This window comes from Schistocerca cancellata, chromosome 8, assembly GCF_023864275.1.
Source record: "Schistocerca cancellata isolate TAMUIC-IGC-003103 chromosome 8, iqSchCanc2.1, whole genome shotgun sequence".
Taxonomy (NCBI): domain Eukaryota; kingdom Metazoa; phylum Arthropoda; class Insecta; order Orthoptera; family Acrididae; genus Schistocerca; species Schistocerca cancellata.
The window spans coordinates 66,921,690-68,075,122 of record NC_064633.1 but is presented as its reverse complement, the minus strand read 5'-3'; the positions used below and the strand labels follow the sequence as shown (position 1 = coordinate 68,075,122).

The window sequence follows — 1,153,433 nt, the reverse complement described above, 5'->3', positions numbered from 1 at the left end:
GTGGACACTGACCACAATCTATTGGTTATGACCTGTAGATTAAAACTGAAGAAACTGCAAAAAGGTGGGAATTTAAGGAGATGGGACCTGGATAAACTGAAAGAACCAGAGGTTGTACAGAGTTTCAAGGAGAGCATAAGGGAACAATTGACAGGAATGGGGGAAAGAAATACAGTAGAGGAAGAATGGGTAGCTTTGAGGGATGAAGTAGTGAAGGCAGCAGAGGATCAAGTAGGTAAAAAGACGAGGGCTAGTAGAAATCCTTGGGTAACAGAAGAAATATTGAATTTAATTGATGAAAGGAGAAAATATAAAAATGCAGTAAATGAAGCAGGCAAAAAGGAATACAAACGTCTCAAAAATGAGATTGACAGGAAGTGCAGAATGGCTAAGCAGGGATGGCTAGAGGACAAATGTAAGGATGTAGAGGCTTATCTCACTAGGGGTAAGATAGATACTGCCTACAGGAAAATTAAAGAGACCTTTGGAGATAAGAGAACCACTTGTATGAACATCAAGAGCTCAGATGGAAACCCAGTTCTAAGCAAAGAAGGGAAAGCAGAAAGGTGGAAGGAGTATATAGAGGGTCTATACAAGGGCGATGCACTAGAGGACAATATTATGGAAATGGAAGAGGATGTAGATGAAGATGAAATGGGAGCTACGATACTGCGTGAAGAGTTTGACAGAGCACTGAAAGACCTGAGTCGAAACAAGGCCCCCGGAGTAGACAACATTCCAGTAGAACTACTGACGGCCTTGGGAGAGCCATTCCTGACAAAACTCTACCATCTGGTGAGCAAGATGTATGAAACAGGCGAAATACCCTCAGACTTCAAGAAGAATGTAATAATTCCAATCCCAAAGAAAGCAGGTGTTGACAGATGTGAAAATTACCGAACAATCAGTTTAATAAGCCACAGCTGCAAAATACTAACACGAATTCTTTACAGATGAATGGAAAAACTAGTAGAAGCCAATCTCAGGGAAGATCAGTTTGGATTCCGTAGAAATACTGGAACACGTGAGGCAATACTGACATTACGACTTATCTTAGAAGAAAGATTAAGGAAAGGCAAACCTACGTTTCTAGCATTTGTAGACTTAGAGAAAGCTTTTGACAATGTTGACTGGAATACTCTCTTTCAAATTCTAAAGGTGGCAGGGGTAAAATACAGGGAGCGAAAGGCTATTTACAATTTGTACAGAAACCAGATGGCAGTTATAAGAGTCGAGGGGCATGAGAGGGAAGCAGCGGTTGGGAAGGGAGTGAGACAGGGTTGTAGCCTCTCCCCAATGTTATTCAATCTGTATATTGAGCAAGCAGTAAAGGAAACAAAAGAAAAATTTGGAGTAGGTATTAAAATCCATGGAGAAGAAATAAAAATGTTGAGGTTCGCCGATGACATTGTAATTCTGTCAGAGACAGCAAAGGACTTGGAAGAGCAGTTGAACGGAATGGATGGTGTCTTGAAGGGAGGATATAAGATGAACATCAACAAAAGCAAAACGAGGATAATGGAATGTAGTCGAATTAAGTCGGGTGATGCTGAGGGTATTAGATTAGGAAATGAGACACTTAAAGTAGTAAAGGAGTTTTGCTATTTGCGGAGCAAAATAACTGATGATGGTCGAAGTAGAGAGGATATAAAATGTAGACTGGCAATGGCAAGGAAAGCGTTTCTGAAGAAGAGAAATTTGTTAACATCGAGTGTAGATTTAAGTGTCAGGAAGTCATTTCTGAAAGTATTTGTATGGAGTGTAGCCATGTATGGAAGTGAAACATGGACGATAAATAGTTTGGACAAGAAGAGAATAGAAGCTTTTGAAATGTGGTGCTACAGAAGAATGCTGAAGATTAGATGGGTAGATCACATAACTAATGAGGAAGTATTAAATAGGATTGGGGAGCAGAGAAGTTTGTGGCACAACTTGACCAGAAGAAGGGATCGGTTGGTAGGACATGTTCTGAGGCATCAAGGGATCACCAGTTTAGTATTGGAAGGCAGCGTGGAGGGTAAAAATCGTAGGGGGAGACCAAGAGATGAATACACTAAGCAGATTCAGAAGGATGTAGGTTGCAGTAGGTACTGGGAGATGAAGAAGCTTGCACAGGATAGAGTAGCATGGAGAGCTGCATCAAACCAGTCTCAGGACTGAAGACCACAACAACAACAACAATTTTAAGTACCTTTATTTGTTGAAAGTTTTGATACCAAGTGTGTGTTTTGGCCAATCCTGAAAGAGACAGCAAATGTGAGGAATATATGTAATGTGTATGACTTTTTTAAAAAAATAAAGCAGCATGAAGTTGCAAAGTTGTGTGTATACTAGTCCTGCACAAGTCCTGAGGTAGCATATATGATACCATCTATAAAACTTTCGTTGGGGTTTGAAAAAGTTTTCTGAGCATCATTCACTGTTAATAGGCATTAACACAAAGCAATTAACACAGTAGTAGCCCACTTGTACTTTTAATTTATGCTCGGGACTGAAGAAGATAAAGTGATCCAGGTGATATGGAAGAATGAGACACTGCCAGAAGAATGAATCACAATCGGACATAACATTCCTGATATACAAGAAGAGAAGCAAAATGGAAAGTGTTAACAACAGAGGCATCAGGTTACTGAATGTAACCTACAAAGTACTATCTATTATTATCCTCAGAAAATCACAACCATTCATGGAGAACAACATACAGAAATACAAAGGTGTCCAAAACATTCAGCAGGATCATATTTTGACTCTAAGTCAGTTGTTTTCAAAACACTGGGGATATGATAAGGATATCTACAGTCTATTTGTCAATTTCCAAAGTGCATATGACATCATTCACAGAAATAGCTTACACCATGCACTACATCACTTCAGAATCCATGAGAAGCTAATGAGAACGGTGCAGACTTGTACGGATGGGTCAAGGGCTGCAGTGTGTTTCCGAGGGGTCACATCGAAAATGTTCGAGATTGAGGGAAGTCTTAGATACGGAGATGATCTGTTATATATTCTGTTCATGTCATCTTAAAGAAAGTAATAAGAGAATGTAGCAACATGAATGGGCTGCAATACAGATGGACGGTAATACGAGTCGTATCACACATGCAGATGAGATTGTACTACTAAGTGAATCAAACTGCAAGTTGAAATAAATATACTAGAAAATGGACAACTATGTACAGAGAGTAGGGCTGAAAGTGAATCAAAATAAAATGAAGTTCATGCAATTAGGAAGAATACAAGAGCAGGAAGAATTTATTGAGATAGAGGTGGTGTGAGGTTCACGAAAGTTCATTAGTTCAAATACTCAAATTTTGATTTATCAGTGACAACAGCATAGAAATGGACATTGAGGAAAGAGTAGCAGTGGGAATGAAATGCATGTATTTCTTCAGGGGGATGCTCAGCCCAAAATCAATATCAGCAAATACTAAAATGAGAATATATTACACAGCAGTCATGTGTGTCTCAGAATCCTGGAATATGACTAGATGAGAAATGGAAAAGCTATTAATATTTGAAATAAGAATAATACAACAACCAATAGTCCTACAGAAGCTGAGGAGGAAAAGAATCCAATGGGTGGGCCATATAGCCCATATATCTGCAGAAAGAAAGATGAAGAAAGCACTCGAAGGGAAACAAAATACCACACATCCCATCGACGAACGAGGTCCTGTTGGATGGACAACCTGACGAGGGACCTGGCAGCACTGGAGATTGAAGACACCCGGAGGAAACGCACAAAACAGAAAGAAATGGAGGCAGTTTGTGTAAGCAGTGCATGGTCTGCAGGGACTGTGTGATCACTGGACATGTATGTATGTAGTCTAAAGAGGATAAATATGCCTAAAAAATGAGATTAAGAGGAAGCGCAAAACGGCAAAGCTGGAATGGCTAGATGAGAAATGCATGGTTGTGGAAGCATCATAACTGGGGGAAATATAGATGCTGCCGGTAGAAAAATTACAGAGACCTTTGGAAAAAAGATAAGCAGCCATAGGAATATAAAGAGCTCAGTAGACAAGCTAGTACGAAGTAAAATCAAAACGTTGCAACCACTACCCACTGTGAGATTGAATGGTGGCCTTGTGGGCACATGACGTATTAAGCATAGTGTATATAAGCAGAACAGAGACAAATGAGGAATCATTCTAGGCAGGATACAGGCTACAAATTTGGAAATCCACTGAGCAGTATCCACAGAATCCTGGTGGTGTATTTGTGGCAGTAGACAACAAACTTAAATCCACAGAGACAGAAACTGAAGTTACATGTGAGATTGTTTGGGCAATGCTCTGTATCAGGGGTGGGCATAAAATGATATTTGGATCCCACTATTGCCCACAAGACTCATCTCCTGATGTAACCGGAAACTTCAGGGAAAATTTCAGTTCTAAGTTCCCCAATCATACTGTAATCATCTGTGGAGACTTGAATCATACAACAGTTAATTGGAAAAATGACAACTTTGTTAGTGATGTACATGATAAGACAGCAAGTGAAATTTTACTGAATGCCTTCTCTGAAAACTAACTAGAACAGATAGTTACGAACCCCATTCACGATGGAAATATATTTGATCTAGTGACAACAAACAGATCTGACCTCTCTTAGGATGTCCACATTGGAATTGGTATCAGTTGTGGCAACAATGATTACCAAAGTACAAAGGACAACTAAAACAAGCAGAAAGATATACATATTCAGTAAACTAGATGCAAAATCAGTAGTGTCATATCTCAATGAGAAACTGGAAACTTTCAGCATGAGCTGGGAGCATGTAGAGGAACTCTGGATCAAGTTTGAAAGAATAATTGACCATGCACTGGATAGAAACGTACGCAGTAGAACAGTTCATAATGGGGGAGAACCTCCGTGGTATAGTGTCATTGAACAAGGACTTCTAAAGAAACAGATATTACTGCATAATAAGTGTATAACAAAGTGTAGGGCTGTTGTTGTTGTTGTTGTTGTGGTCTTCAGTCCTGAGACTGGTTTGATGCAGCTCTCCATGCTACTCTATCCTGTGCAAGCTTCTTCATCTCCCAGTACCTACTACAACCTACATCCTTCTGAATCTGCTTAGTGTATTCATCTCTTGGTCTCCCCCTACGATTTTTACCCTCCACGCTGCCCTCCAATACTAAATTGGTGATCCCTTGATGCCTCAGAACATGTCCTACTAACCGATCCCTTCTTCTGGTCAAGTTGTGCCACAAACTTCTCTTCTCCCCAATCCTATTCAATACTTCCTCATTAGTTATGTGATCTACCCATCTAATATTCAGCATTCGTCTGTAGCACCACATTTCGAAAGCTTCTATTCTCTTCTTGTCCAAACTATTTACCGTCCATGTTTCACTTCCATACATGGCTACACTCCATACAAATACTTTCAGAAATGACTTCCTGACACTTAAATCTATACTCGATGTTAACAAATTTCTCTTCTTCAGAAACGCTTTCCTTGCCATTCCCAGTCTACATTTTATATACTCTCTACTTCGACCATCATCAGTTATTTTGCTCCCCAAATAGCAAAACTCCTTTACTACTTTAAGTGTATCATTTCCTAATCTAATACCCTCAACATCACCCGAATTAATTCGACTACATTCCATTATTCTCGTTTTGTTTTTGTTGATGTTAATCTTATATCCTCCCTTCAAGACACCATCCATTCCATTCAACTGCTCTTCCAAGTCCTTTGCTGTCTCTGACAGAATTACAATGTCATCGGCGAACCTCAAAGTTTTTATTTCTTCTCCATGGATTTTAATACCTACCCCAAATTTTTCTTTTGTTTCCTTTACTGCTTGCTCAATATACAGATTGAATAACATCGGGGAGAGGCTACAACCCTGTCTCACTCCCTTCCCAACCACTGCTTCCCTTTCATGTCCCTCGACTCTTATAACAGCCATCTGGTTTCTGTACAAATTGTAAATAGCCTTTCGCTCCCTGTATTTTACCCCTGCCACCTTTAGAATTTGAAAGAGACTATTCCAGTCAACATTGTCAAAAGCTTTCTCTAAGTCTACAAATGCTAGAAACGTAGGTTTGCCTTTCCTTAATCTTTCTTCTAAGATAAGTCGTAAGGTCAGTATTGCCTCACGTGTTCCAGTATTTCTACGGAATCCAAACTGATCTTCCCCGAGTTCGGCTTCTACTAGTTTTTCCATTCATCTGTAAAGAATTCGTGTTAGTATTTTGCAGCTGTGGCTTATTAAACTGATTTCTCGGTAATTTTCACATCTGTCAACACCTGCTATCTTTGGGATTGGAATTATATTCTTCTTGAAGTCTGTGGGTATTTCGCCTGTTACATACATCTTGCTCACCAGATGGTAGAGTTTTGTCAGGACTGGCTCTCCCAAGGCCGTCATTAGTTCCAATGGTATGTTGTCTACTCCGGGGGCCTTGTTTCGACCCAGGGCTTTCAGTGCTCTGTCAAACTCTTCACGCAGTATCGTATCTCCCATTTCATCTTCATCTACATCCTCTTCCATTTCCATAATATTGTCCTCAAGTGCATCGTCCTTGTATAGACCCTCTATATACTCCTTCCACCTTTCTGCTTTCCCTTCTTTGCTTAGAACTGGGTTTCCATCTGAGCTCTTGATGTTCATACAAGTGGTTCTCTTATCTCCAAAAGTCTCTTTAATTTTCCTGTAGGCAGTATCTATCTTACCCCTAGTGAGATACGCCTCTACATCTTTACATTTGTCCTCTAGCCATCCCTGCTTAGCCATTTTGCACTTCCTGTCGAGGGCTATAGAAAGAGAAATGCTGAAAGAAACACGTTTGACTGTCAAGAGCGCAATGTGTGATGTCTTCAATGACTATCATAGCAGAATACTGTCAAATGAAATTTCACAAAATTCAAAGAAATTCTGATGACCGTATGGAAAGGCTGTAGTATCACCAAAGTTAGTGTCCAGTCCATAGTGAATTGGACAGGAACTGAAATTGAGGGTAGCACAGCACAAGCTGAAATTGAGGGTAGCACAGCACAAGCTGAAATGTTTAACTCCATTCTCAAATGTTCTTTTACAAAGGAAAACTAGGAGAATTGCTCCAATTTAATCCTCATACCACTGAAAACATGAATGAAAGAAGTTTTGGTGCCAGTGGTATTGAGAAGCAGTTGAAATTGTTAAAACTGAACAAAGCTCAAGGCCCTGATGTAATCCCTGTCAGATTCTATAATGAATTTACGGCTCAGTTAGCCCCTCTCCTAACTATAATCTACTGTAGACCCCTAGAACAAAAAACCATGCCCAGTACTTGGAAAAAGGCACAGGTCATTCCTGTCTACAAGAAGAGTAGTAGAATTCATCCACGAAACTACCATCCAGTGTCCTTGACATTGATGTGTTGTAGAATCTTAGACCATATTCTGAGCTCAAACATAATGAGGTATTTTGAAAAGAATGACCTCCTCAATGCCAACCAGCATGGTTTTCGAAAACATCGATCATGTAAAACCCAACTCGCACTTTTCTCACATGACATACTGAAAGCTTTTGATCAAGGCAACCAGGTAAGTGCAAGGTTTCTTGTTTGCCAAAAAGCATTTGACTCAGTACCGCACCTAGGCTTATTGCCAAAAGTACGATCATATGGGGTATCAAGTGAAATTTGTGACTGAATTAAGGACTTTTTGGTCAGGAGGACACAGCATGTTATCTTGGATGGATAGTCATTGTCAAATGTAGAAGTAAGTTCAGGTGTGCCCCAGGGAAGTGTGTAGGGAATCTTGCTGTTCATGTAGTATATTAACGAACTTGCAGACAATATTAATAGTACAATCAGGCTTCTTGCAGATGATGCATTTATCTATAATGAAGTACTATCTGAGAGAAGCTCCGTAAATATTCAGTGAGTTCCTGATAAGATTTCAACATGATGCACAGATTGGAAACATGCTCTAAATGTTCCAAAATGTAAATTTGTGCACTTCATCAAAAGAAAAAATGTAATACCCTATGACTTTAATATGAATGAGTTGCTGCTGGAATTGGCCAACTCAAAGAAGTACCTGTCTATAATACTTCATTGGGATATGAAATGGAATGAGCACATAGATTCAGTCGTGGGTAAAGCAGGTGGTAGACTTCGGTTTATTGGTAGATTACTAGGGAAGTGCAATTAGTCTACGAAAGTGATTGCTTACAAATCACTCGTGCGACTCACCCTAGAATATTGCTCAAGTGTGTGGGACCCATACCAGATAGGACGAATAGGGAATATTGAACACATATAGAAAAGAGCAGCACAAATGGTCACAGGCTTGTTTAACCTGTGGGAGAGTGTCACAGAGATAATGAAGACTCTTGAATAGAGGTGTCAACTATCCTGAGAAAGTCTAATAACAATTTCAATAACCGGCTTTAAATGGTTACTCTATGTATTGTTCACACATTGATCGTGAGGACAAGATTAGAATAATTACTACATGTGCAGAGCCATTCAAACAATCATTTTTCCCATGCTTCATATGTGAATGGAACAGGAAGAAAACCTGATAATTGGTGCAATGGGATGTACCCTTTGCCATGCCCATCATGGTGGTTTGAAGAGTATAGATGTAAACGTAGATGGCACGTGGCTCTCACAGGTCACCCAAAAAGTTTCCTCCATCCCTTCTGCTTATGTCCATAGCCACCCCAGTCCCTGCCTCTTACCATTTTTGTGTTATTTAACCTGGTGCCAACTTTTTGGTCACACTTTTGTACATAAATGAGGTGGTAATTTTATTAAATCATTATTAGAGTAATGGAGCAATCAAGTATTTGTGTATAGCAATACTAAAAGGTTGCAGGGAGAGCAAATACCACTAGTTGTGTAGAGATGATGCAAGATTGCAATCAGAGAGTTCCGCCACAGTGAAGTGAAAAAGATAGGAGAAAATAGACATAACCAAAGTATAAGCAGTAAGCTATTCATTGTTTCTGGTTCAGCAGAGGAGCAATGGACAGATGTTTGCATAGTAAACATCGCTTAAAGGCTGTAATGACAACCACAAAACTAGCAAACCTTCATCACCGCTAATCAATTTGTTTGGCCACTGTTTGACTTCATGCACTGGTTCTTAATCAGAAGGTGTCATTAAAATGAGAGCACACACATTTGTAACTGATAGGCAATCTCACAAATAACTGTTATTAGAGTTCTCCTACCACAACACTAAAGTGCTTACTTTCTGCTATGATAATAGCCCAAAAAGACCACTAGCATACATCTACAGTGCTTAAGCGAAATGTCTGCTGTAGAGTACCTGTCAGACATTGACGCTTCCTTGTTTCACTTTACCTAGCAGTGAAATGGTTGCCATTACCTGAAAAGTGCGCTAGAAAGTGAGTTTATGAATGCCTCAGCAGATGCCAATATAAAAAATATAACAAAGTAATGTGATGGAATGAAAGGCAAAAAATGAAATGAAAGATTTAACAAGGTTCACAATTGGTTTGGAAATGACGTCCTCTACATTATGATGAAATGACTTTGTGCCCCACAGAGGACTTAAGGGGGAAAAAACAGAGGTGTTAATAACTGGAGGTGTCATGGTCTTACAAAGTTTTTGCACTGGAGGTTGAAAGGAATTCTACAGATCATATTTATGAACCTTAAATCATAAGTGTCAAGTCAGGTTTCATAAAGCAAAAGTACTGGCTCGTGCCATTGTAAATGGAAAAGCCCATATTCTGCTGCTGAACTCTGTAGTTTTGCACCTACAGAGTTGCTACTCTTATGATGAAGCAACATTTCTTAGTAGGGCTATGACAACATACAGTTAGATAATAGTCATCTAATAGAGAGCGTCATGACAGATACAGAGATTGGTGAACACAAGGTCATTGTAGCGAGGCTCAAAACCATATCAACCAAAACCACTAAAAATAAACGCATAATATATCTATTTAAAACAGCAGATAAAAAATCGCTTGATGCCTTCCTAAGAGAGTGTCTCTATTCCTTCCAAGCTTATTATGTAGATGTAGACCAGATATGGCTCAAATTCAAAGATACAGTATCGACAGCAATAGACAGATTCATACCGCATAAGTTAATAAGAGACAGGACTGATCCATCATGGTACACAAAACACATCAGAACACTGTCACAGAAGCAAGGAAAAAAGCATGCCAAATTCAGAAGAACGCAAAATCCCCAAGACTGGCTAAGTTTCACAGAAGCTCGAAATTTAGTGCGGACTTCAATGCGAGATGCTTTTAATAGTTTCCACAATGAAACATTGTCTCAAAATATGGTAGAAAACCCAAAGAGATTCTGGTCGTATGTAAAGTACACCAGTGGCAAAAAACAGTCAATACTGTCACTGTACAATAGTGATGGAAAATGTTACCGATGATGGTGCCACTAAAGCGGAGTTACTAAATAAAGTTTTCCGTAATTCCTTCATAAAAGACGACGAACTAAATATTCCAGAATTCGAAACCAGATCATCTGGTAGCATGAGTGACCTAAAAGTAGATATCTTAGGTGTTGCAAAACAACTCAAATCACTTAAGAAAGGCAAGTCTTCCAGTCCAGATGGTATACCAATCAGGTTTCTTTCAGAGTATGCAGACACAATTGCGCCTTTCTTAGCAGTCATATACAACCGCTCACTTGACATAAGGTCTGTTCCTAAAGACTGGAAAGTAGCACAGGTCACACCAATATTCAAGAAAAGAAATAGGAGTAATACACTGAATTACAGACCCATATCACTGACCTCAATTTGCAGTAGGATTATGGACCATATGCTGTACGCGAACATTATGAATCACCTTGAAGAAAATGACTTATTGATACATAACCAACACGGATTCAGAAAATATCGTTCTTGTGCTACACAGCTAGCTCTTTATTCCCATGAAGTAATGAGTGCTGTCGACGAGGGATCTAAGATTGGTTCCATATTCCTACATTTCCAGAAGGCTTTAGATACCTTTCCTCACAAGCGACTATTAATCAAATTGCGTGCATATGTATGTCTCAGTTGTGTGACTGGATTCGTGATTTCCTCTCAGAGAGATCACAGTTCGTAGTGATAGACGGTAAATCATTGAGTAGAACACAAGTGATATCTAGTGTTCTGCACGGTAGTGTCATAGGCCCTCTGCTGTTACTGATTTACCGGTACATAAATGATCTATGTGATAATCTGAGCAGCCCCCTTAGATTCTTTGTAGATGATGCTGTAATTTACCATCTAGTAAGATCATCAGACAATCAAGTCCCATTACAAAATGATCTATAGAGAATTTCTGTATGGTGCGAAAAGTGTGAGGTCATCCACATGGGTACTAAAAGAAATCCCATAAATTTTGGGTATACGATAAATTGCACAAATCTAAGGGCTGTCAATTCAACTAATACATAGCAATTACAATTACAAGCAACTTAAAATTGGAAAGACCACATAGATAATATTGTGGGGAAGGCAACACAAAGACTGTGCTTTGTTGGCGGAGCACTTAGAAGATGTGACAAACCCACTACAGAGACGGCCTACATTACACTTATCCATCCTCTGCTGGAATATTGCTGCATGGTGTGGGATCCTTACCAGGTAGGATTGACAGAGGACATCGAAAAAGTGCAAAGAAGAGCAGCTTGTTTCGTGTTATATAGGGGTGAGAGTGCCACTGATATGATATGCGAGTTGGTGTGGCAGTCACTGAAACAAGTGCGGTTTTCTTTGCAGCTAGATCTATGTACAAAATTTCAATCACCAACTTTCTCTTCCCAACGCGAAAATATTTTGTTGACAACCACCTAAGCAGTGAGAAACGATCATAATAATAAAATAAGAGAAATCAGAGCTCGAACGGAAAGATTTAGGTGTCCTTTTTTCCCCACGTGCCATTCGAGAGTGGAATGGTAGAGAAGTAGTATGAAAATAGTTCGATGAACCCTCTGCCAGGCACTTAAGTGTGAATTGCAGAGTAACCATGTAGATGTAGATGATGCCCAAAACTAAAGGATTTTGGCAGATTCCTAAATTCATATGATCTGATGCAGACTGTATTTTTTCCAACTAGGATGCAGGGGAACAGTAGCACAGCCACAGACAATATTTTTAGTCATTCTTCATTACTGGATGGGCATTCTATTAGTAAAAGGGTGAATAGCCTTTCAGACTGTGATGCACAAATTTTAACACTAAAAGGCTTTTGTACTCAAACAAATGCCACATATAATTACAAATCATGTAGGAAAGTTAATCCAACTGCAATAGTGTTTTTTAAACCTTCTCAAGGAACAAGACTAGCAGGATGTCTACAGTGCCAACATCATAGATCATAAAGATAAGACTTTTCTTAACACATTTCTCATGCTCTTTGAGAGTTGCTTTCTAGTAGAACTTTCTAAATGGGGTACTAGCAGTAAAAGGCAGCCCAGTTGGCAGACTAGTGGCACATCATGTAGAACAAAGCGGGAATTATATCAAAATGTTAGATGTAGTCACCATCAAGCTACAGTAGCCCATTACAAACAGTAATGTAAGGTGCTTAAAAATGTTATTAGGGAGGTAAAGAGTATGTGGTAAGCAAATAGAATAGCTAATTCACAGGATAAAATTAAACCATATGGTCAGTTGTGAAAGAAGTGTCGGGTCAGCAGCACAAGATCGACGAATAAAGTCATTTTGTAATTAAAAAATTTCTGCTACTGATAAATAAAAATTTAGTTTCTACATGGAATCATATAACTTTCTTGGCGATGCCTTTCCAAGACTGACATCTGAAATACTCCTCTGTGATACATACAAGGGGGAGATTGAGTCAATAATTAAATCACTGAAGACTAAGGACACTCTTGGTTATGATGGAGTGCCTAGCAGAATATTATAGTACTGTGCTGCACATGTTAGCCCCGTATTTAGCCACATTTGTAATTTTTCCTTTAGGAATGGTCAGTTTCCTGAACGATTAAAGTACTCAGTAATAAAGCTGCTTTATAGAAAGGGATAATTTAGATAATTTTAGACCTATTTCTATGCCACCAGTGTTTGCTAAAGTTATTGAAAAGGCTGTGTATGTAAGGGTAATTGATCATTTTATTTCACACGATTTGCTATCAAATGTACAGTTCAGCTTTAGAAGTCTTTTATCAACTGAAAATGCTATATTCTCTTTACTCGGTGAGGTACTGGATGGGTTAAACAAAATATTGCAAATGCTAGACATATTTTTTAACTAAGGCGTTTGATTGTGTTGATCACAAAATATTTCACCAGACGTTGGACCATTACGAAATACGGGGAGTAACTCACAACTGTTTCACCTCTTACTTTAGCAACAGACAGCAAAAGGTCATTATTCACAATGTTGAGAATGGCTGTGATGTGGGATCTGAGTGGGTACGCTCAAGTGGGAGGTGCCCCGGGGATCACTGTTGGGGTCACTCCTGTTTCTTATTTATGCAAATGATATGCCCTCTAGCCCCCTCCATGAACCATGGACCTTGCCGTTGGTGGGGAGGCTTGCGTGCCTCAGCGATACAGATGGCCGTACCGTAGGTACAACCACAACGGAGGGGTATCTGTTGAGAGGCCAGACAAACGTGTGGTTCCTGAAGAGGGGCAGCAGCCTTTTCAGTAGTTGCAAGGGCAACAGTCTGGATGATTGACTGATCTGGCCTTGTAACAATAACCAAAACGGCATTGCTGTGCTGGTACTGCGAACGGCTGAAAGCAAGGGGAAACTACGGCCGTAATTTTTCCCGAGGGCATGCAGCTTTACTGTATGATTAAATGATGATGGCGTCCTCTTGGGTAAAATATTCCGGAGGTAAAATAGTCCCCCATTCGGATCTCCGGGCGGGGACTACTCAAGAGGATGTCGTTATCAGGAGAAAGAAAACTGGCGTCCTACGGCTCGGAGCGTGGAATGTCAGATCCCTTAATCGGGCAGGTAGGTTAGAAAATTTAAAAAGGGAAATGGATAGGTTAAAGTTAGATATAGTGGGAATTAGTGAAGTTCGGTGGCAGGAGGAACAAGACTTCTGGTCAGGTGACTACAGGGTTATAAACACAAAGTCAAATAGGGGCAATGCAGGAGTAGGTTTAATAATGAATAGGAAAATAGGAAAGCGGGTAAGCTACTACAAACAGCATAGTGAACGCATTATTGTGGCCAAGATAGACATGAAGCCCACGCCTACTACAGTAGTACAAGTTTATATGCCAACTAGCTCTGCAGATGATGAAGAAATTGAAGAAATTTATGATGATATAAAAGAAATTATTCAGATAGTGAAGGGAGACGAAAATTTGATAGTCATGGGTGACTGGAATTCGAGTGTAGGAAAAGGGAGAGAAGGAAACGTAGTAGGTGAATATGGATTGGGGCTAAGAAATGAAAGAGGAAGCCGCCTGGTCGAATTTTGCACAGAGCACAACTTAATTATAGCTAACACTTGGTTTAAGAATCATGATAGAAGGTTGTATACATGGAAGAACCCTGGAGATACTAAAAGGTATCAGATAGATTATATAATGGTAAGACAGAGATTTAGGAACCAGGTTTTAAATTGTAAGACATTTCCAGGGGCAGGTGTGGACTCTGACCACAATCTATTGGTTATGACCTGTAGATTAAAACTGAAGAAACTGCAAAAAGGTGGGAATTTAAGGAGATGGGACCTGGATAAACTGAAAGAACCAGAGGTTGTACAGAGTTTTAGGGAGAGCATAAGGGAACAATTGGCAGGAATGGGGGAAAGAAATACAGTAGAAGAAGAATGGGTAGCTTTGAGGGATGAAGTAGTGAAGGCAGCAGAGGATCAAGTAGGTAAAAAGACCAGGGCTCTTAGAAATCCTTGGGTAACAGAAAAATGTTGAATTTAATTGATGAAAGGAGAAAATATAAACATGCAGTTAATGAAGCAGGCAAAAACGAATACAAACGTGTCAAAAATGAGATCGACAGGAAGTGCAAAATGGCTAAGCAGGGATGGCTAGAGGACAAATGTAAGGATGTAGAGGCTTATTTCACTAGGGGTAAGATAGATACTGCCTACAGGAAAATTAAAGAGACCTTTGGAGATAAGAGAACCACTTGTATGAACATCAAGAGCTCAGATGAAAACCCATTTCTAAGCAAAGAAGGGAAAGCAGAAAGGTGGAAGGAGTATATAGATGGTCTATACAAGGGCGATGTACTTGAGGACAGTATTATGGAAATGGAAGAGGATGTAGATGAAGATGAAATGGGAGATATGATACTGCGTGAAGAGTTTGACAGAGCACTGAAAGACCTGAGTCGAAACAAGGCCCCCGGAGTAGACAACATTCCATTGGAACTACTGACGGCCTTGGGAGAGCCAGTCCTGACAAAACTCTACCATCTGGTGAGCAAGATGTATGAAACAGGCGAAATACCCTCAGACTTCAAGAAGAATATAATAATTCCAATCCCAAAGAAAGCAGGTGTTGACAGATGTGAAAATTACCGAACAATCAGTTTAATAAGTCACAGCTGCAAACTACTAACACGAATTCTTTACAGACGAATGGAAAAACTAGTAGAAGCCGACCTCGGGGAAGATCAGTTTGGATTCCGTAGAAATACTGGAACACGTGAGGCAATACTGACCTTACGACTTATCTTAGAAGAAAGATTAAGGAAAGGCAAACCTACGTTTCTAGTATTTGTAGACTTAGAGAAAGCTTTTGACAATGTTGACTGGAATACTCTCTTTCAAATTCTAAAGGTGGCAGGGGTAAAATACAGGGAGCGAAAGGCTATTTACAATTTGTACAGAAACCAGATGACAGTTATAAGAGTCGAGGGACATGAAAGGGAAGCAGTGGTTGGGAAGCGAGTAAGACAGGGTTGTAGCCTCTCCCCGATGTTATTCAATCTGTATATCGAGCAAGCAGTAAAGGAAACAAAAGAAAAATTCGGAGTAGGTATTAAAATCCATGGAGAAGAAATAAAAACCTTGAGGTTTGCCGATGACATTGTAATTCTGTCAGAGACAGCAAAGGACCTGGAAGTGCAGTTGAGCGGAATGGACAGTGTCTTGAAAGGAAGATATAAGATGAACATCAACAAAAACAAAACGAGGATAATGGAATGTAGTCGAATTAAGTCGGGTGATGCTGAGGGAATTAGATTAGGAAATGGGACGCTTAAAGTAGTAAAGGAGTTTTGCTATTTGGGGAGCAAAATAACTGATGATGGTCGAAGTAGAGAGGATATAAAATGTAGACTGGCAATGGCAAGGAAAGCGTTTCTGAAGAAGAGAAATTTGTTAACATCGAGTATAGATTTAAGTGTCAGGAAGTCATTTCTGAAAGTATTTGTATGGAGTGTAGCCATGTATGGAAGTGAAACATGGACGGTAAATAGTTTGGACAAGAAGAGAATAGAAGCTTTCGAAATGTGGTGCTACAGACGAATGCTGAATATTAGATGGGTAGATCACATAACTAATGAGGAAGTATTGAATAGGATTGGGGAGAAGAGAAGTTTGTGGCACAACTTGACCAGAAGAAGGGATCGGTTAGTAGGACATGTTCTGAGGCATCAAGGGATCACCAATTTAGTATTGGAGGGCAGCGTGGAGGGTAAAAATCGTAGGGGGAGACCAAGAGATGAATACACTAAGCAGATTCAGAAGGATGTAGGTTGCAGTAAGTACTGGGAGATGAAGAAGCTTGCACAGGATAGAGTAGCATGGAGAGCTGCATCAAACCAGTCTCAGGACTGAAGACCACAACAACAACATGCCCTCTAGTATTACGTGTAATTCTAAAATATTTCTGTCTGCTGATGACACTAGCCTGGTAGTAAAGGATGTTGTGTCCAACATTGGCTCTGTTTCAAGTAGTGCAGTTCATGACCTAAGTTCATGGCTTGTAGAAAATAAACTAATACTAAATCACAGTAATCAGTTTTCACAGTTTCTAACACACAATTCAACAAAACCTGACATTTTAATTTCACAGAACGGGCATACGATTAGTGAAATTTCCAGGTGTTTAGACAAGTAGTAAACTGTCGTGGAAAGCCCACGTTCAGGATCTTGTTCAAAGACTTAATGCTCCCATTTTTACTATTTGAACGGTATCCAAAGTGAGTGATCATTTGGCACGAAAATTAGTCTACTTTGCTTATTTCCATTCGCTTATGTTGGATGGTATTATATTTTGGGGTAACTCTTCCCCTTCTAAAAGAATATTTTTGGCTCAGAAACGGGCAATAAGTGGTGTATGTTCACAAACCTCTTGTCAACGCCTGTTCATGAGTCTGGGTATTTTGACATTGGCTTCTCAATATATATATTCCTTACTGGCATTTCTTATTGACAATATTAGCTTATTCCCAAGAATTAGCAGCTTTCACTCAGTTAATACTCAGCAGAAATGTGTGCAGTGTACTGCTGCATCCATTTTCAATAAGCTACCACTCGAATTCAAAAATCTTAGCAGTCATCCATGCACTTTCAAATCGAAACTGAAGAGTTTCCTCATATGTCACTCCTATTCTGTCGAGGAGTTCCTTGAAAAATTAAGCTCATTCTTTTTGTATTGTTGATTGCATCTAATTAAACTTGTGGCTTGACTTTTTTCAGGTTCATAACATTTTATTTTTATCGTTATTACTTTTATGTTGTAATTTCATGTATTGATATGTTCCATGACCTTTGAGTTTTGCTCCTCAATTTAGTCCTGTGGAACTTGACGTGTAAATGAAATAAAGACCCTGCTTGTGTAAGCTGTACTTTAACTGAGGATTCCATTGATTCTTATGGGGTCTGACATTGACATTGACTGAGATTGACATCTGCTGTCAATGCAACACTCAAGTCCACAGTTTACATGGAAACAAAATCTTCAGTGTGTGCCTATAACAAGCACCCCAAGATAAGTTATATTCCGTGTACTTTTTAATGTCGCCATCTATGCATGGTTTTTCTCTAAATAAACATGACATTCTACACTGCAGTATTTAATTTCAGCTCATCTTTTCTAAAGGTATTTATTTTACAGAAACCCAAACATTTTGGCCACTGTGTATACATGAAAAGTGCTTTGCCATCAAAATAATTAAGCACTTGCAGTAGCTACCTTTGTTTAATTAGCACATCATTCGCTCCTTTGAAGATTTTTTTTTGATAATCACTGTAGAGTACATTCATTGCACTGACAAAATATGAAAAACTGTATCAGGGCATGTATGTGGACACGAAGAAGGAAAAAAAAATCCCAGACTTCCTTGTTAAAATACTGTTTCCAGAGTGAAAATAAGTTATATCGCAGGTTAAAATACATTTTCCCTTTGTTTAGTGACAATACACTTTCCCTTGTAGCTGTAAAACTCATCAGTCCTGTGAACAGTAAAGGTTTTTATACACTGGTGTAAAACGTCCCGACACTTTCGGAAACAAAAGCCAGCAAAAAAGAAAAAGAAAGAAAGCGTTTTGGAAAGATCTTCAATGTGTGGCCAACATGTACATTGCATGTTTTGGTATTACAACAGTACAAATATGAATTCGAGGAAATACTGCATGACAGCTTCCAAAGCACTGAAATCAAGGCTGTGATCTGCTTTTGTTAAGTCAATCATAGCTCACGTTAAGTGATCTCACCAGCCAATATTCAAAGCATAGGGATGATGTCAGCCATTAGCAACATAACTGTTAAGTAGCATGAATACAAACAGGAAAAGTTAAAGCATTAAGTTAACATAAACTACAAAAAAAGTTAAGCTTTCACATAGGGTCTATACATGGGTCGTCAAATTTTTTTTGCTGCTTGTATCAAGAGTGGCTAGACAGGACCCTAAGAGTAAAGCTTAAATTGCAGCAGCTCAATGTTTCTGACAAGCACTGCTGTGCATCGAACATTTCGTGGTTTACCTGGCTGAATACATGTTCTGCAGAGAACTTCGACATACACACTGTTTTTAAGTATAATTATTCTTTTTGCCATCATTTTTGTATAATTTGTAATCTACGAGGGAACAAAAATAAATGTGAAACACTAATCTTGATGTCTGGTCTTTTTTAGTATGTGTTACCCTTCAAGTTTTATCGAATACAAATTTACCAATAAAATTTTACTAATGGTGTAAATGACTCATCTTCTGGGCCTGAAATTTTTTAAAGTGGCTGGTGTTAAGTTTTGAATGTAAGTCGAACGCTCCACGATTTAAGAATTTCATTGCACATTCTCACTCTTAACAAAATTCATCTTGCATAAAAGGAAATTTACTTTGAAAGTAATGCTTCCCAAACCACCATTAGCAGTATTTTTCCACAACTTATTAGAAATGTAAACATTTGTGACATCATACTCAACTAAAGCAGTTTGATGTTACAAAGTATTGCACAGCCATCGTCCTAAACCTTACACACAGTTTGCTGTCAGCAGATGCTTGTGTCTGCACTGTTCTGTTGTAAACAGCACAGTTTCTTTGCAAATAAAGTTTTATTTTGGTGTTATTCTCTGATTTAGGTTTTAATGCTGTAGAATTATTCTGCAGTAGTGAGCCCAAAGTAAAATTTTTAGTTAAAGAGTATAGGTCTTACCGTTCAGAATTACAGAAATTTAAATGAAAACACAAAAAATTTCATAATTCTACAATATTCCCAGGTTTTTCCCAGATGGAAAAATTCCTGCACTATCTCGGGGTGTATACACCCACAAATACAATTCCATTCATTTATGAGCAATGTAAGATGCTTCATTACCGGGTATCACTTCACTGCAAAGTAGGCTATAGTGTAAAAGAATATGGAACAGTTTGACAAACATGGTAGAGTTCAAAATGTTTGCAGTAAATTTAGATTGATGGCCAATTAGACAAAAGTTTTACCATTTATACTTATATTTGTCAAATAAGTCAATTGCTTGCCAGACTTTCAAAGTGACAAACAGTACACATGTTGATGTTCCACTCCACACTTTCAACAAAAAAGAATGTGCAGTAGCTCATCTTATTGAATCTTGAGTTCCCACTATTGTGGAAACTAAGATCTTACGAGTATGTGGACAAGAATAAAAACATCACAGGTCATTGTTACGTGAAATGCAGTTCTCTAGAGTACCGTAGTAGTTGTTCTTGTTGTGGCATGAGTCCACACTGGTTTGATGTAACCCTCCATGCTACTCTATATCCTGTGCAAGCCTCTTCATGTTCGAGTAACTACTGCAACCTGTATCCTTCTGAATTTGCTTATTCATCTCTTGGTCTCCCTCTATGATTTTTACATCCAATACTAAATTGATTGTGCTACCTCAGAACATGTCCTACCAACTGATCCCTCCTCCTAGTCAAGTTGTGCCACAAATTCCTCTTCTCCGCAATTCTGTTCAGTACCTCCTCATTAGTTACACGATCTACCCATCTAAGCTTCAGCATTCTTCTGTAGCACATTGCGGAAGCTTCTATTCTCTTCTTGTCTAAACTAGCTTTCGTCCATGTTTTACTTCCATACAAGGCTACACTCCATACAAGTACTTTCTGAAAAGACTCTGAAAATCTATACTCAATGTTACTATATTCCTCTACTTTGCTGTCTGACAGAATTACAATGTCATCAGTAAACATCAAAGTTTTTATTTCTTCTCCATGTACTTTAACTGCTACTCCAAACTTTTGTTTCCTTTACTGATGACTCAAAATACAGATTAAATGACATCACTGATATGCTACAAGCCTGTCTCCCTCCCTTCTCAATCACTGATTCTCTGTATTTTACCCCTACCACCTTCAGAATTTGAAAGAGAGTATTCCAGTCAACATTGTCAAAAGCTTTCTCTAAGTCTACAAATGGTAGAAATGTGGGTTTGCCTTTCCTTAATCTATCTTCTACGATAAGTCGTAGGGTCAGTATTGCCTTGCGTGTTCCAACATTTCTACAGAATCCAAACTGATGTTCCCCCGAGGTCGGCTTCTACCAGTTTTTTTCCATTCGTGTTAGTATTTTGTAACCGTGACCTATTAAACTGATAATTCAGTAATTTTCACACCTGTCAGCACCTGTTTTCTTTGGGACTGGAATTATTATATTCTTCTTGAAGTCTGAGGGTACTCCTCCTGTGTCATACATCTTGCTCACCAGATGGAAGAGAGTTGCCAAGGCTCTCTCTCCCAAGGCTATCAGTAGTTCTAGTGGAATGTTATCTACTCCTGGGGCCTTGTTTCGACTTAGGTCTTTCAGTGCTCGTCAAATTCTTCATGCAGTATCATATCTCTCATTTCATCTTCATCTATGTCCTCTTCCATTTCCATAATACTGCCCCGAAGTACATTGCCCTTGTATAAACCCTCTATTTGTTCCTTCCACCTATAGTTCAAAAAGATACCAAGGCATTGCAACTTTTCCATCCAAATGTAGCAGGAAGATATAACAGAAACATCTCCTACCTACTGTGGACATGTAAGTGGGAGTCTTAATAATTTATTTATTGCTTCATGTCTTTCAGTGGAAGAGAGACAATGCAGTATACAAATTTTAAATATTAGAAATCTGCAACAGTCGCCATATTTAATTATACACAATAATTGAGAAGCCAAGGACAAAGTAATTATAACAACGCATTAAAAGTGCAACTGTCCATTCAGTAAAAATTGAAGTTATAACTTTTGTGATTAATATTTCTTTTCGTAGATTTTCATACTTATATTTATATCTAAAATTTCAGCCATTCCCTTCACTTTACTTCATTCACCATGAGAATAAACCCGATGTTGACAATCACTAATACAATGAATGGCCAGCAGCTGTAGCACTCGTACACTGGTGACGTTACTCTCTGGAAATAGGCATTACTCATGTATTATGTATTTTATTACTATGTTACTACTAATTAAACTAAGATTTTCTAATGTATTAACATTCATCAAAGATTTTTTTAAATCTATTAACAGCCATCAAAGATTTTTCTTAATCATACTTTAGCTATGAAGGTTTTATTCCAAAAAATCATGTACAGTTGCAGTCTATGAAAACAGCTGTAGTTGAGCTTTGTTGTACTGTGAAAATGGCTTACACTGCTTACTGCTCCGTAGTGAAACAAGCCCATAGAGCATAATTCAAAACATAGTGAGAAACAGATTCTTCGTAAAGTTTTTCACAAGTTCACAGAGAAATTGGTTTTACAGTTTTCCAACCATCTCCGTTTATCGATATACGTGGCACAATCTGTAGCTTTAGAGAATGGTAACTGGTTGTTTTTGTAGATCGCCGATTTAAAACTTCCTGTATTCTTTCATTTTTTCAAATTTATTTTACTTAATTCAAACGCCTATACCATTTAAATGTAAAATTTATCAATCGTATACTAATTAACACACACCTAATCATTTTTGTGAACAATGAAGATCTTGTTTCTAATAACATATTGCACGCAAAATTTCAGTTTTCACTGCAAATATTAATCCTTAATTGTCAATATTTCATAAAAAATTGTTAATAAAGATAAGTAAAAACATAACAAATTAGATTTTTGGGACAATAATGAAAACTGTGTACCTTTATGTGGACTACGTCCATTGTTCTGTACCACAGAAATACTATCTTAGCTAAGAAAGAGAGCACGTTATATTTTCCATTTGGTCCCCTAAAAACCACATTGGCTGTAATTTGTCACATGTTATTCCATTTGATTTCAAATTAAATGACATTAAAAGCTATATCGCTTCCGTGTTCATCTCTTATGTTTTAACTGCAGTTGTTCACATCGCTACAGGTTAGCTGGCACATCTCACAAATGAACGTGGGATACAGAGCAGCAATTTGTATGGGAAATAGCAGAAATGCTGCAGTTATGTAAGACCAATTCAGATGTGTAAGTCACCTGGATTGACTCAACACAGCTGCCTAAGTTCAAAAAGCCAGTAAAGCTGTTGTACCGTATTATCAATCTGTTGATTGCATATAATGCACAGCATAAAATGTACCCTTATTATTGTATCAGACTGTGCTCCAGGAAAATCAATACGGAAGAATACATGGTGTAATGTTTGAATCAGCTTTATTCTTATGATGCAGTATATCTCCTTGTTTTCTTTACCTTTATATATGGTGCTAGAATCAACGTAAGAAATGCTTTGTCAGCACTGACACCCACTCCAACTCATGTCAAAATACTTTGCAACACAGTAACCACAACATGAGAGGTGCTCCAAAAGTGAGGTTAAGTCTGACATAATTTGTTTTTATGTATGCTCACTGATTTGACAAATTTGTGAAACACAAACAGCAAATTTTACAAATGAATAGTAACATGTACGTCGGGAATCCAAGAAAGGGTTCTTACACTAAACTGTCACTATGAAAGTTGGTAAAGTTCACATCATCGTTTTAGAAAGATCAGGTTGTGTAGTTATTTTTTTATTTGTTTGCAGGTACATACCTGCAATCTTTGTAGACACTGAAATCCTTGTGCCACAGTACTATAGAATGCCTAAAGCCAAAACAAAATCTCACAAATGAACGTGGGATATAGAGCAGCAATTTGTTTTGGGAAATAGCAGAAATGCTGTAGTTATGTAAGACTATTTTACCTCCGGAATATTTTACCCAAGAGGACGCCATCATCATTTAATCATACAGTAAAGCTGCATGCCCTCGGGAAAAATTACGGCCGTAGTTTCCCCTTGCTTTCAGCCGTTCACAGTACCATCACAGCAAGGCCGTTTTGGTTATTGTTACAAGGCCAGATCAGTCAATCATCCAGACTGTTGCCCTTGCAACTACTGAAAAGGCTGCTGCCCCTCTTCAGGAACCACACGTTTGTCTGGCCTCTCAACAGATACCCCTCCGTTGTGGTTGTACTACGGTACGGCTATCTGTATCGCTAAAGATGTAGGTTGCAGTAGGTACTGGGAGATGAAGAAGCTTGCACAGGATAGAGTAGCATGGAGAGCTGCATCAAACCAGTCTCAGGACTGAAGACCACAAAAACAACAACATGTAAGACCAATTCAGATGTGTAAGTCACCTGGATTGACTCAACACAGCTGCAACATTCCCACTAATGCCAAAGCCACATGAAACTGCACATTTGCAATAGCTGTGCCACTTAGTTTAAGTCTCTTCTAACAAAATGCTACAGTACACTTGTGCAGGGATTTCTGGGTTGAAGACATACCAGCAAATAAAAAATTAATTTCACAGATTTTTTCTGAGGTGATAATTATATCTTATGAGTACCCCTTGTACCAATATTCTCAGCTTCAGTTTGTAGAAGTGTGCTACTCAAATGTATAAACATGTCAATACCTACAAATCCTGTTAACTGAGTGACACACAACATACTAAGTTGGTCCTACAGTTTTTTCCTCCCACTAATTACTTGCTTCATCTCAGGCAATGTGACATGTATTTGAAAGAGTTAAGTAGCCCTGTGGTTCGGAGTCAAGTTAAATTGTAGGTCCACATATAACTGGTTTGGTAAAGTAGTTCTAATATTAGAGGAAGGCAAGGGATACCCCAAACAATAGCTAGTGGTGTTCAACCTTGGATTGAGGACAGCCTTACCTTTTAACCTTAGAATGCAAAAGCACTACCAAAGCTCACAATGCCAAAGTATTTGGTAATAAGAGAGACCATGAAGCAGATAACTTTTTGTTAACTTTGTAAGATATTCATAGACTAAGACTATGTGAAGACAACAGAGGTAGTATTATTGTTGCCACTGTACGGTCCAAGATACTATTTCACAAAAGTGGAATTTTAGAAACTAGCAATAACTCTGAGATCTGATAATTGTTAAAGATAAGCAGATACACTGCCAGAAGCAGGCACTACCACCTTCTTCACAAATTTGTAATTGTTCTTAGACACAATTGTTCTAGGTGGCATAAACAGTGACAGATACAGATTTTATAAACTAAAGTCTTTCGATTATATTTCAATGCTCCACACACACTCAGTGGAAGTTGCATATTTGTGTTTCAGCACACCGGCAAATTTCTTATTTTAATGGGAACATATCACCAAGACTCCTATCGTCCTTACAACTCAAGACAGTGAATTCACAATCCCCATTCCCAATTCACAAAAACCAGCACCCCAGATCACGTAAGAAACAGATCGACCGTCCTTACAACAGGACAACCGTAAAAATAGCTTTCCTGTCGGTCAACAGATGTCGCAGGCAACGCTACAATGCTAGCTGACCTGTCCATGTCACAGAACTGGCAACGCTGTATCTTCGGTGACGTGAATTAGGCTGATTTGTGTTCGGCTAGAGCGCTGCGTGCGAAATGCATTCGTCACACAGCTCACTGTAGCTCATGATTGGCTGTGGTTTTACCCCGAATTGTAAACGAATATAATTTCATGTAAGCACTTAACAATATCTTCAAAATATAAATAAATAAATAAAAGAAGGGCTGCTACGTTATATCAGAATATAAGATAAACAAAATTTAGATAGGATCGAATGCTTAGGGCTCTTTATTAATTCTCACTCTTAACTAATTCATTGATTTACCTGGATTTAAAATCCACTTCCGTAACCTTTCTTTATCTTAGATGCGAAATCTGAACATTTTTAGTTCAGGATTTGTCTGTCTACTCCTTCCACAGTTGATATACTCGCAGGCACCCAGCATGACGACTCGATCCACAACCACCGGTATGTCAGAAACAGCTGTACTTCACAGACGCCAAATGGTGGAAAGCTGCACGCGTTCGGACTATGTTGCCACATATTTCACAGAACTAAGTGCCATCTAGTGGTTGGTGCCACAAGTAAGGGTGTGACGCTGTCGCTAGCTGGTGGCCGTTTCCTGACAACGGTAGCCTGCTAAACCAAGCGTTCGGGCAATCCTGTTTCTTACGTGATCTGGGCCAGCACCATTCAACAAAACTGATCACACAAAAATGCTCGAGGCCAACAATATGAGCACTGGCAGTACTGAAATGCCCCCAAAATGCCAAAAAACAAGCTTTAGGAAATATTAGTATTAGTACTAGTAGCAGTAGCAGCAGCACCTTCAATCTGATAAAAATCTAGTTCTGAAAGCCCACACCTAGAAAACTGTTTCGTACCTGCACCAAGGTGTACTGGCTATGATCAAAACATGGAAGCAACATTCATAAATATTTAGCTCACATCAATGTTTTGCATAAACAGAGTGTATACGTGGATGAGGAAAAAAATTCCCGGATTTCCCGGTTAAAAATGCACTTTCTCCTGGATGAAAATACACTTTTTCCTTGGAACTGTAAAACTTATCAATCCTTTCAATGGTTGTGGTTTTATATGCCGGCATAGAATTTCCCGGCACTTTAGAAAATGAAACTCAGGGGAAAAAACACATTTTGGAAACGTCTGATATGCAGCACCATGTACACTGCATATTTTCATATTACGAAAGTATAAATACGAATTCCACCAAACACTGCATGTTACTTTCCGAAGGACTGAAATTGAGATTGCGATGCGCTTTTGTAAGCCAGTCTTAGCTCGTGTCAAACCATCTTCCCAGCCGATGGCAGTGGATATTCAGAGCATAGGACACGTGATGTAGTCAGTCAATAGCGACATCACTGTTAAGCAGTGCGAACACACCAATAGGAAAAGGTAATGTCTAAATTAATACACATAGCGTTGCTACAAGAAAAGAAAAGCTTTCATGTATAATGTTGGATTAATAAGCTACAAGAGAAGCTTAGCTTTCACACATAATGTTGATCTTTTTTGCGTGTTTTACATTTTAAGATGCATCACACAAATGTTCCGGTAAAATTTTTGACGACGACATAAATGTCTCATCATTCTAAATGGTCGTCCTCAAAGATTTGATTTTTGAATGAGAGTCAAACGCTCTGTTATTTAACAAATTCATCGGACATTCGCGCACAGAGTTCATCTTGTGTAAAAGGAAATTTACTTGACTTGAAAATAACGCTTTTCAAACATCCATTCGGAATATTTTCCCGTGACCTGTTAGATTTGTTTCAGCAGTTTCACCAGACGACCGGCGTCGCCGCGCTTGCGCAGCTACAATGACGCAGGAAGCCTGTACGTTCATACGTGTAAAACATTAAAAGATCTTACATTATGTCATAAAAGAAACAAGACATACTCCAAGAGCTTGAGAATTTTGTGAACCATACTAAAATGCATAATTCAGCTTGAAGTGCACATTCGTATGTCCAGATTCAAATTAAAATTTTCTTGGTGTACTAGTACCGTATTATCTCATGTTTGTTTCTTTATTATAGCATAATACCATATGTGCTAGAAGACAAAAACGTGAACTTGAAATGCAGCTAACAGTTGAAACTAGCCAATAGTGTGGAATTAAACACTTCGTTTGAAATAAATTGGCCTCTGCAGAAAAGATTAATAAAAGTAGTTTTCTTTAACAAACCGACAAAAAACTTCATTGTTCTGCAAGGCAATTAACACTTGACAGTCAGAAAGGTGGAAACAAAATCTGAAACTAAAAACTAATAACATATTTTAGCCTTCTGTAATTTATGTGAATGAATTTTAATTCACACTGGCCACAGAAATCCGTTTTTTTTTTTTTTTTTTTTCTTCTTCTTTTTCCATTTGACGTGAGAGCAATAAACGAAGAGGAAACAACAAAATCACTTAAACATGAGTCACATGAAGACTACCATCTCTCCACAACAACTCCGACTGCTCTGTGCGTTAGGTTCGGATCTACGGTATTTCCGAACTGGGACAATATTAGATAGCGGAGCTCCCCCTCCCTCGAGGGTTTGTGGCAGGACGCCAAAAGTTTAAAAAGTCAACTTTTCAAAAAATCTTCATTTTGTAGCGCGCATCTTTCTGAAGAGTCTCATACATATGTCTTTCTCCAAAGCTGTTTCACAGAGGAAGACTGCACTGTAGTTCCTTCTGTAGATGGTCGCACAGATGACAAAATGGTAGATACCAAAATAGACGACAGAGGGATAGAGAAACAATTAAAATCGCTCAAAAGAGGAAAGGTCGCTGGACCTGATGGGATACCAGTTCGATTTTACACAGAGTATGCGAAGGAACTTGCCCCCCTTCTTGCAGCGGTGTGCCATAGGTCTCTTAGAAGAGCGTAGCGTTCCAAAGGATTGGGAAAGGGCACAGGTCATCCCCGTTTTCAAGAAGAGGATGTCCAACAGATGTGCAGAACTATAGACCTATATCTTTAACATTGATCAGTTGTAGAATTTTGGAACACGTATTATGTTTAAGTATAATGACTTTTCTGGAAACTAGAAATCTACTCTGTAGGAATCAACATGGGTTTCGAAAAAGACGACTGTGTGAAACCCAGCTCGCGCTATTTGTCCACAAGACTCAGAGGGCCATAGACATAGGTTACCAGGTAGACGCCGTGTTTCTTGACTTCCACTAGGCGTTTGATACAGTTCCACACAGTCGTTTAATGAACAAAGTAAGAGCATATGGACTATCAGTCCAATTGTGTGATTGGATTGAAGAGTTCCTGGATAACAGAACGCAGCATGTCATTCTCAATGGAGAGAAGTCTTCCGAAGTAAGAGTGATTTCAGGTGTGCCTCAGGGGAGTATCGTAGGACCATTGCTATTCACAATATACATAAATGACCTTGTGGATGACATCGGAAGTTCACTGAGGCTTTTTGTGGATGATGCTGGTGGTATATCAAGAGGTTGTAACTATGGAAAATTGTACTGAAATGCAGGATGATCTGCAGCGAATTGACGCATGGTGCAGGAAATGGCAACTGAATCTCAATATAGCAAGTGTAATGTGCTGCGAACACACAGAAAGAAAGATATCATTCAGCTACAATATAGCAGGTCAGCAACTGGAAGCAGTTAATTCCATAAATTATCTGGGAGTACACATTAGAAGTGATTTAAAATGGAATGATCATATAAAGTTGATCGTCGGTAAAGCAGATGCCAGACAGATTCATTGGAAGAATCCTAAGGAAACGCAATCCGTAAACAAAGGAAGTAGGTTACAGTACGCTTGTTCGCCCACTGCTTGAATACTGCTCAGCGGTGTGGGATCCGTACCAGATAGGGTTGATAGAAGAGCTAGAGAAGATCCAACAGAGAGCAGCGCGCTTCATTACAGGATCATTTAGTAATCGCGAAAGCATTACGGAAATGATAGATAAACTCCAGTGGAAAACTCTGCAGCAGAGATGTTCAGTACGGGCTTTTGTTGAAGTTTTGAAAACATACCTTCACCGAGGAGTCTAGCAGTATATTGCTCCCTCCTACTATATCTCGCGAAGAGACCATGAGGATAAAATCAGAGAGATTAGAGCCCACACAGAGGCATACCAACAATCCTCCTTTCCATGAACAATACGAGACTGGAACAGAAGGGAGAACCGATATAGGTACTCAAGGTACCCTCCGTCACACACCGTCAGGTGGCTTGCGGAGTATGGATGTAGATGTAGACTGTATAACTGGCCCTTAGTAGGGTCGCGGTCTGGCCAAAAATTTTCTGTCAAAATTTTATTTTCTTTGACAACCGAGAAGACAATACGTAATCTTTGCTGCCTGTTATTCCTGTTAGTCGTTTATTTCCACTCTGGTAGTATGAAACTATGGAATTCGCTAGTAATTATAACAACGCTGGTCATTTGCAAACCCAGTCAACCATATAAACAGCGATTGTCATTTACTCTTACGTGTGTACGAAATTGCACTGCAATGTCAAAGAAGTCGACAGCATGTATTGTACGTAGACCCGCCCCTTTTTGTTTGCAGGAAAGTTTATTTCTAGATGCGACGGGGATGCCCCTGGCAGAGACATCAAGTACACTATGCACGCATTCAAAAATAAACTTACAATTCATTCAGAAATCAATATACAATTTGATCAAAAAATGTTCAAAAACCAACAGGGATGCTTTCAAAGTCGTATGAGTAATCGATAGACCAACGTGCCCTGGATGCTAGGAGCTTTGTGAAACAAGGTATTTTTACTCAATAATATGAAGTTGCCCCCCCTCCCCCCAAAACGGCCACCTGGGGCAGATACCCCAGTTTTCCCCCGGCCCCTAGTTCAGTGTCTGTTGGGCATACGTGAATCTGGCAGCTTAGGCGCACCAGTAAAATTTTTTCGGGCAGCATCTGACTGCTTGCTGCTATTGCTTATACAACTAACTGCCACACTTCTGTAGCCAGAAGCGGGAGAAGGTACTACTCATACACGACTCAACTGCATTATGCGTATAAGCTCGCTCGCAACTGCTCGAAAGATTCTAATGTGAACAGTTGTGACGCCACGTTCATCGGAGGCAATCTGTTCTTATGAAACACTGCATAGTCTTCCTAAAGCCTTTGACACATTTTGCTGTTGGCAGACACTTGTATGACCACTGTGTTTTGTTCTTGTATATGGTGCATTTCCTTTGCAACTTAAGTTTGTGTTTTATTGCTGCAGTATTAATCTGTAGTAGTGAGATCAGTAATATTCTTTGTTAGAGTATTCGTTCTTACCAGTCAAAGTTACAAAAATTTAACTTAAAACTAAAATAATGAAAAATTCCCGGTTTTCACCTGGATGAAAAAATTCCCAGGTTTTTCCCGGATCTCCCGGTTGTCCCAGGTCACTTACACCCTGATAAATAAACAGTCACTGAAATATTGAGGCATATGCAAATCTACATTTACACATTAATGCACTAAAAATAAATTTACCAAAACTTTTAGCAATGTAGAGAGTTTTTATTAATTCCACAATTCTGGTGATCAACCAACATAACTCCATCCATTATGGATAATAAATTGCAACACAAAGAGTTCAACACTTTCATCACATTGTCTCTCACAATTGCTTTTTTAGGCAATAAATTCATATGCAATTGGTGCAAGGAGGATGGGTTCTTGCTTGCCATTAACGATGTGTGGTGACCTTGGCTGCGCAGGCTGCAAGAAAATAGGAGAAAACATTAAAACTAACAACTCTTTCAGGTAAATTTATTTACAACTTAAACCTTTGACTGTAGTGAACTACCAAAGTAGAAGAGCATCCTTCGAGTGTGGTTAACTGCTACAGCAGCTCAGTGTCAACATATTCTCATGGTGCAATGAACTGCTTTTGAAGTTTTGAGACACTTTGTATGATACGATATAGCAGTGCCTGTATTATTCTGATTACGATGCAAAGTTCCTTTGGGCACGATGCATGTCCAAGGCAACAGCCACTGCAGTGACCACAGCCATTACAAAACACATGAAATAAATTCGCAATTACAATTAAGGCCTACCATCAGCTTTAGAATGGAATGATGACAATGAAAATTTGTGCCAGACTGGGACATCCCGGATTCCCGCTTACTATGAGCAGTCACCTTACCATTTGGCTATCTATGCACAACTCACAGTCAGACCCAAACTTCTATATCTTGTCAACCATGTGTCTACAACCTGAACTCATACATCCATTATGTATATTCCAGTACAGGTCAGACGCTGTATTTCAAAGTCACTTGCCCAGTATTAGCAGATAAATAATATACTGCAGTGCCTATGTTATTCTGGTAATGACGCTAAGTTCCTTTGGACATGCATGTTAGCCTGACCTGTATGGGGATGTACATAATGGATGTACGAGTTCAGGTCGTAGACGAATGGTTGACGACTTATGGAAGTTTGGGTGTAGTCTGAATTGTACACTGATAGCCAAACGGTAAGGTGACCGCTCATGGTAAATGGGAAATCTGGATTCGAGTCTCTGCCCGGCACAAATTTTCATTGTCATCATTCCATTCTACAGCTGATGGTAGGCCTTATTTGCAATTGCTATTCATTTGATGTGACCTTTTTATTATTTAGCTGTGGTGAAATACATGTCACAAAGCTGTACCTTCAGCATGGCCACGAAGTCATGCAAGTTGTAGTCAAAGGGTTAAATTACAATGCAAGTAAAGAGTTACTGAATAGAAAAGTTAAATAATGTTATCATGTTATAAACATTCTGTCATGCTTGTGGAACTAATAATTCTACTCCTAATTGTAAGGCGAGACCAGAAACACAAAAGTCACAATCAATAAGAAACAACCAAAATAAGTAAATAATTAAATAAGTAAATTTGTTTTTAGCAACAGAACTAACTTTTCTTATTGCACCAGCATAAACATAAAATGCATTAACAGACATTAATTAGAGAAAGGTGCCATGTGTCTGTGAAACAGCTCTTCTACATCAGCAAATAGAATGGTCTTGTTTAAGAAATGGCTTTGCATTTAATAACACTTCTACATATTGTGGCAAGAGAAAATCCCACTTCAATAATTTAAGGGTAAAGGAGACCACAAAATAGTAGAAGTACTGAGTCAACAACAATCACAGAATATTTAACATTTTATTTTTAAAAACTAAGCACTCAAAAAGAATATGCGCTATTCTCAGTAGACTACTGCAGCTGTAGTGACGAGGATCCTCCTAACGCAGAAGGAACTTGTGGATGAGTCTCGTATGGCCAATGCACAGTCAGTACAACACAATGACATCTTTTTGTGAGGCCTGGAAAGATGTGTGCCACATCTTAGTGGCACCTTAATTGCCCTTAATTTGTTTTGGGTTTGAGTAGCCTGCCATTCCAATTTCCAGAGCCTCAAAATAATGCATCAAAGATATAATCTTAACTCTGGGCCTGATACTCTGATGTCAGGTTGATCTGTAGTGGTGTTTCTAGCTAGACTGTCGGCAATTTCATTTCCTAGAATGCCTATGTGGCTTGGGGTCCAGATGAAGGTCACTGTCTTTCCAGAGCTGTAGAGATCAACCAATAGGTTCTGGATGTTGAACACAGAAAATTAGTTGGGATAGCACAGGAATATGCCTTTTGAACAACTCAGTGAGTCACTAAAAATCAAAAAGTTTGTCATGGTATGGGATTTGATACTAGGTGCATTCAAGTTCTAAGGCCTCAGATTTTTTTTCTCCGGACCGGAAAGAGATAGAAACATGTGCATTGTTTTAAAATGAGGCCGCGTTCATTGTCAATACGTCCCAGAGATGGCAGCACCATGCGGTAGATGGAATTTTACCGCCAGCGGCGAGAATGAGAACTGTTTTATATACTTAAAATGGCGACGTTTTCCTTACTTGAACAGCGTGCAATCATTCGTTTTCTGAATTTGCGTGGTGTGAAACCAATTGAAATTCATCAACAGTTGAAGGAGACATGTGGTGATGGAGTTATGGATGTGTTGAAAGTGTTTTCGTGGGTGCGACAGTTTAATAAAGGCAGAACATCGTGTGACAACAAACCGGAACAACCTCAGGCTCGCACAAGCCGGTCTGACGACATGATCGAGAAAGTGGAGAGAATTGTTTTGGGGAATTGCCGAATGACTGTGGAACAGATCGCCTCCAGAGTTGGCATTTCTGTGGGTTCTGTGCACACAATCCTGCATGACGACCTGAAAATGCGAAAAGTGTCATCCAGGTGGGTGCCACGAATGCTGACGGACGACCACATGGCTGCCCATGTGGCATGTTGCCAAGCAATGTTGATGCACAACGACAGCATGAATGGGACTTTCTTTTCGTCGGTTGTGACAATGGATTAGACGTGGATGCCATTTTTCAATCCAGAAACAAAGCGCCAGTCAGCTCAATGGAAGCACACAGATTCACCACCACCAAAAAATTTTTGGGTAACCGCCAGTGCTGAAAAAATGATGGTGTCCATGTCCTGGGACAGCGAGGGCGTAATCCTTACCCATTGCGTTCCTAAGGGCACTACAGTAACAGGCGCATCCTACGAAAATGTTTTGAAGAAGAAATTCCTTCCTGCACTGCAACAAAAACGTCCGGGAAGGGCTGCGCATGTGCTGTTTCACCAAGGCAACGCACCCGCACGTTACGCAACAGTTTCTTCGTGATAACTTTGAAGTGATTCCTCATGCTCCCTACTCACCTGACCTGGCTCCTAGTGACTTTTTCCAACAATGAAAGACACTCTCCGTGGCCGCACATTCACCAGCCATGCTGCTATTGCCTCAGCGATTTTCCAGGGGTCAAAACAGACTCCTAAAGAAGCCTTCGCCACTGCCATGGAATCATGGCGTCAGCGTTGTGAACAATGTGTACATCTGCAGGGCGATTACGTCGAGAAGTAATGGCAGTTGCATCGATTTCGGGTGAGTAGTTAATTAGAAAAAAAAAATCTGAGGCCTTAGAACTTGAATGCACCTCGTATAACACAAACCCTGAGATACAGCAACCAACTCTGCAGTATATACACTGAGTCAGATCCCAGCTGGTCTACCCAGTTTTGGGTGGTGAGGAAACCATCTGAACTGTTGGTTGTGGAACAGAGTTGAGTGACATGAGTGAGCAGGCAGTTGACAGATTGTGACTGCGTAATTAGCTAGAAGCCGCTCTCATCTAACCCACAGCAGTGGGACACCAGCTTCTGCCTGGAGGCTGCCAACATATCTCGTACTGACGGTGCTGCCGACCCATAGGCAACACATCCACAGTCCAAGTGAGATAAAATCAATGCTTTGTAAAACCTCAGATGCACTGAGCGATCTGCATCCCACAAGAAAACAGAGCATTTAGCTTCTTCATGCAAGTGGCCTTGAGTCAGTGTACATGTGGCAGCCAAGTTAGCTTAGTGTCAAAATACCTAAGAATTGAAAAGTTTCAATGAATTCAAGTAATTTGTCACCAAGAGAAATTTCTAGGTGCAGAACAGTCCAGAGATGGCAAAAATGCAAAACTCTTGATTCTGCACACGAAAATTGATAGCTTTAATTCAAAGCCCAGTCAGTGTACTCTGCACACTCTGGAGTTTGCACTCAGCAGAGGCGTAGTACAGGCAAAAATTACTCAAATACAGTGACGGAGAGACTGTGGAGCCCACTGCATGCATGATGCTGTTGATGGCAACAGCCAACAGCGTTATGCTCAGACCCAATCCCTGGGGTATTCCAGTTTTCTGTACATATTGGTTGCGGAGTGTCCAACCTATTTGGAGCCAAATAAATTGGAGATACAGGAAATTCTGGATAAAAATGGGTAAACTGTCCCAGAAACCTCACTCATGCAGTGTAATAGGATGTGATGTACGCCTTCTGTAGGTCAAAGAATATAGCAATAAGATGTTGGCGACGAACAAAAACATTTCACACTGTGGATTCCAAATGAACCACGTGATCTGTGGTGGACCAGAAAGCCTGAAGGCATTCTGCAAATGTGATATATGCCCTCCAGCTTCATGGTACCAACAAACTCGGCAGTTCAGCATCTGCTCGGTTAGCTTATTCACCCCGTTCGTCAGAGACACCAACCAGTAGTTAGTTAAAATATGTGGGTTCTTTCCCAGTTTCAGGACAGGAATAATAATACCTTCCTGCCACTGAGAAGGAAATACTCCCTCCGGCCAAATGAAACTAAAAAGCCCAACGATATGTCTCATGTTGTCGGCACGAAGATGTTTGAGCATTTGGTTGTGGATTTTGGGAGGTTCAAGGGCCATATCTCGACACACTGCCAAAGCTCGGCAAAGCTCCCATTCACTAAAAGGGGGGTTGCATAGAAAGATAGTGGGCAGCACTTTGTAAGGTATTTCCGGGTCAGGAAATGAGGATGGTAATTACTGCAAGTGGACACTTCAGTGAAGTGAGCTGCAAAACAGTCTGCGAGTACCGTGGGATCAGTGCAGAGGTTACCAACAACAAGGATGCCAGGAACCACTGTCGGTTGAGGGCCGCAAATGTAGTGGAGTTTAGTCAATACATTGGACAATAGGGTGTGGGATAGCATATTTGAGATGTGTTGCTTCCAATACTCTTGGTTTCTTTCTTTATTAAAAACAGCACTTTAACTGGGAGTCTCTCAAACGCAATTAAAATTATCCATTGAAGGGTGGCGCTTGTGCTGTTGAAGAGCCCCGCAGTGTTCCCTGAGCCAGAGGAGTCTGGCATCGTTGCTGCTGCAGCAGCAAGAGTAACAGTATATAGAACCCCGTACCATTTTGTCGATAACCGTCGAACGACTGGCTGCAAAAGTTGCTGTAGAGGAGAAAGTCTGCCTGTCAGCTTTCCAAAGTCACCAATGCGCAGCATGTTCAGATGTCTGTTGAGTGGAGAGGGAGAGGACGACAGGAAAATGGTCGCTGTCATAAAGATCACCATGGACGTGCCACTGAATCAGCAGTAAGATACTCAGACTGCAAACTGTTAGATCAATAGTTGAGTATGTTCCGTGGGCTACACTGAAATGTGTTGCAGCTCCAGTGTTGAGTACGGACACGTCTATTTCTAAAAGGAGGTCTAGTACGCACCCTCTGCGAAGCAGTGTCGCTGCCAACAGAGGATTACTGGCATTAAAGTTCCCTATTATGAGGAAGGCAGCTGTTTCACTAACTAATACCTTGTGATAATGGAAAGGTCCATATGTGGGTAGATAAACATTCCATATTGTCATAAAAACACAGGTAGACACTAACAGCTACAGCCTCTAGTACAGTGGTAAAAGGCACCTGCTCAATGAAAATATCAGAGTGTATGTGGGTACAACACCACCCCCAAATGCTCTTTCGATATTTATGTGATTGGTACAGTACGGTTTGTAGTTTTTAAGAGCAGTGAGATGTGTTCCCATAAACTGTTTCCTGGAGCACTATGCCAATTACAGAGTAAGTAGCCATTAAATGGCACAGTCTGGTCAAATGGCAATAGTAGCTGTTACAGCTCCATTGAAGGAGCATTGGAGTCAGGTCTGAGAAAGTAGCAAATGGAAAAGATGGGCGTGATTACTTCATTACCAAGTCGCAGTCCGTCTGGGACATTGTGAAGGTGCATAGGCTCAAGGTTTGTAGGGATAGGGAGTGGAACACCCGAATACTCAGAAAGTAGTTTATCTTTCTACTTATCCTTGTGAGACTGATTTCTGCATAAATTTCCCAATTTTATCTTCTGGAAGCGAACAGGACCATACTTTTCTTCAAGCTGGAGCCTGCGGCTGCTGGTCCTTCTCTTCAGAGAGGGGTGCATTGACAGTTGTCCTTGTCCCCAAAGACGCTGAAGGGTGACTTGGCATCTAAGACCGCACCGATTGTGTGGGAACCACCGGTGCTACAGGGGTGTGTGGTGTGGGAGCTAACATTCACTCCCTAACCTGTGGGACAGGCCCTAGAATATGACCAGGCTTAAGGAGTGTTGTGCGAGATCTTATCACATAAGGTGTGGACTGTGACAACAGTAACAAAATTTGAAACTATATCAGTCAAATGAAGTCCTTCAAACTTTTTCTTTCTATCTTGGTAAGATAGGCAGTCAAGTGTTTCATACTCTTGTATTTTCTTCTCCCTCTTAAACACTGAGCATTGCGGTTGACGAGGATGGTGAGGTTCTGGACAGCTGACAAATTGAGGGGTTTGGTCACAAATGCTGCCCTCATGGGATACCCATCCACATGCCCAACAGATAGCCTCATTAGAACAGTGAAACGACATGTGTCCCAATCGCTGGCATCTGAAACATCTCGTCGGTGGAGGAAAATAAGGCCCGATATCACACTTAAAACCAGGACCTTAACCTTCTCAGGCAACATGTTGCTGTCAAAGAACAGGATAAAGACTCAAATACCCACTACATTACCTTTGGGTCTCCTCTGGATGCAGCGAAGAAATCTGATTCCATGCCGTGCCTTGCCAAATTAGCGCGCAGCTCTTCATCACGCAGTAGCATTAGGGCCCAATGGAAGATAACACCTTGAATTCTACTGAGCTTGTAAGGAGGAGCAATGGTGACTGGTATATCTCCTATCTTTATACAGGCCTGAAGAGCCCACGGGCGTGGTTGGCGTGTGATGTTTCGATCAGCAAATATGCATTTCTCATCCTCTATTGCTGCAACCTTCCCAAACTTATCTTCACAATATTTTCAATGAAAAGCAGTGGCTTCGTTGTAGCGAAAGATCCAGTCAGTTCAGGAACAAAGGATTTGGCAAACTGACCACTTCAATTCTCCTTACCTGACTCTCATCTTGACACATGGTCAAAGACGGGAATGCCATAGGATTGTAAATGTCTACATTAAAATCACTTTTCATGACTGCTGAGACAGCCTTGTTTGCATGGTCACCATTATGTTTGATCCATTAAGTTGATAGGCATGTATTCCTTGGCTAACATGGGGAGATTACAGCTCAAGCATCGGAAGTGCGATCCCTGCGCTGTCAAGGGCCTACCAGCAAGAGACTACATGACAACCCCACCAAGATGGATTGACTGCCACACTGAATTTTTGCTGCTGATGTAGATGCACTTCACTTCATTAGTAGGTGCCAAAGACAAAAGTGCGCACAGTGTAGAGTTAATGCACCACAGTAGGGCGCCCTTTTCCACACTGCTGTAGATTTTGGAAAATGGAGGTCAAACCCAAAATGGAGACCACAATTTAAAGAGCCAAAAAAGTTTAGGGAAAAGCCTTAAACAAGTGAATACCTCCAGAAGTCCAAAGTATAGTCAAAATACCTAGGTAAAAGTATTATGGAACAAAATGACTCCCATTAGCTGCCTCTTACGAAAGGCAAGGAAGAGCTGCAAGTCTATTCTAGCCCCCGACACTGTAGTGGCTGTAACTGCAACAACGCTTTAAAACATTAAAGAAACAATATTACCTGGCGTTTCAGTTGAACAGCTGTGTTGTTTTCCTTTGCCTCTTTGCGCAGTCTTTCATTCTCCTTCACACGCTTCATGAAATCTTGCCTGCATTGTGAATGTGTTACATGTTCAATGCGAATGTTTATTCTGCAACAAAACAATTGTAAATAATTGAAACTATGAAAAAAAAAAAAAAACATTCCTGAAAATATGATACAAAACTGAGATAGTTATATTTGATAAGACAAAGACAGCTATTCTACAATGCCAGGTTTTACTGGAAAACTTTAAAGTAAATACATAAAATTTATTTCTTGCAGTTTAACAACTGAAGTGTGAAATGAATGGAGGTATACTGCAGGCCAAAATTAGGAGCATACATCTCACCTGAATGCTCAAATAACCAGTAAATGTAAGCATAACATTTCCCATCACTTTACTAGGTGCATTATAAATGTTGCATTCTGCATGGAATTAGTTCAAAGAATGCTAAAAACTGTTCTTGTCATGCAGTATTCCCCAAAGTGCCATTTGTAGTCAATGTTTCATGTACGATTATTACACATGAAAACCTGTTATAGATTCTCAAACAGTCCACAGGTGTACTGCCGGTCCATACTGTCCAACGGGCACAATATTTCGGCGATCAGACACGTCGCCATCGTCAGGTGCGCTGACAAACTAGTCTCCTGAGGGCAGGCAGCCATCTTAAATCCCCTCCCCTTGCAAGGCGTTCTCTCTGCAGTCCACACCCGTGAGTGAGCAGTCGCTGAGATGCTGGCGTCAGCGTCTGTGGTGGCATCGGTGTAATTGTCTTGTCCACCCTAGTCACCCGTTTCCTTTGCTGAGCACCTTTTTAATTAGACTCAATGCTGGTTCCCTTGCCCTGCTGAGGTTGTAGCCGCAATCTCGGTTGATGAGTCCGATACTGGTACAAATTTCGATAGCCTCTATAATGATGCTGTCCCAGTATTTAGATGTCTATGCCACAACCCTGGTATGCTGGTAGTCCATTTTGTGATTTTCGGACAAACAGTGCTCTACAACTGCCGACTTGTTGCGGTACCCAAGTCAACTGTGCCTCTGATGTTCTCGGCAATGATCTTTGATAATGCGCACTGTCTGTCCAATATGTCTTCCCACATTGACAAGGAATCTAGTATATGCCGGCCTTCCACAAACAGAGATTGTCTTTGACACTTCCCAATAATGCTCGCGTTTTATTTGGTGGGCAAAAGACAGTTACTACTCGGTGTTTCCTCAATATTTGTGCTATTTTCCCTGATAGCGCGCCAGTATATGGTATATAGGCAGTGGCTCTCTCTTTCTCCGTGACTTCCTCCGTCTCCATACGTTGTGTAGAGGTGGGGTGGAGAGCGTGTCTTATCTGCCATTCCCAGTACCTGTTTTTCCGGAATACAGTTCTGAGGTGTTCCAGCTCTTGGGGCAGACTCTTTGCGCCAGAGTGGTGTGTGCCCTGTGCACCAGTGTGTTTAGCACCCCATTCCTCTGCACAGGGTGGTGGCAGCTATCTGTACGCAAATTCATGTTGGTGTGCGTTTTCTTCCCGTATACCCCATGGGCAAAAGTGCCGCCCACTCTTCTTTTGACCATGACGTAATCTTCCTTCTGCTTCAGTCTAAATAGTGAATTTGATGTTCAGATTATGGAGTTCAGGTGTGTAAGGAAGTCGAGGAGCTTGTCCCTTCCATGGGGCCAGATCACGAACATCTCATCCACGTAACAAGTAGGTTTCCATTTGGATGATGCCAAAGCTTCCTCCTTGAAGTACTCCATATAGAAATTTGCGACCACAGGCAAGAGTAGGCTCCCCATTGCGACTCCTGTTCGAGCAAGAAATACGCCGGAAGAAACTGAATAATCACTGAGATTGTTCGGAGTGCAAAAAATTGCATCAAGATAGACAATGACCAATCTGAAACTGAAGTCAACTCTGCAGGTCCTACCTCAACAATGCCAGAAATGCAGGACATGACAAAAAGAACGCACACCTATTTATATTTGAATTAAAATAGCCAAACAAATACAACAACGGATCATAGCAACTTCACATCAAACAGCATGTTTCCCCCTCCTCCCACAAAATACTCCATATGGCTATGTAATGTTCAAAATGTAACCACAAGAGTAAACTTTAGCAGGAAATCTAATTACATATGTGGTGTGGGTTTTTTTCGATCTGTGTGAAAGAACAGACAATTTTGAACCCACAGCCATTATGAGTCAATCGACAGATAAAGGAACTGCTGACAGTTTGCACTGATGAAATCAAAGGGGTAAGCTGAAAATTTGTTCTGGACTGGGATTCAAACCCAAGTCTCCTACTTACTAGATAGAGGTGCTGACCAGCCATTCGGACACTGTGGTAATCTGAACTTTACGGGCTTCCCATGTATGCCTCCAATCTGATTCAAATTCTCAACTTATCTGCACAATTTTAATGTAGTGCCTCCTGCCCATTACCTTCAGTCCGGCAATAATGAGGATAATGGGCAAGGGGCACTACAATAATTTGGGGCTGACAGGAGGCATGATAGGGTAGCCCATACAGCCCCAGTGACCACTATGTCCAGATGGCATAGTGGTCAGTCCATCTGCTTAGAAAGCAAGAGACCTGTGTTCGAATCCTGGTCAGGCACAAATTTTCAACTTTCGCCATTAATTTAATCAATGCCCACTGGCCACTAATGTCATCAATTCCTTTGTGCCTTGAATATAATTACTCTTCCGTAATAGAATTTGACAAGATCAAAATTACAGTATTTTTACACACACTTTGTTTTAACATGTAATTCTTTTGACATGAAAAAATATTTTGGTTGCAACAGTTTTATGTTACACATTCAACACTTAACACAAACCTAAGACACTGAGATGTATAACATGTATAACTTGTTAACGTACTGCCATGAACCATAGGTCTTGAAACACATTCAAACTGGGCACATGGTACTTCCCTCTTATGTATAAGCTGCTGTTATGGAACCAAAAGAAAAAAAAAAACATCACATAATACCATACCATACAGTAAGGAATAAGTCCAAAAAGATTCAACCTTCAGTGCAAAACTACAAAAAAATTCTGAAATTGTGGCGTTACCAATTTAAGACAATCTTCGATCCCCTGACTGTAAGGGTAACACTCACAAATTTGAATGAGTAATTTGGATAATGCAATAAATACAATATTGTTCATGAAACAATAACAAAATATTAAAAGTACTCACCTTTTGGGAATAATCTTGCCGCGTACTCGCTTATTGACAATAACACCAAGTGCATGGGGAGTCACATTAAAAACACGGCCAGTCTTGCCATGGTAATACTTGTATGGCATACCTTTCTGCACTGCACCATTTCCCTGAAAATGGAAGACTATAATTAAGAAACAATCATTAACGAATCTCACTAGTTTAGCTGGGTACGGACAGTAGGAATTCACTTAATTTGGTGAATGAACCAACCATAGTACTAGAAGTGACAAGGGAAGTCAAAAAAATATAATCATGTTGAGCAGATGGCAATTTGAATCAATCTCTTTCAAAATAAATGCCAAATATCATTATACACTACACTATGATATTTTATATTCATAAGCTGTGCTGCCTTTCATTTGTATCCAATAATCATCTAACATACTAGGTCATTTCATAATGCTATGCCTCATGACAAATCGAGTTACATGTGCTACAGTTTTTATTACTGTGTATACAGACATATCTGTCAACAAGTGTACAAGGATTTGGGGTTGTAGTGAAGTTTTAATGTGGCTGCTCTGCTTTGACCGGACATCTACATTGGCAATATTTATCAGAAACAAAGGTCATGGTGGGAGACTAATAATGTAGCATTACCCTAAAGATGTCTAACTTTGGTTGGAAGGTCATAGTTTGCCATCAAGTAGGTCAAGTGTAGAAGGCAACAAGAAAATTTCTAGTCAAAATCATATCTACATAGTTTCCTATCGTCAAAATTTGCAGTGGTTGCATTGTGATAGTTATCTTGTTGACAGCATCATTGATCAAACAGCACTGTAAAATAATTTACCCCTGCTTAAAGGTTTGAGTATGAAAGCTTTTTCACTCCTCTGGTGATATGTACACAACCTTGAAAAAGTAACGAAGACTAGAATTACTTTGATGAAGTGTAGTCTATCCATTCTGCAAAGAGTGAACACACTAAAATCATAGTGCATTCAGGCCACCAACCAAATAATTCAGGATAGCATTTTTATATACAGGTATCTGACTTCTTCCACTGTAACACAACAAACTGAAAAAAGGGAATCTTTCCCCATGCACTGTATCATTTAAACAATCTCAAATACACAAGTATAAACACAAAATCACCAAGTATGGCATGATAGCTTTAGAAACTGGAATCTAGGTTGCGTAGTGCTTTTGTCAGATAATCAAGAGCACAGAATCAAAATACCGAGTATGAAACAGAATTAACATGGATGCCTCTAAAGTAATAAAGTGTACAGTACCAAGCAAAGAGATGCCAACACATACCTTTAACAGACATATCTTCAATCAGATAACCCACAAAATTTTAAAAGATGTTTGTCTGCAAACTTCAAACTATGGTTCACTCTTAAGATGCTGGAAACTTCAGTACCAAGAATGCTGTCAGAACGGAAGCAGTTGCTAATGCCCGCCACCCTTCAGGTATTTGTATCAAGATTTCCTTTGATATTCAATGGGCTCACAGATGTATTTTTTGACCCTCACTGAATTCCATCCAATACACAATTTCTGACAGTTGCATGGCCTTTGCCAGGTTCCCTTTTCCTAAATTTCACCTTGTCTATTTCAAAGAGAACTCCTAGTTCCCCTAACATTTGCCAAAATTTGTGACAAGTCTCACTGTCTTCGGATAACACATGGAGACCCACATAGCACAGAATTCCCTGAATTTACTGTCCTCCAGGAAAGTTCTCGCACTCAAATTATTCTTAGGACCGAGAACTGGCTGAAACCTGAAGTAGAAAGCACCGAGATATTTAGCGAGTCATGGAATGTATATCGGAAAGACAGATTAGAGGCCACAGGAGTAGAAGTGTTGACAAAAATGTTTTCTTTATTGAGATCAAAACTGAGTGTGACAATGTAGTCATCTGATCACGTATGACAGGTGTAAGTTAGCTGTCGGATTTTTTACCGGCCACGCAATTCCACTGTGACAGTTCTAGAGTCATTCAAAGAAAGTCTATGGTCTATGGCACAGAAATACCCAGATCGTGCTTTACTAGTTGGAAGCAACTTTAACCTACCAAGTATAGACTGGGATGTCTATGGAGTCCTTGCAGGAGGTAGACTGTCATGCTATGTACTTTCCAACACATTTTCTGAAAATCATCTTTAGCAGTTAGCTTGGCAGCCCATACACAATGGAAATGTCTTTGACCTTGTGGCTACAAGTAGGCTTGACCTTATTGGCCACGTCAGTACAGAAATGGGAATTAGTGATCATGTCATTATAGCAACTATGATTATGAAAGATAATAAATCAGTCAAGAAGGCTGTCTTCACTTAGTTCCAGTAAGATGGATGTAGTGCACTTACGGGAAAAGTTTAAGCACATTCTAAACCATGGTCTGGAGACTTACGTGCCTAGTGAGTGGATAAAGGATGGGAAAGAACCTCCACGGTTTAACAACAAAATTTGGCAGTTGCTGAGGAAGCAGAGGCTGTTGAACCCTAGGTTCTAAAGGGGAAGCACAAATGATGACACGCAAAGGTTAGTAGAGATTCTTATGCCTGTAAAAAGATCTATGCACGAAGCATACAACAATGACCATCGTCACACCCTACCAAAAGATCTGGCAGAGGACCCGAGAAAATTCTGGTCGTATGTAAAATCACTAAGCGGATGTAAAGCTTTCATTCAGTCCCTTGCAGTCTGACGTAGCAGCTGAAGATAGCAAAATGAAACAAAGTTTTAAATTTCACATTCCACAAATCTTTCACACAGGAGAATTGTACAAACATACCGTCATTTGACAATGGGGCAGACGCCCTTATGGACAACATAGAAATAAGCATACCTGGCACAGAGAAACAACTGAAAGATCAGAAAACAAATAAATCACCAGGTCCAGATGAAATCCAGTTCAATTTTACAAAGAGTACTCTACAGCATTGGCCTCTTACCTAGCTTGCATTTATTGTGAATCACTCACCCAGCACAAAGTTCCAAGCAACTGGAGAAAGCACAGGTGACTCCAATATATAAGAAAGGTAAAAGAACGAACATGCAAAAATTATACAGACCAATATTCCTCAGTGGCGTAGCATGAGGGGAGACACACTTTCCAACTAATGTGCGAAGACATCAGTTTTGTAGGCTGCGCCACACCTTGAGTATTGGTGTATTTGCCTGCTTAAAACTCGACTGCTCTCAATCTCTGCCTCCCTTCCCTTAGCTGGTTGTGTGCACCAGCACTTTAGTGGCATTCTTGGCTCCTCCCCTTCCCCTCTTCTATGAAGGCTTGTGCACTGCATGGAAGTGAAGTCACACGGTTTGTGTTCAGTCATTCTTTGTGTGATTTTAGTGCACATTTGTGTTGTGTCACCAACATGAGTGAGCCAGCAACTGAACACCTTACAGAATTTTTATTAAAAATGCCTTTTTCTGCATTTACATATGAAAGAGTGTGAATTGAAGGACAAATGACCTACTCCTATACGCAGTGTAGTTTTAAGTGAAGCCAAACAAAAACGCACTTTTCATACAGCCTGGTACGAAAAGTATACTTGGCTGACTGTGAATGCAGTTAACAACAGATTACATTGTTATATTAAATGTCTTCTGTTTGGTGGTGATAAGGAATGGTGCAATGAGGACATTTGTACAATAAAGAACTTCGACAGGAAAGCACAAAAGCATCAGATACCACAACTCCACCTGCAGAATAAAGAATCATTTCAGTTATTGGGCAGAAGTAGAATTGAGCATGCCCTTTCTGAAGCTGTTCATCTGACAGCAATAAAATACAAAGAACAAGTTGCATCCAACAGGAGAGTATTGGCTTGTCTTATTCAGGCAATTTTATTTCTTCGTAAATAAGAACTAGCCTTTCGTGGCCATCGAGAAGACAAATCCTCCAGCAACAAAGGTAACTACCGTATTTACTTGAATCTAAGCCGCACTTTTTTCTGGTTTTTCTGATTCAAAAAAACGCCTGCCGCTTAGAATCGAGTGCAAAGTAAGCGGAAGTTCTGAAAAATGTTGGTAGGTGCCGCCACAACTAATACCTGACGTCGAACGTATGTAGCACTACACAGACATGCTTTGCAGGCACAAAGATAAATACTGGCGCCAAAACCTCTGCGTCAGTAACTAAAAAAAAGTGGAAGACGAGCTTTTTTTCTTAGCCCCAAGTTTCGACCACCGCATTTTCAAACATTATCCAACGAAGTAAATACAAATCCCGTATTGTTCATCTTCGAATGAAGCAGCATTTCAATGTACTACGAAAATCCAACTGGCAAGAACTGTTTGGGATGTTTCTCAATATGGCCAATTCTACATTCTGAATTATTTCCTACCTGTGAGAAGAGATGGTTGCTAATAGGAACTTATGAATTGTGAACCACATGCAGTATTCTCTTCACCATAAGAATAATATGAATATAAACATTTTGCCATGTATTCTTTCGTGTTTGCTGCTATCTCATTTAAATCCTGTCTGCCTAATAAACTACGAAACTAGAGTGAGACAACAGCAAAGGGGAAGAATATACATATCATGTCATGTTTATATTCGTATTATTCTTATGCCTAATAGTGATAGTCAGAAATGAAGCACGGCAATTGACTAGATTTTTAAATCTAAGATTATTCTAATTTCTGTGCAGAATGTAATGTACTAAAGAGGCATCTACAAAGATTTTCAAACGGAGAAAAATTTTCGCTAAACTCTCGTTCAGAACATCTATCATACACAGTCTTATTTGGTTCTTGTTTATCATTATCAAAGAAAGCAACAGTGTAAGTAACAACAAATAGCAGTCTCTTGCCATTGTTTCGCTAATGAGACGATTCCTCTCTCTCTCTCTCTCTCTCTCTCTCTCTCTCTTTTTGCTTTAAGCGGCGGTAGCGCGCACAAAAGCAAGCCACGCCGCAGGTGGCGACAGGTCGTAAACACTCATTACCAGAATGCGACAAACAATGCATGACAGTACAGTACTGCATTTTCAGCTTAGAGTGACGTAAACACCTGTAACAAAGAGAGTGGCACTTATCAGATCAAAGAAAAATAAGCAATCATTTCAAACCAGACAAAGCATGCGAAAAAGGAAGGGTACCCGTATAAATACGGACGGAGTGCCCGACGCATAGCAATGGCTACCTGGTAAAGCTTAACTGCTAAGCTTACGATTCAAACCAAACTACTGTAGCTTATCATTCATTCGACCTAATTGTGTCTCATGTTACAATGGACCAAATTTGTTTTGATTTGGAGGTGCGGCCTAAAACTTATCTCTCCCCTTGAATTTCGAGTCTTAAATTTCAGGTGCGGCTTAGATTAGGGAAACTTTTTTTCCCCCTTGATTTCGAGTCTCATTTTTCAGGCGCAGTTTAGATTCGAGTGCGGCTAAGATTCGAGTAAATAAGGTGTCTGGATTTGTTGGCTTTACTAGCTCAAGGACACCAGTTAACCCGAGACCATCTGTCATCTTCAACCTTTAAAGGCACTTCTTCAGATATACAGAACGATGTAACGATGTAACTCTGGCAGTTAATGAGAAAATAAAAGCTGATATCCAGAACTGCAATTTCATTTCAATTCGGGCTGATGAAACAATTAACTGTGTCATGCAAGAGTCAAATGAGTATAATATTCAAATACTGTATTGCAGAGAAAATTTAGGAAAGATTTGTTGGATTTTACAATGTTTCTGGAGATAAAACTGCTGAAGGTTTGTCAAACATTATTCATGCAGTATTGAAGGAATGGAATGTGGAAGGAAGAGTGGTTAGTCAAACATATGATGGCACTTAAGTAATGGCAGGCAGAGAAAGAGGACTACAACAATTGGTGAAGCAGTTCTGCCCCTACGCGGTGAATTTGGTACTGTTACATGCCTCCACAATCATAAGACACGTTTGCATGTTTGTAATTGATCTTGCTGCATTCCATTCATTTTTCAGCAAATCATCAAAACAAACTGTATTGCTAACTGAGAAAGGATTTAAACTGCCACATGCAAGCAATACTTGCTGGAAATTTCATTCCAGGGCATTTTCAACAATATCTAGTCATTTCTCAGAGCTATATAGTGTTTTTCATTATATAATTGATGATACAAACTCTCAGTGGGACCCAGAATCTTTGAGATGTGCTGTGGGAATGAAACGACGGATGGATGATCCTACGTTCGTCTACTTGCTTTGCTCCTACCAATTGTGCTTTGTTTATGTTGATCATCTCTTTAATGTTCTTCCGTCAAAAACTGTCAGTATAACTGGTTGCCACGACGAAATAACTGTTTTGAGAAACTTAAGACAATTAAAAAGGGAAACATTTGTTGATGAATGCATTAAATGCAGCTTGTGTTTGAATGGCAACTTATCATTCTGTGACAGTCAAAAGACATCTCTGAGGGCATTAACTTACAAGATACTGGATTTGCAAATAGTTCAAATGGAAAGAAGATTTCAAGACTTTCACCAAATTCAGTTTGTTGAATTTCTCAATGAAGTGTTTCCTGAATTGTCAAAAATTATTTCCAAAGTTGAAACTGGTTCAGTTATTAGAAGAGTACCCTTTTTCAAACAAGAACAACTTTAATTTGAACTGTGTAAAATATACGCTGATGAGAAAAACAATGATTTCCAAGGATCTTCTTGAAGTACATTGTGAACAATGGTTTGGACTGTTTATGAAGAAACAACGAAGTTCCTGCACTTGGTTTTGACCCTATCCACAACTACAGGAAGCAGTGGACAAAGCATGAGTACTCCTAAATGAGTGAAGAATTATTTTAGGTATGCAATGTCCACCACCCGGATGTCGTGTTTGAGCACGTTAACAATAGAAAAGACACTACTTGGTGAGCTATCCAGTGATCAGATCTTTGTAGACAGAGTTACAGACTCATTTGTGGAAAGAAAAGACAGGCGCATGGCACTTGGGTAGAAGAAAATATAAGTGCTGCTTCTCTCTCGATGCTGGAGTTCTCCAAAATTGTCATCGTTTCTTGAACAATTGGTGGCGGCAGCAGCAGCAGCAGCAGCAGCAGCAGCAGCAGCAGCAGTAGTAGTAGTAGTAGTAGTTTGATGCATTTTGTTTCATTTGTTTAAATTGTTTATGGTATTATTTCGTCTCCCTATAACAACTGCACAGTCTCACCAACCTTTACAACCACACTACGCCACTGACATCCCTAACTTCTATTTGCTGCCGAATCCTCATTTTCTCATTTCAAATATAATATACTTTCTTGAGACTAAGAAGCTTATGTCTTCAAATCAGTATGGTTTTAGAAAGCATCACTCGTGCGAAACTCAGTTTGCCCTTTCCTCACATGATATATTGAGAACTATGGATAAAGGCCAACAGACAGGTTCCATATTTCTGGATTTCCAGAAAGCACCTGACTTGGTGTCCCATTACGGGCTATTAATGCGACTTCGGTTTATTGGGAGAATTTTAGGAAAGGAGACCGCGTGTAGGAGGCTTGATTATAGCTCAAGTGATTGGTATCTGTACCAGGGCAGACAGGAGGAGGACATTAAAGCAATTCAGAGATGGGCTGCTAGATTTGTTAAATTGTAACTTTGAACAACACATGCTACAGAGATGCTTCAGGATCTCAAATAAAAATCCCTGGAGGGAAAGCGACGTTCTTTTCAAGAAACACTATTGAGCAAATTTAGAGAACCAGCATTAGAAGCTGACTGCCAAGCAATTCCACTGTCGCCAACATATTTCACACATAAGCACCACACAGATATGGGAAATTACAGCTCATGTGGAGGCTTACATACAGTCACTTTTCCCTCGCTCATTTGAGAGTGGAACAGGGGTGGAAATGACAAGTAGTGGTACAGGGTACCCTCCACCATGCACCATACAGTGGTTTGTAGGGTACCTATGTAGATGTAGACGTCCACGATTTTTCAGACTCTCATTTGCAAATTACCAAACAAAGTACACATCTGAGCACTCTTCGTTCGGTAGAAAGTTATATGGCGCGTTGCATAAGGGGCAGTTCATTGCTCATGGTAGTAAGTTGTCTGCACCAACCACAACAATAATTAAGTTTTGCTTTATCTATAACATGGAACTTCACATAGAAGGCATCTGTGGCTCTTTTTTTCATTATTGAATTATAATGATACCCGCCTTCGAATAAACACAAATTTCACACAACACATTAGTGCTCAATAAGGTATCGGCACTGGTCCAACACTAACATGACATTTGATTCAAAAGGAGTGACCACTACTAGGGATATGCTGTAACTGCTTAAAAATTGAGTGTTTCCTGGAACAAATTTATAATCTAGGTTACAACAAAGTTGGCTTCACAAACTGAAGCTGTGCTCCTGGTTTGCTGCCTATCTACATCCTTGCAAATTGTGGCATTTGGGAAAGTAGCTGACTATTCATGCCAAGTGGGATTATACATTTCCCTGCTGCGCCACAAGCAAAGAGAAGTCTGTCACCACAATCAAGTTCATTACTTTCACATTAGTTGGTTTCACCAATTCACAAACCATTACCTTCCAACCTAACATACAGGTCAGTCTGTCCCCAAAACCAGACCTTTTCGTTTCACATTCATTAGCTCCAACTTATAACCAAACTATTACCTTCCCACCTAACATAGACCTTTGTCATTGCTACAGATTAGTCTGTCACCACAACCAGGCATTTTGTCGTAATTCCGGCTATGCTCTTGTTCCAGTCTAACCACGCCCTCAAAAATAGCAACATGGAAATTGTGATAGTCTGGGTGGGGTGATAAATGTTTCTTGCAAACAATCCTTCAACCACGGCAAGTTAAGCCGCACTCTTACATACCAGCCCAACCACATCCCCGTATATATATTAATAAGTGTGTGCACAACGAAAATTCATGTTGTAATTGGCTGAGTAGATTGTGTCTGCTGTGCACTCTATAGTTGGCTGACAGCAGCCATCTTAATTTCAGTGTTTCAGAAGCTAACAGGGTGTATTTGACGGAAATGATACTTATACGTTTGTAATCCAAAAATGTACAGTTTCACACATTAAACACCTCACACCGTTTGCAGTATGGTTTGTTCTGCTAATGTCATGAAGTCCACTACTGATACATAAAAATTTTACCAATTCAGATACCCACTCCTTGCAATTATCCGAGAATTTTACAATCAGACAGAGAGAAAAAAAATTAACTACTGATATGTGTCATCACATTTGCTTGTGGTAGAATTGATAGTAATTTCACTGTGGAATTACTGAAGAACACTAGATATACTTTCTTTGCCAAAAATTATTGCAGTCACAAAATTATTCAAAAATTATCAATGATTCCCCATATTTAACCTCATGTACGAAAACTTGCAGCTTTGAAATTTTGGCAATGAAACCCAAAAAAGTTTAAGATCTAATCCAAATATAACCTTTACACTGCTAATAGTTCCAAGTTTTAGGTAATTTTAAACCCAGCCAAAACTGGCATAGTCCTTTCATAATTCTTTGCAAATCCCTCCCGCCATCCTTCAATGGAAGACTTTTGAAATCTTGAATTTATGCATACCGTATTTACTCGAATCTAAGCCGCACTCGAATCTGAGCCGCACCAGAAAAATGAGACTTGAAATAAAGGAAAAAAAAATTTCCCGAATCTAAGCCGCAGCTGAAATTTGAGACTCGAAATTCAAGGGAGAGAAAAGTTTTAGGCCGCACCTCCAAATCGAAACAAAGTTGGTCCACTGTAATATGAGACACAATTCAGGTCGAATGAATGACGATACAGCTACAGTAGTTTGGTTCGAGCCGTAAGCTTAGCAGTTAAGCTTTACCAGGTAGCCATTGCTATGCGTCAGGCGCTCCGTCCTTATTTATACGAGTACCCTTCGTTTTTCACGTGCTTCGTCTGGTTTGAATTGATTGCTTATTTTTCTTTGATCTGATAATTGCCTTTCTCTTTGTTATAGGTGTTTTCGTCACTCTAAGCTGAAAATGCATTACTGTACTGTGTCATGCATTGTTTGTCGCATTCCGATAATGAATGTTCACGACCTGTCGCCGCTCTCGGCATGGTTTGCTTTTGTGCGTCCTACCGCCACTTACAATAATAAAAAAAAGAGAGTAATTGTCTCAGAAGCGTAACAATGGTAAGAGACTGCTATTTGTTGTTATTTACACTGCTGCTTTCTTCGATAATGATCAACAAGAACCAAATAATAAACTGCGTATGATAGAAGATGTTCTGAACGAGAGTTTAGCGACAATTTTTCTCCGTTTGAAAATCTTTGCAGACGCCTCTTTAGTACATTATTTTTTGCACAGAAATTAGAGTCACCTTAGATTTAAAAATCTAGTCAATTGCCGCGCGCGCTTCATTTCTGACTGTATCACTATTAGGCATAAGAATAATACGAATATGAACATGACATATGTGTATACTTCCGTGTTTGTGTTGTCTCACTCTAGTTTCGTAGTTTATTAGGCAGACAGGAGTTAAATGAGATAGCAGCAAACACGAAAGAATACATGGCAAAATGTTTATATTCGTATTATTCTTATGGTGAAGAGAATACTGCATGTGATTCAGAATTCACAAAAGTTCCTATTAGCAACCATCTCTTCTCACAGGTAGAAAAAAAAAAACAGAACGTAGAATTGGCCATACTGACAAACATCGCAAACGGTCTTGCCAGTCGGATTTTCGTAGTGCATTGAAAAGCTGCTACATTCGAAGATGAACAATACGGAATTTGTATTTACTTCGTTGGATAATGTATGAAAATGCAGTGGTCGAAATTCGGGTCGGAGAAAAAAGCTCGTCTTCCATCTTTTTTTTTTTAAATTTATTTACTGACGCAGAGGTTTTGGCGCCAGTATTTATCTTTGTGCCTGTAAAGCATGCCTGTGTAGCGCTACATATATTCGATGGCAGAAGTTAGTTGTGGCGGCACCTACCAACATATTTCAGAACTTCCGATTACTTTGCACTCTAAGCCGCAGGCGGTTTTTTGGATTACAAAAACCGGAAAAAAAGTGCGGCTTAGATTCGAGTAAATACGGTAGTCTTGTTCGATTCTAATTGACAAATATGCACAAAAGTTCATTACAATTGGAGATAGTCAGGTGAGGGCCACTGGTAAACTTTACATGGAACAACCAAACTGGTGACACTTATTGGAGCTGGTATGCACTGGACAAATTTTTGGCATTGCCAGGACCAAAAAATGTGTCACTCATAAATTAAGGAATTTTATCATAATATAGAGGGATGACAGACTAGGAGAGAACAAATTAATTTGCAAGAAAGAGTTCTACACGTGATAGCAACAGCAACATCCACATGAAACACACAACAAAGCTCACCCTATTACTTGATTGTTACTGGGAAAAAGCACCAACACAGTTGCTCTAATGGCCAACAGATTTGTCCAGCTCAAATTCCTCTTATCTAGTGCATATCTCTCCAACAGGAGGAATATTTGGCACATCTATGACCAGTTATATTATCAGCATGGAAACTGCATTACGACAGCTAATATACAATAATGCATTTGTTTAATATCAAATTATCTAACCCACATGAGAGTATGGATTATCTGCAATTGATTGAATCTATTCATACTAATATATGTGGGTACTAACATGCAACAATTATATGGCATAAGATGACATACCTGCACAACTGATAACAGAATGAAGAATATACTCCAATCTCAAGTTAAATTTTACAATATGTACTTGTTTGCAATATAACACACACACTGGTAATGTGTCTCTACATCAAGAAGCAGCTAATGAACAGCTGTTAACGAGAAATGTCATTATGCTGCTAACATGCAAATTAACTGCAACTTGTGGATCACCTATCTTTCATATTATGCTTTTGTCCATTTAGGTTTGCTCAAATAAATGTATTGTGACTGATACCAACTGTTTTCTGACTGTCTTAACTGTGCACAGGCACCTTCGTAATCTTCACACCTTTGCACTGAACACACATTTCATGCTTTACTGTTTGCTCACCTGCAACACTTTGTGACACCTTTGCTCTCGTTGAGTTGCTCAATATTTCTACTTGCCATTGATGGTCACCATTTCTTGATGTGATCATAAAATACTATGAGCAGCAGTGATACAAAATGTTAACCGAAGAAGTCCAGAATTACTCCTGCCATTTACCACTTTCCTCATTAACTTCCTATATGGACATTATGATAAATTTGATCTCATTGGTTTTGGTAACATACAATTTTGTCACTCACTGATACTATTTATAAGCCATAAGGAAGAAAATCAATTTTTGACAATTTAATGTAATTGGACAGACAGAAATCCTACTCACCAAGTGGCAGCAGAAAATGCACACAAAAGGTTACACCTATGCAGGCTTTCAGAGCCAGTGGCTCCTCCTTCCAGCAGATGGATATGGAAAACGACTGGAGAGGTTTAGGAAAAGGAGTAGATTTTGGAAAAGTCACCAAGAACTGGGATCGGGGAAGACTTAAAGGACAGGATGAGAACCTTTCCTCTTCGTCCTGTCTTACCAAGTCTCCTCCGACATATTTATCAGCTATATATTGTTAACGCAGGTCAAGTATAATGTTACAGCCTGCGTCAAGTACAAAGATGCTTCCGTGCATAGAGGCACAGCAATAAGGAAGTGTGGAGGGGACGACATCTGCACATGCATGGTGGCAGAGTGCAGGCAAACAAAGTCCATATTGCTGAACTGTGTTGCTGCTGCCTTTGATACATTGTACTATACGTTCAACTCTATAATGGAATAATAGATTTTAAAACCGAATTTGATCAGTAATCTACATGAGAGAAATGTTATTTCACATTTTCATGGTGTATCTACTACTCCACAGCAACTATCCATGTGACGTCAAAAGGTGAGAACAGCTAATGGAGCTTTGTGAAGATGTCAAGCCCAACTTCTCAAAACAACAATTGTCTAACAACAAAATCATCAAAAATGGTTGCACTAAGTGCCATTTATTGCAATTTGGGCTACGTAAGTAAAACTATATAATACACAGCTAAATTTAAAAAAATGGTTGCAATAATTGCCATTTATTGCAACGTGGGCTATATAACTATATAATACACAGCTAAATAAACTTCAAACTCAATCATTATATTTGTTTGATAACTGCTTGTACTCTACATATTTTTTAAAATGTGTATAATGCACATATGTGTGTGTGACTCACTGTAGTTCAGTGTAAATCAGTATGCATAGAAAAAGACTGACTAGCGGCAAAGACTAGCAGGAACAACTATCATAAAAATTGTCAGTACGTTATTTTTTCCATGTTAAGAGGTATTAGGAGTTTAAGCTAATTCATTTGACATTACAGTGGGAGAACACATTATGAACCACTGAGCAAGCAAAACAATTAACCATCTTCTATGAATAGCTCAACAGAATGCTAACTGGTATCACAGCTAACCTTCCCTATCATTTCAATGCATTTTCTAATTCATGCCTCGTAAATGACAGGGGTTTATTTGCCGAAATATTGGAGTTTTTGGAGAATTTATCCAGCCGCATTCTTGCGAGCAAGTAGAGTATACAACATGCTGGGAAAAGTTTAATTTCTCCTTGTGCAGTATGCTGAAAAATATTGTCTGAGTAATTAATAGGCTAAATATTCCTTATCAATAAAAGCCATGAAGTTCTCATATACTATACAAGCAACTGATATGGTGACAGAAACCTTTTTAAACCATGAGTCTTTGAAACCAAGAAAGATCATTACTTTACTTTGTTTCAATATCTACACTGTAATACCACCAGCTATCTGAGTCCATGTCCGAACCATTTGATAGTAAATATAGGATGATAGGTAGAAGGCTTTTATCCATCTTCACCCTCCCGTCAAAGCCTTTTTTCTGAAACTGTTTGGCATGCTGCACCCAGTGTGACCACACTGAACAGGGATGCTTTCTATTGCTTCCTGCACAAGCATTTCAGTGTCTATCTTGAATGTTTTGGTTTATTACCCACATAGCTATGCTGTTCTGGTCTTCAGTCCTGAGACTGGTTTGATGCAGCTCTCCATGCTACCCTATCCTGTGCAAGTTTCTTCATCTCCCAGTACTTACTGCAACCTACATCCTTCTGAATCTGCTTAGTGTATTAATCTTTTGGTCCCCCTCTACAATTTTTACCCCTCCAATGCTAAATTTGTGATCCCTTGATGCCTCAGAACATGTCCTACCAACCGGTCCCTTCTTTTTGTCAAGTTGTGCCACAAACTCCTCTTCTCCCCAATTCTATTCAATACCTCCTCATTAGTTATGTGATCTACCCATCTAATCTTCAGCATTATTCTGTAGCACCACACTTCAAAAGCTATTCTCTTCCTGTCCAAACTATTTATCGTCCATGTTTCACTTCCATACATGGCTACATGCCATACAAATACTTTCAGAAACGACTTCCTGACATTTAAATCTATACTCGATGTTAACAAATTTCTCTACTTCAGAAACGCTTTCCTTGCCATTGCCAGTCCACATTTTATATCTTCTCTACTTCAACCATCATCAGTTATTCTGCTCCCCAAATAGCAATCCTCCTTTCCTACTTTAAGTGTCTCATTTCCTAATCTAATTCCCTCAGCATCACCTGACTTAATGCGACTACATTCCATTATCCTCGTTTTGCTTTTGTTGATGTTCATCTTATATCCTGCTTTCAAGACACTGTCCATTCCGTTCAATTCCTCTTCCAAGTCCTTTGTTGTCTCTGACAGAATTACAATGTCACTGGCGAACCTCAAAGTTATTTCTTCTCCATGGATTCTAATACCTACTCTGAATTTTTCGCGCACAAATTATTTTTATCGGATTATAAGGACAGCGATATGTGGGCAAACGCAAAACTGTGTGACCACATCCACATGCAAGAAAGTCAAATATGTACATTTTGCTGCGTGACTTTTATAAATTAACAAGTGGCAGGAGGTCTGCACAAGTCCGCTTACATTGTCTAGGATATTTTTCAGCCAGAGCACAATATCCCTTTCCTTGTGCTCATACTTTAGTCTTTTCTCTGTAAGAAATGAATAACTGGCATTTTAATTACGATTGACTTTGAAGCAAGGTATGGGAAGAATTTTCAATGAAGAACTTCTTAAAAGTGACAGCACTCATTCCCGAATGGTAGTTACTACAACTTTTCATACACCTAGAAACAAATTTACTCTCAGGAACCAAATCCAAGGAAGAGCCAGCATCCAGCATAAGTATCCCAGAGCCTTTTTCTATGGGAACTTTATAACTACAGTACTATCACTCATTTTCAAATAGGTATCCATGGGATGATTCAGATTCACCCATGTTTCATTGAAGTTTGAAACCAATGTCTTAAAATTCACTGCATTGATGAATTGCTACATTTGAAGCCAATTTGCTCAGGCATCATTGTAATGAGTTTTTGTGATGTCGGGCATTCCCTTCTTGTATACATTTTAAACATGCAGTGCTTAAAAATATCGCTGTCAAAACAACCTGTGTGTTGCAGGTTTCTTGAGATTTCTATGCTTTCCATCTGACACTAAAACAAATTTTCCTGAGATTTCTACAGCTCTGAAAATTTTATTTACTGGTCTCTAGAGTTATCTTACTGACCCATTCGTCTGCAGTTCACTCTTGCGTTTTCAAAAGTTCAAAAATAGAAGTCTTGCTTTCAGATTCACATTTAAGAAGTTATAAATGGGAGACACAAAACTCGGCTGCTTGTGAAGCATTTAAATCTATAATTACTCTGCAATTCACAATTAAATGCCCCGCAAATGTTTCGCCAAACCATCACACTATTTCTCTACTGTTCCACTCTACAAGCACACAGGAAAAACAAATACTTTCTGTGCAAGGTCTAATCTCTTATTTTTATTATGGGCAATCATTCCTCCCTATGTAGAGGGACTTAGCATATCATACCCGTGGAAGCCTCTCCTCATTTCGCGATAATACAAAATGATCTGCCTTTCTTTAAACTTTTTCAATCAATCCTATCTGCTGTGGATCCCACACCAGATGCCAATATTCCAGAACAGAGCAGGAAAGTTTGGTGTAAGTAGTCTTTATTAGACATGTTGCATTTTCTACGTGTTCTACCAATAAACCATACTCTTTGGTTTGCTTTCCAAACATTATCCATTTGATAGCTGCAATTTAAGTTATCCGTAATTGTAATCCCTAAGTGCTTCGGTAAATTTACAACCTTTTGATCTGTGTTTTATCCCATAAACCAAAATTTTAAGGATTCCTTCTAGTCACAGCATCTGCAAACAGATAGCTGCCCAGACTGTTTCCTAATTTGTCTATTAGATCAGGAACAGCAAAAGGCCTATGACACTTTTTTGAAAACGCCATGTATCACTTCTTTCTCAATTTTTCATCAATTACTACATACTGTGACCTTTATGACAGGAATCCACAAATCCAGTCACCCAACTAAGACAATACTTCATAGACAAGCTAATTAATTAAAGTTGCATGTGAGGAACTTCAAGCTCATTGCCGTCATTTTGAAAACGCAATAAAATGTTTACAGATGCACATTCACAACTACACAGTTATAAAAAAGTAACATCAACATGAGTGAATAATTCAGTCACTCTGTGAATGAATCTGCGTTGTTGCAAAATTTGGCAATAGTGCAGCATATGGGAGACAGATTCTCAAAGTCTAGTTTGCAACACGGAGCTAACCACTTTGAGAGAGAATGAACCTTATTGGCTGCTAGCAGCTAATGGTTGGGAATACACAGAAAATGATAGGGCTGCCATCCTATACGTCGTGAACTACTATATAGCAAAAGCCCAAACATTACAAATTCTGAACTTCTCATTTCAAACTCGCTTTCACACAGAGAGCGTCCAACATGTCCAGTTTCTCAATATGTCTAGTGCTATTGGCATTTGAACAAGATATGTGTCAATGAATTAATTCCATATGGAAAAACTATATGTACTTAAAAATCCATGTATTGTTCCTTTAATGTCAGTGGAGAATGACATATACATTGTACCTAGAATAATGGCCGTTGTCTTGTTTGCCTTTGTACAACTTCACGCAATATGTTATGTGTATACAAGTCAAAAGAGACATTAATTCAACCAAATAATGCTGTTACACATCAGTTGGCTGGAAAGTCTTGGCATGAAAATATGAACTTGGTGTTAGATTACATGTAACTTGGCACACTTTTCAGGGAATGTCTGGTATGGTGAACTACAGAAGTTGCCAATAGTGAGTTGATACCAAATGGTGTCGACCGTAGAAGAAGGAAGTGGAAGACAAGACTATTGAGATGCACTCCCTACAACCCTTCCAAACTTCAACAGAGAAATGCTATCTTATAATCCACACACAGCAAATAAACTATTGTGTCCTTTATCAAAAGGAAATTACACAGCAATGTGAACTGATCTCTCTGCCTGAAGATGAAATAAGGAATATTTCCAGAAATTTTCGTGCAATAATTCTCCATCACACAGAAGTTAACACGCACAGCATAGAATTACTAATATCAAATTTCACATTCATTGCAGTTTAACACTTCTTGTAATACAAATATTCTGTGAAGCAAGTAAGCTCGTTAAAATGTGATCACATCTGAAAAACGCGGTGAGGTCTAGACTGTTATCCATACTAAAAATGCCTAATACATATCTATTTCTGAAAGAAGACTTTTCGCTAGACTACAAAAACATGTGCTTCTACGTTCTTTCAAACCGTACTCACCTTAATATCAACAATATCTCCTACTTTGTACACTTCCAAATATGTAGATAATGGAATTGTACCATGCCTCCGGAATTTTCGAGAAAACAAATCTCTTGTTCCTCTTCTATAACCCTTAGAGTTCGTCATTGTGGGCTAACCTACCAAATATAAAAGACAATTTTGGTACAAATTTCAATCACGTGGCAAGCAGCACAGCATGTCAACACACTTACGAATAAAAGCGAAGTTTGCTTTACTTAAAATCCATAAAAATATTTTCTTATATCACTACAAACTAAAATCAACAACACTAAATTAAAAGTTTATGATCTAAAACACATTTTCCAATCCTACACAAATTCTTCTCTATCCATACCTCACCCGTGCCTCCAAAGAACAACGAAACCTCTGTAGAAAAGAGACGCACATTGCATTAAAATCTCTGAATTTGGTACATACCAGCGAATCAGCGAGAATATTCCAACTTGTGTGCAATGATTTTACTATTGTCGTTTTATTACAAACTTCACCGGGCTAAGCGATAGAGTAGATTATATTTTTTATGATGCTGTACTACCAATAATTTTATAACATTTCAGAATGTAAAGTAAAAATCATCTTTCGCGCCTTCACCGTGATTGCCTAGAAATCGACTCACACTCCACAAAGCGAAACGGGACAGAACCACGGTATTTAAATTGGAGGCATTCACGCAAGTCGTCAACGAAACGGTACGACACAGAACGGAATGTCAAGATTAAGGTTTTGAAGTTGACGATAGTAAGGGAAAAGGTGTTGTCGTTTGTTAACATAGTAAGTTAACCTATTTTCGAAGCGCTCTCTTACAATACAGTTGAGGATGTTACACTTTTGAGTCTCCTTTTGCTTCGCTTTCATGGCACATTGCAAATGTTCCATGCTGATTCGAATATTTTTTTACACTGTGTGCTCTTCCATATCAGAGGCCAGATGTATGCGAGCCTAAGAGTGACTCAGGATTTACATTAACGGTATAGATTCGATGCTTTCACTATGTATAAATAATAACTCAAAATGATGAAGAAATTTTGATTTAATAACCTATTTTAAGTAAAAGGGACAGCTTCATTCAGGAAGAAAAATAAATTTATTTATGTACCAGCTTGCTGCGCAGCAAAGAAAATTAGTGGATAAGATAAAAAGACCAGTACGTTTTGCTCGCAAATTTTGTTTGATGTGTTTGTGTATATATTTTTTCTCTAGTAAATAAATGTCGTGGTTTGAAATGCTGTTTCACTTCTCATGAGTTTAGCATTCAAAGTCGCGCCGGCCGGTGTGGCCGTGCGGTTCAAGCGCGTCAGTTTGGAACCGCGTGACCGCTACGGTCGCAGGTTCGAATCCTGCCTCGGGCATGGATGTGTGTGATGTCCTTAGGTTAGTTAGGTTTAAGTAGTTCTAAGTTCTAGGGGACTGATGATCTCAGTAGTTAAGTCCCATAGTGCTCAGAGCCATTTCAAAGTCGCTCAAGAAATTTCGTTATGAAGTTTGCTTCGGTGATTAATAAAATTTATCATAGCAGTTCCTTGACTCTGATACTATATTCTCACTTTTATATCGCAGATGATACCCTATAACCTCACATACACTATTCGGTTCTATGCGAAACGAACTGACGTCGTGTCGACGTACTGTTTGGTATACACAATTCGCCATTTAGTTGGCCACACACAGCTGGATTTCTGACAGGGGCAGGTGAGCCGACTTATAAAAAATATTTGGGGGGGGGGGGGGGGCTACTGGGGATCTTGCCCCGGGAAATTTTCTAGATTTTAGATGAAAAATAGTGAGTTTTACAGTTTCTTAAGCATTTTAGAGTCATAAGATCAACATTAGAACCCCGAAAACTGGACTCTCGATAACTCGACACTCCAGGAAACTCAACAAGCTTTGAAAAAAGAAACAAAACATAAACACGTACGGTATTTTCGTAAAAACCTGATTTAATTTACAGTAATAATCATGCTTATAGACTATTACAGAGCAGTGAATATATAGCTCTGAAAGGACTGAAATTATGTTTAAATAAATCCTAAATTATCATTAAAAAAATAAAACAAAATATTGCTGCCGCACAGTAATAGCACTTTGATTAATAAGTGAAATATCTCATTTAAGCTTACTTTGAATAAGGCTCAGGGTTCATTAAATGAAAACAATGTATCAAAGTTAATGCTTTGTTGTTGTGTGGTCTTCAGTCCAGAGACTGGTTTGATGCAGCTCTCCATGCTACTCTATCCTGGGCAAGCTTCTTCACCTCCCAGTACCTACTGCGACTTACATACTTCTGAATCTGTTTAGTGTACTCATCCCTTGGTCTCCCTCTACGATTTTTACCCTCCACGCTGCCCTCCAATACTAAACTGGTGACCCCTTGATGCCTCAGAATATGCCCTACCAACCGATCCCTTCTTCTTGTCAAGTTGTGCCACAAATTTCTCTTCTCTCCAATTCTATTCAATACCTCCTCATTAGTTATGTGATATATGCCCTACCAACCGATCCCTTCTTCTTGTCAAGTTGTGCCACAAATTTCTCTTCTCTCCAATTCTATTCAATACCTCCTCATTAGTTATGTGATATATGCCCTACCAACCGATCCCTTCTTCTTGTCAAGTTGTGCCACAAATTTCTCTTCTCTCCAATTCCATTCAATACCTTCTCATTAGTTATGTGATCTACCCATCTAATCTTCAGCATTCTTCTGTAGCACCAGATTTCGAAAGCTTCTATTCTCTTCTTGTCTAAACTATTTGTCGTCCACGTTTCACTTCCATACATGACTACACTCCATACAAATACTTTCAGAAATGACTTTCTGACATTTAAATCTATACTCGATGTTAACAAATTTCTCTTCTTCAGGAACGCTTTCCTTGCCATTTCCAGTCTACATTTTATATCCTCTCTACTTCGACCGTGATCAGGTTATTTTGCTCCCCAAATAGCAAAACTCCTTTATTACTTTAAGTGTCTCATTTCGTAATCTAATTCCGGCAGCATTACCCGAATTAATTCGACTACATTGCATTATCCTCCTTTTGCTTTTGTTGATGTTCATCTTATATCCTGCTTTCAAGACATTGTCCATTCCGTTCAACTGCTGTTCCAGGTCCAAGATGTGGTGTCACCGCCAGACACCACACTTGCTAGGTGGTAGCTTTTAAATCGGCCGCGGTCCGCTAGTATACGTCGGACCCACGTGTCGCCACTATCAGTGATTGCAGACCGAGCGCCGCCACACGACAGGTCTAGAGACACTTCCTAGGACTCGCTCCAGTTGTACAGCCGACTTGCTAGCGAAGCTACATTGACAAATACGCTCTCATTTGCCGAGACGATAGTTAGCATAGGCTTCAGCTACGTCATTTGCTACGACCTAGCAAGGCGCCATTTATCCTTTGCTATGTATCTATGGATGCCTGTTCCGTCATACCGATGTGCTCCAATTGTGGATTAAAGTTAAGTATTCCAAGAGCTTCGTACTTTATTTGCTACTATAATTTCCCTTAACTGTTCCAGACCTCACGCCAGTCAGCGTGTAATTAAACACGTGCATTTCGGCTTCTTCCAAACCCCATGAATTGGCTCCTGCCAATTCACTACACATGGCAACGAGGATTTAGCATTTGTCTTGCGTTTGCCCTAATTTAGTTGTGTCATGGCTTCGCTACAATCTCCAGACGTACTGTCCGAATTTTATCGCTTGCAGAATCAGCAGACGCAGGCCTTATTGGATGCCCTTGGACAGCTCATCCAGGGTCAACGTGCACTGCTAAACGATGCGGCAGCCGCAGCTCCACCGCTACTGCAGCCACAACACGCAGTTGCACCACCTTTTCGTCCATTTGATGCTGCAATGGAAAGCTGGATGGAGTGGTCACGCCAATTTGGATTCCATCTCGCCACCTACAGAATTCAAGGTAACGAGCGGCAGCCTTATCTCCTTTCTTGTGTAGGAGTGGCCACCTACCGCGTGATAGTGCAATTGTTTCCCCGACGCGACGTAGCAACTCTGTCCTACGAAGAAATTTTGTTTGCATTAGATGCATATTTCAAAGAATCAGTCAATGTAGTTGCAAAAAGGTATACGTTCTTTTGTACAAAACATATGGCCGGTCAGACTAATCAGGAGTGGGTTGCAACTTTTCAAGGCCTTACTGGGGATTGTGCTTTTGAGTGTCAATGTGGACTCCCTTATTCAGATACTATGGTGCGTGATGCAATTGCACAGAACGTTTCTGATGTTCGTATACGGGAACAGATTTTGAAACTAGTCAATCCCTCCCTTCAACAGGTGATACACATATTGAATCGGCAGGACACACTTGACTTTGCTCAGGAATGATTTGAAACTTCGCCAGCCATGTGTCACATTAACCGGCCCGCCGGACGAGCTGCACAGAACTGTAAACAGCCCTCGCGCCCTTCCGCGCAGCCACGTGCGCAATCCAATGCAGTGAAATCCTGCCCGCGTTGTGCTACTAGACATTCCCGTGAGAATTGCCCATCACGCCAAGCTATTTACTTTTTCTGTAATAAAAAAGGCCATGTTCAAAGTATTTGCCAGAAAAAGCTCCGATCGGACACTCATAACCATTCCAGGCCCTTTGCTTCACGCCGGAATCGCACCAAGAATACTCGGGCTCGTGAACCTTCGCCCATGGACATTCATGTAGTTCATGCCACTCCACCCAGTGCTACTCTCTCTAACAGTGACTGTGTTAATCCCACAAATAGTGTGCGTCGACGTCGCAGGAAATCCCGTCACGTAGCAAGTGATTCTGCACCAGTCTCTGTTCACGTTGCACGAGACAGTCGCTCTTGTCCTCAGCAGGACAATAAACTTTTTGTAGATTTGGACTTTGACGGAAAAGTGATACCGTTCCAGCTTGATACCGGAGCTGCAGTTTCACTACTCAATCACGACACGTACAAACAGCTGGGCAAACCGCCGTTGCGTGCCGCAAACGTTAAGCTAACTACATATTCAGGTCACAAGATCTCTGTGTTAGGACAGTGCAGCCTTCTTGCCACATACAAGGGACAAACAAAACTTGTGTCTTTTTACGTCCTTCGTTCTTCTTCTGCAGTGAACTTGTTTGGTTTAGATTTATTTCAGTTGTTTAACTTGTCTATAGTCAATCAGGTCCTATCAGTGAACCAGACTGTGCCTTCAGCCAGTGTTTCTCGTCTATGTGAAGAATTTGCAGACATTTTTGCACTGGGCCTTGGTTGTGCTAAGAACTATGAGAACTATGAGAACTATGGAGCTGAAAGTAAACGCGCAACCGAAATTTTTCAGAGCGCGCAATGTTCCCCACGCATTGGGTGATGAGGTCGCAAGAACATTACGCGATTTGGAATCACAAGGTGTGATTGAACGTGTACAGGCTTCTCTCTGGGCATCACCCTTAGTAATTTTGCAAAAACCTTCCGGAAAATTGAGACTTTGTGTGGACTTCAAGGCAACAGTGAATCCACAACTAGTGACGGCAACTTTTCCTTTACCCCGCCCGGAAGACCTTTTTGACAAACTGTGCCCGGGTAACTATTTTCCTAAGTTGGACCTAGCAGATGCGTACTTGCAAATACCGGTGGACGAAGAATCCCAGTGCGTATTGGTGGTCAACACGCATCTTGGTTTGTATCGATTCAAAAGACTGCCATTCGGGTGTGCATCCGCCCCTGCATTGTTTCAGCAATATTTACAAACTGTTTGTGCGTCGGTCCCTACTGCAGCAAACTATCTGGACGATATTGTGATCCCCGAAAAGATGGAAGAAGAACATTTAGCCAATCTCAGAACATTATTTCAGGTCTTACGACACAATGGTCTTCGCTTGCGGAAGGACAAATGTGTGTTTTTTGCTCGTGAATTGCCATATCTGGGACATGTACTCAATGCCCAAGGCATACATCCCAGTCCAGAGCACCTCCGTGCCATACAAGACTTGCCTTCGCCGCAGAATTTGAAGCAGCTACAGAGTGTGCTGGGTAAAATAAATTACTACCAGAGATATATCCCACATGCCTCTTCCATTTCAGCTCTGCTTCATCGCTTACGCCGTAAAGGTGTTCCGTTCGTCTGGTCGACGGAATGCGAACGCGCCTTTCGCCAGTTGAAATCGGCGTTGCTTCCTAATACTTGCCTTACGCCATTCGATCCCCAGAAACCCCTTTTGTTGATGGTAGATGCATCGAATTTCGGGATCGCTGCTGTGCTTGCGCACAAAGATGGCTCGCATGACCGCCCTATTGCCTTTGCGTCCAAATTGCTCTCGTCTGCGCAAAGAAATTATACACAGATAGAGAAAGAAGCTTTGGCTCTCGTGTTTGGTGTTACAAAGTTTCATGATTTCTTGCATGGTCGTCACTTTACCATCATCACAGACCACAAACCTTTGACATCACTTTTTCATCCGAACAAGCCTGTACCTCCACGTACAGCGCAGAAATTCATTCGCTGGTCTATTTTCCTCTCGCAGTACCGCTACGATATCTTCTATCGGTCCACTGCTAAGCACGGAAACGCCGATGCGTTGTCCCATTTGCCTGTTGCTGAGGATAGAGCATTCGATTCTTCCGAACTTGCTTGCATGTTCATTGATTCGGAAACCGATGATGTGGTCGAATCGTATCCGATTGATTTTCGTCGTGTAGCTACAGCCACAGCAGCTGACCCTGTCCTTGCTACCGCTTTGCGTTTTGTTGCTACACAGTGGCCCTTGTCAAAGTCACGGATCGAGGATCCGTTGGTTCGCCGATTTTTTGCTCACAAGGAGAGACTTTTTGTTCGACGTGGTGTTTTGCTGTTGCGTTCTGATAATGATCAGTTCAGTGTCGTGGTCCCACGTTCGTTACAGTCCTCTGTCTTAAAGCTTCTCCGCAAGGACATTGGGGTATAGTGAGTACGAAACAACTTGCTCGTCAGCACTGTACTTGGTTCGGAATCGATGCTGCGATTACGAATATGTGCTCTTCTTGCACGGTGTGTGCCGAACAACAATCCGCACCACCATGGAAATTCTTTGCATGGCCGCCAGCCACTTCCCCTTGGCAACGCTTACACATCAATTTTGCTGGTCTATTCTGGAATGCTCGATGGTTGGTTGTTGTCGATTCCTTCAGTAATTTTCCTTTTGTTGTCCGGATGTCATCCACGACGTCTTCTGCCACAATCCAAGCGTTGTCTGCTATCTTTTGCATTGAAGGTTTTCCACAGACTATTGTTTCCGACAATGGCCCACAATTCATGTCCGCAGATTTTCAGTCATTCTGCAAGGCCAATGGTATTCAACATCTGACATCCGCGCCGTTTTCGCCTAAATCAAACGGTGCCGCTGAACGATTGGTCCGGACTTTCAAGTCACAGATGTTGAAATTGAAAGAGTCACATTCTCGGGAGGACGCGTTGTTGCTTTTTTTTTGTCCTCGTATTGCTCTCAGCCCCGCGATGGTCGCTCGCCGGCTGAGTTGCTTCATGGTCGCCCTCATCGAACCGTGATGTCTTTGCTGCATCCGCCGCATAAGGTTGCTGTGCAGCGGCAGACTCCCGCTTTTGCTCCAGGCGACGTTGTATACTATCGCAACTATCACGGTTCACGGCGTTGGCTCGCAGGGCGCATTCTTCGCTGCCTCGGCCGCGCGATGTATCTGGTTTTGGGGGCCTCTGGTGAGGTGCGTCGGCATCTCAATCAGCTGCGCCTCTGTCGTCGCACGGGTTCTGCCGCTCCCCGTCTGCTTTCAGCGATGGTGCCGTCCGGTCAGCGCCCTGGGGACCCATCTACTGGCTCGCCTCATCGCCAGGTGTTACCGACGCTGCCTTCCATTTTGCCCCATGGCGACGCGCCGCCGCCGCCGCCTGTTCTCCCGCCGCGATGCCCGCAGTGGACGCGTCGCTGCAACCGCCGGACGCCTCCCTGGGTCACGCGCCGCCGATCGCTTCCCGTGACCAGTTGTCCTCCGCCATGGAACTCTGGCCCACTCCGGACCATCTGTCGTCTTCGCCAGTCGGGTGCTCCGACTCGATGGAGGTCGACCATTCAGCCCCTCCTGCTTATCTACGGGCGCATACACCGCATGTTGGCGTGCACCCTGGACTAGGTTTTCAGGCGTTTCCTAGCTCCCCTCGGACCGAATGGCCGGGTGCGGGTGGCACAGCCTCGCCTGTTGTTAGGCTCCCCACCTCGTCGCATACGCCAACATGGGGTCCTCCCCACGACGGGCGGAAGCCTTATAATACAACCGTTCGCCGATTTTCGGGGGAGGAATATGGTGTCACCGCCAGACACCACACTTGCTAGGTGGTAGCTTTTAAATCGGCCGCGGTCCGCTAGTATACGTCGGACCCGCGTGTCGCCACTATCAGTGATTGCAGACCGAGCGCCGCCACACGGCAGGTCTAGAGACACTTCCTAGGACTCGCCCCAGTTGTACAGCCGACTTACTAGCGAAGCTACATTGACAAATACGCTCTCATTTGCCGAGACGATAGTTAGCATAGGCTTCAGCTACGTCATTTGCTACGACCTAGCAGGCGCCATTTATCCTTTGCTATGTATCTATGGATGCCTGTACCGTCAGACCGATGTTCTCCAATTGTGGATTAAAGTTAAGTATTCCAAGAGCTTCGTACTTTATTTGCTACTATAATTTCCCTTAACTGTTCCAGACCTCACGCCAGTCAGCGTGTAATTAAACGCGTGCATTTCGGCTTCCTCCAAACCCCGTGAATTGGCTCCTGCCAATTCACTACACAAGAATTACAATGTCATCGGCGAACCTCAAAGGTTTTATTTCTTCTGCATAGATTTCAATATCCACTCCGTAATTTTCTTTTGTTTCCTTTACTGCTTGCTCAATATACAGATTGAATAACATTGCCGGCCGGGGTGGCCGAGCGGGTCTAGGCGCTATAAGTCTGGAACCATGCAACCACTATGGTCGCAAGTTCGAATCCTGCCTCGGGCATGGATGTGTGTGATGTCCTTAGGTTAGTTAGGTTTAAGTAGTTCTAAGCTCTAGGGGGCTGATGACCTTACAAGTTAAGTCCCATAGTGCTCAGAGCCATTTGAACCATTTTGAATAACATTGGGGATAGGCTACAACACTGTCTCACTCCCTTCCCAACCACTGCTTTCCTTTCATGCTCCTCGACTCTTATAACTGCCATTTGGTTTCTGTACAAATTGTAAATAGCCTTTCGCTCCCTGTATTTTACCCCTGCCACCTTCAGAATTTGAAAGAGAGTATTCCAGTCAACATTGTCAAAACCTTTCTCTATGTCTACAAATGCTAGAAACGTAGGTTTGCCTTTCCTTAATATAGAATCTAAGATAAGTCGTAGGGTCAGTATTCCCTCACGTGTTCCAACATTTCTGCGGAACACAAACTGATCTTCCCCGAGCTAGGTTTCTACCAGTTTTTCCATTCGTCTGTAAAGAATTCGTGTTAGTATTTTGTGGCCGTGGCTTATTAAACTAATAATTCGATAACTTTCATATCTGTCAACACCTGCTTTCTTTGAGATTGGAATTATTATTTTCTCCTTGAAGTCTGAGGGTATTTCGCCTGTCTTATATATCTTGCTCACTAAATGGTAGAGTTTTGTAAGGCCTTGCTTTCACAAGGCTGTCTAATGGAATGTTGTCTACTCATCGACTTAGATCTTTCAGTGCTCTATCAAACTCTTCATGCAGTATCACATCTCCCATTTCATCTTCATCTACATTCTCTTCCATTTCTATAATATTGTCCTCAAGAACATCGCCCTTGTATAGACCCTCTATATACTCCTTCCACCTTTCTGCTTTCCCTTCTTTGCCTAGTACTGGGTTTCCATCTGTGCTCTTGATATTCACGCAAGTCGTCCTCTTTTCTCCAAAGGTCTCTTTAATTTTCCTGTAGGCAGTATCTATCTTACCCTTAGTGATATATGTCTCTACATCCTTACATTTGCCCTCTAGCCATCACTGATTAGCCATTTTGCACTTCCTGTCGATCTCATTTTTGAGACTTTTGTATTCCTTTCTGCCTGTTTCATTTACTGCATTTTTGTATTTTCTCCTTTCATCAATTAAATTCAGTATCTCTTCTGTTGCCCAAGGATTTCTATTAGCCCTCGTCTTTTTACCTACTTGATCCTCTGCTACCTTCACTATTTCATCTCTCAAAGCTGCCCATTCTTCTTCTACTGGTTGGTTGGTTGGTTCGGGGAAGGAGACCAGACAGCGAGGTCATCGGTCTCATCGGGTTAGGGATGGACGGGGAAGGAAGTCGGCCGTGCCCTTTGAAAGGAACCATCCCGGCATTTGCCTGGAGCGATTTAGGGAAATCACGGAAAACCTAAATGAAGATGGCCGGACGCGGGATTGAACCGTCGTCCTCCCGAATGCGAGTCCAGTGTCTAACCACTACGCCACCTTGCTCGGTCTTCTTCTACTGTATTTCTTTCCCCCATTCTTGTCAATCGTTCTCTAATGCTCTTCCTGATGCTCTCTACAACTTCTGGTTCTTTCAGTTTATCCAGGTCCCATCTCCTCAGTTTCCCATCTTTTTGCAATTTCTTCAGTTTTAATCTACAGTTCATAACCAATAGATTGTGGTCAGAGTCCACATCTGCCCCTGGAAATGCCTTACAAATTAAAACCTGGTTCCTGAATCAAATGGCTCTGAGCACTATGGGACTTAACTTCTGAGGTCATCACTCCCCTAGAAGTTAGAACTACTTAAACCTAACTAACCTAACGACATCACACACATCCATGCCCAAGGCAGGATTTGAACCTGCTACCGTAGCGGTCACGCGGTTCCAGACTGTAGTGCCACTCCGGCCGGCGTTCCTGAATCTCTGTCTTACTATTATATATAATCTATCTGATACCTTCCAGTATCTCCAGGCTTCTTCCATGTATACAACCTTCTTTTATGATTCTTGAACCAAGTGTTAGCTATGATTATGTTATGCTCTGTGCAAAATTCTACCAGGTGGCTTCCTCTTTCATTCCTTACTCCAATTCTATATTCACCTATTACGTTTCCTTCTCTTCCTTTTCCCACCAGTCACCCATTACTATTAAATTTTCGTCTCCCTTCACTATCTGAATAATTTCTTTTATTTCATCATACATTTCATCAATTTCTTTGTCATCTGCAGAGCTAGTTGGCATATAAACTTGTACTACTGTAGTAGGCGTGGGCTTTGTGTCTATCTTGGCCACAATAATGCGTTCACTATGTTGTTTGTAGTAGCTTACCCGCACTCCTATTTTTTTATTCATTATTAAACCTACTCCTGCATTACCCTTATTTGATTTTGTATTTATAATCCTGTATTCACCTGAGCAGAAGTTTTGTTCATGCTACCACCGAACTTCACTAATTGCCACTATATCTAACTTTAACCTATCCACTTCCCTTTTTAAATTTTCTAACCTACCTGTCTGATTAAGGGATCTGACATTCCATGCTCCGATTTGTAGAACGCCAGTTTTCTTTCTCCTGATAACAACGTCCTCTTGAGTAGTCCCCACCCAGAGATCTGAATGGGGGACTATTTTACCTCTGGAATATTTCACCCAAGAGGACACCATCATAATTTATCTATACAGTAAAGCTGCATGCCCTCGGGAAAAAATTATGGCTGTAGTTTCCCCTTGTTTTCAGCCGTTCGCAGTACCTGCACAGCAAGGCCGTTTCGGTCAGTGTTAAAAGTTCTGATCAGTCAATCATCCCTGCATCTACTGAAGAGGCTGCTGCCCTTCTTCAGGAACCACATGTTTGTCTGGCCTCTCAACAGATACCCCTCCATTGTGGTTGCACCTATGGCTTAATACAGTTAATAAAGCTAATACAGAATGCCCAATACTTTCAGTGAAACACTATGTAAATAACGGGTTTTAATTGGGCCTTACATCCTAATACTATTTAAGTATTTGAAAATAAATAATACAGTACTATAGTAATACAGTACTAAACTAGTACTAATATTTCAAAACTGAAAATTATGTATGTATTTAATTCTCTATTTTATAAAGATTTTTAATATTGCTGTAAATGCCATTATTAGGGTTAGAGTGTCTTTAGAAAGTGCAAATGTTGAGCGTCTGACTGGATTACTGAATATGAAGTCGTTGATGACTTGTCAGAAATCCAATTCATCCAAAACATCTCGGTGGGCATGAAGAACAGCCAAGTTGTTCAATCGCTTCTGTCCCATTGCTGATCGGAGATATGACTTCAGACATCTATAGGCGCTAAATGACCATTTTCCTGTTGCTGTCATTATTGGAACTGCTTGGAGACGCTTAATGCACTTCACCACTTCACATAACATTTCTCCAACTGTAGGTTCTTGTGTAATGTACTTTCTTACATCATGCTTGTTTTTTAAAGACTAGTTGTTTTTTATTAGCGATATCAGTTAACATATTCAAATGTGAGTGCAGTCTCTAAATGTCTAGGTCATTTTTGAAAACCTCAGCTGATTTTTCAACTATGTTTCACCCTTGTTTACTAAAAGCAAACACTCTTGTTCAAGTGCAATGACCTGTGTGACTCCAGTTGAAGCAAACCGATCAGTAATGGAAGATTGTACCATTTCACAAACTTCAATGTAAATAGCTTTGTAGTATTCCTTTGGGGTTCTGAAAATGTGTGGTGTGCTGATTTCGTTGTTTTGATACTTCTTTGGTATGGAATATTCTTTGGTATACTTTGCTTCCGAGGAAGCGAAGGATCATCAACTTATGAAGGTTTTTCTTTTAAACACAATTCCCAAACGTGTTCAAAACTATGACGCCTTCCATTCAATATACAAATCAAGTCTCCAGATTTTTTTTCCAGGTCTGCAACACTTAGATGAGGGCACTGAATTTTTTCATTGATATCCTCTACTGGGTTCGTTGCATGGTAATAAAGACATAAAAAGAAATGTCTTGAATTGTAACATTGACTCAAGGTAGCCTGCACATTTGTAGCCTGCCTCTGTTTTGTCCTCTGCAGAAAATGTTTCAAAAAAGTTCTTTGAAGTTTTTCAGTATTCTCAAGACACTAGAAGCTCGCACAGTCCATTGAGTCAGGGAAAGGGGTCATAGACCAGCTTGGTCATTGGCGCTCTCACAGCGTATGTTTCTGAAAAGTCACATCCTTTTTTTGGATTCCCTTATGGTGTTTGTTAAGTCCTTGGCTAAAGCCGTAATATCCCTCATAGACCTAAGATGGCGGAGACTGTCTAGAACTGCCAAGTCTAAACTGTAAGCAGTGTAGTGCACATAAGATGCTTTTGGTTGTGTATCCAAAACTAACTTTTTTAGTCCTTTGAACTTACCTGTCATACTTGAGACACCATTAGCGCACTGTCCTTTGAAGTTGTCCATTGACAAATCAGGACCAGCAAAAACGTCTTTTAAAATACTAAACAGAGTTTGAGCTTCACTGTTGGGGTCTCATATAAGCCAATAATGTTTTTGTTGATGATTAAGGAATCATTGACAGTACAAATACAAAATGACACTTGTTCGTTAATCAAAGAATCACTTGTTTTGTCAACGATAATAGAAAAATGTTCAGTCTTCCTGATTGAAGCCAATACCTTTCTCAAAACAGACGTTCCTAGTAGATCAATAATCTCGTTCTGAATATCATGGGCTGTCCACTTATACCTCGAGCACCCTAACCAATCTTTAAACCTAGGTATGTCATTCTTCCGGAGTTCCAAGAACTGAAAAAAATTGAGTTTACATCTTCATGCCCTCTAATTGCTAGTTCTTGTTGGCATATAAATTGCACAGTAGTAAAAATTGTCTCAAGAGCTAAATGGCCTCTCTTCATATCACTGTCTAACTGTTAATTCAATTGGGAGGCCACACTTCGGTTAGTGATAGTATTTAGTTTCAGAACACCATCTTTATGCTTAAACGTATATTCGTGAAGACAGATTCTTTCCAAAGCCTTTTTCCAGTTAGAAAACCCTGTGGAAGTAATTGCATCTTCTTTTTTGAAGAAAATTGTAATAGACTTTTAGCATCTGCCTCTTTGCAGGTTTTGAAAAAAAAACGTTTGGTAGATGCTTCATATTCTAGCCATGTACATTTGATCAACTAGGACTTCTGAAAACATCTTGCTTACCAGATTGTCCAGGTTTCTGCTGTGAACAGTTCTTGCCTGAAGACGACGAAGCAGTTGATGACACAATAATTGTTGGAGGTGGACTTGCAGTATCACCAACTTCCAAGCTCGCCTTTTTGGTAACAAATTTATCCATTGCAAACTTAATTCACAATACACTAAGAGACTAAAGTAAACGAATAAAATATGGTCAAATAAAATAGTCCACTAGACACTAAAGTTGGAATACTAAACATGTCTGCAGCATGCACTGAATGAAGCTATCCACACTGAATGACTGCGACAGCACGGTGGGCTTTATACAGCTGCGGTGTCGTAATGTCTGGAAGCATCAAGGTGATGTGAGGCGGAGGGTTCCAGGTGCTTCTGCTCCAATCATTTTAATGTCGCCATAGCCGCAGTGCTGGCCTATTTGTGCCAGACTTTACCCGAAGGTTCGCTCACCGGGACAAATTGTAAGTGTGCCCGCAGCACCATAACACTATCATGGTTCACACCACTCGTTTTCAGTTACCCTACTTACTACTATAATAATTATTTGTTTTAACTCATTACTGAATGTACTGAGAGGAAACAGCTTGTTCCATCTCTTTATAATTAGTTTTTTTGGTGGTTTATATTGAATACTGTAGATGTTTATGATACTTTCACCATTTTTTTAATTTAAGAAATGTTATAACTCGAGTGAAGAAATGGACTATCTGTTTACTTAATTCCTAATTACATAAATGCTCTTCCTTTCCTTAATCCCTCTGTGTTGCCTTGGGTTAATTAACTTTGGGGTTTGTATTAAGAGTTTGTCTGCTGGTAGTATCAAGGTAGAGATGTGGTCACTCTGTAGATCAGTTAGTGGCAACATAAACTTGGAATAAAAGCAGCGATGATGCACCTGTTTGCCAAGGGTAGTTTGGGCTTGGTAACAGGTTCCCCTCCCCTCCATGTAAGAGAACGGCCGTTGAGGGCCGCCATGATAGGGTCTCTCTGGGGGTAGCTTTTGAATTGAGCAGATGGAATCAAGGGCGATCTCCGTCTTTGCCGCCAGTTTTACCGTGGGATGAGGTATTATGTGTTACGCTGTTATTAATCCGCTCTTTTTCAGGGTGCAATTAGTTAGCATGTCGTTTCGTCCGTTCCTTTTTGAGAAATTTTGCCTGAATGGTGAAAGTTTTCAGTTAGGGTCTATTTTCCAGAGGTTAGCATGGAAGCCCACGTTATCCATTTATAGTGCTGCAATCAGTTGGTACCTTCAGCACATAAGAGCAGCAATAGCACAAAAAATTGTACAGTTCCACTCTTAGCAGCAGCGTTTTGCAATTTTAAAGTAGCCTGGGGCCTCACCCCGCCTAGTTAGCTTAACACGTGGCCGTAACTGCTGATGAGTAATTTAGACGACGATTCTGGGTGAAACCTGCTAGGATATGCATGTGTTTTGTGTGAGTTACTTAAGGTTCTAAGCGTGTGACGTAATTTTTAGGCCATTTCATAAATTTTGTTTACGGATCTTTTGATTCATTATAACCCCCATTTGCAAGCAACTCGTCCTAACTGCTTTGGTAAATAATAGGTTGTACATGTGAACTATTGTATAGAATGGAAAACAAGAACAAACAGAGGGGCGAGTACAAAGAAATTAGCCGTTGGTCTCAATCACCCACATGGTGCAGTGTCAGCGAGGTACCAGTTCATTCTTGAAAATTAGTTAAGCTGAGGATGCTTGCATGTGCCATTAATTGTTAATTTACGTGTGCCAGATTTCACAGGATGTTTTATTTTTAAAGAATTTGTTTTTTTGTGTATACGGGAGATGCTTGTGTCTGCTTCCCCCCCCCCCCCATTTTCCCTTCAAGAATCTTTGTTATAATTTTGGCTGTTTGATCCAAGTAGCAACTTGGGGCGTGAATTTCGATCGCGGTCCATGCCGATGGACTATAGAGGCAGCAACGTAGATCCCACCTCTTTCCCAGTACATAAGTACAAACGATATGCCTGATGGTTTAAGCACCTTCAGTGCGAGGTGGTATTTAATGGATTCCTGCTAATATGGGTGCCTTCAATCCTAGACAAATATAGAATTTAATTCGACTTGACTCTGTTAACTGCAGTTATAACGTTTGCAAAATTTTTGAGTATATAGATAATAAATGTGTCATATAAATTTGATTTCATGGACTCAGGGATCATAACACCCCCATCCTGTGTAGAGAGCAATGTTGGTGCTAAATTGGAGTCACGATAAACTGGTGGGAAGGAAAATTAACCAAGGTAGAGATTATAGATCATGTTAGAGAGTGGTATTTAGTTACTTCCCAGCTTGGTTGCTTGAGCCCTCCATTGCGAAATTTTAATATAATAATCATCAAATCATTCGACTACTGACTTTGGGCTGGCCCCCTTAAATGAATCCTTCAGAACATTGAACCAAGAGGGTAAGCAGCGCATATATGAGGTACCTTGGCACACATACAAATCTGGCATGATCTAACATAGATTGAATGAAAGAGAGAAAGAGAAATATAATAACGGAAAATTATGGTAACCATTCGGTATTTTAAAAGGTAACTATCGTTAAACAAGGAAAATAAAAAAATCCAACATAATTTTGTGATTTTACGAAGTATAATATAACTAAAAATTTTCTTATATTATTGGGGTGCTCTGCCCCCACAAACGAATTTTTGAGCAAGCTCGGTCCCCCTTAGGCTCCATGGAGTCGTTGCCTGTGGACAGGGGAGAACTGCATACTACTTCCACAGATATTTCTGATGGACCCAACCTGTCGATTTCAGACCTGTCGCTTTCCATTGACATGTAGACCACAGCCGTTGGATCTGGTGTTTCAAATTTTTCTGGAGACGGGGTCCCTTGATGTGTGACGTAAACGGCGGATTTTCGTAATTTCTCTGTGGATGCTGCACCACAGTGAATTCTAGACAGCCCAGAGATCATAAGTGATGGATTTCATTATTTGTGATTGTGTCTCCCTGAGAGTAAGTTGTACACAGCAGTGCAGTAGGTGCAGCTGCCCATAGTGAGAATTCAGTTAGTTTATAAATATGAACAGGAAGCTGTACCACTATGGCCCTGATTTCTAAGACGTAAATTATCTGGATAAATAATCACTAAAATTATTGACAATATCTATAAAAGTTCCTTAAAATGATATAAAATGTGTATCAAGTGAATTATAAAATGAACTAGAGTAATGAAAAACTTAGTAGAAGGTTGAAACTTTGGAATTACAAAGAGGAAAATTAATTTGAAATCACTATGTTTTTCTCTAAGAAATATCATTCTTTGACGATGTGCAAAAATGTTGTTAAATGCGTAGAAACACATGGCAACAAAGTCATGTGACATTGTGTACAAACACTTGGGATACAATGTACTTTGACAGTCCCTATACAAAGTCACATGTCCACTCCTTTGGAGTCAGTTATAGTACAGAAATCAGAATTGAATGTCCCAAGTAATTTCTCTTTGTGAGTTTTAATTTGTGGCTAAGTAATGTAATTTAATTTTTTTAAAGAGAAAATGTAAACATTATTGGAAGACATTTTTTTTCTGGAGGCATAGCTGTTGTTACAAATATTCTCGAAAAATTATAACTGTGAAAGTGTGCTGAAAAGTAATGCTTCCAGATTTTTATGCGAAAATTCCTAAAATTTTGTAATAAAAGAAATATTATTAACATTCTACATCTTTATACTTCCTCAATTCCTATAGTACAGGGTTATTACAAATGATTGAAGCGATTTCACAGCTCTACAATAACTTTAGTATTTGAGATATTTTCACAATGCTTTGCACACACATACAAAAACTCAAAAGGTTTTTTTAGGCATTCACAAAAGTTCGATATGTGCCCCTTTAGTGATTAGGCAGACATCAAGCCGATAATCAAGTTCCTTCCACACTCGGCGCAGCATGTCCCCATCAATGAGTTCGAAAGCATCGTTGATGCGAGCTCGCAGTTGTGGCACGTTTCTTGGTAGAGGTGGTTTAAACACTGAATCTTTCACATAACCCCACAGAAAGAAATTGCATGTGGTTAAGTCGGGAGAGCGTGGAGGCCATGACCTGAATTGCTGATCATGATCTCCACCACGACCGATCCATCGGTTTTCCAATCTCCTGTTTAAGAAATGCCGAACATCATGATGGAAGTGCGGTGGAGCACCATCCTGTTGAAAGATGAAGACGGCGCTGTCGGTCTCCAGTTGTGGCATGAGCCAATTTTCCGCGGGCTACGCGTGAAATTTGCCCGCACGCACGCTCACTGCAGACCGACCCGTTGATTTCCCCTTACAGAGGCATCCAGAAGCTTTAAACTGCGCATACTATCGCCGAATGGAGCTAGCAGTTGATGGATCTTTGTTGAACTTCGTCCTCAAGTGTCATTGCACTGTTATGACTGACTGATGTGAGTGCATTTCAAGCACGACATACGCCTTCTCGGCTCCTGTCGCCATTTTGTCTCACTGCGCTCTCGAGCACTCTGACGGCAGAAACCTGAAGTGTGGCTTCAGCCGAACAAAACTTTGAGTTTTTCTACGTATCTGTAGTGTGTCGTGACCATATGTCAATGAATGGAGCTACAGTGAATTTATGAAATCGCTTCAATCATTTGTAATAGCCCTGTATAGTCTGACTTTTTGTATCATGGTTTTTTTAGACACAACCACATTTTTCACCATTTGATACAGAGCTAAACGAATTGTCATAATGTGACGTGACGGACAGTGTACATGGTACAAAATCCATACAAAAATAATTGATATTTTTGTTTCAGTACTCATACATAGTACAAGTCAATAGTTGTAAGTGGTGCGACAATGTCAAAAGCAGATGAACTAGCAAATTATTTGCTGCATGTATGGTACATTCTTGAAAATTAGTTTTTTTCTTGCCAATATTAAAAAACAGGGGAAAATGAAGTAACTTCTTAAAATGGCATTATCCAATACAATACTTATACGACAAAAAACGCAAAATTAAATTTAAATTTATGTAGTCTGAAAATCTGGGAGTCCTGTACTTGCAAACAATGTACAGCTCATATGGAAAGAAGGATTACGTGTCTACAAATTCCAGGCATTAGTAATTAGCGATAATAGAATACCATGAAGCTGCCAATTGACTGCGTGATGAAACTACTACATGTGTAAGCAGTTTTACTATGAAGAATAACCATGGTGAGACTTCATTCTCGGAAATTTACTTCCCTAGGGAACGAAAAAGTCACCCTCCCAGTTTCCACAGCACTGATTAAGCTCATTTTCATAAACCTTAAATGGTTAATGGTGTAATAAAACAATTGCACGACAAAACACACTTGTTATAAACTTACTTTCAAAATGGTTAAGAACTATCAGGCGATAATTTAAGTTAGTATAATGTGTCACATTTCTTTTCATTTGCTGAACGGGTATTCATTTGTACTGTCTGGCTTCTCATCAGTAATTGTTGGAACTACTGCCATGGTGCTCATCAACTAATTGCAGCACAACAGCATTCATTTTATTCAATTTCATAATCACTACAACAAATAAGCACCTATTGCAAATAAGCACCACATTTGAGGGTGAATATGTCTATAATGAGTTTTCACGAAACAGAGATGATCAGTATGGTGCAAGAGTGTTGTTTGCAGTGAATGAAGTTATCTGTTAATTATTCTGCAATCAACAATGAGTTGTGAGCGTTGATGAATGAATGTGGTTAGTTACAGTTTTATGCATTGTGAGGTGTAAAATCATAATGAACAGAGAGAAAAATACCTGATACTAATGAGATTATTGTACCTCATAAATAAAAGAAAACTGCAACAAAGCGAGTGAATCAAAAAATAGACTATTTATGATGCAGTGCGACAAAAAAGCGTGAGGTAAAGTCAAATGTCTCTATAAAAAGTCCTAGTAATTGTACTGATGGAGAAAATATGGCCCCATGCAGTACCTCTGCTGGCTCAAAGTTGACAAAAAGGATACTAGCCTCTGAGATTGTTGTACATCATAAATAAAAGAAAACTGAAAAAGTGAGTAAATCAAAAAATAAACCATCTATGATTAAATACAACAAAAAAGTGTGAGACAAACTCAAATATCTCTATAAAATGTCCCAGTAATTGTACTGATCGAGAAAATATAGCCACATCCACTACCTCTGCTGGCTCAAAGTTGTTGATGAAAAGGATACTAGCCTCTTTCTCAGTTTAGGTAGTGTCAGAAACTATTTTGAAAAAAATAGACTCATGATTGCCCAAAATATAAGATTTTATTTAATCCAATTTGATAAAAATTACAATTCCAAAAATTATGTAGTTGGCATAAAAAGAATATTTTCACTGGACAATCTGCCATTATATCCATGGCTGGTTTATTCTAAGGCAGTTAATGGTGAACTTTATAATTTGTGTGTGCTTTTCTGGACATGTATAGCACATAGCAGATGTCATGGTGCATTCATAAGCCACCAAGTTTGAAAAAAGTTTCAAAAATTTACAAAAATGCTTATGAATTCAAAATGGTTTTATTAATGTTAAGACAAGCAAAATTAAGACTGTAGAAGAGCTCATCAAAAACATTTTGAAAAAAAAGGTCAAATGTTTTGTGAATTTATTTGTCTAACAGTAAGAAATATACTAGGTTAGACAAACAGCTGATGCACTATTGAATGATGGTGGAAATGATGTACAGCTGATGAGGTGTATCAAATGTTTCTATTGTCTATTTTATTTCTTTCTTTTGCCAGGTCATTTCCTAAAATATTTCACTGCTTCTTTCAATTCAAGTTTTGTTCATAAAGCGTGAAATATAACATATTTCAACACCAACCATTATTATATTATTGTTAAAAGTATATAAACTGAGAGAAAGCTGAGAAGTTTCAATTTATGCAGTAATTTGATATTTATTTTATTTTCTTAACAGAAAAGAAAGTATTTCATAATTTCTATACAATGCAATTTTTTGTGAAAAAATAGACAGGTATTGAGGAGAAGAACTTTGACACTTCATTTACATAGCTGGCAGCAGCTGTTCGTGAAATACTGCAATTTTACCACAATTAACTGATTAAGTTAGCCTTGATTATTCTGATTTCTTAAAAAAAATATTTTTTTTTTCAAAATAAGTCCTGATGCTGGCCAGTTTGATATCCCATTTGTCCATTTTTGAATTTTAGTTTGGCTATGAAAATTTGAACAAAAATCCTTTACATAACTTATAGGGATCCTTTTTACACTCCACTCAAACATCCAACTAATGAGAATCTTAGTAAATTAGTACTGGTACAAAGTAATCATGCTAAGTTCAAATCAGCTGTATCCTACGTATTCTTGTGCACATTACAAGACTAGGCTGTAAGAGAAAATAAAATTCATATGCTTTTTTGATGATTTATTGTTGTTTAGAGTATAGCCAGGTGACAAATCATTGTAGAAATGTTTTGAAAGTCCCTTTAAAATGCCACCTACATTTCACACAGATTTCAAAATCATTAAGTTGATGCATACGATGAAGCAAGAAATTATATCACTAACATCATCAATAATAGCAAATCATGTTGTCAGACATCATTTCATTGTAGTACATTCTTGGACAATGTAACTCATTTTTGTGGTTGATGGGAAATTAGTATGGATGATAGTAGGAAGAAAATTTTGATAGTTATTGGCAATTTGTACACTATGTAATTATGTATTTTTCGAAAGAAAAGGAGCATAAAATGGGTCAGAAAGTGAATTGCCAAAAGGTAACATTACAGACATATGGATCTGATTCAGAATTGTGGACAATCATCTGAGAATTGGAAAGGTTCGATATGCTAGGAAGAGGACATTATTGACCCTTATAAAGTACAGTGATTCGTAATATCAACAAAACAGTAGATGTAACACAGTTGTGAGTAATACAAGAATGAACACATTAAAAGCAACTTTTTATTGACACTCACTATACTTTTGTTTTATGCAGTTCATCCTTGTTTTGCCACTACCTTCAGACAGCTACATGTTTGTGTGTCCCTATTGCATCGAATGCCTTTTTGTTTTACAACTGACATGGTTCACCCAAATTTCGTCATCAGTTTTGATACGATCGATAACTTTGTTACGATTTTTCTCGTAATCCTCGAGGAAGGTCAGTGCTGCAGCCAATTTGGTTTTTTTGTGGTGTTTCGTTAGGAGATTGGGAACATACCTAGTATAAAATTTGTGATAATCAAGCTTCTCCGCCACATTTTCATACGCCAAAACTTCTTGAAAATTGGGGAAGATGTTGCGAAAATTCTGTAATCGTGAAACTAAAATTTCACACATTTTGTTGTTGATTTTCATCAACATTTCGTCAGTCACAATGACCACAGCAGTCCTCATTGTCAACACTGGTATGGCCATTTCTTAAATCAACGCACTATTGCCTCACTGAGCTTTCACTCATTATTCCTTTTCCATAGACCTTATAGAGAGCACAATAAATTTCAATTGGTTTGCAGCTTATTCCCAACAAAAACCTCACAAGTGGCGGGATGTTCTATTGCAGTACACATTTTAACATCTCACAGAAAGCAAATGTAGTGGAGACGCAAACAACACGTTACCATCGCTGGATGCATACTGTGTGTAGGAACGTTATGGCACCAAGATGGATGCTGTACCCCAGCCACACGGAGTGGCTGCGCGGTTACAGGCACCTTGTCACGAATTGCGCGGCCCCTCCCACCGGAAGTTCGTGTCCTCCCTCAGGCACAGGTGTTCGTGTTGTTCTTGGCATAAGTTAGTTTAAGTAGTGTGTAAATCTGGGGACTGTCTGCTACTTTCTCGACTGCTCTTGTAATGTCCATATGTTGATTTCCCCAACTGAGGTACATCACAGTACAATTGTATAAATTTTTGATGTGGTCATTCATCCACTCCTTCACTATAATTGTAGGAACTAAAATTACTGTCACCTGAAAACCACAGGAAAACTCACAGATTTTTTGAATGCGGCCTGTAGCAACAATGCGCACATGTATGCCCAGCTGGGGATGTGGGATCGCTGGTTCCGAGAATAGTAGTTAATGGTAAGCAGTCGCGCACCATTACCCCACAGGTATGGCCTGCAGGTTTCCAAGAATCCGTTGGAGATATTCGTCGCTAAAATCCACTTCTAAGTGGGCAGCTTTGGACAATGACACCACTGGCAACCTGTTCCATTCTGCTGATGCCTAGGTGAATAGGCCTTCAGCTAAACACATATCTCAGTCACATTTTAACCACTGATCACAATATTTTCAACATATTTTTATGTGAGAAGATTGTTCCAGATGCCACGATCTATCTGTGCAGATGTCTGAATCGCCACAAGTGTCATGCATACACACAATACAGTTTGAATTTACTGCTGGCTGACCATCTGTCGGTGAAGAAAGGAATTGCAGTGGTAAGCAGATACGTTTTCGTGAAGACATTTCGTTCCATGATACAAACTCTTCATCTACCTTTACTGACATATTCTGTAAACCACAATGAGATACATCGCAGATGCATTTCTTGGGGCTTCTTCCCATCCACCACACATGGGGTGCAAGAAGAATGATGGCATAAATAGTTATGTGCATACTGTAATTAAGCTAATTTTGTTCTCACGATCCCTGCTAGAATGATATGCAGGAGGTTTAGCATGTTATTACATTCATCGTTTAAAGCTGGTTTTTGAAACTTTGTAAACAGTTTGTGTTGATCTTTAGTATCTTCACAACATTCCCATGGGTCAATCTAACCTGTTATCATTCATGCTACCCTTCTCTACATACGTTCAACATCTTCTATTAGGCTTACTTGGTATGAGTCCCATGCACTTGTGCAGTATTCTAGAATGCGCTGCATGAATGTTTTCTAAGCAATCTTTTTGTAGACTAATTAAATTGCCCTAGCATTCTATCAATGATACAAAGTCTGTCACCTGCTTTATCTACAACATGTTTATGTGACTGTTACATTCCATTTTGCTACAAACTATTGCATCCAGGTATTTGTATGAGTTGATCGATTCCAACTGTGACTTGTCGAAATTGGAGTCACAGGATACTAAATTTTTTCGTTTTGTTAAATGCACAATTATACATTTCTGAACATTAAAAGCAAGCTGCCGGTATTTGTACACTTCCAAATCTTATAAGATTTGACTAGATATTTGTGTTTTCTTTTTCTCAGACGATACTTATTTATAGATAACTACAACCTCTGCAAAAAGTCAGAGGTTACAATGAATGTTCCCAGAATGAGACTTTCACTCTGCAGCGGAGTGTGCACTGATATGAAACTTTCTGTCAGATTAAAACTGTGTACGGGACCGAGACTCGAACTTGTAACCTTTGCCTTTCGCGATCCCATCCTCACAGCTTTACTTCTGCCAGAATCACGTCACCTACCCTAGCCCCAGGCTGTGGCTAAACCATGTCTCCGTAATATCCGTTCTTTCAGGAGTGCTAGTTCCGCGAGGTTTGCAGGAGAGCTTCTGTAAAGTTTCAAAAGTAGGAGTTGAGATACTGGCAGAAGTAAAGCTGTGAGGACGGGGCGTGTGTCGTGCTTTGGTTTCTCAGATGGTAGAGCACTTGCCCGCGAAAGGCAAAGGTCCCGAGTTTGAGTCTCGGTCAGGCACACAGTTTTAATCTACCAAGAAGTTTCATAATGAATGTTGTCTGCAAAGTCATCAATGTATGAAATGAACCACAAGGTCCTCAACATAATTCCCTGGGGTACACCTGGAGTTACTTCTATGGCTGTTGATAACTCTACATCATGCTGCTTCCTCCCCAAGAAATCCCAAATCCAGCACAAAGGTAACTTGATACCTCTTATGGTCGTCCTTCGATAATAAACATAGTTGGGGTACTGACTCAAACGCTTTTCGAAAATCAAGAACTACTGTATCTACACGACACCCTTGGTCCATGGATTTCAGAGTGTAATGTGAGAAAAATGTGAGTTGAATTGTAGATAGTCGATGTTTTCGGAATCCATGCTGGCTGGCATGCAGCGCATAATTTTGATTAATATGCCTCATTATAGTTTCTAAAATTCTACGACATATTGATATCAAGGATGTTGGATGGTCGTTTTGTGTACCACTTCTGCTGCCCTTCTTGTAGACGAGTGTGACCTGCGATTTTTCATCCATTATGCACGTTTTCTGTTGGAGGGATCTAAGGTAGATTATGATTAAAAGATTGGCTAACTCAGCTGAAAAATTTGGTATAGAATATGACAGGGATTCCATTGGCTCCTAAAGCTTCTAGCGTTAAAAGGTTTTTTTTTTTTGCTTTTCACATTTAACCAAATATAACGTTGATGATGATAATTTATGGCAATGTTTGCTGACAAGATAAAGAATGTAACCTTTAACACTAGACTGCTTACTCACGGCAGTTCTCCTTGGCCGTTTTTTGGTACGACTTGGAAAGAGAGAAAAATTAATGAATGATCGCCGATGTGTCGGTTCTCGATTGTGTTCAGGAGACGTACAGATTGATTGCATGAAAATAGTTTCTCAAATGACCTCTTAACCCGGATTGCTTTCACGCAATCAGACTCTTCAATGAAATTACCTAAGGGACCTATTTGAATAATAAAAAAATTGGAAATGAATGCAAAACAGTGAAATTTTGTAAGAAAAAGTTGTCAGATCGGAAATTGAACACATTAATGGTCCCCCAAATACAATTGAGACACCACGATAAAGAGCGAACCTGTAACAAAGTACATTTAAACATAAACATTATTTGTGGTTAATTTAAAGAAAAGAATAAGCATAGATTTTCTGTACAGTGAAGCATCAATATATTCTCAAAGAACAAAGGCTTTAAACTATAAACATTAACAAATTTACAATGAATACAAAACTTACATTTTTATGTTTTTCTCATACATGGAGCAGTCCAACAATCGCTGCTTTTGTATGTGTGATATTTTGTAAAAATTAAATGTCCTGGCGTGCGCGTAAGTATTTTTTATCGTCACAAGGTTTACAAAAGCGTTTTTTTTTTCTTGGTGATAACGTGGTTTTTCTCTCTAAATGAAATATAACTTGTAGCGGTGCTACACAAAACGTCTTAACAAGTCGGCGACCAAACATCAAAGGTAATGAAGTACATGTTAACATATCGGCGACCAGAAGTACAACTAACTATAAAGACTCTAGAATTTTTCTAACAAATGATAAATTGTTCTTTCTTCTGTTTCGCAGCTTCTTGCTATCAAGCGCTGTGGCAATGATTTTAAATATCTGCGCCCAGCGAATCATAGTGTTTAAAAGTACCTTTTAAACGCTGGCCGCGCGTCTTGGAATAGGCGCATGTTATAAACAGATTTCGTTTCTTAACTCTCGCGTTGTCATGCTTAGTATCATTACAAACTACAGCTCAATGGCTGTCCTTTCCTCATATGCGAAATGTCTGAAATCCAATAATATCACATTGCTTCCCACATGAGGAGCGATGACTCCGTCAGGATCATCGCGACTCACGCGTAGTCGTGATATTATTGCTTTCGTGAAACAAGTTAGTATTACTTGCAAATATTCTTTACAATAGATTTTACACACTACATCAGGGAAAGTGGTTAACATATGGAGTATCAGGTAAGTATATTCGTACGACTGAAATTGATAGTAATTTGTCCATAGGGTTACTACATGACAATTGAACTGTGCTCTTTCTAATGTACTGTACAAGGATAACAAATGTTCATTTCTCAGTAAAAGATAATGAAATTAAGATAAAAATACACGTACATAGATACATTATACATGGCATAATAAATACTAAAAAATAACAAAGAAATAAATTACTTGACTTCGCAGGAAGTCTTGGTGCTGTGTGCACTCGTGGAAAAAATATGTTACAAAAAATTGACATTCTTGTTTTACAATGACATATTACAGGAATATTTTTGTCGTTGTTTCGTCGAAGATTTCTTGCAGTAAATACGTAGCACTTAACTTATTTGTGGCTTTCATGACCAGCAAAAAAAATGTTTCACTACACTTGGGTAGGTATGAGTTGCACTGGGAGTGGTAGAACGTCGGGTATAAATGATAGCACTGTACTTGAGTGGGGAAATTGATTACACTTTCACAGTGGAGGAAAAGTAGGGCATCACTTTCACTGTGGAAGTTGGAGTAGTTGTCGGAGTGTGATGTTGCGTTGGAAATACGTCATGGGTCAGGAACTGGAAGATTGGTTCTGCAACATGTCGGGCCGTATGGTGGCGGTCTCTATTTCACTTGACACATGTCCGTGCTTCCATTTATGTTTTCGTACATGAAAAATACAAAAAAAATCTGTATTAGAATGTGCTTACTTACTAATAACTTAGTCTAAAAGAAAATTGGATTAGGTAAGGATAACAATTGTTTATGTACATGAGGTCTCATTCTCTTAGGAATGCTTAGTTCTCATATTTATCTATTTTTCTGGTTTTATTTGGTTCGACACGTTTTCGTCATTACTCGGCCTCGTCAGTAAATTCGGTAGCAATTGTCAAAATCGAGCTTAAGACTCTTCCGATTAGTGTCTTTATAATTTCACAAGGTACATGAGTGCTTAACTCATTGCTTTATCATATTTTATTTTGAATGCATTTCAGACACATTTGTCATCCGCACTCGTTGTGCAAAGAAAAATTGATTGTTGAGCACACAGCGTACACAGTGTTACGTCTGTTGGTCACAATCACGTGATAATAACTTGACAGTTTCACAACGCTAGCAGCAGTATTCTGCGAGAAGCAGAGCGTTTGGTGTCTACTAGCCGTGGTGTGAGTTTTTACACAGTTTTTCATCGACTCTGGATTACGGAAGCAGCCAGATGCGGCGACTCCCGCAGCTGTTTCGAAGAATATGTCCGTGGAAAGGCGTACAGTACCGTTTGTGGTAAGTACAACACTTATTCACTTTCACTCTTCGGCTTTCTACATCGTGGTTTCGTGGTACAAGTACTTATAACATTACTTCACACGCGGTATTTCACACATGTCCTTGGAGTTATCACATTTTCAGTTCACACGTTATTATTAATTCGTGTTCACATTTATTTGGTCGTCATGTTAAGGTTCACATGCACCACTTTTATACGTGTCCATTAATTACTTGTCTATAGTCGGTTCACACGCAGCAGCATATACGTGTCCATTTATTACTGACTGCATTATTACTACCAAGTACAGTTAACATTTACTATATGTATCATGTCTAAAAATTATTTACAAAGAAATATTTAGTCTCTGTGGCTACAAGGCCTGACGAAAAACGTGTCTCTTGTTCGTAGTTTATGCTTCCAAGGCACTTTAGGTTTACACTTTGTTCGAAATCTTGTTATTCTTTTCTTTTTACAATAGTTACTCTTTTCTCAAGTTCAGCTCTTTTATTTTCTCTCTATTACGTCGTAAGTTTGAAGACATAGTCAATGTGGCTTCGTTTACGTGATGAACAGTTCGTGTTCAAACTACCATTAGGGAAATTGGGAAGCTTGGTGTTCCCTGTCGTGCAGTTGCACATAACAAATCTTAATTGAACTAGCAATTTGCGGAGAATAAGCATAGCCTGTCGACAACCAATGTGTCACGACTATCCATTCGTATTGCCTGTATGTATCAATCATGCAACCAGCTCGTAAAATTCACTTCTCTACTGGATAAGGTAGGATGGTAAGGATACTGGTTAGAGGAAAACACAAAAGACTTTTATGGAGTGAAGAGATTTGAAGACACAGTGTTAATGACGTATGATATGATGAGCTTAACATAAATTATTATCACCTTAGTTTTTCGTAACAAATAGTATAATTAAATCGATACAGTAGTTTCAGTGTTGTCTGATCCAGCTCTCTAAACAATTTTCTATGCATATCTAAAATTACTTAAACCATGCATTAGCAGTGAACTGTGTCCGTTAACTATCTTCTGTTCCATGTTTCGTAAAATTGGATTTCTAAACAAAATCGTCGTATCTCGAGGACCTGAAATAGATATTTCTAGTACTAAATTAGTTTCTTTATAAATGATCTTTGTAAGTATTTCAGCTGCACTGTGCCGTAAAATTGTTATGAGCGTATACGGTTTTCTCCGTATTATAATAAAATAATTGAGTTGCGCACTTCTTTCCTGCTACCTGGATCGTTATTGACTTACTTGATTCTTATATACTAAGCTGCTGCTTTTTGCCTGCTGCGTTTCATAGGTAGTCTCATAAAATTTGTTGTCACACACTCCTTATGCATAACATAACATTTACCTCATTAGAGTAGGCGACCTTAATAAATATTTTTTTTTTACCTATGAGCAATCATTCTGGTCTGAATGATCATTTTAATTTATTTCATTCAAGAGGAGAGAGCTTTGCTATATTTAAAACTAGTGGTATCAGGTGGCACTTAGCACGTCCCTACTATAATATTTGTCAGCTCTTTCAGCTGTGGCCGTTCATGGCTCAATTAACTTAAAACTAACTTACATATAAGGCAAATCTTGTTCTCCTACAATAAACGTGTTTTACTTCAGGTGCTCATATAAATTACTTATCTTGTTGTGGCAGGTCGACAGGATGTTAGTCCTGTTCATTACTCTTACATACGTTGGTACTTCACACATAGTATGACAACTTATAGTGTGTGTATATTTTATTTTAGCAGCTTAACTTAACAGATATTTTCAATGGTTGACTCGGTATATCTTCAAGTCTGCGTGATGAAACAACCCTTTTATTCGTCCAGATACAGGGTCAGCTAATAGATAGCAACCAATGTGCGGCTTTCTTAAGATAATATATGGTCCTTCATACAAGTGCTGCCACTTGCGATTCTTATGATGAATCGAAGATGGTTTGAAGTGGGTCTTTAATAGCACTTGTTCATTTATACGATACGATAAGACTTTGCTAATGTGTTTGTCATGCGCCTTTTTTCTTAGGTTGGCATGAGTGGTTAAAGATATGAGAGCTTGTTGGTTCCGCAGCTTCCCCGTGGAGGCCTAAAGAAGCTGCTAATGGTTTTCCGACTGGGGTGGAGCTGAAATGTCAGTTATTTTTACTTGACTAGTATTTTGCGACATACCAGGTCGAAAATTTGCGTTCGTATCCCATACGACTTGTGCATCTCTTGATTGGGTGTTATTTGACATCGCGTTTGGTGCTTGGTTCGCCTGTGTGTAGAACATGGTCGGATTTCCTTGGCTATTATGACCGGCGGTGTCAGGAAAAGCATGCGACGAATTGTCTTGACTATTGTTCCTGAACTGTTGGTTGGGTTGGTGAGAAAATGTCGCATTTTTCGGCTGTGCAAAATTCATTTGGTGAGAGGGAGTGAAGTGACTCGGCTGACTGTACTGTTGTGGTCTGTTATAATTGTTCAATTTCTTTCCCTTGTGACGATTTCCATTATTCGTCTTGTTGTTCTGGTACTGGTAATTACCGTTGTGATTTATCGGTGAATTACCGTATTTTTGCTGTGTGTTTTGATAAATCGGATTGTATCTATTCTGGTGTGGATATTTGTTATATTGTTTTCCATTACGCCAGTTGAAACTGTTATGATTGCCGTAATGCTGAGCGTTTGGTTGTCCCGTGTTATGTTGGTACGACATTCCATTGACGCAATTTGTTATGTGCTGCTGCGGAGCGGGCGGTCCATTATTATAATTATTCCGCGCGCTCACACGCACATCCTCATAGATCATATCCAAATTGTCAAGAACAGAGAGAAAGGCTTCTAGGTCTTCTTCACTCACATTAACTAGTTTTTCTCTTATTGACACACGAAGTTTTGACTTTAAGATCATGATTACATCTTCGGTTGAAATGGGCGTGTCCCAATACTGAATTTTACGTATATATTTTTCAAAATAACGTCTCAAACCTCCTCCTTTGGTGTTGAAAGGTTTGGCGTTGTAAACCTCCTTTCGGAGCCTTTGTTGTATACCTGAACCCCAGAATTTATTCAAAAAATGCTTTTCAAAATCTGCATAGGTGTGACATTTGTCTATTATTTCTGTACCCCAAATTGATCCTTCACCGTGTACATAGCCTAAGATGAACTGTATCCGCTGCCTGTCGTTCCATGATTCCGGAAAGGCACCTGTGAATGATTTTAGAAATACTATGGGATGTATATTTCGTTTTTCAGGTATAAAAGGCATTAGTTGAACGAGAGTTAGTTGATCGGCATGACTACGTGACGTAGAAGTTTCGTCGCGCGTATTATTTACTTTTGGTGAGAATTGTACCTGACACGCGGGATATTGACGATTATCGTGTTCTGGCAGTAGCGAATACTCACTTTGATTGTCACCTTGCAATTCCGTAAATTGTCGTTTCAGTTGATCTATATCATTGCTTAGCTGACGTTTCCATTCCGGAAGATCGTGGCTAAATGCTCGTCTGATTTCACCTAATTCACTGGTTAAAGTGTCACCAGAAGTACCGGGAATGGTTAAGATTTCTGCTGTAGCAGATTTAACCGTACCCTTTAGTTCAGCGTGTACCTTGCTGATAATGTACTGTTCTTTGGATTGCATCCACTCTTCAAATTCCCTATTAAGTGTATTGCTTATACCGGTGTTGACATCTGCGATCTTTTTGTCAATATTGACATCGGATATTTGCTGAGCAAGGTCTTCAACTCGCTCGCCAACGTGGTTGACACCTTCTGTCCATTGGCTTACTCTCTTTGAAACATCATTGTAATGTTTCAAAGAGTCACTCGGAGTTGATTTACACACATTTATTTGGGCCTGCATATCTGTGAACTTGCTACCAATATTGGTCTCGGCGGATTCCACCATCGAAAGAACACTATCAATTTTTGCGTGTACGCTTGCGTTTAGCTCTCTTGCGTAAGCAGTGGTAATGGCTTTAATTTTTTCCTCCATGGTGTCATTCGAATTTTTGATTTGTGCTTAGATGTCCTCTATCCTTGATTCTAAACTGTTGAACCTGCTGTCACTTTGATTTGCTAACTGACTGATTTGCGCTTCAATATTGTCACTTTGGTTTGTAAGCTGTGCCATGTTTGCTTCAAAACTGGTTTTTAGTATATCTGACTGCGAGCATTCACGTGACTGCGACGCGGTCTGTGGCGCTGACAGCTCACGTGTCGCTTCGTCGTCTGTTGTTCCCTCACTACGAGATTCAGGTTTGTTTACACCCGCGTGCGGTCTAAGTTGCCTTGGTTGCTCATCAGCCATCGTAAATTTAAAATAGTTACACTGCACGTGCTAGAAATTATAATTTTTTTTAATTATGATTTTCACTTGTCAGGTGCGCCAAGGATTTCGCGTCCTGATTTCTCAGATATTGCTTGCGCGTTATAAACAATTGAAACTCTGACACACGAAAGCATCTCGTGGTCGTGCGGTAGCGTTCTCGCTTCCCACGCCCGGGTTCCCGGGTCCGATTCCCGGCGGGGTCAGGGATTTTCTCTGCCTCGTGATGGCTGGGTGTTGTGTGCTGTCCTTAGGTTAGTTAGGTTTAAGTAGTTCTAAGTTCTAGGGGACTTATGATCACAGCAGTTGAGTCCCATAGTGCTCAGAGCCATTTTTTTTATGTGATAGAGGCGGATCTAATAGCAAAAGGAAACATAAATTTGGAAATTAAATTGCTAGAGGAAAAGGAAAAAAGCGTAGAGAGTGAATATCACGAGCCGACTGAATGCTCGGTACGCAAAGCTTCAAATGTAATGAAAAATCGTACTCACATTAGTTGTCTTGCGCGCTGCTATTTATTGCTGTTGTGGATTCTTACTGCGATTTTCTGCATATGCGTCCTTTTTTTTTTATCACTGGTTTTGGCTTCCAATTTTCTCCAGATGGTAGCATGAAAATAAAAAGAACAAATTAGTTTTTAGTTAGGTCCCTGTTCGGGCGCCACATCTAGCGTTAAAAGAAAAATTAATGAATGATCGCCGTTGTGTCGGTTCTTGATTGTGTTCAGGAGACGTACAGATTGATTGCGTGAAAATAGTTTCTCAAATGACCTCTTAACCCGGATTGCTTTCACGCAATCAGACTATTCAATGAAATTACCTAAGGGACCTATTTGAATAATAAAAAAATTGGAAATGAATGCAAAACAGTGAAATTTTGTAAGAAAAAGTTGTCAGATCGGAAATTGAACACATTAATGGTCCCCCAAATACAATCGAGACACCGCGATAAAGAGCGAACCTGTAGCAAAGTACATTTAAACATAAACATTATTTGTGGTTAATTTAAAGAAAAGAATAAGCATAGATTTTCTGTACAGTGAAGCATCAATATATTCTCAAAGAACAAAGGCTTTAAACTATAAACATTAACAAATTTACAATGAATACAAAACTTACATTTTTATGTTTTTCTCATACATGGAGCAGTCCAACAATCGCTGCTTTTGTATGTGTGATATTTTGTAAAAATTAAATGTCCTGGCGTGCGCGTAAGTATTTTTTATCGTCACAAGGTTTACAAAAGCGTTTTTTTTTTCTTGGTGATAACGTGGTTTTTCACTCTAAATGAAATATAACTTGTAGCGGTGCTACACAAAACGTCTTAACAAGTCGGCGACCAAACATCAAAGGTAATGAAGTACATGTTAACATATCGGCGACCAGAAGTACAACTAACTATAAAGACTCTAGAATTTTTCTAACAAATGATAAATTGTTCTTTCTTCTGTTTCGTATCTTCTTGCTATCAAGCGCTGCGGCAATGATTTTAAATATCTGCGCCCAGCGAATCATAGTGTGTAAAAGTACCTTTTAAACGCTGGCCGCACGTCTTGGTATAGGCGCACGTTATAAACAGATTTCGTTTCTTAACTCTCGCGTTGTCATGCTTAGTATCATTACAAACTACAGCTCGATGGCTGTCCTTTCCTCATATGCGAAATGTCTGAAATCCAATAATATCACAAGCTTCGCCTAATTTCAGCTGTATCTCCACGTCACTGACACTTATATTGTACCATTCGTCGTTGTAATGATGCAAGAATTGAAGTGGGGAATATTGCTGGGCTTTCCTTTGTAAAGAAGGCTTAGAAAACGGCATTCATCATTTCTACTTTTTATTTTCTATCCTAAAATTTAGTTCCTGTATTGTCCATGAGTGTCTGGATGCAAACTATGGTGTTGCTAACAACCTCGACATATGACCAGAATGTCTTTGAGATTTAAGAGAGAGCATTCAATATTATTCCGCTACAGTAGTTGTTGAAATGTTCACATATTACCCTCATGACAACCAAAAACGTTTCATTCAGTATAACTCTGCTCATATTGCTATGCTTGCTTTTACACATGCTATGGGGTAGTCTCTTTTTCTTTAGAACTTCCTTCACAATGACTGTATACCATGGAGCGTCAGTCCAATCATGAATTATTCTATTAGGTAGCCTATATATCTGTCCAGTGCATTGTCAACTATTCTTTTATACTTGAATCAGAGTTCTCCTACATACTCCTCTCCAGAGCTTAATGGTTTGAGTTCATTATTGAGATAGAGATTACTGCCTCTTTTCTTAGTTTGCTAAACAGAAGGATTTTTCTGTTGGTTTTAGTAGCCCTTTGTACTTTGGTACTCATTGTTTCTACAATTTCCTCAGGGTTACTGACAACTATTTCAACATAGTCATCCTCAAGGAGGTCATGTATGTGTTTTGTCATTAGGTCCAATACATTTCTATCGTGAGTTGACATCCAAACTATGATTTGTGCCTAGCACCTGACATGCACGTATGGCTCCACAGAGCCGATCTCTCACGGGAAGAGCCGAAACTGCACCAGGTAGCAGACAGAAAATAGGCACTGTTCGGCAGGTATCTGCCTGACACCTAGTAGCACACGTGGTCTACTGTGTATCTATCGAATGTGTGTGGTTCTCGTTGCTGTTGTGCAAAATATTTGAGATTTCTTCTTGAACTAGGACATGACTGTCGGAAATGTGATGAATGAAGACAAAAAATACTCACATTCAGAGTGCAGAAGAATCTATGATTATATCAAGAATTTGAGGAAACGTGTATCACAGCTACATCCAAATGTGGTTAAGTGAAATCACTCCACAGTTAGTTATGCAAACGTTTTATGAATGTTTTTGTAGTTTATGAGGCAAATAGTTCAACCAAGAGCGCAATTTATTGTGCCACAAAAGAAACGCTCATACATGAGAGAATGATTGCATCAAAATGAAATGTCCATTGAGCGATATTTCCGTCCTTTCTAAGAAATGCTGTTGTGATCACTCCTCAATGAAACATGCAGTGTCGATCACATCAGAAGAGACGAAATTTGCATCTTTCCAGGAATTCAGTGACTGGAAGCAGCAGACTGTGAGAAACACATTGTCACTTTACATCACAAAGTGTGGGTCACACTGTAGTTCAGACAACATCATACAGTATTTATTTGAAAGCCATCATTCAGCATGATATGTATCTAAAGTAAGGCACAGCCTACATAAAAACCTAAGGGGCTAACTGAATAGGAGATGTCTGTCTATTGTAGTATTCATTGCCATTTTAAATGCAAGTTTAGCAAATTTTTACTCACAAAATTAATTGATGACAGAGTTACTTCTGTAACAATAATATTAATTCACTGATTCAAGTCTGTCATCTAGTGCTTGTTTTACAATGTGGAATTTTCTCACATTGTCATTTACTTTCTTCGGAGTCTCTGTACAGCCAGGGAGCCAATGTCAACTGCTTCTATAAGAGCACATATTAGTGCACTTGTACATGAAAAAATATGTTGAGATACTCAGGGAGTATTTCACTCATGTAATGTGAAATTTTATCTGAAAGCTAATTAAACAAGGCAAAAACTAGTCTCCAGAATACTCGTTTGTAGTCAATATTTGTCACTCATTGTTGCTAATACAGTATGTGTCTGACTGATATCATAATAGGAAGGATTTTTAAAGTGGTGTCCCCTCAATATTATGCTTCCAGGCAACTGTGAGAGCATAAGTAAACAGTGTACATATAATTTTCTCCTCCCAGATTAGCTGGACTGATGTGAGAAACATGGCGTTTATATAAGTTTATCATTATTATTCATTGCATTTTGTTATTCACTGAAAATATATTGAACTACCTACTACTGTTACTATTGATATCATTGATATAAGTGTATTCGTGAGATGCTGCACTGGTGACACTGACAGTGCTAAAAATTATTATGTATCTAATACCCATGTTTTTCTCTTTTTCATGATACAAAATTTATGAAAATGAGAGAAAATCAGCAGAAAGAAGATAGCCAAGGGCTGACTATAATCCAAGCTTGTCCTGAAACACAACGACTTCTGTCACTGAAAATTGCAGGTCAAAACTTTTTTTATTATGCATTTCAAAAATTGCCTATGCAGACTGTAGTCAAATTTTTTTTTTTCAAATCAAATTCAACTACTTAGTATTAACAGTGCTGGTAAAACAGTACACATGACATGAAGTGCTATGAGATTGTTTCGTTCTCGTTTGCAGCCATTATCTAACATTTTTAACAAGAGACATTTCTTTGTCAGTATTACTGTTTTTGTATATTTTCAATGTACTAGTTACCAATTTCCTTATTTTTGTGCATCTGATTACAACAGTTTTTGATAATGGAGAATGATGAATAAGGTCAACTGGCTGTGAACTGCATACAAGAAATTGACGAAATGTTGAAGAAACATTGCTGTACACATCAGTACCCCTAATACTCCATAGCATGTCCTCTTGCATTGATGTATTCCTGTATTCATCAAGGCACTGTTGGTCCAGATTGTCCCACTCCTCAACGGCGACTCGGCGTAGATCCCTCAGAGTGGTTGGTGGCTCACGTCCTCCATAAACAGCCCTTTTCAATCTATCCCAGGCATGTTCGATAGAGCTCATGTCTGGAGAACATGCTGGCCTCTCTAGTCGAGCGATGTCGTTGTCCTGACGGACGTCAATCACAAGATGTGGACGATGGAGACGCGAATTGTCGTCCATGAAGACGAATGCCTCGCCAATATGCAGCCGATATGGTTGCACTATCGCTCAGAGGATGGCATTCACGTATCGTACAGCCGTTACGGCGCCTTCCATGACCACCAGCGGCCTACGTCGGGACCACGTATAGCCAACCGATAACAGCAGGGAACCCCCACCTTGCTGCACTCGCAGGAAAGTGTGTATAAGGCGTTCAGCCTGACCAGCTTGCCTCTAAACACGTCTCCGACGATTCTCTGGTTGAAGGCATATGCGACACTCATCGATGAAGAGAACCTGATGCCAGTCCTGAGCGCTCCATTCGGCATGTTGTTGGGCCCATCTGTACCGCGCTGCATAGTGTCGTGGTCGCAAAGATGGACCTCGCCAGGGGCGTCGGGAGTGAAGGTGCGCATCATGAAGCCTACAGTTTGAGTCGTAACACGACGTCCTAAGGCTGTACGAAAAGCATTATTCAACAGCCTTTCTCAGAGCCATAATCCGTAGGTAGCGGCCATCCACTGCAGTAGTAGCCCTTGGGTGGCCTGCGCGAGGCATGTCATCGACAGTTCCTATCTCTGTGTATATCCTCCACGTCCGAACAACATCACTTTGGTTCACTCCGAGACGCCTGGACATTTCCCATGTTGAGAGCCCTTCCTCGTACAAAGTAACAATGCGGACGCGATCGGACAGCGTTATTAACCGTCTAGGCATGGTTGAACTACAGACAACACGAGCTGTGTACCTCCTTCCCAGTGTAATGGCTGGACCTGATCGGCTGTCGGACGCCCTCCGTCTAATAGGCGCTGCTCATGCATGATTGTTTACATCTTTGGGCTGGTTTGGTGACATCTCTGAACAGTCGAAGGGACTGTGTCTGTGATACAACATCCACAGTCTATGTCTATCTTCAGGAGTTCTGGGAACTGGGGTGATGCAAAACTTTTTTTGATGTGTGTTTATCGACGTCACCTACCTCACCTAGCTGCCGTCCAAGAGCCGATCGCAGCATTTCTCGTCGGCAAGAACACTGCAGGCAATTAATTGTAAGGTACTGTTGACTCTGGGTACCGAAACAGCTTTCCAGGATCTCAAGAAACATGTAGCATAGGCAACGACGCTGGAACAGCCGAGATGGAAAGTGCTGTTGGCACTTATGGTAGATGCAAGCCAAACAGCAGCGGGAGGAGTACTGCAACAGAAAGTCGATGGCAACTGGCAGTCACTTCATTTTTTCCAGGAACCTGATTCGACAACAGCAAATATGGAGTGAAACTCGCCGTAAGTTGCTTACTATTTATTTAGTAATTAATCATTTCGGCTCATCCGTCGAAGGGAGGCATTTCGCAACTTTTACTGAACATACTGATCTCAACTCACTGTGTCAGTGTAGACAGATCGAGTACATTACACAGTACTCAAGTGATGTGTGGCACATAGCAGGAAAAAACAACCTGGTTGCACATTGCCTGTCTCGTTGCTGTGCCATTGTAAACTCCGTTCGTTGGACAGAGACAGCATTAAAACTATGGGAGGATCTCCTTTTGCGCGGTCTCTTACAGTGGCAGCGAACAACGTTGGAGCTTAGTTGAATACCAGCCCAGAATGTGCCGAATGGCATTTGGTACGAACTAGCAACAGGGAAGCAGTGACCCAGCATACCTTGACAGTGAAGATGGTTCGATGAACCCTCTGCCAGGCACTTAAAAGTGATTTGCAGAGTATCCATGTAAATGTAGTATCATAGAGAATTTTTCGACACCCTTCATAACTTAGCACATCCAGGAGTCCGAGTAATAGCTAAGTTAGTCTCCGCTAAAGTCGTGTGGACGGGAGTGCAGGAGGATTTTCAGACATGGGCACGTGAATGCCTCCTGACTTGCCAGCGAAACGAAGATGGGCGGGCATGTTTTCGCGCCTGTAGCACACTGCCCGACGCCGTCCGCCACATTTTCGCATATAGACATCGTAGGACCACTACCATACTTTGCTGGACAGCATTATTTACTAGCTATCATCGATTGCTCAACCAGGTAGCAAGAGGTTGTCCCGATACGGGTTACATCCGCGGAATCGGTCGCGAAAGCGTTGCTGTACGCTTGGTTCTCCAGGTGTGGTACACCCGCGAGACATAACTACAGGTCGCGGGAAACAATCTGAAAGTCAACAAGTCAATGAACTTTTCTAATGCGCCACTGCAACCACTTCCGCACACTAGAAGCTACCAGCCAGCAAGAAATGGAATGATAGAGCGATCCCACCACACACTCAAAACGGCCCAGATGTGCAGTTCATAATCGTGGTCAAAGGCATTGCTGCCACTTCCCAGCACACAACCTGTAGTTCTGGAGCTTGGCACCAGTTTGCGCAGGTGTTTGTGCACAGACACTGAGCAAACACGATCCGCTTGTGGCCCAGGGATGATACCGTGCGTCCTCCTCTCGTTTCAACGTGTTAAGGGCCTGCACGGTAATCACACATGGGGGCCACACTTTCAAGATTGAAAGACGAGGTGAATAGGAGACTGTTGATAGAACGATTCATGCCAGCGTATGCCAACGAGGGTACGGTCCCTTCCCATACCATAAAATCGCATATCGAGGAGGAGGTAGAGCTTTGAGCACCGGTAGAAGGCACCGAAGCATTTACCTCGGATCAGGAGCAATCTTTGCCTGCACCAGCCGTTTTCTCAACGACCCGCAGGCAGATTAAGTGTAAGTACTCTCACATACCAGGGAGCACACGGTCTCAAAAGGAAGGCGAGGGAAGGGGGCGAGGGGCTGAGGTGGTGACACCACAGTACGAAATGATCGCGGACTGTAATAAGCACATTTGCCACAATTGGCATAGCTACAGGTGTTATGTGCAGTTTTTGTTTAGTTTCTGTATTTTTCTTTTTAATGTGCTTTAGGTATAAAGTTCATTACCGAATACTGAATACTGAACGGACATTATTGTGAACGTTAGAGCGAGTTAGCGTTTCTAATGTACGAATTGACTTCGAGTTAAAAATGTGTTGTATCTTCATTAATTTACCAGATCACGTGTTTATGTCAATATTTATTGCGTTACAAGTTCTGTTTATCAACTTTTCTCACGGGGAAGACGTAACGCTTCGATGTGGCACCGATCCGACATTGGAGTGATTTTTATACTGATTTTCAATGTCCATTTTTATTTTACGTACGACCAGAGCCTGCAGCCATTCAGAGAAGAAGTCCTAGATGTTGTAATAATTCATACAGCTTAAAGCGGTCATCAAATCACGACACGCAATTGACGGTTTCTGAAATTCCATCAGTCGACATTCTCCGTTTTGCCGCTCCCAACATCGATCTGGGAGGCTTACAGACTTCAGTCTGACAAAATTTTGGAATATGTTAGTTGGCAGGGGTGGCTGCCGATTCACGCTTACACGTATTAAATAAAGCCTACTATATGCAATTGTAACTCGTTTCATTGTTCTAATTGTTTGTCTTTATTTCATGGTCGAGCGATCGCTCGAAGTAAACGAAAACATGAAACTGGAACTGCTAAGACACAGATAAAAAAGAAATAAAACAAGCAAGGTAATGCATAAGGAAACCAATAACAACCTGGAACCCGAATGTAAGGATTTAATATGCGAGAAAATTCGTTATTGTGGTTTTCTTCTTGAGACGGTGTGTGCTAGGGTGCAGTCTTACACTTTTTTTTATATTCAAATAACCAAACAGTACATTACTTTCTGTCTTGGTTAGTCACATACGGAACAGTTAACAGTAACAAATTTAACAACACGCAGTTTAGCTGGTCCAAGAGGACGATCTTGTTGCATCTCGCACGTAATGTTGTATTCCATTATCAAAGTGAATGCCATCAGTATTTTGGTCATTCAACAGTGGTGTTAATATCTCTCATTGTCAGTTAATGTCATTCATTATAGAAATGCTTTATAGTGATTTATCAATCTTTCAATATTATGGTCAAAATTAATAAAAGACCAAAAATGTCAGAAATGAATTTTCGTAACTCATCTTCAGACGAAGAAAGTAACGAGGTAGATGAATTTAAACATGGAGGATATTAATGCTGCTGTGAGTGAAACCAATGTGGAGCCTGAAGGTAATCCATTTGAGGCAGATGTTCAACCATTCACAAGTAATGAAAAGATCGCGAGCGCAATGATTCGGATTTAGCCGACCTTGCATTCTCGCTAGCATGAGCTTCTAGTGAACTTGAAGTAGGAGCTGAGATCCTCACATTCAAAAATGAAATAAAAAAATGAAATAACCTTTTTTAAAAATGGAACTGCTACAAAGATCTCAGACAAAATGACAACAAAGTTCGATGATGCAACAAGAAATAGCACAACCCAAATTTCAGAGATTTCATCAAGTGTAGCTAATCTACAGACACAGTTCAGCAACATTTCCCTAGAGGTAGGGCAAATACCGCAATAAAATAAAACTTAGAAGCAACAGCAAGAAACGTTAGCCAACAATGTATCAAAATTGTCAAATATTTGTCAGACGTTATCTACAAACATGGATAAGCTCACGGCACAGTAAATACACTTCAGTCTAAAGTAGAACAATTCACTACATACCAGACAAATACTTAGAATTCGATCACTAGATGCATACATTTAAGAGTAATTATTCTGAATGGATTGACAGAAAAGATAAGCATATCAATGCTATATTAATGAAGAGTTACTGCAAGCATTGCAAAGGTCAGTGAGTGAATACTTTGCAAGCAATGAGGTTGCAAAACCTGAACACATTCAGGACATGAAGCAACGTAAACAAATCTCTGACAAAGACCTGTCGGTTTGGCAACAAAATGTGTCTTTCCTGGTATCTAATTTTCAAAAGGAATTAAAACAAGTACAGGAAACTGCAATACATCCTCATCCACCCGTGCATGAAACTTTCTGCTAAGTGCAAATATGTATAGTAATGAAAATGTGTATGGTACTCAGTTCCTCGGCTTAGTACTTAACTTGTCGACTGTATTACAGGCCGAGAGTTTACTAAAACACCGTAAATTTGAGATATAAGAGAAAATACTGGCCACCCTGCTATTTTTCTTAAATCATTTACAACAGCTTTGCCTAAGTGGTGGACTGACCGACAAAGATGAATTTTGTGATAGGCTACTTACAGGGTGAGCACGTCGTACAGGCAAAGGAAACAGCACATAACTGTATCGATTACGAACACTTTGAACGCGCTTCCCGACTGAGAAAACAGGTTTTTGAGCCGGAATTGTTCAGATCACATCAAGATATTTTTCAAAGTAAATATGACCCACTACTGGGACAATCCTGTCTCCAAACGTGATCTGTTACACTGACAGCAGAAGACAGTTTGAGATACGTGAAAAACGTATGCAAGTTCCAGAGACTGGAGGACAGAGCATCCCCATAAGAATATAACTGAAGTGGCGAATGAAACACAATCGTCAAATGATGGCCCATCAAACTGGATCTCATTTTACACCTATCCTATCACCGAAGATCATATCACGGACAAGACCCTGTCGCAAGTTATTATCATGAACCAGAAAAATCAAGAACTAATTAAACAGATCTGGTAATCTTATTAAGATAAAACGAAAACATGGATCTTCACATCGAGTTAACTGAAGGAAATACGACATATCGTGGCCCAAATAATGAAGCAATACTGGCCACAGCACAAGTTACCATAGGTTGTGTGTCAACCATTTTTTTTATAGACATAGTGGCAGCAATATGTGTTTTATAATTTGTGTAAGAAGATGACGGAATTAGGCCCCGTCCTATAGTTTACTGTCCAGAAATGCCGAATCGTTAGCGCAAAAAGTGGTTCAAATGGCTCTGAGCACTATGGGACTCAACATCTGAGGTCATCAGTCCCGTAGAACTTAGAACTACTTAAACCTAACTAACCTAAGGACATTACACACATCCATGCCTGAGGCAGGATTCGAACCTGCGACCGTAGTGGTCTCGCGGTTCCAGACTGACGCGCCTAGAACCACTCGGCCACACCGGCCAGCTGTTAGTGCAGTGGATGTTAAGTCACGTGGAGTTAGGGTGCAAGTTATCATGCAATTAAGCTGGGATATGGAGTAATATAATGTCCATTCCCAGTAATTGATCATTTAGTGGCTGACTGTTTGATAGGCGTAGACTGTTTGTCTACATTTCATACTCACAAAAAAGTTTTAAAGTTACTTTCAATTCATCATGTATTTTTAGATTATCCTTCATAACTTTCATAATTTACAGTTTTACTGCAGTCAAGAAGTGATTAGGTTCAATTGAGTAAATATTATTTTCAAAATTTATTGTTTGTAATCTATTTGCAATCGCAATATCAACTACACAATTTCTAACGGTTCTGTCTCTTGATTTCACAAATAAATTAGTATAAAAAGGAAATAATACTTCATTATTGGTTTTAGTGCTTTGTTTTGAAACATATTGGTAGAGAATGGACCTATTTTTTTCAAAGCTTTATCTCCTTTAGGTTCTATAACATCATCATTTTTATTTTTATGATAGGATAATTGTTTCCAAAGACATCTTTCTTTGTCCAGTTCAGGTGGTGCTGATGTCTTTAATTTACTATAACCTATCAAATTATTGCTTTTACAATAATCACGAAGTTTCATAACTCTGAATCGCTCCATTTGGCTCTTCTATCTATAAGAAAGAAAATTAATTAGATTTGTTGATCAGTGAGAATTCTTATTTAATAGATATTAAAATTAAGTACAAGGTGGTTTTATTTTCTTGTTTTTCATATATTCTAAAACACATTTTTTTTACATTTACTACTATGTTTATCTTTATGTGAAGTATTTTTGTAAAAAAATGTCTAAACTTTTTATCTCTTGACAAGCCTTACATTTCTTTCCAGTGCATTAGTTTCTTGTTTTTCTTCATTGTCCATCGACAATAATATTTTCGAATTATCTTCTCTCGGCATTTGTTGTAAATGATCTTCTGTAATAGTATTTAGCAAATATTTTTCTCACAGACACAATAAATTCGATTTTCATTATGATTTTTTACATGATATTTATTTACACACTGTCTACACATTGTTCTATCTTTTGTATGTTTCTGTGAATTAAAATTATCAGTTGACTTTTCAATTTTACAATATTTACAGAATTTGGATTTCACAGAAGACTGCTATAGAAGCTGTTGAACCAGGACCATTTATATAGAAAAAATTAATAATTTGATGAAAATGTAAAATTTTCTAATTTTTCTAATGTACCTTTCACTATATTTATTACCTTAAGAACTAATTCTGATGATTTAATAGAATAATACCAAAGAAAACCAAATCTCTTGTGCCAGCTTTAATTACTTTTTGTGAATTCATTATATTCATAGAATGTACCATTCATGCAAAAATATAACAATCCATTAATGTACCTAAGAACAGAACTCATTTTAGTTGTGAATCCAGGAAATTCTCTATTTATAACTCCTCTTGATTTATGTGTAAAATTTCATTCACCTAAACTCCACTTAGAAAAGTTGATTAAAGAATAAAAATGTGCTAACTGACTGTGTTGACCATGGTATTTAATAAAAATTTTTACATAATTCTGTACTAGATATTCATTTTGGATATTTAGGAATTAATTGTAATGTGTGTAAATTCATCACATATATCATACTATCAACAAATAACACAACATTGCCGCCTGGTCTTTGATGTATTTCATCTATTTTTTGGAAATTTTGTGTAAGAATGTTAACCAACTTGTTATCAATTGTGGTTTATTATAACCTATTGATTCCAAATCCTTATGAAAAGTATACATAACCCCATTTACAAAACGTAAATCATCGAACTTCTTCATTTGACATAATGAATCAATTGGTTCAGTTGGTATAGAAGGTTGGGTTGTTGATGGTTGAACTGGTATATTTGGTTGTGTTATTATTTATTTACCATACAAACTTTGAATAGCATCAACATCATCTTAAAATAATTCTAAATGTGAACTATTATTCTATGGATAAATTATTAATTCATAAACAACTGAATGATATAAACCTAATGAGTGACCACTTTCATGAACTAAAACTTCAAATTAAGTTGTCATGTGCTTTGGTGCATTTTTGTTAATTTCTAAGAACCGTAATGCATCATCATCCATATATATTTTCATTGGAACATTATTTATATTTGTAAAAAATGGATGACCTAACACATTTCCTTTCCCATCTAGATCCTATCGACAATGATGACTACATATTTTTATGTAATCGTCTCTTATTTTAAATTAAAATATATTATTACTTAGGTGTAATCTAATATCAGTATATTTTTGGCATAACTGAAATCTTTTTTCTGTTATTTATAATACTTTCTTAGTTGTTACTTTATAGAAAAAGTTTATATTCTTTTTTACATTTATACAAACTAGTTCTATAATTACAAAAAGAATACTTTACATCGCATCTAAGTTTATTTCATAAAATTTGAAGTAGCATCATTTAAGTCACCAGTTGCTTAAAGATCGTGTGTTAGCTGAAATAACATTAATGATTCTCTTACTAGATCTTTGTTAACTTGGGTATTACGATTACTGATGAAAAAATAATCCATGGTTTTATGCAAATCAAGTTGCTGATCTTCTAGGACATGAACATCCTAGGAATGCAATTGAAAATCATGTTAAACAAAAATACTGTAAATGCTTTGAAAAATTAGGTAGCAGTGAAATGGTACTGCCTAAATATATACAAAATTCAACAAAATTTATCAGTGTACCTGGTCTGTATTCTGTTATCATTTTTGCTGAAGATTTTCAAAATTGGATTTTTTACCATCAATTCATAAACATGGAGCATATATAATTATAAAGAAATAAAAGAGAATTATAAATGTCAAATAACTCACTTAGAACATTTAAATAAATTCGAGAAAATCACATGGAATAGTTAATAATAATTTAAAAAATACATTATTTATTACCTCATTTTGTTCCCCAAACAGATAATGTAAATTTAAGACCATCCTTCATTCTTTTAAAATTATTTGATGATGAATGTGAGTATAATAATTGTTTGATTAGAACTCTGAGGAAAAAATTTACAAAAACAGTTACACAGAATCTAAGATAGAGGAGGAGATTAGTGTTTAAAGTCCCGTCAACAACGAGGTTATTAGAGATGGAGCACAAACTTGGGTGAGGGAAGGACGGGGAAGGAAATCGGCCATGCCCTTTCAAAGGAACCATCCCGGCATTTGCCTGAAGCAATTTAGGGAAATTACGGAAAACGTAATCAGGATGGCCGGAGATGGGATTGAACCATTGTCCTCCCGAATGCGAGTCCAGTGTGCTAAGCACTGCGCCCCCTCGCTCAGTCTAAGATAGACATCCTAAGATAGACATCCTAATTGTGAAGAAATGTTGAGACTTAATTACAATCCACATTCAATCAATTTATACCAAAGAATGAAGGAAACCTTTAGAATTATTTGTTGGCACATTCATTTCAATATTATGGATGACTATAAGCAAGAACAATTAATTAATTATATTAATACACTTCATCAGACTGAATTAATATACGTTTCACCCCATCTATAATATTATATCGTCTTTATTTACCCAACTCTTGTGTGAATTATCAAATCCCAAACATCTGACATAAGCTTTATGTCCTTTTTCAACGAGATATACATCTGGATATTTTGTATTCTGTAACCCATTATCATAAACATTTCCTTTTATTTCTTCTCTATCCAATGATTTTAATTTATTTGTAATTGTATTAGAATGAATAACACATTCAATTTCAAAAATTTCTGTTGACCAGTTGGTTGTATATCCTTTTTGAAATATTCCTTTAATTTACTACTTCTAACTTTATCGCCTTTGTTAAAGTTATTTTTATCGTTAGGTACAATGGTGCCTATCTTAGAATTCTTTTCATTTACTGCTATTGGTTTCATTTCTATAGATGAATGTTTTGTGTTATTGTATTCATCAACTAATTTCGAAACTAAGTGAACCCATGAAAAGCAAATATCTTCCACATCTTTTCCTTCAATGTTCTGTTAAATCTTTCAACAACAGATGCTTTTAATTGTGTAAAAGTTGCATAGCGATTAATGTTACATTTTTTCATTAATTCTTGAAAATCTTTATTATTATTTACCATTAACAGTTCGCAAATTTTTTGAATTTCTCTAAGGCAACAACTATATTCTTTCCTGTTTTATCTTTCACTAGAATAGCCCAAGAAAATTTTGGAAAAACATCTTAACACTCAATAAATATTTTTATGCTTTGTTAATGTTAGGGAATCCTTTGAGATTACCAGTATCCATTCGAACTAGATCTGCTTCCCATGAATCATCTATACTAAAAGAATAATTGTACATTTAAATTTTTTTCACTATGGTTTATGTAATTCATTAGTAATTTGTTCATGAATATGTCCTTTAGGATGTAGTTCATTTTCAATGCGTGTATTTAGACCATCACCTACAAATTTCTTTTTTTTATGAATTTACTCTTTGTAGTGTTACAAATTGAAGAAAGAGCTTCGTTTCTTTGTCCTCCATTTTTAGTTGTCACTCTGTGAGGATTATGTGTTTTAGTAAATTTTTTACTTATTATTACCTTGGTGATTCGGATTAATTTTTTCATTACGCTGTGTGCAGTGACATAAGTGTTGAACTGCATTAAAACACTTGTGTATTCAGGTTTTGTAAAATATTTTGTCTAGTAACTGCATCATAACCACTTACCAGACCTTTTATATCTACCTTCAAAATCAATAGAAGTTTTAATTACTTTAAAAATTTTGTGAATTTCGTTATGTAGATGTTTGATTAAACTTTCTATTTTTGGATCAATTTCGCTTTTAATTTTTTCTGGATCTCCATTCTTTAATTTCCCATTATTGAATCCACCTTTAGGCAGTTTATTTCCAAAACTATCCAATTATTAGATTAAATGTATATTAAAATTATAATTATCGAACAATAGTTTTAAAATAAACAGACACAAATGTCCACATATTACTTCATCAAAATTTTGAATTCGTTCTTCATTATAATACAGCTCATTTGATCCGAGATATTTAACCAATTTTTCAGGAATATTTCCTTCAAATGAATCAAAAACAAATGTTTTATCATTATTCTTATAATAACAAATCCAGTGAGTAACAGCATGATCAGATGTATCTAAATTTACTATTCCAGATTGAATTTTTTTGGTTTGTAAGGCAATTCAACACCCCAAAAGTGACTGATTTTTGATTGTTCCACTAAATTTTCTATGTCAAAATTAGATGAGCGAGAATTACATTTTCTGATTATTCTTTCGAAATTTTTTTTGTTTTTTTTTTAGTCTAGCACAAGCTTTCTTATCCATTGCTTCCTTGTTTCTTTTTTGTTCTGCCAATGCTGCATCAACTTTTTCTTTTTTATTACAGCATTTGCAGATGCTGCAGATTTGCCAGCAAGTGAACCTATTGTTGCATGATAAGGTAGAGCTGCTGAAAGTAAAGAACGAAAACCACCTTCGTGTTGTTTTAGTCCGTTACCTTCCTTTTTTTTTTAGATATTCAATAATCTTTTTCACAATGGGAGTACCTAATGTAATAATTAAACTTCCACCAATTTTTTTCTCTTTCTTCCTTTTTTGAACATCAGTTAAATAGCTTCAATACTATTAAACTGACTATTATTCAGTTTAAGTCTATTTGATTTTGGTTTAGTTTTGCCACTTTGTAGCAAAGTATTATCAATAGTTGTCACAATCCCCATCAGCAACATCCGAACCCATTCCCAATTTTCTCTGTCTACACATTATGCCTGTAACTTCAGTTGCTGCTAATTTTTCTCCTAATGAAGCATCACTTGCATGCATTCTCTCTTTTGCAACTAACTGAAATTTTTCATCTGCTTCATGTCTTTTTTCTAATTCTTTTTTACCTCTATAAGAAATATCATGTTATTTAGGGGATTCATCTAATGGATTAATTCCTTGATCTCCTTTAGCTAATGTTTTTTGTAATTTGGTTCCTGGACCACAAAATCGCTCACCAGCATGATGAATCTCGTATGGTAGTTTGTCAATCAAAGTGTTTACTAATCCTTTTCCATATTTTTCACTTTTCCAGAATGTATGTGGCAAATTATTCTAAAATCTAGTCAAATATGGAATTCATTTTGGATTATTGATTAAAAATCACTAACTTTGTCAACATCTACATTATTCCAACTTTCTCATTATGATAGTTTTTATTTTTTGTTTAACCCTTTGCCCATGTTCTCAGATGAACTTATTTCTGAAGTATCTAAAGAACCTCAGTCTGATGATACTTGATATACTTTTGGGAAATAGACATTAACCATTTCTTTTACAGTTTATTGTATTTTTAAATCAACTTGATTTTGTTTTATTTGGATTAGTTTCCGTATAAAGTGCTCCTGAATGGAACAATACTTCGGCATAATTTGATAAATGAACAGAATCAAATTTTCCCCCGCATCAGCCATAGTAATTTGTTTTTTAGTTACAAGATTCATTGATCCATCTGTTCCTTCCTATTCTTTTCCATCAATTTTTAATTTATGGCCATCGAATTCAATCGCAAAATGGCCAACAAATTTAAATCTGTCAACAGGATTTATTCCAAAAGTTGGATCTTCACTTTGAGTAACTTACCTGAACTATCTTTCACTTATATTTATATTTCTATCAGCTTCCTTTATTTCTATTCATCACTCATTGCTCGACCGATATTTTTTCTACTTTAAGTTTCTTCTTCTTTTTTTACACTTTTAGTCTCTTCTTCATACTCTTTCAATGCATCTTAAATTACTGATTCACTTAATGTATAGTCCTATTTTCCTGAAATATCATCAGACCAATTGTGCAATTATCTAATTGGTGATAAATCTCCAAAATCTTCTGTGTGATGATGATATGGAATAATCTGTTTTCTTCAATAGTTTCCAAAACTTCGTCACCTAATGATTCGATTCCTTGTTCAAATTGTTCAGTAGCATCGATAACCAGTTGATCTTCTTTTTTACATTTTTCATATTTTGTTCCTGGTTGTTTTTTTCAATGCTGGAATTGTTCGTTCAATTCTTCAGTTTGCTTTCTACTTTGTTTGACTTCTCTAACAACCTCCTCATTGTATTTTGCAAACATTGATTAAAGATGAAAAACATTAATAAACATCTAATGTTTATGTTGAACATTATGTTTATGTTCCCTTTTGTTGTTATGAAATGTTGTCTTTTATTTTTGAACATCCCTCCATTTGGTTTTCTAGTCATGTCTATTGCAAAAATTCCAAACTCGTCATTCCAACATTTAGTACACATTTCTTTGAAATCATCAAACTTTATATCTCCACCAACAAACTCATTATGAATATGATTTAAATTTGTGTCATTTTGTCTAAATATATTTTAAAAATTTAAGTTATCTTTGACTGATTGTTTCGGTATTTTTGAATAAGTTTGACCTAAATAAAAATAATCTATTCCTTTATGTCTTCCTCTAGTAACATATTCTCTAGCTATATCCTGATTTTCAAAAGTAAAGTCGCCAAAAAGAACAACTGAATTATCTAGACATTGAATTAATGGAATAATTTCATCATTATTTTCAATAAATGTAGTAACCTTCTCATTATTTTTCTCATCAACTTTTTTACACCTTCTTGTAAATTCAGAGTATTTTGCCTGATCCAAACTTTATGAATAAATGTGCAAAGATTATTGTTATTACAATTCAGCAATCCTGGAGCTAGAATATAATTCTCAATCATTAATGTTCTTTCTCCACATCCACTTGGGTCAATTATTGCACATCAAATAGGATTAGTTAAGAGTTTACTGTGTCTATTTTTTAGATTTCTATTCTGGAATACATTTATTTAAGAAACGTATTAATAAATTATTAATAAATTATTACCTAATTCAATTGAGTGGTAAGTCATTTCTTCTCAAAAGAGATTGACTGTACCTATATGAGATAGTTACACCAATGTTTCACTTGTTGGTTTACATAGAACTTTTTTAACTCCAAATATAACATTGTAAAATAATAAATTATATACTGAAGGAAAAACGATAGTAATTCCTGTTTGTCAGTTTAGTTTAAAAAATTCAGAAAAATGTATAAAACCAAACACTCACACAAAAAGCAGATGAAATTTTAAACAGAGGTACTATTGAGAGTGGTGTTAAATTATATAGAGATAAGGAAGATTGTGTTAGCTAAGTTCTAGGATTTAATTATCAGATTATTGAGCCTAATGCAAAAACTGTTGCTGAAAATATTCCTAGTATCTCTACCATTTGAATAAATAAATATAAATTTTAATTCAGCTGATTGGATGTTTGTTAAACATACAGGTCATTTTCACAGAGAAACAAATATTATTGTTTCATTTAAAGCAAATGCTGAATTTGTTGGACCATTAATTCATGAGCCACATTATCCTGTAAATATTTCAATTTTTTTCCTATTCAAGATTTAAATTGTAATTGATGAAAATGATAATTTAATTGGTGTTAATGAAGCTACAGTAACAATTGTTTTAGAATAGCTTTAATCTTAATAATTTTTTCCATAATAAATCATCAATAAAAACGAGAGATGTTAGTTCTACTCATTCCCTGTGAATGAGAAAAATAAAAATAATTTAAATGCACCAAATAAGGATACAGAAAACGAAATAAATATTGGCGATGGATGGCTTCATCCGAATCATGCTCAACTTTATATGAATTTCAGTATTATTGGAACTGATGGAACAGATTATCTAACAAATTATAGCCTTGAAGAAAAGAAATTATATTTTATGTAGAATCGAACAAACTTTTATTTCCTCATCAGGTTTAGGAGGGCATATTCTTAATAATGGAAAAATTAAGAGTAAGAGAAATGAAGTGATTTATCCATTATCAATACCTGATGGATTTTTTAAAGATTATAAGGAAATTATGTTGGATGGAGATTTAACAATAATTTTTACTAAAAGTTCAAGTTCTGGAGATTCTATTCTTCGATGGTCTGATTATGACGATGCTGGAATTGAAATAAAAGACACTCTTCTAAAAGAAGGTAAAATTGTCATTGAATCGATGGAAATTCATGTACCAATTGTTAAATGTCAACCAAATTACGAGTTAGAACAACAAGAAAATATTCTGAAAAATCCAAAAATTCTGATATCTTTTTATGAACTACAAGCTGTAGAAGTTGCTGGATTAAGGGCCAAGAAAATTACAAACTAAATATCGCAAATTACTATTACTCAGTGGAATTTGACATGCCATATTTGTATTTGTTACATTTCAGACAAATCGTAAAAATAATCAGCTAATTGATTCATCATTATTAGATCACGTTAAACTACAGAACATCTGTATGAAAAATGGAAGAAACGAATTTATCCTACAGTAGATGTGGTATATTAATCCTCCAGACAATTTTCTTAAAGCATACGATGCTTTTCTTGATTTTAAAAGAGTTACTCTACTAAAAGGAGATGTAAATATTAACCCATTTAGTTTCATACCAAATTATCCGATTTATGTGATTAACATGACTCAAAGAAAAAATATTGTATCTTCACAGGAAATGACTATGAAACTTTGTGCAACTTTTAGTGATAAAATTCCTCTAGACACTTTAGGACATATATAAGGGGCATTCAAAAGAAATGAGCCGAAGGCATAATTACAGGAACCAGTACCTGTATCTATATTGCCCCTGGCTGTTGAGACACGTGTCTAAATGTGATCTGCAGGAGTGCCATGACTGTGTTGACCATATGACGCTTTGCGTTCTGGTGAAGCAGAATGTCCCTGTGGGTGAGACTGCCTGGTCATTTTGATTTGATATCTTGGTGAAGGGTGATCAAGGTTTCTGAGTAACGCTGGGCATTCACTGTTGTCCCATGCTGCAGAAAGTGAATCAGAAGGGGGCATGTTGATCAAAGATAAACATCAGCATAAAATTTCCTGCACTCATGTGGATGGACTTGGCTTTTTTTGTTGGTGGTGACCCTGGATGCTTCCACTGGAGACTTTGTCATTTTGATTCTGTTTCGAAGTGATGACACCATGACACTAGTGGTGGCTGGAACACGTTCCTTTCCCAATCTTAGCACTTCAGATGAGCAAGACAATGGGCCATTCGATATGCTTTTTGCTGTGATTCGAGACTGTCTGACACCAATTGGGCACACATTTTGCGTTCCTTCATGATGATGTTAACACTTCCGACGCTCAATCTGACCGTGGCTTCTATGGCTTTCACTGTCACTCAGCAGCCCTGGTTATGACTACATCCACCAGCTGGATGATGTCATCGGTAATGCAGTATGGTGTTGCAGACTGTGCATCATCAGCCAACAAGACCCATCCTTCCCTGAAGAACTTGTGGCACATCTTGAACCTTGCAAGGTCATAATAATGTTCACTGTACACATGTGACATTTGTCAATGAATGTCCATTCCTCCCTCCTTCCGCAGTCAGAAAATGAACAACACCTCTTTGCTCTCCTTTTGAAGCCTCCATGTCACTGTCTGCAATGTGATTGGCAGCATTGAACGATTGATGCACACTACGATATTACCCTCCGGTCACTGGTTTGTGCATCAGAGACTCTGGCTCGTTTCTTTTTGAACATCCCTTAAATGTATGGGAAGAAGAATCTCTCATACGATTCACAACATAGAATACGTACTGAAAATTTTTGAATGGGTCTACATGTTAGCACTTTGAATTTTTGAAATCGGTTAATATTTGGCTAAAAAATCGATCTATTCTCTAACGATACCTATCGCACAATATTAACCGAAAATTTTTAATTATATTTTTTCCAGATAGCTCTTTTGGTAGATTATGTTAGCACTTTGAATTTTTAAAATTGGTTAATATTTGGCTGAGAAATTACCTTGTGATCTGGGTGAATAAAATGAGTGTGGGTCTTTCTCAATCAGTGGCTATGAAACGACTAACAGATGGAGAATGTGTATTCATTGAGTGTCTAATTGCGCATGGCCTCTGACCTCAGATAAAGATATCTGATCATCTCAATGAACGACAAGTGTTACCTCAAGAACGAATTCCATCTTTTGTAAGCTGGCGACTAGGCAATTAGCGAGCATGAGGAAGTGATTTTAGAAGCGCACAACCTGTTTAGACATTCTGCTCTCCTAGTACAGTGACTCACAATATTCAGTATAAGTTAAAATTAGTTCGAAATTCTGTTAACAGATGGCAGAGCTGTTTGTTTCATTTAAATTAATGTGGGAACATTCTTGACTTTAAATTCGAATAACTTTTTTTCTGATGATAATTTGAGTATTTTAACTATCGTTATATTTTATTTCCAATTCGCCTCTTCAAATAAAAGTATATTTTGATAAATTAATTCGTGTTTTACTCAAAATAAATTGATGAAAAATGGCACTTTTAGAAAGTACTTTGTCACTCGAATACCAACTATATATACAATTTGTAAGTAGAATTGCTTTGCCCTGCGGGGCAAAAAGCTGGATTACTACAGAACTGGTTTGGCTGACCAATACCATTGGAATTTGCTATCGTCATTCACCGCTCGAGCCCATCAAGAAGAAGATGCCAACGTCAGTCATCAGTGGTTCTTCTATCTATTCAAGAGATAGATGACATGATGCAGCAAAAACAAAAGGAGATGATGGGTGAACAGCGAAGCAACCAAAGTTACAGAACAACAGCAACGTTTGGCGAAAAAACCTGGAGAGTGAACATGAAATAATGAGAGTACCATCAAGAAGAAAGAAATACCTCTAGGTTTCCCTCAGTTGGCGCCAAAGGTTTTGCATTTTTTGACAATCAATTTAATTCATTTTATTTTTTCTTACTGTATTTAAATTCTTTAAATGGAACAGCTAAAGCCGTGTGGTATGTGTGTAGAGAAAAAGAATGTTAGTGAATTTTATAAGGAAAAATATCGAAAAGGTGGATAATGAAGAATGTGTATAGAATATCAGAAAATTAAAGTTACTTGTGAATGTGGTAGAACTGTATTCAAGAAATCACTCAAACAACATAAAAATTCAGCAGTTCTTAAAAATATTATCACTGCTAAAGAAGAAAGAATTAGGAAAATTTTAGGTAAGGAATAGACTGCCATAATTAATTTTCTTATCTTCACCCTTAAATATTTAAATTTTCCTTCATTTTCTTACATTCACCTTTTATAAAAAATTATATTAAATTTATTTTTTACATTCACCTTTTATAAAAAATATATTAATTTTATTTTCTTATGTTCACCTTTTAAAAAATATAGTGAATTCGGGCCGAAAAAATATATTATAGTAGCTAAAAAATGCAGGTTCTGGGTAAATAGCTCAATTTTTTGTGAAACCGAAGGCTAAGCCAGAAATTGAGCTATTCTGCCAGAACCCGCTTTGTTTCGCTACTGCCCAAATTTAACACAAAATTTCACTACATAACGTTGATCTAAGTCTCTCTGTCTCATTTTGTAACACACATCAAGAACACAATTTCACTGACGGTGGTCTCAAAAATCACGTGATGGCTGTACGGAGCTGAAATTGGGAATTAGTATCTGGAAGGGATGAACACACAGGTATACACAAGAAGGAGAACACAGTGTTGCTAGATCGCTGGCAGTGTTGTCGGTCTCATTACTTTTCTAAGACACCTCATATGCCTTTGTCACCTGGTGGCAAAACAGCTCGGTGCAGGTGTGCCATAAATAGGCAGGTACGATGACCCAACAAGCAGCAAAGAGTGCAACGACAGATCTCAGTGTACCTGTATCTTGACTCAGACAGACTCTGCCAAGTAGCCACCAGCCATACCCCTCAGGGTGCAAAGACTGCCCCCGCCAAGCTGTTCAAAGGATTCTGCAAATGCAGTGGGCCATTAGAAGTCGTCACTGGCTCCACTGACCATGCAATTCCTGCCTGTATGTAGGCTGTATCAGGTAGACCACCATCAGTGCACCATCTGATAGTAGCGAGAGCTTCAGGCACGGCCACCTCCGCTGCTCTGGCATGAAGACATGGGTTGACGCCAAGCTGTGTGCACCCGGCGAGGGCATGCACCAAGCTCACTCTAGCTTGATGAATTAATGAAGAGTTTCCAGTAATTATTTACTTCACTGTGGTCACCCTCACCATTGACAGAGTCCTGACTCCCTCGCCTGCTGATTAAATCAGCTACAGCTGAGTCAGAGAGAGGTTATGTCATCCTGACAGACCAAAGCAATGCTCCTCAACCTCTCAGCGATAGACAGTGGAACTGGTCCTTTACAACTGGTGTCAGCAGGATCGATGGATTATAGCTTTTGTAAGAATGGTTGGCAGACGCCATTATTATTACAACTGGAGTCAGTCTAAGAGGGTCAACAGGCGTCGGGTTTACGCAGGTGACAGATGGAGCTGGAACTGCAACAGCCCACATTCATAGGCCTGTAGAGCCTTTTTGTACTTTTCATTGTATTCCTCCTGTTACTTTTCCTTTCCCGTCCAGTGTTGGACGACTGCAGCAAGAATGACGATTTATACATAAGACGAGAAAGTGACTAAAGTGGAGGGTATCCAGTGCTCCAGGTTACCCAGATGCAGACAGATAATATTAAGATGGGTAAGGAGTTAGGAAAGTTGTAGGAAGAGAGAAGGGAATGATCTTTTCCTAGTGTTTCCTCAACCCACATAAGTTGTAGTACCAATACATTAGTTACTCCTTTACAGGCATGTCAAGGAAAGATATTGTGGTGTTCGCGGTCAATGAACACACGGTTGAAAATTAGAAGGATGGGATAATGAACACCTGTTAAATATTGTTCGATGAAAATTAATGGAGAATGGAAAGTCATATGTTATGTGACACTGAAAGCTGCAGGAAGCTCATTCATCTCAGGAATCAGGATGTGCAGGAAGGATTATTGGAGAGCTCCTGGAGGGCAAATACATCTTTGTACTATCAGGAACAGGTAAATAGCTCGTCAGAGACAATGGGACTGCTTAGAAAAATTTTTAGACTAGGTTAGGAAACTGAATATTACTGTCTATGAGTTTAAGGATAATGAAAGTGCTTATAAAGCTCTGCTAGAAGAAATAGATGCTTTCCTGTGTGTTTGTCTGCTGAAGTTCCCCATTATGTACGAGTAGAGTTCCCAAAACTGTTGACTGAAGCTGTGACAACTGTAACAACCATCGAGGAAATAAAAATAGTGATCAGATGTAAAAAGAGGGGGAAAGTGTTTAACGATGACGTAACATGTTATCAGAGTAACCGGTCTGGTTACATTCTGACTATCTTCAGAGAACCCCAGGTTACTAAATGTAGATAGAGCGACCACATTGAATGGGAATGTCATTAGAAATTTACACAGGAAGAGGGCAGATGGACATGAAAATGGGAACACTGTGCGCCGTTCCTTATAAAAGTAAATCCCAAACCCAATATCCAAAATCAGAGTCAAATTACTGTATGCCCAACTCTGAATGAGGAAGAATATGCAAGTGTTTATTGGGTAGAGGATTACAGGATCTGTCGAGTCAGGATGTGTAGTTGGGTACAGATTTCGTGAGAATCCTCTTCTTTTCGTTATACTGATCTGCATAGATTTACTGTCTGTTACACAACGTAATGGACAGGGGGACATGGGCTACCAATATACTGTCAACTCACTATACCTCAAGTTTACCTTACGGGAATCAAATAGTGATACGCCAATTCGACCAGCGTTATGAAATCACAAACAACGAATTTTAAGCAAAAATAGTTTTTCCAAAAGGTCAGTTTTCTTCTATCATAACACTTGTAGGGAAAATAGTCATCTACAAATATCACACCCAGTAATAACAACTTTCTTCACAATGTTCACTTTTTTTAATGACATGATGTGGACCTTGTAAACAAAATTTCAACAGTTCTTCAATATTATTTTTCTCAATTATTTTAAGCTCTTCACAACTGTCACCTAGATCAAACTAGACAGATGGTATGGACGTTCAGTGGGTTGTTAAGCAACCAATAACGATATATTCAGAAAAGATTGACACAAAACCTATGATCACATTCCTTTACTGGAAGTAACATGATTCTATGTCTATTTGCAAACCAAGTTATGTCTAACAGTTTTACTCATGTGTGCAGTGTTCGATTGTCAGCTTACTTTCATATAGCAGTCTGCACAACTCCAAGGGAAGGTGTAACATTATGTGATTGTCTTATCATTTTAAATCATTCACTAATCGAGCAGTCGCTCGGCAACAGCTACAGTTAGCAAATAATGTTGCGAGAATGTAAAAGGTGAACGACCTGTGACGTAACTTGTTTATTGTCGAAGCGCCGTCAGAGATGCAGTGAGTTATTGACTTTGAAAACCGCGGCGCGAAAAACGGACAGAAGAAGAACACTTTTACACATTTTTTTTTTAGGTACGAGATATTCTCGATGAACAGTTACTCATTCTTCTCTTGTCTCTTGTGTCGGACGCGCATGTCTTGCCGCCGTATTATTATCGTTAAAAATAATATTGTTTTAGTGAAAAGTGAATGTGTAATACTAAAAGTGCCTAGCAGTAGATTTATTGTGCGACGTGTATGTGAAAACGTCGAAGGAATTGTTTTCATTAAGAGAAGTGCCAGTCAAAACGGCATCCATGTTAAATCCTTCATTGCAGTGTAAGTTCGTCTATTAATTGCCATAAATTCAGACTTAAATGGAACTGGTGTATGGACTATTTATTTAATATAGAATCTATGTCTCACTCCTTCATGAAGTTATTTAATTTTCTTTATGTTTCTGCCAAATAGAGAGTTCACAGTCACGAATTCTTTCGTCGAGTTCGGACGGAAGTTGCATGCGGCGAAATACTTTCTCCGCGCCATATTCTACTGGTAAATGCATGATAAACTACGGTCCCTTAGGAAATTCATGTTGAGCTATCCAAAATAATTATATTTTGAATAGGCATTTACTCTCCTATGCAATGCAACTTCCGACTGATCAGACGACGAACGGGGACATTTATAACTGTATGTTTATGTATACACATTACGTAAACATATCGTTGTAATTGGCGCCCGAACAGGGACTTGAATTTAAAAAATATACTCAAAAGAATAAAAATTTATATAAGATACGCATTGTGGGAATATTCATAAATAATTGTAGCTAATCTTGTGCTTTTTATTTGTTACATGACATCAAACGCCATCCAATAAAATTTCCATTGAGCGAAAGAAACGAGATATTCAGAGAAAATTATGGAAGAGAGATTTTTTTTGGAACAGAATTTGTGCGAAAATCTAGTTGCAACGCCCAAGTCATCAGTAACGTAAGTTAAAATTTTGTTAGTCGTAGCCAAGCTTCCTTGATTTCAGCCGACATTAATCAATTTGTGACGATCTTTATTAGTTGCAGTAAAATTTGCTTTGAATTCAGTAGATTGCATTTAGTAGATTAGTAATTTCTTCAAGTATTGTTTAAATTCCATTGTTGTGTATTGCATATCATTTGTTTTTAAATGTCCGCTGCCTGTTCACGGAGCTGACCAGCCTTAGTTTTCATTTATTTTGAACAGTGTGCAGCCATACTTTCTTTACGGTCCAGAATAGTCTCTTGTTCTCGTGACGTGCATCTCCCGACATTCCGATCTTGTGACGTAGCAGTGGCAACCGACTCGCAACCGATAAATTACATCTCTGTCGACAGCTGACGGCCGTAGCTCAAACGAACTTCATTGACTTACTGTTTGTAAATAAGTGAGCTATGGCCTTCGACCATATCTATGGTCGAAGGCTATGGCAGACGATAAAATGTCACCACTAGATTCAAATGAACGGAATGAAACGAATGAAGTGTCGCGTCGCTTACGGTCCCGCACGGTAATTAGTAGGGCTGAGACACCAATTGAAACAATTGTAGAAAGTGAAGTGGGAAATCTTACGGACTTTGGTGCCTCACACCATAATGTTACCGGTACTGAACTAGACAATGCCAACATAGTTTCTGCCACTAGTAGTCGTAGCCATATACCGGTTACAAGGGAGGCAGGTGAAAGCAATTCAGGGGTAGTGACAGACGATGTATTCAAACAGCTACTGAGTCAAATAAGTCAAATGATGCAGGACGGAAATCGCCAAATGGTGAATTCCATTAAAAATGATTTGAAAGACGAAAACAGACAAATGTTAGCCTCACTTGAAGATGATTTGAAAGACGAAAATAGACAAATGTTAGCCTCACTTGAAGATAAACTTTCTACAGTAATTGAAGATAAACTTTCTACAGTAAGCGAAGAAATAAAAACTGTTAGAGAAAACGTAGCCAAAGAAGTAGCAAAGCAAGTTAAGGATGCTGTTTCTCAAATGCGAAGTGGAATAATTTTCGAACTGAATGACACTTTAGCTACCATGCAAAGCGAGACAGCTGACATCCGAAACGCAACCAAGAATCTTGACTCCACCGTAACCACGGTTAATCACAGATTAGACAGAGTAACTACGCAGGTAGAAAAACTAACTGAGGGAATGTCAAATTTGACTTTGGAAACGGAAACGAAAGTAAAGGAGAGGCTAGATAGTCATGAGAGAGAATTTAGAGAAAAGTATGAGAACTGGATTGCTGGAAAGGACAAATTTGTCGAAGATAAAATTAACAAAGACCTAGTAGAGACTGTGAAAGCAACCACTCTTGGTATCTTGTCAGCTCCTGGAAGCTCCGGAGATACCGTAATGTCTGAACTCGGTAGCATTAGGCGTACCCTTCAGCAAGAATTACCAAATTGGAAGCAAGAGGTAACAGAACAGCTAAATAACCTGAAGGCACAAGTGAGTAGTAGTTCCCGAATACAGAGACCGAATTATCCTAACTCTTTAGCCTCAGAGGAAGAAGATGAATTATTTCGGCAATTCCGAATACCTGTTGTATCTAATGAACACACTTCACCACCACATATTCCGGTTAGTCACCGAAATCAAGAATCTGACTCAGTAGTAAAAATGATGAAGGAAGAAAGCATGATAAAGCATCGAGTTTTTCAAACCTTTAACCCAGAAAAACGAAATATCCACCCAATTGTCTTTCTTCATGGATTCTCCGGCATTTTTCCAAATTCGTGGACTGATAGACAGCGTATCCAATTTGTTACCGGATATATAGGTGGCGAATAGGCAATATGGGGAACAGAAATGGTTGATAAGTTTCGAACATATGAGGAGTTTGAGCACTGTTTCCTCAGCAAATTTTGGAGCGAAGGTGTTCAGAAGCGCCTTCGTAAAGAAGTCTATAATGCAGAACAATTTGACCCCAGGAATAGTAGCCTGAGAATGTACTTCGAAAAATATCTTGGCAAAATTAGGTATTGGGATAACTCTATCAATAGTAAAGATGTAATTATGATTCTCAAGTCTAAATTACCCATTTCGATTCGTGAAAAGCTGATAGCCATACCAGATGATGATCCAGATACCTTTCTGTCGATATTAGATTCCCTAGACCTGATCTATGAGGACATGTGAGCTAACAAACCGCGGAATACTCCGCACAATTCTTGGCCACAACATTACGACAGTAACGGCTATGAAAAGCCAGGGAACGGTTCAAAAAATAGTAACGATTGGCAAAACGGAAATAAAGGCAGTGGGTATCCGCACAAAAGGAATAGACATAATCAACACAACCGATTCAATCCCGTTTATAACACGACTGGTAACCAGTACGGCAATCAATCGTACAAGCAGAAGTTTGGAAACGGTTTCAGTCGAAAAGGTTGGCAACAGCAGAGCGGATCGCAATGGAATGCACCGTACTCGCGCAGCCAACACTCAAATTACGGGCAGCAACAAACAGCTGATAACGCCCACTCGTACCAATACAACTCCGCGCCTAGAAAAAATCAAGCGCAGGGAATGTACAGAAACACACAGTTTAACGGCAAACCACAGTGTGAAGGTGGATTTCACAGTAACAATTCCGGAAATCATAATAGTAATAAAAATCATCAGACCCCGCGAAGGCATTACAATCCCCCTGTATTTTTCGCAAACGCGGAAGACAGTAACACGTATTGGACACCAGAACAAACGCAGCAACATTTTGACACGAGGTTTGTGCATAACAGTAATTTTGTTCCTCAGTGTTCTCATAATGTCAGATTGGTCGAACTTTCTAATGATGAAGGCCAATCAAAACCACACAAACAGGAAAACTAAGTCCAGCATCTGAAAGCTCCCTAAGTGATGCTGTGAGACAGAATGGGGGTCTACCACTTCGACGGAGAGACTAACCATGACGTACTTGCACTGAGATACAATGACGGGATTGACCTGAGACAAGAATTATTACAAGAGAAAGAGACAACTGACGGTGATGAACCGATAGATGACCAAGTGCAAGCTATGACAAAACTTCCTATAGCCGGAATTTTGACGACTGTAATCCTAGATACAGGTGCAAATATTAATGCTATGTCCTTATGTTTCTATAAGCAAATTAGTACATTAATTAAAATTCCAACATTACCCGTCCAAGGATGTTCAATAACAGTAGCCATCGGCTCCCAGACACAAAAGGTCAGTATACAAGCTTGGGTACCACTGGAGATTCAATCAATACCCATAAAATGTATTTTCCTCGTTGTCAAGAATTTGGCAGTGCCATGTCTCTTGGGAATGGATTTTCTATGACGATATAGAGCACGAATAGATCTTTATACAGGCATTTGCACACTGCACACTTTAAACAATCGTTGCTCTTACACAAAAATCGAAAATGGCAAAGTCTTTTTGAGGGACCTTACGAGATCCTTCGTATACCGCACACATGTTGTTATCTGATTTCTGATCCCGCAAATGGAAAAATAAAAGGGTTATTCCATCACTCTGATCTTAAAAATATCATGCTACAGAATAAGTCAAAAGGAAAGCTTTATAATGACAAGAGAAGGTTAGCCGCTAGTGACTAAGTGACAACTGATTTGACTTCGTTAAAAAAAGTGCTTAGAATATATTACACGACAGTGAGTCTATCTTGCTATACAGCAGACAATTTAAAATATGTTATCTTGAGCCATAATTTAAGTACAGACAAGCTGATAAAAAAAATCTTGTTTAACAAAGAAAGTGATCAACTCCAAGAACTCTAGTTTTAAGATTTAGTATTAAGGAGATAATATTTAAGAGAGAGAAATGAAATATAAAGCGAAGGATGTGCCTAACAAGCCGGCTTCTGCGATATGAAATGCTAAAGAAGTGAAAATAAAATATAGTATGTAGAGAATTTTTTTTTAAGTTCAAGGAGCAATGATCCAGAAACGAAATTTATTTTCGTCAAGGACAAGGGTCGCTTGACAATTATTGGTTCCTGATCCCACTAAAAGGGAAAACATGTAACTAGTTTCTAAGTCAGCTATGTCTAGATTAAGTTCCAATGTACATAGAAATCTGGAACAAGTTCATCTCTGCATTAAAATAACGTAATGTTTACGAAGCATGTGAGTTACTTGTAAGTACCAACATGACCACGAAAGCGCTATCCTTCAGCTAGATAAACAAAGTAGCATTAATTGTAATTGCAATACGCAGGACAGATACATTCAAAGCCATAAGTGAAATAAATACCAAGTATAAGAGTGTAAGTGGCAAGGACAAAGCAATTATGACTTAAGGTCATATATAGAGGCCAATGCAGTGTAGCGCAAGCAGGCGTCAAGGCGAGAATAAAATGACAATGAAACCGCCGGCAAAACAAAGTAGCTAGTTTGTAATTGGAGCGCGTACGCAGACGTACGGCGCAAAAGGGAAATTAATTTCTAAGTCATAAGGAACAAGGAGTTGTTTGCTATATTTCTTCTTCTATGTACTATTATGTGTATGTCTTTCTTCTGAATTTGTGTAAATATCCTAACCCGCCTAAACCCGTCCCGTAGACTTGACGTCACAGATTGAGAAATGCGGTTGACGTGGAAGGCTGGTTTGGCATACGATTTTCAAAAGGAAGCGCGTGAACGAAATCGGGAAAAGCTAGTTTTGAAATGTCTTTATTTTTCCTTTTAAAGTCAATCCGAGACGCAAACCGAGATCGCGATAAGGAATTTGAAATTTTCTTGAATGGTGTTCTGTTCTCATGTGAGAGGGCAATCAAATGAGACTGATTGATCCTCACATCTAGTAAAAAGAGAATTTTCGTTGAAATGACAGTGATAACTTTAATGAATCTAATAAATAGAAAGAACGATTGAAATGAATTAAAATAATAATAATTATCGGAGAAACTAATGTATTGTGACTGTGAACTAAAAGCATAATTAGTCTTAGAGAAAGATGAGGAACAATGTAAAGCGAAATGTTAAGGTAGTTACCAACAAAGTAACAGAAATTGAAATGGACATGATAATCAAAGCTCTGAATTAACAAGCTTCAAAGTGAGACAAACTATTTGATTATAAACTGTAAAAAAAGATTGTGTACGTAGTAGTGTATAAGTGAAGGCTTAAAATGGTGTGGAAGTCTGCCACAGACACGAAGCAATGCATCGTTGTTATAAGTAAGTGATAATTTCATTCACGGTGAAGATAAAAAGTGTTAAATGTGCAGATAGGCCGACGGACAATGATAGTCCGGTTGTGTAACCGAAGGCGGTGATGTGATTACGTGCAGTGCATCGGAAACCAAGTGTGTTAGCTGCTTTGCAAAGTGCGAGCGCTAGCCTACCTTAAAATCTTCAAAATCGGCTGGAAAATGTGGAGACAGGGATGGTTTCAATGGAGTCTCTGTCCCTGGTAATCCCCGTCCCTCCTCACCAGCCTCAGCAAACCACAAAATACCACAACACCATCGACGCAACGTGTTCACTGAACCGTGCGCGGAAAAGCTGAAGTACCGCGTGGAGGCTAGTGAGCGCCTCGAGTTGCGATTCAGCTCTAACAATCAGCCTGTGTCAACGTCCATCGACGCAACAAACGCGTTAAATTTAAAGTGATGTACTAGCACAGCACTCCCGCTGCAGTTCGACGAAACGGACTTTCCATGAAAGCCGCTCCTAAAATAAAAGACTCTTATATGAGTTCACAACATATCACATACTATACTAATGTTATATCCCGTGGATGAAATGTGAACAGCCAAACCACACGCGAATAGTGACAAAGTCAAATTCCTATGAATCCCAAGTCCTAAAATAGATTTAAGCTTAGTTTTTAGACTAATGGGTATTTATATTTTTTTTGTTACATGTAACGTGTGTACGTAACGTGCGAGTGAGACTCGCCCGCCAGAGCTGATGAAAAGTTTTCTACTCGGAGACCGCAAAGTAGTGATCCAACTTCTCAAGGCATAAGCTTCACCTGGAGAAGAATCAAATTTTAACTTACCTGTCAATACACAAACATTGAAAGCGTAAAAATCATGACAACTAGTGAGCAATGAAAAATGGACACGTGTGAGAAATTCCATGTGTGAGAATTATATGTGTATAAAAATGGACATGTGTGAGAAATTCCATGTGTGAGAATTATGTGCGTATAAAAAGATGAATCCTGTGTGTTTTCTTTCAGGAGCAAAGAGCCTATGAGCTCTGGACAATAACTTGAGGCCACAAAGATGGTCGGTATGAACTCTGTAAAAAAAAAAAAAAAAAAAAAAAAGACTGTAATGAGTATAATGTATAATGTCCATTGTAAACTTCGTAGATTTACTGTCTTAGTTTTTAAATTTTTTTGTGTATCTTTACCTTAAGAACTGTCTTTGTCTATGAATGAGAGATCACCATATTTGTGTAATCCTAATAATCAAATGACAGAAATACTGTGTTTGATCAATGTAAATCTGTAAAGTACTCAACCCCATAATGTTAACGGCGACATGTGAATCTTGGTAATCTCCTTGATTTCCAAGATTCCCATGGAAGGCAATGTAACATTATGTGATTGTCTTATCATTTTAAATCATTCACTAATCGAGCAGTCGCTCGGCAACAGCTACAGTTAGCAAATAATGTTGCGAGAATGTAAAAGGTGAACGACCTGTGACGTAACTTGTTTATTGTCGAAGCGCCGTCAGAGATGCAGTGAGTTATTGACTTTGAAAACCGCATCCATGTTAAATCCTTCATTGCAGTGTAAGTTCGTCTATTAGTTGCCATAAATTCAGACTTAAATGGAACTGGTGTATGGACTATTTATTTAATATAGAATCTATGTCTCACTCCTTCATGAAGTTATTTAATTTTCTTTATGTTTCTGCCAAATAGAGAGTTCACAGTCACGAATTCTTTCGTCGAGTTCGGACGGAAGTTGCATGCGGCGAAATACTTTCTCCGCGCCATATTCTACTGGTAAATGCATGATAAACTACGGTCCCTTAGGAAATTCATGTTGAGCTATCCAAAATAATTATGTTTTGAATAGGCATTTACTCTCCTATGCAATGCAACTTCCGACTGATCAGACGACGAACGGGGACATTTATAACTGTATGTTATTGTATACACATTACGTAAACATATCGTTATAAAGGCCAGAACTCATTCTCAATGTCGCAGACAGATGTAACGAAATTTTGAGTAAAATTTCATCATGGACTGAATTATATTCAGCCACATCTAGAATATTACTTAACACTGCGGACTGTACTCACAATTATACCTCGATGAGTCTTATATGAAAATTCTGACAGCCTAGAAGCCATGTCAGTATGAAGTTAACACAGATTAAATAAAACAATTACTACCAGCTGCAAGGCACTGCATAAAAACTGCGTCCAATATTAAGAATTGTGCTCATCTAAGTGTTATTTTGCTTTTTCCCGTCTAATGAAGGTGAACAAACCTATTTGTGAGACGCTTTTCGCTTTTACTGCAAAGAAACAGCAGTGGCAGCATTCTTATTAGAATAAATAAGTTACTCTAGACTGAACCACAGTTTTACTGATTGATAACACAGCCTAGACAATACGGTCAGTATTTAACATTCCCTTATACAAATTCTGAGACAGCTTCGTGCTAAAAGACCATGGAATAGTATTTGCACTGCACACATTGGTTGGTTCAATATCTGCATGGGTTTTTGAGGCCTGTTTGTTGGTCATTATACACGGTTTCCTCGCAACATTCACGTTATTGATTTGAAACTTTATGTTATTCATAGCTTTTGGGGTAGTGCCAATGGAAGTATTTCTAAGAAAAACAAATAGCCAATATAGCAAAAAGTGTTATCTCCTCATAAAGATATACAGGGTGTCCCATTAATCCAGACCACCCTAAATAAACTTTTGTCCAGATGTAAATTAGAGAGTATTTCAAGCAAATTTTCTTTAACCGTCAGGAGGACATCAATCAGCATGATTGCCTTCGTTGTAGCTTTGTGTCTTATAAAAATATGAACAGTGGTATGACTTTTTTAAATGGCACCCTGTATTTTTTATTCGGTAATTCATTTCCTCCCCTAATGACCTGTTCAAAAATGTATCACAGTGTACCACTCACTGAATCAATACGTTATTAATTACGTAACACAACACTGACATTGACACTTCCAGCACTTAAAAGTACAGGTACTCGAGGTAATGGAACACATCCACGTGCTGACGTTGACAGAGGACAAATGTAAACGTAAGTAGAATGCACACCCATCATTCCATCAACCATCGTCAGTTAAAGAGTTGTGTGAGTAGAATGTACATCAACGAAGAGCAGGTAGAAATGCTACTCATCTATGGGGAATGTAAGTTAGCAGAACAGTAATTGCAATACTGTTTTCTTATGTACGGGTACATTTAGTACAGTAGTTTAGTCTTTTAAATACCGTTGTGTTGAGTAGGCACACAGTAAAGGCTGTCCTTCCTACAAACTGCATCGACATAACGTTTCTTTTTTTGTTCTTGTTGCGAAGCTACAGGAAACGGAAGTTTCAACCCACAACAACGCAATCGTCGTAGCACTCGCACAGACGAAGCTGCCAAAGTTACTGTTCTCGCTTCTGTTGCTGTGAATCCACATGGGAGCACACGACAGCTTGAACACGAGATTGGCATTCCTAAAACCAGTGTACATTGTATTCTTACACTTCACTGGTTCCATCCTTACCATGTACACCGACACCAAGAATTGCATGGGAATGACTTCCAGAGTCATGTTCAGTTCTGTCAGTGGGCAAAGCAGCAAATCCTCGCCAAACAGAACTTCTTCTCCAATGTTCTATTTACCGAGGAATGTTCCATCTCAAACAGGACAGGTAAATACAAGGAACATGCATTATTGGTCCAGTGACAACCCACGAGGGCTTAGACAGGTGGAACATCAGCATCAATGGAGGGTTAACGTCTGGTGTGGGATGCTTGGTACTACAATTATTGGTCCTTAATTCATCAATGGTAGTCTAAACGGAACAGCGTATGCCAACTTCCTCAGATGAATTCTTCCTAAGAACTGGAATGCTTATGTGGTATCAACACGATGGATGTTCAACACATAATGCCTTGCACGCAGGTCGTGTTCTGAACTGAAGGTATTCCGACAGATGGATTGGTCGAGAAGGAACAGTTACTTGGCCTGCTAGGTCTCCTGATTTAAATTCTCTGGACTTTTTTCTTTGGGGATGCATTAAATACGTTGTCTATCGCGATAATCCAACAACTCCAGAGGACATGCAGGAACGTATTGTGCCTGCCTTTAATTCTCTTCAGCAGGTCACACTGGAAGCAGTAAATAATTCTTTCATTCAACGAGTGCACCAGTGTATCGGTGTCCAGGGTCACCACTTTGAGCACCTTTGAATGTTCTATTCCTGGGCAATAATACAGGAGAGTCAAAGTCAATTTTGTGTTACGTTTTTACTTGATTTTCATTTGTTTTCTGACAACTGGAGCAAGTGGACGAGTTGTGATCCCAGGCTCAAAGTCAGTGTTGTGTTATGTAATTAATAACGTTGTGTTTCAGTGAATGGTACAGTGTGATACATTTCTGAATAGGTCTTTAGGAGAGGAAATGAATTACCGAATAAAAGATATAGGGTCCCATTTAAAGTCATACCACTGTTCATATCTTTGTAAAAAAACAAAGCTACAACGAAGGGAATCGTGCTGATTCATGTCGCCCTGACAGCTAAAGAATATTTGCTTAAAACATTTGTAATTTTCATCTGAACAAACGGTTATTTAGTGTGGTCAAGATAAATGGGACACCCTGTGTAACCACAGAGGTAACGGAAAATAACAAAATAAAGAGAATCACCTCTGGTGAATAAGCCTTTCTGTTTGGAGTACACTAAAGATGGAACAATAAAAACAGTTACAGAAGCTACTTCAAATGTAGGCCACCCAAATAATTCCAACTGCTCTTGTTTATGACATACTGGTTGCAGTTAGTGCATCTGAATATTAGTTGTAACTATGCTTTAGCACTGATCACTGGTTGTAAAAATGAGAATAGAACTCATTGACAATTTCATTTGGTCTTTTGGCGATTGATCAACCCAGCAGCTTCCTGCACAGCGTGATTGGTGTGCAAGCTGTGCACTAGAAAGTTTGGCTGTGAGAACATCCCTGCCATTCATGTGCCTGGGTTGTGACAACCCCGTAGAATATATTTGGCAACTCGGATAACATCTTCTTACTTCCTGGAGAGGCTCAGAATTGTTGTTGTTGTTGTGGTCTTCAGTCCTGAGACTGGTTTCATGCAATTCTCCACGCTACTCTATCCTGTGCAATCTTCTTCATCCAGTACCTACTGCAGCCTACATCCTTCTGAATCTGCTTAGTGTATTCATCTCTTTGTCTCCCTCTACGATTTTTACCCTCCACACTAACCTCCAATACTAAATTGGCGATCCCTTGATGCCTCAGAAGATGTCCTACCAACCGATCCCTTCTTCTAGTCAAGTTGTGCCACAAACTCCTCTTCTTCCCAATCCTATTCAGTACCTCCTCATTAGTTATGTGATCTACCCATCTAATCTTCAGCATTCTTCTGTAGCACCACATTTCGAAAGCTTCTATTCTCTTCTTGTCCAAACTAGTTATCATCCATGTTTCAGTTCCATACATGGCTACACTCCAATCATATACTTTCAGAAACGACTTCCTGACACTTAAATCAATACTCGATGTTAACAAATTTCTCTTCTTCTGAAACGCTTTCCTTGCCATTGCCCACCTACATTTTATATCCTCTCTACTTCGACCATCATCAGTTATTTAGCTCCCCGAATAGCAAAACTCCTTTACTACTTTAAGTGTCTCATTTCCTAATCTAATTCCCTCAGCATCACACGACTTAATTCGACTACATTCCATTATCCTCGTTTTGCTTTTGTTGATGTTCACCTTATATCCTCCTTTCAAGACACTGTCCATTCCGTTCAACTGCTCTTCCAAGTCCTTTGCTGTCTCTGACAGAATTACAATGTCATCGGCGAACCTTAAAGTTTTTATTTCTTCTCCATGGATTTTAATACCTACTCTGAACTTTTATTTTGTATCCTTTACTGCTTGCTCAATATACAGATTGAATAGCATATCGGGGATAGGCTACAACCCTGTCTCACTCCCTCACCCAACCACTGCTTCCCTTTCATTTCCCTAGACTCTTATAACTGCCATCTGCTTTCTGTACAAATTGTAAATAGCCTTTCGCTTCCTGTATTTTACCCCTGCCACCTTCCGAATTTGAAGGAGAGTATTCTAGTCAACATTGCCAAAAGCTTTCTCTAAGTCTACAAATGCTAGAAACGTAGGTTTGCCTTTTCTTAATCTAGCTTCTAAAATAAGTCGTAGGGTCATTATTGCCTCACGTGTTCCCATATTTCTACGGAATCCAATCGCCCTTGTATAGATCCTCTATATACTCCTTCCACCTCTCTGCTTTCCCTTCTTTGCTTAGAACTGGGTTTCCATCTGAGCTCTTGATATTCATCCAAGTGGTTCTCTTTTCTCCAAATGTCTCTTTAATTTTCCTGTATTATCTATCTTACCTCTAGTGAGATAAGCCTCTACATCCTTACATTTGTCCTCTACCCATGCCTGCTTAGCCATTTTGCACTTCCTGTCGATCTTGTTTTTGAGACGTTTGTATTCCTTTTTGCCTGCTTCATTTACTGCATTTTTATATTTTCTCCTTTCGTCAATTAAATTCAATATTTCTTCTGTCACCCAAGGATTTCTACTAGCCCTCGTCTTTTTACCTACTTGATCCGCTGCTGCCTTCACTACTTCATCCCTCAAAGCTACCCATTCTTCTTCTACTGTATATCCTTCCCCCATTCTTGTCAGTTGTTCCCTTATACTCTCCCTGAAACTCTGTACAACCTCTGGTTCTTTCAGTTTATCCAGGTCCCATCTCCTTAAATTCCCACCTTTTTGCAGTTTCTTCACTTTTAATCTACAGTTCATAACCAATAGATTGTGGTCAGAGTCCACATCTGCCGCTGGAAATGTCTTACAATTTAAAACCTGGTTCCTAAATCTCTGTCTTACCATTATATAATCTATCTGAAACCTGTCAGTATCTCCAGGCTTCTTCCATGTATACAACCTTTTTTTATGATTCTTGAACTAAGTGTTAGCTATGATTAAGTTGTGCTCTGTGCAAAATTCAACCAGGCAGCTTCCACTTTCATTTCTTAGCCCCAATCCATATTCACCTACTACGTTTCCTTCTCTCCCTTTTCCTACTCTTGAATTCCAGTCACCCATGACTATTATATTTATGTCTCCCTTCACTATCTGAATAATTTCTTTTATTTCATCATACATTTCTGCAATTTCTTCGTCATCTGCATAGCTAGTTGGCACATAGGCTTGCACTACTGTCATAGGCGTGGGCTTCGTGTCTATCTTGGCCACAATAATGCGTTCGCTGTGCTGTTTGTAGTAGCTTACCTGCATTCCTATTGTTTTATTCATTATTAAACCTACTCCTGCATTACCCCTATTTGATTTTGTATTTATAACCCTGTATTCACCTGACCAAAAGTCTTGTTCCTCCTGCCACCGAACTTCACTAATTCCCACTATATCCAACTTTAAGCTATCCATTTCTGTTTTTAAATTTTCTAACCTACCTGCCCAATTAAGGGATCTGACATTCCACGCTCCAATCTGTAGAATGCCAGTTTTCTTTCTCCTGATAACGACGTCCTCCTGGGTAGTCTCCACCCGGAGATCCGAATGGGGGACTATTTTACCCCCGAATATTTTACCCAAGAGGGCGCCATCATCATTTATCCATACAGTAAAGCTGCATGCCCTCGGGAAAAATTACGGCCGTAGTTTACCCCTGTTTTCAGAATTATCCTGCTGTATTCGTTTTATACTTTCCTGATATTTCATTTAAAAATTCTGCTTTATTCTCAGTTAATCTGTGACGCTTAAGTAATACTTTTATTTTCTGAGTTTAGGAAGGTCATTCCATGCAGAAATTACAACTAATCTCAGCTTTCATGTTGCAAAGTGTCTGTCTAAGCTGCCACTGGGTCAATCACAGAGAGTTAAATATTGCAGTTGTTCTGTAACATGCTCACACAAAGAAAGCCATTCTGCCTATTGGTTCAAGTCTTGCTGGAGATAAAATTTTTACATCTAATGTGACATAGTTACAAGTGGCCAGATCGAAAACTAGGAAGAAAAAAATAATCCATCATAAGACATTTCACTGCCACGATTTAGTGCCCAACAGATCCAAAAGTGAAAAACTTGTTATATTGCTGTAATGCACATTTTTAATGTTTACATTTTTCTGCATTTGCAAAAAAATTTTTTAATTTTTTTAGGGTACACAATTTTATTGACAAAACTATCACACACAAGTTTGTTGACTAGGTTTCATAAAGTGTCTAGTCCAACTGTCACATTTCCATACCTTTATTTAAATTCTGAAGCGCTTCTTCAGATTGATGCAGTACTGATTTTAAGTCAAAATTTTGTAATAATTTATTAATTCGTGAAAGTTTTGGCATGCTCATGTTACAAATACTTAATGTCTTATTAAAAACTTAGTTTTGCTGTTAAATTTTCACAAAGATTTGTAATTCATTTGTATTAGTACAGTGCATATTTTAAAGAGGTCTTTCATTAGTTTATTGGACACAATAGATAATCATAAGAGAGAAGTTAATCATCAACAATATATCTTTCACATAACGGAAACAGTCTGACAATACTCAGGCAGTTTACTCATTCCATTCCTGTACAAGCTTATTAATTCAGTGTTCCAAATTTGAACCTCATTTTTGCCCAGGAAGTGATTTTCTTCATAGTTGTTCGTTAGGTATTATAAAAGGTAAACATTTTATGGCGGAAGATAAGAAGAACGATTTCCAAAGCAATCCCCTGGACAGATTTTTCTCTGAAACTGGCATAGTGCTGGTAGGCCTTATCATACAACAAACTTTGTTGCAATCTTCTTGGTCGTTTTCCTTATATAGCGACCAAAAGGAGTCTAAATTATTGCCAACAAATGCCAGATACAATGCAAATACCCTGAGAAGAAACTTGTAGTATGCAACACCTTTCTCCCATCAAATGTATAACATTATCTTCTGAGGACTTACACAAAACATTGCTTGGGATAAGTTTTTGATAGGATTCAACAGTGAATTTGTTTTTACGTCATTGACATAACGTACCATACCTTGTCACTACTAAAGATATTCAACAGGTATGCTTCACAAGGCAGATGATGACATTCAAGTAAAAATGCATAAATGCAGTACCCTGGCACCTAACATTTTATTTGGGGATATAGTGGTGCAAATCCACAGCTGACCTGGATGATTTAGTTCCATCTGTCCGCATTAAGCGCTACGTGTCCGCTCCACTGTCCACCTGGGAGAAGTCTGTTTAGACCAGACCATGACACAGACAGACATCGCAGCAAATATGAATTTTGTATTTTGCTTACACAAGACATTTACTGTTTGTGTCATTATTGAAAAATAAAAAGTAAAAAATACCATTATGTGTTATCAAAATTATTATACTCAAACACAGTTCGTTGATGCACATGTTACATGTCAATTCATATAAATTTTTTCGATGCTACCGAATAAGATTGTGAATGACCATATGAATTTCGTTATGTTTTTGATCCTGTAGTACTATTAAACATACAAGTTTACTTTGAAATGACAAAAGCATAGTGAGAAGAATATGAAAGTGTAAGTCATGGGTAGAACGGGAGCTTTTGATGTTTCCATTTTTTGACCAATTGTATGTCAGCTGGTCTGACTTTTTAAATAAATTCACCATTTCCACAGAACTCGATAGTCTAAGTTTTGGTTTCATACACTCGTACATATTAATATTAGGCACCAATAATCTATTGGATGATTCTTATTAATTGTTTTAACAGAATACGAAATTTGGATCTGTTAGATACGGCTGTAAGCGTGGACCATCGATTGTCAAATTTGTAGTTGTGGGCTTTGATGTGTGGCAATAATATAATAAGAAATTACAACATTTGTTTCCCTACTATTTGTGTGCGCTAGAGATAATATAATAAAGCTAATGGCCACTGCATTCTGCACCTGAAAGGTTTATTTTTGTTTGGGTGCAGTTAGAACTATCGTTCCAACATTGATTCAGGACATCCAGTAGGTTACAACATCAATTATACATCTATAAAGGAAACTGTCATCAATTCAGTCATAGCTAGCTTGTATTTCTGTTATATGTAAGTTAATATTTTAGTTCTACATTAACCTCAAGTATTAAAACTAATGGCGACAATGCTTGGAAGCTGTCCTAGCGACTGAGAAAACTGGTAGACTGTCTGAAAATTATGTGGCTCCTTGGCCTCTAGAGATTCATAGCAAAGAGTGTAAAGCAGGGCCCACTATAACTGTCTGACAAATGAATGAGAGCTTCTGATAAGGGTGCAGCAAGCATGCTGATGGAGTGTGTACCAGTTAATGAGCATTTTTGTGCCAAGCGAGATCGATACATCACAAATTTTCCCTGGAAGATGGCACGTGTGACAACACTTCGAAAGTCAGAGTAGCGACCACAGATATACGTTGGAGTGTATGCATAGTTTAAGATGTTGGTTCATCAGACTGGATAGGCCAAAGTCATCTCGGATAGACTGTGGATCATTTGATGCAATCATGCCCACCAGCCGGTGTGTGAGTCTTAGGTGAACTGTGCACTGGTTATCGGCTTTCAGTTTAGGTGAATGTTTGACATATAGGAACAATAGGAAAAAATTACCTGGCTCCTAATACAACTCTGAGAACGATCGTTAGACATAACTTGGTTTGCATATATACATAGAATCATGTTATTTGCGGTATAGGAATATGCTCACAGGTTTCGTGCAATCCTTTTCTGAATGTAGCATTATCGGTAGCTTAGAAACCCGCCGAATGTCTATACCCTCTGTCTGCTGTGATGAAAGTAGTGGAAACTTGCAACACAAGCAACTGTTGATATTTTGTTTCCCATCATTTAATTCACAGAATTACATTCCATTGTGTCTGAAATACCTGACTAATATGTCTGAACTGCAGCACCTCAAGCTGTCATCAGTCACTGAATCTACGATGACAGGGACATAGGAAAGAATGTGTCAGTCGTGAAAAGCTTAAAATGCTGTGGGAAGAATAAAGCTGCAAACCATTTGAAATTCCATTTACAAAGTCCACATCGTGTCATTAAAAAAAGCGCCCATTGTCAAGAAAGTTGTTACTATTGGCTCCAATATTTGTAGATAACTATTTGCCCTCTACATGCTATAATAGAAGAAAATTGACCTTTCTGTAAAACTATCTTTACTTAAAAATTTGTTCGTGAAGACGTAACGTTCGTCCATTTGGTATATCACTATTTGATTCCCGTAAGGCACACTTAGGATACATGTGAGTTGACATTATCTTGACACCACTGTCTCCTTGCCTATTTAATTGTGTACAGAGAGTAAAGTTTTGCAGCTCAGCATAATTAAAAGGCAAGGAGGTGTCCCACAAATCCTGTTAATGACTGTACATGAAGTAGGAAATTTGGAATGCCTCATTATAGAGTGAAGGGATGTAGGCACTTATAAGGTGCATTCTCTCAGTTAAGCAAGAGTGAACTTCCAAGTGGGGCAGAGCTTGCTTGAGTTGGTGGCAGCTGCAAAGTTATACTACAACTGGATTTTCTGAGTAATCAGGAGTCAGGTGTTGCCCATCAGTGTAAAGGTACTGAAAGAGGAATATTTGGATGAGGAATTAAATACAGATTCCCTTAATACAGGGTAGTTATAAATGTAGCCACCTTGGAGGAGAAAATGTTGCATTTACGTGGAAGTGATAGGGAGTGAAAGGAAAAGTCGGAAGAATGTGCAGTATTGTTTAACCATCCTGGACCGTTGCCAAAAACTCTGATAGTGTAGCGTGGGATTCCCACAAGGAATGAACGCCTGGTGTACAAACTAGGGCAGTGCCAACTCTGTGATGGCAGAATTCTAGATGGCGTTACGAGATGGCTGACAGGGATATTGTCAGAGTCTGCATCACTGGGAGATTTCCTGAGTTTTCTCATGTCCTTTTGTCAGTATTAGCCTGTAAGCGCTGATTTTCACAGCCAGGGAAAAGGCTGTTTGTTCCTCCTGAGGTCCAAGCCTGCCTGTTGGCTATTTCCAGTACGTGTAAACATGTTTTTCACCATACACGTTGTAACCGGTATGACACAAAAAATCACTTATCATGTACTCTCCCCCCCCCCCCCCCCCCTGCAGTTATTACTCACTGAGATCTGTAGGGATGTGCATCATTATTTTTATAGCAATCAGGTCTCTTAGAGAATCCCCCCCCCCCCCGCCACTTGATATCACATGCACCATGTCTGTTAAGTTAAAGTCCAGTTCCCCTTTGAGATCACTCTAAGTTTTGATTTACATCTAGATCTGATCCATACTCTGCAGACCACCGTGAGGTGCATGGGAGAGAGTATGTTCCACTGTACCAGTTATTAGAGTTTCTACCCATTCCATTCATGTATGGAGTGTGGGAAGAATGATTGTTTGAATGCCTCTGTGCATGCAGCAGTTATTCTAATCTTATCCTCATGATCCCCCCGTCTCCGGCCATCCTGATTTAGGTTTTCCGTGATTTCCCTAAATCGCTTCAGGCAAATGCCGGGATGGTTCATTTGAAAGGGCACAGCCAATTTCCTTCCCCATCCTTCCCTCACCTGAGCTTGCGCTCCGTCTCTAATAACCTCGTTGTCGACGGGACGTTAAACACTAATCTCCTCCTCCTTCCTCATGATTCCTATGTGAGCGATACGTAAGGGGTTGCAGTGTATCCTTAGAGTAATCATTTAAAGTCGGTTCTTGAAACTCTGTTAACAGATTTTCTCGGGATAGTTTATGTCTGTGCGCAAGTGTCTGGCAGTTAAGTTCTTTCAGTACCTTTGCCACACTCTTCCGTGGACTAAACAGATCTGTGACCATTTGCGCTGCCCTTGTCTGTATACATTCAGTATCCTCTGTTAGTCCTATCTGGTACAGGTCCCACACATTTGAACAATGTTGTAGGATGGTTCGCACAAGTGATTGTAAGCAATCTCCTTTATAGACTGATAGCACTTCCCCAGTATTCTACCAACAAACCAAAGTATAGCACCTGATTTATCGGTGATTGAGCCTATGAATCATTACATTTCATATCCCTACAAATTCTTACACCCAGGCACTAATATCAGTAGGCCGATTCCAGCAGTGACTCGTTGATATTATAATCATAGGACACTATGTTTTTATTTTGGCGAAGTGCACAATTTTACATTTCTGAACATTTAAAGCAAATTGTTAATCTTTGCTTCACTTTGAAAGCTTATCAGGATCTGACTGAATATTTATGCAACTTCTTTCAGATAGTAATTCATTATCTGCAAACAGCCTGATTTTACTATTAATATTGTCTGCAAGGTAATTAATATACAACATGAACAAACACACTTCCTGGGGCACACCTGGAGTTACTTCTACATCTGACGATGACTTTCTATCCAAGATAATATGCTGTGTCTTTCCTACTAAAAAGTTCTCAAACCAGTCACAAATTTCACTTGATACCTCATATGATAATACTTTTGAGAATACACATAGGTGCAGTAATGAGTCAATGCCTTTTGGAAATGAAGAAACACTGTGTCTACCCGATTGCCTTGATCCAAAGCTTCCACTATTTCACGTGAGAAAAGTGTGAGTTGGGTTTCACATGATTGATGTTTTCGAAATCCATACTCGTTGGCATTGGGGAGGTCATTCTGTTCCAGATATCTCATTATGTTTGAGCTCAGAATACGTTCTAAGACTCTACAACAAATCGATGTCAGGGATATTGGATGGTAGTTCTGTGGATCACTACTACTACCCTTCTTGTAGAAGGGTGTGACTTGTGCCTTTTCCCACGAACTTGGCATGTTTTTTTGTTCAAGGTACCTGCGATAGATTATAGTTCGAAGAGACACTAACACAGTTGTAAATTCCGTATAGAGTGTGACAGGGATTCCATCAGGGCCTGGAGCTTTGATCAATTTTAATGAGTTATCTGTTTCTCAACACCACTGACATTAATACTTATTTCATTCATCTCTTCAGTGGTACTAGAATTAAATTGGGGCAGTTCTTCTAGGTTTTCCTTTGTGAAGGAACATTTGAAAATGGAGTATTTTCATGTCATCGAAAAGTCCTCTTGTGCTATGCAGAGAAGTATACGAGTGTTTATGTCTTTCAGTATTTAAACAAACAGCACATCAGTGAAGGGTGCTTCTTGTTCCATGCCACCACTGCTGTTGCCAATGCCACCTTGTGCCATTACCACCACCACCACCAACCCTGCAAGTAAGACCACAATGGATCGTAAGTCGTCAGCAAGACAGGGTCAGGCAGCTTGACGATATGCACATGCTGATGCTGTCATTGCTGCCATCACTGGCTTGACCGTGACCAAGAAGTACTCTAGCTCATCACAACGCAGCGCAAAGCGTTGTGTGACATCACTAATTGCCCTTGTGTTTCAAAGGCTGGTGCACCGAACTTCAATGGTCGACTATCCTGTTATTAACAGGAAGCATCGATATCACACTGCATTAATAGGGGTATGAGATAGGAAAATAGGTATTCACGTGCAATTGGAATGTTGGATTTATTGAAGCCTGTCTGTTATCAGTGATGCCAGGTTCCCCTCTGTTTGCAGCTAACCTACCTGTCCATGCCATGGAAATACTCTTAGAAACGTTGCTATATAGCTAAGGTAAAGAATGCTTTCCTAAACTTGCCGGATATTTGCAGGATTCATAAAAATGTTTTAGACTCTGCACATATCAACCAGTCCGCTATCTTCACCTGTCCTATTCTGCATCATGGAAAACGACTCAGACATATTATTCATTCAGATATGATATTTAGATAGTAAACAGTCTGTTATACATTGGCGATTACATGAAAATCCTCTTAACATGTTTACCCCCAAGGAAGAAAGTGCTCAATACCGTATGGACCTGGAGGGCTGTTTACACCAGATCCACGAAAATTCACTCTTTAAGACGTGGAGACCTACTCTATGGAATAATTTTGGCGATATAAAATAGCTGAAGATCGCAGTCCTTCTAAAACCTGAATGATGCTCATGCATAACTCACCCAAAAAATGAATAAAAACAAGTTGTTGGTTTAGTCATAATTGTAATCGGTTCCACATAGAAATGTGGTAGAATGTCCATTCCATATAAATTCAAATAGTAGATCTTCTACCCTAGCTAAGACTCTGACATTAGGTTTCTCCCCCCCCCCCCCCACCCCTCCCTTCACAGGTTACTGTCACACATCGATCACACACTTCTTTCGTGTAATTAACTACACTGCATACCAAAAATAACACACTGCATATATAACACTGATAAGAAATGATTTTCAGTTAGCAATGTGTGATCAGGGTGTTAACAGTCAACATCCTGTACACATCATCACTTTTTTTTGTGGTTTTAGGGCGCACAACTTCAATGGTCATTAGCGCCCGTTCTTGCATATATGTGTGTGCTATGTGTGCATGGTTCAACTCGTTTTATTTTGTTGTTTCCAGATGATGCGAAGTATCCTGTGATGAAGATATCTCAGCAGGAGTAAATAATCATTTTGAGCATGTCTTGCACCGTAAACTGAAATGGAAGTAAACGTGCAAGCATCAGAATGTTGTCTGACTGTGAATTAAACACAGTTGAGATTTTGGAAAACCTACATTATTGTGGCACAAAAGTGATATTGCGCTCTGTAGACTGGTGTAGGTCATATGACAGTTCAATAGCGATTGCAGTATGTTTACTCATAATAGTCAAACAACACCTACAGTGGTACTGGGTGATAACAATATTTTAACGATATGGAATCGACTCACATGCAGGAACAAACCTTTAAGAATTTCATGTACAACAGTAACGCCTTACAGAACACATTCGATCAGAGACTGATCTAGCAGTCTGAGGTTTATAGCTTCTACAAAACCAGTTTACAGGAACATCTGCAGCAAATTCCAAATCCTATGGAATATATTAATGTGTGTTGCTTCTCGATATGCGGACTTGATGAAGGCATAAATAACGTTCTTATTTGAATATGTATATGTACCGAGCTATCTGTAGAAATAATTGGAGTGTGTATTTAACATCTGTGTGCTTGTTTCCTGACCCATTTGACTGTGGGAAGGCGAAAGTTCTCATGTCCCTGCAATTGCGTCTCGATGGTTTTCGTTTCGATGAAGTATATGGATTTTAAAAGTACTATTGCAGTCCAAATATCAGCTACTTGAGCAAATACAGGACGGAGCAAGTAAAGGTGGCCAAGATAATTTGTGGCAGCATTAATGGAGGATGAAAAGATCTACTGTTGCTTTCAACACGATGGAGCAAATGCCCATACAGCACACCAAACCTTGGTGCACATTTTCACAATCTTCATGCCTGACAGAGTTGTTAGCAGAGGTCAGTCTGGTTGCGGCCTTAGCTGGCCACCCAGGTCACCTGATCTGTCAGTGTGTGGTTGCTTTGTGTGGGGAACCCTCAAGTCTAAGGTGTATCATAACAACCCTCACAGACTTCGAGAACTACAGCAGAACATTTTGGTGAGATTGCAGCAATTCCAGCAGTCCACATTCGATTTGTGTTCAGTGAATTGGTGACCAGTGTCTTGGTGACTTGGTAACCTTGGTCACTTTCAATATCTACTATAGTCAGGTTAGTACTGTATTTTCTTTCTCCTCTGCTGTTCTCCTTTGTACCCTGAAACTTTGTTCTCTAGGCCACTTTTATTTGCCCCAGCCTGTACTTTCAGATGTTGACAGTATTACAAATAAGAATTTCATCCAAAGTAGTACAAATAAGACGTTCATCCAAAGTGAACTGCAGGGGTAAAACTTAATACAGTATTCATATTTGATGATATCACTGTGGAAAATCAAGATCAAAAATGGGAATTTTTTGTTTTGGTCACCACAGAGGCGTTAATGTCTTCTAAGTCAGATATTTTACAAGACCCCAAAGCAACTGATATGAGATAATTTGAACCTTATTATTGTATTTGAATGCATGGTGTCTGTTCCTTTGAAAGAACTGACACCACACAGATCACACAACTTGGAATCACTGTATGTATCATTGTATTCAAACAGGATAATATGAATTTCAAACTCATTTACCAGGCACATGTAACAACTGCCACCACATTCAATAATTTACAAATTTGCGTAGAGATTGCTGGGATAATTCACAGCACAGCTCTAGTTATCAATAAAACAAGGCTGTTGAAAGATGGTTGATACCAGTGGAACTTTCAGAAGGTTTTTAAAAAGATGATGCCATCTGTGTATGCATAGTGAAACAACATGGTGTAAGTAGGCTGTTTATGTTTTCTTATTGGCAACGTTATGTAGCGCTCTATATGAAAATCACTGGCTGTGCTGTGTGCAGTCTGTGGCTAGTTTGCATTGTTGTCTGCCATTGTAGTGTTGGGCAGCGGCAGCTGGATGTGAACAGCGCGTAGCATTGCGCAGTTGGAGGTGAGCCGCCAGCATTGGTGGATGTGAGGAGAGAGATGGCGGAGTTTTGTAATTTGTCATGAACTGCTATATATACTATGACTATTAAGGTAAATACATTGTTTGTTCTTTATTAATATCTTTCATTTGCTAACTATCCCTATCAGTAGTTAGTGCCTTCCATAGTTTGAATCTATTATTTAGCTGGCAGTAGTGGCGCTCGCTGTATTGCCACATTTCACATGTAAAACCATTTATTGACAGATAATCTGCTTTTTAACTTAGTCTTTGCAATTTTCACTTCACGCTACTTGTACAATTTGTCACACTGTGAAACTGTTACCATGCAACAATGTTTAAAGTTAAATATCCAGTCAAGAACCAAGAGAACTTATTTAATCAGAAATTACGAATGCATTGTTATTGCGAACAGACGACACAGTGTTATTGTGTGTGTACATTCTTGCTTGTTAGTTGCACGATTACGTAACGACTATAAGGCTCACATACTTAGAACATTTACCAGTACTGCTAATGAGATTTTAATGCAGCATTTTGGTTTACTTGAAAATACATTCTGAATTAAAGTACTTTCTGAGAGATACCAGATGACACAGTGGTTAGTTTATGTGACAGCTACACGATTATATCACGACGTTACTAATGAGTGACAATTTACAATGTTGCTTTTGCGGTGTATCTGTTTTATATCTGCACAGTTTTTTCTGAATTCTTCTGTAAAGTGAGACATGTTTTAGTGGTGACTTTTGTGCTATGGCTACAAGGAGACAGCCTTTTCCGTAGGACAACAATACGTTACAGCACAGTACTTTCCTCATCACGGCAATAAGTGTAATAACTAAGATATCTATACGCAAAGCATTTCACTTTTGTTTATCATGAGGTAAGTACATTGGCTTCTGCAGAACTTAGCTTTCGGAGGAAAATAACTACGACACTTCCACAGAGATTATCTTACAGCAAGACGCACATTTAGCGCTACAGGACATGTATTTGAATGATTAATCTTGTACTTAAAACATTTATTTTTAAAGATTTTTGAATTACAAAGAAAGTTTTCCGTGATACATTTCATTCTATTGCTGTAATCTGTAACACCTGAGGGTATAATTACATTAATCCTCAGGGGGGTACACGCTTACTTTGTGTATCATGTGTTTGGCAAGCACAAGGAGCCCTAGCTAATATGGTATTTGCTTATACAACTTTACACATCGGTACCATATTCCTCTAGCACATAAATTACATAGCTATCGAATCATTTAACTGAGAGATAAACATTTTTTTTACTACATCAGTGACACATGTTTACGCAATTACACAGTTGGGTAACTTCACACTTATGAAATTATGCTCTGTCTGTACTTTGTGAACTGTTCATATTTTTTCGGAACCATTGTGATACTATGAGAGCTTTGAATGATGTATTTGGTATGAGATCATGATTTTTAAAGTACGTTTGAGGCAGATGACACTATTGAAATGAGCAGAGAATATTTTTTATGGTTTGAAATTATTGCAGAAAGCTACGACTTTTTTGAGATTTGACTGAGGTGTTATGATGTTATTTTTACGACGAAGATGTGTATTATGCTGTTGAGGTATGTTTATGACAATAAGATGATGCTACCATATATGAGGAATGTGATTACGTGTTTATATGTATATGAATAATGAATAGAAGTTAGGGACTCTTGACTTGTGAAAAAGGATGTTGGAAACCAAGAATCGTACTTTAAGAGTTATGAAATGTGTGTAAATGCGTGAATGTATCACAATGCCGGAGAAAATTTTTTTGGACACTGTTATATTCATAGGATTTTGTTTCTACACATTTGCAACGTAAATTCTCGACCTGTGAAATTTTTATATGAGACTGTCACTGTAGTGGAAACTACTGTCGTAAATATTTCCGTAAGAAAGTTAAGTGACCACCTGCACGTGCGTCGTGGGCACACAGCTGTGTCAGACACCTGGAGAACAAGCCATTAGGGTGTGCCTTTCCGGAAGCACAGGTAGAAAAAAAAAAGGGAGGCCATTACCCCCGCTATTGACATTTCCTTGTTGAAAGCATACTGTGGAGCTCGTAATTTATGATATTTACTGAAATGCCTAATGAAATGACGAGAAATATTTTTACATCTGCACACCTGATTACGACAAGCGTCTTTCTACGAGAGTTGAGAGAATTTCTACTAACTTATGAAATACCACATAGCTATTGAATGATGTTTTTATGCTTTGGTTTGCGTAATTGCTTATTTCATTTGATACCTGTTTGCCAGCTCTGTTACAGCATTAGTTTTATAAAGTAAACTTAGATGCATTTGCTAATGTGAACACTTTCTGTCAACAGATCTATTAAATGATAATTTTGTAATCCACATTCTTTAAAAAAGGAGCACTTGGAAAGGAAAGAATAATAAGAAGGGACTAGTAACAGTAACTGGACACATAATATTCTTTTCAAGTACATGGTAATATTTCTTTTTACAATAAGTTGTTGTGGTGCACCACTTTAATTACATAGACATTAAGATGTGAATATACGTTTCCCTTATCTGCATTGTTGTTTTTACTGTAATATTTTTTTTTACTTGAGCTATGTTCTGTTTAGGTATAAGTTGCTGCGGTTTGCCAGGCATAGTGTTATTGAATTTGACTTTGTATTATTCTGTTAAGCCAGTTTTACTAATGATTTATTTTTATTGTTTGCTGCACATTGCCTTAGATTAGTTGTAATATTACAATTGCTTTGCTAATTTCTTAATGCTGCTTGCTTCACAAATCTGCGTTTTTTTTCATTGCTGTTTATATTAATTGTTTTATGTGATGCTGCATTGCCTCGTCCCTTGGTATATATATCTGAGCTCAGTAGATTTAAGTTAGCTTAAGAGGGGTAGACTATATAAGACACTAACTATGATGACTTGGAAGAAATGTATTGAGAAGCTATATGAAAATGGTTTGGGCAAAAAAAAAAAAAAAAGGATACTGTACAGTGGAGAAAAACTATTTTTGACAGAGGATGTGAACAGAATACAGAAAGCAGGCTTAGATAGGGCTTTTGGGAATAATGATGAACGAAGGGAGATCTCCATGCAAAATACTGCAATAAAACAAACCCTGTCCTTTCCTTTTGTGTTATCGCACTATGTGTTTGTGTACCCTTGTGTATTTGTTTTCTTCCTGTCTCTGTGTAGTTTCATAGAATTTTTTCTTCTTCTAATACTAAGCTACATTCACTATGATGAGGAATACTGTTATCCTCAAATATAATTGGCATTAATAATATGTTATTTACCTAGTAAATATGCTTAGACATTATTGAATCTGTTTTGTTTTAATGCTCATGTGTGAAGTTGATGTTTCGAAAGTTATTCTGATCTTTTATGTATTTACTTATGTCATAATTCCTGTAACACTGATGTATATGTTATTTCTATTCTTTTGTAAAGCCTGTATTACTACAAATGTTATCTGTATTGTTATGTTTTTAATGATGTATTTTGTACCTTTGTAATTGTATTCTCATGTTATAATATTGTAATTGACACCAGTTCATCAAATTAAGTAACTTGTACGTTACATTTCACTGCACACGTTTCTGTTGGTCATAGTATATGGACAATATGTGAGACGTAGGGACTGTTAGTGTTTGCACGTGTGTTAATAATTCAGCAAGGGACTGGATAACAGCATTGCTGGTTCTAAGGACACTTCCAAAAAACTTTGTGAGTGCACAAGTGGTGGTTATGGACTCGCTCTATTATCCGCAAGACTCTTCAATGGTGATTGTGCACCTGCACAATCGCAACGGATGGCTGCTAGCCATCTCTACAAGGACTACAGTGGGTCTACACCTTTGATGACTCACCAATACCATTATTTCTACAAGGACTGCAGTGGGTCTGCACCACTGGTGGCCCACCAATACCATACTCTCTACCAGGACTACAGTGGGTCTACTCTGTGATGACCTACCTACCAATATTCATCAACTTCGACTGACTCTGCTGTGGGTTTGCTCTGTTGTGGCCCATTACCTGTCAGCATGTCAAGAGTCAGCACTGTCTTTCTGTTGGAAGGACAACACTACTTCTTCAAGACTGCATGGACATCCACTACTTCCGTGTGCCTTGTCTTTTACTGCTCAGACTTTGATAAAAGAAACAGCAGTTTTACTGTGATGAATGATCAGGACTGTCTTTATGGACTGTGAGAAAATTTTAGCTTTTGACCAACATTGTATAAATAAGTGTTTGCATTTGATATCTTTGTTATTGTAATTATGAAAAATTTTTTCAAATCATTATTGGCCACTGCCCAAAAATATTTTGTAAAATTTTTTGTGGGGAGGATGGGGGCTATGTAAGTAGGCTGTTTATGTTTTCTTATTGGCAACGTTACGTAGCGCTCTGTACGAAAATCACTGGCTGTGCTGTGTGCAGTCTGTGGCTAGTTTGCATTGTTGTCTGCCATTGTAGTGTTGGGCAGTGGCAGCTGGATGTGAACAGCGCGTAGCGTTGCGCAGTTAGAGGTGAGCCGCCAGCAGTGGTGGATGTGAGGAGAGAGATGGCGGAGTTTTGAAATTACATATATTATGACTTTTGATGATATTAAGGTAAATACAGTGTTTGTTCTCTATTAAAATCTTTCATTTGCTAACTATCCCTATTAGTAGTTAGTGCCTTCAGTAGTTTGAATCTTTTATTTAGCTGGCAATAGTGGCGCTCGCTGTATTGCAGTAGTTCGAGTAATGAAGATTTTTGTGAGGTAAGTTATTTGTGAAAGGTATAGTTTAATGTTAGTCAGGGCCATTCTTTTGTAGGGATTTTTGAAAGTCAGATTGCGTTGCGCTAAATAATATTGTGTGTCAGGTTAAGCACAGTCATGTACAATTTTTTAAGGGGACGTTTCATAATATTTTTTATATTTTTTATATTTGCTGCTGCTGTTTGCCAGGCATAATGTTACAGAATTTGACTTTGTATTACGATGTTAAGCCAGTTTTACTACGGATTTAGTTTTCTTGTTGCTGCACATTGGCTCATATTAGTTGTAATGTTGCATTGCTTGGTAATTTAGATTTACTGTAGCTTGCTTTGCAATTTTCCATTTTTTTTTTTGCATTGCTGTTTGTGTTAATTTGTTATGTGCTGCTGCATTGCCTCGTCCCTTAGTTTAGCATCTGAGCTCAGTAGATTTAAGTTAGCTTAAGAGGGGGTAGCCTATAAGACAATTAGTTATGATGAATTGGAAGAAATGCATTGAGAAGCTATACGAAAAAGGTTTGGCAAAAAAAAGTAGTGTACAGTGGAGAAAAACTATTTTTGACAGAGGATGTGAACAGAATACAGAAAGCAGGCTTAGATAGGACTTTTGGGAATAATGATGAACGAAGGGAGATCTCCATGCAAAATACTGCAGTAAAACAAACCCTGTCCTTTCCTTTTGTGTTATCCCACTATGTGTTTGTGTACCCTTGTGTATTTGTTTTCTTCCTGTCTCTGTGTAGTTTCATAGAATTTTTTCTTCTTTTAATATTAAGCTACATTCACTATGATGAGGAATACTGTTATCCTCAAATATAATTGGCATTAATAATATGTTATTTACCTTGTAAATATGCTTAGACATTATTTATTCTGTTTTGTTTTAATGCTCATGTGTGAAGTGGATGTTTCAATCATTATTCTGATCTTTTATGTATTTACTTATGTCATAATTCCTGTAACACTGATGTATATGTTTATTTCTATTCCGTTGTACAGCCTGTACTACAAATGTTCTCTGTATTGTTATGTTCTTTAATGATGTATTTTGTACCTTTGTAATTGTATTCTCGTGTTATAACATTGTAATTGACACCAGTTCATCAAATTAAGTAACTTGTAAGCATTCATTTCACTGCTCACATTTCTGTTGGTCGTAGTATATGGACAATATGTGAGAAGTTGGGACCATTAGTGTTTGCACGTGTGTTGATAATTCAGCAAGGGACTGGATAACAGCATTGCTGGTTCTAAGGACAATTCCAAAAACTTTGTGCGTGCACAAGTGGTGGTTTATGGACTTGCTCTATTATCCGCAAGACTCTTCAATGGTGATTGTGCACCTGCACAGTCGCAGCAGATGGCTGCTGGCCATCTCTACAAGGACTACAGTGGGTCTGCACCTCTGGTGGCCCACCAATACCATACTCTCCACCAGGGCTACAGTGGGCCTGTCCACACTTTCTACAAGGACTGCAGTGGGTCTACACCTTTGATGACTCACCAATACCATACTCTCTACCAGGACTACAGTGGGTCTACTCTGTGATGACCTACCTACCAATATTCATCAACTTCGACTGACTCTGCTGTGGGTTTGCTCTGTTGTGGCCCATTACCTGTCAGCATGTCAAGAGTCAGCACTGTCTTTCTGTTGGAAGGACAACACTACTTCTTCAAGACTGCATGGACATCCACTACTTCCGTGTGCCTTGTCTTTTACTGCTCAGACTTTGATAAAAGAAACAGCAGTTTTACTGTGATGAATGATCAGGACTGTCTTTATGGACTGTGAGAAAATTTTAGCTTTTGACCAACATTGTATAAATAAGTGTTTGCATTTGATATCTTTGTTATTGTAATTATGAAAAATTTTTTCAAATCATTATTGGCCACTGCCCAAAAATATTTTGTAAAATTTTTTGTGGGGAGGATGGGGGCTATGTAAGTAGGCTGTTTATGTTTTCTTATTGGCAACGTTACGTAGCGCTCTGTACGAAAATCACTGGCTGTGCTGTGTGCAGTCTGTGGCTAGTTTGCATTGTTGTCTGCCATTGTAGTGTTGGGCAGTGGCAGCTGGATGTGAACAGCGCGTAGCGTTGCGCAGTTAGAGGTGAGCCGCCAGCAGTGGTGGATGTGAGGAGAGAGATGGCGGAGTTTTGAAATTACATATATTATGACTTTTGATGATATTAAGGTAAATACAGTGTTTGTTCTCTATTAATATCTTTCATTTGTTAACTATCCCTATCAGTAGTTAGTGCCTTCCGTAGTTTGAATCTTTTATTTATCTGGCAATAGTGGCGCTCGCTGTATTGCAGTAGTTCGAGTAATGAAGACTTCTGTGAGGTAAGTGATTTCTGAAAGGTATAGTTTAATGTTAGTCAGGGCCATTCTTTTGCTGGGATCTTTGAGAGTCAGATTGCGTTGCGCTAAAAATATTGTGTGTCAGTTTAAGCACAGTCTTGTATAAATTGTTCTAAGGGGACGTTTCAATGGTAATTACGTCATTGTAGTTTACAGTATGGACAAGTTCATTCATACATTCAGCCACAATCAGTCTGAGAGGGGAAGGCACAAAGTTTGTCGAAAATTCAGACACTCAACAAAAGTATTAAACGTCGTACTACTAGACTTCAAGCACTCAGCAAAAGTATTAGAGCATTACATACCTATTTTCAGAAGGTTGATGTAATTGAAAAGATGACAAGTGAGGCCGGCCGATGTGGCCGTGCAGTTCTAAGCGCGTCAGTTTGGAACCGCGTGACCGCTACGGTCGCAGGTTCGAATCCTGCCTCGGGCATGGATGTGTGTGATGTCCTTAGGTTAGTTAGGTTTAAGTAGTTCTAAGTTCTAGGGGACTGATGACCTCAGTAGTTAAGTCCCATAGTGCTCAGAGCCATTTGAACCATTTGAGCCATGACAAGTGAGTTAACTGCGCAGGTTCACGTAACTGAAAAGAAGACAAACAAGGTAACTGCACTGATTGGCGTAATTGAAAAGAAGGCCAAGGAGAGGGTATACAATGGCTGTTCAGAAAGTACGGATCCTATTTTTCATTGTTGAAACTAACTATGGTGTCAGGGCACACAGGCCATCTATGTTTGCAGGCGTATGTAGTGTGCATACTCGTTTTATTTCACGATTGTGGGAACGACCAGTCTCTGGATAGCCGTTGACATGTGATATGTGTAAGTGGTAGTCGTGGGATTCTGTGTTGTTAGCAAAATGACAGAAAAAGTGGTACAATGTTGTTGTATCAAATTTTGTTTTAAGCTTGGTGATTCTCTAGTTGAAACACTCCACAAGATTCGACAAGTGTTTGGTGTCAAAGCAATGGGTATCACACAGATAAAGGATTGGTACAATAACTTCGAAGTTTGACACTCGTCACTGCAGAGTGAAGCGCATTCAGGTAGGCCCCAAACATCTGTAGTCATGGTTGTTATTGGTCACATACAGACTTTTGATGCAGGATAGATGGTTCAGAATCAGAGAACTTGCCAACAGGTTAAAATTAGTATTGGATCCATTAATTCCATTCTAACAGAACACCCAGACATCAGGAGGATTACAACCAAATTTGTGCCAAAGTTGCTAATAACTGCGGACTAGCAACTTCGTTTGGAGATTGAACATCACACTCTGGACACTGTGAACAGTAATCCCAACTTCCTTAACAAAGATACCACTGTAGGTGAATCCTGGATTTATGTGGACAACCAAGAAACAAAGTTCCAGTCATTGCAATGGAAGCATACCGTACCCCCAAGACCCAAAACAGTGTAGCAGGTTCACAGCAACGTGAAAGTCACGCTGACTGTCTTTTTCGACTCTAATGGCGTGGTTCACCATGAATACACCCACAAAGCCATTAATGTCAAAAAGGAGTAGTACCAAGAGGTTCTTTGTTGTCTTCACAAAGAAGTGAGAAACAGCCAGACTTGTGGGCAGCAGGCAGTTGGCACCTTCTCCACGACAACGCACTCGCTAATTGTCATCAGTGACATGAGTTCAGAGTTTTTTTAGTCAGACACAACACAGTGAAGGTTTTCTTCAAGATAGTGTTATTCACTATTGCTTCCAACTGCTCATTCGCTTCAGAAAATTCCAATGACTCTGAATTGCGTGGTGCCTACCGTCTTTCGGACAATGCAGCTGACTGCAGCTATCAATCGGTGGAGGTACGTACAGAAAAAATGTTTCCTTACTTTTAAACAGTATAGTTTATTTCTATGTGCTGTGCCTGGTCATCTATAACCCGTAGCCTGTAATGTGTCAGATCCTGAAGCCAGTAAGAGGATAGTTTCATGTAATGAATGAAAGCGAGAAAATACAATTTGCTTTTAATGCTGATTTCTATCTTGAGACTGCATGTAGAGTTTAGCTCTGATTGCCATGTGATGAATAGTTCTGCCACAAGTTGTTGACTGCAGTTTACTCAGATATATTGTATATGATGAATAGTTCTGCCACAAGTTGTTGACTGCAGTTTACTCAGATACATTGTATATCATAAGGTTGTGGTCACATTAACAGTTCAATCATTAGTCACTTAAAATCAACTGTCGACAGAGTATCTCATATTCCCATCATATCTCACAGTAGCTGCTGCTAATATTGCTATTCACTACATTCAAGTCAAGGGGCCCTCACACATTCAATAATATTGTCAATCCATCAGTATATTGACCGTCTGAAGGCTCATACTGACCTATTGTCAGTACTAGAAATACTGACGATCAGGGTGGATGGCTCAAAAAAATATTCTTAATATTGTCAATACATATTGAGCATGTGAGATCGAGCATTGATCGTTTGATAGCATTTGCCATTCAGTTGTTTGCAAAATTCGTGAATCAGCCAACCAATGTTAGAGTGCAGTGTTTGTATTTTCAATGTGTCATTGAGTCAAACATCTCTCAGTTTAAATTTTTCGAGTAGTCGTTTAACACAAAACAGTTACAATAGCTCTATGTAATAGTAGTTATGATTGCCATTTTACAGTGACCAGTCGAGGATTCACTACATAAAATATGTTTTTTTTTTACGTTTTGTGCTGAAATGTATTTTGCAGTCATTGCATATTACGAAAACAGTTTATGATATTTTTTGTTTATGTGGTTATTATTTTATTCAGTAATTAACATACAACAAGTCACTTCTTTGTTCAGCCATTCTCAGACTTATTTTCTCTTTTTCTTTGTTTTCTGTTGTTTACCAGCTATAGCTAAAATAATTACACCATGCCCTTTCTTTTGGGTGTTCAATATCTTGACCACGTAAAATCGTGTTGCCAACTGACAGTACCAACAATATTGTTCATGATGTGAAAGCCGCTTCATTATAGTGGAAGTATAACAAACAAGTATTGATAATATATATTGAATGTGTGGAGGCCATTTACAACACTTGTGAAGTTATGTGTCATACATTGCCTATAACTGTGAGCCACCTGGTAGCCAATGTGGGAACACCATAGCAGCAAGTGGCAGACATCAACTATCAAGTAATTTTAATTGGATTATAGTTCCTATTATCATTAGAGATTGCCCCAAATTGAGTGAATCTGTAAAGAGTGGTCCTGTTGATATTCGAATTGAATATGAAGCCCCTCAGAATATCACATCAGGTACAGCAGCATTCACATTGTTACTACAAGATGATATCATCAACTACAGCCCACTTACGAGAATTGTGTAGAGACTTATATACATTAATAGGTGTAACACAACAACTGAACCATTTCACAATGGCACCTCAAACTGCTAACATTATAATCGATGTCCAAGGCTTCCTCAGCGAAGATGTCGCATTTATCACATTAACAGATGAGGGGCAAGTTATCACATCTTTCACAACTGTAACTTCAACTAAACCTTCAAAGACGACAGGTGCCTTAAAACTCGCAAAAGAGCTTTATGGATGTGTTGAGATTATCATGACATCAACTGGGAGAACAGCTGAATTATTTTTGAAGATATCATGACATTATTTCGAAATTTCGATCATTTAGACTCGATTGTTTACAAGAAAGGTAGCAATTAATAGAACAACATCGTTCGTATGTGCATTTGATAATGTAAAAGTACTGTTTCATTGGATTACAAATAAGTTATTTTTAAAACTATCTCTCATGCCTTCTTATTTTACAAACATGCCCATAGCACTCTGACCCAGGAGCCACCATGCCATGCATCCATCTATTCCCTTTTGGAAGCTGGATGGTTTCACTTTAATCTGCCTTCACCCATTCTTCCATCACAATCCTACCAGCCTTAGCATCATCATCATCATCATCATCATCATCATCATTATGAAGAGGTCATGCAGAGACACTGGTAGCAGTAGCAACAAGTGCCCTCATTTTCAAGGGAAGGTGATGATGGCAGTGTACCATCATTCCTCTTTGGTGATGATACATATGCGGATTTAATGCATCCTGTTGAGGGGAGTCAGGATCTCGAATATGAGTACCATTCGTTTCTTCTGTGTGTATGTGTCTGTATTTTCAATACTTATTGTCCATTATGTTGTTGTTTTTTGGTACTGATAAATGACTTTACTTTAAGGGTAACCTCTCAGGAGGCTGATGATGAAGTGGCTGATTTAACTACGCCATCCTTTGATACAGGTGATGGTATATAACGATATTTATAAATGTGCAAGTGTATGTATTTTCGCATTTTACTTAGCTAGTATTGTTTTTGCTATTTCAGAATCGATGAATTATCATATACCATTAACACCATTCAAAGCTTTGAAATGCCATCCGATGTATTGTGATGCTGGCTACAACATCACAGGTGAACCTTCTATATACATGCCTGTGTCACATTTTACTTGGCCAGCATCGTTCTTGCTCTTTCAGGGTCGATTAATGTACTGGCGCTACGCTGTTTTCAGCATCATCAGTCGACAGAGCTGGCAGCTAAACATTAATCCATGTACTGAGATGCTGACCACACTATCCCAGACCTCTAACTATGTTAAGGAATGTATAACTCTTTCTCTACATACATATGTGAGCACATATACATACTGTTGCTATTGTTTTTATGTGTACTTAACAAAATATCACTGTATCGTTATTTCTAGTGAGCTAGATGCAGCAAGACATGTATTCTGTTATTAGCCTATGGATTCATGCAGGCCAACACACTGACTGAAGATGATGAGATGATTCCCAGAGTTTATGTATCTCTTTTACTTGTGTGTGTGTGAGTGTGTGTGTGTGTGTGTGTGTGTAAATCTTCGAAATTCATGGGCTGTTGCGTTGTTTTCTTCAGAAATGCTCAGTGAGTAGGAGGTACCATTCTTATCACTGTCACCTGTAATACCACCAATGAGACAACTTATGGTCCAAGATGATTAGCTCTTGTAGAGGCTGGACAATAGGCTTGATGAGTGATGTGCACCATTGACTCAAACAGGTGAGCCAGACTTTTAAACTACTCGTAAATATGAATCTCTATAGTTTGTGTGTGAGTGTGTATGTGTTCATGTGCGTGTGTGTGTGTGTGTGTGTGTGTGTGTGTGTGTGTGTGTGTGTGTGTGTGTCTGCGTGTAAATTTTATAGACTGCTGTGCTGTTTTTTTCGGAAATGCTAGATTAATAAGAGATGCCACCCCTATCGCCAACAATATGGCTTTTATGATAGGCAGTGTTCGTGTACAGCATGCACCCAGACTTCCACCACTGGCAGTGGCAATGCCCGCACCACCGGTGGCTGTGGCACAACCCACATCCTGACTTCTACAGCTGGCAAAAGTCATGCCAGAAACTATGGCAGGAAACAGCATGCAACCAGACTGTCACGAGTAGTAGTGCTATCTACACTTGCATCACCAATGTCATAAGCAGCAGCAGCACCATCATCAACATCTAGACCTTCTGAATGGGATCTCCAACGTATTAACGAAGATCAACTATAATCCAGCAGTAGCCTCTCTTCCCGTTCTGATTACTTGGAGACAGGATGTTCCTTACCCGCACCTGTAATGTGGTCAGATACAGAGATCTGTCATGAAAAGGTGACGACTATCCATCGTGGAAAAGGAACTTTCCAAAATCTTGAACAATAAAAGGAACTTTCCAAAATCTTAAACAATCTGTGGCATCCCACTGTTAATAGCACTGCTGTGATATGCTGCGAGTTCACAAGTTCACTCTCCCGCCTAAGAAGGATGTCTCGAAGAATGTCTTTATATATAAGCAAGGTGATAATTTCGAAATATTGCAGGGCACTTCAGTTGCTAAGTGATTTGATGAGATTTCCCTCAAGCCATTACAGGCTCTCTGAATTCCAGCAAAGAGGTTCGGGTAAAGCTCTCTATAGAGTTCTGTAAATGGACATTCACATTCATATATATGATACAGTATGTGATGGGTCCTGCAATATCCTCCTTCCAAAAGAGATAACTGTTATTAACGTCGAAACTAACGACAGGTACTGCCTTCTGTAGTCACTACTGGGTTGCAAGAGTAATTATAAGAAAAATTCACATCGTCCACAACAATATGATGTTGATTTCTTTCTCGTAATAGGCTTTTTGGTGGTGACCATTCAGCCATCTCAATAGTGGAACGTCAATTATGACGATACAAATGTAACAACAACACAGCACCCTGTCCCCAAGTAGTGAAAATCTCCGACCTGGCCAGGAATCAACCCAAGGACCCTTCGCTTAGCAGTCTGCTGTACTGACCAAGTAGCAACCAAGGCGTTTTACCATTTGGATGCTTGTGGATATTATAAACATTCTGCTATTAAATTCTCCAAGGCCCTTCAGTAGTCAGGAAATTTGAGAGGCAGAATGCCCATGTATCTATTCTTGTATGTGGCCTGCAGGAATGCAAGTCAGGTGATGATGTTGTTACACACAAGATCGTTGGATCCCTTTACTTTTCCAAACTCACTGGTCAGCGTTAGCAACATGTAGATTTTCTGTTAATCTCTGAGGGTGAGAGACAATACTTCTGATGGATCAAAAGCGTGCCCCATCAACTCTCCTCCCAAATGTTGAACCATAATGGTAAATGGCACTTTTGTCCTTTAGTCTCATTAAAGTTACTGGTTAATTGACATTTCACGAGTTGGAGCTGGTTTCCTCCAACCAGAGCGTTGAATGTCACTCCCAAACCGTATGCCATTAGCAAACTGACAACAATCGGTCACTTAACTTGCAAATCCTAGTTCATGCGTCTGGCACCTTTATTTTGTATTTCATCATGCATGATAATCATACTACAAACAAGACACACACATAACGTTGCTAATGAAATTTACACGTTTCACACACAGAACTAACCAAACACAATGGGGCGCTTCCGAACAAGACGCGAATCGGCGTCACATATGTGGTTATTATAGTCACAGAAGTCAGCTAACATAAACTTTGTACAGCAATACATGAAACTGAGTCTTTGAAGGCTCCAATTCATCATTGGGCCTGGGTGATTACAGTAAAAAATATACCACTTCATACTGTGTTCTAGTTTAGATCAGCCAGCATGTGAGCTCAGTGTGTGCAGTCAGAGCGTTAGCTGCCCTCTGTAATAAAAAACTAAACGATGAACTTGAATCGGTGTCCTGGGACGTCCACCCCGAACAAATGCAATGAACAAACTCAGATAAAAAAAAGAAAGGTTAGAATGTTAGCCTACAATGCTGAAGGTTGTAGGATCGAATATTGTCAATAGTCCTGACATTTTTTTGTTTTTAAATCTAATACAAAGAGTTTGGGTATCATTTTTATTTAATTAATTAGTTTAAATGTAATTTTAAATTTCTAATTCTTTTCCACAGCATTTTCTTCTTCGTATTTGCTTTTATATTTGCTCTTATTTTTCTACCTACCATTCTTTTTTCGTCTGGAATCTTCCTGTGTCATCTATAACCTTCAACCAAGTTCCAATGAGAACTGCTCATTGGTTGGTAACGTGGAAGTTTGTGTAGCCAGTGAGAGGGTAGTTTCATGTAACTCGAGACAGTGAGAAATTACAGTTTGGTTTTAGTGCTGATACCGAACTTATTATGTCTTGAGTTTGGTTGTGGAGATTAGCTGTAATAGCTGTGAACAAAGCGATCGTGATTTTAGTTCTGCTGCAGATTTTTGACCACTGCTTTCTCAGATACGTACACGCTATGAGACGATGGTTGGCTAACGACGTGAGTTTAAGTTAGGACTACAAAACGCGTCATCTGCTGCAGTTTATTTATTAGTCAGTTAAAATCAGCTGTCGACAGAGCATCTCGCGTTTTCGACACACCTTGCTGGGGCCACTTCCAAAATTGCTCTGTGTTACACCTTAACAGGGTTTGTAAAGTGACTTGCCGTATTTGTGTATTGCCGAAAGCGAGCGGTAGTCGGTGGACGATGTGGCAACATTGTAGCAGCAACTGACAGATGCCAACTATCAAGTAATTTTAAATGGACTATTGACGCCTGCACTCTGTTATTACGAGTGAGCTGTTAACAATGAATCTGGTAGATTCGTCTATCAAGTACTGTTATGTGAAAAAATGCCTACTAAGGAGAAAAAATTCTTGAAGTTAAACGATTTTCGCCATGAGTAGCGAGTACCCATTGCCGTACATGCAGACTTTGAATGTAATCTCGCTCCTGTGGTGGGCTGTGAGGGTGATCCCACTGCCTCACATTCTCATCTTACAGAATGGCATGAACTTTTTGTGGCAGCATATCAAACTGTATGCGCATATTATTCTAGTCTTAATAATTTTGGTTCATATCTGGGGATAATTCAGTGGGATGGTTGCTCTCTGAGCTTGTAATCCTGCAAGGAAAGTTGATGAGATCTATAGCAATGCCGTTTCTGTGATCAAAATGCAAGAAGATAAATTGCTGTAAAGGAATGCAGACACAGAGCCAGAAACATCACATAGAGATTATTGCTACTTACCGGGCAAATTCCATGGTACTGCACACAATACATGCAACTTGAATCACCAACTCCCAGGACACATACCTGTTTTCATCCACAATTTGTGGGTATATGCTTACCTCCTAGTCGAGCCCTTGGCTCATTACAGGCTCATCAAAATCAGGGTAGTATCCTGCCTAAGAGATAAATTTCATTTTGGAAGAGAATCACCAAAAATGTTAGATTAGATTTACTTGACTCACTGGTATTCTTACAGGCACTACTACAGAAACTTGTTGAAACTAAGAATTAGGAGGGTTTACCTCTCTCGAGCAATGATTTTAAGTTTCAGCTCATAACGGAGAAGGAGGTTTTTCCCATATAAATATCTGGATTCGAGGGAGAAAATAAAGCCATATTGCCTGACATACCTGCATTCTCCATAAACTTTCAGGCATTTATATAGTGGATGCTTCATCTCTAAATTAGAGAAATATGCAGAGTTTTGTGTGGCCACAGACATGCACTTGCTTGCAGACATTTTGAACGATTCTAGCGTGTATGCCTGGAAACATACTACCTGGAACCTGTCTACTACTACGCTTTCATGAGACGCCATGTTGAAAAAGATATGTGTCAACATTGAACTCTTAACTGCTGTTGACATCCTGCTATTATTCAAATGAGGTATAGTGGGAGACTTTGCCCATGTGTCCATAGGTACATCAAGGCATATAGTCGACAATAGCATGAACAGTTCAGTGCATCTGGCGATACATAATGTACTTAGATGTAAACATCTTGAATGTACATGCCATGGAACAATCTCTACCTACTGAAGAGTTTCTAAAGCTGCCTGATAAAGAAATAGTCAGATTGGGTAAAAAAAATCAAAGATGTGCCAACAGATTCTGAAACATGTTAAATTTGGAGGTGCATTTAAGGTATCCTATAGTTTGCGTGACAGGCACAGAGATTTGCTGCTGTGTCCAGAGCCCACAGTTCTGGAAAATGGTTCCCACCTCAACCAGATGACAACACTGGAGGAAACAGCAAGATACATACTACATTATCGTCATCTCCAGCAATGTCTTAAGTTTGGGTTGCTACTGGATACAGTCGCCCACTTCACATCCTTTAAGTGTTGCCCTGGTTGAAGCAATACATTGAATTACATACAAAAAAAAGGACTCCGCAATTTGTGTATTTGAGAAAGAGCTTTAAAAATATATGATAATGAGACTCTTGGCACAACTGTGCAAAATATCCGAGAACATTGTGAAACTCAGTTAGTTATCCCTTGAGATGGGCATTGTGGTGCAGCAAATTGTATCGCCAGGGCAAATTTTAAATGGGCCACAGTGTTCAGTAAAGTTATCGTTGAACTGAGAAACTGTGTGGGGCTCAAAATTGAACCGAATGGGACTTCGCAGTACAAAATTTATTACGTGCATCAGACGACGCATATGAAATATGTACTGAGACGTAGAACAACTGGCTGCTTTGCCAGTGGATGCGACATCAGCACTAATGGAGGCTTTTAATACTGTGTTAAAAACATGGGACGAAGCTGATCATGTAGCGAGTCAGATTATTGTCAAAACTAACAAAGGAAAAGTCATGGCATTGTTGGTTTTCTGTGAGAGTACGCGAGACGTTTGTTCTGTTTGAACAGAAAGCAAAGCAAGCTGCACATTCTATTCAGTCAGAATTCTTCAATTTTCACATGCGTTCAGGTTATGATATGATGACACATATCACTCGATTTCCGCACTGCGAAACCTGATGAATAATGAGTAATGGTGCAACTACCTGTCACACTGCCTGACAGTTACGGAAGTGTATGACAGTCATAAAGGGCAAAAAAATGGTTCAAATGGCTCTGAGCACTGTGGGACTTACATCTGAGGTCATCAGTCCCCTTGAACTTAGAACTACTTAAACCTAACGAACCTAAGGACATCACACACATCCATGCTCGAGGCAGGATTCGAACCTGCGACCGTAGCGGTAGCGCGGTTCCAGACTGTAGCGCCTAGAACCGCTCAGCCACTCCGGCCGGCCCATAGAGGGTAATATCCGAAGATTAACAGATACTAAAACATTTAATGGATGTATTAAATCCTAACGATAGTCGTCGTGCTTAATGGAGAGAGAAATGAGACGAGTTAAACGCATTCTTCACTATCAAGACAAACCTTAAAGAATCGAAAAATACATAGCACACCACTGGCAGGAATGTTATTTCATCAACTAAATACGAAAACTCGACAAACAAAAATAAGCTGAAATGTTTCGGTTGTGGTTGATTTGGTCAGAAAAAAAATGTGTCCAAATCTCAAACACAAGTAAAAAAAACTGTTTATAATCAAAATAAAACTGTAGCTTGGGCAATTACAGCTAAAAACTTGTACAATGTGAAGGACAATCAAACAATTTAAAATCAGATATGGTAAAATAATCTATATTAAACTGAGTGAGAGTCCAAGGATTTGAACTTTCACCCAGTTTAATAGAGACCATTTTATCGTCTCTGATTTTAAATTGTTTGATTGTCCTTCACATTGTGTAAAAGTGAAATGGCTGAGTAGACCTTCAGTGATGAGGTAATGAGTTCAGAGTAGGATGAGAACTCGTGAATAGCTGATTGTGGAGCAACATGGCCAAGAAAACTGAGTGGTATACATTGTTTATTAAGTTTGCAAAACCACAGCAGATATGCATGGGGAATGATTTGACTCTGAATACACTAGGAAACGGCACTATTTATTTTGAAGTCTTCATTGAGAACAGAAGTAATGTCATATGGATACGTTTTGTGTACTCCAGAAGGTCGAAAAAAAATCTACTTTCTGTGTAATCTGCTATGGACAAAGGATTAGACTTTTATTCGTCGAAACAGAAGTGTGTGTTTCGAAACAATGCGTTGTAAAAGCATGTGGTATACACAGTGGCAGCTTATTGAAGATGCTGACTTGAGTGACAAAACAAATTCATTCTTGTAATCCAGAGATAAATCTTGCATCAAAAAAATATCTGCTTGGGTCATCAGAATAAACATCATGCCCAACAATTCCTGACGCAATGCAGTGTTGAAGGTGAAGACTTTCTGGAAAAATTTTGTGAGGCAGTAGGATCGATGCAGTTTTCAGTCACGACTGTAGCGAGCCACGCAACATGGAGGAATGACTAATGCTGATCTGTATTAACCTATGGAGTGTAAGTCATTGGGAGGAGCTGAATGTTTTTTCTGCTTTACTTGTGATTTTTCAAGGTAACACATGATACATTTTCTCAAGCAGAAGGCTGAGACTGCAGAGAAATTTGCAGATATGGTGAGCATTGTGAAGAATTTTTGTTCAACTACCAGAAACATTTCAATGTGATGGCATACGAGAATGTGATAATATTGAAGTTAAAGATTTGATGAAATTAAATAGTATATAACTTATCATCACAAATCCTTGCAATCCAGAGCAGAATGGATGTGGTGAGCATACCGACAGAACTGTTGTGGAACTACATCGAACCATGTTGCCAGCTCGTGGTCCACCCAAGTTTTTGTGGGAAGAAACGATAAACGCAGCTGATTATGCGTTAAATAGAATTGGTACAAATTTTGTAAATGGCAGAACAACCTACCAAGTATTCACTGGAAAGATGATACAGCCAAATAAACTTCAGATTTTTTGGACAAAGTGTTTTGTTCATATTCCGAAAGAAAAGCGGAAGAAGTGGGATCCAAAAAGAACACCAAGACCTTTTGCTGGTTATTAGATGGAATTGATGGCTTCTGAGTGTGGACTGAATCAGAAAAAGGGATTACTCGCAGTACGGCTATTTCTTTTGAACCCAAGATAACTGGAAAGTCAATGGTACTGCTGCCAAATGAAATGGGCGATGAAGAATCGAGGAGTCATCTTGAAGATGATGCAAGTGTGTTTAAACAACCTGCAGAAGGAAATTCTAGCGAAGGAGAACTGAGAAATAGGCAACAGTCAAAGAAACCAGAATGTCTCATTCAAATTATACTGGGTGAAATAAATGAGCCTAAGAATTATACAGAGGTTTGTTGTATCATGCCTACCCATCAAATATGGGGTGCCTAGGAAACCTGCTTTCTCGGATTGCTAGACAACAATTCCAGCAAATCGTATTAATGAGCTTTTATTACAGTAAGATGAATGACAATACTTAACTTTGAGAAGCAAGCAAAGGGTGGCACGCAAATAATAAAACTCTTCAATATATAGAATGCTACACAGCAGAAGTGAAATGATTATTCTTGATGCTATTCTTTAAGTCGCTGCTGAAGAACTCATAGGACTGGTTGTCTTCAACTGGGCCACAGCCAGGCGCCGCGGTGCTTATGTCCTCTCCATGTCGTGGGCGCTGTCATTCGGTTGGCGTCCTAGAAAGGGGTCAATCTGTGTGCAATTGGCTGATGTTGTCTCACAGCCCTTTCTGCTCTAATGTTCCCACCTGGTGTGCCGGCGCTTGGCTTTACACTGGAACAAGGTTAGTGGTTCTAAAGACCATGAACACTGGAGAATAGCAGTGGAGGAAGAAATGGCTTCGTTCGAAGAAAATGCTATGTGGAACCTCTGTCACTAGATCATAAGCCCATTACAGACCTTTGGATTTATACAATTATGTGTAAAGCTGGTGGTAAAATTGATTGCTACAAAGCAAGACTAGTTGTTCCTGGATTTAGTCTACAAGAAATTATTGACTATAATTAAATGTTAAGTCCTTTTCCTAGATATGGTATAATTAGTACAATAAAAAATTTTGAGTGTTTCTGCTAGTGAGCATCTTCAATTGGCATAGTTTGATGTAAAATCTGTTTTTAATGACTTCTTAAGGAGAGGGAAAGAGAGAGAGAGAGAGAGAGAGAGAGAGAGAGAGAGAGAGAGAGAGAGAGAGAAAGTGAGTGAGCAGCCTGCGGAATTTAATGATGGGACAGATAGGGTGTGCAAGCTTCTTAAAAGTTTATATGGATTAAAACAGTTTCCAAGGTGCTAGGACCGATGGTTAAAGGACATACTAATGTATGTTGGTCTTGTGGAAAGTTGGGCAGATCTGTGCCTTTTCTATCAAGAAAATTGCAATGAGAAGTTGATGATAGTTCTGTAAGTCGATGATGGATTAATACCTGCAAGTAAGAAGGACATCGACGTTTTCCTAAGGAGAATTCAAAATGAGTTTAAGACTGCTGTTGAGCTTATAGGATGTTTCTTTAATATTAATATGACATGTCATGAAAATGGATCAATAGCGATTAATCAAGAAAATTGTGATAAGACATTCTTCAATGGTTTAACATAGGCAAATCCTGTATCAACTCCAGTTGAGCAATATCTACAACCAGATGAGCTGACCAATTGTAAACCAACTTATGCTCAATATCGAGAAGGAGCTGGCTGTCTCATGTATTTATCTGTTGGTACAAGGCCTGATATGGCATTTTTAGTGAGCTATGTGTCGAAATTGTTATGAAGAAAATCGCTGGTCTTTGGTAAAAAGGATTCTAAAGAATATTAAAGGTTCAGTGTCACTGGCTATAAAGTATGATGCTGTCTATGCAGGCAGAAGGCTAGAGATGCTGATTCTGCCACTGATCCAGCAGCTCAATGCCCAGTTAGCAGAGTGATCGTAAGATTTTGTGGAGGGCGGTTTTCTGGGCTAGTAAGGGACAACAGTGCATATCACTGTCAACAACTGAGTGAGAATATGTGGCTGCCAATGAATGGGCAAGAGAAGGAATATCACTATCCAAGCTGTATGAAGTAATTACACCACTGGAGAGTGTTCCTGTTCTCCTTGTTAATAATGCAAGTGCCATTAAACTGGCCCAAAATCTTGAATTTCACAAGAGATTAAAGCATACTGATGTTTGCATGCACTAAATCTGTGAGAAAATTCAAGGTCAACTATTCATCGAGCAAGTACTGGGCAATAACCAACCTGCAGATATTCTCACCAAACCAGTGCCATGTGTCCAGCTTGAATATTTAAAATTGTTTATGGGGTTGTGTTGAGCAATATAAGCATTTAGGGGAATTGCTGAAGTGAAATGTTTATATTAATCTCTATTCAGTGCAGCATATCTCTGTCTTTCGTTGCTGTCCTAAGATATGTGTGTCTTATTATAGCAAACACGTTGTGAGTGTGCTTTATACTGTACCCTTTCTTCTTGAAGTTTATGCAATAGTCTGCATAGCAAAAGGCTTTTGACAACTCATGGAAAATTCCAGTAAGTGACGTGTTGTTATTTATTGACTGAAGAATTATATTTGTGAGGGAGAAAATAGCTTGTTCTGTTACATTCCTTTTTTTTTTAGACAAAATTGGTCTCTATTGACTATATTGTGAACACATTTGGACAGCATGGTCCAGAGGCATAACAATGATCTGGTGATACAGTTGGGTTTAAACAACAATCTAGTTCGCAATAATATTTTATTAGTGATCAGTTTGGATTTTACATAGAAGTGAACTTCAAAAAATGAATACTGTAAGAACAACAGTAGCAGAGTTACAGAAGGTTTGGTGTATATGGTGTCAGAGGAGTATAATGAAGTAGCGATGTAGCATTCAACCATCTAGCTGCTGCTGGCAGTTCCTTCCGTGCTCAAGCAGCACAATCGTAAACTGCTGAGAGATGGCTGCGGGGCCATGGCTTAAATAGTATGCGAACTCACGTCAGACACAGATCACGTCAGCCCCTGCCAATGGTAAACACTTCACAAAATGTGAGCTATTGATATTATTTAGAATTTACAAAATAAGTTATTGTAAACTATGTACGAATTTACAGACAGATAAGTAGTTACATATCATCAGACAGGTAGTGGTTTTCATGTTAAATTAGTGAGTTTACAGAATGAAAGAAAATGAAAGGCCATCTAGTACCACTGGTACAAAGTGTGAAGACATCATTCTTAATAGTTTCCAGCTGATGTACAAAAGAACACAACAAAAATTAATTTTTATATGCATGTTGGTATAATATGACATACAACTAGCAAATAATTGCATTAAATGATGAAGATATACAGATAACGCTATGTAGCTGCTAAGCAATAGCATGCAATGTGTATTCGAAGTGACGCCATTGTCAAAGGAAAGCCAAGTTTCCATACCCATGAATTTCTTACATGTGCAACCCCTACCACTATGCTTAGTGTTTCGACGTGTCAGGTAGGAAATGCTAGTTACGCGACTTTCAAGATATTGCCAAGTGACATAATCCATACAGGAATTTAGCAGCTTTCAGCTGAAGATCTTATAGCGACATCGATGAACGAAAATCGGACACACAAATGTTGGGTATGGAAATGGGCATCTCGTAGGGATTGTTTGGGAACATGCAATAAGCTAATAAGGGAGATATCTGCTGAGGACAACAGTTCATTCGAAAATCAATCTCGAATGAGTAAAATCAATTTTGACATTTTTATGAGTTACATTTCTGGGTCTATACGAAAGTCTAACACACATTTGCAAGATGCTGAGCCAGCTCGCATTAAATTACAAATAACACTGAAATATCTGGGTACAGGAATCACTGCAATACATGTACTGTATTTCAAAGAGCACTGTTTCTAAATTTTTTATGTTATCTACAACACACTGAAGGTAGCTTGGAAAGTAAGGTTTTTGGCAGCAGTTCACCTTTATTTTTATTTTCAAGGGTAATCAAGATTCTGATAGGTCACAGGTGCTATAAATATACATTTGTTTTACTGGTGTAGTACTTAATTTAACAGACAAATTTTGTACTACTGCGCAAAACAGTCATTGCTCAATGACGGCGCCAATATGGACACTGTCATACTTGCATAGGGTTATAATGAGGGCCAAGAGCAGTTTTAAATCTCTAAAGCTACAAATAAATTTCCATTTCACCATAATATTTACTTCAATGACTAAAGCAAGAAATTGTAATCATTGTACTGAAATGAAATAAATCATCACGGTATTGACTGTACTGCAGTTATATAATTCTCAATAAATTCACAGTCTCCTTTTTGTCGACTCAAATGATGTTTTGTTACTGTACTATAACTACGTTTTTATTAAAGAGTTATTGAATGAAGGCAAGATGTTCCTATCCCACTGTTTAAGGATATTTTGCCACTTTAGAAAGTATTTATTTACTTAGCTGGAGACTAACTTTCCATAGTGCTAACTTCCCATGTTCATAAACAAACAATTCTAGATCTGTGTGTCAAACTAATCAGAGGAGATTGAGACCAGATCCACCTGTCCTCCTGCTGAGGCTCATAGGCAATGTTGAGTGGTGGGTGGGGTTGCACATGTAAGAAATTTATGCCTGTTGGAACTCAACTTAACACAATGACCTATCGGGCAGCTAAGAAATCAAAGAAGTATGCAAAGGGACTTCATCTGATTTCAGTCTGTAAGCTCTCTAATTAACAAAAAGAAGACTACCTGTCTGATGATCTGCAACTATTTATGTTTACATATTCTTACCTAGTTTACAATAACTTATTTTGTAAATTCCATATGACATCAATATATTTTGTGAAGTGTTTATCATTAGCTGGGACTGACATGATCCGTTCCTGGAGTGAAATTTGCAAAGTATATAAGCAGAAGCACTGCAGCCATCAGTCAGCAGTTTACCATTGTGTTCTATGTGAGCATCTGAGGACCCACCAGCAGCAGCCAGATGCATAAATGCTACATCATTATTTCATTATAGTTTCCTCTGACGCTATAGTCACCAAACCTTCTGTAACTCTGCTGTTCTTGTTCTTACAGTGCTAAAGATGACTTCTACATGAAATCGAAACCGGTCATTAGTAAAATATTATTGCGATCTAGACTGTTGTTTCAACATAGATGTTGTAAATGTAGAGGTGGTCTACAATTCTTTTGCACATTAGTTTGTCGAATATTTTCGAGAAATGACTTAGCAGAGATATTGGATGGTATTTGGATAAATTAGTTATGTCACCCTTGTTAAAAAGCAAACAATAGCAAACTTTAATCTTTGTTGGGTACCACCTTGCTGCAAAGATCAATTGAAAATGTGACAAAGGATTATATATATATATATATATATATATATATATATATATATATATATATATATATATATATATAAATCACTACAATGCTTTGGAACCTGAGATGAAATGTTATCAATACTTGTGGTATTTTTCTATGTCCTTGATTATATGTTTAAAAAGAGCACCAGTTTGATATATCAAAGAAAGAAATTTATTTTTACAAAAAAACACAAACAAAAATCATAAACAGGTGCATATAACCTTTCCATTTCCTGTAAGAAAAATGTGAGGCATATGACCACCTCTATTGCACTGTCATGAAAGAACTTTGTCCATAAAATTCACTATGGCTGCACAACAAGTTGCCACATCTGTTTCACTGACAACTTGTCGAAGTTTCTCTTTCAAGTCATGGTTCTTATGGGTTTTTTTGGTATACATAATTGATTTAACATGACCCCAAAGACAAAAGATCACAAGGAGGTAAGTCACATGACCTTGATGGCCATTGATGATCATCATTGCACGAAATGAGGCGATCAGGGAACCGGTCATGAAGCAACTGAATTGTTTGGCTGGAAGTACGGCAGTTGGTAATATCCTGTTGAAACCACAACTCTCCAGTGTCCATACCATCCAAATGCCACAACAGCTCCCTTATCATCCATCCTACAGTACTATTAGATATTGACTCGCTTTCAGCCGTTCGCAGTACCAGCACAGCAAGGCCATTTTAGTTAGTGTTACAAGGCCAGATCAGTCAATCATCCAGACCGTTGCCCCTGCAACTACTGAAAAGGCTGCTGCCCCTCTTCAGGAACCACACGTTTGTGTGGCCTCTCAACAGATACCCCTCCATTGTGGTAGCACCTACGGTACGGCTATCTGTATCGCTGGGGCACGCAAGCCTCCCCACCAACGGCAAGGTCTATGGTTCATGGGGGGGGGGGGGGGGGTTGATCAATACTAATCCTCCCTTTTTTCCTGTTTCGTTTTATTCTCATGCCAAGTCACCAATTAAGTTAACTAAGATCTCTCATCTCAAACTGATTCATTAATCCTTTCTTCAATTCTTTCTTCCACCTATTATTTCTATTAGAGAAAATTATCAACTCGTCTACAAAAACAGCTATAATGAGTATATTTTGTTTCTCGATTCTGCAGTAAATGCAAGAATCATATTCTGACTTCTTTAGTTTCGTTTTATGTACTGTCACATCTAATTTAATATTCCAAACGCGTGATGCCTGTTTTAGACCTTAAATTGCCTTCTTCAGCTTACAAACCTTCATCTCCTCCCCCTTCTTCACGTAGCCTTCAGGTTGACGAATGTAAACTTCCTCATCGAGATCACCATATAGGAACGCAGTTTGAACATCCATATGTTCAATGTCAAGATCAAATTCAGCTGATAAAGTTAACAGGATGCGAAGTGAAGAATGACGAACAACAGGCGAGGACGTTTCATCATAGTCTATTCCTGGTATTTGGTAATAAAATTTTGCTACAAAACGAGCCTTATAACGTTCAATTTCACCATTTGACGTTTCTTTCATCTTGAACACCCATTAATTACCTTCCTGCCTGGTGGTAAATCAGTCAAAATCCATGTTTCATTTTCAAGTAAAGATTTATATTCATTATCTAAGGCTTCCTTCCATTTTTCACAGGCATCACAATTCATTGCTTCTTCATACGAATTTGGTTCAGAAATCCAAGCAAGACAAGCAAAATCATCATTAAAATATTTAGTATTTCGTTTTCTTTCACTTGATGATTTTCTAATTTCTGGTTGCATTTCTGGCTGCACAACTTCCGTGTGTCTATGTACGTTGCTATTTACTGTTTTCTCTGTGTCACTTTGTGCTAATTCAAGATAAACTGCATTTCTGTCAACTTCAGCAGGTTGTGTCAGTTCAGTTGCCTCTTCAATGATGTTAGGTGCTGGCGCTAGTTGACGACTGTATATACGATTATCGTCAATTGGGTTAATGTTTGGAATACTGTTTCCACAAGTGCACTTTGAGTTTTCGATGAATTGCACATCACGGGCTTTCACAATTGTCTTTGGTGAATTTGGATCAATCAGACGATATGGTTTAGAATCTACGCAATATCCAACAAAGATAAGTTCCTTAGATTTGTATTCTAATTTCGTCCTTTTTTTTCTTTTGGTATATGTACAAATGCTCGACATCCAAAATATTCGTAAATGACTCAGATTTATCCGACGACCACTCCATAATTCCTCAGGAGTGACATTCTTAACAGCTTTTGTTGGAGATCGGTTCTTCAAATAAACTGCTGTGTTTACAGCTTCAGCCCAAAATTGTCTACTTAGACCTGCATCTGTTAACATTGATCTTGCTTTTTCAATGACTGTCCGATTTAAGCGTTCTGCAACACCATTCTGTTCTGGCGTGTAAGGAGTTGTTGTTTCATGTTTAATTCCATTCGTCTTTAAAAATAACTTCATTCGCCGATTGACGAACTGTTTTCCATTGTCTGTTCGAAGTATTTTGATTTTTCGACCAGTTTCATTTTCTACCCGTGCTTTGAATTAGATGAATGTGTGTCAGACTTCTGTTATTGATTTTAGCATATAACCAAAAGATTTTCTTGACAGATCATCCGTAAAAGTGAGAAGATATCGTGATCCTCCCCACGAAGCCATGCTCATTGGTCCACAAACATCAAAATGCACAATGTCAAGTAGATCTTTTGCTCTTCTACCTGATGTTTTAGGAAAAGGTTGTCGAGACTGTTTACCTTTTATGCAGGGAATACACGGATCTAAATTGATGTTCGTCCAGTTCAGTCCATCAGCCATTTTTTCCTTTAATAAATGCAAGCTTACACGATTCAAATGTCCCAATCTTCGAAGCCACAATTCATAATTGTCAATTTCTACAACATATGCGTAATGATGCACTTCATCTAATCGATACCATACCATTCATTTGAGTTGCATTTGCTACTGGTGTTCCAGAAACAATTACATCACTTTTATTGTATACACCACACTGCACATTGTCAAACAATACACACAATCCTCGTCTTGTCATCTGACTAACCGACAATAGGTTGTAAGCAAGGCTTGGAACGTATGCAACATCATTAGCAGTTATCTGTTTATTCTTGCCGTCACAAGTAACACGAAGATGAACGTCGCCTTCTCCAATAGCCTGAAGATTGGTATTATCTGCTACTGCCACTTTAGCAGCTGTGGTCGATTGAAAAGTGTTGAACGAGTCTCTTTGAACCGTCATGTGTCGTGAACACCCGGGATCCACATACCAGCCATCACTATGATGCGAAGATGCAGTTAGATCTATTAACACAGTTTCGTTTCCAGTACTGACTGCATTCGCAGAATTTGAAAATTTATTTGGTTTCTTCTTTTTTCTACACTCATTCGCCTTGTAACCAGGTTTCTGACATTTATAACACTTAAAAGGCTTGATATTTCGCACATCACGTTGGATATTCGTCTTCTGGTGTTTACTGTTCTGCTTACTAGCTACAAGCGCCGAATCTGTGGTCTCATTTGTGGATGCAAACTGACGTTTCGTCGATTCTTGAATTAATTGCTGACTAACTAAATCACTAGTAATCCTGACACCCGAATTCTCAATTGCGATAATCAAGGGTTGGAAATCTGCTGGAAGTCCACTTAGCATAATTGCAGCTACGAAATCATCGTCCATTTTCTTACCAATGCTGCGAATTTGTTGAGAAAGTGACATAATTTTCGACAAATACGCCTCCATATTTTTCTCAGAAGCCAATCATACATTCATTAAGCATTGTAACAGCCCATTATAACTAGATAAACTCTTATCTTCAAATGCAGATTGTAAATTTTGCCATCCTTCTTTAGCATTCGTTGCTCCACGAAGTTTTGGATACACAGATGAATTTACAGATAAACATAATTTTGATAATGCTTTCTGAACATTCTTCTCATCTTCATTAGTGCCAGCAATTGTGTCCCATAGTCCCTCATGTTTCAGGTACATTTCCATCGTGAATTTCCAGTCGTTGTAGTTTGTCATATTGGTCAACTTTTCAAAATTAAACAGTGATTGTCCACCCAAAGTCATCTTGAATACGTTCAGATAGTTAAACAAATAAACCTTGAAAGTTTCTCTGCAAAAAGAAAATACGATAGCAACACGTTGAACACTCGCAAAAATTATGTAACCTTGATTTATCAGTTTATTTCTTTGGTTTGGAAAGTTCACTAATATCTCCTGGGCCCATAACTTATTAGATTAATTAGTCCTCAGTGAGATTAGAAAGTTGACCTTTTAATCAAATACGCAATACATCATATTGCCAGGAACACACATTTTTAGAGACCATTTATTCAACGATGTAGCCGGCTGGTGTGGCCGAGTGGTTCTAGGCGCTTCATTCTGGAACCGCGTGACCGCTACAGTTGCAGGTCCGAATCCTACCTTGGGCACGGAAGTGTGTGATGTCCTTAGGTTAATTAGGTTTAAGTAGTTCTAAGTTCTAGGGGACTGATGACCTCAGATGGTAAGTCCCATAGTGCTCAGAGCCATTTGAACCATTTTCAACGATGTACATAACGAAGATCACGGAGAAAACATAAACTACCATACATATAACACGTCAAAGAGTAAAATATGAATTTTCCCAACAAGTACCGTTCCTACTGACTAGCACAGCTTGCCCTGCCTTATCTTCAAAAAATAAGTGCCGATGACACCACACAACTAAAAGCCATGCCACTTGTTATGGATGCGTTTCCCTTTCTTGGATCGTGTAAGGATTTTAAGTGTGCTTTGTCACCAAAGATGATTTTGTTTGCAAAGTTGTCACCGTCACAGAACCTAGTCAACAAACTCTCGTCTCTTCTGGTAAATAAATGTAAATGTCGCGACTAGGGCCTTCCGTCAGGTAGACCATTCGCCGGATGCAAGTCTTTCGATTTGACGCCACTTCGCCGACTTGCGCGTCGATGGGGATGAAATGATGATGATTAGGACAACACAACTCCCAGTACCTGATCGGAGAAAATCTCCAACAAAGCCGGAAATCGAACCCAGGCCCTTAGGATTGACATTCTGTCGCACTGACCACTCAGCTACCAGGGGCAGACGTCTCCTCTGGTGATCTGTCACTTTCAGCTGCTACATCAAGTGACTTTTATAGGACCGTTAATGGAGATTATATGGGAGAATTCTCCATACTGAAGAAAAGCTTAAGCCCAGTGTTGGGAACGGTAACGAACTGATTTCATCAGGCTGTCGGATACAGCTAAACTGGTGGCTGTCCGACCTTTGCTTAACGTGATTCGGAAGAATGAAGACCTTCAGTTGAGTAACAATAACTTTATTGCGAACGCGTATCTTGCGACGCCCGGCATGTATGGACAGATCGGAGCTATAAAATTTGCTTCCGGCCTAAGCAGAGTATCCTTAATCCTCGGAAAACTTCCCTAATTAGGAGAGGAAACAGTACTCGTCCACACAAGTCAGGAGGCAAGGAACTACTAATAACTCAATAAAACAAGGAATAATAACAATAAACCGAACGTATATAAAAGATAGAAAACACAGCGCCTCTAGAGGCTGGGCGCGGAACTACACCAACGTCGCGTAGAGTAATTGCTACAGCACCACTGCACTGACACACGCGCACAGCACACACACACACGGCGAGCTTGAATTAGCGCGCTGCAGCGTCGCTACATCAGCCCCCCGGGCGGAAGCGGAGCGTCGGCGTCGAGATACCGCGCCGGAAAGTGCACCCGACGTCCAGAACGGGTCGTCCTCGTCGGAGGAGGAGGAGGAACAACGTCAGGAGGTGGATGTTGTGCTGCGTTGGGCGGCGGATGTTGAAGAGCCGGCGCCGGAGATGTGGCGTCAGTGTCTGGAACAGCGGTAGGTGAATGCCTGCGACGAGGTGCCGCTAGTGGGGTGTCAGGAAAAACATACGCAGGTTTAACCCGATTCAACGCGACATTCGTAGCTTTGCCGTTCACTAGGATATCCATGGTGTGGGCACCGCGCCGTAGCACTTCATATGGACCAGAATAAGGAGCTTGTAGAGGCGGTTTGACGCCCTCAGTGCGGAGCATGACGTGACGACATTGTTCCAGGTCCTGGTGCACGAAAGTGGGCGGCTTGCCATGACGTGTGGCTTTCGGAGGGCGAATCTTTGATACATGGTCCCTCAATCGTCGCAAGAAATCCGGCTGGCTAGTAGACACTGTCTCTGTGGCATCAGCGTCTACAAAGTCACCAGGAAGGCGCAGTGTTTCTCCATAAACCAGTTCTGCCGCTGACGACCCCAGGTCTGGTTTGAAAGTCGTCCGTAAGCCTAACAAGACCACCGGTAGTGCGGTTGTCCAGGTTTCTTCGTGGCACATCAGCGCGGCCTTCAAACAACGGTGCCAGCGTTCGATCATTCCGTTGCTTGCTGGGTGATAACTTGTGGTCTTATGGTGGGTGTAACCACAAAACTTGGCCAGCTGTGAGAACAGGTCTGATTCAAATTGCCGTCCGCGGTCAGTGGTAATATGTAGTGGGCATCCAAATCTTGCCAACCAAGTCATTGCAAAAGCGGAAGCTAATGTGTCTGCTGTGATATTATCCACCGGCACTGCTTCCGGCCAACGTGTCAAACGGTCGATCATTGTAAACAGATATCTTTGCCCGTTCGAAGGTGGAAGTGGTCCGACTACATCTAAATGAACGTGGGCAAAGCGGGCGGTGGTATCCGGAAAATCGCCGATCGGTGCGTGTACATGGCGGTTAATCTTGCAGCGTTGGCACTGAAGACAAGATTGGACCCACTCGCGGCAGTCTTTTTGCATGCCTGGCCACACAAAACGTTGCGATACTAGGCGGAATGTCGGGCGTACCCCGGGATGGCACAATCCATGTACTATATCAAAGGCTTGTCTTCTAAAAGCCGGCGTCAGAAAGGGACGAGGTCGGCCGCGAGAAACGTCGCAGTATAGCTGTGTATCTTCCCCCGGAACATCAACGAGTTTCAGTTGCACTGCGGAAGCCGTGTCTTTGACATAGGCAAGGAGTTCTTCGTCGTCTCTCTGTGCCTGTGCCAGTGCAGGAAAGTCTATGGTACTGGAAACACTGCTGATCCGTGAAAGGCAATCCGCAGCAATGTTGTCGATCCCAGAAATATGTCTAATGTCGGTAGTAAACTGGACCACGAACTCAAGGTGACGAAATTGACGGGAAGAGCAGTTGACACTATTCCGACGGAAGGCGAACGTGAGTGGCTTGTGGTCTGTATATATCGTGAAAGTTCGCGCTTCCACCTGGGGGCGAAAATATTTCACTGCCTGGTATACTGCCAGGAGCTCACGGTCATATGTGCTCCATTTTGTCTGTGCAGGCGAAAGCTTGTGGGAATAACACGCCAGTGGCTGCCATGCGTTGTCGGACCATTGTTGTAACGCGGCACCGATCGCCGTCTGGCTCGCATCTACAACAATTGCTAATGGCGCGTCGAGCCGTGGGTGTGCGAGAAGCGCCGCGTCGGCCATGCTCCTCTTTGTTGCCTCAAACGCAGAACACATGTCCTCTGTCCACTGTATCAGAGACTTGCTATTTACTTTAGGGCCCGATAATGCCGCCGTCAAAGGTTCCTGCAGCTCCGCAGCGTGAGGAAGGTGTCGTCGATAAAAATTGAGCATCCCCAAAAAACGACGTAATTCTTTGATCGTAGTTGGTCGGGGTAGCTGCAAGATAGCGTCCACCTTCTCGGACAGAGGAAGAGAGCCTTCAGCAGAAATCTTATGGCCAAGAAATGTCACCTCTGACTGCCCAAAAACACACTTGTCCACGTTCAAGACGACACCGTAACGCTCCAACCGCTCGAAAATCTCTCGCAGATGTTGTCGGTGTCGATCGTGGTCAGCAGAGAACACTAACACATCGTCCAGGTAGGCGAAACAGAACGGCAGCCCCTGGAGAACCGAGTCTATAAACCTTTGCCAGGTCTGAGCGGCATTGCGTAAACCGAAAGTCATAAATTTGCTTTCAAACAAACCGAAAGGCGTTATTATTGCAGTCTTTGGAATGTCGTCATTGGCCACCGGAATCTGTGTATACGCTTTAGCGCAGTCCAGAACTGTGAACACCGTGGCACCATGTAGAGCGTGATTATAATCCCTCAGTAACGGAACGGGATATCTGTCCGGCACTGTTCGCGCGTTAAGCGCACGGTAGTCACCGCATGGGCGCCAAGCTCCACCCTTCTTCGGAACAAGATGTAATGCGGAGGACCACGGGCTCTTAGATGGCCGCATTATGCCCTCGCGAATCATGGCGTCAAATTCTGCCTTCGCTATCTTCAATCGGTCCGGAGCGAGACGCCTAGGTCGGCATGCTACTGGGGGACCGTCCGTCGTTTGAATGTGATGCACCGTGTCATGTGGTATGAACCTGGGAGCGCCGGGCGGCCTGGTCAAGTTCGGATAGTTAAGCAGTAATTCAGTGTACTCACCCTCCGTAGCATGGACCAACTTGGCACTGTGCGTTGCGGTGTCGCGACGGAAGCCCGTGACTGCTAAGCCAGTGACGCTGTCCACCAAGCGTGCGTTCGCGACGTCCGGCAGCAGGTGGTAGTGTGCGAGAAGATCAGCCCCGACGATCGCCTCCGTGACGTCAGCCACTGTAAAATTCCACCCGTACGCGCGACGTAGGCCGAGATTAAGCTCCATCCTCTGTGTGCCATATGTTGCGATGGAAGAATTGTTGGCAGCCGTCAGACGGAAGGCAGTTGGCGGCCGGCAACGATGTATGGCTGTTCGTGGTATGATACTCAGGTCCGACCCCGTGTCTATTAAAAACTTAACGCCGGAACTCCTATCGGTAACGAACAGGCGCTTGGAGGATAACTGGCAGCCGGTTGCGCCTATTGTCGACCGCCGGTGGCGTTTGGGTGCGAGCATGGCGATGTGCACTTCCTTGCCTGATCGCCAAATCGTCGGTGGTACCAGCACAACGGTACCTCGCCTTGCGGAGTGGTAGTACCGCCGGAAGATCTGCTTCTCGAACGCCGCCGTCTGTATCGGCTTCTTCTATTATTGTCGTCGTCACGTGCCAGCAGCGCACTGACCTGGGTGCACAAAAGCTCAACCTTGGCAGCGAGAGAATCATGGTCGGCTCGTGCTACAGACGCGGTACTGATTGCACTGTTGTCCAACGCCGCGACTGCGCTGACCGGAGCCGGTGTGATCGCATCCTGTATCCGGTCTGCTAGCTGCGCCACGTCATCCAGCGGCATGTCCGTTTGTGAGGCGATTATGGCTTTTATTTGCGGCGGCAACCTACTGCTCCACAGTGTTCTGAGCAGACTGTCTGGCACAGTAACGGTGTCAACTTTGCTGCGTAGATGTCGCAGGTATTGAGAAGGCTTCCTGTCGCCAATTTCTTCCTGTGTCAGAACCTGACGTATCCGGTCCTCTTGTGACGCGGCCACCCGTCGAATCATCTCTGATTTTAGCCTGGCATAAGCTCCAGCCTCGGGCGGTGCTGTGATTATGTCCTGCACCTCGGCTGCATAACGTTGGTCGAGTTGGCTCACAATCAGCGCAAATTTAGTTGCTTCGACCGTTATTCCAGCGCAGCTAAAACTTGCCTCTGCCTGCGCGAACCAGAGTACCGGATTGTCGGGCCAGAACGGCGGCAAACGGACTGCAATCCGGGAGACGGCCTGCTGTTCGGTCATTATGTGCTCGTTACTTACGTAGCTCACGGCTGCTTCTCCTTAATCACGTCGGTCTCTGCTTGAATCACGTCGGGGTCACCACTTGTCGGATACAGCTAAACTGGTGGCTGTCCGACCTTTGCTTAACGTGATTCGGAAGAATGAAGACCTTCAGTTGAGTAACAATAACTTTATTGCGAACGCGTATCTTGCGACGCCCGGCATGTATGGACAGATCGGAGCTATAAAATTTGCTTCCGGCCTAAGCAGAGTATCCTTAATCCTCGGAAAACTTCCGTAATTAGGAGAGGAAACAGTACTCGTCCACACAAGTCAGGAGGCAAGGAACTACTAATAACTCAATAAAACAAGGAATAATAACAATAAACCGAACGTATATAAAAGATAGAAAACACAGCGCCTCTAGAGGCTGGGCGCGGAACTACACCAACGTCGCGTAGAGTAATTGCTACAGCACCACTGCACTGACACACGCGCACAGCACACACACACACGGCGAGCTTGAATTAGCGCGCTGCAGCGTCGCTACAAGGCTAACAGCAACATTACCATGAACCACTCAGCCAGAAAGACGACGCCAAGGTCTTTCAAGGTTCAGCACTGAACCCGTCTCAAAGAACTTTTTCATAAGACTGCGAACTGTTGATTCATTTGGTGCCTCATTACGCCCGAGAATCGCGCGATGTTGCCTAACAGCTGCTGCTTAACTTTGTAAATTCTGATAACACGTTTTCACGATTAGCATACGCTATATACAATTGAATAGCTTCATGATTAGACACCAAATGCGAGAAATTGAAACCGAGTGAACAGTCAGAATGTTTCCTGGAAATAGAAATGAATCAAAACAATGTAACTAACTGACAAAGAAGAATTTACCAGCCGATTCAAGACTGGGGCTCTTTTTGAACCACCCTTTATTTTTAACTTCATTAATGGTGACTTGGCTATACAGACTGTGTCATATATTTTATGGTCAGTTCTTTGTAAAAAGTTCATAGCTGTGGTCAAGGAACTATTACAACCTATGTGTTCTGCTGCACTTAAGGAATGATTGTGTAGAGTCGTTGTAGTCAAGAAGGTTACCTATGGTTGTACAGTCCTCATTTCAGTCACTCATACACACTTGACATTAGATCGTGAGGCACTCATCACAAAAAGAGGAGTGTATTGCTACTGATCATCTTTGCTGTATTCCTGTCATTGACAACTTTGGAAACCACATGGTTATTCTATGAAGGTTAGGCCTGAAGCGAAAGGACGTGCTATTGGCCACTGGAACGACGTCATCATCGAAACAGAGCTGCGAGTGAGGGATGCGAAGTTGTGTGGCGCCGTCACAAACTAGGTTACTCAACAAACAGAATTTACTATTTACATATTGTTTATTGGCAGTTACTTACTTCCTTAGATCCCGCCTTCTGGTGAGGAGCACCATCGTCAGGATTTCCGCCTCTGTGATGCTGCTGTTTTCTCTCTTTTTAATTTAATATTGGAGTAGCATACTCTAATAAAAGTTCAGTCGGTTCCATAAAAATAGTTCATTTGCCTCCAGCGCCACTTCAGTATATTTCTGCTAAGTCACGTTGGCTAATCTCTTATGAATGTTTTTTTTTCTTTTGACAGTGTGTCAGTTCCATTATACTTGTTGAACAGGAGCTCAGATTCTGATATATGTTGCATCCACTTGTCAGACGGTACTAACAAACCTCGGAATAGAAATTCTACCCAGATAGGGACATTGGAGGAGGTCAAAGTAATTCACTTAACGATGCCCCCAGTGTGTTATCACATTCTACAGCACAATGTACAATATAGCCTGCCAGATATCTGAATCCTTCTGCAGAGCATTCAACATCATCTGTCACAGCAGATGGTGCAGAAGCCTCGCAGCCAAAACTTATATCCTGTGTCTCTTCTTCCCCATCTAGCATGGCCAGTGCTTTAGACATATCAGGCAGGATTCCACAAAGCAAACTCGATGAGAGGAATTGCTGTTCTTCCATTTGAACATATGATATGTCAGACGGTGGAATGTCATGAGCATTCTTTCCCAGAAGCAACAAATGTACGCGATGTTTGACTTCTTTCGTAGGAGAATGTTAATAAAAACGACCTGCCTCACTAATTTGAGAAAACAAATTTACGAGGCCTTCCTGGTTCAGCCCTTTTGTTAAAATGTACTTACGTCTGAGGTAAAATAAAGAATTAACTGATGTTAACAGTCCTTTCTGGAATATCAGTCGCTGCTTTCTGTTGCTAACCTGTATTTTCTCACAGCAAGAATACATTTAGTTGAGTATTGGTTTTCTGGAGTTGCTCTTCAGTTCCGCTAATGTCTTTTTGTCGACCACTGTACGAGAATTCGGAATGTGAAATGACTCGCTGAAAAGTTGAAAGAAGTCTGCCGTTTCATCTTCTTCCGGCAACAGGTAATGAATTGCTTCAGCAGTTATATTTGAAAACAGTTGGAAGGCTAGATATACACGTTGCCGCTCTCTTATTTTGAATGTTTGACACTGAGAAGAAATTGTGACAGTTTGGAACACATCATAATTACCATTTAACTAATGATAGGAGTTTCCCGATTGGCACTTTCCTAATAATTTTCCCATCGGAAAGCTTTATGCCTTTGTCTAGAAAGTGATTGCGAAGTAATTTGTACAAGTGAGAGACATCTGAAAATACAATTTTTTCACTGGATCCCGTGGATGTGGGAAACATGAACTGACGTGACTGAGATGCAGGTTGTTCCCAACAAATTGATTTTTCGGCCCAAGGTCACATTATAACCTACATTATGATTCAAGGAAACTGTTGAGTTTAGAAGCACCTCTGCCATCTGAATGTCAAAGTCATAAAATATCGCATGTTTCTACCCTGAACAAAGTCCATGAAGCACAACAACAAGAACATTACTGTGTGGACATACAACACAATCCTTCACTTCATTAAATGTCACACTTCCATAGACGTTCCATAGACGTTCATTTCGTAAAAAGACAATACATACACGTGCTCAGATGTCAGAAAATGATCGTCCCTTGGCTTTCATCAAATATAACACATTAGTCAACACTCCCAGGCTACAATGGAACGACTGTGACTACCATCTCTTTAAAGTTGAAATTTCATGTAGTGGAAAATCGAGTCTGTTCCTCAAGAAGGTATAGCACTTCCTCGGGATAGAACAAATTGTCACTGCTTTCCATATGTCCTCTCTCTTCTTCTTTCCAGAGAGCAAACAGCTGATCTGAGTTGCTGAGAAAAGCTTCAAAACATCCTTCACTGTATTAGATACTAGATTATTAGTAGCCAATTGACTCTCCGTTTGCCTGTGACGAAAGGACTTCAGTTTTTCTCTCATAACTGTGTCTTTCGCTTTTAAAGCGCTGCACATAGTTTCAAGTTTTTAGATTCTATTCTCAGTTTCTGAGCTGACACAGTTATTGATTTTCTGGGTTCGTAGTATCAGTTAACGTGGATTGATCGACCTTCAGTTTCTTGGATGGCAAGTTTGCAAATGTTTCCAGTGGCCTTCTCAGACTCGCTCTCGCCTGATACATGTCTTCCCAGCTTTGTTTTAATTGTCATTCAGCACCAGTACAAAAACATGAACCACCCAGCAGATTCATGCTCGGTACAGCATCCGGTTTCAGAACTTTTCTGCTGGGTATATTCTACAGCTCCACAAGCAACTACCAGGCAAAATCAGTGCTGTGAAAAAACCGTAGCATTAGCCACATTAACGCTATCTTTATGGTAACACTTTGAAATCCACATAGTATCATACTAGTGATGAAGGGAGTTTGTTTACACTTGCACTTCTTTTCGACAAAGAGAAACAATTTTAATACCTTATTATGCTAGTAACTTGATAAATTTTCAATATTTCTGATAGTGACAGGTTGAAATGTTTTAATACTGTAGTTAGATCATAGGTTCAATGGTGCTGTGTATTGTCTGTGACTTAATTTGTGGTTATAAGGATTCCAGCATCACCTTACATTTCTTTAAAGCCTGATTTGTGACATTACTCTTATTATACATACAATATGACTTAATTAGCCTTTCCCCCATGTCCTGTTTCTACTGTTGCAGCCTTCTGTAATTACATTATTACACTCTTTTTAATCGTGGGTAGAGACACTGTGAAAAATTTACAGACAACATAGGCACACAATATTTTGCTATATCTATTATGCAGTACCATGTATATGAACCACATGATACACTGAACAAGTATATTTCAGTCCATGGCTAGTGATCACATGTACACTGAACCACAAGTCCACTGAGGATACATTCATCTGTGTAACTATCAGTTACACATATGTTTAACATATTTAGTGAACATTCTGTTAGAGTATCCACACAGTAGCTGTTAGAGTTGTTACTGATACAGTGGCTTCATTAACATTTTTCATGTTTCTGGCGTATTTATTTCCTTATTCTGGAGTTACTGTAGAGTCCTGGACTGGGAGATTGCATGGGACAAAATAGTTTCCTTATGGTGTCTGTGCATTGTTTCCCTGCACTTCTTCGCCACTTACTTCTGCCCCTCAAGTTACTTTCTAAGTAAACTGAATCGCCCAACCTACAACTAAAGTAACATAATAACACATGGAATGCTTGCAGTTAGCAAACACACAATTAGCTTTTATTTTAGGTACCAAAATCCATTCTCTGTAGTGTTTGGATTTCACTTGTACTATCTACATTATTTCACTTCTACTCATTATGCTCTGTGCTATTTCTGTTAAGAACACATTTAATTTTCGTAGTGTGTAATGAAAGTCGTATTAATGCTTCCACCGAAACCGTACACAGTACACAAATATGGCGTGGAAGACAAGAGTACAACAAAGACCATTAGCGAAAAAATCGAATCTTCCTGTGAGGAATGCTTCAGCTCCTAACGGCTACTCTCGCATGCATGTGCGATGTTAACTTTCGACCGGCCTTCAAAAAGAAAAACTAAAAGACTCCGCTATCCAAACAATGAACAGTGTAGAACAGTGGTTCAGCTACAACAAGCTAATTATAAACAAAGAAACTTCTATAATGTAAAAGGAAGACACCACCCAAACATAGAAATAGAACTTAGGGACAGAGTTCTTGAAAGTGTTGACAGCACTAAATTTCTTGGACTCTGGCTCCAGAGCAACACAAAATGGGAGGTACACATTGAATATTTGCAAAGAAAACTAAGCAAAACCTGTTACATGATACGGATCTTAAAAACTTGTCGCAGCAAAGCCAGCGTGTTAAATGTATACTACTCCTATGTGCATTCTGTAATTAAATATGGCATAATCTTCTGGGGCAATACAACAACAAATATTAAACTTTTCAGGATGCAAAAGAGAATATTAAGAATTATTGAAGGGGTAAACAATACGAAATCATGCAGACCCATATTCAAAAACCTGTCAGTTCTTCCTCTTCCTTGCATTTTTACCTACGAAACATCAGTTTTAATCAAACAATATATCGAGAGACACCCTACATCTACATCTACTTGATTACTCTGCAATTTACATTTAAGTGCTTGGCAGAGGGTTCATCGAACCACAAGCATACTATCTGTCTACCATTCCACTCCCGCACAGCGCACAAGAAAAACGAACACCTAAACCTTTCTGTTCGAGCTCTGATTTCTCTTATTTTATTTTGATGATCATTCCTACCTATGTAGGTTGGGCTCAGCAAAATATTTTCGCATTCGGAAGAGAAAGTTGGTGACTGAAATTTCGTAAATAGATTTCGCCACGACGAAAAACGTTTTTGCTTTAATGACTTCCATCCCAACTCGCGTATTATATTTGCAACACTCTCTCCCCTATTACGTGATAATTCAAAACGGGCCGTCCTTTTTTGCACCCTTTCGATGTCCTCCGTCAATCCCACCTGGTAAGGATCCCACACCGCACAGCAATATTCTAACAGAGGACGAACGAGTGTAGTGTAAGGTGTCTCTTTAGTGGACTTGTTGCATCTTCTAAGTATCCTGCCAATGAAACGCAACTTTTGGCTCGCCTTCCCCACAATATTATCTATGTGGTCTTTCCAACTGAAGTTGTTCAAATTTTAACACCCAGGTACTTAGTTGAATTGACAGCCTTGAGAATTGTACTATTTATCGAGTAATCGATTTCCAACGGATTTCTTTTGGAACTCATGTGGATCACCTCACACTTTTCGTTATTTAGCGTCAACTGCCACCTGCCACACCATACAGCAATCTTTTTTAAATCGCTTTGCGACTGATACTGGTCTTCGGATGACCTTACTAGACGGTAAATTACAGCATCATCTGCGAACAACCTAAGAGAACCGCTCAGATTGTCACCCAGGTCTTTTATATAGATCAGGAACAGCAGAGGTCCCAGGACACTTCCCTGGAACCAGATATCTTATTAAAAAATGAAGATATACGTGCACACAATACAAGGCAAAAATCTGACCTTCATATGAAACAGGTGAGAACATCATTGTGCCAAAAAGGCACACTACATACTGGGATAAAGATTTTTCAATAACTTACCTAACCATATTATCAATAGGTAAACTCTGTAGTTTTAAGGCTGAAGTAAAGGCATATTTAATTGATCATTGCTTTTACAGTCTGACAGAATATATAAAAGCCAAACAATAAAAATAAAGTTCATTGTTAATATTCTACCTTGTATGTTGCCAGTAATGTTTGTTGTATCTATGAATCTTTGCTAAATTACTTCAATATCTAGTCCTTAGGATTGCAATACAAACTGTATTTTATCTTGTAAATATCTAACCATGTCCAAGATCCTTGTATATATTCTACACATATGGGATTTGAAGGACTAAATAAATACTATAGACCACAGTCTAACCACAGTCTAACTGTGGTCTAACATTAGACTGTGCTATAGACTGTGACGAAGAAGTTTCGACCAGCGCTGTTGGCTACCCTGAAAGCTGAGTTGGAACTTGACAGTAAAACAAGTGAACGTGGAGAATTCGCGCGGTGGGTTTTGTGAATTTATGAGTTGGAAATATTTATATTATTATTGAAGGTACGTTTCAGAAAATAAAGCAACGTATTCTTGTGTCATTGTCTTACTCTGGAAATCAGTAAATGTTAAAGACTTCGTGTATTTAAATTCACTGCTCTTGGAAAGTCGAGCCATTAGGCGTAAAAGTTTTCGTTGTGTCATATAATGTTCAGCGGATAAAGATTTTACGTATTTATGTGTCTCAGTGACACTTTTAAAGTACCTTATGTAGTGAAAGTCTTAATTACCAACTGCTGTCCACATCACGGAAGCAGGGTACTAAATTGATTAAGAGCTGCGAAACGTTGCCGATCTTGGTTTTTCTGACATTTTTTGTACCCAAAACATTTCATGTTGACGCGATGACATTTCAGACAGCGAAGTATTTTCTGAAGTTTCCTTCACTGATGTGGAAAGCCTGCCGAGTGCTCAGTATTCAGCGACTTGTCTATTGACAGGGTGTTGACCAGAATAAAATACCATTTGGTACTGACTTCAACCAAAAGTTCTCCGATGCATGCTATGCTAGAAAATGCCCTGGCTCTCGTTCCGCGAGCCCCACCCTTCATTGCCGCCCTCACTCCTCCGTACTCTGTTTCAGTAATTTCAGCCACATTTTCTTAAACGCAAGAACAATTGTGCAATACGGAACTGACTTAGTGCATAAGATTACGGTAACAATTGTTGATTTCTCTTTATGTACATAATACCTATAAAAACTCGCATATGTTTCATTTTCTGTGCTTAGTTTTCTGTTAAGCTGTTGCTGTCATGATAGGGATGTGTCCAGTTTTGTTTATTTCCGCCTTTGTCCCTTCATTCCTGTGTGGTATTCTCTCCACACATTATAATGTTACAGATTGCTTTGTCTTTCCCCCATGATTCTTAAATCTTATCTTCCAATGTCATCCGTATCAAGCTTATTAACAGCTTGATACTGTCGATAAATTGATGGGCTTGAACTGGGAATTTTCTTATTAACCCCCTCAGATGCATAAAAACTTTAATGTATTGTAGTAAAATGGGAAAGTAGTTTTGATCAGAAATGCAGATGTAACTGGAATACTCAAATGTATAATGTCCATTTTACTGGCTTTGCCAACTCACACTAGACTTCTTCATTCCAGCCTGACATAGTCATCTGGCTATGACACAGTTCAGTCTGGATTGCAGGCTTATAAAGGAACATATATATACTTCTAGTGTAGTACATGATCCAAAATATTCTTCCTCCCAATGGATCACGATCTTCACTAGATCTGTTTGGGTCTAGTAAACAGCGCTATCTAAGCCACAACCCACAATAAATAAATGACATACTATAAACAAAATGCAGTACTGATGTTTATCACAAAACATACAAACAAAAACAGGCCAGGCAACATTTATGTATCGTATATCATCAAACTTAAAAGAATTCATCAATTGCTCACATTGTCCATGAGACCCAGTTTCTCTGTAGAACTTTTCTGTATGTGCTCCTGTCTTATTATTTAAATGTAGACTAGATTTATGTACTTAGCAAAATCTCAATAAATTTCCAATTTCCCTCTTAATTGGACATCTTCTATGCTTACTGGTTATGTCTGTCAATTGGAAGAGGGCAGTGAACGTAGAAGAGCTTTCCAGTAGGCATTCATGTGTCTTTGAGAGTTTTGTTGTGGCTTGTGCTTTCAATTCTGTTGTGTACTGTGATCCTTTCAATTTCGTATTCCACATAGGCACCAGCATTAGTAACACATTTTTCCAGTCTGAGTGCATCATTCCCCTGCACATGCTCTTACCTGATGACTGCTTCTGAAGTGGCCAAGTCAGGCGGTTTTCTGGCATATACTTTCAATTAACCCCAGAGGAAAAAATTGAGTGGTGTCATTCGACTTCTCGGTGGCCACTCATTTCCACAATGTCCAATACCTGGAAAAGCATTGTCAAGCCATTCTCATGAAATCACTGCAAACTGGGGAGGTGCCCCATTGTACTGATTAGAGCATCATCAGGAATACCACACGAATACGAAGGACATGCTGCAGTTTTTCAGTCATAACTTCAGGACTGTAGTTACTTAGACTGCAGTAATGGCAGTTATGGCAATTTATAAACCCACCCATATGGAACACGGCTTTGTCTGACCGCAGCATCTGGTTTGTCTTCCATCAGTTGTAAATGTGGATGCAGCAAACTCCATTAACATCACAGCCTTCAAGTGACAATGCTTGGACAAAGTGCGATTTCCACTGTCTCCAGTCAATCACTGTCTCCAGTCAATCACTGTCTCCAGTCAATCACTGTCTCCAGTCAATCACTGTCTCCAGTCAATCACTGTCTCCAGTCAATCACTGTCTCCAGTCAATCACTGTCTCCAGTCAATCACTGTCTCCAGTCAATCACTGTCTCCAGTCAATCACTGTCTCCAGTCAGTCAACCACCTGAACCATATGTTAAACTAGTTTCCCTCTGATATTGTCTCAGGGACTTTGTTCATATGCTGCAACACTGCTGGTTTTACCCTCTTCAGTGAAAACTCTCTTTGGGGGTCCATCACCTCTTTGTACGCAACAAATTTGCACGCAGTCTCTTCATTGTTTTCACATCCAGAGTTGTGTGTCTCTTCTCTCCCACCTCCACCATCGTTGCACCGTTAGAGGTGACTGCCTCCACCCTAACCACAGTATGGGCATGATCAGAAATTTCTAATCTCTGTGCCATCTTCACTTATTTTGTGGTTAGAACTGCAACAAACAACAGATGTGTAACAATTACATAATGACATACAACAGAGCATAATGTATGGTACAGTGATTGATCTTACATTGCTTGTGATGGAATAGTAATGAAATAAAAACAGGGATATGATAATGGATCTCCTTTCAAATGCTGTTGAATTGCACCATGGTACAAAGCCAATGTCAAACTGCGGGTCCTGCTATAACTGACTGGGTAAGTCAGTTCATAGATCAGAGGAAGGTCAAGATTTACCACCTCCAAATCAGCACTTGTGTTATTGGCTGATTTAGATACTATATACAACTCTAATTGTGTTCTTGTTAATCAGTCCCTTTTTTCTGTTAGCTTGTTATGACGTTTAGAAGATTTATTTAAATTTGAATTATTTTTGTCTTTTTCCCAGAAATGACGTGTGTTGGTAAGACGTACCGTTCAGCATTTGTACTTCTGGTTATCAGTGTAGCTCTGGCCATTCCAAAACCAGAAGACAAAGAAAAAAAAGACAGAGTCTTGAACAATGTAAGTTATATTCACATATAATTTATGAGAATAATATATGTATCTTAATTTCACTAAATGGAAAACTTCCTTTTATTAGGATCTGAGTGATCAGGAACATTACCAGAATGCAGAGCATAATACCCAGTATGACCATGAAGCATTCTTGGGAGAAGAGGCAAAGACATTTGATCAGCTGTCACCTGAAGAAAGCAAAAGGAGATTGGGGTAAGGAGCTTCCAGTTCTGGAACTAAGATTAACTACATGATCATTAACACAAACAATATGTAAAACTCGGATACTTGACTGCATGTACTGATTCTGGAACTGGTTTCTTGGTTTCTGTTGTCTTCGTCTGGTAAATTTTGATAACTGGCTGCACTGTAGATTAAGGCTATTGATGGTCGGAAACACTACCAGAATACAAAATGGGGGGGGGGGGGGGGGAACTGTGGGACACATTTGATAAGTCATAGTAAGAGACTAGATCAGGGGAAGTGGCGACATGTAGCAGAGCGGTGTTGGCAGAGTTCAGTGTGAGATATGAAAGGAAAGTAAGGTGTGTGTGTGTGTGTGTGTGTGTGTGTGTGTGTGTGTGTGTGTGTGTGTGTGTGTGTGTGTGTGTGTGTGTGTGTCCGTCCAACAAGAAAGCAGCCGTGATGTACAAAACTACCATCCAATATTCTTGACATCCATTCATTTTATAATCATAGAATGTATTCTGAGTTCAAATGTAATGAGTTAATTTGAACAGAATGACCTCTTCCAAGCTAACCAGTCAATACTAATAGTAACATCAGCCTTTTTGCAGATGATATAGTTATCTATAAGGAAATGCTCTCAGCCGGCCGAAGTGGCCGTGCGGTTAAAGGCGCTGCAGCCTGGAACCCCAAGACTGCTACGGTCGCAGGTTCGAATCCTGCCTCGGGCATGGATGTTTGTGATGTCCTTAGGTTAGTTAGGTTTAACTAGTTCTAAGTTCTAGGGGACTAATGACCTTAGCAGTTGAGTCCCATAGTGCTCAGAGCCATTTGAACCATTTGAAATTCTCTCAGAAAAAAGCTGCACAAATATTGAGACTGATCTTGATAGGACTTCAAAGTGTTGCATAGATTGGCAACTTGCTGAAAATTTTCAATAATGTAAAACAGTGTTTTTCACAAAACTAAAAAAAAGGTAGTATTCTGTGACTAAAATATGAATAAGTCACAGTTGGCATCACTCAGCTCAAATACCTAGGGTAACAATTTGTAAGGATATGACCCGGAACAATTGCATAGCCTCATCGTAGGTAAAATGTGATAGATTTCGATCAATTGGTGGACAGTTAGGAGAATGCAATCAATCTGCAAAGGAGATTGCTTACAAAACACTTTTGCACCATGTCCTAGAATATTGCCAAGTATGTGGGGTCAGTGCCAGCATCTAACTGAGAATGTTGAACATGTACATGGCAGCACAAATGTTCACAGGTTTGTTTGACCCATGGGAGAGTGTCAAGGAGGTGCTGAAAGAAATCAACTGGCAGACTCTTGAAGATATATGCAAAATGTTCTATGAAAGCCTACTCAGTTTCAGAACCAACCTAAATTGATGATTTCTGGAATATTCTTAAACCTACCTATTGCTTCCATAGAAGCTGTGAAGACAGGAGTAATGTGATTACTGTGGTAACAAAGGTGTTTATGTAATTATCCTTCCCACACTCCATACGTGAATAGGATAAGAAAAAGTCCTAATAATTTGTACACAACAAGCCAAAAACTGTTACAGCTTATTCTTGAAAACTCAGGTTTTTAACTTCAAACAAAATCATATAGTGAAAACTCGAATGAGGAATATCAACAATGTAAGGAAAGGAAATATTGCTACGGGGAAGGGTAAGGGATAACAGTGTATGGGTTGAGAGAGAGAAGTGTGGTGTCTGGCAGTGTGGGCTGGGGCTAGACTGCCAATAGGCACAGTGTTGGGAGGTGTGGAGCGAGAGGAGGAACGGAGCGAAAAAGGAGAGAAGGGAGGAAAGATGGGCGGCTGTGTAGGCAGAGAATGGTGCACACAGAGGGTGGAAGATGAGAACCGTGGTAGGACAGAGGGGTGGAAACTGTTAGGTTTAGGGAGTTGGGACGTATGTTACCATAGGATGAGGCCAGATAATTTTGGAAGTGGAGATTGTGTTATAAGGATAACTCCCATCATCGCAGTACAGTTAAGCTGATGGTGGAGGGCAGGATCCAGATGGCTCAAGTAGTGAAGCAACCATTGAAATCAAGCATGTTATGTTCAGCTGCATGTTGTGGCACAGTATTATTTACTTTGCTCTTGGTCACAGTTGGGCAGTGGTTGTTCGTCCTGGTGGACAACTGATTGGTAGTCATATCAATATAAGAAGTTGTGCAGTGATTGCAGCAGAACTGGTATGACATTGTTGCTTTCATACATGACATGGCCTGTGATGGGATAGGATAAGCCTGTGACAGGACTAGAATAGGAAGTGGTGGATGGGCAAGTCTTGCACGTGGGTCTTCCACAGGGATATGATACAAGTGGCAGGGGGTTGGGATTGTGAGTGGCATAGAGGTGAACTAGGATGTTGTGGGGGTTAGGTGAGCAACGGAACATTACTTTTGGAAGGATGGGAATGATCTTGAGTAGTAGTGCCTGTCTGTGAATGCCTTGTTCAGACCCTCAGCATACTGGGCAAGGGAGTTCTTGTTACTGCAGATATAATATCATTCCTGGATAGCTGGGCTGTATGGGAGGGGGTTTTTTGTTGTAGAATGGATGACAGCTGTCGAAATGCAGGCACTGTTGATGGTTGATGGGTTTAATGTGGATGGAGGTGTGAATGGAACCAGCAGAGAGGAGATGCTAAATGTATGTTGGCAAACTTGAGTTTGGAGAACCAGATGAAGTGGATGGCAAAAAAGGTGTTGAGACTGTGAAGGAAAGAAGATAGGGTGTTTTGGCCCTTAGTCCAAACCATGAAGATAGCCTGAAGCCTGAATCAGGATTCCTGATCCAGATTAGGAGTTTGGTGTCTTTGGATGCTAGGAATATCTCTAGATGACCTATAAACAGGTTTGCATAGGAAGGTGTAATGAAGGTGCATATGGCTGTGCCACGGGGTATACCTTCCAGTCAACAGAGAAGTAGTTATGAGTTTGGCTAATGTTAGTAAGGCATAAAATGAATGAGGTGGTGGGTTTGGAGTCTGAAGGATCTTGGGAAAGGTACTGTTCAATAACAATAAGACCATGGACATGAGGGATGTGGGTGTGTAGAGCGATGGTGTCAACAGTGACGAGTAGAGATCCGGAGCTGAAGGGGTGGGGATGGTGGAGAGTTGGTGAAGGTGGTGGTTGGTATCTTTGGTGTGGAAGTCTACAATACGGGCACTTGGTTTGAGGTGTTGGTCAGTGAGAGCTGAAAATCTGTCAGTGGTGGCACAATAACAAGCCACAATGGAATGTCAAGGATTGTTGGGTTTGTGAATTTGGGGAGTGGCCTAAGGATCTAAGCAGGAATTGAAGGTTATGTTGGACTTCTGGTATGGGACCATTCTGGCAGAGTTTATAGATGGATGAGTCAGGCTTTCTGCAAGGTGGTCACTGTGATTCATAACATCAGTGGTGGAGCCTTTGTCTGTAGGTAACCTGATTATGTCAGGGTTTGTTTTGAGTTTGTGTATGGCCCGTCTTTCTTCTGCTTAAAGGTTGTTGTTCTGAGGAAGGGACCTGGGAAAAGATGGTGAGGCCAAATTGGTGGATGACTAGCAGGTGGGTAGGTGGGAGGGGGAGAGGATTATATTTGGATGGTGATATGAACTGCTTGAGGCAGGGTTCAATATTGGGATTAATTTGGCTTTGGCTGGAGGACTGGAAGCAAAGAATGGAAAGTTTAAAAACAGTGTTACAGAAAAGCTTCAGCTCTGGTTTGGTGTAGTGTTGGTAGGGAGTTTAGGGGGATGTGGCAAGTTGAAAAAGTCAGCAAGGGAGGGTTTGGGTGCTGTTGGGGGTTGATGAGGAGGGACACTGTGGGTAGGATAATGATGGCCTGTGCCGGCAGCTGCATGTCAGCAAGTTGGATAACTTACGGATGTGGTGTCTGGAATGATCCTCCAGGTGCTGAAGAGCAAGGCATTCAGTTACAGAAATTTTATATATGGCTCAGGGATTGCACAGTAGCAGTATCTTGTGGAGGGGGCAAAGGTGATTCTGGGATGCCTGTGCCATGGAGATGTGTCTTTGCAGTGCCAGGTCAATCGGAAAATGTGAAGGTCATTGTGGAAAGAAGGGTTGGATGCAAAGAAAGAAACTTTTTATGGTTAGGTCATTGGGGGAGGGGGGATTCCATGGCTTCGGAAGCATTTAAGAAACAGAATGTGGGACTGGGTTTTAGTTGGGGAAAGGGATACTTTTCTGAACTGATGGAGAAAGGTGGAGCAGGAGTCCATTGTTGCAGGGGTGCCATAGGGGAAATGGGAATGACGTGGAAGTGGGCAAAACAAGGTGTTGGATGGTTGTGAGGGGAGCTGGATAAGGGAAAGGATGTGTAAAAAATATATAAAGACATGCAAAGACACTCAAAAATATGCACAGAAATGTAAAACATACAGAAACGTGGGAGAAAAGGAATGGATGATTTGTAGGATTATTTGTGTGTTGCAGTAAGGGAAGAGAGGGGCAGGGGGATTGATTAGAGCGAGAGTTAAAAGTTCATGTGGTGCAGGTACATGTGAAAAATAAAATGCTTAAGTACGTAAGGATGAGGGAGGAAGTGGGATCAAGAATAAAAATAAGTATCGTTGGGAAGAATTTCGGGCATCGGTTCAACAACCTACACAGATGATCATTGATACAGTGTGGCTCAGAAGTTTGTGTGGTGTGGAAAGTGGTGAAAGAAGGGAGAGAACACACACTGATAAGAGTAATGCTATAGAAAATAGTAACAGAGAAAAACATCAGAGGGTTTTGGGATGGAAGAAAAGCCATCGGGCAAAATCAAACATTGGAAACTCCAGGTTGGAACATCAACAATGTAAGGAAAAGGTAGATTGCTATTTACTGTAAAGATGACACATTAGGTTGTAGACTTTGTGATTTGAGCCACAGGACATTTCTTCAAATTTTTTCTGACATTCTAGCAATGTGTGTTTCACATGTTTAATTTCTGTGGCAAAAGGATTCTGAATCCACTGTGATTATTTCTAAGTTTTGGTAGAAAATACTTCTAAAAATGATTTTCCAGACATAACAAAGGATCAGTTACGTGCGCACCTAACAAAATCAGATTTAATGTTCGTTTGTTTGGCCATCAACCCCAGAAAGCAGAAAAATGTTATTTTTGTGTGTGTGTGTGTGTGTGTGTGTGTGTGTGTGTGTGTGTGTGTGAGTGAGAGAGAGAGAGAGAGAGAGAGAGAGAGGGGGGAGGAAAGGGGGGGGGGCAGTTGTAGAATGTGAATGTAACAGCTGTTGGAGATTGGTTGAAAGTTGTGGTGTTCTGCTGATGTTTTGTGAAGAGTTCATGGAAGAGCGAGCAGGAAGGGGTAATTATGATGATAATCCTCTGCTGGAATTTTTCTGTGTTATTGTATCTATAATTGTACAATCAGTGAGTTGTTTGTCATGCGTACTTGATCATTCAATAGAGTTTTCTGTTGTGCTTTACTTTTTGTATGTGGTAATTTTCTTGTGGTGTTAAAGGTGTCTTGTACTGTTTGTAATTATTTTCGTGTCTTTTTCTCTGGAGTTTGGCTTGTGATTATGATCTTGTAGGTGCTCTGCAAATGTAGAGTGGTTTGTCCCATACATCCAGGCTCTCACATGTTTGTATCTGATATCAGACATTTAGCCTGTTTGTCTTGTAATATATAAGCCATTAGAGGTGTTACACTTTGATATAAACTTGCTTTCTGCTATATGTGTATGTCTCTTGTCAGTTTCCAGGTTTATTTTTGGATAGAATTGTCTGTTGTGTGTGCTGTGTTTGTGCCCTGTCCTTTGAAAATGTTAGTGATTTTATGTGTGAGTTTGTATTTGTATCTCACTGTGTACCATTTTCTCTTCTCTTATGTTTTCCTGATTATTCTGTGTAGTTGTTATGGTACAGAATGTTTGTGATTGTGTTTGGTTCAGTTGTGGTGTTGTCTGTGGTTTTGTGTTTCTTTTAATTTTCTTAGTTAGCTTTGTGACTGTTACTATTGTAACCATTGTTTTTGGCTATCCAGATCATTATGTCAAATTCTTTTTGTTAGTTTTCTTTTTTGAGTTTATGGAGCATGTGTCAGTGCTGCTTGCATTTGTGAGTGTGGGTGCTTCAAGGATTGAGCCGTGATAAGACATTTGCTGTGGGTTTATGGTAAATTTCTAACATGTCCGTATTGTTTTATTTTTTATTGTTATATCCAGAAAGTTAATTTGGTGTCACTTGAGAATATTGTGTTTATACAGGGTGTTTCAAAAATAACCGGTATATTTGAAACGGCAATAAAAACTAAACGAGCAGCGATAGAAATACACCGTTTGTTGTAATATGCTTGGGACAACAGTACATTTTCAGGCGGACAAACTTTCGAAATTACAGTAGTTACAATTTTCAACAACAGATGGCGCTGCAAGTGATGTGAAAGATATAGAAGACAACGCAGTCTGTGGGTGCGCCATTCTGTACGTCGTCTTTCTGCTGTAAGCGTGTGCTGTTCACAACGTGGAAGTGTGCTGTAGACAGCATGGTTTATTCCTTAGAACAGACGATTTTTCTGGTGTTGGAATTCCACCGCCTAGAACACAGTGTTGTTGCAACAAGACGTTTTCAACGGAGGTTTAATGTAACCAAAGGACCGAAAAGCGATACAATACAGGATCTGTTTGAAAAATTTCATCGGACTGGGAACGTGACGGATGAACGTGCTGGAAAGGTAGGGCGACCGCGTACGGCAACCACAGAGGGCAACGCGCAGCTAGTGCAGCAGGTGATCCGACAGCGGCCTCGGGTTTCCGTTCGCCGTGTTTCAGCTGCGGTCCAAATGATGCCAACGTCCACGTATCGTCTCATGCGCCAGAGTTTACACCTCTATCCATACAAAATTCAAACGCGGCAACCCCTCAGCACCGCTACCATTGCTGCACGAGAGACATTCGCTAACGATACAGTGCACAGGATTGATGACGGCGATATGCATGTGGGCAGCATTTGGTTTACTGACGAAGCTTATTTTTACCTGGACGGCTTCGTCAATAAACAGAACTGGCGCATATGGGGAACCGAAAAGCCCCATGTTGCAGTCCCATCGTCCCGCATCCTCAAAAAGTACTGGTCTGGGCCGCCATTTCTTCCAAAGGAATCACTGGCCCATTTTTCAGATCCGAAACGATTACTGCATCACGCTATCTGGACATTCTTCGTGAATTTGTGGCGGTACAAACTGCCTTAGACGACACTGCGAACACCTCGTGGTTTATGCAAGATGGTGCCCGGCCACATCGCACGGCCGACGTCTTTAATTTCCTGAATGAATATTTCGATGATCGTGTGATTGCTTTGGGCTATCCGAAACATACAGGAGGCGGCGTGGATTGGCCTCCCTATTCGCCAGACATGAACCCCTGTGACTTCTTTCTGTGGGGACACTTGAAAGACCAGGTGTACCGCCAGAATCCAGAAACAATTGAACAGCTGAAGCAGTACATCTCATCTGCATGTGAAGCCATTCCGCCAGACACGTTGTCAAAGGTTACGGGTAATTTCATACAGAGACTACGCCATATTATTGCTACGCATGGTGGATATGTGGAAAATATCGTACTATAGAGTTTCCCAGACCGCAGCGCCATCTGTTGTTGAAAATTGTAACTACTGTAATTTCTAAAGTTTGTCTGCCTGAAAATGTACTGTTGTCCCAAGCATATTGCAAAAAACGGTGTATTTCTATCGCTGCTCGTTTAGTTTTTATTGCCGTTTCAAATATACCGGTCATTTTTGAAACACCCTGTATATTTTGTTGACTTCAGTATTTAGTTTATAAATTTTTGTTTGTGGTTCATCTGTTAAGCAGAGGATCTCATCCATGTACCTGAATAGTATAATATATTGTATTCATTTGCTGCCATTTTTGTGAAAATTATGCATTCAGTGAGATTTATAAAAATACTTGCAAAGGCTCTTGAAACTGGGGATCCCATTGGTAATCCATTTTTTGTAAGTAAAATTTATTATTAAATTAAGAATAATTTTGTTTATTAATGCAAATATGTCGTTATTCTTTTCATCAGGGAGTTTACTTTGTGTTTTCAAGTTTTTACCTGTGATTATTGTTTCTGGTACTGGTATATTGGTATACATGCTTTCTACATCAGACACGATAAGTATTGCTGCTTGTGGGATTTTTATATCTTTTATTTGTTGTATTAACTGTGTAGTGATTTAAAGGTTCTGAATTCTTGTACTTTGAAGTTTTCAGACAATAATTTTAACCTGTCTTGCAAGCTTGTAAGTGGAGGATTTTCTGAAATCCAGTGTCAGTATCACTGGGATATTTGGTTTGTGGATCTGTGGAGGTGCAGCAGGATTATTGTGTCAGCTTTCTTTTTTCTATATTATTTAGGATGCTGTCCATATTTTTCAGTGTGTTATTTTACTTTTATCTGGCGTCTCTTTCTGGGTCTGATTTTAGTGTAATTTTGACAGATGAATTCTTGTGTTTTTCAGTGTATTGTTCTTTAACTAAAAATACTACTGTGTTCTCCTTATTTGCTTCTGAAATAACAATTTTCATTTTGAAGTTTTTCCTACGCCTTCTGAGTGTTATGGATTATGTTTTTATGTTGATTATTATATTATGATTTTTGTTTTGTTTTTTACTAGTTCTCTAGTTAATCCAATGTTGACACTGCTGTTTTCTCTCTTAACTTCCCTGTCAATAGACTTTCTGCTTCTATAATTAGATTTTTTTTACATAATCCTCATCTATTTTTTAATTTATATTGTATTTTAATCTTTTCTCTAACAATTATCTTTCTTTGCTGTTTTTTGTCTCTCTATAAGGTTCACTTGAGTTGAATTTGTGTATGTGTTTTTGTTGGTTGTGTTTAGAGTTATTGTGTTACTGGAATTCTTTGAATTGACTAACCTTTCTTCTATGCACTGTTTCCATTCTTTGTACAGTGGTTTTTGTCTGACTTTCGACCTTGCTGACCAGATGGGAGAAAACTGTTGTATTATTAATGGAGTTTGTAAGTTGCAAATGCGTTCTGTATAACTCGTAATTTAGCTCTTTATTTTGTAGAGCAAAGGGATTTGATTTCTAACGAACCGCATTTTTTGGGCAACATTAACTGCTGTTTGAGTGCTGGGTGAATGGTTTCTAATCTTTTCATTGATATAAATAGGTACAGTATCATTACATTTGCATATGGTGTTAAATTTTGTGTGTTATATGGTTTTACGAACATTCAGGTGAAGTCTTCTTAATTTATGGTAGAGACTACATGGAAATACCTGGCATAGTCTGAATAACAAGTTTGTTTGCATGGCCATGATCTACAGCAAGCACAAAAATATTCCTTTTGTGTGTGTGTGTGTGTGTGTGTGTGTGTGTGTGTGTGTCAGGGTGAGTTGTAGAATGTTGAATGTGCATGTAATAGCTTATTTATTTATACATTTGTCCATAGATCATATTTTTCAATGATACTAGACATGTCATGTTTACAGTTTTATGCAAAATAAAACAAATTTTTTATAAATTTTTTGTTGACGCGCAAAATAGATTTTCTTTGTAATAATGCTTTATAGAGAATCAGTACTAACACCCAATGATGAAATATATTAATAGCTTACGTAAATTCATGCAACACTCCTGCGTACAAGCAGAGACTACAAAGCTATATGTCTGTGCTATACTGCTGAAAATGCTAATACAGTGACTGTCTTGCAGAAAATGTTTGGACATAAACACATAGTGAAAAACATTTAAATCATATCTGCCTGCAGTTTTACTGTATCATTAAATGATGATGGCGTCTTCTTGGGTAAAATATTCCGGAGGTAAAATAGTCCCCCATTTGGATCTCAGGGCGGGGACTACTCAAGAAGACGTCTTTATCAGGAGAAAGAAAGCTGGCGTTCTACGGATCGGAGTTTGGAATGTCAGATCCCTTAATCGGGCAGGTAGGTTAGAAAATTTAAAAAGGGAAATGGATAGGTTAAAGTTGGATATAGTGGTAATTAGTGAAGTTCGGTGGCAGGAGGAACAAGACTTTTGGTCAGGTGAATACAGGGCTATAAATACAAAATCAAATAGGGGTAATGCAGGAGTAGGTTTAATAATCATCATCTTCATCATCATCATCATCATCATCATTTAAGACTGATTATGCCTTTCAGCGTTCAGTCTGGAGCATAGCCCCCCTTATACAGTTCCTCCATGATCCCCTATTCAGTGCTAACATTGGTGCCTCTTCTGATGTTAAACCTATTACTTCAAAATCATTCTTAACTGAATCCAGGTACCTTCTCCTCGGTCTGCCCCGACTCCTCCTACCCTCTACTGCTGAATCCATGAGTCTCTTGGGTAACCTTGCTTCTCTCATGCGTGTAACATGACCCCACCATCTAAGCCTGTTCGCCCTGACTGCTACATCTATAGAGTTCATTCCCAGTTTTTCTTTGATTTCCTCATTGTGGACACCCTCCTGCCATTGTTCCCATCTACTAGTACCTGCAATCATCCTAGCTACTTTCATATCCGTAACCTCAACCTTGTTGATAAGGTAACCTGAATCCACCCAGCTTTCGCTCCCATACAACAAAGTTGGTCGAAAGATTGAACGGTGCACAGGTAACTTAGTCTTGGTACTGACTTCCTTCTTGCAGAAGAGAGTAGATCGTAGCTGAGCGCTCACTGCATTAGCTTTGCTACACCTCGCTTCCAGTTCTTTCACTATGTTGCCATCCCGTGAGAATATGCATCCTAAGTACTTGAAACCGTCCACCTGTTCTAACTTTGTTCCTCCTATTTGGCACTCAATCCGTTTATATTTCTTTCCCACTGACATTACTTTCGTTTTGGAGATGCTAATCTTCATGGTATGAAGTTTTAATAATGAATAAAACAATAGGGATGCAGGTAAGCTACTACAAACAGCATAGTGAACGCATTATTGTGGCCAAGATAGACACGAAGCCCACGCCTACTACAGTAGTACAAGTTTATATGCCAACTAGCTCTGCAGATGACGAAGTAATTAAAGAAATGTATGATGAAATAAAAGAAATTATTCAGATAGTGAAGGGAGACGAAAATTTAATAGTCATGGGTGACTGGAATTCGGTAGTAGGAAAAGGGAGAGAAGGAAAAGTAGTAGGTGAATATGGATTGGGGCTAAGAAATGAAAGAGGAAGCTGCCTGATACAATTTTGCACAGAGCACAACTTAATCATAGGTAACACTTGGTTCAAGAATCATAAAAGAAGGTTGTATACATGGAAGAAGCCTGGAGATACTGACAGGTTTCAGATAGATTACATAATGGTAAGACAGAGATTTAGGAACCAGGTTTTAAATTGTAAGACTTTTCTGGGGTCAGATGTGGACTCTGACCACAATCTATTGGTTATGAACTGTAGATTAAAACTGAAGAAACTGCAAAAAGGTGGGAATTTAAGGAGATGGGACCTGGATAAACTGAAAGAACCAGAGGTTGTACAGAGTTTCAGGGAGAGCATAAGGGAACAATTGACAGGAATGGGGGAAAGAAATACAGTAGAAGAAGAATGGGTAGCTTTGAGAGATGAAGTAGTGAAGGCAGCAGAGGACCTAGTAGGTAAAAAGACGAGGGCTAGTAGAAATCCTGGGGTAACAGAAGAAATACTGAATTTAATTGATAAAAGGAGAAAATATAAAAATGCAGTAAATGAAGCTGGCAAAAGGGAATACAAACGTCTCAAAAACCAGATCGACAGGAAGTGTAAAATGACTAAGCAGGGATGGCTAGAGGACAAATGTAAGGATGTATAGGGTTCTCTCACTAGGGGTAAGATAGATACTGCCTACAGGAAAATTAAAGAGACCTTTGGAGAACAGAGAACCACTTGTATGAATATCAAGAGCTCAGATGGAAACCCAGTTCTAAGCAAAGAAGGGAAAGCAGAAAGGTGGAGGTAGTATATAGAGGGCCTATACGAGGGCAATGCACTTGAGGACAATATTATGAAAATGGAAGAGGATGTAGATGGAGATGTAATGGGAGATACGATACTGCGTGAAGAGTTTGACAGAGCACTGAAAGACCTGAGTCAAAACAAGGCCCTGGGAGTAGACAACATTCCATTAGAACTACTGATGGCCTTGGGAGAGCCAGTCCTGACAAAACTCTACCATCTGGTGAGCAAGATGTATGAGACAGGCAAAATTCCCTCAGACTTCAAGAAGAATATAATAATTCCAGATGACAGATATGAAAATTACCGAACAATCAGTTTATTAAGTCACGGATGCAAAATACTAACGCGTATTCTCTACAAACGAATGGAAAAACTGGTAGAAACTTACCTCGGGGAAGATCAGTTTGGATTCTGTAGAAATGTTGGAACACGTGAGGCAATACTGACCCTACAACTTATCTTAGATTCTAGATTAAGGAAAGGCAAACCTACGTTTCTAGCATTTGTAGACTTAGAGAAAGCTTTTGACAATGTTGACTGGAATACACTATTTCAAATTCTGAAGGTGGCAGGGGTAAAATACAGGGAGTGAAAGGCTATTTATAATTTGTACAGAAACCAGATGGCAGTTATAAGAGTCTAGAGGCACGAAAGGGAAGCAATGGTTGGGAAGGGAGTGAGACAGGGTTGTAGCGTATCCCCGATGTTATTCAATCTGTGTATTGAACAAGCAGTGAAGGAAACAAAAGAAAAATTCAGAGTAGGTATTAAAATCCATGGAGAAGAAATAAAAACTTTGAGGTTCGCCGATGATATTGTAATTGTGTCAGAAACAGGAAAGGAGCTGGAAGAGCAGTTGAACGGAATGGACAGTGTCATGAAAGGAGGGTATAAGATGAACATCAACAAAAGCAAAACGAGGATAATGGAATTTAGTTGAATTAAGTTGGGTGATGCTGAGGGAGTTAGATTAGGAAATGAGACACTTAAAGTAGTAAAGGACTTTTGCTATTTGGGGAGCAAAATAACTGATGATAGTCGAAGTAGAGAGGATATAAAATGTAGACTGGCAATGGCAAGGAAAGCGTTTCTGAAGAAGAGAAATTTGTTAACATCGAGTATTGATTTAAGTGTCAGGAAGTCGTTTCTGAAAGTATTTGTATGGAGCGTAGCCATGTATGGAAGTGAAACATGGACGATAACTAGTTTGGACAAGAAGAGAATAGAAGCTTTCGAAATGTGGTGCTACAGAGGAATGCTGAAGATTAGATGGGTAGATCATATAACTAATGAGGAGGTATTGAATAGGATTGGGGAGAAGAGAAGTTTGTGGCACAACTTAACTAGAAGAAGGGATCGGTTGGTAGGACATGTTCTGAGGCATCAAGGGATCATCAATTTAGTATTGGAGGGCAGCGTGGAGGGTAAAAATCGTAGAGGGAGACCAAGAGATGAATACACTGAACAGATTCAGAAGGATGTAGGTTGCAGTAGGTACTGGGAGATGACGAAGCTTGCACAGGATAGAGTAGCATGGAGAGCTGCATCAAACCAGTCTCAGGACTGAAGACCACAACAACAACAACAACATATCTGCAAATGCTTTGTACGTTCTCTTCTGTAATTTCAGCACTACACTTCGTTTTCCATTTTCCTTCTTTCAGGAAATTTGTTTCCACGTGAAAAAGAAACTGTTTTACTCCATATTCAACTTTACGTTTGTGCTATGGATGTGCCTGCAGGTATTTCTTACCGTGTACCGATATCCAGAGATGAGATGTTCCTTTGGTTTCCTTTTGGAGGTGCTCACTTCCTTTATGCTCTTTATGTTAAGTTACAGTCCGTTATAAAATAAGCTTTGTGCATTTATAGGTCCCCTATTTATCATTTTCTAGCTTTTGCTGCAGATAAGGTAGTTATCTCTATTTCTTGTGTTGTGGTCATGTATATGTCTTAAGGGGATGCAACAATGTTGGAATCACAGATTTATTTCTAGCTTTGTATGCCTTTAGTAGGCCGTTAAAACAACATAATGTGCAAATTGTAAGGTGCACTGTTCTGACAGTTCTGAGAAAATTGTAGGAGAAGTTTTATGTGCCTGTTATGTAACAAGTGAACCTATGTGAAGGGGCCGGTTGTAAGAGGTCATTGTGGTCAAGCAGTTAGCGTTCGCACATTGCAAATGGGTTGTGGAGGAGGCAGTGGTTTGAATCCTACTTCCATGTACTTTTGTTATCAACATTTCTATTATTTAATTTATATGACTTTTGAGAGAGAATATAATAAAAAAACACATGTATTCACATGTAGTTTTAATTTATGTTTTATATTTCCATATGACAAATATCATCCTGAAACGTGTGATGCGTAGAGCACAGCCCAAGTAATTGTACATTACTCTTGTGGTCTGGCACATTGTGACTTAGTATATTACTGATTGTCAATAACATCATTCACATAATTATTTATCGATGTTTGACTTGGGCTTTCCAATCCTGTCCCAAGTCCTTGAAAATTTAGTTACAAAGAGCAAATAGTCAAATAACATGTGAAATTCACTACTTCATCAAAATTCACATGTTCTTTTTTCATTATATTACCTCTCAAATGTCATATAAATTAAATAATGTGACCAGTAATGAAAAAATATCAATTAAAAAATCCAGCAGTGTGAGGATTCGAAGTGCCGCCTCCTCCAAGACTAGTTTGCAACGTGTGAATGCTAACTGCTTGATCATGATGACTTCCTACGACTAGCTCCTTTGCTCAGATACATCAGTTACATAACAGATGTGTAAAACTTTTCTTCCAATTTTCTCAGAATTCCAAGAGTAGTGCACCTTACTACTTGCACATTGTTGTTTTAATGGCCCGCTAACAGTGTACAAAGTTTGAAGTAAGTCCGTGTTCCCAACGTTGTGGCCTCCTCTTGTCTGTTTAGAGATGCTGTGTAACTTGGCACAGTTATTATTCCAAATTCTTTGAATTTGTTTTTGCAGGATTTCAATGGTGTTAGTGCAGCTAGGCATCTGATGGCTTTCTTTTGAAGTTTTAAGATTCTCTAAATGTGTGTGTGTACTGCTCCTCCCCGTATGGTATACAGTACAGTATGTGCGGGGAGATACTTCTATATTTTCATCACAGTTTCTGTGCCCACTGCATAGCACATTCTTTTCAATGAGAACATATTTATATCCCTCTGTGGGTCCGGGAGCTGGAATAGGACCGAGGTATTCCTGCCTGTCGTATGAGGCAACTAAATGGAGTTTCACACGTTTCGGCCTTTATGTGATGGTCCCCTGTAAGGTTTGACCTCCATTCTTCAAAATTTTCCCGAAGAGTGAGCCAATTGGGGAAGGGCGCCTTACAATGTGTGTCATGTCCATCGTGCATTGAGATCTTTAGCCCACTTTCTCATTGTCGCATTGCAGTCCTGCCCATTCTCCATCTCTTGGGCGAGGAAACCTTCATGGGTGCATTTTCGCGCATGCACTATGCAGTGTCGATTTCTGTGTTGACGATGACCATGGACTTCTTTGCACCTAATATCCAGCACGATAGCCAGTCCATTGTGGTGGGGCCGCCATGTACCCTGTTGGTTGTAGCCCCCCTGACCACACAGGGATCGCTCTGCTGATGCCTGCACCATTAACTCCCGACATATGCCAAGGGGTCGATGCCCATCCCCCTGGGGCATCGGGACTCCCGGCAGGTAGCCGTCGCTGCGGCTGGTTGGCGCCTGTGGGGAGGGCCCCTGGTTGGAGTGGGTGGCATCAGGGCAGATGACATGCGATGAAGCCTAGTCCATCATCTCTTGCTGGTGTTGAAACACCAGCAGTCTCTAAGCGATCACGAGCTCAATTCAGTGCACGGAAGTATGACCCCAAATCATTCCCCTCCCTGGGCACACCATGTGAGGAACGTCAGGCTAAGGATGGCAGCGGATCTTATTCGCCCCGGTACCGTGTATGTTCGAGAGCTGATGGGGAATGTTTCATGGCGATGAAGCCTCAGTTTTTTGTTGAGCATTTAGAGGACAAGTTCAGAGAGGTGGAGGACTTGTCCAAAATGAGATCTGGGTCAGCCTTGATCAAAACAGCATCCTATGCCCAGTCATGGGAGTTACTCGATTGTGACAAGCTGTGGGTTGTTTCTGTAACCATCACGCCCCGTAAGAGCTTAAATATGGTCTAGGGTATCATTTTTCATAGAGACCTCGTTTTACAGTCCGACGATGAGCTGTGCGCCAGTTTCCAGCGGCGAGGTGTACATTTGGTCCGGTGTGTCCACCGGGGTCCGAAGGATAATCAGGTTGCCACCGGTGCCTTCATCTTGGCCTTAGAGGGTGATACATTGCCCAAGAAGGTCAAGGTGATGGTCTACCGGTGTGATGTAAAGCCCTATATCCCTCCCTCGATTCGGTGCTTTAAGTGCTAGAAGTTCGGCCATATGTCTTCCTGCTGTACTTCCAGTGTCACATGCCGAGATTGCAGATGCCCATCACATCCAAATACTTCATGTGCCCCACCTCTCACCTGTGTCAATTGTGGAGAGCACCATTTGCCTTGCTCGCCTGACTGCAGGATTCTCCAGAAAGAAAGGAAAATAATGGAGTACAAGACCCTGGACAGACTGACCTACACCGAGGCTAAGAGAAAATCTGAATGCCTGCATCCTGTGCTTATGACATTGTCTTAAGCTGCTGCTACAACAGTTGTGGCGCCATCAGCTTGTCTTAAGCTGCTGCTACAACAGTTGTGGCACCATCAGCTCTGCCAACCCAGGCCACCTCTCAGAGCCGGAAGACTACACCTGCCCTCTTGATGGTGGGGGGCATTTCCCTCCCTGTTGCTCCTGCACCACCTACTTAGGGAGCAACACCTCCCCCCACCCCCCACCCCCCAACCATCGGGGACATCCGTCCCCACTTCTAAGCCAGAGAAGCGTAAGTCGTCTTTGGCTTCTCTCGCTAGGAAGGGGTCCCTTGGGTCACTCCCTTCCCAGGTTTCTTCTAGTGGGAAACATGACATTCGCCAGTGGCTGAAGAGCTCAAAAGCAGCTAGTCATATGGCTTCATGCTCATCTTCAGTCCTGGAGACTGAGCCAGTGAAGTCCTCGCAGCCAGGGAAACCCAAGGAGCAGCGAGAGAAATCCAAAAAGAAAATCCCTAAGACCAAGGAAATTGCGGTGGCACCCACACCACCACTACCTACAAGCTCTGCGGCTGAGGATGGGGTGGAGATTTTGGCATCCGCTGACGCCCTAGATCTCGCCAGACCCTCAAGACACAATGGATATAGATTGCTCAGGCAATAAATCAGTGGCAGCAGGTGACTGAGGTGTAAACTGCCTCATTGAATGTTCCATACCTTCCCAGTCTCACGATGTGATCCTCCAGTGGAATTGCAGTGGTTTTTTCCACCGCCTGGCTGAGCTACAGCAACTGTCAAGCTTTACACCTGCTATCTGCATTGCCCTCCAGGAAACCTGATTCCCAGCAGTGCGGACCCCTGCCCTCCGCAGCTATAAGGGATATTACAGGAACTGTAGCAACTATAATAGAGTGTCAGGTGGAGTTTGTGTTTATGTCCTAAACACTGTCTGTATTGAACATGTGCCCCTTCAAACCCCTCTTGAAGCTGTGGCTGTCAGAATAAGAATGACACAGGAAATAACTGTCTTTAATGTGTATCTTCCTCCAGATGGTGCAGTACTCCTGAATGCATTAGCTGCACTGATTGATCAACTCCCTAAACCTTTCCTACTTCTGGGAGATTTTAATGCCCATAACCTCTTGTGGGGTGATACCATGCTTATGGGCCAAGGCAGAGATGTCTAAACTTAACTGACGCTATTCAACCTCTGCCTCTTAAATACTGGGGCCGCCACATGTTTCAGTGTGACTCATGGTAGTTACTCGGCCATTTGCTTTATCAGTTTGCAGCCCAGGACTTCTCCCACCTATCCACTGGAGAGCACATGACAACCTGTCACTGCTCCAGTGTCAGGCACACGGACGTCTGCCCAGATGGGCTTTGAACGAGGTGGACTGGGGAACTTTCACCTCTACTGTCACCGCTGAATCTCCCCCACACAGTAACATCGATGTGATGGTTGAGCAAGTGACTAGCACAGTTGTTTCTGCTGCAGAAAATGCGATCCCTCTCTCGTTAGGGTGCCCAAGGCGTAAGGCAGTCCCTTGGTGGTCGCCGGAAGTTGCTGAAGCAATTAAGGAGTGTCGGCGAGCTCTACAGCGGCATAACCGGCACCCTTTCCTGGAGCACCTCATAGCCTGTAAACAGCTCCGTGCCCGTGCTCACTACCTCATCAGACAACGTAAGGAGGAGTGTTGGGAGAGATACATCTCCACCATTAGGTGCCACACGTCACCTTCCCAAGTCTGGGCAAAGATCAAACGTCTTTTCGGGTACCAGGCCCCAATAGCTGCCCCCGGTGTTACCATAAATGGCGAGTTATGTACCAACACAAACGCGATTGCCGAGCATTTTGCTCGAGTCTGTGTCGGAGAATTATCCCCCAGCCTTTCGCACACTCAGGCGGCGGCTGGAACAGAACGCCCTCTCATTCACCACACAGTGCAGTGAATCATATAATGTCCCATTTACAGAGTGGGAGCTGCTCAGTGCCCTTGCACATTGCCCCGACACAGCTCCTGGGCCTGATCGCATCCACAGCCAGATGATAAAACATCTCTCATCTGACTATAAGTGACATCATCTCGTCATCTTCAACTGGATCTGGTGCGATGGCATCTTTCCATCGCAATGGCGGGAGAGCGCCATCATTCCAGTGCTCAAACCCGGTAAAAACCCACTTGATGTGGATAGCTATCGGCCCATCAGCCTCACTAACGTTCTCCATAAGCTGCTGGAATGTATGGGTATGTCGGCAGTTGGGTTCGGCCCTGGAGTCATGTGACTTGGGGCTCCATGTCAGGGCGGCTTCCGCCAGGGTCGCTCTACCAATGATAATCTTGTGACCATCGAGTCTGCCATCCGAACAGCCTTTTCCAGACAGCAACACCTGATTGCTGCTTTTTTTTGGCTTACGTAAAGCATACGACACGACTTGGCGATGTCATATCCTTGCCACATTGTATGAGTCGGGTCTCCAGGGACCACTTCTGATTTTTATCCAAAACTTCCTGCCGCTCCGTAATTCCCGTGTCCAAGTTGGTGACTCCCATAGTTCCACCCATATCTAGGAGAATGGAGTCCCGCAGGGCTCTGTATTGAGTGTCTCTCTATTTTTAGTGGCCATTAACGGTCTAGCAGCAGCATATCTCACCTTCTCTGTATGCAGACGACTTCTGCATTTCGTACTGCTGCTCCAGTACTGTTATTGCTGAACGGAGCCTCCTTGGAGCCATCCACAAGGTGCAGTCATGGGCTCTAGCCCACGGCTTCTAGTTTTCAGCCGCAAAGTTGTGTGTCATGCACTTTTGTCGGCGTCACACAGTTCATCCAGAACCCACACTTTACCTTAATGATGATTCACTCTCTGTAGTGGAGACATATAAATTCCTAGGACTGGTTTTCAACATTCGATTGACTTGGCTCCCTCGTCTTCATCAGCTTAAGCAGAAGTGTTGGTAGTACCTCAATGCCCTCTGTTGCCTGAGCAGCACCAATTGGGGTGCAGATCGTTGCACGCTGCTGCAGCTCTACAGAGCCCTTGTCCAATCCCGAATTGACTATGGGAGTGTGGTTTATGGTTTGGCAGCACCTTCAGCATTGCAGATCCTGTGCACCACTGTGGGGTTCAATTGGCGACAGGAGCTTTTAGGACGAGTCTGGTGACCAGCGTAATGGTGCAGGCTGGCGTCCCTCCACTACAGATCAGACATGCGCAACTGCTCGCCAGTTACACAGCACAGATGCATAGTTCCCCTGCGCATCCGAATAACCATCTGCTTTTCCCGCCCATGGCAGTCAATCTCCTGCATCTGGGGCCCAGATGGGGGCTAACCATTGCGGTTTGCGTGCGGCCCCTTCTCTCTGAACTGGAGTCCTTCCCTTTACCACCTCTACTTGCGGTCCGTTCACGTACGCTTCCATGCTGTACACCTTGGCCGCAGCTTCGTCTGGAACTTTTGCATGGCCCTAAGAACTTCGTTAACCTCGCCTCTCTCCGCTGTCAGTTTCTCTTGATTCTTGACATGTTCTGGGGCTCTGAAGTGGTTTACACCAAAGGCATAATGGCTGATGGTCACGTAGGCTTTGCATATGTTCATGGAGGACATTTTGAGCAACACTCCTTGCCAATTGGCTGCAATGGTTTCACTGCAGAGCTGGCGGCCATATCTTATGCTCTTGAGTACATGCACTCATACCCTAGTGAGTCATTTCTCCTGTGTACTGACTTATCGAGCAGCCTACAAGCTATCGACCAGTGCTAGCCTCACCAACCTCTGGTAGCATCCATTCAGGAGTCCATCTATGCCCTGGAACAGTCCCGCTGCTCTGTGGTGTTTGTGTGGACGCCAGGACACACCGGAATCCCCGGCAACGAATTTGCCGACAGGCTGGCCAAACAGGCGACGCGGAAACCACTTCTGGAGATAGGCATCTCCGAAGCTGACCTGTGTTCTGTCTTATACCACAGGGTTTTCCAGCTTTGGGAGACGGAATGGAATAACAGCATGCATAATAAACTACGTGTCATTAAGGAGACTATGAATATGTGGAAGTCTTCTATGCGGGCCTCTTGAAGGGAATCAGTTGTCCTCTGCCGGCTCTGCATTGGCCATATGTGGCTAACGCATGGATACCTACTCCAGTGCGAGGACCCACCTCAGTGTCACTGCGGCTCTCAGATGACAGTTGTCCACCTCTTGCTGGACTGCCCACTTTTAGCTGCTCTGCAGCAGACTTCTAACTTTCTGTGCACTATGCCTTCAGTGTTGGGCGATAATGCCTCCACAGCAGTTTTAGTTTTACGTTTTACTGTGAGAGTGAGTTTTATACTTCTATGTAAGTTTTTGCACATGTCCCTCTGTCTTCCACCCTAGTGCTTTTGGGGTGGAAGTTTTAATGTGTTGCAGAGTGGCTGTCTTTCCATTTTTATTCTCTAGGTTGGCCAGCCACTGTAAAGTGCTTTCATATTTTACTCTCTTCTGTTTTCTAGTGTCTCTGTTTTCTTGTCCTCTTTTTGTTCCTTTTACTGTTCATTGCCTTCCCTTCGTTCTAGTGGCTTTTCCTTTCTTTCCATTTTGTGTTATATGTTTCGTTCGTTTTCTTCTCAAACTTGTGGCACTGTTTTATTAGGAACAAGGGAGTGATGACCTCGTAGTTTGGTCCCTTCTCCTGCCTTTAAAGCAACCAACCAACATATTTATATTTATTTTTGAACAAATATCATCAGTGTGGTTTTCTCATGTTATAAATTTGTCTACTTCTATTTCCAGAAACCAATTACAGTCCAGTTCGGTCCCCAATGCTCAGAATAAATTCCTCTGAGCTTTTAGTTATTTGTTTCCAATTTTGAACACACAGTTTTTTTTTTACTGTTGATCAGTAAATTATTTTCTCTAATAAACTGTTCTTCCATGTCCAGAATCTCACTGGCTCCCTTTTTCCAAATATTCCACTGAGTCTCTACATACTAGTAAAGTTGTTAATTGGCATACGTAATGTTTGCAGCTTTTCATTTTATGCCATAGCAGTCTAGGTTTTCTTTAAGAATTTTACGACAGACACAATCAAAAGCTTCTGGAAGGCCTAAGTATATACTAGATATTTTTCCGTGATGATCCAGTGCTTCAGTGTTATGAAATTTGCCACTGCAGTCTTAATGGATCTCCCCTTTCTAAATCCATGTTGTGCTTTGTTTAAGATGTTTTGTTTCTCAATGAAGTTATAAATCTGTCTTTAATAACTGCTTCTACTATTTTAGACAAAACAGTTTGGATTGTTATAGGTATACAGTTACCTGGATTTCCTTTCTTCCCTCCTTTAAATAGTGCCACTACCTTGCTCCTTTTTAAACATTTTGGGAATATGCCTTTCTTCATTACTAAATTTATCAGGAATGTCAGAGGATTTGCAAGAGCCACTTACCTACTTTCTCCATGACCCCTCTGAGGATGAATTGTGGCTTCACATCAAATTCCTTTTTATATATGTGTGGTGTCATTCGGTTCTCTTCATGAAATGTTTTGTCCTCCTAGAGTTAAGTACTGAAATTGGAAATTAGCATTTGTGTTGGTTTTGGTGGCCTTTGGCACTACCTCCATGCTGTCCAGTGCCCCCCTCCCTTTTTCCTGTGTTTCGTCTGGTCTTTTGTGCCATTTTGTTCCCTCTTTCTTTGTGTCTTCTCTTTGTGGCATTTTCCCTGCTGTGTCATGATCATGGTTTTGTGTGAGGATCCAGATGGGTCAGCATTGGTGCTGTCACCCTGTCGTGTGTGTAGAGTGCCTCTGGAGCATCCCCTGCTCTTAGCCCTCCCTCCTCCCCCTCCCCCCGTCCCTCCTGTTCTTTGCTCTTCCTGCCACCGCAGTGTTCCCTATAGCTCTTTGTTTGCTTGTTTTCCTTTCCCATTGACTGGACTGTGCTGTAGGTGTTGTTCCTCTCTTAATTTCTATCAACTTGAACTTTGGGACCAGTGACCTCACTGTTTGGTCACCCTGCCCCCTTCTCCCCTAATCAATTGACCAACCTCAGCATAACAATCCCTGACATATGCCAACAGCTTAAAAAGTTTGTTGTCTGTCAGTTCATCTACCTGAATTGCAAATTTTGAACCTCCTTTAATTCTTGCTCTAAGTTTCACACACGAGCTGGTGCTAATTTCCAAGATACATCTACTTTCTTTATCATTTGACACTGGAACTTTGTTTTAATTTATTTGCAAATATTTGGTCCAGAATAATTTCTTTCATCCTTACTTTAACTGTCAACAGTAAACCTTTGCCTGTAGTATCAAGTGATAAAGTAAGAGGCTTCATAGACTGCTTTTAGGAGCTTCTTATTGACCAGTGTATGGTATCTTTCACTTTTTGCATGTCAAGGCACAATTCCTGCATTTTTATCTATCTTGTCATACCTATTGTTGCTGGATTGTCCTTCTGCTGTAGAAAGTATCACTTCAGTATTGTCTGTTGTCTTAGTCTTTGAGAAACCAATGCTAGGATACTTGGGATTATTTTTTACTCTGAAATAATGCCAGCCAGTAACTTGACCCAGTTCACTCGCTTGTTTCTTACTTTGGATATAGCATTCTATAAGTAATGCATTAAACTTATAACCAGATAAACATGGTGACCAAAACTATGAAACTTTCTAGATCACTGAACACAGTGCATCACAAACTGTTACTAGCCATTCATTCACACAATGTTGGCGTAAACGTCAACGCAGCTAGACCATGAACATGATTGATGCTATCAGAAGGGAGTTCATCATACACCAATGATCACACATTGGCCAAATTAAAGGGAACAGAGTGGGGCCATATGTCACAACAAACAAATCTTAACTTCTGTCATTATTGATGATGGTGATTGATATGAAGTGTGAAAATATGTAACCAAGTGGTAAAAGCTTTTCACCTTCTACTGCTCAACAAAAAGTATTAACACCTTTGTTGAAAGTGAAGGATAAGACAAAAAAATTAAGGAAACATAGCGTTTTCTGTATTATTATGTGATCGCCAGATTTAAGCTTCTGATTGCAGTTAACAGCATTGTCTCAGGATGCAGGGAAAAAAAAATGAAAATGTTTTGCATGATGCTTAAAATTTTGTTTCTTCATTGGTATTGTGCATTTGTCTTTTCAGAGCAAGTACTTTTAATAATTTTTCACTGGAAGACAGTGGATACATACTTTTGTGATAATACTTAAATTATTCACAGTTTTGTACTTCTTTTAATTGCAGTTTAATAGTGGACAAGATTGACAAAGATAAGGATGGTTTTATCTCTCAAGAAGAACTTAAGGAATGGATACAATTCACTCAGAGGCGATATATTGTTGATGATGTTGAACGGCAGTGGAAGACTCACAATCCAGACAATAAAGATAAAATTACATGGGAAGAATACAAGAAGATGGTTTATGGGTTTATGGATGGTATGCATTTTTTTCAATTTTAGCTACCGTATAGCACGTTATTCCTGCTACATTAATTTTATATGATCATTAGCTATTTAGAAACCGTGATTACAAGTCACCTACTTCATGTGCCCATAGGGAGGGAAAGGGGTGGGGAGGCACATCAGTTTTATTCATTTGATTGTGTGACAGCTCTGTATAAAACTGTTAATTAACAGTTTTTGTGTGCTATAACTGACATTTATGTGAAAGTGTTACCATTCTGTTCATGGAGCAAAAACCATTGGATTACTCGGAGCACTTATTTTCGGTTGGTCTGAATTTCCCGTCATAAGTTAGGATGTACACTGAAACTTATCATACACTAGCTGTGACAAAGCTGCCAGTACAATCCCTTGCCTATAATTTTCAAATCTTGTTCTTTTTTTTAAAAAAAAGGGGGGGGGGGGGTAAGCAAGAAATGGATAGTTTGTTGTTTGTATTCTTTTCCCATATGCTGCATCCTGTTTTTTTCTGTCATAAATGTTAGACAATGAACTGGTAATGTTGTTGTAAACATTGTGGAATGTGTATGTTAGTTACATTACAGAATATGATTCAGTTTTCTGTCTGAAGTGTGTTGTATCTCAATCTATTTGTCATGGAATTAAGTTGTCCTCATATTGTATTATGGCACACAAATATTGAAGAAAGGAATTTGGTTTAAAATTTTGTGCAACAACAAATTAAAAGCAGGAAGGAAGGCTAAGTTCTTATGTCCTGTCGGCAACAATATCTTTACTGATGGAGCACGAACTAGAGTAGGAAATTGGCAATCATCTGTGCATTTGTGAAAAGTGATTTAAGGAAATCAAAGGAAATCGAAATCTAGATGGGGATTCAAACAGTCATCTTCACAAATGTGGGTTCAGTTATTTACCATTGCACCACGTTGCCCTATCCCATCAACTGTAAGTTTTACACGCTCTCTCTCTCGTGTGTGTGTGTGTGTGTGTGTGTGTGTGTGTGTGTGTGTGTGTTATATATACTTATTTTTTGTTATGTTTTAGATTGTGTCTCTTCTACATTTCAGACATGGACCCATCAGAGTTGGAAAAAGAGGGTGAGGGATTCTCCTACCAAAACATGTTGCGTCGTGACCAAAGGAGATGGGATGTGGCAGATGTAGATGGTGACCGTGCTCTTACAAAGGAAGAGTTCACTGGTTTCTTGCACCCAGAAGAAACAGGACATATGAGAGATATTGTTGTAGTTGAAACAATGGAGGACATTGACAAGGACAAAGATGGAAAGATCTCCTTGTCTGAATACATTGGCGATATGTATAGAGGATCAGAAGGAGAAGAGGAGCCAGAATGGGTGAAAAATGAACGAGAACAATTTTCCCAGTACAGAGACAAGGATGGAGATGGATTTATGGACAAGGAAGAGGTTTGCGAACTTTACTTTTAATGCTAAAAATTGTGATGCTTTGTTCTACAACACTGTGGAAAGTTTTTTTTTTATGAAAATAATTTTTTTCTTCTGCATAGGTGAAGAACTGGATAATTCCACCTGACTTTGATCATGCAGAAGCTGAAGCAAGACATCTAATCTATGAGTCAGATTCTGATGCAGACCAAAAACTGACCAAAGAAGAAGTACTTAACAAATACGATTTATTTGTTGGCTCACAGGCTACAGATTTTGGTGAAGCTCTTGCGAGACATGATGAATTTTAATTTATATTTCTTATTTGCTTTTAGCTTAAAAATTTACATTTCTAGATGAGAATATGCTGCCAGAAATGTATTTTCCTAACCAAGCAAATATGTGGATGAGCCTGGAATTTGTGTTGTTCTGTGAAGTACTAAAAATTGTGCTTTTCAGAAAGAAGTCATTTGTTTAGTACTTAGTTAAAATAGTTCATTTCTTAATTAACATTTATAGGCTTTAAAAGTCAGCATTTACTGAGTACTCCTGAGTGAATTATAAAATCATTGCAAGGCATACCTCATTTTTAATGTGCAGGCTTGCCTTAAAATATTTCAGGTTGAGAAGAAATTGCTGTACAGATTGTACTGTACTGCTACCAGGTCCTAAGATGTCTGTATTTGAATCTCAATTTGGTGTGTGAATTGTTACAAACTGGAAAAAATACTGTGAAGTAAGAATTGGAAAATCTTTCTCTAATAATGTTGACAAAATTGTAAAATTGAAACAAATTATTTACAGGACAGGTGAATCTCGTGTTAGTAAGTGTATTATTTGCTTATAAAAAATACAATTTTGTAAGCCCTTTACAGAAGGAAACTGTTACTAAAGTTGTGGCAGAAAGTATGATTGTAGCAAACGAAATTCCACTATGTTGTGACTGAACAATAACAAGAAGTACATGCATTTACATGAAGGTATTCTGAACTTCGTCTTAGTGCCTTGTCTTCCATTTTAAAAGCTTGTTATAATGTTAATCATATTGACTGAACTGATGACTCTAGTGTTTGGTAGCTATGAAACAATGCTCTACAAATCATAAATACAACTTCAGGTGTGTTATTTTATTTAGCCATCCATCATTCTTGCACTATATGTTCGTTATCATATGAAAGTGAGTCTCTCTTAATTGTATGTAAGAAACCAAAAATTGTCCAGAAAATTACTCATCAAATCTTTTTATGATAACCAATCATAGAATATTAAAAAAAGTTAACATTTGTATACTTTGTAAGGGCAGTATATTGGGATGCATTCACATGACATTGGTGGCTACTGTTTTAGTGCAATTATTGCCTTTCCAATTAAGGAAAGGATGTAGGTGGTAACTTACTATAGTGAGAGAATGGTTGACACTGGGAATGAGATTCGCTGTTGGAAAAAGTGCAGTAGTTGCAGGTTCATTCTCAAGGTTATATTACTTTAAATATTTCCAAGTAGAGCCAGAGTAAAAGTAAAATGTTTGGAATCCAAACTGACTGGTCTGCATTGCCAATGTCAAACTTGGTTGTTGCTCTCCTGTGTAAACTTTTGTGAAAAGTGAAGTATATTTCATGTCTCTTGTGTAAAGGTTACTGATGTGGCAGCTTTACATAATTTAGATCATTTTTCACCAGATTTGTGAGAGGCTGGTTTAGCTGTCCATTTACTTAAAATTCACACTTGTTAGCCACTGATAAGTGTTTGATTCTGTACAACATTACAACAATTTAAAATATCCCTTTTTTAAACGAAAATCTTGTGTAACTTTAACTTCAGGTTTATATTTATTTGTTAAGATATGTTTGTGCCAAAGCTTACAAATAGAGAAAATGGAAGAGGAAGTATGAATGTTATATTGGTGCTGTGTATAATATATTTATAGTTTAATTAGTTACTGTTTTCTACTTTTTTATTTCTCTTTTTATATGTTATGTATCTTGTGCTAAAGATATTGTATAATTTGTGCTTTAAATTTCATTTTATTTGGAAATAAGGTTTCCTGTATTACTGCCATTAATGTAACAGATATAATTACAGGAAAATACTTACTATTTTTATTGTGTGTGTGAATGCTGTTCTAAATGTGGAATGTTACCTATTTTCCTCTTCCTCTTGCTTACATGCAGGGGCATTCAATAAGTAATGCCTCACATTTTTTTATCTGAAAGCATTCTTTTGGCTTAAAAACTCTGTTTTCCAACATAATCTCCATTCAATGTGACAACATTATGTCACCTTACTGGGAGAGCCTGTTTGTCTGCATGGACCACTCTACAGCTTGAAGTTGGAGCCGAAGTATTGCTGCAGCAGTAACCACCTCATCAACCATATATTGCTTCTACATCTACATCTACATTTATACTCCGCAAGCCACCCAACGGTGTGTGGCGGAGGGCACTTTACGTGCCACTGTCATTATCTCCCTTTCCTGTTCCAGTCGCGTATGGTTCGCGGGAAGAACGACTGTCTGAAAGCCTCTGTGCGCGCTCTAATCTCTCTAATTTTACATTCGTGATCTCCTCGGGAGGTATAAGTAGGGGGAAGCAATATATTCGATACCTCATCGAGAAACGCACCCTCTCGAAACCTGGCGAGCAAGCTACACCGCGATGCAGAGCGCCTCTCTTGCAGAGTCTGCCACTTGAGTTTGTTAAACATCTCCGTAACGCTATCACGGTTACCAAATAACCCTGTGACGAAACGCGCCGCTCTTCTTTGGATCTTCTCTATCTCCTCCGTCAACCCGATCTGGTACGGATCCCACACTGATGAGCAATACTCAAGTATAGGTCGAACGAGTGTTTTGTAAGCCACCTCCTTTGTTGATGGACTACATTTTCTAAGGACTCTCCCAATGAATCTCAACCTGGTACCCGCCTTACCAACAATTAATTTTATATGATCATTCCACTTCAAATCGTTCCGCACGCATACTCCCAGATATTTTACAGAAGTAACTGCTACCAGTGTTTGTTCCGCTATCATATAATCATACAGTAAAGGATCCTTCTTTCTATGTATTCGCAATACATTACATTTGTCTATGTTAAGGGTCAGTTGCCACTCCCTGCACCAAGTGCCTATCCGCTGCAGATCTTCCTGCATTTCGCTACAATTTTCTAATGCTGCAACTTCTCTGTATACTACAGCATCATCCGCGAAAAGCCGCATGGAACTTCCGACACTATCTACTAGGTCATTTATATATATTGTGAAAAGCAATGGTCCCATAACACTCCCCTGTGGCACGCCAGAGGTTACTTTAACGTCTGTAGATGTCTCTCCATTGAGAACAACATGCTGTGTTCTGTTTGCTAAAAACTCTTCAATCCAGCCACACAGCTGGTCTGATATTCCGTAGGCTCTTACTTTGTTTATCAGACGACAGTGCGGAACTGTATCGAACGCCTTCCGGAAGTCAAGGAAAATGGCATCTACCTGGGAGCCTGTATCTAATATTTTCTGGGTTTCATGAACAAATAACGCGAGTTGGGTTTCACACGATCGCTGTTTCCGGAATCCATGTTGATTCCTACATAGTAGATTCTGAGTTTCCAAAAACGACATGATACTCGAGCAAAAGACATGTTCTAAAATTCTACAACAGATCGACGTCAGAGAGATAGGTCTATAGTTTTGCGCATCTGCTCGACGACCCTTCTTGAAGACTGGGACTACCTGTGCTCTTTTCCAATCATTTGGGACCTTCTGTTCCTCTAGAGACTTGCGGTACACGGCTGTTAGAAGGGGGGCAAGTTCTTTCGCGTACTCTGTGTAGAATCGAATTGGTATCCCGTCAGGTCCAGTGGACTTTCCTCTGTTGAGTGATTCCAGTTGCTTTTCTATTCCTTGGACACTTATTTCAATGTCAGCCATTTTTTCGTTGGTGCGAGGATTTAGAGAAGGAACTGCAGTGCGGTCTTCCTCTGTGAAACAGCTTTGGAAAAAGGTGTTTAGTATTTCAGCTTTACGCTTGTCATCCTCTGTTTCAATGCCATCATCATCCCAGAGTGTCTGGACATGATGTTTCGAGCCACTTACTGATTTAACGTAAGACCAGAACTTCCTAGGATTTTCTGTCAAGTCGGTACCTAGTATTTTACTTTCGAATTCACTGAACGCTTCACGCATAGCCCTCCTTACGGTAACTTTGACATCGTTTAGCTTCTGTTTGTCTGAGAGGTTTTGGCTGCGTTTAAACTTGGAGTGAAGCTCTCTTTGCTTTCGCAGTAGTTTCCTAACTTTGTTGTTGTACCACGGTGGGTTTTTCCCGTCCCTCACAGTTTTGCTCGGCACGTACCTGTCTAAAACGCATTTAACGGTTGCCTTGAACTTTTTCCATAAACACTCAACATTGTCAGTGTCGGAACAGAAATTTTCGTTTTGATCTGTTAGGTAGTCTGAAATCTGCCTTCTATTACTCTTGCTAAACAGATAAACCTTCCTCCCTTTTTTTATATTCCTATTAACCTCCATATTCAGGGATGCTGCAACGGCCTTATGATCACTGATTCCCTGTTCTGCACTTACAGAGTCGAAAAGTTCGGGTCTGTTTGTTATCAGTAGGTCCAAGATGTTATCTCCACGAGTCGGTTCTCTGTTTAATTGCTCGAGGTAATTTTCGGATAGTGCACTCAGTATAATGTCACTCGATGCTCTGTCCCTACCACCCGTCCTAAACATCTGAGTGTCCCAGTCTATATCTGGTAAATTGAAATCTCCACCTAAGACCATAACATGCTGAGAAAATTTATGTGAAATGTATTCCAAATTTTCTCTCAGTTGTTCTGCCACTAATGCTGCTGAGTCGGGGGGTCGGTAAAAGGAGCCAATTATTAGCCTTGCTCGGTTGTTGAGTGTAACCTCCACCCATAATAATTCACAGGAACTATCCACTTCTACTTCACTACAGGATAAACTACTACTAACAGCGACGAACACTCCGCCACCGGTTGCATGCAATCTATCCTTTCTAAACACCGTCTGTGCCTTTGTAAAAATTTCGGCAGAATTTATCTCTGGCTTCAGCCAGCTTTCTGTACCTATAACGATTTCAGCTTCGGTGCTTTCTATCAGCGCTTGAAGTTCCGGTACTTTACCAACGCAGCTTCGACAGTTTACAATTACAATACCGATTGCTGCTTGGTCCCCGCATGTCCTGACTTTGCCCCGCACCCGTTGAGGCTGTTGCCCTTTCTGCACTTGCCCGAGGCCATCTAACCTAAAAAACCGCCCAGCCCACGCCACACAACCCCTGCTACCCGTGTAGCCGCTTGTTGCGTGTAGTGGACTCCTGACCTATCCAGCGGAACCCGAAACCCCACCACCCTATGGCGCAAGTCGAGGAATCTGCAGCCCACATGGTCGCAGAACCGTCTCAACCTCTGATTCAGACCCTCCACTCGGCTCTGTACCAAAGGTCCGCAGTCAGTCCTGTCAACGATGCTGCAGATGGTGAGCTCTGCTTTCATCCCGCTAGCGAGACTGGCAGTCTTCACCAAATCAGATAGCCGCCGGAAGCCAGAGAGGATTTCCTCCGATCCATAGCGACACACATCATTGGTGCCGACATGAGCGACCACCTGCAGATGGGTGCACTCCTGCAGAGTGTGTCCTTCATTGGGCCAAACAGATGGAAGTTGGAAGGTGCAAGATACGGATTGTAGGGTGGAGGAAGAACACGGTCCCATGAAGTTTTGAGTGTCCTCGGGTGCACAGATGTGTGAAGCCTTCCATTGTCATGAAGAAGGAGAAGTTTATTTGGATTTTTGCGGTGACGAACGTCCTGAAGTAGTTTCTTCAATTTCCTGAGGGTAACATAATACACTTCAGAGTTGACCGTTGAACCACGGGGGAGCTCATCAAACATCCACTCCATGGATTGCTGTTTTGTTTCTGGTTTGAAGTGATAAACCAATGTTTCATTGCCTGTGATGATGATTGGCAAAAAATTGTCATCATCAGACTCATAATGCTCAAGCAATTCCACATAATTGGTACTTGGTTGCTGTTTAAGCTCTTCTGTTAGGTGGCGAGGAATGCAGCAGGCGCACATCTTTGAGTACCCCAACTGTTGGATAGTGTGTCAGCACTACCGAGACATCCGATTGAGCAGTTAGGTGTTTGATTGTGATCTGTTGAATGGGAGTTTCCACACATTCCATTATTACAGGAGTCACAGCTGTGTGCAACTGATTGGGAGATTGGAAGATTGGATGGATTTGTGTGACCATGTTGCGATAGTGACGGATGCCTTGTCCAGTGACTCAACTTGCTTGTGTTAACTGCTATTCTCTGCAGACATTCTGCAAGTGCCATGAATATCTTTGATGCTCTGGATCTTTGCCAAAAGAAACTCGCTGACAGCTCTCTTCTTGGAACACACTTCCGTTACAGACACCTTTTGAATGCCATGTATAGTGCCCACTCCTATTGGAACTTTGTGAAACTGTAGGGGCTAAAGCAGGAATATTCCAAGATCTCCCACATTTAACTCCACTTCATCTGAAATTGGGAGAGAAAAAAGTATGTGGCATTCCTTATTGAATGCCCCCCATAGTAAAGTGATAGAAACAATGCCAACCATGAAGGTCGCTCGCTGCATTATGTTGCATAGCCTTTAACTGGTATATTAATCATAGAAGTAGTAGAAAATGGTATGTAAATAACGTTCTTTAGTCATGTCAGACCTGACCATGCCAACAGGTAAAAATAGTAACTTTATATTAATGGGACAGGTACTGTTTGCTCTCAAATTTGTTTGTCCACTGATTCACTTAATGCGTTCTACGGAGCCTATCCTAAATGGCCCCCCTATGGATTTGAAACAAATCAAGATCCATATATGCAGCTATTAGAAAATGTTTTGGTATATTCAACTAACTTATTTTAATTGTGTAACAATATTCTGCTTATGCTTAAAAAGTTTGTGTGATGGTGTGATACACGGTGCTCCTTTACTTGTTTCAAGCAGTGGAAAGTCCAGGTTGGAACAATGACAATATTAGGAAAAAGGTAAATTGCTCCTCACTGAGTTGAAGATTTTGGCTGGAGCCTTCTTCAGCAAAGACAACACATACACTGGCACATTCACACAAACAAGCACGCCTCACACACATATGACTGCTATCTCTGACAACTGTCACGTTGTACAAAAGCAGCAGGTGCAGGGAGAGATCATCAGTGTCCGGAGTAATGTGCAGGGTCTACACTGAAGAGGCAAAGAAACTGGTATAGGCATGTGATGGCATGAGATATGTAAACGGGCAGAATATGGCACAGCAGTCGGCAACACCTATATAAGACAAATGTCTGGTGCAGTAGTTAGATCAGTTACTGCCACCAGAAAGGCAGGGTATCAAGATTTAAGTGAGTTTGAATGTGGTGTTATAATCGACGCATGACGATGGGACATGCCATCTCTGAGGTAGCAATAAAGTGGGGATTTTCCTATACGACCATTTGATGAATGTATCGTGAATATGAGAACCCGGTAGAACATAAAGTCTCCGCCATCACTACAGCCGGAAAAAGATTCTGCAAGAACGGGACCAATGATGACTGGAGAGAATCGTTTGTGACAGAAGTGCAATCCTTCCACAAATTGCTACAGGGGAGTGTCTGTCTGTGAAGGCTTTGGTAAGACCTTCAGTATACTGGTCAAGGGAGGTCTTATCACTGCAGATGCATTATCCTTGGGTGGCCAGGCTGTATGGGAGGGATTTCTGGGAGCTCCACCAGACAGCACTCTTCTTTTCCCCCTTACCTTACCCACCTATGCCACTACCCCCATCTCCTTTGTCCACACTCCAGATTGTTGCTTTCATTCAATGTGACAGATACATTCTGATTGGAGCTGCTGGAGATAGTTGTCATGTGTATGTGATAGCTGCACTGGGTTTCGCCAAAATCTAAATGCATAACAGTGTTCTCTTGTTTACTACTTGGCTGCTGTTTGTTACTTCATGCTCAGTATTTGAGACTGTATGGATGAATTTCTTTTCAATAGTTATTATGTGCAGTATACATGGAGATACATTTAATTGTTCCTTGCAGTGTTAGGTGTATTGTCAGTTTTCTTCTCAATTCGTCTTGCTGTGTCCCTGACCATGCTCCAAGGTGAAATTCCTGTGTCACCTTTTTCCTAGTAAGAGGGTCTGATGCTCAATGTCCATACCATTTTATAAGCAAACACTTGTGGCATATATCACACAATTGGTATGCGTCTTCATTGCTCAGGAGTGATAGTGTGGCAAAACTGGAATTTATGAGGCGGGGTCTGTTCGATACTACAAATTCTGCATTGTCATAAAGTTTGGGTATACTTAACACTTTCGCTGCGGCTGACGCTTGTAAGCGTCACAACAAGCCAGGAGCCAGTGCGGCTGACGCTTATAAGCGTCCGCGTTCACTGTCGCATTACTCAGTCTAGTTGCAGCGTCTAAGCTAGCATCAAAGCGTGTAAACTTTTGTTTTGTGTGGTCAGTTATCGAACGTATATTGTTCGTAATGGCGGCTAATGGACCTTCCAATGTGAAAAGCAGCAGGAAAAGTGTTTCGATTACTAATTTCTACACATCCTGGCGTCCCCTGGGCGTCTATGATAAATGTAAACGACTAATTCTCTCACACCAGGAGCAAACATGCTACTAAATTGACGACGACTTCTATCAGAGTCAATCTTAAAAATGCGCATTTAAAGTAAATATAATTTCAAATGAATCCAGTTTCCTTTTTTTCCGTCTTAAGAATATGCGTTTTGGAATCCAAATTGTATTTTTTGTTACATTATCAACAAATCACGAACGTCTGAAAGACGCCTGTGACCCCTGCAGGTGTCAGATAGCAAACAGACTTTAAAACATGACCACAATACAGTCGAAGCTTATTTGAAGTAATGCACCTAAGGTGCCATCATTAGGTTAGTATAGAATATGATCGTACAGGCCTTACAAGGTCTTGACGTCAGCCTGTACCTCAGGTGTGCTTAGGAGCGTCGGCTCCAAACGGTAGGTACCTGCCGTTTGAGAATGTTACCGGCCCGCACTCGCACGTTGCCGGGCCGCACTGGAGAGTTGCGCGCCCGCACCGATGCCGCAGCGAAAGTGTTAAGGAGATAAGATCTTAGTTTACCTGGCTAGGTAAAGTGTTGTACAAGCTTTTATAATTAGCTTGCCAGCTTTAAAGGGAGCCGTGTGCTGTTGGAGTATATAGCTCCTGATGTGGAACAACTTGAGGGAGCAATCTGTGGGGTACCTGCCATGCCTCAATAGTAGGCGATACTGCTCAGGTGTGTGGACATTGCTTCAGTGAACATTCATTTATACAGCTTTTCCGGGATGGAAACAACAACATCCACTATGCAAAGGGGGATTGAGACAGTCTGATCAAGAGAATCATATGAAAATAGAGTTCTTGTTTGGTAAGAGTGCTGTGAATGTTTTCCCTGCAGCCATTGTAAAGGCTGATATAGCAGATATGTTCGAGTGTGTTAAATGTTCAAGAAATTGTACAATTTTAATGGAAATGGCTACATCTTCACAAACGACACAGTGTCAAAAAGCAAAAATGCTTGGTCATTGCCCTGTTTGTACACATCTTGAAGTGCAGTAAGGGTACTTCTCGCACGGAAACTTAATGTATATACAGGGTGTCCGTAAAGTTAAAGTTTCAAAACCCTGGAGGAGAATCACTACTCTGAATGACATCAAATTTAAACAGCATGCTGGGGGAATGTCATGGGGGAAAAAATAATGGAAATTTTACCAGTATATGGTGCTGTAAGTACACTAACAGATGTGCAGCACACTGCTGTTCCTCTGTTTGCATCTGAGACTCCCAACATGACTGTCTATATGAAGAAATGTGCACTGCTGGTAAAACATTTTTTATAGGAACTGCAACTGTACCAGTAGCCCTGCAAAAGTTCCAGGCATTCAATGGTATGAAAAAGGCATTGGTCCGATGCCTGCTAAGGGTTTGGTGAAAATGATTACAAAATCTGAAAAAGACAGCTTTTTTTGAAGTACTATGTGCCAGAGGGGAAAGCGGTTGATCAGACACCTGTTGAAGATTTGGCCACAGCATTGCAGGAGGAATCGAGCGCTGGTGTACAGACATTTGGTGGATGACGAATTTCGCAAACATTGGGCTTGCCTGCAAGCACGGTGCATAAAATCCCACAAAACCTCTGGATTGTAGTCCATACAAAGTTACCCACATTCAGGAGTTGCTTCGTGCTGGCCTGCCAGCTAGACAAATGTTTGCTGTGGAATTTGTCCTCATGGAAGTGCAAAATGAACAGCCGAGGAACATTTTGTGGATGGATGAAGCCCATTTCTATCTCCAAGGACTTGTCAATACACAGAAGTGCACAATATGAGCAACAGAAAATCTGCAAAAACATCAGACAGTGCCACTTCTGTGAAGGTGACTGTGTGGTGCAGGTTGATGGCATCATTTATCGTAGGACCGTGATTTTTCCGAAGAAGTGAATCCTCTGTGCTGTCACCGGTAAATGCTATGAGATCTTTTGCACACCAATGTCAGTAGAATCATTTTTATGCAAGATGACTGTCCTCCACACATTGCACAGCTAGTGAATTGGCTGCTGCAGAGGCATTTCGGAAATGTTAGAATTATCAGCCGTAATTTCCCAACCTGATATCAGTCTGAGAGACTTTTAGCTGTGGGCTGTTTGAAAGCTGTTCAGTGCTCCAATTACAAACATAGCTGAACTGAAGGCATGCATTGTGCAAAGCACTCTGAATGTGACCCGCGAAACCCTCCAGTTTGTTGTGAATCATGCTGTTTCTTGATTTAAACTTGGGGCAGAAAATGGTGACAATGTATTGAACATGTTTTGCACCAGTCTCACGACAGTTGGAAACAAATGTAATTTTGCTTTTTATGCAGATTTTGCCCCAGGACAATTAAAAACTGATGTCTTTTGCTTTTTATGCAGTTTTTGGCCTCAGGACAATTAAAAATCTATTTTTCCTATCCAATGTGGTATGGCCTCACCATGATGGAAGGGCTTACCTAACTACAGTGCAACAACAGTTGACTGCTGAACTTGTGCAGTCATGCACATTGAACAGTATGGATGGTGTAATGTGCAACTCAAACCATAGACATCGTACTTCGATTCATCTGTCATTTGTAGTGACCCCATTTATGTTAAAATATGTACAGCACGACCTGTTGGTAAAGTTTTCACTAATTTTTTCCCTATGATGTTTCCCCCTATGTCAGTAATGTGATGTTCAGATTTGATATCATTCTGAGCAGAGGTTCTCAATCTACAGCATTTTGAAACTGCAACTTTAGTTACTGACACCCCATATATTTACAAATGCTGAAGGATAAATGGAAAGTCTGACTGGACAAGCATTAAAATGCTATGAAGAGAGTGAGAAGTTAGCCAGTGTTCATTAACTAACACGATGACATGATTGTTATTCTTAATAACTCGGTGGCTTCTTGCTATATGATTGAAAAATTATGAGGCTGTCTGCAGTTGATCAGCATTCACATTCCTGCAGATCCACACATCCAGTATTCACTGCTCACACTATCAGTATCACAGTATTCTCTGCTCACACTATCAGAGAAGGCCTCAAGACTGTGAGTTACTGGCTCAGCATCTTGGAATCACTGTTTTGATGTAGTTTATGTACTCTTGAATAACTTTTTTTTAGGCACTCATACAACCATTAAATGTATTCAGGTTGGGAACTGACCACACTAGGGTACAAATAATTGACACATTGCACTGGGCAGAGGAGGCCATTGACAGATTGGGGCGTGTGATGGAGGTCCATAGCATACTGTGAACTTTTTATGCCCCCCACAGAGAAGAAATAGTCAGTGAAGCAGTATGACAAGCTGAGTGAAACATCATTTTTTAGGGGCTCATGTGGTGTCAATTAAAAGGAACAGTTTGTTACTCTATATGGTAAGTGTGCTGCAACATTGTGTCAATGAGGAGATGTAAGTAGTACTTTGACAAATATGGCTACAGCACTTCCATAACTATCTATGGAGATTGCAGTCATATCAGAATATCTAAAATGGGTTTAATGTAGATGTAGGATATTTTACTATTAATGAGGTCTTATTTGAGTCTCATCTATGTGATAAACATACAGTTCATAGATGTTTAGTTTAGGAACTGTTAATTTCACTTTGGCACCTGTACCCCAGGGGATGTAAGTGAGCGTCTTCTCCAGATCTATCAATCGGGAATGGAGGAGGATGGTGTAGGTTACCTTCAGTGGTGAAGATTCCCAATAATTAGTAATAAAATGATATTTATTAAATATGAAGAAATACTCAACTGAAATGATGCTGCTTCTTGTGAAATGTCCCGCACAATTAGACATTTGAAATTATTACAAGTCCTCTAAAATATTATAGTCCTGTCACTGTCTCAGAATGTTGCCTTCATAGAGTCCAGAGCTGGTCTACGATGCATGAGGAGCATAAGTCCCGGAGTTTGCGTGGCAACTGGAGACTGTGCATGACTCAGCCACCTGAGCTCAGTGCTCCGGTATTTAATGAGATATTGATCAATTGCTATCCACATTCATGATGCCCATGGGTTGTCAGCTGCAGCACCTGGCAGACCTTGGTATAGTTCATACTGCCAACCCATACAGATGTTGCACTGCAAGTGTTTTGAATGTGGCTTATTACTTTTGGTGCAGTACTTTCTGGAGTCTCCCCTCCCTCCCCAAATTGATGCACATCATTAGAGGACGTTGGAAGGTGGAAAGGGAAGGGGTGATAATTGTTGCTGAGCGTATAGCGTGCTGCCCGCAACAGACATCTGCCGTATGAGCATCCTTTGAGAAATTTTTGGTAGCATTCACACACAGGGCAGGTCTTCAGGTTAGCCAGGAGGCGAAGTGTCCATGGTGGTTCTCGAAGGTAGTTGGCAATGGAGGTGACGTCAGTGCATCCAGGTCCATGGGGGGTCGGGTCATCCAGTGACGACGGGTCCATGTCCATGTGGGCTGGCAGAGGGGAAGATGGTGCCACTGGTGAAGGCGTGCAGAGGCGACTGCATTCTGGGACGATAAGAACTGAGGAACAAGAGAAGAGAATTCTCTCTGGAATGTTCTTGGCGGAGCTTCGTCATCTGCATCTTAAAACATTCTTACAAAGTGTTTGGCTTCCCCATTGCTTTGTGGTGAAAAAGGGAGTGTAGTCAAATGATTAATTTTATTGAGGAAACAAAACTTATGACATTCTGATGCAACAAATTGTCAGAAACAATCACTTTTGGTAATCCCTATGAACAGAAAATAGTTTCCAATGCACGAATGGTGCTCGTTGACAATGTAGGGTGCATAGGGCGCAGAATGGAAATCTACTGTATGTGTTCACTATAGTTGCCATTTCATATTCCAGAATGGTCCACAAAAGTCAATATGAATACGTTCCCATTGAACAGTAGGACTAGTCCAAACCAAGTACAATATCGACTAGCAAGCTGTTTAGTCTTGACAAGACCCCCAGTATCCCAAATAGAGTTGGTGTAAAACAGAACCTTGACACTTGCGAGAAACTAGGGCTCAAGTATGTCTGTTTGGTGAGTGAATCAGAATAACACCTTGCTGTATTGACAGTGCCTGCCGTTGTGGGAAGTAACAACCAATGATAGGATCTGTGAACTCCAATCAATTAGTCAGCCATCCATATTTGATGAATTGAGAAAGCCGTTTCAATTGCAGATCATATGCGGTGACTGAAGCAATGATCCACACATCAATCAGGAAGGGTTGCAATGTTTCAACTTCAGACTGATCCAGTTGACAACAAGAATATTCTGATGAATCAAAAACTGGGTCTTCACTTTCTGGCAGACATGAAAGTGTTTCTTCATTTACATGCTTAGTGGTGGGGTTGTAGGCAATATCATAATTACAATTGGAAAGGATCATTGCCCAATGTTGAAGTTTCTGAGCTGTTCGATCTGATATATTCTTGGACGGATGAAACAAAAAAGTCAGTGACTTATGGCCAGTGATTAAAGTAAACCATTTTCCATAGAGGTACTGTTTAAGTTCAGAGATGCCAAAAATGATGACCAGTACCGCCTCTATCTGGCTGTAATGACGTTGCGTCTCAGTAAGCAACCTGGATGTCAACATAATGGGTTGTTCCAAGGAGCCCAATTTGTGTAACAGCACTGCCACTACACTGACATTAGAAGCATCCATTGCAAGGTTAAATGGCTTCACCAGATCAAAAGGCATGAGGCAAGGGTCACTGAGAGGTGCATACTTAAGTTTTTGGAAAGAACGTTGTCCACTGAAAAGGCACATGCTTCCAGCAAAGGCAGTGAGGTGGAGCAACGATTCGAGCCGCATTGAGGATGAATTAATGTAACAAGGCAACTTCCCCAAAATAGTCTGTAGTTCAGACGTATTCTTTGGAACTGGTAACCAACAGATAGTGTCCAAATGCTTTTGAGATGGATGAATGCCTGATTTATCCAAATATTCCAACTTAGGAACAAAAAATACAAACTTGTCATGATTACATTGAAGCTAAAACATTTCTGAGGTTATTCAAGGGATCCTCAACTGATCTTCCTGAAACTAAAATATCATCCAGATATGTGGCACAAAATGGAACATTACACAATAGTTTTTCTAAGTACTTTTGAAATAATACAAGAACAGAAGAGCTGCCGAATGGTAAAAGTTGAAAATGAAAGAAGGTAATGCGAGTATCGATCACCATGAACTGTTGGATTTCTTCATCCAGTGGTACTTGTTTTAGATCAGTTTTGGAGAAGTATGTGCCAGATTGAAGTTTATCAGTGAGATCTTCAGGGTGAGAGAGAGGAAAATTATCAACTATGGTCTGGGCGTTTACAGTAGATTTCAAATCCACAAAAATTTTGATGTCTCCAGTAGGTCTGGTTATTACGATGAGAGGTGATGACCACTGACTTGCTGTAATAGGCTGTCAAATGCCAATGCTTTGCAAAGTGGCATAGTTCTGTTGCAGATTTGTCACAAAGTGCATGGGGGACAGGATGCGCCCTACAAAACTTTGGATGTACATCAGGGTGAAGAATAATACCTGCAGCATAATCTTTTGCACACCCCAGAGATCCATCAAATAAAATTTGAAATTCATTACATAAGGCATGAACATCAGTAAAAGGTGTATGAGAAGCCAGGTGCGGCACATTGTCCTGTATTTTCATCCAAACCAAAAACATTCTGACTCAAAGCTGCATGAAGGACAGTAAATGGCACTGATTTTGTGGTGTTCTTACAAGCAGCATTTAAGAGATATGTTCCTAACAATGTCAAGTTTAGCACCATCATAAGCTGTTACACATGTATCTGAAGGGAGCAATGGAAGACTTCCAAGCAATGTGTAAGTATTTTGATTTGGTAATGTAAGAGGTGCACCTGTGTCCAGTTGAAATAGCAAATTGTGCTGTCCGGTCTTCAGAGAGATGAACAATTTATTCGAACTTCTAGTAACTTTTGATCAGCTCTGGACAGGTTTTGCTTTATAAGCAGTGGCAGACGCAGGTACAGATTTATGACATCTGCATCGACTTCACATTTTGGGGACATTAATAACGTTTATATCCATGTGTTCTACTTGATGTCTACCTGCTGAAGGCTTTTGTGAATGTAATTTATGAGAGCAGACTTGTGTACATGATCAGGTTTGTTACAGAAAAAACATACAGCGTCCTTATGAGGACAATGTTGACATTCTTGGTAGACAAAGCACTGTGGGCATAATTTTAACTTATTTTCGACAGATGCACGTAATGACTGTTTTGGCTCATGTGAGTGCATCTCTTGTTTACAAGAACACTGTGCCTATGCTGGCCCAAAGGTGCATTACTGGCAGCTGTTTGCCGTGGCACTTTGTCAACAGCAATGATTACAGTAAATGGCATGTCAGTGTTTGCTGAAGATTTGAGAATTTGCACAACATCTGAGAGGGTTGTGTTCTGGTCTGTGATATTTGAGAAGTGATTCTTCCACCAGGAATATTATGAGTAATTGTGTCATGGAGCATATCGTCTCAGCAAAAGATTTTCCACAGGAACAGTCAAATCTGCAGTTTCTAGAAAGATGACGTAGCTCAGGAAGCCATTCCTTGTAGGTTTGCTGTGGTCATTTGGTACAGTGAAAGAATTTGAACTGTGTGTCAGCAACGTGAATTTTGCTGTTCATAAATGGTTCAAATGGCTCTGAACACTATGGGACTTATCTGAGGTCATCAGTCCCGTAGAACTTAGAACTACTTAAACCTAACTAATGTAAGGACATCACACACATCCATGCCCGAGGCAGGATTCGAACCTGCGACCTAAGCAGTCGCGCGGTTCTGGACCGAAGCGCCGCGAACCGCTCGGCCACTGCGGCTGGCAAATTTTGCTGTCATAGTAACCTGTCAGAGAAGTAATAATGTGCTCATAGGTGCACTTGCCTGGGTCATACTCAGGAAAAAGTTTAGAAAGGAGACTGAAGGTCTTCTCACTAACTCAGCTTAGAGAAAATGATCGGTGATCCTCACCTTTGATATTGTAGGCCACAAAGTGCTGCTGTAGTTGTTGAAGGTAGATTTTTCTGTCTCCTACCTTCTCGTCAACTATGAAAAGGTGGCACATCGATTTTATTGCTTTGTCCCTCTTGTCAAAGCACCAATGTTTGAAGAGAAGCCATAAGTTGCATCTGTTGTGACAGGCAAAAATAATTCACATAAATTCACATTATTGTTAGGTGATAAAATGGTAAATAATGAAATACACAGATATACAGGGTGTTTCAAAATGAATAAATGGGTTATAAGTCTTTTTCAGATTTATTACATTTAACTTACAATTATAAATAGTACACCAAATGAAACAGCAACTCAAACAGTTTTGTTTGTGTAGCTGTATGAAAAGGGAAGGCAACATCTTTGCCGCAGTGGATGTACCGGTTCCCGTCAGATCACCGAAGTTAAGCGCTGTCAGGCATGGCCGGCACTTGGAAGGGTGACCATCGAAGCCGCCACGCACTGTTGCCATTTTTTGGGGTGCACTCAGCCTTGTGATGTCAATTGAGGAGCTACTCGACCGAATAGTAGTGGCTTCGGTCAAAGAAAACCATCGTAATGACCAGGAGAGCAGTATGCTGACCACACACCCCTCCTATCCACATCCTCAGATGAGGATGACACGGTGGTCAGATGGTCCCGATGGACCTTTTGTGGCCTGACGACGGAGTGGTGAAAAGTGAAGAGAATGGAATGACCCAAGAGTGAGAAAAGAATGTGCTGAACCAGTGAGACCCTTTCACGCATAGCCCCAAGAAATCAGTTCAAATGGCTAGTCATGAATTAGCATTTCCAGTGACATCTGTGTAGAGACTTTTAAAGAGAAGCTTACTGCAGTCATTTGCAGTTGTTACAACATCTAAAGCCTACAGAGTTCGGTTTACATGCCAACTTTGCAAACAAAACATTGCTGCATGACTATGAAGATTTTCTGGATTGTGTTGTCTTCAGTTATGAATTGACATTTCACCTAAATGGAAATGTGAACAGACATAATGTGCACATCTGGGGATCAACAAATCCCAACAAGATAGTACAATTGAAAAGAGACTACCCTAAGCTGTATTTTTCTGTGCCGTATCCCAGCAGAAAATTTATGAGCCTTTCTTTTTCAGTGAAGCAACTGTGAGTAGTGGGTCTTGTCTTGATACGCTAAAACTGTGGTGCTTTTCTTAACTGAAAGAATCTGAACTACAGAACTTTATTTGGCAGCAGGGTGATGCACCACCTCACTGGTATAATAATATGTGATTGGTTAAATGACGTTGCATCTTAACGCTGGATTGGCTGCAAGAGCTGAATGACAGAATTTGTTTTGCATGATCTCTACCTTCACACATGATCTGACTCAATGTGATTTTTACCTTTGGGGATTCATAAATGACGTTGTGTATATGTGGTACATTACTGGTTGATCCACCCGACTTAGGAAACAGTATTGTTGCACCAATTATACCAGGAGCACTGTTGAAGGTCTGGAAAGAGCTCCCATATCAACTCTATGTGAGATGAATGGTGGTCACATTGAAAACTTGTAAGAATAACTGTTTGAGCTTCTTTCATTTGATGTATTGTTTATAATTGTAAGTTGAATGTAATAAATGCTACAAAGCCTTAGAACCTGTACATTCATTTCGAAATGCTTTGTATATGATAAATAGGAAATACTGTTAAATTAAGTTGTGCTTTCTGCCTTTCTGAAACAGAAATTTGCCCATATGCACAGTAAATTATTACAAACAAGCACTAAACTTTGTTTTTCCTGCTGTCTGCTGGTCACTGTAGAGAAAATGATGTCTCAAACAGAAATTGCCTACTGTGCCATTTTGATGGGAAAGCAGGAGGATGGCGTAGATTATCTTCAATCAGAAAGATTCCCAACAATCAGTATAAAAGTGTTATTTATTAAATATGAAGAAATAATCAACTTAAATGATACTTCTTCATGTGAAATGTCCAACACAATTAGACATTTGAAATTATTACAAGTCCTCTAAACTATTAAAGTCCTGTTACTGTGCCTCTAAGTCTTGCCTATGTAGAATCCAGAGCTGGCCTATGATGCCTATGGAGCCTAAGCCTCAGAGACAACAAAGAACAATGCAGCTTCTAGACTTGGCGTTAACTGGAGACAGTGCATGACTCAGTGCACTGAACAGAACTATCCACCATACCATAGTGCTCTGGTATTTAACGAGGCATCAATGAATCCACCCCTGGCAGGCCTCAGAATAGTTTGCACTGCCAATCCATACACATATTGCGCTATAAGTATTTTGAGCACAGCTTATTGATTTTGGTGCAATACTCTCTGGAGTCATGAGTACCGTCACCACACTATCATGTATGATGAATGTTGTTTGGTCTGATGGCTTTAGTCAGATTTTCCTTTGTGTAAGCTTCTTCAAATGTATCCCCTGTTATAAGTCTGCTTCCTCAACAAGATAGATTTTGGTTCAAATGGCTCTGAGCACTATGGGACTTAACAGCTGTGGTCATCAGTCCCCTATAACTTAGAATTACTTAAACCTAACTAACCGAAGGACATCACACACATCCATGCCCGAGGCAGGATTCGAACCTGCGACCGTAGCAGTCGCGCAAGATAGATTTTGTTGGATATCAAGTAAGTACAAATAACCCACAGAATATAGTAGGTCCAGACTTTTGAACTAAATGGAAACAGACTTCTGGAAATTGGTACCTGGCTGATAAAGTACTCTGGAGATTTACTGAAGAACTGAAACGATTGTGCTGGGGAACTCAATCTGACTGGTAGGACCTCGAATATGAACCATTTCTTTGCTGCATGCAGACCCTGTCAGTTTGCTCACTTGAGGCACAGCATGTGCACTGCATTAGGGAAATAGACCCTGTGCAAACCAAGTATCAATGGCAGGGAATAAAAAAAAGTCCAAATCATTCTCAATAAAGTAGCCAAATATTGCTAGTCCACCAGAGGGCTTGTGCTACATGTCAGTGAGCTGAGACAAGTGAGGTCAAGATAGTCCCTGGCAGTGTCCTCTTTTCCCACATGACCTGGTGCCAGCAGATGTAACACTCTGTGCTGTGTTTAACAATCTTGCCAGACATATCCATAATTATATTGACTGACCCAGTCTGATGTGATGACAAGCTCTAACACTATCAAGAGAAAACTACTTGCATGTGTGATGGTATGCCTACTGCTTCATCTTCTTCCTAAATGTTGTTGTCTTGGTCATTGTGCATTCACTAATGGTCTGATAGTCACTCTCAGCTAGTAGCTGCTCTACCATTAGAGTGGTACATTTTCAGGATCAAGCAATTTTAGTTTTCTGAAATTTCACCCTGAGCTACCTGTTTCCTGTGAACCAGTTGTAAGCTTATTATATTGTCTTGGATTTGACTATTATGGTTATGCTTGGATCCTTTATCAGTATACTTGCATCAACAGCAGCTGACACCACAATTTTTAAGTGTTCCCTGATGTCTGTGTTAAATAATTTATGTAGATCCAGAATATTAGTGGGACAAGTACCAAACCTTACCAGATCACATATTTAATGTTTCCATTTTTTGTTGTGATATCTTTTGTGAATGTCAACCCCCATTTATTAAGATATGTCTATCCCGCTAAGTGGTTACTTTAATGCCACGATGGTTTAGCCTCTTAGTAGGACTTTGTGATCTATTGGTCTAAGGTCTCAAATCCAATCACTGAACAAGTATCGTGTCTATGATGCAGATTTGTATGAGATCTTAAGGAATCTGTAAGAAATGATAGACATATTTGAATTATGCCCTGCTTCTCTCACTATACTTCAAGCTGCATAGTGCACGAGCCCAGCAGAGGTACCAATGCAGCGCAACCAGGGCACTCTCCTCTGACCACATCATCTGAGGAAGAAGGTTCCTCGTAATGTCAAAATTCAGGGCAACAGATTTATGGATCCAACAGCCAAGGAGTCTTACACAATTACTGCCAAATCACAGTGTAACATCCCACTATGTTGCCTACTATAATACTGCTGCTGACAAACGAGGCTATGTATCAGTGGCAAGAGGAGTGACTGAAAGTGATGGTTTTTATTTACGGTATATAACATTAAGATCTGAATATAGATTAATAAAATTGGAGGAGGCATTAAATAACATATCACATTAACACTCTACAATGCTGCAGGAACCAATTAAGATTGGAATGGGACAACAGTAAATATTTGACCCACTATATGATGTCTGTTAAAAAATTCCGGAACTTTGTTCACAAAATTTTTCTATGGTTGCATTTTACTTATTATGCATGGTCTCTGTTGAAATACTCTCCTCCACAATTGAAACACTGCTCCCAATGACGTTTCCACTTCCAGAAGCAGCCTCTGTATGCCTCTTGCTGGATCGTGTGAAACACTGTTTGTGAATATTCTTTTATCTCATTATTGTAGCAAATCTTCAACATTTGAATGGGGTTTTCATTTTTGGAAATAAAAAGATCTGCTAGGACCAGGTCTGGAGAGTACAGAGAGTGAGACAGCACAGTGATTTCATTTCTTGTGCAATAGTCACACATCAACAGGGATGAATGTGCGTGTGCATTATCGTGATGCAAGAGCCATGAATTGTCTTGCCACATATCAGGCCGTTTCCTTCTCACATTCTTTGACATGCATCACAACCTGCCCTTATAGTACCAGCAATTAACATTTGTCCATGTGGCATGAATTCATGATGAAATAATCCTTCAGAGTCAAAGAAAACTATCACCATGGTTTGACATTTGATCTGACCTGATGAACTTTTTTTTTGGAGAAACTGCCCCAACCCATTCTGAAGACTGAATCTTTGTCTCAACATCATAACTGTAGACACACATCTCTTCACCAGTTATGATTCTCTTAAGAAACATGTTGTTCTCATTTATGTGATCCAAAAGCACTTCACAGATTGAGGGGCAAAGATCTTTCTGGTCTTGAGTCATGAGCCCTGGGACGAATTTAGTAGCAACAAGATGCATTCCAAGATGCTATGTCAGGATTTCATTACATATCCAAGTGAAATGTTATATTCTTCTGCAGTCTCTCAGACAGTCGGTCTTCGATTGGCACACACAGCTTCATTGAGATTCCTGACATGAGCGTCATCAGTAGATGTTGAAGGATGTTCTGAACAAGGGTCATCTTTAACTTCTGTCTGGTGATTTTTAAATGGTGTGAACCAGTCATAGCATTGAGTATGTCTTAAGCACTCATCATCATAGGCTTCTGCATCATTTGGTGTGTCTCTGTAAAGATATTCTTGAGTTCTTGAAATTCGCAGAGTGTGCGACACAATGTTCTACTCAATGCAGCACTGAACTATAACTAACAGACGTAAAACAGTGAAACTTCTGGCAGTTACACATTAAACACAGGCATGTGCAGGGATGTCAACCACAATTCGCCTAAACACACCACTAACATGAAATTACAAATGTTCTGGAACTTTTTGGACAGACCTCATGTATTAGACTTCTTAAAACATTGTTTTAATGCTTTTCTGCAGATTTTAAAAGTGTGAATACAACATTTGTACTAGTAAAAAATTAAGTTCTGTCATATCACATCTCAAAATCTGCAGTTCTGATTTTTTTTGTCCAAGGTACTTGTGGGTACTGCTATATATTTATCAGGAGTGCTGGATAATTCTTCAAAAACTGTGAAGAACACATGTGTACTCATAAAGGGCCTCAGCACATGCATACTAGACACAGCCAATAGCATAGTGAAACAGATTTAAAACTGGTTCCCAGCAAACAGTGCAATCCTTACTCTTAAAAAGACTCGTATGATGCAGTTTCATAAAAATAAAAAATTCTTACAGGTACTAGAAGTCGACATTAATGGGCACACAATGGATGAAGCTCAATGGGGAATTCTTAGGTATCTAGATGGGTAATAAGCTGAGATAGCCCCAGCAAGTGGGTAAGTTAATGAAAAAGCTCAGTTCTGCCTTCTTTGCTCTTCAAAATATTGGTCATTGCTTTGTCTGGCAGATAGTTATTACAGTATTACGCAGTTTTGTATTGTGGCACAATCTTCTAGGACAATACAGCTAAAGTAAAAAAAAAAAAAAAAAAAAAAAAAAAAAATATATATATATATATATATATATATATATAATCTTGTGTGTTCTACAGACGTGTGCAGTAAGACTTACCGTGTGAAATTCCTAACTTATTACTGGACATTTTGCAAAGCCTCTTTGGGGAACTATGAAGACATAGGTCAATACATTTACCCCCACTGGTACTTGTGGTTAACAACTAGCGAATTTAGGATGAACTGTGAGATTCACAACCACATTACTAGAAATAAAGATGTCTATATAAGCTGTGTGGCTGTCTAGGTTTCCTAATGATGTCAAACGATAGAACTGTATTTGGGACATTCTTTTTGTTTTGTTGTACCTATCTGCAACTCAGCATGTCTGTTTTAAGGCGAGTAGTGACTTTGCTTTTCATAAATTGTATCCTGATGAGGTTTTATATTCTGGATCAAATGTCTGCTGACTGATACCTGACTAAGTTTGGACTTGAGGATGTAAATTCCAATTAACACTAAAGTCCATATTGAGTAGGTTTTTTTTAAAGGTTTTCTAATATAAAGAAAGCTCATAGTGACCTCTGAAGTCTCTGAAGTCAGCAATTTATGTCAATGCTTAATACTGGGTAGTAGGTAAAAAATAAAGCAGATGAGTAATGTAAGAGCAGGTACAGTGGCTTTTTTGTGTACAACAGACACATTCATAAAGTGATCTAGAAGTAATACATATAATCATCAGTGTGAGTAGATTAGTACTAGTTGCCTGCAGTGACTGCTTCTGTTTGTTATAGTATAAATAACTAATTCATATCACATCCCTGAAGGACCTTCTTCATGATGAGATTTAACACATTGACAGTCCTGTGGCTGCCAGTGGACACAGCAGAGGTCTGATGTCATATGCCCGCTGACTGCCACATGCTGCACTATGTTTAGTACAGTGTATAGTGCAGTACTGTATATTAATTTCTAGCTCTTGACTGAGTTGATTGTTGTATACAGTAAATCAGGTGCAATGTCTTGTTCTATGTTTTGAACTTTGTTTTTTTGCAATTCTACACACCATCAAAAGATACACCGTACTAAATAGATTAGAATGAGTGGCAACTGGGCAACTGGTGAGCATATTGCATCAGGCATGAACATGTGCTGTGTCCACTGGCAGCCTTGTGGCAGTCAGTGTGTTAAGGAACATGAATGAATAAATGAGTGACAGTAACAATATAACCTCAGTCCTAGTCATAAATCTCTCATCTACAATATATTTTTCTTCTTACCATTCTGGAGGCTTCTTCACTAAATATTTGTGTATGTAGCTAAATACAGTGGGTAGCTATGTAGCAGACTTGTCGCACCAGTTAACATAGCAACTGTAGATGTGCTTTTTTTTAAAAAAAAATTTTAAGCCCAAATTATGCAGGGAAACAGAAAATAATAATAAAAGACTGGATGGCCTAAATGTGTAGTTGAATAAAATAAACAGAGTGCTTCAGAAATGGAATGAAATAAATGCTAGTCTGTAAAACTGGAAAAGAGTGGGGCAATCCTAATCAAGAGTTAACTGGTTTAAAGCGGATACTCTCTAATACTTGTGATATTTTACAAGAACTGCAAACTGTGGTTCAGAGCTTCAGTACACAACAGATTTGTAAGTATATTGTAACAAAAAGTTAAATGATGTTTAATAAAGAGGAATAGGAGGACAAAGGGTAATAAAGCAGTGTCAACAATTCAGGACAGGATTTGTGGTCATTCTCAAAATAACTGAATCTGTTATAAAATTTAAATCACAATCTCCAGGCTAGCAACACTAACTATAAAACATGCACATACAATATACACAATAATAAATATGCATGCCCCAATGAATGATAGAAATACTGGTCATAAGAAAGAACACAGAGAAGTTGTGGATGAATTTTGGGAGTTCAGACTGCAACAAACAAATGAAAATTGACCAAAATTTTAATTAGATATTTCAATGTCCAGTTAGAAAGAGAAAAGAGATGTAATAGGGAAATGGCCAGCACAAAGAAGATCAAACAGGAGTGCACGAGACTGGTGGAATTCTGCAGAAACCTTAACATGGTCTCAGACTCAGCATACTTCAAGAGAAGACCAAATAAACTCAAAACTTGGAAACATCCAGAATGCAATGGAGGAGTATAGCCCAGATTGGACTGGATGAGAATGGCAACTGCATGATGTCTGCACGGATAAAAATTACCACAGGGAAATCTACAATGTGAATGTAGAGAGAGACAGGTACTGGATCAGATGAATACAAGATAAAAATAAAAATTCAATTCATCCGATTGACAAAGAAAAAATCCCACTCTAAAAAGAAGATAACCTACAATCTGATAAATTGATAAGTTAGTAGGAGTACCAAGAACAAAAAATACAAAAATGACAGATGATTTACAGGGAATAGTTCTCCAGTTGAAACAAATGGATGAACAGGTAGCTCCAATAAATCCGAGGGAAAAACACCAATGGTGGAATGATGAGAGTGGTAAAATAGTAGTAGTTAGACACCAAGCCTGTTTACAGTAGAGTCATAAAATAGAAGAATCACACTTGGAACTCACAGAACAAAGGCAGATAACCACAAAAATAATAAGAAAGATTAAATGCAAATATTAAAAAGATACACCTCTAATGATGGAAACAAATAGTGAGAAAACCAACTCAAGGGATTACTACAAAATATTTAGTCAGACAACTACAAACATATGACCCTCCAATATTAACAGATAAAAATAATAATATGGCCCATAGCATTAACCATGGACCATGCCATAGTCCCCCATTCGGATCTCCGGGCGGGGACTACTCAAGAGGACATTATTATCAGGAGAAAGAATACTGGTGTTCTAAGGATTGGAGCGTGGAATGTCAGATCCCTTAATCGGGCAGGTAGGTTAGAAAATTTAAAAAGGGAAATGCATAGGTTAAAGTTAGATATAGTGAGAATTAGTGAAGTTCGGTGGCAGCAGGAACAAGACTTCGGGCCAGGTGAATACAGGGTTATAAATACAAAATCAAATAGGGGTAATGCAGGAGTAGGTTTAATAGTGATACAAAGTAGGAGTACGGTAAGCTACTACAAACAGCATAGTGAACACATTATTGTGGACAAGATAGACACGAAGCCCACGCCTATGACAGTAGTACAAGTTTATATGTCAACTAGCTCTGCAGATGCCGAAGAAATTGATGAAATGTATAATGAGATAAAATAAATTATTTAGATAATGAAGGGAGATGAAAATTTAATAGTCATGGATGACTGGAATTCGATAGTAGGAAAAGAAAGAGAAGGAAATGTAGTAGATGAATATGGATTGTGGGTAAGAAATGAAAGAGGAAGCCACCTGGTAGAATTTAGCACAGAATATAACTTAATCATAGCTAACACTTGGTTCAAGAATCATGAAACAAGGTTGTATACATGGAAGAAGCCTGGAGATAATAGAAGGTATCAGATACATTTATATAATGGTAAGACAGAGATTTAGGAACCAGGTTTTAAATTGTAAGACTTTTCCAGGGGCAGATGTGGACTCTGACCACAATCTATTGGTTATGAACTGTAGATTAAAACTGAAGAAACCGCAAAAAGGTGGGAATTTCAGGAGATGGGACATGGATAAACTGACTAAACCAGAGGTTGTACAGAGTTTCAGGGAGAGCATAAGGGATCAATTGACAGGAATGGGGGAAAGAAACACAGTAGAAGAAGAATGGGTAGCTCTGAGGGATGAAGTAATGAAGGTAGCAGAGGATCAAGTAGGTAAAAAGGCATGGGCTAGTAGAAATCCTTGAGTAACAGAAGGAATATTGAATTTAATTGATGAAAGGAGAAAATATAAAAATGCAGTAAATGAATCAGGCAAAAAGGAATACATACGTCCCAAAAATGAGATCGACAGGAAATGCAAAATTGCTAAGCAGGGATGGCTAGAGGACAAATGTAAGGATGTAGAGGCTTATCTCACTAGGGGTAAGATAGGTACTGCCTACAGGAAAATTAAAGAGACCTTTGCAGAACAGAGAAACACTTGTATGAATATCAAAAGCTCAGATGGAAACCCAGTTCTAAGCAAAGAAGGGAAAGCAGAAAGGTGGAAGGAGTATATAGAGGGTCTATACAAGGGCAACGTACTTGAGGACAATGTTATAGAGATGGAAGAGGATATAGATGAAGATGAAATGGCAGATACGATACTGAGCAAAGAGTTTGACAGAGCACTGAAAGACCTAAGTTGAAACAAGGACCTGGGAGTAGACAACATTTCATTAGAACTCCTGACAGCCATGGGAGAGCCAGTCCTGACAAAACTCTACCATCTGGTGAGCAAGATGTATGAGACAGGTGAAATACCCTCATACTTCCAGAAGAAATAATAATTCCAATCCCAAAGAAAGCAGGTGTTGACAGATGTGAAAATTACCGAACTATCAGTTTAATAAGTCACGGCTGCAAAATACTTATGTGAATTCCTTACAGACAAATGGAAAAACTGGTGGAAGCCGACCTCGGGGAAGATCAGTTTGGATTCTGCAGAAATGTTGGAACACGTGAGGCAATACTGACCCTACGACTTATCTTAGAAGATAGATTAAGAAAAGGCAAATCTATGTTTCTAGCATTTGTAGACTTAGAGAAAGCTTTTGACAATGTTGACTGGAATACTCTCTTTCAAATTCTAAAGGTGGCAAGGGTAAAATACAGGGAGCGAAAGGCTATTTCCAATTTGTACAGAAGCCAGATGGCAGGTATAAGAGTCGAGGAGCATGAAAGGGAAGCAGTGTTTGGGAAGGGAGTGAGACAGGGTTGTAGCCTCTCCCCAATGTTATTCAATCTGTATATTGAGCAAGCAGTAAAGGAAACAACAGAAAAATTTGGAGTTGGTATTAAAATCCATGGTGAAGAAATAAAAACTTTGAGGTTTGCAAATTATGCTATTTGGGGACTAAAATAACTGATGATGGTCAAAGTAGAGAGGATATAAAATGTAGACTGGCAATGACAAGGAAAGTGTATCTGAAGAAGAGAAATTTATTAACATCAAGTATAGATTTAAGTGTCAGGAAGTCGTTTCTGAAAGTATTTGTATGGAGTGTAGCCAAGTATGGAAGTGAAACATGGACGATAAATAGTTTGGACAAGAAGAGAATAGAAGCTTTTGAAATGTGGTGCTACAGAAGAATGCTGAAGATTCAATGGGTAGATCACATAACTAATTAGGAGGTGTTGAATAGAATTGGGGAGAAGAGGAGTTTGTGGCACAGCTTGACTAGAAGAAAGGATCGGTTAGTAAGACATGTTCTGAGGCATCAAGGGATTACCAGTTTAGTATTGGAGGGCAGCGTGGAGGATTAAAATAGTAGAGGGAGACCAAGAGATGAATACACTAAGCAGATTCAGAAGGATGTAGGTTGCAGTAGGTACTGGGAGATGAAGAAGCTTGCACAGTATAGAGTAGCATGGAGAGCTGCATCAAACCAGTCTCAGGACTGAAGACCACAACAGCAGAGAGTACAAAAATTTTAGCAGAAACATCTAACAACTTACCATTCCTTCTCTGTACATCTGCGAAATTTTTATTTTCATATATAAAAAATCAAAACTCACTTGACAATTTTCATTTCAGCCACAATTACAGTACTCACCACAGATACGGTTTCAAACTTCCCTCTCATAATTTAAAACTTTACCCTCAAACACCATTGTACATGGGATTAAAAATTTACAATAAATTAAATAACACAAATTTGTTAAATATGGAGTTTGACCTACTAAAAAGATTGTTATTTAATACACTTATGGAAAAATATTATTATTACTCAGTTGAAGAATTTGTGCAGGGTAGTTTGGCAATTTGAAAAGAAAAGAAACAATAGATATTATGTATTGTATAATAAATTGTTACTCTATTGTACAAATTGTATTGCAAGCTGCAAATTGACCATAAGTGTTATATATGTTCTTGTTAAATTGCTCATGTCTAAAAATTCAGAAATGCCTGCTTAAAAATGTTAATTATTATAACCTTATTTTTTAAAAGTAATTTGATGTGTCTCCAGTACAAAAATCTTTGATTTGTAAGTGTACATTATGACACAAATAAACTGCATTCTACATTCTACCAAATTGTTAAGAACCCCCAGAACAACCACAAATAAACACAGATATCCTTTAAAAATATCATCAGAAAATGTAAACTCTCATGCAGTCCATGAAGTCTACGAAGCTTTGGAAGGACTCAAAAACTAAAAAGCATGTGGAGGAGATGAACATATGCAGAACTTTAGAAATATGCTTCAGAATCAGTGATGATATCATTGCATCAGTGTATAGTGAAAATCTGAAACAAAGAAGAACTACCAGTATATTGTACCACAGCTTTAATTCATCCATTACACAAAAAAGAAGAGAGGTTAATCTAGACAATTATAGAGGAATTTCCCTTTTGGATATCATATATAAAGTTGTCAGAAGAATTCAGCACAGTTCTTGTGAAGATCAAGTCTTGAACTGGAACAAGGAGACTATCAAGGAGGATTTTGACCTTGGAGATCTGCCCAGAACAGATAATAGCTTTGGAACTGGTACTGAATTACTACAAAGGAAGACAAAAACAACAATTCACAACCTTGACGGTATCATGAAAAGGACAGATTGCTACTCACCATATAGTGGAGATCTTGAGTCACATAGAGGCACAACAAAAAGACTGTTAAACAAGTAAGCTTTCGGCCAGAAGGCCTTCTTTTCACACACACACACACACACACACACACACACACACACACACACCACTGTCTCTGGCTGCCAAGGTTGGACTGCGTGCAACTGTGAATGATGGAAGAAGCAATCTGGGTGGTGGGGCATCAGGAGGAGTCTGGGATACAGAAGGATAGAAGTGTAGGGTGGGAGACATACAGGGATGAGGTGGAGAAAGGGTAGAGCAACTAGGTGAAGTTGGGAGGGAGATTAGGGGAAGTGGAAAAAGAGAGAAGTAGAAAGACTATGGGTGCATTGGTAGGATGGACTGGGAACAGGGACTAGGACAGGTGGATAAGAGACAATGAATAATGAGGTTTCAGGCCAGGAGGATTACAGAAATGTAGGATATATCACAGGGAGAGTTTCCACATCCACAATTCAGAAAAATAAGTGTTGGCAGAAAAGATTCAGATGGCACAGTCTGTGAAGCTATCACTGAAGTGAAGAACACTATGTTGGACAGTGTGCTCAGCAACTAGGTGGTCCATCTGTTGCTTGGCCACTGTTTGTCAGTTCCCATTCATGTGGACAGACAGAGCTTGTTGGTTGTCATGTCCATGTAGAATGCAGCACAGTGGTCGCAGCTAAGCTTGTAGATCACATGACTTTTTTCACATACAGCCCTGCCTTTGATGGGACAGGTGAGGCTTGTGATCAAACTGGAGTAGGTGGTGGTGGAAGGATGTATGGTACAGGTCTTGCATCTACGTTTATTATAGGGATATGTGCCATGAGACAAGAGGTTGGGAGGAGAGGTTGTATAGGGGGACTAGGATATCACTGTGGAAGGGATGGGAAGGATAGTGGGTGGGACGTTCCCCATTTGAGGGGATGATGAAAAATAATCAAAACCCTGGCAGAGAATGTGATTCAGTTGCTCCAGTCCAAGGTGGTACCAAGAGACAATGGGAATGCTCCTCTGTGGCCAGATGGTGGGACTTTGGGAGGTGGTGGGTGACTGGAGAGATAAGGCAGGGAGATCTGTTTCTGTACAAGGTTGAGAGGGCAATTACAGTCTGTGAAGGCCTTAGTGAGACCACTGTATATTTGAAGAGGGACTGCTCGTCAGTACAGATGTGACAGCCACTGGTGGTTAGGCTGTGTGGAATGGGTAGCAGCTGTTGAAATGCAGATATTGCTGGCGATTGGTAGGACTGATATGGATGGAGTTACTGATGTAGCAATCTTTGAGGTGGAGGTCAACATCAAGGAAGGTGGCTTGTTGGGCTGACGAGGAACAGGTAAAGTGAATGGGGGAGAAGGTGTTGAGGTTCTGGAGGAATGTGGATGGGGTGTCTTCACCCTCGATCTAGATCACAAAGATGTCATCAATGAATCAGAATAGGTGATGCCTTCAAAGGAGAAGTAATTGTGGGTGAGACTATAGTTGGTCATGGTGCTTGGGAAGGAGCTTGCAGGTTTGGAAGTCAGGTGTTGGGAAAGGTAGTGCTCAATAGTGGCAAGACCATGGACATTGGGGATGTTAGTGTAAATAGAGGTGGCATCACTAGTGATGAGCAGGGCACCATATGTTAAAGGAGCAGGAACTGTGGAGAGTCAGTGGAGGAAATGATTGATATCTTCAGTATAGGAAGGTAGGTTGTGGTTAATACGCTGGAGATGTTGGTCAATGAGAGCAGAGATTCTCTCAGAGGAGGTACAGTAACTAGTCACAATGGGACATCCTGGATGGTTGGGTTTATGGACCTTAGGAAGCATGTAGAAGGTAAGAGTCTGGGGAATGGTAGGAATGAGGAAAGAGATAGATTCCAGGGAGAATTTCTGAGATGGGCCTGAGGATATGAGGGGAGACTGGAGAACCTGCTGGGTTTCTGGAATTGTGTCACTATGGTAGGGTCTTTGGTTGAGTCTGATTGGTTGGACTGGTGGTGAAAAAGTGTTTTCCCTGCAAGGACAGGGAGAAGGAAAGAAGGCCTTTAACCTCCATCTGTTCAGATACTACCAGTTGTCTTCAACCCTCACCAACATTATCCTGTTAAACCATGTCAATCAGGCCCTGAAGTTGTTTTGTTTGCCTCCACGACCCTGTCGGTTACTTCGCTGACCATAAAGTCTTCGGCAGTGAAGATGTCTTCATCAAATGGAAATATTCCACATTTCTTGAAAGCCGAACATTTGTTAGTGGGTGTCATTGATCTGTCATGAGCAATTTTAACACATGCAGTACATCATAAATAGTGAGAGGTGTGCCTTTCCTGTGTAGGAGTTTTGAATTTAATGCTGAGTAATAAGTTCCATTGAATGAAGAAAACAATCCTACATCTAGAGGCTGCAGTTTGTTTGATGTATGTGGGGGTACAGTTAGCATAACCACTCCATTGCCCTTTGCTACATCTATTACCTCAATTGACAGATGGATTTCCTGATTGTCTAAAATTAGAAGTGCAGGGTTGTCTTTGCTACTACTGGATTTGTTGATGAAATGTTTCGTGGCATTCACAAAAAGTTTGATATTCATCCAGCCAGTCTTTGTTGCTAACTCCAGGGTGCCTGTTGGTGCATTACTTATCATATGTTGTTTAAAATGTACTCGAGGAAATATCATTGCTGGGGGTAGGAAAGTACCACCTGCACTGATTATACAACAGGTGGTCACTAAGACACCGCATTCTCCACTAGTAGCTTGAAAAATCTGTTTACTTCCCTTTTGTGCCACTACCTTTGGAAGTCTATCTGGTACAGATGAGGTACTGGTTTCATCCAGATTGAAAACCCTTGTACCATCAGAGAAAGTAGGGTATCTCTGGTAAAGGTCTTTCAAATTTTTTATGAAATTTGAAACAGTATACTGATTAAAGGATGTTGCTCTGGATAAGCTGCTGCCCTCTGGGGTTCAGACACTTAAACTGGGATTTCGTTTCATGAACCCATAGAATCAATCTAAACCAGCCATTCCCTCCTTCCAGTTCTCAGGACATTTCAGACCATTTTTCAAAGCCAGCTCACTTGCTAATCGTCTGCATGTTTTAGTGTCAACACCAAAGCATATCTGACAAGAATGCAACAAATACTCCACTAATTCTTTCTGCTGCTCCATAGAAAATACCTTACAATTGTCATAGTTTGACATCAATCTTTCACTGGAACCACATTTAATGTTTTGAACATATCGTCGAAGAGTAGGGTAAGGTATTGAATGAGATTTAGCTGCTTGGCGAACTGCCATGCCCTTATTAAGAACATCCTGTACAGCTTCTTGCATAACATCTGGTCAGTTTTACCTCTGTCTGTCTTCCCGCGGTATGAACGAACCATCTTCAAACCTGATAATATAAAACAAGACTGCTGAACATCTGTAATTTAAAAGCCTTAAATATCTACACATATGTTTTTACCAATGCTAAGAAAACAAAGTACAGAGTGCTTGTATTGGATAATTAAAAGATTCCTGGAGCACAATGGACGACCCTGGGGCACAATGAACCATGGCTCATTGTGCCCCGGGAGATCTTAGTTCAATGTGCCTCAACAGTACGTATTTCAAACAAAGCTCATGTGAGGTTATGTATGAACATTGTTAATATTTTAAGATCTATTTCATTAAAATACAGTATTGATATTGTTACAAAGACTTACTTTCTCTAAAATTTGGTGACAAAGGACTGAACAAAGTTCAATCTATCTACGTCTCCAAAAATTACTTCACTGTCGCAAAACTAACATATCACCAGTAGAGCACTAATGGCGGAAAATATATCCTGCAGAAAATAAATGACAGTTTGTAGAGCAGTACTGACAACATATGCACAGAGGAAAAAATAATTTACCACCTTATACTGAAATTATGCTACCTGATTCATTGTGCCCCGTGGTTCAGAGTGCTCCACTCTCCCCTACATGCAATTGTGATTGCATCAAATTTGTATGGCAATTTGTTAAGGGGGAGACATGTAAAAGCACAAAGAATGGCCCTCATGTTTTGTGGCAGACTTCGAAGCCAGAAAAATTGTGAAGACTATTCTGATGGCAGTTTGTTACCCAACATTGCATGTAATGAGTTAAGCACTTGGAATGAGTGATCACTGAAACATGCTTCACTTTCAGCAGTGTTTTTGTAACCTTGATTCTGAAGATAACCAAAAATGATGGAGTACAGAGTCTTTAAACACAACATAAGATTGTTGGCTTAAAACGTCACCCAGTTGTTCAATCACATTTAACTCCAACTGTGATATAATCTGTGTAAACTGTTCCATGTCAGGTACAAATACATGTAATTGCAAAATGGTCTCACCTGTGTAAGCCAAAGTTGTACCCTGGTTAGGCCAGGGAAGCAGAATTTTTATGTTGTAGTTCTTGATGCTGTTGCTAGAGCCTGAGCTGATACCCGGAGCAGTTGTCTATGGCATAGTGTGGCAGGTGGTGGGTCCTGACACTCTGTCTGCACAGCAGTGGTTGTGTTGGGATCCACTGTGTTGTATGCCAACCAATTGAATAGAATGCTCTGTGTCATTCAGTATGAAGTCACTACTTCAGGGGAAATCTACTTCCAGTTGTTATATGTGTGATTATGATAGCAGTTCACTCCATTGCATTTACTCACTACATGTAAAATAATGACAGAGCTCCCACAATAGAATATCAGTATAGTAGTGGTCACTAAACGACATAAGAATGTAAGTCATATTTGTTCTCTATAAAAATAAATCTCATTTTTATATCACAGCTAACTCACAAATCAAAATTTGCACTCACACCATATTGACTGTCTGTTTGTCTACCACATCTACATAACAACATAAGATCATTTTTCAGAAGACTGACATTAATTACTTTTAATGATATTATTGACTCCTGTTGGATTCCAACAACTTTCAAAATGATATGAGCATGTACAGAATGAAGTAAATTACTACACTATATAAACAACCGAAAATGTATTTTAGATATTATTCAACTTTTTTCCTTGTACTGAAAATTTTAATTCCGAACAAGAGATTCTCTTTTGCTTTCTGTCTCACACATCTCATCCAAATTTCCAGAGCAATGAGAGTAATAACTATTTTGTCTGGTGTGCAAGATGTGTGAGTATGCTTTCAAGAGGAATGTAATAATTCCAATATTAAAGAAAACAGGTGCTGATGGGCGTGAAAATTACTGGACCTTCAGATTAATAAGCCATGACTGCAAAATACTGACAGGTATTTTTTTACAGAAGACTGGAAAAACTGGTAGGAGCTGACCTTGGAGAGAGAGAGGGGGGGGGGGGGGGGAGGGGGGGGGGGATCAGGAAATCAGTGTGGATTCCAGAGAAATGGAGGAACATGCAAGGCCATACTGATCCTCCGATTTATCTTAGAACATAGGTTAAGGAAAGGCAAACATAATTTTATAGCATTTGTAGATATAGAGAAAACCTTTGACAATGTTTACTGGAATATTCTCTTTGAAATACTGAAGGTAGCAAGGGTAAAATACAAGGAGCAAAAGGCTATTTACAATTTTTACAGAAACCAGATGGTAGTTACAAAAGTAAACGGACATGAAAGGGAAGCAGTGGATGAGAAGGGAGTGAGACAGGGTTGCAGCCTATCCTTGGTGTTATTCAATCTGTACATTGAGGAAGCAGTAAAGATAACCAAAGAAAAATTTGGAGTAGGAATTAAAGTTGATCTGCATCATTCTACACAAGCCACCATACAGAATGTGACAGAGGGTACTTCTGGTACCCCATTCCTTGTTCCACCTGCGAATGGCATTTGGGAAGAATGATTGTGGGTAAGCTCTGTATTGGCTCAAATTTCTTGAATTTTTCATCGAGGTCATTTCCCAAGGTATATGTTTGACTCTTTCTGGAAAGTGCTCTCTTGAAACTTCAAACATAAATCTCTGCATGATACTCAATGCCTCTCTTGTAACATATGCCACTGGAGTTCATTGAGCATCTCTGTAATGCTTTCATGCTGACTAAATGACTGTGACAAAATACCTTGCTTTTCATTGGATATTTTCTATTTCCTCTATCAGTCCTACATGGTAAGAATCCCACATTGATGAACAGTACTAAAGAATTAGTCAGACAAGCACTTTGTAAGCCACTTCCTTCATGCATGAATTACATTTTCTTAAGATTCTTTCTATTAATCACAGTCTGTCATTTTCTTTTTGTATTATCTTTATGTCATAATTTCACTTAATGTCACTCTGGATAGTTACTTCTAGACAGTTTACAGTAGATAATGTTTCCAACAATTTCTCATCAATAGTGTAGTTGTGCAGTAGTGGCTTTCTTCCCCTAAGTTTGCACAATACGTTACATTTATTTACATTCAGGGTTAACTGCCAGAGCCTGCACATTCATCAGTTCTCTGCATGTCATTCTGCATTGCTGCTCTGTTGTAGACAACTGCATCATCTGTGAACAGCCTTAAAGTGCTTCCGATGCTCTCTCTAGATCATTTATGTACACTGTAAACAGTAACAGTCCTATCACACTTCTCTGGGGTACTCTGGAAATTACCTTTACATCTGTCAGTTTTGTTCCATTAAGAGTGACATTAATCTGTATGCAAGGAAGTCTTGCAACCAGTTGCAAATCTTGACTGATACTCAATAAGTTCATATTTGTTTCACAAAATGGCAGTGTGGGGCAATCTCAAATACCTTCCTGAAGCCAAGGCATGCAGCATCCAGTTGATCACCATTGCCTACAGTGCTATGGACCTGATGGAGCAACAGAGTGTGATGAGTTTTACAAGATCTCTCTTTGTGCAGTCCATACTGATTTTTATACAGGTGATCTTCATTCTCCAAAAACATCATAATTTTTGAACATAAAACATGTTCCATAATTCTGCAAAGGATTGACAGCAATGATATAGGCCTATAATTATGTGCGTTTGTCCTATGACCCTTCTTGGAAACAGAAATGATCTGCACTTTTCTTCTAGTCACTAGGTGGCCTTTTTTGCTCCAGTGATGTACAATAAACTGCTGCTAGTAGGGGAGCAAGTTCTTATAGGTATTTCACCTGCTCCTGATGACTTTCCATTACTAAGCAAATGTAGTTACTTTTTATGTTCCATGATCAGTTGTCTTGATATCTGCCATCTTGACGTCCATATAATGATTGAAAGGTGGAAGACCAAATTTTGTATTTCAGCATTCTCTCTGTTACCTTCTGTTTCAGTTCCATTATGGTCACTGAGTGAATGAATGGAGGATTTTGAACCACTTACCGATATTACATAAGACCAAAACCTCTTAGGGCTTTTCTCAGATTGGTTGACAAAATTTTACTTTCAAAGTCATTGAATGCTTCTCTTATTGCTCTCCTTGCTCTTATTTTCACTTCATTCAGCTTTTGTTTGTTACCTATGATTTGAGTTGTCTTGAATCTATGATGAAGCTCTCTTGGTTTATGTAGCAGTTTTCTAACACAGCTATTAAACCACAGTAGCTCTTCCTCATACCTGAAGACCTTGCTTGGAATATACTTGTATACTTGTCTAAGGCATGTTGACTAATGCTTTTGAATTTTTTCCATTTGTGCTGCACATCTTTGTTCTCTGCACTGAATATTTGATGCTCACTTCTCAGATACTCTGCAATTTGTATTCTGTCACTCCTTCTAAGGAAAAATATTTTTCTACCTTTCTTAACAACCCTTGTAAGACATGCAGTTATGATTATTGATACCTCCCTCTGTGGTAACTGAGTCAATAAGTTCAGATCTGTTCATTACTAGGATGTCTAAGATGTTTACCTTCATGGGTCGATACTGTAATAATTGTCTGCTCAAAGTAATTTTCAGACACTACAATCATATTAATGTCACACAAATCCCTGTCTCTGACACCAGTTTCGATAGCTTGACTCTTCCAATCTGTACATGGCAAGTTGAAGTCACCCCTATCATAGTGGCAAGATCAGGAAAATTATTAACAAAACACTCTACCACTACAGATCCTGACCCAGGCGGTCTATGAAAGCATCTGATTATGATTATTGACTGATCTCTGATTCTTAAATTCACCTAGATTAATTCATATTCAAAATCTGTGATAACATCACTAGATATAATTGTATTCTTTCATCACCATCATTTACTGTGTTAACAGGCCTTTGAAGCCTACAGCAGAAGAACAATAGGAAAAAAACATTACAAACACAAAAACCCCAATAAAAGGAACGTCTGTCATTCACAAGAGAGGAGGTATTTGCAGCAGATGGCACTTCATCTTTTTTGGTCTCTAGCATCATCCTCCATGGCTGCTGGTTCCACTTCTTGAAGAATCATCATCAATCAATCCTTCCATCACATTCTTGGGTGTCCTCTTGGATGTTTTCCCATGGGTTGAGAGTGGAGAGCTCTCTTAGGAAGGGATCTGTCCACTTGTAAGATGTGGCCAAACCATTGTAGTTGCCTCTGTCCCAATATTCATCCAATGTGTGGCTTTCCAAACCTCTGGTACTGGTCTTCTTTCTGTCTTCTTTCCCATTTAACTTTCATGTTATTGCATATGGCTCCATAGATCTTCTGAAGTACCTTTCTTTCAAATGTACATACTGAATCTTCTGTTGTTGCTGATGTTGCCCAAGTTTCACAGTTGTATAAAAGTACTGGCCTCATCAGTGTCATGTACACATGGACTTTGTTCTTCTGAGATATGAGATGAAATTTAAAAAGATTGTTCAGACTAAAGAACATGTGATTAGCCCTTGTTATGCGTTGATGTTCTTTTGTCACTTTACTTTTGTTGGTTAATATTGAGCCCACGTACTTGAACTCTTCAACTCATTCCAAGGTATGCCCATCTGCAACAATAGAGGGAGAGAGAATTCAATGATGTGATACTCCAAGATATTTAGTTTTGTCGTCATTCACTTCCAGCCCAATTTTCTTTGCATTTTAGAGGAATCGGGAAGTATCAGCACACGTATGCTGTAGAGTATTGCCAAGGATCACAACATTGTTAGCAAATGCCAGAATTGTGTCTGCTCCCACGCCCTCCATTTCTCTGGTTCAGCAAGTGTCACAGCTTACTTTTACCAAGGCCAAGTTAAAAAATATCCGCACCAATGGATCTACTTGTCTCAATCCATTTTGGATAGTGAAAGGTGGTGATAGTTGGTTGTCACACCATACTTTAGAAGTTGACTGCAATAAATATGCCACCACCACCAGCGATCAGTCTCTTCTTATGATAAATATTCCAATCTGAACTTAAGATTTTGTTGCTATTCACTTCCAGCTGCAACCAGTTTTCTGTTCTTAATGTTATCTAGGCATCATAACCTTCAATATACAATGCTAATTATGGAACCTTTTCTTGGAAGCTCCTACAGTTTACTAATAACATATTAACCTTTCATATATATCCAATCTTGCAGGATGAGCCTTTTCTGAGAATGTTGTAGTTGATGTAACTTTGATTATGGCAGACAATTCATCTCTGATTCTGAGGGGGGTTCCTCAAACCTAAAAAACTGCCATGTGCATGCCAAATATACTCCACTAACCTAGTAGTCATGTCATGTGTGTTACTCATGCCAAACCTATTGAGGGGAGCTCTACAGTTTTCCACCAAATAGTAGAGGTTGAGAAATTCACATCTGACACTATCGTCAGTCATATGAACCTCTAGTTTAGACCTTCCACCCTGCTCCAAACCAGAGGATTGTGATCAACCCTGGGTACGATGCTACAAATAGTCAACTTAGGCTGCAATCTATGTGTGATGCTAGTTGTCTTTACCTCAGCAACCATCCTGGAGGATGGTCTCAAAACCCAGGTGTCAGGTGTCATTTGTGCTGAAATATGTCACTATTTGCAACCGGTTGCATTCAGTGTGTTGGATAGCTGCTGACAGAGCATCCTCCATGTGACAGATGAGATCCCTCCCTCCCCCAGCAAACAAACTGAGCACACACTGGCATTTCTTCCTGCCCTGCTTGCTATTTCCCTGAGGAGCTCCATTACCTGCCTAATATTGTTGGAATTTCCTATGAATAGCATATCCACTCTCTGAACTTGTCCAGATTGGGCAGGAAAATTGTCCACTGGACCAACAGGAGAGGCATCCTGTGCTGGCTGATAAGTATTATTGACACTGGGTAGCACCTCTTACTTGTTGCGAAGGAGTAAGGAGGCAGCCATGCGGCCTGTTCTCTTGTTCACTTTCTGCCCAGTGACACGTGAACCCACCACTGTCTGCCACTCACTCTTGAGTGAAGACAAAATGGTCAGATGCTGCAAATTGGAAGATGCAGTGACAACAAGATCACCATGAGATTCCAATGGCACCGAGGGTGTCACATGTCTCATTACCAGCACCCTCATAGTGTCGCAGCTTTGTGGTATAGCCAGAAGCCTGTTGACCGTGGCCAATGTGGTCTCCAGCTGTTTACAGATAGCAGCCAATTCTTTATGTGTCTGTTCACAGTGACCTCCGCCCCAATCTATATGATACTGCATAAAATGGTGAATTAGAACTCAAAAATGCAAACAAACCAGTGAGGAGTAACTGAGAAAATACAAACAGATCCCTGCAAAAGAGAAAGTTACCTAACTGTGGCACTACTGAGGATGGAATGTACACAATGTATAAAGTAGGAGAATCAACAAATGCTAAAATCTGCTGTGTAGATTTCTCAGCAGAGATGCTGAGTTGCAGAGAGGCACAAGAAAAAGATGGTGAGAAAGTGAGCTTTCAACCAACAAGGCCTTCATTGGAAATAGAGAGACAACACACACATGCATGCATGTTAACCAGTAAGCATGGTGTAGCTATCTCTGTGATAAGAGGTATTAAGAAAAATAAGATTCAGTTTTGAAGTATGCCTGCAAACTTGATAGTGAAGAAGGGAATAAACATGTAAAAGTGACAAAAAATGAGAAATGAGCTTTTGAAAGAATCTTTGTATTGTTGGTTTTTACAAAAACAATCACCTAATATGATGTATTAAATGTAGAAATATAGCTTTATTACAATTACCTAAAAGTAATTATATGTGGGTGACGTAGGTTATCTTTTCAGAGTTAATAATACAAAAATTGCTCTTCTTCATACATTTGGTTATTCAGATTTTTGATAATCCAAATAACTTACAACAATTAGTCCAGGTAATTGGGTCTCCACTGAACACTGAATATATTGAGGATAATTTGGGCTCCATTTAAAAAAAAAAAGCAAGTTTTTCATGCATCTCAATGTTTATGATGTCACATCTACTAAAATATGCGATATAAAATGGTTTAATTTTGCAGGTACATTCAGTGATATATGTACAGGGGATAGGCAAAATAATGTGAATACCTGTACTTACTTGGAAATGGTTTATTAATAAGGGCTTGGACCACCATATGTCCATAATACAGCTGTGATTCTTCTTGGAATACTGGCGTATAATGATTGTATAGTTTCCAGTGTAATGTTATGCCACTCTTTAATCATAACCTCTTCTAATTCCTATAGTGACAAGGGAGGTGGAAATTTACTCCAGAGTCTACGCTCCAGTACCGCCCACAGGAGTTCAGTAATGTTCAAGTCCAGGGTCTGTGCTGGCCAGGAAGCCACTGCAGTTCAGTCGCATGCTCCTCATACCATGATTGTACTGTCCTGGCTGCATGAATGTGTGCATTATCATTCTGAAATATATCGTCGTTGTCGGGGAACAACATTTGAATCATGGGGTGCTCCTGCAACATGGCCTTTGGGAGTAACGATGAGGCCAGCAGAATACCATGATATGGCTGTCCATACCATTACACTTCCACGTCCATGCTTAACTGTTGGAATCAAGCAAGTAGGACTGTAAGCTTCTTTTGGTGTTTTCAAGACATAAACCCAGCCCAATTTAGAAATAATGAAAATGTTTACTTTTCAGACAATATAACATGTTTACACTGATCAACTGACCAGGATTTATGCTATTGACACTATGTTTTATGCTTCTTCATGTTGATTGTCATCACTTATGGTTTTGGTATAGCAGCTCATCCATGAATATTCACTTTATGGAGTTCTCGGCAGACAGTGTCGATAGATACGGGGTCTGAAAGATGGCTATTGAGCTCTGCAGTCACTTTGCTGCCATATTTTTGTGTTGTTTTGACACGATTCGCATTAGTGTATGATGATATCTGTCATTTAGTTTTGATGTTGCCCACTATTACATTTACATGATGATGTCTTTCCCTGTTCTGTGTAGGCTGTCATGACTGTTGAAATAGTTGCTCTTGAAAAATTCAATAAGTTGGCTGTCTTGGTTACTGATGCTCTGACTAATTGGGCTCCTACAATCTGCCCTCTTTGGAACTCTGGCACGTCTTCCATTGCACATTGATCTCAGCCTGTGCATGCAAATACTTGCAAACAACCAGCACTGATGCCTAGTCTGTACTGAACACGCACAGTCCAGCACAACACGTGCCTTACCTGCATTATTGGCCATCGAACATTACTACCACTGTTCACATTATTTTGCATATCCCCTGTAGATACTGTCTGAAAAGAGTGTTGGAAATAGAGTTAATAGTAAAAAAAGTAATAAATTAAAGTGTCATTCCTGATGTCTGAAGTTTTACTGCATGCCGTATGAAGCAGCAGCTAGTTTTTCGCACATCTATATGTCTATGGTGTGGTATCTCCTGAATCGTGTGTCATAAAATGATATAATTTTGCAGCTAAATTCAGTGAGACATGTGGATACTGTGTGCAAACTGTGTTGCAAATAGAGTCAGTAGTAAACAAGTAATAAATTAAAACTTCATGTCTGCTGCAGCATGTTTATTTTATGAATACCAGATATATCGTAAGTGATAAATTTTTTCCCTTTCATTATTCTGTGTGGGGAGTCAGTGAGAAAAAGTCCTTTAAAGGTTTGAAATTAAATGTGTCACCTTTATGGTATGTAGCAATCTGTATTTTCCTTATATTGTTGATACTTTGCCTGTATTTTATTTGTCATTGTTATACTTGTGTCTACCTTTACCAGTATCACAGAGGGAAACATTCCACGTGGGAAAAATATATCTAAAAACAAAGATTATGAGACTTACCAAACAAAAGCACTGGCAGGTCGATAGACACACAAATAAACACAAACATACACACAAAATTCAAGCTTTCGCAACAAACAGTTGCTTCATCAGGAAAGAGGGAAGGAGAGGGAAAGATGAAAGGATGTGGGTTTTAAGGGAGAGGGTAAGGAGTCATTCCAATCCCGGGAGTGGAAAGACTTACCTTAGGGTGAAAAAAGGACAGGTATACACTCACACACACACACATATCCATCTGCACATACACAGACACAAGCAGACATTTCTGCAATTTTACAATGTTTGCAGATGACACAAGTATTGTGACAGACAGTAAGATACCCTCTGATCTAGAATTAAATACCAACCATTTACTTGAGGATGTTCTGAACTGGTTCACAGTAAATTCTTTATCAATAAACCTCAGCAAACTAATTATATTCATTTCCATTCTGGGCACAAAAGTTCACAGGAAATAAACATAATGCATGAGAGCCAGCAGACAGAGAGAGCATTTTGTTTGAAATTATTGGGCATATATAAGATCCAAACTACAAAACATACCAAAAAGCCCTGGATAACCACTGGTGTTAAGATTTCATGCAAAAGGAAATGAGAACTGTACATTGCCTCAAAAAATTCAGGCAACCACACCCAACTAAATCACTATAAAAATACTGCAAAGTACTAAGGAAAACTATGTGGACTTTATCTCCAAGCCACAGACTGGGGACCTATGTATAATTTCGAAAATGCCAATTCGAAAGACTCAGCTCAGCAACATTTGACATTCAGATAATCACCAAAATTGGAGACATCAGTGTCTCACAATATGCTTACTTTGGCTATTTTCATTCACTTATGTGTTATGAAATAATCTTCTGGGGCAATTCACCACTATCAAAAAAGGATTTTACAAGTCAGAAAAGGGTTGTTCGAATTTAGTGTGGAGTGCCTCCAAGAATCTCACGTCAGAATCTCATTAAGCAAATAGGGATCTTAACCACTACTTCAAAATATATCTTTTCAACCATGACATTCATGCTTCACAATTCTTCTCAGTATGAAACAAATGAAATGTACCATCACCGTAACACAAGGAGGAAATGTGACATAAACTGTGACCTGAAAAATGTCCCTGGTGCAAAAAGGTGTGAAACATACAAGCACAAAAATCTTCAGTGCACTTCCAAGTAATATAAAGTGTCTACGAGATAAACACAAACTGTTTAAAAATAAGCTAAAGGAGTTCTTGCTTAAAAAAAGTTTCTATTCTCTATAACAATTCTATAGCAGAGATAGCTAATTTTATTTCCCAAATACTATTACATATTCCTGCCTCAATATATCTTGCTGTGTTAATCAGATTATTTGGTGATCTGTAAAAAATTGTTTGGACAAAATCAGAATGTTGTATCTAGAACTCAGCTTGTGAGTGTAATTGTATCTTGCTGATTGTGTTTCCAACTTGTATTATTAATCTTTGTTATTTTCCTTGGTGGTGCATGCAGTGTCTGCACAAGTAAATCTACCATTTATTACTGGGCACATTGTTTGCATCCACTTGGAGACAGTAATCTAGTCAAAATATAAATGGTACTGACTTTATACCTCCATTAGCACTTAGCTGTACAAATAAACACAAATTTGTGGGTATTATTGTTGATGAACACCAGTCACAGAAAGAGCACGTAAGTCACATTTGTAAGAAAATCAGTACAAATTTATACTTACCGAAATTGGCCTCAGCCCTACTGGGGCATGATAGTTTAAGATAAACATATTTTGGACTGATACATCTGCATCTTCAGAATGGTACTGAGATATGGGTTGGGCCACCAGCAGTCTATGCAGACAGGCTTTTTAAACTACACTCCTGGAAATGGAAAAAAGAACACATTGACACCGGTGTGTCAGACCCACCATACATGCTCCGGACACTGCGAGAGGGCTGTACAAGCAATGATCACACGCGCGGCACAGTGGACACACCAGGAACCGCGGTGTTGGCCGTCGAATGGCGCTAGCTGCGCAGCATTTGTGCACCGCCGCCGTCAGTGTCAGCCAGTTTGCCGTGGCATACGGAGCTCCATCACCGTCTTTAACACTGGTAGCATGCCGCGACAGCGTGGACGTGAACCGTATGTGCAGTTGACGGACTTTGAGCGAGTGCGTATAGTGGGCATGCGGGAGGCCGGGTGGACGTACCGCCGAATTGCTCAACACGTGGGGCGTGAGGTCTCCACAGTACATCGATGTTGTCGCCAGTGGTCGGCGGAAGGTGCACGTGCCCGTCGACCTGGGACCGGACCGCAGCGACGCACGGATGCACGCCAAGACTGTAGGATCCTACGCAGTGCCGTAGGGGACCGCACCGCCACTTCCCAGCAAATTAGGGACACTGTTGCTCCTGGGCTATCGGCGAGGACCATTCGCAACCATCTCCATGAAGCTGGGCTACGGTCCCGTACACCGTTAGGCCGTCTTCCGCTCACGCCCCAACATCGTGCAGCCCGCCTCCAGTGGTGTCGCGACAGGCGTGAATGGAGGGACGAATGGAGACGTGTCGTCTTCAGCGATGAGAGTCGCTTCTGCCTTGGTGCCAATGATGGTCGTATGCGTGTTTGGCACCGTGCAGGTGAGCGCCACAATCAGGACTGCATACGACCGAGGCACAAAGGGCCAACACCCGGCATCATGGTGTGGGGAGCGATCTCCTACACTGGCCGTACACCACTGGTGATCGTCGAGGGGACACTGAATAGTGCACGGTAGATCCAAACCGTCATCGAACCCATCGTTCTACCATTCCTAGACCGGCAAGGGAACTTGCTGTTCCAACAGGACAATGCACGTCCGCATGTATCCCGTGCCACCCAACGTGCTCTAGAAGGTGTAAGTCAACTACCCTGGCCAGCAAGATCTCCGGATCTGTCTCCCATTGAGCATGTTTGGGACTGGATGAAGCATCGTCTCACGCGGTCTACACGTCCAGCACGAACGCTGGTCCAACTGAGGCGCCAGGTGGAAATGGCATGGCAAGCCATTCCACAGGACTACATCCAGCATCTCTACGACTGTCTCCATGGGAGAATAGCAGCCTGCATTGCTGCGAAAGGTGGATATACACTGTACTAGTGCCAACATTGTGCATGCTCTGTTGCCTGTGTCTATGTGCCTGTGGTTCTGTCAGTGTGATCATGTGATGTATCTGACCCCAGGAATGTGTCAATAAAGTTTCCCCTTCCTGGGACAATGAATTCACGGTGTTCTTATTTCAATTTCCAGGAGTGTACAACAGAAGGTAGTAAGAGTGGTAGATAACATAAACAAGAGAGCCTTGTAGAGAAATTTTCATAAAAGATAAAATACTTACCATCTACTCTAGGTACATCCTGCAGGCAATCATGTTTGTAAAACTAAATCCAGAACATAACATAACACAAAAGGAATTTTTTTTACAACAGACCACCATCTGATCTCAAGATCAGGGGCATATCCACCATGAATGCAATTCATGCATTGCTTGCTCCATTTAGTACATGAGCCAGTAAGCCACAAGTATTCATTACAAGCCCATTCATAATAGTTAAATCATAACATAATACAGTATCTATTTCACAATCTGTATTTTCTTTCCTTTGAAGTGATGGATAGTTTCTGTGCTGTAAACAGATGGTATGCCTGAATGGGAATTCGCTTGTAGTACTTCTTGAAATGGATAAGCAGTGGTAGTCTAAACTCGAACTTGGCTGTTTGTGACATCACACCAAGTTTGCCCGAAATATGTGTGGATGCATGCAATAGAAAGATGACATTCGGCATGTTTTGTCTTCTGCTACCCTGAATTCAGCATGCATGAGTGAGTTTAGTGACAGATGAATACATCATGATTAAATTGTCCGAATAATATTTTAGCCAGCAGTTTCACAAACTGAGTTATTGTAATAGTGATTTTATAGTGTTTTTAATCAGACTTTCCACTCACAGCCATTCAGTAAAAAGTTTGTTAAAAATGATTGACCTACCTCCTGTCTCAGTAATTTAAAAAGAGAGAACAAATCCAGCAATTTCATATGAACATTTAATTCTGATATTTACAAGAAAACATTTTGGTTATCCAACAGCGAAACATTGTGTAAACTCTTCTATTGGCCATGTTTTTTACTTGGAAAGGGCAAATTTCTTTGGAACAATAAAGATCATGGTTATTCAGATCTGAATAAACTGCACACTGTAATTTCAAGACATGAAAAATTAGAATCTCACAACCTGGACACATTGATTGCAATTAAATGAACAGAAACATGCAAGCACTTTCAAGCACAGTGAAACAGTGGAACAACTGGGAAATACTTAAGAGATTGACAGCAGTCACCTGCATTTTCAGAAACCAGAATTATAATTTCGAGGACACAAGGAAAGCTGCGACTTCAAAATTGTCGCAATTATATGAAGTTAATTCATATGTCGGCTGAGTTTAATAAGAAGTTGTGAACCCACTTATTTATAGCTTCTGTGTTCATCAGATCATCTCCTCTCATTAAAAATGATTTAATTCAAAGTATACATGGTGTTATGCTGTCCACATTAAAAACTTAGATGAAAGAAGTGATATTTGTTACTATTTTACTAAATGAAACATCAGATGTCACAAATATTTCACAATTATCAACTGTATTCAGACATATGTAAGTGAGGCAGATTTAAGAAAGATTTGTAGGGTTTAGTAGAGTTAACAGTGATAAATCAGTAGAGGTTTCAGAGGTGTTAACATTGATAGATCGGCAGAGGTTGCACTGGATCATGTTGAAGAACTTGCATGCAAAAATAAGTTGGTCACACTGACATGTGATGGGATGGCTGTCATAAAGGTACATTCAAATGGTGTGCAAACTGTTATTCCACATGTCATATTTGTGCACTGTTATGCCCACAAGTTGAATTTGGTTTTATCAGAGGTAGCATCATGTATTAGTGCATGTAGAATTTTTTGCTTGTTAACTACAATAGTGAGTCAGAGATTTACAAAACTTCCACCAACAAGATGGACTTATTCAGGTCACTTGTTACAAACTGTGGTGGCTCATTGGGTTAAATTTGAAAATTTGTATGAGTACATTTTGGTAAATCCACAAAATGGGAACACAACAGCTATTAATAAAGCACATGGATTTCTTATGACGTTACAAGATTTTCAGTTTGACTTCCTCTTCTGCCTGTCTGAAGCTGTTTTCACTGAGAGCACTATATTTAACATGGTGCAGCCAAAACCCTTAGACATTGCAATTTGCAGTGGAGAAGTGGAAGACATGAAAGAAAAGGTGCATACTGACAGATACAATGGCACTGAGAATACTGCAAGAAAGAAAAGAAAGGAAAACTACAAAGGAACATCTGTAAAGGATGACTGCCCACCCGATTAGCCATGCAGTCTAACACAATAACCCCAGGTTCGGTGTGGGGCAGCGGTTGGGAGAGTGGACTGCTGTGGCCTGTTGTGGGGTTGTGTACCACTGAGGGTTATGACGGGGATGAAGCCTCTCTGTCGTTTCTAGGTCCCCAGTTACATACAATACAATACAATACAAAGGATGACTATAGGAGAATGGATGTACCTTGAGACATTATGTACTGTAATTATGCACTTAAAAATCAAATTTTATTTGATGCCTCATTTAAAGAGTATTGAAATGGTTAGATCAGAGAAGTTCTCAAACTTTGCACATTTTTTCCGGAAGAAGTGTTTGAAAAATTAAGGATAGTATATTGGAAGTTTTTTGATATTATTAGCTTAAAATATGAAAAAAATGTGTGCTATGGTTATGTCATATCTTGAAGCCAACTCTGTGAAGGAAATACAGAGTTTCCTGTATCAAAATGAACTTTAATGTACCCATGTTATAAAGAACGTTCTAAGGACTGTGACTGTGTTGTAAATTTATGAAATAATTTCTACTGCTTCAGTTAATTTTTAGTGATGTTTAAGTAGCACTTGCTTATTAAATATTAGTAAAAAGTGACTGAAACAGTAGAAATTGTGTCATAAAAATGAACTCCACACTGGACCTCCAGAACTCTATAAACTCCAAGAACTGATATTAACCATGTTGACTACATCAGTGGTAGTCAATCTGGGCCCTACCACCCACTAGTGGGTGTTCCAGCTTTCATGATTGGTGGCTCGTGGTAGTGACTTTAAAAAAATCATAAGGTTTGCATAAAATTTTGACATAAATTATTTGGTAATTAATTATTATTGTATACTTTAACTTGTAACACAGCTTTATAAATTTTATACATTAAAGTTAATTCCCTACTTTATAAATCATCATTACTATGGAACCAGTGAGCAGCTAGAAAATTTTGTTACAGAGATACAAAGGTGAGCAGCAGATAAAAAAGGTTGACTAACTCTGGGCTGTGTTGTCATCAGCAGAAGGATTGTTTTGCACACTGAAATCAATAAAGACCTTCATTATGGATGCACAAGCACAACTTTGTCCATACACATTCTCCATCTTGCTCATAAAAAATGATTTGATGCCAAAGGTGAAATTCAAAACCCATTTTTGATCCTGTTTATGAGAAGTTCTGGAAGCAGAACCACTGCAGATAGAACCATGTTGAGTAAGCAATGTCACCAGTAGCTATGGTGACATGCATCACCAACATTTTCAGGATATGCTATAGCTCAAGATAGTAATCTAAACACCTTAAAGAATAAACTGAAACATTTATTAATAGAGAAAAAGTGCTTTCGATAGAAGATTTCAGTTGGTAATGTCACTTTATAAAATGGTGAAGCAGTCATAAGTTTGTTTTTGAAACAAAAAACCGAAAATTTTTGATCTTCACTCTTTACATCAATATATGCCTATATATTTCAAATTATAATATCTCTTTGTAAAACAGTGTATATAGCCGTAAGTTCTTTCCTGCAACATTCTGATCTTCACTCATTATATCAATGTATGCATTTATAAATACTAAAGCATTGTATATGTTAACTAAATCTATGGCAGTGTCTGAAAAATAAATAAATAAAATAAATTGTATGTGGTGGTCAATGATCTGAAAGCATCACCGTTTCTGCTGGAACTATTTTCTGGGAACTCTATTTCATTTGTATATCTAGTTATGTTTGTTTCATGTTGAATAATATTTCAAACAGTTTTCCCATTTTTCCTGGACTATTTTGCTTTCTTAATGGCAAAATATAGGATCTGACAGTACTGGTGGCAGTGGAGTTACAAATTTTGACTACTGCTCCCTTGCAGAAGGTACTTTATTCCTAGGAGCTATATACCCCTTATCCTTACTTCTGGACTATTTTGTCAGTATTTGTTTTACAGCAAAACAAAACTCAAAGTGCTGTAGAATATGTTTAAGAAAGAGAGAAATTTTCTGTCAATGCCATCTGGTCTATAAATTTCTCCCCAGTGTTCTTCCTGTAATATCCCTCAAAAAACTGTGGTTATGTTGTTATTTATTATTTATTTAATTAATGAGTTACTAGTCTCATAGATCAAATTCACAATAAACTTTATGATGTGGAACATGTCAAGAGAAGAAACAGAACACTTGTATACAACTAAAAAAAAGTAATACTTATGTGGCTATATGCTGAGCATTAAAAGGTTCTTTTTTCTTTAAAAGTAACTAATCAGTAAGCATGTGACAGTGGGCACACCTGATACGTTCCAAAACACTGTGCATAAAAACCAGGTTTTCTGGTGCTCATAACTTGGGTTCTGTTGGTGATAAAAAGGTAGGGCCAAGTGTCTTGAATAGCCCTTGCCCCAGGGGTCATTAGTATACCTAAAAGAAGGATTGCCCTAGTATCACTATCCTAGGGTCAGGGGGTCAAAGTATGAATATTACACCCTTCCCCTAATACACAATTCCTTCTGCTTAGCAGGAGTAAATTGGTTGGTTCCTTTTGCATCTCATGTGGTGTATCATGGGCTTGATGGGACTTATGGAAGCACAATTAGTTCATGGGCAGTTTCTCAGAAAATCTCACAAAAAGGATTTTTTTACTATATTTTCACTGTCACTGGCAGACCAAAACAAAGCTGAGGATTACAAGATGCCTATAAACAGCAAATGGCTGAAATTTTTACATTATGTTCCTAAGATCCTGATCTGGAACAATCTTGAAAATTTTCTTGATGTCTTTATCTGTTTCCAAGATAGAGATTCAAAGTTACCATTCTTTTACACCTAAAATTTGGTATGAGGTGAAATGTAAACAATAAATAGCTGCAGCAAATTGCTCAGATTTTAAAGGTATTTTCCTTAGCCTCTTAGTTAGAAGAGATGTTTCTGTATTTTTGGGCACCAAATCTCAGCTTTGGATTCTGAAATGCTATGCACAGCAAATGGCTGTAATTTTTGCCCTATATTCTTAAGGTCTTGTTATTGAATCTTGAGAATTTCCTTCATATCTTTATTCATTTCCAAGATACAAAGATCCAAAATTACTCTACTTGTATAAGTAAATTATGCACATAAAACCTGGTGTGAGGCAAAAACATAGTTTATAAAGTGACAGCATGGAGAAATTTGTTGTAAAGTGTCTCCATTATCATCTGGGAACACAATGTTGTTGTACTGAAGAACATACAAAATTTTTCATATGTAAAATCTGGTATGAGGAGTAACATTAATCTTGTGTTATTTCAGTTTCATATATGCAAACAACCTAAATTTTACTGAATGATACTTTTCTTTTCATGTAAGTTACATGCCCTGTTGCAGCAGGAAAATACTCCTATCAAAGCACAAAAAAATGTGAATATGTTCCAGTTTATTTAAAAGACTCTGACTGAAAAGTGGGGTACCAGCTGCCTCATCTACATTCCTTAGCACCATTAAAAATTTTGGTAGGTGAACATATTCACACTTTTTTATGCTGAGAGAGAAGACAGTGGCAGTGGCAAAGACACAGAAAAGTAATAAATGCTGGAAAGACAGTAGACAGTGGCGGTATTCTAGAAACAGTGAAGGAGACAATGGCAGTGTGAGAGAAAGAGAAGGGCACAGTGGCAGTGGAGCATAGTTGACAGAGACAGAACAGTGCTAGGAGAAGAGTGAAGGAGACAGTGCCAAGGGGAAGAGGGGGAAATAAATATGAGAATAAAATGAAAGTGGACATGGGTGAGAGACAGAATATGTGACAGTGACAATGAGGAAGATAGAGAGATAGTGACAGTGAGAAGAGACAGCAGCAGTAGGAAGAAAGGAATAAGATATTAGCGAGAAAGGGAGGGAGAACACAGTAGTAGTAGTACAGAATGAAGGAGATTTTGGCTGCCAACATACAAGACAATGGCAATCAGTTGTGCTAAATGAGTGAGTGAGAAAGGGCAACTGGGAGATGATGGCTACGAGTGACTTACAACAACGCACAAGTGGGTGTGAATGACTTACAGTTAGAAGAGCTTGTGGGAGTCCGAGGTGAGTTGCATGTTAAAAAAAGCTCAAATATGTTCCCATGCTAAACTTTTTGGAAATTTTTAAAGGTTATCAGGAAGGCAGAATGAGGCAGCTGATTCGTCACTTTTCAGTAACAAAGGAATAAACACCATCCAAACAGGCCTTTAAGGCCCAACAGTACTGACTGGCTGCTGTGTCATCCTCAGTCCTTTGGTGTCACTGGATCTGGATACAGGAGGGCATGTGGTCAGCACACTGCTCTCCCAGCTGTTGTCAGTTTTCGTGACCGGTGTTGCTACCTCTCAGTCAAGTAGCTCCTCAATTGGCTTCACAAGGGCTGAGTGCACCCTGCTGCCACATGGGATAGCCACGTGGTCTAAGACGCCTAGCCACGATTCGCGCGGCTCGCCCCGTTGGAGGTTTGAGTCCTCCCTTGGACATGGGTGTGTGTGTGTGTGTGTGTGTGTGTTGTCCTTAGCGTAAGTTGGTTTAAGTTAGATTAAGTAGTGTGTAAGCCTAGGGACTGATGACCTCATCAAATTGGTCCCATAGGAACTCACCACGAATTTCCAGATTTCAAAAAATTTGCACCCCACTTGCAAGCAGTACTCAGCAGGCTTGGACAGTGACCCATCCAAGTGCTATCCAAGCCCAACAGTACTTAACTTATGTGATCTGACAGGAACCATTGTTAACACTGTAGCAAGGTTGTTGGCCCACTTTTCAGTCAGTCTTTTAAATAAACAGGAACATGATTCATTTTTTGTGCTCTGGTAGCAGCTTTTTTCTGCTGGTTATCTTTACTCAAGAGTTCCTTTGTGGTGTAGAAGAAGTTGTTAGGGAGAAACACCTTTAAACCACATTTGTCACATATTTTAATTCCATGGATACATTCTCAAAGACATCTGTAGTTGTATATTTCACTCCTTTCTGTGCCAGAGATACACTTATTAAATGGTACTGCAGATCATTTTTCATTCTAGTGTTGTAAATGTGAATATCTCTGCTACTCTAAAACTTGGATGGATTATTGATGGCAAATTTTGTAAGAGGATAAATGTACTGTGAGGCTGTAGTTAATATTTCCAGCTGCTTAAAGAGATACATGCAAGATGTACATGTGAAAACAAATAATTCTAATTTCTTTATTTTGTACAATGAATACTTTTGCCTAAGCAAGGTGTTACTTTAGAATATTATCCTGTGAGGCACCAATCAATGGACATACGATAACTGACTGACTTCTGTATCTCCAAAGAGGATTCTTAAGGTGAAAGTAGCTGAACCAAAACATTTTAGCAAGCCATTTATATGGCTTAGCCAGTTTAAGTTTTCAACAATACGGTAATATAAATTCTTATAACTTTCTACCCTGCTTATTATTTCTTGTAAGTATAATAGATTAATGTTAGGTGGAGTATTTGTGAAAGTACAAAACTGGGCAAACTGCATTTTTTCCCAAAGTTTAAATCTAGTTCATTTGTGCAAAACCACTCAGTTATTTTCACAAAAAAACGTAATTTACTGTTTTATATGTTGATATGTCTTTGCTTTATGTCACGACAATACTTGTACCATCTGCAAACAGGACTCCTGATTAAAATAAAATGGCAGATAATTAACGCAAAGGAAGAGTGGTAGTGGGCCAGTGATCAAACCTAAACCCTAGGGCACCTTTCTGCATTATGTTTCTTCAATAAGACCTAAGCCAGCCATTTGCTGAACTACATACTCCATAAAAACTTAACTTTCGTAATAAAATATTATGATTGACACAGTCAATTGCTTTTAGTAAGTGACAGAAGATTCCAGTTCATGACAGTTTATCATTTAAAGAGTTAATTGTGTGATCAGGAAATGTATAAATAGCTGACAAAATAGAATGGCTTTTTTAAAATCCAAACTGTGATTGTCTAAGTATCCCATTACTACAATGGTGATTGACAACCATGGAGTACATTAACTTCTCAAAAATTTCAGAAAATGATAGAAGCAGTGACACTAGTTTGTAGTTATTGATATCTGTGGACTAACCCCTTTTATAGAGATCTAACAATGGTATATTCATTCTCTCTGGAAAAATACCTTGAGTGAATGATGCATTACCTAAGTGACTAAGAACATTACATATTGTAAGGCCAAAAATTTTTTGTAGCTTACTGAAAATAATATGCACAACAAATGAACTTTTAGTTTTTAGAGTCAAAATGATCTTCCTTAGTTGAGAGGGTTGTGTGAGGTAAATTTTTAACTCACTTAATGTTCTCTGTATTACTTCTTTAGTTCTGATTTATTTCCTGAATTATTGGCACCAGTTTCCTCACCTATTTTTAAAACATAATTTTTAAAATTTTCCCATTCTATTCAACATAAATAATATCATTCTCTATGACTTCTTTCCCTGTCTCTCTTTTAACAATATTCCATAGTTGTGGTATGTGTGTGCAAAATCCTTGGCACTCAGGTGCAGATAGTATCCACCCTGTGTATGTATCTCTGTCCTGTTGCTGGGAAACTGGAGGATTTCAGCTCGCAAGAGGATGTGTGAACAGTGGCAGGTGGGGATGTGGGGATATAGGGGTATGCACTGCAAGCAGAAGGAAAGGGACCTATGGCAGCAGTGTGGAGAGTTGGAGGTCCAGTTTTACCTAGGAAGGGTGAGCACTCTGTTGGTTCAAACATAGTTGGAAGGCAGCAGCCTAGTTTGTGGAGTGTTACTGGTAACATCACATCAGTTGGAGCTTCAGCTACTTGACTGTTGGAGGAAGCAAGCCTACTCGGGGAACCATTGCATGCCTATATTGTGGTCTTCATGGTGAGCCCTTTTCTGTAAAGGCAGTAATTTTGTTATTAACTGACATGTGATGCACTACATCATCATTCCCTTTGGATCTAGCTGGTATTTGTGGTTATTCCTCTGATAGTCTGTTGTGAGCAAAGGCACTGTAATTCAGCAAAACTGTTTATGAAAATTTCCCACTTACCCATCGGAAATCTATATGCTGTAACAATCACAAATATTACATTTTCCAATAGCAACTCACAAGCACATGCAGCTATATCCTGATCTATACAAAATTTACTTACTTCTACATTTTTGTTTTTATTTTTATTTATTTATTTTTATTTTTATTTTGTATAAATACCCCCCCCCCCCCGCCCCCTTTTTTGTTAATGTTACAACTCCTACCTTACTCATATTGGATCTACATGAATATGGAGCTAACTTGTAACCACTTACATTAAGTTTTGCTAACCCTGTGCTTATAAGATGTTCAGACAGACAACTGAGATCAATGCCTTGCAAACAAATTTGCAACTTGTTTACTTTATTTTTGACCTTCTAATATTCTGATGAAGCAATCTGATTTCCCCTTTTACCTCTATTATTGTAAGACAAACTGGAAATCTGTCAGATAATTTCTTTTAATGCTGTCTGTATGAATTCTGAATTTGACCTAATGTCAGTGTCTCACCTGATCTCAATAACCACTGAGATTTGCCTCTGTGTGCTGGTGGCCCCCTTATGTTGTCTGCTAATAGATTTGCTAACTTATCCTTACATCCCCCTTTCCTCCCCCCTCCCCAAACAGGTATAGCCCACAAGAATTATATTGCCATCTTTCTATAGCAATTGCATCATGTTCTTCAATCCATGTAAGGAATTGTACCATGGAAAATAATCAAAAGCTGGACATCAACAACTCGGTCAGTGCTATATGACAGAAAATCAGTGTTCAAGTCTTCACAGACAATGATTTTCCAGTTAGGTTTCATAACTGAATTAAAACTATTTCTAGATGTTTCATGCTTCCTGCCAATTGTCTTTAAACTGTCAGTACTATAAGATGGTGTGTTTCCTGATCCACTACTGTAGTGCAACCTTCAAAAAGATTTCAACACAATGTGACCTCTCAGGTTTGCTCTGCATGATTGGATAAGCTCTGACCGACTCCTCAGCACACCGACATCTTTAGGAAAAAAGGAGGGAGGGAGGGAGGGAGGGAGGGAAGGAAGGAAGGAAGGATTATTAGGTTTAATGTCCTGTTGACAGTGAGGTCTTTAGAGACAAAGGACGAGCTCGGACTGTGTCAAGGATGGTGAAGGAAATTGGCTGTGCCCTTTCAAAGGAACCATCCCAGCATTTGCCTGGAGTGATTTAGGGAAATCACAGAAAACCTAAATCTGGGTGGCTGGATGCAGCATTGAACCATCATCTTCCTGAATGTGAGTCCAGTGTGCTAACCACCGAGCCACTTCACTAGGGCTGCTATTCCTAAATAGTTCACACTCTGGTTGGAGTCCAGGCAGTGGAAACACATCACAGCAACAGTTGCAGTACCTAAAGAAGACAGCTGGGCTGGCTGTGGAGATAATGTGCATAAAATGGAAACAACAACTTCACAGAACACCCAGAAGCACACCTTAATTCATTATGATATTTGTTAACCTGAAGGGCCTGGGATTTAATTCCATGTTTTGCATATATAACCACCCCTTTTATTCTTATTAGTTCTACAGTAACATAATATTAACCTGTATCCATCAAGATGAACTGTTGCATTTTAGTTCATTCCTTGTGATGTGTTTGCTGAAATTCCATCTACCTTTTCATTTTCCTGAATTCAGTGGTTTGTTAGCTGTACTCCTGATTTATGTATAATCAGTATACCATATTAGCTTTAAATTATCACTATATTCTTTAATGTATCTGTGCTTATACAGGCTAAATTTAATCAAGTGAATCAAAAAGAAAGCTGCTGTCTCCTTAGATAAGTAAAAGAAAGTTGTATGGCATGAATGGCTGGGATATGCCGAAGGGCAGATTCACTCTACACTATTGCTAGTTCAACTATTAAATTGATTGCAATGGTATTATTAAAAGAAAATAGTTAATTGTGTATGTAAATACTGAGTATAATTTAGAGTATGTTGCTACTTGCATGCAGATTTACAATTAATACTGATATTTGCCATGCTGTTAACAGACCTTTCCAACCCCATAAATCTAGAGATTTAGATAATTTGTAGAAGGTGTGACTAATGAGTTATGTCCTTAATTCTCCTTTAAACTGATAGAGATTCCTAATTTATTGCATTATGTTTGAGGAGAGCCTGTTGAGTATCCTTGCACCAGAATACACAACTTCGCTCTGGATCCCAGACAAGAAGGCAAAGCTAAATGGAAACTGTTTTTGTATCTTCTATTGCAATTGTGTATATAGTAGTTCAACTGAAAGTTTTGCCATCAGCAACAATAACCTTTAAGTTGTAAATGTAAGATTTTCGAGAATCATTCAAAGATTTCATTGATGTTAGCCGCATTTGGCCATTGAAATGTATAAATGGTAACAGGCGAAAATTTGTGCCAGGCTGGGACTTGAAATCAGATTTCCTGCTTTACAAGAGCATTCAGCTTAACTGCCTCAGCCAACACAGTGTGCTTCCTTTCTGACCCAAATTCCCAGCCTGTTACTCACTAGTGATTTAGTGACACCTACCCATGAACCACTTACTTGCAGTTTCATTAGCTGTGAATCAACTGCAAGCACATTCAGCTATCATCCAAGCTTTGCTTGCTAAGGCTGACATTGAGTCATTGCTTAGTATGATTATGTCATCAGCAAACATTACAGTTTTTGAACTGTGTTTTAGTCATTGGGAAGTAATTAGTACAGGTTCGGCGTGTCGGAGTGTCATACCTAATGGCCTGGGTTCGATTCCCAGCTCGTTCAGAGATTTTCTCCACTCAGAGACTGGGTGTTGTGTTATCCTTATCATCTTTGTTTCATCCCCATTGACATGTAAGTTGCTGAAGTGGCATCAACTTGAAAGACTTGCACCAGGTGAACGGTCTACTCGACAAGAGGCCCCCGCCACACCACATTTCCATTTCCATTGGCATAGGTTAAGACTGAAAGTGGGCTGAGTACTGATACTTGCAGAACTCCCTTTTTTATATTAGCTGCATTCTGAAGCTACATTTTAAAAATGGACACAAACAATCTCAGCGGCAAAAACATTTATTTTGATAGTAACCAGGTTTGGTCAGTTTCGGCCATCCTCAGAGCCTCATATTGAAATATGAACACAGAATGGATTTAGAGGGAAGTCCAATAATATAATAACATATAAAATACATCAGATATAACAAATATTAGAAAAAGAAATTATGCCCATCTTGGTAGGCAGGGGCAGCGAATGGAGCAGGTATTGTAACTCTATGAAAGCCAACTGCTAAGGAGAACCGTTGGCAGCACTTAACCACTATTTTGCTGGCACACAATGTGCGAGTTTGTGATAAATCCCCATAGATGGCCGTCAGTGTCCTTGCAACAAATTATGATTGGCTATGTATTTTATACATATTTTATCATCTATTGATGAAATGCTGTTTATAGCAGTTATTTTGTATAATGCAACATACCTATTTCTTCGTTTGTTGTTAGCTTTTGTGTAACTATTCTGTATATAGCTTATTGTAACAACTGTTTTAAGACCTGTATGCCTGACTGCCTATCGCTGACGTAATTTGGTATGCAGTAGGTGGAGCACTGTGTATTTAAGCAACAACTGCATTGCTCTCCTTAGCAGTTGATGTTCATGGAGTTACAGCACCTGCTTCATTCACTGCCACCAGCTACTATCATTGTTGTATATGATGTACTTTATATGTTACTATTATTGTTAGACAACCTCTAAATCCATTCTGTGTTCATGTTTCAATACGAGGGTCTGAGGATGATCAAAAACTGACTGAAACCAGTTACTGTCAAAATAAATGTTTTTGGAGTCAAGACTCTTTGTGTCCATTTTTAAAGTACTTTCTGCCTGACTACTGTTTCTCCATGAGAAATGTTCTCAAAAATTACACATTCTGAGTCTAGTTTCATGTCTGTAACATGATCTGTCAGTGGGACTCTTGCTTTCTATTAAGGTTGTAATACCCCCAACCATATAAGAGGGATGCCATTACTGTTGCAGCACTTAACTTTACCAAGTAGAATTTTATGATTCACACAATTGAAGGCTTTGTCAGTGTTACAGAACATGCAAAAACAATAATTTTTGTGCTTCATATCAGCCAGCACTTCATTTGTGAAGCCTGGTCTACCATTCCCAATTGCTAATTGTTTGTGAAAGCCAAATTGACAGGCAGCTAACAAGTCTTGCTCAGTTAAATGAGTCAGTGTGCTACCATAGGCTACTGTCTCAGTTACTTTTTAAAGAGCTGGTTGGAGTGGAATAGGTCTATAATTAGAGGTGGTTTGCGTATCTCCAGTCTTGTGGATAAGTACAGCACATTCAAGTCTGTCAGGGGATATGCCCTGACTTATTGGCTTATTATGAAGATAGCCTAAAGGTAATTTAAGTCAGTTCAAGATGATAATATTCTGCTAGAAACACCATCATAGCACGCAGAATTACTACTTCTTAATGACATGGTGAATTTTTTGATCATCTTAGAGATTGTAGTTTTGAAAATAATATCTTTTGGTGATATTTACTAGTAGGTTCATCATTTTCTGTCACTGAATTTGATGTCACTGAATTTGATGCCACAGCTATTTTCTGAGGGCCTAATTTCATATGGGTTTCTATTTTTATTTGTTTCTTCTTTAATAATGTTCCAAATTGTTTTTGGTTTATTATTAGTGTGTTTTATTTCTTTTGGCATAGTGAATGGTTGAAATCATCATATGATATCCAGTAAATACATATTTTCATTTTCTTGAGAGAATGAATCTGCAGAACAGATAGTTTCCTCATGATGAGATTAAACACAATACCAGTTGCAATAACAGTAAATAAAGTGCAAACATTGTGGGATAAAAATTTTATGATTTTTTGGGCAATAAATAGTGAAGCCATCAGTGGCTATGCTTAATATAGTGGGGTGTGGCCTATTAAAATTCATAAAATTTTGTATGTGGGTTTAAATAATAATGGAAGTTCCTGGATGGAACAAAACATTAAGTAAAGGGAAAGACATCACCTTTAGCAGATTGATGGGCGACATATAGAAGTGGACAGCAGAACACAATGTTAACTAGCTTTCAACACCTGGCTCTTCTTCTGGCAGAAAGCACACACATTCAGGCACACTGACACCCAAATGCACACTACCATGGCTTATGTAGGAGTAACTGAGCAACAATGATTTTCCTTCAAGGTGTCATACAATTTCTTCCACATCTGAAACATTCTGATGAATTTTTTTTACGTATTCTACATTAAGGGTTCACATGCGGTATGTACAGATATATAAACATTTATGGTGATTTTTAAGTAAAGCTGACAGTCAAAATAGAAAATGTTGTCATTGAAAAATATTACTTGACTCTGGACCCAGCACAAGAAGAAATAGTATTTCATTGGCTACTAAAGGAGAAAATATGAAAAAGCAGCAAATGAAGTAGGAAAAATGGAATACTGACCTCTAAAAATTGAGGACGACAGAAAAGACAAAATGGCTAAGAAGGTATGGCTGGATGAAAAATGTAAGGCTGTAGAAGCACGTATGATTAGGGGAAAGATAGATGTCACCTATGGGAAAAGCAGAGAAGTAGCACTTTGAAAATCTAGAGTTCAGATGGCAAGTCAGTACTAAGCAAAGAAGGGAAAATTGAATGGAGGATGGAATATATAGAAGGGCTATAATTTATAAGGGAAATGAACTTGAAGAAAATAGTATAAAAACAGAAGGGAAAGTAAATAAAGGTGACACAGAAGATATGATTCTGTGAGAAGAATTCAACAAAGCTCTGAAAGACCTAAGTCAAAATAAGGCCCCTGGAGTAGATGACATACCCTCAGATTTATTGAGATCCATGGGGGAACCAGCTATGACAAAACTATTCCACCTCATGTGCATTCTGTGAGACAGGTGAAATGCCCTCCAACATCATGAAGAATGTAATAGTTCTAGTCCAAAGAACCCAGATGCTGTCAGGTGTGAATATTACTGAATTATAAGTTTAATAGGTCATGCTCACAAAATACTGACATAAATTATTTACAAAAGAATGAAAACACTGGTAGAGGTTGATCTCATAGATAATCAGTTTGGATTCTGTCAAAATGTAAGAACAAGTGGGGCATACTGATACTTTGACTTATATTAGAAGAATCTTCAGAAAATGCTGACCTTGAAATTCAGAAGATAGCTGGAATAAAATACCAGGAGGAAAAGGTTAGTCACAACTTGTACAGAAACCAAATTACATTTATTAGAGAAGAAGGACATGAAAGGGAATTAGTGGTTGACAAGAGGATGGGAATGGGTTATAACCTGTCACCATTGTCATTAAATTTGTACACAGAGGTAGCTGTGAAACAAACTAAGGAGAAATCTGGAAACGGAATTGAAGTTTGAAGAGAAGAAATAAAAATTTTTGAGGTTTGATGATTACATTGTAATTTTATGAGATGACAAGGGACTTGAAGGAGCAGTTGGTTATAAGACGAACACCAATAAATGAGCCACATCAGACAGATGACATTCTTCATTGTGGCTCTACGACTTTGTTATTTTGAATGGGATGAACTGATGCTAGTGTTAATCCTTGGAAAACTATTGTAGAATACGTCACAAATCTAGCTAAATAAAACAAACAGCCATGCATTTTGAAATCTGTGTACATGTATAAGCTGACTTCCAGCCTTTCCTTTGTGTGAGACTTCATGTAAAGATAGGTCTCACTCTAAATACTATATGCTAATATTTTACTGTTTGTGTCCTTTTCTGCAATTTTTCACTGATTGTGTGTGATGCTTGACAATATATTGTTTATTTCTGAATATGTGCGAATGCTGTACAAAATTCATACTGTATTGTCAATTGTAAGCCACATTTGCACTTCTTAGACATTTTGGATGTGGTATCCTTAATGTACCGATCGTTTAGGGGTAGCATCTTTGATTAGTAATGAAAACATCCTTAGTCCCAGGTTCAAACACTGCCACTGCTTAAATTTTGAATAAATACATCAGCAATGATGGCCAAAGACTTCCATCATAAGAAGTCACCCTCATTCTGCCAACAGCCTTGTCAAAGAGGGCAGAGGAGCGGACAGATGTTCAGAGCACTTTCTTGCCCTTTGGGTGAGAAAACGCTCCTAAAAGGCAGAAGAATCAGTAATGATCAATCACCTGAAGATGAAGAAGTCAATGTAAGCCACTGCACTAAAAACATACAACAAGTATCCACAGGACATGTGGCCAATAATTGAAAAAGTGTCATGATCTCTCCACTGGCAAAAGACTCCGAATTAGTAGCCCATTCAGATCTCTGGGAGGGAACTGCTAAGGAGGAGGTGACCATGAGAAAAAGATTGAATAAGTGATGAAAGGATAATGTTCTATGAGTCAGGGTGTGGAATGTTGGAAGTTTGAATGTGGCAGGGGAGTTAGAACATTTGAATAGGGAAATGCTAAGTTTCATTCTATATTTAGCAGATGTCAGTGAAGTGAAATGGAAAGAAGACAAGTATTTCTGGTCAGATGAGTACAGGATACTATCCACAGCAGCAGAAAATGGTATAATGAGAGTAGGATTCATTACGAATAGGTAAGTAGGACAGAGAGTAAGTTACTGTGAACAGTTCAGAGGAAGAGTTATTCTCATCAGAACTGACAGCAAGCCAACATTGACAATAATAGTTCAGGTATACAAGCTGATGTCACAAGCAGAAAAATCAAGAGACAGAGGAAGTATGTGAGGATATTGAACGTGAAACTCATTACACAAAGGGAGATGAAAATCTAAGTCATAGGGGATTTGAATGTGGTTATAGGGGAAGAAGTAGAAGAAAGAGTTATGGGAGAGTATTGATTATGTGAGAGTATTGAATTGGTAGTAGTAATGAGAGAGGAGAAAGACTATTTCAGATGGTAAGAGTGAATACTTTGTTCACGAATCACAAGAGGAGGAGATACACTCAGGAAAGGCCAGAGATGCAGGAAGATTTCGGTTAGATATGTTATGACCAGGCAGAGATTCTGAAACCAAATATTGGATTGTAAGGCATACACAGGGGCAGATATTGACTCAAACCACAGTTTGGCAATACTGAAGAGTAGGTTAAAGTTTAAGAGACTAGTCAGTAAGAATAAATGCACAAAGAAGTGGGCTACCGAAGTACTAAGGAATGAAAAGATGTGCTTGAAGTTCTCTAAGGTTATAGATACAGATATAAAGAATAGCTCAGCAGGCAGTTCAGTTGAAGAGAAATGGTCATCTCTAAAAAGAGCAATAATAGAAGTTGGAGAGAAAAAAAAATAGGTACAAGAAAGGTGACTGCAAAGAAACCATGTCTGACAGAAGAAATACTTCAACTGATTGATGAAAGAAGGAAGCACCAAAATGTTCAGAGAAGTTCAGGAATACAGAAATATAAGTCATTTAGAAATTAAATAAATAGAAAGTGCGGTGAAGCTAGGGTGAAATTGCTACACAAAAAATGTAGAAACTGAAAAAGAAATTATTGTCAGAAGGACATTATCAATGCAGTGGGAATTCCACTGTCAAATGCAGAGGAGAGAGAGGACATGTGGAAAGAGTACATTGAGGGCCTCTACGAGGAGGAGGACTTATCTCATGACATGACAGAAAAAGAAACAGGAGTTAATAGGGAAGAGAGAGGAGATCTTGTGTTAGACTTTAGAAGAGCTTAGGAAGACTTAAAAACAAGTAAGGCAGATGGAACAGAAAAAATTTCATAAGAATTTTCAAAATGATTGGGAGATATGGCAAAAAACAATTATTTACAATGGTGTGCAGAATGTACAAGTCTGGTGATATACCATCAGACTTTTCGAAAAACATCAACCAAGCAATACCCAAGATAGCGAGAGCTGAGATGTGCAAGAATTATTACACAATCAGCTAAACAATTCATACACCAAAGTTGCTGACAAGAAAAATATACAGAAGAATAGAAAAGAAAATCAAGGTTTTGTTAGATGACAATCAGTTTGACTATAGGCAAGGTAAAAGTACCAGAGAGGCAGTCCTGACATTACGATCGATGATGGAAACAAGATTGGAGAAAAATCGAGACATGTTCATAGGATTTGTTGACTTCGAAAAAGGGCTTAATTATGTAAAATGGTACAAGGTGCATGACATACTGAGAAAAACAGGGGTAAGCTATAGGGAAAGATGGTTAACATGCAATATGTACAAGAACCAAGAGGAAACAATAAGAATGAAAGACCAAGAACAAAGTGCATGGTTTAAAAAGGATGTAAGGCTGGGGTGTAGTCTTTCATCCCTGCTGTTCAATCTGTATGTCAAAGAAACAATGGCAGAAATAAAAGAAAGATTTAAGAGTGGGATTAAAATTCATGTTGAAATGAGATCAGTGTTAAGATTCATTGATGACATTGCTATCCTCAGTGAAAGTGAAGAAGAATAAAAGGACCTGTTGAATAGAATGAACAATCTAATGAGTACAACATATGGTTTGAGAGTAAACTGAAGATATGTGAAAGTAATGAGAAGTAGCAGAAATGAGAACAGCGAGAAACTTAATATCACAGTTGGTGATCATGAAGTAGATGAAGTTTAGGAATTGTACCAGCTAGGTAGCAATAGCTTCCATGACAGATGGAGCAAGCAGGACATGAAAAGCAGACTAGCACTGACAAAAAGGGCATTCCTAGCCAAGAGAAGTCTACCGATACCAAATATGGTTTTAATTTGAGGAAGAAATTTCTGAGAATGCATGTTTTCAGCACAGTATTGTATGACAATGAGACATGGACTGTAGGAAAATCTAAATAGAAGAGAATATAAGCCAAAGTACACATCATCACTGCATCACTGCATTTCATTGTATATCAACGAAAATAAAACTGCATTTTTGAGAATTTTCGGAAGCTACCATTGTCCTTTGTACAATCTACAAGCAATTTGTAACGAATCAGTGTTTGTTATTTAGCTACTGTAGCAAGTTTTTCTAATTAACTTTTGTGTTACATCTAGTTTTCCCTTCAGAGGAGTAGTCCTATATATTATCTGCATTTATCACAAATTACCTTGGCTTTCGAGTTTGCTAACAACTATAATCAACATAGGAAACTAGAAATATTTACCACAGGTTTTTGTGTTGCCTTAACAGAAATCTTGTTCTGTGTATCTGCTTCAATTCTTATAGAGAATTAGCAACTTTTTAGCTCTACAGATTAAAAGATAAGCAGCAGGTTTAATTCAAAGTCCTTTGTTCACTGACTTGTAATACAGGGCTATTACAAGTGATTGAAGCGATTTCATAAATTCACTGTAGCTCCATTCATTGACATATGGTCACGACACACTACAGATATGTAGAAAAACTCAAAGTTTTGTCCGGCTGAAGCCGCACTTCAGGTTTCTGCCGCCAGAGCGCTTGAGAGCGCAGTGAGACAAAATGGCGACAGGAGCCGAGAAAGCGTATGTCGTGCTTGAAATGCACTCACATCAGTCAGTCATAACAGTGCAACGACACTTCAGGACGAAGTTCAACAAAGATCCACCAACTGCTAACTCCATTTGGCGATGGTATGTGCAGTTTAAAGCTTCTGGATGCCTCTGTAAGGGGAAATCAACGGGTCGGCCTGCAGTGAGCGAAGAAACGGTTGAACGCGTGCGGGCGAGTTTCACGCGTAGCCCGCAGAAGTTGATGAATAAAGCAAGCAGAGAGCTAAACGTACCACAGCCGACGGTTTGGAAAATCTTACAGCAAAGGCTAAAGCAGAAGCCTTACCGTTTACAATTGCTACAAGCCCTGACACCCGACGACAAAGTCAAACGCTTTGAATTTTCGGCGTGGTTGCAACAGCTCATGGAAGAGGATGCTGTAACGGAACTGAAATGAGGGTGGGCTGACAGTAATTTGGAGACCGCGCGTCGGAAACGGGCGCGCTTGTGTGAGACTGCCAGGGAGTGCACCCTGATGCCATCTATTGGCGAAACTGGGAATTAGCGCTGCCTGTCAGACAATGCACTAAGCTCTCAGAGTCAAATGTATTCTTTTTCTTGGTAATTATAAGTTATTACTGTATAATTTAATGTTGTAAAGCGCTAGTAGTAAATTATTATGACTGGTATGGACTCCAGGGTAGTAAATATAAATATTCTTAAATACTAAATGATTTCAGTAAAAAGGTGGTAGGGGAACGCCCCCACTCTTGGTGATACGAGCGTAGCTAGGGGTAGCTGGAGACACAGGGACTGAACAATGGAATGGCCTGGGGAGTGTTGACGTGATCGAACGTGCGTAACTGTGCTCATGCAAAAGTGATTGTGCAACAGCGAAGAGGCGAATATCGTCGCCGTTTTTGGAGTAAAACGCGACGAGTGGTTGTTGAAGCCGCCTTTATGCCACTGGGGCTGATTGTAAGAGTTCCTGTGCCCAGATTTTATGGCGGACGTGCAGTAGCTTATACGAGTGCTACAGCTCATAGTTCCAGCCGCCATTAAGGGCCTGAGGCGTGAAGAGCTGCGTTAGCCACATGCATCTCACCACCAGCACTGACACGTCTACCCAAGGCAAGACTGCTTGCAATTGTTAAGTCGAACTTTGTATACATGTAAAAGGAGAATACCAGTTTTCTTTTATGCAAGTGCAGAGGACAGAATATAGTAATGAGTAAAATTACGATGCATGTTGTTCATTGTAAAGTGTAGTAACCTCAAACATAGTATAGTGAAATCAGACTGAGGCCACCATCGCCTCTTTCATTTACAATTCTTTTGGTTGTAGAATACTTTAGCGTATAAGAATGTTGAAAAGAGCAATGGTCACACCAGAATGAGTCGCCTATTTACAGTTACTTAAATTTTTCTGAGCAACCTTTCAAGTAAAGTCACTTAACTAATTCTGTATCAATGGTCCAAAGAGTAATATCCAAAATCATTAAATAAGTTGAAGGATAGAATTTTGTTAACTGAAGTTGCATAACCTGTCTTGGTAGTAATTACCAAGCCACCTCACAGAAATTGAGAGAGTATTTGCTTTGTAGAATCATCTAGAATGATCAGAAATAGTAATATTCAGAATTAAGTTTAAATTGAACTCAAGCCATTTCACTTTGAAACGAGCCCAAAAATTGATTTATTCTTTTGCTCCTTCAGAGCTGGCGACCGTAGTTATAAGTATTTTCAGGAGGATTCGATGGTAAGTCTGCTGCTCTCGTCGTGCTGATAGGATTATCCACTGCTGCTAGCAGTGGTGATTGGATACATAAGCTCACTACCAAGTTAAGTGGGTCAGGTAGGCAGTGTTACCGTGTGAACTGTAGGGCACTATAGGCCGTGGATCGAACCCGTTCAATCATCACAGCTCTTAGGGAAATAGTCCGGTTGGGAGTGTACTAATCATTAGGTAAATACTGGCGAGTAACGGTCAAAAATGTATACGCAAGTGAATTTAGCAAGGTCCATGTAGCACCTAGTTAATGTGGTGCAATGGCGAGGGTAGGAGTGGAGTAAAAGTGAGCTGAGCTTGTGGCAGCTGTGCTGGATTCAAATATTAACTACGTGAATTCACTACTGCCTCTTACCATTGGGACTGAGCTATTTACAGTTAAAATATGTAGCAGTAAGCGCAAAGGCGTGACAGCTACAAGTCCGTATTGGTTTTATACATACGGAATTGGGAAGTGGGTCATTCCATCAGTGGAGGGGGTTAAAACAACCGAGTCAGTGGAGAACATACCCCATTTACTGATGGAAAGATTCAGCGGTTCGGTCGCAATGCGTTCAGTGCGAAACTTGTTTTCAGTGATAAAGAACATTTTTTCTTAATGGTGAAGTGAACAGACACAATGTGCAAATCTGGGCGGTAGAGAATCCTCACGCATTCGTGCAGAAAATTCACAATTCACCAAAAGTTAACGTGTTTTGTGCAATCTCACGGTTTAAAGTTTACGGCCCCTTTTTCTTCTGCAAAAAAATGTTACAGGACATGTGTATCTGGACATGCTGGAAAATTGGCTCATGCCACAATTGGAGACCGACAGCGCCGACTTTATCTTTCATCAGGATGGTCCTCCACTGCACTTCCATTATGATGTTCGGCATTTCTTAAGCAGGAGATTGGAAAACCGATGGATCAGTCATGGTGGAGATCATGATCAGAAATTCATGTCATGGCCTCCATGCTCTCCCGACTTAACCCCATGCAATTTCTTTCTGTGGGGTTATGTGAAAGATTCAGTGTTTAAACCTCCTCTACCAAGAAACATACCAAAACTGTGAGCTCGCATCAACGATGCTTTCGAACTTATTGATGGGGACATGCTGCGCCAAGTGTGGGAGGAACTTGATTATTGGCTTGATGTCTGCCGAATCACTAAAGGGGCACATATCGAACATTTGTGAATGCGTAAAAAAACTTTTTGAGTTTTTGTATGTGTGTGAAAAGCATTGTGAAAATATCTCAAATACTAAAGTTATTGTAGAGCTGTGAAATCACTTCAATCTTTTGTAATAACCCTGTACATTGCACCAGCCAAAATGCAGACCCACTGAGAATGCTATTCTCAAAAACAGGGTCAGTTGATTGATGTTTGCATGCAGCTGGAAATTGCCCCGACTACTGTCAAACAGCTGACCACTGCTGCAAACATGTGTGTTGGTAGAGCTGCCTAGAGTAATGTACCTGTGATATGTGTACCAGAGGTACCTCAAGAACTATGCTCTCCTGTGGATCCTGTCTCCTCTGCAGAAAGTACAGGATCTTTCATTACCCATCCACTTGACTGTGAGCGGCATGTGAATGGTAGATCTAGATGTCCTGTACATGGTGGATGGGGACCAGGGAGTGTTGCACCAATCCACCTAACCAACAAGTTTGACATGCTGTCTTTCACTGAAAGTGACCCAGTGGGACTCACTTCACCTTTTGTGGGGAAACCTGTTTTGTCTAGTGTCAGGAGGCAAATGCAAAAGGGAAGGGGTATATTAATCTTCGACAGTTCAAACATAAGGTGAATGATGGTACGCCTTAAGGAAATGGCAGCAAGGGACAACAAAGGATACCAGGTGCACTCACTGAGTAGGTCTGGGGGCTTCATTTAACACGTTGAAGAGGCTATTCCAGCAACCACTGAGGTAACAGGGTGTAGCTAACTGCAGATTGTGGAGCATGTTGGAATGAATTATGCCTGTCATCTGGGCTCCGAAGTCATTCTTGGGTCATTCCAGCAACTGGCAGAGAAGGTTGAGAAGACCAGCCTTGTGTGTGGAATTTCAACAAATTTGCTGCATTGTCCCCAGAAATGATTGTGGCCCTTTGGTTCTGAGTTGATGGAAGGACTGAACCAGAGACTTTGAAAGTTCTATGACAAGCTAGGCTGTGACTTCCTGGACTTGTGAGAGCTGTAGGGTCCCCCTACATAGGTCACATGTGCTCTACACCTCAGAGGCTGCTACTCAGGTAGCTGACTGACTCTGGGGTGCACACAAGAGTTTTTTAGATTAGGCAACTCCCCATCCAATCCAGATAACGATAGCTGTAGGAAACCTGGAAGTACCAATGTAAGATCAAAAGAAATGCCTCCCATAGGTGAGAGTATTAAAATCCTACTGGTAAACTGCCAAAGAATTCACAATAAAGTGCCAGAATTTGAAACACTTGTGGAAAGCAGTGAAGTTCACTTAATATTAGGTACAGAAAACTGGCTGAAATCTGAAATTGATAGCAGTGAGATTTTTGAGAAAAATTTAAGTGTATATCAAGAGGATAGGCAAATGGGATATGGAGGAGATGTATTTGTTGCAATAGACGAAAAGCTCAAACCCACTGAGATAGAAATTGAAGCCGCATGTGAGATGTTTGGGCAAGACTCAGCATCAGGGGTGGGCATAAAGTGAAAAGTGTATCCTTCTATTGTGCACCAGACTCGTCTCCCAGTATAACTGAGAACTTCAGAGAAAACCTCAGTTCACATGTGCATAAGTTCCTCAATCATACTGTAATGATTGGTGAAGACTTTAGTCATCCAACAATTAACTGGGAAAATTACAGTTTTGTTAATGGTGGGCTGATAACACATCATGTGAAACTCTACTAAATGCCTTCTCTGAAAACTACCTGGAGCAGATATATAAGAACCCTACTCATGATTGGAATAAATTGGATCTAATGGCAACAAATAGACCTGACCTCTCAGAGGATGTCCATATCTAAACTGGTATCAGTGAACATGATGTTGTTGTGGCAACAATGATTACCAAAGTACAAAGGGCAACTAAGAGAAGCAGAAAGATATATATGTTCAGTAAACTTGATAAAAATCAGTAATGTCATATCTCAGTAAGGAACTTGAAACTTTCAGCACAGGGCAGGAGCAGATACAGGAACTATGGCTCATGTTTAAAATAATGATCGACCATGCAGTGGATAGACATGCCACCAGTAGAACAGTTCATAGTGGGAGGGAACATCCATGGTGTCATTGTAAAGAAACTTCTAGAGAAGCAGAGATTACTGCATAATAGATGTAAAACGAAGCATAGTGCTATATATATAGAGATGCTGAATGAAACACATTTGGCTGTCAAGAGAGCGATGCGTGATGCCTTCAATGAGTACTGTAGCAGAATTTTGTCAAGTGATCTTTCACAGAACCCAAAGAAATTCTGGTCATATGTAAAGGCTGTTAGTGGCACCAAAGTTAGTGTCCAGTCCCTAGCAAATGAGGCAGAAACTGTAATTGAGGGTAGCAAAGCAAAAGCTGAAATGCTTAACTCAATTTTCAAATGTTCCTTTACAAAGCAAAACCCGGGGGAACTGTGCCAATTTAATCCTTGTATCACTGAAAAAATGAATGAAGTAAGTATTAGTGTTAGTGGTGTTGAGAAACAGCTAAAATTGTTAAAATTGAACAAATCTCCAGGGCCCAATACAGAATTTGTGACTGAGTTAGCCTCAGTTACCTCTATAATCTCTCATATATCCCTCAAACAAAAAACTGTGTCTAGTTATTGGACAAAGGCACAGGTCACACCCATCTACAAGAAGGGTAGTAGAAGTGATCCACAAAACTACAGTCCAATATCTTTCACTTAATTTTTTTTTTTAATTTGGAGTAAGGTCTTATAGGACCAAACTGCTGAGGTCATCAGTCCCTAATCCTACACACCACTTAATCTAACTTAAACTAACTTACGCTATGGACAACACACACACCCATGCCCGAGGGAGGACTCAAACCTATGCTTATTGTCAAAAGTACTATCATATGAGTTATCAAGTGAAATTTGTGACTGGATTGAGGATTGTTTGGTAGGGGGAGGACAGAGCATGTTATCTTGGATGGCGAGTCATTGTTGGATGTAGAAGTAACTTCAGGTGTGGCCCAGGGAAGTGTGTTGGGACCCTTGCTGTTCATATTGTATATTCATGACCTTGATGACAATATTAATAGTAAAATCAGGCTTTCTGCAGATTATGCGGTTACCTATAATGAAGTAATATCTGAGAGAAGCTGCATAAATATTCAGTCAGATCTTGACAAGATTTCAACATGGTGCAGAGAATGGCAACTTGCTCTAAATGTTCAGAATGTAAAATTTTGCACTTCACAAAACAAAAACAAAGAAAAGCAGTATCCTATGACTATTATATCAATGAGTCACTATCAGAATTTGCCATTTCATACAAATACCTGGGTGTAACACCCTGTAGGGATACGAAATGAAATGATGACATAGGTTCAATCGTGAGTAAAGCAGGTGGTAAACTTTGGTTTATTCGTAGAATACTGGGGAAGTGTAATCAGTCTACAAAAGAGATGCTAACAAATCACTCGTGCAACCCATATTGCTTAAGTGGGTGGGACCCACAGCAGATATGACTAACAATGGATACTGAATGTATACAGAGAAGAGCAGCACAATGGACACAGGTCTGTTTAATCCACAGAAGAATGTCACAGAGATACTGAAAGAACTGAAATGACACACTCTTGAAGACAATCGTAAACTATCCTGAGAAAGAAGATTACAAGAATTACTACACACACAAATGTATTCAAACACTCATTCTTCCCATGCTCCATACATGAATGAAATGGGAAGAAAGCCTAATAACTGGTACAATGGGACAAACACTCTGCTATGCATGTGATGGTGCTTTGCATAGTATAGATGCAGATATAGATTTGAGATGTGGTGCTACAAAAGAATGTTGAAAATTATGTGGACTGATAAGATAAGGCATGAGGAGGTTCTTTGCAGAATCAGTGAGGAAAGGAATATAAGGAAAACACTGACAAGAAGAAGGGACAGGCTGATAGGACATCTGTTAAGGCATCAGGGAATAACTTTCATGGTACCAGAGGGAGCTTCAGGGCGTAAAAACTGTAAGAGAAGGCAGATATTGGAATACATAGAGCATATAATTGAGGATGTAGGTTGTAAGTGGTACTCTGAGATGAAAAGGTTGGCACAGGAGAGTCATGTGTGGCAGGCCTTATCAAACCAGTCAGAAGACTGATGACTCAAAAAAAAAAAAAAAAAAGAGAAAAGAACCTCATTCAATTCTCTGTCCACCCTACCCCAGAACTTTAAAGGTTCTGTGAGGAGCTAAGCTGTGACTTCTTAGAGTTGTGTCATAACATTAAGAACTGTATGGTTCCCCTGAATGGTCAGGGGTGTGCTATGCCTCAGAGGCTGCTACCCAAGTGGCTGATTGTATGCAGAGTCCACTCAAGAGCTTTGGCAGCTCAGCTCCATCTGATCCAAATCATGATAGCTGTAGGAGTGAAGTGTTAGCATAACACTCACAAAAATACACCCACCCCCAACCCCCACCTCCTTTTGCCTGATGAAATGATTAAAATCTTACTAATCAGCTGCTGCAGCATTCACAACAAAAATGCTAGAGTTTGAATCACTCCTAATGCTAGATACAGAATGCAGGGTAAAAGCTGAAATTTGAAGGTAAATCTATGTGTATATTTAAAGGATAGCCAAATGGAAGCACTTTCAGATGGTTTCTTTGTCAAAGAAAACAAGAAACTCAAATCCACTGAGAAACTGAAGCTGGATGCAAGATTGTTTCGGTGAGACTCAGTATCAAGAGTAAAACAAATGTAACTGGGTCTTTCTGGTAACTACCAGATTCACCTCCAGCTGTAACCAAAACCTTCACAGAAATGCTCAGCTAACTAATACATATATTCCCCAGCTGTCATTATTGAAGAAGACTTAAATAATCCAAGAAGTTACTGGGGTAACAGCACTTCTGCAAATGGTGAGCATGACAGGCCTTGAAATTATTATGAAGTGAAATGTTTTCTCTGAAAACTACTTGGAACAAATATTTTAGAAGACCGCTCATGATGGATATATATCCAAAGGCAACAAATTGCCATCATCTGTTTGTGGACATCCATATGAAACTTATCAGTGCACATGAGGCAGATGCATCAACAAGACAAGAAAAACCATCATTATACCAATACTAAAACCACGAGAAACACCAGATAATATGGACAAAACACATTATGGAGAATAAAATCACTAGAAAAAATATGAAATTTAAACATTTCTGAGAGAATGTTGAAATGGATGTATGCCCTCACACAAGACAGATTATGTGCAACTAAATAAATAACACATTAAGTAAATATAATAAATCAAAGAAGGGAGTTCATCAAGGTGCCATGACCAATCTGACATGATTTAACAATCGCATCAATGATCTCTCCTCATATGTATCTACACCACAAGAAGTAAAAACCACACTGTATGCAGATTATGATGTTATCTGTATTTCATTTCCAAACAACAAAAGCAAATATAATGAATCAAGTGATAAATTGATTTCAAGAACAGTAACATCAAAACCTTATGGCAATAAATACTCAGAAAATCTGCTATCGAATATTTTATGTCACTCTCATCCAAAAATAAAAACTGAAGGGGAAAATATACAGCATTCTGAACATACTAAATATTTGGGGGCATGTATGGATCAAAAATTAAACTGGCACACACACACAAATAAAACTGCTGAGAAAGCAAAAAACAGAATCAGCATACTGAAGAGATTAGCCAGTAGTAAACAGGGGTGTTCAGAAACATTGCTCCTCAATACCTACAAAACCAATGTAAGACCAGTTTCAAAATGTGGTAGTGAAGCACTTTTAACAGCTGATACTAGCAATACAACAGGTTTGAGACAGTTCACACCAGGCATTAAGAATACTAACTGGTGGAGCAAATTGTCATCTTTAGGATCTATGATAATTCTAACTGGATTACAACCTATTGACTTAAGTATTCAAAGATTACAACTACTTCAGTGTGAGAAATTGATTTGGTCATATCAAATAGCTAAAAAATAAATATCCATATAATAATAATAATAATAATAATAATAATAATAACAATAATAATAACTACAAACTACAGGAGTCATACCACACAATATCTGCCAGTACATCAATGCAATACAGCTACATCCATACATATATATACAACTACAGAAATCTGTAATTATTGATACATGTTAATTACCCGAAAGTTCCTAAATGCAATGTAACATATACCGTACAGTTAAAAGGAAGTCACACTTGATCAAGGTCCGTGTCACTTTCCATTTTTAACCAGACATAACGTCTGAGAAAGGAAAGAAATAATAATAATAATAATAATAATAATAATAATAATAATAACAATAACAACAACAACAATAATAATAATAATAATAATAATAATAGAAGACAGTTGAAACATCGATTGGCATCATCCAAAAACTACAAGACTTAAAATCATAACATAAGCTGCTAGAAATTGATGCTAAAGAATTTATTTTCTTACTCTCTACAGTTACACTTCCTCAATTAAAATACTTAATGAGTAACTATAAAAAAAGTGAAACACACAAATTGATAGTGAAAACTATGGTACTGGAAACAATAAATCTGAGATACACCGAAGAGCAGTGGTTCCCCTTCTACTCACATGGCTCATCAATGGAAAAAGAAGAAAACATTGGTATAGGAATATACAGAAAAATTCTCTCTTTCTGCCAAACCTTAGAACCACACCACTCAAATATTGAAGGTGGAGCTGAAGCTATCAGAATTGCAATAAGTCAGTTAAACAACTTTTTACACACATTCAACGAAGCAGACATATTTTGTGATGTTAGAGCAACAATATTAACACTTATCAACAAGCAAGATATAAAAACTATTCAGACTAAAGAAGGCCAATTAAATCTCTGCAAAAGAAGAAAAATAAAACTGGAATTCAGTGGATACCTTATCACAGGTCTTAAATGGTAATGAAACAGCAGATTTTCTAGTCAAAAAGGGCACAAAAATTAAACAGTTTGAAAAATTAAAATGCCATACTTCACAGTAAAATGCACCATTAACAACACATGTCAAGAAAAATTAAAATGATTCAATAAAATTTCATGTGAGGGAAAAACCTCATGGACAATGTAGTAGTATGCGATGGACCAAGAAGAGAATCAATAGCCATATGCCACTCAGCTACTGAACATGATTCTTTAGCCACCCACCTGCATAAAAGCCCAACCATGCCATATCCAGAATGTGTTATGTGTCACAAGATTGGTTTGATTATGAACAAAGAACATTAAAAAAAGAAGAGAACAAAAATGGCAGCTGAAACAAGTAGAACAATTTACATATTCAGTAAAATATAAAGAGGCAGTTATGTCACATCTGAAAGGCACAAAGAGAACTGTGGCTCAAGTTTAAGGGAACAGTTGACCAACGACTGGATATATATGTACCTAGTAAAACCAAGAAGACTTTAATCATATGTTACTGCTATCTGTTGCAACAAAGTTATTTTCTAGACACTCATGGATAGTGCAGGAACAGAAATTAAGGGCAGCAAAGCAAAAGCAGCCATTCTGAATTCTTATCTCAAGTGTTCCTTTACTAAGGAAGGCATATAAGTACAGCCCCAGTATAATTCTCATTCCACTGTGAACATGAGTGATATAGCATGGAGGATAAGATGAAATCACAAAAATTAAACGAGGCTTAAGGGCCTGATGGAATCCCTATCAGATCCTATTCAAAATATTCAGTTGAGATAGCTCATATTGTAACTGTAATATACCATCGGTCCTTCAAACAGAAAACTATGCCTAATGGCTGGAACAAGGCACAATATCACACCCTGTCTGCAGGAAGGATAGGCAGAACTGAGGCACAAAACTACTGTTCAATACCATTGATATCAATCTATTGTAAACTCTTGGAACATATGCTGAGCTCAAACGTAATGTGGAATCTTGAACTGAATGATCTCCATGGCAACCAGTATGGCTTCCATAAATATGGATCATACAGAATCCTCTTACAAGGTGTGATCAAAATGTAGTGCAACTGATCGTTTCCTCATGCTCCTATTGGCCAGAGCACTACACTGATGGCAAAGAATGGTGGAGTGTGGGGCATCAGATTTTCAGCACTTCCTTCCACAGTCTCCTTCAAACTGTGGAACTGTCAGCATCATTATTTGCATAAACCCTTGTTCACTGCTTGTGTTGTTGTTCAAGACACAGTCAACTTTGGAGTAATGCTATTGAATCAAGTTTTGTTCAAAACTCAAAAACCCTCTGGCTCAAACTTACAAAATGATTCAAGAGGCCTGCAGGTTGGTTGGTTGGTTTGGGGAAGGAGACCAGACAGCGTGGTCATCGGTCTCATCGGATTAGGGAAGGATGGGGAAGGAAGTCGGCCGTGCCCTTTCAGAGGAACCATCCCGGCATTTGCCTGGAGTGATTTAAGGCCTGCAGGGTCTGCGAGGTCTTACTCACAAGTTTCCAGATGGCTAAAACAATTTAACGAGGGCTGGGAAGAGGTTATTGATAAAGCCGGCTCTGGATGACAGTCAACAAGTTCAACGCCTGATAATGTAACCTGTGTGTGTGTGTGTGTGTATGTTTTTCTGAATGCCAACAAATGTACAAGGCTTTGGTGTCTAGCGGATGAGCTAAACATGTCATATGGGGCTATGTTTAACATCATTACTGATGTTTTGAACATGCATAAAGTGTGTGCCAAATTGGTTCCAAAAGTGTTGAGTGACAAACAGAAGCTCAACTATTTGGAGGTCGTGACAGAACTTGTGAAACAGCTGGAAAAAGGCCCAGGCTTTTTAGACAATGTCATCGCCGGCTGTGAGAGATGGGTTTTTGAGTATGACTTAGAAATGAAATGCCAAAGTTCAGAGAGGCATACTCCCATATATTCCAAACCCAAGAAAGCAAGAATGAACAAATAAAAAACGAAAACCATGTTCTCACCTTCTTCAATATGAAAGGCTTGATCCATTCAGAGTTTGCACCAAGGAATGACTGAACAGCCTGTTACTTCAGAATGCTAGAAAGACTAGCAAATCACATTACCTACACAAGGCACATGCCCACTTCAATGCGGGTGCTGCATCGTGACAACACACTGTGCCATACGGGTCTGTTAATTCAGGAGTTCCTAGCGAAGTGCAAATTGGCAATGCTGCTGCAGCCACCATACAGTTCCAACATGGCACCGTCAGAGTTCTTCCCTTTTCCACACATCAAAACAAAGATGAAAGGGTGCCATTTTATATCACTGAGGACATGTAAAAGGTGATAACACGTGCTCTAAAGAAAATTCCAGACACCACCTTCCAGGAAGCATACCAGGCATGGTGGAATCACTGCTCAAAGCAAGTACTTTGATGAATCTTAATAGATTGAATGATTTGGATCAATATATTTGGTTGTATAGATACAACTGCATTACCTGTTGATCACACCTTGTACATGACATCCTGAAAGCCATGGATCAAGGCAAACAAACGGATACAGGATGTCTCGACTTCCAAAATCTTTTTACCTTAATACCAGACACACATTTATTAACAGAGGTGCGATTGTATAGGGTACTGAAAAAAGTTTGTGAATGGATGGAAGGCCTTTGATAGGAAGGACTCAGTATGTTGTCTTGAGTGCAGAGTCATCAACAGACGTGGCAATGATTTCAGGCATACCACAAGGTAAATGTACTGGGAGCCCTGCTGTTTCTGCTACATATTATTGATCTTTCTGACAATATTAATAGTAGTTTTTGACTTTTTGAGAAGAATTCAGTTATCTTTAATGAAGCATTGTCTGATAAAAGCTTCAGAAACATCAAGTCAGAACTCAATAAGATGTCAAAGAGGCACAAAAATTGGCAACTTGCTTTAAATGTACAGAAATATAAAATTGTGCACTTCACAAAATGCAGAAAAGTAGTATCCTATGATTTCAATACCAATGAGTCACAACTTGTGTAAATATCTGTGCGTTACAATTTGTGGGTATATGATGTGGAATGATCACACAGGATCACCTGCAGGTTTAGTACATGGCAGACTTCAGTTCATTGGTAAGACACTAGAAAAATGCCGTCACTCTACAAAGAAACCTGCTTACAAAACACTTGGCCATCCCATCTTAGAATATAGCTCAAGTGTGTGGGTTCTATACCAAACAGTACTAACAGGAGATATTAAATATATTGAAAGAAGTATGACACAAACATTCAAAGAGTTGTTTTACTTGTCAGAGGTTTCAGTCAAATTTATACATGTAATACTCTGGAAAATATAGCAATTTGAAAATGAATAATACTAGAAGAAAACGAGATTATTATTTATTTTTATATGTTGCAGGCTGCAACAATAAGAGAATGACTGATTTCCTTTTCACCAAATTTGTCACTGATTCACTACTCATGCAGTATAGATTAAGCACTGGATATTTGTTTTAAAACAACCACACAGCTCACGTATTGTGAAAAATGGAACATGCATTTGTAACAATTTTGTAGTGCTTTACACTTAATCATGTAATAATGTGTGTGGCCCTATAGCCGAGTGGTCAGCATGGCAGATTGCCATCCTATGGGCCCGGACTCGATTTCCAGCTGGGTCAGACATTTTCTCTGCTCAGGGATTGAGTGTTGTGTTGTATTCATCATCATTTCATCCCCATCCAGTGTACAGGTTGCCCAATGTGGCGTCGAATGTAATAAGACCTGCACCAGGGCGGCCGGACCTGCCCCGCAAGGGGCCTCCCGGCCAATGACACCAGATGCTCATTCCCATTTCCATGTAACAATGTGTTCATCCCAATGATGTTATGTGAAAACTTCTTGGCATAAAAAATGAATATGATTCAGAAATAAAAACATTAAGTTGTGTGGAAACATTTGTGTAACAAAAGACAACATTTATTTCATCTTTGTTCATGGTAACATACTTACATTTAATTTTCAGAAAAACTTACAGAGAGTGTTTTCCCAAAATAAATGGAAGAAAGGAAAGTGCACTTAGCTCCACTTTATTGTATAAACATATTTAAATTTTGTGAAAAGTATAACAGACTTAAGCTATACAATCACAGAAAGTGAGGATAAAAAAAGCAGCAGTCACTGAAACTGACCAAGAGGTTTCCTCCCTTAATAAATGTTCAATTAAAATGCAAAATTGATATTAATAAATACAATGTTTACAACACACTGACACTTCAAGATTAGGGGTCTTACAGCTTTGAAATTTACACAGTATAAAATTTTTGTACATGTAGTCAGTTTCACATCAAACTCTGCTTTTTCCAGTTGATGTAAGTTCCAGTTTAAGTACTGAAAGAAGGCCTAAAGCTCTTTGGCATCTCCTTTTGCATACATAAATTCCAGTTGTCAATAAAATTAATTTTCACAAACTGTTTTACATCCACGCAAATGTTTGTTTTAGTAATCAGCAAGATATCTTCCTCAATTCATTAAAAAAGACATGACAAGAAAATAATTCAATCAAATTATGTAAGTTGTGAAACATTTCTTCTTTTTGAGGAACTAGCAAGTGAGTGTCACTATATTCCACATGTTAATGAGAGAAAAAATGTGATTCATTGTAGTTCCAAAGAAAATTAACTATTGTAAAGGCTATGCTCCCTTGAAACTGTAAGTTGACAGTAGAAGTTAGACCATAATCATATGAATTCTGTTACATTTGTTGAAGAGGCATAACTGAATGATTATACATTCAATTCACAAGCAATTTCCTCTTGTTTCATACCCATCACAGTAAGTAGATTTGGATCATTATCTTAATTTCTACTTATATTATACCCACCACAATAAGCAGATAGGATCATTATTTTGTTGTTTCGAAGCAAGGTCATATCCTAGCAAATTAATGAAGAAGAAAAGAACATAGTACACTCATACATAACTAGAAACTTTCCATCTGAAACCAGGCATGAAAGTCTGAGATTATTTTCTTAATACGTAAAATTCAATGGAGTTATCTATTCTTTAAGATTGTATGAAAATAAAAACAAACATATCTTCTCTGTGGATAGAAGAGACTCTGCTAACAAGCATCTTGATGAACCACTGGTTTATTGGTGAGCTTTGTCTTGCAGACGACAGGTTGCTCTATTTTGTACCCAATCCCATCAAAACATTTCTGGAAAACAAAAAAAGGGATTCATTGCCAAGTGGGCCTTTTGATGTCACCTACCAGCACTCAGAAATAACAGACCTAAGTGAATATAAAAATTCAGAACCATGTTGCAAGGTATATTAAAGCTATATAGATGCCTCTACGAAACAGTAAATGGTTATTATTGTAAATATTCATGGCCCAGTAGGCTTGACAGTGATAAACTGTAACCTTGTGCTAATTTAGTGCACAGTGTATAGAAACAGTGCAGCCAGAAGATGAATGTCATCCAACTTGTTCTGAAATGCACACTTCTTCAAAACCACATCCTCATGAAAAAGCATAGGGATCACACATTACTTATTTATGCTTGTAATTCCTGAAAGCATCCTTTTGCATAAACCACTTTAGAATAATTTGCCTACTGTATCCAGTTTGTAACCACAGACAGTTACAGAAAAACAAACATATTATGTTAGATCCATCATTCACAAAGCAGACAGCAATTAATTTGCATCCACTAGTCAGAACATAATTTTTCACCCATGTCTATAACCATGCACGTTATTATTGACTGTTTATGCCCAGTGGCAACACCAGTGATTACTAATTAGGAACCATGGTCTGTTGAAATACACATTGGTTAGCACTGAAGGCATGAGTCTTACTTGCCACACTACTTGTGAGTAGATTACTATGGTTCTTAGGTTTGCAATGGCTGGCTTAGCACCCATAAAGCTGCTTCTGATTAAATTCCAACCTCACCTTTACATGAACAATCCCACTTCCACAGGAAAGTGTGATCCTTATGGCTCTTCTGAGGAGAACTATTCAGAATTAGTTTGTTACTTGTCTGGTGCTATAATTGCAATTTTATTTCAAGATTCTAAACTCTACCTTCCTTCTATCTTACTTACTTGTTCATTAACCCTTGAGTCAGTGTGGAGGAGGGGGGATTGTTGGGGGAGGGGACAAGGTCATGGGAAACTTCTAAAAACAAAATTTTGAAGGACAAAGATCATATTATAGTCTCTGTTTTGACAATCAGAAAGCCATAGTGTTAAATTTTCAATAGGTATTTTAGACTGGCTTTGCTGTCAATTGTATTATTTGTGAACTTTTGTTTTGAACCTAGGGTGAATAAGTTTCCCCTGCGATTCCATTTTTACTGCTGCTGTAGTTCTTATAGGAAAGTCCCTTATCATTCTGGGACTTGTTATTGATTATTATTACCGTTGTATTTTCCGTACTCTTAATGAATGTTACAAGATGCCTGTTTATTACATTTACACTTGTTTTAGTTCAAGACTCTGATAAAATTCATTGAATGCAAAGACTTCATCTTAGCTTCCTATTTGCAAACATCCTCCGACAGCTTTTCTACTCCATATTAACGCAAGTAAACAAAATGAGAAAAGCCTGAAGAAAATATTTTATTGAGTTTTCACAATTATTTCTTCATATATTAAACCATTTATATTCCTGTCAACCTTCACTCACAATTGAAAAGTTTTATAATTTTCCCCAGATTTTTAACAATAACAAAAGATTCTTGCCCAGTCATTGGAGTCTCTTGGACTAAACATGCCATGTTGGAGCATAATTAGGGCAATAGTGAAGTCATGACCTTATATTTCATTAAGTGTAATATAATATCACTGTAGTTCACTTGTTTAAGCTTTCTCCTACTGGAACATTGACATTTAAAAAGTACTGAGTGACAAATACTTCCAAATTTTGCACAGATTCCTTGAGCACATTGTATTTAATTACACAGTTGATTGAAATATTTTTATTATGTCTCTGAATTATACTGTACATGTCTGAGTAAATTTTTCATTATTTTGTCACTGGCCGCTACATGGTATACATGAGGATACTGATCTCCATTATATTCTTTCTTAATTTCGTATACTTCATTAATAAGGATACGTGAAACAAAGTTTCATATTTGGCGAATCGACTAGCACAGATTCACAAACTATGTGTAAAAATATCTTTACAGTCTCTTTAGCTTTATGTATTACAGTTTCTGATGTATATTGCATTTTTGTCATTTACAATTATATTTTGCAAATGATTTCTTTCTAGTAACTTATTTTACAGGAAAATGTTTGAGTATAACAAGGTGAGGCTTGAAATCTTTTCAGATTCTTCTCGAGTTTATATATTGGTAAATTTTGTAATTCTAAGAAAAGCTAAATACATTTCACATCTGATAATATCACACACTTTGTCACTCACTGGTTGCAACAGTTTGAGTCCACAGTATACAAAAGTCATTCCTCTGTTATAAACTGTTACTTATATGGCATTTCACTGCACTTTGGGCATTCACTTCCATATTCTGCTTTTTCCTTCAAAAAATTAAATAAGCAGTCTTTCAGTGTTTGTTTACAATCAGTCACATAGACTGCTACTACCTTGATGTAGCTGAACAAATAGGTCCAAATCAGTTGCACTGGGTGTCAAATGTTTCAGAGTCTGGGCTGCCATAACCACTAGAGCCATCATCACGACCATGTTGGTTGGTATTGGGGATGGACACTTTATCACTGTACGAGTGTGGCTGTCCTGTTGGTTGTGCATGATGGAGGTGTACAACATGGTTCTCGTAGTTGATGGTTAAATTGTCTCCTGCTGGCTGAAAAAAAGTTATATAGTTAGTTTGTGATCTTTTTTCTTTGTCAAACAAAACACACAAGAAAAAAGTAATACATATAAGAATTGCTCACAACTCAAATAAAACATTACCTTGAACAAAAACTTTAAAATTGTCTTTATCTGGTACAAAATGCCTCAATGCTCTTATTAACTGGAGAAATTATGTAGCATAAAATGAAACCCAAAAACCAGGATTTTAAAAATGTTGTAGGGACTATTAAATTATGACAAAAAACTGCTGTTTGTTGTATTGCAACTATCTCTACAATAACTATGCAATTTTTGATGTGACAAGTAAATGGATCAAACAGATTATTTGGTTCCAACAACCCTGTGTGTTTTTGCTATCAAAAATCACTTGAATGATGTATTGTGATTAAATGAAACTGAACTTGGAAAACAGCTTTTTTTTTAATGCCCATGGCATTTCTTAATACCTATTCTCTTTGAGTATCTAAAATACAACACTAGATCCAATTCTTGTCTACTTCATTTTATTTAATGCTTAAACCAATGATCTGCATAGCTGACACATTTCTGAAATTTACTTCTTGTCATAATGGATCACTGCTTTTCTAAGATTTTTAAATAATGTCATGTTGTCTCTTAGCTGTATCTGTTTTATTGTGCTATTTCAGTTTTGTGTCATTTTCAAGCATATTAGCATCAGGAGTGGTACAGCCCTGCAAGAACACTATTTTTAATGTATTTCTGTGATATAATATAAAATCAAATCTTATACTTTAAAAGGCATAAAAGCTGAGTTGCAACAGTGCAATAAAACAGTTACAGCTAAAAAGTAAACTTCATATCATTTAAAAAATTTTGAAATTGTTTTATCATTGACTGATTAGTTCATTCAAGCATTTCTGATACACATTATGTGCTCTCGAAGGTTTTCTTACTCTGATTGTAGATCATGGAAGGCAATTTACTTGACTATTACCCACAAAAATTTTTTTTGAATGAGCTAGCCAACTCATGCACACTACTAAGCCAGTAACTTCCTGTTCAGAAAATCATGTACTGCACATATGACTTTGAGACAAACTGTTGATTGAGCCACGGGGATGCACTCTCATATGTGATATTTAACATAGCACTAGAGATAGTAATAGGTTCAGCTCAAATCAATATATGAGGCACAATATTCAACAGAACATTGCAAGTTCTGACTTATGCAGATGATGTGGATATTACTGCAAAAGCAGAACTAGCTGCAAAAGAAACATATAAGGCACTGGGGGCAGCAGCAACATAAATGAGACTAAATAAGGTGCTGGAATTTGATAGGTGTGAATAGAATCCGTTAGTGGAGTTGTCCACCTGGGAACACTGTTCATATCACAAAATGACATTAATGTGAAAATAAAGTGAAGCATCCACTCAGATAACAAATGCTATTATGGTCTGGCCAAACAACTTAAGTCCAGAAAAACAAAGTGTCAACTGTCTAAAACTTTAATATGCCCCATATAAACATACAGCTCAGAAACCTAGACATTGACACATTAGTATGAAAATATATTAGGATGTTTTGAATGGAAGGCATTGCACAACATCTATGGGTGACTAGTGAAGGTGGAGTATAGTATAAATGATGTAGTTTTGAACTTTACAGATTATATAAAGATCTTGAATTCAAAAAGTTCATTAAAATAAACTACCTGAAATGGGTCTGCTATGGTTTTTGTATGAATCATGAGAATACCCCCAAAAAATAGTGATGCAACAATGGAATGAAGAAGCAAGGGAAGACCAAAACATGGATGACATACAAGATGACCTAATAATTATTATTGACAAAGAATGGAGATGAAAGACACTGGAGAGAGACAAATGGAACTATGTCCTAGAGCAGGTCAAGGCCCATCAAGCATTGTAGAGAAGAAGAAGAAAAAGAAGAAGAAGAAGAAGAAGAAGAAGCAGGAGGAGGAGGAGGAGGAGGAGGAGGAGAGAAAAGAGGTTTGCTCATTCAAGCATTTCTGATGTGATGATCTCATAGTAATATGCTCTCATTTGTTTCTGCGCATTGACCGTAGAGACTGGTGGACAAGTTCCTAGACTATTACGCAAAGAAAAAATATACAGAATGAACCAGCCAAGTGATTCATATTACTCAGCCAATCTATTTGTTTGGGAACTTTCTGTTCAGAACATTGCATGCTGTAAATGCAGATCATGAGGGACAATCATCATGTTTTTAGCACATCCTATGTGCTTTGTACAATGAAGAATGTTTTCTAGCAATTCTGGTAATGTATAACTGACAAAGCTGGCATATTTGGGACTATACAACTTTCTATCAAGAATATTTATTTTTCCAAAGACCTGGCCAAAGAGTTGCATCATAAGAGGTATATGTGAGCAAGCTGTCACAATAATTTTATATTTTCTTCTTCCCTGTAATGCTAGATGTATATGTTAGTTTATTCACAATTTGTGATAGTTGATTCATAACTGAACAGGGCATTGACAAATAAATTTTTATTAGCTCATATCCATCACTGTGCCCACCCACAACAAAAATTATATTATTTTGGAATTCATTGGTTTCAAGAACCTATTGCGAAGGCATATTCTAAGGATGAAAATGATATTGTATGGGAATTTATTTCTATATGTTCATCGCATTTCACAATTTAGATATGAGGTTTATCTGTGTAGTTATAAGATCTGTTCAAAAACTTCTGGAACTTTGCCCACAAAATTTTTCTATGCTCACCTTTTACTTATTGTGCTTGATCTCTTTTGAAATACACTCCTCCACAATTGATACACCACACCCAATGCCATTTTTACTTCCAGAAGGAGTCTTGATATGCTTCTTGCTGGATCATACGAAGTGCTGTCTGCGAATTTTCTTTTACCTTGGCTATCGTGGCAACTTTTCCTCCTTTCAATAGTGTTTCCAACTTTGGAAATAATAAAAAGTCCACTGGAGCCAGGTCTGGAGAGTACAGAGCATGAACCAGCAAAGTGATTTCATTCTTTGTGCAATAATCATGCACCAGCAGTGATGAATGTGCAGGTGTCTTATCGTGATGCTAGAGCCATGACTTGTCTTTCCCTCTCACATTTTTTTGCAGACATCACAACATGACCTGATAGTATGATTGATTAACAGTTTGTCCCTGTGGCACAAATTCCTGGTGAACTAATCCTTCAAAGTCAAAGAAAACTATCAACACATCTTTGACATTTGATCTGACCTGGTGAGCTTTCTTTCCTGACCCATTGTGAAGATTGAACCTTGGTCCCAAAATCATAACTATAGACCTGCATCTCATCACCACTTATGATTCTCTTAAGGAACATCTTGTTCTAAGTTCTGCAATCTAAAAGCTCTTCATAGATTTCTGGTTTGGACTCATGAGTCGTGGGACCAACTTCGCGGCAACACAATGCATTTCAAGATGCTGTGCCAGGATTTCATTACTTGATCCAACTGAAATGTTGGATTCTCCTGCAATCTCTTGGACAGTCAGTCTTTGATTGGCATGCACAATTTTGTTGATGTTCCTGGCATGAGGCTCATTGGTAGATGTAAAAGGCATTCTGAATCAGAATCATCTTTAACTTCCATCTGACCATTTTTAAACCATGTGAACGATTCATAGCACTGGGTGCAGCTTAAGTACTCATCACTGTAGGCTTCCTTCATTATTTGGTGTGCCTCTGTAAAGGCTTTATTGAGTTTCACACAAAAGTTAATGCAGATGTGTTGCTCCTCTAATTCTGCCATCTCAAAAACCACAAACTGTGTGACACACCATTCAACTGAATACAGCACCAAACAGTAACTAACAGATATACAACAATAAAACTTCTGGCAGTTACACATTAAACACAGGCATGTGCAGGGAGCCAACCACATTTTGCTCCAGCACATCATTTGTGTGAAATTATGAATGTTCCAGAATTTTTCCAACAGACCTCATATAATAGACTTTATGGATATCACTAAAGAACACTGTTACAATAAATGAAATCATATAAGTACACTTTATGTGAAAATTGTATCAAATCAAAAATACATTTTCTTATTATCACTTTTATTCTGAGAGAGTTTTGTATAACTGACACGATTTTTTTAAATGTAGTGAACAAATACTGAACAAGGCAGTGTGTAACACTAGCTTCACATTATGAAATGTCTGCTTGTGTCTGTGTATATGCGGATGGATATGTGTGTGTGTGCGAGTGTATACCTGTCCTTTTTTCCCCCTAAGGTAAGTCTTTCCATTACCGGGATTGGAATGACTCCTTACCCTCTCCCTTAAAACCCACATCCTTTCGTCTTTCCCTCTCCTTCTCTCTTTCCTGACGAAGCAACCATTTGTTGCGAAAGCTTGAATTTTGTGTGTATGTTTGTGTTTATTTGTGTGTCTATCGACCTGCCAGCGCTTTTGTTTGGTAAGTCTCATCATCTTTCTTTTTAGATATAGCTTCACATTAAGATAGACAGTGCCTCAAATCCCTGCATAGATAACCAGATTTAGGCTTTTCTATGGTTTTCTATGGAAACGCCAAAAGAAGTGTGAAATTTAGCAGGGTGGTATAGAACCGCGTGCTATAATAGAACTCCTCACATAAATATTACTTGTTTTTTATTTGCACTCATTTTGCTGTACTTTATGCATTCATCATGTTTTGATAATGTGGCTTGCGATAAGGTTACATCTACAAGTAAAAAGTGAGTGGACTGGAAAAGCAGGAGTCTTATAAATTTGGAGAAAGAAGGATATGGTCAGTGATGTTTGTATATGACGTGGTTCTTTCTGGCATTGAATAAAAAAAGGCATCATTGGAGCTAAAGGAAATAGCTGTGGAATCAAAACAATACAAAAAAATAATAGCACTAACAGGAGATAGAAATGTAAATATAATTTTAAGAGGAGTAAAACTAGAACATGTGCAAAGCTTTAAATGACTAGGAAGCAGAATAGTTAGTGACAATGTGCAGCACAGGATTTAAGACCAGGATAGTAATGGCATAAGAGACATTCTGCAGGAAAATAAGAGTTTTCTGCTGCAAAGTGGTGCTTAAATGTGAACAATGAGGAAGAAGGATACAGCAAGACTAGAGGTTTTTGCGATGAATGTGTGGCAGAGGATGAAAAAAGAAACTTGGATAGATAAGATGAAAAAAGATCAGGTACTGTGAGAAGTGGAGGAGTAGACACCATTACTTAATTTAATAATAATATAAAAGGAAAAGGAACTGGATGGAACACATATGAAGAAAAGAGTAGTTTATAAAAATATATTCAAAAGGACATGTGTAAGAGAAGAGGAGGTAAGGAAGAAAAAAAAAAAAAAAAGAAAAAGAAACTGGATAGGCCATATATGAAAAGGACAGGCTTGTAAAAAGCCTCTCAGAATGGTATGTGGAACAGAAGAGAAGATTAGGGAGGAAGAAATAGCAAGTTACGAATGATGTATTGGATGGCAGCATATACAAAAGCTTTAACAAGGAAGTCATGGACTGACAGAAATGCAGATGCAAAGCAAACACTAGGACAGGTTGTTTACAAAGAATGGCCAAACTTCCTTCCCCCAGTAGAACTTGCACTCCATATGTAATGACCTATCCGTTGTAGGAATTTTAAATCCTAATCTTCCTTGCTTCCTTTCTTCCTTCTTTCCTTTTCCTGACAAACAAAATATTTGTATCACAGATTGCAAATTAGAGTTGTAAAGACATGTAGAAAGTTAATTTTAGGTATTTCATTTTTACATTGATTTACCTTCATCATTATCCATAAGTCCAATTATAGATGAGCTCCTTCAGTGTTGTTGAATTAAAACATATTATCAAAGTGAAACAGCTGTTAGAAACTGCATTAATATTTAATTATAATTGAACTTCAATAAATTATTTTTGTTTATCAGGATAAATTTAAAATAGAAAAATTAAGGGGGAGGGCACTAATTTGGAGGAAAAAGCTACTGATTCTAAAATATATTAAATGTCTCTTGTTTTTCTCGTATTTATAGCAAAATATTTACAGGACCATGTTGATATGTATCACATAAAATAGTTATGTATCTTCCTTAGAAGCAGAAGCCTGTTTACAAAGAGCACTGCTACTTATCATGCAACTATGAGGCATCTTCAGTCCTTGAATCTAGATGAATTGGTGTATGGATAATACAAAATCTACATCTACACTCAGCAAATTACTCTGAAGTGCACGACAGAGAATATATACCACTGTAACAGTTATTAGGGCTTTATCCCATTCCATTCATGTATGGAATGCAGGAAAAATGATTGTTTAAATGCCTCAGTGGGAGCTGTAATTAATCTAATCTTGTCCTCATGATCCCTATAGGATCAATAGGATCAATATGTAGGGGGTTGTAGTATATTCCTAGAGTCATCATTTACAGCTGGTTCTTGAAACTCTGTAAGTAGGTTTTCTCAGGAAAGTTACCATTTATCTTCAACAGCCTGCTAGTTTAGTTTCTTCATAATAACTATGACACTCTCCCATGGACTGAACAAACCTGTGAACATTCACACAGCCCTTCTCTGTATACATTCAATAACCCCTGTAAGTCCTATCTGATATAGGTCCCACGTACTTGAGCTATATTCTAGGATGGGTCACAGGAGTATTTTGCACACAGTCTCCTTCAGAGATGGATTGCATTTTTCAGGTTTTCTACCAAAGAAACATAAACTTTATTTACAACTGACACTATGTGGTTGTTCCGTTTTGTATCCCTACAAACTGTCACACCTAATAATTTGTATGAGTCAACACATTCCATCTGTGACTCACTGATAATGTAGTCACAGACTGTCATGTTTTTTTCTTTTTGTGAAGTGCACTATTTTACATTTATAAACATTGAAAGTGAGTTGTCTGACTGAATATTTGTGCAGCTTTTCTCAGACAGTACATTGTTATAGATGACTGCATCATCTACAAAAAGCCTTACTTTATTATTAATATCATCTGCATGGTCATTAATATACAATATGAACAGAAAGGGCCACAACACAGTTCTCTGGGTCACACCTGTCACTACTTCTACATCTATTGATTACTCTTCGTCCAAGATACCTTGCTGTGTTGTCCCTAACAAGAAATCCTCAAACAAGTCACAGATTTTGCTTGATTTCAATAAATGTAGATGTGGTACTGAATCAAATGATTTTTCAGAAATCAAGAAATATTGCATCTACCTTTCTGCCTTGATCCAAAGCTTGCAATATATCTTGTAAGAGAAGTGCAAGTTAGGTTTCACAAGTTTGATGTTTTTGAAATCCATGTTGGTTGGCACTCAGGAGATCATGCTGTTGGAGATATCTCATAATGTTTGAGCTCCAAATATATTCTAAGACTCTACAACAAATTGATGTCAAGGATATTGGACAGTACTTTTGTGGATCACTTCCACCACCAAATGGATGTGGCCTCCACTTTCTTTGTACTTCTAGATATAGATATGGTTTTTTGTTTGACGGGTCAACGATAAACCGTTGTTAAAAGAAAGCCTAACTCGACCACAAATGCAGTATAGACTCTGATAGGGATCCCATCGAACCCTGTAGCTTTGTTCAGTTTTAGCAATTTCTGCTGTTTCTCAATGCCACTGACACTAATATCTATTTCAGTCATCTTTTCAGAGGTATAAAAATTGAATTGGGGCAGTTCTCCAGAGTTTTCCTCTGTAATGGAACATTAGAAAACAAAGTTAAGGATTTCTGCTTCGCTACCCCAATTCCAGTTCCTGTTTTGTCCATGAATCATTGTCATCAAGATGGTGTCCAATACTGAACTGTGTATAAATCATTCAGAGAAAGCTAATGTCTTGGACTCCGTAGAGTGTTTATTATGTCTTAAAATTGTTCATAAAGGAATCTGAATTTGTCCTACATTACGAAAATGGTACCATACAGAGTGTTTTGGTGATATTAACTTACTCAAATTATGAGTGTAGCATGTTTATGTGTGAAGGTTGTTAGTCTGCAACTGAAATTTTTGCCAGTGGACAAATGGAAAATGAATTGACTTCTCTACAGTGTGATGTGGAAATGTGTGAACAGTATTCTGAAATGCTTAAAAAATTACACAAAGCCTTCATAACAATTTAGATGGTAACAGCTGTGAACATGTTAGGTCAGTGAAGCTAGTGCATTGTAAACAATGTGAAAACATGTCATTCAGCATTAAAAGAGTCATGCAATTGGGGCAGAAATGAGTGCAAGGAAATCTGAAAGATGTAGTAAACACAGTAGGCCTACCTACAGTCATACTCTTAAAAATGCTTCAATACACAAGACTGTACAGAAGACATAACTACATTCAGGCACAGCAAACTTTACAAACAAACATCTGCAAATTTCCAGATCTGATGTAATGATGTACTCTGATAACCATGACATGGCCTTGGGGCACCTTTGGTAGAAATCACAAGAAACATTAACGTTGAAAATCTCTCCAGTTTCTTACAATATACAATAATTATTGGGGGCACTAATGATGAGTACAGGAATGAATTATTCAAAGCCACAGAGAATTTGAAAGAAATTCTTAACTCTACCAGGAGAACACCAGTAATTATCATTGGGATTCCTCACAGAGGTGACCTTGTAAACACTTCAGTTGTGAATCAGGGAATCATTAAGAACAAGAGGCAGTTTGAAAAGATTTGAAAAGCATCCTGGAACCCACATTTCTTATCTGTAGATTCCTCTGAGAGGGAACACTTTACACAACATGGTCCACATCCAAATATTAAGGGAGACACACCACCATGCCATGAAATTCGAGACACCATAAACTCAGTAGGCATTCTCCTACATCCTACTTCCCAGTCAACAGCATGCTTTACTGCACAGTAGTCATCATCTTAAGAAGCAACAGGATAGCTTACACCACTGCTACCAACAACGACAGTATCAACTAAACCACCCAAAGCAGTAGAAACCACCTGCTCATCAAGTGAAAGAATTGTGTCACCACCAGACTGCGAGGATTTTTTATTGAAGACAAGTAGCAACCAAACATTGAGGTGAGCAGTGTGACAGTTCTCAAGGGTAATAAATCAATAGTATTTTTTATCAGAATATTCAGCATATAACTAGCAAGATTGCTGAATTACAAGTACTTTTATTTGATCACCTAAAGGAAATTTGAGTTTTGTTTGGGAGTGAACAAGGGTTAAAGGAAAACAAAGCCTTTACTGCTAGAATGAAAGGATTTAAAATTGTTAGTAGCTTCTGTAGAGACTTTTATAGATGGAGAAATATGCGTATATGTTAAGCAAGGAATTGAATGCAAAGAGATTAAGTCCAGTAACATAAATAACATTGAAAAACAGTTTGAATATTATGCTTGAAAACTTAAAGAGCCCAAAATAATCACAGTGTGCATATACTGTTACCCATCAGGCAACTTTATGTCATTTTTGGGCAGTGTAGAAAGACTCTTTAGTGAATTAAATAATTTGAAAGAAAACATTATTGTAGCTGGAGATTTCAATGTAAACTTTAAAATAACCCGTTAAAATGCTTCTAAACTGAATAACTTGTTATATTCACAACTGTCTGTAGATACACTAGAGTTGGAAAGACTTCTAAAACTACAATTGACTTGGAAACACTTGGCCATAATCTAAAAGTGATTGGATTGTCAGATCATGGGGGCAATAAAATTTAGTGTAAATGTACTCAGCACAAATCCTAGGAAAAGTGAGAAATATTTGTACAGAAAATGTATAAATAAGGACAACATTAGGATTTTTAAGTCTTTGTTAAAAAAATTCAAACTGGCATTTGGAAAAATATGATAATGCAGATATGAAGTTTGTTACAAATATAACTAAGAAATTGCATTGCCTCTTAAGCAAATCAAAGTAAAAACCAGAACCAACACTTGGATAACACAGGGGATAAGAAAATCTTTAGAGCAACTCAGAAAGCTAATTAAATCAGCTAGGCAAAATCCATCTCTGAAACAGTATGTAAACTGTTACAGAAAAGCGTACAAGAAAGTCATTACAGCAGAAAAAAATTAAGCAATGAGTCCTATATCAACAGAAACAAAACAAGTAAAATCAGTTGGAATGTGATAAATAGAATCTTAGGCAAAGCAAAAACATCAACATTGTTATCAAAAGCAGGGTAAAAATATAAATGATCCTTTACATATTGGCACTATATTCATTAGTCACTGTACAAGTATGGCACAAAATCTTATAAAAAAACCAAGGTCACATAAAGGCTAATAATAAAATCTCTGTAAACCCCAAAACTATGTTTTTGTATCCTGTAACAGAGCAAGAGGCAGAGAATGAAATCAGCGAACTAAAACATAAATTGTCCTGTGTTACAGATGGCATTTTAGATAAAGTCATTAAACACAGCAAATATATTGTTCCCCTGCTTGTTGATATAATTAATGATTCTTTCAACGCTATTACTTTCCCTAGAGAACTTAAGCTATCACTAATAAAACCATTATATAAAAACAGTGATCCTTATGATGTAAAAAAATACAGACCTTTATCAAAGTTGTCTCAAAACTTTTTGAAAGACTAATGCACAAAACACTCTCTGTTGTTTTGAACAAAAGTGGAATATTTGCCAGTGAACAAATTGGTTTTTTAAAAAAATAGATTGACGAACTGCTATACAGGGTGAGTCACTAGCTATTGCCACCTAGAATAACTCCGAACGTATGACAGTAGCGGAAAAGTTTGTGGGACAAATGTTGCTTGTGACAATGGGGGCCATAATATGACATTGGTTTTTTGTTGCTAGGTGGGATCTTTTTTTTTAATGAGATGCTATAGTTTGGTACTTATTTTCTGATAGCAGCTACCAAGATGAATCTAATGATGTGTAACAGTAAGGTCTCTGAAGGTCAACAAAGGTCACAAAGGTGGCATGAATGTCCATTTATAGAAGGTGTTTGAAGTGATGACCATTGATATTAATGCCGTGATGCAATCTTCTTATTATGGATTGAGTGGTATTCCTTATCACTTTGGTACTTATCAAAGCACATGCCTGACAGTTCACACATTGTAAACACCATTCGATGGTTTCGCAATACAACACTAATAGGAATGGTAAGACTAGTATCGTTGAATCAAGCAAATGTGAATGATGTATTCCTTCAATGAAGTTGATATGCTTCTCATTTATGGAGAATGCCAACAAAGTTCAGTGAGAGATAGAGACTTATACGCTGAAAGATATCCTCAATGTACTCTCAGTACATGTTGTACATTTAAATATGAGTATGTTAAATTTAGAACAACTGGATCTTTAATGCATCGGAAACCATCCAGCCAAAAAAAGTTACTAATGAGGAAATGGAAATTGGTACTCTTGCCACTGTGGTTCGAGATCCTTGTGTTAGTTAGTGTCAAATTGCAAGGGGATCTGGCATGAGCCAGAGTAATGTTGTGTTCTGCATTGCCATAAATATTATCCTTACCACATCTGTCTCCACCAAGAATTACCTGGTAAGGACTTTATGCATCACATTTAATTCTGCCGATGGGCTCAACTTCTTACTCAGAATGATAACCAATTTATTAATTTGATTTTATTTACTGACGAGGCTGGAATGGATTAACCATGGAATTGTTAATTTTCATGACATGAATTATTAAGCAACGGAAAATCCATGTTGGTTGAGGCAAGTTGCACACCAAAAACTGTGGTCTGTGAATGTATGGTGTGGGATTCTGGAGGACAGAATTATAGGCTCCTATTTAATCAAAGGAAATCTTAATGGTAGGAAGTACACCACATTCCTGCAAGAAACATAAGGTCTGTTATTGGAAGAAATATCTTTAGGAACAAAGAACAGAATGTGGTATCAACATGATGGGTGTCTGGCACATTTTTCGCTGATGCCTAGAAATGAGTTGCAGAGAAAATTCCCAAATCGTTAGACTGGACAGGAAGGAAATGTGTCATGGACAGCTCATTTGCTGGACTTGACACCTCTGGATTTTTTCTTGTGGGGATTCGTAAAAGACATTGTTTATAAAGAAGTTCCAACTACACCTGAAGATATGCGAGAGAGAATTGTCAGAGTATGTGCTTTGATAAGTGCCAAAGTGGTAAAGAATACCACTCAATCCATGATAAGAAGACTGCACCACTGCATTGATACCAATGGTCAACACTTCAAACACCTTCTGTAAATGGACATTCATGCCACCTTTGTGACCTTCGTTGATCTTCAAAGACCTTACTGTTACATATCACTGGATTTGTCTTGATAGCCGCTATCAGAAAATAAGTACCAAACTATAGCATCTCATTTTAAAAAAAAAACAAAGTTGACCTTCATATCTCTGAAGTGACCCCACCTAGCAACAAAAAACCAATGTCACATTATGACCCCCGTTTCCACTTGCAACTGTTTCCCAGAAACTTTTCTGCTCCTATCATACTTTTGGGGTTATTCTTGGTGGCAATAGTTAGTGACTCACCCTTTATATTATTTTCTAAGATTTGCTCTAAATTCCACTGATCGTAATTAAGTAAACTGTGGATTCTTTAGTTAAAACTTCTGGGCTGAGAGGCCAGAGTCATTGACTCACCTCTAATGATGTTTCCCCCAGTTGGCAACAAAACATCAGGGCCTCTCAGCCCAGAATTTTTAACTGACGAAGACGCTGGTCATGAAAGCCTATGCACTATGAATAAACTGTGGCTATTTTTAGATTATCTAAGGCATTTGAAGTTATTTCTATATATAAAAGGCAATGTCCTGGCTGACTGACTGACTGGCCCATCATTGACCAACCCAAACTGTTAAGGATAGAAACATGAAATTTGGAGAAGATGTGGATCTTATATGTAGGTGTCATTTAAGAATGGATTTTGCAAAATTCCAACCCTAAGGTGGTGAAATATGGGAGGAATGTTTTTTTTGAAAAATGTCACTACCAAGCTAGATCTATGAAAATTGGTATTTGGTTTCTCGGTCAGAAATAAAGATATACTTGTTCCATCATTTTCTGGAAATTTAACTCTATGGGAATAAAACAGTGGGTGAAAGGTTTTTTTGAAAAATATCATTATTAAAGAACTACGAAAGTATTTTTAAAGCTATATCTATGAACACTGGTATTTGACTTCTCTTATACAATTAAAAGAGTATAGTTGTGACTGTTTTTGGAAACTGAATCTCTAAGGTGGTGAAATAGGGGTTGAGATTTTTAATGAAAATATTTTATTACGAAAGCGTTTTTAAAGCTAAATCCACAAAAATTTAAATTTGTCTTCTCAGTTACAAATAAGAAAAGATGTGGTTCACTGTTTTTGGTAATTCAACCCTTATGGTGGTGAAATGGGGGATCAAAGTATTTATGGAAATGTTTCATTGCACAAGCATTTCTGAAGCTAAATATGAAAATTTGTACTTGGCTTCTCTGTTAGAAATAAAACATACACATGCCACTGTTTTTGGAAATTCAATCCTTAAGGGGGGTGAAATAGGGACAGCCCAAACTGCTAAGAATATAAACTTGAAGTCTGGAGAGGGTATGGATCTTATACTGTAGGCATCATTTAAGAAAGGATTGTCTGAAACTACATTCTTAAGGGGGTGAAACAGGCAATGAAAGGCTTTTTGAAAGTATGCAACTATTAAGGAGATTTTGAAGACAGAACTATGACAACTGGTATATGATACTTGTTTTAAAATTTTTGAAAATTCAACCACTAAGGGGGCAAAATAATGGGCGAAAGTTTTTTGAAAATAAATAATTACTAAAGAACTACTAAAGGATCTTTAAGGCTGCATCTGTGCCAATTGGTATTTAACTTCTTATTAGAAATAAAAAAGATATGAGTTTCAGTGTTTCTGGAAATTCAGCCCCCTAAGGAAGTGTAATAGAGGATGCAAACTTTTAAGGAAATATTTCATTGCATTATAAAAATTTTAAAGCTAAATTTGTGAAAACTGGTGTTTCGTTTCTTGGTTAGATATAAAGAAATATTTGTTAGGGTATGATAGTTATTATGGAAATATCTCCACAAGAATGCAAAAGACATGATTAACAAAAACTTTGGACTCCAGCTACCAGAATAACTTTTTGGTCAGAAGTTCATCTGGAAAAGATCATGCTTATTTGGCCTTCATAAGAGTGAAAAGCTTAGAAGGTGTTGCAATTTGTGTACGACATAAAAATTTGATTAAGTAAAAACAGAAACAAAAGAAAAAATCTCTGCAGGCCGTCCAGTCTATGTGAGCAAAGCAGCCGGTGCTAAGCTAGTTGATCATAAAGTATTGCTTCACAAACTACACTGCTGTGGAGTCCGTGGTGTAAATTGTACCAGAAAGCAGAAATAGTTGTTAATCCTAATTTCCCGGATATGTGAAAGTTACTCACGGCGTATTCCACAGATCAGTGTTGGAACCCCTGTTCTTGATATTCATACCTAAATGACTTACCAAGTTATTTAACTCAAGCTGATGCTATGTTTGCTGATGATACTAGTTCTTTGTTAAAATTCAGAATGTGACTGATTTAAAAATAAAAAAAAAAAGAAAAAAAAGAAAATAGAAATAATAGCTGAAAAAGCAGTTAAATGGGTTAGAGATAACACTCTATTTGTTAATCAGAAGAAAATGCAATGGATGAATTTCAGACATACATCAAATAAAGTAAACCCTAATGTAATAGCGAAGTTAGATGAACAGAAAATACTACAAACTTCATATACTAAATTTTTAGGAATTTGGTTGCACGAGCATCATGAATGGAATAAACATACAGAATGGCTCAATAAAAAATTAAGTACATGCTGTTACATATTTTGAATGCTCAAAAATTCCTACAGTGAAGAAAGAGTATGAGTGCCTTTTATGCATTCATGCACAGTCTACTGCAATATTGTGTCTTATTTTGGGGTATTTCAAGTCTAGCAAAACAGTCCCTTACTATTCAAAAATGAGCATTTTGAAATCATATTCCCCCAGTTCTTTTCTTTGATCAGCGATTACCATGACTACGAAACTAGGCACAGAATTGACTTTCATAGAGAAGTACAAAAGAAAGCTCAGTATCATAAAAGTGTAGTATATCACCCCAAAATTCTTTTTAATGCCCTTCCCTTATGAATTAAAAGGATATCAAAGCTCCATATTTTTAAAAATGAGCTTAAGAAGATGCTTATAAGTGAAAGAATTTACAGTGTTGATGAGTACATGAATTTTACAAATTCGAATACATGTGTCACTGCATATGTTGGGCATAATGTAAACTTAGAATTTGTTTCATTTATGTATTTGGTTGTTTGTGAGCTTTGTATCTATATCTGTATGTTTTGTTTCTGTTTATGTATTTAATTATGAGTATGATTTGCATACAGACACAATTGTTTAAGTTTTCTTTGTATCAATGTGTAACAAGTTCTGTATCATTTTATATGATAAAACAGATGATCAATAAAATGGAAATGGAATGTATGGACATTAACTTTGGTGCCACTAACAGCCTTTACATGTGACCAGAATTTCTTTGGGTTTTATGAAAGGTAATTTTATTGAATTCTGCATTGGTAACCATGCATTACTCTCCTGATAGCCAAGTGCATATCTTTCACTGTCTCTCTATCTACAGCCATATGCTTTGTTTTATACCTATTATGCAGTAGTCTCTTTGTCTTTAGAAGCTTCTTTACCATGATTGTATACCATGGATGGTCCCTCCTGTTATGAACTCTTCTGCTGGGTACATATCTATGCAGTGCAGTGTCAACTATTCTTATAAACTTGAGCCATAGCTCCTCTACATGCTTCTGTCCAGAGCTAAAAGTTCAAGTTCCTCACATTGAGGTATGACATGACTGCTTTTTTTATGTAGCTTACTGAAAAGATATGTATCTTTCTACTTCTTTTAGTTGTCCTTTGCGTTTTTGTAATCATTGGCACCACAGTTTTGTAACATGGTTTTAATTTTTTTGAACTGATAGGAATTCTTAGGACACAGAAACCCATTTTGAAATCCAATGAGAGGCAAAGTCTACATGAGAATTATTTTTCTGTTTTGTGTTGATGTTAAGTAACATAATTAAACAGAAAATGATTTTTTATTATAGAAACAATTATAGAGTAGTGCACTTGAAAGTAAGTTTAATGATTCTAAGATCTTTGGATATCCTTCTCTTAGTTACCTGAATTATTCTTATTGTTAGATTTTGCTGAACAAACACATTTTGTGCTATAGCTACACTGCCTCAGAAGAAAAATCTGTAAGGCAGTAGAGTTTGAATGTATGCAAAATAAGCCTGCATTTGGGTCACCTAGTTAATACAATTACACTCCTGGAAATTGAAATAAGAACACCGTGAATTCATTGTCCCAGGAAGGGGAAACTTTATTGACACATTCCTGGGGTCAGATACATCACATGATCACACTGACAGAACCACAGGCACATAGACATAGGCAACAGAGCATGCACAATGTCGGCACTAGTACAGTGTATATCCACCTTTCGCAGCAATGCAGGCTGCTATTCTCCCATGGAGACGATCGTAGAGATGCTGGATGTAGTCCTGTGGAATGGCTTGCCATGCCATTTCCACCTGGCGCCTCAGTTGGACCAGCGTTCGTGCTGGATATGCAGACCGCGTGAGACGACGCTTCATCCAGCCCAAACATGCTCAATGGGGGACATATCCGGAGATCTTGCTGGCCAGGGTAGTTGACTTACACCTTCTAGAGCACGTTGGGTGGCACGGGATACATGCGGACATGCATTGTCCTGTTGGAACAGCAAGTTCCCTTGCCGGTCTAGGAATGGTAGAACGATGGGTTCGATGACGGTTTGGATGTACCGTGCACTATTCAGTGTCCCCTCGACGATCACCAGTGGTGTACGGCCAGTGTAGGAGATCGCTCCCCACACCATGATGCCAGGTGTTGGCCCTGTGTGCCTCGGTCGTATGCAGTCCTGATTGTGGCGCTCACCTGCACGGCGCCAAACACGCATACGACCATCATTGGCACCAAGGCAGAAGCGGCTCTCATCGCTGAAGACGACACGTCTCCATTCGTCCCTCCATTCACACCTGTCGCGACACCACTGGAGGCGGGCTGCACGATGTTGGGGCGTGAGCGGAAGACGGCCTAACGGTGTGCGGGACTGTAGCCCAGCTTCATGGAGACGGTTGCGAATGGTCCTCGCCGATACCCCAGGAGCAACAGTGTCCCTAATTTGCTGGGAAGTGGCGGTGCGGTCCCCTACGGCACTGCGTAGGATCCTACGGTCTTGGCGTGCATCCGTGCGTCGCTGCGGTCCGGTCCCAGGTCGACGGGCACGTGCACCTTCCGCCGACCACTGGCGACAACATCGATGTACTGTGGAGACCTCACGCCCCACGTGTTGAGCAATTCGGCGGTACGTCCACCCGGCCTCCCGCATGCCCACTATACGCCCTCGCTCAAAGTCCATCAACTGCACATACGGTTCACGTCCACGCTGTCGCGGCATGCTACCAGTGTTAAAGACTGCGATGGAGCTCTGTATGCCACGGCAAACTGGCTGACACTGACGGCGGCGGTGCACAAATGCTGCGCAGCTAGCGCCATTCGACGGCCAACACCGCGGTTCCTGGTGTGTCCACTGTGCCGTGCGTGTGATCATTGCTTGTACAGCCCTCTCGCAGTGTCCGGAGCAAGTATGGTGGGTCTGACACACCAGTGTCAATGTGTTCTTTTTTCCATTTCCAGGAGTGTATTAGAAGTATTTGCAAGTGCGAAATATGCTGAGCCAATGTTCGTGATTAACTTATTTGTCTGTGTTGCCTGTTTTAGATTGTTATTCAGCTAGACCCCACACTGTTTCCATTTAGTATATGACCACTAACATCTCTCTGCGTACTAGCAGGTTATTTTTGCTTCTTTTTAAATGCATTTTAGTAATTGCAGCCCAGACCATGCAGCCATATCCTTATCGACTTCACTGACAAACCTGCTGTATATGCAAAGAACAGACTTGTATGTTTCTATTTAGCACTGGCCACCAGTCATTCACATTTGCAACAATTCATTCATCATCATCATAATAGTTTTATTTTAACCCTTCTACAAAACCTATTGCTTTGTGAATAGGACCTTTACTACATTACCACACTGGTACAGAAAAGGGCAGATTCTAACTGATATGGTAAGAAGACTGAGACATATTTTATACCACATAATAGGTTCCTGATAATACAAAAATGATCAAGGTAAACAACTGAAATGTTATCTGGCTTTAGAAATTAGTATATCTGGGTGGTGGGAATAAGGAGACTGAGGTGGGGATGGGGAGGGATAGCAGGGTAGGGGTGGGGGATGGTACAGTGCTGCTTTTGAAAGCGTGTAGGGGCATGGTGGGGACAGGGTAGGGCAGCTAGACGCTGTCAAGAGGTTAAATGAGGGGGAGGGGGGAAATGGAGCAGAAAAAGAGAAAAGTAAGAGGGGGGAAAAAGACTGTACATGTGTTGGCGTATGGTGGAATAGAAGGCTGTTTATTGCTGGGGTGGGGGTAGGGATGGCAATAGGTTGGTGAAGGCACGAACTAATGATGGTTGAGGCCAGGGGGATTATGGGAATGTGGAATATATGCAGGGAGAGTTTCCACCTGTGCAATTCAAAAAATCTGGTGTTGGTAGGAAGGATCCAGATGGTGCATGCTATGAAACAGTCATTGAAGTGAAGAACATTGTGTTGGGCAGCATGCTCAGTAACTTTGTGTTCCAGCTCTCTCTTGGCCATAGTTTGTCAGTGGCCTGTCATGTGGAGAGACAGCTTGTTGGTTTTCATGGTTTTCATGTCCACATAGAATCCAACACAATGGTTGCAGCTTAGTTTGTAGATCACATGTCTAGTTTCACATGTAGTCCCGCCTTTGATGGGATAGGTAATGCTTGTGATGACTGGAGTGGGCAATGGTGGGAAGATGTATGGGACAGGTTTTGCATCTAGATCTTTTACAGTGATATGAGCCATGAAGCAAGACATTGCGAGTATGGGTGGAGTGCAGATGGATGAGGATATTGCATAGGTTTAGTGGCCAGCAGAATACCAGTGTTGTGGGGGGCAGAAATGAGAGTGCATTCTATATTCCTCATTTCAGAGCACAACGAGAGTTAGCTAAAACCCTGGCAGAAAATGTGATTCAGTTGCTCCAGTCACAAGGGGAATGCTCCTTTGTGGTCAGATGATAGGGCAATGTGAGGGGTGGCCAACTAAAGAGATAAAGTATGGGAGATCTCTTTCAGTAACAGGGTGGGAGAGTAATTTCAGTCTGTGAAGGCCTCATTGAGACCCTTGGTATATTTGGAGAGGGACAGCTCATCACTGCAGACGTGATGGCCATGAGTGGCTAGGCAGTATCAAAGGGACTACTTCGTTTGGGATGAGTGGCAGCTGCTGAAGTGGAGGTATTGCTGGTTGTTAGTAGGTTTGATATAGACAGAGGCACTTATGCATCCATCTTTGAGGTGGAGGTCAACATCAAGGAAGGTGGCTAGTTGGATTGAGGAGGATCAGGTGAAGTGAATGAGGGTGAAAGTGTTGTGGTCCAAGAGGAATGTGAATAGGATGTCCTCGCCCTTGGCCCAGATCACAAAGATGTAACCAGTGAATCTGAACCAGGTGAGAGGTTTGTGATACTGGGTTGCTAGGCAGGATTCCTCTAGATGGCCAATGAATAGGCTGGCATGGGATGATGCCTTGTGGGTGCCCACTGCCACACCATGGTTCTGTTTGTACGTGATGCCTTCAAATGTGAAGTAATTGTGGGTGAGTTGAGCATGGTGCCCAGGAAGGAGGTTGTAGGTTTGGAATCAATGAGTGCTTCACAGCCTGCACCATCTAGCTTCTTCCTACCAACACCAACACTAACTTTTCTTAACTGCACAGGTGGGAACTCTCTCTGCAATATATTATACCTTCCTGAAAACTCCCTGTCCTCATACTCCCTGTCTTTCACCCACCTACCCTGTTTTGTAAACCCACTCCAGCACTACACAGCCTTCTATTCCACCATCCACCAATGCACCCACAGTCTTTTCCCCCTCTTACTTCTCTTGTTTTCTACCCCCATTCCCCTCCCACCCCTCACCTAACCTCTCAAGTGCACCTAGCTGCCCTACCCTACCCTTGCCATGTCCCTGCAACCTCCCACAAGCAGCACTTTATTGTCCCCCACCCCTACTCTGCTATCCCTCTCCCTCCCCACCCCAGCCTCCTCCACTAGCATCTGTGTGTTGTCTACTTTGGAAGAAAGCCCTTTGGCCAAAAGCTTAAATGTTTAGCAGTATTTTTATTGCGCCTGTCTGTGATTTAACATCTCCCCTATATGGTGAGGAGCAGTCCATCCTTTTCATAATATTGTCATTATTCCATCCAGGAGTTCACATAGTTTGATTTTTTTTTTGCAAAAATCATTCTTCACTGTTCAAACTATGCCACAAATTGGTGTTATGCGCTTCAAAATCAGTGAGCCACATTAGCGCTTGGTTTCAGATTTCAACTTTAGTTCATAACTCTTCACTGGCAAGCTTCTTGTAAGGCTGAATTATATGGGTAAACAAGAGAGGCTGCCGCTTGGCTTAAGTTTACACCATCTCCATGTGGAGTTAATTATCTGTTGCTGGTGTGCCATTACCACATCTTCTGAGTCTGGATTCACGTGGGGCATTCTTTCTGTCAGTTGCAGATTACACTAACATTAGTGTATTATCTAAAATGTTATGTTACCACTGTCAAAAATTAATGATCAGTGCATGCAGCAGGACAAAAACTCTTGAACCATCATCAAAACAATATTCAAACTTCACTGCTGCCACAATGTTCTTACACAGAAATTGTTCACCAGATATTTCACAGTTGTGCTACTGCCACTGATTTCAATAACAAAAGTGCAGTTTCAGTAGGTTTCCAAATGCCCACCTGCATGCCACGCCACACTGTGTGACTCACTGTTATATGAAACCATCAACATAGCAACAATGGAGTTGTCTCCGCCACCGTATCAGACATTGGTCTTCTAGAACAGTCAGTTCTGAGCTGCAAGATTTTTATGCAGGATGTGTCACAATTAGTAGCAGCCACTTGGGGTGCCAAGGAGAAAGGATATCCAAACTGCATGATTTGTACATTTCAAAATTAGTCATGAGAACTGACATGGGTGAAAGTGTACAAGAGAAAAAGGGCTGGGGAAGATAAGTCACTCATGTGGAAAAATGTTCTCAAAGCAGCCCTGTCTGGGTAGCAGAATAACAGTAACAATCAGGTTCTGTTGCATGTAAATGAATTCTGTCACTGGTCTCTGGGGCAGATCCACAATGGAAGTCTTCTATGATTGTTGACAGGAACAGCTGGAGATTAATACAGTAACAAGATGGGCAATCTCTATTAGTTAATTCTTTAGGTCTAACAAAAATATGCTTGCTTGAAACTCCATTTTGCCCTTGAAGTGAGAACATACAATCTTTTTGCTTCTTCCATATCTTGCTTGAACTCATTCATTCTTTCCACTGACTCATTCTGTCAGGAAATATGTCCATAATGTTGTGGGATTGTGACTGGACCTATATCTCTCTCTGTTTGGAACCTGTTGTCACAGAGGCTTAGGATGTCCAGAGAATTTTGGTTTCATGTTGTATTTTTATATAGTTTTCTTTTTCCTGTCAAAGCAACTATTCAAAAGCATTCAAAGCGATCTCATAAGATTTTAATTTGCCTTTCACCTCTACTTTAGTTCTTGTTTCAATAACTATTACATAGACACTTCCCTTCTTTCTCTCATATTGTAAATAATTGGTGTATCATTTTACTGAAGCATATCATCTCATTTCTGGCTGAGTGGCTCATTGACCTGTTTCACTTCTGAAGTACATTTGTGTTCAAATGCAACATTATACATCCAAATGACTAGGTGCATTCACACTTTCAGACTGAGTAATATACGAGTATTTGCTCTGATTTTAGCTTGTTTCTCTTAATATAATAGATCTGCTTCTTTCTCCGTAAAATTGCGAGACAGAATTTCTGGCCACTACACACCTTCAGGAGAAATGTCAGTACACATAAAAGGACATACACTATCCTAGCTTCCAGAACTGACAGTTCCCTCTTGAGGGAGAAGCAAGGAACTTATTAGGGATGGTTATAAAGATCTGTGCCTCAGAACAACCCCCCTCACCCTGGTGTCTTAGTGACCTGCCCTTCCTTGGGGCCTATACCCATGTCTCTCTCTCTCTCTCTCTCTCTCTCTCTCTCTCTCTCTCTCTCTCTCTCTCTCCCCTCTCTGGGGATGGCACTATAAGTGTACGCCTGATTTTTTTGGGTAATGTAGGGGAGAAGATGCACGAATAATAAAAAAAGGCAAGATATTTTCAAACACGCATTCTTCATTCAAACATTTCTACAAGTTCTGTGCATAGGTACTGTAGGTCTGTTTATTTCTTGAAACAGTCTGTGATTTGATCTGCTTCTGACAGGAATTGCATGGCACTTCAAATGTCATTGTATCAAGACCCTCCTCTGGCCCATATAATCTGGAAGAGTACAACACATTGCAATGTGGCACAATGACTGACAAGGTCACTGTCTTCATCCCTACTTTCACATTCATTGTCCTCTCATTTGTTTTGTTGTGAAGCAGCGGCCACAGTTTTGGCAACGCTCTGTACCAGAAGTTGGGTTCACATGCATCAATATTTAGCCACTCATTCAAATTTTCTTCAACATCTTCAAAACCATTTGAACCCATTGCCAGATACATTATTTGTGCAGTTATTATTTCTTCATCACCAAAACCTTGAAAATCACTTTCTTCTCTATCTGGAAGAATTTTCCTCCATGATCGAATTAGTGTATGTAGCTTGATTTCCTACTAGACATAAAAAATCCTTCTTGTGGCATCTAGGACTGTCAACTTCTTCCAGAATTCCACCAAATCATCCTCATAAACTTGCATTCTCAGTATACCAGACCAGTAATGCTGTTTTACAGATGCAACTGGTCCAATGGCAGTCACATTGGGAGGTAAAAACATAATTACAGTGAGACCATCAGTAGATAAGAGAACCCTCTCATCGGGATCGAAGAGGCATTATTAAGCAATAGAACAGCCTTCTGTGGCAATCCTTTTTCTTATAGAGACTGCTGAAGTTGTGGTACAAAATCTGAGTGGAATGATTTTCTGAAAATTTCACTATCAATCCACACTCCTTTTTGGTCATAATAATGCACAAGGAGAGCCATAGTGCAACATCCTTGAATGCTCGGGATTATTTTGATTTTCCAATCAGTAGTAGTTTCACTTTGTGGTTTCTGGAAGCATTACCACTGAACAAAATTGTAATACGTTCCTTAGACAACTTATATCCAGGAGCATGAACTTCACTCTTAAAACCAAGGGTTCTGGTTGGTACACATTTCCAATACAGAGTACTTTCATCAGCATTATAGTACACCTGAACCAATGACACCTCCTGCTCATTTTTGGCTAAACAATTGCAAAAGAGAGGCATCTAATTCATCAAATGTAAATCTCTTCATGCTTTTTCATGCAGGTTGTCCAGAAATAGACTTTTATTTTCTGACAAAATCATATATTTTATGCTTATTCTTTTCAACATCCTGAACAGTGTGCATTCCAGTTCCATAATCAACACTTAGTTTGCAGCAGTTTCCTCTGTTCTCAAATCTTTTAATTAATTCTAATTTTTGTTTTAGTGCCAGCACATATTCTGTGTTGTCACACGGCAATTGTTTAAATAACGGAAATGGCACTTATTGTTAGTGGTTTGTTTATTGCTCTTTTTCTAGAGAGAAATAGTGCATTTTTTTGGTTAGATGCATGAATAATCTGCAAACCAGATAATCTACAATTGAATAATCAGGAGTACACTGTACTTTGATATGTGTTAATCAGCAGTGCTAATGTTTCTTCTAGACATTAAGTTTTGGACAGTAAGGCTGTCTCATAATTTTATAGTTTTCTTAAGAGAATTTTGATTTTTTCTCTGTAGACCTGTAACTTTTACTGCCATTATTTGTTTCCTTAGCAACAATAGATCCTTTAATGTTTCTGACAAATTTAATCTGATATGTTTCTTTGAACATGGTTTACAATAAATGGTTGTTTAGTGAATGTAACTGTTTAGAAAGTATAAGAAATAAAGCTCGAAATGACAGTATTTTCACAAAAAAGTGGCATTCCATTATTATATAACTATAATGAACACTGAGGACTTACATTTCTTTAAATGTAGAGCATTACTGGAATGTCTGTGTTTTTTCTAGAATGTTCGTAGACTCTACAAGAGGAAAAGTCATACAAGGAGAATGAGTCACGAACATGTACATGTACGTGTGGGGCATACCTGCAAATTACTGACTTGCCTTCGTATGTGCGCCAGACTGCTGGGGTTGTACACCATGTTTGCAAACACGAGGCGTTCCTCGTAGTCGTACTCACACAGGATCTTGTTATCACACAGGTAGAAACGGTCTCCGACACAAAACCTGAATCATAGATGAAAATTTAATAGCTTCCAAACATACTCACAGAATAGGAAATACTTTCAACATCAAAGCTTTCACAATGAATATGTATATAAATAATTCAATGTTTTTAAAAAATGTTTTAGAAATTACTGTCAGTTGCTATAGATATACTGAAGACTATGCTAAAACACCAATTTCTCTAAGGCTAGGATATTTTTCAAGATGTGCAGAGGTTTATACTATTGGTAATGTTTTAATACAAATTGTACACTCTGAAAAGAATTCAGTGTGGTGGCTGATGGGGCAGCAGAATCATCAACAGTCACAAGACAGTGTATGACTTTGGATTAATATTTACTTACTTTGGGTTGTTGCCAACCTTAGCACAGCACACAATTTGTGTATATTAGAGTACCGTTGCCACTATTCTGTATTGTCTTTGCTGTGATGCATTTTGTTTCTTGTGTCTTTAACTCTGTGTTGTGTCTGCATCCATATACAAAAGCAGATGGGATCTAGCCTCAGTTCTGTCCTCTTATGCAATCAGGGAAGGTTGGCAGTGGAGGGAAGAAGTCATTGCTGCTTGGGTATTTTTTATTTAAACCATTTCAGCTAGTGCCCACCATCCATCACACTGACTCTCACAAAGGAGTGTGTGAATAATACATCACACGTAACTTGCATCTGCCATTTCCTGAAATATACTGAGCCTATCGGAGAATAATGGGTGCTTATCTTATTAATATGTTTCCATGGTGGTGCAATGATGACAATCCAGTGAAGACAAAATACCAAAAATTGTGTTTCTGAATTACAGGCTTTTTACCATTCCACTGACTATAGGAAACAAAAACACACAGCATTCAGAAACAGTTAACTACCATTAAATACATGAAAATCATCATCTAAATCTCAAGGAAAGATGTCATAGGTCTCGTAAATGCCTACTTGTACACAAAATAAAAATAATCAACTTTAATTATAGCTCTGTCATGTGAGCAAAATGCCTTGAATAAGAATGGTGTTGTCCTTAACCATCAAATGTATAAAATACACAAGAAGGCAAGAAATAGCAAAAATTAAATAGTTTCTTTTCGCATGATGGTACATGTAAATTTTTGTCAATAAATTAATGCCTTCAATGCAGCTCCTTTGTGCTTTACACATTTGTTTATTTTCTCTTCAATGAGGTATAATGCCACATATTAAAATTTCTAGCTGGTGCTTCATTATCCTTTTCCTCCGATTCCTTTTCCCAGATATTACACGATAGTACTCCATTACTACCCTTACCATCAAAGATACACTAAACATCAATGACAAGAATTATGTGGAATATAACTCATTATCCTCTCTGCCACCCCCCCCCACCCCCCTCTCCCTCTCCCCACTCTACCCAAATACATGTTTAGCAATAGTTGAAGTAACACATAGTTTATTGATAAAGAGATGGAGGATTGAGATGTTTTCAAATAAAAAGTTAGATGCTACCTGCAAGGAAGAAAGTAGTTTGTTTTCATGTAAGTGATGAATGTAGAAAAAGGAACGTTGGAGGATACTGCAGTAATGGGTATATGATCTGACAACCTTTGCATGTGTCTCCTGCATATGTTAATTCTGTCCAGGCAAGATATGCACATGATTGCTTAGGCTGATTAAGGTATGCTTGGTTCCAGTACCATGAGGATTTTATTTAATATCATGTTTCCAATGTTCTTGCAGTTGCCATGATCTAATCTTCAGTCTGCTTCTCAGTCTCTGCAACCTCTTCCATGTCACTACTTTCATTGACTTTTGAGTGATTTCTTGTAATCAAATCTCATATAGGATGAGAAAAGTAATGGAAACACACACTTTCACTAGAGTTATTTCAGCCTCATGAGGTTCTCATGTATGCAATTTGCACATTATGCATCTTGGGCCAAGATCTACAATAGTTAGAGTGGCAGACTTAAAAAGAGGACAGACTGAGGTACACTCACAACAAAAGTAGCTGCTACAAAGCCTGTATAATTTTATTTAGTGTTAACAATGAGTCCTATGCATAAGATTATAATTCTTACATAAATCAGTTACAGATGCAACCAGCTCTCAGAAATAGTGTTCAAAAATGAACCATAACAGAGAGAAATTATTTAATGTTGAAGAGAGTTGCTGTGATAGATGCACAACTGTGAAATACATACTGGCACACAGTATACTGATACAGAGTATATTTAGGTTTGGAGAAAACCCCAAGTCTAAAGAATTTCCAGACTGCTTTATTCTTATTGTAGAGCATGAGGGGGAATCTATGACAGTTTGAGTTGCAGTATTCTGCATGGTAACAAAATTGTTTTGTTATAAGCCACAATAGACGGGATTGCTGCCAGCGACAATGTAAACTTTTTAGAATCTTGCGGTACAGACATTGTTTCCTGGTGAAAAACTGTTGCTGAATGACACTGGAATAGAGCAGACACTGTGATCTCTGTTCATTTATGGACTGAAGGATATGTCTATGTGCTTAGCTCCTTCCATACAACAGTACTGTTAATACACAATTAACAATTCAAAATGCACAAAAAAATCAGTTCCCTTATCTCTGTTGAATGCATGATTAACAATAAAAGTGTTTATTTGATTCTGGCCTTAACATAATTTTTTGGTATCCATACCAAGACAAATGCAGAATTTTGTAAAGGAAATACGTATTTGTAGTAAAGAAGTCTATAGAGGGTACAAGAGTTCTGGAAATCAATAAGACATCAGTCAGTTACCACTGGAAACTACAGATACTCGGTTTGAGCATGTTAGCATCTGTTGATTATTGCCATTGGTTCATACTGGTACTAAGCCTCCAGGCCACACAAGCCACTCTTTGTTAAAGTAATTAAACGCATCAACTTTCTTCATTCTATCGACACTGAGACCCCATTGTCCATTCTATACATTTTGCACCACATTTTGTAGCCTCAATGTTATCCCTACAAGCTGTTCTGGTGGTTGAGATGTATTAGGGATGTCTCAGTTGACTGCTGCAGGGAAAAAAAGGCAAGTGGAGCAGAGCAATACATATTGAACATGTTCAACTGTTTGCTCAGCAATGTTGCCTCACCTGTGGTTGCACTGCTGGCAGGCAAAGCACTCCAGGTGGTAGACATTGCTGCGGGCACGCATCACCATCTCAAAGGCTGGAATCACCTTGTTGCAGGCAGCGCACGACCCCGTCGTGCCAAAGAGCCTGAAACATTTAATAACAGCTCTGTTGATATGTTTCTACCATTTATTAGTTAATTTCCATATGAAATGTCTCTGTTTATTCATAACACACAGAACGGTTTATCAAACAATGGAAAATCCAGGATGGAATTAAAAATATTATGAAAAAGAAAGTTGCCACTCTTCATATAGCAGAAATAGGCACAACAAAAAGACTGTCACAAATAAGCTTAGAGATTGCAGCTATGTGGGGGGAAAGACGAAAGGATGTGGGTTTTAAGGGAGAGGGTAAGGAGCCATTCCAATCACGGGAGCGGAAAGACTTACCTTAAGGGGGAAAAAAGGACAGGTACACACACACACACACACACACACACACACAAACACAACAAAAGCGCTGGCAGGTCGATAGACACACAAACATACACACAAAATTCTAGCTTTCGCAACCAACGGTTGCCTCGTCAGGAAAGAAGGAAGGAGAGGGAAAGACAAAAGGATTTGGGTTTTAAGGGAGAGGGTAAGGAGTCATTCCAATCCCGGGAGCGGAAAGACTTACCTTAGGGGGAAAAAAGGACAGGTATACACTCGCACACACACACACATATCCATCCGCATATACACCGACACAAGCAGACATTTGTAAAGGCCTTTACAAATGTCTGCTTGTGTCTGTGTATATGCGGATGGATATGTGTGTGTGTGCAAGTGTATACCTGTCCTTTTTTCCCCCTAAGGTAAGTCTTTCCGCTCCCAGGATTGGAATGACTCCTTACCCTCTCCCTTAAAACCCAAATCCTTTTGTCTTTCCCTCTGCTTCCCTCTTTCCTGACGAGGCAACCGTTGGTTGCGAAAGCTTGAATTTTGTGTGTATGTTTGTGTTCGTTTGTGTGTCTGTCGACCTGCCAGCACTTTCATTTGGTAAGTCACATCATCTTTGTTTTTAGGTATATTTTTCCTTCGTGGAATGTTTCCTTCTATTATAACCATATATATATATATATATATACAGACACTGTGTGTGTGTGTGTGTGTGTGTGTGTGTGTGTGTGTGTGTGGTGTGTGAGTGCGGGCGCGCGCGCGCGCGCGCGCGAGAGAGAGAGAGAGAGAGTGTATACCTGTCCTTTTTTCCCCCTAAGGTAAGTTTTTTTTTTTTTTTTGGGGGGGGGGGGGTAAGGCCATGGTTCACAACAAGGCTCCGCCACACATTTTGTCTGCCAATGCGGGAGACGACGTCAGAGACTTTAATGACTCAAAAAGCACTTACATCCTCAAACAAGCTAATGAAATTATAATTTTCTCACAGACGGCAAATAACTTGGAAGAGCTATTGAATGGAATGGACAGAGTCTTGAAAAGAGAGTGTAAGGTGAACATCAACAAAAGTAAAACAAGATTAATGGAATGTGGCTGAATTAAATCTGGTGATGCTGAGAGAACTAGATTAAGAAAAGAGACACTAAAAGTAGCAGATGAGTTTGTTATTTGAGCAGTAAGGTAACTGGTGACAGCCAAAGAAGAGAGGATACAGAATGCAGACTGGCTACAGCAAGAAAAGAATTTCAGAAAAACAGGAATTTGTAACATAGAAATAAATTTTAATGTTAGGAACTCTTTTCTGAAGGTATGTGTCTGGAGTAGATATGGACAATATAAAGTTTAGACAAAAAGAGAGTAGAAGCTTCTGGAATGTAGTGCTACAGAGGAACATTGTATGGAGATGAAATGTGTGTGATAAGCATTTCAGATGAGAATACAAGCTTCTTAAATGTGCTGCTACAGAAGAATGCTGAAGATCAGATGGGTAGATCATGTAATAAATGAGAAGGTACTTAATCTAAATGGAGAAAAAATAGATTTATGACACAATTTGACTAAAAGAAGAGACTGGTCAATAGGACACACTCTGTGGCATTAAGCAATAGTCAGTTTGGTAATGGAGGGAAGTGTATGTGTTTGTGTGTGTGTGTGTGGGGGGGGGGGGGGGGGAGATACTATAGAGGGAGATCATCATCATCATCATCATCATCATCATCATCATCATCATCATCATCAACAACAACAACAATCTTAATGTAGATAAGTACTTTGAGCTTGATGCAGTTGTCTGTAATGAAGAGCTTCCTAGAGAAAAAAAAAAAAAAAGAAAAGAAAAAAGCATGATAAATATTCATTCGGATCTTGATAGCGCTTAAAAGTGGTGAGAGGATTAGCAATTTGCTTTAAATGTTCAGAAATATAAAACTGTAAACTACTTAGAATGCAGAAACTAGGCCTACAACATCAAGTAGTCACAGTGGTAATCACTAAACTAACACAGATACCTGGCTGTAATGATCACATAAGCTCAGTCTAGGTTAATTAGGAGCCATACTTTGGTTCATTAGTAGAACACTAGGAAAATGAAGTTTGCAAAGGAGTTTGTTTACTACTGATTCATGCAACCCATCCTAGAATATTGCTCAAGAGTGTGAGAACTACATTAAATAGGATTAACAAGGAATGTTGAATGCATGCAAAGAAAGGCAGCACAAATGATACACATTCGTTTGATCCATGGAAGAGCAACACAGAATGAGAACTACCAGATGCTCGAAGATAGATGCAAACCATCCCATGGAAGCCTGCTCACAAACGTTCAAGAATGATGAATCAGAGAAAAGACTACAACTTCCTATGTATCGCTCCTGTAGGGCAAGACTGGGTTAATTACAACGTGCGCAGGTGCGTTTAAGCAACCATTCTTATGCGCCATATGGAAATGTAATGGGAAGAAGCCGTAATAACTGGGGACAGGAAAAGTCGTTCTATTTTATGGCCAAATTCTGTGTTATTTTTAAGCAATTTCGGTGTTATTTGTAGCCAATTCTGGTGCTTCTGTATCCAATTCGGTGCAACTTTTTCTCAAATTCGTTGCGATTTTTGCCATATTCGTGTTGTGTACTATGTGGATCACCTTTACATGGTATAAAACTTTAAGAACCAAAACCATACTTCATCTATACAGGCACTTCCATACTTAACAACAGGTCTGATTTGACAAGGACGGAAGAGGTAGTCGACGATGGTATTCCAGCAATGATCGTCCCGTTATTTGCTTGAGGTGATTTAGGCCTTTATGGAGAGCATGGAAAACCTAAATCAGGGTTGCCAAATACAAGACCGGCCTGTTTGAAAGTGTGCAATCACCGTCAGTCTATCCCTAGTGTAGAGTACTGTTTTGTTTGCACATTGTTATAAGTAAGTTATTTCACATGTAATGTACGAAGTTAGTACCGGTACTATATAGTTTATTTGTTTCTGAACAGTAATCACTGCACAAATTACAAACACATTATCCGCTGACACCACGACCACAACGCGAATGTTTGGTTTTCGTTTTGTGTTCTACGCCTTCCCAGTAGCTTAATTGAAAAGATGTGTCAGCGTCCCTCCATTAGTTTTGGTTTATGTTTATTCTTTTTTCGTAAATGCAAGTTCAGTCTAGAACCTGTGCCATGGTCACGGACAAAACTGTTTGTGCAGTAACTATAAAAGTGTACCCTCTATTTTAAACCTATCTTTACACTGAGCACAGCTACTGTATTTGGTTATTATTCTAATAGCCCTTTTCTGTTGTTTGCTGATATTTTGTTTATTTGTGACCCAGAAAAAATTCCATAGCTAAGACTTGAGGACATACTTGAATAGTATGCAAGTGAAAGATACAGCCGGCCGGTGTACCGAGCGGTTCTAGGCGCTTCAGTCTGGAACCGCGCGACCGGTACGGTCGTAGGTTCGAATCCTGCCTCGGGCATGGATGTGTGTGATGCCCTTAGGTTAGTTAGGTTTAAGTAGTTCTAAATTCTAGGGGACTGATGACCTCAGATGTTAAGTCCCATAGTGCTCAGAGCCATTTTGAAAGTTACAAACTATTACAAGCTGATGTCTGTAAGGGCATAACTTGCTGATGACGCCGAGTTTGCAACTATCTTTGTGAATCACATCACTTGAATTGGCAAAGAGCTTTGTTACTTTCTCCTTCAGGTATGTAGTCCATGGACTTGCTAAAATAGTATGGTAGTAGTTCCTGCATCCCTGCCTTTTTTGTGTGGTACCAAAGTGCTTTATCGATTCTGACTGCAAAGTTGTCTATAGGAGAGGCAAACAGGGCTGTCACATACAGTATGTATTTGGTACCGAGTAATTCCACGAACTAAGTACCATCTTGTTATTGCCTGAAACGTTTCGTTTCCCACAACGCAGTTCGTGTCGTTAGTTTTCATATTCGCCTTTAAGTAACATATCATGTCATATTAGTTCTCTCTTTTAATAGGAGTCTATATTGTCTACATTTCTCGTAAAATAATGCTACTGCCGAACTTTCTTAATATCCACAATCTGAAAAACGTTTCAGTGAATTATGATAGTAAAATCAAGTTCTCTGTTGTCGTAACAAATATCTCGTTTTTGACTATACATTAGTTAAATTCCAAAATATTGCTGGTAAAACTTGTTGCATATCAAACTCATAAATTAAAGGAGAATCAGCAATTTTAGCATGAAGTTATTTATTTACGAATCTGTAAAATAGTGCACTAGGAGTAACTTGTTTACTGTTCTGTAAAATACTGCATAATGCAGCACCAATGTGTTTGCTGCTCTTAGGCAGAGGATGAGTTAATTGCTATTCGTAAGCAGCTGCAGCCGGCCCTGACTATTGTCAAGCGATTGGAAGCTGCTGCGAATGGGTATGTTGGGAGGGCTACCAAGAGTTGTGTGCCAGAAGTACCAAAGATACCTCGGGTACTCCCCTCTATTGTGGACACTGTTTCTACTGCAGTAAATACAAGTCCCATCATTACCTGTCCACATGACTTTGAGTAGCATGTAAATACTAGGTCTAGCCGTTCTGCACAGGTCGTTACACCGATCCTTCTAATAAACAAGTTCGAGGTGCTTTCCTTCACTGAAACTGAGCCAGTGGGACTACTTCACCTGTTCCGGGAAAACCTTCTATGTCCCATGTCAAAAGGAGGCAAGCACAAAATGGTAGGGTCTATTAAACACTGATAGTTCAACATACGGCGAATAATGGTACCTCTTAGGGAAGTGGCAGCAAAGGATGCAAAGAAATACACCAGGTACACTAAGTTAGTATGCCTGGGGGCCTCATTCACCGTGATGAATTAGCTATTCCGGCAGCCGCTGAGGGAACAGAGTGCAACCACCTACGAGCTGTCACGCACTTTGGAACGGATGTCAATCGTCTGGGCTCTGAGCTCATACTTGGGCCATTCCTGCAACTAGCAGAGAGAGCTGAGAATACAAGCCTTGCTCACAGAGTTTCAACGAAGCTCACAATCTGCAGCATTGTGTCCACAACAAATCGTGGCCCCTGCTTCTGAGTCAACTGGAATGCTTGAACCAGAACTTCCAGGGTTCTGTGACAAGCTAGGCTGCCATTTCCTGGACCTGAGCCATAGGATTGAGAGTTGTTGGGTCCTCCTAAACACATCAGGTGTGCACTACACATCAGACGCAGCTACTCAAGTAGCTGACTGTGTGTGGGGTACGCGCAAGAGTTCTTTCAGATTAGGCAACTTTACGTCAAATCCAGATAACGACAGCTGTGGAAAACCCAGAAATATCAGTTTAAGATTCCAAGAAATGTCTCCTGGTGGTTAACTGCCGAAGCATTCACAACAAAGTGCCAGAATTCTGAGTGCTTCTAAAAAACACTGAAGTTCACATAGTAATTGGCACAGAAATACGGTTAAAACCTGAAGTTTACAGTAGTGACATCTTTGGGGCAAATTTATACCAAACTAGGGAAATGGGAAATGGAGATGGTGTATTTGTCACAGTAGACAAGTAACTCAAATTCACCGAGATAGAAACTGAAACTGCGTGTGAAACTGTTTGGGCAAGACTCGGTATCAAGTGTGAACAAAAAATTATAATAGGTTCTCTGTATCGAACATCTGATTCTCCTCCTAGTATAATTGACAACTTTAGAGAAAACATCAGTCGCTTATACATAAGTTCCCTAATAATACTGTAATCATTGGAGGAGACTTTAATCATCCAACAATCGACTGGGAAAATTATAGTTTTATTAGCGGTGTGCGTGACAAGACATCCTGTGATATGTTACTTAATTCCTTCTTTGAAAACTACCTAGAACAGATAGTTCAGAACCCTTCTCATGATGGAAATACATTAGATCTAATGGCAACAAACAGACCTGACCTCTTTGAGTAACTTCATATTTAAGCTGGTATCGGTGACCATAACGCTGTTATAGCAACAATGAATACCAAAACACAAAGGGCAAATTTGGAAGACTGCTAAAACAAGCAGAAATATTTATATGTTCAGCAAACTAGACAGAAAACAGTACGTGAAGCTTCCAGTGACTACCATAGCAGAATACTGTCAAATGGTCTTTCACAACACTTACCCCCCACCCTCCCAAAAAAAAAAAAAAAGGAAATCTGGTCACATTTAAAGGCTGCTAATGGCACCAAAGTTAAGTGTCCAATCACTTGTGGACGAGGCGGGAACTGAAGTTGAGGTTGACAAAGCAAAAACAGAAGTCCTTAACTCTGTTTTCAAATGTTCCTTCAAAAAGCAAAATCCAAGCGTATTGCCCTAACTTGATTCCCCTACCACTGAAAAGATGAGTCCCAGCTAGCACTCAAGCTTATTTCAAGGTGGATATTGAGTTTAGGCTCAGTTGAAAATTCAAGATTGAAAAATCAACCTGTTACACAGCTTATTTCAAGGTGGATATTGAGTTTAGGTTCAGTTGAAAATTGAAGATTGAAAAATCAACCTGTTACACAGTTTACATCAAGCTGCAAAAATTTAGCTTGAATTAAAATAATTTTCCCAAGCTTGAAATAAACTGTAATTTCCATGGAAGGCTGTACAGCAGATGCACGCGCAGCATAGCTTCCATAGACGTCCACGGGAAGCGCCACAAGCGTTTATAAGCCTTGCACTGACTCTGCTAGGTTTACGGCCATCTTATTTTTGTGACGTGCGTTAATGATTGTTGACTGTTGCGAAGTTTGTTTTATACTGGAAAATAGTTCGGAAAGTGCGTGGCGTCCCCTGCCTTACACTATATATCTTCTTCAGACCCGGTATAGCAGTATTACAGGTACGCTGGTGCATTTTTCTCTAGTGGTACGTTAATATTACAAATGTTAAATATTATTACGTAACGTAAAGAAATATCATATTCTTTTACGTAGAAAAATTGAACCTGGATGAAAGTGAAATGGATTACCAGCTAAGAAAACATATTACAAGTTGTTCAGCAAAAAGAGGTCATTTTAAACTAACTCTCTAGTACGTGGGACCAATAAATTAAAACTTAATGTTATTTTACCTTTTTAAAATCTCGCCTTTTTATATATATTGTCCTATTACATTTGTTTATTTGTAAATACTCATGTGTGTCACACCATGAAGTGTGAAAAGTTTCTTTGCAAATACAAATAGTAATGACATGGTGAACGGGAAAAAGTGCATCAAGAATCAGTCACTACATAGGTGTCAGTCTTTTTTACTTACGTAGCTTTGACTGGTCTTCAATTGCTCTTAATTTTGTTGTTCCCTAGGTGAAATAATACTGCAAGGCCTACTGGTACTTCTTACTTTTATTGTTATTTGTAATGTGGCTGAAATCTAATAAAAGGCAGTATTAAAATATGACAAGGATAACATTTTTTGTTCTTTTACATTTCAGTTCCACTGAACCGGTAATTTCTTAAATTTATTTCGATTTCATCTTTTATTTCATTTTGATTCAGTTTTACTCACCAAAATATAATTGTGGATAGAATAAAACGTCTACATTTTTCTAAATGGTAGTTTCCTCATAAGCTTACAGTATGAGGTGTATATGATTTCAAGTAATTGTTTCTCTATAATTCAGATTAAATGGCCCTGAAACTGTTAGAAATAGTGATGTGTGGCTTCTTCATGAAATCATCGCAAAATTACCCAAATGTCGTCTTTACTTTAAACATTTCAAACAAAAAGTTATTTCAAATTACTTTAAAAACTCTTTGGAATGAAGTCACCAGAAGCAGCTGCTTACTCAGTGACGTTTGTACTAGTTAATGATTTTTACTACATCAGTGAGTTTGAAGGTATTTTGCTAATCTGGGGCATAAATTATATTTAGGTTGATCGGTTTCAACTTTTTACATTTTTTGTGTTTAGGTATGGCTAACATTTTCTTTTACCTGTTACAGGATCATTATACCAGCAGAAGTCAGCGATATTTGATCCTGCTCTGGTCTGTGTGCTGGGGCCAGAGAGGCTTCAGAATAATTAAGTTTTAAAATAAAACAATTTTAAACACTTTGAAAATAAAAATTTTAAACATACATGTCTTGATAATTTTTTTCACACCATTTCCATTCTGATATTTATTTAATTAATTAGGTTCAATAAATTCAGATTAATAATTTTGTAGCTTAAAACAAGCTGTAAATACCAGGCTGTATTCCACGTGTGTAGATACAGCTGGAGCCAAACTTGATAAGTCAAGCTTGAAATATAGCTTGAACTCTGCCAACTTTGATGTTTGTTTCAAGCTTGAATCCAACTAACAGGCCTGAATATTCCAGCTTTGATCAAGCTTATATACTTGAATTTTACATCTGGAAACAAGTTTGAAACCGGCTTACTGTGCTATCTGGGACGTGAAATTGATGTTATTGTCGGTGGAGTTGAGAAACAGCTGAAATCGTTAAAACTGAACAAAGCTGCAGGACCCGGCGAAATCCCTATCGTGTTCTATACCCAAATCACAGCTGAGTTAGCGTCTCTATTAAATATAATCTATCGACCCCTCGAACAAAAAACTTTACCCAGTAGTTGGAAGAAAGCACAGGTCACACCTGTCTGTTAGAACGGTACCAGAGGTGATCCACAAACTACCCATAATATCTTTGACGTCAGATTGTTGTAGAATCTTTGAAAACGTTCTGATGTCAAACATAATGGATTTAGAAAACATAGATCATGTGAAATCCAACTCACACTTTCGTCACATGACATCCTGAAAGCCATGGATCAAGGCAGTTACGTAGATGCACAAGGTTTTTTTTTGATTTATGAGAAGCATTTGACTCAATACACCTTCGCGTACCATATAGAGTATGAGACGAGATATGTACTGCGCTGAGGATTTCTTGATAAAAAGGACGCAGCACGTTATTTTGGATGGAGAGACATCGAGAGATTTAGAAGTGACTTGGTGTGTACCCAGGGAAGTGTGTTGGGTCCACTGCTGTTCATGTTGTATATTAATGATCTCGTGGAAAATATTAATAGTAAGCTGAGACTTTTCGCAGATGATGCAGTTATCTGCAATTAAGTACAACATGAACGAAATTGTACAAATATTCAGTCAGACCTTGATAAGATTCCAAAGTGGTGCAAGGGTTGGCAGCTTGCTTTAGATGTTCAAAAATGTAAAACTGTACACTTCACAAAATGAAAGAAAGCATAGTATCCTATGAATATAATATTAGTGAGTCACACCTGGAGTCTCATACGAATATCTGGATGTAACACTTCGTAGGAACGTAAAGTGGAACGATCACATATAACCAGTCGTCGGTAGAGCAGATAGGAGACTTCGGTTTACTAACAGAATACTAGGGAAATGCAACCAGTCTACAAAGGAGATTGCTTACAATTCAGTCGTGCGACCCATCCTAGAATATTGCTCAAGTATGCGGGACCTGCACCTAATAAGACTATCAGGGGATATTGAACGTATATAGAGAAAGCCAGCACGAACGGTAACAGAGTCGTTTGATCCGCGGAAGAGTGTCACTGTGATGTTGAAAGAACTGAAGCAACATACTTTTGAAGATAGGCGAATTCTATCCGTAGAAGGTCTCCTTACAAGAACCGGCTTTAAAAGACGACTTAGCAATGTACTACGACCCCCTTCATATAGCTCCCGTAGTTTTGTGAGGATAAGATTAATTACAGCACACACAGAGGCATGTAAACAATCATCTTTGCCTCGTTCCTTACGTGAATAGAACGGGAAAAATACCGAATAACTGGTACTTGCTTCAGTTCGTTATCCTCAGTGGACTCCAAGTACCTAACGGAAACATGCAGTTACTCTTTGCCGCGTACTTCGTAATTTTCGTATTCCTCCGGTTTCTTAATCTCAGCGAAATACAGGAAGTACCGAATATGTTGTATTAGTCGTCATGTTTTTTTTCTCGCATGTACTGTAATTCGTATCCGACGTGGGTGGAGTCGACAATACACGTAATCTTCGTGAAGGTATATATTATAGGTCCTCGGTAATGCTCCAGTTCCTTATTAGCAGGTACTTTTCGCGCGCCCATTAATGACGTGAGTTAACTGTGCGAAAATGTATGTCTCCATCACCACCTATTTTGTTAGTTTGACTCACCTGCGTTTTTGCAAACGGTTCACTTCTATTATAAAGTTCAGTTGTGATGATAGTGGAGTTGTCACTAATATTTTACAACGACTCGTTATTCTAGTTGTGTAAGTTCACATTAACGGAAATTTTGTAAATTTTCTCAGCGTGTAGTACAATAATCACGTATGATAGTTCGTTTCCAGTTTGTTTCCATCAGACCTGCCACGTCTGCTACAGTTTTCTATGTTGTGACTTGGCAAGACAGCCAAGTCACTAATGCGAGGGTGCCGAAAAGCACGCGTTAAGCTCACGCAGACTGGCGTGAGGTCTGGAACAGTAAAGTAGTTGAGTCTAGTAAGAAAAGAACGTAGTTGCTGGAATACTTAACTTTAATCCATTATTGTTGTACATCTCTCGTTACTGTACAGGCTTCACAATATTAATTATCAAATGCTATGCTAACTAACGTCTCGGCAAATGAGAGCGTATTTGTCAATGTAGCTTCGCTAGCAAGTCGGCTGTACAACTGGGGCGAGTGCTAGTACGTCTCTCTAGACCTGCCGTGTGGCGGCGCTCGGTCTGCCATCACTGACAGTGGCGGTGCTCGGTCTGCCATCACTGACAGTGGCGACACGCGGGTCCGTCGTATACTAGCGGACCGCGGCCGATTTAAAAGCTACCACCTAGCAAGTGTGGTGTCTGGCGGTGACACCACATTCTACAAACACTTCACTCGTCTCCTAGTCACCAGTGTAAAATTTCTGAGAAAAGTGATACAACTCTGTCCGAGGTTTTGGTCCATATCTATCTCCGATTCCCGCTCCGACGACTGTAGCGCCATTCATTTGTCAACGAAACAGCGCGCTCATTGCTCAGCGGTAACTGCATGTTTTAAACGCGTTACACTCGTCTGTAATGACGTCCAATAACAGATTCTGTGTAACGGGTAAGTGCCTCGACAATACCGAATAAGTAGAGTATAAAATTTAGTCGTGGCGTAGCGTCTGGAGCGAGGCTGCGCCCGGCGGCAGTTTACACGAGCAGGCAGCAGCTGGAGCAAATGCCGCAATCCCGCATCTCCGGCTCGCTCGATGATTGCCAAGATTTCATTTTCAGATAAAACGGCCGCGCCGCGTGCCGGAAGAGGCTCGCCAGCGGACGGGCTCCCCCGTTTCGCCGGCGCAGATAACAATCGGAGGAAATTAAACGGGACAATGCCTCAAATGCGGCTAAACTAATTAACTCTGCGGATAGCGCGCGCCGGGCCACACTGGCGGGCCGCGGGTTCGTTTCCCGGGCCCCAGGGGACGCTGCCATTTCCCCCTCCGGCCGCCACTTCCCGCCCCCTCCTACGCCTCGTTCTGCCGTTCCCTCTCCCTGTATCTCGTGCTACTCGCCAAGCTGAGCAAGCAATCATCATAAATCTCCGAAACTTTGCTCACGTATCAGAGAAAGGAGTAAATTTCTCTCTCTGGCATTGAAAATCGGTGTCTTTTATGTGAAAATACCAAGGAAAATCGGAAAGTAACGTACAATAATTTTATTACCAAAATATTCAATAGGTAACAGAGCAAAAAAAAAAAAAAAAAAAAAAAAAGAACGAGCGCGCACACACTCTCTCTCTCTCTCACACACACACACACACAAGTGAACTTACAGCTTTTACCTACTTTTCCACATAGTCACCAATGTTCTCAAGACATTTCTCCCATCATTGTACCCGTTTCAAGATGTGCTGTTCGTAGAAGTACGTTCAGGTGGAGTATAGCCGCGTCTGTCTCAAAGCTTTGGCCGCCTACGAATTTTTTTATGGCACCGAACAGATGAAAATCCAACTGTGCAAAGTCTAGATTGTATGGTGGAGGTCTCCCACCAAAATTTGGCGATTTCCTCACGAACAGGAGCAGCAACAGTGGGGAGGGGGGGGGGGGGGGAGAGGAGCATTGTCATGAAGAAGTACAACACCGCCAGCATTACTGCTGTGACAATTGTCACGAAGGGCGCGACGCAACTTAACCGAAGTTTTGATGTAGGCTGCAGCATTCACAGTGGTCCCATGTTCAGCGAAGTCCAACAACAACACACCATGCGTATCCATGAACTCTGCCACGAGCAATTTCCTTCGAACATTTTTTGCAGTGGGGAACCAGCATGTTTCCACTCCGTTGAGGCCTGCTTGGTATTGGACAAGTTGTGGTATGCTCAAGACTCATCACCAGTGACGATTCTCTTCAGGAAGTCATGCCCTTCTGCGGCGTAACACATTAAGTGACACAAGCTTGTCATCATTCGCTGGCCCTTGTGGTTGCCACGGTCTTAAGCAGCTAGCGAGCACAAATCTTCGAAATTTCAACGTGTCATGAACAATATCGTACACTGCACCATAGGAAATGGTAAACTGCTGCGGTAAGTTCCGCAGTTGCACGCGGCGGTCGTTCAAATTTGCCGCCTCAATGGCCCCGACATTCTGCGGTGTTGCAGCTGTTACCGTCCGCCCGGAGTATGGCGAATCAGACGACCCTCTTGCAAGACTGCACACCACCTGCAGACATTGATACGGTCCATACAGTCGTCCCCACACACGCCACGCATATCGCTGCGAATTTCACTCGGTATATGCCCTTAGGCCCACAAATATCGAACTACACTTCGCTGGTCTTCACAAGTTGACGACTGTAACGTGCGCGCCATGTCTGTTTCTTAGTTCAGGCTCCACTCGCTACAGCTGCACATGAAAGCAAAATAACCTTTGTAGCGCAAACTTTGGATTATATCGTCGAAATGTCAACATTCTAGCTGCAGTACCAGCGGAGAAAAAAAATTATTGTGCGTTACTTTCCGATCCTCGTATATTGTACTGATTTATCTACTTCTTCTCATTGGCGTAGACAGAGCAGGTTTTCGGGGGGTTGAACCCCCGCCCCCCGCGCTTCCGGGATTACAGCAGCAGTGTCAACAATTCAGGTACGTTCCTCTTGTTGGTCAATGCTTCTGACCTCATACCGCATGTCAGGTAAGACTGAATAGCCCTTTTTTCGAGAGAATATAATAGTTTGTGCTGACTTATTTTTAAAACCAATAAAAACAGTTCTTTTCGTATAGTCTCGATCTCTGGGAAGTATTCATGATAATTCTTCAGAAAGTCTTGGTGTGCGAACTAATGATTATCTTCATTTGCTTCTAAATGCTAGTAAATGAAATTCACCGAGGCAGACACCTCGACATCTTATGGTCGTCCAGGCTACTGTGAAATGGAGCATAAGATCTTAGAACCATTTCGGCACAATTACCATAGTATTTACCTCCAACAACAAGATGATCTTCAATACGCCCTTCTCGAAATTTTTCTAGAGTTCCCCAGTCATTATTCTGTTTTGTCACCATTTCCATTATCAAGTTTGAAAAGTCTTCGTAACTTCAGGAATAACATTTTTAGGCAAGAAAGATTGTTTCATCTCGTTTTTTTATGTCATCATGTAATGTTTCTTCCCCACAAAATAAACAGTTTGTTTTAAGGTAAAATTTTTGAACTGGTGATCAATAAACGTGAGACTCATTTTCACTGTACCGATCCTAGCACAGTGATCTTTCTAATAAGATTTACTTCACGTTTCAGCGACAAAAGTGATACAGTTCACCAAAACATCCATCCTTTCTCGTTTTAATCCTCTCAAGAAACGCCTGTACGCCTTTTTTCTTCACTGTGTTAGGTTTACCCCGTCAATAACTCTTTCACCACAAACAAAACGTTCAGACATTGCTCCGGCTTCCACTGACGGACGAAACTAAAGAACGGTCAGCTGACGACTGATGCCTCTTTCACTGCCAGGTTTAACAGTGGTCAATAAAAGATCCGACAGCAAGCAATGTTTTCAGCAGCAGACCACAAAATACAGAGAATGACTGCATAGATAAATAAATGAAGCAATAAGGGCGAATACTGGCAAAAACAATTGAATGGAAAACAAAGAATTGACGGTCATTTAGCGGGATTTCCATAAAACTGGTAAATGGGGAAATATTTACTAACCCAACTAGGTTTGTCGACACTTTCTTAGCCTTTTTGGAAACATTCATGTGCACTACGAATTTTCGCCTACAGATTTTATCTTCTTACTAGCCAATACTCAGATACTGCAAGTTTTACGGCGATGAAACAAATGTATATCGAAATCTGAAAAACTTGCGTCTCGTGATGTAGCCTGCAAGGCGTGGAAGTACCAGTGTGCCGTGTGATACTTTCACATTCAACTGCGATACTTATTGTGGTGTCACCGCCAGACACCACACTTGCTAGGTGGTAGCTTTAAATCGGCCGCGGTCCATTAGTACATGTCGGACCCGCGTGTCGCCACTGTCAGTGATCGCAGACCGAGCGCCACCACACGGCAGGTCTAGAGAGACGTACTAGCACTCGCCCAGTTGTACGACGACTTTGCTAGCGACTACACTGACGAAGCCTTTCTCTCATTTGCCGAGAGACAGTTAGAATAGCCTTCAGCTAAGTCCATGGCTACGACTTAGCAAGGCGCCATTAACCATTTCTAGAGAGAGTCTCACTTGTATTATCAAGAATGCTGTATAGAAATGATGGATTAAAGTTAAGTATTCCAGCAGTTACCTACTTTTCTTTATAGCATTCATTACGTATCCTGTTTCAGACCTACCGCCCACCTGCTTGAGTTGACGCGTGCATTTCGGCCTCCTTCTCTAGCTATATAGCACTTATTAATATTAGCGAGTGTGAAATTCCATTAATCCTATTCTAACACTTCCAGTTAATCAGTTGATTACTAACGTTCGCAGGGACGTCAAACAGAACACAAGCGTAACTATGACCTCCGACTTTACCTAGAAATACAGAACAGAAAACGGGGATGAATGTGCCTAGAAAATGTTTACAATCTATAGTCGAAATCAATAGGCCTTTGTGTTGGCAGAAGTCGTTAAACTCTTTGCAGTAGCCGAATATAGAAAGCCTTACCCATATAAAGTTGTTAATTTAATTTCATATTCATTATTATTAATAAGTAGATACCACATTCGAACATAAGCTTTCCTCTTCTGCATATTCAAAGGATCTTATAATTCTTTATATGAATATGGAATCTGTTCTTTCGGACCATTGGTGATCTTGCAGCTCTCATAGAATGAAATTACAATAAAATCCAGACCTTTAGCTGCTTACACGCGTTGATAAATATCAACGGGGCAGTTGAAAATGTGTGCGCCGACCGGGACTCGAACCCGGGATCTCCCACTTACATGGCAGACGTTCTATCCGACTGAGCCATCGAGGATACACAGGATAAGGTGACTGCAGGGATTTATCTCTGTCACGCTGCCCGTGCGACCCACACTTCCAACTTATTGTCCACAAAGTACATTTCTACATTTACATCTACGAGGGTTGTTTTTTAAGTAAGGGCCGTTTTTATTTAAAAAAAGATTCAAATACTTTTGTAAAGAAACTTTTATTTTCTGATTCTACACACTTTTACCTATTTTTCTACATAGTTGCCTTGTTTATTTAAGCACTTGTCATACTGTACAACTAAGTTTTTAATTCCCTCTTCAAAGAATTCGGCCGCCTGCTCCGACAGCAAAGAGTTCACAGCCGTTCACTTCATCGTCGTCATTGAAGCGCTGCCCGCCAAGATGGTGTTTCAGGTACCGGAAAAGGTGAAAATCGCTAGGAGAAAGGTCGTGGCTGTATGGTGCATCTTCCAAAACTTCCCAGCCAAAAGAATCAATCAAATCCCGAGTCTTTTGAGAGGTGTGAGGCCTAGCGTTATCGTGCAGGAGCAAAACTCCTTTTGTCAGCATGCCGCGCCTTTTGTTTTGAATTGCTCTTCGGAGCTTCTTTAGAGTTGCACAGTAGGCATCTGAGTTGATTGTCGTTCCTCGTGGCATAAAGTCCACTAGCAAAACACCGCGCCGGTCCCAGAACACAGTTGCCATAATCTTGCGCTTTGACAGCGTCTGTTTGGCTTTGACCTTGACGGGTGAGGTTGTCAGTCGCCATTCCATCGATTGTCGCTCGCTTTCGGGAGTGATATGGGATACCCATGTTTCATCTCCAGTGACAATTTCACTCAACATGTCATCCCCTTCTTCCTCGTAACGAATTAAAAAGTCCAATGAAGTGGCAAATCTCTTCCCTTTGTGGTCCTCTCTGAGGAGTTTGGGTACCCACCGAGAACACAGTTTCTTAAAGTTTAGGTTTTCAGACACAATTTTGTACAAAACCGATCTTAAAACTTGTGGAAATTCCAAAGAAAGAGTGGAAATTGTGAATCTTCTGTCCTCACGAATATTTGTTTCGACTGCAGCCACCAAATCATCAGTGATCACAGAGGGCCGGCCTGAGCGTTCTTCGTCATGGACGTTTTGACGGCCATTTTTAAACTCTCTAACCCATTGACGCACTTTACCTTCACTCATTGCATTGAAGCCATAAACTTCTGTTAACTGACGATGAATTTCTGCAACTGATAGGCTTCTCGCGGTCAAAAAACGTATTACTGTCCGTATCTCACACGCGGCGGGCGATTCAATAATCGTAAACATTATAAAGTAGCACAGCGATGCGTACACGTCAGCTACAGAGCTGCAACTTGCATCAGTGTGAACGGGAAGGATGCCGGCAAGTGGCGCGGTGGCTTGTTGCGGCGTCCGCGCAAACTACGGGACTATACGCGCGAACGGACCGTACTTAAAAAACAACCCTCGTATATGGATACTCTGCAAAGCACTTTTAAGTGTCTGGCAGAGGGTTCATCGAACCACCTTCACAATTCTCTGTTATTCCAATCTCGTACAGCGCGCGGAAAGAACGAACACCTATATCTTTCCGTACGAGCTCTGACTTCCCTTATTTTATCGTGGTGATCGTTTCTCCCTATGTAGGTCGGTGTCAACAAAATACACTCCTGGAAATTGAAATAAGAACACCGTGAATTCATTGTCCCAGGAAGGGGAACTTTATTGACACATTCCTGGGGTCAGATACATCACATGATCACACTGACAGAACCACAGGCACATAGACACAGGCAACAGAGCATGCACAATGTCGGCACTAGTACAGTGTATATCCACCTTTCGCAGCAATGCAGGCTGCTATTCTCCCATGGAGACGATCGTAGAGATGCTGGATGTAGTCCTGTGGAACGGCTTGCCATGCCATTTCCACCTGGCGCCTCAGTTGGACCAGCGTTCGTGCTGGACGTGCAGACCGCGTGAGACGACGCTTCATCCAGTCCCAAACATGCTCAATGGGGGACAGATCCGGAGATCTTGCTGGCCAGGGTAGTTGACTTATACCTTCTAGAGCACGTTGGGTGGCACGGGATACATGCGGACGTGCATTGTCCTGTTGGAACAGCAAGTTCCCTTGCCGGTCTAGGAATGGTAGAACGATGGGTTCGATGACGGTTTGGATGTACCGTGCACTATTCAGTGTCCCCTCGACGATCACCAGTGGTGTACGGCCAGTGTAGGAGATCGCTCCCCACACCATGATGCCGGGTGTTGGCCCTGTGTGCCTCGGTCGTATGCAGTCCTGATTGTGGCGCTCACCTGCACGGCGCCAAACACGCATACGACCATCATTGGCACCAAGGCAGAAGCGGCTCTCATCGCTGAAGACGACACGTCTCCATTCGTCCCTCCATTCACGCCTGTCGCGACACCACTGGAGGCGGGCTGCACGATGTTGGGGCGTGAGCGGAAGACGGCCTAACGGTGTGCGGGACCGTAGCCCAGCTTCATGGAGACGGTTGCGAATGGTCCTCGACGATATCCCAGGAGCAACAGTGTCCCTAATTTGCTGGGAAGTGGCGGTGCGGTCCCCTACGGCACTGCGTAGGATCCTACGGTCTTGGCGTGCATCCGTGCGTCGCTGCGGTCCGGTCCCAGGTCGACGGGCACGTGCACCTTCCGCCGACCACTGGCGACAACATCGATGTACTGTGGAGACCTCACGCCCCACGTGTTGAGCAATTCGGCGGTACGTCCACCCGGCCTCCCGCATGCCCACTATAGGCCCTCGCTCGAAGTCCGTCAACTGCACATACGGTTCACGTCCACGCTGTCGCGGCATGCTACCAGTGTTAAAGACTGCGATGGAACTCCGTATGCCACGGCAAACTGGCTGACCCTGACGGCGGCGGTGCACAAATGCTGCGCAGCTAGCGCCATTCGACGGCCAACACCGCGGTTCCTGGTGTGTTCGCAGTGCCGTGCGTGTGATCATTGCTTGTACAGCCCTCTCGCAGTGTCCGGAGCAAGTATGGTGGGTCTGACACACCGGTGTCAATGTGTTCTTTTTTCCATTTCCAGGAGTGTATTTTCGCATTCGGAGGAGAAAGTTGGTGACTGGAATTTCGTGAGAAGATTCCGTCGCAACGAAAAACGCCTTTCTTTTAATGGTGTCCAGCCCAAATCCTGTATCATTTCTGTGACGCTCTCTCCCATATTTCGCGATAATACAAAACGTGCTGCCCTTCTTTGAACTTTTTCGATGTTCTCCGTCAGTCCTATCTGGTAAGTATCCCATTCCGCACGGCATTATTCTAAGAGAGGACGGACAAGCGTTGTGCAGGCAGTCTCCTCAGTAGATCTGTTAAATTTTCTAAGTGTCCTGCCAATAAAAGGTAGTCTTTGGTTAGCCTTCTCCACAACATTTTCTATGTGTTCCTCCCAATTTAAGTTGTTCATAATTGTAATACCTACGTATTTAGCTGAATTTACGGCTCTTAGATCAGACTGATTTATTGTGTAACCGAAGTTTAACGAATTCCTTTTAGCACTCATGTGGATGACCTCACCCTTTTCGTTATTGAGGGTCAACTTCCAATTTTCGCACCATTCAGATATCTTTTCTAAATCGTTTTGCAGTTTGTTTTGATCTTCTGATGACTTTATTAGTCGATAAACGACAGCGTCATCTGCAAACAACCTAAGACAGCTACTGAGATTGTCTCCCTAATCGTTTATATAGATAAGGAACAGCAAAGGGCCTATAACACTGTATGGCATTTGTAGTGCCCCTGCCCACTATACTCATTACTAGCGGCAATCAATATACCGACTCCCGTAAGAGTTCGGGCAATGTGAGTGCTTCCGCATTGAAGAAGATCATTGGCTGGTAAGCCTTAACTATATGAAGATGGTATCTGTTCTTTCGGACATGTCCTTCAAAAGGACGCGCCCTTCCTTCCGTTACAATAACAAAAAAACGCGAGCAAAGATCTGTGTCTAATGACTTTCGCTGTCGTCGAGACAGAAAACACTACACTGACTTTCATACGTTTACCATGGAGATGGCCGTACGAAGTGGAAACAGTACTGTGTCGTCAGCACTGAACAAGATGGAAGTCCTTTTCCATGTACTTCTCCTCTCTTCATGACTTTCACTGTACTGCTTCCCCCGTTCACTAACTCATTACTGCTTAAAACTACAGCACTTGCTGGAAAGACGTGGATTCCCGACATGCATGCGCAAATGTTTACTGCCATCTCTAAACGACGTTTACTTCACTGCCATATAGAAAAATTTCTCTTTCGAGATACCACTGACAAAAGAATTTTACTGATTGATTTCTGCCCGGTATCCACAATAACTTAAATTTTATATATTAACATATATATAGTGCCGTTTTGCGTTCTATTACAAGTCCAGTTTATTACCACGTGCATTTGTTGAACCCACGCCACTAGCCCAACAATCAAATCCTGGCTTCCCTTAAGCTTCTTGTGTTGCTGTCTTCTATCGCAAGACTGCTTCGTCTCAGCTATCCAAGCCCATTCCCCTCTGCTGAACTAATCCAACCTACATCCATTCAAGACTTGGTCTCCCTTTTTTCTACTCCTCCCACTTGTCTCTATTACCAGGCTCACGATTTCTGCATATCTCAGACTGTCTCCTATCAACTGGTCCCTTCGATTTGTAAAGTTGTGTCATACAATTCTTTTTACCCCAATTCGATTCAGTACCGCCTCATTAATTAGTCTATCAACCTATCTCATCTTCAGCATTTTAGCACTACATTTCAAAAGCTTCTATTCGCTTGTTGTCTGAACTGTTTATTGTCCACGTCTCGCTTCCGCACTAGCCCAGACTCCATACAAATACTTTCAGCAGTAATCTGCTGACATATTTATATTCGATGTTAACAAATTACCCTTTTAGAAATGCCCTTCGTGCTGTTGCCAATCCGAATTTTATATCCTTTCAGCTTCGGCCATCTTCAATTATTTTGCTGAGCACTTCCAAAACTCGCCAACCTATTTTCATGATTATATCCGTTCCGTCGAACTTTAAAGCCTTTTGCTTTCTTTGTCAAAATTACAATGTCATCGGCAAACCTCAAACTTTTTATTTCTTCTTCCAGACCTTTAGTGAAGTTTTAGAGAAAAGTTTCGATGTGATGATGTGAGAGCACCTGAAAGACAGGTGCCAAATCTGGTGAATAGTGTCAAAATAGTATGAACGTTGCAACGTTCTGTACTTCAGATAATTTACATTTTCCATCACCGAAACAATTTTCATGGTCTTAATGAAAGATCATTTTTTTTTCTTTTGTACCTCAAGTCTCTTTTCACGCACTGTCTCACATATATCTGGTGAAAAATACTTGCATAGTTTTGACAGTTATTGTTTTATTCCTTGCAAAGTAATCAAGAACGACAATCACTCTCGTAACTCAGAAATCCAGGGCTTCACCTTTCCGGCAGTTGCAGTTGACTTTGGCTTTCTTTGTGTTGGCCCACTTCCGTTCATCCATTGCTTCGATTGTCTCGTTCATAAAACAGTATACAGAATAGTGAGATTCTCTCAGCATGCCAGTGAACTGGTACCAGAAATCGAGTAAACCATATACTTTGTTCTCTCTCTCTCTCTCTCTCTCTCTCTCTCTCTCTCTCTCTCTCTCACACACACACACACACACACACACACACACACACTGCCTTGATATTATTGTATGGGACGCATCACCCTATAATCAAAATAAAATTGACTTCAAACCCTTGGTTGCGACCACGGTTTTGGGGAAGTTCCAATATTGTCAGATCTTGATAAGATTTAAGCGTGAATTCCTACGAGTCACATTTGCAATCGTTCTACTCCTACTAATACCTGGGTGTAGCATATGAAACGGGATGATCACAAATGCACAGTGGTACGGAAGGAAATGTCAGCCTTCGGCTCATTGACAGGGTGTATGTAAAATACAGTCAGCCTATAAAGGAGATTTGCTTACTCATCTTACTCATGTGTCCCATCTTGGGGTATTGTTCAAGTGTGTGGGACCGTTACCAAAAAGGACTAACAGGGAATATCGAATGTATATGAAGAAGGGTGGCATGAACGGCCAAAGGTTTGTTCGACTCACGTGTAAGCTTACAATATACCAAGAACCAGTGCCAAGTGAATAATCTAGAGATGTTCTTCAGCTCACTACGTGTCGCATTAACAGAGATTGTCAAGACAAGATTGGACTACAAGTTCGGAAGCCTGTACGGCCATTTACCATGACATCCCAGACACGAGGGTTGACTGAAAAGTAGTGTCTTCGCCTTCGTAACTCTTCAACAGTTGGTTGCATTGGTATGCGGTAGGTACTGGCTTGTTCCGTAGCCTCTTCTCTACAGCTCCAGTTGGCGGGAAGCCTTAGCATTGAACGGTTGTGTTGTTACAGCGTAAAGTATACAATCTTGCACAGACGGTCGGTCAATGCGATTTAAGCAACGTACAGTCATTGAATTCTTGACAGCAGAAGATGTCGCCCCAAAGGAGATTCATCAGAGAATGAAAGCAGGTTATGGTGATTGTGTTCGTGTGAGTACTGTGCGTGGTTGGGCGAGTAAGTTTAAAGATGTTGAGGTGGGAACATCTGACCTGCGAGTCAAACAAAGAGTTGGACGTCCTGTGACAGCAACCACCGAGTTTCACAACCAAAATTTTGACAGATTGATCCAGGACGATCGTCGTATCACTCAGAGAGAAACTGCAAGCACAATCGGCATTTCACAAGAACGTATGGGTTACATTATTGCTTTGCTTGGCTATCGGAAGATCTGTGCACGATGGGTACCCCAGATGCTGACTCCTGAAATAAAAGCCCACAGACTTGAAATCTGACTGCCAGCTGTTCCCGATAGTGAAAGACGGGGACATCATTATACTTCTGATGAAGACCTTGAGAGAACTGTGAGACTGTGGTTGCGCCCGCATCTCGTGGTCGTGCGGTAGCGTTCTCGCTTCCCACGCCCGGGTTCCCGGGTTCGATTCCCGGCGGGGTCAGGGATTTTCTCTGCCTCGTGATGGCTGGGTGTTGTGTGCTGTCCTTAGGTTAGTTAGGTTTAAGTAGTTCTAAGTGCTAGGGGACTTATGACCACAGCAGTTGAGTCCCATAGTGCTCAGAGCCACTGTGGTTGCGGAAACAGAGTGTCGACTTCTTCCGTGACGGCCTCAGAAAACTTGTGCATCGTTGACAGACATGTATCCAACTTGCTGGTAATTGCGTGGAAAATTGGTAATTAAAGATCACATTCTAAAGATTATTTCTGTGTTGAATTTATTAAAATATTCTAGTCCAAACCCAATTAACGAAGGTGGAGGCATTACTTTTCATTCAACCCTCGCATGTATCGTTAGTACTCATGGAAAAACCGAACAGACTGTATAGGCTACAGGGGAAAATATTCAGCAGTATCCAATAATTAACCTCCCTGAAGAGGACTGCTGCGAAGTCGGTCGAAACGTCGGCAACTGGTTGCTTTAAGGCGTGGCCTAATACCCAAAATGATTTTATTCAAGATTGGACTAATTACAGTAGGTTGGTTGGTTGTGCATGGTTTTGTAATTGGTTTGGCTATCAACTGGTGCTCGCCCCCCCCCCTCCCCCCCCACACGCAATTCATTCATTCGTCCATTCAGACCACAGGATGGGGATGTAATTTTCTTTTCAGGAGAGTGATTTACTTCTCTATCATCTTGGGTTAGGATGCTCTTCTTGAAGGAACAGAATGTGAAGAATCCTTTTATGGGAGAGGAGGGGGTTGAAGTATTTACTGGTTGGTCTTTCTAAGAAGGAAGGTTTTATTATCTATCAGTTTCTGACAATGACATGATGTGGGTGTCTGTATGTTAATTATGGTGTGGTGCTTGCTTGGAGCTGGTTCATTTCCCCCCAAATAGACGACGCTAGGATTTTGCTGGGTTGGTATTATTGAAAGTCTTATCTTTACTGTTTTGACAGTGTCCTGGGTTAATACATTTCCCTTAAATACCCGCAAAAATATAATACCAGGATTTAATTTAGATGTTGTTATTAACTGTCTTGTCTTTACAGTTTTGACGGTGTCCTGGTCTGGATATATATATCAGTTTACTGCGTAGTGCTCGTTACGAGCTGAGTAGACTAACATACTGTCTCGCATGCTCCCCACAATACTAAATTACTAAATGTCCCAAACAGAATTTTGCATCATATTAATACCCCGTGCATGGTGTCCCCAAAATGTAAGATCAGTTGCACAGTAATCAGAATATCCCCAACTATAGGACTAATTACTACACTGTCTCAGTAGCCCATACGATTTTAAGTTAATTGAATTTTCTCATTTTGAGAAGAGGGAAGGGGCGATTTCTTTTTCTAGCTAAAAACAATCAGCAGCCAAGCTCTCGTTAATATTTATTACTTTATGATAGCAAAGTCTGTTTGTAAGTAAATAAATATTTATGCGATCTTGGCTGTTCAACGTTTTTTTGCAAATTTTAAGTTATTCAGCTAACCCAGGTAACCCTGCTCTGCTCGGGTTGGCGTCCTAAATACGTGGACCATTACTCCGCTCCTGTCGCAGTCCGTGCAGCTGCCGCGGTTGTGCGTGTTACGACGCCGGGCTGCGAACTGCGGACCTCAGCCTCCGGGCTGTTGCTGTCGCTGCTGGGTGCGGATCTCAGTGTACGGAACGCTTTGCTTTTGCTCATCACAGTGCAGGGTTCTACGCCTGACTCAGAAAAGCGTTCCCGAGGCATCTGCACGAGCAGAGGCAGGAGCGGACTGCTTTTTTTGGTTGGGGAGGGGGGGGGGGAAGGGGTAACGGATTACATTCAGGGTAGAGTACCCATATTTCGGGTGGCTGCCTAATTTCAGATAGCTGAATATCGACCTTGCTTGGTTCTGCACTCCGTAGCTCGCTCCGACAACCAGTAGCGAAGGTCATTCTAATACGCCGTTGTGAGCTTGGTACCGGTGCTGCTATCGACAACTGTTTTTGCATTTTAGTCAGGATAAACATTCAGTTGGAAGTCCATCCGCAAGCTAGGTTAGATGTTAAAAAAAATGTTCAAATGTATGTGAAATCTTATGAGACTTAACTGCTAAGGTCATCAGTCCCTAAGCTTACACACTACTTAACTTAAATTATCCTAAGGACAAACACACACACCCATGCCCGAGGGAGGACTCGAACCTCCACCGGGACCAGCCGCACAGTCCATGACTGCAGTGCCTAAGACCGCTCGGCTAATCCCGCGCGGCTAGGTTGGATGTACTTCCAAAGTATTTTATACGAAACCGTAACTTGAAACATGCTCTTTCTTATCTAATTAATAAAACGTGTCGTACACAGCTCACTCAAGGAAATAGGTTGTGCCTAAATAGGACGCTCCATAATAGCGGGTAATAATAGGTTGCACTATTTCGGGTACTCGAAATTTGGCGTCAGTTTCTACAGACGTTTTGAATTTTTTTCCAGGTGCTACCTTCCAGCGTTTGAGAAACAAAGACGTTGGACCATTGATGAGTTGGGCACACTGCAGACCCGCAACGATTGAAATGGCTGCAAATAGTTTAAAAAATGTGAGTTCTATCCTTGACCACCTCGTTTCTTCATCTGTGGATTTTCCTCTTCAACAATGTGCAGAAAATGTGGATAAAGGCCTCAGTAGCCATAACAGGGCCATTGTCGACTGCAGTTAATGGAATGCGAGAAAAAGCGGTTACAATTTTTGAAATTAGCCGAACACCTGTACTCCCACCATCTATCACCAAGTGCAGGTAAAGCAATATTTTCGACGTTAATTGCTTTTAAAAGGGCTTTGTAACAATCCCTGGCTAAAGCGAAAATAAAGCAAGTACCATGACTGTAGGGAAGACATCACCTTCAACAAAGCCTACTCCAGCAGCTTCATTTGATGCATTTGATAGACCTGCAACACGTGGGGCAACCAGAAGGAAGCTGTCCGTAACAAAAAACCAGAGCAAGCAGAAAGATCATGGTGAGGAAGACTCAGATTCAAGCGTTTCTGAAACCATGATGAAAGACTCATCATCTGACTATGAAGAGAAGGAGTGCATTTACTGCGACCAGCTGTGGTCAAATGGTTCAAATGGCTCTGAGCACTATGAGACTTAACATCTGAGGTAATCAGTCCCCTAGAACTTAGGACTACTTAAACCTAACTAACCTAAGGACATCACACACATCCATGACCGTAGCAGTCGCGCGGCTCCGGACTGTAGGGCCTAGAACCGCTCGGCCACCGCGGCTGGAAGCTGTGTTCAACTGACCACATCTAAAAACACATGGATTAAGGGCATCGGTTGCTTTCACTACTGCTATGAGCTTTGTACAGGTGTCGACGATGATACTTGGTTAAGTTTTTAAATGTGACTTCTGTATCTTGTTATGGCTGAAACGTCTGCAGGTTAACCGACTGTTATGCAGCACTATTTACTTTTAAAACAAACGTTTGTTGCGAATAAAGGCTATGTTTCTAATTCGTTACATTTTTGTGTTTATTTACAACCCGTAATTAGGAAATCCGAAAACCAGAAATTAGGAACCATGCTCTCCGAAGGTAAAAACTACAAGTTTTAATTCTTTGTTCTACTATTAAAGAACGAGAAAAGATTTGGCAGATCTTTTGTAAGGGAAGTATTTAAATATTCCTGAGTACTACTGTAAGACACTTTCCACAACTTCTAATTTACCGATAATTTTTTAAATTTCAAATGAGAACCCGATAATAGGCACTTTCCCCTATAACAAGCGCGCTCCACTTTTCAAGGCAGAGAATTAAAGAAAAAGAAGAGTACTTATAAAGGCGAATGGAATTGTTGGATGGCATGCTCTACGTCATGAGCTGGACCTCGCTGGCGAGATCAATCAATCAGCTGAGAAAACCTACAAAAAGTGCCCGCCTCCATTCAGCAAGGCTGGAAATAAATGCCACCTTCATATTTTCTATTATTCCCGATGACTAAAGGTTGTAACTGTAGAAAGGGGAGGTCCTGTTAAGTCACAGCGCTACCGTCTTTCCAGCACAGAGCAACGAGTATTCAAGTACTTTTCATTTATGGAGGAGGCGTTTGGTTGGTGCTGTGTGGGAGAGGAAGGACAGTGTTTCGGGGAGATGTTGCTACGCATGTGAAATTAATTGACACGCAATGACAGTGATTATGCGAGAGGCGTTCAGTAAGTAATACAACGCACTTTTTTTTTCTGAAAGCGGGTTGGTTTTATTCTGGATTCGAATATACTATGTTACTCCCCAATCTTCTGGCTACAAAAACCTATTTTTCAGCATTATCTCCGTTCAATGCGACAGCATTACGCCACCTTACTGATAGGGCCTGTATGCCCGCATACTACCACTCTACTGGTCGACGTCGGAGCCAATGTCGTGGTGCATCAATAACCTCCCTCATCCACGTCCTGCGTCCTGCGGAGTGCATGTTTCATGGCGCCAAACAGATTGAAGTCGAAAAGTGCGAGAGCAGGGCTGTAGGATGGATGAGGAAGAACAATCCAATGAATTTTTGTGATCTCCTCTGCCCCAGTTAGGAGGGGAACCTGAAAATATTAATTGGCAGCAAGATGGAACTCTTCCCCTTTGGCATCTCTTTGTACGACAGTGGTTGGCCGTAATATTCAAAACGACAGAGCTCTTTCCTGTTGGGCTCCCAAGTTCACCTGACATCATGCCATGCGATTTTTTTCTTCGGGGCTTTATAAAAGATCCTGTCTACATTCAGCCATTGCCTAATGATAAGTCAGAGTTAAGATACAGAATTGAAGATGCTATTGTTTCCATTACTCTGGACCTTTAACTACACTCCTGGAAATGGAAAAAAGAACACATTGACACCGGTGTGTCAGACCCACCATACTTGCTGTACAAGCAATGATCACACGCACGGCACAGCGGACATACCAGGAACCGCGGTGTTGGCCGTCGAACGCCTAGCTGCGCAGCATTTGTGCACCGCCGCCGTCAGTGTCAGCCAGTTTGCCGTGGCATACGGAGCTCCATCGCAGTCTTTAACACTGGTAGCATGCCGCGACAGCGTGGACGTGAACCGTATGTGCAGTTGACGGACTTTGAGCGAGGGCGTATAGTGGGCATGCGGGAGGCCGGGTGTACGTACCGCCGAATTGCTCAACACGTGGGGCGTGAGGTCTCCGCAGTACATCGATGTTGACGCCAGTGGTCGGCGGAAGGTGTACGTGCCCGTCGACCTGGGACCGGACCGCAGCGACGCACGGATGCACGCAAAGACCGTAGGATCCTACGCAGTGCCGTAGGGGACCGCACCGCCACTTCCCAGCAAATTAGGGACACTGTTGCTCCTGGGGTATCGGCGAGGACCATTCGCAACCGTCTCCATGAAGCTGGGCTACGGTCCCGCACACCGTTAGGCCGTCTTCCGCCCACGCCCCAACATCGTGCAGCCCGCCTCCAGTGGTGTCGCGACAGGCGTGAATGGAGGGACGAATGGAGACGTGTCGTCTTCAGCGATGAGAGTCGCTTCTGCCTTGGTGCCAATGATGGTCGTATGCGTGTTTGGCGCCGTGCAGGTGAGCGCCACAATCAGGACTGCATACGACCGAGGCACACAGGGCCAACACCCGGCATCATGGTGTGGGGAGCGATCTCCTACACTGGCCGTACACCACTGGTGATCGTCGAGGGGACACTGAATAGTGCACGGTACATCCAAACCGTCATCGAACCCATCGTTCTACCATTCCTAGACCGGCAAGGGAACTTGCTGTTCCAACAGGACAATGCACGTCCGCATGTATCCCGTGCCACCCAACGTGCTCTAGAAGGTGTAAGTCAACTACCCTGGCCAGCAAGATCTCCGGATCTGTCCCCCATTGAGCATGTTTGGGACTGGATGAAGCGTCGTCTCACGCGGTCTGCACGTCCAGCACGAACGCTGGTCCAACTGAGGTGCCAGGTGGAAATGGCATGGCAAGCCGTTCCACAGGACTACATCCAGCATCTCTACGATCGTCTCCATGGGAGAATAGCAGCCTGCATTGCTGCGAAAGGTGGATATACACTGTACTAGTGCCGACATTGTGCATGCTCTGTTGCCTGTGTCTGTGTGCCTGTGGTTCTGTCAGTGTGATCATGTGATGTATCTGACCCCAGGAATGTGTCAATAAAGTTTCCCCTTCCTGGGACAATGAATTCACGGTGTTCTTATTTCAATTTCCAGGAGTGTATATTGTATGAAGAATTGTATTTTACGTTGGATGTGTCTCGACTAATTCAAGGTGCACATATAGAACGTTTATAAGAGAAATTAGATGTATTTACCTTCATTTGGACAGATTCGTTATAAATAGTCTAAATTGAACCATTATAGTATACCACTGAAACTGGGACGTCGTTCCACGGACAGGCTGAGATGGACTCACCTCAGGTAGTCCCTCTTGCAGAGGATGAGGTTGGCCTTGGTGTAGAGCGTGGAGCCCACCTCGCCGAGCCTGCAGTCGCAGCAGCCGCACTTGAGGCAGTCCTCGTGCCAGAACAGGTCCAGCGCCTGCCGACAGAACACGCATCACTGTACTGGACGGCCGCTGGCTTCTCATTCACTTATGTTTTGAAAGGCCGTAAATCATAAGTAATTACCACAGTCTTAACATACACAGTCGTGACACCCACTGGTGTCAAAGTGGTGGATGATCACCATTTAACAAAAGGCGATGGCTAAAAAGAAAGTGCCCAATACGCAACCTATCTAAAATGATCTCCTTGCGACGAGAGGGCCGAGTGGAAGTCGACAAAGCCGCTGGGAGAGGTTTAATACCCGCGGTGCTTGCTCCCATGAAGAGAAGGCCAGTGGCGACAGACAGCAACACGGAGATCATCCGATGGAATCGAAGAGCTAGCAGGCCGAGGTAGGAAGCCTTGGCAGCAGCGTTAGTAGCCTCATTTCCCGTCAGACTGACGTCACCAGAAACCCACACGAACATCACAGTGGGTCCCTGAAGAGCGAGCAAGTGGAAGCTTTCTTGAACCTATTGTACTAAGGACTGGACTGCGCATAGCACACAGAGGCTCTGAAGGGCACTGAGAGAATCAGAGCATATGACACAATTAAAAATGTGTTTCTGAGTGTACTGGGTGGCCTGATAGAAGGCGAAGAGCAGCCATCAGTATATACGAAGGTGCTATCGCTAAGGTGAAGAAACTGATAGTGATAGACCGAATCCAGAGTACTGTCCTTAGGAAGTGAATGAAGTCTGAGATGAACACGCCGTCACACGACGTCTAGGTGGCGAAGGGTTCACACCCATTGGGAATGTGGCAGGTAGCGTGAAGTGAAGCTGCAGTAGCAGTAGCTGAAAGCCAATTCTGGGAGGTAACAGAGAAGAAGGGCGCGCCCCATACTGGCGCTCAAGCCAGTCATCGAAAAAGAGGGCCTAGGATGGGTGGCTGGGCATGGCTGACAAACAGCATGCGTATCCGCTGAGGAGGATCTCACGCTGGATGACAGTGGTAGTTCGGCAGTCTCTGCGTAGAGACTCTCAACCGGTCTAGCCGAACGTATTCCGCAATGGTGGATTGTGTTAAGATGAATAAACAAAACAACCATAGTCTAGTTCTGAATGGACAAACGGGGAAGGGTGGTCCGATCAGCTCTTCAGGAAGGACTGCTTACGGCACGTAGGACACTAAGGGACCAGGTAGAGCGTGCAGCCAAGTAAGACACGTGAGAAGGCCAATAAAGTTTCCGTCAAGCATGAGCCGTAGGAATTTCGTATTTCAGCGAACGAAAGAGCAACAAGCCCAAGATGCAAAGATGGTGCAATAAATCTATAGCGCCGCCAGACACTCATATAAAGGTTTTGTCAGTGGAAAAACGAAAGCCACTGCCGATGCTCCACGCGTAAAGACGATCGAGACATCGCTGAAGACACTGCTCAGGGAGACAAGTTCGTGCAGATCTGCGAGTTCGTCGACGAAAAGGGAGCGGAAGACTGCTTGTTTGAGACAGGCCTAATAGGGTTAACGGCGATAGCAAAGAGGTCGTCGCTCAGGACAGAGCTGTGAGGCGCCCCATTCTCGTGGATAAACGTGTCCGCCAAGGCTGAACCAACTTGAAACGGAGTGGGCGGCCTCAGAAACCTCACAGCAGGTATTGTACGCTTTCTACAGTTCAAACAACACGACGACAGTCTGTTCCGCAGACAACCGTTCATGAAATGGGTTGACATAGTGACGAGGTGGTCAACTGCAGAACGGCGCGCTCAGATCCACATTGCGCAGTGGTTAGTAGATTCTCAAACTTAAGCCACCACATCAGATGGCCATGAATCATACATTCCACCACCTTACAAACACAGCTGGTGAGAGAAATGGGGCAGCAGCTAGAAGGAAGGTCTCCGTCTTTACCGAGCTTAGGTACGAATGTGACAGCGACTGCCGGCCGAAGTGGCCGTGCGGTTAAAGGCGCTGCAGTCTGGAACCGCAAGACCGCTCCGGTCGCAGGTTCGAATCCTGCCTCGGGCATGGATGTTTGTGAAGTCCTTAGGTTAGTTAGGTTTAACTAGTTCTAAGTTCTAGGGGACTAATGACCTCAGCAGTTGAGTCCCATAGTGCTCAGAGCCAGAGCCATTTGAACCATTTGACAGCGACTTGAGACCACCATCTGGGAAACGTGCCATCTGTTCAAAAATGGTTCAAATGGCTCTGAGCACTATGGGACGTAACATCTATGGTCATCAGTCGCCTAGAACTTAGAACTACGGAAACCTAACTAACCTAAGGACAGCACACAACACCCAGCCATCACGAGGCAGAGAAAATCCCTGACCCCGCCGGGAATCGAACCCGGGAACCCGGGCGTGGGAAGCGAGAACGCTACCGCACGGCCACGAGATGCGGGCGTGCCATCTGTCTAAATGCGATTGTACGTACGAGGGAGCAAGTGCCTGCCTGCAAGAGGAAGGTGCTGTAACATCGGAATATGGTCACTGGCCGGCCCTGGGGCGGAACATCGGGATGAAGTGAGGGCGTGGTCTAGATCCCTCGTAGTAAAGGCGACATTGTAGATTTTGAGTGGAGAAGGATATCACTCAAGTCTCCTCCACTCGTTTCCGAGGGAAGAAGGTGGGGTGATAGTGGGTGGAGCTCGAAAGTTCTGCAAAATAGCGGTCTAAGTTGTTAGAGATAGCCTCAGGGCCCACAATATCATCTACTATGGTCACGTTAGATATCAGGGAATAGACCTTTGCCGAAGGAGGTTGCCCCCACACGATGGAAGAAGGAGTGAAACTGTTAAAAGCTCTAATAAATGAAATCCAACTAGCTTTTTTGCTATCCCGGAGAATGCGACAACACTGCGCAACACAACTTTTTCTAGCGAATGCAGTTCGGCATGATAGTATGATGATTAAATACGCGCAGAGCAAGTCTCCGTGCGCAAATCTCTTCGCGGCATGCTTCAGTCCGTCAAGGGAGTGGGACACGAGACGGGAAAGACAATGTGCGAGGTATGGAACGTTCTGTGGCGGTAAGGATAACGTTTGTAAGGTGCTCTACCTGTTCATCACAACTAGGAAAATGTTGTTCATCGAAGGTCTCCAGGGAGACGTAAAGCCTCCAGTCGGCCTTAGGAAGCTGCCAGTTGATTTATATGCAGTTGTGGTATGAGTCAGCAAACAGTTAGCGCACGGGAAATGGTAACTTAAGTATGTGTCAGAGAGAACGAACCGTTTGAGACGATGGGTAGGCTGGGCAAAGCAGAATGAGAGGTCCAAGTGGGAATAAGTGTGTGTGGAGTCTGAAAGGAACATGGCTTCTCCAGTTTTAAGACAGATGAGACTGATTGAGAAGTTTAGCCCAAAGGGAACCTCTCGGACAGATTCTTGAAGAGCCCCAAAGGGGACGGTGGGCGATACAGTTGCCAGGCAGAGAAAAAGGGTGGAGCTGACCAATAAGCTGGAAGAAGTCTGCCCTGGTGACAGCGAATGGTAGAGGGATGTAGACATTTCAAAGCGAAAATATGAAACGAGGAAGGAAAATATGGACTGCAACAGCTTGCTGCGAGGTGTTCAGTGCGATGGTTTGGCTAAGGATGTCATACCACATGAGCTGCATAATACCCCCATGACATGGAATGCTGTCCTTGGGGGAAAGGTCAAAACGGACAGGAATAAAGAAGACGCAGTTTTATTTGCTGAAGGCAGGAAAAACCTGGACGCTGTGGTTCTAAGAACAGCAGTAATTCCTCCTTGTTGGATCTAATGTCACGAACGTTCCAATGGAGAAGAGTCATAACGAGGAATAGGGAGGAAGGAGCAAATGAAGGGTAGTCACCTCAGTGGCTTCCAAGCGCCAGTTTTCGAAAACTCGTCGCTACAGGGCGCAGAGGCTGGAGTAGCCTATTCCATCAAATCTAAAGACGTGTCGACATTTTCCCTGGGTCAGCCTGGGGATTCCAGGACAGAAAATGGAAGGCAGTTTGCACCGGCGAAATGGAGGTCACCATTGAAGAGGATCTCAGAGTCGGGGAAGGAGATGACCGTTTGCGTTTGTTTCATTTCTTGGAGCCTTTATGGTTGGCAGACGAAGACTCAGACGTTTGTTGGCTGTAGGGAGGTAAAAATTCTTTCTTTTGTCCTTTCCGGTCTACCTGTTGTGTAGCAGGAGATTTAGCCACCGGGAGCGAAGATTTGGTGACTTGTTGCGCAGCTGTAGGATAAGGAGAGCGAGGCGTAGTAAAAATGGTGCAACAAACGCCAGTTGGTAAACTGCTGGGCTTTTGACTAGCCAACAACTTGTGAGTGACAGGGTAGGGTACTTTTTCCTTCACCTTGATCTCCTCGACGACCCACTTATCGACATACACGGGACATTCACGGGATGAGGCAGCATGGTTGCCATGACAACTGATGCGCGCGGGGAGAAGAAGGCGAGCAATCGCCCTCATGATCACCTCTACCACAAGCAACAAACCTGGCCCTGTTTTGGCAGGACACGCGAGTGTGATTTTAACAGTGACACTGGTAGCAAGGCATCGGGTTTGGAATGTACGGTCAGACAATGACGACTTCATAGTCTGCCTTAATCTTTGATGGAAGCTCTAATCGATCAAATGTGAGAAAAAGAGTGCTTGTAGGCACGAAGACTGCAGCAACTTTTATCGTTACCTGATGGACCGCAGTGTCATCCTGATGAGAGCTGTAAGTTTGGATTTCTCCCTTGGCCAGACCATCAATCAGCCGAGTATAAATAACACCACGCGATGAATTCAGCATACGATGAGCCTCGACACGAACAGGATAGCCAGGAGCGAAGCTGTAAGCAATTGTTAGGTTTGAAAATCACAGTTAGTCTCCAACAGCAAACTGCCATTATGTAAGCGAGAGTAGGATTTCACATGTCTTGCAACTGCATCATCTTTCTGAATAATAAACGGATTAACTGTAGCAAACGACTGACCTCCTTTGGTATGTGATACCATGAGGAACCGAAGTGAAGCTGGGAGAGTATTTGAATCTTTAGCCTTATTCCGTTTATGTTTAGTAGATGCAGACTAAGAAGGCGACTTGCTCATTGCGAAAAATTCCACCATGGTTGCCAACATCCACGATGACGAGCTCCTTCCAACTGGTGGCAACCTCAGAGGGGGTCACCCACCTTAGGTGATTGTTCACACCTCAGGTCTCACCTTCCGAACTCCTGGCAAGAGGGACCAGTTGGCAGTTTGGGAAGGTAACAACTCAGGCAGTCACCCCTCCCTGGGCCTGGCCTGTACCAGGGAATATGTGCGAACCCTACTTGTTGACTCGGGGCTGGGAATTACGCGTTACCCAGTCACCTGTTACGCGTCAAACGCGTGAGCCGTTCTTCAGGAGCCCTCAGGGAGGATGAAGAAACAAAGAGAAAGTTAAAACGCCGAAGTAGAGGTAAGGGGGGGGGGAGATGAAGAACGAAGAAAGATGAGAGACTGTTCCGATGCCGGGCTATCGAAACTTTGGAACGCATTTCCATGTTCCCCACGGGAGGGAAGAAGAGTAGCAGGACAGACGTGTAGAACGGAAAGGGAAGAGGTGCCGCAAAGGCTGGGGTCCGTGGTAGCCAAGCATGAACTCACCAAAGGATGGTGAGCTCCATGGAGGGGATAACGTCTACTGGAAAAAAAACACTCTCGCAATTGCATATAACTGCAATTTATCCCACTGAAAGTAATTGCAAACACAGTATGTTATATTAATAACTTATACAAAGCATTAATGTTCCACAGTAATATTTATTAATTCGTTGTGAACCGACTTTCGGCTTCTTAGGCCATCGTCAGATAACTTAATACTAAACAGATAGTCCACACAACTTCAGCAGAATTTATAGCTATACAAATATTATCATACAAAGATATGTGACATCGATACAAAACACAATCTAAGGAGAGACTGAACAAATGTACCAGAGTATATTCAAATATTAAAACTATGTAAATGTATAAGCCAAAAATGTTCTACAAGTGAGTAATGACACATATCACTATGACATATGGACAAACAGTGTATGCTGTCCATAGAAACGATGTATTTTTATATTGCTGACTGTTCTTATGACTGGCACTTTGTTTGACACAAACGTTTTGCACAAAATATAAAGTTTCGATCATTGTTGCATTTCACTCCAATTTCTAACTGACAGATACTTGTTTAATATAAGGAATTCTTCTTCAGTCGACTTTTGAAGAAGAATTTTGAAATTTGTGGCTCCAGCGCTGCTATAGTTGAACTATTTTCTCCTGAATCAGGAAACAGTTTTATTGTTTTGTCATTTTATCATCACGCTTATGGGGTATTTCTCTCTTCAGCGACAGTAACAGTAATTTATATAGTACATTAAGTAATGTAGGAACTGCGTTTCACACCAATTTTCTACTCAAAGAACGCATAAACTGGTTTTTTCGGAAGTGTAGGGAACAGAACTTCACGTTATTGTGTAGGTATAATGGAATGTAGGTATAATGGAATTTAGGTATAATGGAATGTAGTCGAATTAAGTCGGGTGATGCTGAGGGAATTAGATTAGGAAATGAGACACTTAAAGTAGTAAAAGAGTTTTGCTATTTGGTGAGCAAAATAACTGATGATGGTCGAAGTAGAGAGGATACAAAATGTGGCAATGGCAAGGAAAGCGTATCTGAAGAAAAAAAATTTGTTAACATCGAGTATAGATTTAAATGTCAGGAAGTCGTTTCTGAAAGTATTTGTATGGAGTATAGCCATGTATGGAAGTGAAACGTGGACGATAAATAGTTTAGACAAGAAGAGAATAGAAGCTTTCGAAATGTGGTGCTACAGAAGAATGCTGAAGATTAGATGGGTAGATCACATAAGTAATGAGGAAGTATTGAATAGAATTGGGGAGAAGAGGAGCTTGTGGCACAACTTGACTAGAAGAAGGGATCGGTTCTGAGACATCGAGGGATCACCAATTTAGTATTGGAGGGCAGCGTGCAGGGTAAAAATCGTAGAGGGAGACCAAGAGATGAATACACTAAGGAGATTCAGAAAGATGTAGGCTGCAGTAGGTACTGGGAGATGAAGAAGCTTGCACAGGATAGAGTAGCATGGAGAGCTGCCTCAAACCAGTCTCAGGACTGACGACCACAACAACAACATATGATACCTTTCTGCAATTCATCGTGTCTTCTGCTGTTTACTATCTACTCGTTGTTCTTAAAAAAGAAACGTTACTCCTCGGTAAATGTTTCTAGACTATCGTAATTAAGCAGTCATTTAATGTGCCGTTTCACTTCTCTTATAGTCCTTATGAAACCCATAAAATGGCACATTAGGTGTCTGTTTTTTCTTATTTCTACAATTCTTGCGCTATAAGCGACCCATTTTGTACAAACCATGTCACAAGTCAATATAAAAGATACTGTTCGCATTCTTCGGCTATCTACGTCAGTAATCACTTGCCAGTTAGCTTCAAGTGAATCTAGCTTATCCCTGTGTTAGGGTGTGTGGTATTCTTATCAAATCAGGACACGCCAATCTCCCGGAAGAATTTTGATGAAACGTACTTCGGCCGGTTATATGTTTATCAATACTAATATTATTTTTTTTAATTTCAGCGGATAAGGTATACCGAAGAAAATTTGCTTAAATAAGCGCAAGAAGTATTGCGAGACGATAAGGATTCGATGTATTGTTTTATGCCAGAAGGGACGCGAGTGTTCTACGTGCCGGCCAGAGTGGCCGAGCGGTTCTAGGCGCTACAGTCTGGTACCACGCAACCGCTACGGTCGTAGGTTCGAATCCTGCCTCGGGCATGGATGTGTGTGATGTCCTTAGGTTAGTTAGGTTTAAGTAGTTCTAAGTTCTAGGGGACTGTTGACCACAGCAGTTAAGTCCCATAGTGCTCAGAGCCAGAGTGTTCTACGTCCAGTCTAGGACGACGGTATTAGATGCGTAGAAGCAGCTCGCGTTATGGTTAGAAGCCAGTGGAAATGGATTTTCTTCCTTCGCGTATCTCTCTCTTCATAAGTTAATGGGAAGTCGTATCGATCGTTATTTTCGTTAATTTGGCTTTTTCATTAACTGATGATGTTTCAAAAATGAAATAGCCAGATCTGTCGAAGGAGAAAAATAGTTCTGGATGTTATTTGTCACTTAGAAATAAAACAACAAACGAAGCACAAAGCAAAAAGCCGCTCTGTATAGCCTTATAAATATTGTTTGACGTGTTTGCATCCATATATTTTCTGGAGCAAAGAAATACTGATGTTCTGAAATGTGTGGACGACACTTTTCCTATTTCTTCGGGTCTCAGCAATACGAAGAATTTATCACGCAACCTGTGTGAGGAACGTCCACGATGAATTTTGCTTCGGACATCAGTAGTCAATAGTTCCTTAATTCTGATACTGTATTACGACTTAGGTAAGGAATTCCTTTCGCTATCAAACTTGGCAGCAGACAGCGCTCAGAACACAGTTAGTTTCGGCGCCAACATGTAAACAAAAACGATCACTGGTAATAAGCGAGTCGGCAAGAAAGTTTGACATCGACGTTGGTGGGGTGGACGACGTCGTCGCCTGCTAACATGGGAAGTTAACCTACATGCATTTCCCAAGGTCACTAATGTCACAGTAGTGGATTTCGTGCTATTCCGCATTCTTTTTCTTTATTTACCGAGTGTAACTTTGCTTTCTTTTCGTGACATATTGCAAGGCCTTCCGTGATAACTTGGATTTTTCCATGACTGTTCTTTGTAACGGATCATATTAAAGGCTTTACTGTACCGAAGTATGCGATACCCTCCAAATTCAACCAGTTTAACGACTATTTATGATTATAGAAAAGTTATTGTGTATGTTAAGAATGATTGCATAACATGTCTGCATAAACAGTCAACCCATTAAATTACACTGAATAACTGACCCACACAAAAGTTTATATCACTTGATCACTGATACAGCAAATGTCATCATGTAAAAACACTAAGTTCATCTTAAATAATTAATATGAAGTACGAAAGATAGTGGCCAACTTAGGTATTTTGGATCTCCTTAAATAAAAATCACCCAGTGAAACCTATTTGTTCACTAGGAGCATTTTCACTCAGTATTCACGAAATCAATCCTGTTTTAGACGAAAACCAATGTAATTCTTAATAATTCATGTTATTTACTTATTTATGCAAATTAGAGCAGTCAATTGACAAACTTCTAAAAAACGGCCTTTTTGTAACAGAAAATTATTCTGTCAAGTCAACAAATCTGTCTGTCATTTTAATAACATGTTAAATTATGTCACTCGATGCAAATTAATAACTTTTCTGCACAAATTATGATAACAGATGTACATGTGACTTGTAAACTATATCTCTTTTTAGTAGTTCTTTGACAATGTTATAAATACAAGCAGCAAGAACGGTCGGGAGGCAGTCGGAATGTCACTTTGGTAAAGTGTGTTTGTGTGTTATTGTTTGAGGTGGATAAACAATGCAAAGAACATGTAACGGAAATACTACTTTGTGTTGTGTCATGGTCTTTGGTGGACAGTGGAATTAAGATGGCCACCAGAGTAATAAATATTTGAAGTTTACATATTTGTTGGTTTCGCTCGTTCTTTATCATCAAAAGCATATAAAAAACACGGGACCTCATGTTTTTAACCCTAGACAACCAGATTTAGAGCCAGCATCAGCATCGAGACACAGCAGCGATCCAGCAAGTAGCAGCGATTACCACAACACAATGCATTTTAATGGCGCCAACCTAACATCAAGTGCTAACAAGCTCCGTAAATGGGAGTGAAATAGTGCGATTATAGCAATTAGCTATATCTACGACCAGGCGACCATTACATCTTCCACGACGAATAAGAACTTTAATAGATGAAAACTTTTTTATTAAATAACGTCTTTTTAACAACTAATAAGTCAGCTCTTTGATTGTAAAAAATACGGGGTGGTTTGAAATGTTCGTGGAATCACCGCCAGGTGTCACTGCTAGCGTAACGAGTTTACCACGCAATAATGAGTCATCCTTTATCAGTAAACAGGGGACGCGTCATTGCTCTGAGATCTGCGGTTCAAATGTTCAAATCTGTGTGAAATCTTATGGGACTTAACTGCTAAGGTCATCAGTCCCTAAGCTTACACACTACTTAACCTAAATGATCCTAAGGACGAACACACACACCCATGCCCGAGGGAGGACTCGAACCTCCGCCGGGACCAGCCACACAGTCCATGACTGCAGCGCCCTAGACCGCTCGTCTAATACCGCCCGGCGGTGCAGACGACTCTTTGTTGTTTCCGTGTAGTGATTTATGAAGATGAGAAAAAGTCGAGATTCGAGCAATGATGAAGCACTTTGTAAAGAAAGGTACGAAAGCAAAGGAAATCCATGCCGATTTTCAAAGCATAGTTTTCTGGGCTAGGGAAAGGATTACTTTGATATATTACCATTCCACTTGTCAAACAATTACGGGACAATACTATGCTAACGTCATGGACCAATTACAGTAAAAGATACATGATAATAGGCGATGGTGGTTCCTATGGGACCAAACTGCTGAAGTCATCGCTCCCTAGGCTTACACACTACTTAATCTAACTTAAACTATTTTATAATAAAAACAACACACACGCCCATGCCCGAGGGAAGACTTGAAACTTCGACGGGGGAAACCGCGCGAACCGTGCAAGGCGCCCAAGGCCACGCGGCTACCCTGCGTGGCGCGATAATAGGCAGATATGGCAAGAAAGAAAGTAATCTCTCATTAAGACAATGCATTCCGCCACACAAAAGTCGTTGCCGCAATCAGAATCATAATCTAAGATACGAAGTTTTGCCACACTGGCTTTATTCGCATGATTTGGCTTCGTCAGACTTCCATTTTTTCCCCAAATTCAAAATTTTTCTCGGTGGACAGGGATTCTTTTCAAACGAACCACTGCCGGGAAAGGAAATGACAAGTAGTGTTACCAGGTACCCTACGCCTGCAATATACGGTGACTTGAGGAATATTTATGTATGTATGTATGTATCTGTGTATGTAGATGTAGGTGCAAGTACAGAAGTTGACGGGTATTTTGCAGGGCTGGAGGAATATAACCTTCGAGATGGAACCAATACATTGGATCATCACTGGACCAAGTGCGTTAGTGCACAAGGAGACTACAATGAAAACTAAAAGTTTTCCACTAAGGTAAGCCGTTTCTTTCTATTCCATTCCGAAAACTTTTCAAACTATTCTCGTACAATTGCTTTGTTTTGGGTTTTTGGTACACAGAACGTTAAATAACCACAGTGAACACGGTTAAAAGGCTCTTTGTGTCGCCACACATAAATACTGTTTGATGTATTTGTATGTGTATATTTTCGCTAGGAAATACCTGTTGACGTTCTGAAATAACTGGGCTACACTTTTCGTATCATTTCTCAGCAGAATACCATAAGAACTGTTAGCTTTTTCCATTAATAAACTTTGACGTTGGCAGTTGCTTAGTTCTGATACTATACTCCAACTTTTTGTGTCACCAAAGGTACCCTGTAACATCACTAACACCGTTTGGTACTGGACTAAACGTCGTGACGTGTTGGCGTTCCGTCTGGAGCGAACACACCACCACCTGATGGTGACGTCGCCTGCCGCTTCTTTCAGTCACGTCTGTGTGTGTGTGTGTCTGTGTGTGTGTGTGTGTGTGTGTGTGTGTGTGTGTGTGTGTCTAGGCCTACCTGTGTGTGTGTGTGTGTGTGTGTGTGTGTGTGTGTGTGTGTGTGTCTAGGCCTACCTGTGTGTGTGTGTGTGTGTGTGTGTGTGTGTGTGTGTGTGTGTGTGTGTGCCTAGGCCTACCTTGAGCAGATAGCGCTTGTATGTGTGTGTGTGTGTGTGTGTGTGTGTGTCCAGGCCTACCTTGAGCAGGTAGCGCTTGTGTGAGTGTGTGTGTGTGTGTGTGTGTGTATGTGTATGTGTATGTGTGTGTGTGTGTGTGTGTGTGTGTGTCCAGGCCTACCTTGAGCAGGTGTGTGTGTGTGTGTCTAGGCCTACCTTGAGCAGGTAGCGCTCGGTGATGCGCTTCCCGCAGCCGGCGCACTCCCTGGGCGGCGCGCCGGCCCCCGCGCTGGCCACCGCCGCCCCCGCCGCCCCCGCCGCCCCCGCCGCCGCCGCCGCCACGGGCCGGCCAGCCGTCCCCACGCCAACTGCCACGCCGGCCACTGCGCCCGCCGCCCCCGTTCCGCCCCCGGCCGCCGCCTGCTGCTGCTGCTGCTGCTGCTGTTGCTGCTCCAGCGCCCCGGGCTCTGCAACGAGGCGAAAACAACAAATAACGATATGGTTTATGCTATCTTGGTGGTTGAATGGTTTTTTACAACGTAAACAACACAGTCGTCATCAGTTTCAGATGAAAACCAGCAAAGCATTGCTGCCCAGTACGCCGAACCAGCGTTCTGTTTCGATGGGAGAGGTGACAGAATTTTCGTGATCTAGAATTATTTTTAAAATATGTTCTATCATCTCTGTTGTTTGGAAGGGAGAGAAAGGGACGAGAGTCACGCCTACACCCCCTCCATATGATTTTTTCGGTGTTGTTGTTGTTCTGTATGTAGTCTACTTTTTTTTTTTGTAGAGTATCAATGTCTATAGTTAACGCCTCACCATCAAATATAATTCTGCACTACTCAGAGTTTTAGTGTGCCACAAATGCGAATGAATTCAATAATAATAACAAAAATTACAATAAAATACATAACAGGTTTTAAAATAATAATAATTATTAGTTTACATTAGTGCTTACTACATCGCTTTAACACGGCTTATACAATAAAATGTAGTTCAAATACATAAATTATTTGAAATGCGTTTTGTTGAAAAGAGAAGTACACGTGTCACACACGTAATTTAAGAACTTTACTAGAAACTAATTAGTAATGAACATCAGAGAAACTAAGGAGAGAAAAGGAGCAGAAAACCAAATAAGAGTACGGAAGCTGAAGCTAAATGCAGCTCAGCTGAAGCTACAATACGTGAGAAAGACAAGTAAAACCCCGCTGGGATAGCTGAAAATTGTGGTAGAAGACTGGACGAGATTTTACAGCACTCTAGTAGAACCATAAGAGGTGGTCCGTCCTGAAATAGCAGGAGATACCGGGAGACATCCTGGCAGAATTCTGAATTTAAATAAGCAGTTCTGAAGAAGAATAAAGCGTTTAGAGAATAGTAAAGTCTCCACGAACCAGAGCAGAATCAAAAGGAGAATACCAAGTGAGAAAGCGGGAGGCGCAGAATGCGGTTTTAGAGGAAACTTGGAAGTGCATAGCAAATGGATCATAGTGATGGAACAGGATAGCGCACGAAAAAAGAAAATACTGTTGGAATGACCAGAAAAGGGAGACGAGGAATGAGAGGGAACGTAAAAATGGTTGATACAGATGAAAAAGAGGTAGACAAGAAGTACGATCTCAAAGAGCTCTAGAGGACATGTGTTGATGACTTGCTAAATCCAGACGGAGCAGTAGAGGAAGACAGAGGTGTAAAAGAGATAGAGCGAGGCCTGGAAATAGAAAATCATATAAATTGTGGGTCGAAATGGATGAGGCATTGAAGAACACGAAAAGAGGAAAAGCTCTTTTTTGGATGAACTATGTGCCGAAATAATCAAAGCAGCAGAAGAGGTGGGACTCAGTGGCTGTATAAGATTATACGAGTATATGAAAGCTGTAACGAAACAAATGAGTAGTCCAGAAGGCTAAGATGGGGATAATCCTTCCTGTCTTCAAGAAAAGAAGACAAAGGATTTGGAAAATAAAGCTGCAGTAGCATTAACCTAAAGTGCCAGCGAGAAAAAAAATGAAGTTTTAGAGAGACGAATCTGGAGAATATTGGAAACGCAGCTGACAGAAGAACATCACGGCTTCAGTACAGGAAGCTCCTCAGCAGGTCTCATATTTGCAGTGAAACAGCTACAGGAATAGCACTATGAGTGTGGCTTGCTCTGAGCACTATAGGACTTAACATCCATGGTCATCAGTCCCCTAGAACTTAGAACTACTTAAACATAACTAACCTAAGGACATCACACAACACCCAGTCATCACGAGGCAGAGAAAATCTCTGACCCCGCCGGGAATCGAACCCGGGAACCCGGGCGTGGGAAGCGAGAACGCTACCGCACGACCACGAGCTGCGGACTATGAGTGTGGGAGAGGTCTACTGATGATCTTGCTGGGTTTAATGGATGCGTACTGCATTGTATCCGAATGTAAAGTTTGGGGGGCACTACGCAAGAAATGGGTACAGAAATAGACTGTGCCGACGATAAAGGAATTGTTGTAACAGGGAATTGTGATTTGTGTGAAAGTGAGAGGGCAGAACAGGATGGCTGTCAGAGAGAAACGGTCTGTAGCAGGGAAGTGCACTATTTCCATTACTTTCCACAGTGGTGATGAATCATTTAATGACACAAGTGGCAAGAGGAACAAAATACAAGAAGACACGACTGTTGTTTGCCGACGATTTGATGGTGTTCGTAACAATGACGAGGAAGTACAGAACCAGTTAGATGTTTGAGAAGAAGTTGCACTGGAATATGACCTAAAATTTAATGCAAAGAATTGCGACTGGTGGTCACAAGCAGAAAAGAAATATAGACTGATAAGAAATATGACACCGGAGACTATGCGAGGGACAGAGTCTCTTACAAGGAACAAGACAGGCCTGCTGGGGAGCGTGAGGCTAAAGAAAGATTTTGAGGATATCCTGTCATAGTGAGAAGCCTCACAACCACTAATTACGTAAGCACGTGTACAAGATAACTGACACGATTTGGAAAAGAATGAGCCCAGGAAAATTTCAAGTACCTGATGAATGTAAATTGAAAGTAATGGTAAATTCAGATAAGTGAACGTGCAGGGCAAGGTGATAACTTTATGAAAACTGGGAGATAAAGGATATGGAGCAAAGAAAACCTCGAGGTATGTAAGAATGTGACATATCAATCGTTTTATATACCAGTTTCGTTGTACTCTGCAAAAACCAGGTTCTTGGATAAAGTGAGCAGAGTAAGGTGAGAGCAAGAGAAACGAAGTTTTTGGGAAGTGAGGTAGGAGAAACAAAAATGAAAAAGATGAGACATGAAAATCTTACGGTGAACGGAGATAACACATTAAGAACTCATACAAGAGTAGATTGAGGAAGAAGGATTTTATTGGTATGGTCACGAAGAAGGACTGGATAAGAGGAAGACGATGCCTAGGAAGATGCACGATGTGGAGGACCAGGGAAAAGGTCAAGAGGTAAGTTGCTCAAGGGAGTGGAAGAAAGGATTTGGAAGAATGGAGAAGATTGCGTCAGAGCAGCGACAGGGAGGAGTGGGCAGTACTGGAGAAGATGGCGCGACCTATGTTGCAAGCAGATCCTACCAGTGGCGGGAAACTGTACAACATGAGAATGATGAAGATGACGATGATAATGATGATTATTCTCACAATACTGACGATATCATAATTTACAAAACTGGAGTTCAGCTGGACGTAAAGCGTAATTTCACGCAAGACATTCAGACAATCTTAAATGATGCACAAAATTGCCCGTACCTTAACAGCAAACTACAAGCCATCGCTGTATGCACTGAGAACCTATCAAGATGCCATTTTCACGTCCATGACAGGCTACGCATCAACTGTTTGCGCGCACAGACATTGGTGCGTGCGGAACAGGCTAATCCTGTAACAGTGGCGGGTGTTCTCCTTACTCTCACTGGGGCGTTTGACACAACACAACCGATGCTTTCCTGGTGATCCTCGGAATCTACCCAGTAGACATAACGGTGAAAAATCGTCCAGGATCTTGCTAATGACATAAAGGGAAGTTAAAGAAAGTCCAATAAATCTCAGACGAAAGGGTTACTACCAGTGGTTCAACTGGGAAGTGGGCACGTGGCAGAACGACTTGGACGACAGTCTAAGAGTCGACCAGCTATTGCTTGGCCTTGTAAACCCCAGTCGGGTTATGGTACGTTACCTAACGGGACACGGGTCATATCCATTAAGAAACAACGAATGGTGAACAATAATAGTGCTGCTAACACCATTTCTCTGCATGAAAAACATAAATTTGTAAGGGTATGGGAATTACAGTCCCCCGTCCCGTCCATCCTGCACATAACCAGGACAGGAGCGCCAATTTCAATAACGAAATGCTACGAGTGGATCTACTGCTGGGGAAGATGTGAATTCGACTGCCGCGTCACAGGATATGCGTGAGTGCGTGCGTGTGCATTTGTGTGTAACCAAGATCGGAGCGACACACGGGGCAGAACCCGCAGTACCACATCATCCCCACGTCAGCGCAGGTTCCTTACCCACCTCGGCGACGGGCATGAGGAGATGCGCGTCAAACAGAGGTGCATAACACAAACAGTCCCAACGTCCTTGCGAGACTGTTTCATTACATTGTAATCAATCGAAACATTTAGCAACATAAAAAAAAAAAATACACGGCGTTATCAGTTTTTCACGTAGCTCTGTTATTTTGAAGACAGATCTGCGGAATACTGGTAGAAGAATCTGTAAATGGTGGGAATACTGTTTGTTTTGCGCCGTCTCTCGGGAACGTTCAGTTTTTGAACAGTAGAGAGTTATTCGTAAGTAGCTCGGTGGCTTTGGAAGACGTCTGCACGAAAAGTAAAGCACGTCAGTGGATAGAGGCATCTCTCCAATTTTACGTTCGTAAAACGTGCCTTGGATAGCTGCTGCAAGGGGCAGGTGCATCAGAACATGTAGGCAAATCATCCGCTAAGTTGTCGCATCGAGTTAACTGGCGGCTGCAGATAGGCAATCCGGTGAACATCGGGCCGCTGTGGCGCCTTCCCGGGCAAATTAGTCTCAGCAACTTCACTGTATTGCGTGCACGTACTGACGCCTGCCATTATTGAACGCCTTCATCGTGTGTTCAGAACCTGGAGAGATGCACTATCCACCGACATGTGCTATTGTGCTTGTAGTTTTCGGGCAGTCGTCTTCTGGAACTTCCACCACCTCGCCACGGATTATAGCAGCGTCGTTCCCCTTAAAATGCGGAAAACTAATTGCCGGACGGTGCTCCACTTTATAAGTGGGTTCCACCATTTTGCTTTTCACCCTCTTGCGGCGAGCCTACGGTTCTGTGGTCAGCTCATTTCAAATTGTACCGGCACTGCTTCGCTTTTTGGAGGCGATAATTGAAACTTTGTAAGTACCTCTCGTATGTCCACTTTTTCGTTATAATTCCATTGCGATGAGTCTTTATCAGGATCAGCGTGTCAGCATCATCAGAACAGTAAGTACTAGGAGCAGCAGGAACGCTTTTAACCATTCTTCTGTAGATCCTTGGCTCTCTTCATAGTCATAGTTTGATTTAACTCACGCTGATTGGCAGGAAATTGCGTATGTAGAGCCCGCATCTCGTGGTCGTGCGGTAGCGTTCTCGCTTCCCACGCCCGGTTTCCCGGGTTCGATTCCCGGCGGGGTCAGAGATTTTCTCTGCCTCGTGATGGCTGGGTGTTGTGTGCTGTCCTTAGGTTAGTTAGGTTTAAGTAGTTCTAAGTTCTAGGGGACTGATGACCATAGCTGTTAAGTCCCATAGTGCTCAGAGCCATTTGAACCATTTTTTTGCGGATGTAACATTCCAGAAGATGGGGAGCAGCGGGTGTTCTCTGACCGCAGAATAAATAATTATCTGCTGTAGAAAAGAAGTATAACCATCAGAAACAGTACGATCGATGTCAACTGTACGGCCTCAGTGTATCGAGATTAATGGATACGGATCATCTGTTCTTAATTTAATATCATACATGTCTGTTCTAATCTTATTTGGCCTGCAATTGTAATAGTCATTTGTCACCTAATGATGAAGGGGGTTAAAACCGATCTGTGAGCAATTAAATCGGTGCCAAACATTGAGAAGTTTCCTCCTGTGATGAAAATGTACAACATCTGTCTATTTGTCTTATCTATTGACTGTTTTATTTCTTTGCAACGGATTACCGCTACCAACGGTGAAACGTTAATAGTTACCTCTGAAAATGTATGTTCCTAATGAACCTTGTTTGACTTCTCTGACCACAATGGCAGGGACTACAACATTTAACCGCTGTGTCATATCGTGTTGCATTCTTGCCGTACACTCTCGCCTACTCCTTTTAGGTAGAAAAACAAGTTACTGAAGTTACTCTTCTTTATCATTGCGCTACGCAGTTTTCGTTTTGGGTCCTCTAGCGCAGGGATTTCAGCAGGACTGCAGATTTGTACCTTCAAACAAATGAAGATCACGTCCTTGTTGATTTTTGTTTTATGAGCATTAGGCCTTCAGTCAGAGGTATTCTTCGCCTAACATGTCTTTCATTGCTGGAGACATCTGAGGCGATAAAGACTCAGAAAGGAGTTACAGTCACGAACAAGCCAAATTGTTTATAGGTACCCAGACAACGGTCGGTCAGTGACGCCACGAAACAACTGCCTGGGATCGTGGAGTCGCGCCGGCGTCCGCTGTGGAGCTCCTAACAGGGATGAGTTGGCACTGCTTGTTTTCAGAATGAGATTTTTACTCTGCAGCGGAGTGTGCGCTGATATGAAACTTCCTGGCAGATTAAAACTGTGTGCCGGACCGAGACTCGAACTCGGGACCTTTGCCTTTCGCGGGCAAGTGCTCTACCAACTGAGCTACCCAAGCACGACTCGCTCACCCGTCGTCACAGCTACTGGCAGAAGTAAAGCTGTGAGGACGGGGCGCGAGTCGCGCTTGGGTAGCTCAGTTGGTAGAGCACTTGCCCGCGAAAGGCAAAGGTCCCGAGTTCGAGTCTCGGTCCGGCACACAGTTTTAATCTGCCAGGAAGTTTCACTGTTTGTTTTACTTGATAATGATAGATACAACTTGTCTAATTTCAATCCCTCTTCCTTTTCTTAAAGTTGTTATTGTTTTTGAATTACACCACCTTCTCTGTACATTGCAAGACCGTGATGATTGGATTTTAATAAAACCATAGGCTAGTATGGGAGTAGAAAAATGGTTGGTTTTCTGGTCCTAGTGCATGATCTGCTACTGTCGGCATTATCCGTGTTGTCCAAATGATAACTTCTGTTTTTTTTCCTTACGGCAGGTGGCAGCGTTGTGCCTCAAGTTCCTGTGTACACTTGGCCACATTTGCAAGACACTTTATGTACTCTTGCTGTGGCAAGCGGCTGGCGTATTTGCTTTGCAGCGTTCAAATATTCGCGCACCTTTCTTTCTTGTTTAAACCCAGCATATACACCATGTATTGAGTACTCTGCTGATGCGATCTGTGACGGTTTTTAAGAATGGAAGGAAAACCTTCCCTTTCGCCGGTTATTTTCTCTAAAAACTTTTTACGGTGTAGCGCTCTATCTGTGTCAGACCAGTCGTTTCTTGTGAAGGCAGCTCTTAAATGATCGAGCTCGCCCTCTAAATACTTTGGTTCCAAGATTCTTTTAGCCCGGTGTATCAATGTTTTATTCAGTCCTCTTTTGTGTTTGAGATTGGAATTAAGAGTTTCTGTGAAGGAATCTGTGCACGTAAGTGGGTTTTCTGTTTCCTCTGAGCGCTGATGTTCTATCAGGTTTTGCAAAAACGTCTGCATTAAAAATTAATATTTGACCTCCTTCCTCTTTTTCATAATGAATTTTATACGAGAACTAGCAATCCGCCAGGACTTTGCACGGATAGCAGTAAATTTGTTTACCGGCGGCTTAACAGAGATATGCATAAAAGTCATAGAAGAACCGTGGGTAGCTATCATCACTTTCACACAAATTTTACGATTTAAGCAGCGCAGACGTATGAGTGTTATCGGTCCCATATTTAATTAGTGACGTATCATGGCAGTGATGGGAGCCTATCATGATGTAATTAACGTGTTCACTACTAATGTAAATATTCTGTGCGAATCATGTGTGATTCGATATGTATTGTAATTTGTAGCATATCATGTATCGGAGGCAGGCTGGATGGATCACACCCGAAGGACACAAAGAAAGTGAAACAACAGCACATCTAAAACAAACTGTTATAAATACATAGGAGAATGGATAAGAAGCAACACAAATGAAAAGATAGCCGTAGGAAATAGAATACACAAAATGGAAAGCTCATTCGAAATGACAAGGTCTTCTGAAGAAGACAAATTTAAATTTATTGAAACCTAGGTAAAGAATTCTTTATCCATTGCAACTGGTCGGCTGTTTATAATTTTATTATAATAAAAGACTTTGCCCTGAAACACAAAAAAACACTGTTAAACAGTGGTAAGGCCTCACAATGTATATGCAGTAGAAATACTTAAATAACAAGATTTGATGGTTTTGAAAAATTGGAGAAGTTGAAAGAAGAATCCTAAGGAAATTAAAGGGACCTACAAGCAATACTAACAATAAATACAAATTAAGATCAAACAGAGAGCTCTAACTGAGAATGGAAAAACTAGGTGATGTATTGAGGAAAAGACTACAGTTTTATGGTCGCCTACACAGAGTTGATAGTAACAGACTAACCAAAAAGATCGTCAACTTACTAAACAGCTACAGTTCCAAACCCTCATGGTTCACCGAAATTGAAAAATATATGAAAAACACAGGAATTCCAATGGACATAATAGATAACAGAATACCTTTTAAGCGAAATAACACAAAAGGCGGGATCTCAGGAAATAAAGAGATCTGCAAAAGGAAGAAAGTGGACTCACCAAGAAATGAACCGACACTCTCGAAGGATCAAGGAAGTGTGGGAGCAACGAAAATGAAGCAAAAGTGAAGTTGATTTATCGTATCCTGAGAAAGTGTTATTCGAATAAATAAATAAAACGCGCCTGATATAGTCATGTAGCCTGTGACAACACTCCTCTTGTAAGGTAAAGCACACATCGATTCATTGTTCGGACTCATTTCTGCAGTTCTTTGTCGCGGACCCTTTCTGGCAAACGTTTTCGCCCTATCCCGCGAAGAATCGTGTTCGCATCTAGATTTCTTTGAAAGAAAGCAGAAAGCTCCAAGCTGAGTCGTGTCCTGCGCTGCTGAAAAAGTTTCTTTATGTAAACCAAGGAAAGTTGCTGAAAAGGTTTTGAGGAAAACGATTCACTTTTTGGCTAACAAATTGAAAAGGTCAGATTGTATAGGTAAGTTTATTCGCTATGCATTTGATATCTGAAACGACTGCACTGAATTCTACGTCACTTAGGCGACTTGCGTATCCGTGACAGGTCATACAAACAGGGCACCTCCATTGTAACGTGCAATCCCAACCACATTTCGCTTCTGGCGAATCTGCACATCATAGAGAGGTGAATGCTAGGTTAAACGCCAGAACGAAAAAGTAGGGATCCAGTCCCGCAACCTTTCAGTTTTCAGGCGCGCTCTTCATCGATAGACCACCAGAGCCGGCGTAGATTTTGGCCACGCTTCGCCGCTTTCTCGAGTTGCTGCTGCTGTCTCGAGTTGCGGAGGCTGTTCAACTAGGTGGCAACGGCATCGTTCTCACAGTGGCGAGAGACTTCAACTCAGCACAGTTCAGACAGTTTGCAAGGAATATTATAAATTATATACACAAACCAACCCCATGAATCAGTCTACCTATTAGAACTGGATCAAAAATTCCCACAGCAGTTGCTGGGATTAGCCTGAGCACACAGAAAGAAACTGCAGCACGGTACTTCAATTTATATACAGGTTGTGCCATTTTAATCCGTCTGGGGATAGAGATGATACAGCAAAGCGTTATGAATAAAAGTTGTTGGTGGCGTAGAGGTTCCCGCATTGCTGCAAATGGCTGTGTCCTTGAACGTCGTTTTCAAGGTGATTTGGAGGTTTAAGTGATTTTTTAAAATGGGAACACTAATATTTTATTTGAAAAGATTGCCAAATTTTACGTATAAAGTGATACATTATTCAAGGTCATCAGTGAAGGTCAAGAAAGCAAATATGTTTTTGGTCCTAGTAGGTATTAAATCGGAACAGAGGAGGGATACAGCAAAATACAATGTTAGATACAAACTGAAAGGGGTATAAGGGGTCACGTATCATTACCAACAACCATGATCTTAAAGTTAACTGTCGAAGGTCATTCCAAGGTTGCGTTTTATTTCGTGGAAACCCCTTTTTGTGATGTCGGATTTGGAAGTAGCGAAGAGAGATTTGAACTGTAAGTTTTAGTTAACGTGTTTATTACCAAAAACGAATCCATCACAACGTATAAATGTTATTTTGACATTTGCAAGATAGAAAATACAAACAAAACATAGATATTTGATTTGAAAGTCGTCGGGTGAGTCCCCTCGCCTCTCACTCCTTGGGACTGCCCTTCCAAATTGTATCTAACATTGTATTTTGCTGTATCCGTCCTCTCTCTATTTCGAGTTGACATATTTCCTCATTTGATCTTCATTGAGCGTCGTAATGATCTCGAATAACGACTCATTTTAAAGGTAAAACTTGCCACTCTTTCCAAATCGTAAATCAGACATTAAGGTTCCCATTAAAAAAAAAAAAACACTTTAACCTCGAAATCAGCTCGAAAATTACGTTCAAGGCCGCCGCCGTAAGTAGCAATGTGCGACACTCTTTCCCACCAACAACTTTTATGAAAAACATTTTACTGTGTTATCATCTCTATCCCAAGTTATTTCCCATTAAAGATTAAAATGGTTCATCACGTGTATTGAGGTGTAGAGATTAATTGCAAGCAGAAAAGTTGAAAAGTTTGACAGATATTCCTCTGCATTAGTCCTTATAATGAAAGCATCATTAACGTACCGAAACCAGCAACAGAGTTCGTTCTTGACTATCTGAAGGTGTGTTGCCTCAACTTTTTCCACACAAAAACTGGATAAAACGACACTTATAGCGTTTCCCTTGGACATTCCATCAGTCTGCACAAAAATACCTAAGAGAAAAGAAGAAGCATTGAAAATAGCTGCGGGCATTAGGGCTAGATCAAGCAAACAGCGCCACTTCGCCGCCACTGCAAGCTGCACAACACTCGTCGGTGGGACTTCACGACCCTAGGCACTGGCCTGATGACGTAACGACTCGAGCATTACGTGGATACAGTTCCGCTAGATGAACTTGCTTGACACTGTAACTCCTTTTTGAGTGTTACAGCGTCTGATGAGGTCTCCAGCACTGGAAGGCGAAACGTTAGGCAGATATACAGGGAGTTACAAAAAGGTACGGCCAAACTTTCAGGAAGCATTCCTCACACACAAAGAAAGAAAATATTGTATGTGGACATGTGTCCGGAAATGCTCACTTTCCATGTTAGAGCTCATTTTATTACTTCTCTTCAAATAACATTAATCATGGAATGGAAACACACAGCAACAGAACGTACCAGCGTGACTTGAAACACTTTGTTACAGGAAATGTTCAAAATGTCCACCGTTAGCGAGGATACATGCATCCACCCTCCGTCGATGGAATCCCTGATGCGCTGATGCAGCCCTGGAGAATGGCGTATTGTATCACAGCCGTCCACAATACGAGCACGAAGAGTCTCTACATTTGGTACCGGGGTTGCGTAGACAAGAGCTTTCAAATGCCCCCATAAATGAAAGTCAAGAGGGTTGAGGTCAGGAGAGCGTGGAGGCCATAGAATTGGTCCGGCTCTACCAATCCATCGGTCACCGAATCTGTTGTTGAGAAGCGTACGAACACTTCGACTGAAATATGCAGGAGCTCCATCGTGCATGAACCACATGTTGTGTCGTACTTGTAAAGGCACATGTTCTAGCAGCACAGGTAGAGTATCCCGTATGAAATCATGATAACGTGCTCCATTGAGCGAAGGTGGAAGAACATGAGGCCCAATCAAGAAATCACCAACAATGCCTGCCCAAACGTTCACAGAAAATCTGTGTTGTTGACGTGATTGCACAATTGCGTGCGGATTCTCGTCAGCCCACACATGTTGATTGTGAAAATTTACAATTTGATCACGTTGGAATGAAGCCTCATCCGTAAAGAGAACATTTGCACTGAAATGAGGATTGACACATTGTTGGATGAACCATTCGGAGAAGTGTACCCGTGGAGGCCAATCAGCTGCTGATAGTGCCTGAACACGCTGTACACGGTACGGAAACAACTGGTTCTCCCGTAGCACTCTCCATACAGTGACGTGGTCAACGTTACCTTGTACAACAGCAACTTCTCTGACGCTGACATTAGGGTTATCGTCAACTGCACGAAGAATTGCCTCGTCCATTGCAGGTGTCCTCGTCGTTCTAGGTCTTCCCCAGTCGCGAGTCATAGGCTGGAATGTTCCGTGCTCCCTAAGACGCCGATCAATTGCTTCGAACGTCTTCCTGTCGGGACATCTTCGTTCTGGAAATCTGTCTCGAAACAAACGTACCGCGCCACGGCTATTGCCCCGTGCTAATCTATACATCAAATGGGCATCTGCCAACTCCGCATTTGTAAACATAGCACTGACTGCAAAACCACGTTCGTGATGAACACTAAACTGTTGATGCTACGTACTGATGTGCTTGATGCTAGTACTGTAGAGCAATGAGTCGCATGTCAACACAAGCACCGAAGTCATTATCTTCCTTCAATTGGGCCAACTGGCGGTGAATCGAGGAAGTACAGTACATACTGACGAAACTAAAATGAGCTCTAACATGGAAATTAAGCGTTTCCGGACACATGTCCACATAACATCTTCTGTGTGAGGAATGTTTCCTGAAAGTTTGGCCGTACCTTTTTGTAACATGCTGTATATGGCTCAGGCCACGGCCTAATGCACATAAAACAGGTATCGGAAAGAACAGACACACCGGTCATGAAAGACTGCAATGCTCGACAACAAAAATTAGTGAGGCAACTTCATTTTTTGGAAGTGCTAATTGACACTTTGGAGCACGCCCCCGCCTCACGAGCTCGGGAGCGCAGCCGGTGGGCCCCGCCCAGCGGTGCGGCGACGCGCAGCCGCCCCCGACGCCACGCCGGCTGTGACGGCCGCCAGTAATTAGGACGGGGACGGCGCGGCGGCGGACAAAGACGCGCCCGCGTCTTGCTCGCTCCTTGGAAGCGCGCGCCGTGATTAGCCGGCTGCAGCCGGCGGCGACGTGGCGACGTGCCCACACGTCGCGTCAACAGCCGGCCTGCAGGCGGGCGCACAGCCGCCTCTGCGCTCCCCCTGCGCACTGGTCTTCAACTTAGACACGTTCTCACAGTCCGAGCGCGTCATGTAGAACGCCCAAAACCACACGGATATGTGCTTAGAATATAAATCGCTCATCCCAAAACCAATGATACGAGCCGAATAGAAAAGATGGCACATTCTTAAAATTCCACGAGCTTTCGACCAAACACTCATTGGTCATTGTTAAATGGTGCGACTCCCAGCGGGCTGACCATACGCCCTCGCATACGCTAGCTGCCGGCTGTGACGTCACTGGTGCTCGCCGCATCGCCAAATATCGACTCGGCGTTCGATGCGTCCGCGATGGCTGGATCACAAGACGCGCCGAGTTGCAGGCCACCGTCTCTATTGAGGCTGTTATCTGCGATTTTTATTTTCACGGCTTCTTTTGTTACACAGTCACAACAGCCGTTAGATCGAGGCACGACAGCGCTTTCGTCACATTTGATCCAGTGACCGGTTTCTAAATCATGCTGAGCCAAACAGGATTTGTCGGGGCACCTTAGGCGATAAAACCTTTCACTCTCCTACTTGCGTTGGTGCACACAGTACGTACTGTATGCCCGACGTTCTAAGACCTGCTGTATCTTTAACTGGTGTCAGCAATTCCTTTTTTTTTTAATTTCTTCTTAAATACTTGTTGGTTATCTGTCAGACTTTTGATACTACACTCCTGGAAATGGAAAAAAGAACACATTGACACCGGTGTGTCAGACCCACCATACTTGCTCCGGACACTGCGAGAGGGCTGTACAAGCAATGATCACACGCACGGCACAGCGGACACACCAGGAACCGCGGTGTTGGCCGTCGAATGGCGCTAGCTGCGCAGCATTTGTGCACCGCCGCCCTCAGTGTCAGCCAGTTTGCCGTGGCATACGGAGCTCCATCGCAGTCTTTAACACTGGTAGCATGCCGCGACAGCGTGGACGTGAACCGTATGTGCAGTTGACGGACTTTGAGCGAGGGCGTATAGTGGGCATGCGGGAGGCCGGGTGGACGTACCGCCGAATTGCTCAACACGTGGGGCGTGAGGTCTCCACAGTACATCGATGTTGTCGCCAGTGGTCGGCGGAAGGTACACGTGCCCGTCGACCTGGGACCGGACCGCAGTGACGCACGGATGCACGCCAAGACCGTAGGATCCTACGCAGTGCCGTAGGGGACCGCACCGCCACTTCCCAGCAAATTAGGGACACTGTTGCTCCTGGGGTATCGGCGAGGACCATTCGCAACCGTCTCCATGAAGCTGGGCTACGGTCCCGCACACCGTTAGGCCGTCTTCCGCTCACGCCCCAACATCGTGCAGCCCGCCTCCAGTGGTGTCGCGACAGGCGTGAATGGAGGGACGAATAGAGACGTGTCGTCTTCAGCGATGAGAGTCGCTTCTGCCTTGGTGCCAATGATGGTCGTATGCGTGTTTGGCGCCGTGCAGGTGAGCGCCACAATCAGGACTGCATACGACCGAGGCACACAGGGCCAACACCCGGCATCATGGTGTGGGGAGCGATCTCCTACACTGGCCGTACACCACTGGTGATCGTCGAGGGGACACTGAATAGTGCACGGTACATCCAAACCGTCATCGAACCCATCGTTCTACCATTCCTAGACCGGCAAGGGAACTTGCTGTTCCAACAGGACAATGCACGTTCGCATGTATCCCGTGCCACCCAACGTGCTCTAGAAGGTGTAAGTCAACTACCCTGGCCAGCAAGATCTCCGGATCTGTCCCCCATTGACCATGTTTGCGACTGGATGAAGCGTCGTCTCACGCGGTCTGCAAGTCCAGCACGAACGCTGGTCCAACTGAGGCGCCAGGTGGAAATGGCATGGCAAGCCGTTCCACAGGACTACATCCAGCATCTCTACGATCTTCTCCATGGGAGAATAGCAGCCTGCATTGCTGCGAAAGGTGGATATACACTGTACTAGTGCCGACATTGTGCATGCTCTGTTGCCTGTGTCTATGTGCCTGTGGTTCTGTCAGTGTGATCATGTGATGTATCTGACCCCAGGAATGTGTCAATAAAGTTTCCCCTTCCCGGGACAATGAATTCACGGTGTTCTTATTTCAATTTCCAGGAGTGTATTTGGTAAGTGACCAAAGACTTTAGTGCCAGTATAATTCACCCCTTTCTGTGCCAAAGTTAGATTTAATCTTGAATAGTGAAGATCATCCTTTCTCCTAGTATTGTAGTTATGCACACTGCTATTACTTTTGAATTGGGTTTGGTTGTTAATAACAAATTTCATAAGAGAGTATATATACTGAGAAGCTACTGTGAATATCCCTAGATCCTTAAATAAATGTCTGCAGGATGATCTTGGGTGGACTCCAGCTATTATTCTGATTACACGCTTTTGTGCAATAAATACTTTATTCCTCAGTGATGAATTACCCCAAAATATGATGCCATATGAAAGCAACGAGTGAAAATAGGCGTAGTAAGCTAATTTACTAAGATGTTTATCACCAAAATTTGCAATGACCCTTATTGCATAAGTAGCTGAACTCAAACGTTTCAGCAGATCATCAATGTGTTTCTTCCAATTTAATCTCTCAACAATGGACACACCGAAAAATTTGGAATATTCTACCTTAGCTATATGCTTCTGATTAAGGTCTATATTTATTAATGGCGTCATACCATTCACTGTACGGAACTGTATGTACTGTGTCTTATCAAAATTCAGTGAGAGTCCGTTTACAAGGAACCACTTAGTAATTTTCTGAAAGACAGTATTGACAATTTCATCAGTTAATTCTTGTATGTCAGGTGTGATTACTATACTTGTATCATCAGCAAAGAGAACTAACTTTGCCTCTTCATGAATATAGAATGGCAAGTCATTAATATATATTAAGAACAACAAAGGACCCAACACTGACCCTTGTCGAACCCCATTCTTGATAGTTCCCCAGTTTGAGGAATGTGCTGATCTTTGCATATTATGAGAACTACTTATTTCAACTTTCTGCACTCTTCCAGTTAGGTACGAATTAAACCATTTGTGCACTGTCCCACTCATGCCACAAGACTTGAGCTTGTCTAGCAGAATTTCATGATTTACACAATCAAAAGCCTTTGAAGGATCAAAGGTGACGGTAGTAGTGCGACGCTTTAAGATGTAGAAACCGCCCACCAACTTTCCTTTACGTCGCACGACTCCTTCTTGGTGTTGACATTATTTTTTCCATCAGTGTATATTCCTACTGTACGGTAGTGCCACGCCTTTACTTCCTTCGCGAAACTGTTTTCCCGTCGACCTCTTACCATTTATTTACAGTGGACTCGCCACGCGCACAAATTGCTAAAATTCGGAACGCGGCGGTACGCGGGACGTAGTTAAGCGAACTGTAGCGCGTAGAACTGCGGTTCCCTCCCACTCAGGCACGCCTTTCTGTTTCCCTTGTGCGCGCCCGCCTTTTGAGCGCGGAGCGTCCGCCAACTGTTGAATGGCTGGCAGCCGCGCCTCATTTGCGGCCCGCAGTTTAGCCGACACACGCACGGATAATGGCTCCGCGCGTAATAAACGCGGCAGCCGGGGACACGCACGTATCTCGCCGGGCGCTGTCCGCGTTAAGACATTTCTCGATGTAATTGCAGCTTCCCGCTCTCTCTCTCTCTCTCTCTCTCTCTCTCGGAGAGCGGAAAATAGAAAAGGATAAAGGAGTGATCTGCACGGTGCGTTTTCAAAAGAAGTCATTAAAAGCCGGCGGCGTCCTATTTTGTTGTCCGTTCGCTGATGACGCGGCGATGAAAGCTGCAAGCCGCTCATTTGGCGGCGCCGGCGCCGGCGTCGCCACAGAAATAACCTTTCAATAAGGCGCCGTGTGGCGCGCGGGCGCACCGCGGCGCGCATGCGCAGCGCGCTCCCCGGCGGACTCGGCGCCGCTCGTTAACAAGTGCTGAATATTCAGCGCGCCGGTGATTACTCTAGCCATTGAGGTAAGGGTGCGCCGCCCAATGAGATTACCTGCGCGCCGGGCCACGGGGCACGTGTAAAACACGTGATTAAGGCGCGGCTACGCTGCGTCGCCTCCCGTGCCTCTCCGACCGCGCTCCGAGTTTCCCCACGTGCGCTACTTTACAGCGCTTTCCGCTAGCACCACTCTGACAGATCGCCAGTTTTCAGTTAATTCTGATCCATTTCAGGCGTTAGTCAAGAGGTGTCCACCAGTTCAGCTCTCCATTATTCAACGCGCACCTGTGACATAACGGAAAAAACACACATAAAACAAAAATACATATTTTCCTACGGGAAACTGCTATTTATTGCATTTAGAAAATGCGCAACGTGACAAATCCAAAGTTTACTACACTGGTGAGCAAAAGTTTAAAGCAAAAGTAACTTTCGTTTGATGTGTCACTCCCAAGTAAAATAGCTGGATGAAACTTGGACAATACATAGGAGGAACTGCTATAATATTGTACAGAAGGTAACTGAAAGACAGATTCTATGGGACGAACAGAAATAACAAATCCAGTAATTACGATGAAGTTACGGCAATTGGTGATGTTCCCCTGGACATTACAGCAGGTCGGATGTGCTGCTTACAAGGGAACCTCCCCATCGCACCCCCCTCCGATTTAGTTGTAAGTTGGCACAGTGGATAGGCCTTGAAAAACTGAACACAGCTCAATCGAGAAAACAGGAAGGAGTTGTGTGGAACTATGAAAAAAAATAAGCAAAATATACAAACTGAGTAGTCCATGCGCAAGATAGGCAACATATAGGATACGTTGAATTCAGGAGCGCCGTGGTCCCGTGGTTAGCGTGAGCAGCTGCGGAACGAGAGATCCTTTGTTCAAGTCTTACCTCGAGTGAAAAGTTTAATTTTTTATATAATCAATTTCGCTCTCCGAAATTCAAGGACATGTTCAGATTTTCTTGGACATATGCAGGATTTGACGGTCTACACACGGAAAAATTTGAAAACGTTAAAATCATATGTTTTGACAGAGCACAGGGAAAACTGTGCGACTGTGAAACTGATGCATTCATTTGTTGCAGTTTATGTGACAAACTCTTATGTTTTCATCACTTTTTTGGGAGTGATCATCACATCCACAAGAAAACCTAAATCGGGCAAGGTAGAAGAATCTTTTCACCCATTCGCCAAGTGTACAAGTTAGGTGGGTCGACAACATATTCCTGTCATGTGACGCACATGCCGTCACCAGTGTCGTATAGACCATATCAGACGTGTTTTCCTGTGGAGGAATCGGTGCACCTATGACCTTGCGATCAAATATTTTCGGTTCCCATTGGAGAGGCACGTCCTTTCGTCTACTAATCGCACAGTTTTGCGGTGCGGTCGCAAAACACAGACACTAAACTTATTACAGTGAACAGAGACGTTAATGAACGAACGGACAGATCATAAATTTGCGAAAATAAAGAAAATAAACTTTTCACACGAGGGAATAGTTGAACCAAGGACCTCTCGTTTCGCAGCTGCTCACCCTAGCCATGGGACCACGGCGCTCCTGCGTTCACACTAGCCATGATGTTGCCTATCTTGCACATTGACTACTCAGTTTGTATATTTTGCTTATTTTTTTCATAGTTCCACACAACTTCTTCCTGTTTTCTCGATTGATCTGTGTTCAGTTTTTCAAGGCCTATCCACTGCACCAGCTTATAACTAAATCTGAGGGGGGTGCGATGGGGAGGTTCCCTTGTAAGTAGGGTGTGTGATGACCACGGACGGAAACGCGTGCTCTGCCACGTGGTCCCGTGCTGCTCACTATGTTGGTAAGGAATCCTTGTAATGGGACGTACAGTTCCTCAACCAGCGACGTTGACAACTGCCGAAATGTGTCGCTTATGAGGAGCTGCTCGGCCATTTTAATCCATTCCTTTTAACGCCCTGTGCACCGTCACTGTGGCAGCTGCATTGCTGGCAACCCTTTGTGATACGCCCCCTAAGCCCGCTGGGCAGAACTGATAACAGGATTGTGGAGAGGGCCAAGGGTTGAGGTCAGTTTCTCCTTCTAATTGTCATTTATTGTAATTAAATAACCTTTACAACCAAAGCGGCACATAGCCGGACCTCGATCGAATGCAACTCTTTCACGGCTGAAGGCCTCCAAACAAGAAATCTTAACAAATCGACAAGATAAAAATCCAGTTAAAATAGAAATAAACTAATTAAAAAAAACTAGCGAACATATGCAAAGTGCAATACAAAAGGCTGCGGGCCACAATTAAATTTCAAAATTTTGGAATATATTACCATAGACTTTTTAAGGCAGAAGGCCAGAATGTTTAACAACAAGAAATCCAAAAAATCAAGAAGATTAAAGTGAAATCAAAGAGGCAAATCAAATAAAGAAACGTATCACGGCTACGTGGAAAGCCTTAAGGCTGAGCAGATGGAACATACAAAATCAAGGTCCAATACCAATGGCTGAAGGCCACAATTAAGTTTTAAAATTTTAAAACATGTTACCATAATCTTTTAAAAGCAGAGGGCCGCAATGTTTAAACTTGAAAGATAAATTTAAAACTTCATTTTGCAAAATTTTTAAGAAAATAAAAAATAACCATAAGCTTCTAACTGAAAGTAGCTCACAACAGATAATTAACCACCGGTGGCACTCAGAAGGCCTCCAGGGAGGTCGGTCTGCCCTCGTTCACTTATGTGAGACAGCTGGTGGGCCCAACTGTGATTGATCCATCGGAACCAAAACAGGGGACAGCCACGGACCGACCGACACAACGACCTGCTTCCCGTCAGTCAGTACATGAGAGCTCAAACACAAAGGGTTACGAACGTAATAATACACAATGATATATGTATTATCTGTCAAAATTACACACCATGTTGGACAGCGACAACAGGTGAGGAAAGGACGCTGCCGAAATTACGTTAGTGCCCAGGGCAGGTCACCAGAACACTAACGGCAACAAGACAGAAAATTCCACTGGTGCACTCGAATTGTAGTCGACTAAAATAGTTAATTACACCGCATGGTGGCTAAAGTTTAGCAGTAGAAACACTCGGTGTTTCTCACAGGAAAACCTGCCCAACAGCAAACCACCGAAACGAACCACCACAACATGAATGGAGGTGGCTTGGGTAGTTGAAACCACTACTCAACTGTGACGTCCTGGGTCGGTGAACCACGAAGCTCGTAGCGATCGGACAGCTCCACACACGCTCCGACACTGGGCTGCCAACAGGCCTTGGCCGACTGCACCACGTGGAGATAACTTCCCTCGTCTGCAACAAACGACCGACTGCCTCTAGATCCCCTAGCCGGAAACTATATTTACCAAACCGAAGATGGTACACGGCGCAAATATCGATACACATCACTGCTGCCACACGTAGAAGGAAGAAGAACCACGACGTAACCGCAACAAGAGCGGGAAACCAAACACAGTTAGGCAGCAAAGTTCACGAAAACGCATAGTTGGGAGTGAGCACGGCTCACTTTGCAACTCACGAGTGATTCGTTCGGCTGACTTTTTGTGCTTTTTTTCTTACAAGCACTCTCCGCAATGCTGCATAGTCCCTGTCCATCAGCGCGTGAGATCTGCCTGGTCTCAGTCGGGCTGCAGTTGACCGTTCGCGTTTCTACTTCACCACCACATGACCAACAGTCGACTTGGGCGGTTGTAGAACGCTTGAATTACCCCTGATGGATTTGTTAATCGGGTTCAAATGTTTCAAATGGCTCTGAGCACTATGGGACTTAACATCTATGGTCATCAGTCCCCTAGAACTTAGAACTACTTAAACCTAACTACCCTAAGGACATCACACAACACCCAGTCATCACGAGGCAGAGAAAATCCCTGGCCCCGCCGGGAATCGAACCCGGGAACCCGGGCGTGGGAAGTTAATCGGGTATCCGGGCACTTGCCTGTCCGCATACCACCGTGGAACACATCTGCGGCTAGCGGGTTGCCACGCTGCTAGGCGTCCCCTACCGAAGCCAGGGACATGCGGACTGGTCGCACAAACCGCGGTCTGTACACGCCAGGCCACAACAGCATCATGTCCCGGTGTGTACTCGGACAACAGCACCACAGGCTTCCCTCTGTGTACAGGTGAGACTCTAGTGGGCTCACCACTAGATCACGGATTACTTTACTTTTCAACCTTCATACCAGAACAGTGAATTTTTTTTCGTGTTACTAATATAAGTGTAGTTACGGCACAGAGTAATAGTGGTTCCAAGTTATAAAATTTTTAACGGAGTTCAACCACCTTGACGGAAGAAAGGCCAGTTACGCCACCATTAGCGGCGCACCAAGAAGCACGGTGATTCAAGACGGATGGGCTGCGCAGTCTGCAACTCTGCAGTAGCAGAGCGAGGGAGAGCATACGCAGCGGGAAAACAGAGGAGGACAGCGACTAAGCAGAATAAGACGCACGCTCGTTCGCGCGGCGGAATGCCGCAAGAAGCAATAGACACGGCTAGAGAAAACACTCATCGTCCAATTTAACTAGCTGCTAAGAGAGAAATAAAGCAAGTGTAGCAGAATAATGAGCCCACATGCGGTCGTGTATAGTAAACCGCACGTCACAAAACTACGGAGCGCTCTTTAACTACCGGAGCCCCAGCTCCAAGCAGAGAACGGTTCAGATCAATGGGAACGATGGAGTCCTCCGTGTCGACGACATTCCGTTCCATGACCGTGCTGTTTTAGGAAGTCTTGTCTCAGGTCGACCAGCGCAGTACCAGCCAGCCGCGAAGCCGCAGAGCTGAACTCCACTGACGAACTTCATACTGCGTCACACCTACCACTGCTGATTTGTAGAGCAATAAAAGATTCACTAAATAATCATGTTTTATTAGCGCCATGAGCGCTTCCAGACTATTCCTGACATCGTGCAGAGGCGTCACCCGCTCGGCCCCTCCGTAGTGTTCACTGCTTGTAACCGGCGCACCTTTTGTATGCTGTCTCGACACGCAAGTCGCCGAAGTGACGTCAGTTCCAAAGACTTGCACCAGGCGACAGGTCTACCCGACGGGAGGCCCTAGCCACACGACATTTCCATTAGATGCCGCAGTCCGGATACTTTTGATCAGATAGTGTACATGTTAGTTACGGCTGTGTACCTTCGCTCTGCCCCTTTAGGAGCCGGAGAGTTGGCGACGCCACTACGCGGTTGCTGTCTCGCGTAAACACCGTCCACTTAAAGCAAGTTGTGTCTCTAATGTCACCATACAAGTCTTCTTAGATTAATACATCCACTAGTTTAACACTGACAGTACGTTACGTTCGTGTCTCGTACTATGTGCTTGGTAACATGTTCAGCTTTTTTTTTAAGTTACAGGTTTGCAGCAAATGAGGCAAGGAAAACGGCACAGCAGGAATGGCTATAAGAGAAATGCAAGGACGTAGAAGCATATATAACTAGAGGAAAAATGGATCTGCATACTGGAAGGTTAAAGTCTCCTTCGGAGAAAAGTGAAACAGCCGTATAAATGTCAATGGCTCAGATCAATACCAAGCAAAGATATGAGCTGAAAGGTGGAACGAGTATACAGAAGGATTACACACGGGAAATGAAGGTAATGTTATAGAAAGGGAAGAGGAAGTAGATGAAGATGTGATGGGAGATATAATAAAAAAATGGCTCTGAGCACTATGGGACTTAACATCTATGGTCATCAGTCCCCTAGAACTTAGAACTACTTAAACCTAACTAACCTAAGGACATCACACAACACCCAGTCATCACGAGGCAGAGAAAATCCTTGACCCCGCCGGGAATCGAACCCGGGAACCCGGACGCGGGAAGCGAGAACGCTACCGCACGACCACGAGCTGCGGACAGGAGATGTAATATTACGAGAAGAATTTGACGGAGCACTGAAAGTGGAAAGGAGGACCTTGGGTAGACGATATTCGCCCAGAATTATTGAGATTCTTGGAATCTTATTGAGATAACAAAACTATTCCAACTGGTGTGCAACATGAATGACGCAGGTGAAATTATCTCACACTTTCAGAAGAATATAATAATTCGTTCCAACAAAGACAGCCGCTGACAGGTGAAAAATTTACCAAACTACCAGTTTAATATGCTGTGCTTAATAAATAGTGAAACGAATAATTTACAGAAGGCTTTTGACGATGTAGACTGGATTACACTCTTCGAAATACCGAAGTTGATTGGATAAAATACAGGGAGAGAGAATTAAAGTTTAGCAAGAAGGAATAGGAAGTCTGAAGTTTTCCGGTAACATAATTCCGTCAGTGAGAGCAAAGGACTTGGAAGAGTAGTTGAATGGAATGGATACCGCTTTGGAAAAGGGTTATAAGATGAACATCGACAAAAGTACAAAAAGGGTCATGGGTTCTAGACGAATTAAAGCAGGCGATGCTATCGTAGTTAGATTAGAAAATGAAACACTAGAAATAGTAGATCAATTTTACTATTTGGGCATTAAAATTACTGATGATGGCCGAAGTTCAAAATGGTTCAAATGGCTCTGAGCACTATGGGACTTAACATCTGAGGTCATCAGTCCCCTAGAACTTAGAACTACTTAAACCTAACTAACCTAAGGAAATCACACACATCCATGCCCGAGGAAGGATTCGAACCTGCGACCGTAGCGATCGCGCGGTTCCAGACTGAAGCGCCTAGAACCGCTCGGCCACACCGGCCGACCTATGGCCGAAGTACACAGGATATAAAACGTTGAATCCAATGACAAGAAAACTGTTTCCGATGAGAAGAAATTTTTTTTAACATCAAATTTAGATCTAAATGTTAGAAATTCTTTTCAGTGCCAGTTTGTCTGGTGTGTAGCCCTGTATGGAATGACGTGTACGAAGATTCATACAAGTAGAGAATAGGAGCTTTTAAAATGTAGTGCTACAGGACAATGGTGAAGGTTAGATGGGTTGCCGGAATAACTAATGATGATGTACTAAATCTGACGGGGAAAAAAGAATTTTATTGCACGACTTGACTAAAATAAGTGTTTGGCTAGTAGTAGAATCGCCAATTGGTAACAAAAGAAAGTGTGGGGATCAAAAACTGTAGCGGGAGACAAAAGCAGGAACGCAGCAAGGAGTTTCAGATGGATGTAGGTTGTAGTAGGTATTCGGTATTCGGAGATGAAGAAGCTTGCACAGGATAGAGTAGCGAGGACAACTGCATCAAATCAGAGGCCAAACTGAAGACAACAGCAACAATATTATTTATTACTTGACCACGAATGTGTGTGTGTGTTTGAACATGCTCAAGATATATTTTAGATGGAGTGTTACATAATATTTTCATAGAGAAAAGAAAAAAATATCAAGACATTCATCTTGAGTGTGTCCCTATACTGATGCGAAAGGTGGACACTGTTGAAGACAGAAAGACCTCAGAAGAGATGGGGTTGTTCCTTTTGGGATGATGACAAGACCTGCTATACAGAAATATAATTCAACGAAATTCTGAAAGAGATTAATGAGCAGACAAATGTCATCGCAACTATCCAACAGACGGTCGTACATATAAATCTGCATCTAGATACGTACGCCTCAAGCTACCATATCTGGTGCGTGTCTGACGGTACCATCTACAACTACGTCATTCTTTCCTGTTCCTTGTAAATGGAGCGAGGAGAAAAGGACTGACTGTATGCCTTCGTACGAGCTCTTATTTCTTTTATCTTATCTTCGTGCTCCTTAAGTAAAAATGTACGTTGGCGGCAGGAGGATGGTTCTGCAGTCAACTGCCAGTTCAGATTTTTAGTGCTTCGCAAAAAGAACACGCCGTCTTCTCTCCAGGGATTCCCATTTGAGAATGGGAATTCATAAAGAAGCTTCGTAACAGTCGCGTATTAATCGATCTTGCAGGTAACAAATCTAGCAGCGCTCCTTTGAACTGCTGCGATACCTTCCATTAATCCGTCTGACGTGCATCCCAAAGGAGTACTCAAGAATGGGTCGCACTATTGTTATAGACGCGATCTCCTTTGTACATGTGCTACACTTTCTTAAAATTGTCCCAGTAAACCAAAGTCGACCATTGGCCTTCCCTGCTATGGTCTTAAAACGTGCTCGTTCCATTTCACATCGCTCTCCAACCTTACGCCTACATACTTAATTGAAGTGACTGTATTCAATCAGAACACAACTGTTTTTTGTACTCATTTGCAGTAATCGTTTTTAGATTTAGAGCAAGCTGCCATTCTTCGCGCCAACCAAGAATTTTAAGTCGTTATTTGTATCCTTCTAAGGTCACTCAATGACGACATTTTCCCTCACACTGGAGCGTCATCAGCAAACAGTCACGGGCTGCTAATCACACTACCGCTCGCATCGTTTGTACAGAGAATAACAGCGGACCTATCACATTTCCGTGGGGCACTCACGACGATTACCTTGTCTGTGGTGAACTCTCGCCGTCGAGGGCAACGCACTGGGTTCTGTTACTAGGGAAGTCTTCCAACCACTCACATATCTGAGAAACTGTTCCGTATCCTCGAACCTTTGTTAACAGTCTTCAGGACGGGGCAGTGTGAAACGCTTCCAGGAAATCCAGGAGTATGGAATCCGCCTCTTGCTCTTCATCCATTCCTCACAGGATCTTTAGAGAAACAGCCACACGAGTTTCGCTCGAGCGACGCTTTCTGAATCAGATGTATTATATTCGAAGTTAGAATGTGCTCTAGAGTTCTGCAGCACACCGATGTTGAGGATATTGGCCTGTAATTTTGCGGGTCCGTTCTTTTATCCTTCCGCTACACAGTAGCCACTAGCGCGTTTTTCCAGACGCTTGACGTTCTGCGTTGGGCGAGACACTCGCTATACATGCGAGCTAAGTGAAGAGCCAATGTCGAAGAGTACTTTCTGTAAAACTGAACTGAAATTACATCCGAATCTGACGACTTCGTAGGATACGAAGTTGTTAAACAGATCAATGCGCGGAGAAACCTCATAGCGACTAACCAACAGAGAGTCGTAACGAACAGCAGTGACTCCACAGTGTCGAATACCGCGGATATGCTATACTCTAGGGCCAGCCACGGCGCGCCAAACGCCCCGCGTGCAGGGTGGGCGGGCCAAGGTGCGAGCTGTCCCGGCTTTGGCAGTTCCTTCCCGGAAGTATCCGGTACAGGGAGACATTTCGCTTAGTTCAAAATGGTTCAAATGGCTCTGAGCACTATGGGACTTAACGTCTGTGGTCATTAGTGCCCTAGAACTTAGAACTACTTAAACATAACTAACCTAAGGACATCACACACATCCATGCCCAGTATCCAGGCAGGATTCGAACCTGCGACCGTAGCGGTCACGCGGTTCCAGACTGAAGCGCCTAGAACCGCACATTTCGCTTAGTACTGCGGTGTGGCATTTTTCGGTCGGCACAACTCTCTTCAGTTCGGCAACACCGTGGTGTTAGCACTGTTTACCCTTCACTATTAGTTCGCGGTATGAAGGAAGTTCACAGGCCCAATCGATATTTACAAAGAAAGAGGTAAAAACAGGCAGTCTAGCGATGTATCTCCACGAGCCTTCAAAAACGACTAGGAATGACCGAATAGAGGAATGAGAGGTCTTTATGTATATTATGCAGTAGCATAAACAACATTTACTCCAAATTTGCTATGAAACGACGCTAAAGCACCACGCAAAGAGAATTTAAAGATTTAACTGGCAATGAAAGAGCGACAGACGGAATTCATTGATCTGTACACCAAAAAGCACTTTGTGCTACATTTTTGAAGTTGGACGCAGGATGTCAGTTCAATAGTTTTCGATGGAACTGAAATAAACAGAAAAAGGAGTGGAGGAACGAAAATTAGAGCAACTGGAATCAATGCAGAACTTGTATTTTAAGTGTACGTGACTGCATACTGCCCACAGTAAGGTAATGCAAAATGAGATACAACTTCTTAATGCAGAATGAAATTTTCGCTCTGTAGCGCAGAGTTCGCCGATGTCAAATTTCCTGCCAGATTGAAACTGTGTGCCGCACGAAGACTCGAACTCGGGACCTTTGCCTTTCGCGGGCAACTGCTCCACCACCTGATCTACCTAAGAACGACTCACTTTCAGTACTACTTTAATTCTGCCAGTACCTCATCTCCTACGTTCCAAACTTCACAGAAGCTCTCCTGCGACAGGCAAAGGTCGCCAGTTCGAGTCTTAGTGCGGGACACAGTTTTAATCTGTCAGCAAGTTTCAACCTCTTTCTGATTTGGTGGGGGTGAAAAGAAAATGATGTTGTAGAACGAACACATTGTAATACTTGAGTTACAGGAAACGTAAGATTTCAATAATTCATTGTGGCCTTGAAATAACCACAAGGAAACATTTTGAGGACACTGCCAATCTCACATCTGTTTCCGAGAGCGTTTGCCATTTCAGTTGAAAGCTCCCGTTTACATGTGCAGATGTAACTGCTTGACCTGCAGGGTAATTCTCGTTTTAAAGAACATCCATTTAACGTTAAAGCTATCCAACACGTCTATATTATACGGGGCGTTCAAAAAGAAACGAGTCGGAGGCCTAATTACAGAAACCAGTACCTGTATGTTAGAAGTATTGGGCCCTGGCTGTTGAGATACTTGTCCCACTGTGACACAAGGCGGTGAGTGGCTGTCTCATACAATTCGCGGGGCTGCGATGTTAACCAGTTCCGCACGTAAAGCTGGACGTCGTCGTCCGAGGTGAATCGTTTGCCCATCGGAGTCTTTTTAAGGGACCCAAAAATGGCGTAATCACAGGGACAACAGTGAATGCCCAGCGTTACTCACAAACCTTGATCATCCTTCGCCAAGCGATCAAATCAAAACGACCAAGCAATCTCAACTGTGGGGTCATTCTGTTTCACGACAATGCAAAGCCTCATACGGCCGAGACAGTCGCGGCACTCCTGTAGAAATTCAAATTGGAGGTTCTCGGCCAACCTCCGTACAGTCCGGACCTCTCTACCTATGGTTCAAATGGCTCTCAGCACTATGGGACTCAACTGCTGAGGTCATTAGTCCCCTAGAACTTAGAACTAGTTAAACCTAACTAACCTAAGGACATCACACACATCCATGCCCGAGGCAGGATTCGAACCTGCGACCGTAGCGGTCTCGCGGTTCCAGACTGCAGCGCCTAGAACCGCACGGCCACTTCGGCCGGCCCTCTCTACCTATGATTACGCCATTTTTGGTGCCCTTAAAAAGGCTCCGAGGGCAAACGATTCACTTCGGCGTCCAGCCGTACGTGCGGAACTTATTAACATCGCAGCCCCCGGAATTTTATGGTTCAAATGGCTCTGAGCACTATAGAACATCTGAGGTCATCACTCCCCTAGAACTTATAACTACTCAAACGTAACTAACCTAAGGAGAGCACACACAGCCACGCCCGAGGTAGGATTCGAACCTGCGACCGTAGCGGTCGCGAGGCTCCAGACTGAAGCGTCTAGAGCCGCTCGGCCACTCCGGCCGGCGGGAATTGTATGAGACAGCCATTCACCGCCTTCTGTCACAGTGGGAGAAGTGTCTCAACAGCCAGGGTCAATACTTCTAACACACAGTTACTGGTTTCTGTAATTATGCCTCCAGCTCTTTTCTTTTTGGACGCGCCTTATACCTTCCTCAGGTACTTTCACGTCTCCATTATTAGGTTTCAAAAATGGTGCAATACTTCGTTTATAATACTAAATAAATCACGATTACGTAGGAACGCGAGTGCGGAAATCTATGAAATTGTCTTCGTCTGTCCGTACGCTGACAATTTGTAGCAGAGGAAATTATCTCTTCAGAGTTCCAAAAATAATTGAATAATACTGAAAATTTCTTTTGTTTTTTATCTGTGTCCTTGAGAAGTGTCGAATATAAAATGGGACCATACGCATTGCGAATGTATTGCCATTTAAACGCGGCGCGTTGCAGTTACCCCTCGTCACTAGAGATGAACACTCGTTCATCCTTGGGAACTAGTTCACTGCTGATCGTTCTTTTTTGGGAACCGTTCATTTTTACTCGTTCACTCTTCATTTGTGCTTGGTATATATTTCTTATGAAAAACTGAAAACTAGTAGTGTAGGTGACTGAAGGATGGAGGGCACCAAGAGGGGGCACTTGCCTCCCCCCCTGTAGTATAGAGTTTTTATTCATTACAGAATTCTTACACACGATTAGAAGTAATTTCTGTGATTCTGCAGAACCTATCGTTTAGCCGGCTGTAGCCTTGTGTAGCTGATCGCAGGGAAATAATACAGGGTGGCGCACGGAAAACCGGCCCCGAGTACAGACTGCTCGCCAATTACGGACGATGTGTTGCCCGTTACGAGCAGATACAACAAACAGACAAATATGTAATAACTAAGCAGTGAAGAAGTAACAAGCTAATGCAAACAACAATGGCGAAACAATCGATGACGATGTGTAGAGAGCTGGAGAAGAGGTAATGAAAATCTCACGCGACGCGCATGGGCTATAGCACATGTAGTCTTGTAAACCTGTTGGTGGCTATTTCCCAACTTAATAGACCACAAGTGTTTTGTATAAAATTCTTCGTTTCGACTTCCACTACATAGCTATGCTACGTTGTAAACAATAATCGTTTACACCCTATACATACTTCACGTTGTCTCTGAGTTCGTAGGCGAAGTAGAGTTTATGACAGCATAAAATAAAATGTGGTTCTCTCATCGTACTTGCGTCACACGCTTAGTGAAAATTAGGTGTTTATGTTGCATTATTAAAGTTAATGCAGCAATAATAATAATAATAATAATAATAATAATAATAATAAAGTTCGCAGTAATAAAGTTTTTGGTTTGAAAGCACCTTCTGAACAAATGTTTTTGCGATAATAAGTAAATACGATTTTTGGCAATCTATGTCTTTTCAAATGGAGAGGCACTGCTTTTCCTACTGAGCCGAAATGACCCACAACCCACTTTTTTTTTTTTTCAAAGAAACCTAACTAGCAGGTAACGCAAATTGGAAACAACCAAACTTAAAAATAATTAGAGCCTTCCTAAATGTAATGTTTTGTATATGAAAGATACACGAAAATCGTTTTATACGAATTATCTTACACTAAAAAGTAAGGAAATTATTGAAAGTTAGCTGCAAAATCAAGTCGATGAAACCAAAAAATATATGAATAAAAAAAAGTTGCCTTGTTATAAGTATGCCTTCTGCTGTTCATTGACATAATGAAGTGAGCTGATATGCCCTTTTGTTACCTGAAAAGACGTACCTATTACATACAACGTAATTTTTATGTAATTCACGTAACTATAAAATACTTTTTGAATATCGGTCGAGGACGCTGAATAGCCAGACCCAAGTGCAAGAACAGTTTGGAACACATGTAAAATAGGCGAGCGCAGTGAACCGACGAACAACTGGATACTGAAGTAACTAGGAGCAGTCAGCAGTGGAACTGAGACAGGTGGTCATGCGAAGAACGGCGAGTGCGGCCGAGGGAGACCGAGACTGAGACGAGCACGCGGCCGAGGCTGGAACGAGAACTGCCAAAGTGACTGCCGCGACCGAAGTGAACTAGTGAACTATGAACCGATCGTTCCTCGTTCCCGGGAACTATAAGTAGACCGCCGCGACCGAAGTGAGCTATGAACCGATTGTTCCTCGTTCCCGGGAACTATAAGTACACCGCCGCGACCGAAGTGAACTATGAACCGATCGTTCCTTGGAATTTGTTCCTCGGTCCTTTCGTTCATCTTGGTAAACCGTTCCTTTGCACCCGTTCGTTCGCGAACTACACACCTCTACTCGCGACGCTCAGACAGCTTGCCGTGGCGGTGGGCGGCAGTGTGCGAGCCGGCCGGGCTGAGGGCCACGGCGCGGTCCGCGGGCCGAATCCTCGGCCATGCCCGCTCAAGTCCACTTCCGGACAAAGAGCGGCGCGCTTCGGAAGAGCGCCGACGCCGGCAGACACCTGCGCTGCGCGGGCGGCGGCCGAGCGGAGCGCCGCGCCGGCCGGGGCCGCGGATCGCATCGCCGGCTGGCGCGCCCGCGGGGTAATGGATTTATTTTGTAGGCGCGCGGAATTTGGGCGCATTCGTCTTCATTACCGGCCGCGCGCTGCGTCACCTCGGCCCCCGCCGGCGCGCCATCTTTAGTCGGCCGCTTTTAACGCAATATCGCCGCCTCTTGTTTCCCTGCCGTCTAATGAGCACCATTCATTTGTCTTTCAGAAAGTCCCAACTCCGCAGGAAAAAAAAAAAAAGAGGAGCAGCCTAGGAAAGACTTTTTAATTAATAAAACGCGCCAGCACAATTTGCTCGTTAAAAAAGTTGCGCGCGCGCTAGCGAGCCAGCGTGTGGTAGGATGGGTAGCCGCCCCCCTGTGTGTGTGTGTGTGTGTGTGTGTGTGTGTGTGTGTGTGTGTGAAGAAGTCTGGCCGAGGTTGGTGCGGGGGAGGGGGAGTGGGGGCGCCCCGGAGAAAACAGTAGGTGGGGGGGTGGGGTGGGGGAGAGCGCGAGGGGTGGTGAGGGGGGGAGGGGAGGGGAGGGAGGGGGAGGCCAGCCGAGGGCAGCTCGCCCGTCCCGTTTAATACCAACTTCCGATTTTTGGGCGAATTGCCGTCACGGGTGATTAATCTTCGTTATGAATTTCGCTTTCCCCCCAATCTTCCCTGAAACGTAATGAGCACGGATGTTAAATTAGGAAACATTCGCGTCACTCTGGAGGAAGGAAACTTTTTGAATCGTACTCGCCATGCCGTGAAATTAATAATTCTGTTACTGCGGAGGAATTGCGTATGACCGCCAGGGGGGGCAAGCCGGCCGTCGTGGTGTTCTTTAACTGTTCCATACGGCGCAGCCGGCAGCACGGTGAGGCCATGCTCAGTTTCCGAATTTTTTTTCACTAGCTGCTTATTTTTTATGACCCACCGTCTAAATTCTTATGATGGGTCGTATGTTGCCACTTAGCCGCTGTGTCTGGGTCCGGGGTCCGGAGTGACTGAAAGTAACACCACACCGGCTCCCGTCCCTACTCACACTGTTGCCCGTGTCCCGCCACGTGGAGGCGGGCTCTACTTGTTTAGATCCATTTGATATCTTTTTTTGTGCAGCATTAGAAAAAATCATATGAAATATTAATAAACAAAACGAAATTAAATATTTAGAAAGACGGAAGGAAGAGAATTGAATAGAGAGAGATAGGTATAATATTGCCCGTCACCTGGTTGGGGGGGCGGCCCGGGTCTTGGAATGACCCTCAAGACGCTGGCCATCGCCCACCATGTCTTTAACATCTACCATCCTAAAAACTAACTTAACTAGAAGAGATTAGGGTACGTTAAAGCTAGAAACTAAGACTAAGACCTCCATCAAATGGTTCAAACGGCTCTGAGCACTATGGGACTTAACATCTTAGGTCATCAGTCCCCTAGAACTTAGAACTACCTAAACCTAACTAACCTAAGGACATCACACACATCCAATCCCGAGGCAGGATTCGAACCTGCGACCGTAGCGGTCGCGTGGTTCCAAACTGAAGCGCCTAGAACCACTCGGCCACACTGGCCGGCAAGACCTCCACGTCCAGCCTGCTAAACTATTTACGAAATACAATAGAGAGGTAACTGATTTCGTGCTTCGCTCAAAGTTGCTAATGAAAGGGTACTTGTGGTGAAAGTAATAAAGGTAATGACGCTAACGGTTTGTTTGAGCCTACAAGGCTCCTAGTAGAATACATCAGGCGCAAGCACCTCCCGGTCCCGCCGACAAAACGACCTGAACGGTGGTTTTCCCCGGCCTACCATAGGTACCCTTAGTGAAAAAAAAAATTCGAAATAGGATGAGTACTTTGGGAACTGTAGTTCCTCCCGTACAGCGTCGCCCGAACGAGACAATGACAGATACTGAAATAAGTGAGCATGGGATTAAAAAAAAAAAAGCAATTAAAATCGCTCAGATGAAAAGTCACTGGTCCTGACGGGATATCAATACGATTTTACAATAGACGATGCGAAAGAACTTGTCCCTCTTCTCCCAGCAATGTGCCGTAGGTCGCAGGAGGAGGGCAGTGTTCGTGATGACTGAACAAAATAGCGCAGGTCATCCCCATTGTCAAGATCGATCGTTAAACGAACGCAACAGACTGTAGCCTTATAACTTTGATATCGGTCTGTTGTAGAATTTTGGAACGTCTTCTGTCAACGCGTATGATGACTTTTGCAGGCACAAAAAATTTCCTCTGTAGGAGCAGACATGCGTTCCGAAAACAACGGTCGCTCCCTGTTCGTCCACGAGAGGTAGCTAGAAAGCAGTACATACCGGCGCCCAGGTCGGCGCGATGCTGCTTGACCCCCGGAAAGCCGGCCGGAGTGGCCGAGCGGTTAAAGGCGCTACAGTCTGGAACCGCACGACCGCTACGGTCGCAGGTTCGAATCCTGCCTCGGGCATGGATGTCTGTGATGTCCTTAGGTTAGTTAGGTTTAAGTAGTTCTAAGTTCTAGGGGACTGATGACCTCAGATGTTAAGTCCCATAGTGCTCAGAGCCATTTGAACCAATTTGACCCCCGGAAGGCGTTCGAAGCAGTTCAGCAGTGTCGCCTAATGAACAAAGAGTAATGAGTACCAGGCCAGCTGTGTAATTTGACGAAGATCTTCTAGCAAACAGAACGTAGCCTGTCATTCTCAGCGGAGAACTCTGCAGACGTAAATGCAACTTCGAGCGTATCCCGAGGGCGCGTTATAGGATCATTAATTTTCACAAAATATGTAAATGACGTAGTGGATAACATCTGAAGTTCCATGAGGTTTTTTCGCGTGTGATGCTGTTATATGCAAGGAATTGGCAAAGCTAGAAAAATTTGGGGAAATGCAAGAAGGTGTGCACAGTATAGGTGGCTGGTGCAGGGATTGGCAACTGACTTTCATTATATACAAATGTTACGTATTGAACATAAACTGGCAGCAACACGCATTATTGTATGATTACACAATTGCAGAATAATCACTGGAAGCAATCACACCCATAAATATCTAGGAGTATCCGTACGGTCAGATTTAAAATGGAACGACTGGCTCTGAGCACTATGGGACTTAACATCTGTGATCATCAGTCCCCTAGAACCTAGAACTACTTAAACCTAACTAACCTAAGGACATCACACACAACCATGCCCGAGGCAGGATTCGAACCTGCGACCGTAGCAGTCGCGCGAAAGCTAGAAAAATTTGGGGAAATGGAAGAAGGTGTGCACAGTATAGGTGGCTGGTGCAGGGACTGGCAATTGACTTTCATTATATACAAATGTTATGTATTGAACATAAACTGGCAGCAACACGCATTATTGTATGATTACACAATTGCAGAATAATCACTGGAAGCAATCACACCCATAAGTATCTAGGAGTATCGGTACGGTCAGATTTGAAGTGGAACGACTACATAAACCAAACCCCGGCTGAGATAAATGGCAGACACAGCTTCACTGCAAGAGTCCTCAGGAGGGGCTGCAAGACAGGTGTTCTGCGTGGACTCTGCTTTACTGTTAAACTTCAGAGAGCGTACGTTCCTACAAGATTTGACCGATATATCGCTTCCTCCCGAGTGTGTCTCACGAAAAGTCCGTGAAGGTAATATTAACAGAGACTCGAGCTCACACAGGGTCTTGCCAGGCATCGTTCTTACCGCGAACAATACGCGACGGAAAAAGGAAAAGAGGAAGCGACGTTGGCACACGAAGTACCCTCCACCAGATACTGCGGAGTATAGAGGTAGAAATCAGCTGTGACGCTTGCAGCCGCGTTCCATCCAAGAAGGCTACCGAGTAATGCATACTGGGTAGATAGGTGGGAGACAACAGCTGGTCTTCCGTCTCTGTCACTTCCACAATCCATATGAAATGTTTTCGCTGCTCTCTTCTGGAAAACGGCAACGACGAGACATCGTCCCCGTACGGACTCACCATCTGCTCTTCGTAAATGGATATCAAAACAAGTGACTGCGATGGTGTTTTGTGCGTAGCACTCTGTTTTGCTACTTCGCATCTCCCCACAACCAGTACTCGACTACGTTCTCTGCTCTAAATGCGGATGGAACTGTCTGCTGCTTCCGACCGCGACAGATACATTACTCTTACTTAACTGTCATAGCCCGATACTAAACAACGCAGGTCACGTAGTTTGTGAAAACCGATGCTAACTCAATAGCCTAAACGCAGTAAATAGAGATCGTTACGACTACAGGTAACGCGAGCATAGACAGTACTCAAAAAATTACGAGAATCGTCTTACACAACAACAGACGACATAACAGATTTGCGGGTCAACATATCGGTTCACAAAAAGCCAGTTCGTAGCTGTGTTCGAGAACCAGCAGCTGTGATACTTCGATAAAGAGTTCCCAAGTGTTCCATCAGAGCAATTCGAAGAGATTCAGGATTCATTGCGTTTATAGATGGGGACAGCAAAGCCTCGTTTATTATTTCTGACGTGAGCCTAAGGTTACGAAAATTATGTTCTTGAACTAATCACGAGTATTGCCTTTTTGTGTGTTCCAATATTTTTCGTAATTTAGAAACTGAATTGTTGAGACGAAGAATAACACTAGGGAATTTATTTCTAGGATCGGCCGTGGGGGAGGGGAGGTATTGATGCTATGGAATGCACAAGTTGAAGTGGCAAATATTCCATTTTTGTGTAGAAGTTTTGAGCTTGTTACTCGAATTTTTGGATTTTGAAGGTCTGTGTGAATGATTGAGTTTGGCAGCTAACAAGGCGCATATATTGCTATGCACAGAAATTTGCTTAGTACAACTTGAACGTTCTTGAAGTTATTAACTGGTGGCTAATAACAAAATTTCAGCGCCGTGAGTGAGTGTAGGTAGAAGAAACATTTTGAAAATTTTCAGTTCAGTTCTTATGTCGTTTGAATCTCCTGAATCTCATTTGATCAGGGGATATATTTGACATAAGAGTCGATTCCTTTATTGTGGGTATATTCGATGTGCTTTTTGAATGCTAATTTAGAACCTGTGAAGAGGCGTCGATATTTGACGTAATTTTTCCACGGTTCTCCATCTGTAATAACTTTTCGGTCTGGGTTGTTCGTTTGTAGGTAGACACAATAGCTTGATTTTTGTTCACGTTCATCGCAATTTTTCGAATGAGAGCCTCGTTTTGGATTTCTTCAGTGTGTCGTAATCTGCAGCTGAAGAATTTTATGTTTCACCTGACGCTGCAAACCGGTACGTAGCCCGCCTATGAGATTTCTGAATATCTCGAATCCCAGGATGTTAATCGTTAATCATTTTTGTGTGAAGCTATAGAGTCTTTCTTTTATAAAGGTATAATTTACGTAACGAAAAGCAACTAGCACTGGCATTGCAACTAAGAAAATCACTCGAGCGATCCGCGGAATAAAGAGCTGCGGCTGGTTATGTGAGTCACCGGTTGCCAGATAACGGAATGATATTACGAGCCTTGTCGCGCGGAAATTGCGTTATACCTAAGAGTACCATGCCTAGAGATAACGAGTTGAAGTTTACAACGTCGAAAGCCGAAATATTACTACGACGTTCTTCTGAAATCTGCAAACAAATGGCGCCGTCACTTTGTGTTTGTCGCACATAGCACCTCTGTTATTTAGATAACATGTTACTCATACGTTCAAATGGCTCTGAGCACTATGGGACTTAACATCTGTGGTCATCAGTCCCCTAGAAGTTAGAACTACTTAAACCTAACTAACCTAAGGACATCACACACATCCACGCCCGAGGCAGGATTCGAACCTGCGACCGTAGCAGTCGCGCGGTTCCGGACTGAGCGCCTAGAACCGCTAGACCACCGCGGCCGGCTACTCATACGTGCCTTCGTGTTTCCTTTTTCTGTCACATTTCATCACAATAAACGCAGCACAAACTCCAGACCGAAGAAGCGGATGCTGAGGTGCCTGCTTGAACAATGAGAGAACCTGAGTTTATGGGAGCGCGCACGCCAGCAGTACGATCATTTTGCACAAATTTTTTGCGCGTGCGCTCTGTTTCCGTACGGTTGCACCTGCGCACGAGGAATGAGCTATCGTATTAGTAAAGTGCGCGCCCTTACTTCACAGAAACTGGCAGCTGTCATGTGGCGCCCGTGTCCACACACGAGTGCACAGTTTGCGGCGCCAACTTTTGACAGACACTTGCGAGGCGCGGCGTGTTGTCGAGTTTTCCGGAAGCGGCGCGCCGCCCGGCCGCTACGGGCGCGGAGCAGCCATCTCGGTTCTGCGAGAGGCGCAAACTATTTTAATTAAACGGGTCGGTAATTTAGCCACACAAATCTTGCCGCGGGCGCCTCGGCCAGAGTGAAAAGCCGGCGAACCAGGCCACACCGTGGCACGCCTCCCTGCGGAGAGAGACAACGCCCAGCGAAGGACGGGACAGGAGAGGACAGGACAGGGAGCGCTGTGGACAGCGGGGTAGGGGGGTGGGGGGTGGGGTGCTGCAGAGCTGGCGGGGACAATGAGCCGCGGGGCGGGCAAGTTGAGCGTCTCGCCGTCCGGGGACAACTTCCCAGCAGCGTGCGCGGCTCAAAGCGCTATGAAGTACGAAAGTCAAAACAAATGGACTGATATCAAGGCACTCGCTGACAAGCTATCGACCGCGTTACGCGAGGAGTAGAGGCGAACACCTCCGTAGAGAACAACACTGTTGAGAAGGACTGGCAGCGGGGGACAATAAGCCGTGGCGTTCCTCGTTCCAGTCACTCCGGCGAGCTGAAGTGGCTCCGACCCGCCTCCGAATGGGGCTATGCCTTCTAGGGAGAGGACCCCCTCCACCCCAAACTGTGGAGTGGAAATAACAACGCCACAACTTGACGGAGTGCATCCTACATTGCGCTGAGTGGAGAGAATGAAATTTGTGTGTGGCTATGAGCTCTACTTTAGATGTGACGACGAGAAGTGTCGTGCGGTAGCGTTCTCGCTTCCCGCGCCCGGGTTCGATTCCCGGCGGGGTCTGGGATTTTCTCTGCCTCGTGATGACTGGGTGTTGTGTGATGTCCTTGGGTTAGTTAGGTTTAAGTAGTTCTAAGTTCTAGGGGACTGATGGCCAAAGATGTTAAGTCCCATAGTGCTCAGAGCCACCATTTTGACGAGAAGTGTATGGTAAAGCTATAATACTTTGGTGTAGTGTCTGCACAAGAACTTAAGCTTTTGGGCAGGAGAGGACATGTTAGTGTGTTGCATGGCGGCTGGTGCATTCTTTTTATTCCAGCGATCATCCAACGACGTGTGTGTGTGTGTGTGTGTGTGTGTGTGTAAGGAGTTATATTGTAATTATTGTTGAAGTTTTATTATTTTACGACTTCTATCGACAGCTTGTTGATAAAATTTTAATAAAGATGATAGAGACCTTATTGTTGTGCGCTCAAACCGACACAATATCATCGTCCTTAAACAATGAGTCCGATTACACCATGTAAACGTAGTTCGCCCTAATATTCCTGGCTTTACAGCCATCATATTCAAGTACGACAAGCTCTTCTTAGAGGAGTTGGCAGCAAGTTGAAAAAGAGTATGATAAACCTATTCCTTCAAAAATTTATCTTCTTCATGCATCCTCTGTGTTACCACAGATGACGTGTCACTGATCTAATTTATACTAGGATTGCGATACACGCGAGGCGACTATTTCCTCCCAGCGCCCTGAGTGGAATGCATGAGTTCTGATAAATGTTCACAAACGTGCAGCCTCCTATAGCAGTTGTCCCCTGCGCAGAAATCAGCATGCAGGTCGTGAATCCGTAATCTTGAGGCTGTCAGAACCTCTTAGCGAGGAACTAATATGAGGCGAGAAATTAAATTTTGAATTATATTGGGTGTAACTATGCCAATCGCTTTTTATTAGCAGAACACAAGAAACTGCACAATTATGTTCCACTTTAGACTCACAAATAATTCCAGTTCTTTAACAAATTAATTAACTGTTTATTTCCGTTCTCATTTACAAACTACAAATTAAGTATTAACTGATACCACGGCGGACAACATGTGCGTCCTCCGAGACTGCCGAACCAGCACTGATCTTACAACAGAACCACTTCGTCTGTCTCTTCGTTCAGCAGTTGTTTATTACTCTGTTGGCTATTAATACTTGTAAAATAATGGAATGATAGCACGCTATTGCGATACGCTTAAATTTCAAATTAAAGTGAATACGCTGTTTAATTTGTGTAATATTAATAACAGAAGATTATCATTTTAGTGTGCAACTTCCGAATGCAGCAGTCAGTTGCGAAGAAGGACCACAATTTAGGACTTCCTCACGGTAGCCGTACCGAGTAAACCATCCGTCATCGATACCTCACACTACATTACGTCATATAGCCACTACTGCCTTCTCAACTGCTCTAAGAAAAAAAAAATGGTTCAAATGGCTCTGAGCACTATGCGACTTAACTTCTGAGGTCATCAGTCGCCTAGGACTTAGAACTAATTAAACCTAACTAACCTAAGGACATCACACACATCCATGCCCGAGGCAGGATTCGAAGCTGCGACCGTAGCGGTCACTCGGCTCCAGACTGTAGCGCCTAGAACCGCACGGCCACTCCGGCCGGCAACTGCTCTAAGAAGAGCTTCTCGTACATGAATATGATGGCTGTAAGGCCAGAAATATTACACGCCTCGGCAGTCGAAAGGTTAGCATCGCTCCCTTCGGTGCAGAACAAGTTGTGTTCGATTCCCGGTACCTCCTCGGGTTCTTCTGTGGTAGGGAGATCTGGAACTGGGCCCACATCGCCACGTGGGGCGAAACGAGAAGCTTTTCGAATAAAAAGGCAGCGGCACCGTCGGGATTCCACCAATGGCAATAACGGCAGCAGCGACTGGAGACATGCTGATGACGTGTCGCAACATCGCAGACCGGCCCTTCGCTCTGCCCTGTGGGCAGCAGTCGGCCAGTGGGAACGGGCCTAAGGCCTAATCCGTGACCGGTGTTTACAACTTGAGCGCTTACTCAGCAAACGTACGTACAGTAAAACGTGAGTGACTATTGTTGCCGCTGCGTCACGTTAAAAACTGTAAATGTAAATTGTGACTAGTTATTGCAACCACACAGACGGGCAAAAAGTGTAAGTAGTGGAGACTAATACTAACATACGATCGCAAATACACAAAACACTGACTGACACTAATTAGCTGTAACGTAGGAATGACACATAAATTACTAACTCTGCAGATTATTTTCAGGATGCATGAGAATTCTGACCCTCCGGAAAAACACCACTATCGTGTAGCATCGCCAAGTTACAATAAGGGGCTGCCAACCGAAGATGGTCCATTCCAAGATGGCAGTGCTAGAGGGATTATCCGCCTTCCTCCTATACTATTGTAGCTTTTTGTTATTTCCGCCCACAAATATTCATTTTCCTCAACCAGTTTTATACACTCCTGGAAATGGAAAAAAGAACACATTGACACCGGTGTGTCAGACCCACCATACTTGCTCCGGACACTGCGAGAGAGCTGTACAAGCAATGATCACACGCACGGCACAGCGGACACACCAGGAACCGCGGTGTTGGCCGTCGAATGGCGCTAGCTGCGCAGCATTTGTGCACCGCCGCCGTCAGTGTCAGCCAGTTTGCCGTGGCATACGGAGCTCCATCGCAGTCTTTAACACTGGTAGCATGCCGCGACAGCGTGGACGTGAACAGTATGTGCAGTTGACGGACTTTGAGCGAGGGCGTATAGTGGGCATGCGGGAGGCCGGGTGGACGTACCGCCGAATTGCTCAACACGTGGGGCGTGAGGTCTCCATAGTACATCGATGTTGTCGCCAGTGGTCGGCGGAAGGTGCACGTGCCCGTCGACCTGGGACCGGACCGCAGCGACGCACGGATGCACGCCAAGACCGTAGGATCCTACGCAGTGCCGTAGGGGACCGCACCGCCACTTCCCAGCAAATTAGGGACACTGTTGCTCCTGGGGTATCGGCGAGGACCATTCGCAGCCGTCTCCATGAAGCTGGGCTACGGTCCCGCACACCGTTAGGCCGTCTTCCGCTCACGCCCCAACATCGTGCAGCCCGCCTCCAGTGGTGTCGCGACAGGCGTGAATGGAGGGACGAATGGAGACGTGTCGTCTTCAGCGATGAGAGTCGCTTCTGCCTTGGTGCCAATGATGGTCGTATGCGTGTTTGGCGCCGTGCAGGTGAGCGCCACAATCAGGACTGCATACGACCGAGGCACACAGGGCCAACACCCGGCATCACGGTGTGGGGAGCGATCTCCTACACTGGCCGTACACCACTGGTGATCGTCGAGGGGACACTGAATAGTGCACGGTACATCCAAACCGTCATCAAACCCATCGTTCTACCATTCCTAGACCGGCAAGGGAACTTGCTGATCCAACAGAACAATGCACGTCCGCATGTATCCCGTGCCACCCAACGTGCTCTAGAAGGTGTAAGTCAACTACCCTGGCCAGCAAGATCTCCGGATCTGTCCCCCATTGAGCATGTTTGGGACTGGATGAAGCGTCGTCTCACGCGGTCTGCACGTCCAGCACGAACGCTGGTCCAACTGAGGCGCCAGGTGGAAATGGCATGGCAAGCCGTTCCACAGGACTACATCCAGCATCTCTACGATCGTCTCCATGGGAGAATAGCAGCCTGCATTGCTGCGAAAGGTGGATATACACTGTACTAGTGCCGACATTGTGCATGCTCTGTTGCCTGTGTCTATGTGCCTGTGGTTCTGTCAGTGTGACCATGTGATGTATCTGACCCCAGGAATGTGTCAATAAAGTTTCCCCTTCCTGGGACAATGAATTCACGGTGATCTTATTTGAATTTCCAGGAGTGTAATTTGCTCAAATTTCCTCGTAATTCATTATTATTTCGTTTATTTGTTTAATATGTATAAAAATATTTGCTAAACGCAGTATATGTCTGCAATGTGGGACAATTATAGGATGAAAATTGTAAATGTACGACCTGTTTGAAATATTAGAAAACACCTCTTTAACTACACATAAAAAAAAGAAAAACAGGAATATATCATTGCAATGATAAGATGTCTTCTATTGACATTACCCAAAATAAAGCAGCCACAATTACCAACATTACCCAGGCGATATACAACTTTGATCCAATGCGTAAAGTTTGTGTCTCTCAAGGTGTTTCCAACCGCTATGTTTACGACTTTCGAATTTACAGCTACGTGCAACTGTCTAAATTTAATTTATATTTGGTAATATGCTTTGAGCCACAATTTATTATGAGGTCGTTAGAGACGGAGCACAAGCCCGGGTTATGGGGAAGATAATGGGGCTGTGCCTATTCAAAGGAACTATACCGGCATTTGCCTTAAGATACTTAGCGAAATCCAAAAAATACCGAAGTCTGGACAGCCAGACGGTTTTTGAACCGCCACCGACTCCAGCGTTTTACCACTGCGCCACCTCATTCGGAATGAAGACAGCAGGCTGCGTGAATCCAGGCAGTATCATCTCCGGAGACGACCTCCTCCTCAAGGAACAACTTCTCTACCACATCTGATGCACTCGGTAGAGCAGAACTTTTTTACAGTCCTTGTTTACTCGCAGTAAGTCACCGGAGCCCGACAGTAGGAATAGAAGAAGTGCTAAAACTGTGTTCACAGCTGAGCGCCTTAGGCCTAGACGACGTACACCTGCGCTTGAAAGAAGGCACGTCGCATTCTCAACATGTGCGCATGCGCCATTCTGTCCACAAGTACAATGAAACAGACGGGCTATTCCAGTGTTCAAGAACCCGCTTTGCTAGCAGTGGCTGCCGTCTCAGACGTATTATTATGAGACAAAGATGAGATCGGAGAAATAAGCGCCAGAACTCCATAAAGGAACACCTGTCGTAATGCATGTGTAAGGAGGGTGAAAGAGATAAAGGTGGCAGGCAGTATGCTGTTTAGAAACTGTACTTGTACGACAGTGGATGACTTTGAGGTAATCGTTGCTGAGCTAATCTTTCATGTTCTTGAGCCACTGATAGCGAAGAAATTTCAAACGTTGTTTTGGGAGCTTTGGACGGCACACGGCAGTTCTAGTCTAGAGAGACTCCCTAGGACTCGCACCAGTTGTACAGCCGACTTTGCTAGCTATGGTTCACTGTCTACATACGTTCTCATTTGCTGAGACGACAGTTTAGCATAGCCTTCAGCTACGTCATTTGCTATGATCTAGCAAGCCGCCATATTCAGTAATTAGAATGAATTCTGAACAGACAATATTGTGAATCATGTACCGTCAAGAGCGACGTTCATCATTAATGGATTAAAGTTAAGTATCAAATTCATTACGTCCGCTTTCTGAATTCTAATTCCTTGTCATGTTCCAGACCTCACGTCAGTATTGTTCTTCCCTCCTCACGCCAGCCTGCGTGAGCTAAAGCGCGTGCATTTAGGCCTCCTCTAGTAACACGGTGTTGGCTCTTCTGCCAATACAACAGATCGAGAAAAAAGTTTACTGGGTATGGTACCACATCATAATGTATGACATGGTACCATACCCAGAAAACTTTCATCTACTGACTCTGGCTGCAGAAGCCTACGCAATTATGTCTGCTTGATATAATTGTAGTCACGTGGCCAGCAACATCCCCAGGCATGTCCCAAACAGAATATGTCAGGGACCAGCCCCGGATGTCACCTCCATCCCAGTGACAGCATTCAGGATATTATATTCACCAGTACACGAGAGCGGATGAATCTGAAGCACCGTGCGGTTCTGGGCGCTACAGTCTGGAGCCGAGCGACCGCAACGGTCGCAGTTTCGAATCCTGCCTCGGGCATGGATGTGTGTGATGTCCTTAGGTTAGTTAGGTTTAATTAGGTCTAAGTTCTAGGCGACTGATGACCTTAGAAGTTAAGTCGCATAGTGCTCAGAGCCATTTGAACTAATCTGAAGCACATAAATCCATCATGTGGGATGGTGCACTGTCTCACGGGCCTTGGCCCTGTAGCTGTCACTGCCAGATGTAGATGTTGGCGTGTGGTGGGAGAATGTTAGACGGGGGTGGAAACTGTCAGGATGCGCCTTATTAATACTCGGCCGTGATCTTCATGTGTTTTATTATTCCCAGTTCCAGTGCCGCATTCCTCTCCGTCTGCGTCACAGGCTCTCGCGATGCTAAGGACGCCACTTCGCTGTCTGCAAAACGGCTTGGCGTGGAAGGCCACCTCAGCGACCCGTGCAGCGCAGTGCGGCGTGTCGGCCGTGTACAGCCGTTGTGTTTTGACGACGTCAGCGTGCGCCGGCAGCCGACTCAGCGGCCTTTGCCTCGCGATGCCTCTGGCGTGTGTCGGGAGCAAACAACTCTGAATGCGGTAGCCGCTGGCTGGCTACGGACCCTGTGTTGGCCTCAGAAGGTCGAACCAGCGACCCGCTGTGGACTGGAACGCTGGCGCCCCATCTGCTGCTGCGTGTGGCCGGTGGTGTGACACGCCCCGCCGTCCAGGAGAGCTGCCACATTTGAATGACCTCGTTAGAAAACCGGCACCTATTTATACGCGGCTGTTTTGCTAACGCACCACTCCAAGTCATGTTCTCATAACAGGAACGCAAGTGGGCTTCTGCCTGCAACTTGCGCCCTGCAAACCGCTGCATTCACTCTTTTCAGCGGTTCTAAGGCCCTGTGGCCTTCATTCTGCTTCGCAATCGCTGGTAAGTGTAACTTACTGTCAATGGGCCCGCGCCTGGCTGTAACTTATGTGCTCAGAAATACTGCACCGAATCTAACTTTTGCCTGTCTTATAGAGTGGTGCCGCTACAGCCCGTATCCTTTGTATCCCCACACGTTTGGCCTAAAACAGAATGGTACACCTGAACAGAATGCTCATCTGCGATCCTCTAGGACACACAAGACCGAGTTTAGGAAACCACGACATAGGACAGTTAATACGCAGAATAGATGACTGGAACTCTAGAAACAGTATCGCAGACCAAGTATCGTGAGCACTATATGCGACATAGAAACAGGAGAGACCATACGCTAGAATAAGACAGGCCCCACGTCGGACAGATCAGCAGTGCACAATAAAGAACAGAGACACGAACACAGATACGGAATCGGATGCTACACCACACACAGGAAGTGAAGACGACGCAAACATACAAACATAGCAAAAGTAATCGAAGGTTCCACAACACTATGTCGAATTAATCAGAAAAAAAGCTCTCTGCATAGCTGTTTGTTATATCATTTCATGGCAAGTAACGCTATCTGAAAAAGTGACATTTCTTCCTCTTTCTCTGCATCAGGTGTGACTGGCTCGAAGTTTTACCGAGCAATCTCCATTTTTATCTTCTGTTCAGTAACACATTAGTTATATTATAATCAATACATTAAATTATTACCACTATCAAGACAACACATTTTAACAGATCTAACCATACACGCAGAAGGTATAAAGTGAAGAACTGTCACATCATAGCTAAGTAAAATTTCCATCTCTTGTTTCTTCCATTAAATACACTTTTATGTATCTCATTACTGTCATTATCTAAGTTAGCAACAAGTTTAAACAAAATTGCTTATATGCGTTGGTACTTTATATATATATATATAAATTCTATTCCTTTTTAATCTATATTTTTTGTAAAATTTTCAACCAAAAGAAAGAAATGTACTAGTAATAATCTGAATTTGTACGACAGAACATGTTGTTGTTGTGGTCTTCGGTCCTGAGACTGGTTTGATGCAGCTCTCCATGCTACTCTATCCTGTGCAAGCTTCTTCATCTCCCAGTACCTACTGCAGCCTGCATCCTTCTGAATCTGCTTAGTGTATTCATCTCTTGGTCTCCCTCTACGATTTTTACCCTCCACGCTGCCCTCTAGTACTAAATTGGTGATCCCTTGATGCCTCAGAACGTGTCCGACCAACCGATCCCTTCTTCTAGTCAAGTTGTGCCACAAACTCCTCTTCTCCCCAATTCTGTTCAATACCTCCTCATTAGTTATGTGATCTACCCATCTAATCTTCAGCATTCTTCTTCACAGAACATGTAAAATCATAAAATGTATGACCTGATATATAACAAAAGGCTTCAGGTTTTTACTTAATAAATGAATAAATATTAAGGATGTTTTGAAATAGTTGTGGACCAGCTTGCTTCAGGAGAAGATGCAACGGCTTCACGACATCCTTCCCAACTGTATCGGTGCACGGATCCAGACCAGACGGGTTGCAGTGTCATACTGATAACCGGCCGTGTTCACAGTAAATTTGACTCTATTTTGTACTTGCTGAAATAACATCACACGCCCCCTTAACCTATGAACTTTCGTTTCCTCCTCGACTTTGTACTTGCTGAAATTACATCATGTATCCTCTCTGACTGTGAACTTTCATTTCGTTTTCTCCTCCCCCCTGGACGACTCACTTTTTCTGTCAGGCAGTATACTTGTGTGCGCTGAATTTAGTGTGACATTTTCTTTGCGATCCCTACGAGGCAATACTAAGAACGTGACAGTACCAGTGTAGTGGGAATTAATGCTGCTCCGTCACACGACCGGTTGGAATGACGATACTTCAGACCAGTACTTTTTGGTACTCTAACAGTTTTCACCTACAGTATGTACTTCAACTCACGTTATCTAGTGAGACATTCTGAGTCAAGATATGTTAACTCGTGGTATGTATATTCAGAGGATAATCTAGAGTCCTAACAACTCACAGTGTAGTTCAGTGTTTTTTACGAGTAACTTTACCATCGTAATTCAGTGAAATACAAATAAGGTAAATTCAAAAGAAAAAAATGTAAGATAATGTAAGAAGAAATTATTTTAATGTTAACGGAAGTATCAACTACGAGCTATCATACTAATTTGTTTTTCTCCTTACAGTGAAGAAAGAAGATTGCACCAACGAAGAGAAGAAGGAACTTATTTACGTTTATTTCGTATTTTATATTACGACGGTTGCCCAGGAAGTAATGCACCGCATTTTTTTCTCAGCCGAAAACGATGGTACGAATGCGAAACGTTACGTACGCATTATTTTAAGTCTGATGAGTGAGCGCGCAAAGTTTCCGTCACTTCCGACAGACAGCGTAGCTGCAGGAGTTTCCAAATTGCGTTTGTAGGTGATGGACGTTACAAGCAACATGCCGTCATTGCGCAGAACGAAACTGTGGGGAATATTCTCAAATGCTTGTGCAAAGTCTACGGAGGATCTGCTGTGGACAGGATTACAGTTAGTCGCTGGGCACGGAGGGTGAGGTCATCAGAAGGCGGTTCGGCAGAGCTCCACTCTTTGTATTGGTAGGGGAGACCATCCACGGCTGTCACACCTGACCTAGTCCCCTCGGACTTGCACTTGTTTGGGCCATTAAAGGATGCCATTCGTGGAAGACATTTTGAGGACGATGAAGAGGTGATTCAAACATAAGCACTTCTCCGCCACCAGGGCAAGGATTGGTACCAACAGGGCATACACGCCCTTGTTTGGCGCTCCAGGAAGGCGCTACAACGGGATAAAGTCGAAAAATAGAGTACGTAGGTAAAACGCCATTCTTTTGTTGTGCAATTTTATTATGTTCATTAAAGGATTGTTGAAGAAAAAAATGCGGTTCATTACTTTCTGGACAACCCTCATATTTAGTGCCCTATATTCTACTACTGTGAAGCAAAGACAGTTTTCTACCATTATACTAAATTTTGGCTTACCGATCCGCCCGGATAGCCGAGAACGCTGACGCTCCCGCGTTCAGGACACGGGGAGGTGAGCCCCTGCCCCGGATGGAATCCGCCTCGCGGATTGGCGACGGGGCTGGTAAAGTCAACAGCCTGGATGTGGACTTTAGCCGGTTTCTCACATCCAGTAAGTAAATGCCGGGGTGGTACCCAAGTCCCGCCTCAAATACACGTAACTCACACATTTAGAATACGTTAACACTTCTTGCACATGAGGTCTACAAGCAGACAGATGAGGGGGGGGGGGGGGAGGTCCCGTTAGGAAGGCCATCCCGGCATCAAATGTCACCAACACTTGCCAAGACCGATGTATAACGATGAAAGGGCAATAGGCGGAGGGAAAAGAAAGAAGAGGGAACCTAATTTTGTTTTACCAGCTGAAAGTATTTACTTTCAACGTTTAGGTAAGCACCCTAACAGACAGAACAACTGGAAAAGAAGTCTGGTCGAGAAGACAAAAAAATGGAGAGCGGAAGGAGAGGCTATAAGGGGAGGATGAATTCAAAACGTGTTGGGTGCCAAACTAGGGATCTAAAGGTCTGCCCTTCGATCAGCAGTCAGTCCTAGCATTTTTAACTGCTACTGATCACTGCTTTCACCTCTAGCAATGTTTGTTAACGTGAAAAATGCTGAGGCGTACAGTGTTTCAGAGTCCACGTTAAACTACAGGCTCCTCTCCTCTACAGCTGGTTGGAAAGCCAGTTCAGATGTCAGATGATGACCGTGCCTAGTGAAGTTCTGAGGTGGTCGCGACGATCTCCGTGTTGTTGACAGCTTTATGGTTCAAATGGCTCTGAGCACTATGGGACTTAACATCTGAGGACATCAGTCCCCTAGAACTTAGAACTACTTAAACCTAACTAACCTAAGGACATCACACACATCCATGCCCGAGGCAGGATTCGAACCTGCGACCGTAGCGGTCGCGCTGTGCCACACTGTAGTGCCTAGAACCGCTCTGCCACCGCGGCCGTCGTTGACAGTTTTACCTACATAACAGCTCCCTCATTAGATTTCGTGGTCAGTGACTATCATTTATTTTCAATCTACTCCTCAACTATTTTACTTATTTCTCATGGGGAGAAACGATCACCATGATAAAATAGGGGAAATCAGAGCTCGTACGGAAAGATGCAGGTGTTCGTTCTTTCCGCGCGCTGTACGAGATTGGAATGATAGAAAATTGTGGAGGTGGTTCGATGAACCCTCTGCCAGTCACTTAAATGTGATTTGCAGAGTATCCATGTAGACGTAGATGTTGATTCTGCAATTGCGAATGGTTTTCATTTTATTCTCGGAAAGGGTACTTTTTAACCGAGAAGCGATCTTTTTGATTCGGAAAATAACCTTTAACTTCTTGAAATACTGTTTCGTTATTTTCATAGCTATCTTGTAGTTGATCTAGGAACTCCAAAGTCGCAGGATGTATAGTGACGCTATCCTCCAAACTGCCTGATTTTTTTTTTTTGCATTTGCGTCGGACAAAGGGAAAGCGCCTACATAATGAATACGCGTGCCGATAAAACTCTGAAAAGAGTACTGGTACGAGCGAGGGAGTTAAATGGTGCGGTAGCCCTCTGTCTCCCATTCACGAAGGTCCACGTTTTTACGCGAAGTATATGCTTTGGAAGATACAAGGACTCGAAAGTTTCACCCTCTAGAAATTTCTAGAACATTGCAGTACACTCGAAAGTATTCGAGAACATTCGAGAGTATTCGAGAGCATTCCACAATACTCCAGAATGTTCCGGAATGTTTCACAACTATCTGGAATGTTCGGGAATAGTCTGGAACATTCAGTAAGATTACAGAACGCTCGAAACATCCCAGATCATCGTGGAACATTCCAGAACACTCTCGAATGTTGTGGAATGTTCTGGAACATTGTAGACCATTCGATGCCTTTTTGGTATGTTCTGAAATTGGCCACTTGTGGGCAGACCCGTTGTGCGATCGAACGTCAGTTTCTTATCACTGACGAAGGGAGGGACCGAAAAAGTAGTGCAGAGACTGAATAGAAACTAACAGTGAAGTGAGTGTAGTCAAAGTGATACAGTGACTCGTTAATAAAAAGTTGATTTGATTTATATTTTAGACAATGCCCAGTCGTAAAAGAGATTTTGCCAGTTCTGAAGCAAAACGACGAAAACAAAAAGAATAGCGAATAAACGAACAGACGAAGAGCGCGAAGGACGTTTGAGTACCCAACGAACGAGGATGAGTACGGTGAGCAGCAGAGAAACTGGAGAACAGCAAAATGATTGAAGAATCTTCTACGTGTAGGAAATTCAAAAATTTGTACATATACACCCCGCGTAACAAAATGAAAAATGTTGTATACAAACAAGTATTGTAAATACCATACGTTTTAATAAAATTTTTATCTGTTATATTTAAAGTTTATCCTTTTATTTAACTACCACACACCCTGAGCGAAGCCGGGTACCCAAGCTACTAAATAGTTTGAAAAATAGCCGAGTGGCTGTTGTGCCCGTCGGTTCAAATGGCTCTGAGCACTATGGGACTTAACATCTATGGTCATCAGTCCCCTAGAACTTAGAACTACTTAAACCTAACTAACCTAAGGACATCACACAACACCCAGTCATCACGAGGCAGAGAAAATCCCAAACCCCGCCTGGAATCGAACCCGGGAACCCGGGCGCGGGAAGCGAGAACGCTACCGCACGACCACGAGCTGCGGACTGTGCCCGTCGGGGTAGGGCATAATGACTTCATAGCTAACACGGGTTAAATAGATTGAGAAAACCAGCTTTAACTTTGAAAAAGTATACTGAGAGGAAAAAAGCTTGTTTACTGTACAAATTATATGTTGAGAGGCAAAAACTGACTATATAACTATTATTTACTTTTTCAAGGGAAATTCATAATTACTACCTAGTATACGTAAAGTGAATCAAAAAAATTTAGGCTCAGTTTTCGCACAAGCAGTCATTTTGTCCTTAACAATGGCTGCGTAGTGTTCGTGGGCGCACATTGGATGTACACCTGGTAACAACGTCAATGTTGGAAATCTTCTCCGGAAACCAGCAACCCACATCCCTCTGCAGTTGCTCTAGTCTATCTACTAAAATTAAGCTTATTATTGCTCTCCGACAGATCAAATGTTCCGCACCGCAGATCGTTACCTTTCATGCCGACAAATCTTGTCTCCAACAACTGGAGGTGGTCGTAAATTTCCTTTTGATGTTTTGAGGTAAAAATGACCGAAATCCTTCGAATACCTTTCTCTGTCAGTTTTCGATATTTATTCACATAGAGAACAATAAAAGCGGAAGAAAAAAAGTTTTGAGTAAGGGCGGGCATACTGGCGACTGTGCCCGACTTGACGGCATTCCACATTTTTTTGGAAATTTGTGGCAAGTTCCTATGGGACCAAACTGCTGAGGTAATCGGTCCCTAGACTTACACACTACTTTAACTTTAACGAACTTACGCTAAGGACAACACACACACCCATACTCGAGGGGCATTCTATAAAAGTTGTTTTTAATTGGCAACGGCCTCCGATGAAGAGACAGTCGAGATGGGAATTTTTCGCTGAGTAACCACTCTTTCAGCGCTATTATGTTACAAAATCTAACTTATTACGTAGACTTTTATTACTTATTCGAACTCGCCTTAGCTCGGAGGATCTCAAAATCGTACAAAACATGACTGCGAGAAAATGCGACATCGTGGCTCCTTCAAATGAGTATGCGTAACTTAACGTGTTTTGGGTGACACCTTCATGCACTTTCCGTACGAATGCAGCAATGTGCGAACCGTCAAATTATGCCCACCCTTCCGCTACTCGGAGAGCGGAAACGACTAAGGGGAATGCAGAAACAATATACCCCTGTCTGTATATAACTGATTTGTATTCCAAAAATTCAAAGAGGAATTATGATGCTCACCGCATCACCCTAAAAAATTATGAGACAAATTCGAAAATAACTACTTAATTGAGAACGGTCTAAGCACCCTGCCAGGAAACTGATTCTAAGTGCCAACAAGGAAATTTTTCCAACTTGATTCTAGCAGAGAAGAAAAGAGCAACCAGCCACTGTTAATAGAGGTATTTAGTTACACAACCGGATTAGAACTGACGGGTTCATCTTCAAAGCACTCTTCACGTTTATATTACATGTGGTGTTTGTTGCATTAGTTGTTGGCTTTTTTTTCAACAAAGGTATTTAATAGTGATATTTATTTACACAAATAGCACCATTACCGGTTTCGAACCGATGGGTTTACCTTCAGAGGACTCTTCACGTTTATATTACATGTGATGTTGTTTACGTCAGTTGTTGGCTGTTTTTTTTTCAACAACTAATATGAAGAACAACAGGTGAACGTGAACAGCCATCTGAAGATAAACCTGTCGATCGGAACCGGTAACGGCGCTGTTTGTGTGAATAAACAGTACTATTAACAGTGGCGTGTTGCTGTTTTCTTCTCTGTAACATTCGACTTGCAATTTTTATACAACCATGGTCTCGAAAATATCAGTGTTCGACGAAACAGCAGGGAGAAAGTTATTGTTTCGTTAATACTGAGGCACTAAATTTTATCTGTGATAATAGGAGTACAGGAATACAGTGCTAGGTACTTAACTAGTTGAAATGTCAGCAAACACCACTTCTCATAAAAAAATGGTTCAAATGGCTCTGAGCACTACGGGACTTAACATCTATGGTCATCAGTCCCCTAGAACTTAGAACTACTTAAACCTAACTAACCTAACGACATCATACACATGAATGCCCGAGGCAGGATTCGAACCTGCGACCGTAGCAGTCGCGCGGCTCCGGACTGAGCGCCTAGAACCACTGGGCCACAGCGGCCGGCCCCACTTCTCATATCTTTGAAGTTGTGGAGCTCCTGAGGGGAATACAGCAGCACAAATGCCACGATTCATCTGGTAGCATATGTTTCAAAGAGATTCAGTGTAGTTTGACACCTGGGGCCACTCTAGAGGCATGCAACAGGTTACCGAGAACACAACAGCACTGAAAACGTGTTTTGCGAAAAATCGGCACTCGGTAAGTTTTCCACTCCCACTCCCACTCCCAGTCTCGAATTGTTCTCCGAGCTCGTCACCGACGGGACGGCACACGCCGTTCCTCCTCCTTTTTCTACAGCGTACGCACGTGAGCTGCTAGTCTCGTGCCTGACATTTCTAGGGTAGACGAGTAAGCGGCTTACTACAGCGACGTGGAAAGGTCAGAGGCCGCAGGCGGCAGGCGCTGCGTCACCGCGGGAGATTTTTCGGTAATCTTTTCGTGTTTTGTGTCTGCGCCGGCCGTTGCCGGTGACAGGCATTCAGGGCCGCGGCAGGAAGAGTCGGAATAGCGAGTCGCCATTAGCGGCGGCCAATGAGCGCAGCCTCCACTGTACTGTCGCCGGCAGGCGCTCCCCGGCTGTCTTTATGACGCACCGCGGGCGGCGCCGCATTGTCTGGCGGCAGCGAGTCGCCACAGGTGGACCAACTCGAGGAATTGAGCGCGGGGGCCGCGGTTACGCCACCAGAGTCACCAGGCTGAGGCTCCGACTGTTTGAAAGAAACAGAGGGAGAGGCTGATGAGCCGAAACATCGCCACCACTGCACACCGCGTGACTGTAAGCCACCTGGTACCGTTGCCGCCACGCGATGCGGTAAGGAAAACATACAAACGGTACAGAGCCGGATAGGGAATCAGTCTTAGACACAGTTCAATGAGAAATGGGAAAGCAGCTGGAGTAGACGATGTACGCACGAAACGTGTCAAACGCCCTAGTCTTAATGCCGAAATTTTTTGGAAATTTGTGGTAAGTTCCTATGGGACCAAACTGCTGAGGTCATCGGTCCCTAGGCTTACACACTACTTAATATAACTTAAACTAACCTACGCTAAGGACAAGACACACCCCCATGCCCGAGGAAGGACTCGAACCTCCGGCGGGAGGAGCCACGCGAACCGTGGCAAGGCGCCCCACACCGCACGGCTACCCCGCGCGGCTCCTAATGGTGAATGACGGACTTTACAGCTCATTAACCCTGTCTAAAAGCGTGAAACGTGCTAAATTTTTGAAGAAAATCAAAGGCACAGTGGTAATGAAGCTTATTAAGTACCCAATCGAAGAACCACCGGCCAATAGCATTCTAGTCCCATTTGTATACGCTGTACGAACAAACCATTTTAAATCGTGTAGCACATACCGCAGAACAAAAGCTCATTCTCCAACAGGGCTAATTCAGACCAGGAAAATCGTGCCCAAGTCAAACCTGTCTCCTACACAACACACAGAGGAAGGATTCGAAAAGAAACAAATAACAGTTTTGCCGGCCGAAGTGGCCGTGCGGTTAAAGGCGCTGCAGTCTGGAACCGCAAGACCGCTACGGTCGCAGGTTCGAATCCTGCCTCGGGCATGGATGTGTGTGATGTCCTTAGGTTAGTTAGGTTTAAGTAGTTCCAAGTTCTAGGGGACTGATGACCTCAGAAGTTAAGTCGCATAGTGCTCAGAGCCATTTTTGTTTTTTGTAGGTGCCAGACGGGTGAACACAGGGTTTGTGACTAGCCAGAAACTTGCGAGCTACTGGGTAAAGCACTTTTTCCTTCTCCCGAATCTCTTGACCAGCCCACTCATCTAGATACACGGGACAATCCCCCCCCCCCCCCCCCCCCCCACACACACGGTGTTCAATTTGGAGAGATTCCTTGGTACCGAGCTAAACGAGCTTCCAAAGGATGATCCTTCCTTACATGACATCCCAGCGGCAGTACATCACGCTGGAAGATTAGAAGAACGCATCAGAACAGGTGTAGCACCGGTCAAAACACATCTAATTACTTAGGATATTAACGATGAGAGAAACAGAAAATGAAACAACTTGTATAATATTCCAACCACTCAACGAGATGTATCCTTGATGAGGTATGGCTTGACAAGAAATAAATACTGGACGTGGCACGATATTAGGTTCAAAAACGCCTCTGCTGGGCGGATCTACGTTACGTAGCTGAAGAGCTGCGGGGACACGAGTAGGCGGGGGGAAGGTGTGGGACGTCCAAAAACGCGCTGGTCGGAGGCTTGCCCACCGTCTTAAGCAGGACAGGCGGTCATCTGTGACAGATGTGACGGCAGAGTACAGTGCTGGTGGAAGCACAAATATATATTGATTCACAGGTTTACTGGTGGACACGCGAGTGATATGCTGTATTTCCTCCATCAGAAAGGGGATGATCGATGGGACACTCCCTGCAATAGTAGACATAACTGAACTGATACGAACAGAAAGACTCAGATACCCAAGAACAAAGAAGAACGTTGCGGTGTGGATGCTTGAGCATTTTGCAACCTGTTTAATACATCGCACGACAGCTTGCAACACCTTGGAAACGAACACTGGAAAATCAAGAAGCCAAATGTACAAATAGCTCTCGTAATATGGTACAAATAATGAACAACGCCGCAAATACAAGAAGAAGAAGGAGACAATCAAACTGTTGGCAGAGAGGTGTTGTAGAATTAGTCATTAAAAGAAAGAATTGCTAGCCACTATGACAAAAAGAGATGCAACTTTTATTACGGTATCGATAGCATCTCCGTCGACCGCACACAGTGCGCCATGCTCCGCTCATGAACAGAGCGCCACGCATGCAGAGCGAGTGGATCCACGTGACCTCAATGCTCGAGACTGATTGGCTGATGCATGTTTTTAAGTAGCTGCAACCCAGAATTCCCCCAGATAAAGTGCATGTAACGGATTTATGAGCATCAGAGTGGAAGACTGCAGAGAGTGCATCAAGGTGGACGCCAACGGCCTTGCCACATTAGTGGCACCGGTTTCCGCCAGGTCACCGAAGTTAGGCGCTGTCGGGCTTGGCTAACACTTGGAAGGCTGACCATTCGGTCTGTCGAGCACTGTTGGCAAGCGGGGTGCAACTGAGGAGCTACTTGATACAGAAGCAGCGGCCCTGGTCACGGTAAGTGCAACTATTTCGTTGCTATGAGGAGAGTTTTTCTAATTGTATATATTTTCTAATTGTATATAACTCGGACGACACAAGAATCCGTACCGTTCAAACTTATGTATAACTCAATTATTAAGTGTACATAGCGTAAATAAACTTACTGATGTGTTAACATTTTTGTATCTGTCTGCTTGTATTTATTATCCGTCTCATTACCGATAGAACATTTATAATGTACCGTATAATTATGTGACGCTGTCTGTATCATGACGAATAACTGTATGGTTAGTATTAATATTTTTTTCTTTTTTGGAAAGCAAAGACGGTTATTTGGCTAATAGAACCCGCTATGTTGAACATAGACGAAAGTAACACCGGATGTCCTCAAGGAAGCTTAATACATTCTCAATACCATTTTATTAGTGACGTTCAGTAACTAATGAAACACTTTTTTCTGAAAACACGTTTGATTTATTCAGCTTTCCAATACGCCATATTACTCCCCACTTCTCATATCTTTGAAGTTGTGGAGCTACAAAACTCATTTTTCCGACATAATCTCCGTTCAGTGTGGCGGCCTTACGCCACCATACTGGAGGTCCTGTTTTCCCGCATGGTACCACTCCACTGATCGACGTCGGAGCCATCGTCTTGCCGCGTCAATAACCTTCCCATCATCCACATACTGCTTCCTAGAGAGTGCACCGTTCATTCGACCAAAGAGATGGAAGTCGGAAGGTGCGACATCAGGGGGCTAGAACGGATGAGGAACAACAGTCCAATGAAGTTTTGTGAGCCGTTCTCGGGTGCACAGAGAAGGAGAAGTCGTTTGTACTTTTATGGCGACGAACACGCTGAAATTGTTTCTTCCATTTCCTGAGGGTAGCAGAGCGGTGTGCTGCCTGGGACACGAAGGAGATCGGCGAGGTTTATCTGACCTTGTTGCCATGATGAAAGACGTCTCTCCCGACGAATCACCGTCATTTTGTTCAATGTCTGGTCTCCGTGGATATCCTGCAAGCACCTGTGAGTATCTGCAATGCTCTGGTTTTCTGCCTAAAGGAACTCAATAGTCCCAGTTACAAACGCCATATTCAAGGTTACGTACAGCGCCGCCACCTGTCGGAGCTTCAGGAAACTATAGGGACCGAAGGCGGAATATTTCACCATGTCCACAACAAATTACGTCTTTTATCAACCGAAAACGGCCGAGAAAAGAAGTGTTGCATTTCTTATTGAGAACTAACGCCCCTCGTGCGTGGGAACACCAACAGCACTGTGGCGACTCCTTCCGTTCGCCTCCACCTGTAGCAGCAGACGGGCTGAGCTGACCGAAACCAGCCATCAGCGAAGCGCCTGCCGCCCGAGGTACCAGCGCGTGACCCCAAGCGGAGGCAGAGCCTGGACTGCCACGCTACCCGGACGCCTCAACGGTCGCGCGGACAGCCTCATGTTCCGCTTCGGCGACCGAGCTCTTTTTTTAATCCTTTGTTGATCTCATTTTGCTCTATTTTGTTCGTTGTATATGTTCGGTGCGGACGTCTCATGACATCCGTTCAAGTACTTCGTTGATATCCGTTCACTCAGTTTTTTTTATTACAGAGGGTAGCTAACCCTCTGACCGAACACGCTGAGCTACCGCGCCGGCACAATGGTTCAAAAGGGTCTGAGCACTATGGGACCCAGCCATCACGAGGCAGAGAAAATCCCTGACCCCGCCGGGAATCGAACCCGGGAACCCGGGCGTGGGAAGCGAGAACGCTACCGCACGACCACGAGATGCGGGCAGCTCTCGGCAACGCAGTCCCGCGCGACACCACGTGGTCCGCGTCGCACAGTGGGGCCGAAACCCCAGAACATAGCCCAAAGGAGAAGTTTAATTAAGACAAAACACATCATAAGGGGTTTTTTGTGGTCGCTGATTACGGATTTTCAGTTAAAAATTGCCTAACAAGATGGCGGATCCAATATAGCAAAGACACGCATGAAATGCGTCATTATTTATTAATAATAGTGTATACAGAGGGTTTGCAGATCCATAATTACAACAGCGAACACAGTGACAACGTGATTTCTTTATTAAACCAAAGAACAGAACATTCGTAGAAAATGTATTGGAGAATAACACTTTATCGATACCACAAAAATTGTCATGCAATAATACACTGAAGAGCCTAATATCGTGTAGGGCGCCCGCGAACACGCGGAAGTGGCGCAACACAACGTGGCATGGACTCGACTAAAGCCTGAAGTAGTGCTGGAGGGAACTGACACAATGAATCCTGGAGGGCTGTCCATAAATCCGTAAGAGTACGAGCACTTTGCAAGCCATCCCATATATGCTCAATAATGTTCATGTCTGGGGAGTTTCGTGGCCAGCGGAAGTATTTCACCTCAGAAGAGTGTTCCTGGAGCCACTCTGTAGCAATTCTGGACGTGTGGGATGTCGCATTGTCCTGCTGGAATTACCCAAGTCCGTGGGAATGCACAATGTACAGGAATGGACGCAGGTGATCAGACAGGATGCTTACGTGCATGTCACCTGTCATAGTCGTATCCAGATGCATCGGGGATCCCATATTACTCCAACTGCTCATGCCCACACCATTACAGAGTGAGGCGTAGCGCCTTCGCATCGCTCCTATCATCCTATCACTTGTTACGACGATGTCGTTATAGGCACGAGTCATCGACAGATGTCACCAGCTGACATGGACCTGAGTTACAGAGCTGCACGTAGTTGTACTAGTAGGCGGCAGAGGTCAGCAGTTGACGGACAGTGCTAGCAGTCGTAGTCAAAACAATGTTGTAACGTTACGTTTGATTAATATATAATGTATTTGCATAATTATAATTGTTTTATATGTGTAGTAATTAGCAGTGTGAGTGTTGTATGAGTGAAGAAGAACAGAAGTAAATGAAAATTGTTTTGTTTATTCACGAAGTACCAGTTACACTATACAAATGGCTCTGAGCACTATGGAACTTAACATCTGTGGTCATCAGTCCCCTAGAACTTAGAACTACTTAAACCTATCTAACCTAAGGACATCACACTTATCCATGCCCGAGGCAGGATTCGAACCTACGACCGTAGCAGTCGCGCGGTAAGTTACACTATACAGGGGATTTACTATAATTAAATGTGCAGTCAGTTTATGGTACTAATAAATCGTGAGTAGAACACAATTTAATCGGTAATTTCAGAAGAAGTAATTTTATATATGATACTATTCTAAATTTATTTATTTAGCAATTGCCATAGAAAGAAATGTTTTACTATGATTGGTCACTGAAGTAATTTGTGGGTTAGCGCGGGATAATACTGCAACCTGATTTGCTGTTTGTGATATCAGCCAATCAGAAAAATGCAGGCTGGTGCCAATCTATGCTGGGAAGAAAGCCTTTGGTGTGATCTAAGTTAATCGGTGCTGAGGGTTCGAACTAGTAACATCTGATTCAAAGCAGCTCCGACGAAAGTACTGTAAAATCGCGGAAAAATGCTAACTACCAGTTCGCGAAGTAGTACAAAGAGTATTTAAGTGAACGGTATAGTGGAAGTCTTGTGGAATTTCGGACGGAATATCAAAATCATTGCTTTTGACCGTTAGTTAAAACCGCGTGGCGTGTTGTGCGGTCTAAGACTGGAACAGGTATTGCGTGTAGAGCAGAGTGCACAACATTTGAGCTAGCATTTTCATAACTAAACGATCGAGTGAACTCTATTAACTTCGGTAACGGGTATAAATACCATAAACTGGCTACGTGTGTGATTGTGGTGTGCGTGGGAACTTTACATTGTGTAACCAATTAGTACGGACTTGGCAGTATTAACTGTGATCTTTATCGTAAAAATACACCTGAAAATTTACACTGCCAAGTTAAAACTTTTATTTCAGTACTAGCCACATCCCGTTTACCGGACAATTCTATGTATGTTGCGACCTGCAGTAGACAGTAGTGGTCTAGTATTTTATACTACAGCTTTTAGCTAGACAAATGAACATTGCTGGACATTGGCAGGGCGGTAGAAAGTAACGTGCCGCGCCGCAAGAGCATTCATCAGATTGAACAGTTCCCTGCTGACATGCAGGTCCATAGAGTCATGAGGATGTGTCCGTACCCGTATATGTCCATTCGCTCCATACAATTTGAAACGAGACACGTTCGACCAGGCAACCTGTTTCCAGTCATCAACAGTCCAATGTCGGTGTTGACGGGTCCAGGCGAGATGTAAAGCTTTGTGTCGTGCAGTCGTCAAGGGTAGAGGAGTGGGCCATCGGCTCAGAAAGCCCATATCGAGATAGTCTCAATGGTCTACAAAATCGAGGAGAGGAAGACCTATGGTTCTTCCAAATCACGACTGCTGCCACTGACTGTGGATCCACAGAAGTACTCTGAGCCGTGGCGGGACTGGCGCTAGTGGTGTCTCTGACATGAGGACGATCGATTCCCTAGTGCAGGGGTTTGTCTTTGGGCTTGGGCCGGCTCGAGAGTAGCGGGAGAGGACACAGGGCTGTGAGAACCGAAGGCGGCGGTGCGCGAGTCGGCGATTGGCGGGCGGGCAGAAGCGAAGACGGCGTGCCTGAGGCGGTTGTCGCGTGGTTGCGCTGGAGTCGGCAGGAGTTGGCCGGCGCTGTGCATTCTCCGGCAACCTCGTGAGCTGTGGATGTGCCCGCTTCCTTGGAGGGACACGCTGTTATGGCCTTGCGAAGTGATGGTCTGGCATCTTCGCAAAATCGCCCCAGCATCAAGACACCCAGTTAAGTATGCTATTTACTAAGAGCGCTTAGTTAACAGTGATTGTGATCGCTCCTCGTGCAGTAAGGCGTTACACGACATGTGATGTGATGCTTGTTAGATTTCATTTGAGGCCTCCTACTAAGCGTGTGCTCTGCTCCCGCATAATATTGGTGTATTTACAGATGTGTGTCCTTAAGTTCTAGTGAGTGCCGGTTCTCGTGAGCCAGATCATATCCCAACTCTTAGTGTTTATTTATCAAGTACTGTTTCACTTAAGGAAGCACTTCCTAATGAAATTAGTTCTTGTTTAACCTGGATATTATAGACTTAATTTACTGATCAATTTTAAATGTTAAGGTTAAGAAACGTTTTTCTGCCTTCTGTTTCCGGGTGTGGTCTGTGTTTCAGTGAGCTGAGGCAGCGGGCAAACGAAGCGCGGAGCTTCCCTTTAGCTTGCAAGTTTGGCTTACGGGCTGTGGACTTCGCCTGAGCTCGGGTGTTCAGCTTCGGTAGCGTTTGCCTGGTTCAAATTTTGGTGGTCTACTCGACGTGGGGTTGCAAACGGAGCCACGTCTTGGTTCGAAGTTAAGTATTACTTCTCCCAGTCGGTTCCACCGTTCGTGGTTGAACTTCGGTCTTACAAGCTTGGACCTTGCTTCTGTTATTACACATTTATCATTGTGCGGGGTTGTAACTTTCTAGTCCCTAAAAGTCCATTTTACTTAAGTGTAATAAATACGTTTTAAGCTTTCGTATTAAGGTTGAGGCTGGGTGCCAAGTGTTATTTTACTTTAATGCTAACTGAAAAGGTCTTAAATAATCTGTCTTAACTAGAGTTGTTAGTGAAAGTTATTTATTAACTTGCTCATGATTTATGCAATGAATGTCTCTTAAATAATCTTGCCCGAGTGGCGCTTATCAAATGTTAAGTGAGATTGTTTTGGTTGATTAATAAACCCATTCGAATTGAAATGTTCACTTTATTGGGTCAGCACTTCCACCCCTTTTAGATTTAAAGGTTAAACAAAACAGCTGTTAAGCAAAAACGTTCCATACTTCGTAAGGGTACCACCGATGTAAAAAAATACATTCGCATCTGATAAGCCCTCATCCTCAAATGTTTGTTCACATTCACTTTGTCCAGAACTTACGTCACAACCCCATTTGCAAATTAACTGCATGTGGCTGACATACGGTTTAGCCACACTAAGAATGAAATCCTCTTGGCATAATGAAATACGGTCGGTTGTATGATCCAATAAAGCTTGTAGCTGGACTTTAGACATGTTTTCTGTGATGGTGATTGTTGTGTCTAGACAAGACAGTCTAGACACAGGGTGAGGTTACCGAAAGGGCACGCGTCAACTCACACCGACTGGCGTGAAGTCTGGAACAGGATAAGTAATGAATGCTAATAAGAAAAGTACGTATCTAAGTTAATACTCAACTTTTATTCCATCATTGTGGTACATCGCTCTTGACTATAGAAATTAGACTCTCTCCAGATATGGTTAATGGCGCCTTGCTAGGTCGTAGCCATGGACTTAGCTGAAGGCTATTCTAACTGTCTCTCGGCAAATGAGAGAAAGGCTTCGTCAGTGTAGTCGCTAGCAAAGTCGTCGTACAACTGGGGCGAGTGCTAGTCCGTCTTTCTAGACCCTCCATGTGGTGGCGCTACGTCTGCAAGTACTGACAGTGGCGACACGCGGGTCCGACATGTACTAATGGACCGCGGCCGATTTAAAGCTACCACCTAGCAAGTGTGGTGTCTGGCGGTGACACCACAGTGATAGCGGTATTAAGTGGATAGCAACGTTTTTGTGCTTTCGCCAGTTGTAGGAAGGATCAGCTTACAGTTATTCTCTTAACCTGTCGCTGTCAGTCTCTGATACTGACTCTCTGTGAATTGGTATTCAACGTATAGTGAAAGTGCGGCTCTGGCGGACAAAGTTTCCTCGCTTCTCGCGGTCGATTAAAAGGCCTGTCTATACTTGGACGCTCTCGATGGACTTCTCACTGTTGTAACATAAACAGCCATTGCAGCATCCAACTGACCACATTTGTTTGCTTTGTTTTGCTTTAGGGCGCGAAAAAAACTGGGGTCATACGCGCCGAAGTCAAAACTATAGAACACGAACACAAAGAGGACTTAAACGACTGTGCGTCAGTCCCAGTGGACAGAATAGGAGACAGCTAAAACCAGGCACGTGGAAAGAGGGCTATAAAAACACCATACAAAAATGGAGGTCGTAATCTAAAAATTAAATGGCCTTCGCCGTATTGCTACTGCGGATAAAAAGTAAATCGCGGTTGACAGCCCGCTCGTCATTCGCTAAAACGGCTGATAAATCAGACGGAAAACCCAAGCTGGAAAGTAAATTGTTAAAGAAGGGCATTCCAGGAGGAAGTGGCGGACTGTTAGAATTTGGGAGCAATGTGTAGAAAGCGGTGCGGTAGCGCCACTTAGCAAATGACGATGGTTAAAAAGGCAGTGCCCAATACGCAACCGAGTTAAAATAATCTCCTCCCGGCGGGAGGGCCGAGAGCAGGTCGTCGAAGGCGCTGGCAGAGATTTAATGAGCCGAAGCTTATTCTCTTGAAGGGAGGACCATTGGCGATGCCAAAGGGACACCACCTCCGGGCAGACGGCAACGCAGAGATCACCGGAGGGAATAGAGGTACCCGCAGACTGAGGTACGAGGACTGCAGCCTTGGCAGCAGCGGCAGCAGCCTCGTTTCCTGGCAGACCGACACGACCAGGGACCCACAGAAACACGACATTGGCTTCACCAACGGTGAGCAAGTGACAGTTTTCCTGGACTCGCTGCACTAAGGGATGAGCAGTGCACAGTGCTCAGACTTTGCAGGGCGCTGAGTGAGTCTGAGCGGAGGACACAATTGGAAAGGCTGTGTCGCTCGATGTACTCCGTGGCCTGATACAAGGCGAAAAACTCGGCTGTAAATACTGAGGAGTGTTACAGAAAATGGTTCAAATGGCTCTGAGCATTATGGGACTTAACCTGTAAGGTCATCAGTCCCCTAGAACTTAGAACTACTTAAACCTAACTAACCTAAAGACATCACAGACATCCATGCCCGAGGCAGGATTCGAACCTGCGACCGTAGCCATGTCCTTCAAGGAGCGAGCGGAAACCAGAGCTGTAGGTGCCAGGCCGGCCGGAGTGGCCGAGCGGTTCTAGGCGCAGGTTCGAATCCTGCCTCGGGCATGGACGTGTGTGATGTCCTTAGGTTAGTTAGGTTTAAGTAGTTACAAGTTCTAGGGGACTGATGAGCTCAGAAGTTAAGTCACATAGTGCTCAGAACCATTTTTGTTTTTTGTAGGTGCCAGACGGGTGAACACAGGGTTTGTGACTAGCCAGAAACTTGCGAGCTACTGGGTAAAGCACTTTTTCCTCCACCCGAATCTCTTGACCAGCCCACTCATCTAGATACACGGGACAATCCCGAGAGGAGGCGGCATGGCCGCCATTGCAGTAGATACAGCGGGGAGAAGGAGGTGGACAATCGCCCTCGTGTGCATCCCTGCCACAGGTTACACATCTGGCTGGGTTCAACAAGATGTTCTAGTGTGGTTAAAACGATGACAGTGGTAGCAGCGCATTGGGTTCGGAACGTACAGCCAGACTGTGATAATTTCATAGCCTGCTTTGAGTTTGGACAGAAGTACCACTCTAACAAGGGTGAGGGAGTGTGCGGGTGGGAACTAAGGAAGAATCTACCTTTTTCATTACACGATGGACGGCAATGGCACCGTGATCAGAGAGGTGAGATTGTATTTCGGCTTCGGTTAGACCGTCAAGCAGCCTGGTGTAAATTACACCACGGGAAGAATTCAAAGTTGTGTGGGCCTCGACACGAACAGGTAGCGTTGGAGAAGCGAGGCACCAAGGAGTTATTGTCTTTGGGAATCAGAAGCAGTCTCCACCAGCAAAGTGCCATTCCGTAAACGAGAGCAGGATTTCACAGGACCAGCAATTGCATCAACACCTCTATGAATAATAAACGGATTGACCATGGCAAAGGACTGACTGTCTTCAGTACGTGAGACCACAAGGAACCGTGGGGCAGCGGGAAGGGTCTACGAATCAATAGCCTAGTTGAGTTTACGTTTTGTACACGTTTATTGTGAAGATGATTGGCTCACTGTGAGAAAAATCCCCCATGATTGCCAACATCTCCAATGGCGCGCTCCTTCGAACTGTGGACCCCCTTCACAAGGGGGCGCAACCGCCTTAAGTGATTGTTCACACCTCAGGTGACACCTCCCGAACACCTGACAGAGGGACCAATCGGCAATTTGGGAAGGTTACAGGCCAGGCAGTCACCCCTCCCTGGGCCTGGCCTGTACCAGGGGGTACGTGCCGACCGTACCTGTCGACACAGGGCTGGTAATTACGCGCTACCCAGTCACCTGTTACGCGTCAGACGCATGGACCGACCTTCGGGAGCTCACAGGGAGAAAAAAAGAGGATCCTCAAACGTCGAAGCGGAGGAACGAGAGGAGAAGGGAAACAAAGAAAGGAAAAGGGAGCGAAAAACAAAGGTGAGCGCACGTCAGCAACAGAATGCAGTACATTCCCAATAATCCACCAGACATGTTCCCCTATGGGAGGGGAAAAAGAATAGCAAGAAGATAGTCACGCAGCACGGAAGGGAAAAAAATGCTGCAAAGGCTGGGGCCCCGTGGTACCGAAGCACGAACCCGTCAACAGGTGGCGAGCCCGCTGGGGGGAATTGACCTGCTGAGTGCAGGCTTATTTGAGTAGCATAAGCTAACTCTTTTGGTGTCAAAGTTTCACGAACTGGGTTCTTCTGCTTCTTGACTTCTTGCTCAATGACGCAAACTCCCGAGAAGGACAGCCACTGCATTTACTAGTCGACGGCAGATCAGAGTCAGCTTGATATTTTGTAAACATTTTTTATTTATTTATAGACGCAATCGCATCCTTATGACACAGTCATAAACGGTTTCGGCCATACGACGACCATCTTCAGATTCTAAAGGCGGTATAGACTGAACACAGATTCATGCATTGTCAAAGCGTGTGGCCGAAACCGGTTACGACTGTGTGATAAGAATGTGATGGCGTCTATAAATAAACAAAAAAATTTTACAAAATAATCAATCAAGCACTCCATTGACAAAATGTCGTTTTTTCCAAAAGCTTGATATTTGCCACTAACAGTAAGTGCCGGAAATGAAACGGGTGCACTAAGGCATTCTTTGTTTTGTTTCAAAAGGGGCCTTCTGTCCTGTTAGCCTTTTGCCACCTTGTTCTCTTACCAAACGGTGAGGGGAGAGATACTTTCGAATCCTCCAGTACCTGCAAAGATCGACCAATTTTCTCGGAAAGCTGTTCCTCAAGGTAAGGGATTGATGCAGATAGGAGATCGTTTAACCAGTGTTTAACGATGCTGAATATTTTTTGCCGAGTGAATTCCTCGTATTATGCATCCGAACCTGTGCGGGAAATATTACACGAGCATTATCAACAAATTAAGTACAGACAAATAGACAAATATCGTAAGCGTTTTGTACGGGAAACACAGCTGCGAGGAAGCCTGCCGCGCCGGTGCGCTATACAGACGGCGGCGGGGCGCCACGCTGTGCTGCGATAGCTGGGACGCACGGGTCCGAGGAGACATTCACTGTACAGGAGAACGGGCAGATTTAGGCAGCTGGTTCTTGACAGTTCCATCACGTAACTGATCAGTCTATAATCTGGCAGTTGTAATTCCGCTGTGTATGTTACTTTTGCTCCCATTTAAAATGCAAGTTCAGCAAACCATGGTCATTTTGTGTAAGCATCGAAAGAGATATAAGCAGAATAACAGTGAGATTTAGACTGCACTAGTGTACGAATATGTTCTACATACCGGTAGCAATCGTTTCCATCTTGTAAAATTGAATTTCTTCACTTCACTACGTAAATGTCCATTCACTAACGGAGAGTAAATTTGCCTAGTTGCCACAGCGGGCCGTGTGCTCTCGAAGGAAGCCGCCTTCTAAGTGACGTAATTCGACAGGTATCGAAGGCAGGCACCTATCCTTTTGGGGTGAGATGCACCAATACTTCCCATACCCAAGCCACTCCTCCAAATTCCCAGAATCGAAAATTCATTTTATCGAGGTTGTGGCCACGTTTTACGGATTCGGCCCCACTGTGCGTCGTTGTGTGCCGCACTTGGCCAGAGTTTCCGCGCACAACAGGATTCTTACCCCGCGTCCGGTGTCGGTGTTTTACCGCGGTTCGGTTAACGAAAAGAGTGCTCCAGCGTCTTATACGCCGCATTCCCGGTCTGCTTCCTCCCTTGTCTTCGACTGTACCAAGCCTGATGCTGGAACGCCTGGCTGTCCCCATCCCCGCGTGGTACTGGTATCAGAAAATACTGTGTGGAGTGTGGAGTACCAAGCGGGTTTATTACCATTCGATACCCGGCCGTTTTGACGCCCCTTTGCCGCCAAGCACGTCGCTGAAGCGAGTCTTCCGGCGCCGCCAGACGACGGCGAACATAGCACTCTAAGCCAGTCCGTTCTGTTCAAAGACTCCATCACGAACGAGGGCCCTCTTTGGTTAAAAACTAGTAACACGTTAAATTTTACTGTAGTAGTTTGCTTTTAGGAATAATATCTCGGGTCAGGGATTATCTCTGCCTCGTGATGACTGGGTGTTGTGTGCTGTCCTTAGGTTAGTTAGGTTTAAGTAGTTCTAAGTTCTAGGGGACTAATGACCATAGATGTTAAGTCCCATAGTGCTCAGAGCCATTTGAACCGTTTTTTGAATAATATCTCCGAACCAGCTCGCGTGGATCTTCCAGCACGCCCCGTTATCTATTGCTGTCTTTATTAATTAGGGCGATTCCATAGGTACGTATGCCATTGGAACCTATTTCGTTTAGGACTATTAGACAGTTCAGTAACGATGTTGTACCTATAGGAAAGTGCCGTCGTTGGGCGACCGTACGGAAATCCAGGAAGACTTGAACGATATGACCACTTGGTGTCATGAAGGGCAGCTCTTTTCAAAACCGGATAAATGCAGAATAAGGAAAAGAAAAAGAACAGAATAACGCCGGAATCTTCACACCACACAGGGTGTAACTAAATTTTCACTACCCGAGACGGCCCCCATCGAAAACGAGTAATCGTAGGTCAGTAAAACCTCGTGAAATCATTTGTAACGATACGCAGAGAATAAATAACGAATAAACCGTTACAAGAAAAACATAATCTCCACATGACAGGGTTTGAATATAGTGATCTTGGTGGTCACGCAGTTTGCAATGATCGGCCGATGATTCGGTGTGCATCTAGGAGAGGTAGACCGAAAATTGCGTCAAAAATTGTTGAAGAAGTTACTGTTGCCTAGGCTGAAAATGCTGGAAGCGATGTGCCACGTACAAGCAGTTCACAATCTGTGTCACAAAAGCTGAACGTTCCATCGTCCACAGTTAGAAAAGTGCTGCGAACAATGGTGAAATGGTATCCGTACGAACTTCACATTACTCACAACCTTCGTCACATGACGCAGACATTCGAGTAGACCTTTTTTACAATGGTTGATGTTGACGACATCGGGCCTTGCAACGTTTTGTAAAGTCATGGAGCACACTTTACGCTCACTGGGATAGTCAACACTCACGTGCCGCGTTTGGGGATCGTCACCGCCAACAAACGTTCACACAGTTTCCCAGCGTATTAAACGCATCACTGTGTGATGTGGCTTCACAGCACAGTTCATGACTGGTCTTTCCTTTCTTTGGGGGAGGGGGGGGGGAGGGAGGGGGGGGGGGAAGGAGGAGGAACTCGGACCCCAAGTATCAAGGCCATGCAGTGCAGAGTAAACGGCACACGTTACTGAGGTCTGCTTCGCCGACATCTTATATGTGCTCCACAGGAGAAAGTTTCTTCGGACTTAACTGATTCGATACACAACAGAGTAGCACCACACACTACTCCGTAACACGTCTGGAGAAAATCGAATCACTGGCCGATCGTTCCGAACTGCGTAACTTGCATCATCATAGATTTGAACCCTCCTGTGTGGAAATTGTGTTTCTTTCAACGGTATGTTCATTATTTTTCTTCTGCGTGTCCTTACAAATGTTTCCACAAATTTTCATTGTCCTACGATCACACGTTTTTCATGGGAGTCATCTCTAGTAGCAAAAGTTTTATTACAGCCGGCCGATGTGGCCGAGCGGTTCTAGGCGCTTCAGTGTGGAACCGGGCGACCGCTACGGTCGCAGGTTGGAATTCTGCCTCGGGCATGGATGTGTGTGATGTCCTTAGGTTAGTTAGGTTTAAGTCGTTCTGAGTTCTAGGGGATTGATGACCTCAGATGTTAAGTCCCATAGTGCTCAGAGCCATTTCATTACAGCCACCCTATATTTAGGTGTAATACGGTCCACCAAGGGACTGGGAAACGGCGCCGTAAAGGTGAAGTGCGGCGGTAAGAATAACTCTGTGAGGTATTCTACCTGGTCATCACTAATGAGGAAATGTTTGTTGAAGGTCGCAAAGCCTCCAGTATAGGTGGGGTAGGAGTCAGCAAACGGATAGCATATGGCAAATGATCTCTCGAGTGTGTGTCAGAGAGAATGGACAACTCGAGACGATGGGTAAGCTGCGACTTGCAGAACGAGAGGACCAGATGGAAAGAGATGTGCGCGGAGCCTGAATGGAAAGTGGATCCTCTAATGTTAAGGCAGATGAGATTGAGTTGATTGAGGCAGTCAGTCAAGAGGGCACCTCTCGGACAGGTTCTGGAAGATCTCCAAAGGGGATGGTGTGCATTAAAGTCACTGAGCAGCAAAAAAGAGGGGGAGGGAATTGCCCCATAAGATACAGGAAGTCTATTCTGGTGACACTGAACGACAGATCGATCTAGATGATACAAAGAGAAAAGGTGAAGCGAGGACGGAAAATGTGGACTGCAACCAGGTGTTTGGTGAGATAGTTTGGCTATGAATGTCATCCTGAATGAGCAACACGACGTCCCCATTAGATGGTATGCTGTCCTCGATGGGAAGGTCAAAGTGGACTGGAAAGAAAATCGAGAGGTCAAAACGCCAGAAAACAAATGGATGTTGCGACTGCAAGAGCAGCTATTAATTCGTCCTTGTTGGATCATGTGCTGTGAACGTTCCATTGGAGGAGTCATGGCATGAAAAGGCGACGAGAGGAAATTGAATGCGTGTCGGAGTGGCCGAGCGGTTCTAGGCGCTACAGTCTGGAACCGCGTGACCGCTGCGGTAGCAGGTTCGAATCCTGCCTCGGGCTTGGATGTGTGTGATGTCCTTAGGTTAGTTAGGTTTAAGTAGTTCTATGTTCTAGGGGACTGATGACCTCAGATGTTAAGTCCCATAGTGCTCAGAGTCATTTGAACCATTTGAGCCAAGGAAAAATGAGTGGTTCGCACGTTGGCGGCTGCCGATTGCCAGCCTTTGAAGACTCACTGCTACAGTGGGCAGAGGCTGAAGCATACTGTTCCATGAAATCTAGAGAAGCGTCAGGATTCTCACGGGCCTGCGGATTCTGGCGCAGCAAAGAAGTTCGCGGTGTGCACCAGGGAAACACAGGTCGGCCAGGTGAGGGTACCATGTGGCCACACCATTGAAGAGGATCTCCGAGCCGGCGAAGGAGAAGACCGTTTGCCTTTGCTTGATTTCTTGGTTGCCTTTGCTGTTGAAGACTCAAATGTTTGTTGACTGGAGGGATAAAAAAGTCTTCGCAGGTGTGTTCCTTCGAGCCTGTCCAGCCTGCGGTTTGTGTAGAAGGTGATTTCGCCGCTGGAGGCGAAGATGTGATGGCGTTCTGCACGGCTTGAGGAGGAGTGGGAGTGCTACCATGATCCTGGGCCATTGTACAACCGAGGTGTTGAATTTGAGGTCGCAAGTTTACGTGGCTGTGTCCACTGTGGAGCGATGTGTAGCAAGAACAGTACTGTAAGTGCCAGATGGTACAACGGGGGGCTTTCGACTAGTCAATTTTTGAGCGACAGGGTAAGGAACTTTTTCGTTCGCCCAGACCTCCTGGACGGCAAATTCATCGAGATACACGAGACATACTCAGGCTGAGGCGACATGGTCGCCATTGTAATTGATACAGCGGGCAGAAGGAGCCGGGTAATTGCCGTCATGAACGTCCCTACCACAAGTAACACATTTGGCCGTGTTTCGACAGGAAATGCGAGTTGAGTGTGGTTGTAACGCTCACACTGGTAACAAAACGTTGGATTTGGAATGTAGCCTGCTTTGATCTTTGAATGGAAGCACTATTCTATCAAAGGTGAGGAAAAGAGTGCATGTAGGTACTGAGGTTTCATCAACAATTTTCATTCCCCACTGGACTGCAGTGACACACTGATCTGAAAGTTACGTTTGGATTTCACCCTTGGTCAGATCATGGAGCAAACTAGTGTAAATAACGTCACGTGAGGAATTCAGCATTCAATGTGCCTCGTAATGAACAGGAGACCCATGGATAAGCAAAACTGGGAGCAGTTGCTGGACTTGAGAATCGCAATTGGTCTCCAAAAGCAAAGTGCCATTAGTAAACGAGAGCAGGATTTCACAAGGCCGGCAAATGCATCAACACATTTCTGATAATTGGATTAACCGTAGCACAGGAATGACGTCCTTCAGTACATAATAAGACAAGGAACCGAGGCGCAGCTGGGGCAGTGTTGGAATCTTCAGCCTCATCCCTTTCAGTTTAGTAGATGTAGACTGAGATGGTGATTGGCAAAATTCCCCATGATAGCGCTCTTTCGAACTGCCCCTCAGCCCCTCTTCCCCCCGCCCCCTCAGAAGGGGGCTCACCCACCTTAGGTGATCGTTTACACCTCATATCACACCTCCAAAACTCCAGACAGAGAGACCAGACGGCAATTTGCGAAGATAACAGCACAGGCAATCACCCCTTCCTGGGCCTGGCCTGGACCATGGGGTACATGTGAATCCTACGTTGACTTGGGGCTACGAATTACGCGTTACCCAGTCACCTGTTATACGTCAAACGCGTGGGCCGGCCTTCAAGAGTGCACAGGGTAGAAGAAGAAACAAAGAGGAACATCAGGCGCCGAAGCGGAGGAAGGCTAGGAAATGGAAAACGAAGAAAAAGAGAAAGAAAGAAAGAAAGAAAGAAAAATCAGTGGAAGGACTGTTCTGATGTCAGTCTACTAAAACTTCAGGGCACGTTCCCAAAAATATTCGATACCTGTTCCCCAAGGGAGGGGAAAAAGAATAGCAGGAGGACAGACCTGCAGCACGGAAGGGAAAAGGTGCTGCCAAGGCTGGGCCCCTGTGGAAGCCCAAGCACGAACTCACCAAATAGTTGTGAGCTCCTTGGGGGGCTACTGAGGCTTTGTGGTCTACTTGGGAGAGAAGGGTGCGCGGTCGCTATCCACCTCCACCATCGTTACCTGAACTTGCCACTATTTTCCAGGAGGAGTACTACAAGATATCCTAGAGACCCATACAGGTCCTGTATTTATCCATTCCGAGAGGACTCTCAAGCTGTTTTGAATGCCAACGAGTTTCTTACTCCCTGATGGGGATGGTAACGTGCCGAGTTTGTGGTGTTTCTATTTTTTTGTCGCTCTCCTGTACTTCGCGTACGAATGACGAAGCAAAGTTGAGAGAGATTAGGACACATACCCAGGCGCAACGAAACTCATATCTCCCTCCCAGACATTGGTACTAATTACTCTCGGCCCGAGCTGCACAGAGGTTTGTGGAACGTGTAGATACAGATTCACACAGTATTCCGTAAGCACCTGGCATCGTCCTTCCCAGAGGGACTCAGACGCGCCTGTCTCCTGACTTTGCGAGCAGCCGCGCCGTGAAGCCGCTGGCGCAGCCCCTGGCAACAGCCAGCCGGCCAGCCCCTCCTAGGCGCGCTGGCTCCGGCCCTGTACGAGGCGGGGGGGGGGGGGGGGGGGGGGGGGCGGGCCGCGGCGCTCGCTACCTGCGGCGCGCTCACTCGTGGAACACCTGTTGCTGTGCCTGCTTCAAACACCGCGGTTGCTCGCCCGCTCTCCGTGGACGGCCCTCGCAGGTATGTTCTGGCGACGTTACCCAATGCTCCGCCGACCGCGTAGATTCAAATGGTTCAAATGGCTCTGAGCACTATGCGACTTAACTTCTGAGGTCATCAGTCGCCTAGAACTTAGAACTAATTAAACCTAACTAACCTAAGGACATCACACACATCCATGCCCGAGGCAGGATTCGAACCTGCGACCGTAGCGGTCGCTCGGCTCCAGACTGTAGCGCCCAGAACCGCACGGCCACTCCGGCCGGCCGCGTAGATTCGCTGAGGTCGAAGATGACTTCAGCAGCGTTTCCTGCGCTGGACGGAGTGAGTTTGCTTCGCGACGAATGTGATTCTGTGTCGAGGCAGTGTCGCACGGACTCGTCTCATTTACACAGAAGCTTAAGGAAGTCAGGAAGGTTATAATTTATCGACGACGAGATCATATGAGAAGGGGTAACGCGGAAGGCTGTGCCCTTATGAAAATTACCGATAACCCAAATCTGGATTACGTTTATCGACAGCTGTACCACTCATATGGATATCCTGCACTATGTATGTACTGAACTGGGGCCCTAGGAACGACGGAGAGGCTTCGTCGTCGCCGTAGCCCTCAGTGGTTCACAAGAAAACAACTCACTCCACCACCGCCCCCACGGTTATTGTCCGGTTCGGCCCCCAGTGGACCGCACCCTCCCCAGGAACGTCTCATTCCAGACGAGTGTAACCCCAATGTTTGCGCGGTAGAGTAAGAATGGTGTACGCGTAAGTGGAGACAGTGTCTGCGCAGCAATCGCCGACAGTCTAACTGAGGCGGAATAAGGGGAACCAGTCCGCATTAACCGAGGCAGATGGAAAACCGCCTTAAAAACCACAGGCTGGGCGGCACACCAGACCTCGACATTAATCCGCATCCCGCGTCCGGCTATCCTGATTTAGGTTTCCCGCGATTTCCCTAAATCGCTCCAGGATGGTTTCTTTGAAAGGGCACGGCCGTCTTCCTTCCCCGTCCTTCCCTAATCCGATGAGACCGATGACCTCGCTCTCTGGTCTCCTCCCTCCACACAATCCAATCCAATCCATTAATCCGCCGTGCGGATTCGTGCCGGGGACCGGAACGCCTCCCGCCCGGAAGCGGCTGTTAGACCGCACGGCTAGCCGGGCGGGCTTCCTGCACTGTACTAACCCCACCAACCAAATGCATTTGCAACTATGCTGCAAGGGTATCTGTACAGAGGCCAGACAGTTCTGTGGTTCCTGAAGAGGCGCGGCAGCCTTTTCAGTAGTCGCTGGGGCGAGAGCCTGGGTTGTCTACTGATCTGGCCTTGTAACGTTAGACATCATGGCCTTGCTGTTGTAATATCTCTTTATATTCGATGAATTATTCTGATACAATTCTACCCTTGAATGACGTTTACAAATTTTCTATCTTCATACTCGCAGAATCCATGCGCAAAATAGTTTCATACAATAGCTATCCCATGAGCGCATAAGTATTCTTTGTAGTACTCTCTCTGGTGGTTGTTAGGAAAAAAAAAAAAAACAAAGAAAGGGGGCTTCCGAGATTGTCTTCGTGCCGATTAGCCTGAGCTTGGTTTGGAAGAACTGTAATCTGATTATTGAGATTTATCACAGAAGATAACTGATACGAACTGTACGATTAAAAGGAAATATATATAGATGGCTCCTTCAAATAAAAGGTGTGTATTTGAAATTTGAGAATTAATGATATTTATCGATATATTGCGTAGTTGTTAATCAGAAGGGACTTCCGAAAGACTGGATACGAACCTGCATTTAATAATCCAAGAGCTCCATTACTTCTTCGGAAGGTTAAACTTCATCAAAGCCAAATATCCGCTTGATCTGAGGTTCCCGACTGATTATACAACGCTCCCAAAATTACGAGGCATTTTATTTGTACAGATTAGCAGACTGCCGCAAAGCACGAGCCTGCAGAGAAGAAGAATCATCACCTGATTTCATTCTAACAAGGAAAATTTCTGATTCATTTTGAGTGACTGAGTTATGACTGTGTTTCCTATTACGAATGATTGATTGCTCGAACGAATTGAGAGCTACATAATCACGTAGATAGGAGGAAAAATTACACTGTGTTGTGTGGAACGGCTGTGCGTTACACAGGGTGTCCCAGAAGCATTGCGGCAAACTTCGAGGGATTGTAGAGGGTGTCTTGACGAACAAATAGAGAATAGGAACCCGTGTCCGGAAAAAGTCAACTAACGACGCTACAGAGCATTCAACTCGCGGTCGCCGGATCTCGCCACTAGGCAGCCCTCGGCAGCAAATGTCACTTTCTACACTGACGAAACGTACGCGGAACGTTATTATGAGATGGCGACAGATCGCCATTACCGACAGTGAACAAGATGCAGCCAGATGCTGCGTAGACAGGGCTTATGTCCTATGTACGCCACGCTGTGTTGCCTCGATATACGACGGTTTCAGAGACGGGTTTTCATTTGCTGTTTATTTTCCTTATAGTATTCTCTAAAATCTCCTATGTTCTTGTGTATACAGGAAGAACTGATTGACTAATGACGAAGTGGAACTCTGTGTCTGCTTGTATCTCGATTTGCTATTTGTGTCAGGTAAGGCAGAGGCGGAACGCTTTCTTTTTGTGCGCCGTCTCTTGAGCCTAACATAACCGTGAGGCCCACTTTTTTCAAGGTCTAATCGGTCACGAAATTAAAACCGCCCTCAAAATCTCATGAAACGTCGCGCACACATGTTATGCACTGTCTCTAGTACGCCCGCCGCACTTTTCAGTTCTGAGCGCACAGTGAGCGCTCGTCCACCAAGCGCGCCCTGCCATTTCTTAATGCTGAGGCATTCCGCCTGATCTGTATGCAGCCCACATGGCGTAACTGTCATGAGTGACAGCAAAGTGTGGGAACGGTCCACAAACTGTGAAGCAGAACGTAGAGATGTTCACCGTGCAAGTGGTCAGGAAAGGAAGCGAGCGTCAACTGATGATTTTGTTCAGCGAAATGATCAGGCCATCCGAGAAAACAGTGTACGAAGGACAATTCAAAAGAATCGAACAGGAATGTCGTCATCAGGCAGTGCCCTTCTTTATGAGAATGCTCGTCGGGCACACTGGAGCTGCAGCGTTTTCGGTGGTAAGTGTTCGATCGGCCACCAAACAACCGAGACTCTGCTCCCTCTGATACTGATCTCTTTCCTCAAATGTACTTTGTCTCAAACAAGGAGATGTAGATCAGCGTACATAACCGGCGGAAAGCACAGGCGGTTCCCTAACCTCACAGTGGTAATGGAAAGTTGGCCTTACGCTACGAAAAATGTCTAATTCGGAGCAGCGACTTCTTACAGAAGTAGCTAAATGTTGCAAATAAAACATTTTTTTATTTTCGCTGTGGTTCCCATTTCTCGCCAAATTGGTCCTTGGAAAGGGGGGGGGGGTGGGGAATTGCCCTCGTATATTGCGCCTGAGTGGTAGGCAGCTTGGCGCTCTTCTACGTGGGCTGGGTCCCATATCACCCAGAGGACACTGCAATTACGTTACCACTTTAAGGCTTCCCCCCAGTTTAGCTCCACAACTGTCAATCACTGGTAAAATGTAGTGTTGGTCAAGTGACATTCAAGGATTGATCTGTGACACAGACGGCACGATAAAATGCATACCAGAGAGTCACGCTGAGGTGATTCTTCCGCCAGCGAGCAAGCACGCAGTGGCCGGTCTTAAACTTTCTGCAGCGCTAAGGGTAGAGGAGCCGAATGCTCGCGACAGCCTGGTTCCCCGGAGTCGTTCAATCTCTGATACTCGTCCGCGATAAACCGGATGGCAACGAAATGTCAAAAAAGCAAACCAACTGGCGGAGACGTCAAAACAATCTCCTCAGCTCGTGCAGAAGCCGGACAAGATGTCGTGGACCCATTGTTTCGAGAATAGAAGGGATCAAGGGAGACGTCATTACGGTCATACTGCAGAACGAGAAATATCCGACGAGGGAATTATCCGGAGGCCGTGGGCCTCCGCTAGCTCGCGTTCGTTCGGTCAATAAACGAGCGCTCGGGGTGTGTGTGTGTGTGTGTGTGTGTGTGTGTGTGTGTGTATTTGTGTGCGTGTGTGTGCGCGCGCGAGCGATTCCGGGCGGCCCCCTCTCCGTCCCGACGGGCTATTCGGCAAAGCATTGGCCGCCATTCTCTTTTGAGCGGGCGCGCGCGCAGTAAGCTGTTTGAAGCGCCGATAAATAACGCCGATAGCCATCTCTAAATAACGCCGCCGAGATTGGATTGCCGGCGAACCTGCGGCGCGGCGTCGCGCCGTGTCACGGCTGACCTCGTATTACTCTGGAACGTGGTGCGTTCTCAGGGCGGCAGGGGACCGGCGTCCCGGCTTATGCGGAACTGGCGAACGGGCGGCAGCCAGCCGCGCTTAACGGGCCGGCTAACTGAAACCCGGGGATTTGTTCCCCACCTCGCACGCCCGCCGCCGGGCAGCTCTGCCCAGCGCACGGTGGTCCAAAGACGCGGAACCATAGTCGTATACGCAGGGTATAACGGGTGTAAGTGCAGATACTTGTGGTACCTCACTATGTAAACACACCAGTGTGTTGGTTGCCTTTTCTCTACGTCGCGCAGTCTTCCCACAAACGCGTCACATAATGTACTACCTGATGTTTTCTGCACAGTCGTAACTGCACCCGGGGTTGCCACAAGTTTTCCCAAGTGAAATTCCCTGACATTTCCCTGATTTCCAGACAAGTTCTAGCATTTTTCCCCGACAAATTTTGAGATCTCAAGAGTGTTAAGAAGTAAGTTGACAATCTGTCTTTGCAGCTACAGTGAAAGAAACAATAGTGCAAACAAGGAAAGAATTTAAAAAAACTTGCCAGCAGATGACGTTTACTGATGGGAGCAAAAATCTTCAGTACTTACATCAACATCTTTTCTAATGAACTGTTTTCAGGTGAAGAAAGCAAGCCAAATTCATTAAGACAACTGATGTTATTTTATTTCAATAAAACAAGACACATTTGGTGAAAAAATACGCATTTTCTTGGAGTCGGAAGACAGATTTAAAATACCTTCACTGATTTCGGGCCGGCCGGAGTGGTTCAAATGGTTCAAATGTCTCTGAGCACTATGGGACTCAACTTCTGAGGTCAGTAGTCCCCTACAACTTAGAACTAATTAAACCTAACTAACCTAAGGACATCACACACATCCATGCCCGAGGCAGGATTCGAACCTGCGACCGTAGCGGTCGCGCCGTTGCAGACAGCAGCGCCTAGACCCCGCACGGCCACACAGGCCGGCCGGCCGGTGTGGCCGTGCGGTTCTAGGCGCTTCAGTCTGAAACCACGTGACCGCTACGGTTCGAATCCTGCCTCGGGCATTGATGGGTGTGATGTCCTTAGGTTAGTTAGGTTTAAGTAGTTGTAAGTTCTAGGGGACTGATGACCACAGATGTTAAGTCCCATAGTGCTCAGAGGCATTTGAACAATTTTTTGAGACCCGGCCTGCGGGCAGATCGGTGAGACTAGATCGGACGAGCAGGGCCTGCACATCAGTGGACACCGAATGGCTTCAGATCGGCAGCCCAGATCCATTATGGATTCCGACCGAAACAGCCGGCCGTTTTGGAAACTGTAAATTTGTCGTAAGGTCTTATGGGACGAAACTGCTGAGGTCTTCGGTCCCTAGGCTTACACACTACTTAATCTAACTTAAACTAACTTACGCTATGGACGACACACATACACCCATGCCCGAGGGAGGACTCTAACCTCCGATGTGGGGAGCCGCGCGAACCGTGACAGGACGGCCTAAGACCGCACGGCTGCCCCGCGCGGCCCTGCGGTTTTGGCCAGTCACGGAAATTCACTCGTGTGGGCAGCTATTCACGAGCCACAGTCAGCATGTTGACGAAATGAGACCACGGGGGTCAATCGTTCAACAGATAACTTGTTCAAATACTGTATCAGTAATAATGGTAGCAACTCAGTGTAAAGATGATTCGTGAGCCGCAGACAGGAATGTAGAAAAGACAATCACACTCTCACATCCAAAGTTTCAGCCATAGCTTTTGTCAGAAAACAAGAGCACTCTCACATTCACACAATCGCTCAGAAACAACTCATGCACACACGACTGCCGTCTCCGGCTGCTCATTCTGCAGTCTCTTAGAATCAGATCCAAACAAATCACTCCTCACGCCTCACTGCCTCTCGTCAACAGCTTTTAGGCTAGCGGCAAGGTGTGGTAGCAGCAGTGACTGCAAGCTGAGGGGAATGGTAGGAAGGAGAGAAGCAGTAGGAACCAGGGAGTAGGGAAGCGGCGCACTTGCTCGGCTGCACCCAGTCAGGGACGACGCATGACACCTCAGTAAACAAACCATTTCACCTAATGAGACAAAAACGAGATATTTGTAGTGTTTTTTTTTTCTAATTTCTTGACGTCTTTAAAATTCCCTGATATTCTCTGATTTCCAGGACCTGTGGCAACACCATGCACCATTAAATGCACTATACCTGTGAGTGTACACTAACAGTTTTGCGTCCAAGTGTCCACTCTTCAGCACTTCACCTGCTGCCCAGCGGAAAATATGCATTAATGGTTCAAATGGCTCTGAGCTCTATGGGACTTAACAACTGAGGTCATCAGTCCCCTAGAACTTAGAACTACTTAAACCTAACTATCCTTGGCCATAACACACGTCCATGTCCGAGGCAGGATTCGAAACTGCGACCGTAGACTGAAGCGCCTAGAACCGCTCGGCATGCATTAATGTCTTGCTGTTGTCACATGTACTTGTAGGTACCTACCAACGTAAAACCGTAGTTCTCCTTATGGGTAGGCAACGGCCTTGCCACAGTGGATACCCTGGTTCCCCCTCATATCACCGAAGTAAAGCGCTGTCGGGCGTGGCCGGCACTTGGATGGGTGACCATCCGGGCCGCCATGCGCTGTTGCCATTTCTCGTGGTGCACTCAGCCTCATGACGGCAACTGAGGAGCTACTCGACCGAATAGTAGCGGCTCCGGTCAAAGAAACCATCATAACGGCAGGGAGACCACACGCCCCTCCTATCCGCTTCCTCAGCCTAGGATGACGCGGCGGTCGGATGGTCACGATGGGCCACTTGGGGCTTGAAGACGGAGTGCTAGTGCCTTATGGCTACAATGATTAATCTGCAAATGAAGTTAATACTGATGCAGTGAGCTACCTGCTGCACCCTGTGTATATATGAAAAACGGACAAGTACGAGTAAGAGTCGCGCTCCGAGTGTCCCATACGAACTTAATTATGTATTTTGCAAAAACAGACATTATCTCTGATGGGATAGCAGCAATAAGTGATTATACAATAATACTTATAATCCGCCTTGATTGCAAAATTTTTATTCGTATGACCGGCTCCGATTCATCCAGAGCCATCTTCAGATCTGATACTTAGGTTACAGGAGTAACCCGTCCAAATCCAGCAACTTTCACATGGCTCAGCATGTGAAATTTGCTGGATTTGGACGGGTTACTCCTGTAAACGAAATATCAGATGTGAAGATGGTTCTGGATGAACCGAAACCGGTCATATGAATAAACATTTTGCAATCAAGACGGATTATTAGTAACATTGTTTAATTATGTACATAGACAACAATAATAAAATGAGATAAAAATACAGACTTGGTTGCGGACGTTTTTATTTTTATATTTCAATGACGTCTTTCGTCTTTGGTAGGCACCTTCAGATACAAAACATTACAAAAATAGGTATTAGGAAACTTCCTGATACAATCTTGTGGAGGATAATATTCTACGGGAAATTTTTTTTATTCAGTCTTACAGAAAATGGTCACGGCACATGCCATCCATAAAAAACACTACACGATGCGAATACGTCGGCAAAATGCGATAAGGATATGAAAAAGTTGAAAATACCCACTACCTATCAAGTGATTCCTGACAAGAACCAAAACGATGAAATATTGGAGTGAAATAATTTTCAGTTTTGATAAACTAAAGTTAATTAGATTCGAAAAGGGTGGCTAAGTAGACCGTGAAAATAAATACCGGAAAATCCGAAGGACGCCGTACAGGTTAGGAACAGATGCACAGCAGAGCTTCATGGAGTGGGAGCACAATACGTATTAGTGGCCCCACTGACAAACACAAAATCCGGAAAATTGTGGTAATCGGGTCTTAAGTGCACATTGAGCAGTAGGATCAGACAGATGGCGTCGGCTACTCTATACTTTACCATTTTCGCAGGACTATATTCATACACAGAACATGAAATAGCCTTATAAATCGAATTGTAATCGTTTTCTAAGATGACAGCCCCAAAAGTAAGAGAACTTTTTGTATTGTAGATAACCTGAAGATGCCTACCGCAAGTGAAGCGCGTCACTGAAATTTCAAAATAAAAACATCGGCAAGAATGACCGTATTTTTATCTCAAATCGTACGCGGTTGCTTTGTCAGCTGCAACGATGAGATGGGAGAAATTTTAATAATAGTAATTTTGTGCGCTTCAGTGCCTTGGTGCGAGTCTCTCCCTTTGACGCCACTTTGGCTACTCGCGTGTCCCATACCCTACCCCAGTTATCTAACCGGGGAAAGCGGACCTACAGGAATCTGAACCATGTGTCGTTTCTGGTGGCTCCTCCTCTCGGTTGCCATTTAGTCGCTTTACTGGTAGACCATCAAGGCTGACTTGTACAGAGAGACTTCCTCTGTGGGTTGTGATGAGTGAGTTTGTGAGTATCGAAGTGCGTGACAAATAGCAGTATTTTTTGACTGAATTAACTTAGAGGCTTAAATTTTTCGCACTACCAAGAGACCGTAGACTATAGTACGCCGGCCGGAGTGGCCGTGCGGTTCTGGGCGCTGCAGTCTGGAGCCGAGCGACCGCTACGGTCGCAGGTTCGAATCCTGCCTCGGACATGGGTGTGTGTGATGTCCTTAGGTTAGTTAGGTTTAATTAGTTCGAAGTTCTAGGCGACTGATGACCTCAGAAGTTAAGTCGCATAGTGCTCAGAACCACTTGAACCAACCACTATAGTACGTGACACAGATTTGAACTTGGCATCCCTACACGTACATGAGACAAAGGGGTCTTAACATACGGATTGCCAGACAGACGGGTGGCTAACAAAGTGAGGCTATAAGGGTTTTTAGCAACTGAGATACGGAACTCTGAGAATTGGTGGATAAACAGAAATTTAAAGTCGAGTAGTACTGTCGCCTGTGAGGCGACGTCACCAACATGGCTGTCAGTGTGGAAGCCGTCATCTTCGATGCAACTCGTGACTTTCACATGGAAATCTGGGTTGTGTGACGTGTCAGACAGATACAGAAAAACAATGTTCTGTCTCATTTCAATATAGCTTTACTCCTTTGCGATTTAGGAATAACGTTCCTTCCTTACCGAGATATGACTGATGTTTCTTCCTTACAGGATGTGAGAATATGGTTCAAATGGCTCTGAGCACTATGAGACTCAACTGCTGAGGTCATTAGTCCCCTAGAACTTAGAACTAGTTAAACCTAACTAACCTAAGGACATCACAAACATCCATGCCCGAGGCAGGATTCGAACCTGCGACCGTAGCGGTCTTGCGGTTCCAGACTGCAGCGCCTTTAACCGCACGGCCACTTCGGCCGGCGATGTGAGAATACTGTTGCCGTTAAGATAAGCAGAACACACTGAGACCACCCAGATATCAAGAGAGAAGAGCACCCGAACTATCCCAGAGAATTTCAACAGACGCCACCCACGCAGATCAACCATTTACCTACAGCGTGGAGGCGAATTTCCGTGAAACTGTACGATCGATAACGGCTACAGGCTGTGAAACTACATACGGAAGCGAGTGACGAGGCGGCCTGTTTTGCTACGAGTGCGCGATCGGCCGCCTGCTGTGACGTTTGACTACAACTAGTGGCAGAAGGGAGGTGGGGGGGGGGGGGGGAGAGAACGGGGGGCGTGGCAGTAGCGGCAGCACTCACGTCCTTCTATCAGATTTGCCACCATCCGGATATGACATGAACGTCGCCAGCAGCTCACATAGAGTCGTTATGGTACACATTTGAGCACATCGAATGTACTCGCAAATCGCTAAACGTTTGTTGATTCTGGGGAGGAGACCATACTGCGAGGTCATCAGTCCCGTTGGATTAGGGTTGGATTTGGAAGGAAGTCGGCCGTGCCCTTTCAAAGGAACAGTCCCAACATTTGCCTGAAGCGATTTAGGGAAACCACGGGAAACCTAAATCAGGATGGTCGGACGTGGGTATGTACCGTCGTCCTCCCGAGTGCGAGTCCAGCGTGCTAACCTATGCCGCACCTCGCTCGGTCGTACAGCCAAGCACCATACACCACATTAAAGAGATCAACGAAATGCTTGTTTTGATGGATAGATTGGAAAAAGAGGAGTATAGTTACTCAATGAGTCTAAAAGGAATCTGTAACAACTTTCTTAAATAATTATAACAAGATTTATACCGATTAAGCTTACAGAGAACATCAACCTATGAAATGAAAGTGTTTGTCGAAGCGAATCGAATGAACTACTCACGTGTTTATTTACACACTCAATTAGCCGCTCAGAAGCGTCTGAATTAAGTAACTGATTAAAATCTGCGTAACTAATTATGAAAAACACATACACAGTAACCACTGCAGCATGCGTTGCGAAATGTAACAAGTCACTATGAACAACATTTAGACTGTACGTTTTCAGCCGCGCGGGATTAGCCGAGCGGTCTAGGGCGCTCCAGTCATGGACTGTGCGACTCATTCCGGCGGAGGTTCGAGTCCTGCCTCGGGCATGGGTGTGTGTGTTTGTCGTTAGGATAATTTAGGTTAAGTAGTGTGTAAGCTTAGGGTCTGATGACCTTAGCAGTTAAGTCCCATAAGATTTCACACACATTTGATCATTTTTTTGTACGTTTTCTGTCTTTAATTACCGATTTTGCTTAATTAATTTGATTTTTACTTACTTTTGCTCATCATTTTAATTCTAAAGCTACATAAATTTCGACGAACCAACAGAAAAAGCAGTTCTTTTCCTATAAGACTGCTGTGCCACTTAGCCGTACGCACTAAATGTTGAAGACACAGTTCACTGAAACTACATGTATTCCTGATTACGTGAATTCCTGCTGGAGAGGGTGTAAAGCAAAGTGACTCTACATCTCCAAAATTTTTTCAATAGCCCTGCAAAACGCAGTGACTAAACTGAAAGGGAAAACAAAGCTAATCCAAGTTCTGGGACAGCCATTAAATAACCTGAGATTTGTCGATGATATTGTGATGTTTGCAAATAGTATAGAAGAATTTCAAATCTTTGTTAGCAAATTTGCGTTAGTCTGCTCTGAACTTGGTCTAAGAATAAACTACGACAAAACCAAGATCACTGGAGGGGGATATATGTATTGTAAGCACACAACTGCAAACGGATAAACTGAAATGAGAAAGGAGACTTAAAACTAGAAATATTTTGGCGTATTAAATGGGGCTTTCAAGCTTACTGATGATATTCTTCAGTTTTCAAATTTAAGATGTCGGTTGAGCAGAATAAATCAGTGCATATTAACTGTAATAACTTATGGTTGTGAAACATAGACGTTAAATGAGTTCATTGTCAAAACCATGTAGTAGCTCGAAGATGGATGGAAAGATCGGTGTTGGAATACACAAAGACAGACAGAAAGTAACAGATATCACAACGAAGATAAGTGACATAACGTAAGGAATAAATGTCTCTCGAAGAAAGGATGGAAGATGGTCAAAATAAATACCAGACTGGAGCCCAACGTGCCAAAATAAGATCAAGGGGAAGATCACTGGACAGATGGGACAGAAACTTACGAAAGACAGCTGGAATGAATTGGCAATAGGAAGCTCAAGATCGTCCGAAATGGAAGAGCATGATTGGATCCTACGTTGCACTTCTACTCTACTCCAAGAGACCACATTAACAAGTGATTGAAATGGATGACGATGACAGTGAACTATACATCTTAAAATTTATTGACACTTCATGATAATCAGCGTCTCGGCACTAACCTTTTGGCGCCTCTAGGATAAAACACGTAGGATAAAAAGTTGTAATTTGGATTGGTGAATCACAATACGAGTTGCTTGTCGCAGTTAAAGGGAAACCCGGTGCCATTTATTCGCGGGGTGGACAGCCTTATTGGCTTGAAACACAATATGGGGCACCGAGTCATATTTAAGTCGGAATTACGACAACAACTAGGTGTTTCTTCATAAGTCCGCCCTTGAATTTGTAGAACTGATTTAATAAATAGCGTAAATTTTCATTACTAATCGCATTGTTAGATGTCATTATTTATAAGCCCTATGTCAAACCTAACAACCGTATTTTATATGTATATCAGTGAAATGTAATTTAATTTTTAATTGAAAGGGTCAGTCCGACGACGACCTCTAATGCACAGAAAACACAATGCCTTTATACAGCGGTCGCAGTGAAGCTTCGGAAGCGGTGGAAGTAGGTTCGACTTTATTACAATCCCGTCACAGGACGCAGCAAATATCAACCGCCGTTCTGGCATCGTTCTGTAAGATTTCTGAGAGCAGCACTCGCGACATCTCGCCGGAAACGCAACCCTATGTGAACAGTGCGAATTAAGGTACTCGTGGAGGCTGAAGTCCATGAAGAATGGGTGATGTGGTTTACAACCACCTTACAACGTGTTGGACGAAACGCCGAGCACATACCACAGACTTCCTGGGTTGCTACCAGTGTTTGCCTTGTCCTGTACATTAATCGAGAAGCGGTAAGGCTATGCGGAAATCGAAGACACCACCATTTCTCTGGTGTAATTCTCTATCTGTTTGATATGTCACATGACAGCCTTAACCATTTGAAAATTACATCCAAGGTGGCGGCTTCCAAAATGACCGCCTTGATGATAATATAGCATCACAGGTTTGCCTCTGTCACAATATCACATTGCTTGACCTTAAGTTCCTGTTTATTGACCTATTTCAGACGGTCGGTCCCACACCTAAGGTTTAGTCTGTACTTCCGTAAAGGCCAACGCTTGGCAAACGGGCAGTGTTTCTCCGTAGGAGTTCGGCAGTAAGAAAACACCCTGAGGCAGAGGTCGCACATGAATTAGGTTTGTTTCCAAAGATCATAGGGGTCACTGAATCATTGCAAACCATGGGCATCGGGTGGAAGTAAAACTGCAAATAAAAGTAGTCCCGAATCAAAAGTTCAAAAAGGCGCTGATGGTAAGCTGTGTGGCATGTGGCGGCTTCTATGCTGATTATACAAAAAATAAGAATGCACCAAAAGGCAGTTGTGTGATGCACAGTATTACGAAAAGCGTCCGAAACTAATCGACAAAGATTTCTTTACGTGTGGCGGGTGCTTGATTTCTGACGACAAAGACTAAGAAATGCACAAAAGTTCTTGTTTCAAATAAAAAATCTTTTCTAATTTTTTATAATATGTTTTATTAGTAACAGACTTAAACGACGTGTAGCAAAGTTCACTTGTCTTGATAAGAAATGGCTTCTGTAGGAAAAGGGTGCTATTCATGAGTTATTTTACTATCACAGACTAAGATGTCGTGTGACTAGGGCCTCCCGTCGGGTAAACCGTTGGCCGGGTGCAAGTCTTTCGATTCGACGCCACTTTGGCGACTTGCACGTCGATGGGGATGAAATGATGATGATTAGGACAACACAACACCCAGTCCAAATCTCCGACCCAGCCGGGAATCGTACTCGGGCCCTTGGGATTGATATTCTGTCGCGCTGACCACTTTTTTTTTTTGTTAATCTCATTTCGTCCGTTTTTTTAGTTCGTTGCATCTGCTTGGGGCGGACGTCGCAAGACACCCGTTTCAGTTCGTAGTCGATCCATTAACTCTTTTTTTTTATTATTACAGAGGGCAACTAACCCTCTGACATCTAACATATCTACCATTAAGGTAAATCGGTCCAGGCAAATGTCGGGATGGTTCCCTTGAAAGGGCACGGCCGACTTCCTTCCCCGTCCTTCCCTAATCCGATGAGACCGATGACCTATATGTCTTATCATTGGAGGCCAGACATGCTCTAGAAAGCAGTTTGCAATATCCATCTAGAATATGCCAATTAGTACCATGGTCCTATAAGGTACACCACAAGAGTTTACCATTTGGGCCACCACTGCCGAACATTCAGCCTCACTTCAACAATTACCAAATGAGTCCTGCAGTCGTATCCAGTAGCTCCCCACACCGCAATTCCACGACCTGGAGAGACACTGGTCTCAAGAAGAGCCACTTCCTGCGATCTCTCACCTCGTCGTCTGCGGACACGTTGACGTCGAGAAAGCGCTTATACTTGGTCCCATCACGTACCGTTTGACGAAATACATTGCGTATTGATTTTTATAGTTTTTGATCTGCACTATGCAAGTCCCTGTTGTCTATGTCAGCGGTAAACGGAGCATGGCAGCTCCATATCAATCCAGTTCCCAGTAATCTGTTCCTCGCGCTTCGTGGTGACCCTCTGTCTGAAAGCGCTCTCGCTCAGACACCTGTGTCATTAAAACATGGGTACCTTTCTTGCTGTGTTGTCCACAAGGTACGGGGCGCAGCCTACATAGAAGATCGCCAAGGTGCTTACGATTAAGGCGCAGCATATTTTAGGTGACGCTTGAAAGAGGACGCATTCGACAAGGACTACGTTACAATTCCGCTTGACGTCACAAAAACAGTTCCTAAAGCCGTCGGCACACGGACCGTGCTGTCGAACGTCAACGTTGAGTGTGCCAAGTTCAACGTGCTGCTGAACGCTCAGGAACGATGCGACTTGTGCACAAGGTATGTGGGCCCCAACGTAGGTATATGCGATCGCAACACACTCCAGCGGCAGTTGAGTGATGCTCCTAGTTCGCAAGTCACACTGTTTACCCTACGGGCGCGCGTAAAATTCGCACATTAGCTCTATTAAAACGCACTTTTCCTCCATCGTCCACGAATAGGAAAGTACCATGTCCAATCTATAAGGACACAGGCTTATAAAAGTTCCATTACGAACAGTGCAGTACAAAGTTGGAATACTTCTCCGCATAAGATAAACATTATTTCATCATTCCCACATTTTAGTAAAACCCCAAGATCAGTCTTACTTGATCAGTGTTCCTACCCAGTAGCAGAATCTTTGCAACATGTGCATTACGAAGCGTAAAAGAAAAAGGAGCAAAGTATCTTCATACAAATAGCGCAAGCTGTCCTGTAGATCAAGCCAATCGAACAAAGTCGTCCCTCAAAAAAAGGTGAACATCAAATATTATAGTATATTCTTATATTAAACTAATAATAAAGCATCAGAACCCAATAAAAGCGCGAATGTTAGGAAAAAAAATTGGAAGTGGCAAGACGCGAACCACCGCCCCATCAAATATTCCTACATGGGGCACTGGCGCTAGTCATTACACTACACCAGTAATTGACAGCCAACGTCTAATCATAGTATGTTAGCTCCTACAGGAAACCTTAATGGTAGATATGTTACTAATTGAAATTTAATTATAACAAATTGTACCAAGAACAATGCGTTTTGGGTGGATCTTCAGTGTGTCGCTGGCTTCAAATAGCCTACTCTCGTAATACGCAAGTTACAATGATTCTTTTGCCACGAATATGATGTTTCTCATTATTTTATTGCAACGAATGACAGAGTTAACAACGGGTTTTCGAGTGATTATCAATTTGCTGGTGCACAGAAACGGCATATATACATATAGGCTTGAAATGAAAGCCAATATGGCGCCATCGATATGGGCTCTCGGAGCCGAAGGCCCACTCGTCTACCCTTGATGACCGCACGAGGCAAAGCTTTACGCCTCGCCTGGGCCCGTCAGCACCGACATTGGACCGTTGATGACTGGAAAATGTTGCCTGGTCGTTTCAACTTTCGTTTCAACTTGTATCGAGCGGATGGACGTGTACGGGTGTGGAGACAACCTCATGAGTCCATGGACCCTGCATGTCAGCAGGGAACTGTTCAAGCTGGTGGATGCCCTGTAATGATGTAGAGTGTGCGCAGTTGGACTGATATGGGGCCCGTGATACGTCTAGATACGATTGACAGGTAAGGTGTTTGATCACTTGCATCCACTCATGTCCATTGTGTATTCCGACGGACTTTGACAATTCCAGCAGGACAATGCGACACCCCACACGTTCAGAATTGCTACAGAGTGGTTTCAGAAGCACTCTTCTGATTTGAAACACTTCCGCTGGCGACCAAACTCCTTTGACATTAACATCATTGGGCGTATCTGGGTTGCCTTGTAACGCGCTGTTCAGAAGAGATCTGCACTCCCTCGTTTTGTTACGTATTTGTGGACAGCTCTGCAGGACTCTTGGTGTCAGTTCCCTCCAGTGCTACTTCAGACAAGACCGTGCCACGTCTTGTCGCGGCCCTTCTGCCTGCTCGCAGGGGGCCTATACAACATCAGGCAGACGTACCAGTTTCTTTGGCTTTTCAGTGTATATTCATTACGTATGACTCATATTCTGTAACCGACGTATAGTATGAGAATTGCGAAGAGTACAGAAGGAGAGCAGACACTGCAATGAAAGGACGGACATTTCTTAATTCTGTGAAAAAAAGATAAGAAACTGCCGCTTGAGGAGATCTGAACACGGATCTCCCCCTTCGCACTCTACCACCGTGACCACACAAAGAAAACGGTCTAACTACTGAAATTCGGTAGACGTCGCACATCTTGGGCTTGTACCGTTCACTGTTCGTATTCTGCTTCTTTTTTCACAGTTCAGTACACCTTCTTCATGTTTGCATGTTTGATCTGTGTTCAATTTTTTGTCTGTCCACTGGCGATTGTGCCACTAAATCTGAGGGGGGTGCGATGTTTCCCTGGACCGCAGGGCACCGCCTGCTGCCCTCCGTGCGGAGAACGCGGCCAGTGCGTGGTGGGTTCCCCCCATAAATAAGGGCCGTTTGATTCGGCTTTCATTAGGGCGGGCTTTATTAAGGGTGGCTGGCCGCTGCTCGCGCCCGCTTTAATATGTTCCCGAGGTCGGGAGCCGGCGCCGGCGCCGCCACTGTGCGAATGAGTAATGGCGCCGAGCGACAAATGTTAAAAAGGAGCCGAGCTGCCGACGCCCGAACTGGTCGTCCGCGTGTCGAAGCCCCGAGGGTCAGCCGCGCCGGCTACAGGGCTCGCGGTCCAGTACGCCTGCCCGTGCTCCTCCAGGGGCGACAAAAATATCCATTTTCACAATCTACACATATTATAAAGGTGTATGTAGGTATGTACGTATGTTCGACACCCCCTCCTAAACCACTGGAACGATTTCAGCCAAACTTGGTCGACATATGACATAGTGTCTGGAAGGAATCGCTCTGGGAATAGGAAACACCCGCCTGTGGAAGGGACCGGGGTGGAGGTGCAAAAGCTTTGTAGTCCAATAGTGTACTCGTCCCGTGTTTGAAAATGACAGCGCTTAGAGACTTATAACAAACTTTACACATGATTTCAAATGTTTTCGACACTTTTTGTGGTGTGACCGCCAGACACCACACTTGCTAGGTGGTAGCTTTAAATCGGCCGCTGTCCATTAGTACATGTCGGACCCGCGTGTCGCCACTGTCAGTAATTGCAGATCGAGCGCCACCACACGGCAGGTCTAGAGAGACGTACTAGCACTCGCCCCAGTTGTACGACGACTTTGCTAGCGACTACACTGACGAAGCCTTTCTCTCATTTGCCGAGAGAAAGTTAGAATAGCCTTCAGCTAAGTCCATGGCTACGACCTAGCAAGGCGCCATTAACCATATCTAGAGAGAGTCTCACTTGTATCATCAAGAATGCTGTATACTAATTATGGATTAAAGTATTCCAGAAGCTACGTACTTTTCTTTATAGCATTCATTACGTATCCTGTTTCAGACTTAAGCACCTGCGTGAGTTGACGCGTGCATTTCGGCCTCCTCTTGCCCCACAGTGTTGGCTCTTCTGCCAACACTACACTTTTTGCCGCTGACATATTCCAAAAGATGATGAAAGGAAAAGAGACTCGCTTGCTGCATTTTCGCTATTCGTGCAGTACAACTGTTGCATGAAGCGCAACGGCTTAATTTATCTCTTCTTTACTACTGACTGTATTCGCGACAGACTTTGCAGAAAGTACTGACGTACACCGGTGAATGTACCTGCAAAATTACTTGACTGTGCGACTCATAGTTCAGGAGATATGACGTTAAATAGAGGGATACGTGAAAAACTGCCGCATCATGCATGACGCTTTAATTTGTTACTACTTTACTACCAAATCTAATAAGGACACATTTCGCAGAAAACAGACACTTATACTACTGGAACACATATACGACTGGATGTATTGGCAAAATTAGAGCACTGTACAGCACATTGCTCATGAAAGTCGTCGTCATAAATATGAAGCTGCGCGTAAATGAAACAGCACTAGAAATATGAGTGAAATATGTGTACAAATATGTGTAAAACGTGTTAAATATGAGTGAAATGTATTTGACATGTGCAGATGCGAGCAAAGACACGGGTAAAAAGCTCATCCTAAACCCAATGAACAATTGCAGCCAAATCTGGGAGACATACTAGTTACAACCTGGAAGAAATGCTGTAGGGGTAAGAATCACCAGATTCCTTCTGGAGTCAGTGTGATAAAATGGAGAGAGAAGGGAGGATGACGAGATGGACAGAGTGCGAGGGGTGAGGATGAGATTGGGACATATTCGAGGAGGAGGAAATGGACAGAGAGAGGGGCAGGGGACAGACACGAAGGGAGAGGAGGGGATCGACACAGGAAGGAAAGGAGATGAATAGCGAGAGGGGGAGGAAGAGAGGCGGGGATGAGGAGGAGGAGGAGGAGGAGGAATTAGAGGGGGAAGTAGCAGACGAACACAGGGGAGGGAACAGATGAACGGACGGGGGTGGAGGTGATGGACAGAGGGGGAAGGAGCAGACTGACGGAGGTAAGGGCAGGAGGAGATGAACAGAGACAGTTGGGGGGGGGGGAGGGGACATGGACTAATAGAGCATTGGATTAAATACATACCCAGGGAATGCTAGGTACTCAACTAGTTTCAAATAATTACTGACCGAACTTAGAATGTTGTCATAATCTACTCATTAAGAGGTATAAATATACGTTAAAAGTTTAGCACAAGAAGTCAAGGATTAAAATTAAAAAAACTGGCATATGTTTTGAGGCAGCGTGACTCATAGTGATCAAATCACCCAAAGTATGTTCACAAAATATTTGGGAAATGGAGCACTTAGAGGCTAAAATGTGCGCTTAGAGGCGCTATTTTCGTAAATGTGCTTATTATCTTCACTAAAGTCCGTGCAGGTGTGCGCAGGTGTTAAACGAAGCACATCGAGGATTACTTCTCTTGCTTTGAGGAGCTTTCTGGGCTGTACCTTTGAAGCCAGTTCATGTAAAATTCGGTATATATCCACCTGACGTAGAATATTAAAGGGAGCGGCTGCGTATTGATTGGAAGGGGACGACTGCCACGAAGTTGAGAGTCTCAGTGTAATGCAAGTCGCAGACAGAAAACGATCGGTCGCCTTTGGTAGGAATGCCGCCTACAGAGGAAGCCGTCGAGCATAGGCTGGAGTACCTCAAGGCGTCTCTCTGACTGACGGCCCACGTGCACCTGCTCAGCGAGAAGGAGGAGGAGGTCCTCCAGACAGCAACAACTGGGAACGACCTCTGTTTGCGGAGCGGCTACAGCTGTCCCAGATGTTCTGGGGGCCCTACACCACGAATTAATCTGTTAAACACACTAGAGGGCTGTTAGATTAGATTAGATTAGATTAGATTAATAGTAGTTCCATGGATCATGAATACGATATTTCGTAATGATGTGAAACGAGTCAAAGTTTCCAATACATGACATAATTAATTTAATTTAACAACATACTTAAGTTAATATATCAACTTTTTATTTTTTTGTGTTTTTTATTATTTTTATTTTTTATTTTTTTAAATATTTTTTTTCTTAATTTATATCTAAAAATTCCTCTATGGAGTAGAAGGAGTTGTCATTCAGAAATTCTTTTAGTTTCTTCTTAAATACTTGTTGGTTATCTGTCAGACTTTTGATACTATTTGGTAAGTGACGAAAGATTTTAGTGCCAGTATAATTCACCCCTTTCTGTGCCAAAGTTAGATTTAATCTTGAATAGTGAAGATCATCCTTTCTCCTAGTATTTTAGTTATGCACACTACTATTACTTTTGAATTGGGTTTGGTTGTTAATAACAAATTTCATAAGAGAGTATATATACTGAGAACCTACTGTGAATATCCCTAGATCCTTAAATAAATGTCTGCAGGATGATCTTGGGTGGACTCCAGCTATTATTCTGATTACACGCTTTTGTGCAATAAATACTTTATTCCTCAGTGATGAATTACCCCAAAATATGATGCCATATGAAAGCAATGAGTGAAAATAGGCGTAGTAAGCTAATTTACTAAGATGTTTATCACCAAAATTTGCAATGACCCTTATTGCATAAGTAGCTGAACTCAAACGTTTCAGCAGATCATCAATGTGTTTCTTCCAATTTAATCTCTCATCAATGGACACACCTAAAAATTTGGAATATTCTACCTTAGCTATATGCTTCTGATTAAGGTCTATATTAATTAATGGCGTCATACCATTCACTGTACAGAACTGTATGTACTGTGTCTTATCAAAATTCAGTGAGAGTCCGTTTACAAGGAACCACTTAGTAATTTTCTGAAAGACAGTATTGACAATTTCATCAGTTAATTCTTGTTCGTCAGGTGTGATTACTATACTTGTATCATCAGCAAAGAGAACTAACTTTGCCTCTTCATGAATATAGAACGGCAAGTCATTAATATATATTAAGAACAACAAAGGACCCAAGACTGACCCTTGAGGAACCCCATTCTTGATAGTTCCCCAGTTTGAGGAATGTGCTGATCTTTGCATATTATGAGAACTACTTATTTCAACTTTCTGCACTCTTCCAGTTAGGTACGCATTAAACCATTTGTGCACTGTCCCACTCATGCCACAATACTTGAGCTTGTCTAGCAGAGCCTTAAAAGGCGTGGGGGGCGCATCAGCCTGGACGCTCTTTCTCCACTCCTGGATTAGCAGCGCCGGTGGAGTACTGATCTGCACATCTGGGCATACGGAGAATCCTGGATACCGGCGTGACGTCGGCCTTCACGCAGCGGAGATCAGCACTGAACGTGACAGTGCGCTCTGGGAACAGGTGGATTTCCCTTGCAGGCAGGGAGCGCGGGAGAAAAGTGTGCAGACAAAAGAGTGCATTCTAAACTGAAGTGGACGCAGACGTCAGGTTCCTTCACGACGTTCTCTGCGACGCCCACGGAGCCGGCAGTGAACCTACGGACTGGGCTGCCACTGTGAGGCACCTACGATGCAAAAATTATTAGACAGGCATGCAGTGATCTGTACGTCCATATTAAATAGCAGCAGAGACATTAATGGTGAATCAAGATTTGTAGTGATATGTATGGTGATGGAGGTAGTTTTAGCAGCAGTAATAGCGGTAGTTCTGGTCAGAGTAGCTGACAACGGTCGAGAGAGCGGTGTGCTGACCACATGCCGCCCCCCCCCCCCCCATATCCTCATCTAACGACGCGTATCGGCTGAGGATGACACGGCGGCCGGTCGGTACCGGTTGGTATCCCTAGGCTTGTTCGGACGGAGTTTAATATTGGTAGTAATAGTGATAACTGGCGAGCTACCCAGCCTTCGCACGGATAAAATTAAATACCTATGATTATACGACTTCTCCTGCGTGAAGGTAATTTTATTTGCGGCCCATTGATTAAAATTCAGAGAACAACGTTACGTAACTGAATATTAAGTGTACATTTTTGTATAGTTTAACGATTTAAGCAGTGTACGCCATGAAAATTGTCACGAGGCACGACATAATCGACATCATAGGCCAGCAGTTGGCACGAAATATTTATAAACTATGTATACAAACTTTTCTCGTGAATCAGTACATCTGTCAGTGAAACCCGTATAATAACCCCTATAGCAGGTCGTGAAACTAGCCTGCACATACACACACACACACACACACACACACACACACACACACACACAGAGAGAGAGAGAGAGAGAGAGAGAGAACGCGGCGTCGGAACTTAATTTGTAATATGTATAGAGAGATAATTTTTGCTATGTTTTTAACTGTAGAATCATCATTTTATTTAAAGTGAATGTAGAAACAAAATCGTGGACGGTAAATACGGCCCGTTGTAGAATATTAGTGACAGTGTATACTCCAGATTAAATAAATAATGACATAAGTAAATAACTAAATGTTCAGATGTGATTATGTTGCATAGAGACAAGGCGCAACGGTAGAAAATTGGTTACGAGATGCGACAAGATCTTATCGTTGGCTTCCTTTGGCACATCAAGTACTCCCCCTTCCCCCGCCATACACCTTCAGATGGTGTGCTGTGTACACATGCAGATGTGCGCCTCCTGTTAATGAAGAAATTCCCAGTCACAAGCAACACTTCCACGGGCGATCACTGAGCCGCGTTTGTGAGCCTCTCTAGTTCAAGAGTTTCAATTGCAGTTGGCTACAGTTCTTATTCTCACCGAATGGTATCGTATTTTACTGCTTTCGCTCTGCACCGCAGGATTTTAACAAGGACATTAAAGTGGTTTCATTTGGTCGTCCGCACCGCGTGGGCTATTATACGAAGAAACTCGGAGGTGTGTGTGTGTGTGTGTGTGTGTGTGTGTTGGCCGGCGGGCCGCGTATGACGTACAGCCTCACTCCTGGAGGCGCGGCAGCAGGGCTGCCAACCCCCGCACAGAGCGCGTTTCCCCCCAATTTAGCCGGGAACACGGCTCGCCCGCCGGCACTCCCGAGTGCCATTAGAGTAGTTGAATAGTGAATACGTAGCTTTTAGTTTCCCCTCCGCGCCCTCTCCACGTCCCTCCCCTACCTCACCCCTGCCGCAACATCCCCCCTCCCCCCACCACTCACCCCACCCGACCTGGCTCCACGCCGCTCGCACGCCTCTGCGGGTGGCCGGATTAACGCGCAAAGTGCTGCTGCTTCATACGGACCGGGCCGGAATTAAGGGGCCTTCGCCCCTCCGATACTCCCTTCCCTCCCTCCCTCCCTCCCTCCCTCCCTCCCACCCTCTTCATTCCCCTTCTCCCCCACCGTTCCCGACGGCCGAAGTGACTATAACCAGACTTCCGACACGTAAATGGTGCGGAATTACGCTGATAAAAGCGTGTAACATTTAACGGTGACGTTCTAATATTTAGAAGCCTCTCCGCGTTTGCTAATTGAATTTCTCCATTGCGCGCAATTCCTTGGCCACAGCGCCGCCAGCGCCCACCCACCACGCGGAATAACTTTCAACACTGCCAGCGTTTCCTACCGCGATCCCCTGCGCCTGGTATCCAGCTGTTGCTCGCGCACTGCCATTCCGCAGACGGTTTCGTGTTGAATAAGAAGGCAGGACTAGTTTGTAGTTTCGGTTTTCTAGGTGAGCCTTTACACAGAGTGTCCCTGTAGTCCAAGACTGCTCTTCCCAATCGCATTTAAATTAGTTCAAACGGTTCGAATGGCTCTAAGCACTATGGGACGAAACATCTGAGGTCATCAGTCTCCTAGACTTAGAACTAATTAAACCTAACTAACCTAAGGACATCACATACTTCCTTCCCTGAGGCAGGATTCGAACCTGTGACCGTACCAGCAGCGTGGTTCTGGACTGAAGCGCCTAGAACAACTCGGCCACAGCGGCCGACATTTAAATTAGGAACGAAAGATATCTATATACTGCAGCAGTTGTTATATAGCGCAGTAAGCCGCCTACTTCAAACCCAGTCTGTCTGGCCTCTGCAATTCCTGCATTCTAGCCCTTCCTAGAACTACCTCTTTGTGCCTGGAGGATTTTTAAGATACTCTATTAATGTCTAAACGTGTACCCTAGTTGCTCCCCTTCTACCGTCATTTCATAATCGTAATCTAATTAATGCTTCTATTTCTTACCCTATCCATCTATTTCTTATCCTATCATTTCATTTGCTTGCAGGCTTGCTTTAAGTTTCTTTGTCAGCATCCACTCTACAACACAGTGATTTCCACTCAATTCTTGCACAGTCTCTTCATTGTAGTTTTGCAGATATTGTCATTCCATAGTACTCGAACCGGCTGCTAAGTTAAGTCCTTTGATTATTTCATTCCGTACACCTTGAACACACCTTCCACCTGGTGTGAGAGAGAGAGAGACCCCACATACTAGTACGAGCTTTTGTTTTCAATAATTCCCTTCTGTGCAGCTCCAGAAACTTCTCAGCCTATCCATATCAGAGCAGACTTACTGCGAGTGCTGTCTGGCTGGGGTTATCCGTGACCGAGGAGCAAGTGAAGCAGCTTCGGCTAGTGTGGCGTCTCAGCAAGCGTCTGCCCGGGGACGAGGAGGTGGACAGACCCATTGCTGGAGTGTATCGGCATCTCGCTGCCGTGCACGGAATGCGGCGCCCTGGTGGACGTTACGCCCGTCACGTTCCGATAAGGACAGATGCGGAAGTGACGCGATTACATGAAATGTACCCACAGTTTCGAATACAAAAAATCGTCAGCTTTACAATGGAATGACCACAATGAATATCTTTGCCGGACCGGGACTCTAACCCGGACTTCCCGCTTACCGCGAGCGGTCGGCTTACCATTAGGCTATCCGAGCATGTCTCACTGCCAGACTCAACTTCCACACATCGTCAACCACGTGTCGCAAAGCTGCACTCGTGCATTCATTATGTATATTCTCGTGCAGGGATTGTCCATATTCGCAGCTACGAACACATTTCACGTATTTCATAACGGCTGAACACGACGCAGTGCCTATTCATTCAGACATACTTACATTTTCTCTTTACTGTTGTTGGACGGTTAAGCGAAGCAACTGCCCCTCAGTGTTTGACTGATGTTCTGTGGCTGGCATGATTATCGATCAGCATTTTACATCGCTCGGCATATATTGTGGCTGATAATGAGTATGGGAATGAGCGACTTATGACTGCGCTGTCATTGTGTTCGTTACGGCGATGTTGTCACATTTGGGTCTCTTCCGTCATGCTTGTGTCATTTGTTCCGTTGCGTTAATGCTGCCGCCTCGTGTGAACTTGTATCCTCGTTAAACCGTCTAAGTTAGTACACTGGTCTCTAGCATAAGTGAAGGATTTGTTCTGAATGCTACGATTCTTTCTCGTCCGCACCTTGTTTTAAAATTAGTGTTAAGTATCGTTCGCTTTTCGCTTACACATGTCTGTAACCGTGTGTCTTTTAAGTGAATCAAAGGACTGGGATGTTTAATTGAGAGGTTAATTTATGAAGCTTGCCACTATGAACTGCTTTTAAATTTTTACTGCGGAGGTATCGCCGAGATTGTGTAACAGATGGTTTGATATATGTGAAAGCTATTGATCTAAGGTTGCCATAATGCCATCATTTAACTGTGTACAGTTTACTGCGCCAAAAAGCGCGAAGCTGCTGTCAAAATTTCGCTGTGACCAAGCTAATTGAACTATATTGGTCATGCATATTTTTACACCGTTTTGTGTCGAAGATATATTTTTAAGGAAATCGCTGACCACAGAAAGTTTGTTACTATAAACTTTTATAAGGATCTTTAATTGAAATTGGAAATTAGCATTCAGTTTTATTATCACTTCAGCTGAACGACTGTGCCGTAACAGTGTATGTATGGTTCTGTGTTCTTTTTTATAAATATTTTTTACTGCCAGTAGTGAGAGTGTGTAGGGAACGATCATCGCGACCGTGGTAATTTACTTTGAGAGCTAATTCCGCGATCTGCCCGTATGGAGGTGTTGACTGATAAAGAAAGGGCTCAGGGTCCCAAATCGAGGAATTCTGCGCTTAACCATTCAAAAAGGTGTGTCGCAGCAAGCACGGTGTGTATCACCGGGCAACTGGCCACCGACAGTGGACGGCGGATAGCCGACAGCAAACATCAAAGATCACGTAATGGTGAGGGCCGAAGACTGAACTTACACAAAATATTTAAAAAATAGAAAAAAACAGTGCTGTGATATGTCGGGCTTGGTCTTGTATAATCTACACAGTGTCAAGCTAGGATTGTGAATTTCTCCGTCCGCAGCTCGTGGTCGTGAGGTAGCGTTCTCGCTTCTCCCGCCCGGGTTCCCGGGTTCGATTCCCGGCGCGGTCAGGGATTTTCTCTGCCTCGTGATGACTGAGTGTTGTGCGACGTCGTTAGGTTAGTTAGGTTTAAGTAGTTCTAAGTTCTAGGGGACTGATGACCATAGATGTTAAGTCCCATAGTGATCAGAGCCATTTGAACCATTTGAATTTCTCCTTGAACATTATACTGACATGAGAACTAAACTCATGCTCATAAATTAAGGATAATGCTGATACATGGTGAAACAACGCTCTGGTGGGCGGTATGCGGATTTAAGTCAACTCGGGGTGTGACCATGCGGTGCATTTGACCTGCGGTCGTCGCACGGTGGCGCTGCCAGCAGTCCCCATACGCAGACGTGTGTTGGTGCATGTCGGAGTACGGTGCAGCGAGTAAGTATGCAGACGTTTTCAGAAGTGCCAACGGTGACTGTGTGTTGGAAATGGCTCAAAGAACACATACTGATGACATTATGAGGGGTAGAATACTAGGGCGACTGGAGGCTGGTCAAGCACACGATTCCAACAGACAGGAAACGTGTCCAGGCGCTACAGAACGGGACGTCCACAGTGTACAACGCCACAAGTAGACCAATATCTCACCATCAGTGCCCGTGGCCGTCTGCGGGCTCCGACAGGCACTGGTGCAACAGTGGGAGGCTATACCCCAGCAGCTGCTCGATCACCCGATCCAGAGTATGCCAACCCACTGCGTGGCCTGTGTACGTGTGCGTGGTGATCATATCCCATACTGATGTCGGGTTACATGCGCGGGAAACAGTGGCGTTTTGTAGCACATGTGCATATAGCTATGTTGGATTGAAATGTTTAGTAGTTTGGGCGTGGAGTAGCGCTTCTGCTGAACAGTTACCAAGTACGCTGTTGTGATTTGGACTTGAATTGATTAAAAGCATTCTTCAAATAGGATTGACAGCAGGTTACGCGAGGGACGCTATACAATTTTTTTAAAGCACGAATTTGACCTGAACGTTAGCTGAGAGACGAGCGGCCTGCTTCATGCGGTCGACAGCGGCGGTGGCGGATGAGATGGCAGCAGGAGTTGTGAGGCTCGCAGAGAATGCGCCGCCCTTTCTGGAGAGCCGACGCTGAAATCCGAGGGTGGAACGGCAAGTGCGGCGCGGGTTAGGAAGTGCAGACGCGCGGGTCCGGGGAGGGGGGTGGCAAAAAAGAGGACTGACGTGCTCGTGGCTGTACGCGGATTGTTGGTTTCAGTTTTCATTTACATAATGGAAGAACAACAATGCATTTTGTATTAAGCTAAGTCCGGAGATTTAATGGGCGGTGGAGTCGGCCAGGGTAGGGGGAAAGGAGCAAATTAAAGAGAGGGTGGGGGGCGGGGTGGAGGGAAGGGGTGACTGCGGCAGAAGTGGGGGGTGGGGGTGGGTGCAGCGCCAGCGCGCTCTCATTAGCCAGTCATGACATCTGCGGGCAGCAATTTCGCCCAAGTGGTTTTCGTGGGGCGCCTAAAACCGCCCCTATAGTTACTTTACGCGAGCCCCGGGAGCGATATCTTAATTCGAGTTGCGGTGCTGGCTTGACTGCACGCATTATAGCGCGACACGCGATAAACCTAATAACTCGCGCACACTGGCCGCGCGCGCCCCTCTATCTGCCCTCATCTCATCTCGTCCCGACCCGGTCCCCACTTCCTACGCCACACGTTGTTGTTGTTGTTGTTGTTGTTGTCGGTACTGGTGGCTTTATTGCTTTAATTATTATTGTTAGTTAGTACTCGAGATGCGGCATTGTCTTGTGCCAGCCAGAGCCTTTTTTTAATCATGCACAAGATTTTTGTTATCTAAACTTCGCTCGTATTGTTATCTGTATAATTACATTCGAGATTTTTAATTGCCGTTTTTGTCGCGACCGCTTCCGCCGAGCCTCCGGGGGCGTTATTAATCTAACCGCCACGCCTCTCCCCTCCCCACCCCGCGCAGCCATCGCATCGGTTGACCCCTCCCCCTCTCACTCCATTCAGGAAAAAAAAAAAAGCTTTCCAGTTCTATTTTCTACAGTCGAGTCTGCGAGAGGCAAATTAATGCGCCCACAGTGGTAGATAGCATTCGCGTATCGACGACATTTGCCGTGTTAACTGGCATCGTCGCTAGCAGAAAGTAGCTCTCCACTTCTTCAGCAGATATTTTTTAAAAAATTTTCAGATTTTAACAATTTACATTTACTGATGGACACTTGCTACAAAACACGGACAAACTGCAAAATACTCACAAAACCTTAGAAGTTCTTTTTTTTTTTTTGTTATGTCAGTCTGCTATGCTGTGATGTTATTACAAACAACTGCTCTGTAATCAGGTTACAAACTTTCTGAATTACGATAAAAATGCCATTTCGCAAAGGAAACCTGTGTGACAGAAGGGGCCCGGCCTCGAGTTTTACGTAAAATGGCGGTAGATGTCGTTTTTACAGGCTCAGTGTGATGCGCGATGAGGCCTTATCAACACGATGCGTGTTCCATCTTGCAGCCGAAGAAGTGTAGATCAGTGACTGCGATGCAGCGTGCATTTCATCAACGCTTTGGGATTCTTATGCCTGTACCGACAGGCAATTTCGCTGTTATCGCCATTTTAAGAGATAAGATGTCTGTGCAAAGGTATTATAATAATCCTGTGTGGGGTCAATTGCCTGGCGTCAGTCCTCAGCTGGACGCCACTTTAGCAGCCTGTGTGTCTCTAACCTACCAACGCAATGTTACGGGGAAAGTGGAGATATTGCTTGGCATCCGAACCACGTGTCATTCCTAACGACTACTCACATCACTTAGAGGCGATGCTTAGGTTAAAAGCAGAATGAAATATTCTGTGATCCGACCGGTATTCGATCTAGCGACCATTCGGTTTTCAAGCACTCGCTATTCCACTAGACTTCTAGGCTCAACTGTACACAAGTAAGAGTGCTCCTCTACCTTAGACTTCTCATGGCGGATTCCAGAAGAAGCCCCGCATGCAGTCAACTACTGTCCAGTTTCCGTGTCGTCTGGATCATTGAAGCTGCTATGGCGACATTTTAAGAACATTGTAAGGCTGCAACCACGCTGATCACTTTGGGCTGTACTGCGACCATAATTTCTGCTCTGATATACAGGGTAGAACCACTAGGGACCATTCGAAACCATGCGACGAGGGCTGAACGTGATCCGAAACAGCAAAGCGTGCTGATACTTTTTCACCACCTCTATTTATCGCCCTATCGCGTAATCACAGGAGAGGGGAGAGCGCAGGTGCAACATACTCATTAATTGAATAAAACGGCAAAGAGTCCTTTTGACACCCTCGATTCGGCAACACATTCGGTGCCACCCACGCTCGTTTTTAGAGCAATTTAAAAATGTACCTGTTGGAAATTTCGACACCAGTTTAGTCTCGCAGCTGCTCTAGCGCCTGAAGGTAGCAAAACGGCACCAAACGCGTACGGAAGCGTTGCTTAACTCTCAGGCTCTACAGTGCCCACGAAGCTGAATATGTCTCAAAGTTTCTGACAAGCACATTTCTAAAGTGTTGATCAAAGATGCATAGGACAGCAAAAAATTGCGGTCGCAGCACACACTATAGGGAACAGATCCGTTCAATGCAGTTGCAGCCTCACGATAGAGTAGGGTTTTAACGCCAAGGGGGTGGCAGCAGTTGCAGCCTCACGATAGAGTAGGGTTTTAACGCCAAGGGGGTGGCAGCAGTGTCGAAAATTATCAAGAATGTTGTCCTGCTGCAAATCGCACTGCCAACTGCAGTTTTCCACAGGGAGATGTGTGGGAATCGACGCTCCAAGGATGGGTGGTTTCGTTGGCGCCCTTTCTGCCACCCCCTGAGGCCTTTTCGTACAAATTCTGAGCGGCGGTGTGTCTAAAATGTTTCCGTCGGCCGCCCATAAAAATCGCGTGACATCAACACTGGTGTCGCTGTTCTAATCTCCATCGCGGAGGCGTCAAGAAGAGAGGTGAAATGTGGGTAGAAATGTGTGTGAGGACCTTCGCATCGTGTGACACGTCCGCGGTGGTGTTTGGCAGACATCATTAGCCCACGATTAAGGTCACCTGAACTTATAAGCTGAGGCCTTTTTTCGTACGCGTTGACGCCTTACTCTCTGAAGCGTTGTCGAGAGAGCCAGAGGATGCTGTCCAGGGTTGCCGGATTTTTTCTGAGCAACATCGTGATTTTTTTTATGAAAACTGGACAAAACACACGTACGCCTTGATATTCCTGCTAGTTTTTCAACCTCCTTAGTGGGGATCTTCCCTTCTTCCTCGTCGAGAAAACGACGAAATTGCATGCACGTAAATTAATTCACCATAATTCAGTTTCTTACGTAACCACTAACAAACGGTTTTGTTTCAGCTCCATAAGCGTTGATTATGAGGCTGAAAATTCTTTCTGGGGGAGCTTTTGGATGAGGTATAGCAAACACGTAACTGACAACTCTGAACCGATTTTCACAGTTTTCATAGCGACTAAAAATGTCATCTCCTCTACCTTAAGAAAGGTATTTAATTGTACAAATTCCTCGAACATGAAATCCTCATTACACGAAGTTCGTATCAAAAAGTCATTTCTATGAAGTCTGAAACTGAGCTCTGGTTTCTTGTTAAGGAAAATGGTTTGAAAGATTTGTACAGTTTCTCTTCAAAGTCAGATGGTTTGTCAAGATGGTATAAACCATGCTGCAACTCGCCGCTTCTCTTTTGCATGTTTCGACACGATGATCATTTACTGACTTGAAGATGAGACAGGTTGCCACAGAATCTTTTAAAACTGAATCTTCCTTTCTTTGTTTCAGGGAGGTTCTAAAGTAGTTCACAAGATCAAGTAAGTCTGTTACAAGCACGTGATCAGATTGAAGTTTTCCATTTAACGATGCAAAATAGACATCAATGTTCATTATAAATCCCATATATGCCAAAGGTAATTCATCTTTGAAAAAGTCTCCGAATATCTTTGGTGTGTACTGCTGCGAGAGGAAGTACGACTCGATTTGGTTCTAAGATTTTTAGTACTCGCGCTACGACCAGCATGAGCGAGAGCCAGCGTGTTGGTATGTATTTTAAAATCTCCCGCCATTCAATGCCCCGAGGACAAAAATTACTTTAGTTCACTAACTCTTTTAGTAGACCGATGGAGCTCATAATATACGAGGGGCGTTCAATAAGTAATGCAACACCTTTTTTTCGGCAAATTTCGCTTGGAAAAAGGCGGAATTGGATGTGGGACATCATGAAATATTGCCGCTTCAGCTGCTATGTTCATGAAGTTCTGATACGTAGCGTCGCTATACTTCTTTTTTTTTGTCATCAGTCTACTGACTGGTTTGATGCGGCCCGCCACGAATTCCTTTCCTGTGCTAACCTCTTCATCTCAGAGTAGCACTTGCAACCTACGTCCTCAATTATTTGCTTGACGTATTCCAATCCCTGTCTTCCTCTACAGTTTTTGCCCTCTACAGCTCCCTGTAGTACCATGGAAGTCATTCCCTCATGTCTTAGCAGATAACCTGTCATCCTGTCCCTTCTCCTTATCAGTGTTTTCCACATATTCCTTCGATTCTGCGTAGAACCTCCTCATGCCTTACCTTATCAGTCCACCTAATTTTCAACATTCGTCTATAGCACCACATCTCAAATGCTTCGATTCTCTTCTGTTCCGGTTTTCCCACAGTCCATGTTTCACTACCATACAATGCTGTACTCCAGACGTACATCCTCAGAAATTTCTTCCTCAAATTAAGACCGGTATTTGATATTAGTAGACTTCTCTTGGCCAGAAATACCTTTTTTGCCATAGCGAGTCTGCTTTTGATATCCTCCTTGCTCCGTCCGTCTTTGGTTATTTTACTGCCTAGGTAGCAGAATTCCTTAACTTCATTGATTTCGTGACCATCAATCCTGATGTTAAGTTTCTCGGTGTTCTCATTTCTACTACTTCTCATTACCTTCGTCTTTCTCCGATTTACTCTCAAACCATACTGTGTACTCATTAGACTGTTCATTCCGTTCAGCAGATCATTTAATTCTTCTTCACTTTCACTCAGGATAGCAATGTCATCAGCGAATCGTATCATTGATATCCTTTCACCTTGTATTTTAATTCCACTCCTGAACCTTTCTTTTATTTCCATCATTGCTTCCTCGATGTACAGATTGAAGAGTAGGGGCGAAAGGCTACAGCCTTGTCTTACACCCTTCTTAATACGAGCACTTCGTTCTTGATCGTCCACTCTTATTATTCCCTCTTGGTTGTTGTACATATTGTATACGACCCGTCTCTCCCTGTAGCTTACCCCTACTTTTTTCAGAATCTCGAACAGCTTGCACCATTTTATATTGTCGAACGCTTTTTCCAGGTCGACAAATCCTATGAAAGTGTCTTGATTTTTCTTTAGCTGTAACGTCAGAATTGCCTCTCTCGTCCCTTTACTTTTCCTAAAGCCAAACTGATCGTCACCTAGCACATTCTCAATTTTCTTTTCCATTCTTCTGTATATTATTCTTGTAAGCAGCTTCGATGCATGAGCTGTTAAGCTGATTGTGCGATAATTCTCACACTTGTCAGCTCTTGCCGTCTTCTGAATTGTGTGGATGATGCTTTTCCGAAAGTCAGATGGTATATCGCCAGACTCATATATTCTACACACCAACGTGAATAGTCGTTTTGTTGCCACTTCCCCCAATGATGTTAGAAATTCTGATGGAATGTTATCTATCCCTTCTGCCTTATTTGACCGTAAGTCCTCCAAAGCTCTTTTAAATTCCGATTCTAATACTGGATCCCCTATCTCTTCTAAATCGACTCCTGTTTCTTCTTCTATCACATCAGACAAATTTTCACCCTCATAGAGGCTTTCAATGTATTCTTTCCACCTATCTGCTCTCTCCTATGCATTTAACAGTGGAATTCCCGTTGCACTCTTAATGTTACCACCGTTGCTTTTAATGTCACCAAAGGTTGTTTTGACTTTCCTCTATGCTGAGTCTTTCCTTCCGACAATAATATCTTTTTCGATGTCTTCACATTTTTCCTGCAGCCATTTCGTCTTAGCTTCCCTGCACTTCCTATTTATTTCATTCCTCAGCGACTTGTATTTCTGTATTCCTGATTTTCCCGGAACATGTTTCATCAATCAACTGAAGTATTTCTTCTGTTACCCATGGTTTCTTCGCAGCTACCTTCTTTGTACCTATGTTTTCCTTCCCAACTTCTGTGATGGCTATACTTAGTCTCCAAAATGGCGGCTGTAGTGGAGGTACGTTCCGAGCAGAGGGCTGTTACTGAGTTTCTTTCGGCGGAAAACCAGAACATCGCAGATATTCATAGGCGCAAAGAATGTCTACGGAGGACTGGCAGTGAATAAAATCACAGTGAGTCGTTGCGCAAGATGTCTGTCATCATTGCAACAAGGTCGGGTAAATATGTACGATCTCTCACGTTCCGTAAGGCCGACCACGACTGTGACACCTCCAGTCTTGGAACGTGCGAACACTCTCATTCGAGGTGATCGACAAATCATCATCAAACACCCCGCTGCTCGACTAGACGTCTCTGTTGTTCCAAGCTCACAAAACTTCACTAGACTGTTCTTCCTCAATCACCATACAGCCCGGATCTCACACCTTCTGACTTCCATCAGTTTAGCCCAATGAGGGATGCACTCTGCGGGAATCAGTACACGGATGAGGGGGTTGGGGGGGGGGGGTGGTGGGGTTACTGATGCAGCACGAGGTTCACTCAGCCGTCGACCAATAGAATGGTTAGGGGATGAGGGCTTCTATGGACGTATCACTAAAAGAATGCAGGAGGCATGAGGAACAAAAATATTGGACACGAGCCACCAGAATCGCTTTTTGGTCAGAAGTACCTCCGGAAGAGACGATACTTATATGGTCTTAAGGTTTGCAATTTGTGGACGCACAAGGTGAACGAAAACGTTTCGTCAGTATTGGGTGCGTTTTTATGAGATCGAGCAGTTACGCAGTTTGATTCTGTTTCTTCGGATTCATCCAACAAAGAGAAGTTTTAATAACTTCTCCACTGGTAGTGTGTTACTTTTCTCGAGAAGAACGTTTATGTACAAAACTTCTCAGCAGTGATGCTGACACGTCTGACTCACTTGCGGCAGTGAGCTTACCAAAGCATCTTCACCGCTGAAAAATATCAGCAATTTTTCTGCTAATAGTACTTTTGTTAATCTTCTTACGTCTAGCTACACAAAGAAAATACAAACATGATTCAAGCGGCTGTCTACTGAATAATGCGGCAAACAAGAAGCAAATGCACTTCGAACTGTTGTAGAAGCCCTTGTTACTGGAGGTGGCGCAGTGGTTAGACACTGGACTCGCATTCGGGAGGACGAGGGTTCAATCCCGCGTCTGGCCATCCTGATTTAGGTTTTCCGTGATTTCCCTAAATCGCTCCAGGCAAATGCCGGGATGGTTCCTAATCCGATGAGACCGATGACCTCGCTGTCTGGTCTCCTTTCCCCAAAAACAACCAACAACCTTGTTACTGAGATATAAAGAGCTTTCAGTATGTAATGCAATAATTTTTTTTTTTTGAGGAAGCAGGTTGCTTTTATTCTGGATTGCAATACACCGTATCATTCCACACTCTTTTGGTGACAAAAACCTTTTTCAACAAAATCTCAAGTCAATAAGCCTGACACCACCTTCCTGAGAGGCCCTATATGCCCGCACAGTACCACTCTATTGGTCGACGGCTGAGTGAACGTCGTGCTGCATAGAAGCATGGTCTATTCAAAATGTACTTCTGACCGGAAAGCGATTCTGGAAGCTGCAGTCTGAGGTTTTTGTTAATCGCGCCTTTTGTGTTCTTGTTGTGACGTTTCCACAGGAACTTTCGAACCTTAACACGTATGCAACTGGGAAGAGCAATACCAATTTTCATAGATACAACTTTCAAAATTTTTTAATAGAACAAAACTGTTTCTTAATAATTTTTACTCCCCATTTCACCCCGTAAAGGTTGAATTTTCAAAAACAGTGAGACATATATTTTTTAATTTCACACAGAGAAGCCGAATAAAAATTTTCATACATTTAGCTTCGAAAATTATTTCATAATGAATAATTTCGTAAAAATTTTTATCTACTACCTCAGTCCCTTAGGGGATGTGGAATTTGCAAAAACACGGCAATACATATTTTTTTATTCGTAACCGATAAGTCAAATACCAATTTTCATTTTCATACATGTAGATTTGAAAATGCTGTAGCAGTTCTTTGACAATGATTTATTTTCAAAAAAACTGTCACTATTTCACCGCCATAGGGGCTAAATTTCCAAAAATGCTCGAACACGTATTATTTTATTTCTGACCGGGAAACAAAATAAGTTTCGTAGGTTTGGCTTCAAAATTTCCTTAATACCGACATATTTTCAATAAAACTTTCTTCTCCTATTTCACAATATTAGGGGTAGGATTTCGAAAAAAATCCGTTCTTAAACGACGCTTACAGATCAACTCCCTCTCCAAATTTCAATTTTCTATTCTTAGCATCTTAGGCTGGGCAATGATGAGTCAGTGAGTGAGTCAGTCATTCCGGACATGGTCTTTTATCCACTGAGCGCCAAAGAAACTGGTATAGCCATGCGTATTCGAATACGTATTCAAATATGTGAACAGGCAGAAACGGTCGACAACGCCTATATAAGAGGACAAATGTCTGGCGCAATTGTTAGGTCGGTAACTGCTGCTGCAATGGCAGGCTGTGAAGATTTAAGTGAGTCTGAACGTGGTCTTATAGTCGGCGCACGAGCGATGCGACACAGCATCTCCGTGGAAGCGATGAACTGGGGATTTTCCCGTACAATCATTTCACTAGTGTACCGTGAACATCAGGAATCCGGTAAACATCAAATCTCCGACGTCGTTAGGGCCGGAAAACGATCCTGCAAGAACAGGACCAGCGACGATTGAAGAGAATCTTTCAACGTGACAGAAGTGCAACCCTTCCGCAAACTGCTGCAGATTTCAGTGCTAGCCTCTCAACAAGTGTCAGCGTGCGAACCATTCAACCTCGATATGGGCTTTTGGAGCCGAAGGCCCACTCGTGTAGATGACTGCAGGACACAAAGCTGCACGTCTTGCCTGGGCCCGTCAACACCGACATTAGGCTGTTGATGACTGGGAACATGTCTGGTCGGACGAGTCTCGTTTCAAATTGTATCGAGCGGATGGGAGTGTACGCTTATGGAAACAACATGATGGACTTTGCAAGTCACCACGGGACTGGACAGGCCGTTGTAGGCTCTGTAATGATGTGGGGGATGTGCAGTTGGAGTGATATGGGACCCGTGATACGTCTAGATACGACTCTGACAGGTGACACGTACGTAAGCATCCTGTCTATCACCTGCATCTATTCATGTCCATTGTGCATTCCGACGGATCTGGCCAATCCAGTAGGGCAATGCTACACCCCATACGTCCACAATTGCTACAGAGCGGCTCCATGAACGCAGTGTTGAGTTTAAACATTTCCGCTGTCCACAAAACTCATGAACATTACTGAGCATATCTGGGACGCCTTGGAACGTGTTGTTCAGAAGAGACCTCCTCTCCCTCGTACTCTTATGGATTTATGGACAGCTCTGCAGGATTGATGGTATCAGTTCCTTCCAGCACTACTTCAGACATTAGTCGAGTCCATGACACGTCGTGTTGCGGCCCTACACGATAGCAAGCAGGTGTACCAGTTTCTCTGGCTCTTCAGTGTATCTAAACAGAACCATTTCTGCATGATGGAACTTTTACGTATCCCGACAAGGTTTGATCCGGAGTCGGGTTTTCAACTGGAAACTTTTTTTTTTTTCCTTTATTGGGTTTCGATTCCCCCTAAAGGGGGCGGGCTGGCAGCAGCTTATTACGCCGCTCTTCAGCCTACATAATTTTTTAAAAAGATGAAGATAATAAAAAATAATAACAGTTGGCGATAAAATCGGTGACTTAAAGGTAAAAATGGTAGAAAATTCTGGAGCGTAAAACATAAAACACAGGGTCGATGAAGCTAATAAAACACACAGAAAACAGAAAAACAATAGACAGACAATTAAAAAAACACGGCGACAGTCTGGGTTCTGTTCGCAAGAGATATAAAAAGCACACCCAGCGACAGCATGATTTCTGTTCGCAACACTGTGGAAGGACGCACAACACCGAACACTCACTTAAACACTGCGCTAAAAGTTGGCACAAATACGACATACCACACCCGAGAGCAGGTGGGGGGAAACTGGTCAGATGACGGGAAAAAAGGGGGGGGGGGAAGGAGAGGAAAAGTGAAGGGGGAGGGGGGAAATGAGCCAATGAAAGAGGAGGATCCATAAGAGGGGTGGGGGGTGCTGAGCAGACGGGCCAGGGATTGGGGAAGGCAGAGGAGGGGAGTCAACTGGAAATTCAGGACAGTTCCTTTTAAAGCGGTATACTTGGCAACCCTGGTGATGTCGCAGGGCGGTACGCTTTTGCACCATTAGAAAGGAAGGTTGCAGGCACCTTTGAAACTGATTTCAAAGTTATGCGTCGGAGTGGGAGACAATTACGGGGTTTGGAAAAAGTGGTCCTTTAATTTTGTTTCGCTGTGTCTGTCACGGCGTGGTTGCAGTAGAAGAGGGCGCGGCAACTCGGACCAGCGAGCAGCGCCGCCATGCCGACAAATGGCGACGGTCGCCACAACGAGCCGAGGGCGCAGGCCGTACTATTTCCTACCTCCGCAGAGATCGACTGGGCCCAATCACACATGGGGTATCAAATCCACGAGAGAATTTGTAAGTAGGCTGTTTATGTTTTCTTATTGGCAACGTTACGTAGCGCTCTGTATGAAAATCACTGGCTGTGCTGTATGCAGTCTGTGGCTAGTTTGCATTGTTGTCTGCCATTGTAGTGTTGGGCAGCGGCAGCTGGATGTGAACAGCGCGTAGCGTTGCGCAGTTGGAGGTGAGCCGCCAGCAGTGGTGGATGTGGGGAGAGAAATGGCGGAGTTTTGATATTTGTAAGAATGGTTGTCATGAGCTGCTATATATATTATGACTATTAAGGTAAATACATTGTTTGTTCTCTATTAAAATCTTTCAATTGCTAACTATGCCTATCAGTAGTTAGTGTCTTCTGTAGTTTGAATCTTTCATTTAGCTGGCAGTAGTGGCGCTCGCTGTATTGCAGTAGCTTGAGTAACGAAGATTTTTGTGAGGTAAGTGATTTGTGAAACGTATAGGTTAATGTTAGTCAGGGCCACTCTTTTGTAGGGATTATTGAAAGTCAGATTGCGTTGCGCTAAAGATATTGTGTGTCAGGTTAAGCACAATTGTTATGTTCTTTAATGATGCATTTTGTACCTTTGTAATTGTACTCTTATGTTATAAAATTGTAATTGATACCAGTTCATCATATTATTAACTTGTAAGTTACATTTCACTGCACACGTTTCTGTTGGTCATAGTATATGGACAATATGTGAGAAGCAGAGACTGTTAGTGTTTGCACGTGTGTTAATAATTGGGCAAGGGACTGGATAACAGCATTGCTGGTTCTAAGGACAATTCCAAAAATTTTGTGAGTGCACAAGTGGTGGTTATGGAATTGCAATATTATCCGCAAGACTCTTCGATGGTGATTGTGCACCTGCACAGTCGCAACAGATGGCTGCTGGCCATCTCTACAAGGACTACAGTGGGTCTGCACGTTTGATGGCCCACCAATACCATTATTTCTACAAGGACTACAGTTGGTCTGCACCTCTGGTGGCCCACCAATACCGTAATCTCTACCAGGACTACAGTGGTCTACTCTGTCATGACCTACCTACCAATATTCTTCAAAACTTCGAATGACTCTGCTGTGGGTTTGCTCTGTTGTGGCCCATTACCTGTCTGCATGTCAAGAGTCAGCACTGTCTTTCCGTTGGAAGGACAACACTACTTCTTCAAGACTGCATGGAAATCCACTACTTCTGTGTGCAATTTCTTTTACTAATGAGACTTTGTGAAAAAAAACACTGAAATTTTACTGTGATGAACAATCTGGACTGTCTTTATCGACAGTGAGAAAATTTTAGCTTTTGACCAACATTGTATAAATAAGTGTGTGCATTTGATATCTTTGTTATTGTAATTATGAAAAAAATTATCAAATCATTATTGGCCACTGCCCAAAACAATTTGTAAAATTTTTTTGTGGGGAGCATGGGGGCTATGTAAGTAGGCTGTTTATGTTTTCTTATTGGCAACGTTACGTAGCGCTCTGTATGAAAATCACTGGCTGTGCTATGTGCACTCTGTGGCTAGTTTGCATTGTTGTCTGCCATTGTAGTGTTGGGCAGCGTCAGCTGGATGTGAACAGCGCGTAGCGTTGCGCAGTTGGAGGTGAGCCGCCAGCAGTGGTGGATGTGGGGAGAGAAATGGCGGAGACTTGAAATTTGTAAGACTGGATGGCATTTATATTATGATTATTAAGGTAAATACATTGTTTGTTCTCTATTAAAATCTTTCAATTGCTAACTATGCCTATCAGTAGTTAGTGCCTTCTGTAGTTTGAATCTTTTATTTAGCTGGCAGTAGTGGCGCTCGCTGTATTGCAGTAGCTTGAGTAACGAAGATTTTTGTGAGGTAAGTGATTTGTGAAACGTATAGGTTAATGTTAGTCAGGGCCACTCTTTTGTAGGGATTATTGAAAGTCAGATTGCGTTGCGCTAAAAATATTGTGTGTCAGGTTAAGCACAGTCTTGTATAAATTTTTCAAAGGGGACGTTTCAAATTATTTAGCTCCGCACCCCGTGTAATGTCTCTTGCAGCGGTCTCTCCGAGATATTTTCAGAAATTTTATAAATTATATAACTTAGTACATACCTCGAAATATCTCTTCTTATGTTACCGATTCGTAAATTTTAATATACGATGATTATCAATGCAAAGTAGTTTCAAGCCCTATTGTTCCTTGGAGCGTGCATTTACTCCATGGAATAGCTTCTCTGCTATCTATGTTTTCTCTTATGAAAAGAATGAAGGCGATCTTGCCGATTAGCCGTGAAAGAACGAAGATGTATATGTATGTATTGTTGAGCTAGTCGCCATCTTGATGAGATTCTGCATGAGAAGGAATTTAATACATGAACTTAACTAAAGTAAGTGTGTTCGCGTATTATTTAACTGATTATTATTGACAGTGTCTGCTTACTACGCTGTGTTGCACGGGATCAGTGGGGAACGTCTGATTCACACTGGACGAACCTGCCGTTTTGTACGCTCAAGTTATCCAGTTTATTACTTTCAATAAATAGGCTAACACGGTCTTACCAGCAGATCTCCGGTCTTCCCCACGTGATCACCGAAAGTTAATAATTATTACAAATGTTTTCAGGATATCGACTGACAATTTTCGTCGCACCGAGACTTTGAAATTGCTTCACTGCCTTATGGAATTTAAGTTAAGCTCAATTTAATCAGGATAGAACAGCACTGAACTGTGTGAATGTGATAAGCCTGCTTTGTGAACGAAAATTCCCTTAATATACGCATGTTTTTTTACTATCCTGATCAGTGAAGCTAAATCAGGCCGGTATGAGAGAGGTTTTTCAATTTTAGATCCCACAAAAAAAAAAAATATTAAACCCGGCTGCAGAAGTCAGTGGCAGCGCAGTGAGCAGCCCCGGAAAGACCTCGCCAGGACGTCACCACACTCTACAACTCGGACGCGTCTCCACTATGCGCGTCACCCAGCGACCGGACGTCGTCAACGTTCCGCTGAAGTGTCGAGAGTGATCGGTACACTACGCTTCCCTACTTCTTCGCAGCTTTGCAGTGTCGGTCTTAGCGCTGATGGTATGTACACAATTTCTTTGGTGCTCTCGTAGGGACTTGTTCAGTGAAGTACGTGCCCGAGAAATTCCAAGTGTTGTGATTCCGTTAAGGGGCTCCGGAACGCCCTATACTTCCAATGTTAAAATAACGCTTATAAATTACATCTTTCCTCACAAAGTATTTGAGGTAGGAAGTTGAACTTTTTACAGATTATTTATTGGAATATGGGCTACAACTTAACACAGGCATTTTGCAAAATTTTAGTTCAGTTATTAAAGATGATTTTTTTTTCAATTGTAATGAAAATTCACAACATTTTTTTGCAATTTTTTATTTATATATTCAAAAATATACACTTTTTTGGAAAAGGGCTGTGTTAAATTATGCAGAAGGTACTGTGTAACATTTACTGAAAGTTTGAAACAAATATATTTGGAAGATCCTTAGAAAACAAGTAATTAGTATGAGAAAATAAAAGTTTTGGGAATCGAGCGACAAAGATTGGATTAACTTTTTAGTGCATTCCAGGTCCATTATCTTCATCCTCTGCAAACTCCTCCTCCATCTTCCTCTTGTTCCTCCTCCTGTTTACTCTTGCTTGTATTTCTAGACTCTTTACAGCCCTGTCTGCAGCCCGAAGGCGTTCCTTGTCTAAAGCAAGCATCGCTCGTACCATGTTGGAATGTTATTATTTACAGTAATAACACATACCTTTGGCTTTCCAACATTTCTCCTTTTCTCAAAAGCCTTCAGAGGATTTCTAATAACTTTACTTCTACTCATTATTATACTTCAACAAAACAGAGACTCAAGAAACAGAATTAATTACGAATATTTTCGAGATAACGACAGAGTAAATAAACATGAAACAATCGACAATCACACCAGCGATATATATTGAAAAATCACAGGTTAGCCACAACAGATACTTTATCTCACATCACTAAAATGTACCTGATGAACACGGACGTTAATAATAACACCATTTGACAGCAGTTTAACAGCGCCACAGTGGGACACGCCCATGTAGAACACATTTCAAAAAAAATTTAAAAATAGTTGTAGTCTTCGAAATTGAATAAATTATATATCTATTAAAAGGTAATAGTCTGCAGATTCAGAAAACGCAAAAAAGTAAAAATTGAACTTTTCATGATTTTGAGCCTTTCCGGAGCCCCTTAAAGCTGTTGTACTTTACAGTCGTCTTAAGACTTCGGTCTTTAACTTCAGTTTCTATTTCGAAACTTAACTTTGTTGCAATAACAAACATTACACTTCGAACTTTAATTTGGTCAAGCTTATGAACTTTAACCTTGTGGATCTCTGAAGTAATTCCTGTTGTTGAGCAATCACTTCAGAAAGAACCATGTTTGTTTCTTAGGATGTACTGATTGCCTCACGATAGGGCCAATTACATATCTGTGTCACATACTTTGTTTACAATAATTTAATGGTGCATCTAATATATTTTCGTTGGGTTGCTATATACCAGATGATGTGCAATTTTGAGTCTTACCCGACTACAAAGATCCACAGCCTGCTGTTTCCGTGGCATTGCTCGCTCTGGAACTGGTTTGACGGTTCTACAACGGCTAACGACAGCAACTCCTGTCAGGTTCGAACCCGTCTGTTGTTGAAAAGGCGTGAAACTCGTCTCTGGTTCCTGTCGACTGGGATCTTTTCCGACCACTCTTCTAACGCCTGCGAATGATAATGACAGTTTGTAGACACGTTGGACAGTGCGCGTTGACACACCAACAAGTCAGGCAAATTTACTCACGATTTAGATGTGGACACATCCAAACACGACAGCTCTTTCTGCCACTTTGTCACGTTTCCACGTCAAGACATCTTACTACATTGACTGCGCCCAGCCGCCTGGTCCATATACACCATTCATTGCCATGAATTACGCCAGCGCAGAATGGTCACACGATCACCTCGCACCAATCCTGTATCATGCACAGTGTTATAAAGCGACCAGTGAGCTCTTTTAAGGGTGCAACTTACATTTTGTCTGGTCAGCTCAGATTTTTCGGCAGCTCCCGGCAGCTAATATACTGCAGCCCCACAGCACTGGCACAGAAACGTAACTATTTCGTAGTGACTCACTGCTTCAACCGTGGATGGGACTCGCGGATCCCCCGAGACACTGCCAGACATTCTGCGCCTCCCCGTTCAACTTGTTCTCCTGTGTGTACGCAAATCTCGTTACAGAAATCAGCTCAGAAACGGAACAGCAACAACAATCACTCGCGTCGATGGAGAAAAGGGAGTGAGATCGGCGTCGAACGTGCCGTCGACGATGAGATCGTTGAGCTACAAGCTTGGGTAAGAGGACGATGTGGAAGGAAATCGGCCGCGTTCTCTTTCAAAGCAATCATTTCCACCTCCCCTCCCCCCATCAATTCGTCTCTAGCCATTTAGGGAACTCAGGCACACCCAAAGACCGGAGTGGTGGGCCAGTGTTCTACCACTGCACCATTTCTCTCACTTTGTACCCGTCAAAGGAACCTTACATCAGGTATACGACAGTAATTTAGCTCTCGCCTAGATGAGGGGTGCACAGACCGTAAGCAGCCCGTTCTTGATATCGTGACGGCCCGCTTTTGATCTCATGCTGGCCCCACGGCTGACTGTTTATAGCTCTAATTTTTTTCTCGTCTTTCCTTCCCTCCACAACGGACATTCGAGCTCTTCTAAAACCTAAGTCCTTTTGAGTTAAGTTTTACGAACGACAATTTAGCGTCAATTTTGCGGCCCTCTGCGACAGTAATTGAGCCAAATGTTGGGAACTTCCATTTATTTCATATTACCGACATACTGCCGGTGGAACAGCGACCAGTACAGTACTGAAAAAGAAAGTGTTTGTATCTACAGTAGCCATTTATTTATTCCGCGTACACAGTACCATCCTCAGGCAATGCTATAATCAAAAACTTCAGTTATGGATTTGAAACAGTAGTGCAATTTATGACAGTAAACGTACGGTATAAAGTGAACCTTAAAACGAATAGGCAGAATCTCACCCCTCTCACGCCGTCGTCATTGTTTCATGTAAAGTAGGTACGTCAAGTACTAAAAGAAAAAGCTAATGCTGGGCTTTGAAAAGATGTAAACTGCAGCCGGCAGTGATAAGAGAATGTATTTTATTTATTATTTTTTTAGATCTTGAAAGAGTCAATGTGTAAAAGAACTATTTGCTTATTTTTGTGGCTCTTATGCTGTCACAGTGAGGGGTTTGCGGCCCGCGATACTATCAGCTGTGTCTATATGTTGACTGTGTATTTGTTGGTGAATGCATAGCGTATTTGTAATAACATAGCAAAAACTTTTAGGAATTTGTAAGCTATTTTGCAGCATGTTTTGATCAATAAATATCATTTTTCAAGATCGTGTCATTTTCACACACCCTCTATATAAGTAGGTGTATCTATTGATAAAAGAGAGTAATTCAAAATACCTTAGTGTTACAGACGAACTCGCGATGTTACGGTTCCACACAGCGAAGGCTGATCCTTGCACACTGATCTTAGGTAATTTCTTTCTGAGGCCCTTCTACAGGGTGGCGAACTTTATTACTATTGTCCCTGAGCACTCTCCAGTGCTAACTGCTAGCAATAAATGATCAAACGCAAAAATGCACATACAAATAAAGAAAAGAGGTGAACTAAAACGGTTGTGCATCACAAAACGACAAGAAACAGAAAGTCTAAAAAATCTAACATACCACAAATAAAAGTATAAAGAATGTCTGTTTAAAATCTACGAGCCCCAGTGTGTTAATCGGTGAACTGTAAGCAATAATTACGCAGGCGAGCTAAATAAAACTGGCCAGGAAAGTACTTAATGCAACCAAACTTACACATTCCTAGCAGGGACGGATGACGTACTTTGGGTTGCCTACTACTTTCCCGGACAGTTTTATTTTGTTCAGCACGTATAACACACCGAAAGAAAGAAATTTCTGGTTTAACTTTCCGTCGACGACTAGGCCGTTAGGGACGAAAAACCTGCTGGGACTGGGGAAGGATGGAAGAAAGAAATCGGCAACTTCTTTTCAGAAACATCCATCCAAGCATCAGAATTAAGCGGTTTACGGAAACCACGGAAAACCAGAATCTGGATGGGCAGAGGGGGAACCGAACCGGCATTCTCTCGACTGTCAGTCTAGCACCTGCTCGCTGAGAAGTTGAAGTACACCACAATGAGACACGGTCAGACGGAGGACACTGGTATAGAACGGAAGGAAAAAAGTTAACTACACAGATATCTAAATAGCTCTGGAAAAATATGATAAGAGGTCAAGAGAGGTTTTTGTAAAAAAATTGATATTTTGCATGGAAGGGTTCCAAGGCATAAAGGAAATCAGAAGTGCTGAAACTGGATCGAGGAGAGGACAAAAACATAGTGAGAGGATGAAGAAATAATATAGGGGTAGGACCAGAAAGCAACGTGAAGACTGGAAACTGGCACGTCGGATTATGACAAAACAAACGATTATTCCGTATTACCTTTAGCAGAGAATATATTAGCTTTCGAGATATCTATGAATGTTTGAGATAGGCAACTAAAATGTCAATGAGTCATATTTGAAATCAGTCAACTCGTGTAAGTATGTGGGTTCAAATGGTTCAAATGACTCTGAGCACTATGGGACTTAACTGCTGTGGTCATCAGTCCCCTAGAACTTAGAACTACTTAAACCTAACTAACCTAAGGACATCACACACATCCATGCCCGAGGCAGGATTCGAACCTGCGACCGTAGCAGTCGCGCGGTTCCGGAAGTATGTGGGGGTAACATTTCTTTCTTGGGGGGTGGGCGAGGGGGATGAAGGGGGGAGCTATGAAGAAGACCCACCACATAGACTCAATAGGAAGCGAAGTGGGTGGCAGGATACTGAGAAACCGCAGTCAGTATGCAAAGGATACTACTTAAGAAATTCTCCTTCAAATCACCCTAGGATATTGCTCAAGTGTGTGGGATCTGCACCAGATATATCTAACAGGTGATGTTGAGCGTATACAGACAAAGGCACGACAAAAGAGCACAGAATTGTCTAACAGACGGGAGCCAGTCCCGATAATGCTGCGAAACGCGATCGGTTACAAGCTCCAACATAACCGCCAACTGTTCCGCTACATCGTATTGACGAAATTTGAAGAACCAGTACTGCAGCCCCCAACGTATTGCTCCCCCAGGGACAGCCAAGACAGAATCACACTCATTACGGCAGACACAGAGGCATTTAAACAGACATTAGTCTCGCACTATACACGGCTGTGGAATGAGAGACAGGTTTTGTAGTGTGTATGAAGAACATAAACGCAACCTCAGGTCGAAAAATTCCGTATTCAACAACATCGCAGCAATACTACATCCGTAGCCCGAATGTCAGACAGCGAGCTATCAGATAAAGAAGTGGTAATAAAATTTTTGACCCTGTCTTTCACTTATCGTTTAGTCGGGAACTGACACTGGCTTTCAAAACCAGTATCGACCACAGTCGGAATGAAGAAAAACTGTGCATACTTTTGCAAAGTTCCGTTCCCTTAGATGTTTTTTCTACAGTGAGTAATATTACCAAAACGTCGAAAACATCCTCCACGCAGTTACTTACAGCAACCACGAGACACGGATAGCACCGATCCTGCCGTTCGGTGTACGACAGGAAACGCCATTTTATCGCTGGCTGTTATTGTGTTTAAAAAAGACTACCGAGGAAGTGGAGCCCACAAAAAAAAGGATGCTGTATAAAATTCGCTGCAACAGTTGTAAGTGTGAATAATAGATACATCCTCTCTCTGCGTGAAAAACTATGTAGCAATACCAGTTAAAAATTAAAAGGTGTGTAGGTATAAATAAGTTAGCTATTGAAACAAAATATGCTAGATACTTCAGCGTGCGAAGTCGCACGCTCAGCAGGGAGATAAACAAAAATGTTACAAGTAACGAGAAAGGTGACATTTCTCAAAACATGGCACATCAACATATACATCTGCGAACGACTCTACACGAATAAAAGTCTATGACGTTACAAATATACAAACAGTGTGACCGGGTTCTTATTGTTTTTTGTACAATGATTTTTAAATGAATAAATCTCAGTCATTAAGTAGCATTATTTTAAATAAACGAAACTTAGAGTTAAACGAGAATCCTTGGAAAAAGACGACCCAGTTCTGACGAAACCCCGTGGCTAAATTTAGAGAACCTCCGTTGGAAGAGGACCGAGCGACCGTTATGACGCCACCATGGCATTTCTCGGGTGGGGACGATAAGAATAAGAGGAGAGGGACCCGACCCTTTACGGTGGAGGAAAAGCAAAGCTCCGCTTTCCGGTTCTCACTGTCCACTCGGTAGCGGCCGACCGACCGACCGTCGCGTCGTCCTCTGCCAATGGAGGCGTCGAGATGAGGTAGAGAGGGTCTGGGGCTATCACAACGCCCTCACAGCCTCGTCCACTTCCCAGCCCTTGGCGTCACTATCGCTTCTCAGTTGGCTTTACGAGGCTGAGAGCTCTTTGTTCCAGTTCTCCCACTGAGGAAAACTCCCTGTCGATACCTGGAATCTCTGCATAGCAGCCAGACGCTCTGACCTCTGAACTAATGCGGCGGACTATGGAAGCATCTGAGTCAGTTTTTGCCTCTCTCAATACGAGTGTTGAACAGCAAAGGAAACCGATAATATTGCTACAGTGTACCCTCCGCGATGCACTGTTCACTGGATTGCAGAGTTTTCCTGAACAAGCTGTGGATATGTTTGACAACAGAAGACGAAAAACAAACTATTTTACCGCACGGTAATTGCATTTCACAACAGCGATATATAAGTGGCAGTCAGCTGAAAACGAGATTGGTGGCAAGAAAGTAAGTAATCTATTTATTACTTCAGAAGCAATCCTCATAACTGCTAACATACACTGAACTCCAAAGAAACTGGTCCACCTGCCTAATATTGTGTAGTGCCAGCGCGAGCAAGCGGAAGTGCCGCAACACGACGTGACACGGACTCGAATAATGTCTGAAGTTGTGCTGGAGGAAACTGACGCCACGAATCCTGCAGGGCTGCCCATAAATCCGTACGAGGGGGTGGAGAGCTCTTCTGAACAGCACGTCGCAAGGCGTCCCAGATATTGTCAACGATGTTCATGTCTGGCGAGTTTGGTGGCCAGCGGAAGTCTTTTTAAACTCAGAAGAGTGCTTCTGGAACCACTCTGTAGCAATTCTGGACATATGGCGTGTCACATTATCCTGCTGTAATTACCCAAGTCCGTCGGAATGCACAATGGACATGAATGGATGCAGTTGATCAGACAGGATGCTTACGTACGTGTCACCTGTGAGAATCGTATCTAGACGTATCAGGGGCCCCAAATACTCCAACTGCACACGCTCCACACCATTACAGAACGTCCACCAACTTAAAGAGTGCCCTGCTGACATGCAGGGTCCATGGTTCATGAGGTTTTCTCCATACCCGTACGCGTCCATCCGCTCGATACAATTTGTACGAGACTCGTCCGATCAGGCAACATGTATCCAGTCATCAACAGTCCAATGTCAGTGTTGACGGGCTCAGGTGAGGCGTAAAGCTTTGTGTCACGCAGTTATCAAGGATACACGAGTGGGCCTTCGGCTCCGACAGCCAATATCGATGATGTTTCGTTGAATGGTTTGCACGCTGACACTTGTTGATGGCCCAGCATTGAAATCTGCAGCAATTTGCAGAAGGGTTGCACTTCTGTCACGTCGAACGATTCTCTTCAGTCGTCGTTGGTCTCGTTCTTGCAGGGTCTTTTTCCGGCTGTAGCGTTGTCGGAGATTTTATGTTTTACCGGGTTCCTGATATTCATGGTACACTCGTGAAATGATTGCACGGGAAAATCCACACTTTATCGCCACCTCGGAGATGCTGTGTCCCATCGCTCGTGCGCCGACTACAACACCACGTTCAAACTCACTTAAAGCTTGATAACCTGCCATTGTAGCAGCAGTAACCGATCCGACAACTGCGCAATACACTTGTTGGCTTATATAGGCGTTGCCGACTGCATCACCGTATTCTGCCTGTTTGCATATCTCTGTATTTGAATAAGCATGCCTTTACCAGTTTCTTTGGCGTTTCAGTGTAACGAAAGAATCGTGACTGACGTTATGTATAGAAGCGATGGGGCGTATAGTCTGCCGACACACTGATAGACGCGGTAGAGCACCAGTCTCGCGCTGTTTCAGTTTGGCTCTCGCTGCCCCAGAAGCCGCGGCAGTCCCGTTCGGTAGAGGCTGCGTTCTCTTTAGCGGCATCTCCAGCAGGCGTGTCAGGCCGACAAGCTGACCGCTGGACTGGAGCCGAGGAAGAGGCGCGAGCGACGGCTGCAGCCGGCTCCAGAGGTTCGCGCGAGGCCCCATCTCTCCTCACGCCTTGCGATCTCCTAGCACGCGTTTCTGGGACGTCCTTTTAAGGTGTAGAACGCTAAGCACTTTCTGTGCAGTATTGCTACTGCTCAGCAAAAGAGCGCAGCCACCGGGACTTACCACTGAGCCAGGTGCAGCGCGCCTTTCACGACCGACCCCATCCCCGTCTCTTACAAAACGGCCAGCCTGAGGTATCGTCATCCGGTTCCAGCTGCAGGTTGCCTATCTGATGGCTTCCAGGGGTAACAAAAATTTTATCCTCAGCATTTCACATAATTATTGACCGAACTCAAAACTTTAAGATGCTGTCACAACTCAACGTAATTTTACGTTGAAGGTTTAACACAGTAAGTCAAGTGTTACCGATAGAAACTGGGTACTTGAGCCGAGTTAACTCAGGACGTATAACTTACCCAGATTATATTAAACCACTATTTGAGAATTACAGCACTCGTCACTTCCAACAGACTTTAATATAATTTCAAACCTTTACAAAACAGTTTCTCGCTCAGACACTACACAAAATAATGCAAGGAAAAAATGTTTATGGATTACCTCTTTTTCGCTGATTAAGCAGTAAATCTGCAGCATTTGGTATGATGAAACGTCCTGGAAGATTAAAACTGCGTGCCGGACCGAGACTCGAACTCCGTCCTGAGTTCGAGTCTCGGTCCCGCACACAGTTTTAATCTGCCCGGAAGTTTCATATCAGCGCACACTCCGCTGTAGAGTGAAAATCTCATTTGGTATGTTGTTTTAATTTATTAGTTCTTTACCACCACATCATTTTCGTTCCTAACACAAAATCCAAATATAATTTTGCAGGTATATTGAGTAGTATATCACTGAACGACAAAGACTTCAGGAGATAACAAGCTATAATCATTGAGGTACCTCGAAAACTAGCTTCTCTTAAAACGGAGCACAAATTACCCAGTATATACTCGTCCGTAAGAAGCTACCAATAAACTTTAGACACAATTTGAAACATTTCCTAAAATTTTTCTTGTTTACAGTCCAAGAAAATAATGAACGGAAAGGAATATATAGCTTACTTAATGATGATTGTTCATGCGATAAGACTTCACCATCTAGCATAACGTTTTAATCTATTACTTGATTTTCATTAGTATATGCGCGAATTGTCTTACAGTAATAAAACCGACGTAATTAGGGTTTTGCGTCTCGAATCATAAAGGTTTGACGTACTTAACGCCAAATATTTATCACACTAACTCATGTGGAAAGTAATCAAACGTTTGAAGTTGTTTTATACAAGGGAGTTAGATACTATACTGGTTAAATGCTGATGTGACATTTTTCTTGCTAAAGTGTTGCGCGTAGAAAATGAAGTAGAGCTATAGTGTGTCTACAGGGGCTGCCTTCGGTTTCTGAACAGCCCACTAAGCAGCCAGCAAGATACAACAGGTTTCAGGCACCGGCTGCCGTTTATCTGAGGAAAAGCGGTCAGGTGCAGGTGGAGCAGGAGGGCCCTGGGCGACGGGGCGGCGCAGCCGCTGAGCTCACCTCGTAGGGCGAAGCAGCGGCGGGCGCTCCGGCGCACTCACCTGCAACACACACACAAGACACACGGCCTCTGTACTATCCGTACTGGTTGCTGTCATAGGCTGACTAACAGTTATCCCTATTTCTAGACTTTAACACATCCACATCACATCACAATGACCAAATCACACACCAGACACTTGCTGTTGCACAAAGCAGACTGGAACAAATTAACGGAAATTATCCAACGACACGATCTAGAAAACATCAATGGAAGTATGGATTATAGAGCACACAAGTTAACACAGGTAATACAACATGCACAAAACACTTCAATACCGACAGCAAAGAACACAAATTGCTCACCAGTACCATGGACCAACGAACTCACGAGACTCAAACAAGACGCAAGACGCAAACGAAAATTATATCAAAGGGCGATAGCAGATGGGGTCAGACGAATAAGACTTGAAGCATGTAGGCATGCACAATACTTATATAGACAGACCTTATACAACACGCGTAGACAACAATGGGAGCTATTTGTAACAATACAAACAGAGCAAAATATATGGGGGGAACCATACAAAATACTGACAGAGAAGATAAAAATCCCCACTAGTTCTGGGAACGCTAAGTCAGGATGACGGCACGACGACGAGGTGATGGAGGAATACAGCGGAGTTTCTGCTGTATAAACTGCTCCCTGACGACGTTATCAATACAGACACACAATATCATGCAATAGTAAGAGAAAATCAAATGGTTCAAATGGCTCTGAGCACTATGCGACTTAACATCAATGATCATCAGTCCCCTAGAACTTAGAACTACTTAAACCTAACTAACCTAAGGACAGCACACAACACCCAGCCATCACAAGGCAGAGAAAATCCCTGACCCCGCCGGGAATCGAACCCGGGAACCCGGGCGTGGGAAGCGAGAACGCTACCGCACGAGATGCGGGCGACAGTAAGAGAAAACCTACACACAACATACAAGACTGCAACTGTCACCTGTCCTTTTGCGCAAGAAGAGGTTGCGCTAGCAATCTCAGAGCTCAAAAACAAAAAAGCACCTGGACCAGATGGTATCCAATCGGAAACACTGGAAAAACTAGCACCGCAGATCACCCCGTTCCTAACAACGTTACTGAACGATGCCTTACGGCTGGGCAGGGTACCTACAGTATGGAAAACCTCCAAAGCAGCCATTATTAAGAAATCAGCGGACAGGGATCCTTCAGATCCAAAGACTTACAGGCCAATATGCCTAATAAACACCCTAGCAAAGATTCAGGAGAAACTACTGTGTAAGCGCCTGCAAACACACAGAGCTCTCAGGGGTATGAGCCAACACCAGTTCGGCTTCAGATCTGACAGATCAATAGATGATGCCATCAACCAGGCCCTGCACATAGTTAACACCACAAAACAGAAATACGCCATGGCAATAATGATTGACATTGCCGGAGCATTTGATAATCTTGGGTGGCCCGCACTGTTTCAGAGGCTAAGACATCTGGAGGTACCGCAATCACTGTACAACAGTTTTCTAGACTACTGTAAAGACCAAGTAGTCGAATGGCAGATGGACAGCCGGAAAGTAATTAAAAGAATTACCAAAGACTGTCCTCAAGGGTCGATCTGCGGCCCCATCTTCTGGGACATAGCAACCGAACCCCTCCTACAGCTTCTGGATGGGGATGACAGGTCAGACGGAATTGTCGCCTACGCAGATGACATATTAGTTGTAGTCACTGCAAACAACAGATCCCAGTTAGAAGAGAAAGCCAGTGGAATACAACAAACAATTACTCAGTGGTGGCACGACAACAAACTCAGGATAGCCGAAAACAAAACAACATACACTTTACTGAAAGGATCACTCCAAAGGAATCATTCGGTTAAAATTGGGGACACAAACATCAAACGAGCACGCATTACGTGCTATCTTGGGGTACACATATATGAAAAATTGAATTTCCACGAACACATAAGGCTAACAACAGACAAAGCAGAAAAAATACTACAAAAACTGGTGAGGCTAAATTCAAAACAGTACAGACTACCTCTACCAGTCATACGTACATACCACTGTGCGCTCTTCGAATCAGTACTCAGCTTCGCAGCTAGCACGTGGGCACATAGACTGAACGTGGTCACCGACAAAGCATCCGTCAGACAAGGGCAGAGAAGTGTCCTACTTAGGCTATCTGGAGCCTTCGGTCCACCTCAGCGGATGCACTGTGTGTGGTGCTCGGAATATGCCCCATAGATATCACGATCAAATACAGAGCTGGTTAAAGGGGGGGGGGGGGGGAGAGAGACTAGATAAGGTACACACAATAACCGGTGTGCCCATAGAGACGATACGTCACCTTAAAAGTTGGCGTTTGGATACATGTCAAGGTGAGTGGAATGTAAGTAATAAGGAACGTAGACTGCACGACTTCCTCCCTGACATAAGGGAGCGGTTGAGAATGGGACATATCGATCCCAGCCGCGGTATGGTACATTTTTTAACCGGACACGGACCTTATCCCACGCACTTAAACCGCGTGAGTCTGAGGCAGACACCTACATGCACAGGCGGGGAAGAAGGTTCCCCAGAACACACTGTATTTTTCTGCGGGCAATACGCGAACAATAGACATACACTAGACTTACATTACACAGATACAGACATAGATATATACACAGCAATAAGAGACGAAGAACAATGGGCACAATTAAACGCACTGACAAACAGTATTTCAGAAACAACAGATGAAGAATATATGCGGACGCGACATTACAGGCATGCCTATATGCAGCGTAACAGCAATATCCAGAGGATGGACAGCGATACCCACAGTAACAACGAAAATAGTGACAATGAGGAGGAACAGGAGGAGGAAGCTGAGATGTGACAGTAAATAAGCAAAAGTGCTGGCAATCTAGCCAAGAAAACACCAAATGTGGTACATGAATGGGCACCTAAAGTAGTTAATACATAGGATTAGTAATAAATAGGATAAGCAACATTATTTCTCTACTAATAACCATTTGTGTGTGTGTGTTTGTGTGTGTGTGTGTGTGTGTGTGTGTGTGACTGGCGGTCAACGGCTCGAAGAAACCATTCCGAGGTATGTACCGTCAGTCACATTTGGTGATGGTACTAACAAATCTCTCATCTATCCTATCTTCTTTTTATATTCTTCTTAAAAAACAACAAAATTTTATTTATATTTCAACCTTAAATTATTGTTATTTTGAAAAGTATCATTCTTTGTAAATGATGTAGATAAAACAAAAGGAAAGAAAACTGTAAAAAGATGAAAAACGAAAATTGTAGGATGTACGACCTGTTTTAAACATCAGGTAACAGGTCTATAATTTGGCAATAAATAAATAAAATAAATGAATAAATAGACATCCACATGTACATAAATAGCAAGCCACTGTACAGTGTATGTCACAGCGTTCATCGTAGCAGTGTTGTCACTTCCGTTTAGTATTCTATTCCTGCACTGGGAGAGGGAAAAATCACTGTGTGTATGCCTCGCTACGCTTCCTAATCTGTCTCATCATTTTCTCATCCACAGGGGCCCCGCTACCATAGCGGCATTATAATGGACGCACAGTCTTCTTCGAATACACTTTCTCTAAGTCCACCCAATAGAGCTTCGCGGGAACAACGTCAGCCTTCTTCCAAAGATGCGTACTTAAGATCACCGAGCATTTGTTTCAGTTTCGCTCGGGCTGTTCTGACCTGTCAGCGGGTCTCCGAATTCAAAATCAAATCTGTAATTTGTCGCACTTGCGTTATGTACGAGGCATTCCTTACAGACATAGCGTACTTCCCCAAAACCAGTTTGACAAATCTAAGTTTTTCATTTTCATTTTCATTCCGCTTTGTTGTACTACCCTGAACACTTATAAGAATGTGACGAGCTCAATATAGTCACTACTATCTGGGAACAGTTACAATACTTTTTTCTCCATATGTTCTAGGCATTATATTACATTAATCTACTTAGTCGTTCTTGATGAATAAACTTCGGGCACCTATGTACACCGGAACTTCCCTATTCTATGCCACACCTTTACATTAGAGCAGGTGGTACAAATTCCTGATCAGAGTCTTTTCAGACGCGAAATCAGTACTCCACCGGCGACTGTTTAAGACGGTGCGATATCTGAAATCAACAATACGTGTGACGTACGTCTTCGGAAACCGATTATCATTAGTAAGAAACAATTGGCTACAACTTTGATGACACTACCTTGTAAAACTAGGCAGTGCACAATCACTGTTACACAACAAATTATAGATCACTGCTTCAGTCACCTTTTGTAATTTATTTTTTACCTCCACTATGCCTTTCGATGGTCATGCCTTCATTATGGAATGGAATACTTTTATGTCGTTAAACTGGCTTGCGAAAAACACACGATATGGTGTTGTGGCGGGGAGGTTGTGTCGTCGTCCTGCAATCGTGGACAAACGTTATCGTCAAATACTGTACTGAAGCACTCATATAGTTTTCCTATATTTATCTCCAGAGCTCTGAGTCAACTTTTGTCATACGTCCAAAATGATTGTGACCAGTAACACCGCTGAACTGTAGGACTTGCAAAATACTGTAACACTGAAAAGTGTATAGTGTTGAATGTGGAGTTGTCTATGGTATGTCTATGTTTTTTTCTCTCTTCGTGTCGTGTTATCTTGTTGCAGAGTTCCGTTAATGTGTTCAGTAGTGCCGCGTTGCGGTTGTAGTGTACTCATCTGCAATCTGTTTTTCTTCTGCACATTTCATTCTGTACAAGGAACCTTTATTGTATAGTAAGTTTTTGGTACAGCCTATGGATAAATTTTAGTCCTTTTAAATTTGTCTGTATTTTTGTTGTGTGATGGTCGTCGGTCAGGAAATATACTCTTTCCAACTTTGAGGTGTTCCGAATGTCTTGTTTTAAAATATCTGCGTGTTTTATCTGTGTACGCTGACTGAAAAGAGTTTGATGTAAGTTGGTATGTGCTACAAATGTCTATTTCATCTATGCTTATTTAAGAACCTGCTGCCTAATATTAACCGGCCGCTGTGGCCGAGCGGTTCTAGGCGCTTCAGTCCGCAACCGCGCTGCTGCTACGGTCGCAGTTTCGAATCTTCGGAGATGGATGTGTGTGATGTCCTTAGGTAAGTTAGGTTTAAGCAGTTCTAAGTCTAGGAGTCTGATGACCTCAGTCCCATAGTGCTTGGAGCCATTTGAACCTAATATTATAAAAACAGTTCGTACATTTTAGAGTTTTAAATATAACAATATACGTTGCTCCATATTATGAAGAACATTAAATTAGTTGCAGGAGACGAAGAGTGTGATTTAATAAATGTTATTAATTTAGAAGAAATAAATAGGACAGGAAAGAAAGACGTGCAGCTTTCCTTTTACTATCTAAACGAAGTGTAACATATAAATCATGTTTCGTGTTGTTGCTACTGCAGGGCCTTAGCAGAACATCAGGCCTGTATCACATGAAATAGCATAAGAAATTATGTCTTCTTTTATTACAGAGTGAAATGCATCACCAGTGACTGAGTGTATTTGTTTCTGTCTACGGTCTAAGAACTAGTGCTACTTACTACATTTTTTTGATGTGTTTACGTAGGGCATACCTGTCGCACTATCTGTGTTGCTATATCTAGATTTAGTTTAGCAGTGTTCAGTTACGTCGTATATTTGTGTGCGTAGTGCTGCTCCCTTTCACCAACGCCATAGGCAAAAGGGCAATTTCGTTATTTAAACTTCGAGCCTCGCCTCTCAGAATGCCGTATTTCTTAGACGTGATGATTTTCTGATTGTTTACGTTAGTCATTATCCTAAACATTGATCAGTTATCATATTAAAGTGCTGTTTACATATACTGATCGATCACGTGCTACGTTTCCTTTTCTTAGAACTGTATTATTCACCTATTTCAGGTGTAGTGCTCCATATGTTATGTGGTGTGTGTGTGTGTGTGTGTGTGTGTGTGTGTGTGTGTGTCTGTGTTCGGTCTTGTTGACGTCTTTGTGTCATTTTCTGTGTGTGCTTCTACATGTGTATCTGTGTCTCAGTGTGTGTCCTTCCAAAGATCCTGTTGCCGTGTTGTATTCGTATGGATTTTCTTGCACATAGACACCATGCAGTGTTCTTGATACATCATGAGCGATGCTGCCTAGCCGAGCGGTTCTAGGTGCTACAGTCTGGAACCGCGCGACCGCTACGGTCGCTGGTTCTAACCTTACCTCGGGCATGGATGTGTGTGATGTCCTTAGGTTAGTTAGGTTTATGTAGTTCTAAGTTCTAGGGGACTGATGACCTCAGAAGTGAAGTCCCATAGTGCTCAGAGCCATTTGAACCATTTTTGATGCTGCCTAGAGGACATCATTTGTCTGATTCTCTTCATATTTTTTGATGTCATCGTATTCTGTTACAGGTATTACGTGTGCGAGGGTGTTGCAATGTTATGTCGCGTATTTAGGACACCCACATGTATACGTAGTTTTCTTGCTGAGGTCCACGCGGTCCAGGTGTACTGGGTACGGTCCGCGGCCGGTCATAAAGTGAGCCATGCCACAGCATGGATCCACGGGTAACTTCAGTCGTTCCCGTACATTGGGGAAGAAGGAGAAAACGCGCCGGCCTCTGTCGGCCGCTCCCATTCCCGTTGCCATGTGTCAAGGCGACAGTTGTTTAGCTGATGCCTGTCTACAATGTTTTCACTGTTACGAGGGTGTTTTGAAAAGTCTGGTAAATTTTCAGGAAAGAATGGAACATTTTGTCACACATTCGTAGAGACCGTATAAAGAATTTCAACAATGCACAGTGTATAGTTCATTGTTGACAGCCGCTTGAGTCGGTCAGTGTGTCGACCGCGATTCAAAATGGAAAAATCCGAATTTCGTGCTATTAATACACATTTTCATTTGAAGGGTTAGACTGTCATACAAATCAGAACAGAACTGGATGACGTTCCCGGGGACTGCACCACAACTGAAGACCATTTATTTTCGGGTTAATGAATTTGAATGTGGTTGAGCAAGCATCGAAGACGAAACGCGTTCCGGCCCTCCAATTAAGATCACCACAGAGGAAACTATTGACAAAATCCATGATATAGTAACGCAAGACCGCCCAATAAATATTCGTGACACTGCGGAGACTGTAACCATTTCGACTGAGCGAGTTCGTAATGTCGTGCACCGACAATTGGCTTTCAAGGAGCTGTGCGCGAGGTGTATGCCGCAGTAGCTCACAGTCGACCGACAGCACATCTGGTACAACATTTCAGCGCAATTCCTGACGATGTTTATTCGCAACCGCAAGATTTTTTGCGCCGATTTGTGAATTTTAATGAAACGTGGATCTATCAACACACCAGAATCAAAACGCCCGTCAAGACAATGGACACTGGCTGGTGAAAGTGCACCGAAGGAGGCAAATACCGTTTTGTTAGTTAACAAAGTGATGGGCATTGTTTTTGGGATTCCTAAGAATAGTCCTCATAGATTACTTGGAAAAAGGTAAAACCATGAATGGAACGTATTATGCTTCATTGTTGGCGTGTCTGAAACTTGCGTTTACTGAAAAAAGACCAAGGTTGGCACGCAAAAAAGTGCTGTTTCACTAGGATAATGCGCCATCTCACACATCAGCGATAACAATGGCGAAAGTGTATGAACTGGGGTTTGGATTGATTTGGTTTGTCATCCACCATATTCACCAGACTGTTCCTCATGTGACCTCATACTGTTCCCTAGCTTGAAACTTTGGCTTGCTGGGAAGAAATTTCAACTAGTATTTTGTAGAATTTGACAGACAGATTTTTCCGAAGGGATGCAAAAGTTTGAGAATCGCTGGACCAAGTGTGTACCCTTCCAATCAGACTATGTCGAGAAGTACGGTGTTTACGGAACAAACATTTTTTCTTGCTTTTTTATCAGACTTATCAAACGATCCTCCTGCTTCACAAACCTTGCAGTGTCCTACCCCTTCAACCACTATGCCGTTGGGGCATCTTACGTCTACTGCATGATATACTAGGATAATGCCATATCGAGACGTTAAGCTATGCGCCATCCATGTGCTAAGCTACTGCGAAGAATTGAGAAGAATGCTACACACAGAGGGTACTAACAGAAGGAGGGATTCGAGGAGCGGGATGTCATGACCCCTTCCTCCTCCTGCCCCCCCCCCTTTCTCTCTCTCTCTCTCTCTCTCTCTCTCTCTCTCTCTCTCTCTCTCTCTCTCTCTCTAACATTCCCTCTCATCCTCCAACGAACATTTAGTAAAAGCGTTTGCACAGTGGTGTACGTAAGTTTCCAAGATTCTCACGTAATTTTTGGAAAATAAAAATAAGGAATTCTATATAGTTGCAAGATATGTTTAACAATTTTCGATTGCTTATATTGCTTATTGCTTGTTGCCTATATGGATGGGCTTGCGGACTCACCGGTTGCAGAGAGCATTTCCGGCCAAAAAGAGGTGCACATTCACGGGCTGACTGTACCTGCTGCACCCGTTCCAGAGCCTATGGCACTGTAGAAGGGGAACAGCATCATGCACACAAACACAGAGCCTAACTGCACATCTTGCAGAATCAAGTAGACAAAAAATCGGACACAAGTTTTGAGTCAGCAGGTGGAACTGGAAAACCACAGGGAGCAGAGCGAGGCAAACGAAATGAGAAAAGGCCTTACATAAGGCGAAATAAAAACAAACGGAAACACTGACTTTCCCGAACAGTGGGCCAGAAAGGACTCAGAGAATCAAACAACATTCCCCTCATTCACACGCTCACATAGCCATGGGCTACAGACCTATGACACAAACGTAATGCGAAGTAAAACACCCATAAAAGTAAGTGGGTTCTTTCGTAATACAAGTTGTATTAAAAAGAACCATCTGATTTGGCACGTCTATATTTCTGAACCTAATAAACACATACAACGAATTTTGTTTTTTGATGAACGGGGAATTCAGAGAGATTTTTTTCATACCTTTTCATAGGTGTTCAATAAGCCCCCTTGAGATGCACGGCATATGTCAATGCGTTCTTGAAATTGTTCCAACTTGCTACGAGCATGTCTTGAGCTACAGCTTCCACACCTGCTGTGATGCGATGTCTCAGTTCATTCATTGCTGTTGGTAATGGAGGCACCGTAAAAAGAGTCTTTCATGAATCCCCACAATAAATAACGGCATACAGTCAGGTACGGTGACCTTGCAGGCCGGTAATGTAACGCTGACTCATTTGGTCCAGTGCGACCGATCCATCGCTCAGTAATCCTTTGACTTAAAAATTCCCGCACGTGCCGGTGTAGCGGTGCCCCATCCTGTTGGTAAATGAAGTTGTTCTTATCAGTCTCCAACTGTGGGAAAATAAAGTTCTCAAGCATAACGAGATATGTGCTTCCTGTAACAGTGTTCCCGGCAAAGAAGTATGGCCCATACACCCTATCTCAAATAGTATGATTTTCTTAAATCGGATGATTCTTTTTGATACACCCTACGCAAAGTACTATCTATCGTATTAAGACATATTGTACATATTATTGATATTATTACAATTACATCCACGACAGGAATGTTGCTGAATGGCCCGGGGCAAGTCTTCACTGACTTCCGTGTCCCTAGTCTGCCACAGTTATCCAACCGGGCAAAGGGGACCTACAGTTTAATATGGAATCCGAGCGACTCCTCACGTCTTGCGGAGGAAAAGGGTGGGTTAAAAGAGGAAAGTAGTGCCGTTCTGATCGCGACCGACCACCGTGTCATCCTCAACAATGATGTTATGTAAATGAGGGGAGGCGGGATGGCGGTACGAAATAGCGCTCCCTCCCCCTCTCGCCTCTCTGGATCCACGCCAGCGTGCCAGACAAGAAAACAAGCGGCAGTAGGTGTGCGTCTCTGCAGACCAATGCAGGTGTTTACCACGGTGTACGGAGACGCCCTGCCGGCTTCAGGACGTGCCGGGCCGCCGGCCTCTGCAGACGCGGCCGCACCGTCGCTGCTAGGTGCAGCAGGGGGCCGCAGCTGCGTTCCGCTGCTCTTCCCTCCCCCCCTCCCCCCTGCCGCCGTCCTAACCCTCCCTCTACCCCTCCCCCCTTTCATCCGCGGCCTCGGCTAATTAGCTCCTCCCCCTCTCTCCGCCCTCACGCCGTCGAGTTCCAATACCTTTAATTGGATGCCGGCAAAGTACAACATTGATCCCCGTGTCTGGCGCCTCCACCGCCGCGCCGGCCGTCGGCCTTCCGCTGCAACTCGGACAATTCCTTCTTTTCCGCGCGTAACTCGAACCGGAGAAATGTGAGGGCCCGCGTGAAGCTTGTATCAGACGCTATGAAAACGCTTCGCAGTAACTGCGAGTCAAATTTGAGACGTGGTACTTAGGGGAAGCAGGAAAAGGTGTGGACGGGGCCTAACCAGTTACCGTTGGTTGCACAGTAAACACATACACTTTATTTAAGGAAATAATTTTTTTAAAGCGATCATTAAAAAAAAAAAAAAAGAAACTGGCTGCAACAAAAGGCAACTGAAGGCCTTATTAAGAGAGAATTCAAAATTATTTGTCGGCTGAAGGCGACAAGCAATACTTCAGAACAATTAATGGCTGAAGGACTGAATCACAAATGAGGAAGACAATTACACGTTAAAAATACCAAAATAAACAGACAGTGCTCCAAGGGTCGACCTGAGAAAAGACGCTACAGCTGTTAAGCGGTGACACAGGCAGCCAAGAGTTATGTTCACCTAACAGGATGGCAACTCAAACTAGGGACAGTTTAAATGCCGATCTGTCCTCTTACCAAATCCACCTCACGTGTGATAACCAGCACAACGATGGAATAATTCAAGCGAGGGCGAAGTGGCAGACAGCACTGCGTCTTCAGAATCCGGTGTTTAAAATATCGAAAGGCAGAAGAAACCACTTCAACGAAAGTAGACAAAAGGAACCACAGTCCACACCGCAATCAAGGAGGCTGTCGAACTACACGTCATGCCGGACAGCATCGGCAAGGCGAGGAGAAGGGCGCTGCCGCAAAAAATACGCTAACCTCCAGGGCAGATAACTGGGGCGTCAGTGGCCACTGGCTGCACTTCACCAAATAATAACACAACATTCAAAAACTAATAACAGGCAGTAGAAGACGGCTAATAGATTCCGCCAACTCGACACGCTCCACTTGCTGCAGTTCGTCTCACGGCGACCCTCGAGAAGCAACGCAAGAACAAACGGCGTGATCACAAAATAGTGGAGGTTTAACTACTGCCTTAATGTTCACTCAACTCAACATGCTGGGTCGGGTGGACAACAAGGTTATGGCCCTCTCAACTACAGCCCCTCGATCTGGCAATGGCTACGTGCTGCCAGCGGTCCCGGCATGTCGTAGCGGTGCATAACCTCACTGCTGCTCCGTCCCAGCCGAACTACAGACACACCCGCCCCAGAAAGCACTTCACGTCCTTCCAAAGATAGTATGGGTACCAGATATTGATAAACGCTGCTCCTGCCACTCGGGGACAGACAACGCTATCAAACGTAGTGGCGCCAGTACACAGAAGAAGAAACCGAGGCACCACTACCCCTATTACATGATGCCGACCTACCAACGGCACCAACGCGAGCCGCACACGGCTCAAAATGTGAAACATTTGTTAACTACAACCTTCTTGTCTGGCCAGAAATGAAAACTATCATTGACTGCAGTTTTGCCCCCCCCCCCCCTCTCCTTTCCTGCCTTTATAGGGAGAATTTCGAAAATTTAATCCCTTGACCTCAAGTAACTCCTGCGGCTGGAAACTAAAACATATGAATAAAATTCCACGTAAGCATGGCGTCGGCACCAGTTAAAACAGTATTATTGAATTTCGAGGGTGTAGTAAGACACATTTCATAGAAATTCAATTAGCTGCAAGAAGAGACTACAACGTTATTCTACATTTATATGACGACTCCGCAATTCACACCTAAGCAGCACTTTGAGAATACTTTTCTACAGTTTCACTCTCGAATCGCACCTGGATTTCTTTTATGTGGATGGGAGTATTGAAAATATTTCGACATTGGGAACAAAAATCTGGTGATTGAAATTTCTAAAAATGATCTCGCCGCAGCGAAAAATGCCTTTGTTTTAATAACTGCTGCACCAACTCGCTTCCACATCCGTGTCACCGTCTCCCCTACTTCGTGATAATACAAAACGAGCGCCCCTTCTTCGAACACTTTCGACTACCACCACCAATCCTGTCCGGTAAGGCGCTACGGTCGCAGGTTCGAATCCTGCCTCGGGGATGGATGTGTGTCATGTCTGCAGGTTAGTTAGGTTTAAGTAGTTCTAAGTTCTAGGGGACTGATGACCTCAGAAGTTAAGTCGCATAGTGCTCAGAGCCATTTGAAACATTCTATCTGGTAAGGACCAGACATGGTGCTGCAGTGCTCCATAACAAAACAGACAGGTGTAGTATATGGAGTTTCTTTTATCGATTTGTATAATCTTCTAAGTGTTCTTCCAAGAAAACACAGCGTTGGTTCGCCTTCCCAAAAACATTTTCTTTGTTGTGATTCCAGTTTATGTCGCTCGTAATTGTAATCCATACCTATTTAGTTGACTTGACAACATTAAGTTCGTATATTTTTCATGAAAAAGAAATTTAGCGGAATTTATTTAGTACTCATGTGGAGGGCCTCTCACCTTTTATTATTCTCGGTCAGTAGCTACTTAACTAAGCAAATACATTATCCAAATAATTTTGTAATTCTTTTCGATCTATTGACAATACCAGACGGTAAACGATACTATTATCTGCAGACAATCTAAGACGGCTACTCAGATAGTTTACTAAATCGTTTATATAAATTAACAACAGCAAAGGAACTAAAACGCTTGCTTGGGGAATCGCAGATACACCTTTCGTTTTGTGCGATGATACACCGTAAACTTCGCCAGCTGTCATCATTCTGACACGAAATCATAAATCCAGTTACCTGTATGTCGAAAGTGCTCTTCCAGAACACAGAATCAGTTGTAGGTTGCCTATCTAAAGGCTTCAACGGGTATCAAAAACTTGCTTTTCAACATTTCACGTAATTATTGACCCAATTTAAAATGCTTTCAAAAACTGCTCATAAAGAGGTACAATCTCATGTCGAAATTTTGACGCAATAAGACAAGCATTACGGTTACAAAACTGTGTGCTTCTGATGAGTTAGTGTAACTCATGACGTGCAAATTACCCGGACTATACAGGCGTAGCATTATGTCCACGTACCTTACAGCCCGTATGTCCACCTTTGGGTGGGATAAGAATGGTTAAAATGGCTCTGAGCACCATGCGACTTAATTTCTAAGGTCATCAATCCCCTAGAACTTAGAACTACTTAAACCTAACTAACCTAAGGAGATCACACACATCCATGCCCAAGGCAGGATTCGAACCTGCGACCGTAGCGGTCACGCGATTCCAGACTGTAGGGCTTAGAGCCGCTCGGTCACTGCTGCCGGCGGCACGGATAACAGCGGCCGGCCACGGTGGCCGAGCGGTTGTAGGCGCTTTAGTCCGGAACCGCGCGACTGCTACGGTCGCAGGTTCGAATCCTGCCTCGGGCATGGATGTGTATGGTGTCCTTAGGTTAGTTTAAGTAGTTCTAAGTTCTAGATGTTAAGTCCCATAGTGCTCAGAGCCATTTGAACTATTTGATAACAGCGGCGACGCGTCGTGACATGAAATCAACGAGCTCTTTGTGGATCTCTGTAGGGATTTGGCACCACATTTGCACATACATGTCACCTCATTTCCGTAAACGAAATTGCAATGAAATCCAGACCATTAGCTTCTCGTAGGCATTGATAAATATCATTGGGGACAGCTGAAAATGTGTGCCCCGACCAGGACTAGAACTTGCTGGCCAACGATCTCCTTCAGTGCGGATGCACTCACATTGCTCAAACTCTTACGGGACTCGGTAAGATTGTCTGCCGCGAGTAATGAGTGTAATGGGCAGGTGCACTACGAATGTAGTGTGTGGACACTAAGCTGGAAGCGTGGGTCTCACGGGGAGCATGACAGAGATAAGTCTCTGCCGTCGCACTATCCGCTGTGTCCTCAGTGGCGCAGTCGGATAAAGTGTCTGCCGTGTAAGCGGGAAATCGCGGGTTCGAGTCCCGGTCGGGGCATACATTTTCAGCTGTCCCCCGTTGATATTTATCAACGCCTGTAAGCACCTAATGGTCTGGATTTCATTGCAATTTCATTCGTTGAGAACTGCAAGATCACCAATCTTCATATAATACCCGTAAATCCCTGGGTTGGGCGGGAGGGAGGGAATTGGAACTCGCCACTGTGTTCCTGGAACCATTCCATCACACTTGCAGCGTAGTGACATGGCGCATTAACTTGTTGAAAAATGTCACTGCCATCGGGAAACATGATCGTCATGAAGTGATGCACTTGGTCTGTTACCATTGTACGATATTCTTTGGCCGCTATGGTGAACTGCACGAACTCTACTGGACCCACGGATGTCCACGTGAATGTTCCCCATAGCATAATGGAGCCACCGCCAGCGTGTCTCCGTGACGGAGCACAGGTGCCAAGAAGCTGTTCACCTGCAAGACGACGGTTCGAGGCCTCCCATCAGCACGATGAAGAAGATATCGAGTTTCATTAGATCATGCAACGCTCTGCCACTGCCACAAAGACCAGTGCGGGTGGTCACGTGCCCATTTCAGACGTCGTTGTCGACGTCGTGATGTTAACATCGGCACATGTATGGGTCGTCGGCTGCGGAGAAGCTACATCGACGTTTTTAGTTTTGCGAGAAAGCAGCCTGAAACAGTACTACTTCTGCCAGATTAAAACTCTGTGCCTGTCCGGGGCTCGAATACACGACATTCCCTTTCGCCGGCCGTGAGCTCAGGTCGTGATTTGTGACCAGGAAACTCATTCAGTAAGGGCGCTGTCCCTCAAGGGCCAGGATCAGGGTTCGAATCCCGATCAGGTGCACAGTTTTTAATCTGTCTGAGTTTGAAAACAGCGCACTATTCAGTGCAGAAGAAAGGTTTATTCTGCTTCTGTTTCTGCTTCTGATTATGTAAGTGGTGATATACACATACAGGCTGAGTTTTCAAACTCGCAAGTCAGAAAGAATGAGACAAATTAGGGTAAAGTCGCAGAACGTGTGGAACAGTATGCCAGCAGTGAGCCGGAAAAGCAGTGCCGCCGCCCCCTTGTGAACCAGAAATGGCTGCTACGCCAAACTGAGCCACTGAAAAGCCTTCAAACGAAGTAGAAATTAAAAAAAGAAATTGTCAGTCTCATTAGCGTGAACAAAGCATCTTATCCTGGATGGAGCGCCGTTTACAGATTATGAAGTACGTGTGTGGTGTGCCTTTCGGGAATGCAGTAGGACCGTTGATGTTATGCAAGGTGGGGCGGACAATACTGAAAATGAGACTGTGACGGTTTTGTCCCTTGTTAATGTCCACTACGGTTTTTATTCGCTAGAGACCACGTTTCCCGCCATTTTGGCACTAACTTTTGAATTGCAGACTTTGCTAGAGGTTTTTGCCAAGACTTTTCGAGCCTTAAACTCTAGCGCGAACAGCTGGGCACACGTTTTCCTCGCATTATGCTTGGCGTTAATCGAAACAATGAGCGGGCGCTGCTTCGTCACTGAATCCGTCTCGTCATGATCCGCTATTCTGGTGGCAAATAATAGCACAGTTTCATTGCAAAAACTAAGTTGATTCCTGTATCACGGTTGTTAATGAAGTTGTAATAGCGCATTGTTGTTTGTTTCATGACATCCCCCCCCCCCCCTCCCTGGTCGCCGTTCGTCTAGCTGGAAACAGTTTACAATATTGTCTGTAATGGATCACAAGTAATCTGATGTGAATCAATTAGGCAACTCACACAGCTTTGCGGGACAAATCAGAGACGGTACTGAGAATGTTTGGAATTCTCGCAAGATGCCTAAGACGATACATCATTATATCGTCCTTAGACGATATCTTACAAGGACTTTATGTACAGCGTATCTGTGCTCACATTTGTCAGGCACATTTTCTCTGGTGTTTCGGCAGATACTTGCAATTTCGCTCTTGCAATGTGTAGACGTAGTCAGCCCAAACAAATATAGCTACTGACGTCTTTTATACGGCGCCCAGAGTCGAGGGAAAGCGTCGGTTTCTTCCCGTTACAAACAAAATGATTTTCAAACCGGAATTTTACGTGCTACTCCTATAGAATGGTCCCAGATTAGTATAGAGCGCCGCCTCGGCCCACGCTTGGTGCTGCCGCCACGCTACGGCGCCACTGCTCAGTCGCTTCCTGTTTCACTGGCCCTGTTACTGCGTAACGACGAGACAGATACAGCACTAGAGTAATCTGGGACCATTCTATAGGAAAAGCACGTAAAATTCCGGTTTGAAAATCATTTTGTTTGTAACGGGAAAGAAACCCACGCTTTCCCTCGACTCTGGGCGCCGTATAAAAGACGCGAGTAGCTATATTTGTTTGGGCTGGCTATCTCTACACATTGCAAGAACTAAATTGCAGATATCTGCTGAAACATCAGAGAAAGTTCGCCTGAAAACTCTCAGGAGAGACACCCTGTATGCGGAACATAGAGGAAAGGTGCGTATTACGCGATGGTTCCCTAATATGAGACACCCCAACTGTGCTCATGTTAGGGGTTGCCCTCTGGTGGAGAGTTTCGTAAACACGTCTATTGTGTGCCAGACGATGACACAGCGAGTAGGAAGCCATAGTTGAGCCGGACAAAGTATGTAGAGGCTGATACAAAATTTCTTGTGTTTGGAGTTTTTGCGACATCGGTGTTGAGACAATATTTCAGCTTAGAGGTGAGTGGATATGACTGCAATCTTTTATTGTTGTTATTTGTAACGGTATTACCTTTAATTATTGACAATTAGCTTCATTTTTCAACGAACGTTGTTAGCAAGTAAGTGATTCTTTGGGTAAGATGGAAATCGCATATTGGAGGGAACTCGTTCTCTCACGATTTTTTATATGTAATTTACGCAATACTATCATCAGATAACAATATTTCATCATTTATTGTAGTAAAATTTTGGCAACTGCGTTTATTTTAATTCGATTAAATTATGATAAACAGGGATTACTTTGACTAGTCTTATGACCAGGAATTGGGATGTTTTCTGGAACTTGATGGATGGTCCATCTGCAGGATCAATATCAGCTTGTCATCCAAGTGGCTGGATACAAACTCACATTTTTCCTCAGTGGTTTGATCATTTTGTGAGTCATGTAAAGCCATCTTCAAATGACCCTGTAATTTTGATTCTTGATGGGCACTATTCCCACAGAAAGAATCTCGATGTGTTAGATAAAGCACGTGAAAACAATGTTCATGTTGTATGTTTTCAACCTCACTCAACGCATAAAATGCAGCCACTTGACGTCGGATTTATGGGGCCTTTGAAAACCTACTATGCCCAAGAAATAGAAACGTGGTTGGCAAGTAACCCAGGTCGTGTTATCACCCCATTATTAATAGCCAAGTTATTTGGGGCAGCTTACAACCGAGCAGCAACAATGGAAGCATCTGTGAATGCCTTAAGAGAAACAGGTCTCATCCCATGCAACAGAAACAGCTTTAGGGAACACGAATTTTCAATTCATCGCCATGCTAACGCTCTTTAAGAAAGAGATGCCAAAAACGAAAATGAAACTACTGACGGTGGTGGTCAAGCTGCCAGCCCGGCAGACATCAGACCTCTCCCACACATCGCAAAACCACCTGGAGTTAGTCAAATAGGTCAAACATCGCGTTCGTGCTCTGCTGCGATACTAACTTCAACTCCTTATGTGAAGCAATTGCAAGAATGTAAACAGAAGAAATCAGAGGCTGAAGCTAAGAAAGCAGCGAGAGAGTTATTTGGGGAGAAGAGTGGAAAATCTTTCAATCGTAGACCTAAAGCAGAAGAATTGTCTAGTGTCTCGGCATCCGATGTCCATTTTGATGACAGTGGGGTTTCAGACAGCAGTGATGACGATGATGCAGAGTGTCTGTTCTGTACTGGGCGCTTTCCTGAAGGCAAACACGGCGAGAAATGGGCACAGTGCACGAAATGTTATCGCTGGGTTCACGAAGGTGGCGGTGTCGCAGAAGACAATTTTGTTTGCCCCGGATGCCGTAAATATAAACCTAAGTAGTGTGAAGTGAGTGAAGGATGACAGAAATGAATGAACATGTAAAACTTTTATTTTCTTATGTCCTTATTACGTAATAAAATAATTACAGCAAAACATTATTACTGTCTCATATTAGGAAACCTTCATCTCATTTCTACGAAATGCCTAGTTTGTGAAGATTTAATAACTACTCTGAAAGATTGTTTGTTATTGCAAATATGATAATTGTATGATAAAATTAAATAATGCAAGACCTTATTACCATCATAAAAATTTCAATTGCATTTACTTTTAGGTCTTTCAAATGGGTTTACAAAAGTGTGTCTCATATTAGGCACCTTTCCTCTATATATGAGTGATACGATGTGCGCCAATTTTTGCTGGCAAATACTGGAAATGGAATGCTAACTTCGAATTTCATCCTAGAATGTCTCTGTTCTGTCCAACGTCATCCTCCCCACCCAATATATTGCCGCTCGCTTTCCTCCAAACAAATCGCGTCTGGGCGATGACTGTTAGCATGTTTGCGTCTGTGCAAGCTTGCAGGATGCTCATGTGCATTTTGTACAGTTCTTAGAGGCAATGCCTGTTCGAATTAATGTTATCTGATTGACCAAACGCTTCGTGCACGTCAGATTGAAAAAGTTGAAGGAGGGAGGGAGGGAGGGAGGGAGAGAGAGAGAGAGAGAGAGAGAGAGAGAGAGAGAGAGGGAGAGAGAGAGAGAGAGCGAGCGAGTGAGAGAGAGGGAGAGAGAGAGAGAGAGAGCGAGCGAGTGTGTGTGTGTGTGTGTGTGTGTGTGTGTGTGTGTGTGTGTGTGTTTCGGAAGAGTTGGGAAAGGTACACTCTCTATAAGAATAGAGATAGGACATTCATATTCAGAGGACATGTACGTTAGTATGTTCCGCAGAAATGATTAGCATTTGAACCATGTGGGTCCGCGGGTTCGAGATCAACATCGATATCACAGCACAACACCACCTACGGGTAAAATGTGCCTGCGGCTCTCGTTGTCGCTATAAATCGATGGTAATGGATCAGTGTGACTTGATCAGACGCGCAGGATGCCTCGCAGACGTATGCGCGAACCGTACCGTCAGTTTGAAAGAGAGCGCATTATTGCCATGAGAGAATGTGATCCATCCATTCAGGAATTGCTGCTCGTCTGGGATGAAGTGTTGCTGCAGTGCAAAGTGAGTGCAGACCGTGGAGCACGACGCAATGGATCACGTCGCACCACCCTGCGCCCCCTCCGCCTTATCCGAATGGCACTGCAGGACGGCTCTGACCCAACAGCTCCACGCTAAGAAAAGATTTGCAAGGACGTGCGTGTGGAGTATCTTGACATACGGATGTAAATCCAGGACGTTACAAAGCAGGAGAAAGCTCGCCTCGAAGCTGTGGATATGTGGTTCTGGAGGAGAATTGGACTGACAGAAAAACGAATGTGACGGTTCCACGAGAAATAGGAGAGAAGAAAGAATTACTCAGAGTTATGGGACAACGCGTAGGGATATTCGTTCGACACTTAACTGGCCATGAGATTCTGCTACGAAAAAGGACCGATAAAGAGAGGAAGCTGTGGCTGCAGAGAGAAGACTTATCTTTTTAAAATGCATTTTCTACAGACATGATGGATTTTCCATAACGAAATACTGGACCTCCTACTAAAGAGGAGCATTAGAGAAGGACAGTCCCGTCTAACACCAATCCGTCATGCTGAGTTCAAACCTACGATCCAGAAAGCTGGTTACCAACACAGGAACCTTCGATGGCGTGTACGTTACCAACGTAAGAGCAGACACATGACGTCCGTACAACCGGACTACTCTCCACGACGGCGGTCCAACTGTGTGAAGCTAATTAAACATTTACGTTAAACAATACTTTTAGTTTCTGGAAGCTGTGGTCGCGATCGAACTCACGAGACTGGATCAATTGATGGTAGCAAGCAGAAGTACAAGGAAACACAGTAGGTACTACACAGAGACTGAGGCCACGAATGAAAATTCGTACCACGAGGCAGATGCGCTAACCACTACACGACCCTGCCACAGTGGCTTTGCGCAAGTGTACGGACTACCCTGACACGTCTCCCTCCTCAATCCAGATTCTCATTCACGCCTCAGCCCAGTTGGTATTCCCCGTAAAGTCGAACTTGCAGAGGCTCTGCAGCTGTGTTGGAATAGCTCCTCAGCTGCAAACTAAATGGGGGAGGCTGCCTGAAACCCAGGTGTAGGCGTCAAAGGGAATTTGGATTGAGGAGGTGGCGTGCTAGTGTCTGGGCAGTTGTGCAAAGCCGCTGTGGCGCGGTGGCGTAGTGGTTAGCTCATTTGCTTAGTGAGCATTAGACCCAGGTGCTAATCCAGTTCTCGATACGTATTACCATCCATTGCTTCCGTCTGTATACTGTATATACATCACAGATGTTTGTGAAAAGATCTGGAACCATACACAGATTCATTTGGACACAAGTACTGTTTGGGAGTGGTTACAAGAGATTTTACCTCCACATAGTAGTACTACCTACTTCATATACACGTTCAATGTAAATAAGTCCAGTATTAGCGGAATACTTGAAAGAGCAGGATATACAGATTAAACTTTGTACTAGAAGTTCACTTGGTAATCTTATTGAGTACGGTCGATGTTTGGAATAATGAATTCTACCTTTCTGTACTGTTTTGTATTAAGAAAGTATATTTGTTTTTGAAAATTATAGATATACTATGATAGTCGATACGAAGCCGTTCTAAGAATTGACTTGTACGTAACGTAATGGTGAATATAGCTTTACCTCCTCATTATACAGTACTTTTCACAATGCTGAGCTTATTCTGTAGGTTACTTTAACTGAATACGGTTGTAACTGTTCTTGGCTGTGTGGTCGATGTTGCCTACAGGGCAAATAACAACTGTTATACAGTTTGCAGCCGTACTTACACGCTACAAACAGAGAAATAAGTGCTTATTCTTAGTGACATTATGACTGGCCAGGAGACATCGGTGATGGTCGTACTACGCGGTTATATTCCCTCTTTTCTTAAGAGAAAATAAATGTCGCTACACGAACACATCTTTCCATAGCGAGGGGAGAATATGACCCCAAACTCCGGTGGAAGAAGAGGAAGAGTGATAGAAGCAACTTCGCGGGAAGGGCTACTGAGCGAGAAGGTTAAGCAGGCGACGCGGTTGAAGAGAATGAAAAATAAGAAAGGAAAGAATCATAATTTCCTTAATCATAGTTCGCTATAAAGTGTAATTTGATTATTAAAAATTTAAACTCTCGAATACTGCCATGTTAATTAAATTGGGCCCGCGGAAAGGGGAAACCAGGGCGAGGAGGAGGTAAAGGAGGAGAGAGAGGAAAAAAAAAAGCTAATGAAATGTCAGGAGCTGGGAGAGTGTGATTAATTGCAAGGATTCGCGCTGCAGCCACCGAGGGCGAGGTAATTGTCTTCTGCAGGGGCGGCGGCGGCGGCGGCGGGGGCGGCGGGGGATGTGATTAAACGAGCCGGCACCAAATTACGTCGGACCGCGCGGCGGCGGCGCCTGGCGAGCAGGCAAACCGGCAACACGCGCCACGCGCCGCGCGCGCCCGCTGCCGCTGCCGCTACTGTGCGGGGCTGCGCCGGCCGCCGGGGTGGGGCGGGGTGGGCTCGGGCTGGACAGCGGCTGCCGTGACAGCAGACCAGCGAAAGTACACCGAAGTAACTGCCGCCCGATGTGTCACTGCCAAGTAACACAGCTCGATGAAACCGGCACCATACATGGACAGTCACCGCGATTCGTGACGGCCCCGTGGACATTAAACGAGCGTGAGATCACCATAGACGCAACGCGCCCTCTGAGGCGTGCTGCCACGCTGGCCACGATGTCGGTAACGAGTCCTCGTCATAAGGCGTTCCATTTCTCCACTAACACGACTTACAACTGGTGGATGATCGTCGGTGCATGTGGACGTGCTACAGTACGTCTGCCCGATGAATCTCTCACGTGCTCGATGGGATAAGCCGGGAGAACGATCAGGCCAGTCCATTCGCCGGATATCCTCTCGTTCCGAGAGCTCTTCCTCCTGCACTGTTAGATGCGGTCGCACCGAGCGGGGTAGCGTATTACCACAATGGACTCGCATTCGGGAGGACGACGGTTCACATGAGCGTCCGGCCATTTTTTTTTTAGATTTTCCGTGATTTCCCTAAATCACTTAAGGCAAATGCCGGGATGGTTCCTTCGAACGGACACGACCGCTTTACTTCTCCGTCCATCCCTAATGCGAACTTGTGCCCCGTCTCTAATGACCTCCTTGTCGACGGACGTTAAACACTAATTTCCTCCTGTTCCTCCTCCGCGGCGCGGTCGCACATTTCGCTCCATAAAAATGAAGTGTCGAACGAACTCCTAAAATGACGCACAATAACGTTAAGCGATGAGTGTTCAAAGATTTGGAGTTCAGAACGCCCGTGCGACATCATGCCTCCCCAAACAAGACCAAATGTTTCAAATCGCTCTGAGCGCTATGGGACTTAACTTCTGAGATCATCAGTCCCCTAGAACTTAGAACTACTTAAAGCTAACTAACCTAAGGAAATCACACACATCCATGCCCGAGACAGGATTCGAACCTGCGACCGTAGCGGTCTCGCGGTTTCAGACTGTAGCGTGTAGAACCGCTCGGCCACTCCGGCCGGCGAAACAAGACCGCTTCAGTATTGTAGAACATGATTGTTTGGTTGATTCGGTGTGGGGAGGCATAATTTTGCAATGACGTGCTGGCTTAGAAATCTTTGAACGCAGTACGTCCACCTGTCAACTTTATTATGTCGTTAAACTACTTCAGTATGTGCGTATTTGGTGCATTGCATTGGGCTCTCACTCCATTTTTATGGATGAGAATGCGCGAGCGCATCGAACAGCGGAGATGAAGGAGGTCTTGTGAAGAGAAAATATTTGGCAAATGGACTGGCTTGCCCCTTCCCCCGACGTAAACCTTTTCGAAGACGCGTGGCTTAAGTTGGCCAGACGTTTTGCAGCACTCCCCTATGCACCAATGACCAGACGGCAGTTCTCATCCGTGTTGGTGGAAGAATGGAACTCACTACCACAAAAACTACTCACCAATACCAGCTTTCATGGAAGCACAGTGCAGAACGTGCGATGACGTCCTCGGTGACCACACCCCAAGCGAGAGCCACTCCCGCCGTTTATAATATCCAGCGGACCATCATGAATCGCAGTGAATTTCTACAGACCCAAGTTTCATCGAGCTGTGTTAGTTCGCAGCCCGTTGAATCTTCATGTGCCACTTACTTACGTGAATGCGTGGTGTATGTTCTTTCGGACACCTTCGAAAGAAGAGACACAACGTATTCATATAATTGATTCGTCTAGATGGGCAATGGATGCACCTGTTTCAGCGCGGATGCGCGAGTACATCCGACCTCCTGTTGGAATCTCGGAGTAGATGGTATGGAGGGATTGGAGAGTGACAGTGGATAAGAGGCGCTCGGTGGGAATGTGGGTCGGCCGTGAGGCGTACCGACGTTGCATTTGTGGTAAACACTTGTCCCGTGTGGCGCTGTGTTTAACGCATCTGTCTAGTAAACAGGAGACCCAGGTTCGCATCCCAGTCCAGCACACATTCTCACTCGTTGCCGCTGGTGAAGTACGAAGTCCTGAGGCAGCTGATATCCATTCCCTTTCCTTTCCGTTCCTTTCCCCTCCCCTTCAACTAAATCATATCTTCCATTACTACTTTGGAAAATGATTTTTATTATTTAGTAACTGAGAACAAGGAAACTCCATCCTCGTGCCTTATACGAATTTCATAAACAACAGTAAATTCGCCACCAGCAAATGATTGACGCGTATATTTTACTGGTAGCATCTGCCAGGTTCAGTTGCTCTGTTAGCCGGCCGTTGTGGCCGAGCGGTTCTAGGCGCTTCAGTCTGGAACCGCGCGACCGGTACGGTCGCAGGTTCGAATCCCGCCTCGGGCATAGATGTGTGTGATGTCCTTAGGTTAGTTAGGCTTAAGTAGTTGTTAAGTTCTAGGGGACATTAAGGTGGTGGGTTATATTTTTATAATTATAATGTATTGTGAATGAAGTTTTTTTTTTTAAGTTCTAGGGGACTGATGACAGATGTTAAGACCCATATTGCTCAGAGCTATTTGAACCATTTGAAGTTGCTCTGTTAGTAAATAAGGAAAGACTATTGGTTCAAATGGCTCTGAGCACTATGGGACGTCATCACTCCCCTAGAACTTAGAACTACTTAAACATAACTAAACTAAGGACATCACGCACATCCACGCCCGAGGCAGGATTCGAACCTGCGGCCGTAGCGGTCTCGCGGTTCAAGACTGAAGCGTCTAGGACCGCGTGGCCACCACGGCCGGCCATTTGTAAAGCAATAAGACCTTTGAAGCTATTTTGTTCGTGGAAGATAGTCTTTAAGGAGACGTGGCTTTTTCACTAAATTCATTAAAAACGGAGTCAATTTCGTAGTGGAAATAAGTGTGTAAGGGGATGTAAGGGGAGGCAACAATAGATGGACACGTAGGGATGAATGGAGGAGTAAACAGGGGCCGGCAGGAAAGACTATTCTAAATGGTTTTGGGTTAAAGAATGCATTAAACAATTTTAAATTGCACGAGTTGTGGTTTCCGTTAGCTATAGTGCAACATCCAATGGTGTTTGCAGCATTACGAAAGCAAAAGAAATATGCTCGCAGAGTGGCACGCAAAGGAACACTACAGCAGTAAAGCCTTCTCTGGCATAAAAAGATGCACGAGTACATCCGACCTCCTGCTGGAATCTCAGAGTAGATGGTATGGAGGGAATAGACAGTGTCAGCGGATAAGTGGCACATTACAACAGTGTTCGGTTTTGTTTATCTTATCGTTCTACTCGGAAATTTCCAACACTGTGTTTTCGCACACTTTTTCCATCCACCGATTCTGAGTGGAGCACTACGGCCAGCAGGTGGTGGGCCCTAGTAGTCAAATGTAGCATGAACAACGACAAAAAAAAATGTTGATTGCTTGTTTTCGGATGGTAAGTGCCTATGTGAAGGGGTCACGATGTGCTCGGTGCGCAATACGGGGACCCTCCCTTTCTGTGGCCGACGCGGTAGACCGTCGAGTGTGCCTACCCTTACATTCCCATGCAGTCCAACATGGCGGCAGTGTCGCAACTGGATGTCCTACAAATCTAGACCCTGCGCGATTCGACCAGCCGATCAAATGGATACCTACAAAGAGGCTCCTTTTGATCTCTGCCATGTGCTCATAACGCTGTCTCCCAGGAGTACGTGGCGTCCTCGCCTCTTTTACAGTGACCACTCAACATCTGACGCTCTTCACGCCTCTTCTGTACGATACCAAACCAGAAGAGGTCCTCTCAGGCTTCACTTCTTCTTCTTCCAAGCAGTCTTATAGGCGTACAATGCGGTTTATCGATTCTATCGTGTCGCCGCCTCACACTTGACAGGTCCGCAGCGGCGGGTGAAGCGACACTTTCCTCGTGCTGGGGGAGGACTCGTAACGGTCCGGCCACACGTATCGCTCCCTCCCCACCAGGAGTCACTTCCGTGGGCCAATTTCGCGCGAATTCCGGGAGACGGACGGTGCAGCGCCTCCTGCTTCCTACGGGACCGACCGGGGCCCGTCCCTCCCTCAAACTTGCCGCGGCAGCAGCGATTCATTAAAACCGATAATTAAATTTCATTTTAATTGCCAAATGAATGAGAAGGAATGGGACGCACCCCGTAATTACAGGAGCCGCCTGACGGACCCGCTCCGCGCCGCTCCGGGGGGGGGGCGGACCCGGATTTAATTCTGGCTGCGGCGGCAACAATAGTGTGCCCGGCAGCCTACGCGGGCGCCGCGCCGGCGTGTTTTTTAATTTTTGTTTGCTTAGTTTTTTATTCACCCTGCCGGACCGGCGTCGCGGCCGCGCGCGCTCGCGAGTCGGCGGTACGAGCCGATGCATTTATTCACGCGACGCCGGCCGCCAGCCGGGCGCTAGTTGCATTTATTATGAACGCCTACTCTGTGCCGATACAGGCGCGCACTCGCAATAATTCACGCGAATAAGGCGCGGAATTTAAAAGCGATTACTCGCGCGCCGCCGGATTCCCGACGCTCTCTCGTTTTTCCATTTGGCGGGGACTCCCCGCGCAGGCCGTCTGCAGCAGGAGCGCGGCCCGGCGATTGGCGAGCGGTAATCGAATGCAGCGCTCTTCCTCCACCTCCTCCATTACCCTTTCAGCCCCCGTAACGGACAGACTGTTTTCGGCGAATTTATTATTTATCTTTTCGCCTCCCCCCCTGGCGACACTGCGCGGCATCGGCGCCCGGCCACACCGGCCGGCGTAATCCTTCGCAAATGGGGCGTTACGTGCCAACTGGGCCGATTCCGGCGAACTCCGCCGCTGCGACGGGCAAACAGCATTCCGCGCGCGCCAAATCCACTTGTGCCCGCCTCGCGGACGCGCTCGGCAAGGCAAAAATACCCCTCCGCCCTCCTGACGCAGTTACCCGCTGCACTTGGCGAGCGCGAGCGCGTTTTTACTAACGGAAACGAGGTTTTCCCGCCAAATTGCTGCTCCCTGGACACGTCGCCTACACGCTTACCGCCCCCTGACGTGCTCTGCCGATCTCGCCAGATCACTTTTGTTTCTCCGGCGCGATATGGCCGAATTTGAGGCAATTTCCCGGCAGCTCTGCAGTTGGGACACTGCGCCGGTAGATATTCGTTTCCATATCTACTTTGGCACTGCGAGCGAAAGAGAACGCTTTTAACTGCGAGAACAAATGGAGCATTTTACAGGCTCAAAAACTGTAGTATTCACAGATACGAGCGAAATTATCGGGGAAATTGGAGTGTCAAAAGTATTTTGCAGAATCTGTGACTCCAGGCAGCGGAGCTGAGATAGAAGGGAAGTCGTCCTCACATGGGGCGTGTAACTTTACGGCCAGTGTTAAAAGTGTTTGCTACTTATTTTGAAAGTTGAGGAAGAAAACTGATTTTAATCTTTTAGTAGTATGCCTTGTTTTGTATGTTTTTAATATTTTGATTTAGATCTTCAAAAATTTGCAATTTAACTTGTTAGAAAATAAGAATTGACCTTTAATACATAAAATTCACTGCCTCAATCCTTATCATTTATTTGTAATGCCCGTCATTCTTAAAATGTGTTAAAAGTCACTAAAATAAAGTAGGAAGATGTGGAATTTGAAAAAAAAGTCAATTTATGTCCGAATTCCACCCATATACTTTGTAATTTCAAATAGAGATTTAAAAACACATGTATCCAGAATGACCCCAATCCATGGGTTCATTCTGGTCACTCCATTTGGATGTCTCAGGCAAATATACGCACATGCAGAGTATTAGCCTATTTTAGTCATTATGTATCTATATATATCCCATCAGTTCTGTAACAAACAATGCAATCTAACATAACCTACGCAAGTTATGGTAAAAATAACCTCAAAACTACCCGAAATCACCCTATTTGATGGTATGTTAACATCATACTCTCTTTATATAACACCGACAGAGCTTTAAGCACAAAGCAAGCCAAATATCAGTTTTACTATCCATACTATTACAATGGCAGATTTATTCACTGTCCTGTTGTCCTGTTATCTTTGTTCACGTATCTCTCTCTCTCCCTCTCTCTCTCTCTTTTATATATATAATTCATCGTCGTTGGTACGAACTGAAGAAGAGGCTGCTACACCACACGGAACAAAATTTGCTTCTCATCCTCATTCGCTACTGCAGTGCTCTCCACGGGTACTTTCCACTCTATCTCGAGCGCAAAGGACACAGTTTTTAAACGGAAACTGCTATTAAACACACATTTCCTCCTTTGTCCATATGCTGACCACGTTATTCTACTTGTAATATACATAAGTAAACGCTTCAATACCCATGAGAATCACACAAGACAAAAAGAAAAGCTCTATCTCTAGTCAGTAAGGACACCAGTTTTTAAAACTTCTATCATTTTTAAAACTTCTACCACAAATAGTGCGACAGGAATTTGCAGTAGGCAAAAGCTATTTCTTCATTCTCAGTTTCTAGTAAAACCTTAAAATGATTCTCATTAGTAGCTTCTGTTTAGTAGCAGAATTTTTAGCACGTTTGTAGTACAACACCTGAAACCACGAAATGCTAATTGACCTACTGCAAGCAATGCAAACTCTCTACTTATTTAGTGTGCATTATCAGTGTTAAATTGTTTGTACTTTAAGCGCTCGCGGGCGCGCTTTTGTGTGTGTGTGTGTGTGTGTGTGTGTGTGTGTGTGTGTGTGTGTGTGTGTGTGTGTAAGAGAGAGACAGAGAGAGAGAGAGAGAGAGAGAGAGAGAGAGAGAGAGAGAGAGAGACAGAGAGAGAGATTTCGCACAGAGTCACAAACAACATTTATAAAGGGATTTTTTGTCTCAAAATATAGAACATTTCTTTGATAAATAAAAAAACAAGTGCTGAATAACTACAGAATCAGTCCTACAAAGTCACTTCTGCTCCTGAACAGACAGCGCTCTTAAATTTACATAACATAGAATGTTACACAACAGACGTCTATCAAATTAATTATAAACTCCCAGAACCTTTTAAAAACGAGAAGAGCGACAAAAAGTACGTACAGATACTAGGACGCGAACCAAGAACGTTTCAGTGTCAACTCTGCGCTTCTACATTGAAAAGGCGTTACTGAACTTTATGTCTTTGATATTACCTTGTCTTAGAGTATTTAATGCAGGTATGTCATTTAATCATACGAAACTGTAACACAAATACATAGTTTTTTACGAATCTCCTTTGTGACGTTGCCCTGAAACGGCATATTTTCATAATACGCGAACTGTAGTAAGAAAACAAATACAAGTGAAAACACTTTAAACACAAGTATATGGCCTCCCGTTATTTTATTACGGAAGTCGTACCAAAAACGACACGTTTTCGAGGGACCGTAAGTGCTGCTGCTTTGAAACAGGAAATGGTCATACTACGTAAGTTGTAAAACTCACTAAACACGGTTTACTACTATAAATGACGTAATCCAATGTGATATGTCCTAATTTTAACTTGTGGCGTAGAGAGTGACCTTTCATCTCACTAGCCACGTCCCTCTCCATGACGTGTCTGATTCAGTCTTTCACTCTTCGGAATGCTATTTAACGTGAAATCCCCCTTTCTAATGTCACAAGTTCGACCACATCCACGTCCTCGGACACTTTCAAGCCTCCTGTGAGGATGACTTCAGTCTTTTACGTCTCGTCGACGTGGAGATAGTTACAGATAGAGGAGGTCATCGGGCGTCTTCTTTTCATGGGGACCTTCCTGGAAGTTACCTTCAGCCTTTTAGAGAAACCGCGAAAAACCCAGACCAGAATGGCCAGACCGGGATTTTAACCGCCGCTCTTCTGAATGCTACCATTCCACCCGCAGCATCTCTGTGACACTCTCTTGTGGATCGAACAAACCTGACATCATTTGTTCTGGCGTCCTCTGTGTGCCATCGATATCCCTTGTTAATCCTATTTGGCACTGCTCACATGCATGTAACCAAACCCTCGATTGAGCCTGTGTGATCATTTCATTTCGTATTCCTAAGAATTGCCTCTCCCAGGTATTTATACGAGTTGGCCGAATCCAACTGTGACTCATTGATATTATACGATGCTACGTTCTTTTCGTTTTGTCAAGAGTGCAATTTTACATTTCAGAACATTTAGAGCAGATTCGAAATTTTTGCACCACTTTGAAACCTTATCAAGATCTGATTGAATATTTATTTAGCTTGTTTCTGATAGTAATCAATTATATGTAGGTAACTCCATCATAAACTCATCTGGAGCACACCTGAGGTTACCTCCACATTCTGGATGACTCTCCATCCAAGAGCCGGCCGCGGTGGCCGTGTTGTTCTAGGCGCTCCAGTCCGGAGCCGCGCTGCTGCTACGGTCGCAGGTTCGAATCCTGCCTCGGGCATGGGTGTGTGTGATGTCCTTAGGTTGGTTAGGTTTAAGTAGTTCTAAGTTCTAGGGGACTGATGACCACAGCAGTTGAGTCCCATAGTGCTCAGAGCCATTCTCCATCCAAGATAACACGCTGCGGCCTCATTATCAAGAAATCCTCCATCTACCCACAAATTTCGCTTGATATACCACACAATCGCACTTTTCATAGTAAGCGTAGATATGCTACTTAGCCAAACGAAATTTTGGAAATCGAGAAATACTCCAGCTATTCGACTGCCTTGATCCAAGGTTTTCAGTATGTCATGTGAGAAAAGGGAGAGTTGGGATTCACATGGTCGATGTTTTCAGAATCCATATTGGTTGGAGGAAGTAATTTTGTTCGAGATGTCTCATCAAGTTCTCAGGATATTTTCTAAGATTCTACAAAAAATTGATGTGAAGGACATTGGACGATAGTTTTGTAAATCACTTGCACTGTCCTCCTTGTAGACGGGAATGAGATGTGTTTTCTTCCAACTACTGGCCACAGCTTTTTGTTCGAGGGATCTACGATAGATTACAGTTAAAAGAGAGGCTAACTCAGCCGCAAATTCGGTACAGAATCTGATAGAGATTCCATCAGACCTTTTGTTCAATTCTAACGATTTCACCCGTTTCTCAACGCCCCTGGCACTAATATGTATTTCATTATTTTTTTCAGTGGTACGAGAATTACATTAGAGCAATACTCCACAGTTTTCTTTTGTAATATTTGATAGCTTCCAACCAGTTCAATCGTACTTGATACAGTGCAACAACGCATTTCGAGGGACATTGGCTTCATCATGAGGTTATAAAAACGCAGCACTACAACTCTAACAACAAATTTGGGGAGTTTATGTGTCCCCTTCACACTCAGCCTCTGCATCAGCTGTAGGCGTCCAAGGCGTCCAGTTTTCTCAAAATGGCTCTGAGAACTACGGGACTCAACATCTGAGGTCATCAGTCCCCTAGACTTAGAACTACTTAAACCTAACTAACCTAAGAACATCACACACATCCATGCCCGAGGCAGGATTCGAACCTGCGACCGTAGCAGCAGCGCAATTCCGGACTGCAGCGCCTAGAACCGGTCGGCCACACCGGCCAGCTTGACACTTCTGCTGGTGCCCCAGTGTCCAGTGAAGTCGATAAGCTGCCACGCCCGAGGTACCAGTGTCTAGCACGATTCACGGAATTGGAAGTTACCAGCTGTTGCTGATAAAATGCAACAACCGCTAATTTTCATCCGAAAAATCGATAACGTTAATCTCAGTTTTTCCATTTACAACAAGTACCTTTTATTTTCGTTTCTTACTTCATCTCTTAGCATTTGTCTCGCCGTTCTTGTCATGAATTTAACCTCCGCATTTACACTAGCGCGTTTGCTCTTTCTGTGCAGAGCCCTGTGCTCGTAACCATACAAAAGAATATGAACTGCCACTACTTTACAAAGTCTCACTGTGTGTCGTTTGCTACTTTCTTGTTTTCTTGGTAATCATTCTGTTTGACAGTGCCACACATCACGTTGACTACGGTTAATTTTTTCCTCAGTTTTTCGTCTTTGCAATACGATATTAACGACAATATTTAAATTCTCTTCCTGCTATACAACATTACTGTCAGTTACTATCTTTGAACAGATTGGATACAATCCTTTGTGTGCTTACTTTAGATCTTTTTGAATTTATCCCTACGACATGATTTGAAACAGAATTCAAGAGTTTCTATCTGATGAATTGTTGATAACACTCGTTGTCTGGGAGTAAAACCTGATCATCCTGTATTTAAATTGGCGCTGGCAATTTTAAACAATATTGTATTGCTTTGTCTACCTTTTACAGACATTGAAAATTTTAGACGATAGGAACATTTTCGTCTCTCCCCGTGGTTTATGTTTGAAGCTGAGGACAATACCACTCACTGTCAACGTAGATGGTGAGGTCGTCGCTGTTGTGGTCTTCAGACCAGAGCCTGGTCTCATGCAGCTCGCCATGATACTCTTTCCAGCGCAAGCCTCTTCATCTCCGAATAATTCCTGCGACAAACATCCATTTCATTCTGAGATTTTCACTCTGCAGCGGAGTATGCGCTGATATGAAACTTCCCGGCAGATGAAAACAGTGTGCCGGACCTAGACTCGAACTCGGGACCTTTGCCTTTCGCGGACAAGTGCTCTACCAACTGAGCTACCCAAGCACGACTCACGCCCCGTCCTCACAGCTTCTGCCAGTACCTCGTCTCCTACCTTCCAAACTTTACAGAAGCTCTCCTGCGAGCCTTGCAGAACTAGCGCTCCTGAAAGAAAGACGTTTCCAGAAAATTCACTATCTCATTCTGGAAATATCCCCCAGGCTGTGGCTAAGCCATGTCTCCGCAATATTCTTTCTTTCAGGAGTGCTAGCTCCGCAAGGCTCGCAGGAGAGCTTCTGCAAAGTTTGGAAGGTAGGAGACGAGGTACTGGCAGAAGTAAAGCTGTTAGGACGGGGCGTGAGTCGTGCTTGGATAGCTCAGTTGGTAGAGCAATTGCCCGCGAAAGGCAAAGGTCCCCAGTTCGAGTCTAGGTCCGGCACACAGTTTTAATCTGCCAGGAAGTTTCATCCATTTCAGACTGTTTACTGTATTCATTACTTGGTCCAGTACTACACTGGTGATCTCTTGATGCGTCAGAACGTGTCCTATCAGCCGATCCCTTCTTTTAGTCAAGTTGTGTCACAAATTCTGTTCAGTACCACCTCATTAGTTACACGATCTATCCATCAAATATTCAGCACTCTTCTGTAGCACCACATTACGAAAGCGTATGTTTTGTTCCTGTCAGAATTTTTTATCGTGCATGTTTCTCTTCCTTACATGGCTACACTACAGACAAATATTTTCAGAAAGGAATTTCTAACATTTAAATCTGGGTTGGATGTTAACCAATTTCTCTTCTTCTACAACGATTTTCTTGCTATAGCCAGTTACATTTTATATCTTCTCTACTTCCGTCTTTTACTGCCCAAATAGCAGAACTGACTTACTACTTTCAGTGTCTAATTCCCTCAGCATTCGTGGTTTAATTTGACGATATTCCATTACCCTTGTATTCCTACTGTTGATGTTCATCTTATATCCTTAATACACAGTCCACTCCATTTAATATAAATAATCCCGCGCACTTTTTCAGCGAATAAACCGAATCGTAAATCTCTTTTGCTCTACGATGCGACCTAACACATTCAAATCTTAATATACTTTGTAGCAATTTCTTCATACTATTTATGCGCGACGCGGCTCAGCACACTAACTGGGCGCGCGGCCGATAGCACTGGCCCAATAGTGATAAAAATGAAATCAGCGTATGGCACCGTTGGCCGGGAAGCCCCGTCCGACGAAGTTCGGCCCCCTAGTGCAAGTCTTATTTCAGTCGACGCCACACTGGGCGACTTGCGCGCCGGTGATGAGGATGAAATAATGATGAGGACAACACAACACCCAGTCCCTGAGCGGAGAAAATCTCCAACCCGGCCGAGAATCGAACCCGGGCCCGCTTGCATGGGAGGCGAGCACGTTTCCATCCAGCTAAGCAGGCGTACTCCCACTGTTGACGTTTAGCAGCAAGACAACTGCCCCCGCCGGAGAAAAGCCCATTCAGCTCGAAAAATTACGGGAGCCAGCGAGAAGTAAGGAGTACCATAAAATTATCTCGTCATATAAAAGATAGCAGTACTCTTTACAATTTGTGGATAAGAAATTTATAAATTTCATTACACCAGCACCCATTTTGAATAAGAACAGCATGCGTTCAGCATATTATGGAACACAGCATTCGGTTCCCTTCTCGGGAATCCTTACGTACTATCATCGTTATACAGAGAAGACAGTGAGGGAGCGATGTAGCATATTCATGATGTTCAGTCCGTTTGTAATGGCACTTCAATTACGTAACCATTACGTCAGCTCACCTGAACCTCTCGATACCAGAAATATTCTACTATGTTTCTGTAAAGTAGTTGACTTATTTCTGAGACAACATTCACATTTGATTTCATTAACGTAGAGGTACTTTGATACATCGATATGTTTGTATTGCAATGATATTATTCTTATGTATATTCTTTCTTTTGTCACTATGATCTTTGACGTACTTGTAACTCTTGATTTTTGGGCGCGTAAGCGATTATTAGAGTTAGAGAGTCGGACCGTAGAAAAGTCAAGTCTTGGACGTCATGTTGAAAAGACGCATATTGTCCTCAGCTTATAAAATGTGAACTTTAACAGTGAGGAAGATGTTTTCATGTATGTTTTGTATTGTGAAGTCATGTTTTGTGTGTTACGTGATATTGCAACAAAAGCAATAAAAAAGAAGTGTTAGTTAAATTCGGAGTGCTGATTACTTTTTTACATCACCATTGTGCTAACTTTCAAAGGTTTAATCTTCAAGAATGGTTTGTGAAGCGCATCTACAAAACTTCTGAATATAGCAGAATAAAACCTAGGCCTCTTTGCATACGAGCTTGGAATCATCACCACCTAGATTTTCGACGATTGAGCCATGATTTTACAACGAGACCAGCGTGGTAAACACGAAAAGATGAGTGCCTAGTTTATTCATTATTACATGAAATGACTTTATTAACTGTGCTCCAATGACACCTGCCACATAATAACTTTGTTGTTGCCCGAAAATGCAGTATTTAGCAGCGTGAGCAACACCACAATCATTTGAGCTTTGTTGTGGTAGGGTTGTTAGACGTTCAATGAGCAAGCAATAAAGAAAACGAAAGAAAAATTTGGACGGGAATGAAAGCTCAGGGAGAAGAAATAAGGACTTTGAGGTTTGCTGTCAGAGACAGAAAATACCTTGGAAGAGCAGTTTAACGAACGGACAGCGGCTTGAAAACAGGATTAAGATGAACATTAACGAACATAAAACAAGGGGAACGGAACGTAGTCGAATTAAATCAGGTGAAACTGAGAGAATGAGATTAGGAAATGAGACATTGAAAGGCTTAGCCGAGTTTTGCTTTCTGGGTACCAAAATAACTGATCACGGAGGAAGAAGAGAGAATATAATATGCCAACCGCCAACAGCAACAAAACCATTTCTGAGAAAGAGAAATATCTTAAACTATACTTATAATAAATTACTGATCCCCGCCGCCTTATTCCGTCTATATGTGAATGCTAATCTCAGGAACTCGTGTACAGATTTTTGTATGGTTCCCACATGGAATCATTCACAGCGTCTGTGTACATAATTTACTAGCTTAGCGCCTCCTGCTTGGCTCGCGTAAACCGTATGGTCTGCACAGATGTTCTTTGTTTTCCTTTAATCGAATTTTTGCATAGTTCACAAAATGCAACACCTTCTAAACTTTTCACGCTAATTAAAGCCGTAGAAGCAAGGTCTTTTCCGAGTGTTGTTCTGACCAAAAAGCGATTCTGTTAGCTGGAGTCCAAGGTTTTTGTCAGTAATGCCTTTTGCGTTCTTATGGTGATATTTCCGTAGAAAGTTTCATCTCCTGACACATATTTGTTTATATCTACCTGAGAAATGAAATATCAGTTTCCATTGATGCAGTTTTAAATATATTTTAGTAATTTTTTGATAATTATTTATTTTCAAAAAACTTTCGTCCAATTTTCACCCCCACATGGATTACATTCGCAAAAACACACAAACGCATATTTCTTTATTCCTGGCAGAGAAGTCAAATACCATTTTTCGTAGTTCCACCCTCAAAATTGCGTTAGTAGGGACATATTTTCAAAAATAATTTCATCCCTTAATTCACCCCCTTGTTGTTGGAATTTCCAAAAATCCCTTCTTAAGCGACGCCTACGCTATAAGATGAATACCCTCTACAAATTTCAAGTTTCTATACTTCGCGGTATGAACTGGGCGAAGACGAGTCAACCAGTCAGGACGTTGCTCTAACTATTTCTTTACTATTGTTAGATAGCACCAGTATCGATATGAAACTTCCTGGTAGATTAAAACTGTGTGCCGGACCGAGACTCGAACCCGGGACCTTTGCCTTTCGCGGGCAAGTGCTCTACCAACTGAGCAACCCAAGCACGACTCACGCCCCGTCCTAACAGCTTTACTTCTGCCAGTACCTCGTCTCCTACCTTCCAAACTTTACAGAAGCTCTTCTGCGAACCTTGCAGAACTAGCACTCCTGAAAGAAAGGATATTGTGGAGACATGGCTTAGCCACAACCTAGGGGATGTTTCCAGAATGAGATTTTTCACTCTGCAGCGGAGTGTGCGCTGATACGAAACTTCCTGGCAGATTAAAACTGTGTGCCGGACCGAGACTCGAACTCGGGACCTTTGCCTTTCGCGGGCAAGTGCTCTACCAACTGAGCTCCCCAAGCACGACTCACGCCCGGTACTCACAGCTTTACTTCTGCCAATATCTCGACTCCTACCTTCCAAACTTTACAGAAGCTCTCCTGCGAACCGAAGTATTGGCAGAAGTAAAGCTGTGAGGACGGGGCGTGAGTCGTGCTTGGGTAGCTCAGTTGGTAGAGCACTTGCCCGCGAAAGGCAAAGGTCCCGAGTTCGAATCTCGGTCCGGCACACAGTTTTAATCTGCCGGGAAGTTTTATATCAGCGCACACTCCGCTGCAGAGTGAAAATCTCATTCTAGCACCAGTATCGTCGACTCTTTAAAAGCATCGGACTCGCATGTGCAAAACAGCTTCAGACGCCCGATTACTTCACAAATGAGTTAGTAAGTTAAATATATGAGGATAAGGATGTAAAACACTTATGGCTGAAGACGCAAGACCCTGTTTTTTATTTTATTAGTTTCAGATCATCCACTGGATGAGTATAGTCCGGTTAATTTGCTCCTCGTCCTAAGAAAAGCTAGTTTCCAACGCATATCAATGTTTATGACGTATTTCATGAAATGTGCGTCGTACAAAGATATAATTTTGAACGTACATTCAGTGGATACGCGGATATTGTTTGGTAATAACGTTAGTAGTAAAGAAATAACTGATTAAAACATCAGGAAGTTTACTAAATGGTCAGCGAAAATGTAGTTAGGGCCTTCATTATTTTGTGGGTGTGACACCTAGAAAAATTATGTGTAGAGTTCTCTCACTGTCAAATACTGGTTTGGGTAACTTGCGAGCGGTGAGGTACGCTGCCTTGAGATTTTCTAATTTAATACTTGCCTTATTGTGTTAAACCTGTAATGTAAGATTATACACTGATGAACCAAAACATTAGGATCACTCGCTTAACAGCTTGTTTGTCCGTCTTGGGAGCGAAATACATCACGGATTCTGCTTATGAGAAATCAGATAGTTTGTTAATAGGTTTATGTGGCATTAGGTGTGTTGTGTTGGCAGAAGAGCCAACACGGTGTTACTAGAGGAGGCCGAAATGCACGCGTTTTAGCTCACGCAGGCTGGCGTGAGGAGGGAAGAACTATACTGACGTGAGGTCTGGAACATGACAAGGAATTAGAATTCAGAAACCGGACGTAATTAGTTTGATACTTAACTTTAATGCATTAATGATGAACGTCGCTCTTGACGGTACATGATTCACAATATTATCTATTCAGAATAGTAACTGAATATGGCGCCTTGCTAGGTCGTAGCAAATGACGTAGCTGAAGGCTATGCTAAACTGTCCTCTCGGAAAATGAGAGCGTATGTAGTCAGTGAACCATTGCTAGCAAAGTCGGCTGTACAACTGCGGCGAGTGCTAGGGAGTTGTTAGACTAGACCTGCCGTGTGGCGGCGCTCGGTCTCCAATCACTGATGGTGGCGACACGCGGGTCCGACGTATACTAACGGACCGCGGCCGATTTAAAGGCTACCACCTAGCAAGTGTGGTGTCTGGCGGTGACACCACAAGGTATCTATGCACAGATCACGTAATTTGCATAAATAACGGGCCGCTGATTTTCGTACGTGGTGACTGCGCCCGATAGCTTGTTTGGCATAAACATCAGGCGAATTCGCCGAGGCATCAATGTAAGTTCACTATAATGCTCCCCAAACCACCTTAGCCCAGTTCTGACTCAGACACGTACTGCTGAAAGATGAGATCGCCGTAGGGGAAGGAATCAAGCATGAAGCGATGCAGGTGCTTCTCAGCTGTCGCCGTGTCATCGATTGCCTCCACAGGTCCCATGCAAGCACGGGAGAATGTCTCCTACAGCAGGATACTGCTCCTACCAGCCTGCATGGGTGACGCGCTGCACGTTTGGAGCCGCCGTTCACCTCGATGACGGCGTCTGTGGAGACGACCATCGACCTAGTGTAACATAAACCTGATTCACCCGAATAACCGACACGTTTCCATTGATCGACGTTCCAATGCCGATGGTCCTGTGCTCATTGCAATCATAACTGTAGATGTCGTTGGGTCAACAAGACGATGAACAGTGCGTGCACTAACATTGTGCTCTTTCGGCAGAGATGCCACACATCAACATCTATCCTAGTTCATAGAGCCTACATTATGGTGAAGAGTGACGGACGTCCATCCATTTAGCGCCTAATGGGAGTTTCACTGTCGTTCTACCTCTTCCCGCAGACGCTAGCGACAGTAGAACGTGAAAATTCGATCAGCTTGGCCGTCTTCGAGATACTTGAGCCGTGGTAAAAATTGCTGTTTTGAAGAGCGACCCGCAGCGCGTAGTGTGAAGCAGTCGCCCTCCGTTTCTGGCGGTGGCGCCGCTGTGGCAATCGCAGCTTTGGTGACTCCCTCTGGTGGGAAATGGGGAAGGTTGCCTGCTCACGTGCATTTAAGGGGCGCTATGAGCTCGCCAGTCGGTCAGTTGGTCAGCCGGGTCAGTGTGGGGCAGTCAGTGACTGTCTGTCGTCCGGAGTGCTAGTATGTGTTAGGCCGCCAGTCTGATCGAGTTTGTTCAGGCAATAGGCATTGGCGGTTGGATCGATCGGTTGGTCGGTCGCGCACTGGGACACAAGATGACTTGTCCGTCTTGAGCGTCGGCGCATGTGAGGTCACCACGTGAGTCCAGTGGGCCGCGCCGTATAGCGAGGGGTAGTGGCTTCGCGGCCGACACGAGAACAACAGGAGCCAACCCACCACGTCGGTCTGGCCGGTGCGAACAGCGACGCCGTGAGACGGGAGATAGGAGCGCCTTCCTGCGTCCGTTGAAGCGGCTGGCAGCGGACGGTTCGGGAGAGCGTTTTGGGGGTGCTGCGCCAGGTCTTCGCCAGACATCGCAGTTTTTTTAGAACTTAAGTGATTCGTGATATGTTGTTTCATTTACTTGTTAAATTCTACTTGTCTTCTTGGTCAGTCTCTCGCCCCAGCTTGCTCGTCAGTCTCCCGTACGCATTGGTTAGGCAGCTCGTGTCTGTCTGTCTGTCTCTCTGTCGGTCTGCCGCATATCTTGCCTATCATCTAGAGATGCGGGCTATGTGAAATGTAGAGCACATTTGGCCAACCTTGTATATTTTATGTAAGACTGCATTTCATGGGTTTTTATTTAAATGGTCATTTTAGTATATAAAGTTGCCACCCTTCCACCGTAAGACTTTTTTTTTTAAATCAAGTTGCACCTTCGGTGGCAAGTTAATCTTTTAATGTTACCATTTCCATCCCTCCTCCGGGTGCATAGTTTATGTGCTTGTGTGAGTTGTTAAAATTTTTTAGTTTAAGGTAATCTGGTGTGTTGCAGATTTGCACCAGTGTAGTCTTTCAGAGGTTGTTGTGAGCGGTCGTGACTACGGCCGTGTCAAAAGGGAGCGGCAGGGTTCTCAGCCCGAAAGCTCATACAGTCAAAAATTTGTTCCTTCTGCCTCTGAATAAATTGTAACTGATTATAATTTTAAATCTGTTTCTAAAAATAAAAGGCTTTTGGGAATAAAATTTCCATTTGTTGAAAGAATTTGATTTGTTTTCATCAGTTACCCACTGTCAACTACTTCACGCTCACATAGTGTTCTTGATGAATCGCTAGTAAATAAAGCAAATTCTAGAGAAGAAGTTTTGAAAGTAAATTCACTGTTCAAGACTCGTTCACGGGCTCTGCGTAATAATAATCTGCCCTTCGTGAAAATCGCTGATCTCAACGGATTTCCTCATTTCCACCCCATCTCTCTGCTAGACTAGAGTGATCCCCGCTTGCATACTTCTGCTGTCGCGTCACAAGAGCACAACGCCACAGGGCGGCATCCGGCGCCGCGCTGGACACTGGTCATAATGCTTTCGCTGCTCAGTGTGAATCTTAATCACTAGAGTATGGCAGCATTTTAAACTTTTAAATTCGGTCATTAACATAAATATGAAATACTGATAATCAAAGGTTTGTGGGCGCTGGCAGCCGTTGTAAGGGCAACCTGCACAAGTGATTGGGTTATTGGTTTGGCCGATTGGCAATATATAGAAGTGACAAGTCGTAACCAGAGCACAAGACTTTAACACCTTTGTCTTTTATCACTTAAGGGGCTCCGGAAAGGCTCAAAATCATGAAAAGTTCAATTTTTACTTTTTTGAGTTTTCTCAATCTGCAGACTATTACCTTTTAATAGATATATAATTTATTCAATTCCGAAGACTACAACTATTTTTAAATTTTTTTAAAAATGTGTTCTACATGGGCGTGACCCACTGTGGCGCTGTTAAACTGCTGTCAAATGGTGTTATTATTAATGTCCGTGTTCATCAGGTCACATTTTAGTGATGTGAGATAAAGTATGTGTTGTGGCTAAACCTATTTTCAGAGACTTAGCAGCACCTGAACTGTTGAGAAAGTGTATTCACGGAAAAACTCAAAACCCCAATGAAAGTGTAAATAGTGTTATATGGTCGAGAATCCCCAAGACTGTATTTGTTGGAATAGAAACACTTCACTTTGGTGTGTATGATGCTGTTGCGACTTTCAATGATGGCAACATTGTAAGGTGCAAGGTATTTAGAAATATGGGAATGAAGATAGGTTCTAACATGGTACGAGCGATGCTTGCTTTAGACAAGGAACGCCTTCGGGCTGCAGACAGGGCTGTAAAGAGTCTAGAAATACAAGCAAGAGTAAACAGGAGGAGGAACAAGAGGAAGCTGGAGGAGGAGTTTGCAGAGGATGAAGATAATCCATCCTATGGACCTGGAATGCACTAAAAAGTTAATCCAATCTTTGTCGCTCGATTCCCAAAACTTTTATTTTTTCATACTAATTACATGTTTTTTAAGGATCTTCCAAACATATTTGTTTCAAACTTTCAGTAAATGTTACACAGTACCTTCTGCATAATTTAACACAGCCTTTTTCCAAAAAACTGTTTATTTTTGAATATATAAATAAAAAATTGCAAAAAAATGTTGTGAATTTTCATTACAATTGAAAAAAAATCATCTTTAATAACTGAACTAAAATTTTGTAAAATCCCTGTGTTAAGTTGTAGCCGATATTCGAATAAATAATCTGTAAAAAGTTCAACTTCCTACCTCAAATACTTTGTGAGGAAAGATGTAATTTAGAAGCGTTATTTTAACATTGCAAGTATAGGGCGTTCCGGAGCCCCTTAAGAGACATCTTGTTTTAAGATCTCGATGTGTTTTCTGTTTCCATTAAGATCAGCCCAGTCGTCTCTTAGGATAAATATCAGAACTGGTTCTACTGTACGACAGTATAATATCAACACCCGCTTCAAATTTCTAGTTTCTATCCTTAGCGGTATTGGCTAGATGATGTTGAGTCAGTAAGTGAGCAGTCTGTCAGTCACTCAGTCAGGACACTGCCTTTCAGATATAGAGATAAGTCATTTGGCAGCAGATTCTTAGCGATACCGCGCTAAACTGGGGCGGATCCCTAATTTCGAATGTAAGGTTAGTTTTACGAAGTCGTTTCAGATGGTATTTGTCTGGGGTGTAGCCTTGTAAGTAACTAAATCATGGATGATAAACGGTTCATACAAGAAGGGACGTCGAACAGATGTGCAGAACTATAGACCTATATCTCTAACGTCGATCAGTTGTAGAATTTTGGAACACGTATTATGTTCGAGTATAATGATTTTTCTGGAGACTAGAAATCTACTCTGTAGGAATCAGCATGGGTTTCGAAAAAGACGGTCCTGTGAAACCCAGCTCGCGCTATTCGTCCACGAGACTCAGAGGGCCATAGACACGGGTTCACAGGTAGATGCCGTGTTTCTTGACTTCCGCAAGGCGTTCGATACAGTTCCCCACAGTCGTTTAATGAACAAAGTAAGAGCATATGGACTATCAGACCAATTGTGTGATTGGATTGAAGAGTTCCTAGATAACAGAACGCAGCATGTCATTCTCAATGGAGAGAAGTCTTCCGAAGTAAGAGTGATTTCAGGTGTGCCGCAGCGGAGTGTCATAGGACCGTTGCTATTCACAATATACATAAATGACCTTGTGGAGGACATCGGAAGTTCACTGAGGCTTTTTGCGGATGATGCTGTGGTATATCGAGAGGTTGTAACAATGGAAAATTGTACTGAAATGCAGGAGGATCTGCAGCGAATTGACGCATGGTGCAGGGAATGGCAATTGAATCTCAATCTAGACAAGTGTAATGTGCTGCGAATACATAGAAAGATACATCCCTTGTCATTTAGCTACAAAATAGCAGGTCAGCAACTGGAAGCAGTTAATTCCATAAATTATGTGGGAGTACGCAATAGGAGTGATTTAAAATGGAATGATCATATAAAGTTGATCGTTGGTAAAGCAGATGCCAGACTGAGATTCATTGGAAGAATCCTAAGGAAATGCAATCCGAAAACAAAGGAAGTAGGTTACAAATGGTTCAAATGGCTCTGAGCACTATGGGACTTAACATCAGTCCCCTAGAACTTAGAACTACTTAAACCTAACTAACCTAAGGACATCACACACATCCATACCCGAGGCAGGATTCGAACCTGCGACCGTAGCAGTCGCGCGGTTCCGGACTGAGCGCCTAGAACCGCTAGACCACCGCGGCCGGCCATGTAGGTTACAGTACGCTTGTTCGCCCACTGCTTGAATACTGCTCAGCAGTGTGGGATCCGTACCAGATAGGGTTGATAGAAGAGAGAGAGAAGATCCAACGGAGAGCAGCGCGCTTCGTTACAGGATCATTTAGTAATCGCGAAAGCGTTACGAAGATGATAGATAAACTCCAGTGGAAGACTCTGCAGGAGAGACGCTCAGTAGCTCGGTACGGGCTTTTGTTAAAGTTTCGAAAACATACCTTCACCGAAGAGTCAAGCAGTATATTGCTACCTCCTACGTATATCTCGCGAAGAGACCATGAGGATAAAATCAGAGAGATCAGAGCCCACACAAAGGCGTACCGACAATCCTTTCCACGAACAATACGAGACTGGAATAGAAGGGAGAACCGATAGAGGTACTCAAGGTACCCTCCACCACACACCGTCAGGTGGCTTGCGGAGTATTGATGTAGATGTAGAAGAAAATAGAATATTTTGAAATGTGTAGCCACACAAAAATGTTGATAATTAGATGGGTATATCCCCTAAATGATGAGGGGGTACTGTATGGAACTGCAGAAAAAAAAAGACAATTACAGCACAATCTGACTAAAAGAAGGTTCGTAGCACATGTCATGCCTCGAAGATTCTATAATTTGGTGGTTGAGGGAAGTGTAAGGTGTAAAAAGCTTTTCAGGACGTCCAATGGTTGGAGACAGGAAGCAAGTCTGTAGGCTGCAGAGATGTAGAGGCTTGTATAGCATAGTCTAGCGTGGAACGCGCTAGGAAACTAGTCTCCGGACTGCAGACAACCAAGACAACAAGGAGGTACGTCCCACGGTGGACGCTGCAGCGAGGCCGCTCGAGCACAGTGGCTCGGTTCGCGGTAGGGCAGATGCTAAGCATGGCGCGTGCAGACACAGCGCGCGCGCGCGCGTGCGTGCCCGGTGTGGCGGTGGACGCCGCGACACGCGAACCAGCCAAACAAAAGCACTTTTTCAATAACGCAGCGAGCAGGAAGAAAATTAAAGGAGTAAATCTCGAGAGTGAGGCCGGAGAGAGTGCTCGTGCTGGAGCGAACAGCGGGCGAGGAGTACGCGGCGCGAGAAGAAGACACGACGCGTGGGCGGCGGGGGAGGGGGTGGACGAGGGAGGGCAGAGGGGTAGCAGACCCACCTCCCCTACCTCCACCTCCACTGCCGCCGCCACCGCCTCTCTACAAGCCACCCGTAATGAAACAGCCGCGCCAAGGAGCTTTAACTTTAGTTGTTTTAGTCCAATTTAACTTAAGCTAAACTTTATTAACACTTGTGTCCAGACTTACCTTATATGGTCAGCGCGGGACGGGGCGCTCGCCGCAAAGTTGCGCGCCCAGCAACAGCGTTTCATTAGCCGGGGAGTTTTAATTTAAAAATTCGCGCAGCTGCCCACCGCGGCGCTGATACCCCCCTCCACCTCTCTCCCTCCCTCTCTCTCTCTCACACTGCTGCGGCTCCCCATTGGTCTCGTGAAATATGAAATTCAGTTAGCTGACTTTATTTGTGAGGACGTAATTTAGGCGGCGTGAAACTTGATCTACTCGTAATGCCCAAAGTTTGGCGCCGCCTTCGCCCACTGCCGTATACTTGTCGGCAGCGAGAGGCAGGTGCGAAGTGCTTCGGCGGCCGGGTGAACGAGTGCTGGGAGCTTTTTAAGAGCGAGCACACGTATTTCTAATGGCGCACGGCGAAATGAAACGACCATGCGCCTCTTCTTGCTTACGGCGAGATAAAGCTGAAAAAGAGTGCATATCTCAGCTAAGTTGGGAGTTGTTTTCTCTCTATAGTATTGACAATGGAAACTCCCCATCGAGCCCCCCTCACATTTAATGGTACGATAGCACATTGGATAGCCCGTGAAAAACTGAACGCTCATCAAGCATGAAAACAGGAAGGAGGTGTACTGAACCGCGAAAAGATGCAAAATACAAACAGTGAAAGGTCCAAGCTCAATATGTGCAACATCGAGCAAAAGAGAAAAGCTATGGCACTGTCGTTACGTGGTCACGGTGTTGAATTGCAAAGTGGGAGATCTGTGTTCAAATCCCCAACGTGCCGCCGGACGTTGTGGCCGAGCGGTTCTAGGCGCTTCAGTCCGGAACGACGAGTTATCACCACATTATCCAAGGATCGCGCAACAGTAAACTCACTGCTGCGTTTCGTGACCGATGAATTGGCAGATGAGCCCGTGTTTACTGGAGTTTTATTCTTGTTTTGGTCCATACTACCACCGCTGACAGTTTGTCGATGGAATTGTGGTCCATTCCGTATAGGAATCCATAGGCAAAATTGTTAGTTCAGATAGGGAAAAGACTGAGGGAAGTCCCTGTGTCGTACGGAGACAGAAGAGGAAAGGAAGAGGTGCAGCTAGTTTGCGCTAGTTGAGTGCCTTCGACGAGTTGTGCAGAAGCCGCCAGGCCGTGGACACATCTCGGCACATCGAAGCATCGTAGGTGCTAAAAGTTGTGGTAAAGACCTCTCTTAAAGAGTGCTTCCGGGTCTGGGGAGACAGAGAAGCAACGTAAGCTCCCCTCCCCGGCATACTCTGAATATCAGGAAGAGCCGTGTGTGTGTGTGCGCGCTGTTCCGGTACTGGAACTAAGTGTGTGGTACAACGATGAACCATCTCTTCATATCATCACCCCCCCCCCCCCCCCCCAGAGAGAATACTGATCTACAGCCTTTAAATGTGCTTCTTAGCTCCGATATCTTGTGTTGGCTAAAATGGTGCACAGTGAACTGTGTAATGCATACTACGTGGAACAGCTTTCTTTTCCGAATACGTCATTGCAGTTCAATGTCGTATTGTTAAGTATTACTTATTAATCATTTCAATATTTTACTTGAGTCATTAAAACAACTATTCCACAATTAAATTTCGATTAAGATAGTATCTGTTGTTAAGAGGTGATGATACATCAAGTTTATTTTTATTGTTGAAACAAAGATAAATACATTATCATTGTACCAAGATGTTTTATAACTGTAAATGTTCTGTGAGAATTAATTAGTAAGCGAAAAATAAGTAGTTTATTCAAAGTTTGCAATTAAGCAGTATTCGTATGGTTTAAAGTACTATTTGTCCGTCTTGAGCGGTCGGCTGTGAATTTACTTGCCTTAATTTGTTGCCTGATAAAGAAGCAAACCAAGGAACAGCTAGAAATAGAAAATTGCCATACAGCCCAGCACAGAATAGACGTAATAATGGAACAATCTCCTCCAATGCTAAGATTGGACACTGTACCACGGTTGATATGCCAGAAACAATTTACTGTTGAAAATGTCTGATGCTGAATAAGAAACGAGAAATGGGAGAACTAGAGAAGTAGGAAAGAAAAAGTTTACTCTGACAGCAAAACGAGAAACAATGGAACATGGATGAAGACGAAAAATGAAGGTTTGTGTTAACAGGGCGAGGAGCTCGCTCACGCTGTTCGCAAGAGAAGGCTGGAGTTTTTAATGGGAACCTCTTTAGAATGAGCGAATGCAGACTGACAAAGGAAATCTTCAACTACATCTCGGAACTAAAGGCGAGCATAGATTGGATTGACGAAATAAGAAAGGAAATGGAGAAGTTGGGATTAAAGAAAGAGATACCTAGTGTGAAGAGGTATTTCGAACGAAGGCTGACAGAAAGAAGGGGTTCCAGCAACAGCAAAGTACAAGGACCAAGATCATCTTGACAGAAGAAAGGAGATGTTCCCAGAGGAGAAAAAAAGAAGAAAATGTTGCACTCCCCCACTTGAACATTACTAACAATTACTAATCTGTAATTCGGCTATTTGAGTTTTGGGTTCCATTTCAAAATTGTTTCCATGAATTCCGATTCTTTAAAAAATCCAAAGTTACACGATCACAGTCAAAATTCGAGTTTATTCTGACACAAAAAAATGTTCAAATGTGTGTGAAATCTTATGGAACTTAACTGCTAAGGTCATCAGTCCCTAAGCTTACACACTACTTAACCTAAGTTATCCTAAGGACAAACACACACACCCATGCCCGAGGGAGGACTCGAACCTCCGCCGGTACCAGCCCCACAGGCCGTGACTGCAGCGCCCTAGACCGCTCGGCTAATCCCACGCGGGATTCTGACACATCTTCAAGAATAGTCACATCATTCACAAAAGGGTTTTATTTAGCAATTAATTCCTCATATTAGCTTAGCTGCAGAATACAAGCCTACATTAATACTGGAATGTTACACACGCTCCATATTGCAGTCCTGTGAACCATGGCTTCTTGCTACAGCAAGAAGCCAAGTTTTTGGAGCTAGTGAACTTTGTATTTCGATACATCACATTTATAATTGTGTGTTTTTTTTATTCGTAATACGGGGCAGCGATAAATTTAAGAGGCGGACCTGCCGCTATCTTGACGAAACAGCCGTGGTACGTATTATAAATTTTGTGAGTTGTCCACACTTCAACTGAGATTATAGGATTATAGTGTGTTGCATATATATATATATATATATATATATATATATATATATATATATATATATATATATTGTTAAGAGATCAAGGAGCCACCTATTTTGTTAAGCGATTTTTTTAAGCGATCAAGGTTCAAAAAATGGTTCAAATGGCCCTGAGCACTATGAGACTTAACTTCTGAGGTCATCAGTCGCCTAGAACTTACAACTACTTAAACCTAACTAACCTAAGGACATCACACACATCCATGCCCGAGGCAGGAGTCGAACCTGCGACCGCAGCGGCAGCTTGGCTCCAGACTGTAGCGCCTAGAACCGCACGGCCACTCTGGCCGGCAAAGCGATCAAGGAGCCACCTGTATATTGATGAGCGCAAAGGTTATTACCTCATGCTTAAAAGTGTACTGGTTCACTTTTGAAACGCAAATCCGCAGCGATTCTGCTTGGCAAGGTTTCCACAAGTGGTTGGTAGGGACACTGGATGTCTACGCACAAGTCACGTAATCCCCGTACACCAGAGGGTGGCAGTTACGGGCTCGATAGCGTCTCCCGTTTGCAGCACCGGGTTCAGGTCAGGCGAATTTTGTGGCCAAGACATCAACGTGAGTTCATTATGAAGCTTCAGAAATCTATGTAGCACGGGCAGCTACCCCGCTGGGAGTGCATCACCGTCGGGGAAGACATCACAAATGAAGGGATGCAGGTGGTGCGCAATAATGTTGACGTAGGCCCAGGTATCAGTGTGCGTTCTATCACTACACCACAGGCCACATCGAAGCCCATTTGACCGTCCCCGGCAGCATAATTTAGCTGGCCCAGCCGACCAGCATCCGTGGAGCTGTGCGTGGGGCCAGCAGGCAGGCGTTCGTCTGGGACACAACGTGTCCAAACACGACCATCCACTTCGCCTGACAATAACGGCGATACATTCGACGAAGCGACGCATTTCCATTGATCCACGATCCAATTTCGTTGATCCCAAAAATGTTCAAATGTGTGTGAAATCTTATGGGACTTAACTGCTAAGATCATCAATCCATAAGCTTACACACTACTTAACCTAACACACCCATGCCCGAGGGAGGACTGCCGGCCGGTGTGGCCGTGCGGTTCTAGGCGCTTGAGTCTGGAACCGCGCGACCGCTACGGTCGCAGGTTCGAATCCTGCCTCGGGCATGGATGTGTGTGATATCCTTAGGTTAGTTAGGTTTAAGTAGTTCTATGTTCTAGGGGACTGATGACCTCAGATGTTAAGTCCCATAGTGCTCAGAGCCATTTGAAGCATTCGAGGGAGGACTGGAACCTCCGCCGCGACCGTTGATCCCGTACCCACTGTAATCGTTATGATCGATGTCGTTGGGTGAACATGTTAACACACAAGCGTCGTCTGCTGCGGAATCCTGGGTTCGACAGTGTGCGCTGGACGGTGGGCTCCGCCTGCACCAACATTGAATTCTGTCGTCAAATCTGCCGGAGGTCGCTGCGTGTTCTGCTTTAGGGGGAGTGAGTGAGAGAGACCCAGAGAGAGAGAGAGAGAGAGAGAGAGAGAGAGAGAGAGAGAGCTCTCGACTTTCACGTTGCTAAGGCCTCGAGGTGAAACAAGTTATCGCCTACTCTTGGTTTCACCATTCTTCAATCGCTTTCCACAGGTTTTCACTACAGTAGTGTGCGAACAACTGACCAAGTTCGCCGTTTCCAAGGTGCCCGTCCAGGCGCCGGGCCGAAACAGTCTGCCTTCTCTAGTACTCGCCTACGTCAGTGGACTTCCCATTTGCCACACGTATCGTCTTTGTTCCGCAGCACTGAGTCTCGTGGTGGCCAGTGGACCTGATGTTTTGGCTCATCAGTTTATCTGCTATTTTGTTTTAATGCTTTCTACTTGAGATTTCTTTCTCGCTTTCAGCTAATTTTTTGAGAAGAGACACATGAGAAGCTTTTATAATATGAATCCACATGCTTTCAACTGAGTAATACCCTACCATACAGTGAACTGACTCATAGCAAAGAATGTTGACCACGTTGAGCCAACAGCTGACATTGATGTTAACGAAAACCAGCTTAGTTTACTTTACACAGCAGAACATCTATATCTTGACTTCATCGCAACTCTACAATCTCAAGATGTTCAAAGAAACGAAATCGGTCGTAACAGAATAAATGTAAAAAAATATTGCTGAGGTGGTTTTCATTAATCGTTGGCCGTAACAAATATCTACGGTACCTTGGAGTTATTCTTGAAGGAACGCTGTCATTAAACAACATCTAACACAGAGTGCGGCTAAATTGGCGTCGAGAAACAATATCCCGCAAAAATTTTGGGCTACAACATGCGGTTCTGCAGTGCCGACCTTACGATTGTCTGTCTTTGGCCTTCTATACACAACAACAAAATATTTCAGCCCTGTCTGGATAAACAGTAGCCAAATGGAGATTGTAGAGGTGCATCAAAATCAATCGATGCGAACTGTTATTGCACAATTAAGTCCACTGCAGTATTATGGATACCTGCTCCGAGCTGCAATCCGGTACCTTACCTGAGAGAAAGAATATCCTTCTCAGGAAATATAAGAGAATCTGCAATAAGCAGCACCTGCCGATTCATGAGGACATACCAGCTATCCGAATCAAAAGACTCCTCTGCAGACACTCCCAACTCAGAACAGGTACCGACGCGGTGGATCATAGCTCAAACCGGCACATAATTTGGACGCAAATAACGCTCCACCACACTTTCTCAGCTTCCTCCAAATTAATAACAAAACCTGTGAATTTGAGATAATTCTCATTTAGGTAGCACATTTTTGATTAGATTGCATTTTTCGACCAGTCTGGATCGTCTTCAGATCTTACTAGTTGCGTCAGGAACTCGTCTTCTCAGAACCACATGTCAGAGTTCAAAATGTTGAAATGTGTGTGAAATCTTATGGGACTTAACTGCTAAGGTCATCAGTCTCTGAGCTTACACACTACTTAACCTAAATTATCCTAAGGACAAACACAAACACCCATGCCCGAGGGAGGACTCGAACGTCCGCCGGGACCAGCCTCACAGTCCATGACTGCAGCGCCTGAGACTGCTCGGCTAATCCCGCGCGGCCATGTCAGAGCACTGGGAGCTGAATCTGCCCTGTAGGACATGGATTACACTGAACGGGAATGGGAATAACAGTGGGAGATGCGGTGCCTAGCATCCGAATGAAAAACATGAACAGTGTGGAGTGGACCTGTGGCTTTCCAAGGCAGGCAGGCAGACATATTGTCGAAGAGTGGCTCGGAAATTTGTATCTTGGAAACCCCTCGGTCTCCTTACAGATTACAGCAGATGTGACCATTTATGTAAATAATACGTCTGTAAATTTTGTAAATTATGTACTTATTATATCTGTGATGTACAGACTGCCGTACGATTAATAATAATAACAGTCTCGTCGTAATATGTCCCGCAGCTGCAGCTGTTTTGAATAGCCGTGCGACCAGAGTAGGGGTTCGGGAGCGCCAGTCCGTGAGGGTGGTGACAGCAGCCGTGTGCGAGTCGGCGTGCGAGGCCAGCTGGGCACGCGGAGTACTCCACCGAGTGGAGTAACGAGCAGGGGCCCGCAGAACAGCCGCAAGAGGGACACCGACATCTACATAGGCACGCCTCAAACCACCGTACGGTGCGTGGAGGAGGCTACCCTGTACCACTACCCGTCGTTTCCTTTCCCGTTCCACTCGCAAACAGAGCGAGGGAAAACCTATTATCTACAGGGTGTTTCAAAAATGACCGGTATATTTGAAACGGCAATAAAAACTAAACGAGCAGCGATAGAAATACACCGTTTGTTGCAATATGCTTGGGACAACAGTACATTTTCAGGCAGACAAACTTTCGAAATTACAGTAGTTACAATTTTCAACAACAGATGGCGCTGCGGTCCTGGAAACTCTATAGTACGATATTTTCCACATATCCACCACGCGTAGCAATAATATGGCGTAGTCTCTGAATGAAATTACCCGAAACCTTAGACAACGTGTCTGGCGGAATGGCTTCACATGCAGATGAGATGTACTGCTTCAGCTGTTCAATTGTTTCTGGATTCTGGCGGTACACCTGGTCTTTCAAGTGTCCCCACAGAAAGAAGTCACAGGGGTTCATGTCTGGCGAATAGGGAGGCCAATCCACGCCGCCTCCTGTATGTTTCGGATAGCCCAAAGCAATCACTCGATCATCGAAATATTCATTCGGGAAATTAAAGACGTCGGCCGTGCGATGTGGCCGGGCACCATCTTGCATAAACCACGAGGTGTTCGCAGTGTCGTCTAAGGCAGTTCGTACCGCCATAAATTCACGAAGAATGTCCAGATAGCGTGATGCAGTAATCGTTTCGGATCTGAAAAATGGGCCAATGATTCCTTTGGAAGAAATGGCGGCCCAGACCAGTACTTTTTGAGGATGCAGGGACGATGGGACTGCAACATGCGGCTTTTCGGTTCCCCATATGCGCCAGTTCTGTTTATTGACGAAGCCGTCCAGGTAAAAATAAGCTTCGTCAGTAAACCAAATGCTGCCCACATGCATATCGCCGTCATCAATCCTGTGCACTATATCGTTAGCGAATGTCTCTCGTGCAGCAATGGTAGCGGCGCTGAGGGGTTGCCGCGTTTGAATTTTGTACGGATAGAGGTGTAAACTCTGGCGCATGAGACGATACGTGGACGTTGGCGTCCTTTGGACCGCAGCTGCAACACGGCGAACGGAAACCCGAGGCCGCTGTCGGATCACCTGCTGCACTAGCTGCGCGTTGTCCTCTGTGGTTGCCGTACGCGGTCGCCCTAGCTTTCCAGCACGTTCATCCGTCACGTTCCCAGTCCGTTGAAATTTTTCAAACAGATCCTTTATTGTATCGCTTTTCGGTCCTTTGGTTACATTAAACCTCCGTTGAAAACTTCGTCTTGTTGCAACAACACTGTGTTTTAGGCAGTGGAATTCCAACACCAGAAAAATCCTCTGTTCTAAGGAATAAACCATGTTGTCTACAGCACACTTGCACGTTGTGAACAGCACACGCTTACAGCAGAAAGACGACGTACAGAATGGCGCACCCACAGACTGCGTTGTCTTCTATATCTTTCACATGACTTGCAGCGCCATCTGTTGTCGAAAATTGTAACTACTGTAATTTCGAAAGTTTGTCTGCCTGAAAATGTACTGTTGTCCCAAGCATATTGCAACAAACGGTGTATTTCTATCGCTGCTCGTTTAGTTTTTATTGCCGTATCAAATATACCGGTCATTTTTGAAACACCCTGTATATAGAGAACAGCAGCGGTCCTATCACACTTCCCTGCGACACTCCTGGTGATACCCCTGTCTCTGATAAACCCACACCGTCGAGGACAACATATTAGGTTCTATTATTTAAGAGGTCTTCGAGCCTTTCACAAATCTGGGAGCCTATTTTGCATACATGTACCTTCGTTAACAATCTGCAGTGGGCTAATGCTATTCGGAAATCTAGAAATTTGGAATCTACCTGTTGCCCTTTATCCATAGTTCTCAGTACATCATGTAAGATAAGGGCAGGCCGAGTTTCGCATGTGCGATGCTTTCTAAATCCGTGCTGATTCATGGACAGTCTCAAGAAAGTTTGTTATATTCGAACTGATCGCTGTCAGTAAGTTGTCGCGCAGTGGTACATCAGACGGAACCCGGCAGTACTAGCAAGCAAGATGGATTTGACCGCATGTCTGGCGGGGTGAGAGAACCCCGCAGTACCAGCAAGCAGGATGGATTTGATCGCATCCTCGCGTGGCTTGCTGTTCGCTACAGAGCACTCTCTTCCAGTCGGTTATTGGAAGGCACGAATTGGGGCAGCGTGAATTAGTAGCCATATAGTGGATCCCTAATTTTCCGGTGTAAGTTGTTCTTAACTATCTTCGCTATACGTTCGGTACTGTGCTTATAGGAGAGCACATGCAGTGTCGCCGTTGTGTAGACGGGATTTTGCTCCGTGCTACTGCGACCACAACTGCGTGGTTTTTAAGCATTTTGTTATAAACTATTGTTGATTCTGAGCATGTAATTGTTGTGCATCAGAACTCACTGAACCACTGAATTATGTTATTGCACTTGTTGCCTGGCGGTGTAAGTTCATCTAACTAGAGTAAACCCTTGCCATATGTTGGATGAGTTTGATTTAGTGTTCTTGCAATTATCGCTGTGGTTCCTTTTGCATTTTCTTGTTAATGTTGTAGCAATAACCTCGCTTTGAGTACAAGGCGTGAACCTATTTCGTGAAGTATGTGAAAAATTCTTCTAATCTTGTTATAACTTTGAATTGCCACTGTATTCGTTACGTCTTGTTATAGTTCTGATTTCTTCCCACTGTGCTATTTACAAGACAGTGTGCAGAATTATTTAGAACAAGTTCTGACCTGTTTTTTTCGAATACAGTATGCACCTTTAAATTGAAGTTATTTAGTGGTTTGCCCCAGTGTAATATTATTACGCTATTTGTTTTAGTATTATGCTCCATATCCTTGCGGCCTGCTACCTGGTTTTGAATTTTAAACGATTTATTGTAATGGTTTCTGTAACTTACCCTCAGCTCGAGGGTATCAATCAGTTATTGAATATTTCTTGTTTTTTCGTATTGGATTTTAACACAGTGCTGCTTAGTTCTTAAGATTAGTTTTATTATTAATTCTTTATTAAATCGAAGTTAAAAAATTACGATGACTCGCAGCTTTACCACTCCCTATTGCGTCACAACAATACACCAACACGGTGGTTCACTTCACTTCACAAATGCTGTTAGTGTGTAACGCGGAACAATGTTGGAAGTGCCCGCCGCGAGGTATGACAGAAAAACGAGATGGTCTGTTGACAGGTGTTTTACGTGACCAGTGACTGAACTACGGCAGACTCGTGTTTGCAGCAATGAATTGAAACTCACGACGTAAACTAGCCACAACCTCGTGATGTGCAACGTATTCGAGAAAACGGCAGTCAATAATCTAAGGAAGAACTAAAACCACAGTGACTTTGTTGACGGCCATTAAATCCAACGAGGAAACTGAATGCAGAAAAAAATCAGTTTCATCGCTAAAATCAAATTGTTAATTTCATGCCAGCCGCTGCCATTGGTTACCTGAAACTATCGTGCCACTGGCTACGTTAGCTGTGGCTCTACCGTGAGCAGTCCTAGTTGGCATTCAGTTGCAGATTTTACGCGACACACGCAGATTGTAGGCGAAAAAAAAAGAATGATAGAAAGAAAAATAAGAACAAATAAAAAAATCACAACGACGGTGAAAATGACGTGTCAAAGAATTAGAAAGAAAAATGATTTAATTGAATGAGAATAAGAATCGAACTCTTTTGATTAGGTTTCGAAATGAAAGACTCGCTACATTTGACGGGATTTTTTTGGACCTCCTGCACGTCAGGTTTATACGCTGACCACTGCGCTACGCTACATCACTGGGCTAACTGCTTATATTTATGACTCTGGTGACCCAGTCGCAGTGATGAATTGCAGCCTTCAATAATTCGGCTTCACACAATGCCTTGCGAAGCTTATCTAATTTAAGCCGATCTTTGTGATTATGGTACCTGCCCATGCGACGCCGAATCGCGTCTTGTTACTAAGTAGCCAGTAGTGCGTGGACAGCGCACTGTATGAAACTTGTGTATTTCACTAAACATCGATGTATACAGGGTGAGTCACCTAACATTACCGCTGGATATATTTCGTAAACCACATCAAATACTGACGAATCGATTTCACAGACCGAACGTGAGGAGAGGGATTGTGTAATTGGTCAATACAAACCATAACAAAATGCACGGAAATATGTTTTTTAACACAAACCTACGTATTTTTAAATGGAACAACGTTAGTTTCGTTAGCACATCTGAACATATAAACAAATACGTAATCAGTGCCGTTTGTTGCATTGTAAAATGTTAATTACATCCGGAGATATTGTAACCTAAAGTTGACGCTTGAGTACCACTCCTCCGCTGTTGGATCGTGTGTATCGGAGAGCACCGAATTACGTAGGGATCCAAAGGGAACGGTGATGGACCTTAGGTACAGAAGAGACTGGAACAGCACATTACTCACCCTGTATATCCGTTGTTTTTGGTGTGGTTATCATGTGTGATAAGATACGAAATAAAAGCGCCAGACTCGGGATCCACGCAAGTCAAGGAAGAATGGCAGACAAGGACTTGGAAGTGCACTGGCCAGTCGCTGTGGCAGTTTGGCAGCGGCGAACGTCTCGGGTGTGAGCACTCCGATAGGAGGAAACCAGTTCCAAGGTGTGCAGTGTCAGCCATCAAGTAATTAAAACCAGACTGTGGGAAATGTTTGGTTCTACCTTTTTTTAAAGTTGTGAGTTCATTTCAACGAGTTTCCTCCCTCCAGACTTCAGTGTGGGTGCCAAATACCTAGACTCCATATGGCCAAATACTTCTGTTATGAAACTTCCTGGCAGATTAAAACTGTGTGCCCGACCGAGACTCGAACTCGGGACCTTTGCCTTCGCGGGCAAGTGCTCTACCATCTGAGCTACCGAAGCACGACTCACGCCCGGTACTCACAGGCAAAGCTCCCGAGTTCGAGTCTCGGTCGGGCACACAGTTTTAATCTGCCAGGAAGTTTCATATCAGCGCACACTCCGCTGCAGAGTGAAAATCTCATCCTGGAAACTTCTGTTATGATCAATCATCAAGTATTGACAACCACATCGACTTGATATGATGGTACCGACTCCTCTTTACGTGGCAGGTGGTGGCGACCGCAGCTGCCACAGCACGACCACGACCACAACCACAGCCGCCACCACCACTAGCGGCCCGTGCTGCGCCTGCTTCGCGGGTAGCTGGTCTGTGCAGGAACGGAGGCGCTTCAGTGCGCGGCCAGAGAGGCCCGCCACGGCTCTAGGGGGGAACTCATTAAGCGTCGTCGGCGTCGCCAGACGTAAAGCACCGCCATACCATGAATAAACATGTTTTCCCCTCCTCGTCCCGCCGCTCCTTCCCTCCTCCTCCTCCTCCTCCTCCTCCTCCTCGCAGACATTAATGGAATTGAAGTGGATTGTGTAATGAGTAATTTAGCCCGGTCATAAAACTCTGCATGAATTGCTTTTCTCTTTAATTAAGGCCAGGAAAAGAGGAGGAGGCCGGTCGCAGTTTATTTGCCAAAGTTTAATTAATGGAATACAATCTGGGAATCTGTGCGGATGGAGTGGAGGTCGTCGTCGTCGTCGTCGTCGCCGCCGCCGCCGTGGCGGGCTCGCGGCCTGGCCGGAGCCGGGCAGGTGGCAGGAGGTGGGGATGGAGGCGGGGGCGGCAGTCCGCTGAGTGGGCCCGCTCCGCGCCACGGCAGACTTCCTAAGTGCTGCGTCTTGTCGCCGCCGGAGTGCGGGCCTCTGTACCGGCGGGCCGTGTGCGCATGCGCGTCCAAACACAAGCCGACACCCTGCGGGACCCCGTGGACTGGCGACCACGGGACGCCACTTTGCCTCGGCGCGCGCCGGCTGGCAGTGCGGACATCCGAATTCAATTTGCGAGAGCAGCCGGCCCTCGCCAGATTTCAAGTCTGACCGCTTTCGGACGACACCTCAACACGGAATGGTTCTCCACCATTATTCATTTGTCAAGCCATAGTGTCCGTCTTTCTTTTACAGCTATTCAAGGTATTCAGATCAGTCTTCGTACCTTTTAAGGGAAGCGTATTTACCACGCCAGCCCAGTAAGTTTCGAGACTGGATTAATAACAGACAGACAACATTCTAAACGGGGTACTAGGAGTAATGGACAGCCCGGGTGGCTGACTAGTGGGATAAGGATATCATGTAGAACAAAGTGGGAATTATATCAAAATATTGGAAATAGTCACAATCAAGCTACAGTAGCCCATTACAAAGAGTATTGTGAGGTGCTTAAAAATGTTATTAGCAAGGCAAAGAGCATGTGGTATGCAAATAGAATAGCTAATTCACAGGATAAAATTACAGCCATATGGTCAGTTGTGAAGGAAGTGTCTCATCAGCAGTACAAGGTCGATGATATAAAGTCAGTTCGCAGTAATAATATTTCTGTTACTGATAAATCAGATATATGTACAATATTTAACAATCATTTTCTGAGCATTGCTGGTAAATTAAATAAAAATTTAGTTTCTACAGGAAATCATATAAATTTCCAAGCAAATGTCTTTCCGAGATTGGTGTCCGAAATACTCCTCTGTGATACAGACAAGAGGGAGATTGAGTCAATAATTAAATCACTGAAGACTAAGCACTCTCATGGTTATGATGGAGTGTCTAGCAGAATATTAAAGTACTGTGCTGCACATGTTAGCCCTGTATTTAGCCATATTTGTAATTTTTCCTTTAGGAATGGTAAGTTTGCTGAGCGATTAAAGTACTCAGTAGTAAAGCCGCTTTATAAAAAGGGAGAAAGGGATAATGTAGATAATTTTAGACCTATTTCTATACCATCAGTGTTTGCAAAAGTTATCGAAAAGGCTGTGTATGTAAGGATAATTGATCATTTTATATCACACAATTTGCTATTAAATGTACAGTTCGGCTTTAGAAGTTGTTTGACAACTGAGAATGCTATATTCTCTTTTCTCTGTGAGGTACTGGATGGGCTAAACAAAAAGTTTCGAACGCTTGGCGTATTTTTTGATTTAACTAAGGCATTTGACTGTGTTGATCACAAAATATTGCTCCAGAACTTGGACCATTACGGAATAAGGTGAGTAGCTCTCAATTGGTTCACCTCTTACTTTAGCAACAGGCAGCAAAAGGTCATTATTCATAATGTTGATAACGGCTGTGATGTGGGATCTGAGTGGGGTACTGTCAAGTGGGGGGTGCCCCAGGGATCAGTGTTGGGGCCACTCCTGTTCCTTATTTATATAAATGATATGCCCTCTAGTATTATGGGTAACTCTAAAATATTTCTGTTTGCTGATGACACTAGCTTGGTAGTAAAGGATGTTGTGTGCAACTTTGACTCGGTTTCAAATAGTGCAGTACATGATCTCATTTCATGGCTTTTAGGAAATAAACTAACGTTAAATCATAGTAAGACTCAGTTTTTACAGTTTCTAACACACAATTCAACAAAATCTGACGTTTTAATCTCACAGAACGGGCATATGATTAGTGAAACTGAACAGTTCAAATTTCCAGGTGTTCAGATAGATAGTAAGCTGTCGTGGAAAGCCCACGTTCAGGATCTTGTTCAAAGACTTAATATTGCCACTTTTACTATTCGAACGGTATCAAAAGTGAGTGATACTTCTACACGTAAATTAGTCTACTTTGCTTATTTTCATTCACTTATGTCGTATGGTATTATGTTTTGGGGTAACTCTTCCCATTCTAGAAGGATATTTTTGGCTCAGACACGGGCGGTTCGGGCAATAAGTGGTGTGAGTTCACGAACCTCTTGTCGACCTCTGTTCGCGAGTCTGGGTATTTTGACTTTGGCCTATCAATATGTATATTCCTTATTGTCGTTTCTTGTTACCAATATTAGTTTATTCCCAAGAATAAGCAGCTTTCACTCGGTTAATACTCGGCAGAAATCAAACCTCCATTTGGATCGGACTTCCTTAACTCTTGTGCAAAAAGGTGTGCAGTATACTCCTGCATCCCTTTTCAATAAGTTGCCTCTCGAATTCAAAAACCTTAGCAATAATCCACGCGCTTTCAAATCGAAACTAAAGAGTTTCCTCATGGGTCACTACTCCTATTCTGTCGAGAAGTTCCTTGAAAAATTACGCTGATTCTTATTGTATTGCTGGTAGCGTTTACTTAAACTTATGGACTGACTTTTTTTGTGGTTCATGAATATTTATTTTTATCTGTTTATTACTTTTATGTTGTAAGATCAACGGAGAGACGTCTACAGACGTTAAAGTAACCTCTGGCGTGCCACAGGGGAGTGTTATGGGACCATTGCTTTTCACAATATATATAACTGACCTAGTAGATAGTGTCGGAAGTTCCATGCGGCTTTTCGCGGATGATGCTGTAGTATACAGAGAAGTTGCAGCATTAGAAAATTGTAGCGAAATGCAGGAAGATCTGCAGCGGATAGGCACTTGGTGTAGGGAGTGGCAACTGACCCTTAACATAGACAAATGTAATGTATTGCGAATACATAGAAAGAAGGATCCTTTATTGTATGATTATATGATAGCGGAACAAACACTGGTAGCAGTTACTTCTGTAAAATATCTGGGAGTATGCGTGCGGAACGATTTGAAGTGGAATGATCATATAAAATTAATTGTTGGTAAGGCGGGTACCAGGTTGAGATTCATTGGGAGAGTCCTTAGAAAATGTAGTCCATCAACAAAGGAGGTGGCTTACAAAACACTCGTTCGACCTATACTTGAGTATTGCTCATCAGTGTGGGATCCGTACTAGATCGGGTTAACGGAGGAGATAGAGAAGATCCAAAGAAGAGCGGCGCGTTTCGTCACAGGGTTATTTGGTAAGCGTGATAGCGTTACGGAGATGTTTAACAAACTCAAGTGGCAGACTCTGCAAGAGAGGCGCTCTGCATCGCGGTGTAGCTTGCTCGCCAGGTTTCGAGAGGGTGCGTTTCTGGATGAGGTATCGAATATATTGCTTCCCCCTACCTATACCTCCCGAGGAGATCACGAATGTAAAATTAGAGAGATTGGAGCGCGCACGGAGGCTTTCAGACAGTCGTTCTTCCCGCGAACCATACGCGACTGGAACAGGAAAGGGAGGTAATGACAGTGGCACATAAAGTGCCCTCCGCCACACACCGTTGGGTGGCTTGCGGAGTATAAATGTAGATGTAGATGTAGATGTACTGACACGTTCCATGACCTTGGAGATGTGCTCCTCAATTTGATCCTACGGAACTTAACGTGTAAATGTAAAGTTCATACAGTGGTTGTAATCCTTCAGGTCCTCTACATGATGTCCTCCCCCTGGAGCACATTGCACACAACGTTTACTCTGAGCTCACACTAGTCATGGGATAGCGATGTAGCACATATACAGATGGCAGCAGTGTTGCTTACACAAGGTATAAAAGGACATTTCATTAGGAGAGGTGTCATATGTACTCAGGTGAATCAAGCAAAAAGTTTCCGACCCGATTATGGCCGCACGGCTGGAGTTAACAGACTTTGAACGGGCAATAATAGTCGGAGTGGCATTCCATTTCGGAAATGGACAGGCAATTCAATATTACGAGATCCACGGTGTCAAGTATCTCTAGAGAATACCAAATTTCAGGCATTACCTCTCTTACCTCACACCATGGATAAGACAGTGGCCGACGACCTTCACTTAACGACCGAGAGCAGCGGCATTCGCCTCAGTGCTAGCAGACAACCAGCACCGCGTTACATAACTGCAGAAATCAATGTGGGACGTACGACGAACTTATCCGTTACGACGGTGCGGCGAAATGTGGCGTTAATGAGTTATGGCAGCAGGCGACCGCCGCGAGTGCCTTTGCCGACAGCACAACATCGCCTGCAGCGCCTCTCCCGGGCTCATGAACGTATCTGTTGGATGGTACACGATTGGAAACCCGTGGCCTCGTCAGATGAGTCCCGATTTCAGTTGGTAGGGTTCGATTGCGGCACAGATTCCCTGGGAGCCATAGACCCAAGCTATCAATAAGGCTGGTGGTGGCTTCATAATGGTGTGGGCTGTGTTTACATCGAATGCATTGGGTTCCCTGGTCCACTTGAACCGATCTTAGACTGGCAATGGTTATTTTCGGCTACTTCGACACCATTTGCAGCCATTCATGGACTTCAAATACCCGTGACACTGCAGTGTGTCACCTGGCCGCAGTTCTTTGCGATTGGTTTGAGAAACATTCTGGACAATCCAGCGAATGATTTGGCCACCGAGATCGCTCGACATGCATCCCGTAGAACATTTGTGCTAGAATCAGGGGCGGGCAGGAATTCTGCACGTGTGCGGTGCACATGCACGTGTGCAGTTAACAGCTGTTCTGCGCGCACACAGGGGCAAGCTGGCCACCCGCTTCTCTCCCCTCCCCACCATACCGTCTCTCCGCTTCTTCCTCTGTAATGCGTTTTGTTTCCTGGCCTGCTTTATTGAATGAAGGAATAAGGTTAGTAGGAGTGCTTGAAAGTAATCGTGGTTTGAAAGAGTACCTATTACCCACGATACGTTTTATTTAATTATCACAGGTGGAGTGGAACAAAATTTCTACATACAGACAAACGCAAACAGTTACTTAAATTTTCATTACTGATGTTTGCTCTTAACCGAGACTTTCATAACAGAAAAAAATCTCTCGCAAACGTATGTCGAGCGAAACATTGACATTATCTTCATGGCTTCACGATGGAGACGAGGAAACTCTTGCTGTGGAAAGTCGTGATAAAAATCTATTACACGTCTTGCCAAAAGGAACTTGTCTCTCAGACGAGAATTACGTTGTAGATCTATTAATTCCATTTGCAAACTGGGATGAATATCATCTACAGAAACAGCAGATTGTCTCGAGAACTATTCAAAACCTTGGCATAAGTAAGATATATCCCCAAATCGCTTGAGAAATTCCTCTTTTATTGCACCAAGAACTGCAACATACTGAAATTTATTATAATGGCGTTCAATATTAAACTTCCGCTGACCAGCCAGAATACTGTCACATATTATACATTTGCAATTTTCACGTTTTTGCACAGAGAAAAAAATGATTCTCCCATTCCTTTTTAAAAGATAGCAAATCTCCAATTCCCCGTTTCCTCGATTCACTCTGCATTTTCCGTTTCTTGAAATACAACGTTCACTACGTAGTGGTCGCTTCGCTTCAACGTCCGCAGCTTAGCCTGGTACTGCACTGCCGCAACCAGCCGGCTGCCGCCACAGCCCCTGTCGACGATTGCACGCGAGCAGCACACGTGCAGCGCTGTGCGCTCGTGAGCCGCGTGCAACGTTTGCCCGCCCCTGTGCTAGATAATGGAGAGGTTAGCTCGCAGTGTATGCAAGTATATGAAACTGCCATTCTTTGGAATGATCTTCGACTGACGTGTATCACTGGCTTCAATAACGATACTGTCATCAAAGTGTTGACCATTCACGTGAATTTCTGCACTTCGTCGTTTTGTGATAGGTTGGTATTGATGACACCAAGTCTCGTCACCAGTGATGACATTTTCTGGAAAAGAATTGTCCACGTTTTGCTTTTCAGTCAGGTCGCAGCAGGTGTCAGTGTGTAGCTCTTGTTTCTTTTAATCAAGGATTGCAGCGAAAACTTTGCACACACTTTCTCTTCTTCAAAGCCGCGCGTGGTAGCCGCGTGGTCTACGGCACCTTATCACAATCCGAGCGGCTCCGCACGTCGGAAGTTCGAGTCCTCCCTCGGGCTTGGGTGCGCGTGTCATCCATAGCTTAGTTTAAGTTAAATAGTGTGTAGGCTTAGGGATCGATGACCTCAGCAGTTTGGTTCCATAAGACCTTACCATGAATTCCCACAATTTTCTCTTCTTCAAAACGTTCTTCAACATGACTCGAAGAACTAATTCATAGATGCTGTGCCACTGCGATTGCGACGCCACGTTTGCGCCCGCACGTGCACTACCTAATACTGTCTGCTCACAACAGAATGGTCAAATGCAAATCAGAGGTTTACAGTTGTTAGTTCAAGCTGCTACCGTAGTTACTGCGCTGATATAGCTTACACGCCACAAATAAACTCAGTCTCAGCAATTTGCAGATGGACGGCGTATGCCATCTTATGCGCTGTTTAAAAAAGGTAACTGCGAAGAAACCATGGGTAAAAGAAGAGATACTTCAGTTGATCGATGAAAGAAGGAACTGCAGAAATGTTCGGGGCAATTCAGGATACAGAAATACAAGTCGCTGAGGTATGAAATAACTTGGAAGTGCAAAGAAGCTAAGACGAAATGGCTGCATGAAAAATGTGAATAAATCGAAAAAGAAATGATTATCGGAAACACTGACTCAGCGAAGTCAAAACAACATTCGATGAAATTAAAAGCAAAGGTGATAACAGTAACAGTGCAACGGGAATTCCACTGTTAAATGCAGACGAGAGAGCGGATAACTGGAAGAACTACTTTGCAGGCCTCTATGAGGGGGAAGATTTGTCTGATGTGATAGAAGAAGAGTCTATTTAGAATAGATAGAGGATCCAGTATTAGAATCAGAATTTAAGGTCTTAAGAAGGGATAGATAACATTCCATCAGAATTTTTAAAATCATTGGGGGAAGTGGCAACAAAACGACTATCACGCTGGTGTGTAGGATGTATGAGTATGATGACATAACAACTGACTTTCGCAAAAATTTCACCCACACTATACCTGAGATTGCAACAGGCGGTAAGTGCGAGAATTATCGCACAATCAGCTTAACAGTTCATGAATCCAAACCGCTGGCAAGAATAGTATAAAGAAGAATGGAAAAGAAAATTGAGGCCGCGCGGGATTAGCCGAGCGGTCTTAGGCACTGCAGTCATGGACTGTGCGGCTGGTCCCGGCGGAGCTTCGAGTCCTCCCTCGGGCATGGGTGTGTGTGTGTGTGTGTGTTTGTCCGTAGTATAATTTAGGTTAAGTAGTGTGTGAGCTTAGGGACTGATGACCTTCGCAGTTAAGTCCCATAAGATTTCACATACATTTAAACATTTTTTTGAAAGAAAATTTTGGATGTGATTGATGATGATCAGTTTGGCTTGAGTAAAAATAAAGGCAAAAGAGAGGCAACTCTGACGTTGCGTTTGATAACGGAATCAAGACTAAAGAAAAATCAAGGCACGTTCATAGGATATGTCGACATGGAAAAAGCGTGCGACAGTGTAAAATGGTGCAAGATTTCGAAATTCTGAGAAAAATAGGGGTAAGCTATAGGGAGACACGGGTAATATACAATATGCACAGGAGTCAAGAGGGAATAATAAGAGTAGAAGGCCAAGAACGAGGTGCTTAGTTTACAGAGAATGTATGACAGGGATGTAGTCTTTCGCCCCTACTGTTCGAACTGTACATCGAAGAAGCAATGATTGAAATAAAGATTTCGGAGTGGAATTAAAATTCAAGGTGAAAGAATATCAATGCGATGACATTGTTATCCTGAGTGAAAGTGAAGAACAACTATTCGCCGATGACATTGTTATCCTGAGTGAAAGTGATGAACAACTGTGTGATTTGCTGAATGGAATGAACAATCTAATGAGTGTGTAATATGGATTGAGCGTAAATCGGAGGAAGACGAAAAGTAATGAGAAGTAGCAGAAATGAGAACAGCGAGAAACTGAGCATCAGGATTGATGGTCACTAAGTAGGTGAAGTTAAGGAATTCTGCTACCTAGGCAGCAAAATAACCAGTGGCGGACGGAGCAAGGAAGACACAAAATGTAGACTAGAACTGGTCAAAAGGGCATTTCTAGCCGAGAGAAATCTACTAGTATGAAACGTAGACCTTAATTTGAGGAAGAAATGTCTGAGAATGTACGTTTTGAGCAAAGCATTGTATGGTAGTAAAACGTGGACTGTTGGAAAACAGGAAAAAAAGAGACTCGAAGCATTTGAGATGTGGTGCTACAGACGAATGCTGAAAATTATGTGGACTGATAAGGTAAGGAACGAGGATGTTCCGTGCAGAATTGGAGAGGAAAGGAATATGTGGAAAACACTGACAAAGAGAAGGGACAGGATGAAAGGAACATATGAAGGAGTGACTTCTATGGTGCTAGAGGGAGCTGTAGACGGCACAATTTATAGAGGAAGACAGAGTTTGGAATACATCCAGCAAACAGCTGAGGACGTAATTTGCAAATGCTACTCTGAGATGAAGAGGTTGGCACAGGAAAGGAATTCGTGGCGGGCCGCATCAAATCAGTCAGAAGACTGATGATTAAAAAAAAAATCTTTAGAAGAGAAATATGTTGTAGGAAGCAATGGCCTACTTTCACTCGTACTTGATCATGGCCTCGAGGGATCGTGAAAGGAACAGAAAGAAACATTAGGGTTCGACATGTGAATGAATTCATGTCAAATGATTCCCGAGTAAAAGTTGCGAAAGAAACAGACTGAAACGGAAATTGGCATTCGAATACCTCGTTAAGAGGCCACCGCTCACATCAGCACACTTTCGAGGGGCCAAACAATGCTGAAAATGAAGAGCAGCTGCTCGGAGGCGACGAATCGTGATTTCGCTTCTTCAGGTGATGCGAGGAGGCGTCCGGTGCGCTGACGTTTAACCCGGAGTGTGGGGAGGGCATATCGGACTGTGATGGTTTGGCATTGGTTTTCCTACCGTGAATTGTCCACCCTCTTTCAGGCTTTGAGGTTCGCGGGTTTTCGTAGGGTTCTTCTCAATACAATTTTACTGATCATATGTTATCAACTGGCGGAAGTTACAAGTCACTACTACACTTTCGTAAACATTCACTTACGTTTAATATAAATAAATTTCTTACCGAGCCATGACAAAAAATGTCTTAGAAATATTACAACAAATAAATAAATCAACAGCAGCAAACTGTCTACGCAGATAATCCCAGAGCACGTGTGCTACGTAACTACCATTGAACTTTTAATCCGCCAATGCTGTGGAGCACCTGGGGAAGGTCCTATCTACCAAAGCCACGAGTGAGGTACTGTGCAACCTCTTTAGAGGGCTGTCATCCGCTTCGCACTTAACTGCACGAATTTGAATCGCCAGATTCCCCATCGAAAATGAGGCCACCTTCCCTTGCTGGAAATACTGACTTACGCAACGTTTATAAAATATTTCTCTCCCTTTAATAGTGTAAGTAGCCTGTTTGCATGTTGTCAGCGCTATAGACTGTGTTAATATCGCTGACAGAGCTCTGCGCCCTCGGCAAGAGATTCTGTGAAACTAGCAGTTTCCGAGTGGATAGAGAAGTGTGCGGACATGTTTTTCTTAGTGCAGACTCTGTGTTGTAAAGTAAGATGAAGTTTCTTATAAGAAAAGATGCTAGGAAAGGTGTGATAATGGATGTATGGTTGATAACGTTTGGGTAGTGAAGACGAGGTACTGGCGGAATTATAGCTGTGTGGACGGGGGGGGGGGGGGGGGGGGGGCAGTCGTGCTTGGGTAGCTCAGTTGGTGGTGGAGCACTTGCCCGCGAAAGGCAAAGGTCCCGAGTTCGAGTCTAGGTCTGGCACACAGTTTTAGTCTGCCAGGAAGTTCCATATCAGCGCACACTCCGCTGTAGAGTGAAAATTTCATTCTAGAAACATCGCCCAGGCTGTGGCTAAGCCATGTCTCCGCAGTATTCTTTCTTCCAGGAGTGCTAGTTCTGTAAGGTTCGCAGGAGAGCATCTGTGAAGTTTGGAAGGTAGAAGACGAGGTACTGGCGGAGTTAAAGCTGTGAGGACGGGGCGCGAGTCGTGCTTAGGTAGCTCAGTTGGTAGAGCACTTGCCCGCGAAAGTCAAAGGTCCCGAGTTCGAGTATCGGTCCGGCACAGATTTTTAACCTGCCCGGAAGTTTCATATCAGCGCACACTCAGCTGTAGAGTGAAATTTTCATTCTACTGGAATTATTGACAGCTAATTTTTTTGGAACTGGATGTCACATGAAGAGGGTAAAATTTTTTAAATACGATGTTTGCTCTTCAACAAAATGTTTCTTTTGCTAACCATGTTGTTGTGGTCTTCAGTCCTGAGACTGGTTTGATGCAGCTCTCCATGCTACTCTATCCTGTGCAAGCTTCTTCATCTCCCAGTACCTACCGCAACCTACATCCTTCTGAATGTGCTTAGTGTATTCATCTCTTGGTCTCCCTTAACGATTTTTACCCTCCACGTTGCTAACCATATGCCTCCTAGTAGTTAGAGTCTAGAGTAGTTGGAATATTTTTATTTGGCTGGGTGTTGTTGCTACTTGCTGTAAATGCTGTAGTTCGTGTTATGAAGATTTTCTGTGAGGTAAGTGACTTATGGGGAAAAAAATGGTTCAAATGGCTCTGAGCACTATGGGGCTTAACGGCTGTGGTCATCAGTCCCCTAGAACTTAGAAATACTTAAACCTAACTAACCTAAGGACATCACACACATCCATGCTCGAGGCAGGATTGGAACCTGCGACCGTAGCGGTCGCGCGTTCCCGACTGTAGCGCCTAGAACCGCTCGGCCACTTCGGCCGGTGACTTATGAAAAAGAATATGGTTTCCACTATTGGGATTCGTGAGTAAAATGAGTTAAGCCAATTAGCAGAGCTAGAGGTAGTTTCATATTTCTTTAATTTTTGGATTTGTGTTACTGTTAGGATTTCATGCAATTCAGAGCTATTCTTTTGTGTTAGTTACTGGAAGTCATGATGTCAATGTATAGCAGTCAGATTGCATTCGGCTTGTATGTTGTGGATAATAAACGAATAGGTTAAGTTTGAGTGGTCTTTGTCAGGGAAAATTCTGTTGGTCAGTGTTTCGTAAAAAAAATAATTGAAGAGTTTGTTTCAATTGGTATATTGTTATTTTTGAAACCTTTCATTACTTTAGGTCACTCACTATTCTAAAATTTGAAAATTAGAATTCGTTATTTCGCACCATGTCTCCTCCCACAGTTCCTCTGTCCATTCTAAGTACGTCATCATCCCTGCCGCCCCCCCCCCCCCCCCGACCACTTCCTTGCGCCAATGCCTGCCCGCCTTCGTCCGTTCACTTAACAGACCAAGACTGAAATTCTCTTGTAAACTGTTGCCATCTCGTTACCTCCTTACAAGGGTAGCATGAACATGAACTACGATGTTCTCGTTGACCAACAGCTGCTGTTTGTTCCGTGTCTTCATGACGGATATGCTGTTGGCAACCCCATCATCCAAGGCGGCAGGAGACGTCTTTACAGAGCTGCGTGGGTAAGTCTCTGCTTTCATGAACCCGAGGCACCGTATCGCGTCTCTGCTAGCTCTTAGAATCGCACCGCACAGACACCACAAAGCACGTCACGGACGTACTGGAATAGCGGATGAAACGTGATCAACAACCACGCAGTTTGGTAGCCCTGTGGGACATAGTCGCCATCGATGGGTGCCTGCAGCAGGAGAATACGGTGGACACACTTCGTTGCCGAACTGAGGCAAATTATCGTGGCCAGAGGCGGTGGGGCACGGTATTACCGCGATGTCTCATCGGGTATGACTAGTTTTTTGTCCGATGTGGTTATCAGCATCATGGTAATCATCATCACGGAGTGGTGTTCGTATCAGTGGCGCAACAGTTCCGGGCCTGCTGCGGTGAACAGCTCCCTGCTAAGGAAATTTGGACGGCGTCTCGAGCCGGACGGATGGCCGAGTGTCCGGCGCGCATCTCGCATCGTTAGCGCGGCTTTTGTTTTCATCCCCAGCGTCCGGCCGGGGTCCGCACAATCCCGACCATCAGTCTGCGCAGCGCCGCCTCTGGATTACGTCGGCCCCTGCGCGAGGCAGCACAGCCGTGAGTCAGCGGGGGCGCGCGCTCGCTCACCTTCCTTCCCACTGCACTGCCACCCGCAGTATTAGCCACCGGCCTCTCTTCCAAGTAACGGAAATAGCCTTCTTGTCTGCAGGGACTCATTAAAACTGGCCATTCACTTCCATATGCGCCTATACTGCATGTTGGTCATCAAAATCACTCGAGTTCGTTTTCCGTTGCGTGTGCGTGTGCGTGTGCGTGTGTGTGTGTGTGTGTGTGTGTGTGTGTGTGTGTGTGTGTGTGCGTGTGTGTGTAGGTCGTTCGTCAAAGTATCTTTCCTCCAGTAGTCATCGTACACTTCTCTCGCACCATACACAGCCTTTCTCTTCTTTTAAAGTCACAACAGCACATGCTAATGTCACGCCAGTAGAAGCAAAGTGGCCGTCTGCTCTAGTAGTCAGTTTTTGGCTAGTAACGCCAAAGTACCTGGTCTGATTTTCGGTGACCACTTAAAATTTTTCTCCGGTTGGAAGGTCTCGAAGTAATTCCACTCAGTCTTACAGGGCCAACTGGAAAGCTGCTTGAATTTAATAGCAGCGAAACTGACGCGCAAGTCGCATAAAGCGTTGCATCGTAAGGCTCCTACCAGGTCAGATGACACTGGACGTTCAATCATTAACAGCAAAAGCACCAGCAGTTGTATTTTAGCCTCGGAGAGCGAGATGCGTCACATAGTAAGACTACAGACCCTATTCTTCGGAAGACACCCTATTCTTTGAAAGACCCCAGACCATATCCATACGAATTCGCTCCAGCAGGTCTTATGAAAGTACGAAGGGAATAATTTTCTTGCAAAATTTTGTCAGTGCAATAAAGAGGAGTAGATTTAGTGTTTAAATTAATGCTAAAAGTTCGACTGACCTTGTTCCTACCTATTTTTGATATTGTTTTGTGTATTTCTGCATGATAGGCTGAAGTATTTGTGTTATACTCACAAGGAGACATGAAGACGAAACGAAACTTTGTTTTCACATCAATTCAAACGTTGCCTGCCACAGCTGTTTAACAATACTCTTCCCACAATGTCATTTTCCAAGATTTTTTCACAGCGTAGTGTGTGTGTGATTCCACGGTTCGTGTAAATGAACCACTGGCCGCTTTAATTCTGTTGCCCCTTTTTTCGTAATAAATATAATGTCGTAATCTGTTTTTGAAGTGCGTTCTCTTTCCGGACGTAATGACTCGTTCATTCTGACACATTCTTTCGCTTTTGAACATTTGCTTGCACCTTCCGTCGGTCGGCCGCCACTGTCACATCTCTCTCGTTCTTGTTTTCAGTAAAATTAATTACGTTAACAGCAAGTTATCACGACTTCCCGCGAAGGTGCTTTCCGAGATCATCTATGAAGCTACGGCAAGAAAAAGGAATAAAAGTAAGATAGTGTTAATACTTTCATCCTTCTTTACCTCCTCTGCATTACTGCAGATGACATGTCACTGAGCACATTTGTACTGTGCATACAGTACACGTAAGGTGCCTAGTTGTTTCCACTGCCCTGTGTGGAATACATAAGTTCTTGTACACTTGACTACCATGCTGTCTTCATGATGATGATGTCCCCAGCGCAGAAAACAGCACGCAGTTCGTGGATTCTTTTTATTGAGGCTGAAACTAACTTCGCAAGGAACTGCTGCTACGAATAAACTATAACTCTTTTGAGATGCCACTCCCGTTTTTATTGATATAGACACGAGAAACTATTCTTGATCACAAAGTATTGAACATATCTTTTCACAGTCATTATATCTGGCTAAAATAACACGAAATACATCCTGCCACAGACAACATGTCTGTCTACTGGAACCGTCAGAACTGGAGAATAAAATTACATGCATCAAATTCTACTATTACAGACAACATGTCTGTACCTAGTGACGGTCGGAACTGTAGTAAAGAAAATTGCATGAAACAAATACTGCTATAACAGAAAACATGTCTGTCTACTGGAATGGTCAGAACTGGAGAGCCGGACTGCCCGAGACACTTCGCGCGCCAAGCCAGCAAGGCGTGACCCGAACGCCACCGAAGTGCGGTGGTGGTGGTGGTGGTGGTGGTGGTGGTTAGTGTTTAACGTCCCGTCGACAACGAGGTCATTAGAGATGGAGCGCAAGCTCGGGTTAGGGAAGGATTGGGAAGGAAATCGGCCGTGCCCTTTCAAAGGAACTATCCCGGCATTTGCCTGAAACGATTTAGGGAAATCACGGAAAACCTAAATCAGGATGGCCGGAGACGGGATTGGACCGTCGTCCTCCCGAATGCGAGTCCAGTGTGCTAACCACTGCGCCACCGAAGTGCATCGGCAGTAACATCGCCAGTCTTTTGTTTTAGTAATACCTTGATTTTAATAATTTTGAAATGACTGGTTGATAGCTGGTTGTCGAGAGATCTTTATTTAAAAAAATGAAGTAATTTGGATGATAGGTTTAATTAATAATAGCAACTAAAGTTTAACGTTTTGGCGCCCCACCGCCGAACACATCAGCCAATCACAGAGCAGCAGCATCATGCAGGCGGTCTTTCTCACGGAATGGTACCGAATCTAACATCTGTCACCGGTTCCTCATCCCACATTGCGTGATCTCTATGCTTCTTGCATCTCCACTGCCCTGGGAATAGCTTCATGGAGCCTAATATGATGGCTGAATAAGCCAGAAATATTACAAAGCTCGCACTGCGAGATAACAACGTGCTCTGCTCCGAATTGGAACGTAACTGTACTTGTGCACGAGACCAAGTCAGACCTCGCTGCGGCCGGGTGACTATTTCGCTTTGCCTAGTGATCAGTGAACGGAATGAACAGTCTAATGAGTACGCAGTATGGTTTGAGAGTAAATCGGAGAAAGACGAAGGTAATGAGAAGTAGTAGAAATGAGAACAGCGAGAAACTTAACATCAGGATTGATGGTCACGAAGTCAATGAAGTTAAGGAATTCTGCTATCTAGGCAGTAAAATAACCAATGACGGACGGAGCAAGGAGGACATCAAAAGCAGACTCGCTATGGCAAAAAAGGCATTTCTGGCCAAGAGAAGTCTACTAATATCAAATATCGGCCTTAATTTGAGGAAGAAATTTCTGAGGATGTACGTCTGGAGTACAGCATTGTATGGTAGTGAAACATGGACTGTGGGAAAACCGGAACAGAAGAGAATCGAAGCATTTGAGATGTGGTGCTATAGACGAATGTTGAAAATTAGATGGACTGATAAGGTAAGGAATGATGAGTTTCTACGCAGAATCGGAGAGGAAAGGAATATGTGGAAAACACTGATAAGGAGAAGGGACAGGATGATAGGTTATCTGCTAAGACATGAGGGAATGACTTCCATGGTACTAGAGGGAGTTGTAGAGGGCAAAAACTGTAGCGGAAGACAGAGATTGGAATACGTCAAGCAAATAATTGAGGATGTAGGTTGCAAGTGCTACTCTGAGATGAAGGGGTTAGCACAGGAAAGGAATTCGTGGCGGGCCGCATCAAACCAGTCAGTAGACTGATCTCACAAAAAAAAAAGAGTGATCAGTGTGTACTACTCATCTGCTCCCGCGCGTAAGTACAGCGGTGAGGGAGGCGGCGAGCTGCAGACCCCGCGGTGGGACGCAGCCGGGCCAGCCGTCCTCCGACGGCCGCGCGGGAGCAGCAGGGAAGCCGCCCCCGGCGTTCCCGCGGTCGCCGCCGCACCACGCCACACGTGGCCTCTCCAATTTGCTTTCCTTGCCTTAGGCCCCGTCCGCGTCCGGCCGAAGCGCTAATTGGGTTCTCTGCCCCGGGGGCCTTATTGCCGCAAATAACAGGTTATTTCCTGAAAAAGTCGTCCCGGCGAAACGTACGCGCCGCAGACGGGCGGGAACGGATATTGAATTCTGTATCCCGCGATAGCCGGGATCTCGCCGAGAAAGCGGACTCTGCGGCCAGCTCACGGGCTCACCCGGGTAGACCCGTCGAATCGAAGACGCGTCGGGGGGGAGTCCACAGAGGCACAAATGAAAGAGACGCATCCAAACACTAGCCCCCTCCACAATGTTCCGGAATAGTGTGTTCACTTTATATTCGAACCTTCTTTTTAAGCAACTTCCCTCCTCCCTGATGCTGCAAGCTCGGTTCGAAATTATCACGGACCACTAGGGCCTTTCCAGGCGGAGAAAACTGCGTATCTTACAAATTGTCTTAGAAGGTATATCAGTCGAAGCAACTTCTGCCGAATGTCAGTGAGTGGATGAAGCAATTTGACAGTTAACAAGGAGTCTCAACGGGTACCTCTGATTGAAATATTCGAAATGCCTGGAGCGCTCCAGCAGCTATCGAAGGCGAATTGTTTCCCTGTCATTCTGACGAGGGTAGTGTAGGCAACTCATAGGGACGTAATGTGCGAACAACAGTACAACACCAGGGGAATTCTTGAAACATTTGTAAGCATTAGTGTACGATTCCTGTATTCACTGCAGAAAGAACTGCAACACTAGACTGAAGTAAGAAAAAAAATGTTCAAATCTGTGTGAAATCTTATGGGACTTAACTGCTAAGGTCATCAGTCCCTAAGCTTACACACTACTTAACTTAAATTATCCTAAGTACAAACACACACACACACACCCATGCCCGAGGGAGGACTCGAACCTCCGCCGAGACCAGCCGCACAGTACATGACTGCAGCGCCTGAGACCGCTCGGCTGATCCCGTGCGGCTGAAGTAAGAGAGAGATGAAAAACTGAGTCATTGCACTTTACTCCAGTTGAGTATATCAACTGTTATAAATGTCATCAATTAGATCAGTTTTCGAACGATGTAACGCTGTGCAATTCGTCTAACTATGCATGTAACAGCTGTTCTATACTGCAGGTAAGGACGAGTGTATGTGTGCAGCAGTATACCTGTCGCTGGTGCCTCGTCACTGGTATGATCATTCGACGTGCTGACAAGGGATTAGAGCAGCTGCTGCAAGGATCAGCTTCACCCATCGTTACTACAGTTCTAGAACCGCCTACACGGTATTGGTCTGCCTACTTCTTGCCTGTATACTCGCGGAGAAGAAGGCAATCACTTCATCTTTCAGCTGCTCATACCGTTTTGTGTCTTTCAGTGCGTCGCTGCGAGACCTGGTGAAATTGCATCATCTATTGCCATCCTCAACACACACGTTGTTATCGGAACGTAATTACTGTGCTTCTCCTGTTCTATATTTGTTTTCGATACAAGCAGACTTGCGCCTGTCATACATACCATTCTACCACAAATTAAGATGATTCTTAAAGAAGACACTGTGTATGTTAAGAGACTTCGTGTTCTACAAATAATAAATTCAGGTAACAAGTGAATGTCGGAGATACGGATAAAATGAAACGCGACTTATACACATATTTTCCCTAAGAGACAAAAACTATACAAAAAAGACAAGTTGCTGTGTTTCTTCAAAGGAAGGCATTCTATTTTCATCCCACTCAGAGATAGATTTAGAAAAACAAAATTTGCTTCAGTTTTTAGTGACTCTTACTTTGTTTATTGACTACCTGCTTTAGTACCAAGTTCTATCATCAGTTATCCTGGTGTCGAAAAATCAGACTAAATACTCAAAATAATTCCTTAAGCGACATTTGCAAAATATTTCTTACCTCTGATAGCAAATGCGTGATATAGAGTGCAGCCTTATTAAACAGACAGCTCCTTACATGTTGTGATCGCGTATGCTTCCCAAGTAGGTGTGTCATATGCTAAAAGTAAAGTCCAGTGCTAATCTTTAAATAGGTGTGAATTGCGGCTAGATGGTTAAGTTTGCTCCCTATGGACAATATTTTTTTGTTCTTAAGAAATCAATACGAAAATATGTAAAAAAAACATAAAATATAAATATAAGTAGAGCTATTTGTTATTTTTCTTGTAATGTTTTATTACAGTGGCAGTTGTTTTATTCTTTGTTTTATTATTTATAATAATAATAATTATTTTTGTTATATAAACTGTTAGCCTATCTGGGTGACCCAAACGACTTTTTCATGGCTGCAGCATCATATCTTGACAGGATAAGTAGATTGGATGTTAGTTGGCATATAACAATTGTTTGTTACCAGAATGAAATTTTCACTCTGGAGTGGAGTGTGCGCTGATGTGAAACCTCCTGGCAGATTAAAGCCGAGACCCGAACTTGAGACCTTTGTCTGGAAACATCCCACCAGGCTGTGGCTAAGCCGCAACATCCTTTGTTCCAGGATTCCTAATTCTGCAACGTTCGCAGGAGAGCTTCTGTGAAGTCTGGAAGGTAGGAGGTACTGGTGGAGTTGAGGCTGTGAGGACGTGTCGTGAGTCCTGCTTGTATAGCTCAGATGTAGAGCACTTGCGCACGAAAGGCAAAGGTCCCGAGTTCGAGTCTGGGTCTGGCACACAGTTTTAATCTGCCAATTGTTTGTTAGTTTAATGTATCAGATACATGTCGTATTTATTAATTTATTTATGTGTTTTAACTCTGTCTCGTGTGTATTGCTACACGGTAAATAATAAATAAATCTCCTTCCGTTTTTTTATTTTAATTTTTTACAAATGTTTTAGACTGTGCTCTTTTTTGAGAAGAAAAAAGAAACTGCATACATAGAGGATACTCATATCAGTCCTAGCCGCAGTTTGCATCCACTTAAAGCATAGCACCGACCGTTAGCTTTGGTAAATGTCTCATATACTCGAGAAGCGAGTTTGATGACTGGATGCCACTGGGTAGGGCCTGGCTGCTTATGGCTAAGGGTGGCCTTCTGCACCATGCGTATGCTATCACAGATAAAAAACGCTATGTAAATGTGCTTAAGGAATTATTTGGACTATGTGATACAATTTTTTGATGGTAGGGGGGTTTTGTAATAGTATCTGGTGCTGTAAGTGGCAGCCAATAGGCAAAATACACGTAAGACTATATCTAGAACAAATACTTTTCCTGTAATTACGTTATTGGACCAACTGACAGTATGTTTAACTAAAAATGAAAAATAAAGTTTTTTTACGTGGATAGGGTTACATTGAACAACAGATGAAAAATACAGCAGAATTTACAATTGCGATCTAAATTAGTATAATTGGATCTTTATTTAACAGAGGGTTAACTGCACTTATTTGCACAGTTTATTGCATTAACTGAACGTCGGTGAGGACAGCAAGGCGCCAGCAGCGGCGGAAGGAACGGCAGGCGCCGGCCGTACTGTGTGTAGCGCGGGATCAGCGGCAGAGCCCGGGCAGTGCAGTGCAGTGCAGTATCTCCTGCCGAGACGTACGGCGCACGCGTGCAGTAGCGTGTGCGGCGGGTCTGCCGCGTGACAGGCGCTAGGCCGCGCGCGTCCGTCAGAGGCCCTCGGGGAGCGCCGGAGGCAGGGCCGCCATCGCCGCCTCATAAGCCCGCCCGTATATTTCAATGAGCACCGGCCCCGCCCGGCGGCGGGCATTTTTCGCAGAGCTCTGGCCCCCAGGAGGCCGCGCCTGCCGGGGGACGCGGCGCGCCCTGCCGATCAAATCCCGCCGCCCGCCACGGGGGCCGTGAGTCTTCGGCGCAGAGCTCGCGCTGGTGGCGGCGTTGCCCGAAATCTCGGCAGGCTCTGGTCTGGAAATTTCCTGTACACCCACACGGTATGGATTTGTTCGGTGGGGGGGACAGTGCTGTTGGCAGTGCATCTCTCTCTTACGTAACGTCTACGTTCTTTTTTTTTTATTGTTAGGGTTTGCTACCAAAGTCGGTGAAAACGGAACCCTTTTAGGATCACTTTATTGTCCGTCTGACGGTCTGTCTGTTTCTCCCACTGCTAAAAACCCTTCACGTATCAAGTTGAAATTTAGGTCACTTATTAACGTCTGCAGTCCTTTGGCGATGTAGTACGCGTAAGCTTCTCAGTCAATGCAATCAAAACATTCGGTCATTCATGTCACACATTTTGATACTCGCAAACTGACGTCAAAACCTAAAACGTACTTCCCGTTGACCTAGAAGCATATTTGGCAAGAAGGAATGATTCGCAGTAAAAGTAAAGGCAAAAGTCGGAGAATTTTTAATTCGTAGTTATATCAAACGGAAAAATATTTCTTTTGACGTTTGATATCCGATTTCAAACTTAAAATTGAAACATTCTCTAAAGTATTGGAATTCCTGCGCCTGATACCTCGGCAGTATGAATCGTCGATATTCTCGGTTCCTGGGATGGATGAGCTGTCTGCTTACACAGTTAAGCCTGTACGGAACCTTCAGAACGCAAGTCCTACTTGCACCTGGCTATTTTTTTTTTAATTGCCCTTGCCGTGTCTTACATTAAAGATACAGGTAATTAGCGTCAGCTTCCATATAAAATTATAAAAATGCTTCACTACACTGCTGCAACTGAAACTGAACACCAGGAAGGACAGGAAATAGCGAAATCTTACTTTTTATGCATACACTGCAGCATACGAAGAATACAGGATTAGATTTGTACGTGATTTGGGGTAAACAGAGTGTGACCTGTATATAAAAGAAGCACATCTAGCGGACACAAAAAATGGTTCAAATGGCTCTGAGCCCTGTGGGACATGACATCTGAGGCATCTAGAACTTAGAACTACTTAAACCCAACTAACCTAAGGACTTCACACACATCCATGCCCGAGGCAGGATTCGAACCAGCGACCGCAGCAGTCACGCGGTTCCGGACTGAAGCGTGTAGAACCACTCGGCCACCACGGCCGGGCTGGCGGTCACAATCGATCGTTCTAACCCAGCTGGGCATAGAGTGACACGTAGCAAAACTGCTGTATAGTTACGTATTTATGACGGTGAGACATGTGTACCGCGTATAGTCAACTGACGGCCGTAATCCATTTGATTAACTGCACCAATTATTAATGTTTTTTCTGTCTATAAGAACTGTCTGTTCATGTTTACAATCCCGTAAATGTCAATTTTTACTTTTATTTCCGCATCGGTTTTACTTTTTATGTAAATTAATCTGATTGCATGAGGAAATGTTAGTCAAAAAATCTACCACGTGACATCTTTGTAGCTGAGCACTCCCTACGTGAAAAGTGTGTCGTGATCTATCTTCTTCCCTAAGCACGTCACATATGTGCTCCGTTTTATCTTCAAGACAGTGAAGAGCCCTGATTGAGCCTTGCGTGGTGACGTTCTGTGGCGAAACGATTAAGTCAAAGAAGAGATACACAATTATTCGTTTTGAGTTATGAATTATCTTTTTCGGCTTTGTTTGTCGGCGTCAACTCTTATATAAAACTAGCATCGATTCTATCACTTTGGTTAGTCGAGTCAGGCACTTCGGAAAGTGTAATTGTTTCATTATTTTACTTCTAGTACTCGTGTATATCTTGCACCTTCGATACCCCATCCCCAATGGTCTTATTCTTTTTGCGCACACATCTAGGTCATCCGTGGTCTACCCCTCCACCGCTTCCATCCGATCCGACACCTTATTGTCGTCGCTTCCTTCGGCTGTCTTTCACGCAATAATCACCTGAACAGCCCGTACTGGTTGACAACACCAAATGAAGACAAGACGCACGTTTCATGTGATCGCCAGGGGAGTCTGATGCTCTCGTCGACAATTTTTTTTATTTATGATATTTTTAGAATCAGACAACTACCACAAAGGCCCACTGAGTTTAGGGGCACGTTGAGATATTCACTTACATAATATACAGTATTTCAATCATTTGTGCATTACTAAATATGTGAGATCTCTCAGGATGAGGTCACCTTACACACTGGTATGGGAATGAAATTCCACAGTGTTTCATCAGGTTTATATCAGAGTTCAGGTTACATGCCTCCAGACTGTGTTGGGCACAGCAACAGGCAAACACCCCCAGCATCGAGGTTGGTCAGAATAGCAAGGGCCACATGTGGCCTTGCGTTAATTTGCTCAAAGTTAACGCCATGAAGGTAGGGCACAGCCACTCGTATTAACGGCTTAGAAATCTAAGGCTTGCTGTCCAAATTAATAGCCATGCGAACCAGAAGTGATCGTGTTGCGTTTCTAAAGGCATACTATACCATCGCACGGTGATCCTGAGTGGACGAGGGAACACTTTCTGACTTCCCTGCTGCTAGTCGCGTGGGACCGCTGAAATCCTGCGTGCCAGTGAGTATACCTGTCCAGAACCCATAGATGCCATCTCTGCACGACAGGTACGGGACACCGACCAACGAGCGCAACAGCATCGCCAAACGTTAAACTGCAGTCTCGACAGGGCACGATCCGGAAATCGGCAGAACAGCGGAAATTACATTAATATGATGAATTCGCATGAGACGCAACTGGAGCTGTTCTCACACAACTTCACTTACATATTTACCTCAAGATACACACGTTTTCGTCGTTGAAGTACAGGACTGTGAGTGACTGAATACGGGTTTCAACTTCTCACCTTCCCAAATCGAGCTTAGCGCCTTCACCAGCAGATCGGATACACTGACGCCGCGCGGGGTAGCCGAGCGGTCTGGGGCACCTTGTCACGGTCGGCGCGGCTGGCTCCGTCGTAGGTTCGAGTCCTCCCTCGGGCATGGGTGTATGTGTTGTCCTTAGCGTGTTAGTTTAAGTTAGAGTAAGTAGTGTGTAAGCTTAGGGACCGATGACCTCAGCAGTTTGGTTCCATAATACCCTAACACAATTTCCAATTTTCGACTGACGAAAAAATAATCACAACAGGAGGAGATAATTAACGTATAGTAATGAAATTTCGGGAAAACATATGTCTAAGGAACATTTAAGTGATAAACGTTGCATCATTACAGGTTAATCTAAGTGCGAGAAAACCCACTGCAAATGTGAAATACAGGCACATTAATAACCCAGAATGTTGAATGCAAGCATGAGAACTGTGTAGCACAGGTGCGGGATGTCAGTTTGTGGGATAGAGCTTCATGCCTGTTGGTACTTTATCGGGCAATGAAGGGACGTTTAATGCTGTTTGTGGATGAGGCTGGAATTGTCGTCCGATGATGTCTCATATGTATATTGGAGATAGCTCTGGTGCTCGAGCAGGCCATAGCAACGTGCCGACACTCTGTGGGGTTACAACAGCGGTGTGTGGGCGAGCGTTATCCTGCTGGAAAACACATAGTGCAAAGCTGTGCGCGAGTGGCAGCACAACAGGTCGAATCAAAGACTGTAAAGCTCTGGCTCTGAGCACTATGGTACTTAACATCTGAAGTCATCAGTCCCCTAGAACTTAGAACTACTTTAACCTAACTAACCTAAGGACATCACACACATCCATGCCCGAGGCAGGATTCGAACCTGCGACCGTAGCGGTCTCGCGGTTCCAAACTGGAGCTCCTAGAACCGCTCGGCCACACCGGCCGGCAACAGACTGTAAGGGTCCATGGGTTTACCACGAGAATGCCGCTGTTGTCACACGAAGTCGCACCCCAGACAATAAGTCCAGGTGTACGTCCAGTGTTTCTAGACGGCGGAGAGGCTGGTTGCAGATGCTCAGCTGGTCTCCCCCTAAGCAACACACTGCCGTCACTGGCACTGAGCCAGAATCAGCTTTCACCAGAAAACACAACTGGCCTTCACCCTGCCCTCCATTCAGCTCTCGCTTGACACCACTGAAGTCGCGAATGGCGGTGGTTCGGGGTCAGTGGAATGCACGCTTCAGGGCGTCTGGCTCGGAACTGTCCTTGAAGTAACCGATTTTTAAGAGCTCGTTGTTACTGTGGTGCCAACTGCTGCTGAAATTACCGCGGCAGGTGCAATGCGATGCGCCACAGCCACACGCCGAACACGGCGGTCTTATCTCTCGGCAGTGGCAGGTGGCCGTAGGGATGGCAGTCGTCTTGCGGCCATGCACTCTCGTGGCCACCACTGCCAGCAATCATGTACAGCGGCTTCACTCCTGCCAAGTCTTTCTGCAGTATCGCCGAAGGAACATCCGGCTTTTGTAGCCTTACTACACGACCTCGTTCAAACTTGCTGAGTTGTTGATAATGGCACCTTCATAGTCTCGCAGGCACTTGGACTAACATCAGTTAACTACGTCCAGTCCCAAAGGTAACTGAGGCTCGCGACCGTTACAGTGTGTGTTTAAAATAAATCTCATTGACATCCTCATAGTGGTGCTACAAGAGCCAATCTGAAGAGACGGACGCGAAATTTGAACAGACGTAATATTTCAAGTATAGAAACACGCCCACCTACTTTCGTTTGTCTCGCACAACTCCTCCTTAGTGTTGCAGTTTTCTGCCCTCAGTGTACTTGGGAAATCACTGGTCGATTAGTGCTTGCAAGACAAATGGGAATTTTTTATCCCTCTTCGAGACTCAAGCATATAATACAGAGAAAAAGGCTATCTACAACTTGTAGACAAGCCAGACCACAGTTACGAGTCGAATTACATGAAAGAGAAGCAATCGTTCAGTAGGGAGTGAGGTGAAGTTGGTCAAATTGGGCAGGGTTTTTCACTCTGTACATTGAGGAAGCAATAACAGAAAACAAACAGAAATTCTGGAAGGGAATTAGTCCAGGAAGACGAAATAAAAAAAATAATACGCTTTGCTGACGACGCTGTGATTCTGGCAGACGCAGCCAAGGAGCAGTTGAATGGAATGGATAGTGTTTCTGACAAGAGTTATAAGATGAACGTCACGTAAAGTAAAACAAGGGTAATGGAATCTTGTCAAATTAAAAAAAAAATGATAGCGAGGAAATTAATTAGGAAACGAGACAGTAAAAGCAGTAGATGAGTTTTGCTTGTTTGGGGAACCAAATAACTGATGACGGCCGAATTAGAGGGAATATAAAATGAAGAATGGAAATAGTAATAAATTTCTGAAAAAGAGAGTTCTCGATGTATAGTAAAAAAATTTCTGAAAAAGAGAGTTCTCGATAACATCGAAATAATGTTAAATGCTAAGAAGGCATTTCTGAATACATTTGTGTGGAGCGTAGCCATGTATGGAAGTGAAACATGGACGCTATACAGCTTAGACAAGAATAGAACGTTTTAAAATGTGCTGCTACAGAAGAATGCTGCAGATTTGATGGGCAGATCACGTAACTAATGAGGAGGTACTGAATGGACCTGGGGAGAAAAGAAATTTGTGGCACAACCTGAACAGAAGAAGGGATAGGTTGTGACGACATATCCTGAGTCATGATGAAAACATCAGTCAGGTAATGGTGTAAGCAAAAGCACATGAAACTGGTAACCCCAATACAAATAGAAAATTCACGATCAGTGTGGCAAGACTACATAAGAACGGAAAGAACACTATTACCGAGACAGCGCAATGATACTGGAACGCTAACAAAGAGCACCTCGGATTGAAAGCCGCGGAAGACAGGGACGTAGCCCCCTGGCCCTGTTGTTCAACACGCACACCGAAGAAGCAGTGAAGGAAATAAAAGAAACTCAAAACTGAGACTGACATTCGGAGTGAACGGTCTAGCCCCTCGCTCTTCGCAAAAAATAATCCAAGTAATGATAATTACTTAGCAAACCCCGCTAACTGCCACAGTCATCTGTTTGCGCCGTTACTTCTCGGTGTCTCGAGAAGCACACAGAAGAGATAGCATTACAACTGTAATTAATATATTTAAGTCAATGTAAAAAACAACAAAAAACCAAAAGGTTTTCTTTCACTTCCGTTCGATGTACATTTTCACTAAGGCTAAGATGCTGTTTAACGGTAAATTCCTTCTTGTGGACCAGATTTTAGGGTTGGAATTTTGTTTTGTGTTAACTGAAATGTAGCAGACCTTTTCCTTCTTTTCTCCACATTTTATTATAATCTTCGCTGATTAGCTCCGCTTATCATCGCTACACGTCATTATCCTATACACGTAATTAGTTTCAAAACATTCTCGACCGCAAGTAGTAAATTCCAGCCAAGAGGCCATAAGCGTCCAAGGATATTACATGCTGCAAGTATCTATTACACCCCATACAAAGACAATTTTGTGCACATTCCAGTTGCAATTTATTTTCAATTTCAGTTTTCAGAAACCATTATTAAAAGTGATGATGATTAACATCTTTCTCTCCTCTTCTGCTTTTGCATTGCTATATGGGTTGTGGCATTGTTAGTACAATTGGTGACTGGGTGACCTTCCTCCACGACGGAATCTGTGTGTCCCATCTGTCTGCGCCCTGAATAAATGCCATGTCCAAGTGTGAGATTTTTTTCGGAACGTTTGTGCCTCCTGTATTTGAGTATGTGGGAAAGAGCTTAGAAACCAAAGCTAGGCTGGCCGGCTCAGCCCTAGATCCAGAGCTACCTCGTCTCCCCGAGTGCTACAAGCGGTGTTTTCGCACGGTCGGCTATCCGGGCGGATTAATATTAGTAATGATGATATGTGATGATGATGATGATGATGATGATGATGATATTTCCGGTGAGACGAATGTATAAAATATATGCGACATTGTTAAAAATACATTATTTGCATGAAAATGACATTTTGTTATGTGCATTTTATATTAGTACATGTGCGAATGTTGCATTAATATCGGCATTGTCAAAAAAAAAAAAAAAAAAAAAAAAGATATCTGTGACAAATTGTATTGGATCACGAAGTGAATTTAAATGCATGCATCATGTTCTCTGCTACGTAACGAGAGTGTACCACTGACTATTTCCATTACAACGGGCATCAGTGCTAAGATTATGTAACGACGAGAACCACATCATACCAGTCTTTGCAATGAGAGGAGACAACAGACAATAGATAAGTCTTGTTCCCAGAATGAATTTTTACTCTGCAGTGGAGTATGTGGTGATACGAAACTTAATGGAGGTTAATACTGTGCCGGACCGGATTTGGAAACAGGTACTTTTGCCTTTCGTGGGCAAAAGGTCTACCAGCTGAATAACACGAACACGACTCACAAACCCACATGACAGTTTCGTATCCGTGCACACTTAGCAGCAGCGCGAAAATTCGTTCTGGAAACATCCCCCTAGGCCGTGTTCAAATGTGTGCAAAATCTAATGTGTGCAAAATCTTATGGGACTTAACTGCTAAGGTTATCAGTCCCTAAGCTTACACACTACTTAACCTAAATTATCCTAAGGACAAACACACACACCCATGCCCGAGAGAGGACTCGAACCTCCGCCGGGACCAGCCGCACAGTCCATGACTGCAGCGCTCGGCTAATCCCGCTCGGCCCTGCATTATCCTCTCTTCCAGGAGTACTAATGCCACTAGTTAAGCAGGGTAACTTATGTGAAGTTTGGAATGTAAATCTGTGAGGACGTGTCGTTCTCGAGTAGCTCAGGTGGCAGGGCATTTGCCGGCGAAAGGCAAGGTACCAGGTTTGAGTCCCAGTCTGACACTCAGTTTTAACCTCTCACGATGTTTCATTCTTGCGTCCATACATGCTATAAAAACACTTGTGTGTACACTATGTGATCAAAAGTATACAGGCACCCCAAACAACATACTTTTTTATATTAGATGCATTGTGCTGCCACCTACTGCCAGGTACTCCATGTCAGCGAGCTCATTAGCCATTAGACATCGTGAGAGAGCAGAATGGGGCGCTCCGCGGAACTCACGGACTTCGAACGTGGTCAGGTGAATGGGTGTCACTTGTGTCATACATCTGTACGCGAGATTCCCACACTCCTAAACGTCTCTAGGTCCACTGTCCGATATTGAAGTGGAAACGTGAAGGGACACGTACAGCACAAAAGCGTACAGGCCGACATCGGCTGTTGACTGAAGAGACCGGCGACAGTTGAAGAGGCTCGTAATGTGTAATAGGCAGACATGTATCCAGACTATCACACAGGAATTCCAAACTGCATCAGGATCTACTGCAAGTACTATGACAGTTACGCGGGAGGTGAGAAAACTTGGATTTCATGGTCGAGCGGCTGCTCATAACCCACATATCACGCCTGTAAATGCCAAAAGACGACTCGCTTGGTGTAAGGAGCGTAAAAATTGAATGATTGAACAGTGGAAAAAGGTTGTGTGGAGTGACGAATCACGGTACACAACGTGGCGATCCGATGGCAGAGTGTGGGTATGGCGAATGTCCATTGAACGTTATCTGCCAACGTGCGTAGTGCCAACAGTGAAATTCGTAGGTAGTATGGTTACGGTGTGGTCGTGTTTTTCATGGAGGGGGCTTGTACCCCTTGTTGGTTTGCGTGGCACTATCACCGCACATGCCTACATTGATGTTTTAAGCTCCTACTTGCTTGCCACTGTTGAAGAGCAGTTCGAGAATGGCGACTGCATCTTTCAGCACGATCGAACACCTGTTCATAATGCACGGCCTGTGGCGGAGTGGTTACACGACAATAACATCCCTGGAATGGACTGGCCTGCATAGAGTTCTGACCTGAATCCTATGTAACACCTTTGGGATGTTTTGGAACTCCAAATTCGTGCCAGGCCTCACCGACCGACATCGATACCTCTCCTCAGTGCAGCACTCCGTGAATAATGGGCTGCTATTCCCCAAGAAACTTTCCAGCACCTGACTGAACGTGTGGTTGCGAGACTGGAAGCTGTCATAGAGACTAAGGTTGGGCCAACACCATAATGAAATCCAGCATTAGCGATGGAGGGTGCCACAAACTTGTAAGTAATTTTCAGCCTGGTGTCCGGATACTTTTGATCACGTAGTGTATCTATTGGTATGGTCGAGTACGTAGGTTTGTATGTACATATGTATGTTTCATATCTCCTCCTGAACTCCCCGGACCCATTTGAATCAAACGTCGCGCATTTGTCATTTACTGACTGGGACGAGTGGTTGTGGGGGTAAGAGCCAAATACATATAAAAGGGGTGGTGGTGAAAGACAAGTGTAGCTAATGACGAGCGAACTCCCAAACTTTATTCATACAGTACTTGAAAATAAGAGCACGAAGTAAGTTGTAATAAACTTAACACGTAATTTCAAACCTGCCCAATCAAGCATGAAGTTTTAATCCATTACTTCTTAACTTCTAAATTTATTCTTGACACATTTTGCATACAGTGTTCACACATACCACTGAATGTACCTGTAAAATTGCATCATTGTGATGCACATTGTTCAGGCGATATGAAGTCATCAACAGTAAGCTGTGCGAAGACGAAACTGCAGGGTTAATAAGCTACAGATACGGGCGAAATTATGTATAAATATGTGCCACAAACGTTAGATATGCGTGAAATATGTGTGACATGGACGTACTTTGGCAAAGTCGCTGGGACAAAGACTCTGGATCTATTTTAACCAAACTTGGTACATATGTTGTTTACAGCCTGGAAAGAAATATTTTGGGGCTAAGAACTGTGGTGTCACCGCCAGACACCACACTTGGTAGGTGGTAGCTTTAAATCGGCCGCGGTCCATTAGTACAAGTCGGACCCGCGTGTCGCCACTGTCAGTAATTGCAGACCGAGCGCCACCACACGGCAAGTCTAGAGAGACGTACTAGGACCCGTCCCAGTTGTACGACGACTTTGCTAGCGACTACACTGACGAAGGCTTTCTCTCATTTGCCGAGAGATAGTTAGAATAGCCTTCAGCTAAGTCCATGGCTACGACCTAGCAAGGCGCTATTAACCATTTCTAGAGAGAGTCTCACTTGTATCATCAAGAATGCTGTATACAAATGATGGATTAAAGTTAAGTATTCCAGAAGCTACGTACTTTTCTTTATAGCATTCATTACGTATCCTGTTTCAGACTTAACGCAAGCCTGCGTGAATTAAACGCGTGCCTTTCGGTTACCCGTCACTGTGGACTGGCTGTCTTGTCAGTCCACAACAAGAACAACCAGCCTTCTATTGCGGTAGTGATGGTCGGGGGGGGGGGGGGGGAGGAGCGGGTGAGGGTGAGGAGGTGATAACTTGGTGAGAGAAGGTGGACGGAGGGGGCGAGATGGACGCAGACATTGGAAATGGAGAGAGAAAAGTAAGAGTATGAGAGAGGGGTGATGAGGAAATTGAGAGAGAGGGAGTGAGGAGGAGATGGATGATAGAGGGGGGAGGAGCACACGGACAGAGAGAAAGGCACGAGGAGATGGATAGAGGCAGGAGCAAGAGGAGTGGGGTGGGGGTAGGACGACATGGAGAGAGGGAGAAGGATTGGAATAAATACATACCCGGGCAACGCCGGGTACTGAGCTAGTCACCAAATACAAGAGAGAGGTTCCCTCAGCTGGACGCAGTCAGTGGAACTGGTGGTGTCGCGAGACCAGAGGCGGGCACATGGGCGACCACGTGGCCGCGGCTATCGATCAGCGACAAGAGTCGATATGCTGCTTTCATAAGGCAGCAGGCGGGCGCCCTGGGGAGGCGGTAGGCGGTAGGCGGTGCCGGCCGTCCATTACGGCGGCGGGCCTCCTGAATGCGGCCGCACTTGGAACAGTACTTGTGTCGCGCATCGACCCGCTCTGCCCGCCGCGGATTGTGCGCCGCTGAAAGCCTCGCGGCCGGTGGTGCAGGGGGCGCCGGCCGCTGATGGACGGCCCACACTGCGCCGTCCCTGGCTCTGGCTGTGCCGGTCTCGCTGCGCCGCTCTCTGGCGGGTGTAGCGTGGGCTGGGCTGGGCTGGGATACAGCAGCTGGGCCGGGTCAGGTACCTGTCACGCTGTACAGGTATCGTGCCAGAAGACTTGTTCTCCGTCTATAGTGTTGACCACGTAAGCCGAGTCCACACCATCACTGGAAACACGGTTACGTTGCAGACAAGTTTCCTGTGCTGTTCGCAAAGAGTTTCAAACCGTGTTTCTTGTAAATGTCTCTGAGTACGCGGTTGGGAAACATACCTCGTCGTGTACTCGCATCACGAAGCTGAGAAATGTTACGACGGACTGGTGGCTCGTAAGACAGTATTCTCTCTCACCAACACCGTTTATTTAAGGTGTATAGGTTTAGGTGTATAGTCTAGTCAGAGTGGCACGTTTATAATTCTGAAACTAATACACATATACAATGAATTTTGTTTTTGATGAACGGGAAACACAAAAAGTTCTTTTCATACTTTTTCGAAGATGTCCAGTACGTCCACCTTGAGATGCACGGCATTTGTCAATGCAGAACTCATTGTTCCCACTTCCAGCGAGCATGTCTTGAGTTTCAGCTTCTATAGCTGCCGCTATGCGATGTCTCCGTTCATTAATTGTTGTTGGTAACGAAGGCACATAAACAGTCTTTTATATATTTCGACAAGAAATAATCGCGTACAGTGAGGTCCGGTGACCTTGGACGCCAGTAATGTAAGGTTGAATCATTTGATCGAGTGTAACCGATCCATTGCTCTAAATCTTTCGATTTAAAAATTCCCGCACTTGCAGATGCCAGTGTGGCGGTGCCCCATCCTACTGGTAAAAGAAGTCGTTCGAACCATCCTCCAACTGTCTAAAAAGAAAAATGTCGAAATATGTGCTTCCTGTAACAGTGTTCTCGGCAAAGGAAAATGGACCATACACCTTCCCTTTGAAACTGCACAAAACACACAAAATTTTGGAGAGTCCTTCTGATATTGTACATGTTGTTGTTCCATACCCTACATTCTCACATTATGACGGTTGACTTTTCCATTCAAATGGAGTATTGCCTCGTCACTAAACACTAAACGTGGAAGAAAACTGTCGTCCTTCATCTTGCCAACTTCACAAAGACCTTGCAGAAGCTGAAGTTTGTATGGTTTCGAGTGTAAACGTCGACGCAACACACGCCAGACGGACATCGGTGGCATATTGAGCTGACGACCTGTACCGCGAACGGATTTCTGCGGACTCCTTGTGAAACTGTGCGGGATGCGATCGACGTCTGTGTCAGACACTCGGCGACGTTCCGGTGATTTGGCTTCACACAAACAACCTATTTCTCGGAATTGTTCACGCCATCGTCTAATGCTCTGTGCTGTAGGAGGAACCACACCATACCCAGTACGAAAGTCACGCTGAACGGTTATTACTTACCCACCCTGTGCAAAACTCAGAACACAAAACACTTTCTGTTATTCCGACACCATTTTTACTAGAACCGAAGTGGGCGCATACTGCTGCTACCTAGCGGGAACCATGTAAAACTCGAGAGTTTTATCTTTCCAACAGTAAGTTGTTCACGCACGTATCTCAACTAATATAATAGTTATGACTTTTTTAAATCGTATGATTCTTTTCGATACACCATGTATGTATCGAAGATTTGATAATGAAGACACTAGAAGCAGGGAAAGATGAAGTAAGCATAGGACACCGAAGACTAAATGAAACAGATTTGGGTATGATATAGTACTGCTTGCAGATAAAAAAATACGCAAAAAACTATCTCCATAGTTACAGACGGACTCCAAGGACACGAAATGGAAATCAACACTAAAAATAAGGTCATGACAGTACACGAAAAGACAAAAAAGTGAAAGTAACAGAAGATCAAACTGAACAGGTTGCACAGTACAGATGTAAATGACTAGAGTTGCAATTTTCTGTGACAGGTACAACAGCCACCAGAATGCGTTATTGTTGTTCGCCTTTTGTGTTGTTACGATACCTGGTAGGGTATGTAACTGGCGCTGACAGCGTCAGAGGGTGAACTGCAAAGGATACGGAGATGTCGCGTAGTCGTCTGAAGCAGCGTTATCAGCAGCTGGCAGAGCTTCAAAGGGCCCTCTCTGTGACTGTCCACTTGCTCCGTTGCTCGAGTTGTACAATATTCAAGATTTGTGGTGCATCAGGATGTGACACCGGCTCGATGATTGGCTTCATGGGAATGTGAGGGCAGGCGTACTCGTAGCCAAGATTCCTGTCGACCTCGTCGGACCACGACAGAAGAGGATCACCGTGCTGTCCACCAGTCACATGTTAACCCCTTGTTGCTGCACACTAGTGAAATCAAGGACACAGTAAAACTTCTGCTCACACACACCTTTATTCTCACACGTCCATTTTACAGTTATGTTGAAATATATCCGCTGCAGAGGGCAGCACAATGTACAGACTTAACAGAACACCAACAGATGGCGTAGGAGTCTTCATTCCCCGACATCCTCCCCACCCTGGTCCATCTCGAGGGGGATGACCAGCTGGACCGGTCGACAGATCTTCATACTATCTGTTTTCCATTTGTTTGGATCACTCCGTACCCATTCCAAAGTGACTGTCGAGTCGCTCCACAAGGTAGCTCTGTTGGCATCAAACCCTGTTTCCTGGCAAAAGTAATGAAGGAGTCGGGGTCCGACCAATGCAGCAAGTAACTCCAACCTGGGTAGAGTTACCTTCTTGATAGGGGCCAGTCTGTTCTCGCTACAGACAAGGTGCACAGTGTATCCAGTTTTAGTAGCTGTCCTTATATACAAAACAGCGCCATAGGCTCTTTCAGATGCATCACAGAATACATGCACCTCCGCAGAGCCACCTGTGCCCAGCGTCCATATCCATCTAGGAATATGTAGTGATGACAAGTGATGAAGCTTTGACACCCATGAGTGCCAACGACATGCAAGATCTGTGGGCAAAACTTCCTCCCATGTAAGACCCCTCAGCCATGTGTCTTGGAAAATTATCTTTGAAACGATCCCAACAGGAGTGAACACACCCAGGGGGTCATAAAACTGAGCTGCTGCTCGAAGAACATTTCTCTTGGTAACCAGTTTTTCAGCTATCTTCTCGTAGTCACTACAGATGGAGTCATCTTCTGTGTTCCAATTAATTCCTAAAACTTGAGTTGTGGTCTTTGTTTCAAGGCCTTTGACATCCCATATTGCTTTCAGATCATTCGAATTAGTCGCCCATTTGGACAATAGAAGAGTTATCTGCTGGAAAACTTCTGTTAGTTCATGGTAAACAGTTGCAGCGGTGTCGCTGTCTCTAACACTGGCTACGAAATCGTCCATGAACACTGACTTGTTTACAAGTCCTGAGGATAGTGCATATTTTTCACTATTTAGTGCTGCTAGCTCCCTTATGGCAGCTGACAAGAGGAATGGGCTTGGTGCAAGTCCAAATGGCAAACGTTTGAAGCGATATGTAATCACGTCATTTGTGGTCACGTAGGCACCACTTCCAGCTTGCTCAACACGATACCAAAGGAACGGTTTCGGCACCAAAATGTTGCTACACACTAGTGAAATCAAGGACACAGTAAAACTTCTGCTCACACACACCTTTATTCTCACACGTCCATTTTACAGTTATGTTGAAATATATCCGCTGCAGAGGGCAGCACAATGTACAGACTTAACAGAACACCAACAGATGGCGTAGGAGTCTTCAGCCCCCGACACCCCTCTTGACATCTGCCATCCGAGAACAGGTAACAGACTCCCTGAAACCTACTGTGTCGCCCCGCACCTCTCGAGACCAGCAGCAGCCACACTAGCGATGCTGCCGTTAACAACGCGACACCAACAGCTGCGTTCGGAGGGTCGTCGTGACCGGGTCGCAAGTGTTGCTGACGAGAGTGGGGTCGCGGAGTTCTACTCGGCGGTTAGTCGCAGTCCTGCACTACCTTGGACGACCATCGTCGGCGAGTACGGCGATGACCTGGGCAGAAATACTGCTCTTCCAGTGTTTTGGAGAGGCACAGCGGTATTAGTCCTCGCGTCACGGTGTGGGGAGCCGTCTGGCGCGACTCCAGGCCACAGCTTGCATGTCAGCTCCGTCCCAGAGCACAGATCAAGGACATGAAGGCCCTGTTACAAGAGGTCTGCGCCAGCTCTACTCCGGGAAGAGTACGATGGCTTTGTGACCCTTCCTAACTGAATCAGTACGCGCGCTCACGCCAGACGGTTTGCGACGTCGTGTCTGTTACCGAAATATGAGTCACTCGACTTTAACTATATATGACGGTAGTATCTGTTCCCGAAAGAACAGTTACCGTCAATGACCATGCAGCTTTGCTAGAAATGAAATGATAATTAAATAGACACCCTAGCTGCAAGCAGGCGTTGATATACTTCATTGGGGACATGTTGAAAGTGTGTGCCCCGACCGGGACTCGAACCGGGATCTCCTGCTTACATGGCAGACGCTCTATCCATCTGAGCCACCGCGGGCACAGAGGATAGTGGGTCTGCAGGGACTTATCCCTTGCACGCTCCCCGTGAGATCCACATTCCCAACATGTCCACAACACTACATTCGTAGTGCGCCTAATAGATGTTTGCCCATCATACTCATTGACGGTAACTGTTCTTTCGGGAACAGATACTACCGTCATATATAGTTAAAAATATGGGTTCCCGGCCTTTGACCTTCTTGTGCAAACGCACACGCTATGCCCGAACTCGTACGGGACTTGGTAGATTAATCTGCCACGAGTAATGAGTATGATGGGCAAACATCTATTAGGCGCACTACGAATGTAGTGTTGTGGACATGTTGGGAATGTGGATCTCACGGGGAGCGTGCAAGGGATAAGTCCCTGCAGACGCACTATCCTCTGTGCCCGCGGTGGCTCAGATGGATAGAGCGTCTGCCATGTAAGCAGGAGATCCCGGGTTCGAGTCCCGGTCGGGGCACACATTTTCAACATGTCCCCAATGAAGTATATCAACGCCTGCTGGCAGCTAGGGTGTCTATTTAATTATCATTTCATCACTCGACTTTGTAGCCACTGGAATAACACCTCATAGCCTCTCAACCAGTGAAGGTTCATTTGCTCTCCTCCTCCCCTTGTGGTTGCGGCCAGACGGCGGCGACCAGAACCTTGATCCTGAGTGTACCTGCCCTCACATTCCCACTGTCACACCCGAAAGCTCCACAAGCCTGTACATTGCACGATTCGACCACCGCGCCAAGAGGAGACCCATAACGAGACCCTCTTAAACTGTTAGGCGCTAATATCGCTGCGTCACTTTAGTGCCTGGCCAGCTACGTGTCCTTCACAGGTATCACTCGGTATGTGACTTGTTCACTTCCCTTTTGTAGAATTACGGAACACACATTACGGCCACGCATTATGACATTTTCGGAGAGCGAAAAGCTCCCCCATGAAATTCAACACTGATGCCGCAACACACTCGAATCGCTCTGTTCGTCTGCGAGATTCAGAGTGCCGTAGGCGAGGGCGGCCCGCTTACTGCAGTGTTCCTTCAGTTCTCAAGAGCACTCAGTCCCGCTCTGTTGTCTACTGGACAAAGTATCAGCTTGCCGAGACTTGTGACTGCAGTCAGGAGTAGCCTGCAGATAAAAGTCAATACGTCATTCTTAACGGAACAAAATCGACGAATCCAAAAATATCAAGAGTGCCGGAAGCCAGTCTTATATGGACGCTACTATTTACAGCTCGTACTAATCACCCGGTACTGTCTGTACTGTGAATAAAGTATTCATATGAATTAGTCTGCGTTTTAAACTGCCCGTTCGTGCATATGCTAATAGAATCACAGCAACGAAACACGGCGCAATAAGGCTGCCATGTCTATAAGTAGGGCGGTAACTTATATACAGCAGCCAGTCCCAAATATTATTATTCACATTTAACAATTAACACTTTCGAATTTTTAAAAAGCAAGCTTGCGACATTGTATATTGCGGCCTTTCTTTGTCTTAGTTAATTGTTTCGCGCTCTTTAAAAGGGCATAAGATAGGAATACAGTCGTTTTCCTCTAATCTTCAGTCTTTACATCGAAGAAGCAAGGATAAAAGAATCGGAATGGGATTAAAATCCAGATGAAACGATATCGATGATGGGATTCACTGATGACATTGAAGGTGAGGAAGAATTACAAGAACTGTTCGAAGGAATGAACAATCAAATGAGAACAGAATATGAACTGAAAGAAGAAAGATGAAAATAACGAGGAGTAACAGGAAAAGAGAGAAGTTTTAAACTTAAAATCAAAATTGGAGACTACTAAATAGATCAAGTGAAGAGATTCTGTTGCCTCGGAAGCAAAACAACACACGACGAACGAAACAAGGAGGACATAGAAACTAGACCGGCACGGGAAAGAGAAGGCACTGCTGGCCGGAAACAGTTTAGGCGTATCAAAAATCAACCTTAAGCTGAGGAAGAAACATCTCAAAATGTACCTTTCATATCTGTACGGAGTAATTATGAACTGTGGGGAACCGAGAAAAAAGAAAATATACGCATTTGAGATGTGCTACTATACAAAGACGTTGAAAATTAGGTCGACTATTAAGGTAAGAAAGGAAGTGGTTTTCCCTTGAGTCGGCGAAGGAAGGAACGTATGGGAAACACTGACAAGAAGAGGGGGCAGGACGATAGAGCAGGTGTTATGACACCAGGGAACAACTTCCATGGTACTTGAGGGGACTGTAGAGGAAGACAGACATTTCACTATTTCCAACAAATAATTGAGGACTTACGGTGCAAGCACTGCTCCCACACGAAGAGGATAGCAGGCCCCATCAGATAAAGTTGAAGGCTCAGTATTAAAAAAAGCATATACTTTTTTCTGTTCTTGTCTCTAGCTGCTGTATTTAAGTTATAATCCTTATACTTGAGGCGGACGAAAAATATGGAATCACCACCAACACATCACGATGCCAAATAAAGTGCAGAAATCCTTTGGCATTCACAACACCTTCCAGTAGTCTCGGAATGGATAAATAAAGGCCTTGCAATGTTTTTTCAAGGGAATCCCATCCCGTCCTTCCTGCAAAATAGTCGCAAGTCCAGGGAACGATGATGCAGGTGGATAGCGATCATTCACCCTTCTTTCCAAAGTAGACCACAAAGGCTCCATAATGTTAAGATCTTGTGACTGTTGTGGACAGGAGATACGCGACAATACATCCTCGTGCTCGCAAAACCAGTCCTTGACTACGAGAGCTGCAGGGATAAACGATGTACGTTGGGATGGACCTGATCAGCCGAAAGAGTCACACAATCCTTGGCAGTAATGCGACCTTACAGAGAATCGACATGGCTGGCCAGCTCTTCAGCCGGCCCGAACCTGCTTCACTCTTTGGAGATGAGAACAATGTGAAACAGGACTCACTCGACCAAATGACAATCTTCTGTTGCTCCATAGTACATGTTTTATGGCTTTGGCACCACGTTTCCCTGTTACTGGGACTTGCATCACTGATGAGGCGTTTTGGATTTGCAGCTCTTCCTGCAATTTCCTGCTTACGGAGGTCCGTTGGTGTTGCTTAGGCGCTGACAAGGTCCGTCGGTGTGACATTCAGTTGTGCAGAGGCCCCTGTTCAATGACCATCTTCCATCATCACTCGACAACACTTTCTTCTGCATTGTGAATAGCGCATAATGACTTTTAGATTTCCCTGTACGCTGTAGAAATCTTGAGTACGGTGCCTCCACAAACAACAAACATTCGGCTACCGTGATTACCGAAGCACGCACCACACGAGCACCAACAATTTGCCCACGTTTGATCTCACTTAGCTCCGACACAATGCGCTGACAAGTGCACAGAGCACCGCTCCGATCGCGACAGACACTTCCAACGTTGAGGACGAAGCACAGGAGACGTTCGTGGTCAAATACAGCAGCGATACATGCAGTTTGGCTAGCACCTGGGCTTATGTTCAAGCATCCAAGTCTCGTACTGTTTCCATATTTTTTTCCACCTCCTCTAATTCTACTACAGCCACTTCACTCATAATTTTCCGACCATCACTGTCTCAAGAAATATGTAAAGGTTTTTTTAAATTACCGCTACCAGTCACAAACTCTGTTAACTATGTATTATTTATTTATTTTGCTACATGTTTCGAGGGAATACCTCATCTTCAGGCTAAATGAAATTACAAAAACAATTTCACGATAAGATTATACTGATGTTGCATAGTCTTTTCATAAATGCAGTGGTTATCCTGTGGAAGAAGAGGAAACTTTGTAAGAGGCGATGTCACTTCGGAAGCTGGACTGATGTTTGCATGGAAATGTTCTGTAATAGGCACTCACTCAGTTACCGAGCGAGGTGGCGCAGTGGTTAGCACACTGGACTCGCATGCGGGAGGACGACTGTTCAATCCCGTCTCCGGCCATCCTGATTTAGGTTTTCCGTGATTTCCCTAAATCACTTCAGGCAAATGCCGGGATGGTTCCTTTGAAAGGGCACGGCCGATTTCCTTCCCCATCCTTCCCTCACCCGAGCTTGCGCTCCGTCTCTAATGACCTCGTTGTCGACGGGACGTTAAAACACTAATCTCCTCCTCCTCCTCACTTAGTTCTTATGGCGTGGCAGTCTCGTTGTGATGGGCTGTGTCGTGTTTCCATATCCGCGGCTCTCTTGGATTTCTTGATCACTGTTCACAAATTTTCAATAACGTAACAGTAACTTGGAAACACGATCACAAGAACAAATCTGTAGTGCAGTGGACAAGATGGCGGATATAATACAGCTGGTTTCCATTTGACTATCGATCTATGAGGTGTCAGATGTTTACGTGTCTTCTGCACGTCTTGTTATCGTATTACAGATGTAGGTTGACAAAATACTATACACATTGAGCACCTGTTACAATATTATTGTACAAATCATGATATAAACTATTTATTTTCCATATTTCTAACCTATTGCTGGGACTAAAGTCAAACGACTGTCACTTTATGTATCTTTTATTCTAAGAGCACTGTAGTGAAATTGGAAAAGAAATGTGAATTTTTGAAGAATGTCATTTTATTCAGGATCTCGTTGTTCCCCATGTGCTCATGGATGAATATTTCCATTTCTTCAAAGATGTCCCTTTTTCAGCTCTTTTTTAAATTATGTAGTACTTTGAGATCGCTGTTTATTGTAACACTGTGTTATGTTTCAGTTATATGGTTCGCTATAGCTGATTTATTCGGTTTGCAAAGTCTTTTGTCAACCTACATCTGTAATACGATAACAAGACGTGCAGAAGACATGTAAACGTCTGACACCACATAGATCGACAAATCGATAGTCAAATCGAAACCAGCTGTACTTTGACCGTCATCTTGTCCACTGCACTACAGATTTGTTCCTGTAATCGTGTTTCCAAGTTACTGTTACGTTATTGAAAATTTGTGAACAGTCATCAAGAAAGCCGAGAGATGACGGAAATGGAAACACCTCAGCTCATCACAACGAGCCTGCTACGCCAGAAGAACGAAGTGAGTGACCATTACAAAACATTTTCGTGCAAATAACAGTTCAGCTTACAAAGTGTCATCGCGTCCTGCAAAGTTTCCTCTTCTTCCATAGCATAACCACAGCATTTATGAAAAGACTATGCAACATCAGTATAATCTTATCGTGAAATTGTTTCTGTAATTTCATTTAGCCTGAAGATGAGCTATTCCCTCGAAACATGTAGCAAAATAAATAAATAATACAATAGTTAACAAAGTTTGTGAGTGGTAGCGGTAATTTAAAAGTCCTTTACATATCACTCATAATTTCTACTTTCGAAAAGACAGCGTAGGTCAATATTTTTCGGGCTGGCATTACCTCCGATCATCGCCAGTTGCGGACTGGAAGGGTGCGAGGGCAAAGTCCGCGTCCCACGCCACACGGGCGCTGTCCGGAGCTGCCGACCCCACTCCAGCAGTGTCTCGCGACTCCAGCGGAAGTGGGCCCGACTTTTTCCCGGAGGCCGGACAAACCTGGTTAGGGGCGTAGCCGCGGCGCAACTTGTTAATGCTGAAGGATGAGCCGCGCATACGCGACGTATGACGTATGGCTCCCGCGGCGGCCGCGGCCCGGGAGGAGGCGGCCCCTAATATCCCGGAGAGCTCCGCGCGATGCATCAGCCGCGGCCGGCGCGGCAGGCACCTGCCCGAGACAGGGCCCACCTAACCCCGGCAGGACGCGCGGAATGGCAAACCGGCAGAACTCACAGCAGTACTCTGTAATTCCTGTGGTCCGAAGAATTACTGTCCGAATTAAAGAAAAAAAATTATGCAGTCACATTCTACTCACTATTATCATACTATACGTCTGTTATAACAACAAGACATTGTTTTATAATAAAAAGTACGTATGTGCAACTATTTACATTCTGCAGCGCTCTGAAAAACTGATAATGAGATAGATATCATTTAAAAACTCGGTGCATATTGTAAGCTGTCAGGCAAATCCAACATCTTCCATGAAAACCCTGACATGATAGCAAATCCGGCAGTTCCAACATCTTCCATGAAAACCCTGACATGATAGCAAATCCGGCAGTATGTCACATAGCTCCGCATAAATCCTGACATTAAATTAACCAAAGTAATACGATCAACAAGTGAGCAAATGGAATACCACAGACTAACACAAGAACGCCTAAATGCATGTCATACCTTCCCACCGTGAAACAGACGCAGTTCCGAGGGGAGAAACGAGAACAGAAGCCGAGAGCAGAGTTGTGTAAGTTAGAAGGCCCTACGATAAGGGACGAACACCCACATCACGATAAGCAGCCCCCAGGCCATGTTAAAAGCTAGAGCCCTCCAGAAGAACAGTATAGATCTTAAAATAACACTAAAAGGGCCACACCAGCTGCAAGTTTTAGCGTGAGACTATACGCGTCTCTGTTACGTAGCAAACATTAAAAACATTGCCCCACCACGAAAAGTATAACGTTTCTCATTAGATAGACAGAATTTTTGCAGGCGGAGCTTAAGATTAACATTGAGACCCTGGTAGGTCAGTTGAAAAAACAGCCAGATACCTTTTTCTTAAACCAACTTCGGTAAATTGTAGTAAAGAGAAGTTAGGAGAAGAGTTGCTTCCGAGACGGCGAAGTGTGTGGAGCTGCGCCGCCCGCCGCCCCCTGACGCTGACTAACCACCGGCAAGGTAATGAACGGACGTGATGCCACATGGAGCGAATAAGGCTTCACTCATAACTGCAGAAGTCTCATCTGTTACAGCCCTTTGTTACGTAGTACTCGCATCGATGGTCAATTAAACTTCGTGGTATTCACATTTGCTACTGGAAGTTAAAATCTGAAACGCGATGATTTTTCTGTTATATAATTATTGAGAAGCCACATCAGCCACTGTAATTTATGACAAGATAAATAAATAATTAAAGGTAATTGAGGGTCACTGTAGACCATTTTGATAGTTTTCTCTTTTATGAAAGTTAGCTTAAACCTAGATTATACATGTGATATGGCATAGGTCATCCTTCGATCCATTATAGAACTCTGAAACCCATTCAGAGAATATTCGTTCACATTTTTGTTGAACGCAGTTGGTTTTTATCATCCTGTATTAAAATATTTCATTTTATCAATAGTGCAATTTATAAAGAAAGTTTTGTAAGTGGAATAAAAATTCCAATGGTAAGCTTAACTGCTTTTTCGACGTTATTTTACCAGCTAACTAAAAATAGGAAAGCCTTAAACCCCTTCCACTAAATTTAGTTAGTATTAAGATTCTTTTACAGGGAGTGCAGTGGAGCTGACGCTGAAACCATTAAGAATTTGATTATATCATCGCTAGTCTCACTGAACTCTTCTGAACTCTACATGTCATGTGTGGTCTGGCGTCTCCTTACCAGTAACAGGTCCCAGGTTCAAACTAGTCAATTCCCTAAAAAACACGCTCAGAGCGTCGTTGCGCGAAAGTGGTTCAAAAATGGCTCTGAGCACTATGGGACTTAACATCTGTGGTCATCAGTCCCCTAGAACTTAGAACTACTTAAACCTAACTAACCTAAGGACATCACACACATCCATGCCCGAGGCAGGATTCGAACCTGCGACCGTAGCAGTCACGCGGTTCCGGACTGCGCGCCTAGAACCGCTAGACCGAAAGTGGTAGGGAGACATGATTTAGAACAAACAGAAACCACGCAGAATGTTACAATATGAAGGGAAGTTCGGGAGAATGTTATCGGAAATCTCGCAGTCGTACACAGAAAGCTGGACGGCACATGGCGTAAGGTCAGCGACCTTACAGAGCGAAGTGGTGCTGGCCCCGGAGAACATGACGCAGTGAGGCAGTTGAAGGAAGGAAAGAAAGAGAGAGAGAGTGAGAGAGAGAGAGAGAGAGAGAGAGAGAGAGAGAGAGAGAGAGAGAGAGACTGTGAGCAGTTCGACTATGTCACCTACACCAGCAGGTGTACGCTACACTGTGCGACAGACAATATGGTACCGACGTCAAACGTTTTAACCACAATTAACAGGGCTGCAAGGCACGCAGTCAAGAGCATGGGAACTGCATCGACAAGGAGTGGATTCGCGTGCTCTTTTCGGATGAGAACAGATTCTGTCTGAGTAGAGATTCTAGGCTCCCCGGTCAATGTTATTTTGACACTTTACTACTTCCCCACGAGCATGACTTCAGGGGCGCATTCGGCTTCGACTCCATGTTTATGGGTGACATTCCGCGGGCGCACCGCAGCGGAGGTGGAACGAGCGGCTATTTGGCGAATGGGTTGGCCTGCTCTGTTACGACCGGAAGTTGTGAATCGCGCTGGTGGACGTACGAGGCGTAGCATGGAAGCACGTTGCAGAGCATGGTCTTCACACACCCTACGAAGAATCATGTCGCGCCTCTTCTAGTGTCCAGAGGACCATCATCAATTGTCCGCAGCTCGTGGTCGTGCGGCAGCGTTCTCGCTTCCCGCGCCCGGGTTCCCGGGCTCGATTCCCGGCTGGGTCAGGGATTTTCTCTGCCTCGTGATGACTGGGTGTTGTGTGATGTCCTTCTGTTAGTTAGGTTTAAGTAGTTCTAAGTTCTAGGGGACTGATGACCATAGATGTTAAGTCCCATACTGCTCAGAGCCATTGGAACCATTTTTGAACCATCATCAATTGCGGTGACTTCAGTGTAATTGTTGTCTTTGGATAAAAGTATCATTCCTGTTCTTCTGGTCGCATATTTCTATCGGTTGCCTTCTGCACTACACTACAGCAGTTCTTTCTATGTTATGTTCTAAGTTACATCGAGCAATGTCCCTTGGCAGTGGCACATCCTGTCGACTTTCGACGCCACCAGGGAAACGTCTGTTAGGGCACTCATTGACACTGTGACTTATTGCCTATCACTACAGTCACGTCACAGTATTGGCAGAGCAAAGGCCCTACTTGAGCTTCTTTTATTTCCACATTTCTTCTGTAGGCCGGAATTTACGAGGTGCATCCAAACGTCCCTAGCATGATGCTACTCACGTTATTCGGCGGAGAGCATTTGGACTCCTTTTCCATTCGGTGGCCTTCTGTATTTGAGGCGTTTGCTAGGCATCGAAAATAAATATTTGTGAAGAGGAACAGATTAACTTTTAGAAATTTGCTGGGAAAGGCTGTAGATAGCCGCCTTTGGAAGAGATGAGCTGGACATATGTTCGGGACGGTATTGATAGCCAAAGGTATTGTGGTGTCACCGCCAGACACCACACTTGCTAGGTGGTAGCTTTTAAATCGGCCGCGGTCCGCTAGTATACGACGGACCCGCGTGTCGCCACTGTCAGTAGTTGCAGACCGAGCGCCACCACACGGCAGGTCTAGAGAGACGTACTAGCAATCGCCCAGTTGTACAGCCGACTTTGCAAGGAACGGTTCACTGACAACTACGCTCTCATTTGCCGAGACGATAGTTAGCATAGCCTTCAGCTACATTTGCTACGACCTAGCAAGGCGCCGTATTCAATTGATATTGAGATTCTATTGATGTATCATCAAGAGCGATGTTCTACAAATGTGGATTAGTTAAGTATTCCAGAAGCTGCGTGCTTTTCTTTCTAGCATTCATTACGTATCCTGTTTCAGACCTCACGCCAGCCTGCGTGAGTTAAGCGCGTGCCTTTCGGCTTCCTCTCATTGTGTCTAGGCTGTCTTGTCTAGACACAACAGGTATAGATATGACTGTGTCACTAATTGTTTGCATAGCTGCATCTACTAAATAGGACGTATGATCTGCGCTCAAATTACGCAGACTATATTCTACACTTAGCGACTGCCAATAAACATTACAATAATTTCAAACCTTTTTCAGAGCAGACACTTTTGCACACTGCACAGCACGCATTGCCGTCCGTGGTTATGAGAACACCCGATTAAGAATCATGTCACGCCTCTTGTAATGTCCAGGAGACCATCATCAATCCGAAGGATGCACATGCAAAAACTTCTGCGGACAGTATTCACATATACTACCAAACGTTCCTGTAAATTTGTACCATTATGCAACACATTGGCCTTGTTTAGGGCACTTGACGTAATAAACATTGGGATGCGTCAAAAGCTGGCATTTCTCAAAACAGACAGCGAATTACCCAGAGTATACGCATTCAGTGTTTGGTATTGAGAGCTCATTGCGACTTCCAACAAAGTTTTAAGATAATGTCCTACCTTTTTTTAAATTTTTACAGCTTACTGGCCTACAAAAATATTTAAAGGAAAACAGTTCATATCGTAATAAATATTCAAAACCTTCCTAATTTGTAAAATCAGATGTTATAAGCTCATTTATACGTAGGAAGAGAAGAGAATCGGAGGTGGTGTGTTACTGGTGCTAGCGTAACCGCTGAAAGTCCCTTTTATGGCAACCTACATCCGCCTGAAGTCGCCTACGTAGCGAAGCCATGGTCTCCCTTTGCACGCTGCTCTCCCTTCTCCAGCTGACGATTCCTTGATGCCTCTGGATATATCGTACCAACTAATTAGTCAACTTCTGCCATAAAACTTTTTCTCCCTGATGCCGTCCATTTCACGAGGCTACTACACCATCAGAAATATTATTTATGACTTTTTAATCGTTTTTAAATAGTAGAGCAGTAATGTTTCATACTTAGCCGTGAAATATGAATAGTCATACAGCAACAGCTGATTAAAGTGCAGCCAGCTGTAAGAATAATTTTTGTCTGCTGGCCGTGTTTAATGAGTAATCATTGTTATTCATGACATGCATAAACGGGGGTAAAAGTTAGATCACACAGTTTGCTCGCCAGCACTCGTGAGATGTGTGTTCCGGCTCGTTGCTTGGTGGTGATTATGTCTAGTTTAATGATTTGCATCTTGTTTAGAGGAAACTAGAACTTTCAGAGTAAAGAAACTTATTGTCATCTTGCGACGTACGGGATTTTTCTAAATCGTAGTGTAACTTGAATTTCTTTGGAGAAAGAACAATCGCAATAATAAACAACAAGTGTGATTCGCCATTAACTACTGTCAATTGTGACCTTTATGGTTCATAATGCGTTACTGAAGGAACACTTAAATCATTATTCGACTGAATCAATAAACTGAATGAACACACTAATTACTGAGAAAGGGATCTGGAGAGGACGAGCAGAACAGCGTCGTCGCTATTACTCCACACAGGAACCATGTCCGATCCATCAAAAGCTTTTCCTTTCGAACCCACGGTTACTTGGCAGACATTATTAGAATCGATGTCAGCTATCCTGATGACGGAAGATAACCTCGATTTTATTTCTCTTCAGTAATCTGCCTGTTTTCGACGACACATTCCCGGCGTATAGAAGGAACGCAGTTGATTTAAAGTCGTCATCAGCGTCCGCAGTGCGTTGCTTCTTGTTATGACAGTTGCGCATGGCCTTCCTTATTTAGTGTGAAGTGTAGCCATTCTCTTTAAAAACCTTCTACAAGTGTTCTAATTCTGCGTGGAGGTTTTCATCATCCGATATCACATGCGCTCCATGTATTAAGGCACTGAGAACACCGGCTGTTTGTGCTGGGTGGTGGCAGCTTGACGCCTGGAGATACGGATCTGTGTGAGTCGGTTTCCTGTACACAGAATGTCCTAATGACCCATCATTTTTACGGTGCACTAGCACGTCTAGAAATGGTAAAGTGCCATCTTCTTCAGTCTCCATCGTGAATTTGATATTCTCATGTAATGAGTTTAAGTGATGAAGGAATTGCTCCAGTTCCTGTCTCCCATGAGGCCATACAACAAAAGTATTATCTACGTACCGCCAGAAGACCGTAGGTTTTGAAACAGCAGACTCAAGTGCTTTCTCCTCAAAGTCCTCCATAAAGAGATTAGCTACCACAGGGGACAAAGGGCTCCCCATAGCGACGCCGTATGTTTGTTCAAAGAATTCGTCATTGAATAAAAAGTATGTTGAGGAGAGTCACATTGCGATGCGTGGTTGTAAAAAATACGCGGAGGGAATCACTCTTGCTACCAGCAATACAGTTAGCACAATGGCTCTGCGTAGCGACTTAGAACGAATGGGCTCCTCATAAACATCACTTTTCTGTAGTCAACGAAAAGTGACGCTACGGTGGTGTAAAGACGCTACTGGATAGAGAATGCTGAAAACGAATGATTTGGAGTGCTCACACAGTAGCAATCCGATGGGAAGTTGTGGGTTTTGGCGAGTATCTCGAGAAAGGTATCTGCCACCGTGTTTAGCGCCACTGATGAAGTGTGAAGTAGGCAGAATTACTGTACGACAGTGTTTCTTGTGGCTGGGGTGTGATGCCCTTATTGCAAATAAGCACGCTAAATGCTGAAGGATACGAACAAATTTTACTGCGTTGTGCACTTTGTACGGTAGAGTTCAGAGACAGTAACTGCTTGTACCAGCATTACCATGCACGGTGTTGCTATATCCGCGAGTCGCAGGATACCGGTGCATACGTCAGAGAACAGGCGAAACGCGATGAGGACGTGAGGCGGGAAGGCTGCCTGCCATCGGGACTCAAACCCCCGCCGAAGTCGAGCAACAGGGCAGATGAATGGCAGACCCGACACGACAAGAGCAAGGCAATAGCAATCTAGGTTGCAACAAAGTGCAACGAACTTTCGACACAACGCTGTCAATAGATAAAGTGCGAGTCTCAATCCAAATGCAGAGAGGAAGACCAGTATCAAAGCGAAGTCGTCGGCGAGTAGTGAGTAGCATGCTGGAGATAGTAACGAACTCTATCAGACGAAGTACACGACTGACAGAAGTTCTTTTTTTCGTGGTGGGTTGAGGTACAGCGTCACCGGTAGATCTCGGTCTAACTGTCTTAAAATGGTTCAAATGGCTCTGAGCACTATGGGAATCAACTGCTGAGGTCATTAGTCCCCTAGAACTTAGAACTAGTTAAACCTAACTAACCTAAGGACATCACAAACATCCATGCCCGAGGCAGGATTCGAACTTGCGACCGTAGCGGTCTTGCGGTTCCACACTGCAGCGCCTTTAACCGCACGGCCACTTCGGCCGGCTAACTGTCTTATCTTACCGTCTTGGTGAACGGGTAAACTTGTCTATCCTACAATCATGTCATCCTAATTACATACCTGGAGTGCACGTAAAAGTCTGGCGGTGGCACTTGAGGTGCCGTATCGCTCTCCGACGACGGAGATTCAGCTGAATGGTCGAGATGCGGCGGACACTATTGGCCGGTGTATTCACGTGGCGAGACGGTAGCGCACTCACTAAGCGAATGCAGTGCTTCCTCGACACTGTCCCCTGTTGGTCATCGGGATTCATTAGTTCCGGCAGGCACTCAACTTCCGCGTGGCCCGAAACCAGAGGTGTCATAAAGCAGCATCTGGGAGGCAATGGATCGTTGAAATAGACTGGCCTGCCCTGAGTCTCGACCTTAGCGCTACGATACGGGTCAGAAGGTGGACGCCGGTCCAGACCCGAGCGTCCTGCCTCACTACCTTCTCAGGTTTCGGCTCTTTAGGAACAGTGGGCTACCGTGTCTCCAAAAGCATACCCCAGCAGAGCTCAAACGGCTATGAAGGCGAAGAGTGGAAAGACCTCATATTAATTACCACCAATAGCTGGTGGTCTGATTAATGAGGTGTTGCAGTGCACGCAGCCGCTTTAGGATCAGCGAGAGTTTTTTCCTGGTGTGTTTACAGCCCCCTCGCCCGGCTACAGACGTGCACGTGAGCAGAGTTCTAGCCGTCACCGCTGCACTTGACTCTGCGTGAGCGCCTCTGCTGGCACGGTGTGTGGCGTGCCACTCGCTCGCCCGCCAGCCCGCGCCCAATCGCGCGTCCATTAGCTGGCGGCTGTGGCGAGCTGCCATTACGGCGGCATCTGCAAGGGGGGGGGGGAGGGGGGGCGGCCCACTGCCACTTACTTTCTGCTCCGCGGGGGTGGGGGTGGGCGACCCGGCACTCCACTCCACCACTCTGCGCCACTCTGGCCGCCGCCAAAGGGAAGTCCTCGCCTCTAGCAAGTGTCTCAGCGGCGCCTGCCGTGTCTTACACACACACTGCTGGCTCGTTCGAAAGGGCACCTGCACAAGGACAACTCACCTGTTCTTTACTGAGACGGCGTACTACGGAACGCTGCGACGGACAACTTCCGTGACGGTCGTTTCGAACCAGTACTGCAGCCACAGGCTTCGTGCTTAATTTTCAATTAGTTTCTTCATGTGGGCTACCACAGCCATACATTTGTTAAAAGACATTTTCAACGGTTCCACCTCGGCTGTTGTTGACAAGTATTCACTTAAGCTCGCACGATTCGCCAATTTCGGCTTTACAGACCACTTTGAAGCACAGTAGGTGTCAATATAATTTATTATTATCCGATTAAAAAACGGCGGGCATAGCAGATCCGAGAACGAGCACATAACATGTAAAACTTAAAATTAAAGCATTACAGCCTTTCAGATCATCAGGGATCATAACCTGAGAACGGTACGTACGATTTTGATCGAAATTTGATGCCGAGATTTTAAACGGAATTCGCTACCAGTGTATGTAGGCGTTCTGCAATATCCACAAAAGTCCATTTTGGGTACACGCTTTTGCCTCGATTTTTTCGAGAAGAAAATGACATTCGTTTGAACACGTAACCATTTTGCCAGAATTTAATATTTTTTAGTTATGCTATGTATGATGATAAAAATATCTATGACTTACACAAAATTTTCTTACAGATCCATTATGAGACCTTCGGAAATTTCCGCCGATGACCAGTGTCCTGTTTACAATGGGTGCTTGCACGTGATACAGCGGTTACAAGGAGTATCCGATGTGGACACAAAAATTATTTCTTAACGGCAAAAGTGTAAGGAATAAAGCTATATCATAAGATTTAGCATTACTTCGTGTTTAACCTGAAAAAAAACACCTTTTTCGTGCGTTCAGAGGGGGTTGTCTCCTTATTAGAGTGAATACTTGTCAGGGAATACTTCTCAACAAAACCTTGACAATGTGTCTCACTTTACTTCCCTTTAGATGTGTCAAGGGTCTTTCAGGTGAATGCACTTTGTCCTCCCTCACATTACCTGTCCACCTAATTCTGGGACTTCCTCTTGTTCCATTTACTGTCCTGCAGAACGCTATTCTAGAGTCTCTATTCTCCTTCATCCTCTTGTTTAGCACTTCGACGATGTTACGTTAAAGAGTATACTGTTGTTGTAGTTCATTTTCTCTTATCCTCTTTACCATGACGTTTTAATCTATTACAGTCCAAAGATTTTCCTTACTAATAATAGTTTTTCTTCATCTGTCTTTATAAATGTCAATGCTTTACATTCGTATAAAGTTACCAGTACAAAGCAACTTTTGAAGTTTCTACTAACGCAAGTGATATTTTCCTTAAGATATTAATATGCGGTGACGCGATCAATGGATTATGGAGCTAAACAGCGAGTCATCACCAACTAAGATATTGATACAACTGCTGGACGGGCACCTGTTTCTATATTCGTTCTGTTTTTTGCTACTAGAAAGACTTCCTAAGCGCTTGAAAGTACTTGAAGCGGTAAAGTGTCTTGAAAGGTCCATCATTTCCGATTTCCTTACTTATGACCAGATAGTCTGTGCTACCTTCATTCACACACAATCATTTTCCCCAGTGATTTTGCGATAGTTCTGATTAATTCTGATTTGTAACTACTTACTAATGTTGCAACATCTGCGGAGGGAAGTTTAGTTACGCTCATGCCCTGCAACTGGATGCCTTATGGATTAGTTTTAGTGAGTTCTCTATCCATCTTCTGTAAGGCGGAATGGATGGAATGGTGTCCTCTTTAGTGCATCAAACATCTCAAAACATTCAGTTTCTTCTATGGGTGTGTTTATAGTCTCTCAAAAGATATTCTTTCGAGTAACTGAAGACTTGTCTTCAGATGGCTGGCTCTTAAACGCTAATCACACTGTAAACCGCCGGCCGCAGTGGCCGAGCGGTTCTAGGCGCTCCAGTCCGGAACCGCGCTGCTGTTACGGTCGCAGGTTCGAATCCTGCCTCTGGCATGCATGTGTGTGATGTCCTTAGGTTTAAGTAGTTCTAAGTCTAGGGGACTGATGACCTGAGATGTTGAGTCCCATAGTGCTCAGAGCCATTTGAACCACTTGAACACTGTGAACCAGTGAAACGCTCCTTCCACACGTGGCCCGGAGCGGCCAGAAGCCACGCCCTCCTGGCGACGTGCAGCGCGCGAGACGTGCTGTTGCGTGCATTGAATCGCGAACGCTCTGCCACACACGTCCAGTCAGCTTAAGTACGGGTCAACAGCTTCGTTTTAACGCGCGAGACAGTACTATGCTTCTCACTATTCCAGTATCAATACTTCAAGCCCTTTAGCAATCTAACCCCCCTCCCCATCCCATCCCCCTACCCATCCCCACGGACCTAGCCGAGGTGGTGTGAGGTGGTTTGAGGACCTTATCCATACTGATATACCGCAGATGCAACCACGACGAAGGGTGTGTATGGAGAGGCCAGACAAACCTGTGGTCGTTGAAAAAACAGGGACATCGGCGTTTTCAGTAGTTGTAGGGGTGACTGAACGACCTTGTAAATCAACCAATGTTGCCTTGCTGTGCTGGAACGGTGAATGGCTGAAAGTAAGGGCAAAATACTGCCTTTATTTTTCTAGAGGGCGTACACCGCTACTGTATTGTTATATAATAATGGTATCTTCTGGAGGCAAAGTAGTTCCCTATTTTGATCTCCGGGTGGGAACTGCTGAGGAAGATGCTGTCACCAGGAAAAAGAAAACAGCCACTGAAAAGGTCGGAAGGTGGAATGTTATATCCATTAAGTGGGTAGGTAGGTTAGATAATTTAAACAGAAAAATGGATTGGTTCCAGTTAGACATAGTGGGTATTAGTGAAGTGCGTGGCAGGAAGAACAGGATTTCTGGTCAGGTGAGTGCAGGAGAGTAAATACAACATCGAATGGTGATATTGTAGGAGTTGTTGTGGTTGTGGTCTTCAGTCCTGAGACTGATTTGATGCAGCTCTCCATGCTACTCTATCCTGTGCAAGCTTCTTCGTCTCCCAGTACTTACTGCAACCTACATCCTCTGCATACAGTAAAGCTGCATGTCCTCGGGAAAAATTACGGCTGTAGTTTCCCCTTGCTTTCAGCCGTTCGCAGTACCAGCACACCAAGGCCGTTTTGGTTAGTGTTACAAGGCCAGATCAGTCAATCATCCAGGCTGTCGCCCCTGCAACTACTGAAAAGGCTGCTGCCCCTCTTCAGGAACCACACGTTTGTCTGGCCTCTCAACAGATACCCCTCCGTTGTGCTTGTACCTACGGTACGGCCATCTGTACCGCTGAGGCACGCTAGCCGCCCCACCAACGGCAAGGTCCATGGTTCATGAGGGGGGGGGGGGCATTGTAGGAGTAGGTTTAATAATCCATACATTTTACAAATATGTATGTACGTTTATACGTATATATGTATCTCGTTCTAAACCACTCGACCCATATCAACCAAACTTGGTATACATATCACTTACTGCCTCCAAATCAATCGCTGTGGGGTAAGAACTGCCTACCTCTCAACGAGTGGGAATGGGACTGAAAAAGCGGTGTAGCCCACGACGGGTGAACAGCCAGATTTAGTCTTCCAGTATTTGAGAATGAGAGCACTCACTGACTTGGAACCTTTACGAAATTTTTCTCGCTGACAATCCCCACAAACTGATGAAAGAAAAAAAAAACTTTATAGTTTACTGCCTTTACCTGTTCTTGTTATAAAGCTGCTGCATCAGCCACGCCTTTAATTTGTTACTTCTTTACTAATAACTGTACTCTCAACACATTTTGCAGGCAACGTCCATATCTACCACTGAGTGTGCCAGCAAAATTATACTATTGTACGACACATAGTTCAGGAGATATGACCTCATAAACACTGAAATGCGTGAAAACCTGCTGCAGACAATATTCACATACACCACGGGACGTACCTTCAAAATTACATCAATGTACTACACAAAGTTCAGGACGTATGACGTAATAAACATTGAGCAGCTTGAAACGAAACTGCACGGCGAATATAGATACAGATGCATCTGAAATACATGTGCGAAGCAGGCTAAGCCGCGGATGAAAAGCTCCTTCTAAGCCCCTGGATCAATTTCAACCAGATTTAATACACGTGTTACTTACTATCTGGAAAGAAACCTCGTGGGCGTAGGAACTAACAACTTCTCATTGGGGTGGGAGTGATTAGGTGGAGAGTGAAGGGGGTGGAGGAGGAGGAGATGGAGGGGGAGGGGGAGAGAGGGAGGAGAAGGAGATGAACAGAGAAAGGGGAAGGAAGAGGTGGACAGGCAGATTGGGTAGCAGGAGGTGGACAAAGAGATGGATATGGGGAGATGGAAGATTGGAATAAATACGTACCCGAGCAACGCGAGGTACTCAGCTAGTGAATAACAAAATAGGCATGGGTACGCTACTGAGAATAGTACGGTGAAAGCATTATCGTAGCCGAAATAGACGGTAAGCCAACACTCACCACACTAGGACGAGTTTAATGCCAACCAGCTCTGCAGATGATGAAGAGACTGAAAGAATGCATGATGAGGGGAAAAAAAAAAGAAAGTCGGTTAGATAAGGGAGAGCAAAACTTAATTCTATTGGTAGACTTGAACCCATGGTAGGAAAGGGGAGGGAAGAAAAACAGTTGGAAAATAGGGACTAGGGCAAAGAAATGATGTAAGTACTCCGACTGGTAGAATTTTGGAGATGGAGTAATTTAATCAATGTTAACACATTTTTTGAGAATCATGTAAGAAAGCTGTATAATTTTTAGAGACCCAGGGACACTGAACGGTTTCAGACTGACTGTATAACCGTAAGGCAAATGTTTCGAAACCAGATTTTGAACTATAAGACACCTACAGCGGGCGTAAGTGGTATCTGACCTCAGTTTTTTGGTTGCGAACTGCAGAAATTTTAGAAAAGTAGGAAACTAAAGAGATGGGATGTGCATAAGTTGAAAGAACCAATAATTGTTGAGAATTTCAGAGGGAGCATCACGGAACATTGCATTGTAACATGGGAAGGAGATGCAGATGAATCGTTAGCTTTGAGAATTGAAGTAAAGAAGTCAGCAAATGATGAAGTATGTTTAGTAGAAATGTTTGAGTAGCACATAAGATAATGAATTTATCTTATAACAGGAGAAAATAAGAAAAAGGCAACAAATGAAGAAAGAAATTTGGAATAGAAACGTCTAAAAACGAGGTTGGCACAAAGTGCGAAACGGGTAAGCAGGAAAGGGTAGACAAACGCAAGGCTGCTGAAGGATGTATAACTATAGAACAGATAGATACCACCTATAGGATGATAAAATATACTTTTCGAGAAAAGAGAAACAAACCTACGAATATCAAAGACTCAAGGGCAAGCCTACACTAAGGAAAGAAGGGGAAGCTGGAAGGAATATACAGAGGGGCTCTGCAAGGGAAATGAAGACAGTATTATAAAAGGCAAGAAGTAGTAGATGCAGATAGGATGTGAGATATAATATTATGAGAATAATTTAAGAAAGTACTGGACGATAGAAGTGGAAAGAAGTCCTCTGGAGTAGACGACATTCCGTCAAAATTATTTAAAACCTTGAAAGAGTCAGCCTCGGAAAAACTAATCCACCTGGTTTACAAGAAGTATGATACAGGCAAAATACAGCCAGTTACCACTCTCAGGGTAAATTAATGGTGAAGTTGTCGTTCGGTGCCCATGAAACATGTTTGTTAATTAACGCAGTTGACTACGCCATAGCAGATTACAATGTCTGCCTGTTTCCGAGGGAATTAACAGGAACCCCTTTCAGTGGTTACGTTGTTTTCCTGCAGAGCGATCACTAATCTTATTCTGATTCTAATACAACATCAAAAGGCTATTCACGGAATGGATGATGTAAGTGCTGTGTCTGAAAGTCAAGGAAGCAGGTATGGACAGAGAGCACGACCGAAAAGAAATGAGTGATGAACGTCAACAGGAAGGCAGCCTAGCTCACCGACTACTGACCATTCTCAACACAAGTAAGATGGTCTATGCGTCAATAACAAGAGCGTCTGGCTGCCATGCGGAGGGTGTCCACCCTCCCTCCCCCCTCTCTCTCTCTCTCTCCCCATTTCTTCCTGGCCGCGTTTGCGTCCCTCTCTTCCTCTTTCCTTTATCTCCTCCCCCGCCACCCTCCGTTTGTCGATGATAACCTCCCCCTTCACGCTATCACGTTCATCGCAATAGGACACTGGTGGTTTCTACCTCCCCCCCCCCCTCCAGAGTATTTCTTTCCAAATCGTAATTAATATGTATACCAAATTTGGTTGAAATCGATCAGGGGGCTTAGGATGAGTTTTTTACTCGTGGCTTTGTCCGCATAGGCAGATGCCAAATATGTTTCTCATGTACAGGGTGAACACTAACAAAACCGACAAACTGCAGGAACGGATTCCTCACTGGAAAGGCATCGTTGTTTCCAGAAACACATCGTTGCCACGGTAGATATCGCTGACGAATGGAAGCTCCTCTGACCACATGACACGTGTTCCTTGTGTGCTGCAGGCTGTGTGTTCGACGCAGCAGATTGGTCAGGCATTCATGTCGGGTATAAGTTGAGATGCTATTTGTGTAGAGCCAAGCAGGTGGAGACGGTCGTTAGGCAACATGACAGACACAAAGCACAACGCACAATATATCAAGCCCTCTTTGTGCGTTTGTGTAACTATGGATACTTTGAGGCAGACGAACGTGCAGTGAGGGGGGCGCACTCTGCGTACAGCACACTTGGAAGACCGGGTTCTACAGGATACTAACCCTACCACGAACATCAAGCACGTGGTCCGCCAACCTGGTGTACGATTATGTGTATCCGTCACCGCACACCGCAACCGCTATTATCCCAATCACATGGAAAGAGTGCAAGGATTATCAGTAGCGGGTTCCCTCCTACGGGAAGGATTTTGAGAATGTTTTTTGCACCAGACCATCACAATTACGGAATTTCTGGCATCAGTCCTCTTTACTGCCGAGCCAATCCTTACCAGAACTGGCATGATCAGTCTACATATTTGTCATCTGTGGGCTACAACCCTTAGGGTATGGTTAAGGCGACAACCCCGGGATAACAAGGCCGCCCAGCAGTGTTAGTGACGTCACACTAAGCGGCCCATAGCCGACGCAGCAGTCCACGGACACCTCCGTACAGACGCGCCGGATGCTAACGATCTTCTGTCCGTCATACAGAAAGGAGCGAACTATAATTCGAACCAAAGACCAAATTATATATATTCTTGTAAACAGCGTAAAGGTTCATAACGGAATACCGATTACATATACGGGCAGGAATAAGTTTAATCGATTGAGGAACTTTGCCACTATTTTGTAACTGTCAGAACACTATTTAGCTTTAAAACTCGCATACAGGTAGTGACAAATGCCAACTGACAGCAGGACTTAACATTTTCAAGCTATTACACTGAAAGTAAATTATCTTAAACACTATCATACATAGCAAAACCCTCACAACTTTGGTTTACAATAAGGTAACAAGAGTTCGCTTTATCTCATAAAACACATGACTATTGTGAATTTACTCATATGTTCATGGTGACAGCTCTTTTCAAGAACTTTTACAAGTGTATCCCCAGTAATAAAGAATAAAAACAAAAGATAGATATCAAATATTCTCCTTTTAACGTAGACATCACTGAACACGAGATTCTGTCTTGCACTGTGATACTAAGGGACTGCTCTTTCCTTTAAGAAAAGCCTGACAATTTGAAGTTCACTCTGCTATTGAAGATACACTTCTTGAAACAATATTAAAAATGTTATGAAAGGTAAGGAAATGAAAAACAACCAAGCACATTACATGTAAGAATGTGAGCAAAAGACGGAGGCTCTCTTTACTTACAATTTTCAATCTCTCTACAGCTTATTTCCTTTTCCACGTAAAAATCACCAACTGCAAGTCTCACTATTGCTGTCTGTTACTAACAAAGTGCTTTTCTATTTAGAAAACCTGACAATTTGATGTTCATTCTGGTACTGAAGATAAACACTTTTCAGAGGAGCTCTAGAACCTATTCCTGCCCGTATATGTAATCGGTATTTCGTTATGAACCTTTATGCTGTTTATATAATTTGGTCTTTGGTTCGACTTATAGTTCGCTCCTTTCTGTATGACGGACAGAAGATCGTTAGCATCCGGCGCGTCTGTACGGAGGCGTCCGTGGACTGCTGCGTCGGCTATGGGCCGCTTAGTGTGACGTCACTAACGCCGGTTGGCGGCCTTGTTATCCCGGGGGTGTCGGTTGAGGTGCCTCGTTAGTATTGATTCAGCATTAATGTGTGGGCAGGGATTTTTGGCGACCACATATGTGAATCGGTTATAATTCCATAATGCCTCGACAGAGGAACGTACCTGGTCTACATGCAGAATACTCCGCCTGGAATGCTGAGAATGTGCCTTTGGCAACACGAAAGGTTATGTGGTTTCTGCATGACGCAACGCAACACATTCCCCCCTCCCCCTCACACACACACACACACACACACACACACACACACACACACACACACACACACACACACACACTTCGGCATTACAGTTCGCCGAGACCTCAACATCTTCCCCGAACATTGGATAGGACACAGAGTTCTGCGACATCACCGGACTTAAACCTCCTGGATTTTTACCTCTGGGGGCATCTAAAGAACGCTGCATATGTTGAGCCAGTTCCTGATGTGCAGACCCTTCAACAGCGTGTTCACGACGCTCGTGACGTTTTTCGGAGAGAGGCCGAAACGTGTGAAAGAGTGCGGCAGTCCACAATGCGACGTGTGAACGCCTGCACTGCATTCCACGGAGGCCACTTTGAACATCTGTTGTGACGTAGATGCTATACAGCTCTGCAGGGGGACAATTAGTTATCATTATACGCACAGTGTCCATTTCAAGACACGTGTTCGTAGGACCTTTTTCTCCATTTCCAGTCAGGAATCCGTCGGTTTTATTAATCTTCACCTTGTAAATGTATCATATTTCACATCCATTTGAACACATTTTTTCACCCGCATCTATACCCAATTTCGCCTAGCAGTTTTGTTTCCAAGCAGTTCAGTATTTGGGACGTCGCACTCATGAATTATGTGCTGCACAAGGACACAATTTTTCAGGCACATCCAGTGGTGTATGTGTCTACTGACTGCGAAATGTCTTGTGAACAGAGTTAGTAGTAAAGGTTAAAATATCACCAATTACTCAGTAGTTTTTTTACGCATCCAATGTTTATGATCTCCTATGTCCTGAATCCTTTTTCGTACAATGGTATAATTTTTCTAGTATCCCTACATTCAGCGGTATGTTTCAATACTCTGTGAAAAATATGTCACGTATACAGTTAATAGTAAAAAAGTAATAAATTAAAACATCAGGCTGCATGCAGGAATTTTACTGCATGAACACAAAAAATATAATAAGCGATAAACTTTTTTCCTTTCATTATTTTCTGGGGGTTATCAGGGAGAAAAAGTCTGGATCACGGCTCGTCTTCCAGTGGCCCCGAGGCTGCGCGGGGCGCCTCTTACACTCTCCCCGTATAAGTGCCGCTCCTGCCGCGGTGTCGCCCTACGTCGTCTCACGGCCTTCTCGGCAGTTGCGTTCCAGGCCGACGTGCCGGCGCTTTATGTTACGCCGAAACACTGAAGTCCACACCTGAATAGCTATGAGCACATGTCCATACGTGTTTCTGTGAGAGACATCTCTTGTACTACACAACTGCTCATCGCTCTTAAGGTACGCAGTTTACAGCCCATGCTTACTATGCTTTTCTGCTTTGAAAGATCATTTTCGTCCCATACCTAGATATTGACCATTGAACCTGGGACGTCATGCACAATTATACTTATCACTCAGTTCATAATACTTACACACAAATATACAGGGTGTTACAAAAAGGTACGGCCAAGCTTTCAGGAAACTTTCCTCACACACAACGAAAGGAAATATGTTATGAGGACATGTGTCCGGAAACGCTTACTTTCCATGTTAGAGCTCATTTTATTACTTCTCTTCAAATAACATTAATCATGGAATGGAAACACACAGCAACAGAACGTACCGGCGTGACTTCAGACACTTTGTTACAGGAAATGTTCAAAATGTCCTCCATTAGCGACGATATATGCATCCACCCTCGGTCGCATGGAATCCCTGATGCTCTGATGCAGCCCTGGAGAATGGCGTATTGTATCACAGCCGTCCACAATACGAGCAAGAAGAGTCTCTACATTTGGTACCGGGGTTGCGTAGACACGAGCTTTCAAATGCCCTCATAAATGAAAGTCAAGAGGGTTGAGGTCAGGAGAACGTGGAGGCCATGGAAATAGTCCGCCTCTACCAATCCATCGGTCACCGAATCTGTTGTTGAGAAGCGTACGAACACTTCGACTGAAATGTGCAGGAGCTCCATCGTGCATGAACCACATATTGTGTCGTACTTGTAAACGCACATGTTCTAGCAGCACAGGTAGAGTCTCCCGAATGAAATCATGGTAACGTGCTCCATTGAGCGTAGGTGGAAGAACATGGGGCCCAATCAAGACATCACCAACAATGCCTGCCCAAACGTTCACAGAAAATCTGTGTTGATGACGTGATTGTACAATTGCGTGCGGATTCTCGTCAGCCCACACATGCTGATTGTGAAAATTTACAATTTGATCACGTTGGAATGAAGCCTCATCCGTAAAGAGAACATTTGCACTGAAATGAGGATTGACACGTTGTTGGATGAACCATTTGCAGAAGTGTACCCCTGGAGGCCAATCAGCTGCTGATAGTGCCTACACACGCTGTACATGGTACGGAAACAACTGGTTCTCCCGTAGCACTCTCCACACAGTGACGTGGTCAACGTTACCTTGTACAGCAGCAACTTCTCTGACGCTGACATTAGGGTTAACGTCGACTGCACGAAGAACTGCTTCGTCCATTGCAGGTGTCCTAGGTCTTCCCCAGTCGCGAGTCATAAGCTGGAATGTTCCGTGCTCCCTAAGACGCCGATCAATTGCGTCGAACGTCTTCCTGTCGGGACAAACGTACCTTCCTTCAATTGGGCCAACTGGCGGTTAATCGAGGAAGTACAGTACATACTGACGAAACTAAAATGAGCTCTAACATGGAAATTAAGCGTTTCCGGACACATGTCCACATAACATCTTTTCTTTATTTGTGTGTAAGGAATGTTTCCTGAAAGTTTGGCCGTACCTTTTTGTAACTCCCTGTATACTCTGAAATAGAAGGTTATAGAAGTATACTTGGTAACGATATTACGTCTTGGCTTCAGCCTGTAAATTCACTTACTCTCGAAAAAGGTGTTCGTAAATTTTTATGTTTTTAAAAGAACTTTACACGTGGAAAAAATTATTACCTCCTTTCACATATCTTTCGCTGCAACGAAACGCTGCACAAGATTTCACCACTGTAATTAAGAAACCTTTACTAAAAATATTAGGTTAAGACAAATTAAATAGCGCTCCAGAAGTGGTCTGTATTCCAGAAGTGGCCTGCAAATGGTTGCCGCCTCTAGGCAGCTGACCGAAATGTTAGTTTCAATCGTGTCCTACGATAAATACAGGCCTACGCACACGTCTGTGTGACGTCACCAGTGTACTGTTCGTGGCCAACGATTAATACTTATCAAATCTTGTACTAGCAGGTAAGCTTTCAGCCAAGGTCTTTGATAAAAGTTAAAGCGGGAGCCTAACCTAGTTTTCCAGTGTATACATGTCGTTTCTCTCCTTTTAGTGCATTTAACTTATAAAATGAAGTACATTTGCGGCGTGGCTACCACCACAGTAGTGGAGAATACAAATTTCCTCATAACACATAGAACGATGTTTGCAAAAACTGTAATAAGCGGTTGGAAAAGCTGCAGCAGTCAGCTGTATTCGAAGTAACTGCACTTTGGATGATGTTAAGCTAACGCATAAAAAGAAAAGATGTGAAAGGATTGGAGATGGGCCGGCCGGAGTGGCCGTGCGGTTCTAGGCGCTACAGTCCGGAACCGCGGGACTGCTACGGTCGCAGGTTCCAATCCTGCCTCGGGCATGGATGTGTGTGATGTCCTTACGTTAGTTAGGTTTAAGTAGTTCTAAGTTCTAGGGGACTGATGACCTCAGAAGTTAAGTCCCATAGTGCTCAGAGCCATTTGAACCATTTTTTTTACTGCTGATGGTGTCACTCCTGTTAACATAATGACAGGAAACTATGACCTCTACGTCGGGTTAAAACCGGTTGGCGGTATAATTATAATAAATGCGATTAAGACTGTTTCTGAATAATTCATAGAAGAGCTTTTGCCTGTTGCTAACAGTCTTAACCCACCTATGAAACCATCTTTATCAGAAACAGCATTCGTGATCTAATAATGAAATACTGCACCAGTTACGTATTTTCTACGATCTGCACGATGCTTCGCGAGAATTTATTCTCATGATGAGGTACAAATGTTGACACACATATTGTTTGCGATGATTCGGAAAATCGGACAAAAGAAATCTGTCAGACTGCAGTAAACTATAAGACGAAAAGGAAGTGCACAATGGTTCAAATGGCTCTGAGCACTATGGGACTTAACATCTGAGGTCATCAGTCCCCCTAGAACTTAGAACTACTTAAACCTAACTAACCTAAGGACATCACACACATCCATGCCCGAGGCAGGATTCGGACCTGCCTCCTCAGCGGTCGCGCGGTTCCAGACTGTAGCGCCTAGAACCGCTCGCCCACTCCGGCCGGCAATGAAGCGCAGGAGAGACAGGACAACAAACATACAAACACCACATAAAATGCCTACGTCAATATCTCGTCTTGATAACGAGAATAAACACTCGAAACGTGTCATATGAAGCATGAATAAAGATCTAAACAGTGTAGTTCCATTCTTTATACCGTCAATGACACAGTTGCAAGCTTTCCAAAAAGATCGAGTGCGACAAATGAAATTAAGAAACAGCTAGTCTTAAATCGGTATCGCCGGCGAGAGTGGTTTGCGGTTCTAGGTGCTACAGTCTGGAACCGAGCGACCGCTACGGTCGCAGGTTCGAATCCTGCCTCGGGCATGGCTGTGTGTGATGTCCTTAGGTTAGTTAGGTTTAATTAGTTCTAAGTTCTAGGCGACTGATGACGTCAGAAGTTAAGTCGCATAGTGCTCAGAGCCGTTTTAAACCGGTATCGTGTATGCAGATATGTGGGGCCACTTCCTGGGGGCAAACTGAAATGTCTCTTCGGCCATATTAAATAATTTTCGTTGTTCTTTATGTACTCGCACTGTAGTCACAAAGCAAATTCTGGAGCACACTCTCAGCTTCTCTTCTCGCTATGCACGGTATCATCCACAATCATTTCCATTTCTCTTTGTTTTCAAGTAATACTCTCGCCACCAACACGTGTTATTGTGCAGGCGATTAACTGTTCGGCATTCATTTCCCTATAACTACAACGATCGTGTAATAGATCCATTGAAGTAGTCTAGTCAAAGCGGTTTGACTAAAACTTTGGCAAAGGTCATTGTCAGAGATCTTTTACAGTGTAATGCGAGCCTCAGGCTTCACATGTTAGTGTCGGTGGGCGGGAACACTGCACTGCCGACGTCATACAGACGTGCGCCGAGGCCTGTATTTATCGTAGGCCACGGTTTAGGACTTGGAAGAGCAGTTGAACGGAATGGACAGTGTCTTTAAAGGAGGATATAAGATGAACATCAACAAAAGCATAACCAAGATAATGGAATGTAGCCGAATTAAGTCGGGTGATGCTGAGGGAATTAAGTTAGGAAATGAGACACTTAAAGTAGTAAAGGAGTTTTGCTACTTGGGGAGCAAAATAACTGATGATGGTCGAAGTAGAGAGGATATAAAATGTAGACTGGCAATGGGAAGGAAAGCGTTTCTGAAGAAGAGAAATTTGTTAACATCGAGTATAGATTTAAGTCTCAGGAAGTCATTTCTGAAAGTATTTGTATGGAGTGTAGCCATGTATGGAAGCGAAACATGGACGATAAATAGTTTGGACAAGAAGAGTATATAAGCTTTCGAAATGTGGTGCTACAGAAGAATGCTGAAGATTAGATGGGTAGGTCACATAACTAATGAGGAAGTATTGAATAGGATTGGGGAGAAGAGAAGTTTGTGGCACAACTTGACCAGAAGAAGGGACCGGTTGGTAGGACATGTTCTGAGGCATCAAGGGATCACAAATTTAGCATTGGAAGGGAAGCGTGGAGGGTAAAAATCGTAGAGGAAGACCAAGAGATGAATACAGTAAGCAGATTCAGAAGGATGTAGGTTGCAGTAAGTACTGGGAGATGAAGACGCTTGCACAGGATAGAGTAACATGGAGAGCTGCATCAAACCAGTCTCAGGACTGAAGACAACGCCCACATCTCGTGGTCGTGCGGTAGCGTTCTCGCTTCCCACGCCCAGGTTCCCGGGTTCGATTCCCGGCTGGGTCAGGGATTTTCTCTGCCTCGTGATGGCTGGGTCTTGTGTACTGTCCTTAGGTTAGTTAGGTTTAAGTAGTTCTAAGTTCTAGGGGACTGATGACCATAGATATTAAGTCCCATAGTGCTCAGAGCCATTTGAACCATTTGAACTGAAGACAACAACAACAACAAAAGTTTTAATATAATGACGTCATACGCGCTGCATATGATCTATGCTCTAATGGAGAGTCCGTCACTGACGAACAGCGAGCTGTTATATCACAACACGTGTCTGTTTACGTTCATATGTTCGTAGCTGGTTCAAATGGCTCTGAGCACTACGGGACTTAACATCTATGGTCATCAGTCCCCTAGAACTTAGAACTACTTAAACCTAACTAACCTAAGGACATCACACAACACCCAGCCATCACGAGGCAGAGAAAATCCCTGACCCCGCCGGGAATCGAACCCGGGAACCCGGATGTTCGTAGCACTTTTTTATTTTGGCCAGTACATTGTTTTTTTTTCCTTTCTTTTGCAATCATATCTTGTTTTTCTGAGAGAGCGTCTGGCTTGCGCAACGACATCACTCACATGACGACGAACGCGTGCGTTGGAGGCTAGCTACTTGTAAGCCGGCCACCGTGTAAAAAGTCGTCCGAGGTGAGCGGGAAGTCGCGCGGGTGACTCGGCGTGACCGGCCCATTCTTCGCGTCGACGGCGGCGGCGAGAAAGCGCCGGCCTGGAGCGCTTCCAGGGCTGGAAAACAGGATGTCCCGCCGCCACAGCGCCGCCGCGGCCGCGGGAGCGCGAGTAAAAAGGCCAAGTTTTGGCGGGCGGGCCGGCGGGGCGCTGCCAGCGCTCCATTGAGGCGCGCCGGAGTCAATGGGGCGCGGGATATATACTGCGTCGCGGGCAGGCGGCGGCCAGTAGCCGGCGGCCGCGTCTCCTCTCCGTAGGGCGGCCGGCGGAGCAGCTTCCTGTCCCGGCACCACCGAGTACAGTAGGTGTTCCCTTCCATACGGCACTGTTTCACGTCAGGTGGAAAACAACCGTCTCCAAATACTTAATAAACCTCGGTTCTTAATTAACACCGACTCGATCCATACTTTACAGAGATACTTAATTTACGTATGTCTTTTTTCAAGTTCACTGTTCTGCAAAACTTAAGGACGAGATAACATGTTGACAACTTGGTGGAAGTCCATGAAAGTGCGGGAGCATGTTACCACAGACAGTTGAATAAACGTAAAACGACTGTCTGTCTGTGTGTGTGTGTGTGTGTGTATCACCGACCGTCTGTGAAGATGTTTATTACAGCATGGCCTGGAGAAAACATATGGAAGAATCTTCAGGAAACTGGAAGAAGGGCGAACTGTGGCCCAGGAGTTTGGCATGGATCACAGCACTGTTTCACGTGTACTGGGAGCGTTCCGAACAGTCTGAGTGGTGATTCTGGATGCACCCTCACATAGCGACTAATGACTGCACGACACAAGAAGAAGAAGTAGAAGAAGAGGTGGTGTTGGACCACGGTCAACTAGAGCAGCAGTTGGCCGCTACATTGTACAAGCACGAATGGACCTGCCGTACTGAGACTTATCGCCTGCAGTGTCGGCAACTTACATCACATGCGTGCTTCGAAGATGCCTAACAGTCAGGGGACGAAAAACCGGAAAACATGCGAATGCCATCCAGCCATCTACCAGGGACCATACGAGTGCCGCTATAGGCCATGGGCTGCACAGTCCTATTCTCTTACACCATACAGAGGATCTAAAATAGGCTCAGCTGTATCCCAACACCAAATGGTATTCTGTGCAGTGTTCGACCCAGGCCAGACGAGACTAGATCAGACAAGTTCTCTCCCTGTAACAGGCGCCGATTCCACAAGAATTGCATAAATCAGGATTCTCACTCGAGAGCCACCTCCACAACGTCCCTGCCGTTCACGTACGACTTCGTGACCCTTGCTGACAGCTGACGACCTATGAGTGTTCGTGGCCTCCTTGTCAGTGACGACAGGAGCTCTAACGTCATGTACGCAGCTCGAGGTCTCGCGGACGCGTTCTCGCTTCCCGAGCACGGGGTCCCGGGTTCCATTCCCGGCAGGGTTAGGGATTTTCACCTGCCTCCAGATGACTGCGTGTTTGTGTAGTCCTCATCATTTCATCCTCATTCATGAAACTGCCGACGTTGGACAGAGCAAAGGTTGGGAATTTGTACAGGTGCTGATAACCGCGCAGTTGAGCGCCCCACAAACCAATCATCATCATCATCTGTCGTCATGGCAGACATCTGAACTCCTAAATTTATTCCTATTTTCACTTACAAACGATTACGGGCCAGATTTAAGCAATTTTTTCCCTATGGGACGTGAACTTTGTTTATTCGGTTTGTACTTTAACAATGAGCGTCCTACGGAAGTTAGACTTTCATAAGTGTGTTTAATGGTGTTAGATGTAGTGACAATCTCACTAGTCTTCGCCCGTCAGAGGTATCTATTTCAAGAAAATACTAATTTTTCGCTGAAGCGCCAAAGACCTTCGTATAGATATGCATATTCAAATAGAGATATATGTAAACAGGCAGAATACGGCGCTGCGGTCGGCAACGCCTATATAAGACAACAAGTGTCTGTCGCAGTTGTTAGATCGGTTACTGCTGCACGTTCTCAAGATTTGAGTGAGTTTCAACGTGGTGTTATAGTCGTCGCACGAGCGATGGGGGCAATGCATGTAGATGCATGTAGTGATAAAGTGGGGATTTTCCCGTACGACCATTTAACGAGTGTACCGTCAATATCAGGAATCCGGTAAACATCAAATCTCCGATATCGCTGCGTCCGGAAAAAGATCCTGTAAGAACGGGACCAACGACGACTGAAGAGAATCGCTCAAGGTGACAGACGTGCAACCCTTCTGCAAATTGCTGCAGATTTCAGTGCTGGGCGACCAACAAGTGTCAGCGTGAGAACCATTCAGCGAAACATAATCGATATCGGCTTTCGGAGCCGAAAGGCCACTCGTATACCCTTCATGACTGCACGACACAAAGCTTTACCCCTCGCCTGGCAAGCCAACACTGACAGTGGACTGTGGATTTCTGGAAACATGTTCCCTGATCAGACGAGTCTCGTTTCAAATTGTATCAAGCGGATGGACGTGTACGACTATGGAGACATCACCATGAATCCATGAACCTTGCAGTAGCTGAAGTTTGTATGGTTTCATGTGTAAACGTCGACGCAACACACACCAAACGGACATCGGTGGCATGTTGGAAAATGTATGTGAATTCCTAAGGGACCAAACTGCTGAGGTCATCGGTCCCTAAATTTACACAATACTTAAACTAACTTACACTAAGGGCAACACACACACACCCATGCCCGAGGGAAGAATCAAACTTCCGGTGGGAGGGGCCCCGCAATCCGTGACATGGCGCCTCAAACCGCCTGGCCACTCCGCACGGCGACTCTGCATGTCAGCAGGAGACTGTTCAAGCTGGTGGAGGCTCTGTAATGGCATGAGGCGTGTGAAGCTGGATTGATATGGGTGCCCTGATACGTTTAGATACGACTCTAACAGGTGACACGTAAGCATCTGTCTGATCACCTGCATCCATTCATATCCACGGTGCAATCCGACAGACTTGGGTAATTCCAGCAGGACAATGTGACATCCCACCCGTGCAGAATTGCTACAGAGTGGCTCCAGGAACACTCTTCTGATTTTAAACACTTCAACTGGCCACCGAACTCCCCAGACATGAACATTATTGACCATAAGTGGTGTGCCTTGCAACATGCTGTTTAGAAGAGACCTCCACACCCTCGTAGTCTTACGGATTTGTGGACAGCCCTACAGGATTCATGGTGTGAGTTCCCTCCAGCACTACTTCAGAAATTAGTCGAGTCCACGCCACGTCGTGTTGCGGCACTTCTGCGCGCTCTCAGGGCCGGTACACGATATTACGCAGGTGTAGCAGTTTCTTTGGCGCTTCAGTGTATGTTTCAATCCACGTCAAAATAAATGTGCTATTAACCCTTAATAAATAAATTTTTCAATCACTGGCACCTGGGTATTTTTTGTGCCGCTTCCAGCAGACATATTAGGACCCATTTGCACTAGTAAGTGCAATTGCAGGCACTTTTAACAGGTCTGCATGGAACGAAATCTCACACTCCACAGTGGCACGGCGACTGCATAGGATGGTCTCTTCACCCGATCACGTTGTGTTCCACTAACACCCGCACACTGATGGCACGGTCTGCGACTGTAGCAAGAGCGTAGATAGTGGACCCCGCGGTCGAGTTCTCTTCTCGAATGAGAGAAGACTCAGTCTGAGTGGTGATTCTGGATGCACACTCACATAGCGAGAGGTGGGAGCATGTAATGCTCCCAGAAACATCGTCGAACATGATGCTTTTGGTCGTCAGACTGTTATGGTGAGCGGAACCGTAATGCAGCGTGGGCGTATTGGCTTCCAAATCTTTGAACACGGTACGCTTACCAGTCAGCATTGTGATTCTGTACTCCTTCCCCTCGTGCGTTTTTTCAGTGCAGCATTCGACCCTGACTTCATTTTTTATGGATGGCAAAGAGCGACCGCATCGAAGAGCGCTGGTGAAGAACCTCTTGGAACGAGAGAATATTCAGTGAATGGACTGCCCTGTCCGTTCTTCCAACTTAAATCCCACCAGGCGATTCGTTGGGGAGACATATTGCAGACCGTCCACACGCAGCAACCAGCATCCAGCAATTGTCAACAGCGCTGGGAGAGGAATGGAGCACTCTACCACAAGAATTCCTTACTTACCTCGTCGCCACCATGGAAACACTCTGCAGAGCGTGCACTGCCGTTTTTAATGCCCACACACACTATTTAGAACCATGTCCCGTACTTTGTAATGTCCAGGGGACTATCGTGAATCGTAGGGACTTCATTGTGATTATTGTCTTTGAATAAAAGTGTCATTTCTGTTCGTCTCACTGCGTATTTGTTGCAGTTACCCTCTACACTGTACTGTTCTGTACTGTACCTGACCTGTACCGTACTGCAGCAGTTCTTTCTACGTAACTTCCAAGTTTCACCCCACTATGTTACTTCTCAGTGACACGTATGCAAATGTTACTTTCGTCCTTAAGCATTGCACACCAATGTATAAATACAGTAAATAACTTCCAAAGAACAATCTTTGCCATAACAGTTTCAGTTCTGCTTACATTTGATAACTTTGGCACTTCTACGCCCACAAACACGAGTGCTACTGGAATCTTATCCGCACAACATTCTTCACAGTGAACTATTAAAAGTGTGCACATTATCACTGAATTTTCTCCCACAGGTTACAACACCATCTTCTCAAATTGTTTTTCGAGAATCGCCAACAGCCACTTTGTTTCAACAACCAGATTCCTCGTGAGTTTCTATGCACGTCTATCATTTGCTGGCAATTAGGATGACTACAGTTTATAAATTGTTCTCTGAACAGTGCCCCCTCCCCCCCTCCCAGGCTACATGGCATCTGTCGGGAAGTTTCTGGACTGGATTACTAAGGTAGTAGAGGAAAAAGTAAGACGGTGGTGTTAGTGCTTCAGATGCTCTGCGTAGTGTCCCCCCCACTTGGGTACAACGCACGGGACGTTCATACCACCATACGAAACTTGGCATGTTGTCACATTCGCACCTTTTTCGGTCTTGATGGACCAACAGGGACTCATACAGCACTTTATAGTACTGAATTAGGTTCGTATTTATGACGCTAAGTAATGTCACCTGTAGCGTTTTTCCGGAAGAGAGCTGTCCTCGTTTTCCATTTCAGTGAAGTCACGACAAGTCTCCGCGTGTTGTTGTTTTTTGTTCGGGAGTCAACATATGCTGGAAAAACTTTGCACGTATTTTTTTTTCCTTCAAAACATTCTGGAGAGTGTCTCATACACTTGATTTAGACATTTTCAGTTCACTGCTCCAGTCCCACTGGCGGTACAAGAAAGTTCACACACTACGCTCACACGTCCACCGCTTATCACTGCCTGCTCACAAGTGACTGGTCGAATGCACGCCCGCTGTTTACAGTTGTTAGTTCATTTGGAAATTTGTGGTAAGATCCTATGGGACCAAACTACTGAGTTCATCGGTTCCTAAGCTTGCACACTAGTTAACCTAACTGTAACTTACATTAAAGACAACACTCACACCCGTGCCAGACGGTGGACTCGAACCTCCGACGGGGGGGAAGCCGCGTGAACCGTGACATGGCGCCCAAGACCGCCGGCGGTCGTTTGTTCAAGCTGACACCGTAGTTACTGCGCTGACGTCACTTATATGCCAGGAATAAACTCAGTATCGAAACTTTTTGCACGGATTGTACATATCCTGCAGCATGTATACATTCTCTTTTTGTTGTAACGAGTAATGTGTGATCTTCGACTACCGGTAAAGAACTGTAAACAGAGGTGCAGAAACTCTAATTTCAATAACTCTCAGAGCAGCTAGAATAGCTCATCCGTCTCCGTTTTAGGTTCCTCTTCCCATTGAAAGCATTCATTCCGGTCTTCAGATGATCCAAATTGATACTCGCTCAAGTTTACGTAGTTAAAGTAGTCGGCAGCTTGGGAAAGGTTCAACACATTTCCTCAGCTCTCTGACTGACATAACCTTTATATCTATCATTTCCATGAGCTTTTTCGTCGTAGCCCCCAACTGTGTCGAATGCTTAATGTTACGGGGGAGTAACTGATCAACTGAACTCACGTCAAATCGACATCGAGTGTTGGCACTATGTTGATATTTAGAGGAACACCACCGATAACACATTAATAAAATGGGGGAGTATACGCAGATAATGCAGTTGTCTGTTCCAGTTAGCAGTTCCCGTTGGAACTGTAGATATATCGCCTCTCATCTCGCGAAAGCTATCGAACTTTAGAGCGTCGACAGTGAAATGACATTTCGGAAATAAACTGCACATCGAATCACGATCCCTCATGTGGGGCCTTAGAATGGAAAGGAGCGAAGAAGTGGAGTAAACATTTATTCGGTTCCGTGTTATGGTATTCCCTGGGAACTTCAACCCCAACAACGCAATAAAAGTGATCTGTGGTCCGAGTGGTTAAGCAGGATGGTTGTGGATAGAATCGCTGCTTCTCCTCACGGAGGCGAGCGTGGAGTAGCTCTCTATCGATGTGTCGGTTGCGAATTTGTGACTGGGTTCTTAACTTTTCCGTTCCGAGTGTCCGCTGTTCGCCTTAGAGGGCGCGTCGACGCGGCGACCGGTGTGCGCGCCGCTGTCGGAGTTTAAGAGCCGATTATCATTTTAACTGCTCGGCCACTTAGAGGAGCGGCGGCACTCAGAAATGGCAAGTCGCCTCGGCGCGCCAGCCCTCCACTCCGCACTTCTGTCCGACTCGGAGAAGAGAGCAAGCAAAACAGGGTGGGCGGCGCCGCGGAGGGGGAGGGGGAGGGCGGAAAGAGGGGAGGTGCAGGAGGGGGGCGGGGATCCCCCGGATCGGCTGGGCCGCAGCGGCGGCGGCGGCGGCAGCAGGACTGGCAATACACTTTACTTGGAAAAGCATTCGTGTTGAGTGCGCGCCGCCGCCGACTGCTTTTAACCTGAAAAGGAGACCACTTAAAACGATTTCTCAGCTTCGTCCACCCCTTCTCTCACCCTCAGCTCCCTCTCTCCCACTCCCCTCTCCCCCCCCCCCCTCTCTCTCTCTTTCTCCGGCGTCTCGCCGACAGACAGAGCGAGTGCCTTTTGTGGCCAGCCCCGCTGTATGACACACTGCAGCCAACATTTAGATTAGCGACCCCGATCGATTTTAAAGGGAAAAGAGCTACACGCAAGGCTTATCGGAACAGCGAGGACATTTGACAGAGTAGACTGAAACTGAAAAAACTGCTTTAAACGACGAACGGAACTTCGATAAGTTGAAAGATTAAAATGGTTCAAATGGCTCTGAGCACTATGGGACTTAACATCTATGGTCATCAGTCCCCTAGAACTTAGAACTACTTAAACCTAACTAACCTAAGGACATCACACAACACCCAGTCATCACGAGGCAGAGAAAATCCCTGACCCCGGCGGGAATCGAACCCGGGAACCCGGGCGTGGGAAGCGAGAACGCTACCGCACCACCACGAGATGTGGACTTGAAAGATTAAAGCTGTAATTGAAATCAGGAGATGGAGCGTTCTGTCTCTCTCTCTCTCTCTCTCTCTCTCTCACTCTCTCTCTCTCTCTCTCTCTCTCTCTCTCTCACACACACACACACACACACATCTATCCATTTACTTGGGAGGCGCTGCTTTAAAATTGTTTTTACTTGCAGAGCAAAAGCAGATGGTGTGCCAAAGCTTGAACCACATGTTCTGACGAAACATTGGTGGAACGTCTTCCAGCAAAACGTTTAAATGTTTCATTACAAACTCAACATATGATAAAGCTTTAAACATGGCTGCGTGGTCAGCGACCGTTTGCAAATTGAAGTTAAAGCCATTACAGCCCTCGGTGGCTCACTTTCCACGCATTCGACTTTAAAAATTTTGGGGCTAACGCTTTATCGCTTGATATTTATTTTATACGTGACATGCCAATTTGAATGTTTAATTTCTGATGAAGGCACTCATAGAAGTGTCGAAACCAGGTCAAAAGACTTAATTTTTGCTACCGAGTGCTGTAATTGCTTTAACTTTAATTCAATAAATGATACTACAGTCGGTGTTCAATGGAAACTGAAATGTCCAATTAATCTCTCTCCAAATATGACAAGCCATACATTAATGCTAAGCTCTTTTTGCTGTCTTGTTTTCGACACAGCGAGAGGATTTTTATCCGTCCACGCATGAGTGCTGCGAAAATTCTGCACTCCATTCTTGTTCAACGTTAACTGCTCAATGGGAGACAGAACCTGTTGGCCCTGAGTAGACATCTCCAGAAATCAAGTACAAAAAGTTTTTCTGCATTGAAAATCTGTTTCAGTAACACTTTCTACACTGAGATGGTATGGATAAAGCAATTTCTCTCTTAACGCTTTCCACGCAGTCACAGGACTCACATTCTCAGTTTCTGCTATTTCTTAGGTACTACTGCCCTTATTATTCTGATATGATGAAGTGCTCAATCTTCTAAATCGGGTGTTCCAACGCTATTTGGTCGTCCACAATGAAATGCCCTTTTGTCAAAAAATGTGCCGCCACAAGACGTTTGTCTATTCTTGAAAAGGAGTATTGTTCGTAAAATGTCCACTATAAATCTTTCAGCATACAAACGTCTGGCTTCAAACGCACTACAGTTCGCAAGTCCATGCATCAGGTACATGACCGACATCTCGGAAACAGCCGATTCGATTCCTGGTAGGGGAAGAATATTCAGTACATACTCAACACTAGCCCAGCAAGAACTGGAGAAATTCCATTACTGGTAGTGTACTCAATACCAAAAGGGTTTGTTTATTTACTGGTACCATGACAACTAAGATAGACATAAGAACACTTTTGCTTGAAACTTCCCTATACCGTTTCAGAGGGAGCATTAGGGAACGATTGACAAGAACATGGGATGGGAATACAGTAGAAGAAGAATGGGTAGCTTTGAGAGGTGAAATAGCACATGATCAAATAGGTAAAAAGACCAGGCCTCGTAGAAATCCCTGGACAATACAGGATATATTGAATTTAATTGATGGCAGAAGAAAATTTAAAAATGTAGCAAATGAAGCAAGTGAAAGTGAATGCTAACGCCTAAAAAATGAGATTGACAGGAAACGAAAGATGGTTAAGCAGGAATGGTTAGGGGACAAATATTAGTATTTAGAAGCAAATTTCGCTAGGAGAAAGCTAGATACCGCCTACAAAAAAATAAAAAAGGCCGCTCGAGAAAAGGGAAGCAGCTGTCTGGATATCAAGCAAAGAAGGGAAAGCTGAAAGGTGGCAGGAGTATGCAGACGGTTTGGACAAGGGAGATGAACTTGAAAGCAGTGTTACAGAAAGGTACGAAGACCTAGGTCAGGATGAGATGGGAGATACTATACTGCGAGAAGAGTTTGACAGAGCACTGAAAGACCTAAGTCGAAAGAAGGCCCCGGGAGTAGACAACATTCCATCAGAACTACTGATAGCCTTGAAAGAGCCATCCATGACAAAATTATTCCATATGATGTGCAAGATGTATGAGACAGGCGAAATACCCTCTGACTTCAGGAAGAGCGTAATAATTAGAATTCCAAAGGAAGTAGGTGCTGACTGGTGTGAATGTTACCGAGCTATCAGTTTTATACGTCATACCTGTAAAATGCTAACACGATTTCTTCTCAAACGTTTGGAAAAACTGGTAGAAGCCGACCTCTGGAAAGACGAGTTTGGATTTCGGAGAAATACAGGAATACGCGAGGCAATACTGACCCTATGACACCTCCTAGAAGATAGGTTAAGGAAAGGCAAACCTACGTTTACAACATTTGTAGACTTAGAAAAAGAGTCTGACAATATTGGCTGGAATACTCTCTTCGAAATTCTGACGGTAGGAGGGGTGAAATGCAGGGGGCTAAGGCTAATTACAAATTGTACAGAAACCTCATGGCAGTTATGAGAATCGATGGGCATCAAAGGAAAGCAGTGGTAAACTGAGCAAGCAGTAAAGGAAGCCGAAGAAAAATTTGGAGAAGGAATGAAAGTTCAGGGAGAATAAATAAAAACTTTGAGTTTTGTCGTTGCTATTGTAATTCTTCCAGAGACAGCAAAGGACTAAGAGCAGTTGAACAGAATGGACAAAGTCTTCAAAGGAGGATATAAGATGAACGTAAAAAAGCAAAACAAGGATAATGGAATGTAGTCGAAGTTAATCATGTGATACTGGAGAAATTAGATTAGGAAACGAGATACTTAAACCAGGAGACGAGTTCTGCCATTTGGGCAACAACATAACTGATGGAAGAGGTAGAGAAGATATAAAATGTACACTGGCAATAACAAGAAAAGCGTTTCTGAGAAAGAGAAATTTATTAACATCGAATATAGATACAAGCGTTAGGAAGTTTTTCCAGAAGGTATTTGTCTGGGGTTTACGCATACGGAAGGGAAATACAGACGATAAACAGTTTAGACAAGAAGAGAATGGAGGCTTTTCAAATGTAGTGCTACAGAAGATAGCTGAAGATTAGATGGGTAGATTATGTAACTAATGAGGAGGTACTGAATAGAACTGGAGAGACAAGAAATCTGTGGCACAACTTGACTAAAAGAAGGGATTAGCTGATAGGTGCTGACAGGTGCGAAAATTACAGAAGTATCGGTTTAATCAGTCATGGTTGCAACATACTAACACGAATTCTTTACAGAAAAATGGAAAAAAATGGTAGAAGCCCACCTCGGGGAAGAGCTGTTTGGATTTCGGAGAAATGTAGAAACACACGAAGTGATACTGACACTACGACTTATTTTAGATGATAGGTTAAGGAAAGGCAACCCTACATTTACAGCATTTATAGACTTAGAAAAAGCTTTTGACAATGTTGACTGGAATACTCTCCTTGAACTTCGGAATGTAGGAGGATTAAAATACAAGTAGAGAAATACTATTTACAACTTGTACAGAAACCAGACGGCAGTTACAATACTTGAGGGGCATGAAGGGGAAGCAGTGATGGAAGATGGAAGTAGGCAGGGTTGTATCCTACCTCCGATGTTATTCAAACTGTACTGTAAGCAAGTAGTAAGGGAAATCAAAGAAAAATTTGGAGTAGGAATAATATTCAGAGAGAAGACATTTGAGGTTTGCCAATGACATTGTAATTCTATCAGAGACAGCAAAGGACTTGGAAGAACAGTTAAACGGAATTGTCAGTGCCTTGAAAGCTGAACATAAGATGAAGATCAACAACAGTAAGACAAGGATAATGGAATTTAATTGAATAAAATCAGGTGATGCTGAGGGATTAGATTAGCAAATGAGACACTTAAAGTAGTAGATGGCTTTTATTATTTGGGCAGCAAAACTGATGAAGTCCGTAGCAGAGAGGATACAAAATGTGGACTGACAACGGCAAGAAAAGCGCTTCTGAAGAAGACAAATTTGTTAACATCGAATGTAGATTTAAATTTTAGGAAGTCTTTTCTGAAGGTATTTGTCTGGAGTGTAGCCACGTATGCAAGTGAAACGTGGACGATAAAGTGTTTAGACAAGAAGAGAATAGGAGCTTTTTAAGTGTGGTGCTACAGAAGAAGGTTGAAGATTAGATGGGTAGATCACAAACTAATGAGGGGGTGCTGAACGGGATTGATGAGCAAATAAATTTGTGACACAACCTGACTAGAAGAAGGAATTGGCTGATGGGACACATTCTGAGACGTCAAAAGATCACCAGTTTAGTACTGGAGAGAAGTGTGGGGTGGGGAGGGTAAAAATCGTAGAGAGACCAAGAGATGAATACAGTTAGCCGATTCAGAAGGATGTATGTTGCAGTAATTATTCGGATATGAAGAGGCTTGCACAGGACAGAGTAGCGTGGAGAGCTGCATCAAAGCAGTCGTCGGACTGAACACCGCAACAACAACAGTAAAAAGGCAGAAACAAAACAAGCATGTAACAACAAAAAAGTGACTGCCACTAAGAAAATAAAAAAATGACCACATGTATATATGAACTTTTTTGCTTTTTTAAAAGTTCTCTATCCGTCCATCTATATTTACACCTGCGTACATAATTCGCAAGCCACCGCGAGGTGGGTGTATGGTGTAGGGAACCACGTACCAATACTAGCCATGCCCTTTCTTGTTCCTCTCGCAAACAGAGCTATGGAAAAACGACTGTCTATGGGCCTCCGTACAAGCTCTAATTTGTCTTGTCGTCATGGCCTTTATAGGAAATGTTTATTGACGGCAGAACGGTCGATGTGCAGTCGGCCTCAAAATGACGGTTTTCTAAATTTCCGCAGTAGTACCCCACGAAAGAAGCGACTTCTTCCGTCCATGGATTCTCATTTCAGTTCAGGAACTATCTCCATCACACTCGCGTGTTGAACCTATCGGTAACATATCTAGCAGCACGCCTCTGAGTTGCGTTGTTTCGATGTACCCCTTTAGTCTGTCCTGGCGGGGATAGTGGTTCACATAGCTACACTTCCCGAAACTTCTTTCAGTAAAACGAAGTCGAGCATTCGCCTTCGCTACTAGCAACCTGACGTGCTCATTCCATTTCATATCGCTTTTTAACGTTACGCCTAGATATTTGACCAAGCAACACTACTAACGATGTATGTTTCCCATATATTAGTTAACGTCCAGTATTTTGAGCCATGCCAGCCTTTTGCTGAATTGGAATTACTCTGAATTTGAATTACTTAAAGGATAGTTACTCGTATTTTGCGTTTTAAGACTATACGAGACAAACGAGTTATTCCACTCTCTGTTCTCCCCTACGTCTTTTGCCCTCAACAGCTCCCTCTAGTAGCACTAAATGGTTCCCTAACATCTTAACACACGTGCTGTTATCCCATCTCTTCTCCTTGTCAGTGCTTTCCATACGCTCCTTTCTTCACCACCTCGTTCCGTATCAATCCACCTGATTTTCAACATCCTTTTACAGCACTGCATTTTAAATACTTCACAATCGTACTTTTCCGATTTTCCCACCGCCCTTGATTCATAACTATACGATACTGTGCCCCAAATAGACATTCTCGGAAATTTCTTCCCCAAACTTAGGTGAATATTTCATACTGGTACACTTCTCTTAGACCGGGAGGGTCCTCTTTGTCTGTGCTATTCTGCTTTTTATGTCCTTCTTAGGCGTTGTGCTGCTTTGCTTACTCAGTCGCAAATTTTGATGTTATCTTTACTACAGATCTCATTTCCACGACTTGTCATTACTTTCGTCTTTTTGGGTTTTACTCTCAGACCGTAGTGTGTACGGATTAGACCTTTCATTACATTCAGGAGGTCCTGTCATTCTTCCTCATTTTCACTGCTGATAGCAACCTCATCATTGGATCTTACAATTGATATCCATTCACTGTGAACTTTCCAACACTTGAAATTTTCTTCTACTTCCGTTATTGTTTCTTCGATGTATAAACCGAAAATTAAGGTCGAAAGACTACACCCCTGCCTTAGATCCTCTTTAATCCGAGCATTTCGTCCTTCGTTTTCCATTACCATTGTTCCCTCTTGGTTCTTCTACATATTTTATTTTATCCGCGTTTTCTTATAAATTATTTCTATTTGTCTCAGAATTACGAAAATTTTGCACCACTTCACATTGTCGAACACTTTTTACGGGTCAACGAGTCCTATGGAGGTATATTGACTTTTTTTAGCTCAAGCTTCCAGTATCAAGCGCAACGTCAGAACCGCTTCTCTGGTGCCCTTACCTTTACAAAATTCAAACTGATCGGCAACTAACAGGTCCTCAAGTTTCCCATACCTTTGTATATTAATCGTGTCAGCAACTTGGATGCAAGCGCTGTTGAGCAGATTGTGCGACAGTTGTCGCACTTATCTGCCTTGCTGTTTTCGGGATTGTGTGGATGGTACGTCTCCAGTCTCACAGATTCTACACACCTACGTGAATAGACGTTTGGTTGCCGCTTCCGCCAATAATTTTAGGAATTCCAAATGATTGTTCTTTGTCCCTCCTGCCTTACACGGACGCAAGTCTTTCAAAGTTCTGTTAAACTCTGACTTTAATATTATGTCTTCCACATCGACTCTCATTTCTTCTTCTTCTTCTTCACGTACTCCTCCCTTTCTTCTTCTTTCACACCGTCAGACATATACTCCCTTCGCAGAGGCTTTCAATGCCCCCTTTTTCACTTTCCGCTCTCTCCTCTGCTGTTTGCCAAATTCCTGTTGCACTCTTAATGTTGCTGCTTTTTTTAATATTACCGAAGGTCGTTTTGACTTTTGTATTCGCTTAATCAGTTCTTCCGACGACCATTTATTTTTCTATTCCTTCACTTTTTCCAGCAACCATTTTACCTCGGCTTCACTGCTTTTATTATTTATCTCATCCGTAAGTGATTTACATTGTTATATTCCGACCTTCCCATGAACGTTTTTGTATCTCCTTCTGCCATCGATCATCTGAGGCATTTATTATGATAGCCAAGGTTTCTTCGCAGTTCTCCGTGTCTGCATTTGTCTCTCTTTCGGCTTTCGACTAAAAGCGATACGCCAGCTGCCAAGTCCGAGTAAGCGGGCCAGAGTGATAACGGGGATCGAAGGCGCCATCCTCGTTATTAGTCGCCGGGCACACCACGTAGTCACCCTTGAGATAGCTGATGGCGTTCCGCCTCGGCATGCATCGTTGCTGGCAGAGAGCAAAGTCGTGTTCGAAGTGGTAAAGATGGCGCTGTGAGCCACGCGCGCCCACCTCGGACACACACATGCACGGACGGGGTGACGTTGCGCCATTTTTCTCCGAAATTACTGCGACACTGTTTGGCCGGCCGGCGAGCAGTCATTTTTAATGGAGCGCGTGATTCGGCTTACGAACGCTTTAACACGATTTACGGATTTAATTCTCCAAATAATCCCCAGCCGGTAATTATTTTTAAGCGCATTTATTTTACATGACAGATTATTTAATCTGTTCAGCTCCAGTTGCCGTCACTTAAAAATGCGCACCGAAAGCCGACGTATTTTAATAATTGAATATATTTGCCTCCTGCAAAGCACGCGCGCGCGCGCGACGGACCACCGAATTTTTGCTGCCGGCAGCAGCGCAGGCACGAGAAAAAAAAAAACCTACTGGCAAGCAGTATATGCTTGCGAACGCTCATTTACAGTTTACAAAATGTGGCAAAATTTTGAAACATACTTCATTTCAAGCTGCTAGTCGTAAAACGATGACACGGAGGGGAATTTTTATGATAGATCTGACAGATCCCGGAATAGAGAAATGATCTTTGAAGCCAAGCAGAGAAACAGCATGCTGTTGTGATAAGCAATTACGCCCCGTTATTTTAGTAGATCGCAGAGACTCAGTATTATTACAGAACTAAACCCAGGTCATTATCCCAAAACAAGAAATGGCCGTTACAAGCTCAAGTCGTGTTATGTCGCTAACAGCTAATTTAGCTCAGAGACAAGGATACCCAGAAAAAAAAAATCTTCCGAACCAAACTCGTTCCACAGACAGACGCCTTAATTCCGTCTCAGTTTGAAAGAAATGGTTCAAATGGCTCTGAGCACTATGGGACTTAACATCTGAGGTCATCAGTCCCCTAGAACTACTTAAACCTAACTAACCTAAGGACATCACACACATCCATGCCCGAGGCAGGATTCGAGCCTGCGACCGTAGCGGTGGCGCGGTTCCAGATTGAAGCGCCTAGAACCGCTCGGCCACACCGTCCGCCTGTTTGAAAGAAACCAGAACATGTAATGAATAGTGACTATCGCCACAAATACCCAGAGCCACCTGTCATGAAACAGCAAAACAATTTCGCTGTTCACAATAATTATCCTCACAATTGAAAGTGTAAAATAGCACTTGATTGTAAACAATCCCAATAGGTTTGAGGTTTCAGTTCATGGTGTTTTCATAGGGATAGGAACCAACATCTGAACCATGGAAAAAGTAAATGAAGGCGGTATTCGCATGGATCTGAACGTCACACGACTGACACTGTTAGAATGTGAACAATTTTGACACAAGCTATAGTGTCTCAAATACGATATAGGTAATAGGTATGCATTATACAGTGGCGGCATTGATACACTTGGTGATCAGTGAACTGTTTTCTGACAGTTCTGAACCTTACTTTGCAAGAAATGTGCTCCCCGTTTCACAAAACTGATATGAATTGCCCTAGATACACTATTATCTCATGATGTTACTGTACAGAAGAACGGGTCCCGTCATACAGTGTCCACAAAATCTAATCCTTCATCGAAACACAGGGAAAAAAGTGGACCAATGAAATTTGCCGCTATAGTCGCTGACCCGCTCACCGATATGAGAAGGCTGCGTAGTTTTGTGGATTGTGAACACTATCGCGCTGCACTGCGACCTTGCTGTCAGATGTAGCAGCATGGTGGTCGGGCGTGTCTGGTTGCGAAGGTTGTTGATAAGATGATACAGGCGCGCGCGGCATTTCTCAAGAACAATACCACGCACAAGAGCTCTTCATACGGGAGTACAGTTGTGTGAGGGGTAAAGGACGCGCCTTCACCTTGACGTTGCTAGAAAGTGTGGTGTGGGCGGGGGGAAGGGGGGGGGGCGAGGAGCATCGTGGCAGTTTTACCCTCTCACACACAGACGCGACAGTGGCTTCTTATTTTCGTCAGGTAACAGGTACTGATGTGAATTTATTAACTGAATGCTACTATTAGTTCAGTCCCAACATCCGTGGTAGCAGAAAACTGCTATGCTTCTATTAAGGTAGCCAATGCAAACTGCAATAAAGAAACATTTGTGTGATCGGACGGCACTGAAACGAGTGGCAACCTAGTAAGAAATAAGAAATAACTTTTATGAAGTGTGTGTTACAACTGTTTACAACTCTGATACAGTTTGGTGCATTGAACTTTATGTCCTAAGCCTAATACAATGAAATGTAACTAATAGTCTGTTGTGAAGCAGCCATACTACAGCTGTTTCATGGATCAATAGTTAGAATATGCTTCAGTTGTTGTCAAGCATGTGATACTTTCACCACGACATGTTTTGGGACTTAGTCATCCTCTTATCTAGTGCTTAAAGCTTCTATTTCCTAGTGGCAATGAAGTTTCAAGCACTTGATAATGGTCTAACATAGTCCCAAAGCCTGTTGTTGCGGTAAATACATCACAAGTTTGACAAGTGGCGTGTTACATTCCAAATACCGCTATCCAACTAACCTTGCTGTCTCTTGGCAGTATATGATATTGTATCACTGAAACTGGTGTGTTCAGACAGGCTGTATTGGTCCTCGTTCCCCATAAACAGTGACAGGAAGGTACTTTTCAGAATACTGTACTGAGTGGGCTGAAGGCAGTGAAATTAACTACCAAGCTGCTGGTTGGTATCTGTGATTGCGGCAAGTCGTGTTTGGTGCCTGCGAGAGGAAGAATTTCTGTGTCCGCCAGTACAAGGCGGAAGGACAGTAGTCTGGAGGTGCCAGCGTTCCCTATTGTGTGTCCACACTATCGGCAGATGTACGCGACGCGCTGGAGGCAAAGCCGTAGCAGCAGGAAGAGGTCCGTGTTTGTGAGCTCCACCTGGCGGCTGCTGCGCGGAGCTGAGAGGCAGCAGGCGGGGGAGTGGCTGCGCCCGTGTGAAGGCGGCCCCTCGCGGTGTTTCTGGTGTTCCTCTTGCTACGTGCACAACAAAAGATTTGCAGCAGGCGGGGGAGTGGCTGCGCCCGTGTGAAGGCGGCCCCTTGCGGTGTTTCTGGTGTTCCTCTTGCTACGTGCACAACAAAAGATTTTCAGCAGGCGGGGGAGTGGCTGCGCCCGTGTGAAGGCGGCCCCTCGCGGTGTTTCTGGTGTTCCTCTTGCTACGTGCACAACAAAAGATTTGCAGCAGGCGGGGGAGTGGCTGCGCCCGTGTGAAGGCGGCCCCTCGCGGTGTTTCTGGTGTTCCTCTTGCTACGTGCACAACAAAAGATTTGCAGCAGGCGGGGGAGTGGCTGCGCCCGTGTGAAGGCGGCCCCTCGCGGTGTTTCTGGTGTTCCTCTTGCTACGTGCACAACAAAAGATTTGCAGCAGGCGGGGGAGTGGCTGCGCCCGTGTGAAGGCGGCCCCTCGCGGTGTTTCTGGTGTTCCTCTTGCTACGTGCACAACAAAAGATTTGCAGCAGGCGGGGGAGTGGCTGCGCCCGTGTGAAGGCGGCCCCTCGCGGTGTTTCTGGTGTTCCTCTTGCTACGTGCACAACAAAAGATTTGCAGCAGGCGGGGGAGTGGCTGCGCCCGTGTGAAGGCGGCCCCTCACGGTGTTTCTGGTGTTCCTCTTGCTACGTGCACAACAAAAGATTTCCCTGATACAAACTTCCTTTCGCAGTATTTAAATTTTTAAATAATTCCTCATATTAAATCAACTGTCGAATGACAGGCTAATGAAGTGGGTAGAAGCTACGCGATGATTAACGAGGGTAGCGTTGTACACTGAGTGTCAGCTATTCACATTCTTCATCCGGCGTTTCTATGCAGTGACCGCCTCAGACTTTCTCGCTTTAAATAACGATTCAGGTGACAATCTGAACGGTGCTCTTAAGATAGTTTGCAAATCCTGTCATTTCCGATCTTCTTAATTCATCAGATGAGGAAAACCAGCTGCAAAACGATTTATGCGAGATATCTGTATGATGCAAAAAGTTACAACTGTCTTTAAATAATGAAAAGTTTAGTTCATCAACATGAATAATAAAAGAAATCCGCTAAATTTCGGTTACACGATAAATGACAGGAATCTGAACGCTGTAAATTCAACTATATACTCAAAGATTACAATTACTAATAAGTTAAACTGGAACGATAACATAGATAATGTTCTGCAGAATGCAAACCAAAGACTGCGATTTATTGCTAGAACACTTAGGAAATGCAGCAGTGAGAGGGCTTACAATATGCTTGTAGGCTCTCTTCTGCAGTGATACTGTGCGGTGTGGTATATATGTCAGATAGGATTGACGGAGGACACTGAAAAAGTTCAGGAAGGACAACTCGTTTTGCATCACTGCGGAACCGGGGAGAGAGTGCCACGGATGTGATATGCGATTTGGAGTGGCAGTCATCAAAATAAAGGCGTTTTTCGTTGCGGCGGGATCTTCTTATGAAATTTCAGTCACCTCAGAATGTGAAAATATTTTGTTGGCGCTCACCTACACAGCGAGAAATGCTCTTCGTGATAAATAAGAGAAATAAGACCTCATAGGGAAAGATTTAAGTGTTCGCTTCTCCCATGCGCTCTTCGAGAGTGCAATGATAGAGAAATAGCTTGACCGTGGTTCGATGAACCCTCTGTCAGGTACTTAATTGTGAATTGCAGAGTAATCGAGTAGCTGTAGAAGTAGATCATCTGGGAAAGGTAGGTGCTGTCACCATCCGACCATTTGTCTATGCGTGTGTCAAGCTGAACATATTGTTATACCATTAATCCATTTTCACTGTTATCTTTTCAAAGGAGCTAGAAATATCTACCACCAGGCAGTTTCTTTTAGCTGTAGTTAGCAAAATGTTGTTGTGATCTTCAATGCCAATTCTGGCCGCCACGCTGGTCTATACTGTGCAAGTCTCTTCGTCTCTGAATAGTTTTTGAAAGCTACATCCATTTGAAGCTGTTTACTCCTCCATTCATCCCTAGGTGTCCATCTAATGTTGCTTACCCCTACATCCCCTTACACACTTCTTTCCACTACGAAATTGACTCCGTATATTTTTAACGCATTTAGTGAAAAAGCCACGTCTCCTTAAAGACTATCTTCCATGAACAAAATAGCTTCAAAAGTCTTATTGCTTTACAAATGGCCGGCCGTGGTGGCCGCGCGGTTCTAGACGCTTCAGTCTGGAAGCACGCGACCGCTACAGTCGCAGGTTCGAATCCTGCCTCGAGCATGGATTTGTGTGATGTCATTACGTTAGTTAGGTTTAGGTAGTTGTAAGTTCTAGAAGACTGATGACCTCAGATGTTAAGTCCCATTGTGCTCAGAACCATTTGAGTTTTACAAATAAATTAATGTGTCAAATATTTGATATTAAGAATACAAAGCCTTTATGGTTGAAGACGCAAAACTTCAGATGAGTTGGTTTCATTAGTTTTCGATTATTCACCTACACAGTAACGAGAAAGTCAAAAAACGAAAACTGGTAAACCAAAAATGTGACAGTCACTTTATACTTTCATGAAGACCTTTTTGGCAAATAGTGCATATCATCAGGACATGATCATAACAAAAGGAAAACCATTCACTGCAATTTAAATAATATAATTTCATGGTTATATTACAATATCAGTTTTTCAATTTACATGACGGGTGTATTATGAAACACACATTTTGTCCTTTCATTATTTTGTGATAAAGTGAGAAAATTTTTAGAATAAAATTATGTTTAAAATTTGTCGGAACGCGCTACGTACCCTCATTATCAAACGTTTGATGAGGTATGTGTAATTTTCGGCCCCTTGAGTTACGCTGCGTCAGTATGTACAGTTTCTGATTTAATATTTGACTTTCTGTGTTAAATATTTAGTGTAAGATTATACCTTTTAATGAGTAAATTATGACAAAATATCACATTTTTAACTTCGGGTAATAATATCGAGAGATACTGAAAATCATGTTTTTGCCGACTGTCGCTAAGTAGGCAACCTGCAGCCGTTTAATAACACAGTTAATCACGGCCCCCCCCCCCCCACCCATCCCCCTTTCTCCCCGCCCCCGAGTCTTGTCTGCGTGAGTGTCGCCTTTGTTTTTGGAACTGCCTAGTGGAAGGGCCGGAATAACCTTGTTGAACAGAGTGTAGGTGCCGCTGGTGACGTGCGTGGACAGGGAGAGTGCAGTCTCGGCTGCCCACCCTCCAGCCTGTGGACGGCTGGAAGGGGCGGCCTCTGCGGCAGAAACCGCTCCCGTCACGGTCGGACGCGCCGCGGCTGATTCGGCAGCCACACACACTGGGGAGCCGCGTCAGACGCGTGCTGTCAGAGGACCCGCTGGACGACGCGGCGCAACGCAGCAGCTGCCCTCTGCCCGCTAGGCGGCGACCCCCAGCCGCGGCTCTACTGTGCGCAGTGGCGCGGGGGCAGCCAGCGTGGCCCGCCCCGCCGCAGCCACCGCACCAAAGGCACCCGCCAGCCACACACCACCTGGCGCCGCTGTGTCAGAGGGCGCGCGGCGCGGCGCGTCCAGCACCGCCGGCCAGCGAGGGGGTGCAGCGTCACACACACACAGTACAGGGTTAGCCAGTGAAACGGGCAGATTGGAGATGGCCTTGACAGCTGGAACGTGAGTGCTGGGGGTAATGGTGGCCGGCTCCGTTCTACCTGCTGCATGTCCCGCCATTCAGTTGCGATGGATCGTCGGACGGGTGAACATCCTGGCTACACGGTTAAAGCGTAGTATACGAATGGTGATAGTTTGGTAAAAATGCGACGTGCGTTTCGACTTCATTTCAACATACCGCGCAGCAGGCCTGTTCCCTCGGGTAACGCAATTCGTTCGTGGATAAACAACCATGAGCACACTGGATCGACGTCTAAAAAACGAGGTGGGAGTGCAAAATCGTTCGAACTCCTCAAAACATTGCTGCTGTTCAACAGGCAATGCTCAGAAGTCCACGCCGATCTGCCAAATAACATGCTCTACGTCTTGGAATAAGTAACATTTCGGTGAGAAGGATTCTTCGTCAAGATTTACATTTTCACCCATACAAAATACAGATTGTGCAATCTCTCAAACCAAGTGACTATCAGAAACGATCACAATTTTGTGAGGAAATGGCCAGAAGACTTGAAGAAAATGACGACCAAGTAAACCACTTGTGGAGAATTTCCACCTCTCTGGTTTTGTTAATAAACAAAACTTCAGATACTGGTCAGATGAAAACCTTGGCGCACTTCATGAAACGCCTCTTCACGCTCAAAAAGTGACGGTTTGGTGCGCAATGTCGGCAAGAGGAATCATAGGCCCATTTTTTCTTCGAGGATATCAATGGAAGTGCTGTGACTGTTAACTCTGTGCGTTACATTGCAATGATCCAAAACTTTCTTACGTCAGAACTCGCCCGTTTTCCAGTAAATGGACACACAATGTTCCAACAAGATGGGGCAACAAGCCACACTGCAAGAGTTGCCACGAATGCTGTGAATGCTTCGTTTCCAGGCGGTGTCATTTCCCGAAGCGGGGATATCCCTCGGCCCTCTCGCTCTCTCCAGATTTGACAACCTGCGACTTTTTTTCTATGGGGTTACTTAAAAACAAATGTTTTTCAGAACTATCCACCCAGAACTATCCCAGCCCTAAAACAACGAATTCGGGACGAAATTGAAGGAATACCAGTCAATATGGTGCAAAACGTCATGGGAAACTTCCAGGACCGGCTGCAGAAGTGCATAGATTCCAATGTAGGACATTTGGCAGATGTTATATTCAAAAAATAATTTTTTCACTTATTGTACAGTAAATGGCTACCTTTGTACTTTATATTTATAACCATTAAATTAAAAAAAACAAATGTTCTTAAAGAATTAGTTACTTATTTAAATCTTCCCGTTTCACTGGCTAACCCTGTACATCGAGGCAGAGGCTGCGGCACAATGTTCAGCGCTCCCTGCGGCCACTCGCCGCAGATATTACACTGAAGAGCCAAGGAACCTGGTACACCTGCCTAACTTCGTTTAGGACCCCCGATAACACGCAGAAGTGCCACAACACGACGTGGTATTGATTCGACTAATATCTGAAGTAGCGCTGGAGGGAACTGACACCATGAATCCACTAGGGCTCTCCATAAATCCGTAAGAGTACGAGGGGATGGAGATCTCTTCTGACCAGCGCACTGCAAGGCACCCCAGATACACTCAATAATGTTACCGTCTGGGGAGTCTGGCGGTTAGCGGAAGTGTTTAAACTCATCAGAGTGTTCCTGGAGCCACTCTGTAGCAATTCTGGACATGTGGGGTGTCGCATTGTCCTGCTGGAATTGCCGAAGTCCGTTGGAAAGCACAATGGACATGAGCGGATGCTGGTGACCAGACAGGATGCTTACGCACGCGTCACCTTTCAGAGTCGTACCTAGAGGTATACGCGATTCGATATCACGTCAGCTCCACACGCTCCATATCGTTACAGCGCCTCCACCAGGTTGTCTCAATACTCTTACACGTCCATCTGTTCGATACAATTTGAAACGAGAGTACTCCGACAAGGCAGTATGTTTCCAGTCACCAACAGTCCAGTGTCAGTGTTGACGGGCCCAGGCGACGGAAGAGCTATGTGTCGTGCAGCCATCAAGGGAACAGAAATGGGCCTTCGGCTCCGAAAGCCCACATCGATGACATTTCATTGAATGGTTTGCACACTGTCATTTGTTGATGGCGAAGCACTGAAATCTACAGAAATTTGCGGAAGGGTTCCACTTCTGTCACGTTGAACTATTCTGTTCAGTTGTCGTTGGTCCCTTTCTTGCAGGATCTTTTTCCGGGCGCAGCGATGTTAGAGATTTGATGTTTTACCGGATTCCAGATATTCGTGGTTCACTCGTGAAATGGTCGTAAGGGAAAATCGCCACTTCATCGCTACCTCGGTGATGCTGCGACCCATAGCTCGTGCGCCGACTGTAACACTTCGTTCAAACGCAACTAAATCTTGATAACCTGTCACTGTCGAAGCAGTTACCGATCTAACAACTGCCCCAGACACGTGTCTTATATAGGAGCTGCCGACCGTAGCACCGTATTCTGTCTGTTTACATATCTCTGAATTTGAAAACACATCCCTATACCAGTTTCTTTGGCGGTTCAGAGTATTAGCCGCCCAGTTTTGTACGGTCATTCTGCAGTTGTTCTGGAAGCTAGAGACTTGCTCTACGGTTTTGTAAGCTACACAACTGTAGAATTTCTTTCCGCAAACCAGCCGTGTGTTTATGATATAAATGCACATACGCGTCTGGAAAAGAGACTGAAGATTGCTGTACATGTTTTTTTTTACATATGTTCTTTAACAGTGGTGTATTTTGGGTAGACTGATATATTTCTTCACATGTGTAATAAAGGCTGTGTCATTCAAGCTGTCCTTGACATAAACCTTAAGCCGAGGCCGGCCAATGCGTGGCAAACGTGACACGTGCAACGAGTGCGGGCCACAGGCGTGCCAGAACCTGGCGTACCATTCGGGTTTTCTCGGTCCTCCTCGGAAGTACCAGGAACAACGCGACATTTGATTTAGTTAGCACTGTAGTGCGGCATTTGTCGCTCTGCACAAGTCTCCGATTTCGTCAGAATCGTGCTGTAGCTCTGTTTACCCTTAGCTATTTGTTCGTGCCATAAAGGACATTCACAGGTACAGTGGCTGTTTGTACAAAAAGAGGCAGTTTACCGACCTGTCGTCACAATCCTTTCAAACTGGATTGGAATGACAGAAGAGATGGATGAGAATTCTCAACTCGCATAAGCGATGGAGACTGATTATTTGCTGTGAAACGAGATTACTGTACCACACAGAGAGAATTTAAAAGTTTTGATGACAATGCAACAGGAAAAAATTACATCGATCGACGGACGGGATTCATTGTTCTGTAGACGGGGCTAATTTTTCTGTATATCAAGAAGTACTTTGCGCTAAATTTGCAGGTATGGAACGCTTGAAGAAATTGGTGGTACGAATAGTAAAATTCTTAAAGTCGCGTCCATTGTTCCAGTGGCAGATGCAACAGTTTTCAGTGTAAATGAACGAAGAGTGTGGAGACTTCATGCATTACTGCAAAGTACGTGGGTTAAGTCAAGGGCCATGCCTGAAACGATTTTTCAGTTTTAAACTCACTACCGTTGAATTTATGAAGGAAAAACGAGTGCAGGAACGAAAATTAGAATATCTGGAATGGACTGCAGACTTCGCATTTTAAGTGGACTTGACACTGCGCACAGTAAAACATTGCAAGGTAACTTCTTTCTGATTTGATAGCGATGAATTTAAAAAGAAAATAGCGTTGCAGAAGAGACACATTCTAATAAAGACAGTCCAGTTCGGTAAGCTCACTGGTGTTAAATAAAGCGCGAGGTCTGAAGAATTCGTGGTGGCCTTGCAAGAATTAAAAGGATAATATGATAAAGGTTTTGAGCGCACTGTCAGGCTTGCTTCTCGTTTTGAGACCGTTTGCCGTTTCAGCTGAAAGTGTGCTGTGCATGTGTAGATGTAACTGAATGAACTGCAAGGTAAATCCAGTTTCAATGAAAAATCTTGAAATCTGGTTTCGCAGGACAGAGCGGATCAGGTTGTGGGAAGGGCCCAAATCAATTGCTGTTAGTTGCACAAATACACAAACTTTATTTTGCTAAATCACTTAATCACACATGCCCTTAAAAGAATTCAGAAACAATACGCCTGAAGGCCCGAACACAAGTTATCAAAATTGCCTTAAATAATACACATGGCGGAAGGCCTTAGTTACAAAATTTAAGAACTGAGGGCTTAAGGCCTGGATAACTGGAATTTCAGAAAAGAATTTTTAGAAATTTTAATTTAAGATGGCTGAGGGCTTTATCTTAAAATATTTCACGTAGAAGTTCGGCTGAAGGCCACGCACTGAACATTAAAACAAACTACATTAATACCGGCTTAAGGCCTCGTACTGTACTAGAGACTAAAAGAAAATCACAATCCAAAACAACAGGTGGTGCTCAGAAGTATTCAAAGGCTCGACCTGGGGAGGAAACTCTAACATTAGGTGGGACAGGCAGCCAAGCGTAATACTAAATAATCGGATGGCAACACGTCCTAGGGACGGCTGAAGGACCAACCAACAACCTAATCAATTCCCTTCCACCTGACCAAAGGCACGACAACCGAAAATATTGTAAGTAGGCTGTTTATGTTTTTTATCGGCAACGTTACGTAGCGCTCGGTATGAAAATCACTGGCTGTGCTGTATGCAGTCTGTGGCTAGTTTGCATTGTTGTCTGCCATTGTAGTGTTGGGCAGCGGCAGCTGGATGTGAACAGCGCGTAGCGTTGCGCAGTTGGAGGTGAACCGCCAGCAGTGGTGGATGTGGGGAGAGAGATGGCGGAGTTTTGAAATTTGTTAGACTGGATATTATGAACTACTATATATATTATGACTGTTAAGGTAAATACATTGTTTGTTCTCTATTAAAATCTTTCTCATTTGCTAACTATGCCTATCAGTAGTTAGTGCTTTCCGTAGTTTGAATCTTTTATTTAGCTGGCAGTAGTGGCGCCTCTTTATATTGCAGCGGTTCGAGTAACGAAGATTTTTGTGAGGTAAGTGATTTGTGAAAGGTATAGGTTAATGTTAGTCAGGGCCATTCTTTTGTAGGGATTTTTGAAAGTCCGATTGCGTTGCGCTAAAAATATTGTGTGTCAGGTTAAGCACAGTCTTGTATAAATTATTCAAAGGGGACGTTTCATAATATCAGCGAAGACAAAGATACCAGCAGTACTACGCCTTGACAATTGGCGTCTAAATACAGTCAAGGCACAATAACCATTCAAAAAGGTATGAACAACACTGTCCAACCAAGGCTGTCGAACTACACACCATGCTGGACAGCATGAACACGGCGAGGAAAGCACACTGCCGGAGAACTACCCTAACGACCAGAGCAGGTAACCGGAACGTTAACGGCCACAAGGCAGAAGATACCGCTGGTGCACATCACTAATAAATTACAATCAATTCAATAGTAAAACATCATACAGGGAGACGGCTGCAAAATTTTGCTGACTCCAGCACACCATATGTTGCTGTCTGCGGGGACGGCCCACAAGCTACAACCGGCAATGGATGAAGAGATGTCACAGCAGTTGAGGTTTCATAACAGGTTAACTGGTTACTCAACTGCAGTATTCAGGTTCGGTGGCCGACGAACCTTGCAGCTGTCACAGCGAGTGCCACACAGATCCGACCGTGCGTGCACGATGGCAGCGGCCCCGGCCTCACCTTCGCGCCGCGGAGACTTCCCCACTGCTGTGTCGCAACCGACCGACTGCCTCACACACACCACCACAGGGAAATACAGCGGTCACACCAAAGATGGTACAGCATCTGCTGCTGCTGCTGCTGCTGTTGCCACTGACGGAGGCAAGTCAGCAAATCGTTATGGTAGTAACTCAGGGAGCAGTAAGATGCCACTAGAATGTGATAAAATGCCAAAGAAGAAACGGCATCAACGCGGGCCGCCCACGGCTCAAATCTTTTTACATTAAAACTGTCGATGACATCTACATTGCTTTCCTCAGGTGCAGGAGTGCTACAATATTTCGATCGACATATTTGTGTGACGTTTTCTGGATTATGATACTAAATAAGTCACAATTACCTGACAACTTGACTGCAAAGTTCTGTCAAATTGCCTGCCGATAGTTTGTACAAAAAAAAAAAAAAAAAAATAATAATAATAATGTGTTCAGTGTGCCAAAAGTAATTAATTACTACTATAAACTTGATATGTTGATAAGAAATGTGAAATATAACAAGTTCCATGCAGTGCAATTGAACTGCCATTTAGATGCTGCGCATTCGCTGTTCTCCTCTCTTTCCCATTCTCGTGCTCAGACAGCGCGTCGTGGCGGTGAGAGAATGTAAAGCGAGGCTGAGAGCTTTGGCACTCGGGCCCGGCCACGTCCCGCGAGCCGAAATTTTGTCCAGTCCTGCCTTAGCCCATAGGATACTCCAACTTGATAAGGGCTTCGATCATATTTTGTCAACTTCACGGATATTCAGGAGCATACAATTTTATGTTTCTGTGTTGAATGAAAAACTGCATATTGGCTTCTGTCTTGAGTTCTTCGGCTGACGTTCGTCAGACGATTTTACTGACGTTTCGCCAGCACGAGTAGCTGGCATTCTCAAAGCTTCACCCTCCATTGCCGGCAGTGAAATGGAGCTGAGCTCGCGGCCACAGACTATGTGCCTAGCGCGCCAACGTCCGAGGGCTTCTCCGAGGTAATTTCCGATGCGATTCTCCTCTTGCTACCTGCGACGGTCGTTCGCTGCAGCACAGGAAGCCAGGATCCATTTACCTCAAGGCTTTTTTTCTTTCTTGTTGAAGCTATTCCAGTGTTTTTGTACTGTATTTGTGTAGATAGTCTGAACAGACTGGTGTGATAGTGCTTCTCTACAGCCAGAACTTCCGTGTTGGCGAATTTTATTACGCGGTCGGTTTCTCTCAGTGCGTGCTCTGCCACGGCCGATTTCTCCACCTGCCCCAACCTGCCATGTCGCTCATGTTCTTTGATCCTGGTGTTGACTGATCGTCCAGTCATTCCGACATAAACTTTTCAGCATGTGCATGGTATGCAGTATATTCCTTAGCCGTGGTGCGCCTTTTCTGGCACACCAGCTCTTTGGCACGACTATCGATTACGCGGCTGTACTACGATCTTTGCCCCTGTTGTGATCTCACGGCGAGATTTGCGGTCGTGGACTTGGTCGTTGGACTGGCTACGACGCGCTAGGACGTGGATGAGGGGACGAAGGAGCAAAACACGCGGGCTCGGCCAGCAGCGGCGCGGCCGGTCTACCTCGCAGGACGGTCGCGAGTTTGTGGTGCACCTGCCTGATGATGGCATTATTGAGATGCCGAAACTGCTTGCCTAGTAAAATGACTTCTCAAAACCTATGGCTCTTTGACAATTTTACTCGGAAAAGACGTTACAGTTGTTGCGCACCCATCATCTTCAAAAGAGTACTGGTGCATAACGCCACTCAACGACATGGCGCACCATTCTGTTGTACTGTGCGAGTTTGTGTAGGATTTTGCTGAGACCATCTGCGGAAATTCTGTCTATTGACAAGGCCACTGATGCGAAAGCGAGCTTCGCCGACATCCACAGGTTGTTAATGGAAGCGTAGACGTTGTGCACTTCTGCTAACATGCGTTCAGCATACTGTACTGGCATCAGGACATCGTTAGGTTGAAGTAGCTGAACGACCTGCACCTTGTACGGATGGGACTCTAAATCCACTTTCAATATTCGTTGAACTCTGACGATGCAACTGTAGAGAGACTGCGTGACGTCGAACGGCGCCCTGTGGGCCTCTTGCGGAAGCTCTTCACAAATCAGATTGCTTCTTCAGTGCAGAACCCGTTTCTTCAAAATTGCGGGGCCAGCTGTTGATCGCGTGCTCTGAGGAAACACGATTTTCAAATGAAGCCGAAATTCTCGACGCGCAGCCTCCCACAGTTCCATTCTTGTAATACGCTTTTACCACAAAGGCACGCTGAATGTTTACAGTTTACTAAATGGCAAGACAGTACTAGGAGCATTGTACGTCATTCGGTGCCACCTATCTTGCAGCGCTGATATAATACGTTCCAAAATTTTTCTTTATTTTGAGCCACCCTGCACCTGTGCTCATCACACAAGCTTGGTTCTGTCTGATGCACAGCCTTGTTAGAGTCACTGTCTTCTACCAAGATCGCAGCCGTGTGTAATTAATGGCTCTGAGCACTATGGGATTTAACATCTGAGGTCATCAGTCCTGTAGAACTTAGAACTACTTAAACTTAAGGGCATCACACACATCCTTGCCCGAGACAGGATTCAAACCTGCGACCGTAGCGGTCGCGCGGTTCCAGACTGAAGCGCCTAGAACCGTTCGGCCACACCGGCCGGCCGTTTGTAATGAGGACCGCACCCTGCATACTCCAAATTCAGGTACAAATTTAGTTATATACTAGCTCACAAACCCCATATTGCACCGGTATTCATTGTGCCAATTTTCTATTACAAACAGAAACAGAAAATGAAGTGTGTTTGTAGTATAATATTGAAAAAAATTCATTTCCATGTAGTCATGAAAACACCTTTGACATTATAAAACAGTAGTACAAAGAAATACGTATATTATAAAATTGTACACACATCAAAAAAAGGCTTGCAGCATCCCACTTCCCAGGACTCCTGAAGACAGACGTTGACTGTGGATGTTGCATCACAGACACAGTCCCTTTGACTGTTCAGAGATGTCACTAAACCCGCCCAAAGATGTAAACAACCACGCATGAGCAGCGCCTGTTAGACGGAGGGGGTCCGACAGCCGACCAGTTCCCGTCATTTCACCAGGAAAGAGAAACCCGGCTCGTGTTGTTTGTAGTTCAACCAAGCCTAGACGGTCAATACCGCGGTTCGATCGCGTCCGCATTGTTACTTAGTGCCAGGAAGGGCTCTCAACAAGGGAAGTGTCCAGGCCTCTCGGAATGAACCAAAGCGATGTTGTTCGGACATGGAGGAGATACAGAGAGACAGGAACTGCCGATGACATGCCTCGCTCAGGCCGCCTATGGGCTACTCTGCAGTGGATGACGGCTACCTACGCATTATGGCTCGGAGAAACCCTGACAGCAACGCCACCATGTTGAATAATGCTTTTCGTGCAGCCACAGGACGTCGTGTTACGACTCAAACCGTGTGCAATAGGCTGCATGATGGGCAACTTCACTCCCGACGTCCATGGTGAGGTCCATCTTTGCAACCACGATACCATGCAAGGCGGTGCAGATGGGCCCAGCGACATGCCGAATGGACCGCTCAGGATTGGCATCACGTTCTCTTCAACGATGAGTGTCACCTATGCCTTCAACAAGACAATCGTCGGAGACGTGTTTTGAGGCAACCCGGTCAGGCTGAACGCCTTACACAGTCCAGCGAGTGCAGCAAGGTGGAAGTTTCCTGCTGTTTTGGGGTGGCATTATGTGGGGCCGACGTACTCCGCTGGTGGTCATGGAAGGCGCCGTAACGGCTGTACGATACGCGAATGCCATCCTCGGACCGACAGTGCAACCATATCGGCAGCATATTGGCAAGGCATTCGTCTTCATGGACAACAATTTGTTCCCCCATCGTGCGCATCTTGTGAATGACTTCCTTCAGGATAACGAAATCACTCGACTAGAGTGATCAGCACGTTCTCCAGACATAAACCCCTATCGAGTATCGTTGGGATAGATTGTAAAGGGCTGTTTATGGACGACGTGACCCTCCAACAACTCTGAAGGATCTACGTCGAATCGCCGTTGAGGAGTGGGACAATCTGGACCAACAGTGCCTTGATGAACTTGTGGATAGTATGCCATGATGAATACAGGCATGCATCAATGCAAGAGGACGTGCTACCGGGTATTGGAGGTACCGGCGTGTAAAGCAGTCTGGAAAACCACCTCTGAAGGTCTCACTGTATGACGGTTCAACATGCAATGTGTGGTTTTCATGTGCAATAAAAAGGGTGCTAATGATGTTTGTGTTTATCTCTATTCCAGTTTTCTGTACAGGTTCCGGAACTCTCGATACCGAGATGATGCTAAACTTTTTTTGACATGTGTATTAATACAGTCTGTAGCACCTATTTTCGACATATTTTGTATCTGTATCGATATCTATGTCCGTTTGTAGTGTTGCTTATGTAGAGTGTTGCATCTTTTATGGAAATTCTCTGGCTACGTATTAATATTTCAGCTATGTGAACTTTTGAACGATGTTGTTTAAACTGTGCCTGTGGATTTAAGTAACTGCTGGAATGGTTCTTACATAATTTCTGTAAATGACTTTGCCGATAGTTAGGGAACGTAGCGTTGAAACTAAAAGATGTGAGGAAGCCTCACAGCTACGGAAGTAGCCTGGCGGAGTGGAGAAGGTGTGGTGGGCGTGTAAGCGGCAACTCGACCTTCGTGGCGGGTAAGGAGTCTGGGCTGAGCGGTGCTGTGGTTAACACCTCGCTAGCAGTAGCGGATCATTGTGGCTCATATTCTTGGAGTTTTGAGGCCAGAGGAGGTTAAGAGCAGTGTTTAACTGGCCTCGGATGCTGCATTTGTTGATACTATTACCATGGCGTGGTTTTTGGTCCTGTAGAAACATTATTCCGACGCCAAGAATATCTGCAACAGAGAGAGGTCAACAGTACTTCGCCGACAGGTTAAGAGCCGCTGCAAACTGCGCCACCGGTACCACCAGCCTTCCACTAAATTGTTTATATTTGGCACTCTGTAAATGGACCAGGCGTTTGTGACATTTGGTTGATTTTAGCAATAATCGTGATGTTGCTAAACACTCTCTTACACCTATGGTTATCCCAAATCACAAACCTGAACACGAATCCTATTCTAGTGAATTTAATTCTGAGTGTCCTAATTTAGTATGGAAAAACTTATTCGGCAGTTGTAAAAATGATTGTGATTGCTTTCTAATGTGTGGAGTTACAGTGTTTAAAGTCTAGTTTTATACCAATTTGTCCATTATATTTGGACTGTTGAACTCCGTGGCCGTGGATAATGATATTTCACTGTAAAAATACAGCAACCACTGTATTTTTACAGTGAAATATCTAGTTTTATAGTTTGAGAAATACTCCATTTCCAGTGCATTTTTAAATCAATCTGCAGTCATTTTCTTAAATAATTTACCTTACTTGGAAAGCTGCCTGAAAATAGTGAAGTTGTTAGTTAAAAGAACAATAATATTCATCTGAAGTGAAAAAGATTATTAATTGTTGCAGTTATGCACTTTGATCAGAATTACAAGGCAGTGTTCATTTCATGAGAAAGTGTTTGAAGTTGAATTTAATGTTGGGTTGGCATTTGCACAGCCACTTATATTTCGAGTAAGTTAGAAGACTGCTTAAAAATGACATTTGTTATTTAAAGAGTTAGAGTTCGTTGTGCTTTACTTAATTAATAATCGTTGATGAGAATACTTACCATTTCTCATACATACTTGTGTAGTTTTGTTAATGAGCACTGTTCTTCAAACCATGGAAGTTTAGGGAACTTCATGCGATAGGCTACTTAGTTAATGAAGCAAAGCAAAGGCTCCTTCAAAGTCAGTGTAGTTAGATTTACGTTCTGTTTAATAGATTCTAACTGAGCTTAAGAAAGAAATATTTATTGTGTTAGCTATTCTACTGCAAGTTGGTTAATGCACAGGCATAGAGATCCTGTACTAAGCAATGATATTATACAGTATGATCATTGATAGACCCCCTGATTTAATTCATTTCATGCTCTTCCCTGTTTAGTACTGCTATTAGTTTCATGTGTGTTGGTGATTGGTTCTATAAACTGCTGGACCCAGTTCATTTAAAGTACGTATTGTTGAGAGGCATACGTCACTGCTTGCTACCTCATTGGCCATTTCTTTGTCTGACTTCCAAGTTAGTACTACATTCATCTGCAAGGTTAGGTTACTGTGTTGTAGCGTGTGGATATAAAGAAAGAGTTTAGTGTGTATGTCAAGGAATGTTAGGTTAGGTTAGCCGTAGCAGTGTCTTGTGCTTTGTTACATTGCTTGACCAAAGAATGCCTAATTAGGCATATTAAAACTTTTGCGCTGGGAGAACGTGTGTTCCTGACCCACCTGTTTACTGTCGGTCATACTCTGCTGGAGTGTTTCGGAAACGAATCCCAGTCTGATTGTTCTGTTCCCATTAGATTACCTCATGGTCACAAATTTCTCCAAAATTCCTCGGCGAGGTTTAACGTTAGCACTGATTGCTAACGTGGTCGGTGTTACAGTTACAAGGCCGGCCGGAGTGGCCGAGCGGTTAAAGGCGCTACAGTCTGGAACCGCACGACCGCTACGGTCGCAGGTTCGAATCCTGCCTCGGGCATGAATGTGTGTGATGTCCTTAGGTTAGTTAGGTATAAGTTGTTCTATGTTCTAGGGGACGTATGACCACAGCAGTTGAGTCCCATAGTGCTCAGAGCCATTTTACAGTTACAAGCCGCTTCGCGTTTCTACTACGCGATTTTGTAAACATCTCTATGACAACGCCTGTTCATAGCTCTACAGACGGCTGTTGTTTTCGCCTGCAGCCGTTTGCATCTTGCAGTTGGAATCTGTCAAAAGCGCTCCTAGGTGTCATGTATTTCCTTAAGCAGACTCCACTGAGAGGTGTCTTAGCAGTAAAGAATAAATATCTTAAAACTTCACGCATGATGCGGTATTTTTTTTCACCCATCTAAGTGTTTATGACGTCATATCTCTTGAACTATGGGTCGTACAACGATGTATTTGTGTAAGTTCATTCAGCAGCACATGTGGTTTCTGTCTGAGAAATTTATTACGAATAGAGGTAGTAGCACAGAAGTAATAATAAATTTAAACGTCGTGCATGATGTGCACCTACTTTTTATCACGTCATATCTCCTGAACTGTGGTAAGTAGGTGGTTCTTACCCAAACAGCGACTGTTGTCTGACTGTAAGGGATATGTGTACTAAGTGTGGTTGAAATCGACCCAATGGTTTAGGAGGACATGTGGAAAACACACACACACACACACACACACACACACACACACACACACACACACACACATATCCATTTTTATAATTTGTATGGAGCCCTTCTACTGCAGTGTATACGCCCAACAAGTACTGTACATCGGGCAAAAAGTTTCATTGTGATCAACCAACTACTCCAAAGCGTCAAACTGGCTTATGTAACGTTCGTCCCACAAATTAATAAACACGCTCATTGTATAAAACTAAATGTTATATTGCTTCTCATTATCATTTTATGCAATAACTGACATAATGTCCTATGGGAAGATCTAGTCACTAGCTCTAAAACAGATTTTTTTTGTCCGTCTTGATTGCTTCGATTGCTTAGAAGAGCTAGTTTCGGCTCAACACGAACATCCTCATATCCGATTATACGGTTACAAGAATAACCCATCTACCTTCTGAACGATATTCACGTGATACGTCACAGGACTTTTTTTACGATTTCTGTGATGTAGCACATAAATTTTGCTGATAAATTGGGCTGGTTACTCTTGGAACTAACACAATCAGGTCTACGCATGATTCAAGTCGCAAAGAAGCCGGTAATTTTAAAAAATTAAAACTATTAAGAAGGACAATAAAAAGTCTGTTTAACTCCTTCGACTATTTTTCGACGAGGAAGCTTGAAGTGTGGAACCTCTGCACTGTCACAGGGTACGCTGAAATGTTTTTTAAATTACAAATTACTATAGAACTTTGAAACTACCAGCGAAAATTTTCCACATCAGTGAACTCATTTTGTTTTTTCAAGACTACATAAAATGGTCGCAGAAGTTGAATTATCTGCGCTACAGGAGATAATGAATAGTTACGCTGTGCAGCAGAACTAATTATCAGGGGTAAATGTCAGCTAATTAAAGAGTTGCCATTAATTTGAGAGTGACGCGTTTGCAAGCAGAAAGTTTTTCGCAGCTCGCTATGGAACGACAGGAACTGCCCGGGTCGCTGTTTCAATTTTTACAATTTCAAAAAGCAGTTAACGTTTACAGAGTGTGACGTGCATTGCTTGAATCAAGTGATTTAGTTTCACGCAACTTCGCAAAAATTCATTTATTTATTTTTTTACTTCGGGACTGACATCGCATGAACTTTAAGTCAACATCCACTGTCTATGTTTTCTCCTGAAACAGAAGACGACGTTTTCCTTCTTCGAAAGCTAGAACGTTTCTTTTCAAGCATTTAAATTTATTTGTTAAAATGGTTTCGTTTTCTTGATTACTGAACTGGTTATGTTTTGGAATACCTTGTAATTGCCCCTATCCAAAAAAAAGAAGCCGTTGTAACTGGCCGGATAAGTCATTTCGTAAGCCGGAGGAAGGTGTGGGCTTAGCATCTCCAATACGCCCATTCCCAGTAATGTACATCGATCTTTTTTACATCTTTCAGGTTCACGCCAGCATCTGCATTACCAACTGGCAAAAATGGTCGTTTAGTCACATGGTTCCAATTGCAGGTTGCTTATCTAACTGCTTCCAGAGACAACAAAAATTTGATTCTCAGTATTTCATACAATTATTGACGGAAATTAAAAGACCACAATGCTGTCATAATCCAATCATTAAGAGGTATAACCTTACGTTACACGTTTAAAATAAGAAGACTATGTACGATGCAACTTGAGGAAGTTCGACTCACAGCACGTCAGTATTTGACAATGATAGAACTTTACAAATATTTTAAAACCTTTTGAAACCTTTCCTCGCCGACATCTCTCACGTAATAAAGAAATGAAATGTTTGTTTACTACACAGGGTGTACCGGTATAAGCGCAGGTATTTCTGTTCGTCACTAAGGACGGCGTACTGATCAACATTATATTAGTATTTACATCGTTCACAGCATAAGAATTATAGCTCTTACAAGTCATATGTTTTTAGGTTGGTTAGTACCTCCAAGTACCTGTCGCACAAGCAACCTATTAATGCTTATTTTCTCCTGGGCAGCAGGTCAGGTGTTGAGGTGTGGACGGATGGGCGCAAAACGGATTGTCTGTACTGACAGGTGTAGTCCATTTAGTGGCGCAGTTACGACCATGCAGAGAACGTCAGCTCGTAAAGTTTTTGATGTGTTCGTTGGAAGAGAGTTCGACACAGAGAAAAAACAGCCAACACAATGATCTGTGTACATATTAAAGTACCACATGTATCTGCACATACACCCGTTCCACACAATATTTTCGCTGTTCATGCAGAAAACTTTAGCATCTGGTATGAAGTTTTAATTTACTTCTTCTTTACTGCTAAATATATTCGAAACACGTTTTGCACGCAGTATCCACGTATATCACTGAATGTACCTGCAAAATTAAATCATTGTACGACACACGTTGAGGGGATATGACGATATAACCACTGAGACGAGTGAAGAGCTGCTTTTTCTGAAAATGGAGCGAAAATTACAGAGACTTTACTCACCCAGTGTCTGCTGATGAAAGCACATTAACTTATTTGCAAAGTAATCAGATGTTTGAAGGTATTTTATACATGAGCGTTTGATTCCTTAAAAAAATTAGAAGTGCGGGTTGAGTTAGGCCCTACTGGTTGTTTATCTAAGACCCTACCTTAGATTTCAAGTGTGCCTGCTTATTAAGAATCAGTCCTAATTCCTATCTAGGCGTTTTATCAAACTTCATCCCGCGATTTCTTCGGTTATTTAAACTGTTTTAATTTAAAAACTTCGCCAATGAGAGAAAAAGTAAGATACGAAGATGATGATAGTCCTTTTTGGCGGGAAATGTATTTCTTCGCCACATACATGAAACTGACATTGAACCCAGTTAGCTTAACATATAAGACAACTTTTAAGTACTATATCGAAAAATCAGACTGTAACACGAGGTAACAGGTTTATTGCTTCTGTGAAACGAGCATCCTTGAAGCTACTTTGCTATTGTCAGCACGGCACCAACGATAGAAATGACGTGCGAATGCGACCTCATGAAGCCCTTGGATTAGATTAATAGTCGTACAGCATTTCTCTCCAATTTACTATCTTTGACGACACTACTTCTTGAAATCGACGTAGCTGATTCCTTGGTGCTCATCTGCTATTCAGAATAAAACGACAGCGTTGAGGAGGTGGGTCATCAATCGTCTGGTCTAATGCAGCCCATGTTACTTATTTCAATCTCCTGCTAATCGTTTCATTTCGCAGTAGCAATCACACCTAAATTATATGTTCTGTAAATTCTAATCCCTACCTTTGTCCACAATTTTTGTCCTCTACGTCTCCCCGTAGTACAATGAAAGTTATTACGAAATGTCTTACCACGAGTGGTACTGACCTAGCCATTCTTCTAGTCAGTGTTTTCGACATATTCCTTTTCCTCACCCGTTCTACGAAGATCCTTCTCGTTTCTTATCTTATCAGCCCACTTAATTTTCAACATTCTTCTGTGACATATCAAACACGTCGATTCTCATTTCGGGTTTTCCCACAGTCCATGATTCACCTCCATCAATGCTGCCGTCGAGATGCATTTTCTCATAAATTTATTCCTAAATTTGCAGCCTATGTTTGATGCTAGTGGACTCCTTACAGTGAGGCATACTTCGTCTGCCTCTGCGTCTTAAATTTTTCTTGGTACGGACCGTCAAACGTTTTGTTTCCATGGCAGGAGAATTCCTTCGCCTCCTTACAATATGATTCCCAATTTGCATGCTAGGGTTCTCGCTGATCTCGTTTCTGCTATTTCTTAACATTTTATTCTTTCTTTGATATACTCTCAATCCATATTCTATACTCAACAGACTGTTCATCCCATGTAACAGATTCTGTCATACTGATATTATTTTTCGACAGGGAATTTTCATCCCATTGCTGAATGTATCGCTTATTTCTTTCATTTTTTCTGCGATATACTGCCTGAACAGCGACTCGCCACTTGCGCAAGTTCCAGCATCGCCACGGGCGGCGCTGAGAATGGAGATATCGACTTCGCCTCGGCCAGTTGCCGGCCGAGTACAGTCAGCTAATGACTGGACGACAACGGACAGAAGCCTACTCGGAAGACAGAAGAACAGCTCTCGCCAGTTGGTTATAGATCATCGTCCAGGGCTGACTTAGAAACGGAACGTCCTTTAGTGAGCTCTTAAAATTGAATAGATAGTTATTGTAATTGCGTCTGGTATGTACTCTGAAGTTTACCTATGATTATTTGCACTTAGCCGTTGAGGGCCCTTTTTGTGTTATGTTACGAGCAGTGTTGCAGACTTCAGTATTCAACTAGTCATAAAGACAAGTAAATGTTGAACTCATTTGTATGACTTTGTTACTAATTTGTTGGAGTGGTGTAAAACCTTCGTTGTCCTATACTGTTACCTGACACTGTGGCATAGCTGTGTAATAGTGGCAGAGAGAAATTGTCTTAGCGGTGTACTGCAGGAGAAGACATTTCACGAACTCACGAACTCGGCCTGCCGTAATAACAGTGGCAACTCGGCCTCGATAGCAATAGCGACTAGCCCTTTACGAAACTGGCGAGGAGGGTTTACAAAACAAATAAATTTCATCACTTCACATAGTTGAAAGATTTTTTAGATCAAGAAATCCTATGAAAGTGTGATGACTTTCATAAATGATACTGTTATAACGTCGTCTCATAGCCGTCGTTGTCTTGAATCCGAACACTGGTTTCATGCAAATGTCCACGCTGCTCTACCCCTTTTCTTCTCTACCTAACTACCGCAACTCACATCTATCGGAAATTGCTTTCTGTATTGAAGCCTTGATCTCTCTGCACAGGTCTAATTTCACATTTCCCTCCGTTACTGAAGTGACTGTTCCCTCATTCCTCAGAATGTATACTAAGAGGGGGCTTCGAAAAATAAGCTACACATTTTTATGGCAGGCCAAGTGACTTCTATTGAATGCTGCACTACACTGTCTTCAAACTAACACAGACACGTGACATTATTTTTCAATGTACTTATCTAGTCTCGATGAACAATGATCGGAATGTTCTACCAACAGTTCCGTCCCTCGACTGTAGAAATCCCTCCTTAGTCACGGAATCCCTCCTACAGCGCTGTGCGAACGTCCTCACAGCTGGAAAATCTCTCCCCTCGCATCTGTTCTCTCAGCTCGCTAGAAAGATTGCCCGGACATTGTCTTCTGTGGTCGATGTCGCTGGCCTTCGATCCCGATCGGCATCACCCACGACTGTGTCCCCTCGGTTACAGTTTTGACAGTTCGTCCGTATACTGTCCGAATCTTACGGTGAATCTGTCTGCAATTTAGACATGTCCACAAGAACCGTACTGTCTCGTGCGCTTCAAGTTTCGAGTACGATTTCAGTTGCCGCGCCATTTCATTCGCACGCTGTTTTGCAGCTGTTACCTGAACCGCAGTAGAACTGTGTCTACGCGGAACGTGTACTGCCTGCTCACAACGCGACGCTCTTGTTGTGCAGTGCTGTAACACGCTTTCTGAAGTTCTTGTGTATCAACCGCTCCCTTCTTTTGTTCAAGTTGTACCATAAATTCCTTTTCCTCCAATCCGACTGAGTACCTCCTCATTAGTTATTCGATTTACCCATATAATAATGATCATTCTTCTGCATCGCGACGTTTCTAAAGCGTCCACTCTTTTCTTGCATGAACTGTTTTGCATCCACATATCACTTTTGTACATGTGTACACTCCAGAGAAATACCTTCAGAAGAGACTTCTTAACACTTTAATTGTTGGTAGATATTAACGGATTGGTCTTTTCACCCAAAATGCTTTTTTTGTTATTGCCAGTCTGCGTTTTATATACGCTCTAATCCCTTCATTGTCAAATACTTGGTTTTCGAAATAGCAAAGCCCATCGACTGCTTGTAGAGTGTCACTTGCTACTCCAATTACCTCTGAAGCGCCAAAGAAATTGGTATAGTCACGTGTACTCAAACACAGAGAGATATAAACAGGCAAAATACCGCGCTGTGGTCGGCAACGCCTATATATGACAAGGGTCTGGCGCAGTTGTTAGACCGGTTACTGCTGCTACAATAGCAGATTATCAAGACTGAAGTGAGTTTGAACGTCGTATTATGGTCAGAGCACGAGCGATGGGACACAGCATCTCCGAGGCAGCGATGAAGTGTGGATTTTCCCGTACAACCATTTCACGAAGGTACCGTGAATATCAGGAATCTGATAAAACATCAAATCCCCGACATCGCTGCGACCGGAAAAAGTCCTGCAAGAACGGGACCAACGATGACTGAAGAGAATTGTTCAACGTGACAGAGAAGTGCAACCCTTCCGCAAATTGTTGCAGATTTCAATGCTGGGCCATCAAAAAGTGTCAGCGTGCGAACCATTCAAAGAGACACCATTTATACGGGCTTTCGGAGACGAAGGGCCACACTTGTACCCTTGATGACTGCACGACACAAAGTTTTACGCCTCACCTAGACCCGTTAAACCGACATTGGACTGTTGATGACTGGCAACATATTGCCTGGTCGAACGAGTGTCGTTTCGAATTGTATCCAGCGGGTCAGCAGGGTCAGTCCAAGGTGATGGAGGCTGTCTAATGGTGTGGAGCGTGTGCAGTTGGAGTGAGGTGGGTCCCCTGATACGTCTGGATACGAATCAGGTGACACGTACGTAAGCAACCATTCATGTCCATTGTGCATCCCGACGGACAAGGGCAATTCGAGCAGGACAATGCGACATCCCACACGTCCAGAACTGCTGAAGGGTTTCTCCAGGAACACTCTTCTGAGTTAGTTCCTCTGGCCACCAAACTGCAGGATTCACGGCGTCAGTTCCCTTCAGCATTACTGCAGACATTATTCGAGTCCGTGCAACGTCGTGTTGCGCACACCTCCTTTCAAGACTGTGTCCAATGCGTTCAAGTCGTATATTCGCTGTCATCAGGTCCTCGAACATCAGAGTGAATTATAAAAATTACGCCCTCCTTAGGGGCGAGCTTAGCGACGGCCGCCTTGTGCCTTGGGTGCGGCTTCCGGCGCACCTCGACATTACGTGGTGTACCGAGGTAGTGGAGACGGTCCCGCAGGACGGCAGCAGAGGCCTTTGAAGGCAGGCGAGGCGGCACGAGCCAAGAGCGGTCGCAGCGTGTCGAGGCCGGCGCGCAGAAGGCGCAGTGGACGGAGACACGGCAGCCGGCGAGCAGCGGCGAGGCCTTTCAGTGGGACTGGCGCCGCCGTGATATCTCGGGCCGCGCTACGAGGACCCAAGGCGCCGAGCAGGGCCGGCTCCCACCATACAGGCCGTCTGCTCTCCGCCAGCGGTGGGCGCTTGTAAGTACACTACTGGCCATTAAAATTGCTACACCACGAAGATGGTGTGCTACGGACGCGAAATTTAACCGACAGGAAGAAGATGCTGCGATATGCAAATGATTAGCTTTTCAGAGCATTCACACAAGGTTGGCGGCGGTGACGACACCTACAACGTGCTGACGTGAGGAAAGTTTCCAACCGATTTCTCATACACAAACAGCAGTTCACCGGCGTTGCCTGGTGAAAAGTTGTGATGCCTCGTGTAAGGACGAGAAATGCGTACCATCACGTTTCCAACTTTGATAAAGGTCGGATTGTAGCCTATCGCGATTGCGGTTTATCGTATCGCGACATTGCTGCTCGCGTTGGTCGAGATCCAATGACTGTTAGCAGAATACGGAATCGGTGGGTTCAAGAGGGTCATACGGAACGCCATGCTGTCTAGCAGTCGAATGATAGGCATCTTATCCCCATGGCTGTAACGGATCGTGCAGCCACGTCTCGATCCCTGAGTCAACAGATGGGGACGTTTGCAAGACAACAACCATCTGCACGAACAGTTCGACGACGTTGACAGCAGCACGGACTATCAGCTCGGAAACATGGCTGCGGTTACCCTTAACGCTGCATCACAGACAGGAGCGCCTGCGATGCTGTACCCAACGACGAACCTGGATGCACGAATGGCAAAACGTAAGTTTTTCGGATGAATCCAGGTTCTGTTTACAGTATCATGATGGTCGCATACGTGTTCGGCGACACCGCGGTTAACGCACATTGGAAGCGTGTATTCGTCATCGCCAAACTGGCGTATCACTCGGCGTGATAGTATGGGGTGCCATTGGTTACACGTCTCGGTCACCTCTTGTTCGCATTGACGGCACTTTGAACAGTGGACGTTACATTTCAGATGTGTTACGACCCGTGGCTCTACCCTTCATTCGATCCCTGCGAAACTCTACATTTCAGCAGGATAACGGACAACCGCATGTTGCAGGTCCTGTACGGGCCTTTCTGGATACAGAAACTGTTCGACTGCTATTTTGGTCAACACATTCTCCAGATCTCTCACCAATTGAAAACGTCTGGTCAATGGTGGCCGGGCAACTGGCTCGTCACAATACGCCAGTCACTAGTCTTGACGAACTGTGGTATCGTGTTGAAGCTGCATGGGCAGCTGTACCTGTACACGGCATCCAAGCTCTGTTTGACTCAATGCCCAGGTGTATCAAGGCCGTTATTACGGCCAGAGGTGGTGGTTCTGGGTACTGATTTCTGAGGATCTATGCACCCAAATTGCGTGAAAATGTAATCACATGTCACTTCTAGTATAATATATTTGTCCATTGTATACCCGTTCATCATCTGAATTTCTTCTTGGTGTAGCAATTTTAATGGCCAGTGCTGTATGAGTCGATTCACTGTCCTTTCAGGTTATTTAAACCAATCAATCAAACATACTGATTATTGTATTCTAATAGTCTACTACTGATTAATTGTTATGTCTTTATTTTTAGGTCTGTAATGCGTTCACCTAAAATTTTGTTTTTACGGTAAAAAAAGGTTTATTGAACAGAAGATAAAGGAATGCTATCCACTCTTTCTTTCTTTTACTGTAACTAACAATAGTTGCTCATGAGAAGGGTTTATGGAGACCGCTATCAGTCACAAAATTTGACGACTTACTTAAACTTTTTAATGAAATAACATGTTTCGAGGTATAACCCAGATCTTCAGGCAACAATGCCTATACAGAAACGTGTAACAAATGTGAATACAGATATTAAAATTAAGCCACACAGTCTCGGCATGTGCTTTGGCCGTCCTACGCAGATAGAGGGGGCACACCTAACACGAGGCACTAATCACTTCTGTTGTTGGTCTGCTGCTCAGGTACACTCACAGCTCAGTTTTATGAAACAAATAAAACTGAACTCAATTCCGCCCGAACAGGCCATGAAGGCCCAACGGTACGGACCGGCTGCCGTGTCACCCTCAGCTCACACGCCTCACTGGGTGCAGATGTGGAGGGAGGGGCATGTGGTCAGCACACCGCTCTCCCGGCGGAGTGCGGCTCTTCTCAGTCAAGCAGCTCCTCAGTTTGCCTCACAAGGGCTGAGTGCACCCCTCTTGCCAACAGCGCTTGGCCGACAGGACGGTCACCCATGCAAGTGCTATCCCAGCCCGACAGCGCTTAACTTTGGTGATCAGTGGTGTTACCACTGCGGCAAGGCCGTTTGTCCTCCTGAAATATACAGTTATTTTTTAACACACACACACACTACACTTTGCTGCTTGGGAACCACTACTGTTAGATCGCTGACATTGGCAGCTACTATCTTAGACACAAAACAGTCAACTTGAAATGTTACGACTTCTGCTGACGTTACACGACGAGTACTAGCAGACAGCCGAAGTTCTTTCCGTAATGAAGCTATAGTCAGCAGGCCTATACTCAACAGGTTATAAAACAAAGCAGGAGGCATTGAAATAATTAATCGTAAGAATAATCGATTGTGTAAAATGAATTGACGTGAAAGAAATATCGTTATATTCACAATCGATTACCACAAAAATTACGATTAATCGCAATCAATGGTGAACTCCTGCTATCCGTGTACCTCAGGGCACGTTTTCTCGTCTTACAAAGTGTCTGGCCGGCCGCGGTGGTCTAGCGGTTCTGGCGCTGCAGTCCGGAACCGCGGGACTGCTACGGTCGCAGGTTCGAATCCTGCCTCGGGCATGGGTGTGTGTGATGTCCTTAGGTTAGTTAGGGTTAAGTAGTTGTAAGTTCTAGGGGACTTATGACCTAAGATGTTGAGTCCCATAGTGCTCAGAGCCAACAAAGTGTCAACAGCCTGAAGGTCATAACGTGTCAATTTCCTGAACAGCATTAACAGAAAACAGAACTCTAAAATCACTAAACGCGTTACATTAATGAAAAAACTATCTGCAACAAGCAGCGCCATCGTGTGGGTCATTACGAAACATGAGTGGAACCCGGAAAAACTGAAATTACAACAAATCTGTCTTACCGAAAGTGTGGTACGTCAGTTTGATCGTAGTACTGGATTATAAATATTTCAAATACGGCAAGACAGCGTCGAGGAGCACGAACCGCAGAATTGATGGCTGGTCATTTCGAAGTACGCACAATGTGTTGTTATATCTCCACTGCATGTGCTTAGTAAACGAGCTGTACTTTATTATAACAAATAACGATAATAATAAATGAGATACAGCAATGAAAGCAAATATCACAGTAATGTTAACAGTGTGTTACATAAATTTCTCGTAGCATAGCTTCGCTATCAAATCGGAGCAATGGTATTCTGTCAGAAACGTACAGCGTAAGTACAGAATGAGTACTAAGTATCTGCAGTCGTAGTCCGCTGGTCGAGGGCATGACAAGAAATAATGTAGAGGAGTTCGCATATAGGAAAAAAATGAGAGTGGTGACAACCAAATACATATCCTGATTCACTTTTGAATAGGAGCACTCGTGTAACTGGCGCCAAGAATGAAACTGACTTTGTGCAACCCCCCCGCCCCGCACTGTTGGAATGTTCGTTCCATTACTGAGATCACCACGATTTCACAATGGAGTACAAGGTACAAGTTTTATTATTGTGTTACGTGAGGCAAAGGGGAGGTCAGCGGTGAATGCGCGTCTCGCGGCTACTGGCACGACCTTGGATGGGGTACAGCCTTTCTTCGCAGCGGCACTAGGAGGAGGCGTGTGGCGAGCCCAGCGCCCTGGTCACCTTTTACCCCCGAGAAAGATCCCCCGTACTCGTTTGACACCACACTGAGTGGACGTGGAACCATAATGGAGGACTGGTACGAGGAAAATTCCCCGTCCTCGTCCGGCATAGAATCCCAGACCTCAGAACCTCTAGTTTAGCGCTCTATCCGCTGGAGCACGACTACCACATTCTATTATCTATGATACAAAAATGCAAAAAAAAAAAGAAACAAAAATGAAGCAGGGCAAAGAGAACACAGTTCTAAAAGATGAGTGACAGAAACTGAAAACTGGGAAGGAAGAATGGTAAGAGGAGAAATGCAAGGCTTGAATGGTTATGGGAAAGATAGATGCTGCCTACAGGAAAATTAAAGATATATTTGGAGAAAAGAGGAGCAAATGTATGAAGATAAAGAGATCCTACGCCAAACCAATACTAAGTAACGACGAGAAAGGTAAAAAGTGGTAGGAATATATAGACGGTCATATAAGGGAAACAAACTTGAAGGCAAGAGGAAGTTGGTGAAAGCCGGCCGGCGTGGCTGTGCGGTTCTAAGCGCTACAGTCTGGAACCGCGTGACCGCTACGGTCGCAGGTTCGAATCCTGCCTCGGGCATGGATGTGTGTGATGTCCGTAGGTTAGTTAGGTTTAAGTAGTTCTATGTTCTAGGGGACTAATGACCACAGATGTTAAGTTCCATAGTGCTCAGAGCCATTTTTTGAAGTTGGTGAAGATGAGAGAGGACATATGATAGTGCGAGAATAATCTGACAGAGCACTGAAAGACCTATGTCGAAACAAGGTATCTCGAGCACAGAATTTACACTCACAATTACCGAGATCTTATGTGCGATAAAGAGGCAAGCGAAATATTCTCACACTTCAAGAATATAATAATTCCAGTTCCAAGCAAGAGCTGTCACGAGTGACTATTACTGAACTACTACTTTAATAAGTCACGGTTGTAAATAATGACACCATTATTTCTATAGGAATGGAAAAACTGGTAAAGTCCTGCCTCGGGGAAGATGTATGGATTTTAGCAGATAACCGAGGTTTAACGTCGACCGGATTAAACTCAAAGTCCGGTGATGGAACGGATGGAGCTAAAGGTTATTTAAAACTTTTACAAAAACCAGACTAGTAACAGTCGAAGGACTAGGAAAGGGAACGAGTAGTTGAGAAAGGAGTGAGGTGGGGTTGTAGCCTATGCCCAATGTTATTCGATCTGTGCACCAAACAAGGAGTGAAAACCAATGAGAAATTTGGAAGGAGGAGTAAAATTCACGGAGAAGTACTTAAAACCTTGAGATTTACTAACGAATTTGTGTTCCTTTCAGAGACGGCAAAGGACTGGGAAGAGCAGTTGATCGGAGTGGATAGTGTTTTGAAACGAGATTATTAAATGAAGATCAACAAGTGTGATAGAAGGTTAATAGAATGTATGCGAACTAAAGTAGGTGTTACTGAAGGAGCTAGTTTACAAGATGACACCTTAAAAGTGTTAGACAAATTTTGCTGATTGGGTAGGAAATAACTGATGGGCGAAAGAGAGGAGACATAAAACGTAGACTGACAATAGGAAGAAAATTATTTCTTAAATAAAAAATTGTTAATATCGAATATAAATTTAAGAATTAGGAAAATATTTGTCTTGAGTGTAGCTTTGTACGCGAGTTTAGACAAGAAGATAACAGAAGCTTTCGAAATGTGGTGCTACAAAAGAAAGAAAAGCCGTTTGAAGACAGTCGTCCAACTATACCAAGAGACCCTGCTTACAAAGCTTCTAGAAAGAGTATTACGTGAGGAGCCCGGGAATCTTTTTCAGCTCCAAATGTATAGTTCCTGTAGGAGGCACGCAAACATTAGGCTGATTGGTGAGTGCTGGGAGACATCTCGCCAGTCACCCTTCCTGCGCTCCGATTGGAAGGCAACAATTCCTGACAAACACACAGGATAAGGAATTAGTCTCCCCCTCCCGTCACGATAACACATCATACCACCTTCAGCCTTGATGATGGCCAGAATATGGCGGAAAATAGAGTCCGCACATCTCTTCAAGTAGTAAGCCATATGCTGATCAGTGGTTAGATTGCATTTGGCTACAAAATTGCGGGGATGTTGACTGCTACGTTTCACGCGTTGCTACAAACAGTTCCAATCATTTTACATGAGAGTAAGAGCTGATGATTTAGCGGCCCAATCGAGGTACAGTAACGTGCCTGATCAAACCAGGCATTTATGCTTGCAGGCCTGTGAACACGGCTGCTGTTATATGTCCACAGCACGGTTATCGTGAAGAAGTACAAGAAATGGCAAGCCTTGGTCACCAAGACTGTTGATATAAAGATGCTGGTTAGTGTTTTCAGTAACTTGAATGAGTGTGCTCGAGTCACGTACCGAAAAACTCACCCAAAGCATCACAGACTCACCTCAGACCTGAACTGCACACTCTACACACGACACGTCAGGCCCCTCAGAAAGAGGAAAAATCGTATCTCGCCGGAGAACGCTACGCGCGTCCGTTCAACTACTGTCCATATTCTGTGTCATTTTGCCCATTGGAGGCGTGGAGCTTTACGTATCGGTACGAGCTGTGGAAGTTTGTACGACACTCGACTTCACACGTCTACTGCATGCATGTAGGGTCCGTTCGGAAACTGCCTGAGGTGGACGTAAATTGACAGCACCGATTCCTGTCGTGTTTTAAGCGAGTATCGTTGACAGGGGGTGGCATCTCCGGCTCCTGCAGGTCCTCCTGTTTCTAGAGCGTGTCACACATATTTGCCTGGTACACCACCCTTTTAGACACATTAGGCAGTTGAAAATAACCTTTGCTATGCACTTCTTAGTGATGTGCTGAGTACGGACGGAGAAATAGATATAGAGATATTCAGCACCCGAGACATGTCTGCCGCGTGTTACAGCACAACATACAACCATGGAGATACACTATGTGATCAACATCCGGATACCTGGCTGAAAACTTCTTACAAGTTCGTGGCGCCCTCCATCGGTAATGCTGGAACTCAATATCGTGTTGGCCCACCCTTAGCCTTGATGACAGCTTCCACTCTCGCAGGCATACGTTCAATTAGGTGCCGAAGGTTTCTTAGGGAATGTCAGCCCACTCTTCACGGAGTGCTACACTAAGAAAAGGTATCGACGTCGGTCGGTGAGGCCCGGCAAGAAGTCGGCGTTCCAAAACATCCCAAAGGTGTTCTACAGGATTCAGGTCAGGACTCTGTGCAGGCCAGTCCATTACAGGGATGTTGTTGTAGTGTAATCACTCTGCCACAGGACGTGCTTTATGAACAGGTGCTCGATCGTGTTGAAATATGCAATCGCCATCCCCGAGTTGCTCTTTAACAGTGGGAGGCAAGAAGGTGGTTAAAACATCAATGTAGGCCTGTGCTGTGATAGTACCACACAAAACAACAAGGGGTGCAACCCCCCCCCTCCATGACAAACACGGCCACACTGTAACACCAAGGCCGGGCAGGGTGGCCGAGCGGTTCTAGGCGCTACAGTCTGGAACCGCGAGACCGCTACGGTCGCAGGTTCGAATCCTGCCTCGGGTATGGATGTGTGAGATGTCCTTAGGTTAGTTAGGTTTAAGTAGTTCTAAGTTCTAGGGGACTGATGACCTCAGAAGTTAGGACCCTTAGTGCTCGGAGCCATTTTTTTTTTTGTAACACCACCGCCTCCGAATTTTACTGTTGGCACTACAAACCCTGGCAGATGAGGTTCACAGGGCATTCGCCAAACCCACACCCTCCCATTGCATCGCCACATTATGTACCATTATTCGTCACTCCACACAACCCGTTTCTCCACCGATAAGTCGTCCAATGTTTACGCCCCTTACAACAAGCGAGGCGCCGTTTGGCATTTAGCGACGTGATGTGTGGCTTATGAGCAGCTGCTCGACCATGAAATCCAAGTTTTCTCACCTCCCGCCTAACTTTCATAGTACTTGCAGTGGATCCTGATGCAGTTTGCAATTCTTGTGTCATGGTCTGTACAGATGTCTGCCTGTTACACATTACGACCCTCTTTACTGTCGGCAGTCTCTGTTAGTCAACAGACGAGGTCGGCCTGTACACTTTAGAGCTGTACGTGTCTCTTCACGTTTTCACTTCACTATCATATCGGAAACAGTGGACCTAGGGATGTTTAGGAGTGTGGAAATTTCGTGTACAGACGTATGACACAAGGGACACCCAATCACCTGACCACGTTCGAAGTCCGTGACATCCGCGGAGCTCCCCATTCTGCTCTCTCACGATGTCTGAGCTCGCTGATATGGAGTACCTGGCAGTAAATGACAGCACAGGGTACCTAATATGAAAAAACGTATGTTTTTGGGATGTCCGGATATTTTTGATCACATAGCGTAGCTGGACCCTAGCTCTTGAGTCAAACCGTTATGACCGAGTGGTTAGCAGCGTGTTCGTTCATTTTTGGACGCAATACACCAGCAATTTTGCGTGGTACCGATGTGTGAATAACTTACTAGGTTTCCGGAGCTATCTGGCACCAGATGTTTATGCACAGGCCAAATAATTCCAGCCATTTATGCCCAATATCCTCGCAGGTGCGTTCCATTGGTTAGTCATTAGGCCAGTTTGGTGGCCAAGATATCGACGTGATCTCACTATTACGTTCGCCAAACTACTGTAGTATGACTCCAGTCTCGTGACGCGGAAAGTTATCATCGTTTAAGATGGAATCGCCATCGGGTAAGTCGTCAGGGATGAAGGAGTGCACTGGTCCGAAATAATGTTCACGTAGCGCACAGCTGTAATGCGGCTTCGATCACCTACACAGATCTCGCGGAAGGCCTGGCGAATGACCCTCATAGGATGGTAATGTCCTCGGCCCGCGTCCTTCGCGCAGTGCGTATTTCCAGCAGCTGTTCGCCTCGATGACGTCGCACCCGTATCCAACCGTCAGATTGTTGTAAGAGGAAACGGGATTCAGCCAGCAGGTGACACTGCTGCACTGACCCAGAGCCCAGTCTTTGTGATACCGTGCCGACTGCAATTGTATGACGACGTCGCTGGGTAACCTTTAGGAACAGACAGCGGTCGTTTGCTGAGGAGTGCCACGTTCACCAATGTGCGCTGAACCGTGTTCTCCGAAACATTCGTGTCTGCACCGAAGCTGCACTCTATCACATGTGCCACAGACTACCGCCTGTCGTCTTACTACACGTGTTGCGATAGGGGGTGCGCGTCCAACACCTTGTCGCCTTCTCGTGGTCTCATCGTTCTTCGGCCACTTTGCATAGTTATTAGCGACAGCAGTACGCAAACAGCAGACGAGCCTCGCTGCTTCCGAGACGCAGGGCCTTAAAAATTTGTACTTTTTGAAGTCCTCCTACCAGTGGATTTCCCTATTTGCGGCCAGGATCGTCGATCCCGTTCACCTCCGCTGCGCTTGTTTACTTGCTTTACCACGTCACGTGCCTGCCACTCCGGCAGGCGACACTGTCTCGCTGTGGGCAGTGCGTATACTGCTTTGCCTCATCGTGCGTAAATAAGTTGCTATGACAGGTAAGGACCGCATGTTTTTTGGATTGCATCCCTCGTTATCACGATCTCGGAAGCTAGTGACGGGGACTTTACGGAGATTCGAAGGCGGGACCAGGTCGGGCAAGCAGCGGAGGCGGTCCGCGAACGCTGCCGCGCCGCCCGCCGGCGCCTGAATTACATTTCGCGCGGCGTCGGCGTCGTCGTCGTCGGCGGCGGCGGCGGCCGAATCGGGCGGTGCATCTCCGCGGCGCAGCGCGAACCAAACTTTAAATTGTTTCGTCCCTACCGGGCCGGGGCGAGTTCGCGTGTAGCGGCCGAACCGAGGCGCAAGGATTTCTGCCCGCGGAAAGAACGGAGGAAGACGCAGAAGGGCGGGCGAAGAAAATAAAAGGGACGTAGGAGGTGGGTGGCGGAAAAAACGGGAAGCAGGGGGAGGGCGCGCCACGGCTGCTCGTGTCCCGGTGGCAATCTGGAAAATCTGTTTCTTAATTTCCTGCCCGTGAGAGCGCGCGTGCGTCCCGCCGCCGCCCTAATTATTCTTCCCGAGAGGCGGACCCACCAATCGCGCGGCGCGCCGCCACGCCCCCCACCGCCGCCGCCGCCGCCCCCGCTGTCGCAATTAGGGCGGCTTCCTTATTAATGCGGGGCGGTGCCGCCGCCTCCGTCTGGCGCCCCCCGCCGCCCCTCGCCTCCTTTCCTTTCCTTCGCTTCGAGCCCCGGAAGCGGCGGCCGCCGCGCTTATCCCTAATGGAAATCTTTAATCTGTCCCGAGCGGCGGCGCATTTGTTGATTTGCTTACCGCCGCCTGCCTCTCAGGGGCGGCGCAGCGCGGCGCGCGCCAATATCTATCGGCATTAAGCGCCGTATTACTTTTTATAAGCAATTTTCCGAAATGGGACGCCCGGCGATCGGGATTATCGCCGCCTCCGCCTGCGCCTTAAATCTCCAGCTACTCCCGCGCTACGTGCGAGAGATTCGGGGCGTCGCCAGGAAGCAGTTCCCCGCGCGGCACGATCCTCAAACCCAGCGCAGGGACCGTTTTCGTATCCGAGAGGAGGCAGCTTTGTAACAGGTGGAACGACCCACTCGCCCTACACCGTCATCACTACTCGCTCCTCTCCCTGTCCTGATTGAAATCCTTTCAGCCCTTGAACTGGAGCCATTTAAAATATTCTGTGAGGAACAAAGTTATCACAGACCGTTCCTAGTAGTCATCTTGTGACATCAGGTTCCATATCCGCACGTAATCTCACTGGAAGAAATGTTAGTCACTTCCTTAACTCTTTCACTACAGTGAGTTGTGGGTTGAACTGTTTAGAGTACTCTGAAGGTGGTACATGTCCGATCCCCGGTGACCTACAGACAAGGTTCAAATGGCTCTGAGCACTATGGGACTTCACATCTGAGGTCATCAGTCCCCTAGACTTGTTGTTCGTTGTTGTGGTCTTCAGTCCTGAGACTGGTTTGATGCAGCTCTCCATGCTACTCTATTCTGTGCAAGCTTCTTCATCTCCCACTACCTACTGCAACCTACATCCTTCTGAATCTGCTTAGTGTATTCATCTCTTGGTCTCCCCCTACGATTTTTACCCTCCACGCTGCCCTACTATACTAAATTGGTGATCCCTTGATGCCTCAGAACATGTCCTACCAACCGGTCCCTTCTTCTTGTCAAGTTGTGCCACAAACTTCTCTTCTCCCCAATCCATTACAATACTTCCTAATTAGTTATGTGATCTACCCATCTAATCTTCAGCATTCTTCTGTAGCACCACATTTCGAAACCTTCTATTCTCTTCTTGTCCAAACTATTTACCGTCCATGTTTCACTTCCATACATGGCTACACTCCATACAAATACTTTCAGAAATGACTTCCTGACACTTAAATCTATACTCGATGTTAACAAATTTCTCTTCTTCAGAAACGCTTTGCTTGCCATTGCCAGTCTACATTTTATATCCTATCTACTTCGACCATCATCAGTTATTTTGCTCCCCAAATAGCAAACTCCTTTACTACTTTAATTGTCTCATTTCCTAATCTAATACCCTCAACATCACCCGACTTAATTCGACTACATTCCATTATCCTCGTTTTGCTTTTGTTCATGTTCATCTTATATCCTCCCTTCAAGACACCATCCATTCCGTTCAACTGCTTTTCCAAGTCCTTTGCTCTCTCTGACAGAATTACAATGTCATCGGCGAACCTCAACGTTTTTATTTCTTCTCCATGGATTTTAATACCTACTCCGAATTTTTCTTTTGTTTCCTTTACTGCCTGCTCAATATACAGATTGAATAGCATCGGGGAGAGGCTACAACCCTGTCTTACTCCCTTCCCAACCACTGCTTCTCTTTCATGCCCCTCGACTCTTATAACTGCCATCTGGTTTCTATACAAATTGTAAATAGCCTTTCGCTCCCTGTATTTTACCCCTGCCACCTTTAGAATTTGATAGAGAGTGTTCCAGTCAACATTGTCAAAAGACTTAGAACTACTTAAACCTAACTAACCTAAGGACATTCTGATTCGCGAAATGCCGTCGAAGAAGCAGGACGTTCATCCTGGAGTTTTAAAAAGAAACGTTATGTCTTTGCTGTAGACGATCCAGTATATCACCGTATCGAACAATATAAAAGACTGCAGTTTCTCAGGATCAAAGCGCAGCCGGGAATAATACACAGTTCAATAGTTAACGAAGTAGCAGAACGTAGTATCACAGAAGGAACACCCTTCAGTGAAGGCTACCTGGCACAGACTTTAAAATTACTGCAAAGAAAGTTGCGTCTGATGATTGGTATCGATTCTGGGAATCATCCCTGATAACGAGAGGACAAAACTATGATAGTATTCAACCATTCGTTACTAAAAGAACATGTTGTTCAGGTTAAACTTCCAAGACGTCATATCACATCAATAATAATAGTAAAACAAAGGAGAATTCAAGATAGAATAATGTTTGACAGTCTTTCTGTTGTACCTGTCTGTGACTCGGAATTTCCGCTATAAGCCGAGTACCATCTATCCTTTTCATAATATTGTTAATAATAATAATAATAATAATAATAATAATAATAATAATAATAATAATAATAATAATAATAATGCGAAAAGGATATTACACTGGATATCACTACGGAATCAAAACCATAACCTCTCGAAACAGCGAAGATCATCTTTCAGAACTGGCACATCTAAATCTCTTTCTGCTGTGTCAGATCACTTTCCGCCATACTGGAAATTTCCGTAGACTACCCAAAAGCGACCCAAACCTCGATCTACAGCCGAAGATCTGTGTCCACATCTCAAGATACTTTGAGGAGACAATCTCTGAACATGTACACACCGAGCCACAGCGAACGCATTACTTAAATACTGACTCCACAGATGCACACCAGCAACTGATGCTATATGGAGTAACTGCCGGCAGCCATTTTTATAACTCGTTATTTGTGCACAGTGTTAATATCCAGCCCTGTCAGCTACCTATGTCGAATGGTGAACCCCACTGAACTCACTACGAGTGAAATACTACTGTAAAGTAGTAGCATCGTTAGCGTAAGACTAGTGCATCTCATAAAAAGAAAACAATAATGGCAAGAATAAGAAAACTGAATGTTTGTGTTATTTGGAGTGGTAACGCGTAGTTATCAGTCAGACGAGACGTATCGAAACTTCACTTGTTAAATGATAGTGTAATCGGCTCAACAGCTGGAAAGATAAACTCCGTCCGAACAGGCCTTGGGAGGCGCAACGGTACCGACCGGCCGCCGTGTCATCCTCAGCCCACAGGCGTCACTGGATGCGGACATCGAGGAGCATGTGGTCAGCACAGCGCTCGCCCGGCCGTATGTCAGTTTCCGAGACCAGTTTCAATCAAGTAGCTCCTCAGTTTGCTTCACAAGGGCTGAGTGCACCCCGCTTGCCAACAGCACTCGGAAGACGGGGTGGTCACCCATCTAAGTGCTAGCCCAGCCCGACAGCTGGTTCTAATGGCTCTGAGCACTATGCGACTTAACTTCTGAGGTCATCAGTCGCCTAGAACTTAGAACTAATTAAACCTAACTAACCTAAGGACATCACACACATCCAAGCCCAAGGCAGGATTCGAACCTGCGACCGTAGCGGTCGCTCGGCTCCAGACTGTAGCGCCTAGAACCGCACAGCCACTCCGGCCGGCAGCCCGACAGCGCTTAACTTCGGTGATCTAACGGGGAACCGGTGTTACCACTGCGGCAATGCCGTTGGCACTGGGAAGGAAAGTGACCAAATAAATAAAAATATACGCTTTGACCATAACCCAAAGCAGTAAACCGAAACCGATGGGACATACCAGGTGATCAAAAAGTCAGTACAAATTTGAAAACTTAATAAACCACGGAATAACGTAGATAGAGAGGTACAAACTGACACACATGCGTGGAATGACATGGGGTTTTATTAGAACAAAAAAAAAACAGAGTATTGCTAGACGCGTGAAAGATCTTTTGCGCTCGTCGTTTGGTGATGATCGTGTGCTCAACCGCCACTTTCGTCATGCTTGGCCACCCAGATCCCCAGACCTCAGTCCGTGCGATTATTGGCTTTGGGGTTACCTGAAGTCGCGAGTGTATCGTGATCGACCGACATCTCTAGGGATGCTGAAAGAAAACATCCGACGCCAATGCCTCACCATAACTCCGGACATGCTTTACAGTGCTGTTCACAACATTACTCGACTACAGCTATTGTTGAGGAATGGTGATGGACATATTGAGCATTTCCTGTAAAGAACATCATCTTTGCTTCCTCTTACTTTGTTATGCTAATTATTGCTATTCTGATGAGATGAAGTGCCATCTGTCGGACATTTTTTGAACTTTTGTAATTTTTTTGTTATAATAAAACCCCATGTCATTCTAAGCATGTGTGTCAATTTGTACCTCTCTATCTACATTATTCCGTGATTTATTCAGTTTTCAAATTTGTACTGACTTTTTGATGACCCGGTACAACTCGGGCGGTTAGACCGCGTCCTTCAATGACGTATGTCACGAGCGACCCGGTTAAACAGTAGTGCGACATTTTCCTCACCACAAATAAAACGTGAACTGTAGAGAAGTGTACAAAAAAGGAACTAGTGCAGTTTCGATCAGTTTACGCGTACCTTTTCAGGTAGCGGTTGACTTTTACCTGAGGGGCGGCGCTGGTCCGGCGCTGGCGCCCTGGACAATGCCGGCCCTGATCCCACCTGGTAGGGCGAAGCGGCGCCGGAAAGCAGCGGCGTGTGCTCCGGCGTACTCACCTGCAACACACGGGAAGAAAACACACGGTCGCTGTACTACGTAGCTGGCTCACACGAGACGGAGCCTGTCACAGGCTGAGTAAACAACAACTACTCATACAACAAAATATTATTACAACGTACGGGTAGGGAAACAATGTGTAATTTATGTTTGTAAGTAAGTATGTTAACCTGTTTGCCAGTAAAGATAATTGCTGTGCGGCTACACCAGCCTAATAAAAGGCTTTCGATCTGCACCTCCTAGGCGGCTGGCGTGTCAATTTCGTTGTTTATCCTATCAATTGGCATCTCATTTGTGTTCACGAGAGTGTCTAATGGAACCCGTTACAGTCCATTCCACCACAGAAAAATTTGCGGTGGTCATCGGCAATCGAATCTGTTGCCTTCGCATTAGCACAGAGCGACGCTGAACTATTTTGGTCACGCAAATTTTTCAATAGCACACGATGGATCGAAATTCTTCATTTCTGACTTTACATTGAACAACGGTCCTTGAAAACTAAAAAGAACCTCTTCTTTAAAATGTGCTCTCCCTGAAAACAAATCTTGGTGAAAACTAAAAAAACCTCTTTTTTGAAAATTTAAACACTCTTCTCCGAAAAAAAGAGGTGCTGTTCTCAGTAAAGCAAACTCCTGTTCGAGAAACTAATGACTCCTCAGCTAGAAATTAATAAGCCTTTTTAAAATTATTAAAACTCTTCTACGAAAAATTTAAATTGTTCTTCGAAAAATTAACATTTCTTCTTAAAAATTAGTAGCTGTTCGCAAAACTTATACTCTTCTTGAGAAGAGACTAAAGTTGTTCTTGAGAAAAAGCTACGAAAGACCACGAATGCAGTCATTTCAGCACAAAGAAGAACATGAGGATACACAATCGTCTTCAGTGGCTCGCATTGACTGCTTATACAAGATGGAATAGCACTCGTTATAGAATGATTCAGACGTGAATTTAATGTTTGTTGCAGTAGCTTGTCGCGGTCGTAAAACCGAAAGAATATACAGGGAAGAACTTTAAATGGCGTCGTCCTAAATGGGAGAAACTCGTCGCCATGGATAAGAGCTATTACGAGAAACTTGGCTCCTCTGGTCGCAGAGTACTGGCCCGTGCTCATGATACCTGCAGAGCAGACTCTGAAGAGACCGTTGGTTGGTTGGTTGGTTGGTCGGTCGGTCGGTTGATTACAGGGACCAAACCTGTCCCTTTTTTCAACGAACAGACAGGTCTACACGAGTGTTTGATAGAGAAGGCCTAACGCGCAAAACCCAGGCTAAGAAAACCCGAACGTCCACGAATGGTAAACAAAACCTACATATGGGACAAGAAAAGAAGAAAGGGAGACGCAGGAAGAAAGACAGGCGAGATGCCACACCAAGGGAGAAGCCGGAAGCCCACAAAAACAAAAGCAGAGTGCAATGAGGGGCGTATGCCCCCCCCTCCCCCCCCCCCCCCCCGTTTACCAGAAGTACCCTACTCAGTCATTGACTAGGAAAGACTAGCGACACGGAAAGGGCAGGAGAAGCACAGATAGACGAAAGACGAATAAGTCGAACAGGTTAATGGAGAGGGGGTGGACGAGGAGTACAAGGGCAAGTAGGGTGACGGCTGCAGTGGGCCACCAATGCCAGACAACCGCAGCCCGGTCTGCTCACAAAAGGCAGTGGAGTGGTCTGCCAACCCCTCAATGCGCCTATAAGCTTAAGTGGCCGTCCGTTAATGGAGAGTGGTGAAAGCCGCCTACACGAATGAAACGTAAGACTAATCCAACCGCTGAGGCGGCGTCTGAGGATACGTCGTTGGAGCCTACGGCAGAAGCCAGATGCGTGAGCGTACGCCTTGCACGTGAAAGGCACACATTGAAAATCGTGGGCAGAGGCGCAGCCGTTACACCTCTATCATACAAATCAGAAAGCATAGAGTATTTGAAACCCACAGTTCAGATCTTGGAATCGATTACGTTGTACTGCACGCGTTGATACTACTGGTTGTCACTTAAGAATAGACCGAAAGCAAGAAGAGTCTGAAAGGCTGTTTCTTCAAGTTTTTGCTACAACTGCTCAGAGTGGGCTTCTCCATAGCGTTGGCATCCGTTTGTATGAAAACAAAAAGCTCCATTACACATGTCGATGCGACTCCGCGATTATAGGCAGTGGTGTGATTATCAGAACTTGGCCGTTTCGGTTTGTTTAAGTTTACAACTGTTATCTGAGTCTTTACAGCTTCTGATCATGTCTCCAGAAATGCGAGACAAAATATTACGCATGTATGCTGTGGTATCGATAGCTACGATGCCACAGCGTAGGTGCCCGTTTTTAGGTTGGCACTACGAGAGCGGAAGATCTTCGCCGACGACAGTGCCCTCTAGCCGACGCTGTGCAGCTGTACGAGCGCCGCTCCAGATTCACTCCATCTGATCACGAGCAGACGACCAACCAGCATTGTTTCATCTTCATAGTGGGCGAGCCAATATAAACTTTGCCTGTGTAACTTTTGTGAGCTTTGATACATCCGGCTTCGCACCTACGTGCTCCTCAGTACAAAGTTATGTATTCACGCTATTATTCTGTTGAGATATAATAAAACCAGTTTTACTTTAATTGCAGTACCCAAAAAAAATCGAGTCTTGCACGAGTTCCGGGCAAGCTTTGTAAGTACATTTTGTAGAGTAATCCAGTATACCAAACTCAGTGGAGGAGCTTGGCTACGGACCAGCCTGCAATGGCTGCCTCACGATTTGCTGGAGGGCAGAATGCTTCTACTGAAATCCAAACTGTAATTTTGGCTAAATTTGCTATCTTCTTACATTTATGGTCCTAAATATAAACCAGCATGGGCATCCGCAGAAATTTCTTCATGGAAGGAAAGGGAAGGGGCAAGATTGTAAAAGAACTGTATGGGAATTCTATAGTGAATATGATGAGTAAAAAAGTATCTATGCTCAAGCTTCCAGAGGGGGGTAAATGTCTCCTCTTTCCCCAACTCCATCCCTCCCCGTTCCCCTCCTACCTTTCTCTCTCTCTCTCTCTCTCTCTCTCTCTCTCTCTCTCTCTCTCTCTCTCTCTCTCTCTCTCAGTTGCTTATGGGTTGCCACTAGGAGGCGCTCGTGTAGTTTACTGAGGGTAAGCAATAGGGTGATTGGCCAGAGTATTGCGGCAACAACTTGTGTTGTACTGGTTTCGCGATCGCGGCAACTTGCGCATGCTTCCACTGATCACGAAACTGTGATTTCGTTAAAGACATCCACGAGATGGGAGATTGGTTGTAATATTGTAAATCTGTTCACCTGGTCGTGGCCTGGGGCGTCTTTTGCTGGCAGTAACTTGATGATTTGTGCAACATCTTCAGGGGTGAAGAAATGCACCCATTTGCCTGCGGATAGTTTTGACAATAGTGATAACGCCATCAATAGTATTTACTGTTTTTATTCATATGCAACAGGCTTAGATGATACATCACGCCATTTTAAGGCCCCTCTGTACCTCTGGTTTATGAAGACATCGGGATTCATCACCATATTTTGTGTAGGAGGTAAAAAGAAAATTGTCTGTGGTGCGTATGACGACAGTACATCAACTCAACTACTGTATGCATCACAGTGGATAAGAAGCTTTGCTCGTCATCGGGACTCAGTTCGAAGTGGGACGCATCATTGAAGACAATTCTACTCCAGTCACTTACATTACACACCGAAGACGTGTTTGGAGACGCCCTGGACAATTCTGGGATACCAACGTAACTGTCGCCCACCATACGGCCAGACAAACAGCAACCAGGAATGATGGAGTGTCATTTCATTTCATTGGACCCCTTTGGTGGTCATGCGCGACACCGTACAGCAGTACGTCGACGATATTGTACTCCCCGTTTTGTTGCTCTTCATGGCAAGCAATCCTGGGCTTTCATAACGGCCGCCCGCACACGGCACGAGTTTCTACGGCTTGCCTTCACGCTTGCCAAACCCTACCTCGGCCAGCAAGATCGCCGAGTCTCTCCTAAATTAAGAATGTTTGGAGTATGGAGAGGACCCTCCAACCAGCTCCGGATTCTGGCGTGTTACGATTCTGACGATCTAACAAGCCAATTGGACGGATGGTTTCGCATGGTTTCCCTGAGGACGACATCCAACAACTGCTTGGATAAGGACCCAGTTAGAAGAGAAAGCCAGTGGATTACTACAAACAATTACTCAGTGGTGTCACAACAACAAACTCAGGATAGCCGAAAACAAAACAACATACACTTTACTGAAAGGATCACTCCAAAGGAATCCTTCGGTTAAAATGGGGGACACAAACATCAAACGAGCACGCGTTACGCGCTATCTTGGGGTACACATAGATGAAAAATTGAATTTCCACGAACACATAAGGCTAACAACAGACAAAGCAGAAAAAAACTGGTGAGGCTAAATTCAAAACAGTACAGACTACCTCTACCAGTCATACGTACATACCACTGTGCGCTCTAATCAGTACTCAGCTTTGCAGCTAGCACGTGGGCACATAGACTGAACGTGGTCACCAACAAAGCATCCGTCAGACAAGGGCAGAGAAGTGTCCTACTTAGGCTATCAGGAGCCTTCGGTACCACCTCAGCGGATGCACTGTGTGTGGTGCTCGGAATATGTCCCATAGATATCGCGATCAAATACAGATCTGGTTAAAGAGGGGGGGGCATAGATAAGGTACACACAATTACCGGTGTGCCCATAGAGACGATACGTCAGCTTAAAAGTTGGCGTTTGGATACATGGCAAGGTGAGTGGGATGTAAGTAATAAGGGACGTAGACTGCACGACTTCCTCCCTGACATAAGGGAGCGGTTTAGAATGACACATATCGATCCCAGCCGCGGTATGGTACATTTCTTAACCGGGCACGGACCTTATCCCACGCACTTAAACCGCGTGAGTCTGAGGCAGACACCTACATGCACATGCGGGGAAGAAGGTTCCCCAGAACACACTGTCTTTTTCTGCGGGCAATACGCGAACAATAGACATACACTACACTTAGATTACACAGATACAGACATAGATATATACACAGCAATAAGAGACGAAGAACAATGGGCACAATTAAACGCACTGACAAACAGTATTTCAGAAACAACACATGAAGAGTATATGCGGACACGACATCACAGACATGCCTATGTGCAGCGTAACAGAAATCTCCAGAGGATGGACAGCGATACCCACAGCGACAACGAAAGTAGTGACAATGAGGAGGAACAGGAGGAGGAGCCTGAGATTTGACAGTAAATAAGCAAACTGCTGGCAATCTACATAGGATTAATACATAGGATTAGTAACAAATAGGATAAGCAACATTATTTCTCTACCAATAACCATTTGTGTGTGTGTGTGTGTGTGTGTGTGTGTGTGTGTGTGTGTGTAACTGGCGGTCAACTGCTCGAAGAAACCATTCCGTGGTATTCACCGTCAGTCACATTCGGTGATGGTACTAACAAATCTCTCATCTATCCTACTTCTTTTTATATTCTTCTTAAAAAACAACAAAATTTTATTTATATTTCAACCTTAAATTATTATTATTTTGAAAAGTATCATTCTTTGTAAATGTTGTAGATAAAACAAAAGGAAAGAAAACTGTAAAAAGATGAAAAACGAAAATTGTAAGATGTACGGCCTGTTTTAAACATCAGGCAACAGGTCTATAATTTGGCAATACATAAAAAACAAATAGAAAAATAAGGACCAGAGGTGTACCAACGCGTTACTGACTTGTTCAATTGGTGAACCCCTTCTATTGAGTAAATCATACATCTTTCTGAAATTGTACTCACTTGTTTGTCTGTACATATAAATCACGTCGACCGATTTCCATATTATTCGGATGATTCCCTTGTGGTGAGTGTTTTTTTTCTTAGAGCGTACGTCTGGCGGTTGTGTCGTTACCTGATATGGGGTGCAGTAGCAGCGTTTGTCCCAGAGTCGAGGTGCTCTCGGCGCTGGCCACCTCGTTCCTGCTACGTGCGGGACTCCCCTACCCTGCTTTTGCCCAGAGCTGGCAGTAGCGACCTCGGCGCCGCCCCCGGAAGCTGGCGGCGGCTCTCGCCGCGGAGGACGTCTTGATCGCGGCCAGCAGGGGGCTATCCCCGGCTTATCTGGCGCCGACACGCCACGGGCCGCGGTTTAAAACGGCGCCGCTCGATGCCGCCCCCGGGGGCGGCTATCCATATTCATGGCGGAGATAAACGTCGGCCGGTGGCGGGGCCGGTAGCCGCTGATTTACAGGTCTGTTTTTCTGGCGCTAACTACCGCCTCCTCCAGACGCCCGGACAACAAAAATCGCATTTCCTCGCGCTCCTCTGCTCTTCCTCCATTACCCATTCATCGTGGCGTGAGTTATGCCGCGGTCTTAATTACGGCGGGTCACGCGACGTGCGGGGGCGGCGGCGGTGGAGAGCAGTAATCCGTGAAGAATGCCCAGCGCCACCCCCGGCTCTAGACTCCACGGCCTCGGCCACTCCAGTTCCAGACCCCGGCGGCCGAAGAGCTCACAGCGCCAGAGCTCGAGCCAGTACAGTCTACATGTGCGACGCTTTCGCATGAGAATACAGCGCCCAAGTTGATTCGAGGAAGAAGACGTATGATCACCAGCCAGCTTTAATGTCTGCCGTCTTTCTCTATATCCGTGTGCTGCAACCATATAAATACGTGGCGTTCCAAATTTTTGGGTCATTATTACATAAAACATATGGACTGCTATTATAAGACTCGAAGGACACGGAGGATAAACAGCAGGGATGAAGACAGGTTTGTAACCTATGCCTGATAATATTCGACATGTATATTAAGTAGTAAAGGAAACAGAGGAGGAACTTGGAAGGGCAATTAAAGTTCAGAGAGAAGAAATTAGCGCTTCGCGGTTTCTCATCGACACTGTAATTCTGTCGGAGACAACAAAGGACTTGGAAGAACAGTTCAAAGAAACACACAGTCAACATAGGTTTAGAAAACATCGTTTCTCTGAAGCACAACTAGCTCTTTATTTACATGAAGTGCTGAGTGCTACTGACAAGGGATTTCAGATCGATTCCGTTATTTCTGGGTTTCCGGAAGGCTTTTGATACTGTACGTCACAAGCGGCTTGTAGTGAAATCGTGTGCTTACGGAATATCGTCTCAGTTACGTGACTGGATTTGAAACTTCCTGTCAGAGAGGTCACAGTTCGCAGTAACTGACGGAAAGTCATCGAGTAAAACAGAAGTGATTTCTGGTGTTCCCAAGGTATTGTTATAGGTCCTTTGCTGTTCCTTATCTATATAAACGATTTGGGAGACGATCTGAGCAGCCGTCATTGATTGTTTGCAGATGACGCTGTCGTTTATCGACTAATAAAGTCATCAGAAGATCAAAACAAACTGCAAAACGATTTAGAAAAGATATCTGAATGGTGCGAAAATTGGCAGTTGATCCTAAATAACGGAAAGTGTGACGTCATACACATGAGTGCTAAAAGGAATTCGTTAAACTTCGGTTACACGATAAATTAGTCGAATCTAAAAGCCGTAAATTCAACTAAATACCTAGGTATTACAATTACGAACAACTTAAATTGGAAGGAACACACAGAAAATGTTGTGGGAAAAGCTAACCATAGACTGCGTTTTATTGGCAGGACACTTACAAAATGTAACAGATCTACTAAGGAGACTGCCTACACTACGCTTGTCCGTCCTCTTTTAGAATACTGCTGTGCGGTGTGGGATCCTTACCAAATAGGATTGACAGAGTACATCGAAAAAGTTCAAAGAAGGGCAGCACGTTTTGTATTATCGACAAATATGGGAGAGAATGTCACTGGAATGACACAAGATTTGGGCTGGACATTATTAAAAGAAAGGCGTTTTTCGTTGAGACGGAATCTTCTCAGGAAATTCCGACTACCAACTTTCACCTGAGAATACGAATATATTTTGTTGACACCGACCTACGTAGGGAGAAACGATCACCACGAAAAAATAAGGGAAATCAGAGCTCGTACGGGAAGATATAGATGTTCGTTCTTTCCGCGAGCTATACGAGATTGGAATAATAGAGAATTGTGAAGGTGGTTCAATTAACCCTCTGCCAGGCACTTAAAAGTGATTTGCAGAGTATCCATGTAGATGTAGATGTACAGCGTCTTGAAAAAAAAAAGAGATTATAATGTGAATATCAAATTAAGTACCAGTAGGATAATAGAGCTGAATTAAATCAGACGATGCTGGGTGAATTACTCGTAGATTACGATAAGGTATACTGAAAGTAGTACATGATTTTTACTATTTGGTTAGGAATAACTGATGATGGCCGAAATAGGTGACATAAAATTTCGACTGGCGACAGCAAGAAAAACTCTTATGAGACAGAGTATTTGTTAACATTAAATATAAATTTAAGCGTTAAGAAGTTTTTTTAAAGGTTTTTGTTTGGAATGGTTTCTTTTGCAGATGTTAAACGTAGTCGATAAACAATTGGGAAGGTATGTGATTGGAGTGTAACTTTGTACGCAAAACAAAGGTGGCTGATAAACGGTTTAGCCACGAAGAGGATACAAACTCATGAAACGTGATGATTCAGAGGAATGTTGAAGATTAAATAGATAAACTGAGTAGATAATGTGGAGGTACTGAATCGAAAAGGGGAGGGAGGGGGGGGGGAACTCATGTCACTGCTTGCCTAAAAGAATTAGATCAGTTGATAGGATATATCATGAGACATCAAGGCACCGAGGGTTCTGTAATGTATGTAAGTGTAGGGGGGGGGGGAGGTAAAAATACTACAGTGTGACCAACGTTGGAATACAGGTTCGAATAGCTGTAGTCCTGTACAGGATGTACTTCCTTGGAGAGCTGCATCAAAACAGTCTTCGAACCGGAAACCACCACAAGAGAGTAACACAAATACTGGATGTGGAACGGTAATAAGGATCGAACCCGAGCCAAAGGCCGAGCAGCTTCTTACGCTGTCATCTATCCTATGAGAACACCGTACAGTGACTGTAACCAGCGGGTCTCTTGAATTTGCACGCGCAACGGCCTGATTGGCTAACTTCAATGCTTATTAACTCGGAAACGGAGTAACGTATCAGATTTTTTTCTTAATTATTTCTCAGCACAAATTATCCTGCAGCACCCTTACAGGCCTTTCAGGCTGTTTCTGACCACCATATATATCTATCGGAAGGCTCAAATAACTTTTTTGTTTTGTTTTTATGGTATATTGCATTCCGAAGAATTTTCAACTGCTTTTTCTTTGCTTTGTTTTGTGATGGGCACGTGCATTTATTTCCAACTGCTCTTGCAGCGACATAGTTTTGATTCTCATTAAGAACAAAATGTTGTCAAAAGTTAATTTTATATGATTAATAGATAGGGTAAGTTGGTGAACCTGGTGTTATGTTCGGTCCCAAAAATATTTGGACAATAGTAGTTCGAGCAGGAACTGTGAAGTTTCTGCGCTGTCATCTCCTGTCACACACCACCGTTGCCAGCATCGGTAAACATCCTCCAACTTAGTATTGCACCGCACTACTTTGAAGCCATCCAATGGATTATGCATATAAAATTGTTTACAATGAGACGTAGAACAACTCCCCTCGTGTGGGCAATGGACTTAGAGTTAAAATCTGTATGAACAGTACGGGTTGACGGTACCCAGGAACCACGCAAACAAAACTGAAGTGTCGTCGTAACTGCCGTCTGCTTCATGTCTGCTGTGCAGCGAGATACATTAATTTAAGTATTAACTGTATTTTTCTTTCTTGTCACTTCTTCTTCCGTGTGTTTTTGCTTTTAGGAACCTTTAATTGTCGAGTGCTAGTAATAGTGTTCCATAGATTTCGTGTTTATTTTGAATACAGTCAGAGAGAGTCCCTTTAGTCAACCATAGTGCCAGTAGTGCTTCTGTTTGTTTTCAATGCTGTCCAGAGACAGGTAGTGCTATTTTTATTGTTTTCTACAAGAAGTGGCTAGCAACCACAGTTTAGTCATCAGCCGCCTTTAGTGAATTAGCAGTCTAGTTAAAAGTTGTTTAACTCTCTACAGTAAATTGACTTCTTAGGATGGATAGATGGTGACTGTAGGCTATACTACGATCGAAATTGGGGTGTCTAGCAGTTTTATAACGGATAAGATTTTTAGCAAAACAATATAGGGACTTGTTTCTTAAAGTTTTCAGCAAAAATTTACGTAAAATGACGGTAATGTACTAAACATAAAGGCCCCGCAAGTGCAATTTTTGTCCAGGTATGCAACATCAACGTGTCAATTGAGGTGAAATTGTGTTGCGTTTGTCGTCTTAACATTTCTAGTTAACATATTGCTCGACTCACTTGCGAAAAATTTCAGTGGAAATCTTAACAAACATTACATAATTATAACATTTTTTGCAAAAATGTTCAGTTTCTCGGAAGATGAGAATGTCAAGGGTTACATCATTAAGCAAATTAATCGATACTTTCGAGAAATGTTACTTGCAGGAAATGCTTTTTTTATATATATCTTCAGAGGTTTAGAAAACGTTTGAGATTAGCAGCTTATCTGACTTTCACTGTAGTAAGAAGATGAAGGAAGCTACAACGAAGCACGTTGAGTCAGATGTTCCCCGTATTGCTGAAGGAAATCGGCTGTGTCCGTTACAAAGGAACCATGCCGGAAGCTACCATAAGCGATTCAGGGGCACCACTAAAACACTGAAACTGCATGATCGGACGGAGATTTGGACCATCACTGTCCCGAACACGAGTCGTGTTTTAGCCACTGCACTATTTGGCTGGCACAAAATTCACAGCATTGGTGAGGAAACACATTACTTCATGCAGGTTACATCTGGGGTGAGGTCACGACGGTAATTTTAGATGAATTCACCTTTACGCAGAGCGAGTTCAACAATCGTTCTTGTGCGCATTATCTTCCAATGCAATTAGAAAGCCCCTAAGCGAACACAAGCGAATGTGCATCCGCAGGAAGTTCGCCAGTGTTGACTATATTTCGCCTGTATTTATGAACATGCGTTTACATTTGAGGGAACGGAAGAGAACGCGAGGTGACGAACGCTGCGTTATTGTCTTCTGGTGTTAACAACCGGCACACAGAATACAGCTTTATAGAGAAAGAGCCACGATGTAAAACTTTGATATCCAGAGAGAATTATTTCGCATGGCGACTGCACTGTTCTGGACGAAGTAAGCAAAAATAATTACGAAAGGAAGAATTTAGGTGACCAAGTTTATATGAAAGCATGAAATGCCTTGAGATAGTTCACTTAACTCTGAATTGCACCTCCAGGTTTGCTTAGCGTTATTCCGGAACTTTGCACATATCTCGGCTGACATTTTTTGCTGGGTTCTCAGTACAACTGAGGAGGAAATTTAAAATAACCTGAAGGAACGCTAGCATTTACAATCTTTTTGAAAGTAACCAGATACATTTAGTGACTTTCGCATTTCCGTAGCTAATATACAGGGTGTCCCACGAGATGTTTTCAGTTTTCAGTGATATGACAGGAACGATCATTCGAAGCAAAAAAGTGCAATAAATATAGGCTCTAAAGTGCGTACCTTAGAGCTACGAATATTATATCTTCGATACTGTGAAACAATTTTCTTTTACTGAAAACTCTTTAGTTTCCATATATGTGTGGAACTAGTATGAATCAAACTACAAAAATAAAAAAAATAGAAGAAACTGTCCAGTAAGTATGGGCTCTAAAGTGTCTACCTCTTGATCTGTGAGCAATTGTTCATGTTCACTACTGTGAAACACATCTCTTCTATTGACCAAGTGCTCAGATATTTTTGAGCTATGGATTTTATAACCTATGTTTACTACACTTTTTTGTTTTGAATGCTCTCTGTGCAAATAAAACTACCTCAACCACAAGATTATATTTTCCATTGACCATTCCTCCTGTGACGCCGTGCATATCAGTCAGTTTCTGATGTCTGCAGTTACATATGCAAAGTACTTCAAGGATTTTATTAAAGTACAGAAATTAATATGAATAAAATAGGACTAGTTAAATGTGAAATATACACGCAACCTGTTACATAGACGACTTGATAAAATCTGCTATACACTTTGTAGGTGAAGAGAGAGCGCGATCACGGTAACCTGTTTTTACTTATCGTCGAAAGCATCTAATATAGCAGTGAGCCGCCACGTAATTCGAGATACCATGAATGTAAGAAAGGAGAAGAATCATGTCTTTCGCATATTTGCAGTTTTAATTAGCATAGTAGATACATATTCGCACATTTTTACTTTCAAGGTAATTTAATGCACTTTTACCTTTTAGTAAATAAGATGGTAACACCGGTTCCCGTCGTTTCACCGAAGTTACGGACTGTTGGGCTTGGCTAGCACATGGATGGGTGACCGTCTGTGCCTGTCGACCGCTGTTGGCCGGCGAGGTGCCCTCAGCCCTTCTGAGGCAAACTGAGGAGCTACTTGACTGAGCAGTAGTGGTTCTGGTCACGAAAACTGACACAGGGCCGGCAGAGCGGTGTGCTGACCACATGCCCCTTCATATCGGCATCCAGTGACACTTAGCGGCTAAGGATGACACGGCGGTCGGTCGGTCCCGTCGGGGCTTCCGAGGCCTGTTGGGACCGAGTTTTTGAAGAAAATTATAAAGCTCGTTCTTATTCACACCGATCCCACCTGATGCAAGTATCTAATGAATTTATAGTCCTCCTCACGCCAACAGCATGATTTTTGAGTGCCGGGTCACTTTTCTGCTAGGCATGTTTCTTTTCCTTGGGCACCTGTGCTGTGGACCGTTTGTATCCCAGAGGTATCTGTGACAACTATATTCTTCTATTAGCAACCATTCCGCCGCTTACGCCACTCCACGAACAGGAAAAGTAAACAGACAAGACAGTACACGAAAATGAATTTCCCTTGATTCTTCCATCGTCTTTATTTTCTTTATCCTCTGTACTGATGACTTAAAGTCTTAAATCTGGATATAAAGATAGCTTTTCCAGAAGTTCGTCTTTCTGTCTACAGCACGTTACACAGTATCGACGAAAGTTTCAAACAAAACTTGCTTTTCTTACTGCAACATTCAAACCATAGAACAAGTAAAACAATTTACCAACACCCGAACAGGATGTTTGAAAATTTTTACGGTGTAAAAAGTTATCCTCGCATTGTCATCAAGAACACCTTGAACTTGTTTCTACTCTAAGCTTCTTAAAACCTGATCTGTTGTTTTAATAGAACCTGGAAATTATCAACTTTCGGGCCTATTAGACAGTTGTCGCGTTACATAAGTGTTACAAACTGGTGCAAAAAGTATCTGCAAGCAATAAATAGAGTTCCACTTTCTGGATAATGTGCCGCTAATTTATCAATAAAACCTTTACCAACGTACGAGCGCAGCATCAGGACCTTTTCTAGTGGTTGTCTTTTTTTTCAGTATGTTGAAGATCACCGAAGAGAAAACAGTGCCTATAGAAGATAGTAAGGACGTAACGGGTATGTTGATGGAAGTCCTACTGACGATGAATCGCTACTACTGTCCATATCACAAACTGCGACAGAAGACGCAACATTGTGAAAGTAATAAATACTTAAACTTAAGGTTGAACGCTGAAATATTTCAAGAGCGCTAATTCATAGACACCACCACTAGCAATGAATTATGTCTGGATGTTAAGCCTTTCGTCCATTCAATACGCGTATGTTCATCGTTCCAGGTGTTTCTTTGCATTAATGAGTTGAAACGCAACAAACCAGGAACATTGAAACAATGGAAGTATGGCTTTTCATTCCAGGAATACGAAATAAAGGAAAAAGATGTGTATTTTTCACTTTTATGCATTCATCCACTTGTGACCTCTACCAGATGCAAACGGTGTTGCACAATTAAAAGGGCAAAACCTACTCGGTTGAAATTAAATAACAATAGAACCAAAAACGTTCCTAAACATGTGTCCAAAACGAGCTGTTTGGAAGAATGCGAACGTCTGGTTGTGAGCCACCATTAACTTTCTATGAAATACTGTCCTAGTCTGTATAAAAGCATTTAAAATGGAAATGTCTAACTCAGCCCAAGTTTGCTGATTTTTGTACGTGCAGAACACGACACCGACACACTTCGCTGCTGTTGTAGTACTGTATCTAACGCGTGAATCAGGTCTAGAGAAGTCTGTGGCTTGGTCTCCAAGATTAAATGACCTCAACCCTATGGATTTTCGTGTGTTTAGTCACCTCGAAAGCGGAGTGTACAACACTCCCGTTGATACGGCTGATGAACTGGGGAGTAGCAAAATTCTGTCGAGATCTGCGAGATGATCCGGGGGTGTCTCAAACAAGTCTTAACTCACAGCAGAGACTAGTGCAGTATTGCATCCAAATACGAGGACGACATGGGGAGCACGTCCTTTGGCAGGTACCAGTGTAGAGTGAACTGGAACGTGTAGCGTACTGAACGGTACTTTATGTCTTAGGCCATAGGTGAAATTTCAGCCCAGTTATATGGAGACTTAAATATCAAATACATTTCTACTAACTACGTCGGTATTTCATATTTGTTATCACACTTTTCCAGTTATCTCAAAACTAGCTCATTTGAATAGCTATGTTTATTGGATCATTTTTAATTCTCTTATCTCAAACGTACACAATCCTCATTTTTCTGTATTCATTATCATACACGTTGTATTGCGATATGAGCTTCTAATTATAGCAGAAATGCTTCTAGTCAACGAAGTAAAACCCTCTACATAGAAGTGCATAGCACAGCCATCTTACTAAATAATTTTATACATTAGGAAGGCAACTTAGTAACGAGCTTCCCTAATTTCTCAGAGAAATTACAAGTGTTCTTTCGGCTCCTCAGGGCAGTACATTAATCCTCCCATCTTGAATTAGGGGCAGCTTCAGCCACAACTAGACATACTGAATAATAACCGCTCGGCTGCTATTCTAAATAACTCATTTAACAGTCAGTTTCGGAGCCTAGGAACCACATTGTCGGACTGAATATGGCGAATCATGATGTTACGTAAAATTCAAACATGGGCGGGATTCAACATTCCTTGTCTATGAATAATGAAGCAACTGGCAGATCGTCAGATAAGCGGGAAATATTGGTTCACAATTCTTCAGACATGTCATGAATCGAAACGGAGATCACTACGCCGAACGTAACCGGTTAACCATAGATGTAGGGGCGCACTGCATCAAGAGTGCCATAAATGCATCTCCATGCATTCATATCTGCTGTTTTTGTGGCACTCTTGATGGTCTGTGCCCTTAATCTATGGTTAACCGGTTACGTTCGGACTACTGTTGTCCGTTTCTATTCATGGCATGCCTGAAGAACCGTGGTCCCACACTTTCCAATTAACTGACGATCTGCCAATTGCATCATTTATTTATAAAAAAGGAATTTTCTGCCCCGCACATGTCGTAACTTTAATGTCATGACTCACGATATTTAACCTGATGATGTGGCTTCTAACCTACGAAACCGGTCATTAAATGAACTATTTACAAGAGCAGCCAAGCGGTTATTGTTCCTACAGAGTCCTGTACAGAGCCAACGTGATTTCTCTCTCTTAACAATTATTATCACTGTTATTTCAGTCTTCTCCTGGATCACTTATCCTTCTTGTTTCTGTTCATACTGAACGAGATTTCAAATGGGTTATACTAATCATTAGTAATATTAAATAGAAAACAGTTCCAAATGTTCAGCACAAGCTGGCAAAACATTTGAAATTGCTTCTTATTTGATAGGATTATCATGTTCTGCGTCCGCCTGCTTAGCTAGGTGGTAACGTTCTTGCCTCTCAAGCACTCGGCCCGAGTTCGATTCCCTGCCGGGTCGGAGATTTTCTCGGCTCGTGGACTGGTTGTTGTGTTTTACTCATCACCGGCCGAAAGTCTCACAATGTGGGGCCGACTGAAATAAGACTTGCACTTGGCTGCCGAACCCGATTTCTTAAGAAACCTTATGAAAAATCGGTCTTGGTTGTTATTCGGCTTTTAGAAACAAAACAAGACAAAGGATAAAGTAAAAAAGGGGTGAACCCCGTGTCTTCTAAATATTTTTCGATATAATGAAGTAAATGTCGATGCTCTGGCGTCTTTGCAGGTCACTTTTACTATAGTTTAAGTTGTCTGTTCTCAGCTTGTGCAGAATTTATCTGAAGACATCTGTGAAGAACGTCCGCTATGGATTACGCTTTGGCCATTAACACACCACACTGTCTGCACCACAAAACACCGGGTCACATAGTCCCTGCCCCATTTGCAGTTTGCCAGACTAAAAGCTCAGAGGGGCCATAAAACAATTTCACTGTGTCATATAATTATTGAGAGAATTCGAAATTTTAAAAAGCTTACTCATTAAAAGGTGTCATCTTGTCTTAAAGGTTCAACACAATAAGTCAAGGATTAAAATTAGCAACTATGGGTGTACATGGTGTTAGTTTTAACTCCAGATAATTAAAAATCTCGAAAACTACGCAACGTACGAAGAAAATGTTCTAGGTGAAAATTTAATATCAGTAAAGGGGACATCGGCATGTTCTACAACTGGTCATATTCTATAACTGGCCACCTCCTAACCAGCACTCCTGCGTCGGCGGGGTCAACTTTGCATTTTCAAATAGAAACCCCTCCATTTTTATTGCGTATTCGGATTCTACGTCGTATGCAAAGTATGATAGTGGCAAAACACAATCAATGCCTTCTCTGTACAATAGCAATGGAAATACTATCGATAAAGCACACTTACTACACACAGCCTTCCAAAATTCCTTCACCAAGAAGACGGAGTGAATATTGCAGAATTCGAATCAAGAATAGCTGCCAACATGAGAAACTTAGAAGTAGATATCCTCGGTGTACCGAAGCAATATAAGTCACTTAATAAAAGCAAGTCTTCCGGTTCAGACTGGATACCAATTAGGTTCGTTTAGAGTACACTGATGCAATAGCTACATACATAACAACCATGTGTAACCGCTATCTCGTCGAGAGATCCGTACCCAGAGGTTGGAAAGCTGCACATGTCACACCAATATTCAAGAAAGGCAATAGGAGTAATACACTAAATTACAAGCCCATATCATTAACGTCGATATGCAGCAGGGTTTTGGAAGATATACATGGTGTTACAAAAAGGTACGGCCAAAGTTTCAGGAAACATTCCTCACACACAAAGAATGAAAATATGGTATGTGGACATGTGTCCGGAAACGCTTACTTTCCATGTTAGAGCTCATTTTATTACTTCTCTTCAAATCACATTAATCATGGAAAGGAAACAGCAACAGAGCGTACCAGCGTGACTTCAAACACTTTGTTACAGGAAATGTTCAAAATGACCTCCGTTAGCGAGGATGCATGCATCCAACCTCCGTCGCGTGGAATCCCTGATGCGCTGATGCAGCCCTGGAGAATGGCGTATTGTATCACAGCCGTCCACAATACGAGCACGAAGAGTCTCTACAATGAAAGTCAAGAGGGTTGAGGTCAGGAGAGCGTGGAGGCCATGGAATTGGTCCGCCTCTACCAATCCATCGGTCACCGAATCTGTTGCTGAGAAGCGTACGAACACTTCGACTGAAATGTGCAGGAGCTCCATCGTGCATGAACCACATGTTGTGTCGTACTTGTAAAGGCACATGTCCTAGCAGCACAGGTAGAGTATCCCGTATGAAATCATGATAACGTGCTCCATTGAGCGTGCCCGCATCTCGTGGTAGTGCGGTAGCGTTCTCGCTTCACACGCCCGGGTTCCCGGGTTCGATTCCCGGCGGGGTCAGGGATTTTCTCTGCCTCGTGATGGCTGGGTGTTGTGTGCTGTCCTTAGGTTAGTTAGGTTTAAGTAATTCTAAGTTCTAGGGGACTGATGACCATGGATGTTAAGTCCCATAGTGCTCAGAGCCATTTGAACCATTTTTTTTCCATTGAGCGTAGGTGGAAGAACATGGGGCCCAATCAAGACATCACCAACAATGCCTGCCCAAACGTTCACAGAAAATCTGTGTTGATGACGTGATTGCACAATTGCGTGCGGATTCTCGTCAGCCCACACATGTTGATTGTGAAAATTTACAATTTGATCACGTTGGAATGAAGCCTCATCCGTAAAGAGAACATTTGCACTGAAATGAGGATTGACACATTGTTGGATGAACCATTCGTAGAAGTGTACCCGTCGAGGCCAATCAGCTGCTGATAGTGCCTGCACACGCTGTACATGGTACGAAAACAACTGGTTCTCCCGTAGCACTCTCCATACAGTGACGTGGTCAACGTTACCTTGTACAGCAGCAACTTCTCTGACGCTGACATTAGGGTTATCGTCAACTGCACGAAGAATTGCCTCGTCCATTGCAGGTGTCCTCGTCGTTCTAGGTCTTCCCCAGTCGCGAGTCATAGGCTGGAATGTTCCGTGCTCCCTAAGACGCCGAGCAATTGCTTCGAACGTCTTCCTGTCGTGACACCTCCATTCCGGAAATCTGTCTCGATACAAAAGTACCGCGCCACGGCTATTGCCCCGTGCCAATCCATACATCAAATGGGCATCTGCCAACTCCGCATTTGTAAACATTGCACTGACTGCAAAACCACGTCCGTGATGAACATTAACCTGTTGATGCTACGTACTGATGTGCTTGATGCTAGTACTGTAGAGCAATGAGTCGCATGTCAACACAAGCACCGAAGTCAACATTACCTTCCTTCAATTGGGCCAACTGGCGGTGAATCGAGGAAGTACAGTACATAGTGACGAAACTAAAATGAGCTCTAACATGGAAATTAAGCGTTTCCGGACACATGTCCACATAACATCTTTTCTTTATTTGTGTGTGAGGAATGTTTCCTGAAAGTTTGGCCGTACCTTTTTGTAACACCCTGTATTATGTTCAAACATTATGAATTACCTCGAAGAGAACGGTCTATTGACACACAGTCAACACGGATTTACAAAATACCGTTCTTGTGAAAAACAACTAGCTCTTCACACACACGAATTGTTGAGTGCCGTTGACAAGGGATTTCACACTGCTGGCGTATTTCTAAATTTCCAGAGGGCTTCTAACGCTGTAGCTCACAAGCGACTTGTAATCAAATTGCGTTAATATGGAATATCGTCTCAGTTTCGTGACTGGATTCATGATTTCATGTCAGAGATACAGAAGTGAATTCTGGCGTTCCCAAAGATAGTGTTACAGGCCCTTTACTGTTCATATCTATATAAACGATTTAGGAGAATCTGAACAGCTGTCTTAGGTTGTTTGCAGATGATGCTATCAAATGGCTCTGAGCACTATGGGACTTAACTGCTCTGGTCATCAGTCCCCTAGAACTTAGAACTACTTAAACCTAACTAACCTAAGAACATCACACACATCCATGCCGGAGGCAGGATTCGAACCTGCGACCGTAGCGGTCGCGCGGTTCCAGACTGAAGCGCCTAGAACCGCGCGGCCCTCCGGCCGGCCTGATGCTATCATTTATCATGTAGTACAGTCGTCAGAAGAATTGCAAAACGATTTAAGAAAGGTATCCGTATGATGTGAAAAGCCTAAGTAATGAAAAGTGTGATGTCATCCACTTGAGTGCTAAAAGGAATCTGTTACACTTCGGTTACACGAGAAATCAATCAAATTTAAAGGCCATAAATTCAAAAAAAAAAAAAAAAATGGCTCTGAGCACTATGGGACTCAACATCTTATGTCATAAGTCCCCTAGAACTTAGAACTACTTAAACCTAACTAACCTAAGGCAGGATTCGAACCGGCGACCGTAGCAGTCCCGCGGTTCCGGACTACAGCGCCAGAACCGCTAGACCACCACGGCCGGCGCCATAAATTCAATTAAATATGTAGGAACTACAGTTAGTAACAATTTAAACAGGAAAGAACACACACAAAATGTTGTGAGGAAGGCGAATCAAAGACTGCGTTGTATTGGCAGAACGATTAGCTGATGCAACAGATCTACTAAATTGACTGCCTGCACTACTGCACTACGCTTGACCGTTCTCCTTCGGAGCACTGCTGCGTGGTGTGGGATTCTTACGAGATAGGCTTAACGGAGTACATCTAGAAAGTTCAAAGAAGGGCAGCACTTTTTGTGGTATCGCGAAATAGGGGAGAGAGTGTCGCGGACATGACACACGATCTGGGGCACGCATCATTAAAACAAAGGCGGTTCTCGTTGCGGCGGGATCTTCTCACGAAATTTTACGTCCGAAAGCAAAAATACTTTGTTGACGCCGACCTTCGTACGGAGAGACGATCGGGCTGCTAGATTTGTTACTGGTAGGTTTGATCATCACACAAGTGTTACGGAAATGCTTCAGGAAGTCGAGTGGGAGTCTCTAGAGGAAAGGAGGCGTTCTTTTCGTGAATTGCTACTGAGGAAATTTAGAGAACCAGCATTTGAGGCTCACTGCAGTACAATTTTACTGCCGCCAACTTATATTTTGCGGAAAGAGCACAAAGATAAGAGAGATTAGGGCTCGTACAGAGGCATATAGGCAGTCTTTTTCTATCGTTCTGTTTGGGAGTGGAACAGGGAGAGAAGATGCTAGTTGTGGTACGAGGTACACTCCGCCACGCACCGTATGATGGATTGCGGAGTATGTACGTAGATGTAGATGTAGATCGCAAGAAAATAAGGGAAATCAGAGCTCGCACGGAAAGATATAGGTGTTAATTTTTGCAAAATCAGAGATAATGTCTGATGGGATAGCAGCAATCAGTTGTTTTACAATGTTACATATAATCCGTCTTGATTGCATAATGTTTATTCGTATGACCGGTTTCGGGTTGCTCTAGAACAGGGGTCTCCAAACTTTTTAGTCCGCGGGCCACATTGACTCCTCCACGAAGTCATAAGGGCCAAGATCAACCTAGAGCGATTAAAGCGCCCTAGCAGTCCATGATCACCGCAATGTAAGGCTAAAGAAAAGATGAAATAGCAAAAATCTAACGTTGTGGGAATAGCTAGCACTGAAACGTACGATTTTTATTTAATTACATAATTTTGATTGGTGGACGTACCTGACCGAAATTCTGGCGTATTTTATTCTGGTGAATTTCACCGACGAAAAAGTATGTCACTGCACATTCTTCACGAAAGCGACCTGCAAAGTTAGCGAAATCTCAAAATCATTGTTAGCAACACTATTACTGAAAGACGTAAACGAGGTAGAGTATGTCAACGCATTGTTATTTCAAGCGGCGCTACAATAAATTTAGTTATGTAGTCTTCTAGCGAGTAGCAGAGCCAGAGCATATATTTGATAGTTCTGTTGCGTGATTGTGTCTATGTTGCGAGTGTCTCACGATTTTTTTAGTGTTTTATGCACTGTACTAGTAGGTGAGACGACGAAGTGTGAGACAATTCAAAGTTTGAATTCGAAGAGACAAGGAAAATCTGAAAATCGAAATACGTATAGCACGACTTGAGTATTTTTTCATTATATTTTTCAGTGGAGCTACAGTGTGAGTATTTAATTTAGTAATTAAAGTACCTTAAAAATAAATTCATTGCATTTTGTTTAGGCAGACTGCTGCCTAGTATTATTAGTATTAAATAGCACAATTTTATTTTCAGGTTACAATCTTTTGTGAAGTTCTGTACAAATATGGAAAAGAAACGAAAGGTTGACAGTGAATGTAGAATTTTTAAAGAGCAGTGGGGATGTCAATATTTCGTGATGGAGTCAAGCAACAAACCAATGTGTATTATTTGCAAAAATGGTTATGAGCACTATGGGACTTAACATCTATGGTCATCAGTCCCCTAGAACTTAGAACTACTTAAACCTAAGGACAGCACACAACACCCAGCCATCACGAGGCAGAGAAAATCCCTGACCCCGTATTATTTGCAATGAAGCATATCAGTCTTCAAAGAATACATTATAAAACGTCATTATGAGACTAAGCAATCAGAATTACTCCAAGTTTACAGGTTGCCAACGATTAGAAATGTATGAGTCTCTGAAACGCCAGCTAAAAACCCAGCAGTCGCTGTTTAAGGAAGTAAATGTTGGCAGTATAGGTACCACCTCAAATATTTGGCGGGCCGGATACGGGGGATGTTCGGCGCAGCTACCGCGGGCCGGTTTGCCGGCCCTCGCGAGCCGGTTTCGGCCCGCGGGCCGTAGTTTGGAGACCCCTGCTCTAGAACCATCTTCAGATCTGATATTTCGGTTACAGGAGTAACCCGTACACACACAGCAACCTTCACATGCTGCGTCACATGATGGTTCTAGAGGAACCGAAACATTTTGCAATCGAGACGGTTTATAAGTAATATAGGTGTTAGCTTTTTCCGCGCTCTGTTCGAGAGAGGTGTACCAGAGAATTACTGTGAAGGCGGTTCGATGGCCCTCTGCCAGGCAGAAGGTACAGGGTGTTTCAAAAATGACCGGTATATTTGAAACGGCAATAAAAACTAAACGAGCAGCGATAGAAATACACCGTTTGTTGCAATATGCTTGGGACAACAGTACATTTTCAGGCGGACAAACTTTCGAAATTACAGTAGTTACAATTTTCAACAACAGATGGCGCTGCAAGTGATGTGAAAGATATAGAAGACAACGTAGTCTGTGGGTGCGCCATTCTGTACGTCGTCTTTCTGCTGTAAGCGTGTGCTGTTCACAACGTGCAAGTGTGCTGTGGACAACATGGTTTATTCCTTAGAACAGAGGATTTTTCTGGTGTTGGAATTCCACCGCCTAGAACACAGTGTTGTTGCAACAAGACGAAGTTTTCAACGGAGGTTTAATGTAACCAAAGGACCGAAAGGCGATACAATAAAGGATCTGTTTGAAAAATTTCAACGGACTGGGAACGTGACGGATGAACGTGCTGGAAATGTAGGGCGACCGCGCACGGCAACCACAGAGGGCAACGCGCAGCTAGTGCAGCAGGTAATCCGACAGCGGCCTCGGGTTTCCGTTCGCCGTGTTGCAGCTGCGGTCCAAATGACGCCAACGTCCACGTATCGTCTCATGCGCCAGAGTTTACACCTCTATCCATAGAAAATTGAAACGTGGCAACCCCTCAGCGCCGCTACTATTGCTGCACGAGAGACATTCGCTAACGATATAGTGCACAGGATTGATGACGGCGATATGCATGTGGGCAGCATTTGGTTTACTGACGAAGCTTATTTTTACCTGGACGGCTTCGTCAATAAACAGAACTGGCGCATATGGGGAACCGAAAAGCCCCATGTTGCAGTCCCATCGTCCCTGCATCCTCAAAAAGTACTGGTCTGGGCCGACATTTCTTCCAAAGGAATCATTGGCCCATTTTTCAGATCCGAAACGATTACTGCATCACGCTATCTGGACATTCTTCGTGAATTTGTGGCGGTAGAAACTGCCTTAGACGACACTGCGAACACCTCGTGGTTTATGCAAGGGCCACATCGCACGGCCGACGTCTTTAATTTCCTGAATGAATATTTCGATGATCGTGTGATTGCTTTGGGCCATCCGAAACATACAGGAGGCGGCGTGGATTGGCCTCCCTATTCGCCAGACATGAACCCCTGTGACTTCTTTCTGTGGGGACACTTGAAAGACCAGGTGTACCGCCAGAATCCAGAAACAATTGAACAGCTGAAGCAGTACACCTCATCTGCATGTGAAGCCATTCCGCCAGACACGTTGTCAAAGGTTTCGGGTAATTTCATTCAGAGACTACGCCATATTATTGCTACGCATGGTGGATATGTGGAAAATATCGTACTATAGAGTTTCCCAGACCGCAGCGCCATCTGTTGTTGAAAATTGTAACTACTGTAATTTCGAAAGTTTGTCTGCCTGAAAATGTACTGTTGTCCCAAGCATATTGCAACAAACGGTGTATTTCTATCGCTGCTCGTTTAGTTTTTATTGCCGTTTCAAATATACCGGTCATTTTTGAAACACCCTGTAAGTGTGGTCTGCAGACTAGCCGTGCAACGCAAGCTGTGCACGGACAGTCGACTGACACGAGCGCGCCTCCTCCACGGCCAGCACGTCTGCAGCGCGACGCTCCACTGCCCGGCGGCCGGTGTGTGGGAGGCGACCCCGGCCAGTCGGCACACGCAGGCATCCGCAGCGTCAGCGGTGCGTCGCACGCGTGTCGCGTGTCGCGCGCACCTAGCCGCTGCTCTGCTGACTTAGCTACGCCACCGGCCACCGTACCCGCAGTCGCTACTCAGCTAGACTTCCATCCGCGGTTAACCGGCCCGAAGGCTTCCGCTGCTGGGGGAGTGTTTCGTGTAACCGCATCGGACAAAGCGCACTGCCTGACAAAAAAATGAAGTATACAGAAGGAGAGGAGGTAAGGAAAGTGAATGTAACTTCTCAGTTCCAGAGTGTGTCTGTTGTTGTTTCAGTGGTTGCAATATCGAGTCAAATTTACAAAGAACCTGCCACCGTGAGACCACTTGTCAGCATGACGCCGTACTCCGTCTGGCCTGGATGCACGCACTGGTTCGATTGGGAAGGGAATCATACAGCAGTTGTATCCTCTCCAGAGCACAGCCATTATACAGCGTGACAATATAGACCAGGTGATCAAAAAGTCAGTATAAATTTGATAACTGAATAAATCGCGGAATAATGTAGATACAGGGGTACATATTGACACACATGCTTGGAATGACGTGGGGTTTTATTAGAACCAAAAAAAATACGTACGTTCAAAAAATGTCCGACAGATGGCGCTTCATCTGATCAGAATAGCAATAATTAGCATAACAAAGTAATACAAAGCAAAGATGATGTTCTTTATAGGAAATGTTCAATATGTCAACCATCATTCCTCAACAATGTCGAGGAATAATGTTGTGAACAGCACTGTGAAGCATGTCCGGAGTTATGGTGAGGCATTGGCGTCCGATGTTGTCTTTCAGCATCCCTAGAGATGTCGATCGATCACAATACATTTGCGACCTCAGGTAACTCCAAAAGCAATAATCGCACGTACTGAGGTCTGGGGGCGTGGGAGGCCAAGCATGACGAAAGTGGCGGCTGAGCACACGATCATCACCAAACGACGCGCACAAGAGATCTGTCGGACATTTTTTGAACTTTGCTTTCTTTTTTCGTTCTAATAAAACCCCATGTCATTCCAAGCATGTGTGTCAATTTTTACCTTTCTATCTACATTACTCCGTGGTTTATTAAGTTTTCAAATTTATACTTACTTTTTGATCACCCAGTATCATTTACACGAATTGGCCAACTAAGGACCGCGTTACAAATTTTATTTCATGTCCACTTTTTTCTTTCTCTTCTCTAGGGCTGCTCTTCTGCCTACTGCCATTTTTTCCAGATGTTTAGCTGTTAGTTTCCTGTTGGTCATCGTTTTTGGAGCCTCCTGAAAAACGTCGAATTCAGTTATTGCCTTTCTGTATTTCTCCCAATTCATTGCGTCCATTTCTGTAAGTCCAAGTTCACCAACGTCTTTCTTTATTCCTTGCAACCGAGAGTTTGGTGTTTTCCTCTGTTCAATTGTATTGAAAACTTTCTTCGTTAATCTACCACCATCCATTCTCACCAGATGACCAAAGAACATCAGCCTTCTCTTTCTCATTTCCGTTGTCACTGGTTTAATACATTGGTAGATCTTCTAATTGCTCATTTTTACCCATTTTTCGCCAATTTATTTGTGTCCATCAAGAACCTTCCTCAGAATTACTCTTTTCTTCTTGGCGAGCTTACCTATTAGTCCTTTGTTCTTGAGAGAGTGCGTTTCTGCTGCATATTCAACTTCTCGTCACTGTATTGTAGTGTAATAACTTTATATTTCGAGACAGGCATTTTTTGTTGTACAGCTTCTGTGTTAAAATACGTGCCCTTCTAAGCTTAGCTGATCGAAGTTTGACAGCTTCTTTTTCTACGCCAGTATCCGTTCTTGTTTCTCCCAAATATTTAAAGTGTTTGACCCTTTCGATACATCCAATAATTGTGTGCAATTCTTTGATTTCCTTATATTTGTTAGACATGAATTTAGTTTTTTTCTTGTGATATCTGTAAACCAAATTTAGCTGCATGCTTTCTTAAGATTTCTATTTGTTTAATTGCATCTGTTATATTTGTGGATAAGAGAGCAATATCACCTGCAAAAGCTAGTGCATATATCGTGAGGCCTTTAACTTATCTTCCAAAAGAAATTCCCTTTACTTTTTTTGTGCCTATTTCTCCAATGTCTCCCTCATAATCTTTTCCAGAGAGATGTTGAATAGAATTGGGGAGAGTCCATCCCCTTGTCTCAAACCCGTTTGGATTTTAAAAGGTTCAGAAATCTTGCCTCGAAATTTGACTTTGGACTTGGTATCTGTCAGTGTTTGCTTTTCTATCTCTCTAGTTTCTCTTTCGATTGCAAATTCCTCCAGAGTTCTAATGAGGCTTTCTCTGTCTATGGAGTCACACGCTTTTCTAAAATCAATAAACGTCGTAACACATGGTTGAACAGCACGTGTTCTAATTATGTTTTTAAGGTTAATAATTTGCTCCGAACAGCTCCTCCCTTTTCTAAATCCACCTTGGTATTCTCCTATCTGTGCCTCGAGAACTGGTTCAATCCTATTTAGTAATATCTTGGAAAGGACAATGTATGTAAGGGATAGAAGGGAAATCCCCCTGTAATGGGTCACCTCTGATCTGTCACAATTTTTGTGAAGTGGATGTATAAGTGCCGTCTTCCCATCTCCTGAGATTATTGCTGTATACCTTGTCTTTAACACAGCCCGCAAATAAGAGTCGCAAGTGTTCAGATCCGCAGAGTATCGTAGCCAAGGGAGGCACATGTCAGTGGCCTCTGGGTACCCCAGAGCAACAATGCGGTCCCCAAAGTGCTCCTCCAGGCCATCAAACTCTCTCCTGCTTCGGTGGGGTCGAGCTCCGTCTCGCATGAAGCACATTTTGTCGAATTCAGGGTCACTTTGGATAATGGGAATGGAATCATTTTCCAAAACCTTCACCTACCATTCGGTAGTCATCATGCCATCAAGGAATATCGCACCGATTATTCCGTGATTGGACATTGCACATCACACAAGAGACTTCTCAATCGCGAAATGCGGGTTCTCAGTCCCCAAAATGCGGAAGTTTTGCTTACTGACGAACCCATCCAAATGAAAGTGGGTTTCGTCGCTAAGCCAAACCATACTAATTCCCATCACGCCCTGTGACCAACCGTGCAGTTTGGACATCCTAACTGAAACCGTTCAGAAGTTATGACGATTTTATTTCATATAATTGTCAGCCAGTACCTGGTTCGTCATATCCAGGAATTGGCAACGGGACGGAAATGACACCAGAGCTGGTCCCACACGTTCTATCCGGAACAGATCTGGGGGGGAGGGGTGTCTTTTTCCCAACAGAAGTAGCTCAGTAACATGCAGACATTTCATAGACACACGTGCCCTGTGCTGGCCAGAACATCGCTGGCAATATCGCCTGCAACTGGTCGCTCTCTTCGGTCGCGCCATACAGACGCGATTTACCAAGCAATTTCAACCATACAAAAGCGATTTACCGAGCCGGTTTCAATCAGTATTTCGAACGCCATTGTGCCAAGAGGTTGTACAATGGGAAATGAACCGCTACACTTACACGAGGTGGTAGCTAATCTCCTTCTGTGAAACAAAACATGCACCATACTATATTATAAAAATGCACGCGTGTGTGTGTGTGTGTGTGTGTGTGTGTGTGTGTGTGTGTGTGAGAGAGAGAGAGAGAGAGAGAGAGAGAGAGAGAGAGAGACAGACAGACAACAATCACTGTGGGGATAAGAACCTTAGTTAAGAAGATGTGACTTCATAAACAATGCGCTGCGTGAGAAACCGACGCATCGTGCATGACATTCACACTTATTATTTTTGTGTTACAAACTCTATTCGCAGGACATTTTGCAGACAGTATCTTCATAAGTTGCGAAATGCACATGCAAAATTAGATAATGGTAGCATACATAGTTCAGGAGTACAATGTCTAAAACACTAAGATAAGTGGAAAAATGCGGCATCATACATGAAGTTTTAGTACAATAAAAGACACTACTAAAGTGAGTCGACTTGAGTAAATCCTTGGCACCTGACAGCGCTTGTGACAGCTATCAATTGCGAATCGCAAAGGATTGTAAGTGAAAACGACAGTTGTCTTCAAAGCTATGAAGGGATGTTCCCATACCGTCGTTTACAAGATCGGGTTGTAGACAAGCGAGGCAGCGTGGGGAGTTGTAGAATGTTAAACGACAAGTGTTTTGAGAAAATCTCTAGAATAGGTACGGTTTAAACGTTTAAATCAAAAGTTCCACTCGAAGACTACGTCACTGAGTAGACGTTAAAGCTTCAATAATGCACGTAGTTGTTTCACGTTTAATCAGCTGGGCCCCGGTATATTGTCATTAATATAATGAACTTCCCACGAATTTCTACTTCTGCAATTTAAGCACTGTAACACTGCTCACTGCAGTATCGGAGAGTAACAATGTTTTTACAGCAGTACTAGTGGAGAGTCCAGGCTTTGGCTGGGTATTTATTTACAGGTGTGCGACCATGCCTGTACCATACAGCGTCTGGCCCTGTGCGTAATGTCTCTGAAGGCTTACCGCCTGGCCTACGAGCCGTGCGATGACGCAATACTGAAGGTACACTCAGCGACATGTGTAGATACTGTCTGCGAAATTTATTGCAAAGAGAATTAGTAGTAAAGACGTAACAAATACAAGCGTGATACACGGAGCGGAAGTTTTTCACGCTTTGCATTGTTCATGACGTCATACCTCATGAAGTATGAGCCGTACAATGACAGAGGTTTGTACTTACATTGAGTGGCACATGTGGATACTGTCCGTAAGACTTGTCACGAATGTAGTTAGTAGTAAAGAGGTACATCGTAACATCATGTGTCACGCGTACTTTTACTACATGAACAGCGGAAAAGCAGTAAGAGATAAACTTTTTCCTTTCATCGTTTTCTAGCGGTTATCACCGAGAAAAAATTTCGTAAAGGTTCGAAATGACGTGTGAAGTTTGTTGCAGTTCGATAAGTGTTCTCATTGGCAAATACTGGATGGATAAAGTCTGAGAATTCACGCGTCGCAGATCATGCTTCTACGCCTTTCAAGGATAGATGGTTCTTACCCCCAAAGCGACTGTCGACTGACACTAACGTATATGTGTACCAAGTTTTGTTAAAATCGGTACCGATGTTTAGGAGGAGATGTGGAACATGCATACTTACTTCCACACTCTCTCTCTCTCTCTCTCTCTCTCACACACACACACACACACACACACACACACACACACACACACAGATTTCGATAATATGTATGGATGAAACTTCCTGGCAGATTAAAACTGTGTGCCGGACCGAGACTCGAACTTGGGGCCTTCGCCTTTCGCGGGCAAGTGCTCTACCAACTGAGCTAGCCAAGCACGACTCACGCCGCGTCCTCACAGTTTTACTTCTGCCAGTACCTCGTCTCCTACCTTCCAAACTTTACAGAAGTTCTCATGCTGTGAGGACGGAGCGTGAGTCGCGCTTGGCTAGCTCAGTTAGTAGAGCACTTGTCCGCGAAAGGCAAAGGTCCCGAGTTCGAGTCTCGCTCCGGCACACAGTTTTAATCTGCCAGGAAGTTTGACATCAGTGCACACTCGGCTGCAGAGTGAAAAACTCATTCTGGAATATGAATGGATTATTCCTCAATGTAAGCGGAAACTGCGTATTCCATTTCACTTTTCAGAGTAGTTTATGGTCTCTCGCATACAGCGCTTACACCACGTGGACTTGGCGATACGGATGGAAACTACACAACGACGCTCTGCAGTTCAACAAACGAACCGCGGAGAGTCAGTTATACCACCCCGCACAGCCGGTTGGTCGCACGCGATTTATTTGGCTGCTTGCGGTCCGCGATCAGTAGCTGCGATTCGCCCACCAGCCAGTGACCTACCGGTCAGGTCGCGCGAACCGGCGACGGACTGCTGCGATCCGGCGCACGTGTGTGGCGCATTGGGAAACTTGGGATGATAAGAGTGCAGCGAGAGAGAGAGAAGAGAAGGTGGTGTAGCAGCACTTGGCGGGACGTCGTGACGGTGGGAGGGCGACCCGTGCGGCCGTGGCAGAGCTGAGAGCTGGCCGGGGGCGGCAGGCGCAACAGGTAAGCTACTGCCGGCGGGGGGGGCTGCAGTGGGGGTGGTGTGCCGCGGGGTGAGGTGGGGTGGGGTGGAAAGGGGGGGGGGGGCCTGCTGCGCTGCAGCCCTGCCGCCCTCGCAACGGCTTCACCAGCACCGAGAGGCACGTCTCACGGCGGACGTCCCACTTGCTGCTTCACCATGCACGTTCGCGCTAAACCTCTACCGGGTCTTTCACAATAAGCCGCGAAAACTGCTGCAAGTATGCGACAACAGAAGCAAACACATCCTAGTAAACACGGGTCCGCAAAATAGCCGTTTGCCAGGTAAATGCCAACGTGTTTTTACGAGCCGCCGCTGACTTCAGTACAAAATGTTTTCTAGTTTCTAGTATTTGAAATCAAACGTTTCGCTGAAGTCCTCATCTAACAGTGCTCGCATTTCATTAGTTTAAATGGCTCTGAGCACTATGGGACTTAGTCCCCTAGACTCAGAACTACTTAAACCTAAGTAACCTAAGGACATCACACACATCCATGCCCGAGGCAGGATTCGAACCTGCGACCGTAGCGATTGCGCGGTTCCAGACTGTAGCGCCCAGAACCGCTCGGCCACAACTCGCATTTCATTCACGGCCAACTTTAACACGAAATACGATACTGCTTCAGCACGTTGCACCTTACAGTTCGCTGTACAGTCGTTCCAGGTGCTGTCCTCGCGTTCGGATGCAATGTTACAATCGTCGGGATACGAGTTCCATCTGGCCACTGTTTCTAGAACCGTGTGTCCACCCGAGCCAGTGAGCCGTCACTCACGACACTAGATTACTATTAAATATTTTCCTATTACTGAAATTGCTTTCTGGGATGACGACCTATCGTTATGATTGTGAGGTTACCTCGAAATGGTACAGACATCTCAGGAGCAGAAGTTCCGTGCCCTTGTGAGTAATGGCACATGCGTTTTAGTTTGATAGGTATTTCTTTGAAACTGAGCTCTACTCCAGAGTACAGTTACGAACACTAAATTCGGTATGAGGTTCTATCTAGACATTCTATTGATGTCGTCAGTGTCGTTTTGTAACTGGAGTAGTAGTTTTTGAGCTATCCGTACTTGTTTCCGTTTTTGATAATATCATTGTAGATTATTTGGTATCAGTTCTCGTAGGCGGTCGAAATTATTAAGATCGTTCAGAAAGGCAGATCAGATGAAGAAGATGTGTCAATATTCAGATACCTACAGCTATAGCGCCGGGAATAGTAATTTCTGAAGTATTCCTATACTTTATCGTATCAATCTTATCAGTTTGACCATTTTCACAAGCCATGTATTTTGCACTTCAGATATACTTGGTGTGGACAGTTCTATTTATGTCAAAGCACGTTAGACGTAGCACAGATCTTCGTTACCCAACATAATCTGAACCAGGTGACATCGATATTTCATATACAATATTTGCTCTCGTTGCAGTTCATTGTGTGCCATGTTGGTTTATTTTTCGTAGGTGTTACCTTCAATTCGACAGATTTTGATCAAATTCATGATGTGTCTTGCTGACTTATTTTTCGTAGCAGTTATGGTCAGTTACATAAAGTTTGATCAAATTTACTACGATATCTTTGAAAAAGAAGCTAGACAAATTTTGATCAACTTTACTATAGCACTAACGAAAAATAAGCCAGAGCGACACATAGTGAACTCCAATGAGAATAAATTCTCCATTATTTCTGAAATATCGTTGTCATGTGGATCAGATCATGCTGGATACTGAAGGTACGATAATTAAGACGTATATATCGTATACTCATACACTGACATATTACAGTAAGCTATAACTATGTAGAATTGTGACGTATTCTGACGCAGATCTGAGCTACGTCAAAAGTGTGATAACATAAATAGACCTGTCCACATCATATACATGCCAGATCCAACGTTGTGTCAGTTCATCCAGCCCAACTGCCGAAGAATGTAAGCTCAAGGCATACATGGTAACAGTTTTGCACCTAGATGGAAGGCAACCTTACACGCTCAGCGACTAGTGTGGTTGCGGCCCCTTCCTCACCCAGATGGCTTTGTCTCAGTGCTGCGACGTGTTACTGATACGTGGACAACGGGGAATGGATGGGTCTTCTCTCTATTGCAGTTTCCGTCTACTGCAGTTTAACTTGTTTAGATTATATTATGGTAGCGAACCTGACAATGGTTCGAAATCGCTAAATATGTATGGGAATTGGATGCGCGTCCTAGTCTCCTTTTGCCCCCTCTCGGTCCATCACAACCTCACTCCTCTCTATCCATCTCCTCCTCTTCCTCCCCCTCACCCCTCTCTTAATCTCCTCCTTCCGTTCTCTATGTCCATTTCCTCCCCCACCCGTCCCTGTCCATCTGTTCTTTCCCCCTCCCTCTCCCTCTCCCTCACCTTGAGATTAGTTTACTGTTATTGGGAACGAAGCATTAATTCGGAATTGAAGATGCTTGAAATGCATGAATAAATAGCATGTGGATCATTGGTATATGCGGTATGAGAGAGCTCTCCTGCTTCTGTATCTGTGAACCGAGCGAGGTGACGCGGTGGTTAGCACGCTGGACTCTCATTCGGAAGGACAATGGTTCAAATTCACGTCTCACAATCTTGATTTAGGTTTTCCGTCATTTACCTAAACCGCTCCTGGAAAATGTCGGGATGTTTCCTTTGAAAGGGCACCGCCGATTTCTTCCCCATCCTAGAAACATTCCACGTTTGTGCTCCATCTCTAATTACTTCATTGTCGACAATACTTTAAACCCTAATCTTGCTTGCTTGTTTGCTTTGATCTATGAGGAACTATCCTAGCTTGAATGTCAGGATTTCGCATAGTTTTAATCTTTGTATGGGTAAGAGTACAAAGCTTCAGACAATTCAGAATCCGTAGTAGTATTCCAACCATCAACCAATAAGCCGTACATGCAACTTTCCTGTTTTCTGTTACAACCGATTGCGAGGAAGAAAGGCAACAGCACCTAGTTGTATTGCATGTACTTCAGAAAAAACAGGAGACAGGACGTTCATATTCACAGTACATATAAATTAGTGTTTATAATTTATATAAAAAACAGCTACCAGCCACATGTATGGTTTAAAAAGGTTTATTATCTTCAGACCATGACCGGTTTCGGATTTTTCTTTACAAATCCATCTTCAGATGGCAGATTACAAGCATTCTTAGTTGGACCTAGTTTTGTTTATGTTATTCATTTGCTGCACTGGGAAAGAAAAGAAATATTTTTGTTGTCATATCGGTAATGGTATTTTTACGAAAGATTTACTTCTTTTACAAGATCTAATTGCTCAGAGATGGTTTTTATAAACATTAGTAAACTTGCAGGTTAGTGTACTTACGAGCTGTGTAGTTCTGCCTGACGAAATATTCGTGCGTTTATGTTTTCGAACGCAAGCTTGATACATTGCTGCTCGCGTTGGTCGAGATCCAATGACTGTTAGCAGAATATGGAATCGGTGGGTTCAGGAGGGTAATACGGAACGCCGTGCTGGATCCCAGCGGCCTCGTATCACTAGCAGTCGAGATGACAGGCATCTTATCCGCATGGCTGTAACGGATCGTGCAGCCACGTCTCGATCCCTGAGTCAACAGATGGGGACTTTTGCAAGACAACAACCATCTGCACGAACAAATCGACGACGTTTCCAGCAGCATGGAATATCAGCTCGGAGACCATGGCTGCGGTTACCCTTGACGCTGTACCACAGACAGGCGCGCCTGCGGTGGTGTACTCGACGACGAACCTGGGTGGACGAATGGCAAAACGTAAGTTTTTCGGATGAATCCAGGTTCTGTTTACAGCATCATGATAGACGCATCCGTGTTTGGCGAAATCGCGCTGAACGCACATTGAAAGCGTGTATTGGTCATCGCCATACTGGCGTATCACCCTGCATGATGGTATGGGGCGCCATTGGTTACACGTCTCGGTCACCTCTTGTTCGCTTTGACGGCACTTTGAACAGTGGACGTTACATTTCAGATGTGTTACGACCCGTGGCTCTACCCTTCATTCGATCCCTGGGAAACCCTACATTTCAGCAAGATAATGCACGACCGCATGTTGCAGGTCCTGTACGGGCCTTTCTGGATACAGGAAATGTTCGACTGCTGCCCTGGCCAGCACATTCTCGAGGTCTCTCACCAATTGAAAACGTCTGGTCAATGGTGGCCGAGCAACTGGTTCGTCACAATACTCCAGTCACCACTCTTGATGAACTGTGGTATTGTGTTGAAGCTGCATGGGCAGCTGTACCTGTACACGCCATCCAAGCTCCGTTTGACTCAATGCAGAGGCGTAGCATTATTACGACCAGAGGTGATTGTTCTGCTTACTGATTTCTCAGGATCTATGCACCCAAACTGCGTAAAAATGTAATCACACGTCAGTTCTAGTATAATATATTTGTCCAATTAATACCCGTTTATCATCTTCTTGGTGTAGCAATTTTAATGGCCAGTAGTGTATGTTGCTTCCATTATGAAGCGTAATGCCAGAAGGTTTACTTCATTCCAGAGATCAGAACTAGCCACCTTGGCGGTACAGCTCGGTCGCCAGCGACGTCGGCCGTTGAGCCAGAGCTGTGCGCAGCAGCCGGCGCCCCGCCGGCTGTGTGGTGTGGTGTGTCACAGACAGTCGCAGACAGTCGCAGACCGTCGCAGACCCGCCACGCACGAGGCCCGCGCTCTCCTTGTCCTGCAGCGCTATCAGCCTCTGAGGTCGGCCGCCCTCAGTTAATTAGCGCCAGGGAAATGAAAGACACAATGGCCCCGGCGCTGCTGTCTGCGCTATCTGACCGCCGCCGCTCTTTGTGCTGCGGGCAGCGCCTTCGACGGCCCCGGGTCGGGGCCACCTATGTAAAAGCACCCTCCGCCGCTCCCCACGTCTTTGACAGCCGCCGTAATTAGTCTGCAGGGCATATCACAGCCACACCTCCTACGTCATCACCCCTGGACGTCGTCCGCAATGCACGAGTTTAAAATTCTTAGCACGCCGGCGACGTTATTTCCAAACGATGGATGACGCAGAAGATCTATTTGTGTTTAAGACTAGATATAAAAACCGAGAGTGGATAGCAGAACGTCGAAACACCCCCTATCAGGTACGTACCGACGACAGGTTTCAAACCGAGCGACCCGCCTCCGTAGCCAAGATGAGATGCCGCTCGTTTCGGAGGTAGCCAGTTCGAAGCCTATCGGCGGTAAAAATCTTCAGCACCGGTATGCGGCATACGAGATGAGAAAAGGTATACACGAATCCACAGCCGCTGTAAATTTCCTCAGGGAAGTCATTTTCCTGCGTAGCGTATTTGTATTTTGAAATAATCGCTTTATTTCAAGACTTAGCTAAAACTAGCTAATTTTGCCCCCTTGGACATTTTCAAGCTACCTCTGTTACTTGCATCAAAGTAGAAAACTGTAATCATATGGTGTCTGATATTCCACACATCAGGGCGAAGAAAGCGACTTCGTCAATGTTCCTTACTATCACAGTAGTTATGGTCACATCCTTATCAGAGGTGAAGTCCATATGTACAAAGAGAAAAATGCCACCCGTATGAGGGTTTTGTCATTGTGCCAGCGTAAAATACATTAAAAGAAGTTGGTTGGTTGGTTGGTTGTTTGGTTGGTTGGTTGGTTGGTTTGGGGAAGTAGACCAGACAGCGTGGTCATCGGTCTCATCGGATTAGGGAAGGATTGGGAAGGAAGTCGGCCGTGCCCTTTCAGAGGAACCATCCCGGAATTTGCCTGGAGCGATTTAGGGAAATCACGGAAAACCTAAATCAGGATGGCCGGACGCGGGATTGAATCGTCGTCCTCCCGAATGCGAGTCCAGTGTCTAACCACTGCGCCACCCCGCTCGGTAAAAGAAGTTAGTATAACATTCAAATAAAACTACACATGACATCGTCAATGTTTCAAAACAGTGCTTGTCAACAAGACTAGCAACCATTATTAAAGACGCCATCACATGTTTATCTCTCCTCAAATATGTTTGGAATATAGGATGCTATATCCTTAAATTTTTATACTGTGATGCAACTAACAGAGGTAGCTCGCTCTCTGACAACCATTTTTTCATACATTTCACCTGCTCCTGTTCCAAATAATCCTAGGCGTGGAACATCCAGGAAGGTTAAAGCTGTGTGCTGGGCTGGGACTCGTAGCTGGGACCTTTGCCTTTTGCGGGCAAGTAATCTATCAACTCAACTACCCTAGCACGACTGACGACTCCTCATCATTGCCTTAATTTCGCAAATACCTCGTCTCCTAACTTATAAACTTCTGACAACAACTCCTGCACAACTAGCACTCCGGAAGAAAGGATATTGCGGAGACTTGGCTTAGCCACAGCCCGGGTTATGTTTCCAGATTGAAACTTTCGCTCTGCAGCGGAGTGTACGCCGATATGAATCTCTGAGGGTCGCTGAGTCGTGCTGGGCAGCTCAATTGGCGGAGCACTCGCCCGTGCAAGGCGTAGGTACCAGGTACGTGTCCACTCCGACATAGTTTAAATGTGACAAAGTTTTAAAACCTGTGGACACTCCGCTGCGAAGAGAAAATTCATTCTGAATCCGATGTGTGATGATACTACGATCACATGATTTACCGGGCCAGTCAGAGTACGATACGGTACGGTACCTGACTGGTCGTGTACTAGTAACGTACATGTGGAGACCTGTGAACACGGGCGTAGCTGCAGCATATACAGCACGAAGGGCAACACTCACTGACTGAGAATATTGAAATGCATGTCCGGGCTCTTGTTACCGGTAATCTGAAGGAGTTGGCCAAAGTCACGATACGAAAAGCACCCTCACGACGTCGCAGAACCAGCTCCAGCCCGAGTACGCCTCCGCACGCTATCGGTTAACGACCTCTTGCTCGTTCGCAAACTGACTGAGATGGACTGCGTTCACTGACAATAGTAGTTGATACCGTTGTGTTCATGGCAACGAGTGGTACACAATTCCTTACGGGCACGTCGGATAGTTCTGTGCGCCTTGGTACACTGGTCAAGTCCGCATCTCGTGGTCGTGCGGTAGCGTTCTGGCTTCCCACGCCCGGGTTCCCGGGTTCGATTCCCGGCGGGGTCAGGGATTTTCTCTGCCTCGTGATGACTGGGTATTGTGTGATGTCCTTAGGTTAGTTAGGTTTAAGTAGTTCTAAGTCCTAGGGGACTGATGACCATAGATGTTAAGTCCCATAGTGCTCAGAGCCATTTGAACCATTTTTGGTACACTGGTCAAATGTGCTACTTCAGTCGTGCTTAGGGACACGCCCAAACATGGCAGCTCCTATCTGGCAATCTGTCACGTCTAAACGTCGACTCACCTTTCTTGTTGTTCTCTGATGTCTCAACATACATACGTCCTACCTTACTGTCCCACATACTTCTATCCACGCAGATTGCCTCACTTCCTATCAGTCCACCCAATTTCAGATCCCTTCTACAGCATCACATGTCAAATGCTTCGGTTCTCTTCCTCTCAGCTTCCCCAGCAGCGAATGAACCACTTCCATACGATGCTGTTCTACACACTCAGAAATTTATTTGTGTTAACATAGATATTTTTAGGGAAGCAAAACTCTTTTTCGCCTGTGCTAGTCCTTTTAATCGTCCTTCCTTCGTCTGTTATATATTATTTGCTTCCAAGGAACCAGAATTCCTTCATTTCGTGTACCACTTAATCCCCAAATTTGATGTTAACTTTATCGCTGTTCTAATTTCTGCTACTCCACATCCGTATTTCTTTGGTTTTCTCTCAGTCCATATTCTGTCCGACACTGTAGCTGAGCGGACAGCGCACCGGCTTGTCATACCGGGGGGCTGGGTTCGATTCCCGGCTGGGTTGAAGATATTCTCCGTTCAGGGACTGGGTGTTTCTGTCGTCATCATCATCATCATCATCATCGACGCGCAAGTCGCCGAAGTGGCGTCACCTAAAAAGACTTGCACCAGGCGATCGGTTCTGCCCGCCGGGAAGCCCTCGCCTGCGCCACACATTTCATTTCAGTCCATATTCTGTGCTCACAAGACGTTCATTTCCTTCAGTATGTTCCGTAAATCTGTTTCATTTCCAGTATCTTACCTGATGTACGGATTAAACAGTACTATAGATACACTGCAACTTTCTCTTACATTCTTTTTAAGCCATGCTACACTGCGTCCGTTTCTTACATTCTTTTTAACCCAAGCACTTCGTTCTTTGTGTTCCATTCTTATTCTTCCCTCTTGATTTTTATACGGGGTGGTTATAATTTAAGTGCAGCTACTCACAGAGGTACAGTGTGGGCTGTACTTATCGTATGGCAGCGAAACTTGGTAGATATGCTAATGCGTTAATGTAGAACCGATTTACGTTGGAAAAAAAATAGTTCCAGTTGATGCCACCTGGTGTAAATATGGCTCTGTGAGTAAAAAAGGCGTATGGAAATGTTCCCATATGTAATGGACTAGGAAAGGGTCGTAGGCAGAAAAGGTCAAACTGATGAAAAGGCACAGTGCTGATTTCATTATTAAAGGCAGCATACATGATTCCCTCAATATGAGCACTGGAGATGTTGACGAGATGCTGCATCCGTGAAACGACGTGAACAATAGCTGTTCACAGCAGTTTCGATGGAAGCTGAGTAGCGTGTTCATCATCGTCTTTCAACCGTTTAGTGACATCAGGCTTCTCCATGACATTTTAGTCGGTGATATTCTCCCACTGTAGCACTGAAATTGCTGCCCTCCATATAAAGCAGTGCCAGTTAAAGCACAGGGTGTGTTTTCTCAAGAGCCATGCTATTCACTCACGTTATGGCGTGTCAAATCACAGTTTGGATGTCATACGGCCATACAAACATCGCCAGATTTGCACCTAGTGGCTAAAATTTGAACTAAATATTTTCCGGTGGAAATCGGTTCTGTATTAATTCATTAGCAACTCTACCAAGTTTTCCTGACGTACGATAATTACAGGGCACACTGGACCTCTGTGAGTAGCTGCACTTAAATTACACTGAAGAGCCAAAGAAACTGGTACACTCGCCTAATATCGTGTACGGCCCCTGCGAGCACGCAGAACCGCCGCAACACGACGTGGCATAGACTCGATTGAAGTCTGAAGTAGTGTTGGAGGGAACTGACACCATGAATGCTGCAGGGCTGTCCATAGATCCGTAAGACTACGAGGAGGTGGAGAGCTCTTCTGAACAGCACGTTGCAAGACATCCCAGATATGCTCAACAATGTTCATATTTGGTGGCCATTGGAAGTGTTTAACATCAGAGGAGTGTTCCTGGAGCCACTCTGTCGCATTTCTAGACATGTAAGATGTCGCATTGTCCTGCTGGAATTACCCAAGTCCGTCGGAATGGACAATGGACATGAATGGATGCAGGTGATCATGCAGGATACTTACGTACGTGTCACTTGTCAGAGTCGTATCTAGACATATCATTGGACCCATATCACTCCAACTGACACTCCCCACACCCTTACAGAGCCTACGCCAGCTTGAACAGTCCCCCGCTGACATTGATTCATCAGGTTGTCTCCATAGTCGTACACGTCCATCCGCCGGATACAATTGAAACGAGACTCGTCCGACCAGGCAACATGTTTCCAGTAATCAACAGTCCGACGTCCGTGTCGATGGGTCAGGCGAGGCGTCCAGTCATCAAGAGTACATGAGTGGGCCTTATGTTCCGGAAGCCCATATCTATGATGTTTCGTTGAATAGTTCGCACGCTGACGCTTACTGATGGCCCAGCAATTTGCGGAAGGGTTGCACTTCCGTGACGCTGAACGATTCTCTTCAGTCGTCGTTGCTCCCCTTCTAGCATGACCTTTTCCAGGCCGCAGGGATGAGGGAGATTAGATGCTTTACCGCATTCCTGATATTCGCCGTATGCTTGTGAAATGGTGGTACGGGAAAATCTTCGCTTTATGGCTACCTCCTAGATGCTGCGGCAACTATAGCACAACGTTCAAACTCTCTTAAATCTTGATAACCTGTCATTGTGGCTGCAGTAACCGATCTAACAACTGCGTCAGACACTTGTCTTATATAGGCGCTGCCGATCGCAGCACCGTATTCTGCCTGTTTACATATCTATGTATTTGAATACACATGCCTATACCAGTTTCTTTGGCGCTTCAGTGTATGACCACGCTGGACGAGAACCAAAAGGGAACAGGAAGAATGGAACACCAAGAAAGAAGGGGTTGGGTTAAAAAGAATGCAGCGTTTCTGCTCTACTGTTCAATCCGCACATCGGATAAGATACATAAACTGAAAGGGAATTACAGGATATACTGAAGGAATTATAACCAGCTGGTACATACAGCGTGGTTGCTCTTTCAAGGGGCTAACCAATGCTTTATACAGCGAGCTTGATCTCGAATACTGTGATTCCGGGCGCACTGCAGTCAACAAGCAACAGCTCTGTCGCGGGATGAGTGACCTCCGTCTGCTCTGAATGCACCGGCGAGCGTCCCGCGCTACCGCGCCGTGTGGCTCCGCGGGTACACCAAACACCACAGCCTGGAGCTTCGCTGCCTCCGCGACCTGCCAGTTCCTGCTTTCCTGCAAATGGAGACGCTTCGTAAAACAAAATGAATTTTTCAGCCGGGTCTCCGCTTTTTTTTTCCTTTCCTAGTGGTAAAGCTGGCGGCGAGCAGACCGATATTCAATCGAGGTAAGAAGCCGAGCCGTGGCTCGGGGCGCCTCAATATTTCACGAGCACTCCGTGTGATTACCGGCCGCCGAGGCGACCGCCCGCCATTAATCTGATGCGATGCGATGCGGTGGGCCCGCATTCAATTAATCTGAGTGTGTGTGTGTGTGTGTGTGTGTGTGTGTGTGTGTGTGTGTGTGTGTGTGTGTGTGCGCGCGCGTCTTAATCTGCCGGATTCCGCCGAAACGAGTGGCCAAATTGCAGTGGCGGTCCGAGGGCGTCCGCCCAGCGGCAGCGGCCGTGCATTCCCTCTCTATCCACGCCTGCGTCCTACGTCTTCACCAGTCAGTCACGCTGGTAATTACGCGGGATGTCCCAGGAGGAGTTCAAATGGTTCAAATGGCTCTGAGCACCATGGGACTCAACATCTTAGGTCATAAGTCCCCTAGAACTTAGAACTACTTAAACCTAACTAACCTAAGGACATCACACACACCCATGCCCGAGGAAGGATTCGAACCTGCGTCCGTAGCAGTCCCACGGTTCCGGACTGCAGCGCCAGAACCGCTAGACCACCGCGGCCGGCCCCAGGAGGAGTGGCCAATGTTCAAGGACATGACAGGGGCGATCATTAGAAGCGAAAAGGGCCTATAAACGTGGGCTAGAGCACTTTTTCGTCTTCGCAAATATCAAACACGTCTCTTCTGCTGCTCATAGATATGAAGAAATGCATTTTCAAGCACATGTTTCTAATTTTTTTTTCTCTCCGAATGATCGTTCCTGTCACATTCACCATTACTTCTGGGACATATTGCACACGGTGATTGTAAGTTAAACTTTCAAAACGCTTTAGAAATAACACCACTGCTCAGAATGACGTTATATGCAACGAAATATTACCGGAGAAGGAGGAAAACGTATGGTAGAAAAAAAATAGTGAGGAAATTGAGCAATAGATGGCGCTGTATGTCAGAATAGGTAAATGAAAACACCCGTCATGCGCACGACCCATTGAAGTTGGTATAAGCACGCCGGGTACACGGCTTTTCCTCCTTTCGCGTCTGCGACGTTCGCCATTACGGTCTCAATGCAGGATCGCGCTCTGCTTGTAAAGCTGTATTACGAGAATGATAACTGTGCACACGTCGCTCTGCAGAAGTTCCGGACACGAAGGGTTTGAAAAAAATGCGTTGGTCCAATGAGTGCCGTGGACCCCGAGAAAATGATTTGGAAATGCGAAAAGACGGGTTCTTTAGGTGTGCAATCTGGTAGACGGAGGAAACGAACTGATTCGACATCAGTGGAAACAGTGGCCACAGCAACGCAGGAGGAGACGAGTGGTGGTGTGCAAACGCGTAGTGCACACGGTGCGTACAATCCTACGAAAACATTCTTCTTTGCTAGTCATTCAAAATTACCCATGTGCAGGAGTTGCTTCCTGTTGACCTGCCAGCAAGAGAGACCTTTGCTTTAGAATTTCTTGCTCGCGAGGAAGTGGACAATGATTGGCCGTGGAAGATTTTGTGGACAGACGAAGTCCACTTACATCTGATAGGATATGTCAATACACACAATTGTCGAATATGGGCAAAGGAAGATCCACACGCAAATCAACCAGTTGTACTTCATCGTAAAAAGGTTTGTGTGTGGTGCAGGTTTACGGCGTCATTTATCATAGGCCCGTATTATTTCGAAGAGACAGGTGCTTCCGGTCCTGTTACTTGTACCGTCACTGGTAAGCGCTATGAGTATTTTTTGCGCAGCCACGTCATTCCAGCTCTCCAGTAGCGTGGATGTGTGGATAGGATCATTTTTATACAAGACGGAGCACCTCTGCACATTGCCCAGTTAAGCAGCTGCTGAAGCCCCACTTCGGAAATGCAAGGATTATCAGCCGCCATTTCCCTACAGCCTGGCCGTCCAGATCACCTCATCTTAATGTGTGACTTCTGCCTGTGGAGCTATCTGAAAGTAGTTGTGTTCAGTGTTCAGTGTTCAGTGTTCCGATTGCAAACTTAGCTGCACTGAAGGCACGCACTCCGCAACACATTCTGAACGTGACCCCGGAAACACTTCGATCAGTTACGGAACATGCTGTATCTCGATTTCAACTTGTTGCAGAAAACGGTGGACAGCATATCGAACATATTTTGCGCCAGTCACACGGAAATTAATAATCCGATTTGATTTTTATTGATGCTTTTCATGCGGTTTGTGGCCTCAGGACGACTAGAAAGATTTTTCAGATACGACCTTGCCGTGGTGGTTGGGCTTACGTAACCAACAGTATCACACCTGTACACCCATGCACACTGAGTAGTACAGTTTTTTTAACGTCAAACGTACATCGTAGGCATTTTTGTATGATTCAATGTCATTTGTAGTCGACCACTATAAAATTATGACACTTACAGCGCCATGTACTGCTACATTTTGTAGGTATTTATGTTTCTTCTGCCATACGTTTCCCCCTTCACTGATAATACTCCGTTGCAATTTGACGTTATTCTGACCAGTGGTGTTATTTCTACAGCGGTTTGAAAGTTTAACTTTAATTATAAAAATGGTTCAAATAGCTCTGAGCACTATGGGACTTGACATCTGTGGTCATCAGTCCCCTAGAACTTAGAACTACTTAAACCTAACTAACCTAAGGACATCACACACATCCAAACCCGAGGCAGGATTCGAACTTGCGAGCGTAGCGCTCACGCGGTTCCAGACTGAAGCGCCTAGAACCGCACGGCCACACCGGCCGGCCTTTAATTATAATCGCCCTGCAGAACAGCTCAATTTGCTGTTTTTCTCTTTGGCTCACGGATCGATCAGGCCACGGGGCCGCAAGCGCTTGCTACATTGATACATATACACGACCCACATCTACACCTACCGTGTGGCCAATAGCAAACCAACCTGGAAAATACTTTCAACACAAGACAGGCGACACAATGTACATCATTCAAACCAGGCGCAGATGCGAGTTGGGTTACCTATCTTAAGGAGGATGAAATACACCCTTCTGTTATTACGCCACGGGACGACTGAGAAAGCATAAGCACCTTTTTCTGCTTCGGATGGCGTTCAAATTTCGTCGAATGCTTTTGATCGGTCCTTTGTGGTTACACAATGCACACCAGAGCACTGCATTCCAAAAGGGTACGCAATCATGTTGGAAGGAGATGTTAGCCCACGATTTCCTTACAGAACAGTCAGTGTCAAAGAGCGTCAAGGACGCCGTCCTGTTGTTGCTCATCGCTCTGTGAACGGGCGTTTTGCACCAAAAAATATCTGCGAATCGACGCCGTAAGGGAAAGGGTGGTTTAAATGAATCTCTTTATGCTACTCCCATTCTTTTCGTGGCGATTCTGAGTCGCGGTGTGCCTGAAAAGTTTTCCTCGGCCGCACATAAGAAAACCGAGTGATTTCACTGCTGGGCGTCACGGTTCTTACCTCCATCGCAGAGGTGTCAAAAGAAGGGGTGAAGTGTGGGTAAGAGGGACTGCGACGACCTTCCCATCGCGTGACACGCCCACGGTCACACTGGGCAGAATAGTGCCAATGTGACATCGTTAGTCCAGCTTACACCTCACATTAATTTCTGAGACCTGGCCTTTTGCCGGACGTGTTGGTACCTTGCTGTTTGAAGCGTCGCAGCGTCCAAAGGTGACGTCACAGGGCGCCACGCTTTGGTAGCATTACAGAGGTAGGTTGTAGGCACCGTGGAGCCGTGTTTCAAACTTACACGTCTCAAGGGAAAATAATTACGGAATATCGAAGACGTGATCCTTTAATCGTGTTGCATATTGCACTTTCCGAACCGGTTTTATTTTGTTCCCACCTAACAGTGTATAACGGAGGGTACTTACAGGATCACTGTCTGCCCACCCCTTCTTTGACCCATCCGCGAACAGCGCGTAGGAACAACGACTATCGCTAAATCACAGAATTAGCTCTCGCTTCTCCGATTTTCTCGTTGTGGTCATTTCTTGAGACTGTGTTACTCCACTCTTCCCGGAAAGTACTCTCCTGGAATTTGAATAGCATCTCTCTCTGTGATTTCCAACTCCTCTCTTCTGGCGTCTGCCACTAGCGTTCCTGCAGAATTTCTGTAACGCTCTGTGACGGAAACCGCAGCTCTTCGATCCAACTTCTCCATCTGCACTATTAACCCTAGTGACGCCCAAGCCTTTTTTTTCTAACTTGGATGCCTAAGGGGGACGGGGACGGTGACGGGGACGGGGAGGGGGTGGGGGTTTCGGCGAGCCCACTGACGAAAAATTACAACTTTCGAAATGGTTTTGTGTATTTTAACTAAAGCATCGGTTTATAAATGTTGTTAATTGTTATAAATATTGGATTGAGTGAATAAAAAATTGACATATTACAATACAAAATACAGAAGTGTTCATATACAATAGACTACTCTGAGTCCTCAACTTCAAGGCAAGAGAGACAATTCAAAACTTTTCCTGAATGTGTTACACACAAGCCGGCCGCAGTGGCCGTGCGGTTCTAGGCGCTACAGTCTGGAGCCGGGCGACCGCTACGGTCGCAGGTTCGAATCCTGCCTCGGGCATTGATGAGTGTGATGTCCCTAGGTTAGTTAGGTTTAATTAGTTCTAAGTTCTAGGCGACTGATGACCTCAGAAGTTAAGTCGCATAGTGCTCAGAGCCTTTTGAACCAGTTTTTACACACATGTTTATGACACTGTCCACAATACTGTTTTGGTTTACTTAGATTGTTGTAGTTCTGCATTTTTGTTTTAGCTTCTCTTTCACAAATATGGCACCGACCTTTCCCTGCAGGAGGCTGACGTGCTTCTGTTGTCGCTTCTTCGATTTTCTTTTGTAGAATAGTCTCCATTGATTGAACAATTTGGTTAGGTAACCCTCTTGCATTGGCACTTCTTTCTTCTACCTGCAATTTCACTAGTTCCATCCCAGCTTGCAGAAGATAACGTTTCCGTTTGTTGTGTTTCTTTTCATTCCATCTTGGATGATGCTGGATGAATATGGTGGTTGCATTGATAGCACAAATGTCGATGAGAGAGTAAAATACATATAGAGGGCATCTCTTTGTTCCCCTCTTGCAGGTGTACATACGCGCCATTTGATCAATGGTATCAATTCCACCTTTAGTGGAATTATAATATGCATTTATCTCGGTTCTATTCTTCTCTCCTCCAACAGTGCCTTTATCTTGGTGCATTGTTGACAACATCAGTAAGTTTTTACTTGATTTCGTTTTTGCTATGTAGGACACCAAAGTTACTCGAGGCCTACCTGTTGATGGGTCTGCGAACAAGAACATTGATGAATATAGCTCTCGATTTGATGTGTTCTTCATTGTCTGGAATATGCTTCCTGTTTGACTGGAGAGTTCCTACTGTAGTAACTTTGTAGTCTCGGTATAACTCTGCTGCCAAATCCACCGATGTGTAGTATCGGTCTGTAGTAATATTTCGACCAGCCTTTTTCACAGGTGCTACCAGACGTTTGACGACAGCTGCTGAACCCCGTTCTTCTTTCGACAAATTCTGAACATTACCTGCATAGGGTTCCATATTCAAGACGTACCTGTCAACTGCATCGGACATCATGCGTATACGGATGCCATACTTGCCCGCTTTATCCTTCATAAATACTTTGAAGGGGCAGCGCCCTCTAAACAAGCTGAGCATCTCATCAGTGGTGAGGTGGACCCCTGGTTTATACAGTTGCGGAAACCTATCATCATTTTGTTGGAAACATCACGGATTGCTGTGAACTTGTCTGCTTCCCTTCTTAACTGGCGGGTACTTTTGTCATCAAACCTTATGATTACAATAAGTTCCTCGAATCGTTCTCTTGCCTAAATACCCTTGTAAACTGGCCGAACAATTAGGTCTGACCAAAGATCATGTAAACTGACAGAATTGTCCTTATTTGCCCCCAGAGGTACCAGGATTCCAATAAAGGCATACAATTCTTTCTCATTAGTCAAAGTAACATTTCGCCTAACTGCCTCTTCATTTGAATGTTTTGCTATAACATCCGTGATGTCAGGCGTAAGAAGTAACTTCAAGGCTTCTCCAGGTGAATGGCAAACACCAGCTGGAGTTACTCCTGCCTGCTCTCTTACTATATTAGCAACAGACCTCCGAGGAATTCTAGGCTGTGTGGTTACGTACCTTCTTCCACACTTGGCCACAATAACATCCTGATGGTCACTGCCTGAAGCTGCGCTGTCTTCATCTTCTCTAACATCCATATCACTTTCCCGATCTGAATCATACTCCATAACACCATCCTCATATTCACTTTCAACTCCCCGAGTCAGAATCGCCATCTAAAATTTCATTCAGAACTCTTTATAAAGACGAGTCACGTATTCTTTTAGTCATTTCTAAATCTGGGTGCGAACAGTAGGGAACTGCACTAACTCACTGCAAGTTTACAAGATAAATAACAGCTGACTGACATCAACAATCACTTCGTCTGAAAGTAAACCGATTGTTGTGAATGTGAAGAATACCAACCAACAATAAACTAACTTGCATTGTTGTAGAGATGAGAAATACGAAATCCAATAAGGGAAATTTTCTGTAACATGGAAGCCGAAGGGGAGGGGGTTGTTGGACCCATAATAAGTTTATTTATTTTTTTCTTTCAAAGAAGGAATTTTCTATAAAATATATTGACACTAACGTTTCATGAAATAGCCAACAAACAATAACTCAAAGGGAATATGTAGTATGAAAGTTACTTGGGCAAAAGCAAGGGACATAAAAAGATTGTGGGTTCAACGAAGCTCCCCCCCCCCCCCCCCCCAAGGCGTCCTAGGGTTAATCTAATCTAGTAAGGGCAACAGACTGACGATCAACAGTCAAGTATCGGTGGAACAGGTGTTTTGCGAGCCACTTCCTACTTGAATGAGTTACATTGCCTTAACGTTCTTCCTACGAATCTCAGCTTGCCTTTTAATTTTCCTAATATTTGTTTTATGCTGTCATTCTACTTCAGGTCTCTCCTACGTATCTTAAGGCAGTTACTGTTTTCATTGGCTTGTAGTCAATAATATAATAGCACCACAGTGAATTTCTTCCCCAATTTACGCGCAGTACGTTACGTTTATTTATGACAACGGTCAACTGCCAGTCGCTGCACCAATAATCCATCTTCTGCAGGTCTTCCAGCAATTCGGTAAAGTATTCTGGCCTACTTCACTCGTTATAATCAACTAAGAATTGTGTTTCTAAGAGGCCGCTGTATTCAGAAATGGTCACTGCGCCGGATTTCATGGCTTCGGACAGTAGTCGATGAACAGAGAAGGGCGGCGGATTTATTTTCTCCACGATGGAAAACTTGGGGACCTCTTGTGGTGTCACCGCCAGACACCACACTTGCTAGGTGGTAGCCTTGAAATCGGCCGCGGTCCGCTAGTATACGTCGGACCCGCGTGTCGCCACTGTCAGTGATTGCAGACCGAGCGCCGCCACACGGCAGGTCTAGTGAGACGTCCTAGCACTCGTCTCATTTGTACAGCCGACTTTGCTAGCGAAGCTACACTGACAAATACGCTCTCATTTGCGAGACGATAGTTAGCATAGCCTTCAGCTACGTCATTTGCTACGACCTAGCAAGGCGCCATGACCAGTTTATATTGAGATTTTACTTATGTATCAACAAGAGCGATGTTCTCCAATTATGGATTGAAGTTAAGTATTCCAGCAGCAATGTACTATTTTTGGCTACTATAATTCCTTGTCATTTTCCAGACCTCACGCCAGTCTGCGTGAGCTTAACGCGTGCCTTTCGGCTACCCGCCACTGTGGATTGGCTGTCTTGCCAGTCCACAACACCTCTCGATGTGGAGAGGGCACGATGGTACTCTAAATCAAATGCGCCGGCATCTAGTAGAATTTACAAGTCATCATCATCATCATCATCATCTTCATCGTCCTTGTTGTTGTTGTTACAGCCATACGGAATATCTGCAACAAGAAGGAATGATAGCGAAACATCTTGGAATCAAAATTATATTAATAGTATGCAGAGACGATTTAGGATAACGAAGGGCTCACAGCTGTGACAAATTGTTGGTCTCGTATTTAGCGATACGTAACCATACTTTCTTTAACATATTATTTTACTTGCGCTCACCATGCGAAAATAACGTTTAGTAGAAATTTATTTCACTAACATAGGCACTGATTGAGGCTATGCACCTTGATTTTTGGAGTATCATCTCAGAAACATACTCAGTATTAGTCGAGGCAGCCTGATTTTTTTCCTTGCTTTCACTGAGTGCGGAGAGAGAGGAACCATCGTTTCAGGTTTTCACCATCGCTCGAACTACCGGCAAGCACAAATGACAGTACACCTTTACTATTGCCCGCATCTCGTGGTCGTGCGGTAGCGTTCTCGCTTCCCACGCCCGGGTTCCCGGGTTCGATTCCCGGCGGGGTCAGGGATTTTCTCTGCCTCGTGATGGCTGGGTGTTGTGTGCTGTCCTTAGGTTAGTTAGGTTTAAGTAGTTCTAAGTTCTAGGGGACTTATGACCACAGCAGTTGAGTCCCATAGTGCTCAGAGCCATTTTTGAACCTTTACTATCTTAACTACCGTAGTCTGTATGGTCTGCACAGAGTTTTTTTTTTTTTACTGAAAGAAATTTTTGTGTTGTTCACTTCCGAATGTACTTCAGACCAAAAAGTGATTCTGGTAGCTGGAGTCCGAGTTTTCTTTTTAATTATGCCTTTTGTGTTCTTATGGTGATATTGCAATAGAAACTTCCTTCCCCCAACATACATTTCTTTATATCTACCCGACAAGTGAAATACCAGTTTTCATAGATCTTGGTTTAAATTTCTTGGTGTCTCGAAATGGTTTATTAAAATTTTTTGATTCTCTATTTCACATTCTTAGGGTTTGAATTTCCAAAAACAGTTAAACACGTATCTTTTTTATCTCTAATCGAGAAGTCACAGCTTTTTATAGATGTAGCTTTAAAAATGCTTTAGAAGTTCTTTTATAATTAATTACGTCCAAAAAAAATTTTCACTCACTATTTTATCCCCTTGATCCTGAATTTCTATAGATGGTCAAACATGTATTTCTTTATTTTTGACCGAGAAATAAAATATCAATTTTCATTGCCTGAAATAGCGACACGTTTTCAAAAAGCCTTTCACTTCCTATGTCACTTCCCTTAGGAGTGGAATTTCGAACAATCGCTTCCTAAATGAGAACGTACAGTATACGATCCAAACTCTCTACAAATTTCTAGTTTCTGTCCTTAGCGGTTTCGGCAGTGAGTCAGTCTGTCGCTGTTTCACCCCCTTAGAGACTGAATTTATCATGAACTTATGAAGTTTGGACTGAAGGCCAGAAAAACATTTCGCGTCACACCTTTAATTCCACGTGGCATACTAAAACGTCACGACACATCGACTGGGATGCCCAAAAAATGGTTCAAATGGCTCTGAGCACTATGGGACTTAACTTCTGAGGTCATCAGTCCCCTAGAACCTAACTAACCTAAGGACATCACACACATCCATGCCCGAGGCAGGATTCGAACCTGCGACCGTAGCGGTTGCGCGGTTCCAGACTGTAGCGCCTAGAACCGCTCGGCCACCACGGCCGGCTGTGCTACATCTTCTAACTACTTTTCTACATAGTCGCTCTCTGATTTGTTGTAGCGTTGTACCAACTTGCGCCACCCCCGCCACAGAAGGCAGCCGCCTGTGCTTTCCGCATCTTCTCTACGCTGGTCCATAGCTCGTTGTCAGTGCCAAAATGTTGTCTTCACAGCCAGCGATGCATGTGAACAGAGATGAAATGACCCTGCAGTGCGCGGACTATAATTGTCACGAAGAAGGAAAGCATGACAGTTACCTTATGTGTGTTGCATGGGATCGGGCGAAATCTCTCAGCAGGCACTCTTTCTTGGAGGGAGACATTATTTTCTAAGCATCCTTCCGTGCACACTGTGCGTTGAGAACTTAAAAGAGCGACGTGACACTTTCTACGGGGATACTAGAGACGGTGCCCAACACATCTAAGCAAACCTTCCTCGGGTTCTCAATGCGGTTTCCACTTCGCGACCGAACCTTAATAAGAGTAGCTCTAATGTTTTGCGGGCCTCTTTCATTTCGCCCACCGTGTAGCGGTGGCAGCGGCTCGGAAAGGCAGTCATACTCATTAACCATTCATTTGTTTTATGTTGCATTATTAAAGTTAATGCAGCAATAATAATAATAATAATAATAATAATAATTAAGTTCGCAGTAATAAAGTTTTTGGTTTGAAAGCTCCTTCTGAACAAATGTTTTTGAGATAATAGGTGAATACGATTTTATGGCAATCTACGTGTTTTCAAATGGAAAGGCACCGCTTTTCCTACTGAGCCAAAATGACCCACAATCCACTTTTTCTTTCTTCAAAGAAACCAAACTAGCAGGTAATGCAAATTGGAAACAACCAAACTTAAAAATAATTAGAGCCTTCTTAAATGTAATGTTTTGTATATGAAAGATACACGAAAATAGTTTTATATGAATTTTCTTACACTAAAAATTAAGCAAATTATTGAAAGTTAGTTGCTTAATCAAGTCGATGAAACCAAAAAATACACTCCTCGAAATGGAAAAAAGAACACATTGACACCGGTGTGTCAGACCCGGACACTGCGAGAGGGCTGTACAAGCAATGATCACACGCACGGCACAGCGGACACACCAGGAACCGCGGTGTTGGCCGTCGAATGGCGCTAGCTGCGCAGCATTTGTGCACCGCCGCCGTCAGTGTCAGCCAGTTTGCCGTGGCATACGGAGCTCCATCGCAGTCTTTAACACTGGTGGCATGCCGCGACAGCGTGGACGTGAACCGTATGTGCAGTTGACGGACTTTGAGCGAGGGCGTATAGTGGGCATGCGGGAGGCCGGGTGGACGTACCGCCGAATTGCTCAACACGTGGGGCGTGAGGTCTCCACAGTACATCGATGTTGTCGCCAGTGGTCGGCGGAAGGTGCACGTGCCCGTCGACCTGGGACCGGACCGCAGCGACGCACGGATGCACGCCAAGACCGTAGGATCCTACGCAGTGCCGTAGGGGACCGCACCGCCACTTCCCAGCAAATTAGGGACACTGTTGCTCCTGGGCTATCGGCGAGGACCATTCGCAACCGTCTCCATGAAGCTGGGCTACGGTCCCGCACACCGTTAGGCCGTCTTCCGCTCACGCCCCAACATCGTGCAGCCCGCCTCCAGTGGTGTCGCGACAGGCGTGAATGGAGGGACGAATGGAGACGTGTCGTCTTCAGCGATGACAGTCGCTTCTGACTTGGTGCCAATGATGGTCGTATGCGTGTTTGGCGCCGTGCAGGTGAGCGCCACAATCAGGACTGCATACGACCGAGGCACACAGGGCCAACACCCGGCATCATGGTGTGGGGAGTGGTCTCCTACACTGGCCGTACACCACTGGTGATCGTCGAGGGGATACTGAATAGTGCATGGTACATCCAAACCGTCATCGAACCCATCGTTCTACCATTCCTAGACCGGCAAGGGAACTTGCTGTTCCAACAGGACAATGCACGTCCGCATGTATCCCGTGCCACCCAACGTGCTCTAGAAGGTGTAAGTCAACTACCCTGGCCAGCAAGATCTCCGGATCTGTCCCCCATTGAGCATGTTTGGGACTGGATGAAGCGTCGTCTCACGCGGTCTGCACGTCCAGCACGAACGCTGGTCCAACTGAGGCGCCAGGTGGAAATGGCATGGCAAGCCGTTCCACAGGACTACATCCAGCATCTCTACGATCGTCTCCATGGGAGAATAGCAGCCTGCATTGCTGCGAAAGGTGGATATACACTGTACTAGTGCCGACATTGTGCATGCTCTGTTGCCTGTGTCTATGTGCCTGTGGTTCTGTCAGTGTGATCATGTGATGTATCTGACCCCAGGAATGTGTCAATAAAGTTTCCCCTTCCTGGGACAATGAATTCACCGTGTTCTTATTTCAATTTCCAGGAGTGTATATGAAAACAAAAAAAACTTCCCTTGTTATAAGTATGTCTTCTGCTGTTCATCGATATAATGAAGTGAGCTGATATGCCATTTTGTTACCTGAAAAGACGTACCTATTACACACAATGTAATTTTTATGTAATTTACTTAACTATAAAATACTTTTTGATTACCGGTCGTGGACGCTGAATAGCCAGACCCAAGTGCAAGAACAGTTTGGAACAGATGTAAAATGGGCGAGCGCAGTGAACGAAACGAACACCTGGATACTGAAGTAACTAGGAGCAGTCGGCAGTGGAACTGAGACAGGTGATCATGCGAAGAACGACGAGTGCGGCCGAGGGAGACCGAGACTGAAACGAGCACGCGACCGAGGCTGGAACGACAACTGCCGAAGTGACCGTCGTGACCGAAGTGAACTAGTGAACTATGAACCGATCGTTCCTCGTTCCCGGGAACTATAAGTAGACCGCCGCGACCGATCGTTCCTTGAAATTTGTTCCTCGGTCTACATCTACATCTACATCTATAATCCGCAAGCCACCTGACGGTGTGTGGCGGAGGGTACCCTGAGTACATCTATCGGTTCTCCCTTCTATTCCAGTCTCGTATTGTTCGTGGAAAGAAGGATTGTCGGTATGCTTGTGTGTGGGCTCTAATCTCTCCGATTTTATCCTCATGGTCTCTTCGCTAGATATTCGTAGGAGCAATATACTGCTTGACTCTTCGTTGAAGGTACGTTCTCGAAACTTTAACGAAAGCCCGTACCGAGCTACCGAACTACTGAGCGTCTCTCCTGCAGAGTCTTCCACTGGAGTTTATCTACCATCTCCGTGACGCTTTTGCGATTACTAAATGATCCTGTAACGAAGCGCACTGCTCTCCATTGGATCTTCTCTATCTCTTCTATCAACCCTATCTGGTGCGGATCCCACACTGCTGAGCAGTATTCAAGCAGTGGGCGAACAAGCGTACTGTAACCTACTTCCTTTGTTTTCGGATTGCATTTCCTTAGCATTCTTCCAATGAATCTCAGACTGGCATCTGCTTTACCGACGATCAACTTTATATGATCATTCCATTTTAAAACACTCCTAATGCGTACTCCCAGATAATTTATTGAATTAACTGCATCCAGTTGCTGATCTGCTATTTTGTAGCTAAATGATAAGGGATCTATCTTTCTATGTATTCGCAGCACATTACACTTGTCTACATTGAGATTGAATTGCCAATCCCTGCACCATGCGTCAATTCGCTGCAGATCCTCCTGCATTTCAGTACAATTTTCCATTGTTACAACCTCTCGATACACCACAGAATCATCTGCAAAAAGCCTCAGTGAACTTCCGATGTCATCCACAAGGTCGTTATGTATATTGTGAATAGCAACGGCCCTATGACACTCCCCTGCGGCACACCAGAAATCACTCTTACTTCGGAAGACTTCTCTCCATTGAGAATGACATGCTGCGTTCTGTTATCTAGGAACTCTTCAATCCAATCACACAATTGGTCTGATAGTCCATATGCTCTTACTTTGTTCATTAAACGACTGTGGGGAACTGTATCGAACGCCTTGCGGAAGTCAAGAAACACGGCATCTACCTGTGAACCCGTGTCTATGGCCCTCTGAGTCTCGTGGACTTATAGCGCGAGCTGGGTTTCACACGACCGTCTTTTTCGAAACCCATGCTGATTCCTACAGAGTAGATTTCTAGTCTCCAGAAAAGTCGTTATACTCGAACGCAATACGTGTTCCAAAATTCTACAACTGATCGGCGTTAGAGATATAGGTCTATAGTTCTGCACATCTGTTCGACGTCCCTTCTTGAAAACGGGGGATGACCTGTGCCCTTTTCCAATCCTTTGGAACGCTACGGTCTTCTAGATACCTACGGTACACCGCTGCAAGAAGGGGGGCAAGTTCCTTCGCGTACTCTGTTCATCTTGGTGAACCGTTCCTTTGCACCCGTTCGTTCGCGAACTACACACCTCTAGTGGCTACCCGCCCGCCGCTGCCCTCCCCCGCGGCTCGGCTGCGACAGACGCACCTGCGCTAATGTGGTCTGCTTGTCTCCGGCGCGCCTGCGCCGCCCGCCAGGCCGCCTCGTTTACGGCGGGGCGTAGTGGGTGCCGCGGGCGCCCTCATCAGGCCGTCCGTATCGGGGGAGGAGGGGGGGGGGGGCAGGAGGCCTGGGGAGGCGAAGGGAGGGGAAGTGGGCCCGAGTATCAAATTTAGAAGGTGGCTTTTTGTGTCGCGGCGCGGGGCGTCGGCGGCGGTCCGGCGAGGCGCAGCGCCCATCTACTCTACTCTGCCCTGCCTCCACTGTGCGCTACTCAGGCGGGCGCCCGCCCGCCGACAAGCTACACGGAGAGTGCATTCTCAGATTCTGTTTACCATATATATCATTCTTCCTTGAAAATAATAGCGAATTCATGTACCAGTCTATTAGCAAAAGGATTTATTTTCATTTTGGGCTGAGAGCACGGCCAAGACTGGAGCCGAGTGCCGGCGGCGACGGCGCGAAAGATGGTGGCTGGGGAGAAGGAGGGGGGTAGACGGGGGGAGTGTGGGGGCAGTTTGGAAGGAAGGGGTGGGGGGAGTCGCAGGCCATCTGAGTGCCGCGCGCACACAAAAAAAAAAAGAGGCCGGAGCCACAGAGAACGTCTTACAAAGGGCTAGCGCTAAATTAAGCGGAATTAAGCAGAATAACTCGGAGAGGAGCTCCATCAAAAACTGTTGGCATAAGAACAGACAGACAAGACAATGGGGGAACGACCAGTTTAACCTCTAGAGGGGTGACACCTATCAGTAATGACGCATTACTGTGGATAGTTCTGGCAAAAACATAGCAAAGTTTATAACTACTGATGAATGGAACGGGCAGTTCTGTAGGGCTAAAAATAAACAAAAACGATGTACATAAAAAGTAGAAATATATCTACTCAAATTATAGTATAACAGAAGGTATTACTACGTAATTACCTATTTCCATACCTCGGCTGTCTTATCGGTAATACCGGCGACGCAGGTGAAGAGACACCAGCAGAAACTGGGAAAACTCCTGTCGTGTTGCAACGATTGCGATCGACACCGCAATTTGATTCCTAAGTGTGTTCATCAAGGTTCGGGCTGCAGTCCTCTAGCGTCCTACCGATGGACGTATACGCGTGTGAGACCTTGAAAAAGTCAGCAAAAGCTCTGCGTTTTTCCACCAACGATGCTGTGGGCGAATTCTGAAGATCAGCTATCGCGACGGCGTATCGAATGATGGAGTGCTGAGAAGAAGTGGTCCTCGCAGCCCGCATAAATTCAAAGATGAAAGGAGACTAATGATTGTGGCGCACGTTATAGGAATGAAAAAACAAATAATCTCCAAATGAAGCAGAGGAAGATCTAATAACACTTGGAAATGAACTTTTGCAAAGAATCTGCAAAGCATGGACGTAAACTGGGAGAAAGCCGGAAACCTGGCAGCCGATCGGGTTCACTGGAGTACACTTGCTGCCCGACATTGTACCTAACACGTATAAGTCTGGCTGTGTGTAGCTAGAATACAGAGACAAGGATATCGATAGCCGGAAGATACGTGTGACAGCTTTCAACAAATTCAAGGACAGATGACGGCTACAATTACAAATAAATGCGAAACCTGATACTTTCACATTCATTCATTAAAGTTTGATTTTGACCATTCAATGCCCCATGTATATCCGTACACTGTGAAAAGTCATACTTTTTCGCTGCTATAATAGTAGAAATGGTTTTTCATTTCTAGTCTGAAGTTTCTCATCTAGTAACCACGCCGCTAAATTGTTGCGCGTACTTGGATGTTCTCGGAAGAAAGGTATACTGTACGACGTAAAGGTATACTGTACGACGTACGAATGCGGAAAAACAGAGTGCGAGTCTAATCGAAAAATTTTGAGAACGTATGACGTGAAGGGGCAAGAAATGAGATATCTTCTCCCAGTCCGGTCCTCAGGAAATTTAGTAGTGGACGGTACCTACAGAGCCGTGCTTCTTAACGCTAGCTAGACCCACGCCGCCTCGTTCACAGACAAGACCACCATCCAGATCCGCTACTCGTAACAACATAAACAGTATGCACTGCTGGACAGCAGCAGTTCCTGACAAGTCTTTACTCTTCACGTGAGTCCTATCTCACAATGTTATTACAAAATATTGTCTGCCTTCTATGTATCATATTCATGAGCTTATTGTGAATCTACATGTGTTAGTTAATGTTTTCATAGCCGAAAACTCAAGTCGGTTGGGATATTGCATGGAGTATGTGCAACTTATGCATGTTACTAAACAGTTAAAACGGTCAGCCATTCCTACTTTCAGGTTGCCTATTTAACAGCTTTGAGGGACAAAACTTTTTAATTATTTCATACAATTATTGACCGAATTTAAAAGCTTGTAGTTCTATCATAAACTTCCCACTAAGAGGTACAATCTTACGTTAAAGGTTTGACAAAACAAGTACTAAAATTTTTATGACTAGAGGCAGTGTGAATCACACCGTTCACCCAGATTACAGAGACTGACCAAAAAAATGAAGCGCCCAGAAAGACAAGGCCGGCTGTCACTGTAACTTCGAACACGCATGGTATGAAAATTACTAGAGTCGCATTTCTCTCTGTCAGCTTGAGCGGTCACGAAACGTCGTCGCGTTTAGTGTTGTCATCAGGCCGGGTGAGGTACATAAGGGGATGTGAACAGCGTCAGATGCTGAGTGATCATTGTGAAGGACATGGAGATGCCGCGTACTCTTGTGAGACTGCGCTATCAGCACCTGACATAGTTTGAAAGGTGCTTCATTTTGGGACTCGATGTGGCTGGCTGCTTGAATCGTGGAATACCAGATTTGTGGGGCATTCGGATGTGAGCCAGCCGCGGTGGCCGAGCGGTTCCAGGCGCTTCAGCCCGGAACCGCGCGATTGGTACGGTCGCAGGTTCGAATCCTAGCTCGGACATGGATGTGTGTGACGTCCTTAGGTTAGTCAGGTTTAAGTAGTTCTAAGTTCTAGGGGATTGATGACCTCAGATGTTAAGTCCCATAGTGCTCAGAGCCATATGAACCATCTGAACCATTCGAATGTGTCAGGGTACGCATGGAAACATGAGGGCAGACGTATTCGTTGTCAAGGTTCCAGTTGACCACGGCCAGGCCACCGCAAGAGGTGATCGTCGATTTGCGCACCGAGCACGTCGTAGCCCTTTGACGTCTGTGCGTCCCATCCGAGAAACAGTACAAATTCCTGAGGCGTGTGTAGCCATTATGGAATTATGTTATTACTGTACTGTGTTAAAGGCTGAACTGTTCATTTATGTCAAGACACTTGCTTCCACAAGCATATTATTGTTGAAAGGTAGTTCTAGACGGCATTCTGGAGATGAAGGACTCAGTTCGTCCTGCGGCTATTGCCCTGAGAGTGGCCGTTACCCCTTAAGAGAACGACGACCACGACGAAAACCGTCAGACGTAGTTGGTTTGGACCCTAATTTCGGAGTTGGGATGAAAGGATGGAGATACATTCCCTATTAATGATCGAACTTCGGTCTGAAGATCCGCAGGAATTTTGGAATTTCGTGAGGATGTTCGTGGCTAGTTTGGACCAGCTGCTGTTAATCCGGGAAGTAATTCTCTTTATACACGCAGTAATGTGGGAAGCAATTACGCTTTGTCAGAAGTAAGAATTGAAGCATTCGCTTGCTTTCTCGCCGATTATTGCCAGTTTATCCTTCTTGGCACGCTCAAGCAAAGTGAAAGGTGCAACCAAATGAAGCGCCAAGGTTCCACAATTAAGGCGCCACTTGTACAGATCGAAAACCACACACGTGAAGTTTTATGCATATTTACTCATAAATACACGTCTGCCGTGGCGCTTTACTGTCTTACAGCGGGTCGTGGCTATCGTACAGACACCTTCCCTCGCTATACGTCTGGTTCGGTTTTCTCAAGCCTTATTTGTTGCATTCCATTTCTAAAACACGAAGCAGTCCGTACAAAGAATGGTTTTCGCAACAGCAAATCAAAGTGAGCTGGAAAAAAATATTGCAGTCGTCTAGTTAGGGCTTTTATGAAAGCTTATTCAAAGAAAAATGTGCAAAAACTCCAGTACTAAAGCCTGGTTCAGCTCCTGGTCACAGATGAAACAACAGTAACAAGTACAAGGCACGCTCGGAATACCACCAACTACGAATGCGCGCCGTCTTAACGTCTATTGGACGTGCTTGGATTCACAGCAGTTTAGAACTGCAGTCTATTTCCGCGCATAAATACTGTGGGTTGGGTTGTTTTAGGAGAAGAGACCAAACAGCGAGGTCATCGGTCTCATCGGATTAGAGAAGGGCGGGGAAGGAAGTCGGCCGTGCCCTTTCAAAGGAACCATCCCAGCATTTGCCTAGAGCGATTTAGGGAAATCACGGAAAACCTAAATCAGGATAATCCCGAATAAATACTGTGTCTGTTAAGTGTTGGTTACTTGGTTGATTTGGGGGAGGGGAACGAACAGCGAGGTCATCGATCCCATTGGATTAGGGAAGGATGAGGAACGAAGTCGGCCGCGCCCTTTCAAAGGTGCCACCCGGCATTTGCCTGAAGTGATTTAGGAAAATCGCAGAAACTTAAATCAGGATGACCAGAGGCGGGTTTGAATCGTCGTCTTCGGAATGCGAGTCCAGTGCGCTAATCCCCTGCGCCACCTCACTCGGTGTCTTATTGTTAGTTCCACCCACTCTACCCCCAGACGGCAGGTACCTCACACGTGTTACGTTCGAGGCAGGTCTTGTAGTACCAGCTTTAGGTTCTCGGCGGTTTCCCTACAGCTTCCTCATCCCCCGCCACCGTTGCCCAGCTGGAGCCGGTGCCCCCTCTCCAGCGACGTGTGACGGCGACTCGCAGCTCCACCTGCCCTCCAGCCTGGCCTGTGGTCCCGGCGACGCTGTCTGCCTCAACCTCGCGACCCAGGGGTGCCGGCATCGGCCGCAGACCACTCAGCCGCTCTCAATAACACACGACGCGCCAGCCGGACTTGGCTCCAATATTGAGCAGCGGTCTGTCGCTGCGGCCGCTGCCAGACGCCGGAACATCCACTGGCCGCGTCTCTCGCACTCAGCCACTGCCTCAGTTTCGTTGATTGAACGGTCTTCTGACCTGTTCGATGCTGCCCGCCACGAATTCTTCCCCCGTGCGAACCTCTTCATCTCACAGTACCACTCACGCCCTAAGTACGCAATTATTTGGTTGATATACTCCAATTTCTGTCTTCACCCATAGTTTTCACGCTACAGCTCCGTCTAGTATCATAGAATTTATCTCCTCATGTCTTTACACATTTCCTATCATCTTCTTACCTCTTCTTGTCAGTGTTCCCCACTTGTTTCTTTATTCGTCAGTACTGCAGAGAAACTCGATATTCATCTTCTTTTAAGTTAACCTGATTCTCAACAGCCTTCTGAAACACATCTGAAATAATTCGATTCTTCATCTTTTCCAGCGTTCCCACATTCCATCATTCATCACCGTACGATGCTCTGCACGTATGTTCTCAGAAATTCCTTCCTCAGATTAGGACCATTTTTTTTAATATTAGCACACTTCTCTTCGCCAGCAACGCACACTCTCTGCCTGTGCTAATCTGCTTTCATTTTATTTCCGACATTACCTCTTAAACATGGCGAAAGAGCACATTCCTGTTTTACACTCTCTTTTAATTCGATACTTCGACCTTCGTTTTCAATCCTTTTTGTTCCCTCTGGGTTCTGGTTCATAGTGTATATTATCGAACACAGCAATCCTTTGCAATTGCTTTATATTTATCGGGACTAGATATACAACCTATACTTGTTCTCTCCTCCCCCTCTCTCTGTCTATCTCCTCTTCCCCCATTCCTCAATCTATCTCCTGCTTACCCCTCTCTCTGACCCTGAGCCTTGTTCATTGTTACTACAAGTGATATCTTTTTTTGGGACTTGAAGTCACTTAAAGTGAATGGGTTTATCGGTTCGGATCATTGGCGTACGGTATATAGGAGCGACCTCTCCAACTGCTCGATCTGTGAGGATAGTAGCTTCAATGACAGCCTTTCCCATATTTTCACTCTGCCAGTGGGTAGAATTAGAAAGTTTCGGACGATTCAGATTCCGCAATAGTATTCTAATCATAACCAGATTAGCCCTAAAACAGACGGGAAGGCAGAAAACAAAAAATTATATATAAGGCGTAAGAATGTATATGTGAGGAACAATATGTCTCAGAAGATGTTCCCCGCAGTAGGCAACGAAACGTCAGGAAGGAGAAGAAATTTTATATATGGACCACGGCAATTCAGCCCGGAAGTTTTAATTAATGAAGACGCCGGCCGTGAAAGCTTACATGTTATGATATATTTAGGTTATGTTCGTACGAATGTTTATTAGAATATCGTGTAAAAATTTTAAGTATGTTTCGAGAGTTTTGGTAAGAAAGCGAAACAACGACGTGTCTATATATACACTCCTGGAAACTGAAATAAGAACACCGTGAATTCATTGTCCCAGGAAGGAGAAACTTTATTGACACATTCCTGGGGTCAGATACATCACATGATCACACTGACAGAACCACAGGCACATAGACACAGGCAACAAAGCATGCACAATGTCGGCACTAGTACAGTGTATATCCACCTTTCGCAGCAATGCAGGCTGCTATTCTCCCATGGAGACGATCGTACAGACGCTGGATGTAGTCCTGTGGAACGGCTTGCCATGCCATTTCCACCTGGCGCCTCAGTTGGACCAGCGTTCGTGCTGGACGTGCAGACCGCGTGAGACGACGCTTCATCCAGTCCCAAACATGCTCAATGGGGGACAGATCCGGAGATCTTGCTGGCCAGGGTAGTTGACTTACACCTTCTAGAGCACGTTGGGTGGCACGGGATACATGCGGACGTGCATTGTCCTGTTGGAACAGCAAGTTCCCTTGCCGGTCTAGGAATGGTAGAACGATGGGTTCGATGACGGTTTGGATGTACCGTGCACTATTCAGTGTCCCCTCGACGATCACCAGTGGTGTACGGCCAGTGTAGGAGATCGCTCCCCACACCATGATGCCGGGTGTTGGCCCTGTGTGCCTCGGTCGTATGCAGTCCTGATTGTGGCGCTCACCTGCACGGCGCCAAACACGCATACGACCATCATTCGCACCAAGGCAGAAGCGACTCTCATCGCTGAAGACGACACGTCTCCATTCGTCCCTCCATTCACGCCTGTCGCGACACCACTGGAGGCGGGCTGCACGATGTTGGGGCGTGAGCGGAAGACGGCCTAACGGTGTGCGGGACCGTAGCCCAGCTTCATGGAGACGGTTGCGAATGGTCCTCGCCGATACCCCAGGAGCAACAGTGTCCCTAATTTGCTGGGAAGTGGCGGTGCGGTCCCCTACGGCACTGCGTAGGATCCTACGGTCTTGGCGTGCATCCGTGCGTCGCTGCGGTCCGGTCCCAGGTCGACGGGCACGTGCACCTTCCGCCGACCACTGACGACAACATCGATGTACTGTGGAGACCTCACGCCCCACGTGTTGAGCAATTCGGCGGTACGTCCACCCGGCCTCCCGCATGCCCACTATACGCCCTCGCTCAAAGTCCGTCAACTGCACATACGGTTCACGTCCACGCTGTCGCGGCATGCTACCAGTGTTAAAGACTGCGATGGAGCTCCGTATGCCACGGCAAACTGGCTGACACTGACGGCGGCGGTGCACAAATGCTGCGCAGCTAGCGCCATTCGACGGCCAACATCGTGGTTCCTGGTGTGTCCGCTGTGCCGTGCGTGTGATCATTGCTTGTACAGCCCTCTCGCAGTGTCCGGAGCAAGTATGGTGGGTCTGACACACCGGTGTCAATGTGTTCTTTTTTTCATTTCCAGGAGTGTAGTTGTATATATTATCCTCCTTCCCCTATGGCTTACTCTTATTTTTCTCACGATTTCGAACATCTCGCAGCATTTTCCACTGTCTAACGCTTCTTCGAGGTAGCTGGCACTCGACTGCCCACTTCTGTGTGGGCGCGCAGAGCGAGGCCGGGTCATGCCACGCGTTTGCAAGTAAAGCTAATCGTGGAAGAGGCGGAAGGAGATAGAAAATTTTAAGCAAACCAGAATGGTCGTTAAAATGGATTGTTTGAAGAGATTTCCTTCGTGCACCCAATATTCTTATACAACACGCACTTGAATACCCAAAATAATACTTTTAGAAACACATTTTTAACAGAAAGTGCCATTTACTGTGCTTACCAAACAAGCTGTCTGTCATATTTGAATGCCGACAGCATTAGTTACGCATTATTCGTCGAAAATTGACGACGCATTTACAGAATTGCCTCATAACGCAATGTTTTTTGTATCACTGACTCCCACTTCACTTTCGGGAATTAATTGTGCCATTTCTGTTGTTTCTTTCATTTATTTTTGTGTGTGACAACGTTTCTTATTTTCCGGATACTCAAAACATCGGTGTAAGTCAAACGAATTTTATCCATCGTACTCTAACAATAGTCAACGAATTTCAGTACCTCGGTGTGCGTGAAAAAAGTGAGTCATATACATAAACGAAAATATTTGTTCTTAGTCTAACACAAGACTTCAGGTTTCTCTATTTCCTGAAAAAATCGTCTAGCTATGCAGCGATAACTCCTACCTGTGTAATAAGGAGCTTGCTGCAAGAATGATGCTTGTCCAGAATGAGATTTTCACTCTGCAGCGGAGTGTGCGCTGATATGAAACTTCCTGGCAGATTAAAACTGTGTGCCCGACCGAGACTCGAACTCGGGACCTTTGCCTTTCGCGGGCAAGTGCTCTACCAACAGAGCTACCGAAGCACGACTCACGCCCGGTACTCACAGCTTTAATTCTGCCAGTACCTCGTCTCCTACCTTCCAAACTTTACAGAAGCTCTCCTGCGAACCTTGCAGAACTAGCACTCCTGAAAGAAAGGATATTGCGGAGACATGGCATAGCCACAGCCTGGGGGATGTTTCCAGAATGAGATTTTCACTCTGCAGCGGAGTGTGCGCTGATATGAAACTTCCTGGCAGATTAAAACTGTGTGCCCGACCGAGACTCGAACTCGGGACCTTTGCCTTTCGCGGGCAAGTGCTCTACCAACAGAGCACTTGCCCGCGAAAGGCAAAGGTCCCGAGTTCGAGTCTCGGTCGGGCACACAGTTTTAATCTGCCAGGAAGTTTCATGATGCTTGTGTTGAAAAATATTATTCATTATTTGGTGCTAAGGTTTAAATTTAATGAAGCTATCACGTGATTTGAAAAACTAGAATGCGGCGTACTGAGCTGCGGCCAGTTTTGCTACATGGACCTCTAAATGTTTATTCTTTCTACAGCACAGCGCAGCGCTCTGAAATTTGAAGGTAGTTTTTGTTTCCTAGTGAGGCGTAGCGCCTCTATAACGTCCATATTGGGACGAGAAATCTGTGAACAGGTGTGTAGTGAGAGTCACGCGCAAGACAGGTGGCGTTAGGTGGCTCCAGTGTTCTTGTCGTCTATGCCTTATGACTGAGGCAACTAGCTCTCTCACGCTGTTGGAGATGCAGTCAAAATACTGTTCACTTGATTTCGGATTTTGTTTAATTTTCTAATTGTTTACTAATTACTATTCTACTATACTTATCAGGATTAATGAGGGTATCAACGTGAAATACTGTTTTACGTAAAGTTTTTATATTATACAGTCAAGTAATGGGTCACAGGAGTAATGTTCGAGAATGACGTGCGTGTTAGTCATTCGTACCGAGGAAATAGGTACAAACTATTTCGTCAGTTATGGTACAGGGGAAATGAGATTATAATTTCGGAAAAATAGTTTTGTTAAAAGGAAATTAATTTTATATTTGTGGGTTTTCCAAATTTATGGTACTTTACTATTCTGATTGAGTGACAAACTTCGATTGGTTCTGTGTATATGAACGGGATTGAGCGGGCTTGATGCTGCTTTCCGATGGGCTGTGATGTTTCTTTGGCGATCACAAATTAGCATAGTATGGCGTATTTTGCCAACTATAATCTTCTTTTCTGTAGAGAGAGGAGTAGAGTCGGGGCTTGGCTCTCATAGTGATCCGCTGAAAATTATTAATCTTGTGATATCTCTGTGCTGAAATGTTTGAGAAGCGCCGTAAACAGTGGGAGAGAATTCGAGTTGATGCACGGGGTGAAATTCAGAACTTTTAGGGACATTTAAATCATTAATTATCGCTTGGTATGCTGCTTATTCGCGAACTTTAACATTTTGTTCCGTGGGACTAATACTTGCAACGTTTGGGCGAGCAATTCTAAAAGAAACAATCTGTTTGTATATTTTCGGTGGAGAACTACTATAAACTGGCCACGGTTGTGAATGACGTGTGGGTGTGAACTTCTCAGAATATGTACATTTTAGAGTAAGGCTTGGTAGTGACTGGTGTATGCAAGCTTACCGTAATAAAGTGAAACATTACACACACAACTACTTTTATTTAAATATTTCCATCCACCGCCAAAACAATTTTAGTGTGACTTGAGAATTATATCGTGTACAGCTGTTTTTTCTACAGATTTTTACGGCTGAGAAATGTATGCCAGTATCTTTAAGGAGGCGTGCGTATGTGAGAACAAATTGACCACCAGGCGAGTGGAACTCTGCAAACCAAACACACAGCATCGCCGCACTAGGATTTTTTTTCTTAAGTGCGTCGACTGCATTAGGATATTGACACCGGGGCACTGCCCTTCAGATTCTGTAAGTATGGATAAACTGTAGGGTGGCCACCCCCTAATGTTCCCTTCCTAGTGAAGCGTTATCCCTGCAAACAACAGAACCGGGAACACAGTCGGGCTTTCTTGCTCCTGGCTACAGTTTAACGATCCTGACACACCTCTTTCGTGAGACGCTTGTGAAGCTGTATACGAGGTACTGAAGGACTTCATCAAGTTAAGAAAGTAAGAAATCAGGTGCAGTTTTGTGTATTTATTTTAGTTCGATATTATTGCACCTGAGAATGAAGGCCCTCAGGTGGGCTTATCGCAAGATTTTTCTCACGGTATTAGCTGAGTACCGGAGTTGACCGGCGATGGATGGAAATACTGTATTTATTCCACTCGTCTATTAATCCATCTCCTCCTCACAGCGAGAAAAATTTCGTAAAGCTTTGAAATGGGTAATGTTTGTTCCACGTCATTAAGTGCTCCTATTCTCAAATAGTGAACGACTAAAGTATGGGTATTCTCGCGTCATGGGCGACACTGGTTTTTCACCCAAACCCCTTTGATTGGTGGGTGGTTCTTATCCTCACATGAGTCTTTCGAGACAATAAGTGACATCTGTATCTAGTTGAAATCAGTCCAGTGATTAAGAATGAAATGTGTTGCGTACATCAACGTTTTTATAATTTGTATGGATTTGACAAGGACACGCTGAAACACTTGGTATTATATCCACAAGTTTCTTTGAATCATTCACAGTGACGTGTGTTTTTCCTTAGTCATCGCTGTACTTGTTTACTGCAGTCACGGCAATCTTGTTTGGCTCTGAGCACTGTGGGACTCAACTGCTGTGGTCATAAGTCCCCTAGAACTTAGAACTACTTAAACCTAACTAACCTAAGGACATCACACACATCCATGCCCGAGGCAGGATTCGAACCTGCGACCGTAGTGGTCGTGCGGTTCCAGACTGTAGCGCCTTTAACCGCTCGGCTACTCCGGCCGGCAATCTTGTTTACTGCAGTCAAGTGCAATCTTATCGTGGTGGGGTAGTATTATAACACGGTAACAAAAGAAATATAAGACTATATTATAAAATATTTATAAGATTATATTATTATTATAAGTACTAGGCGAAAATTAAACTACGCTGTTATCCAAATGAGCACCACTATTGATATAGACGAAACAGATGACAGAAAAGAGGGAACGGATGGAAAACGAATTACAAATGCATTCAACTACACACAAGGCGTTCACACGGTCAGTTTCGTTATAAGATTCGAGTTTTCCTGAATCTGTCGTGATACTTTCACAGAAACTTGTTTCCCTCGCAGAACGTCATAATATTCGAGCTGCGATTATCCCTAGGATTTTTTATTTACTTATTGCCAAATTCTAGACATGTTACCTGATGTTTCGGAACAGGTCGTACATTTTACAATTTTCGTTTTTCATCTTCTCACAGTTTTCTTTTCTTTTGTTTTGTTTACAACATTTACAAAGAATAATACTTTTCAAAATAACAGTAATTTAAGGTTGAAATATAAATAAATTTTGTTATTTTTTGATAAGAATATAAAGAGATGATAGGATAGAGGACAGATTTGTTAGTACCATCACCGAATGTGAAGTTCAAATGTGTGTGAAATCTTATGGGACTGCTAAGGTCATCAGTCCCTACGCTTACACACTACTTAACCTAAATGATCCTAAGGACAAACACACATACCCACGCCCGAAGGACGACTCGAACCTCCGCCGGGACCAGCCGCACAGTCCACGACTGCAGCGCCTGAGACCGCTCGGCTAATCCCGCGCGGCAATCACTGAATGTGACTGACGATGAATACCTCGGAACGATTTCTTATAGCTGTTGACCGCCTGTCATACACACACAGAAAGACGATCTAGCGCGCACGCGCACGCACACACACACACACACACACACACACACACACACACACACACAGTGTGTGTGTAGAGAAATAGTATTGCTTAGTCTATTTATTACTAATCCTATGTATTAATTTCAGGTGCCCATCCGTGTACAGCATTTGGTGGTTTCTTGGCTAGATCGCCAGCACCTTATGCTTATTTACAGTCACATCTCGGCTTCCTCCTCCTGTTCCTCCTCTTTGTCACTGTTTTCGCTGTCACTGTGGGTATCTCTGTCCTCCCTCTGGAGACTGTTGTCACATTGCACATAGGCATGTCTTTTATGTCGTATCCGCATGTACTCTTCATGTGTTGGTTTTGAAATACTGTTTGTCGGTACGTTTGATTGTGCCCATTGTTCTTCGTCTCTTGTTGCTGTGTATGGTCCGCAGTTCGTGGTCGTGCGGTAGCGTTCTCGCTTCCCACGCCCGGGTTCCCGGGTTCGATTCCCGGCGGGGTCAGGGATTTTCTCTGCCTCGTGATGACTGGGTGTTGTGTGCTGTCCTTAGGTTAGTTAGGTTTAAGTAGTTCTAAGTTCTAGGGGACTGATGACCATAGATGTTAAGTCCCATAGTGCTCACAGCCATTTGAACCATTTTTTTGTTGCTGTGTATGTATCTATGTCTGTATCTGTGTAGTCTAAGTGTAGTGTGTGTCTATTGTTCACGTTTTGCCCGCAGAAAAAGATAGTGCCTTCTGGGGAACCTTCTTCCCCGCATGTGCATGTAGGTGTCTGCCTCAGACTCACGCAGTTTGAGTGCGTGGGATAAGGTCCGTGTCCGGTTAAGAAATGTATCTCACGCCGGCTGGGATCGATATGTTTCATTCCCAAACGCTCCAAACGCCACCTTGTAAGACGACGTATAGTCTCTATCGGCACACCAGTTACTGTGTGCTCGTGGAAATTCAATTTTTCCATCTATGTGTATCCCAAGATAGCGTGTAACGCGTGCTCGTTTGATATTTGTGTCCCCAATTTTAACCGAAGGATCCTTTTGGAGTGATCCTTTCAGTAATGCGTATGTTTTGTTTTCGGCTACCCTGAGCTTGTTGTCGTGACACCATTGTGTAATTGTTTGTAGTATTCCACTGGCTTTCTCTTCTAACTGGGCTCTGTTATTTGCAGTGACAACTAATAGATCTGCGTAAGCGACAGTTCCGTCTGACCTGTCATCCCCCTCCAGAAGTTGTAGGAGGGGTTCGATTGTTATGTCCCAGAAGGTGGGGCCGCAGATCGACCCCTTTGGTAATTCTAGTCTAGTAAAGTGTTGTACAGTGACTGCGGTACCTCCAGATGTCTTAACCTTTGAAACAGTGCGGGCCACCAGAGATTATCGAATGCTCTGGCAATGTCAATCATTATTGCCATGGCGTATTACTGTTTTGTAGTATTAACTATGTGTAGGGCCTGGTTGATGGCATCATCTATTGATCTGCCAATTCTGAAGCCGAACTGGTGTTGGCTCATACCCAAGAGAGCTCTGTGTGTTTGCAGGCGCTTACACAGTAGCTTCTCCTGAATCTTTCCTGGGGTGTTTATTAGGCATGTTGGCCTGTAAGTCTTTGGAGCTGAAGGATCCCTGTCCGCTGATTTCTTAATAATGACTGTTTTGGAGGTTTTCCATACTGTAGCTATCCTCTAGGATCCCACAACAGACTGACATCTGTGATACTGTGCTGTAATTGTGTGCATCCGACCTATGACCCGTTTTGCAAAGAGGAGTGACCCTTGCTGCTTTCTCATGAGGGACTGTTAGGTATGCAAGGGATTCTTGATAAATATGTGCTAGGGAATGGACTAATTCGATAGCGCATACGATTTAAAATTTAACTGCAATTCTGTAGGGCCTGATGCCTCGATAGCTTCAAGTAGTAGCGTGCGTTCTTATACAAAATGATTCCGTGGTGACGTTAAAAACTTTCAGGGATGATGGCGAATGGTAGATTCGAGGTAACGGACCCTGGTCTGGAAACGACCGAGTCGAAAGTTATAAGCAAGAGTCGTTCCGGCACCTCTGAAAGTGCACTCATTCTACTGTAAGATCTTTGCTTTCAATATTTTAGGAGACAAACTAGACAAAAATGTCCAGTAAATATGGGCTCTAAAGTGAATAGCGTAAGAGTTATGGGCACTCGTTTCTCTTTGGTGCTTAAAACACATCTCGTCTACTGTGTTCAGTTTCAACACCATACTGATCGACTTGGGTGGAAGGCTTCGATCGGTATATTGATTTCACAGAAGACCAGAACTCCAAAGGATTTTTTGATAGAGCTGATTCCATGATTTAATGTCCATATTACTGTTGGCTTCAAGCAAAGCACATACTTTCTGTTAACTTTTCTTCATCAGTTTCGCTTTCGTCTCTTTCATAGCGATACTGTAGCATGATTTCACAACATTATCCGAAATTTACCGCTAAACCAAAATGGGTCTTTCATTAATTTTCTTGGCGTATATTTAGGCAGAGCGCGGTTTATAACATGTTTGAGCATAATCACAATTGTTCTGTTTTTTTTTTTTTTTTTTGTCAGACTTGAACTACATGCTCTCAAATCGTTTTTAAGCAGTTTGTTAACCATTACCTCCTTTCTTAGCTTTCTTGATGGCCTCTCTGCGTTTAATGACTATCGTTGCTGCAAAAGAACCATGGCCAAACACTTTTCTCGTTTGTCTCGAATGAAAAGCAGCCCACAGTTGCACTAAATTCTGTTTATTTTAAACCTTGACCATGGTTTCTGCTATAATAATATAGCCTTTCTCAGAAGTCATACACACTAACAAATGAAAAATGTCTTAGCCCAGCGGCTGCGTAAAGACGAATAAAATAACGTCAAGAGACATAAGCCTGATGCGAACATAAATAAAATTACATATGGCAACGTATGTCCTCCACAACTACCTCTGTTATCACCATCTCTCGTTGGTGACACTTCTAAACTCCCTATTTGTTTTCCGATCGTGTGAAATAAAAAGATGAAGCAGCCTAAATTTAGTTCATGACCGTGGCTAACGGACTGGGGCAATCGGCATGAATGTTACAGATATAATCCAGGGCCGCACAGTAATACTGAAGTTAACTTTGGCTCCACTGTACTCAAAATCACTGTTGAATATTAACGTAGAGAAATATATTATCTGAAACATAAATATGGGGCTGTTACCCCCTTGTCTCATGAGCAAATGACCGTTAATCTTGACATAGGCCAAAAGAAAACGCTGATCATGAGAAGCGACTCTCATATTACTGATAGTAGAAGACATCAAAAGCCGGCCGGGGTGGCCGAGCGGTTCTAGGCGCTTCAGACTGGAACCGCGCGACCGCTATGGTCGCAGGTTCGAATCCTGCCTCGGGCATGGATGTGTGTGATGTCCTTAGGTTAGTTAGGTTTAAGTAGTTCTAAGTTCTAGGGGACTGATGACCTCAGAAGTTAAGTCCCATAGAGCTCAGAGCCATTTGAACCAAAGACATCAGAACCTAAATTACACACTACTACGGCTGATCAAGTAAGTTTCATCGATTGCTGCTTTATAGTTGAAAGTCACTGACATAACACTGCTTTTCAGCACTGTCATCAAGTGTCTGTGCACGACGGTCGTAAGGCTCTAGAAGTCGTCGAGTATTCCTCGACGGCAGGAGTCCACTATTCGGTCACGGAGCTATGCGATAACAGCTGTGTGAATGTCCTTATCGGTGGGCAACCTCTTTCCATCAGACGTCCTTTCAGCTTGCCGAAAATGGCGGGTGCTTCGGAACCCCCACTGAAAAGCAAAGCTCGTGTTGCGAGCGCCTGTGGGTTGTTGTACCGCCGTGCAGTAAAACAGTGCCTTTTTCTTAATACTGGACGTCTCTTGTTCTTAACAGTACTGTGTGCCGGCCGCGGTGGCCGTGCGGTTCTGGCGCTGCAGTCCGGAACCGCGGGACTGCTACGGTTGCAGGTTCGAATCCTGCCTCGGGCATGGGTGTGTGTGATGTCCTTAGGTTAGTTAGGTTTAAGTAGTTCTAAGTTCTAGGGGACTTATGACTTAAGATGTTGAGTCCCATAGTGCTCAGAGCCATTTGAACCATTTGAACAGCACTGTGCACCGATGTCAATTTTCCGATTTGGAACCAGTCTGCAGTCGCTGCGTCACACGCTGTGATGTCCCTTTTATCCATACTGCAATGGAACTGTGTCAGCAGATAAGCCGCAACATTCTGGCAATGTGGCACTCCCGTTGCACAATGGTCCTAGCACTGCATGGCATGCATAACTTTTACTTTTTCATGTTCCCCCGTATACCTAACACTGCAATCCAAAACACGCTGCAGTTATGGTTAACAGGCGCAGTGGATGGGAACACTGCTGTAGCATTCACTTCTGTAACATCCACGCAGTTGTGCTTTTGTAACTGATCGTAATAAAAACACTTTCTTGCTACTCACTGCACTCACGGTTAACGTTGAGGGTCCGTCCCCCGCCGAAGGGGGCACACACAGCTGCTACCTCTTCAGCAGCCACGCAGGAAGCCAGGACACGGTGGTCTCGGCGTTCCGTCCGTGACAACCGATACCTGCACGCACTTGTGACCTACGTTAACATCAACGGGAATAACGCTTGCAGACTCTCGAGAAAATGGTATCACTTTGGAGCTGGGAGGCCTATAATACAGGGTGTCCACAAAATTATATTGTCAGCTTAATACCAGATATTAACAAATGGTTTTCAACATGTGATAACTGATAAAGGTCTTTTACCTTGCAGGCGGCTCAGTTTAGACGCAAAAGCGAACTTTAAAACCTGATAAAATGTGGACGACACAGGAGAAAGCTCAATATGTGTGGTCTGGTTCATTCAGATGACGTTCGATACCCAAGTGCAAAAGAACTTCCAAACGCGGTGTGGAAGGCAACCATCGTCCCGGCCAACTATTCGGGCTCGTCATACGTCATTTATTGAAACAGGCAGTGTTGTCCATAAAGAGGGGGCAGTTCGCCCGTGTGCGTGTCAGTCGCCTACTTGGACAAGGCGCGGCAGGCTTTTGCAAAGGGGTGCCACAAAACCGCTGCTTAAGGCTGCCAGAGATTTCGAAGTGATACGATCATCAACGCACGATGTCTAACATAAGAGGTTAGGGCTATACCCCGGCCTGATGCAGCTGCTTCAGGCATTAATACCTACGGACAAAAGTCAAAAAATGGTTCAAATTGCTCTGAGCACTATGGGACTTAACATCTGAGGTCATCAGTCCCCTAGAACTTAGAACTACTTAAACCTAAATAACCTAAGGACATCACACACATCCATGCCCGAAGCAGGATTCGAACCTGCGACCGTAGTGGTATTCGGTCGAGTAGCTCCTCAGTTGACATCCCGAGGCTGAGTGCACCCCGAAAAATGGCAACAGCACGTGGCCACCCGGATGGTCACCCATCCAACTGCCGGCCACTCCCCACAGCGCTTAACTTCGGTGATCTGACGGGAACCGGTGTATCCACTGCGGCAAGGCCGTTGCCTATAAAATCAATTTTAAATGACTGTTTATTGTCCCATTAGTCATCTATAGGCATCGGTTATTAACCGTCATACAGGATTTAAGGTACAACTGATTAGTTAAAAACATCTCATACTTTTCGAAGATGAACCACACCGAAATTATCCTCAGTTGTATAACCAATTTGTCTCACAATACTGACAGTCATATTTTATGTCAAACATACAGACAACGCAGGAGGAAGAAGACCACTTTATGAGTTTAGTATGCACGGAAAATCAACAGAATATGATTCTTTAAATGTCTGGACGTACTGCTTCTTGTTGGATTTATTCACGAATCCTACAGTAGAAATTTAGCGTACGAAAATGTCCGAGAACAAATGTCTCGATACGTACTGAAACATCGGAAGGAATCCGGATCGCTGAACGTCACATAAAATTATAACATAAACACTCAAGGCAGTCAAACACTTCACTTCATTGAAACACGTCAAAGCACACAAAGTCTCAAACATTAAATGAAGACGACGCCAACCTCGTGAACAAAGAATATGCACATGGTAAAAAACACACACGTGGAACGAATGTAATTAGACCACACGTGGTCAAAGAATTTGCGGAACAGAGCCTGTCGACACACAAAATTCACATGGAAGAACTGTTTTAAATTCACTTTCAACGACGACACAAACAGCACACGATTAGAAGTTCCCATCATATCAAAGTCTGAGTTATCGACTATCGTAGACTTGCCTTCGACCCACGCGAACAATCGATTATACAGAAGTGGGGTGATTAACGAATGTTACAGCTTCAAATTTTTGTCCGCGACGTCGTAAAATGCTGCAATTTCCGTAAATTTTACGGATAAACCGTAAAAATTTGTAGGTTTGAGAAGCGTTTAAACTTAAAACTGGAAGTGGTGAAATGAATCACCCGGGCGACGTAAATGCGCACTGAGTCTCGTCAGAATGTCAAGCACGTGTATCCGTACTCACATTAGTCCTGCCGAGACCAGCACCGCTGCATCCCCGACTGCAGCTCGTTTCTTGGAAGAGGGCTAAAACTATAAACAATTGGCCGCACATGATCCCGAAGGTTCACCAACACACACCGGACGGAGGCAAGCCGTGCAGATCCCGGCCTAAAGGGACGAACTTCGTGGAGCTTCGCCGGCCAAGCCAACGACCGGTCGGAGCGTGAAAACCGCCGCATTATGGTAAATTCCGCCGTCATACATTCCAAATTACGACGCCGGCACAGTCTTGAAAAAAATTACATTGTCCCGCGGCCGATGCGATAGCGCAGTTTATCCGGGAAATACCCTCGTCGCCTGTGCAGTTAATGGAGTACATGAATTTTAAAAGCCCCGATACCGGACCACCCCTGGGAGGGTCGGGACCCAGGCGGATGTTTATGATTTAACTAAATAACGCTTCAATTTTGATAAACTATGAATAAATTACTGCCTAGCTCAACAGTTTAAAAATGACGGAAAATTGCCCCGTTTTATGAGACGGGCCCGCTCATAAATAATTCATTACCGGCAAATACGTGGCGTGTTGCGGCGTGTTTGCAAGTATAAAGGAATGAACTTGGCAGGTAGACGCGACAATGTGTGTCTGGCGCTCGGCTAGTAAACTTTTCACCTCCAGGACGTTCTTCTGGTTACCACCGTCTGGTAGCGTCCAGCCATGGTGCTCACTTTACAGTCTCCTAGTCGTAAATCCCGTTTTGCGGTCTCGGCACCTCATTTCTGTGGTCAGGCGACAGCTAGACGACTCGCCCCAGTGATGAGCAATCGGACGGTTGCTCATTATTGCTTTTCATCTCCCTGTGGGCACCAAACACCTCTAGTGAACTCCCAGTTTATTGTTGATTCCGTCTTCCTCGACTTGTGGAAGATATTCGATACAGTTCGGGACAGTCGGTTAGTGCAGAAAATACGAGCTGGGCTAATTATTTCCCAAAAGCAGTGAGTCTCTCTCAGCCGGCCAAAGTCGTCAGACGTAAAGGTAAGTTTTGTATTAATCCCAAGCGAGAATTGTAGGGGCATGATAAATGATCGACTGCATAATGTTGGAAGCTCTGTTAGGCTGTTAGCGAATAATGTGGCTGTATACAGGAAAGTAGCAACGCTACAGAACTGTTCCGAAATATATGAAAAATCTACAGACGAGACAACGAGGACAGGCATTTGATCTCAATGAAAATAAATGAAACGTGTAGAGCGTAAATGGGTGAAAAATCCCATTGCAGTTCGATCACACTACAGGTGATCAACCACAGGGAATATCAGCATCCGTAAAATACCTAAGAGTGTCTACACAGAGTGTCCTAAATTGGAAGAACCACATTACACTAGTTCTTCTTCTACTTCTACATCTACATCTACGTCTGTACTCCATAAGCCACCTCACGGTGTGTGGCAGAGGGTATTCTGTGTACCACTAACTCTTCATCCCTACCACGCCCCCCCCCCCTCTTTCTTGTTCCAATCGTGAATGGTTCGCGGGCAGAACGATTCCTGGTAACCCTCTTTGTGGGCTCGAATGTCTCAGATATTACCTTCGAGGTGTTTTCGCGAGAGATAAGGTACGCAGGAGGAAGTGACGTGTCGGTTGATTCTTCTACGAACGTACGTTGTCGGAATTGTAACAATAAACCACACTGTGAAGCAGGACGTTCCGATTGCACCTGTAACGAATCGTGCTTCTCTTCTTTGGATCTTCTGTATTTCCTCTAGCAACCCTGACTAGTACAGATCCCAGACTGACGAGCAGCAGTCAAGTATTGGTCGAATGAGTGTTTCGTAAGCCGCTTCCTTTGTTTCTGCACTACATTTCCTGATGATTTTCCCAGTGAATCTCACTCTGGTATCAGCCTTACCTGTGATCGCGAGGGCATGCTGAAAAGTAATGCCCCGAAGTTTTTACTCGAAAATTCGAATATTTTTTAAATACCACAATCGTTGTTAACATTCTACATCTTTGTTCTTCGTGTCTACATGTTTGCAGCCCTCTGCGTTAGGGGGCTCCGAATTGCAGCGTGTACCATTGCGTTGTGTGACGTAAGTGTTTCGGTGCGTGGGAGACAGCGTGCTGTAGTCGAGTTTCTAATTCGAAGGCTCACTGCACCCTGTCCTTCAGCATGACAACGTCAGACTACAAACGATCTTTGCGGCGTCTGCAGCAGTCCGACGCCTTGGGCTCACAGCCATCGATCATCATCAATACAGTCCCTCCCTACTCGGCCCCATCCAACTGTTTCTAAAACTTCAAACAACACTTTAGAGGACTTCACTTCGATAGTGATGAAGTGGTGCAACCAGAGGTGAGGCAGACACTCCGTCAACAAAGTCAAACATTCTACAGTGACCGTGTCAACATACTGGTCTATCGTTGGGAGACATGTCCCAGGTTGACTATGGTGAGAAATAAACATGAATACACGAAAAATGAAGATGTAGAACGTTCATAACATTCGTTTCATTTAAAAACCTTTAACGGTTATCACACAAAAAATCTGGACGTATTAATTTCAGCACGCCCTCCGTCCATATGCGTACTCCTATATATTTTATGGGTGTGGCTGCTTCTACCGATTGTTCTGTAATCATATAACAATAGGTCTCTCTCTGCCAATGTATACCCAAAACATTACATTTCTTTATGTTGAGGACCAACTCTCCAACTGTATGATTCCCTCCATGTCTCCATGGCTTTCGCTACATTTTTCCAACATTTCGACTTCTCTGTGTACGACAGCATCACTCGCGGAAAGCCTCATGGAATTTCCGATGCTGTCCAACAGGTAATTTATACTGTTTATACATATTGTGAAAAGTAACGGTCATGTTACACGCCCACGGGGTAGGCCGGAAGTTAGATTTACGTCCGAAGATTTCTCTTCATTGAGGATGACCTGTTGTGCTGTGTTTGCTTGGAGTTCTTACATGCACTCATACAACTGGTCTTTGTTTATTTTGTTCATTAAGCGGCAGTGCAGCAGAACTGTATCGAACGCCTTCCAGAAGTAAATAAACACAACATTAACCTGGACGCCGTATCTGCTGGTTTCTGGCTCTCGTTGACGTAAGGACCGAGCTAGGTCTCACACTATCGTTGTTTTGGGAAACCATTTTGATTCCTACAGAGCTGCACCAAGAGCAGTTGACGGATCCAATGGAAGAATAAAAACTAAACCCGTCCGAACAGGTCAGGAATGTCCAACGGTACCGACAGGCCGCCGTGTCATCCTCAGCCCACAGGCTTCACTGGATGCGCACACGGAGGGGCACGTGGTCAGCGCACCGCACCGCTCTCCCGGCCATTCTCCTGACAAAACCGTAATCATAATCATTTCCATCATGAACAGGAGGAAAAGACTTCTTTTTCTTCGCAAGGGACTACGCAGATAGAAATTTTGAAATCAGGCAAGTGAGAAATACTGAAGACTCGTTCATGTACGAGCAAGTTATACGACTGGTTGCTTTCGGGTTGGATAATACGTCGCACAGCACGTTGCAGTACCACGCCATTACCGTGAATGCAGAACTGTTTTAGGGCACCTGTGTGCTTCTGGCCTCATCCTCTGCATCTCCGACCCTTTCCCTTCTCTCTTCGCTTCCCCCCTCCTTTTCCCATTCCCCATCGCCCCTCCGGTACCACAGCCTCTCTTTGCCGGAGCTCCTCGTCTCTTAAAGTGATCGCACTGAATGGCCTGTTGTAATCATCCATACAAGACAATCCCATTATGAGAGGTGGTGGTGTGGGGTGCGACGTGGTAGCTAAGGCAGCCTAGGTACAGGGGGGCAGGACGGGGCAGCCTGCGGTAGCAGAGACGGTGGGGATAGGCAGAGGGGGAGGGGGGCGGCACGGAATGTCTCACGCCGCCAAAACTGTCCGCCGTACAGCAACCACTGGCTTCACTACAGCAGTGTTTTGTGACCACCTCAAAGTAGAACCAATAGAGCTACCTGCACTAGATTGACCTATGAAGGAGGAATATTGTGTTAAACGTTCCGTCGACTAGACTGATCTCTAAGGCGTTTCTTATCTGTGGCTGCATAAAGAATTTGTAAAGAGTAAAAAATGGCAGATGAACATCGCATTCATTGATACAGTTTCTGGAAGTATTGCGTGAACGGTGCTCGGATTCCACCAAAGCTCTTTATTAATTTTCAGTATACTGTTTTCGTCTGTTTTACCTGAAAATGACGTATGCAGGTACATAAACTACAATAAAATAGCTGACTCCAAACGGCAGTTATATTGTTTCAGTTTCTTCCCAGCGATAGGTGGATCCCCAGCGTTCTGTTTGGGGCGACTCCAAGTTCTGGGCGAGCTAGAGAAAACTGCAATTTATCGACAGTGTCTTGTGGTCAGTATCAAAATCCAGCTGAGAGTGATCCATGTGCGTCATTATACACAATTAAAGAAAATGGGCTATCATCCCGGATCGCTTTTTCATTCTCTGGACCCCACCCGCACAGCCACGCGCGTTAGCACGCCACTTCCGGGATTCAGGGAGCCGCGCCGGCGCCTGCCAAATCCCTCCGAGGCCCAGGGTGCCGTGCAGCCAGGGTGTCGTTTTTCAGGCTGTTTCTCACATACGGCTAGCTGAACACACGGTTGGTGGGCACATTCCGCCTAACCTACATGTCCCAGAGTTATTGCGATAGATGTTGGCGCACTTTCACAAGGGCATGCGACCAATCTCTGCCACACACGTTGCGACATCCAGACTGGCATACAAAAGATGACTGTTTCGTACTCTAATCTTCATACTTTGGTCCATTTTTGGGGATGGCGGGGGCGTATGTTTTGGTACATGCGAGGCAGAGTGCCAGGCTGATAACCTAGGATGAAACGATAGGGTGATTGGTGTCGAGTTTGCGGGAAATATAAGAAAGTTGAAGATATTCAATGTCAGCCAGTTAATAATTTTAGCCTATTGTGGAGTTTCCGTGTGTGTTTAGTGCGTAACCTTTCCAAGTTAATTTACAGTTGAGGGTTAGTCCGAGGCATTGGAGTATGTTAGTTAACCAAATGGACATAAATGGTGTCATGGGAATGGAAAATGAGCCGTGGTAAAAATTGCTGTTTTGAAGAGCGCGCCCCAGCGCGTAATGTGAAGCAGTCGCCCTCCGTTTCTGGCGGTGGCGCCGCTGTGGCAATCGCAGCTTTGGTGTCTCCCTCTGGTGGGAAAGCGGAAAGGCTGCCTGTTCACGTGCATTTAAGGGGCGCTATATGCTCGTCAGGGGCAGTTGGTCAGTCGGAGTGAGGCTGGGTCAGTCTCGCGTCACCAGTTGCTGGTCTGTCTCCCGTTCGCATTTGTGCGGCAGTTAGTGTCTGTCCGTCTGTTTGTCGGTCTGCGGTATGTTAATAGATGCCTCTGTCATGTTTGTCAGATTCGGTGTTAACGAAATTATGGAATTAGATGTAAAGGCCGAATTTCTGAAAAATGTTTTTATCTTGCCTATCATCTTGCGAGGCGCTATTTGTGTAATGTAGAGAATGTTGTACATTTTATGTAAATCTGAATTTCATAGGTTTCATTTAAACAGTCATTTTTATAAAGTGGCCAGCCTCCCACCGTAAGAGTCCTTTTAAATACAAATTGCACTTTCGGTGGCAAATAATTTCTTAGTGTCAGTGTTTGTACCAATTCCATCCCTCTTACGGGGTGCATAGTTAATGTGTTTGTGTGAGTTGTTAAAATTTTTAGTTTAAAGTAATCTGGTGTGTTGCAGATTTGCACCAGTGTAGTCTTTCAGAGGTTGTGAGCGGTCGTGACTACGGCCGTGTTGAAAGGGAGTGGCAAGCTTCTCAGCCCGAAGGCTCATACTGTCAATATTGTTCTTTCTGCATCTAAATAAAATTGTAATTTGATATTTCGAGGGTGCTTTTCTGCTTATAAATTTTAAATCTGTTTTGAAAAGGCTTTTATCAATAAAATTCCCATTTCTTAAAAGTAATTTCATTTTCAGCAGTTACTCCCTGGCAACTACTTCCACGATCATCTCGTGTGATTAAATGTGTTAATGTTCTTTATGAATCGCTAGTAAATAAAGTAAAATCTTTAAGAAAAGATTTTGAAAGTAAATTCACGGTTCAGAAACAGTGAGTGATTCGTTCTCTGATTATTGTCTGGGTATTGCAAAGGTTGATCTTGAGGATTCATTAGTTGCACCAGGACGTGAAATGGTTGACATGCAATTGAAGACATCCTTTGGATTCCTGAAAGGTGGGTGTAGGGTAGGAAGTTGGTGTCGTCGGCGTATTGCAGGTGGAAGAGGAAAGGAGGGGGGGGGGGGGGGGCTCAGGCATATCAGCAGTTAACAGCGCACTTGCCGCGATAAGAAACTATGCATGGTGAGTCACGTAAAAATCCCTTTTATTTTGTGAACGTTTCCAGATATCAAAACGAGGTTTCCGACAAATGATAGTGTATCGAAGTGTCTTAGCTCTTGTATCGATCGAGATATTAAAGCAAGTATGATTCTTTTAAAATAGAATTATATGCTTTCTTAAGATTATCGGAAAGCGCTTGAAGAGACGAATACGACATAATGCTTGATAATGCTGAGGCTGAAACTCTTCACGAAAGAATCCGAGAAATATTCTAAAATTGAAACGCAAGTTCGTTCAAAATGGTTCAAATAGCTCTGAGCACTATGCGACTTTACTTCTGAAGTCACCAGTCGCCTAGAACTTAGAACTAATTAAACCTAACTAACCTAAGGACATCACACACATCCATGCCCGAGGCAGGATTCGAACCTGTGACCGTAGCAGCAGCGCGGTTCCAGACTGAAGCGCCTAGAACCGCTCGGCCACTTCGGCCGTCGCAAGTTCGTCTGAATTGGCTACTGCGTTGTAAACACGTCATGCCAGACTAAGTCGCTGTATCAAGACTTTCGATTGTTTACTTGTCTGAACTGCAGAACTAGCAGGAACTGTGTTGTCTACAGGCTAGCCATTTCTGATCCACATTCCTTGCATGCAGTCATGTACATCAATGAGACGTTAGACACGCTACTTTTATACGGCGAATGGTGGCACGAGACGTATTGCACAGGAATGTCGGATCATCCAGGGGAGTGACATTCTCATCTGGCATCGACATAAATTCCACCCATCATTTGTCGCCGCATCAAGGACTCGAAGGACGTGATTTCTGAAATCGTTCAGAATTTTGTCGGTTTCCTCTCGATCGCTTGTGAGGCTATACTAAGTTTTCCCTGTGTGTGCTGTTTACCGTCAAAGCTGCGTTTAGAAAACACAGTGATGTAAATTTAAGTACCATGTACAACTGGGCAACTCAGAATTCACGTTGTCGTCGTCAAGTACAAGCCACACGATATGCGCTGTGCAATCGCCGCAGCATCCAATAGCAAATCATCCCATGTTCTTCCATCTGGTCATGTATCTCGACGCTTAATGCAAATGTGTGTTGCAGTCAATGGTAAACAATTTGAACACATGATTAAATAACACGTAACGCTACTTTTTGTTAAGAAGAGCCGGCCGCGGTGGTCTAGCGGTTCTGGCGCTGCAGTCCGGAACCGCGGGACTGCTACGGTCGCAGGTTCGAATCCTGCCTCGGGCATGGGTGTGTGTGGTGTCCTTAGGTTAGTTAGGTTTAAGTAGTTCTAAGTTCTAGGGGACTTATGACCTAAGATGTTGAGTCCCATAGTGCTCAGAGCCATTTGAACCATTTTTTTTGTTAAGAAGAGTATTGATTTAGTCTGTGACATGTCGTCAGTCATTCTGAATAAAACTTTTAGTCTATTTAAAGTGTGTCCCGACTAACGAGTATTTCGAGTAATATCTATAGACCCATTTATCCGACAACACATGATTTACCTTTAAGAAGCATTCAGCGGCTCTAGGCAACGACAGATAAAATAGTTCTTTTCTTTTTAATCTGTTAACGTTAATATAGTAGTTTCCTTTTTCCTTTGGGTGGGGCTGTTTATCATGACGAAGCATGAATGACGAGCGTTTGTATTTCGGATTTGACAGGAAAGTGGCTACGGGAGGGTTTAAGTGGAAAACTGCCTGACGAATCTATAGTCGTTCCCACAAAAACCTGTAAAAGTACAGACATTTGCAATAGTTTTCCTAAGCCCCATTTGATGATCCAGATGCCGCAGTTCCAGATACAAAAATCATAGCTGACTCTGTATCTGTGTCGTAAAGAAAATGAGTTTTCACCACGGTAGCGTGCGCCTGTCTTGCTGCATACAACGACGAAGCCTCGCACGACAGTTCTGCTAGGCGGTGTTTACACCGCAGTAGCTGATTCTGACAACACTGCTTTCCAATTTTAACACAGTTCTCGGGTCTTTTCTTGCCAAGAGTTTCAGCCCCAGCATTAACAACCACTGCAGGGTGAGTCACTAACTATTCCCTCCAAGAATAACCCCGAAAGTATGATAGGAGCTGAAAAGTTTGTGGGACAAAAGTTGTGTGGGACAACGGGGGCCATAATATGATGCTGGTTCTTTTTGCTAGGTGGGGTCGCGTCAGAGAAATGAATGACAACTTGTTTTTTTAAACGGGATGTTATAGTTTTGTACTCATTTTCTGATATTGGATATCGAGACGTACACAATGATGTGTAACAGTAAGATCTTTAAAGGTCAACGAAGGTTACAAAGGTGGCTTGAACGCCCATTTACAGAAAGTGTTCGAAATGAAGACCATTGGTATCAGTGCAGTGCTGCAATTCTCTTTTCATGGATTGAGTGGTATTCCTTCGGCACTTATCGAAGCACATGCTCTGACAGTTTTTCTCTCGCATATCTTCAGGTGTAGTTGGAACGTCGTTATAAATACTGTCTTTTACGGATCCCCAAAAGAAAAAAAGTCCAGAGGCATGAAGTTTGGCGTACGAGCGGGCCACGAACCATCTCCTCCGCGTCCAATCCAACGATTTGGGAATTGTCTCTGCAACTCATTTTAGCCACAAGCGTAGCAAGTAATCAGCGAAAAATGTGCCGGACACCAATCGTGTTGATACCACACACTATTCCTTGTTCCTAAAGGTATTTCTTCCAATAAAAGACCTAAAGTTTCTTGCAGGAATTCAGTCGATGAAGCAGGCGCCTATAATTCTGTCCTCTGGAATCCCACACCATACTTTCACTGACCACGGATTTTGGTGTGCAACTTACCGCAGCCAACATGATTTTAAGTTGCCCAGTAATGCATGCATGTTATGCAAATTAATATTTCCATGGTTCGTGAATGTAGCCTCGTCAGTAAATAAAATGAAATTAATAAATCCCTTTGAATCTGAAGTTGAGCCTATCGGCAGAATTCAATGCGACGCATACGATCCGTACCAGTTAATTCTTGGTGGAGACTGATATGTTAAGGATGATATTTATGGCGATGTAGAACACGAACAACACTACTCTGGCTCATGCCAGATTCCCTTACGATTTGACGCGAACTAACATAAGGATCTCGAACCACAGTGGCAAGAGTACCAATTTCCGTTTACTCGTTAGGAACATTCCTTTGCCGGATATGTTTCCGATTCGTTAAAGATCCAGTTGTTCTCAATTTATCATACACATATTTAAAAGTACGACGTGTAGGGTGAGTACGCTGAGGATATCTTTCAGCGTACAAGTCTCTGGTTCTCACTGAATTTCGATGGCATTCACCGTAAATGAGAAGCATATCGACTTGTTCTTCGAAGGAATACATCATTCACATTCGCTTAATTCGACGATACTAGTCCTACCGTTTCGATTAGTGTTGTATTGCGAAACCGTCGAATGGTGTTTACATGGATACGCCGTATTCGGCGAATATTTAGCATTTGCTCGATATAAGAGGGAGAACTGTCCCAACAAGTGCTTCGATAAATGCTTAAGTGATAAGGAACACCCCTCAATCGATGATAAAAAGATTGCAGCACTGCACTGATACCATTGGTCATCACTTCGAACACCTTCTGTAAATCGACGTTAATGCCACCTTTGTGTTCTTCGTTGACCTTCAAAGACCTTACTGTTACACATCAGTGGATTCGACTCGATAGCCGCTATGAGACAATAAATACCAAACTGCAGCACCCCATTTATAAAAAACAAAGTTTGAGCTTCATATCCCTGACGCGACCCCTCCTAGCAACAAAAAATCAACATCGTTTTATGGTCCCCGTTGCCCCATGCAACATTTGACGCACAAACTTTTCAGCACCTATCATACTTTTTGAGTTATTCTAGGTGGCAATAGTTAGTGACGTACCCCGTAAATCACTGCACTCGTTACTCCAAGCGGTTTCGTATGGCGTTAAGAATGTTTCATTTAAAAAATCCTACTTGCTTCAATATTTCGACCGATATAGAAGTTAAGACACTTTATCACATGCCAAAGTACGTACCCCTTCGCGTTCTATCACTTGCCAAAAATTTCGGTTCAATATCAGGAACCGTTCACGAAATAAAATGGGTGTTACTCACCTAGGTATAAACAAAAAACAGACGAATGGGGAGTCGTTGCTGAAGAGTGGAAATTATGTAGAGTGATTTAAGGCATTGTAAGAGAGTAGAATGGGAAAATCCACAATCGTGAGTGACTTTTACAAAGAGTACATTCTTATGGTGCGGTAGCGAGGAACGGCGAAGCTGGACAGCTGTTCGTATGCTAGTGTCACGAGTAACTACGGAAAGAGGTCGAAGGACGGTGGAACCACAAGCGGGCGACAGGGTGTCGGACATCGATGCCTCATGAAAGAACCTGGAGGTCAGATGCTTGCCTGCACTGCTAAGCTAGAATAACCAATGATGTGTGGCAGACCTGACGACAGAGTTCAATGCTGGTGCACGCACACGTTTTCCGGGCCACTGTTCAGTGCAAGTTGTTGAACAATGGCGTCCTCAGCAGATGACCTGTGCGTATTCTGATGTTCATCCCACAACAATATCAGTTAAATGCTTTTTTTATTCCAGTCTCTGATCGCAAATGAATTCTTTAGACGATGACCGGTTTCAGTCTGCAATGACCATCTTCAGATCTTTTTTACACCATGTCGTAAAGTGTTACGGCCATAAAAGCATCGTCAAAACATATAAATATAATCAGCATATGTTTTGACGATGCCATTATGGCCGTATCACTTTATGACATGGTGTAAAAGAGATCTGATGATGGTCATTACAGACTGAAACCGGTCATCGTCTAAAGAATTCATTTGTGATCAGAGACTGGAATAAAAAAGTATTTTACAGTATTGGATCACTGTTTGTACACGCGATTATGTCGCAGTTGGTGAGAATATCCGTTAAGATTGCAGTGGGTGCGGTGTCATCGAGATTGGATCCTGGGCCAGTGGAAACGTGTCGTCTGGCCGGATGAATCAGGTTTCTTGTCATATCAGGTCGCCGATTGTGCCCGGAAATATCGTCATCCAGGCGAACGGCTGTTACTGGTAATTACGTGGCCTGTGCGTAGACACCTAGTGTCAGATAAACCTGGACGCCTACGGAGAACTTGTGGAATCCATGCCCGCGGAATGGCAGCACTACTGTATTGCAAAGGTGGACCACGAAGGTGTTAATCTGGTGGTGACCATGTTGGAGCTCATTAGTGTTCACCGATGAGACCTCACTGTAATGGGCGGCAATACAGAAAGCAAGAAGTAAGCGGTCTTAACTCTGCGATGACACAAATAGAGGTAACCGAAAGTTTGTTCATTCATGTCTCAAGGCGATGAGCAGAACGTCGTCCACAATCACGGTGATGGGCGAGTGCCAGTTTCCTTGGGTACTGCAACCTGGCTCTAGCGCTGAACTGAGGACACGAGCACTGGGGCGGCAGGTCGGTCCAGCGAGCTGAGCTGAGCTGAGCTGAGCTGAGCTGAGCTGTGAGCTGGGCAGTTAACGCGAGGAACGGCGCCGGCAGGTTGTGTGTGTGCGGCCGCGACTGCAGGCACGCTGGGCCGAGCGAACCGGGCGACGGCGGGAGCAATGGCGTCGAAAATTGAACAAATTTAATAACGGCGCTAGCGGCGAGCAGGGAGGAGGGAGGGGGGGAGGTCAGAATCGAATCTGAGATTTATACGGGGCTGTTTTTCGCCGGCTCGCGAGCTGGAAGTGGCCTGGCCGGCGCGGCGGGCGGGGATTTGTGGCGGCTTAGGCGGGCGTGGCGCGCCGCGGCGCCAGATAAGGGGCGGCGGCGACGCCACCTGCCGGACGGAGGCGCAGACACACACGGAGGGCGCCGCCTGCGCTCCGGACCGCCGGGCAGTGACCGCGGCCGCCGCCCGCTCCTCTCCACTCGCTGTCTAATTAGTACAGCGGAGGCTCTCGCGGCCCGCGTATGCCTCCGAGACTCCGTCCCGGTCTGGATCAGATATCTTCAGGCAATCAGTCGAAAGTCACGCATCTGCAAACCATCCGAAAAGTAGCCCACGATAGACTAACTGGCCGCCCTCCACCATACTCCACACCTGTTGTTGTTGTTGTTGTTGTTGTGGTCTTCAGTCCTGAGACTGGTTTGATGCAGCTCTCCATGCTACTCTATCCTGTCCAAGCTTCTTCATCTCCCAGTACCTACTGTAACCTACATCCTTCTGTATCTGCTTAGTGTATTCATCTCTTGGTCTCCCTCTATGATTTTTACCCTCCACGCTGCCCTCCAATACTAAATTGGTGATCCCTTGATGCCTCAACACATGTCCTACCAACCGATCCCTTCTTCCAGTCAAGTTGTGCCACAAACTTCTCTTCTCCCCAATCCTATTCAATACTTCCTCATTAGTTATGTACTCCACACCTACACAGCCTTAATTCCATCAGTCCTCTCTCTTGACGGTTCGCCTGTATTTTTGCTCATCACCCTCCAAATTATTGCAATCTACGTAATGTGCTCCATTCTTCGTATCTGTTTATCACCCCTCCTCCCTCGCTACCACCCCCCTGTCTCTCAAAATGGCTCTGAGCATTATGGGACTTAACTTCTAAGGTCATCAGTCTCCTAGAACTTAGAACTAATTAAACCTAACTAACCTAAGGACATCACACACATCCATGCCCTAGGCAGGATTCCAAACTGCGACCGTAGCGGTCGCGCGGGTCCAGACTGTAGCGTTTAGAACCGCTCGGCCACCCCAGCCGGCCCGTCTCCTCCCCCCCCCCCCCCCTCTCTCTCTCTCTCTCTCTCTCTCTCTCTCTCTTTCCCACCCCTTCTCCCTCCCTCCCCAAATTCCCACTAGGATCCTGTACACTGATGGGACAGCCATCTGGTTTTAACTACCGATTGGACAGTCGACTGCTTTTCGTTCAGCTGGTTTTTGCACTCGAATAAAAGACAGAATAAGAGTGTCTTTCACTCGCTCTCTGGGTTTCAGCGACGTCACATACTTTCCCTACCTTTACGATTGTTATACACTGTCCCATCACATTTACTCCATCTCTTGTCGAAAGCCAGAATAACGACCTTTTGCAGTGCAGGGCGCTGCGAGAGTTGCAGGAAGAACATCAATGATGTTCTCGAAGAGGCAGGCGGGATCGTGCAGTCATGCCGACTTCAGTGCCATGCCTGGTTTTTTGGTCGAGGATCCATGGCGCAAACAGTGGTCCCACAGACTCTCGACTGGGTTTACATCTGGGGAGTACGGTCGCCAGGGGTGTACGGTAAACTCATTCTGGTGCTCATCTAACTACGCACGTACACTTCGAGCTGTCTTGTACGTTGCACTGTCCTGCTGGTAGATGTCATTATGCCGAGGGAAAACAAATTGCACATCGGGGTGGACATGGTCCTCAGGGGCAGATGCGTACCTGGGATGATGCAATGTGCGTCATGCGATCATCATGATCGCATCAGTGTTTGGCTTCATCGAGATCGCCCATTCCCCTGACTTTAACCAACACCGACTCCAAGGAAGGCCACGGTGCTCGTTCGTGACGTCACGTCAGCTAGACACGGCGAACGCCAGGTCTGTTGCAGACAGAAACGCCTGGGCGTGCTTATCACTATAAATCTGTTATTTTTGGACAAAATGTTTGTTATTGTTTTGGATTCTGCAGTTTTATTTAGATGAAAGATTTTCTTACTATCATAAAGCTAAAAATGAAGATCATAATTCTGTATTACTGAATTCTCTTTTGGAAAATGTAGTTCACATACCTGAAAATAATTTCGAAAATAATGACTGAAGTTGAACACTAATTCGATTGTATTAGAACTCATAACTTCGAATTTACACATCGTACTATTATTTTCAGTGGAAATCTTTGCTAAAATCTGACTTGTCACAACACAGCTAACTGTATGATCTTTACTCTGAAAAGCAGTTTTTGCCTACATGCAGGTCAAATAAATCGTTCCTTCGAGTAATTAAAAAATAATGTAGAAAACGCGATTTCGTCTATTCAAGTGTGAATACTAGTTGCTGAACTGACCGGTTAAAATTCGTTCACTACGTAAGACTGACGACACAAAACCAGTAGTGGTGCCTGGGTACAATATCGTACAGGTCTTCAAAAGGTATAAATAAAGAATAAAGAACTATAAAAACTGAAAACATGGAACACTATCGGATTTACTTACTTTGGAATATTTGGTTGGTGAAAATGCATCCCTGTGAATGGCGGCAATCCACTTGCGACGAAGGTCTTCGTCGTTAGGAAACGAAAACACTTGGACCTTAGGTCCATTTGGACAATTCCCGTTACAGCGAGGAACACAACACTTGTACACCATGGTGAAATCTCTCACTATAACTGCTTTATTCGAAAAAACACAATAAGTAACACAAAAGGAGTGGCACTGCACTACCAACACTACGATCGTACGCCATGTGGCATGCCTAGGCGTTGTGACGTCACTACCGACTGATGACGTAGCGCCAGTTGTAGGGTGTTAAATAGTTTCGGACGTTGCACGCCATAGATGCCAATGGCCATCTGTCCGGTGGAGCACAGAACGCAAGACCACCTGTTGCCACTCAGTGGGCTTTCAGCCGCGGTACTGTTGTGCAAATTTCAGCCTCCGTCACCAATGAACAGCAATAAGCATGCGTGCACCAATCAGGTGCCCGCTGCAAAGGCCCATACGCAGCAATGTTCGCTGAACGGAGGCCACACTGTTGGCAGCCTCTCGGTTCGTCTGGGTGGTCAGTCGCTCACCAGATGCGCGTCTGTTCGCCTGTACACAAATCCGCAGCCATCGTTCAACCCTGACGTCTGTGGCCTGTGGTGCACCACAGCTGCTTCGGCGCTGGTCTTGGATCGCACCATTTGCCCATACGCGGTGTACTTCAACCACGGTGACGTGCGAAGAGCTTACAAACTTAGCCGCTTCCACCCTCGGCCCGGGAGCCAATGATGGTGCCCTGTTGGAGGTCAGATAAATTGCTCCATTTCTGCACTACGACAACGCCTGCACTGTGTTCCGCGTAGCCCTGACACGTTTTACACTGAAGAACCAAAGAAACTGGTACACCTGCCTAATATCGTGTAGGGCCCCCGCGAGGACGCAGAAGTACAGCAACACGACGTGGCATGGACTCGACTAATATCTCGAGTATATGAAGATGGTATCTGTTCTTTCGGACCTGTCCGAAAGAACAGATACCACCTCCATATAGTTAAGGCTACCCGGACATTGATCTCCTTCTGTGCAGATGCACGGGACTCGGTTTGTCTGCGCGAGTAACGAGTGTAATAGGCAGGGGCACTCCGAATGTAGTGTGTGGACATGAAGTTGGGAATGTGGGTACCATGGGGGGGGGGGGGGGAGGGGGGGATAAATCACGGCAGTCGCACTATCCTCTGTGCCTTCGGTGGCTCAGATGGATAGAGCGTCTACCATGTAAGCGGGAGATCCCGGGTTCGAGTCCCGGTCGGGGCACACATTTTCAACTGTCCCCGTTGATGTATACCAATGCCTGTCGACAGCTTACGGTTTTTATTTAATTATCATTTCAATATCCGAAGTAGTGCAGGAGGAATTGCCACCATGAATCCTGCAGGGCTGTCCATAAATCCGTGAGAGTACGAGGGGGTGGAGGTGATAATTATGTTCATGTCTGGGGAGTTTGGTGGTCAGTGGAACTGTTCAAGCTTAGAAGAGCATTCCTGGAGTCACTCTGTAGCAATTCTGGACGTATCGGGTGTCGTATTGACCTTCTGGAATTGCCCAAATCCAACGGAATGCACAATGGACATGAATCGATGCAGGAGATCAGACAGGATGCTTACGTACGTGTCACCTGTCAGAGTCGTATCAGTACGTATCAGGGGTCCCATACCACTCCAACTGTACACTACCCACACCATTACAGAGCCTCCACCAGCTTGAACAGTCCCCTGCTGACGTGCAGGGTCCATGGATTCATCAGGCTGTCTCTATCCCCGTACACATCCATCCGCCCGATACAATTTGAAACGAGATTCGTCCGACGAGGCAAAATTTTTCCAGTCATCAACAGCCGGTGTTGAGCCGTCCAGGTGAGGAGTAACGTTTTGTGTCGTACACTAATCAAGCCCATATCAATGATGTTTCGTTGAGTGGTTCGCACGCTGACGCTTGTTGGTCGCCCAGCATTGAAATCTGCAGCAATTTGCGGAAGGGTTGCACTCCTGTCACGCTGACGATTCTATTCGGTCCTCGTTGGTCCCGTTCTTGCAGAATCTTTTTTCGGCCGCAGTGATGTCAGAGATTTGATGTTCCTGATATACACAGTACACCCGTGGAATGGTCGTACGGGAAAATCCCCACTTTATCGCTACCTCGGAAATGCTGTGTCCCATCGCTCGTTCGCCAACTATAACATCACTTTCAAACTCACTTAAGTCTTGATAACCTACCATTGTAGTCGCAGTAACCAATCTAACAACTGCGCCAGACACTTGTCTTATACAGGTGTTGCCTACCGCAGCGCCGTGTTCTCTGTACTTGAATACGCATGGCTATACCAGTTCCTTTGGCGCTTGAGTATATACGAGGGCTATCCACAAAGTACATTACGTTTTGGATTTAAAATAAATAAAGAATTTCCAAGCACCGCTCAGATAGTATCCGCTATCACGGTTAAAGTTCTTCTGGCTCATTCTTATTTCAACAGCGTCCTCATGGAAGAAAATTTTTGTTTCATCGAACAGTATTTTATGTTTGTTCGTGAGGCTGTGCTCCGCAATTGCCGATTTCTCCAGTTCTCTATTTTTAATATGTCGTTGGTGTTCTGTACAACGGTCGGAAACGGTACGAATGGTCTGACCTACATAATTGGTACCACAATCACAGGGGATATTATAAATTCCAGGGACCCTGAGACCGGGACTGTCCTTAACAGGGTACATCTTGTCCTTAATTTTCTTAGGAGGACGAAAAATCGGTCTTATACCCCGTCTACCCAGGACTCTTCCTATTTTGCTGGATATAGCGCCACAAAAAGGAAGAACCACAATCGGTGTTTCATCCTGTGAGTGTGCAGCATTTTCATGTTTCCTTTTCTTGGAGAACGCTGCCTGTATATCGCGTGCACCATAGCCACTCTTTCGGAACACGTACTTCAGATGGTTAATTTCGGACTTATAGTGGTCCTCGTCAGAAACAGTTTTTGCTCTATATACCAGCATCTTCAAAACGGCTCTCTTCTGAACAGGGTGGTGGAAACTCTGTGCATTAAGGTATAAAACGGTATGCGTTGGCTTACGGTAAACAGAGTGGCCGAGACGACCGTCCGCTTGTCGTTGTACTAAAACGTCTAGGAATGGCAACCTTCCTTCCTTTTCCACCTGGATGTTCGGATGTATGCTGTTCATGTGTTCCACGAATTGTTCGAGAGGTTCTGCGCCCTGTGCCCAGGCCATAAATGTGTCGTCAACATAACGATAAAGTAAGGATGGACGGAGAGGGTCCGAATATAATGCACGTTCCTCAAAATTCTCCATAAAAAAGTTAGCAAGTGATGGAGACAACGGAGAGCCCATCGCCATACCGTCCGTCACTTCATAAAATTTACGTGGTAGTCATCACATGTCGGGACATCTTTATAGTTTCTGGAGGAAAAAGATACGCCAGCATTTTCAAACTGTCCTCCACAGAAACGTTTGTGAATGTTCTTACAAATACCATCTACTTGTCAAAGGCTGCAAAATATAAACAGATTTGTGTGCATGAGTATGATTTGCACGTACATAGCTGGTAACGTAATATTCTGCACGATATATTTACCTTCCACACAAATAAATAGCTCAATGAAAGAGGTCTACATTCAAATGGTGTTTTACTAACGGATATCATCATGCCTTTTCAAGATAAAGAAGCGCGAACAGTTCATAAATTTTGGCAATGTTCCTTTCTTTTCACGTACCCCTAAAGGTATGCTCAACCCTGATCCACAAAAAATACACCAGCTTCATTAGTTAAATATTGGTTGTTTCTGCGAGCATTTGATCCATAGCAGTACACTGATCAGTTCTGAATGACTGAAAGAGTCTGTTCAGTGTAAAATTAAATGAGTATGTATAATGTTTGTTTTAATTTTGCCATATCCCACGAGACGACATGACGTCGTACCATAAGGACATGGGTATGTGCACCCCGGTTGCAAACCACTGCTTTAGTTCAATTACTGAAACTACAACAACAATTTTTACTCAGAAGAATGAAGGGAAAGTTCAGTAAGAGTGACTTTAGTTGGAAGAAGGAATATATCAGTCAGCCGACAGAAAAACTACTCCATGGTTTGAAGTGAAAAGAAATAATTCAGTCAATATGTAGAACCACAACTGGTTGGGTCGATTGATTTCATTCAGTTTCTCCCGGAGACTTGTTTCATTCGAAAGAGAGAATGAAGAATTCAACCGATACGTAAGACTACAACCGAATGAGTCGATTGTTTCCCAGCAACAGACTGAATCAATTGTTTTCATTCGGTTGTGCCCCTCACTAATCCTGTATCAATTTCCCCGTTCTTCTGTCTGGTACTGAATATTTTTGGTCTTCCTCTACCTTCCGCAAACTTCGTACCAGCTACTTTATGATTTTATATTTTACTATTAACCCTCGTACTATGCCATACTAGTATCCAAAAAATCCCCAACGTTACACCTACACATTTTCTACATCATGTTCGTACCAAACTTTGACCCCTTGACTCCGCCTGACCACAGAACTCGTCAGCTTGAACACAGCCCTCCTCTTCGTCTCCATGTCAGAGCTCCTCTTGTGCCTCCCCTCCCCTCCCCCCCCCCCCCCCCCTGGAATTTCCCTGCCGCCTTTATAAACGCTTGGTTCTCGGTGCTCCTACCTAAACCTTCCATCCCACATCCTCACCGGGACACTCTTCAACAATCCTACTTAGCTACAGTATGTTATTTTACAGCAAGTTCAGTAAAATTAGGTGCTCTGCTCGACTGACTTTATTTTAAAAATATACAACAACATTTTACTAAAAATATGTAATGCACAACCGCCTGTTTTAAATACTTTTAGAAAGGTGTACATACGTTATACTCATATTGTTTAGAAACATTGTTTGTATTGTTTATTAATTATCCCGACTGACAAGCGGCAATACACCGCTGCCACACTCTCTGACGGGTGATAAAAGATATGACAACAAAGAAAAAAAAAAGGTGGAAAGCTTCTTTTTCTTCTGTTGTGGCTTAGCAAGACAGCCAAGCCACTATGAGGAAGCCGCAAGGCACGCGTTTAAGCTCACGCAAGCTGGCGTGAGGTCTGGAACAGGACACGGAATTGAGACTAGCAAAAATAGTACGTATCTGTTGGAATACTTAACTTTAATCCATAATTGGTGAACATCGCTCTTGACGGTACATGTTTTACAGCATCAATAGTAACTGGTAATGGCGCCTTGCTAGGTCGTAGCAAATGACGTAGCTGAAGGCTATGCTAATTATCGTCTCGGCAAATGAGAGCGTAATTTGTCAGTGAACCATCGCTAGCAAAGTCGGTTGTACAACTGGGGCGAGTGGTAGGATGTCTCTCTAGACCTGCCGTGTGGCGGCGCTCGGTCTGCAATCACTGATAGTGGCGACACGCGGGTCCGACGTACACTAACGGACCGCGGCCGATTTAAAGGCTACCACCTAGCAAGTGTGGTGTCTGGCGGTGACACCACATCTTCTTTCACTCTCTCCTCGAAAGTAAAGATGGGTGATCAAGTTGTAGATTATTTCTGAGTAAGTGACTTTTCAGCCACATGCCCAGTGACCCAATTGTGTGGCGTGGCTCCTCCCACTTGTGAATATTTGGGAGCGGTTTCCAATTCCGGTATCTGTCTTACGACCAGCACAAACCTCTGTGAACATTAGTCAGAACGAAACTTTAGTTAGCACTTGAAAGTACACCCTGGTTGCTTTGGAATGTTGAAGGAATACAACTGGTACCAGGTACCAGCTGACCTAGGTAACTGTAGTAAAGTGGTGAATGTGTGGTAATCATCCATCTACGTCGCTCAGTCGCCAGCGTACCAGGCTGCTATGTGAAGGACTCGGTTTCTATTCTCGGTACTATCAGCCATTTATCCTTGTTGGGAGGACCAGTACAGGGTGCACTGAACCTCGTGAGGCAACCTGAGGAGCTGCTTGAATGAGAAGTATGGAGCTCCAAGGTTAAGAAGGCCGACAACGACAGGGAGAGCGGTGTGCTGGTCCCACACTCCTCCATACCGCAGCCAATGACGCCGTTGGTAAGAGAACGTCGTGGCCGTCGGTCGCTCTCGATTGACCCCTCAAGGGTAGTTCGGGAAGTTTTGTTCTGTGTGTGGTAGTCGGTTGCATGGAATCAGCGCAATAGGATCGGTTGACATGGAGACATGAAAGTGGCAGCAGGGAGCTGTCCTGTTTGAACCATGATCACTCCGTGAATGGAGTTGTCTGACTTGTTGAAGTGTCAACGCGGTCTGTCCATTACGTCTAGAAGGAGAGATACTTGCCATATGACATAGCGTATAAACTAGAGCTGTTGGTAAAATATCAATCTATCGATGATTTATCCAAGTATATTGATATTTAACGGCTGCACTATCCCGCGATATATCGATATCAAAACGGCAATATCGAGTGCCGGTATGTTCATTTTATTTTACATTTTTTTCACAATTTTCGGAAAATATTTGAAGTTGTTCTTTTGAAATGCTAGTAGCACATAATTTTACTTTCACAGTGTGGAGTCTTACTATTTCTTGAGCTTTCATCACGTCTAGTCTTTCTCTTTGACCGTATGAAGCAAGTACATGTAGCACAAAAGAAGAACCCCAGATGCACTGGGAGGTGGCGGTGTGAATGAATTTATAAGATTCCGGATGTGAAGAGACGGCATACCAGTCGCGTCAAAAAGCAATTTTTAATGCAACTACTATGCTATTTCTTCACAGCGACATTTTTCAAAAACCGTTGCTGAAAATGATGAGCCGCTAGTGACACTTTTTTAAACATCGAGATATCGGATTCCCGATATTTTTAAAAATATCAATGTGAAGAGACGGCATACCAGTCGCGTCAAAAAACAATTTTCAATGGAACTACTGTGCTATTTCTTCACATCGGAAACAGCTGACATGGGGTAGGGTGCCCGAGTGTACGTCAAACGAACAAAAATGTAACTGACAAAATTGGTCGTTGTAGTGGGCGGAGACGTATGAGGGGAAATGCTGCTACATTTCACTCGCTGTTCCAAACAGTCCCAAACATTTTTATGGGTTTAAGATCGGCTGATTTGGGAAACAGCTGACATGGGGTAGGGTGCCCGAGTGTACGTCAAACGTATTCTTGAAAAGAGCATAACCCCCCGGAACTGGAGACGAATGTCGCGCAACGTCAATCAGACACAGTTCTGCACCAGAAAGCAGCAGCAGCTGGTGCTGCTGCTGCTGCTGTTGTTGTGAGTGAACGAAGGCCCATCTCGACCAGTTTCCGAGCAAGCATTGGGTGAAACACAGAAACCAGATAGTAACTGCCTGGAGGTGTGTGCTGTGGTCCGACCGTACTTTGTGGAGGCTGGAGTTAGGCTGGCGGTAGTTCTGTGATGTTTTGGGAGTGTTTCTCATACCACGGCTTGGGCCCAATCATTTTGGACATGATGAACGTCAACCAGGATGTTTATTTCAACGTTCTCGATGATCGAGTTGTGTCCTTCCTTCTACATTTTGATGGTGAGATGATGATAATAATGGCGATTATGGTGGTGGTGATTAGTGTTTTAGGGTGCTGACTGGCGATGTCATCGTCACTTTTATGGTGAGTGTTCTGTGGACACTTAGGTCTTCCAAAAATTACAACAGCTGCGTTCACATGGCTGCAGACATACGTTTGACGTACACTCGGGCACCATACCCCATGTCAGCTGTTTCCCAAATCAGCCGATCGTAAACCCACAAAAATGTTTGGGACTGTTTGGAACAGCGAGTGAAATGTAGCAGCCAACATCCCTAGGATCGCTAATCAATGAGTGAATTTATCTGGATATGGAATACCTCAAAAATTATTGTGGATCCTCTTCCTCAACGAACTGACTACATTATCAAGGCTAAAGGCAGTGTGACGCTGTATTAGCATGGCGTCTCCTGGGGTTTCCAGTGTGCTTACCTTTATTTTGTGGCGGCGGTTTCGCAAAACGAAACGCAGCTAGTAGCTCAAATGTCTGCATTTGTTCGACAGATGGTTAATTTCAGAAACTTGGGGCATCCAAGTTGTTCAGCTCGAGAATGGTTTGTCTGTGTTCTGTGTTAGCGACATGATTTATTGGCAACTATGACAACCGCACATGTCGCATAATGCCACTTACGAGAGCCGGGTTGTAATTTCAAGATTGTGTTTTGCTTTTTCTGTAGTGGGACAGCATTGTCTGGAGGAGATCTATCTCCAGCAACTACAGCCGGAGACCTACACTGAAGTAATCTACGAGAAGGACGCAATTTATCAAGTGAAGCACCACTTAAAATTCCGTGGATTTTTGTTCAGGAAGGAAGGAATTTGTTATTTTCTTTCAACGTAGCTAATACTGTCGTCTGAGAATTGTTTTGTGCAACATGTGTCCCTGACTTGGTGAACAAAGGTGAACAAATTACACCGTAATGAGCTAGAAAACAACCTGAATCATCCTCTGTGAATTTGTCTGCAATGGTTGTGCATACTTGACAGAAAATTTGGTGTAGTACTACGACTTTAACGACAAAATCTGTGCTAATCATAAAACAGCTCCGTACATATCGATCACGACTTGTTACCTGTTGCGATGTGGGTAGGTATCGATACTTGCGTTTCGATACCTATTGTTCTTTTAACCTATGGCTATCAATTACTCGATAATTGGTATCAGATACATCAGAGTATTGCTATCTAAAGTGTCGAATTGGTTTGAACAAACTAATTACATTTCAGTACTAGTTGGACTAGAATTAAAATGAATTCAGGATCTATATTCTAAGGCGATTGCACTACTAAATGACACACAGCATATGTGATCTATGATAAACCTATCAGATTTGAATAGCGTACACCAGTAATATCATAAATGCATCCGTTAACTCGGAGAAAAGTTATGGTATTCATTTTATGCTCAAGTTGGGTCACGCAGATACAGTGTAATTCATTATAAATGAGTGTTTTTATATCGAAGTAAAAAGTTTTAAAAATTGCACTGAAGGATAGCAGACAAAATAGTCCCTGGCTGTATTTTGTATGCAGTTGGCGTATTTGCCAGTTACTGGCTCCGTTAGTATTCGATTTTATACTCAAGCTGATACACGAAAATATTTTGTATCCTGTGTTAAATAAAATTTAGAAATACATAAGCACCTAATATATTTCGATAACGAGGGTACCGATACTTTCATGTTTATATTATCAAAGTGTCTATACAGTATCAGGTATTGGTACCAAATTCATATTAGTAGTCCCTACAAAATCGGCTACAGGCAACATTATAATATAGCCACGAAGTCTTTCAAGACAGATTTATTGCTATGATCTCATTGAACTTGCTGCGTAAATCCATATGTATTAAAATGAATGTGTGTGTGTGTGTGTGTGTGTGTTCCTGTTCCACATCTCATAAACCACTGGATCGATTTCAACCAAACTTAGTATACATATCTCTTACTTTCAGACAACAATCACTGTGGGGGTAACAACCACCTATCTATCCCAGTTCAGGAGATATGGCTTAAACACTGAGATTTGTGAAGAAAATTTCGCATCATGCGTGAAGTTGTAATACATTTATTCTTTGCTAGTAAGACATTCCTACAGTCGAGTCGACTTGAAGAAATCCCTGAGACCTGGCGCAATTTTGACAGGTTTCAACTGCGAAGCGTAAAGGGCTGTAAGCGAAAACAATAGCCGTTTATAGAGCTATGAAGAGCCGTTGTCATAGAGACGTTTGCACCCGGCGTGCAGAAACTGTTTTATAATTTCAAAGGTATTTTCACGAGTACATCGAAGTGAAATTTTTTCAGTGCTACACTACAAACAGACTTAACTTTTGATGCCGTTTCTAACGAAAAACTGACAAAATGGATACCCTTGAAATGCCGGGTTCGTCAGCTAGTTCTCTATAAAAATCCATGTGACTGTGGCAACAGCTAGGTGCGACAGCCTACTCGACTCGTTTCCCAATATCGTAGCGAATATCAGAGCGACACAGAGTACATAAATCTGGAAAAATCCGTTGTTGCCGAACACACCCTTACGAATAAGCATAAAATCTTCTTTGAGCAGGGACGGATTCTAGTCCACGCTGTAAACTACTGGAAATAACTGCCAAAGAGGCTGTGGAAGGATGAACGCGTTAGAAGCTTCAATAGAGGTACAGGCTATACGCTCTGCAAGGCATGAGTGCGTGCGCATCATTCCGAGAGACTCTACAGGTTTACTTTTTGTACTTTTAATTTTCTGTGTGTGATGGGCCGTCATGGTCATGACCCATGGCAGTCAGCAACGTCTCAGCCACACAGCAGGCGAGCGGGCAGCCGGACTGAAGGACAGTCAACTGTCAGCACTTTGGAGTCATGGCAGTTGTTTTACAACCAAAGGAAACCTGCTGAAAAACGTCGTCAAAACCGGATAGTGGGAATTATCTTCATCTTCTTCTTTTTCTTCTTCTTCGTCGTCTTCTCCATTTGAAGGACTCAGCCTCTCGCGGCCGGCCGTGGTGGCCAAGCGGTTAAAGGCGCTACAGTCTGGAACCGAGCGGCCGCTACGGTCGCAGGTTCGAATCCTGCCTCGGGCATGGATGTGTGTGATGTCCTTAGGTTAGTTAGGTTTAAGTAGTTCTAAGTTCTAGGGGACTAATGACCTTAGAAGTTAAGTCCCATAGTGCTCAGAGCCATTTTTTGAATCAGCCTCTCGCGTATTCCAATCACAGCCTATCCACCTCTTTGTGGCCTTCTGGGATCCTTTGTGGTTAGCAGTTCAGCACATGTTTTCATGTTCCTGCATCCTACCGATTTTTCTATATATTTTACCGTTTTTTATTTTATTAATTCGTTACTTGAATAAACTGTCAACTAAGTTCTTATATCGTTATTTATTATATGATCTCTCAGACTAGTTCAGTGGACTGTATATGCATTTGTCTCGCTTTCGTGAATTTCACAACATTAAACCTCACGTCAAAACAGGTGTAGGCGTATCTTTTTTCTTCTTTTCGGATCTTGGCGATAAGTATTTATTGTATTGTACCAAAAACCATCTAATGTTTATTTAACTTTCTGTGTATGTTATTTGTACGCTGAAAGAGAACGTCACAACCCACGAAGGTGGAATGGGAAACTCGGTCAAAAACATGACCACTTTACGTACAGGTAAAAAACTATTTGGTCGTCAGTAAAGATAATGGTGTTTATCTAACTATCTCGTTCCAATTCAGTGCCTGGACTGATCTTGGTTTTCCACTGTATAATATCAATGTACTATGACGAAGTGGGGGTGATGAGCTGCACCCCTGTCTCTGTTACCTACTACGGTTTCAGTCTTCTCGTGATCTGAGTTTATTATGTTTTTTGTTTCTTGATATAGACTTTTAACAAGTTTTGGCGTACCGTTGTATTTCCATAAAAGTATCCGCTGAACCGGTAAGGACCTTTCTAGTAGTCTATAAAACTAGTATTTTTTCATACTTAACGCCGTTAGTACTTTTTGAGTACGACTTGTCCGATACCACTTACAGTCGCTGCAACACCACTTCCCAGTTCGACCACTAGTGAGATGCCTGTGTTTTTAAGACGACTGTTGATTAATCGTACGTGTGATTTATGACAGCTTTTAAGACGACTTCTTCCAAGATAGCTTTCCCAATTATACTACGATTACCTTTCTTATAAAGCAGCATTACTTCAACTGCTGGCCTCGAGTGTGGCACTACCTTCCTTTACCTGCAAAATTATGTATAGTTCCTTGAATGAACCTCCACATTTTAGTACTCCTGCAACTTTCATTCTAGGACGATATATCCGAAACAAAAATTATGAAAGCTAGCGTTTGTGGAGTGAATTTGTGTAAAGAGGGAAGACGATGATTGCTCTACATGAAGTGCACCCCTGTCGTACCCCGTTGCTGCAGACGAGTGTATCCGTTACGAAATACCGTAGTGGAAACAAAAGACGCTGCGAGGGAGGTTCCATCGTAATGTCTCGTCATATGGGACACTGTTACATCTTTTATATGTGACTGGCTGCGTCACTGCTTCGATTGTGGGTCGCTTTCCAGAGGAGAGAACGGTGGTTATCGTGGAATGCTCGGATTTTTATAGAGAAGTAAAGCGACAAGTGTACCGAAAATGTCTTGTACATTTTTTTCTGGTGTCTGGTCACAGGCTTGCAACGTAGCCGCACCCACTAACTCTGCAGGCCCTCGGCTGTCAACTGAGAAGCCAGCCTGCCGCTGCCGGCCACGGCAATGCCTGTGAGCTGCCGCCGCCTCCTCCGCCGCGGCCGCGGCCGCCGCCACTCGAAATTTCCTGCGCCTCCTCCTCCTCCTCCTCCTCCTCCTCCTCACGGCCCCGCCGCCCGTTCCTCCGCTATAATATTTTGAGAAGCAATTTCCGCAGCGATCTAAAGGAGAAGAAGCAGGCGGCGCCTACTAGCCGTCGCGCAGACGTCGGCAGGCTCGCAGCCCGGCCGCGGCGAGTCGCGGCTCGCCAGACGGCTAGTAGCGCAGTCGGCTCACAATAATGAAACCGCCGGGCGTTATTTCCTGTCGCCTGTCATGTATGCAACCCAAATGGCAGACGCGGCGCGCGGGGCCGTCGCCTCGCAGGCGCGCAGCTGGCGGGCGGCGCCGCAAGTTTATCTGGGTCCGGCCGCCACAGCGCCGCCACACAGCTGGTGGCTTCGCCTTCTACCTTAGCGTCCAGCAAGCAAACGAATAAAAAGACGCACCATTGAAAGTGACGAGCTAACGTTTTGCTGACAGTCTCAGGGATTAACTACAGCGAACGAAACGTTGTCTTCGACTTGTACAGAAACAACATAACTGTTATAAGAGAAAATTGTAGATTAGATGAGTCGACTAAATAACTAATGAAGAGTTACTGAATTGAACTGGAAAAGAAGAAACTTGTGGGTGCCAAGGAAATAAGCAGTGTAAATACAACACTGAAATGGTTCTAGAATTATTCTGATATTATTTTCTTTCTACAAATCGATACAATTTTCAGAATACGGCAGTAAATAATGAAATTTTCAAATACAGTTGCCCTATGAGAAAGGAATTCTACACAAATTACGGCTAGTTAAGTGATCTCACACACAGACGGAAAAAGGACAGAATTATTGTAGGAGATCAAGGAAAGACAAAGAGGGGGTGGGCACACATATGGCCACATCAGGAACGTAACACATTAGCATGCCTAATGCGATGTAGGAAAATGGCTGGAATGCAAAACAGCTTACGGGAGTCTCGAAACGGGTAAATGTAGGTCCTGTGCAATTTTCGAAGGAGTCTTATCATTCTTCCTGCAGAATAGTGGCAGGCTCAGTTTCAGATGGTGGAGGTGGATAGCGATTACACATCCTCCTCTCCATAGTACACCACAAAGATTAAACAATACTGAGATATGTTGACCGTGGTGTCCAAGACAGGAGCGAAAATCAATCCTCGTGCTCTCAAAACCAGTCCTGGATGATGCTTGGTGTGTGAACATCTGCCATGTCGTCTTGGAACAGAGCATCATCAGCAATGAGGAAGAAACAATGGCCACGTAATCCTTGGCAGTAATTCGACCTTGCCGAGCAACCCATGGGGCCCATGGATAAGACGATATGCTTCAGCAAAGCATCACCAAACTCTCGCCAAGTTTCACTCTTCGGCCGGCCGCGGTGGTCTAGCGGCTCTAGGCGCTCAGTCCGGAGCCGCGCGACCGCTACGGCCGTAAGTTCGAATCCTGCCTCGGGCATGGATGTGTGTGATGTCCTTAGGTTAGTTAGGTTTAAGTAGTTCTAAGTTCTAGGGGACTCATGACCATGGATAAGTCCCATAGTGCTCAGAGCCATTTGAACCATTTTTCACTCTTCGGACGTAAACTCGGTCTGAAGTTGGAAACTTTGAAAAACAAGATTCATCTGACCAACTTTCACTGATACACAGTCCTAGTTTTGTAGCTCCGGCCCCACATTCTCTTGTAATAGGCATTTTTGTCACTGACGAGTGACTTCCGAAGTCCATCTCGCCTTGCAATTCTTTGTTTATGCAGATCCCTTCTTATTTGTTCGGTGCTGACTGGGTTCCCGAGTGCGACATTGTTCTGAAGCGACTTTTGCAGCTGTCGTCTCTTAGTTTTCGTCAAAATCCCCTTCAATCACCGTCCGTCACGAATTAGTGGATGACGCTTTTCCGCTTTCTTTGTATGCATCAAAAATCTTCGATACCGTGCCTCTTGAAGCAAGAAACACTTCGTCTCCATTGGTTACGAAATCACCCACCATACGTAATCCAACAAGTTGCCAATGTTTGAGCTCAGCTGGGACATAAATGCACTCACATCGCCACAGAACACCGTCCCGCCCACGACGGGCACGACAACGTATTGAAGAATCTGCACAGGTACCGTCCGTGTTCAAATACAACAGTGCAGCTTGCAGGTGTAGCTGGCAAATAAATGCTTTCGCAACTGTCATTGCTTATTGAGGCCAGATTATACCTCGTCAAGAACGCACCACAGTGATAATCATTATTAATACTGTTCCTTTCCGAAGAACACATGATCCGTTGAAGCGATAAAAGTGTTTCGTGGAAGATTAGACAGACACACACAAGAAAATGACTAGACTGGGACGCTACGGCTGCTGCGCTCTCCTGTAGTATTCAGCAGGTTCGCAAAGCCTTGAGAAGCGCGTCGCATTAGAGCAGTAGCCTGCTACAGCTATAGTTCAATTCATTTATCTTGGCGGCTCGCGCATGCCCGCCTAGACGCGGGAGATTGCTGCGTTGCCAGTTGCACACGACGCACGCGCCAAGAGAAGCAGCGCCATACTATAGCATAGTTTGCACGCTTACATTTAGGGGGGAGCGCGCAGTTCATGAAGTAAAGCCACCACGGCCGCAGTAACCCTTTCGCTGCTACAAAGACGTGCTCCCTGCATTCCGCGCTGTGGGCGATTTTGTCACTGCACTGCTCGTCTGTGCAGACACACTGTGTTCCGACTGCTTTGACACTCTTTATCATTCGATTCCACAAAAACTATTTGGCTCAAAAATTAGATTTTTACCTATCTTCTTGACTGATACCTTCCCCCCATAAATGACTTAATTTTGTTTCGATGTTCAACGCAGTTATTATGCAGCATTAAATACAGTAAACCATTGCACGAAATTTTGAAGAGTTTGCAGAGGTTAAGTCCATAGAGTATACTTTCCGGATGGTCGATTTTAGTTGCCACAATGTTGAGAATGAAATGTGGACAAGATACCTATATATTTCATTTAATTTAAGTACCACATAAGTGTCGTATGTAATATTGAGAAATATTCCACCTTTCGCGACTGTAACGAAAGTTTTACTTACACTGGGCACGTTTGGCTTTATTTTAAAGCACTTCAATCAATCAAAAGGAAGTAGACAAAATACATTAAACAAAACTGTGGACTTACAAAAACATTAGGACTTGAATATTCCGTCTGTCAGTGAAGTGCTCAGAGCTATGTCAAATATAATTTTGTGTGTGGCACACACAAACAGCATTTATTTGCTAAAACACTGATGAGCCAACACAAACGTTGAATATTGTGCTACCGCAGCACAAAACTACGAAAGGTGACTTGGCAATGGAGGACACAAAATACAGTCCTCTTATAATGCTTCAAAAGAGAGAAACGCGTCTGGTCTAAATAAGTCGCTTATTACAGTTGCAGAAGAGGGATATATTTCAATACCATTGGTAAAACTGCGACTGTGGAACAAAAACAAGAAACAGAACATGAATACCATTGTGTATGTGCCATAGCTTTCACCGATGGAAGTGCTTTAAAATAAAGCCAAACGCGCCCTGGGTAAATAAAACTTTTATTACAGTCGCGAAAGACGGAATATTTCTCAATATTACATACGACACCTATGTGGTACTTAAATTAAATGAGTTATTGTTATACAGTAAATATTATATGAAATTTAGGTATCTTGTCCACATTTCATTCTCAACATTGTAGTAACTAAAATCGACCATACGGAAAGTATACGCTATGGACTTTTACCTCTGCAAACTCTTCAAAATTTCGTGCAACGGTTTACTACATTTAATGCTGCACATCAAAACAAAATTAAGTCATTTATGGGGGGAAGGTATCAGTCAAGAAGACGTGTAAAAATCAAATTTTTTGGCCAAATAGTTTTTGTGAAATCGAATGATAAGTGTGTCAAAGCAGTGGGAACACCATGTGTCTGCACAGGCGAGAAGTGCAGTGATGACAAAATCGCGCACAGCGCGGAATGCAGGGAGCACATGTCAGCAGCAGCGAAAAAGTTGATGAAGAGGCAAAGCACTCGAAATTTCATTCAAACGAATAAAATTCGTGAAGTAAGGCACTCCAACATTGTTTTAAAATAAGGAAAATATTAAGCACCGCACAAGGTTTGAACTCATAACCTTTCGCTTGGCAGTCCAACACCTTAACCGTTCCGCCACCACAGCTCATCGAACAGTGTAACTCCATAAGGAGTCTAACACTCAAGCAACTACTTATAAACACTGTTGGTATGACTATGAATTACTCACGTTTCGTCGAAGTACAATAGGAAATAAACAATTACCGCTGTTCTTTATTGCGAAAAAGCAGTTCGTGAGATTGAAACAAACACCTTTCCTTGCTATCACCTGAATTAGGAGTCTTATTGCTTGTTTGGTTTAATTAATTAATAGAATATGAAGCAGTTGGTATAAAGAATGCTTTTTCCAAACATTCTATAAAAGAAAGTCTGCTATCAAGACATTGCTTTTGTTCTATTACTTTATTTATGACTGAACGTTTCTAGAACTGAAGACACTCGTCCGTGCTCTGCACTGCAGTCGAGATCTGGCAACGTCGTTCTCTGTTCATTGGCTGACTGTGTTTTGTGACGTCAGATGCGCAGAACGAACCTAAACTCGGCCGCCAAGATATATGACGCGCACTATAGTGACGCTTCCCCTGACGCGTCGAAGGTAGGCCGGCCCGGCGCACAGCACGGTCCACGCCGCACGCCTGGCGGCGGGTGACGCTTCACCGCCTGCCACTGATGAGCACTATTCGCATAACGTAACGATCGTAGCGCGCGGCCATCGGTATTAGACAGCCATTGTAGTCCCGTGTGACGACCCAATGGCCGTCGACGTGGCGCACAAAAGATTCCACACTGTTATCGAATCGCAGTGTACGAGTCCAGTGCACACGCGCCCCACATTCTCGTCTCGTCATCTATCTTTCTTTTGTATGTGATATCTTCCGCCATCTTCACTGCGACTTGTCCTTTAGAAAGAGCTGTAGAATTGAGTAAATGTGGGACTAGAGATCATAAATACTACGTCTGTTTCGAATATTAATGATCTGTCATGGAATCGGGTGGCACCAAAATGGGTCAAATGGCTCTAAGCACTATGGGACTTAACATCTGAGCTCATCAGTCACCTAGACTTAGAAATACTGAAACCTAACTGACCTAAGGACATCAAACACATCCATGCCCGAGGCAGGATTCGAACCTGCGAACACAGCAGCAGCGCGGTTCCGGACTGAAGCGCCTAGAACAGCTCGGCCACAGCGGCCGGCTGGCACCAAGAAAATCCTGGTAAGTGTGAGTAGGGATCGCGCACCGAGGGTTCCGTAGGAACTTAATTATGTACGTAGACAGTTCATCGATCTCGTGAATTGAGAACCTCGACGATCTTTGTCTGTTATCGATGTCGATACCGGAAAGATATCGCTCCCAGGAAATCCAGGACACTCGACAATGTTAATTTTTAGTTTTAAGTTTAAATTTTTTGCGTAATTTCGCATTCGCTATTGTAATTTCTCATTTTTAATTAGTTATATTATTAGTTATATTAACATGCTATGCTAACTGGCAACTGGAGATGCGTTGAGTTCGTTTCCACTCGTTCCTGTTGCGATTACTGATAATATTTGACGGAAGTCTCCCGAGCCGCGCGGTTAGTCTCCGTGCCACGAATTGCGCGGTTCCTCCCGCCGGAGGTTCGAATCCTCCCTGGGGCATGAGTGTGTGTGTGTTGTACTCAGCGTAAGTTAAAGTTAGTTTACGTAGTGAGTGTAAGTCTAGGAACCAATGACCACAGCAGTTTGGTCCCTTACGAATTCACACACATCTTTTGAAGTCTCCAGAGAAGGAAACGGTACACGAAGCCGGCCACGTGCTACGGTTGTTACGCAGACGTCGAATTATTCCATGGAACGATTCAATTGATATTTTGTAGCATATCGGAATCTACAGTAGGCCCTGAGATGTTCGACAGATTACGAACGCAAGGTACCTTTGTAATGTCAAGAAACATTTTATGTGATATAATTACAAATTAGCAATTTTCTCGTTTTTTCCAATACTTTTACTGTGAAATATTGCTTCTACTCTAATTTCATGATTCTACGTCAACGGGAAGTAGCCTAAGGTTTTGATGCATGACTTTGCAAGTAACAAACAACTCACGTATATTGATTGCGAAATTTTGACCACACCAGGGGATCGTAGACCTTAGTATGTGACATGAATTTCAACTTGTTGCCTCTAACCGTTCCGGAGAAACAGTCAGACAACAAAGTGATGCTATAAGGATCCGTTCTTACCTACTGAGGTATGGAACTGTAAAAATGGATAGCTTAGTTGCGCCGAGACCCATGGTGTTGGCTGTACGCGGCTACTGCGTTGTGTGGTGGCGCCTTACCTTCCACCATGTGCAATCGACGTACATCGCTATAATCTCCTCCGTTATTACCGAAAGAGAATTTTAGTTATTGTAAGGACGTAGCTGATAATGTAACAGTCTGGAAATAACAAAAGCGCATGCTCACGGAGCGCTACTGGGTATGCGAAGGAGGTCCATAGCGAGTGGAACTCCTCTTTTTCTGGCGATATTAAACCTATCGTTTTCTCCAGTTGGCTACCTTTACTGTACATTGCGCGTTACCGAATATCACTGGTGCGGAAGCGTTAGTACGCAAGAGCGTTTGCATTCATAAACGATGCTTCACGTATTTATGAGAATTAATGTTCGCCTATTACGCAAACAATCATGTTTACTGTTTCTCAGACAATCCGATAGATTTGTGCCACCATCAGTCGCTATTTTTATTCAATTCTGTAAAGTGCAAGCATGCTCTGAGTATCGGTAACAATTATACTAATAAAATTAAACACAATGGTTCAAATGGCTCTGAGCAGTATGGGACTCAACTTCTAAGGTCATCAGTCCCCTAGAACTTAGAACTACTTAAATGTAACTAACCTATGGACATCACACACATCCATGCCCGAGGTAGGATTCGAACCTGAGACCGTAGCGGTCGCGCGGCTCCAGACTGTAGCGCCTAGAACCGCTTGGCCACTCCGTCCGGCAATTAAACGCAATATTTTTATGTCTTTTGTGATTATTACCTTAATCTCTACAATGTTAGTCTCTCTATGATCTCCTTTGTAGTTTTATATAGCTTTGCATTTGAAATGAAATTGTGTTCAAAAATGGTTCAAATGGCTATGAGCACTATGGGACTTAACATCTATTGTCATCAGTCCCCTAGAACTTAGAACTACTTAAACCTAACTAACGTAAGGACAGCACACAACACCCAGTCATCACGAGGCAGAGAAAATCCCTGACCCCGCCGGGAATCGAACCCGGGAAGAAATTATGTTTGTTGAAGGTTCATTCCAGATGGCAACAACGTAAAGAAGATCCTACAGAGCTTAACACTCTACGGAATGGACTAATAAGCACAATAGAACATAAAAATTATGGTTAATTTTCTTACCGATGATAATTGCTTAAAATGTAATTGCATTTTACAGAGCTGAAGATATAGAGAGATGTTGAAACGTATTTCACGAACAATAACGATTATTTTTTTGCGGAATAGGCGCAACTGAACTTCCATAATTTAGTCGCTATCACCGCTTCTGTTAGAGCTTTTAAGCCTAGCAATGAAGCTGTTTCATGTGTTCGGCGATTTAATTTCGCCTCTTCTACATTCTGCAAACCCTTTATACGTCCCTTTTCATGAAACAGGCACAAGGCGTCAGACTTGTTGAAAAGGATGGCGAAGCTGATTCCATTTTGAATGCGAGAGAACCCTAGCCGGCACTCAGAGCTGTGCAGGAGTCACTCCTTCTGTCGCAACAGCGCAGGCCGTCTTTCCGTACGGACATTCCAAAACAATATTAGATACAATATTTGTCATCGACACCAGTATCTAAAATGACGCTGGTACTTCAATAATATCGGAAAAAAGAATCGATATTGATAGTATCGCAACGCATTGTTTGACTTTCTCTATATTCTGATATAGTTCTTTACATGACTTCATAGCCGATGTCACTAACGCAGGCTTGTACTTTTGCACTCGCCTCGGACGTAAGCCAGTTTGAAATCTGGTGGTGGATGAAATTTTCACTGCCAGTATTTGGTCAACAAGGGGGGTTGAGGTGGAGGCGGAATTCCCAAACCATCTTTGCGCCAGTGTCATGGGTTAAATTCCAAGCCTGCTCTGCTCCGTCTCACCAAGTGAGAGCATCTGGACCTGTTCCACATCTACATCTACTGCGCAAGCCATGCGTCGAGGATAGTGTCCTGTACCACAACTAGTCGTTTCCATTCCTGTACCGCTCGCAGACAGAGCGAGGGAAGAACGACTCCGTATGAGCCCTAATTTCTCGTATCTTGTTTTCGTGGTCCCTATGGGAAATGAATGTTGGCGGCAGAAGGGTCGCTCTGCAGTCAGCTTCAAAGGCCGATTCTCTAAAATTTCTCAGTAGTGTTCTTCGAAATGAACGTCGACTTCCCTCCAGGGATTTACACTTGAGCTCCCGAAGTATATCAGTAACACTTGCATGCTGATCGAACCTACCGGTAACAAACCTAGCAATTTGCCTCTGAATTGCTTCGATGTCTTATTTCAATCCGATCTGGTACGGATCCCAAACACTCGAGCAGTACTCAAGAAGAGATCGCACTAGCGTCCTATATGCGGTCTCCTTTACAGATGGACTACACTTTCCTAAAAATTCTCCCTATCACAATCCTCATATGCTCGTTCCATTTCATATTGCTTCGCGACGTTACTCCCAGACATTTAAACAACCTGACTGTGTCAAACAGGTCACTGCAAATGCTGTATCCGAACATCATGGGTTTGTTTTTCCTACCCATCCGCATTAAGTTACATTTTTCTACAATAAGAGCCAGCTGCCATTCATCACACCAACTAGAAATTTTGTCTAAGTTGTCTTGTACGAACCTACAATCACTTACTTTTGACACCTTCCTGTACGCCACAGCATCACCAGCGAACAACCGCAGGTTGCTGCCCACCCAGTCTGCTATATCATTCATGCATATAGAAAATAGCAACTGTCCTATTACACTTGCCTGGGGCACTCCTAATGTTACACCTGTCTCCGATGAACACTCGCCGTCGAGGACAACATACCGTGTTCTATCACTTACGAAGTCTTCCAGCCACTCACATATCTGGGAGCTGTTCCGTGTGTACGTACCTTTGTTAACAGTCTACAGTGGGATACCGTGTCGAATGCTTTTCGGAAATCTAGAAATATGTAATTTGCCTGCTGCCCTTCATCCAGAGTCTGCAGTATACCGTGTGAGAAAAGAGCAAGCTGCGTTTCGCACGAGCGGTGCTTTCTAAAGCCGCGCTGATTTGTGGACATGAGCTTTTCGGTCTTTACGATATTTTTTATATTATAACTCATAACATGCTCTAGAATTCTGCAGCAAATCGATCTTAAGGACACTGGTTTGTAATTTGTCGGGTCCGTTCTTTTATCCTTCTTATATACATGAGAGGTCTGCGCTTTTTTTCAGTCGCTTGGCACTTTGCGCTGGTCGAGAATTCGCGGTAAATGCAAACTACGTGAGGTGACAATGACGTAGAATATTTTTTGTAAAACTGAACTGAGATTCTACCCGAACCTCGAGAATTACATGTTTTTTTAACTATTTCAATTGTTTCTCTACGCGAGGGATGCTTACTACTATGTCTTCCATACGTAACTCTGTGCGATGGTCAAACGACGGTACGTATACACGATTCTCCAGCGTGAAAGATTTCTTAAACGTGGAATTGATGACGATCCGTCCATCGGATGGGAATGTTAAGCTCGGTAGCCCCTGCCCCTTCCGCGCTGATCAAGATCAGTAGCTTATGTGCCGGCACTGTGTTTCACTCTCACCCACAACAACACTAACCCAATACCACACTCTACAAACTCCCACCGTAGTCATCCACACAACACTGACACACACTCCACTCTTCATAACAAGTCGGGATAAGACAACAGCAAACCACCTTCCGAAGAACCTTGTCATGAGCGGCGGTGCAGGATTCCTGCATACGCTCCCTTTTGCTCTTTCGCTCAGAATGGGACTGTTTGTTGTGTCATGTTATGCAGTTCTTTAAAACAAAAGACTGACTTACAAAACAAGGCGAAATACAGGAATTACATGGATCACATGCAAATATAATCAGTAACTCGCAAATATTCCAACCACATGAAAAACATGGGTCTTGAGATATACACACACACACAAAAAAATGTTTTGCATCACCTCGGTTGCGCGAATTCCGGAACCTGTGCAGGAAACTGGAAGAGATATCAACACCAGCATCTTTTCCGCCCTTTTTATTGCTCATGAAAACCACACATTGCATGTTGTACCACTATAAAGTAAGACCTTCAGAGGTGGTGGTCCAGAGTGCTGTACATACCAGTACCTCTGATACCCAGTAGCACGTCCTCTTGCATTGATGCATGCCTGTATTCGTCGTGATATACTATCCACAAGTTTATCAAGGCACTGTTGGTCCAGATTGTCCCACTCTATCCCAGGCATGTTCGATAGGGTTCATGTCTGGAAAACATGCTGGCAACTTTAATCGAGCCATGTCGTTATCCTGAAGGAAGTCATTCACAGGATGTGCCCGATGGAGGCGCGATTTGTCGTCCATGCAGACGAATGCATCGCCAATATGCTGCCGATATGGTTGCACTATCGGTCGGAGGATGGCATTTACTACCGTACAGCCGTTACGGCGCCTTCCATGGCCACCAGCGGCGTACGTCGGCCCCACATAATGCCACCCCAAAACAGCAGGGAACCTCCACCTTGCTGCACTCGCTGGACAGTGTATCTAAAGCGTTCAGCCTGACCAGGTTGCCTCCAAACACGTCTCTGACGATTGTCTGGTTGAAGGAATATGAATATGCGACACTCATTGGTGAAGAGAACTTGATACCAATCCTGAGCGGTACATTCGGCATGTTGTTGGGCCCATCTGTACCGAGCTGCTTGGTGTTGTGATTGGAAAGATGGACCTCGCCGTGGACGTCGGGAGTGAAGTTGCGCATCATGCGGCCTACTGCGCACAGTTTGAGTCGTAATACGACATCTTGTGGCTACACGAAAAGCATTATTCAACATGGTGGCGTTGCTGTCGGGGTTCCTCCGAGATATAACCCATAGGTAGCGGTCATCCACTGCAGTAGTAGCCCTTCGGCGGCCTGAGCGAGGCATGTCATCGACAGTTCCTGTCGCTCTGTATCTCTTCCATGTTCGAACAACATCGCTTTGGTTCACTCCGAGACGACTGGACACTTCCCTTGTTGAGAGCCCTTCCTGGCACAAAAGTAACAATGCGGACGCGATCGAACCGCGGTAGTGATCGTCTAGGCATGGTTGAACTACAGACAACACGAGCCGTGTACCTCCTTCCTGGTGGAATGACTGGAACTGATCGGCTGTCGGACCCCCCTCCGTCTAATAGGCGCTGCTCATGCATGGTTGTTTTCATCTTTGGGCGGGTTTAGTGACGTCTCTGAATAGTGAAAGGGACTGGGTCAGTGATACAATATCCACAGTCAACGTCTATCTTCAGGAGTTCTGGGAACCGGTGTGATGCAAAACTTTTTTTGATGTGTGTAGTATGAAGTATCGGAATTGTGTGAGGTGAAAGTAATAAGCTTCACTGCTAGTTAAATGACAGTTAAAATGTATTCTATTCATAAGAAACTATACCTATCAAAATGCCCCTACAGTTAGTTTAGCTGACATTGTTTCGGTATAGTTTTTCATAATTCGTTTTTGCTTTAGAGACTTCACTTCGGAAGTAAAAGAAAAGTTGACAAATAGAACTTTCAGACTGAAAACAAATGAGAGCACAACTCTAAAACTTTTGACACTGTCATTGTCTAGGCACCAACCAAAATTGTTTTTGCTTACACAGAAAATTGTGGTCTATATGCAGAATTAGTCATTATTGTCACATTTATTTTATGGAGATAATTATAATCCTTAAATATGATACGCTCCATTCCAAAATGATATAATTACTGTTGACTCCTAATAGTGACACACAGTCGCCTGCTGCCCAATCAACAGCCACACAGCAGTGTACCACGGGTTGCCGCCCTTACCGAACTGAAGCAACACAATCACGGGAGACCGCGTCTCCAACAGTACTCATTTCAGAAAGCTGTCCCTCTGACCAAATCTGTGGCAAGTACACAGATTTCGACATATCTTTGATGAATGACGACAGCATGGACGATGTCGATCCCTTTGGAGAATTCATACCAGATCCTATTGTAATGACACACCCAGCAGATGTAGGTGAAGGAAATTATATCATGGCTGAAAGTCGAGGAAGAAAGAGGACTTCATACCGTTTTGTCTGCACTATACAAACGTACTGAAAAATGACCTAGCAGCTGTATATGTGGACAAGGACAGGAAGTTTTTCAATTAAATGAAAAAGCCGTTTCTTTTATTAATAAGAGCGGTGTGATAGGGAAATATCCAATTCTGCATGTTGCTACTGGGGTGGGAAATATCAACCTACGAATCTTTGTCTTTAACGGTCCTGCTATTGTTCAGGTCTCTTTTGAGTTGTTCTTACTTTTGTATTAGTGCCAATATGTGAAGTATATGGGTAAACAGTTCCTGCCCATAGCTATTTGACTTAATAGAATGAAAAATAGGAAAAACAAACAAAGACATTTCTGTAGGTCACCCTGACGTATGTCTCATTTCGTAAATCTCCTAGAAATGTCACCCACAGAAAAATGCCAGTCATATATATGTATCGTCTTGTGTGTTCTTTATCTCTTAAAAATGAGATCATCATTCTGTCTTTGGTGCACACAACAATATGACTCTAGTATCATATTTTGTATGAGCTGCATCATATTTAGGAATTTCAGTTCAAAATATGACATTTCATTTCTTCCAGTCTACATCTGTGCTTTTAAAGAATTAAATACGTTACTACTTTAAAGCAGTTTACACCCTCTAACATAACATTTGTTGTTACACCGGTTACTCTTCTTCCTTCAAAAAACAGCCACTAATTTTATGACTTTGTATCAAATTAAAGTAACCGTAGGCTACAGACACCCTTCTGTTTTGCTGTTTCGACACTGAATTACCTGAATATGCCGCCTGGCAATGTTGTGTATCTTATTTCATGAGTCTGGTTTCCCGCTCAATCAACGTGTGAATTGTTTTATTTTTGTTTTTGTTTTTTGGGAGTAAGAGGAGTTTAAGCCAGAGTTCACTAGTAGCAAGGCTTTTTTGTAATGTGACTTGGAACTGCGTTTTAATTCTACTGTTAACTGAGTTACGGAAGTGACTGCTCTGTCACAGAAGACTTGTGTCCACATGAGCTGAGGAATTTAATTACAAGGCAACCGCGAAACATTTTTGTGATTACAGTGCTCATTTCGATACGAAACTTACGGAGCTCTTTTTCTTGATACTGGTAACTGTAATCCAGTGAAAGGGATGTGCGCATAGGTAAATGTTTTGGCGCCCCAGAATCCCCAGTCACTTCCCTACGTCAGCCTAACGCTGTTGCTAAACCAAAGTTTCACCAGGAAACGAAACAAAATTGATTAAGTAAATGTAACTTTTTGAAGTGGTTGGCCGATGACATTGTAATTCTGTCATAGGCAGAAAGGACTTGGAAGAACAGTTGAATGGAATGGACAGTGTCTTGAAAGGAGGATATAAGATGAACATCAACAAAAGCAAAACAAGGATAATGGAATATAGTCGAATTAAGTCGGGTGATGCTGAGGGAATTAGATTAGGAAATGAGACACTTTAAGTTGTAAAGGAGTTTTGCTATTTAGGGAGCAAAATAACCGATGATGGTCGAAGTAGAGAAGATATAAAAGGTAGACTGGCAATGGCAAGGAAAGCGTTTCTGAAGAAGAAAAATTTGTTAACATCGAACATTGATTTAAGTGTCAGGAAGTCGTTTCTGAAAGTATTTGTATGGAGTGTAGCCATGTATGGAAGTGAAACATGGACGATAACTAGTATGGACAAGAAGAGAATAGAAGCTTTCGAAATGTGGTGCTACAGAAGAATGCTGAAGATAAGATGGGTAGATCACGTAACTAATGAGGAGGTATTGAATAGGATTGGAGAGAAGAGAAGTTTGTGGCACAACTTGACTAGAAGAAGGGATCGGTTGGTAGGACATGTTTTGAGGCATCAAGGGATCACAAATTTAGCATTGGAGGGCAGCGTGGAGGGTAAAAATCGTAGGGGGAGACCAAGAGATGAATACACTAAGCAGATTCAGAAGGATGTAGGTTGCAGTAGGTACTGGGAGATGAAGAAGCTTGCACAGGATAGAGTAGCATGGAGAGCTGCATCAAACCAGTCTCAGGACTGAAGACCACAACAACAACAACTGAAACTTTACAAATACTCTTCGTAATCTCGTGTGTAAATGATGAGAATAAAATGAAGAGATACTAGGGCGAGTCATACTGTTATTACACCATAAGCAAATGTGATAGTTCCGAGGTAGCCCAATACTGGCACGCAGAGAGAGCAGAATGAGCTGTAGCCTGGGACACGGATCGCTTCTCCACTATGTTGCGACGTCAAGCAGTGGGAAGAGCAGCCGACACTGCAGTGACAGAGGGGGGCTAATAGCAATGTGAAGAGAGTGAGGTGGGGGTGGGCGCTTATTGTGTGAGTTGGAGGTGGTGGCGGTGACGTCCAGACAGCCAGCGAGCACACAGCGGACAGTAATTGTATCTGCACGCTGGGCGTCGCGGGCCATTACTCGCCGCCGCTAAAGAGCTTTGCAGCCGGTCGGCCCTCAAAGCCGATTTCTTGCCCCGGCCAGCCCCCTGTGGCTTCCCCGGTACGAGCGCCGACCAGCCACTCACTCAGCCGGCGGAGGCACGAGTGACCAGGGGGGGGGGGGAGGGAGGGGGGGGGAGGCACGCGGGCGCCGCCCTCTGCTGCGGACGGCGGCGGCTTTGCTGGTCGCCACGCTGCCTCTGACGTGCGCCCGCTTTTATTTCAGTTACCGTGGCAACGGACCTCAGTTCCAGAGAAATGCCTCCTCGGAGCAGATCCGACAAAGAAGGTGGCGTACACAAAGATAAGGCACACCTAGATTTATCGGATTGTGACAGCAGCAAACGGCATTGAAATGTCCTGAAGACGAAATACACTCCTGGAAATTGAAATAAGAACACCGTGAATTCATTGTCCCAGGAAGGGGAAACTTTATTGACACATTCCTGGGGTTAGATACATCACATGATCACACTGACAGAACCACAGGCACATAGACACAGGCAACAGAGCATGCACAATGTCGGCACTAGTACAGTGTATATCCACCTTTCGCAGCAATGCAGGCTGCTATTCTCCCATGGAGACGATCGTAGAGATGCTGGATGTAGTCCTGTGGAACGGCTTGCCATGCCATTTACACCTGGCGCCTCAGTTGGACCAGCGTTCGTGCTGGACGTGCAGACCGCGTGAGACGACGCTTCATCCAGTCCCAAACATGCTCAATGGGGGACAGATCCGGAGATCTTGCTGGCCAGGGTAGTTGACTTACACCTTCTAGAGCACGTTGGGTGGCACGGGATACATGCGGACGTGCATTGTCCTGTTGGAACAGCAAGTTCCCTTGCCGGTCTAGGAATGGTAGAACGATGGGTTCGATGACGGTTTGGATGTACCGTGCACTATTCAGTGTCCCCTCGACGATCACCAGTGGTGTATGGCCAGTGTAGGAGATCGCTCCCCACACCATGATGCCGGGTGTTGGCTCTGTGTGCCTCGGTCGTATCCAGTCCTGATTGTGGCGTTCACCTGCACGGCGCCAAACACGCATACGACCATCATTGGCACCAAGGCAGAAGCGACTCTCATCGCTGAAGACGACACGTCTCCATTCGTCCCTCCATTCACGCCTGTCGCGACACCACTGGAGGCGGGCTGCACGATGTTGGGGCGTGAGCGGAAGACGGCCTAACGGTGTGCGGAACCGTAGCCCAGCTTCATGGAGACGGTTGCGAATGGTCGTCGCCGATACCCCAGGAGCAACAGTGTCCCTAATTTGCTGGGAAGTGGCGGTGCGGTCCCCTACGGCACTGCGTAGGATCCTACGGTCTTGGCGTGCATCCGTGCGTCGCTGCGGTCCGGTCCCAGGTCGACGGGCACGTGCACCTTCCGCCGACCACTGGCGACAACATCGATGTACTGTGGAGACCTCACGCCCCACGTGTTGAGCAATTCGGCGGTACGTCCACCCGGCCTCCCGCATGTCCACTATACGCTCTCGCTCAAAGTCCGTCAACTGCACATACGGTTCACGTCCACGCTGTCGCGGCATGCTACCAGTGTTAAAGACTGCGATGGAGCTCCGTATGCCACGGCAAACTGGCTGACACTGACGGCGGCGGTGCACAAATGCTGCGCAGCTAGCGCCATTCGACGGCCAACACCGCGGTTCCTGGAGTGTCCGCTGTGCCGTGCGTGTGATCATTGCTTGTACAGCCCTCTCGCAGTGTCCGGAGCAAGTATGGTGGGTCTGACACACCGGTGTCAATGTGTTCTTTTTTCCATTTCCAGGAGTGTATTACTCTAACAACTGTACTTACAACGCCACCCCTGTGGCCTTTCAGTCACGTGTTTGACGGAATTCCGCACTCGCATCTATGTTCGTTTTGTTTTCCTTCCGAGTCATCAGTCTTCGGCCCGCCACGAATTCCTCTCCTGCGCCAACCTGTTCATCTCGTCCTCAATTATTTGCTGGATGTATTCCAACGTCTGTCTTCCTCTACAGATTTTCCCTCTGCAGCTCCCTCTAGTACCAGGGAAGTTATTTCGTGACGTCTTAACAGATGTCCTACTATGCTGTCCCTTCTTCTTGTCAGTGTTTTCCACATATTCCTTCCCTCTCCGATTCTGCGCAGAACCTCCTCATTCATTACCTTATCACCGCACCTAATTTTCAACCGTCGTGTGTAGCACTACATCTCAAATACTTCGGTTCCCTTCTGTTTCGGTTTTCCCCACAGCCCATGTTTCACTACTATACAACGCTGTGCTATAAACGTACATTCTCAGAAAATTCTTCCTCAAATTAAGGCCAATGTTGGATTCTAGTAGATTTCTCTTGGCCAAGAATGCTGTTATTGCCATAGCTAGTCTGCTTTTGATATCCTTCTTCCTCTGTCCATCATTGGTTATTTTGCTGCCTAGATAGCAGAATTACTTAACTTCATCTACTTCGTAACCATCAATCCTGATGTTAAGTTTCTCGCTCTTCTCATTTCTGATACTTCTTATTACTTTCGTCTTTCTTCGGTTTAGTATGAATCCATATTCAGTACTCATTAGAGTGTTCATTCCATTCGGAAGATCCTGTAATTTTCTTGACTTTCACTGAAGATAGCAATGCTATCAGTGATACCCTTTCACCTTTAATTTTAATTCCACTCCGGACCTTTCTTTTATTTCTGTCATTGCTTCTTCGTTGTATAGGTTGAACAGTAGTGTCGAAAGAGTACTTCCCTGTCTTACACCCTTATTTTTGCCCCTTGGCTCTTATACACATTATTACACGTCTTCGCTTATAGTTTACCCCTATTTTTCTCAGACTTTCGAACATGTTGCACCATTTGACATTGTCCAACGCTTTTTTCAGGTCGACAGATCCTAAGAATGTGTCTTGATTGCTCTTTAGTCATGCTTCCACTATCAACCAAAACCTTATAATTGCCTCTCTGGTGCCTTTACCTTTCCTAAGTCCAAACTCATTGTCATCTAACAGATCCTCAATTTTCTTTTCCATTTGTCTGTATATTATTCTTGTCAGCAACTTGGATTCATCAGCTGTTAAGCAGATTGTGCGATAATTCTCGCACTTTCCAGATCTTGCAGTCTTCGGCATTCTGTTTATGTTTTTCAGAAAATCACATGGTATATCGCAAACTCACACATTCTACACATCAGCATGAATAGTCGTTTTGATGCCATTTCCACAAATGATTTTAGTAACTCTCATGAAATATTATCTATCTCTTATGTCTTATTTGATATTAAGTCTTACAAAGTTCTTTTAAATTCTGGTTCCGATACCGGATCCTCTATTTCTTCTATATCAACTCCTGTTTCTTCTTCTATCACGTCATCTGACAAGTCTTCCTCCTCATAGACGCCTTCAGTGTACTCTTTCCACTTATCTATCTGCTCTCCCATCTGCATTTAACAGTGGAATTCCCATTGCAGTCTTAATGTCATCTTTCTTGCTTTTAATTTCACAGAAGCATCTTTTGACTTTTATATGCGCTGAGTCGGTTCTTCCGACAATCGTTACTTTTTAGATTTCTTCACATTTTTTTCATGCAGCCATTTCGCCTTAGCTTCCCTGCACTTCCTATTTAATTTCATTCCTAAGCGATTTGTATTTCTGCATTCCAGAATTTCCCTGAACATTTTTGAGCTTCCTTCTTTCACCGATCAACTGAAGTATTTCTTCTGTTATCAGTGGTCTCTCCGCAGTTACCTTTTTTGTGCCTATGTTTTTCTTCTCAGCTTCTGTGATTGATCAGTTTGGATATGTCCATTCCTCTTCAACTGAAGTGCATACTGAACTATTGCTTAACTCAGTATCGATTGCCTCATAGAAACTTCAAGCGTATTTTCCATCCCTCAGTACTTGTGCATCCCATTTTTTTTTTTTTTTTTTTTTTGTGTATTCATTCTTCCTGACTACTATCTTAAACTTCACTCTACTGTGCAAAACTGCTGAATTGTGATATGACTCTACATCTGCTCCTGGGTACTTCTTACAAGCCAGCATCTGATTTCGGAATCTCTGCCTGACCATGATATAATCTTACTGAAATATTCCCGCATTACTCGACCTTTTCCATTATACCACCTCCTCTTGTGATTCTTGAACAGAGTACTTGCTATTTCTAGGCGAAATTTATTACAGAACGCAACTGGTTTTCTCCTCTGTCGTTCCTTGTTCCTTCCCCTACAACCGCATACCAATGCCCAATGACTGTTACATTTTCATCTCCCTTTACGTACTGCATTACCGTTTCAATATCCTCATATACTTCCTGTTTGCGACGTTGGGATGTATACCTGAACTGTCACTGTACGTGTTGGTTTGTTGTCGAAGCTGAAGAGAATAAACCTATCAGTGCACTGTTCACAATAACTCACTCTCTGGTCTACCTTCCTATTCATAACGAATTCTACTCCCGTTATAAAATTGGCTCTGAGCACTATGGGACTTAACATCTTACGTCATCAGTCCCCTAGAACTGAGAACTACTTAAACCTAACTAACCTAAGGACATCACACACATCCATGCCCGAGACAGGATTCGAACCTGCGACCGTAGCGGTCGTGCGGCTCCAGACTGTAGCGCCTTTAACCGCTCGGCCACTCCGGCCGGCCTACTCCCGTTATACCATTTTCTGCTGCTATTGGTATTGACCTATACTCATCTGACCAGATCATCTTGCCTTCTTTCCATTTCACTTCACTGACGCCCACTATATGTATACTGGGCCTTAGATTTTCCATTTCAGGTTTTCTAGCTTCCCTACAACGTTCAGACTTCTGATATTCCACACCCCGAATAGTAGAACGCTATCCTTTCGTTGGTTATCCAGTCCTTTTCTCATGATCACCTCCCCCTTGGCAGTCCCCTCCCGTAGATCCGAATCGCGGACTATTTCGGAATTTTTTGCCAATAGAGAGATCATCATGACACTTTTCCAGCTCCGGGCCTCATGTCCTATAGATACACGTTGTGTGTCTTCAATACTGTGGTTTCCGTTGCCTTCTGCATCCTCATGCCTTTGGTCACTGCTGATTCCTCCGGCTTCAGGGGTAGTTTCTCAGCCCTAGGACGAGAGTGTACCCTGAGCCTCTATCCGCCCCCTTGACAAGGCCGCTGGCAGAGTGAGGGCGACTTCTGAGGCCGGGAGTATTCGGCCGCCAGTGCTGATGAGTTTTATTGTGTTGGTAGACGGCTGAAACAGTCACCCAGTCTCAGTTGCAGGTTCTATCTGACGGTTTACAGGGCCAACAAAAACTAGATTTTCGTTACTTCATATAACTATTGACTGACCTGAAAGATTTAAAATGCTGTCACAATCAACTGGTTAATAATCTTAACGTTAAAGGCGAAACGAAGTAAGTCTAATATTAAAGTCATAAATTGTGTATATGTCTTCAACCACTGTTCCTCAAAGCGCGCAATATCCCCAGATTATATTCTTTCAGTATTTGGGAATGTCACTTAGATACTTTCAATGAACTTGACGCATCGTTTCAATCCTTCTTGAAACTTTTTCTCGCAGACACACGTCACAAAATAAAATAAAATTTTATTGTTTACCACACTTTCGCTGTTCATGCAGTGAAATTTCACCATCAGGCATTAAATTTCAATTTATTACTTCTTCACTACTTACTCTTCTCGCAACATATTTTGTAGACAGTATCCATATATGCGATTGAATTTACCTGCAAAATTACATCATTGTACGACACACAGTTTACGAGATGTGACGTCATAAACATTGATATGCATAAAAAACTTAGCTTTTCTTAAAACAGTGCGCCAATTACCAACACTACACTCATCCAGTGTTTGATAATGACAACACTTACCTATTTTCAACAAATTTGAAGCATAATTTCAAACCTTTTCTAAACTTTTTCCCGCTTACAGTTCCACAAAATAATTAAATGGACATAGCTTACTAAATTTTCGTTGTTCATGCAGTAAGATATCAGCATGTCAGCACTGATGACAAATATGATATTTTATCGTATTATATGGAGTAAATGAATATTTTCTGTAAAAATTGCTTTTCATTGAATTTTTCGAAAGAAAAAAACAGGGTCAGTTGTCGATTAATTCACACAGTGCTGTCAACAGAGCCGAATATAAATGCTCCTTTAGATAACTATCGCGAGTACCTTAAAAAAACCATTTACTAATAAAACCACGGTTATAAAGGTTTTGCGTCTTAGCTATTAACATTTTCCGTCAAATACCCAACATATTAACACATTTATAAAGTAATCACAGGGCTGACGTTTTATTTAGAAGGGAATTCTATGCTGTTTGGGCGACCCAGTGGTGGATTCCAAGGAGCTTGTGGGTAGTATGGCGAGAGCAAAAGAGTAAGATGAGCACCTAATATTTGATAAACTTATTTTACTTAACTTGATTTTCAGCAGCAAAACCCAGATCAATAAAGGGTACCAGAGCCAGGCCAAGTCTGTGTATCCACAATAGTAACACCACCCGAGTGTCGAGGAACAACGGTTAGACTGGATGCTATATCTCACGTAATCAGATGCCTACGAGACGGCACGCTGCAGATGAAGAAGAGAAAGGTTTATTAAGAAAACAACAGCACTCTGACGAAACAAAAACTTCTCACAAAAATTAATACAAAACGGTCTTCTATCAGGCATGCGTCGCCGAACTAAAGTGAATTAGATGACGGGACGCAGAGACTAATCCAACGAAGTTTCCCACTGCTACACAGGGTCCATGGTCGTGCCCACAACCGCCGTCATCGGGGTGAACGGTGGCTCGAAAGGTGCAGCGCGCCACGGACGCAGGCCCGTGGGAGCAGTATTATCCTACGGGAGACATTTTCCTGTGCTTTCATGGGACCTCTGTTAGTAACTGAAGACACGCTGACAGCTGTGAACCACCTGCATCCCTTCGTGCTTAGCCGGCCGGAGTGGCCGTGCGGTTCTAGGCGCTGCAGTCTGGAACCGAGCGACCGCTACGGTCGCAGGTTCGAATCCTGCCTCGGGCATGGATGTGTGTGATGTCCTTAGGTTAGTTAGGTTTAAGTAGTTCTAAGTTCTAGGGGACTGATGACCTCAGAAGTTAAGTCCCATCGTGCTCAGAGCCATTTTGAGAATAGCTTCATCGAGAAAGAAGAAAGGGTCGATGTGTACGGATCCTGGATTCCCGTGTTACAGCCAGCGACCGTTGCAGACAGCAAGAGGAGACCGCAAGGTAATGACCAGAGCACAGCCCTTTGACATTGGCGCACCAGGTACATATCATCTGCGGCCACGAGCTCTTCTCCAGTCCGCCACCAGCAATGGAGGGAGAAGTTTTAACAATGCCAGCCACTCGTGCTGCAGAAAAATCGTCAAACAAACGTCGGCCGAAGACCCCGACACCGAACGCAACAGGCAGTTTCTTAATTGAATGTTCTTAAGCTGCCTCCGGACCAACTGCAGCTCAGTCAAATTTTTAAAGAAAGCTGTTTGTACATCAACGTGACGCTTAACCGCTTCATTGCGTTTAACAGCAAAAATATTCAGTACCTGTTATTACGAATTACACATGTAACAAAATCACCTATAGCTACTTGGGATTGTCAGTAACCTTAGTTGTAATGGGGAGAGCTGCGAACAGTCACTTGCAGTCATACAATGAAGGCTTTCACGACCGGATGGTATTGTTGTTGATAGTTCTTCCGGGTTTTATGGCCGTGGTCCATGGAATTATTCTATTCCTAAAGAACTCTAATCATCACCCACAACAAAAAATAGGTGTAATCAAAAGTTTAATGGAGGGCAAAACGGATTTGTACGCTAGAACATCTGGATACGGAACTGATTCACCTGAAACAGGCCTTCGAAAAGAATGGGTACTCTAACAAAGAAAGTAATAGAGTTTTAAGACCTAATTACAGCAGGCCAAAGGACAAGGATGGTACGCAACAATGGAAGAACACGGTGTCTTTACCTTTCATTAGTAAGGTTACAGATCGAATCGGCAAAATTTTGCTGAAACATAAAGTGAAACCGGTATTCAAACCTACCAGAAAAATAGGACAAGTACTTCGTTCTGTTAAAGATAGAATGCCACCATTATCATCTAGCGGTGTGTATAAAATTCCGTGTACTTGTGGGAAGGTCTATATTGGTACTACGAAAAGAAGTGTGAATACGAGGGTTAAGGAGCATAAAAGTCTTTGCCGACTGGGAAAAATAGATAAATTGGCCGTCGCGGAACATGCACTTCAGTCAGGTGACCATGTAGTTAAGTTTTCTGAAACTACAGTTTTAAGTGCTACCACGAACTATTATCCACGACTGTATAGGGAGGCTATTGAAATTTATAAACATGAAGATAATTTTAATAGAAAAGAAGAGACCTTGAAATTAAGCGAGATATCGACAGTGGCGTTACAGAATCGATAAATGATTTTTATCTATGACGGACTATTATCGATAGTTACGTTTTATCTTTGACTAGTTTTCTCTCTGCTACTATGTGCAAGCTAGACCTCGCCCACTTTCCTTGGTATTTAGGCCGCTCTCCGACGCCCGACTTGTCAGTCGGTAGGACTCAACAGGACCAGTCATATGTCCAACGTAGTATTGGACGAAACGTTAGGAATAGAAGAATTCCATGGAACAAGGCCATATAACCCTTAAGAATTATCAACAATAGGCAGTTGCAGCTTTATTCTGGATAAGGCTACCGTCAGGCTTCAGTTTCTAACTAACCGCTCTCTAGTATCGTTCCCAGAATATGTAACTTTTCAGACATCAGAGGTCGATATTGAAACGGCACCACTCGACTGTCCGCCCTTCAGCTGGAGTGCTGTCAGTGGCTCTGACACTCTGTCGCGTCGCGTCGTGTCGCGGCTCCTGCCCCAGAGGCGCCCCGCAGCCGCTGAGGCGCGTCCACCGGCCGCTGCTGCCGCTGCCGCTGCCACTCGGCAAGAACAAATTTACCCGACGGCGACGGCGACGTCCTCCATTAGCGTAACGAACGCCATCAGGCAAATGGAAGCGCAGCCGGCAGAGCCCACGGCCTGGACGCGGCCAGCCGCCGGTAAACACCGCGGCTGGGCGCCCGTCGGCGCTCCACAAACTCCGCCAACTCCAGGCGGCGTCGCGACGTCAAATTGCCGCCAAGTTGCGACGAGCTTCCTTTTGTTGCGGCGTCTCGCCCCGCTTCCGCGTTCGCGCTCGGTTACTGATAAATGTTCTACGTAGCTACGGCGTAGCACGGAACACTTCTTCTTAATAGTACCACTTCTACGGCGCGGGCAGAGTAAAACTCGAAGAGATGGAGGCGGTGGGTTACGTCAGTGACACCTTGACCAAACGCCTCCGAACATATTCCAGTGTTTCCATGGCTCTGAGCACTATGGGACTCAACATCTTAGGTCATAAGTCCCCTAGAACTTAGAACTACTTAAACCTAACTACCCTAAGGACATCACACACACCCATGCCCGAGGCAGGATTCGAACCTGCGACCGTAGCAGTCCCGCGGTTCCGGACTGCAGCGCCAGAACCGCTAGACCACCGCGGCCGGCCAGTGTTTCCATGCCTGTGGGATATGATTCTTAACATTTCATTGCTATGCGACCTTACTTTCACTACAGAGCCAAGCCATTCCTACAGAGAATAATAATACAGTAGAGCGCCGACTATCCGAACGTCGGTCAACCGAGCGACCGCTTAACCGAACTGTGTACTCGCTCGCACCTGTTACTCTCCCACCCTACCGTCCATCATCCCCCTCACTCCCAAACCAAGTTTACCACAGTAGTCGCTGCACTGGGCCACCGCTGGCGGAACATTGCTTCTAATGGGGCCTTCACAAGGCGCTGCTGACAGGCCAAGCCGCCAATCGCTGTGTTTCAACAATCGGCACACTTCTGTCGGCTTGGCACTGGCAGTAGAAGTAGCGGCAGTATCAAAGCAGTTCACAGCAACAGCTGCGCCAGTTGAGGCGTGCCGCTCCGCGCAGTTTGAAGGATTGCGCGCCCCCGAGAAGAGCTTCAAATGGTTCAAATGGCTCTGAGCACTGTGGGACTTAACTGCTGTGGTCATCAGTCCCCTAGAGCTTAGAACTACTTAAACCTAACTAACCTAAGGACATCACACACATCCATGCCCGAGGCAGGATTCGAACCTGCGACGCGCGGTTCCAGACTGTAGCGTCTAGAAGCGCTCGGCCACTTCGGCCGGCCCAAGAAGAGCTTCTCACGGTGCAAACAGTCACCTTCTGTTCTCTGTTACGATCCTGATCAGCGCAGCATGGAATAGTGTAAAGGAAGAGAATTTGAAGAAAGCCTGGAATAAAATTTTGGACACAGAAGAAAATTCACAAGGTATGATTGAAAATGACGAACAGAATGATACGTCCAAAATTCTCGGTATGCTAAAAGAAATAGATTGCCACGAATGTGATGAAGTAGACGTTCATGAATGGATGAATATCGATGATGCAGATGCAGGACACCAAATGTGCTCCAGAAAGTGAAGATGAAAGCATACCAACAGCTTCTGAGGCGTTCACTTGTTTAGACACTGCCTTGCGATGGTTTGAATCCCAAGATGAAAGTGACCAGTTTCAGATATCTCTAATGAAAAAAGTTAGCTGCTCGTAAGCGTGTAAGCTTGCTTAGACAGACCAAAATAAAGGCTTTTTTTTAAACGTTAATTTTGTATACTGTGTGTATTGTTCATGCAAAATGTGTATGTAATATGTATATATTTTTGTTTAATAAACTGTGCCACATACTATATATTCCTACTGAAGTTGCCTTTATATGTTACTTTGTAATACTAAAAGAAATGTCTGTTTTTATGAATAAATTTACTGTACAGTACTTCTTTTTGGCAAATAAACATGTACAGTTCGATTATCCGAACAAACCAGTTTTCCGAACACCCATGTCCCCCAATTACGTCGGATAATCGACGCTCTACTGTAATTAAGAAGAAACGAAATGCAGACATTGGCTGCGTGCAGGCATTGCCTGAAATCAGTGGGGAAAGTTAAATTTTTGTGCCAGACTGGGATTCGAAACCCGGGTCTCCTGCTTACTTCGCAGATGCTCTGACTATTGAGCTATCGTGACATAGTGGTCATTACAGCTGCAACCACTACTATAGCACGTGTCCTTGTCACACCCACATTCTGAGCTCATCCGTACACTACTACGTAGTGTCTCTTGCCAGTTATCCTCATTTCGGAAAGAACATATACATATTTCCGACAGGCCTATGACATCATTAATCGGATGGTATTATGGAGGACAATGCAGGAGTTGCGCATCACAAGAAAATACATCAAAGTGATTGAAGCATGTTATACAGGTACAAACTTCCCTCCATGGTTTGCAAACAAAATGTCAGAGCTCTTCACTGTTCAACACGGTTTGAGACATGGAGATCCTTTGCCCACAGCGCTATTCAACATTGCATTGGAAAAGGTACGACGTGAAATTGGTAATGACAGGGAGATGGATATGATTGGAACTGACACAATCTTGGTCTTTGCCGATGATGTGATTATGGGAGACTCACTTAATCAGACAGTGTCTGACACCACCAGGTTCATGAAAGAGGCGAGCAAAGTGGGATTAGTTGTCAACAAAGAGAAAACCAAATATATGATCATCTCACGCTGACAGGGTTTCCCTACCACTATAAAATATAAATCGACACAAACTTTGAAACGAGTACAGAAATTTAAGTACCTGGGATCGATTCTATCTAATAAAAGTGAGGTTGAGAAAGAGATTCAACAGAGAATAATTAATGCTAATCGTGTCTTCTTTAGTCTCAAAAACTTATTCAAGTCACGGTTGGACTCACTAAACAGCAAGATCAAATGTTACATGGCACTGGTAAAACCGGTTCTGTTGTATGGCTGCGAGACATGGGCGAATTCACAAACACTTGAAAATCGCATTTGCGCATTTGAAATGCGTGCTCAGAAAGATCTGTGGTCCTAAATTCAACAGAGGAAATGGAAGATGGGAAAGGAGTCAAAAGGAGGACTTGTACCAACGTTTTGGGAGAGCTGACGTTGGTAGGACCATCAGAGGACGGCGACTCCAGTGCTTCGGACATGTCTTAAGAGCTGGGGAATCTGTCCCCAACCGAGTGTTCAATTCCCTGTTGATTAGGATTAGGTGGAAAGACAGGGTGATGAGGACATTGCAGAAGGTAGAACCAACAGCATTCCTGGAAGATGCAATGGACAGAAGAAAGTGGAACAACATCTGTCGGAGATACCTGTAACTGTGGTCAGGACAAACCTCCTTCCTGTGTCATTGTTTGTGTTATTGGTGTTTGTTTAGTGTGTTATTCTGGTTTGTAATATTTCTTTGCTTTCTGTTATGGGTCTTTACGGCCTGTTATGTACAACAAATGATGATGATGATGATGATATAACTATCGCTAACAAGAATAACTCAGAAAGTATGATAGGAGCTGAAAAGTTTGTGGGACAACAGCGGCCATAATATGACATTGGTTTTTCTTGCTAGATGCGGTTGCTTCATGGATATGAAGGTCAACTTTGATTTTTTTAAAATGGGATGCTATTGTTTGGTAATTATTTCCTGATAGCTCCTATCGAGACGAATCCAATAATGTGTTAACAGTAAGCTCTTTGAAGGTCAACGAAGGTAAAAAACGTGGCAAGAACGTCCTTGTACAGAAGGTGTTCGAAGTGATGACCGTTGGTATCAATGCAGTGCTGAAATAATCTTATCATGGACTGAGTGGTATTCCTTATCACATCAGCACTTATCGAAGCACATGCTCTGACAGCTCTCTCTCGCATATCTTCAGGTGTAGTTGGAACGACGTTATAAACAATGTCTTTTACTAATTCCCACACCAAAAAATCCAGAGGCATCAAGTCTAGTGAACGAGCCGGCCACGACATATCTCCTCCACGTCCAATCCAACGATTTGGGAATTGTCTCTGCAACTCAATTCTAGCCAGCAGCGAAAAAATGTGCCGGACACCCATCGTCTTCATACCACATTTTTTCCTTGTATTCCTACAGGTACTTCTTCCAATAACAGACCTAATATTTCTTGCAGGAATGTGGTGTACTTCCTAACATTAAGATTTTCTTCGATGAATTAGGGGCCTATAATTTTGTCCTCTAGAATCCCACACCACCCTATAATGCATGTTATGCAAATTAACATGTCCATAGTTCGTGAATGCCTCTTCAGTAAATAAAACCAAATTAATAAATGTGTCATCCCTCTGAATCTGAAGTTGAGCCCATCTGCAGAATTCAATTCGACGGATATAATCCCGTACCAGTCAATTCTTGGTGGAGACTAATATGGTAAGGGTGATATTTATGGCGATGCAGAACACGAACAACACTACTCTGGCTCATGCCACATTCCCTTGCGATTTGACGCGAACTAACACAACGATCTCCAACCACAATGGCAAAAGAACCAATTTCCACTTCCTCGTTAGTAACATTCCTTTGCTGGATATGTTCCCGATGCGTTAAAGATGTAGTTGTTCTCAATTTGTCATACAGATATTTAAATGTACGACGTGTAGGGTGAGTACGTTGAGAATATCTTTCAGCGTTTAAGTGAATTTCGATGGCATTCTCCGTAAATATTCTTCGAAGGAATACATAATTCATATTCGCTTGATTCGACGATACTAGTCTTACCGTTACTATTAGTGTTGTATTGCGAAACCGTCGAATGGTGTTTACATGTCAATAGCACTTTAGATGGATACGCTGTATTTGGCGAATATTTACTATATGCACGACATACGAGAGAGAATAGTCAGAGCATGTGCTTCGATAAGTGCCGATGTGATAAGGAATACCACTCATTCGATGATAAGAAGACTGCAGCTCTGCATTGATACCAATGGTCATCACTTCGAACACCTTCTGTAAATGGACGTTCACGTCACATGTGTAACCTTCGTTGACCTTCAAAGACCTTACTTTCACACATCATTGGATTCGTTTCGATAGCCGCTATGAGAAAATAAGTACCGAAGTATAGCATCCCATTTAAAATTCAATGTTGACCATATCTCTGAAGCGACTCCTCCTAGCAACAAAAAACCAACGTCATACTATGGCCCCCGTTGTCCCATGCAACTTTTTCCCCACAAACCTTTTAGCTCCTATTATACATTCGGAGTTATTCTAGGTGGCAATAGTTAGTGGCTCACCGTGTATATTAAAGCGAGACTGCCAATGACTTCTTCAGTGCAGACGGACACCGGGCTAGGACTCTTACAGGAATCGGCGAAATGTCGCGAGTAATGAGGAGAACGCGCAAGGGGCACTATGTTAGTAGTGTGGTATAAGTTGAGGATCCGGGTCTGACGGGGAGCGTGCTATTGTAGTCCGCGCAGCTACAATGCCCACCGTGTCCGGGTGGCTCAGTGGTACCGACTACCAGGACGGCAACGGCACGTGACGTGTATCGCATGTTGACTCGAGGACAGGTGAGTAGAGCCATAGAGACGCGGCAACCAACAGCGACATGGTCAGTGGTACGGTGCGCAGAGCACCACGTACACTTTGATACGGAGACACGCGCGCATTGTGGTACCAGTTAGTAAATGGGAAACATGTGATTCGCTCCAGGTTGCATACAGTTCACATGGCGGATACGCCACTGTGTGCACAATGCAGTGTTACAGACACAGAGGAACATCGCCTGGTAAGCGGGCCTCCGGAGGCAGCGTGGTGTTTGGTCCAAGCAATGATCGCCTTCCTCCTTCGGGTGGTGCCGCAAGCAGTAATATCACGGGTACTACTTCTCCCAGGTATGACATATTTTCCCCGAACGCAGACCAATGCAGTGATTTGGATTCGGGGTCTGACTGTACTTTACCTTTTCCGAGAGGGCAGTAAGACTGTGCTAGACTTTTGGGCCTTGGTAGAAAGAACGCCACTAACTGATCATGCAAAACCTGCGGTACCGAACGTATTACGCTAATTTTTTAGGGAGTACTTTGCTTGATCCCCCAACCCAGTCCGGGTAGGAGAATGTAATTTTTGCATATAATTATTCTCAACAAGAAAAGATCAGGATAGTGGAGAGGACCCAGAACTATATTTGAAAACGTACCTAGCACCAACACGAGGTACAACGTGTTCTGTTGTTGTTTATTACTGAACGAAGCAGTGTATGTTTATTGTTACACCGTTTACGAAGGTCAGGACATCTTCCTCTTAAGCAGGAGACCGCCGTTCGAATCACAGTCCAGCACAAATTTTCTGCTTTCTCCACTTATTTCAATCAATGCCCGCTCTTAGCCAATGTCTTTAATTCCCTTTTGTCTTAATTCATAATGGATGCTGGATCAAAAAATTGTGTTTAAATGAGTCCGACTAGTGGAAGCAAATGTGGACCAAACGCACATCACAAAGGTACATCACAAGTCACACTCGTGCAAACGAAAATCAGGCTGAATTTTTTTGTGTGTCGTATACGGCTCTATTTGATATGCATATTACCCAGAAAAGAATATACTGTCTGAGAAAGGAAACAGATGCTGATTACCGAACAAATGCAGCAAACGTAATGGTGAAAAGTGCCCAATAGCCGGTCTACGAAAAGCGTGGAAAACCATTACTAGAGGAAACACTTCTTCCAGGCGCTGGGCAGGCTCATTTCCCAAAATATATCGATTCGGTGCCTAAGACAATCCGGCACAGATGTGAGAAGTTTACATGGAACACAAAATACGAAGTGAAATAATGAGCAAATGCGTGGAATGTAAAGTGGCGTTACATTTACCTAAAATGTATTCGAATCTATCATGCCATGCACGAGTACTAATTTTTAGAGTTCAAAGTGTTTTGGCATTAGAAATTTTTTTGAGGTAATTACATTTTCAGTCTTCACTATGTACGTTTAGGTGTTATTACATTTCTTCTGAAGAAATCACACTTGAAGACGCCCACGAAGATTATACATTCTGTTGTTTATGTGAAAAAATTTATATTTATACTTTTAAGTTTTGTTTGAGAGATTATATATATAAAGGTACAACAGATAAATTAGTGTTAACGTCCACAAGATCAGTATCACGTGAAGCAAATAAACGTGGAGTTACATGTCTGCTTGTATTGCGATCGCCTCGTTCACCACGTTGGCCCGTTTCGCACGTGTAGTCTCCTATCTCTTGGACACGGATTTCGTAGAACTTAATTGCATTGCAAGGTGTTAAATGCATATGCAAAATTTCCTCGGACCGACCAGCACTCGATCCCACGTCGTCTCCGTTTCCCAGCAGTCTAGACCACCAGCCCCAACAGATTCCTGAAGGTGAAGAATCCTGTGTCTATTGCGTGTTTGTAAAGTTACGGCAACTTTGTACTTTGTACACTGCGTGTACAACAGAAGTGTTCGGGCAGCTTTTGGCCATCTTACAGTCTTTGAGAAATGTCGATTAATTGGAATGAGGGGGTACGGGAGCATCATACCGGCAGGTCGCTCAAAGAGTTGTCTGCAGTGGAATGATTGCAGAACTACTGGTGAGGAGATGGACCTGGGGCGACACTGTGGCGAGAAGTGTATCCACGGGCAGTAGTGGAGGATTACACCTCGGAAAGGTCGTAGGAAGTCCCGCTGGATCTGAGGAGTAGACGGAAGACAACCTCTGATACCTAGTGTGGAGTGGCACTTGAAACGAAGCACGTACGATACGTGAGGCATCGCAAAAAAATATCCTAGAACGTAAGTTTCCATTCCCTGGCCTGTTTTGAAACTCACGTTTTTCGCGTTATGTACAGGATGGGAAAGATAAGTGGCCCAGAAAATATTTGTAAATCTGACGCGGAATTGAGCCTTGTTAATAAATATCACAGAAGAAGCTGGAAACGCCCACCGTTGAAGTCGACGGAGCGCCGTTTCGCCACAAGGGTTTGCACTGCAGACTTTGCTAGAGGTTTTGCTTCCAAAACACTTCCGGTCCTAAGTTCTTGCGAAATCAGTTACGCAAACGTTTTATACGAATTCTTCTTCTCGTAACACTCGACAATGAATAGGCGGCTTTTTTTTTATTGTAAGCGCCATTTTGTGTTACATTCATCTGGTCACTAAACGCATCTGTCCCTCTCGAATAGTCAGACGTAACGACACGAAGAAGCGACGAATGCTCATGGGAAGAAATAAGACGGCAGCAGAATGGTTTCCAGCAATTGTTCCGATGCGGAGTTCTCATGTTCATTAACAGGGGCCACTTCCGCGTCAAACTTACAAATATTTTCAAGGCCTGTGCATCTGGACAAGGAATGAAAACTTTGTCGGTTATTTTTTTGCCATGCCTGACGCATCACATGTGCTAAGATTCAAGTGCCACTCCTCATTGGATTTCGTTGATTGCCCCTCCGTCCACTCGTCAGAGCAAGCCGGAGAATCGTCCGACCCTCTCGAGGCGTAGTCCCTAGTCCTGGTGGCAGAATCCGGGCCCGCTCTTCTTGCCGTACTACATTCCCAGGTCCACTAGTTCGACAATTATTCCATTACAGGAAAGTCCCTGAGCAACTGGTCGGGATGACACTGCCACACTCCTCATTCAAATGTCGCGAACTTTCTCATAGTCCGAAAGATGGTCATACGTGCATGTCCTCTCGCCATACTGTGTTGCTCTCTCCACTTGAAGAGTTTCGCGAAGTTACATACGCCCAATAAATATCCTGTTAACACACGATTCTTCATCTGTAGCAAAGACTTTTAAGGGTCATGCTAAACTGATTAAATGCGAGATTTAGCAGAATCACACGATACTGCTTCCAGAATTGTAAAATGAAGCAAGAGTCTGTTTCGAAATTGTAGGGGAGACGAGTGGTTGCCCCCCCCCACCTCCCTCCCCATCTCTCCTCCACGCTGTGAACGTCTATGCATGGGGTTGAAATTTTCATCAATTTATCCCGGAGTCATGGAAATACAGTAGTATCACTTTGGTACCGTTCGCTCAAGGTGTTAATGATGTAAGGCTCTCCACTTCCCTGACTGTAATTGGAAGACGTTGGGAAGAAACAGATGGCGAGGAAGGCCATGCGCTTCACACGCCAACTTGTTCTCAAAATCCACTCGGCAGGGAGAGCATCCGAAGCGACGGCGTGGCGCTGTGGAGCCGTGAGTGGCAATCGGGAGATGCGAGTGGGGAGTCTGGGTGAGCGACGGCCCCTTGCCGCGCCCCCCCCCCCCCCCCCCCACACCTTCGCGTTGCGCTGCCCGCGTGACGGGCGGCCCGCGCCTCGCCGTATGCAAGGAATAAATATGGGCCGGCGCGCGCACTGACTTTGCGGGAGGCGAGGGTGGCAGCCCTGGCGGCGGTACTTCCCGCGAATTTCCCAGAGGAGGCCGCCCCGCCCCGCGCCGCGAGCCGTCACTGCCCGCCGGACAGGCCGCGCTCCGAACCTCTGCTGTCGCCTCCTCTGTGGTGACACGAGCTTTGTCGAGGTTGGTAGCTCCGAGGTTTGTGGATGCTAAGAGCGCACTGACTGCCACTTCGAGTCCTCTGTACAGTAAACTTCGCGTCGTTTAACGGTAATCGAGCAAGCACATTGTATGTGCTTTCGCTACTTCTTGACAGTGCTGTCCGAAGTATTATTTCCCTAATTTCGAACGTAAACGCTCTCAGAGGACAATCGGTGTGTCGTCGCAGATCGCGGGACGGAGTACAGTCTCTGATTTCGAACCAGTATTCTTCTGTACCCGTCCATGTAGACCCTGTTTCCTTTCTGATGTCATGCACCTGTCTACGTATATACAGTTACTTAATTGCCTTTGCCTTTTCTAATATTTTCGAAAATCAGATTGTAATACTATCAGCTTGTAACAGAACACTACACTTTGCTCATTATCTCATAACTATTGTTGCAATTTAATATCTATTAAATTTTGTACACCTTGACCTTGAAACCAAGGATTATAGCCTATTCAAAATGATTCAAATGGCTCTGAGCACTATGGGACTTAACATCTGTGGTCATCAATCCCCTAGAACGTAGAACTACTTAAACCTACCTAACCTAAGGACATCACACACGTCCATGCCCGAGGCAGGATTCGAACCTGCGACCGTAGCGTTCGCGCGGTTCCAAACTGAAGCGCCTAGAACCTCTCGGCCACATCGGCCGGCCCAGCGGCATGTTTTCTTACAAATTTATGAAAGTAATCCCCAAGCACTAAAGTAAGAGATGTGCGACATCTTTTAGTTTGGCGCCTTCTTCTAGCCTTGGCGTGCAACGCGTATACAGACAGGCAGTTGCAGTCAAAGAGCAGTTCTCTTTTTCTTTTTGCATTAAAGTATAGCAGGATGGTGAATGGAAACGTCGACTTGCGTCGTTTTCAGAAGTAAGTTGATTTAGTTATGTAACTGCCTCGGATACTAGATCCTTTCGAGGTTACATACTTGCCATAATTGCTCGCACCCCAAACCCAGCAAACACTGTCGTCAAGGAATACTATGTGACGAGCTGCAGCTACGTGTTCCGTATGGAACTTGCAGATACGATCATGTGTTAACTGCTCACTGCTTACAAGTCTGATATTCATTCAAAGAGGCAAAGAAAGTGTATGTTTCCTAATTATAACTGAGGAAGAAGGATTATATATGTTAGGGAAAGCTGATGTTAATTACTTCTAGACAATATAAGGGACGATCAAAACATTTACGCTAGAAGGCCGTACATACCACAATCGGTATGCCAATCAGGAAAACTCGTCGTGAGCATTGAGGCAATCATCCCAGCGAATCATCATGTTGAAGATACTCGTTTGGTAATACAACGTGTTCTGCTCTGCGAAGAAGTTCGTAACTGCCTGCTGCACATGCTTACGCGACAGGAATCGTCGACGCTTCCAAGGCCTATTTTATGGAACAATAGGCGCGATAATCGCACGGGGGAGAGATCAAAACTACAGGGCGTGTCATCGAGTATCTCCCCATGTGTTGGCGTAACTTCTGCGTTACGACGTTTTCGATGTGGGGACGTGTGTTATCGCGAAGCAACAGCATCCGTTGTCGCAGTTTTCCCGCACGTTTCGCTTTAATTGCACGCTTATATGCCCGTATCGTAGTCTCGCTGGGTTCCTTACGCGCTGCAGCAAAGACTTCGAACGGAAACTTTTTGATCGTCCGTTAAAGAGTGACGTGTTTGTAAAAGCATGTCTTACGGTTAGTTCAAAGTTTATCATCTCGTTCCTCTCATGTCACTTTCCTTTCGTATTCTTAAACAAAGAGCAATTACAGGCACTGTGAGTGCTTATGCGCTAGTGGTAATACAAGTATAAATGGAATTCCGTTAGCTCACAGAAAAAGTGATTGTTTAACTCCTTGACCAAAAAGTTTGTGTATTTGCTGGGCGTGCTGCTTTCGAGTACTTCACGATTAATGTGGCTTTTAAGATCGTGCAAGGTCTACGAAAAAAAGGCAAAAGTAACAACTGTTCTCATTTATTTTTGAAGAATTCAGTAACGTTGGTTGCTAAAGTAGAAAAATAAACTGTGCTTGCTTGCTTCATTCTTTCGCTTAAGTCAAACAGTTAAATTTCAAGAGAAATCCTGTTAATGGTCTTTAGTGAATATACAGAAACACTCTCAAATTTGTTCCTTCATGACTAGCGATCGTGTTCTTTAGCAACGAATATGTTTTTTTCCATGAGGTTTAAATGCTTCAGATGGCTCTGAGCACTATGGGACTTAACTTCTAAGGTCATCAGTTCCATAGAACTTAGAACTACTTAAGCCTAACTAACCTAAGGACATTACACACATCCATGGCCGAGGCAGGATTCGAACCTGCGACCGTAGCGGTGGCGCGGTTCCAGACTGAAGCGCCTAGAACCGCTCGGTCACAGCAGCCGGCTTTTTCATGAGGAAAATTCTAAAGATAGGCTTGTACTTTTCGTCGTCCCAATGTTGAATACAAGCACTGTAATTTAACTGATGTCTCAAATACATTGATTTAATCACTAAGGTAAGAAGTGCACTGTACGTTAAAAGTGATAAGGAAAAGAGCCATTTTAGTAACTATGAAACGCTTCGAAATAATACACCTGCTTACGTAATACCACTGACAGTTTTATGTTAAGGCTGAACTATATATAAATCTAAAGCCACTAAAAACTTGATTAGAAATGATCTATTTGCGTGTCGAGTTGTAGTGTTAACTATTTCTTATGCAAAGCTAATGGGCGTATAGCATTATGGAAATGTAACCAGCTCACGCAAATGTAAAGGCGCGACTCGACACACAAATTAAATTTCTGGTCTTTCATTTGGCTTTTTTGATGACAGAATTAATAAAGGTTGTATGAAAACTTTATTACCGTTACAAGTTTCGGTTGCTACAGGTCACTATCAAGGACGGCAAGATTTTCTATCACAGAATATGTGTGGCTACATGAGCACGTTGGTTAAAGATCTAAGTCACACACTCAGGAGACGCGCAGTCCAGATAATGTCAGTCACTAGTGATTGCACATCTCTGAGCTACCAAACTGCTCCCGTCTTGATTCCTACGTTTCACCCGTACATCGAAAAAATACGTACATATTTTACAAGCATGTAGGGTTAAAAATTACTGGTTCAGCTGCCATTCGAGATCTCATAGTGTGACAGGGTGTGTGGACATAGCTGTTGTCATCTTCCAAGACGACAGAATCCACGGAGTACCCACGAAGGAGATGTAGCTGAAAGGGTAACTCTTGATCGGCGACAACGCTAAAGTAAATGCACTGGTAGTCATTGTAACGTGAATATGTGGGTTCAAGTCAGGATGAACAGCCAAAAACCATCAACTAACAGCCTCCGACCCTGTATACAATGCGAGTTAAGCTCCTCATTAGGCCATCGAAAGAAGCGACGTCCTGTATGATTTGAAAAAGAGGGAAAACACAACTGGTCGAACCACACTACACGCTTGCAGTCTGTTGCATACTTCCGATTTTTGTGTGTCGTCTGCCACACTGAAGTTTTTGGCGCCACTGGGAGCAATGGGCTTTTGCGAGGTACCCGATTCGAAACGTTCATTGCATGCAGATCAGTTCGCAATGTTCGCTCTGAATCTGCTTGAGGTGGACTTACCTTCAGCAGCTGTTCATGTTGGATTTGAAACAGACAGCCATTGGCGATGGGTGAAACTTGTCTCCATTTCCTACAGGTCACGATCTTTTTACGACCACTGCTCTTAGCCGTGTTTCACTGCTGCACGTCGTACACAATTCCTTGTAGACGCGTCGAACTGTCGCAACGATGCACCGACAAATCGAGAAATTTTATCCGTGTACTACAGCTCTTTTCCATAATTCTGTCAAGCCCACATATCGACCCGTCTCACAGCGGTGATCCCATGCAACCCACTGGCACAAGACTCACGTTAGCAGCAAAGGGACACGTGAGCTACTGGTAACAGTTCTTCGCTACGAGCAGTGAGTGTCCCACAGCGAGCAGTGCGCTCTCGTAAGGGACTGGCCGACATCATGACCAGTGAGCTTGTGTGACGTCCGATACTGCTCTACAAAAAGTAAACAAAAAGACGGCGCAGCACGAATGAGTTACCGCAAATTGATCACTAACTGATACAGATACCGACGAAAAATGCAAAATTGTAAACTCCGGCGGCCGATCGATGAATTTGTGACGCTGCAGCGAAATTTCACCGAGCAGCTGGCAGGGATAGTAATTAGGGGACATGCGCGTAACATCTTTGCGAATTTCATATCGCATACTCAGTTGGACAGGCGCGTGAACAATATAAGCAGATGTCAGCATTTCACAGATGTCGTGTAGTTGGAATCAGACAAGCCGGTTGCAGTAATCGGTGAGTCGCTTGACATATGAATGGGAGCGATGCTACTACTCAACGATGTTGGCAGGAATGAGTGAACCATGGCAGACTACAGCGTCAGGAAGTCAGAGGTCGACCTAGAAAGATGACAGGACGTGAGGAACGAGCAATCGTCACAGAGGCACTCACAGCTCCTATCACCCTACCAACGATCCGACGTGCAGGTTCAGTGACCACAATGAGCAATAATAGTGGCTCACTCAGTTCACGGCGCCCTTGAGCCCGTTACTATTCTCTGTAGACCGAAAGTCTCTCTTGCAGTGCTGCCTGGCACATTCGGTCTGGAATCTCACCGAAAGGAGCAGAACTGTCCCACTTCGAATGGGGCCCCGATGACCGACGAAAAGGTGTGACTTGTCTGTAGACACCCCAGACAACAGAGGGACACCAACCTGCCTGGCGCCCGCCATACGTCCCGACAACTAAGGGTCATGTCTGGGGCGCCACTTCATTTTCTAGCAGGATCCGTTGCTTGTCATCCGCGACACCCTTAACAACACAGCCGTACGATAATTCTACGTCTCGGCTTACGATTCAGCAAGAAAATTGCCGCCCGCTCGCGGCTACAGTTTCTACTGCTTGCCTTCGTCCTTGCCGAACCCTACCTTGGTCAGTAAGGCCGCCGGATCTCTTCCCGTCTGTGAACGTTTGGAACATTACGAGCAGTGTCCTCCAACCAGCTCGGGACTTTGACTTTTCAAGCATCAGATGGACAGAGTGCGGCACGACATCACTCGGGAGAACATCCAACAACTCCATCATTCAGTGACAAGTCGAATAACTGCTTGAATAATGACAGTAGGTGGACCAGCAAATTATTGACTTGTTCGATTGGGGAAGCTCTCCTCTTGAACAAATCATTCCATTTTTTCTGAAATTGTAATCATTTGTTTGTCTGTACATGTACATAACATCTACCAAGTTTCATCACACTCGGAAGATTCCGTCGTGATGCGTGTTTTTTTTTTTGTTTATTTAATGATTGTGTTTTACAGAATTTCCAACTTGTAAGGGTTCGTTCTGAGTTTAACAGCGATTCTCCAATGTTTCAGAAGTGTCCAGTGGTTAAATTTTTTATTATTGTAAGATTTTAAGAGCAAAGTTTAATATCTGTATAATACGCTTTGATGTTCAGTTTATGGTTATGACGTTATTTAGATTGGGTCTGGGTGTCGTTTAAGTAGATACTGGCATCACAAATTATTCTGAGCTGACGACGTCTTACGACAATGCAAAGTGGTAGCGATAACAAAAGTTTTTTCGTGATTTTCTTTAAAATAGGTTTAGCGCGAAAATTTTCCTAGTACACCTATCTTAGCCGCCGGTGGTATAATATACAGTGACGTTGTTTCCGTGCGATGCCGTCACTTCCGTTATAAAACCCTTATGTAGAACTGTGGGCCTAAGGGTGTTGGCAGAAATTTCTCGAAGGTGGGAGCAAGATCCCAAACTTACCATTCTGATATAATCGACTCGGTGAGTCTGAAAACGTCTCGTGCCCCGAGAACTGAGTTTGACAAGAGGTACACGTAACTTTTTTGGTAATTTTAAGGGAGATTTTTTGGTATCTGAACAGTATGCATATTTCAACGGGATATGTTAAATACATTTTTTATATTAATACGAATATGGGCGCCACATTTTTTATTCAAAGATCTGTAATTACATCCTGCTACGAGCAAATGCACAGTATCCAACGACTAACAAAATAGAACTAGAAAATATTCACAAAAAAATATACCTACATCTCCACAATATTAAGTTGCAACTGAAAATAAAAATCTGAAGTAAGAAAAAATGTCAGAATGATAGACAATCTTACTGAAATTCACTTTAATAGCCCTCGAAGTGGAGAAGCAGGTAACAAACTTTGAGAAAGTTTATTCAACTTTGATGCCATCTATTACACTTGCCGAATTCAGATCTATTCATGTTAACCTCTTTACTGCATTACCTTCATGATTTCTATTTTATAATGTCGACTAAAATTAAAGCAAGCGTGTTTCTAAAGCTATATTTATTTGGATTCGTTAGGTAACTTGTAGCCTAGGGCCAATATACGATTAGATGAGGGAAACCTCCCAAAACCGTCATCAAATTGGCCGGCAGAATCAGCTTTTAGCAGCTTGGGGCTCCACTGCGGTAATCGCCGTCCCTTGAGTTTGTCACAGTACTGTTCACCGTGTCGACTGCAGTGCAGAATCCGTAGCTTTGTGACTGTATGCAGCACTGTGCTGCACTCACAGACTTTGAGAAGCTCCCAGATGTAGTGGTCGCTGTTTTCTCCCTCTCTACAATTTCGCACTAGGTCCCCTCTGTTAAAGCTTATTCTCCGACTGATGTGTTTGCTATGAAGTGTAGATGTAGACTCCTACAATATAGCAAGGTTGTGTTCTTCCGGGTGTACTTCAATATCTCGTTCATGTTAAACTGAATGCAGAATTTAAAAACTATCAAAAGCTTTCTTTTTCCACAGACGAATAGTAAACCACTGTTGTGATCCCTCTGTGCATCGAGTAGGAGGGGGGGGGGGGGGGAGGTCTTCAAGAGAAATTCGGAGGACAGATGAATGTACATTGTTGTCACGTTTATTGTGTTAGGAATCAGTGACGAAATCCCAGAAGGCAGGTTGCTAGATACACACCTGTGTGCTGGGTTAAGGCATAGCGTAGAAGCAGCAGAGCACACACTGAACGCATTATTTCAGCACTGTTCTGTAAACGTTCGTACGCGTCTCGACCGCATATAAGTGCAAAAACTACAGGCACAAAAGATATCGTCAATATCTCCCTTGAACAGAGTAACAGCTGGGAAAATCCAAGAGATGAATGGTGCTCCGCAGTCTTAGTATCAAACGTCTAGCAGTCACAGATCACGTAACGGGGAGCAACCTTTATTAGGGATAAACTTTTCGCTGGTACTTCAGGGCATGGTTAGGCGTTGTTTATAATTAGTTATTCCCATGACAGGCGGCAGGATGCAGTCAGTGTTGCAGTCATCTGCCCTGCACGAATGGGGTTAAGCCGAAGTTTTAAAATATCTTTTTCCGCTTAGAGCCACCCATATTTACGGTTTTGTTGTTGAAACCCACTCTATCAATTTACTGGGCTAGTTGGTATGCCAGATGCAGCATACCTGGTTAGTAGACCCGCTAGTTCGGTGAAACGCCGTCGCCCCAACACCGGCGAATACAATAAAACGATGCGTAGCGTCGCCAGGAAGTGTCAGCGAACATTTTGTCTCTAATAAAAAGTCTCGCATTTATCTAAGATAAGGAATACAGCCCGAAGGAATGAATTAAAATTTATAGCAGAGTTGGGATTAGAACTCGGGTCTCCTGCTCACCAGGCAGATGCGCTAACCGATGAGACATCCTGGCAGTGTAACTGCACAGTTCCACAGATTACGCTGATACAAACTCCAGTACACCCCTCAGTCCCTCTTAATGTTCCTCTTCTTAACTTGAATCAGTATTGCAGAGGCTCTAGAACACTGGAATGCCCCTTAGCATTGGGCGAAATGGTGATAATCCTTCTTGTACCCGACGTATATGTGATATATTAATCAGATAAATTATACACTCCTGGAAATGGAAAAAAGAACACATTGACACCGGTGTGTCAGACCCACCATACTTGCTCCGGACACTGCGAGAGGGCTGTACAAGCAATGATCACACGCACGGCACAGCGGACACACCAGGAACCGCGGTGTTGGCCGTCGAATGACGCTAGCTGCGCAGCATTTGTGCACCGCCGCCGTCAGTGTCAGCCAGTTTGCCGTGGCATACGGAGCTCCATCGCAGTCTTTAACACTGGTAGCATGCCGCGACAGCGTGGACGTGAACCGTATGTGTAGTTGACGGACTTTGAGTGAGGCCGTATAGTGGACATGCGGGAGGCCGGGTGGACGTACCGCCGAATTGCTCAACACGTGGGGCGTGAGGTCTCCACAGTACATCGATGTTGTCGCCAGTGGTCGGCGGAAGGTGCACGTGCCCGTCGACCTGGGACCGGACCGCAGCGACGCACGGATGCACGCCAAGACCGTAGGATCCCACGCAGTGCCGTAGGGGACCGCACCGCCACTTCCCAGCAAATTAGGGACACTGTTGCTCCTGGGGTATCGGCGAGGACCATTCGCAACCGTCTCCATGAAGCTGGGCTACGGTCCCGCACACCGTTAGGCCGTCTTCCGCTCACGCCCCAACATCGTGCAGCCCGCCTCCAGTGGTGTCGCGACAGGCGTGAATGGAGGGACGAATGGAGACGTGTCGTCTTCAGCGATGAGAGTCGCTTCTGCCTTGGTGCCAATGATGGTCGTATGCGTGTTTGGCGCCGTGCAGGTGAGCGCCACAATCAGGACTGCATACGACCGAGGCACACAGGGCCAACACCCGGCATCATGGTGTGGGGAGCGATCTCCTACACTGGCCGTACACCACTGGTGATCGTCGAGGGGACACTGAATAGTGCACGGTACATCCAAACCGTCATCGAACCCATCGTTCTACCATTCCTAGACCGGCAAGGGAACTTGCTGTTCCAACAGGACAATGCACGTCCGCATGTATCCCGTGCCACCCAACGTGCTCTAGAAGGTGTAAGTCAACTACCCTGACCAGCAAGATCTCCGGATCTGTCCCCCATTGAGCATGTTTGGGACTGGATGAAGCGTCGTCTCACGCGGTCTGCACGTCCAGCACGAACGCTGGTCCAACTGAGGCGCCAGGTGGAAATGGCATGGCAAGCCGTTCCACAGGACTATATCCAGCATCTCTACGATCGTCTCCATGGGAGAATAGCAGCCTGCATTGCTGCGAAAGGTGGATATACACTGTACTAGTGCCGACATTGTGCATGCTCTGTTGCCTGTGTCTATGTGCCTGTGGTTCTGTCAGTGTGATCATGTGATGTATCTGACCCCAGGAATGTGTCAATAAAGTTTCCCCTTCCTGGGACAATGAATTCACGGTGTTCTTATTTCAATTTCCAGGAGTGTATGTTCCAGAGACATGTTAAGTCTCAATTTTATGTATGATAATGGAGTTTGTATTGAGGAGGGAGATGTGCTGGGTAATCTGTGCAGGTGTGTTGTTGCAAGGTGGCAGGGTGTCACAGTGGTTAGAGCACACCCGGTACAAATCTGGTACAAGTTTCAATTCATTGCTTCGCCTGTATTCATTATGAGAGATACAGCTGAGACTTAATGGGTCTCTGGAATATATAATTTATCTGAGAAAAGTTGTTCACATGATGATGATGATGATGATGAGATTCCATACTCCGAGGAGCGTAGGGGACGATGCGGGAGACCCGCACCGCCGTACTAGGCAAGGTCCTAGCGGAGGTGGTTTGCCATTGACTTCCTCCGACCGTAATGAGGATGAATGATGATGATGAAGACGACACAATAACACCCAGTCATCTCGAGACAGGAAAAATCCCTGACCCCCGACCGGAATCGAACCCGGGACCCCGTGCGCGGGAGCGAGAACGCTACCGGAAGACCACGAGTTGCGGACGTTCACATGATACCATCTATTATTTCTAGACGTTTCCGGTAAAGACGTTGAAACACCTTGTACAGTGACTGTTAAAATTGCAATGTTTCTAGTTTCCATCGGCAATGTCAAAAAAAGCTGTTTAGTGAAGTCCCAGGCAACGACTGCTAGAAATTCGGGAGAATGCTATAATGAGGAAAGCGTCACGGTCCAGATTCCAGGAGGGAAGGAGCACTAAACAGCTACTTGCCCTGCTAGATGTTGTTGGCCTGTCAGAAGCTGAGAGACACCGGCTCTACTTTACGATGGCATCTCATATCGCGTACTTTCTGCCTGGGGGAGTCATCGGTGCCTGAGAACAGCGACCGATGGGATATCCGGGCGAATGGACAGGGGAAGAGGGGAGAGGTAAGTGGGAAAGGAAACAGACAGCAATTCCGTGCCCGGCAGAGGGCGGTGGGCGGGAAGGCGCACGAGTAAGGAATCTGGCGGTGAGACGCGCCGCGCCTGGCATGAGATACGGCGCCGGCGGCGGCCATGAAACAGGCATCAGCCCCGCCTTAGCGGCTGCAAACAATAAATATCGGCCTCTCCGGCGTCGCCGCCGCCTTCTTCTTCCTCTTCTCCTTCGATTCCGGACGCCTCGCCTCGCAGCGGCGCGTCGCGTCATCCCCCGCCGTCCCTCGGAGATTTACTGTCTCCTATAATTGAATATTGAAAATGTCGACGTATATATATGTATAAATATTATATATTTCTGGGGCGCGTTATACGGCCGAGGAAACGACGCTGTTTGCATTTAAAAAAAGATTCCTGCGCTTTTATGCGCGCCCGGCTTATTTTTATGTGTTTTAATAAAGAGCAGCGTCGTGCCAGTGTCCCTGCTGGTCTAGAGACACTGTGTGTCCACTTTAGCTCGCGCTGGGAGAGAAATAGAGAGACAGAGATTCTTTTCTTTTATTCATCAGTTTTCTGGCTGTTTTGATGCAGCGTGCTGCGGCTTTCTCTTCTTTGCCAACCTCCTCGCCTCAGAGTAGCATTTGCACCCAGCGACTTCAATTGCTTGTTGGAAGTATTCCAATCTGTTTCCCCTTACAGTTTTTGTCCTCTACAGCTCTGATGTCTTCGCACATGTCCTATCGGCCCTCTCCCTCGTTCTTGTCAATGTTTTCCTTATGTCCCTTTCTCCGACGATTCCTTTGAGAACCACCTCATTCCTTATTTTATTAAACCATTTAATGCTCAATTCATACTCAAAGAACAGTAGTATGTTGCACAATATTTTTTATTTTCTTTAATAAAGAATAATGTGCAACCTACTACTGTTTTTTTAATAGTAGCAATAGAAGGTTGCTGGACCACCACGCCAAGATAAAATGGAATAATTTTTACGTAATGTTTAACCTCATTCTATAGCATCCGATCTCAAACGCTTCGATTCTCTACATCGCCGGTTGTTACACAGTCTGTGATTCACAACAATATAATTCGGACCTCCAAAAATACATGTTCAGAAACTGTTTCCTCAAATTAAGGCTTATCTTTGACAGCTGTAAAGGCCTCTGCTCCAGAATGTCGTCTTCGCCTGTGCTAGTCCGCTTTTTTTTATGTCCTCCTTGTTTCGTCTGCCATGTTCTACTTTGCTTTCGAGGTAGCAGAAACTTGGAGCTTCGTCTACTTCGTGGTCCCCAAATTTTATGCTACATTTATCGCTGATCTGATTTCTGCTACTTTTCATTATTTTCCACTTTCTTCAGTTTACTCTCAATTCGTATTTTTTACTCACCGGACTGTTTATCCCATTCAAATTGTCCCGCAGTTCTTTTTCAAAGACACTGAGGATAGCAGTGTCACCAATCATATCACTGATATCCTTCCACGCTGAATTTTAATCCCACGCTTGAACCATTCTTTTATTTCCGTCATTGCTTCTTCAATGTAGGGAATGAACACTACGGCGTAAGACGACATCCTTGTATTACACATTTTCTATCCGAGCACTTTGTCCCCCAATCTAATTCTTCGTCATTGTACATATTGTGTATTACCAGTCTTTCCCTACATCTTACTTCTCTTTTTGTCAGAATTTCGAACACCTTGCGCCATCTTACCTTGTAAACGTTTTCCCAGATCAACAGATCCAATGAACGTGTCTTTTCTTATTCTTTCTTCTATTGTCATTCGCATATTCAGAAACGCCTCTCTGGTGCCCTTTATCTTTCAGAAAGCCTGAATGATCCTGATACTCAGTTTTCTCTGTATATTATTCTTGTCAGCAAGGATGAGGCATTAAGATGACTGAGCGATAGTTTTCTCACTTGTCTGTCTTTACTGTCTTCGGGTTGTATGTGTATTACTTTTCCGGCAGTCTGGTAGTATGGCACCATTATCATACATTCTACCAACTTGAACAGTCGTTTCTTCAGCAAGTCCCGCAATGATTTTACAAGTTTCGAAGGAATGTGATCTATCTCTTCTGCATTATATGAGCGCAGGTCTTCGAAAACTCTGTTAAATTCTCACTAATACTACACCTCTATGTCCCTCATATGGGATCCCATTACTCACTCAATCATGTTATCAAACAAGTTCAAATGGTTCAAATGACTCTGAGCACTATGGGACTTAACATCTGAGGTCATCAGTGCCCCTATAACTTAGAACTACTTAAACCTAACCTAAGGACATCACACACATCCATGCCCGAGGCAGGATTCGAACCTGCGACCGTAGCCGTAGCTCGGCTCCAGACTGTAGCGCCACTCCGGCCGGCTATCAAACAAGTCCTTACACTAGTAGAAACCTTCAGTTCAGTCTTTTCACCTATCTTCTCTCTTCTCTCTCTCTGCGCTTAACAGTGGAATTCCCAGTGCAATCTGAATGTTGAAGCCCTTGCTTTTCATTTTACCAGAAGCAGTTCTGATTTTTGTATACGCCGAATCACTCCTTACGACTAATACTTGTTTTTCGATTTCTTGACATTTTTGCTGCAGGCATTTCGCCTTGGTTTCGCTTCCCCTGAAATTCTTACTTATTTCAGCTAACTGTGAAGAAGCTTTGGGTAAAAGAAGAAGTACTTCCATTGATCGGCGAAAGAACTTCAGTCCCTTCATAACAGAGTTCAAAGATGTTCCTGGCAAACGAGCGCGATGTTAGTACACTACGAGCTGAACGTGATGCTGTGCAGTAATTCACGTAATACTCTGACGAAGGCCAGTTGCAATAGCTGCAGAATCGCAGCTTTACAGAAATATACCGACTCGGTCGCGTACCGGGAAACGCTTCATTGACGCGGTAATAATGAATTTCTGTAGAGCTGGTGAGGACTGCGAGCAGTGGACAGAGGTGCAGAGGCTGCAGGTCGCCCGCCGCCGGCCGGATGCGCCGCGGCGGCTGGCCGGTTTCTGTCGCCAGCACTGGGGGAGGGAGCGGCCGCCGTAAACGCAGCGGGGCAGCGGGCGCGGCGGCTGGCCTACCCTGCAGGGGCTTCCGCTGCCGAGTCGTCTGGCGGGGCCAGCGGTTTCCGAGAACAGTGGCTGGCTGCAGCCGCCCACCACTGACACCAGATCCCGTAGAGCCCCAGACTGAGCGGGTACTGACTGCCACGTTTACCCAATCTTACATACAGTCCCAGTCATTTTGTACAGGACCGCATTCGGCTGATTTAGCGGCAGAGTCGACGTGACATAGTGGCTCCGAGTGCGATCTGATTTTTCTCGTCGTATTTCTAACTTGTAGAATTCTCTGCCACCCACCTGTGTTACGTACAATACCTACACTAGCACACTTTGTCGGAAATACCTCCAGAAAAATCAGCTGAACGTTGAAGTGAAACAATGATGAATGTGCATTTTGCCCGCCCTCTACGACTTTGTCACTATTACGTTCATTAAAGCATGGTGTAGGCCTTCGCATATCAGGACTCTACCAAACCCATTCGCAATGCGGAAAGGCATACTTTGAAGAATTTGTATTTACGGTACAAGAGAGGAGCCGTGAATACAGTGGCCACTCTGTAGTATGCCAGGCCGTACCAAACCAGGCGTGGCTGACCAAAGTACGGGGTGGTTTTAATTAAACTTTCGCTCCTTCACATGGCCCCTATGAAAAACAAGCGATCGTAATACAGTGAAACTTCATGTGACCATTTGTAACGACACGTGGGAGAAAAATAACGAATAAACCATGGAAAGAAACAAATTTTAATTTCAGTACGGAAAGGTAACAATTTGTCAAATGTGTACCACGTTTACATTCCAGATTACAAACTGTGCTCAATGTGATGACCACCACCATCCACGACAGCCGGGAACATCACTGCAGATTTCTACCTTGCTGCACAAGACAACGGCAGACCACGTTATGTTCAACTGTTGGATACAGCTCCTGTACTGCTCAATGATCACACATAGCGTCTAGCATTCTCGCCAGTGGAACATTAACTTCTTCAACAATTTCTGGCGCAATCTGCCGTCAACCTCACCCAGCACCAATTCGAAAATCACCAATTCATTCGAACTTCTGAATCATGTTCTTCGGTACGGAAAGAGGACCTCTCCGTATTCCTCTGAGCCGGCCGCGGTGGTCTAGCGGTTCTGGCACTCCAGTCCGGAACCGCGGGACTGCTACGGTCGCAGGTTCGAATACTGCCTCGGGCATGGGTGTGTGTGATGTCCTTAGGTTGGTTAGGTTTAAGTAGTTCTAAGTTCTAGGGGACTTATGACCTAAGATGTTGAGTCCCATAGCGCTCAGAGCCATTTGAACCATTCGTATTCCTCTACTGCGTCGATACATACGGAGAACACCAGCACTCTCGCTGTTGTTTTGATAAAACAGCTTAATGAGTAAAACCCAGCTCACCTTCTCCAGACCTGTGTTGACTGTCTGCAGCTGTAATGCACACTGGTGCTTGTTTTTCAGCCCTACGTTGTCGTACCAGTACCGACGACCAATGGTAAGTCACGTCACTAACAATGCAAATCCTGTAGCACGCAGTTTGAACATCGTTTCTATAAAGTTGGGTACCCACCAGGTTCAAAGTTTTCCGTCTACGCTGTCTCAAGTAGTAACACGCTGTAGACTGAATGCCCGACCACCCCCAACCCAGGCGCCTATAGCGGCAGTGACACGAGCGGAGTGATTAGGGGGCCCGGCACACGCAGCACACCGATCCTAGCAGAGCAGCAGTTAACAGCAACCATTCGTCTGCCGAAATTTAATGGACAACTTACGATGTAATACGGCAGGACACTCCAGAATTCTAAAAGGGTGCACCAGAGTTCGTCAAGCCAGGAAGGTATGCGTGCAACCCTTGACACAGTATGTTTTCATTTTGGAAGACAGGAGTGCCTGTAGCATATTCCTCACCAAAACCAAAAATGCTGTAAGCACCAGTTTACTTTTTTTACTTTGCGATAGTTTGTGTTAAAATAGCAAAAACAAACAATGTGGCAGCGTGTTTAAATGATACGACCTGGAAAAACAGACGTCTAGGAAAAAATTCTAAGGCAAGAATATAAAAAGTAATAGCGAGAACAGTTCTGACCTATAGAGCTGAGACAAGCCCTGAAATATGAAAAACTCGGCTCTTGAAAACTGAGACAATGAGAATTCCAGAGAAGACCCAGAGAGGAGAGAGAGAAGTGAAACCAATACAGAAGAATGTAAATTGGAATCGATCTATGAGTGGGTACGTAAGATGAAGCATGAATGGCACGAACACAATGATAACCGGCGGGGTCAGGGATTTTCACCTGCCTCGAGATGACTGGGTGTTTGTGTTGTCCTCATCATCTCATCATCATTCATGCAAGTGGCAAAATTGGACTGAGAAAACGTTTGTACGGGCACTGATGACCGCGCAGTTGAGTGCCCCACAATCCAAACATCATCACAACTCAATGATAACCACAAGGAAGACTGAGGCGAACTGAAGTAAACAGGCTGTAGATCAGGGAGAAACAAGGAAGAACGAGCAGCAGCTTAGCCGCTGAGAACCATAACTTCCTAAAGCACATCACCACCAGCCTGCATTTAAGTGAATATCAGAGAAACCAGTCAGACAGCTTTTCGTGATTTTTCATATATACACTGTGGGCCTACAGCACAGATAAACCTGACCCACCATAAGATCAGCACATGTCAGAAGCATGAATACATGCTACAGTCTCACAATCAACGCTATGTGCTTTAGGCTCTTACCGCTCTCAGCGCCTCAATTATTTTATCTCTATGTTATAAGTCTGCTTCATTAAATGTTGGATGTGTTCCACGAGTAATTCTGACTTTTATCCTTTTATTCTTCGATTTACATATTTCGAATTCGCCTACAGGACCTTCACTTTTTCATTAACAAATTGTATCATACTTAATGCTTGTCTCACTAGGGGTAAGATAGATACTGCCTACAGGAAAATTAAAGAGACCTTTGGAGAAAAGAGAGCGACTTGTATGAATATCAAGAGCTCAGATGGAAACCCAGTTCTAAGCAAAGAGGAGAAAGCAGAAAGGTGGAAGGAATATATAGAGGGTCTATACAAGGGCGATGTACTTGAGGACAATATTATAGAAAAGGGAGAGGATGTAGATGAAGATGAAATGGGGGATACGATACTGCGTGAAGAGTTTGACAGAGCACTGAAAGACCTGAGTCGAAACAAGGCCCCAGGAGTAGACAACATTCCATTAGAACTACTGACGGCCTTGGGAGAGCCAGTCCTGACAAAACTCTACCATCTGGTGAGCAAGATGTACGAGACAGACGAAATACCCTCAGACTTCAAGAAGAATATAATAATTCCAATCCCAAAGAAAGCAGGTGTTGACATATGTGAAAATTACCGAACTATCAGTTTAATAAGTCACAGCTACAAAATACTAGCACGAATTCTTGACAGACGAATGGAAAAACTGGTAGAAGCCGACCTTGGGGAAGATCAGTTTGGATTCCGTAGAAATGTTGGAACACGTGTGGCAATACTGACCTTACGACTAATCTTAGAAGGAAGATTAAGTAAAGGAAAACCTACGTTTGTAGCATTTGTAGACTTAGACAAAGCTTTTGACAATGTTGACTGGAATACTCTCTTTCAAATTCTAAAGGTGGCAGGGGTAAAATATAGGGAGCGAAAGGCTATTTACAATTTGTACAGAAACCAGGTGGCAGTTATAAGAGTCGAGGGACATGAAAGAGAAGCAGTGGTTGGGAAGGGAGTGAGACAGGGTTGTAGCCTCTCCCCGATGTTATTCAATCTGTATATTGAGCAAGCAGTGAAGAAAACAAAAGAAAAATTCGGAGTAGGTATTAAAATCCATGGAGAAGGAATAAAAAATTTTGAGGTTCGCCGATGACATCGTAATTCTGTCAGAGACAGCAAAGGACTTGGAAGAGGAGTTGAACGGAATGGACAGTATCTTGAAAGGATGGTATAAGATGAACATGAACAAAAGCAAAATGAGGATAATGGAATGTAGTCGAATTAAGTCAGGTGATGCTGAGGGAATTAGATTAGGAAATGATACACTTAAAGTAGTAAAGGAGTTTTGCTATTTGGGGAGCAAAATAACTGATGATGGTCGAAGTAAGGAGGATATAAAATGTAGACTGGCAATGGCAAGGAAAGCGTTTCTGAAGAAGAGAAATTTGTTAACATCGAGTATAGATTTAAGTGTCAGGAAGTCATTTCTGAAAGTATTTGTATGGAATGTAGCCATGTTTGGAAGTGAAACATGGACGATAAATAGTTTGGACAAGAAGAGAAATGTGGTGCTACAGAATAATGTTGAAGATTAGGTGGGTAGATCACGTAACTAATGAGGAGGTATTGAATAGGATTGGGGAGAAGAGAAGTTTGTGGCACAACTTGACTAGAAGAAGGGATCGGTTGGTAGGACATGTCCTGAGGCATCAAGGGATCACAAATTTAACATTGGAGGGCAGCGTGGAGGGTAAAAATCGTAGAGGGTGATCAAGAGATGAATACACTAAGCAGATTCAGAAGGATGTAGGTTGCAGTAGGTACTGGGAGATGAAGGAGCTTGCACAGGATAGATTAGTATGGAGAGCTGCATCAAACCAGTCTCAGTACTGAAGACCACAACAACAGCAACAACTACAACAATCATACTTAATGATGAAAACTGACATGAGTGAAAATATACAATAATACAAGCAAAAAACATTCAATTACATCGATCCACGAAAGAGCCATTTGCGATTTAATTGCATACGTGTGGTTACCAGATGCCACAGACTTCATTACAAAATCCGATACTAGTTAATAAAATGTATCTGAAATGTAAAATTTTCGATTAAGTTACGCTTTCATTTTTTGACCACGCGCTTCGCCAGACTCATTCTGTTGCTGCTTCCTGAATCGTACAGAGTTGTATTGGTGGCGCGTTGTCACCCGAAATCATACAACACCAGCGGGCTGCAAGTATCGCTCACGTTTACGCTTCACGGTTTTCACTTTGTAATTTCACTGCGATTACACTGCTCCTTAATGTTAATACAGTCGTGCTTAATTAAAACTTGTTTAAACGAAGAACGAGGCGTAACCTGTGTGCTAGCTGAAGAATGATCATGACCTTATACACTCAGGAGACGAAAGTGATGGGGCACCTCCTAATACCGTGACGGACCTCCTTTTTCCCGGCTCGGTGTAGCAACTCGACGCGGCATGAACTGAACGAGTCGTTTGAATTCCCCTGCAGAAATATTTAGTCTTGCTCCTTACGTAATTGCAAAAGTGTTTCTGTAGCAGGATTTTGAGCACTAACTGAGCTGTCGACCGTGTCCCATAAATGTTCGATGGGATACATGTCGCCGGCCGGGGTGGCCGAGAGGTTCTAGGCGCTTCAGTCTGGAACCGCGCTACCGCTACGGTGGCAGGTTCGAATCCTGCCACGGGCATGGGTGTGTGTGATGTCCTTAGGTTAGTTAGGTTTAAGTAGTTCTACGTTCTAGGGGACTGATGACCTCAGAAGTTAAGTCCCATAGTGCTCATAGACATTTTTGGATACATGTCGGGAAGTCTGGGTGGCCAAATCATTCGCTCGAATTGCCGGGAATGTTTTTCAAACCAATCGCGAACAACTGAAGCCCAGTGAAATGGCACACTGTTGTTTGGGAACATGTTGTCCATGGTCTCCGCCGGCCGAAGTGGCCGTGCGGTTAAAGGCGCTGCAGTCTGGAACCGCAAGACCGCTACGGTCGCAGGTTCGAATCCTGCCTCGGGCATGGATGTTTGTGATGTCCTTAGGTTTGTTCGGTTTAACTAGTTCTAAGTTCTAGGGGACTAAAGACCTCAGCAGTTGAGTCCCATAGTGCTCAGAGCCATTTGAACCATTCCATGGTCTCCAAGTAGCTGAACATAAACATTTCCAGTTAACGATCGGTTCAGGTGGACCAGAGGAGCCAGTCCATGCCGTGTAGGCACAGCCCACACCATTATGTAGCCACCCCCAGCTGGCACAGTGCCTCGTTGACAACTTCGGTCCACGGCTTCGTAGCGTCTGCGTCACACTCTAACCTTACCACTACCTCTTACTAACTGAAATCTGGACTCATCTGAGCAGACCAAGGATTTCCAGGGTCAAACCGATGTGGTCACGAGGCCAAGAGAGGTGCTGCAGGCGATTTCGTGCTGTCAGCAGAGGCACTCTAGTCGGTCGCCTGCCGCCAAAGCCTGCCAAGGGCAAATTTCGCCGCAATGTCCTAACGGTTATCCACGTAGTACGTCCCACATTGATTTATGCGGCAGTTCCACGAAGTGTCGCTTGTCTATTAGCACTGACAACTCTACGCATACGCCGCTGCTCTCGGTCGACAAGTGAAGGCCGTCAGCCACTGCATTGTTCGTAGTGAGAGACAATGCCTGAAATTTGGCACACTCTTGACACTGTGGATCTCGGAATATTGAATCCCCTAACGATTTCCGAAACAGAGTGTCCCGTTCGTCCAACTACCTTTCCGCGTTAAAAGTGTTTTAATTCGCGTCGTGCGGCCATAATCACGTGGGAAACCCTCCACATGAATCACCTGAGTACAAATCACAGTTCCGACAATGCACCTTGTGTACGCGATACTACATCCATCAGTAAATGTGCACATCGCTATCCCATGAATTGTCACCTCAGAGTAGTGTGAAGCGAGGAATCCATGCAGATCCACCGGTGGTAGATCTAAACCATTTCTTATTCCGATCTGCGCATTATGTGTAGGAGAATGAGGGTACCTCAAAACCACATGTGTATATAACTGAATGTACTGCAGTTTCTTCAACAGTTATCTACTTCCTCTGACCAGTGAACCATGTGGCACGATCCCTTCAGTTTTCGAGATAAGCTTACGCCAACTACTACGAGGCTGTCAATAACTGAATGTGTATTTTATATGGTACTATGGCACCGCACTGTGCGATACACAATCTGTTCTCATTCTATCACTTAGTCTATGGATTCACTTGCTCGCAAAGTCGATCACTAAAACAACAGTTAAATAAAAGTATCTCCAAAACCTTCGCGATCCAGGGCAGTGCACCTATAAACGTATATCTAATTTTCGCCACGAGTTTTTCTGCAAATTTGCCCCCTGTCCTGCATGGTTAGGAAGAGGCGTTTTTAGCGTTCCGTACCTCAATCGCTAAGGACGGAACCCTTTGGTGGGTTGGTTTGGAGTGAAAGGGACTGAACTTCAAGGTCATCAGTCCCTTCATTCGTTAACTGGCAAACCAGGAGTAGTCAAAGGGAAATCCGAGAGGCCTAAAGGATCACTTCCACATTTGTCTGTCCACCCGTTAAGACACAGTTTTTCTACGGAAAAGGTAGAACTATCAGGTTGAAATTTGTGTCACGTACTAAGAACTAAGCTCAAATTTATATCACATACTAAGATCTACGGTCCCTTGATGGTGTAAAAAATTTACGGCTTTAAGTCAGCGCAATCAAAAGACACAGCAATTTTTGTTACTCCCAAACTGATTCATCAAAACCTATAGGACACTTCCTCTTGACCTACAATCATGAAATTTGAACAGAAGGAAGATTTCACAGCATAAGTACAGGTAGAAATCCGAAAATAGTTAATCTTTAATTCTATCACAGAAAATATTTTTTGGCATTACGAAGTTAAATTGTATTCGTAATATGTCAAAAATATCAGGAAGTACTGCAGGGATTTTGATCTGGACGTCAGTAATAGGTAGAGTGGGACACTTGACACGTCTGGGTACATAATTTTCAAATATTTAGTGATAATTGGCTGACCTATGACGAAAACGTTGCCTTTGTCATCTAGCGGTGTTAGTGGAAAGGCTTCCCGACTACGGCGCTGACAGTCTATGCCTACGACACGTACTGTATCTGCAACGTTTCCCATCAAAATAATACTGGCAACTGATGCAGAATTGCACTTCCAGCATTTGGAATGAGGCTCCGACATCCAATAAAATATCAACTGAAGCGTTCCACAGAACAATTCGACAAATGCGTAACAATAACAGCCCTATGGCCGTTTTCGTCTCTGGAGAGTTTTGTCAAATCTTACCAGTAGCAACAATTGCAGATGAAACCGACGTCTATGCAATTGCCACATAATATTAATATAACTTCAAAATTAATAAATAAATGATAAATTACAATAGCAGATGAATGGCAAACACCATTGAATCCTCGATTCGTATGGTGGGTGAACTATATACATACATAATGTGGTATCTCATATCGGTACCACGCACAGGCGCCATAGCAACGGTTTGCAAGTTTTCGTCCGTCGCCCATAGCGGTCGCGTGGGACGTGGCGGACCCAATGGTGCGCGCCCCCTGCCGCCGCAATACACGACGGCCGGTGGCAGCGGCCCAGCCGTCTGTACGAGGAGCTACGCACACACCGGCTAGTCGCGGCTCCGACACCATCTGTCGTAACAGCTGTATTATCGCTACCGAGTCTTCGTCCGTTTGGAGAAATACAAGTTAAGTAAATCTTCTGTTTACTGTGTTAACTTGCTCGCTAATCATTTCTGCTCCTGTTCAGCTTTTCCACGACTACAGATCCCGCACCACTCTGTAGCACACCTCTCCTTACCTTTGTGTACGAAGAGGTACGCAGCACACAATTAACTTTGTATGGAACCTTTTTTTTTTTTTTTTTTTTGAGTGATCCGTTTTGTGAGGGGTTCGATGCGGCTCGCCACGAATTCCCCTCTTGCACCAATCTCTTCACGTCGAGAAGCATTAGCACCATACGTTCGAAATTGAAGGCCCACTCGTGTACTCTTGATGACTGGACGACAGAAAGCTTTACACCTCGTCTGGGCCCGTTAACACCGATATGTGACTGTTGATGACTGGAAACATGTTGTCTCGTCAGACGAGTTTGGTTTCAAATTGTATCGAGAGGGTGCAGACAACCTCATGAAACCATGAACCCCGCATGTCAGCAGGGGAGTGTTCAAGCTGGTGGAGGCTCTGTAATGGTGTGGGGCGTGAGCAGTTGGATTGATATGGCGCCCCTGTTACGTCTAGATATGACTGACACTTGACACATACATGACCCATGTCGATTATAACTATCCGGGCTGTTATGCCGTGGTAGGTTGATGAATTCTGTGTCAATTGCGAACGTTTCGTCTCCGACTGCGGAAGACATCTTCAAGTTGGTCCGTAGCTCGATGGAAGGTCCAACACACCCACTGGCTCACTACTCAGTTGCGAGCCAGTGGGTGTGTTGGACCTTCCATCGAGCTACGGACCCACTTGAAGATGTCTCCCGCAGTCGGAGACGAAACGTTCGCAATTGACACAGAATTCATCAACCTACCACGGCATAACAACCCGGATAGTTATAATAGACATGATATTTCCGGCCGTGAAAGTGTACATTTTAGTAACATACATGACCACCCTGTCTGATCATCTGCATCCATTCATTTTCATTGTGCAATCCGACGGACTTGGGCAATCCCAGCAGGACAATGCGACACCCCACAAGTCCAGAATTGCTACGGAGTCGCTCCAGAAACTCTCTTCTGAGTTTAAACATTTCCGCTGGCCACCAAACTCCTCAGATATGAACACTGAGCATACCTGGGGTGCCTTGCAACGTCCTGTTCAGAAGATACCTCCGCCCCCTCGTACTGTTACGGATTTATGGACAGCGCTGCAGGATTCAAGGTGCCAGTTCCCTCCAGCACTACTTCAGACATTAGTTGAGTCCACGCCAGGTCGCGTTGTGGCACTTCTGCGTGGTCGAGGAGCCCTTACACGAAATTAGACAGGCGTACCAGTTTTTGGTTCCTCAGTGTATTTAAAGATGATGGAAATAGTGTAGTGAGGCATGGAGCTGAATATGAATTTGTTAGTGATTAAGAAGCGTGTGCACTTAAAAAAATAAAAAATAAAAAAAAGAAGTGTAGCTAGGAAATACTTACGAAAGCGGAGAGCGTACGTGACGAAAAGATATGGCGTCAGCTGTTCACAAATACAGTAGGTCGCTGGTGGCTGCTGCAAAATGGCCTGCTGTGAGGGCAGCGCCTGGTGCGGACAGAGACGCGTCGGTGGGTGTGTCTGGACACGATCTAGAGGGGAGGGGAGGGGAGGGGACCCAGAGGGAAAGCTGTGCCAGAGGAGAGCACGAGAGAGGAGAGGGCAGGGCAGGCTGCCGACTGCCGGTGCGGACGCAGAGCGATGGCCGGAAAAATGTGCTGCGCAGGAGGGGGGGGGGGGGGGGGGGCAGGGTGGCGGTGCCGCCGGCTTCTTGCCGCCGGTGCGTGGCTGATGGCGCTCATTAGCCGCCGGCCTCTGGCGCTGACGCCGCGAGAAATGGCCGGCCGGACACTCGCCGCCCCCCGCAAGAAGCGTCCGCGACCGCCAGCCCGCCCTGCCGGACGCGCGGCGCGCTCACCCGCGGCTGTTTCTACTTCACGGCGTATCGCGTTCCTAAGTGCAGCTGTCCATGTTGCAGTGGACCCAGTTACTGATCCACTTTCGGTGTTTAGAAAAGAACACGATAAGAAGAATGCTGAACATTAGATGGGTAGATCACGTAACTAATGAGGAGGTATTGAATAGAATTGGGGAGAAGAGGAGCTTGTGGTACGACTAGAAGAAGGGATCGGTTGGTAGTACATGTTCTGAGACATCGAGGGATCACCAATTTAGTATTGGAGGGCAGCGTGGACGGTAAAAATCGTAGAGGGAGACCGAGAGATGAATACACTAAGCAGATTCAGAAGGATGTATGCTGCAGTAGGTACTGGGAGATGAAGAAAGTTGCAGAGGATAGAGTAGCATGGAGAGCTGCATCAAACCAGTCTCAGGACTGAAGACCACAACAACAACAACACTGATTTCACGTATATCGCGATCCTATAACATTTCTTATCCATTTTTTTTTTGAGGATGTTACTAACATAACATTTACGTATAAACCATTCCCTTCACATAACATAATTTCAAAATCGTTTCATACATGTTTTGTGCAGTCGACTAACAAGAAACATTGATTATTATTATTATTATTATTATTAGCAGTGTTAATACTGGCTTTAAACTACTGAAATAAAAGTAATATTATTATGAGAAGGAAAGTTGCTACTCACTGAGCCGTGCGTGGCTCGTGTTCTCGCCAATTATGTATTTTACACCCTGTTTTTAACGTACTTCCACCTCACTACGTTAATTTAAATTACTACTGTCACTGAGTTGCTGCTTTGCCTGACCGTGAGCGGCGTTAGCAGCGCGTATCGATATATCCCCCCTCGTAGTATCTTTGCATGACTGCTATTACTTCCCGGTCGTTGTCTGTCGTAAGCCAGTTTGGGTTGCGAGTTCAGGTCGCGAGTTCGGGTCTGCCAGTCTGTTGGAACGCGTCTGGAGCGCAGTCCGGACCTGCGGCACTAGCGCAGTCGGGTTGGAGCACAAGTGAGGTCTGCACCGATATGGCTCGCCAGACCATTGCCGACACGCACCACTTGAGCCGGGCCACGGTCTCGGTGGATCGTCGGTCGGTCTTGCTCGCTGATCGTTCATGAGTCGCTGTGTGTGTGTGTGTGTGTGTGTGTATCGACTCCCGATTCTCTTCGTGTGTGCTTGGTTACTGTTGGGTATTGTTCATGTCTTCGTGCAAGTGTTTGTCAGGTTGTGTGTGTAGTTGGTGTTCCCGTTACCTGCCCTGGGCACTGATGTAAATGCAGGCAGTGTTCTTTCGAGCGAAGTTAACTATTACCGTGTTTCGAATTCAAGAGTACCAGCGGAATTTTCTGCCTAGTGGCCATTACTGTTCCGGTTACCTGGCCTGGCCACTAACGTAATTTCAGGCAGAGTCCTTTCCTCACCTGTTGTCGCTGTCCAACATGGTGTGTAATTTTGACAGCTAATACGCACTCCATTGTGGATTATCACGTTTGGCTGTCCCCTGGTTGGGTTCCGACGGATCAAGTATAGTTGGGCTCACCACATGTCTCGCCTAAGTAAACGAGGGCAGACCGACCTCCCTGGAGGCCTTCTGAGTGCCACCGGTGTTTAATTATCTGTTGTCAGCTATTTTAAATTTTAGGCTTACGGTTATTGATTGTTTCTTAAAATTTTACAAATTTTTAATTTTTGAATTTTTCTTTCAAGCTTAAACACTGCGGCCTTCTGCCTTTAAAGATTATGATAATATTTTTTGTAATTTTGAATTTTGATTGGGGCCCGCAGCCATTGGTATTGCACCTTGCATATGTTGTTCCTTTAAATTACTTTATTGCTATCTTAATTGGATTTTTATCTTGTTGATTTCTAAGATTTCTTGTTGTGCTAAACATGCTGACCTTCTGCCTTTAAAGGTCTATGGTAACATATTCTGAAGTTTTGAAATTTAATTTTGGCCCTCTGCCATTTGTGTTAAACCGTATGTATGTTGCCTTTTGGGTTTTATATAATTGAATTTTTGATTTTTTTAAAGATTTATTGTTGGCCTTCTGCCTTTAAAGGTCTATGGTAATATATTATAAAATTTTGGAAATAAATTGTGGCCCTCTGCCGTATTACACTTTGCGTACGTTGTTTTTTGGATTATTTCATTTCTATCTTAATTGAATTTTTATCTTAAGATTTCTTGTTGGAGGCCAGCCGTGAAAGAGTTGCTAAATTATAGTAAATGACAATCAGAAGCAGACACTGACCTCAACCCTTGGCCCTTTCCACAATCCTATTACCTGTTCTGCACTGCGGGTTTGGCGGGCGTTTCACTCACCATATAGCGAAGATGCTGAGTCGCTGATAGGCACAACAAAAAGACTTTCACAATTAAAGCTTTCTGGAAATGGACTTCTTCAACAATAGACACACATACGCACAGACACACTAATTCAAACGCAACTCTCACACACGACTGCAGTCTCAGGCAACTGAAACCACACGGAGACTGTAGTCGTATGTGTGAGTTGCGTTTGCGTGGGTGTGTGTCTGTGCGTATGTGTGTCTATTGTTGAAGTCCATTGCTAGAAAGCTTTAATTGTGAAAGTCTTTCTGTTGTGCCTATCTGCGACTCAGCATCTCTGCTATACGGTGAGTAGCAACTTTATTCGCATAATCTTGTTACATTCCATCCTGAATTCTCCGCTGTTTGAACTAAGTTACAAGCGAAGTACGTATGAGTTTGTTTTGTTTACAATATTGTGGATACTTAAGACATGTAATTAATATCTTTTGCCGCGCAGGATTAGCGGAGCGGTCTGCGGCGCTGCAGTCATGGACTGTGCGGCTGGTCCCGGCGGAGGTTCGAGTCCTCCCTCGGGCATGGGTGTGTGTGTTTGTCCTTAGGATAATTTAGGTTAAGTAGTGTGTTAGCTTAGGGACTGATGACCTTAGCAGTTAAGTCCCATAAGATTTCATACACAATTAATATCTTTTGATGTTTTCAGCTCCTTGGCGGAAGAAGTTAGTTACAGAGAGACACGCTTGGTAAGTAGTTTTCTGAGGTGCAAATTACGTGTTGTGCTGTGCTCTTTGTGATTATCAGCGAAAATTATAATAAAAAGTGAAAAAACAAGGAAATATGTATATACAAACAAAAGTGGAACCACAAAAATGTGTTTCACAAACAGTACGTTCTATGTCTAAAACAGCGAAATAGAATAATAAATGTACATCGAACAGAAGATAAGAAAATAAAAACAATTTCTTCTAACATTAACTTTAAAAATTAATGAATTCTCTCTCTTACATTAAATTCTCATGGAAAGGAGCAAAAATTACGCAGTACAGATCACTCTGGTAACTTGTCAGTTTTGCTAACCATTATCATAAGTGGAATTGTTCCGCACAGTGCTAATAGGAAGAGGTAGGTTAGAATGTGAACTTGGAGAGACTTAGACGTCACAAGAACGCATCGTAATAGGCGACAGCGCGACAAAAACTTAGCAAAAAAATCTAGATTCTTTGAACATGAACTGGATTCGATACAGAACGTTACGTGGTAACTAGCAAAGGAGGACACAGTGACTGTATTAAGATGGCAGGATTAGTCCTGCGTTAACCGTTTCAGACGATGTGGTTCTGTTCGCAGCCGCGTAAGATTTTCTCATTTCGTGGCACAGGCACAGTAGCTACATCTGCGGTCATCTTTCACGTCTCCAGTAGATGCTGCCCTGTAGCCGTCACAGCTTCAACAACTTCACGTTTCGGAGGTAGGTGAGCAAACGTGGGAGCCGTTTTTGTGTGCAGGCACAACTCTATTTGGTTTCAAATTATGATTCAGTTTATCTTTATACGGAATGTTTTGCGCATGGATTACGTACAGAAAATTTTTCTATTCAGATTTATACTCTTTGTATTCCGATAATACACACATCAAAAAAAGTTTCGCATCACCTTGGTTCCGAGAGTTCCGGTACCTGTATAGAAAATTGGAATAGAGATCAACACCAACATAATATCCGCCCTTTTTACTGCTCATAAAAACCACACATTGCATGTTGAACCACAATACAGCGAGACCTGCAGAGGTGGTGGTCCAGACTGCTGTACGCACCGCCACTTCTACACCCAGTAGCACGTCCTCTTTGCACTGATGCATGCCTGTACTCGTGTGGAATACTATCCACAAGTTCATCAAGGCACTGTTGGTCCAGGTTTTGCCACTCCTCAACATCGATTCGGCGTATATCCCTCAGAGTGGTTGGTAGGTTACGTCGTCCATAAACAGCCCTTTTCAATCTATCCCAGGCATTGTCGATAGGGTTCATGTCTGGAGAACATGCTGGCCACTCTAGTCGAGCCATTTCGTGATACTGAAGGAAGTCATTCAGAAGATGTGCACGACAGGGGCGCGAATTATCGTTCACAAATAAGCTGGCGATATGGTCGGCCGGAGGATGGCATTCATGTATCGTACAGCCGTTACGGCGCCTTCCACGACCACCTGTGGCGTACGTCGGCCTCGCATAATTCCACCTCAAAACAGCAGGGAACCTCCGCCATGCTGCACTCGCTGAACAGTGTGTCTAAGGCGTTCAGCCTGACCGGGTTGCTCCCAAACATGTCTCCGACGATTAGTTGAAGAAATATGCGACACGCATGAGTGAAGAAAACGTGATGCCAATCCTGAGCGGTCCATTAGGCATGTTGTTGGGACCGTCTGTACCGCGTTGCATGGTGTCGTGGTTGACAAGATGGATTTCGCCATGGACGTCGGAAGTGAAGTTGCGCACAATTTGAGTCTTAACCCGCCGTCCTGTGGCTACACAAACAGAATTATTCAACACGGTGGCGTTGCTCTCAGGGTTCCTCCGTGCAATAATCAGTAGGTAGCGGTCATCCACTGCAGTAGTAACCCTTAGGCGCCCTGAGCGGGGATGTCATCGACAATTCCTCTCTCTCTGTATCTCCTCCATGTCCGAACAACATCGCTTTGGTTCACTCCGAGATAATTGGACACTTCCCTTGCTGAGAGCCCTTCCTGGCACAAGGTAACAATGCGGACGCGATCGCACCGAGGTATTGACCGTCTACGCATCGTTCAACTACGGACAACACGAGCCGTGTACCTCCCTCCTGGTTGAATGACTGGAACTGATCGGCTGTCGGACCCCCTCCGTCTAATAGGCGCTGCTCATGCATGATTCACATCTTTGCGCGGGTTTAGTGACATCTCTGAAAAGGCAAAGGGACTGTGTCTGTGATACAATATTTACAGTTAACGTCTATCTTCAGGAGTTCTTGGAACTGGGGTGACGCAAAAAAATTTTTGATGTGTGTACTTAAATTTATGTATTCATTTTAATAGTTATTGTGGTGGTTCCTTTTGATACAACTGCAGCTCTAAGGGAAACATGAGTAGCTGTGACACATTGTTGTACTTTCAGTTTCAGACGATGTACTGTCGCAGAATAAAGGAAGACGAATTTCTGACGTGCTTTTTGGAATGGACTTCTGTTGATGCCGACTCAGACAGACAGTAGTCAGTATGTTTGATGAAGACAATGACCTCGATTTTCGAACGAAAAAAAATCATTGATGTCTTGCATTATCATAGGGAGTGAGAGCAAAAGAAAAGTAATACTGTTATTCCAGTTGAAAAACACGCAACAGAAGCAAAGTGTCAACCAAGAAGGAACATCACAGAAGCAGATAGAAATCTGTCAACTGCCCTATGCCTAAATGCGGAAAGGAAATGCTTTTTACCTTATGACCAAAAATAAGTTTTTTTTTTTACAGTGAAACTATTTGAAAATACCCTGTATTTGTTTAATTTATGTGTGTAACATCTGTTTTTCACATTGATGTGTCTCAATGTATGTCTCATATTGTAATAAAAACAAAAAATTTTAAAAAAAATTGAGTTTTAGTATTTCGTGTTCGAAAGTTTTAACGACTAGATGTTATAGAAGACGCTTTGCAGCAACTGATACCAGGCCAAAGAGTAAAGCAGCAACGCGGAGCTGTGACCTGCGGGAAACTCTCCAACAGTTAACAATATTTACTGGCCATCAAATACTAATACAATAAATTAAGGCTGTTCGTCCACTGGGACAACGCCACTCGCCACTGCAACGCAAGCTTTCCGCTACAACTTGACCAGAGTCGCGTTGCACATTCTTTGTCCACTCCTGAAACACTTTTGTGACTGGTTATCAACTAAAAACGTGCCGGTTTGTCTGCTCCACAATTGTAAGCCACAAAATTGGTAAGGCTCCCATTGTGTGTTAGTACTTCACGAAGCTTCACACAAAGTGCAAGTTATGAATTAATCGTTCCCCCTTCGCGGTATTTAGACATTTTCAGCTGACGAAGTACAGTTCAGAGGGATTTATATGATGTCGAATATGTTTCGGAGGAGCTACATTTTTGTCCCGTCATTACAATACAGGATAGGAACTGGAGGGAAAACCATCTCTTTTCAAGAGAGTCCACTGCTTACTTCGAGATAAGATGCTTTAATTAATCATTAGAATGCATAAAAGAAATAATGGAGAAATTATGAAGCATAGTAACTCACTATGGAACAAATGAATGTACTTACAGATTTAGAACCAGTACAATTCAACGGTATTTCAACTTTTTTTAATATAAGGAAATGACAATTTTTTTGGATTTGAGTTTCAAGAACTAAACATTTGTACTGTCAGCGTCACGTTACAACCAATTAACCGATGGATGGTTGTAATCCTGGCACGTACACGATTGGTAGGATGCGAAGGAAGGGAAGAAGATTAGGGTTTAACGTCCCGTCGACTTCGAGGCCGAATGTTTCAAGAACGGGGAACGAATCAACCGGGCCCTTTCAGAGGCACTCCACCTGGTACCAATTAGGTAAATCACGGAAAACATTAATCTGGATGGCCATACGCATATCTGCGCCACAAACCTCACTATTGCGCTTCCAGTGTCTTCCCATTATGCACCTGGGCTTCTCCTGGAGACCCCCATACGCCATACCTCCCATATTGATCAAAAATATTGCCTATTAACGAAGACAATGGGTTTGTCTACGAGTAACAATGACAGCTACCAATCTAGCAAGCTTAAGAAGTACACATTTGTCTCATCCTCATGACCAGGGGCTCCGAACAGAATTTTCTCGAGAACCCCCTCATCGAGCATGATTGGTACCTTGTCATATCACAGTATCAAGTACCTAAAAAAGGCAAATTCAGAGTCTTTTTATGTTTTCTATTTTTGGTACTTAGAAAAAACATTGACATATTCATTATTGAAAAAATATTGAGTTTAAAACATTTTCAATTTAGCCACCATTGTTATTGTTAAATTTTTGATTATTACTCAAAATCTTTGTCTTCAAATCTGGGTGTTTAGTATAACAAATGCAATATCTTCCTCTTCATCTTCATCTTTAGGCCTTTCTCGTTTTAAAGAACCAATTTTTAACCAACGGTCCATTTTTAACTACGCGAACTGCAGCTTCCCCAAATAATACAGAATATTGAATATGTAAACAATACGGTCTGTCAAAGCACTGGAAATAAATTAACAATTGCCGATTGTCGTCTGAAATGTGAGTTTCTGTGTACAGTGACTGTCAGTTGTCAGATGCAAAGAGGCAGCGCGCTTAGTCTAACGGCATACAGGAGAACTATTTGCCTCTATCTAATTCTAGTTTTTCTCTGGAATGTGCTAGTGTCAGTTGGCTCTAGGAAGACACTAGACGCAAAAGTTAGCGTTCGCTTAAGCTCTGGTCATGCAGGAAGCGGCCAAAACTAAAAATCTGTTATAATACGAAATATATTTAATGTATATATTATTGTAATAGCATCTTGCGGACCCCACCGGCATAGCTCGCGGACCCCTGGGGGTCCGCGGACCACCTGTTGGGAACCACTGGCCAAGACTGTTCCAACAGCACCATTTGCCAGGCGGGGCAACTTAGACAGGGTGGTGGGTGGAGAAACACTCGCAGGGTGACTCTTTTCTCGAGCATCGGGCAGCACCCTTCAAATAGCTCGTGGGCAGGCGCAGCTTGTATAGGCGACCTGCCAGGTAGGTTTAGGTTTATTGCACGTGTTCTGCACACACTCGAAGCACCTGCCTGCGGGTTGCTGTTCCCTTCCAAAACACGTAACCGTGGCCAAGGTATTGGTTCCCGCCCACAGCCGGTTGTCAACTAGGTGCACACTGATTACAATAACTTGGTGACTGGCGTTTCGGCGACCAGAGAGGTGGGGGTCTAGGCGTCGGCCAACTGCAGGCCTTTCTATAGGTCCACACGCTCGCTGTTTTGCCAGTTCTCTAGGTGCGTGCACAGCCATACTAGGCGAGGGAGGCTACATACGGTGGAGGGGGTACAACCGCTTGTGGAGGTATTCCTATCGGTCACATGAGAAATTGGCTCGCTGTGTACTAGCCAGCAACATTTTATTCGATGTATAGTGGCCATGTAGCCATTGTGGAGATGTAGTATTCATATCGACATGTCGAACAGTATATTCGACAAGTCGTATGGCAAATCAGTGTGACAGCTGAGTGCGGGATGGTGAGAACTGCCCCGCCTCGGCATTTCCTCGCGGCAATTTTGTGTGTGTAGGAGGAATGGGACACAAAGTTCTTGGCCATTCAAGTATCGAGGCCTTCGCAAATGTCAGGCGTGTAGCCGGAGTACGTCAGTTCTGGAAGAACTCCGCGTCCAGAGTCAACTGGTGTGGGCAACAACGTATTAATGACAGCGGTTGCCGCCGGCTGTTTAGCATTGCAACCGTTAGTGGACGGTCAGAGTGCTGCAAATAACTTACCAGTACACTGCTGGATGACAAGTGGTGGACAGCCATACTGTCCAGAAAAACCATTTGCTTACTACGGGGTGTGCCTCCGCTCAATAGGCATCTGATGGCACAGGGATTAGGACAACGCAGGAAGACCATCACAGGACGCGCTCAGAACATTGTAAAGCATCAGCTCGCGTGCCGAGTTCCGGTACACCCTGAGACAAGGCGATGGCTGGGTACGGACACGATGAAAGCAATGCCGGCCGCGCGGGATTAGCCGAGTGGTCTAGGACGCTGCAGTCATGGACTGTGCGGCAGGTCCCGGTGACGGTTCGAGTCCTACCTCGGGCATGGGCGTGTGTGTTCGTTATTAGGTTAATTTAGGTTAAATAGTGTGTAAGCTTAGGGACTGATGACCTTAGCAGTTGTGCCCCATAGGATTTCACACACATTTGAACAGTTTTGAAAGCAATACGGAGGAGGGGGAGATTAGTGTTTAACGTCCCGTCGACAACGAGCTCATTTGAGACGGAGCGCAAGCTCGGGTGAGGGAAGGATGGAGAAGGAAATCGGCCGTGCCCTTTCAAAGTAACCATCCCGGTATTTGCCGGAAGCGATTTAGGGAAATCACGGAAAACCTAAATCAGGTCAGGATGGCCGGAGACGGGATTGAACCGCCGTCCTACCGAATGCGAGTCCAGTGTGCTAACCACTGAAGCAGTACGGGATCACACATTCCAGTTGCTAACGGGGACTCATCGGGTGGGGGTAGAGGAGTTCTCATGTGATCAGTATTGACATAGTATGCTGTTCCTAACCGGTCTTGCTGGTGAACAATGCAGGAACCTGATAAAGTACCTTTTATCTTCCCACAGGTGAACTGTACCTACAACAATGCAATAAATATGCCAGTAGATAGCTCCTGATTCATGTCTTGTTTGGCCTGGGAAACACACGTTTCTCGTGTACTTACATTCTTAGATCCCATGACGTCAAATACTGCAGTCCCTCTAAGTTGCTAAATAATGTCTTAAATGCACTGTATGCGTTTGGCCGATGGGAGAGTGTCTGCAGCCAGCCGCGATATTTTCCACAGACGGAGACAGCACAGCTGGGAATACAGAGCAGGCGTCGAGATGAGCAGCAGCGGCACCGCGCAGGACGTGGAGGACGTCTGTCAGAGGCGGAGTGCGAGGCCTGCGCAGGTGTACAGCACCAGGTGGATGGATAGAAATGAAAGCAGAAGTAGAGTTAGCGGCAAAGTACAGGTGGATGTGTATGTCGACGAGCCTTGTCTGTGCCTTTGTCAGTGGCATGCATTTCTCTGAGAGGGGTGTGAGAGGTCTGTGAAAACACACGGTGATAGATCTGAATGTGGATGCAGATGAGCCATACCTATGCAGTAAGCGGTGTTTTGCTTTTCTCAGAGGGTATGTGGGACGTCTGCCGAAGCATTGTATGTATTTTATTGTATTGTATGTTAACCGGGGACCTAGAAACGACGGTGAGGCACCGTCCCCGCCGCAGCCGCAGTGGTCCACAACCCCACGACGACTACCGCAGTCCACTTTACCCCTCCGCTGCCCCACACCGAACCTAGGGCTATTGTGCGGTTCGGCCCCCGGTGGACCCCCCACGGAACATCTCACACCAGACGAGTGTAACCCCTATGTTTGCGTGGTAGAGTATGGTGGTGTCGCGTACGTGGAGAACTTGTTTGCGCAGCAATCGCCGACATAACTGAGGCGGAATAAGGGACACCAGCCCGCATTCGCCGAGGCAAATGGAAAACCGCCTAAAAACCATCCATAGACTGACCGGCTCACTGGACCTCGACACAAATCCGCAGGGCGGATTCGTGCCGGGGACCAGGCGCTCCTTCCCGCCCGGAAAGCCGTGCATTACATCGCACGAGCAACCGGGCGGGCTGCCGAACCATAAGGCACTAGATGTAGATTAAGATGCAGATATAGGCACGGTGGCTTGCATGTCTCTCGGAAGAGGACTGGGAACTTTTCTGAAGTGTACAGCAGCAGATGTAGATGGAGACGCACGTGTGGGTTGGGTCACCTCTGTGAAGCTGTTGCCGTTCACGTCTCCTAGAAGGGGTGCAGGAGGTCTGTCGAGGTGTACAGCAATAAATGTACCTGTAGATGTAGATTCAGATGCAGATGAGCCACTGTCAGTGGCTTGCACTTCTTTCAGAGATGAGATGTGAGCTCTTCCGGGACGCACTATAATAGACGTACGTGTAGATGAGGCTTACCCGTACCAAGTGGGTGGTGTGCATGTGTCTTGGAGTAGAGACAGGTGTGCAGGTGTGTACACTTTTTTTTTCACTAGCAGCTTATATTTTATGACCCACCGTCTAATTTCTTATGGTGGGTCGTATATTGCCACTTAGGCGCTGTGACTTCCGGAAGGCGTTCGATACAGTTCCGCACTGTCGCCTGATAAACAAAGTAAGAGCCTACGGAATATCAGACCAGCTGTGTGGCTGGATTGAAGAGTTTTTAGCAAACAGAACACAGCATGTTGTTATCAACGGAGAGACGTCTACAGACATTAAAGTAACCTCTGGCGTGCCACAGGGGAGTGTTATGGGACCATTGCTTTTCACAATATATATAATTGACCTAGTAGATAGTGTCGGAAGTTCCATGCGGCTTTTCGCGGATGATGCTGTAGTATACAGAGAAGTTGCAGCATTAGAAAATTGTAGCGAAATGCAGGAATATCTGCAGCGGATAGGCACTTGGTGCAGGGAGTGGCAACTGACCCTTAACATAGACAAATGTAATGTATTGCGAATACATAGAAAGAAGGATCCTTTATTGTATGATTATATGATAACGGAACAAACACTGGTAGCAGTTACTTCTGTAAAATATCTGGGAGTATGCGTGCGGAACGATTTGAAGTGGAATGATCATATAAAATTAATTGTTGGTAAGGCGGGTACCAGGTTGAGATTCATTGCGAGAGTCCTTAGAAAATGTAGTCCATCAACAAAGGAGGTGGCTTACAAAACACTCGTTCGACCTATACTTGAGTATTGCTCATCAGTGTGGGATCCGTACCAGATCGGGTTGACGGAGGAGATAGAGAAGATCCAAAGAAGAGCGGCGCGTTTCGTCACAGGGTTATTTGGTAACCGTGATAGCGTTACGGAGATGTTTAACAAACTCAAGTTGCAGACTCTGCAAGAGAGGCGCTCTGCATCGCGGTGTAGCTTGCTCGCCAGGTTTCGAGAGGGTGCGTTTCTGGATGAGGTATCGAATATATTGCTTCCCCCTACTTATACCTCCCGAGGAGATCACGAATGTAAAATTAGAGAGATTAGAGCGCGCACAGAGGCTTTCAGGCAGTCGTTCTTCCCGCGAACAATACGCGACTGGAACAGGAAAGGGAGATAATGAGAGTGGCACGTAAAGTGCCCTCCGCCACACACCGTTGGGTGGTTTGCGGAGTATAAATGTAGATGTAGATGTAGATGACTGGGTCCAGGGTCCGCAGTGACTGAAAGTAACACCACACCGGCTCCCGTCCCCACTCACACCGTTGCCCGTGTCCCGCTACGTGGAGGCGGGCTCTGTTTAGATCCATTTGATATCTTTTCTTTTCTTTTTTCTGTGCAGCATTAGAAAAACGTATAACTAATACAAAATCAAGTAAGATATTAATAAACAAAACGAAATTAAATATTTAAAAAGAAGGAAGGAAGAGAACTGAATAGAGAAATTATAGGTATAATATTGCCCGTCACCTGGTTGTGGGCGGCGGCCCGTGTCTTGGAATGAACCTCAAGACGCTGGCCGTTGCTCACCATGCCTTTAACATCTACCATCCTAAAAACTACCTTAACTAGAAGAGATTAGGGTACGTTAAAGCTAGAAACTAAGACTAAGACCTCCATGTCCAGCCTACTAAAAGGTGTGTACAGCAGTGCAGACGCAGACGCTGACGGGACTTACCTGTGCCATTGTCGGTGGCGTGCATGTCTCTCAGAGGGGGAGCCGGATGTCTGCCGAGGCGGCCAGCTGCCGCTGCCTGCTGCGCCCGGCCGCGGCCATCAGACTCGGCTGCAACAACACGCGCCGGCTGCTCAGACACAGGTGTCACACAACACACAACACTGGGAGAGGGTAAGCCTCGCCCACAGTAAGAAGCTCGCACTTGCACCCTCCAGACGGATTCACCGTGTGCCACACTGTGTAAGCTGACAGTCGCAACGAGCACGTAAAACATTCAGTAACACCTGAGTCACACGTTCACCTGGTATTGTACACATCTGGACCATCTCTTTCTTAGAAAGTCCGACAAACTGCCGTTTCGGATAACGTCCTGCATTCTAGACCTACAGCTACATCTGTACCGACTGTTCGAGCCACCTGATGGTGCGCGGACAAAGGCACTGTGCGTGTCACCTTCGCCCTTTCCCGTTGCTGGTTCGCCCACAAACGACTGTGAGCTCCAGTCTCCATAATTTAACCTTGATAGTCTCGAGATATTCGTACGAGAAAGTAGTGTTTTGGTTGAGAATTTTAGAAAGGGATGTTCTCTGAACTTTAACACTAAACCACACATCTTTTGTAGAATCTACCACTGCTGTTGGAGAGCATATCAGCGACGCATTCGTGCTTACTATGTGAAACTTCGACGAAACGCGATGCTCTTCTCTGGATCTTCCTACTTCCTCTATCAGTGCTATCTGTTATCGATATTCAGGTGTTAGTCGATCGAAGATTCTTCTACACCAATACTTGACAAATCACCTTACTGTGTGTGACAGCGACAACTTCGTGTGTCATTGCTACTTCGCCCACTTTCTGTCCCGTTCGCTACTTGAGTGGGAGGGACGAGAGGTGCTAAGCATCCATAGCAGGTCTAAAGATCGAATAAATAATTTGAGGTTGGCAGACGGCAGTGGCGGCGGGGCAGTGCCCCCGGCGTGTAGCCAGCTACGTTCTAAAAGCTCTGCTTCTTCCTGGAAGACAGTACAGGACCCACGGCAAACAGGTGGCTCTCCGGGTGAGAGGTCTGAGAAAGGCAGCAGCACACGATCATGCCCACTCACGCGCTGTGGCCTTCAAACCAAACTTAGGATCGATGACAGCTTACCTTTTTAGGCCACAATGTGCTACTGTATCGAATACCTTCCAAAATCAAGGAATACGGCATCAAACTGGGTTCCACAATGAAACTCCCACGCAGATTAAAACTGTGTGCCCGACCGACACTCCAAATCGGGACCTTTGCCTTTCGCGGGCAAGTGCTCTACCATCTGAACTACCTAATCCCGACTCACGCCCCGTCCTCACAGCTTTAACTCCGCCAGTACCTTGTCTCCTACCTTCCAAACTTCACAGAAGCTCTTCTGCGAACCTTGCAGAACTAGCACTCCTGGAAGAAAGAATATTGCGGAGACATGGCTTTGCCGCAGCCTTAGGGATGTTTCCAGAATGAGATTTTCACTCTGCAGCAGAGTATGGTAGACCACTTGCCCGCGAAAGGCAAAGGTACCAGCCGGCCGTGGTATCCGAGTGGTTCTAGGCGCTTCATACCGGAACCGTGCGACTGCTACGGTCGCAGATTCGAATCCTGCCTCGCGCATGGATGTGTGTGATGTCCTTAGGTTAGTTAGGTTTAAGTAGTTCTACGTTCTAGGTGACTGATGACGTCAGATGTTAAGTCCCATAGTGCTCAGAGCCATTTGAACCATTTTTTTTTTGCAAAGGTCCCGAGTTCAAGTCTTGGTCCGGAACACATTTTTAATCTGCCGGGAAGTTTTATATCAGCGCACACTCCGTTGCAGAGTGAAAATCTCATTCTGGGTTCCGCTGTCTTCACCCGTCTGGATCTCATGGATGAACAGGACGAACTGAGTTTCACAAGATCTCTTTTTTCGGAAACCATACTGACAGATAAGGAATAAAGTTGTGGTCATGCAAAAAAGTCGTGTTACGAGAGAAAAGTGTTCTATAATATTACACCCGTTTAATCTGAACGATAAGCCCACACCCATTCGCATCTAGATGTTTCTCTTGTTGACTTTTCAACAGTGAATGTAGCTACGAAACTGATGGCCCTGCGGGTAATGTTTCTTACTCATAAATACAACAACCTTTTGTCTTTTACAGTATCCCTTATTGTCCCTCAAACAATTCCCTGTCAAATCAGACACCGACTTTTCGTTTCCTCAGTTTTTATATTCAATTTTTTAAGTTAAAACTCTCATGTTACTAAACTCATTTCTTTCCTCCCTAACATTGACTCAGTTCCCCTCTAACGTATTTCAGTTCCTCCGCACCTTTTCATTCCCTTCACGCGAACTAATTTCACAGGTCACAGCAAAATCAAAATTATGAACTTCCTGTTTCATAATTTTCCCGTCTAAAAACAGAGACATGGTACACATTATTAATACTAATTATTATATTATTATTTGTCTATATTAGCATACAATTAAATTAAAGGTTCTGTGTTTGTTTCAGTCAGCAATCACGCGTAGTTTTCACGTACAGCAAAGTGAAAAAGAAAATCTGGCTAGATGTAAAACAGGATCATCGAAACCGCATCCTTTCAGATGAAATATCTTTTAGATTAATGCAAAACTGAGAAGATATGTTTGAATACATCAATGACAAAAAATAAACTTTCTAGAACGGAACAAATCTTTTTCAGGTGGAATGAAGTATGGTAAACAAAATTTTTCAAACGTTAGCTTTAACCTTATGAACTTTTTAATACTAAATTTGCTCACAGACAATAAATGGTGTTTCTTATCACTTTTGAACTTCGCAAGGTTCATTCTTCCGTTTATTCCAGAAAGCTGTTAACCAGTAATCGAAAGCAGACACGTCCTAGTATTTGAAAAATCTATAGTAACACAACAGGAAACGCAAAAAATTCAAAAGTTAATATTTTCCTAAATTAACATCTAGCTTCCAGTCTGGAAGATTTCACGGTCCAGAGTTTATGGGCTGACAATAGTCACTGAATTGTGCGACCTGAAGGGATCATTACTGCTAGACCTGACCTTGTCGGACAAAGGCGAAAGAATATTCAGCATTGACAAGACTTGTCTTTCTCTCAGTAACAATCCTCCTGCTCTAGTCGTTGCTACTAAACGGCAAGAGGGCATGGATAGCGTGATGCGTAAGGAAAGGGGAGCAAAGTCGCTGTAGTGGGCTGTTGCAAAGCTGCGGGCATGTCCATTCCCCCGTTCATTGTCGTTAAAGGAAACAAGCTTAGAATGGCAGATTGCCGACGCGATCCGTTGTCTGTATGACGAAATTATTCTACACTATCAAAGAAGCTTTTTGTGCATGGGTAAAACATGTTTAGAATTTCACGTCAGCTGCACCCAGAGTGCTTCCAATGGACGACCACATGACCCATTCAAACACGGTCGGTGTTCTAGAGTGTTGGACGGAACGTGAGACTGCACTTGTGTCTCCCTAGCCACACGACATTACCACTGCCGCTTTAGGAGAAGGCAGTTTTCAAGCACTGAACACCTAGAAGTACGTGTACCATCAGCGTGCGTTCACTCACCGACACCAGATGATGATAATAAAACGCAGTATGGTCTTCTCTTGAAAGCAACCTCGAGCAGACCAGTTGCCATCCCTCTCCTCTAAATCAGCCAGCAACTCCAGAAGAAATGTTGATTTCGGAAGCAGCGTAGGGAACATTCAGTGAGCAACTTGATCAGCCAACTGCGGAAGGCGGAAACAGTGAAGACTCATATGCAGCAACATGTGCACTAGTTTTCCAAGATATTTCTGATCAGACGACTAAGCGCCGAGGTAGAATTAAGACTGAGAAGGCAGAAATACTGACAAATTTTCATAGAATACAGAAAATTAAGGCCAGAGGAAAAAAAAAAAAAAAACCTGTCCGTTTCCCCTAAGGCTGCAGAAGGGGAAGAGAGCGTCGAACGAACACATATGGACACACACGAGTGTGGATTTTGTGACAGGCCCATCTTTTATGAAAGAATGATACGAGAAATGTAGGCCATAGTAACAGGGCCCGCATCTCGTGGTCGTGCGGTAGCGTTCTCGCTTCCCACGCCCGGGTTCCCGGGTTCGATTCCCGGCGGGGTCAGGGATTTTCTCTGCCTCGTGATGGCTGGGTGTTGTGTGATGTCCTTAGGTTAGTTAAGTTTAAGTAGTTCTAAGTTCTAGGGGACTGATGACCTAAGATGTTAAGTCCCATAGTGCTCAGAGCCATTTGAACCATAGTAACAGGAGTGTTGGTGTCGGAGCACTATAGAAGAAAAATATTCCGTTTGTGGTGAATATACACTACTGGCCATTAAAATTGCTACACCAAGAAGAAATACAGATAATAAACGGCTATAGAAGAAAAAAATTCCGTTTGTGGTGAATATACACTACTGGCCATTAAAATTGCTACACCAAGAAGAAATGCAGATAATAAACGGGTATTCATTGGACAAATATATTATACTAGAACTGACATGTGATTACATTTTCACGCAAATGGCTCTGAGCACTATGGGACTCAACTGCTGAGGTCATTAGTCCCCTAGAACTTAGAACTAGTTAAACCTAACTAACCTAAGGACATCACAAACATCCATGCCCGAGGCAGGATTCGAACCTGCGACCGTAGCGGTCTTGCGGTTCCAGACTGCAGCGCCTTTAACCGCACGGCCACTTCGGCCGGCACATTTTCACGCAATTTGGGTGCATAGATCCTGAGAAATCAGTATCCAGAACAACCACTTCTGTGGGCATTGAGTCAAATAGAGCTTGGATGGCTTGTAGGCAGGTGCAGCTGCCCATGCAGCTTCAACACGATACCACAGTTCATCAAGAGTAGTGACTGACGTACTGTGACGAGCCAGTTGCTCGGCCACCATTGACCAGGCGTTTTCAGTTGGTGAGAGATCTGGAGAATGTGCTGGCCAGGGCAGCAGTCGAACATTTTCTGTGTCCAGAAAGGCCCGTACAGGACCTGCAACATGCGGTCGTGCATTATCCTACTGAAATGTAGGGTTTCGCAGGGATCGAATGAAGGGTAGAGCCATGGGTTGTAACACATCTGAAATGTAACATCCACTGTTCAAAGTGCCGTCAATGTGAACAAGAGGTGTCCGAGACGTGTAACCAATGGCACCCCATACCATCACGCCGGGTGATACGCCAGTATGGCGATGACGAATACACGCTTCCAATGTGCGTCACCGTGATGTCGTCAAACACGGATGCGACCATCATGATGCTGTAAACAGAACCTGGACTCATCCGAAAAAAATGACGTTTTGCCATTCGTGCACACAGGTTCGTCGTTGAGTACACCATAGCAGGCGGCCTATGATGCAGCGTCAAGGATAACCGCAGCCATGGTCTCCGAGCTGATAGTCCATACTGCTGAAAACGTCTTCGAACTGCTCGTGCAGATGAAACTTCCTGGCAGATTAAAACTGTGTGCCAGGCCGAGACACGAACTCGGGACCTTTGCCTTTCGCGGGCAAGTGCTCTACCAACTGAGCTACCCAAGCACCACTCCGTCCACACAGCTTCACCTCTGCCAGTACCTCGTCTCCTACTTTCAAAACTTTACATAAGCTCTCCTACGAACCTTGCAGAACTAGCACTCCTGAAAGAAAGGATATAGCGGGGACATGACTTAGCCACAGCCTGGGGGATGGGACGGGGCGTGAGTCGTGCTTGGGTAGCTCAGATGGTAGAGCACTTGCCCGCGAAAGGCAAAGGTCCCGAGTTCGAGTCTCGGTCCGGCACACAGTTTTAATCTGCCAGGAAGTTTCATATCAGCGCACACTCCGCTACAGAGTGAAAATCTTATTCTGTTCGTGCAGATGGTTGTCGTCTTGCAAACGTCCCCATCTATTGACTCAAGGATCGAGACGTGGCTGGCTGCACGATCCGTTACAGCCATGCGGATAAGATGCCTGTCATCTCGACTGCTAGTGATACGAGGCCGTTGGGATCCAGCACGGCGTTCCGTATTGCCTTCCTGAACCCGCCGATTCCATATTCTGCTAACAGTCATTGGATCTCGACCAACGCGAGCAGAAATGTCGGGATACGATAAATCGCAATCGCGATAGGCTACAATCCGACCTTTATCAAAGTCGGAAACGTGATGGTACGCATTTCTCCTCCTTACACGAGGCCTCACAACAAAGTTTCACCAGGCAACGCCGGTCAACTGCTGTTTGTGTATGACAAATCTGTTGTAAACTTTACTCATGTCAGCACGTTGTAGGTGTCGCCACCGGCTCCAACCTTGTGTGAATGCTCTGAAAAGCTAATCATTTGCATATCCCAGCATATTCTTCCTGTCGGTTAAATTTCGCGTCTGTAGCAAGTCATCTTCGTGGTGTAGCAATTTTAATGGCTAGTAGTGTATGTAGTACACTTAGGAAAGTCTTGCTACTCGCTTTACCCAATCTATTAAGGTGATGTGAGTATAATAAAAAGACCGGAATTTTGATTGTTTACGAAGTACCCTGTGTACTTACCATTACGATTTTGATTCAGCTTGCGTAATTTGTGCGTCTTAAAACCGGAAGTTCCCAGTCAAACCTGAGTGACTAACAAGAGGAGCTTACGCAATGGCTCTCTTCGATTTTTTCAGACTTGCAGGATATGAAGCTCAGTGCGTAGACATAAATTTCCTAAATTAGTACGATACAGTTCTCAAGAAAGAAATTCGAAGAAACTGCCTTTGAAAATTAGAATATTTCCCAGCGCTACTAAGTAGAAAACATTTCTAGTGCATTAACACAGTCAGTGGTTTTTGAGTGCGTCGTCTAGACGTCTTGTAACCGTCAAGTCACTGATCCGGTTCTCGTTTATAGCTACTACTTTTTTTACTTAAATTATGTGTTTATTATCAAATGGTATGTTGTTTAACAGATACTGAATCATATCCATACTAATATTATAAATGCGAAGGTAAAACTGTCTGATACTGATACGTCTACACGACTGAACCGTTGAACCTATTTCAATTATATTTGGTATGGAGATAGCTTGAACCCTGAAGAATAACATAGGCTACAGCAGAAAATGAAATTATCTAACTCTATGAGGGTGAAGTAGTGAGTGGAATAGATTTTCTTTCATCAATGGACAGGAAAGATGTCAAAAAAATATTAAATTTAAATTTGTATACGTTGTATAACGAATAGCTAATTCAATGGCGTAATGCAGCTGTCCCTGCACCACTTGGCAGCGATGTTGCGTACGCCACGTCGTGATTTGGTGCAGTATTTTATTTTGTGTGTGTGTGTGGGGGGGGGGGGGGGGAGTTGAGAAGGGGTGGGAGGGTGCACATCACGAGTTACGTTTAACCAAGCAGGAAAACATGTGAGGGGAGCTGATGTTATTGCATGCACAACAGCTTACTTTTACATCATTACAAATCATAACGAAACTACTTATATGCGAGGGCAGTTGTGGGTTACAGCTAATTTTTTAATTAAAAAACATGGTTTTAATTACTGGTAGTATAAAATCAATTAACATTCGCTAAGGAACTGCGAAATGCTGTATTTTAAATACAGAAATGTTATATACATGAATGATAACGTTCCATCTCTAGAAATAAAATTTTCACTTTTGTATCGAATTTAATTTCTTGCGACTACTCACGTTTTCACACGATTAGTCATTAAAAATAAAAAGATGTGATTCATTATTTGATAATCAACATTTCTATTCGTTAACAAAAAATGAAATGTAAATCAAAGTAAAATAAAGGTTGTTATATCGAGATTAGAACCAGTGACTTCACAGTCACAGGACGTAACTCTATGCAGTCAACTCCTGGTGACTACGTTAATACGCCAGAAATGTGTCACACTTAACAGCACTCGACAATGTTCTAATTTTCGAAAGTGATTTTGTCGTCTTTCTTTTTCGCGGTCGTTTAGGCCTAGCGCCGCTTTAAATACAGCGGCCGGTGCTCGAGCCCCCGTCCGCCCCCCCCCCCTTCTCCCGCATACTGCGGCCCTAGCACCCCGCCCGCAGGCAGCGGCGAGCCGGCCGGCGAGGAGTGGAGAGGAGAGGAGAGGAGAGGAGAGAGGCAACAGCCGCCTCTGCCAAGAACCCACTCCTACCTTCCCCACCCCCCACCAGGACGCCTTCCCGGCCTTCGTTACGCGGGCCCTAACAAGCGCGGTGTAAACATGGCGCGCGTACGTGTCAATTTGCTTTAATGGATGTGGGGCCGCGGATTTATAACAAGCGCTCATTAAAGCGCATCACCTGCCGGCCAGCAAGAGATTTATGCCGTCTCTCCAGGAGGCGGGGAGCTTCCAGTCCCAGCACGCGCCGCCTCTCCACTCTACATGGCCGCACTGGGGGCTCCCTCCGACACTATCGATCCTAATTTGTGTAAACCGAGAAGCAACCGTAGTACCATTTACGAGCGTGCACGGGCCAGAACTAGTGAAGCAGATAAAAGATTCACACCCTCACTCCGTACATTTATCAACTATCAATAGAAATACTAACAAACAACTTCTTGCAGATTCTTTTCTCTTAACAGGCACTTTCTTATTTTGTGACGGAACAGAATAGTAAAGGGGCAGAAATTTAAAAAAAAAAACAAAAATTAAAACTCATTCACGTTTCTACGGGCAAATTTGCGTCATGCCAGCGACAGAAGCAAGCCAGTATGTCACAAGTGGGCCAGGTCGACAACACATTATGACACTCCTTGCTGAGTGACGACACACATTCAGCACAAATCAGACAGCGATAGAAAACCAAAGGAAGTGAAGCAATTGAAGTTAGCTCATGAGGCAAGTTTCGTACGAGCACATAGCGAGCGACCGACACAGCAGTTCACAGCCCGTTAATACAGCAGAATAAAAGTGACACATTCGTTCATTACGGACAAAACCTTGCGCCATAGTCTCGTACTAGCTCCCGTTAAATACTCCTGTTCTCCAGCTCTCGTCAGGAGTTGATCATCAGGATCAGTGACATTCACAGTAGAAGTACTCGATTCCACGATTGCAGCTATAGTGAATGTATGTCCTAGGCCGTCCAGCACAGTCTATGCCAATTAAGCTATAAATAGAACAGTGACATAATGTTATAAACAACACACAGTGCATCAGGTCGTTAATACATATCTCAGCTATGAACTATGAACAAATGATGTTTAATATTTTACAACAATTATTCATTCACAATTGTAAATATTATGTACCAAAGTTTCGCTAAATGTTAAAACGTAAAAACAATTTTACAGTCAGAAAATAAAAGTGACCCACTGAAGGTCACACAAACAGTGCTGAAACATGTCTGGGTGAAACAAAACTGAAAAAACTTGTCTTGCATAAGGCGGAATTCCTCGTCCCAATTTCGTGGCAAGCGCGAAAGTAACAAGAAGAACTGCAACACCACAAACCACAAGATGATTATACAGAGGCTCCCTCAAGAATGAGCAATTGGAAGCTCTCTTGGACCTGTTGCACAATGGGACGGAGTATGTACAGCACACACAGGCTCTGAACAGTACTGACAGAGCCAGAGCTGATGACACAATTGAGAAGCCTATGTCACCGAATGTACTTCGTGGCCTAGTACAGGGTGAATAGCTCTGGTGTAAATACTGAGCAGTTTCCAGAAGCCAATACCGAAAATCGTAGGCGCCAACGACGGAGGCACACCCGATACAACGGACCGTCCGAGAGGCATCACTGTACACAAAGGTAGTATCGCTAAGTTCCGTGTGAAGGTCGTGATGGATCGAATCTGGACTAATTCCCTTAGGAGGGGAATTAAGTTCTTTGGTGAACATGGGGTGCTGCATGAAGCTAAGGTGCTGAAGGGTTTACACCCATCGCGAAAGTGGCAGGTAGCGTGAATCTAAGCTGCTGTAGCAATAGCCGAAAGCAAATTCCAGGAAGTAAATGAAAATAGGAAGCGCCGCATATTGGCAGTCAAAGGAGTCATCGAAGAAGGGAACATTGGATGGTTGGTCGGGCATGGCAGACAAATAGCATACCACGCTGGTATGACAGCGGTAGTTCGGCAGCTTCTGCATGGAGTGTCTCAACCAGGCTACTGTAAATGACGCCAGTGGCCGAACAGATTCCACGATAATGGATTGTGTTTAGACAGCGTAGCATGGATAGACATGTAGATGTGTAAATGAAACACCCACAGTCTACTTTCGAAAGGAAAGGGGATTGGTCTGATCCGCTCCAGGGAAGTACTGCTTTGGGCACATACGACACTGAAGGACCAAGTACAGTAGGTGGTCAGGTAAGACACATGGGAGGACCGAGGAAGCTTCTTGTCAGGCATGAACTCGAGGAATTACGTAGTTTCAGCCAATGGAAGATCAACAGGCCCAAGATGTAAAGACAGAGGAAGAAACCCATTGCGCCGCCAAAAATTCATACAAACTGTTTTATCAGTGGAAAAGCGAAATCCAGTGTCGATGCTCTACCAGTCCTCCATAATGCGTCTTACGCTTTCGCCAAATCAAAAAACACAGCCACAGTCTTGTATTTCCGAAGAAAACCGTTCATGACATGGGTTCACAAGGTGACAGCGAGCTCAGAATCCACATCGTGCTGTTGTTAGTAAATTGAGAGATTCGAGCCACCATATCAGCTGGGCATGGATCAAATGTTCAATCACCTTGCAAACGCAGCTAGTGAGTGAAATGGGCGGTAGCTAGAAGGAAGGTGTTTGTCCTTACAGAGCTTAAGTATGGCTATGACAGGGCTTCGGGCCAGTGTCTGGGAAACGTGCCATCTGCCCAGATGCGATTCTACGTATAAAGCAGAAAGAGCTTGCCAATTAGAAAAATGTGCTGCAACGTCTGAATGTAAACAGTGTCAGCCCTGGGGCGGTAGACTGGGATAAAGTGAGAACAGGATCTAGCCCCATGGTAAAGGCGACATTGTAGCATTCACGTTTCTGAGAGGAGAAGGGTATCACCCAAGCCTCGTCCACTCGTTTCCGATGGAAAAAGGCAGGATGATAGTCTGTGGAGCTCGAAATCTCCGCAAAATAGCGGCCTAAGGTGTTGGAGATAGCTGCAGAACCCACCATGACATCATCCACTACAGTAAGGTTGGAAGTTGTGGAATGGACCTTGGTCCCAGAGAGCCGCCAGAGGTTGGCTCACACGACAGAAGAGGGAGTGGAACTGTTAAATGAACTAATAAATGAAATACAGCTAACTTTTCTGCTGTTGCGAAGGATGTGACGACACTGCACGCGCAACTGTTTATAATAAACACAGTTTCTCATCATAGGATGACGGTTAAAAACGCGGAGAGTACGTTTCTGCGCGCGAATTGCGTCGCGGAACGCCTCAGTCCACCAAGGGAGTGGGATGTGTCGTGGTAAAGGTGAAGTACGAGGAATGGAACATTCTTCGGCGCTAAGTATTCTACCTGGTCATACAACTAAATGTTGTTCCGCGAAGGTCGCCAGGGAGAAGTAAAGCCTCACGTCAGCCTTAGGAAGCTGCCAGTTGGGTTTACACGTAGGTGGGGCAGGAGTCAACTAACTCATCATTTCCTGTAGCAAGTAAGCTCACTAACAACTAGAAATAAAAGCAAAAATGCTGCTAATATCATAAAATGTAATGTAGATTTAGGACCCACTAATGTATAAGGTGGTGGGTGGGTTATGATGCATGAAACAATTGCACAGAATAAAGAATTTTTTTTTAAAGAAAAAAAAAAAGCGGACAGCACTCGAGTATGTGTCAGAGAGAACAGACCACTCCACACAATACACAATAGAAAAGCTTGGCTGTTCAGAATGAGAGGTCCAAATGGGAATAGGTGTGTGTGGAGCCTGAAAGGAATGTGGGTGCTCCAGTGTTAAGGCGGATGAGGTTGATTGAGAAGTTCAGGCAAAACGGCACCTGTCAGGCAGATTCTGGAAGCCCCAGATGGGATATGTGTATTAAAGTCACTGAGCAGCAAAAAGGGGTGAGGCAGTTGACCAATAAGCTGGACGAAGTCGTCCCTGGTGACACCAAATGACAGAGGGATGTAGACGTTACAAAGAGAGAAGGTTAAGAGAGGAAGGAAAATGGGGACTGCAACAGCTTGCAGTCAGTTGTTCAATGAGATGGTTTGACTATGAACGTCATCCCGGGTGAGATGGAATGCCGTCTTCAGGGGAAAGGTCAAAGCGGACTGGAAAGAAATGCGAGAGGTCAAAGCACTCGAAAGGGCGCAATTTTGTTTCCTGGAAGCAGAAAACGATAGGACGCTGCGATTCCACGAGCAGCCATATTTCCTCCTTGTGAGATCTACTGTCACACACGTTCCATTGAAGGAGAATCATGGCGGGAAAAAGGGAGGAGGGAAAAAATGAAGGGTTGTCATCTGGGCCGCTGCCGAGTGCCGGCCATCGTGGACTCACAGGCCGCGCAGATTCTGGAGGACCCTGTTCCATCAGACTGACAGAAGCATTCTCAATGGGTCGGCCTGCAGATTCAAGGGCAGAATAACGGTTGGTGGTGCACACCGGCGAAACCTTTCTGGTTGGTAGAAAAGACTAAGATGTTTGTTGGCTGGAAGGACGTACGGTGTGTTCACGGAGTAATCCTTCTGACCTTTCCCTCCGGCCTGTTGTACAGCAGATGGTTTCGCCACAGGAGAAGGAGACGGGGATACTACCGTGACACCAGGAGATTTTACAACCGCGGTGCTGAGCTTGAGGCTGCAAGTCTGCGTAATCTGATCTGGATGGTCCACTCATCGAGATACACAGGACATTCTCGGGATGAGGCTGCATGGTCACCATTGCAATTGATACGTAGAGGAGGCGGCAGGCAATCGCACTCATGACCATCCCTACCACAAGTAACACATTTGGAAGTGTTTCGATAGGACAGTCGAGTGTGATTGTAACGTTGATACTGGTAGCAACGTATACGGTTTGGAATGTACAGTTGGACCGTGATGACCTCACAGCCTGCTTTGATTTCTGATGAAGCACTATCCCAGCAAACATGAGGAAAAGAGTGCGTGTTGGTACTAAGATTGCATCAACCTTTTCCTTACCTGATGGAGTGCAGTGATGCCTTGACCAGAGAAAATGGTTCAAATGGCTCTGAGCACTATGGGACTTACCATCTGAGGTCATCAGTCCCCTAGAACTTAGAACTACTTAAACCTAACCAACCTAAGGACGTCACACACAACCATGCCCGAGGCAGGATTCGAACCTGTGACCGTAGCGGTCGCGCGGTTCCAGACTGTAGCGCCTAGAATCGCTCGGCCACTCCGGCCGGCTTGACCAGAGAGGCAAGTTTGAGTTTCTCTCTTTGTCAGACCATCGAGCAGCCTAGTGTAAAGAATTCAGCCTTCGATGGGCCGCAACACGAATGGGATAGCCGTGGAGGAGGGCAGCTGTAAGCAGTTCTTGGGCTTGAAAATCAAGATTCGTCTTGAAAAGAAGAGGGTCATTGCATAAACGACGGCAGGCTTTCACGTGGCCAACACCTTTCTGAATTATAAACGCATTAACCGTAGCAAAGGACTGACCTTTTTCAATACGTGATACGACGAGGAACGGAAGTGCAGCTGGGCGAGTCTTTCTGTCTTTAGGTTCATTCCATTTCCGTTTAGTATACCTAAACTGAAATGGTGATTGGCTCATTGCATGTAAATCCCTCATGATTTCCAGTGTCTCCGATGGCGCGCTCCTTGCAACTGCCCCCCCCCCCCCCCCCCCTCAAAGAAGTGCTTACCCTCTTTAGGTGATTGTCCACATCTGAGGTCACCCCTCCCGAACTTCTGAAAAAGAGAGAGCAATTGCCAGTTATGAACGTAACAGCTCAGGCAGTCACCCCTCTCTGGGCCTGGCCTGTACCAGGGAGTGCATGAAAACCCTGCCTGTCGACACGGGGCTAGGAATCACACATTAACCATTCACCTGTTATGCGTCAGAGGCGTGGGCCGGCCTTCGGATAAGCACAGCGATGAAGAAAAAGCAAAGAAGAACTCAAACGATGAAGCGGAGGAAGGATAGGAGATGGAGAACAGAGAAAGAAAGAAACAGCGTGTGGACTATTCTGATGACAGGCTACTGAAAATGCAGAACACATTCCCAAAACATATCCCTGACATGTTCCCCAAGGAAGGGGAAAAAGAATACCAGGAGGACAGAAATGCAACACGGAAGGGAAAGGTGCTTCAAAGGCTGGGCCCCCGTGGCAGCCAAGCACGAACTCACCAAAGAGTAGGGTGCCCCTGAGGGGCTCAACAATACAGCTGATCATTTTGTCTGTACACTAATGATGGTCCTATCGTGTTTTGTGAAAATTCCACCGTCAGTTGCTCCAGAAGAAAACCCCTGTGACATAATTTGTCTTATGGCCTTTAAACAATAAGTGGATTCTTGCAGATAAAGAATTTTTTTCTGTTATTAAATTGTTGCACTTCTCTTACTTACATTAGATGGTTGCGATCTTTGCTTGTTGGGAAGCGAGTGATGTCTTTGCTTTGTGAATAATATTTTTACTGTAAACAAACAAACTACGCGTAAAACACATGTGTAAAGGCGAATCTGACGTGAATAATACTGTAGTATTGGTATGCCACAGTTGTTTCTATGGTCTATGTCTACATCCTCTGAGAAAAGTATACTGTAGAAAGTAGACGAAATGACGATGTAAATGCGTATAATTCGTTCACTTTGTGTGTTATTAATTGCAGTCACATTAGCATATTTTTCTGCATTATTTAAGTCACCTACGCGGCATATAAAATGGCGTTAACCACTGAAATACTTTTACGCATTGTAGGAGGGGATGACATGCTGCCGACGAGCATAATGTAGTACGGAAACAAGTCGAGGTACACTCCTGGAAATTGAAATAAGAACACCGTGAATTCATTGTCCCAGGAAGGTGAAACTTTATTGACACATTCCTGGGGTCAGATACATCACATGATCACACTGACAGAACCACAGGCACATAGACACAGGCAACAGAGCATGCACAATGTCGGCACTAGTACAGTGTATATCCACCTTTCGCAGCAATGCAGGCTGCTATTCTCCTATGGAGACGATCGTAGAGATACCGGATGTAGTCCTGTGGAACGGCTTGCCATGCCATTTCCACCTGGCGCCTCAGTTGGACCAGCGTTCGTGCTGGACGTGCAGACCGCGTGAGACGACGCTTCATCCAGTCCCAAACATGCTCAATGGGGGACAGATCCAGAGATCTTGCTGGCCAGGGTAGTTGACTTACACCTTCTAGAGCACGTTGGGTGGCACGGGATACATGCGGACGTGCATTGTCCTGTTGGAACAGCAAGTTCCCTTGCCGGTCTAGGAATGGTAGAACGATGGGTTCGATGACGGTTTCGATGTACCGTGCACTATTCAGTGTCCCCTCGACGATCACCAGTGGTGTACGGCCAGTGTAGGAGATCGCTCCCCACACCATGATGCCGGGTGTTGGCCCTGTGTGCCTCGGTCGTATGCAGTCCTGATTGTGGCGCTCACCTGCACGGCGCCAAACACGCATACGACCATCATTGGCACCAAGGCAGAAGCGACTCTCATCGCTGAAGACGACACGTCTCCATTCGTCCCTCCATTCACGCCTGTCGCGACACCACTGGAGGCGGGCTGCACGATGTTGGGGCGTGAGCGGAAGACGGCCTAACGGTGTGCGGGACCGTAGCCCAGCTTCATGGAGACGGTTGCGAATGGTCCTCGCCGACACCCCAGGAGCAACAGTGTCCCTAATTTGCTGGGAAGTGGCGGTGCGGTCCCCTACGGCACTGCGTAGGATCCTACGGTCTTGGCGTGCATCCGTGCGTCGCTGCGGTCCGGTCCCAGGTCGACGGGCACGTGCACCTTCCGCCGACCACTGGCGACAACATCGATGTACTGTGGAGACCTCACGCCCCACGTGTTGAGCAATTCGGCGGTACGTCCACCCGGCCTCCCGCATGCCCACTATACGCCCTCGCTCAAAGTCCGTCAACTGCACATATGGTTCACGTCCACGCTGTCGCGGCATGCTACCAGTGTTAAAGACTGCGATGGAGCTCCGTATGCCACGGCAAACTGGCTGACACTGACGGCGGCGGTGCACAAATGCTGCGCAGCTAGCGCCATTCGACGGCCAACACCGCGGTTCCTGGTGTGTCCGCTGTGCCGTGCGTGTGATCATTGCTTGTACAGCCCTCTCGCAGTGTCCGGAGCAAGTATGGTGGGTCTGACACACTGGTGTCAATGTGTTCTTTTTTCCATTTCCAGGAGTGTATTTGAAATAGTCGTGATTTCCCGAAACAGGATACGACACTAAACTAAAGCTTTTTTGAAAGTTTGCGTGTCTGGTTGTGTTCTCAATTATCAACACTTATTTCAATGACAGCAACATCCAGAATGCGTGAAACTATGAAACAGAAAAGTTTAGCAGTGGGATTAAAATTCAAGGTGGAAGGAAATCAGTGATAAAATTCATTGATGACCCTGCTAATATCTGTGCAAGTTACATGTGTAACAGCACAGGTACACAAACGTCCAGGCAGAATGTTCAACTCCACGCTGTTTTACGACTTCAGAAAATGGACGGGACTTTTCAGTCCCGTCGGGAAGGAAAAAAATGGCTCTGAGCACTATGGGACTTAACATCTGAGGTCATCAGTCCCCTAGAACTTAGAACTAGTTAAACCTAACTAACCTAAGGACATCACACACATCCATGCCCGAGGCAGGATTCGAACCAGCGATCTTAGCGGTGTCGCGGTTCCAGACTGCAGCGCCTAGAACCACGCGGCCACTTCGGCCGGCCGGGAAGCCAAGGTATAAAGGAAAGCTATAAGAATTCGTAATTGTGTTCACGTCCGTGAGTGTGGAGTTGTTATCACCTATCTTATTCTTTCCGGACAAATGTTGCGATTAGGCGAGTGTGACTGGGTGTTAGGTTATGGATGTGTTAACTAACTGTGGGTTTTCTTGTCGGAAGAGACAGCAAAGGCGAGATTTATCTAAAGTGAAAAAAAACCAGCTTTTATGTGTGAGAACGTGTTTAGATTTTGAAGTAACTCTTCCAATGCAGCTTTCGGGTGTTATCCTGTTTTGTATTTGTGGAGATTTCTACGCTAGTGGTGACGAGTAAGTTGTACTTGTACACAGTGCGGTGATTATTTGCGCTGTAAGTTTTCGAGTCCAACGGTCGGATCTTGGAACCTTAGTATTGTAGTTTGAAGATATTTATCAATTAGTCCTGAACCCGGCCCGCAGGTTAAAGCGAGGGAAGCAGGTCTTATTAAGACTATTTTTACAAAAACGCTGAAACAGAAAGGAGGAAGACACATTTTACAAGCAAGCATTGACATGAGAATTAAAGAAAAAAAGAAAAAAGTAAAATAATGCGTTGTATATCGCTCGATTATTTGAGTAGCACTGCTAACAAAGAGAAAAAATAACAACACGATACCGTGCGGTTAAAATTCTGTAACCGGATACGCGGGACAAAAAGAGGAACCTACAGAGAATTAACGAAGCATCTATTAGTAACGAGCTGAACAGTGAAAAAGTAAAAAGGAAGTTTGTGTTTGCCGCGGAATGCCGCGGCGACCGCGTGGGCAGAAATAACGGTTCGCGAGCAGAGGGACAAAAGAGCATCGCGCGGCGCGGCGATATCTCGCAGCGAGCGCTCGACTGGCGAATAATCGGACGCGGTCCACGCCGCCCCACCAAGTCAACAAAACCTCTTGTGTAATGCCATTTCATTAATCATCCTCCGGTTGCTAATTAGCTCTTGTGACGGCTATTTGTTCTGCATGTGTACTCTGCCATAGTTCAATTCATTATCCGGCTGCCCCAACGGCCTCGACCGCCCCCCTCCCCCGCCACCCATATAATTGCACTGATTGGAGTGGGCAAATATGGCCGCGCCGTCTCTCGACATTTATATTCGTACCCCTGGCAGCCGCCCACGCTCTACAATAACGCGTGCGTCATTACAATGGGAGGGTGGGGCTTGGCGCTGCGCGGGCACACACAGACACACACAAATATTATATACGAGTGCACTGCGGCGCCATGATGAATCCGTAATGACGCGTGGCGCCGCGCTGGTACACGCCGGGCCTAATTAGCGGCGGGCGCGCTGTCATCGCAGGCTCCTGTTTGAAGTCGGAAGAGTGCGTGTTGCACCAGTGGCCGCTGTTTGTCCCGTCCCGACAGTCCGCATCCTCATTACGAGTCTCGTTTTCAGATTACCGGAAAATTCCTTGCACGATTTTGCACCACAGTGTAACGAAGGAAAGAATTACTCGTAATTAAAGAAAAGTGAAACTTTTATCTTTTATTGGATCGTTCCTGACAGTTTTAATGAGACTTCACATATATTTAAACCAGGTACAGAGCTTGAATGAAGATCTACATCTACATCCATACTCCGCAAGCCACCTGACGGTGTGTGGCGGAGGGTACCTTGAGTACCTCCATCGGTTCTCCCTTCTATTCCAGTCTCTTATTGTTCGTGGAAAGAAGGATTGTCGGTATGCTTCTGGGTGGGCTCTAATCGCTCTGATTTTATCATCGTGGTCTCTTCGCGAGATATACGTAAGAGGGAGCAATATACTGCTTGACTCTTCGGTAAAGGTGTGTTATCGAAACTTTAACAAAGCCCGTACCGAGCTACTGAGCGTCTCTCCTGCAGAGTCTTCCACTGGAGTTTGTCTATCATCTCCGTAACGCTTTCGCGATTACTAAATGATCCTGTAACGAAGCGCACTGCTCTCCGTTGGATCTTCTCTCTCTCTTCTATCAACCCTATCTGGCACGGATCCCACACTGCTGAAAAGTATTCAAGCAGTGAGCGAACAAGCGTACTGTAACCCACTTCCTTTGTTTTCGGATTACATTTCCTTAGAATTCTTCCAATGGATCTCAGTCTGGCATCTGCTTTACCGACGATCAACTTTATATGATCATTATATTTTAAGTCACTCCTAATGCGTACTCCCAAATAATTTATGGAATTAACTGCTTCCAGTTGCTGACCTGCTATTTTGTAGCTAAATGATAGGGGATCTATCTTTCTCTGTATTCGCAGCACATTACACTTGTCTACATTGAGATTCAATTGCCATTCCCTGCACCATGCGTCAATTCGCTGTAGATTCTCCTGCATTTCAGTACAATTTTCCATTGTTAAAACCTCTCGATACACCACAGCATCATCTGCAAAAAGTCTCAGTGAACTTCCGATGTCATCCACAAGGTCATTTATGTATATTGTGAATAGCAACGGTCCTATGACACTCCCCTGCGGCACACCTGAAATCACTCTTACTTCGGAAGAGTTCACCTTCAACGAAGTTCAATTTTTCTTTTACATGGTGGTGCGCTCTTGTATGTAGGCTTTTGAGTAATTGCTCATTCCTTTAAATCCCGAACAGCTGAAGGAGGCACAGCTGCACTACGAAATCTGTTGCCGAGGACGTTGTGCAACTACAACGGTAGGTCTGATATCGCCATTAGCATCAGCACATAATAATTACATACAGGCAAGGGCTTCAAATACGCCATGAATGAGCATGTGCTACTGCAGATGTCGACAACGTCAAACTGGAATTGTAACGTGACTTCAGTATAGCGCTGTTTGCTAGTCGGAATATTAATATTATACGCATTTATTTATCAATAATAACAATGGCGAGTAATTTTTCCTTCTACAAGCGCATATCGAAATCGTGAAAGAAAGAACATTAATTTTCGTAAGTAACGATCAAAATGGTCTTTAGTCATTGTCCCAGCAACAGGCACTTTATATGTTGAAAAATATTACACAGTGTAAAAGAAGACCAACAGCTAATTCATGTTACTGAAAGGTCGTATATGTATGAAACAACTGCTAGAAAAACTCAGTACTGCGTTTGTGTACTGCCAGTCAATCCACTGAATGTATACGCATTTCGAGCGGTTTTTGCTGTGTTGGCAGAAGAGCCAACACCGTGTTGCTAGAGGAGGCCGAAAGGCACGCGTTTAAGCTCACGCAGACTGGCGTGAGGTCTGGAACAGTTAAAGGAGTTGAGTCTAATAAATAAAGTACGTAGTTGATGTAATACTTAACTTTAATCCATAATTGGACAACATCGCTCTTGATGATACATTAAGTACAATCTCAATATAAACTGGTAACGGCGCCTTGCTAGGTCGTAGCAAATGACGTAGCTGAAGGCTATGCTAACTATCGTCTCGGCAATTGAGAGCGTATTTGTCAGTGTAGCATCGCTAGCAAAGTCGGCTGTACAACTGGGGCGAGTGCTAGGACGTCTCTCTAGACCTGCCGTGTGGCGGCGCTCGGTCTGCAATCACTGACAGTGGCGACACGCGGGTCCGACGTATACTAGCGGACCGCGGCCGATTTAAAGGCTACCACCTAGCAAGTGTGGTGTCTGGCGGTGACACCACAGTTTTCACGTGCAAATAATACTTATACATGGCAGTCTGTGTCACTACCTCACGATTATACAGGTTTGTGAACCAATGTGCTCAATTTAGTGACAATAGGAAACACTAATGCTACTATGTATCTACGATGTAGAGAATTATGAGTACATAAAATCGACGAACAAAGATAAAGTATAAGGCACTGAAAAGTATAAATCAGGAGAAATTCTTGTCTAAAACTATTTTAGTGTGTGACATATGACTAATTTGGTCCACGTCATAGCTTCAAATCCGTGTACTAGGAATCTATTTCCCAATGCCAGCACTGTACAGTTTTTTTAATAGGGAGACTCGACAATACAATGGAATAGCTAACCTAAAAATAGTCGCTTCTTTCTCTTCTTTTCATGTACCAGGAAAATTAGCGACATCTGGACTTCGATGTGTGTTGCAAACAAGGGAGACGCCACTGCATGTGTTTCTTGGAAACTTTAAGGCAAGTTCATTCAAGATATTGAATTAAAATTATTAAGATTGCTACCAAACGTGTGTAAAAAGTCGATGGTACTTTTTACTGGCATTTGTCTATACTAACGATGTAATTACCATCAAAATCTGCAGAATGCTTTGGGACATAATTTATGCCATAACTCAGTCACGTGACTATGTAGCCTCGTTGGACACAGTTTTAGTCATCACCCTCCCCTCTCAAAACAGGTCACTGGTCGCTTTAAAGCACTGTAGTTGGTGTGGAACTGCTACCGGATGGTCACTTGACCCTCCAGTGCTGACGTCAACCGTGACAGTGAAGCGATATGTAAGCCGGCTGTATGGAATCAAAGTGGTACGATGGCTTGATGTGACAGGCGTCAGCGGAAGAAACAAAGGAGTTATGTTTGGACATGATCATGAAGACACTACAAGCTTCACAGATTTATTGGGGTGTGAAGATGGACTGTTCTACATGTTTTTACGTGGGAAGTCTATTCCCAAAATATCGATTAACCTGAAACTTCCTGGCAGATTAAAACTGTGTGCCGGACCGAGACTCGAAATCGGGGCCTTCTCCTTTCGCGAGCAAGTGCTCCACCGACTGAGCTACGCAAGAACGACTCACGACCCGTCCTCACAACTTTACTTACGCCAGTACCTCGTCCCCTACCTTCCGAAATCCACAGAAGCTCTCCTGGAATCACGTAACATATTTTTATAATGGAATATGCTGATACCAATAGACAGTATGGTCAAATCTTCAACACAACATCAAAACAGCAGACAGTATTCACTACTACCAGCGGCTGCACTGCTAAATATTGCATCTCTTTCTCCTCTTTAACACAGTGGGCGGGACCTGTTACTTCTGCAGTCTTGGGGGGTCTATCTGCTGGCTTGTGACAGGGAAGTTAGCTCAGGTGAACAGGAGTCGTACTGTACGCTGTTACTGGGCGAGTACAGAACGGGATAAAGGCAGTCTGTCGTGTCTGCACAGGACGAGCATTGCACAAACGGGGCTGCATATCGCAAAAAACTGCACTATGCGAGAAGCTAAAAGAAATTTTTTTTTTAGCTAGATAAGATCTGAAGGCCAGGTGAAAATAAAGAGCTCCACACGACGGGACCAGTCATTGAATGCTGCTGTGCCATGCAGGAATGTTTCTACAAATCCTAGTAAGGTGATCTGTGATTCGCTTCCAGTAATTATTTCGCTAGTAGGGGTGATTTCCCAGTTTTTACCTTGGCTGTGGCTGGCAATCTGTAATCTAATGACAGAGATTTTCTGCCTCCCCCCCTCCCCCACGCCATATCTTATTGGTTATCCGCGATAAAAAATTCGCGAGAGTAGGAAATTGTTAAACTTGATAGTAAAATTGTTAGTGATTGTTCTTTGGTGATATATCTTTCAGAAAAATAAAATGATTATTACTCGGAACCACAACCGGTCTGCTGTAGTTAGCCGGCGAGATCCCGACACTGGAAGAACCGCTCCAGTTTCGTGAAGTACGGACAGACTTCACCTTAGGACGTTGTGGAGATCACATTAGCTGCAGAAAGACTGAGGAGGACTCTTGCTCCAGGTCGTTGCAGAGAACTGCAGGGAGGGATGTTTCTGCTTTAGGAGTGCAGTAAAGAGGCCGAGTTGCCTCTGCTGACGTCTCCAAAAACTGTGCTGCTTCCACACGCACACACTGGCGATAAGGTTCAAAATGGTTCAAATGGCTCTGAGCACTATGGGACATAACTTCTGAGGTCATCAGCCCCATAGCGGTCGCGCGGTTCCAGACTGTAGCGCCTAGAAGCGCTCGGCCACCTCGGCCGGCGGCGATAAGGGGAACACGAAAATAGTTTGTCCACATCGCTGAGAAGATTTTATATTGACAGCCAGCTTGTTGCACTCATCATACGCTTTGTCGGAAGTGTTGGTGTATGTTCTCAGTTTTCCGGGATCTTTCTTTACATCACTAATCTCTTCTTGCAAATAAGCGGCCGTACTGGGAACATAGCGCTTTTATAAATTAACCAACCTGTGGCAAGGCTATAATTCGTATTTACAATCTCTTGTCCACTTAATAAATATTTATACGCTTGATTCATTGAGTAAATGATTTGTTTGATGTTTTACGAGAATACACAAAATTGTTACAGTGATCGCTAATTTTCTTCAGTAGTTTGATGAATCACTTCACTAATACATCCATGTGAGGTGTGGAAGCCGTACTTTCATGCTTAACAGGGCTACTCCTAGTAATTTTCATTTAATAAGACGTCATCCATTGCGCAACGTTGCTTCCATCACAATCGCACGATCTTATTGGGGGGGGGGGGGGGAGGAAGGGGCGGTTCTCTTTCCTGTCGATCACCGATGATCGGATATGTGTCATCTTACGGGTCAAACAGCTCATCTGACAACGCACAGTGTGTATAAGGAATGCTGTACCACTGGCAGCCATGTAACATGGTGGAAACATAGCGGTCATAAAAAGGTGCAAGGTGACACGCTCTGCAAAAAATTGGCACGTCTTGTCAGCGGCAGTCGATCTCAAAACTCACAGTTTCTGCTCTGGACGAGTGGAGATTCCCCTTCAAGGAGTTTCTGAGCGAACACTGTGAAGAGAACTGCAGAAAATGGACATTTGCAGTAGAGTACCTCGAAAAAGATATTTGCTGACAGCCGATAAGAAAGTGGGCAGCGGCGGAGTGGGAGAATGTGGTGTAGTGAGGCGAGCCGTGGTGTGCCTCTGGTCAGGTGGTACGAGGTGACGAGTGAACTGAGTGCCGGAGTGCCGGCAGTGTGTGGCGGTGTGTGGTTCAGACCGCAGGCGGTTCTCACTTATTTGAGGATGTATGTCGCACGTGACTGTGAACACTCGCAGGGATGTACACTTCAGCACTGCCGGTGACCGGCTAGTGCCGGTACGATGTGGACACGCCCTTCTTGCGAGACGACTAGAGGTGTCTGCTCAGGGCTGCGTGCACACGTGACACATTTGCAGAACATTCGGGTACTCTACAACAGCTCTACTTACCGGCGAGACCATCCGATTCTAATCTCCTGGAAAAGAAGTGAAACTATTTGGAACAGCAGGTGAGATGGGAGAATCAAATAGCGAGCAATTTGGTAGCTCCATGGGAGCTAAAGATGAACGAGTGGCATAATCGAAAAAAACTTGTGAACCCTGTTGCTCGTCGAACCGATGCTATTATCGAGGTGGCAGCGTGATGTCTCCTGGGTGGTGATTAATATTCTGTCCGGTACACTAGCGCTGGCGACAAAAATGCCTATGTCTGCTGACTCCGTAGAGCCGGATATTGCTACTGTGCGGCCGCTCGGGTTTACAGGGCGCGCCGGAGGACCTCGGCGTGCGCCGCTAGTCCCCGGCGACCCCACCTGCCGCCGGGCCCCCAAATTGGGCGTCGACGTCCGCGCCTAACAAGCCTGCCTAACAACCCGGCCAGGAAGGAGGCCCCCGCACGCTTCCGGCCGCAGCGCGCTATCACCCCCTCCCCCTGACAGAACCCTACAGTTGCCCAGGCCGAGCGGTCCAGCCTGCCACCACGACAGGCGTAACGCCGTACTAGTTCTGCAGCGAGCTGTGAGCAGCTGGTTGTGAAAGTAACGCAGAACGGAGCCCAACTGCTGTGACATAATCGCTCACTCCTGGCTCTATCACTGTCGTCTCCTGACGCAGGGAAGGACGTAAGACGGAGACTTGCGTGTTCGATCGAGCAACCGTCCAAAATCGTGGTCAGACTTTAACGTACTTATATCCTACGGTATTTGCAAGATTTTCTTATGACACGTGTACCTGACATTCCGCTGTTAATGGAAACAAGGCATCAGGCTTAACATCAATGCTTCCCGATGGAATACAGATAGTTACAAACCGATCGCTGTCGCACGGGTGTTCGTTACTGTGTACAACAACGATCGAAATGAAAAAAAAAAAAAAAAAAGAAGTTTCGCTGTAGTTGGCCACAATTTTGAATGCCAAAATATAGTGTTAATGAGATTGGAGAATAAAACGGTAATGACTTTGAAATCACGTAAGTATCGTTTGAGGAAGACAAAGCAGCAACTGCACAAAATGCACATGCGCTAACTTAGATGCACAAGACACTAGTGACATGAACATAAAAGACGTTAATTCGGGATGTAATGAAGTTAATTACCTTAATGACCACCAATAACAGGCAATGACTAGCAGAACTTTACGGGAACTATACTATGTTACGTAACTTACAACAATGCTGTTTGTATGAAAATATGCTTAATCGTGACAAAAACTGTTTATCATTCTTTACTTAATACTCTGCATATGATTGCTTTTCAAGCAGATGCAGTAAAAGCTTCCATTCATTGCAACAACTATTTCACAGTACTAATGTTACGCCGATGTATGCATGTAACATCAACTACAAAATACAACAATTCTAAAACGACTTTGCCTACATGAAAGAAAGCGTTCTTTTGTCATAGAATATGAACTTCACTTTAAATCACCTTAAGCTGAACGTCACTGGTACTGTAATACTATCTTAACTACTACAGTTACTACTGCTTTTGAACAAAATAAGTACTTTGTTGAAAATGAACTGTAAATTAAACTAGATTTCGCTTCCCTTGACTGTTTCTTTTACTTGCGACTTTCTCGGAATTTATGGTGAGTGAACAGGAAACGGCTGATGGTTAACGACACTGGTCAGTGACGTTCCTCTCGACAAGTCTGTTCCTTGACTAAACACAACGCAGTATTTCAAAAAGCTATTAAGACGCTGGTATGCCTGTTACACAGCCACATAATAATGGATGGATCTTACTTTGCGAAGGGATGCGTTGTTTGTAACGAGATCCATTACTGGCAACAGACGTCTCTTGATTAGCGAGCAGCCTGAATAAATTTGAGCCAGACAGTATCATCCATTATTTCCATAATCTTCTTGCGGCCACATACTGTGCCCAAATACTTGCTTGCCACTTCTAATTTGTCTGGCTATATATTGCACCAACACTTTCCACGCAGAACACTCCGGCATTTGCACACCAACACGTACGTCTATTTCACACCACAGATGCGTCACAATTACTACTATGCCTTCACGTCTACGACTGCGTGCATTCGCACGAACGATGTTAATCTTATGCGGAAGATATTCTCTATGCTTTATACTACAAAACCTTCCGTAACATGATCAGCATGTTTACTACAAGATTTGACATAAGTAATTCTTATTTATCGTATGAATATAGACTACATTTTCCTACTACTACCTACTGACAAAATTCCTAAAATTACGATGAGTCTGTAAGAGTACCATTATTGATACCCTTACTAATAACCAATCACACCCTCTTACTTCCGGTATGTAGTATATCGTCAACCTTCTAGAAGGTCCCACAAGGAACAGTTCCCGGAAAGAAGCGAAGAGTCCCCTAACTAGATCGCGCGAAAGAAGCAGTTCAGTGTTGGACGGGTGGCCGATGACGAAGGTCGACGTGAGGTTACACAGTAAGAGGAAGTTTAAGTTGATGACGAAGTGTTTGCATTATCAAGATTATGAGCAGTACAGTGAATGGAGGACGTCTTTCTATAAATGTGGACGAAATTTTGCCAATATATTTGCAAAGTTGTTTTTGTTGTTGTTGTGATCTTCAGTCCTGAGACTGGTTTGATGCAGCTCCCCATGCTACCCTATCCTGTGCAAGCTTCTTCATCTCTCTGTACCTATTGCAACCTACATCCTTCTGAATCTGCTTCGTGTATTCATCTCTTGGTCTCTCTCTACGATTTTTACCCTCCACGTTGCCCTCCAATACTAAATTGCTGATCCCTTGATGCCTCAGAACATGTCCTACCAACCGATTCCTTCTTCTAGTCAAGTTATGCCACAAACGCCTCTTCTCCCCAATTCTATCCAGTACCTCCTCATTAGCTATGTGATCTACCCATCTAATCTTCACCATTCTTCTGTAGCGCCACGTATGTGGAAGAGAAATGTCGTAATTTTACATCTGTTCCAAGATGAAGTTCGAATTCTGTTAAGGTGATCGTCGACATTATCGGATAATGAAACAAGTTGTATTGTGAGCTAGTGAGTCAGTTTAATTCTTCTGAACGTAATTACCAAGATCAACGTTTTGTTTTGGTTGTAAGTAGTAGATGCTGTGAGAGCGTGTGAGACTAGGAACCATTTACTTGTCTCAAGAAGTCATAAAGTGTATTTACGTAAGTCCCTTTTCATCGGTTCAGAAATACTGTTAGTTACAGATCTATGTAAGCACAGGAAACAGTGTGAAGCCGGTTCAGGTAGACGATAGGGTTCAATTACCGACTACGTACCTTGATGTAATGGCCACTATTCTTCAGTAGTCCGATAGCAAACTATTGAATAAACGTAGGCGGTGGTCGCAAGTCTAGAGGCATGTTCACACTCAAGATACGAAACGCTTATTTTCTATTAATGAGTTCAAAATGGTTCAAATGGCTCTGAGCACTACGGGACTTAACTTCCGTGGTCATCAGTCCCCTAGAACTTAGAACTACTTAAGCTTAACTAACCTAAGGACATCACACACATCCATGCCCGAGGCAGGATTCGAACCTGCGACCGTAGCGGTCGCTCGGTTCCAGACTGTAGCACCTATAACCGCTCGGCCACCGCGGCCGGCTATTAATGAGTTATTGTAAATTATTGCTAATATGTATCGCCTTCAGTTTTGTCACAGTTTGCTTACGCTATTTGGCCCTGTGACGAGGCCGTGTCGTTGCTGCGTGAAAGCGAGCCACCTCATAACAGCAACTACGTTCTGCTGTAGGTGGTGTTCTCTTTCTGTCGCAATTATTTGTTGGGCTAGAGGTACATTTGACGAGTACAACAAAAACGAAGAAGAAAATCTGAATGAGAATTAAAGTTGGGAGAGGTCAAAACTTCGAGATTTGCAGTAATTTTGCAAGGTACGGCAGAAGACTTGGAAGATTAGTTGAATAGAGTGGACAGTGTTTAAACAGAAAAAAGGTTATATGGTAACTACTACTACTACTACTACTACTACTACTACTACGTGATCAGGCCCAGTGGACCGCACGCATCTACAAGTTTCCTCCTCCACTGTGTTCTGTCCATTGCTGCTATCCGACATTCGTCCACATCTATTGACACTTGGTTTAAATCTTCATGGAGTGCATCCCTCCAACGCTTCTTTGGTCTCCCTGGTGGTCTCTTTCCTGTAGGTGTGAAATCCAGGAGGTTCCGAGGCCATCTGTGATCCTTCATCCGAGCGACATGGCCGGCCCACTGCATTCGTTTGGCTTTGACAGTTCTTGCTATTTTGGGCTGCTGGTATAGTTCCTCAAGCTCTTGTTTGTATCTGATCCTCCATTCCCCTGTATGTGCATCCAGAATCGGACCGAAGATCTTCCGAAGCACTTTTCTCTCAAAAACAAAGAGCTCCATTTCGAGGCCCGAGGGCGTCTTTCCAATTTTCTTATTCCTACTTATAACCCAACTCCTGAGGGGAGCCCACCCCTTAAGAAAAGCCAGCAGTCCTGTGAGCTGTGAGGGTAACACCGCAGGTTGGACGGGAGGCCAGCACCCTCTCTCCGTAAAAAATTAAACATGCTTTCAAGACTACAGGTAAGCCTCGGAACATTACTGACAAAAATAGACGTCAATGGCAAAGAAATGGTATATGATTTGGAACGTGGCTATATGGTAAACATCAACAAAACTAAAACAACGACAATGGACTATAGTAGACCGAATTCAGGCGCTATTGGAGGAATTAGTTTAGAAAGTGAGACACTAAAAGTAGACGAAGAGGACTGATAGGCACGCAGCGAAATAACTGATGATGTCAAGTCTAGAGCAATAATCTAAATGATATTCTACGTCTGACAGTTGCCAGCAGTACGATGTGGAATTTTAGCACAGGCTGCTGGTTTTCCACGGTCTCGCATCCAGTTGTGGGAGAACTAACCGTCCCGAACGACAGAACAGCGCTGGCGACATCCACCGTGCCGAGGTAGCGCGGAACGGCCACCTGGAGCAGGACGAGATGCGCCTCTCTGTTTGCGCTGTGCTGCCTCGGTGTCAGGTACTCTGCAGGCAGTGTCATGGCGCGACTGGGAGATCCGGTGACGGCCGGCTATCAGCGTAACGCTGCCCGACAGCCGGCAGACGGGCACGTAGCGTCGCCACGTCACGGCGGGCGCGGATAAGCGGCTTAGCCTCGCGACGTGTGACCGGCCTGGCGCGACGTCCGCCGGACGCTGCTGGGCCCCAGGGGGCGCCGGCCGACTGCGCTCCGGAGCACTACCGTGCCACCGCCCGTCCAAGCTCGACTCAGGTCCTGAATTTGCTGGCGGCCAGTTACGATGAAGGTGAGTTGACTTAGCCTTGCAGTGAAGTAGAGAAAGGAAGAACGCCGTTTATAGCATTGGTAGACTTGGAGAAGGCTTTTCACAGTTTTGACTGGAGCACATCCTTTGAAATTCTGACAGTATCAGTGATGATGGGTGCTTAAGATGAAGCTTGTACAAAACAAGATTACAGAGTGAGAGCCGAAGTACATGACAGGAAAGCAGCAGATGAGAAGGCGGTGAAACAGTTTTTTAGCTCCAGAATGAGAATTTCACTCTGCAGCGGAGTGTGCGCTGATATGAAACTTCCTGGCAGATTAAAACTGTGTGCCGGAGCGAGACTCGAACTCGGGACCTTTGCCTTTCGCGGGCAAGTGCTCTACCAACTGAGCTACCCAAGCACGACTCACGCCCCGTCCTCACTGCCAGAAGTAAAGCTGTGAGGACGGGGCGTGAGTCGTGCTTGGGTAGCTCAGTTGGTAGAGCACTTGCCCGCGAAAGGCAAAGGTCCCGAGTTCGAGTCTCGCTCCGGCACACAGTTTTAATCTGCCAGGAAGTTTCAGTTTTTTAGCTTCTTCACAACGTTTTTCCAATCTCTATATTGAGCAAGCAGTAAAGGAAAGCAAAGAAAAATCTGGACAAGCAATTAAAGTTCTGGGAGCAGAAATAAAAACTTTCACATTTGAAGGCGACTTTTTAATTCTCTGAGGTACAGCAAATTACTTGGAAGAGCAACTCAACGAAATACATCGTGTCTTCAAATGAGGTTATACCATTAGCTTAAACAAAACTGAAAAAAAGGGTATTGGCATGTAGTCGAATTATATCAGACTATGCTGAACGAATTTAATTAGGAAATGACGCAATGAAAGCGGAACACGAGTTTCGCTATTTTCGCAGCAGATCATCTAACGATAGCGGAAGTACGAAGAATATAATACACAGCCTCGTTATTACGAGGAAAGCATTTCTGAAAAATAATTATATTCGATGTTATCGAATTCCTGTAACTGTTCGGAAGTCGGTCTGAGGGTATTTATGTGAAGTGTCGCCATGGACGAAAGTAAAACGTGGACGATAAGCGTTTTAGACAAGAACAGAATAGAAGTTTCTGTCATTTACTGCTGCAGAAGAATGCTCATGATTAGAAAGGCATATCGCGTAACTAATGAGGGACTACTGAATCGAATTGCGGAAGAAGAAATTTGTGGCACAATTCGGTTAAAAGAACGGATCAGTTGACGGGCATCAGTTGAGGCATCAACGAATTGTGAATTTGCTGATGGAGGGAAGTGTGCGGAACAAAAATTGTATACGGAGACAAAGGCTTAATTTGGTTTGGAGGACACCAGCAACTGAGATTTGTAGTAAGGGTCAGCTAATAAACCGTTTTTAATCAATAAAATTATTTACAACTGAAGTGGTTGATTATCTGACTCTGCAGTAAGCTGGTTCGATGTAGTTAAGCAGATGTGAAGTGTCTGCCTCAAACTCGTCTTCCGACTGAGGGCGACGACACAGTAACAACCACAACATATCGCTAGTTATTTGCATTTTGCGTGGATAATAATTGCGATCCGTCGCTATGACACGGCCCGAGTCCGTTTTACAACGAATGTCCGTCTTCTCAGTGGAAAATATGGCACGTGCTGACCACTTCCAGGATTTATTAATTCTTCCTTTCTTTTACATTCAGTTTACATTTATAATTAACTATTCTCTCTCTCTCTCTCTCTCTCTCTCTCTGTATGTGTGTGTGTGTGTGTGTGTGTGTGTGTGTGTGTGTGTGTGTGTGTGTGTGTGTATGTGTGTGTGTTCGCGCGCGCGCGCGCGAAATCACTTCTCTTACTATATTTATGAATGTTACTCAGGCTGTGGTTGTCAACAAACCTCACAGGGCAGCGAATGTAATGTTTTTGTCAGTATGGCACACTCTTTAAAGAATTCTCTCTCTGCAGAGGTTCTTAAGTGGACACCACACTTCATCCTTATTACAAGTTTCTGTGCAACGAAAACTGTCTTCCTCACTGAGAACTTAACGTAGAATAGTAATGCCATAAGACCTTAGTGAATGCAAACAGGAAAAAAAGTAGTAAAATTACGTAAAATTTCTTACATTTTCATTTGCAAGATCTGACTTTTCGTTAGGCAAAGGTTGCAGAGCTTACACGTTCAGGAAGGTCCGTAAAACGTGATTTCCAGTTCGGGTGATTAGCTATAGAAGCAACTTAGAATATTCTGTTCCACGTATTGATTTAATCTAACGCATTATTTACATTTGTGTGGTCGAGTGTGGTATAGTACTGAATCCCGCATATTGTGTTTTATCTAAATCGAGTGACTGCTAATTTGTAGAGAAACCGTTATGAATTGTGAATAAAGTGTCAGTGATACATTCGTGGCTTGAACTTACTCCGTTAGAATTATGACTATTACAGGACTGTAAGGATGTCCGGGTGAGTAACGTCGGTTCTAAAATCTGAATATCCTGTCAGATCTCGGTAAGATGAAAAAGAAGTGCAAAGAACGGAAACTCGCTTTGATTGTTCATAAATTTAAAATTGCACACTTTACGAAACGCAAAAAAGGCGGTTTTGATTTGACTAAAAACCATTGAGTCCGTTTTGGAATCCGTGTACGCATACTGGATGTAAAAATATCCGGACATGTGAAGTATGTAGGATATGTACAACGATCACAGATCAGTTGTAGCTACAGCAGGTGGAAGACTCGTATTCACTGGCAGGATACTGGGAAGATGCAGGCAGTCTAAGAAGGGAGGTTGCTTACTGAACACTAGTGTGAACCATCCTAGAAAAATGCTCAACTGTTGGAACGAAAACAAACAGAAATGAGAGGTGACAGCGTACGGATACAAAGAAAGGCAGCGCGAATGGTGAATGGTTTGTCCGACTCTAGGGAAGCACCACAATGATGCCGAAAAACTTAAGGGGAAGTTTACTGCCTTTTGGTTCAAAATACAGAATTTTTAAAAATTGCATTTTTGGCTCCATAGAAGTGTTTATAATCCACCCCTGAAACGGTTTTTCCGAATACGGAACAGAAATGTTTGTTATTCGCGGTTGATCAAAAAAAAAAAGCACCTTCCTGAAATCGGCCTTTTCACGCACCAGTTTTTTCGGGAATTTCGACTTTGCAGCCGCGAAAAATTATTCTATGTGCTTGCCCATGACTAAGACTGATAAAGTGATCAAGGGGCTTAGGACGTACAACGCCTTGGCAATCCGACGGCATTCCAATTCGGTGGGACAGATGAAGAAAGCAATTTGGATAACGTATTTCCACAAGTGTTCGACGGATGAGCACCCACAACACCAAAATTGTCCGGCTGGGGAAACTAGTTGGTGCAAGTGGCGCACTGCAGAGGCTACCGGACATCTGGACGAATATCAACACGACCAGCCGCTCTCCAAAGAAGTTCAAAAAGTGATTCATCCGATCTACGAGGCCATTTCGGAGGACGAGTTACTGTATCGGTGTTTGGGAGGAAACATACAAAATTCAAATGAAAGTTTGAACGCGTGTGTTTGGAAGTTATCCCCCAAGCATTTGCATTCTGGTGCGAACACTGTGGAGATTGCGACTTTCCTGGCAATAAGCAGCTTCAACGAAGGGTATTCAGCAATTCTGAAGACCATGATAACGATGGACGTCATCCTGGGACTCTATTCGACGCAGTTCGCCAGGCAATCGGACGACCACCGGATTCGAGCGGCCGAAAACCGCTTGTCACTGGCCGTACGGGCTGCTCTGGAGCAGCGCAGAATGGTGCGGATCGAGCGGGACGCCCTCCATGAGGAAGAGGAAGCACTAGTTTATGGACCCGGAATAGCAGATTGAAAGTAAGTTGCATAATATTGCATTTATACTTCAAACCCGTTTCTGTCGAAATGACTTTTTTTTATCGCGCGGTATGGTAACTTCAAATCTACTGAACCGATTGGCATGATTCTTTGTTTCCGACGAAGCTAACAAAATTGTGTAGGAGTTGTACCACTTTTATTCCGATCCATCAACTATAAATATTTTTACTTGGCCGACGAAGTCAAAAACTCGATGAAAAAACCCTTTTTTTTTCAAATGGCCGGCATTTTGTTTCGTATGGTCAAAATAATTTAAGCGAGGTACAACTCCTAAAGAATCTTATATACTTCGCTAACGTCAACTCAATTTGGTTTCAGACGAGCCGGCTGACCTGTGACTTACCGTACGTGGAGGTTTACATCGAGATTTTGTTTCGTTCCGACGGCACTTTCGCCTTTGCTCTTCGACATTTCCGGTCTAAAAAATTCCAGTTTGTAGAGGAAATATCAATAAAATTTTTGACCAAATTTGACACTGATATCTGCTGAGAAAATTTTTTTCAAAGAACATGCTTTTTTCGGGCCAAAGATAGTAAACCTCCCCTTAACTAGCAGATTGTTGAAGAGAGGCGCCAATTATCCCGAGTAAGACTACCTTACGAAGTTTAGAAATCATTCTGAGCACTATGGGACTTAACATCTGAGGTCACCAGTCCCCCTTAGAACTCAGAACTACTTAAACCTAACTAACCTAAGGACATCACACACATCCATGGCCGAGGTAGGATTTGAACCTGCGAGCGTAGCAGTCGCGTGGTTCCGCACTGAAACGCCTAGAAGAGCTCGACCACAGCGACCGGCCACGAAGTTTAGAACCCAGTGTTAAGTTGGAAATCTAAGGATATGTTACAATCGGTACCCTCACTGCCGTGCAGACATCGAAAAAAACATTAGAGTAAGTACAGCCCGAGCAGAGGCGTTTAAGAGATCTTCCCGCGGTCCATACGCGTCTGGTACGGGAAGGGTCGCTACAATGCGATAAGTACAATGGGAATTGCCATGAAGTACTCTTCACAGTGTCTTGTCACCTATGGATGTAGATGTGGAGATCTGATGAGACATCTGTGATTACAGTGTGTAAGAGGAATAAAGAAAAGTACGCTGAAATAAATATAAAATATTTTCCTGTGTGTGTGTGTGTGTGTGTGTGTGTGTGTGTGTATAAAAACACGTCTCTTACATGTGTACACACACACACACACACACACACACGTTGGCGAAGAGAAACAGAAAAGAAGTTTAAAAAAATGGGCAAGTTAGCCGCACTTGCAGAAACAAAAACACCACCGAAAGTAGCAGTTCAATCATTGTTATGTTCGGAAATTACACTGACTAAGCGAGAAGTGCTACTTTCGACAGGCTTTCTACATGAGAGAAATCTGGAGTGATTCTCTACACATTTTATTACTAGTACATTTTCACTGTATTATAAAATATTTTCGTGAACCGTTTTACACCTGGAACGCAATATGTTGTTGTTGTCGTGGTTTTCAGTCCTGAGACTGGTTTAATGCAGCTCTCCATGCTACTCTATCCTGTGCAAGCTTCTTCATCTCCCAGTACCTACTGCAGCCTACATCCTTCTGAATCTGCTTAGTGTATTCATCTCTTGGTCTCCCTCTACGATTTTTACCCTCCACGCTGCCCTCCAATACTAAATTGGTGATCCCTCGATGTCTCAGAACATGTCCTACCAACTGATCCTTTCTTCTAGTCAAGTTGTGCCACAAGCTCCTCTTCTACCCAATTCTATTCAATACCTCCTAATTAGTTATGTGATCTACCCATCTAATCTTTAGCATTCTTCTGTAGCACCACATTTCGAAGGCTTCTATTCTCCTCTTGTTCAAACTATTTATCGTCCATGTTTCACTTCCATACATGGCTACACTGCATACAAATACTTTCAGAAACGACTTCCTGACACTTAAATCTATACTCGATGTTAACAAATTTCTCTTCTTCAGAAACACTTTCCTTGCCATTGCCAGTCTACATTTTATATGCTCCCTACTTCGACCATTATCAGTCATTTTGCTCCCAAAATAGCAAAACTACTACTAACTTTATATATATATATATATATATATATATATATATATATATATACAGGATGTTACAAAAAGGTACGGCCAAACTTTCAGGAAACATTCCTCACACACAAATAAAGAAAAGATGTTATGTGGACATGTGTCCGAAAACGCTTAATTTCCATGTTAGAGCTCATTTTAGTTTCGTCAATATGTACTGTACTTCCTCGATTCACCGCCATGATTTCATACGGGATACTCTACCTGTGCTGCTAGAACATGTGCCTTTACAAGTACGACACAACACGTGGTTCATGCACGATGGAGCTCCTGCACATTTCAGTCGAAGTGTTCGTACGCTTCTCAACAACAGATTCGGTGACCGATGGATTGGTAGAGGCGGACCAATTCCATGGCCTCGACGCTCTCCTGACGTCAACCCTCTTGACTTTCATTTATGGGGGCATTTGAAAGCTCTTGTCTACGAAACCCCGGTACCAAATGTAGACTCTTCGTGCTCGTATTGTGGACGGCTGTGATACAATACACCATTCTCCAGGGCTGTATCAGCGCATCACGGATTCCATGCGACGGAGGGTGGATGCATGTATCCTCGCTAACGGAGGACATTTTGAACATTTCCTGTAACAAAGTGTTTGAAGTCATGCTGGTACGTTCTGATTCTGTGTTTCCATTCCATGATTAATGTGATTTGAAGAGAAGTAATAAAATGAGCTCTAACAGGGAGAGTAAGCGTTTCCGGACACATGTCCACATAACATATTTTCTTTCTTTGCGTGTAAGGAATGTTTCCTGAAAGTTATTCCAGAACAACCACTGATGATGCCTTGTTAGAAAGGCGAAAGGGTCTGTGTGTACAAATGAAAATTGCCGTGCAGCGTTCAAACAAGCGTTCACTGCAGACTACTGCAAATGAGAATCCTCACTTATAGTTTTCAGGAGTATACTGGCTGGCTCGGATAGCGACGCCAACTGTGGGCGGTGTACAAGGCCCCACGTGTGTGGAGGAGAGCTCTCGCCGTGCTACACGGACGGCCTGTTCACCGGAGCCGCTCTTGACACCACCCGCTCCGGCGCCATTAGCCGGGGAGCGTTGCTTTTTGTCTCGCGGCGGTAGCGGTAGCCAGGGACGCACTCTAGTCGCTGGCGTATCAGCGCGGCCTTTTTACAGGACCGCTGCCTCTCCAGTGGCCCAGCCCATTAACAATTATCTGTGCCGGGCGCTCCTCTCTCATCCGGTTCACTTCCAAGTGGCTGTGACGGCGCCGGTAATGGTCCCCGTTCTAACGCGGTAACTCCGATCGCTCGCAACGATTTCACTGTCTTTGGCTCGAAAGGGTAGCATTTTCACACATTCGGTCTGATCTCTCTTACTCTGTGGACAATGCGGAGTTTATCGAGGTGGATGCAACCTTTCGACCATTAAAGCACCGACCCAGTGGCAAGGCACCGCATCGCATTTGAGAGGGTGCCGGTTCAAATCCCAGTCCGCCCAGGGTGCTTTCAAAAAGGACCACCTGCTTCGCCAGTTTAAGCTTGTGATTCGTCAGAAATGACCTAGTCTCGACGGGAAGCTAAACCAAATTTTCCTTCCTTAACTAAACTCAATAGAACAACTTTGTCCATATTATACGAGCGCTCACAAGTTTTAAATGCATAGCCACTGTCCTTGGGGCACTGCAGATGACCACCTTTGTCGAACATCTTTCGTAATATCTTTCATTACTTTCTAAGGAGAATTTTGCTGGCGGTCCGTAGCTCATAACGTATTTTTTTATGGAAATAGACAGCTATACTGTGCTTATTATGTTTATTTTTCTTTCGCTCTGTCTAGCAGGCTTTTTTTTTAAAAAAAATACTACCTTTCGAAACGTAACCTTACAGCCATCATAATACTGGAAATTTTGAGTTACAGATTACAGTCTGTTTTGACAATGCAAAATAGAGATTAGTTTAAGTCGCGCCTGGTACGAAGTTACATAGGCTTAACAAAAGGACTTGTTCCGACAGAAGGTCTTACAACGACAGTATACTCAAACGTGTAAACAAGAACGGACACCCCCACCCCTTATACACACACAAACAAACACACACACACACACACACACACACACACACACACACACATCTTGTCTAAGGCGAGACGCCCAATGATCTCTTCAGTGTAGATGCACACCAGAGTAACTCTTACGGGAATCGAAGAAATGCAGCGAGTAATAAAGATAGTGGTCAAGCGGCGCTACATCAGTAGTGCGTGGATGAGTTGAGAATTTGGGCCTGAGGGGAGGCGTGCTAAGATAGTCCGTGCAGTTGTGTTCACCACTGTGGTCGGATGGTGTAGTGGTCACCACTGTGGTCGGATGGTGTAGTGGTCAGAGCATCCGTATGATAAGCAGGACACACGGGTTCGAATCCCAGTCCAGTACAAATTTGCAATTTTCCCCATTGATTTCAATCATTGGCACAATTGAGGAACTCTTATGGTAGTTTAACGTTGCTACATCGTTGGATTCTAAGAAGGTTTGGAAGCTGATTGGGAACTGATGACCAAGAGGCCGATGATTACTTGCAAATACGTTTATGTGATAGTTTTCCGTGATTTGAATCTTCTTCCTCTTCGCAAACACAGACGAGTGGGGTTTATGTTGAGCCAATAGAGGTGTTTGCTGAGTTTCCAGTAGTTAAATTTCAGCCGTGCTGTAACTGCCTTGAAGCTCTTTGATGTTATACTTTGGTACTCTTAGGACAGTGGGATGAATTAGTGCGTAGTGATTGCCTTTGATTTCAGATGTCCTCTGCTTTTCCTCTTGCCAGTCCGAAGACAACCGCTTTCTGAGCACGTATCATCTCTAATGGCCCCAGATTTACAGATGTCCCAGAGTGGCCTTTCATCCACACCATCACGATGTTGTGACAGTTGCTCTGCATCCATAACACAACGTCGACAACTGCTGCAACTACGGGGTTCGTATCATGATGGTTTGTAATCAGATGTAAGGCTGACGTACTACCAGAGATGATTACGGTGTCAGCTGTAATCGTAAGTGCGAATATCAGGGCTTCCGAAATAGCAATCAGCTCGGCTGTCATAACAGCGGGGTGTGGATCCAGCTTGTGCTGGCCTTGTCGTTTGCTTCGGGGAATCCAATATGCGCTTCCAGCGACGGCACTAGACTTCGACCCATCTGCATGCACGCGTCATGAGTGAGACAGGAATTCCACTGACGTTGCGCTAGTTGGGTAACGCTTTTGAAACAACCTAGTCCTGGCGTCAATCTGTAGAGTCGACGTTTCATACGGCCTGTTTTAGTGCGGTAGGAGAGAACTGGTGCCTGAATGCCTGCATCTCCATGTCTTTAGCCGTGAAGGGTGTTACTTATTTTGATCTTCCGCACACACAGTAGGATGTTAATTCCCGGATTTTTTCGTCAAGGAGCTCACATTCGTCGAAATAGAGGCGCAGGTGGAATTCTTTGCAGAGGAATATTCGTCGCAGTTTTAACGGTGGTTCATTCGATGCAACCATTTATGCGTTAGTCGGGGTTAACATGAAGGCCCCAGTAACCCCTCCAGTGATTTCGGGATCGTAGTTCTGTTTTCAACCAATCACGGTTGTCGTCAAACAAGCCGTCAAGGTGGGACTTAGCAAAAGCATTTGCCATACACAAACTAAAATTGCATAGAAATACCTATGGCTGCTTGAAAATGGGACTACGAATCCGAATCTAGCACAGAGAGATAAATATGATCAACTGAATATAGCTGCCTATTTTCAAAACAATACTTATGCCGAATGCAGGGTATGAAGCACAATACTGATCACACCAATTTAGAGTTTGTCGATTACAATAAACATCTAAGAATTACAATTGGGAACCTTTTAAACTGGAATGATGCTATCGAAAATGTTATAGGGAAGGTGAACCAAAGACTGTGTTACACTCACAGAACACTTATATGTGCAAAAATGTGTTACACTAACACAGCACTCAGAAATGCAGCAAGTCTAGTAAAGAAAGCGCTTACATTACTCTTGTTCGTCCTCTTCTAGAGTATTGCTGCACAGTACGGTTTAGTTCCTCTGAGCCTTCTGACTGGCTTAATGCGGGCAGCTATGATTTCTACTATACAAGTTTCTTCATGTCAGGGTACAACTTACACCAAACTTTCTCAGTTACTTCTTGTAAATACTCTAATATGTGTCTTCCACCACAGTTTTTGACCTCTATGCGTCCGTCTAATACCATGGTAGTTATCCTAGCATGAACAATGTCTTACGAAACTTGTAGTTAGTATTTCCATATATGTCTTTCCTCGTCAATTCTACGGAGGGCCTTATTACTTATCCGCTTGCTTAATTTTCATCATCCTTATATTCACTCACGTCTCGAAGGCTTCGACTCTTCTCATTCAGTTTTCCCTGAGTTCCTTGTTTAATTTTATCCAATGGTACATTTTTCGCTAATTTCTTCGTTAAGACAAGGTCTATGCTTGACACTAGTAGACTTGTGTTATTGACGAATGCTGTCTCTGCATGTGTTAGCCTGCGTCTCATATTCTCGTTGCTCTGCCCATCACACGTTGTTTTGCTTCCAAGGTAGTAGAATTCCTTCACTTCACCTACTACATGCTCCCAAATTTTGGACATCACTTTGTCACTAGCCGCAGTTCTGTTCGCCCATAATACTGTACGTAAGGTATAATTTGCTACACCCAATGTGCTTTCGGCCAGCAAGCAAACTAAAGTCACCAGACGGCACGAAGAAGGGGGCTTTTCTTGAACCCGGAGACGACGCGGCAGACTTTCCCTCATCCTCCTAAATGGGTTGTGGCCAGAGCTTACACTTCGAGCTTGCAGGGATAGTAATTTGTCCGCGACAGCCGATGTTTACAACTTCCGATTAAGCTTACCCAATACGGATGTTTAAGAACCCGTGACTGTTTATTCTATATAAATACAGATAACTGCAAATAGTCACTCATCTTCAGATACTGTACAGAAGGCTACATGACTATTTCGTAGCGTAACGTTGGATCACAGGAAGTTACGTGTCTATTTCATAGCGTCACGCTATAAATTAGTCATGTAACCTGCTGTGCACTATTTGATGATGAGCCTCTGAATGTTCGGAAACCCGTTTATGGAACAAACAGGGATTTAAAGAAAGGTGACTGGCTGCAGTTTTCTGTATTTAAGTTTCCTACATCCGCTGCAGAAAAAGTTCTGCCAGACGGCAGGACCAGAAGATACGCAATCATAATCGCAACATCCGACTCCTCGTTATGATTCACTGAAAAGCCTGAAGTTAAACAATGTCGTGTAGCGGTTTCGGAGCTCGCGGAATGGAGGGGTCAGCTTGAAGCCCTCGTCGGCTTTGGAAGTCGTGTGCCCGCAGGTGGCGAAGCGCGTGGTTTTGTCGTGTATTTCTGAAGTCGGGAATGGCCGGTCCTTCGTGGTCAATCAAGTTAATGACTGATCTGCGAAAGACTGATAGAATTCCAAGTCCGTTTCCGAAATCGGGCGTGGAAACCTGATCGGGTATTTTGTTGTTTTCCTCGGCTAGTGTAGAGGATTAGTGAGCGTGCACTTGTGCGGTAATGTGAGAGGCCTCAGAGGTGAGCTCTGGCGGATTATTACAATTAAAAGAATGAAATTAATTAATTATTTTAATTACAATTAAATAGGCTGTACGCATCAATATGACAGCAGGCGCTGCAAATGTTTTCCTCTTTCATGCGTGCATAGTTAAACGCATTTACATTTATTTGCGAACACCTTTACCGATGTTTCACGTGTAATCTAATGCACATAAGCGATCTATTACCTTTGGGTCATTTTGGTACACGAATGTTTTAGCCGCACCCCAAAGGAAATAGTCGGGTGGAGATGGATCCGGTGAGCGCGGATGCCAGAGACATTCCGCAATTACTCTGTATCCAAACATCCCATCTAAAAGTCGTAGGGACTGGACTGCTGTATGGGCAGTAGCGTTCACTTGTTGGAAAATGAATGATTGATCTCAATTTCATTCCGCAGGGTGTTAAATGGATAAATTGTCTGGGAACAATAGACATTGTAAGTGACGGTAGTATTGAAAACACTCGGCCCTATGATTCGCCCTCCCTTTATGGTAACCCAGACTCCTATTTTCCCTATGTGCAATGGCGTCTCTCGTAAGTCATGTGGATTTTCTGATGTCCAAACTCGTGAATTTTTAGGAATTAATGTAGGCAGATGTAACAGACATGGTGTTAGTGTTCCAGACCTAACCTTTTTCACTGATGACAGTGGTGTGTGGATCAAGCATGTACGTGCCTTGTCGTTTGCTTCGGGGAACCCAATATGCGCTTCCAGCGGCGTCAATAGACTTGGACCCACCTGTATATGCTGGAAGTGCATATTGGGTTCCCAGAAGCAGACGACAAGACTTGTACATGCTTGATCCACACACCACTGTCATCAGTGAAAAAGGTTCGGTCTGGAACACTAACACCATGTCTGTTAACAAATCGCTGAAATCACTCAAAATATGCTATTCATTTCGCATGGTCCACACAATGTAATTGTTGCACACCAGTAATTTTATACGGACACATCCCCAGTTCTTTGGTTACGTCCTGCCGTACGTGAGATTTTAGCCTCCTGTTGATAATCTCATCACTGATTTTGTTGGACTCCGCAACGTGATGTCCGAAATGTCATCGAGTTGTCAAATTTGTGGACCTACCAGTTCGTGGTGCATCCCAAACTGATCCTGTTGTCTGGAATTTACGAATTAAATCAACTGCAGTGTCACGATGTGGAGACCTAGTTTCCCCCTGCACGGCAAACCTCTTCCATTAAAAACGTTCTCTTTGCAGTAGTACACATTCTCACAACACTGGGGTTTACACAGGAACTAGACAATAAGACAGCCAACAGTTGCAGTTCACACTTTACAGTACCCTGCAATTAACAGTCAGTTTTGCGTCAGATTCGAAAATCTAGACTCACAGGACAACGACCATAAGGTGACGGAGGCAGCACTAGACAATTGGAGACAAGTCGGCGGGAGGACGATGTATTGAATCGCGACCCACTTTGTGTGTTCCATCGTCGTTAGCAGGGTCGGAACGTTAGAATTAAATGTCAGTTTTGCGTGGGATTCGAAAATCTAAAGTCACAGGAGAACGACCATAAGGTGACCGAGGCAGCAATAGACCCTTGGATACAAGTCGGCTGGAGGACGATGTATTGAATCGCGACGCAATTTGTGTGTAGCATCGTCATTAAGAGGCTCTGAACGTTACAATTAACTGTCAGTTTTGCGTCGGATTCGAAAATCTAGACACACAGGAGAACGACCAAAGGGTGCCCGAGGCAGAAATAGACCCTTGGAGACAAGTCGGCTGGAGGACGATGTATTGAATCGCGACCAAACTTGTGTGTTCCATCGTCGTTAGCAGGGTCGGAGCGTGAGAATTAAATGTCAGTTTTGCGTCGGATTCGAAAATCTAGACTCACATTAGAACGACCATAAGGTGACCGAGGCAGCAATAGACCCTTGAATGCGCTACCAGGCTTACGCGCCTCGCAATCCGAGACACGGCAGGCTCGCCGCTGAGGAGTGCTTTGCCGACGCACGGTTGCTGCCTTACTACAGGGTTGTTAGCGCTTGACATTAGAGTGCTGAGGAGAAGTTGAACGCTGTCTCGCGAGTCAGAACCGAAGCTGGCGACCCTGACTGGTAGCGTACCACAGCTGAAAATTAATTCCGGCCTGCCTGCAAGCGTTTCCGACTAGTTGGTCGCGCGGCAGCTGTACGGCGTCTCCGGCCGCGACCGCCAGCGGCGTCTGGAAGCTGCGGACCACGGAGGACGGAAGGGACGTACCAGTACTTCCATTTTTCTTTGGATCGGAACACAACGTGCTGAAGATGTTGAATAAAGAAGTAGTCAAAAGTCAAAGACCCTATCATTCCGATCTCGTATAGCGCGCGGAAAGAACGAACACCTATATCTTTCCGTACGAGTTCTGATTTCCCTTATTTTATCGTGGCGATCGTTTCTCCCAATGTAGGTCGGTGTCAACAAAATATCTTTTCATTTGGAGGAGAAAGTTGGTGATTGGAATTTAGTGAGAAGTTCCGTCGCAACGAAAAACGCCTTTCTTTTAACCATGTCCAGCCCAAATCCTGTATCGTTTCAAGCGCAACAATATTCTAAAAGAGGACGGACAAGCGTAGTTTAGGCAGTCTCCTTAGTAGGCCTGTTACATTTTCTAAGTGTCCTGCCAATAAAATGCAATCTTTGGTTATCCTTCCCCACAGCATTTTCTGTGAGTTTCTTCCAATTTAAGTTGTTCGTAATTGTAATTCCTAGGTATTAAGTTGACTACACGGCTTTAAATTTGACTAATTTATCGCGTAACCGAGGTTACCGGATTCCTTTTAGCACTCATGTGGATGACTTCACACTTTGTTATTTAGGGTCAACTGACAATTTGCGAACCATTCAGATATCTTTTATAAATCGTTTTGCAATTTGTTTTGATCTTCTGATGAATTTATTAGTCGATAAATGACAGCGTCATCTGCAAACAACCTATGACGGCTGCTCAGATTGTCTCCCAAATCGTTTATATGGAAAAGGAACAGCAAAGGGCCTTGGGGAACGCCAGATATCTATTTTACTCGATGACTTTCCGTCAATTACCACGACTGTGACCTCTCTGACAGGAAGTCACAAATCCAGTCACATAACTGAGACGATATTCCATAAGCACGCAAGTTCACTATTAGCCGCTTGTGTGGCACAGTGTCAAAAGCCTTTTGGAAATCCAGAAATACGTAATCGATCTGAAATCCTTTGTCAATAGCACTCAACACTTCATGCGAATAAAGAGCTAGTTGTGTTTCACAAGAACGACGTTTTCTAAATCCATGTTGACTCTGTGTCAATACACCGTTTTCTTCGAGGTAATTCATAATGTTCAAACGCAATGTATATTCCAGAATCCTGCTGCATACCGACGTTAACGATACGGGCCTGTAATTTAGTGGATTACTCCCACTACCTTTCTTGAATATTGGTGTGACCTGTGCAACTTTCCAGTCTAAATTACAGTCCGTGAGAGACAAGAGTTGATAGTGTTGCGTACCCAGTGGTATTGGTTACCATTACACATTGAGATGTGTGGGATCCATATGACGATGGCGAGTGCAGTCTCAACGCTTTGGTTCTCCTCGGATGCCCCAGACACGGATTCTTCCATTTCAACGCTGTGTGCAGAACCGGCACTCGCCTGACAAGAAGACGTGCCCGCACCACACTGTGCTGCCGTGTAGGGGGCAGTCCATCACGCTACAGACATCGTCTTACTGTTCGTGTGGATACTTACGTTATCGAGGACACGGCCATTTAGCGATTCGATGTACTTGACGTGGCTGCACAACGCCTCAAGGCCTACTGGACACGGTCTCAGTCGTCTCAGCTGCGAGTAGCGTAGGGCCGTACACATCCTACATGGCGCTCCCGAAGTCAGCGACGTTTCGTAGCCTCAGGACAGTCGTGCGGCAGCGGCCAACGTTGGCAGCAGCACTGCCAACCCATTCACTGCGGCCTCGACTGGCTACGGCCCTGTCGCCGTCGAACTGTGGCAAATACTGGTAGACTTGTGTCACATAAGTCTCAGCCGGATCTCCTCGCAAACTAACAACAATTAAATGCGATTTCTGAATGACAAACTCGCTGCGCAGTGTGTCCTTAGACAGCGTGATCTTGGTAAATGGGGACAAAATGCAAGAGACGTTCCTTGAGAGGATAAATAATGAAAAAGGCCACATGGGCATGTAGCCGGAAATGCGTTCCAAACGATGTACACAACCTTCAAGATGGAGATAAATAATATCTTACAGGGAATCCCTTGAGTGCGAGGTCACAAAAGGCCAATGATGTTTTAGGCATTCGACGCCTCATATAGTGTCTACAAATCAGCCACAATATTCGCTGCTAACTCCAACGCGGGGCGAGACTGGAGGTAGCCAGCGTGAGGCTACGGAATGTAGCTGAACTACTTACTGGGCGAGTAACTCGCAACAGTGCTTCAGTGCTAGTGGTGTTGATACAAAGCAGAGCAACGGAAACGATAAACAAAGAAACCATTGATTTATATCTACAACAAAAGTTGCCGAAGTCCACATTTCTTCAGAATGGAGCCTAAGGAATTTGGCAGAGTGAGAAAGAAGTGGCAGATGAAATATGAAATATTAGAATTTCTCCGTTGAGTCAGTAGAATGATGAAACTTCTTAGTTTGAGTATACTCAATAACTGAATATGGGAAACTTATTTGTGTTTACTTAAACTTCTGAGTTAAACTGAACTTACTGTCTCGTTACTTATTTTTATCATTTTAACACTGACCTACAAAATTTTCCCTGCCAAAGACAACTCAAACTAAAGCTATTCATTTATTACCCACAATATACAAGCGCAATGCAATCTGACTGCTCTATAATGACAACATGACTTCAGGTAATGTACACAACATTTAAATGCAATTTATGGATTGGAAGAAATCCTAACAGTAACCCACACTTTTTCATAAGCCACTTATCTCACAGAAAATCTTCATACACGAACTACAGCAATTACAGCAACCAGAAACTACAGCTGGCTAAATAAAAAGATTATAACTACAATAGGAGGCATATGGTAGCAAAAGAAAGATTTTGTTGAAGAGCAAACAATGTTTTTAGAGGATTTTACCTTACTCATGTGACATCCAGTTTCAAAAATTGTATTGTTGTCAGTAATTCCTCTACCTAAACATTACCAACTACATCCATCTTCATTCTACAACGCATTTCCTACCAACACTGACTCTCCACGAAGAACACATGTCCAAGCCGTCCGCTCGCTAACTGCTAACTGCTTGTCCGTCCAACCACAGGGTCTCTTACCGAGGGCGCAGAGCGCTGTCAGCGATATTAACACAGTCTACAGCGCTGCCAACATACGAACATATAAATAGGCTACTTTCAATGTGTGGTGTCGTACACACTCGACTGTGTGGGCAATGTATGCAATGATGACGATACGTGCTTAACGAGAGAAAGTGATACTGAAACAAGTGTCGAGCAATGCTGTTCATCATCCTTGTCAGACGGGAAGCCAAAATTCACTAGTAAAGGACCAATGAGCCGGTACTAAACATAATTACGTACATGGAAAAACATCCGCAGTACAGTAAAAAAACGTTTCGAATAAGTGCGCAGCAATATGACCGTGCAGTGCACACCGAAGAGAGGGCAAGGCGCACTGGTGTTTGCGCGTTTCAAGGACGCTTGGTACAGTTTGCAGGATGAGCATGATAGTGACCTACTATGTGTATGACACTGAGCTAATACGTTATGCAGATCAAACTGAGCGCTACATGGGTTACAATGATTTAAAGGAAAGCAGTGGATGGTTGCAAAACTTCGAACAGCGCTGCAGAATTGAAAGACGTAGGATATCGAAATTTCAAACAAAGCATCAACACTACGATGCACAGCAAACTATGGAATCAGCCTGAAAATTTATAGACGAGAAAAAACACGTATCCCATCGTTTAGTAAGTGACTTGTTTTCTACTTCGAGCAAATGGGATTTGAGGAGAAAATGCATACGAAAGGAACCCTGGAAATTAGAGGAACCAAGCGTGTTTTATCAATATCAACTGACATCACGCATTCGTATACGACTGTTAATCTGGGTGGTCAATTGGCTGGAAAGTTATTTACTGTGCTGCGAAAAGATGGAGGTGCTCTGCCCTCTACGATTCTTTCTCGTGTGCGTGGTCTTGCAAGAGAAATAGGGAATATTTACGTCAAAGCATGAAAGAGTGGGAAAACGGGCGTAAGAAAACTACAACTATGGTATGAGCACTATTTTTGGCTAACAGCTGGTGAAAATAAAATGCTTTTGCTTGATTCCTGGTCTGTGTATAAAAATCATACTTCTTTAGAGCAAACCATCCCCCCTGAAAACTGTGTGACATTGTAATTCGCACCACCTGGGACGACTGGACAAATTCAGCCTCTGGAATTTTTTCCATGTCTAGAAAACGTATTATCGCACTATATGTAGTTACGCCTTAAACCATAGCCAGTTTCACGATAAGCTCCACAACAGACTGTTTCGCATCCCGTTGCATACCATCAAATTCCATCAGTTCTCATCACGCCGTTACACCAATATGACTGTATATCTATTCCTGAAGAGTGGATAACCAGTTGAAGGTTCTGCTTAGTTTGTAACTCCCAAGGAGTTTGCCTTCGATCTTGATGTTGCGAATCTCTGCAAGTTAATGATTTGTGTTGAACATTTCTTGAATGTCTGTTTTGTGAAGTGTGGTACATGCCTCATACAGAAAGTTGGTCTCTCATCTTCCGGACATTTTCTGTCGTCCTCCAAATGCACATTGTGAGTGGTTAGCAGCTAGTACTTATCCTGTGTAACATCCACGAGATAAATTTTTGGCTACAGTGCGACGAGAGGAAATTATGCCTCTAACAGTTATAAACATTATGTATTCGGCGTATAAAAAAACAATGAAAACTTATAAATATTAATTATTTATATAATATTCTATGATGTAATTAGACATATCGATGTGTATCATACAAAGACAATGATAATTGTAAATTCCTTTTATGATCTGCGTTTGTCTTCCTTTGTTTTTACCTTTTGTTGGTTGGCTTTTTAGATTGCGGACGCGTATCAAACTGAGGTCTGTTAAGAAATTGTAATTATTTGTTAATTATTATTTGAAAATAGAGTTCATTATTATTATTATAAACATGAGTGAATAATTATTTGTAACTTTAATTCCTCTCTCAGTAAGCATTATCTGTGTTAATTATTTCTTTCCGCTGCAAGGAGCGCAGCCATTGATGATAGCTATTTGTTTCGCGTTTTTGTCTGTGTTTTCCTTAGAAACAAATCAAATGTTTGCTTGATGAAGTCTAAATAGTGCACAATACGAAAGTAGAGTTTCTGTAAAGTTTAATAAGCATTTAAAATACTTATTTGCTCTAACAATAGAAAGTCTCTATCAATTGTCTGCCGCCATCTTAACAATTATCTCAGCGGCAAATTCAAATTACGCAACTCTGCAGACAAATGCCGAGCGTAATACAAATGTGTAAAAATAAATGTGCACCGGTGGATCCGAACTCATTTTAATGAAAATTATTCGAATCAGATTGGTTCTTTAAAAACAGTGCTCATAGCACGATTGTTATAACAAACTTTTCTAGCTGATGTATGGAACCGAAATTAATTACGCACGAGTTGCGAAGAATATTGTTTCAGGTAACATACGTCAGTGTTGTGCGCGGCTGATATTCGGTGGTTTTAATGATCATTTTGCTGAAGATAACTGCTTCCATCTTAATCCATAGTTGTATAGAATCTGTTGTATGAACTGTGATTTAGTGACACTTACACAACTTACAGACAACACTTTAATACGACGTTAACTCGGAGTTCTTTAGCAACTTGACCAATTCTTTAGCCGGGAGAAAATTTATTTAGTAATTACTCAATGTAATAAAATAAGATTATCATTTCCATTTACAAATTAGTTAAATACCAAACCACTGAATAACCCAGCGAACGCCACACCTGTCATAATTGTTAACACAACACTTTTAAGACTGAAATTGTGACCTCGGACTCAAGAGATTCCTCAGTGAGTGTGGGTTTCAACAAGTGAAAGCACACAGAGGACACATCAGATAAGTGGGCATGTCCTATTTGAGCTAGTGCTCTAGCTACACACTCAAAAGAGCAGTGAGCTGCAGCATGATGCAGCTTTCATACTACCAAAGGCACATCTTCCAGCAGGAGAACCAGAGCCACCGATAGGAAGTGTGGATGTGCCTTGTCTGTGAGGGAATGTGCAGCTTACGAGGCTGTCGCCAGTGATCTCCGTCCACAAACTGCCGTTGAACCAATGCCGATGCTTCGCATGGTGATTCTCAGTAGCCGACAAGTGACACTATCATCAAAAAAATAGGTTTGTGACGGAAATCTCAGCACCGTGGTGGCCTGTGCAACGAAACGGAGGCAAACCGTAGATAACAAGGCCCGCACGCATTGCTAAGTGGCAGCTGTCGTGTACCATGTTCCTCAAGACCGTAAGGCTTTCGTGTGCTTGCGGGGCACGTACTGGAGATGATACTGGAGTCACTATCAAACGTCTTTTACCTCCATCTACAGGGTTATTACAAATGATTGAAGCGATTTCACAGCTCTACAATAACTTTATTATTTGAGATATTTTGAAAATGCTTTGCACACACATACAAAAACTCAAAAAGTTTTTTTAGGCATTCACAAAAGTTCGATATGTGCCCCTTTAGTGATTCGGCAGACATCAAGCCGATATTCAAGTTCCTCCCACACTCGGCGCAGCATGTCCCCATCAATGAGTTCGAAAGCATCGTTGATGCGACCTCGCAGTTCTGGCACGTTTCTTGGTAGAGGAGGTTTAAACACTGAATCTTTCACATAACCCCACAGAAAGAAATCGCATGGGGTTAAGTCGGGAGAGCGTGGAGGCCATGACGTGAATTGCTGATCATCATCTCCACCACGACCGATCCATTGGTTTTCCAACCTCCTGTTTAAGAAATGCCGAACATCATGATGGAAGTGCGGTGGAGCACCATCCTGTTGAAAGATGAAGTCGGCGCTGTCGGTCTCCAGTTGTGGCATGAGCCAATTTTCCAGCATATCCAGATACACGTGTCCTGTAACGTTTTTTTCGCAGAAGAAAAAGGGGTCGTAAACTTTAAACCGTGAGATTGCACAAAACACGTTAACTTTTGGTGAATTGCGAATTTGCTGCACGAATGCGTGAGGATTCTCTACCGCCCAGATTCGCACATTGTGTCTGTTCACTTCACCATTAAGAAAAAATGTTGCTTCATCACTGAAAACAAGTTTCGCACTGAACGCATCCTCTTCCATGAGCTGTTGCAACCGCGCCGAAAATTCAAAGTGTTTAACTTTGTCATCGGGTGTCAGGGCTTGTAGCAATTGTAAACGGTAAGGCTTCTGCTTTAGCCTTTTCCGTAAGATTTTCCAAACCGTCGGCTGTGGTACGTTTAGCTCCCTGCTTGCTTTATTCGTCGACTTCCGCGGGCTACGCGTGAAACTTGCCCGCACGCGTTCAACCGTTTCTTCGCTCACTGCAGGCCGACCCGTTGATTTCCCCTTACAGACGCATCCAGAAGCTTTAAACTGCGCATATCATCGCCGAATGGAGTTAGCAGTTGGTGGATCTTTTTTGAACTTCGACCTGAAGTGTCGTTCCACATTTATGACTGACTGATGTGAGTGCATTTCAAGCACGACATACGCTTTCTCGGCTCCTGTCGACATTTTGTCTCACTGCGCTCTCGAGCGCTCTGGCGGCAGAAACCTAAAGTGCGGCTTCAGCCGAACAAAACTTTATGAGTTTTTCAACGTATCTGTAGTGTGTCGTGACCATATGTCAATGAATGGAGCTACAGTGAATTTATGAAATCGCTTCAATCATTTGTAATAGCCCTGTATAAGTTCACGAATTTCCCTCGGAACGCGTTTCCGGCCATACGTCGATGCGACCGCTTTTCGCTGTCAGGGCTCTTTTCCATTTAGCGAAACCACAGTCACAGAGAATGCACGCGGGGGCGCTGCTACTTAGTTTGTACGGTAGTGCTTCTCTCTCTCTCTCTCTCTCTCTCTCTCTCTCTCTCTCTCTCTCTCTCTCTCCTCTCTCTCTCCCCCCTCAGAGATCACAGGCCTTGTAGACCATGCACTGCATCAACGATCTGCATCCATCGCCTTCTATCTCTCGCAGCCTGTGGAAATTCCTGTTCCAATTAAAACAGGCTTACGACAGAGAGACTCTCCTTCATGTGTCCTCTTCAACCTTGCATTGCAGAAAGTGGTTCGGGAGAGTAATTTAAATCTATACAATGGTCTCCAATTCCAACACAGTGAAATAAAACTCCTGGTATATGCACATCATATAGTGTTGCTGAGTGAAACTGAAGACGACATGTACAGATCTCTCAGGCACAGTGCCAGCAAAGTGGGGCTTTTGATTAACCAAGAGAAAACCGAATATATGGAAATAAGTCGAGTCATAAACCCAAATCCTTACTTTGAAATTGACCAGGATTCTAAATTCAGGAAAGCTCTCCAGTTTAAATATCTTGGATCACGTTTCAACGGTAAAAATATCATATCAATGGATATAAATGAGCCTGCCGTTGTGGCTGAGCAGTTATAGGAGCTTCAGTGTGGACCGGGCGACCGCTACGGTCGCAGGTTCGAATCCTGCCTCGGGCATGAATGTGTGTGATGTCCTTAGGTTAGCTAGGTTTAAGTAGTTCTAAGTTTTAGGGGAATGATGAGCTCAGATGTCAAGTCCCACAGTGCTCAGAGCCATTTGAACCATTTAATATAAATGAAAGAATAGCCTCAGGGTCAAAATTTCTGTACTCACTAAGCAAGCCACTCAAAAGTAAAGCTTTGTCAATCACCACAAAGATAAAGATATACAACACTATCATCTGCTCCATACCACTGTATGGTTCAAAAAGATGGACGCTTACAAAGAATGAAAGAGAAAAACTGAATGTTTTCGAAAGAAAAGTAATGAGAAAAATCTGGGGACCTGTGTTGGAGATGTATGGAGAATTCGAAAGAACAATGAAATTTATGAGTTAATGAAGCAACCCACTATCATCCAGAAATTAAAAAGTAGGAGGGTGCAATGGGCTGGACATGTGGCTAGAATGGAAAACAACAGAATCACCAAGAAAGCATTTGCAGGAACTCTCCAGGCAACAAGACCATTGGGCCGACCCCGTGCAAAGTGGAAAGATGACACAGAGAAGGACGGTAGCGCTTGGATACTAATAATTAAATGTCCATGTTTGTAGTAACCTGATTGTGGTGTGTGTACTGTAAGACCTTCGGTACACACACCATCAGATTATTTGACTTGTCGCTCTAGCGAAGTAGGGGAGTGTCAGCAATATGTCTCGTGGTCTTATCGTGGCGTGTTTATCTTCTGCCGTTAGACGATAGAAATTCCACTTGCACGCTTAGAGTAGCAGATTGACGGTGACCAACTTTAAACAGAACTTGATTAATTTTCACACAAATTTTTTAAAATAATAATAAGCATAAACATTACTTAACTTGATTCTGGATGCTATTTACAATTGACAATCTGAAGTTGTCTTGGTACGTTAATCTTATTCTCACATATGTCTGATACTTGACAAAGTGTCTACACATTTCTCTTCATGGCTATGTACAGAAATATGATAATATTACTAGGCGCAGACTGAAATTTGACTATAGACTGGTGAAGACTGACTAATCGGAGGTCTGTACACTCGTTATAATACCTCGACACTGCGCGAGTGTGATCCGCGAGGAGAAAAGGTTCTACGTTAGCAGCAATCTCATTGACTGCGTGACATATTAATACGCTGATCGGCGGAAGCAGAATTTGGTCCGTCTCTAAGGCAGCGCCATCTCGTAGTGCGGAGACGGACGAGCGCTGCGCCTGCGCTGTTGTGCTTAGCGGGGCGCGCTCTAGTGGGAAAGTTGTGTATGCGCTGACTACGCGGAATTATGGACACAACACTGATGTATGTTTCACTTTTGTTGCATGTCGCCTTGCCGAATTTGCAATTTCAATGACAAGTAGCGTACAAGGCAACTGGGAAGCTCTTGGCGCAACACGAAGCCGCAGAGCTCGTGCGGGGTGATCGCGTCACTTTCGCGCTGGGGCCAAAGGGAACAGGGAAAGGTCGTGCAAGCAGACTGCGGCCTCTTCGAGCGGCACGGAGAGAACTGGCCTCGCGTCTGGTTGTCAGGTTGTGCCACGGCAGCAGCGGCAGCGGCAGCGGCGCGCCACGCCACGCCGGGTCGTGATGGATCGCAGCGCGCCGTCCCGTGCCGTCCCGCCGTGACGTAGGCGTCAGCGGCGGCCAGCGCTGTCACAGCAGGCGGCGCCTTACTTTACTTTTCCTCCGCCGTCGCTTTGCACTTCGTTCTCTCGTTCTCTGCTTTTCCTTTTCGTTCTCCCTGCGACCGCCTCCACCTCTTTCTCCCTACGGCGCCGGCGACCGCCGGAGAAGTTTAGGGGATAAACCGCGCGGAAAATTGTCAATTTTGTTTCAGCCGTGTGACACGGAGCGTGTGCGCCTGCTGTGTGTGTGTGTGTGTGTGTGTGTGTGTGTGTGTGTGTGTGGATCAAGTGGCGGAGTCGATAGCCGGCGGGGGCGGCCGGCCGCCACGGACGCGGCGCTCGCTCTGCCCGCGGCCGGGCACAGCGCGGCGCGGGGCACTTGCGGCGGCGTCTCTGCCCGTCTGACCACGCCCTCCTCGCGCGCCGTCGCCTTCTCCAGAGGGCGCACTTCGAGCGTTGTAGATTACGGCGGAACAGATCACAAAACTCGCTACCTGTTAAGACTGGCTTTCGGTGAGATAAGTGCACCATAGCGGCAGTTCGGATGCTGCGCTTTATCATGGAAGCAAAATTTAATAACAATCAAGACACGCTCAGAGGCTCTGTGAACCTCGAAAAACCGACGAAGGGAAAAAAAAGGTCAGGTACGACAAGTACTCTGAGCTCTAACGGTTCCTTACCAAGTTAATCACACCGAGGAGCCAAAACGTTGTGACCACTTCCTTAATAGCTTGTTTGTCCGTATCTGGAGCGAAATACATCACTGATCGGCGTATCCGGGATCCGACAGTTTGTCGGTAGGCCTCTGGAGGTATGTGGCATTAGATATCTACGCAAAGGTCATGTATTTCGCGTAAATAACGGGCCGCCTGTTTGCGTACGCCGTGATGGCGTCCGATAGCCAACCCGGATGGGCTCCATAGGATTTACATCAGGCGAATTTGGTGGCCGAGACATCAAGGTGAGTTCACTGTAGACTAAAACTAAACTCCTCCCGAACAGGCCATGAAGTCCCAACGGTACCGACCGGCCGTTGTGTCATCCGCAGCCCATAGGCGTCACTGGATGCGCATATGGATGGCCATTTGGTCAGCACACAGCTCTCCCGGCTGTATGTCAGTTTCCGGGACCGAAGCCGCTACTTCTCAATCAACTAGTTCCTCAGTTTGCCTCACAAGGGATGAGTGCACCCCGCTTGCCAACAGCGCTCGGCAGACCGGATGGTCACCCATCCAAGAGCTAGCCCAGCCCGACAGCGCTTAACTTCGGTGATATGACGAGAATTGGTGTTACCACTGCGCCAAGGCCGTTGGCTGCGAGTTCACTATAGTGCTCCTAAAACCGCTGCAGCACGGTTCTGGCTCCGAAACAAAGACAGTTATACTGCTAATATTGAAGGACTACAGACAGCTGTCAGCGTGTCTTCGATTACTACCACAGGTCCCAAGCAGGCGCAGAAGAATGTTTTGCTTCCAACAAGGTGCGTTCGTGGCGCGCTGTACGTTTCCAGCCGCCGTTCGTCTCGATGATGGCGTTTGTAGGGACGACCATCGACGTAGTGTAGCCAAAATGTCATTCTCCCAAGGAGCCGACACATTTCCATTGATGGACACTGGAATCACGATGGTCCCGTCCCAACTGCAATCGTAACTGACGATGTCTGTGGTTCGACATGTGAACACGTAGGAGTGGTGAGCTCCACGTTCGGCAATGCACGATGAACAGAGTGCTCCGAAACACTTGTGCATGCACCAGCACGGTGCCCCTTCGGCAGAGAGGCCACAGATCACGGTATACAGGGCTATTACAAATGATTGAAGCGATTTCATAAATTCACTGTAGCTCCATTCATTGACACATGGTCACGACACACTACAGATACGTAGAAAAACTCATAAAGTTTTGTTCGGCTGAAGCCGCACTTCAGGTTTCTGCCGCCAGAGTGCTCGAGAGCGCAGCGAGACAAAATGGTGACAGGAGCCGAGAAAGCGTATGTCGTGCTTGAAATGCACTCACATCAGTCAGTCGTAACAGTGCAACGACACTTCAGGACGACGTTCAACAAAGATCCACCAACTGCTAACTCCATTCGGCGATGGTATGCGCAGTTTAAAGCTTCTGGATGCCTCGGTAAGGGGAAATCAACGGGTCGGCCTGCAGTGAGCGAAGAAACGGTTGAACGCGTGCGGGCAAGTTTCACGCGTAGCCCGCTGAAGTCGACGAATAAAGCAAGCAGGGAGCTAAACGTACCACAGCCGACGGTTTGGAAAATCTTACGGAAAAGGATAAAGCAGAAGCCTTACCGTTTACAATTGCTACAAGCCCTGACACCCGATGACAAAGTCAAACGCTTTGAATTTTCGGCGCGGTTGCAACAGCTCATGGAAGAGGATGCGTTCAGTGCGAAACTTGTTTTCAGTGATGAAGCAACATTTTTTTCTTAATGGTGAACAGACACAATGTGCGAATCTGGGGGGTAGAGAATCCTCACGCATTCGTGCAGCAAATTTGCAGTTCACCAAAAGTTAACGTGTTTTGTGCAATCTCACGGTTTAAAGTTTACGGCCCCTTTTTCTTCTGCGAAAAAAACGTTACAGGACACGTGTATCTGGACATGCTGGAAAATTGGCTCATGCCACAACTGGAAACCGACAGCGCCGACTTCATCTTTCAACAGCATGGTGCTCCACCGCACTTCCATCATGATGTTCGGCATTTCTTAAACGGGAGATTGGAAAACCGATGGATCGGTCGTGGTGGAGATCATGAGCAGCAATTCATGTCATGGCCTCCACGCTCTCCCAACTGAACCCCATGCGATTTCTTTCTGTGGGATTATGTGAAAGATTCAGTGTTTAAACCTCCTCTACCAAGAAACGTGCCAGAACTGCGAGGTCGCATCAATGATGCTTTCCAACTCATTGATGGGGACATGCTGCGCCGAGTGTGGGAGGAACTTGATTATCGGCTTGATATCTGCCGAATCACTAAAGGGGCACATATCGAACATTTGTGACTGCCTAAAAAAACTTTTTGAGTTTTTGTATGTGTGTGCAAAGCATTGTGAAAATATCTCAAATAATAAAGTTATTGTAGAGCTGTGACATCGCTTCAATCATTTGTAATAACCCTGTATTCTGCTTTACAGACCAGACATGCCTGAGAACCCCAAGTTCTCTGAAGAGTAGTGGATGTCCAACCACATAGTGCCCAGTCGTACAGTGGTAGTTTCACTGTCCTTCTACGTCTTTCCGTAGATTATCACGATAGTAGCACGGGAACATTCGAGCAATTTCGCCGTTTTCCAGATACTCGTTTACAGACTCTGCGTACTCTGCGTAATAATAATCTGTCCTTTGTCAAAGTCGTCCATATCAATGGATTTCCCCATTTGCAGCCCATATCTTCGCTGGGCTGACCGTCCGTCCGTGTCTCCTCTGCTTACATATTTTTGTTACAGCAACATTTGCCCACAACCCACCAGGCGGCATCCAACGTCGCAGCTGACAATGGTCATAATGTTTTGACTTATCAGTGTATGTGTATAAATAATAACAACAATAATTTTGCGTGGTTCAATGGCCTAGTGCAAGTCTTTCTACTGGACGCCACTTCAGCGACTTGCATGTACCTAACCTACCCCAGTTATTCAACGAGGGAAAGGGACCCACAGTTTAACGAGGTCCGAATGAGCTTTCTCTCTTTTTTTTTTAATGTTTCTCCGTCTTTTTTCCCGCCATTGTTATATCCGGATGTCCCATGACACCGTGCACATTCTATCAATGAGATTTTCGCTCGCTTTTTTCCTTTTCTTTTACTGACGATGGCATGTCCCCTGACGGAAAACGTACAGCTACGGTACCGGTTCTAGGCCAGTAGACGCTACAAGTATGTGAGTTGTTCACCTATAGGTTACGATGTCTGAGTATAAGAATGTGAGACACATATAGCACAATCTGTCGACTGCATTGAATTAGAAGATTAAATTATTTGCTCCGCCAGACCACAGAAAACCTTGGTATTTGACATGGATTTCGAACTTGATACCTGTATCCGCTCTTGAGAAACAGTGGTTTCACAGTCAGACAAGCAGACAAAAAAAAATGGTTCAAATGGCTCTGAGCACTATGGGACTCAACTGCCGAGGTCATTAGTCCCCTAGAACTTAGAACTAGTTAAACCTAACTAACCTAAGGACATCACAAACATCCATGCCCGAGGCAGGATTCGAACCTGCGACCGTAGCGGTCTTGCGGTTCCAGACTGCAGCGCCTTTAACCGCACGGCCACTTCGGCCGGCCAGACAAGCAGACAAGCGAAGTTCCGTTTTTACCAGTTGAGGTATGGAATCCTAAAAAGGCACAAGATGCACTAAATTCATAGAAAATGGGAGCAAGCTGTACGGGAAGGCAGTTAATGTCAGTACCCGTCACGGAAACCGCGCGGTTTTGTATTTGGCACCGCGGCCGAGCTCTTGGTCTCAAGAGTGGAGGGCGGCCTTGTTTCGTCCGTTAGAGTGGGAAGTTAAGTTCTCACGTGGAGCGTGGAGCATCGTACACTCGCTCTCACGCGACTTTTCGTAAACAATGAGTCTGTGACGCAACGCGGCTTTCGCACCCGTTTTAATATTTCGATCCGCCGACCTGTTGCACACCTGAACACCGTTTTAGCATGGGCTGGAAACTTCAACATAACTCGCTCAAGTAACTAGATTATTTCTGTTCAATACAAAATTTTTCTCTCGTGAATTTTCAGATTTGGAAGGACAACATTTTAGAAAATTTATAAATAGTACAATTTTTCGCTATGGCGTATGAAACCTCAGTTCCATGTAGTAATATACCTTGAGCACTTGGAACGGAATGCTGTAAGGTAAAGAGATTTTTTTAATGAACGCTATGAATAAAACACCACACCGATCGGCACGCATGTTTTCACGCATCCCAAAATCGTTGACTTAGAATCGTCGAAGCTAATGCCTGCAAGTTATTTGCGACAGGACATGTGATCCGTACGCTTCCACCAGCAAATAGTGACTTTTAGTAGCAGATTTGTTGAGAAGGACTCAGAAGAGTGACACTTTCCGCGAAAGCTGTTTTGTAGGTACAAAAGCCGACATGTTCAGGGCACTACAGGTACGTTCTCTTCACTGCAGTCTGAAGGCACACACAGATCTGAAAGCGTAAAACACCTGCTGTCCAGGTTCAAAAATGGTTCAAATGGCTCTGAGCACTATGAGACTTAACATCTGAGGCCATCAGTCCCCTAGAACTTAGAACGAACCTAACTAACCTAAGGACATCACACACATCGACGCCCGAGGCAGGGTTCGAACTTGCGACCGTAGCGGTCGCACGGTTCTAGACTGTAGCGCCGAGAACCGCTCGTCCACTCTGGCCGGCTGCTGTCCAGGTCTCGGTCTCATGTCGTCGTTCGATATGCTGCAGTAGTATAACTACGGCCCACTTTTTATCAACAGGGAGTATTTACACTGACGTCACATACGTCAAGGAATAGCGATATGCACATATAAAGATGGCTATAGTATCGCGTCCGCAAGGCATAAAAGAGCAGTGCATTGGCGGACCTGTCATATGTACTCAGGCGATTCGTTTGTATAGGTTTACGTCGACTTTGAAAGCGGAATGGTAATTGGAAATAACCGCATGGGACGTTCCTTTTCTGAAATCGTTAGGAAATTCTTTATTGCGAGATACAAAGTGTCAAGAGTGCAGCGAGAATACCAGTCTCAGGCATTACCTCTGACCACGGACAGCGTAGTGACCGACGGCCTTCACTTAACGACCGAGAGCAGCGACATTTGGGTAGAGTTGTTAGTGCTAATAGACAAGCAAGACTTCGTGAAACAGCCGCAGGAATCAATGTTGGACGTACTACGTGAGTATCCCTTAGGCCAGTGCGACGAAATTTGGCGTCAGTGGGCCATGACAATAGATGAGCGACGCGAGTGCCTTTGCTAAGAGCACGGCATCGCGTGCAGCGCCTCTCTTGGGCTCGTGATCATATCGGGTGGACTCTAGACGACTGGAAAATCGTGGCCTTGCGAGATGAGTCACGATTTCAATTGGTAAGAGCTGATGAAAGGGTTCCAATGTGGCGTAGGCTCCACGAAGCCATGGATCCATGTTGTCGGCAGGGCACTGTGTAAATTGGTAGTGGCTTCAAAATGATGTGGGCTGTGTTTACATAAAATGGAGTGGGTCACTGACTGGAAATGGTTTTGCTTGGTTACTTAGAGAGGAGATGCAGCCTTTCGTGGACTTAAAAGTTCCCAAAGTGGAATTTTTTATGGTCGCCAATGCGCCATGTCACCAGGCCGCATTTGTTCGCGACTGGTTGAAGAATATTCTGGATAATTCGGGCGAATGATTTGGCCACTCAGATCGCCCGTCATGAATCCCATCGAACATTTATGGGAAATAATCGAGAGGTCAGGTCACCTCTGTGTAATTCAGCCTCTTAATACATTGAGTCAGCTCCATTAATTCGAGGAAAGAGGTATTAAAAGCAATGTTTTCTCTAAATTTTTAAAGGGTTAAGGGGCTCCGGAAAGGCTCAAAATCATGAAAAGTTCAATTTTTACTTTTTTGCGTTTTCTGAATCTGCAGACTATTACCTTTTAATAGATATATAATTTATTCAATTCCGAAGACCAACTATTTTTAAATTTTTTTTGAAATGTGTTCTACATGGGCGTGACCCACTGTGGCGCTGTTCAACTGCTGTCAAATGGTGTTATAACAAAGGATTGCTAACTGGTGAAGTGTACACTCATAAGAATAGTCTGCCTAATGCAATAATGGAGGTGATAAAACCTATTTTCAGAGACTTAGCAGCACCTGAACTGTTGAAAAAGTGTATTCACGGAAAAACTCAAAACCCCAATGAAAGTGTAAATAGTGTTATATGGTCGAGAATCCCCGAGACTGTATTTGTTGGAATAGAAACACTTCACTTTGGTGTGTATGATGCTGTTGCGACTTTCAATGATGGCAACATTGTAAGGTGCAAGGTATTTAGAAATATGGGAATGAAGATAGGTTCTAACATGGTACGAGCGATGCTTGCTTTAGACAAGGAACGCCTTCGGGCTGCAGACAGGGCTGTAAAGAGTCTAGAAATACAAGCAAGAGTAAACAGGAGGAGGAACAAGAGGAAGTTGGAGGAGTAGTTTGCAGAGGATGAAGATAATCCATCCTATGGACCTGGAATGCACTAAAAAGTTAATCCAATCTTTGTCGCTCGATTCCCAAAACTTTTATTTTCTCATACTAATTACATGTTTTCTAAGGATCTTCCAAACATATTTGTTTCAAACTTTCAGTAAATGTTACACAGTACCTTCTGCATAATTTAACACAGCCTTTTTCCAAATCACTGTATATTTTTGAATATATAAATAAAAAATTGCAAAAAAATGTTGTGAATTTTCATTACAATTGAAAAAAAATCATCTTTAATAACTGAACTAAAATTTTGTAAAATCCCTGTGTTAATTTGTAGCCCATATTCCAATAAATAATCTGTAAAAAGTTCAACTTCCTACCTCAAATACTTTGTGAGGAAAGATGTAATTTATAAGCGTTATTTTAACATTGCAAGTATAGGGCGTTCCGGAGCCCCTTAAGATGTTTCCGACTGGTATAATAGCTGGCCGTGTACTGGTGCCCTATAATGAAGAGAGAATAATGTAGACCACGGTGAGGGTCCTGCTCAGAGGGCCGTGGTGGGACTACCTGCTGCCCTGCAAGGCAGCGACTGCGCGGGCCTCGCTGAGGGAGGTGGCGATTAAAAAGCGGCGGTCCGGCTAATTAGTCGGGCACGGCACGGACCACGCGGCCAGCGGTAGCTGCCCTGCGCGGGGGGCGCGATTTGGGCAGCGCGGCGCGGGCGGTGGCTGCCTCGCAGGTTGGAAGGGCGGGGGGGAGGGGGTCGTTAATTAACGCTGCGGCGTGGCTGGGTACGCGTGGCGGGGCCGGGGGAGCGGGTGGAGGGGAGGTGTGGGATCCCCCGCGTAGGGCTGCCACCGGCCGCTGGTCGCCGGTAGGTGTGCGAGGCGAGTCCCGGCCGCTCTAATGAAATCTTCCCCGGCGCCCGTCCCTCCACTTCACCCGCGGTATTCCACTGACGTCGCCACGCGGCGGCGTGTTCATACTGTGCGATCAGCCGTTGCAGCTGTGCCGACGCGGCTGTTTACCACACCTCGCAGACGAGACGTCGCTTGGTTCTGAAGCTATCGTAACTGTTCAAAACTGAATCACTTTGTCAGAAGCCGGGTTTTACAGGCCCGCCACTACCCTTTCATGCACGTTAACGTTTCCCCTCACCCGAGCTGTAAATGCTACTTAAGCGTCTTTCGAGATGGCGTCAACTGAAATAATTCCTTCCGGAAGTTGTGCAGCTCTTAGCCCATGACCTTACAGTGACGTTCAAAGAGGGGGGGGGGGGGGGGGACAGACCCACAGATGTTGGATATGGAAATGGGGATCTCGTAGGAATCGTTTGGGAACATCAAATGCGGTAATAAGTTAGGTATCTGACGAGGACGACGTCCCGTTCCAAAATATTTTAGAGTGAGTTAAATCAATATTCAGAGTTTTTTGACATACATTTCTGGCTGTCTAACACGAATATGGAAGATGCTGTACCAGGGCGCCGTAAATTACAATAATATTGATATTTATGATAACTGGAGACGCTGGAATACAAGTATTATTCCGAACAGCACTGTTTCTAAATTTCTGTTATCTACAATACACTGAAGGTACATTGGAAAGTAAGAATCTGTCTGAACATTTTAGCTTCGTTTTTATTTTCAAATTTAGTCACAGTTCGACAGCGCACATATGCCGTAAATATAAGTTTTATCGGTTTCGTAGTTAATTTTTTACTGAACTGTGTACTACTGTGCAGAACCGTCGTTACTCAACGACAGCGCTAATACGCACACTGTTATATTTACACCGGATTTTAATGAGGGTCAAGCGTAGTTTTTAAAGCCACAAATAAATTTCCATTTCACACAATATTTACATTCAAACACTAAAGCAAAAATTATTGTCATTATATTGAAATAAAAAATACCTGTATAACATCGACTACTCTGCAATAAATGAACCTCAGTAAGTTCACACACACACACACACACACACACACACACACACACACACTGCTTCTTAATTAATTTCGCCAATTCAAATGATGGTGTGTTACTCTATTACAAACAAGTGAGTATAAGCAGTTGCTGAACCCTAGAATGATATTACTATCACACTGTTTAAGAATATACTGCTACTTTCCAAAGTATTTATTTACTCTGCTGAACACTAAGCCCATTATCCGTAACTTGCTGGTAGGCGGGCATCACAGTGTGCAAGCAGGATATTTCCATACGTCAGTTAGGGGAATGGCGGTGGCGGGACGCATGAGTTAGAAATTCATGCCTGTGGAAACCTGACTTTATACGGGGCTCGAGGCCACGTCCAAGACGCTGCCACCACTGAAACATTGGTGTTGTTCTCTTTGAAAACCTCTTCCCACTTTGCCGATTGTATTCAATAAAATTTGCATCGGCATCAGGGTAACATTCCCTAGGTATTATCCAACCCTTCCATTTGGATTGTCACACGATATAGCGCGATTCATCACCCCAAATAACTCGTTTCCAGTCACCCACTGTACAGTTGTGGCTCTCTTTATACAATCTCAAGCGTCACTCAGCACTGAGCACTGGGCACAATAACGCGTGGCTCATGAGGAGCTGTTCAACCGCTGTACCGCAGTTCTTTTTAACTCCTTGCGCAGTCGGACTCCCGATAGCACTTTGGACCTCGAGAGTGATTTCCTACAACCACTCACTGCAATTCTCGGCGACCCATTTGGACAGGTGAGATTTGCGTGGTCACGCTTTAGCTGCGATTGTTCCTTCGCGTTTTCACTTCACTTCACAGCGTATCACCATCAGTCGGCTTATGCAACTTCAGAAGGGCTGAAGTGTCCCTGTTGGATACGTTGCTCACGTGACATCTAATGACTACGGCAGTCCACGTTCCAAGTTACTGAGGTCTCCTGACCGACTCAGTCTACTGTGGCTGCTTCTCCACTGACAACACAACACTTGTCGCCTCATTTTGTACTGGTGGGTCCGCCTGTCGTGACATCTAGTGGTCACTTCCGCATTTCATAAGGGTCTTCGTATACATTTGTTCAGATAGTGCGTTTTACAATCCCAATCAGCCCAAAACTGTTGACAATGCGAACATCGGCCTAAGTGCTATATGCACGTGCAATACTTGTACAGTTACTGATTAGCGCTTATGTTCACTTATAGTAATTGCAGTAGGCCTAACAACTTATGCTGAATGAGGTTAAGAGAGTCGCAAACATAGACACGACCGTGTCCTTCAGCGATTCGCTTCTTTCTCTCCCCTTAAGTGCCGGACGTTTCCAACTACATACTGTATGCCAAGCGTTCACCTGAAACAAGGTTAGAGCCTGTGATGTTATACAGATACGATCTAGACATTGTGGACTCAGTATTTGTTTACGCATCATTTGTCTCTTAATTATTACCGCTTAAAATCTGGCGGTATTTTGTCACGCAAGGATATTTGACAGAAGAGCGAATAGACATTTTCCAGTAAAAAAATTAATTTATGGCGCAGCATAAATAAAAGAAACGATGGTTGATAGAACACATCCTGAGATAGCAAGGAATTATCAATTTGGTAATGGGGGCAGTGAAACTTGTAGAGGGAGATCAAAGCTTGGATACAGTAAGTAGCCCCAAACAAAGGTTCAGTGACTATGCAGACGCCGGCCGCGGTGGCCGTGCGGTTCTGGCGCTGCGGGACTGCTACGGTCGCAGGTTCGAATCCTGCCTCGGGTATGGGTGTGTGTGATGTCCTTAGGTTAGTTAGGTTTAACTAGTTCTAAGTTCTAGGGGACTTATGACCTAAGATGTTGAGTCCCATAGTGCTCAGAGCCATTTGAACCATTTTTTGAACTATGCAGACATGAGAAAATCTACACAAGGGCCGGCCGCGGTGGCCGTGCGGTTCTAGGCACTTCAGTCCGGAACCGTTCGACTGCTACGGTCGCAGGTTCGAATCCTGCCTCGGGCATGGATGTGTGTGATGTCCTTAGGTTAGTTAGGTTTAAGTAGTTCTAAGTTCTAGGGGACTGATGACCACAGCAGTTGAGTCCCATAGTGCTCAGAGCCATTTGAACAATCTAATTTGGAAAAAGTTCTTTTAGTCCAGTGAAGTGTTTTTGGAGCTTTTGTATCTTTTACTATACCTATTGCAAGAACTGATACGAGATAGAAAGATACGTGTCTGTTGTCATTACCCTATTACGATTTCGTTCACCTTATTTCACAATAGTGTCAGTTAAAATGACATTTAGGAGATTTCCTCAAAGCTAAACGCACTTGGTATTCATTCTGGAAAGGATAAATATAAAGTTAACAGCAAAGTAATCACCGAAGTGACACTTCGTAAATAACCGAGCAGGAACAATCTTTGCGACTGAAGCGAAACTTCAGCTAGCAACAGTACTAATATCTCCGGAAGTTATAAATTAGGATGAATGTGGAATGTTAGCTCATGCAGGAACTTTGATAAGTAATACACACATCAAAAAATGTTTTACATCACTCTGGTTCCCAGAACTACTGAAGATAGACGTTGACTGACGATATTGTACACAGACACAGTCCCTTTGACTATTCAGAGATGTCACTAAACCCGTCCAAAGATGTAAACAATCATGCATGACCACAGCCTATTTGACGGACTGTGTCCGACAGCCGATAAGTTCCAGTCATTCCACCAGGAAGGAGGTACACAGCTCGTGTTGTCCGTAGTTCAACCATGCCTACACGGTCGATACAGCCATTCGATCGCGTTCGCATTGTTACTTTGTGCCAGGAAGGACTCTCAACAAGGGAAGTGTCCAGGCCTCTCGGAATGAACAAAAGCGATGTTGTTCGGACATGGAGGAGATACAGAGAGACATGAAATGTCGATGACATGCCTCGCTCAGGTCGTCCAAGGGCTACTGCTGCAGTGGATGACCGCTACCTACGGATTATGGCTCGGAGGAACCCTGACAGCAACGCCACCATGTTGAATAATGCTCTTCGTGCAGCCACAGGTCGTCGTGTTACGACTCAAACTGTGCGCAATAGGCTGCATGATGCCCAACTTCACTCCTGACGTCCACGGCGAGGTGCCTCTTTGCAACCACAGCGCCATGCAGCGCGGTACAGATGGGCCCAACAACATGCGTGATGGACCGCTCAGGATTGGAATCAGGTTCTCTTTACCGATTAGTGTCGCATATGCCTTCAACCAGACAGTCATCGGAGACGTGTTTGGAGGCAACCCGGTCAGGCTGAACGCCTTAGACACACAGTCCAGCAAGTGCAGCAAGGTGCAGGTTCCCTGCTGTTTTGGAGTGGCATTGTGTGAGGTCGACGTACGCCGCTGATGGACATGGAAGGTGCCGTAACGGCTGTACGATACGTGAATGCCGTCCTCCGACCGATAGCGCAACCATATCGGCAGCAAATTGGCGAGACATTTGTCTTCATGGACGACAATTTGCGCCCCCATCGTGCACATCTTGTGAATGATTTCCTTCAGGATAACGACATAGCTCGACTAGAGTCGCCAGCATATTCTCGAGACATGAGCCCTATCGAAAATGCCTGAGATAGATTTAAAAGGGCTGTTTATTGACGACTTGACCCACCAACCACTCTGAGGGATCTACGCTGAATCGCCGTTGTGGAGTGGGACAATCTGGACCAACAGTGCCTTGATGAACTTGTGGATAGTATGACACGAGGAATACAGGCATGCATCAATGCAAGAGGACGTGCTACTGGGTATTAGAGGTACCGGTGTGTACAGCAATCTGGACCACCACCTCTGAAGGTCTCGCTGTATGACGGTACAACATACAATGTGTGGTTTTCATGAGCAATAAAAAGGGTGGAAATGATGTTTATTCCAATTTTCTGTACAGTTTTCAGAACCCTCGGAACCGAAGTGATGCAAAACTTTTTTGATGTGTGTGTCTTACAGGCCAAGCATTTCTCGAAACCGATTCTTCAACTTAGTTGAGTTTATGTACAATGAATAAATTACGTACTTTTTCAAAATTGAAAACCCACTAAGCAGAATAGTAAACTGCGCCGAGGCCACACGAAATTAATGCCTATGAGTTGTTATAGCAACAGAATAAACAAGACGTGACGAGGCGATTTTCAAAACTCCTGTATTACAACTGCTAGGAATGATAAAATGCTTAACCCCAACTATCGACCAGATTGAACCTGTGTTCTAATTAAATATTACCTTCGGAACTATACAGTGGTGTGCACCTGCGGTACGAATTAAGCACTACCGCAGTACCATCCCCTGCTTTCCGTTACGGCGTGGGGAGTACGATACGTAAACACTGTAATGTGGGATGCCCCAAATAGATTATCAACAGACAGATATCGCCAGTATACGGTTCATCTATTTTTCTGCCAAACAACGTTCTCAAACTTGCGGCCTGGTGAATGCTGCCTCGCCGCCTGGTGTGAGCGCGTTCGGCGCGACTCGCAGCGGAGGCGGCGGACTTATCTGGCACCGGACACGGCCGGCGCTATCTGCCGCGCGCTAATTGCAGACGCCACAGATTGGCGGCGCGCGCTGTCTCGCAGATTATTCCCTTGCCTTCCCTTCCCTTCCCAGAACGACATTAGGCCGGCTGATTGCCGGCCGCATTAAAGGCGCCGACGAGCCTCCATCGAATTAGTGGCCGCCTTAACGAGCCGCCCTTCTCTTGCAGTTCAGCTCGGTCATGTCTGTCGGCACACAGCTTTTCATCTGCGCTGCCCTGACGGCGACAAGTAATAAGGCGCCAATAACTCGGCCTGCAGCTGTTATAATAACCCCTACAGCCGGCATATTTTAAGGCTCTCCTAACTGTTCGTGCGAATCTGTTCCAGCTAGTTTTTCTGTAGGTACAGGGTGTGTCCTCAGTCCCACTCCAGAGGCTGAGAGAGACACACTGAAAACTGCACCCATTGAAATCTGTGGCCACGCAAACAATGTGTGGACAGCACTGCTGGAAACTACGTGGCCCCTGAGTCACACACTACTCCTCGTCCACCGGAAACGCTTCCTACTCCGAAAGTCCTCGTCCATGCCACTGGTGACCGCTTGAACTAAGTACGACACTTTCGTAGTTTTCAGTTCGTGCTCCTTGTGTGTCGGTGTGCTTATAGATTCGATAAGAATGTGTCAAGGACCATCTGCGGAGGTCATTGTAAACTTTACTCGTTTATCGTAAAGACAACCAGTGTAGACCGGACTGTGATTTTGAAGTGTCGAAAACAGAAAGCAATACACATTGCCGAGGAATGCTTACGACCGAAGACTGTAAGGTGCTTAGTTCAAACGAGCATCATTGTCGAGCTCCGGACTATTCTCCTTTTGTACGTAAGTCACTGAATCACATGAAGGCGAGGGCACGAGACCAAGAGAGATACCGCGAAAATGTGATTGGTTGGTGCTGTAGAGCGCAAACCTGATAAGGTCATAAGCAACCGCATCATAATGTGAGAAATTGCAAATACTAAACAAAAACGTGAGGCGAAAATAGAAAAAAAAAACACAATCAACTATAAAAGAGGGGCAGCTAAGCGCAAGGACGCCCCTAGGAAAAATTTCTCGAAACATCTTTGATATGTTTGAGGTCCCTGCGGTGATGGGGATCAAATTTGCTTCGCCATGAAATGGGAAGACCGAGTTAGGAATGAAGAAGTATTAAGAAGAGTTGGAGAAGAAAGAAACATGCTGAAAGTTATCAGAAAGAGAAAACGGAACTGAATTGGTCATTGTTTTGAGGAAGAACTGTTTATTGAAGGAAGGAATAGAAGGAATGGTGGAGGGAAAAAGGGGAAGAGGAAAAAGAAGATATCAAATGCTGGACAATACAAAAAGAGACATTCAGAAATGAAAAGACTGGCTATGGACAGACAAAAGTGGAAGAGGCTTAACCCACGAAAGAGCTGCCGTAAGGCAGAATACCGTACTACTACTACCACCACTACCACCACTATGCCGCTGCGGCGAATAAAAGGTAAGACGCGAACGACAGACTGCGTGTCATCTGCTAAAACATCTGACAAAGTAGACGCCAAACATAGACGTAAACGTAAACAGTTGCAAGATGGGCACCGGATCGTGAAGTGGCGCACGGTCAACGGTTGACAGCAGTAGGCACAGAGTGGGGCAGGGTCGCCACTTAATAAATGGCGGTAGCTAGAACGACAGTGCCCTATACGCAGCCGGGCTAGATGACACCCCTGCGACGTGAGGGCCTAGAGGAAGGAGAGATTTGATGTCCCGGAGAAGACCATTGTGCACTGCAAAGTGATACTACATGCCAACAGACAGCGACTCATAGATCACCTGAGGGAACAAGATGGCCAGCAGGCACAAGGAGAGAAGCTGCAGCCTTTGCAGCCTCGTTCCCTTGCACGCAGACGCAACAAAGAACCCACAGCAACACCACACTGGCTCCCCTCCCCCCACAGTAAGCGAGTGGAAGCAGTCTTGGACCCGTTGTACTAAATGATGGACTGAGTACACTGCGCGAAAGCTATGAAGAATACTGAGAGAACTGAGTACATGACAGAATTTGGAAGCTCATTTCATTGTACATTGTGGCCTGATAAAGGGCGTACAGCTCCGCGGTAAGATATCGAGCACTGGTCAAGAAGCCGATGTTGAGAGGGATCATCGCCATGAACAACGGTCATCCGACACCACGGTCGGTATTCGAACCGTCGGCGTAGACGAGGACACTGTTTCCAAGCCACGCGCCAAATGAGAGGAAACTCGCTGCGATACACCATGCCAGGAGCAGTGCCCTTAGGAAGCGAATGGAGTCCCAACTGATCACGTACCTCGGCGTGAAGCCAGGGCGGTGAAAAGCTCGCAGCGACGGGGAACGTGGCAGGCAGCGTAAAGCAAAGATGTCGAAGCAGCAAACGAAAGCGAGAACGCTGGAAGGCAACGGAGAAGGCAGGCGTAGCCCATACGTGCGGTGAAGGGAATCGTCGAAAAAGGGAGCATAGGATGGGTGACCAGGCACAGAAGACGGACGGCTCGCGTAACAACGGAGGAGAACATCACGCCGTTAGGACAATGGTGCTAACAGCCTCAGCGTAAAGGCTCTTAACTGGACTAGTATAGAAGGTACCAATGGCTAAAAGTATCCTGCAGTGGTGGATGGTGTTAAAACGGACGTGATGATGAATATACGACACATCCACAGTCCAGTTTCGAAGGAACACGGGATTGGTATAAACGGAGGAGGACGATCCGATCCGATCCCCACGACGTACTGTATGATACACGTGGAACGCTAAGGGAGCGATTACAAGACCAACAGAGTTTCCTATCAAATGTGGGTCCCAACTCGACGAACGGAGGAAGGAATGGGCCGAAACATAGGGGCGGGGGAAGAAATTTCCGGCGCCGCCCGAAGTTCATACAGACAATCACGTCAGCGGAAGCCACTGTTGATGCCCCTCGAGTAAAGGTGATCGATACATCGCTGAAGCCGCCGCTCACGTAGACGGGTTCGTTGAGAGCTGCAGTTGATATTAAAGTCATGAAAGGAAAGAGAGCCTGAGATACTTGGTGGGAGACAATCCACTGGAATAGAAGGGAGAACCGATAGAGGTACTGAAGGTACCCTCCGCCACACACCGTCAGGTGGCTTGCGGAGTATGGATGTGGATGTAGATGTAGATGTAGATGTAGTGTTAATGACTGTGGCAAATAAGATGACGCTGAATATAAAATCCTGAGGCACCCCGTTCTCCTGAAGAAAAGTGTCCAATAGAGCCGAGCCCACAAGTACCTTAAAAACGCTGTCTTTAAAAAATTCCCTGATTAAAAAGGGCATGAAACCCCGGGAGCCCCACATAGGATTCCCGGTCCTCTAGTCATACGCTTTGTCCAAATCAGAAAACACAGCCACAGTTTGACACTTCCGCAAAAATTGTTCGTAGTATGAGTTGACAAGATGACGAGATAATCAACTGCAGAGTGGTACCTATGGAATCCACATTGGGTGTCAGTAACGACGTTCCAAGACTAGAGCAACCAACCGCACCAGCCGACCAATAACCGTACGTTCCATCACCTTGCAGGCGCTACTGGCGAAGGAAATTGGGGGGGGGGGGGGGGGGTTGCTGTCAGGAGTGGTGCTTTTATATCGCTCCTGTCTGGAGCCTATGTATCGGGAGAATGACTCAATCAGAGTACAGTAGTGGACAGAGACATTCAAGAAACATGCCAAGAGCATGTTTTTGTGAATTGTTCTGTTAATTTCTTGAAGGCTTTTTGTTTATGTATGTTTGTACAGTTTTGTATATGTTTTTCGTAGTGTGAATGATGCGTGAATGTGGTCTAAAGTAAATATATAGATCACTGTTATATTGACAACTGCTGTACGAACTAGCTGAGAAATTTTTAAGACAGTGTGAACGCAAACGACCGGGAATTTTGTATCATAATATGTTAAGTAAGGTTATGAAAAAAGGAAAGCTAATTCGAGTGCAAATGAAAATAGTTAATAATGTAAAGTATAAATAAAAGCCGGCCGGAGTGGCCGAGCGGTTCTACGCGCTACAGTCTGGAACCGCGCGACCGCTACGGTCGCAGGTTCGAATCCTGCCTCGGGCATGGATGTGTGATGTCCTTAGGTTAGTTAGGTTTAAGTAGTTTTAAGTTCTAGGGGACTGATGACCTCAGAAGTCAAGTTCCATAGCGCTCAGAGCCATTTGAACCATTTTATAAATAAAATATCTGAAAAAGTACAATTTGCAAGTGTGTTAATTGTTGATTGGTTAGTCATGAAAAGTGCGGACTACCGCGGGAAAATAATATTTTTCTATTGGCCTCAAAGAAAACTGACCAATCACAACGGAGTATTCTTCGCGCGTCTTTTGTTTTGGAGATAGAGAATGCTTACAGCAGTCTAAAAGTAGTCGGAGCCCAGCCTTTCAATGGTACTGTCGTGTATAGTATGAGCTCCGTAGGAAGATATAGTTTGCAGGTTTTAATTGTGCTACATGCCTCAGAAGTGCTTTAAAGTCCAGGCATATTTATTCCGGTGTGTTTTTTTTTAGAAAGTACCGATTATTAAGTAATTCTGTATATGAGAAAAAACAGTAATTCCGTGTGGCATATTGAGCAGATCGGTATTAAATCCTTGAGTGCATTAGACACCGATAAACTTAATAGTATGGCGAGCATTTTCATTTAAGATCAATCCGTTCAGTAGCTGTTCACATTTCAGAACTACGTTACCATAAACTGCCTAATTTAGAATAGTTACGTTGTATGCAGTCTGGTGTGAGTCGAAGTACGGTAGGTTTCTGCTCGTTTATCCTACCGGCGATCTGCTGCGACGAGTTCACAGGTAACTGCAGGTAAAATCCCAGAAAGGAACAGCGCCGCCTCAGGTAGAAGGAAGGTATTTTTCCTTACCAGACTTACGTATGAGAATAACAGTGGACTCACACTAGCGACTGGGAAACGTGCCGTCTGTCCAAATGCTGTTGTATGAATGGAGGAGAAAGCATGGGCCCTCAGGAGTAGGTGTAACTTCAGAATGTGAACGTCGTCCGGTCCTGGAAAGAGTGTTGTTTAAGCTCCCTCATGGTAAAAGCAGTACTGTAACATTCACTTTTCTGGGAGGAGAAAGATAGCGCTCTTGCCTCCGCTGCCCGTTTCAGAGGGAGAGGGCAGGATGATAGCGGGTGGAACTCAAAACGCCTGCTAAATGTTGGCCCAAGGTGTTGGACATATCAAGAGGGTCCACAACCACATTGATCACTGTGGTCAGACGAGTGACTGGGGAATGAACTGTATGTGGTTCCTTAAAGCCGTTGGAGATTACCCCACACAGGAGAGGGAGGAAAACTGTTAAAGGAATTTTGAAAAGAAAGACAACTAGCTTTTTTGCTGTCACTGAAAATACGACGATGCTGCGGACGTAGCTGTTTGTAACGGATACAGTTCACCAACATGGGAAGGTGTTTAAAACTCGGAGAATTCGTGTCTGCGCGCGGATTGCGTAGCGGTTTGCCCCTGTCCACCAGGGGACTGGGGCACGTGGCGGCCAGGAAGAGGTAGGTGCGAGGCGAGGTATGGAACATTCCGCGACAGTAAGAATAGCGTTTGTAAGGTATTCCACGTGGTCATCAGTGCAGCGGAAATGGTGTTCCTCACAAGTGGCCAGTGAGGAGTAGAGCTGACAGCTTTGGAAAGCTGCCAGTTGTTTGGACGCACAGATAGGATAGATAATAGCAAACGAGTAATACAAGTCAAGTGTGTGTTGAAGAAAATTGACCACTCGAGACGACGAACAAGCTGAGCAGCACAGTTGCAAAGGTCCAAGTGGGAAAAGGAGTGCGTGAAATCGGTAAGAAATGTGGGTGTACGGTTTTCAAACAGATTAGATTGAGCAGGTTGAAGATATCTGCTCGTGGACGGGGCGTGGAGAGCCCCATAGGGGATGGTGGGCATTGAAATCGCCAGGCAGCAAAAAGGGAGAAGTAAACTGAGCAAAAATGTTCACAATGTGTGTGAAATCTTATGGGACTTAACTGCTAAGGTCATCAGTCCCTAAGCTTACACACTAATTAACCTAAATCAGCCTAAGGACAAACACACACACCCATGCCCCAGGGAGGACTCGAACCTCCGCCGGGATCAGCCGCACAGTCCATGACTGCAGCGCCTGAGACCGCTCGGCTAATCCCGCACGGCTAAGTTACAACAGCAGAAGACAAGGGTGAGTAGACGTTGGAAAGAGAGACGATGAAACTGCTTCAGGGAGAAGGTCAAAACGGACTGAAGTGAAGTATGGGAGGCTAAAAAGATCGTGAGGGCGTAATTTTGTTTCCTGCAGGCAGAAAGCAACTGGGCAGTATGATAGCAAGCTCTAGTCAAACCTACTGGATCTGATGGCACGAATGTTCCACTGGAGAATAACGATATAGGCAGGAGATGGATCAAATAAGGGGGCAGTCATCGCTGTGCCTGCCGGCTGCAACATCGAAGTTGAACGCCGAGATGGAGAAGGGGAAGGTGGTTTGCCCTTGTTTCACTGCTTATAACCTTGACGTATGTCAGGTACAGACCCAGACGTTGGCTGGCTAGATGTTCACAGAAAGTCTCGCGGGAGTACTCGCTTTTTGATTTCTGTGCTTGTTTTTAAGGCATGCGATTTCGCTGGCGCAGGCGAAGGTTTTTTGGTATGGTGGGCACCTGTAGCAGGTGAAGATGAGTGTGTGATCTCGGAGCTGGACGATTTCACAGCCGTAGCACTAAACTAGAAGTCTGTACAGCAATGTGATTCGTAGGGCAGGGTGTTTGCGAGAACTTTACAATAATTGCCAGAGGCTGGTGTCGAGGTTTGCGGTTAGCCAACATTTTCCGAGCAGTGTGCGTAGGAACCTTTTCCTTCACCCGAATCTCCTGAACGGGTCCCTCATTGAGGTAGACTGGACAGTCTCAAGAGGAAGCAACAACGTGATCACCGTCGCAGTTGCTCCTGTGAGGGGAATGAGGTGGACACTCGCCCTCAAAGCGTCCCTGCCGCAGGTTGCGCATTTGGCTGCATTTTCATAAGGGTCACGGGTGTGTTTGTAGCGATGACATTTATAGCAACGCGTGGGATTCGGGATATATCGTCAGACGGTAACAGCTTCGTAGCAAGCCTTAATTTTTTTATGGAAGTATCACACGGTCAAATGTGAGGAACAGAGTGCGGGTTGGTACTAATTCTTTACAAACCCTTTTCATGACGCGGTGAACTGCAGTCATTCCTCGGTCAGTGAGATAGGCTGTTATTTCAGCCACGGGCAAGCCATCAAGTAGCCGAGTGTATATAACACCATGGTAGGAATTCAGAGTGCGGTGGAGAAGTATTCCATTAAGCAGTTTCTGTGTTTCAAAAGCACTATCCGTCTCCGAAAGCAAGGTCCCACTACGCAACCGAGAGCGGGGCTTCACAGGAACAGCAGTGGCATCTACACCTTTCTGAATAACAAATGGATTAACTGTCGTGAAACTGTGACCGTCTTCCGTGCGTGACACCACGAGGAATCGGGGTGCAGCCAGGAGAGGCAAAACCCATTTACGTTTTTGAGATCAGGAATCCTCACGAAGAAGTGCTGCATGACTGCCATCGTCTCCGATGGTGCGCTCCTTCCTGCTGCCCCCCCCCCCACCCCCCTCACAGTGAGGCTCGTCCACACCTCAGGTCACACCTCATGGACGAGATAAAGGGACCAGCTGGCGTAGAGGAAGGTACCAGCTCAGGCAATCACCCCTCCCTTTGCCTGGTATTTACCAGAGGGTACGTACGAATCCTAATTATCGAACTGGGGCTGGGAAGAAGAAGAAAAGGAAAGAAAGAAACCTCAAAGGCCAAAGCGAAGGAAAGGTAAGAAATGGAAGGACAGGGAAAGAAAGATTGGTGGACAGGACGAATCCACACAGTTTCAACAATAACTTCGGTCTCCCGAAGAAGGCATACGACTCGGTCCCCCAAGAGGGGAAAAGAGCAGGAGGAGGATAGACGCAGCACGGAAAGGGCTCTGCGAAGGGTGGGGGGCCGCGGTAGCCAGGCACGTGCTCACCTAATAGGTGGCAGCGTAATGGGCGGCGGTGGAATCAATCATGGAAAAATTTCTGTAGTAGTTGGTTTTACAGCCGCACCTTGTTTAGGTTGAAGTCAGCTGATAGTATCCTGCTTAAAGGCAGCCCACCTAACAAAGGAATCACCTTCAAAAGATATCACGTACTCAAGTAGCAAGGGAATTAGCATATTTCATCAATTTACAGGGTGTTACAAAAAGGTACGGCCAAACTTTCAGGAAACATTCCTCACGCACAAAGAAAGAAAATATGTTATGTGGACATGTGTCCGGAAACGCTTACTCTCCCTGTTAGAGCTCATTTTATTACTTCTCTTCAAATCACATAAATCATGGAAACACAGCATCAGAACGCACCAGCGTGACTTCAAACACTTTGTTACAGGAAATGTTCAAAATGTGCTCCGTTAGCGAGGATACATGCATCCACCCTGCGTCGCATGGAATCCCTGATGCGTTGATGCAGCCCTGGAGAATGGCGTATTGTATCACAGCCGTCCACAATACGAGCACGAAGAGTCTCTACATTTGGTATCGGGGTTGCGTAGACAAGAGCTTTCAAATGCCCCCATAATTGAAAGTCAATAGGGTTGAGGTCAGGAGAGTGTGGAGGCCATGGAATTGGTCCGCCTCTATCAATCCATCGGTCATCGAATCTGTTGTTGAGAAGCGTACGAACACTTCGACTGAAATGTGCAGGAGCTCCATCGTGCATGAACCACATGTTGTGTCGTACTTGTAAAGGCACATGTTCTAGCAGCACAGGTAGAGTATCCCGTATGAAATCATGATAACGTGCTCCATTGAGCATAGGTGGAAGAACATGGGGCCCAATCAAGACATCACCAACAATGCATGCCCAAACGTTCACAGAAAATCTGTGTTGATGACGTGATTGCACAATTGCGTGCGGATTCTCGTCAGCCCACACATGTTAATTGTGAAAATTTACAATTTGATCACGTTGGAATGAAGCCTCATCCGTAAAGAGAACATTTGCACTGAAATGAGGATTGACACATTGTTGGATGAACCATTCGCAGAAGTGTACCCGTGGAGGCCAATCAGCTGCTGATAGTGCCTACACACGCTGTACATGGTACGGAAACAACTGGTTCTCCCGTAGCACTCTCCACACAGTGATGTGGTCAACGTTACCTTGTACAGCAGCAACTTCTCTGACGCTGACATTAGGGTTATCGTCAACTGCACGAAGAATTGCCTCGTCCATTGCAGGTGTCCTAGGTCTTCCCCAGTCGCGAGTCATAGGCTGGAATGTTCCGTGCTCCCTAAGACGCCGATCAATTGCTTCGAACGTCTTCCTGTAGGGACACCTTCGTTCTGGAAATCTGTCTCGATACAAACATACCGCGCTACGGCTATTGCCCCGTGCTAATCCATACATCAAATGGGTACCTGCCCACTCCGCATTTGTAAACATTTCTATGACTGCAAAACCACGTTCGTGTTGAACATTAACCTGTTGATGCTACGTACTGATGCGCTTGATGCTAGTACTGTAGCGCAATGAGTCGCATGTCAACACAAGCACCATAGTCAACATTACCTTCCTTCAACTGGGCCAACTGGCGGTGAATCGAGGAAGTACAGTGCATACCGACGAAACTAAAATGAGCTCTAACATGAAAATTAAGCGTTTCCGGATACATGTCCATGTAAAATCTTTTCTTTATTTGTGTGTGAGGAATGTTTCCTGAAAGTTTGGCCGTACCGTTTTCTAACACCCTGTATACGAGGTATTAGAGATAAAGTTATTGAACTGCTTTTAGATGTTGACTCTGACATTATTGATATGTAGGACAACCATTCAAATAATCCGGAAATTCAGAGGCTTTCTTTACCAGGATACAGATTAGCTGGTTGTTTTTCAAGGATCTCTTTGCGGATTGGGGGAGTGGTCATATACGTAAAAAACAGTATTCCATTTGAGTCCGCAGGAGTATCACGGCACTGCACTGAACAGATACGAGTATTTGAATCCTGTACAGGGGCAGTTGAAGTTAGTGACACTAAACTTCTATCTGTTGTTGTTCATAGGTCTCCTAACTCTGACTTAGAGCATTTCTGCTCGAGCTAGATACGAAGTACCAGAAAATAGTTATACGTGGCGACTTCAATATTAATTTTGTATATGATTGTGCAAGAATAATAATGTTGGTAGATCTCCTAAGTTCATATGATCTGATGCAGACTGTCTTTTTTCCCAATCAGGGTGCAGGAAACATTAACACAGCCATAGACAAGATTTTTATTCATTCTTCATTACTCGATGGGCATTCCGTTAGTGAAAGGGTGAATGGCCTTTCAGACCACGATGAAGAAATTTTAACGCTAACACCAAAAAGTTTTTGTACTCAAACAAATGTTATATATAATAACAAACTATGCAGGAAAGCTAATCCAACGGCAATAGCAAGAGTAGCAGGATGTTATAGTGCTGAAAACATAGACCAAAAATGTAATGTGTTGCATTTCTCACGCTCTTTGAAAGCTGCTTTCCATTAGAACGTTCTAAAAAGGGTACTAGCAGCAAACAGCAACCTGGGTGGCCGACTAGTGGGATAACGATATCACGCAGAACAAAGCGGAAATTATATCAAAATGTTAGAAGTAGTCACAATCAAACTGCAGTAGCCCATTACAAACAGAATTGTAAGGTGTTAAAGAACGTTATTAGGAAGGCAAAGAGTATGCGGGATGCAAATAGAATAGCTAATTCACAGGATAACATTAAAAGCACATGATCAGTTGTGAAGGAAGTGTCTGGTCAGCAGCATAATGTCGATGATATAAAGTCAGTTCGTAGTAAAAATGTTTCTGTTACTGATAAGTGAGATGTATATACAGTATTTAAATCAGTTTCTGAGCATTACTGGTGAATTAAATGAAAACTTAGTTTCTGCATGTAACCATACCATTCTCTCGGAAAATGCCCTTCCGAGAGTGATGTCTGAAATACTCCTCTGTGATACAGACAAGGGGGATATTGAGTCAATAATTAAATCACTGATGACTAAGAACTCTCATGGATATTATGGAGTGCCTAGCAGAATATTAAAATACTCTGCTGCACATGTTAGCCCTGTACTTAGCCATATTTACAGTTTTTCCTTTAAGAATGGTCAACTTCCTGAACGACTAAAGTACGCCTGCCGGTGTGGCCGTGCGGTTCTAGGCGCTTCAGTCTGGTACCGCGTGACCGCTACGGTCGCAGGTTCGAATCCTGCCTCGGGCATGGATGTGTGTGATGTCCTTAGGTTAGTTAGGTTTAAGTAGTTCTAAGTTCTAGGGGACTGATGACCACAGATGTTCAGTCCCATGGTGCTCAGAGCCATTTTTTTTATTAAAGTAAAGCGTCTTTATAAAAAAGGAGAAAGGGATAATGTAGACAATTTTAGCCCTATTTCTATACCATGACTGACTGCTAACGTTTTTGAAAAAGTAGTGTATGCAACGATAATTGATCATTTCATTTAACATAATTTGCTATCAGATGTACAGCTCGGATTTAGAAGTGGTTTAAGAAATGAAAATGCTTTATCCTTGTTTCTCTGTGAGCCCTGTGTGGATTAAAAAATGTTTTTAACGCTATGTATTTTTTTTATTTAAATAAGGCGTTTGATTGTATTGATCATAAAGTATTGCTCTAGAAGTTGGAGCATTATGGAAAACTGGGAATAACTCACAGCTGGCTCACCTCTTACTCTAATAACATACAGCAAAACGTCCTTCTCCACAGTGTTGAGAATGGCTATGATGTGAGGTCTGAGTGGAGTACTATTAAATGGAGGATCAGTGTTGGGGCCGCTACTGTTCCTTATTTATATAAATGGTATGCCCTTTAGTATTACAGGTTATTCTAAAATATTTTTGTTTGCTGAAGACACTAGCTTCATGGTAAAGGATGTTGTGTGCAACGTTGGTAATGTTTCAGATAGCGCAGTTGAAGACATAAGCTTATGGCTTGTAGAAAACAAATTAACGCTAAATCACAGTAATATCCAGTTTTTTGGTTTGTAACGCACAATTAAAAAAAAGAAAAAAACTCGACGTTTCGGTTTCACAGAATGGGCGCATGATTAGTGAAACTGAACAGTTCAAATTTCTAGGTGTTCAGATAAATAGTAAACTGGCGTGGAAAGTCCACGTTCAGGGTCTGACATTGCCCTCTCAATATATATATTCTTTACTGTCGTTTCTTGTGAACAATATCAGCTTATTCCCAGGAATTAGCAGCTTTCACTCAATTAATACTAGGCAAAAATCCAGCCTGCATTTGGATCGCATTTCTTTCACTCTTATGCAGAAAGGTGTGCAGTATAATGCTGCATCCATTTTCAATAAGCTACCACAAGAATTCAAAGATCTTAATCGTAATCGAGGCGCTTTCAAATCGAAACTGAACAATTTATTCATGGTTCACTCCTTATATTCTGTCGAGAAGTCCCTTGAAAAATTAAGCTGATTCCTGTGTTATATTGTTGACTGAGTTTTCATAAACTTAAGGCTTGTTCTTTTTGGGTTGTTGTAATTTCATGTACTGACATGTTCCATGACCTTGGAGATTTGCTCCTCAATTTGGTTCTCACGGTAACTGGTCATGTAAAAAGAAAAAATAAATAAATAAATAAAAAAGAGTGATAATCCCCCTGGGAGGATATTCTGAAGACTCAACTACCTGAAAAATGGACGGTATGATTTTGTTAGTGAAATGTTAGAACACCAACGAACCAAAGAGGACCATCTGGTAAAATCAGATGGAAATCAGAACGAGCCACAATTGTGACAACGAGTTGATGAGTTGATCTTTAAGTAGGGGTAGTAACTATGAATTAAGGAAGCAATTTTCTTTCAACTGATCACAACTATGGATAGAGAACCATAGTTGGAAGTGGAGAAGTAGGAAAGAAGGCCCTAAAGAGTAAACGAAGTCATTTTTTAAGCGAGGAATCAAATTTCATCAAACGTATACTACTCATGCAGAGTTTGGAAATTCAAAGACCGAAACGAACATTTATCCGCTGGCTTTTGCATTCCTAACAAGCAAAAGATTTAAACTGCGAGCATTTTCAGTGCTGTTCATCAGTAGTACCAACATCTCCAGTTATTAGCAAGTAAAACACCAAGTAAGGGTTTCGACTCTGTTGTCCGTCGGGCAAGATTGCGGAATCAGTACAGCGGTATTTATGGATCCTTCCTCGACCTTTTCTTGCGCAAATTTCTCTGGGTGCTGTTTACTGGATACTGGTGCACAATAAGCTCTCAAGACATCCTCCGTTACAGCATGCTCAGTTTCAAAAGTAAACTATGCACATAGGACGAATACAGTAGGAATAGGGAGACTGACCAACAAACGATTTACCTATTGTTTGAGCCAAAGATAACAGTTTTCCTCTAACGTGCTAGACAGCAGGAATACCAGTGTTATCGCCCATCAAGCAATAAATCACGAAGAATAATTCGACATCTTTCGCAGCAATCAAGAGAGTTTTTAATGTGCACCAGTGTAGAACAGAACAATGACGGATGGAGCCGTTCGGGATTAGCCGAGCCGTCTGAGGCGCTGCCATCATGGACTGTGCGGCTGGTCCCGGCGGAGGTTCGAGTCCTCCCTCGGGCATGGGTGTGTGTGTTTGTCCTTAGGGTAATTTAGGTTAAGTTGTGTGTAAGTTTAGGGACTGATGACCTTAGCAGTTAAGTCCCATAAGATTTCACACACATTTGAACATTTTTTTGAAGGGGTGGATGTAGTCTCCAAGACTACAGAACAAATTTCTGTATATCCATCTTCCGATGTGCAATGGGACAGCAGATACTATATTTACGTATTTATATACCGAAAACAAACAGTGTGAAGAAGATTCGTCGCTGAGAGGCCGCGCTCAATGTATATCTACATTCACTAAGATTCAGAGATAAATCGACTACTGCATCAAAAACTCAAGGGAACTTGTAGGCACTGTCGCTTTGAGTATACTGATCAAATGGAGGTAGTGAAATGTGGGGACGGGGCGTGAGTCGTGCTTGGGTAGCTCAGACGGTAGAGCACTTGCCCGCGAAAGGCAAATGTCCTGAGTTCGAGTCTCGGTCCGCCACACAGTTTTAATCTGCCAGGAAGTTTCTTAGTGAAATGTACTTTTCCAAATGGAAATCACGAAACGGAATCAATTGTTTTCTCATTGCATAGTTGTTAATAAGCAAATAGAGTGAAAACGAACATAGACGCACTACAGAAGACGGAACAATGCATTCGTGAGTTTCAGTCTTCCATGGATTTCTATTAAGAAAATTATACAACCAAAATATGCGCATTCAGGCGTCACAGCGCAGAAAAATGGCAGTTACAAAATTTCGTCCCCAGCATATTTTCCGTGGATATGGAAGTCAAAGAAAGAAAATTTGGGAGCACTGTACCCACAACAAGTATCTTGTTCAGTGCTATACAGCTATGTTCGCCATTTAGTGCAGCAGGCAGAGTTTTGCTTAGACTACTCTGAGTTTGCAGTATCGATTAGGAGCCTAAGTGTAATTTTTTAATTACCCGATTTTGTGATATGGTATCTCGCCTCTCAATCGATATACAGTTACAACAGGTCTTATACAGAGGATGCGCATTTCCTTATGACTGCCATAAAAATGAGAGTACAGCCCGTTTTCATTAGAAGGATGCAGGGAAACATGGTCTAGCTAGTCCCAAATGTTTGGAGGTGCACGGAGGTTGGTTTGAGCATCCGCCCTGATGACGACGTATGTTCTGTGTGAATGATAGTGTGTTTAAAATACGTAATGTACTAGTTCGTTTACTGTCTCCACACTGATGAATTTTGTAATTATTTCTGTGCTACGACAGGTCATTTATTTGAGCCTGATATCCGACGTATAATTGCTATGTTTAACATTCAAGAAATGTATTTGTAGGATACACAGCGTTTAATAAACGGTGTATACTACAGCGTTACTGGACAGATCAAAATTGGAAAAAAAACCACTAGGCCCAGAATTGAGCAGCATGGTTGTATTTACTGAACAAAGATTTTTGTCAGACAGTGTTCCTGAATTTCTTTTCTTCTGTATCAGTCTTTTACGGAAAACATAAACAGGACGAAAGCAGATATTTTTGTACTTTTAGAATGCAAGGAATCGCACTTTGGTGTCCGAGTGTGTGAATTTTGAGTTTATCCCGTATGAGGGGAGGTGAGGGGGATAGCGGAACGACGCGGATCGAATGAATACTGGCAACATGTCACTCAGAAGTTATTTGTACATCGCTGTCTTCTAGATCGAACTGCCAGTGAAAGGCAGCACTGCGTGGAAACAGAGTGACAGGAAAAGCACGGCCCGCGAGACATGCCGTGTCGAGCCAGGTGGCCTACTTTCAACTCGTAACACAAGTCACAGAATTAACCCATCTGTAGCACCAGTATTAGTGATAGGCTGCATCGATAGTTAGCTACATGTTTCATAGAGCATTTCAAAGATTATTTTGTCGAAATGATGTGGAATGAGTGATTACTGCGAACACCAATGCACACGATATTCTTTTTGTCCTACTCATTCAATTACACTTGAAAACAAGTTTTATTTTTTCGCCACTAGCTGCTAGTTTTTAAGCACAACTTCGTCAATGGAATAGAAGGAATTACCACGAGAAATGGTTTTTACATTTAAAACTTGTTTTTCTACCTGTCCATCATTTTTGTTAGTGAGCAAACAATTGATATGCAGCAGCAAAAATTTTTACGCTCCTTCCTGAGCCACTGACAGTTTTAATAACGTGTAATAAAAGTCATTTTTCCCTCTAGTGTTGTAGGTATGGTCATCACTGTCGTTTTCAACTTGTGATGGATTATTTGTAACAAATTTTATTAGCGAATATCGGTATTGTGAGAGTGCAGTTTGACTCCTACACGACGTCCGCGGGTAAACACATATTATCCTTACTGCTCGCTTTTGTGTAATCAATAGTTTCTTTGTAAGTGGTAAGTTACCTCAGAAAATTATTCCATAATACTTTACGCAGTGGAAATATGCACAATACGTCAGGATGCTGATTCTTCTGTTTCCAAGACCAGCAATTATACGAAGACAGTAAAGTAGCTGACCATATTGGTTTGAGAAGCTCAGTAATATGCTTCTTCCATAGTTTAAGTTTTATTCGATTTGTGCACCCAAAAATTTGAAGCGTTCTACACTATTACTGACTCCTCTTGTGCTACATCAATTGTTACTAGGACTATTTGTTGTAGAGAATTGAATTATAGCGTGGTTTTTTTTTTCAAAATTTGGAAGTCCAACTACTTTGTAATTCGTTGGAAAATATCGTTTAGAACCTATATTTTTTCCTTCTTTTTAACTGGATTCATCTTAAAACCAGTATTGTCTGCAAAAATTACCAATTCTGCTTGTTGAATGTTAAGTGCAAGATTATATAAGGAGTAGGACTGGGCCCAAATTGTTTGCTTTATGCAGCACAACCTTTCGTATTCTGTTTCCTAAATAGTATTCAAGCCATCTGCGTGAAAAACAATCTGCTCTATGAGCACTATGGGACTCAACATCTTAGGTCATAAGTCTCCTAGAACTTAGAACTACTTAAACCTAACTAACCTAAGGACATCACACACATCCATGCCCGAGGCAGGATTCGAACCTGCGACCGTAGCGGCCACGCGGTTCCAAACTGACGCGCTTAGAACCGCACGGCCACACCGGCCGACTCAAACCTATGTTTTAAGCCTTGGAAAGATCAGAAGAAGTACCAACTGACGACATTTTATTATTGAATGCTCGTTCTGTTTGATGAGTGAATGTGTAAATAGCATTCTCAGTTGAGCAACCCTTCTGGAATCCAAGCTGTGTGTTCTGTTCTAGGCGCTTCAGTCCGGAACTGCGCTGCAACTACGGTCGCAGGTTAGAATCCTGCTTCGGGCATGGATGTGTGTGATGTCCTTAGGTTAGTTAGGTTCAATTAGTTCTAAGTCTAGGGGACTGATGACCTCAGATGTTAAGTCCCATAGTTCTTAGAGCCATTTGAACCATTTGTTCTGTTCTTGTGGACTGTTCATGAGCGCATTATTTTTTCGAATAAGCTGGCAGTAATGAAATTGGACGATAATTGTTTGACTCTCTTGCGTTCTTTCTTATGAAGTGGGTTAACAATGCTTATTTTAACCTGTATGGACAAATCTCTACGCCAGTGACGCATTGCATATGTGACTAAGGACATTACTTATTAAGTTGGAACAACTTGCAGAATTCTATTTGAAATTCCAACAACACCATAGAGTTTCTGCTTTTCAGAATTTTCAGAATTCAGTTAATTTTAGTGGAGTATATTGCTGCTACTTCGAGTTACTTAAAGTTTTGTCGAGTTGCATTTCTCATATATCCTCTTGCTTTTTCAATTGAACTTTTTTCTGCTACATTTAGGAAGTGATTTCACGATCACCGTACTTGCGGACGTGTTTTCTCCTTACACCTCCTTGACGGTGTTCCCCTGTTTTTTCCACTGCTGTCAGAGAGTGGACACTCCGACAGAGATGGGGCGGGGCGGGGCGGGGCGGGGCGTGTCCTCCAAGGCTGCCTCCCGCTGAGGGTCCGAGGGCTCCCCGGGATGACACGCCACGGCGACGCCGAGTTATTGCGGCGTCCATCTTGGCGCGATAGCCGTTATTGCATATTAAATAAAATCGGGAGAAATATTGGCGGCAATATGGCCCGCGGGCTGAGTTACGGCGCTAGTTTATCACGGACATTAAGTGCAGGCCGCGTGTGTTAGGTGGGGACCACGCGAGGCCGCGCAGAGTTTTAAAACAGTTGGGCCATTAAAAGTCTTGAGCCACTCCTGCAACACTCGCCGCCGCAGTCGCCGCGCTGTCCGATCCCGAACTGGCGTATTTTTCATCTCGGTTTTAATAACGCGCCCGCCCAAGAACTGCGGAATTTTTTACCCTTAATTTAGGTTTGAACCTCGAACTCTGCACTCCTTGTCTAGAAATTAAACCTCCAGCTCCTCATGGGTCTCTCTCTCTCTCTCTCTCTCTCTCACACACAGAAACACACACACACACACACACACACACACACACACACACACACACACACACACACACCTCCCATTTTGTACCTTTGTTCGTGTGGTCACAGTACCGCGCCTGAAACAGGTCGACGGATTAATTTTCATTCACTATAGCTTCACAAATAAGAACTGTAAATAATAATAATAATAAATATTTTATTATAAAGAATACAATAATTAAAACACGCCCGACATAAAAAGGGAGATAAAATGTTAATAGTTACAGAAAAGTGTCACTTCTGCCAGTGGCATACGAAATATTATCAAAAAATCTCCTGAATAGAGTTCTGCTAACTCTAGACAAACAGCTGGGAGCATATGAAGGAGGTTTTCGAACCGGAAGGTCATGCATAGAAACAGTATTTTAAATTAAAATCAATAATTCGCCACAGAATGTTAATCGGCAAACCTATAACAGTATCATTTATTGACTTCAAAACAAGCATTTGAGTCAGTAAACAGAGAAACGCCAGACAAAATCATTAGAGATTTAGGAAAATTAGCACAAATAATTCGTGAAACTCTTACAAAAACACGATATTTAAAGTGTAATATACGGTAAAGTATCTCAGCCATTTTAAATAAAAACTGCTTTGACATACGGGGATGGTTTATCACCTTTACTGTTTAATTCTGTCCTAGAAAAATTTTTGAGGATCTAGAATTTGGAGATATAGAATAACAAAATTGGGCCAAAAATTCTAGGAAGGAAAAAAAAAATGGAATAAAACTGCTTGGCTCTTGCAGACGTTTTTGCAATACTTTCAGAAAATTTGACAGACACCGTTATTCAAATAAATCTTCTGGAAGAACTAGCAAATATAACTGGTGTCAAGATTTTGGATGAAAAAACGTGGCAAACATAAAAATGCACCGAAATTCATAGAGACACAAACAGGTAAAATAGAGTGAGTAAGTAAATTCAAATATCTTTAAGAAACTATACAAGAGTATGGAGGGGAAAAATTTTCAGTAATGTAAGATTTGACAAAACAGAGAGAGAGCATATTGTTTGCAAAGAGTACTTACAATAAGAAATGCGTATCTAGAAAAACTGAAACATTATACCTCTGTGGTACTATCAGAATGTTCATATGAATGTGAATGCCTAACAATGAACTATAGTCTGGAGAAATAGAGGTACTTGAAAGACGGATGGTTAGAAAAGTAACGGGTGCTATACAAAATGAGAAGCAATGAAAACATCTACAAAAATATAGAAAAAATATCTGAAGTAATGACTAAAAGAAGACCAATCTTTTTTTGGACCGAATGAATAAGGACAGCTCATGAAACAAATATTCTTGCATTTATACAAGGAGAAATCGACAACAGGAAGAATTACAGAAACAAGAAAAAATCTAGAAAGGAACAACATCAAAGAACAGGAAATACCAAACAGAATTTTTTTGGAAATAAAATATTAATTCAGAAAGGCTAACAATGCAGAAGAAATAAGAAATCGTGATCAACATGAACAGAAGAAAGGAAAAAAACGCTGGAAGTGGAGTAGTATTATAGTTTAAATTCCGCTCTCCCTCAGGAAATGCAACACTTTGGTAGTGGTTGTCTTGTCATCTGAGATAGTGGGGCAGGCAAGCTGAGAGTGTGCCGCAGATCGGCCGGCAGTGCGCGCTCAACAAGAACGAGCGCCGTCGTTAGTGGTTCAGCACAGCTTCAGCGAGGACGATCCTCCTGAAGCAGAAGGAATTCGTCAGTCTCGTGTGGCCAGTGGCACAACACAATGGCATCGTTCCGAGAGGCCTGCCACATCTTATTGGACCCTTTAATCGCTCTCAACTTGTTTTGGGTCGTCGTAGTTGGCCATCCAAATTCCCAGAGCCTCAAAATACTGCGTCGAAGTTTTAATCGTAAGCCTGTGTCAGGTATCCCACCGTCAAATTGATCTCCTGTAGCCGCGTCTTTAGCTGGACTGTCGGCAAGTTCATTTCCTAGAATGCCTATTTGGGATAGGACAAGGTTATGCCTTCCCTGGGATGTGGCAACTAACTTTGCAGTGTATACACTGCAGGCACTCAGAAGATTGTGCTTCTCGTGTCCCCTTGCATGTGCAGAAGCCTAACCGACCCTGTCGTTGGTATTCGATCCGTCCGTGGAGACGCATACCGAATTAGAATAATCGCGGAGGATCGAAAGAAACAAATGTCGGAGAAGGGTAGGATCAGCATCCTTGGGGTTACAAAAGATGTCTGTTCGTATCACAGACATAGTACAGCCCACGAGAGGTGTCGAGAGCGAACTGTAGGCTCACAGACTAACGGAGGCTGTGGGAGGTCCTTCAACAGAATATCGGGTGCTAATTTTTTGGCATTACTTTGAAAACGTCCTGAATTTTTTAAAATAATAATATGGGAACCTGAAGCAAAATCCGCTGAACGAATGAGCGAAACTGTTGCATGAACGTCATGCTCATCCCACATCATGTTGAAAACAGCAACAGCTGCCGAGATGAATTTTTACGAGGCGATCACGTTAACCTCGAAGGTTGAGAACGACAATTAACGGTAACTGTGCGACCAGACATCTATTCGCCACAGACACCTTGTTTCTAGGCTTCCCGCCGCCACGCAAGCTTGCCGATGCCATTCTCATCGTGCATGCCAATACAATCACACAGTTTTTCAAATAGCAGTTGTCTCAGGATTGTTGATCAAACGATTATACATTGACAGGTTTCTTCTCTTGGTAGGAAGGACACATTCAGAATCTTTATAACATATCACTTTCTGATCGCGCGTTTGTTCTCGTCCCGTGGTAATTGTGTACTCCTGTTTCCGGTACCGAGGAGAACGAAGCTATTATCCGAGCTGTGGAGAATACGTCGACCTTTGTTTAATCCTTATAAGTGGGCGGTAGTCTGACCCGACTATGCTGATCTGATGGGTGACAGATTCCGACAAGATGGTCGGTGATACGCTTTCAGGAATCCTGACAGGAAACAGCTCTTTGCTGAGGAGCGCTGCTGGCAGGCGCGGTAAATGGCCGACGATAACGCCTGCATACTTGTGTGGAGTTTGACTGAGACCTGAATGTTAAAACAGTTTCGTGGAGCAATTTTGACATGGAGTGGGAAAAACCGAGCGGTTAAAAACTATACCGGTATTTTAGTCAGGGTAACTGGTCTTTGGTCTTTGTTTTAACAGGATTTTTCCCTTTATTACTAAAAACCGGATTAAAAAACAGCCATATAAATTCGCCTCATCAATAGTGCTACGATTTTTACTTTTTAAATAAAACTTCTTTTTTAAGAACACGTATTCGTAAAGTTTCCACTGCTTTGAAATATTGGGTTTTTATAGATACTGAGCAAAGCGATGAGGACTTTTTAATAAAAACGCCTGCAGTTAGAGACTATCATCGAACACACGACATAAGAATCGGTTCTGGACTGTAGAGACAATGATTTACCTCTTGACGCTGGCCCGTACCGTACTTTCTCGCTGTCATCCTCGGACATCTTGTAATGGTTCTTTATTTACGTGACCATTACGGCACTCGAACCCCAGTTCTCGATACTAGTAATATCGTATTACTTTTCTGCGAAGTAACAGACATATTTTTGTGACAATATTCATATTTGGTTTTATTAATGTACAGGTACTCCGATTAATCGATATATTACAGTGATATGGTTCTTGTGTGTATTCATTTCTGTGAGACTCATAATCTTTGACTTACTTGTAACCGTTTTGATGCGAATGCGCACAGAGCAGTCTTTGTTTCACTTCGCAGAAGTTAAGTTGTTATTTCGCTTTGTAAAAGAACAGTCAAGTCTTGTGTTTTGTTAAAGTGGAAATTAAATATATGAAGATTGATACAAAACTTTTTTCTTGATGATGTGACAATTAAGAAGAAGTATATGTGAGTTTACAAGAAGTTAAATAAAAATGTGGATCGTGAACACGAAGTCAAAAATTATTTCTACCGTACCACTGTTCTGATCTGGGATTGTTTGATCATTAAGAATTTCCTGAAAAACGCATGTGTTAAGTCTTTAAATATTGCTAAAATACAGATCTGGACCTTCTAGCATTCAAAGTGGAATCACCCTAGAATCAACAAGATGAGCCATAACAGCTTCGAAGAAATCTACATGGGAATCCATTCAAGATAAGTGCCAAAATTAATGACTTTTTTACAGTGATTTCATTATTTCCATTCTGACGATACCATCCACAGTCAATAACTTTGTTGTTGCCCTATAAAGCGAACATATGCTACGTGAGCAACATTATTAATCTGATTTCTAACCTACTTAGCAAGTGGTGGTATCGTCAGAATCTTTTGTACTGCACAATGGTGCGATCCCTAGTTTGACAGTATTTCACGAAGCGCCGGAAGAGAGTCAACAAGCTTGCATCATCATATAAGGAAAATAGATTCACAATGTTCCTTGGGAGAGAGGGTAAATTTCACTAATGTACCTATAATATTATTGACGTTTTATGAACCTGGGATAATAACTGAACCATTAATTCTGTGGTTGCTTCAGGGGGAAAATTCATACCACCCAAAAGTGACGGTGCGGGGAAGTCAGCAGACTGTGACCTTCCGCCCCGGCTGTCGCCGCAGCCGTCAGCTTCAACACCGCAATCTTGGCTGGAGACAACGAGACCGATTTCTGCCCCAGTTTCAACCGCATATCGATCGTGAACTCCTTCATCTTCATTAGAACTTCTAAATATTTATTCTATGTTTATTACTGGAAGTAATAGGAATAAAAATCAGAAAGATTTCAGAAAGCTGTTACTTTGAGCTGTTCTAACAGTCAGGTTAAACTGGAAAGGTAAAGAAACGGGGAAACCGAAAACCGGTTGTTTCTCAGCGCTAATCGTCATCCCGGTTTTTGGACTCGTGTATCGGCAGCCGGCCGACAGCGCTCGTTATTGTAGGACGGGAGTCATCGGCCCAGTGAGGCGCAGCGGGTGCTGCGAGAGCGTCCGTCGCTCCAAGCAGCCGGCGAACGGTCCTCCGCGCTGAACGGAGTTGCCCTGCTAGCCCCGACAGACACGAAAAGAGTTCGCTAGCGCACTGCCATGCGTGAGAGTGTATTCGGCCTGGTTGGTGGTCTGCCGATGTTTCAGTGTTGCAGTTTAGCTGTCGTACAAGAAATCGGTAGGAAGAGGCAGCATAGCGGTTCTTGCATCCATCCGCTAGCCGGAGGCTTCAGCACTTCCTTTCCAAAATAGGTACGAGACACTGCAGCTAGCCGCTTCTCTGTAAAAAGACAACGTAAATATGCAAATTAACAGGATACTGCGATTGGAAGAGTGAATCAGCGGTGTACAATATATCCGTTCATGTTAAATTGTTACACATTTTCAGAAACTCTGGCTACAGTTGTCTACTTTAACTTTTACTGTGTCTTTACTGCAAGAGAAGTATTTTTTCCAGACAGAAACCTGAGATAACATTTGTGAATATTCAGCCTCTTCGTCGTGCGTAAGCGCTGCCAACTGCTGGACATCACTATGAAAGTAACAGCAAGTCAATGTCTCAGGAAGCAGCAGAATTCACGGATGTGGTTGGTGCGCTGTATTCCACTGTATAACTGAATACTGTTATTGCTTTTCTCCATGTTAATTATTGAATGAGCATTTTATTATTTATTACAATAGAGAATATTTCATAGTAAGTTATTTTTGTCCATGAAAATGGCTCTGAGCACTATGGGACCCAACTGCTGTGGTCATAAGTCTCCTAGAACTTAGAACTACTTAAACCTAACTAACCTAAGGACATCACACACATCCATGCCCGAGGCAGGATTCGAACCTGCGACCATAGCGGTCGTGCGGTTCGAGACTGTAGCGCCTTTAACCGCTCGGCCACTCTGGCCGGCCTTGTCAACGAAATGAAACCTAGTATATAAAGTATGTTTTGAAAAAGGGTACATATTTTTGTATAAATCTTGCATCTAGAATCATTAAAAAATCACCTAAGAGCATTATCAAATAAAGAAAAATCTTCCTTCCGCCAGAAAAAAATTGAGGTCCGAAAGGGTCAAGTAAAAATGGCTTATCCTCGAATACCAAATCTTAATCGAGCAGTTAACACTCTAAGCGCCAAGCCCGTAAAATTTACGGGCCTGGGATCGCGCGAAAATCACCAAGCCCGTAAAATTTACGGGCCGCTACATTTAATTTCATTCAAAACACTGCAACGTTATTTCTACGGGTTTGGCCAGCGCTATACGTTTTTCAGATGTTTATTAACAAAATGCGTCCATAGATGTCACGGCAGCGCTGTAATTCATGTTAAAACTTATCTTTGCGTTCTCAGTCTGTATATCATTCAGTTGTTTGTCATCATGTTTCGGCGCGGTTTATCAGACGCAGAAATTGCGGATTTGATCAATCATAGCGACACTCTGGATAATGTAGAGAGTGATTCAGACGATTCTGAATGCAATGGTGTGTTTGAAGGTACGTATTTCCGAATTTTCCACGTAATTGTGCAGTACGCACATATCTGTTGAACATGTGTAAACGATGTATGTAGTTACACATAATGTGATATTCTTTTTAGAAGACGAGATTGATGACAGTTTGTCTTCAGATGAAGACGAGAATGATGTTGAAGGTGTTGCTTCAAATCCAGCAGCTGTGCCGTATCCGAAAGACAGTGAGTGGACTGCAGTTGACACCTACCGACCTCTGCCTGTCAACACGACACCCAGGCAGATACTAGTGGATATTGATGAGTCGAGTTCTGTACTGGATTGCAGTAAAGTGTTCCTTACTGACAGTGACGTAAATGAACTCAAGAGACAGACAAATTTGTATGCATCACAGACAATACAGAAGAAAAGAAGAGGAAATAATCTGAAGCCCCATTCAGTTTTGAGTTCGTGGAAGCCAGTGACTATAAGTGAGATGAGGCGTTTCTTGGGTATTATTTTCCACATGTGTGTTTCGAAAAAGCCCAAAATTGCGGACCATTGGAGCACTAATCCTGTTCTTAGTTGTAACTTTTGTCCCCATGTCATGAGCCGTTTGCGTTTCACTCAGATACTGTCATGCTTGCATCTTGTTGACAATTCAAATCAGAAAAAACCAGGCGAAGATGGATTTCATCCACTTTACAAAGTTTTGCCATATTATAATAATTTGAAGGAGCGATGTATCCAGGCATATCGTCCCTCAGAAAAAGTGACAATTGATGAAGGAATTTGCCCATTTCGAGGTCGTGTGAGTTTCCGTGTTTACATGCAAAATAAGCCTCATAAGTATGGACTGAAAGTATATGCTGTTGCTGAAGCCAGTAGTGGCTATGTTGTAAATTTTGAAGTTTATGCTGGTAAGCATATTGTTGACAATTCTTCGTCTGCGGTTATTTTGCGATTGTTGTCTGACAGCAGCTTGCTGAACAAAGGCCACACTGTGTATTTAGATCGATTTTATTCCAGTCCAGAGCTATTTCAGCAACTGGCAGAGAAAGGCACTGGAGCTGTTGGTACTGTGAACAAATCCAGGAAAGGATTGCCTAAAGATTTAGTATCTGCTAAGCTGAAAAAGGGCGAAATGTCTTTTCGGCGTAAAGATAATGTATTGGCAATGAAGTGGAAAGATAAGAGAGATGTGTATACATTGTCTACAAGGCATCAAGCAACATTTGGTACGCATACTAAGAGAAATGGGTCTGTAGTATTGAAACCACTTCAGGTACTTGATTACAACCTCAATAAAATTGGAGTGGATATTGGAGACCAACGCCTGCAGTACAATCCGTTCCAGCACAGAACTGTGAAATGGTGGCGAAAATTATATTTCCATTTGCTGCTTATGGGAGTATCAAATGCATTTTGGCTGTACAATGCAGTGCACAGGAAGAAAATTACAATAACAGACTTTATAACAGTGCTTGCAGTTCAGCTTGTTGAAGACGACACACTTGAATTCATTCCAAGAAATGAAGGAACTGTAGGTCGGCTAACAAAGAGACATTTTTTGCAGCACATACCTGCAACTACTAAGAAGTATGCTGCTCGTGTGTGTCACGTGTGCAGTTCCAGGAGCAAGAAACAGAGTGGCAAGGCTTCTCGCAAAGAGACACGATACGAATGTGAACAGTGTGGCGTTGCACTCTGCCTGGAACCTTGCTTTAAAATTTTCCACACTAAAAAACAATATGATTCTGTGTGAAATTTATATGTAATACTGTATACTATCAGAAACATGTAATGTAGTGCCACAATTTTGGTTAAAAATAAATCACAATTGTATTCCCTTATTCGTATGACTTTTTCTAAATTCTTAAAACATCTAAGTGATTTCTATAACTGTACCTTAAAGCTGTGCATTGTAAAGTAGTTTCTTTCACTCAGAATTAAAGTAGAAATGTGCAGCTTCAAGATGGTACCAAATTTGCCACAATCCAAACAGTAGATTTGATGCAGTAATTTTTTTAATATTGGTAAAATTGCCCGGTTTCTAGGGACGGGTGCATAAAATAGGCCTGGTACAGAGAGTGTTAAACATGATAACTGCTCTCTGAATGCACAGCTAGTGACGTTACTATCACTTTTAGTTTTGTCTCCATTAGATGCGACATTTATTTAATTCACCAGTTATGTTGCAAAACTGTGCAACTTCGAAAGCTTCGGTGCAGTAAAATGGGCGCCAACTTCGGCTGTTAAGTGGAGGGATAGCAAGGTTCCAGCCTGCAGCACTCGAGGAGCGCCTGCAGCTTCTGGCACTCGGCGGCCGCGCCCTGCCAACAGCTGGAGCTGGGGTGCCGCGGCTCCGCTTGTGCAGAAGCTGCTTCCTTCGGATCACCCCCGCCAGGTGGGCCGAACCAGGTGGTGCGAGAGCTGCTTAACAGACACATTTGTAAAGGCGCCAGCGTCTCGTTGTTGAAAGACGAGTTGCGCAGTCGCCATCAGCGATCTTCGATCCACAACGCCGCGCGAACATATGACCAGCTCTTCCGTGAGGAGGAGTCGTGTCGTCATTGCGTTTCCTTGCACCGTACTACGTCGTCATAATTCCGGTTAGGACGTTGTTATTTCTTGCGGTGACAGGTAGTAGAAGAGCAGCACGCTCCTTCCAGGTCTCCTGCAGTGCGTGCGTAATTTCAAGGTCCCCTTTGCCCACATCTAGATGCTAACTTAAGTATAAAGATCATGGTTTTGCTTCGCCAATTTCAAATTCCCTCTCGCCGCTGAAGTATCAACAAATTAATTTTATATATATACTAAGATGGTATCTGTTCTTTCGGACATAGCGAGTAACATAAATTACAGTACACGAACCTCCCCTGCAAGTAGGCAAAGTAGTCCCTATTACTTGTGTAACTGACAAATTACATTAATCCTCGTTCTGTGTGGAATAATTGCAACGCGCAGCAACTACAATCCCCCCCCCCCTCTCTCTCTCTCCGCCCACAGCCACCGTCATCCGCTCACACCCTCCCCTACTTACCGTAAGGTGTCAAGTGAATCACGCAGACTTGCCGATATCTAATAGAGGAACATGAATTCCGTTCGCTCCCGTCGAAACTTCGTGTTTAATCTTTCTATGTACGTCCTCCTCCGTTTTAACTTTACTGTCCTCCCGTTTTGGTTAACAGGGACATTATCGGCCGGAGCTGCTACATACCAGTTGGAGACGGTTTAATCACAATTTCCAGTAATCATTTTCAAGTCCAGTGATCAGATCTGTGAGTCTTAAACATATATAATCGTTACAACCAATGCCTCAGTAATATTGCTATAGTGGTGATTTTAATCCTGTCTCACGGGTAAAAACTATGCTGGCAACACTGATGTAGACTACTTTTGACAGTCTACCAGTGCAGAGAATTAACCTGCATCCTCCAACAAATGTTTTGGAGTAAATCGCAATTTGTCTTGAGCGCTGCACAGTATCAAGACCAGTCTCACACGAAGTAAAGTCCGCCGTTAAGTTTTCTAGGTGGTGCACTGGACAGATGGCCAGCGGGGAGTGTTGGTGGTCAGCTCTCATGCCGAAGCAGTAATACGATGTAATATTCAGTACGGCAGGTGGAAGACTCGCTATGTTGCCCGAACGGCATCGCATGCGCCGGCCGTTGTCGCCGAGCGGTTCTAGGCGCTTCAGACTGGAACCGCGCGACAGCTACGGTCGCAGGTTCCAATCCTGCCTCGGGCATGGATGTGTGTGATGTTCTCAGGTCAGTTAGGATTAAGTCGTTCTAAGGGACTGATGACCTCAGATATTAAGTCCCATAATGCTCACAAGCACTTGTCAGCGCGTGCAAGATCGCTGATTTCCTGTTTTTTTTTAATGATTTTTAAAATCCTATTTAGTGAAACTATTTGAGTCTCTCACGTCTCATAGCCTCAATTGTCAGCTTGATGATGAACTGCCTATCAATTTGTTAATGATCATAGTTATTGTCACACATAGTAAACAAGTAACACGCTGCAGGAAATTCTAATAGATTGTAATTGTAAAAGTACGAGTCAATATGAGCTCACATTTGGTGTAAGTTAGGTCACAGGTTTTCGCTGTCATTCCACGATACAGAGAAAATACAGTCCCACTCAGCTGGTGATGCCGGCGCCAGTGCGGCTGGTCCCGGCGGAGGTTAGAGTCCTCCCTCGGGCATGGGTGTGTGTGTTTGTCCTTAGGATAATTTAGGTTAAGTAGTGTGTAAGCTTAGGGACTGATGACCACAGTAGTTAAGTCCCATAAGATTTCACACACATTTGAACTTTTTTTATGGCGGCGCTTTTCTCACCTTGTCGGGAAGGTGCTACGGTCTGCACCAGTGCCACGGTAGTCAACGGGCAACGGACAACATCGGGGAACAGCGTAACAGCATGCAGAGACGAGGGGCAATGGAAGGGGGCTGACAACGCAAGGTAGCAGCCCCTAATATAAGGAGCACGGACAGTGTGGCGGTGTCGCACTGTCGGAGAAGTCTATTCACAGAGCGCGTGGACAGCGACGGCCATTTCGTGTTGTGTGTCTTGCTCACACGACTCCCCAAGGACCAGAGCGAGTTTACTTGTAAGACTGCCCGCTATACGGCTGACCAGCGTTCTTTCAGGAAACTGAAAAGCCACTAACGCTATGTCACTTGCACGGGTAGGGGTCCTGCACAAAGTTGACCGTGTTCCTACACTGCCTTTGACTGACTGTATGTGTGACTGTTTATGCCTTGTTATGAGCCTACCGGCTTACATTATTTCGTGCAGTCCTTGTAGTAGTATTGATTGCAGCAAATTCTATATATCTTATTTTATTATGCACTTCCATTTGCTACATAAATTTCTTTTGGGTACATTAATCTAACAGCCATGTAAATTACCATATAATTTTATAACTTATAGAGTGTTTAGATTTTATGACGCAAATCCAGATTTCGGCTAGTGGCTAGCCATTCTCAGTGCACTATTTTCTATTTTCGACGCATGTAAGTCCCCGTTGTTCGGGTGTCAGTAACATTTCTTTGAATGTGCCACTAGCCCAAATCTGGATTTGCGTAATAAAATCTAATGTTCAAATGTGGGTGAAACCTCATGGGACTTAACTGCTAAGGTCATCAGTACCTAAGCTTACACACTACTTCACCTAAATTATACTAAGGACAAGCACACACACACACACACACACACACAAACACACACACACACACACACACACACACACACACACACACACACCCATGCCCGAGGGAGGACTCGAACCTCCGCCGGGACAAGCCGTGCAGTCCATGACTGCAGCGCCTTTAGACCGCTCGGCTAATCCCGCGGGGCAATTAAATCTAAAAAAGGACAACTGATTGCTGCACTCTGTAAGTTATAAGCCACATAACAGTCGCCAAGTCCACCCACTTTCCGAATGGAAGGCAACCTGATACCATTTAATTCTTTAATTTTGTTTCTGTAGAGCTTCGAGCAAGGCTGAGTACAGCACAATTACTTTGTGAATTGTGTGGTCTAGTTTCTAAGTGTAATTTAAGTCTTCTGTTTCCGGTATAATTAATTGACTTTTCTCTCACCAAATTTTTTTTTCTACTCATTGTGTATTCGTTAAGAAAAGTGATATGAGGTGTTCCCCAGGGAAGCGTCCTGGGACCTCTGCTGTTCCTGATCTATATAGATGACCTCGGTGACAATCTGAGCAGTTCGCTTAGGTTGTTCGCAGATGATGCTGTAATTTACCGTCTAGTAAGGTCATCCGAAGACCAGTGTCAGTTGCAAAGTGATTTAGAAAAGATTGCTGTATGGTGTGGGAGGTGGCAGTTGGCGCTAAATAACGAAAATTGTGAGGTGATCCACACGAATTGCAAAAGAAATCCGTTGGAATTCGAGTACTCGATAAATAGCACAATTCTCAAGGCTGTCAATTGAACTAAGTACCTAGGTGTTAAAATTACGAACAACTTCAATTGGAAAGACCACAAAGATAATACAGTGGGGAAGGCGAACCAAAGGTTGCGTTTCATTTGCAGGACATTTAGAAGATGCAACAAGTCCACTAAAGAGACAGCTTACACTAAACTCGTTCGTCCTCTGTTAGAATATTGCTGCGCGGTGTGGGATCCTTACCAGGTGGGATTGACGGAGGACATCGAAAAGGTGGAAAAAAGGGCAGCTCGTTTTGTATTATCACGTAATAGGGGAGAGAGTGTGGCAGATATGATACGCGAGTTGGGATGGAAGTCATTAAAGCAAAGACGTTTTTCGTCGCGGCGACATCTATTTACGAAATTTCAGTCACCAACTTTCTCTTCCGAATGCGAAAATATTTTGTTGAGCCCAACCTACATAGGTAGGAATGATCAGCAAAATAAAATAAGAGAAATCAGAGCTCGCACAGAAAGGTTTAGGTGTTCGTTTTTCCCGCGCGCTGTTCGGGAGTGGAATGGAGAGAGATAGTATGATTGTGGTTCGATGAACCCTCTGCCAAGCACTTAAATGTGAATTGCAGAGTAGACATGTAGATGTAAAAGTACTGTTATGTGAATTGTATGTAATGAGTTTCATTCCTGGATCGTGTATTATTTATTGTGAATTCGTTACGAAATCTTTGAACTCCTTTTATGTGAATTTATCGTGCCAGCTATTAAGTTCTGTTCTTCGAATCACAGACGCAGGCTTTTCTCTCACTAAAGGTTTTGCGCTACTCATTCTCAAGTTGCTTGATACGTTTCCGTTGATTAATTAGTACAGCGTTACCGGAAAATTTTGTGCATTGTTTGGAATTGTTTTTGGCATCTGTGTTACTAATAAACTGTGTGTACTGCTAAGGAACGTATACCACCGCACAACCCCCAGTCGCTTGCACTCCTCAGCCAAAGCCGCTGCTGATTTCGCCGTTCCACATTTCTGCGTACGAAATGTAGGTAGCATACTGAATTTTTCTGTGCAAGTGGGATGTGATCTTTATCTCCCTCCAATCTCGAGAAATGCACGTGTAAATAATATACGAAGTAAAGGATACATCTCTGATAAAGGGTTGGCGGCAAATGATAGCACGCAATGGGGGAAGTATTTCGCGGTATGTTTAATATGTGAAACTGCTTTAGCTACGACGTTAAACATAGTTTTTTCCATGAGATGATATAACTTTTGAGGACCATGGATAGTTGGTGAAACGAGAAATGCTATTGGTTTTCAACAGTTACGCGTTTATTTTTATACGTAGAATGACCTTTCCCGTATTATTGATTTCAATTGTCCTGTCTTGTTTGTTTAATAATAACAAGAACCTGGTTCATCCGGACTAGTTGGGACCGGCTGTAATCAAGATTACCGGAAGTACCAATAATCCAGAAGTAGTTTACTAAATGTGAAAATTCTATTGTGTAATGCAATAGACTAATCTTTTATTTTGGTAGCAAAAAGAAACTTCAAGTCTATAGTTAACGTAGTCTACTGGCATTTATTCAGTGAAACAATGTTTAAGTTTCTTTTGTTTCAAACTTGTGTGGCGTCTGAGGGCAGTAGGATCGCGTAGAAATTTCAGTAACACCAGTTCAGCTGCAGTTGTTTCTGGCTGATTTTTTAGGTAAACCAATAGTTTTCTAGGTACGGCGTTGCCACCGTTTGAACCATTACTTCTCCCCCTGAAACGTGACTTTCTTGTCCACTAGATCAAAACTGCCGTTCTCTTTAGGACAACACACAGCAATACAAATTTCGTCATTGGTCGTCATGCTGTACCCAGTATCACTATTATTCTAAACCAGACATCTACGTTACTAAAGTCTACACATCCGAACACCCATTAATATTTGCTAACGTTTCACAGAAGTCAGAGTTACTAATAACTTCAGAAACATGAGCTGTGGAATCTCAAATAGCAGGCCCTACTTTCTCCGCGACTGCAAAATCGACCGTAGTAACGCCACCTGGAGGCGTGGGACTGGCGAAATCTATGCTACCTCTGTTGCGATCGTAATAAGTACAAGCATACCGAACTCTGTAAATTCTATACCGCACATTTTCGCTTTAAGACGTGGAGATGAAAGCAAAAAATGGATTCAGATAAACCGGAACTCTGGATCAATGAGGGCCGGATGAAACACGTTCTTGTGTACAGTGTTTCAAGATTATGTCACAATTTCAACTGCATTATAGTGTCAGTGATGTGAATATTTTATAAATCTGCCGTGTTTTGGAAAAATAAGCAAATTTTAAGTTGGCAACAGAAGAGACGTAGCAGTTACTCAAAACTGGCCACTGATGAAGCTTGTCTCACGAAGAAAAAGGAGTAAGAAGGCTGCGAAAAATAAATTGCCACTTCTGTTACAACTTCAGCGGAATTTTATGAACACACAATTTTTTAAGAGGGCGTTCAATAAGTAATGGATCACTTCTTTTCTAAAAACAGGTTGGCTTTATTAAGGATTCCAATACACCATATTATTCCCCCCTCTTTTGGCTACAAAACCTTATTTTTGAACATAATCTGCATTGAACGCGGCTGCCTAACGCCATCTTACTAGGAGGGCCCGTATGCGTGCACAGTGTCGTCCAGAAAAGCTTGCGAAGGAGACAGCACAGGCCTTATCGGGCAGGAAAAATGCGAAGCTCCCTTCAGTGAAGCAGTCGGCGGAGCGTGGATCTCGCTTCGCGCGAGACGGACTTAAGAGCGCGTGGATTGCGACCGCGCTAGGAGCGCAGCAGGAGTGGGGCGGAAGATCCGAGAGCGAACGGAAGGAGCAGTCACCCATTACTCACCCTGGGGCCTCTTATTGTTGCGCTCAAATATTTGGGCGTCATTTTAAGAGCGGATCTGAGCTCTCGGCAGCGAACGGTCGCCACAGGCGCACCTGCCGGGTAGACTAATTGTGCGAGATTCCCCGCGGCGGAGACAGTCCGCCGGCGGCCAATAAATTCCGGGCCGCGTCTCGGCTGCAGCCGACGTCTGCAGCGCCGGTCCCCGAGCGGCGCGCTTCTGCGGGCAATAATGGCGAGACGCGCAAAATATTTGTTCTGCAGACTGTTTGCCGCGCCGCCGCCTGCAGTCTCCGTATTTGCGCAGACGTTTAATTAATATTCGCGCCGTTCCTCCGGTATGTGCTTTAAAGTTTGCCTAGTGTATTAATTATACATCCAATTAAGCGTCAGTGCGAGATATTTTGTTGATACACGATGCTCGCTCGCTCGCTGGCTCGGCGCGGCGCGGCGCGGGTGGACTTTGCGCCGGAGTTAATTACATTCCGCCAGTGATGGCGCCAGCCGGGGCTTTCAATAGGCCGCACCGCGCAGGCGGCGCCGGACTGCCCGTTTAGCCGTGTGACGGGCGGGCGCGTCTGCCCACAGCCGCACAGGCGCCGCGTCACTTCTGCTGGAGCACAGCCGCCGCCGCCGCCGCGGTGGTCCGTCACTGCAGCGCGACTCTGCTGCGCGTGCGGAAGAGTTCCGTGCTGGCCTTGGCTGCGAGACCTTCTGGGGGATGGTTCAGGTGTCGTTCTGATATTCAAGGAAATAAATGGCCAAGTGCTCTCATTTTAACACGTTTCTGTTCGGTCACTAGCAAACTGCCCGGTGTTACCTGGGTATTCCAATCTTCCATTAGTCCAATTCGTTCTCCTCTCTCTCTCCGTCTCATCCTTCACCCCTCCCCGTCCATGTCTTCCTCTCCCTTAGCCGGCCGGAATGGCCGTGCGGTTCTAGGCGCTTCAGTCCGGAACCGCGTGACCGCTACGGTCGCAGGTTCGAATCCTACCTCGGGCATGGATGTGTGTGATGTCCTTAGGTTAGTTAGGTTTAAGTGGTTCTAAGTTCTAGGGGACTTACGACCTCAGCAGTTGAGTTCCATAGCGCTCAGAGCCATTTGAACCTCTCCCTTAACTGGCTATCTCCTGCTTTTCCCCTCACTGTCTGCCCATCTCCCCCCCACCCCCCCCCCCCTTACTCTCTTTACGTTATCACGCTTAAGCCGGCACGATGCTGGTGGTTGTTACCCCCACAGTACTCCTTCACACATCGTAACTAATGTGTGTACTATATTAGGTTGAAATCGGTCCAAGTATTTAGGACGAGCTTTTTAACATATTTCACACGTATTTTTACGCAAATGTCGACTTTGTCACCAGCGAATTTCGTCTTTCAGTTTCGCATGCTTAATGTTTATGATGCCGTGTATATTGAACTATGTGGCTTTCAGTGATACACTTTTGCAGGTACATGCAATGGCATATGTGACTACTGTCTGCGAAGCGTGTTGTGAATGGAGTAAAGGAGTAATAAATTAAAAAGTCCTGCATTACGTGACAGTGTTTCACTGGTCTCATTCCTTATGACGTCATATCTCATCTATTTGTCGTACGGCGATATATTTTTATAAGTTCATTCAGCAGCATATGCGAAAACTGTCTGCGAAAGGAGTTGCGAATAGAGTGAGTAGCAAAGAAGTCATATATTTAAATGCAATGACAATGCGGCTATTTTCCACGCCCGTCAGTCTTTATGAATTCGTTTTTTCCTGAACTATGTGTGGTACCACGATAGAACTTTGTAGTTGCATTTAGCGGCGTATGTGGAATATGTGGATACTGTCTGCGAGATATATTTCGAACAGAGTTCGTACAAAGGAAGCAATAAATTAAACCGTCACGCATGTCATTCCTTATGACATCATATCTCGGTGAACTATGTGCCGTACAACGATACAATTTTACACGTACTTTCAGTGATATACGTAAATACTATTAGCAAAATAAACTAAAATTACACGTTAATAACTTTAATACAAATAATATTTCGCAATAATACTTATCAGTTCGTTATGAATCGACTTTCGGCTTTTTAGGCTATCGTCAGATGACTTAATGTTGAACAGATACCCCGCACAACTTCAGCGAGGATTCATAGCTGTATAGAGAGATGTGACATTTTATGACCATATCGATAGAAAACACAAGCATGATGTAATACCTAGAGAGACACTGAACAAATAAATCTTACAGTACAATCAAATATTAAAACTATGTGAGTGTATAAAACAGAAATGTTTTATGACTGAGTGATGGTAAAGGCTACTATGTCACATGGACAAACTGGTGAGCATGACGAACAGATCAAATAAAGGGAAGGGAAGAAAGATTCCTTCAGATTGAATTCAGAAATTTACAATGGTGTCTAAATCTACACATCATGAGTTATAATATTAAGTTAAACGTTTAACACAGTAAGTCGAGCATTACAGTTAGAAGCTGTGTATGGGTGTTGAGGGAGTGTAACTAACGACGCGGAATTTATCTGGACTAGATTCATTGGGTGTAGTACTTGTCACGCGTCCCAAGGCGAGGTCGCTAACGGACGCCTGTGCGGTGGCTCTCAACTCAGAGGTACGCCAGTTCGGATCCGGGTGATCGATGAAATTCTTACAGTTAGTATTTGGTCGGCAAGGGAAGGGGACGGGACGGGTGATGAGGTGACTGCATACGGCTTGTGATACTCAGTCTGTGTGCCAGTCACCTGGATTAATTTTAAAACCTCTCCACAGTGTCTTATGAACTGATAACATTACTCCAGAGATAGCGTCACGTGGTCCGCCCGTCAGCATTGGGACGTTAACATCGGCGGCGGCGGCACCCTTGCTGCAGGCTGTGTGCCTTCTCCTCCATTCTCCCATCTCTATACAACACTAACATAATACACGCCTCCATTACACTCACTCACACTCAAACTGCACACACAACTCCCACCTACCCGCGAGGAAAGGGGGCCAAATGTGCTCTATGGTACAACACTATTTCCGATAGGTGGCTCAATCCACTTCGTGTGTTATCACAGCCAAGAATACCATACGCCACTGACATTTAGACGATGTATCTGCTTCCAACAACTTTTCACAGACTGTCATACCTTTTCGGAACTTTTTCTCGCTGACACCCCGCACAAAACAATGAAAGGAAAAAAGTTTATCACTAATAATATTTTGTATGTTCATTCAGTAAACCTGCAGTATCAGCATGAAGTTTATTACTTCTTTACTAACTAACTCTACTTGCAACACATTTTACACACAGTATCAACATATACCACCGAATTATATCACTGTGCGGCAGAGACATAGTTCAGGACATATGACGATATCGTAAGCATTGAGCTGCCTGTATGCAGATTACACGTAATGCAAAAACTATCCAAGTCTAGTTTCAGCAGCACATAAGAATTATTCGTTAAGAAGACTAGTTCAGCTGCTTATTTACGACAAACAACTGATTGGAGAAGATTTTGGATTCACTGAGAGCCAATAGTTTCTAAGTGGGGATTGACGGTCGACTTCGTCGCATATTCAATTAGCGACATCTCGGGTGACTGGAGACCCGTATTGTGCTTACGAAGCGCGTCGGCTGCAATCTGAACGACATTAAAGCACGCTCCACAGTGTGCGGTTGAAAAATATAGTTGCGTCGATAAAGGTTGGTCTAATTTGTTGTACGTTACCCAACATTTTCCTCGGTTCTCACTTTATGATGCACTTATTTAATGTAGGATTAATAATATTCAAAGAAGGCGTGGCCGTTCCGTATTATGTAAGACCGTCTGTGTCCTATTATAATACATGTTGCCGCATTCTGTCTTAGACCGCGCTGGAGTCGTATTCCTTGATACAACAGAAACGGTTTCTGAGCGTGTCTGATATGACGAATTGGTATTTAAGTTAGATCCTATAGTTTGCCGAGGACATGTGCTGGAAATGATTGATTTGTTGCTGAAACGGCAAACATCTTCGCAAGTTAGCCAAGTGGCGGAGAGGAGGGGGGGGGGGGGCGGGGGGAGAGCCAGTTGGCAGGGTGAATGCTCGGAATGAGGGTGCTGAGCAATCCTTATAATATGTACAATGAAAAAGACCGTCCGCCATGCACTTTGTAGCGCCTAGTTGAATATAAAAAGTTGACATCAAAAGAGATCTAAGTGCAGTCAACCATTTGGACAAATTTATTGCCAAACGACAATACTGAAGTTTATTTAAGGGCTACCCAAGAAAAATACAGAACTTATTACGAGACTGAATTTACATAGATTTACCGTAAATATTCAAGAATTCGAATCAAGAACAGCCGCATCACGAGTAATATGGAAGCAGATACAGTCTATGTAGCCAAGTAACTTAAGCCACTTAATGAAAGCAAGATTTCCGATGCAAATTGTATTCCAATAAATTTCATTTCGGAGTATGGTGATTTTTAGCACATACAGCCGATTGCTTAACGAGATTCGTACCTAACAAGTGGAAAGTTGCACAGGTCAGAAAAATACATAATAATGCAAATAGATCTGCTGAATTATCGATACACATCATTGACATCAATTTGTAGTCGGATTTTGGAACATATGCTCTGTTCCTACATTACGAGACACATCGTAGGAAATGGTCTTGATACACAATCGAATGCGGGATATTATTCTCGTGAAACACAACCGGATCTTTATTCAGACGAAGTAGCGGGTGCTATTGACAGGGATCTCAAGTTGATTCCGTATTTCTAGACTAGCAGAAGGCTTTCGACACCGTTCCTCACTAATGACTTCAAATCAAATTGCGTGTCTATGGAGTATAGTCTCCGTCATGCTACTGGATTTGTAATTTACTGCCAGAATGGTCACAATTCGTAGTAACTGACGGGGAGCAATCTAGTGAAACCGAAGTGTTGTAAGCCGCCTGTTATTCTAAATCTATATAAACGACATACGAGATAACACGAGGAGCCTTCTTGTATTGTTTGCAGATTACCGTCTAATAACTCAGCAGAAGATCCAAACGGATTGCAAACTGATTTAGATAGGATGTCTGTAGGGTGTAAAAGATTGTAATCGACCTTGAACTATGAAAAATGACAGGTCCTCTACATTAACACAAAAAATTAAAATAATAATAAAAACTTTTAACTTTCGGCTACACGATAAATAACACATTTTGGTGTTGTAGATTCAACTACACATCTACGGATTACAATTACAAGTAACAAATTGAAACCATGACACACAAAATGTTGTGGGAAAGGCGAACCAAAGATTAAGTTGTACTGGCTGATAATTTGTAAGATGAAATGTATCTTGCATAGACAGTGTCTACACAACGCTTGTCCGTCCTTTTCCCGTGTATTGCTGTGTGGTATGGGAAGTCTGGATTGCCGAAGGACAACGAAAGAATGTCAAAGAGAAAAGAAGAGCTAATTTTGTGTTATCGCGAAATGAGGCAGAGTGTGCCACGTGTATGGTAAGCGAGATGGATTGTCAATCATTAAAACAAAGCCCCTTAGGTTGCAACGAAATCTCTTCACGAAATTTCAATCAGTAACTTTCTCCCCCAAAAGCCAAAATAATATGCGTAATGAGAAACGACCACCATAATATATTAAGGGAAATCAGAGTTCGCATCGAAATATTTAGATGTTCAGTTTTTACAGGTACTATTCGAGAGTGAAATGGTCAAAAAACAATCTGAAAGTCTACCTAAAAATTAAGTGTCAATTGCAGAGAAACCACATAGATGTAGACTGACAATCCAAACTAGTTACAGGAGAGCTGTATCCTTGCCGCTGAACAATACTGAGTCCCCTAACGCCGACCTCATTGTCCTACGCTAAAAGCGACTGTACCGAGATGAAGCTACAGACTTTAATATTAACTCTTACTGCGAATGAAGCCCCGCCATGAAAGAAATGTTTTGCCCTGCAGCAGTTCACAGTGTGGGCACCGCTGCGGCGATGGCCACCAGGCCGGTTCGCGGGTAATTATCGCACTCTCTCCCACATTCTGACGGAAGTGCGGCATTCACGCTTTTGTCGGATTCGGAGCGCGCCCTGTCAGCTCCGCCATTCGCCCACCAGAACGCCCGCCCGCCTGCCCGCCTGCCTGCCTTAACGTCTCGTTAATTCTTTTACGCGGGGCCCGGATTAAAATTAACCCAAAAGACAGTTTGAAGGATTATGGCCGGAGGATGAGGGGGACTAATTACACTAATTAACATTAGCATGCCGGCAAGAGGCGCGTGCTTTTCAGGAGCTCTGTGCGGATTTTTGTGCACGCCAAGTAGCTCGCCGCAGACAGGCACAATCCTTTTAGAACCAGCGCCGAAATGACATTTAAAAAACATTACTTCCATTTACGCGAGGATCTACATCTCTCTACTTCCCGTACCCGTCCACCTACCTACCCGCCACCCCATCCCTAGCCACACTTCCTCCGGCAGTCGTACGTAGTTTGAAAAAGAGAGGCCGCATCCATAAAACCATTATGCGGCCACTTTTTCGCGTTCCCCCTAATGACTTTTTGTAATTACACTTTAAAGCATTTCACGTGTACCGCGGACGCAAAGTAATTGCCCAAATGACGTCGCTATCCGCTTTTCAAATGCGCGGAGTACCGCCGCATTTAACTAATTATGACGTCGTTCCAAAGTACGTACGTCCCACGCGACACGGCTGGCTTTTCACGTGAATAAGAGAGACAGGCAGAGAGAGAGAGAGAGAGAGAGAGAGAGAGAGAGAGAGAGAGAGAGAGAGAGGGGGGGGGGGGGGGAGTTGAGGCCACAGCACAGTGGCGTATTCTGAGGCAGAATAATCCACTTCTTGGTGACGGAAGTGCATCTAGGTAACCAAACGATAAACTGAACTGCGATGCCACACAGCGCACTATTCTGTATAGTTGTGCAAAAATCAAGCAAGGTAAACTCTAAATGGCACACGAAACAAGGCGCCATGAGCTGCTACAGTAGGTCAACTGAATCTACCGATACCGGACGTCGACTTCGAGCCGTAACGTAAAGTGCTCAAACACGAAGAGAACAGAATAGTGACTATATTTCTTTTGCGTGTATATTATTTTTTGGAGATTTGGTTGAAGTGACGGACTAATCTGTAGCGTATGTGGAGATCGGGCTGTAATGTGAGAGTTTGTGAGCCGAGGATGCAGTATCGAACGCTTCAGTTGATGCCTTTCGCCTTCTGTGTTACACATGGTCCCAGCTGTCTCAGTTGAATGAGGATTTCCATCGCCATATCGTGTATAGGCACTGAACAAGAGGAACTAAAGTAACCGAAATAATAAGAACAGTTGTCTGCAGTACTGCTGAACATTGATTTTGTGTTTTGGGTTTGTAGGCAAACAATCATTGTCGAGGAAACATTTGTCACAGCGGAGCCGACTTCACAGACGCGCATCCTGTCAGCAGTCGCTGTACCAGTACTGACATAAGATCTTCCTTATGAATCACGTCATGTCCGAAATCGTAGCGCCATTTCACCGTGCGAGAAGACTTGTATATGTTGCTCTGCTCTCTGCCGCTAGTGTTAGTGAACCTGTGGCAGAAGGCGGTGGTGAGGCAGAGTGGACAACGGTGCTTTTCGCCTTGTGTGCGCTGTTGTGTCTCGGATATTGTTACAACTAGGTCGAGAGGTCGAGGCGAAGTATCTAGCAGCGCATAGCCGCAATTATCTGCTGTGTTCTTGCTCGTTCTCGTCGATATGTTTCTCTTACACTCTTTTGCAATGTTTATGTGTTATCATCTCACAAATAAGTATTCGTAAGCAGATGTTAGTTACAGTTAAACTACATCGTTATAGTTCTCTTTAGTATATCCTCAGCTTCATTGTTACGTGGTTGAAAAAAACTGGAAATTTGTGGTAAGGTCTTATGGGACCAAACTGCTGAGGTCATCGGTCTCTAAGCCTACACACTGCTTAGTCTAACCTGAACTAACTTACACTATGGACAAGACACACACCTATGCCCGAGGGAGGACTGGAACATCCGACGGGGGGAGCCGCACGGACCGTGACATGGCGCCTTGGACAGCGCGCCTACCCCGCGTGGCTACGTAGTTGATATTATTTATTTATTAATTATGTTTCATGGTCGTCTTTGAATGTTACGTAATCTGAGACTGTGATCTTATGGCACAATCAGGCGAGGCAGAATGGGGTACTGTCCCTTTCTGCCCCTTGTTAATTATTTCTGATTTTTTATTTTCTGTATCGAACTGATCGAGTCTAAGAAAAAAAGAAAGAAAAAGCTAAATGCAAAATTGGTCAAGTATATCCATGTATGTTCACACAAGAGGCTGAAGAAGCCGTAATAACTGGAAGAATCAAGTGTAAGAAAGCAGCAACTTATTTTAACAATCTAAAAACCTTATTAGAGAGCAAAGTGAGGAAAAACCTAAGAACAAAGAATTACGTTAAAAAAGTAAAGGCTCGTTAAAATTACGTCCTTATTGTGTAAAGAGATCCTGAAAGTAGTCGGGTATTTGCTGAAAATGAAAATTCGTCTGACATCCAAAAGGGCGTGATCATTGGTTTTCGAGTGAAGGGCAGAAGCACTTCCGAAGAGGCTAATTTTGTAAAGTGTTCGCCAGCTGCAGTGGTTAAAATAGACCGTGCACAGCACAACGGCACTATCCAAAAGCGGCGTCGAGACGAGGCCAATGTGGTGGACCACGGGCCATGGCAGGGGTGAACGACGCCTGTGAAAATGTGTACGGGCGAACAGACTTGCAACTGTTGAGGAACTAACTGAGCAGATGAACCAGGGGCTGCCAACAGTGACTCTTCAATGACGTTCTGCGAACGGTGCTGCTTATGGAGACTGCAGCAAGTGCCTGGTTCAAACACCCACGCTGCCTGCTGTTGATTGGCGACGGAGGCTGTTATTCGCACACCACTACCGCAGCTGGACGTCCACTGTGTGACGACTGGCGGCCTTTTCAGATGAATTAAGTTTCATGCTCCACTGGACAAATGGCCGTTGGCGTGTACGGCACGAAGCGTCTGAGAGCAAACAGCCTTCACAAATGTCTAAAGGATCCAGGCCGGAGGAGGAACCGTTATGGTCGGGGGTATGTTTTCGTGGCATTCCCTGGGTGATCTCGTCACTCTGGAAGGCAGAAAGGGTCAAGACAAGTACACATCCTTGGGGACCATGGCCTCCCATAGATGCACTTTGTTTTTCTTCTGAACGATGGCATCTACCAGTAGAACAATGCAACGTACAACACAGCTCGCAGCGTACGTGCGTGGCTGAAAGAGCACCAGGATGACTTCACGTTACTCCCCTGTCCACCACAGTCCCCGGATTTAAACACAATCGAGAATGTGTGGAACCACCTCGATCGGGCTCTTTGCTCCGTGGATCCTCAACCGAGAAACCTACCGCAGCCGGCCACGGCGCAGGAGCCAGCGTGGCTCCACATCACTGCCGATCCCTCCAGAACCTCAGTGACTCTCTTCCTGCACATCTCGCAGCGGCCCGCGCTACAAAAGGTGGCTGTTCAGACTTTTGACAGGCGAACACAATTTGACTGGACAGTGTATGTACACTAACAAAAAATAAACATCGAGAATTGGCCTATGAATTAGCTAATCGTAACAATTTGCCTCTTCCATCTGACAACGATGTCTTTCCAGCCTAATATCCCAGCAGGCTAGAAGTGAAGAAGAAGAATTTCCAGTTTCAGCAGGTGCCTGCTAACACAGGGAAACCTGAAAAGTTCGTGCGCCGACGGAGGATCGGAATTAGTTTAATTTACCGAGACCAGGTGTGTCTAAAAAGAAAGAAAAGGGGTTCATGCCCTCGAGTTGACTATGTGCTGGAGTGCAGGTCGTGTGCCGCCCCTGTGCCCGCCGCTGCACTTTGATGGGGAGGGGTGAAGGGTAGGCACTCCGTCCTGGCCGCGGGGACGATGCCCGGCACAGTATACAGGTGTCTGCGCTCTCTTTGTTGGGACTGAGAGCGCCACTTGTCTGCGTAATAATATCACGTCAATAAGACCTAAAGCATAAGTACATAAGGAACAGTATTCACAACGTAGAACTGGCTCGATAAAAGGCCTTTTCGTACCGAAGACTAGTAACAAGTTACTTAACTACGATTACTGTTGATCCATCTCTTCTGCAAGATTAGTCAGATATTTTTGTTTTTCAAACACATTTAATGATGACTTGTTAATAAGACGACACTGATAATGACACCACTTTTGAGATGTGCGGCTGAAATATATTAAAACAATAAACTGGTAGGCAAGGTCGCAGGAATTCTTTTTATTCCATGATTACCGGTGTCGAGGAAACTAAAGCCGTCATAATCGGTTCTTAGGACACATACAGTTTACATGACGGCTTTAGTTTCGCCGAAACCGGTAATCATGGACTAAAAAGGATTCCTGCGACCTTGCCTACCAGTTTATTGTTTTACAAGCATCTAAATCGCTTCCACATGAGCACGATGTGCTCCCTATGAAATATATTATTTTAAAAAGTAATTTATTTCTAGGGGCAAAAATTAAAATACGAGTGTGTTTCTGTACACACTATCCATTTCCTACTCGTGCTATCAGTACTGGATGTTATAGAACTCTTTGTTCTTTTCTGGCAAATATCTGAGTAGACCGCTAGTGGGACAGCGGGGACCCCCAACTAGAAACATCTGGGAGGGGATCACCAGTTCCGGCATTTACTTTATAAAGCAAGGGAAACCACTCGAAAACCTTAATCGGAATCGAGATGATAAGTGGGAACTATTTTTATTTTTACTCTAGGAGAATGCGTCCCGCACAATAAACTGAATACCAAGGGTGGGTAAAAATTTATTTGTTTATGCGTGTACGGGGTAAAGTTGACGACCTGCTCGACATTTGGAATGGTACCGACTTCTACACGAGAAGACGTGTGTGGCAGTAGCCAGCTGAGAGGTGGCATGAGCCCCCTCTCATTTTCTATCTTACGATTTTCCTCTCTAATTGCATGCGGTGGAAAGTTGCTATTCCTTCACACGCGGACTTCCCACGCAGCGTCTCTCGTCACCCGGGTGGTCCGGTGACAGGCGGGCTCTGCTGATCTTGAAAGGGTAAGTCGACGTGTGTGAGGGAGTCGAGTGAATGCTTTCCAGACGCCGACATTGTCATAATAGCGGCGGAGACACGCCTGCAAGGGCCTGAAGGAGTGGCTGGGCTAGAGGTTCCGTAACTACGCAGAAACTTAGTAAAAACACTTTCTGGCGGGCTACCAGTGAGGCGTGGGAAGGACTTGTGTACCCAGGCAGTTGTGGCGGGAAAACTCCCGCGCTTTCTGCAAAATAGTAACTGTGATTGGCTTGCTCAGGGCATAGCTTCGTGACGTAGCAAAATCAGCGCAGAAATTGGCGCCAAGAATCTCCATTGGTGGAATGGTAGTGCTCCGGCAATAGAGTGGAATTTTCCACCGGTTTTCGAGTTGCTGATTGGAACGTTTAACCACGGCCACTGTCGTGGGGGCGGGAATGTTGTGTGTTCGGCCTGTACGGGTGCTCTAGGTAGTCGGCTCTCGCCTTTCGGTCGAGGACGTCGAAGCAACCAGCCATCGCCTCCGGTACGCCAAATCGTGTTCTGGCAGTTAAGAAGACAGTTTGGTAAGGTATGTCCGCAGCACTGGCAGATAGGGATTTTCCTATGTGATACTCAGAGCTCAGCAGAGCGCACCTGTTCGTCTTTTTCTAACTTTGTTTTGTCTTGGGTAGCAGCAATTAATGTTGGGTTGGCTATGTGTTTTCTCTTAAGATTTGGGTTGCAAGGAATTGGCTCCACATACCACTTCGTCATAATCCTCACAATCTAGTTTAGGGACAACTTCACATTCACAGCGTTTGTTTGAGTATCCAATTTGAGCCAATTTGATGTATTGTAAATGTTTCATGTGTTTTTGTTTATTATTTTGTGTTTAGTCTTAATAAATCATATTGTTATTTTGGACAGAACTTTCATTCTGTTAATCGGTAGAGCAAGCCTATCATTCCTCACTATGTTAATGAAACCTTCGTTTATGTAACTTATTTATCAAATTAAATTATTGCAGGTGCCAAACTCTCTTCTACTCCACTGGCAGGGTTGATTAGAGTCAGTTCGCGTATTTTTTTTTAAATCCTTGTGCAACAGCAAAAGTCGGAGTTAGAATAGGGGGGGCTTAGAGCATCATTTACATATGTAGATTCTAGAAGATTTTAGTGTTAAATACACTGCTAGCCCCGGCACCTCGCACAGCTTCTGAGGCAGGACTGCGAAATCGCGAGGCGCCACGGCATGCCCGGTGAGTCCGGGGCCGGAATCAACTTCTGCTGGGAGGCGAGGCGAGATCTATCTGGGCCACTGCGACTGCCAAGTGTGCAGCGGTGAGGCGCCCGCTGCGACATTACGGTTTTTACTGGACGTCTGCCGTAAAGCACGAGCTGTCCCGAGCTGCTCATTCTGCATCCCGCCACGTTTGATACCCCCAGTGTCGGCCGCGGCTGCGACTACTGCAGGAAACGCAGCATTGGGGGCGGGGAAGGTGCCGAAGCGAGCGGCATGGAAGAGCCGAGACCGCATACTCGGCCACACGTAAAACAGAGCGCCGCGGAAGTTATTAAAAGCCGTAAACTGTGCGCCGCAAACATTTCGCCCGGCATCTGTGCTCGCCCGCGAGTGCTGTAAAGCCAGCGAAGAAGAGGCGAGCAGGCAGCAGTAAGTACCCACATCCCGACTGCGCCCTATGCTCTACAACAATCGCACCGTTCTTTAACCGTATGACGTTCTGCCATAGTATCTGTCATTACCAGTTCATTTACTCCTAGGTCGAGGATTGCTTCATAGTGAGCACGCTTCAATGACGAGCCACAACGTTATGACCGGGGAGCAGCGCAGGATTCAGCGCAGCCTGGTGGCGTTGTGGGCAGGTGACGTAGTCAGGAATGTACACAAGTGGAGCAGACACGAATACGGAAGCATTCTCATGACGATAATGGCCACAAATGGGGAGCTTTACATCTACGTACAGCACACACTCCACAAGCCACCGTATGTCGCATGGCGGACCTTACTTGGTACCGCTAATGGTCATTTCCTTTCCTGTTACACACACAAATTGAGCAAGAGAAATAAGACTGTCTACATTTCTCCATACGAGCCCCAATTTCTCCGATCTTCTCTTCGCGGTTCTTAGGTGACATTTAAGTTGGCGTTCTGCAGTCATTTGCAAGTGCCTGGTCTCTAAATTTCGTCACGAGTGTTCACCAAAACAAACTTCGTATTCCTACCAGGGATTCCCATTTGAGTTCACAAAGCACCTCCGTAATACTCGCGCGTTGGTCGAAACTACCGGTAACAAATCCAGCAACCCGCCTTTGAACTGCTTCGATGTCTTCCTTTAATCCAATCTGGTGCGGATCCCAAACAATCGAGCAGTCCTCGACAATGGGTCGCACAAGTGTTCTATACACAGTATCATAGGTGAGCCACACATTACCTATCTCCGTTAACAGTCTGCAGTGGAGCACCGTGTCAAACGCTTTTGGAAATCTAAGGACATGGAAACTACCTGTTGCCCTCCATCCGTAGTTTACAGCAAAGGGCAAACCGAGTTTCACACGACCGATGCTTTCTGTATCCGTTCTGACTTGTGCATAGCAGCTCTTAGGTCTCAACGATATTCATTATATTCAAATACAGAATATGTTCAAGAATTCTGCAGCAAACCGATGTTAAGAATATTGCTCTGTAATTTTCCGCATCCCTTCTTTTACCTTTATTATATACAGGACTCGCCTGCGCGTTTTTCCAGTCCATTATCACTTTGCGCTCTACGACAGATTCGCGATAAATTAAAGCTAAGTAAGGAGCCATTGCCGACTCTCTGTAAAGCCGAACTGGGATTTCGTACGGATCTGGAGACTTATTTGTTATCAACTCCTCTGTTGCTTCTCAAAGCCAGGGATACCTATTTCTATCTCCTCCATTTCGGCAGTGCGTGCGACGGTCAAACGACGCTAAGTCTATGTGGTCCTCCTGTGTGAATGATTTCGCTGTCTTCTGTTGCCACACCACACGGCCTGGCGAGTGGCTATAAAACTTCGCCGTGCTTACTGATTTTATGTAGGACCAGAATTTTTTAGTATTTTCGGTAAGTTATGGCAGTGGAAGTATATTTCGCGCATCTAAATCCACGAACGTAAGTGAGTTTAGCAGAGGGCAAACTGTTAATAACCGGCGCCTGGGCACGAACATCTCGGGAACGGCAAAGCTGGTTGTCTCTGAGCGCGTTGCTCTCGTGAATGTGTACGGAGAGTGGGAGTGATGAAAGGCACCGTGGCAGCTGTGAACATTACTGCTGGCCAGCTGCACCCCTTCACGCTCGGTCTCTTCCGCGATCGCAATGGTGTCTTCCGCCCTGAAACCAGTGGCCCATAATGAGATTTTCACTCTGCAGCCGAGTGTGCGCAGGCAAATTAAAACTGTGTCTCGGACCGATACTCGAACTCGGGACTTTTCCCATTCGCGGACAAGTGCTTTACCAGCTGAGCCACCAAAGCAAACTCATGGCCCGTCCTCACATCTTTAATTCGGCCAGTACCTCACATCCTACGTTTCAAACTTGAGATACGTTCTCCTGGGAAACTTGCAAGACGTCGTGGAAGAAAGGGTGTGCCTGCGGGATGTTTCCACAGTTGTGCTCCGGTAGCTCAGATGATAGAGCAATTGCCCACGAATGGCAAAGGTTCTGAGTTCGAGTCTCCGTTCAGCACACAGTTGTAATCGGAAAGGAAGCTTCGTATCAGTGCTCAGTTACACTGCATTGAAAAATTCATTGTTAAAATTTATATTTTGCAAAAACAGACATAATGTCTTATGGGATAACAGCAATCGGTGATTTTATAATGTTACTTAAAATCCGTCTTGATTGCAAAAAAATTTTTTTTATTATTCATATGACCGGTTTCGGTTCATTCAGAACCATCTTCAGATCTGATATTTCAGTTACAGGAGTAACCCGTCCAAATCCAGCAACTTTCACATGGTGACTTTCCTGTGGTGACGTAGCATGTGAAAGTTGCTGGATTTGGACGGGTTACTCCTGTAACTGAAATATCAGATCTGAAGATGGTTCTGAATGAACCGAAACCGGTCATATGAATAATAAAAAAAATTTTGCAATCAAGACGGATTTTAAGTAACATTATAAAATTTATATTGTTATTTAAAATCTTGTACTGTTAAATTTATTAGCAAATAAGATTATTATTTTTTTTACAGAAAGAAAGTAATTACGAAATTACTGAAGCATGCAGGATCTAAATTCTTAACGTAAAGTATGGTGAAGGACGATCACTGTGAGCATTTTTAGTGAAGGCAACCGAGTGGTGAAAGGGACACGAGAATGGGTTTTGTGCAGCAGGAGCAGCGAGGAGGCTGGCAGGCGCAGGTGCTCGGTTCGGCAGTGGCAGCCGGCAGTGTCTCGTCGGCGGCGCCGGCCTGCGGTGGTGGTGCAGCGTGGGCGGCGGGTCCGCTGACGTTCCGGGGTCTCCGTCCCGAAGTACAGGCTGATTCAGCTCGCAAATCCTAGCCCGCACATTTCATTAACTGCTCTTAAAGATGTAGCGACGGTTTATAATTACATTTACGTAAGCTACAATGTGAGCCGTGGCGGCTCATATCGATAGTGCCACTCTGGTGGTTTATCTTTACTGCCACGGTCAGGGCTGTAAGCAGCGCCCTCTGGGGCCTACGCGTGGTGTAACGAGGCGAGGTCCTGTGGCGGGTGTGCTCCGGGACGTGGGGGAAGACGGTTGTCGGGTTGACGCAGCGAGTGTGGGACCGGACCTATCGCATGGAGATATACAAGTTGGCTCTGAACGGAAGGCGCCGTAGCAAGCAGCGGGAAGCTGGCGTCCTGTAATTTGTGTGAAGGTGTAACGATTTTTGCACTGGATGTCCCAGTGGTTCCCGAGAGTTGCGGTGGCTGCTTTCGGAGAAGAGAATTGGTAGGAGCTTGTGTCTACGCTCTTTTCCGTACGATGTTGCTGCCTGCCGTTATAAACGGGTGAAAATCAGGCGCTTGTACTGACTATACGGGAACTGATGTAAAATTACATTTGTGATTCTCACTTGTACTGTGACAATTTAGAGGCAAAAACTGTGGTGGTTTCATTAGGTCTGGTTCTTTGCTGTGCAACTAAGGGAGTCAGCTTTTTGGGGTAACTGTGGGAACACCAATATGTTGGTCAAAGTGATACATTCTCCACGTTTTGTCTATGGCTTTGCGAATCGAAATCGTGGGGGAGTACACGTGTGAGTAAATTGCTATTGTATTGATGGTTATGTTGTAAAGACTGTTCTCTGGTGTGTTAAATCACGCGCTGATTTGTAGCCAATCTAAGCAGAAGTTACCATTGCTACTTGCTTATGTGCTACTGTCCTTATGATTGGCGTTGTTTGTCTTTTTATTGTGGGGTGATCACGTTAAAAAAAATTACGGCTACTATTCATAAGGGTTGTCTAGTAAGGAAATTGCTTAAGCTTTTAGCATATGCTGTTCTGTTTGCCTATCACGTTGGCTTTCTATGCAGTAACTGAATGAATGTGTATGGTGGTTCAAGATTGTAGGCTGACTAGTATTTGAACCGGTGTTGAGCTTAAAAGCGAGATCAGCATCCCGCAAACCCACACGCTGCGCGTGGTTAAATGTTCCGTTATTGGGGAGCCGGCTCTCTGTTCTTGGATTGTGTAAGGATACGTAATGAGTTTTTCGCGTGCTAAATTGCGGGGTGTCGGTGACGTCCTAGGGCTAGACTTGTGATGTACGTTATTTTGAAAGGGAATTAACTGTACCAAACTTAAGAGAGCTTTTAGTTTGTGTTAGGTCTGTACATGGAATGATGTTGATATTTTGTCGATTGCGGCAATAACTTCCTGTGTGGGGAGATCCTCTGAGGGACTTGTATTGTACTGTTGCAGTGCAGTCCATCTGAAACTTCCGGCTTAAAACTTGGGACTGCAGCTCTCTGATGTTATATATTACTGTTTAATCTTAAATGTCTTGCATGTAATATGGTTGTTGAGGATTATGTAATTTTGATCGCTGGTTCCTTAAAGAAAGTACTTAGTTTTAACATATGTGCTCGGTCAGAGCCTATTTAAATATGATTTTATCTCATCATTCAAATTTTCTAATCTTGCTTTCTTAAAAGGCTTTCAGTTAAATGATTGCTATTTGCCTGTTTAAATGTTTGAGTGACTTAAAGGAAAAGAATATTATTTTGTAATTTGTACTGATTGTTCCTTTTGGGTAATACCTGACTTATGTGTTCAATAAATGTGTCTAGTCAATGGTGATGCACTGTTCTATTGCTAGCCTACCCCCTTCCACTCCAGAGCCTATTGAGCTGCTTTGTGCCGAAATTGTGTTCAGAACACCCCTCTGACCTGACACCTCACAATGTTTATGAAAAAACATCATTGAAACCTGGTGGTCAAGGAAGGCAGGATTCGGTTACGATTGTGGACGGGGCCGTAATCAGTTACTATTGTTTGGCTTTTCTTTTAATCACACACAATTGATTTAAAATCAAAAACAAATTAAAATAACGGCAATAATTTAAGAATTGTTTCACGGCTGAAGGCCTCAATGGCAATAAATTAAGAATTGATTAAACTTGCTACAACTTAAAATTACTGTTATTAAAATATAAAAGACAAGTGACCAAGGTCTGAAAGTCGCTGCAAAAATACAACAGCCGAATTAAAATTTTAAGACAAGTAACGACGCTCACGGCTGAAGGCCTTAATGACAATAAATTAAGAATTGTTTAACTTATTGCAACTCACGAACTACAGTTATTAAAATATTGAAAACAAATCACCAAGGTCTTAAAGGTTAACTGCTAAGATACAATTGCCACATTAGAATTTTAAAGCAAGTAGCGACAGTCGCAGCTGAACGTCTTTAACGCCAAGGATGTCAATTACTAAAAAAATTTAACAATCATACTGTCAAACAGCAAGGCAATAGCAAAACTTAATTTAAAAGACAAGGAACTGATCACCAAACAGGTGAGACAAAATGATAGTATCCTTGGTAGCACAACCGTTGAGAGTTGCTGTAACGTCAAGAATGGCAATTATGTTTAAAAAAATATACAGTAACACAGCAGCTAACAAGGTTAATCCAAAAGGACAAGGAACTGATCACTAAATATATGAGACAAATAATGGTAACTTTTTAATATAATAATAAAATAACACAATAATAAAACACAAGGGCTACTCACAGACGGTCCTCCAGAAATCGACCTCTGAGGACGTCAGGCACAAACACTTTCGCGAGCGATGGGAAAGGCAACCAAGACTTACACTCACTTCACAAGATGGTAACTCAGACCAGTGGCAGTCTAACGAATGACTAATGATAATCTGCTGAAGCTATCTAACGTCCGATAACCAATGCAACGATGGAACAAACCACGCCAAAGCAGCAGCGGTCACCACTACGTCCTCAGAATGTTATGTTTAGAGCGTCCGAAAGGAGAAGGGAACCGCTACTACCAGAGTAGGAGAGACACCAACCGACCTACAAATCAAGGAAACTGTCAAAGCTACACGCCTTACCGGACAGCAGCGGCAAGGCGAGGAAACGTACACTGCCGTTACATACACTAACCTCAAGGGCAGGTCACTGGGGCGTTAGCGGCCACCAGGCAGGAAAAATACCACTGGTTGAACTTAACAAACAGTAACACGTAGAATGCAGCAATTAGTAACAAGAAGTCGAGGAAAGCTAATTAGATCCGCCTTCCCCAAGTACTACACTCACTGCTCTTCGTCTCTGCGACACTACGAGCAGCAACACGAACCCAAGTCACAGGAGAATCGCGAGATCTCACAATGGTGGAGGCTTCCCTGCTAGGTTTAAAATCCACTCAACTTAAAGCTTGTTGGATCCGGTTAACGACTAGTTCGTGTACCCTTGCGACCACAGTCCTTCCATCCGGCAGTGCTTGCGTGCCGCCAGTGGTCCCGGCGTGTTCATGCGCTGCCCTCTTAGCTCCTCCGGAGTCCCCAACTGAACTGCTCACTTACACGACCCGGAAGAACAATGTCACCCCAAAGATAAGGCGACAGTTACTACATATCGATAACGCCGCTGCTGCCACTAGCAGACAGGCAATGCTCGCGAAACCAAGTGGCGCCAGTCAACAGAAGAAGAATACGAACAACCGCAACCGTGTCAACTAAACGATACAGTCTGGCCTCCAACAGAGGATTGAAACCTACGACAGCGTCAAAGCAAGCCGCAGCACGGCTCGGTCAATACTAAGAATGGAAGCGTAAATCTGTTGGGTGTGTATATTGACAGTATTTGACCAAACTCACTGTGGGAGGTGTATGAAGTGTAATAGAACATAGTAAGACTATTTCTGAAAAATTTCCCTGTCTGTTTGAACACACTAACCTCAAAAAGTACTAGACGATTTTTCGTGGGAGCTTCACAGGCAACTAGAGCGTAGCTGGGGCAACATACAGGCATTGTTTCATGATGAATAGAGCACAAAAAACATGTCTAGAGTTTTAGAGAACTGCTCAATTTAGTAGTTCGGGCGTTCATCTCAGTGACATGATGACCGATGTGTTGTACACCAAAGAACCAACAGATGGAGCTGTCAGCTATTTAATCTGGCAATCTGTGACACAAGAATTTGTCGGAAATTTACATCAGGGAAAGAATTATCTTTATGAATATAAACAAGTGATGAATTTATTTACCTATGATAGATGGATTTACTGATTTCGCTTTGTGAATTAAAAAGTTAACGAAACTGCTTTAATTCTTTCCACAAGTTTTATTTGTAATTGGCTTCTTCGCTACGAAAAACTTTGTTGAGTTTCGTTTGAAGTTTGGTTGTCTATCAATTAGATTTTGATTTCATTTTCTTCAGAAATAAAATGCCTACAGAACGGTCGAGTTATTCTCAATACACTAGCATGGCTAAAAAACTGAGAATTATGCGGGCTCAAGTATCGAGTGAGGATAGAGAGAAGAGACTTGCCTTAACTCACTCTTCCGAGACTCCTGCCCAAAGCGAGACGTGATCTAAGCCTCATGCATTATCTCGCTCTTCTCTATATAGTTTAAACAAGTCTTTCGGATGTAGATACTTAATGCTACCCGTGCAAAGGTAGTCATTCATAAAAGACATTTGAACGAATGATTTATCATGTCCATAAGTCATTGTAAATTACTGACTCTGCCCCAAATGCAAACCTTCTTCCGAAAAATTTTGGAAGGGTCGATATCAGAGCAACATCTCATCAAAATTGGGACTATGAAGACATAAGTAATAAGTGGACCTTCCGACTACACTGAACTGTGACTGACGAATTTTTTATATACCGTTTACGACTCGAGTGTACCGGTAACACAGAGTACTGGCTGTACGCAGAACGCGCATTTCTCTTGGTACTAAGTTTTGCTTTGACCATTCAAGTGTTATATAACTGAATATGAGTCAGTACCACAATTAAAACGAAGCCCGAGAACCGAAAATTTGTTGAAGGTAAAGGCGGTAGCATGACAACTAGCGCTTTGTGCATGGGGACTTAATTATATATCATTATGCAAATATTTTTACTGTCTGTCCGGTTACGCAACCTCGTAACCGGTTGGCCCTGACTAGTATTAGGATGCAATCTGACTGCTTAGAATAACAACAAGGAATGAAACAAAACTTCCGTTAACACAATTAATTAATTAAGTCCCCAGCAACTATAAAACCTACGAAACAACAAAACACAAATGTAACTGTTCTGTGTGTGGAAGTGTGATTCAACGTACACATCTGGCACGGCTCTTCCTCAATAAGACAAGATATTTTAAATACCATTTACACTGAATTAATGAAATAAAACTGAAATACTATAATTGTACATAGAAACCAGAAATACAGTCTAATACAAGAACACGAGGCAGATGCTTTGTTGACTGAACCTGTGACCAAGAGGCATTATTGTTTAAGACATTGAAATAATAAAAAAAAGGAATTTTTTTACCTTCATATATATTGACGAAAAGCACATTACAGCATCCCTAATCCAACAACATCTGGTGTCTAGCCCATCAAAACAATATGACAACATCTGAACAAGCACTCTCCATGAGAACTTCTCAACAACGGCACGCTACTGCAACATCTCCACAAGCACTCTCTACCACCGCTTCTCGACAAGCACTCTCTACCACCGCTTCTGAACAACTACTGCCCGTGGAGGCGGCTGAATAATACTCTTTGGCACAATCTCTGGCGCTGTGACTCAGTGTAGCCACCTTTCATTTGTGCATTATGGGTCCACGATTCAAATAACCTGAACGTTAACAAACATATCCCTGAAATCTTGCGAAAGACTTGGGGAATTCAGACCATACAGAATCGTTGCTATACTGTCACCAACCCACTATGAACTAAGGTGCTCAGTTATGCCCATCAATGTAGGTGCTTTCAGACTGTGTGTGGCTGAACTTCAAATTCTTTAAAACTGTAGCGGTTCGAGCGTCCAGCTGGAAACAGATTGGTGAGGTGCCACTGCTGCGAGTGATTTCGGAACACCGCGGAATGAGAGGTGTCCGGCCGCGCTGCAGAGTGTCGGCGGGCTGGACAGCGTTTTGCTAGCAGGTGCGCCTAATGGCTCGGAAGAGGCGCTAATTACGGAGCTGTGTCGCCGCTGCAGCTGCAGCTGATCCGCTTTGCGTCGCGGGCCGCCGCCGGCTGAGAGCCTTCGCGTGTCGCCGTGTCGCCACGCCGAGGTGGGCCGCGCTGCCCGCCAGAGGAGCGGCCAGCTGTGCGCGCCGCGCCGCGGCGCCTGCAGGTAGGCACAACACACGACACCACTCGCAGCCGCACAAGACGCGCGAGCGCACGCAAAGCGGGCCTCGCCACAGAAGGCACAGCTGTCCTCAATAGAGATGGGCAAAACTGTTCTTTTCAGAGATCGGATCAGAACTGTTCACTCCCTGAAATGAATTAACTCTTTTTCATGACTCACCACTCATTTACAATAGAAAATAAATGGAAGGCACATTGCCCTTTAAACTTGGTTTATTCCAGTACTATACCTGTATTTTGATCTTATTTGATCCTATTTTGAAGTAACACAGATAATGAGTAAGAATTTTGTATTGTTTATTGAAATTTCCACGATATGACAAAGTTTTTGATTATTGATTTATTTTGCACTATCGTGGTTTTTTGGGTGATCGGAAAATGTTGTAACTTGAGATTTACATTAACAATATATTTGGCTATACTGTATTAAAATTTCATTAACCTCATACAAATACATCGCAAGCCATATATTTTTAAAGTGAACGTTTCCTTCCGAAGACGCCTAAAATCGCAAAATCTGTACCAGAATAAGAATAAAAAATATAAATTTGACTGTAAAACGAAAGTGCTGCATATAGCCTTACGCAGAATAAAACAAGGAAAATATTGGTGTATCACATTTTGCGATACGTTTATCGGTTCGCTCATAAATAAAGCGTAAATTCGAGTGTCTATAATAAAAATCCTATAGTAAGAGGAGTCGTCAGGAACCTAATCTGATCAGATTAAACAAATAAAAATAAAATAAAAACAAATGATGTATACATAACATAATAATGTAATATACATAGTGGTATTACTACGAAGAACAATATCCAGTAGAGACGAACTCCGATGCAGAAGCACTGAGTCGAGCAGGTCGAGCCGCGAGCTGTATTACTGTGTGAGCTCAGACCGCAGAGACCAGAGTGACAACTGAGTCGCTTTGCTCAACGCTCTGGCTAGAGTCGAGAATGGTGGGGTGAGCGTTGAGCGGGCGAGTTCCGAGGGTGGAGGGAGCGGTGAACGGCCACCACTCACCTGCTCCAAGACAAATCGTCCGTTCTCTTGCGAGCAGGTTGTTGCAAGTAGTTCCTATGTTATCCGCTAGGTGGCTCTCTGTCCTGTTGCTCGCATCAACTGCCCAGAGGGCAGGACGTGCGACTGAAACGATCGCCGACAGAGTGCGATGCGAAGTTAAGCTGCGCCAGACACTGCACGCAGCAGACGACGCACAGAGACGGCACGGCATATGTGAAACACAAAATCCAATGGGGCACTGCACAATGCAGGCAGCCAAGGTAGAAGCAGGGCAGAGGCCTGCGCTGGCTGTGTTGTGTGGCGTGCACTGTGCTGTGACCAGCAGAGGCGCTGCTGATATGCTCCGTCTCTCTCTCTCTCTCTCTCTCTCTCTCTCTCTGCCGTGGGAAACGTTTGGAGCTACCGTTCTTTTTTTCTGAATCACTGATTGTTCACTCCTTTGAAAGATTCAGCTCTATGAATCAGTTCAAGAGCGGATCCCCCATCTCTAGTCCTCAAGCCGGCGCTCGGTTTCAACACCACAGTGTCCACAGCTGCATCTGCACTCTGCAGCGAAGTTCTGGGCTGTGCGGTGCATAACAGAGGGAACTTCCCACTACCCCAGTTATTAGAGCTTTCCCCTGTTCCATCCTCATGTGGAGTGTAGGAAAAGTCATTGTTTAAACGTTTCTGTAACTGGTGCAGTTCGTCAAATCTTGTCTTCGTGGTAATGGATTCTAGTACATTCCTAGATTCCTTTCTTAAAGGTGGTTCTTGAAGCTTTTTCATGGAATACCTGCTGTGAAGCCATTGCGCAATTGTCTTATGAATTGCTACTGCTAATGTTATACACCAGTTTGATATTTTACCACAACGTGTTTTGGGACTACGTTCTCCGATTACCAAGTACCAGTACTATAAAACAAGAAAACGAATCAATACATTGCAATACTACACGTACTGACAGCCATATGAAATTGTTTATATTGTCCTGTAACACAACTTCCCATAAAGCTTCTATGCAATTACACTCGGTTGAAAGTAAAAAAAAACCTGCAGCAAACATGCACTGTCATACAAAACTATTCCAAGAACATTTCACGTTGACATGTCATACTCTCAAAGCACAGTTGTGAACTAACGGAAGCTGCTTTCACGTACCGAAGATAGTACTTTCCTGCAACAAGTATCACACAGACGCCCATGATGCTACTGTATCATAAAACTATGGGCATTATGTGTCAAGTCCTAGTAAATTTTAAAAACGAACACCACACCTATGTTGCAATGTGTGCATGCATATAGACTGTCCAACAGAAAACTTAACACCACTAAATCGAATAAGTTGGTGGTTGGTTCCAAGGAGGACCTTCGTAAACTGAGCCCATAAACGCCCCTTGGACACTTCTGTCTTCTCTTGTAGCATGTTGATGCACTCCTTTCTTAAAGCGCAAAGAAACTTCCACTACCTCTAAATTTCAGAACAACCACTGTTTATGCTCAAAGCGCAAAACCCTTATTTTGTGTGCGATGTTAGCCAATGAATGCTGATTATTCTAGAGGTTCTTCGCTACCGGCGATGAGCAATTTCCTTTATTATTATGGTCTTTAAACCTCAAAGTGTCTTCCTATTTGCCACATGTATTTCATTTCACAATCGTGACACTTCATTTCATAAAAAGGGATGAAAATTGCGTTTGGCGCAGACAAAAAATCGGAGCAAAAGCTGAAGCATGAGACTGACAAGGCAGAACTGAATAGGGAAAGCGGAAGTTTATGAAATAAAGTGTGAAGTGAAGTGCGTGGGGAAAACGGCAAGTAAAGACGAGTATCACACGTTCGAAAACCTGTGCATAACCTTCTCAGTACCGTTTCAAAGGTTGGTTTCAGCGTCTTTCTAAAGCTCTCCCATGGGTCAAACAAACCTATGACCATTTGTAGAGCACTTCTTGGTGCACGCTCACTATCCCCCGCCAGTACTGTTTGGTATGGATCCCACATAAATGAATATTATTCTAGGACGGGTCGTGCTAGGATTTTACAAAGGCGTTCGCCTGCTGTGTGATCATTCGATTTCGTAACCCTACAAATTGTTATACTTAGGTATTTGTTTGACTGATGTGATTCCAGTTGTGTCCAACTGATATTGTAGTCACATGATACTACGTTTTACGTTTCTTCCGTTTTGTGAACACTCTAATTGCACATTTCTGTACAATGGCGACCTTTACCGGGCTCAAATCTTATCAAGACCTGCCTGAATATTGGTGCAGCCAGCTACGGGTCTGTATGGGACTATTATTAATATTGTCTGCCAAGTCATTAATATACAACACGAACAGTAATGTTCCAAACACTTTTCCCTGTGGCACGCCTGATATTACTTTTACATCTGTAGATGTTTCTCCATTCAAGATGCGTCCTCCGCACCAATAAATTCATAATCCAATCACAAATTCTGGTTGATACCCCCAACGATTTTATCCCAACGATTTTATTTACAATAATAATAAGCGTGAGGGTGGTACTGAGTCACATTCTCTTCACAAGTCAAAAAATACCTCATCTCCCTAATTACCTTCATCCATGGTTTTTGGGACATCATCTGCGAAAGCACGGGTCGGGTTTTACACGAACAATACGTGTTGGTAGGCTCCTACAAGTCATTCAGTTCGCGATATCTCATTACGTTAGAACGCGGAATATGTCCTAAGACTCCACAAAAGGAGGATGCGCAGCACCTTGGTTGGTAGTTGCACTAGCCACGATGCTACTGTAAGATGCTTCCCTCCCTTTCACCTTGAAGTGACTCAGTCAGCAATTAGAGGCGGACATCTGTGCGGCGATTTGCAAAGTATCGATTCCACTGTGTATTCTGTCTTATACTTTCTCTCTCTCATTACTGTTATCCCACAAATGACGCATCACACATGATCAAACTGACCAGCTGGAGATCCTTGTGCACGCAAAAACTGAATTACACCACGCACTTCGCAACTGGCGAGGAGAATGCTTTTCGAAGCCATTGCCGTTTGCTTGCACTCAGAGTTAAAACATTACCGAATCAAGCAATGACTTCTGCAGCTTCGCAAGCAATCAACAGACGGCGCTGCAATGCCCCTACTTTTCTCAGCTGTTTCAGTTTACACTTCAAGAAACGACTCTTGCTTTACGGATATGCCACGTGCTGTCACAATCAGGTCCTTCCAACAGAATTTTGAACGTCCTATAACACCTTTTTTATATCAAATGCAAATTTTTGTCGTAAATACGTGTCTGCATATAAGATGCACGAAGAAGAATAGGAGGAAACGAAATTAAACTTCAAGGGTTGAAAGAGTATGCGGGGTTATTTCATTTATTACAAAACTAGGTCAAATTTTACAAATAACTAGGCAGTACCAGTCCTCTCATCTGTATGACTCTGTACCTTCTCTGACCTAATAGATTCACTAATTCGGTTGGGAAGGGCACCATAGAGCATTGTACGCTCTCCTGTCCCAAGCTGATGATGATGATGATGATGATGATGTTTGGTTTGTGGGGCGCTCTACTGCGTGGTTATCAGCGCCCACACAATTACCCAATCTTTGCTCAGTCCAATTTCGCCACTTTCCTGGATGATGATGAAATGATGAGGACAACACAAACACCCAGTCATCTCGAGGCAGGTGAAAATCCCTGACCCCGCCGGGAATCGAACCCGGGACCCCGTGCTCGCGAAGCGAGAACGCTACCGCGAGACCACGAGCGGCGGACTGTCCCAAGCTGGCCGACAATTGCTGTACCTGGCGTTTCATATTCCGTTCTCACTGGGACGGAGTTGACGCCCGTGGTGGTCTGATATTTTCTATCGTGGACAAATCTGGGGATGTTGCTGGCCATGAGAGGAACGCAGCGCTACGCAGACAGTACAGGGAGAGATGTGCCACGTGTGAACTACCATTGTCCTATTTAAAAAGGGCACCGGAATAGTGTCGCATAACGGTAATATGGCCACGCAGCAAGTTCGTGACGTACCATCGTGCCATTACAGTTCCCTCCGTAACGACCAGCCGTGAACTGAAATAATCGCCAGTGGTCTCTCATACCGTGGCGCAGCGAGTAAAATCGCCCTGTCTCTCCAGAACAATGGAGAATGAGATTCGGCCGCTGTACTCGGCTACCGTAGTCATCGCGGATAGCGCAGAACGGTGATTCATCGCCGAACATAAAGCGACCCGTTCATAAGCAGTCCACTCTCCCCCAACACGGCACCACCTCGACCCAGGATTTTGTGTTGTGGGTTGACGACAGTCTACGGACGGGATGATAACTCCCTAGTCCAGCAGCCTAGTCAGCGACCAGTGGTGCAGGATGGCACAGAACTTTGCCCGTGGCCAATTACTTGTTCTCTGATGGAGGGCGTGGATGCTAAGGGGTAGCGATGTGTTTGGTGCGCAAATCGGCGATCATCCCCTGTGGTGGTCGGACGTGGTCTAGCGGAACCTTAGCGGCGAGGGTATCTGCCGTCACGTTCCTATGCAGTCCAACATTGTGCCACTGTCACATCCGAATGCCCTACAGATCTGGATATTGCACGATTCGACCAGTCGGCCAAATAGAAACCCACACTGAAACACCTTTCAAACTCTTGTAAGAATATGGAACATCCAAAGCAGTTCTTGAGATGTCATTTATTGTGTAGCTATTAGTTTCAGTGCACCATCTCCAGGCCTTAGTTGGTGCTGAAGGGGTTGTGATCATCCATATATACGAGGCATCAGCGGCCAACATAACTGACTTATGGAGACTTATCTCTAACTGTGATGTCGTCTCTCCAACCACCAACTGTCAGTTGACAGTTGATGGTTGGAGAGATGACATCACAGTTGCAGACAAACTACCTGTCCATGCTGTCAGTTGACAGTTGATAGTTGGAGAGACATCACAGTTACAGACAGCCTCCATAAACCAGTTTTGCCAGCCACAGATGCAACGTACACATGGATCACGATAACGCCTTCAGCACCAACTAAGGCCTGAAGGGGGTGCACTGAAGCGGGCCGTAGTCCCTCAGACCTCTAGGCAAAAGGATGGACGTACAAAAACCTTTCAAATGTCAGGTGCTGATAACGCTGTCTCATACGAGTACGTGACATCTCCGTGTCCTTCGCAGCGATCTGACGCTGTTAACGCTTCTTTCACACCCTACCACGCCTGCTAACAACGCTGAAGACGGACAACACTAACGCATTCTGGTGGCTGTTCCAGCTATAACAATGAACTACAACATTTTACATACCATCCTATGTTGTTTACGTGTGCGAAGTTACACGGGTTCTTAACTTTTATTTGTCAGGCAGTGCAAAAGCTGTGAGTTGCAGTGAAATCTCGGAATGGCAGCCGTGCAAACACACAGAGCGAATGTCTGCTGCGTCCGACTAGCCGCATTACGTCACGACTGCGGCCGCAGCTCGTTTGAGCTGGTGGCGAGTGAAGTGAGGAGGAAAAGGGGGGGAGGGAGAGGGTTGGGGGATGGGGGATTGGTAGGAAAGAAAGTGGCTGCGCAGTGGCTGCGGCTGCGGCTGCGGCGTGGCGCGCCCGCCGCCGTCTCGCCGCGTCGGCTGTGATCACCTGTTGTGGGCGGGCTGCGGGCGCTCTCCCCGTATAAAAGCCAGCAGCGGCAGCGGCACTCCAGCCCCCGCAGCTGGGGGCGAAGCCGTGCTTTTAGTACGACAGAGACAGCCGTATTCATTCCCAATGTGAGTAAGGGAGCGCGCGCCGGCCGGATAGAAAGGCACTCAAATGCTTTTAGAGCGAATGAGTTTTATCCCGTAGTCAATACAGTATCTCTCCTCCCCTCCTCTCGGGCCTTCCTTCTTCCCGCCGTCGCCTTCCGGCCCCGAAGAAAGCGTCAGTGCTGCCAACTCCAACAGCGGGACGCTGCTCCGCTAAATGCAGCCGCGGGGCGAGCAGAGCCGCCCAGAAGTCGTAACTGTGAGGGCGTGCCAAGTGCGGCGGTTGCACGTCAGTCGCTCCACGCTAGGCGGAAATCTCACAGCGTGCGGAACTTGAGCAATAGCACCCAAATTTAGAGTTCCTCTCGTAGACGGCCTTGGGGAATAATACGAAGACACTGTCGCGAGTTTATCTCACTGCCGTAACAATAGATCTACATATACATGGCTACTCTGAAAATCACACTTAAGTGCCTGGCAGAGGGCTCTTCGGACCACCTTCACAGTTATTCTCTATTATGCCAAAACTATCACCTATATGCTTCCGTGCGAGCTCTGGTTTCCTTTATACTATTACGACGATCGTTTCTCCCTATGTAGGTCAGTGTCAACAAAATATTTTCACCTTCGGAGGACAAAGTTACCGACTCGTATTTCGTGATAAGATCTCGCCGCAACGAGAAACGCCTTTGTTTTAATGATCTCCACCCAAATTCTGCATCATATCCGTGACACTCACTCCTGTTTCCCGATAATACAAAACGTGTTGCTCTTCAGAATGAGATTTTGACTCTGCAACTGAGTGTGCGCTGACATGAAACTTCCTGGAACTTGCTCCCGGAAGGCAAAGGTGCCGAGTTCGAGTTTCGGTCCGGCACACAATTACAATCTGCCAGGAAGTTTCGTGTTCCTCTTCTTTGAACTTTGTCGATGTACTTCGTTAATCCTATTTGGGTAGGATCCCACACCGCGCAGCAGTACTCCAAAAGAGAACGGCCAAAAGTGCTGTAGGCAGTCTCTTTAGTAGATCTGTTGCATCTTCTAAGTTTCCCGTAAATCAAACGCTGTCTTTGGTTCACCTTCCCCGCGTCATTTTATGTGTGTTCTTTCCAATTTAAGTTGTCCGTAATAGTGATTCCTAGGTGTTTACTTGAATTTATGGCTTTCAGATTTGATTGATTTATCGTATAACCTAAGTTTAACGGATTCCTGTCAGTACTTATGTGGATGACCTCCCAATTTTCGCCTCATACAGATATTTCATCTAAACTGGTTAGGAGGGAAAAGTGCTGGTGGCAACTTTTACATACCTGTAGCTATTCCGCTGCATCCTCCTTCCTCCATCTTCCGTCATTGCTGGAAACAACAACGCAATTCTTTCTCAATATAGCAGCTGTCGAAACGGAAGGAAAAGTTGCTATGGTAAATAGTAGTACCATAGTTTTGACGGATGCGACCTAAATTCTGATTCTTCGTCGATAGATGTGGACCACACTGTTCGGCCTGCAGCATCCTTTAGTTTTCACAGAAATAATACGGCACGATAAGTCTACTACAGGGAGAATTATCTGAGTCTAGTGAACTATTGTTAGCGTGTACCGGGTGAGCTTCTGTGTACAGCTCTGTCGGAGAAACAAACCTGTATGTCTCACCAGATAAATCGGCTGACGCCACATGAGCAGCTTTGATCTATTCAGCACTCGGACTCCACAACTGGGCCAAAACTGCCCTTACCTTACCGCCAGTACCCAGATTCCGCACCTACAGGCGGTCGTTCAATCATCACAACACGTTAGTTTACCGTATTGTACAATGGAGCACTGTTAAACTAAGTATTACATTTGCAAAAACGTAAATTTTATCTCAAATACCCTATGTGACAACGGAGACAAAGTAGTGGTTAAAGGAAAGAAAGCATATAATAAAGAACTTCAGTATTCTACGTACTCAGCGTGCGCTTGTATGTGAAGGGGACAGTTAACATTTATGGCATCTCTCTTGGACGCCTATGTGGTACTTGCAAAAGGCCTGCGTGTCATAGGCAACTATTAATATCATTATTGTTTGCCGTAATGTTGTAACATGTATGTGTCCTAAGATCCGATGATGTCGGCTTTAGTTTAACCGAAACCGGTAATCATGGAATAAAAAGAATTCCTGCGATCTTGGCTACCAGATTATTGTGTTACAAAAATCAACATGGATTCCGCAGACAGAGTCCTGCGAAACTCGGCTCGCTCTGTTCCTCCGTGAGATCCACAAGGCAGTGGACAACGGCGCTCAGTTTGATGTTGTGTTCCTTGGTTTCAGTAAGGCATGACACCGTCCCGCATTGCCGTTTAATGAAAAAATTACATCGAAACAGACTTGCGATTCAATTAAAAACTTTCCTGCAGATAGAACTCAACACATCGCTCTTAACGGAACAAAATCGACGGATGTAAAGGTAATATCCGGAGTACCGCAGGGAAGTATGATAGGACCGTTGATGTTTACAATATACAGGGTGATCAAAAAGTCAGTATAAATTTGTAAACTTAATAAACCACGGAATAATATAGATAGAGAGGTAAAAATTGACACACATGCATGGAATGACATGGGTTTTTATTAGAACCAAAAAAAAAACCAAGTATTGTTAGACGCGTGAAAGATCTCTTGCGCGCGTCGTTTGGTGATGATCGTGTGCTCAGCCGCCACTTTCATCATGCTTAGCCTCCAGGTCCCCAGACCTCAGTCCGTGCGATTATTGGCTTTGGGGTTACCTAAAGTCGCAAGTGTATCGTGATCGACCGATATCCCTACGGATGCTGAAAGACTACATCCGACGCCAATGCCTCACCATAACTCCGAGCATGCTTTACAGTGCTGTTCACATTATTCCTCGACTACAGCTATTGTTGAGGAATGATGGTAGACATATTGAGCATTTCCTGTAAAGAACATCATCTTTGCTTTGTCTTGCTTTGTTATGCTAATTATTGCTATTCTGATCAGATGAAGCGCTATCTGTCGGACATTTTTTGAACGTTTGTATTTTTTTGGTTCTAATAAAACTCCCTGTCATTCCAAGCATGTGTGTCAATTTGTACCTCTCTATCTACATTATTCCGTGATTTATTCAGTTTTCAAATTTATACTGACTTTTTGATCACCCGGTATATAAATCATCTAGTACAAAGCGTCTGATGCTCTTTAAGGCTATTCGCAGATGATGCCAAAGTAGCAATGCCAGAAGATTGTAAGAATTTGCAGAGCCACCTGCAGAGAACTAATGACTGGTGCGGGCTCTGGCAGTTGGCCCTGAACGTAAATAAAAGAAACATATTGCGCACACTTAGGAAAAGAAATCCACTACTGTACAGCTACATTATTCACGAAAAACAGCTGGAGACAGCGTCTGCCGTAACTATCCAGAGCGATCTTAGGTGGAGTGACCATATAAAACAGATAGTGAGAAAAGCAGACACCAGACACATCGGAAGAATCTTAAGAAAATGTAACTCATCCACGAAAAAAGTGGCTTATAAGGCGCTTGTTAGCCTGGTTCTTCAGTATTGTTCATCTATCTGGGATCCCTATAAGGTAGGACTGATAGAGGAGATAGAGAAGATTCAACGAAGAGCGGCGCGTTTCGTCACGGGATGGTTTAGCTGGCGAGAGAGCGTTACGGAGATGCTAAACACAATCCACTGGCAAACGTTACAAGGGAGGCGTTGTGCATCACGGAGAGAGTTACTATTGAAATTTCGGGACTGCATTTTTCAGCAGAAGTCGGCCAACATATTACTTCCTCGCACGTACATCTCGCTTATTCACCACAAGGAGGAAATTCGAGAAATTAGATACTTACCGACAATCATTCTTCCCACGCACTATTCGCGAGTCGAATATGGTTGCAGCGATTAGAGTCGAATATGGTTGCAGCGATTAGATAGTTGTAGTAAAAGTACCCTCCGCCACACACTATGAAGTGGATTGTGGAGTATTATGTAGATGTAGCTGTTACTCCAGTGAAATCGAATGACTAGTCCACGTTCGCGCTCTCCTGACAAATCCATTCTGCTGTCGCTGTTCCTCTACTGACAAAGCAGAACTCCTCGTGCCGTTTTATTCTGGCTGGTTCTACTCTGGCGACATCCGATAGTCAGTTCGGCATTATGCAGGATGTACGAGTACTTTTGTCCGATAGTGTATGTGCGCGATCTCGTAACTGAAAGGCAAGTTGCGGAATTCCTAAGACTCTACAAGTGGACACTTTCTGAACTTTTTCTGAGTTGCGGAGTTCGTGTCCGCTCAAATAAATAGATTTATACGTTTCCCAGAGTTCCAAGTGGCATTTCTCCGAAGTCACAAAACGTATAGGGAATCTGAGGACAGGCGAGGTAGGTTCACGTCTTACGGCGGTGCGAGCAGAGCGGCCTGCATCAGCAACTACTCTGTTCCGCAGAGACGGTGAACGGTTGAGATAGATTTTCCAATTTTCCCGCCACCGATAATGGTGCCATGGACGCTTTCAGCAGCGCAGACTTCCGTAGGCTAGAGCCCCTATCTTGCCATTCGGATGAACAACAGAACTTTTAAAAGCGGAGGTGGGATGAAAGCAGCACACGATACGAGACGCAATGCAAGATATGGAGTTTTACGTCTGCTGGGCGAATCCAGCCGCACGCAGACAGTGCAAAGAAGCGAGCGACACACACACACACACACACACACACACACACACACACACACACGATTCTGGCACGATAGAGGGAGAGGGAGAGGGAGGGAGGGAGGGAGGGGGGGGGAGAGAGAGAGAGAGAGAGAGAGAGAGAGAGAGAGAGAGAGAGAGAGACGCGGGATAGAGAGAGGGAGATTATACAAGGACGGTTAAAAGTTTCACAGTATTGTAGAAATATGTTAATTCTGAATTTCAGGGCATCACCGTCGTATCGTAGTTACGTCTGACGAATTTCAGCCCAAAAGAAGTGTATTGCAGATCTCCGTTGCAAGTTTACAAACGTACACATGTCTTCTCGAATTATTTCTCTGTTTAGCTCATGGGAACAGAATTCGATATGTGGAAAAATATTAAATAACGTGAGTGTAACGTCGAATTTTACGGAACAGTACAAATGTGCACACCAAAAAATTTGTGGATTCCTTGGTAAATTATTTCGTGTATTTTATTTTAATTCATTTATCCTCCTCAAGTAAACGTAGTATTCATTTTTACTTTTGGTACCACAATACTTGTACACGCACAGACGAGTGTATGGAGCACAAGGCGCAATTTCGATGTATTCTGAATGCAGAGCATAACAGGGCTTGTACAAAGACTTGATACACACATCAAAAGAAGTTTTGCATCACCCCAGTTCCCAGAACTCCTCAAGATAGACGTTGACTCTGGGTATTGTATCACACAGGCCCTTTGACGTTCAGAGATGTCACTAAACCCGCCCAAAGATCTAAACAGCCATACACGAGCAGCGCCTGTTAGACGGAGGGTGTCCGAAAGCCGATCAGTTCCAGTCATTCCACCAGCAAGGAGGTAAACGGCCTGTGTTGTCTGTAGTTCGACTATGCCTAGACGGCCAATACCGCGGTTCGATCGCGTCCGCACTGTTACTTTGTGCCAGGAAGGGCTCTCAACAAGGGAAGTGTCCAGTCGTCTCGGAGTGAACCAAAGCGATGCTCTTCGGACATGGAGGAGATACAGAGAGAGAGGAACTGTCGATGACATGCTTCGCTCCGTCCGCCCAAGGCCTACTACTGCAGTGGATGACCCTTACCCGTAACAGCTGTACGATACGTGAATGCCACCCCCGACCGATAGTGCAACCACATCGGCAGCTTATTGACGAGGCATTCTTGATGGACGACAATTCACGCCCCTATCGTGCACATCTTGTGAATGACTTCCTTCAGGATAACGACATCGCTAGACTAGAGTGGCCAGAATGTTCTCCAGACGTGAACCCTATCGAACATGCCTGGGATAGAATGAAAAGGGCTGTTTACGGACGACGTGACCCACGAACCACTATGAGCGTCTACGTGGAATCGCCGTTGAGGAGTGGGACAATCTGGAAGAACAGTGCCTTGATGAACTCGTGGATAGTAAGCCACTATGAATGCAGGCCTGCATCAATGCAAGATGACGTTCTGCTCGGTATTAGAGGTACCGGTGTGTACAGCAATATGGACCACCACCTCTGACTGTCTCGCTGTGTGGTAGTACAACGTCCAATGTGCGGTTTTCATGAGCAATAAAAAGGACGGAAATGCTGTCTATGTTGATCTCTATTACAATTTTCTGTACAGGTTCCGGAACTCTCGGAACCGAGGTGATGCAAAACTTTTTTTTTATGTGTATACTTTTCATGTCAGTAATTGTATACAACTTAATTATGGTCTTTGCACTATTTAAAACATGATATTAATAATGATAAGAGAAATGAAGAATTTCACTCAGGTGCCTTTCGTCTTATTTTGGTCGATAATTTGTCAGAAAGAAAAGCTTAACTTCCTCAGGAACACATCATCTCCTTGACGGAAAACAGCGACAGACAATAAAATGAGCAGACTTAACGAAATATACGTCGGATTTATGGAATCAGTTCAATAAGGTAAGTCGAAGCGGAAATATGACAAAATGATAGAAAGGAGCTACCATGTTCGGACTTCCCGATAACCACACTGTGAACGAAGTTATCTGATTTGTTCGTGCTTCGAAGGAGACTTTTCAGCGTGTCAACAAATAAATCGTGTACCACCTCTTAACAACGTACAACGGCGTAAAAACAGTGGTCGTAAAAGGATACTAACTGACGGGGACCACGGACGAGTGTGACACGTTGTCAGCGAGAATCTGTTTCAAACGTTGACAACAACTGCAGCTGTAAGTGAATGCAGATCCTTCTTAACCAGCTTTCAAGCGAACATTGCGTAGGGAACTGCATGAAATGTACGTTTGGAGTCGGCTCCCTCGGAAAGGTCGTGTGAAGCTGCGCGCCCGCATTGTGTCGAAAGACACAGGAACTGGACAGCAGCGGACTGCAGGCGCGTCGCGAATTCCGCTCCCTTCAAATGAAACGAGGCGTTAAAGCACCGACAGCCCAATGAAACAGTGGAGAGCGACTTCAGGCCGGTCAGTTTTGTGGGTGTTCACAGTCAAATTCCTGGTTTGAAGCCCACGGTGTCACCCTACAGAGACTCCACTGGACCGTTGTTACTTGCTAAAAAAAAAAATCAACAGTCTTGATCTCGTAATTATTTCTTTACTTAAGACAACGGGTTTCAACGAACTTCGCTGTCATCTACAAGTATTAAAAAACCCTTCTTGTTTTCATATTTGTTCATTTTACGTCGGACCTTGCGCCAGGTTGTCAAGTGGATAAAAATGAGTTCATCATAAAAGGTTTATCATTTTTTAAATTACTTACGAAAAACATTTTATGATGTTCTGAGTTTTAACCACATGACAACCTGGCATGAGGTCCAACGTAAAATGAACACGTTTCATAACAAAAACTTTTCTTGGCCTGAAGATTACAGCAAAGTCTGTCGAAATCGGCTGTCTTAAATAAAGAAATATTTATGCGATCTATGCTATTGAATTCTTTTTAGCAAGTAATGCAGATCGCTCCTTCGGTCTTGTCAAAATGAGAAAATTCACCCGATATTAATTCTACAGAAGATGCCTGTTACTATTTCGCATAGTGGATGAAAAGTAACAACCGACAAGGCCGCAATTTAGAAGTTCCACGGGAACTCCACATACGATCAGAACGGGGTGATTGCGGTCCATGTTTGATGACCTCGTGTTCGTCGGGCATCAAACGCCAAGTTTGCTCCCTTCCTGTTCTGAAATGAGGTAGATCTTTTTGCATGTAGAGCTTGATGCTTATACCTCCGCAGTACGTTTCCCTACTTCTCAACCTTTGTATCTTCGACAGGTCTGAAGAATTTCGTTGGTGAACGAAAATATGCGCACCTTTAAAAGTGTGATAACAGAAAGTAACTAAAACGGTTTCACCATTAACTTCATTTATCGTGAATATCTCACCCAGCGCAAAGTCCCAAGCGACTCGAAATAACTCCTGTTTATAAGAAGAGCAAAAGGACGGACTGGCAAAATTACTGACCAGTATCACTAACATCGGTTTGCTGCAGAATCCTTGAAGGCTAGAATATTATAAAGTTTCTTGAGACCGAGAAGCTCATGTCCAAGAATGAGCATGGTTTTAGGAAGCATCGCTCGTGCGAAACTCAGCTTACCCTCCTCTCATATGATATACTGCGAACTATAAATGAAGGACAACACGTATATTCCGTATTTCTATATTTATGGACAACGTTTTGACACGGTGCCCCGTATCAGGCTGATAAAGAAGGTATCAACATATGCAACAGGTTCACAGATATGATGTGAGTAGCTCGAAGAATTCTTAAGTTACAGAAGCCAATGTGTTATCCTCGACAGCGAGTGTTCATCGGAGACAAGGGTGTCGCCAGTAGTGCCCCAGGGAAGTGTGTGACAGGACCGTTATTACCCTCTATATACACACATGAAATGGCGGTCACAGAGGCCGGCAATCTGCGGTTTTTTGTTGATGATGCCGTGGTCTACCGTAAGGTTTCAAAGTTGAGTGACTGTAGGAGGATACAACATGACTTAGACAAAATTTCTAGTTAGTGTGATGCATGGCAGCTAGCTCTAACTGTAAGAAAATGTAGGTTAATGCGAACGAGTAAGAAAAACAAACCCGTAATGTTCAGATGCATCATTAGTGGTGTCCTGTTTGATAGAGTCGCGTCGTTTAAATATTATGGCGTAACGTTGCAAAGCGATACGAAATGGAAAGAGCGTGTGAGGATAGTGGTAGGAAGGGCGAATGGTCGACTTCGGTTTACTGCGAGAATTTTACGACTTCGGTTTATTGGGAGAATTTTAGGAAAAATTGGTTCACAAGTCAGAGACATGATGCTAGACTTGTTGAACAAGCAAGTGTTGCGGAAATGCTTCGGGAGAGTGAAATCAGAAGCTCTGGAGGGAAAGCGATGTTCTTTTCGAGGAACACCACTGAGAAAATTTCGGGAACCGGCATTTTAACCTGACTGGGGAACAATTATGTACCCTCCAACATACATTGCGCATAAAGAAGAAGAAGATACGAGAAATTACGCTTCATACAGAGGCATATAGACAGCCATTTTTCCGTCGTGCGAGTAAAACAGGAAATTAGCAGTGTTACGGGTACCCTCCGCCAAGCACCGTAAGATGAATCGCGCAGTATCGATGCAGTAGTAGTGCTTCTCATACGCTTGCAGACACTACAGCTGGTTACCTAGAATAAAATACAGGCTGGGCAAAATAAAGCTGGCCCGCAAAGTATTTCACGCACCTTAGAGGACAAATGTAAGGATGGAGAGGCTTATCTCACTAGGGGGTAAGATAGATACTGCCTACAGGAAAATTAAAGAGACCTTTGGAGAAAAGAGAACTACTTGTATGAATATCAAGAGCTCAGATGGAAACCCAGTTCTAAGCAAAGAAGGGAAAGTAGAAAGGTGGAAGGAGTATATAGAGGGTCTACACAAGGGCGACGTACTTGAGGACAATATTATGGAAATGGAAGAGGATGTAGATGAAGATGAAATGGGAGATACGATACTACATGAAGAGTTTGACAGAGCACTGAAAGACCTGAGTCGAAACAAGGCCCCGGGAGTAGACAACATTCCATTTGAACTACTGATGGCCTCGGGAGAGCCAGTCATGACAAAACTCTACCATCTGGTGAGCACGATGTATGAGACAGGTGAAATACCCTCAGACTTCAAGAAGAATATAATAATTCCAATCCCAAAGAAAGCAGGTGTTGACAGATGTGAAAATTACCGAACAATCTGATTAATAAGCCACGGCTGCAAAATACTAATGCGAATTCTTTACAGACAAATGGAAAAACTAGTAGAAGCCGACGTTGGGGAACATCAGTTTGGATTCCGTAGAAATACTGGAACACGTGAGGCAATACTGACCTTACGACTTATGTTAGAAGAAAGACTAAGGAAAGGCAAACCTACGTTCCTACCATTTGTAGACTTAGAGAAAGCTTTTGACAATGTTGACTTTCAAATTCTGAAGGTGGCAGGAGTAAAATACAGGGAGCGAAAGGCTATTTACAATTTGTACAGAAACCAGATAGCAGTTATGAGAGTCGAGGGACATGAGAGGGAAACAGTGGTTGGGAAGGGAGTGAGACAGGGTTGTAGCCTGTCCCCGATGTTATGCAATCTATATATTGAGCAAGCAGTAAAGGAAACAAAAGAAAAATTCTGAATAGGTATTAAAATCCATGGAGAAGAAATAAAAACTTTAAGGTTCGCCGATGACATTGTAATTCAGTCGGAGACAGCAATGGACTTGGAAGAGCAGTTGAACGGAATGGACAGCGTCTTGAAAATAGGATATGAGATGAACATGAACCAAAGCAAAACGAGGATAATGGAATGTAGTCGAATTAAGTCGGGTGATGCTGAGGGAATTAGATTAGGAAATGAGACACTTAAAGTAGTAAAGGAGTTTTGCTATTTGGGCAGCAAAATAACTGTTGATGGTCGAAGTAGAGAGGATACAAAATGTAGACTGGCAATGGCAAGGAAAGCGTTTCTGAAGAAGAGAAATTTATTAACATCGAGTATTGATTTAAGCGTCAGGAAGTCGTTCCTGAAAGTATTTGTATGGAGTGTAGCCATGTATGGAAGTGAAACATGGACGATAAATAGTTTGGACAAGAAGAGAATAGAAGCTTTCGAAATGTGATGCTACAGAAGAATGCTGAAGATTAGATGGGTAGATCACATAACTAATGAGGAGGTATTGAATAGAATTGAGGAGAAGAGGAGTTTATGGCACAACTTGACAAGACGAAGGGACCGGTTGGTAGGACGTGTTCTGAGGCATCAAGGAATCACAAATTTAGCATTGGAGGGCAGCGTGGTGAGTAAAAATCGTAGAGGGAGACCGAGAGATGAATACACTAAGCAGATTCAGAAGGATGTAGGTTGCAGTAAGTACTGGGAGATGAAGAAGCTTGCACAGGATAGGGTAGCATGGAGAGCTGCATCAAACCAGTCTCAGGACTGAAGACCACAACAACAAGATACGCAACCCAACTGCCCAAGGTGCATATGATGTAAGTTGGGTTGCCTACCTTAAGGTGCAGGAAATATTTTCTGGGCCAGCTTAATTTTGCCCACTGTAGCAGCAGCTCTGAGCGCTCCGTTAGACGTCGATATGTGGCCAGTGCAGCGTGGGTATTGGAGGCGGCAAATAAGATTAATCTGGTAGGCAGCAGGACGTGCTGTCTGCGCCGTGGGGTAATCAGCGAGGCGTGGCGAGGGGACAGGGCCGGTATCGCGGCGGCCCGCGTGTGTGCTGAGCGGCCGGCCCTATGCGCGGTCACGTCACGTCACGCCACGTCACAGCCACTGTGCCACAGTGCGTGCGCTCCACACACAGCCGCAAGCGGCGCTAATTGCATTCTCATTGGTGGGCGGCGCGTGAAGAGCGGCCAGCGCGCGGGTCCGGCCGCAGGCTGCACGGGCGGCACGCGCTGTGTGGCCACAGCCAGCTGCCAGCTGCCACTGTGGTAGCCGCGCACCGAGACTGCCGTTATCTCTGACTTTATTCCTGCTGTCAGTGTAAATATGTGAATTAAGACATTCTGAAAAAACATATGCATGCGTGTGTATGCAATGTTGTGTGTAATGCTATTCGACCATAAATATAGTAGACTGGCCCTGACGTCATTTTCGTGGCTCCAACATCTCTGGGCTAAAGTCACGTGGATGTTGGCAAAACATGGTTGTTTCGTGTTGCGCTTATGGCTGTACTCAGCGTTTTGTCGGGGAAATGGCTTTACATTTCACGTATAAGTGTTTCTATGATAGTGCAGATGCGTTTATTGAAATCTGCTGAAGTGATTTTTATATGTTTTTTACGCTTGAAATAGAGTATCACGTAAATTAAAGTGTTGAAAGCGATGCCTGTAAAGTCAGACTCATTTTACATTTTGGAAAGTATCTGTGATAATTCGGTTACAGAAGTAAGTATAATCGTTTCTCGTTCCTAGTCATAGGTCCCGTGAGGATGAAAACCGAAGGCAGCTTTGGATACAGGCCTTGAAACGGAAAAACTTTAAGCCGTTTGCACATACCCGCCTTTGCTCGAAGCACTTCGCGGAGAAGTGTTTTGATAGGTTAGTTGTTATGTACAATGTATATCTATAATTTGTATTTACAGTGTCTGTCATTTTTAAACCTAGGCTCCAAAATTATTTTCTGAAACTGCAAAGTCTCATCTAAAATATTTTTTTTAAACTGATAGTTTAAACTTTTGTAAAAATAGTGGGAACTGAACCTTTGAAGTGCACCTAAAATTGATACTCTAAAATGGACCTGCTCCTAAAGTAAACAATTTTGACACCTATAGTTGACATAATTCCCGTAGCCAATTTCTTTCATAAGTGACTAGAGCTCGAAACGTTGCGAATACAATGTTTAAAGTTTTGACACGAGCCCACTCTTACTGTTTAAAACAATTTTAACGACGTTTATAGTAATTTCGTCCCGCTGCCCACCAGAGTGGCGTTCGATGTATTTGTTAGATTTTATAAATGGTACTTTGAACAAATCCAGGTCAAATGTAGTTCTGGCATAATTTTTCACAAATAAAAAAGTAGTTTTTGTTGGAAGCGTTTGGCAGTCAATTGAGAAATGTGGGGAAAATCCGATACAAACATAGGATCGCAGACCGCTGATTTGAAATCCCGCCACGTTTTGCCAACAGTCACGTTGTTTATGTTGGAGCCACACCAGCCCCATAGCTTCTGCACAGCAAGGCCAGTCTACTAGTATCTATGGTCGAAGGTAATGCTACTGTATTCTTCTGGTTTCCGAAGACGGACCTGACGCAGCTCACCTCGCTAGTCTACCATCTGTAACCTCTTTATCTCTTTGTAGCTACAGCAATCTACACGCACTGGAACCTGCTTACTATATTGAAGCTGCGGTCTGCCTCTACAATTTTTATCCTGCACACTTCCTTTCGTTATCAAATTAACGCTCTTCGATCCCTATTGACCGATCCTTTCTTTTAGTCATGTTGCGCTGTCCTCGATCAGATTTACCCACGCATTGCGTATTGTATCTACACATTTAGTCTTCAAAATTATTCCGTAGCGTTATATTTCAAAAGCTTCTACTTTCGCCTCGTCTGAACAGTTTATCGTTCTCATTCACTTCCGTACAAACACAAAAATCTTCACAGAAGGCTCCCCAAAGATAGAACACCCGGATGACCTTTCGTAACATGGACTGACTTAAACAAACCTCCCTCGTGAGTCATTCCATCTATTAGTCAATACCGTATCAAAATCTCTACCGTAGATCTTGGGATTAGCCGTCATATAAACACACAGACTGTAAAACGCGCCGGGGATTTTAATTCCTGTACGCTGTTTTGGATGATAAGTTTATCTTCTTCAGAAAGGTTTCCTTTTATATCCAGTCCTCACTTTCGTCTGAACTTCGAGCACCGGCAGTTGTTTTACTGTCTCATTTTCTAATTTAATTAATTCAAGATTTCCTGATTTAATTCGACTACATACCATTATCCTTGTTTTACTTTTGTTGATACTCACCTTATAATGTCTTTTTCAAGACATTCGACACTCTATTCCACTGCTCTTCCAAGTCCTTTGCTGTCTAAGGAAGCATTACAATCCCTTCGCCGAAACACAGAGATGTTATTTCCTCTTCCTGAGATTCCAGTCTTTCCCTAAATGTCCCCCTGTCTCAAGTACATGCCGAGTAACAAGGGACAGAGGCTGAAACCCTGCTGCAATCGCTTCTCAACCACCACCTCTCCCTTTCCTGTCCTCCGAGTCCTGTGGCTACAGTCTGCTTTCTGTAAAAGTTGCTGATGATCTTTCGCTCCCCCTACAATTTCTAACAGTGTAGTCCACTCGATATTGTCAATGGAAATATATGAAACACAACATTTCAAAGCTCTTCTACACACGTAAGTGTGTCTTAACTACAGTCTGTAATGTTTATTCTTAACTGATACATCTTTCCGTTAATGTTAGTCCCGTCCACTTACGGCTGCATTGTACTCAGGATTTGATAAATTTATTACACTGAACTTGGCGGCCGCGTGCCCTCGCTTTTGCTACAGCCGTCACTTACCTCGTGGAGTGAACTCGTGTGAGCTTCCTGTCTGAGAATCGTTTCAACTTTCTCCTGTGCGTGATCCTGTTTTAATTCTGGTGTGTCGCATTTTCTGAGTCGTAATTTGGGGACCAGCTCAGCGTTTGCGTAAACGAGTGTGGGAAACAGCCTAAAAACCACACTCAGGGTCTGTCTCACTTCCTGTCTCGAAAGCTACCGCACTGGGCGTTACGCTATACACGCAGGTATTTTTTTTTTTTTTTTAATTTGTACACAGCAAGTTCCCGATAGTCTGGCTGTGGTGTGGACGTCCGGTTGGTCTTATTATCAGTGGTTATAATTACAACTAGTATATCGACTTGGAATTTTCTTCCGAAAGTGGTTAATAAACGATGCATATATGTCGGGATTTGAGCAGCGACAATTAAGTGACAGGGAGTACATCAAGGAAGTGATAGAACAGCTCTTATTCTATATATACGTAATTGATCTGACGGACACGGTGGGCAGCCCTCTGCGGCTGTTTGCTGGTGACGCCGTGGTGCACAGAAGGGCGTGTTCGTGGAGTGACCGTGCGAGGGTGCAAGAGGACTTACATCTATTTCCCTAGCAGCTTGCTCTAACGGTAGGAAAATACAAGTTTATGCGGATGAATACGAAAAAACAATTCAGTAATGTTTTACTACAGCATTGGTAATGTGCAGCCTCAACGATCAAGTATCAAGGCGTAACGTTGCAAAGCGGTGTGAAATTTAACGAACACATAAGGGCTGTAGTAGGAAAGGCGAATCGTCGACTTCGGTTTACTGGGGGAAATTTAGCAAAGTTAGCTCATATATGAAGGAGACCGCGTATAAAACACTACTGCGACCTATTCCTCAGTACCGCTAGAGTTTTTGGGATCCCCACAAGGTCGGATTAAAGGAAGACATCGAAGCATTTCATACGCTGATTGCTAGATTTGTTACTGGTAGTTCTGATCATCATGCGAATATTACGCAGATCATTCATGAACTCAAATGGGAAACAATTCTAAAGGAAAGGCGACATTATTTTCGCGAAACACTACTAAGAAAACCTAGAGAAGCGACGTTTGAAGCTGTCTGCGGAACGATTCTACCACTATAAACGTACTTTTCACATAATGACCCTGAAGATACGAGAATTTAGGGCTCATACGGAGGCATATAAACAGTCCTTTTCCCTAGCCAAAGAGAGAGAGGAACAGGAAAGTGTTGGGTTGTTTGGGGGAGAAGACCAGACAGCGAGGTCATCGGTCTCATCTGATTAGGGAAGGACGGGGAAGGAAGTCGGCCGTGCCCTTTCATAGGAACCATCCCGGCATTTGCCCGGAGCGATTTAGGGAAATCACGGAAAACCTAAATCAGGGTGGCCGGACACGGGATTGAACCGTCGTCCTTCCGAATTCGAGTCCAGTGTGCTAGCCACCGCGCCACCTCGCTCGGTCGAACAGGAAAGGAAAAGACTGTTGGTGGTACACGGTACACTCCGCCATTCAACATACGCTGGCTCACGGAATATGTATGTAGATGTAGATGATGTAGATGATGTTTAGTTTGTGTGGCGCTCAACTGCGCGGTCATCAGCGCCCGTACAAAGTCTCAATTTTGACAAAGTCCGATTAGCCACTGTCACGAATGATGATGGTGGTGATGAAATGATGAGGACAACATAAACACCCAGTCCCCGGACAGAGAAAATCCCCAACCCGGCCGGTAATCGAACCAGGGATCCCGCGATCCAAAGGCAGCGACGCTAGCCACTGGACCACGGACTGCGGACATGTTGATGTAGAAATGACACATATAATATTATGAGAAGGAAAGTTGCCCACCATATAGCGGAGACGCTGAGTCGCAGATAGGCGCAACAAAAAGACTCTCACAATTAAAGCATTCGGCCATTAAGGCCTCCGTCAACAATAGACACACATACACGCGCGCGCACACACACACACACACACACACACACACACACACACACAAAAGCACAGACGGACACACGCAGTCTCAGGCGACTGAAACCACACCACAACACACAGATAAAGTGATATGAGTGTGATCGCTAGAGGTAGAAGACGAAGCGATCGAGGTACCCGTCATCATGCACACTGAGACCCTGAGTAAGTAGGACAAAATTCCTGTGATCAAACCGACTTTTTGATTCTCTGGGAAATGAGAACCATTTTCATTATGGAAATGTATACAATGCAAACTGAAAGAAAAAAAATGGTTATTACGTCCAGAAAGTGAACTGAAATCAAGTGGTACGAAACACAGTGTGTTTTAAATGTGATACGTAAATGCGTTGTCTCACTTTCCGGTGAGTAACGCGTAAGTAAACAGTTGGCCTTCAAATATGACACGTGGCATGGTTTTTAAATAATCAAGTAGCAGTTTCCTTTGAAAACACGGGTATTTTGGATAATCGTGCCGTCTCGGGTCCAAATTAACTCGGGTAATTGGAGGCTTATGTAAATCGATGGAAGAGAGCGATTTTGGGAATAGGACGTTTGAAGGTAGGAGTCATTTTCGATGTAGGCTGGACAAGAGAATAGAGGAGTATGTGAGTTTGACACTAGCCGAGGCCAGACAGCGATAACGGGGAGAAACACGCTGACAGTAAGGTAAGAGCAGGGGGCGCGGGGGACCTCGGATCGGGCACAGTATTCCAGACGAGCACACGCCGCCAGCGTCAAAACCACAGCCAACAAGGGGCGAGCAAACGGGTCTGGGAGCGTCTGCCACTGGGGTTTTGTTCGATTGAGCTGATCTGCTGTACTCATGAAAGTTCATTCGTACTCTCGGTACACTAAAACAAATTTAAAAAAAACGAGGCCTTTAGATTTCATTATAAATAACACTGGACGTTACAGCTGTGAAGTTTAACTGATTTCTATACTCGTTTCAACCACTCTTTATTACTACTGCCTTCATTTTATTTGCATAGAACGCTTTACTAAATACTAATCACTCCCTTTTCAAGTTTTTCTAAATTTTCCTTTGCCCAGCAATATTATCTGATGACCTCGCGTCTTAAATGCTGATGTGAAATTGCATTCAACTCGTTTATTCAAGTTCATTCCGTGTTTTACATCACATACAGTTTTAGATTTTTCAAATGGCTCGGAGCACTATGGAACTGAACATCTGAGGTCATCAGTCCTCTAGAACTTGGAACTACTTAAACCTAACTAACCTAAGGAGATCACACACATCCATGCTCGAGGCAGGATTCGAACCTGCGACCGTAGCAGCCACCCGGTTCAGGATTGAAGCGCCTAGAACCGCTCGGCCACAACGGCTGGCTTTTAGATTTTTATACGTGCTTATTTTTCTTTACTTTCTATTTTAGAAAGTTCCATCTAATTTTTGTAGATGTTGTAAGTGACTCTTATCTCTTTTCATCTCAGTTGGTATTTTCCTGCGAGTTAAATCTCTCTACATACCAAAAAATGCCGCAGATGCGCCATGTTCTGTTTTTCTTTTCTTTTCGTTTGTAGTCCGCAGCTCGTGGTCGTGCGGTAGCGTTCTCGCTTCCCACGCCCGGGTTCCCGGGTTCGCTTCCCGGCGGGGTCAGGGATTTTTCCTGCCTCGTGATGACGGTGTTGTGTGATATCCTTAGGTTAGTTAGGTTTAAGTAGTTCTAAGTTCTAGGGGACTGATGACTATAGATGTTAAGTCCCATAGTGCTCAGAGCCAGTTGAACCATTTTTTTCGTTTGTAGCTTCTCCTACAGACTTCTCCGCAGACTGCTCTACAGTAGGGTGTAACAAAACACAGGGAAAGGAAATATTTCTTTTTCGAATGACAAACACTGTATTCAATTTATTTACGTATTTTATTTTCGCTTGCCATATTGCTGTACTTACGATTTCAGAACAAAAAACGTTTGTGAAGGTTTCTTTTAAAAGCGAGTTATCAAAACCCTAGCATCTTTCGTAGCATTTTAACGGAAAAATATGTAGACTAGAGAGATAGGAAGGGTGTCGCAGAAGGAAATACAGGGTGAGCACAAAGTCTTTCCCTGACTGTAACAATTTATTACAGAATAACCGTTTGACAGAATAATTTACATTTGATGCCAATACATAGGTTAGTGTTACTAGTTTTTTAAACACCACTTACGTTAGTAAACCTCAATGTGTGCTCCATTGGTAGCTCGGAGAATGTCGAGGAGGTATTCCAGTTCCCGCCAGGTGTTTTGTAAAATGTGTTCTCTCACAGTACCTACAGCAGCTTGTGTCCTAGCCTTCAGTTCGTCGACGTCAGCAAGTGATGTGACCAATACTCTGTTCTTAATATAGCCCCAGAAAAAAATGCCAAGGGGCATAATGTATGGAGAGGGTAGTAATGTCTGGAGAGCGGGGTAGGCAGGGCTTGGACCATTCCTTCCAATCCACCGATCCGGAAATATTTCATCCGGGAAAAATGGTTCAAATGGCTCTGAGCACTATGCGACTTAACTTCTGAAGTCATCAGTCGCCTAGAACTTGGAACTAATTAAACCTAACTAACCTAAGGACATCACACACATCCATGCCCGAGGCAGGATTCGAACCTGCGACCGTAGCGGTCGCCTAGAACCGCTCGGCCACTCCGGCCGGCTCATCCGGGAAATCACGCACTATCAAAGCCCAGTGGGGGAGGGGGGGGGGTATTCCACCTTGGTGGAAAATTATCCATGATTGATATTCTTCTAACTATAGGGGAATGAACTGTTGCAAAACGTCTAAGTAAATGCAAGCGGTAATGGATTTTTCCGCGAAGAAAAACGGTCCAAAACCCCTGTTTTTGAGGCCGCACCAAACATTCACTTTTTCGCTGTCTCGCTGTAACTGTACAGTAGCATGTGGAGACTCTGAACCCCATATATGGACATTATGCCTATTTACCATTCCACTGATATGAAAGATGGATTCATCGGTAAAGCATAAGTGATTTAAGTAATCGTTAGCGCCATCAATCCTGTTGAGAATCTCAGTTGCAAATTCAGCAGGTGTCAGCAGATCATTCGGTTGCAATGCCTGCACGATTTTCACTTTGTAAGCATGCAACCTAAGCCTTTCGTGAAGAATCTTCACCACACTTGCTTGCGGTATTTGAAGTTCACGTGACTCTTGACGAGTTGATTTAGAAGGATTCCGTTGAAACGATTGCCGAACACTGTCAACAGTTGTGGCATTTACACAAGGCCTACCGCTTCGAGGACGATCTTCAACGCTGCCTGTTTCGTTAAACTTTGCATACCATCGCTTTATTGGTTTAACGCCAGGAGCGCTGCGTCAATAAGAAGCCCGAAATTGACGCTGAACGCCGATGGGCGATTTCGTTTCGTGAAACCAAAGCACACATTGCGCTTTCTCCTGCTTCGACGCCATTTCGCCAGCATCCAACGTGACCTAACACACCGCGTCGGTGTTGTGGAACACTAGTGCCATCTATTGGTCACAACAACTAGTAACACTGACCTATGTAACGACATCAAATGTAACTTATTATGTCACACGATTATTCTGTGATAAACTTTTATAATCAGGGCAAAACTTTGTGCTCACCCTGTATAATCATGAACTTAAAAAAAACTAATACAAAATAAAGATAAAAATTTATCAAGAGTCAAGAAATACGCTGTTTAGGCCATAAGGTGGGGAAATCGTGATGACGGGATGCCCAGAAACATAATGATGAAAAGATATTCCACCAGAATGAAATGTAGGCTGACCTTATCAAAGTGTAGACCAGATACTGTAGGAGAATATAATAAATAAATATATTATAGGGCCTCAGCCCATCGAAGACTACAGTGAGAAAGAAGAAGAAGAAATTCGCAGTTCTGGGAAATGCATGAAGAATTTGCGTTGATAAACTGTGCTTGTAAAAGAGAAGACCAATGCTGCTATCCAACAGGGTGCATTACATAACAAATATATCCACGCGAGGATGGGCACTCGCAACCCGAAATACCCTGTAGAAACTTTTGCCGATAATACGATTTTGTCTACATCTATACTCTGCAGGCTACTGCGAAGTGCGTGGAAAAGAATACTACGCATATTCCACACCTAAGCTCGCTCTTTAAACGTTGCAAGAAGGCAGTTTGTGTCTTCTACCCTTCTACACTTAAGTTGTCACTTACGTTTTTTTCAGCGTCACTCTCTCCTACTGGACGAGCAAATCTGATCATTTGCGACCCCCTTCTTTATATTTATTCAGTTTTCTGTGTTAGTCCTACCTGGTCTGGGTTTCGCAAACTTTAATAATATTGTAGCAAGCGTCGTACGAGTGTTTTAATCGTCCTCTTTTGTAAAGATGTTGGGTTTTCCTAGTACACCTGTGCTTTACACACGACAGTATGTGATCGTTTCTTTCATGTCTGTACAAACTGTTACACTCAGGCATTTGTACGAATTGACCGATTTGAACTGTATGACTCTCTGATACTGTAGACAACGGCTACAACCTGTCTTCGTTTCGTGAAGGGCACAGTTTTACAGCTTTCAACACTTATAGCAAATTACCAATCTTTGCACCACGCTGAAATCTTATCAGTATCCGAACGAATATTTGTACAGTATTTGGCAGTCAGTACTTCATTATAGAAACAAACACTTTCGAAAAAGGTGAGTCTATTATTAATATTCAAGATCGTTAATATATTACATGAACAGCAAGGGTCCCAACACACTTACCTAGCACATACCTGCAATTACTTCATCTGTCGGTGTCCCTCCAGTCAAGATAACATGCTGCACCCTCCTTCCGAAGAAATCCTCCATCCTTTCACAAAATTTGCTTGATACCACGTAAGGTCGTGCTTTCGATACTAAGTGTATGTGTGGTACTGAGTGTTTGTGGTTTTGAGAAGTCAAGAAGTACTGCGGCCACACGATTACATTGATTCATTTCTCTCAGGATGTCAGGTGAGAAAAGCACCGAGTTGGGCTTCCCAAAGCCGATGTATTCGGTATCCATTCTAGTTGGCATGGATGATGGAGGCCTAGATTCGTTCAAGGTACCTCATTATCGTTGAGCTCAGAGTATGTTCTAAGATTCTACAACAGACGGCTGTGACGTGTATTGGACGGTAGTTTTGTGGATTACTTCTGCTACCCTTCTTGCAGACAGGTGTGACCTGTGCTTTCTTTCAACTATTGGGCAGTTGTTTTTGTTCCAGATCATTGTCATAATTTATTTTTGTTGTTCCGTGTTAAACAATCACGGTTAGACCAAATACGAAAGCCTCGCTTCCTGAATGGTAAAGTATTAATGCCAAACGACGCATCAGGTTCCGTTTCCGCAAAAATCTAAACATCCCCTCCCCCCTGGCCCCCCCTCTTCTTCTCCGCCAATGACTCGCATGATGAGCACCAGAGGCACCATGGCGGCCGTCACCTCGTCGGACAATGGGGAGATAACCGCAGGGCAACAGCTGTAAACTGGCTGCCACGATATTATCTGCGGCCGATTTCCATTTTATGTCTGCAAGGCAATTGCGGGCGCGCCATGAAGGATCCCACTCGGCGCCGATGGAACGATATCGTTCCCACAGCGCACAGCGTCCAAATAACATTTACGAGTGCCCGTTTATGGGTCCAGTAATCAGATAATGTTTGGCCTGCGGATATTACCTCCATAAGGACGAATTCCAGTAAATAACTAAATTTCGTTTACGAGGAAACACAGCGCTGCATCTATTGGTACTCCTACCATACGATAGGATGATCTCGAGAAATACGTCAGCTTGTTTTAACTTTCCATTAAAGGGAACGACAACAGCGGACCGAGACCGAATTAGTTATCGATATATATGAACTGCAGTCGATCCTATCCTCATTTATTCTGAATCGAGTCCATTAGGTATGTCCCATGGTATATCCACTAAACCAGTGGACTTAGGTCGCTAGTAATATTCAAATGTATTTTGGTCTCCAGTGGGGTTCAAATGAATTTGGGCCCCTGCAGCGTGTATCTAGTCACTAAGAAGCAGCGGTACTGCAGTACGGACAAATAATTGTAGCCAGTGATGGAGTGGCTGTAGCGCGCGAAACTAAGGAAGGTACTCTGGCTGTTTTCCGCTCAGGCGTCTAGGAAGAGCGATGCCTGTGGAATGAGGTACGCTGACTTATTTCCAGGCTTATTATCGTTTTTTTTTATTTCTCCTATGAACAAAGTGTCACCCTGATTGTTCGTAATATAGGTACTTCATGCTTTTCTTTCGGCTGTTAAACTTTCGATTCTTATAATTTGTGGAGAGAGTTTGCAACCCACATGTTCTTTTGTTCACCTTAGGTTACACGTCTTTTCTCATAGTTGCACCTCAGAACAGCCTGCGTTTGACTCTACTAACCTTAAAAAGATTCTTTCCCCATTCTCATGTTAGAAGTAATGCTCGAAATTTACATTTGTACAAGCACTTAACTGTCTAGAGTCTAGTATGTTGTCTCCCCCCCCCCTCCCCACAATGCAGCTGTTTCTGCTTTTAACAACTGTGTAACTGTGTATTTACGGAAATACCGTAGTTATTCTTCGACGAAAAATATGGGGAGAATGCATGAGAACACACGTACTTCCAGTTTACAAAATATGACTGTTTGTAGTGCATATGTTAACATACCTTGCTTCAAGCAGGTGTTTAACTTTTTACAAACACAGTACCTCAGTTATGACTCTTGTGAATCTTCTGGAGGTAAATGTCTGTTGCAGCAATTAGACTCGTTAAATTAAAATGGTTCAAATGATTCTGAGCACTATGCGACTTAACTTCTGAGGTCATCAGTCGCCTAGAACTTAGAACTAATTAAACCTAACTAACCCAAGGGCATCACACACATCCATGCCCGAGTCAGGATTCGAACCTGCGACCGTAGCGGTCACGCGGTTCCAGACTGAATCGTCTAAACCGCACGGCCACACCGGCCGGCCTCGTTAAATTACTGACATCGACTATAGACACATGCAGAGTTCTACTGATAAATAACCTCGATGGGTGGTAGAACAGACGTCTCGATATTAAAAAATCAATTTTATTCGTGTTCAGCCCTTCCATTTCTGTTCTGGCAATTTCTTATGCTTATGTTTTATGCGTTATTTTCGTTTTCCTGTGTTTGCCACTGTTGCCATACTTCTCTTCTTAATTCAAAGAAGAGAATTTTTTGGTTTTGATTATGCGAACAATTTCTTCGGCTTTAGATATAGACTTTCTTTTGTTTGATCCCAGTTTTCGTTTCGTATCTCTTCACTTGCTAGGGGAAACATCTTGTGGGTCTAATTTTCTGCGTTTGGTTTTGCTGATTCGATTTTTCTTTTTGGGGATAATTTTGAATTGTATTTTACAAATGTTAATTTCTCTGAGGACTTTGTCATTTTGAATTTCTTTGTGGGACTTCTGTTTTATTGCACGTGATTGAGCTGAAATTCATACAGATGTGCGTTTGGTGAGATCCTCGTTTTCTGTTTTCAGAGATAGCTTTCTAAAGGCTCTGGATTTCACGATCACGGTGTGCAGCTGGCAAAGTTCTAGCAGTTTCATGTAATTTTGATTAGTTCTGTTAAGTGCTGGGTCGTCTGCATAAGTAGTACGTGGTGTTATTTGTCAAATGTTTGACGGGAACAAAACCAAGACTTCCTACAAATTACCCAATGGGTTTTTGTCCAGATTTGCATAGCGAAGAGTGAGAAAGATACAAATGGGCGTGTCTAGTTTTGCTTAAAAGGTTTCACTTGCTTGAAGGTAAGCAAGGTAATTAAGAAAATGTCAGTGATCTGAGGGAAAAATCGAAAAATTTAAAGTAAAGGAGCTGCTAGCTGCAGTGGTGTGTTGAGCAGTTTCGCCTGATTTCATGAGCTGCAGCTACGGTCGCAGGTTCGAATACTGCCTCGAGCATGGATGTGTGTGATGTCCTTAGGTTAGTTAGGTTTAAGTAGTTCTAAGTCTAGGGGACTGATGAGCTCAGATATTACGTCCCATAATGCTTAGAGCCATTTGAACCTGATTTCATGCAGTTGCATTGGTGTGGTATAACTGTAAAATAGTTTCCTTCAATTCAGGATATTTAGAGAGTAGAAGACGCTAGGAAAACAGACTGCTGATACGGAGTCATAACTTGGCAAATGGGGTTAGACGAGATCACACCGCATAAAGCTTGCTCCGCCGAACACGCAGCCTCGGCCGTTTCAATCACACAAGTAATACTGTCGCGTTTTTCGGATGTGATTCGTCTACAAGTACACGCGCGGTAAGGAGATAACCAATCGGCGGTTGTAGCGGTGGTTCGGGAGCAGTGGCGTCGGCCATAGGTGCCGGTGTGCAACTTGCATCCACCAGCATCAGACTTCAATCCCGGGCCGCGGCCGTAAAAGGCGGGGCGATTGCTTTACGAATTCACCGACGGCTGTTAGGCGTTAACTCGGCGGTTGCTGCCTGCCTGCCCCAGGACCGCCGCCGGGGGCGGCTCAGACCTCGCCCCCGCGCGCGCTTTACACCTCCCGCGGTCCACGTAAAGCAGGCACCCGCAGGCAACCCACAGCGTCCCGGAGTACCGTTACTCCCCCCGCCACGTTAATAAAGCAGCAGCCAATCCGGCCGCACTATTTCCATCCGAACCTGTGAGGGCACGGCCTGGCGCGCGGCAGCGCCTTTAGTGGCGCTCCGTCGGTTTAACCATTTTTATCGCTCACTCGCCGCTTGCACTACAACTACCCGCAAATAGGCTACGGCGTATAACGCATGGACAGCACAAGTGCTGTTGACAACGTTAAAACTTTGTAAATAATCGGTAATGGGGAGCAGAATTCGGTACGGAGACACTCTCAGGCGGTGGAACGACAATATTACGAGACAAGTTTGACCGAGTGCTGCGGTGTGTGCGACGTGACGGAGTTAGTGTAGCGAGCTGAGAGCGAGACCTGAGGAGGCTGATATGGAGGCAGCTTACGAGTGTAGAACTTCCCTCGAGACGCCGAAGTCCGTAGAGCAATTGTGGCGTGAGGTGTCGTTACGTCTTGCGGCCATTATTTACTTCAAAAGCAGGTTACGCGTTCAAATGAGAACAGTCACTACCGACGCACCTGACTTTGCGACTCACTAGTGTGAACATGTGAGTCATCCAGTTTTCACAGAGTACCGAAAGCTCGGTGGTGCTCCCTGATTGCAGTCAATCGGCGTCTTGTTTCAATTCGTCTACACCTCGTGATCTGGTCGTTAGCATCGCTCTCTTTGGATAGTGGGGTACCGGGTTAGATTCCCAGCCGGGACGGAGATTTTCTTGTCCTCATCATTTCATCTTTATCGACTTGGAAGTGGACGAAGCGGGATTAACAGAAACATTTGAATCTTTTATTGCAGTAACAGCACTTCTCCACTTTTTGACACTACAAGCGTTATTCATATTTTCGTGATTATAGAGACAATATCTACTGTTTTATGTACAAAGAATACGACCATTGTAAAGGCTTCACCTACGGACAGGATGTAAAATTTCATTTTAGTGCAGGAACGTCTTCTGGAGAAGTATTGTTTCTGTTTTAAATGTGTCTGTATCAGTACAGGAATTGTTCTACCACAGACAACTCACCATTAATGTACTTAATATTCACGACATGAGGTGCAATACCGCAAAATTTTACGTATATCACGCGGGAGAAGATAAGGAAGGTCCGGATTAAGTTTGCTTTTTTATGTGGCAATGTTAGTGAGTTACCAAATTCTATCAAGTACCTACACTTATTTTCTGATGGGCGTCCGGGTCAGAACAAAAATAATCTTGTTAGATTTCTGCAAACCCTCATTACTACTGGAAGATTACAAAATGTACACCAATATTTTGTCGTACGTAGGCATTGTTTCATGCCTCGTGATGGTGATTTTGTTCTAACAAGAACAACCGATTTACTCTTACAATGGTACGAACAGGAGACATTTTTGATTTTAATAATGGGTGGCCAAAATAATTCAACAAACCAGTGCTCTCAGGCAAGTTCGTGGGAAAAAGAAGGCAGATGAAAAAATAACATCCTATGTAAGTTAATCCATGAAGTTTTAATATGGAGAGGAGTGGTGCATCAGAAGAATTAATTTCATTTATCGAACGGATGTTCATAATTTTAAATTGTTGCTCTCTGCAATCGGCTATTGTTGTCAAGTGCTGCTACTTATCCAGTGACATAAAGAAGGCACAGCTTTATACAGCTACTGAATAATTTGACTTTTATAATGAATAATAGACTACAGCCTCCGCGACAGCTGGTGATAAATTATATTGATAAAGCTCCATACGTGGATATGAGATGTTATTTTTTCATCTTCTCGTTCTTTATTCAATTCCTAACACTAATCTTTGTCCTGTAACAGTAATGTGAAACCATTTTCTTTTTATTTCAAGTAACATATTGTGTATCGAAATTTGTGAATCATAAACAAAAGCAACATTTTGTTACTAAGAATTCCTGGCACAGATAGGTAGAATGAGTCCTATACCTGTCATCAAATTAAAAAGTTTCCGTAGTAAGAAGAAAAGTTTCTAATTTCATTACAGACTATTAAAAACGATTTACTGCAATTTGTTTTCTAAGCTATTAGCGTTTATTTCAGAAACAGCATTTTTCCATCACTTTTTAAACAATTCTGTGGGGTTCTGTGTTGGTCTCATGTTATCTAACATAGCAAAAATATTTGCACTCAGTAGCAGATAACCCCAAAGAAATCGATGGCTCTTAACTAGACTATCCATTACAGAGTTTTTCTTTCAGTACCTGGAAAATGTGACCGAATGGAGGAGTGTTGTTTCAGAAACACACGATTCACTTATACAGAGCACCTGAACATTCCCAGGCGTGATGATCTGACCAACGATGCCATACCATCATTTTACTTTCATTTATGCTAACTGAACTGGCTATCCGTCAGACATCTTCGGGTAAGTCAGTAAGAATGATATACGCTTCCCGTGGTTTACTACCTGTAATTAATACAATTTATCCTCAGTGTTACTGTTTGCGCCTTCTGCTTCTGATTAATGTTATTGGTTTCCATGTATATTAGACATGGACGCAGTTTTATTTCCACAATCAACGTATGGCGATGCATTCCTGTGACACCATGCCCGTATTTTCGCATTTTGAACGTACCATATCACTAGTTTACCACATACATGGGGAGCAGTTTCGCAGCTCTGCTAGCAGTTTGAAGGTGGGGTGTGAGACTATTTTTTCTAGTTGAGCTGAAATAAATTAATGCCTTGTAGCTTCCAACTTGACGCAAGTTTGTCGACTTGTCACCGCTGCTGCGCCTTTCGTTCCACTTCTCTGCTGCCTGAACTTCTCACTTGGCTACACTAACTGAGTGAACACCGTTCCTGACTTTCACCGGAGATGATCACAAGAGGCTACGGCGTCAGATCTCAGCGACGCTAATCGCCATACAGCGAAGGTAGTTTTGAGCTGCAATGGGGGTAGGACATCACGGTGTATTTTGATACATTCCATGAATTTCAAAGAAAGTGTAACGCCCAAAACGCACATCTTCCTATTTCCATCTATTGCACTGCAAATTTTTTTCCTTAGTTTGTCACCTGAAGATATGACATTTCTGTCTCTTTATATATTGTAATTGTTTTACTGTTTGTATATATATTTATGCATTTATGTTGGTTTGTTTTGTGAATATTATTTGTATTTATACGCTGGGTCTGGCCTAGGGAAAACTATGCTATCGAACGAATACATCGATAGGTCGTGTGGAGAACCCAAGTGTTTAGGATCTTTGGTAGTGTTAACTCTGTCGCGTGGAGCGCGGACAGAGGGGAGTCTGGCTGGGGTGGTGCAGTGGAGCAGGTGTGTTGTGTGAAGCTCCCGCGAGTTGCCGCGCTTTCGGGGTTTGGCAGCATGTAATTGCGCTCGACTTGCGATGATAGTTTCTGACATGGTGTCGCGGACGGGAAGCATTAGCTGGTGCACATCAAGAGCCCGTTTCGTCTGGTGACCGTGTCGAGAAGAAGGCGCGCCAACATCCAGCTTCTGCAACAGCGACGGCCGACAATGAGTGACTGTCGCCACCTCCTCGATCGACGGCTTCAAACCTTCAATCAACCAACAAGGAAGACTGGAAGCACGTAAAGTTTTAGAACTGTATGGCAGACCTCAGCTTTTCAAACTTTTAAAATTGTTGCATCACAAAATTACAGCTACTTAGCATGAACCTTTGTTGCTCATTGTCCCAATTGCATTACCAAGCAGGGTCCTTTCCTTTTCCGGAATGAACCCGAATGTCGTTGAAATTCAAACGCCAGCATCATTCGATTTCACTGCTTTAATTTCAAAGTTCAGTTAAGGTATTCATAGCTGGCTACAATATTTAGATTACACAAGCACAAATTAAGAGTGCGAGTTTTGTTACCGTATTTTAGCTTACCTGTGACTGCAGCTCAGCTTGGTACGTACTAAATTTTACTATTGTTAATTGTTCAGAATCATTTAATTCAAGTTCAAAGTTAAATCTCTTATTTCTAAATTGCGAAGATTCAAGTAGCTTTTGAAATGATTGTTGAGGTAGTCCAAGACTAACCGTATTTTACTGAATTTCGATGTGCTTCAGAAAGAAAGCTCACTATTAACTTCAGTCACTAAATTAACTCTCGATTTTCCGGTTTTGTTAATTCTTTTGCTAAATTAAGTCAGAGTGTAGCGAAATTTATTACTTCTGACAAACTTTCAGTTTTCACACTACACGTATCAACCTTCTAGTGCTAATTACATGTGTAATAACCTTTCTTTTTCAGTTACTATAGTAATTGTCCTTAGGACTGGCGACCGTAATTTCCCCCAAATCTCCAACATCTAATTACCGCTAGTTAATTGTTAACGTAACGGCCGCACATTTACTTTCTTTATTAACTTTACCCCTTTTCAAAATTAATTTCCGCCAGTTTCATTAGCATTTTTCCTTTCATTTAGATGTAACCCTTTCCTCCCTCTTTACCGACAGATTAACTTGATTGCTTTTCCCATATTTCCATTAGGTACACGCGGTTTAATTTTTCACTGTCATTAAGGTCGATAAGTGAGGGGGAGGTTACAAAAGGAAGAAATAGTCAGTTGTAGTTTCCGCGAAGATCAAGTCACTGGAGACGGATGAATCAACAGTACTCCTAACATGCCACTTTGCTAGTGATACATTTTGTCCCGTGAGGCCTGTTTAGAAGCGAGTGGCCTTTCTCTGGTATCTCTTGGATAGGACATCCGATATCAGCGACCAGAATGCCCAAGTCATCCGCAATGGAAACACTGCCATAGAGAGCGGAGTCCTTAGCAATGAAAACAGGACCAAAATCCCCCTAAGTACAACTGCACAAGGCTCTATTCAAGTACCTAGGTATTTAGCAAGAGATATTCATTTACACAAGCGAGCATACGACCCAATACAACCCGGTGTCGTACTATTCAGAGCGCACTGTTTTAATATTTGTGTCTGGCTTATATACAGCTATCGATAGGGGATTTACACGTATCATTTACCGAAATACAAGGAAAAACTGAAGTAATTCATGGAAAACACGAAAACCTCAATATGGACGGCCGTACGAGGATTGCATCCTTGCTGCTTCCGAATGTCACTCCAGTTGTTTGACATAAATGTATGCATAGGTCCAGTAGAAAGCAGGTGAACAGATGTAAGCCTAGACAGAAAGAAGGAAGGAAGGAAGGAAGGCAGACAGGAAACAACGACGGAAGTGGAGGGAAAGAAAGTGATGCTGTGATCGCATCTTGAGAGTAGAGTTGGGAAACTCTTCAGGTGCGGACGGAGAGGAAGGAAAGGCTAACTGCCTCGGCAGTTCGCAGAAACGGAAGATCACGGAATGGTTGATGACGAGCTTCGACTCTGTCCTCCGCGAAAGCGATTACAATATGTCGGCAATGGACAACATCGATGGTGGTAGAGATCTATCAGATAAAGGGTTACCCACATGTCTGAATCATCTTCTGGATACTCACGGATTGCTGTGACTGATGTGTGATGGATAACTGGTCAGTGAATGGTGCCATCCGTTTAGCAAAGTGTGTACTACGCTTTCGCATCATCTGAGATCTTATCACGTCCTAATCCACACAGCAGAGTGATTGACCTTCTAGGAAGCAGTCTACAGCTCATTTAAGTAGCTGCATGCCAACTGTTTAAGTGTGTACTCCGATTTCGTGTTATGTAACTACGTAGAGTGACCACGAGGAACTCGTACGACTATGGAAATAGCCATCAGTAGATGAGTAGAAATGTGAGTTATTTTTCTGCAACAGTTACTTTTCGCTCACAGTTCTGTATTTCTGGGAGGTACGGGCTACCTTTACAGGGAACCAAGAAGTTGACATCTGTCTCCCGGACTCTGTAAACATCATCATCTGCTACGGCTTGCTAGACACGATGGATATTGGAGTGAAACAAATATTTCCGTACTTCCATGAAAATAACTGCCGGTCGTTAGGAGTTCAACAGTGTTTAGAAATAGCTGGATCGTTATTGCCCTTCACGTGATCCACATGCCGCCATACGTCCTGTTGCCGTTAACCTACACCTGTTAGCGTGATACCGTGCGCCAGAATCGACTTGCGCGACTACCAAACCAAATAAAAAAGTTTAATATCTCAAGGCACGTTTAGCAGATTTAATTATAGGGCCACAACGAAAAACTGAAAAATTTTAGTCACTATAAAGTTTCAAAATGGGCTGTGATGTCACACAGCTGGGCTAGATAGGCGAGCCACTGCCTGCCTCAAGAAGCCTGCAAAATATGAAGCCTGCCCATAAGGAATACATTGGAGAGAAATTATTTCGTCTGAGTTAGGGAAAATATGAACGGTGGGGAATCTAGCAGCTCGCATTTCATGGATGCTCCAATGTAACTGAATGTTCGTCTACGGAAAGCGGTATTACAAATAGATTAAAATTAGAAATAACTGTTAAACGAAACTGATATAAAAAGCCAACAGTAACCGCGACAAGTGGTACTCCGAACTAAGCGTTTTATCCTCCTCTGGCCACCAACGCAAACATTGATTCAACCTGTGGCGGCGCGACGTAATTGCCCACAAATGAAAAGGAGCCCACAGGACACCACAATAGCAGCCAAGACAGGACAGGACAGTTGCGAAGCCCACGAGAAAGACAGGCCGTGACGTGTAAGTCACAACTAATGACACTGCAGGTTTATGAGTGCGAGCAGCCGCCTCTGAAAGAGAGCGAGTAACTGTTCCAGACACGTTTTATAATTCTTGGCTGCGTGTTCAAATGCATGCCAGTTCTCGACAGCGCACGACAGAGTTAAGGCTTTTAGGGGGTATCTTTTCAACTGAGTACTGATTTGCTGTGGGCCCTGCACGGTGCCGAGCGTTTGAAAGTGTGGCGGACAAGCCTACTAGTGTGACGTCACGAGTTCATCGCAGGGCCCGTACATCTCGCTGGCCCCGGTCTATTGCGCCTGACAGCGAAGGTGGTGGTGATCGTCGAAAACTCGAGGTTTTTCCATGAATCCACGTGGTGAGAAGTCAGAGAAAATGTTACACAAGAGTAGCGTCGTGCAAACGTTTTCTGATTGACAACTAGTTGCTTACAGGACGGCTACTATAGCGACAATCCATCACTTTGTTATTCTGATCAGGTATAGCGGTCACGATTCTAGGCTATCCAGTTACAGTCAAAGTGAAGCCGACTGATCCTCATTTTTAAAATGGAATCTCCTCAGACCGCAACATTCCCTTCTTTTTCAAACCAATTGTCTGAGAGGAGCACAGTCCCACAAATGTTTGGCCACACTGCTGCAGCCCATCGCGTAAGTACCCGAAGTTACAAGGTGCATGGTCCCGGCGGAGGTTCGAGTCCTCCCTCGGGCATGGGTGTGTGTGTTTGTCCTTAGGATGATTTCGGTTAAGTAGAGTGTAAGCCTTGGGACTGATGACCTTAGCAGTTAAGTCCCATAAGATTTCACACACATTTGAACATTTTTTTACAAGGTGCAGCTCTCAGTATACAAGTTTTACTGTTTCCTATCCTTTCCTAACTAATTAACTTATTAGGATGAGATGTGGAATGTTCCTGCTGTTACACGTTACTGCTTCGAACATGCTAACAGCACAAGTTGATCTTTGTGAGCAGTTTTGTTTTGTTTTGTTTTGCTTTAGGGCGCAAAAAACAACTGGAGTCATACGCGCCCAAGTCGAAACTATATAACACGAACACAGAGAGGAGTTGAATGACTATACGTGGACAGAATAGAAGACAGCTAGAAACAGGCACGTGGAAAAAGGGCTGAAAAAACACCATACAGAAATGGAGGTCCAAAACTAAAAATTAAATGACCTTCGCCATACTGCTTCGGCGGATAAAAAGTAAAACGCGGTCCACAGACCGCGCGTCGTTGTTAAAACGGCTGATAAATCAGACGGCAAATCCAAGCTGGAACGTAAATGATGAAAGAAAGGGCATTCCAGCAGGAAGTGGTGGGCAGTTAAAATGTGGGCGCAATGCGTACAAAGCGTTGCGGTAGCGCCGCTGAGCAAACGACGGTGGCTGACAAGGCAGTGCCCAATACGCAGCCGAATTAAAATAATGTCCTCCCTACGGGAGGGCCGAGAGGAGGTCGTCCAAGGCGCTGGGAGAGGCTTAATAAGCCGAAGCTTATTCTCTTGAAGGGAGGACCATTGGCGATGCCAAAGGGACACCACCTCCTGGCAGACGGCAACGCAGAGATCACCGGAGTGAATATAGGTACCCGCGGGCTGAGGTACTCGCGGGCTGCAGCCTCGGCAGCAGCGGCAGCAGCCTCGTTTCCTGGCAGACCGACATGACCAGGGACCCACAGAAACACGACACTGGCTCCACCAAGAGTGAGCAAGTGACAGTTTTCCTGGACCCGCTCCACTAAGGGACGAGCAGTGTACAGCGCACGTAGACTTTGGAGGGCACTGATTTTTTTCATTTACTATTGGCTGCATTTGCTGCTATAGGTACACTTTTCTTCATAAACAAGAGAGATTCTTCGATGAATTTTGCACAGCATGGAAACCATACTTCCAAGTGTATGAAACTCTAGAATTTATTTTTTGCCCGCATCTCGTGGTCGTGCGGTAGCGTTCTCGCTTCCCACGCCCGGGTTCCCGGGTTCGATTCCCGGCGGGGTCAGGGATTTTCTCTGCCTCGTGATGGCTGGGTGTTGTGTGCTGTCCTTAGGTTAGTTAGGTTTAAGTAGTTCTAAGTTCTAGGGGACTTATGGCCACAGCAGTTGAGTCCCATAGTGCTCAGAGCCATTTGAACCATTTTTTTTAGAATTTATTTAATTTATTAAAAAATGAATTAGCTGTTAAATTTTAAACTTCATGTTTAGAAAAAACTAATAATTTACAGATAGCGATCTCAAATTTTACCACAGTTTATAATATATTTGGAAAATTCTAGAGTTCCATACACCTGTGAATATGGTTTGTATGCTGTGCAAAATTCATTGGAGAATCTCTGTCACTTATGAAGAAAAGTATACCTATAGCAACAAATGCACGCGAGTAGGGTAAGTGAAAAAATGATAAAATTTCACATATAAAAAAATTATTTTGTTATATTTTTAAACTTCCATTGATATGAGTCTGGATCCTGCATTCTTCCTGGTCATGCTGACAAAGTTTTAGGAATTTATTTGTAGAAGTATAGACAGTGGAAATTAAAATATCCTGTGGTGCCTCTCCTGCTCCAAGTCGTCCCATTTGACGTCCTACCTAACCCCTCCCCACCCCAAACCCCCACCCCTTAACGTACACCACTGCAAGTTCACAAAAATTTCCAGACGTTCGTAATTTCCATACGAGATCGCACACACGCTAGGTCGCATGTAAACGTTTTATGAGACCAAACAACACTTCCACTTGAGCCTGACAACAGAAAACATTCACTTGCACAAAACATCTGGTGTGAAGTTAGTTCTAGGCTGTCCGAAGACTTCGGCGTTCCCTGCCTGAGTGCACGTGGCACGTCTGTGGCTGGTCGGTTTACTCGGCCAATGACCGGCAACATGCCCTAAAATTCTGATTAATATTTTAGCTTTATTTTGGAGTTACTAAAATCACGGTTAGAAAGCTGTCGAGAGAACAGTTGAAGGCGTATATATTCATTTAAATAGTGATTATTTGTAAACAAAGTCGCCGGCCGGGGTGTCCGAGCGGTTCTAGGCGCTACAGTCTGGAACCGCGCGACCGCTACTGTCGCAGGTTGGAATCCTTCCTTGGGCATGGATGTGTGTGATGTCCTTAGGTTAGTTAGGTTTAAGTAGTTCTAAGTTCTAGGGCACTGATGACCTCAGACGTTAAGTCCCATAGTGCTCAGAGCCATTTTTTAAACAAAGTCATCCGTTTGCCGCCGAGCCTCGCAGTGTCTACCGCCGCATTGTCTGTACCCTGGCGCACCTGTTCTCACGCTCTGTGAACACCTTGTAACGTCACAATAGGTTTCGTTACATAGTTAAAATCAGTGTTATGTTGCTATCAGCTGATAGACATTATCGGCATAAATTCAATAACTTTACATAATTAATGAACAGTGAAATAATCTCAGCCCCAAATTACATGCATGTAGAAACAATTATAGACCAAAGTCTTTTATTCTCATTACAATATGGAGGTCCTGTGACCCTATTTGCATTCCTCACCTCTCCTTAAAGTACGTGGTCAGGTGTGAATGTTTTGAGTGTGGTAGCAGACAAACCAGAGATGAAGTGGGTCTCAGAATCTTCTACCAACTTTAACACAGTCAGTGGAAGGCAAAGAGCAGGAAGAGGATGGTTCGACCAGAGGTGCGAAAGTCTAAAAAAAACGTTTTCTTACCAGAGGTTGGTCGTGGGCCTCCCGCACCACCTCGCGCTGCTCGGGAGAACGAGCCGCGCAACGGTTACGGGGAGTTTTTTGGAAGACAGGTGAGCGACCAGACGTTCCTTCAGAACGCTGCGTCGAAATCAGGACAAAGGTATTTGAATGTTTAAATATGTTTAATGTTAACAATTTATTTGTCAGAGGCTTTTTTGGCGATTGATTAATTAAAAACCATTTATTGATTTTTGTTTAATTTATCCGATATAAGAATAATCTTCTCCGTTCGAGATTTCCGTTACGACCGGCCACGTGGTGCATAGTTTCAAACTGCAACCGCCGAGAAAGCTAATAGAGGGAGTTGTGGCCAGTTTTTGCGAGTGCTGAACATTTATGCTAGCGTGTGTCGATGTTTAACAACTTATTGAAAATTTAGTTACGAGGGTAGCATTTCTAAGATGAATCGTTTCGTATTCAAGCACTTCGCGCTGGAGATACCAGCCACGAGTGCTGCTCGATGCCAGCCACTGTACATAGAAAATCTGCATAGAGAAATAGTTACGATATTTGCCTTTCAGTGATAACATAGTGCCTGTGCACGTATCAGCATAGTAGTAGTGACCACTTGCTCTCCAAGATTTTCTTTCCCTCCACAGGACGATGCAAATCAAAGGCAACACGGTTTGTAATTCAAAGGAGAAATAATCTACGTGCATAGTTAAATAATCTTTGTCCATAGTTAATGTGTATTCAAAAGATTGTTAAGAAGCAACTTCGTAAATTTGTCTAATGTTGGTTAAAACAAAATTAACTTTGTTTTTCGAAGTAATTTCCGTTCTCGTGTTGCTCATTTAAACCATACCTAAGAAAAGAGAATCATATCAATCACGCTGTCCCTGTACTAAAATTATTGGCACAAGACTAGTTTCGTGCAGGATGTAGTTTTCTCTGACCATCCCCAAAATTACAATTGCGTTATCCGTTGCGACTTCAAATTCAATCGATAAGATTGTATTTTGAACTTTGATGGGCCTAAACATCAATTCTAAAGCGGGCAGAGTGGTCAGGGAAGGCTACGCTGACGAGAGAGAAAAAGTGTGCATAAGATCCTTCTGCACAGCAGGCTTGCATAAAAATGAATAAAAGTAATCCCTGCTGATAAAATTAAGCAAACTCCCTTCTCAGCCTGCCACAGACAGGGAGAATTAACGACATTTACGATCTAAATGCCAGTCGTTGGGAGCTTGCAACCTGTCGTTGTGTGTGCCGGGGAGTGCCACCAATCTTAACTGCTTGCAGGCCTACAGAGGCGTTAGCCTTTCGACATTGTGTGATGAAATCTAATAAAATGTGGGCTGACATGGGCTTTAACGCCACAAGAGCGGAAGTACAGCGACCGATCTCGTAGAGGAAACTGGTCACCGAACGCTTCCACCGAGTGGACAATACCCGACACACGTGCCGTTTCTGTGCGCCCCAAAAAGCTGGCGCTCTCGCGCGCCGACCTGTTTACGCAGCGTTGCAGCGGGCCCACACGTCAGGAGAGGCTGCGCAAACAGCCAGCCACGCGCGCGCCCCAGATAACATCGGCGCGGGCGGCGCCGCCAAACAGCGAAATAAGCTTATAATTTTAATGCGCCAGCAATGATACGGGCTGTGGGAGGTAGGTAGGGAGGGGGGGTTGCACCGAAAACAAAACAAAACAAAAAATAAAATAAAATGATGACGCAGTCGGCAGGCCGGCGAACGTTTGCATCAATTTACCGGCGCTGAATTACAGCGGACCGGCGTATACATTACACTGACCGTGACACGGCGCGATGAATGCAAACGACTCTAAATGGAATATTATTTCCGAACCATTATTGCAATGTGCACGCAGACCTGTTTTTTCAGCACACAGTGACCACATAATGAACTCATTTTACCTCATTTAATCAGTATAGGACAGAATGTGATTGAAGTTGCAAACATTTTGCTTCATGGAAATGTATGGTAATGAGCGGCTGTGAATAGGTAGAAGGTCGCCAGCTCACCGAGGGAGGATTGCGGCTCTCGTGCCCTGCCCTGCCTACCACCACACCTTAATCCGTCGAGTCTCTCTTCTCGCTGATTACGTATTCGGGCCCAAAACGGCCGCTTCTGGCCGTAATACTGAATCGACCAGCCCATTCACTTGTGGTCAGATTATATACATCGCTCGTTCCCAAGACATATAATGAGATCTTGGAACATGTGGAACGTATCAGAAATACGTAATCCGAGCATTTCGAAAGCATCTGTATTAGTCAACAGTTAAGATCACCACCTGGTCTTGCGATTCCATTTTCAGGCTGCCTATCTATTTCCAGGGGGCAACAAGAATTTTAATTCCATATGACTGCTGAAAAAAATTTAAAAATATCAAACGCCGTCATAATTCGCTCATTAAGTGATATAATCTTATGTTTAAAGGTCTAACACAGTAAGTCAGGTACTAAAGTTAGAAACTGTTTATACATCTGAGCCAGCTTAACTAATAGCGCGAAAAATTGCCCAGAATATATCCATTCAGTGTTTCGGAATAAATGTATTTAGCCACTTTCAACAAACTTCACACACCTTTTCTCGCTGATATCTCCATTAATTATTGAACAGAAAAAGAGTTTATCGCTTAGTGTATTTTCGCTGCTCATGCACTAAAACGTCAGCATTAGGCAGGATGTTTTAATTTATTACTTCTTTACTTACTAACTATTCGCAACACATTTTGCAGGCAATATCCACATGTACCACTGAATGTAGCTGCAAAATTATATCACTGTACGACACATTAACTCCATATGTAAAGTAGTCGGATATCTGAAGCTGTTTTATAGCATATCCCTAGATGGTAATTCAATTCTTTAAACAAACAAGAGTGGTATTTTGTCCAAAACTGACATGGTGACACAGTGGCTGTGTACAATTAATGCAGGTTGATTCGTACAAAGAAGAAGACAGCAACCGGCCCCTATTAATACTGCTATTTATTTAAGTGAATAGCGCCGTAACCGGTTTCGAACTGACAAGTTCATCTCAGACGGCTGTTTGCAAGTTTTACAAGATACACTTTACATAATAGTCAATTTTCGATTTTTATTCTCCAACTGTAGCGAAATATTCTTGGTGTGTTGGTGCCCTACTGTAGAAAACTGTGTTAGAAGCGCCCTATGTGAACATATTTCAAAAATACAATCCTGCTACATAGCAACAAAATTTCACGGAATTTTCGATGTAAATACTATAACCACTTAACCTCACATATTTGTTTACTCTGTATTTCATCGTTTGGAGGTTAGTTATGCTCACACAGGGCGCTTTCAACACTGTTTTCTACCGTAGGGCACCAACACACCAAGAATATTTCGCTACGCTTCGAGAATAAAAATCGAAAACTGACGATTATGTAAAGTGTATCTTGTAAATCTTGGCAACAGCCGTCTGATGATGAACTTGTCACTTCGAAACCGGTCACTGCGCTATTTACTTAAATAAACAGCAGTATTAATAGTGGCTGGTTGCTGTCTTCTTCTTTGTAAGAATCAACCTACATTAAACAGGAATGGATTCACTTGTTGATATGCTAGCGTTACTTTTCACTGTCTCAAGTGAAATGGTTCCCAAGGGAGTGGAATAAATGAAAAATACTTTCATTTGCAAATTATCGGGTCTGGCGGTCCAGTGGCAAAGTGCGTGCCTGGAAGGCGAAAGCTCGCGTGAATCCTGGTCGGGCTACGGAATATTTCACTTCGCAGTGTTGTGTAAATTCGCCAGCATCTGCAAAACTGCAGGTCGCCTCCCTCCGGTTACATTACTACGGTAGGTTATGGACACGCGAGCCGCCAAAGTGTGGTCTTTCTGTGTCAAACGATCCGGGTTTGATTCCCACTACCTCTTCAGATTTACTTCACGATGTAGGAACGTCTGCTACGGGGTCCGCTCAGCCCGTGTGAGAACAGATGAGGAGCGGCTCGAATAATGAGGCAGAGGCAGCGGCATCGTCCGCATTCATCCTCTGGCAATAAAGGCTGCAGGGACTGGCGACATGCTGGTTATATGCGTCACCATCACACACAATCGTACTGCAGCAGGAAGAGTCGTAAGGCGTCATTCGCGAGCAGCGTTCCATTTTACTTAATTTAATACGTAACTAGTCATAAAAATGAAACGTACCCATACATGTTCCTAAAGTGATTCGTAGGCTACTGTATCGAAGCGTCGTTGCAAGAAAGGTTTACTATGTTGATGAAGTGCAGAAGCCAGGTATCCCAATTACCTCATGCTCAAACATACCTTAAGATGTTCACACAAAATACGCTCTCTCCAGGAGAGCACGTCGTCTTTGGTTGCAGTGGCAGCAGCTACCACGCAAACTCCCTCGTTCACCAAGCAGTGTGGTTCGAGGGAGGCGCCACCACTCAATCGTTAAGTTCACTGATACCTCTAGACACACCCAGCAACACGCCGAGACAACAGTGTTCGTCTTGCTGACATATCACAGAAGGTGATCGAGTTACACCGGCGTGTAACTTTAGTGGAATTTCTTTGGATTACAGAAAATGGGCCCGCATCTCGTGGTCGTGCGGTAGCGTTCTCGCTTGCCACGCCCGGGTTCCCGGGTTCGATTCCCGGCGGGGTCAGGGATTTTCTCTGCCTCGTGATGGCTGGGTGTTGTGTGCTGCCCTTAGGTTAGTTAGGTTTAAGTAGTTCTAAGTTCTAGGGGACTGATGACCATAGATGTTGAGTCCCATAGTGCTCAGAGCCATTTGAACCATTTTTTGAACAAAAAATGAAGGCAATCAACATACGGGGTAACAGTAATAACTGGTAGCAGTTGTTACCAGTTATATAACAAACGATACACCACCTCATTGAAATGGATAACAAAATATGCAGGCCTCAAAGTACTATTGTCCGCAACTCGTGGTCGTGTGGTAGTGTTCTCGCTTCCCGCGCCCGGGTTCGATTCCCGGCCGGGTCAGGGATTTTCTCTGCCTCGTGATGACTGGGTGTTGTGTGATGTCCTTAGGTTAGTTAGGTTTAAGTAGTTCTAAGTTCTAGGGGACTGATGACCATAGCTGTTGAGTCCCATAGTGCTCAGAGCCATTTGAATCATTTTGAAAGTACTATTAGCGCTTCAAAGCGTCGTAACTTGTAAAGTGTTAGAGAGAGAGAGAGAGAGAGAGAGAGAGAGAGAGAGAGAGAGAGATTGTGGTTTGTTGTAAAACGTTTAGCAACTCTCGAAGTTGTTTTTCTGTTATTGCACGCTTTCAGTGTATGCCCCACTCGTCGCAATATTCGTGTACTACCCGCGGCCTGCGATGCAGCATCATTATTTTTGACTGCTTTACTGATTTTTACACACAGGGTAGCAATGTCATGGTACACGTGGTGCTTGATGTAATCCCACAGAAAGGAATGTAATGGCGTGAAGTCGGGTGAGTGCAAGGGCCATGCGATGGGACTATCGAGATCCATCCGCCTCCCAGGACACGTCATTCTGCGTATCCCGCCCCTTGAAGCTCCAATGTGGACATGTACCATCGTGCTGGAAGGCGACAAAACGGCTGCAGTTTTTCGAGCACGTGGTAGCTGGAACTGTTGAAGCATGTCTAGGTAAAGTTTTCCCGTCATGGTTTTTTCTGCGAAGAGAAACTGGATTATCACCCTATCGTCCATCACATCATAGCATACATTAAGCTACGGACTGTCACGGTTCTATTGCCGTGCGTTATGTGCGTTTTCGGAGACAGATACCCTAATATTGTGGCGATTCACACGTCCAGAAATGTGTAACGTTGCTTTCTGTGGAAATATCCTGCTCTGTCGCCTTTCTGATAGTCGAAGTCAAATCTCCAAGAAAGGGAGTGCTAAATGTTTTATAAAAAGCACGAGTAAGTGCGTCTAATTGTTTCCAAGTTACGATTTTTTGACATGACAGCGGAACCTTACAAACACTCTACAGCGAGTACGTTGATGTCCTCGCAAAGAATGAAACGTCCTTGCATATTTCAACGTATCCGATGATACCCCCACAGCTATAGAGAGAGTACACAACACGAGGGAAGAATAAAGCAAAGGAACTGGACGGCAGCGATCGCACCAGCTCTGTAATCTGGAACCTGTTCCCCCAGTCAGGAGGTCGTCGTTCGCGGCTTGGATATGCAGTAAGCGACAACTAGTGTTCATCGTTAAGGGAGTGCGGCTATCAGGGAAACTTCTCCAGTTACCTCCAGAAGACAGGTGTTACAGACCTACCAACTAGCTCGCGCGACACAGCATCAGAAGGTGATTTAAATCACATATTCTATTCGTCTGACGATCACGAAATACGACAGCTTACCAAATCATTATTAACTTCTTAAGAGAAAGTGACCTGCGGATATCATTGAGTGTACTCTGCAGACTAGAACTACCTTGTGACAGTCCATAAGGCGGTACACATCTTGCTATTCCTTAATCTTACGTTATGAGTTTCATCGTCTAAGCAAAAGGTGATGAGGCGGTATGAGCTGAGTAAAATTTGTGCATTTCTGATAGTCTTTACCGTTTTTCCCTCAATGTGGATGCTGTGTTACCATATTGTGCTACTAGGATACTGTATCAGCTACTATGTGGTCTATATATATTACCAGAAATTTGTTTCAGTCATGAAGCTGGTCGGTTGTTCATGTCGTTATCGTCTACGCAAAATGGTTCAAGGACGGTGAATCCGCCAGCAGGTGTTGGACTTCCACACCTTATCACAGAACATGGAGACTAGAGGTGTGTGTGCTCTGTAAAGCACCTTATCTGAAGACAGAGTACAATTCTGGTGTAGGCACAAGTGTTTTGGAGAACATCGTTCAGGACACATGTCGTACATGGGCTCCGCAGCATACGAGCGCATTTATCAGAAAATTGGGGTTGACAACTAGAAGAGTGTATAAACACTAAATGCCACCGAATAAAGTAATGAAAGAGAAAATTGGAAAGCGTGAAATACGGAACGTGTGTCTCGCCTATTAAGAAAAAGTTCCCATTGCCCCAACGAGATCGTGAACTACGATTGAAGTCGGCACACCATCCTCGACACTTGACTTAGGACCTGTACAAACGTGTCCCTGGTCGGAGTAATCACCTGACTTGTTACGCAAGGTCGACGGCCGCGTCTGGATACACCGTCATACAGCCAAACGGCTGCCCAAAACATGCAGCGCGTTATGTTATGCTATAGGAGAGATTGCCATGAGATTCCACGGGACCTGCGGTAGTAATGACAACCGTGGACAACGTGAACATTACTCAGGACCGGCTGTATGCTTTGAAGGGTTTCCTGGCGCCGGTGGGATCCTGGGACGAGATTACTGTCCGTGTCACAAGGTCACAATGGTGCTACAGTGGATTGAGGAGCATCGTAGTAGGGTAAGGTCGATGTCTTACAAACCGCGTGACATGTGTGTACACGTCTGGTGCCACACACTACCTCCGGAAACCTACCGAGGATCCGTGGAAACCTTGCCACGCAGAATCACTGCCGTATTACGATCTAATGGGCAATTAAGCGGGTGGGCGGATGCAGTGTATAAACACTAAATGCCACCGAATAAAGTAATGAAAGAGAAGATTGGAAAGCGTGAAATACGGAACGTGTGTCTCGCCTATTAAAAAAGTTCTCATTGCCTCATCTGTTCATAGTTGTAATATGAGGACCAAGGCACCTGACGTCATACCAAGGGCACTGCTTCTGGGGTCACTTAAAGAGCCCAGTCTCTACGAGAGTCCAGTCAGTAATGTAGTGGACCTGGTTGCTAGGACACGCACTGTCCCGAGGTTCTTGATCTTGTAAGATAATTCTTGGCTCGTCGCTGAACAATTTATCAGAAAAATGGGGGTTGACAACTAGAAGAGTTATTGCGTTGTTCAGGTACACTATTGATACATTACCGTTTGCTTTACTAGTTTTCGCTATCTGTTTCTGTGCAGCGCACAACGTCCTCATGTTGTCAGAGGTCAAACCTGGAGTCATCTGGAGGGTTACCGGAGAGAGAAACATCAGTCAACCGAAGCGATTTCTGTGACGACAAGACACATATCACGCAATACCCGCGTCTGTACTGAATCGACCGCAGCCGTTTACAACGAAATAGTCACTAGGATCCTCAGGATAAAAAGTCATAATCCTGTAACTAAAGAACCTCTAAAGATCATAACACCCTGGATAATGTTCTTGTTAACACGTTAAAGGTATGAAAAGTAATACAGCTGCAGGCCCAGACGATATAAGAACAGAGCAGCTGAAGAAATTGTGACCTGGGGCTATTAGGTGGTTCATTAAATTAATGAAGGAATGGGTTGAATCTGACCATATGCCTTAGTTGTGGAAAAAAGTACGTATCCGTAGCTATTCTCAAGCTTGGGAAAGTACCTAAAGATCTAAAGAATCTTCGATCTCGCTTTTATGTCACCCGTATGAAGTGTCTGAGACAATAATATTGACAAGAACGTGGTGGCTTTAGACCAACAAATTAATGCTTACGCCACGTACTTAACCTTACCCACCACTTCGAAGATTGGTATTAGAAGAAATAAATCACTGGTGCAGCTTTTACAGACCTCAAAGCTGTATGTGATACGATGAATCACGAAAGGCTTACCCAAAATCTATACGAGATTACAAGAGTTTTCAGGCTGACAAACGTAATCAGAGATATGCTCCAAAGCAGAAGATTGTACGTAGCGCTGCAAGGTAAGAATAGTAGCTGTAGAAAACAGAAGAACGGATTACCTCAAGGCAGTGCGTTGTCAATGATTCTGTGCAACAACTATACGAATGATCAGCGAGATGATCTAGACAAAGACGTGATCTATGCGAGTGACGCAGCCCACACGAGGACCTTTGAGAAAGTTGAAGTCAATATAAGTAACACGGCTGAAAGGTTGCGAGAACATCCTTATACGAACCATCTCAAGCCCAATCCACGAAAGATTCAAGTATCGGATTTCCAGTTAAGAAACAAAGGGGCTAAAAGAAAACAGAATATTGAGGAGAGACTATCACAAATTCAGCACTGTGACACCCCAAAATACCCGGAAATTGCTCAGCGTCGCACCTGATATTTTAGAATACACTGCAGGGGTAAGAATAGAATACTCCACATCAAAAGCAACACCTCGAGAAAGATGAAAGGTTCCATGTGAGGAGTAGATCCCCTGGTTTTCAGGTCAACCACGTTTTCCTGTGGGAAAGTGTGCAACACCAGTTTCCAGGGTGTCGGCCCACACCAGCCTTATGAACGTCGGCTCAAAAGAATCAGCTTGGATACAGAGTGAATTAGGTCAAACTAGTCCAAGGGATCTAGCTCTTGTCCGGAACTGCATCCATACCAGTAAGACGCACAGTGGCAGGAGAAACAGAACAGAATAAACACATCGAAAAGCCAAAAGACTTTTAGCACTACTACACACAGGCAGCTCGTTGCGTTAAGTGCAGTAAAATCATTTTTGTAGAGAACGGTACCACTAGGTGTCAACCCAGATGTTAGACGTGTTTTCCTGTGGCAAGAAAGTGCTCGTAAACAAATGGGCTTCACTCCGAGGGATGAAATTAGATGCAGTTACCACATACCGTGCACTACTTGGAGAAACTATTAATAGATTAACAACGGGAGTCGCAATATGCTGAACAATTTGGTCTCACGAGGGTATCAGGAGGATGTTATGCGTAGCTGCGGGGCATTCCAGACAGCTATACTCTGATTCACGAACGATGGCGGTTCGCGAAGGTTGAGGCACGGGCGGGGTTTGCGTTGTTGCCGGTTCCAAGCGACAGTTGCGGAATGCGAACACACCATTGCTCTGTGCCCGAAGAAAGTGTGTATTCAGGAAACCGTGTTTCTCGCTTGCTTATGTAGAATATGTCGCTTAGTACTGCCATCAGCGATAACAACTCGCAAGAAAAGGAATTAGAATTCGGTATATAACTCGCTTAAATCACATTTAATGTTCGAACTGCGCACGTCATTCACAGCAGAACGCTCAGAAGATTGCTTTGCGCAGAACAAGCCTATAATCAACCGCCATCGTTCATGAGTCCAATTATGACAAAACATGGATGAATCAAAAATGGTTCAAATGGCTCTGAGCACTATGGGACTTAACATCTGAGGTCATCAGTCGCCTAGAACTTAGAACTACTTAAACCTAACTAACCTAAGGACATCACACACATCCATGCCCGAGGCAGGATTCGAACCTGCGACCGTAGCGGTCGCTCGGTTCCAGACTGTAGCGCCTAGAAGCGCAGGGCCACTCCGGCCGGCATGGAGGAATCCTTTAATCTGAAAGAGGTTTAAAATGGCATTGTAAAGGACACGAAGTTTGCGGAATACATGAGTGGAAAACTGTGATACCTTTCTCCCGGGGACGGAAAGTGAACAGGTACTAAAGATTGTTGACAGGTCTACACTAACTCAATACCTTGTTATTAGTAACAAAAAGAAATCTTTGTATTTGTTGCGAAGTGTGGCGACACGCAGCACAATGCAACCTCAGGGTCAGCCAGTCCCTAAGAGACGGTCCGTGAGTTCGGCAGAGCTTCCAGCCGTCGCGGTGTATGAAGACCGAAGATGGAGAACGCCGCCCCCGGCACGGCGCGGCATCTGGCCGGCGACTTGGCTGTCTAATGGGCGAACGTTGTAGCTGCTGACAGCTCAAAGCCATAAACTATTCCGCGGCCGATGCCTCCGCTCCGCGCCGTACCGGCGTCTTCCGCTGCTCCGGTCCCTTCCGAGCAAAAGTCGCCCTTCAGCCTCGCAGGGGAGAGGGGCACACTCAACAGAAGGCTAAACTACTCCCTGCTGTGACAGCAAATAATACACGTCTAGGTTCCGTTAACTCTAAAAGCATTACTATGTACGGCTAATGCAAATGGAGCAACATTCTGTGATTGACCTGTTTACATGAAAACAATGTAAATACATTACATTTCAAAACATGTTCAACGTACTGATACTTCCTCAGCAAAATGAGTGGAAATTTTCCTATATGTGTCCGTGGAGTCGGCAACTCCTGTAAAAGTTATATTAACTCTGGTAATGTTGTTGCAACTGCTGAAGGCCGCGCAGGTTAGCCTTGCGGTCTGAAGCGTCTTGTCAGGGTCGAGCCCTCCCTTGGGCTTGTGTGTGTGTGTGTGTGTGTGTGTGTGTGTGTGTGTGTGTGTGTGTGTGTTTGTTTTGTCCTTAGCATAACTTAGTTTAAGTCAGATTAAGTAGTGCGTAAGCCTAGGGACCGATGACCTCAGCAGTTTGGTCCCATAGTGCCTACCAAAAATTTTTTCAACTGCTGAATGCGTGTTTTCTACACGATACAGGTTTCATATTTGTTGTGTACATAGTTCCGCGTAGTCAGCGCGTACACAACTTTCCCACTAGAGCGCGCCCCGCTAAGCACAACAGCGCAGGCGCAGCGCTCGTCCGTCTCCGCACTACGAGATGGCGCTGTCTTAGAGACGGACCAAATTCTGCTTCCGCCGATCCGCGTATTAATATGTTATGCAGCCAATGAGATTGCTGCCAACGTAGAACCTTTTCTCCTCGCGGATCACACTCGCGCAGTGATACATGAACGCGCGAGGTATTATAACGAGTGTACAGACCTCCGATTAGTCAGTCTGCAATAGTCTACATTAGTCTGTACCAGTATATAGTCAAGTTATGTCAGAATAAGATTAACGTACCAAGACCAAAGGAACTTCAGATCGTCAATTGTAAACAGCATCCAGAATCAAGTTACGTAATGTCTATGGTTCAAATGGCTCTGAGCACTATGGGACTTAACATCTTAGGTCATCAGTCACCTAGAACTTAGAATTACTTAAACCTAACTAACCTAAGGACATCACACACATCCATGCCCGAGGCAGGATTCGAACCTGCGACCGTAGCAGTCCCGCGGTTCCGGACTGCAGCGCCTAGAACCGCACGGCCACTAAGGCCGCCAATGTCTATGATTTTTATTATTTTAATAAATGTGTGTGAAAATTAATCAAGTTCTGTTTAAAGTTGGTCACCGTCAATCTGCTACTCTAAGCGTGCAAGTGGCATTTCTATCGTCTGACTTAACGGCAAAAGATAAACACGCCACAATAAGACCGCGAGACATATTGCTGACACTCGCCTACTTTGTTAGAGCGACAAGTCAAATAATCTGATGGTGCGTGTACCGAAGGTCTTACAGTACACACACCACAATATTGTTCAGTTGAAACATCGTGAGCAGAGAGACAGTAGGAAAGGGCGGGGAGGGGGAGGTTGGTGGGATGGGGGGAGGGGTTGAGTGCACCACCTCTTACTTACAATAAGGATGTGATGTCTGCATGCACGTTTCACATGAATAATTTACCTGTGGTCCTAATGATACAAAGAAATTAGGGACAAGAAGACATCAAAGGTAAACATTCGTGTGAAACGAAAAAGAAGTCAACATATCCCTTTGTAAGCCACAAACAGAACACAGAACGTCTGCACTGCCAAGATTTTAAGTGAATAGGATGTGACGTATTCGGGGACAAAAACGCATTAAAGTAGCTTCATACACAGTTTATACTACGAATAAACTATTTGTGGTGTCACCGCCAGACACCACACTTGCTAGGTGGTAGCTTTAAATCGGCCGCGGTCCATTAGTACATGTCGGACCCGCGTGTCGCCACTGTCAGTAATTGCAGACCTAGCGCCACCACATGGCAGGTCTAGAAAGACGTACTAGCACTCGCCCCAGTTGTACGACGACTTTGCTAGCGACTACACTGACGAAGCCTTTCTCTCATTTGCCGAGAGACAGTTAGAATAGCTAAGTCCATGACTACGACGTAGCAAGGCGCCATTAACCTTATCTGGAGAGAGTCTCACTTGTATTAACAATAGCGATGTACCACAAGGATGAATTAAAGTTAAGTATTAAAGAAGCTACGTACTTTTCTTTAGTGCATTCATAACGTATCCTGTTCCAGACTTCACGCCCGTCTGCGTTAGATAGCGTGCATTTCGGCCTCCTCTATCTACAAGGTATTGGCACATTTGCCAACACATCACTATTGACATCAGTTGCACATCAGTGTGCACCATGCACTTCCTGCGCATATACCAATGCAATGGGAACAACAATACGCGACGCAGCAAGGCTGTCAAGTCTCCCAGTATGGCGATATTTGTCGGGAAGCACTGTTTCTCTCATCTGCTAGACGTGGTCCCGCAACTGGTATACCAATACGCAATGGATAGGTACAGCACTGAAATAACACCATACGGGACCTCAACGGCCCCACATGACTAGATCCCGCAGAAACAAACGTGTTGTTCACTCGCCAGTGCAAAATTCTACAAACACAACCCATACAGGGCGCCTGCGTCGTGGGGTTACAAATATTCAGGGTCTAACGCACTGCTTCCCGAGCGGGAAGGCGTGTTGGTCTCCGGAAAGCATCCGCACGGCGGATTAGTGTCGAGGTCCGGTGTGCCGGCCAGCCTGTGGACGGTTCTTAAGGCGGTTTTCCATCTGCCTCGGCGAATGCGGGCTGGTTCCCCTTATTGCGCCTCAGTTCCACTATGTCGGCGATTGCTGGGCAAACAGTCTCCACGTACGCGTACACCATAATTACTCTACCACGCAAACATTGGGCGTACACTCGCCTGGAATGAGACGTTCCCTGGGTGTCCACTGGTGGCCGAACCGCACAATAACCCTGGGTTCGGTGTGGGGCGGCGGTGGGGTGGGTGGACTGCTGTAGCCTGTTGGGTTGTGTACCACTGAGGGCCACGGCGGGGACGAAGCCTCTCGTCGTTCCTAGGTCCCACTTCAATACATACATACATTTATTTAGGTAAGGGAACCTAGAGCATAAACCACCCAGTTCAAACATACAAGCAAAAACTCACTCAAGTTTCGCCTTAGTCTGGCGAAGCGCTCAAACCAAGAGCCCAAACTTCCGAACCCTGATCATGACATACAGAATTCCCGCTGAAAACACCAATGCCCTCAGATAATTTACCCTGCTGATGGACAAATAACGTCGCATGTAACTTGATCTTGGAGAGACGGAAAATCTACAGTAATACTGAATTCCATTAACCTGCGCAAGTTACTCAAGCTGTTAAAATTACATCATTTGTTCAGAATGGCTCCCCCCAGCCCAGCGTCATTGCAGGAATGGCAGCGTTGCGCAGAATTCTGTCGTACTCGTTCTAATACTCCGATGTTGTTTAAACAGTGTCGCAGGCCCAGCGAGAATTCTTGCTAGGATATACTCTTCAGTCTCGACAGGTGTCTCGTACACAAGACTTTTCACATGCCCACACGAGAAGAAGTGGGGTGAGACCACGAGAACGTACTGGTCACCAAACAGAGCCGCCTCTCCCTATCCACTTTTCTGGGAATATCCGATTAAGGCGTTCACGAAGCCTCGGTCATAGGTGAGATGGCCCCCACCATGTTTAAACCACATCCACTGGCGAATAACAAATGGGATATTTTTCAGGAACGAGGGTAGTACGTCTCTGATGAACACTGTTGCAGTAAACGCTCTTCGCTTCTAACTTTCGACTCGGTCGTTTCCGGATCAAGGCCCCATACGTCAAATTGATACATTCGCCCTTCTCCATCATCCCCGAAAGATTGTAGCAGCATCAATGTGTAATGAGTTAGGAGCATCCAAACGGAGAGTACCAAACACGACGACAGTCCTTGACGCGGCGCCAGAGACAGTGGCGAGTGAAACACCACGTTACGTCATCTTTTTAGACGCGTACCTGTTCTGCGTACAGATCCACGATGGACGCGACCGCTACGTGGAGGCTCCGAGGAGAGCGAACGTTGCCTGATTGCACTAGCTGTCGTCGTACAGTGCCAGCATGTGGCGTGATGGCATGGGGTGCCACCGGGCACGCGACACGATCTCCTCTGGTTCGTATACGCAGTAACTTGGACGGAAGCAGCTAAATTTCTGACATGTTGAGCCCGGCAACTTTGTCCTGTTGTCGAGGTCTCCGTGACGTTTGTCTTCCAACAAAACGAAGACCGCGACTACCCTGACTTACCTCGACTCTTCAACTGTTATCCTGGTCAACACATGCTCCGTATATCGTGGGTTGACGAGATACGGGAACGCCTACACTCGCTGTCTACTACCGTCCGTGAACACAAAGACAGCATAGAAACAGCAAGGAATGACAAAGCTGTACCTGTGCCGAGTTCGACTCTCTGCTCAGTGTGTTACAGCCGTTGCTGCTACCAGACGTGGCAGCCCTTTGTAGTGTATTTCGTACCCTGTATACTCCCAGACCCACTAACTTAATAATGTATTCTGTATACGTACAATAAGCAAAATTTCAATTATTTTTTATTTAGCGCTCGGGTGATACGAGTGTCAATTGATTCATGCAAATATGCACACACAGGGTGATTCAGCTGTACCTACCGATGTCGGTTTATGCAGCCCGCAATGTTATATCTGGCCTCAAAAAATCACGCCCGAGATTTTCATATTTCCTGGATCGCTAGACTCAAACTATTAGTCCTACAAAAAAATGAAAAGGATCTTTTTTAGGAGATTTAATGTAGTTACATTTTGTGCTGCGAAACGTTTTTTCTAAAGGCCGTAGTTTCCGAGTTATTCAAGAAAAATCTACAAAAGTGACTTTCTAAAGCACCTCCCCCCCCCCCAACCCCCGACCCAGACCCACACTCAACCCCCACCCATCAGGATATCTAGTTGGAATTTTTTGTACAGTGCTAGGAGGTTGTGCCACGAACAACATACTTGAAATCCTCACAGGTGATAGATGATGTTGTGGGTGGAGGTGCGTTTTAAGGTCAAATTTTTGTTGAATAACTCCAAAAGTACGATCTCTAGCAAAAATTTATCCCGGTATAGATTTTAACTATATTACATTTCCAACAAAAAGGTCCTGTTCATTTTCTCTTTGGACTGTTAGTTTGCGCGCAGCGGGCGAGGGAATGTGAGAATCTCATGCATGGCTTTTGAAGGGAGATGTAACATTGTGGGTGGCATAAAATGACATCGGTAGGGGCAGCTGAAGGTGTTATATGTTATAAAAATTAGAAATAATGAATCTGATAAGGTTACATGTGTTTGGTAACAGAGTGTCCAATTCAATACACTGCACAGTCTCTGGTGTTGCTGTCAGAAAACCAATTTCACTATCATGATGTGCTAGAATTCGGCTGCCGGTGAGAATGTGATGGCGTGAAGTTCCGCAGTAACAATATGGACGCAGAGTTTGCTTCCCTTGTGGAGCGCATCCTTGCTCCTGACACGGCACGTCTTGCTTATGACCCAATTGGGAGCTTAGGACATGAGTAGATATTACGCAGGTGCTTAACTGTAACTGCTTCCCATATTCAACGGGTGTAAAACCTTTGGCAGCTATATCAGATGCAACAAGCAGAGTATGATATCATGATCGGTAGCCTTTAGGATTTGGCTGGTCCCTATGTGTGGGTACAAAAGCTTTCCTGTAAATCTTTCTGAATTTGCTGACAATAGCAGTAAATAGACCCAGATCAGGGAAGGCAATGAACTGTGGTAGATGTGATGCCATCAGATATTATATTTGATAGTAGTTAGTTGGGTGTTGACAAGCTTTCTGCGGTGCCTGTTCATCCAGATATGTTCCCAATATTCAGTACTTCAGTATACCAAACCAAAGGGTGAAGGAAACAGGGTGGTTGCTCAGGAACAGGGTAGTTCCACTGAACTTATGGATGTTGTTATGGGTCTTCAATCTCTGAGCTAGGTTCAGAAGATGTTGCTTGAAGGACAGTGTTTGGTCCAAGAAAACGATCGGATATTTTGGGTACAGTTTCACCTTCGTCCGATAGTTACTCTCATTGGGTTGGAGTCTCCACATTCTGAAATAAGCCTTCAGCACAGACAATGGTTTGATCAGCATCTCTTCAAATTTATTTAGTTCGTTATGTTATATGGCAAGAAACAGATTGTCAACATAGCAGAATTTTCTGGACCAAGTGTCAGGAATGTGAAATAGGAAGAAACTGAAAGGCTGTAGTGGGAGAACTGGTCCTTGAGGTAATCGGCTGCTGATGTTCCTCTCCTTACGTTGTTTGCAACGATTACTTGGAACTTTCGATCATTACACATTGCTGTTACCAAGCCGCGCCATCGACCTGTAGCGTATGATTTGTAGAAGTTTACTGGTTAGAGCTTCCCTGAAAATTGTGTCGAAGGCAGCAGATCAGCAATCACTAAAAATGATTTTAGAGCCTGTATGTCAGTTTAATAAGTCACGGCTGCAAAATACTAACGCGAATTCTTTACAGACAAATGGAAAAACTAGTAGAAGCCGACCTCGGGGAAGATCAGTTTGGATTCCGTAGAAATGTTGGAACACGTGAGGCAATACTGACCCTACGACTTATGTTAGAAGAAACATTAAGGAAAGGCAAACCTACGTTTCTAGCATTTGTAGACTTAGAGAAAGCTTTTGACAATGTTGACTGGAATACTCTCTTTCAAATTCTGAACGTGGCAGGGGTAAAATACAGGGAGCGAAAGGCTATTTACAATTTGTACAGAAACCAGATGGCAGTTATAAGAGGCGAGGGACATGAAAGGGAAGCAGTGGTTGGGAAGGGAGTGAGACAGGGTTGTAGCCTCTCCCCGATGCTATTCAATCTGTATATTAACTAAGCAGTAAAGGAAACAAAAGAAAATTTCGGAGTAGGTATTAAAATCCATGGAGAAGAAATAAAACCTTTGAGGTTCGCCGATGACATTGTAATTCTGTCAGAGACAGCAAAGGACTTGGAAGAGCAGTTGAACGGAATGGATGGTGTCTTGAAGGGAGGATATAAGATGAATCAACAAAAGCAAAACGAGGATAATGGAATGTAGTCGAATTAAGTCGGGTGATGCTGAGGGAATTAGATTAGGAAATGAGATACTTAAAGTAGTAAAGGAGTTTTGCTATTTGGAGAGCAAAATAACTGATGATGGTCGAAGTAGAGAGGACATAAAATGTAGACTGGCAATGGCAAGGAAAGCGTTTCTGAAGAAGAGAAATTTGTTAACATCGAGTATAGATTTAAGTGACAGGAAGTCGTTTCTGAAAGAATTTGTATGGAGTGTAGCCATGTATGGAAGTGAAACATGGACGATAACTAGTTTGGACAAGAAGACAATAGAAGCTTTCGAAATGTTGTGTTACAGAAGAACGCTGAAGATTGGATGGGTAGATCACATAACTAATGAAGAGGTATTGAATAGAATTGGCGAGAAGAAGAGTTTGTGGCACAACTTGACTAGAAGAAGGGATCGGTTGGTAGGACATGTTCTGAGACATCAAGGGATCACGAATTTAGTACTGGAGGGCAGCGTGGAGGGTAAAAATCGTAGAGGGAGAGCAAGAGATGAATACACTAAGCAGATTCAGAAGAATGTAGGTTGCAGTAGGTACTGGGAGATGAAGCAGCTTGCACAGGTTAGAGTAGCATGGAGAGCTGCATCAAACCAGTCTCAGGACTGAAGACAACAACAACAACAACAACAACAACAACATGGAGGATATATGAGAAAACAAATTTTAATATTTCCTTTGCGTTACTGGTCTCGCAGTTTTAGTCGGCAGCAGTGTGGGTATCTTCCTGTCTAGTTCGCCTTTGCACCGAAGCGCTCGCAATACGGGCCCTCGGCCGTGCCGTGCGTGTGTGCAACAGAGAGCGCCGGCCTAACGCGATTTTTATAATCGATGGCCCCCTCCCCTCCCACGCCGCCTCTCGTCCCTCCCCCCTTCCCCTCCCCCCTCCCCTGCCGGGCCACCGCACACGTCGCCCGTGCCGGCAGTGGCGGCGCTGCCACTCAATCCATTAATGGTTCCTAATGGAGGTCCCCGGTTTAACAGATACAAGCAATTTCGGCCCGCCATTCCTCTCAATTACGGCGGATTACAGCGGCCATCGACGGGCGAGCCCCGCGCGCCGCGGCTGGCGGCACGGCTCGCCTCTCACATCCTTCCCGGCCCGCAGCCGTCCTTCCTCCTGTTCTGTTCTGCTCTGTTCTGCTCTGCGCCTGTCACGTGTCCTGCGGGTCACTTCGGGCCGACACACGCCAGCTTCCGCGGTCGCTACTTCCCTCCGATAGTGGCGAGCTGCTCCTGCCAGTCGTCTTACACACTAAATGTCAGGCAATACAAATCAGCAAGAATTTATAACTATTTGTTACGAAAAAATGTATATTATTATCTTCAGTATGAATACGACGCGTGGCAATGTTGCCGGCCGGGGTGGCCGAGCGGTTGTAGGCGCTTTAGTCTGGAACCGCGCGACCGCTGCTGTCGCAGGTTCGAATCCTGCCCCGGGCATGGATGTGTGTGATGTCCTTAGATTAGTTAGGTTTAAATAGCTCTAAGTTCTAGGCGACTGATGACCTTAGAAGTTAAGTCCCATAGTGCTCAGACCCATTTGAACCATTTTTTGGCAATGTTGTTATAAGCTCACTTGCACTCATCTAACTTTGATTACTGGTGTACTGAATCAGTAAATGGCGACTATGATAACTACTGGAATGTCCAATTGGGCTCGTATGGCCGGTGTTGATACTGCAAAACTAAATGAAAGTATACTGTGTCTAAGTGGAGCTGTGTATCAGCTTATATCCGTGTTCGGCAGATGGACGTCCACACAAGAACTACACTGCTCTGCAAAACTTAACGAACATTAACTAGGCACGGAGCGGATGAATGAAGTGTAGGAAAATCTTACCAGACGTCTCTCAGTCGTCCACAGAAATTTGGACGTCTCATGACGTGATTCAGCGTAACTATAGCACCAACTGGGCCCCACAACACGAGGCAGCTCAAGGAACGTAAGAAGACTCTGTGTGTGTGTGTGTGTGTGTGTGTGTGTGTGTGTGTGTGTGTGTGTGTGTACGATGACGGCACAGAAAACCGAAATATTGGTGCTAAGTACCATCTGCTGTGCAGTGTACAAATGGCTCTGACCACTATGTGACAACTTCTGAGGTCATCAGTCGCCTAGAACTTAGAACTAATTAAACCTAACTAACCTAAAGACATCACACACATCCATGCCCGAGGCAGGATTCGAACCTGCGATCGTAGCGGTCGCTCGGCTCCGGACTGTAGTGCCTAGAACCGCACGACCACTCCGTCCGGCGTGCAATGTACAGTGGCTTTCCGAGTATACATGTAAATGTATAGATAAATAGAACACAACATGTTGTCCCTAACGGAGAAGCCTTCAGACGTGCCACCATACCCAAGGCATATCTTACATTACCATTAGTTTTCACAATAAACACTACTCTGCAAAAGCTAATCACGAATTAGATAAAGTGACAACCCCAACTCGAGGCAGCTGAAGGAACGGGGAAAAGAATGGCAGTGTTTGTCCGATCAGTGAGCAGTTGCGATGCTGATGATCTTAACTTCAGCATGTCCGAGAAGCAACATTTGGATGATTTCACACGGGTAAGAAACTTCGGGAAAGCGGAGTAAGGACGAACTGTGACGAGTGTAGCTGTTGAGACAGGCACTGGTCACAGCAATATTTCACGTGCGTAGAGAGCGTTTCTAAAGACAGGCCCTGCTGCCCGGAAGAGAGGAAGTATACCACGATCAACTACAGCAGCAGGTGACCGCTACACAGTGCAACAGGTGTGAAGGGACTCATTTCAATCACCGGGAGCAAATGCAACTACATTTATCGGTACCGCAAGGAAAGCAATCTCATGCACCATAGAGACCCGGCGACTGCACGGGGATGGTCTCTCTGCCTGACGACCACTACGTTGTATTCCTTTTCACATCTACTTATGTACTTCTCAAGCCGCCGTGCTGTGCGTGGCGGAGTGTACCTTCCGCCACTACAAGTCACTTCCTTTCCTGTTCCGCTCGCAAATGAAGCGAGGAAAAAACGACTGTCTTAATGCCTCCGTGTGTGTCCTAATTTCTACTATCTTATCTTCGTGGTCTGGTGCTTACGCAAAATGTACGTTGATGGCAGTAGAATCTTTTTGCAGTCAGCTTCAAATACCGATTCTTGAAATTTTCTCAGACATGGCTTCAGAGTTTCCTATTTGCGTTCCCGAAGCATCCCTGACATTTGCAGGTTTCCGTACCTATCGATAACAAACCTAGCAGCCCCCCCTCTGAATTCATTCGATCTTTCCCTTTAATCAGACCTGGTACAGTACTCAACAATAGTTTACTATCAAACACAGTCTTGATAACAAATTATTTATTCTGGTGACTGGTTTCGACCACAACTGTGGTCATCTTCAGGCCAATGTGCAAGAACCACCTCCTGGTGGTAAATCACTACTAGTTGTACCACAGTTGTGGTCGAAACCGGTCACCGGAATAAAGAATTTGTGATCAATCACTACTAGTGATTTATCACCAGAAGGAGATTCTTGCACATTGGTCTGAAGATGACCACAGTTGTGATCGAAAACAGTCACCGGAATAAATAATTTGTGGTCAAGAGTGTTTTTAACAGTAAATATCAGTAATGAAATTGATCACTGTTGGCTCCTACAATGTATTCAAAAGTACTCGAGAATAGGTTGCAATAGCGTCCCATGTGCCGTCTCCTTCACACATGAACTAAGCTTTTCCAAAATTCTTCCAATAAGCTGAAGTCGACCTTCCACTTTCCGTACCACGACTCCCCTATTTCATAGCGCTTTACAGCCCAGGTGTTTAAATAATATGAGTTTCAAGCAGGACGCTAGTAATGGTCTATCCGAACTTTACAGGTTTCATTTACCTACTCATCCACATTAACTTCACAGTTTTCAACTTTTTTTTTCATCTGACGAAATAAAAATTTTTTGTAACACATTTTGTATCCTATAGTCACTCAACTTCGAGACCTTCCCCTAAACACGCGCATGGCGGCAATATTTGCGTTGGTGCCAAGTGGATAGGGACTGGACGACAGAGGATGTGAAGTAGCGTGCTGTTCTCGGATGAGAAAAGACTCAGTCCGAGAAGTGATCCTGGACGCTCCCTCATGTGGCAAGAAGTAGGAATACGTAATGCAGCCAGGAATATTGTCTAACACGACCCTTTTGCTGGTCCAGGTGTTGTAAGTGTGGGAGGCACACTCTGACCTCCAGATCTTTGATCACGGTACACTCACCGTCAACGCTATTGTGATACTGTACACCTTCCCCCCGTGCATCTTTTCAGCGTTGCATTCAGCCCTGCCTCCATTTCCCTTGATGACAATGCGCAATAGCGTTGAAAAACGCAGATTCAGGAGCTCTTGGAGAGAGAGGATATTCGCTGAAGTGATTGGCCTGCCCGTTCGCCCAACTTAAATCCCACCGAGCGCGTATTGCATGCGCGGAGAAGACGTACTGCCGCAAATCCACACGCGCCAGCGACCATCCAAGCTCTTGTCAACCGCGCTAGTACACGAATGGAACACCCTGCCACAAGAACTCCGTTCCAACTTCCTAACCAGCTAGGGAGGCGCCCGTGCTGATCACGCACACTATTAAGAGCAGTGACCCGCTTCATTTAATATCCAGGGGGCCATCATAAAGTCCAGCGATTTCAGTGTCAAAACTGTCCTTGAATGAAAGCGTCGTTTCTGTTCGTCTCATTGAGTTTTTCTTCCAGTTTCCTTCTGTACTATACTGTCGGAGTTTTTCCTGTGAACGGTCCAAGCTGCAGCGAGCTTCGGGTCTCGGACGTGATACATCACGCGAAACTTTAGTTTCGGTGTACTTTTGTGACGTTAGACGGCAGCATAACACGGCCTACGTTATGTTCGTCTCCTGTTTCGTCTTACAGTAATTACGCTGCGCCTCTCTAGTGGCTGGCTCTGCCTTGTAGCCTTGTCACAGTACGTGGCTTTGTCTCGACCTCCTGCCGGACACAGCAGCCGCCAATCGTGGCACATAATGTAACTATCTAACTCTGTGTTCTGCCTTACGGCAAGTCTTGTCAGGGGGGAAGCCTCGTCAGAGAGGTCCACCGCAAGAGCGTCTAGGAAAGTGGTGGTTTCCAGTTGCCTTCCCCTGATGATGATGAAATGATAATGACAGTCCCTGAGCGGAGAAAATCTCCGACTCAGCCGGGAATCGAAACCGGGCCCTCTGGCGTGACAGACCGCCGCGCTGACCACTCAGCTATCTGGGCGGACACATAATGTAAGGGCCAGTAGACAACAGCTACTCCCTCTACTGTACCACAGGAAATAGATCACAATGAGCTTTCTCGTAACTTCTACTCACACGTGGCTGCAACTCGGATAGGGGGTTCAAGGGGGCCACTTGCCCACTCCTCGAATATGTGATAATGTTGTTATGATCTTCAGTCCTGAGACTGGTTTGATGCAGCTCTCCATGCTACTCTATCCTGTGCAAGCTTCTTCATCTCCCAGTACCTACTGCAACCTACATCCTTCTGAATCTGCTTAGTGTATTCATCTCTTGGTCTCCCCCTACGATTTTTACCCTTCACGTTGCCCTCCAATACTAAATTGGTGGTCCCTTGATGCCTCAGAACATGTCCTACCAACCGATCCCTTCTTCTGGTCAAGTTGTGCCACAAACTTCTCTTCTCCCCAATCCTATTCAATACTTCCTAATTAGTTATGTGATCTACCCATCTAATCTTCAGCATTCTTCTGTAGCACCACATTTCGAAAGCTTCTATTCTCTTCTTATCCAAACTATTTACCGTCCATGTTTCACTTCCATACATGGCTACACTCCATACAAATACTTTCAGAAATGACTTCCTGACACTTAAATCAATACTCGATGTTAACAAATTTCTCTTCTTCAGAAACGCTTTCCTTGCCATTGCCAGTCTACATTTTATATCCTCTCTACTTCGACCATCATCAGTTATTTTGCTCCCCAAATAGCAAAACTCCTTTACTACTTTAAGTGTCTCATTTCCTAATCTAATACCCTCAACATCACCCGACTTAATTCGACTACATTCCATTATCCTCGTTTTGTTTTTGTTGATGGTCATCTTATATCCTCCCTTCAAGACACCATCCATTCCGTTCAACTGCTCTTCCAAGTCCTTTGCTGTCTCTGACAGAATTACAATGTCATCGGCGAACCTCAACGTTTTTATTTCTTCTCCATGGATTTTAATACCTACTCCGAATTTTTCTTTTGTTTCCTTTACTGCTTGCTCAATATACAGATTGACTAACATCGGGGAGAGGCTACAACCCTGTCTTACTCCCTTCTTAACCACTGCTTCCCTTTCATGTCCCTCGACTCTTATAACTGCCATGTGGTTTCTGTACAAATTGTAAATAGCCTTTTGCTCCCTGTATTTTACCCCTGCCACCTTTAGAATTTGAAAGAGAGTATTCCAGTCAACATTGTCAAAAGCTTTCTCTATGTCTACAAATGCTAGAAACGTAGGTTTGCCTTTCCTTAATCTTTCTTCTAAGATAAGTCGTAAGGTCAGTATTGCCTCACGTGTTCCAGTATTTCTACGGAATCCAAACTGATCTTCCCCGAGGTCGGCTTCTACTAGTTTTTCCATTCGTCTGTAAAGAATTCGCGTTAGTATTTTGCAGCTGTGGCTTATTAAACTGATAGTTCGGTAATTTTCACATCTGTCAACACCTGCTTTCTTTGGGATTGGAATTATTATATTCTTCTTGAAGTCTGAGGGTATTTCGCCTGTTTCATACATCTTGCTCACCAGATGGTAGAGTTTTGTCAGGACTGGCTCTCCCAAGGCCGTCAGTAGTTCCAATGGAATGTTGTCGACTCCGGGGGCCTTGTTTCGACTCAGATCCTTCAGTGCTCTGTCAAACTCTTAACGCAGTATCGTATCTCCCATTTCCTCTTCATCTACATCCTCTTCCATTTCCATAATATTGTCCTCAAGTGCATCGCCCTTGTATAGACCCTCTATATACTCCTTCCACCTTTCTGCTTTCCCTTCTTTGCTTAGAACTGGGTTTCCATCTGGGCTCTTGATGTTCATACAAGTGGTTCTCTTATCTCCAAAAGTCTCTTTAATTTTCCTGTAGGCAGTATCTATCTTACCCCTAGTGAGATAAGCCTCTACATCCTTACATTTGTCCTCTAGCCATCCCTGCTTAGCCATTTTGCACTTCCTGTCGATCTCATTTTTGAGACGTTTGTATTCCTTTTTGCCTGCTTCATTTACTGCATTTTTATATTTTCTCCTTTCATCAATTAAATTCAATATTTCTTCTGTTACCCAAGGATTTCTACTAGCCCTCGTCTTTTTACCTACTTGATCCTCTGCTGCCTTCACTACTTCATCCCTCAAAGCTACCCATTCTTCTTCTACTGTATTTCTTTCCCCCATTCCTGTCAATTGTTCCCTTATGCTCTCCCTGAAACTCTGTACAACCTCTGGTTCTTTCAGTTTATCCAGGTCCCATCTCCTTAAATTCCCACCTTTTTATAGTTTCTTCAGTTTTAATCTACAGGTCTTAATCAATAGATTGTGGTCAGAGTCCACATCTGCCCCTGGAAATGTCTTACAATTTAAATATGTGATAAACCGTTTATTAATTTCAGAATTCTCACGTATTTCTACAGATTATTGCCTGTGATTTAGTATTTCCGATTGGAAGGGGAAACACTGTGGCTTCACTAAACACTGCAGTTTGGTTGTCAGTTTGTTACAAAGAAATTATACCGTTTTTCGTGTCGTGGAGGCGATTTAGACGTTGTTTTGCGGACTTGTAGTATGTGAACCTTTACAAAAACGGAGTACAGTATATGTCGCTTCATTTTGTAGCCCTCAATTAGCTACACAAAGGGACAGGTCCAACACCCAGCACAGTAGAGAGCAGACCTGCCCGACACTGGTTCCCAGTTCACACGAGGGCAGACTCGACGCCTTCTGCACATATTAAACAGTCTGTCTGCATTTCACCCAACAATGACTACTGAAGATTAATTCAGTTTTAAACGCTAGAGCGATCGTTGTAGAGTATGAAGAACACACTTGTATGTTACTGTAGCTGTCGTCCCAAATGCGGGAGAAGAAAAGATTGTGAAATATGAAGGTCTATAAGATGTTTAGACCTTTTTAACCTACGTATGCATTCCTGGAACTAAACGCGGTGCAACCGATCGCGACATCAAACCACAGAGCTACGTGTGAGCCCCGTAGTCCAGTTGCCATGGCTACACAATAACGTGCTAAAGCAGAGGGACGAGGACCTCTTTGGTTGAGTGTTAGGCTGTTAAAAAGGTTTCATCGACCAATCTGATGCAGGTTCTCGGAGGTTTCCTACATCTATACTCATAGTTACAAAATAAAAAGATGTACTTTGGATATACTAATGAAATATGCTTACTTTTAATATATAGCATAATCTACCTTCAAACAAATATTGACTGGATAACTATCAAATGGTTAAGATATAATAAAGTTTTGTGCACTTCCGATCAGGTTTATTTCAAGCTGTGAACGAAAATATTTTCCACGTAACAACCATAAAATAAGTAGTTTACATAGAAAATGTTCGCGGCGAGGGCACTTGAGATGACCATCCGCAACTAGACTGACTGAGCGTCAACGTTGCTGAAGATTATACAAGTCAAACTCTACGTTTGCTGAACATGAGCTGAAGGAAGGTGATGGATACACAGCCGACACAGAAGTGTCACATATAGTCAACAGACGGACGGAACGTGGCCCACTCGAAACACTTCAAATGAATAGACATTTAGGAGGACCCCCCCCCCCCCCTCCCACATGGTTCTAGATGGATAGTTAAAGCTGAGCACATCCACAGTCATGAGCTTCGCACGAGCCAGTCAACCAGCCACACACTCACAGACGTCAATCCTACACACTACATTCTCCTCCAGGAACTTGAACCACAATACGAGGTGCGGCTAGAAAAAAACCCGACTGATGCTGGAAAAAACATTTATTTACAATTGTTTACAATTTCATGTTGTCTCCTTCAATGTACTCTCCTCCTCGGTCTCTACACCGCTCCATACGAATTTTCCAGTGTTCATAGCAATGCTGCAGATCATTTTCAGTAAGTCCATACATTACTTCCGTCGCTTTTTCTTTTACTGCTTCAACAGTCTCAAATCTAGTTCCTTTCAAAGCTGACTTGACTTTAGGGAAAAGAAAAAAGTCACAGGGGGCCAAATCAGGTGAGTAGGGTGGATGATCTAAGATGGGAATGTTGTGTTTTGCCAAAAACGTCTTCACTGACAACGCACTGTGAGCTGGGGCATTGTCTTGGTGAAGGATCCATGACTTTTTTCTCCACAAATCGTTCCGTTTTCTCCGTACTCGCTCACGTAGGGTAGCCAGGACGCTAATGTAGTAATGCTGATTCACTGTTCGTCCCTCTGGTACCCAATCAATGTGCACAATCCCTTTGATGTCAAAAAAAAAAAAAAAAAAAACAATCATCATTGCCTTGAATTTCGATTTTGACATTCGTGTTTTTTTTTGTCGTGGAGAACCAGAAGTTTTCCGATGCATCGATTGGCGTTTAGTTTCGGGATCGTAAGTAAAAAACCACGATTCATCGCAAGTAATAACATTTTGTTATCAGTTTCAATGTTTTCCAGGATGTCAGAACAAATCATTCTTCGGCGTTCCTTCTGTTCAATTGTGAGACACTTTGGAACCATTTTTGAACACACTTTGTTCATGTTGAAACTTTCATGAAGAATCTGCCTAACACTTTCCTTGTCAACTCCTGTTAACTCAGACACTGCTCTGATTGTTAAACGGCGATCTTGTCGAACAAGTTTACCGATTTCTTCAATGTTTGCATCAGTTTTTGCTGACAATGGTCTGACAGTGCGAGTGTCATGACTGGTGTCTTCGCGGCCATCTTTAAATCGTTAAAACGACTCAAACACTTGTGTTCGTGATAAACAATCATCGCCGTACACTTGTTGTAACATTACAAACGTTTCACTTGCAGATTTTCCTAGTTTGAAACAAAATTTGATGTTAACACGCTGTTCGTTCTGTACACTCAACATTTTCCGACGCACAGACAAAACGTCAACTACTTAAAACAGACGCCACGGGCAGACTGAGTGCAGGAGGCAGATGAAACTCGAGCAGTAGGTGGAGCGAGAGTCAAGTGACAGGCCACGCGACTTTCAGCCTTATTGCATTCGTTTTATTGTTTCACCAGTACTAGGCTGGTTTTTTTCTATCCACACCTCGTATATGCTTCAGCATATTACAAAATTGCAGTACGCAGTGAGGCGAACAGAAGTGACACTTATTCACAGACGACCATTACGCTGAAGACACCGTGATTTATGACAGCCCCCTGGATATTACAAAAGGCGGGCCGTGGTTCTTAATAGGGTCTGTGATCACACGCCCTACTAAGGGCCACGTGCAGCCTTTTCACAACAGGCAGCAAAGCATGCTCTGCAACGTGCTTTCCTGATGGCCGCAAGACTGTTAAGGAATGGTTGCGGTAGGGCGCTCCATTCCACCTTCCCATACATCCTCCCTTTCTAAGATCTCCTCCACCCTCACTGTTCGATGCGGTCGGGCATTGTCATTCCTAAAAATGATGTCAGCACCGAGTGCGCTCCTGGAAAGACGCACATACGGAGGGAATACAGTGCGACAATAGTGGGTAGCAGTGGGTGCACCGTGCCCACAGTTCTGGGTGCATTACGTCTTCTCACCTCTCGCTATATGAGAGTACGATCAGCAGTGTCTGGCTCGATCATTTTAGTGGTCCAGGTGTAAGCAGCCATCATGTTGCATGGGCGTGCTCACCTGAAAATTTTGAATATGGTACTCTCACCGGTCAAAGTTATTTTGACACTGCACTCTCCTCCACGTGGCTCTTTTCAGCGGTACATTCAGCTCTGGCATCATTTTTAAGGACAACAATGCGCGAGCGCGTCCAACAGCGCAGGTGGGGGAGTTCTGAAAGAGGGGATATTCGACGAATGGACTGGCCTGCCCGTCTCCCCGACTTACATCCCATTGAGCAGGTTTGGGACGCGGGAAGACGTATTGCAGTACTTCCTTGTTCACCAGCGACCAGCAGTTTTCAACGGCGCTGGAGAAGGGATGGGACAACCTATCGTAAGAACTCCATACCATCCTTTTGGCCAGTATGGGAGCACGTCGCAGAATAGGCATTGCCATCATTGGTGATCACACACCCTATCAAGAAGCACGTCCCATCTTTTGTAATGTACATGGGACCTTGACGGATCGTGGTGACTTCACAGTAATTATTGTCTCTGAGCAAGTGTGATTCCTGTTCGTTTCACTGCGTATTTCTTTCAGTTACATTTGTACTCCACTGTACTATACTATCGCAGTTGCTTCCATGCATGGTCAACTTACTTCGAGTCGTGTTACTTACCAGTGACACATCAAGTGAAAATTACTTTAGTCCTTAACTTTTCCACACCAGTGTATATCCCCTATTTTATTTTCTTTAGAATTTTTGTGATATTCATGCTTGTAATATTTAGATATTGTATGTTTTCGTTATGTAATGTATTGTATTTTATATTATCTACCATGTAAATTGTGATTTAACAGTGTAATTTGACGTGTTTCATTCATGACGTGGGTTTTGAGAACTCGATTTGACATTTATCATCTAATGTCACGAACAAGAATTCGGAGTACGTTTATAGTATTTTTGTTGCCTAATCTTTGGTTTCCTACACACTGGTATATGTAGTGCATACTAGTGAGTTGTTTCCAGCCGGCCCCTTGTGGCTGAGCGGTTCTAGGCGCTTCAGTCTGGAACCGCGCGTCAGCTACGGTCGCAGGTTCGAATCCTGCCTTGGGCATGGACGTGTGTGATGTCCTTACGTTAGTTAGGTTTAAGTAGTTCTAAGTTCTAGTAGACTGATGACCACAGCAGTTAAGTCCCATACTGCTCAGAGCCATTTTTTTAGTTTCCACACGATTTTACAATAAGCCTGAAACCGTTCAAAATAAACAAATATAACATAAACTTAATTCGTTTATTTTATAAACCTACACGAATTTACATTTATCGCTAAATCAGTTAAAGCAAATGGTGGGTTGGTGCCTCTGAAGGGGCACAGCCAGTTTCCTTCCCACCTTTTATTCCCCAATCCGATGATACGCTCCGTCCCTAAGGACCTCATTATCGACGGGACGTTAAATCCTAACTTATACCCCTTTACTTAGAGAACCTACAGAGTGACTTCCCACCTCGTATCTGCGTGATATCTCCGCAGTCCATGATGACCTTCTGTTTCGACTTTTGCCTAGTCGCTGCACTCAATGAAACCAGAGATACATCTGTTCCGCTCCTTGCTACAGGCTTCCCCTACTTCGACATCACATGTGGAGAGACTGTTGTTGAACGCCGTGACTGTTCCTTTATACGGTGTAGAAATTTTTTCCGCTACCAGTCGCAATAAAACATTTATTCGTAACACGACCGGTTTCGGCCTTGTGCCCATCCTCAGGTGTTTATACATTCCTGTACATGTTTATATTGCTGGAGATCGCTGTATAAACACAAAGAAAATTATTTGCTGGTGACTAAACAGATACAAGTGGAACAAATGAAAGTTTTAATTTGTTCCACTTGTATCTGTTTAGTCACCAGCAAATAATTTTCTTTGTGTTTATACAGCGATCTCCAGCAATATAAACATGTACAGGAATGTATAAACACCTGAGGATGGGCACAAGGCCGCAGTCGGTCGTGTGACGAATAAAGTGTTGTGTTGGCAGAATGGCCAACACCGCGTTACTAGTGGAGGCCGAAATGCATGCCTTTTAGCTCACGCAGGCTGGCATGAGAAGGGAAGAACTATACTGACGTGAGGTCTGGAACATGAGAAGGAATTAGAATTCAGAAAGCGGACGTAATTAGTTTGATACTTAACTTTAATCCATTAATGATGAACGTCGCTCTTGACGGTACAACATTATCTGTTCAGAATAGTAACTGAATATGGCGCCTTGCTAGGTCGTAGCAAATGACGTAGCTGAAGGCTATGCTAAGCTGTCGTCTCTGCACATGAGAGCGTATGTAGGCAGTAAACCATCGCTAGCAAAGTCGGCTGTACAACTGGGGCGAGTGCTAGGGAGTCTCTCAAGACTGAGACCTGCCGTGTGGCGGCGCTCGGTCTGCTATCACTGATAGTGGCGACACGCGGGTTCGACGTATACTAACGGACCGCGGCCGATTTAAAGGCTACCACCTAGCAAGCGCGGTGTCTGGCGGTGACACGACATAAATAATCTTTTATTGCGACTGGTAGCGCAAAAATTTTTCTACACTCTATAATACGTAGAACTGAGCATACGGATTGAAGAATACCATGTTGAATAAAAACTTTGACAATAAAAAAAAAGAAAAACGAAACTTCACCTCTTTCTGTAAGACTATGCCCTCTACACTGATACCACCTAGCTGCTAACGCCTTCGACTGGCTGTGTAGCAGGTCTCCAGCTACACGCGCTAACTATCAACCCGACGAAGACGGCAGCCGTTATGTTCACACGGAGGAAACCAGTTCTGAACGACAGACTCCAAATAGCTGACCAATTTATCCCATGGTCGCCGGGAGTGAAGTATCTCGGTGTCTACCTTAACAAAAAATTACTCTTTACGCAGCATATTGACGACAAGAAGACGGCAGCCCAGAAGATGGCCAGGTCGTTGATTCCGTTCCTGAAGAGTAAGGATCTCAACCCTAAGACTAAACTCCAATTGTATAAGGCAACAGTGGAACCCACAATGTTGTATGGCTCCACCTCGTAGGGAACTACTTGCGTCTCCAATTACAACAAACTCCAAGCGCTGCAAAACATTTGCTATCGATGGATCACAGGAGCTCCATGGTGGACAAGAAACGTCGACATCCGCACCGCACTCCACGAGACCACTATACAAGAGAAGGTCCATGACAAGGCTCTACGAGTTTTTGACAAGATCGATGCCCTTAGGGACGAAGTTCGACAATTACAATCGGTAGGAACGGTAAACCCTGCAAGATGACACAAGTATCGAGTACCGAAGTCAATAACGTTTCACCCCCCATAGGCCATCTGTCATAACACGAGGAAGCAGTCACACATAACAGCCTTGACACATTTCCTCCTCCACAGGAGATAGACATCACCAAAGACAGCAGGCTAAAGGACCCATTGCGTGCCCAAGCCTAACTGAATGTGTAATAAATAAAGTGTTTTCCTTTTATCCTTACATCCCATCCTAGAAGAATAAGTCATCAAGGATGATCTCTTCAGCCCACACTATATTTTAAAAAAAAAAAAAAAAAAAAGCTACACGCTCTCATAACGCGTCCAAGAACACGTAAGTGCCCGCGGCCTTTTCCTGTCAACTAGCATGACGCGCCGAAATCAAAGTTTCTTTCGGTGGACCTCTACAGCACATCACTCGTATCCCATCCTGTCAGCTTTCACACTCACAAATCTGCCAGTTTTATATCCAAGAACCTTGAAAAACAGAAACTCATGATTTACATTAGCAAGCAGCTGTAACAGTCACACTGACCCAGTTGCAGGTGGTGTATATGACGGCTTCCAGGGGCAACAAAAAGTGGAGTTTTATATTTTATTAATTTATTGGTCGAATTTAAAATGCTGTTACAATCTGTTCATTAAGAGCTATAATCATAGATTAAAATTTTACACAATAAAACAAGAATTAAAGCGAAAAATTGTGTGTGTGCAGAGTGAGTCAGGAGGAGAGATAAATGCTTTGGTGTGTGAGAGTGTTAGTAACTCGGAACAAAAACCTTCATACGGACGTATGCCCCATTCTGAATGGTTTGCGAGGTATATCACTTATTGAATAACTCGAAAACCGCACCCTCAAGTGAAAACGTGTTGTAGTACAAAATTAAACTAAAAGTTTCCTAAGTATCCCTCCGCCTCATAGCGTAAAAAGCTGTACTGGAGAAACCAACGTTTCGGCCACGGTCACAGTGGCCTCCTCCTACGTCTACTGATGTGCTTCAGCTGTGAGGAGCCGCTTATACATTGGCACTGTCGCTGACGACCATCAATCACAACGAACAACGCAAAAACCAGTAGACAACAGCAGATTCCCAGTTCCTCCACCGCAGCATCCTGTTGTAATAATGTTCCAGTTCTTTACGCCACAAGTGACCAATCATAACAACGACGTTTTTAAAAACTTCGAGGTTACGTCATGCTCAGTGAGAAGAAATGGCAAAATATGAGCTACTTCACACAGCTAAAGGACATCACTAGACTCAGGAGGAGGCCACAGGGACCGTAGTCGAAACGTCAGTCGCCAGTGCAGTTTTTTACATTACGACGCTGTGCGATACTCAGAAGACTTTTATGTCAACTGATGGGCGCGGAACTCTGCCCAACGATAAAAATTAAACTACATTAAATTCTCTACAGAAAAAGTCCTATTGATTTTTTCCTCTGGGATTAGCTGCGTGAATAGAGCGCGAGAATATTGGAAATCTCGAGCGACGCGCATGCGCTGTAGCTCAGATAGTTTTTGTACGCCAATTTGAGGCAGTTTCCCGACTTCGTAGACGACAAGTATCCTGTATTAAACTGTTTGTTTCAACTTCCTCTACACTGCTGTGGGACCTTGTAAACAATGACAATGTTTGAATAACACAGAAAATAAACAACAAAGTACATTAAATTTGTTCTACCTTGGGAACCATTTGGAATAGGGCATTGAGTCCATATGAAGTTTGTAGTTCAGAATACTAATACGCTGATGAGCCAAAACATTATGATCACCTGCTTAAAAGCTTGTGTTTCCGTTTCTGGAACGAAATACATCACTGATTCTGCGTACTGGCAATCCGACAGTTTGTTGGTAGGTTTATGGAGGTTTGTGACAGATGTCTACGTACAAGTCACGTCGCGTAAATAACGGGGCCGCTGATTTGTGTAGGAGGTGATAGTGGTCGATACTATGGGTTCCATAGGATTTACATCAGGCGAATTTGGTCGCCACGGCATCAACGTGAGTTCACTATAATGCCCCTCAGATGAATGTAGCACGGTTCTGCCTCCGAGACACGGACAGTTATACAGCTGAAAGGTGACATCGCCGTCGGGGAAGACATCAAGCACGAAAGGATGCAGGTGGTTGCAGCTGTCAGCGAGTCTTCGATTACTACCACTGAGCCCATGCAAGCGGAGGAGCACGCATAACACTGCTCCCAGCAGCCTGCGTCTGTGTCGCTGTGCACGATTCGAGCCACCGTTCACTTCGAAGACGGAGTTTTTGGAGACCACGATCGACCCAGTGTAGCACAAATGTGGTTCACCCGAAGAGCCGACACGTTTCAATTGATGGACGGTCGAATCCCAATAGTACCGCGCCCACTGCAGTCGTAGTTTACGATGACGGTGAGTCAACGTGTCAACACGTGGGGGTAGTTTATTGCCGAGCTCCATGTTGAACAGTGTACGATGAACGATATGCTCCGAAACACTCGTGCTTTCACCAGCTTTGTGCTTCTTTCGGCAGAGATGACACACACCACCATGTATCCTACAGGGCAGGCAAGCCTCCGAACCCCAGGTTGTGTGAAGAGTGGTGGACGTCCAACCATTTAGCGCCTAGTGGTAGTTTCACTGTCGTTCTACCTCTTTACGTACCTGCTCATGACAGTAGAACGTGAAAATTCAACCAGCTTCGTCGTTTTAGAGATACTCGTTCACAGATCTTTCGTAATAATAATAATAATAATAATAATAATATTGTAAGTAGGCTGTTTAGGCTCTTATATTGGTAACGCCGCCGCCACGTAGCGCTCTGTATGAAAATCACTGGCTGTGTTATTGGCGACTGCCCAAAACAATTTGTAAAATTTTTTGTGGGGAGCATGGGGGCTATATAAGTAGGCTGTTTAGGTTCTTATATTGGTAACGCCGCCGCCACGTAGCGCTCTGTATGAAAATCACTGGCTGTGCTGTGTGCAGTCTGTGGTTAGTTTGCATTGTTGTCTGCCATTGTAGTGTTGGGCAGCTGGATGTTAACGGCGCATAGCATTGCGCAGTTGGAGGTGAGCCGCCAGCAGTGGTGGATGTGGGGAGAGAGATGGCGGAGTTTTGATAATTTGTAATACTGGATATTATGAACTACTATATATATTATGACTATTAAGGTAAATACATTGTTTGTTCCCTATTAAAATCTTTCATTTGCTAACTATGCCTATCAGTAGTTAGTGCCTTCCGTAGTTTGAATCTTTTATTTAGCTGGCAGTAGTGGCGCTCGCCGTATTGCAGTAGTTCCAGTAACGAAGATTTTTGTGAGGTAAGTGATTTGTGAAAGGTATAGGTTAATGTTAGTCAGGGCCATTCTTTTGTAGGGATTATTGGAAGTCAGATTGCGTTGCGCTAAAAATATTGTGTGTCAGGTTAAGCACAGTCTTGTATAATTTTTCAAAGGGGACGTTTCAATATGCCATTTGTCAAAGTCGCTTACTTCAATGGATTTCTCCGTTTCCAGCCCATGCAGCCCATATCTTCGCTAAAGTGATCCCCCGTCCGTGTCTGCTGCTCCGCTTACATACTTTTGTTACCGTGTCATGTGTCCTCAACAAAAAAATGGTTCAAATGGCTCTGAGCACTATGGGACTTAACTTCTGTGGTCATCACTCCCCTAGAACTTAGAACTACTTAAACCTAACTAACCTAAGGACAGCACACACATCCATGCCCGAAGCAGGATTCGAACCTGCGACCGTAGCGGTCACGCGGTTCCAGACTGAAGCGCCTGTAACCGCACGGCCACACCGGCCGGCCATGTGTCCTCAACACCACCAGTTTCAGCTTATCAGTGTACTATTACCGCTCAAAGCATACGCTTTTCCTCCTGACGTATCCTGTATGTCGCGAGACAGTGTAACTCATGGAGTGCAAATAACGGGCACAATATTCATCTAGAGTTTGAGAATGATAGCACTTAGAGATTTCTAACAAACTTAGCACCCCCACCGACTTCGGAGCCCTGCGGGACTTACTCAAGAAAGTCTTTGAAAGGCGAGGGGAAAAATTCGACCTTGATGACATTTATGAACAAGCAGTTCTGGCAAATGGACGCATTTAATTCGACTGGAGCAAGACATGGCCAAATGACAGTATTTTCCATAAATGACTATATGACGAAAATTACCATTGGCCAACTCAACACCCACAACAACAGACTAGTGATGCAGGAGCTACGCAAGGACATGGAGGAGAGGAGACTAGATGTGCTCTGTCTGCAGAAGCCGTACTCCCGAACTGGGAAAATAGCTTTCGCGGCTGCGACCTGGCAAATCGTCAGTAGAGCAGAGGACCCAAGATCGGCAATTATAATAACCAACAGACTCCTAAGGGCTACAGTACTATCACAATTCACAACAAGCCACTGCAACGTCTTAGAGCTGCAGTCTCCAGTGGGAGCAATCGTCATCGTTAACATGTACTTTCAGTATGGAGACGATACTGAGAGACACCTGGCACACCTCACCACAGTGGTCACGGCGTTGCGGGGACGAAAGTGATAATAACTGCTGACAAAAACTAAATCCCCTCTATGGTACAGCGGCACCAGGGACCCAAATGGAGAGAAGGCAGAAGAGGTCATCATGGCCTTGCAGCTGGTGGTGGACAACAAGCCGGGCAACCCTCCGACCTACGTGGCGGGAGGTGGCCAAGGAACAAACATCGATGTGACCCTGGTCATGTTCAATGCAGCAAATCTTATTCAGCAATGGAGAGTAGAAGTGAACGCCACCACTAGCGATCATAATCTCATCACATTTACTATAGGAGACAAGGAGAGCCGCTGGGCCATGGGGTGGGAGGTGCAATATAACTAGAAAAGAGCCGACTGGGAACGACTTGCAAGGGAGTGCGACATTCCTGCACTGCCAGAAGGTGACAGGCACCTGGACATTGACGTGGACAACAGAGCCGAGGAACTGCTGAATGTAATAACTCGAGCGGTGAAAGCTACTGTACCTACTAGGGGGAAGGCCATGGCGGCCTCTTCGTCACCATGGTCAGCCGAACTGGAAGAGATGCGCCGGTCTGTCAGAAAGCTCAGGAGGCACTACCATCGCAGTGTCGTCTGGTTGGAAAGACAAAGGTGATTACAGCTGTACCGGAAGCCAAAGACAGCTTCCAAAAAGAATTGCGTGAAGTAAGATCAAAAAGCTGGGAACACTTTGTCCTGAATCAACTAAGACCCATGAGGAGTCCCCTACAAGTTCTTCCGTGAAAAAATTCGCTCTCCTATGGAGTTGTCGACCGTCAGGTATGGGGGCGGGATGACGGAGTCTTGGCAGGAGACTGCTGATGTCCTTCTCCAGTCCCTGTTGCCTGACGACACTGCGGATGCAGAGACAGATGAACAACGACAGCTGCGTGATGAAAACAACTGTGAATATGAAAATGTAACGGCAGTCTACCCCTTCTCCGAAGAGGAGGTGGCTGCCCATATAAAATCCCTGAAGACAGGGAAAGCTCCTGGGCCGGACGGCATGGTGGCAGAGGTGGTACAATTCCTGGCCCCCCAGATAGTTGCCCCATTAACCCACCTCTACAACGAATGTCTCAGGCAGAAAAAGTTCCCTCGAATCTGGAAGAGGGCAAATGTAGTAATAATCAAGAAAGGACCCGATAAAGACCCAGCAGAAACAAAATCTTATAGACCAATCTGCCTGCTCGATCTGCTTGGGAAGGTTCTAGAAAGGTTGACAGACTGACTGCACACCGAGTGCTGTGCGGGATACGCAACAGGCAGTTCGGCTTTAGGCCTGGGCGATCGACATCTGATGCAATCACCCTGGCGGCCGAGGTCTGTGGCTCTACCCCGTACAAGTACGTTGTCGGCATCATGGTAGATATAAGTGGCGCCTTCGACAACCTGTGGTGGCCTTCGCTCTTCTCCTGCTTACGGGAGAAGGAGTGTCCAGGACCGCTATATGGGTGTCTGAGGAGCTATTGCGAGGATCGGGAGGTCTGGTTATCATCCCCTAGCACAAGAGTGAGAAAAACTATCACAAAAGGATGTCCCCAGGGCTCCGTATTAGGTCCCCTGTTCTGGGACATCCATATGGAACCTTTACTAGACAAATTGCAACAAAGTGATGTAGTGCTAGAGGCGATAGCCTACGCAGATGACCTCCTCCTACTGGTCGGCGGCCGTAGCGGGGAAGACATAGAGCCCAAGATAGAAAGAGCAATAGAAACACTACAACTTTGGTGCCGAAACACAAAGATGAAGATCTCACCTGGCAAGTCCACATACCTTCTTCTGAAAGGACAACTGATTCGTAATCAGTCAGGATTGAGGGCTCACCAGTTCTCCGGCGACGAGAGACTCGATACCTTGGAATCATTGATGAAAGGTGGTCCTTCGGAAGGCACATTGACACCGTAACTCAAAGAGCCCTTCAGGTACTCAATAACCTCATTTCCATTAGACACAAAAGATTTCATCTCCCACCACATCACATCAAACTATACCACAATGGTATACTCACCTCAGTAGTGGGTTACGGCTCGGGAGTCTGGGCACACAGACTCACGAGAGTGGTGCCTGCCATGACAGTGAGAAGAGTCCAGCGAAATATTATAGTGAGATCAGTGGGGGCATACAGGACTACGCTGGGAGGAGCCCTGGTAGCATAATGGGGCTCTGCCCCCTGGACTTCAAAATTCGAGAACAGGTCGCTTGGTATTGGGCAAAGAAGGGGAATATAGAGAAAACAGAGGAGATTTTAGGCATCAGGGCTGGGAACAGGGCTGAGATTAGGTTAAGAGGGGACCAGTTATGGCAAGAATCGTGGGAAGTTGAAGAAACGGGACGCAGAACTTTTGATTTTCTATCAGATGTTAGGGAACGGATGGGAATGGCAGATTTCGAACCAACCCGGGAACTATTTCACTTTCTCACTGGACATGGACCCTACCCAACATACTTATGTCGATTCGGGAAAAAGGCAACACCCGCGTGTGGCTGTGGTGCTCCGGAGGGTAATCCTGACCATGTAGTCTACGAGTGCCCCCTTTTCAATGATCTGGCTTCAATGTTACGCGACCAACTGCCACACTAATACATACAGATTACTTAGACAACACGACACCTTTCAGACCATTAACCAACTGGCTAAAGTGGTATCGCAAAAAGTCTTAAAGGATTATCTAATAGACTTGAACCAGCAAGAATGAGAGATTAACTTAAAACACCTATAGAGTCTGGTACCCTATTCCCATACCTCCTGGGCGCGGAAAGACCGACTTCCTCAGTCTGGAATCCGCCGCGCTTCGGGACTTAGGGGGAGTGGGGTGCAACTTCACGGATCTGGACAACGCACCGAATTTGACCTTAGAATAAGTTATAGGACTTAGTTTTTAGGTACTATTTCTAGGAACAACATCTTGGCCTGCCCAGTGTCAGGGGCACGCTCATTGGGGTTAGCTCAATGAGCAAGGCTCTATAAGTAGGTTTATACTTTCAACTGACACATATGTAACGCTGTAGGCATTAGTAACTAGTCAATAGTTAGGTTACCTGTTTTCATATATAGTTAACTAACTTAACTAATTTGCCCATTGCATTTATCCTGTAGCTTACATACTAACTAGTTACTTAAATATAACTTAGATTAGCTGCAATTGTAACTATTGTACCACTTTTTCGGCCCACTAATCATATAAGGTAGTGGGTTAAAATTGTATAATTAATAAGTTTTGGAAATAAAGAATTTTTTTAAAAAAACGTAGCATATAACTTCAGACCTTATCCAAACTTTTTAATGAGTCTATGAGTGAATAATCGAAAAATAACAAATCCAGCGTAATCATCGCTTTGCATCTCGAACCATAAGTAACCAAGCCTTTGAAGGTGTTCTGTACGTGGGAGTTCAGTTCTATAAAGAATTTGGGGTGGGCCGGTCATGGGTTAAAGTCTAATGTGACGTTTTCGTCTGTATGTGAGTAGAAAACGAACCAGAGAAATGCTGTGTCGGTGAACGCTCCACCGAGCACTCAGTCTGCGCGTAGCTTTTCGCATTCAGCTGATATTTACTTGAGCAAAAACCAAGTGAAGGTAAAAGAGTGAGGGCCCTCCGCCAGGAGATGCGCTGGCCCGGAGAGCGCCCAGCTCAGCCCACTGACCTGGCAGGGCGACACGGGGCAGCGGCGGCGGCGGAAGCTACAGCGTACTCACCTGCAACACACAGAAGAAACACACGGCCGCTGTACTGCACTGCTGTCATAGGCTAAGTAACAACTGGCTGTGCTTCTAGACCTTAATATATCCACAACTACACGTACATAAATATTCCGGAAGCCACTGTACAGTTTAGGATGGAGCTTTCACCGTGGCAATTCTATCAGTTTTCTGATAGTATTGAAAATTACTCTCAGCCTCGGTACGCGCCCTGATCTGTCGTTTACTCATCACTGTGCTAGATATATAGGAGGTGGAAAAAATAGCGAATTAGGAAAAGCGTAACACATTACCATGCCTAATATGGTGCACGACACATGTTTGCATTCAAGACAGCCTCCGTTGGTCTCGGAATGGAAAGACACAGATCCTCTATGGTTTTCAAGGGAATCGTGTATCATTCTTCCTGCCAGAGAGTGGTACAGTTAGGTGACGGTAATGAAGGGGCCGGCGCTCACGCACCCCTCTCTCCAGAGTAGAACACAAAAGCTCAAAAATGTGGAGATGTGGCGGTTCACCCTCGTGTTGACAAAACCAGTCCCAAGCGGTACGAGCTGCTGTCGTCTTGGAAAACACCATCACCATTGGGGAACATACAATGTACCATGGAGTGGACATGATCAGCCAAAATGGCCACATAATCGTCGGGCGGTAATGTTACCCCGCAGAGAAACCACGGAAACCCATGGAACACCACAATATGGCTGCCCAGGTCATCATCGAAACCAGAAATGTTTCACTCTTGACACGCAAATTGGGCCAGAAGTTGGAAACAATGTGAAACAAGACTCATCCGACACGAAGAGGTCTCTTCCATTGCTCCACAGTATGGGTTTTATGGCTTCGGCACCACGTTTTCCTGTTACTGGCATTTGCATCACCTGGGATTTTGGAATTCTGGCTTGCTCTGCAATTCCCTGCTACTGGAGCTGCCTTTGTGTCGTTTTGGAGCTGGCCGCTGTGGCCGAGCGGTTCTAGGCGCTTCAGTCCGGAACCGCTCTGCTGCTACGGTCGCAGGTTCGAATTCTGTCTCGGGCATGGATGTGTGTGATGTCCTTAGGTTAGTTAGGTTTAAGTAGTTCTAAGTTCTAGGCGACTGAGGACCTCAGATGTTGAGTCCCATAGTGCTCAGAGCCATTTGAACCATTTCTGAGAGAATTCAACAGCGTGACATTCAGTTCTGCACTTTTCAGTTGTCGTCCCCTTATTTTTCGTCACTATCATCTTCAATGATCGTTTGTCAAGATCACTGAACGCGTACGTTCGTTCGCTTTGTGGCTTAGCGGATGATGTTTTTCCTCTTTCGCTGTATGCAGTGTAAAATTTTGATACGGTGCCTCTTGCAACATGTAATACTCCGGCTTCCTTGTTTTCAGGACCATCCACGATACGAGTACCAACAATCTGCCCACGTTCGAATACACTTCGCTCCGACATAACACAGTCGCAACTACGCAGAACACTCTTCTGAGGACGACTGACGCATGCAATCAATTGAGGACATGGCACAGAGGCAGTGAGGTCCGTTTATGTTCAGGCATGCTGGTCTCGCGGTATTCACGTATTTCTGTACGATGGTGGCAGCGACTGCACTGTCTTCCTCGGGCACAGTTCAAGTGTACCCCATACGGTTTGTCTGAAACAACGTCGTCTTTCTCCCAAAGATTCCCTTTTCAACTAGTGGATCATCTTTGACACACTGTCACGTATGTATTACGAGCCTAGTAGCAGCTCTCCGAGTTCGTTCATTGTCTGCTGTCACGCCTGTTCAGAAGAAATGCAAACGCTGGAGCAGTATTCTGGACTTGCTCGCACACCGCGACTTTTCTGCACTTTCCTAGAATTTTCCTAACAAATGAAAGTGTTTAGGTCCCCTTCACTGGTGCAGGTAGTACGTGATCGCCCTATTTCATGTCGCTTTTTAGTGTTATATTTACACGACATTAAGTGCTAGTTTTGTAAACCGATACTTCTTCTTGTCACGGATTTTTTAAGGGAATTATCGCGAATTGAGATAGACCCAAAGAAAGATGTGTAGTGCTCAAGTGAGCGCACTATTTAAGTCTTTCGGAGTCTTACTGTCGCCCAGTAGTGATAGTTTATCGTAGGTAACATCATTGTTAATTAATAATCTGAGTGTGCTACTGATCGTATCTGAAAAAGCGTTTGTCTGTCGAGAATACTGGCGACTTAGTTATGTTACACTCAATGTTACTTCCATTTCTGGTTAACGGCCTCCGCTCATCTGAACGTGCTGGATTCTGCTAGCCAAGCGGTCGTAGAGCCAGTTGCCTATCTGATGAGGTATTTTGCACATGATCTCGGATCTTGGTTATTAGTCGACGACGTACAACATCACAGAGGGCTTTATAGGGATCCAGACAAACACTATCCGAACAAGCCTTGAAGTCCCCATGGTACCGACCGACCGCCACGTCATACTCAGACCATAGGTGTCACTGGATGGCAGTCATAGTGGGGCCGCTCTCTCTCGGCCGTCGTCAGTTTTCATGACCAGTGTCGCTACTTCTCCGTCAAGTAGCTCTTCAATCGCCCTAACGAGGGCCGAGTGCAGCCTGCTTGCCAACAGCGCTCGGCAGAGCTGAACGGTCACCCGCTTAAGTGCTAGCCAAGCCCGACTGCGCTTAACTTCGGTGAGCCCACGGGAACCGATGTTACCACTGCGGCGAGGCCGTTGGCCTTTCTGGAGATCTGTAACGACCGAATATGCCTTATCACGAGCCTATGTTATCTGCAACTTGAAGAAAGAAAGCTGTGTTTCATACGAATGGCTTTTTGCTTTTTGAACTCCATGACTGCTTTCGACAGAATGACTGTTTCACTCTGTGGAATATGTCCACGTCGGCGTGTCCGGCACTGTTTCTGTTTCTGGCCACAAAATCACGACAGCGCATTAGAAGGTGGAAATGCTTGTGGATAGAGGCTGTCTTTGGCAGAAGCCTAAGACGGATTTTACACGGCTATCAACGACGAACAGCTAGCGATATTTTCGACACTTTTTCGTTTTTAAAGGTTCTGGTTTCATGCTTATACTGGTTATTCCAGATAAAAAACTGTTCCATTTCTTTAACCTGGCAACACTAGACAAACCAGGCCCTGTGTTAGAGGTATCTATCCAATCTACGTCTTCTGCACTACTTTACTTGCTATAAGAATGTTGTCGGTTACACACTTTGCATAGCCCGCATCTCGTGGTCGTGCGGTAGCGTTCTCGCTTCCCACGCCCGGGTTCCCGGGTTCGATTCCCGGCGGGGTCAGGTATTTTCTCTGCCTCGTGATGGCTGGGTGTTGTGTGCTGTCCTTAGGTTAGTTAGGTTTAAGTAGTTCTAAGTTCTAGGGGACTGATGACCATAGATGTTAAGTCCCATAGCGCTCAGAGCCATTTCAACCATTTGAACACTTTGCATACAGCATTATAAAACATTTAGTAAATAGCATAGTGAGAAAGAGGAAAAACGTAAGTACTATTTGCATTCGTTTGTGAGTGTAACAACAGAGACTAATTTGTGAAGGTAGATTTAAACTCCGGAATCTAGCAGCAACGGTCATGATGGACTAGAAGAGGGGGGATAAAAAGAGAAAGAAAGAGAGAGAGAGAGTACTGTTAACGAGCTAAGAGTAGGGGAACGGAAAGCGACGTGACTCGATGGGAAATCAAAGAAGTGCAAAAGGGAGAAGATGTTAGCATTTACTTTACTCTTTGACAGAGGGAAAACCTGTCCATATACACAACGTTTTGGGGAAACATTGTGAGGGTGACCCAAGGAAGTGATTCAGCATCGTCTTAAAAGCAACAGGGCATTAAACTGCACATACCGTGCAAGAAAGATTGTGCTAGAGGCGGATGGCAACAACAGACAGGGAGTTTGCTAATGTTTTTGTTTTATGAGTGGGCGAAATGTTGCGTAACGAGCAAGAGGTACACAACAAACGCCACCACACAGGCGCACGCAAACACTCCCCTGACTCCGCTCAGCTGCATGCGGCAGCCTGCAAGTGGTGCTCGCGAATCCGGACTTCTGCCTGCTTCCACACCACTTGCTTCAGCGCTCTGTGTAGGTCCGCCAACAGTGTGGACAGCAGCCAGTAGGGAACACTGTCAGCTGCAAACTACTGTGCTTCTGCCTTCTGATACTATATCGCAGACAGCCGAGTCGCAGCAAAGGTCGTTAGGTATCATTGTTTAAGGTTTAGGATATCAAGTGCCACCCATCAAACCCTCCCTTCATCTCTGATGTGTCGTATTGGGGAGCATTCACATCGAGGAGCCTCTGAAGTAGGCATTACATATGGTAGTCAGGTAACTTGACTGGCTGTAACCAACCTAACAGGGCATATGAAGCACTCACATGGACAAACAAACGGATGTTTCCAGAATGAGATTTTCACTCTGCAGCGGAGTGTGCGCTGATATGAAACTTCCTGGCAGATTAAAACTGTGTGCCCGACCGAGACTCGAACTCGGGACATTTGCCTTTCGCGGGCAAGTGCTCTACCAACTGAGCTACCGAAGCAGGACTCACGCCCGGTACTCACAGCTTTACTTCTGCTTTACTTCAGCTCTCCTGAGCTTCTGTAAAGTTTGGAAGGTAGGAGACGAGGTACTGGCAGAACTAAAGCTGTGAGTACCGGGCGTGAGTCGTGCTTCGGTAGCTCAGTTGGTAGAGCACTTGCCCGCGAAAGGCAAAGGTCCCGAGATCGAGTCTCGGTCGGGCACACAGTTTTAATCTGCCAGGAAGTTTCAAACGGATGTTTGCATATCTAAAGCACACAAGCCTTCGTAGTCAGTTCTGACCCTCTAGTGTTATCAATATTTATTTCGTGTTGGGTTGTACCCCACTAATAGAGGTTGGGTAGGATGAGTAACAGTGCAAATTTTCGTTTCACGTCCTGTGCAAGTATGTTTGGAAGTTCCTGAGAGTATAGAGGTGAGAGGAAGTTTTTCTACGTGTGGCGACATTATTTTCTGCCCTGATGAGACGCACTTGGTTCGGAGTGGTGGTGACTTATGTTCTGTGGAGTAATTCCCTCTCTGATTAACAAAATATACCCTGCGAACATATTGCCGCACCCGCAAGCGTGTGATTTGTGTGTGTATGTGTGTGTGTGTGTATGTGTGTGTGTGTGTGTGTGTGTGTGTGTGCCACCACGTGGTCACGAACATTATGTATTTATACAGGGGTTTGACCAGATTTGTTTCATATAAAGGGTGTCTCGTAAACATGGGCTCTGAAATTCATTCCTTCAGAACCATCAGCTCTACTTCATCTTCGACACTGTGAAAAAATCTCTTGAGCTCTTGCTTTCAATATTTTGAGAGACGGTAATATGGACCAAAACAAGAAAAAATTTTCGTGTAAATATGGGTTATAAAGTACATACCTTAAGAGATATGAACACTTCTTTCTCCTTACTACTGTGAAACATCTCTTCTACTGGACAGCTACTCACAGCTCTTAAGGTTGTAAGGCGTCGTGGTCTCCTGACCTTCATTGCTTACTTATTCCGCCCTCACAATCATATTCCACACATCAAGACGCTTCATTTGAACCCAAACTCGATAAGATAAAGTCAATGTTGTATGAATTCACGTAAACGATATGCAAATAACAAGTAAGCGCACCTTGGTTGAAATACTCGTGGCTGGCGTACACACATACATTCCAGACACGACAGTCACAGAAGCTTTGAGTTCGAGAGAGGCAACCGCACGCCGGGAGGCCGGTCCCAATCCATCTACGTCGGCCGGTGACCACCCGTAGAGCAGACAGCATTTGCTCGAGTGAAAGGACGACCCCGTATTCGGCTTAAAAGCAAATTCCGCTACATTGTGTGGGAGCGGCCAGCCTACGCATTCTTTACACATAGCACGCAGTTTCAGAGATTTTCACAGGGAGACAGCAAACGCCAAACGCTGATACTACAGATTTCCGGATTGGCCGCCTTAAACGAAACGTCAATCTCCTGTTTTAGAAGAGTAATGCTGATTGGCAGGCGATATTCCCGACGCCTTGAGCTAAAGGAGTAATGGAAGAAACTGAAAGATATACCCCTTCACGTCTGGTGTGGAGAGAGGCTGTTCCGATGTCGCTCTTGGAGCGAGAACACGTAACGAGAGCGTGCGCGCTCGTACGTGTACCCAAAGAGCGAGGAACAAGTCTCTCCTCAGTACTTCACTGGGAGAGCACCTCTGTCAGAGCGAATCGAAGTGCGACTCTATATTGAGTCCTTGAGATTAAGCGCTGTTCACTGTGTTTACCGCCACACTTATTGTGCGGTGTCAACGGACAGAGTTATAACTAAACACCTGCGAGCGAATTTTGAGTGGCATCACGGTGAACTGGTTATCTGACCGGTGTACCACGCCAATAGTTAGACTAGGGGCGAATAGGAGTCCTTGACTTCACCAAGGCGTAGGGAGAGTTTGATTGGCGAAGGTCAATCCAGCTAGAACGAGAGTTATCTTATTTGTCAGGAGCGAGCGGCGCAGACAGCAGTCATCGCAATTTACGGTATTGTGCGCTACAGCTCTTGCAAGTCCCACATTTCCTCCACAACAGTACACTTCACTGCATTTCACATGCGCCAGCCTCGACCATACCTAGCAACGTTCTAACGGATAATTATTCAAGTTGAGTAGGTGCGGCTCTCAGCCATTCTGCCAAGTCAATAACAATCTTAAACTTTGTATAGAAATTTTATTAGCGAATCCTATCCTTGAAGGTAGCTTCACATTCCGAAAAGATCCAGGAAATAACGTGTTCTATTCATAATTAAAAGTGCCATTGTCATTTCTCAGAATTTTTGCAAAATAAACAATAATTTTCGTTAGTTTCACGTCTTTCTTACACTAACTAACACTACTCCAGTACCCAAGTATTCCACTAGTTACGTAAGAAATCTTGTGAATTTTTGTGTCATTTCTTCGCAGCGGACGACTCCAGAAGATATTTATTGCTGAAAGTTTTGCAGGCATTTCTCTTTAGAACGTTAGGAGCGTCTGTCTGACTTCTGTAGTAGTGTGGGGGTGGAAATTGCATCTTGCAGGAGCCACAGGTTAAAGGGTACATCTCAGATTAATCCGTTGCGCAGAATGACAGAATAGCAACTCCACACGCTCACAAGGTATGCTCTTTAGCCTATGAGTACTAGATAGCTTTTTTTTTTTATTTTGGGGCACTCGACCTCCTCCCAACATACGGAAAGCAGAGGTCACACGATTATTTTTGTTGTGGTGGTGAAACAGTGTCGGCCACATTGGATATTTAGTCTTCTGTCAGCTGTCAAAAAGATTACTCGTGTTTTGACAGTATATCAAAACACGAGTAGTAGTATAGTATAGTATATCGTACATTTTATGTATAGAATGGATCACACAATTTGCATTAAATTTTGATGTAAAAACGGATTAAAGTTCATTACGGCTTTAGAATTGTTAAAGATTGTTTTTGGTGAGTCTGATACGAGTAATGCTAAAGTTTGCGAGCGGTACAGACGTTTCGAAAGAGGCAGTGAGGACGTTGAATATGAGAAGCGCCCTGGACGCGCCAACGCGTCATCAAGTGACGAAATTGCCGAAAAAGCGGAAGAACTGATTATGAATGATTGTATAATCACAGTCAGAGAAATTGCTCACGATAGTGATGACAGCAGCATGTCAGTTGGCTAATACAACGAAAATTTTCCTGATGTTGGAGGTATGAAACGTGTGGCAGCAGAATTTATTCCAAAATTGTGGAATTTCGAACAAACGCAGCTTCGAGACAAATGCACCCTGCTCAGGAGTTGCTAGATGACGCCAATAAAGGCGCAGAACTACTGAAGCATATCATGAGAGATGATGCAACATCCTCAGTCGGTCCAGTAGAGGCATTGTCGATCGCCGAGACCGAAAAAAATCTCGACAAGGACCTACTGTGTTCTTAAATCTTGAGGACACACCGTACCTCGAGTGTTTACCAAAAGATCGAACGATCAGGAAGGAAGATAATTTTACAAGTTCAACCCAGTTTTCGTGAAGCTATGTGGAAAATAACGGCTACATTTCTGGAGGGATAATCCACATGGCTTCTGCAGCAGGGTAATGCACCTGTTCACACTTCTTTACTCTTTCGTAGTTTTTTTGCCAAAAACAAAACTATAATTATGTCCCATCCTGTATACTCGCCAGACATGGCACTAAGTGATTTTTCTGCTGTTCCCAAAAATAAAGAAAACAATATAAAGCTATCGTTTTAAAAGCACAGACGACATTAAAAACGAATCGCCGAGAGAGCTAAAATATATCCCATAGACAAACTTGCCGCAGTGTTTCGTGGATTGGAAAAAGCGCTAACACAAGTATACAATATCCAGACTTCTGAAGGCGGTGACATTCGTGTAGACGAATAAATACAATTTGTATATAAAAAAAAGGAACAAATACTCAGCCGCGTTGGTGGAGCGGTACCTGCAGCACGCTCACAAAACACACCGCCGGTTTTCCCAGAACCCGCGGAGGGCGCCGTTTCTTGCGCGCCGCAGAGTCCTTCGTTTTTCCGGGAGGCGGCGCGCGAAAGCGGCGTTCACTTCCTGACGAATTCCGGCGCTGCGCAGAAGCCGGCGCGAACTGGCGTGTCTGCCACGGCTGGGCTGTTTCGCAACGGCCAGCAGCAGCACGTTTCACGTCCGTCGTTCAGGGAACGTGGCTGCGGAACAGTGGCTTTCGTATGCGCACGCTTTGTGTTAATGCCACACTGTCCACATGGTTGCCGTGTCCTTTACGCTCTCTCTTAGAGTCAGACGCTATACTTTACACAATGCAGCCGTGTTTATTTTTATGAAAACAAACAAAGTGCTTGAAATATATAACCAGTTTATATTATAATAACTGTCTTACCGATAATATTTGCTAAGAGAAATGCAGGAAAAAGAAACTGCAGGAAAAGGTGAAGCTAAAACCTGTGTAATACGTTATTTGAAAGGTCAGCGGAACTGGTTTGGATGGACCTGCATTTAGTGATAGGAGATACTTCTCTCGGGTTTGAACAGAACTGAATTTGACTATTACTGACAAGACGTGGCACTTGTGTGCGGTTGCTGTCGGTTAGGTTATTTTTTCGCCCACTTTTCTTGCACCTTGTCTGTCACGTCGTTGCGAGTGGTGCAGTTTCCGCTGTACACACGCCGGACAATCTCCGTTCCTAAGCAACAAATTCGGCAGCTTTACTGCTGCTATGGTCAAGAGCATGTCCGAGAACGACAGCTCCCTCCCCCCACTCTGCCAAGTCTCCGAAACGCCGAGTCTCCAAAGAGTCGGACTCCCACGTATAAAACAGGATCAAATGTAGGATTATCGGCAAGAAATTATAATGTGTAATTTCATGACTTTGCTTTTATAACTTACTTTTGCTATTATCAACCCTGAAGTAAACAGTTTGACACCACGCACTGTTTGCCAGATAGGTCTAACATAAATATATAAAGCTACGATGCTTCGAGTCATTATACAGTTCCTAACTTCAATAAGAGGGAACTTCATACATCCAACGGTAAGACCGTTGTGCAACAAGAATGGTCAGTGTCAGAACAGTGTGCATATTCTGCGTTTCCCGCAGACACACTGTAAGTAGGCTGTTTATGTTTTCTTATTGGCAACGTTACGTAGCGCTCTGTATGAAAATCACTGGCTGTGCTGTGTGCAGTCTGTGGCTAGTTTGCATTGTTGTCTGCCATTGTAGCGTTGGGCAGCTGGATGTGAACGGCGCGTAACGTTGCGCAGTTGGAGGTGAGCCGCCAGCAGTGGTGGATGTGGGGAGAGAAATGGCGGAGTTTTGAAGTTTGTAAAAATGGATGTCATGAACTGCTGTATATATTATGACTTTTGATGACTATTAAGGTAAATACACTGTTTGTTCTCTATTAAAATCTTTCATTTGCTAACTATGCCTACTAGTAGTTAGTGCCTTCAGTAGTTTCAATCTTTTGTTTAGCTGGCAGTAGTGGCGCTCGCTGTATTGCAGTAGTTCGAGTAACGAAGATTTTTGGTGAGGTAAGTGATTTGTGAAAGGTATAAGTTAATGTTAGTCAGGGCCATTCTTTTGTAGAGATTTTTGAAAGTCAGACTGCGCTGCGCTAAAAAAAAAATATTGTGTGTCAGTTTAAGCACAGTCTTGTATAATTGTACAAAGGGGACGTTTCATATGTCGACCCTTAGCCGAGGATACCTCACTGGAATCTTCTGATTTTTCTCTTGTAGTTTGTGTAATTAGTGTAGCTATTGTTTATTGCTAGCGCGTAATTGTAGAGAGAATCTCCTTTGTAGTTGCAGTCTTTCATTCTTGTACAGTAAAACAGTTGTGGCATGCATGTAGATTTGCACCAAATATTTCGCAGCTGCGCTTGCAATTAACTACATATTATTTTCAGTGCTATGTTAATGTTTTCTCTTATTTTTGCTCTTCAAATTGTGCTTTTCTGTTTTATCGTGTGAAATATTGTGACAATAATGGCGTGTGAAAAACGTAACACTAGGCTTCAAAGTAAACTGAGAAATAATAGTGACGACGAGCGTAGCTTATCAGCACCACTGTGTAGTGAATTAACAGACATTTGAAGTAGTAATTTGGTAATTGTTCATAGGGAAATGGAGCGGGCGGCAAATAATGGTGTAGACAGTGAAACAGGTAGTGAACAAGGAAGCATTATCGATCGATCGGTCGGCAACAGCTCGCCTCAGGAATCCGAAATGACAGAACACAATATTGCAAATACTGTAGACTTAGGTTTTAGGTCCTCACTGTTTTCTCAAATTAGTCAAGACACATTTTCTGCTTGTCAAAATGTGAATGTTGCCGGTGAAAATGCACTGCCAAAAAGCATAGAGAAACAGATTCCAGGCACTAATACGTTATTATTGCAATTAATGCAACAAATGGAACAAAATCAGAGACAAACACAGCAAAAGCTTCAAAAGTTAGACGCAATGGAACAAAATATTCAAAAGTTAGACACAATGGAAGAAAATCTTCAAAAGTTAGACACAATGGAACAAAATCTTAAAAAGTTAGACACAATGGAACAAAATCTTCAAACGTTAGACACCACACTTGAACAAACACGTGAAGATTTAACTACTGAGTTACATAAAATCGAATCGAAATGTCAAAAAGTCTGTAATGACGTAAAAACACAAATTTGTGAGCATTTCCAACCTATTTTTTCGCGTCATGCAAATGCATTACAGAATCACGAAGCAGCCATAAAAGAACCGCAAACTATTGTTCATGAAAATCACGACACCTTGCAAGCTAAAATTGACTCAGTTGCATCTACCGATTCGGTTACGCAACTTGCAAAAACTCAAGAAAACTTAAAGGACACAGTAGATACGATTTCAACACAAATGGACACTCTGAAACTTGGTTCAGAAAAACACAGTGAGGAAATAAGTACACTATCGGAGAAAGTAGCCGAACTTTCGGATCAGTTCACTAACTTATCTGCAAAGGTAGACGATGATCTGAATGAAACAAGACCTGTAACCATCACTGACACAGAAGAGTATGATCATAATAAAAAAATATTTAAAAAAAGAAAAAAAATATTGTGTGTCAGTTTAAGCACAGTCTTGTATAATTGTACAAAGGGGACGTTTCATAACACTTCTTTTGTTGTTGGATAACAGGTCTTCATACACTGAAGCGCCAAAGAAACTGGTATAAGCATGGATATTCAAATACGGAGAGATGTAAACAGGCAGAATACCGCGCTGCGGTCGGCGACGCCTCTATAAGACAACAAGTATCTGGCACAGTTCTTAGATCGGTTTCTGCTGCTACAGTGGCAGGTTATCAAGATTTAAGTGGGTTTGAATGTGGTGTTATACTCGGCGCACGAGCGATGGGACACTGATCTCCGAGTCAACAATGATGTGGGGATTTTCCCGTACGACCATTTCACGAGTGTACTGTTAATATCAGGAATCCGATAAAACATCAAATCTCCGACATCGCTGGAGCCGAAAAAAGATCCTGCAAGAACGGGACCAACGACGACTAAAGAAAATCGTTCAATGTGACAGAAGTGCATCTCTTCGGCAAATTATTGCAGATTTCAGTGCTGGGCCATTAGAAAGAGTCAACGCGAGAACCGTTCAACGAAACACCATCGGTGTGGGCTTTCGGAGCCGAAGGCCCACTCGCATACCCCTGATGACTGACGACACAAACCCCTACGCCTGCCGTGGACCCGCCAACGCCGATATTGGACTGTTGATGAAACATGTTGTCTGGTCGGATGAGTCTCCTTTCAAATTGTATCGAGAAGATGGACGTGTACGAGTTTGGAGACAACTCACGAACCCAAGGAGACTGTTGAAGCTGGTGGAGGCTCTGTAATGGTATGCGGCGTGTGCAGCTGGAGTGATATGGGTCCCCTGATACGTCTAGATACGCCTGACAGGTGACAGGTACGTAAGCATCCTGTATAATCACCTGCATCCATTCATTGTGCATTCCGACGCCGCGCGGGATTAGCCGAGCGGTCAGCGGCGCTGCAGTCATGGACTGTGGGGCTGGTCCCGGCGGAGGTTTGAGTCCACCCTCGGGCAAGGGTGTGTGTGTGTGTGTGTTTGTCCTTAGGATAATTTAGGTTAAGTAGTGTGTAAGCTTAGGGACTGATGACCTTAGCAGTTAAGTCCCATAAGATTTCACACACATTTGAACTTTTTTTTTTGCACTCCGACGGACTTGGGCATTTCCAGTAGGACACTGCGACACCCCATACGTCCAGAATTGCTGCAGAGTGGCTCCAGGAGCACTCGTCTGAGTTTAAACACTTGCACTGGCCACCAAACTCTCCAGACATGAACATTATTGAGCACATCTGGGATGGCTTGCAACATGCTGTTGAGAAGAAATCTCCACCGCCTCGTTCTCTTGTGGGTTTACGGACAGCCCAGCAGAATTCGTGATGTCAGTTCCCCCCAGCACTACGTTAGACATTAGTCCAGTCCACGCCTCATCGCGTCGCGGTACTTCTGCGTGCTGTCGGGGTCCGTACACGATATTAGGCAGGTGTACCATTTTCATTGGCTCCTCAGTGTATTTTGCGAGTGAAATGGTACGGCGACTGCATACGTAGTCAAAAGTGGAAATATGCGTGTCAGTGCGATTCTTTTGGGCAAAATGTCTCAGTTGCACATGACTCACCGTGAAATTCTGGTGGTATTCGACCAAATGCAACGTCACGTCCAGCCGTAGTGAAATGGTAGCAAAAAAACTGACTAGATTCGCGAACACGTAGGAGAACGCCACCTATACGACCGCAGACGAGAATATCCAGGCAGTGTAGGGACCGACCCGCAGCAGTCGCAGATTTTCCGACGACGTATACGCTCACACAGTGGTTCTCGAATGGCTCTGGGACCAATGGACGGATTTCTGTCATTCTACATCTACATTTACATCTACATGATTACTCTGCAATTCACATTTAAGTGCTTGGCAGAGGGTTCATCCAATCACAATCATATTACTACCATTCCACTCCTGAACAGCGCGCGGGAAAAACGAGCACCTAAACCTTTCTGTTCGAGCTCTGTTTTTTCTCTTATTTTATTTTGATGATCATTCCTACCTATGTAGGTTGGGCTGAACAAAATATTGAAAAGTTGGTGACTGAAATTTCGTAAATAGATCTCGCCGCGAAGAAAAACGTCTTTGCTTTAATGACTTTCATCCCAACTCGCGTATCATATCTGCCACACTCTCTCCCCTATTACGTGAAAATTCAAAACGAGCTGCCCTTTTTTGCACCCTTTCGATGTCCTCCGTCGCTGGCCGACGTGGCCGTGCGGTTAAAGGCGCTGCAGTCTGGAGCCGCAAGACCGCTACGGTCGCAGGTTCGAATCCTGCCTCGGGCATGGATGTTTGTGATGTCCTTAGGTTAGTTAGGTTTAACTAGTTCTAAGTTCTAGGGGACTAATGACCTCAGCAGTTGAGTCCCATAGTGCTCAGAGCCATTTGAACCATTTTTTGTCCTCCGTCAATCCCACGTGGTAAGAATCCCACACCGCGCAGAAATATTCTAACAGAAGACGAACTAGTGTAGAGTAAGCTGTCTCTTTAGTAGACTTGTTGCATCTTCTAAGTGTCCTGCCAATGAAACGAAACCTTTGGCTCGCCTTCCCCACAATATTATCTATGTGGTCTTTCCAACTGAAGTTGTTCGTAATTTTAACACCCAGGTACTTAGTTGAATTGACAGCCTTGAGAATTGTACTATTTATCGAGTAATCGAATTCAAACGGATTTCTTTTGGAACTCATGTGGATCACCTCACACATTGAGGAATTTAATGATAGGTAGAAAGTTCCGACCCTTTTTTCCGGAGACTTGAAATGTTGAAAAATTGTGCCATGCATGTGTGTCGCTTTGAAGTGTAGCACAGCATTCGTTAAAAGTTACTGGGCTTGCCATTATAACGTGTGACTGGCAGACTGAAGTCCCCTCGAAATTATTGTGTTAAACCTTATCTAAAATTATATTTCGCAATGAGTAGATTAAGAGTGCATTTTAAAGTTTTAAATTCTGTGAATAATTGGATGAAACACTGAAATTCAAGCTTTGTTAGATAGGCGACGAGTAGCTGGAACTGGGCGAGCCTTGTGCAGTAATATAGATACAGAAGCTGCGTGTCGCCGCAGTCGGCCACGATCTAATATTGCGCCCTTTGAGTAGAAGCTCTTGTTTTGACTTAAGTGTACTAAAGAAAGAAAAAAAGGTGGAGAGGGAGACTGTGATTGAAAAGGGTGAAATGTAGAGGAATGAGTCGAAGAAATAGGATTTTTTTTGTGACAAACAAAGCTGTGTACTGCAGCGACACATGTCAGGCGGGCAGCCGGCGCGCTAATGAGATTCCTAACCGCGGTGACTGGGGGTTAAGGCGGGCTGCAGCCATTCAGCGGCGCGCACTGAATGCGAACGGCACCTGTGGCTGCGCCGGCGATGTGCGCGCCGTGTAAACAGCCCGCCGTAATGAGAGCGCGTCATTAAGGAGCGGCGGTAAACACGCTCATTAGTCGCCGTCACCGGCGCCTTTCAGGGCCGAGTGCAGCCGGCCACCTGGCCGCATTCGCATGGCGCTTCCTTCCGGCAGCGCTGAATAGCGACCGCCGGCCAAACTGTTTTTCATCGCGCCGCAGCCCAGAGCTGTTTACAGCTGTTGACACCTCGGGATCAGCCATCCGCGCCGGCGGACGGCGGCGGCGAAGCACTTGTCCAGCACGGGGTAGTCACTTCGCACACGTTTTCGTTCACTCATAACCCAATACTGACCAAACTGTGACTTAAGCCCCTATTGCAAGGTGTGCGTGAACAGTACACCTATGCACCAGCGCCCCAAGCGTGCATATCTGTAACTACAAGCTGGTTCACGTAGACCTATTACGCCATCCACACGGGATATACCTGCCGCACATGCGCAGTAGACATTAACAACTTGCCAAACGCAAACAGAACTGTCTGATCTCTTGTAAAGTCGTTCGTTCTACCGCGCGAAACCCAAGGAGCACCGTGTTACATACATCTACATCTACATAATTACTCTGCAATTCACATTTAAGCGCTTGGCAGAGGGTTCATCGAACCACAATCATACTATCTCTCTACCATTCCACTCCCGAACAGCGGGCGGGAAAAACGAACACCTAAACCTTTCTGTTCGAGCTCCGATTTCTCTTATTTTATTTTGATGATGATTATTCCTACCTATGTAGGTTGGGCTCAACAAAATATTTTCGCATTCGGAAGAGAAAGTTGGTGACTGAAATTTCGTAAATAGATCTCGCCGCGACGAAAAACGTCTTTGCTTTAATTACTTCTATCCCAACACGCGTATCATATCTGCCACACTCTCTCCCCTATTACGTGATAATACAAAACGAGCTGCCCTTTTTTGCACCCTTTCGATGTCCTCCGTCAATCCCACCTGGTAAGGATCCCACACCGCACAGCAATGTTCTAAGAGAGGAAGAACGAGTGTAGTGCAAGCCGTCTCTTTAGTGGACTTGTTGCATCTTCTAAGAGTCCTGCCAATGAAACGAAACCTTTGGCTCGCCTTCCCCACAATATTATCTATGTGGTCTTTCCAACTGAAGTTGTTCGTAATTTTAACATCCAGTACTTAGTTGAATTGATAGCCTTGAGAATTGTGCTATTTATGGAGATCGAATTCCAACGGATTTCTTTTGGAACTCATGTGGATCACCTCACACTTTTCGTTATTTAGCGTCAACTGCCACCTGCCACCCCACACAACACAACAATCTTTTCTAAATCGCTTTGCAACTGATACTGGTGTTCGGATGACCTTACTAGACGGTAAATTACAGCATCAATTGCTAACAACGTCATTCGTTCAAAATATTTATGTGAGCTCAAGGCTGCTATTTATAAAAACAATTTCTTATCATTATTTATTAAGTGACTTGTTATTCTCTTATGTAGGTTACTACTGTTCTGAAGTAAAGACTCGACACTTAGTTTTGTATTACAACTCTTGGTTACCCAGGTGCATGTGTATCTGAATTTACATTATGCATATGAAGGACCCACTTGTTTTTGGAGCTGTTGCCTTGGCAGTGGCAGTAAATCTTCGGATTAGCGCAGAACGACGACGAAAACGAAAAGCCAAACGTTCTTGTGTTAGACCCTGGCGGCAAAGAACGATCGAAGGCAGTGTAGTACGGGCCTAAGATCATTTATAAACAGTGGCGTGTTAAAATCATAAAAAATGATGCGTTTATTTCACTCATCATTTTATTTGACTTATAACGGTTCCACGTACAGCTAAAAAGCTCATGACACAAAGTAATTACGACGTGTAGTTGCTAGTGGGCATTCATTTACTCCACGGGGAACTTGAAAATTTGGGCTGGGATTCGAACCCGAGTCTTCTGCTAGGTAGGCAGATGTTTTGACCGCCGAGCCATCCGGTCACAGTGGTCATCGCAGCAGCAAGGACTACCGTAGCACGCCTCCCGTAAGATGCACATTCTCAACGCATGCACACACTACTGATGTGGCGCCCCTGCCCATTATTCGCCGATTCCCGTAAGAGTTCAAGCCTTGTGAGCATCTGCACTAAAGCGATCATTGGCCACTCTCGCCTTGATTATATATTTGGTGCCTGTTCGTTCGGAACGTTCCGAGCGGAAGGTTCGGGAATGTCACCAGATGGCGCAGTTAGAAAAAACAGGCAGAAAATGGGAAAAGAAATAGCTTTCCTTTGATTTCATCGAAAAAATAATTCATACTTAACGAACGCACTGTCCACCAGGTTACAGCTTGAGATCATTATGGGACGAACCATCATAATATTTTTCTCTTTACTTTCCCCTTACCCTTTACTTTCGAAAAAAAAAAAATGGTTCGTAGAACTGGACCTCACCCGAGCGGTCTAGGGCGCTGCAGTCGTGGACTGTGTGGCTGGCCACGGCGGAGGTTAGAGTCCTCCCTCGGGCATGGCTGTGTGTGTTTGTCCTTAGGATAATTTAGGTTAAGTAGTGTGTAAGCTTAGGGACTGATGACCTTAGCAGTTAAGTCCCATAAGATTTCACACACATTTGAAGTGAACCTGAGAGAAAAAATGTTTATTAATGCTATTTTTATTTTCAGATTGTGGCTAAAAGAGATTCCTGTGGTCCTGTGGAATGCGTTCTGTTCCAAAGACAGAGCTACGTAGCGTTAGCCGCTTCTTAAAAAAATATTGTTTCTTCCAGCGGAGAGTCATGAAAAAACTTGATACATTGAGTATGATTACAGCAGACAAAGTATTTTCTTCTAGGCCTAAGATCAACGAATTAAAAGTATGGCAGTTTTGTGTTACTACGAAGTTTTTACACAAGAGAGCACGAAAATCCGACGATCAAGATACGAGTAGTATGATTACGAACCAAGATGACCACAGAAATTGTAAGCACCAAGTGTGCAAGTTCCACTGCAGGCCATTCACTGTCACACTGGGTCTATTTCCTTCCCACTAAGGGTATGCCGAGTCCTCCCTCACGAGTTCCGGTTCTCGATCCGAGAGTATGCCTCCATTACTCCACCTCCGAGAGGCCGCCAAGGTCGCGAGTAGCGGGCGAGCTCGATGCGTGTGCTGGCCGTCCTTACTCCACAGCAAAGGGTACGAGACCTGAAGAAAGATGATACCGTGCTTCACGTTTACTGCACTAACTTTTTCTGTTACACGTGGGAAACTGTGCAAGTAATAGGTAAATGGAACGGTCCACGGCGTCAGTCTTCCTGTACTCCAGGTTTCAAACCTTTCAGTCAAAAAGTATACAGATGGTAAGGATCTTGAAAGGGAAGCAGCAGTTTAAACGGAAGTTAGGCAGGCTTTCAGCCTCTAACCCATATTATTAAGTCTATATATTTACCAAGCAGGAAAGGAACCAAAGGATAAATGTGCAAAGGAATTACAGTTAAGCGCGAGAAATAAAACGTTTGAACGTTTACCTATGACATAATCCCGTGGGAGACAGTATAGAAGAGCAGTTGAACGCATTTTACGTGCCTTGAGAAGATGTCCTAAGGTGATCATCAACTACACTGAAGCGCTAAATAAACTGGTATAAGCATGCGTATTCAAATACGTAAAGTGGCAGAATACGGCGCTGCGGTCGGCAACGCCAATATAAGACAAGAAGTGTCTGGCGCGGTTCTTAAATAGCTTTCTGTTGCAACAATGATAGGTTATCAAGATTTAAGTGAGTCTGGATGTGGTGTTATACTCGGCGCACGAGCGATGGGACACAGATCTCCGAGGCAGCGATGAAGTGGGGATTTTCCCGTACGACCATTTCACGAGTGTACCGTGAATATCAGGAATCCGATAAAACAACAAATCTCCGACTCGCTGCGGTAGGAAAAAAGATCCTGCTAGAACGAACCAACGACGACTGAAGAGAATCGTTCAACGTGACAGAAGTGCAACCCTTCCGAAAATTGCTGCAGATTTCAATGCTGGGCCGTGAGTAAGTGACAGCGTTCTAACCAAGGAAACATCGTCGGTATTGGCCTTCGGAGCCGAAGACCCACTCGTGAATCCTTGATGACTGCACGACGCAAAGCTTTACGCCTCGCCTAGGCCCGTCAACACCGACAATGGACTGCCGATGACTGGAAACATGTTGCGTGGTCGGACGAGTCTCGTTTCAGATTGTATAGAACGGATGGGCGTGTACGGGTATAGAGGCAACTTCATGAATCCATGGACCTCGTCAGCAGGGAACTGTTCAAGCTGGTGGAGGCTCTTTAATGGTGTGGGGCGTGTGCAGTTTTGATTATGTGGGACCTCTGATACGTCTAGATACGGCTCTGACAGGTAACACGTACGTAACTATCCTGTCTGATCAACTGCATCCATTCATGTCCATTGTGCTTTCCGGCGGACTTTGGCAATTCCAGCAGGATAATGCGACACGCCACAGCCCAGAATTGCTACAAAGTAGCTCCAGGAATCCACTTCTGCGTTTAAACACTTTCGCTGGCCACCAAAGTCCCCAGACGTGAACATTATTGAGCATATCTGATATGCCTTGCAATGTGCTGTTGAGAAGAGATCTCCACCCCCTCGTACTCTTACCGAACTGTGGACAGCGCTGCAGGATTCATGGTGTCAATTCCCTCTAGAACTACTTCAGACATAAATAGAGTCCATGCCACGTCGTGTTGCGGCACTTCTGCGTGTTCGTGGAGGCCCTACACGATGTTAGGGAGGCGTACCAGTTTCTTCAACTCTTCAGTGCTTATCGGACAATGGCAATGAAATGTACTGGAATCCTAATGCAATTACGTATGCAAATGAAAGATTGAAGTGTTGTACATGGCTTAATTTATTTACGTAGCAAAATAATTGAAGATGGAGAAATAAAGGGGATATAAAATGTCGAATGGCAATAACAAGAGGAGTTTTCTGGAAAGAGAAGTCATGTCTAATGCAGTTTGAGCGAATACATGTATTTATTCTTGACCCATTCATATAACACATTAGCAACTTTAACTGTTTTCGGCCATATGAGGATAGGCCCTACCACTGTTGCTTTTCTAATAATACGAAGGCAATTCTCGTTTTGTCTTATCGACAATTTTTTTTAAACGGCCTTGGCTCGTTCCGTTCTGCATCTAGAAGGTTAACAGCTCGTAGACACTTAAGACCCAAAACATTACGTCTACTAGCCGCCACGAGATCGAGTGAGTGACTGTGGCGTTACGGGCACGTGACACTGTAAATAAAATGTGTAATCGCCACAAAAACGACTGGGGAATCATTCTAGCGGCGATACGGGCGACATGTTGGGAAATGCAATAACGTAAGCAGCTTCTGACACAGGGCGGATTGTTGTTGACGGTCAGCTGGGAAAGGGCATCTCGGAATGGGGAAGCTGGTCGACTGTTTTTGCCTGCTGCTGCTGCTGTGAGTATCTATGGGAAGTCGTCGAAGGACGGTGTAATCATGACTAGGTGACAAGGTGTCTGACCTCCGTACCTCGTCATAGAATGAGAAGGTCGAAGATCTGTTCGTTTCGTGAATCAAGAAAAGCGACGATCTGTGGAGGATCGATGACAGGGTACAATGCAGGTGCTGGGACAAATGTTTCGAAGCACACCGTTCAGCGCATAATGGTGACCGTGGGGCCGCACAGCAGATGGCCTCAACGTGTTCCCATGCAGACTCAATGACGGCGTCAGTTATGATTGTAGTCAGTACGGGGTCATCGACATTGGACCTGGGATCAATGGAAAAGTGTCTTCTGGTCGGGTGAATAACGTTTCTTGCCACACCACGTCGATGGTCGTGTCTGGACACACTGTCGCACGGGCGAGCAGCTGCTTTGAACACACACGGTGCCATGGATGCAGGCTGGTGTAGGCGGTATTATGCTACGGGCGACTTTCTCACTAGGACTTCCATGGGAACTGTGGCAATGGGGAAGGCACTGTAGCGTACTGAAGCGTCGAAAGCTATGGCAGATGGCGACGGTAGGACGTCGAGGTCAGGGTCTAGCTGGTTCAGCACTCATCAAAGTGGTGAGCAGTGGCTCTGTGTGGGACAGCCTGTCGGAGGGCCGGAGGCAATAGTGAAATGTCAATAAACATTTATTGCTCGAAGATACACTCTTGTCTCGATTCTCAGGGGGAAGGAGTGGTGTGCGCCACACCTGGAATGTGGCGACATTAGCTTCCGGCATGCAGTCTCGACCCACGGCGGCAACGAAAGCGCGGCCTCGGCATCCGGCAACGTCACAGGTCCAGTGAGGACGTTGTGCAGGCGGCGTCAATGGCTGCGTCCAAGGCTGCTGGCAGGTACTACAAGTGGGCGAAGACGGTAGCCTGGTTCTACCACAGGCGGCACACGGGACAGGCACGGTGTGAGTGTAGTCGTGTGGTCACGATGTGGCCAGCGAACGCGAGAACTGACGGCAGCATCGAAGTCTGCTCGCAGGAACAGAAGGAAGATGGCGATCTGCTCTCTGGACCCACCAGAAGCCCCACTGGATGACTGCGCTCACAGCTCGCGATCAGTGTCGACTAGGATGGTGCTGATGCGGTTCACGGGGAGTGCGTACCTCAGGTGTGACTTAAAGCAACGTCGGACATTGATGATTAGACGACCAGAACATAGACCGACATACGTCCAAACCTCAGGCTGGATGGCTGCGAACTGAGTAGATTGTTGTTGTTGTGGTCTTCAGTCCTGAGACTGGTTTGATGCAGCTCTCCATGCTACTCTATCCTGTGCAAGCTTCTTCATGTCCCAGTACCTACTGCAACCTACATCCTTCTGAATCTGCTTAGTGTATTCATCTCTTGGTCTCCCCCTACGATTTTTACCCTCCACGCTGCCCTCCAATATTAAATTGGTGATCCCTTCATGCCTCAGAACATGCCCTACCAACCGATCCCTTCTTCTGGTCAAGTTGTGCCACAAACTTCTCTTCTCCCCAATCCTATTCAATACTTCCTCATTAGTTATGTGATCTACCCATCTAATCTTCAGCATTCTTCTGTAGCACCACATTTAGAAAGCTTCTATTCTCTTCTTGTCCAAACTATTTACCGTCCATGTTTCACTTCCATACATGGCTACACTCCATACAAATACTTTCAGAAATGACTTCCTGACACTTAAATCTATACTCGATGTTAACAAATTTCTCTTCTTCAGAAACGCTTTCCTTGCCATTGCCAGTCTACATTTTATATCCTCTCTACTTCGACCATCATCAGTTATTTTGCTCCCCAAATAGCAAAACTCCTTTACTACTTTAAGTGTCTCATTTCCTAATCTAATACCCTCAACATCACCCGACTTAATTCGACTTATTAGATCCCCTATAAGAAAAGATGTAATGTTTATACAAGAAAGGCCCAAGTGCGTTGCTACTGTTGGGAAGCGACCTCCGAGTTTCGTTTGCTATCGTCAGGGAAATGAATTATTTGTTGAACTCGGAATTCTATTATAAATTCCTCCAATGCGATTCGTCTGACTACCCAGTCCTAGGAAGTGTTACAGAATCGGATTGGGTGAAGTCGCTTGCCTCATAGAAAGTATCCATGCATGTAAATTATTGACATCACTTTAATCCCACCAAAATTTGTGACTGTTTTAGGAAAGGATTGATGTGTCGATATAAGAGTTGTCTGAAATGTCGGGAAAGATAATCAAATTTATTCCATTTGACTGTTACATATAGTAACAAACTGAATTAATGAGGTGATGCGTCTTGAGTGTGGACATGTTTATATCTTAATAAAGAGAAAGGAATATAACAAGAGTCTGTAACTGTAAAAGCGATGAGGATTGGGACTTCCCGTTAACTGACAAGGTTCAAGGTCACGTTCTTTACATCATTATCTAATCACAGAAATAATGCGAGAATGTGCTGCCATACTCAGTGGGTCAATGGCCACCTGTTTAATTTCTGTGAACTGCAAGGCTGATCGTGCTACGGCCGGAGCTGCGTACATTAGCTATTCCGCTCCATGACATGGTCCCCAGCCGGCTACTCTCATAGTGCTGTCGTGTCGATCAGGTGTGATGTTGCTGGAACCGCGGCGGCGCGCTTGTACGACAAAATTCCGCGAAATTATCCGGAGTTCTGGAGGAGGAAGAGCTTAGTGTTTAACGTCCCGTCGACAACGAGGTCATTAGAGACGGAGCACAAGCTCGGGTTAGGGAAGGATTGGGAAGGAAATGGGCCGTGCCCTTTCAAAGGAACCATCCCGGCATTTGCCTGAAACTATTTAGGGAAATCACGGAAAACCTAAATCAGGATGGCCGGAGACAAGTTTGAACCGACGTCCTCCCGAATGCGAGTCCAGTGTGCTAACCACTGCGCCACCTCGCTCGGTCGGAGTTCTGGATAACTTACACAGCTACTCCGCTATTACTCTGTATCGCCCGACAGAGTACTGTGTCCGTATCGGACGGACGCTGAAACGCGAGTGTCCTATTTCTACTATAGTGTCGCGGAATAGTAAAGAGTTGGAAACGTGGAATATTGTCAAAGTGTCGTTTCCTATGCCAAGAGCCAGAGGCAGTAGGTTGGCCAAGAGGTAAGAGGATTGCACATATAACGGAATGTGTCGTCACGCAGGGGCGATGGCCTGGTTACACACAACAGGCGAGAGAGAATTGCTTAGCACGCGGGTTTGTGTTAGACGGAGACTTTCGTAGAGTGCAAGACAGAGGTATAGCGTCAGCTGTACTGCATTTCACAACTTCGCGTAAGTCTGCCGTAACAACACGTAACTCTCTCGCAAGAACACCTAAGGGGCGAGTACGACAGATGAATCAGCAGTATAAGTGGAACGAATGCATTCATCACAAACGAGCACGACGTAGGGACGTTGCTGGGTGCTTCCATTAAATACGCCAGCTTTGACAGCAACAAGCACTCGCAAATAGACTTGTAGTTAGATGTGTACTGGGTCGCTGCGTAGCGCTCAGCTCGGTGATCGACATGTTAATCTTTATTAAGGAGATGTTGCAGTAAGGGCGGCCCATCCAGCAGCAGACGTGATCCTCTCTGCTGCCGCTGTCAATCATCAACCCAGGATTAGCAGACATCGCAACAGACTCACTCACCGCCAATGCTGACCACATCAGTGAGCCGTCGTCGAGCTCGTGCGGGTCCTAGGCCCTGTGCATCCGCCGTCACAACCGGGTGAGCCGACGACGCTGGCGGACTGCAGCCCGTTCCGCCCGTCCACCGCGGACGAGCCACCAGGAGGAGCAGGGAAGAAGACGGGGTGGGACAGAGTGCACCCCGCACTACGAGAACGCTTCTCGCGCCGACAGCGTCGGGACTCCAACCCGGAGCCTCCACGCGCACCAGCTTGCTGTCCGCAGCCGAGCCGGCCGCCCAGCCAGGCGCCGCCAGCCACGCGCGGCCGAAGTAAGGACATTCCTCCGCTACGTCACAGCACGCGGCGCTGCGCTAGCAAGACTGTGCGGCCCGGATGTCATCGCTACGAGTCAGCGAGGACTCGGGGAAGGTCGATGATATCACCAAGCCACATTGTACTCGGCAGGAATAAAGGTGTTATGAATTAATAAGGTTTCTTTGGCATTTCTGACGCGTCCACAGATTTTTCCTAGCATCCTGACAACTGGAGAGGTCACCGCTCTGCCATCCAGTCCAACGTAGGCGACCGGGACCACCGGGCGCCTACACTACCATAATCTTGTGCGGCGTGCCGCTCCTGCTGTGGCTGTCCAATCGCAACATTTTAACAAATTTTTCACCAACGAACACTACTCCCGCCTGACTGACTGCTCAGAAAACACTGCTTACGTAACGTCGCTTGTGGAAGTTGCCGTTCATCCGAAAAACAATGCAGACGCTTCCTCAGCGCCAACGTCTAAACGGACACATTTTGCTCCTCTGTCCCACGCTCAAAAAATAAGAGTGGAGGATTCGTGGAGGTACGTTCCTTGCTGTCAATGTCGCCCGCGATGCTTTTGAGACACGGCAGAGGGGGAAACAGCGTCTCACTGCGTTATTCATTTTGAGACGTTCTCCTTGCCTCGCACTGTTCTGCCGGAAATGCCGCCTGCTTTTTGGGCAGCATCAAAGCCCTGCCGCTGGAGACCGCCCAGCCGAGGCGCTGCTGGCTTCACGCCGCCTGCTCCATGAGTCAAATACCGCACGAAAGTCTGTCGGCACAAATTATTTGCACTTAACGCAAAGCAGTGCATTTTCACTGGTCATCTGTTAGCCACCTCTGTTAGCATAGTGCGATGAGCCGAAAATTTGTTCAGATCCATGCTGCTACTTGTCGTTACTGCCCAAACCAATTATTAAAAAATGCGAACTGGCGGTTGATGTGGGCGTTGCAGGCCGGCCGGTGTGGCCGAGCGGTTCAGGCGCTTCAGTCTGGCACAGCGTGACCGCTACGGTCGCAGGTTCGAATCGTGTCTCTGGCGTGGATGTGTGTGATGTTCTTAGGTTACTTAGGTTTAAGTATTACTAAGTTCTAGGGGACCGATGACCTCAAATGTTAAGTTACATAGTGCTCAGAGCCATTTGAACCATTTTTTTGGGCGTTGCGCTACCAGTGCATGGCCGATATACGTTGCACTGTAGGGTGGCAATGACATGACTTGGCCTACTTTTCTTGTCCGGTCAGTTTCTCTGGTCACCGTGGTTGCAGATGAAAGGTTTCTTGCAGCAGTGGTGCTGGACACATTTTGCAGTTTTGCATTTTCTTCCATCTGACTTACACGTTCTTACTCCAGTCTGTGCGGTCATCAGAAATCTGGCATACCTCTCTGCGTGCGCTGTCACTCTGCTAACGCCTCGGGGATCCAGTTCCGATGGTGTGCAGCAAAAATGTGTCTTGTGGCCCTGCCGACCTTCCACCTCGCTGTTGCGCACTGATCTGTTTGGCTCGTGTCTTGGATCACCAGGAAAAATATTACGTACAGCCTATCATTCCGTGGTGCTTCAGCACAGCAGTGAGATACGTGAACATCATCACAGAATATGTGCACCACTTCATCCTCGATGGATCACGCTACAGCCTGGACACCCTCCAGCAAGGAAACTGCCTGCGTCGTTAGACCAGAATCATTTTACATTGTTTTGTGGAGCATGATAATGAAATCAGCAAATTCGCCCGTTCTGAACCTGGTCGAGCATATTTAGGTCGTTACCGGCATCAGTCCGGCGCCCTCGATCCACCGGTCTGTAATTTACGGGGACGACCGGAAACCTGCTGTACTGCGTTACACATGTTGACCACGGCGCTGTTATTACTCTGGTGGTCATGATGTCTTGGCTCATCTGCGTCTATACATCGCTACCTGCCATTCTGCTGTGTGTTGCTTCTGCGAACATGATGGCTGGTCAGCTGGAGCACTCCCCCCCCCCCCCGCCCCGCTCTCCAGAATCTCAGTTTTGCCCTTCCCCTCCCTCCATCCCTCGTCCAGAGCGCTCGGGTGCGCCCTCGCCGCGGCCAGCCAGTACACAGGATCCCGGGGACCTCCTGCCGGCGTCGGTTAATTGCGGCGCAGCTGCCGCGCGACTGGTAATTACTCGCGCCGCCACACTAATGGACGCGTTTTTCCTCTTTTCGCCTGTCACAAAACAGCGCCTGCTTATTTTACTGCAAGCTGTGAAATTTTCCCTCTCAGAATTAATGAAATAACAGCGCATTTCTTTCCTCTCGCTAATCCGATAAACGCATGATGTAATTTATAAAAATTAAAGCAAAATGCGAAGCCAGATAAATAAAGAAAGGGGGAAAAAAGGCCCGCGCTGTGTGCCCAGAGAGAGAGAGAGAGAGAGAGAGAGAGAGAGAGAGAGAGAAGGGGAGTAGGGTGGGCAGTGGAACTGCCAGGTTTGACGGGCAGGAACAGAGGAGAGCCGCGCTGCGCGGGATTTGTCAAAATTAATGAAATGATGAAACAGATACACGGCGCGGCGCGAGGCAGTGCCCTCTCCGCTCCGTCATAATTTGGCCGGGACGGGCGTCATATTTTAGCGGGCCGGGTGCAGCGGGCGTAACGCGCGATTTGGCGGGCGTCGCCTAGCGACAGCGCCTGAGGCCCGCGCCCTGTTTGGCTAAAATATCTGTCGCGTTTTAATCCTCTTTGGCGGGGACGGCGTTTTATCAGCGGCGGCCACTGCCGGGCGTGGGCGGCGGGGGTGTAGGTGAGAGACGGGGGGGGGGGGCGGGGCGCAGGGGGTTACTGCGCAGGGGTAGGGTCGCCGCGTTTACGGGTAAACGCCCGCAGCCAGCACTGGCGGCGAAGGGGCTAATCGGTGGCACGAGGGAGGGAGGGAGGGAGGGAGGGAGGGAGGGAGGGATTCAGAGTAGGGGAAGGCGACGCGGCTAAGCCCGCCAGCGAAAAACTAGATCCGGTGACGCGACTTAAACGCGACAGTAAATTAAACGCGCAGCGCGCATTGTACCGGTGGAGGCGGCCTTATCTGGCGACGGCAGAGAGCCTCTGGCCTCCGGCACTCCTGGAGAATCCACCTGCCGGGAAGGTGACCTCTAGTGGTGCGAGCGACAGCCGCGTCTGGGCAGCTAGCAACAGGTTCTGCGACGTCTCTGTTTTCAGTACAGGGCCGTGGTATCTACTAGGAGTGGCGCTCAGGGCAAACTTTGCCTTTGCGAAACACCTTTCTACCCTACATGCGAAGGGAGTCCAACAGGTAATTCAATAATAAGAAAATAATAAAATAAGAAAAGGCGAAGATTGGACGTTCTCGAAGAACTACAAATTTTTAAACGTCTTTCTCGAAATGATAGCCCTATTCTTAATGAGTAGCTACAATCACGTAGTAAACGCTTTTTCAATGGTATAAAGCCATTACTTGATATATTGATTTTGTGTTCACTCTTGCAGCTACCGAAATATTTTGTCTATCTAGGTCGACTCATAATTTTTCGTTCATTAAATGGTCTACATTACCTACATTTCATGTTATACCGTTTTTCTACTCGCCCAGTTATTCAGCTCCCTTTGTAATTCTGAAATGGCGTTTTCAGCCTTTGAACTGTACTTCAAAGCTCTTATGTAGATATATTGTTACCATGTCTGCCGCTGTCAGATATAATATTGCCTTTTACTTCATGTACTAAATATTGTTCTTCATAATATTCGTCTGTCTATATATTGAACGTTAAGTAACCTGTTTGTATTTGCGGCACACGTGGTGTAATATTCACCTGCCTGCAATTGCTAATGCGGGCGTTTCTGTTTGATGCTACCGTACCTTGACATGTGTCAGCAGCCCATAATGGCTTGCTTTCCATGTATTCTATTTGACAAATTTTTTGACTAAAGCTTTATCACTTGATATTTATTTTATACGTGACATGTAAGTACTGTTTCTTTTCTGCACTGCTAACCAGTACTTACACTTAAAAAATTTTTCCTTTAATTTTGTACTTACGCTATAGGCCAGTTTGAGGGGTTTTCTTCTGATGAAGGCACTCATAGTAGTGCCGAAACCTAGGTCAAAAGCCTTCATTCTTACTGTTATTGCTTTAATTTTACTTTGTAATTAAATACATTTTTTCTTGGCCAGTTTCGGTTGAAAAATTGCGCAATTTACTGCCGATCATCATGGAATATGTGCGCTTCAGCTCTTACAGTTCCATGAAGTTCCCACAGGTGGCGGCGCCATACGCAGTCTTCGGAGTAGCGTCTGTAATGACGGTGCGTTCGAAGCAGTGGCTTTGTCATCGAGCTTCTTTTGGCGCGAAACCAAAGCATCGCAAATATTTATAAGCGCGTTACAGAATGTCTACGGAGATCCGACAGTGAACAAAAGCGCGGAGAATCGTTGGGCGAGGCGTCTGTCATCGTGGCAACGTCGTCTCGCAAACCAGTCTAGTCTCCTGAGACTCCTGCAGTGTTCGAACGTGCGGACACTCTCGTTCGAAGTTACTGACGGATCACAAACAAACACTTCGCTGCACAACTGAACGTCTCTGTTCGTACTGCTGACACACTCATCCAACAGTCGTTCTTTTCAAAGTTTTGTGCCCGCTGGGTTCGCCGCCACGTGACAGAGAACCATTAAGAGCAACGAAGCACCACCTATGAGGAACTGCTTGCGCGTTACGGGGCTGACCGTGACAATTCTTGTCCGACATCATAACGTGCGTTGAAACACAGGTTATCCACTTTCAAACAAAACGGCAATCTATGGAGTGGCGTCACACCACCTCTCGTCCGACGAAAAAGTTCAAAGCCACGCCATCTGCCGGGAAAGTCATGGAAACGGTCTTCTCGGAATCTGTAGAGGTGATTCTCTGTGACGTCCTCCCTCACCATGCAATGACAAACTTTGAAGTTTATTGTCGTACCCTTAGAAAACTGAAGAAGTTACTTCAGCATGTACGTCGCTACAAAAATGCAAACGAACGTCCCTCCTGCATCACAGCAGACGAGAGGATCTCACGAAACTTCATTGGAGTCCTCCTCATCCACCCTACATACCGGATTTCGCACCTCACGACTTCCATCAGTTTGGCCCAATGAAGGAAGCACTCTGCGGGAAGCAGTACCTGGATGATGGGTAGGTTACTGATGCAGCAAGACATTGGTTCCGACGTCGACCAGTCAGCGATGCCGGCATCCAGGCTCTCCCAGTAGGGTGGCTCAAGGCCATCACACTGAACGGAGATTGTAGCCAAAAGACTGGGGAACAATATGGCGTATTAGAATGCTGAGTAACACCAACCAGCTTTAGAAAACGAATGTATTTCATTGTTTACTGAATGCCCCCGTACATATCCCACTTATTATTATTATTATTATTATTATACAAATTTGGCCGTTAAAGACCGTGAAAACAGTTATTTCTTGCGCTTCTGGGAAGTCTTCTTTCTATCAGTCCACACTTCTTTCATTCTTGCGCTGAAGGCGGCTTTTCTCTCTTCAGACCATTTAGTTCCACAAGTCTTCTTAATTTTCACACCGAAACCCGTGAATGAATTCAGTTTTTTTCTACAAAGGTTTCTGTTAAATATTGTTTCCTGATCTATGTCCATTTCTTTTAGATCTCTTTCTGTGTTGATAAACCATAAATTTTTATTTTTTAGGTTTGCGATGTAAGAAAATATTTGTTTTGTAAGCCTATTCGGGTTCATCCTCATGATGTGAGCATAAAAGGAGCATCTTCTTTTTCTAATTTCGTCTGTAATTTTGCTGCACTTCGTATACACTTCTTTGTTGTTTTTTAGTCTGTATACAGGCTTGCCTTGATCATCTGTTATTTTCCTGTGTCCAAGAATTGTCCTCACAATTCTTCTTTCACGATTTTCTATCTGTTCTGCGTATGTAAAATTTGCCAGTGTTTCTGATGCATATAGTATCTGCGGTCTAATGACAGTCTGGTAGTGTCTGAGTTTAATGTTTTTGGATATACATTTTTTTGAATACATTTGTCTGCAGTAGTGAGTTGCTGTCTCTAGTTTTTGTATTCTAGCCCTGCAGGCTGGATGACCTTTTGCCACAGGCTGAATTAGTTCACCAAGATATTTAAAATGTTTAGATACTTGTATTTTCCCGTATTTCATAGTTATTTTCTTTGGTGGATTTTTGATATTTGTAATGATTTCTGTCTTTTCAAATTAAATTTGCAAGCCTGCTTTTTCAGCAGTTTCTTTAAGTAATTCTTCTTATTTTATTTGATCCTCATCGTTCCTAAGGCTGTTTATTCGTGTAAAATCAACATGGCTTTATAATCTGTATGAGGAACTTGATCAAACGAGTTATTATTTAAATGTAAAAGAGTAGTAAGGTGCAGATTATAAGACGGTCGAAATTACTATAAGAATCTAATAATTTGACACGAGGGCTGAGACAAGGTTGCAATATATCACTCATCTTGTTCAGTTCATACAAGAAGTGGCTTTCGGATGATGGAAGAACAACTGTAGAGGAATGGAAATTTTTCGAGGCAGGTACCGTCAGCCGCAGCTAGGCGTGGAAATCGTTTAATGGCGGACCTCCCACTTCAAGCGAGTGGTCGTCTTAATCGCTTCGGCTCTCCTACCTCGCTTACCGGCCGAACCGAATTCCGAACTGGTCACGCACCATGAAGTGGCGGCCCTGTCAACTCACCTGATGTGCTCGGATGGTTTCCCGTATTTCTACGAGACGAGAAGTTCGGACCTTATCCTCCAGCCGCACTGAGGACATCATAGCAGTCGAGCAGAGACAGTATACGGTGTGATTCTGCTGCCCCTACCTACGTGTTTTATGCAGCGCCTTCAGAAACAACGCGCCCGATTTTCATATCCTCTCAATCGCTACGCTCTAACTATTGGTCCTACAGAAAAATGAATAGGACCTTTTTGTAGGAAATTTAAGGTAGTTTATTCTTGTACTGGGATACATTTTCGCTGGAGGCCACGATATTCGAGATATTCAAGAAAAACGCGTTTCACAGTGAATTTTGTGCGTTTTCCTTGAATAATTCGAAAACTATGGCCCCAGCGTCTAGTGAAAACGTCTCCCAATACGACATTAAATTTCCTACAAATGGTTCTGTTAGTTTTTTCCGTAGGACTAATAATTTGCACGTAGCGAGAGGGAGAATATGAAAATTTGCGTATGGTACTTGGAGGCGTTGTGGCTTGCATGAAACCCATTGGTAGCGGCATCTGAATCAGCTTCTATAGGAATGAGAATTTTTGTTAATGATGTGCTGGCGTTCTTGTTACGTTTCGCTGATGATCAAGCGATTCTAGCACGAGATGAATACTGTGGTGTCACCGCCAGACACCACACTTGCTAGGTGGTGGCCTTTAAATCGGCCGCGGTCCGCTAGTATACGTCGGACCCGCGTGTCGCCACTATCAGTGAATTCCGGACCGAGCGCCGCCACACGGCAGGTCTAGTCTAAAGAGACTCCCTAGCACTCGCCCCAGTTGTACAGCCGACTTTGCTAGCGATGGTTCACTGTCTACATACACTCTCATTTGCAGAGACGACAGTTTAGTATAGCCTTCAGCTACGTCATTTGCTACGACCTAGCAATGCGTCATATTCAGTTACTATGAGAAATATCTTCAAGAACGTGTTCTGAACAGATAATATTGTGAATCATGTACCGTCAATAGCGACGTCCTTCATTAATGGATTAAAGTTAAGTATGAAACTAATTACGTCCGCTTTCTGAATTCTCATTCCTTGTCATGCTCCACACCTCACGTCAGTATTGTTCTTCCCTCCTCACGCTAGCCTGCGTGAGCTAAAACGCGTGCATTTCGGCCTCCACTCGTAACACGGTGTTGGCTCTTTTGCTAACACAAGAAATACGATCTTGTTAATGTATGATGGGAATGTATAAGAACGCTGACTGATGACCAAAGAAAATGTTTGATTTAAGACCATCTGGCACACGTAAATACCGCGGATCACGTCATTCTTGCAAAGACATAAAGGAAGTAATGGGCATCGCGATGTATTCAATGAGGATACCCTGAATAGAGAGGCATGGCGGAAGATAACAGGAATTCAACGCAGTTTTCATATTAGATTATCTCTGTATTAAATCATGTAATAATAATAAAAGCAAAACAAGTGAAAGAAATTAATTTCATTTAAATATTACAATTTCATTTATGTATATAACGTAAATTATGTCAGCTGAAGTTCGAGAAATTAATTTAAAATGAAATGTAAAAAGACAGCAGATAGCTGTGGCACACCACAAGTAATAAATAAATCAACAGCTACACAAGAAATGAAAAATGTACCATCTGTTAGAGATGTAAGAAAGCCAGTTCTCGAGTTTCTCTCTTCACGGTATATATTTTGCTGGTTTGACACACACTCGGGCACCCTGTCGCATGTCCACTGGTCGGCCCCATCATGTGGTTGTCATCAGACAGAACGTGTGCGGTACTACATGAACGATCGAGGGGGAAGTAGTAACCCACATCAACGCGGACTGGTATCTGTATGGGATCTGAACATGAATGAACGAGTGACTTCAGGTGGATACGACATACCTGAAGAAACTTTTAAATTACCTTCCTTACCGAATTAGGCCATTTTTCAGGCAAGAGGCCTTAGTATAACAAAACACTTTGTAATTCGCCGTATCAGTAATGCAGAGTTTGATTGGAATGAAATTTTCACTCTGCAGTGGAGAGTCCGCTAATATGAAACCACCTAGCAGGTTGAAACACTGTGCCGTTCCGAGATTCGAACTCGGGACCTTTGTATTTTGCGGCCAAGTGCTCTACCGACCCAAACACGACCCACGACCCTTCCTAACAGCTTTACTTCTACCAGTATCTCGTCTCCTACCGTCCAACTCCCCTGCGAAAGGTAAAGTTCCCGAATTCGAGTCTCGGTCCGGCACACAGTTTTAGTCTGATAGGAAGTTTCAGATTTTGATTTTTGACAGAACTTTTTACGTAAACAAATACAAATATCCTTCCACAGCCTTGCGAAACGTAGTGTAAACAGAACAGGTAAATATTTAATATAAGTCTGTCACTGCTGCTCCATATTGAGCTTCCTGCAATGTGACAATGGCGGGCCTCCGAGTTACGTAAAAATGGCTAACAAAACATGTCAGTATTGATCATCAGTCTGGAAACCGTACCAGATTGGTCAAATACAAAAGAGGAAGAAATTCCAAGATGGGAACTTTTCGTCATGGTATCGTGTAGTGGGCGCGAGAGCGTTACGAAGGTGCTCTGCAAGCTACAGTGCCAGCCGCCGCGACGGAGGCGTCGTGGACCGCGAAAATCATTACCGATGAAATTTCGAGAGCGTACGTTCCAGGAAGAATCTCGCAGTAAAATCTCACTCACAACTCGTGAAACGACTGCAACGGAAAATCGTAGAAATTAGAGCTCGTTAGGTGTTTTACCGGCAATCATTCGGTTCTCGGGACATTCGCGAACAGGGAAGGGGTGGAGAAGCTAATGGTATCAGAATTTTCCTCCGCCACACCCCTTAAGGTGGCTCGTGGAGTACAGACGTATACCGACAGTCACCTTGTCATTGATCGGACCTAAGGAACCATCCTGCCGTTTCTTTATTTTGATGATCTAGGACAGACTGTGCTTAACAGCACATCCGCCGAAGCAAGCCTCCTTAATCGCGAAGGTTATACTTTGCCCTCATCCCCGGTAGCCTACCAGAGGAACAGGAGAAATGCGAGATGTGCTGTACCTACGCCACTCGCTACCTTCCCTGCTGCGGCGGTGAGCGGGCCCCGTAAGCTGCAGGCGCAAGATACTACTCGCGTCTTAAACTATGCCGCATGCCCACACAACTATCGTTGACGGTATTCGACTTGTTACCGTCGTGTCCGGTAAAATATATACGAGTCCGGCCTGCCAGGACTTTGTTAGGCTTTTTAGCAATGAGGTAGAAGAAGGTCTGTTCCAAACTAAAGACGTAAACGCGAAGAATAAGTATGAGGAAGATTAAGGAGATTTAAGGATATGTGCCAAAAAAATGCTCTTCTTATGTCTGTGTCCTATGGTTTTTTTCTTTTTTCGCAGGCCGGGTCAAATTGACACAACTTAACAAGGACGCTACGCGCAGGGCGAGCGAGGCGAAGCAGGAAGTGCTGATCTGGCGGTGCGAACCAGCCCCTCTCCGTTGCGACGGAGCGCCGCTCCTAACCATCCGTGCTGAGACACGCAGCTGCCAACAAATCGTGGATAACGCAGCTGAAAAGATTGCACCGAAAGTTTAGTCCAGTTATAGCTTGTACGAATTTTAAGGTGGTTATCAGAGGTACGTCAAATCAGATAGAAGAATTTAGAGCAAAGATGAATAATAATTACGTTGTTGCCGTAGACTACTTAAAAACCTGGACGTGGGAATATGACATCCACTGAGAGCATTTGAGTGGATGACATTACCTGTTGCTTCGATCTCAGAACAAGCAGCAGAAACCATAGATATTTTGTACAGACGAAACGAAGTTAGTAAATACATTGATCAGCTGAAAAAATAACAGACTTCGGTTTTAAAAAGCTGTCGCCAGATGAAAGTGGACACATTATTGCAAAACAGCACAATGAAGAACATTATTCGGAATTACTGAAACTGGCAGAAGATTACTTAGAAATTAGGCCCATAATGCCAACGTCGAAAGGCAGTTATCTTTCAAAGAGCCCAATAGATAAACGCAATGATTTGCAAACCGACACAATCACAAGGAAAAAAAACGATGATGTGTAATTTCAAATTATCCTGTCAAGAGTTACATCAAATAATTTCAAAGAACAATAAAGTTCTTGATACAGTAGCCTTGGACGAAACGTTAGGGATTGAAGAGTTCCATGGACCACGGCCATACAACCCGGAAAAATTCTCAGCAGCTGAAACATCCGGTCGTGAAAGCCTTCATTGTATAATTAAATGAGAAATATTAATACTTAACTACAGATCACAGTAATTTCTTTAAAAGTGTAACTGAAATTATAGAGGAGGCGCATTTCTCTAGCCTACCCCAAGGTGTGCAGCAGGAACGGCGCCACCATGTCGAGCCTTTCTCACAAACGGAGAGTGTCATAATAAAATACGTTCCACGTTTCTGACGGTAGATTCAAACTAAACGCAAGTTTATGAGTCATTTGATATATAGCGAAGGTCGCCCCGATCAATATTCAGAAAGTCGATGAAATTAATCGTCAATTAAAGAATATCAATCTAATTTTCCCCAGGAGTCAGATGACACGATAGGCTTGCCTAACCAGAGGACTGTTCTCTCGTGGTGGGCGCAGCAATTTTCCGAGCCCTGGCTTAGATGTTCGCAGTAATTTGCTATATGGCGAAGAGTCACAAGGGCTGTTCGAGCCGTTAATGATATTCCAGACTTCGGCTTCTTCGTGGAGGAAGGACACTGTCCTTCCCTTTTCACCGGATTGCTGTCATTCCAGGGAACCCAATCTCCGTGCTACAGAGAGAGAGAGAAAGATATTCTTTATTACTCTGTGGCGGTTAGCGCTCAGATATTTATTCTTAGTGCAGGAAGTCTTTGTTCTTGTTAAGAAGTAATTCATTGAGAGTTTTCATTGTTGTGAAGTAGAAATCTACGTCATTGCGAGATTTTGAAGGAAATTGTATTATATATGTACATATAAGCCAGTGAACAGATGCTACGACAAGAATTTCATTGACATAAAAGTCAATAAAAGGTTGCTCATTTCAAGAAGATTGGTGTTTATTCCACATTGACGTATACTTCAGTTATGATCTATTAATGAAAACCAGCTCGAGAACATTTCCGACGGGAGTGTTCAGTTCTAATTAAATAGTTTGATGCTTTCTTCGGAAAAGGAGTAATTTCATGGATCATTCAAATGCACCAATGTCGGACATTTCTAAGAACTGTAAGAAAATCTGATAGCTATGCAGCAGAGCCCAGACGAATATTTCTCCGCAATTCTGATTAACACTTTCAGCTTCAATATAGCGTCTGCAGCAGCTGGAGCAGATCACAACAACGGAAGCGTATAGTGTGAAAGCAGTTTCACACGTCGCCCTGTATCAAACCAAAGGTGTGGGTTTTTAACACAACAGAGCACACACCGTCACTGACACATATGAAGACAAACACAAGGTGGTGTGGGAAACATATAGAGAGAGAGACACGCTCCTCAGAGTGAATTTATAACATCTACCTTAATTTCTAGCACCCCTTGCGCCACATTCGTTGTTTTAAAAAAGAACTGAGGGAAGCTGCAACATTTACAACATTTACATTTACAACATTTACAACATTTCTGAGTAGCTTTTCGTTTTCTGTCCCAGAAGAACAGATAGTTGTTTATTTTGTTTGATGGAAACCCTTTGGTTTATTTTGTCATAAGATTGTCTTAGGGAGAAGAGTGAAAAATTAGCAAAAATGAGAACTTAGTTCTATCATAAGTGCAAAGTATAAGGGTGTTTCAACATTTAAAAAAATGAAGCGCGTTTGAGGTAGTTCTCGCAAATACTGACAGTAATAGATTATTAATAAACGACTGAAAATATCCGACAAACTATTTAAAATAGGCTGTCCGACTTTCAGGACAAATGTCGGGCCAAATTCGAGTGCGAGTCCGGCTTTCACAGTTTCAGTACTGGCAACCCCATACACAACGCCTCATTTTTTCTATTCCTGATAACGTGCATCTATGCCGAAGGACTCTGGATCAAATGCTCTTTTCTTGCCACGTTAGGCTTAAATGAGGACTAAATTTTTAGCTGGCTTTCCCTGTCGCCACCATCAGCAGGCAACTGTCGCAACGAATATTGTATTTCGTAGGCAGCAATCGGCCGAATTACGTCGCTCCGGTCTCCCACACTAATCAAGGAAATTAAAAATGTCACCTGATGTCTAGCGCCACCGACCTCGCTCGAAAGTAAACAACTCAGTGCATTCCTCTATAAGGGAGAGTGTCGACAAAAGAAGATGCTTGGGAAATGCAGTGTACAGTTCTAGGCGCTAAAGTCTGGAACCGCGCGACCGCTACGGTTGGAGGTTCGAATCCTGCCTCGGGAATGGATGTGTGTGATGTCCTTAGGTTAGTTAGGTTTAAGTGTTTCTGAGTTCTAGGGGACTGATGACCTTGGAAGTTAAGTCCCATAGTGCTCAGAGCCATTTTTGAAACGCAGTGGGTGTGGCGCGGCTGCTTGGTGCGGCTACCTCAGCGAATCACGAAACGCTATTCTGTAGGCTCCTCTACGGCAAAGTGTGAGTGTTGTCGCAGTGCTGAGGACGACTCTCGCTTTCCGCCTGCAAAGTCGTTTCCGCTTTAGAGTTGAAAGCGGGCAGGGATTCCTTTCCCCACCTCTACTGCAGTCTAGGATGGAAGGTGACAGTTGGATTGTGAGTTGGCGATCCCAAAGACCGTGGATTAGAAATCTTACATGCAGTAACGCACATATTGATAGTCATTGTTATTGTGGTGCTTCGAAGTTAACGAAGCGCCACACCAAATTCGATTACCATGACTTGTTCAGTATCGGGAGATTCAATCGAAGCCAAGCGAATGCTTGTCGGTTTATTCGCCGATCGGACTGGTCGGCTTTTATCACTCCAAGAACACAGTACATTCCACTATAACCCGAACTTAATTAGCCTACGTCCGCGGCGAACTAATGGGAACAATTATTTCTATTCTGACTGTAGGCGCTGCGTTAGCAATCAGTTATTTCGTCTAAACGATCCTGTCGGACATCTTACTAACCGCATACTATACCGACGATAACTACCGCCTACGAAGTAAGCTAGCTTGGGACACTTCGAAAGTTCCTTCGCTCGTGAACAGGGTGAGGTAGTTCGTCCAACGTCCAGCCTAGTTCTGTGGCGGTCGTTGAACTTTCGGTAACAGTGGACGCTGAATCGGAAAGAATTAGCGCCCTCGGAAGCTTCGAGCGCGTAGCAGGGCTGCGAGTCTGTACATTCGAGCCGAAGGCAATTACGTGGCCTAATAGGAGTATCCACCCACAAGGAGAGCTAGTGGCCCATCTACGACTGTTAAAAAAATATCGCGAAGTCAGGTGGAGGAGTGGGGGCGGGCTCCTGGCGACGGCCGCCTGGGGTCCCCACGCCCGCGCCCTCTGCTGACTGCTGCTGTGGCGCCATTAAAAAGTTTTAATTGCTGGCGCCACGCCGCGCCGCGCCGCTCCCCGAGTCGCACAGTGCCCGCGAGCTGCGGCAGTGGCTGGCTCCGCCGCGCCACACCGCACACAACAGAAGCGAAGCACGTCGCCAGTTACCAGAGTACTCGATGTCTGTGCGAGGCGGCCTGGAGCAGCGCGAAGAGTACAGCCGGTTACGTAATGGGGCAGCGCGAACGAAGCGTTACGGTGCGGCCGGTTGGCAGCCCTCTGCAGTGTGTTAACGACAGCGCGTCACTCTGCAGTCTTCCTTTAACATTTTTAAAGAAACTATTCAATAAATTTCTTACAGCTCCATTTGCCAGCTTCACAGTGAACTGAATCCCTTTCCGTTAATGCAGGGCTTCCCAAACTTTTCAGCAGGTGGACCCCTTCTTCAGTCGAAAATCCATGGCGGACCCCTAGTCAGTCAAGAGCACAGTAACTTTAAATTTCAGAGCGAAACCCATGGGAACTGAAAGCTTCTTAATGCAAGTTCCATGTTCCCAATGACCCCCCATCTCCCCCCCCCCCCCCCCGAAGTTCAATAGTCTTTGGTTTAGAGATGAATGAAAACAACTTGAAGGTCAAAAATCGACTTATGAAATAGGTAGTGCACTGACAAAGCAAGTTTAACATTTAATGATGCCTGGGGCCGCATACGTGCCAGTGAGTGCTGTGATTGGTCGACAAAGCTCGCTCCGCGCATGCGTAAAAGGTTTCAGTGCATCTACCGCCGTGAGCCGGCGCACAAACGACCCCCGTATTGTTGCGAAACAGTCGATCAGAGAAGTCGCATTCTCTGGCATTAAACTGTGTATGCGTTCTCACTTAGGAACCGCAAAGGCTGCTTGGGATTACGACCTGAAGTAAGAGTACACATGTTTTTCACACGAAAAAAATATTTTTGATGAATTTTATTTTCACATTTTTATTCAATAATTTCACTCATTATTTTACACGATTTGGTGAAGGGTGGCCGCGGACCCCCTAGAAAGAGCCGGCGGACCCCTAAGGGGTCCGCGGACCACACTTTGGGAAGCCCTGCGTTAATGGTCACACTTACTGCGCTATTCCTGAGCTAAGTAAGCCACCGAACGAAATTCGAATAGCCTGGCCGGCCGCTGTGGACGCGCGGTTCTAGGCGCTTCAGTCTGGAAACGCGCTGCTGCTACGATCGCTGGTTCGAATCCTGCCTCGGGCATGGATGTGTGTCATGTCCTTAGGTTGGTTAGGTTTGTTCTAAGTCTAGAGGAGTGATGACCTCAGATGTTAAGTCCCATAGTGCTTCGAGCCATTTTGAAAAGCTTGGCTTATCAAACCTTTCTTTCCTTCAGAGAAGAGTCAAGTTTGCCAAGATACGACACATTTCTCATTGCTTCATTGCCAATCGATGCAAAACTGTCATAAAACAATCAATGCAAAACAGAACGGAAGTGTCTTTGCACTTTCGTTCCGTTAGCTCACTACACGTAACGTGTCTGGCTCCTTCTCGTAGCCGAAAAAAGGAGGCAAGCGTCTTCAAACGAAGAATACACATATCTTATTTTTCTTTCACCTCTGCAGCTACCGTGCCTTAGTTGTTCCACCGATCACACAATGACGCAGAGATGAGAAGGACGCATGCAAGGCAAAGCTGGGCTTGTGGGCCTGTCAGTCGTAACAGAGACTCGATACTTGCACCTTCTAGTATTAACATACCCATCGCCCTCGCTGATTTCAGGCGTTGGTCCCTCCTGTCAGCTACCACCTGCGTTGCTCACCACCAGCTCGTACTCGTGCTAGGAAGAACAGCTCCTCAAGCAGGGGCCGGACCCCCCCCCTCCCCTACTCTAACAGCGCAATTTTTTACGGACCACGAAGCTTGTCCTTGCAGACAGTAGCCAGAAGCAGGGAGAGTGCGATGCTGGCAACCGCTCAGCAAAGTCACAATCCTCCACAGCACCGAAGAAATTCACCTCCGACATCCGTACAGTGAATACGACGTCGAACTGAACTGCGGCCTATAGAACGTGGCAGACCCGACATAGCCACTACTGCCGGTAGCCCATGTCCCGTCGGGGTGATTACGATTTAGCTGCCAGTTTTTAACCTTTATTCCCAGGAATGCATTGCTACTCTTGCTGGTGTGATTCCTCTCAGCATGCCGGACGAGTAGAAGTCAAGGGCGCTTACACACTGTCTCTACCGTACATCTCACACTGTCCGAGAATGCCTTAGAAACATAATTAAAGGATAAGGTGATATTAGACAGTTTTGTGGGTAACCAGCGTGCAGTCTGCGAAGGGGAATCATCGATTCCGAAAGAGAACTCTGGTACTGCTGACTACCGCGTGAGGTCGGACACTTCAGACGATTATCAGCAATTACCCCTAGTGTCCCTTCGCAAGGAGGTGCTCTTCTCAGCATGATTCCTCACACCACATTTGACGACACACTGTTGGTGAGTGTTCCGAGGGAGTTCGTCGTGGCCACGAAGGACTTCAGACTAGAGATGGGGGATCCGCTCCTGAACTGATTCATAGAGTTGAGTCTTTCAAAGGAGTGAACAATCAGTGATTCAGAAAAAAAGAACGGTAGCTCCAAACGTTTCCCACAGCAGAGAGAGAGAGAGAGAGAGAGAGAGAGAGAGAGATATGGAGCATATTAGTGGGGCCTCTGCTGGTCAGAGCACACTACACGCCACACAACACAGCCAGCGCCGGCCTCTGCCCTGCTTATACATTGGCTGCCTGCATTGTGCAGTGCCCCACTGGATTTTGTGTTTCACATATGCCGTGCCGTCTCTGTGCTTCCTCTGCCGCTTGCAGTGTCTGGCGCAGCTTAACTTATCATCGCACTCCGTCGGCGATCATTTCAGTCACACGTCCTGCCCTCTGGGCAGTTGACGCAAGCAACAGGACAGAGAGCCTCCTAGCAGAGAACATAAGAAGTACTTGCAACAACCTGCTCGCAAGAGAACGGACGATTTGTCTCGGAGCGGGTGACTGGTGGCAGTTCACCGCTGCCCCCACCCTCGGAACTCGCCAGCTCAACGCTCATCCCACCGTTCTCGACTCTAGCCAGAGCGTTGAGCAAAGCAACTCAGGTGTCACTCTGGTCTCTGCGGTCTTAGCTCACGCAGTAATACAGTTCGCGGCTCGACCTGCTTGACTCAGCGCCTCTGAATTGGAGTTTGTCTCTACTGGATATTGTTCTTCGTAGTAATACCGCTATGTATATTACATTATTATGTTGTGTATACATCATTTGTTTTTATTTTATTTTTATTTGTTTAAACTGATCAGATTAGGTTCCTGACGACTCCTCTTACTATAGGATTTTTATTATGGACACTCGAATTTACGCTTTAATTACGAGCGAACCGATAAACGTATTGCAAAATGTGATAGACCAATATTTTTCTTGTTTTATTCTGCGTAAGGCTATATGCAGCACTTTTTCTTATTCTGGTACGGATTTTGCGATTTTAGGCGTCTTCGGAAGGAAACGTTCACTTTAAAAATATATGGCTTGCTATGTATTTGTACAAGGTTAATGAAATTTTAATATATTATAGCCAAATTATTGTTAATGTAAATCTCAAGTTACAACATTTTCCGATCACCCAAAAAACCACGATAGTGCAAAATAAATCAATAATCAAAAACTTTGTCATATTGTGGAAATTTCAATAAACAATACAAAATTCTTACTCATTATCTGTGTTACTTCAAAATAGGATCAAATAAGATCACAATACAGGTATAGTACTGGAATAAACCAAGTGTAAAGGGCAATGTGCCTTCCATTTATTTTCTATTGTGAATGAGTGGTGAGTCATGAAAAAGAGCTAGTTCATTTCAGGGAGTGAACAGTTCTGATCCGATCTCTGAGAAGAACAGTTTTGCCCATCTCTACTTAAGACTCGACTTCTCAAAAGAATGTCATAGTATCGAACTCATTTCGTATAGCAACTAAGTCACATACTACTAGCAAGATTACGTCTGGCTGTGTACAGCGAGTTACGAACTAAGGCGCTTACGCGATCCTCTGCTGTACTGCTGACCAGTACACCGAGTGCCCCATCAGATGCACGAAATAGGGACCGGGTAGTACGAGACAGCTTTCCGGGCAATAGCTGTGCAATGTGCGGAGTGTTTGATCGCGGCCTTTATTCGGACGAGCAGTGCATCGCACGAGGCAACCGCGGCCCACCCCTCCCCACGCTGAATTACCCACTACCCGCGGTCCTTGGCGACTTGTTCACGACACTCGTCGGTAGCCGCCTAATAGCGGGTCCGGGCACGGACAGGGGCAGTCAGTCGCGAGGCGGCCGAGTGAGCAGTCGCCTGGGTGTGGCGTGGCGCCTGTGCAGCGCCCCTGTCCTTGTCCTGGCCCGCTGCGGTCGCGGGCCGCGGCGGGAGGCGCGGCGCGGGAAATGAGCTGCCGGCGGCGCTTCCGTACTCTAATGCGGCCGCAGCGCGGAAATTGTCTGCGTGCTGCCTGCTGGCTGCCGGCTGCTCTGCGCCCAGCTCGCCGATACTCGTCCACCCCTCCCCCCCCTCCCCCACACACTCCCTCGTTGCAGCCCGCCCTACCACACAGGCCAACAAGCTGCCTGCCGGCTCGCGTCTTCCTGGCGGCGCAGCGCGCTGCGGCTGCCACCTCCAGCGGCGAAAACGCCCTACACGCAAGTGGCTACGCCGCAGGGGCGGGCAGGAATCCTGCACATGTGCAGTGCACTTGCACGCGTGCAGTTAACAGGTGTTCCGCGTGCACACAGGGGCAAGCTGGCCACCCGCTTATCTCCCATCCCCACCATACCTTCTGTCCGCTCCTTCCTCTGTAATGCGTTTTATTTCCTAGCTTGCTTTATTGAGTGAATGAATAAGGTTAGTAGGAGTGCTTGAAAGAAATCATGGTTTGAAAGAGTACCTATTACCTACGATACGTTTTATTTAATTATCACAGGTGGAGTTTACAACACGTTTAATATCTGGAACAAAATTTCTACATACAGATAAACACAAACAGTTACGTAAATTTTCATCACTGATATTTGCTCTTAACCGAGACTTATTAATTCAGCAAATGGTTTTCCAGCTCCCGCTATATTAAGCGCAGTCTTATAACTTGCACATACAGCTGGGCTATTATTGTTGTCGTCCTGAAAACTTGAAAACAGTGCTCCATAAAATGTTAAATCAGTTAGATGAAAGACGTGACGAGAGAAAGGCGCAGATCTCTCGTGACAACAGCAACTACAACAAGTTCAAATGGCTCTGAGCACTATGGGACTTAACTGCTGTGGTCATCAGTCCCCTAGAACTTAGAACTATTTAAACCTAACTAACCTAAGATCACAAACATCCATGCCCGAGGCAGGATTCGAACCTGCGACCATAGCGGTCGCGCGGTTCTAGATGTAGTCCCTAGAACCGCTCGGCCACTCTGGCCGGCCAACTACGACAGATTCATCTGATATCGTCAGATCGCTCTTCTTAAGCTCAGTCAATTCCCTATACGCTCAGAATCCGACAATAAATTGTACTCGTCCTTGTGAAATTTATTATAATGGCCTTCAATACTAAACTTCCGTTGACCAGCGAGAATACTGCCACATATTAAACATTTCGAATTTTTCCACAAAGAAAAAATGATTCTCCCATTACTTTTTAAAAGATACCAAATCTCCACTTCTCCGTTTCTTGAAATACAACGTTCACTACATGTGCTCGCTTCGCATCAACGTCCACAGCTTAACCTGGCACTACACTGCCGCAACCTGCCGGCTGTCGCCACAGCCCCGGTCGACACCTGCACGCGACCAGCACACATGCAGCGCTGTGCGCTCATGAGCCGCGTGCAACGTTTGCCCGCCCCTGGGCTACGGTCTCGCATAGGCACACATTTATCGTCCGACCACCCAACTTCGTTGCGGCTTCCACACCGTCACTAATCACAGCACCGCGCTGTTACTGTCGTTGGCTGCCTTATTTTTGGCTCATTGAAGTTGTCGAGCTAGATATGGAGATGTTGTGTTGTTGTGGTCTTCAGTCCTCAGACTGGTTTGATGCAGGTCTTTATCCTGTGCAAGCTTCTTCATGTCCCAGTACCTACTGCAGCCTACATCCTTCTGAATCTGCTTGGTGTATTCATCTCTCGGTCTCCCTCTACGATTTTTACCCTCCACGCTGCCCTCCAGTACTAAATTGGTGATCCCTTGATGCCTCAGCACATGTCCTACCAACCGATCCCTTCTTCTAGTCAAGTTGTCCCACAAACTACTCTTCTCCCCAATTCTATTCAACACCTCCTCATTAGTTATGTGATCTACCCATCTAATATTCAGCATTCTTCTGTAGCACCACATTTCGAAAGCTTCTATTCTCTTCTTGTCCAAACTATTTATCGGACATGTTTCACTTCCATACACGGCTACACTCCATACAAATACTTTCAGAAACGACTTCTTGACACTGAAATCAATACTCGATGTTAACAAATTTCTCTTCTTCAGAAACGCTTTCCTTGCCATTGCCAGTCTACATTTTATATCCTCTCTACTTCGACCATCATCAGTTACTTTGCTCCCCAAATAGCAAAGCTCCTTTACTACTTTGAGTGTCTCATTTCCTAATCTAATTCCCTCACCATCACCTGATTTAATTCGACTACATTCCATTATCCTCGTTTTTCTCTTGTTGATGTTCATCTTATACCATCCTTTCAAGACACTGTCCATTCCGTTCAACTGCTCTTCCAAGTCCTTTGCTGTCTCTGACAGAATTACAATGTCATCGGCGAACCTCAAATTTTTAATTTCTTCTCCGTCGATTTTAATCCCTACTCGAACTTTTCTTTTGCTTCCTTTACTGCTTGCTCAATATACAGATTGAATAACATCGGGGACAGGGTACAACCCTGTCTCACTCCCTTCCCAACCGCTGCTTCCCTTTCATGTCCCTCGACTCTTATAACTGCCATCTGGTTTCTGTACAAATTGTAAATAGCCTTTCGTTCCCTGTATTTTACCCCTGCCACCTTCAGAATTTGAAAGAGAGAGTATTCCAGTCAACATTGTCAAAAGCTTTCTCTAAGTCTACAAATGCTAGAAATGTAGGTTTGCCTTTCCCCCGGTCAGTATTGCCTCACGTGTTCCAACATTTCTACGGAATCCAAACTGATCTTCCCCGAGGTCGGCTTCTACTAGTTTTTCCATTCGTCTGTAAAGAATTCCCGTTAGTATTTTGCAGCTGTGACGAATTAAACTGATAGTTTGGTAATTTTCACATCTGTCAACACGTGCTTTCTTTGTGATTGGAATATGTAGATATGGTGCTTGATGTAACAAAGACGAAGGAATTTGGTTTTGTCCTGACTGTTGTAGAAGTGACGAGGCCAGAAGACGGTGAGAGGCAGCTGTGGGCTAAGAAACAAGAAATTCAGCCACCCATCCTTACTGAATGACCTAGGATCCGCCGAGTCGTAAAATTATTGAAGACTAGCTGTTATCCACAGCTTCGCTAGCATGTCAGTAGCTTTGTTATGGTGAGTGATGCTGAGTAACTGTGCCACTGTACATGCAGTAACGTCAGCCACGCCCACATGTCAGCCCGCTTGGGTGAGCACACCCTGTAACGTGCCATCTCCGTTTCTTTGTAACTGCCCCAACGCACGAAGACGTGGCGCACGCAGCACGCATCTAGCCATCCTGCTACTGAAGTAGCTACACATTATACAAAATTTACATTAGCAACAAATGCAATAACTTTTTACTGATGTACAAAAGATGCTCTACTCCCTGCTTCACCGTTTTAGGCAACTTTTCCTTTTTTTACTTTCTAAGCCCGCATCTCGTGGTCGTGCGGTAGCGTTCTCGCTTCCCACGCCCGGGTTCCCGGGTTCGATTCCCGGCGGGGTCAGGGATTTTCTCTGCCTCGTGATGGCTGGGTGTTGTGTGGTGTCCTTAGGTTAGTTAGGTTTCAGTCGTTCTAAGTTCTAGGGGACTGAAGACCATAGATGTTAAGTCCCATAATGCTCAGAAACATTTGAATCATTTTTCTACTTTCTAAAGTAGCTTGTGTGTTTCCTCAGAGTTCAAGTTATCTCCACACCAAATACAATCGAAATCGGTTCAGCGATTTAGTCGTAAAAACGTATCAGTTACTTTCGCATTTAATAATGTTAGTATGGATTAAACGCGTTGAGGATTCTGTAAGCAATATTTTCACTATGTTGAATCCTATTACATAGAACATATCAACTAAGAAAAGCATTTTCACAGACATCATGAAGTTTGCAAGTCAAAGAGTAAATATCTTCTTCGAAGGGTAAACACTTTCCTACTACGCGCACAACTCTTCAAATCAGTAAATACCTTGTTCTACACACTTTCTGGAATAGCCTAAGTTCTTCACCGAGGTTCAAGATTTGCTCATACCAAACTTCGTCGAAACCGATTCAGCGTTTAATCGTGAAACCTTAACTCTGCCATTTATAATGTTTGTGTGGAATGGACGAGAAACCTTTTTTTTTTCGCTTATAACCTCGTCAGGCTCCATCTTTCGAAAGATGAGTATCCGTATTGTGTGGAGAGAAGCTTCAAACTGTGAGCAGATCCTTTTCGCTGCGATGAAGCTTCTAGCTTCTGGCAGAAGCCAAAAAACACCTCTAGTTCACTACAGCTGTATGCATTTCCGCAGTAACAAGATAGATATATTCCCGAATCTCTGGAAAGAATGTGGCAGGTTTGTCTCCTCATTTGTCCCCAGTCTGAATATGCACCCCATCCGTAGTGACCTCGTCGTCGACGGGATGTCTAATCCTAATGTTCTTCCCTGTTCCTTTTCTTTTCACCTGTATAGTCGCTAGTGCAATGTCTGCATTAATAACCGCCCACTGCTCTAGACAGCCATACACTGCGCTAGAAAATCCCATTCCGACGTAGGAGTTCGTTGTTTGCTTCGGAAGTGTAATAGTGCAAAGGCGTGGTCCCTGTGACTTCACCCTCGGGCACAACGACGCTTCAAACAGCAAGGCATTGACAGATCTGGAAAAAGAAACCCAGAAAGGCTACAGCTCTTAAGTTCATGTGACCTTTAAGGTGCGTTAACGATGCCACATTGCCACCAAATTTCACCATAATTCTACCCTACAACCCCGTGAACATATCACACGATGGGGAGGTCTTCACAGTTCACCTTATCCACATTTCACCCCTTCTACTGGCGACTCTGCAATAGAAATCATGCGGCTTTCTTGTGAGTGACCGCCGCTCATAATCGACACGAAAAGATCTCAGGGTTGGCATAAACGTCATGTATGAAACCGCCCCTTACCTTGTGGCATTGATTCGCACGCATTTCGCGATCGACAACGGCAGTTTGTAGTGCGATGAGCGACAGGACGTCGTTCTTGACAACATTCGACACTGATTGCATCCCAAAGGTGTTTCGACCTTACTGTAAACACACCGTGGGGTTACAACCTTACTGGAAGTGTAGCGCGCCCGCGATTTTTTCTCTGATATTCAGGGTGGGCCAGCTAAGCGTCCGTTGAAAACAATAAGACGAAATATGAACGTGATTGGAAGCAGGAAAAGAGTTTCTATGCTTTTCCGGCGCTCGTATTTCGCGCTGACATGTGGAGATCACGGTCGTGGGGGGGGGGGGGGGGGGGGATGGCGGGGAGGGGGTGCTACTTTATGAACTGCGTGAATAAAAGGGCAAAGGACAAAGGATTCCTCTATGATCTCCCAGTTCGTCAATACACTCGGGGCCAACCACGCAACTTCGTTGACCATGTCACAAATACACCTGTCGGAAACTGCGACATAATGTGAGCCTGGCGGCTGCTTTAGTGCCTGACTGTAGGCAGAAGGCACCTAAGGAGTGTCAAGCGCGTTAGAGCAGCCGCGAGAGTAAATTGGTGTCCAAGTTTCCAACAAGGTACATTTTTGAAGTGCTCAACAAAGTTGCGTTCGTGGCACGGAGGGTGTGGCCGAAATGGGAAGTCTTAGAGGAATCCTTTGCCGTCTTAACCACGCACATGATAATGTAGCATCCCCAATGATCACGCCACAGGAGGATTCGAAACGGATTCAAATATGTGTCAGAGTTGCACATTCCCTCTCCCTTCCGCTTCTCTGTGGCATGACTCAGGTGGGCACGAAAGAGAAGGGCTGAAAAAGCATATAACCCCCTCTGCTGATTAGGATTATTTTCAAATTTCGTCGAATGGTTTTCAGTGGTCCTTTAGTGTGTCACACACCCTGTAGATCAGAACAAATACCGCAGTCTCACTACACTCCAAAAGCCTCACACAACGTTCAGTGGGGTTTTAACACCACACTGTCATTATAGAGTAGTACTGAAACGCCCACGGGACCCCAGCAGTGTCGAACGCTGTTACAACAGTCGTCCTCCGGCTCGTCTCACTGACAAACGCCGCTGTCGACCGCTAAATGTGTGGTAATCAACGCCGCAAGGATAGGGGTTGTTTAATTCACACCCCTTATGCCACCTCCTAAGGCCTTTTCGTGTCAATTATGAGCGATGGTGTATTTGAAATGTCTTCTTTGGTCACTCACAAGAAAACCGCGTGATTTCAACACACGGTGTAGCGGTTCTGTCCTCAATCACGGAGACGTCAAAAGGAGAGGTGAAATGTGAATAAGATGCGATGTGGAGACGTTCCTATCGTCTGACAAGTTCACGTTGGGATTGGGTAAAATTGCGGTGAAATTTGGTCACAATGCGACGACATTAACTCACCTTAAAGGTCACACGAACTTCTGGGCTGTGGCCTTTCTCTGTGGCTGTCGATTCCTTGGTGTTTGAAGCAGCCCGAGGGTGAAGCCACAGGACCAACGCTTTTGTACCACAACAGAGAAAGACTGTACGCACCTTTTGCCGAATTTTCAAACTTATGTGTCGCAATAGGAGATACTCAAGGGGTTTCGAAATAGTGATCCTCTAAGATTGTTGCGCACTGTAATTTCATAGATCCACTGTTGTCAAAGACTGCTGTATAGTTGGGCACAGGGGCAATGACTGAAAGCGACCGATTAGAATCTGTTTCAGGCTGAGTCGTTTGTCCAAAGGATGACAACCACTTACTATCGCGTGAAACTGTCCGTGGAGTTGGTAGCTCCAAGGCAGTGAAATATCGAACGTTTGAAGAGTTTATGTGGGACATAACACTATGATTCAAATGGTAAAGGTCTCCTTCGGGTGTGAACTCCTGTGTCACAGTTATTTTAATTTGACAGAAACGTTCGTGTCAGCGTAAACAGCGCCTTTTGTGGAAAAATCTCAGCAGAGAATTTCCATATTTTTCAAAAATTAATTATTTTCCTAGTTCCTCAAAAACCACATACGGCGATTATCCACCTTAGTCCCAACGTAATATCTTTTTATGGCTTAGGGAATAAACTAAACTCGCTGTACTCGATTTTAGCAATTTGTACTCACTTGTTTTCGTTTCTGCTCGCTCCTACAGGTAGCAGGACCTGTTTGGAGAACATTGTTTATCGTAGTGTCATCGTTGGTTCGAGAAAGAAAAATAACTTCTGTTTGCTTTTAGTAATCATGATCCTATATAGCCCGCTCGGTTAGCCGTGCGGTCTAATGCACTGCTTTCCGGGCGGGAAGGCGTGTCGGTCCCCGGCATGAATCCGCCCGGCGGATTAGCGTCGAGGTCCGGTCCGTCGGCCAGTCTGTGGATGGTTTTTAAGGCGGTTTTCCATGTGCCTCGGCGAATGCGGGCTGGTTCCCTTCGTCGGCGATTTCTGCGCAAACACTTTCTCTACATACGCTACACCATAATTAGTGTACCACGCAAACATTGGGGTTACACTCGTCTGGTAGGAGACGTTCCCGGGGGTCCACTGGGGGCCGAACCGCTCGATAACCCTGGGTTCGGTGTAGGGCGGCGGAGGGGTGGATGGACTGCTGCGGTCTGTTGTGGGGTTGTGTAACACAGCGGGCTACGGTGGGGACGAAGCCTCTCCGTCATTTCTAGGTCCCCAGTTCCATAAAGTACAATACAATATGGTAATGTATAATATCGAATATGCGACTGTTTATTCCATCAGAACACCTACAGCGACTTTTTTCTTAGTACTGAGTCCACTTTCGACAACGGCCTATACTTTCACATCCACAAGAGAGGATGCAAGAGGAAGAAGAGAGCGAAGAAGGAAGAAGAATGTGATGACAAAGATGATGCAAACCGCCCGAGAACACCAAAGACTGTTTCATCACCGACAGCAAAGGAGTTCCTTTGAGATGTAGGCCTCAGCGTAAGGCTTTCCCATTTGTGCACAAAGTGCAAAGTACGAAACAGAGATCTCTGTTTCACAAAAAAAGTGTAAGTAGGCTGTTTAGGTTCTTATATTGGTAACGCCGCCGCCACGTAGCGCTCTCTGTATGAAAATCACTGGCTGTGCTGTGTGCAGTCTGGCTAGTTTGCATTGTTGTCTGCCATTGTAGTGTTGGGCAGCGGCAGCTGGATGTGAACAGCGCGTAGCGTTGCGCAGTTGGAGGTGAGCCGCCAGCAGTGGTGGATGTGGGGAGAGAGATGACGGAGTTTTGTAATTTGTCATGAACTGCTATATATATTATGACTATTAAGGTAAATACATTGTTTGTTCTCTATTAACATCTTTCATTTGCTAACTATCCCTATCAGTAGTTAGTGCCTTCCGTAGTTTGAATCTTTTATTTAGCTGGCATTAGTGGCGCTCGCTGTATTGCAGTAGTTCGAGTAACGAAGATTTTTGTGAGGTAAGTGATTTGTGAAAGGTATAGGTTAATGTTAGTCAGGGCCATTCTTTTGCAGGGATCTTTGATAGTCAGATTGCGTTGCGCTAAAAATATTGTGTGTCAGTTTAAGCACAGTCTTGTATAAATTGTTCTAAGGGGACGTTTCAAAAGGAACAACGTTTTGCAATTCCATAAGAAATAGAATTGTGAAAAAGTTTCTGATGGTAATTTCACATATGATGATGAAATAATATTTTATGGCACTAGTATAAATATATTTTTTTCAGTTGCCAATTTATAAATAAAATCCTTCAAAGCAAATCTTGAAACAATTTTATTAATAAGATAAGAAATGTACGCGTCCTGATTTTGCATATGTGCTACATGCCCTAAAATTTTCTTGAATAACATCAGTTTCTTTTTAAATTTAGTATTTTCGACTTGTTTTTCACAGAACAACGCATTGACCACCAGTATAACCTCTTCGGTTATGAAATCTAAGATCAGGAGTAGGAGGGGTAACATAACAACGTTCTTTTCGTAATTACGATCTCGTGCATTTATACGTAGCTTTAGGCCTTTCGAAGGCCCATGCCACGCCGAAGACCGTCCAGTGCTCTAACCGATTTCCCAAGCCCGCCTTTTCCAGCGAGGTCGACTGGAAGCGCGTGTGGGCTGCTCCGAGGCGAGAACCGGAGGCCCCGGCTCGGCCTCGCGGACGCCGGAATCGCAGAGAGCAGCTCGCGGCAGCGCATGCCGTCCGCCCTGGCGACACGTCCGCGGTCTCACGCGCTTTTACGTATTCATGTCCGCAATCGCGCTGGGCCGATTCTCGACTGGCTGTCAAAGCGACGCGCTCCAAGACGTTCCATCAAACATTCCTGCTATGATTACATTATTACAAGACTCTAGCGAGCTACCCCGGCACCATAGGTCCAACAATGCAGCAGATACGAAGTGGTCGATTTTCGAGGCGGCCGGTGTTGCCGACCGGTTCTAGGCGCTTCAGTCCGGAACCGCGCGACCGCTACGGTCGCAGGTTCGAATCCTGCCTGGGGTATGGATGTGTGTGATGTCCTTAGGTTAGTTAGGTTTAAGTAGTTTCAGTATTTTAAACATAGATGCGCAACAGCAACGGTTCCACGTAATAAGACTAAAAACAGCCGACCAGTTGCAATGGATAAAGAAATCTTTACCTAGGTTTCAACAGATTTAAATCTGTCTTCTTCAGAAGGCGGCCTGAGGACAATGAACATCGTAGTTTACATTAAAAGGTATGAAACTTAAGTCAAGAATAGAGTTTAACATATATTAGAGAGCTCTTGTATTACAAAATATGAGAAGGACGCCCGGTACTTACAATTTTACATTAATATGGACTGATGTGTCATCGTCGTTTTTACAAATATCTGCATAGATCCATTTGTCCAAATTAAAATATAGCCCTGAAAATAGGGTTTGTCATGTAAATAAAAATTAGTATATGGATGTTGCAGAGCTCACAAGCGACTGAGTATAATCGGCCAGCGTAGTTACACTGCGGCCAGGGCAGGTGGCGCTCATGTCGCGAACCATGTGCCGATTGGCATACCAAAGCAACGTGTAAATTATCAAAATTAATAGCGTCCTTAGATAAAGTGACAATAAAAAGAAGGAAAGAGTTTAACACTCCCGTTATAACAGTATGGGAGCCTTGGTATCATTAACGTAGATATATACATCAAAAAGGCAGGTGGCGCTTACGCCGAGAGTTACATACAGTGGCATAAACAGCCAGAATATAAAAGTTACATTACAATATTAGTGAAGCACACACACCGTATGTATGTCAGAACTTTAAAATTATCAGTAATGGCTCTTAAGACAAAATTACGAACCCTGGTCCACAATCCAGTTAACACTCATTCTCAGGAAGCCAAGGTTTTGGAGCCAGACAAAATCACATGAGGGCCGATGTAGTGGCAGCCACACATCGTGAGAAAACCACATTACATAAAGGGTAGTGAGCTTAAAGATTTGAAAGTGCATCATAGCTTCCTGAGAAAATAGACCACTGAGGTTACCAGCATTAATGTTATACCATAAACAGTACAGGTTTAAAGCCTTCAAAAAATTGTCTACAAGCAAGTTTAAGTAGTTCTAAGTTCTAGGGGACTAATGATGTGTTGGCATAACACGGTGTTAGGAGTGGAGGCCGAAATGCACGCGTTTTAGCTCACGCAGGCTGGCGTGAGGAGGGAAGAACAATACTGACGTGAGGTCTGGAACATGACAAGGAACGAGAATTCAGAAAGCGGACGTAATTAGTTTCATACTTAACTTTAATCCATTAATGATGAACGTCGCTCTTGACGGTACATGATTCACAATACTATCTGTTCACAATACATTCATAGTAACTGAATATGGCGCCTTGCTAGGTCGTAGCAAATGACGTAGCTGAAGGCTATGCTAATCTGTCGTCTCTGCAAATGAGAGTGTATGTAGACAGTGAAAAATCGCTAGGAAAGTCGGCTGTACAACTGGGCGAGTGCTAGGGAGTCTCTAGACTAGACCTGCCGTGTGGCGGCCCTCGGTCTTCAATCACTGATAGTGGCGACACGCGGCCGATTTAAGGGCTACCACCTAGCAAGTGTGGTGTCTGGCGGTGACACCACACATGACCTCAGATGTTAAGTCCCATAGTGCTCAGAGCCATTTGAAACATTTGAAGCATTTCGATTTTCGACGCCTCATCTCGTTTGGAAGTTGTAGCACACTTCTACATACGTAACTGTCTGTTAACGCCACGCCATAACCGGCAACGAGTGTCATGGAGCGAGGTTTCTCAATGAATTAATCGCCATATCAGCAACTGGTTTCGTCCACGAACCTTTCTGGCAGTTTAAAACTGTGTGTGGAACCGTGGCTCGTACCCGCAGAGCTGCTCTCCTTATCGACTGGCGTATCCAGACAATCACAGCTCTATTTGCGCAACTGCCTCCTTCCCACTTTCCAAGCTTCTAACCCGGGAGATTCTCTAAAGCTTGTAAAGTAAGAATGAGATGCTGCGGTAAGTGCAATTTCTTTTCATTTTAGAAAACAATCACATAATATGATGACAACCAATAAACCACAACCACCTCCGCGGATTCTTCAAAGAATAGAACTTCCACATACAACACGGCTCTCGTTATCAAACAATGAATGAGTATACTGTGTGCAATTTGCTCTCAGTTTTAAGGAAAGCCTTTGTTTTTGCGCTGACATCATATCCTCTGAACTAGATACCGTACAATAATGCAATTTTGCAGGTAAATTCAGTGCTATATGTGGATGGATGAAGCCAATAGTCAGTAGGAAAAAAAAATAATTAATTGAAACCTCGTTGCAGTCATGGGCTGTGCGGCTGGTCCCGGCGATATGTACGTCTTCAGAAGCAGAGAAATACACGATTATCGCAGTTGCGGACGGAATAATGTTTCATTTTGTCGACTGAATGTTTCTGACTAAAGTGACTTATAAAAATGACCCCGAACCTATACTGAAATGCCTGTAAGAAGATTTAAGCACTTTATTCGGATCTGTTACAAAAAAATGATTCAAATGGCTCTGAGCACTATGGGATTTAACTTCTGAGGTCATCAGTCCCCTAGAACTTAGAACTACTTAAACCTAATAAACCCTAAGGACATCACACACATCCATGCCCGAGGCAGGATTCGAACCTGCGACCGTAGCGGCCACGCGGTTCCAGACTGTAGCGCCTAGAACCGCTCGGCGATCTGTTACAAACGTACAAAACTCACAAAGAAAAAGTGACGTCTCACTAATGTAAACGGCACTGTCTTAAGTAGGTAGAGGGACGCACTTCCGCTGATCTTCCACCCGACAGCTGTGCCGCCGATACTCGGCGATGACTTTCGTGCTGATAGACGTTTCCAGGTCGTTCCCCGTCTGTCAAGAAGTGGTGAGTTATGAGGCACCGGCCGGGCGCGTAATGGGTCCGGAGTGGCACGGTACGGGAAGACTGCCCATCCCTCATTGATGGGGTCGGCGTCAGTCAAGCGGTAGACAAACCGGGCTGCAATTTTAACGACGCGTGGCCTTTGGCGAGCTCGCTTCAGCGCGGGAGGGGTACGGAACGAAAGGTCAGCGCGGCTCTGCTGCTGCCCCCTCCCCCCGGCTACTGTGATCGGCTGCCTCCCTCTGCCAGCAAACTGACGGCGCCGTCCCTACTCCGGACTTAGTCCGAGAACCCGTATCAGCGATTATTTCTGAATTTTCTAAATCAGAGTTGGTTTCATTTGTTTGCCGCTGCTGTGTCCCCCAGAAAATACGGAACACAGCTGTACTTTGAATACCGCCGAGGTGCCTACTACTCAGGCGCAACTGGTTGTGAGTTAAGTTCATGAAAAACACATGCACCACATCTACAATTTTGTAGATACGGCACGTAGTTCTGTATCATGCTTCACATAAAATTAACACGTTTACTGTTAAGTTCTTTGGACTACACACATTTAACCTTTTTGTGGAATTTAAAAGTTTTATTTCCGCCGTCCTTTGTGGCCGAGCGGTTCTAGGCGCTTCAGTCCGGAACCAGGCGGCTGGTACGGTCGCAGATTCGAGTCCTGCCTCGGGCATGGATGTGTGTGATGTCCTTAGGTTAGTTAGGTTTAAGTAGTTTTAAGTCTAGGGGACTGATGACCTCAGATGACAAGTCCCATAGTGCTTAGAGCCATTTGAACCTTTTTATTTTCAAAAATAATGTATGTACCTTTTTATCAAAAATTATTCAAGAGATTTCAACAAAACTTTCACTGTTTAATCTCTTTGCATATAGTTAACTTTCCTCAATAATTTTCTGAGTATATCGAATAGGAGTATTTCAATAATTTTCTAATTGTGTAAAATTCATGCGAAATTCCAAGGACTTTGCCCCATTTCTCAGCTTACACTCACGATTCCTAAATTTGCTCTCGAGATAACATTTACTGGGTTTATAGAAACAAATATACAAATTTTTATAGTTCTAGCCTTCACAGAATGTGAGAAAATCATACATAAACTTTAAAAAATCTGATTTTCAGGAAATGCAGTTTAAAGTTCAACGCAACGTTTAGTCCTGTCACCTCTTCAGCAGGCCCCAGGCTCCTCTTTTGGTTTCCTGTTGTCTGATTTCTTTCCTTTATCAGGTCTTCAACTGACTTTTCAGCCGCTGAGAGGTGCTGTAAAACAATTTTCTTCACGATGTCCTGAGTGAAATATCCTATCTTGAAGCCCATTCTCCCTAATACCTTGCTCCGCAAGTTACAATCGTTAAAAATACAAGAATTACATCATAAGTTGGAATTCTGGCAACCGCATCAGATGAAAATATCGTTACATGAAATCTTTTCCAAATGAGTGAATTGAGAGTCATTTGGATTCTGCATTTTGCCATGAACACACTTGTTTAGAACTTCGGCGAGAAACCTGTAAGTTGGCTTGAAAACATCCATGATATAATATGGATGCCTGTGCTTGTGAAATTAGGGGTTGTTACCCCTTTGCGTGCGTAGATATTTACAGCAGGTAATGTGGCACATATGGCGAATCCGTTGGCACCGTGGGGGCGATATGTACGTAGTAGCCCATAAGCACCTTTCATGTCAGTGACACTGGGTAGGTTTTGGCAATGCTGAAAGACTCGAACACTTTCGTGAATCTCCGTGAATAGCGCAAGGCAAAACAGAATTGCTTCTTCATAGACAAAGCACCTGGCTTGTTATTGATTGTAAAATAGGGAACAGAGTCACAGATAATCTACAAAATCAAAGAGCATGTATCACAGCCTCCTAGGTGTATTCCGTGCAAGTTTGTTTGAACGTCGTCCACAGAGCTGGTGTTTACATGTTTCTTCAAAAAGTGAGCGTGGCAGGAGGGTCACGTCACACATTTAATTATTTTTCAGGCACTTCGGGTAGGATTTCATCAATGAAATTTTGGCAACTTATTGTCCATGAGTTCTACTAATAAATAAGAAATAAACTGAAAATTGACAATTTCGGTCAATTTCCTGAGTGTGTGCCCTTTGGGTCAATTTCCAGAGAGGGCGCGAGAAGGCATTTGTCCCAAGTCACTCAAACGAAGCACAAGTGCACATCGATCCGTTAAGTGGACATACGGTTGCCGTCAGACACTATTCACAGCCTGTCTGTAGAGAGCGTCAGGAGCATGTCTGTCTATAGTCACTGTCAGAAAGACCCACAGGATACTCTCCAGGTGGCTGTAGTTATCGTTCACTGCATTTATTTGGAGAGAGAGAGATCAGTGCGAGTGAACATCGATGTCTTCCCATGTATTATCTTCAGACTACAGTTACGTACTATAAATTTGCTGTTAATAAATCATTGCAAATTGTCTCTAATTCGTGTTGCAATTTTTCCTGCCGCAGCGTTGTCTAAATCTGTCTGCCACTGTGACGACGGTGCAGAGTTGCTGCGCGCAAACAAGCCAGCTGATAACAGCAACCACATTCAGTAGTAACGTGTCCTCCTCCTGTCTCCCTGTTATGTCTGACAGCAGGCGCATTTGGTGGATGCGACAGCTGCTTACGACTGCTTTGTTGGTGTACTCCATCTTCCCCAGTTCTGTGCTATGCTTTTCATCTCTAAGTAAGTCCTACACCCAACCCGCCCGTATAACGGTGAGTGTGGAAGGGCCGCCTCCGAGAAGGGGTGGCGCTCCGGCGCGGGATCGAATCTGCCCGGCAGTTTAAACGACGAGAGTTGTCCCTCTGCCGGCAGGCCTGGATGCCTGGATGTGGCGAACACAGGGCCGGCAGCCAGGTCGCGCCTCAGCTGCACGATTCGCAAACACTGAGAAAGCTTTCGCTCACCTTCACGTGATGAAGACTACCTGTAGACTGTTGTGGTACACACATTCCGTCCCTGGGAGTAACGCGGTGGCGGCAAGAAGGGCATGTGGCTTGGCTACCTCTTATATTAAGCGCGCCAGATACGCATTTAACCGTTCGATCATGCGCCGATAAGGGACGAAGGCAGAAGAACAAGAAGTAACTACTGCACCCAATACAGGGTTGTAATACGTCTAGCATACTAGAGTATGTAGCCCATGCTGCTACGTTTTCCCTCTGCGTCTCCTTGCGCCAATTAGACTGTTCCTAGACGCCTACACCCTCTTCTCGTAAGGCTCTTCCATACACTTCTTTCCTCGGCGCTTCTTTTTAGCACTTCTTCATTTCGTACTTTACCTGTCCACTTCATTTTTAACATTCTTGCACAGAACCACAGTTCAACTGCTTCCAGTGTCTCCTTATTCTAATTTCCGGCTATCGACAGGGGATCTCAAGTTGATTCGGTATTTCTAGATTTCCGGAAAGCTTTCGACACCGTTCCTCACAAGCGACTTCTAATCAAGCTGCGGGCCTATGGCGTATCGTCTCAGTTGTGCGACTGGATTCGTGATTTCCTGTCAGGAAGGTCGCAGTTCGTAGTAACAGACGGCAAATCATCGAGTAAAACTGAAGTGATATCAGGTGTTCCCCAGGGAAGCGTCCTGGGACCTCTGCTGTTCCTGATCTATATAAATGACCTGGGTGACAATCTGAGCAGTTCTCTTAGGTTGTTCGCAGATGATGCTGTAATTTACAGTCTAGTAAGGTCATCCGAAGACCAGTATCAGTTGAAAAGCGATTTAGAAAAGATTGCTGTATGGTGTGGCAAGTGGCAGTTGACGCTAAATAACGAAAAGTGTGAGGTGATCCACATGAGTTCCAAAAGAAATCCGTTGGAATTCGATTACTCGATAAACAGTACAATTCTCAAGGCTGTCAATTCAACTAAGTACCTGGGTGTTAAAATTACGAACAACTTCAGTTGGAAAGCCACACAGATAATATTGTGTGCCGGCCGGTGTGGCCGTGCGGTTCTAAGCGCGTCAGTTTGGAACCGCGTGACCGCTACGGTCGCAGGTTCGAATCCTGCCTCAGGCATGGATGTGTGTGATGTCCTTAGGTCAGTTAGGTTTAAGTAGTTCTAGGGGACTGATGACCTCAATAGTTAAGTCCCATAGTGCTCAGAGCCATTTGAACCATTTTAGATAATATTGTGGGGAAGGCGAGCCAAAGGTTGCGTTTCATTGGCAGGACACTTAGAAGATGCAACAAGTCCACCAAAGAGACAGGTTACACTACACTCGTTCGTCCTCTGTTAGAATACTGCTGCGCGGTGTGGGATCCTTACCAGGTGGGATTGACGGAGGACATCGAAAGGGTGCAAAAAAGGGCAGCTCGTTTTGTATTACACGTAATAGGGGGGAGAGTGTGGCAGATATGATACGCGAGTGGGGATGGAAGTCATTAAAACAAAGACGTTTTTCGTCGCGGCGAGATCTATTTACGAAATTTCAGTCACCAACTTTCTCTTCCGAGTGCGAAAATATTTTGTTGAGCCCAACCTACATAGGTAGGAATGATCATCAAAATAAAATAAGAGAAATCAGAGCTCGAACAGAAAGGTTTAGGTGTTCGTTTTTCCCGCACGCTCTTCGGGAGTGGAATGGTAGGGAGATAGCATGATTGTGGTTCGATGAACCCTCTGCCAAGCACTTAAATGTGAACTGCAGAGTAAGCATGTAGATGTAGACGTAGATGTATCGACATTTATTTCTATACTGTAGTACCATCAGATGCAGACTCTTAAGAACTGCTGTATCAGTTCGGTATAAGTACCTGATACCAATAGAAAATTTTTTATTGCAGAAAACTTTCTTCGTTTGCGGCAATGTAATTCTCATATCTTCTTCTAAATGAGAGTAGCTCGTTTTGTTTAGTAGGTGTGGAAGCGTCACGGATATTAACACCTAACTTCAGTGGCAGACATTACAAGAGAGGCGGTGTCGATCACAGAACGATTTGCGGTCAGTTTCCACAGCTTAGGACCGTGGACGTAAAATTAAGGAGATTTTACCACAAGCACATTCTCATTAGCAGTCATTCTTTGTGTAACATACAGGGGTTTAAAAACGAAGTGTCACATATTCCTACACGAGATACTCGTAGTATTGGTCAAAACTAGAAGAAAACATCCTACAATATGACACTAATACCTGTTGAGATATGGGCCAATTTGTCCTGTTATCAACATCTGTCTCTTACGTAGAAGGAGAAACTATAGGAGGTGTTGCATGTGGTTAGCACGCATCCTGACACAGCCTTGCAGCCTTCCTTCGCAGTCACTGACGCAATCTTGAGGTACACCTGACTAGATCCAAACTGCGTCGTCTTTCTGCATAGGTAACATTTTTCACTAGTAGTGGTAACACATCGCACAGAAACAGCTAGCCCGCAGCACCATTTTGGCAGCGTGTATGGCCCTATGAGTCTGTCGCTGAAGATTCCTGCCTGTACAGTGATACTGAGGCGATCCTGCTGGCTCATCTCCGTGACTGCTTTAGCATTTCCATCAGCCCATACGTGCGTATCGTGGTAATTTATTATGCCACCGCTTATGACCCCCAGCTTTTTCTGTAAATACTACACACTCCTCGTCACAAGTAGAATGGCCATTATCTCAACATCTATTAGTTTCGCGACCTGTGGACGTACAATTACAAGAACTTTCTTCTAATTTTGGTCAATACTACCTCCTGTATTACTGTGAGGCACTTTTTGTACACACTATGGATAAATAGGTTGGTCAGCAACAGTCTGCAAAGCTTGTAAGTGTGCTGGAGGGTCAGCTGAGAAGAAGTCAGCACACGAGACTGCTCAGTTTTTTGCTCCGCTTCCATCCTCTCTCTCTCTCTCTCTCTCTCTCTCTCTCTCTCTCTCTCTCCCCCCCGCCCCTTGCCCCCCTCCCCACCACCCGACTTGGGAAAGCAAACGAAGAACACCTTTGGCGACCCCGTCTCTGGCAGGCCGCTTGAATTTGTGAGCGCAACGGCCTGATTGGCTAACTTCAATACCAATCAACTCGAAAACGGCGCAACGTATCTTTTTCCTTATCAGTTATTCCTCAGAAAAACCTAAAAATTGTGATATGAGGAAGGTAGTTTCTGTGTGCTCCCATGGTACGGTAGGACAAGACGCCTGTGTTGTAAACAGCATTCTCCCTTGAGGCATTGGCAACTCTCCCGTTGTAGCTGAAACTGTACGTAGTACAAGACTGTACATTGCGTCACGTCAGCTCCGTGTAGCTCAGTTCTTGCACAATTGCTGGTACTGTACAATGCAACGAGATTTTTCCCTTTCCTCTTACCGCTGGTTGATACAAGTCAGCACTCCATGGTGAGTTAGCTACATGGTACATGTCTAGGATAATATGTCCAGATATTGAAGTTCTTTAGTCCTCTGGAAAAGATTAATTTATTTTGTGAACAGTAAACGCAGGAGGAACAAAAAAATATAACGGCGCTGTTTCACACAGCGCAAGTGATCGGCAGGATATTTTTCCGTTTTTATGACTCGAAGCGCCAGACACGATTTCAACGAATTTCGTCATGGCCAGTTTTGGGTGTCGAGTCACTGGGGTTTTTACATGCCGCTGTATCAACTGTGTGCCGTTACTACGACTACTACTACTACTACTACTACTACTACTACTGCTACTACTATGACGACGACGACGACAACTGGGGAAAACCGCTGCTGCCCAAGTTATACATACGACACCTTCATTAGACCACTGTTTCGAATACGAAGTGCCTATCTGGATAGCTGATCAAAACCAAACAAGAAAAATTCCCCAACACAGAAAGAAGAGTCCTAAGCCTTAGCACACACACGCCGAACACCACCACAATCGAAATAGCCAATACAAAAATTTTAAAATGCCAACTCATCGAATTTGCTGCTAAAGTCAGACTGAAAAAAGTAGCGATAAGCTGACGAAGGAAATATTTATGGGAAAAAAATCATTATTTTCTCAGTTTTCCAAAATTTCAGTACACTTACCTGCCGCGTACAATAGTCCACTGCATAAAGAAAAAGAGACGACGAAGAGAATGAAATACAACTGAAAACAGGTCTAGCCAGTAATATCAACGATCTCTTAACAGGAAGCCAAGAAGACAGACTCGGAAAATGGAAGTCCATCTACTGTCTGCAAGGTAATCCCAGGTGAGGTATCAGAGGTGTTTCCCTCATTTCCAAGACGAATGTCGGGATTATAATTTGCCCTCTCAAATCAAAATCAAATCATGAATAAGACAATAAATACGAAATTCTCCGTTCTACCTTTTTAACCCTTTCGTGGGTCGTGGGAAACATGCTTCCCACTACAATGAACTCGCTCCTAGTCCCGTGGGATTCACAGTGCCCACCTCTGTACGGTGCTACCACCTAGTGAACAGTGTAGGGCACTACTTCCAATCGGAAGTTCCCGCCGTTTTGCTGTACCTTCGAGCAGAGGCATTGTATAGCTGAGTGTAGAGGAGCCTTTCAGTGCTGTTTACGTCACATTTTGTGATTTTTTCCTCAAAGCTATAGTATAAGGTAAATACTTTTGATTTATCCAAATTTATGAAGGAAAACGTAAAATTGTAACGAGGAGAATTCCAGTTAGAAACAAAAGGAGCCATTTATGCAGTAAAACAGATGGATAACCGTCCAGTTACTTTCCTGTCCTCAATTCATGACCCATGAGAAACAGCCACAGTGAAAAGGAAAAACAAGGATGGTACTCGTACAGAGATTTCTTGTCCTGAAGTTGTGGCAGAATATAAAAAAATAATGGGTGGTGTCGATAAGTTTGATCAATTACGAGAAAGGTATGCTATTGGCAGACGTTCTGTAAAATGGTGGCACAGAATATTTTATTTCCTGGTGGGCGTTGCTGCAGTGAACAGTTTTATCCCGTGGAAAATAAGTAAAAGAGAAAGTGGGCAGCATGATCAGCTCACATAAAGGATCCATCTAGCCAGACAATTGACTGCTGGCTTCTCATCCCAAAAAAGGCGTGGACAAAAACCTGTCTTTCTGGAAAAAAGGGGTAAAGTACCTGAAGATTTTCGTCATGTGGCTGTAGGGGAGCATCAACCGATTTTAGGAGAAACCTACTGGACGTGGCGTCATTGTAGTACCAAAGCTGCGGAAAAGAGCACTCGCTGTGTTTGTACATATTGTCTAATACCACTTTGCATAGACCCATGTTTCACAAAATTTCATGGCAAGTACTTTTGAACAAACATTGTAACAAGAGAAGTAAATTTATCAAATATATATGACATATATTGAAAAAGTTGTTTTTCTCATTTAACTCCAAGGAAGGGCAGTGGGAAGAATACTTCCCACCTTGTTGTGTGACCTCACTTTCACAGTTGGAGCAAATTTGATATTCTGAACGATAAATATACCTATCTGTTAACTACTATCTGCTCTCCATTCACTAAAAAAACTGCTCGATAATTTTTCCCACGAAAGGGTTAAAAATAAAGAGCCAAAACGTAAAAGTTAGAATGACAGGTGCAAAGAAAAACTGCCCTGTTTACGCCATGAGGCGCCGCCGCCTGCTGGTGTCGTTTGACAGTGGGCACGTGGCTCATCCACGTGCACGTTCACGAAGGCACTGTTAAACCGTTATAAAGAGTTAGTGCCGAAGTTGCTACCAGCTTTATTGAGCCGTACTTTGGAATCACCCAAGTTTAGAATCACATTGAGAGGAGTCAGGTCGCGCAACAAAACTAGCCAACGTCTTCAGTCTCCAGCGTAAGACGGTTCGCCATGTTTAAATAGTTAGGGCTCTCTAGGGGCTGGACTGCCATTTAGCCGGCCGGGGAGGCCGAGGGGTTCTAGGCGCTACGGTCTGGACCCACGCGACCGCTGCGGTCGCAGGTTCGAATCCAGCCTCGGAGATGGATGTGTGCGATGTCCTTAGGTAAGTTAGGTTTAAGCAGTTCTAAGTTCTAGGAGACTGATGACCTTAGAAGTTAAGTCACATAGTTCTCAGAGCCATTTGAACCATTTTTGAACTGCAATTTATTTTATCATCACTTGGATTTGCAGCTCCTTGTGGTTACCGTGTTTCTAGTTAAAACTGTAGGATGTTGGGTCCTCCAGTTATGCAAAGCACGGTTTTTTTCCAAGTTCCCAAACATGTTTCAGCACCACTGTGCCATCAACAGTGCGCTTCGGTTTTATTTAATCTTTACATTTGGTGTGCACGATTTTTCAGGACCACTTGCATGTTACTTATTACAGGTAGCTTGTCATGTTTTCGTGTGGAGAGCCCTTTTATCCTCAGCATCATTGTGAGGTGGTGTGATGCATACGTAAATATAGCACGTATTTCCACAAATAAGGTTGTAAAAGCACTTTGCACTTCACCAAAGCACAGTGTAATTGTGGGTGTTTTGCATAACTGGCAGACCTTACATATTACATTTATTTCTTGTTTGATTATTTTTCTCTTGTAACCTCTACTTCCCATCGAGGACTGGCTATAAGATGAATGATCTGGAATTGTGAAATGGCATCTTTCCATACGATAACAGGTTACCACGCATTCTGTTTGCTGAAAGTGGTCAGTACATTTACACACTTCATTTACTGCTTTTCTGTTACATGTTTGTGGTCTTCTCCTTGTCCATAATTCTAGAACTCCATACGGCTGAAACTCTTGCTGCATGTGCGATCTCCCATTCTGTCACGGTCAGGAGACAGAAGACGTTTAGGTAAGCTAGTTTTTATCTGCAGATCGTGATGCGGTAACAGATAAATCAGAGATTTCACTTATTTTTCCATTCGATTTGGTTGAAGCTCACCACCCTTCGTTTAATATTTTCCATTTGGTTATTTCCACACAGTGAACGATACAGAAATCCACTGAACGGGAACATGCACTCTAGCGTTCACAGCGCATCCGCAGGCGGCAAGCTCCCTCAGCACAACAATGCTTCGCCCCTATCGCTCACGAAACGTCAGAATGGTTTGAGGACGACTTCGCCTACGTGAGGGCCCTTTCACGGCCCCCAAACATCACCTGACCGGAGTCACACCGAGAACGTCTGGGACGTCATCTAAGCGAGTTTTGTACTCAAATCAAATGGATCCAAGCTCTATGGGACTTAACATCTGAGATCACCAGTTCCCTAGAACTTAGGACTACTTTAACCTAACTAACCTAAGGACATCGCACACATCCATGCCCGAGGCAGGATTCGAACCTGCGACCGTAGTAGCAGCAGCGCGGTTCGGGACTCAAGCGCCTAGAACCGCTCGGTCACAGCGGCGGCGTTTTGCATTCAGATCCTATCCATATCCGTAAGTTAGTGGCAACTGGATGGTAGCGCAGCAGATAAAGTTCCTCAACGATTTCAAGTGTCTCTTGGAGTTCATGCTACAATGCGCCGCTTCGTTCGCAAGAAGTGCTTCACACTATTAAGCAGATCCCTGCAATAATAATTGGTCACGAGTGAAGACTCAGCCACTTTGGATTGCTTCCAGCGAAGCTTCATGAGGACCGGGTGTAATGGACGAAAACAGAAAAGCGCCCCCCACCCCCAACCCCCGTGGTCTCTGGCCATGCGCAGACTGCCGCTACCGTGCCTTCTACCGAGAATCGCAGACAAGTTCGTTCGCAAATGCCTCAATAACAGGAGCAACCACGCCCCATTCACTACAAAATACGACGGACTTTCAAAAAGTATGTTGCACATCGTCGTCCGACGTTACGATTGCGCAACACGAGCGGTGCATTGTCAGAAGGTAGGTGGGTGTTGTGTACAGAGTTCCGCGTAGTCAGCGCGTACACAACTTTCCCACTAGAGCGCGCCCCGCTAAGCACAACAGCGCGGGCGCAGTGCTCGTCCGTCTCCGCACTGCGAGATGGCGCTGTCTTAGAGATGGACCAAATTCTGCTTCCGCCGATCCGCGTATTAATATGTAACGCAGCCAATGAGATTGCTGCTAACGTAGAACCTTTTCTCCTCGCGGATCACACTCGCGCAGTGATACCCGAACGCTCGCGGTATTATAACGTCTGTACAGACCTCCGATTAGTCAGTCTGCCTTAGTCTGCATTTGTTTGTAGTCAAGTTTCAGTCTGCGCCTAATAAGATCATCATATCCCTGTACATAGCCATGAAAATAAATGAATAGACACTTTGTCAAGTATCAGAGATATGTGGTGGTGGTGGTGGTTGTTGGGATGTTTAAGGGGGACTAAACAGCGAAGGTCATCAGTCCCCCATCAGAGATATGTGAAATAAGATTAACGTACCAAGACCAAAGGAACTTCAGATTGTCAATTGTAAACAGCATCCAGAATCAAGTTAAGTAATTTCTATGATTTTTATTATTTTAATAAATGTGTGTGAAAATTAATCAAATTCTGTTTAAAGTTGGTCATCGTCAATCTGCTACTCTAAGCGTGCAAGTGGCATTTCTATCGTCTGACCTAACGGCAGAAGATAAACACGCCACGATAAGACCACGAGACATATTGCTGACACTCGCCTACTTCGTTAGAGCGACAAGTCAAATAATCTGATGGTGTGTGTACCGAAGGTCTTACAGTTCGCACAACACAATGGGTAAGGCGTCTAAACTGCTCACAGGTGCAGCGCGAAATTCTGGCAGTATATGGACCAAATGAAATGTCGTGTCCAGCCTCAATGAAATAGGTCCACCAGTTTGATCGAGACCGCAGAGACGTGGCTGGTGCTGATCGGACAGGAAGGCCGTCGACATCGACCACAGACAACAGTGTCCGGACAGTCGATGAACTGATTCCATGCAGTCGCAGATTTACCGACGATGAGTACTTTGGCACAGCGGTTCTCGAAAGGCTCCGTGATCAAGGAGCGGATTTCTGTCATCGAGCAACTGGTAGGACGTGCGATCATTATTTACAGAGACGTGAAAAATACTGCCACGTATCTGTGTCAGTTTGACGTGCAGTGCAGCATTGAATAAAAGTTAGTTGGCCTGCCATAATAATGTGTAGCTTACTTTTAGAAGTCCGATAGTACTAGTTTACGCGAATAAAAACGCATTCCAGAGGGAGAAGTACGAAGAATAGACTCCCACAAATCCCTCTACACGCACGCACGCACACACACACACACACACACACACACACACACACACACACACACAAAAACCAGAACCACTAGTAACCTACACTGTAGCACGGGAATAGCTGCACATACAGGGTGTTTCAAAAATGACCGGTATATTTGAAACGGCAATAAAAACTAAAAGAGCAGCGATAGAAATACACCGTTTGTTGCAATATGCTTGGGACAACAGTACATTTTCAGGGGGACAAACTTTCGAAATTACAGTAGTTACAATTTTCAACAACAGATGGCGCTGCAAGTGATGTGAAAGATATAGAAGACAACGCAGTCTGTGGGTGCGCCATTCTGTACGTCGTCTTTCTGCTGTAAGCGTGTGCTGTTCACAACGTGCAAGTGTGCTGTGGACAACATGGTTTATTCCTTAGAACGGAGGATTTTTCTGGTGTTGGAATTCCACCGCCTAGAACACAGTGTTGTTGCAACAAGACGAAGTTTTCAACGGAGGTTTAATGTAACCAAAGGACCGAACAGCGATACAATAAAGGATCTGTTTTAAAAATTTCAACGGACTGGGAACGTGACGGATGAACGTGCTGGAAAGGTATGGCGACCGCGTAAGGCAACCACAGAGGGCAACGCGCAGCTAGTGCAGCAGGTGATCCGACAGCGGCCTCGGGATTCCGTTCACCGTGTTGCAGCTGCGGTCCAAATGACGCCAACGTCCACGTATCGTCTCATGCGCCAGAGTTTACACCTCTATCCATACAAAATTCAAACGCGGCAACCCCTCAGCGCCGCTACCATTGCTGCACGAGACACATTCGCTAACGATATAGTGCACAGGATTGATGACGGCGATATGCATGTGGGCAGCATTTGGTTTACTGACGAAGCTTATTTTTACCTGGACGGCTTCGTCAATAAACAGAACTGGCGCATATGGGGAACCGAAAAGCCCTATGTTGCAGTCCCATCGTCCCTGCATCCTCAAAAAGTACTGGTCTGGGCCGCCATTTCTTCCAAAGGAATCATTGGCCCATTTTTCAGATCCGAAACGATTACTGCATCACGCTATCTGGACATTATTCGTGAATTTGTGGCGGTACAAACTGCCTTAGACGACACTGCGAACACCTCGTGGTTTATGCAAGATGGTGCCCGGCCACATAGCACGGCCGACGTCTTTAATTTCCTGAACGAATATTTCGATGATCGTGTGATTGATTTGGGCTATCCGAAACATACAGGAGGCGGCGTGGATTGGCCTCCCTATTCGCCAGACATGAACCCCTGTGACTTCTTTCTGTGGGGACACTTGAAAGACCAGGTGTACCGCCAGAATCCAGAAACAATTGAACAGCTGAAGCAGTACATCTCATCTGCATGTGAAGCCATTCCGCCAGACACGTTGTCAAAGGTTTCGGGTAATTTCATTCAGAGACTACGCCATATTATTGCTACGCATGGTGGATATGTGGAAAATATCGTAGTATAGAGTTTCCTAGACCGCAGCTCCATCTGTTGTTGAAAATTGTAACTACTGTAATTTCGAAAGTTTGTCCTCCTGAAAATGTACTGTTGTCCCAAGCATATTGCAACAAACGGTGTATTTCTATCGCTGCTCGTTTAGTTTTTATTGCCGTTTCCAATATACCGGTCATTTTTGAAACACCCTGTAAGAAGAGCACGCAGTACGCTGAATCTCGCATTAGACTCGTCCGCGCAGACTCGGAGCGAGCAGAATACAGGCCCAAACGAACATTGCACAGGTCAGCTGCCGCGCTGTTTCTTCCCAGAAGATCACTTCCCTCGACGACTCGAAACAAAAGCTGTGTTGCTCTCTTTCGCACGCCTACCTGGAACAATTCTACGCTCCGAGCGAGGCGGATCGCCTAACAGGGAGAGACGGTGCGTGTCTATTGCGTGGTTTCTCCGGAACGCCCTCACAACCGTGAGATTATTCTAGTTGCCAGGTGCACACAGTGGCTGCATATGAGGCAAAAAGCTGCTCGCATCACGCTTCATCTGCCGCTGCTGCCAGTCTCGGCTGTTATCACAAGCGCTCTCACGACCGAAAAGCTCTAATAATACAAAATCGAGGAGTCTCACGTGGCCCCTGTTGACCTATTTCATGTTGACTTTCGTCTCGGAACCCTCTCCCTCCGTTTGTTTAGTGATGTTTCTTCAGCAAGAGTGGCTGGCATCGTCACACTCCATTGATGGTGGCGGACCCGAAAAATCAAACGAACGTCGGCCGAAGATCCTGAAACAAGAGCCAACAGTCTAAGAACTTTCGCGTTTTCGCTCTTAGTACACTAAAGATTTCCACTGATGGTGGAAGCACTCAACAATATACGCTAATCGGACGGCGTCTTCAGTTACTAAATAATAATAATAATAATAATGTTGTTGTTCTCGTCGTCGTCATCTTCGTCTTCCGTCCTTAGAACGGTTTTGACAAAGCTCTTTAAGCTGTTCTCTGAATGACTACTGCAATCTCAAACTGCAGCTGTTTATTCTATACAAGCAGTGGCCTCCCTCTACAGTGTTGAGCCTATCACCGTTCTCACCATTGCCTGAATGACTATCCTTTCATGCCCTGAATATGGTCATTCCCGCCCATTGTCTTACAGAAAAGTCGACTCCGATAGCACAAAACGGAAAGGAAGGAAAAGCCATAAGAACGAAGTGAAGGCAACGAACATTAAAAGGAACAAAAGATGGCAAGGAAACAACAGAGAGACGCTAGAAACAGGAGAGAGTAAAACATGAAAGCAGATTACAGTGGCCGGCCAACCACGAGAATAAAAAGGGAAAGCCAGCCACTCTCCAACACATTAAAACCTCCACCCTAAAAGCACTAGGGCGGAGGACATGCGCTAAAACCTAGATAGAAGTATAAAAAACCCACTCACACGGATAAAACGTAAAACTAAAGCTGCTGTGGAGGCATTGTCGCCCAACACCGAAGGCAGGGTGCTGGAAAAGTTAAAAGTCTGCCGCAGAGCGGCTAAAAGTGGGCAGTCTAGCAAGAGGTGGACGACTGTCATTTGGGAGCCACAGCGACACTGAGGTAGGTCCTCGCGACGGAGTAGGTAGGGATGCGTTAGCCATGTGTGGCCAATGCGGAGCCGGCAGAGCACAACTGATTCCCTGCGAGAGGCCCGAATGGAAGACTTCCACACATTCATAGTCTCCTTAATGATACACAATTTGTTGTGCGTGCTGTTATGCCATTCCGTTTCCCAAAGCCGGAAAACCCTGCGGTGTAAGACAGAACGCAGGTCAGCTTCGGAGATGCCTATCTGAAGAAGCAATTTCCGCTTCGTCTGTTTGGCCAGCCTGTTGGCAAGTTCGTTGCCGGAGATTCCGACGTGTCCTGTAGTCCATAAAAAATGGTTCAAATGGCTCTGAGCACTATGGGACATCTGAGGTCATCAGTCCCCTAGAACTCAGAACTACTTAAACCTAACTAAGGACATCACACACATCCATGCCCGAGGCAGGATTCGAACCTGCGACCGTAGCAGTCGCGCGGTTCCGGACTGAAGCGCGTAGAACCGGCCGGTTGTAATCCACACAAACACCACGGAACGGCCGGACTGTTCCAGGGCATAGATGGACTCCTGAATGGACGCTACCAGAGGGTGGAGAGGGTAGCACTGGTCGATAGCTTGCAGGCTGCTCAATGAGTCAGTACACAGGAGAAATGACTCGCCAGGGCATGAGCGGATGTACTCGAGAGCACGAGATATGGCCGCCAGCTCTGCAGTGAAAACACTGCAGCCAACTGGCAAGGAGTGCTGCTCAAAATGTGCCCACGTGACCATCAGCCACTGAGCCCCGGAGAACGTCAAGAATCGACAGGAAGTGACAGCGGAGAGCGGCGGAGTTAACAGAGTCCTTAGGGCCATGCAAAAGGTCCAGACGACGCTGCGGCCGAGGCGTACACCATGGAGGCGTACGTGAACGGACCGCAAGTAGAGGTGGTAAAGGGAAGGAGTCCAGTTCGGATAGAAGGGACCGCACGCGAACCGCAATCGTTAGCCCCGATCTGGGCCGCCTATGCGGGAGATGGACTGCCGCGGGCGGAAAAAGGAGACGGTAATTCGGATGCTCATGGGAACTACGAATGTGTGCTGCGTAACTGGCGAGCAGTTGCGCACGTCTGATCTGCAGTGGAGGGACACCAGCCTCCACCAGTACGCTGGTCGCCGGTCTCGTCCTACAAGCTCCTTTCGCTAATCGAACCCCACAGTGGTGCACAGGATCGAGTAAATGCAATGCTGAAGGCTCTGCCGAACCATAAACCACACTCCCATAGTCAATTCGCGATTGGACAAGCGCTCTGTAGAGCTGTAGCAGCGTACAGCGATTAAATAAGATGTTGCGACAGCATTGATTGATATCATCAATTTCGTTATGGTATATTGTTAGTTCTCGATTATATTCGAATTGCCAATTAATTTGTTTGTTCCATAGTTCACCCCAACACCTGAACAACATCTCTGAAAGAGTAAAACTGGAAAAATTGGCTTATAACCTGAAAGCTACATTGTGTGAGGCAGGGAGGAAACATGTGTATTGAAAACTTCCTGGCAAATTAAAACTGTGTGACGGACAGAGACTCGAACTCGGGACCTTTGCCTTTCGCGGGCAAGTGCTCTACCAATTGAGCTACCCAAGCACGACTCACGCCCCGTCCTCACAGGTTAATTTCTGCCAGTACCTCGTCTCCTATCTTCCAAACTTAACAGAAGTTCTCCTGCCAACCCTGCAGAACTAGCACTCCTGAAAGAAAGGATATGCGGAGACATGGCGAAAGGCAAAGGTCCCGAGTTCGATTCTCGGTCCGGCACACATTTTTAATCTGCCAGAAAGTTTCATATCAGCTCACACTCCGCTGCAGAGTGAAAATCTGATTCAAGGGTATTGTATGTTGTGCAGTGCTTGATTTCATATCAGCGCTTGACACTATTACATCGAGACTTAACGTCTTCGAAAATCCGAGGACGTTGCAAGAACTTTGAGGATGTTATTTAGGAACTGTTCGCCTTATACTTTTTCCAGTCCTCCGCGAGAAGTAAGAGGCCACGTGAGAGCAGTGGTATTGCTACAGCTATCTCATTAGTGATGCCAGAGCAGCACCGGCTTCACCTTGTGTCTCAGATCAAAGCGGTGCTGGTGACTCTTAGCAAAACTATTTAACAGCAACAGGAGCGCGGCAAATTGATCCGGGTCGGGCGGCTAGTGTTTTCCTCACAGAGCGGGGTGTAATTACATCGCGTGCCTCACGCACCGCGCAACCACTTGCGACGGCGGCTGCCGGCCGTGCGTGTCGCAACAGCGCGACGGGAAGGGGAGGAACACGGAGGGCGCGTCGCCCCGCCGATCTGCTGACCGGTCCCAGGCACGGCGTGTGTCTCACGCCAACAGCAGCCGGCCCGCAGCACGGCACACTCCACGCCCTAACAGCGCAGCCAAATCCCACCAAGCTCCGCTAAAGGTCTGGACTGTGAAAAAAGAAAGGTTCTACGATCGTGTGCTTAAAGCAGCGGTAGGAATCCGACTTGAGCGGAACCTGATAAGGAAAGGCTGCAGATCTGGTCTTAGCGAGGGACGGAAGCCCCCTCTCTTGGAGACGGGGGGGAGGGGGGGGGCAAAATTATGACAATGACCGTCTGTCTGTGATTGGGACATGAGATAATATTATAAAAATAAGTTCCAGTAGACCAGCCCATTGTTCCTAAGCAGCCCTCTGAAGACATCACGCCTCACTGCCGAAAGTTCAACAACTCAGGCCGACAGAAAACCTTTTGAAGAATTTGAGTTAAAATTCGACGTGCAAATTTCCGATCGCATATGAAGCGTTACCCAGTTGTATAGCAGGTCTCACGCATTGCCCAGAAGATAATGTAACCCAATCCCACCTATCTCTCATTGTACAGGGTGAACATTAACAAAACCGACAAACTGCAGGGACGGATTCTTGGCTGGGAGTGGAGGAAAAACGTCCTGTCCGGAAATGCATCATTGTACGGTAGACGGCGCTGACGAATCACGGTTCGTCTGACCAGGTGCCGTGCGTTCCTTTTGTATGAACGCTGTGATAGACGCAGGGTACTGTAAGCAGCAGAATGGTCCGGTGTTCTGGTCGGGAACAATCCGAGACGGTGTTTCTGTACGGCCAAGCGGATGGAAACGGTCGAGAGGCAGCACGGCTATACCAAAACAAGTACCCTCAAGCAATTCTGGGCATCTGTGTTACCGTGGGTCCTTTCAGACAGACGAACGTGACGGAAGGCGGAGGACTGTAAGTACACCTGATTTGCAGGACCAGGATCTACAGGATGTTGAGACGAACCCTAGCACAGGCCCCAGACAAGTGGCCCGACAACACGGTGTAAGCTAAAGTAGGAGTGTGTGTATCCTGTACGACAACCGCTACAATCCCCATCACCTGCAGTCCCGTGGAGGCCACTTTGAACATCTGTTGTGACGTGGATGCAATGCAGCTCTGTACTGTGTTCCGCAACGATTTGTTGTCGCTGCAAGCACACCGTCCATTTCCGGACACATTTTCAGTCAGGAATCCGTCCCTGCAGTTTGTAGATTTCATTAATGACCAGCCTGCAGAAAAAAATCGAACTCCAGTGTCTAAAAAAGATTCCGTTATCTGATTATTTGGTGAATGAGTTAATATGTTAAATATTTGACGTTAAAACTTTTATATTTGAGGACGCAAAACCCTGGTTATGTTGCATCTGTATGAGTATAATCTCCGTTTCGAGAAAAGCTAGTTTTTTACGGGTCTCAATATTTATGACGTCACATCTTAAAATGGTTCAAATGGCTCTGAGCACTATGGGACTTAACATCTGAGGTCATCAGGCCCCTATAACTTAGCGAGCCTTGGTGGTTCATATCGATAGTGCCACTCTGGTGGTTTATCTTTCCTGCCACGGTCAGGTCGGTAAGCACAGCCCTCTGGGGCCTACGCGAGGAGTAACGAGGCGAGGTCCTGAGAGGAGGGGGGGGGGGGGGGGTGCTCCGGGACGTGGTGGAAGACGGTTGTCGGGTTGACGCAGCGAGTGTGGGACCGGACCTATCGCATGGAGATATACAAGTTGGCTCTGAACGGAAGGCGCCGTAGCAAGCAACGGGAAGCGGGCGTCCTGTAATTTGTGTGAAGGAGTAACGATTTTTGCATTGGATGTCCCAGTGGTTCCCGAGAGTTGCGGTGGCTGCTTTCGGAGAAGAGAATTGGTAAGAGCTTGTGTCTAGGCTCTTTTCCGTACGATGTTGCTGCCTGCCGTTATAAACGGGTGAAAATCAGGCGCTTGTATTGACTATACGGGAACTGCTGATGTAAAATTACATTTGTGATTGAGTCTCACTTGTACTGTGACAATTTAGAGGTGAAAACTGTGGTGGTTTCATTAGGTCTGGTTCTTTGCTGTGCAACTAAGGGAGTCAGTTATTTGGGGTAACTGAGGGAGCACTATTATGTTAGTGTAAGTGATGCGTCCTCCACGTTTTGTCTATGGCTTTGAGAATCGAAATCATGGGAGGGGGGGGGGGGTACACGTGTGAGTAATTTGCTATTGTATTGATGGTTATGTTGTAAAGACTGTTCTCTGGTGTGTTAAATCACGCGCTGATTTGTAGCCAATCCAACCAGAAGTTACCATTTTGATGGTACTGATCATGAGTTAGAGCATCTCTTCAATACTTTCAATGGTTTACATGAAAAAATTTCCTTCACAAAAGAACTTCAAAATGAAAAACGTGAACTTAACTTCCTCGATTTAACAATTTCTATACAGGATAATTCCTTCAATTTCAATATCTTCCGCAAGGATACATATTCAGATAATGTCATCCCTGCTGACTCAACTCATCCAAAAGCTCATAAACTGGCGTTTTTTCATTCTGCCATTCACCGAATGATAACTACTTCTTTATCACCTGCGGATCAACAAAATGAATGGAATGTCATCAAAGCGATTCCTGCTAATAATGGGTACAATCAGAATATGATCGATTACTTGCTCAATAAGAAAACTTCCCAAAATTGTACGACTTTGAGCAACAACCACGGATACCAAAGAAACTAAGAAATTTATTTCCATCCCTTTCTTGGGTAATATATCGTATAGGATTAAACGTCTTCTAAATAAAAAATATAACTGTAACGTCTCCTTCTCTACAGATAATAGTTTAAAAAGAAATCTTGTACATTCAGTAGAGATTGCCAGCGATTGGTTTTCCAATTCAGGTGTTTACAAACTAACCTGTAATAACTGCCCCTCATATTATATTGGTCAAACAGGCAGAGCTGTGAAAACACGATATAAGGAACATCTATTAGGTAAAAAAGGAGCGAATATTCACAACTCTACTTTTGCTGAACACCTCTTGATAGCCGGCCATACGCCTAAACAGTTAGAGGACACGGTTATCCTACACAGACAAGTCAAAGGGCGTAGACTAGATCTGTGGGAAGAGTTACAAATTTTTAAACATCTAGAGCTCAAAGACGGTAATATACTGAACGACCAGTTGAACCTTGCTTGTATACAATTTTTCGAAGGCTTTAAACCTGTACTGTTTATGGTATAACATTAATGCTGGTAACCTCAGTAATCTATTTTCTCAGGAAACTATGATGCACTTTGAAATCTTTAAGCTCACTACCCTTTATGTAATGTGGTTTTCTCACGATGTATTGCTGCCACTACATCGGCCCTCTTGTGATTTTCTCTGGCTCTAAAACCTTGGCTCCCTGAGAATGTGTATTAACTGGATTGTGGACCAGGGTTCGTAATTTTGTCTTAAGAGCCATTACTGATAGTTTTAAAAGTTCTGACTTATATACGGTGTGTGTGCTTCACTAATATTGTAATGTAACTTTTATATTCTGGCTGTATATGCCACTGTATGTAACTTTCGGCGTAAGCGCCACCTGCCTTTTTGATGTATAATGATACCAAGGCTCCCATACTGTTATAAAGGGAGTGTTAAACGCTTTCCTTCTTTTTCTTGTCACTTTATCTAAGGACGCTATTAATATTGATAATTTACACGTTGGTTTGGTACGCCAATCGGCACATAGTTCGCGACATGAGCGCCACCTGCTCTGGCCGCAGTGTAACTACGCTGGCCGATTATACTCAGTCGCTTGTGAGCTCTGCTACATCCATGTACTAATCTTTATTTACATGACAAACCCTATTTTCAGGGCTATATTTTAATTTGGACTAATGGATCTATGCAGATATTTGTAAAAACGACGATGATATATCATTCCATATTTATGTAAAAATTGTAAGTACCAGGCGTCCTTCTCATATTTTGTAATACAAGAGCTCTCTAATATGTGTTAAACTCTATTCTTGACTTAAGTTTCATACCTTTTAATGTAAACTAAGATGTTCATTGTCCTCAGGCCGCCTTCTGAAGAAGACAGATTTAAATATGCCGAAACCTAGGTAAAGATTTCTTTATCCATTGCAACTGGTCGGCTGTTTTTAGTCTCATTGCTACTTGCTTATGTGCGATTGTCCTTATGATTGGCGTTGTTTGTCTTTTGATTGCGGGTGTGATCACGTTATAAAAAGTTACGGCTACTATTCATAAGGGTTGTCTAGCAAGGAAATTGCTTAAGCTTTTATCATATGCTGGTCTGTTTGCCTATCACATTGGCTTTCTATGCGGTAACTGAAGGAATGTGTATGGTGGTTCAAGATTGTAGGCTGACTAGTATTTGAACTGGTGTTGAGGTCAGCATCCCGCAAACCCGCACGCTGCGCGTGGTTAAATGTTCCGCTATTGGGAAGCCGGCTCTCTGTTCTTGGATTTTGTAAGGATACGTGATGAGTGCATCGCTGTAGTTTTTCGCGTGCTAAATTGCGGGATGTCGGTGCCGTCCTAGGGCTAGACTTGTGATGTATGTTATGTTGAAAGGGAATTAACTGTACCAAATTTAAGAGAGCTTTTAGTTTGTTTTAGGTCTGTACGTGGAATGGTGTTGATATTTTGTCGATTGCGACAATAACTTCCTGTGTGGGGAGATCCTCTGAGGGACTTTTATTGCACTGTTGCAGTGCAGTCCATGTGAAACGTGCTGCTTAAAACTTGGAACTGCAGCTCTTTGATGTTATATATTAGTGTTTAATCTTAAATGTCTTGGATGTAATATGGTTGTTGAGGATTATGCAATTAATTTTGATCGCTGGTTCCTTAAAGGAAGTATTTCGTTTTAAACATATGTGCTCGGTCAGAGCCTATTTAAATATGATTGTAATTCATCATTCATATTTTCTAGTTTTGCTTTCTTAAAAGGCTTTCAGTTAAATGATTGCTACTTGCCTGATTAAATGTTTGAGTGACTTAAAGGAAAAGAATATTATTTTGTAATTTGTACTGATTGTTCCTTTTGGGTAACACCTGACTTATGTGTTCAATAAGTGAGTGTCTAGTCAACGAGTTTTGCTTTCTTAAAAGGCTTTCAGTTAAATGATTGCTACTTGCCTGATTAAATGTTTGAGTGACTTAAAGGAAAAGAATATTATTTTGTAATTTGTACTGATTGTTCCTTTTGGGTAACACCTGACTTATGTGTTCAATAAGTGAGTGTCTAGTTAACGGTGATGCCCTGTTATATTGCTAGCCTTCCCCTTCCACTCCACAGCCTATTGAGCTGCTTTGTGTCGAAATTGTGTTCAGAACACCCCTCTGACCTGACGCCTCACTTAGAACTACTTAAACCCAACTAACCTAAGGACATCACACACACACATCCATGCCCGAGGCAGGATTCGAACCTGCGACGGTAGCAGCTGCGCTGTTCCGGACTGAGCGTCTAGAACCGCTCGTCCACCGCGGCCGGCGTCACATCTCATCAAATTACGCTAATACAATGATAAAATTTTGCAGGTACAATCTGTGGTATATGTGGATACTGCTCTCTGCAAATATACTGCTAACAGAATTAGCAGTAAAGAAGTAATAAATTAAAACGTCCGGTCTGATGCTGAAGGTTTCTTCATGTACTGCGAAAAATGGGTAAGCGATAATTTTTTCCTTTCATTATTTTGTACAGGATGACATCGACAAAGAGTTTCAAAAACTTTTGAAATTATGTGTAAAGTTCTTCAAAGTCGGTAAGCGGTCTCGTTCTCAAACAATATAGTCTGGGTATTTTGCGCGCCGTGAGTTGAGCTGCTTCAGAAACATATATACAGTTTCTAACTGCAATAAGTCATTTATTGTGTTAAACCAAGTTAAGAGTATAGCTTTTAGCGAGTATATTACTACAGCATTGCACATTTTTTACATCACGTCAGTAGCTGTTTGAAATATTGGAAATCAAATTTTTGCTCCCGTTGGAAGGCGTTAGATAGGCACCTCCAAGTGCGACATGGTGGCCGCGTTACCCTCTCATTGGTACAGGTATGTACATTGGTGTTCTTGGTGTGCTCCGCTTGTACACAGACTGGCGTAGTCGGCAGGAGGCTGCTCTGGCCTGGCTATGCCCCCACTCACTGGCATGCTGCTCGCGGGCGCCCCAGTGCGGCAGGGGACGCGTGGGTGGCGCCGCGGGACCTGGCGTCCTGCAGGAAGCCTCTGCCTGTTGACGATGTGTCATCACGGCCCCTCCCAGCTCACAACCACCTGCAAGCTACCACACAGCTGCCGGCCGCAGTGGCCGAGCGGTTCTAAGCGCTAGAGTCTGGAATCGAGCGACCGCTACGGTCGCAGGTTCGAATCCTCCCTCGGGCATGGATGTGTGTGATGTCATTAGGTTAGTTAGGTTTAAATAGCACTAAGTTATAGAGGGCTGATGACCTCAGATGTTGAGTCCCATAGTGCTCAGAGCCATTTGAACCATACCACACAGCTGTGATTCTACACCAGTCTCTCTGAAATCCTGGAGAATCGCTGCTCTGTGTGGACGCCCTCTGCAGGCGAAGGGACCCGACAGGTGCAGCGCTTTCAGTACGGAGCTTATCCTCACTCAGTCGAAAGATGCGTGTCTGACGGCTTGCAGGAGCACCAAAAATTTGATTTTCAATAGTTCATAAAATTATTAACCTAATTTAAAAAATTTAAAACGCAATCAGTTTACTCATTAAGAGGTAAAACAAAGTCCAAGCTATGCAAAAGCCCTAGACTGTTCCAAATTGTTGTACTTTTGCTCGTTAGAGGTCGTACTTTGATATCTCGTACATTGCAATTACACTGCACCACATAATTGAAGGACCAGTTTTTCCAAACAACGTAGTTATTTCCCATCGTGAAAAATAAGTTTGAAATTTGGCTAACCTTCACCTATAATGGTGCAAATCGTGGTGAGACGTCACCCTAGGGCTCGACAATGCTCCAGACGACATGGTGTCAGGCACATGAAGAAAAGGCCAGAGCGCAGAAAGCCATACGAGCTGTAAGGTGGGTTAGTGATGTCACACTGGCATGGAACGTTATCAAAATTGTGGCCAACCCCATCGTCAACGTGTCACCCGATGGGAAGATTGCCACAGCCCGTCTTATCCACATTTCAACCTTTCTTTCGAAGCCTCTGTGATGGAGTTCAGAACGGCGACACGTAGCATTTCCTTATGGGTAGCCGAGGAAAGCATTTCAGACATACTGCCGCTTAGAATGGAAAAGAAGCGGCCCCAGGGTGCGGCATAAAGGGCGTTCATCAAACCACCCCTCCTCTCGGGGCGTCGATTCCCAAACATTTCGCGGTCGAAAAGGACAGTTCTCGGTGGAATGAGCAGCAGGACGACATTCTTGAAAACATTTGATACTGCTGACACAGCCAAATGTTCCATCCATTCTTTGAGAACATAGGGGGGCTGCGTCCCCACTGAGCGTCATCGCACTCCTTTGGAGCGCAGCGTGGCCGCAACTTTTGCTCTTGTGTACTTCCTGCAACCACTACGGACTGTTCAAAACTAACCCACGAAATCCGCATTTGATCCGAAGCAGCAAAGAGTGCTTGTGCTTCTTCAGCCCTCCTGTTGTGCGTCTTCCTACGGCCTGATAGCCGGGGGAGGGTCTGAAATTGACATGTGCGTGAATAAAATGGCAAATGGAGCCTCTAACACACTTATTTCGGTAATAGGTTGGTTGTTTGGGGAAGGAGACCAGACAGCGTGGTCATCGGTCTCATCGGATTAGGGAAGGATGGGGAAGGAAGTCGGCCGTGCCCTTTCAGAGGAACCATCCCGGCATTTGCCTGGAGTGATTTAGGGAAATCACGGAAAACCTAAATCAGGATGGCCGGACCCGGGATTGAACCGGCGTCCTCCCGAATGCGAGTCCAGTGTACTTATTTCGGTAATAACCTTTCACATTTATTGAGGACTTTAAAAATGTGACTCTGCAGTCAGAACCTGTGGAGTAGCCCCAGGTGCCTGTAGGAACGCAGCCACTTGACATAATTCCAATGCTAGTTGTCTGCCTGCAGGTGCCTAGGTCTACTTCACGTTCTCTCTATAAGGCAAATTTTTAAAATTCTCAATAAGTCTGGGCAGCTGTCACTGAGGTTGTTGCTAGGGACTCCTTGCCATTTCATTTGTGCATGGTCAATGTCGCACATCCTCCATGATCACGGGACGTAGGGGGTGGGGGGGGGGGTGAAACAGAAAGGCTGAAAAATCATAAAAACTTTTTGCTGCTTCAGATCACGTTCAGCACGAATAGCTCCGAACGGTCACCAGCGGTTCCCCCAAGCACACGAGAGCAAAGCTTGCAGTCGCACTGCACTCCAAAGGGGTGAGATGAGGTTCAGTCGCGTTGCAGTCCCACAATGTGACTTGAAAAGGAATGGAGCCTCTGGGAGATGTCAGCAGTACCGAAGACTGTCAAGGACTTCGTCTTGGTGCTGTGCGCATTGCAAACTGTCGCTTGCGACTGCGAAAGGTTTGGTTTGGTTGTTTGGGGAAGGAGACCAGACAGCGTGGTCATCGGTCTCATCGAATTAGGAAAGGATGGGGAAGGAAGTAGGCCGTGCCCTTTCAGAGGAACCATCCCGGGATTTGCCTGGAGTGATTTGGGGAAATCATGGAAAACCTAAATCAGGATGGCCGGACGCGGGATTGAACCGTCATCCTCCCGAATGCGAGTCCAGTGTCTAACCACTGCGCCACCTCGCTCGGTCGACTGCGAAAGATCTGGGAATCAACAAGGGAAGGAGTGGTTTCAATGAACCAATTTGTGCCACTCCCCAAGGCCTTTTCGTTTCGATTCTAAGCGGGGAAAATGTCTTCCTCGGCCACCCATAAGAAAACTGCGTGATTTCAGTGCTGGGCGTCGTAGTTCTGACCTGAAAAATGGATTATGCGTTGCAATGGGAGACTATTACGGGCTTCGAAAAAGTGATTCTTTAGGTCTGTTATTCAATTTATTTTACATATTAATTATAAAGAATTACTTTCAGCTTTTATTTTTAAGCATATGAAATTTTAATTGTGAAACACATGACAATATAACTGATTACACCTTTTTTATAATTCCGACACACCCATATTCTCATGACGTCATTGGGCGTGAAAGTTCTTTAAATCCTCTCGACTACTCCTGTATTAGCATTTGGTGTTGCTTCTCAAAAGCAAAATGTAAGTTGTGTGTCATACCTGCACTTGGAATGTTCAAATATAACGATTGTCTCTGATTTATTATAGAAACATAAAAATTGTTCAAATGGCTCTGAGCACTATGGGACTTAACATCTGAGGTCATCAGTCCCCTAGAGCATAGAACTACTTAAACCTAGCGAACCCTAAGGACATCACACACATCCATGCCCGAGGCAGGATTTGAACCTGCGACCGTAGCGGTCGCGCGGTTCTAGACTGAAGCGCCTAGAACCGCTCGGCCACACAGGCCGGCTGATTTATTGTAAAAGAAAAATATGTATATGCCCACTACACACATCAAAAAAAGCTATCCATCACCTCGGTTCCAAGAGTTCCGCAAGCTGTACAGAAAATTGGAATACAAATCAACATGAACATCACTTCCGCCCTTTTTATTGCTCGTGAAAACCAAACATTGCATGTTGTACCACCATACAGCGAGACCTTAGGACTTTCTGGTTCAGACTGCTGTACACACGGGTACCTCTAATACCTGGTAGCAATTCCAGTTGTATTGATGCATGCCTCTATTCGTGGTGACATACTATCCACAAGTTCATCAACGCACTGTTGGTCCAGATTGTCCCACTCCTCAACGGCGATTCGGCGTAGTCCCTCACGGTGGTTGGTGGGTCACGTCGTCCATAAACAGCCCTTTTCAAGCTATCCCAGGCATGTTCGGTAGGGTTCATGTTCGGAGAACATGCTGGCCACACCAGTCGAGCGATGTCGTTATCCTGAAGGAAGTCATTCAGAAGATGTGCACGATGGGGGCCGTCCATGAAGACGAATGCCGCGCCAATATCCTGCCGATATGGTTGCACTATCGGTCGGAGGATGGCATACACATGTCGTACGGCCGTTACGGCGCCTTCCATGACCACCAGCGGCGTACGTCGGCCCCACATAATGCCACCCCAAAACAGCAGGGATCCTCCACCTTGCTGCACTCACTGGACACTGTATCTAAAGCGTTTAGCCTGACTGGGTTGCCTCCAAATGCGTCTCCGACGATTGTCTGGTTCAAGGCATTTGCGACACTGATCCGTGAAGAGAACGTGATGCCAATCCTGAGCGGTCCATTCGGCATGTTGTTGGGCCCATCTGTACCGCGCAGCATGGTGTCGTGATTCCAAAGATGGACCTCGCTCTGGACGTCGGGAGAGAAGTTGCGCATCATGCAGCTTATTGCGCAAAGTTTGAGTCGTAACACGACGTCCTGTGGCTGCACGAAAAGCGTTATTCATCATGGTGGCGTTGCTGTCAGGGTTCCTCCGAGCCACAATCAGTATTTAGCGGTCATCTACTGCAGTAGTAGCCCTTGGGCAGCCTAAGCGAGGCATGTCATCGACAGTTCCTGTCTCACTGTATCTCCTCTATGTTCGAACAACATCAATTTGGTTCGAGATGCTTTGACACTTACCTTGTTGACAGCCTTTCCTTGCACGAAGTAACAATGCAGACGTGATCGAACCTAGGTACTGACCGTCTAGGCAAGGTTGAACTAAGACAACACGAGCCGTATACCTCATTCCTGGTGGAATCCTGGAACTGATCGGCTGTCGGCCCCCTCCGTCTAATAGGCGCTGTTCATGCATGGTTTACATCTTTGGGCGGGTTTAGTGACATCTCTGAGAAGCGAAAGGGACTGTGTCTGTGATACAATAACCACAGTCAACGACTATTTTCAGGAGATCTGGGAACTAGGGTGACGCAAAACTTTTTTTGATGTGTATATTACGCCATTATCAAGTGTTCTGAAACTGACAAATGTTAAAACCCAATAAAGACATGAAAAAAAGTTTTGCATCACCCCTGTTTCTAGATCTCCTGAAGATGGACATATGAGCAGCATGTTGGCGAGGCAATCGTCTTCATGGGCAACAATTCGCACCCCATCGTGCACATCTTGTGAATGACATCCTTCAGGACAACGGCACCGCTCGACTAGAGTGGCCAGATTGTTCTTCAGACATGAACCCTATCGAACATGCCTGGGATAGATTGAAAAGAGTTGTTAATGGACGACTTGACCCACCAACCACTCTGAGGGATCTACGCCGAATCGCCGTTGACGAATGGGACAATCTGGACCGACAGTGCCTTGATGAACTTGTGGGGCAGTATGCCAATGAATCAATGCTAGAGGACGTGCTACTGGGTATGTAACACCTCTGAAGTTCTCTCTGTTTGGTGGTACAACATGCAGTGTTTGGTTTTCATGATCCAAAAAAAGCTCGAAAGTGATGTTTATGCTGATCTCTATTCCAATTTTCTGTACAGGTTCCGGAACTCTCGGAACCGAGGTGATGGAAATCTTTTTTTTGATGTGTGTATAAAGGCTGAAACCGGTCGTGTGACAAAGTTAAAAAAAATAAACGGGGAGGTGTTTCATTAAGAGAGCAACAGCTGGGCTATCATCCAGACATGGGAAAACTAACGCTTATTGATGATGGTGGCGTAACCGACTGAGAAATGAAAAGGGAGAGAAGCGTAATTGCGAAAAGGGGCGGTAGAATTTGTGTCTTCGGCACAGGAAACGCCGCATGCGCTATTTTTTGGGGAAGTGGTACGAGGCTGACAGAAGGATTTGTTTTCGACTCTTCCTGAAGTGCAATAGGGCATCGAATTTTTCACACGGTGCACGGTAGCCTGTTACAGAGGGGCACCGCAGAAACAGGCAAAGAGTTTGCGAGTGATGTTGTGGACACAGGTGGGATATTAAATAAGTGAGGGTTTGCGTTTAGATTGTGATGACAGGTATTCAGTCTCTGATGCTAGATACTGGGGTGCTTAGGCGCTGAGGAGCCGTTGACATAATAGGTATAGTAGGTAACGGTCAGGATTTTACGCTTCACGGATCACGTACGAGGGCTTTTCTCTCCAGCCTTCGATAGGGCGTAAATGAAAGACCAGTGTATGTAAAAATATTTTACTATTTTAAGTTACGTTTGCCCATGGTTTCTTTTCGACAGAATAAGAGTAATGATGGGGGCATTTTTTCCTATCTGTGGACAACTTTCCATACCTTCTTCACGAAATGTTGCCGCCAGTGAAATGAAATAAGGCTTGGCATTGTCTTGAGGTTTCTTGTGAATTTGGAAGCGCTGCATTCATAGCCACTTGTTCAGTTCTTGGAGAAGATGGAAGTCATTCGGCGTTAGGTCGGGACTGGATGGTGGACGATCGGAAATGTCTCAACTAAAATTGTTCAAGAAGGGCCAGCACCGTGAGGACGTGTTCTATCGTGGATCAGAACCATTCCAGAAGTAGGCGTGCCTCCCGTTCTTCGCAAGCGTCGCAATATTTCACAATAAACAGCTGCTTTAATCATATTCCGTGGCTGCATGAACTCCACACGAAACGAAGCTTTCTGGTCCCAAAACACAGTAGTAGTCATAACCTTTCGGTTATTTGAAGGTTTGGTGAATTTGCGTGCATCCATTTTTGTGATTGTCGCTTTGTTTCGGGTGAGTTATACCGACTGCAGGTCTCATCTCCTGTCATTACCCATTTAAAAGAGCTTCTTTATCGACGTAACGATGGTGCAACGTCAAATCCGGAGCCGTTCGCCAATTTTTGTTGTTGTCAGTCAACATCTTTGGGACCCAGCTAGCACAAACATTTTTCTTGTAGCCTAAATTTCTGTTGCACTAATCCCCTCTGCTTGCAGTAAAGGAAGAACGGTTCAGAGTTCGCAGTTGACGGCAGATTCAATCATCTAGGCGGCCTTGCTTATGTGACCGAAGCTCAGCGCAGACTGTCGCCTCGAAGCCGGGAGTGCACTGAAGCCCGCAGAACACACAACCCACCTGCCGCTTGTCTGGTGTTTACGCTCTGCGATCTGAGGATGGAAAACATCTAAATAAATATTATTTAAATACAAATGAATTTTTAACGTGCCGCGTTCCTAAATCGGTGTAAAAATTATGAAATAAATTCTCCTGTCCTTCATACACGTTCTTAACCGTAGGCAAGTAGTCCTCAAACTGCGTGATGGTGGGTTTTTAATAGCTTTGCAGTAGAGGAGGTGAAATATCGATGCACAAATTAGTAAATGGTGTAAAAGTAAGGCGATGGGCAGTCAAACCATATTGTACGTGCTCTGCATTCTTCGCTCTAAATCTTACAAGTATTTTCATGGCCATTATTGTTATTCACAGAGACAAATTTTCAGGACTGCGTGTATGGGGTTAGGAATCTCTGAGAGGCTAAAATAAAACATTTTACACTTTTTACACAGTTCTGGAAACGTGGAACATTAAAAATTCATTTTTATTTAAATAATTATTTTTCTGCTTTTTAGTCCCGTGTGCATGTGAAATTTTTCGAACGATTTTAAACATTTTTATGAGGTTAGAATGGAGACGTCGTAAATTTTAGGTTCATTTTAGTTTTTCTCCATCTCACTGAACAAATATATTGCTTTCTCCTACGTATATCTTGCAAAACGACCGCGAAGGGGAAAATCACAGATTAGAGCTCGCGGAGATGCTTACCAGCAATCGCTCGTCCCACAAACATTTTGCTACCGGAGCAGAAAGAGAGAGAAACGACAGCTCGTGGTCGCGCGGTAGCGTTCTCGCTTCCCGCGCCCGGGTTCCCGGGTTCGATTCCCGGCGGGGTCAGGGATTTTCTCTGCCTCGTGATGACTGGGTGTTCTGTGATGTCCTTAGGTTAGTTAGGTTTAAGTAGTTCTAAGTTCTAGGGGACTGATGACCATAGATGTTAAGTCCCATAGTGCTCAGAGCCATTTGAACCATTTGACAGCAGTACAAAATGTACCCTCTGCCACACACCAGACAAGAAAGCGAGTTAGTACTGCATTACCAGGCAGCTCTGAGCTATGTTGAAAGTCATATCTGTAGCTCACCAGGATGTTCGTTCGAAATCAATTGCAAAATTTGTACCGAACTCCCTCCCTCCCTCCCTCTCTGCGCTCAGTGATACTTGTCCGTTTCTGTGTCGCCTAGAACGCACTCCGAAGCTACCTGAACGACATGTCAGTCCTGCAGGACATCCGAGATTCTGACACCCACCACCATCCGTATGGGAGTTACGTGGAAGAAATCGAATTAATGTTGTAGTCTCATCCAGTTCTGAGCTGTGTTCAAAATCTCAACGCTTTGGCTTATGGGGGAGTTAGTTCAAAAACAAACCAAAATTTGTATCGAAAAGGCTGAGGCAAGGTAGCGGCCTGACAGAAACATAGTTAAAAATCCTCTTATTTCCGTTTTCGATTCTTCCTCAATATGCTTATCTTTTACGGGTTTTTATCAGTTGGGCCCCTGTACCATCTTGGTCTGGAGCCACACAACGCGCGCGCCTTGTACGGCAGCACAGAACGCGGCTAATGAAGCCCGCACGCGTCTGGCTCCGATAGCGAGCATGCGGGTGGCTGGTAGGCAGGCAGGCAGCAGCAGCAGCAGCAGCAGCAACAGCCAGAAGCCGCGACAAGTCTTGGCGGGGTGGCGGCGCGCTTCATTAGCGCTGTCCAGAGGCGGCCGCGGTGGCGGCGGGGGCGGGGGCCCCGGCCCGGGCGGCGCTCCCAGCAGCTGGAGCTGGAGCTGGAGCAGGGGCTGTTAGCCGCGTAACGAGCCGGGCAGGGCAGGGCAGGCCAGCCACCAGTACTGGGGGCTGGCGGCTGGCGGCAGGCTGCTCCTCGTTCCGCGGCGCATCGTTAGCGGTCGCGGGGAACCCCCTACCGCCGCCGGCGCCGCTGTTTGCGAGCGGCCGCCGCGCCATCCTCAGGCCTAGGGCCCGTTTCTACTCCTCTCACAGAGATCTTCACTTTGTACCTGAGTAGAACACGGCGTGATCAGATAATTAATGTCTCTCGTATAAAGTAATGCTCTGTGCTAAGACGATTCGTATTCGAGAGCGGTGGCCCAGACAAAGAGATGGAGCCTTCATCCGCAGACAGATGCTACTGCTCCACTGCAATCTCGCACTTACTTGCGCCTAAACCATCTTTTGTTACACGAAAATCACTGGACTTGGGTGAATGCGTGGTGTCTGTTCTTTCGGAGCTATCCATTTGCGTCATCCCGCAGCTTGGTAGCAGCTTCCATCGACTCAGAAAATGCAGCACTGTTTGGTTTCGTCTAGGTAAGGTCAGGTGTAATTAAATAATTGAAAAGACACGATCGCTTAAATATCGTTTACTAGATGACCGGTTTCAGCACTCTGAAGGTGCCATCATCGGATCTGAAACGTGGATTAATATTTATATAACCATATTGACATCACGGCACATGAGGCAGACCATCTGATAAAAATCATTATCGCAACCAATAAAAAAAAATAAACTGCTCTCATGGTCGTTCTTTCCATAAACTAAAAAACTGAAGTTTATGGAAAGAACGACCATGAGATTATTTTTTTATTGGTTGTGACAATGATTTTTATCAGATGGTCTGCCTCATGTGCCATTATGTCCATATTGTTATATAAATGTTAATCCATGTTTGAGATCCGATGATGGCACCTTCAGAGTGCTGAAACCGGTCATGTAGTAAACGATATTGAAGCGATCGTGGCTTTTCAATTATTTAAAAATAGAGTGATCGCCCCACGACACACCATATGTTCAGGTGTAATTGTTGTGACGGGTTGTCACAAATCAATTTTATTCTGAACAGATGATAAACCACATGAGAATTGCGGGCGTAAAATGTAAGAATTGTAATATATTTATAGTGAAACTGAACACTTGTCTTTCATTACACAACGTCTTTTTTGCTGTGACTGTTGGTCAGAGCGTACGTACACTTACATACACTGACAGAACCAGTGTAACAGTTGTGCTAAAACATACTATCGTTGGCAACATAGCTCTAAGCACTGTTCAAGAGAAACACTTTCTCGTAGCACAGTTCAAAGCCCAAGTCGAGAAACCTGTGCAAGGACTTGCAGAATAACGTGATGAGTCGCAGTGGTTCCCTCTAACTCTCGCCGCAGCCTCAAGTACGACTGAAATGGTGTCCGTGTGCCTCTCTGTTTGCAGACAGGCCGGCGACGGTGGCGCCGTGCAGTTGCGTGGCCGCCTCTCGGTACTTCCGCCTCACTGGCGTCGCCAGTGATAGCAGGCGCCAGCGCTACGCCTCTCGACTACACCGCAGTCATGATGCAGTTACACACTTCTTTGATCCCCCGATAAAGCATTAATTTCAAATATAAATCTACGAACATAATAATTTCAAGTTGTTGCTATTGGAGAGATGGGCGACTTGGAGGGGAAAATCCTTTTATTAATGATTTTTGGAAAAATCTGTTTCATACAACAGGCAATTAATGTTCGAAACGCCACCGAGCTTGGAGGTACGAGGAATACAGTATCTATAGAACCACAAGCCACCGCTGTATCGCAGGACGAGAAAACAATGAAACTATTGAGCGAGTCGTTACTTTGCGTTCGCCTTCGACTGACATACATATTTGCGCCAGAGCTATAATAGTTATAATGGATTTGTTTTTAATATTGTTACGGAGTTATTTCAACGCTATATCTTTTATTTTGTTCTCAATAGTCCGCTGTTTCCTTTAAAAAGGTAATTGAATAGAAAATACTCTAGTTTTGTTTCCTATAGTTTAACTATTGCGTCAAGCTGAGACACTTGCTATTTGTTTTGTCACTTGGTATTCTTCGTTGCTTGTCGACAGCCCGTAGCGGCGGAATATTACTAATCGCAGTCGCTTGCATATTTTAGAACCACTGTTACGATTTTAATATTGGTAATTTCAATTTTCCGGCCGAGTTTTATTTTAGACCCCCTCACTACAGTGGTTCACTGTCTACTGCTTCACCAATAGCCTTCTATTCTTCTACTGCACTTATCTATCACGTCTGGGAAAATCTGCGTGTGTGCATTCGTAATAGGGTTTATTGATAACCAAATCAAAATTCGTAATGGATTTCCATGACAAAGATCGTATGATAGTAAACTCCCGAAACAACCATGTACTGAAAGGATAGCAATAGAGTAGTCCAAACATTTCAAAACAACCTAAATTATTTTTTCGAGTCTATCAGACAATATTAACGGGCAGTAAATAGCGTCTTTTCACTTTATGATTTGTATCATGTTTTCTTTATAAGTGCCGAGTAACATAGAAAAATATTTTCGTCGTCGAATAAATGTGAGGTTTTCGCTGAATATCTTTCATTAAAATAACATTTAGACAATTTGCGTTCTTATTTGTTTACAGCGTAGACCTTTTCTTCGCACAGGTGCTATAAAACGTTAATATCATTTCATTTTCAGATATTTGATTTCCCTAGTGAAAGAAGAATAGCACGACTAACATCAGAGCCTCGTGCAAACTTTGCTATGTGTCACGAAAACAAAGCGTGTCTATGTTACGCTGGCCTAATCACGTCACGCTTCAGCAAGGGATATAAAGCAGTAAAATCAAGATGGCCGGACGAGATTTTCAACTCTGCTCTATGGGCTGCGTATCTTAATGTGCTCACTGAGTTGCATCCTTCATCGCGGAACACTGCAATAAGGTGATTCGTGGTGACGAACTATTGCACAGTATGTCATGTGCCAATAGCATGGTGTAGGCTTGAAAGAAGTTTGGGGAAATCGCATCTACCACTGTCGAAGATACCTACAGGAACTGAAAGGGGGGGGGGGGTTATTTGAGTACTGTCCCACTCTGCAGGAGAGATATGGGGCGTTTGGGGTCTTGCAACGCAAAGGTTGCACGGTTATTCTTATACCTTACTTCGAGACAAATATAAAGAAGCAGTATGGGCACGACCAGTGAACAAGTCTAGATTAAGAATTTTGCACTAATCACATCGGAACTATTTCAGTTCGAAACACGTTCCCCTTGTAATTATGTTTTCAACCAGAATTAATGTTTTGGGTTTTTTTTTCTAGCTTCTGACCACATCGACGGCTGTTCTCATATTAAAGCCCTTCGGAAGGAATGTGCCCATTTCCTTTGGCATCTGTTCGGCAACATGTCGGCGAAAGTGTGGACTGCCAGTGCAAGACAAACGTGACTCAGACGCCGCTCATATGAGCTGCTCTAATCGCGAACTGATACTGCAGTTGGAGTACAATGTGGTCAGATTCTGGATATAGCTATTGCTTAAGTGAAAGGCATATCTTACGTTCCACACAATTCTTGTTACGTATTCCGCAAGAAACAACGAGAGATGACGGGTGGAACAAAGAAGCCGGCACAAGACAAAAACGCAACTGTGATAATTAGTCCACTAAAACAATTACTTACGTACTACTACTGGAAAGTCTTACCGTAAATTCAAGGGCGGACTTAAGCAAAATTGTCCATTTTCTGGTAAATGAACGACAGCTTCTACGTAAAGTCATTCAAAAAGGGCACGAATAAAAGAGGGAGCAGTACTTTGTACGGGCCGTTGTACGCTATCTCGTGCTGGCTGTATAGGCTGTGGGATTGCTGGCGATTATGTAACTAAGTAACTAAGAGATAACCAACTAACGGCGGGCTTTGTATTGAAGCCAGACACACAAAAGAGTTGCGACCTCGTGCGAACTATTTAATGCTGTGTCAGTCAATCGGGGCATTCAGCAAAGACTTGGGTTCCCGCAGTTTCTCACGGTTCTAAACGCTGGCATTCAGCTTACTAAAGCGCGCAACAGAGCTGATTACCCGGCGTCTTACATGGGTGGCGAAACTGTTAGAGCCAAACGCAGACGCAGCTGTACATTACCTAATGCTCTTACAGTTATCAAAATTGGGAAAGATGCAGAATAATCAATATCTAAACAAGCAATGCGTCTTGTTTATGACAACTGACAGGTTTTTGTGCATTACAGGACCCTCCTAACCTCTGCCAACTTTACTTACGATTATGTTACATCACAAAACCTACGATACGGGATATGACTGTCTCTACAATCATCTATGCAATATTACAAAAACGGTGTAGGGTTTTAACCACTGCATTACACCACTCGACAGATCTTGAAATATTTTCGGCGATGACATTATGTAAAAGTGTGTATATTTTCTGTAATACGAACATTCTAAACATTTTTATGTACCAAGAGACGAAAACTGGTGTTTTTCAATGAAACAGTGCATCGTCAAATCAGTACAAAGCACGGCACACACTGTTTAGAAACTTGGATTTCGCATTTAGCAAATTTCAACGCTGTATTTGGGTATTTTTTAAATTCGTTGTTTAAGAAGAGTAATATCAGTATATTGTTATTTTTAAACACAGTCTCTCGGTACACAAAAGCTACTAGTTTTAATCTCGCAGAAAAACCCTCACCTCCTCGCGTAAGAACTATATCGGCCTAGAGGAAAAAGCACCGGACACATTCGTGGGAAGATATGAAAATATGCAGCGCACCCGTGAAGAAAGCTGCATGCACGTCCTATCCTCACCATTCGCTTACCTGCGAGCGCAAGTCTAAATACCACTGGACAAAAAACTTCGTCTGAAATAAGAAGAGGACTAATGAAGCAAAATTCCCCACTCAGCTTACAACGATAACAGCAGCGTACTTTTCTCAACAGACTTACACGTGTCTCCTGTGCTAGTGTTTTGACGTGCTGCTGATGAAGACCCTAAAAAGGGAGAGTGCCGATTGACTTCTTCTGCCTTCCGTGCATCATTTGCTCCGTCTCGCACTTAATTATCCTTTTCAAATGACCGTGACGTTCAATTAGTACGAGTGACTTGCTGATCAGCCGTCTGTTCCGTGAAACAAAGCGAGCTGCCGCTGCAGGTGAACGGTAAAAACGGCGCCGACGAAGCAGCAGCTATTATGCTCGCCATGAAAGCGGAAACTGTATCCGCAAAACATGCGGACCCTGCCACTACCTTCAGGGGAGGTCGTTTCAGCTGATTCGATTTGGTTAGCGCAGAAAACTGTGCGAAACGTCAGATTAGAGACTGCGGACATTTAGGTCACTAATTCATAGACACGCGCAGGTCACAGGAAGTTGGTTCCTTTTATTTGGAAAGTATACGGATTTAAGCTGTAGCGTAAAGAGTATCTGAAACTGTAGGCAAAGGTACATTTTCCAAACAGGCTAGGAAAGAACCCACCTCTAAAACAATGATACAACTGATAAAAACAGTACGAGACAATTTTCACTTCTAAGCCATAAACGGCATTTTTGTTATCATTTGCAAAGACTGCACGTATTCTAAATTTCGGACGCTGGGTGAGCATTCTAGAAAAATTCGCAACGTAGATACCAAAGAACTGCAGAAGTCTGCATCAATTTGTGTTACTTTGTTAATATATCAAATTCTGTTGTAATCACAAAATCAAATGTGAATCGTCTTTACAAATTTCAGCTCGATTCTTTCCAGAGAGTAACACTGCCGAAGTTACCTCGAGTTGGAGCAGCGCCTCTGAAACGTGTCGTGGTTAAAGAATGAGTTTTAAAATTGAGTAGAGTAGCGAGAAAATGTTTTCCTATTTATAGTTCCAAAACATAGTCTTTAAATTCGTCAGTCAGTCTCTGGTTCTTAGCAAATTCACGATTCGCAGAAGAATGACCGAGTCAAATTGTGGAGGTCACTTTGAGCAAAGAAACTTATTCTCCATCTTAGAGATACGCATTGCATGAACAGCTGAGTCTCAGATGGTCCCTGTACTGTCATTAGGAAATGGCTCCAGTGCCACGTAAGGAATGACTGCGCCCAACCCTCCCTTCCAAGGAATTCGTCTCTACAACAAAGCGAGAGTCACTCCAACTTCGCAAAATTTAGGGAGGCAAAGTGTCCACAAGACAATGCTTACAATGGCTTCATTCAAACCACTGAATGCTTTTTCAATCAGGTTCGTCCCCGTGGCTCATTAGAAAGACAGCGTTTTTGCAAGTAGCTACTGACTACATTTGTGACGCACCTGGCTCTGTGAACATTAAGCAACATTAGATTAACGCACGGAGGACCAATTTAGTTACTTTTTTTCCTTCTGTCAGTCTGCGTACAGACAGTAATGCAGTATGGCTCACAGCCTAGTGCAAGCCATTTCCAACACTTTGCACCCGACAAAGAATTCGAGCTGGTTCAAAAGGGTGTAAGACAGCGATACAGTCTTTAGTCCCTGCTGTAAAATACACTCCTAGAAATTGAAATAAGAACACCGTGAATTCATTGTCCCAGGAAGGGGAAACTTTATTGACAAATTCCTGGGGTCAGATACATCACATGATCACACTGACAGAACCACAGGCACATAGACACAGGCAACAGAGCATGCACAATGTCGGCACTAGTACAGTGTATATCCACCTTTCGCAGCAATGCAGGCTGCTATTCTCCCATGGAGACGATCGTAGAGATGCTGGATGTAGTCCTGTGGAACGGCTTGCCATGCCATTTCCACCTGGCGCCTCAGTTGGACCAGCGTTCATGCTGGACGTGCAGACCGCGTGAGACGACGCTTCATCCAGTCCCAAACATGCTCAATGGGGGACAGATCCGGAGATCTTGCTGGCCAGGGTAGTTGACTTACACCTTCTAGAGCACGTTGGGTGGCACGGGATACATGCGGACGTGCATTGTCCTGTTGGAATAGCAAGTTCCCTTGCCGGTCTAGGAATGGTAGAACGATGGGTTCGATGACGGTTTGGATGTACCGTGCACTATTCAGTGTCCCCTCGACGATCACCAGTGGTGTACGGCCAGTGTAGGAGATCGCTCCCCACACCATGATGCCGGGTGTTGGCCCTGTGTGCCTCGGTCGTATGCAGTCCTGATTGTGGCGCTCACCTGCACGGCGCCAAACACGCATACGACCATCATTGGCACCAAGGCAGAAGCGACTCTCATCGCTGAAGACGACACGTCTCCATTCGTCCCTCCATTCACGCCTGTCGCGACACCACTGGAGGCGGGCTGCACGATGTTGGGGCGTGAGCGGAAGACGGCCTAACGGTGTGCGGAACCGTAGCCCAGCTTCATGGAGCCGGTTGCGAATGGTCCTCGCCGATACGAGCAACAGTGTCCCTAATTTGCTGGGAAGTGGCGGTGCGGTCCCCTACGGCACTGCGTAGGATCCTACGGTCTTGGCGTGCATCCGTGCGTCGCTGCGGTCCGGTCCCAGGTCGACGGGCATGTGCACCTTCCGCCGACCACTGGCGACAACATCGATGTACTGTGGAGACCTCACGCCCCACGTGTTGAGCAATTCGGCGGTACGTCCACCCGGCCTCCCGCATGCCCACTATACGCCCTCGCTCAAAGTCCGTCAACTGCACATACGGTTCACGTCCACGCTGTCGCGGCATGCTACCAGTGTTAAAGACTGCGATGGAGCTCCGTATGCCACGGCAAACTGGCTGACACTGACGGCGGCGGTGCACAAATGCTGCGCAGCTAGCGCCATTCGACGGCCAACACCGCGGTTCCTGGTGTGTCCGCTGTGCCGTGCGTGTGATCATTGCTTGTACAGCCCTCTCGCAGTGTCCGGAGCAAGTATGGTGGGTCTGACACACCGGTGTCAATGTGTTCTTTTTTCCATTTCCAGGAGTGTATATGAAGCAAGGATGGAAATAAAGGAAAGGTCCAGGAGCATGATCAAAATATAGGGTCAAAAGATATCAATGATAAGATTCACGGACGACATTGCTATCCTGACAAAGTGAACACGAATTACAGGTCATGATAAGTGGAGTCAACAGTATAACGCTTAAAGAGTACGGACTGAGGGTAGCCTAGAGAAAGACGAAGACGGCATTCCTGGACAACTGATGTCTGCTACTATCAAACATCGGTTTTAATTTGAGGAAGAAATTTCTGAGAATGTAGGTTTGGAGCACAGAACTTTGTGGTAGCGAATCTCGTACTCCGGAGAAACCGCAAAAGAAGATAATCGAATCCTTTCAGATGTAGTGCTACAGAAGGATTTAGAAAGGCAAGGAGGGAGGAGGAGACCAGAATGAAATTTTCACTCTGCTGCGGAGCGTGCGCTGAAACTTCCTGGCAGATTAAACCCGTGTGCCGGACTGAGACTCGAAATCGGACCCTCTGCTTTTCGCGGGCAAGTGCTCTACCGACTGAGCTACCCAAGCACGACTCACTAACCATCCTCACAGATTTACTTTCACCAGTACGTCGTCTCATACCTTCCAAACTTCACAGAAGCTCTCCTGCGAAACTCGCAAGACCAGCACTCCTGGACAAAGGATATTGCGGAGACACTGTTAAGCCACAGCCCTTGAAAGGTCCCCAGTTCGAACTCAGTTCGGCACACAGTTTTAATCTGCAGGAAGTTTCAATGAGGAGGTTCTCCGCAAAATGGGGGAGAAAAGGAACATGTGGAGTTTACGGACAGAAAGAAGGGACGGCTTGTTAAGATTTGCGTCAAGACATTGCCAACGGCCTCGCCGCAATGGTAAAACCGGTTCCCGTCAGATCGAAGTTAAGCGCTGTCGGGCTGGACTAGGACCTGGATGGGTGACCATCCGGTCTGCCGAGCGCTGTTGGCAAGCGGGGTGCACTCAAGCCCTTGTGAGGCAACCTGAGGAGCTACTTGATCGAGAAGTAGCGGCTGCGTTCTCGTAAACTGGCATACGACCGGGAGAGCGGTGTGCTGACTACACCACCCTCTATGTCCGCATCCATTGACGCCTGTGGTCTGAGGATGACACGGCGGCCGGTCGGTACCGTTGGACCTTCCAAGGTCTGTGCGGGCGGAGTTCAGTTAATATCCGGAAGTAACTTCCGTGGTCCTAGAATGAATTATGTAGGATAAAAAGCACAGGAGAAGACAAACACTGGAATATATGTATTACATGACACAGAAAGTAGGGAGCAAGAGTTACTTTGAACCGAAGAAGTTGACAGAAGATAGGGAATCGTGGTGGGCCGTATCAAACTGGTTAGAAGTCTGATGACTACAGAAAGTGTTCGATACTTTATTTCGAGGCAGATGAGTGAGTGGCACATAAACTGCCAATCTGGAAAATTGGAAATTTGTGGTAAGGTCTTATGGGACCAAACTGCTGAGGTCGTCGGTCTCTAAGCTTACACATTGTTTCATCCAACTTAAACTAACATACGCTAAGGACGACACAAACACACCCATGCCCGAGGGAGGATTCGAACTTCCCTCCGACTGGGGAGGGGGGGGGGGGGCGGACAGTGACAAGACGCGGCTACACCACGCGGCGCCAATCCGACAGGAGGCAGGAACAGCCACAAAATTTAACTTATCGATCATCCTAGTTGTACTTCTCATGCTCATTTTCATTTCGCTCGATTGTTGGAACAGTTTTATATCGAAAGCGCGGTAAGACAGTGGGGGCAGGGCGATTGACATGCAAATTTTTTGTACAGGTATGTAATCATGCTAACGGGAAGAAAGCCTACAGTCTAACGTTACATAGGCGACGCGATCATCACAGATGGAGCATAAACTCTGATTGAGATAGGACGCTGACGCCAATCGACTATATGTTTCTTCAAAGCAGCCATCCCAACCAAGGAAAACCTTAAACTCGGTGGCTGACCGGGGATTTAAACCGATACCCTTTCGACAGCCAGACCTGTGTCGTGGCACTGCATCCCTGGCTGGGTTCACAACTGTGTGTTCAGGCCAATAAGTTTCAGACTCTGGATTCCTAGAAGCGTCGTGAAGCATTACGAAGTGCGAGATCAATCTTCTGGTCACAGTTATGTACAGCGGTTCACATCCGCTGCTGAAAGTAAACAGTGGAATGTTTACAACTTACTCATAACATAGATCTCACCGAAGTTTCTTACTAACAAGCAGGTAAAACTCTCACTGTTTCATTTCGCGCCGTTGTTAGTCACTTGTGCTGCGAACTGGGAACTTGGCACGTAGGACGGTGAACGAAAATACACATTACACACTGGTGTCCAAAATTAAAGCAAGAAACTGGTATTTTCACGTTCTGTGTCTAATTCACTATATAATCATACAAATTGTGAACGATTAACATCGTGTACTGAACAAAAGATGGTATTCCGATAAACGGGCAACCACGACAGCAAAGACCTATGAGGTTTTTTGCAGGTTAGTCAAACATGCACAATCGCTGAGTACACAGTCCAGACGGTTCAGTTTGGCACAGAGAAGACGCCTGCACTCAGCTGTGGTGGGTCATAGAGAAAATGGAAGCAGGAGAGTCGCAAACTGATATGGCCCGATAGCTTAATGTCAATCGTTTTATTGTTCTCGGATGAGGTGACAGTTTATAGAGACCAAACTGTGTCCCGTAGACTAGGACAGGGTGGACCACGTGTGACATCAGAAAGAGTGGACCGCTTTTTGGCTGTAAGGGCACGACTGTACCGCTTTAGTACCGCACTGCAGCTGGCATCTGACCTCGCAGCATCCCCTGGACATGTATCGAGGCAAACGGTATACAGAATGCTTCAACAGAGTGGCCATTATTGTTGGAGACCTGGTCTCTGTTTACCTCTGATGTGTCTTCACAGAAGCGAACGTCTAGAGTGGAGCCGTCAAGATGCCACCTGGGCGGCCGAACTGTTGGCCAATGTTATTTTCACAGATGAGTTCCGATGTGATTCGGAGAGTGATTCTCGACGGATTCGCATTTTGAGGGCCAGTGGAACACGATTTCAGGGCCCAAACATTGTAAAAAGAGACCGATATCGAGGAAGATCCGTAATGGTGTGGACAGGTATTATGTTGACCACTCGAACACCTCTTCATGAGACTGTACGGGTGAATCAGAAAGATTTAACTGCTGTCAGGTATCGTGAGAAGATCTTGGGATGTAAAGCGCTGTTGTTGCGAGGTGATGTGGGCCCACACTTCGTATTGATGGACGATAATGCTCGACCTGATAGAGCACGGCTGGTTGATGTTTTTTGGACACGGAACATATTGCATGCATGGCGTGGCCTGCTCGTTCTCCCGATTTGAATCCCATGAAGCATGTCTGGGATGATCTAGGGAGACGCGTTGCTTCGCGTCAGCATCCACAAACCACTCTCTAATGCTTGTGAGCACCTCTGCAGGAAGAATTAGCGTTATTGCCCCAACATGAGAATGGTGACATCATTCAGAGCGTGTCCTGTGGTTGTGAGACCTCTATTGGTGCCAGAGGTGGTCACACTCCATACTGAGAACATTAAGCAATTGTCAGAATATGTGCGCAAATCCGTTAAGTTGGAAAAAAACGAAGAACATTTTTGTCTATCGTTACGCATGTCGCAATTGATTAAGTTCTATATTGTTTCTACTTTAATATCACCTATTTATACTGTTTCGTGGCAAAATAAACGCAACCTTGCAAAATTTCCGTTCGTTACTGAATATGCCTGGCATCAAGGTTCACGTGGTACATAAAGTAGTACTTTCCAAAATGAGGAATGGCGACGTGATTCAACAAGTTACGGCAGCAAATCGGAAGAACGAGAGCGAAGTCCTTTAGAATAACACTGCGGATTCGTGGATCCAGTTCGCTTTGCGCTTTAATCGAGGTTTAATGGCGTCTACGTTCTGAAAATGATGTTTAATAGTCGCAGCAAATACATAATGTTTTCGATATGAGTATCTCTATCTCCACTGGAGCTCCAACTGATGGGAGACAAAAATTAACGAAGAGAGCAATTTTTCTGTAGCGTTAACGACTTCTGTAGGAATTACGACAAAGATTCACGACGAAGGGAAACTGGTGGATGTAACGTTACTAGACTGTCATGCTACTCTAGTACTCGACTAGTTTCTAGCTATTTACGTCTGACTGCAGAAACAGATGCAGAACAAGAATCAGAGATAGATTTAATAGTGACTGAACGCCAGTTCAAACATGACTGTAGTATAGTAAGCTGCGTTCTGTAGGGCTTTTGTTTTTAAAAGGGAGCTTGTCACAAGCGGGGGGAGGGAGGGGGAGGGGGGAGGAAGGGAGGTAGGGAGGTAGGGAGGGAGGAAGGGAGGGAGGTAGAGAGGGAGGGGGAGAGAGACTGTGCATGCTTAACCAATAAATCTGCATCACTTTATATAATCTGAGAGGAAATCGTGGATGATGTTGTTGTTGTTGTTGTTGTTGTGGTCTTCAGTCCTGAGACTGGTTTGATGCAGCTCTCCATGCTACTCTATCCTGTGCGAGCTTCTTCATCTCCCAGTACCTACTGCAGCCTACATCCTTCTGAATCTGCTTGGTGTATTCATCTCTTGGTCTCCCTGTACGATTTTTAACCTCCACGCTGCCCTCCAATACTAAATTGGTGATCCCTCGACGTCTCAGAACATGTCCTACCAACCGATCCCTTCTTCTAGTCAAGTTGTGCCACAACGTCCTCTTCTCCCCAATCCTATTCAATACTTCCTCATTAGTTATGTGGTCTACCCATCTAATCTTCAGCATTCTTCTGTAGCACCACATTTCGAAAGCTTCTATTCTCTTCTTGTCTAAACTATTTATCGTCCACGTTTCACTTCCATACATGGCTACACTCCATACAAATACTTTAAGAAACGACTTCCTGACATTTAAATCTATACTCGATGTTAACAAATTTCTCTTCTTCAGGAACGCTTTCCGTGCTATAGCCAGTCTACATCCACAAATCGTGGATGAGTGGAATTAATTAACCACCGTCCAGCAGGGAGAAAGCAGGTGGTAATCCTAAGGGCTGCCTATGTCTCGCGTATATTTGCATTCTATATACAGAGTGAAAAGTTTAATTCTTCGTATGATGAGACCTTCCAACACAACTGATGCACCACGGACATGATAAAACCTCCTATATTCTGTACTGTCTGGTAAAGTTTGACGTCAACGACCTTGCCGCAATGGTAAGACCGGTTCCCGTCAGATCACCGAAATTAAGCGCTGTAGTTGACTGGGTCACCGTCCACGTCTGCCGAGTGCTGCTGACAAGCGGGGTGCACTCAGCATTTGTGAGACCAATTGAGGAGCTGCTTGAGTGAGAAGTAGCGGCACAGGTCACGAAAACTGACAACGGGCGGGTGAGCGGTGTGCTGACCACGTGACCTTCCGTATCAGAATACGGTGACGCCTCCGGTTTGAGGATGAAGCGGCGACCGGTCGGTGCCGTTGGGCCTTCAGAGCCTCTTCGTACAGTGTGTGTTTCAGTAAATTTTCACATTCAGGAAGAAACCTAACAAAGTCGGTGATTTGTAATCAGGTATCTACCTCACATATTGTGAGCTTCGCAACAATGATCGCTTCGCACGAGCTATGGAAACTATGCAAGTGTAAGGTACGTCACAACACCGGAGGTACGGAACTTACGAAAACGGAGTAGTAAGCAGATACGTAGCGCCTTACACGATGTAAGTCATCGTGATGTCTTTTACATTTTCTGTAGACACTAGGTCTAATCCACACGTTTAAAATATTTAAAAAATGTTGCTCTAATGAACATTTTTGTGCACAGACAAGTAGTATCGGTCGAACGAAAATGGTTCAAATGGCTCTGAGCACTATGGGACTTAACTGCTGTGGTCAAGAGTCCCCTAGAACTTAGAACTACTTAAACCTAACTATCCTAAGGACATAACACACATCCATGCCCGAGGCAGGATTCGAACATGCGACCGTAGCGGTCGCGCGGTTCCAAACTGTAGCGCTTAGAACCGCTCGGCCACTTTGGCCGGCTCGGTCGAACGGCCATCCTCAAACGACATAAGCATGTATCAGGAACATTACGGTGAATAAATCTACAGTCTGTCACAGTGTGACGCAGTCACTCTGGTCAGAGTCTAATCAGAAACAGACAACTAAAACAGCTGATGTTTGTCTTCCTCACGGGAAAGGTGATATTGTTTGTAAGTTAGGCTATTTGAAGACATATAGATTATATGTTTATTTCAGCGAAACTACAGTGGCGCACAAAAAAAACGGCCCGAACCGGAATGCGAACGCGCAAGTAGCATTATTAGCTTGTCAATTTCTTTGCCACCATCCAACAGCAGTAGCGTGTGAGTAGTTCATACGTGAATTGTCCGCCCCGATAGCTGAATAGTCAGCGTGAGGGACTGCCGTCCTAAGGGGCCCGGGTTCGATTCCCCGCTGGGTCGGTGATTTTTCTCCGCTCAGCGACTGGGTGTTGTGTTGTCTACATCATCATTTCATCCCAATCTGGCGCCCAGGCCACCCAATGTGATGTCGAATGTAATAAGACCTGCACCACGGCGGTCGGACCTGCCCCGTAAGGGGCCTCCCGGCCAAAGATGCCAAACGCTCATTTCCATACGGAATGTAGTCCTTATAAACCGTGTACTTCATTGTCATGCCTTACTCCATTGAAGAACGTGTGTTGATTATTGATGAATATGCTCGGTCTGAATCCATTAAAGTTGTTCGTGACACTTTTCATGAAAAGTTTCCTGAAAGTAATATTCCTGCAAAATCAACGATTCAGGATTTAGTGAAAAAGTGGCGTTCGACAGGCAGTGTTGTCAATTCAAAGAGGAAATAAGGCACCGACTGTACGTACACCTGAAGTTGAGGGAAATGTGACGGCACACACTGAAAGAAGTCCCTACAAGTCAACACGACGATTATCAGAGCAATGTGGAATATCTCGCAGCTCATGTCAACGCGTCATTCACTGCTTAAAAATGAAATACCGTCTCAGTGTCGTTCAGCAAAAAAAAGAAACGGACAAGGGTAAGCGTACACATTACTGTAATTGGTTGCTGGAAAATGTCGCTGGGGGACATCTTGATCCGTTCCTCATTTTTTCGACGGATGAAGCTTGGTCGCATCTGTCGGGTTACGTTAATTCACAAAACACAAGACACTGGGCTACAGAGAATCCTGATCGAATACTGCAAAAGCCGTTACACGATTTAAAAATTGGTGTATGGTGTGCTGTATCTGGTAAGAGAATTATGGGGCCATTTTCCTTCGACGAGACTGTCGACACACATGTTTACTTGCAACTCTACAATGAATTTTCGGCTCTGGTAACTCCAAACGAAAAATGTGCATATTTCCTGCAAAAGGGGGCAAGTTCTCTTACGTCGGATTTGTCCTTAGCTCGTATACGTACTGATTGTACAGAAGAGAGGACCATTAGTAAGGGCTTGTGGGCACCCCGCTCTCCCGACTTGCCACTATGTGACTTTTGCCTCTGGGGTTTCTAAAGGCTACAGTCTACCGCAACAATCCCACAGCACTTGGCACATTAAAAACCAACATATGTGAGGAAATTTCGAACATTGCTCAAAGAGTAATGAAAAGTGCTCTCCTTAACATGCTTCGACGTGCACAACTTTGCTTGGATGTTGGCGGAGAACATTTTGAACACTGACTTTAAATTCCTTTCTAAAATATGCTTATTAAACGAATACAAGTAAATCTGTTACTTAAACTGTTAATTACATAGTTAATAATAAAAATGTACAATACAAATGTAAGAAAGCGGTGGTGTACGTTGATTTTCTTCATTCATATTCCTTTCAGCGCAGGGGCCGGTTTTATGTAGGCCACTCTGTACTTGTCGGTCAAAAAACATAAAAAAATAGCTTGTGTTGGTGGCACGAGGAAGATTCTCAAATATATTACAGCTTTGCAGTTATAGCGACGAAATCGCGTTTACGTATTTCATCTCATTCGTTGTGTAACTCCACTCGTTAGCATGGAACGAAACACTGCTCCATTCACTGTCGCGAAGCTCGTAATATGTGTAATCTTTCAGGAAGTTGCGTTACAGAGAGATTGTTACAGATCACCGAGTCTGTTAGGCCCTTGCCAAAAGCGAAAATTTTTTGAGCAGTACAAAATGCAGGGAGCGCTAAATGCTTTTATGATCAAGATGCGCCAACTCCGCAGGAAAACAATATCGGACTAAAATTAATAGCTATGTCACTGTGCAGTTTAAGAAACTCATAGGTGCAGGTGCGGTATAGACTAAATTTTAAGATCAACACGTGTTTTCTCACCGCCAGACGGTAACTAGCAGATTAATTCCTGGTACGCTTGATTTCTACCGAAACTGCGAGGGCTCAACTTACTGGATTAAGTACGTACAGTGTGTTTGTGTCTGTATATGACTACAAGCCAGCCAGTACTGGATTACTGAAGTGCCAGAGTGAATTAAACGTAATAGCAGTGAACGTATTAGCGTTCCATACTGCACTTAGTCGTGCTCAATTCTTAAACTTAGCAAGGAAAGTAAACATTTTCGTATTCTTTGTTACGTGTGGTACGAGTAATAAAAAAAATGTAAAAATAAAGTCTCTGGAAGTTACGAGCCCTATCAAAAATTTTGCCTGCACTAAATAATAGGGACTAGTGCAGCAGGGGATACAACAATACAGCATGTATTACAGAGATGAAAGAGTTGGGGAGAATGTTGAGAAACAAAGGAATGCGAGAGATGCTTAAAAAAAAAAAAAAGAGGGAGAAAACATTCAGTAGTAACTTTCGCGTAAAATTCTACAATGACGTCGCAAGTCGCCAGAGAGCATGTATTACAGAGAAGAAAGAGCTGGGGAGAATGTTGAGAAACAAAGGAATGCGACAGAGATAAACATTGATCTTGTCAAAAGCATAAGGGGTTTTTGACTTAAAAAAAAAAAAAACTCACGAGATAGAATAAACTGATCCTACTTTATTAAGCAATATCTTGTCAAAAGCCGAGAAGCGATTGTTCTTAATGTTCTAGCTCCCTTCAGTACGTAATAAGTGTTTTTTGACTTTTTAAACAAAAATCTCACGAGATAGAATAAACTGATCCTACTTTATTAAGCAGCTCCCTTCAGTACCTAATAAGTGTTTTTTGGCTTTAAAAAAAAATTCTCACAAGATAGAAGAAACTGATCCTACTTTATTAAGCAAGATCTTGTCAAAAGCCGAGAAGCGATTCTTGTTAGTGTTCTAGCTCCCTTCAGTACGTAATAAGAGTGTTTTGGCTTTTTAAAAAAAAAAATCTGACGAGATAGAATAAACTGATCCTACTTCATTAAGCAATCAGTAAAATGATGCACCCAATATCAAGCGATCGCTTTTAGATTTACATTCAATTATTTTAATGATAGTGCTTATTAGAACACAGAACTGCTTTATTATCTATGCCTCGAAGTGAAGATATTACGATCTATGACTAAGGAATGACGTCATTGTTCAAAGCCGACGGGTTGTATCCCCTGCTGCACTAGACCAAAATAATATACCACTGATACCGAACACGTGTCCGTGTACCGACTGGTGTCAGTTTAAACATAAAACCGTAATAGAATCGTATTTAAACTGCCGTTCAATCGCTATTGAATCTATCGTTTTCCTTTAAGAAGTTTTACGTCGTGCAAGTAGGAGGTATTACGCGAGAGCACGGAGTAGGTGGTAACGGCTGTAAGTGCGCTAGCACGGCGAGCGGCGGAGCTGTGTGGCGCCGGAGAGGCCGGCCGGCCGCTATCGAGACGTGCTCCCGGCGCGGCGTCACTTAGCGCGAGGGTCGTTAGCAGCGTGCGGGCTGCCTGGCGGGCACGCGCAGCGCCGCCGCCGCTTGTAAACAGGAAACGAAGCCATTGTTTTGGGCGAATGTCGCCCTCGTTAGCACGCAAACGAGCGCGCCGCGGACCCGCGCCAGCGACGCATTGTCGGCGGAGCGGTCCTCGCCGGCTTCTGGCGGCCGCGAGGGCTTAACGACGGTGTGGCGGGGGCGGGGAGGCGCGGCGCGGCGCGGCGCGGCGCTGACAGCCGTCTGCCGGCACAGTGCTACAGCTAATGAGCCGATCCTGTTCGTCAGGGCACGGGCGCGGTAGGGGTAGTTTGTTAGTAAGGCTGGACAATAAATACGAAGCAAACGCACTCGACTTCGTGTACACGAGATAGGCTTTTCGCCTGTGGTTCAACGACGAGGATCTCCTTTTACACGTGTATTGGACACAGACAGCGCAGTGAATCAATCGCGTGCCGAAGCTGACTTTTGGGACAGAAGGCTGCCGAAGACTTTTCACTCGATCAGAAAGGCACTAAAAAATTACTTCAAATCTCACGGGATGCCGCAGTTTGAGAGAGAAAGTTTCTCCAACGACCAGGATCGGGACAGAGCATGTTAAAAAAAATTGCTGGCTGGATATAAAATGGTAGCACTTGCCCACATGTGACAGTTCCATAAACAGCTGTGTATAGATATGTTTTGTAGCTATGAATCAAGAGATCACGCACATTCACGACCACGCTATGCACAATTACGCATGGCGAGATAGATTCGTATAAGGAGACTGTGTAATATCTGTTACAGATGCATTTCAAAATGGTCCGTGCACGAACTTAAGTTCAGTAAGTTAAAATACAGCCCAATGGAATGATGTCTTTTTTCAGATCTGTAAAGGCTGTGGCGTCCACTCACATTAAAATCAAAAGCTGATCTTTGCAACAAATGGCAATGCGCTGTCTTGGTGATACAGCACATGTCACACTGCAATGGACGGACAATTTGTGCACTTACTGACTGACAGAAAAATGTGTAATACAATAGACGCATGTACAAGAGACAAATACTGCAACTGATAAGTATACGCTTGCAATCTGACGTAATGGTGAACTGAAGATGCTCACTTGACCGAAACTCCTTTAAAAATTGCACATTATTGCAGCTCTGATCGTTTTCCCGACGCAGTTCTTATCTATAAATAGCAGGAAAGGAGGAAAGACTAGCATCACTTCCTGTAAGTAAAAAAGAAAGAAAAACCATGTTTTCTCGACTGGAATAAGCATTGATACGGATGCATAAGGAAATCGGCAAAGTACTGTACTGACGCTACGTGTTCCATTTAAAAGGTGCAACCGAAAGAAGGGTGAAAGATTGCGAACGGAAAAAAAGTACTGCCTTAATTCCATTTCGTGGACACACGGAAGTTCTAAACTAAATACGGTAGGCGCACATACAGTGATACGACAAGAGGCCGCGCTCAGAATGTCGTCGCCCACGCTCAACTCGCACGGTAGTGTGAGCAGCTCACTTTCACTGCCCGGAGACTAACCTCTCTACTGGAGACTGGCCAGCGACGGCGGCGCCGTCCACGGACACCGGGGGAGGCGTTCCTCTTCTTTACCCGGCGGCAGGAGTCTGGCAGTGACGCGTGGACCACGGGCCGGATGCCGCCGACACGTCCCTGCAGCACTCGCACGCGACAGGCGCCGGATCACTCACCCACACGTCAGCTCCGTCCGGCGGCTGGCGGCCAACTGGCGCGTCAACGCAGACCGCGCCGGCAGCGCGCGCGCCGCAGAGACCTCTGGCGGGGCGTCGCGGAAGCTCGCAGTCACCGGGGGTGTTGTCAGGCTGTTACGTGGGGGGCCACCAGATGCAGAGCGGCGGCGGACGTGGGCGAGAGAGGAACTGCGCCGCGCCGGAAAACGCAATTAAATAATTCCTCAGACAATATATCACCGTGATTAAAAAAAAAAGAGGGAGAAAACTTTCAGTAGTAACTTTCGCGTAAAATTCTACAATGGCTGCTACGTACTCCCTAAACATGCTCAACCTCACCACGGTATTTAAGATCAAGTCAAACAGGAAGGTATTTGACACCGTTCCACTCTGTCGTGCAACGAACAAATTGTGAAAGCACGGGACACCAGATCATCCATAGTGAATCACTCAAAACTTGCACCGCAAATACTGCGGAAATGCGAAGTGCTATTGATGTTAGTTTTTCATAGAGTGGATTGCTAGTAAAGAAAATAAACAGATTTTGACAATATTTAGAATTTTTTTGTGAACAAACATACGCTTTTTGAAATGGAACAGCGCCTATTGTCAGTTACAGACTCATTGTGTGGTAAATTAGAATGTCAGTGATGCAGGACACAAGTGCGAGTCGTTTACGAGATATCGTATTTTGAAAAATTTCCACACCGACACTAGTTTGTGCCATTCAGCCAGCGTAGTTGCTGGGTACGAGGCTGTTATGTTGGCTTACAGCGGGGTTGTCGGTTCGTTTGAGAGCACTGCGACTTGGTAGTCAGTCAATGTGGGACAGTCCAAGCAGTAGGTCCTGAGCGAACGATGGGATTTCCCAATGCAAAAAAAAGCCGAGATGCTCACGGGGTATGGAGAGTGTAGGAAGAATGCAGTTTGTTCTTGTACGGTATATGCGGCAAGACATCCCAATAGACATCAACCATCTCGGCAATTATCGATCAATCTCTTTAACCAGTTGCGTGAAAGTGGTACTGTAGCGTCCTAGGCATTGTAACAGAAGGGAACAAGTGACGATGGAACAGGAGTAAATTAATGTTCTTGCTGCTGTTACACTTGATCCGCACCTTGAGAGGTGGCATGAGCCCCCTCTCATATTTCTATCTTACGTTTCTCCTCTCTAATTGCATGCGGTGGAAAGTTGCTATTCCTTCACACGCGGACTTCCCACGCAGCTTCTCTCATCATCCGGGTGGTCCGGTGACAGGCGGGCTCTGTTGATCTGGAAAGCGTTAAGCCGACGGGTGTGAGGAAGTCGAGTGAATGCTTTGCAGACGCCGACATTGTCAAAAGACACGCCCGGAGGGATCTGAAGTAGCGGCTGGGCTAGAGGTTCCGTTACTTCGCAGAAACTTAGCGAAAACACTTTCTGGCGGGCTACCAGCGAGGCGTGGGAATGACTTGTGTACCCAGGCAGCTGTGGCGGGAAAATTCCCGCGCTTTCTGCAAAATAGTAACTGTGATTGGCTTGCTCAGGGCATAGCTCCGTGACGTAGCAAAATCAGCGCAGAAATTGGCGCCAAGAATCTCCATTGGTGGAATGGTAGTGCTCCGGCAATAGAGGGGAATTTTCCGCCGGTTTTCGAGTTGCTGATTGGAACGTTTTAACCACGGCCACTGTCGTGGGGGCGGGAATGTTGTGTGTTTGGCCTGTACGGGTGCTCTAGGTAGTCGGCTCTCGCCTTTCGGTCGAGGACGTCGAAGCAACCAGCCATCGGCTCCGGTGCGCCAGATCGTGTTCTGGCAGTTAAGAAGACAGTTTGGTAAGGTATGTCCGCAGCACCGGCAGACAGGGATTTTCCTAGGTGATAATCAGAGCTCAGCAGAGCGCGCCTGTTCGTCTTTTCCTAACTTTGTTCTGTCTTGGGTAGCAGCAATTAATGTTGGGTTGGCTATGTGTTTTCTCTAAGATTTGAGTTGCAAGGAATTGGTTGCACATACCACTTCGTCATAATCCTCACAATCTCGTTTAGGGACAACTTCACCTTCATAGCGTTTGTTTGAGTATCCAATTTGAGCCAGTTTGATGTATTATAAATGTTTCATGTGTTTTTGTTTATTATTTTGTGTTTAGTCTTAATAAATCATATTGTTATTTTGGACAGAACTTTCATTCTGTTAATCTGTAGAGCAACCCTATCATTCCTCACTATGCTAATGAAACCATCGTTTATTTAACTTATCAAATTAAATTATTGCAGGTGCCAAACTCTCTTCTACTCCACTGGCAGGGTTGATTAGAGTCAGTTCGCGTATTTTTTATAATCCTTATGCAACAGCAAAAGTTGAAGTTAGAATAGGGGGGGCTTAGAGCATCATTTACATATGTAGATTCTAGAAGAATTTAGTGTTAAATACACTGCTAGCCCCGGCACCTCGCAACTTTAGATCTTGCACAATCGCACGAGGAAGTGGCAGGAATCAGGCAAGTATCCTACACATTGTCTATCGACATAGGTTCCATCCCTATCACAGTCGGCGGCTGTGGCCGAGCGGTTCTAGGCGCTTCAGTCTGGAACCGCGCTGCTGCTACGGTCACAGGTTCGAATCCTGCCTCGGGCATGGATGTGTGTGATGTCCTTAGGTTAGTACGGTTTAAGTAGTTCTAAGTCTAGGAGACTGATGACCTCAGATGTTAAGTCCGATAGTTCTTAGAGCCATCTGAACCATTTGAACTATCCCTCTCATATCTGTATCCCTCAAGAGCTGCATGGAAAAGATGAGAAACGTGTTCTGTTCAATACATGGGCAGTAAAGCAAGATATCCCATATGTATCGTGTCTCTTGTTTAGTGGCAAAGCCACATTTACCAATCACGGTCACCTAAGCCGCCGAAACATGCACTGTTGGTCTGTTGACAATCTCCGTTCGTTTCGTTAGGTGGAACGTCAGCGTCCATGGAATGCAAACGTGTGGTGTGGCATACTGAACCAGAAGCTCGTAGAACCGTTTTCCATAGACGGAACACTGAATGCGTATCACAGACCACTTTCCACAGTTGGTAGAAGACTTTTCTCTGCAGACTGGGAGGAACCTGTGGTATCAACATGATGTCTCTCCAGGCCATAGTGCACAAAGTACTAAAGCGTGTCTCCACGAATTGTTTCCAAATAGTTGGATTGGATGCACTTCCTGTATTTGGCGGCTGTAGACTTTCTTCTGCTGGGAAAGCTGAAAGACGCTGTGTACAAGGACGTAACAACTACACCCGATGATATACAACGACATGTTACTCAGCCTGCTCGGACATCTCCGCTGAAATGCTAGCACGTGGGTAGCAGTGGTTCTATACCAGACTGAAAGCATGTATTGCAGCTGCCGGTGGTCATTTTGAACTCAACATGTAATGGTGAATTGACTCGTTACTGGTCAGAATCTACACTCCTGGAAATTGAAATAAGAACACCGTGAATTCATTGTCCCAGGAAGGGGAAACTTTATTGACAAATTCCTGGGGTCAGATACATCACATGATCACACTGACAGAACCACAGGCACATAGACACAGGCAACAGAGCATGCACAATGTCGGCACTAGTACAGTGTATATCCACCTTTCGCAGCAATGCAGGCTGCTATTCTCCCATGGAGACGATCGTAGAGATGCTGGATGTAGTCCTGTGGAACGGCTTGCCATGCCATTTCCACCTGGCGCCTCAGTTGGACCAGCGTTCGTGCTGGACGTGCAGACCGCGTGAGACGACGCTTGATCCAGTCCCAAACATGCTCAATGGGGGACAGATCCGGAGATCTTGCTGGCCAGGGTAGTTGACTTACACCTTCTAGAGCACGTTGGGTGGCACGTGATACATGCGGACGTGCATTGTCCTGTTGGAACAGCAAGTTCCCTTGCCGGTCTAGGAATGGTAGAACGATGGGTTCGATGACGGTTTGGATGTACCGTGCACTATTCAGTGTCCCCTCGACGATCACCAGTGGGGTACGGCCAGTGTAGGAGATCGCTCCCCACACCATGATGCCGGGTGTTGGCCCTGTGTGCCTCGGTCGTATGCAGTCCTGATTGTGGCGCTCACCTGCACGGCGCCAAACGCGCATACGACCATCATTGGCACCAAGGCAGAAGCGACTCTCATCGCTGAAGACGACACGTCTCCATTCGTCCCTCCATTCACGCCTGTCGCGACACCACTGGAGGCGGGCTGCACGATGTTGGGGCGTGAGCGGAAGACGGCCTAACGGTGTGCGGGACCGTAGCCCAGCTTCATGGAGACGGTTGCGAATGGTCCTCGCCGATACCCCAGGAGCTACAGTGTCCCTAATTTGCTGGGAAGTGGCGGTGCGGTCCCCTACGGCACTGCGTAGGATCCTACGGTCTTGGCGTGCATCCGTGCGTCGCTGCGGTCCGGTCCCAGGTCGACGGGTACGTGCACCTTCCGCCGACCACTGGCGACAACATCGATGTACTGTGGAGACCTCACGCCCCACGTGTTGAGCAATTCGGCGGTACGTCCACCCGGCCTCCCGCATGCCCACTATACGCCCTCGCTCAAAGTCCGTCAACTGCACATACGGTTCACGTCCACGCTGTCGCGGAATGCTACCAGTGTTAAAGACTGCGATGGAGCTCCGTATGCCACGGCAAACTGGCTGACACTGACGGCGGCGGTGCACAAATGCTGCGCAGCTAGCGCCATTCGACGGCCAACACCGCGGTTCCTGGTGTGTCCGCTGTGCCGTGCGAGTGATCATTGCTTGTACAGCCCTCTCGCAGTGTCCGGAGCAAGTATGGTGGGTCTGACACACCGGTGTCAATGTGTTCTTTTTTCCATTTCCAGGAGTGTAGCTCTGAGCACTATGGGACTTAACATCTGAGGTCATCAGTCCCTTAGAACTGCACGGCGCCAAACGCGCATACGACCATCATTGGCACCAAGGCAGAAGCGACTCTCATCGCTGAAGACGACACGTCTCCATTCGTCCCTCCATGCCCGAGGCAGGATTCCAACCTGCGACCTTAGCAGTCACGCAGTTGCGGACCTAAGCGCCTAGAACCGCTCGGCCACAGAGACCGGCGGCGTAGTATGGGAGGTGCGCCCTGAGCAACCAATTTTATCACAGCTAAGGACCACCTGCGCGCCATCGCATTGTGCCCTGTGTTGTGGCGCGTTTCACTGTCTCCCCTTTTACCAGAGGCGCACTTAAGCTTGCCTCCTACCGTCACACAACTGGCCAGTGCTTTCGTTCTCTGGGCATATATCCTGTTGTCAGCCTGCGAGGCTCGGGTTCGTAACGTGTTTTACTAACCTCAGGGAGGTCGTACACGATATGTACGTGGGGGACACTTTCTCGGAGACCTACAGTTAGTCACAAATCTACACTGTTCGCGACCCAAGTTGCAAGAGACAGCTTACGTGTACTTCTGCTCTTCTACAGTCATATATGTACTCCGCAATCAACGGTACGGAGGGTAGCGGAGGGTACTTAGTGTACAACTGTCACTTCCTCGTTTCCTGCTCCGTTCGCGTATGGTGTACGACAAGAACGACGGCTGCCAAAGTTCCTCCGTATAACTTCGAATATCTCTCATTTTACCGCCAAGGTATTTTTTGAGACATGTATAAACTTAATCATAGCTAACACTTGGTTCAAGAATCATAAAAGAAGATTATATACATGGAACAAGCCTGCAGATACTGACAGGTTTCAGATAGATTATATAATGGTAAGACAGAGATTTAGGAACCAGGTTTTAAATTGTAAGACATTTCCAGGGGCAGATGTGGATTCTGACCACAATCTATTGGTTATGAACTGTAGATTAAAACTGAAGAAACTGCAAAAATGTGGGAATTTAAGGAGATGGGACCTGGATAAACTGACTAAACCATAGGTTGTACAGGGTTTCAGAAGGAGCCTAACGGAACAATTGACAAGAATGGGGGAAAGAAACACAGTAGAAGAAGAATGGGTAGCTTTGAGGGATGAAGCAGTGAAGGCAGTAGAGGATCAAACAGGTAAAAAGACGAGGGCTAGTAGAAATCCTTGGGTAACAGAAGACATATTGAATTTAATTGATGAAAGAAGAAAATATAAAAATTCAGTAAATGAAGCAGGCAAAAAGGAATACAA

At 43.6% G+C, this 1,153,433-nt stretch overlaps 3 protein-coding genes, 1 long non-coding RNA gene, 1 other non-coding gene and 1 pseudogene across 7 annotated transcripts; 2 read left to right on the top strand and 4 right to left on the bottom strand.

Moving 5' to 3' along the window:
- Positions 1-30,655: 30,655 nt before the first annotated feature.
- LOC126094891 (60S ribosomal protein L21) lies at positions 30,656-60,047 on the bottom strand. 3 transcript variants are annotated; one of them, XM_049909528.1, is made up of 5 exons: positions 59,908-60,047; positions 59,550-59,689; positions 41,825-41,958; positions 38,595-38,724; positions 30,656-30,877 (listed from the first exon to the last, which is right to left on the bottom strand). In XM_049909528.1, exons 2-5 carry the CDS (start codon positions 59,676-59,678, stop codon positions 30,791-30,793), a joined length of 480 nt encoding a protein of 159 aa, XP_049765485.1. In that variant the 5' UTR covers positions 59,679-59,689; positions 59,908-60,047; the 3' UTR covers positions 30,656-30,790. The 3 variants fall into 3 exon arrangements, with proteins under 3 accessions (XP_049765485.1, XP_049765487.1, XP_049765486.1); XM_049909530.1 differs by having other exon boundaries at positions 59,913-59,936; XM_049909529.1 differs by lacking the exon at positions 59,908-60,047 and adding an exon at positions 59,765-59,905.
- Positions 60,048-183,048: 123,001 nt separating this feature from the next.
- Positions 183,049-214,143, top strand: LOC126094581 (calumenin). The gene is made up of 6 exons (XM_049909046.1): positions 183,049-183,205; positions 186,312-186,427; positions 186,507-186,634; positions 210,462-210,655; positions 211,710-212,068; positions 212,170-214,143. Exons 2-6 carry the CDS (start codon positions 186,314-186,316, stop codon positions 212,356-212,358), a joined length of 984 nt encoding a protein of 327 aa, XP_049765003.1. The 5' UTR covers positions 183,049-183,205; positions 186,312-186,313; the 3' UTR covers positions 212,359-214,143.
- An 80,077-nt stretch (positions 214,144-294,220) lies between these two features.
- On the bottom strand, positions 294,221-364,203 carry LOC126095353 (LIM domain only protein 3-like; the record flags this gene model as incomplete). The annotated part of the gene is made up of 5 exons (XM_049910161.1): positions 294,221-295,087; positions 319,487-319,628; positions 322,708-322,833; positions 351,955-352,079; positions 364,072-364,203. Coding segments are annotated over 5 exons (717 nt in total), but the record flags the coding sequence as incomplete, so codon positions are not given.
- Positions 364,204-364,213: 10 nt separating this feature from the next.
- LOC126095037 (uncharacterized) lies at positions 364,214-1,147,312 on the bottom strand. Its single transcript, XR_007521903.1, has 3 exons — positions 1,147,123-1,147,312; positions 835,840-835,947; positions 364,214-364,322 (listed from the first exon to the last, which is right to left on the bottom strand). It is a non-coding gene; the product is annotated as an uncharacterized LOC126095037 (long non-coding RNA).
- On the top strand, positions 580,076-580,150 carry Trnat-ugu (transfer RNA threonine (anticodon UGU)). The gene has a single exon. It is a non-coding gene; the product is annotated as a tRNA-Thr (tRNA).
- Positions 737,875-737,992, bottom strand: LOC126095894 (5S ribosomal RNA; annotated as a pseudogene).
- Positions 1,147,313-1,153,433: the final 6,121 nt, after the last annotated feature.

Coding starts and splice junctions, on each gene's coding strand:
- LOC126094891 (XM_049909528.1), bottom strand. CDS start 59,678: ATGACGAACTCTAAGGGTTATAGAAGAGGAACAAGAGATTTGTTTTCT. Junction 38,725..41,824: donor GGCAAGATTATTCCCAAAAG/GTGAGTACTTTT, acceptor GTTTTGTTGCAG/AATAAACATTCGCATTGAAC. Junction 30,878..38,594: donor CTGTTCAACTGAAACGCCAG/GTAATATTGTTT, acceptor ATTTTCTTGCAG/CCTGCGCAGCCAAGGTCACC.
- LOC126094581 (XM_049909046.1), top strand. CDS start 186,314: ATGACGTGTGTTGGTAAGACGTACCGTTCAGCATTTGTACTTCTGGTT. Junction 186,428..186,506: donor AAGACAGAGTCTTGAACAAT/GTAAGTTATATT, acceptor TCCTTTTATTAG/GATCTGAGTGATCAGGAACA. Junction 210,656..211,709: donor GGTTTATGGGTTTATGGATG/GTATGCATTTTT, acceptor TCTACATTTCAG/ACATGGACCCATCAGAGTTG.